Genomic DNA, 1,032,435 nt, shown 5'->3' with positions numbered 1-1,032,435 from the left:
AAGTCATTATGGACTGCCTGATGCATGTCATGGGAGCCGCTATCCTGCGGTAACTTGAATACCAATATATTCTGGCTGTAATCAATGGCTCCTTGTGTCGGAGGGAACAGTACACATGGCGGAGGAATAGTTTGCATGCTAATGCGCTGGATGTTTTGCAAATTGCAAAATTACTGAGATACTTGCTGCATAATTGACATCCAAGGTGCTATTACTAGATGAATGAAGAAGGTTGAACACATTCCCAATCATGGCTATGGGCGAAGGGGAGAATAGGGAGGATAATTTGTGTCAATAAAATTACTTTTAGGAAAGGGACAACTTTAGTTGGAAAAAGATGGTGTACTATAGTGTGACCTAGTAAGGGAGCTTCAGACTGGAGTTCTTTAGGCCCACTAGAGGAGAGGATTCCATTGAGGCCCCACCTTTCATCTGTACAGAATTAGTTTTAGCAGGATATACACGGACTGAAAGCTACACTCCATTGCTTCTGACTGGAATAGTGGTTGAGCATCACGGTATTTCCCCAAAGTACTTGTCATATATAGCTACTAGTTTTTGGAAAGCACATTTCTCATCCAGGGAAAGCCTAATGAGATATGGGAAATCCAGGGAAGTTAAAACCCCAAGCAAATCATTTCTGCTAAGAGACTTTTTGGTAAGTACTGTTTTCGGGCCTGAATTTTTAATGACAACATTGTCATTACCGTCCTAACCAGTTCAGGTTATCGGCATGACAAAATCAGCACAGGTGCTGAAGGAAGATTGTTACTGGACTTTACGAACAAGGAATAAGTAGCGCAGACTGAGGCTGTGAATAGCCTGTATCTCTGAGTTAGCATCCTGAGGTCAGCAGCTATAAAAAAGGAAGCATTTTGACTTGTAGCATGAGTAACACATTTGATGTTTATTTATTTGGGTGGCTGGTAGTAAGCCACCTGCATAGATAGCGAAGATTTTGTTAGTACTTGGAAAAGCAGGACTATTGTTTGTGCCTGTATGTAAAAAGATTTTTTTTTGTTATGAACAGAGATGAGCGAATATTAGTAAAATTTGATTTGGCCGATTCGCCGAAATTTCCAGAAAAGTTTCGGTCTGAATTTATGTGCAGTGAAACGCTTTTAAAAACGGCTATTTATGGCCTACAGAGAGCCTCAATAGGGGTGTAGAACACTTTGCCTTGCTGTAACACGTATAGGGTATGTGCTGGGTTAGTGAAATAATACTGTTATTCAGTTTGCTGATCAGAGGCGTCGCTATTAGAATCACTGTCGCAGAGCAGCACAATGACAGAGCCTGGAGGTGGCATCAGTATGAGGAAACCATATAGTGGCTGAATGACACAGCGTGGAGGTGGCGGCAGCATGAGGAGACCATATAGTGGGTTAATTACACAGCGTGGAGGTGGCGGCAGCATGAGGAGCCAATATAGTCGCTGAATGACACAGCATGGAGGTGGTGGCAGCATGAGGAGACCATATAGTGCCTGAATGACACAGTGTGGAGGTGGTGGCAGCATGAGGAGAACATATAGTGGCTGAATGACACAGCCTGGAGTTAGCGGCAGCATGAGGAGACCACATAGTGACTGAATGACGCAGCCTGGAGTTGGCGGCAGCATGAGGAGACCATATAGTGGCTGAATGACACAGCCTGGAGTTGGCAGCAGCATGAGGAGACCATATAGTGGGTTAATGACACAGCCAGGAGTTGGCGGCAACATGAGGAGATAATATAGTGGCTGAATGACCCAGTGTGGAGGTGGCGGCAGCATGAGGAGACCATAAAGTGCATGAATGACACAGCGTGGAGGTGGCGGCAGCATGAGGAGACCATATAGTGGCTGAATGACACAGCGTGGAGGTGGTGGCAGCATGAGGAGACCACATAATGCCTGAATAACACAGCGTGGAGGTGGCAGCATCATGAGGAGACCATATAGTGCCTGAATGACACAGTGTGGAGGTGGTGGCAGCATGAGAACATATAGTGGCTGAATGACACAGCCTGGAGTTGGCGGCAGCATGAGGAGACCACATAGTGACTGAATGACGCAGCCTGGAGTTGGCGGCAGCATGAGGAGAACATATAGTGGCTGAATGACACAGCCTGGAGTTGGCAGCAGCATGAGGAGACCATATAGTGGGTTAATGACACAGCCAGGAGTTGGCAGCAACATGAGGAGACCATATAGTGGCTTAATGACACAACCTGGAGTTGGCGGCAGCATGAGGAGAACATACAGTGGCTGAATGACACAGCCTGGATGTATGAGGAGACCATATAGTGGCTGAATGACACAGCCTGGAGGTGGTATCAGAACGAGGAGAACATATGGTGGCAGAATGAGACAGCCTGTAGGTGGCTGCAGCAGCATCAGGAGTCCTGAAAGTGACCCCGTGACAGAGTGGTGCGGGTTGTCAATACCAGTAACCGGTGACGAAGGTGTGTGAAAAAAGGAGAACTTGGCATCAGATGTGTGGCATCAGGCAGGTGACAGGATCAGAATAGTATCTGAGGCAGGTAGGCAGCAGAAAACGGTCTGTTTTGTAAAAGTGTTAGTGTGCACAAGTAAGTATTGAGGAAATGCATTACGTAAAACGTAACTTTTAATAATACGCTTAAGATAAAATATAGGGACACAAACATTTTTTCTTAATCAAACAAAAGGAAAGGGGTGCAAAAAACACCATGTGCCACCTACACCATCAAGTATTGATGTGATGCAAAGACCTCTAAAAGGTGAAAGGGAACAACATATGGTCCATTGTAACCGTTGGGGGTAAAAAAAATTCTCCTGTAAGGCCCTACTCTCGCATTATTAATTTCCCTTTTTGACAAGTATTACTCACCCTAAAAAGGGCGCCCCACACAGAAAACTCTCTATTTCCACCTAAAAACCCTGGGAAATGGCAGTGTTTGTAGGGGGGGAAATAGGCAGAGATTCCTGTGTGGGGCTGCCATTTTTAGGGCGAGTAACACTTGCAAAGGGAATTAATAATGCGAGAGTAAGGCCTTACAGGGAAAGTGTTTACCCCCACCAGGTACAATGGGCCATACTTTGTTCCCTTCCACCTTTTAGAGGTCTTTGCATCACATCAGTACTTGGTGGTTGTTACGCCGAGCGCTCCGGGTCCCCGCTCCTCCCCGGAGCGCTCGACACATCCTCGCTACTGCAGCGCCCCGGTCAGATCCACTGACCGGGTGCGCTGCGATACCGCCTCCAGCCGGGATGCGATTCGCGATGCGGGTGGCGCCCGCTCGCGATGCGCACCCCGGCTCCCGTACCTGACTCGCTCTCCGTCGGTCCTGTCCCGGCGCGCGCGGCCTCGCTCCCTAGGGCGCGCGCGCGCCGGGTCTCTGCGATTTAAAGGGCCACTGCGCCACTGATTGGCGCAGTTGTTCTAATTAGTGTGTTCACCTGTGCACTCCCTATGTATACCTCACTTCCCCTGCACTCCCTCGCCGGATCTTGTTGCCATTGTGCCAGTGAAAGCGTTTCCTAGTGTGTTCCTAGCCTGTGTTCCAGACCTCCTGCCGTTGCCCCTGACTACGATCCTTGCTGCCTGCCCCGACCTTCTGCTACGTCCGACCTTGCTCTTGTCTACTCCCTTGTACCGCGCCTATCTTCAGCAGTCAGAGAGGTTGAGCCGTTGCTAGTGGATACGACCTGGTTACTACCGCCGCTGCAAGACCATCCCGCTTTGCGGCGGGCTCTGGTGAATACCAGTAGTAACTTAGAACCGGTCCACTAGCACGGTCCACGCCAATCCCTCTCTGGCACAGAGGATCCACCTCCTGCCAGCCGAATTGTGACAGTAGATCCGGCCATGGATCCCGCTGAAGTTCCACTGCCAGTTGTCGCCGACCTCACCACGGTGGTCGCCCAGCAGTCGCAACAGATAGCGCAACAAGGCCATCAGCTGTCTCAACTGACCGTGATGCTACAGCAGCTACTACCACAGCTCCAGCAATCATCTCCTCCGCCAGCTCCTGCACCTCCTCCGCAGCGAGTGGCCGCTTCCGGCCTATGACTATCCTTGCCGGATAAATTTGATGGGGACTCTAAGTTTTGCCGTGGCTTTCTTTCGCAATGTTCCCTGCACTTGGAGATGATGTCGGACCAGTTTCCTACTGAAAGGTCTAAGGTGGCTTTCGTAGTCAGCCTTCTGTCTGGGAAAGCTCTGTCATGGGCCACACCGCTTTGGGACCGCAATGACCCCGTCACTGCCTCTGTACACTCCTTCTTCTCGGAAATTCGAAGTGTCTTTGAGGAACCTGCCCGAGCCTCTTCTGCTGAGACTGCCCTGCTGAACCTGGTCCAGGGTAATTCTTCCGTTGGCGAGTACGCCATCCAATTCCGTACTCTTGCTTCCGAATTATCCTGGAATAATGAGGCCCTCTGCGCGACCTTTAAAAAAGGCCTATCCAGCAACATTAAAGATGTTCTGGCCGCACGAGAAATTCCTGCTAACCTGCATGAACTCATTCATCTAGCCACTCGCATTGACATGCGTTTTTCCGAAAGGCGTCAGGAGCTCCGCCAGGATATGGACTTTGTTCGCACGAGGCATTTTTTCTCCCCGAATCCTCTCTCCTCTGGTCCTCTGCAATCCGTTCCTGTGCCTCCCGCCGTGGAGGCTATGCAAGTTGACCGGTCTCGCTTGACACATCAAGAGAGGACACGACGCCGCATGGAGAATCTTTGCCTGTACTGTGCCGGTACCGAACACTTCCTGAAGGATTGTCCTATCCGTCCTCCCCGCCTGGAAAGACGTACGCTGACTCCGCACAAAGGTGAGACAGTTCTTGATGTTAACTCTGCTTCTCCACGCCTTACTGTGCCTGTGCGGATATCTGCCTCTACCTTCTCCTTCTCCACTAAGGCCTTCTTGGATTCCGGATCTGCAGGAAATTTTATTTTGGCCTCTCTCATCAACAGGTTCAACATCCCAGTGACCAGTCTCGCCAGACCCCTCTACATCAATTGTGTTAACAATGAAAGATTGGACTGTGCCGTGCGTTACCGCACGGAACCCCTCCTAATGTGCATCGGACCTCATCACGAAAAAATTGAGTTTTTGGTCCTCTCCAATTGCACTTCCGAAATTCTCCTTGGACTACCGTGGCTTCAACGCCATTCCCCAACCCTTGATTGGTCCACAGGAGAGATCAAGAGCTGGGGTACTTCTTGTTTCAAGGACTGTCTTAAACCGGTTTCCAGAACTCCCTGCCGTGACCCTGTGGGTCCCCCTGTAACCGGTCTCCCTAAGGCTTATATGGACTATGCAGACATATTTTGCAAAAGACAAGCTGAGACTTTACCTCCTCACAGGCCTTATGACTGTCCTATTGACCTCCTCCCGGGCACTACTCCACCCCGGGGCAGAATTTATCCTCTGTCCGCCCCAGAGACTCTTACTATGTCTGAATACATCCAGGAAAATTTAAAAAAGGGGTTTATCCGCAAATCCTCCTCTCCTGCCGGAGCTGGATTTTTCTTTGTGTCCAAAAAAGATGGCTCCCTACGTCCTTGCATTGATTACCGCGGACTTAATAAAATCACGGTAAAGAACCGCTACCCCCTACCTCTTATCTCAGAACTCTTTGATCGTCTTCAAGGTGCCCACATCTTTACCAAACTGGACTTAAGAGGTGCTTATAATCTCATCCGCATCAGGGAGGGGGACGAATGGAAAACTGCATTTAACACCAGAGATGGACACTTTGAGTATCTAGTCATGCCCTTTGGCCTGTGCAACGCCCCTGCCGTCTTCCAAGACTTTGTTAATGAAATTTTTCGTGATCTCTTATATTCCTGTGTTGTTGTATATCTGGACGATATTCAGATTTTTTTCTGCCAACTTAGAAGAACATCGCCAGCATGTCCGCATGGTTCTTCAGAGACTTCGAGACAATCAACTTTATGCCAAAATGGAGAAATGTCTGTTTGAATGTCAATCTCTTCCTTTCCTAGGATACTTGGTCTCTGGCCAGGGACTACAAATGGACCCAGATAAACTCTCGGCCGTCTTAGATTGGCCACGCCCCTCCGGACTCCGTGCTATCCAACGTTTTTTGGGGTTCGCCAATTATTACAGACAATTTATTCCACATTTTTCCACTATTGTGGCTCCTATCGTGGCTTTAACCAAGAAGAATGCCAATCCTAAGTCCTGGTCTCCTCAAGCGGAAGACGCATTTAAACGGCTCAAGTCTGCCTTTTCTTCTGCTCCCGTGCTCTCCAGACCTGACCCATCTAAACCCTTCCTATTGGAGGTTGATGCCTCCTCTGTGGGAGCTGGACCAGTCCTTCTACAAAAAAATTCTTCCGGGCATGCTGTTACTTGTGGTTTTTTTTCTAGGACCTTCTCTCCGGCGGAGAGGAACTACTCCATCGGGGATCGAGAACTACTGGCCATTAAATTGGCACTTGAGGAATGGAGGCATCTGCTGGAGGGATCAAAATTTCCAGTTATCATTTACACCGACCACAAGAATCTATCCTATCTCCAGTCTGCCCAACGGCTGAATCCTCGCCAGGCCAGGTGGTCTTTGTTCTTTGCCCGATTTAACTTTGAAATTCATTTTCGCCCTGCCGACAAGAACATTAGGGCCGATGCTCTCTCTCGTTCCTCGGATGCTTCGGAAGTAGAGGTCTCTCCGCAACACATCATTCCTCCTGACTGTCTGATCTCCACTTCTCCAGCCTCCATCAGGCAAACTCCTCCAGGGAAGACCTTCGTTTCTCCACGCCAACGTCTCGGGATTCTCAAATGGGGTCACTCCTCCCACCTCGCTGGCCATGCGGGCATCAAAAAGTCTTTGCAACTCATCTCTCGCTTCTATTGGTGGCCGACTCTGGAGACGGATGTTGTTGATTTTGTGCGGGCCTGTACTGTCTGTGCCCGGGATAAGACTCCTCGCCAGAAGCCTGCTGGTCTCCTTCATCCTCTGCCTGTCCCCGAACAGCCTTGGTCTCTGATTGGTATGGACTTTATTACAGACTTACCCCCATCCCGTGGCAACACTGTTGTTTGGGTGGTCGTTGATCGATTTTCCAAGATGGCACATTTTATTCCTCTTCCTGGTCTTCCTTCAGCGCCTCAGTTGGCAAAACAATTTTTTGTACACATTTTTCGTCTTCACGGTTTGCCCACGCAGATCGTCTCGGATAGAGGCGTCCAATTCGTGTCAAAATTCTGGAGGGCCCTCTGTAAACAACTCAAGATTAAATTAAACTTCTCTTCTGCTTATCATCCTCAATCCAATGGGCAAGTAGAAAGAATTAACCAGGTCCTGGGTGACTATTTACGGCATTTTGTTTCCTCCCGCCAGGATGACTGGGCAGATCTTCTACCATGGGCCGAATTCTCGTACAACTTCAGAGTCTCTGAATCTTCTTCTAAATCCCCATTTTTCGTGGTGTACGGCCGTCACCCTCTTCCCCCCCTCCCTACTCCCTTGCCCTCTGGTCTGCCCGCTGTGGATGAAGTGACTCGTGATCTTTCCACCATATGGAAAGAGACCCAAAATTCTCTTTTACAGGCTTCATCTCGCATGAAAAAGTTTGCCGATAAGAAAAGAAGAGCTCCCCCCATTTTTTCTCCCGGAGACAAGGTATGGCTCTCCGCTAAATATGTCCGCTTCCGTGTCCCCAGCTACAAACTGGGACCACGCTATCTTGGTCCTTTCAAAATCTTGTGCCAAATTAATCCTGTCTCTTACAAACTTCTTCTTCCTCCTTCTCTTCGTATTCCTAATGCCTTTCATGTCTCTCTTCTTAAACCACTCATCATCAACCGTTTCTCTCCCAAACTTGTTTCTCCCACTCCTGTTTCCGGTACCTCTGACATTTTCTCCGTTAAGGAGATACTGGCCTCCAAGACGGTCAGAGGAAAAAAAAATTTCTTGGTCGATTGGGAGGGCTGTGGTCCTGAAGAGAGATCCTGGGAACCTGAGGACAACATCCTAGACAAAAGTCTGGTCCTCAGGTTCTCAGGCTCCAAGAAGAGGGGGAGACCCAAGGGGGGGGGTACTGTTACGCCGAGCGCTCCGGGTCCCCGCTCCTCCCCGGAGCACTCGCCACATCCTCGCTACTGCAGCGCCCCGGTCAGATCCACTGACCGGGTGCGCTGCGATACCGCCTCCAGCCGGGATGCGATTCGCGATGCGGGTGGCGCCCGCTCGCGATGCGCACCCCGGCTCCCGTACCTGACTCGCTCTCCGTCGGTCCTGTCCCGGCACGCGCGGCCTCGCTCCCTAGGGCGCGCGCCGGGTCTCTGCGATTTAAAGGGCCACTGCGCCACTGATTGGCGCAGTTGTTCTAATTAGTGTGTTCACCTGTGCACTCCCTATGTATACCTCACTTCCCCTGCACTCCCTCGCCGGATCTTGTTGCCATTGTGCCAGTGAAAGCGTTTCCTAGTGTGTTCCTAGCCTGTGTTCCAGACCTCCTGCCGTTGCCCCTGACTACGATCCTTGCTGCCTGCCCCGACCTTCTGCTACGTCCGACCTTGCTCTTGTCTACTCCCTTGTACCGCGCCTATCTTCAGCAGTCAGAGAGGTTGAGCCGTTGCTAGTGGATACGACCTGGTTACTACCGCCGCTGCAAGACCATCCCGCTTTGCGGCGGGCTCTGGTGAATACCAGTAGTAACTTAGAACCGGTCCACTAGCACGGTCCACGCCAATCCCTCTCTGGCACAGAGGATCCACCTCCTGCCAGCCGAATCGTGACAGTGGTGTAGGTGGCACAGGGTGTTGTTTGCACACCTTTCCCTTTGTTTGATTTCAAAAACAATTTGGGGTACATATATTTTATCCTAAGAATATTATTAAAAGTTAAGTTTTACATAATGTATATCCTCAATACTTGTGGTGTGATGCGGAGGAATGTCTGTAACTGGGAAGCAGCACCTTAAATATGTTTAGCACTATCCATATTTGTGAAGTGTTGGTGTGGCACCATGGTCAATCTACTCTGATGCATCAGGCATTGTTGGGTGGAAATCCTGGCTGATCCATGCCTGATTCATCTTCACAAAGGTCAGTCTCACATTTTTCATGGACAGACCCGGTAACTATGGCCCCCGTTGCACTAAACACCTGATCTGATGGCACACTACTGGCCGGGCAGGACAGCTTTTCCATAGAAAACTCTGCTAGTTGCGGCCACAAATCAAGTTTGGTTGCCCAGAGGTCCCACGGATCTTCAAGGTGTGTGGTATGGTCATATCAAGGTATGCCACCACCTGCTGCTGATGAGTTGCTTCGCTATGCGGGTGAAGAAAGCTACTCATCAGCGACTGTAGACTCAGGCTGCCGCTGATGGAGCTGGTACTGCTTCTGTCACCTCACCCCTCCCCAGCAGCCATGGCAGTGGAAGGTGAGCGCAGAGAGCTCCCCAAGTCAGACCTGCGAGAGGATGGACAATGGCGCTGATAGGAAACGTAGCAAATCAGACTATGTTGGGGGATGCCGTTCTGACGCTGCAGCTCAAGGAGGGTGTGCATTGCACTTCAGGAACCGCTTGACAACCAGATTGAACACGTGTGCCATGCAGGGCGCATGTCCCAGGCTTCCTTGTCGCAGCGCAGACAAGATGTTCTTCCAGTTGTCGGTCACCATGGCTCCCATTTCCAATTTTCGTGGTGTAAGCTATGATTCGATTTCTTTACGAATGACTTTTAGCAGTTCCTCCCTTGTGTGACTCCGTTTGCCAAGGCAAACCATGTGAAGAACAGGGTTACACCACCGTGCTCTGCACACATGGTATGCTGGAGGGGCAATGAGACTTGTCCGTGCAGTGGAGGCTGAGGACACGGTGGAGGATGAGTTGCACACTGTCACAGGACCATTGGCCTAAGAGCATGGAGGCGGAAGCGGCGGGACCTGTCCAAATTGCTGTTGTGGATGTGTAGGAACCACATTCACCCAGTGGGCTGTAAAGGACATGTCTTGTTCCTGACCATAGTTACAGCTCCATACGTCGGCGCTGCCATGCACTTTGGTACACACCAACAGGCTCAAGGACTGGCCCACCTTCTGTTCCACAAACTTGTGCAGGGCTGGTACTGCCTTCTTCGCAAAGAAATGACTGCTTGGGACTCTCCACCTCAACTCAGCACAAGCCATCAGTTCTCTGAAAGGGGCAGAGTCCACCACTTGAAAAGGGAGGGACTGCAGCACCAGCAACTTGGACACGAGCACATTCAGCTACTGCGCCGTAGGATGAGTGGGCGCATACTGTTTTCTCTTGGACACGGTTTCACCAATGGATTGCTGGTGGAATGACTGACTCGAAGTAGGAGGAGCAGGAGCATCTGGAGCGACAGAATATGGGTATGACACATGGCTCCCTTTGGCTGAGGTGGTGGAGCCTTGGCTGTCTGAAACAGGGAGCGGCGTGCCACTGGGTGATGCAGCAGACTGGACCACCACATGAGAGCCACGGTTCTCCCTGGCCACTTTATGGTGACACTGCATATGCTGACACAGGGCCATGGTGCCAAAATTGGGACCCTGGCCACGCTTCACCTTCTGCCGACACATCTTGCATGTGGCCAGATTAACATCCTCCGGATGCTTCATGAAAAACTGCCACACTGCTATGTAGATGCTTTTCCCACCAATAGTCTGCACTGATTGACTGCTACTGCCGCCGACTCCAGGAACCCCTGTTTCACTACCTCCCGAGAAGGTAGGCTGCGGCGAAGCAGGTGGTCTACCCCAGGCATGTTTGGCTCCAGACTTTGCACTTCTGCCACCATGCTGACTGCCAACCATGCTACCGCCTTGCTGGTTCAGCTGCTGCCTCACGGGCAACCTGCAACTCTCTTCTCCTGATGATGATGAAGCCCGGCTTCCCATGTGCGATCAGCTTCATTATCATCGAGTTGTGTCTGCACGTCACTGATGTCCTCCTCAGGTTCCTCAAAGTGTCTGCTTCAGGAGCCTAAACGATCGTAATACCACCTCCCACGCCACTCTCCGCATCATTACTTGCCCCCCTAGCAGAGGAAGCGGCGGATGTCTCCTCCCCTTCTTGGCTGGGCAGTAGCTGCTGACTGTCCTCTAGTAAATTGTCCTCACTAAATAGTGGAGATGAACCCACAGCATAAGATACTTTTGTGAGGGAGGGAACAGCATAGGACAGAGGCAAGGGGAGGACAGGGACTGCTTCCGGGCCATGACAGCTGAGGGTTGTGTCTGAAGAACCAACCGACTGTTGACTAGGGGTGTCAGATGTTGTGATGAAGTGGATGACCGTGTTAACCAATCGATGGCGGCACATGGGTTGCTGGTCAAGACACGGCCGCTAGCTGATATCAGGAGCTCAGGCCTCTCACTACGACTCCTGCTGCCACTCGCTCCTAGTCTGCTGTGACCTCTGCCTAATGAATTTAGGCCTCTGCCCCTCCTCTGTGCACGTCCTGGCACTTCTCTGCCTGACATAATTAGTGCGTATATGAGGGGAGTACAATACGCTCCACTACGCTTAAAACAGTATTTGTCTACAACACCAGCAGGTGTGTACTTTTGGCTGGCCTTTCACAGCATCTAGGCCCTTAAGACTTTAACAGGAACAAAATAGTACACCACTTAGATGTACGTATGGGGTATGCACTCATGAGGGGAGGACAATGCGCTCCAGCATGCTTAAAACAGTATTTGTGTTACGCCGAGCGCTCCGGGTCCCCGCTCCTCCCCGGAGCGCTCACAGCGTTCTCTTATTCACAGCGCCCCGGTCAGACCTGCTGACCGGGTGCGCTGCGATATTGCTCCCAGCCGGGATGTGATTCGCGATGCGGGACCCGCCCGCTCGCGATGCGCATCTCGGCTCCCGTACCTGACCCGTTCCCCGTCTGTGTTGTCCCGGTGCGCGCGGCCCCGCTCCTTAGGGCGCGCGCGCGCCGGGTCTCTGCGATTTAAAGGGCCACTGCGCCACTGATTGGCGCAGCAGGCCTAATCAGTATCTTCACCTATGCATTCCCTACTTATACCTCACTTCCCCTGCACTCCCTCGCCGGATCTTGTTGCCATTGTGCCAGTGAAAGCGTTTCCTTGTGTGTTCCTAGCCTGTGTTCCAGACCTCCTGCTGTTGCCCCTGACTACGATCCTTGCTGCCTGCCCTGACCTTCTGCTACGTCCAACCTTGCTCTTGTCTACTCCCTTGTACCGCGCTTATCTCAGCAGTCAGAGAGGTTGAGCCGTTGCCGGTGGATACGACCTGGTTGCTACCGCCGCTGCAAGACCATCCCGCTTTGTGGCGGGCTCTGGTGAATACCAGTAGCATCTTAGAACCGGTCCACCGACACGGTCCACGCCAATCCCTCTCTGGCACAGAGGATCCACCTCCAGCCAGCCGAATCGTGACAATTTGTCTGCAACACCAGCAGGTGTGTACTTTTGCCTGGCCTTTCACAGTATCTAGGCCCTTAAGACTTTAACAGGAACCAAATGGTACACCACTTAGGTGTACGTATGTGGTATGCACTTATGAAGGGAGGAAAATGTGCTCCAGTATGCTTAAAACAGTATTTGTCTACAACATCAGCAGGTGTGTACTTTTGCCTGGCCTTTCACAGTATCTAGGCCCTTAAGACTTCAACAGGAAAAAAAATGATACACCACTTAGATGCACATATGTGGTATGAACTTATGAGGGGAGGAAAATGTGCTCCAGTACGCTTAAAACAGTATTTGTCTACAAGACCAGCAGGTGTGTACTTTTGGCTGGCCTTTCACAGTATCTAGGCCCTTAGGACTTTAAAATGAACATAATAGTACACCACTTAGTTGTACATATGTGGTATGCACTTATAAGGGGAGGACAATGCGCTCCAGTATGCTTAACACAGTATTTGTCTACAACACCAGCAGGTGTGTACTTTTGGCTGGCCTTTCACAGTATCTAGGCCCTTAAGACTTTAACAGGAACAAATTAGTACACCACTTCGATGTACCTATGTGGTATGCACTTATGAGGGGCGGACAATGCGCTCCAGTATTCTTAAAACAGTGTTTGTCTACAACATCAGCAGGTGTGTACTTTTGCCTGGCCTTTCACAGTATCTAGGCCTTTAAGACTTTATCAGGAACAAAATAGTACACTACTTAGATGTACGTATGTGGTAGGAACTTATGAGGGGAGGAAAATGTGCCTAAAACAGTATTTGTCTACAACACCAGCAGGTGTGTACTTTTGGCTGGCCTTTCACTGCATCTAGGCCCTTAGGACTTTAAAAGGAACAAAATAGTACACCACTTAGTTGTACATATGTGGTATGCACTTATGAGGGGAGGACAATGCGCTCCAGTATGCTTAAAATAGTATTTGTCTACAACACCAGCAGGTGTGTACTTTTGGCAAGCCTTTCACAGATTCTAGGCCCTTAAGACTTTATCAGGAACAAAATAGTACACCACTTAGATGTATGTATGTGGTATGCACTTATTAAGGGAGGACAATGCGCTACGCTAAAAACAGTATTTGTCTACAACACCCCGGCAAGTGTGTACTTTTGGCTGGCCTTTCACAGTATCTGGGCCCTTAAGACTTTAACAGAAACAAAATAGTACACCACTTAGATGTACATATGTGGTATGCATTTATGAGGGGAGGACATTGCGCTCCAGTACTAAAAACAGTATTTGTCTACAACACCAGCAAGTGTGTACTTTTGGCTGGTCTTTCACAGTATCTAGGCCCTTAAGACTTTAACAGGAACAAACTTGTACACAACTTAGATGTACATATGTGGTATGCACTTATAAGGGGAGGACAATGCGCTCCAGTATGCTTAAAACAGTATTTGTCTAAAACACCAGCAGGTGTCTACTTTTGGCTGGCCTTTAACGGTATCTAGACCCTTAAGACTTTAACAGGAACAAAATAGTACACCACTTAGATGTACATATGTGTGCTCCAGTACACTTAAAACAGTATTTGTCTACAACACCAGCAGGTGTGTACTTTTAGCTGGCCTTTCACAGTATCTAGGCCATTAAGACTTTAACAGGAACAAAATGATACACCATTTATGCACAGGTTACACTTAATAGAGGACAATATGCTTTTAGTGCTCTGCTCACCCTAACTGGCTGGCTACTTATCAGTTGTTGTACACACCAATGCTGCAGCACACCGTACTACATCCAAAAGTGCACTCTCTCTCTCCATCTCACTCCCTTCCCTGTCAGTGCTTTTAGGCTGGATTTGGGCTTGAGGTGAATCGCTACTGTAAAAAAGCTTGTCTGTGCAACACACTGCTCTCTGTCCCTCTCTGCAGTAGAATGATTATGTGACTGGGAGGGGAATTGATGCTGTAAGAATACTTTTCTGTGCAACACACACTGCACTCTGTCCCTCTCTCTCTGCAACAGAACACTGATGAGACTGGGAGGTGAATCGCTGCTGTAAAAATGCTTTTCTGTGCAACACAAACTGCTGTCTGTCCTTCTATTTCTCTCTGCAATAAAAGGCTGAAGTGACTGGCCGCAAGATGGCTGCTAGAGATGAGTGAAGTTACAGTGATTTGATTAGTTGCCGGCGGTTGCTGACTTTAGCCTGCATAAATATGTTCAGCTTTCAGGTGCTCTGGTGGGCTGGAAAAGGTGGATACAGCCCTAGATGAGAATCTTCAGCCCACCGCAGCACATAAAAGCTGAACTAATTTATGCAGGCTAAAGTCAGCAACTGCCGAGCCGAGAAGTTCACAATGAATCGAATCACTGTAACTTCGCTCATCTCTAATAGCTGCAGATTATATAGGGCTGTGACATCACAGGGGTGACTGGCTGCTGATAGGCTGCATGCTGCATATGATTCAGGGTCATCCTGCCTACCCTTGTTCCCTCCTTCCCAGGATTCCTTGCCTCATGTCCTCACATGTGGATCCGCCATTTTAGATGCCCTGGAGCCTCAGGACTTTTACTGTGTCAGAGCCTACGCAAAACAATGGAACCCTCTTCTAGTCCATCTTGTATGTACACCTGAACCCAGAACACTACTATTTATTACTGAACCCTCTAAGAAATTCCAGGAAGCTACTTGAGACTGGATACCAAACTGTTAAATGCAGATGAGATGTGATGGAAACATAAAATACAATGACAATTCATGATATTAGGCATTTACTGTACTGTCATTGTATTTATCGAAAAGTTTTCCTTTCTAAAAATAAATGTTGTTCTTCATACCTGTGTCCCTGTGGTCCTTTGTTTTCAAAAATCTATATCCAACTACTTTAGCAACACTCCCTTGAGCCAAATACCTATGCTTGGAAGGCAAAACTGGTAAATATGCCTGCCCGGGGACCTATTGTACAGTCTACTGTTACTAAAGAATCCTATTCTAAAATGAGACCAATGAAACATAAACTTGTGTGATTCTTAAAATATTACTGTACGGATTCCACACACAAGAGAGAGAATTAGACCAACCGAACAGAAGTACAGAAAGGAGAGCACAGATGTTTCTTCACTATGAGAACATCTCCAGAGATCTCAAATCACAGAATTTCCAACCAGAGAGACAAAACAGAGAGACAGAACAGTTGTTTCCTTTCAGCTATTACAGAGAGAGCTCGGAGACAGGGCAATCCCCGGTGACTTCTGTTTTGGAATCATCTGAACTTACATGGGACACAGCTGAGGTATGTTCCTCAAACACTTGGCAGATGTATGTTTCAATTGGTGTAAGGGGAAGCAATCTACTAACTAGCCTAAATAATTCAGAACACTTCATAATTGTGTAGGCTGGGAAACAAGTTCAAATAGGAAAGCTCTCCTCTCCAATTACAGTAGTGTAATACTTTCTCTTCCAATGGCGACTGGAAAATGTTTGGTTCTCTGAGCATAGCACCATCTCAACAATCTCCTGAGAACCTGACACCTTCTCAACCACCTCCTAAAGACATAGCATCTTCTTAATATAATCCTGATAACTTAGCACCTTCACTACCATCGTTTGACCACCTAGCATCACGTCTACCATCTTTTGAGAATCTAGCTATAAAATCTAACCCAGTTTTGCCCGAAGGGTTAAACCTTTCTAGGCTCTGGCTAAGCTTGGGGTTGCTGTGGTGACGGATTAGCCAATCTGGAGTTGTGGACATCTGGCCAATGCTATATTCTCTCTGAGGTCCACACCCTGCAGTTTAGCTATTTCAGCTCTCAGGTGTCTCGTAGACTTTGCCTGTGAAAAAGGTTCTCTCTGAAACAAGCATTTACCTGTATCTGATTCTGTTTATCTGGTTTTGTGACTTTGGCTCTGTATTTGGTTCACCCTCTGATACTCGATTCTGTACATTTGCTGTCCTCTTGGCTTTCTGATTCGGCTCACCAACAAACCTTTCTGTTAGTTTGTCTCCCTGGTAGTATTGTATATTATGCATGTTTACCTATTGTGTTTTGACTGTTTTTCCTGACCTGCCTATGTTTCTGAAGTTTGTTATTTTGACCTGTGATGACCCTGCACTTATTCAGAGTAGGGTTTGTCTTCAAGCTGCGAAGTTGCCATTAAGGGTGATTACGCAATAGAGGTTCTGGGTAGAACTGGAGAGCACTGTAACCCTACCCATACATGACACTGGCAGCTTCTAAACCATGTCCAGAGAATAACCATCTATTAAATATAATCTCCTGACAACCTAGCATGTTATCAACCATCACCAAGAACCTAACATCTTCTCAACCATTTCCTGACAACATAGTGCCTTCTTAACTATCTCGTGACAATTTCAGGCCTTCTTAACCATCCCATCAAAACCTAGCACCTTCTCTACCACCTTAAGATAACCCTTAGAGCCATAATAAGCTACAAAACAGCTTACATTTTTGGGAGTAAAGTTCGACAACTTCTTGTCCAGCTGACCTGCCCATTACCCCCGTACCCATGATGGATGGCATGCATTCATGTGTCTGAATGGGCAGTGTGGAGGTAAGCCACTGTCAGACAGCTCTGGACATCTTTTTATTTCTTCCCAAGAACAAAAGGATTGGGCAGTTGAAATCCAATGTGACATCATCTGTTAGGGGAGAATTAGACAGCCTGCCAAGCCAGACAAAATTTGTCAGGTTCATCTGACTTTTCTCTAATATGTATGAGGGACTTAAAGCATTGGTGCCATTAAAAATAAATAAATAAATAAATAAAAGAAAGAAAGAAAGAGCGTAACGTGTCCAGGACTTATTGTAGGAGATAGGCTCCATTATAAGCTTATGGAGCCTATCTCCTACAATAAGACAGCTTGAGCGGCGATCTAGGGAAATAAGCGAACAGTCAATTGCTTCTCCCAGCTACAGTCATGTTGGCATCCCTGAAATTTTCCAATAAAATGAAGTATTTCTCACAAAAAAGGATTGCAGTAAGACATGTTTGGCTCTACACATGTTTATTCCCTTTGTGTGTATTGGAACTAAACCAAAAAAGGGAGGAAAAAAAGGTAATTGGACATAATGTCCCACAAACTCTAAAAACTGGCTGGCTGGGCAATATAAAAATCACACCTGAAAGTAGATAAAAAGGAGAGAAGTTCACTTAGTATTTGCATTTTGTGTCTTTGTGTGCCACACTAAGTATGGGCAACAGAAAAAGGAGAAGAGAACTGTCTAAGGACTTGAGGACCAAAATTGTGGAAAAATATCAACAATCTCAAGGTTACAAGTCCACTTACAGAGATCTAGATTTGCCTTTGTTCACAGTCCGCAACATTATCAAGAAGTTTGCAATCCATGGCACTGTAGCTAATCTCCCTGAGCGTGGGCAGAAGAGATAAATTGATGAAAGGTGTCAACGCAGGATAGTCTGAATGGTGGATAAGCAGCCCCAAACAAGTTCCAAAGATAATCAAGTTGTCCTGCAAGCTCAGGGAGCATCAGTGTCAGCGCGAACTATCCATCGACATTTAAATGAAATGAAACGCTATGGAGGAGACCCAGGAGGACCCCACTGCTGACACAGAGACATCAAAAAGCAAGACTACATTTTTCCAAAATGAACTTGAGTAAGCCAAAATCCTTCTGGGAAAACGTCTTGTGGACAGATGAGACCAAAATAGAGATTTTTGGTAAAGAACATCATTCTACTGTTTACCGAAAACGGAATGAGGCCTACAAAGAAAAGAACACAGTACCTACAGTGAAATATGGTGGAGGGTCAATGATGTTTTGGGCTTGTTTTGCTGCCTCTGGCACTGGGGGCCTTGAATGTGTGCAAGACATCATGAGATTTTGGGTCGCACTGTACAGCCCAGTGTCAGAAAGCTGGGTTTGGGTCCGAGATCTTGGGTCTTCCAGCAGGACAATGACCCCAAACATACGTCAAAAAGCCCCCAGAAATGGATGGCAACAGAGTGCTGTAGAGTTCTGAAGTGGCAGCAATGAGTCCAGATCTAAATCCCATTGAACACCTGTGGAGAGATCTTAAAATTGCTGTTGGGAAAAGGCGCCTTCCAATAAGAGAGACCTGGAGCAGTTTGAAAAGGAGGAGGGAAGGTGTAAGAAGTTTATTGATGGTTATAGGAAGCAACTGATTTCAGTTATTTTTTCCAAAGGGTGTGCAACCAAATATTAAGTGTGGTGCCAATAATTTTGTCCAGCCCATTTTTGGAGTTTGGTGACATTATGTCCAATTTGCTTTTTTCCCTCCCTTTAGTTCCAATACACACAAAGGGAATAAACATGTGTATAGCAAAACATGTGTTACTGCAATCCTTTTCTGTGAGAAATACTTCATTTTCTTAAAAAATATCAGGGGTGCCAACATTTACGGCCATGACTGCATCTCTAGTGATAAGTGAGGGTCTTAACTCTAAGAACCTGACCAATCAAAACTTTGACATGTCTATGTGACATAAATGTTTATACGAATTTTCTAAATGTTCTACTGATTATTGTATCTCTGTATACATGGTTAATAAGGATGTTACAATATGAGCTCATTCTGATTGGTAGATTGATTAGGATGTCATTAATTGGTCATTGGTGATTAGCCTGTTGTGATATAAATAGCTATCTATTATTGGTAATCATGAGAAAGACCCACTATTAAGGTGGAACATTGGTTTGTGTCATGGAGATCGAAAGTCATTTTTTTAATCTACATCCATGGACAAAGCCTGGTAACTCTTGTATCTTGAATCTAAGGGGTACTCCGCCCACGGATATCTTATCCCCTGTGCAAAGGGGACAGTATGTTTAGAACGCTGGGTTTCCACAGCCAGAGATGTGATGTCACACCATTCATGTGTATGGGAGCGGGCGTGACGGTCATGGCAACCCAGCTGTTTAGAATGCCGGGTGTAGCATGGGTGCTGCAAAAAGATTGGATAGGGGATACGATGTCTGTTGGCAGAGTACCCCTTTAAGGGGCATGCAAGCAAGGGATGGGTGGTGGATCCTTCAGATAATGTCTGTCTGAACGTGGTATTCCCAGATTTTTTCTTCTTCATCCTTTGAGCCCATGATGGCAAGTTATAATACTGTGTATTATGCTTCTATTACCCCCGTGCACTGCTTTGCCCCATTTTCACACATGGGACCCCCACCTCAAAGTCTTACCTATTTTACTGTTGTCTCTGACCTTTAACAGGATTCCATGGGACAATATGTCATAAGTCACATGGTCTCTAGGGGGTGTGGCAATGCTGCAGTGGGTGGGTGGATAGCAGGGTGGAAGTGATTAAGTGAAGTAATGCTATACCCCCACTATCTGCAGCATAGCCACGCCCCCTGGAGACCATGTGACTTATGACATATTGACTCTGACCGCATGGAATGCTGGGAAAGGTTTAGGGGTTGTTTCAGATTTGGCCTTATATATCTGCACTTCATTTTTAAAATATCCCTGCAATGTGATGCTACCCTCTCATTCTTCCCTGTTGGTATTAGGACTGGGTAGGGTTAGGTTGTCAAATTTGTACCAAAATTGGCACCATTTTTCCAGATTTAATATTTAGTACCTCTGTCTAAAAGATTTATGCTACTAGAAAGCCGCACCCAATGTTACATTTTTTGGAAAGCACAAGAAGGGAGATTTCTGCACAGTTTTGGCACACATTTACAAACATATTTTGGCACGGTTTACTAGAACAGCTGCCACAAATGCATTCCTACCACAAAGTCTAGAATTTTGCCAAAAAAGGTCCCTTTGTCACATGTGAGCACGAGACCTTTGCATTGCCAGGGGTCCGAGTGGCAGGCAACCCTATGATTAGCTTTTCGTTGGTAAGCCCTCCTAACAAAAAGGGAACATCAAAAAGGACAAACCCTTTAGAATATGTCTTGAATGGTCGGTGAATACATAAGTGATACAGAACATAAACATGATAAAGAATATACATAACATCTACATAACATAATAACTATTCAACATGCAAAACAAAATCGTTTCTTTACATGAAAGGAGCATTTAACTGCACAGAATAAACAGGGAATGTGGATAAAATGCTTTGGCATAACCTTTACAATTACGGGAGCCTTCATGCGATTTTGTAACAAAACAAGGTTTTGTAGACAAGAAATCCAGCTCACCGTGCAATAGTTATTTCTCCCGGACTGTGCTATTGCAGGCACCCAAAGCAGAGCATCAACAGGAGAAATGAGTCCAGCGAAAAGATGTATGGTGCCAAAACAAATTCTTCTTTATTATAATAAAAGCCAGCAAACAGGAACACACATGGATAATGTGACGCGTTTCAGGTGCTGTAGTGCACCCTTAGTCGTACATATATGTACGACTAAGGGTGCACTACAGCGCCTGAAACGCGTCACATTGTCCATGTGTGTTCCTGTTTGCTGGCTTTTATCATAATAATGAAGAATTCGTTTTGGCACCATACATCTTTTCGCTGGACTCATTTTTCCTGTTGCAAACCAAGGTTTTGTATGAAAAACAGACAAACTCCTATTTGGAATTAAATGACTACCCCAAGCAGAGCCTGAGATGAATATCACCTGCTGAAATAATTGTGTATGATGGGCATGCACATATTATAACTACATAGTCCACCAATCCAAAACTACGTTGAGTTTTAAGAACAGGATTGATGGGTCATCACATCACAAAATCCAAAGACTATTCTCATAATTGATTCAGCAAAAATTTTTATATTTTATACAGTGAAAAAATATATCACAGAAAGGTCATTTAACTGCAACATGGGAACCAAACCTGAAAAGCCCTGACAGGTGAAGAGAATAACATGGATTATCTGGTGTCAAGGACTAGGATATACAGTGACCCCCCTGACCTACGATGGCCCCCGCATGTTGAAGGCAGCATCAACATACGATGCTTTTGTATGTCGGGGCCATCGCATAAACGGCTATCCGGCAGCGCAGACTGCTTCAGCTGCCCCCGGATAGCCGTTTACGGTGCCCCGTGTGGTCCGGTGCTGATCACTTACCTGTCCTCGGGGCTCTGGCGCGTCCTCTTCGGGATCCCGTGCATCGTCGGCACTCTCCATCGTCGTCATCACGTCGCCGCGCACGTCGTCCCGTCATCCAATAGGAGCGGCGACGGAGAGCGAGGATGCCGGGAAAGCAGAGGCCTTACCGGAGCGTCGGGGACACCCCGGGGACACGGCGACAGCAATGGAGGGCGACATCCAGGGCAGCGGTGATGGTCCGGAGCGGCGGGGACAGGTGAGTACAACTTCCTATACCAGTGGTCTTCCACCTGCGGACCTCCAGATGTTGCAAAACTACAACTCCCAGCATACCCGGACAGCCGTTGGCTGTCCGGGCATGCTGGGTGTTGTAGTTTTGCAATATCTGGAGGTCCGCAGGTTGTAGACCACTGTCCTAAACTTTACATTGCACGGATCCCTCAACATACGATGGTTTCAACAAACGATGGTCCATTTGGAACGGATTACCATCGTATGTTGAGGGACCACTGTACTGTATCGAGCTGGGGACAGAGCACAGGGGTCCCGCACTGGAGGGGAAACGATGGAGCAAGGAACCAGTGGTTCTTTGTTCTGTTATCATTCACCTGCAAGTGCGTCCTAGGGACTCGCATGCAGATAGTAAAAGGCACTAGTCAGCAATTTTAACCCCCGACTTCTCTGGTTGGGTAGGAAGTAACCTCTCTGGATCGATCATAATGAAGAACTAATGTAGCACAGATTTCTAAAAAAGATAACAATGGTTATGATAGATAGTAGTCAGATCAAACAGGACATGGCAGCCTACTGTGTATGGGGATGCATAGTCACAGACTGGTCCATCCCTGGCTAAATTCCGTAGTGTGGACTGTGTGGCGGAATCCCATTGACAGCAATGGGAATCTCCTGTAACGGAATTTCTGAGCGGAATTTCAAAACAGAATTCTGCTCGGAAGTTTCGTAGTGTGAATCCGACCTTATAATTGCTGTTTGTAGACTCCTAGAGATACGAAAATACAAAGGAAAATGGAGAAACTACAAAGAGAGTATGCAGAATTTGACAAATTTTATTGAAACAAAATAATAAATAGTAAAAACATGTAAAAAAAGGAGGAATAGACAAAAGATGGACGGCATCAAAGAGATAAGTCCATAAGGTGCTAAATCAATCCATGAGCACCAACAAGGTAAACAAGTGGATGGTACAGAAGTAAAAATAGTGATTGCTAAAAGAAATTTATGGAAAAAATTGGCACTAAAACATGTCTCTAAGTAGTAAACACCAAAGAAAAGGAAACACTATCACTACCTATGAGTAGAAAAGAAAATTAAAGGGGTACTCAGGTGAAAACCTTTTTTCTTTTAAATCAACTGGTGGCAGAAAGTTAAACATATTTGTAAATTACTTCTATTAAAAAATCTTAATCCTTCCAGTACTTATTAGCTGCTGAATGCTACAGAGGAAATTCCTTTCTTTTTGGAACACTGATGACATCATGAACACAGTGCTCTCTGCTGACATCTCTGTCCATTTTAGCAACCATGCATAGCAGATGCATAGCAGATGTATACTAAGGGCAGCATGGTGGCTCAGTGGTTAGCACTGCTGCAGTGCTGGGGACTTGGGTTCAAATCCCACTAAGGACAACAATAAATAAAGCGTTATTATTATTATAATAAAGTCCGCAGAAAGAACTGTGGTCGTGATGTCATCAGAGAGCATTCCAAAAAGAAAAGAATTTCCTCTGTAGTATTCAGCAGCTAACCCCTGTAAAAGGGGTTCTCCACCATAAAGTGATTTTAGTATGTACCTGGCAGACAGTAATGGACATGCTTAGGAAGGATCTGCACTTGTCTTGGTGCTAAATGGCTATGCTGTGAGGTTACCATAACACTGTGGCTAGCTTTCTGTGAACTTGTATTTCCTGTTTTCAGTTTTCTTGTTTGCCTACAAATCCCATGATACCATTTTCCTCCCTTCCACACATCAGCCACCCCACCCATTGAAACATAAATGAGCTGCAGACCTGTGGTCTTCAATCAGGGTGCCTACAGCTGTTGCATTAGTTGCAGATTGATCCCTCCACCCGTTGAAGCAGACAGGCTGTCATAAGCTGACTAGTGAGTCAGGTCTCTACCGCATTGCAAGCTGGGAAAAATCCGAGACATCCGTCATTTTGTATGCTGTTAAAAATAAATATTGGGGTGAAAATCACATAAGAATTGTGAGAAAACCGTCACACACAGGTACAGACACTATATTATGAACTACACTAACTTTACAACCCCTGTAGCATAGTCAAATAAAAAAATTCCCAGAATAACCCTTTAATCTTTATTAGGAACAACAAGAAAATGGTATAAAAGATCATAAAAATAATGGCACAATCGAAAATCCCTGTAGTGGATACAAATTATGGAAGGTTAGTAATCATATAATATGCCTTATACCACAGAGTGTGCCAAACCCCTACATATGTTTCGCTCCATCAAGCTTCCTCAGGGGGCGTCACTAAGTAGGAAACAAGAAAAAGGGCAATGGGCAGCAACTAAAGAAAAAAGATCTGACCACATAAGGACATGAAAACTACAATTACAGTCAGTGTTACCAAGTGCATAGTTATAGCGTGTAGTGGCGGCATCCCGGGGGCCGGGACCCACTCTATTACTCTGCGCGGCAGAATTTTCCGATGCAGAACGTCTGCCTTGTGCATGGTGCAGCTGAATACCAGAGAAAACTATTTCCGAGCTGGTTTTATTTTACTGGATTCCGCTCAGAAATTCCGCCATGGGCTCTAAGTCTCTCTACAAGAGTTAAAGGGGTACTTTGTCCCTAGACGTCTTATCCCCTATCCAAAGGATAGGGCATAAGATGTTTGATTGCAGGAGTCCCGCCGCTGGGGATCTCAGCTGCGGCGCCCCAGATAACTTTGCTCCTTGCCGGATGATTAGCAATGCGGGGGGGGGGGAGGCTTGTGACATTACGGCCATGCCCCCTCAATGCAAGTCTATGGGAGGGGGCGTGACGGCCATCACGCCCCCTCCCATAGACTTGCATTGAGGGGACACGGCCGTGGCGTCACGAGCCTCTGGCGCTGCACCCGATGCTCTAAACGAACGCCGGGTGTAAGAGGAAGATCTCAAGGGTCCCCAGTGGTGGGAGCCCCGCGATCCTATACTTTGCATAGGGGATAAGATGTCTAGGGGCAGAGTACCCCTTTAAAAGTGGTAGGTGATATTTGTCAACAGGAGCTATAAAAATGCCAATATGAGTTGCCACGCAGCTTCAAATTGACGCTCAGAAACATATATAATCTTTTTTCTTCATCTGTTTGTGTGGGGTTTTCAGTCTCCACTGTAGTTCTGGCATTCTATTCCTGAATCCACACAGAGGTATGGTTATTTATAATGCATTACTTTTGATAATACTTTATTTTTTACGATGTCATTATCATCTATAAGCGGTGGTACATTTTCTTGTCCGCTATCCATAGGGGTCTTAGTGAAGAGCGCCATATCTCTGCGCACCATTTAACCCTTTTGAATTTTTTATTTCCGAAGAAAGCTTTAGACTTGGACGGCGCTTGCGAAGATCTGCGAATACACAGATGGAATCCTGGGACTTGGAGAATGAATGCAGTTAAACTATCATTAAAATGACAATTATTCTGCTCCAGCGCTACTTTGTTCCAGATTCCTGAGGACACTGTAGTATGTATTCTGCCGTCCAAGGGGAATATTGGTTCCATGTAAATATTTCAAGCGTGTGAGACAGCTGCTGCTCCAGTTATCAGAGATGGGGACCCTTTAACCGCTCGCCCCCAGCTCAACAGGGAATTCAATAGGACACTGAAGAACCGAGGACAATACACGTGTCAATCCAGGGATTGATCATTGTAAATCACTCATAAGTGGGTGTATGTAGCTTTAAAAAAAGACAAATGGTGGTTCTCTTTTATTTTTAGAAAGTCCTATCCAGTTTATTGGTAAAATCGAAAGCTGGAGCCGCCCTGTGCCAGTGTTATGACAAATTGCTTGTCTTACGTGGAAAACTCAAATATGGATTTTTTTTCACATTGAAAAGGTTTTCGTAACTTTGTAACTTCAGACTTACTTTTCACTGCTTTGCCATGGAAGCTATTGTAATCTTTGAAGACTATTGCTTAAAGGGGTACTCCGCCCCTAGGCATCTTATCCCCTATCCAAAGGATAGGGGATAAGATGTCTGATCGTGGGGGTCCTGCCGCTAGGGACCCCTGCCATCTCCCTGCTGCACCCGGCATTCGTTTAGAGCAGCGCCAGATGCTCGTGATGTCAAGGCCACACCCCCTCAATGCAAGTCTGTGGGAGGGGACGTCATGATCCTCCACCCCGCATTGAAAGTCATTCGGCACGGAGCAAAGTTCGCTCTGTGCACCGGAAGTCTGGGGTGCCGCAGCCGAGGTCGCGAGGGTCCCCAGTGGCGGGAACCCCACAATCAGACATCTTATCCCCTATCCTTTGGATAGGGGATAAAATGTCTAGTGGCAGAGTACCCCTTTAAAGAGCTTTGTAGCCAGGCTCTTCTATGATTGCATCTGGAATGTAGAGATGTTACGGTGCGACGGGCAGGAAACCATCAGATGCCCAGCGAATATCATGCACAGGTCCCATTAGTTAGTAAAGGTCTATGGCACAGCACTTATAGCTTATGGGCTCCAATATAAAATCTGTAAAAGGACCCCATGTCTACCATGTGCCATTTATAATACTGAAAGAAAGCAAAAGAAAATGTAAAAGTTTCTGACATTTTTTGCTTAAAAAAAATGCTAATCTTTTAAGCCGTAAAAGATAGCCCAAAAAATATAGGGGGAGATTTATCAAAACCTGTGCAAAGGAAAAGTTGCCCAGTTGCCCATAGCAACCAATCAGATCGCTTCTTTCATTTTTAACAAGGCCTCTGCAAAATTAAAGAAGCAATCTGATTGGCTGAAATGGGCAACTGGGCAACTTTTCATTTGCATAGGTTTTAATAAATCTCCCCAGTTGTGTCCACATAGCTTAGGAAAATATTAACAGGGTTTTCTATGCCAGAGAACTCCTTTACCTTGTGCTTGAATAGGTTTAACAACTTCATTCCTTTGCAGTTTCTTCAGGGAGGTAAGATAGGATCATCTTTCCTTTTCCTGAATATTAATATATGACCCTCATCGTGGAGTCTGTAATGAGTCTACCAGGTAGTGGTGGCCTCCAGTCCCATAACCGGTGAATCAATGCGAGTGATTGAAGGCTGCATCGCACCGGGTATAACATCTATTTATAGAGAAGCCATCAGTGAGGGATTGTGAAGACAGAATGTATTTACATTACTGAGTACCTGTCATGATGAAGGATGACTGTGCACTCCGAACAGCTCCATTACTCCACCCATCCTCCAAACCGCTGCAAAGTGCACACTCAGAGGATTACTGAGGGCATACCACTGCTGGTGCCATATGAGGTCACACGCCAGGAGATAGATACCGCGCTCCACTAATAACACCTATGTGCCTCGATGTCTTTATCGTCTATTTTCGAACTTTGTGACAAAGCCTTAAAGGGAAATTTACTATATCTTTTTTTTTTTAAAGTTATTAACCATTAAATGGGGAAGAAGAAAAAAAAACAGAGAAACATTGGTCTTTGATAGGGTTTCCCATCAAGAAAACCTTATTTATCGGGGGTCAGTGGCTCTTTGGGGGCAGGCTACAGCTAGTCATGCTGTTACCACTGCAGGGTAATTGTCGATTTGTATGCCAGTTATTGAAATGAATGTGTAACATATGGATGGCTGGGTGCACCAGAGAAAGAGATAGTCATTGTTAGAGTTGTCAATCGGCTATAGTATTAAAACCGGAATGTTTTCTAGGTCCCCTTTTTGCAACCAAAAATAGCAGTGTCCAATCGAGGCCTGGACTCCACAAGACCTATGAAGGTGTCCTGTGGTATTTTACACAAAGATGTTTGCAGTAGATCCTTTAAGTCCTGTAAGTTGTGAGTTTTGGCCTCCATGGATCAGACTTGTTTTTCCAGCACTTCCCACAGATTCTTGATTCGATTGAGATCTGGGAAATGTTGTGAGTCAACACCTTGAAGTCTCTTGTAAGGTTCCTTATTTCTGAATAATGTTAACAGTGTGGTCAAGGCATTATCCTGCAAAAAAGAGGTCACTGCCATTAGGGGATCTAGCTCCATGAAGAGTAGGGGGTGGTCTGTACAATATTTGGGAAGGTGATGTGTGTCACAGTTACATCCACATGATGCCAGGACATAAGGTTTTCAGCAGATCATTGTACTGAGCACCACACTGCCTCGACCGGAATGTGTTCTTCCCATTGTGCAAACTGGTGCAATCCCTTCTCCTAGTAATTGACACACTCATGCTCGTCCATGCACTTAATGCTAAAAGAAACATGATTCATCCGACCAGGCAACTTTTTCTATAGCTCCATGGTCCAGTTCTGATGCTGATACAATGTGCTCCTTGTATGAGCTTTCAGAGATGGACAGGGGTAAGAATGGGTACTCTTACCAGGCTTGTGCTGCACAGTACCATAAACAACTAGCTACAATATTGTCACGATGCCGGCTGGCAGGAGGTGGATCCTCTGTGCCAGAGAGGGATAGCGAGGACCGTGCTAGTGGACCGGTTCTAAGACACTACAGGTTTTCACCAGAGCCCGCCGCAAAGCGGGATGGTCTTGCTGCGGCGGTAGTGACCAGGTCGTATCCACTAGCAACGGCTCACCTCTCTGGCTGCTGAAGATACAGAAGATAGGCGAGGTACAAGGGAGTAGGCAGTAGCAAGGTCGGACGTAGCAGAAGGTCGGGGGCAGGCGGCAAGGTTCGTAGTCAAGGGAGATAGCAAAGGTACTGGTACACAGGGTATAAACACACAAAGAACGCTTTCACTGGCACTAAGGCAACAAGATCCGGCAAGGGAGTGCAAGGGAGGAGACTAGATATAGCCAGGGAACAGGTGGGAAGCAATTAAGCTAATTGGGCCAGGCACCAATCATTGGTGCACTGGCCCTTTAAGTCTCAGGGAGCTGGCGCGCGCGCGCCCTAGAGAGCGGAGCCGCGCGCGCCAGCACATGACCGCAGGAGACGGGAACGGGTAAGTGACCTGGGATGCGATTCGCGAGCGGGCGCGTCCCGCTGTGCGAATCGCATCCCCAACGGGCATGGCAGAGCAGCGCTCCCGGTCAGCGCTGACCGGGGAGCTGCAGGGAGAAAGACGCCGTGAGCGCTCCGGGGAGGAGCGGGGACCCGGAGCGCTAGGCGTAACAGTACCCCCCCCCTTAGGTCTCCCCTTCTCTTTATCGGGTAACTGCCTCCCCTGGGATGAGGACACCGGGAAAGGATGGAGGGATTCCTCAACGGCAGGCAGAACCGCAGGAGTAGGAATGGGGAGAGAGGGCAGAGGGCGGGACCTGGCACGGGGCAGTGTGACACCAGGACGAGGGCCATGAGGGGACACAGAAGCTTGCCTGATGGAACTGGGAGGGGGGGAGGGGTATTTCCTGTGGCAGGCAGAGTCCTTAATGACCTTAGGGGGACCAGATACAGGAGGAACCACAGAGTTACGGCAAGGGTTACTGGGAACCGGTTTTAGACAGTTCTTGGAACAAGAGGACCCCCAACTCTTGATCTCCCCAGTGGACCAATCCAGGGTTGGGGAATGAAGTTGAAGCCAGGGAAGTCCAAGGAGAATTTCCGAGGTGCAATTGGGGAGGACCAAAAGTTCAATCCTCTCGTGGTGAGATCCGATGCTCATAAGAAGGGGCTCCGTGCGGAAACGTATGGTACAGTCCAACCTGGCTCCGTTGACCGCGGAAATGTGGAGTGGCTTGACAAGACGGGTCACCGGAATACGGAATTTATTCACAAAGGAGTCCCGAATAAAATTCCCAGAAGCTCCAGAGTCCAGGCAGGCCACGGCTGAGAGGGGAGAGCTGGCTGAAGTGGAAATCCGAACAGGTACCGTGAGACGTGGAGAAGCCGACTTGGCATCAAGAGACGCCACACCCACGAGAGCTGAGTGCGAGCGTGCGTTTCCCAGACGTGGAGGACGGATTGGGCAATCCACCAGAAAATGTTCAGTACTGGCACAGTACAAACAAAGATTCTCTTCCTTACGGCGATTCCTCTCTTCCAGGGTCAGGCGAGACCGATCCACTTGCATGGCCTCCTCGGCGGGAGGCCTAGGCGCAGATTGCAGTGGAGACTGTGGGAGAGGTGGCCAGAGATCTAAGTCTTTTTCCTGGCGGAGCTCTTGATGCCTCTCAGAAAAACGCATGTCAATGCGAGTGGCTAGATGAATGAGTTCATGCAGGCTAGCAGGAGTCTCTCGTGCGGCCAGAACATCTTTAATGTTGCTGGATAGGCCTTTTTTAAAGGTCGCGCAGAGAGCCTCATTATTCCAGGAAAGTTCAGAAGCAAGAGTACGGAATTGTATGGCGTACTCGCCAACGGAGGAATTACCCTGGACCAGGTTCAGCAGGGCAGTCTCAGCAGAAGAGGCTCGGGCAGGTTCCTCAAAGACACTTCGAATTTCCGAGAAGAAGGAGTGTACAGAGGCAGTGACGGGGTCATTGCGGTCCCAGAGCGGTGTGGCCCATGACAGGGCTTTTCCAGACAGAAGGCTGACTACGAAAGCCACCTTAGACCTTTCAGTAGGAAACTGGTCCGACATCATCTCCAAGTGCAGGGAACATTGCGAAAGAAAGCCACGGCAAAACTTAGAGTCCCCATTAAATTTGTCCGGCAAGGACAGGCGGAGGCTAGGAGTGGCCACTCGCTGCGGAGGAGGTGCAGGAGCTGGCGGAGGAGATGATTGCTGATGAAGTTGCGACTGAAGTTGGTGCACAATGGTGGACATTTCCGACATCTGGTGGGTTAGATGGGCGATCTGTCGGGCTTGCTGGGCGACCACCGTGGTGATATCAGAGGCAACTGGCAGGGGAACCTCAGCGGGATCCATGGCCGGATCTACTGTCACGATGCCGGCTGGCAGGAGGTGGATCCTCTGTGCCAGAGAGGGATAGCGAGGACCGTGCTAGTGGACCGGTTCTAAGACACTACAGGTTTTCACCAGAGCCCGCCGCAAAGCGGGATGGTCTTGCTGCGGCGGTAGTGACCAGGTCGTATCCACTAGCAACGGCTCACCTCTCTGGCTGCTGAAGATACAGAAGATAGGCGAGGTACAAGGGAGTAGGCAGTAGCAAGGTCGGACGTAGCAGAAGGTCGGGGGCAGGCGGCAAGGTTCGTAGTCAAGGGAGATAGCAAAGGTACTGGTACACAGGGTATAAACACACAAAGAACGCTTTCACTGGCACTAAGGCAACAAGATCCGGCAAGGGAGTGCAAGGGAGGAGACTAGATATAGCCAGGGAACAGGTGGGAAGCAATTAAGCTAATTGGGCCAGGCACCAATCATTGGTGCACTGGCCCTTTAAGTCTCAGGGAGCTGGCGCGCGCGCGCCCTAGAGAGCGGAGCCGCGCGCGCCAGCACATGACCGCAGGAGACGGGAACGGGTAAGTGACCTGGGATGCGATTCGCGAGCGGGCGCGTCCCGCTGTGCGAATCGCATCCCCAACGGGCATGGCAGAGCAGCGCTCCCGGTCAGCGCTGACCGGGGAGCTGCAGGGAGAAAGACGCCGTGAGCGCTCCGGGGAGGAGCGGGGACCCGGAGCGCTAGGCGTAACAAATATACTTTGTGTTGTGTCTCCCTTCTATAAGAACCAGCAGGAACAACTTGTGGCACAGCAGGTTTTCTGTGGGTGCCCGTGGCAGTGTCACAAGTTGTCCTTCCTCGGACCATTTTGGTAGGTACTAACTACTATATACTGGGAACACTCCACAAAATCTGCTGTTTTGGAGAGAAGCTGACTCAGTGATCTAGCCATCACCATTTTGCCCTTGTAAAAGAAGTTCAGATCCTTATACTTCAACACCTAACTGCTTCCTAATATATTCCACACCTTCAGAGGTAAGTGTTGGCGGTGTGATAGTCTGGGGAGTATTTTCATGGCAAGCCCTAGGACCATTGGTTATCATCCCCTACTCCTTGAATGGTAACCACTATAAGGACCTATGAGCTGACCATCTGCACACATATCTTCAGGAAACTCTGTTTCATCGGGCTCAGATCACTAGGGTATGGTTGGAGGAGCACAACAATGAATTTACAAAACTTCTTTGGCCCCCAAACTGTAACCCCATTGCATATGTTTGGGATATAATGGAACGCACACCAACTTAAGGGGCTGCTGTAGCAAGCATGGGTCAAATTGTGGAATCTTATGCTCTCCCCCTTTAAGGTGGACCAAACCATTACTATAAGTGTTTCTAATGCAGTGGTTATTTAATTTACTGGTGAAATGTGAAAATGCCCCCTTGTCCTCTGTTTTAGACAGCTTGAAATCTTTTCTTTCTTTATCCTATGGGGAACCAGCTGAGACCACAAGCAGATAAGATGTATAAGAGGAAAACTGAACTTTACTGTAGTTTTCATATATCAAAAGAAAATAAGGGTAATAAGTCACTGACATCTTTACTCTCTGACTCTGGATGTATAAACACGGGTGAACTTAAGCCTCCATTAACTCTAGTTCACTCCATACCATGGACAGATGGTGGTGACAGGAAAACCTTAAATTCATATTAAAATACTTGGAGCTGAAGTACATGCCATTAACACTGGCGACTTCGGCCTTAAATTTTATTGAAATTAATTGTGTGTGTTTCAGATTGAAGCGAGTGCCGTTCTACAGGGAAAAAAGAAATTGAATTATTTGCAATTAATCTAGACATTTTCTTCCTAAATGGACGAGGGAATACAGCAAGGTTAACATCTGATATAGAGTTAATGATCATATATTTTGGCTATTACTGAATCACAATGTGGACGTTTTTTTCTCTCCCTTTGACATCATAAGCAATTTACATTTCTTGGAATTATGAGATTTGACTCTCTCGGGAGTTTTCTATAAGTGAATTCTGCCGCTTTTGCGTCATTCAACCATACAACTAAATTGTAAAAACAGGCTAGAGAAACAGGAATAAAAGGGCGTACTGATACTGTAGTGATTTGCAGTCATATAGTACAAAGATTTAAAGTGAAAGACCAAAGTCATGCTGGTTAATCTTATAATATGTCTTTAATTCCTTATTAACATTTGATGTATGTGTACTTGTACTTAGAACAAAATATAGTTTAGGCTCAGGAGCCAAGCCTGCTCCATACACCATAGGGGTCAGCTATGTACTACAGCTGACAATCACCGGCAGCAGCCATGGTCAGAGATAATTTCAGTCCCCCTTAGATGCTATAGTCAATTATTGCCACGGCATCTAGGCAGTTATACAGAAATCACAACACGGTGCCATCTAAGTCTATTGTACTAGTGATCACACCATCTACAGGTCAAGTACAATAGAGGACCTAAAAAGGGTACTCAACCAGGATGGAGATAAGATGTCTGGATAGAGGATAAGATATCTGATCGCGGGGGTCCCACCACTGAGACTTCCGTGATCTCTCCGCAGCACCCGGTGTTCTGAACGAACGATGGGTTCCGGCAGCATTGGTCGGGACATCACGTCCCCTCCCATAGACATGCATGGAGGAGGCAGGGTGTGACATCACGAAGGGGCGTGGCGTGACGTCACAACCACTGCCGCCGGAAACCAGCATTTGGTCATAACGCCAGGCACTGAGCGGAGATAGCGGGACCCCCTTGATCAGACATCTTACGCTTTATCCTTTGATTAAAAGATATCTGGAATCTGTCATCAGTGTCACCTGCACTAAAGTGTTGGTACAGAGAGGTAGTGCAGGTGACACTGATGACAACGATACTTACCTGGTCCTGTTCCGTGCTCCAGTTCTCGTGCTATCTTCTTCTGAATCTTCTGTTCTGGGGCTGACTCGGAGCATGGGCAGAGCTTCATGACGTAGCTGTCATGCCCCAAGTCAGCCCCAGAATGGAAGATACCGGACAGAAGATATGTGTATATTACCTGCATCATTCAAATTTCATTGTTGTTTCAGCTTATCTTGGTGATTGTTGCCAACTGGTACTTATGTGGCCCTGCCCAACTGGGGTGTTTCTGGGGAGGTGCCATGCCAGTATTTAGCAGCCATGCTTAGAACTGTAGTTAGAAACCCATCAGCATTTCTGTTGTGTTTTTATGGTATCTGTACAACTTAAAAAGAATGAAAAAATAAAGTTTAAGGTTTTTGGAGCTGGGGATCTCCCAAGGTTTTCATAAGCACAAGTCTAAAATGTAAAAAAAAATGAATAAAAAAATAAAATAAAAAATAAACATAATTAGTACTGCAGGATCTAAAAAATACAAAGCTGGTATTTTTGGTCATCTCAGCTCTAAAAAAAAGAAATTATAATTTAAATTGGAATAAAAAAGTGATCAAGAACTCACATGTACCTAAATATAGTACCAATAAAACCTACAGCTTACCCTGCTAAAACAGGCCCTCAATTCCAGGTTGGATAAAAAAGAAAAGTCATCACAGGTAAATTCCATTCTCCATATACCCCACTTATTTATTTATTTATTAAGATCCTCAATTTGCTAAATGGTAACATAAATGGTAATCATTATAAAAATGGTTAAGTAGAAGATATTTAGGACAATAGCAGTTCTAATGCACTATTAATGCATATGGGCTTCCAAAACGGAGTTTGGGTCCCAAATCTAGCCTAAAGGATAAAATGTAACCATGGAATAAATTGTCCCCTATTCCTTTAAATGGGTGTCTTGTAGTACTGTATTTCACCTATAGAGGCCACTGCAGGAAAAAGGGACAGCCGCTAATTTTTAAAGCGTACTCGCGGCGTTCCCCTCTCTGCAGCGCTCCGGTCAGACCCGCTAATTTGGAGCGCTGCACTGACACTGCCGGCGGGGATGCGATTCGCATAGCGGGACGCGCCCGCTCGCGAATCGCATCCCAAGTCACTCACCTGTACCGGTCCCCGGCTGTCTCGTCCTGGCACGCGCGGCTCCGCTCCTTAGGGCGCGTGCGCGCCAGCTCTCTAAGATTTAAAGGATCTAATTAGCCTCCACCTGCTCCCTGTCTATTTAATCTCACTTCCCCTTCACTTCCTTGCCAGATCTTGTTGCCTTTGTGCCAGAGAAAGCGTTTATAGTGTTTGCCTTACCAGTGTTCCTGACCTCTTGCTATTGCTATTGACTACGAACCTTGCCGCCTGCCCCGACCTTCTGTTACATCTGACCTTGCCTCTGCCTAGTCCTTCTGTCCCACGCCTTCTCAGCAGTCAGCGAGGTTGAGCCATTGCCGGTGGATACGACCTGGTTGCTACCGCCGCAGCAAGACCATCCCACTTTGCGGCGGGCTCTGGTGAATACCAGTAGCAACCTAGAACCGGTCCACGGACACGGTCCACGCCAATCCCTCTCTGACACAGAGGATCCACATCCAGCCTGCCGAATCCTAACACGTACCAGTCAGATCCAACTGAAAAACTTTTTTTAATATGTGTCTAGCACGTTTATTTATTTTTTTATTACACTTTTAATTTAGATCACTAGATCACTGAATTCCTCTCAAAGGGAGGGGGCGTGGCCTCACTATGCTGGTCTCCGCCCCCTCCCTCAGTATACTGTCTGCTCACATCTCCCCTAGCATTAGCAAAACTACAACTCCCAGCTTGTCCTCACTGACAGTAGCGGGACACAAGCTGACAGTGGGAGGATTGTTCCTCCAGCTCTAAGGCCTGCGCTCACAGCTGTCAATCAAGGAAGTGTGTCCATGACATAGGTGATGACGCATGGACACAGCAGGACTAGTATGAAATACTGAAAATTTTCTAATGAAAGCAATTGCAAATCCTATTGGTTATACATGCTTTACAACATATCAAAAGTTTTTGTATCTGACAGTGCCTATTTAAGTTGCCGCACCCGTGACATTTAGCAAATTAACAGTAAGTCGTAATTGAAATAAGGGGTAGTCATGATAAGCAACTTCTTACAGCAACTCATACAGTACGTATCATTGTGGTAACAAAGTTAATTGAGCAAATGTATTAACTGGAACCAAATTTCCAACTAAAGTAAAATAACATAAACCAGATGCTGAAGATCAAATTCCCCTAAATTCCTGGAAGGGGTAGGATTATAATGTTTACTATAAAATAACTATTATATATTTTCTAATTGTACAATTTATTTATTTATTGTAATTTTATAAATTGTTTATTTGATTGATTTAAAATATTTTAAGTTGTAGCATGAAGAGTGAATCATATATTTGCACTTTATTGGCCAAAGGGTAAAAAACAGAATAGTATTTCCAATTGGTCAGTCACAAATGCACTCACACCATGCCTTTAAAGGGGTACTCCTGTGGAAAACTTTTTTTTTTTTTTTTAAATCAACCGGTGCCAGAAAGTTAAACAGATTTGCAAATTACCTCTATTAAAAAATCTTAATCCTTCCAGTATTTTTAGGGGCTGTATACTACAGAGGAAATGCTTTACTTTTTAGATTTCTCTGATGTTCTGACCACAGTGCTCTCTGCTGACCTCTGCTGTCCATTTTAGGAACTGTCCTGAGCAGGATATGTTTGCTACCGGGATTTTCTCCTGTTCTGGACAGTTCCTAAAATGGACAGCAGAGGTCAGCAGAGAGCACTGTGGTCAAGACATCAGAGAAATCTAAAAAGTAAAGCATTTCCTCTGTAGTATATAGCTCCCTAAAAAGTACTGGAAGGATTAAGATTTTTTAATAGAAGTAATTTACAATTCTGTTTAACTTTCTGGCACCAGTTGATTGCTTATCCCCTCCTGGCAGCATGAGCAAGAAACTTTCCCCTACGATCCTTAAAAAGATGATTTTGGCGCCAAAGAGGGTCGCTAGGCTCCGCTCATAAGTGGGAGGAGCCAAGCTAGCATATCCCATCATCACACAAGGTCCGTGCGGGAATGGTAGAGCAACGGCGCATGCGCCCAGCGAGGATATGGCTCGCTAGCGGCGCATGCGCAAACCTGTATAGTGGTTCGGGACGCTGTGTGCCTAAATCTGGTACTCTGGTGGAAAACATTTTTTTTTCATATCAACTGGTTAAACAGATTTGTAAATTACTTCTATTAAAAAATGCACCAGAGGAAGTTGAGATGTTCTTTTCTGTCTGACCACAGTGCTCTCTGCTGACACCTCTGTCCATGTCAGGAACAAATCCCCATAGCAAACCTATCCTGTCCCGGTCAGTTCCTGACATGGACAGAGGTGTTAGCAGAGAGCACTATGGTCAGACTGGAAAGAACTACACAACTTCCTCTGGATCATATAGCAACTGATAAGTACTGGAAAGATTAAGATTTTTTTATTGAAGTCATTTACAAATCTGTTTAACTTTCTGGCACCAGTTGATTTGAGAAAAAAAAATAGTTTTCCACCAGAATACCCCTTTAAAGTTCCCTAGGGATACAGACAGACCATCTCCAGTGTAACCCCTCTTCTTACATCTGTGGTGACCCCAGCCTACCCAAAAGCCCACTGGATTCCAGACATCACATTGGTAACCTACAGACAGTAGAAAAGTGAGAGAGATGGAAGAAATACATGACTGTAAAATCAAACTACACAGTATTTGTTTATAGTCTAACCATGAAGACACGTGGGGTTACACAGGAGCTGTATACACAGAACAGTAAACAATTTTTAATTAAGATTTATTTATTTTTTTTCAAATCATGCCTAATTTTTTTTTATAGATGCATTGGAGCTCTTACAATACGGGCATACCCCTTAATAGATAATTCTGAGAACTTCAGCCTTTTGTACGTTTTTTAATGTAGCTTGATTGCTAATCTAAATTAATGTTAATATTACAAGTAAAGAGGGAAGAATCTTAACGGACTGGAGACGGCATATTTTCGAAGCCATTAAACAAATCTATAATTGCAGTGAAAGCCTTAAGAAAGAGCTGAGCGTCATACTACAATTTAGGATGTTCATTTTAGTGCAGCTTAATTGATGCCGCTAATTTAGATGAGATATTAACTGGTTCATACAAAGGAAGCGTGAGGCACAGCAATACCATTAGTACAGAGAATGCAACAAAATTACAACATAATACATGTAATAAAAAAAGGAAAGAATGGAGCAGGGGACTATGGGAAAAGTTCATTTTGACCATTGAACATTATCACTTAATGGAAGTTCCCAGCAGACCACAGGTTTAGGCCTCATGTTCAAGGCAGAGCCATGTGCATCGGGGTAAGATTAAGTGTACTATCTGTTCTGTTAGTTGGCGGTGCAGGAGACCACCAAGACAGAATGGAGGACAACATGGAGGTAAATGTTGCAGGTATGTAGGGGATGGCCCAAAGGCTACCCCAGGGTAACCTGGACCTGCGGATCTGTCCATAAGGACCGAGCCACAAAAGTGCCTTGGGAGTGGTGATCCCAGGGTGCCGAAATTCATTGTGTATAGGACCCCAGTTGAGTGGAAGCCCATGGCACAGCTGTCGATCACAGAGGAATTTTTATAGATCTGGCTAGCTGTCGACAGTATTTAATTTATCCACAATATTTAATAATTTTTTGTGTTTTAATTGTCACAAGGTCTTTTTTTAGGGTGCTGTGCCCTTCGGGGTGTTCCTCTTGGAAGTCTAGAGGAGGTGTGTGGCCATTAGATTTCACACCCCCATGCAACCCTGTTTCGGTAGGAATGCCACTTAGATGTTTTTTTGGGTGAAATTGGGAAAGATCCCAGATGGTAACCGAAAGCATTTGTGTTCCTTTCTGAGCCTCAACGAAAGGGGGATTTGATCCTGGACCTTTACAGGGGCTATCTTGCCCAGAGAAGAATGTAAGGTTTGTTCGGGTCCCTCTCCTTTTAGAGAAGGGCTTGCAAAAGACTATATCCTTGTGCACTTTTTGTGTGAACACGTTTGCACTTTCATTTGCACAGGGGTGATAGAGGCACGTACCTCAGCATCTTAGAAAAAAAACATTAGGTCACAGATGAATTAGGGGGATAAGATGTCTGATCGCCTGCGATCTTGGCTGCAGCACCCCAGACATTCAGTGCACGGAGCAAACTTCTCTCCGTGCCGGATGACTGGCGATGCGGAGCGGAGGCTCGTGGCGTCACAGCCATGCTCCCTCAATGCAAGTCCATGGGAGGGGGCGTGATGCCTGTCATGCCCCCTCCCATAGACTTGCATTGAGGGGGCAGGGCCATGACGTCACGAGCCTCCGGCACACCGTCGCTGCACCCGACGCACTAAACGAATGCCGGATGCAGCAGGGAGATCCTGCTGCTGGGGACCCCCTCGATCAGACATCTTATCCCCCATCCTTTGGCTAAGGGATAAGATGTCTAAGGGCGGAGTACCCCTTTAAGCATCCATATTACAGACCCGGTGATCTATTGTGGTGTCAGTTCAGATGATTAGATCCTCAGTCGGGCTGTGACTTGTGGTCATAATAGGGGCGAGAACCACTGGCGTGCACCAGACGTGAAATTTAGATGCGTATTCCGACACTTTCCTCTGATGTACAAGAGGATAAGTCTTGTTTTTATTGACGGCGAGGCATTGTATAAGCCACCACTGGAACACGAGTCATGAGTCACATAGTCTGTGAAGTTTGTTTATTGAGAGTGAACGAAATTCATCACCCAAAAAACTTTTATTTCTTAAATGTCAGGTTTCATTTGAAATCCATTTAAAGCAGTCGCCCGGCAATGAAAGGAATCAGTGATTCACTTTGGTGGCGTATGGATCTCTTATCCCATCTGTCGGGGCTGAATTCAGTTCTACTTATAATAAGTCAAGTGAAAAATAGAATAGCGAGCGTAATGTAAAAGGCGCCTGTGGTAGGCAAACGCTGGAAGACTCCGCATCTCTACATCTGGTTTGCAGATTCTTCGTTATTGTGTGATTGTCTTTTTAAAGTTTAATTTCCTTAGCCCTGACCAGAACCGTGACAGCCAAGCTATGTCCCCAGGGGCTACAATATTAATTCTATTTCACTTGGGCGCTGAGGAAGCAGGATGGAGGTGGGAAGAGCCAGAGGCAGGCAGAGCATGGAAACTCGGCTGCTTACTTAATCAAACATAGATACGCATTTAGAAAAGAAAATATGTTTTATTACGTTTCTTTTTCAAGTGATATTAGAGGAGAGATTGTTACTTGCAGCCCGTGTACGGCGTTCAGAACTTTCTTCTTCCAGGACTCAGTAGAGCGTCGACGGCTTTATGGCTTTACAGCAGATATAATGTGACAGGTGACATTGTACGACATGAGATTTCTGCTTTATGACTTGGGTAACTTTGATTCCCTGCAAACTATGAAAAGAACTGTGAGAACTTGTTGTGGTATTCTTCAATATGGATGTATAATAACAAGGGCGTATGACAGCAGCTGCCTTCTCTATGACATACACAGACTTCTAAGTAGAAGAAGATATTAAAGGGGTAGTCCAGATCGTAAGCATTTTTTTTATGTTGCTTGGTCCGCAATGGCAATTGAAGAAAAAAAAACACATACTTGCCTTGCTCCCTCGGGGATACCCCTTCTGTTAACCCTTTTGAACACTCTCTTTGCTACTTCCAAAACGTAGGTTACATGGAGTTATATTAGTTGCTGATACGTCACAAAAAGATATAGATGGACACCCAAAAGGACCAAAAGACATGATCAGGACAAACAGGGCCTAACCGGTGACAAATAACCAGAATATTTTACTCCTGGCCATCCCTTTTTTCCATGGAGCATAAGCGAGGATGGAACCCAAGAGAAGCCACCTGAAGATGGTATAGACTCCCAGAGGGAGGTGTGAACTCTCTTACATGGAATCCCCAGGTCGTCACTACCACCAAAGTAGAAAAGAGGTAGCTTCAGAGTGGACGCCGGCTCAACAAGGCGCTGGACACAGACCAGTAGGTAAAATCAAGGGTGTTTAATTTTCCCAGAATGCAATGCGTTTCACTGCATAAGCAGCTTCATCAGGCCAGATGAAGCTGCTTATGCAGTGAAACGCGTTGCATTCTGGGAAAATTAAACACCCTTGATTTTACCTACCGATTGCTGTCTGTGTCCAGCGCCTTATTGAGCCGGCGTCCTCTCTGAAGCTACCTCTTTTCTACTATCACTCAAAGCCGGAGGGCTGCGGACACTTTGATATTATATACTCACCATTGTTGTGTGTGTGGTTACACAACTACACCAGGTGAGCAGCTTTTATAGCGTTTATTATTCAAGTAATCCTCTTTAATCACACCAGTGCTGTTATTCCCTTTTTTCAGATACTACCATCAAAGTGGTCTCCATCAGCAATGGCTGATGAGTAGATGGACTAAAGATACCAACACTGGATACTCAAGTTCTTCAGACTTAACCCTTGCAAATTTGGACTTTCCAAAAAGAAATCCCCAGGTCACTTCCTCCAGAGTTGCAGCAGAATGGAACCATAGTTATATTGGCAAAGTTCAGGGCAGGAGGAGTTCTTGCACAATGGTTGACAGGAAGAAGGTCAGGGCAGACAGTACGATGTAATTAGATTACAAGGTCTATGCAAATATAAAGGGAACAATATACACCTTCACCAAGTACTGGAATCAGATGAACCTTATTGCTTAGGCTCAGGATAATAGGGAAAGGGAAAGAAGGATGCCTGCCCATTGAAAAACAATGGCAACACCAGAACTTAGGACCCCTGAGAAGTGTGGGGGAGAGTTCTCATTGGCCCAAACTATTAGAACAGGAGGGTTGTATACGATGTTGAACACAGAAGGACCCGATAAGAGAGAGCAGCAGGGACGAGCAGAACAGTGGCTTCTTTAGTATTCAGTAGAGCTATTACAAAATGTGGATGCTTTGTGTTCCTACAAAAATAATGATGTTGTTCCCTATTCCAAGCTAGAGAAATGTCTAAGTCAATGAGAGTAGATATACAGGATGGGCCATTTCTATGGATACACCTTAATGAAATGGGAATGGTTGATGATATTAACTTCCAGTTTGTGGCACATTAGTATATGTGAGGGGGGAAACTTTTCAAGATCGGTGGTGACCATGGCGGCCATTTTGAAGTCGGCCATTTTGAATCCAACTTTTGTTTTTTCAATAGGAAGAGGGTCATGTGACACATCAAACTTATTGGGAATTTCACAAGAAAAACAATGATGTGCTTGGTTTTAATGTAACTTTATTCTTTCATGAGTTATTTACAAGTTTCTGACCACTTATAAAATGTGTTCAATGTGCTGCCCATTGTGTTGGATTGTCAATGCAACCCTCTTCTCTATATACTGCTATATACTACTATATACACCGCAGGAGAAATGCTAACACAGGCTTCCAGTATCAGTATACACTGCTATATACTACTATATACACCGCAGGAGAAATGCTAGCACAGGCTTCCAGTATCCGTATACACTGCTATATACTACTATATACACCTTAGGAGAAATGCTAGCACAGGCTTCCAGTATCCGTATACACTGCTATATACTACTATATACACCGCAGGAGAAATGCTAGCACAGGCTTCCAGTATCCGTATACACTGCTAAATACTACTATATACACTGCAGGAGAAATGCTAGCACAGGCTTCCAGTATCCGTATACACTGCTATATACTACTATATACACCTTAGGAGAAATTCTAGCACAGGCTTCCAGTATCCGTAGTTTCAGGTGCTGCACATCTCGTATCTTCACAGCATAGACAATTGCCTTCAGATGACCCCAAAGACAAAAAAGTCTAAGGGGGTCAGATCGGGAGACCTTGGGGGCCATTCAACTGGCCCACGATGACCAATCCACTTTCCAGGAAACTGTTCATCTAGGAATGCTCGGACCTGACACCCATAATATCTTTGGGGTCATCTGAAGCCAATTGTCTATGCTGTGAAGATACGTGATGTACAGCACCTGAAACTACGGATACTGGAAGCCTGTGCTAGCATTTCTCCTGCGATGTATATAGTAGTATATAGCAATGTATACGGATACTGGAAGCCTGTGCTAGCATTTCTCCTGCGGTGTATATAGTAGTATATAGCAGTGTATACGGATACTGGAAGCCGGTGCTAGCATTTCTCCTGCGGTGTATATAGTAGTATATAGCAGTGTATACGGATACTGGAAGCCTGTGCTAGCATTTCTCCTGCGATGTATATAGTAGTATATAGCAGTGTATACGGATACTGGAAGCCTGTGCTAGCATTTCTCCTGCGGTGTATATAGTAGTATATAGCAGTATATACGGATACTGGAAGCCTGTGCTAGCATTTCTCCTGCGGTGTATATAGTAGTATATAGCAGTATATAGAGAAGAGGGTTGCATTGACAATCCAACACAATGGGCAGCACATTGAACACATTTTATAAGTGGTCAGAAACTTGTAAATAACTCATGAAATAATAAAGTTACGTTAAAACCAAGCACATCATTGTTTTTCTTGTGAAATTCTAAATAAGTTTGATGTGTCACATGACCCTCTTCCTATTGAAAAAACAAAAGTTGGATTCAAAATGGCCGACTTCAAAATGGCCGCCATGGTCACCACCCATCTTGAAAAGTTTCCCCCCTCACATATACTAATGTGTCACAAACAGGAAGTTAATATCACCAACCATTCCCATTTTATTAAGGTGTATCCATATAAATGGCCCACCCGGTAGATTACATATATATAGAAAATGTAGGAAAAAAAGACCCATCGGGACTGTGCTTCAAATCCAGAAATGTAAAGGGGTGATCCCCCATAAGGTAATTTTAGTACTTACCTGCCAGAACTGGGTATTTCCTGTTTGATTTTGTTCTCTAAACTACACATCCCACAGTTCCATGCTTGAATGTTAGAGATCACTTTCCTTCCTCCCACACATCAGACACCACACCCATTGAAACAGTGTTTTCTAATCAGGGGGCCTACATCTGTTGCTAAATTGAAGCAGGACAGGCTCCCTCTGATCACCTGACTAGTGATGTCAAATCTTGACGCACTGCAACCTGGGAAATCCCAAGACATGAGTAATTTTGTATGCTGTAAAAAATTAATATTGGGGCAGAATTGTGAGATCAGCGTCACGCACGGGTACAGACACTATATTATGAACTACACAGTTTCGATAACCTATGTGTAGCGCAGATGTTGGTGCTGGATCTCCATTCTAAATTATTGTAGCACAGCAGTGTAAATAAGCATTCATTTTAGTAATTCCCCCAGCAGACAATCAAAGGAGACCCCCGAAATCATCTTCTGACTGGGTGACCCACAAAATGATGTCAGATGAGCCTCTAAGATCTTTAAACTCTCCCTCCCGAAAGCCCTAAATGACCAATACCGTAAGGAATATATAATCAGTCACTTTACCAAGGAAGATTCGTGAAGATGTGTGGGCTCTGTAAGAGTTAAGTGACATAATATCTAAGATTCTTTCAACTCAGAATGTGTTTTTTACCATCTAATTCATAACACCTGCTAACACACAATATCGCAATTTCACAAAATGGATCATTTATCATCAAGCTCCATTCTATACCTCCGTTTCCTAGACAAAGAGCCAGATAGCCCATATGTTTTGTTGCCTGATGCTAGGGGAGAGCAATGGGAATCTTTCTACCAGGTACTAATCTGTATGTGGGAGTCAGAGGATCAGAATTTGTAAGACAGCTCTTAAAAAGTGTTCCTGTTATTTTCCAAAGGGAGCGTGAACAGATGACTGATGAAAAAATTAAAGTACAGCGATATGGAGAACTTTTATAGAACAACATCTGTGTTATGTCAACATTATTGTTAAGCATAATAATGTTTGAAATAACGAAGGAGTAAGTGAAATGTCTGGCGTCTATACAAAATTACTTAAAGGGGTACTCCGCTGCCCTAGCGTTCGGAACATTTTGTTCCCAATGCTTGGAGCAGGCGTGGGGGGGTCGTGATGTCACGGTCACGCCCCCCGCAATGTCACACCATGTCCCCTCCCATACACTTACATCGAGGGGGCATAGTGTGACGTCACAACCCCCGCCACCCACACCCAGCATTCTAAATGAATTCCGGGTGCTGCACAGAGCTCGCGGGGGTACCAGAGGCGGGATCCCTGCGATCAAACATCTTATGATGTCTAGGAGTGGAGTACCCCTTTAACCCCTTCAGGACGGAGCCCATTTTGGCCTTAAGGACCGGAGCGTTTTTTGCACATCTGACCACTGTCACTTTAAACATTAATAACTCTGGAATGCTTTTAGTTATCATTCTGATTCCGAGACTGTTTTTTCGTGACATATTCTACTTTAACATAGTGGTAAATTTTTGTCGATACTTGCATCCTTTCTTGGTGAAAAATCTGTAAATTTGATGAAAAATTTGAAAATTTTGCATTTTTCTAACTTTGAAGCTCTCTGCTTGTAAGGAAAATGGATATTACGAATACATTTTTTTTTGGTTCACATATACAATATGTCTACTTTATGTTTCCATCATAAAATTGACGTGTTTTTACTTTTGGAAGACACCAGAGGGCTTCAACGGTCAGCAGCAATTTTCCGATTTTTCACAAAATTTTCAAACTCAGTATTTTTCAGGGACCAGTTCAGGTTTGAAGTGGATTTGAAGGGTCTTCATATTAGAAATACCCCATAAATGACCCCATTATAAAAACTACACCCCCCAAAGTATTCAAAATGACATTCAGTCAGCGTTTTAACCCTTTAGGTGTTTCACACGAATAGCAGCAAAGTGAAGGAGAAAATTCACAATCTTCATTTTTTACACTTGCATGTTCTTGTAGACCCAATTTTTGAATTTTTACAAAGGGTAAAAGGACAAAATTTTTACTTGTATTTGTAGCCCAATTTCTCTCGAGTAAGCACATACCTCATATGTCTATGTAAAGTGTTCGGCGGGCGCAGTAGAGGGCTCAGAAGGGAAGGAGCGACAAGGGGATTTTGGAGAGTACGTTTTTCTGAAATGGTTTTTGGGGGGCATGTTACCTTTAGGAAGCCCTTATGGTGCCAGAACAGCAAAAAAAAAAAAAAACCACATGGCATACCATTTTGGAGACTAGACCCCTCGGGGAATGTAACATGGGATAAAGTGAACCTTAATACCCCACAGGTGTTTCACGACTTTTGCAAATGTAAAAAAAAAAAAAAAATTTTTACCTAAAATGCTTGTTTTCCCCAAAATTTTAAATTTTTAAAAAGGGTAATAGCAGAAAATACCCCTAAAAATTTGAAGCCCAATTTCTCCCAATTCAGAAAACACCCCATATGGGGGTGAAAAGTGCTCTGCTGAGAAGGAGAAGAGAAGGAGTCACATTTGGCTTTTTGAAAGCAAATTTTGCTCTGGGGGCATGCCGCATTTAGGAAGCCCCTATGGTGCCAGGACAGCAAAAAAAACCCCACATGGCATACCATTTTGGAAACTAGACCCCTCGGGGAACGTAACAAGGGGTTAAGTGAACCTTTATACCCCACAGGTGTTTCACGACTTTTGCATATGTAAAAAAAAAAATTTTTTTTTTACGTAAAATGCTTGTTTTCCCAAAAATTTTACATTTTTAAAAAGGGTAAAAGCAGAAAATACCCCCCAAAATTTGTAACACAATTTCTCCCGAGTACGGCAATACCCCATATGTGGCCCTGAACTGTTGCCTTGAAATACGACAGGGCTCCAAAGTGAGAGCACCATGCGCATTTGAGGCCTAAATTAGGGACTTGCATAGGGGTGGACATAGGGGTATTCTACGCCAGTGATTCCCAAACAGGGTGCCTCCAGCTGTTGAAAAACTCCCAGCATGCCTGGACAGTCAACGGCTGTCCGACAATACTGGGAGTTGTTTTGCAACAGCTGGAGGCTCCGTTCTGGAAACAGTGTCGTACCAGACGTTTTTCATTTTTATTGGGGAGGGGAGGGGGGCTGTATAGGGGTATATGTATATGTATTGTTTTTTTACTTTTTATTTTATTTTTTGTGTTAGTGTAGTGTAGTGTTTTTAGGGTACAGTCACACGGGCGGGGGATTACAGTAGTTTCTCGCTGGCAGTTTGAGCTGCAGCAGAAAGTTTGCGGCAGCTCAAACTTGCAGCCAGATACTTACTGTAATCCTCCGCCCATGTGAGTGTACCCTGTACGTTCACATTGGGGGGGACATCCAGCTGTTGCATAACTACAACTCCCAGCATGCCCGTTGGCTGTCGGTGACTGCTGAGAGTTGTAGTTTTGCAACAACTGTAGGCACACTGGTTGTGACCTAACTCAGTGTTTCACAACCAGTGTGCCTCCAGCTGTTGCAAAACTACAACTCCCAGCATGTACGTTGCATGGTGTACGGTGACTGCTGAGAGTTGTAGTTTGCAACAGCTGGAGGCACACCGGTCGTGAAACACTGAGTTAGGTAAAAAAAAAACTCTGAGTTTCACAACCAGTGTGCCTTCAGCTGTTGCAAAACTACAACTCTCAGCAGTCACCGACAGCCAACGGGCATGCTGGGAGTTGTAGTTATGCAACCAGCAGATGCACCACTACAACTCCCAGCATGCACTTTAGCTGTTTGTGCAAGCTGGGAGTTGTAGTTATACAACAGCTGAAGGTACACTTTTCCATAGAAAGAATGTGCCTCCAGCTGTTGCAAAACCATAAGTCCCAGCATGCCCATAAGGGAATGCTGGGAGTTGTGGTGGTCTGCCTCCTGCTGTTGCATAACTACAGCTCCCAGCATGCCCTTTTTGCATGCTGGGAGCTGTTGCTAAGCAACAGCAGGAGGCTGTAACTCACCTCCTGCTGCTTCATCACAGGACTGTCCCTCGCTGCCGCTGCTCCTGGGGCCCCGATCCCAACATTAACGCCGGGGATCGGGGTCCCCAGCACCCGGGGTGCACGTCCCGCTCACGTCCTCCGGAAGAGGGGCGGAGCGGGTGCGGGAGTGACACCCGCAGCAGACGCCCTGATTGGTCGGCCAGTAATCCGGCCGACGAATCAGGGCGATCGTGAGGTGGCACCAGTGCCACCTCACCCCTGCAGGTTCTGGCTGTTCGGGGCCGTCAGAGACGGCCCCGAACAGCCAGTAATTCCGGGTCATCGGGTCACTGGAGACCCGATTGACCCGGAATCGCCGCAGATCGCTGGACTGAATTGTCCAGCGATCTGCGGCGATCGCCGACATGGGGGGGGCATAATGACCCCCCTGGGCGATATGCCAGGATGCCTGCTGAACGATTTCAGCAGGCATCCGGCTCCGGTCCCCAACCGGCTAGCGGTGGGGGCCGGAATTCCCACGGGCGTATGGATACGCCCTCGGTCCTTAAGGACTCGGGATGCAGGGCATATCCATACGCCCTATGTCCTGAAGAGGTTAAGAGGGTTTCTGTACGACATCACTAAAAGTCTAACTACTTTGACACCTGAGTTCCTCAATGGAAAGGAGGTCACTTATACTTAGAAATTCTTGCCAACACCATGATGGCTTACCAGACAACCCATTGATTTCAACCATTAAAATGTAATGCTTTATTTCTCCTGTGGTGGCGCTGCAAGGGAACTGAACATTTGCTGCAGACAATTGCTGGAGATCTAAACAGTGGGAAAAACTGTGACCGACTTATCAATGCTCAAAACAGACAACCCCAATAGGCTGGAAATCCACTTGGTTTTTTTTTTGTGGGAAAAATTGCAAGAAAAACGTCAATTCTGCCACATGGCGTTTTTTCGGCCAAAAAATGCTGCTGCCAGATGTTAGCTGTAAATCAATGAAAAATACCAAAATTCTTTTTCCACTTAGCGTTTTTCAGTTTGGCATTTTTTTTTAATCCTTTTGGCGTTTTTTCACTCTTTTTTTGTCATTTTTGCGGTTTTGCAAAATCACTGCATGTTGAGCCTATGGTGTTTTTCTCCCATAGAAGTCTATGGGAGGGAAAAAATGCCAAGAAAAACGCCATATGGGTTTTAACTTTTGGTGTTTTTTCAAACGTTTTTTTATTCTCTTTTAGACTTTAGCGATCCAAAAAAGTGATGGAGATTTTTTTAATAAAATTTCGTCGGGTACCATGAAAATAAAAAAACTGATAAAAAAGATACAGTAGTGATGGAAATATTGTATTTAAGGAAATATATCTTTTTTATTACAAAGTTTTTATTAATTTTTAAACAGGGATCAATTTATGTGGGCAATAAAAATATAGCCAGCAATAATAAAAATGTAGTGTGTGTGTGTGTGTTTTCACTTTTTTTCTTATTTTTTACATTTTTTAGGTAGTACTACTCCCAGCGTGGAACACACTGTTCCATGATGGGAGTAGTAGTTCCTGTACTAATTGACAGATCGTCCCGGGGTCCGTTGCGATCCTTCTGTATAATGTATAGATGCGGCGGCCGCTCTTCTATGGTCCCCTGCACTGACATATATATACACCTATTCATATTTATCACAGAGAGCTGTGATTGGCCAGATGGTTCCAGCCAATCACAACTCTCTGTGGGAAATATGATTATGTGTATATATATACAGCAGTGCAGGGGACCATAGAAGAGCGGCCGGCCGCATCAATACATTATACAGGAGGATCACAGCGGGTGTCAGAAGTGACATCCGCTGTGATCTTTCCTTAACTGCAGGTACTACTACTCCCAACATGAAGCACACTCTGCTCAATGCTGGTAGCTGCAGTACCTGCATTAACCCCTTAACGACACAGGACGTATATTTACGTCCTGCGCCGGCTCCCGCGATATGAAGCGGGGTCGCACTGCGACCCCGCATCACATCGCGTCGGTCCCGGCGCTCATCAACGGCCGGGACCCGCGGTTAATACCACACATCGCCGATCGCGGCAATGTGCGGTTTTAACCCTTTAGAAGCTGCAGTCAAAGCTGACCGCGGCTTCTAAAGCAAAAGTGAAAGTATTCCGGCTAGTCAGTCGGGCTGTTCAGGACCGCCGCGGTGAACAGCTTACAGGACACCGGGAGGGCCCTTATCTGCCTCCTCGGTGTCCGATCGACGAATGACTGCTCTGTGCCTGAGATCCAGGCAGGAGCAGTCAAGCGCCGATAACACTGATCACAGGCGTGTTAATACACGCCAGTGTTCAGCATAGGAGATCAGTGTGTGCAGTGTTATAGGTTCCTATGGGACCTATAACGCTGCAAAAAAAAAGTTTAAAAAAAAGTGTTAATAAAGGTCATTTAACCCCTTCCCTAATAAAAGTTTGAATCACCCCCCTTTTCCCATAAAAAAAAAATAAAACAGTGTAAATAAAAAAAATAATAAACATATGTGGTATCGCCGCGTGCATAAATGTCCGAACTATAAAAATATATCATTAATTAAACCGCACGGTCAATGCTGTACGCGCAAAAAAATTCCAAAGTCCAAAAAAGCGTATTTTGGTCACTTTTTATACCATTAAAAAATGAATAAAAAGTGATCAAAAAGTCCGATCAAAACAAAAATTGTACCGCTAAAAACTTCAGATCACGGCGCAAAAAATTTGCCCTCATACCGCCCTTTACGTGGAAAAAAAAAAAGTTATTGGGTCAGAAGATGACATTTTTAAAAGTATACATTATCCTGCATGTAGTTATGATTTTATCCAGAAGTACGACAATATCCAACCTATATAAGTAGGGTATCATTTTAACCGTATGGACCTACAGAATAATGATAAGGTGTCATTTTTACCGAAATATGCACTGCGTAGAAACGGAAGCCCTCAAAAGTTACAAAATGGCGTTTTTTTTCGATTTTGTCGCACAATGATTTTTTTTTCCGTTTTGTCGTGAATTTTTGGGTAAAATGACTAATTTCACTGGAAAGAAGAATTGGTGACGCACAAAATAAGCCATAATATGGATTTTTAGGAGGAAAATTGAAAGGGTTATGATTTTTAAAAGGTAAGGAGGAAAAAAAACGAAAGTGCAAAAATGGAAAAACCCTGAGTCCTTAAGAGGTTAATAGACAGATCGCAACAGGTGTAAGAAGTTACACTCGCTGTGATCTGTCTTTTAATGCAGGTACTACAGCTCACAGCATGGAGCAGAGTGTGTTCCATGTTGGGAGTAGTAGTACCTGCAGTTAAGGACAGGTCACAGCGGGTATCACTGCTGACACCCGATGCGATCATCCTACCTATTGCAGAGATGCGGAGCGGCTTTCTCCTGCGCTCCCCATCTCTGCACTTTACTCTGGCCAGTGATGTGAATAGAACATCACTCATTGATATATCCCTCTGAGAGATGTGATTGGCTGCAACCATCCGGCCAATCCCCACTCTGGCAGGGAAATATGAATGAGTGATGTTCTATTCACATCACTGGCCGGAGTACAGAGCAGAGATACGAGCGCTGTATAGAGCCGCTCCGCATCTCTGCTATATTATGGACGATCGCATCAGGTGTCACGACTGACACCCGGGGCGATATGTCTATTAGTACAAGCACTACTACTCCCATCATTGAACAGTGTGTTCCATGCTGGGAGTAGTAGTACTACCTGAAACTGAGAAAAAAAATTAGAAAAATTGACACACTTTATTAAAAATGAATTAAAAGTTCATTATAAAAAATAAAAATTTCCATCCCTACTGCATTCTTTTTTTTTTGTACCCAACACATTTTGAAAATAACACCAAAGGGGCCAAAAATGCAATTTCAACTCAAATGCAAAAATGCCCCCAAAAAACGTCAGAGGCAGGAAATTGAAAAAAACACTGGAAAAAAAAACTGGAATTCCAGCCTTAAAGAGTGTAGGAGATACAGAACCGGCTAAGGAAGTATTCTCAGCTGTTTCAATATGTCTCCATAAAGGGGTACTCCCAAAAAAGTTGTTGTCAATCCCCAGGACATGGAATAAGAGACCTAACAGTGGGGGATGGAGTGCAGCGCACATGCATGGCCGTCTCTCTATTAATTCTCTATGGGGTTTCCAACATTGTGGAGCTCTGCATGGAGCACAGGCTGTACTTCATTTATTCGGGGTCATTTAATCCTATGATCCCTTGATCAGAAAGGGGCCCAACAGATATACCCCCACCATCATCTTGTTCAGTGGCGTTGCTAGGGTTGGTGTCACCCGGTGCGGTAGAAAATGGTGTCACCCCCATACCTCCCCCCCCTCAGTAAGTTTTTAGCCTGTTGTGACAGACACCACTGGTGTAGCGCATTGTGAGAAATTCCAGTATAATAATCAGATATACCAGTTGCCACAGAATGGCAAAGTGTTAAAGAAGTTTTCACCATTTAAATATACAGCTCCCAGAATTACTTAAAGGGGTACTCCACTGGAAAACATTTACTTTTATATCAACTGGTGCCAGAAAGTTAAACAGATTTTTAAATTACTTCTATTTAAAATCTTAATCCTTACAGTACTTATATAAGCTGTTGTATTCTCCACAGGAAGTTGTGTAGTTCTTTCCAGTCTGTCCACAGTGCTCTGTCTGTCCATGTTAGGAACTGTCCAGAGCAGGAGAGGTTTGCAATGGGGATTTGCTCCTACTATGGACAGTTCTTGACATGGACAGAGGTGTCAGCACAGAGCACTGTGGTCAGACAGAAAATAAATTAAAAAAGAAAAGAACTTCCTGTGAATCACTTATACAGCAGCTAATAAGTACTGGAAGGATTAAGATTTTTAAGTAGAAGTAATTTATAAATCTGTTTAACTTTGTAGCACCAGTTGATAAAAAAATGTTTTTTCCAGTAGAGTACCCCTTTATGCAGTGGTGAGGTTATGCTGGGAGTTGTAGTTTCACTCATCATAACTGTAGAACTGACACGTGACTACAGCTCTGATAGGACATAGAGAGGAGAATGTACAATGATATCAGTGACATCTTCTCTATAGTCTTCCCTTATCTAATTCAGATGGTACATACCGCCTGGTCCAGCTAAAACTTCTGTCTGTAGAATGTGACGCCCAGACGTCTCCTCACTATGTCAGTGCATTCTCATCCTCTATATGAAAACAATTATTATAAGAAACCTGCCAGACACTGTATCCTCTAAATATAATATTACTATACACTATACTCTTTGATTATAAACCTTCCATACACCATACCCACTGAATATAATACTACCACACACTGTACATTCTGAATACCAACACATACTGTACACTCTGAATATAAATCTGCCACATACGGTACCCTCTGAATATACCGCCACACACTGTACCCTCTGAATATACCGCCACACACTGTACCCTCTGAATATAAATCTGCCACATACTGTACCCTCTTAATATAAATCTGCCACATACTGTACCCTCTGAATATACCGCCACACACTGTGCCCTCTGAATATAAATCTGCCACATACTGTACCCTCTGAATATAAATCTGGTGGTGTTGCTAGTTGATGATGGGGGTGCTAGTACTGGGGAGGTGTTGCTGGAGGATGATGAGGGTGCACCTCCATCAGGATCTGCTGATGGAGGTGCTGCTGCTGGGGGGGGGGGGGGGGTTGCTGGTGGATGATGAGGGTGCTACTGCCAGGGGGGGGAGCATTAGGTAGGCAGCAGTTCCCCCACTTAAGGTAGGTAGCAGTTCCCCCACATTAGGTAGGTAGCAGTTCTCCACATTAGGTAGGTAGCAGTTCCCCACATTAGGTAGGTAGCAGTTTCCCCACATTAGGTAGCATAGATTCCCCACATTTGGTACCAGTTACCCCACATTAGGTAGTAATTTCCCCACATTAAGTAGCACAAATTCCACACATAAGGTAGCACAAATTCCACACATTAGGTAGCACAGATTCCACACATTAGGTAGAAGTTTCCCCACATTAGGTAGCACAGAATCCCCACATTAGGTAGCAGTTTTCCCACATTATGTAGCAGCCTTCACACATTAGGTAGCAATTTTACAACATTAGGTAGCAATTTCCCCACATTAGGTAGCATAGATTCCCCACATTTGGTAGTAGTTTCCCCCCCATTAGGCCGCAGGTTCCCTTGCATGTTCCCCACAATTGGTCAAAGTCTCCCCACATTAGATCGCTGGTTCCCCCCCCCCCCCCCACACAAAAAAAAAAACACACACACAACACAGAGACACACACACACACACACAGATAGATAGAGAGACACACACACAGTCAGAGAGACACACACTCACAGAGAGACACACACAGTCACACACACACAGTCACACAAAGACAGAAAGTCACATACAGACAGAGAGCCACACACAGAGATTGCGACAGACACACACAGTCACACACACAGAGAGACACACACTCACAGTCACACACAGACAGAGACACACAAACAGAGAGAGACAGACACTCACTCACCCATCCATCGCAGCGCTCCTTCTCTCCGGTCGCTCTGCGAGTGACGTCACGTCCTCCTGCGCCGGCCCTGCGGAGGGACGTCGGACCGGCGCAACAGAAGACGTGGGGGCGCAGGCCGGTTCACTGTGCAGGTGACGTGAGGGGGGGGGGTGTGCTAGTACGGAGACGCAACAAGTGAGGACCGGGGGGGGAGGGGGATGCTCTTACAGAGGCAGCGCAAGTGGGGGGCTGCTAGTATGGAGACAGGCAGCGCAACTGAGGACCGGCGGCGTACCTGGTGTCACCCCATCAGGATGGTGTCACCCAGTGCGGGCCGCACCCCCCGCACCCCGGTCGCAACGCCACTGATCTTGTTATCCCCAATTCAGGTTCGGAAAACCCATTTAAGTAATTTCTATAGATGCTATTAAAGATTATGGAGGAAACCCCTATTTAAGAGATATTTACCCACTAAAAGCAAAAAAAAAAAAAAATCCCCAGTAAAGTTAGGTTGAGAAATTCTGGCCTAGAATTTCTTACAATTTGAATATGGTTATTTTTTATTGTATAAGGAATAACAGATAATAAAGAATAATAAAATAATATGTTGTTTTCTTCTATTCATATTTCTACCCATCCCGATTCCCGATACCCCACATTGGCACTGGGTTCCCCACTTCTACCACCACTTGATGGGTTATTTCTCTGCAGTATGGCTGATAACATTATATTAGTTAGTAGGTTTGTTACTTTACATTTTCGCACCATAAACAGGTTGTTTCTTTCGTTGGACAAGCCCTTTAATGTTCACCAACAGGAGCTCCAACAATGTGCTCAGATAACAGAAAAAAGGAACCAAAAGTAGAGAGAATAATGATAAGTCTCCATGATGGTGTCATAAATAAAAATCAAACTGTATTTACAATCCTTAGATCTTCCAATGTGTTCAGAAACACTGTGAGGTTCACATATTTTCCATTTCTAATGTAGAACAAAGTAGATCCTGCAGTCTGATGTCAGCAGGGGACATTTATAAATATAATTTGAGAATAAAGGCATTTTTAAACTATGATGATCAAAATACAACTTTACTTTGAATTAGGATACACAGGAAATTTACATGTCCTGCACCACCTGTGGCTTGACACAGCAGCGCACATCGTTTCTATATACAGACATGGGTGACGCTATGATATAGCGGAGGGAAGCACTGAGCATGCTGTCGTGGCTGCTTCCAGTTACCATAGGTCAGTGGCCTCTAATCTCTGGATCTCCTGATATTGTAGTTTTGCAAAATCTGGAGGTCCACAGTTTGGAGATCACTGCTTTTCCTCCTTTAATAAAGGGGTACTCCACTTGAAATCTTTATTTATTTATTTATTTTAAATCAACTGGTGCCAGAAAGTTAAACAGATTTGAAAATTAAATGCAATCACAAAAGAACAAACAGATCCGGCACAGCCCCGTATACCTGTCAACTTAAATCCTCTTGATATAAAACTTGATGTAGCAGGTGTATTGTTCCCCTGTGGGTGGTGCTCTACGCCAATGATACAAGCAAAATCATTGACCACAATAGAAAAGATAGCGGAGCAACTCACCCGGTATTGGTGCAATCAATTCAGACGATCGGTGTTGCGATCAGCATCGCTATCAGGCGGAGGTGCAGCGGGAGGCGGAAGATGTTACGGGGTGGGAGATCAGGCATCAGGCCACAGCCGTATCGCACCGTAGGTACCTTACGTAGGTGCGATAAGGCTGTGGCCTGACGCCTGATCTCCCCCCGTCACCTCTTCCGCCTCCCGCTGCACCTCCGCCTGACAGCAATGCTGATCACAACATCGATAGTCTCAATTGATTGCACCAATACCGGGTGAGTTGCTCTGCTATCTTTTCTATTGTGGACATAGATTTGTAAATGACTTCTATTAAAAAAATCGTAATCCTTCCAGTACTTATCAGCTGCTGTATGCTCCACATGAAGTTCTTTTCTTTTTTAATTTCCTTTCTGTCTGACCACAGTGCTCTCTGCTGACACCTCTGTCCATTTTAGGAACTATCCAGAGCAGGATAGGTGTTCTATGGGGATTTGCTCCTTGTCTGGACAGTTCCTAAAATGGACAGAGGTGTCAGCAGAGAGCACTGTGGTCAAGCAGAAAGGAAATTCAAAAAGAAATGAACTGTGGATTATAACAGTAGCTGAGAAATACTGGAAGGATTAAGATTTTTTACAAATCTAAAATTTTTTTCTAATTTACAAATCTGTTTAACTTTCTGGCACCAGTTGATTTTAAAAAAATGTTTCCCAGTGGAGTACCACTTTAAAGACCCGGTGAATGTAATAAGGTGATACATACAGGACTTTATATGAGGACGCCCACATCACGTTTGCCTGACCGGATGTGAGAGCACACATCCTGATGAATGTAAGGTAAGCTGCGATGCACAGAGTACCGCATGCATCACCGCTTACCTCCCTCCCTCCTGGCATGGAGATGGCTGGAAAGGTCAGTATTGCACCCGGCCACACTCTGTTAGCAAGATGGAGCACAGCCGCAAACAAGTTGGTGGATGCAAAATATCAACTATGAGACATTCAAAATACTTGTGACTTGGCAAAGGGGCGGAGATGTGACCCCTTCCTCTGAACATTACAGCCCCACTGTAGTAATAAAAAATAAAAAAAAGGATCAGACTGGTGGGGTTCCGAAACACAATACAGTAACCCCCCCCCCCCCCCCGACCTACGATGGCCTCGACATACAATCATTTCAAGATATGATGGCCTCTCAGAGGCAGCATCAACATACGATGCTTTTCTATGTCGGGGCCATCGCACATACGGCTATCCGGCAGCGCAGACTGCTTCAGCTGCCGTTTACGGTGCCCCGTGTGGACGATCACTTACCTGTCCTTGGGGCTCCGGCGCGTCCTCTTCGGGATCCCCTGCATCGTCGGCGCTCTCCATCGTCGTCATCACGTCGCCGTGCACGCCTCTCCCGTCATCCAATAGGAGCGGCGTGCTTAGCGACGTGATGGCGGTGACGGAGAGCGAGGATGCCGGGGAAGCAGAGGCCATGCCGGAGCGTCGGGGACACCCCGGGGACGCGGCAACAGCGTTGGAAGGCGACATCAAGGGCAGCGGTGACTGTCCGGAGCGGCGGGGACAGGTGAGTACAACCTCCAATACCAGTGGTCTTCAACCTGCGGACCTCCAGATGTTGCAAAACTACAACTCCCAGCATGCCCGGACAGCCAACGGCTGTCCGGGCATGCTGGGTGTTGCAGTTTTGCAACATCTGGAGGTCCGCAGGTTGCAGACCACTGTCCTATACTTTACATTGAACGGATCCCTCAACATACGATGGTTTCAACAAACGATGGTCCATTTGGAATGGATTACCATCGTATGTTGAGGGACCACTGTACACACAAACAATCAGCATTTCAAACTCAAGTGAGTGGGCAGAAGCTGGTGGGTGACCACATTGGTCAGTGCCCACCTCTCCGTTCATATCCAGGCCTGTCTCCTAATATCAGGTCACATTTGGTGCCTATTGGGGAATCTAATTCCTTTTTACATATGACCAGCACGTTTTCGAAATGTCCTTCCAAATATGCGGAATCCAGTGATTTTTTTTGGGGGGGGAGATTTATTTTGAGATGTGACTCTGCGATCATTTTTGTAAAAAAAAAAATAAAAACCCTGATATGTCACGAGGCCCCGTAATGGATTACTGCAGAAAGAGCCGTTCATTGCGGGAGATTCTAACAGAAGGAGCTATGTAAATGCAATGCTGCATTAATTCAGTGTAATTCAATTAGATGGCCGGCTCAGCTCCCGGTATTTTTAGATGACCTGTGATGTAGTCGCCTATTTTTAGCTGTCAGGCTGAACTCTGTCTGAACGGAGTGGGGTGACTGCCAACTCTATGCAGATGCGGCCCCCCCTACTTCATACTATCTATAAATGTGTAATACCAGAAAACTTTAAGCAAAACCATATTGTTACAGTGACTTTTATTCATTATATTTGTACAGTGGTCCCTCAAGTTACAATATTCATTGGTTCCAGGACGACCATTGTATGTTGAGACCATGGGGGGGAGATTTATCAAAACCTTTGCAGAGGAAAACTTGCCCAGTTGCCCATAGCAACCAATCAGATCGCGTCTTTCATTTTTCACAGGCCTTCATAAAAAGGAAAGCAGCGAGCTGATTGGTTGCTATGGGCAACTGGGCAAGTTTTCCTCTGCATAGGTTTTGATAAATCTCCCCCCCCCCCCATAACTCTATGGAAACCTGGTAATTGGTTCTGAAGCCACCAAAATGTCATCCAAAAATAGGAAAAAGTGAGGAATAAAGAGAAATAAGTAGATAACTAATATAGATAAAGCAAATCCTTACATATAAAAGTAATAAAGATCTGCTGGGAGCTGTAATCACTGGCTATGTCAGTGTTTCCCAACCAGGGTGCCTCCAGCTATTGCAAAACTACAACTCCCAGCATGCCCGGACAGCCGTTGGCTGTCCGGGCATGCTGGGAGTTGTAGTTTTGCAACAGCTGGAGACCCCTTGGTTGGGAAATAATGGTTTATGTAGAGGACACGAGCTTCTTCAGGGTCCTATACAGTACACGCAGTGTCCCAAATGGAGCCGCCCTTACTTGGTGTCCAAAAGAGCAGCTAACCCTGGCACAGGTAAGGAGTAGTACAGAAAATGTAGTTCCTCCCTGTACTGGAGGGGGCGCTACCAGACACCAGTCAGTGCATGCACTTCAGTAATACAGGTGATTTACCAGTAAAATGCCCATTCTGATTGGTCAGATCCTCCAGTTGTGACAGGTATCACAGATCTGGACTGTCTGTACATTGTATGTTGAGTCTGGTTTCAAGTTACAATGGTCCAGAAAAGACCATTGTATGTTGAAACTATTGTATGTTGAGGCCATTGTAAGGGATCACTGTACCTTGTTTGGTGCACATTACCCTGTGGCCTGAGTGTATTCAGATATACAATAGACAAGACTGCGTAGAACACTGCATAGTCTATGAAATGTACATTCTTCTCCCAGATTGTAGGGATGGAAAAGGCAGAAGGCCAAAACACTTAAAGTCAACCACTAGATCGGTGTTTCCCAACCAGGGTGCCTCCAGCTGTTGCAGAACTGCAACTTCCAGCATGCCTGGACAGCCGAAGGCTGTCCAGGCATGTTCGGAGTTGTAGTTTTGCAACAGCTGGAGGCGCTCTGGTTGGGAAACACTGCACTAGATAGAAGTCTGATGATGGAGGCACGACAATATCGCAATCATTGCGGGTCAGAAATTTACATTAAAGGGGTACTCCACTGGAACACATTTTTTTTTTTAAATCAACTGGCGCCAGAAAGTTTTGTACAGATTTATAAATTACTTCTATTAAAAAATCTTAATCCTTCCAGTACTTATCAGCTGCTGTGTGCTCCACAGGAAGTTCTTTACTTTTTGAATTTCCTTTCTGTCAAACCACAAAGCTCTCTGCTGACACCTCTGTCCATTTTAAGAACTGTACTCTGGACAGTTCCTAAAATGGACAGAGGTGTCAGCAGAGAGCACTGTGGTCAGGCAGAAAAGAAATCCAAAAAATCAAAGAACTTCCTGTGGATCATAACAGCAACTGATAAGTACTGGAAGGATTATGATTTTTTAATAGGAGTAATTTACAAATATGTTTAACTTTCTGGCACCAGTTTATTTAAAAAAAAAAAGTTTTCCAGTGGCGTACCCCTTTAAGTCAGCATTCACGAGCAGGTAGACTTCCCACTTACAACTGATGCAATAAAATCGCAGACAGCAGCTCTAGAGGTTAATATAAGCCCTGAGGTGTTGGAAGGGGGTTAATGAAAATGTCCCTGGTTGTCTAGTGTAGTGGTTGGGTTGACTTCAACTTCCCTGATGGTCTAGTGTATTGGTGGGGTTAGTGCTAATTTCCCTGGTGGTCTAGTGTAGAGATAGAGTTAATGACAACTTCCCTGATGGTCTTGTGTATTGGTGGGGTTAGTGCTAATTTCCCTGGTGGTCTAGTGTAGAGATAGAGTTAATGACAACTTCCCTGATGGTCTAGTGTATTGGTGGGGTTAGTGCTAATTTCCCTGGTGGTCTAGTGTAGAGATAGAGTTAATGACAACTTCCCTGGTGGTCTAGTGTATTTGTGGGGTTATTGTCAATTTCCATGGTGAGCTAGTATACAGATGGAGTTGATGTCTACTTTCCTGGTGGCTTAATATAGTGGTGAAGCTATTGCAAACTTCTCTGGCGGTCTCGCTTAATGATAGGGTTAATGCCAACTTTTCTGGTGGTCTAGTGCAGTAGTCGAGTTAATGCTACCTTCTCTGGTGGTTGCCTGGTAGTTTAAAGGTCATAAAGGGATTATGTTAGCTCTTCAACCCTTCTGGAAGTTTTTAGTTAATTAAGTTATGTAAAATACCGAAATTAAACTTCCCTGGTGGTCTTGTGTAGTAATGGGGTCAGTTCCAACTGGTCTAGCATAGTGGTGGGGTTAATGTCAACTTTCCTGTTGAATGGGGGGGGGGGCTTCATGGTGGGCTAAATTTTCCTAATGGTCTGGTATGATCAGTTGCCTTGGTAATCTACATTTGTACAGCTATAATGTCAGCTTTTATGATTGTCTAAGGTAATTAATTTATGTAAACTTCCTGGTGGTCTAGTGAAGAGAGGGGGTGGTGCTTAGTAGAGATGAGCGAGCCAAATCCGGCAAAACCGGATCTGACCTGAACTTCAGGATTTTTCCACCTCAGCGAACACTCAAGCTTTTACACATTTGGCTCGCACGAGCCGGTAAGCAGCGTGAAAACCTGAAAGCATGTTTTTTTTGGCGGACGGAAGAAGCAGGGCAGCCAGGGGGCGGGGAGATGATATCTGGATTTGCTGCTTACTGTGTCAATCAGCACAAAGAAAGAGCTTTAGTCGTCATTCAGTCATCATTACACGTCGTACAATAAATTACAATCGCACACAGCATGACAGTACAATATACAGCACAGGTCCCCTAAGCTATACACCGTACCACATGCTACACTAACACTCCGCTCCATCACTCAATATCGAAGAAACAAATTAAAAAATCAATAACATATTACAGTCTGTGATCGGGGAGGGGTGTGGGGACAAATGGGAGTTGGGCAGATCACAACTACTGGGCAATCGTATGGGGAGGTAGAGGAAGTAGAGGGATGTTAATCCTCTTCTTCATCGACATCCGGACAGTCCAAGATGGAATAGTCTCTAAGCCGGCTGTGGACAGACATGTCCTCCCTGTTGTAGATGAGGCGATTCCTGGCCAGCCATATAGCATCCTTAAAACAGTTCATGAGGCACCAGGCCTCCCGGATGGTCTCCACGTTGTGAACCCCAGGAAAAAGTCCATAAAGCACCGAATTGTACGATAGGTTGTTCCTGGGCACCAAGTCTCTAAGTTCAGGTTCCAGGGCGTTCAATAGTCCCTGTGCAAAGGGGCACTGCCAAAAGACGTGCATAGATGTTTCCTCCACATAGGGGCACCTGGGGCAGTACCTGGTTTTGCAGAGGTCACATACATGCATGAATGACCTCAGAGATAGTCCCCCCTGAATTGCCATCCACGACAAGTCCTTGTGTCCATTGATTAGCCTTGCAGAGGCTACATTGTCCCAAACAATCTCTGTCGTGGCCTTAGGGAGCCCTGGAACTGGCTCCAGCAAGTCCTTAGCTCTGATGAGCTTATACATAGTCTTTGGCTTTCACAAGTCGGGCTTGAGTCCCTCCAGATGGTGTTCCCCTATGAACCGGACAACATCCCCTAGTACCAGGGAGTGTGCCAGTTGTAAGGGGTGGAGCTGTCCCACTTTGTCCCAGCCGATCCTCTTCCAGTGGGGCAGGAGAAACAGGCAGGACATGGACCTGCCCGCAGAGCCTTTCTTTTCAACCAAAGTCCTCTGCACGCTGACACATGCAAAAGAAGCCTGCAGCTGAGTGGGGATATCGGGGACTCCCTTCCCACCCTTTCTGGGCTCCTTGTACATAACAGTCCATTTAACTCTGTCCATTTTGCCCCAGATGAAGGGAAATGCACAAAGGCCAATAGGACACAGCAAGGGGGGAGGACATTTTTATGCAGATAAGAGGGCAGTGATGTCACCCACTATAACTTCTGGACAGAGAGAGACAGGGAGAGAGGGAGAAAGAGAGAAATAGGGAAAGTTAGTGAATAGAAAGATAGAGAGATACAGATTAGAAAGAGAGACCTTGTGTGTGTGAACAGGATTCAATCCCCATACAAGAAGAATCCTATAGGGGCTACTATACACCAACACAGCATATAAGGGGAAATCCTAATCACAGCCTCTAAAGGGCTCATCTGTTGCTACCACAAATCCACTATCTTTTTCAAGGGTCATACCTGCAAATACCCGAATTGAATAATGTTCCTGAACCAGCTCCAGTGAGGTGCAGTGATCTGTTACACCCACCCACAAAGCGTATTCAATTGGCACATATATATATATATATATATATATATATATATATACGGACGGTCAACGCAGTTGTGAATATAATAGATTTCCGCAAACACCTTCAGTACTCATTGTGCTGTCATCTCAGCCACGCAAAAAGTGTACAAAGCATTGAAACTTAGATTTGACAAGTAGGTTGGTGAAAATTCACCCAAAAAGGATAAAAGTAACCGCTGTTGGCTGTCCAAGCATGCTGGGAGTTGAAGGGCCACAGTTTGAGATCACTGACATAAATGGATCCCCCTGGAAGAGGTTTAAACCTTCCTTTATACTTCTCATTCCTTTTCATCCACTCTTGACTCTAGCTCAGTTGTCTCCAAACTGCGACCCTCCAGTCCAAAACCAAAACTACAACTTCCATTTTGCCCGGACAGTCAACGGTAAACTGCTGCCAGACACCTCTGCCGAAGGCTTCTCTCTTCAAGAACAGATAGATGTGGTACTGAAAATCCAAGATGCCCGTTGCTCATGCTAATCTGTTGTGGAAGAATCAGTCAATCCCATCGAATTTGACGGGTTAGGCCAACTTTTTCCTAATATTAAAGGAGTATTCCGGCCAAATACATCATATCCCCAAAGGATAGGGGATAAGATGTCTGATCGCGGGAGGCCCACCGCTGGGACCCCCCCATCCCCCCCCCCCCCGCGCCCCCTACGATCTCTGTGCTGCTTCTCCAGTCTCGGAAACTTCTTTGTTTCCAGGACTGGAGACGTGATGTCACGCTATGCCCCCTCGTGATGTCACTATGGGAGGGGGCATGATGTCACGTCTCCAGTCCCAGAAAAACACAGAAGTTTCTGAGACTGGAGAAGCAGCCCCGTGATCAGACATCTTATCCCCTAGCCATAGGATATTTGGCCAGAATACCCCTTTAATATTCTTCTTAGAGTATAATGCATAATGGAATTGGAATAACATGAAAAGCTATATTATAATATTTTCAATTCTTTTTGGTGTTTACACTCTAGAAAAGTATAATTATTAGTTTTGCCAACCTTTTAGCTATATGTAATCTAACAGATGCAGATTATTGAGGTTTTTACATATTTCTTTACATAATATAGATATAGGTTTCCATAGTTACTTAGCAACTTCCAGTCCCATCATCACGGTTGGAGAGACTTCTTTTCATCTCATTTGGGCGGTGTAATTTAATTTTGGGCTTGTGAGCCATATTCATGTTCAGCATACAGTAAACTTTTTATGACACATTTTTGTGTGGGCGGTGTAATAAACAAAATCAGGGGGAGATTTATCACGCTGCCTTATAGTAAGATTGTCTTTGTTGCCCAAAACAACCAATCACTGCACAGCTTTCATATCTTAACTAGTTCTGGTAAAATGAAAGCTAAGCTGTGGTTGGTTGTTATGGGCGCAGACTCCAAGTTTATGGGAAAACATTGACAGCAATGCAGTTCCAAGCTGAATTCTGGTAAAAGAATGAACATCTCACAGTGTGCACTGTGCAGCGCAATTCCATTTAAGGCAATGGGAGGTTGCTGCAACGGAATCTCCGCCCAGTCGAAAAATTCCATAGGGTGCATGGGCTCAATGAGGTTTTTTCTAGGCAAATATAACATTTTGTTCACTGCCTCTCCTTGCATTATGAAAATAAAAATGCACATACCTACCTCCCTCACTGTCACATCTTAAAGCCACAGCTGTGCTTCTACTCCTCCAACCAAAGATGGATTCCCGCTCCCAGCTTAGCCAATCACAGAGCTGAGCGGGGTAGCAGGACATCATCAGAAGCTGGCAAAACAGGAGCACTGCTGGTGATACGAAAAAAACTGTGCACCTGTAGCCGAATGTGACCAGGGAAATGATTGGCTGAGGCGCGCACATACTCCGCACACCCTCAGCTACAGAGGCACAGGTGGAGATTAGGCATTGCCTTCCTGACATTTTATTGGCTGAAATTTGTTGCAAAATTTTTGCACAGTTAGTTTTTGCCCCAAAATTTTGCACGATTTCAAAATAGACAACTTTGGCAAAAGTGATTGTGAAATGCAGTGCTTCATTCTTGATTATGCAGTGGATAAGATTTAATAACTGTGTCTTTTTGAAAAGGTGTAAAAATATGGCACAAATGTTCAAACAAAACTGCAAATTCATACCCCCTCTGCCTTGCCTTAGAAAAACGACATCCTACAGCAAGTTCTGAATTGATTGTTCATTTGTGCAAAATTTAATAAAGTTTTGCATTGTTTTGAAAATGAGGCGCACAGAAGCCAAAAATAAACTGGGAAACGTACGAAGAAACTGTGTACCCGTCCCTGTGAGAGAGGGTAGCAGGGTGGAGTGAGAGAGAGCGGGGATGCTGATCACTGTGTTCTGCTACAAGGAATGAGACTGTGTTCCTGTAACCAAGAGTGTGTAGAGGGTGTGTGCGCGCCTGGACCAATCACTGCCCAGGTCACATTCGGCTACAGGGAATTGTTTTCTTCATTACACTGGGATTGGAGCATGTGACAGTAGGAACATCAAGTGAGAAGTGGAGGTAAGTATGCTTTGTTTTACTATTTCAATGCACAGGGAGGCAGTAAACAAAGTTTTATATTTGAACGGTGAACTTCCTAAAAAATAAACATAAAAATAATCAATATCAATTCAGATTTTAATTCCCTTTACCAGATGACATCACAAGACAGTAAATTATTGGTGTAATGATAACAGCCCGTACTGTACAGTGAACACATTCTTTATGGTGTTCAGTAAATAAATATGTCAGAATTTTGTTTTCCTGAGTTTAGTCCAAAATAAATTAGCAATAAAAATTAAATGCTAACTGATGCGTAAGGCAAAACAGCACCAAATAAACTAAAAACTTATCATGCAAAAAAACATGAAAAACTAAAAGAAATGGTGATCTGAAGAAGTACAGTACTCCCAGATCCAACAATAAAAAGTTAAATAACAAACTTTACAGCCTATAGCTGCCCCTCTCCTTTCTAGAGTATGATCACACATGGTGTTTTTTTGTGTTCCATGGCAGAAATGAAGTAAATATATTTATTATTTTTATAGAGGAAAATGCAGCTGTGACAGCATCATTGGTGTCATCATTGAAATATAGTAAACTGGGTAAACATTTTTTTTTTAAAGGGGTACTCTATCCCTAGACACCTTATCCCCCATCCAAAGGATAGGGGATAAGATGTCTGATCGCAGGGGTCCAGCTGCTGCCCCCCCCCCCCCCCCCCCCGCTATCTCCCTGCAGCACCTGGCGGCACCGGAGGCTTGTGATGTCACTGTCACGCCTCCTCGTGATGTCATGGCCATGCCCCCTCAATGCAAGTCTATGGGAGGGGCATAGCGGCCATCACGCCCCCTCCCATAAACTTGCATTAAGAGGGAGGGCGTGGCATGGCCGTGATGTCAGCGCCGCATCGCTAGTCATCAGACAGGGAGAGAAGTTTGCTTCGTGCACCAGATGACTGCGGTACCGCACCAGAGATCGCGGGGGTTCCCCCTCCTTTGGATAGGGGATAAGATGTCTAGGGGTGGAGTACCCCTTTAATGCACATGGGAAACCTACTAGAATTCTGTGCCCCAAGAGCCCAAAAAAGACCCAGCACTGCCTACAAGGGTCAAAGTCATGCAGCCTCTACCTTGCTAAAGCTTAAATGGGCAATATCACTTTAAAAACCTTTTGATATTTTGTAAAGAAAAGTTAAAAGTTTTGATCAGTCAGGGTCTTAGTGCTGAGACCCCCACTGATCACCAATCTTTTAGCCAGGAGAAGTGTTCATAGAGCAAGGAGAAGCAGAAGCCTTCCACATGGCTTAACCCCTCATTCTAGTGATCAGTAGAGATCTGAACACCCAACGATCGCTAGATATAGCCAAAAAAAAAAATGTAAGCGCATTCTTTCCAGGCCCAAGGCGGGACATCGCTGCAGCTGAAGATTAAATGCAGGACATGTGGGGAGCGTACAGGGAGGCGAGACATCGCCCCAAAAGTGGAAATGTCCTGTCGGGTCTGGGACAGTTGGGAGGTATACATTGTTATAGTAAAGTATTAAATCTTTAGCCCCCATAGACCATAGTGATGAGAATAAACAGTGTTTTAAATGAACATTCCAAACATACTCCTCGTCTCCTTGAAAAGGTCATACTGTACAACGGCGGAGCATCTGCACACACATTGGTCTCGTGTTCGAGCTTCGCCATGGTGGTAACATCCTATAATTATATAAGAAGGTGATATTTTTAGTCCTAGGCCAACAATATGGAGTCTTAAAAATAGACTCCAGCTGTGACAGTCACTATAGAAGCTTGTGTTTGTGTGTATCCTTGGAAGTCCAAAGAGTAAAGTACCAAGGATATTCGCTGACTTTGCAGACATCAAGTGAATCAGAGCTTCTGAAGAGCAAATTGTGCATATCACCCATTAACTCATCATCAGCGGGAGATCTCTATGTATATGAGCTGTACAAATGGATGGTGCTGAAATAGTGTTATACTGTAACATGGACCACACAAATGGGTTGTCTCAACAAAACCAACCCTGAATAAAAGAAAGTGGCCCTGGAGATTACTGTGGTTCTGGCTTTTGCAAACCATGGTGATTATGGGCCAGCCACACATATCCTTCAGAAATTAAGTATCAGATGTATTTCTATTAATTTTAAAGAATGATAATGTAGTTGGGCCTACACGTAGATCATGTGGGCCCAGGAAGTTTTCACATTCATGAGCGAATAACAGCTGGAGGCACTTAAAGGGGTACTCCACCCCTAGACATCTTATTCCCTATCCAAAGGATAGAGGATTAGATGTCTGATCACGGGGGTCCCGCATCTGGGGCCCCCCTGCGATCTCCCTGCTGAACCCAGCATTCGTTTAGAACATTGGGTGCCGTGCCAGAGGCTCGTGACATCATGGCCGGGCCTCGCTTATAATGTCATGGCCACGCCTCCTCAATGCAAGTCTGTAGGAGGGGGCGTGACAACCATCACACCCACTTCCATAGACTTGTATTAAGGGGGCATGGCCATTGTGTTGTGAGCGGGGCATGGCCGTGATGTCACGAGCCTCTTCCCCGCATCGCCAGTCATCCAGCATGGAGCGGATGTCTGGGGTGCCACAGCCGATATCGCGGGAGTCCCCAGCAGCAGGACCCCTGCGATCAGACATCTTATCCCCTATCCTTTGGATAGGGGATAAGATGTCTACGGGTGGAGTACCCCTTTAAGCCCAGCTTGGGGAAGCCAAGGACTGGCCACAAGCTCATCCAAACAAAGTACTTATTAGAATCGTGCAACACAAAAAGAGAAAGACAGCCGCACCTCCACCATTTGCACTTTGATCTACTTGCTTCTCAGCATAATTTCAAAAATTAACAGGTTGTTAGTATACATTTTGATCAAAAAGTACAAGCCCACTCGCCACATTAAGGCCACCTCGTTAGAGTGGGTCCCTAACCTGACACTGGCGTAGCGCCCGGTGGCGACCACTGCCTCCGAGACCCCATGCCCAATGGGGGAAGCGACCCAGTGGCCAGGCAGCCCCACTTCTGCTCGACCAAGCACCTGGCTCTGGGCCACTCCACCCCACAGACAAAGCATCACAGAAACAATGGCCGCCACAGAGAACCACACCAGTATGAAACCCACCATGTGCTCACTGCCAGAGGGCTGGGAGAATGGTAGGAGGAAACCCTTATTCAGTTTCCTGCTAATTAAAGACAACTGGGCCAAATGGGTGGAGCGGAGTGCTGGCCATGGAAGAAGGGAGAGACTACAAATGTGCAACACAAAAAAAGAAAGACAGCCGCACATCCACCATTTGTAATTTGATCTACTTGCTTCTCAGCATAATTTCAAAAACTAACAGGTTGTTAGTATACATTTTGATCAAAAAGTACAAGCCCATTCGCCACGTGAAGGCCACCTCGTTAGAGTGGGTTCATAACCTGACACTGGTGTGGCGCCCGTCGGTGACCACTTCCTCTGAGACCCCATGCTCAATGGGGGGAGCGACCCAGTGGCCTGGTATACAGTTATTTCCAGGGCTGGTTTTTATCCCCAGTCCGGCCCTGCCATTATTACATCGGGTGACGTGTAACTGGGTCAAAAATAAATGACCAGCCAACAGACGGGCAATTGCTTGTTTGCCAGGCTGATTGTTGACCCTATTACACTGGGTGATAACGGCTGATAATCTCCCTTTTTATTAGGGCTCAGCCAACCAGTTGCATCTACAGTTGCATCTATGTATTTTAATTATCAACAGAGACTTTGATTTTAGTTATCAACTTATAATTATCTATAGGTGGCACTAGAGAGACCATTTACTTTAGGTTTAGTAGAAAAGAATTATCATAATAAAAGCAGCAGGGTTGTTTTCCTGTTTATTAGGTGAGGTTCATATAGGGTCAAATAAAAAGATAAATTCATTGAGAGTAGACTATATATATATGAAAAAATTAATCCAGTCTGTGTCCCGCACCAGCTGTAAGCTACGAGCCACTCACTATGCGCATTAAAATAATTATTCTCAGATATGTTTAAATATTCATTATCCATTAGTTAGAATGAAAATTCATAGCTTGGATCCCAACGTGGAGCTATAATGAAGATGAGATGATAGTAGACGCTAAAGGGTCCTTGGTGAGGCCTGAGAAATATTTTTGGATCACGATACTCGACAAATAATTTTGCATGCCTCAGTTTAAACAGTGAATTAAGCAGACCGGCGCGCGCTGCTGAGCCATCAAACGCTAAAGAGGTCAATATTAAATATGCTGACCATTCGCCTCCATGGGTCTTCATGGAGGTAATGAGATGCAAACAGAGACACTCTCGGGATGAGGCCACAAGTCCAGGTGTCACCTGAAGACAAAGAAACAGCACTTGCTGCAGCTGAATATCCTCACATGCAAGGCGGAGAACTCTATACATTATACAGCACTATGCCGTGCCGAGGCTGCCAGCCAGGAGGAGACAGCCGATTCCCCACTGTGAATCTTCACAACAATAAGCAGTAACCTGGGCCGCAGGCAATTGTGCAGAAACCTTTGCTTAAAGTGTTTTCACACTTAACCTGATCTTATGGTTTCAATAAAAAAAAATAAAAAATGAAAACCACATTTCTGGTAGTTATCCTTAGTTTCTACTAATCTTTTATTTAAAAATTACAGACCTGTCCAATATAACAGGGGCAGTTGTGCAGATCAATTTTAAAACAGCAATATCCCTACCCCCGCACTGATGACATCTCTTCCCACTGACTTTTCTGTCAGACCACAACAAATCTTCTTCCGTCCCCCGACTGCCCCATTGACTTAGAAGAAGCTTCATCAAACAGGTGACACTAGAGAGCAAGCGTTTGTTCACAAATAAAAATGAAATGGTGGCACGATGACCTCAAGGTGCGGGAGTGTTGTGTTGTCAAGTAGCAGTACAAAGTGACCTAATTTTATGTGGTATGAGGCCCTCCACTCTCCATACACTCCATTGTGTGGACAGATCTGTCTTGGTCTGTTGGTCAGATTGGGGTTGGGGTTGTAAGTGGTTACCAAGATAGTTTTTTCTCACTTTTTGTTGTCTTCACAAATAGAAGCTATGAGGTTTTTTATATGGTACAAAAATGGACTTCTCTTCCATTACTAGCCTGCATATCTTGCATCTCATCTAGCTTATATTTATGTTTATGGAAATTGGAGCGTATCTTATATATATTAAAACCTACCAAAACCTTGTGGGAGAGAAAAAGCAACAATGATGCTCTTGTCCTCATATCCTGACCTAATATCCTGTCGTTCTCATATCCTGTACTCAAATTCCATCCTCCTATCCTGACCTCGTATCCCGTCCTCATATCTCAACCTCATATTCCATCTTCCTATCCCAACTTTATATTCTCTCCTCATATTCTTTCCTCAGGTAACTCTGAGCTTTAACAAAGAGATTATAGCCCTAAAATAGAAGAGGGGTGGCTTTGTAGGAGGCAGGTGTGGCTTATGGGTGGGGCATGGTTCGCAAGCTTAGCTGTGATGAAGAGATTGTGGTTGAAGGACCTGCCATTTGGGTGTATGCGTCAAAAATTATGTTTTTGGCCTTAAGCCAAACCAAAAAAAGAGATGGAAATAGAAGGGTGTGGCTTGCAAGCTGGACATACACACTCATCAGGGGACGCAGAGCGGAGCTTGTGGCATAAGGTTCAGGAGGTCCCATATACTTGCATGGGACTTTAGACAAAAAAACAGACCATCACGTAAGAGTGTGGATTAGGTTGAATTAACTGTCCTATATTTTTAGTTGACATATATGCAGCATTAGAACCAAGTTTAATCAAAATAGCTCAAATTGATTAGAAGTGGTGCTGAACACATATCACACATACGTATAAACATACACACATCATACACACATATAAACATACACACATCATACATACGTATAAACATACACACATCATACAAACATATAAACATAGACACATCATCCATATGTATAAACATACACACATCATACATACGTATAAACATACACACATCATACATACATATAAACATACACATATCATACATACGTATAAACATACACACATCATCCATATGTATAAACATACACACATCATACATACGTATAAACATACACACATCATACATACGTATAAACATACACACATCATACATACGTATAAACATACACACATCATATATACATACATATAAACATACACACATCATACATACATATAAACATACACACATCATACATACGTATAAACATACACACATCATCCATATGTATAAACATACACACATCATACATACGTATAAACATACACACATCATACATACATATAAACATACACATATCATACATACGTATAAACATACACACATCATCCATATGTATAAACATACACACATCATACATACGTATAAACATACACACATCATCCATATGTATAAACATACACACATCATACATACGTATAAACATACACACATCATACATACATATAAACATACACACATCATATGTATAAACATACACACATCATATGTATAAACATACACACATCATATGTATAAACATACACACATCATATGTATAAACATACACACATCATATGTATAAACATACACACATCATACATACATATAAACACACACATCATACATACATATAAACACACACATCATACATACGTATAAACATACACACATCATACATACATATAAACATACACACATCATATATATAAACATACACACATCATACATACATATAAACATACACACATCATACATACATATAAACATACACATCATACATACATACATATAAACATACACACATTGGGGGACATGTATCAAAGATTTCATTTTTTTGCGTACATTCTGGTGGAGCATTTTCTCCAGATGTGTATGTTTCGGTGAACCTTGGAGTGACCTATTTAGTACACACAAATTTATTAACTGCGTGCATTTCATTTACCGGCAGAAATCTTGCACAATGACCATGTTTTCAACGCAAATGTAAGCCATCTTGGATTGCAGCAAGATGCTCTAAATCAATTTCATTTTTCAGAGTGGAGGTATGAGGAGATTACCGTATTTATCGGCGTATAACATGCACTTTTTAGGCTAAAATTTTTAGCCTAAAGTCTATGTGCGTGTTATACGCCGATACACCCCCAGGAAAGGCAGGGGGAGAGAGACCGTCGCTGCCCGCTTCTCTCCCCCTGCCTTTCCTGGGGTCTAGAGCCCTGCTGCCGGCCCTTTTCTCCCCCTGCCCGTTCTTTCCCCCTGACTATCGGTGCAGGCGCCCCATTGCCGGCGCTGATAGTGAGGGGGAGAGAAGCGGCGCCGACAGCCAGGGGGAGAGAAAGGGCAGCGGCACCCATTGCCGGCGCCGCTGCCCCGTTGCCTCCCCCCATCCCCGGTGGCATAATTACCTGGGTCGGGTCCGCGCTGCTCCAGGCCTCCGGCGTGCGTCCACGGCGTTGTTGCTATGCGCTGTACGGCGCGGCGCATGACGTCAGTGCGCCGCGCCGTGCATAGCAACGACGAAGGGGACGCGCGCCGGAGGCCTGGAGCATCGCGGACCCGACCCAGGTAATTATGCCACCGGGGATGGGGGGAGGCAACGGGGCAGCGGCGCCGGCAATGAGTGCCGCTGCCCCTTCTCTCCCCCTGGCTGTCGGCGCCGCTTCTCTCCCCCTGGCTATCGGCGCCGGCGCCGATAGTCAGGGGGACAGAACGGGCAGTGGCGCCGATAGCCAGGGGGAGAGAAGGGCCGGCAACAGGGCTCTAGACCCCAGGAAAGGCTGGGGGAGAGAAGCGGGCAGCGACGGCCTCTCTCCCCCTGCCTTTCCTGGGGGTATATCGGGGTATACACGCGCACGCAGCCTCATTTTACCATGGATATTTGGGTAAAAAACTTTTTTTACCCAAATATCCTTGGTAAAATGAGGGTGCGTGTTACAGGCCGGTGCGTGGTATACCCCAATAAATACGGTACTATATTTGGCCGCAATTTATGAAACTCATTGCGCTTTATTGATAAATTTAGCGCATCTGCGCATAATTTAGAATTTGGCAAAAGGGGTAAACTGCTTCTACCATACACAAATAATGTTACATTATTGTGTATGTTTATATATAATTTACATGAGATATATATATATATATATATATATATATATGTGTTACTTCAGCTTCTTCTTACATTCAATATATAAGATCCAGAGCCTTCATTCATTATTCCCCGTGTAACGTGCACAATTCCGATGTCTTCCCATAATTATTGTCCCGTGGCTAAATAAATCATTTTCTATGTCACATATGCCGGAGGGAAGCGAATGTTCTATTATGACATTTGGTGAATCGGGATTCCGTCAATGTTGACCAAGCCATGCTGACTGCAGATACAATCTAGATCGCCACGGGTCTTGTCTTTATAAATGGCCATTTTAGCCTTTCTGCTGTCTCCAGTGTCTTCGGCTGTCCAGACATGCTGGGAGTTGTAGTTTTGCAACAGTTGGAGGCACCCTGGTTGGGAAACACCGGTTTAAGACTTTGACATGAACAACCACAATTTTTCCTCTGAGAAAAACACCAGGATCAGGCAGGCTCTTGGATCTTGTTGGAGCAAACAGTTTATTTACCCCACAATGCAACGCGTTTCATGGTAAAACCGCTTCATCAGGCAAATGCAGAACATACATGCAGAATGCAGAAAAACACCAAATGCAAAACATACATGGCGTTTCTAATGGCGTTTTTTCACTCCCATAGACTTCTATGGGAGAAAAATGCCACGGTTTTGACAAAAAAAAAAAAAAGGCCAGTGGCTCAACATACTGCGACTTTGGAAAACCGCCAAGGAGCTGAAAAATGCCAAAAGGATAAATAAAAAAACAAAAAAAAGAACTCCAAAATGAAAAACGGCAAGTGAAAAATGAATTTTGAGATTTCTCATTGATTTACAGCTAACATGCGGCAGATTTGGCGTTTTTCTCTGCGTTTTTCTCCTAAAAAAAAAAAAAATAGAGTCTTAGCCTAAAAGTGTCTTATAATTACATAAGGAACAATATATGAAAAGTTTAAGTTGGTGACAGGTACTTTTTAAGAGTGGTTGTTTGGGGACACACCACCCTGCAACCTTAATTTACAGTTATGTAGTGGACATTGAGGGTGGAAGCCAAATGCAAGACAAATTTCCCTCCTTCAGCAAAGGTTGGATATTGATCCCTGACTCCTGAGCCTGTAATACTTGTACTTTTAAAGTAGTACTCAGAGATATAAAAACGTATCTCCTATACTAATGATAGGGGATAAGTGTCAGATCACAGGGGGTCCAACCGCTGGAACCCTTTGTGATCTCCTGTATGGGGCCCCAGCTCTACTTTTAGACCACCGCACAAAGTGGTGTCCAACACGACCCCTCCATGCAGCTCTATAGGAGGGCCGGAGATACCCGAGTGCAGTGCTCCGGCTCTCCCATAGAGATGCATTGAGGGGGCGTGTAGGCCGCAGCGGAGGTAGCAGCCCTGCTGCTGGGTTGTTGCCCTCCTACGACCTCCTCCACGGCTCCTGGTAGCGCCTCCATGCTCTGGACACTACGCTGACAGACACAGCAAACCTTCTTGCCACAGCTCGCATTGATGTGCCATCCTGGATGAGCTGCACTACCTGAACCACTTGTGTGGGTTGTAGACTCCGTCTCATGCTACCACTAGAGTGAAAGCACCGCCAGCATTCAAAAGTGACCAAAACATCAGCCAGGAAGCATAGGAACTGAGAAGTGGTCTGTGGTTACCACCTGCAGAACCACTCCTTTATTGGGGACCATGTGATTTCACAGAAGTGTCATTGACTTGGAGTTACATTGTGTTGTTTGAGTGTTCCCTTTATTTGTTTTTTAGCAGTGTAGTTGAGGCATAGTTTACTCCCATGCAATGATCCATCATTTTAGGTCATGATGCCATTTACACGTATTTAAAGCAAAGAGAACATAAAATAGTATGTGCCCCCCCAAAGCATATTGATTTAATTCACCTGCCTCTCGGCTGCGCATCTTCTCTCGTCTCTATTAAAATAGATGCACGTTATGAATATGTAAACACCTTTTTTTTGTTTGTGATTTGCGTGGCATTTGCGTTACCCTGATTATTCCCGCCTGTCACCAGCCCGTAGACCGGAGAGAATTTCCATTTTTAAGTTGCAAAAACAAGTCTGAAGGTAATTGCTGCAATTATAACGGGATCATAATGAGGAGACAAAAAGAGCCCCCCCCCAAGTGACGCCTGTCAGATCCAAATGATAGACAGAAGGAGAAGACAAGCGATGAGCGGCAGTGCAGGTGGCAAACCGCAGCCGGCTACTTCACTGCGCTAAAACAATACAATAGTATGGAGAAGGAGTCGCTGTTAATTAAATGTTATTAAATATTTTTCATTGATATAGTTTAGTGACTGGTGTCAGTGGGAACTAAAATGAAGCGATCTTCATTAACTTTAATAAATATGTAGATCTACCTGCCAGACAGTTTGTAGAGAAAAAGGAAAGACACGAGGTGCTGGCGGCAATTTACAGTATCTACGCTTTGACAAAAAATATTGCAGACAAAGGGCGGACACTATGGCAAACATGGTTCTCCCCCATCACAGTGTTGGGTCAGGGGTAGTTGGCTTGTTTGCCCTTTCTGTCCTCTCTCCATGAACCTTGTACTGATTCCCGCTCCCTATTATTGCTATGGAAAAGAGTCCTTCACAGTTTATACAGTGATCCCTCAACCTACAATGGTCTCAACATACAATAGTTTCAACGTACAATGGTCTTTTCTGGACCATTGTAAGTTGAAACCAGACTCAACAATGTACAGACAGTCCAGATCAGAGCAACGTGTCAAAGGCCGGAAGAACCGACCAATCAGAATGAGCAATTTACTGGTAAAACCCCTGTATTACTGAAGTGCATGCACTGACTGATGTCTGGTAGCGCCCCCTACAGTACAGAGAGGTATTACATGTTCTGTACACTTTACCTGTACCAGGGTTACCTGCTCCTTTGGACACCAGCTGAGGGCGACTCCATTTTACTATTTTAGGACATTGCATGTACGGTACAGGACCCTGAAGAAGCTCCTGTCCTCTACATAGACCAGTGTTTCCCAAGTAGGGTGCCCCCAGCTGTTGCAAAACTACAACTCCCAGCATGCCCGGACAGCCTTTGGCTGTCCGGGCATGCTGGGAGTTGTAGTTTTGACACAGCTGGAGGCTCCCTGCTTGGAAAACACTGACATTGATTTACAGCTCCCAGCAGATCTTATTACTTTTATATGTAAGGATTTGCTTTATGTGTATTAGTTATCTACTTATTTTTCTTTACTCCTCACTTTTTCCTATTTTTGGATGACATTTTGGGTCTTTAGAACCAATTACCAGGTTTCCATAGAGTTATGGTCCCAACATACATTGGTTTCAACATACAATGTTCGTCCTGGAACCAATTAATATTGCAACTTGAGGGACCACTGTTGTCCAAGGGGATGGGACCAACCTTGACTGAGGGTCCTGTGGCGGGCACATGGGTTACCTCTATTCTGCCGGGAGGCCAGGCTTTATTTACAGCTCCAGGATCCCTCACATGGGAGGTACGAGTGTTTGAAGGCTATACGGATTTCCAAAGGTTCTTCCGCAGCATCATCACCGTAACCTCTATCATATAAGCACTTGCATAGAAAGACAAAAATCGGACGCCTGCACTCACCGCTGGGTATGGGACCCGAAGCTCCTAACCGGAGTCACCGGAGGACCTGGCTCGAGTCCTTAGGCTTGCGTGGGGCGCTTAGAGGTGACTGCCGGTGGGGGTCTCTCATATATACTGTGTCCCAATAGAAAAGAAAGAGTTTGGACGAGTTTGATGGCGCCAGATCCCAGGAAACCAATGAGCAAAAAGTTTTGGTAAAAACAAATTGGCTTTATTGGTACAAAGTTTAGGGGTGCAACACATAGGTTTCGAACACGGACCGGGTTCGGAACCTATGTGTTGCACCCTTAAACTTTGTACCAATAAAGCCAATTTGTTTTTACCAAAACTTTTGGCTCATTGGTTTCCTGGGATCTGGCGCCATCAAACTCGTCCAAACTCTTTCTTTTCCACTATCACTTCACTGCCCCGTACCTGGAGGTCACGGTGAAGGACGTTGATCCTCCTGGATCACATACATCAGCGAATCTACAGGCGAACAGAGGTGTTGTGCCCTAAGCAACTGGTAGCGTACACCGTACCCCATCTAAATAATACTCCACTAGGCGCGCACCTCGTCTTTCTCATATTTTCCCTCCTTGGGCATGAGGCTGATATGAAACCTCAAGAAGCCTGTACTCTGCATTGGGCCTGTCAGCTAAAAAGCGAGATAGAATAATACAAACACTTAGGGTGACTTGGTCTCCCTACATGCCTGGACTGTGTATAGATAAGCGCATGTCAATAAGTGGCTTTTGTGTACAACGGGCGCCTACCAGTAAAAATGTCACCTCAGGAAAGAGAAACTATAACTATTGACATAAAGGGCCGGTGTCACCTATAGGCAAGATAGGCAGCCGCCTATGGTGCCCTCTCGATGGGGGCGCCGCTCCATCCGCTGCATAAAAGTTAACTGTCTCCCTGTAAGCGCATGCAAGAAACCCCCCAACCTCCCTTCCCGTCTGGGTTAGTAAAGGAGTACAGCGCTGGCAGCTGCCCTATCCAAAAAAAAACCTTCCCCTCCCCGGCCTCACTACTGTGTAACATTGTGCAGTGCTCCTGGTATACAGGAGCACCACAGCGCAGACAGCCGCCCCAGCCAACCTTGAGTTGTAATTGTTTTTCAACAGCTGTGGGCACCCTGGTTGGGAAACACACACACTTATATATACATATACACACACAACAGTGTTTCCCAGGGTGCCTCCAGTAGAGCACAATCGCGACCTGGCCTCAACTATGCTGGCTTGGGCCCTTTAAAAATCATGAGCGCAAGCACTTCTGCACGGAGCACTAAGACATTAGGCTCCCCCCACCCCTGGAGTGGAGGTCGCGTGTCACCCCAGTAGGAAGAAGCTTACATGAGGAGGAGGTTTGTTACAGCGTGTCACCCCAGTAGTAATGTGATTACATGAGGAGGAGGTTTGTTACAGTGTGTCACCCCAGTAGGAAGAAGCTTACATGAGGAGGAGGTTTGTTACAGTGTGTCACCCCAGTAGTAAGGAGATTACATGAGGAGGAGGTTTGTTACAGTGTGACACCCCAGTAGTAATGTGATTACATGAGGAGGAGGTTTGTTACAGTGTGTCACCCCAGTAGGAAGAAGCTTACATGAGGAGGAGGTTTGTTACAGTGTGTCACCCCAGTAGTAAGGAGATTACATGAGGAGGAGGTTTGTTACAGTGTGACACCCCAGTAGTAAGGAGATTACATGAGGAGGAGGTTTGTTACAGTGTGACACCCCAGTAGTAAGGAGATTACATGAGGAGGAGGTTTGTTACAGTGTGACACCCCAGTAGTAAGGAGATTACATGAGGAGGAGGTTTGTTACAGTGTGCCACCCCAGTGGGAAGAAGATTACATGAGGAGGAGGTTTGTTACAGTGTGTCACCCCAGTAGGAAGAAGATTACACGAGGAGGGGATTTGTTACAGTGTGTCACCCCAGTAAGAAGGAGATTACATGAGGAGGAGGTTTGTTACAGTGTGTCACCCCAGTAGTAAGGTGATTAGATGAGGAGGAGGTTTGTTACAGTGTGTCACCCCAGTAGTAAGTAGATTACATGAGGAGGGGTTTGTTACAGTGTGTCACCTCAGTAGTAAGGAGATTACATGAGGAGGAGGTTTGTTACAGTGTGTCACCCCAGTAATAAGGAGATTACATGAGGAGGGGGTTTTGTTACAGTGTGTCACCTCTGTAGTAAGATAATTACATGAGGAGGAGGTCTGTTACAGTGTGTCAACCCAGTAGTAAGGAGATTACATGAGGAGGGGGTTTGTTACAGTGTGTCACCCCAGTAGTAATGAGATTACATGCGGAGGAAGTTTGTTACAGTGTGTCACTCCAGTAGTAATGAGATTACATGAGGAGGAGGTTTGTTACAGTGTGTCACTCCAGTAGTAATGAGATTACATGAGGAGGAGGTTTGTTACAGTGTGTCACTCCAGTAGTAATGAGATTACATGCGGAGGAAGTTTGTTACAGTGTGTCACTCCAGTAGTAATGAGATTACATGCGGAGGAAGTTTGTTACAGTGTGTCACCCCAGTAGTAAGGTGATTACATGCGGAGGAGGTTTCTTACAGTGTGTCACCCCAGTAGGAAAGAGATTACATGAGGAAAAGGTTTTGTTACAGTGTGTCACCCCAGTATGAAGGAGATTACATGAGGAGGGGGTTTGTTACAGTGTGTCACCCCAGTAGTAAGGAAAGTACATGAGGAGGAGGTTTTGTTACAGTGTGTCACCCCAGTAGTAAGGAGATTACATGAGGAGGAGGTTTGTTACAGTGTGTCACCCCAGTAGTAAGGAAAGTACATGAGGAGGAGGTTTTGTTACAGTGTGTCACCCCAGTAGTAAGGAGATTACATAAGGAGGAGGTTTGTTACAGTTTGTCACCCCAGTAGTAAGGAGATTACATGAGGAGGGGGTTTGTTACAGTGTGTCACCCCAGTAGTAAGAAAATTACATGAGGAGGGGTTTGTTACAGTGTGTCACACCAGTAGTAAAGAGATTACATGAGGAGGGGGGTTTGTTACAGTGTGTCACCCCAGTAGTAAGGAGATTACATGAGGAGGAGGTTTTTTACAGTGTGTCACCCCAGTAGTAAGGAGATTACATGAGAAGGAGGTTTGTTACAGTGTGTCACCCCAGTAGTAAGGAGATTACATGAGGAGGAGGTTTGTTACAGTGTGTCACCCCAGTAGTGAGATTACATGAGAAGGAGGTTTGTTACAGTGTGTCACCCCTGTAGTAAGGTGATTACATGCGGAGGAGATTTGTTACAGTGTTTCACCCCAGTAGTAAGGTGAGCACCAACAGTGGAGCACCACCAGAACATGCTGGCGGTAGGATTGCGCTGAAATGCGCCGTCTCATAGATGGCAATGCATTTCCGTACGGACTCCGCAGAAAGAATAGACATGAATTTAAATTTCTGTGAACAGTGCAGAAGATAGAATTCCGCACAGAAATTTCATCATGAGAACATGAGACTTATACTGAAATAAAACTGGTGAATATAATCACCAAGGACCTAGGGCAGTGTTTCCTAACCAGGGTGCCTCCAGCTGTTGCAAAACTTCAACTCCCAGCACTAAGGCTTTCCGGGCATGCTGGGAGTTGTAGTTTTGCAACAGCTGGAGGCACCCAGGTTGGGAAACACTGACTTAAAGGGGTACTCCACCCCTAGACATCTTATCCCACCACTGTGCCTGATGATTGGTGATGCAGGGGACGGAGGATCGTGACCTCTTGGCCCCGCCTCCTCATGCCATCACGCCCCTCCCATAGATTTGCATTAAAGGGGGCCGGGCCGTGACGTCACGATCCTACTGCCCATTATGATCGCAGTTCTTATGATCCCTCTAACCAGCAGAGCTCACAATCTAATTCCCTATCTCCCAGCCCAGGATCAGATTTTCGTTAAAAAAAAACAATTAACCTAACGTTTTTTTTTTTTTTTGTATTTTTTATATTTTTTTTGTATTTGCTTTTGGGAATCACAACTTAGACTTCCAGATCTGTAGATGCCGTAAACTCTTCATATCATTTTAATTTCCCATCAGCCATAAGATTTTGTGATATTTATCCTGGTTAAAAAAAAAAACACGCCTTATGTGTTTACCTTAACAAATTAGCCGGAACCAGGGGCAGCTCAGAGCCTTTTCCCGAACAGCGCGAGAGGAAACCCACTGTGTTGGGAAATATCAGGCTTCTTCCTTTCCTAAAGCATAATTAAAAAAAACACAAACTCCTGTAATAAACTGTTAATTATGGTTTACGACGGCGGTAATCCCCCCCGATTCCCCCCCCCCCTCTGATCCGTCATTAGCTGCAATTTTGCGCATCAAATAGTTTAATGAGTCGGCGTAGTAATCCTCTCCGCATCACCTTACATCCGCTAACTAGCCAATGGCACATATAATTATCCGGTGATAAGCACGGCTGTGTTTACGGCAACACGATCGCGTAGAAAAACAACAACTAAAATACCGTAGGCCATGCATCCAAGTGTAAAGTGTGCACAGAGAGGCAGTGTGTCAGCGTTTAGACGGCAGACAGGCTCATGTTTATCAGCGTCAAGTTAAAACGCTTCTGACATTTAAATCGAGTCATTGTTATCGAAATGGGCCCCCCCAGACCCTTCCACACTGCCCCCCCCCTGCCCCCCATCCCATCCCTGGCCTTCCTCAAATTGTTTAATTTCCATTCATTTCGGCAGCACAAACGAAAGGGAATTTGACAAAAGTAGAACGGCAGGTTTTATTAAATCAACCCAGAAGAGAGATGTTATCTGGGGAACTTTTATCAGCCTTCCCAGATACGGCGTTTCCGTCAGCGGCTTTTCTTTTTAAAGTGAAGGGGAAGACGGTAGAAAAAACAAGAAAATGAGAGATTAAGTGAGTCTGGGTCTGTCGCTTCCCGGGGCTGCCAGTCAAAGACATCAGAGTTCTTGGCCTTATCAGACGGGGAGATCCTCAAAGACGAAGGCAGGGGAGGGAGGAAAGTTGTCTTTGCTTAACAGGTAAGAAGCAACTAGAAGACTCTAAAAAGTTTTCATGTTTTTTTTGGGGTGAGTTATTTTTGTCCACCTCCCAGAAAAGCATTGGAAATCTTGATGCACTGTGTAGAGTCTGTCATTGGGTTCTCCTTAAAGGGAATCTTTCATCATTGTCACTATCTTGGTTGGTACAGGTTTGTAGTGAGGGTGACACTGATGATAATGATACTTACCTAGCCCCCATCTGTCACTTCTGTGGTGTCGGACGGGGGTAATGTGTGTAACCTTATCGTGACACCAGGGCATGGTTGACCTATACACCACCCGAGGTAGATCAGCTTCACCTGTGCCTTACAAGGGGCAAATAATCACTTGCTTTACTGAGCTTGGAAAGATGGTACAATCCGTTACAGCTCAGATCAGCGTGAAGGACTTGCAGGGTGAACTTATCTGCTTGCTGGGACTTATAGTTGATAGTGCTGTACATGACTGACTTGACTTGTATGCAGCCTAAGCTATACTGGAGTTACTTGGACTTGACTAGCTTGCTGGACTTGACTTGTACAATATCCCCAAGACTGCAGGCTTACCGCAAGGCTTTGACTTTCACCTCAGTAGTGGGTTTCACTTGTAGTAGATGCTGGACTAGGCCTCAGGCCTCCTTTCAAATCCACCTCACAGACTTCACTCATCACCAAACTGTACCTCAGAACAATCTCGCAGAACTGAACTCTGACCTCTAGCTACAGAACTGTATATAAGGGGACAATTTAGAGCCTTCCCATTGGGCAGATAAGTCACATGTTCACCTCTGCATCCTCCCCTTAGCAACAAGGTCCGTGACAACAGGTTTTCTTAAGGTAACAAGTGCATAGAAAATACAATACATTAACCCTTATATGGCATTGCATAATATAGTGCATTGCAGAGGGTTCTAAGGAGAGTGGGTCCAAGACGGACATTGATGCAGCATCTGCCACACAGGATGGGCAGGAGTACAGAAGAGCATGTGATTCTGTACTGAGTCACCACACTCCTTTCGCATGTTATCCTCCTAATTCGAGCACAGCCAGGCTGAGCGAAGAAGCAGCAGCAGTGACTTCAGCATGCTCCTGGAGCGCCACCTATGCACCAAGCCTGCCCAAATAAGGAGGATACAGGGTGAACAGAATAACTGTGGCTAAGGAATTTTCTCTCCAATTGTCTAAACTTATCACAGTATTGGGAGTTATATATGTATAGGCTGCTATATTGTGTGTCACGTTCCAACCTCTGCTTACACTGGGGTATTATGGATGTGCAAGGATTAATAAATTGCTCTTTACTGTCACCACTGGTGAGCTATATTTGTAAGGATGTATGAGAAATTAAAGGGGTACTCCACTCCCCAGTGTTCGAAACATTTGGGTGCGGGATTTGGGGTTGCCGCGCCCCCTCGTGATGTCATACTTCTCTCCTCGTGACATTAGGCCCTGCCCCCTCAATGCAAGTCTATACGAGGGGGCGTGGTGACCCCCGAAGCCTGCACCAGTGGTTCAGAACTAAATGTTCCGAATGCTGGGGAGTGGAGTACCCCTTTAAACACGTGACTTCCCTAAGCTAGTTTTTATATAGAAACTACAAAAAAAAAGTCAAAGGTAGGAGTCTCCCTCTCTCCCCAGAGAGCCGAAATCAGTCCTGTCTAGTCCAGCCCTGACTCCTGTCAGTTTGTCAAGTCCAGTTTCAGTTGCTAAAGTCTAACATGAGTCAGATCTGGGTCAGTCACGGTGATCACGACAGCATGTGGCAATGTTACCCAAGACTGTCTCCAGTTCACTCTGGAGGGAATTCATCTCTAAAATCCTGTTCCTCCTCCAAAAGTGAGAATTGTCTAGTCAGAAGAGGGAATAACTGAGCAAGGACTCTTCTGCCAACACTTAACACTTTGTGGGCTTCCAGCCAGAGTTAGTGTTGTGTTGCTATCATGTCATGATCATCTTTAGCCCTGTGATAGGGCACCATACTGCACTTTACCGTAAGTAAAGTCTTCTCAGGAATCAGCACCCCAGTCAGCTGATCTGTGTAGGATTATCTACCTGGACTGTACATATATCTCCAATAGCAACACCTAGACGCACATGGCACATTTCAGAGACTTTCTGACAGTAGAACTGCTTATAAATCAACTCAAATGGAACTGTAACCAAGTATCTATCCTAAAAATTGGAACTTTGGAACCCTGTGCTGTAAAAATTGTCCTGATTTTGCACAGTGAAGCTTAGTTAGGGTAACCCCTGTTTTGAAGTTTCCACTGTGTGAACTGTCCCTATTACACGCACCACCCCACCAGATATTTCACTCAGGTGTATCCCAGGGTCAAGGAAAGCTTGTGCAGACCTCTATTTACATAGGTTGCATGGGCTAACAGGGGGCCTACAGGGTCAGCAAGCCTAAATGAATATTAGCCCTGGACTACTCCACCCATCCTTCTCGTAACACTACGCTTGCTGTATCGGGTAGAATTTACATAGGAAAAATATGGTTCCCTTGGGAGATGAAGCAATGACACAGGGTTCTCTCTTCTGTGATCTTTCAAAGTCTGTGTCATTTTCTGCCACTTCAGTATCTGCAATAGGCAAACGATAGTGTATCAGCTGTGTCTGGAGCGTTCCGTTATTGTAAATCCAGCATGACAGCAGGCATCACACATATATGTGTAGCTGTAATGGGTAATAATAATAATCTGTGTTAACCATATGTGTGTGCGTTAGAGTGTGAAATTCAATTATACTGTACCTAAAGGCAAAGAGTAACAGGTCAGAGGTCAGGAGGAGCCAAAGGTGATGGTCACAGGCACTGGACCATGACTGAGACAACCAAGGGTCAGCGCGTGAGGCGTAGCAGGGGCACCAAGTAAGAAAGAGCCCCCTCAGGGCTATGCCGGCCCTACCAAGGCTAACCAACATTGAAAAAATTAATTTAAAAAAAACATAAGGGGCCCACTGCTGCCACCACCTTCCTCCCACATATCATAGGTGCAGTACCATGGGCTCAGGGAGAAATCTGTCTGTCACCTCTATGTGTAGGGCAATCCTCCCTGCACCAAGTGTTTAAGGACCTTCTGGTCACATGACCCACAACTGTACAACAGGAAGAGGACTGGCAAGTAAGAGGTGTGGGTATGATGATGGCAATGGAGGCAGCTATGGCACATGGACAGTAGAGGCAGCTGGCAGGACAGGCACGGCACAGGAGGATAGCGGAGTTCCTAAGACGGGAAGTGCCTTAGCAACCAGAAAAGAAACATTGCTGGATGCGATGGCAGTCAGAGATATTTGTTGTTTTTTGTTTGTTTTTCTCCAAGTCGGCATTCCTCCTGACACTGCGGTGCATACTCCCCCAGAGACGTATTTCCCAGAGTTAAAAAGCACTGGTCTAGTCTAACCCTGGTCACATGGACATAACTAAATCAATATCAAGTTTAAAAAAAAAATGTTTTAATTGTAATTTCTTTTTGGGAATGGACAGTTTCTGGCTATTTTACCAGATACACATAGATTTTAAAATTCCCTCAACTGAAAAAAATATCATGAAATACAACGTATGGTTCCAAGCTAAAGAATAAAATGTACAGAGCAGAGGAGATGTAGTAGCGTGGACTGAGGAATAATCTTACCAAACCATATATTCTTGTGACAATTCGAATGGCTCTGAAGTCACCAATGACAATTTAGTGTATTTCTGCTCTGCGCTCCTGAAAACCGAAGGTAATGACCTTACTCAACTTTACCCAATGTCCTCTCTGCTGCACTGAGCTGCATAACAATCTTTAGAAGCCTAACAATTTAGGATTTCAATTCCCGTGGCTCAATGAAGCCGTGTCCTCATTTTCCACCATGTTGATAATGTTTTGTGTGCTGCGAATGCTGATACTCCTTCCCTCCGTACGCTGTCCTACCAAGCCAGAGGTCTGAAGAGGTTCAAAGTTACCTTGAAAAGGGCATAAGATAGAAGAAACCCACAGGGATGAGGGAAAAAAAACACATTTTTACTAGAACAGTCAGTATGGAGACAATGGAGCTAATACATTATACATCATAGATTAGAACATAGAACTGGTCAATGAGAACTATAAAGAAGATAGTCAGTCTCAAACTAGGTCCTTAACTAGATGTACATACTGTAGCAGAGATGTCTATGGAGGTAACTCTGAGAGCACAAAGTCAATAGGAAAAACTATATTGCAAAGCTGAGCTTATCATTAAAGGGCTATGGCAACTAATAATACTATGTGTATCCCCTATCCACAGGATACCTTGGGCCCCCTGTGATCTTGAGAAAGGGCACCCAATTCGCACCTTAAAATGAAGAGTGAGTCACATATATGGCCACCACTCCATTGGTTGTCTATAGCATTGCAAAGATATCCAAGCACAACACACAGCTATCCCAGCATCGCAATTAAAGGAGCAGAGGTGTGCATGATTTCTGCTCCATTCCAGGGTGCAACTCAGGTACCCTTTCTCAAGATCACAGGGGATCACAGCATTCGACCCTTTTCCTGTGGATGGGGGATAACTAATATTAGTTGGAATGCCTCTTTAAACTAAGATATTATGTAGGTCGGGGCAGGCACAAGACTCACTCACTCCTAGATAGACGGATCAGCCCAAGGCTCAGAACAGGATTCTAACCTCGGAGTTGCAGGATTAAACAAGGTCAAAACAGGACTGGAATACGCACAGTGTGAATTCAGACTAAGGCAACACAAAGCAAATGCAGAACGAACATACACTAATACCAAAACCCGACAAATTTACTAAAACAAAGCAGTCTAAAATCTATATATCATACAGGACAAATATGGTTAAAACTCAGGATATGTGTACTGACAGACATAGTGAACATCAAGCCAACATGGTCAGAATACAGGTCTAATCACCAGCCCAGAACAGCACCTGAAAAGGTCTTATATATCCTCCCAGTACTGAAGTCAAGAAGAGTTAACTATTTCCATCCCAGGTAGAATTAACACAGAAACTGTTCATGCATAAACAATGTCTGAAGAAAATAAGAAGAAAATACAAAATACAGACAAACAGACATTACCTAACTCGCATTACAGGGTTTGCAGATAAACTCCTCTCTGAAAGGAAGTAAACTGTCTCTATAGTTCTACCTACTGTAGAGAGTTGCTCTGTAAGTCGACTTTCAATCAAACAAAGAACTTCAAAGAGGTTCGGAAGTAAATGCTCCAAACGCTGTTTTCGCGCTGCGGAGTTGGCAATGCACCCTCAACCACTGCTGAGGTAGCCGGAGGGCTTAATCAATCGAGCGCAGAGCACGCAGACCACTGTGGTTCTATGGAATCTATCTACTGATTCCTCCTAAAAGTGTAAAAGAAAAAATGAGTAAAAAGTTTAAAAACACACACATTAACACACATTAAAGAGTTACCCCCAGAAAATCCAGATCGCCCTCTGTGTGGTCCTCCATTCTGGCTTGATGGTTTACCACACCACCAACTAACAAAACAGATACTACACTTGATACACAGCAAAAATGCCAAGAAGTCAATATCTCCACCAAGTTTTTTTTTTTTATTCAAAACACTAAACAAACATCATTACATATACATGCAATGTACTGCGATGCAAGCTAAGAAGAAGCACATGGTAAATGAATATAGTCACCATACATAGCGCAAGGGTACAACATACAGCATACCGCATGCTACACTAACATTCCTGCACACATTATAAAACAAAGTCCAACAATAGATCCTTACAGACAGTGATATGGGTTGGGAAAAGAGGGGAGCTGGGAGAGGAGGTCACAGGCCCAAAACTTTACTGAAGGACAAACAAAACAAGACTGCCAGCAGGCATTGGGAGCCTCTAGATAACAGAAAGCTGTTTCTGAAACGCCACTAGTTTCCAGTGTAGCACTGAAGAGAGCACACTGGGCAAAGCTGGCTCACCTTTAAAGGGGTACTCTGCTGTTGTTCCAAACGCTTGGAGCGGGCAGCAGGGGGTCGGGACGTCACGGCCACACCCCCTCAATGCAAGTCTATGGGACTTGCATTAACCCCTTTAGGACATAGCGTTTTTCCATTTTTGCACTTTCATTTTTTCCTCCTTATCTTTTAGAAATCATAACCCTTTCAATTTTGCACCTAAAAATCCATAAGGTGGCTTATTTTTTGCGCCACCAATTCTACTTTGTAATGACCTCAGTCATTGTGCCCAAAAATCCACGGCGAAACGCCATTTTGTAACTTTTGGGGGCTTTTGTTTCTACGCAGTACATTTTTCGGTAAAAGTGACACCTTATCTTTATTCTGTAGGTTCATATGATTAACATGATACCCTACTTATATAGGTTTGATTTTGTATTACTTCTAAAAAAAAAATCCTAACTACATGCAGGAAAATGTATACGTTTAAAATTGTCATCTTCTGACCCCTATAACTATTTTTCCATGTACGGGGCGGTATGGGACTCATTTTTTGCGCTGTGATTCCAAGTTTTTATCGGTACCATTTTTGTTTTTATCAGACTTCTTGATCGCTGTTTATTCATCTTTTTATGGTATAAAAAATTTTGGACTTTAGAATCTTTTTTGCGTGTATGCAATTGACCGTGCGATTTAATTAACAATATATTTTTTATAGTTCGGACATTTACGAACACGGTAATACCACATATGTTTATTTTTATTTACACAGTTTTTTTTATGGGAAAATGGGGGTGATTAAAACTTTTATTAGGGAATCATCTTTATTAACTTTTTTTTTTCACTTTTTTTTTTTTTTTTTGCAGTGTTATAGCTCCCCTAGGGGACTATAACATGCAGTACATTGATTCAATACACTGATCTATGCCATTGCATTCCAAAGCATTGATCAGTGTTATCGGTGGTTGATTGCTCAAGCCTGGATTTCAGGCTTGGAGCAATCGCCAATCGGACGCGCAGGAGGCAGGTAAGGCACCCTCTTCATGCGTCCTAGCTGATCGTGACATCGCGATTTTACCGCAATGGTCCCGATCAGCCCGACTGAGCTGCCGGGAAACTTTCACTTTAGATGCGGCGATCAACTTTGATCGCCACGTCTAAAGAGCTAATGCCAGACATCTGCCTGAACTGTCATGTCTGGCATTAGCCATGGGTCCTAGCTGATGACAGCAGCCAGGATTGTGCGGGTATGATGCTAGCTCAGCTCCTGAGCTCATAACCCTCCCGTGCCGCAGCGCCGTTTATAAACAGAGTTTTGCGGCAAGGGGTTAAAGGGGTGTGGTGTGACATCACAACCCCAGCCTTCTAAAAGAATACTAAATTCTAAACAGAGATTGCGGGGATCTCAGTGGCGGGAACCCCGTGGTCAGACATCTTATCCTCTATCCTTTAGTTGAGGATAAGATGTCTAGGGGAGGAGTACCCCTTTAATGGGTTGGACATTGACTTACAGGGAATCTCCATCCAAAAGTTGGCACTAGTATGACAGCTTTCTTATTTTCCAGTGAGCATTCCCTGACCTGTAAGACTCCCAACACCTGTTAGTGGTCTCCACATGGAGAATCAGTAATTCCTAAGAGTATTTGTAAGGTTGTCAGTTTCAGACAACCCTGTCCTCATGCATATAGAGCATATAGTCATCCTATGTGACGGAGGAATTATTGCTTAGGGCTGCCTTGAGTGTAAGTAGCTGCAAAGAGCACTGTAAGTCACCCACTAGAACATCAATGCAGTATCAGATGGGTTCATCTTCAAGAACCCATTTAGATCAAAGAGGCTCTGTGGAGTTCCATGATCCCTCTATTATCTTTATAGGCACAGTGACTTACCTGTATTGTAGTGCAGCCTGGATAATAGTAAAGTGGCTGTGGCACCATCTTTGATCTGATCATAGCAACTTCATGGAAAGCTCGGTCTGTAGGTCATCAGACTTTAATTCAGAGGATGCTTCACACATGTTCATGGGCAGGTGCTGCTGAGTTTTCGGATGGGGCAGTTAATCTGCTCTATGTTGACTTAATATACATTTCCATGTCCAGTGTGGTGTTGAGGACAAGCAGGGAGACTTACCTTACCTTTTTTAGTCCTCTCTGGGGTCAGACAAGGCTTATCTCTTTGCTCTCTATTTTTGTTTGTGTCATAGAGCTCCTCATAGAGTCTGTGAATTCAAATAGAGAAAAACACAGACATGGTCGCACATCCACAACATGCACAATAATCTAAGGCTTCTCAGAAACATTCATTAAACGAACAGGTCGTTAGTGTACTTTATGATCATGAAGTGCAAGCCCGTTAGCCACGTTACGGCCACCTGTAAGTAGCGGGTCCCTAACATCCCTAGCATAAAATGGTGCTGCGGCGACGACCACCGCCCCCAACACCAGTGCCCACAGGGGGAATGACCCACTGGAAAAGCAGCTCCGATGCCACCTGAATCAGTCCCTGGGCCTTGCCTCCCCACAGACACGGCGCTGCAGCAGCAATAGACGCCGCGCAACACAGCATTCTATTTGAATTCACATTGTGTTTTCTATCCCCCCCTCCTTTTGTTTTTATTTGGTCAGCACTCTGCCCCTCTCCCTCAGCCCAGGCCTATATACATTGGCAGGAAGCTGCATAGGGCCCTATTCTTTCTGTCGGTTTCCCGGGATTTGACTGGGAGCACATGGTAAGTGAGCTTTTACACCTGTTCACACTGGTGCGGTGCTGTGCGGCGTCCATTGCTGCCGCAGTGACGTGTCTGTGTAGAGGCGTGGCCCAGGGTCTGTTTTGGGCAGCATTGGGGTTCTGCCGGTGGGTCATTCCCCCTGTGGGCAATGGTGTAGGGGCGGTGGTTGCCGCTCGATGCAGCGCCATTTTATGCTAGGGATGTTAGGGACCCGCTACTTACAGGTGGCCATGAGGTGGCTAGTGGGCTTGCACTTCATGATCATAAAGTACACTAACGGCCTGTTAGTTTAATAAATATGTTGCTGAGAAGCATTAGATCAAGGTGCATGTTGAAGATGTGCCACGATGTCTGTATTTTTCTCTATTTGAATTCCTCATAGAGTCTGTCTGGGAAAATCCAGAAGTCAGAGGGATCACCGCACCTGGACCAGGCTGTGTTACGTGGCTTGGAGTTGGCTACACATAGACAACGTGACCATCTACTGTGCTGAATTCAATTCAATGACAACCTTCGTCCAGACCTGTGAGTATTTATCCAGACTTAAAGGGGCACTCAGCACTCGTTTGGAACAAACTGTTCCGAATGCTGGAGCCGGTGCCGGGAGCTTGTGACGTCATATCCCCGCCCCCTCATGACATTACACCCCGCCCCCTCAATGCAAGTCTATGGGAGGGGGCGTGACATCCGTACTTGACATAGACTTGCATTGAGGGGGAAGGGGTGTGATGTCATGAGGGGGCGAGGATATGACGTCACGAGCTCCCGGCGCTGGCTCCAGCATTCGGAACAGTTTGTTCCAAATGCTGAGCTGCGGAGTATCCCCTTTAAGGAGCAAAAGTCAACTGCAAGAAGTCGGTGCCCCAAAAGGTCTACAGTATGACAGTCTTACATACAATGTCAAACTCTTCGAAAAAAGTATCTGTATATTTTGCAGTCAATATTTCAAGTCATAGGGTTTCTCCAGATCTTTAACATTAATTTCCGATCTTTACTATAGTAAATAGGGGAGTTGGGGTACCAGGCACAACTGACCAAATGAACAAGATGTTGGGCCTGTGTATACAAAGAAGCAGATTGCAAGCCCTTTGGCACCTACATTGAGCTAAATGGTGACTGTCTCAGAGGTCGTCCCCCACCTTTTTGCCCCATTCTTGATATGTAAGATTTGCAACCTATCTTAGTCTCACCACCATCTTGTCATTGACAACCTCTATGTAATGGAAATAATGACGATGACTTGGAACGTAAAGAACATCATAGCTATTGCTCTAGTCACTTAAATGCTGGGACCTCACTTGACTTCTAGAACAGTGGACAGAGTCTTCGATAGGATTGTCATATGTTACCATAGCAACACTAAGAACAATTACTGGTGGGCCAGAAAAAGTGTTTGGCCCTGTCTCGTCACCTTGGTAACAAAATGCTAAAAATCCCAGCACCGTTCTTTAGTTCTGTATTATTTTACAACAAACTGAATTTATACCTAAAAAAGTCCTATATCTATGGCTCCTGATAAAAGTAGCAGTCAAAAGGGGTAAACAGAACGGTATACCTACAGTACGCCAAAAGCGTAGCACAATGTCACCCCAATACACAATAAAATACAAATCAATATGTAAAAATATATCATTTTATTTAGTAAAAGGACATGACTCTAAAAATTGTACATGAAAAATACATATTCAATATATATATAAAAAAAAGTTAATCTCAGAGTAAAACAAATAAATGATGTAGCAGGACATAGAGGGAAGCAAAAAGAGATCCCGGTATATAACAAGTGTACGACACAGTAAATACCTTTGAAGTAAGGGAATATATGTGACAAATCTATATATATATATATATATATATATATATAAAACTCAATGTATGTGTGTATGTATGTGTGTGTGTATGTATGTGTGTATGTATGTATATATGTATGTGTGTATGTATGTATATATGTATGTGTGTATGTATGTGTGTATGTATGTGTGTGTGTATGTATGTGTGTATGTGTATGTATGTGTGTATGTATGTGTGTATGTATGTATATATGTATGTGTGTATGTATGTATGCATGTGTGTATGTATGTGTGTATATGTGTGTATGTGTATGTATGTATGTGTGTATGTATGTGTGTATGTATGTGTGTATGTATGTATGTATGTGTGTGTGTATGTATGTGTGTGTGTATGTATGTATGTGTGTGTGTATGTATGTATGTGTGTATGTATGTGTGTATGTATGTGTGTATGTATGTATATATGTATGTGTGTATGTATGTATGCATGTGTGTATGTATGTGTGTATATGTGTGTGTATGTATGTATGTATGTATGTGTGTATGTATGTATGCATGTGTGTATGTATGTGTGTATATGTGTGTGTATGTATGTATGTATGTGTGTATGTTCCAGCATCACGTCCAAACGGCTATAGATATTAACATGAAACTTGGCCACGTGTTACTTATATGTCAACAACAAACATAGGATAGGTGATTTAACCCTTACTCCCCCCCATTTGCCAGGGGCGGGGTTTATGTTTAAAGTCCCATACAAGTCAATGGGAAATATATGTTACTGCATAACTTCCAAATGGCTGGAGATATTTCCATAATACTTGGTCACATGTTACTTATATGTCCACTTAAAATATAGGATAGTTAATTTAACCCTTAACTACCCCCATTTGTGTGGGTCAGGGTTTTTGTTTAAAGTCCCAAGCAAATCAATGGGAAATGTATGTTCCCACATAACTTCCGTACGGCAGGAGATATTTCAATAACTGGTCACATATTACGGGTCGGGATAGGAGGTCGACATAGGAGGTCGGGATAGAAGGACAGGATAGGAGGTCGGGATAGGAGGAAGGGATAGGAGGAAGGGATAGGAGGAAGGGATAGGAGGACGGGATTGGAGGACTCAATAGGAGGACCGGGATAGGAGGACCGGGATAGGAGGTTGGGATAGGAGGTCGGGATAGGAGGTCGAGATAGGAGGACGCGATAGGAGGACGGGATAGGAGGACGGGATAGAAGGACGGGATAGGAGGACGGGATAGGAGGACGGGATAGGAGGACGGGATAGGAGGACGGGATAGGAGGTCGGGATAGGAGGTCGTGATAGGAGGATGGGATAGATGGACTGGATAGGAGGACGGGATAGGAGGACGGGAGAGGAGAACGGGAAAGGAGAACGGGAAAGGAGGACGGGAAAGGAGGACGGGAAATGAGGACGGGATGGGAGGACGGGATAGGAGGACGGGATAGGAGGTCGGGACAGGAGGTCGTGATAGGAGGTCACGATAGGAGGACGGGATAGGTGGATGGGATAGGAGGTCGGGATAAGAGGTCGATATATGAGGTTGGGATAGATGGACTGGATAGGAGGACGGGATAGGAGATTGGGATAGGAGGTCAGGATAGGAGGTCGAGATAGGAGGTCGAGATAGGAGCAGGTGATATGAGGATGGGATAGGAGGTAAGGATAGGAGGTCGAGATAGGAGGTTGGGATAGATGGATTGGATAGGAGGACGGGATAGGAGGTAGGGATTGGAGGTCGGAATTGGAGGTCGGGAGAGGAGGTCGGGATAGGAGGTCGGGATAGCAGGTCGGGATAGCAGGTCTGGATAGGAGGACGGGATAGGAGGACGGGATAGGAGGTCGGGATAGGAGGAAGGAATAGGAGGAAGGAATAGGAGGACAGGATAGGAGGTCGGGATAGGAGGTCGAGATAGGAGGACGGGATAGGAGGACAGGATAGGAGGTCGGCATAGGAGGTCGGGATAGGAGGACGTGATAGGAGGTCGAGATAGGAGGTCGGGAAAGGAGGACGGGATAAGAGATCAGGATAGGAGGTCAAGATAGGAGGTCGGGATAGGAGGTCGAAATAGGAGGATGAGATAGGAGGACGGGATAGGAGGACGAGATAGAGGGACGAGATAGGAGGTCGAGATAGGAGGACGGGATAGGATGACGGGATAGGAGGATGGGATAGTTGGTTGGGATATGACAACAATATATGAGGACTGGATATGAAGTCAAAAGCTTCCTCCTCTGTTTATTTTCCTTCCCAACAAGGATTAGGAAGGAAAAACCGGGCAACGCCGGGTACTCAGCTAGTAGTATATATAGAAGGCCGCTAGTAGTCGCAAGTTGCAAGTGCTCCACAATAAATAAATCACTACAAAGCAAAAACTAGTGCGAGCTAAAAATATAGAAACGGCACTGGTGATCACACAAATGGACTTCACTGCGGCCGGTGATTGGCTGAGCGCACTATGACCACCGGCAACCAGTAAGAGGATCGTGGTGGAGACCGGAGCCGGTTACCGGAGGCCCTGGGGGAGCGGAGGAAGGTATGTACATCTTAATTTTTTTTTACTAGTATGGGGGACAATTTTTATATTCTGGAGTTCTCCTTTGACAGTAACTGGATGATTAAATACCATGAAAACAAGGATTCTATGAGCAAGACCATGAGATTGTTGTACGTGGAGGGGGAGAAGACCAACCTTGAGAGAGGAGACAATTAGTTTCTTTTGAATCTGGAACGGTCTCCAATGATTATGAGGGCTGGGGAATGTTTTCTTGTGATCGTGTGAGAATATGCTGTGTATGTATTTTACAATAATATAATCTATGACGTATATCTAGTGTATAAAAGGTGGGTAGCCATTTTCAATAAACAGATCAGCACACTGACTTCGTACCAGCTATTCTATGTATTCATTAAAGGGGTACTCCGCTGCTCAGCGTTTGGAACAATCTGTTCCGAACACTGGAGCCGGTGTCGGGAGTTTGTGACCTCATAGCATCGCATGTCGCCCCCTCAATGCAAGTCTATGGGAGGGGGCGTGCTTGCATTGAAGGGCGGGACGTGACGTCATGAGGGGGCGGGGCTATGTCACAAGCTCCTGGCTCCAGAAGCTCGTGACGTCATAGCCCCCGCCCCATCATAACGCCACGCCCCACCCCCTCAATGCAAGTCTATGGGAGGGGGCGTGACATGTGTCACGCCCCCTCCCATAGACTTGCATTGAGGGGGAGGGCGTGACGTCATGATGGGGCAGGGCTATGATGTCACGAGCTCCCAGCTCTATCGTTCAGTACAGTTTGTTCCAAACTTTGAGCAGCGGAGTATCCCTTTAATTTGGCTTTTCTCATTTGGCCAAATCATACCTGTCATCCTAATTCGAGTCCACACAGGTGAGCTGTAAGTGGATGTTTATTCTGATCAAAATGGTGCCGATTACTCGGGATTGGAGAAGTGCTGAGAGGGGCACAAAGGGTAGACCCTCAGACCACTGGCGGTGTGTCGAGAACGGCTGCCGATAACAAACTAGAGAAGACTGCAGCTGTTGACCATTGATCAACCCCTCTTTGTCGTCTGTGCAGCTTTTTTTCGTCACACCCAAGGACTGAGGTAAGCTCGCTGTTTATATTCCAATCCTATAATGTTTAGGAAGAACCAGGAGGTCACACTGTGTGGTTGTATTTCTTAACAAAAAAATAGAAAAAAGTAGTTGTTCATGGAAATTGTGGAATGTGTAAGGGTGCATGCACACCACGTTTTCACTGTACGGCTGCCGGATCTGGCTGGGGGAGGGGAAAATCGTGCGCTCCCGTACCCCAGTCGGACCGGCGCTGAAATCCATTGACTTTAATGAGCCGACCGGAGTTACCATTTTACTCCATTCGGCAAATTTTTGACTCGTATCCAGTTTTCTGACCGGACCTCAAATGTAGTAAACTGTGGATTTCAGCACCGGTCCGACTGGGGTACGGGAGCGCACGGTTTTCCCCTCCCCCAGCCGGATCCGGCACCCGTACAGTGAAAACGTGGTATGAATGCACCCTTACACATTCCACAATTTCCATGAACAACTACTTTTTTCAATTTTTTTGTTAAGAAATACAACCACACAGTGTGACCTCCTGGTTCTTCCTAAATATTATAGGATTGGAATATAAACAGCGAGCTTACCTCAGTCCTTGGGTGTGACGAGAAAAAGCTGCACAGACGACAAAGTGAGGTTGATCAATGGTAAACAGCTGCAGTCTTCTCCAGTTTGTTATCCGCAGCCGTTATTGACACGCCGCCAGTGGTCTGAGGGCCTACCCTTTGTGCCCCTCTCAGCATTTCTCCAATCCCGAGTTATCGGCACCGTTTTAAACTGGATAAACAACCAATTACACAATGGATTTGGATTTAAGCGCCGATCCAGCTGGGGTATGGTTGCGCACGGTTTTCCCCTCCCCCAGCCGGATCCGGCACCCTTATAGTGAAAACGTGGTGTGCATGCACCCATAGAATAGTTGGTGTCTTGGAAATAGTTATTGTGGTGTATACTCTGGTCTTAGTGGGAAGTGTAACTTGTTGTTGGTTGAAAACAGAGGGAGAGGCAATCCTGAGGAAGATGTTGCCTACCGGTGGAAACTAAAAAAATAATTCTGTACGTACAGTGGATGATGAGGAACCTGATCCATTCCTGAGAAAAATTGAGCAGATGGAGGTTCTGTTCTGAAAATTGAACAAGTGAGAATCTTGTTCTGGAAAATATTGAGTAAGTGGTAAAACTTGCTCTGGAAATCTGAGGTAGAATGGGGAATTTGTTCAGTAAAGGGGCCAAGGATGGGCTGCATTCTGCTTGTGATATAGTGAGTGTTGTAGAAGGTAAATATGCTGTGAAGTGACTGAAGAAAGTTTTTAAGAAAGCAGGTATGCCCTCTGTAGGAAGATTGAAGTGAGTGAAGCTGTAGCAGCATGGCAGAAGATATCGTAAGGCTAAGTTTCCACTTGTTTTTTTTTTCCCCTGCGTTCTTTGTGAGAAAAAAATGCCAGAAAAAAACTCCATTTCAATTCCCTGCGTCTGACATTTGGGTAAAAAAAAAAAGGATGCAGTAAGGATGGGAAAAAATGCATTTAACAAAATGTTTTTCCCCCTCTATTTTTTAAGGTAGTACTACTACTCCCAGTATGGAACACACTGTTCCATGATGGGAGTAGTAGTACCTGTACTAATAGACATATCGCCCCGGGTGTCACTCCTGACACCCAATGCGATCGTCCAAAATATAGCAGAGATGCGGAGCGGCTCTATACAGCGCTCCCATCTCTGCTCTGTACTCCGACCAGTGATGTGAATAGAACATCATTCATTCATATTTTCCCCCCAGAGTGGGGATTGGCCGGATGGTTGCAGCCAATCACAGCTCTGAGGGATTTATGAATGAGTGGCCGGCCAGAGTATAGTGCGGAGATCAGAGCGCAGGAGAAAGCCGCTCCATCTCTGCAATAAATAGGACGATCGCATTGGGTGTCAGGAGAGATACCCGCAGTGATCTGTCCTTAACTGCAGGTACTACTACTCCCAACATGGAGTACACTCTGCTCCATGCTGGGAGCTGTAGTACCTGCATTAATAGACAGATCGCAGCAAGTGTAACTTCTGACACCTGTTGCGATCTGTCTATTAATGCAGGTACTACAGCTCCCAGCATGGAGCAGAGTGTACTCCATGTTGGGAGTAGTAGTACCTGCAGTTAAGGAAAGATCACAGCGGATGTCACTCCTGACACCCGCTGTGATCCACCTGTATAATGTATAGATGCGGGTGACTGCTCTACTATGGTCCCCTGCACTGCCGTATATATACAGTTGGGATCAAAAGTTTGGGCACCCCAGGTAAAAATTTGTATTAATGTGAATAAAGAAGCCAAGGAAAGATAGAAAAATCTCCAAAAGGCATCAAATTACAGATTAGACATTCTTATAATATGTCAACAAAAGTTAGATTTTATTTCTATCATTTACACTTTCAAATAACAGAAAACAAAAAAATGGTGTCTGCAAAAGTTTGGGCACCCTGCAGAGTTAATATCCTGTACTGCCCCCTTTGGCAAGTATCACAGCTTGTAAATGCTTTTTGTAGCCAGCCAAGAGTCTTTCAATTCTTGTTTGAGGTATCTTTGCCCATTCTTCCTTACAAAAGTCTTCCGGTTCTTTGAGATTTCTGGGCTGTCTGTCACGCACTGCTCTTTTAGGGTCTATCCATAGATTTTCAATTATGTTGAGGTCAGGAGATTGTGACGGCCATGGCAAAACCTTCAGTTTACGCCTCTTGATGTAATCCCCGGAGGATTTTGAGGTGTGTTTAGGATCATTATCCATTTGTAGAAGCCATCCTCTCTTTAACTTCAGCTTTTTCACAGATGGTATCAAGTTAGCATCCAAAATTTGCTGAAATTTTATTGAATCCATTTTTCCTTCTACTCGTGAGATGTTCCCTGTGCCACTGGCTGCAATACAACCCCAAAGCATGATTGATCCACCCCCATGCTTAACAGTTGGACAGAGGTTCTTTTCACTAAATTCTGTTCAACTTCTTCTCCAAACGTACCTTTGCTCATTCCGGCCAAAAAGTTTGATTTTAACCTCATCGGTTCACAGAACTTGTTTCCAAAATGCATCAGGCTTGTCTATATGTTCATTTGCAAAGTTCAAACATTGATTTTTGTGGTGAGGACGTAGAAGAGGTTTTCTTCTGATGACTCTTCCATGAAGACCATATTTGTACAAGTATCTCTTTATAGTGGAATAGTGTACCACAACTCCAGTGTCTGCCAGATCTTGAATTGTTTTTCTCACAATCCTGCAAGCTGTTCTGTCTGATATTTTTCTTGGTCTTCCAGATCTTGCTTTAACTTCCACTGGTCCTGATGACTGCCATTTCTTAATTACATTCCAAACAGAGGATATTGACATCTGAAAACGTTTTGCAATCTTCTTATAGCCTTCTCCAGCTTTGTGAGAAGAACAACTGCTTAGAAGAACCCATGGTGCTGATTGTTGGGGCAAGGTCAGATGAGTCTGGGCATTTAAAACCTTTGAGATTGACATCACTTGGTCTTCCCAGATGATTATTGAGAACAATCCATGACACTGGCAGATCTCAGCTTTGAAAAGGAGGCAGTGCATGCTATAAATTCTGCAGGGAGCCCAAACTTTTGCAGACTCCATTTTTTTGTTTTCTGCTATTTTGAAAGTGTAAATGATGGAAATAAAATCTAACTTTTGTTGACATATTATAAGCATGTCTAATCTGTAATTTGATGCCTTTTGGAGATTTTTTCCATCTTTCCTTGGCTTCTTTATGCACATTAATACAATTTTTTACATGAGGTGCCCAAACTTTTGATCCCCCCTGTACATCTATGCATAGTTCCCACAACTATGGGAAACGTGGGAAAATATGAATAGGTGTATATATACGGCAGTTCAGGGGACCATAGAAGAGCGCCCGCCCGCCCCCATCTATACATTATACAGGAGGATCACAACGGACACAGGGCAATCTGTCAATTAGTACAGGTAACTACTACTCCCATCATGGAACAGTGTGTTCCATGCTGTGAGTGGTAGTACTACCTAAAAAAAAAGTGAGTGTGTATGTTCATGTACAGTAAGTGATACAATGGTACAAGGTTTAGGGGTAGCGAAGAAGAGACCAAAAAGTTTGTTGGAATAGTAGAACATTTTAATACCTTGCTCAAGAATGTACTGGAGGAGTCAAGGGAGGGGGCCACAGGCGTCCCCTGGAACCAATGAATAGAATAATAGCAGTGAATATTTTTCCTTTTAAAACTGTTAGTGTAAATTGTTATAATGAATAAGGATGTAATTAGATAATAAGAAAATCCATGTGGTATTAATTGAATTTTATGTGAACATATTTGCATCATTTTATCCTTTTATATTTTTGTGACTGTGTGAAGGGCCCTCTTGTGTGTCCTATATGTTATCTCTTGTATATCTCTGTTTGGCAGTCATGTGATTTTGCCAATTTTGTCTTATGATTGTTTGTGTTTGCAATCTTTGTATTATCGGTAGTTACGGGGGGGAAAAAAAAGAGAATGCTTGCAGATTGTGTTGTGTATAGTGTAATACAGCCCTCCTCATCTCCCCTCTGCCTGGAGTCTGTGTATATGTGTGATTGCATGGTGTTGTGAGATCTTTTAATGTTGTTTACTGTATGTACAGCACTTGCTATATCTAACATTTTTTAGGTGAGTATTGTATGTCTAACGTAATGGCAGACATAAAGACAAACTTCTTTTTTCCTATCCCTTATGTAAGATATGACACATGTATAAACTTTGTTGTATATAAAAAAAATAATAATAAAAAAAACATTTATTGTACTCCAAAGCATAGTGATATCTCTCGAAATGGCGTCCAGGGACTAGCCAACGCCCAAGCATTCCAAATGGAGGGGCTTGTATGTTATCTAGACAAAAGAACTGTGTAATTAACATAGCAGGAGAATTTGTGAATAGTTTAGTAAATAATGTAAATGATGTGCACGTTACCCCAATAGTGGTTTAATAAGTGCTTGAAAAAAAAAAAAAGGTATTCAATATTTGCAGTAAATACATAAAAAAATTTAAAATGTTAAAGTTGCCGGATTAGTGGAATTTCTGGAGTATGCAAACAAAGAGAACAGAGTGCATTCCTTAAGCTGCTTATCAAGAATTTTGGGACACGGGGGAAGAAAAGCGCCCACATAGAGAGGATACAAGATAGCAGCCCACACATAGCTGTAGCACTGAACTACTGTTTATACAGGAACAAAGATACATATAAACCAAGAACAAAGGATGTAAGATAATGAATAAAAACCTGCAGGTCACCTGACAACAAACCAGTCTTTCCCAAGTCCCTGTTCAATTATGCAGCAGTATTATGACATTTATCTACCATATATTTGTTTGTTGTTTTGTAGTGTTTCTTCTATGTATTTGGTCATGTCATGCCCATTCACAAGAAAGGTAGTAGGGAGGAATCAAGCAACTATAGACCAGTAAGTCTGACATCAATAGTGAGGAAATTAATGGAAACCCTACTAAAGGATAGGATTGTGGAACATTTAAAATCCCATGGATTGCAAGATGAAAAACAACATGGGTTTACTTCAGGGAGATCATGTCAAACAAATCTTATTCTTTTTTTTGACTGGGTGACTAAAATAATAGATGGCGGAGGGGCAGTAGACATCGCATATCTAGATTTTACTAAGGCTTTTGACACTGTCCCACATAGAAGACTTATCAATAAACTACAGTCATTGAGCTTGGACTCCCATATTGTTGAGTGGATTAGCCAGTGGCTGAGTGAGAGACAACAGAGGGTTGTAGTCAATGGAGAATATTCAGAGCAAGGTCTTGTCACCAGTGGGGAACCTCAGGGATCTGTACTGGGACCAATTTTGTTAAATATCTTCATTAGTGATATCGCAAAAGGTCTCGATGGTTCAGTATTGGTCTTTTTGCTAATGACAAAGATATGTAGCAGAGTTGATGTTCCTGATGGGATCCGCCAAATGGAAAAGGATTTAGGCAAACAAGAAGAATGGTCAGAACTCTGGCAACTGAAATTTTATGTGGACAAGTGCAAGATAATGCACCTGGGGCATAATAATACAAGGGCGGACTATAGAATATTTGACACAGTCCTGACCTCAGTATCTGAGGAGAGGGATTTAGGAGTATTTTTTTCAGAAGACTTAAAGGTAGGAAGACAATGAAATAGATCAGCAGGAAACTCTAGCAGAATGCTTGGATGTATAGGGAGAGGTATAAGCAGTAGAAAGAGAGAAGTGCTCATGCCGCTGTACAGAACACTGGTGAGGCCTCACTTGGAGTATTGTGCGCAGTACTGGAGGCCGTATGTCCAGAAGGATATAGATACTCTGGAGAGAGTTCAGAGAAGATACTAAACTAGTATAAAACTTACCAGGAAAGGTTAAAGGACCTTAACATGTATAGCTTGGAAGAAAGATGAGACAGAGGGGATATGATAGAGACTTTTAACCCCTTGGGGCACAGAGCCCCTATGACCTATTCTGAGCTCGGTCACTTTATGCATTAATAACTCTGGGATGCTTTAACTTATAAATTTGATTCAGAGATTGTTTTTTCGTGACATATTCTACTTTATGTTAGTGGTAAATTTTCGTTGATACTTGCATCATTAGAAATTTTGCATTTTTCTAACTTTGAAGCTCTCTGCTTGTAAGGAAAGGGGACATGTCAAATAAATTACATATTGATTCACATATACATGTCTACTTTATGTTGGCATTATAAAGTTAACATGTTTTTACTTTTTGAAGACATCAGATGGCTGCAAAGTATAGCAGCAATTTTCAAATTTTTCACAAAAATTTCAATATTAGAATTTTTCAGGGACCAATTACGTTTTGAAGTGAATTTGAGGGTCTTTATGTTGGAAATCCCTTATAATGTACCCCATTATGAAAACTGCACCCCTCAAAGTATTCAAAATAACATTCAAAAAGTGTGTTAACCCTTTAGGTGTTTCACAGGAATAGTAGTAAAATGGAATTGAAAAATCAAAATCTCCATTCTTTACACTAACAAGGTAATTTTTTTTTTCATTTTTACAAGGGGTAAAAGGTAAAAAGGCCCCCCAAAACTTGTAAATCATTTTCTCTCGAGTAAGGAAATACCTCATATGTGGATGTAAAGTGCTCTGTGGGTGCACCAGAGGGCTCAGAAGAGAAGGAGCGACAATGGCATTTTAGAGATCAAATTTTGCTGAAATGGTTTTTGGGGGGCATATCACATTTAGGAAGCCCCCATGATGCCAGAAAAGTTTTAAAAAAAACCAAAAAAAAACCAAGGCATACAATTTTGGAAACTACACCCCTCAAGGAACGTAACAAGGGGTCAATTGAGTCTTTATAACCCACAGGTGATTGATGAACTTTCACTAAAGTGGGACATGAAAATGAAAAATTAGATTTTTAACACTAAAATGCTGGTGTTACCACAAAATTTTCCTTTTAACAAGGGGTAAAAGAAGAAAATGCCCCCCAAAATTTGTAACCCCCTTTCTCTCAAGTAAGGAAATACCTCATATGTGTATATAAAGTGCTCTGTAGGTGCACTACAAGGCTCAGAAGGGAAGGAGCGACATTGGGCTTTTGGAGAGTGAATTTTGCTGAAATGGTTTTTGGGGGGGCATGTCGCATTTAGGAAGCCCCCATGATGCCAGAACAGTAGAAAAAAAAAAAAAAACATGGCACTCTATTTTGGAAACTACATCCCTCAAGGAAGTTAACAAGGGGTAAATGAGCCTTAACACCCCACAGGTGATTGACAAACTTTCGTTAAAGAGGGACTTAAAAATAAAAAAATCATTTTATTTTCAATAAAATGCTGGTGTTACCCCAAATTTTTCATTTTCACAAGGGATAATAGGAGAAAAAGCCCCCAAGAATTTGTAACCCCATTTCTTCTGAGTATGGAAATATCTCATATGTGGACATAAAGTGCTCTGCAAGCGAACCACAATGCTCAGAAGAGAAGGAGCACCATTTGGATTTTGGTAAGAGAATTTGGTTGGAATGGAAGTCGGGGGCCATGTGCGTTTACAAAGCCCCAGAAAGTGCCAGAATAGTGGACCCCCCCCCCCCACATGTGACCCCATTTTGGAAACTACACCCCTCACGGAATGTAATAAAGGGTGCAATGAGCATTTACACCCCTCTGGCATTTGACAGATCTTTGAAACAGTGGGCTGTGCAAATGAAAAATTACATTTTTCATTTTTTCGGACGACTATTCAAAAAAATCTGTCAGACACCTGTGGGGCATAAATGCTCACTGTACCCCTTGTTAAATTACGTGAGGGATGTAGTTTCCAAAATAGGGTCACATGTGGGGGGGGGTCCACTGTTCTGGCAGCATGGGGGCTTTGTAAACACACATGGCCTTCAATTCCAGCCTAATTCGATCTCTCAAAAAGCCCAATGGCGCTCCTTCTCTTCTGAGCATTGTAGTTCACCAGCAGAGCACTTTACATCCAGATATGGGGTATTTCCATACTCAGGAAAAATGCCCCACAACATTTGTAACCTTATTTCTTCTATTACCCTTTGTGAAAATGAAACATTTGGGGTAATACCAGCATTTCAGGGGAAATTTTTTTATTTTTTATTTTCATGTCCAACTTTAAAGAAAATTCGTCAAAGACCTGTGGGGTGTTAAGGCTCACTATACCCCTTGTTGCATTCCTTCAGGGGTGTAGTTTCCAAAATGGGGTCACATGTGGGTGTTTATTTTTTATTTTTTGCTATGTCAGAACTGCTGTAACGATCAGCCACCCATGTGCAAATCACCAATTTAGACCTCAAATGTACATAGTGCGCTCTCACTCCTGAGCCTTGTTGTGCGTCCACAGAGCATTTTACACCCACATATGGGGTATTTCTGTATTCGGAAGAAATTGCGTTACAAATTTTGGGGCTCTTTTTCTCCTTTTACCTCTAGTGAAAATGAAAAGTATGGGGCAACACCAGCATGTTAATGTAACATTTTTAATTTTTTTACACTAACATGTTGGTGTAGCCCTTAACTTTTCCATTTAATAAGGTAAAAGGAGAAAAAGCCCCCCAAAATTTGTACCGCAATTTCTCCTGAGTATGGAGATACCACATATGGGGCCCTAAACTGTTGCCTTGAAATACAACAGGGCTCCGAAGTAAGAGAGCACCATGCACATTTGAGGACTAAATTAGCAATTTGCAATAGGGGCGGACCCGTATTGGCGCTTGTCTCCACCAAAATCCTATTGCAGTGTTTCCCAAACAGGGTGCCTACAGCTGTTGCAAAACTCCCAGCCTGCAAGGACAGTCAGTGGCTGTCCGGTAATACTGAGAGTTGTTGTTTTGCAACAGCTGGAAGCTCCGTTTAGGAATCACTGCCACATGAGACTTTTTCATTTTTATTGGGGGGGATGGGGACGTGTAAGGGGGTGTATGTAGTGTTTTACTTTTTATCATGGAGTAGTGTAGTGTTTTTAGGGTACATTCGCACTGGCGGGTTCACTGGGAGTTTGCCGCTGGGAGTTTGAGCTGTGGCGGAAAATTTTCTGCAGCTCAAACTTGTAGGGGGAAACCCACTGTAAACCACCGCCCATGTGAATGTACCCTGTACATTGACATGGGGGGGCACCCAAAACCTTTAACTGTTGCAAAACTGCAACTCCCAGAATGCACTGACAGACCGTACATGCTGGGAGTTGTAGTTTTGCAACAGCTGTAGGCACACTGGTGGGGAACCACTGAGTTAGGAAAGAGACTCTAGCTCAGTGATTCCAACCCATGTGCCTCCAGCTGTTGCAAAACTACAAATCCCAGCATGTACGGTCTGTCAGTGCATTCTGGGAGTTGTAGTTTTGCAGCAGCTGGAGGCATACAGGTTAGAATCACTGAGTTAGGAAACAGACTCTAGCTCAATGTTTCCCAACCATGGTGCCTACAGCTGTTGCAAAACTACAACTCCCTGCATGCACTGACAGTCGAAAGGCATGCTAGGAGTTGTAGTTATGCAACAACTGGGGAAGAACAGTTTGGAGACCACTAAGTAGTGGTCTCAAAACTGTAGACGTCCAGATGTTGCAAAACTACAACTCCATGCATGCCCAGACTGTGCTGGCATGCTGGGAGTTGTAGTTCGGCAACATCTGAAGGGCCAGATGTTGCAGCACTACAACGCTCAGCATGCTTGACTGTCTGAGCGTGCTGAATATTGTAGTTTTGCATCATCTGGAGGTCTACAGTTTGGAAACCACTGTATAGTGGTCTACAATCTGTGGCCCTCCAGATGTTGCAAAACTACAACTCCCAGCATACCCAGACAGTCAAAGGCTGTCTGGGCATGCTGGGAGTTGTAGATTTGTAACTTCTAGCAGGCCACAGTGAAGATCAATAACCAAAGAGCATCCTCCCTGTCGCCCGCAGTGTCCTCCCCCCCTGCCGTAGCTCTTCATGTGCCTGCCATCGCTGCTCCTGACCTGCCTACCGCCGCTGCCCCTGCCAGGTAAGACCCCTGTGCCCTGTTCCAGTACCCCCCAGCTCTGCCCGGACTTCTATGGATGGGTAGAGCAGGGGATCTAAACTTTAACCCCCCCCCCCACCCCCCTCCTGCCATTGGTCAGTCAGTCCTGACTGACCAATGGCAGAGGATAGGAGGAGGTGGCATTCCTGTCACCTCGCTCCTATCCTTTAGGATGATCAGGGCCGTCTCTAACAGCTCCGATCATCCCTATTTTCCAGGCTATCGGGTCATCAGAGACCCGATCAGCCCGGAATCGCTGCAAATCGCCAATCTGAATTGACTGGCGATTTGCGGCGATCGCCGACATGGGGGGGGGGGGGGGGGTCTCAGGACCCACCTAGGCAATGTCACAGTATGCATGGATACGCCCTCTGTCCCCAACAGGTTAAATACATAAAGGGAATCAACACGGTAAAGGAGAGCATATTTAACCCCTTAAGGACTCAGGGTTTTTCAGTTTTTGCATTTTCGTTTTTTCCTCCTTACCTTTTAAAAATCATAACCCTTTCAACTTTCCACCTAAAAATCCATATTATGGCTTATTTTTTGTGACACCAATTCTACTTTGCAGTGACATCAGTCATTTTACCCAAAAATCTACGGCGAAACAGAAAAAAAAAATCATTGTGCGACAAAATCGAAGAAAAAAAGCCATTTTGTAACGTTTGGGGGCTTCCGTTTCTACACAGTGCACATTTTGGTAAAAATTACACCTTATCATTATTCTGTAGGTCCATTCGGTTAAAATGATACCCTACTTATATAGGATTAATGTTGTCGTATTTCTGGAAAAAATCATAACTACATGCAGGAAAATTTATACGTTTAAAAATGTCATCTTCTGACCCCTATAACTTTTTTATTTTTCCACGTACAGGGCGGTATGAGGGCTCATTTTTTGCGCCGTGATCTGAAGTTGTTATCGGTGCCATTGTTGTTTTGATCAGACTTTTTGATCACTTTTTATTAATTTGTTAATGGTATAATAAGTGACCCAAAATATGCTTTTTTAGACTTTGGAATTTTTTTGCGCGTACGCCATTGACAGTGCGGTTTAATTAATGATATATTTTTATAGTTTGGACATTTACGCACGCGGCAATACCATATGTTTATTTTTATTTACACTGTTTTATTTTTTTTTATGGGTAAAGGGGGGTGATTCAAACTTTTATTAGGGAAGGGGTTAAATGACCTTTATTAACACTTTTTTTCCTCATAACACTGCACACACTGATCTCCTATGCTGATCACTGGCGTGTATTAACACGCCTGTGATCAGTGTTATCGGCGCCTGACTGCTCCACCCTGGATCTCAGGCAAGGAGCAGTCATTCGCCGATCAGACACCGAGGAGGCAGGTAAGGTCCCTCCCGGTGTCCTGGAAGCTGTTTGGGACGCCGCGAGCAGCCAGGATACTTTCACTTTTGCTTCAGACGCGGCGGTCAGCTTTGATCACTGCATCTGAAGGGTTAATACAGGGCATCACCGCAATCGGTGATGTCCTGTATTAGCCGCGGGTCCCGGCCGTTGATGGCCGCCGGGACCGACCCGATATGATGCGTGACCCCGCGGCATATCGCGGGAGCCGGCGGAGTGCGTAAATATACGTCCTTCGTCGTTAAGGGGTTAAAAGAAGAAAAACTACCACAAGTGAAGGAGTTTAAACATGCAAGGGATAAGCATAAGGCTATCCTTCATATAAGATAGGGATAGGTATAAGGTTATCCTTCATATAAGATAGAGATAGGTATAAGGCTATCCTTCATATAAGATAGGGAAAGGTATAAGGCTATCCTTCATATAAGATAGAGATAGATATAAGGCTATCCTTCATATAAGATAGAGATAGGTATAAGGCTATCATTCATATAAGATAGAGATAGGCATAAGGCTATCCTTCATATAAGATAGAGATAGGTATAAGGCTATCATTCATATAAGATAGAGATAGGCATAAGGATATCCTTCATATAAGATAGAGATAGATATAAGGCTATCCTTCATATAAGATAGAGATAGACATAAGGCTATCCTTCATATAAGATAGAGATAGGTATAAGTCTATCCTTCATATAAGATAGAGATAGATATAAGGCTATCCTTCATATAAGATAGAGATAGGTATAAGGCTATCCTTCATATAAGATGGAGATAGGTATAAGGCTATCCTTCATATAAGATAGGGTCAGGGACTATTGATAGGATTCAGATTATTGCGCAGACTAGATGGGCCAAATGGTTCTTATCTGCTGACACATTCTATGTTTCTAATTCTGTTGGTTGTTTTTGCTTCTGCTTTGTTCCTAACATGTATTGTTGCATTTGTTTTGTTTCGTTTGATGCCTCTGTACTGTAGTTTAGGAATGGACTGGTGCCCAGTTGTCATTCACTGTGACAAGACGTCTTCTTCTTTGTACCACGCCCAAAAACCTTTCACCATGTACCGTACTGAGACACATGGGGATGGTACTGCTGTAGTTACACAACGCCATGGACAGAGATTAGTCGCCTATTGCCCTTGTGTACTGGACCCTGTGACTATGGGCCCCCGCCATGTGTAAGAGCAATGGAGGCTGTTACAGCTTTACTGGACAAAGAAATTGTCCTGACGTACACAATCACCATCCATACAACTCACGACATCAACACTATATTATCTCAAATATAATTTAAATTCATACTGCCAGACACCTTAGGATGCAATGTGCCCCCCGTCTGCCTAAAAATATGTCACATTACAACAATGTGATTCCAGCTACATTATTATAGGAGGGAGGGGGATGATTCTAGACAACCTCTTTTTGAAAAATACATGACTGACAATGAACTGGTTGACGCCCATCATCAACATGACTGTCTAGAACAGTGGTTCTTAACCTGGGTTCGATCGAACCCCAGGGGTTCGGTGAGTCAGTCCCGGGGGTTCGGTGGGGGAGGTCGCAACAGGACAGGCAAACCAAGCAATTGCTTGGGGCCCTGAGCTGAGCCGGTGTTTGTCTGTCCTGTAGCGACAGGGTAATTCCCCCCCCCATCACTATTAACTCCCTGCGGCCACGCGTTAAGTTTAAAAACGCAGGGCCGCCGGGACATAGCGCACGCTCGGACATCACTGACGTCCCGTGCGTGCACCCATGGAAACGAAGGCGGCAAGGATCGGAGGATAGAGAAGGAGGAAGAACCTGGTACCAAGTGCTGGCCAGCTTGGTAAGTGACCAGCGGCACGTCATCTTCGGTGCTCCGACCACTGGTCCTGAGACCTACTGCTATAGCCGGAGAAGTGGTCGGAGCACTGAAGTGGGCAGTACACAGGCATACAGCCTCCAGCCATACACTCATGCCTACATCAGTGGTCTTCAACCTGTGGACCTCCAGATGTTGCAAAACTACAACTTCCAGCATGCCGGTCCGCAGGTTGAAGACCACTGGCCTACATAATGTGGGGGAACACTGCCTGCCTGCCTAATGTGGGGGAACACTGCCTGCCTAATGTGGGGGAACACTGCCTGCCTAATGTGGGGGAACACTGCCTGCCTAATGTGGGGGGGGGGGGGGGGACACTGCCTGCCTAATGTGTGTGTGGGGGGGGGGAAACACTGCCATTGTTGTGAAAATGACATGAGAGTGGCACTTGCCAAGGTAAAGCTGCGCATTTCTGAACTGGTCTCTGAAAGACAACAGCAGAAGTCACACTGATTTGCAGTAAATATTCATTATGTTTTTGTGTGAAAATCCTGTTTTTATTGTTTTTGTTCTTTGTTCTTAATGGTTTTGTTCATTCTATGCACCTATGTATAAATATACACTTAAATATTTACCTCCTATGTTTTGAATTTGAAAAAAATCCTATTTTATTTTTCCACTTAAGAGGGGTTCGGTGAATGCGCATATGAAACTGGTGGGGTTCAGGACCTCCAACAAGGTTAAGGACCACTGGTCTAGAAATAATGTCACAAGAGACAGCAGGGTTCTCACATGTAAGAGACTCCATTACAAAACCCACACTTCATGTTCTTTGTAGATGGGAGCAGATGTGCGGAGGACGGTAGATTCTTCACGGGGTATACAGTAACCACATTACTCCAAGAAGTCGAAGCTGAACCGCTCCCACCTTATTGCCCAGGGCATAGAGTAGAGTTGGCTGCACTTCAGGCTGACCGGAGCCTACTCCGTGAGGAGGATGTACTACAGCAAGGAAACTGCTCTAGGAACTGGTCTGTAGATATGGCGTTCCAGAGGTAATTGAGAGGGATAGAGGAAGCCATTTTACAAGGGAGATCATGATACACATTTATTTTGGGGGCTTTAGGGATACAGCAGGCTTTCTCCATTCCGAGTGGGAAGGTGGAAACAGTAAAAACAGTAAAGAAAAAACAACAACAACATAGATAAGATCCAAAAGGCAATGGCAGAAACTGGGAAACCATGGGTAGAGTGCCTCTCCCTGGCCTTATTTTCTATAAGAACCACTCCTAGGGGGCTCACTAGGTTGTCACCTTATGAAATACTTTTTGGGATTCCTCCCAATACTGGATTATTCTTTCCTCTTTCCTGGGCAAGCTCTGCAAAACAGCATTCCTATACCTTGCTCCTTCTCTTTTGTACTCAGTATATACACTACAGTACATGAAAGATAAGCCAAAATCCCAAAAAGGGTGCAAATTTTCCACATGGCCCATACAATTAGGGAAGCATGAAAAAAATGGATGCGTCTATTGGAGAAAATTGTCAGAAAAATAATGTCCATCCACGATTTTTAGATAAAAGTTTTTGGGTATACTTACGAGGTAGGGGTCATTGCAGCACATCCTCAATGTGTCCCTCAAATTACTGAATCCTGTGTGACTACTAGAAGCTCAAATCTCCTAAAAATAGTAGCACAGTGGCTAGCAATGAAAGTTCCGGAGTCCCAGCAAACCTGTGAGGAACCTGTATCCCGGTTCATTCGTAAAAGACTGTTGTGGTACATGCCGTTGCATAAAATGTACAGTAATTTCTCCCTATCGCTTGTGGGACGGTTGGGGGTAGTACTATTACATTGAGGAAACCTCACCCTGGCGTCAGGACATCTAAGGGTTAATACCAATATACCCTACACTATCACCTGCACCACCCAGTCACCACAGAGGAAATACAAGTATTTTCATTCATAACTACTAAACCTCCTGGTGGGTAAATTCATTCTAATAAGAACAGAGATTCTCCGAATGGAATAATCCTATTTAACAAGCGCACAGGGATCACAGATCATTGCTGTTTGTGATTAGTCGATGCCTGGAGTGAATTTCTTACAGATCGCAAGAAAGAGAATTTCACACTGCAATGGGATTAGTCAATTTTTGCTAAATCCATCAGAAGAAAAAAAAAAAAAAAAAGTACCTTGGAAACCGGAAAGACGCTGCAGTTTCTAGCAGGTTTCCGTATAGCGGAATGGCTCCGGAGAATCAGATATGGCGATAATTAGATGATGATACAGAATATCTATCACACGTCTGATGTTGTCTTATCGGTTTCTGGATGGGAGGAATGATACAGAACTGAAGCTGCAATCCCTGAAGATACATTTTACCACCATTTTACACCAAGGCCCTTAACACATCCCCCACCATGGTTCTACCTTAGGGTTCTATGGCGACCCAAGCTCAGTTCAGAAGTCTGGGAGGTTGTGGACATAATATGGACCCTAAAATTCTGCAATTCTAGAATTCAACGTACAATATATAGGGGTTATTCAACTAGAAAAAAATCAATTAGAAAAAAATCAATACATAGGCTTCCGTTATCGTAAGAAACCAAAAGTATTATGGGCAATAAGGACTGTTTTTATTTTTTTCCTTAAGAAAATGTTGATGAATTAGGCTCTTGGTATTGTTTCTGGCACCAGAGAAATTATATATAGTAATTACAATATGGTCAGTTGGCACTTGGCAGCATATTGGCTTAATGGTTGGCATTGTTGCCCTGCAGCGCTAGGGTCCTGTGTGGTGATCACATGGCAGTATGGTGGCTCAGTGGATGGCATTGTTGACCTGCAGTGCTGGGGTCCTGTGTGGTGACTACATGGCAGCTCAGTGGTTAGAATTTGTACGGTACCTTGTGTGCTAAGTCCCCAAAGTCAGAGTTCCTATGTACTGGTAGGATCCTTCTGGTGGGATAACCCCTTCTCACTTCTTCCTTCTTAAATTTTATTATGTTTGATGTGTATAAATTGTATATATTTTATTATGTGTATAGTACTTCCAGGACCTTAGGTCCCATGACTACTAAGTCTAACGTTAAGTTAAGCTTAAGGACCTTCCAGGACATGTGATGTGGTCACATGATGTACCATAATGCTTTGTGAAAGGACTGACAGCTGGTGGGAACCAATAAGCTCTAAGCCTGCCCCTCTCCATATAGGGGGCTGTAACCAATCTTTTGCTCTCTTTCTCCCGGGATGTGACATAGAGCGGAGCTCAGCACAAATCTAAAGACAGAACTAGGCCTGAAGCCTATCACTGCTGCAACTTACTAAACCTGAGTCTACCAAATCTAAATCCCGTTAATCCTGCGTGACTGCTGGACCTAAACAATTCCCCTAAATCCAGTGGAACAGCGTAATTCCAGACTCAGAGATTACATACTACAAGGTCCCAACCAACTGTGAGGAACTTACAGACTGCTCTTCTGTATAGACTGTTTGCCGTTATCAACCTGCATAAAAGCTGCAGCAAAGTTATCTACAGTTTACCAAACCTCCGTTTGTGGATAATCCTTTATTCCTCCCTATCGTTCCTGGGACGGGTGGCGGTAGGATATATAGACTGAGGAAGAGCCGCACCCTGGCGTCACGACAGTTAAGGGTTAATCCAACACCCTTTCATCACTCCACAGCTACACCACCTACACCCCCAAGCTACCACATTACTTTATAGCTATGTGGTCCTGGGTTCTGACAATCTCTGTCATACACCGGATTCTATAGGGGGGGTTTCCATCAGGCTAATATGACGTCTGGTAAGTAGAGCGATGTTGGATAAACACATACAATTAACCCTGCATCTAGTAGTCCTTTAGGATTGCTCATCGGATCCTTGTTTCCTGCCAGTGACTGGTGGGCGATACATCAAACATTAAAGCTTTAGACTATAAAAATAAACCTCTCTCCTCTTACATGTATTTCTGTGGCATTCTACTTCCTAATCTTCTCATTCTCTCTCTAGAATCATGAAATTGCTATGCAGGATGTTTAAAGTTGGGTATAATTTAGGAAGGAGGGGATCTGATCAGAAGTGGATTAGCACAGTAAGGTATATTGTGACGCAGTTACAGGAACCAAGCTCAGGATCTCAAGATCTTTATTCGCATCCCACATTTCCTGTCTTGCAAACCGCGATTTATTTTAAATATTTTAAAGAGGTTATCCTGTGATAACCATGATCCGTGAAACTACCCAAATCTGATCTGTCCATCTCGGTATGTGGTACTCCCATAACTTCTGGACAGAAAGCTTGATGTCTTAGAGTTATGCTAGACTCTGATGTCTTTCACGCCATATATTCAATCTCTTTCTTGTCACTTCACAACAAAAACATCTCCAGAATCCACCACTAAAACTCTTTGATTCACTCCCGCCTTGACTATTATAGCTCTTAACTAATAGGCCTTCCCTTCCCTAAACTCTCCTCTCTCCAGTCTATCCTCAATGCCGCGGCCAGAATCATCTTCCTCTCCAGCCATTACACTGATGCCTCCTCCCCGTGTCAGTCACTTCAATGGTATCCTGTCCACTCAGCCACAAATCTCTCCACAATGCTGCACCTCCCTACATCTCCTCCCTCCTCCGTCTACCATCCTACACGTTCTCTCCGTTCTGCTAATAATCTAAAACTAACATCTTCTATAATCCAAACCTCTCACTTCCATCTCCAAGACTTTGCTTGTGTTGCACCAGTTCTCTGGAACGTGATCTCTCCATCCCTCAGACTTATACCCAACATATACCGGCTTAAACGTGGCCATAAGTCACTTGTCTTCAAACAGGCCTATAACATTCCCCAATCGTTCACCCCTACTATCACTTTGCCCTCCTTCCACTATCATTCTGCCGCGTCTTCCTACCCTCTGTGCACTTCAAACACTAGAGATTGGTTGGTGACTGGTTCACCAACCTTTTGTGATCTATCTGATTTATAAAACATGGCTGGACCATTGAATATATAAAGCATTTGTTTTTGCCTCAACCCCATCCCTCAGAGACTGTAATCTCTTGGGAGCTGGGCCCCCACTTCTCTTGAATATTTCATGTGTAATATTCTAATGTCTGATATTTGTCTTTATTTTTACCTTCAAATTGTAAAGTGCTGTGGAATTTGTTGGAATTTGTTAAAGCTACATAACTAGTATTATCTATATATATAAAACTCAACGTGTGAGTGTGTACGTGTGTGTGTGTACGTGTGTGTGTGTGCGTGTGTGCGTGTGTGTGTATGTGTGTATGTTCCACAAAAACTTTCAAACGGCTAAAGATATTAACATGAAACTTGGCACACATGTTACTTATATGTCAACAACAAACATAGGATAGGTGATTTAACCCTTACCCACCCCCATTTGCCAGGGGCGGGGTTTATGTTTAAAGTCCCATACATGTCAATGGGAAATATATGTTACTGCATAACTTCCAAACAGCTGGAGATATTTCCATAATACTTGGTCACATGTTACTTATATGTCCACTTAAAATATAGGATAGTTAATTTAACCCTTAACTACCCCCATTTGTGAGTGTCAGGGTTTTTGTTTAAAGTCCCATGTAAATCAATGGGAAATGTATGTTCCCACATGACTTCCGTACGGCTGGAGATATTTCAATACCTGGTACACATATTACGGGCCAGGATATGAGGACGAGATGGGAGGTCGGGATAGGAGGTCGAGATAGGAGGTTGGGATATGAGGACGGGATATGAGGATGGGATAGGAGGACGGGATAGGAGGTCGGGATAGGATGTCGAGATATGAGGACGGGATATGAGGACGGGATATGAGGACGGGATATGAGGACGAGATATGAGGACGAGATATGAGGACGAGATATGAGGACGAGATAGGCGGACGGGATAGCAGGTCGGGATAGGAGGTCGGGATAGGAGGTCGGGAAAGGAACACGGGATAGGAGGACGGGATAGGAGGTCGGGAAAGGAACACGGGATAGGAGGACAGGATGGGAGGTCGAGATAGGAGGTCGGGATAGGAGGACGGGATAGGAGGACTGGATAGGAGGTTGGGATTGGAGGACGGCATATGAGGACGAGATAGGAGGTCGGGATAGGAGGTCTGGATAGGATGTTGGGATAGGCGGTTGAGATAGGAGGTCGGGATAGGAGGATGGGTTAGGAGGTCGGGATAGGAGGTCAAGATAGGAGGACGGGAAAGGAGGTTGGGATAGGAGCTCGAGATTGGAGGACGGGATAGGAGCTCGAGATTGGAGTACGGGATAGGAGGTCGAGATAGGAGGACGGGATAGGAGGTCGAGATAGGAGGACTGGATAGGAGGATAGGATAGGAGGTCGAGATAGGAGGACGGGATAGGACGACAATATAGGAACACGGGATATGAAGTCCAAAGCTTCCTCCTTTTGTTTATTTTCCTCCCCAACAAGGATTAGGAAGGAAAAACCGGGCAACGCCGGGTACTCCACTAGTTATTATTAATAAAGGGAACCTGCCAACGGCTATTTATGTTGCCCAAACTGCAAGCAACACGAAACAGGTGCAAGGAGTGTACCGGGACCAAGGTAACTAGTCATTGGGGCGATTGCTGGTGACTGCTCCCTGCCCTGCCGGCCCTAAGTGTTCTGTCTCTCGCTATACACAGATAGGTCCCGGCCGCTCTATGAAGCTAAGTTTTCCCTGAAACGTCCAAGCTTAATTAATCATAGCGGGCTAGGATCACGCTCCCCGTTTCATATTGTCCGCAGTGTGAGCAGCATAAAACAGGTAACAGGTTCCCTTTAAAGAGGGAGAAATTAAGCAATATTCTCGTATTTAGCCCTTCATTATATCAGCATCTGCAGCCTGTCACAATACTATACGGGTCACCAATGTTTTATGCTGTTCCATTTACATCTGCTGCCTGAAGCTGTATTACACAACAAGGCCCCATGACCCTCAGGGCAGTGTCACAATTCATCAACCCTATTAACTGCTACAGGAAAATCCAGGTGTGACCGCAGTTCACTCAACTTTTATCCGTCTACCATGTTGACAAGGGCTGAGATATGGGTCAGTGCATGTACAAAAATACTAAAATATTATAAAGAAAACGCAGGAGACCACAATGACAGGTAGAAGGTGTGAGGATCCAGTCAAACGTTTCCCAAGCTCTCTCCTGGAATCCTTTAAGACTTACTCCTGTGGAAAACAAATGTTTGCAAAAAGCTAAAACAGATGTGTAAATTACTTCTATTTAAAAATCTTAATCCTTCCAATACTTATCCGATGCTGTATACAACAGAGGAAGTTGTGTAGTTCTTTCCAGTCTAACCACAGTGCTCTCTGCTGACACCTCTGTCCGTGTCAGGAACTGTCCAGAGTAGGAGCAAATCCCCATAGAAAACCTCTCCTGCTCTTGACAGTCCCTGATATGGACAGAAGTGTCAGCTGCACAGTCCTTTCTATCCCCTCCTTGCATTTATCTCTCGTCATAAAACTGTGTAAAGTACAGTTACAGCTGCACAGTGCTCTCTATCTCCCCCCTGCACTCCCTCATTGATCTGTGTGTGACATACAGTTACAGCTGCACAGTGCTCTCTATCTCCCCCCTGCACTCCCTCATTCATCTGTGTGTGACATATAGTGTTGCTCGCGAATATTCGCAATTCGAATATTATTCGCGAATATCGCATATTCGCGAATTCGCGAATTTCGCGAATATAGCGCTATATATTCGTAATTACGAATATTCGTTTTTTTTTTTTTTTTTTTTTTTTTCTTCACAGTACACATCACAGTGATCATCCCTCTCTGCTTCCAGCTTGTGTGGTGTAAAGAAGCCTGTAATACTACTGTGTGAGACTGACGTGCGAAAATTCGCATATACAAAAATGCGCATATACGAAAATTAGCATATGCTAATTTTCGCATACGCGAATTTACGCGCGTGTTAATTTTGTATATGCCAATATTCACATATGGTAATTTTCGCATGCGCGAAATATTCGCATACGCGAAAATGAACGAGAATATGACGAATATGCGAATATTCGCGAATATATGACGAATATTCGTCCATATATTTGCGAATATTCGCGAATTCGAATATGGCCTATGCCACTCAACACTGGTGACATACAGTTACAGCTGCACAGTGCTCTCTATCTCCCCCCTGCACTCCCTCATCTCTGTGTGACATACAGTTACAGCTGCACAGTGCTCTCTATCTCCCCCCTGCATTCATCTCTAGGGTCATAGAATTGTGTGACATACAGTTACAGCTGCACAGTGCTCTCTATCCCCCCCCCCTGCACTCCCTCATCTCTGTGTGACATACAGTTACAGCTACACTGTCCTCTCTACCCCCTCCCTGCACTCATCTCTGTAATCATTGCACACAACAGAGAACAGAAAGCTGAACCGTAAGTGTTAGAGCCAGGATAATGCGGGAGCCTGAAGAGGTGAGGGAACACTGTACAAGAAGTATGAATGATTAACCCCTAATGCTACTCTAGACCACCAGGGATTTGACATTATCCTTCCTTTATTCTAGACCACCAGGAAAAATGACATTCACCCCATCTTTGTTTTAGACAACCAAGAATTTTGATATCACTCCTTTCACTGCCCTAGGTCAGCAAGAATACTGATATTAACCCCTTCACTGGCCTAGGTAATGAGGGATGCTAATATTAATATCTTCACTACATAAGACAACCTGGGATGGTGTAAGTAACAGTTTCATCGCCCTACAAACCCTGTTATCTGTTTTGGACCACCAGGGATCCTCGCAGTGACCCCTTCTCTGCTAAAGACCACAAAAGATACTGTATAAACATTAACCCCCTTCTTTTCTATAGATTTCAAGGATGTTCCAAACCATTAAAGGAAATCTGTCATCAGTGTCACCTGCACTAACCTACCAGACATGTAGTGCAGATGACACTGATAATAATGGTACTTACCTTGTCCTGTTCTGTGCTGTGGTTCTCCAGCTATCCTTTTCAGTCTCTTCAGCTCCAGGTCAGACTTGGAACATGGGCGGAGCTTAGTGACATCACCGCTGCTGTTTGCTAGCAGCGGGACCCAGCAGGGGGGAGGTCACTAAGCTCCGCCCATGCTCTGATTCAGGCCCGGAGAGGTTAGTGCAGATGGCACTGATGACAGATTTCCTTTAAATATCCTATGGGATTATAGTTATTTTGTCGTGATATTTATTAGCTGCTGTTTTTCTAAAGGAGAAAGTACCCAGCTTCCTCACTGTGCCAAAGACTTAGAGGGCACATATCCAACTACTGGGAATGCAAGTACCATATTTTTCGCCGTATAAGACGCACTTTTTCTTCCCCAAAACTGGTGCATCTTATACGGCGAATACACCCCTATCGCGGCGGTCCCTGCGGCCATCAACGGCCGGGACCTGCGGCTAATACAGGACATCACCGATCGCGGTGATGCCCTGTATTAACCCTTCAGACGCGGCGATCAAAGCTGACCGCCGAGTCTGAAGGTAAAGTGACACTAACCCGGCTGTTCAGTCGGGCTGTTCGGGACCGCTGCGATTTCACCGTGACGGTCCCGAACAGCTCGACTGAATAGCCGGGTTAGTGCTTACAGGACACCGGGAGGGACCTTACCTGCCTCCTCGGTGTCTTCTCCGTGCCGGGATCCCCTGTATGGCCGGCGCTCTCCTTCCTCGTCATCACGTCGTCACGTACGTGCGTAACAACGTGATGACGGCGACGGAGGGCAAGGATACCTGGCCGGCAGCAGAGACGTTCCGGAGCGACGGGGACACGGCGACAGCGATGAAGGGCGACATCCAGGGCAGCGGTGACGGGTCCGGAGCGGCGGGGACACGTGAGTATTACCTCCTATGCAGTGGTCTTCAATCTGCGGACCTCCAGATGTTGCAAAACTACAACTCCCAGCATGCCCGGACAGCCAACGGCTGTCCGGGCAAGCTGGGAGTTGTAGTTTTGCAACATCTGGAGGTCTGCAGGTTGAAGACCACTATTGGGTTAAAAATCTTTAATTTTTTTGATTTTGCACCTAAAAATAGGGTGCGTCTTATACGCCGGTGCGTCCTATAGGGCTAAAAATACGGTACTTGGCTCTGTCACTGTCTTAGACTTTCCTCAGAGGGGCAGGACACATGCTTGACCACCGTTCCACTGAAATGCTAACTAGCTATGATCTGCTGTGATTTCGTGGCGAGGGGACCTGGGACCACTGCTGTAATGATCACCGGGGGCACCAGCGTTCCTACACCCATCACCTATGCAGTTCCTAGGTGATAAATGCTTTTTTTCTAGAATACACCTTTAAAAAAAATGAATAAGGACATCTTCATGATAGAAAATTTACTTTTATTTGGTAAAAAAAAAAGCCATAACTGCTCAATAATAGTCAGAAATGTTACAGTAAAAGGTCTGAATCGATGAATAGATAGTTAAATCATCATCATTATCAGCAGACACTGAAGAAAGGAGTCAGCAGGTCAATTTCTCGATGTGACACTGAAATACCATGATAAGAAGTCAAGCTGTTGTATACGTGCCTTCAGTAACATAAGATACAGCTCAAATGCCATAATGAATGGGTGCACGGTAACCTTTTCAATTATTGATGCCGTGAAAGGCTACATTCAAATCAAGTCTATTCCATACCCGAGGGACCGGCATTTGACTTGACCGAGTCCATGCCAGCCACTAAGAGAGTCTTCTATGTGCAAAGTCAATGCTCGTACTATACAATGTTATTTAGTATACCATATAATAATTCAATTACAGGCCACAGCCACCTTCAAGTCTACAGCCACCTTCAAGATGGGACTGATCTCTAAAAAACAGAGTTGGGACACATACAAAGGAAAAAGGTTCGATGGGAAACTCATTTTGACTAGACTCTTTCGCATTCCGCTTTGAGGTGAAGGCCCATACCATAGAAATAGATTCATGTCATGACCAAAGTTACTGTCTCTTTCAAACTAACTGGTTCATATAGTAGCCCACATTTATTTGTAGATGGTCCATTATGCATCCTCTTCTAAAAAAAAAATAACCACCCCCTGCAAAATATATTAAATACAAAGTATTGTATCACCCTGAAAAAGTAGATCAAATTATACAAAAATATAGCAGAACGCGGCTCCTGTTGACACTAGAGTTCATGGTATACAACCCAGTTAGCCTCCCCCCTCTCCCCCCAATTACTTCTGTAAGAAATATCAGTGTTGTATAGAAGTTGTGCGAAATCTGACGTGGCTTCTTATTGGGTAAGTTACAGGTTAGGGATAAGGGGTAAAGGGAAAGGGTCTCAACGTCTTCTAGGCAAAAGTTTGACGGCTGAAGAGGTCAAGCGTGACAGCGCTCAAGAAGGCTGGGATGCTGTTCTGGTGGTGTAGGTGAAGATCAATGAAGTCATTCAAGGTCCTGGAGAAGTTGGTTTCCAGTAGTTGCAACTTTCCACCAGATGGACTTGTTGACTGTAAAAATAAAAAAAAATTGAGAAAAGGTTAAATAGTTTTTTCTTAATTTTTGTATATCATATACACCCTGCTCATAGCACAGTTTTATTTGTCACACCCTAAAACCCAACTAGTCGCCCCCTTCCCACCAATTGTAGTGCACAGTCTACCTCTAGACAGGTAGTTATAGCCATGATTATAAAGATGTCTTCAAAGATCGGCTATGGTCCATCCGACAGAGCTTTTATACACTGTAGCCACACGACTTTGTAAGATCAAGGTGGTGCATTAGAGGAATTATACATTTTGGGATAAGTTACCTTTTTGAAGAGAACATCTAAGCTATGACTAGGAAGAATGATGGTAGAGTCAGGAGTGTGTGATATGGTCCAAATAGGGACCAAAAAGGGAAAGAGCATACAACAAAACCTCTTCGGGAAGACCACCCAAAACTGCATTGAAAATTGTCTTTTATCGGGGTATAATAATGAATAGAGGGCTGAAAATCCATTACACAAAATCTGTTATAAGAGGCGATCTTTTGGAGAAGTTTCACTGTATGACAACAGCTATTTTCCAGTCCCTAACAATGCCTTTAGGGGGTTAGTTAGTGCATTTGCACCCTATAGTTTGGCAGCATTATGACATCTTTACAAGAAGCCGATGATGACCCCAAAACCAACTTTCATTTAGTTCTTTTTTTTTATAGCAGAGAGAAAAGGAACGATGCAGCCACCGTTTTACAGCTCGCGTAGAAGTTTCAGGGACGCCATATGACTGCTGGAAACTTCCTAACCTTTCTACTATTAGATGTCACCCTGACGTATTACACTATTCAGGGAGAGGAAAGTCAATCGCAACCCTTTTTTGCGTGTTTTTTAAATTTTTTTTTGCAAGGTCAGAGATGAATACAACAAGACAATACAGAAAGATCTTACACAGGAGACAAAAGAAATGCTACTGTGCAACATACCCGCTTTGTGAGGGGAGATAATTAGCATAGAAATGGCATCTCATGAAGATCAGAGGAGACACAAAGCTCTAGGACTCTCAATACACCGGAAGATAAAGGAGCAGCCACACTGTGGAAATGTAACCTGCTACAGTAATGAGCTTAATACCTTAAGCAACATCCATCCACCGTAAAGTTACAAAGATCCTGAGTATAATAGTGCATAACAACAAAAATCTTACTCCTGACGAACAAAAAGCCACCACATGAAAATAGAGACTTATTGGAGAATTAAAGTTTTAAAAGTAACGAGGTAGGTTTCATCAAAGGCTTTCACTGGGACTTTGACCTATGAGACCCTTGGGGATCAGCACAATGAAGGGGCTTACATGAAAGAAGAGTCCACCTCATTGTCGTCAGTACAAGTGGCTGCTACCACAGTTTGGCCCGTTCATTGTACAGATTAGTTGGGGTCCCAAAGATTTTAGGCCCAGAGTCCAATCTTTACGATAGGATATCAATGTTATAGTCCCAGATAACCCTACTATGGCCACCTTAAAAAAAAGTTTTCGATAAGAAAAGCATTGTTGCCAATGCTTTCATCCAGAGTTGGCTACACGCTTGTCCACTGCAAAGTTAGAAGCTATACATGGCTGCTGGGCGTCCCCCAGAAAAGAAGGGGTTCAATATAAATGAGTTTCTTCCCTATTTTAGGTAGGAACAAGGGTCTCCACAAGTGCAAACTTAGCAAACACGTCAACCAACACCTAAAAAATAACCAATTTTTTTAACTATGCTATGGGCCCTTTGCCCTCTGTGCTGATGCTCCCAAACCTGTGGCTCTAGAGACTTCAGCCATCAGGCCATGATGGCATTGTAGTTTTGACATCATGACCACGCCCCCTCAATGCAAGTCTATTGACTTGCATTGAGGGGACGTGGCCGTGACGTCACGATCACTGCACCCAGCATTCGGAACAAAATGTTCTGAACGCTGGGGCAGTGTACCCCTTTAGGGAACACTGCTTTTTATTTACAAGTGGTCCATGGGCCAGACATATGTGTTTGGTATCGTAGCTTGACCTGTCAGGAGCAAACACAATCCATGGGCAAGAGTTGTGCTTCTAGAAAAAAAAAAGTTGCTCATAGAGCCTCCTTCTTGCCCCTTTAGTACAGTGAGCGAGTGTTATAAGGTACCTAACATAATGGAGAGCGACCTAATGACAAGTTAGCTTATATCTCTACAGTGGTGGCGCTGACACCATAACTACCGAGGTTCTCTTTAAAACTTCCATTAATAAAATACTTCACATAAATTTGTGCTTAGTGGAGAGGAATGGAAGAAGATGGCACAGTAGCAAAGATAAATCAGAAATTACAGCCTTAAGTAATTACACGGTGAAGAAAAGTAGATTAATTATAGCAGACTCCGGTGTTAAGCAGGTGGGCCCTGAAGTGACTCCGCTCTCGACACCGAGGACAAACTTCCTAAAAGATTTGGATGTGGTGAGAATTTGTATTCGGTGACTGCCACCTCTACCCCACATATGCTATTTTATTTTTCTACGTCAGCACTGCTCACTTTTTGCCTTCAGCGGTGACTGTGCTGTAAACCGATCTGCTATCATCAGCACGTAGCAGCTGCAGACAACTATAGGAACAATTATTGAATTATTTATGACGGGTTATTACTCCAGTCTCTTTCCAGAGCTTTAACATTTTTAATCACTACAGAAGCAGAAAAAAATAAGTGTTTAATCAACGGGAAGGATCAACCATAGAAGTAAAGACAACTACATGGTACAGCCTTAAAGGGGTATTCCATCTCTAGGTTATACCATCACTTCTGATCAGTGGGGGAAGGGGGGTGTCGATCCTACTGTATGATAAGGCCCTCGATCCTGAGAATGAAGAGGACTGCAGTACCGATTCCGTGCATTGGCCCCTTTCTGCCTAGCAGTGCCCGGACATCCTCTGTTCAGGGAAATGCATCAAAGCTCCATTATCTACAAAGCTTGGTGGCCAGGAGTGCTGCTGTGAAAGAAAAATGGTGAATGGCTGAATCAGCGCTGCGGCCCCTTCTTTCCCATGATCAGTGAGGGTCCAAAAAGACAGAATTCCATAATCATAAAGTGATGACGTATCCTAGTGATGAGCCATCATTTTATAAGATAGGGATACCCCCCTTCAGGATCATTTAGGGCCCATTTACACGGCAGAGTGGAATGCAGTTTAAAGGGTTACTCCACTGCCCCAGCAGTCAGAACATTTTGTTCCAAACGTTGGGTGTGGGCAGCAGGGGTTTGGGGGGCACACCCCTCATGACATCACATCATGTCACGCCCCCTCAATGCAAGTCTATGGGAGGGGGCATAGTGACCGTCCCCTCCCATAAACTTGCATTGAGGGGCGTGGCTGTGATGTCACGACCCCCACCGCCCGCACCCAGCATTCTAAACAAACACCGGGGGCTGCCCAGAGATCGGGAGGGTCCCAGCTGAGGGACCCCTGCGATCAGACATCTTATCCCGTATCGTTTGGATAGTGGATAAAATTCATATGCAGCAGCCTCTTATTGTTTTCAATGGGATTCGACTACACGTAAGAATTCCGGACTCCGCAGAAATAATAAACATGTTCATTCTTTCAGTGAAATCCTCCTAGCTCTGATTGATTTGTCAGTGCTTGCCGCACACAGAATGTCTGCCCCAAATTTAACCAAACAGATATTCTGTCATATGAATGGGCCCATAGGCTGGGTTTAGACTGAGGAATATCTGGCCAGTAATATTTGGAGGATGGCTGATTTAGTCAACACTTGGTCTACGCAGATGTAACCTCCTCCTCACTGTTTTCATTCTGCAGTATGATAGGACAGGAGTGAGCATAGAGTTGGACATAGATGATGCTGCAGCCTGACAGGATTATGTTCTGGTATGTAGGGGGACCCCTACTGGTCATTTTTATAAGCCATGGTTTATATACTAATGAAGTATATTAGAAAGGTGAATGTTTTGCCAAGATGTACAGTATATAAAAAGTTTTTCATTCTGACAGTGCCCATTTAAAGTTTTTTATTTTATTTGACCATATGCATTATATTAAATTATACTTCTTTTTTTAACATTTATTTCTAACTTATTATTTGATTCCTAAATGTCAGAATTCCATTTGTCAACCTGCCGAAGTGCAGAGACTACTGAGAACAAGTCACGGAGAGAGAGAGAAGTCGTGGAAGGAAATAATGAGGAGCGAGCAGGTGCATTTCCATAATGTAAAGTATGTGTTATGAAGACAGGTGAAATATAATGGCACCTTTCATCAAGGCAAGAAAGCCCAAGCGTCACAGTATAATCAAGCGCCAGCAACTTATGGGAAATGTGCACGACGGCGACTTAAGTGCATTTTACATAATAGCCCTAATTATGCGGACGCCACACGACAATTTCATATGTGAGAGAATCGGACCTCCACCTGCAGGATGTTTTGTTACGTTTTGCCATTAAAAAGACGGCGGATGTTAATGTCTGTACATAAGTGAAAAGACAATAACAAGAATGACTTTTCATGGTGATGATGATGATGATGGTGGTGGTGATGTTGATGATTGTGGTGGTGGTGATGATGAGGATGGTGGTGGTGATGATGGTCTTGATGATGATGATGAGGATGGTGGTGGTGAGGATGGTGGTGATGATGAGGAAGGTGGTGATGATGAGGATGGTGGTGATGACGGTGGTGGTGGTGGCAATGACGGTGGTAGTGATGGTGGTGAAGATGATGGTTGTGGTGATGATGGTGGTGGCGGGGATGATGGTGGTAGTGATGATGGTGGTGGTAGTGGTGATGATGATGGTGGTGGTGATGATGATGGTGGTGGTGGTGATGATGATGGTGGTGGTGATAATGATGATGATGATGGTGGTGATGATGATGATGATGGTGGTGATGATGGTAGTGATGATGGTGGTGGTGGTGATGATGATGATGATGGTGGTGGTAGTGATGATGGTGGTGGTGGTGATGGTGGTGGTGGTGGTGATGATGGTGGTGGTGGTGGTGGTGATGATGGCGGTGGTGGTGGTGATGATGGCGGTGGTGGTGATGATGGCGGTGGTGGTGATGATGATGGCGGTGGTGATGATGATGGTGGTGGTGATGATGATGGTGGTAGTGATGATGGTGATGGTAGTGATGATGATGGTGGTGATGATGATGGTGGTGGTGATGATGGTGGTGGTAGTGATGATGGTGGTGGTGGTAGTGATGATGGTGGTGGTGGCTGTGATGATGATGGTAGTGATGATGGAGGTGGTGATGATGGTGGTGGTGGTGGTGGTGGTGATGATGGAGGTGATGATGATGGTAGTGATGATGATGATGGTAGTGATGATGGTGATGGTAGTGATGATGGTAGTGATGATGGTGGTGGTGTTGATGATGGTGGGGGTGGTGATGATGATGATGGTGGTGATTATGGTGGTGGTGGTGGTGATGATGGTGGTGGTGGTGATGATGGTGGTGGTGGTGATGATGGTGGTGGTGATGATGGTGGTGGTGGTGATGATGGTGGTGGTGGTGATGATGGTGGTGGTGGTGATGATGGTGGTGGTGGTGGTGGTGATGATGGTGGTGGTGGTGGTGATGATGGAGGTGATGATGATGGTAGTGATGATGATGATGGTAGTGATGATGGTGATGGTAGTGATGGTGGTAATGATGGTGGTGGTGTTAATGATGGTGGTGGTGATGATGATGATGGTGGTGGTGATGATGATGGTGGTGGTGGTGGTGGTGATGATGATGATGGTGGTGATGGTGGTGATGATGGTGGTGGTGGTGATGATAGTTATGATGGTGGTGGTAGTGATGATGGTGGTGGTAGTGATGATGGTGGTGGTAGTGATGATGGTGGTGGTAGTGATGATGATGATGATGATGATGATGGTAGTTATGATGGTGGTGGTAGTGATGGTGGTGGTAGTGATGATGGTGGTGATGATGATGGTGGTGGTGATAAGGGGCCCCTTGTTTTTTGCTTGCATGGCTCAGCTCTCCTCGGGAAGTGTTTTGTGAGGGCTGTACAGATTTGTAACATGGCTATGAGACTTTCTATAAATCCACTCACATGCTTGGATTTCCGGGTACAGCGAAGTGGAAATGAATGTGCACAGCTCTCAGGGAATTTAACATTGATGGTATATATAAGCCATCAATGTTAGTGGGGGCCTCCCTCCAAAGTAGGGGTTCTCACACTTGGTGGACATGATACAATCCTAGGCACAGAAGCTCATACCGTTGAGCAGTAATGGAGTGAAGTGGAAAGAGTATTTGGATTTCCAGGTACCCAAATTAGTAAGCCAACTAATGAGCCACCATGTCGCTTCTATTGATAGTTATATGAACTTTAATGCAGGTGAAAACACACATTTATTGCTCACATTTCATTGTACCCTACCTTGACCCCGTCATCCACCGTTAAAGCTAGATTACACCTCCTGTTATCTTTATGTAGTTCCTACAGAGTGGTTCATCCGAAGGCTTCACTGTAGGCTACAATCTATATAATCAATAGAATAAACTAATCCACTAGCACCCAAGTGTGAAATAAAATCCCATCTCCGCACCAGACCCCAGGGAAGACTAAGAAGGGCAATTTATTATTAAGCAGTCATATCCAGAAAACCATTAACATTTTCAGAAACCTTAAGGCGAACATTACACCCAGAGGCGATAGCACTTGTGAATATTTATTTCCCTCTAGGTGTTAAAGAAACACGAATCGCATTTACCAGATTCGTATGTCTACATTTATACGAGTATCCAGAGGTAAACTATATGTATTAATTACTTATGTTATACAACTGGCATCATCTGAAAGACAGAGGTGGAAGGTCCAAAGACTTCAGGCATGTAAAAATGCTAAAACCCACATTGGGGTCGAGTCACTGGGGATCCATAGACTGACTTGGTGGCTTAGATGGAGTGTGGATGCTCCAACAACATTACCAACATGCATGGTGCATTGGAGAGATCTGAAACAAAAGGAAATCACCGCTCTCTCTCCTCCTGCACACCCGCGCTCAGGTTGCTGGGCTGCATCTGCACCAGATAGAAAGTCCATAGAAAAGGAAGGAAAACCCGGCATCCAAGGTTGCAGTGCAATCGGGAACTTTTTATTAGAACGTTGTGCAGACAGAACACATAACGCCAACGGCGTTATGTGTTCTGTCTGCACAACGTTCTAATAAAAAGTTCCCGATTGCACTGCAACCTTGGATGCCGGGTTTTCCTTCCTTTTCATTGGAGAGATATGAACCAGGTTCAACTCGCTCCAATGCATCGTACATGTTGTTAAATTGCATTCAGACCACCGAGTTGGTCTATGGATCCCCAGTGACTCGACGCATCCAACTGGCCACACTTCTACCTGCAACAGGTAAGTGCAACTTTATATCGGGCTCTGAATGCATTTTTCGGTCTCAGATTTGTCCTCGATTTCGCCCTAAGAGATGCATAGGGAAAACCCGAACCAAAATCGGGGAATGAGTATGAATGCCGCAATGGAAAACAAAAGTCTGAAGCATGTAGACTAGGCCTAAGGGTTTTCTGGCTGGTTCTAGGTCCCCGAGCTTGAAGAAGTTTGGATACCACTAATCTAACTCATGGATCAGTGGTACATGTCTGTTTATCTATCTACATCACATCAATCTACGCCACGTCTGTCAATCTATATTAGAACTGAGTGTACGGCAACACATTAGAATATCACAAAGTATTATCTGAAATGGTATCTAGATTGCAGATAACCGTATAGTTTTTTGCTCATCCTCAATCTTCGGGATACATCATCTAGTACGTACAGTATCTATGTCTTTAGTTTGGGAGCACATTATATGCTCACACCATAGAGGTGGGAGAATGTTATGTCAGTACATGAAGGCAAATTTATGATGCGTGACAGGGCTTCAGTGCATGTCTGGTATATGACTACACCCATGGATCGGACAGCAGGGCTGCAAGCAATTCGGTATTGGAAAAGCAGTTTTCAGCTGAGGCCCCTACTGAGTGATTTATATTGTTCTTTCTTCTTCTGACACCGCGATTCATTTGCTTTACTTTTAAGCTGTAATGGGAGAAGATCCCATAAAAAACAGCCCGTTTGTGAATTTATTATATGGCCAATATGTCAAGGCATTCATGGAGAGTGATTTGTCCCAAAGGATCCAGCATGCTCCGCATAACATACTAATCCAAATTTCCAGAAGACTTAGATCCAAAACGATATCTGTAATGGTTTATTAAGGAATGTATTATCTGTAATTGTTACCTTAAAGGGGTACTCCACCGGCCAGCGTTCGGAAGTGAATGTTCCAAATGCGTTTTTTGCGCTGCGGGGGTCGGCCACGCCCCTTGTGACATCATGGTCACGCCCCTCAATGCAAGTCTACTGGAGGGGGCGTGACTGCCGCCAGGCCCCCTCCCATAGACTTGCATTGAGGGGGTGTGAACATGATGTCACAAGGGGCGTGGCCAACCCCGCAGTGCAAAAACAGCATTTGGAACATTTACTTCCGAATGCTGGCCAGTGGAGTACCTTTTTAAATAATATGTTTCCACCTTGCCTTCAGTATAAATATTAAAGGGGTATTCCAACCTAAAAAGGGCACAGTCACTTTCAAACACTCTGAACATGTTGTAGAGACATGTCCAAAGTTTTGATCGGAACTATCTGGGAGAAGAGCACGCAAAGAGCACGAAACTTACAGCGTCAATCTATGGGATTCTCTCACTCTTCTCGCTCGTTCTAATAAATGATCGGGATCTGAACACTCAGTCCTTTAACTATAAAAAACATTTAACATGTCTGCAGTCCAATTTTTTTTTTTAAAGCAACAGGTAGAATTTAAAGATGCTCAAATGTTTCTATAACTCCCCTTCAATACTTTTCACCCCATATGCAGCCATGGCCCATGCCGAACATGAGTTAGAGGACACCACTTCTCCTCATAAGGGTTCATCAAGGTTACATCAATGTGGGTCCAACTCCAAGAACCACCAGCGATGAGAATTATCATTAAATACACTATAGTCTGTCCTTCTCAGTTATCTTAAAGTTCCTGTATAATTTAGTCAAAAGTCAGACAAATCCTGTTGACTTTGGAGGGTCTGGCTGACTGCCTTAAGTATAATGAGGCCCCCAATCTCTAACCTGATAGATTACGTCTGGGAAGGGTTGAGTAGTTGAAATGCAACGTGCCCTTTTGCACTTTATTTTTTCTTCGTTAGAGAGATAAACTGCTGCCAGAGTCTGGCAGTGGCTTACCCCTCCTTTCTTCATTGAAAACACATGGGGGGAGATTTATCAAAACCTGTGCAAAGGAAAAGTTGCCCAGTTGCCCATAGCAACCAATCAAATTGCTTCTTTTATTTTGCAGAGGCCTTGTTAAAAATGAAGGAAGCGATCTGATTGGTTGCTATGGGAAACTTTTCCTCTGGACAGGTTTTCATAAATCTTTCCCATGATGCTTGTCATCAGCCAAAGAAACATTCCGCTGAAAGCTATTAAAGATGTATGACCTCTTATAATCAGCTGCACATTCCAGATGCTTAGTGACCAGCCATCACAATAAACCTTGTATAATCCCTGTTAGGCCCGGTTCACCCCACGTTTTTGCAGTACAGTTCCTGTATCAGGTTTTTGATTAAAAAAAAACGGATTCCTCAAAACCTGACTAAACTGTATCAAAACATGTGTACAAATTTTTATCTGTATACGGTTTGAAAAATGATGTCCGGTTGCATCCGTTTTTTAAGAAAAAAAACGTATACGTTTTAAACTTTTCACTCCATTATGAATAAAGTTACACTTGTTTGATTGAAATTCCAAGAAAAAAAACTGTGCAAAGCCAAAAACCGTATGGTGAAAACCGGATGGAACCGTACGAACATATAGCTCTGTATGGTTCCCATTGACTTCCATGTTTAAAAAAAAACGCATACGGTTTAATACAGTTTTTCACCCGGACCAAAAACCGTGGTAGGCCACGGTTTTCTGTCCGTAAAAAAAAAAAAAAGTTAAAAACCGTATGGTTTGAAAAACGGAGACAACCGTATACATTATGGTGCATACGGTTTTGAATGGGAAGTCTATGGGCGCGGTTTTCTATAAGGCTGCAAAAGTTTTTTTTTTTAAATGAAACCGAACCGAGCCCACCCTTACATTGCGGTTCAGAGCCAAATACCCCCAGCTTGCTCTTGGACCACCTTACAGGCCTACAAACCTGCCAGATTAGAATGGAGAGTGCCACAGATCACTCCCACATATTGACAGAATGGTTCAGTAGAGAAGATGGGGAAACAAGCAACGCTGCCTCGGTATCTGCAATCAGTATAGGCCTCAATGTATATCTCCCTCTCACTGTCACTTGCTTCATTATGCAAATTATAGGGAGGGGACATATTTAACAAAATTATAGTCATAGGAAAGATGATTCGCCTCAGTTAGAGAGCGCTAAACTGGCAATCACAAAATTTATTGTCTATTTAATGCCTTTAATCCAATTTAATTGACTTTAAATAAAAGAATTAGATCATTAGGCTCTAGTCTGCTGTTCCATCACATTGAGATGCATCTCTATTTGATGATGAAAGGACAAAGATGCAGTTGAATGGAAATTATACCTGCGATTATATGTTGAGATTTCCTTTTAAAACTGTCTTTGTTTAATTTCTTGGGTGAATGCCAGTCTTTAGGAGCTTATTATGTGCCGAGAATACTTCTGTCATCATAAAAAAACCTCAAACAACCGAAAGGTGAAGTCGGGTTAATAAGGCCAATAAAGGAAACGGCAGGTCGCATAGGACTATATAATAACATATAAACAGTGGGGCTGCCCAGTCTGTCGTCGGGAAAACCTTTTGTTCTTCTCTGAAAACTCCATTCGGTCAACCAGTTGAACAGGTTTTACCGTCATACATGAATGTAAAGGGGTCTTTCACCTGTGGAAAACGTCTTGTCACACACCCTACTGGTTGGGATAAAGCACCAACAGTGAACCGTTCATATGCTTTCTTTTAAGTGTACCAGTCGTTACAAATTTTTTTTCTGTTTTTTTTTTTTTTACGACAGTACAAAAGTATGAAGGGCAGCTGTGATAGTATGGGCAAAAGAAAGACCTCTGTGATCCACCGAGTACAGAGCAACCATAAAGGCTATGGAGTCAGTAAGTCCCTACCAACTAAGACCCCTCTACTTTTTCTCATTACAGCTCTAGCTCAGACTTCCAATGCTTCAGCTCTATTTCCCTGTCTACATAGTCACCGGGACCCATGGAAAACAGCTAAACAGTGGGGGTGTGGGCACCTTTCTCTGGCCTCTTGAGAAAGAACCAGAGGTGCGGAGGGGTGCGGTGGCGCTATTGAAAATGGGTAAGAACTGTTTATGTAGCGATGTGGGATAACGGAGATGTTATTGGCATTCTATATACTAGTGCATGTCCAAACTGGGGAGTAGGGAATATGATGCCCCTGTAGAGCGTAGATACAGCCACAATTGGACAGTTCTAGTATAGTTTATCAACGATACACAAATAGAGAAAAACAGGTACCCGCACTCACCGCAAGGAAACAGCAGACCGGCAGTCGCCTCCACTCTGAGCGCCCTTGCTGCCAGCTTGTGCCGGGTATATCCTAAAGTCCAGGAGAGTTGGTCTGCTGTTTCCTTGTGGTGAGTGCGGGTACCTGTTTTCTCTATTTGTGTATTGTTGAGTGACTTTGGATTTCTTGGTCCCCAGCACCCCCGGACTCAGGGACACTAGGACTCCGCGTGGCTACAGTGACAGTTCGTAGGGCTCCATATTATATGCTTTTATACAGCTGGGATATAGGTGTCGGTCCCTCTTTACAGTAGTGCCCTCTGTTTTGTGTCTGTCAGTATAGCATAGTTTATTCCCACTAGCACAAAATAGCACCTTCCTCCTGTGTGCACTTTATCCAGTGTTGTGGATTCTCTCCCAAACAAAAGTTTTTATGATTTTTTGCTAAACATGCACATTATTTTAAATAATTTGTTTCTAAAATAAAGATTGTATTTTTATTTAAAATGGTAATTTTGCCTCTATAATTTCTTATGGTATATAAACCTTTCTCCACATGCCTGGTGACAACTCAATAGGTGTTTTGTTTAAAATTGACAAACCCCCAAAAACACAAAGATGGTCTGTAGGTCATTCGTGGACAGGACTACTCAACAAAAAGATCTTACAGAGGAAGACAGGAATAGAGATGAGCGATGATGTTTTCCCCAAATTTTGCCGATCTGTTGACAACTACAATGCAATGACAAAACTATTTACCAGATTTGAGATTGGTTTCGATGAATATAAGAATCATAGGTGTTGTGATACTCCAGTAATATTTCGTGGAACAGAAAATGAGCGAAATGGTGAATCATCTATGGTCATTAATAAATCGGTCACCTGCCAAAAATGAAGTCCCCTGGTGAGACGTTGCAGACTCCAGCAGAAGTAATAGTTATCTGTACAGAAGACCATGCAGATGACACGGCTCCATGAAAGTGCCAAGGATGTCATGATCAGACAAGAAGACTTCAATGCCATCATTTTAGGAACCCAAATATCCAAGATTTTAGGTTGAGAGTTGTCCCATGACATTGCTTAAAGGGGTACTCCACTGGCCAGCGTTCGGAAGTAAATGTTCCAAACGCTGTTTTCGCACTGCGGGGGTCGATTACGCCCCTCGTGATGTTGTGGCCACGCCCCCTCAATGCAAATCGATGATGTCATGAGGGGCCGACCCCACAGTGCGAAAACAGCGTTCTGAACATTTACTTCCGAATGCTGGCCAGTGGAGTACCCCTTTCCCACTTATATTTGCATACTATTTATAGATACCTAGTATTTATAGTAAGAACATTGGAAAGCATCCTCCATGAACATGAGCAGTTATCTAAGGGTTTCCGGGTCTCACTAGGACCTTGTGGAATTACCAGGGATTCTACAGTAAATGGTGCACACTTCTGACCACTGGTGCCGGTCCACACTTCCAAAACAAGAGTCTTCCTATGACATTGGTCCAATAATGTTTATGTGCCCGAGACATGAATTATGAACACCGACAGAACATTGAGTCTATGGAATAGGCCGGCAACATATAAAGGCTTGTTTTATCGTGTTACATTTTTGTATCTGAGAACAGTTTGCATTTTTTGTCCAATAAGGTGACCCAAGATCACTGTGTTCTTTATAACAGATAAAAACGGGGTGAGAGAGACAGACGACAGCCAAAGATGAAAGAAGATTAAACCTGGGAAACAAGACGGAGGTAAGAGAAAGGAAACAGCAGAATCGGTGGGAGTTCAGGAAAAATTAAAGAAAAAAAAGCTGAGTGTACAATCTAGAGGATGACGGTCTTAAAAGGGATGACTGGAGTGGACTGTCACTGCAGCCCAAAGAGACCACAAAAGGAAGAAACATTACTTTGTAGCGTGGCTTTCAGATGATTTTTTCTTCAATGCCAGTCGTGGCTGACACCAGAACAAGAGATTTCTAAGATCTGAGTAGAGAGCATTGAGCTACGACACCAACGTTCCTCTGCTCTAAGACTCCAGCATTACAATCTGCAAAGAACTTAATTGGTTCCTATTGTTACCCTTCATTATATAGTCTCTGCACAGCGCTGGAGCTCCGAGCTGAGCAGAGCCAGTGACACCCATAGTTCTGCAACCAACAGATGTGACATTAACAATAATACAGTAATCGCGGACATGCAAATGAGAACAAAAGCTTCGTACCTTCAAGAAGTCATTTCTGGAAATGGAAACTAAATCAAGGGTGAAGTTCTTATTGTATAACCCGTATTAAGGAGCACAGAAAATTTTAGTTTACTGCACGATTATTTGCTCATATCTATCTATATCATATCTAATATCTATCTATCTATATCATATCTAATATCTATCTATCTATATCATATCTATATATCTCATATCTATCTATATCATATCTAATATCTATCTATCTATCATATCTATCTCATATCTATCTCATATCTATCTATATCATATCTATCTATATCATAGCGAATATCTATCTATCTATATCATATCTATCCATCTCATATCTATCTATCATCTATCTATCTAATATCTATCTATCTATCTAATATCTATCTATCTCTCATGTCTATCTATCTCACATATCTATCTATCTCATATCTATCTATATCCCGTATTACAGAAAATTTAAGTTTACTGCACGATTATTTGCTCATATCTATCTATCTATCTATCTATATCATATCATCTATCTCATATCTATCTATCTCATATCTATCTATCTTTCTATCTCATATCTATCTATCTATCTATCTCATATTTATCTATCTCAAATCTATCTATCTATCTAATTTCTATCTATCTCATATCTATCTATCTATATCTATCTATCTATCTATCTCATATCTATCTATCTATCTATCTATCTATCTCATATCTATCTATCTATCTATCTATCTATCTATATCTCTCTGTCTATATCTATCTATCTATCTCTCCATCTATCTCTCTCTCTCTCCCTATCTCTCTCATATCTATCTATCTATATCTCTCCATCTATCTATCTTAAAACTATCTGCAAACTGATTTATCCTATCCTAACCTAATATCATGACGTGATACCTATGTTTTTAGATAGGACTGGGAAAATGAGTATTGAATCTTAAATCATAAGTTCACTCTTTGCTTAAATGGGCACTGCCAGATTAAAAACTTTTTATATGTTGTAAATCTTGGCAAAACATTATCCTTTCAAATATAAGAATTTTTTTTATTTCCCTTGAAAATAAATCTTTGCTTAAAAAAAACACTAGGGGCCCCATACCATCAAGAACATTATCCTGTTATGCACAGGAAGGGACAAAGTCCAGGAAGTGAGGGCAGGACTAGCATTCCTCTGTGCTCCTGTCCTATCAGACTTCAGCATGAAAACAGAGAGGAGGGGGTACAGAGCAGCCTACAGTGATTGCATGAGGAGACCCAGAACAACACAGCAGACTCAGGGAGGAAGATGAGTTGTGAGTGTGGCCACGCCCCCTCCATAGAACAGAATGACAAACCAAGTGAGTATATGGTATTTTTCAGCAGCTTCATCTCTAACTTGCAGTTCTCCCTCCTCCCCTCTCCATAGACTTGGTTTGTCTTGCAGACACAGTTGAGGTATGCGCGGCTGATTTTCATTATTATGAAAACATAATTACTGTCCGAGACAGGACATTGTGACCAGAGATGGGCTGAGCGGCAGTATGACACATTGGGTCCCGATGTCACTCTGAGCCCAAGCATCAAGCTTTCTCTCTGGAAGAGGATTGCACCCAAGAAACAGAGCAGGACACCAGAGGCACCGTGGGAGCACTAGAAATAAGCACAGGTTTATTTTTTCATTTACTGTAGAAAGGGCATTGTTCTACCCCATTCCTGCTGGATACCCCTCAATGGCATATATTGTTGTTGTATCCTCACACAACCCTACTAGGTGAGTGGCCACTAGGAGCCCCCTATCAGCTGGGAAATGGCTGAGCGGGCTGTTATTCCCACTAGTCTGGAGACCAGAGTGCAAGGCAAATAAAAAAGTTGGAATCAGGCTGAAAAATGTTATAACAAAATGATAACTAAAGGGATTGCATGACCACAGACAAGCCCTTTAATATGCTAATTTTGTCATGTTGCTCATTGCATTAATTGCCATAGGAGGCAATGCAGCTGTAGCCAAGGAAATGCTTGCCACACTAAAGTGGTACTCCACTGGACAGCGTTTGGAACATTTAGTTCCGAACGCTGTGTACGCACTGCAGGGGTCGGCCACGCCCCCTCGTGACATCAGGCCGTGCCCCTCAATGCAAGTCTATGGGAGGGGGTGAGGCATCCGCCGCGAGTACCCCTTTAATACATGCACAGTCCAGCTCTTCCATAGCAAAAACCCTATAGATAAAGTTCTAAGATGATGACCCTCTTTTTAACGGTCATAATGGGGCATTATCATGATGATACAAACTACATAACACCGGCTTTAGAGCTCGTCATACTGTGACCTCTGCTCATTTCTTGTTCAGTGTATCCCTGACTAGTGCACTGGTTTTCATGTTTTCTTTACTAAAATGAAGGAAGAAAAAAAAAAGAAATCAATTTTTTTGGGAGATGTAAAGCCCCTGGTAATCACAAGCATCTCCAGCCTTCTCCCAGAAACTGTCACAACATCTACTTCTGCCTAATTCTCCCAGCGCACACAAATAATCTCAAACAGGTTGATGTGCGGCGGCTTAGACGATTTACATAGTTTAAGAAAATCCTCATTTAACTCCATCTTTTCCTGTGCTGTGTAACAGATGCTCCCGCATCAGCATCGTACTGTTGGGATTGGAGTAGTATGATCGGAGCCAATGACTCTTAACTGTAACTGGAAAGAGCGCAGATAAGTAGATGAGTCTGTCTCGTCTTCATGGATGTTTCCATTACGTATGTTTTATTCCACAGCAGCTGTATGCGATAGGCTCCATTTTGGTTTCGTATGTGTTTAATTACTCTACTCGGTCATGAGATCACCGTTCTGACTCTCCAAATCCTGCTTAATGGTCCCAACAGGATGTCAGATTCTGACTTTCTGTGGACTACAGGATGACATCAGAACCTACCAAATCCATCCTAATAGTTCCTAGACCCCTCCCAGCTCCATCTGTTATCTCTAAGGGATCAGTATATACCGTATTTATCGGGTATACCACGCACCAGCCTATAACACACACTCTCATTTTTCGAAGGAAATTTGGGTAAAAAAGTTTTTTTTACCCAAATATCCTTGTTAAAATGAGCGTGCGTGTGTGTGCGGGTATACATCCATAAACTGTTTCTGGCCCCACAGAAGCTTCTGCAGTTCAATGATTTAAAGCGGTCGCTATAAACCATTGAACTGCAGCGGATTCTGCGGGACCTGAGTCCCACCGCCGCCACTGCCCGGTTCCCTCCCTGTCCCCGGTTTTATAGTTACATGTCCTGGGGGCCACACTCTTTCAGGCTCTGGCGTCGTTCTGAGCTGTCACTGTATGCCGCGCTCTGGTGAGTGATGTCGCGTTGAGGATGTCGATCGTCATTGCGCAGCGCACAGTGACAGCGCAGGAAGCCGCGGGAGCCTGAAGGAGGGCGGTCCCTAGGACATGTAACTATAAAACCAGGGATGGGGAGGGAAGCGCCCGCATTAAATCATTGAATTGCAGCAGCTTCTGCGGGGCCAGAAACAGTTTATCGGCATATAACACGTAGATATTTTAGGCAAAAAATTTTAGCCTAAAAAATGTGTGTTATACGCCGATAAATATGGTATAGTAGTTATACACCCCCTCTGAGGCTGTATTCACACATTGCATTTCTTGCTGCTTGTTTCTGCTGTGATTTTCCCCTAAACAATTGTAAGGTGCATATGGTAAAAAAATTTATTTTATGTTTACAAAAACAGCTAAAATGCAATAAAAACATCAGATATAGAAATTCAACGTGTGAACACAGCCTAAAGATATCAACTCTACAAGAAACTGTTAAAACATAAAAAGTTTTTTTGTATATCCTCTATCCTGATCAAGAATTGGTGCTTTTCTGTCACCTTGCCTTTTTAGAATATTTTGCCCCCTTGCTATGTTCCTCCTGTCCGGCGAAATGTCCCGGCTCGTGTTTTCTGTAAAATGTAAAAACCCAATAAATTGTATAAAATAAATAAAAATCTCCATAAAACACATCATCTGTGATTATAGGTCAAATCACTTTCTCAACAAGGCAATATTGAAAAAAATTAAATAAACACATTTTGAGTATGAAAATGCATGAAAATTGCACATTGTGAGTCTAATGGGTTCACCTAGGTGATCTCTACTACTCGCAGTCTGATGAAATGACCAAGTGCAGTGATCAAACACCCCAGCCAATGAGACAGGACATTTTGGGAAATGTAGGCTGCATTACAGAACCCACATAATTGTGCATTTGTAAACCAAAATGGAGCCTATCCCATGCCTGCCACATCAGGAAAAAGTGGTAAGAAAAAGGTATACAAAAAACCCCTCCACATACAGTCATGGCCGTAAATGTTGGCACCCTTGAAATCATTCTAGAAAATGAAGTATTTCTCACAGAAAAGGATTGCAGTAACACATGTTTTGCTATACACAAGTTTATTCCCTTTGTGTGTATTGGAACTGTCCAGCCCATTTTTGGAGTTTGGTGTGACATTATGTCCAATTGGCATTTTTTTGTTTTTGTTTTGCCTTTTTTGTTTTAGTTCCAATATACACAAAGGGAATAAACATGTGTATAGCAAAACATGTGTTACTGCAATCCTTTTCTGTGAGAAATACTTCATTTTCTAGGGGCTCCATTTCAGGGGTGCCAACATTTACGGCCATGACTGTGTAAGCAAAAAAAATAAAAAATCCGGGAATGCTTCTTTAATCTGTAGAGCTGTCCAAGGTACTGATATCCTCAATGGACAAATCCTTTAGGAGGTATTCAGGCTGAATATAGTACATTTATGACATATCTGTAAGAATGGGTATACATATCTGATAAATGAGGATCTATCTATGTTTAGTAATAACACAGGTGCCACTGTACTCGTCCATCAATGATGTATGAACCTCCCGGTACAACCTAGGTACAGTACTTCAGACACATGAGGTTCTAGATTGTAAATGCAGAAGAAAAAGCCAAAATTCAGGTAACAGTTTAAAGGGATTATCCAGGAAAAAACTTTTTTTATATATCAACTGGCTCCAGAAAGTTAAACAGATTTGTAAATTACTTCTATTAAAAAATCTTCATCCTTTCAGTACTTATGAGCTTCTGAAGTTGAGTTGTTCTTTTCTAAGTGCTCTCTGATGACACGTGTCTCGGGAACCGCCCAGTTTAGAAGCAAATCCCCATAGCAAACCTCTTCTACTCTGTGCAGTTCCCGAGACAAGCAGAGATGTCAGCAGAGAGCACTGTTGCCAGACAGAAAAGAACAACTCAACTTCAGCAGCTGATAATTATTGAAAGGATTAAGAATTTTTTAATAGAAGTAATTTACAAATCTGTTTAACTTTCTGGAGCCGGTTGATATGAAGAAAAAAAATAAGTTTTTTTTCCTGGAATACCCCTTTAACAAATGTTGTACAAGAGTCTATATATTGTGTCTTGTAAAAACAATAGGCTGCCGGAAGATAAAAATATGCTGCAGAATTTACACTGGGAATTATGATTTTCTGTTTATGTATTAGGTAACTGCATCCAACCACTACAAAAATGTATTTGACATTCTTACAAATAGAATTAATCATTCTCATAGTTTGTAGTGTTGAGCGGCATAGGCCATATTCGAATTCGCGAATATTCGCGAATATATGGACGAATATTCGTCATATATTCGCGAATATTCGCATATTCGTTATATTCTCGTTTTATTTCCGCATATGCGAATATTCGCGTATGCGAAAATTAACATATGTGAATATTAGCATAAAAATTTGCATATGCGAACATTCGCATATGCGAAAAGTAACATATGCTAATTTTCGCATATGCGAATTTTCGCACGCCAGTCTCACACAGTAGTATTACAGCCTTCTTTACACCACACAAGCTGGAAGCAGAGAGGGGTGATCACTGTGATGTGTACTGTGAAGAAAAAAAAATAGAAAAAAAAACGAATATTCGTAATTACGAATATATAGCGCTATATTCGCGAAATTCGCGAATTCGCGAATATGCTATATTCGCGAATAATATTCGAATTGCGAATATTCGCGAGCAACACTAATAGTTTGTTTGAAATCTTAAAATTTTGGGGCTTTAAACATCCCTGAAGTTTAAAGGGGTTGTGCTCTGCCCTGACTTTCGGAGCTCCGCTCACAGTGTCCGGAAGTTCATTACTCCGAACGCTGTGTGCGGGCTTCCGTGTTCGCAGCAGTCGGGCGTGACGTCACGCCCGCCCCCTTGTGACGTCTCGCCCGCCCCCTCAACGAAAGACTATGGGAAGGGGGCGCGACCGGTGTCACGCCCCCTTCCCATAGACTTTGGTAGAGGGGGCGGGCGTGACGTCACGAGGGGCGGGCGAGATGTCACAAGGGGGTGGGCGAGGGGCCGGGCGTGACGTCACGTCCGGCGGCCGTGAACACGGAAGCCCGCACACAGCGTTCGGAGTAATTAAGTTCCGGACGCTGTGAGCAGAGCTCCGAAAATTAGGGCAGCGCACAACCCCTTTAAAGCGTGGTGCGGATTATTGCTTATGCTCTGTGTGGTAAACCCAGTGTTTATAGTACTTATCTAGTTCCTTGGGGTCTAACCCAGCGTGGTTCCTTGTCACCCCATTTAGTTCTAGGTACATCGTTGCATAGCCATTGTTTGTGTATTTTTGTGTTTGTCTCTGGGTCCAAGCGTCCATCTGTTGTTTGCGTTAGGTATAGTTTTGTACATAAGATTTTCATTAGTGTTCAGGTATAGATTTAGGAAATGTTATTTAGGGTCAGTTTTACTAATTTGACCCTGTTCATCTTCCATCTGCTTCCATTCGTGACTGCCAATTTCATCATTTCTTCGTGCCATCATTCAGTTCCATCCTCATTTCTTTTCTGTCATCTACTACTTAGTTCCTAATTATGTTGTTTATGACCTGCCTGTGCTAATAAATGCTTTTATCTTGTGACTGCCTGGCTGTTAAACAATTCTAACCTTCTGTAAGTCCAAGGGGTATCCGAGTATGATCAAGCATTGTTAAAGGGGTACTCCGTCAAAAACATCTTATCCCTTATCCAAAGCATAGGGGATAAGATGTCGGATCACTGGGGTCCCCTGCGATTTCCAGTGTGGCACACCAGTCATCCTCTCCATGCCAGATAACTGGTGACTACAGCTGCCACGCCCCTCCATTCATGTCTATGGGAGAGGGCGTGACGGCGACTACGTCGCCGTCACGCCCCCTCCCATAGGCATGCATGGAGGGGGCATGGCGTGACATCACGAACGCGGAAGATCATAGCTTCCGTGTTCCGGACGCCGCCACTGCAGGCCCGGAGATTGCAGGGGTCCCCAATGGTGGGACTCCCGCAATAAGACATCTTATCTCCTATCCCTTTAAGACCAAAAAAAGGTGATTGCTTTGGTGATGCCCAGTTCTGTCTTGTGACCAGCCTGTAGTATTGCAGACATTTTCATTTCAAATTTTGGACCTATTTAGATAAAATGGTGCTGAAGAGTAGATTTTCCCTTCGATATTCTAGCCAAGATGAAAGTACACTGTAAATTCACACGTAAAAATAGCAACATTTTTATGTTCTCCTTTCACAACTCTAAATAATTTAGGATTTTGTGTGTAAATTTGCTTCCTGTTCTCAATGAATAAAGAATGTGGGTCAGACTAGGCAGCACACTGGTGTATCGCTCCCCAATGGATGTCACTGTTGTCTAGCTGCAGGCCACAGAAAATGGACGCATATGTTTTTATAATAAATGAGATTTCCCACTCTAATTTGGAGTCTTGTGTGTTGGATAACTAATGTTGAGAGGGAGAGATAGTAGATGTATATTGGAGCGTGGGAAGTGGGTGGGTGGACCACGAGCTTTGGGACTGGAGAAATAAATAAAAAAATGCCTGGGAGGCATATCTCGGCGAGAAAGATTGTTACTTTACAACTGTATAGACACCGGCCTGTGATTAATTATATCTTCCTATTTTATCCGTGCTAAAATGTGTTTCCGTGTACAGCGTGTTTACAATAAAATACGGATTTAATGAATTAAAATGTCATGAAAAGACATTCCAGGTCAAGACCAGCCTAAGTCAAATTATTCTGCCGCACACCCTTTCCACTAAGCCAGCAAATCTCATTCATCTCACTTAAAAAGTCTTCCTTCCTCAATTGCTTTACATTTCAAGAAGGTGAAGGATGTAAGGCAAGAGACTCCAAAAATCTCAAGGAAAATAAAAAAAAGAACAATTAAGGAGAATGTTTTTCTTCCTCAACTCCAGGGGAAATAGCTCAAGTTGCAAACACCGCAGTTAATTCTTCCAATTTTTCGAGTCTAAAAACCCAATGAAAAAGCCATAGCCATTATGTGTTTAAGAAAACAAACAATTGCAATTACACTTGCTGGGCTCATTAAAGATAGTAGGGATTAAGATTTGTCTTGGAGCTTCATTTTTCTATAAAATTCCGAGCGCTAATGGTTTTTATAATATTTGTGATGTAAAGGCCCCTGGCGACAGTACCAGGATTAATGTTATTTACTCGGAATGTTTATAAAACTCATAAAAGTTTTCTAAGTAAGAAAGTTTTATTCGGAAGTTCTATCATCTTTGATAAGAATCGCAAGCTTAAAGCCTTTTTTAGACTGTGGGAAATAAAAAAGTTCCCAACAATATCAGATAATCTTCTGGTTGGATTTAAGTCAAATTGGTGCAGGAGACACGAGTCCAAAACAGAGAATGAGTACAGCCAGAGTAGCATCAAGATATAATAATTTATATGCAATACTATGTTCAGGAGACGAAATCGGAATTGTCCAGCTCAGAATCGTTGCCGTTGGCTGTCCCAGCATGCAGGAGGGTTATAGTTTTGCAACATCTGGAGGCCCACAGTTTGGAAACCACTGGTCTAGAGCAATGTTCCTTGACTCGTAGCCCTTTAGCTGTTGCAGAAACACAACTCATCATGCTCTTCACATTTTGTGACTACTACTCTCTTAAGGTGAGGTTCAATACAAGGTTTGGATCCAACAATATAAAAGATGAATCTAAAATGAAAAGCTGTACGACTTGAAGGCAGTCATACTTCCGCATGGGTGACCTAGGATTAAAGGTGGAATTAAAGTTTTAGAAAACCATGACTGCTTCCTTCCTTAAACAGATATACCTGTCCACAAGTTGGGTGAGTTATGAAAGCTAAGCTCCATTAAAGCAATTGGGGCTGGGTTGTAATACAACATAGAACCTGTGAACTAAAGTGGTGCTGTTTATGGGAAGAAAAAGTACACATCTTACAATTTAGTACAAATCCTTCAATAAGGTAAATGAATACATATTGCAAATGTTTTGTTCATGTTTTCACATTCCCATTGCTCTCTTGAAAAGGGTACTCCGGTGGAAAACATATGTTTTCAAATCAACTGGGGCCAGAAAGTTAAACAGATTTGTAAATTACTTCGATTTAAAAATCTTACTCCTTCCAGTACTTATCAGCTGCTGTATACTACAGAGAAAATTGTGCATTTCTTTCCAGCCTGACAACAGTGCTCTCTGCTGACACCTCTGTCCATGTAAGGAACTGTCCAGAGTAGGAGCAAATCCCCATAGAATCCCCAAACCTCTCCTCTGGACAGTTCCTGACATGGACAGAGGTGTCAGCAGAGAGCACTGTGATCAGAGAGAAAGGAAATTCAAAAAGAAAAGAACTTCCTGTGGAGCATACAGCAGCTGATGTACTGGAAGGGTTGAGTTTTTTTTTAAATAGAAGTAATTTACTATCTGTTTAACTTTCTATATAAAAATGTGTGTGTATTCCTATTCCACGTATGTTATTATATTTATTTTAGAGATATACATTTATAAACAGACACACACAGATATATTAATAATCTCTTTTTCGGTAGGAAAATGAGCCACGCTTTATTTTTTACTTCCCCATTACGTTGACTACATGACAGGCTTTTGACAAGACTAGAAGAAACTAAGTCCTTTTGGAGCATGTTATTTTGACATCTTTTCTTCCTTCGTGTCGTGTCTCAAAGCGAAATGTCTGCCTTCTCGGTGCATGCAGCTCTTGCCTGAGGTACAGCAGGGTGATGATTTATGCAAACAGCATCTCCACAATTATCAAAACAGAGGAGGAAACACCCAGATATCAAACAAATTGATGCATTTTGCCGGTAGGCCCATGTGCACATTCGGGTAACAGCTGTCAGCCTCGCAAACAGACAACCCTGCTCCCAAGAATACATCACAATCCTCTTCCTTCCTGTCTTCATCTGTTGTTCTTCTTGTTTTTGTTTTTCAAAGCAATATCAAAAAGTTGGATCTCTTTCGCCTGGATTGTAATATAATTAGAATGTATATTTAGTATATTGTGTATTTATGACTTAGGGCAGTAGACAGCTAATGAGGAATGATTGACCTTGGATCAGCCCCACAGCTTAAATAGGTGTCCCCAGATAGATTATTAAAACATGCCCTCACTGACTACCAAGGCCTTTATAGAGATCTTTCCCACAGACCAAAAGGTCGCCTATTCGACTGGGAATGATTTGTAGAAGCTAGCCATATACTTCACTTTGTGACATTGAATCTCTTGTCTAAGTCAGTAAAAATGAAGGGTGACGGACAGGAATGTCAAGAGTTACACCAAAATTTGCAAAGTATTATGATATCTGGACATTCGGGACTGACAGGACATATTTTTTCTATTGTAATCAGCAGCTGCCGAAGCATTTTTATGGCTGGGTAACACACACAACAATGACAGATTAAAGGAGCGATGAAGACTTCCAAGTTTTTGTGAAAGATTCTAGACGGCTAAAATTAGCAGCTGAACATCAAGGCAAGTTGAGGGATATGACGTTCCGCTCATCTGTCAATGCTCAAGGAACCAGTCTATGTCTGAACACTCTCAAGACAATTTGGTCCCCAATCCAAGATTTAATTGGACACAATTCCAGCTAACATGTCTACTAACATGTCAGGAGATCTGAGTACTTGGACCTCACCGCGGGTCTCATGGTTCTTTATGTATTAGGTCAATTCTCTAATAAAGGAAAGAACATTTCAAAAATTCATTAAAAATTGCTTTGATGGTAAAATACACATTGGCCCTTAATTATTAAGAGTGTTGTGTAGGTTTCTTTGTTGGTTTTAATTCCCTACAATTTATTTTCCACGGTATTTACTAAGGTTTCCCTACATTTTCCACTTTCCCTACATTTTGCTTTTTTTTTACACATGTTCTGATCTGTAGGGTTTTCCTCAGCTGAAATCCAACACATTTTCTGTGGAAACCTTAGTAAATATGTTGTTTTTTTGTGAAAATGTCGGGAACATGCCCCTTTTTGGTGACCATGCCCCCTGTCACTGACAGCAACACCCCTTTTTCAGGTTTTCTTAGCAAAATGGAGAGTTCGTTGGGGTTTTTTCAATTCTGGCGCACATTCTGGAGCAGACAGAATTTCCGGCACACAACCCAACAAAACATGTCGGGTTTGCAATAGTAAATGAGGGCCATTATTAATTAGAATAATAATAAAAATAATAATAAACATGATCTGTAGAACACAGTCCCAGTGTTTTATTATAAATAGATCCACTTTTTTCTCCAAGGCAAGGGGCTACAACATTCTTCCTTCTACTCAGAACCCTACAGTACTGCTTGAAGAGTTAAATCAAAGAAAATTCAGACACAGTGTTGAATTAAGAATAAGTTCTTCTAATTTGCAGATTACAAGTTTTGGAAAAATACTGATGCTTCTTCACTACCCAAGTCCTCTCAAATCTTTAAGGACGACTTGTTTCATTAAAAGTACATAAAACTATGCGATATCACCTTATGGGGTTATCCTCTACTCACCTCCAGTGCTCCTGCAAAGCCTCTGGTGTCCTGCTCCAGTCCCTGTTGTGAACTTCTTCTTGCTGTTAGGGGTTGACACGTCACGCTGCAGCTCAGTGAATCTCTGTCTTGCCCCGGCTGATGATAGGATGAGCAGCAGTGCGACATATTGGGCCCGGGCCCCGGTCATATTCCTGGTTCACATTGTCGCTCAGCCAATCAATAGCGGGGATGGGACACCACTGTGGCAAGCAATTTGCAGAGCTGCATTGTAAAATGTTGAGCACTAGAAGCCAAAAGAACTATTGCACTGAAGAAGGACAATGAAGGAACAGTCAGAGGACTGAAGGCACAGTGGTAGCACCGGAGGTAAGTAGAGTTTTTTTTTTTTTTTTTTTATATATATAAATCACACAATGGCCATAGTTAAAGGGGTACTCCGGTGAAAACCTTTTTTCTTTTAAATCAACTGGTGGCAGAAAGTTAAACATATTTGTAAATTACTTCTATTAAAAAATCTTAATCCTTCCAGTACTTATTAGCTGCTGAATGCTACAGAGGAAATTCCTTTCTTTTTGGAACACTGATGACATCACGAGCACAGTGCTCTCTGCTGACATCTCTGTCCATTTTAGCAACCATACACAGCGAATGTATGCTAAGGGTGGCTCAGTGGTTAGCACTCCTGCCTTGCAGTGCTGGGGACTTGGGTTCAAATCTCACTAAGGACAACAATAAATAAAGTGTTATTATTATTATAATAATGTCAGCATAGAGAACTGTGCTCATGATGTCATCAGTCAGCATTCCAAAAAGAAAAGAATTTCCTCTGTAGTATTCAGCAGCTAATAAGTACAGGAAGGATTAAGATTTTTTAATAGAAGTAATTTACAAATATGTTTAACTTTCTGCCACCAGTTGATTTAAAAGAAAAAAAGGTTTTCACCGGAGTACCCCTTTAAACATGACTGTTTTCTTCTAAAAACAATTCCAGCCCACCCCACAAGTTATGTGTACTTTTGCCCCATTCATGTTAATGAAACTGCAATATTTGAAACAATTTGCAAACAATGTTTTTTTTATTTTATTTTATTTTTAGACCTGGACAATCTCTTCAATCTTTTACCTACATTGTTTTTTCCTAGTGCTTCCTAACACTTCCACCAGTGTACGCGGACAACAACAAGCACTGCCATGGTAAAATTGGACACGTTAGATGTGGGTCAATGGATCATGTCCTGTGGAAGGCAGAGGAAGAAGATGAAGCCCAGCTATTTATTTTCTTTCCCTTTTATTTCCATTCCAGAGACAGAATATTTATTTGCTTGTTTTGATCTTGCTGCCTGTTCGCTGTGCTGACATACTGCTGCCGATATTTTGTGCGCTAGACCTGGTGAGAATCAATATTTTTCTTGAGTCGATTATAATGATGGTTGTTTTCAAAGCTACACTGCTTGCAATTAAGCCCACTAAAAGCCAGTATCATGGAAATAGAGAAACCGTCAGAAAAATCTATTTTAGTGATGACCAAGTAGAGGGAAGATGTATAAATGAGAAAGGCTGGCAGTCGGAGAAATAGGACATAAATATATTTTACACTTAGTCTATAAAGTGCAAAGGTTTCAGAAAGATGTCTAATTAGTTCTTTGATTACAAACCAAGCTTCCACAGCGGGCGAGGGAACATACCAATATCCCAGCCTCATAAATAAGAAGACTTCCAGCAATGCCACTTGGGCTTTAGCATACTCAAAATATTAAGGCTATAACTTAAAGGGGTACTCCAGGAAACCCATAGCCAATCCTTTTCGTCTTACCAACCTATTAAGTTGTCTAAACATCATTCATTCGCTATATAGAGCAGTTTGCCCTTATTCAATTGTCATTTACATGCAGGGAGTGAGAAAAAACTCATCCAGCTATCCACCTCATTTCTGTCCAAGTCCCTTTCTGAAGGCAGCCCCATTCTCCTGAGACACACAGACCACATGGTTTCTGACCTGCACTGATGAGTCATGCTCCCTTCAGTGCAGCCTCAGCCAATCCCACACTGAATCTCTATGCTCACAAAGCAGGAGGTTGGGGGCTGCTCTCAGACGGAGCTGGCAGGCAGTGAGAGCAGAGATGCAGTGATTGCCAGGAAATGTAGTATTCATGCTGAAGGTGGGGAGAAGGATGGCAAAGAATATCAAACAGCCAGAGAAGACAACATGGGCCACAGGAGCCATGAATATCAGGAAGGATCATTTACAGGGAACATATCCAAGTGGTTTTGGAGGTTTACATGTACACTTCCCTGAGTACCTCTTTAACTAAAGGTCTACAGAAGGGTAACCCATCCTTTTGGAGAAGACTCTGATTAGACTACAATAATATATGGATTTTATGAAACACCTGGTCAGAAAGTACAACAACTAAACCAAATAAGTGATTACATAAATAGGAAATTGTGAGTGTTGGCAGATTTCTCTTCTATAACACTATAAATGAGAAAAGTTTCATTTTATAGCCTTAAACTATGGTTTAGGAGTTAACTATAGGAATGCCACTATACATTATTCAGCTCACTGAATCAAAATATTGCTGTTCCTTCCTAAAATTAACACTCGTAGGAGTTAAAATTCAGATATAAATTACTTGTATAACTTCAGTCTCTGCTCCTGGATATGACTTGGGTTGGAATTCAGTGTCTGCTGAAAGAAGGGCTAATATTTAGATGAGACATATAATAAAGATTCAGCTCACCCTAGTAAATTCATAGTGACAGGTCGGCTTTGATCAGCAGTTTGTACGTATGAATATTTTTCTGGCACTTTATGGTGGAATAGCATTAGCTGATTTCTTTTGAAGCCCAGCTGAGGAGGGTCATGGAACTTTTTGCTTTTTTTTTGTACGGCAACAACAGAAAACAGGAGAATATCAGGTGGTTAAGACTTACACAGACGGAGAGTGAATCTCATGTCGTCGTTCCACTTGAAAAGTACCAGTTGGCTGCCATTCTACATGCCAAGATAGTTGTGTAGCATATACGTTATGAACGGGGCCAAGTCAAAAACTTAACAGAGACCATGGGTGGTAACTATGTGGAGGAAGTTGTTGTCTTGGGTGCACCTTTTTAATAGTTTTGGGGGTAGACATACAGTGGGGCAAAAAAGTAGCCAGCCACCAATTGTGCAAGTTCTCCCACTTAACAAGATGAGAGGCCTGTAATTTTCATCATACCTCAACTATGAGAGACATAATGAGAAAAAAAAAATCCATAAAATCACATTGTCTGATTTTTCAAGACTTTAATTGAAAATTATGGTGGAAAATAAGTATTTAGTCACCTACAAACAAGAAAGATTTCTGGCTCTCACAGACCTGTAACTTCTTCTTTAAGAGTTCCCTCTGTCCTCCACTCGTTACCTGTATTTATGGCTCCTGTTTGAACTTGTTATCAGTATAAAAGACACCTGTCCACAACCTCTAACAGTCACACTCCAAACTCCACTAGGGCCCAGACAAAAGAGCTGTCAAAGGACACCAGAAACTAAATTTTAGACCTGCACCAGGCTGGGAAGACTGAATCTGCAATAGGCAAGCAGCTTGGTGTGAAGACATCAACTGTGGGAGCAATTATTAGAAAATGGAAGACATACAAGACCACTGATAATCTCCCTCGATCTGGGGCTCCATGCAAGATCTCACCCAGTGGTGTCAAAATGATCACAAGAACGGTGAGCAAAAGTCCCAGAACCACACGGGGGGACCTAGTGAATGACCTGCAGAGAGATGGGTCCACAGTAACAAAGGCTACCATCAGTAACACACTATACTGCCAGGGACTTAAATCATGCAGTGCCAGACGTGTCCCCCTGCTTAAGCCAGAACATGTCTGGGCTTGTCTGAAGTTTGCTTGAGAGCATTTGGATGATCCAGAAGAGGATTGGGAGAATGTCATATGGTCAGATGAAACCAAAGTAGAACTTTTTAGTAAAAACTCAACTCGTCGTGTTTGGAGGAGAAAGAATGCTGAGCTGTATCCAAAGAAAACCATACCTACTGTGAAGCATGGGGGTTGAAACAACATGTTTTGGTGCTGTTTTTCTGCTAAGGGACCAGGAGGACTGATCCGTGTAAAGGAAAGAATGAATGGGGCCATGTATCGTCCATCAGCAAGGGCATTGAAGATGAAACATGGCTGGGTCTTTCAGCATGACAATGATCCCAAACACACCGCCCAGGCAACAAAGGAGTGGCTTCGTAAGAAGCATTTCAAGGTCTTGAAGTGGCCTAGCCAGTCTCCAGATCTCAATCCCCATAGAAAACCTTTGGAGGGAGTTGAAAGACTGTGTTGCCCAGCGACAGCCCCAAAACATCACTGCTCTAGAGGAAATCTGCATGGAGAAATGGGTCAAAATACCAGCAACAATGTGTGAAAACCTCGTGAAGACTTACAGAAAACATTTGGCCTCTGTCATTGCCAACAAAGGGTATATAACAATGTATTGAGATGAACTTTTGTTATTGACCAAATACTTATTTTCCACCATCATTTGCAAATAAATTCTTTAAAAATCAGACAATGTGATTTTATGGATTTTTTTTTCTCATTATGTCTCTCATAGTTGAGGTATACCTATGATGAAAATTACAGGCCTCTCTCATCTTTTTAAGTGGGAGAACTTGCACAATTGGTGGCTGACTAAACACGTTTTTGTCCCACTTTACCAGCCATAGCAGGCTTGACTCTCTTCTAACTTTGGTTTGGTTTCTCCTGTGTGTTGACCACATTCCATAACTATTTCTTGATAACAAAAATATTCACGCTGCTGTCAACTAGCTGGTGTATGCCCATCGCTGAAATTGCTTCCCCATTGATTCCTCATTTGTTTAATGGGACAGACAAAATTTTTGGTGTTATTAGTTCTACTTCCTTAAAGGGGTACTCCGCCCCTAGACATCTTATCCCCTATCCAAAGGATAGGGGATAAGATGTCTGATCGCGGGGGTCCCGCCGCTGAGGACCCCCACAATCTTCATTCTGCACCTGGCATTCCTTTAGAACCTTGGGTGCAGGGCCGGAGGCTTGTGATGTCACGGCCACGCATCACATCACCAGCGGGGGCGTGACCGTGACGTCACGAGCCTCCGCCCCGCATCGCCAGTCATCCGGCACGGAGCAAAGTTGGCTCGGTGCACCAGATATCTGGGGGTGCCCCAGCAGCGGGACCCCCGCGATGAGACATCTTATCCCCTATCCTTAGGGGCCCCTTTAAATCCATGGTCGGCTTTCGAAGTTTAATCCTAACTAGCAATGGAGAAGGAAAGTCGAGTAAATTTTATCTTCTGTGATTCGACCTATGAAATTAAAGGTTCCCTTTCGCAAGTTTTGAGGAACTCATTTAGCCCCCAAATTGTTGAGAACAAATTCTACTGACAAATTTTGGGTAACTAACCTAAACCACCAATGGTCATTACAGCCTTTCAGTCCATTACTACTAAGAGAAGATTTATTGAAGAACACAGCAATACATTTCTTCTTAAAAGTCAATTTTAAGACCTCAAGATAAAAGAAAAGTATTAGCATCTTGGAGGCATCTCGTTGAGTTCATTTCGTGGCTGTCACGGAGATGCTACACGTTTGCTGGGTAGAATACAAGTATGTTTTCCTTTACTAGTATCTACCTGTGAAGTTGAGCAGCCCCTTTGCCCGGGGTTTATTTTGTTCTGTATAAATTAAACAATAAGAGACAGCTCTGAGATGGTGTTTTGTCAGCACGTGTCATCACTGCCTACTGCTGATGGGAAACAGGGAAGCAGCCACCTGAGGCTCCGCACATCAGCCTCTGGAGACCTTGTGCGCCCATGATAGCATCTGTCGCAAGGTGTGAGAATGCGAGGCGTAATCATGTGGTAGACTACCCTTCAGCTTCTGCTCAGTGTAGTTGTTCTACACGGCATTTGCATCTTAGATTACATAAAAGACTATGTCCTTTCCTTAAGCTCAAGGACATCAAGTCGAAACGTCCCAAAAAGAAGCAGAAACTACCAGGTGTTATTGGCTCGTTGCGCTTGTCGGTAACAGTCTATATGAAAAGATATGACCGCAGGAAGAAACCTACAGTCAACAAAAATAAATTAAAGAAGTTATAACCCCATACATAACAGGAAAATATAATGCCCAAGGCCAACCTGAGTCTGTAGGTCAGAGAAAAAAAACTTCATTTATTGAATTCTATTTTCTCAGTGGTTCTTAGTCTGCTGGTGTTTAAATAATGGACATGGGAGACATGAAGGGAATATTGACTGAATGAACACCCTTACACAATGCACTCGACTTGCTGCAGGGGATCTGCACCGCTTGGGGAGCTCCATTCACAGTTCACTTAAGTTCAGAGAGTAAATATCTTGGGTGCTCTTCACCCATCATTTCCTCGTAGGTTATAATAAAAAGCCTGAATTACAGTATGTGTGATGTAGTAGTTAAAGGCTAGATTCATTGTGACGAATTTCTAAGCAAAAATCTGATACAAAATTATGCTTGGAAATTCCTATTGCTATCTAGGGATTCTGCTGCACAGTCCACATTACGGAATGGGAGCTGAAATCTCAAACTGATCTCAGTCATTCTTTTGAAGGTATCCATACAGAATACATTGCCGTTCATGGGGATGGCAATTTTTGTGAGAACTGATACAGTCAGTGTCGGGTGCCCCCAGAGTCTCCATCCTTAATCTGAACCTTGCCAAAAAGTGACCAACATATCTGCTGCAAAACCATCCCCTGTAGGAAGATGCTGTTTTTGAAGAAAAGCAGCCATGTTTAAGAAATCCTGGACCCCTTTAGGATTAATCAAAATAAAAGCTTCATTATTGGGTCAGCAGAGAAATGTGAAGAGATCTCATCTCATTTCATAATAAGTAATTATGGGGAAGACAAACTATTTATGCAATTTTTGCATTTACACAGGGGCCCAGAAGACTAGCTAAAATGTATTAGTGTCCCCTACTGTCTATTTGATAGCATGTAAAAAAAATATATATATTCTTGTTGCCATTTATATCTCACACTAGGGATTTGGTATTTGGTCACTCTTCCTCCATGGTTGTTGGCCCCCTTGCAGGCCTAAGGAAGGTTCATGCTGTACAAACCGAAAGGCATTGCATTTTTTACATTTTACAAGCAACTGGTGGTATTTTCCTGCATATGGGACATTTATTAGAGTTTCTGGAATCCAAGAGCGCCCATTTGGTCCCAGATCCTTCTCAGCCTGGTCCTGGTTACTATTTGCTGTAGGGATTTGGCATAGCAGAGGAGGATATTCCAGAGAGTTGTGAATGAGATGCCCTATAGCTAGCACCCTGCTGTCATAAAAATTGTTGTAAAGCAAGGGACCCGTACAATGTTCCTGCAAAAGTGCTTACAGGCCCACCCATCAGTGTCCACCCCTGCACACATTGTCTAGAAAATGAATAAATTCTGAATTCTAGTTTGTTTGTGTACTATACACATATTGCTTAGTATTAGAGGTGCACCGAAATGGAAATTTCAGAACCGAAACAAAACCGAAATAAAAAAAAAATGTCCGGCCGAAACCGTTACCGAAAATGACTTCTTCCCGTCTTCTGGTAAAATGCAGCGCTCCGCTCATTAGATTAGATTCCCCCACATTAGATTGCCAGCTACCCCACATTAGGTCGGGAGTTCCCCCACATTAGTAGGCAGCTCCCCCACAATAGTAGGCAGCTCCCCCACAATAGTAGGCAGCTCCCCCACAATAGTAGGCAGCTCCCCCACAACAGTAGGCAGCTCCCCCACAACAGTAGGCAGCTCCCCCACAACAGTAGGCAGGTTCCCAAATTAGGTCAGCATTTCCCCCACAATAGTAGGCAGGTTCCCCACAATAGTAGGCAGCTCCCCCCAACAATAGTAGGCAGTTCCCACACAATATTAGGCAGCTCCCCCCAACAATATTAGGCAGCTCCCCCCACATTTTTAGGCAGCTCCCCCCCACATTAGGTCAGCAGTTCCCCCACAATAGTAGGCAGGTTCCTCACAATAGTAGGCAGCTCCCCCCCACATTAGGTCAGCATTTCCCCCACAATAGTAGGCAGCTCCCCCCAACAATAGTAGGCAGTTCCCACACAATATTAGGCAGCTCCCCCCAACAATATTAGGCAGCTCCCCCCACATTTGTAGGCAGCTCCCCCCCACATTAGGCCAGCAGTTCCCCACAATAGTAGGCAGGTTCCCCACAATAGTAGGCAGTTCCCCCACAATATTAGGCAGTTTCCCCACAATATTAGGCAGTTCCCCCCACATTTGTAGGCAGCTCCCCCCCACAATATCAGGCAGACCCCCCCCCCACAATATCAGGCAGCTTCCCCCAACAATATTAGGCAGCTCCCCCCCCCCCCACAATATTAGGCAGCTCCCCCCACATTTGTAGGCAGCTCCCCCCACAATATTAGGCAGCTCCCCCCAACAATATTAGGCAGCTCCCCCCAACAATATTAGGCAGCTCCCCCCCCCCCCCACAATATCAGGCAGCTCCCCCCAACAATATTAGGCAGCTCCCCCCCCAACAATATCAGGCAGCTCCCCCCAACAATATTAGGCAGCTCCCCCCAACAATATTAGGCAGCTTCCCCCCCCAAACAATATTAGGCAGCTCCCCCCCCACAATATTAGGCAGCTCCCCCCACATTTGTAGGCAGCTCCCCCCCACATTAGGTCAGCAGTCCCCCCACCCCACAGACATACAGCTTCCAGTCATATACAGTGTATGGCTGGAGGCTGGATGTCTGTACTGCTGCCCCCACAGTGTTCCGGTCACCGCTCCTCCGGCCCGGGGTCACATCTACTGCTATGGCCTATGGACCATAGCAGTAGGTGCCGGGACCGGAGGAGCGGTGACCGGAACACTGAAGAAGATGACGCGGTCACTTACCAGGCCCCGGCCGGTGTGCGTTCTCCCGCGACGATCCTGCGGTCCTCCTGCGTCTCTATGGTTGTACGCACGGGACGTCAGTGACGTCCCGTGCGTACGACCATAGAGGCGGAGAAGCGAAGGACCGAAGGAGGATCGCGGGAGGATCGCAGGAGGACGGCGGGGAATGGTGAGTGACCGCCGGACATCCTTATGTCCCGAAAAGATTTTTCGGGACACAGGGATGTCCGGGATAGAAATACTTATTTTTATGTGCCCGGGCCGGCTCCCGTGTGTGGCTGCTGGCGGGGGCCGGTCAGAGCATATAAAAACTAATACTGTATACTAAAAACCAGGGGGCCTCCAGCTGTTGTGAAACTACAACTCCCAGCATGCCCGGACAGACTTTGTCGGTCCGGGCATGCTGGGAGTTGTAGTTTCACAGCAGCTGGAGGCCCCCTGGTTTTTAGTACACAGTATTAGTTTTTATATGCTCTGGCCGGCCACCGCCTGCATCCACACACAGGAGCCGGCCCGGGCACATAAAAAGAAGTATTCCTAATCCTATCGCGGAGAGCGCAAATCCCCCCCCCCAGATGTTGCGGCCGGCCACCCCTGCACCCCCCACGAGTGCCTCTGCCACTGGCAATGTTTGTAACTTGTGCTGTGGGCGGGCAGGGGAGGTGGTCATTATCGGCACATTTTTTGTTGTTTCAGCATTTTGCCGAAATAGCTATTTTCGGCCGATATGTATCCGCCGCCGATATATCGGTGCATCCCTACTTAGTATAGTTACTTTTACAAATAGGTCACTTTAACGGCAGGTGGTGTGGATCCACTATAACTGCTGTGGACAATGGTGTGAGCCGCACCAGGGAGCGGAGTCTAAGGAGCTCCTGGTTTTCACCAGAGCCCGCTGCAAAGTGGGATGGACTTGTGGAAGGCGGCTCCCAGGTCGCTACCCCTGGCACGACTCGTCCACAAAGGCTGCTGAGGAGATGCGTGGCACAGAAGGAATGAGACAGAGTCGTAGTGAGGGACTGGCAGGAGGACAGGACTTGCGGCACTGTAACAAGGTCAGGTCACAAAGCAAGAGGTCAGGATACATAGCAATGGGGGCAGATACACGGCAAGGCAAGACACAAACAGTACGCTTTCTCTTAGGCTGTAATGCCACAAAGATCCGGCAGGGGTCAAGAGGAAGTGCGGTGTTTAATAAGGTCAGGACTAGACAAGCACCAATCAATGGTGCGCTGGCCCTTTAAATCACATTAAGCTGGCGCACGCGCCCTAGGAGGTGGGGATGCACGTACTGGTGACCAGGGACAGCGGAGGGGACAGAGATGCGGGGAGGTAAGTGACGGCCCGGCATTCACATGCGGGCGCGTCCCGCGATGCGAACTGCAACAGACCCAGCACGGGTGGACGGGGCAAAGGTGCACTCGTGGCCAGCGTGTATGGCCGCAACGCTACTCGTAACAGTCACCTTAAAATAAAAATTTGGTTTTGGGTGACAGTGCAAGAATTTAGATCTCTACAGAGAACGTTTTTCTTATCTGGCTAACCCCCTACATTTACAGTTCATCACATGGAATGGGGTTCTGACATGTAACCCCCTTCCAAGACTACATACAACCTGTTCTTTGTGACTTCTCATATGCACCACTTGTTGGACTTCCACAAGGTAAAGAAGATCCATGATGTCCGCATTGGATGACCACACATATGAGAAGTCTTTGAGGTTGGCTGGCATTTTTCCATTATTGGGTGAAGCTTTATTAAAGTGTAACCCTTACTACAAAAGGGGCCAACAATAGTTAATGTGCGGTTTTGAATTATGAGCCCTAGTGATGTAAATGATTATTTTGGGGCTTCAAAGTTCATTAATGTTGGTGGGCTAAGTCTCAAGTGTTCAAGTAGACATACATATCTAGACTGTATCTGTCTATAGCAGTGAGTTTACTACATTTATAGTCAAGGGTGCTGTGATTTCCAACAGAATTCTGCAAGACAACTTGAGTATTAAGAACCAAGCTTCTTTATATTCCTTACTCATTTTCCTTTCAAGGCACAAACTTTTATTTTCAGGCAAGTCAACTGGCCTTGAAATAAAAAGACAATAAATTCCAATGCACAGCGTCGATATACTTTCACTGGGTGCTACTTGTAAGTAAACTTCATTTTTATTATATTCAGTCTATGCCGGCTACAAAATGATTTGTTGTTAAAGCCTTGTCTTGCAGATCAAAATTCTGCATTTATGGCAAGCTTGTTTAAGCAAGTCGCTTACAACACCTTTATATTCCCTGGTGACTGTAAATCCCATCCGTATATCGGCATCTGGATTTGACAGCGTTATGCAAGGCAACTAAAGCCACACAATACTCAAAATCCCAATTTAGCCAAACCATACACCATGTAGGCTAGAGTCAATAGGGGACTGTTAAAGCACAAGGAAGTTAATTACTATCACTGTCACCTTGGCAGTAGTATAAATACAGAAAAAAAGGCTCTGTAGCAAAATACAACATGGGGCCATCTACTGGTGCAGTTTCACACCACAAATTCCAAAAGAAACTCCTACTCATAAACTGCACAAAAAGTGGACAGCATAATCTTTACTCTCCTATCTCCTCACTTGTTAAATAAAACCTGACATCACTTTTATGTTGCCCAAGTGGTATTGGGTGGTTCTCTCTGCCACATCAGCCTTGATTGATAGATCCTTACAGTTTAAATATAGGGAGATATCTATCAATTGAGGACAGCAGGGTCCACCATTACACCATTATAATCACGCTTGGCATTTAAACATTCTATAACAGTATAATCTATTGTGGTAAAGATCCGAACGGGTTCTTTATAGCTCTTGAGGACTGTTGCTCCTTTTTACAGGTGTTGGAATAACACACAAAAACTCACCTGTGACCATAAAACCCTACTACTGCTTGTCTTATGAAGAAAATCTGAGAGTCCTTTCTCTATGTGTGGGAGGAGTCGCAGGACTCACAGGCTTTCTCTATATGTGGGAGGAGTCGCAGGACTCACAGGCTTTCTCTATATGTGGGAGGAGTCGCAGGACTCACAGGCTTTCTCTATGTGTGAGAGGAGAAACAGGACTCACAGGCATTCTCTATGTGTGAGAGGAGAAACAGGACTCACAGGCTTTATCTATGTGTGGGAGGAGAAGCAGGACTCACAGGCTTTCTCTATGTGTGGGAGGAGAAGCAGGACTCACAGGCTTTCTCTATGTGTGGGAGGAGAAGCAGGACTCACAGGCTTTCTCTATGTGTGGGAGGAGAAGCAGGACTCACAGGCTTTCTCTATGTGTGGGAGGAGAAGCAGGACTCACAGGCTCTCTCTATGTGTGGGAGGAGAAGCAGGACTCACAGGCTTTCTCTATGTGTGGGAGGAGAAGCAGGACTCACAGGCTTTCTCTATGTGTGGGAGGAGAAGCAGGACTCACAGGCTTTCTCTATGTGTGGGAGGAGAAGCAGGACTCACAGGCTCTCTCTATGTGTGGGAGGAGAAGCAGGACTCACAGGCTTTCTCTGTGTGTAGTGGAGAAGAAGCAGGACTCACAGGCTTCTCTCTGTGTGTGGGAGAAGAAGCAGGACTCACAGGTTTTCTCTATGTGTGGAAGGAGAAGCAGGACCCAAAGGCTTTCTCTATGTGTGGGAGGAGAATCAGGACTCACAGGTTTTCTCTATATGTGGGAGGAGGAGCAGGACTCACCGGCTGTTTCTATGTGTTGGATGGAGAATCAGGACTCACAGGCTTTATCTATGTGTGGGAGGAGAAGCAGGACTCACAGGCTCGCTATGTGTGTGGGAGGAGATGCAGGACTCACAGGCTTTCTCTATGTGTGGGAGGAGAAGCAGGACTCACAGGCTTTATTTATGGGTGGGAGGAGAAGCAGGACTCACAGGCTTTATCTATGGGTGGGAGAAGAAGCCGGACTCACAGGCTTTCTCTATGTGTGGAAGGAGAAGCAAGACTCACAGGCTTTCTCTGTGTGTGGGAGGAGAAGCAGGACTCACAGGCTCTCTCTATGTGTGAGAAGAGAATCAGGACTCACAGGCTTTCTCTATGTGTGGAAGGAGAAGCAGGACTCACAGGCTTTCTCTATGTGTGGGAGGAGAAGCAGGACTCACAGGCTTTATCTATGGGTGGGAGAAGAAGCAGGACTCACAGGCTTTATCTATGGGTGGGAGAAGAAGCAAGACTCACAGGCTTTCTATGAGTGTCAGCAAAACTCTAAGGCTTTTTCGTGTAGCCGTGGAAGCGGTTGAACTACTTTTTACCTAAAAATACAGAATGACATAATACAAAACTATATATCCCTGACATCACCATTACTTCCTCTATCATTGTATGTAACCAAAAAGTAAACCTGACAATTACTCTCTACTTAATACTTTAGTGGTGACAACATAGTTATTGATCCAATACAATCTATTACATTCTTGCAAAATACAACTATTTGGTGCTTCTTACTTTGCATAATTCTCCCCCAAAAAAGAAAGAAAAAAGATAGAATCCCCCAAAAAAGAAAGAAAAATAAACACTAGAATAACCTCATGGCTACAAACCATATTACAAAGTGGCTGCAAGAATAAAGAAACGAGTCATTGAAGGAACCATTGTAGAAAGTTACTACTTTACTATACTGATGCAATAATCTGGGTTAATTTAGCTGTGTACAGGCTCTGCTGTGTTCGGAGATGCTTGCATTAATCCAGTATAGCCGTAGGTCATTTCTAATGTCTGACAACAATGCATAAAGATACAGTTTAGCAGATAGATGCTGCAGGCTGTTCCAGAACAGAATGTTCTTGACCCTACATTAATAAAAGGATTAAACATGCCTCTTCTAAACACATCACCACTTACGAACATCTTCATCCCCACTGGGATCCCGGTGCTCAGCAGAGGACGGACAAATGCAGACAATGCTTACAGCTGACTTCCAATAGTTAACTATATAGAAATAAATGTGGCTTAGCAATAAAATAGAGAGTGTCTTAAGGTCATTCCTTAAAAAACTGCTCACTCAGAGAACATGAAAACACAGGATAATAGTGGTTACCATACACTGCCAGACAAGCTTTACCCCGTCCACCCTTGCCCACATATGAAGTATCCACACACAAAAGGATGACCTAAAAGTGTTATCCAGGTTTATAAAATTGATGGCCATCAATATTAGATCAGTGGGGGTCACCTCTCGATTCCCCAAGCCCATCAGATTTTAAGAGAACAGGACAACCCTAAAACACCTTGAACTGACACTATTTAGAATGTGTCTGCAGATGAGAACCATTCCACCCACCTGGTCTGCCCAATATTCTATGAATAGTCCCTATCCCTTTCTTATATGAAGGATAGCCTTATGCGTAATTCTATCTTATATAAAGGATAGCCTTATGCCTAATTCTATTTTATATGAAGGATAGCCTTAGGCCTAATTCTATCTTATATAAAGGATAGCCTTAGGCCTAATTCTATCTTATATGAAGGGTAGCCTTATGCTTAATTCTACCTTATATGAAGGATAGCCTTATGCCTAACTATCTTATATGAAGGATAGCCTTATGCCTAATTCTATCTTATATAAAGGATAGCCTTATGCTTAATTCTATCTTATATAAAGGATAGCCTTAGGCCTAATACTATTTTATATGAAGGATAGCCTTATGCCTAACTCTATCTTATATGAAGGATAGTGTATGCCTAATTCTATCTTATATGAAGGATAGCCTTATGCTTAATGCTATCTTATATAAAGGATAGCCTTAGGCCTAATACTATCTTTTATGAAGGATAGCCTTATGCTTAATTCTACCTTATATAAAGGATAACCTTATGCTTAATTCTACCTTATATAAAGGATAGCCTTATGCATAATTCTATCTTATATGAAGGATAGTGTATTCCTAATTCTATCTTATATGAAGGATAGCCTTATGCCTAATTCTATCTTATATGAAGGATAGCCTTATGCCTAATTCTATCTTATATGAAGCATAGCCTTACGCCTAATTCTATCTTATATGAAGGATAGCCTTATGCCTAATTCTATCTTATATGAAGGATAACCTTATGCCTAATTACTGTATATCTTATATGAAGGATAGCCTTATACCTATCTCTATCTTATATGAAGGATAGCCTTATGCCTAATTCAATCTTATATGAATGATAGCCTTATGCCTAATTCTATCTTATATAAAGGAAAGCCTTATGCCTAATTCTATCTTATATGAAGGATAGCCTTATACCTATCTCTATCTTATATGAAGGATAGCCTTATGCCTAATTCAATCTTATATGAATGATAGCCTTATGCCTAATTCTATCTTATATAAAGGAAAGCCTTATGCCTAATTCTATCTTCTATGAAGGATAGCCTTATATCTATCTCTATCCTATATGAAGGCTTTATATGCTTTAATTCCATCACTACTAATAGTACAGTGATTGCAGGTACAAGCAAAGGTAAACAAAGGTTAATGAGTGCCCTGCCCCCTTAAATCAGCTGACCCCTGCCCATCTAACATTCATGACCTATCCTGAGGTTAGCTCATCCACTTTGTAAAGCTAGACAACCCCTTTAAAGCTTTTTTGCCCCAATGCTAAATCTGTAGCAGTCCCCCCCCCCTCACCTACCCTGTGCCATTTCTAATACCGATGTTCTCTAATGTTGAACACCTTCAGGCCTTATGGATGGACATGACTCTGGCCACTGCACTACGTATAGCTACACCCCTATCCACACACGCTACATAAATACTTATCTGTACTTTATTTTCCACACAAAATCTAAAAACACTATAATGAAAATGTTAGAACCTAGGACAGTTCATCAAAATATACAATAAAATGATCTTTAAAAAAAAAAAAAAAATTGTAGTATCTCCATGACAAATAACAATAGGCACAACATTGATATGAGCATATAGACACATGTCAGGTCTTAAAGGCTGCCAGTATAGAACTGTGTTTCACCCGTCTCTATACTGGAGAGACAATCAAATCCACAGGAGGGACAATCCAAAGGACCCAGTGTCCGTGCTGGTCAAGGATGGCAGAGTGCAGAACTCGGTCATCTTTAAAGGAACACTCCACCCCTAGACATGTTATCACCTATCCAAAGGATAGGGGATAACATGTCTGATCGCAATGGGTCCGGCTGCAGAGACCCCTGTAATCTCTGGGCCGCCAATGTGGTCACGAAAGCCTGGGCTTTTGTGATTGTGATGTCACGCCATGCCCCCTCCATTCATGTCTATGGGAGGGGACGTGACGGCTAGTACACAGCCATCATGCCTCCTTCCATAGACATGATGGAGGGGACGTGGCGGCTATGTTCGCCAGTCATGTGGCAGTGCGCTCTGTGCACCAGATGACTGGGGTGCTGCGGCAGAGATAGTGACCGGACCCCAGAGATCAGTCATGTTATCCCCTATTCTTTGGATAGGGGATAACATGTCTAGCAGCGGAGTACCCCATTAAGTGGCCTAATAAATTCTATCCCTACATAAGGTTGCTCATGTCGTAGTGACAAAGCCCGACAATGCCAACACATGTCTTCCTGCACATAACATGAATCTTCCTACAACTTTCCATTGCTGATAACAGTGCTGCTTACATTTCTTTTCTGAACCATTACCAGGGAGCTGATAAACAAGATCTCTTCATCTCTGTTAAACAATATGTAGAGCACCTTCACATTGCGTGTGACTGACATAGCCCATCGTAAAAAAACAACATGCAAATACCTGCTTAGTTATATAGAAGAAACTCCTGTAAGTGGGAGCTTTTATATAGCCTGTGATCCCATACTTGCGTGCACTGCCTTAGTATTTGTTCCCTATAGAGAATAACATCTCGGCAGGAGGAACACAAGTGCTTCAGCCTTCTAAAAGGTTAGTGTGCCATTCACATGCTATTTTTACAGTGCTACACAAGGTATTGTGCTACGCAGACCACAATGTAGATTGGAGCCTTTGTAGAAGTTAAAGGGGCCTGTTAACACTACCTGTTAGACTTTATCCTCGGAGGAGTAGAGAAAAACATTGATGGTCAGATGGGTTAAGATCTCTGTTGCACCATATTGATAGAGGGGTGAGAAGTTGGCACAAGCAGTAGGAGTCGATAAACCCTTCCTGTCAGGTGTGAACAGTTCAGGCTGGTGGAGCTGGCACAATGGTAGGGGACTGTTTTTATGGCTTATCTAATACTTGTGGAAGGATGGACGTTTGGACAGAAGGGCTTATCTAAGCATTGTGGTGGCAAAGTTCATCACTTCATAGCAGCTGTTTCCCTAATAGCAGAAATGTATAGATTAGTTAAATAAATTAGTTCCAGTTACATTGGTTCTAGTTTTTCTTGCTTCCCTGGTCGTCATAGTCCCCAGATCTTAAACCTATAGAATATTTCTAGGTAGAACGGACTATTCAGAGTATTTCAGTTCCTCCATCGATAGATGGGTGTCTCAAATAAGGTGGCCATTCATGATACAGCAGATAGATGCACAGATAAATTGTGATAAATTGTGGCTTTATTCAATCACAAGTGCAGCGACATTTTGGGCACCTCTCATGACCTTTGTCAAGCCGAAGGCTTGACAAACGTCATGAGAGGTGACCAAATCGTCCCTGCACTTTTGATTGAATAAAGCCACCATTAAATCAAGGATTGGAGTGCTTCTGTGCATCTATCTGCTGTATCTAGTAGGGACTTCTGGACCAGGGCCCGACCTCAGCTTGCACCCATTCAACAACTAATCGTGTGCTGCTCCACATCTTTACTGTAGATTATGATAGATTGATATATTTGTATATACTGTGGGGCAGTGACAAGAATGGTGGTCAGAGATCTCTATATTTCTCTATGGTACCTGTCATATGTAGACACTAGGAAGTGCATATACCATCCAGACAAGGATGGGCATGATATGGGAAATCCAGGAGAGTTAAAGGGGTACTCCGGTGGAAAACCTTTTTTATTATTATTTATTTTTTAAATCAACTGGTGCCAGAAAGTAAAACACATTTGTAAATTACTTCTATTAAAAAATCTTAATCTTTCCAGTACTTATTAGCTGCTGAATACTACAGAGGAAATTATTTCATTTTTGGAACACAGAGCTCTCTGCTGACATCATTACCATAGTGCTCTCTGCTGACATCTCTGTCCATTTTAGGAACTGTCCAGAGCAGCATATGTTTTCTATGGGGTTTTTCTCCTACTCTGGACAGTTCTTAAAATGGATAGAGGGGTCAGCAGAGAGCACTGTGGTCATGATGACAGCAGAGAGCTCTGTGTTCCAAAAAGAAAATAATTTCCTCTGTTGTATTCAGCAGCTAATAATTACTTGAAAGATTAAGATTTTTTTTAATAGAAGTCATTTACAAATCTGTTAAACTTTCTGGCACCAGTTGATAAAAATACAAACAAACAAAGTACCCCTTTAAAGCTCTGGCCAGATTTAGCTTGCTACTGCTAGGGAATTTTTCTTAGCCTTACTGAGGAGATATAGATTGTAAGCTTTCAAGACCTCTTAGGTCCCTTCATCAGGTATGTAACATGATGGGACCTAAGAGGTCTCAATAGCTTGCGATCTATACCTTTTCAGTTCAGTCAATAAAGGTATAATCCATGCCAACTCCACTTATCTGCTACAGGAACTTTTAATAAGTCTTATTTCTGGCTCTGGAATTTTCTGGAATGTAAGATGAACCCTAATCAGCCCAGGTGCTGAAGACAGCTTGCTACTAGCTGTTAAAACTAGCTAGTCTAATAGTGAGGCTGAAAGGAACCTGACCCTCTGATGGGAATTGTACTCCAGAAGGCTGCAGTCTCAAAAAAGGGGACTAAGCGACAAGCGCCAGTGGTGTGAAGTAATACCTTTAAAGTATTTTTTGTCGAGTGGCAAGTAGGAGACCAATTGTATAGTGAGGGTCACTTAAGGTGTTTAGTTGGGGCTGGAAGAGCTGCGCTATTTTCTTAGTTACTATAATTGCCTTTTTCATCATGGAGAAATTGGTCCTATTTGCATGAATACTCCAGACTCTTGGATTTGTTGGCGGTTTTCATTACACAATTATTATTTTTTTCCTGTTATGGCTGTATTTTGCTTTTGGACAAACAATGCAGGAGAAGCCCTTCATTTGAACCATGTCACTGCCTCACTATGTATCTATATTATGTAAAGATAATGTACTAAAAAACATTTATATTTTAACTGTTGCACCTTAACATAGGATGGAACAAACAGTTAACTATTTGACATTGGAGACAATTTCATATCAATTGCTGGGAACAATTTCTTTCGTAAGTTGATTGAACAGGAAAAAAAATTAATTGTGTAATGAAAATCGGCAACACCGGCCAACAAATCCAAGAGTCTGGAGTATTCATGCAAATAGGAGCAATTTCTCCATGATTAAAAAGGCAATTACAGTAACTAAGAAAATAGCGCAGCAATTTATTTCACACGCCCGGGTGTCATGGAGTCCGGCACGCAGCAACAAGTCGCGCTGATGGCCTGTCATTATGGCCCGGGATGCAGATGGTGTCCGGCACAGGCAATACAATAATATTATCCAATGATTATGTGTCACCTCCATTACTATGGACACAAATTTATGTCACAGTACAGAGGAATGCACAGTATATCATGGTGGCATGCCTACAATGGTTATATAAATCTGCTCTGCCCTTACAGATAGATTATGCAGATTAGACCATCAATAAGATAAATCCATACAATGACTTACACATAAAGAACTTTAAGGTGTATTTCAAGTGTTGCAATGAGGCCACATTGTCAGAATGTGCTGTCGCTCATGGGTTGTGGCAGTGCCTGGATGGTCATGGCTCAGTACAGGGAAAAATCTATCAGGTGCCCTCATGATCCACAAATCGGTGTGGTTCCTTGATGCTAGAAATTGGTAGGGGTTATATAATGGGATATCCCCATGACAATAATAATTTCTGAAAGCTATAATATCTTTTTCAATATTTTCTTGAACATTTTTTCCTCAAAGTGGGACAGGACTAGTAGTCCTGACTCATTGCCATAAACCATATCAAGAGGAGAAGCGAGAAGGAGGTGCCCATTATGGTTTTTCTGGGAGTAATGTCCTTTTTAGAAAATCTGCAGCATGCCCTTAATTCAGTGCAATAACTTTCCGATGTAAGAATGAAGTGATGGCTAAGAAGGTGCGCTTCGCTTTCTGGAGTCCTGTTCGCTTGGAAGACTTTTGAACTCTGTTTTCTTGATTGGTGGAGGTCCCAGCAGGAAGACCCTCACCACTCTGCCAGTTATCTCCCATTCTGTGGATAGTGGATAATGGCAAGTCTCACCAGATTTGACTCGGTGGCAGCACGTTATATAGGGTAAAATCATCCTGAGCATCCATGGTACTGAAGAAAATGGGTTTAAAAAAAACAATGTGTGCCCTATGTTAATGAGCTTCAAGTAGTTATCATGGAGGGTGCATCATGAAGTAGTCATGGCACCCCGGGCTGTAATCATGCCTATTCATGTGTGACTGACAGTCCAGATATGGCAGACATCACCGCCCTGCTCCTTGAAGTCTCCTACTAGCCCAGAAGCCTCTTCAGGCACAGGGATATCACTGCTTCTATGCTAGATTTCAGAGAAGAGCGGTGATGTTGGCCGTGTCCGCGCTGTTCGTCAAGCCAGAGTAGGAGCCATTACAAGCCCAGGACACCGTGACTAATTTGCGATGCCGCATGCCCCAATGACTACTTCAAGTTCATTAGCATACCGCGCTGAACACTTTTAAAACTTAGTTTTTTTTCACTACAGTGAACATGAAGAAGGACAACAGGATATGGTGGGAAATGTTATTTTACGCCATATAATGTGTTGCCACCAGTTATATATAGTGTAAAATCTGGTGACTGGTTTTCTTAAAAAGTGTTCCTGTCATTTTAAAAAAACAGAGACATTGCAAAAGTTTTGATTAGACAGTGTGTCAGTGCGGAAACTCCCACCAATCATTAGAACGAGCAGATGTGAACTTTACTCCCCAAATCGCAGTGCACTTCATCTAGATGCATAAGATGGGCTTCATTTTAAAGGGGTACTCTGCCCCTAGACATCTTATCCCCTATCCAAAAGATGTCCATAAGACGTCTGATCGCAGGGGTCCCGCCAATGGTGACCCACGTGATCTCCCTGCTACACCCGGCATTCATTTAGAGCGTCGGGTGCAGCGCTGGAGGGTCGTGATGTCACAGCAACGCCCTGCTCGTGATGTCAGGGCCATGCCCCCTCAATGAAAGTCAATGGGAGGGGGCGTGACGGAAGTTGACTTGCATTGAGGGGGCATGGTCGTGATGTCACGAGCTGGCATGAACGTGACGTCACGAGCCTCTGCCCCGCATCGCCAGTGATCCGGCACAAAGAGAAGTTCGCTCCGTGCACTGGATGTATGGGGTGCCGCAGCCAAGATCACGAGGGGCTCCGGCAATCAGACATCTTATCCCCTACTCCTTTAAGTCTATGGAGCCTGTCTAGTGCAACTTGATGGAGATTGCTGCAAGCCAGGAAGTGAAGTGCACACCTGTTTGTTTCTCCCTGCACGGTCTAATGATTAAGAGGCACTGAGACCCCAACCGATCAAAAATGTTGACATGCCAAAAGTTTATTCTATTTTTAATGACAGATCTAAGAGCCTAAAGGAAAAGACAGTACTGCACTACATATACATAAACATGCTTTATAAGTTACTAAACTAGAGAACCACATTGCACCCTTTATTGGTCTGGGCACGTCATGGCATTCATGTCCGGCCATAAAAAGGTTCATCTACAACATATAAAAGGCCCTTATGGATAGGGATCGACCGATGTCGATTTTTTAGAGCCGATACCGATAATCTGTGACCTTTCAGGCCGATAGCCGATAATTTATACTGATATTCCGGATATAAGTTATCGGATATAAATTATCGGCTATCCCCCCCGCAGAAGCCGCTGCAGATCAATGAATGAACTGCTTTTGCGGGGCCAGAGACCACCGCCGCCCGCTTCTCTCCCCCTGCCTGTCCTGAGGTCCTCCCTAGTCCAACCACCACCGCTGCCGCCCCATTGCCTCCCCCATCTCGGGTTTTATAATTACCTGTTCCCGGGTCCATGCTACTTCTGGCTCCGGCGGCGTCCTGAGCTGTCACTGTGCACACTGATGGTGACTTCGCGTTGTGGCCATCACTCGTATTTGCGCTGCGCAGCATGCTGCAGGAGCCAGAAGTAGCGCGGACCCCGGGAACAGGTAATTATAAAACCGGCGATGGGGGAGGCAATGGGGCAGTGGTGGCGGCGGCAGTCGTCTCTGGCCCGGGGAGGGGGGGCAAGGTAATTGCCGATACCAATAATGTCCAAAATCGTGAATATCGGCCAATAATATCGGCCAAACCAATAATAGGTCTATCCCTACTTATGGACATACAAAGCATCTATGAACGTTCCAGAGAAGATGTGATATATAAACAGGTCACCCTACAGCAGTGTTTCCCAACCAGGGTGCCTCCAGCTACTGCAAAACTATAACTCCCAGCATGCCTTTGCCTTTGGCATGTCGGAGTTATAGTTTTGCAACAGCTGGAGGCACCCTGGTTGGGAAACACTGCCCTACAGGCACAGAAAAAAGATGACTCTTAAGGATGTTAAAATGCAGAAATCGCTACCCTGAGCTACAGATGTACGTCTCAAGGTTATGAAAAGAGTAGTGGGGAATTTTAATGTAAAAATTATAAGCAGATGATCTAATTGTAGTCAATTAAACCCACCCTCCTGTCACCCCTGGGCACACACAAGCTCCGAGGGGGCACGGAACGCAGCGTAATTGTTGCGGGGTCAGGCTGCGCTCATCCTCTACCTATTGATTCACGCCACAGACCTGCGCAAAGTTCCAGCTGAAAGTTTCATGACAGACAACAGCAGCCACTCACAGCAAGGGCACGTCAGTGTCAATTCATCTGTGGTAAGGGGATTTAGCGCCTTGCGAATTATGCGCTGCAGTCAAGATCAGCGGAAACAGACAGATGTTCAACATTTCTTTAAAAGACGTCTATAGGTTCAGAGGAAATCAGATTAATCATCATGAATCTTCACATCTCCGACACTATAGAGCAGCAGGAAAAGGCGGCAAGGGAAGGAAGGCGCCATGTTATTAACTGTTAAAGAACGCGCATCTCTAGGCAACTCCATGGGGGAGATTTATCAAAATCTGGGCAAAGCAAAAGTTGCCCTGTTGCCAATAGCAACCAATCAGATTGCTACTTTCATTTTGCAGAGGCCTTGATAAAAATGAAAGAAGCGATCTGATTGGTTGCTATGGGCAACTCAGTAACTTTACCTCTGCACAGGTTTTGACAAATCTCCCCCATTATGTACACAATTTGCGTACTATGGGGGAGATTTATCAAAACCTGTCCAGAGGAAAAGTTGTCCAGTTGCCCATAGCAACCAATCAGATCGCTTCTTTCATTTCGCAGAAGCCTTGTTAAAAATGAAAGAAGCGATCTGATTGGTTGCTATGGGCAACTGGGAAACTTTTCCTCTGGACAGGTTTTGATAAATCTCCCTCACGTCATGACGAAAGATCCACAAACTATTAAAGAGGGAGAAAACTGGTGCAAACAATGTATTTTTTCTTTCAGGGCATTTGTAATAAGCAATGAAGAAACTTTGCACATGGACTTGATTATATATATATCTCCATAGTTACAGACGAACCCTGTTAAGACTGATGCTGAAGTCGCATGTCGCATAAACATCCAGTGGAAACATTTTTCAGGTCTTTTTGAATCAACTGGCTCCAGAAAGTTAAACAGATTTGTAAATTACTTCTATAAATTTGTTTTAATCCTTTCAGTACGTATTAGCAGCTGTACTATAGAGGAAATTCATTTTTTTTTGTCTGTCCACAGTGCTCTCTGCTGACACCTCTGTCCATGTCAGGAACTGTCCAAAGCAGGAGAAAATTCCCATAGCAAACCTCTCCTGCTCTGGACAGTTCCTGACACGGACATAGGTGTCAGCAGAGAGCAGTGTGGCCAGACAGAAAAAATTCAAAAAGAAAATAATTTTCTCTGTAATACTCTGTTGTATACAGCTGCTAATAAGTACTGGAAGGATTAAGATTTTTCTAACAGAAGTAATTTACAAATCTGTTTAACTTTCTAGCACCAGTTCATTTAAAAAAAAAAAATGTTAACCACCAGACTACCCCTTTAAAGACCTAAAAACACGGAAGCAGCAACCTTTGTCCTACTTATTACAGCATAGTCCTGAGACTGGGAATGGCGGCATCGCATTCTTTGTCAGAAGTTCCTGAACATTCCTGCAGAATTTTATTCAAATCCGTGGGAGGCTGCTGCAAGCAGATTCCATGTGGAATTTCTATAGTGTGAACAAAGCCTATTCCAGTCTTCTCAAACTGTGGTCCTCAAGATACCGTATATACTCGAGTATAAGCCGACCCAAATATAAGCAGAGGCCCCTAATTTCACCCCAAAAACCCAGGAAAAGTTATTGACTCGACTATAAGCCTAGGGTGTGAAATACATCACCCCCCCCTGTCATCATCCAGACCCCCGTCATTAACACCCTCATCATCATCACCGCCTGTCATCATCCCCCCCCTTCATCAATACCCTGTCATCATCCCCCCTTCATCATCACCACCTGTCATCATCCCACACACCCCCTGTCATCATCCCCCCCTTCCTTACTCTGTCATCATCCCCCCTTCATCATTACCCTGTCATCATCCCCCCTTCATCATCACCACCTGTCATCAGCCCATCCCCCCTTCATCATCACCACCTGTCATCATTACCCTGTCATCATCCCACACACTCCCCTTCATCATCACCACCTGTCATCATCCCACACCTTCCTTCATCATCACCACCTGTCATCATTACCCTGTCATCATCCCACCCCCCCTTCATCATCACCACCTGTCATCATCCCCTTGTCATCATCCCACACCCCCCCTTTCATCATCACCACCTGTCATCAGCCCCCCCCTTCATCATCACCGCTTGTCAATCTCTGATTTAACAGTGGTCTTCAACCTGCGGACCTCCAGATGTTCCAAAACTACAACTCCCAGCATGCTACCCCCCTCACCCCCTTTAGTTTTGTACTCACCTCTGCTCGGCGGGACGTTAGGGTGCGCTGGTCCGGGCCATCTGTGCTGCAGAGACCGTCCGGTGGGGAGGGATAGTCGTTCCGGGCTGTCCATCTTCTCCGGGGCCGGGCCCAAAGCGCAGAGAAGAGGGTCCCCCCGGAGAAGAAGGACAGCCCGGAATGAATATCCCTCCCCACCGGACGGTCTCTGCAGCACAGATGGCCCGGACCAGCGCACCCTAACGTCCCGCCGAGCGGAGGTGAGTGCAAAACTAAAGGGGGGGGGGGGGCTGGATGATGTCGAAGGCCGCAGTAGTCTTCAACCTAAGGAACAGATTTTTCAAAACTACAACTCCCAGCATGCCCAGACAGCCAAGGGAATTGCTGGGAGTTGTAGTTTTGAAACATCTGGAGGTCCGCAGGTTGAAGACCACTGAGGGCGGAGAGTTCACTCGAGTATAAGCCGAGGGGGGGAGTATATACTTTTTCTACTCCCAGCATGCCCGGACAGCCAACGGCTATCCGGGCATGCTGTGAGTTGAGGTTTTGCAATATCTTGAGGGCCATGGTTTGAGACTACTAGCCTGTTCTGTAGAGAAATCTGGCAGTTAGTGTTTAGTTTATCTGCAGCACCCCCGCAGGAGAAATTAAGCATTACACTCTGCTCATTCAAGTCAATGGTTCAGGATAGGACTGTTCTTCAATGTGTCAAATAAATAAGAATGCTGAACACTTAAATACCAACTACTCCTATATTAATCTCCCTAATGGGATGTATGTTTTTATTTAAAAAACATTTCAACTGGACAATCCATTTAGGTTTTTATATGTGAATAATGTAAAATATTATATAGAAAAATAAGCAAAAAGGGACAAACAAAATTAAACTGAGCTGTGTATGTTTCTGGGGTTATGGGGGTTCAGTTTTTAATTTTTTATTTTTTGGGGGGGGGGGGGCGTCTTTTTTTTCTCTTTTTCTAAAGCCAAAAGTACAATAACCAACACAATGCTGTAGGCACTCCAATTAATTCCAATGACGTCTACCAATATCCGGCTGCATATAAATAGAAAAAAAAATGCTAGAAATGAAAGAAAGTGAAGATAATTGCTGCCATTATAATTGAAATTAATCTGACATGTCAAAAATTGTGTCACGAGACGTGTGGTCCTCATCGAGGAGGCAGCCTCTTCGTCAGTCATCATAATAATGGCTATCCTCCCCACGTCAGGCTGCAATCAATGCTATAGAAACACTGTGTGCATCATAATAATCAGGTGACATGGAGCTTGGCAAAACTGCTGTAAAATGTAAGAACACCAAGAGTACGAATGTACCAAATACAAATAAACCCTATGTAAAGCCAATGGCCTACATACACGGTCACATTTAGGGTACGTTCACACATTCGCAGATTTTCTGCGCAGGATTTTCTGCTGCAGATTTCAAATCTGAGCAGGATCCTGTATGTGTGAACGTACCCTTACACATCAGAATTCTGTGGGCCCTTACATAAGACTTTATATTTAGGAACTTTGGGGTGCGCTCCTCACCCTATGCCTTTCCTGCACCCTATGCCTTTCCCTTTCCTCACACACAGCACCATATATAAAAACTTACATAGGACTATACAATGTTCACGGTATTCATATGTTAAAAGGGGTTATATATATATATATATATATATATATATATATATCTCAACTGGCTCCAGAAAGTTAAACAGATTTGCAAATTACTTCTATAAAAAAAATCTTAATCCTTGCAGTACTTATGAGCTGCTGAAGTGGAGTTGTTCTTTTCTGTCTAAGTGCTCTCTTATGACACCTGTCTCGGGAACTGTCCAGAGTAGAAGCAAATCCCCATAGCAAACCTCTTCTACTCTGTGCAGTTCCCGAGACAAGCAGATATGTCAGAAGAGAGCACTGTTGTCGGACAGAAAACAACAGCTCGACTTCAGCAGATGATAATTATTGGAAGGATTAAGATTTTTAAAGAAGTAATTTACAAATCTGTTTAACTTTCTGGAGCCAGTTAATAAAAAAAAAAGTTTTTCCTGGAATACCCCTTAAATTCCCTTCCAGAAGCTGTCCTCTTCCAGGGTCACCTATAGGCAAAGTAGGCATGGTAATTCCTGCCTTCCTGCTGCTCCAACCTTTTGGCTTTGGGTAACATTTCTCACATGTAGGGGTACCATTACAGTCCACATACATTGGTAAGCTTTGGACTGACGATATTTCAGCAACCAGAATGTGCAGCCACATTTTAAATCTGGCACCATGCCATGGGGTCCAATGTGTGTTTTATTTCACTATGGGACTGCAGCTATAACGACTGTTGTTCACATGGAGAAGAGATATATGTAGACTAGCTAAGTACCCGGTGTTGTCTGATCTTCCTACTACAACCTTGTGGGACAGGAAAAGCAACAATGATTGGAGCTCTTCCAAAGATTGGTAAAGCTGAGTAGTATGCATACTGCGTGCCACCCAGCTTTCCTAGACTCCAGAATGCCGATATTGATAGGGTGCTTAAAGGGGTACTCCGCCCCTAGACATCATTGGATAGGGGATAAGATGTCAGATCGCCGAGGTCCCGCCGCTGGGGACCCCCGCAATATAGCAAGCAGCACCAACCTGTAACTGCCTCCGGAAGTGCTGGAGGTTCTCTGGCTTATTCCTCCCGACCACGGGGACGGAAGATCGTGACGTCACGACTCCGCCCCGTGTGACATCATGCCCTGCCCCGCCCCCTCAATGCAAGTCTATGGGAGGGGGCGTGACATCACGCCCCCTCCCTTAGACTTGCATTGAGGGGGCAGGTGCTGCTTGCTATATTGCGGGGGTCCCCAGCGGCGGGACCCCGGCGATCTGACATCTTATCCTCTATCCTTTGGATAGGGGATAAGGTGTCTAGGAGCGGAGTACTCCTTTAACCTTCCTGCACACCTCAATGAAGCAATTCTGCCATGCCTTCTCTCTGTCCCCACAACATTTCTCTCATCCTACAATATATCTTCTCACCCTCCCCTTTCACTAACTATAAATGATATATACGGCCCGGACTCCACTGTTTTACACGGAGATAGTTGGTATCGCAATCTGAGTTTAGTTGGGATGTAAGAAAATACTGTATCATTTTACTTAGAGTGTAGTAGATGGAACAGACCTCTACAGATGATAAATCCACATCTGCTATGGGGTAATTTTGTGACTTTGCTGGAAAAAAATAACATTTTTATTTCTATATAATTATATATTTATTTCTGGTCTTGGAAAAGCTAAATCTTTAACCCCTTAAGGACCAGGCCATTTTACACCTGGATTTTTGAACATCTGACCACTGTCACTTTAAGCATTAATAACTCTGGAATACTTTTACCTATCATTCTGATTCCGAGATAGTTTTTTCGTGACATATTCTACTTTATGTTATTGGTAACATTTTGTCGATACTTGCATCGTTTCTTAGTGAAAAATTCCAAAATTTGATGAAAAAATGGAAAATTTTGCATTTTTCTAACTTTGAAGCTCTCTGCTTGTAAGGAAAATTGATATTTCAAATCATTTTTTTCTTTTTCACATATACAATATGTCTACTTTATGTTTGCATCATAAAATTGACGAGTTTTTACTTTTGGAAAACACCAGAGGGCTTCAAAGTTCAGCAGCAATTTTTCAATTTTTCACTAAATTTCCAAAATCACAATTTTTTAGGGACCAGTTCAGGTTTGAAGTGGATTTGAAGGGTCTTCATCTTAGAAATACCCCACAAATGACCCCATAATAAAAACTGCACCCCCAAAGTATTCAAAATGACATTCAGTCAGCATTTTAACCCTTTAGGTGTTTCACAGGAATAGCAGCAAAGTGAAGGAGAAAATTCACAATCTTTTTTACACTTGCATGTTCTTGTAGACCCAACTTTTGAATTTTTACAAGGGGTAAAAGGAGAAAATGTATACTTATATTTGTAGTCCAATTTCTCTCGAGTAAGCACATACCTCATATGTCTATGTAAAGTGTTCGGCGGGCGCAGTAGAGGGCTCAGAAGCGAAGGAGCGACAAGGGGATTTTGGAGAGTACGTTTTTCTGAAATGGTTATTGGGGGGCATGTTGCATTTAGGAAGCCCCTATGGTGCCAGAACAGGAAAAAAAACACATGGCATACCATTTTGGAAACTAGACCCCTTGAGGAACGTAACAAGGAATAAAGTGAGCCTTAATACCCCACAGGGGTTTCACGACTTTTGCATACGTAAAAAAATAAAATGTTCACAAAAATGTGTGTTTCCCCCCCAAATTTCACATTTTTGCAAGGGTTAATAGCAGGAAATACCCCCCAAAATTTGTAACCCCATCTCTTCTGAGTATGGAGGTACCCCATAAGTTGACCTGAAGCGCACTACGGGCGAACTACAATGCTCAGAAGAGAAGGAGTTATATTTGGCTTTTTGAGAGCAAATTTTGCTCGGGGGGCATGTCGCATTTAGGAAGCCCCTATGGTGCAAGGACAGCAAAATAACCCCCACATGACATACCATTTTGGAAACTAGACCCCTTGAGGAACGTAACAAGGGGTACAGTGAGCATTTACCCCCCACTGGTGTCTGTCCGATCTTTGGTACAGTGGGCTGTACAAAATTTTTAATTTGCACAGCCCACTGTTCCAAAGCTCTGTCAGACACCAGTGGGGTATAAATTCTCACTGCACCCCTCATTACATTCCGTGAGGGGTGTAGTTTCCGAAATGGGGTCACATGTGGTTTTTTTTTTTTTTTTTTGCGTTTGTCAAAACCGCTGTAACAATCAGCCCCCCCTGTGCAAATCACCTCAAATGTACATGGCGCACTCTCCCTTCTGGGCCTTGTTGTGCGTCCCCAGAGCACTCTGCGCCCACATATGGGGTATCTCCTTAGTCAGGAGAAATTGCATTACAAATTTTGGAGGGCTTTTTTCCCTTTTACCTCTTGGCTAAATGAAAAGTATAGGGCAACACCAGCATGTTAGTGTAAAAAATAATTTTTTTTACACTAACATGCTGGTGTAGACCCCAACTTCACCTTTTCATAAGGGGTTAAAGGAGAAAAAGACCCCCAAAATTTGTTAGGCAATTTCTCCCAAGTACGGCAATGCCCCATATGTGGCCCTAAACTGTTGCCTTGAAATACGACAGGGCTCCGAAGTGAGAGCGCCATGCGCATTTGAGGCCTGAATTAGGGATTTGCATAGGGGTGGACATGGGGGTATTCTATGCCAGTGATTCCCAAACAGGGTGCCTCCAGCTGTCAACGGCTGTCCGGCAATACTGGGAGTTGTTGTTTTGCAACAGCTGGAGGCTCCATTTTGAAAACTGTGGCGTACCAGACGTTTTACATTTTAGGGGAGGGGGGCTGTGTAGGGGTATGTGTATTTGTAGTGTTTTTTATTTTTATTTTATTTTGTGTTAGTGTAGTGTAGTGTTTTTAGGGTACAGTCGCACGGGCAGGGGATTACAGCGAGTTTCCCGCTGCGAGTTTGAGCTGCCGCGCAAAATTTGCTGCATCGCAAACTTGCAGCCTGATACTCACTGTAAGACCCTGCCCATGTGAATGTATCCTGTACATTCACAGGGGGGGAGGGGGAGGTTTCCAGCTGTTGCAAAACTACAACTCCCAGCATGCACAGTCTATCAGTGCATGCTGATAGTTATAGTTTTGCAACAGCTGGAGGCACACGGGTTGGGAAACACTGAGTTAGGAAACAGACAATGTTTCCCAACCAGTGTGCCTCCAGTTGTTGCAAAATCACAACTACCAAACATTCTCAGGCATGCTGGAAGTAGTAGTTCGGCGACATCTTTAGAGCCAGATGTTGCCGAACTACAACTCCCAGCATGCTTGGAGTTGTAGTTTTGCAATATCTGGAGGACTACAGTTTGCAGACCATTAATACAGTGGTTCCCAATCTGTGCCCTTCCAGATGTTGCAAAACTACAACCCCCAGTATGCCAAAACTGTCCAGGCATGCTGGGAGTTGTAGTTCTGCAACTTCTGAAGGGCCAGATGTTACAGAACTACAACTCCCAGCATGCCTTGACAGTAAGGGCATGCTGAGGATGTGTAATTTTGTAACATCTGGAAGGGCACAGTGGTCTCCAAACTGTGGACGCCAAGGGCTGTCTGGGCATGCTGGAAATTGTAGTATACAGGGTCCCATTACAGCAATGCATGTCGCCTTACGGCAACGTGCATTGCTGTAAAGGGCCCGACCGCGGCTGAAGATCCACTCACCTGTCGCCGCCGTCTCCGCCACCGGGATCCGGGCCTTCAGGGACGAGGTACGTATCGGGGTCGGGCCCCAGCACTCCCCAGTCGCGTCCTCCGGTCTTCCTCCCGTCCTCTCCGGACTTTCAGGGGCCGGGCAGGGCGGGAGGAAGTAACCCTCCCCCCCCCCTTGCAATTGGTCGGTTAGCTAACCGACGGATCGCAGGGGATCGGAGGAGGTGGCCGGCTTGCCACCTCGCTGCTAGCCTCCAGCATGGTCCTGGCTGTCTGTGACAACCGAGATCATGCTAAATTACCGGGCGATCGGGTCTCAGAGACCCGATCAGCCCAGTATCGCCGCAGATCGCTGTTGTGATTTCAGCAGCGATTTGCGGCGATCGCCGACATGGGGGGCCTACATGGCCCCCCTCGGCATTTGCCCTGGCTGCCTGCTGAACGATTTCAGCAGGCATCCGGTTCCGATCTCTGCCCGGCGCGTGGCGGAGACCGGAATGACTCAGGACGTATGCATACGTCCTGGGTCCTGAACAGGTTAAACTCCGGTTGTGGACAATACTTTATTCCTCCCTATCGTTCCTATCGGGTGGCGGTAGGATACATATACAGAGAGGAACCCGCACCCTGGCATCACGACAGTTAAGGGTTAATCCAACACCCTTTCATTACTGCACAGCTACACACTACCTAACCTATTCCCCTAAGCTACCACACTAGGTTCAGACTACGGAATCTGCGGGCTAGATAGTTTCCGCCCCAGAGATTCCGAGTGCGGCCAGCGCCGACTGAATCAGTCGGCGCTAGGACCCTGCGGACACTGCAGTCTCCAACAGACTGCAATGTGCTCCGTGAGTATTTCCACCTGAAGAATGAGCAACACCATTCTTCAGGTGGACATTTTAAAGCAGATTTTCCGTTCACAAATTCTGCTTCACGAATTCCGAAGTGCGAATTTGTCAACGGAATTGCAGGCAGAAATTTTGTAGTGTGAACCTAGCCTTAGTTGAACAAACTTTGCATAGATGAATAGTACAAGCTAAAATAAGAAACTATCAAGGGTGCAAAGGAATCAGATGGCACTGACCATACAGACCCGCAACTCGGGACCAAGCATCTCAGACTTCTGGACAAACTGCACACAGCCACAGGTGCTCCTCAGCAAACAAAAAAGCAGCATCCAATTCTAACAACTCACATAAGAAAGAACATTGCTGAGGCTATCCTTTGGTCTGTGGTCTTTAATATTGTAGGTAAAATTCACAGCTAACAATTGTTTTACTACTACGTAGCTTGTTTACAGGCTCCAAGACAAGCAATAAAAATCCAAGGAGGAGGAAGCTCCGCCCACTATGTCTGGGAGAACTGCAAATTAGAGACAAAACCTGCAGAGCAGAAAACTGCGAAAAATACCATATGCAAGTTGTATCATGTCCAGAAATAGTGCTGCTTCTCATGTACACAAGGCGGCTTATCCTGAAAAGTCATCTGATATGACAGGTATGCTTTAAAGGGGTACTCCGCTGCTCAGCGTTTGGAACTAACTGTTCCAAACGCTGGAGCCGGCAGCTCGGGACATCATAGCCCCGCCCTCTCATTACATTACACCCCGCCCCCTCAATGCAAGTCTATGGGAGGGGGCGTGACGGCCGTCCCATAGACTTGCATTGAGGGGGCAGGGCGTGATGTCATGATGGGGCTATGACATCACGAGCTCCCAGCGCCGGCTCCAGAGTTCGGAACAGTTTGTTCCAAACGCTTAGCAGCGGAGTACCTCTTTAAACAGAGCCTTGGCAAAACTATTTCACCAAACTTTCTATAGCTGTGGACAATTCCCCGGCCTTACGTACGAAGCACACAAGGGAGGTTTACGATTGATGCTTTCAACCTTATTTCTACAGAAACACGTTACTAATCAAGAGAGAGAAACAGATTGTCAAAACCTGAAAACAAGCCCCCATTGGTCACTGCACAAAAACCCGCTTTCTTCTTGTCGTCTCATCTTGTAGAACATGTGCAAATGTGCTGGCACGCCATTAAAAAACACAGGCCTGTTGTTATAACAGGAGCGACAATCCTGGGGAATATTAGGTACAGCTAAACATATGTATAATTCAAAAGATAAATGCTTGCCAGATCCCTGTTCAAAAGTACCGTATTCAATGCAAGAGGAAAAAAAAATAACGCAAACAGATGGGGCGACGAGCAAATTCGGCATTTACGAAGAACGATGGAATGGAGAAAACAGAGGGAGATAAGCTATTTCACTGTAAATGCAGACTAATTTCACAGATAACATAGGGAGTATCGTACGGCACCGCACATAATCTCCCAGCTCTTATGATGAATCATATTGCAGGAAGAGACTTCCAGTTAATCTACTGCCACTAGACCTCGAATGTAAACTCCATAGACACATGCAGCGATGCATAAGCCTTCACATCTCCTCAGGCATGTATCAGGCTATCAATGGGCAAACAAGTGTTCATCGTTCTAGAAGTGTGGTGGCTGACTTATTCTTTGCTGGTAACCACTCAGGAATCAATGGTGTCTGACCTATAGAAGAGCAATGCGATCACTTCCTCTCAGCTGACCAAGAGCAAGGCTGCCAAGTGTCTCCGATTTGTCCAGACAGTCTCAGCAGTGAGATGCTACATGCCCTCACGCAAGAACAAAAGCAAAGTCCAGTGTGGTAGTTCAAGCAATGCTCAACGGTTTATTCAGCAATTAACCAACATGGAAAACAGTTGACGAGTTTCTGCCACAGTGCGCAGCCTTAGTCGTACGACTAAGGCTGCGCACTGTGGCCGAAACGAGTCACCCATTTTCCATGTTGGCTAATTGCTGAATAAACCGTTGAGCATTGCTTGAACTACCACACTGGACTTTGCTTTTATTCTTGCCGTTATTCTGGACTGGGGTCCGGTCCTGTCCGTGCCATGGTGGGGGCGAAAGGGTGAGCTGTGTCTACCACTACTTGCATTCCCTCACGCAGTCACAGTATTGCAGTGGTCACCATATGGTAGTTTTACTAGGATGATCAGCATGATAGAAATCTCTGACCTAAATAGTCTGCAGTAGGCAAAGCTCAAGGTTTACCTAAAATGATCTACCTGGTCACGCATACCTGAGACCACCTGAACACCCTGATAGGAATATGGGATATCTTCTTAGTAACAGGACCCTACTACTAGTTCTCATTTAATGCAGTCAAAGGGGTCCTATTGCTACTGAAGAAATGCCTTACATGTTGGAAGAGTTCAACAATGAAAAACACACTTTGAATGGTCATTATTATTTCAAATAACTGCCCTTCACTGATAACCTATGTGCGATTTCTAATATATTTGTAAGACAATTTAAAAAACAGACTTCAAACTCCCCAATTCTACTTTGTAATGATGTCAGTCAGACGTCATTTTGTAACTTTTTGGGGCTTCCGTTTCTACGTAGTACATTTTTCGGTACAAATGACACCTTTTCTTTATTCTGTAGGTCCATATGATTAAAATGATACCCTACTTATATAGGTTTGATTTTGTCGTACTTCTGGAAAAAATCATAACTACATGCAGGAAAATGTATACGTTTAAAATCGTCATCTTCTGACCCCCTATAACTTTATATTTTTCCGCATATTGGGCAGTATGAGGGCTCATTTTTTGCGCCATGATCTGAAATTTTTAGTGGTACCATTTTTGCATTGATAGGACTTTTTGATCGCTTTTTATTAATTTTTTCAGGATATAAAAAGTGACCAAAAATGCACTATTTTGGACTTTGGAATTTTTTTGCGCATACGCCATTGACCGTGCGGTTTAATTAACAATATATTTTTATAGTTCGGATATTTACGCACGCGGCGATACCACATATGTTTATTTTTATTTACACAGGTTTTTTTTTTATCGGAAAAGGGGGGTGATTCAAACTTTTAATAGGGGAGGGGTTAAATGAGATTTATTCACTTTTTTTTTGCAGTGTTATAGCTCCCATAGGGACCTATAACACTGCACACACTGATCTATTACATTGATCAATGGTTTCTCATAAGAAACCAGTGATTGATGATTCTGCCGCTTGACTGCTCATGCCTGGATCTCAGGCACTGAGCAGTCATTAGGCGATCGGACAGCGAGGAGGCAGGTAGGGATCCTATAGTTGTCTTGTAAGCTGTTCGGGATGCCGCGATTTCACCGCGGCTATCCCGAACAGATCCCTGAGCTAACCGGCATGGTTTCACTTTCATGTTAGACGCGGCGTTCAACTTTGAATGCTGCGTCTAAAGGGTTAATAGATCGGGAACGGACTCAGGACGTACAGGTACGCCCTGGGTCCTTAACAGGTTAATAAAAAACAATGTTGAAGGGATTGTCCTGGTTAATTTGGGACTATTGACAAGAATATAGGAGATAAGGCAACAAGCTTCCCGAACTTTCACATAAATCACACTATAAACATGGTCACCTATCTATAAGAAATGCTCAGTTACCATCTGTTCCTGCCAGAGAACAAAAGATTCCTCACTCAGCAGGAGACTTGTCTTTTCTACTGGCAGTCCATGAGGACCTCTCTTACTTCTTGAGCTCCTTGACAAAGTAGGAATTAGGGATCGACTGATATTGATTTTTTTAGAGCCGACACGATAACCTGTGAACTTTCAGGCCGATAGCCGATGACTTATACTGATATTCCCCCTTGTAGACAGCAGGCCCCATCCCCATGTAGACAGCAGCACCCCCCTTATAGACAGCAGCCCCCCCCCTTATAGACAGCAGCCCCCCCTTATAGACAGCAGCCCCCCCCTTATAGACCGCAGCCCCCCCCTTATAGACAGCAGCCCCCCCCTTATAGACAGCAGCCCACCCCCCCTTATAGACAGCAGCCCCCCCTTATAGACAGTAGGCCCCTCCTCCTCCTCTTGTAGACAGCTCACCTGCGGCTGTCCTCGGGTGTTCTCCGCTGTCCCGTTCCTCCTGATGACATCATGGGGTCCTTTGGAGGAGCATGTGACGTACACGTCACTCTGCTTCCTCTGTAGCGTTAAGCTGGGCGCAGGGGAGGAGGAGTGACGTGTGTGTCACATGCTCCTCCATAGGACACCATGATGTGATCGGGAGTACGGGACAGCGGAGCAGGGTCACACAGCAGCAGGTATCGGGGGCGCTCGCGCTGGACACATTATCGGCAAGGTTAGATGCCGATACTGATAACTTAAAAAATCGTGAATATCAGCCAATAATATCGGCCAATACGATAATCGGTCGATCCCTAGTAGTTATGCATGATTAAGAATATATCTAAAGCAAAGGATGGTCTTTTTGTCTCTTATAAATCATAAACCAGGTTTTATTTTTCCTGAGCAAATATAAGATTTGTACAGATTCACAAAAACATGGCTAATTTGTTTTAAAAAAACAGCACAACACTTCAATGCACTCAAGTGTATGGGGTCGAGCTGCAGTACCACATACAACCTGTGAGCAAGTGAGAGCAGTCATGCTTTACTAATACTTTGCATCCTCGTTCATTAAAGTATTTTTTTCCCATCTAAAGGCATTGAATGCAATATCATTTATGACAGTGAAAGCCCCACATATTGGCAAATCAGGGGGTTCCATAACCTCCATTAGTTGATGCAAGGTAGCTACCAAATGGAAGCTTCCCAATGGACCCACTACTATGAAGAGTTGGACACCCTTTCAATGTTAAGTATTTTAAGCGTCAAAATTACTGCACAAAAAATAGCATTATTACTGCCGGGCCCTGCTGTATCCAAAACCCGACTCAATCAGAATGCTCAACATTTATGCCATTGCTATTGTCAGTGACAGGTTTCATAGCAATTTACACAGCCAAGGGGAACGACAGGGCCTCTCCCCAGAGAACAAGTATTAAAAAAAAAAATTCCCTCAAAATACCATTGACAACATGGGGGCCTGTGAGAGGGAATTGAAAGTGGCAAGCAAAACGCTCCTTATTATGAGTAAGACACTTGAGTTATGGGGATCTGGAGAACATTACATGATTTAATTGTTAATTAAATCAAATGGTATAAAGTCTATCAGCCCCAGGTGTTTATTACACAAGAGTATGCAGCGTACAGTGCTCGGCATAGAAAGACCAAGGATTCCAATGGTAAGAACAGAAATCCTTGTCAAGTGCTATATTACCAGTTAATCCTGCTGCTAAATCAGTTCAGTTCTGGCACCCACGTATGGTTAATCTCGCTAGGCTGACTAGAGCCGACTCATTTGCATCACAGTTTATCGAATTAGAAGTAACTAGATATTTTCTGCAAGAAGAAAAGGGAATTGCAAAGCTCTGGACCAGTGAATGTTGTACCCCATCCACCTGCAGTGACCATCACCTCGCGTCTGACTCTATTAGGGAAGCTGCAGCCTCCCAATCATTCTGCTTAAGAAATAAAGTATAACACAGCAGCCATTCAGATGAATAGTCATCCATCTCACAGAGAAGGTCGGCAGCCAGAAGAAGATGGAGCCCTTAATCTCTGTCCGACAGGAGGCCAATATAAAGATCCAGTAAAACTCAGCAAGGCTCTTGTTCGACTTATCCTCGATAAACCTCTTGGAAGAAAATGTAGACTATCCTTGCAGCAGGACTTGGGCTAGAATCAGGTAAAACTTTGTTGTAGACAGAACAGGTAGCTTGTATGTGGCCTATTCGTAGGGGGTATGCCTGCCATTAGCAATACCTAGGCTCGGTAAATTTTGGTCACCTCATGAAGTAAGAGAGGTGAGAAGCAAGACATGTACTCCTGGGTAGACCAGGGCTCTATCTAGGCTAGGTTAAGTCCACCCTTAACCTAGTAAAGAGGAGGACAGACATGAGTCATCGGACAGGTACATCTTAATCTAGTCTCCCAGTTTAGTGTGAGCAATTTTCAGTAATCTAACAAAGGGACTTTCTTTACAAGTAGATCACAAGTAAATCAGACTTTGTACTTATAGGGAACCAGCCTGGTGCCCAATGGACTGCCCAATAAGACACCCAAATCCACTTACTCTCTTTTAGTCCTAATGGATAAATGAACAGTACCACCCTTGTCCAATGGTTGTTCTTGACACTGCAGCTCAGTCTCATTCATGTAAATGGGAGACAGCTTTCCAGCCACTTTTTTTTTGTTCTTTCTCTTAATATCCCATGCAACCTTACAAAGCGATGTTCTATTCTTTACAGCACTCTGTGTTCTGATCACTTTTTTGGCCTAATTATAATTTATGTATGCTCCATTTTTAATTACTGCTCAATAAGCATGGCGGCTCTATGAAATCATAATGGAAAACAACTCTGCACCTGAAAATGGAGGAGGAAGCGACTGGTTTTAATATTCATTTGTTTAGAGTGACCCCGCACAACACGCTCATCCATTCCGTTTTTACAATGCAATCCATCATGCGCCCAGAATACCTGGCATTGTGCAGGAAAGCTCGTGAGTAATAAATTGAATGCAATTAGCATCTAAAATGAAGCTCCTTGAAGACAGAGAAGACAATTATACTATTTAACAGTCGGGAAGCATGAAAGATCTACGCAGCCAACTCATATTTTGCGCATTGGAGTGAAATCCGCAGGAAAATTACTGATAGGTACAGGGTGTGTGCGAGTTACTTGTCGGATTATTGTGAAATAAATCAGGGACTGCTTAAATGCCCGGAAAAACATTGTACTAAATTACCATGAAATCACAATTAATTTTAATGTGTTACATTACAACCTTTCATTCAGTGCGTTCTCTCGGTGCAATGTCATTGTAATTACTATAATCTGCACGCTCGTGTCATGAGCAGGAAAGTGATCTGCTACATATGTACGGCAACACGATATGCACAGTATACACCTGAGAGCTGAATATACCTTATATTAGGACTCTGTACACACTGGCAGCAGGATATGTCAGGTACATGACATCTATATAGGATAGATTGGTGGCTACAGATGCTGGAATGGAACTTATAGTTTTTAGAGGATCTATGACCCATGACGAATCAGTTTCAAAGCATTTGATAAAATCCACATGACCCATTTAACCCCTTAAAGGGGTACTCCTACCCTAGACATCTTATCCCCTATCCAAAGGATAGGGGATAAGATGTCTGATCGCAGAAGTCCCGCCGCTGGGGGCATTATTGCATGCGGCACCCACCTGTGTTCTCACCGGAACCGCTGGAGGGTCTGAGTCGCGACTCCGGGAACGGAAGTCCGTGACGTGAGGACTCTGCCCCAGTGTGACGTCACACCCGTCCCCTCAATGCAAGTCTATGGGAGGGGGTCGTGATGGCCGCCACGCCCCCTCCCATAGACTTGCATTGAGGGGGCGTGGCCCGACCCCCACAGTGCACACACAGCGTTCAGAACTAAATGTTCCTAACACTGGCCAGTGGAGTACTCCTTTAAGTAAAAGTATTAATTATGTAAGTAAAAGTATTATAAAGTGAAGAACTTCTCAATAATGAGTTTTCACAGTAAAAGTTACAGCAGTTTAATCAAGAGAACTAAACTGCAAATAGTATGTATATACTAATAATGGACTCTAATGATTTAATAATATTCTGCCAATTTTTTTTTGTATTTTATTGGCCAAAAAGTTGCGTGTTTGCATATTCTGTGGAGTTTATTGCCCTACACTGGAATTATGCCTGGTATGAATCCCCTTCTGGAGTCTGAACGGATTTACAACTATCCCAGAATCTTCACCAAAATAATTCTATATTCTATTCCATCTTTTTGGCATCCTATGTAACAAATGTTGTGTGGCAACCAATATTGGCAGCCATTATAGGACCCAAGGGGTTTGCCTTCACATTTGTAAAATTCTTCACTGTTGCTTTCATTATCCATATAAGCTAAAAAAGAAATAGTGCCATTGGCCTTAAGGGCTACCTGTCTTATCACAGAAAAAATAATACTTATATTCGTTACTCACTAAGTCATGCAGATTCCTTACATGTCTTTTTATGTGTCTAGCTTTTGTATATGGCTCACAAATCCCACTGTTCTGCTGCTCACTCATTCTGACAGCAACTGCTCAGGAAGGGGTGTGTCAGAGGCAAGCACTGAGCCCGCCCTCTTTCACCATGCATTTACTTTCTCCCTGAGTCTGCTGTGCTGTGTCTCTTCATCAAATCACTGCAGGCTGCTCTGTAACCTCCTCTTTGTTTTTATGCTGCAGTCTGATGGGACTGCAGGTCCTATCAGGCTAAGGACTGTACAGTTCTTTCCTTCCAGTGTGATCTATTGTCAGGGACTTTGTGCACCCATCCTTCAGCCTTGAATGAGTTAATCAAATGCCTCATGAAGACCTTCAAAAGTCAGGAGCTTCAGTTTTGTAGGGATGCCTCCCCTCACTATTAATAAGGCTCATTGTGAGAAGTAATTACAGTCTCTATCACGCGGTGTCAGGCACTTTTATCCACGCAGAACATTCGCTGACTTCAAACTATCTTTCAACATGCTGCAAACGTGTGGGTCACTCCAAAGTTTCCTCAAGTGAAGGATTAATAAACTATTAAGATTTTCCTGAAAAAATTAGGTCATCAATTGTGCTATTAATCCGAAGTACAAGACAATAATATACGGCGGCCCAAATCGTGACCTTCCTGGAATGAAAGCATTGTCTTATAGCCATGGTAATCTGCAAAATGTTAGAATCTTTCTCATGTTGGTTGATTTTTTTTATTTATTTTTTTCAATACTTTTCATTAAGGTTTTTTCCAAACTTGTACAAACAGGCCAGGCATACCCGGCAAAAGTGGTGTCACTAACAATAGTGAACAATCATAACACATTATCAACAATAGGTGTATGTCCATAGAGATTACATCAGTACTTATATAGATATAACATTGACTATATGAATGAATGAATGAAGGAAGCAGCAATATTTTGCATAGCTATGATGCATTTAGTAAGGCAGAACCTCTATATAAATGGCCTTTAAGGTATCAGTAATGCGTACACACTCGGAAGGAAAGAAAGTTAGGCTCTACCATCATGTGGAGAATGGAGCCAATAATGCCACTTGGACAGAAAGGCAGGGTTTGTGCCATTCCCAAATGAGACAATTCCCTCGTATGTGCATGTGGTATTAATCGCCGAATGCAATTCCTCAGGGTCTGGAAGTGCAGCTGATTTCCATTTACGGAGTAGGACTATTTTGGCTATAGCACACATTATGCATAATAGGGTCCCCTTTCTTTTGATGAAAAGTTGTTTATACCTATGAAGAGAAGTACTAATTGGGGTGACCAAGTAATAGGCCAGGGGAATACCTCTCTCAGCAGTGTTTTACAGTCTAACCAAAATTGTTGTATAAGAGGACACAACCAAAGTATATGTATCAAAGACCCCTTACATCCACAACCCTCCAACACTTATGGGACACTGATGGTTAGATGAGGGCAAGACAATCCGGAGTATAATACCACCGAAGCAACATTTTCTTAACAGATTCGGTGTGGGAAGAACATTTTAGGTATAAACAAGACATTTTAAAGGCACCCTGCCATTCCTCTGTTGTGAAGGTGGACTGCATGTCCCTTTCCCAGCTACGTATTTGGTGGGATTTCATCAAACAAGTGTTTTGGATCAGGGCGTTATAGAAACGTTTCAGCCCTCTGCATGCGGAGGATATGTGAAGGCAAGCTAGTTTATCTAATTTAATCTAATGGCATCTGCAATAAATCTCTCAGAGTATATGGAGAAGCTAACACTTGCTCCAGGTGCACCCATGGCATGTCCTGTGCGTCCTGAGTCCATCCACCCAGCACAGAGACCAAAGTAGCCAAGTAGTAGAGTTTTAGGTTGGGCAAGGCCAGTCAGCCTATGTCTCTGTGTTTAATCATAATGCATCTCGCTATACTAGGCTTTTTATTGCCCCACACAAATGCGGTCAATAGTGAGTGGGCTGTCTGTTGTGGGGTCATGTTAACCGGGAATGCCTGGGTCTTGGAAGAATTCTCATGTTGGTTTATAAAAAAAAAAAAAAAAAAAAAAAAAATGGAGTACCAAATATGAAGCATAGGGTACGTTAAAGAATTTAATCTTGGAAGATGAAGGAACATGATCACTAAAACTTTGGGCTGCTTGGGATGTACCTATGTTTTTGAATAAAAGGATATACAATATGGATATTTTTACAACGTAAAACTTTTATCTAACAAAAACCCATGTGATTCCCAATATTGACAATGGAATCCTAAGAGTCAAAGACCGGCTGCATATACAATAGAACATCCACCTATGAGTTCTAGTAGGTGGGCACTGCTTGGTCCAGCCCACACTGTATCCCGTCCAAAGAATGAACATTTGGCAGAAATCACAATTTTCTGAATCTGAAGAATCTGCTGCTAAGCAAACTCCACACAAAATTTCCAATCGAAAATTCTTGGCGTTCTCAGTGTAAACTGGCTACATAGGCATTGTTCACATTGCGGGTTCTCTGGCTTGAAAAATTCTGGATGGAGAATACGAAGGATTCCTGCGCTGAATGAATCAGTCAGCATTAGGTCCGCCCCGCCATTACCAGTCCCATAGACAGGAACGTATTCCACGGAAAGAATGAGCAAGATCATTCTTCAGCGGCATAAATCTAGCTGTGAAAGCTTGGCCGCTGAAATTCCAAAATGTGGACTGAGCAGCGGAATCCGATTGACAGCAATGGGATTCTGCTGTATCAGAATTTCCGAGCATTATTTCTAACAGAATTATGCTCAGAAATTCCATACTGTGAACCTAGCCTAAGTCAGATAAAGCATACAAACACCATGCAGATGTTCTCCTTGGTCAGATTCAAATTCAGGACCCCAGGACTGCAGGGCAACAGTGCTGACCCCTGAGCCACCGTGCTGCCATCATGGAGCGTAAGAGGGTGGTGTACTGTGTGGCAAACAAAAGGCCACTATGCAGCAGTAAATTATCATCCATGGTGACAATTTCCCACAGCCTGCATATATGAAAAACATAAAACAAGGTTGAGTCAGTGCTGAGAAGCAACAACGAAGCAATTAAATTATTGGGAGATTTGCATGCCTTTTTTTCTAATGTTTTCCAATGTTTCCTACTTTATAACCCTTTGTAATCTCTTCGCTCTCTACCAGTTGATTATTTGGCTTTCGGTAGAATGGAGAGAACACAGCATTGCGCTTTTATCTGCTGAACGGTTAAATGAATCCTTTCACTGTAGATACTGAATAATTACACACACTTTATCGCTGCATATTAGAGAGCGATATAAAACATGCAAATAGCATTCATCGCTCAAGTCCGGCTTTGCTAAGCATAGTAATATTGTAGAACCCCCAAGTGACTCATATCTCCTTCTGCCGTGCCATAGACAGAGCCCAATAACTCATAACTGTTTGCACTAAACCATCCAGCAGACAGCTCTGAAGTCTGACGACGTGCCCCGTGTTTCCACGGGACTTCCTGCGGGAATTGCAAAGCCATCAACAAAATGGGATATGATAGACGTTTTCTTCAAATATATAGAAATATTAGTTTTGGATCCATCTGTTGGGGCTAATTTGTTAATTATTAAGTAGATCATTTATCATCTCTGCCTGCGTGATCTGTTTTATTACTCTAATGTCTGCGGAAAATGGAGATGATTGGAGAACGAAGGCGGAATTCATCAAGAGAGGAGAGGCCAGAAAGGCAGAAACAGGGCTGTGCTGCGCAGATTAAGGAACACTCATCAGAGGAATGGGACTCGGACACCAGTTGGGGGCTGTTATCTATACAAATATTAGCGCAGAATGGTCTGTGAAGTCTTTGAGAGGACAATCGTTGGAGCGCAGATGATAAATTCGCTCATAAACGCGGACATCAAAGACGAATGAGCCATGCAGCTGAACTATTAAAGGGGCTTTCCCAGAAATTAGTTTTATGATGTGTCAATCACATGTTGTAAAAATGAATCTGTATAGGTACAAAAACACAGCAGAGCTTCTCATGGGATAGTATGTCTTTACTTGAATAAGGAAGATGTAAAAAAAAAATAATAATAATAATAATAAAAAATAAAAAGAGGGGGGCGGTTTTGCTCACCTTTCGTGGTTGTGTATCAGACACAACCACCTATTACAGCCTGGGATGACTGTGCAGCCGTGGAATTGTAATAATCTGTATCTTTATTGATTAGCCAGTAAATAGACGCATTTCGAGACTATAGCTGTCTCTTTCTCAAAGTTAAAAGGCTTAACATTGAGAAAGAGACGGCTATAGTCTCGAAACACGTCTGTGTACTGGCTAATCAATAAAGATACAGATTATTACAATTCCACGTATGAAGATTTCTTTCAAGACGGTTTGCGCTGATGAGGTCCGTACTTGCTTTTACTTGCTTCCAGTGCCATGTTTTAAAAGTGAAAATGGTGGTCTGGTTTAAGAAAAAAAAGCACCAGAAACAGCCCCCCCCTCTTGTCATTAGGTAGCGTTTGGTATTGCAGTATTCAGTTGTACTTATATTTAGTACCAACAACAACATATTAAAATGACCCTTTCTTTTTCTTAAACCACGTTTAAATTAGTGGTGGTCTAGCATCTGGGACACCCACTTTTATATTATGGGCCCCTTCCCCATTTTAACATGTTCTCATGTAGAGGAACATTCATGGATGGCTACCTCTAATCTTAAATGAGTATGTCCATGTAATATTATATCAGTTAAAGACTCCCTTCTGTGACCCACCTGAATGACACGAACAAAGGGAACACAGTCCCTCTGGATTATAAACTGCATGATGCTCCATTATTGCAAGGATGGATGGAGGACCAAGTGGTCAAGACCTCCTTATCAGTTAGTATTCGCAGATCCTAATCCTTATTAGGAGATGACAATGTTGCTGAAGAACCTATTAGTATAAGAGAAAAGAAAAGAAAAGAGAGAGACCAATGCACGGGCGCCTAGTGTATTATCTCTTGGGTTACTACATGTGAAAAAGCAGAGGGCATAACAAGCCCTTAGGTATTGGCCGCTCACCTTGGAGCAAGTAAACCCTTGCGTATGAACCCACTTATAAGGTTACAATATAAGCTGGAACAGATGCTGTGCCTGATGTCACACGAGAAGGAGAATCCGCCCTGAAAAGAGCAATGCAAGAGGCCGAAAATGATCACGGAGAGGCGCTGCTGTTACCAATTGGTGTAAGATAAGCCAAAGCCAGAGATGCAGGAGTACGAAACACTGGAGGTTTATTGTAGCAAGACAAATAACATGGATTAGGAATTTCGGGGGAGCCACACCATTCAGGTACAAAAATGATGCCCAAATTTAGGTAGGAGGGGCCCAACACAATCACAATACATAATGGATATTGCAGAAATTATTAAAACCATATTTTTGGACATGATACATACCAATAGAGTAAAAGCCAGACATATAACATAAACATGAAAGTAAAAAGCACAACCATTCTGATTTAAACAATGTTACATTAATATGTGAGCGTTGCTCATATCCGGTATCCAGATGTAAACATCCGGAAACCAGCTGTCAGGAAGGTAGCGTGGCATGTGCAGAGGTGCGCTGTGATCGCTGCGTAGCTGGATCACGAGCTGCAGCGCAGAGTTTTGGTGCCAGGGACACGTCGCTGTGGAGCGGATGCCGAGTGACCTGCAACAGCTGATTGAAATATGCACTGATTGAAATCTGTCTTTCTGTATTCCAAGAGCTAAGATTTGGTTTTAAGGCCTGGCTTGGCACTTCCAACCAACAGAAAGACAGTTTAATCTTATCCATTGATCATAAGGGTCCGGCCACTGGGACCCCCACAATCTCCATTCGGGCACCACAGCATTCTAAATATTATATTCATAACGCTGGGTTCAGGCGGCCGTGGTCCTGTCATAATGCCACACCCCTTCCGTTCATGTCAATGGGAGAGGGTGTGACGGCCGTCAAATACCCTCTCATAGACATGAATGAAGGGGATGTGGTATGAAATCACAACCATGGAAACCCGAATCCAGTGTTCTAAACACAATGCTCACAACACCGTGGTGCCGCACGGAGATCGCAGGGGGTCCCAGCGGCTGTACCCCCCGCGATAAGACATCTTATCCCCTTTTCTTATAGGGGATAACATGTCTAGATGGAGGGAAGGGGATGGAGTACCCCTTTAAGGCTGCGATCAGACACAGCAGTTTGTTTGCTGCTTTTTTGCTTGTTTTAACTGTCCCTGCAGTTTTCGAGACTACGAAAAGATTCAAAAGGAATGGGAAATACAAGTGAAAGATTTATACGTCTTCTTTCTGCTGGATCCACTTCTGGCTTTGGCTTGAAAACGGCCATGCGTCATGGTAGCCTTAAAAACACTTGGGAAAGTTGTAGGTATTTTGCATATACCTCATGTTTTGCAAAATAACCAGGTCATGACAGGTATTAAGAGGAGGAACAAGCATTCAAGTCGATACACTATTAATAGAAAAAGAGTGTGTATTCTGTGACAGATCCTTGTTAAATTAAACTAATTTACCACTATCCTATTCTTGTTTATAATTCATAATCCCCGAAAAGGGTTAATAAAGAAGGAATAAAAATTTTAAATTGTTAAAGGCCGCACATCCACATTAAGCCTTGGCACTTAGGAGGGAGGCGAAAAAAAAATCTGCAACCACCCTGCACAAACAAAAGTCTGCGCGCTGAATAAATTAATTATGACAAATTAAACAAAACCTTTTTAAAAATGCATGTTTCATTGTGATTGCTTTTTTAATGGGTTAGTTTAACATTTAAAATTTGACTCAATTTAAACTTGATTTTCTAACCACAGGGTCAGCCCGACAGCAGGTATATGATGAAGGAGAATCTCCAAGGACTTTTACCTCAAGAGATTTTCCAAATCAAGTTCTATTTTATATTGGTTACGCAAGGCTAGGAGCGATGCGGGCCATAAGAACAGGCATAAAATTCCTAAGAGCGCTGAAAGTATGGTGTCATGAAAGGGACGAACAAAGGCCTCCTTGTCAGTGCTACTCCACATCATCACAATCCATCATCCTACAGATTAATGGCCCAGAATTTATTTTTCCCTTTCTATGTTAACTGTCGGACAAAAGGGCAAAATAATCCCTTTTGAAGGGTTAACCCTTGTAAAGGTCTGTACTACGCATGGGAAACTGAGGTCCACGGTGAGCTGCAACCCCTTGTCTCCAGGACGCTGATATTTGATATAAGGCCAGAATGAATAGTACTCATAACACTGTGGTATTGTATTAGATAAGCATTTTATAAATACAAGGGTGGCCTCATGTTCTTTGGGGAATGGGGACAAGGGTATCTAAGTACCCGACCAATGTGATCACATATAAAACTAACGCAGCAAACTGAATCACTACAAAAGAGCCTAGCTATGATTTTGGCCATAGGCTAATATGTGTTATCTATAAGTTAAGGGGGTTATCCACCATAAGGTGACTTTAGTACGTACCTGGCAGACAGTAATGGACATGCTTAGGAAGGATCTGCACTTGTCTTGGGGCTAAATGGCTATGTTGTGAGATTACCATAATACTGTGGCTAGCTTTTTGTGAACTTATATTTCCTGTTTGACTGTTCTTTTTTTTACTGCAAATCCCACAATTCTATTTTCCTCCTTCCCACACATCAGCCACCCCACCAATTGAAACATAAATGAGCTGCAGACCTGTGGTTTTCAATCAGGGTGCCTCCAGCTGTTGCCTTAGTTGCAGATTGATCCCTCCCCCCATTGAAACATAAATGAGCTGCATCCATTCAAAAGATCTGTGGTTTTCAATCAGGGTGCCTACAGCTGATACATTAGTTGCAGATTGATCTCTCTCCCACCAACCGATCTCTCCACCCATTGAAGCAGACAGGCTCCCTGTCATCAGCTGACTAGTGAGTCAGGTCTCGACCGCATTGCAAGCTGGGAACAATCCAAGACAACAGTCGTTTTGTATTCTGGTAAAAATAAATATTGGGGTGAAAATCACATAAGAATTGTTAGAAAAGTCACACACAGGTACAGACACTATATTATGAACTACACTAACTTTACAGCCCCTGTAGAATAGTCAAATAAAAAAAATTCCCGGAATACCCCTTTAACTTCAGAGTGGATACAATGTGAACTTCGGGATTCCTGTTCTTGAGATCATAGGGAGTCCCAGCAGTTGAAACCCATGGAAGGATACAATTCCCCATTTTTCTGCAGATAGAGAATAAGGCTTCATGTTAGTATAACCCATTTAAGTAGTCCATGAAGCCTAGAAGAAGGTAGATAGTAGGATTTCTCTGTGTTGGTGATGGTCAGGCAATATATAAACACATTCCCCTCAAAGAGGGAGGTCACCAAGTCCCTCTGTGCAGGAGAGAATGTCGTTTTAGGGGCTCAAACGCACACCCAAAATGAAGTGGCGGAATAGTGATGGTTATGCATCCATACTTCTCATTGATTCTGGTATTTATAGTGTAAGGAATGTGCTAAAGAATAGGTCTTCTCATACTCACACATCAATTTACCCAGTGCTAGTACGTCAACCGGTTGACAAGGGTTCTTCCAGTGTCTAGTGATTAGACTTTTATTTGCAATTTATTTGAGGGGAATAACAATGTGACATTTAAGAGGGTATGCATTAATGTCAATAAGCAACAATGCAGTTTAAGGAGCTAAATCTTTTCGGACACCCAAAGAGCAATAGATTACATTGTGTTTGCCTTGCTTTAAAGGACAAAACTTGGGCAGTCCCACAGCACTCAGAGCCCACAAAGCCACAAGGCTTCCAACAGAAGTTAGAACAGGATCAATGTGATGTAAACGGGTAAAAGTTTTGGTTATGAGCTCCTGATGGTTGGAATGGAGGAAATATTTACAGATACACATTCCTCCACTCACAATGATACTTTTCCCCCCCTAAGTGGCCCACAGTAGTGATATCTTATGTAACTAACTACAAGATGTTGTTACGTTGCTCTTGTACCCATAAAACAGCTCTTAACACTTTCATATCCATGAATGTACCATACTGTAGGTTATAACCTGATTACCAAGGCTGCGTGTACTAGAAAGCCTCCTACCCCTTGTCTATCCTCAAGCTCATAACCCGAACAATCTGAGACAGAGTTCATGGCGACCCCATTGGTAGGCTATACATAAAGGGTGAAAACTGTTCTAAGCAGTTATTTCCTTTTTTAAACTCTGCATTATTAATCAGATTTTTCTAAAAAATAAAATAAAATAAAAAATACATCTAGTCAGAAAAACTTTTTAGGAACAAACTAAAAAAAAAACCTTGCTACATTTACAGAAATAAACCACTGCCTCCCAATGTTAATGACAGTATTACACACACAATGCTATCATATCACAATAACGTTCCAACTTAAAATCCAAAATACTCGAGTCCTGACAAGCCGTTGTCAGACTCCAATAACAGATAAAGGGGTGTGAACAATCCCGGAGATTTCTGAGAGGAGCTTTGGCAGGACAGCTATTATTTTCAACCTTGAACTGAAGGACTAACGTGCGGCTTTCATATATATATAAACAAGGTTTTTCATATTTTCCGGATTTTTCTCCCTCGGCTGCCTTAGAGGATATGTGCCCTGCCTACAGAAGCAGCCAGTTCCTCACTGTAGATTCATTTACCATTAATCATCTCTCTTCACTTCACGAACAGAGCGCAATTGCAGGCATATTTTGATTTGCTCTAAATTGACTAGTAATGGTGGGTCCAGACATCAAAAATGATTGTAATTACGTTTGTGTCATCTTGGTACACTTTTGTGACAGCACGGAGACAGCAAAAAAGAGTCCCGGGAAAGGCATTATTGGAAGAAGAGAAAAAAAAAGCCTTCGATATGAGAGAGATATGAGCTTATAAATTCATCTGGCTTCTTCAATTAGAATATCAAGTGACTGAAAGCCAGATTTATGGATGAGCAAGTGGGTGATCCACACAAAAGCAAAATACACAAGAAAAATCATAATGATTACTTGTAAAGAGGGGATGAAACGGCAGATGATTTGAGAACCTACAGAAAACCTCTCAATATACACGTGTATAAAGAAGGTGATCTCCTGAAATAGAGTTATGGAGCTTCTGACTATAACGACGATGTTGCTGCCTTGTTGGTCACAGGATCGAATGTTATGAAACTAGAATGTATAAAGCATAGCTATGAGTTTGAAGGGCAGACATCAAATAATTGTGGATAGACCTGTAACAGGTAATACTGTGTGTGGTACATTTGTTCTAATTCCTTTAACACTTTTTTTTATTTGGAACAAAACAGGTCTGGGGGTATCATCTGATTGTCCAGCTCCTGAAACCCCATTGACAAACTGTTAGGTCCAGGCAAGAGGAAATGTAGTACTACAGGGCAACCATGCAAATAATAGACCAATCATGCAATTTAAGGAATAACCAGATCCTCCAGAGTTAGGCTGGGTTCACATTACGTTTTGAGCTTATGGGAACTTAGTGACTCTGGTCGGCTCATTTTTGCCCCGTATTCGGTTTTGTGACCGGACCTAAAACCGTGGCATACCACGGTTTTAGGTCCTGTGAGAAAATCGGATATGGGGCCAAAATGAGCCGACCGGAGTCACTATGCGACTCCGGTCGGCTCATTGAAATGAATGAGATACGGGCCGGGTCCGGTTGGGATACGGGAGCGCCCGTTTTTCACTCCCCCCAGCAGGATCTGGTTCCCGTAAGCTCAAAACGTAATGCAAACCTAGCCTTAGGGTAAGAATAATATCCGCACAATGGCATAGCATAAAGAGGCACTACAAAAAAAACTAATTTAAGCTGTTATCTCTGCTTACGTCCTTGTAACAGCTAACTTTCTCCATTATACCATTCACAACCAAAGAACAAAAAGATTGCCCATCACCATAGCACCGCCTGTTGAGAGTAAAAATCGATGGCCCATCGCCAGCATCACATAAAATCACACAGATGAATTATACAAGAGCTGGGTTCTGCGAGCTGCAAAAAGCCCCGGGATCAAAGCTAGCATGAAAGGGTTACAGCACTCACCTAGAATGAGTGCTCACGCTTTGTACACTCAAGAAAGGAAGAAGAATGTCAAAATAAAGCAATGACCTTTTTAGCGACTCAGTGTGGGTTGTGTATTTTAGCCCAGAGAGTATACAATTTCCTAAATTATGCATAATTACCTGTCATTACTATTGAAGTTTTTTTTTTTTTTTTTTTACCACCTCATTATTTAATTACATCTTATTCACTCAAAGTTATTCCAGGACACGTTGTGATTAAATAGAGGAAGCAGACGGTGGATAGAGAAGACCGCCACAAAAAAATCACACAGATCGCTGCCTCATAGGAATAAAGCAAAATCATTTAATAAATGGGGTGACGGGGAGACTGGAGATGTAAGAAGTGAGTAGATAAGACCAGAGAAGACCCTCACAGAATTAGCCAGGGCTTCAGCATGTAAAGAGAAGGTAAACCACTAAACAAAATGTATTTCTGGTTGGTGGATGGATGGCACCAAGAACTATTGAAGGCCAACAATTCCTTTGGATGACGGCCTGCGATATATCATGTACTATGTTCTCCACAGAGTGACTCTATGATAGTCATGTATCAAGGGCTTAAAGAGAACCTGTCAGCTTGATTTTGCGCCCTTACCGATGTTCAGTAGCGTGTCACAATGATATTTATACAGTGACCCCCCCCCCCGACCTACGATGGCCCCGACATACGATCATTTCTACATACGATGGTCTCTCAGAGGCCATCGCATGTTGAAGGCAGCATCAACATACGATGCTTTTGTATGTCGGGGCCATCGCATAAACGGCTATCCGGCAGCGCTGACTGCTTCAGCTGCCACCGAATAGCCATTTACGGTGCCCCATGTGGTCCGGTGAGGATCACTCACCTGTGCTCGGGGCTCTGGAGCGTCCTCTTCAGGATCCCCTGCATCGTCGGCGCTCTCAATCATCGTCATCACGTCGCTGCACACGCCGTCCCATCATCCAATAGGAGCGGCGTGCGTAGCGATGTGATGGCGGCGACGGAGAGCGTGGATGCCGGGGAAGCAGAGGCCTTGCCGGAGCGTCGGGGACACCCCGGGGACACGGCGACAGCGATGACGGTCCGGAGCGGCGGGGACAGGCGAGTACAACTTCCTATACCAGTGGTCTTCAACCTGCGGCCCTCCAGATGTTGCAAAACTACAACACCCAGCATGCCCGGACAGCCAGCGGCTGTCCGGGCATGCTGGGTGTTGTAGTTTTGCAACATCTGGAGGGGCGCAGGTTGTAGACCACTGTCCTATACTTTACATTGCACGGATCCCTCAACATACGATGGTTTCAACAAATGATGGTCCATTTGGAACCCATTACCATCGTATATTGAGGGACCACTGTATATGCACAAATCAAAGCCCCAATTTTTATCAAAACTTCTGTACTTTTACAGGCACATGCGCCGTATGCTAGTTGGATATACGTATTCATGGAGAAGGAGACGTGGCCAATCAAGGTCAAGTCAAGCCTGGATGGAAAGGAGGAGGATGCAGCCATGATGACTAGAAGTGGGCAAGTGCCTTCTCTACGACAGGTTGCGTCTAATTAGCATATGGCACGGGCGAAAAATAAAGAACAATTTTAAGGAAATTTTGGGGCGTTGGTTTGTTCATACAATGATACCCAGACACACTTCTGAGCCTATATAAGGTACTGGAGGCACTCTGGGGGGCAGAGTAAGGACGGGAGGTTCCCTTTATGAGGTCTCTCAATCATACTGAACCCAGAAACAACTATAAAAAATGTTTTTTTAATACAGATTAAAGACTAGACCAAAAACGTTACCGTATATGCTCAAAATAAAAATACTTTGAATTCTAATGAAAACTATGTCAGGATATACAGCATGTGTGGGACTAATAGCTGAGCAACCTTAGTGTACCCCATCCATGAGTAACCTCCACCAATAGAACTCAATAGCGAATACTGAGGCAAAATTCACATGGAATTCTAATAGTTTATGACCTGCTGCAATGGTTAAAGGGGTACTCCGCCCCTAGACATCTTATCCCCTATCCAAAGGATAGGGCATAAGATGTCAGATCACCGGGGATCGCTGCTGCAGCACCCCGCTGTCATTACTGCGCAGAGCGAGATCGCTCTGCACGTAATGACGGGCGATACAGGGGCCGCAGCATCGTTACGTCACGGCTCGGCCCCTCGTGATGTCACGGCCCGCCCCCGTCAATACAAGTCTATGGGAGGGGGCGTGGCGGTCGTCACGCCCCCTGCCATAGACTTGCATTAAGGGGACGGGCCGTGATGTCACAAGGGGCGGAGCCGTGACGTAACGATGCTCCGGCCCCTGTATCGCCCGTCATTACGCACAGAGCGAACTCTCTCTGTGCAGTAATGATAGCGCAGTGCCGCAGCGGCGATCCCCGGGGTCCCCAGCAGCAGGACCGCGCCGATCTAACATCTTATCCCCTATCCTTTGGATAGGGGATAAGATGACAGGGGCGGAGTACCCCTTTAAAGGGGTACTCCGGTTTAAAACAATTTTTTTTTATTAACTGGTGCCAAAAAGTTAACCAGATTTGTAAATTACGCCTATTTAAAAATCTTAATCCTTCTAGTACCTAGCTGCTGTATGCTCCACAGGAAGTTGTATTTCTTTCTGGAGTTCTTTTCTGTCTGACCACAGTGCTCTCTGCTGACACCTCTGTCCATGTCAGGAACTGTCTAGAGTAGGAGCAAATCACCATAGAAAACCTCTCCTGTTCTGGACAGTTCCTGCCACGGACAAAGGTGTCAGCAGAGAGCAGTGTGGTAAGACAGAAAAGAACTCCTGAAAGAAATACAACTTCCTGTGGAGCATACAGCAGCTAAGTACTGGAAGGATTAAGATTTTTAAATAGAAGTAATTTACAAATCTGCTTAAGTTGATTTGAATTATTATTTTTTTTTTTACATTGGAGTACCCCTTTAAGTTCTTATATGTTAAAGGTAGATATGAGAAGGTCACACTGGTTATGTCTATAGCGTTGAAGCTCCACTGATTTTCTGAACAAATGGGCTCCATAGAGCAGTGGTCTCCAACCTGCGGACCTCCAGATGTTGCAAAACTACAACTCACAGCATGCCCGGACAGCCGTTGGCTGTCCGGGCATGTTGGGAGTTGTAGTTTTGCAACATCTGGAGGTCCGCAGGTTGAAGACCACTGCCATAGAGTGTTAAAACCATACCTCCCAGCACAAAAACAACCCATGATTTACTTACAACTCTTTGTAAAAAGGGTTCAGTAATAGAAGAGGTTACAAGAGATTTAAAGGACTCCCGTGGAAAACAGATGTAATGACCACAGTGCTCTCTGCTGACCTCTGCTGTCCATTTTAGGAACTGTCCAGAGCAGGAGAAAATCCCCATAGCAAACATATGCTGCTCTGGACAGTTCCTAAAATGGACAGCAGAGGTCAGCAGAGAGCACTGTGGTCATGACATCAGAGGAAATGCATTTCTTTTTTGGATGTCTCTTTAGTATATAGCCCCTAAAAAGTACTGGAAGGATTAAGATTTTTTAATAGAAGTGATTTACAAATCTGTTTAACTTTCTGGCACCAGTTGATAAAAAAAAAAAAAAAAAAAAGAAAAGTTTTCCACGGGAGTGCCCCTTTAAGCTCTAGAGAACCATTTGCCTCAATGTATTGATGACACGTCTGAGAATCATTTGGATTGGATCTTTTAGGGAGATGTTTAATATGCAATGCAAATGAATGTGAAGTCCAACACGAAATAGGTGACAACTAACGGTCTCGAGCCAGACAAGTTCAGCAGTGACATAGTTCCTCGGGCCCACATGAGAAAATGATCAGGGACCATCCACCCCTATACAGAACATGGGCACAACCCCTTTAAATTGCAGTGCCATCTATATTGTCATCATTGTACGCACAGGACGGATTATCAACAATGTCTAATAGGTTATTTGGAGAGGACTTCCGGAAGTAGTGGGTTTTCCAGCGGTGCTGACCAGGAGTAGACACGTCAGGTGAGTAGGAGAATGGTTTATTTAAAACAATGCAACGCGTTTCACCGCGCTTGCGCGGCTTCATCAGGCATGACAAACAGAGAAGAGGGTGGTCTTATATACAGGGAAGAATTAACTTCTTCCCTAAACCTCATTAAAGGGGTTATCCAGAATTTTTTTTTTTTTTATAAATCAACTGTCTCCAGAAAGTTAAACAGATTTGTAATTTACATCTATTAAAAAAAAAACGTAATCCTTTCAGTACTTATGAGCTGCTGAAGTTGAGTTGTTCTTTTCTGTCTAAGTGCTCTCTGATGACACCTGTCTCGGGAACTGCCCAGTTTAGAAGCAAATCCCCATAGCAAACCTCTTCTACTCTGTGCAGTTCCTGAGACAAGCAGAGATGTCAGCAGAGAGCACTGTTGCCAGACAGAAAAGAACAACTCAACTTCGAAAGCTGATAATTATTGAAAGGATTAAGATTTTTTTAATAGGAGTAATTTACAAATCTGTTTAACTTTCTGGAGCCAGTTGATGTAAAAAAAATAAATAAAATTAAAATAGTTTTTTCCTGGAATACCCCTTTAAACTTTTAACAATGGTTAAAATTGTTACAAGTTTAATGAGGTCTAGTTGAAACGCGTTGCATTGTTTTAAATAAACCCTTCTCCTACTCACCCGACGTGTCTATTCCTGGTCAGTGCCGCTGAAACCCACTACTTCTGGAAGTCCTCTCCTGGTACCATTCGCTTGGCTGGGAAGGCTGCAGGCCAGGCCTCTTACTCACTCACGCTGACCATTGTTCACACAACCGCCTTTGGTAAGGGTTAATGCAATATTCTGCTCTGGACCCTAAACCGGCGGTTTTACGCTATGGAGCGCTCTCTCTTTTTAATAGGTTATTTGTGACTCATCTGATAAGAAAAAGACCCTGGAGCACGTGACTAGCCCCAAGATCCGCTCCAGATGGGGTAGTCTTCTGCTGGATTTTGTGGCCCAATACCGTGTCAGCCCCTGGACCCTCCAGAGGATCCCAAAGTTGTTTTGTGGGCCCTGATGTATACGGCCATCTCCTGCACCTCTCCCCTGCACAGTACAGCTGTATTTCCGCGTCTATTAATCACTGTACACCGCTTAGATGTCCAACCTAAATAAAGTGACAACCAAAAGAAAATCTATTTTCCCTCCCGCTCCCCACCCATCATCACTGGGGAGATAACCACATTACTTCAACTATTTGCTAAGTTCTCCCTATGGAACATTTAACACTGAAGCCCAAACTAGACAGATACTCAAGAGCGCAGAACGTGGAGTCTGAGCAGCATGGCAGATGGGGTGTAACAAAGATGAAAGAAGGGATGGATCAGAGATGCCAGACACTTTCTACTTAAAGGGGTATTCTAGGCAAAAACTTTTTTTTAATATCCACTGGCTCCGGAAAGTTAAACAGATTTGTAAATTACTTCTATTAAAAAATCTTAATCCTTCCAATAGTTTTTAGCTTTTGAAGTTTTCTGTCTAACTGCTCAATGATGATGTCAAGTCCCAGGAGCTGTGCATGATGGGAAAATATCCCCATAGGAGCTGCACAGCTCCCGGGACGTGAGTCATCAGAGAGCAGTTAGACAGAAAACAACAACTCAACTTCAGAAGCTAATAACTATTGGAAGGATTAATATTTTTTAATCAAAGTAATTTACAAATCTGTTTCACTTTCCGGAGCCAGTTGATATATAAAAAAAAGTTTTGGCCTGGAATACCCCTTTAACCATGAGTTGTCATGTTTTCTTGTCTTTTTTTGCAGAAGTGATAAACACAGTATCACTGGGAGAGTTTATCTATACAGGATAATACTGCTATAAAGTGCATAGAAACATTACAAAATGAACTCAAGGTTATTATGGACCTGGGATTTTTTGTGTCGAGATATGTTTATTTCAGATTGCATTATCATTAAATATCTTCGATTGCCCTGATACGGCGGTTTACAATTTCTTGATACGTCCTCCCGTTCCTGTGATATGAGGAGGGTTTATAGTTTAACGTTCAGGGAATCAGTCAGATGGGCGTGAATTTAATTTTAATCATAGGAGTGACAGGTGATGGGCGGGGTATAATGTCAGGGGTGTGTAAGACATACACGCCCCTCATTGTATGACATTCACACCCCCTGACTGTATAATCCCGCCCATCAGCCATTTTTTTAATTACGTTTATATGACAATTCCCTGAAATGTCATACAAACTATAAACACAAATATCTCAGGAATAGGGGGATATATGAAGAAACTGTAAAGAGGTGTGTTTTCTATTTTCGGGGAGGGAGGGGATATCATATTTTCATCTGAGCGTCATTTTCACAGTCCAGCCCTGCCCCCAGGACACATGACATGTATGTTAGAGGGTCACACACGGTCCAGCCCTGCCCCCAGGACACATGACATGTATGTTAGAGGGTCACACACGGTCCAGCCCTGCCCCCAGGACACATGACATGTATGTTAGAGGGTCACACACGGTCCAGCCCTGCCCCCAGGTCACATGACATGTATGTTAGAGGGTCACACAGAGTCCAGCCCTGCCCCCAGGACACGTGACATGTATGTTAGAGGGTCACACACGGTCCAGCCCTCCCCCCAGCTCACAAGACATGTATGTTAGAGGGTCACACACGGTCCAGCCCTGCCCCCAGGACACATGACATGTATGTTAGAGGGTCACACACGGTCCAGCCCTGCCCCCAGGTCACATGACATGTATGTTAGAGGGTCACACGGTCCAGCCCTGCCCCCAGGACACATGACATGTATGTTAGAGGGTCACACACGGTCCAGCCCTGCCCCCAGGACACATGACATGTATGTTAGAGGGTCACACACGGTCCAGCCCTGCCCCCAGGTCACATGACATGTATGTTAGAGGGTCACACACGGTCCAGCCCTGCCCCCAGGTCACATGACATGTATGTTAGAGGGTCACACAGAGTCCAGCCCTGCCCCCAGGACACATGACATGTATGTTAGAGGGTCACACACAGCCCTGCCCCCAGGACACATGACATGTATGTTAGAGGGTCACACACAGCCCTGCCCCCAGGACACATGACATGTATGTTAGAGGGTCACACACAGTCCAGTCCTGCCCCCAGGACACATGACATGTATGTTAGAGGGTCACACATGGTCTAGTCCTGCCCCCAGGACACATGACATGTATGTTAGAGGGTCACACACAGCCCTGCCCCAGGACACATGACATGTATGTTAGAGGGTCACACATGGTCCAGCCCTGCCCCCAGGACACATGACATGTATGTTAGAGGGTCACACATGGTCCAGCCCTGCCCCCAGGGCACATGACATGTATGTTAGAGATCACACACTGCCCCCCCCCCCCCCCCCCCAATCTAATCACTACTGTAGGCATTGTTATATCCTGTGCCTTTAGGATAGAAATACCTCTAAACAGCATTTCCTGGGATTATAGAAAGTATCTCATCATAATAAAATGATTATATGTATGTGATATTTATATCATATTTTATTACACTATGACCCAGATTTATCAAACTTTGGGAGAGAAAAAAATGGAGCGATTTTCCTACAGCAGCCAATCACAGCTCAGCTTTCACTTTACCAGAGCTCGTTAGCTGCGCTGTGATTGGTCGTGTGGGAAAATCCCTCCATTTTTCTCTCACACTGAGTCCTTTGAGGGTTGTAGAAGAGGAGGAGAGATAATGGACTATTGTAGAGTTTGAGCTGTTTGGCTTATTGTTTCTGGGATGTTTGGGGAGTTACATCTGGTAAGTTATTGTCATCATTTATGTCTTCTAGTTGTCTTTTCTCTGTAATGTGAATCGGCCATTATGGACCCTGTGGTTCCTGTATAGTACAGAGTCTTCTTTATAACATCTTCTCCCTTTCTTTATAGGCACAAAATTATGGAATGGAGAAAGGAGAGAATGAAGAGGAGAGAGCCTGACCCTGGTGAGTCTTGGTCCATGACCTAACAAGTATATATATATATATATATATATATATATAAATATATATATATATATATATATAAATATATATATATCACCCGTATCATGTAGAATTATATTATTAAAACTATAGAATAATTTAATGGAAACATTTTCTTTTCTACAGAGAATCCAGCAGAAGATCCAGTGAAAAATTATTTCGAGGATCCATTTTACGAGATTAAGGAGGAAGAAATTATTGATTGGGTCTATTCAGTGGCGGAGTGAGGAAGAAACACCAGGAGAAGATTCCATCTATCTTACAGTATTATGCCACTTAAAACGATTACATAAAATCATAAAATAAAAATAAAATGAAAAAAATCTTTACCGTGAATAATTTTATCAGAAAAATTACCAAGAACATTATCAAAATCCTCATGAAGAGAATGGATAACATCATTATTAACCCTTAGAGGCAGGCCCGCCATCAGGAATTTTGGGGCCCCATGAAGTCTTAGCGTCTGGGTTCCCCCCCAAGAGATCTCATTGCAACATTGACGTAACCATCGCATCCTTCAATGTTACTACACATGATTGTGAATTGCAAAAATAAAAACAATCCTACAGAACTTTTAGTCAAAAGTTCCAAATTGCAACTTTTTGCGCTTAGAATTCAATGTACGTCATGTGCGACTGCCATCCACTTGTGACATGTCTCCGTTTAGTGTCAAAAAACCTGTTGCAAATGATAATCTACATGTGACTCACATCCAAAGCGCCCCCTAAAATAGTTATCTAGTTAGAGAGTAGAGTTATATGCATATTTAAACTTCCTGCCTTGTATGCAACTTATGGTCAGAATATGTTGTATGTAATTTAATAAGTGTATCCCTACCTAAAGGAAATCCTGAAAGAAATTTTTTTTTAAATTCAGCAAAATAAAAAAATAAGAAAAAATAAATCATAAATTTGGAAATAAAGTAAAATGATGCATATAATGCTTAAAAAAAACTATTCAGAAAAATTAATTTAGAAAGTCAAAAGGTGGAAAAATAATATACAAATACGTTGGCGTAATGATGAAAACAACTCTGTAATACGAAAGTCATGGTGAAATTGTAGACGGTACTCCAGCTGTGCGTACAGTGCGACAATATTCATATCACCCATACAAAACTAAATGGTAATCTCGAGATGGTTATATGAAAAAATTTATAAATAACAAATCATTTTCAGTGAGTTAATGGGATTTGACGTCCCCACCTGCCTTTCCCAATGCAGGACAGAAGGGAGAGAAAACTAAGCAGCGTATTTGTCTAATGAAAGGTCAATCCATTAGTTGCCACCTATTTGCAAACTGAAGAGACAATGTCTCTCGCTAGAAATTGCTGCTTTTGATTTTGGAATTACTATAATTAAAGGCACGTTGCGCTTGGATTGGTGCCAATCACTGTGAAGCCTTAGGCTCGACCCAACATGTTTGGCGACGGGCACAACCGCTCCATTAACTCCTGGGGAAATTAGCCGTCATTAACAAGAAGATGGCCGCTCCTTTGTGTTGTCAGACTGCAATCATCCCAGGTCAAAGGTGAAGAGTAAATACCTTCACTACAAGCCCAATTACACCATTTACATTTTATTACACAACCTGCCTCCTTTCATGGTGGGCCTGCGCCACTCTTGTTTGAAGATTTTTTTTTTTTTTTGCATAAATGAACAAGATTGGAATGAGTTAAAGTCTGAAAGATGCAAGATGAAAGGAAACATTTTTCTGCGGTTAAAATGGAAACCACCTACATATCAGCATGTACAAGTCTGCTGCTCACTGTATCTGACTAATGTAATTACACATTTCATTAGATTTCAGTTCATTTATAAAATATGGGAATATAAGACTTTTCTTTTTCTGAAATGCAGAGGAAAAAAAAAGAAAGGAAAATGCAGGGTCGATTTCCCGGATCTTTTTTCACACCTTTAGAAGGGCTCTTGATGCCGACTCTGCTGAGAACCAATCTGGGCACCATCCTGTATCACCAATGTCTGTTAGTTGGGAAGACTGGTAGAGGAGTGTGGCACACAACAGGACACACACAAAGCCCATTTTCTTTATCGGCAACTTTATAAAGCCTTCAGAGAAACAACTATATAACCTTACAAACCTTTCTCGTTGTCTAATGGTTGATGAATGTGGCACTTGTTTTAAGTCTTATTCTGAAGATCTACTTATCCCTCAAATATTACAAACCTGGACCAAAGCTGAAGCCAGATATGGCCTTGGTAATGTCATCATAAACCACTTGGGAGTCAACAGAGAAGACATTATGGTCAACTGTGTCACACAATGGCAATGTGATTATTGAAAAATGCTACATTAGGACACTCAGTATTTAGAACAGGAAGACATGCCAGGAATATAAAGATGCCAACATTTTCAAAGCCCAAATTGGGACAATAAATCCTTGCCTATAAGACCGGGCCCAAAATTCCTATGTTTGAGTTGCTCATTTTGAGCCTAGTTCATGGGATTGTCTAGCAAAATTAGGATTGTTGCCAAGTAGGCACTACCAGTGTTCACGGACAGTGTGCCTTTTAAATGTACACACAGTGTGGTCACTAATATACAAACTCATTATAGGGATTGTACATGGCTGCTTTTCTCCATAAACCATAAATCCATAGGTTGTGTCTGATACTAAAGCTCAGCTCCACGGGACTAAGCTGTAATATCAGACACAACACATGGACTGGTTTTATAATAAAGTTGAAATCACTTCAATTTGCCCATGAAACAGAGAAGATATCCCCATAGCAGCCTCTTATGAGCATTGCAAAGTACATATATGGCTCTGTAGGCTATTGGGTCTAAGTTAAAACAGTGGTGAGTAAAGCAAGACCTTGTATGCTTCCTCAGGCTATAACCTGTGCACCCCTATAGTCATGCCTTTGTTTCCAAGTGACATCCGATACATGATAATGTATACAACATATATGTGAACTAGTGAGCTCAATCAAGTCTACTTTTCTAACATACAAAAGAATATAACCAACCAAGGGGTATATAAATATGTATGGAGGCTAACTCATACTTAAACAACATGGCAACATATGGGACAAACACCATAGCGGTCCACAAAAGCCGTCTCCTGATTTAATATTCTTTTTGCATAAAATATTAATTTGCCATTTAACAGTGCAAAACAATAAAAATTCTCGCAGTATTGGTGACAAATACAAATCACCTCTCTTATTTCATAAAATCAGATAAAGAAAACAGTGTTCAGACCATTCGCGATAATATTGAAAACCTGAAATTTAAATCCTTACTGTGCGTTTGTTAGGTAGATAAAAAATCTAAAGTCACCGTAACAGTACGACAAATATGTAAGCTGCCAGCAATTGACAATACAAAGTGTAGAAGATGGCATTATATACAATTCCTCATACCATGTGATTCAAAATCAAGTGACCGCCATACTGTAAGATTAAAGGCTTGTCTTTGGAAACCTCTTTTTTAAGGGAGAGTGTACCATAACCGAGACCATATAGATGCTATAGGGTCTTTGGAGAGACCGGGTCCTTCCCTGGTGGTAGAACCTTTCAAGACTTCTCTCCCCAGAGGAGCTGCATTATGTGCAAACAAAGGGGCGGAACATTGGACCAAGGGTCATGGTGAAGAAAACACCAGGCCCGTCTGGAAAGTGTGGCAAACCCTAGTGATCTTTGCCAAAATAAAAACTTTTGGAATCCCTCGTTTTGTTTGCTGTAAATGGGTCCATATTTTTTTTTTAGATTGACGGTTTATCAAGGGTAGCCAAATAGAGACAGCACATGCGAGCGCCCTGGAGCTTTTAAGGAGATAGGGCCCAGTCTTTGTTGATGCCAGGAGTATATGAAATTATCAGGACTCCCCTTTCCCAGATGAACTGCATTGTTAGAAAACAAGGTATGGGGTGTAAATTGGATTCAAACAATGCTATGCATTTCCGGTCCGCAACGGATCATTCGTCAGGTAGGGGCTGCGGAACTGAAACTCATAGCACTGTTTTTAGTGCTGCACATAGGTTATTTGTTGTATTACTTTTGCTCAAATGAATTAACTTTTAGTTATACCCCTGCCGTTATGTCAATTGAGTGCAAATGGGTAACTAAATTGTCCATTAAAACTGGCATAACAGGACTTTTGCTGCAGGAAGATGCTGGCTATAAATATAAACCTATACACTATATATATATATATATATATATATATATATATATACACACACACATCAACAATAGGAACACTCTCTAGAAGCTGACTGATCGATTGCGTGTGACCAGGACGGACGTTGAGCCCTGGGCTTTGCTTCCCTGCTATGCTGTACCACAGAGACAGCACATGCTGGGCTCGTGCGTTTGGATCATATTTTTTGTGACAGCTGGCATTGGATACCTGAGCTTGAAATTTTCCATCTTGCTAACAAACAGTGAATGCTGGAATGCCACGTATCTTGCAGGTCCTCCGTTTAAATCATGCACACATTTAGCTAGGAGGCCTGATCACACATGACTTCTTCAGTACCAGACAATGAGTCTACCCTCTTTTTCCAGGAATGCCATGCAGTCACCTGCCAACAAGCATTTAGGCTGGGCTGCTTTATAACATTGTGCTTTACATTATCATAGATGATGTGCTTTGACCACGGAGATTAATATTTGTACAAGCTGCTCTTTACAGTCTTCGAATCTGCTGGCGATCACATGACCAACCATGGAGAACTATCTCCCGAAACTTTGGTGAAAGCTAATTAAGTGTGCATAGTTAATAAGATCCGTGTGTGTAATACAGCCTAAAGAAAAGTCAGGATGAAGGCGCACATAGATTTGAATTTAGGCTTCTACATCTGTTGCTTTTCCCTATTCGATTCCCATTACAAACATTCTGTCTTCTCCTCAATGGCCCCAACAGCACGGACCAGAAGTTCATTAATGAGAACGGTGAAAGCCATCGCCAAATGACTGACTATCGGCATGCTTCAAGGTCAAGAATCGTAAAAAGCAATGAAGACTTTAGTGTTAACTATTAAACGTAATGCTGGAATAAAACCTGCAGGATAAAATAAAAAAAAACGTAAAGGGGTTGTCAGGGAATATAAAAGAGGCAATGAAATAACTGATCCTGGCTGCTGAGATTCTGTATCCTGGAACAGGTTATTGGAGAGGTCACGAGAGGTACGATTTGTAAATTTCCTATATGAAAATTCTGAATTCTGAAGGGTTCTCATTCAGGAGTCTTATCTATTAGCCTGAACAACTACAATGAACATCCATCACTGTGGAGGACCAAGCATTTCTGTGTTGATTTTAACAAGGATGACCTAACATGTACCAGCCTTATGAATGATACCACTCATAATAATACCATTAAGTTTAATACAGACCAGTGACATCACAGGATCAGCTTAGATAATGACACCATTAGGTTCAATATAGACCAGTGACATCAGAGGGCCAGCCTTGAATATGATGTCACTCAGTTCACTATTGACCACTGATATCATACTGGTACCAATCAGTTCACTATGGAATAGTAACATCACAAGATCAGACTCGTCAATGTTACCAATCAGACCACTAAGGACCAGTGACATCACAAGACCAGACTTGTCAATGTTACCAATCAGACCACTAAAGACCAGTGACATCACAAGACCAGACTCGTCAATGTTACCAATCAGCCCACTAAAGACCAGTCTCGTCAATGTTACCAATCAGACCACTAAAGACCAGTCTCGTCAATGTTACCAATCAGACTACTAAAGACCAGTGACATCACAAGACCAGACTCGTCAATGTTACCAATCAGACCACTAAAGACCAGACTCGTCAATGTTACCAGACCACTAAAGACCAGTCTCGTCAATGTTACCAATCAGACCACTAAAGACCAGTGATATCACAAGACCAGACTCGTCAATGTTACCAATCAGACCACTAAAGACCAGTCTCGTCAATGTTACCAATCGGACCACTAAAGACCAGTCTCGTCAATGTTACCAATCAGACTACTAAAGACCAGTGACATCACAAGACCAGACTCGTCAATGTTACCAATCAGACCACTAAGGACCAGTGACATCACAAGACCATTCTCGTCAACGTTACCAATCAGACCACTAAAGACCAGTGACATCACAAGACCAGACTCGTCAATGTTACCAATCAGACCACTAAAGACCAGTGACATCACAGGACCAGACTCGTCAATGTTACCAATCAGATCACTAAAGACCAGTCTCGTCAATGTTACCAATCGGACCACTAAAGACCAGTCTCGTCAATGTTACCAATCAGACTACTAAAGACCAGTGACATCACAAGACCAGACTCGTCAATGTTACCAATCAGACCACTAAGGACCAGTGACATCACAAGACCATTCTCGTCAACGTTACCAATCAGACCACTAAAGACCAGTGACATCACAAGACCAGACTTGTCAATGTTACCAATCAGACCACTAAAGACCAGTGACATCACAAGACCAGACTCGTCAATGTTACCAATCAGACCACTAAAGACCAGTCTCGTCAATGTTACCAATCAGACCACTAAAGACCAGTCTCGTCAATGTTACCAATCAGACTACTAAAGACCAGTGACATCACAAGACCAGACTCGTCAATGTTACCAATCAGACCACTAAAGACCAGACTCGTCAATGTTACCAGACCACTAAAGACCAGTCTCGTCAATGTTACCAATCAGACCACTAAAGACCAGTGACATCACAAGACCAGACTCGTCAATGTTACCAATCAGACCACTAAAGACCAGTCTCGTCAATGTTACCAATCGGACCACTAAAGACCAGTCTCGTCAATGTTACCAATCAGACTACTAAAGACCAGTGACATCACAAGACCAGACTCGTCAATGTTACCAATCAGACCACTAAGGACCAGTGACATCACAAGACCATTCTCGTCAACGTTACCAATCAGACCACTAAAGACCAGTGACATCACAAGACCAGACTCGTCAATGTTACCAATCAGACCACTAAAGACCAGTGACATCACAGGACCAGACTTGGTGATCAGGTAACCAATTTATTCCCTTTTCAGACATTATAGGGCTAATCAATTAACTAAGGACGACTGACCTCACTGGATCAATGTTACAATAAACAATCAATGTAAATATCTATTTTATACAAAAACTGTTTAGTACTGTGTAGAAAATGGCCATATCCATTATGGATGAGAAGACAGTAGCCATATATCATAGTCACATATGGAGGGGACACAATGGAAAGTAATAAAATGGGCTACTTATTAGGATTTTCCCAAAAAGAACCAAAGCGTATTGTGTTTGTGATGGGCATCACTGACCTGACCAATGACAATTTGCTTTCTTTAACACATGTACCAAGTTGTTCCACAGCTCAACAGCTTATCTTGTGTAACTCATAATCCTTCTATACCCTTACTCTATGATGAACTATAACCCCCCACTGGACATGGTCCATCCATTTTGTCTTCAATCCTCCATTCTACCTCTAGAGAAGAAGACAATAAGGCTTAGCAGGGTTGCTGTTCCTTACCATATCTCGTTCCTGCACACGGATTCATTAGGCATTAAGTAATTCACACAACACTACAAGACGAGAGACAGGGAATAAGCCTTTCAGAGAAAAGATCCAACTATCTGTTATCTGGAACAACAGTCCATACAATTCCCTACTATCTTTACCTTCTGGGCTGACATATAGTCAAGTATGGGGTTTGTATTCACAGCCTCCTGGTTAATGCATTAAGCTTGAATAAAGGCCCATGATAATGTCCGCGCTGCAGGCCTCTTCACAGGTGAGATGTTCTGGCTCCGATAATACAAGCAAAGCGGAGCTGTTATTCCTTCTTATCATGGTAACTGCTGAGTAACCAATTCATATCACATCCACATAATATAGAACTGCTGAGCCAGCATTATCCAACTGAATAAACATACAACCTCGTATCAGGCTCTGTAGACAGCAACATATACTGCATAACATAATCAGGATCCGTATGTCCACGGCACCATATCTACTTACAACTGGGTTTATATTTACTGCTTGTTGTTCTATGTTATTGGAGTGGAAATAGCACCTGCCTGTATATTCAAGAACCGATTGTCCATAAGTAGAGATGAGCGAACTTACAGTAAATTCGATTCGTCACGAACTTCTCGGCTTGGCAGTTGATGACTTTTCCTGCATAAATTAGTTCAGCTTTCAGGTGCTCCCGTGGGCTGGAAAAGGTGGATACAGTCCTAGGAGACTCTTTCCTAGGACTGTATCCACCTTTTCCAGTCCACTGAACTAATTTATGCAGGATAAGTCATCAACTGCCGAGCCGAGAAGTTCGTGCCGAATCAAATTTACTGTGAGTTCGCTCACCTCTATCCATAAGGATATTGCATTTACTGTAAGTTCGCTCACCTCTATCCATAAGGATAATGCATTTAAGGAAAGGAGATCAATCCCCCCTAGAAAATAACATTAAAAAAATACTAAGAAAATGAAAAAGTTATCAGACTTTAAAGGAGTACTCCGGTGGAAAACTTTTTAATCAACTGGTGCCAGAAAGTTAAACAGATTTGTAAATTACTTCTTTTAAAAATTCTTAACCCTTTCAGCACTTTACTATAATTAGCTGCTGAATACTACAGAGGAAATTCTTTTCTTTTTGGAACACAGAGCTCTCTGCTGACATCATGAGCACAGTGCTCTCTGCTGACATCTCTGTCCATTTTAGGAACTGTCCAGGGTAGGAGAAAATCCCCATAGCAAACATATGCTGCTCTGGACAGTTCCTAAAACAGACAGAGATGTCAGCAGAGAGCACTGTGCTCGTGATGTCAGCAGAAAGCACTGTGTTCAAAAAGAAAATAATTTCCTCTGTAGTATTCAGCAGCTAATAAGTACTGGAAGGATTAAGATTTTTTAATAGACGTAATTTAACTTCCTGGCACCAGTTGATTAAAAAAAAAAAATTTCCACTGGAGTACCCCTTTAAACACAATCTCCAACTCTAATATTTTTGGATTTCTACCGGATTTAATAATAATTTAACAATAATAACAGGAAAATTGTGGTACCTCAATAAAAAGTTTTCAGCAATTAAGACACAGTTATATTTTACTGGAGCAGCCAAATTTGTTATGTTCATAAATGACAATTTATTAATGGTAATTTCTAGAGTTTTGTTTTGATGTCTTACCGCAGTGGTCTCCATTATAACTCCCAGCATGCCCTGTACATGACTAATAGCCAAATCATTATAGCTTGTGCTTTTACATTTCCAATTAACAGATTGCAATTAATATAAGCCAAATGTATGTAAGGCCTGGGGGTGCAGATTGTAGTAATATATTGGCTCACATAGGATTCCTATGGAATATTCAGTGTAATACCATGCAGGCAGGTTAACTACCTTCACTGGAGACTGACTGTAGACATGTGCACTGCTGGTACATTCATTATACATCATAACCTCTGCTAGAACAGGTGTCAATGCTATAGGAGAATATCAGCAATATTCTCGCTTGTCCAGCTCACACACACACGATGACTTCACTTGTTATCATATCTGTGCCTACAGTCATCAGCAGGGGAGGAGCAGGCTATGCCAGTACGGGAGCAGGAGGTGGTAAGTATTTCATGTTTCCTTTTTTTTTTTTTTTGTCTACAGAGGGGGGCACTTAGCTATCTAAAGGGGGCACAAGATATCTGCTTGGGGGCAACAACATATTTTAGGGCACCTGGTTACCTACAAGGGGGCAACTACCTACTGGGGGAAGAAACTATCTATCTGATGGGGCACCTTTCTATATTATTATCATTTAAGGCTCTTTGGGTGGGAAACCAGGCACTGCTCCTCAGTTGCCCCATTTCATCCCTACAGTGAAATATGGTGGGAGCAGCATCATGTAGGGGGTGTTTTTTAGTGGTTGGGACAGGTTAGAGTTGAGGGAAAACTGAATGGAGATATTGTTAAAGGGGTATTCCGGTGGAAATTATTATTTTTTTTAAATGAACTGGTGCCAGAAAGTTAAACAGATTTCTAAATTACTTCTATTAAAAAATATTAATCATTCCAGTACTTATTAGCTGCTCAATACTACAGATAAAGGGGTACTCTGGTGGAAAACTTTATTTTTTCAACTGGTGCCAGAAAGTTAAACAGATTTGTAAATTACTTATATTAAAAAATCTTAATTCTTCTAGTACTTATTAGCTGCTTAAAACTACAGTGGAATCTCTTTTCTTTTTGGAACACAGAGCTCTCTGCTGACATCACAAACACAGAGCTCTCTGCTGACATCTCTGTCCCTTTTAGGAACTGTCCAAAGAAGCATATGTTTGCTATGGGGATTGTCTCCTACTCTGGACAGTTCTAAAAATGGACAAAGATGTCAGCAGCGAGCACTGTGCTCGTGATGACAGCAGAGAGCTCTGTGTTCCAAAAAGAAAATAAATTTCACTGTAGTATTAAGCAGCTAATAAGTACTAGAAGAATTAAGATTTTTTTAATATAAGTAATTTACAAATCTGTTTAACTTTCTGGAACCAGTTGAAAAAAAAAAAAGTTTTCCACCAGAGTACCCCTTTATTAACCCCTTAAGGACCCGGGCTTTTTCCGTTTTTTTTTCATTTTCATATTTTCCTCCTTAACATTAAAAAATAATAACTCTTTAAAATTTTCATCTAAAATTCTATATGATGGCTTATTTTTTGGCGTCACTAATTCAACTTTGTAATGACATTAGTCATTTTACCCAAAAATCTACGGTGAAACGGGAAAAAAAATCAATGTGCGACAAAATTAATGAAAAAACACTATTTTGTAAGTTTTGGGGGCTTCCGTTTTTACGCAGTACATTTTTCGGCAAAAATGACACCATATCTTTATTCTGTAGGTCCGTACGGTTAAAATGAAACCCTATTTATATAGGTTTGATGGTCATCTTCTGACCCCTATAACTTTTTTTTTTTTCTGTGTTCAGGGCGCTATGAGGGCTAATTTTTTGCGCCGTGATCTGAAGTTTTTAGCGGTACCATTTTTGTTCTGATCAGACTTTTTGATAACTTTTTATTGGAATCAAAAGTGATCAAAAATGCGCTATTTTGGACTTTGGAATTTTTTACGCGTACGCCATTGAACGTGCGGTTTAAAAAGCAGTATATTTTTATAATTCGGACATTTCCGCAAGCGGCGATACCACATATGTTTATTTTTATTTACACTGTGTTTTTTTTATTCTTGGAAATCCTGGGTGATTCAAACTTTTATTAGGCGAAGGGATAATTGAAAGGGTTAATGATTTTTTTAATACTTTTCTTATGCAATATTATAGCTCCTATAGGGGGCTATAACATTGCTTTAACTGATCTTTTACACTGATTGATCCATCTCCATAGGAATGGATCAATCAGTGTTTTCAGGGATTGAATGCTCTGGATCTCAGGCTTGAAGCATTCAATTGGCGATCGGACTGCAGGAAGGAAGGTAAGAAGACCTCCTCCTGTGCTACAGCTGTTCGGGATGCCGCCATTATACCGCGGCGATCCCGAACAGCTCCCTCAGCTGGCCGGGCACTTTTACTTTCGTTTTTAGCCGCGCGGCTCAACTTTGAGTGCACGGCTAAAGGGTTAATAGCGCGCGGCACCGCAATCAGTGCCGCGCGCTATTAGCGGCAGGTCCCGGCTTCACTATGATGCCAGGCCCACCGCGATATGATGCGGGGTCACCGCGTGACCCCGCATTATATCGCAGGACCGGGACCCAGGACGTACCCATGCGTCCTGGGTCCTTAAGAGGTTAAAGTGTTACTCCGCCCCTAGACATCTTATCCCCTATCCTTTTTGGATTTTATATATTTTAATGTCTTTTGTTCTTACTAATGTGAACTGTGTCACAGGTCTCCAGAGAGAGGTGGGAATACGGGATTTTCCCCTCCCCTAATAAAAAGGTATTTAACCTCACCTGGATGTACCTGTGACATCACAGAGAAAGAGCGCATGCGCTCGAAACGCGTCTGAGTTTTGGCTGATTTTATCCGTGTGCTGTTTTCAATAAAGCTGCAAAGAAATAGTGCTGGATCTTCTGCTGTTCATTTTCATTGCTGGTGTTGGCTGGACACCGATCCGGGCACATTGCAGGGGATTGGATAGCTGGTGCTGGTACGTGGACTGTGCTATAGGGGATAAGATGTCTGGGAGTCTGGCTGCTTTGACCCACCACGATCTTAGGGCCGGCACCCCGGCATTCTAAACGCCAGCTTCGAGAGGCCGTGGTTGCGAGGTGACGCTACACCACCACCATTCATGTGTATGGGAGGGGGTGTGGTCAATCACTGAGTATCTCCTCCACCCACATGACTACTTAACCCAGAATGAGCAGAGATTTGAATGAATAAATGTCAAGTTATCCTGGAATTTTTTCCTACAGGGGTGGGTTAGGGTTGATTTAACTCTCCCATATTTTTAGTTGACACATAAGTAACGTGTACTAAGGCTTCTTTCACACTACAAAATTCTACGTTTTTAAACATCTGTATGAAGTTCCGTCTGAAAATCAGCTGAAAACGGCAGTAACAAAATCCTATACGTCCGTTAGAAAATCCCATTATAGTCTATGGGATTTTCTAATAGCAGTTTGAACCCGTTCTAGTCCGTTATTGATAACCGACGTTATTTTGTGTGACGGAAGATAGTTCATGAACGATTTCTCCTGTTACTATCTTCCGTCACACACGAACTTCATACGGATGTTTAAAAACGGAGAATTTTGTAGTGTGAAAGAAGCCTTAGTCTCATTGGAATATCTCCAGCCATTTGGAAGTGATGCTGGAACATACATACACACACACACACATATATATACAGTGATACCTCAACTTACAATGGCCTCAACATACAATAGTTTCAACATACAATTGTCTTTTCTGGACCATCGTAAGCTGAAACCAGACTCAACATACAATGTACGGACAGTCCAGATCTGTGAAAAATGTCAATGGCCGGAAGAACCGACCAATCAGAATGGGCATTCACTGGTAAAACCCCTCTATTACTGAAGTGTATGCATTGACTGGTGTCTGGTAGCGCCCCCTAAAGTACAGGGAGGTATTACATGTTCTGTACTCTTTACCTGTATTACTGAAGTGCATGCACTGACTGGTGTCTGGTAGCGCCCCCTACAGTACAGGGAGGTATTACATGTTTTGTACTCTTTACCTGTATTACTGAAGTGCATGCACTGACTGGTGTCTGGTAGCGCCCCCTACAGTACAGGGAGGTATTACATGTTCTGTACACTTTACCTGTACCAGGGTTAGCTGCTCCTTTGGACACCAGGTGAGGGCGACTCCATTACTCTTTTAGGAAATTGCGTGTTCTGTACAGGACCCCGAAGAAGCTCCTGTCCTCTACATAGACCAGTGTTTCCCAAGCAGGGTGGCTCCAGCTGTTGCAAAACTACAACTCCCAGCATGCCCGGACAGCATGCTGGGAGTTGTAGTTTTGCAACAGCTGGAGGCTCCCTGCTTGGGAAACACTGACATAGACAGTGATTACACCTCCCAGCAGATCTTTCTTACTTTTATATATAAGGATATGCTTTATCTATATTAGTTATCTACTTATTTTTCTTTAATTCTCACTTTTTCCTATTTTTTGGATGACATTTTGGTGCCTTTAGAACCAATTACCAGGTTTCCATAGAGTTCTGGTCTCAACATACAAAGGTTTCAACTTACAATGGTCGTTCTGGAACTGATTAATATTGTAACTTGAGGGACCACTGTATACAGATTGAGTTTTAAATGTTTATAGATGTACGGCCAAGTTTAATCCTCTATTTTCCATAGTATGTGAATGGAGAAGAGCGGGACCTCTGTATGCACTATGATTGCTCCTTGCAACTACTTGAAAGTCAATATTTCACTTCATACTTGGAGAAGACGATTGGACAGTACATGATGCAGACGGCGTGAGGGAGATTAGGTGGATGTGCTCAGGAGTGGCAGTAAATAGCCGTGCACGCATTATTATCTTGATTTAGCATTTTCTGCGACGCTGTTAATGTAGCAGAGATTTTTCCGCGACGAATGTGAAAAGCCTGAAAGAATGAGGCATCTGCTACAACACAGAGAGTACCACGCGCAGAATGTTAAATAACTTCAGGAACTGCAGATAATTCATCAACATGATGCAGAGCGTCTTCTGTACCTTCCCTTACATGAATAAATTGATATGTTAATCGCAAGACGAAACATAAAACCAACAGAGCTTATTATCGGAATAATAGAGTAAAAAAAAAAGCGAAGCTCCACCTCCATATGATGAGATGGTCATCATCGGAATGTATATTTATTTGTTTAATTGTGCTATTACCAAATCTCTATTTGTAATATAGAAACAGTCAACAAGTTGCTGTTGGTGGACTTGTTGCTCATGTGTCTTTTTTTAATCACGTGGGAATGGCTGTCAAGTTGCTGTTGATGGATCTCTTGTCCTAGGTACACATTTCTATTTATGTGGAAACAGACAACATGCCGCTGTTGATTAATGTTATTTTCATCATATCTTTTTTAGCAGTTTGAGAGTAGATGGGTGTCATAATGTGAATCTATACACTAACACATGGATTAATGGGGTACTCCGCCCCTAGCCCCAAAGGATAGGGAATAAGATGTCTAATCACTGGGGCTCTGGCTGCTGGGCCCCCTGCGATCTCCGGCGCGGCACCCCAGTCATTCGGTACACGGAGCCAACTCCACTCCGTGCCGGATGGCGGGCAGATGATGCCAGTGGTCCCTGCGGCCAGAGCCTCAGCGATCAGACATCTTATCTCCTATTCTCTGGATAGGGGATAAAATGTCTAGGGGCGGAGTACCCCTTTATATAGTCACGCAAATCAGTTATTTGTATCTTCATGTTATAAAAACAAAGCTGGACTTCTCCAAGAAAAAGTCAGAATAAAAAAAAAAAAAAAAAAAAAATTATTATATATATGTATATCTATCTATATATATATATATATATATATATATATATATATATATATATAGATATATAAAACTCAACGTGTGTGTGTGTGTATGTATGTATGTATGTATGTTCCACAAAAACTTCCAAACGGCTAAAGATATTAACATGAAACTTTGCACACGTTACTTATATGTCATGCCATTTGTGATGGTCGGGGTTTTTGTTTAAAGTCCCATGCAAATCAATGGGAAATGTATGTTCTCACATAACTTCTGTACGGCTGGAGATATTTCAATACCTGGTACACATATTACGGGTCAGGATAGGAGGTCGGCATAGGAGGTCGGGATAGGAGGTTGAGATAGGAGGACGGGATAGTAGGTTGAGATACGAGGACGGGATGGTCGGGATAGGAGGTCGGGTTAGGACGTCGGGATATGAGGACAGGATAGGTGGTGGAAATAGGAGGACGGGATAGGATGGGATAGGAGGTTGGGATAGGAGGCCGGGATGGGAGGTCGAGATAGGAGGACAGGAAAGGAGGTCGGGATAGGAGGCCGGGATAGGAGGTTGGGATAGGAGGTCGAGATAGGAGGTCGAGATAGGAGGTGGAGATAGGAGGTCGGGATACGAGGTCAGGATAGGAGGTGGAGATAGGAGGACGGGATAGGGGGTTGAGATAGGAGGACGGGATAGGAGGTCGGGATAGGAGGTCGGGATAGGAGGACGGGATAGGAGGACAGGATAGGAGGTCGGGATAGGAGGACGGGATAAGAGGACGGGATAAGAGGTTGGGGTATGAGGACGGGATATGGGGTTGGGATATGACAACAATATATGGGGATGGGATTTGAAGTCAAAAGCTTCCTTTTTTGTTGATTTTCCTCCCCAACAAGGATGTGGAAGTAAAAACCGGGCAGTGCCGGGTACTCAGCTAGTGTATACAATATATATATAGATATAGAGATATATATATAGAGCCATATTAATATCCAGCTGCAGACCTGCCTGTTAGTAGTTTCTATGTGACAGAAAAAGTTACATAAAGTCATTGATTGGGGTTGTAGGGTGTTAGATTATGGTTTATGTCTTATATTTTAGCTTAACATTCCTTAAAAAAAAAAAAAAAATGGCTGAGCTGCAATTTTAGACATAGTCACTGGACAAGAGTGGCATTGTTCTTTAGAGGGAAAATATAACTGTGATATTCTGTTAAAAAAAAAAAAAACTGTATTCATGCCTAAATTGCAGCCATGCTGTGATGGCCATGACTAAGACTTGTGAACAAGTCGAAAGCGTGGGTGTGTTTCGTTTTTGCTTTTATTTCTTCACTGTCTGTAACATTTGGATTTTAACATGATTTAATAAACCTTGGATTTTTTACCGAGCCTGTTGTTCCTTTCATCCCTTGCGGATTGCCTCACCAGCAGACACGTCTCCAGGGTAGATCCGTTTGCTTCTACGAAGAAGGTTGTGCTGGTATCCGCTAGAAGCTGCAAGATGGTCGAGCTGATCTTTTCCTTTGTCTTCGCTTGTAACATGCTGTGATGACGTCATATAGACAATCTCTGGCCCCAGTGGTCTCTTCCTGCACATGACCACCGAGACCAGTGATTGGCTGCATTAAATGTACGTGATGTCATCGCAGAAGTTGTGAAGGAATGAGAATAAAGTGGGCATGTGATGTATTTTGCTGAAGGGGAATTTTCCTACCCCTTGAAGTCAATGGGTGGCAAAATCAGCTGCAGAAAATATGTACCAAAATGGGGTACGTGTGACCCTTCCCTTACTCTGGTTTCAGCTTTTAGTAAAATTTTTTGAAGCTACTGGGGAAAAAAAAACTTGCAAATTTTGTATTAGCATAGCCTCCCAGCTATATATACCGTGTTTCTCCGAAAATAAGACCGGGTCTTATATTAATTTTAGTCACAAAAAACACACTAGGGCTTATTTTCAGGGTAGGGCTTATTTATTTACGGTATGTACCTTGAACAACATGGGGGGCTGTAGCAGTGTGGAGGATGGGGGGGATGTAGCAGTGTGGAGGATGCCGCAACCCCCCCATCTTCCACACTGCTACAGCCCCCCATCCTCCACACTCCTGCAGCCCCCCATCCTCCTCACTCCTACAGCCCTCCATCCTCCTACAGCCCCCAATCCTCCCCTTCCCCCATCGTCGTCCACACTCCTACAGTGCCCCCCACCCCTCTGCCATAATAAACTAGGGTACACATTTCATCCCCCCGGCTCAATTACGGTAACTTGCCGCGGGACCAGCCAAGGGGGGTGGATAGTGGTCTGCGGGCATTACTGGCAGCCGCGGTCCGGATCTGGACCGCGGTCTGCCAGTTGATTACCCCTGGCCTAGGTCTTATTTTCGGGGTAGGGCTTATATTGCAGCCCATCCTGATAATCCTGCTAGGGCTTACTTTCGGGGTAGGGTTTATTTTTGGGGAAACAGGGTACAATTATCCTCCTTTATGCTGACAGTCCATGTATTAGGAGTAGTAAATAAGTAGAGATGAACAAAGATTCCAAAATTTGAGTCAAAAGGTTTTGCTCAAACCAAAATTTTCGTATCGGACAGCCAATTCAGATTCACACAGGAGCAGGGACTCCTGTCGAGTTTTCCTAAATAAGTACGATTAAAAAAAATAAATAAATAAATAAACGTGCAACTAAAATTAGGCCTTGAAAAAGATGAAAAAGACTTCAATGATAAATCTTCCTCTAAGATCTTGGAAGACGCTAGGACCCGGCACCGTTCCCACCTGTAACGTGCGCTAGTTCATTCCTCTATCACTAAATAAAACCTCTTCATTACACCTAAGATTTCATTATGCCGTATTCATCAACGGAAAACCTCACCTCTCCCTTAACTTTACAACTACTTTGTTGGCGCAAAATTCTAATTGCTGCTATTAAATGAAAGTACTGTAAAGGTTGTCAGTGAGTCAGCAGACGGATTTCCATATCTGAGTAGAGTTGTGAGAGGACGGGAAAAAATGTAACGATGGGGAAAGCGAAGATCTTGTTATCCGAGGAGACGAAAGATCAGAGGACACTGCTGTAAGGAGGAGAGTATCAGGCGTAGCGCAGAGATAATCACCTACATCTAGCGTGTTCCCGTTCAGGTGTGTTAACCCCTTTAGGACCCTCCCCAGAGACTAGACAATGATGATTTTCAAAGGATGTGATCTAGAAAAAAATATGCAAAAGCACCTAATGAGTGGAGAACCACCCGGGACGTGACCCCCATCCACTTCTTCATTATTCTTGGCAGGCATGGAAGTCACAGGCTGCCGATATATGAAACATTCAGTGAATTGGAAGACTGCAGCCTAAGGGGAGCCATAATCCAGCCTCCTTGCATCATAACTAACAGCCATTAAACCTTGGAACAGTCACAAATCGATGGGCCGTAGAGTGATTTATTTATGGCTGCACCAAAGCAAAGGGTCAGTGCTAAGAATTAATGGCCACAGAACGGTTCGGTTGTATGGGGAGCGGACACCATTTCCTGTCCTCATGGGCCATCTTTTAGAAGAAAGAATAAGGATTTTGCTTTTGGGCAGACAATTTAGGGCCTATTCACACTGAAGAAATCTGACATGTAAGTCGATCTGTATTGACTGTATTGAAATTAAGATAATTTGTCAGCCCTTGTAGGGGCCCTGCAGGACATGGCTCAAAGAAGAAGCGAAGGGTAGAGAGAAATACGTGGCCCCCAATGTTACACTTACACAAGATCACACCATGAAAGCCAACAAATAGAAGTGAAAAAGCCTTAAAGGGGTACTCCACCGGCCAGCATTTGGAACATTTAGTTCTGAACACTGTGTGCGCGCAGCAGGGGTCAGCCACGCCCCCACGTGATGTCACGCCACGACCCCTCAATGCAAATCTATGGGAGGGGGTGTTCCAAACGCTGTGCGCACTGCATGGGTTGGCCACGCCCCCTGTGATGACTAATGTTTTATTGAGGGGTCGTGGTGTGACATCACGTGGGGGCATGGCCGACCCCAACAGTGCACACACAGCGTTCAGAACTAGATGTTCTGAACGCTGGCCAGTGGAGGGGTACTCCACTGGCCAGCGTTCAGAACATCTAGTTCAGAACGCAGTGTGTGCACTGTTGGGGTCGGCCACGCCCCCACGTGATGTCACACCACGACCCCTCAATGCAAGTCTATGGGAGGGGGACGTGACGGCCGTCACGCCCCCTCCCATAGACTTGCATTGAGGGGTCGTGTCGTGACATCACATGGGGGCGTGGCCGACCCCCGCAGTCTGCACGCAGCGTTCGGAACTAGATGTTCTGAACGCTGGCCAGTGGAGTACCCCTTTAAAACATTACGGTCATTGAAAACAACTTTTGACATGTCGATCAGACACACTGAGATTGTGCGCTATTAGTCGGGGAAGCAGGCGACAATGCGCTCTGCTCCCTGGCCAGCCGAGAGGTCAGTCCATTTCTCTGCATAGGTGCCATTGAGGGGAGCACAATGCCAACCCCTTCAAGACTAATAACTGACAATCGCAGCGGGTCGTAGCAGTGAGACCCTGTGTGATCAACAACTCCTGACATGTCTGTTCAACAAGTCAAAAGTGTTTTTTAATGGCAGTAACACTTAATGAGTCTATTGTTGTATTGATTCTGACATCTTTCTGTTGGAGGACAGGATGAGCCCAGGCCAATGAGATAAGCAATTTTACACTAGAATGCTTTAAAGCAGTGATTTCCAACCAGTGTGTAGCAAGGACCGGCCAGGTGTGGAGCGGCAAGCCCAGGGCTCGAGTCCTGCAGGAACAGCGTTCCTTTGCTTTTTCCAGAGGAGGAACGCTGTCCCTGTTACATTAGTCCTGCAGGACCGACCTCTGTTCTTACCCTCCCTCTGTCTCCTCCCCTGGCCCGGTCTGCTAGATGCTGGAGATGTAGGACCTGTGATGATGTCACCATCACATGTTGGGGGCGGAGCTTAGCTGTGGAGGAGAAGAGAGATCGTGGCTGAAGGACCTGTGTGATGCTGTGAAGGAGGCGGGGCTGAGCTGGAGGAGAGGTCACATGTCATTCCAGTAAGGTAATTACATGGAAGGAGATCTGTTACAGTGTGTCACACAGTAGTAGAGTAATTCCATGAGAAGGGGGTTTGTTACAGTGTGTCACCCCAGTAGTAATATAGGATATGGCTTCAAAGGATGCCGGCTCCACGGCGCTGAATGACCACAACAGATTAACGGTTAAAAGGAATTTATTGACCAGAAGGCATTCTGGTCAATAAACTCCTTTTAACCGTAGCCATAGCCTATACTGCCATAGATTTACCGGAGGGCAGTGGACGACCGTATACCACTGCTTACATCATTGTTGTGTATGAAGTTGCACAACTAACCAAGGTGAGCAATTAATTTACATATTTACCTCACCACGGGATTTGTGCTACTCTATGGAGCGCCTGTCTTTCTATTCCTAGAACCCCTGTAGTAAGGAGATTACATGAGGAGGGGGTTTGTTACAGTGTGTCACCCCAGTAGTAAGGAGATTACATGAGGAGGAGGTTTGTTACAGTGTGTCACCCCAGTAGTAAAGAGATTACATGAGGAGGAGGTTTGTTACAGTGTGTCACCCCAGTAGAAAGGAGATTACATGAGGAGGAGGTTTGTTACAGTGTCACCCAAGTAGTAAGGAGATTACATGAGGAGGAGGTTTGTTACAGTGTGTCACCCCAGTAGTGAGATTACATGAGGAGGAGGTTTGTTACAGTGTGTCACCCCATTAGTAAGGAGATTACATGAGGAGGAGGAGGTTTGTTACAGTGTGTCACCCCAGTAGTAAGGAGATTACATGAGGAAGAGGTTTGTTACAGTGTGTCACCCCAGTAGTATGGAGATTACATGTGGAGGAGGTTTGTTACAGTGTGTCACCCCAGTAGTAAGTAGATTACATGTGGAGGAGGCTTGTTACAGTGTGTCACCCCAGTAGTAAGGAGATAACATGAGGAGGAAGTTTGTTACAGTGTGTCACCCCAGTAGTAAGGAGATTACATGAGGAGGAGGTTTGTTACAGTGTCACCCCAGTAGTAAGGAGATTACATGATAAGGAGGTTTGTTACAGTGTGTCACCCCAGTAGTAAGGAGATTACAAAAGGAGGAGGTTTGTTACAGTGTGTCACCCCAGTAGTAAGGAGATAACATGAGGAGGAGGTTATGATGATAGGGACATAAGGAGGTTTTTGTTACAGTGTATTATCAGAATGATAACCCCTTAAGAACACTGGGGGAGATATATAAAGATCTGTGCAGAGGAACCAATCAGATTGCTTTTTTCATGTTTCAGAGACCTTTTTAAAAAATAAAGAAGCGATCAGATTGGTTGCTATGGGCAACTGGTCAACTTATCCTCAGCACAGGTTTTAATAAATCTCCCCCATTGGATGTAAATATAAGTCTTGGTGCACCATGAAGTACACTTACATCCTGAGCAGCATACGGACTATGGAGCGAGTGCAGGAGCAGTCAGCAGCCGTGCACTTACAGTAAATGAAAGAGAATGGTGCTCTTGCTGTTCTCCTTCATTAACCCCTTAAGTGCCGCAATCACTGTCCCCCTAAACTCATTGGCTATGCCGCAACATGTATACTGGGGTCCAATCAGCTTGCTCACCTGTTGGAGGTCCTCTCACCTGCTCCATGTGGGTCCCGGCTCCAATCTGCTGATAGAGTCTGCTGAGCCAGGCCCTACTAGCAGATCACCGATAACATTGAGTAATGCTATGCAACAGCGAAGCATTACTCAGTGTAAGCGCTCTCAAGATTGCATGTAAAAGTCACCCATGGGGAACCTAAAAAAATGAAAGTAAACTAAAAAAATGTTGTATTTTTTTTTCTTTTTTATTGAAACACACATAAGCCCCTCCCCTAATAAAGATTTAAATAATTCCCTTTTTTCTATTTTTTAAATAAAAAGAAAAAAAAAAAACCTGCAAATTTGGTATTACTGCATGTGAAAATATCCGAACTATTAAAATATAATGTTTATGATCCATAATGGTGAACGACGTAAATGTAAAATAATGCCAATGTCCACATCACAACCCAGAAAAAATTCATAATAAATAAAAAAAAGATGCACAAAAGTGGTTCTGATGAACACTACAGATCATGGCACAACAAATGAGCCCTCATACAGCCCCGGATCGGGAAAATTAGAATACAATAAAAAAAATAAAAAAAATGCTTGACTTTTTTTTTTTTTTAAAGCAGTACAATAATACAAAAGCATGTAGGCATGGGTATCATTTTAATCAAATTGACCCACAGAATAAAGATGGTATATCATTTTTACCATAAAGTGCACTCCAAATAAAAGAAACCCTCCCAAATGTTGCAAAATTGCATTTTTCTTTTCAATTTCCCTCACAAATGATATATATATATATATATATATATTTTATTTTTTTTTTTAAAGTTACACCATACAATTAATCGTCATGACATTCTGGGTGAAGAAAAAGGAAACTAACTGACTGATCAGAGAAGACGTCACGTGCGAACCACCTGATGTAACTGTATGTAATCGCTTATATGGTCTGCAGAGCCTGTGTGCAGCTGATATCTACCATTATATGGTCACCATATGTGGGAATATTTGTAGAAGTGGGGGTAGGGGACAGTAGTTACCTCTGTTCTCTCCTTCTCGGGCTACTGTATATGGTCCTATATATTCACATCATGATTTAACCTTACACGTAGGGTATATATTCTGTCAACATATACTGCGGTGTAGTGGCAATGCCCCCATTTACTTTAGTGTGGTATCACAACTTGGCTCCATTCCCTTCAATGCAAACAAGCTGCAATATCACACACAACCTGAGGACAGGTCCCTGCGACAAGAACCAGAATCTCAGGAATCTAGGACAAAAACACAATGGATGAATGTTTAAAAGAGCATTCTGGGAACTTCTTTTTGCTAATAAAGTGCAGCACAAGCTATTATTAAAACATAGTGTAGAGGTTCTTGTGTATGCCTTTGATTACCTTTTTTTTGCTAATGCAGCATGCATGGGATAGGCTTCATTCTGGTTTACAAATGCGCAATAAAGGATTGTGTAATGCAGCCTACATTTTCCCTTATTTTTTGGGGATCAGGTGTTTGATCACTGTAGCTGGGAATCTAATTTGGCTGCTGGTGCTGGGAATCACTCAGGTGAACTCAGAACCATAAGTGGGTGAGTTCACATTAAGTGCAGTGTGTTTTCTTATTCAAAGTGTTTTTATGAGAATATTTAGAGAAATATTGCTATGGTGAGAAAGTAATTTGAATTATAATCACAGTTGAGGTGCATTACAAATATTCTAAGTCTTTAGTCTGTGTTCACACATTGAATGCATATTGACTTATGCTATGATTTCAACAATTATGGTAAAATAGCAAACAAGCGGGGGCCTCCAGCTGCTCCACAAATGTAGATGAAAAAACACAAAGGAAAGGCAACCGACACGTTTCGAGCCGATCCTGGCTCTTAGTTGTGGCACGACTAAGAGCCAGAATCGGCTCGAAACGCGTCAGTTGCCTTTCCTTTGTGTTTTATGGTTATGGATATCCTTTGTTTTTAATTTGATGGAATAAAAGTCTAGTTTTAGCCACTTTTTCATCTACAATTGTGGAGCTGCTGGAGGCTCCTGCTTGTTTGCTCTTTTTCTTCATTGGATTCTGGGACCCGGCCCGCTGTTTGCCTACCCTGCTCTCCACACCTTATGAAGCTTCTGCCTGTCCAGTACCGTATAGTGGTGAACTGAAAAAGTTATTTTTATTTTTTTTCCCTTTGTTTTTTTTTTTCTTCCTAAGGTAAAATAGCACCTTCTTGCCACCATTTGGGGCAAATTTATGGCATAAACATAAAAAAATCCACCAGAAAAATGCAATTCATGAACACAGCCTCAGGCGAGGTGTATGATTACTATATATCCTGATCCCATAGAGATAGCAGCAGTATACAGATAGAGCTGGAGATGTATAACTACTATATATCCTGATCCCATAGAGATAGCAGCAGTATACAGATAGAGCTGGAGGTGTATAACTACTATATATCCTGATCCCATAGAGATAGCAGCAGTATACAGATAGAGCTGGAGGTGTATAACTACTATATATCCTGATCCCATAGAGATAGCAGCAGTATACAGATAGAGCTGGAGGTGTATAACTACTATATATCCTGATCCCATAGAGATAGCAGCAGTATACAGATAGAGCTAGAGGGGAGGGGTATAACTACTAAATATCCTAGAAGAGAGCAGATGGAGCAGAGTGGAAGGAATCTGTAAGCTTCTAGGAGGAATCTGGTAGGTAATGATTTCATTCTGTAGTTTACAGGAAGTCAGACCCAGAAGTGACATCCTGTTGTGACCATTAGAAGGTTTGGAGAGTCAGACTGGTGATCACATGACCAAGTTAGAGTGCTGAAACACATAGATGCAGCTGTGATGGAACAAGACAAATGATGCCGTAGGAATAGTGATGAGGAGTGTGTATGGGAAAAAAAAAAAAAGAACACAAATTGGAGCGCCTTTTAACAAATTGACGGAGTGGCTCAAAGACAAAGCTGACTTTAGACACTGGCTCAGGGACAATATTTGGGTTTATAACATTTTTGTTAACCTTTATATCTTTTACACATCTATACAGGAGGTTACTGGTAAAGCAGATTGGCGCGTAAAGCGACCATTGATCTCCATAATCCATATAAATTGCTTGACAAATACCTTCAGTGATTGCATCTCCTTATGAATGGTACACGGCAGATCACAGCGGGGCTGCAGTCATGCTTTAATGTTATGTAACTGTTCGTATCAGGCCACAATGAGAACACACTAAGCATCTTAACACGGATATTAATTCCTCGGATTTCATTGGAATTCACTAGTCTTGGGCTGAGTATCCTCACCGGCCGGACAGTGGCGTTTCTCATGTTAATCATAATCACGGAGGCCCCATGTATTGTCCATACAAGACAAGATTCATTATTATTAGCGTGTGCCCTCTGGATCTGACATAGTATATTAATGAACATTCATCTGCCCGGGCAGCGCACCTCTCAATATTTATTATACAGGACGATCATTAGAAATATCTGTCTGACAAACTAAAAGGGCTACCGATCAAGCTGAATGTAGATACACCGCCATGGCTGAGACTGTAGAACCTCACCGGCACATGGAGAGTTCACATCTTATTCCTTTGACAACAAGATCTTGTCAAAATTATTCTGCCATAAAATCAGTGCTGTGGAGTCGGAGTCTAGGAGTCGGACGAAATTTTGGGTACCTGGAGTCGGCAAACAATGCACCGACTCCGACTAAATTTAGATTGGAATAAAAAATTTAAAAAAAGCAAGTTTAAATGTCCCAATTCACAAAAAGTTATAATTAATGACTTCTCTACTGTAAGAATCAAGACCAATGCATGCAGTGCCTCACATAACCGCAAAACAAACACGTTAAATGACCATGAAGAAGCATGCTTTTCATGTACTTCACTACGCACAACGCACAATTAGGAGCGGCAATACTTTTACTTTCCATAGTGTTGTGTTCTGCTGTTACAGGGAACCCAATGGGTAACCTAGTCTCTCACTCATAAGGGATTAAGGAAATATGTTTTTTTGCAGGACTAGAGACACTTGTATAAGTGAAGGGAATGGAGGGTCAATAGTTCAAGACTGAAGCTGTAAACCATTGGAAAAACTGCTGCCATTCAGCTAAGGCTATAAAAACTTGTAAACCCGATTGTTAGCTTAAAGGGATACTCTGCCCCTAGACATCTTATCCCCTATCCAAAGGATAGGGGATAAGATGTCAGATCGCTGGGGTCCCGCAGCTGGGAACCCCGGGATCGCCACTGTGGCACCGCCCCCTCAATTCAAGTCTATGGGAGGGGGCGTGGTGGTCGTCATGCCCCCTGCCATATACTTGCATTAAGGGGGCGGGTTGTGATGTCACAAGGGGCGGAGCCATGACATAACGATGTTCCGGCCCCTGTATCGCCCGTCATTACACACAGAACGAACTCGCTCTGTGTAGTAACGAAAGCGCGGTGCCGCAGCGGCGATCCCAGGGGTACCCAGCAGCGGGACCCTGGCGATCTGACATCTTATCCCCTATCCTTTGGATAGGGGATAAAATGTCTAGGGGCGGAGAACCCCTTTAAACATGACTATGGGATTCTACTAGGGAAATCATGTTTTATAATAAATGCCCCTTCCTGGATCCTCCCACTGCCCTATCTTCAGCAGCAGATCAGCACACAAACTGTTCAATACAGTAGACTGTTGGCTTCCCAGCCAGTAGTCCTGTGGTAATGACATGTATGTCGCCTTCCTTTCCTTCAAGGAATGTATAAAATACATTCACATATTAAAACAGAGGAGTCGGAGTCGGGGAGTCAGAGTTGGAAGTACAAAAAACTCAGGAGTCGGAGTCGGAAGTACAAAAACATTTATCTACCGACTCCACAGCCCTGCATAAAATAATCCTGAAATTCTGATAATCTGAAATTCTGATAAACCGTTTCCAGCCCAAAACAAAAAAATATTAAATCTCACAAGACCAGAAGGTGGCAAAGCAGAGAGAACAATTTAAGAGGCATGCAGGGGCATAGCTATAGGGGGCACAGTGGCTGTCCAGGCATGCTGGGAGTAGTAGTTGTGCAACAGCTGGAGGCACCCTGATTGGGAAACACTGGCATAGCTCCTCAAGCTGTTCAGTAATAATGTGCATATGTATTCTGTATTTGCCGTACCAAAGTCACATGACTTTACTTTAGCAGGGACTGAGAGTTGACAATTTAGGTCTACGTTCTACCCACACATTGCTCCCCCCCGTCCTCCTCTACACTTGAAGACCGTAATATTGCTCATTATAAACCCCGGGTGACATGGAGAGCCACTGAATTCAATTAGACGCTTGCTTTGCTTTCCTGTATCAACTCTGCTGCCCCCCACTGCTAACAAACTATCAGGCTGACCCCTCGTAACAAGACCCTGCCATCAGTGGCTATCACATCTGCTATAATGCTCCGTTCTACCAAGTGGCTTAATGGAGTTTAAGGGAATTTTTTTTATTTGACTATGCTACAGGGGCTAAAAAGTTAGTGTAGTCCCTAATATGATGTCTGTACCTGTGTGTGATGGTGGTCTCACAATTCTTCTGTGGTTTCCGCCCCACTATTTATTTTTAACAGCATACAAAATTACTCAGGTTTTCCCAAGTTGCAGTGTGGCCCAAGACATTACATCACTAGTCAGGTGTTCAGAGGGAGACTGTCCTGCTTCAATGGGTGGAGCAACCAATGGGTAGGAAGGAGATCATTCTGCAACTAATTGTATTTCTTGCAACAAAGGGTGGGGTGGCTGATGTGTGGGAGGGAGGAAAGTGACCTCCCACTCACAAACAAAGAACTATGGGATTTGTAGTTTGAGAGAACGAACTCCAACAGGAAATACCTAGTTCACAAAAAGATAGCCCCAGCGTTATGGTAATCTTACAACATATTTAGCATTTAGCCCCAAGAGAAGCGCAGATCCTTTCTAAGCCTGTCCATTACTGTCTAGCAGGTATGTACTGATATCACCTTATGGCAGATAACCACTTTAACCCCTTAAGGACCCTTGACGTACGCGTACGTCATGGAGAATTCCGGCCCCCGCGCGCACCGGGCGGGGATCGGACCGGGATGCCTGCTGAAATCATTCAGCAGGCATCCCGTGCAAACGCCCAGGGGGGGGGTCATCAGACCCCCCCCATGTTGGCGATCGAGGCAAACCGCAAGTGAATTCACACTTGCGATTTGCGCGATTCCTGGTCATTACGGGTCTATAGTGACCCGGAATATAAGGGGGATCACGATTGTCTAAGACATCCACGATCCCCCTGAAGGCATAGGAGTGAGGTGGCAGAGGTGCCACCCCTCCTATCTCTGCTATTGGTGGTCTAGACGCAACCACCAATAGCAGATCGGGGGCGGGGGGGTTAACTTTCATTTTCCCCGTCCGGCCCACCGACAATAGGCGGGGCAGGACGGGGAAACGACGGGCACCGGCGCCGAAGATCCATTTACCGATCCGGGCGGGCGACGGAGGCTGCGGGCGACGGAGATCGGCGGGTGGCGATGACGTGCGGCTGGATCCGACGGAAGTCGGTGAGTTGCCTAGCAACATCTGGAGGGTACAGTTTCAGACCATTATATAGTGGTCCTAAACTGTAGCCCTCCAGATCTTGCAAAACTACAACTCCTAGCATGCCCAAACAACTGTTTGCTGTCAGGGCATGCTGGAATTTATAGTTTTTGCAACAGCTGGAGGACCACAGTTTGGAGATCACCTTGCAGTGTTCTCTAAAACTGCAGCCCTCCAGATGTTGCAAAACTGTAAATCACAGCATGTCCAAACAGCTGTCTCGGCATGCAGGGAGTTGTAGTTGCGTACCTCCAGCTATTGCATAACTACATCTCCCAGCATGCCCTTCGGCGATCAGTACATACTGGGAGTTGTAGTTTTGCAACAGCTGGAGGCACACTGGTTGGAAAATACTGAGTTAGGTAACAGAACCTAACTGAAGATTTTCCAACCAGTGTGTCTCCAGCTGTTGCAAAAGTACAACTCCCAGCATGCACGGTCTGTCAGTACATGCTGGGAGTTGTAGTTTTGAAACAGCTGGAAGTTTGCCCCCCCCCCATGTGAATGTACAGGGTACATTCACACGGGCAGGTTTACAGTAAGTTTCCTGCTTCAAGTTTGGGCTGCGGCAAATTTTTCACCGCAGCGCAAACTCCTAGCGGGAAACTCACCGTAACACGCCAGTGTGAATGTACCCTAAAAACACTACACTACACTAACACATAATAAAAGGTAAAACACTACATATACACCCCCTTACACTGTCCCCCCCCCCCCAATAAAAATTAAAAACGTATTGTACGGTAGTGTTTCAAAACGGAGCCTCCAGCTGTTGCAAAACAACAACTCCCAGCATTTCCGGACAGCCACTGACTGTCCAGGCATGCTGGGAATTTAGCAACAGCTGGAGGCCCCCTGTTTGGGAATCACTGGCGTAGAATATCCCTATGTCCACCCCTATGCAATCCCTAATTTAGTCCTCAAATGCGCATGGAGCTTTCTCACTTCGGAGCCCTGTCGTATTTCAAGGAAACAGTTTAGGGCCACATATGGGGTATCTCCGTACTCGGGAGAAATTGCACTACAAATTTTGGGGGCTTTTTCTCCTTTTACCCCTTATGAAAAGGAAAAGTTGGGGTCTACACCAGCTTGTTAGTGTAAAAAAATAAAAAAAATTACACTAACATGCTGGTGTTGCCCCATACTTTTTATTTTCACAAGCGTTAAAAGGAAAAAAAGACCCCCAAAATTTGTAACGCAATTTCTCCTGAGTACAGAAATACCCCATATGTAGGCGTAAAATGCTCTGCGGGCGCACAACATGACTCAGGAGTGAGAGCCCACAATGTACATTTGAGGCCTAAATTGGTGATTTGCACAGGAGTGGCCGATTTTACAGCGGTTCTGACATAAACGCAAAAAAAATTAATACCCACATGTGATCCCATTTTGGAAACTACACCCCTCACGTCATGTAATAAGGGGTACACTGAGCATTTACAGGGGTCTGGCAGATTTTTGGAACAGTAGTCCGTGAAAATGAAAAATGTAATTTTTCATTTGCACAGCCCACTGTTCCAAAGATCTGTCAAACGCCAGTGGGGTGTAAATACTCACTGCACCCCTTATTAAATTCTGTGAGGGGTGTAGTTTCCAAAATAGGGTCACATGTGGGGGGTCTACTGTTCTGGCACCACAGGGGGCTTTGTAAACGCACATGGTCCCTGACTTCCATTGCAAACAATTTTTTCCCCAAAAGCTCAATGGAGCTCCTTCTCTTCTGAGCATTGTAGTGCGCCAGCAGAGCACTTGATGTCCACACATGGGGTATTTCCATACTCAGAAGAGATGGGGTTTCAAATTTTGGAGGGAATTTTGTCCTATTACCCCTTGTAAAAATTTAAAATTTGAGGGAAAACCAGCATTAGAGTGAAAATATATATATATATTTTCACATCCAACTTCAACTAAACGTCGTCAAACACCTGTGGGGTGTTAAGGCTCACTGGACCCCTTGTTACGTGCCTTTAGGGGTGTAGTTTCCAAAATGGTATGCCATGTGTTTTTTTTTTTTGCTGTTCTGGCACCATAGGGGCTTCTGAAATGTGACATGCCCCCCAAAAACCATTTCAGAAAAACTCACTCTCCAAAATCCCATTGTCGCTCCTTCCCTTTTGAGCCCTCTACTGCACCCGCCGAACACTTGACATACACATATGAGGTATTTCCTTACTCGAGAGAAATTGGGTTACACATTTTAGGAAGATTTCTCTCCTTTTATCCCTTGTAAAAAATTTAATAACTGGGTCTACAAGAACATGCGAGTGTAAAAAATGAAGATTTTGAATTTTCTCCTTCAATTTGCTGCTATTCCTGTGAAACACCTAAAGGGTTAACAAACCTTTTGAATGTCATTTTGAATACTTTGAGGGGTGCAGTTTTTATCATGGGGTCATTTGTGGGGTATTTCTAATAAGAAGGCCCTTCAAATCCACTTCAAAACAAAACTGGTCCCTGAAAAAATTTGATTTTGAAAATGTTGTGAAAATTTCTGCTGAACTTTGAAGCCCTCTGATGTCTTCCAAAAGTAAAAACATGTCAACGTTATGATGGAAACATAACGTAGACATATTGTATATGTGAATCAATATATAATTTATTTGGAATATCCATTTTCCTTATAAGCAGAGAGCTTCAAAGTAAAAAAAAAATGCTACATTTTCAATTTCATCAAATTTTGGAATTTTACACCAAGAAATGATGCTAGTATCGACAAAATTTTACCACTAACATAAAGTAGAATATGTCACGAAAAAACAATCTCGGAATCAGAATGAAAGGTAAAAGCATGCCAGAGTTATTAATGCTTAAAGTGACAGTGGTCAGATGTGCAAAAAATGGCTGGGTCCTACAGTGAAAATTGGCTGGGTCCTTAAGGGATTAAATGGGAGCAGACATAAATGCAGCAGGGCCCCCCTTTATACAGGGCATCAAACCTGAAGAACCCCTTCAGATGCGTGAAGTTGGAGGACAACTTTAAACCCAGCAACGTCAGCCTATGCACTCAAAAGACACGGAATCTGAATATAAAATCACGCAGCATAACAGTATAAACACACAACTGAGAAAAACACCAGCTGCGAAAGATGAGGGGGGGAGAAACCCGTAGAAATTGACTGTGTTGTCAGTGCAGAAGAGGACTGCGGTACAATTATCACACCTGGCTGGATGTATGCGCTATTTGTCACATCACAATTATAGATTTGGAAGCCATAGAAAGCAGAGGAGATGCGGGCTGGATTTCATCCCTGACTTGGATGATTGGCTGAAACCACCCAGACTACCCTTGCAGATGATGAATACGTGGTAATTATTACCACCTATGGTTTAAAGGGGAAGTTCACTTTGCAATGGACTCTGGGAAATTGGTCACCACTTGGCAATTGACCATTGTTTTAGCTTCTTAAAGGGGTAGTCTAAATCTAAAAACGTATCACCGATCCAAAATATGCCGACTCATCACTTCATGAGAGTAAAGGCCGTGTCCTGGAGATTGCAGGGGGTCCCCAGGGTTTGGAATAGGAGATATTCATACAGTGCCACCACAGAGAAAGCAAAGCACTGCAGGGCAATGTTGATGGAGGCAGGTGGTTCCATAGTGTGAGTCTCCATATGATCCAGGAACCAGCAGCTATGATAGACCATTTAGGCAATTTTTCAAACACTTCCAGCATGCCAGGACAGCCTTTAGTAATTACAGGGAGGTCTAACTGATGGGTCAGCCATGAATCCTCTATCCTGTGGATAGAAGAGAAGATATTTTGGGCTGGATAACCCTTTTAAGTGGAGAAATCTAAAACCAGTTTTTGGCATAGAAATTGCCCACCACTGACATACAATGAAGGACCCCCCACTACCAGTTCCATTGTGGTTTAGGTAGCATGTCCAGGTTCCTGCCCCATGAATAGAGGGAAGACCTGATGTGTTAGCGTATACGCATCTCATGCAAAATGAGGACTGTAACACCGGTCGCAAACCACCGAAGGAAACACAAGCAGGTTCTTAGCTTTGATTCTAAAATGGATAACTCCAGGCAATGGAAATCCCTCAGGACAAAGTAAAGCAGAGATATCTGTGATTTTCACAATGGGATCTCAGGTGCACGGCAAATGTTAAACAGTAAATCAATATCCATTGTACAATAGAAAAGCAGTGAGAGCGGCTCATGGGGGAAACCCAAACCGTCTACGATTGTGAGAGCCATAAACTGAACACATCTGGAATCCTTCAGGTAAAAAAACAGACGATGTTTGGTCACCATATCCAGCTGTCAGACTCCCTGCCATCTCCAGTACGTGGGCCTCACTTACTCCGCTGTACGAATATGTGTACCGCTCCATGCATGGGAGCGCCAAAGATACCAGAGTACAGTATTGGGGTATCACCAGCACCCCCATAGACAATGCATGGGGTGGCAGATGGCATGTGCATTCTACCACTTCATACAGCTTAGAGAGCCGGGCTCCTGTTCTGGAGATCACATGGAGGGCCAACCTTTGTGTCAGCCCCTCTATAACCCCTCTAAGTGTAAAGATCTAAAATCTGTTTACATTTTTTAATAGAATTGGGAGAAAGTATGCAGATAGTTTGGATTAAAAATATCCTCCAGTGGTGCAACTTTTATGCAGACCTATAAGTCTCCATGGTTACAGACTACAAACAGTCCATGCGTAGTCAGATCCCTGTTGATGTTGCTCATCTCCTCCTGCCTCCTCTTTCATATCTACCGTCTAAGTAGAGGATGTGGATGGACGGAAGTAGCACGTCTACGAGATTAAACTACACATAGGGTTTGTACAAGACGTATCTGAAATATAAGTACGAGTGAGAGAAGCATAAATATCATTGACTTAAAGTGATTATCCAGAGCTAATTTCTTCCCCAAAAAAAAAAAAGCACCATCTCTGGAACTGGGCTTCAATATCACACTCAACCTGAGGACAGAGGTGGCGCTGTTTTGATGGAAATTGCCTCTGTTTTCATCCCTGGATAACCCTTTTAAGTTTCCGCTCATAAGTTTCAGACAGTTGATGGTGGAATGCTTGTGCACACTCTGTATGGGGAGAAGGAGAGAAAGCCGCTGCCAGACTCTTCCGGTGATTGATATCCTAAGCATTAAAGGATAAGCCACACTGAAGTCCAACCATGTAATGTGTATAGCTAGCTTTAGTGTTAAAGGGGTACTCTGGTGGGAAAACTTTTTTTTTTTTATATCAACTGGCGCCAGAAAGTTAAACAGATTTGTAATTTACGGGGGAGATTTATCAAAACCTGGGCAGAGGAAAAGTTGCTGAGTTGCCGATAGCAACCAATCAGATCGCTTCTTTCATTTTTCAGAGGCCTTTTCAAAAATGAAAGAAGCAATCTGATTGGTTGCTATCGGCAACTCAGCAACTTTTCCTCTAAACAGGTTTTGATAAATCTCCCCCTACTTCTATTAAAAAATCTTAATCCTTCCAGTAACTATTAGCTGCTGAATACTACAGAGGAAGTTATTTTCTTTTTGGAACACAGAGCTCTCTGCTGACATCATGACCACAGTGCTCTCTGCTGACATATCTGTCCACTTTAAGAACTGTCCAGAGTAGGAGAAAATCCCCATAGCAAACCTATAATGTTCTGGACAGTTCCTAAAATGGACAGAGATGTCAGCAGAGAGCACGGTGGTCATGATGTCAGCAGAGAGCTCTGTGTTCCAAAAAGAAAATAATGTCCTCTGTAGTATTCAGCAGCTAATAAGTCCTGGAAGGATTAAGATTGTTTTAATGGAAGTAATTTACTAATCTCTTTAACTTTCTGGTTTAAAAAAAAAAAAAAAGTTTTCTACCGGAGTACCCCTTTAAGAAGGTCTTGCCTACTGGGACACCCAGGGATCGTGAGAATGGGGGTTCTGGGTGTCCCTTTAAAATGAAGCATTGGACTAGACTTATCTGCCAACACATTCTATGTATCAATGAGTAGCAGTTGGGCCTAAGCTCTCCAGCTCCATTCAGCTCTATGGACCGGACAATAATAGATGAACCGTACAACCAGTCATCATGACTGAACCTGATTCTCTAGTCAAGGTCCCAGCTGTCGGATGACGGTATTTCATAGGTAAAGTCCTTTAAAGGAGATGTCTCATACTTAAAATTACAGAAAAAATTATCCAACATCTGTAGGATAGGGGATACGTTTTAAATCCCAGGGAGTCTGACCGCTGACCCACCCTATATCTCTATGGGAAAGTCCGAAAATAGCTGAACGGCTCTTCCATAGAGATATATGGAGGGGGCGGGGGTCGTGACTAGAGATGAGCGAATTTACAGTAAATTCGATTCGTCACAAACTTCTCGGCTCGGCAGTTGATGGCTTATCCTGCGTAAATTAGTTCAGCTTTCAGGTGCTCCGGTGGCCGGAGACTCTTTCCTAGGACTGTATCCACCTTTTCCAGCCCACCGGATCACCTGAAAGCTGAACTAATTTACGCAGGATAAGTCATCAACTGCCGAGCCGAGAAGTTCGTGACGAATCGAATTTACTGTAAAATCGCTCATCTCTAGTCGTGACGCATCGCTACCGGGGCTCCATACAGGAGATCTCGTGGGGTCCCACCGGTCAGCACCCCCGTGATCTAAAATAACAGAAAAACGTGTCCCCTATCCTGCGGATAGGGGACACGTTTTTCTGTCATTTTAAGTATGACACATCTCCTTAATCCTGATGCAGTAGGACGACCTGCAGTCCCATAGAAATGCAATGTAGTATCAAGATTTGGCAAGACACATATTCAGCTCTGCTACATGAATTAACTAATGTATGGAAAATAAGAGCGTTACTTCTTGGGAGTTGAGAACACAACGGGTTGTGGTCAGTTCTTAGTAACGCACTGATAAAACAGATTATTGGGCTTAATCCTCGGAAGGGTCCGCACAGGAGGAGGCCTCAGAAAAACAGTATCCGTGGAAATTTCTCTTCAGGGTGTCAAGGACAAGTGAGTTACGAGTTAATCTGGAGCCCAGGGTGGCCCGGGAGACCTATAAAGCAGCAGGACAGTGTGGATGGGAGGAGAGGAGAGACGGCACAAGGGCACCGCCGCCAAATTAATACGGTTTTAATTCCATACATCCCAGCAGCCATTCCTAACAGGTCGCTCTCCCTCGCATACTATCAATTCCCTGCCTCCGACACCTGTGTGTCAAAACTGCAGATGAAGAGAGGATTTGTGGATTAAAAGCAACATCAAGAATGTTTCACATACTCAGGCCTGGAATATCCTTGTGTTGTACTGAAAAGGACAATGATGCTATAGATTAAAAAAAATATATATAAGGCAATGATGCTATAGATTAAAAATATATATATAAGACAATAATGCTATAGATAAAAAAAACACATCCCGAAAATAGAAGATTAGGGCTGGCGGATCCGGGCACGGTAAGCATCAAACTGATCAGAGTCCCCCCGTCCACCAGCCAGTACCACTGGTCAGTGCGGGGGGAGAAAGCTGACAGTTTTCCTATAAACTTGAGGTCTCATAATCCTGGGTCCATCTAATGATACTATGAAGCTGGATGATGGCTCCTTATCTTGGAGATCTTTGCCTTGAGAGAGTGTTCAAGTCAATCGAAGAATTGAGAAGTTAAAATAATTTTAATAAGCCAAAATTATAACTACCTTAGAATTCTTCAATGTCCCTGTCCTGATGGACATGCCACGTGACCAGCCAAAATGGAGAACGGAATTGCATGAGACAAGGATCTGATCTCATGGCTCATATTGAAGGGCATGATTAATAGATCTATGAAATTATTCATTTCCATAGGACTGCAGGTAAACCTACTAAATTAGTCTTAGGGTACACGTTCACAGGAGCGCATCTCCAGCGTATTTTACCATGTGGATCCGATGCTGAAGGAACGCTGTATGCTGCCTTTACATGCAGACACACTGAAGAGATGTGTGGGTCACTGTGCATGCGCGGTGGACTCGCACACATCGCGGCCGCTCCCCCTGCTCTATGAGCTGGGCCGAGAGTTGCCGGGATATGCGAGTATACTGCGAATGCGTGCGGCGAATCGCACATCGCAGTGTGTCTGCTCGTAGCGGGGTATTGCAGACACACTGAAGCGACGTGCGAGACGCTGCGCATGCGCGGTAGACTCGCAAACATCAAAGCCGCTCCCCCTGCACTATGAGCTGGGCCGAGAGTTTCCGTGATATGGGAGTATACTGAGCATGCCCGCGGCGAATCGCACATCGCAGTGTGTCTGCTCGTAGCAGCGTATTGCAGACACACTGAAGCAACGTGTGAGTCGCTGCGCATGCGCGGTGGACTCGCACACATCGCGGCCACTCCCCCTGCACTATGAGCTAGGCCGAGAGTTGCCGTGATATGTGAGTATACTGCACATGAACGCGGCGAATCGCACATCGCAGTGTGTCTGCTCGTAGCGGCATATTGCAGACACACTGAAGCGACGTGCAAGTCGCTGCACATGAGCGGTGGACTCGCACACATCACGGCCGCTCCCCCTGCACTATGAGCTAGGCCGAGAGTTGCCGTGATATGCGAGTATACTGCGCATGCGCGTGAGGAATCGCACATCGCAGTGTGTCTGCTCGTAGCGGCGTATTGCAGACACACTGAAGCGAAGTGTGAGTCGCTGCACATGCGCGGTGGACTCGCACACATCGCGGCCGCTCCCCCTGCACTATGAGCTAGGCCGAGAGTTGCCGTGATATGTGAGTATACTGCGCATACGCACGGCGAATCGCACATCGTAGTGTGTCTGCTCGTAGCCGTGTATTGCCGCTCCGAGCAAGCACATGTAAAGGCAGCATACAGTGATACGCAGTGTAATACGTGCTGTAAATCCGCTTGTCTGAACGTACCCTTAGACTGTGTCAGACAACCAAGGTACTATACACCCAACGGACCCTACGTCAACAGCCTAGATTGGTTGGAGATGGTCATGATTTTACTGGTTCTATGTTGGATCTCCGTTTTGTTCAGTCATGTGGTTGGCTATGCCACTTTATGGTCATCTGGAGACCCAATATGGTAACACACCTAGCTCTGCTACATCGGCGCATACATATACAGATTGCAGCATAGGGGGAGCTTCTCATTTGACCTCTTTTCGCTCAGTTAAAGGAGAATAACGATCGCCTGTATCCCTGTTGCGGGGTGAGCTCAGGTGACAAGAAGTTCTCGGCCGCCCCCGGGCAGTTCTGAGGTTGTCTTGCTCATTATTTGTCATTTGCTTACTGGCTCGGGGGGTAATGGAGAAGTGGTGAAGTAAACTGCGGCTGCGATGAAGGTTGTGACCCCCCCGATTTGCTCCCCTGTGATCGCCTCTGCTATAAGTCAGGAAGGTGTCTGGATGCAATGATCGTTGACCTCAATACTTAGCACTATGGAAATCTCTCTGGGTTTAGCTATTGTTTTCATCTTTGCAGACAACAGTGTCTGTATAAACCGTATTTTACATTTTCCGGTAATCCGGAATGAATGGGACCACGGTCATTAAAAAACTCAATGCATATGCCAGTGTTTCTCAACCAGGGTGCCTCCAGCTGTTGCAAAACAACCACTCCCAACAATATAACCATACAACAGTATAGGACAGAGGTCTTCAACCTGCGGACCTCCAGATGTTGCAAAACTACAACTCCCAGCATGCCCGGACAGCCAACGGCTGTCCGGGCATGCTGGGAGTTGTAGTTTTGCAACATCTGGAGGTCCGCAGGTTGAAGACCCCTGGTATAGGAGGTAGGCTATGTGCTTGATGTTTTATGTAACATTCTATTACAAGCAGGACACAGGGTAAAGATGCCACTTTGGCAGTGTGTACCCCCTCGCTCTACCACAATCCCCCAAAATGGGTGCACCGATACTGCTCCCAGGAATTCTTGGTTGCTCTACAAACAGGCAACATATTAGGTGTTTATGGGTTACTTTTGCTTACATAGTGCAGCGTAGGCTATTATAAGAGAATAATGTAGATGTTCTTGTGTACACCTTCTCCTTATCTGAGTTATCTTTTAGAGAAATATTGCCATAGGGCAAAAGTGATTTGTCCCATAATCCTGATTGAGGGGTTTTAGAACTTTGCCTTTAGGCTGTGCTTAAACATTTGAATTTTTATCTAAAATATTCAAACATTTATACTGCATTTTAGCAGTTTTTGCAGTGATTTTCCAAGCAGAAGTATACAGAAAGAGCTGGAGGGAAGGTGTATAACTATTATATATCCTGATCCCATAGAGATAGCAGCAGCAGTATACAGATAGAGCTGGAGGAAGGTGTATAACTATTATATATCCTGATCCCATAGAGATAGCAGCAGCAGTATACAGAAAGAGCTGGAGGGAAGGTGTATAACTATTATATATCCTGATCCCATAGAGATAGCAGCAGCAGTATACAGATAGAGCTGGAGGGAAGGTGTATAACTATTATATATCCTGATCCCATAGAGATAGCAGCAGCAGTATACAGAAAGAGCTGGAGGGAAGGTGTATAACTATTATATATCCTGATCCCATAGAGATAGCAGCAGCAGTATACAGATAGAGCTGGAGGGAAGGTGTATAACTATTATATATCCTGATCCCATAGAGATAGCAGCAGCAGTATACAGATCGAGCTGGAGGGAAGGTGTATAACTATTATATATCCTGATCCCATAGAGATAGCAGCAGCAGTATACAGATAGAGGTGGAGGGAAGGTGTATATCTATTATATATCCTGATCCCATAGAGATAGCAGCAGCAGTATACAGATAGAGGTGGAGGGAAGGTGTATAACTATTATATATCCTGATCCCATAGAGATAGCAGCAGCAGTATACAGATAGAGCTGGAGGGAAGGTGTATAACTATTATATATCCTGATCCCATAGAGATAGCAGCAGCAGTATACAGATAGAGCTGGAGGGAAAGTGTGTAACTACAAGATATATATGCTGATCCTATAAAGATAGTAGCAGTATACAGATAGAGAGCAGGAGTGAAGGAGTATTACTACTATATATCCTGATTCCATAGAGATGGAAGCAGAAGTATACAGATAGAGCTGGGGGAGGTGTATAACTAATCTATATCCTGATCCCATAGAGATAGCAGCAACAGTATACAGATAGAGCAGAAGGGGAGGTGTATAACTATTATATATATTGATCCCATAGAGATACCAGCAGCAGTATACAGATAGAGCAGAAGGGGAGGTGTATAACTATTATATATCCTGATCCCATAGAGATACCAGCAGCAGTATACAGATAGAGCTGGAGGGAAGGTGTATAACTACTATATATCCTGATCCCATAGAGATAGCACCAGCAGTATACAGATAGAGCTGAAGGGTAGGTATACATGACATGGTCAAAAAAACTAAAACCTGGAGTGTTCCTTTAAGTAATTCCGGCTGTTTCAGCACACCCATACATTGTAGTTTGGATGTATTTTCCAGTTCCTGGTATACACTGGATCTCATATAGAATCACAAACGTTTACAAAAGTTCATGACCCGGTGTGATTTGTGAATGGCAGCAGCACAAACTGGAAAGTTGCAGATAGAGCCAGAATTTACAGAAAAGCGATAGTAACAAGAGCGTTTCCGGTGGACGCCTTTCAGCTGCAGACCACAAAATCATTAAGATCCTGTCAGAGTCCTTAGAGGAGATTGATTTCAGCTGCTATTGACTTCCGGAGCTGGAGAAGTCACCTGTGCTAGAGGGGAAGAAGCCATTCCAGTGCTCGTGGGGCTGTCATCCAGCTTTTTATGGCCCCTGAACAAAATAGAATCTGCACTATTAAGCGCTATAATCAATCTGCTTTTCAGGGGCCCTTGACGGTCTTCCCTGAAGTTCTGCAAAGAAGATGCAAGGAGGAACCCAAGGTATAAAGAGAGGGCGCTTCTCAAAATCACTGATCTAATAACAGGACAGGACGTCATACAACGTGTTTCAAGGGTTAAACTACCCCCTCTGTCCGGTCTGGGACCAAGGATGTAGTCTGACTCGCACCGCCCCCAGTAAATATAACTTATAATAGACCTTATTATGTCACTATACTTGTCAGCGGTTTTGGGATAACACGTGGAAGCGTCCTCTCTTGTCTATACCCTGGAATTCTCCTAGGATCTTCTTAGCAGTATTGTGGACTGTCCCATGTATTGGGAACTTGTTGGATGCAGGGAGCCCCGAGCCACCTCTATTTATGACGCTTTTTGATGTTATGCCCAAAGCGCAACATCCCAAGAAAAAAAAAAAAACTACTCACCATACTAGTTTTTCAAAATAGTTTTTCCTCCCATAGACTTTTCTGCCATAGGCTTCACACAACTTGCAATGAGAAAAAATGGAGGTGATAAAGCACCTGAACTAATACACATTATTTATAAAACAAAAAACAAAAACACAACTCTAAAGAAGAGTTCATAGCCTAAATCTAGTACAAGACTAACAAGCGGTGGATAATAACCGAAGTCCCTGAGGACTAGTCCGTTGCTTTGAGCTATCGATGTCCCCTACATTAGCAACAAATGGTGGTTGATGGTGACTGATAACAGTACCTAGAGGCTACCTGTCTGCTTTCTACAGTCCCAGAATAAAAACAAAACAAAAATCTGCTCTATTAAAACTCTTGCGTTGTTTAAGCACTTGCATCAGTCTTTACTACTGTTTTGGCATTTTATTCACAATACATGTTTAGAATAGAAAGAAGTATAGGTTTTGCCATAAAAATTGATACAAAAGCGTATTCTTATTTCAATATTATTCTTAATTAATATTAAACATGTCCTCCATAGGTCTTTATTAAAGTTTTGTTAGGCTTCCACAGCCTCTACAATTTGCAGTATGAGCGCTGCTTTCTCTCTACACTTGTACATAGCCCATATGATTCTTCCTTGCAAACCCCCTTGTATCTTCTCTTATCCCTAAATCCAACCTTTGTGAGCTGCCCTCCAAATGTTATCTCCCCTCTGTCTACAATCTGAGCTAGTGTGACCCCCTCCATGCTGCTCTAACACTGAGGAAGCACAAAGGTCTGTCTGACAGATTTATCTTGTGTTTCTCTGAGCAGTAGCCAAATGGAAGAAAATATTTAATATAAACAATTTAGAAAGTAGTTTTATTTTGCATTTAGGAAAATAAAAATCAACAATAAAAAATAAATCAATCAGTGTCCACTGCCTTGAAGAATCTGGTCTGCATTTGCACTTCTGGTCTGGCATTTGATTTAGATTTGTTTGGGGGGGGGGGGGGGGGAGACTAGTCTGTGTCTGTATTTGTTAAAGGGTTATGTGGTAGTCTGGGGGTGCAGGGTATATGGGGTGCAGCTGTGCGATTACTAAAGGGTGCTTGCTTAACCCTTTCTATTCGTGATGCCAGGGTGAGGGCTATTCTCTGTATGCTTATCCTACCGCCACCCTACCCAAGAGCGAGGAGGAGGTATGAAATAATTGAATGTCCACAACCGGAGAGCTTGCTGAAAACAATCGGAAATTTTACTGAAGATTTTATGCAAGCTTTATAACAGGAACAGTCTCTTTACAAGCAAAGTCTATTAGATGTTGACAGTTGTTGGGACCTTAAGCGTTTTAGAGTCCGTAGACTGATATGCGCTGTTCCGCTGGATTTAGGGGATTTAGTTGAGGCCCAGCAGTTATGCTAGCTTTAGCGGGGATTTAGTTTAGGACTCACGTTTGGAGTTAACGCTGAGGCCGGCATGTTTCTGGCCTAGCTTGTCTTTGTAAGTTGCGCAGATCCGTCGTGATAGTCTGGCATCCACGAGAGCAGCAACTCAAGATAGCGATCATTGGCGGCAGCTCCCTTATATGGGCAGGGGTTGGCCTTAAGCTGATTGGTCTAATACTTCTTGTCAATTATCTGTACAAAGAGTTATGGGTAATCATATGACCCAAGGACCTCCAAAGGTCCTCCAACATACCATGGAGGAATTAACATAGTCACATGACCGAAGGCCCTGCGATGCTGCTAAGGTAAGCACACTAATATACATTATATCAAATATATACATTTAAACATTACAAAACTAAAAAAGAAGGAGGCAACTATGGGCTGTCCAACCTGGGGGACCCTACCTGAATGTAGTAACTCTGACTTTGGGGAGCACCATACAAGGTACGGTATGCAATACGGTATCGGGACACCACAGGTACTCCACCCACAGACATCTTTTCCCATATCCAAAGGATAGGGGATAAGATGTCTAAACGCGGGGGTCCCCCCCACTGGGACCCCCCAACAATCTCCCTGCAGCACCTGGCATTCTAAATAGTATGTTTAGAATGCTGGGTTTCCGCAGTCAGAGACATGTCGTCACACGTCCGGATCTGAAAACCAAGCTTTCTAAACATACTGTTTATGCCGGTGCTGCACGGAGTTCGCAGGGGTCCCAGCGGCAGGACCCCCGCGATCAGACATCTTATCCCCTATCCAATAAGATGTCTGTGCGTGGAGTACCCTTTTAAGAGGTTTTTATTAATTCTGAGGGCTTACGTTTAAAAAAAGAGCCAGGACACCGATCGGCTGAGTGCGCTGCCCACCATTGTGGGAGTGCATCTGGGGATACCGCCACTGCGGTAACCGTGAGTAGCCATCTGCTGGCATTCTCTGCCAGTAGACAACAGACACTATTAGCACCAGTACTGCCTGAACTGGATAGGTGCTTAACTGTAGGTATACTCATGGTATTGCTAAAACTGTAAATACTTTTGTAATTTCTATTTGGTGATAGCCCTTACTTTGATAATTTTTGATATTATTGCAACTGCATATTGGGAATACTGATCCCATTTCTTTGTAAGTTGCCTGGTTAACCCCTGAGGAACCCACCAATGTGGTAGAAACGCGTCGGGTATACCAGAGCAAGGGCATGTGCTATATTGCCAGGGATTTATAGGGCTTAGTCAAAGGGATATTCCGGGGCAGGGGTCGCTCTTTTTAGGGCGATTGCCCTGACAGTCCCTGTGGGAGCAGGGGTAGTCTACACTACATCTCCCCGATAGGTAATTCTAGGGTGATTTATGCACCATTGTGGGACCCTGCACTCCTCATTATCCCCCATACAGACATACTTCCATCCATTGTGGTCTGTTCTATATAGTTTAGATCTGGTGTCAACTCCAATTACTGGCTTTTGTTGTGGGGCCTGTGCTAATGATTGGTTTTAGACGTGTCCGATTAAAAGTTATATTTTAAAGTGTGTACCCCTCTGTGAATTATTGTACTCTCTGGTACTCAAAGTATTCCCCTAAGTGGACATAACTGTGAATTATTAAAAAAAAAGATACATTTTTCCCCAATCTCCACTGATGTAATAATTTCTGTCTTTTCTGTAGAGCTTTCTGGGGTTAACCAGGGTGGAAAGCCTCACAATGGAAGAAGCCGCTAATCTTTGATACTAGGCTGCAATTTTTTTCCCTTTTTATGTTGCTGTGATCTAGAAAACAAGTTCTTCCAAGTAGCAATTAAGGAGGGGAGGGCGGCCTCTCAGCGGAGCATGGCGTTTGTGCAGGGTGAATGGCTTAGACACATGGCAGACTTTTGCGCGGAGCCCTCTGTGAGGGGCTGTGTTTACCAACAGGATAAATGCGGACAAGTCGAGGCTTATTCCGGCTTACAGTAGCGCTTTCTATTAAGGGGTTTGTAGTAACCTCAGGTCTTCAATTTTATTAGTCTTATCTGTATGGTACATTCCTCCGGCAATCAAACTGTAGTAATGCGCAGCGCGAGACATTCCCGCTATTCAACACCGGCACATACAGTATTAACCAGGGATGGGGGGGGGGGGAGGGGGTGGTTAAGATGTGAGCAAACGTGGGTGAAAAACAGCTTGTGGATAGAAGCGGGGAACACATGGAAATTAAATTGACCTAGAATAACACACCAACGTAAGGATGGAATTGCATGAAATTACATTACAGCGCAGTCTTAAAAGAATCAGTAGTTTTTAGGCAGATGTAATGAAAAAGTTGACTGCAAGCACTTATAATATCTATAGATGTAACAGACATGATCTAGTCCACTGTTTCCCAACCAGGGTGCCTCCAGCTGTTTCAAAACTACAACGATATAAATGCTGTCCCTGCAGCTATTGTCTGTGTGTCTCTATGATGAGTCCAAATACAGGAAGTGAGGTCATGACAAGCAGGGATCTATGCAGACTCCTGGGTTGTCAATCATCCTGATGTATGAGCCAGGAGCATGTTATAGAACCTCAGTGCACACTGTCCTGCATTTTCTTACTACACAGAGCCCTGCTGGTCACCCCTCACTTCCTGTATTTGGAATCATCATAGAGACACACAGACAATAGCTATAGTGACAAAAATATACACATTGTTAACCAATGTATATTACATATATAAATATAATAGTATTATCTACATTATATAAAAAGTTTTTGTTGACGACAGGTACACTTTAAAAAAAAAAAAAAAAAAAAGTTTTCCACCGGAGTACCCCTTTAACAATTTTTAATAATGCATTAGCTGTGGTTTTACATAGGACTGCAGATAAACCAGCTGAGCACAAGTAATACAAGGATTCCAATGACTAGATCACTGCCGAAGGCTGTCCAGGCATACTGGGAGTTGTAGTTTTGCAACAGCTGGAGGCACCCTGCTTGGGAAACACTGTACCAGAGGCTCCCTTCCGTCTATGAACTTTGAATTCCCTGATAGTATTTGGGTTTTCTAAGACTACTCCTTTCCGACTGGCACATTTACCCCATCCCCACTCTGAGACGGTCTGAACACTTACACATTTTTCAAATGTTGAAATATTTAAGTTTATTTAATGTAAGAACTCCCCTTCCCCAGTTTTCATGTTCATCTTTGTACCAGGTAAATTATTTATCGGGTACATCCGCCTAAACTGTAACGCCATTTCTATAAAACGCGAAATATTTAATTTTACCCGAAGTGACAACATTTCTCAATCTTTCTAAAAGTGTGTCCAAAAAAACATTTGCTAACCTTCCTCCTCTTCCTGTGATGTTATTATTCACGGCATCCATTATTAATGCCAGCTGGCAGGAAAAAATTCTACTCTGGTTCCTGTAAAATTAATTCAATGATTAAAATTTAAGTCCCTTGGAGACAGAGGGAGCTCCAGCAATCTGTGGACGTCCGTATGGTTTGGGGGACTTTGGCGCACTGTCAAGTTCCTCCCTGTTAGGTAGGTACTGTTTAGGAACTATCGGAAGTCGCTCCAACAGTGGTGTGATGGTTGTGTGGTGGTGCCGAGAGGGGATCGAAGAGTGGACGGCTGAACCTGTCAATGATGACCATGGAAGAGCAGAAAGGAAGGACCATCTGTAGTCCTAGGGACCACCTTACACAATTGTGACATCACTGTGTGTATTATCCCTGTACTGTGACATCACTGTGTGTATTATCCCTGTACTGTGACATCACTGTGTGTATTATCCCTGTACTGTGACATCACTGTGTATATTATCCCTGTACTGTGACATCACTGTGTATATTATCCCTGTACTGTGACATCACTGTGTATATTATCCTGTACTGTGACATCACTATGTGTATTATCTCTGTACTGTGACATCACTGTGTGTATTATGCTGTACTGTGACATCACTGTGTGTATTATCCCTGTACTGTGACATCACTGTGTGTATTATCCCTGTACTGTGACATCACTGTGTATTATCCCTGTACTGTGACATCACTGTGTATTATCCCTGTACTGTGACATCACTGTGTATATTATCTCTGTACTGTGAAATTACTGTGTATATTATCCCTGTACTGTGACATCACTGTGTGTATTATTCCTGTACTATGACATTGCTGTGTATATTATCCCTGTACTGTGACATCACTGTGTATTATCCCTGTACTGTGACATTACTGTGTATTATCCCTGTACTGTGACATCACTGTGTATTATCCCTGTACTGTGACATCACTGTGTATTATCCCTGTACTGTGACATCACTGTGTATTATCCCTGTACTGTGACATCACTGTGTGTATTATCCCTGTACTGTGACATAATTGTGTATTTTATCCCTGTACTGTGACATCACTGTCTTTAAAACCCTTGTACTGTGACAGAGTTAAGTCTCTCTGTACTGAAATATCAAGTACTGTGACATCATTGTGTTTATAATCTTGGTACAGTGACATCAATGGTTCTAATTCCTGTAAGGTGATACCAATTTTCTATCCATGTCCTGTGACATCACTGTGTTAAAGGGAACCTGTCACTTTAAGAATGCAGTACAATTTGGAGACACGATGTTTTAAAGCAGCTGAGCAGGAGGAGCTGAGCAGATGATAAATACAATACAGTACAATCTGCAGGTATCATGTTATAGAGCAGGAGGAGCTGAGCAGATTATATATATACAATACAGTACAATCTGCAGGTGTCATGTTATAGAGCAGGAGGAGCTGAGCAGATGATATATACAATACAGTACAATCTGCAGGTATCATGTTATAGATCAGGAGGAGCTGAGCAGATAATATATACAATACAGTACAATCTACAGGTATCATGTTATCGAGCAGGAGGAGCTGAGCAGATGATATATACAATACAGTACAATCTGCAAGTATCATGTTATAGTGCAGGAAGAGCTGAGCAGATGATATATACAATACAGTGCAATCTACAGGTATCATGTTATAGAGCAGGAGGAGCTGAGCAGATGATATATACAATACAGTACAATCTGTAGGTATCATGTTATAGAGCAGGAGGAGCTGAGCAAGGCTCATCTATACAGTATTGCATATAATCAGGCAGGTCTTAACACTACAAGAATGCTGAAAATGTGAAACCTTCATTAAGTCCATTTGGACATTGTGCTTTTAATTCCCAGATCCATCTTGCCTCTTAACAAAGTAAAATCTGGTTCAGATTGCCACGTCTCGGTCCCAATTTGCATTGGGCTATTCCTCAAAATTGTAATTTAAAAGGGTCATCCATATGTACTTCCCTCATATGTTGTGCAACTGGAGTGTCTTGTCCAGTATTGATTGCACTAATATGCTTTGAAATATGTCTGTGCGGTTGTTGAATTGTCTTGCCCACATACATTTTCGGGCATGGGCATGAGGCTATATAAATAACTCACATAGTCTGACAAGTAATAAAATCTTTGATTATGTAATTTTGGTTGTCTACTGCGTTCCGAAATTCTTTCACTCGAGGCATAAATCTACAAAAGGTACAGTGGCCACATGGGTGTGAACCACGTATTGGTAACTTCAGCCATGTGGTCGGGATGTTCTCTTCAAAGAAACTTTTGACAATTTTATCCTGTATATTACGACCACGTCGGTATGTCACTGAGGGATGAGTTGAGATCACTTCTCTCAAGTCACTATCCATTTGCAAGAGGGGCCAGTGTTTACGGAGAATATCCATAATTTTCTGATTGTTTAGATTTAACGTACCAATGCATTTGATGATTTTGGTGTTTACAGCTGTAGGAGTTTTGTCACGGAGAAGTTCTGATCGTGGAGTTGCCCTACCCTGGAACAGGCCATATGCAATACGTTTTTTATGGTACCCACGAGCTGTGAAGCGTCTGAATAGGAGATCACATTCCTTTTGAAATTTCACCGAGTCCGAGCAATTCCTTTTTGCTTTCAAATATTGACCTATAGGAATGCCTCTCTTAAGCGGTTTAGGATGGAAACTATTCCAATTCCAAAAACTATTAGTAGTAGGTTTGCTAAAAATTGAAGTTTGTACATGACCAGTTTCATCAAGTGTAAATTCAATCCAAAAAGTGTAGGGATGTGTCGTGAATTTCAGATGTGAAGTGCATATTTATATGATTTGTGTTTAGTGAACGGACAAATGACTAAAATTATTGAATAGTGCCATCTCAAAAAATCTAAACATTGTCAATAAATCTACCTCATAATAAAATGTGTGGTATAAAATCATGATGCGCATCAGAAAAAACAATAGTGTCTTCCCACCACCCTAAAAAGAGATTTGCGTAATTTGGTGCATGGTGCACAGTAAGTGCCCATAGCGGTGCCTTTTAACTGAAAGTAATACCAAATCAAATAAAAAGAAATTTTGAGTGAGCAAGAAACGTAAGAGAGTGATAATCAAGTGATTGTGTGGATTAACTGTGTACCTTTCGTTCTTAAAAGATTTTGTACTGCAATTAACCCATGTACATGTTGAATATTCGTATAAAACGATTCGACATCCAAACTAGCTATATAGGTACCTGTGGGGAATGTGATCTCCTGAAGCTTCTTCACAGCATCCTCAGTACCCTTAATGAAGGATGGAAGCGTGGATACAAATGGTGCCAGAAACTGATCTACATACTGACTAATGTTTTGTGTTAGGTTGTCACACCCTGAAAGAATGGGTCTGCCATTGGTGCTGGATCGTATAAATATTTGTATTCTTCCTCCGTTATTAAATCGTTATAACCGTTATAAAATCATGGTTGGTGCCTTGATGAATTGAATATACTTACCTTTTAGGATTGGCTATATAACAAAAGTGAGCACAAATAACCTCAAGTAGAATGTGATATCTTAAGTGTTGGCGCAGGTTTCTCTGTGCAGCGTCCTCCTAGCCTACTCAGAGACTATTACTTTGTGCAGGTACTCTGCACAGGGTTTTCCTAGTACAACCAGTGACTATCACTTCGCGCAGATGTGCTGCGCATATAGATTCATTGAAATCGGCTATTACTTTGCCCAGAGCGGACGGCGCAGGTATTACTGAGCATGCACCTTAATTCAATGTCCTGCAAACTATCAGCTAGCGCAGGATAGTTTGCACAGCTACGTGGAAGCAGTCGGGACAAATCAAAACTATACAAGGAGAAAGGGATTGTTAAGATTGGTTTAATAAGGTGCCAATCAATGTTGTAACAGTGCAATGCATTATGGTACAAAACAATTGGATAGAGATAATACTGTGATAGGATGGGACTTCTGCCTGTCAATTTATGGACCAATCTCGACTCTAATTATAAAAGGAAGTGACATGGATGGATGACATCATGGATACTTTATATAAACCCCAGTGCTGCTTGTTTGCACACCAGTTGCCTCTTAGCCCCTGAGAAAGCCACAGCTGGTGGCGAAACATCGGGCGGGCTATGTGTAACTGATTTTAATTCCAACTTACTCCTGAGTGTTGTGGCATGCAGCCACAACATCTCCACAATAGAAATGCATTAGCATGCCGTAGCATGCAAACACATATAGGTTCTTCAATAGTGAGTTAAGTTTAAATCAATGCTCAGTAAAAGATATGTTTTAACATTTGATGGGAAATATGGTGTTCTAGTGATTGCTTAGCGATCAATTGTAAATAATAATGTATATCTGGTGACAAGACTGTATCACCCCTATAGGGACAACATGGTCAGGTGACTGAATGACAAGGAAAGCATGGACCGTGGCAAAGCAAGTACCAACAAGCATGTTCAACAAACATTTTAATGAATTCTGCCTGGTTTACATCCCACCCATACATGGCCAAACAATTTCAGGGGACTCCTTGTTCCAAACTTTTGTTTTGGAGACAGGGTCTTGCCAGAAGGCTTCATAGTAAGTTGAACAACCCCCCCCCCCCGCCCTTAACAAAAATATGTACAAAGTTCATGTATCCAGCTAATGGCAATCTACAGTGAACACTTTAATTATTGCTAAATGAGCAATTATGTAACCACTAACAATGTCCACCGAGTATTGTACTATATAAAGCCCCAACTGGGAATCTCTGCAATCTGTTCTAGTAAAGGAGCTATAAACCGAGGCGAGGAACGTCTCCACACATCACCGTGCGTCTAACTATGCCAAGTGCAGCCATGTATGTGACTGGCAATGGATGAGACACCACAGTGACTTTCTACCCGCTGGAGTTGTACAAAGGAGCAGAGTCATCTCATATTGTCTTTGTGGACATTTGAACTTGAAATAATACAAATAAAAGACCCCCCCACCACCCTCCATGGGCCTGCACCAATCAGTACTTGATAAAGTCCCCGGTCCTCTTTATTGACAATGCTGTGTCGGGTACCTCAGTAAAGTCCTACTCAATCAGTAAAATTCAGCGCAGATTTGGACAAGGAATCCGCTCGTCTTTTCTGACTGCAAATCACCTTCCACTGACGTCAATGAGAAATGTACACAATCCTGACTTTCTGCACATTGGTTAGAAAACTACAATGCTGCAAAACTGACCAAAATTAACACTTTTAGGAGCTGTTTCCGCATTGCTTTTTTAACCATTGAAATCTTGCGTCTTATTATTCAGCCTTTTAAACATGCCCTTATAGTCAACAGGGCTGAGTGTGGTTGAACTGCAGTGCCAGTCACAGCCACATGGGTATTGACAATGCAGTGTCAGGAAGAACAATCAACAAGTCTACTGATCATGGGAGGAGCCCCCTGTGGCCGGGCTCGTGCTATACATACCCTACTGTCCCATTTTAAAAGAGGTTATCCAGAAATAGAAGAACGGAGCAATGTTTTCCCTGTTCTCAGGTTCTGTGTGGTATTATAAATCATCTTAATGCATTTCAATGCATTTCATTTCCACACAAAACCTGAGAACAGCGGTGGCGCTGCTTTTGGAAGAAATCAGCTTTGTTTTTCTAATTCTGAATAACCACATTAAAGGGAATCTGTCATTAGCATTGTCTGCACTAACCTATTGGTATAGGCTTGTGGGGTGGGGGTGACACTGATGATAATGGTATTTACAGTTTTTGGACAAGTGCCTCCTTTCCGCCAATATTTCTATGTTCTTCTTATGCAAATGAAGTAGCTTGGTGCACTTGGCGCGTTCCAAGGGCTTTACTCTGAAGATACTTGACGTTACAATGTACTCGGGGCTTGGGAAATGTGGACGCTGCTGTGCATGAGCGATATGGCAGATGATATGAAGTGAAATATCTCTGCTCACGAGAAAGATTTCTCAGGGGAAAAGGATCAGTACAGGGGAGGAGGATCACTACAGGGGAGGAGCATCAGCACAGGGGAGGAGCATCATCACAGGGGAGGAGCATCAGCACAGGGGAGGAGGATGAGCACAGGGGAGGAGGATGAGCACAGGGGAGGAGGATGAGCACAGGGGAGGAGGATGAGCACAGGGGAGGAGGATGAGCACAGGGGAGGAGGATGAGCACAGGGGAGGAGGATGAGCACAGGGGAGGAGGATCAGCACAGGGGAGGAGGATCAGCACAGGGGAGGAGGATCAGCACAGGGGAGGAGGATCAGCACAGGGGAGGAGGATCAGCACAGGGGAGGAGCATCAGCACAGGGGAGGAGCATCAGCACAGGGGAGGAGCATCAGCACAGGGGAGGAGCATCAGCACAGGGGAGGAGGATCAGCACAGGGGAGGAGGATCAACATGCATAAAGAGGGCATCTACTCTGGAGATCCAGGCCGGACGTCATGGGGCACTTGAGGCTTTATTGATCACTTCCAGAAGCTTCCTTTAGAGTGGGCTGTTCACCCACTTCAAATTCAGCCAACCAGACATAAATGGCAGCCATTAAGCTTGCCCCTCCAATCTGGCCATTGTTATGGGTCACGAGTGGCAGAGACCCTACCATTCCATGTTCTTCTATGGAACATGCCATAATTATTATTTTTTTGTTTCCAGAGGCAACTTGATGAGCAATAAGGGACCACAGTATTCTATGTGACTATGGCAGGTGGCACACCATTCATTAACATAAACACTATGCAAGCCAGTCTGCAGACTATAAATGTCTATTTGAATCTAAATCCGAAAAGATTCTTAGGCAGAGTTACAGTATATATATTTGTCTCGTGGCTACGGAGCCCTTTATTTAACCCTTCAGTAGGGTATTGGAACATCCTCCCAGCAGCTCTTCCCCAAAAACAGGTCAGTGGTGTTCTACATTCAACAGATTAAATGTCTTCCAGAAATATATCACATTTTTTCCCTGAGAGAGTAAACTTTCCGCCCCCACGTTGTGAGCAGACTTTACTATTCAGCTGTCATCGTCGGTGGGAAAAACAAAGATGTTCCATGTGGATGTGGCATACTAGATTCACTATGACAGCTGTTTACATGTGCTGTACCTTACACAGCTTACAGCACTCCCCATAATTTGCCTCTCGTCTTTTCACATCACTGCGCAGCAGCACACTGCTGACTTTTAACATTTAAAAAAGCAAGGTTTAATAATAAAAAGAAAAAACTCACTGGTATTTAGGATACGGGTCACATAGAAAGCCCTTCAACTATGTCAGGGCTGCTCAGATTCCACCTGGGGAAACTGCAGTCAGGGATGTCCTACACAAACAACAACCTTCCCAACACTACAACACCATCTCTAATGTAAAAAAGACCTGCAAGGAACAATTCCAATGTTACATAACTCCATTAGGCCACATGTGGTTCTGACAAATGACTAACTAACTGATTCATAGGCATCTAGAACGTTGCAGATGATTTCCTTAAAGCAACCTTAAAGGGGTATTCCGTCCCTAAACATCTTATCCCCTATCCAAAGGATAGGGGATAAGATGTCTGATTGCGGGGGCTCCCGCAGGTGGGACCCCCGCAATCTCTGTGCAGCACCTGGCATTCGTTTAGAACGCTGTGTGCGGGCGGTGGGAGTTGTGACATCATGCCACATCCCCTCAAAGCAAGTCTATGGAGGGGGCGTGATGGCCACCACGCCCCCTCCCATAGACTTGCATTGAGGGGGCATGGCATAACATCACAAAGGGTGTGGTCATGATGTCACAATCCCCGCTGCCCGCTCCAAGCGTTCAGAACATAATGTTACGAACGCTGGGGCAGCAGAGTACCCCTTTAACTAAGAGACCTGTCCATAGTCTAGTATCTATTATTGCGCTGAACCCAAATCTTTGACTCCCAAGGTGTAGCAAAACTCCCTGCATAAACCTTTCCTGCTGTTGTTGGATTAATAGGATTAATAGGGGATGGGGTTGTCAGAAATAATGGAATTAGAACATTCGGCTATTTCTGATACCTCCCATTCAAGTCGAGGTAAAGGTCATGCTCTTCTTACTTTCTGGCCATTAAGGGACCATTAATCTTGGCAACAGTGAGGGTCTGAAAGGTCCGATCCCCAATCTAATTAACTGTTACAACCAAACCAGTAATCGGGTTGACATGTTACATAAGCAGAAAAGGGGTCAATCATGAAAACACATGAGGTGGTTACCTCTTCAGGACTACTAGACATCATGTTTTCAGGCTACACTGACAGTATACCAGCAACAGGGTATTGTTGGAAACAGATCTAATATAGTCACAAGTAGACTATGTTTGGTGTACAGGAACACCAATGTATATGTTGGAATACACTTTTACTGATCTTCTGACGTGATGTCAATGGAGCCTCAGTCAGGTCAGGAAATGTCTCTCGCTCTGGGGGACACAACATCTCCATGCATTACACGGAAAGCATGTTCATTTTAACAGGAACTGTGTGATGCTTTATTTCACCTGTGGTGGCGCTGTGGGGAAATTGAACACTTGCTACCAGATTTCCCTACGGATAACAGTTGAGTGCTGCATGCCTAAACAATGGGACATCCTATGACCTTATTTCATATCTTTCTACATTTAAAAACTAAAAAGGATTGCCAAGACAGACAACCTTCCTAAAGTACAATACTCCTACTTTTTATCTACTTCAAAAAGAAATACACATGCTATAGGTATTAGGAAATAACTAGTATTCCCAGCCAGCTAAAGAAGGTTGTTAAGAAGCAGAGGTCACAATACTACTAAAGGGCTGAAGAGCCAGGTAACACAACACAACAAAGCCAATGGTGGTCATGATGCTCATTACTTTAAGTGCATCCAGTGGCGTACAAAGAAGAAAGGGGACCTCCTATTTTGGAACCTGATTTTGCCCCATGACAGAAGGGATTGGTGTCCATTTCCCCTTGCTTTTCATGACCAGATGGTCAATAGCCCCTTCATTAATTTGCTGGCAATGCAGTTTACTGAAGAGAGGAGTTATCAAGTTTCTAACCAATAGAAAAAGGAATTTAACCAACCAAGTCAGAACCCCCACTCTCCAAGGGCCCCATAACAGGTGTATGGTCTGAAACTACACTACAGACTCCCGTGAGTGAATCAGCACTGGGTGTTTGTATGAGAAATCAGAAAAATAAATGTTCATTGTACAGAGATCTTCCAACACCAAACATCTTAAAACCATCACGATCTACTCCTTACACTGTATGCATTAGATCAGGGTTGGCATAGACTGTAGATTGAACAGTAGACAGGGTTTCTGTCTCTTATAATAGAGTGAGTTCCTAGAATGCTACAATAAGCATATATATAATGCATCACTCGAGGAGAGTTAAAGGATGAGGATGGGATGTGAAGTGGAACATTATATGGAATAGGAATAAAGGTTTATACACGTTCACAGAAAACACCACGCTTCCTTGGAATAAAGGGGAACTAACCTTCACAAAACATTTTTCAATTTTACCACTTAGGATGTGTCAGTCATAACTCTCGTAAACAGCCAATAAAGTCTGGGGATGTGACATGCTAGTATTTCACAGCACATGTAAGGGGCCGATGCCATCCTGAGGAATGTTATATATCATGCAGACTCCATTTCTTTGGATTAAGAGAATGTAAACCTCGTCTGTAGGGTTACAGACCCCTATTTCATACATCATTAAAGTGATCTGATGGGCTACAAAGTAAAATAAAAAGACAGCTCGAAAAGCCAGTAAATAATACTAAAAGATAGGAAATATATCAGGTAAGCTAGGACTTGGCAATATCCATACAATGTAACAAGATTTTTGCCTTAAGGAAACTTCCCTTGGGCATTGTTTTTATAGCAGATGTCCAGTTAATTTAAGACGATGTGTAGGTCAAGACCTGGGTCATGCTCGCACGTACCTAATTTTTCCTAACTCTATTGTAGCATAGGCCTACAAGGAGTCTATGGTAGTTATAAAACAAATCCCCTCCTGTCTCACATTTTTGGTTCAGGCTGTAAATCTCTTCTTTACTGAAGCTCTGCCTTTTCAGATAGGCTGCTGAGTATGAACACAAGCTCATGGCATGCTCACCAGTTAGAGCACACAGATGTGATTTCCATTACAGTAAGGAGTGAATGGTTATAAACTAGAAGTAACAAATCTCTTAAAGGACTCATAAAGGACTCCTTGTACTCAACGCTGTTGGGCATGAGCAACTGACGGTATTGACATGTCAAGGCACAGACTCTACAAGTGTTCTGAAGCTGTCCTCTGCATCTATAACACCAATACCATTCAGCAGATCATTTAAGTCCATTGAGTTGTAAGGTGGAAGCTCCATGAGTCACAGTCGTTTAGACCTGAGAAATCTAGAGGCCAAGTCTGCGACAACGCTTAAACAGGTGGTATGAGTTAAAGTAATATGTTGATGAATGGAAGGGCTCAATGGTTCCCAGCAATGCATTGATCAAAGCATCACACTTTATCTACCAGCTGCTCTTCTTCCAATCCTGGTGCCATTTCTTCCCCAGGTAAATGTCACACACGCACATGCGCACAATGCTTCAGACAATCAGACCAGGCCATCATTTCATAATACTTCATGGTGCAATTCTGAGGTTTACTTTCGGCAGTGAACAGAGAGGAGCAAGTGCGTAGACCCATATACAGCAATGTACACTGACCTGTGTGATCTGATACCTTTCTATCAAAGCCAATGGTAACTCTTTTAGCACATTTGTGCTAGAGTAGCTTTTCTGTGGGATTGGACCAGACCAGCTAGGCTTTATACCCTATATGTATCAGTGAGTTTTGGTCAGCCATGAACCCTGGTTTTCTGGTTGTCCTGTTATGGTAGCATTTTTTAGGTACTATACACTGCACATCAGGAACACCTCAAAAGACCTAAAATTTTGGAGACACACTCATCTAACCATCACAATTTGGCCCTTCGTTAGAGTGGCTCAGATCCATGTTTCCTGTACCAACTTCAAGAACTGCAATGTTCACTCTTAATATTTTGCAGGTTACTAAAGAGTACCTATCATGAACTAAACTGTCCCTAATTCTCCCCCCCCCCCCCCAATCTGTCCCTGAGTCTAACTGACACTATCCCTGCATTCATTGTCCTTAAAGCCCCCTCTTTGTACCTGATTTCTTTTCTTCTTTACTACTCCTTCTGCTGGCCGAGTGTGAGGGAGGAAGGGGAAGTGGCCTAGCAGGCACAACATCATGTAAAGCTGCCTGGGCTCACTTCCGCCCTTCTTTCTGTGCAGCAATTATAACAGTTTTTATCTGTAATAATGCATAGGAAGACCTCGATCAGCGCAGGGAAGGGAAGGCAGACCCGATGCTTGTGGAGCGCTGGAGCTTGTGTAGCGCTACGAGCACAGCGCTCGCTCCCACCTGTCTGACTGACAGGGTCCGAAATCTATAGGCGGGACAGCTAGGGAGACCCCTAGTGGTCACTTTTTGAGCGTAAAAATAAAACTAGAAACTAATATAATTTTTAAACACATTCATTTGACAAGTTTTTTAGAATACATCAATCTATAAAATATAAAAAGTTATTTTGGTGAGAGGTACTCTTTATCTTTCCTCCTTGGAATAGATAGCAGAGATACCTTGCTTCCTTGCTCCTGTCTATTCTCTCTAAAACTATAGTATTTGATGATTTCCTGTATGAATGTGGGTAGAAAGGGATTGGCTGATTGTCTCCTATGAGCTGCTTTAATGGGGGCAGAAAATGGATTTAAACAAGATGTTAAGAATAAATATGAGCGCGGCGGCGGTGGGATAGACTTGTATCATTGCACATGATTGCACCGACAGTCGAGGAGAGGCGTTTATGTGACCCTTGGAGATTACAGCTGCAATTTCAGTCATTTATGCTTAGATATCTATTGATCTTCTACTAAGCTGGGCATAGGGAGAAGGGGCGAAAAACTGATAATGTTAAGAGGGTAAAGAACACCTGACGCATGCAAAAAAGCACATCAAGCTATGTTACTCTTGTCACAAAAACAACAGATCCCCAAGGGAATCGGGAAATTACTAGTGTGATAAAAGCCTTGTAAGAATTCTTCAGTCCTTAAGAAACTGCCTTTAAAAAAGCTCTGTTAGCAATCTTAAAGCATCAATTGAATAATCTTTTGACCAGTTACAAACGCAGTCAGCAACTTTAATATCATTTAACCCCTTTACCATGTTAGAATAGTCACTGAGTTAAGGTGGAACATCAATAAGACCAGACTGAAAACTATTTCAGCCTTCTTGGTTATTGGCGAAAGATCTGGTGGCTCCATAAACATTAACCAAAAATAACAAAAGTTTGTGGGTAGCTTTGCTGCTTGAGTTCCAGTTTAATTTGACTTTCCTATAATATAGGTGGTCTAGCAGAATCTTTACTGAACTTTTTAAGAACCCAACCTTCAACCACAATATTACTTTATCTCTCCTTAAAGCAAATCTGTCATCAGTATCACCCGCACTAACCTGTCATACAGGCTTGTAGTGCGGGTGATACTTACAATGTCCTGAATGGCCCAACCGTTGAGCCGTTATCGCTGTTTTTCTTTTCATGTAAAAGAGGTCCTTGGGGAATGGGCAGAGCTAGGACCAGAGCTCCGGCCACCCTCCCTGCTCTCGTGGCACGGCCCATGCTTCGAAACCAGAGTACACCCGGTAGCGGCGTCAGTTTCAGCCTCATTGAGACACTGATGCCACTTCCGGATGTACTTTTGGAGCGGTGCATGCGCTGTGGCGAAAACCTGCTGCGAGAGCAGGGAGGGAGGGAGGTCGTGCATATTGATGAGCCGGGCTGAGTGCCCGCTAGGCAGAAGATCACGTGGGGTGCCCGGAGCTCCGGTCCTAGCTCCGCCCATGCCCCAAGGACCTAATTTACATAAAGAGAAGACAGCAATAACGGCGCAACGACTGGGCCATTCAGGACATTGTAAATATCATTTTGATCAATTTCACCCTAACTACAAGCCTGTATGACAGGTTAGTGCGGGTGATACTGATGACAGATTTCCTTTAATAGGAAGAACATATTAGTTATGCAAAGACATGCACCTCGAAATAGAAGTGGATAACTCCTAATGAAGATACAGGCAGCGGCAGAGTTAAATCTTGTTTTCATTCTTTACGTCTCATGCAGTGAGGAGAGCAAGGCTGATGAGAACTAAAACAAGCAGGAACGACACGTGTGAATGTGTTTTAGCAATAGGCAGCTCTCTTTATACATCTAAGGGACATAATTGGTTCTGTCAACATGTGAAGCAAAATCAAATACATCTGTACCTGTCTGAGAGCCAGCGCCTCACATCAGCTCTCACATCTGCTAAGCCGGAATTACAGACAAGTCTTGTCTTACAATTACGCAGAAGAGGCAAACAATGGTGGTCAGCTGGTTTTTTTCTTGCATGAGACACCAATTACCGCCTTAAAAGCGCCAGTCTCGTCACAAAGGATCACAGAAGCCACGGGCACTCTACAGAAGAAAGAGCTTTCTGTTTTATCCCTCTTCTCCGAGATGTGAGCCGAGCAATTAGCAGGAGGATTTCCAGGTGAGATCAAGAGCCATGTGCCCTGAAGTGCTCGACAGCCCGAAGACTGATGCAAATGTTCTGTACGTATCTCCAGCCAGGAAAGAGTGATACAAAAACAAAAAAATCCTCATAACTGATGACACAAACACCCATAAATTAACTACAAAATTATATAATGGAAAGGACTCTACATATACATTTACACAAGATGGTGTTGTGGTGCCAAGAAAGTCCTACGTGATAAGGATCTATATAGTGGTAATGTGGCGGTTATGTGTCCCTGGATATATGTACAGTGGTCTTTTTATATGCACTCTGTGTGCCACCACGAAACAAAGATGAAAAACCATGCCATGCTCCTTCAGATGCCATATGGCGGCATTAATAGAAAAAAATGATATCCCTGTAATACAGGGCTGAGTAAAAACACTCAATATGGTTATGATGTTCTTTGCTAAATTGCTGGCAAAGTTGACTAGTTTTGACGCCAAAGATACATCAAAACCCTTATGGTACCTGTAAATAACACCATATGAACTCATAGAGAAGGATACCGAACCAGCACAGTCCCTCATATGGGAACATAAGATCAAAAATGAGGCACCATATGGGTGGTTTCCACTTCCAAACAGAGAGCTGTATAGTACAGATGTTTAGTATAGAATGAAGGTGGCCTAAGACTAAGCTTTGAAAACCATCTACATTGATGGACAATAACAACAAAAAACACAAGCAAATTGGTCACTTTTTCAGTAGCTTCAAGGCAACTAAGGACAAATGGCCACTTCGTTATGAAAGTTTATTACCATTTTTATCATTTTCACCCATTATACGTTTCCCATTATTTGTAAAAAAGCTAATTTGACAAACATTATAAGGTCAGATCCTGTTAGCCGCTTTGCACTAATATCCAATGCAATACAATACAATAGACAAAAGCCAATAATAAACACTTTGTTAATGTAACTTCCGCATAATTGTTTCTAAATACACACTGGTTAAGAAAATGTTTTTTTGTCTAGACGCAAGTACTTTTATTTGAGCTCATACACAATGTAGTATCAACATTTTATCATATATCTCTCTCCACATTTGCCATTGGTGGAAAGCTAGGGGTCCTCCATACATATTAGATGGTGGCTTTGGCCAACATTTATCTAATGTGTATGACCATACACTTTTATAGCAGTCTATAGAACTCTCATTATACTACTCTTAGTGCCTCTTAACCCAAAGCAACAATTGGGATTTTTTGCCCCGTCACTCCATAAATTTCTTTAATAATATCCAATATTTTTCCTCATCCTCGCATTTGGTGGATTAAATCTCCTTTGTTTACTTTACATTTTTCCAAGATCCTATATCTTTTATTCTAGAGGGAGTGTGGAGCTCTATGGACTATATATAATTGAAACACGTGAGTTAAATAATGAAACCATGGGTATATTTTCAAAGCATTATTTCCCCGTCTCCTCCGGTTTCTCCACCACCTCTTCCTCCCACTCCATTCTGTTATGATCAGTAGAGTCAAGGCTCATATGGCTTCTCACTAATAAATACAACTGAGCGGTTCTTAATGGTACACATCTATTTATTAAGATACAGTCTAATTAACTAAACTCATCAATGTCCAGCCCAGATGTTATTCCAATCTCTGCAACTCCACATTTCATTTGGAGATATTAAACAGACCAGATTCGGCTTAAAGGTGTACTCCACCCATAGACATGTTATCACCTATCCAAAGAATAGGGGATAACATGTCTGATAAAAGGGGGTCCAGCCATTGGGACCCTCCACAATCTCCAGGCCGACACTGCAGCGTTACATTCACGAAAGCCGGATTTTATCTTCCCGGGGCCTGCTGTAATACTTAAAGGGGTACTCCGGTGAAATTTTTTATTTTTTTTTTATCAACTGGTGCCCGAAAGTTAAACAGATTTGTAAATGACTTCTATTAAAAAATCTTAATCCTTCCAGTACTTATTAGCTGAATGTTACAGAGGAAATTATTTTCTTTTTGGAGCACAGTGCTCTCTGCTGACATCTCTGTCCATTTTAGGAACTGTCCAGAACAGGATATGTTTTCTATGGGGATTTTCTCCTAAGGACAATTCTTAAAATGGACAGAGATATCAACAAAGAAGACTGTGGTTATGATGTCAGCAGAGAGCACTGTGTTCCGAAAAGAAAAGAATTTCCTCTGTAGTATTCAGCAGCTAATAAGTACTGGAAGGATTAAGATTTTTTAATAGAAGTAATTTACAAATCTGTTTAACTTTCTGGCACCAGTTGATTAAAAAAAAAAAAAAAAAAAGGTTTTCCACCGGAGTACCCCTTTAATTAAAAGGCTCTTAAAAAGCATTTGACCTAGCTAGCAAAAAAGAAGATATTAGGATATGGAATAGCAAGACATCCCTGATGTTATTTGAAGTGGATATACGAATGAAGAAATCACAAAGCGTTTTTTGCAGTATAAAATAGCTTTTTCCTTTAGTAGCTGCCTTCAAGCAATAGGCATAGACAAATTACAAAAAAATAGTCACCACAAGTGCTGACTGATATCCGCGATAGTCCATGTGAACTCTGACCAATCTTCACCCTTCCTCGGGCATGAAGAGTTCAGAGGACTGACGCCTTCCTCTCATGAAGCGAAAAATTTCTTTTTAATCTCTATTTCTGTAGTACCCTCTATTTCCTCTATTACCATCCATCTTAGTTCACATGGTTGACGTCCCTGTTCACCAAAATGTTTCGCCACTCCTGTCTCCCCATATTTATTTTTCTCCACTTCTTTTTCATTTACTAGTGTACAGTTTGTCATTTTACGGATCAGCGCCCGATGTTCGCTAATCCGCCATTTGATATTTCGCATTGTTTGGCCGACATATACACGTCCACACGGGCATTTCAACAGGTATATAACCAGTTTGGAATTACTATTAAAGTATCCTTTAACGGGATATTTATTCCCTTGTAATGGATGACTGATGAAATCACATGTAATTATGCTGTTACAATTCTGACAATTCAAACATGGAAAGGTTCCCTTCTTTTTGGTTTGTAGGAAAGTTTGTTTCGCTACCTTCTTTTTCTTTATGTCAGCTCTTACTATATAATTTGCCAACGCTTTTCCCTTTCTATAAATAAATCTTGGGGGTCTCCCGAATAGCCTTCCATACTTCGGATCAGCACGGAGTATCCCCCAGTACTTATTTATAGTTTTCTTAATTAATTGGGCATGACTGTCAAACGTAGATATAAATGTCACGTTGTCATCTTTTTTCTTTATCTTTGTTTTTTTAATTCTCATTTTCTCTCTTGGAATCTCCTGCACCTCGTCAGCAATTTTTCCCACCCATTCTTCTTCATAACCCCGATCTGTAAACTTTTTAATCAGTATTTCCTTATTCTTGACATATTCATCAAGACTACTGCAAATGCGTCTAGTCCTCATGAATTGTCCACGGGGAATCCCTTTCAAGAACACCAGTCTTGTACCTCCTCCCCAAGGTGCACAAGGATATGAGAAAACCCCTGGGATGTCCCATAGTCTCGGGGGTTGATTCTATCCTGTGCCCCTTGGCTATCTATGTAGATAGCTATCTTCAGAGAATAGTAAAAAAAAAAAAAAAAAACTAGAGAACTGTTTGAGTGACACAAATGCATTCTTAGACTGTATTGAGGATCTTAAGGTTACTGATGATATGTGGTTATGCACCCTGGACATTAAAAGCTTATACACGAATATTCCCACCGATGAAGCAATGTGTATTATCAGAGAAAAATTGTCCAAAAATTCCACACTGGACAATTCTAAGATTAAGTTTTTAATGGATCTGCTGGAGATGATATTGACTAGGAACTATTTTCAATTTGGTGATGAATTCTTTTTGCAGATACAGGGGACCTTGATGGGGTCCCCGGTCGCACCTAGTGTAGCTAATATTTTTATGGCTAAATTTGAAGAACGCTTCGTCTCGTCACTGCCCACAAGCTCCTACGTAGAGAAGTGGGTACGTTACGTGGACGACGTGTTCCTAGCATGGTCAGGCTCATATGAGCAGCTAATGGAATTTGTTTTACAACTTAATGAATGCCATCCCTTGATTGAGTTCACAGTCGATGCCCATCTCCAGCGAATCCATTATTTAGATGTGGAAGTGTATAAAGAAGGCCCACATTTAAGTACCACATTGTTTAAGAAAGAAGCAGACAGGAATTATTTGCTACTAAAACAAAGTCAACATGCACCCCAAACATTTAAAGGGATTCCCCGTGGACAATTCATGAGGACTTGACGCATATGCAGTAGTCTTGATGAATATGTCAAAAATAAGGAAATACTGATTAAAAAGTTTACAGATCGGGGTTATGAAGAAGAATGGGTGAGAAAAATTGCTGACGAGGTGCAGGAGATTCTAAGAGAGAAACTGAGAATTAAAAAAAACAAAGATAAAGAAAAAAGAAAAAAGATGACAACGTGACATTTATATCTACGTTTGACAGTCATGCCCAATTAATTAAGAAAACTATAAATAAGTACTGGGGGATACTCCGTGCTGATCTGAAGTATGGAAGGCTATTCGGGAGACCCCCAAGATTTATTTATAGAAAGGGAAAAGCGTTGGCAAATTATATAGTAAGAGCTGACATAAAGAAAAAGAAGGTAGCGAAACAAACTTTCCTACTAACCAAAAAGAAGGGAACCTTTCCCTGTTTGAATCGTCAGAATTGTAACAGCATAATTACATGTGATTTCATCAGTCATCCATTACAAGGGAATGAATATCCCGTTAAAGGATACTTTAATTGCAATTCCAAACAGGTTATATACCTGTTGAAATGCCCGTGTGGACGTGTATATGTCGGCCAAACAATGCGAAATATCAAATGGCGGATTAGCGAACATCGGGCGCTGATCCGTAAAATGACAAACTGTACACTAGTAAGTGGAAAAAAAGAAATATGGGGAGACAGGAGTGGCGAAACATTTTGGTGAACAGGGACATCAACCATGTGAACTAAGATGGATGGTAATAGAGGAAATAGAGGGTACTACAGAAATAGAGATTAAAAAGAAATTTTTTGCTTCATGAGAGGAAGGCGTCAGTCCTCTGAACTCTGCATGCCCGAGGAAGGGTGAAGATTGGTCGGAGTTCACATGGACTATCGCGGATATCAGTCAGCACTTGTGGTGACTATTTTTTTGTAATTTGTCTATGCCTATTGCCTGAAGGCAGCTACTAAAGGAAAAAGCTATTTTATACTGCAAAAAACGCTTTGTGATTTCTTCATTCGTATATGCATCTGAACATGGACTTAGCCGCCATTGCCTAATCACATTCACCCATGTGCGTTTTCAAGGTACCACCTTTTTTGTATATATGGTTATTTGAAGTGGACCTGTCAGCAGGTGTTTAGGGTATAATGAAGGGACATGACTGTATATGGATTTTGACCCTGAATCCTTAGATACCTCTCATTACCTAATTGACTACTCCAGTGCTGAGATATCAGAGTTTAGAAAGATATGCAATTTAGGCTTTGGTGCCCAATGGGCATTCCCTCAGCAGCTAAATTACAGGGGAGAGGCAGAGATCACAGTATAGTCTAAGAGCTGTCAACTGGGGGGCAGAAAGTGACAAGCGCACAAAGAGTTGTGACTGACTGGTAAAGGGACAAGAGTGTGCTGGGCTCTAAAGGCTAAGGGGAACACCCAGTTGGCTCCAAAGCCAGCATTCGTGAATTCGCTCCTGTGTCTATGCAGGGGACATGGACCTCTGTATCAGAATAATGAAAGTATAAAAGATTGGACAGCACCAGCAGGCTTAAATGGGCACTGGAAAAATCAAAAACTTTTTATATGGTGTACAGTACTTCTTGGCAAAACAGGAACCTTTCTTATATACTTCTCAAACAAATCATCTCCTTTTTATATAAATCATGTCTAGGAGTCCCCATACCATCCAGAAGATAATCATGTATGGCTACAGCATGGAAACAGTGCTTGCCTGGGACAAGCCCCTTCCTGAGCAGTGATGTCAGAATATCAGAGAGTGGGCAGCAGAACAAAGGCTTTGTGCGCCAAATACACATAATAATACATATAAAGCATCTGCATGACCGAGTGAGTAACATATATGAGCATTATGTTTTTTCTGTGATACAGGTACGCTTTATAAGTCATCTGACCTCAACCTTGTGCCTGATAAAACCTCCCAGGTATCTCAGCCCAAACATGGTAATGTGATACATACAGTCATGGCCGTAAATGTTGGCAAACCTGAAATTTTCAAAGAAAATTAAGTATTTCTCACAGAAAAGGATTGCAGTAACACATGTTTTGCTATACACATGTTTATTCCCTTTGTGTGTATTGGAACTAAACCAAAAAAGGGAGCGAAAAAAGCAAATTGGACATAATGTAACACCAAACTACAAAATTGGGCGGGATAAAATTATTGGCACCCTTCAAAAATTGTGGAAAAATAAGAGTGTTTCAAGCATGTGATGCTCCTTTCAACTCACCTGTGACAAGTAACAGGTGGGGGCAATATAAAAATCAAACCCGAAAGCAGTTAAAAAGGAGAGAAGTTCACTTCTAAGCATGGACAACAGAAAAAGGAGAAGAGAACTGTCTAATGACTTGAGAACCAAAATTGTGGAAAAATATCAACAATATCAAGATTACAAGTCCATCTCCAGAGATCTAGATTTGCCTTTGTCCACAGTGCGCAACATTATCAAGAAGTTTGCAACCAATGGCACTGTAGCTAATCTCCCTGGGCATGGACGGAGGATAAAAATTGATGAAATGTATCAACGCAGGATAGTCTGAATGGTGGATAAGCAGCCCCAAACAAGTTCCAAAGATATTCAAGTTGTTCTGCAAGCTCAGGGAGCATCAGTGTCAGCGCGAACTATCTGTCGACATTTAAATGAAATGAAACACTATGGCAGGAGACCCAGGAAGGATAGGGGATAAGTTTCAGATTGCGGGGGGTCCGACCGCGATCTCCTGTACGGGGCCCCGGCTCGCTGGCCAGATAGGGCGTGTTGACCACCGCACGAAGCGGTGGCCGACACGCCCCCTCAATACAACTCTATGGCAGCGCTCTGGCTCTGCCATAGAGTTGTATTGAGGGGGCGTGTCAGCCGCCGCTTCGTGCGGTGGTCAACACGCCCCCTTTCATCAGGCAGTCGGGTACCCGTACAGGAGATCGCGGGGGGGGGCCAGCGGTCAGACCCCCCGCGATCTGAAACTTATCCCCTATCCTTAAAATAGGGGATACGTTTTTCACCACTGGATATCTCCTTTAAAATTGCTGTTGGGAAAAGGCACCTTCCAATAAGAGAGACCTGGAGCAGTTTGCAAAGGAAGAGTGGTCCAACATTCCGGCTGAGAGGTGTAAGAAGCTTATTGATGGTTATAGGAAGCCACTGATTTCAGTTATTTTTTTCAAAGGGTGTGCAACCAAATATTAAGTTATGGGTGCCAATAATTTTGTCCAGCCCATTTTTGGAGTTTGGTGTGACATTATGTCCAATTTGCTTTTTTCCCTCCCTTTTTTTGGTTTAGTTCCAATACACACAAAGGGAATAAACATGTGTATAGCAAAACATGTGTTACTGCAAGGCTTTTCTGTAATTTTCTTGAAAAATTTCAGGGGTGCCAACATTTACAGCCATGACTGTATAGAGCAGTGGCTGTTGGCTGTCTGGGCATGCTGGGAGTTGTAGTTTTGCAGAAGCTGGAGGCACAGTGGTTGGTAAACACTGATATAGAGATAAATTATGGTTTTAATCAGCACAGAATCTTGGATCTAAAAAGGACAGTATAAAAACTAAAGCCCAGATGATCATGTGCACTAGACATACATCTACTACTACAGCATACTCAATATAATCTTATGTTAACAACATGTGATTATGTATCCGCTTGAGAACAGTCAAAATACATATAAGATATTCAGAGTTTATTTTGTGCTGCAGTTCTGGGGGCACCAGGGCACATAAATTAGTTTAACAAACCAGACAGAAAAAAAATATTATCCTGGCTCTCCTTACTCTGCAACGTGTTGGCTGGCTGGACACCGGGATGGTTTGATTATTGTTAAGAGGCGGACTGCCAAAACGCCGCCGATGGATCGTCTGATGATGGATGCGTTGCTGCTTCATCTTTTTTATTTTCTGGCCAAATTCCTGGGAAGGCGGATCAAAGCAACACACTGCAGTATTTACAGAGGGGGAACGAATAGGTAGAAAAACTAACATATTTTGTTTTCTCAATTACCCAAAACAACAATAAATAAGGAGGCTGTGAGAGTATAGGCCAATAATGTTTTAGCAGAATTTATAGTCACATTGGTAAAACTACAAGTTTTAGGGGATGGCTGAAACAATGCTTTCATGCAGGGACATAAAAAGTTACCTGGGGCACGTAGCAAAAGTTTATTTATTTGTTTATTTATTTGTGTATTCATTTATTCATGTATTCATTTATTTGAAGGAGTTGTCTGGCAATTTTATTTTAAATAATGGTCAGACTGGGCTAATTTTTTTTAAATAAACACAGTACTGACCATGCTGCCATTCCAACGGTGTCTGTTCCCCAATGTTCACCAGTACCTGGTGAATGAAGAATTGCCTATTCAGCCAATCAATGGCAGCAACAGTGACCAGCTTCAGGCATCAAGTGTCTAAGGGTGCACTTAGTCGTGTAGAGAGAAGAACAGGTGGTGGTGAGCTGTAGGGAATGGGCACGAGGGGTGAGTCGAAAGTCAAGACTCAGCACGTTGTGTGTGATTTGCCTAAGTGGTCTCATAATTTCCAATACACTCTAGAGGTAAGACTGTATGTATTCTTTAAAGGGGTCACTTGGATTTGCCATGACTTTTAGATCAGTGGGGGTCTACGCTCCAGGACCCCCACTGTTAAAATAAATGGGCCATGGCATTGGAGTAACCTTTTGAGTTTTTATTGCCATAGTGGTGCTCCTAGTCACCTGGCTGTGCAGGAAACTGCAGCTGAATTGCATTGACTGGAATGGGGTAGGGTCATTCACTGGAAGGGGAAATATAGTAATGGGGACAGAGCACTACATCAGCACTGTGTGCCCCTTACTGATGTCCGATAGGTTGAGGACCCAGAAGATAGACCCACCATTGACCTTCTCACCTAATGTAGCCTCTTACACTCTTTTCAGTTTTCCTTCTAGCCACCTGGCAAAAACTGCATCTGGTCCCATTCATTTGCATGTGGCCATGCCTCCGTTCCTTGCACAGTGGGGTGGTTGGGGAAAAACTGTGAAAGGGATGGAGGACTAAAGCGGTGATGCCTCCCCTTCAGTCTCCCGGCATCCAAGAGGTTGGACCCCCATATGATCATGATGTAACCGCATATAATAGAGTAACATTAAATGGGTTTATTGTCTAAAATGAAAGAAAGCTCTCATTCAAAGATCCCAAATCTGAATAAGAAGATCTTCTTTGTATTAAGACCAAGAGGGCGAAGAACTTCTATTATGCACTCCCTGGTAAACAAGTCTTCTTGCATAGGTCCTCTGGGCTTTGCAGAAAGAAGGGATGATTTAAGTACTAATTGAACCAGCCTTACCGAGGAGCTGAACTGCTCCCACAAGTGCAGTTAATGTCAGGTTCTTTTCTTGCAGCTAGAGTCTGGGGCGTTATTGCTCAGCAATTCCAGCAGCATCTGGGACATTAGCCACGGCCTGCATTAATCCATACATTTTTAATGAAATAATTTTCTACCATGGAGCAGAGCCGGAATGCAGGTAATGTTAGGGCCCGCCAAGCTTTAATGCTGAGAGTAGGGACATGGATGGCCTATATGTCATTTGGGAACATGAGGCCCCTGGGACCAGCAGCTACCACGAGCAAACAAAGAGCAAAAAAAAAAAACACTTAGTACCATAGAACAGCATTTTAAGTAGCCCTTCATAACAGAAAGGAGTATTTCATGAGTGGCCATTTCACACCACCCACACCAGTCTTTTCTATTCAGCCACATTCATTAGAACCACAGGACTAGGCCATTAAAATGGTGGAGAACATATACAGGGAAGACTTATGAGTTTATTAAAATGTTCGTGTTCCTGTAAAAATAAAATTAAAGAAAAATCCCATAATATTATATAATATAAGGAATAAGCAATGTATGCAGCTCCCAAAGTCCCACTCTCAAACATACTGTTATAAGCATCTTGGAGATCTTACGTATGGAGATATGCCGGTACAGTGACACCAAAGATGCTCCCATGAAGACGACCCTACATTAGAACATGCAATAGACATAAATTGCAACAAGCAGATGAAAGCTATTATGTCTGATTCTTCTCTCCCCTTACACCTGAAGAGACGGGAGGACGCCATACACATTGGATTGTTCTGTTGGCCCTGGTCACCGAAATTGGCGGGTTATAGTCCCTGTCATTTGAGGATTAGTATTTAAAATGTAATATCATATATTATTTTGCCACTTGATTAGATGGCTATACAAGTTAGTGCTGGGCGATATGACCAAAAAGGAGTATCACGGTATTTTTCTAAAGTATCACAGTATTTTTTTTTTTTTTTACATTGAGACTTGCATTGACGTGGCGTAGCGGAACTAAATGGGCTTTTGGAACTAAATGATCTGAACACTGGGGCAGTGAAGTACCCTTTTAAATAGATGTAACCAACAACCCTACAGCCTCCAGCTGTTGCAAAACTACAACTCCCAGCATGTTGGACAATATAGTAGTGTATAGTATAGGTCAGTGTTTCCCCACTAGGGGTGCCTCCAGCTGTTGCAAAACTACTACTCTCAGCATGACCGGACAGCCGTTGGCTGTCCGGGCATGCTGGGAGTTGTAGTTTTGCAACAGCTGGAGGGCCTCAACAGCTGGAGGGCCTACTGTAGGTATAGTATATTATACAGACCCCTGTCCATCCCAGACCCCTGACTCACCTTCCCAGTTGCTGCAGGGACCGTCCGGGGAGGGTGGTCCGGGCCATCCATCCTTCCTGTAGTGTCCGGCGGCATCCCGGGTGGAGGGTGAACCGGTCCGGGCTGTCCTCCTTCTCCGGGGGTCCTCTTCTCCACTCCGGGCAGGCTCCGACCTAGTAACGCTGCATAGACGCCGCTGCGCAGTGACATCCGTGCGCAGCGACGCACATGACGTAGACGGCGTCTATGCAGCTTACTAGGCCGGAGCCTGCCCGGAGTGGAGAAGAGGACCCCCGGAGAAGAAGGACAGCCTGGACCGGTTCACCCTCCACCCGGAATGCCACCGGACACTACAGGAAGGATGGATGGCCCGGACCACCCCCATTACGGGTAAGTTTAATTTTTTTTTTATTGACTCCAGAGAGAAAGAGGCTCTTTGTAATGGCTTTCTACTCTGACATAGAAAAAAGTAACCTGAAATAATATAAGGAAAGGCTAGATGGACCTAGCAGTTTTCCAATCAATAATATTTCTAGTAAATCTGAACAGTTTATGGAATTTCATGTTGCTCTTTAAGAACACTAAGGCAGGAGAATTCAGTAGAAGGTCGGGTAGATGCTTTGCATATGTTTTGGTATAGGCCCTAGTGAATATTGAGAAAGGCATAAAATCCAAAGAAAAGAATATAAGTCTAAACTCCTTCTTGAATCATAAATGACCAGATTGATGCCCTCTTATAACAGACATAAACTATTTAAAAGATAACCTTATTTCCATGACAATGAAAAAAGTCAAGGAGCATGAAGACCAATACCAACCGCTGAGATACTTAACAATTACCAAAATGGGGGATCCTGCCCCAGCCATGGCTAGAAGTTATATGGATGGAGTGGTGCTTGAGTATGTGCCCTGCAGATCCATTCAAAGTTTAGGATACTAATGGAATCAGCAGAGCGGTTTGCTCTGATGGTCAATGAGGGACCGATTACTGGGATCTACCCAGCCTACAGGTGAAAAACTATTGGTTGTCGAGAGACCTAAATGGTTGGATCCCAACATATTGCCAGAAAATTGGACTCCAATTGCTTATTTCTGCTGGGAGGTGTATGAGTGGTGCTGGAGGATGAGCCATGCTGCTCCATTCAAAGTTTACAGTACTGATGGGAAAGAGCATAGCACGGTGCTCTGATGAGGAATCAGTGTCCGGACTGCACTCATCAAGGAGATAGGGGATACATGCTTCTGACTAGAACATTCCTCTTAAACAGATATGTAGACTGTCCAGATATATAATTTGTTAAACCATATTTCCATTCCTGTTGTATTCCACATTCCGCCTCTCTACAGGATGATGTCGTCACTGGGAGTAAGGTCCCACTTACAAGCGGCTCTCCATGTTCTAATGCATTATCCAGCTTCTCCTCCAGATCTCCACAGTAAGTCTACTATGATACCTTTCATGCATAATACAGGCTTCTATCCGGATAACATCAGAGATGAATGCTGCAGTTTTCTATATCAAGTAATTTAAGCTACATAAGCAATGTAGGAAAGCAGCGGGACCGGTCAGCAGGAGACATGGTGGAAAAGGAAGAGATTATGGAACCAGTTTAGGAGGTATTATTACCACTTTGCAGATCATGGCGGCAAGAACTTTACGTCAATTTCTAATGTTCACATGTCCCGAATGACAAAATTAAATTGACAGAATAAAAGGGATGGGGAATTTAACTTTGCTATATGTGACCCCAAACCAGAGTCTTGTATCTGCAGCTCCCTCTAATGCAGCCCTATCTTCTCTGTGTGTAGTGTGTCTGCAGTAGTTATCAGGCACATTTTATTAAACATGGTCTTCATTTAACAAGTTTTCCAAATTTTTTCTTTCTTTTTTTTTTTTTTTTTTTTTAAACCTACTGAAAACTATTCAGGTAGATGTTCACACCTGCACGGCCATGTTTTCAGGTGATTTTATTGCATTGCAGTAATTCTGACAGAACAACTGCTTAAGCCAACCCTACGTATGAGAAATGGAGAGTTAAAATGAATTCCATACATCTCACATCTAAAATGGGCACTGTCATTTTAAAAACATTGAATACAACTCCAAACTCCAGACAAAGAGGATCCAATGTGTGCCGCCTCACCACAAAAGGAGGATACAGTACTAAATATGTAGGTTTATTCGCATAAAAAATTGGAACATGTACGACGCGTTTCAAAGCCGGACCGCCTTCTTTTTCAAGTACAATAAAACAAATGCGGGGAAAGGGCAGGTTTAAATAAAAACATTGGAACGAGATAAACAGCCCAATGGTTGTTTTAATATAGGATCTGAAAATGTGTCGCTTCTCCCCTTTAAGTCTAAGGTTGTTGAATAATAATACAATTTATCGTAATAAGCAGATATGACACATTTCTAGTCTGCACCGTACTCTCTTCTTCAGAGCTAAGAAAGAATAGGATTTGGACTAGAAATGCAGCATTATGTGCTTCTTACAATAAATGATATTATTTCGCAACCTCAGAGACTTGAATGGGCGAAGCGCTGCATCTTCAGATCCTGTTGGAAAATGCCTTAATCATAATACACTAAGAGGTGCACATATATCTTCTTTTGTCTTTGTTATTACTTTAAAATTATATACAGCTTTGATCGGTTGGGGTCTGAATGTCACGACTCCGACCAATCTCCAAAACAAGCCAGGAGTAGACCAATCAAACTTTTGATATGTCTCTAGGACATGTCATATGTTTTTTAAAGCCACAGGTGCACTAAAAGTGTACTTTTACATATAGCACCCCTTTATACCCCTTTAATGTCCATTACTTCTGTATGTGTAATAGACAATGTGTTATCTTCCCTGTATGGATCCGTACGATTACAGTAAAAAAGTGTTTTACTGCTTTATCACAATAATAGCACATGAGTTTTTAGGTCACATCATATCAAGAGCCATTCCTTTTTATTTTCTCATCGATGTAGCCATAGGATGACTTGTTTACTACACTGTTCAAAAAAATAAAGGGAACACTAAGAGAACACATCCTAGATCTCAATGAATGAACTAATCGTATGAAATCTTTTCGTCTTTACATAGTTTATGTCAGAACCGCTGTAAAATCAGCCACCCCTGTGCAAATCACCAATTTAAGCCTCAAATGAACATAGTGCGCTCTCACTCCTGAGTCTTGTTGTGCGCCCGCAGAGCATTTTACGCCCACATATGGGGTATTTCCGTACTTGGGGGAAAGTGTGCTACAAATTTTGGGGGTCTTTTTTTCCTTTTACCCCTTGTGAAAATAAAAAGTAAAGGGCAACACCAGCATGTTAGTGTAAAATGTTTTATTTTTTTAAACTAACAGGCTGGTGTAGCCCCCAACTTTTCCTTTTCATAAGGGATAAAAAGAGAAAAAGACCCCCAAAATTTGTAACACAATTTCTCCCGAGTACGGAAATACCACTTATGTGGCCCTAAACTGTTCCTTGAAATACAACAGGGCTCCGAAGTGAGAGAGAGTCATGCGCATTTGAGGACTAAATTAGGGATTGCATAGGGGTTGACATAGGAGTATTCTACGCCAGTGATTCCCAAACAGGGTGCCTCCAGCTGTTGCAAAACTCCCAGCATGCCTGGACAGTTTTTGTTTTACAACAGCTGGAGGTTCCGTTTTGGAAACACTGCCGTACAATAGGCCATTCATTTTTATTGGGGGGACAGTCTAAGGGGTGTACATGTAGTGCTTTACCCTTTATTTTGTGTAGGTGTAGTGTAGTGTAGTGTCTTTAGGGTACATTCACACAGGCGGGGGTTTACGGTGAGTTTCCCGCTAGGAGTTTGCGCTGTGGCGGAAAATTAGCCGCAGCTCAAACTTGAAGCAGGAAAATCACTGTAAACAGGCCCCTGTGAATGTACTCTGTACATTCACATAAGGGGGGGGGGGGGGGGGGTGTCGAACCTCCAGCTGTTTCAAAACTACAACTCCCAGCATGTACTGACAGACCGTGCATGCTGGGAGTTTTACTTTTGCAACAGCTGGAGGCACATCGGTCGGAAAACCTTCAGTTAAGTTCTGTTATCTAACTCAGTATTTTCCAACCAGTGTGTCTCCAGCTGTTGCAAAACTACAACTCTCAGCATGTACTGATCGCCGAAGGGCATGCTGGGAGATGTAGTTATACAACAGCTGGAGGTACGCAACTACAACTCTCAGCATGGCGAGACAGACCTTTGCTGTTTGTGCATGCTGGGAGTTGTAGTTTTGCAAGATTTAGAGGGCCACGGTTTAGAAACCACTGCATAGTGATCTCCAAACTGTAGCCCTCCAGCTGTTGCAAAACTACAAATCCCAGCATGCCCAAACAGCAAACAGCTGTCTGGGCATGCAGAGAGTTGTAGTTTTGCAACATCTGGATGGCTACAGTTTATAGACACCTTTATAGTGGTCTCCAAACTGTAGCCCTCCAGATGTTGCTAGGCAACTCACCCACTTCCGTAGTCTTCACCAGGGAGCCAGCCGCACGTCATCGCCGCCCGCTGCCACCGCCGATCGTCACCGCCGCCGATGGTAAGTGTCCTCCGGCAACAGGACAGTTCCCCCGTTCTGCCCGGACTACTCTGGGTGGGCAGAACGTTAACCCCCCCGCCCCCCTGATCTGCTATTGGCCGGTCGCTTCTGACAGACCAATAGCAGGGATAGAAGGGGTGGCACCCCTGTTACCTCACTCCTATCCCTTCAGGGGGTTCGTGGGTGTCTTGGACACTCCTGATCACCCTTATTTTCCGGGTCACCGGAGACCCATATGACCCGGAAGCATGATGGATCGCAGATTTGTGGCGTATGCTGACATGGAGGAGGGGGGGGGCATTTGCACGGGATGCTTGCTGATACATACAGGTACGCCCTGGGTCCTTAAGGGGTTAAAGCTGCCTTTTGTACCTCCCTGTGGACGCCACCGACACTGGTGGTAGAAACGCTTGGTGGTTCTTTTATTATACTTGCAACGCTTTTATTATTATCTGATTTGCATGGCTAGGGTGGCTGGGCCCTGCCAAGCCTGGTCGGTGCTTAAACGGTTCTTTGTTCTATATAGCCTCTATTTAGCGATACAATCACTTTATCACAAGTGTTACTTATAGATTTTAATTTATACCCAGTAAAGGTTATGTTTTAAGGCACATCCGGAGCACTAATCTCCCTTCTTGTATAGGATTTATGCTGGATGACAATATTGCTATCTGGTGGCTTATGTAGGACCCCTGCTCCCTACTACGTTTCAGTTATTATTATTATTTTTTTTGGCAACACAAAACTACCTTTTATAAAACTGAACTAGGTGCCTTTGTTAAGTCTCAACTGCCACCTGACATGGACAGAGGTGCAGCAGAGAGCACTGTGGTCAGAATGGAAAGAACTACATAACTTTTTTCACGTTCTACAAGTGTTGCTAGGCTCACAAGGGACCCTTACTGTCACATGACAACATCATCTATGTCCCTTAAGGACTACTACTCCCAGCTAGCCTTTAGTACAGCACCCAACATGCCCTTGAGTACCATACACTCTTCAGGGAAGTATTTGAAATAAAATGGCACCACTCAGTGGCTATGTCTGGTAAGGCAGCTCAGCACAATTCATTTGAATAGCAATATGCTGCAATGCTAAACACAATCCACAGACAAGAGAGGCGCTGTTGAATCAAAATGGCTGAACAGAATAATGAGCGCAACTACAACATTTACAGCTATAAACAATGTCTATATCTCTTATAGGATTTTGAAAAGAACACTGAAATCACTTGCCCGGCTGCCTGTAAACAGAGTTATCTCCTTTGCAAAGGGAAAGAGATTCATTCTTCAAAGTCTCTCCATTTCCATTGTAAACGTAGTGTTATTGAGGGCACATGAAGTAGTAACAGTAAGGAGTCTGTGTAGGTTTATTAGTCAAATTCTGTCTGCGCCTGTAAAGGGCATACATTCCGCCGCTTTTTACGACTCTTATTCATTCGTTCCCCACTGTGTAAGGTTCAAAAGAAATCTCATAAAAGCAGGACTCTGAATTTTGACAACATTCCCGGTGAATCAAACTTCACTTCTTTAGATGGAAAGTTATTTGGAAGAAGCACGGAGCACAATCACAAATAACGGCACACAATGAACTGTAGAGCAATGGCCGACGTTACCGCTGTCAGTATAATGGAAAGAATGGCTCGGTAGACATAGATTCAACATAGCAGCAAACAACACAATAGCATGGATTTAATACAATATTTCCTTATACCCGATTCTCTTTGAACCTTTACTAAAAGAAAATTCAAGTTCTGCAAAGCATGCCGAGCTGTGGTTGTGGGATATATTGTGGAGCGACATTGGTCAGACTTAGAATCAGCTTCCACCACTGGAGAGAAAACAATGCACAGTGTTCCCATATTTAAATAATAACCAGCAGGGGTTAAGGAAAAGTCTTCTAGCTTTAAAGGTTGTCTGGTTTGAAATACCCATTTTCAAACACCATACTAGGGATTTTGGAGTTAAAAGATGTGGAATTCAGAGTGTATTTTAGGTTTTGAGGACCTGGTCCATTCCTCCATGACCTGGCCCATCCATAGATGAACATAAGAGCAATTCCAATGGGAACAGTGCAGTGCTCCATTCCTCCTGTGGTGGCACGGTGGAGAAAATTAACACTCAATCATGGTGATTGTTAGGACCCCCAGCAGTGTTCAACTTATTGTCAGGGAATTACATAAAACAAAAGAAATTACAAGTTAAGTAGAAACGTTACTTAAGAGATGGCCATGCAAATAGCAGATATAAATTCCTGCTTGAAGGAGAAGTATCAGGTTGAAAAATGTATCTCCTATCCAAAGGATAGGGGATAAGTTTTAAATTGCGGGGTCACTGGGATCACTCTCGCGATCGCCTGTACGGGGCCATGGGTCTCTCCTGGAACTGGAGAGTTACGAACCCTGTATGAAGCAGTGGCCGAAAATATCCAAACGGCTCTCCCATAGAGCAGTGGTTCTCAACCTGAGGTACAAGTATCCCCAGGGGTACTTAGCAGTTCTACAGGGGGTACTTGATTAAAAAAAAATCAGTAATGGCAACCACAGCCACTGGTTACTGGTCTGGATCACTTTGAAAGAAATGGTAGGCTGACGTCGCTGCACCGAGGAGCAGAGCAGGAGGACAGCAAAGGGGAAGCGCGGGCACTGGGCTGCTGTGGGCAGTAACTATCATCAGCTTTGGTGCTCCACTGCCCCTGAAGACCGGGGATCTACTGCTATGAGCCATAACAATAGGTCCCAAGACCAGAGGAGCACCAAAGCGGGACAGTATGGTGGCCTACAACTATATATGGGGGCCGTTCCGGGGCCTACAGCTATATTTAAGGGCACAGAGGGGGCCTAACAACTTTATGGGGACGTAATGCAGGTACTATTACTTTGTGTGACAAAAAACATGGGGAGTTTGTAAATAGGGGGTATTGTAGTGCAGAAAGGAGCCTAAAATGTTTGATAGGGTGGTTCTGTGGAGAAGTCTTATATGGGAGAAATCTTAATGGCGGTCTAGGCCAGATAGTGAAGAAAAGAAAACAACTCTGGTTAGAGAAGACGTCACCTGTAAATCGGGGAACTGGGGAGATTGGGAGAGGAACAGGGGGCCTGTTATAGAGGAAAGTAAAGCATATGAATTATACTATAATAATTACAAAAATGTCTCTAATATGGGGTACAATTTTTTGGGGAATGGTCTGTCAAGGGGTACTCAGGCAAAAAAGGTTGAGAACCACTGCCATAGAGATATATGGAGGGGGCATGTCGGCCACCGCTTCATGCAGTTGACCAAACAGGCCAACATCGCCCTGTGTATTTGCTCCAGCACTGCGGCGGGAATAACAGAACTCTGGTTCCCGGTGTCTGGCGGGTCAGAGTTTGGTGATGTGACATCACATGGTCATTCATCCAATCAGTGACTGCAGCAATATTTTTCCTCAGCAGCTGATTATAAAAGCGTCCATGTGACATCAAGTCAACAAACCAGGAAGCGCCAGACAAATAGAACGGAAATATTTTGCTGGGGAGAGAAAGGTAAGAGAGGTTTCCTTTTCTTTTTTGCACTTACGCCGTCTATGATCGTGTTTTAAATAGAAGACGAGCACCGGAGCACCCCATTAAATTTTCAGCATGTCCAAACAATAAGAAAATAACCAGTTTACCCATTGGAGAGGTGCTGCTGGACTTCAGGATTGGACTTCCATTTCCTGGGACCCTGGGCAAGCAGCTGATCTCTACACATCTAAGTAACCCACATCTGGGATGATACGCAAGTTTTAAACCTGTGTCAGGTGAGCGGCCATTAACTACTGTTTTTTTTTTTCCCCTTTTGTTCCCTAGGCATCCCAAGTCTCCTGGGTATTACACAAGTCTCCTTTTTTCTCTTACAGCAGTTTACCCATCAGTCTCTGAACAGATATCTTGTAGAGACACTGGTGAGAACGGGCAGCGTCAGCATTAAAACCACCACACAGAGGGTGTATTGGAGTATAGACTTGTAAATCATCGGCTTCACTCAGATTACAGAGCCCTGTGGAGAGGAACGCTTTACAGTAGTATGTTTTTAAGAATTCATAGACTTAAGGTGCGAGGAACATTACACATCTCCAGCATTACACACCAGTAGGTCAATGAACACTCTGTGCCGAAAGTGCATGTCTGTGGTTAAGTCCGATTTCCCATTTGCTCTGGCCGACCTGCTGGGTCCTACGCCAGGCTGAACCATATGTAACCAATGTGAATAAAACACATGTCTTCTCAAACTCAGCTTGGGTTAAACACTGCGTTTCCTTTTGGGCACTTATTTATTTATTTATTGTTTTCTTCCATTAAGATCTTTCAATCATTGACAAAAGCTTCTGATTCTAAAGCCGGGGTTGCAATTTGTTGAGGAGTAAGTGGCAGTGTGTCGAAAAAATACATGTTGTGTGTTTGCCTGAGCGTGTTGGATGGAAATTCTTGGAAATCAAGCCAAGCAATGCCGCAGTCTTCTCGGGCTCTGACCCCGCCACGCATTGCTTGGGACTGAAATTATAACGCTGACTAGATTACAAATGAGTGACCTGCGCTTGACATTGTTTTCTCTCCTCTTCCCTCAACTACATTAGCTATTTCCTTCCATTTCACATGTCTTTAGTCTTGAATAAAAAATAAAATAAAAAATAAATTATATATATATATATATATATATATATATATATATACATACACACACACACACAGAGTGGGCCATTTATATGCATACACCTTAATAAAATGGGAATAGTTGGTGATATTAACTTCCTGTTTCTCAAGATGGGTGGTGATTTTGAATCCAACTTTTGTTTTTTCAATAGGAAGAGGGTCATGTGACACATCAAACTTATTGGGAATTTCACAAGAAAAACAATGATGTGATTGGTTTTAATGTAACTTTATTCTTTTATGAGTTATTTACAAGTTTCTGACCACTTACAAAATGTGTTCAATGTGCTGCCCATTGTGTTGGATTGTCAATGCAACCCTCTTCTCTATATACTGCTATATACTAATATATACACCGCAGGAGAAATGCTAGCACAGGCTTCCAGTATCCGTATACACTGCTATATACTACTATATGCACCGCAGGAGAAATGCTATCACAGGCTTCCAGTATCCGTATACACTGCTATATACTACTATATACACCGCAGGAGAAATGCTAGCACAGGCTTCCAGTATCCGTATACACTGCTATACACTACTATATACATCGCAGGAGAAATGCTAGCACAGGCTTCCAGTATCCGTATACACTGCTATACACTACTATATACATCGCAGGAGAAATGCTAGCACAGGCTTCCAGTATCCGTATACACTGCTATATACTACTATATACACCGCAGGAGAAATGCTAGCACAGGCTTCCAGTATCCGTATACACTGCTATACACTACTATATACATCGCAGGAGAAATGCTAGCACAGGCTTCCAGTATCCGTATACACTGCTATATACTACTATATACACCGCAGGAGAAATGCTAGCACAGGCTTCCAGTATCCGTATACACTGCTATATACTACTATATACACCGCAGGAGAAATGCTAGCACAGGCTTCCAGTATCCATATACACTGCTATATACTACTATATACATCGCAGGAGAAATGCTAGCACAGGCTTCCAGTATCTGTATACACTGCTATATACTACTATATACATCGCAGGAGAAATGCTAGCACAGGCTTCCAGTATCCGTATACACTGCTATATACTACTATATACACCGCAGGAGAAATGCTAGCACAGGCTTCCAGTATCCGTATACACTGCTATATACTACTATATACACCGCAGGAGAAATGCTAGCACAGGCTTCCAGTATCAGTATACACTGCTATATACTACTATATACACCGCAGGAGAAATGCTAGCACAGGCTTCCAGTATCCATAGTTTCTGGGGCTGCACATCTCGTATCTTCACAGCATAGACAATTGCCTTCAGATGACCCCAAAGATAAAAGTCTAAGGGGGTCAGATCAGGAGACCGTGGGGGCCATTCAACTGGCCCACGACGACCAATCCACTTTCCAGGAAACTGTTCATCTAGGAATGCTCGGACCTGACACCCATAATGTGGTGGTCACCATCTTGCTGGAAAAACTCAGGGAAGGTGCCAGCTTCAGTGCATAAAGAGGGAAATACATCATCATGTAGCAATTTCACATATCCAGTGGCCTTGAGGTTTCCATTGATGAAGAATGGCCCCACTATCTTTGTACCCCATATACCACACCATACCATCAATTTTTGTGTTCCAACAATCTTGGAGGGATCTATCCAATGTGGGTTAGTGTCAGACCAATAGTGGTGGTTTTGTTTGTTAACTTCACCATTCACATAAAAGTTTCCTCATCACTGAACAAAATCTTCTGCGTAAACTGAGGGTCCTGCTCCAAATTTTGTTTTGCCCATTCTGCAGCACCTGAAACTACAGATACTGGAAGCCTGTGCTAGCATTTCTCCTGCGGTGTATATAGTAGTATATAGCAGTGTATATGGATACTGGAAGCCTGGGCTAGCATTTCTCCTGCGGTGTATATAGTAGTATATAGCAGTGTATACAGATACTGGAAGCCTGTGCTAGCATTTCTCCTGCAGTGTATATAGTAGTATATAGCAGTGTATACGGATACTGGAAGCCTGTGCTAGCATTTATCCTGGGGTGTATATAGTAGTATATAGCAGTGTATACGGATACTGGAAGCCTGTGCTAGCATTTCTCCTGCGGTGTATATAGTAGTATATAGCAGTGTATACGGATACTGGAAGCCTGTGCTAGCATTTCTCCTGTGGTGTATATAGTAGTATATAGTAGTATATAGAGAAGAGGGTTGCATTGACAATCCAACACAATGGGCAGCACATTGAACACATTCTATAAGTGGTCAGAAACTTGTAAATAACTCATGAAAGAACAAAGTTACATTAAAACCAAGCACATCGTTGTTTTTCTTGTGAAATTCCCAATAAGTTTGATGTGTCACATGACCCTCTTCCTATTGAAAAAACAAAAGTTGCATTCAAAATGGCCGCCATGGTCACCACCCATCTTGAAAAGTTTCCCCCCTCACATATTCTAATGTGCCACAAACATGAAGTTAATATCACCAACCATTCCCATTTTATTAAGGAGTATCCATATAAATGGCCCACCCTGTATATAAAATTGAAGCCGCACACTCAGAGCAGACGGTGAGTATGTGGGTGTAAGCGGTCTAAGGGACCCCGATCCTGGGTCCAAAAATTTGCAGAGGGAGGAAGCGACTGCAGCACACCGAAGTATCAGACAGGTATAGTGGTTTATTCCAGCGAAAAAGAGGACAACGTTTCTGTGGTCTCACACCACCTTGTGACTTGAGAAAGGTGGTGCGAGACCACAGAAACGCTGTCCTCTTTTTTCGCTGGAATAAACCACTATACCTGTCCGATACTTCGGTGTGCTGCAGTCAACTTCCTTCCTCTGCAAATTTTTGGGGTACTCTGGTCGAAAACTAATTTTTTTTTTAATTAACTGGTGCCAGAAAGTTAAACAGAATTGTAAATGAATTCAATATAAAAACCTTAATCCTTCCAGTACTTATTAGCTGCTGTATACTACAGAGGAAGTTCTTTTCTTTTCAAATTTCTTTCCAGTCTGACCACAGTGCTCTCTGCTGACACCTCTGTCCATGTCAGGAACTGTCCAGAGCAGGAGCAAATCCCCATAGCAAACCTCTCCTGCTCTGGACAGTTCCTGACATGGACAGAGGTGTCAGCAGAGAGAGCACTGTGGTCAGGCAGAAAAGAAATTCAAAAAGAAAAGAACTTCCTGTCTAGTATACAGCAGCTAAGTACTGGAAGAATTAAGATTTTTAAATAGAGGTCATTTACAAATCTGTCTAACTTGCTGGCACCAGTTGGATTTAAAAAAAAAATGTTTTCCACCAGAGTACCCCTTTAAAGTGGTTTTGCCACTTATGACCTTCTGTGGACAGGGGATAAGTGTCCAAAGTATTCGATTACAGGTAGGTGAGGGATGACCATTAGGACCACCGCAAGTTCGAAAACTGGACTCTCAAATAAGACTCTGAATAGAGCAGCACTGCGCAGACTCATCTGTCTCTCTATTCATTATCTCAGTCATTCTCAACCAGGGTGCCTCCAGCTGTTGCCAAACTACAACTCCCAGCATTCCCGGACAGCCATAGGCTGTCCGGGCATGCTGGGAGTTGTAGTTTGGCAACAGCTGGAGCCCTGCTGATTGGGAAATATTGATCTATCGGAATGCTATGATAGCCAAGCCTTGTACTCTTTGGTGCCCCCATAGACAACAAATGGAGCCGTTTCATTCAAATGGGAGCTTTAGGAGTCCCATTCTTTAGGTGGTCCCAGCAGTTGTACCACCCCTGCCATCAGACACTTCTCACCTTTCAAGCGGATAGGGGATAAGTGTCCATGATGGCAAAACCTCTTAAGAATATGTCCCAGTGGTTGTAAAAGATCACTCAAAATGGCAAAGGGCACTTGGGCGGTTGCAACAAGATAACTTGTTCTGGCGAACCACGGCCCATGAATTGCATTGTCAGCCATTCATGTCAGTGGCCACAGCAATATCCTGCCCTCAGCCGTTGATTGGATTGGCGGCCATGTGACATCACATCATCATGTATACAAATAGAAGGCAGCAGGACTCTTGGTCAAAAAATGTAGGTTCTTAGCCCACTTTTTTTGATCGATCCGTGACCTTTTTCCGTGTGTTTCTTGAAAATCCCGTCCTCTGGAAAACGGGAGTCCTGTGCTGGAGTGAGGAGGGTAAGAGGGGTTTCTTTTTTTTAATCCCGTCCATGAGCATATATTAAATGGAAGACGATCACCAGAGAACCGCTTTAAATAGTAAGCATGTTTAGCAAATAAAGTGGTCCCTCAACTTACAATGGCCTCAGGTTAAGGTTACAATATTTTCGGTCTCTTCTGGATCATTGTAACTTAAAACCAGACTCAACATACAATGCTACAGACAGTCTAGATCTGTGAAACATGTCAATGGCTGGAAGAACCGACCACTCAGAATGGACTGAACTGACCAATCAAAATATTACTGAAGTGTATGCACTGACTGGTGTCTGGTAGCGCCCCCTACAGTACAGGGAGGTACTACATGCTCTGTACTACTCTTTACCTGTGCCACGGTTAGCTGCTCTTTTGGACACCAGTTAAGGGAGGTTCCACATAGACAGCAGCATGTCCTGGCAAACCATGGCCCTTGTATTACATGGTCAGCCATTCATGTCAATAGCCAACTTGCAATCCTACATGTCTCCAGTAGTGGTCACTGCCCATGATATCAGCTGATCGACAATCAAATGTGGTGGCCCAGTACAGGAGTTGCACCCCTGTACCCTTGCTGTCCTTTCTGGCGGACTCAATTGCAGTGTCCCCTGATTCCCCCCCCCCCCCCCCTTAAGCTGTGTATTATAAATGGTTAATTATACCCTATGTTATCTATTGCATACTTGTCTGTATAATGTTATGTGCCTTTAAATGTTGTTGTCAAGTCTTGTAACCAGGGAAGGTGTCAGTGACCACATGACTTGTGGGTGACCTATAGGACCCCTCCTAAGTCTCCCCATATAAACCCTGGGAGGAGCTAGCTAGTTTCAGTTTAGAGCATGCTGAGGAACAGTCAAGACCTGAGAGAGTGTCTGGTGTCCTGAGGAGACCCAAGACCGACCACGCAGCCACGCTTCTACCAATCCAGTGCCCCACAGGTGAAAGTCAACACCTGGTAAGCTACATACGGGGTGAAGTCTGTCTAGTCAGTCCTAGTCAAGTCAGTCAAGATCAGTCTGTCTAAATTCAGCGTGGGTCTGCAGCAATTAATCCAAGTCCACTACAAGTCCCAGCGAGCCACAAGTCTCTAAAGTCACTGGTCACCTCCTTGGGCCTAACTGAGCTGTAAAGACTATTCCATCTGTCTGCCTCAGTAAAGCTGCAGCTGTTCCGTAACTTGGCGTCGTAGTCATTATTTGCCCCGTGCCTGACCCAGGATACAGCGGCCATACCTTCGGGTGGTGTCACCATGCCCTGGTGTCACGAACACAAGGGGTTAATGCCATCTGCCCCTAGGGTAATAACATCTGCCCTCATCACACCCTCACCACACAAGCTTTATACCCCTCCACATATGGCTCATATCATGCTTATACACCAAACTAAGCCATCCTGAGTTATCTTTAGCGCCTTTAGGAATGGCGCAATGTTTATACCAATCAGGTTCAGTCAAGTAGTTGCATTTGGCCAAATGCCTGATAAACGATGTTTGTTTGTTTTGTGAACTCTTCACCCACATAACAGACAGTAATATCAGGTCCCTCTTCCTGGAATCCGGGATTTCAGCTGGACAAATGTATCTATTATTTTGCCTTTGAGGAAACCAAACCATTTATAGAACACCCACTTGATGCCACCTTCAGCTTGGGTGAATGGTGCAATGGCTCCCAGTTGGAGGACCACTCTACTACCTTTAAGTAATTGAGAAGAAAAGGATGTCCAGCGATCTTACATTGTAGATAAAACTTGTACTTTTACGGAGTCCATTAAAAACGGTACAGTGTAGGTGATAAACATGAACCATGGTCAGCTTTACAGGTTTTGCGGTTGCTCACTTAGTCAACCACAAAGCTGACCATGGTCCATGTTTATTGCCTACAATGTACCTTTTTTTAATGGACTCAATAAAAACCCAAGTTTTATATACACTACGGCTGGACTTCTTTCTCTTCTCATGTTTATGCCACAGCACCGCTGGAGGTCAGTGTGCTCTCAGAGCATCCATTTAGGAGTGGAGCTGAATATTATCTACATGTGATTGGACCTTTTAAGTAGTTGGTAAAATCGGACCCGTACCACACGCATATATGTAACTGAGAATCAAATGTAAAGTAACACATCCAGGAAGTCTATCTATATGGCCCAGATGTATCAAACTGTGTGAGAGAAAAATGGAGGGATTTTCCCACAGCAACCAATCACAGCTCAGCTTTCACTTTACCAAAGCTCGTTATCTGAACTGTGATTGGTCGCTGTGAGAAAATCCCTCCATTTTTCTCTCACATGGGGGGAGATTTATCAAAACCTGTGCAGAGGAAGAGTGGTGCAGTTGCCTATAGCAACCAATCAGATTGCTTCTTTCATTTTCCACAGGCCTCTTTAGAGGCCTGTGGAAAATGAAAGAAGCGATCTGATTGGTTGCTATGGGCAACTGCACCACTCTTCCTCTGCACAGGTTTTGATAAATCTCCCCCATGGTTTGATAAATCTGGGCTCTTATCTTTTAAATAGTACTTTTTAGAAATACTTATAATACATTTGAAATATATTTCACATAATACATCAATTTAGCCCAATTTAGCAATGGCACAATGTTTATAACGGAGTTCAGTCTAGAAGTTCCATTTGGCCAAATGCCTGAAAATAGAGGTACGTTTGCTTTTGAACTGTGTAGGTGGTATTCCAAAAAGTGTAAATGTACTCTCTTCATTATGTTAATACCGCATAAGAAATGTATAATGTAATATGCTACCCATATCGTGCAGGCGTGGAGTCTAATACACTAATAATTCCAAAAAAATCAATAGACTGTGGGCTGGTATTAAAAGGACTTTCCTTCTTGTAGGGAACTGAGCACGGTATAAGATGATGAGACGTACCTTAAAAAGCAAATTATCGTCCTTATGCTCTGCGTACATGGAGGTGAGTCTGTACTGGTTCTCCGTAGTGATGTCAATCCGGTATCCGGTCAGCATGTAGCATACAGTGCGGAATTCATGGATTTTGGTTTGAAACACTTCCCGGAGACGCTGGTTCTTCAGTTCTGCACTCTCCACTTGTTTCTTTAGCTCTGTGACAAAAAAGAGGTCCGATTGAGGCATTTAAAAACACGTAATACATCAAATAAGATAATTATATATATATATATATATATATATATATATATATGCATTTATTCATTTATTTTTACATGACAAAAAGAGTATATATATATATATCTATATCAACAGGAGAATACAGCAGCACACTGCTAGCACAAAGATATAGATGAATCATGAGTATATAGATAAAACAGGAGTATATAGATAGAACATGAAAAGCTATACAGCTGTAATGCAATAAATGAAGATATGAAACTATGAAATTATGAGGTACTTAGCTTGCAAATTTGACGCCAAAATGTATTCTTTGGTTATATATATATGGTGGAGCTTCACACACACACCTTGTTGTGGAGGAAAATCAACAGAGGAAGCTTTTGACTTCATACACCGTCCTCCTATCCCGACCTCCTACACCGTCCTCCTATACCAACCTCCTATCCCATCCTCCTATACCGACCTCCTATCCCATCCTCCTATCCCGTCCTCCTATACCGACCTCCTATCCCGTCCTCCTATACCAACCTCCTATCCCGTCCTCCTATCCCGTCCTCCTATCCCGTCCTCCTATCTCGTCCTCCTATCCCGTCCTCCTATCCCGACCTCCTATCCCGACCTCCTATCCCGTCCTCCTATACCGACCTCCTACACCGTCCTCCTATACCAACCTCCTATCCCATCCTCCTATCCCGACCTCCTATGCCATCCTCCTATCCCGTCCTCCTATACCGACCTCCTATCCCATCCTCCTATCCCGTCCTCCTATACCAACCTCCTATCCCGTCCTCCTATCCCGTCCTCCTATCCCGTCCTCCTATCCCGTCCTCCTATCCCGTCCTCCTATCCCGTCCTCCTATCCCGTCCTCCTATCCCGTCCTCCTATCCCGACCTCCTATCCCGACCTCCTATCCCGTCCTCCTATACCGACCTCCTATCCCATCCTCCTATCCCGTCCTCCTATACCGACCTCCTATCCCATCCTCCTATCCCATCCTTCTATACCGACCTCCTATCCCATCCTCCTATCCCGTCCTCCAATACCGACCTCCTATCCCATCCTCCTATCCCGTCCTCCTATCCCGTCCTCCTATCCCGTCCTCCTATACCGACCTCCTATCCCGTCCTCCTATCCCGACCTCCTATCCCGACCTCCTATCCCGACCTCCTATCCCGACCTCCTATCCCGACCTCCCATCCCGTCCTCATATCCCGACCTGTAATATGTGTACCAGGTATTGAAATATCTCCAGCCGTTTGGAAGTTATGCAGTAACATATATTTCCCATTGACTTGTATGGGACTTTAAACAAAAACCCCGACCCTGGCAAATGGGGGTGAGTAAGGGTTAAATCACCTATCCTATGTTTGTTGTTGACATATAAGTAACATGTGACCATGTTTCATGTTAAAAATCTTTAGCCGTTTGGATGTGATGCTGGAACATACATACACACACACACATTGAGTTATATATATATACACACACACATATATATATATATATATGTGTGTGTTTGTGTGTGTGTATGTGTATGTCTCCACCATAGATTACCAATGAGTATTTAGACCATTAAAAAACCATCACAATCAGCTAACAAATATATATAATTTTTTTATTTATTATGTTTTCTGTCCATCAGCCCATTTTGTGCCCTGTAAAGAAAACAATCCCTGTTGCTATCCTAAAAATGTACCCAAGCAGGTTATGTACCATGGATGAATCTTATAGCCGATTTTGACCTTTTGCAGACTGCAATTGTGATCTTTTTTTTCTTCCTTGCAATAACTAATAAATAATTCTTGACAATAAACAAACTGATCATCCGAGCCTTAAAATAAACTGGTTCCTTCTATTATCATTGAAGATAATGATAATACAGATAACAGTAATACAGTAGTAATAAAGGATATATTATAGGGACGCTGGAGCATTTACTACACGCAGGACGATACGACATGCTATGAGCCTGTGCTAATGACATTAGGGGAAAAAATCTAGATTCCATTATTAGGTGATAGAATTGTCACCATGTTTAAAATAAAATAAGGAAAACCTGTCAAATTCTAAATCTGACAATCTGCAAATCACTTTCCTGGCAGTAGTCTTTCCTGCAGAGCAGCAGCGTCAGATAATATGTGAGGGCTCTTATACTGTAAGGCAGTGTTTCCCAACCAGCGTGCCTCCAGCTGTTGCAAAACTACAACTCCCAGCATGCCCGGACAGCCTTCGGCTGTCCGGGCATGCTGGGAGTTGTAGTTTTGCAACAGCTGGAGGGGCCATTGTTGGGAAACACTGCAGAAAGGTTACAAGGCAGAAAGCCTACAAGTTCCTTCTAATCGCAGTTATTCTTGTCCAGTGCCGAAGGCTGTCTGGGCATGCTGGGAGTTGTAGTTTTGCAACAGCTGGAGGCGCCATTGTTGGGAAACACTGCAGAAAGGTTACAAGGCAGAAAGTCTACAAGTTCCTTCTAATTGCGGCTATTCTTGTCCAGTGCCGAAGGCTGTCTGGGCATGCTGGGAGTTGTAGTTTTGCAACAGCTGGAGGCGCCATTGTTGGGAAACACTGCTGTGAGGTTACAAGGCAGAAAGCCTACAAGTTCCTTCTAATCGTGGCTATTCTTGTCCAGTGCCGAAGGCTGTCCGGGCATGCTGGGAGTTGTAGTTTTGCAACAGCTGGAGGCACTCTGGTTGGGAAACACTGCTGTGAGGTTACAAGGCAGAAAGTCTACAAGTTCCTTCTAATCGTGGCTATTCTTGTCCAGTGCCGAAGGCTGTTCGGGCATGCTGGGAGTTGTAGTTTTGCAACAGCTGGAGGCGCCATTGTTGGGAAACACTGCGGAAAGGTTACAAGGCAGAGGGGATGCAAGATACCAGCAAGGGCAAGCACAAAAGCCCAGTGGGCTACATACAGGGACCCCATTCATTTTAATAATCTGACCGGCTAATTTTTAGACAGTATCCAGTTTATGAATTGGGCTGAAAGCCGTGGTCTGCTGCATTTTCTGGTTCAAAATACATGTATGGTTGAAAAATTACCAGACTAAAATCACTAGCTGACTTCGTTTGGCACATTAAAGGGGTATTCCAGAAAAAATAAAAATTAATTATATATCAACTGGCTCCAGAAAGTTAAACAGATTTGTAAATTACTTCTATTAAAAAAATCTTAACCCTTCCAATAATTATCAGCTGCTGAAGTTGAGTTGTTCTTTTCTGTCTGACAACAGTGCTCTCTGCTGACATATCTGTCTGTCTCGGGAACTGCACAGAGTAGGAGGTTTGTTATGTGGATTTGCTTCTACTCTGGACAGTTCCCGAGACACGTGTCATCAGAGAGCACTTAGACAGAAAAGAACAACTCAACTTCAGCAGCTCATTAGTACTGAAAGGATTAAGATGTTTTAATAGAAGTAATTTACAAATCTGTTTAACTTTCTGGAGCGAGTAGTTTTTTCCTGGATAACCTCTTTAAGTCAATCATTCTCATGCCAGGGGGAATCAGGAGGGATAGCTGTTCGGCAATACATTTGGGAAGGAATTTTTATTTGGTTATTTACACACAAGAATTGGGAAGCTAACTTACACATCTGGGGGGGGGGGGGGGGGGGAGATTTATCAAAACCTGTCCAGAGGGAACGTTGCTGAGTTGCCCATAGCAACCAATCAGATCGCTTCTTTCATATTTTTCAGGCCTTTTAAAAAAATGAAAGAAGCGATCTGATTGGTTGCTATGGGCAACTCAACAACTCTTCCTCTGGACTACATAAATCTCCCCTGGGGTTTCTGATCTGAAAGGAATGGTATTCCAGGACATGACGCTTCTCTCCCAGTAGAGGTGTTCTATCACAGACCACTTCAATTAGGAGGTGGCAGGCAAAAAGGGCTGTTGTAACTGGGGCCCAGTGGTTGATACTTCTTGGAGGCAATGGGGTTTATTTACTAACGTGATCCCAACTCTTTTTTTTCGGGTGTTGCGCCAAATTGTGTCGCACGTTCCATGCTACAACAATTTGCGACAAAAAAACAAAACCCTCCATAAAAAAAAAAAAAAAAAAAACACCCCGAAAAGTGGATGTGACCATGGGGAAAGTGGGCGTGGTCCCGACAAAAGAGGCGTGTCCATGACAGTTTTGAAAAAAATCCCAACATATTTACTAAGGTTTCCACAAAAAATGTGTTGGATTTGAGCTGAGGAAAACCCTACAGATCAGAAGAGTTGTAAAAAAAAAAAAAAAAAAAAAAAAAAAAAATGCAAAACATAGGGAAAAGTGCAAAATGAAGGGAAGCCTTAGTAAATACCTTGGGAAAATACCTGTCGGAAATCAAAACTCACAAAGAAAACACTCCACTCTTAGTGAATAAACCCCATTGTGTTTACTTTTTTGCAGACTGTTAATGAGAGAACTGTAGCTAGTCTCCAGATAGAAAAAAAACATTAATGTGGCACTCACCAGTAATGGGAAAAGCTTCTTTATTCAACAATAGATGCTTGACACAACATGCAGCGGGGAGACAGACAGCAGTGCACTCCACAGAGTGTCCCTGCTGTCTTTGTCTCTCCCCGTTGCATGTTGTGTCAAGCATGTACTGCTGAATAAAGAAGCTTTTCCTGTTACTGGTGAGTGCCACATTAATGTTTTTCTATCTGAAGACTTAATGTGCTAACTGCCTGTACCGAGCACCATCATAGTAACTGAAAACATGCATGGACTGGCAGTATTGGCAGACTTCCACTGAACCACAGCCCCTGGTGTTTGTAGTGCCAGATTGTATACTTTCTTTACTTGGTTGGTGCTATAGGATTAAAAGAATTTGTCAACCAGTGACACTTACATGCCCCTCTTTTGGCTCAGATGTCAATAGTTGGAGAGGCCCAGGCACCAACATGGAACGACTGGTGACGCTCTGTTCTAGAGGTTCTGAGTATAAAGCTTTGAGCAGGCGTGCTCTACTGCTGGTAAGCAATACAATTTTATTTCTTCCTACTTGCTAACCAACTCAATTAAGAATCTTTAACAGAGACGGAAATTAATAGTTAATTAGACAGATGGATGTGTCGCTTACTCTCCAGCAGGAAACCTGGAAATCAATCTCGCCGTACAAAGGGCAGAAAGTCATCAACAATTTAGGGATATTTATTAGCTTTAGTATAACTGAAAATGGTCTCCATCAGTATCCGTAAATGGGTTATCTTCGGAATCATTTTCTTACCAAAAGTCATGAAAGGCTGCTATTAGCTGATATAAAAGAACTTGGAATGTTTTTTGCTTCCATGTATGCCGCCTCCCCATGGTTCTTCTGCTAACTCCTGCTGCTGTTGGTTCTGGGTAGAACCTGTATCCTCCCCCCCTCTGGGATTAGACAATTGTGGTGTCCCGGCACCGTATTTCATACTGTGCCTTGGATATTAGTCCCCAAAGTTAGAGTCCCTAGGACTGTCGGGGTTCGCTTTCCTCATTTGACCCCTAGTCACCCCTTAGTCACTTAATATTTGTAAATATTATCTATCTAAATAAATGTATATGGTAATACTCACTGTTTTAGCGTCGCAGAACCTGCGGGTCATGTGACCGGGTTGCAGAACTCTATGTTTTTTGTTAAAGGACCTTTGGTGGTTTTGAACATGTGATCAGGTGAGTGACAGCTGATTGGACCAATCCAAAACGGCTCAGCCCCTGCCCATATAAGGGAGCTGCAGCCATTAATCGCTCTCTTGTTCCTGTGCTGCCAAGCAAGCAGCATCATTGCTCTTGGGTTGCTGACTCTGGACGAGGTAGGACCTCCGCAGATTACAAGACAAATTACTAGGCCCAAAGCCATGCGGCTTAGGCCTGAGCTCGAGACGGATAGTTCTTACAATTCCCCGCTATCTCCGCAAGACCTCAGTACCTAATCTAACCCCTAAATTCAGCAGATCTATGCAAATACGATCCTCCTAATCAAAAGGGAACTTTCCGGTCCTTAGCATCTGTCAATCACTGCTGTGCTGTTTGTAAAGACTCTTATCTGGACTGTTAGCGTTACTGCATATACAGAAAATCTTCAGTAAAGATTCCTGCAAGTTTTAAGTTCAGCACTGCTGTGGACAATCTATTTATTCTACACTCACCTATAGCTCTTGGGAAGGGTGGTGATAGGCCCAGCATCACTACAGAGTTTTAACCCCTCACCCTGGCGTCACGAGTGACAAGTATTAACAGCGCCCTTTATTATACAGAACCGCAACACCCCAATTACCCTACATCACCCCACAAGGCTTTCCCCATAGTGCTTCACCACACAATATTGTCCAGTGTTTCCCAGTGTGCCTCTGAACGTGTGTGTCCACCAGCACTCAGCTCTGTAGGTGGACATGCACACCGCTCTATGCAGTGAACACCAGGTGGCGTCATACTATCTATGTAAGTGTCAGAAGTCTTCATTGCATCTTGGAAGGCAAGCCTTCTTCTATTTTAGAATTTAAACAATATATATATTAAATAACACAGGTTAGCGAACATGTGATGTCATCTTCACGCTAGGAACCAGAAGGCAGTGGTGCGGCACAAGATACTGACGATTACCCAGACAATGGGCACCTGATTGCAAAAGAGGAAAATTGACCATTACGCACTTCAGTCACAATAGCAGATGAGCTCCGCAAATGGCAATAATTGTATGGAAGATGTAGATTTAGTCATCCTTTCATTGCCGTACTTAAAAGGAACTAGATGAATCAAATGGTAATAATATAAACCCTACGCAACATTTACCATTATTAAGAGACGCGTTCGCAATTCATCAAACGAGCCACATGTTTCTGTTGTAAACAAACCAATGTCACTCACACAGTTAAATCTAAAAACTAAGCATTTAGTTCATATGTAGATTCAAGTCATACATTAAAATACAGTGATCCCTCAAGTTACAATATTAATCGGTTCCAGGACGACCATTGTATGTTGAGACCATTATATGTTGAGACCTTAACTCTATGGAAACCTGGTAATTGGTTCTGAAGCCACCAAAATGTCATCCAAAAAATAGGAAAAAGTGAGGAATAAAGAAAAATAAGTAGATAACTAATACAGATAAAGCAAATCCTTATATATAAAAGTAATAAAGATCTGCTGGGAGCTGTAATCACTGTCTATGTCAGTGTTTTCCAAGCAGGGAGCCTCCAGCTGTTGCAAAACTACAACTCCCAGCATGCTGGGAGTTGTAGTTTTGAAACAGCTGGGGGCACCCTGCTTGGGAAACACTGGTCTATGTAGAGGACAGGAGCTTCTTCTTGGGTCCTGTACAGTACACAAAGTCCTAAAAAAGTAATGGAGCCTCCCTCACCTGGTGTCCAAAGGAGCAGATAACCCTGGTACAGGTAAGGAGTACAGAACATGTAATACCTCCCTGTACTGGCGCTACCAGACACCAGTCAGTGCATGCACTTCAGTAATACAGATGTTTTACCAGTAAAATGCCCATTCTGATTGGTCGGTTCTTCCGGCCAGTGACACGCTTCACAGATCCGGACTGTCTGTACATTGTATGTTGAGTCTGGTTTCAACTTACGATGGTCCAGAAAAGACCATTGTATGTTGAAACTATTGTATGTTGAGGCCATTGTAAGTTGAGGGATCACTGTATACTAAAAAGTATTTCCTCTCTTTCTAGGTTTAACAGGGATCGTTGCATCGCACTATAGGGCGCTCATGGTTTTGCTCCCTAAAAATAGAACCTCCAAAGATGTTACCTCCTGATGGCTTCTAATGACATCTCAGAAGAAGTGGACTTTACCTTTAACTGCTGGTGAAATCTTTCCTAAGAAGAATCTGTTCTTCACTATACATTATCTATTCTGTACAAGGTTCTAAGCTTCTACAGATGGAACCAAGCCTCCCATAAATATCTCCTTTCTTTCATGATTTCCAATATAACTGAGTAAATTCCTATTTCTGTACAAACTCCAAGCTAATCAATACATTTATACGCTTTACTAACTTCCCAGGGACTTTCTACTGACCACGCTAAAGCTGCGTAATCTTAAAACAAAAGAAGGGAATTAAAAGCAAAGGAGTGCCGTAAAACACAGTGGCCACATTGGTAGGGTAAGTAATATTTCACAGCTGTCATCGGATGGACTGGATTTAATAGATCTCAAAAAGCTGATGGTATAAAATTACATTTTTTAAGGCAATGAAACTGGGTAGGAGTCAATAGTTTCTCTAAGGAAACAGGAAGACCTGAGCTATCCTTGACCTAAGCGAAGGATAGGCCAACAACATATTTCCAGAAGACCCCCATTAAGACAACTCTGGGAGCCATTGCTGACACAACGATATTTACGAAAACCCTTATAATTTACCAAAATAATACTTCTCTCTTACTATGCTGTGTTACTAGAGTCCTCAGACATGAAGAGATGGTTTTATTTCTCCTACCACATAGGACCACTCTCAATGGTCAGAAAGCGGATGCAAAGAAAGTTGTGCATCTAGGAGGGCTCAATATGATCACTCATTACTTATTATTAGATTCTGTGTGCAAAGAATGGCTGCATAGAACTTTTCTGGGACTAGAGAATCTAGACCCAATGGTATTATCAGAAAGGAAGGGTGGACTTGTCCGCTGTGCAGGCGACCATCCAAAGAGCCCCGCCAAAAATTCACTATGTAAACAATTCCAAAAAAATAGGAGACTACGGATCAATTCAAAGGTGTTATTTTATTGGTTTCCCAACATGCAACGTTTCGGCTTCATTAGCCTTGGTCAAGCAATGCTTTACAAAGGCTAATGTAGGCGAAACTTTGCATGTTGGGGAACCAATAAAACATCAGCTTTGAATTAATACAGAGTCTCCGTTTTCGGTGCTGTGACCGTGGAATTGTTTACTTCATTGTATTATCAATTTCAGGTTCAGAACAACTATTGTCTAGAAAGATCTAACACAAATGATCATACTATGAAAGAGTATTCTGTTGTTTATTGGTTGCTTTTGTGAAAGAAAGGGTCAATAGTGTAGAAAAACAGTAGACGTTAGAACGGCTGGTTCACTGGGCAGTTTTCTAGGAAAATCCCCCTAAAGACAGATAATAGAACCGTCAGCTATGCGAGTAACTAGATGGAGCTGAATTGAGGAATATCAGACACATCAATGTTCACAGGAACCCCATTGTTTATTAGGACAATTCTGCTCCTGCTTAATCCGTTGTGAGAGTCTTCAGAAATTAAGAGATTGTTTTATTTCTTCCACTTGAAAACATGTCAAGTGTAAGGAGGGCTCATTATCCTTTCATTTGTATGTTACCTCGCCAGTAACGGAATTGATCGCTACCAGATATCAATGTATTGACTGTTTTCTATGACTGCTCGGAGAATAGAGTCGTCCTCATTACACCGCTTCCTTAATTTCAAGCTATTGACATTATTAACTACATGAATGTGTGTCTAATCTTGCGTGGTGCTCCATCAGTCAAATGAATATGAGGTATACAAAGCGTGAAAACTGAACGTCTGAAAACCTGACACAATAGAGTCAAACATTGGGATGAATATTTACTGCCGGTTCTTGGATTGGCCAATTGGTAAGATGGTTTTTCAATGGCATATGTATAAGGTTCTGTCTGGGATGCTTCACTGGGCTTTGAAGGTAGACAACCAATAAGCTACCAATATTTGCCACCCATATGAAATTGGTGGATTTGAGCCACCCATGAATGCTAGTAGTAAACATCAATGCTCAGTAAAATCAGCTAATCCTGCACACTTGTAGGTTGCCAAAGATGGCTCGCCATAAATTCTCAATTGACGATAAATTTGGCAGGCCAAGGAACTATTGCAATCTTGTGGAGACATTCCTGGGAAACACTTGGAGGGAGATTTATAAAGGGATTTAAGCAGCTTTTTTTGCTTACAAATGTTGCTCAAAAAGTCGCACGTGCGCCTAAGCAATTTTTTGTGCAACTTTTGTGGGTAAGCAAAAAATTCCAATCTGCCCTACCTAAGCTAATTTTCAGTCTTTACTTTGCAGTGGTTCAGGATTTATCATTGCGAAAGTCGCACGTAAGCAAATTAAAGTCGCAAACCCCCTTCAAAGATTCACAAGTGTAAGCAGGGTCAGACCTGGCTTACAAACTTGCCTATGACAGCATTTTCAAAAAGTCGCACAAGAAGTCTCAGGTGAGACTTTTTTGTGTGACTTTTTTTAACTTTCATTTTCACAGGCACGGTGGGACGAGCGGGTAGGAGATGTACAGGAGGATGACATGCTTGTCACCCACCCGTACATCTCCCGCTAACACTACTACAACTCCCAGCATGTCCTTACTGTATGGACATGCTGGGAATTTTAGTTGGGCAGAACGGGGGGAGTGTGTTAGATGGGCGGGCGGATGACAAACTTGTAGTCATGCAGTGGGGGCAGGTCACAAGCTTGTCACATCTCCACCCAGCCCTGCTGCATGACTAGAACTCCCATTATGTCCTTACTGTAAGGGCATGCTGGTAGTTGTAGTCATGTGGTGCAATGAAATGGTTAACGAGGGCTTGTAAGGGAGTGTTTTTTTTTGGAATAACATTTTTTTAAAGATTTTTATTTATTCATTTTTATTTACTTTACAGGCTTAGTAGTGGAAGCTGCCTTACAGACAGAATCATTACTAAGCCGGGCTTAGCGTTAGCACCACAAACAGCTAGCGCTAACCCCCAATTATTACCCCAGTACCGCCTAGGCCTAGGAATATGGCATTCCTAGGCTGTAATAGGCTGGCATTATTTAGGCTGGGGAGGGCCAGTAACAATGGTCCTTGCCCACCCTGGTAACATCAGGCTTGGTTGGTATTTGGCTGAGAATGAAAATATAGGCAACCCTATGGTTATTTTTCCCCATAAATAATTAAATTATAAAAAAAAAATGCATAGGGTTCCCTGTATTTTTATTCTCATCCAGATACCAACCAAACAGCAACAGCCTAACATTACCAGGGTGGGCGAGGACCATTGTTACTGGCCCTAATCAGCCTAAATAACGCCAGCCAGTTATCGCCTAGGCCCAGGAGCGCCATTTTTGATGCTCTGGGCCTGTTGGTACCGGCTCTTCCCGGCACCCCTGTGGCGGTGAGTACCGGGGTAATAATCGGGGGGTTAGCGCTGACTGTTTTTGGGGCTAACGCTAAGCCTGGCTTAGTAATGGATTCTGTCTAAGTCCCTACTAAGCCTGTAAAGTAAATAAAAAAATAGCCCTTGTTACAAAATGTTGTTAATATTAAACAAAAAAATGCTGGTCATTGTAGTCCACCAAATCTGAAGTAGCCCACAGAATACACGGATTTGAAATGAAAAGAAAAAAAAAAAAAAAAAGAAAAAAATGGGTTAGCACATTTAGGGGGGGAAAAGTGGTAAAAAAAAGTCATAAACACAATTTCTTTTGCTTATGTGTGCTAAGAAAATCGTATTCCAAAGTTATTTTTTTTGTTTTTTGCTCATATGAGCCAAATGTATCAACCCCCTGTGATAGTATAAGAACTTTGTCACACATAAGCAAAACTAAAGCAAAAAAAAAATAAATAAATGCCTACAGAACTCGCTTACCAAAGCAAACAATGATACATGTCCCCCCATGGTGCGTGTGGGTGAGCATTTTTAAGATGAAAAATGGCAGGTAAGCCATGAAAGGCAACACGTGTGGCTGCTGGATGCCCTGCACATATCGTTGAGTGTCCCTTGTATAACGACTAGGGGAGAAAGGGCCACCTGTGTCTGGACAGTGGACAAAGAAACTGTGGGAGCTTTCTGTGCTTGTCAGTAGATCAAATGATCCTCTCTATTGTTGGTCTGTCTAGGCCATCCACAGCCTGTTTAATCCGTGCATGCTGTCACGTAACCACTATTTCCAACACCTCCTAACAGCTTGGTTAGAATGGTGTAGATTGCTGCAATTTGTCAAAACAAGCATTCTGTTTTTCTCAGTCCAATAATGTGACCTATTCCAAAGTCTTAGAGGCCAGTCAACGATCTCTCACCAAGAGGAACACTACCCAAAAGTAGCCACTGAGAGCCTTTTTTTTTTATAGAGCAGGAGGGGAAGCACATTTACGACGTCTTGTGGCAAGACTTATGTCTTACTTTTTTTTTTCAATAAAATTTTCTCTATTTTCAGAGAGTACAATAAAAAGGTTGCTAAGAATTAGAAAAAACATGGTTGCTTCATTCCAAAAACGTGAAGCGTCACACATGTCCAGTGGCTATGTTTGGTATTGTGGCTCAACCCCATTTGCTTCCATGGAGGTGAGCGGCAATAGCAGACACAAACCAGCTGTAACGAAAGTGAAGTTCATCTAGAATGGACTACTGTTCACAAAACCTTGAGGGTTGCAATGTGACCCTATGCACACAGACATGACATTTGTGGCCTCTTGTCCCTTGCCGTAGTGAAAAAACCTTAGACCACCCTACTGTTGGAATGCTAGGGGCAAGCCCATCTGCCAAGTTATCTTACTAGATGGACATATTCTTACTCTTAGTCTTTCTATAGTCTTTTCCATTGCAAAGAATGGAATATTTTGAAGAAAATGTTACAGAAATACTAGCATGGTAACGTCCTGACTCCCAAGAACTGCCTGACCTCCTCCGCAGGACACTTTCACCTTTTTCCGGCCCAAATACAATTCTGCCTTAAACAATTTACAATTTCTGAACATTATTTTTTCTCCTGTGGATGAAATGCTGAACTTGACAGTAATATTTGGTATCGACCGCAACAACTAAACAAGAGGCAAAAATATAAAGTCATTGACAGGGAGAAGATGAACATTGTGTCCCAGCACCAGTGCGGATATAAGCGGGCTAATCCAGACACATAATTGGTGGCCTCTCGCAGACAATGCTGCCCATACATGGTGTTTCGCAGCTGTTGTTCTGTCACTGTGTCTGGGTCATTCAGCCCTCACCCTAGCCCACCAATCCTTCTTCTATGAGTAATCTCACAGCAAACAGTTTGGTCTGAGGCGCCGGCTTTTTGGATACAACACAGAAACTGAATGCTTCCATTTTTTTCTTTTATCTGCTTTAACACGGGCTCCTCTGATCTGGTGCCTAGTATATATATATCTCAATGAAAAAAAGAAAACTGGCGGCTTGCAAGTAATGGCAACATGTGCCCAGAAAACATGACGAACAGACGAGATTTGACATTTTAGGTTTATTGCTTTTTTTAAAAATATTAAACAATAATTAAAAAAAACATCAAAATCAACATGCTGTTCATAGGTTTATATACTGATGTAGCAGGGCTGAGTTTGTTATTTAAAGGGATTTTCCACTTAGGAATTGACATGATCATTGTATCATTAAAATGTTTTATCATTCTAATAAACATTGAGGGGATTATTCAAAACTTACCGTATATACTCGAGTATAAGCCGACCCGAATATAAGCCGAGGCCCCTAATTTCCCCCCAAAAACCCAGGAAAAGTTATTGACTCGACTATAAGCCTAGGGTGGGAAATACATCATCCCCCCCATGTCATCATCCTCCCCTGCCTTCATCCAGACCCCCGTCATTAACAACCCCGTCGTCATCATCCCCCGCCCCCTTCATCATCACCGCCAGTCAATCCCTTCATTAGTGGTCTTCAACCTGCGGACCTCCAGATGTTGCAAAACTACATCTCCCAGCATGCCCGGACAGCCGATGGCTGTCCGGGCATGCTGGGAGTTGTAGTTTTGAAACATCTGGAGGTCCGCAGGTTGAAGACCACTGCAGCCTTCGTCATCATCCAGACCCCCTTTAGTTTTCTACTCACCTCCCCTCGGTGGGAAGGAAGGGCGAGCTGGTCCAGGCCATCTATGCTGCAGGGACCATCTGGTGGGGAGGGTTAGTCGTTCCGGGCTGTCCATCTTCACCAGGATGCCCTCTTCTCGGCTTCGGGGCTGGCCCCGGACTAGTGACGTTACCTTGACGACGACACACGGACATCTGCTGCGCACGGACGTCCCTGTGCGTCGTCGTTAAGGCAACGTCACTAGTCCGGGACGGGCCCGGAGTAGAGAAGAGGGCATCCTGGTGAAGATGGACAGCCCAGAACGACTAACCCTCCCCACCGGACTGTCTCTGCAGCATAGATGGCCTGGACCAGCTCACCCTTCCTTCTCACGGAGGGGAGGTGAGTAGAAAACTAAAAGGGGGGGGGGGGTCTGGATGATGACGAAGGCCTTGTGGCCTTCAACCTGCGGACCTCCAGATGTTTCAAAACTACAACTCCCATAATGCCCGGACAGCCGATGGCTGTCCGGGCATGCTGGGAGTTTTAGTTTTGCAACATCTGGAGGTCCGCAGGTTGAAGACCAATGAGAAGGGATTGACAGGCAGAGAGTTCACTCGAGTATAAGCCGAGGGGGGTGTTTACAGCACAAAAAATTGTGCTGAAAAACTCGGCTTATACTCGAGTATATACGGTAATTGTAATCTTTGTGGCAATTTTTACCGAGCTTGGCGTGAACCACACACAAAAAGTAGCACAAAAATCACACTACATTTTTGTAGGAGTTTACCAGATGCACTCCAGTTTTGCAAAAGTAGACAAGGTGTGGAACTGCAACATTACCACATTAACTGGAGAAATATTTCACCTACCTCAAGACGCATTTCTCTTTCAGCATGTTAAAAATCTTTAAACATGTCCCAGTTTCCTCACATTTCCAATAAGAGCAACACAGCCACATGGGCAAAATACCCCGTTGTGCATGCTCAGAGAGATACTTCCCCTAAGTTTCATGAAATCATAAGGGTCTCATCGCCCAGACTCCATCTAGGAAAAAGTTCTACTAGGTTACAATGAAAGGTCAAAAGATTTCTGAAACCACAGGTACACTTTATGAATTCTAGGAGGGTGTATAACTATGTCATAAAAGTGGCTCCAAAAAAGATGGTTTCATTAAGAAGCCAAAGATTGGAGAGGACTGCTTTAGAGGATAGCATCCACTTTGCACCAATAAATAACCAGTCAGTATCTCCTGTGAAACAGTGACAGGAATGGTGATCGGGGATGGCTATAGTCCCCCAATATACATGTGCTATGTGAACACCAGGTTTCAGGAAGCACATATCCTAACCCGGAAAAGCTGGGTAACAAATGGGGAACATAGGAGATAGTTAAAATCCTTGGTGAGACTTAGCTTGCTAGGGAGTTTGGTGATTCCTGTTATTGGGCCTATATTTTTATGGGTTGAAAGGCAGGTTTGGTAGTGGGGCCTTTCATCCCCTTTCAAGTCAGCACAGGTGCTGAAGCCGACTAATACTGGGCTTACAATGGTGTAACCAAGTCTGCACTGGGAGGCTATGGATTTAAATTGGAGTCCTGAGGTTTACAGCCTAAACAAGGGACATTTACCTTAAGTGAGTAATACATTTCTGGTGACTGTTGAAAGGTAGTAAGCCACCTGCATAAAGAGGGAAGATTTTGTGTAGTTAACGCTAAAAAAGCAAGATTGATTTTGTGGTTTTTTTTCGGTGCCTGAAGTTAAAGTCTGTATTTGATTTGTCACTGAAAAATAAAAACAGAAGAAGCTCTGTTTAAACGTTACTTATCTCTGACTGCTATTTTGCCCCTTTTTGACTGGTTCTATGGAGCAAATCTCCTTATAGATGTTTGGTATAAACATTCACAAAGGTATTATACTCCCCTCATACTAAAATTTAAAGAAGATCAAAGCCAACAGAGAGGCAGCCCCAGAGAGAACAGGGCCCAGGACTATTGACAGCTGGTTCTGTATTATGCATGTCTAACGTATTATTCTTTTATTTGACTCTTCACCAAACTATATAATTCAATACTCATGTTTGGCGTTGCGTTTCATGCCTCATTGAATATTCTAGAACACTATCCACATTTCTGTGCAACCTTGGGTTATATTCTGTGCTGCCAGATGTTTAATTATATGTTGGAACCTAGTGTTTTGGAAACAGAGCGTCTTGCATTATAAAAGCCACATTACAGAAACATACTAATAACAAACTATGGATCCACAAGGGTAAATGGACCAGATTAGAAAAAAATAAATAAAAAAGGCACAAAAATATCTGGAAATTTCTTTGACAAAAACTAAGTTTGTTATGGAATGGCTAAAGGCTTAAAAAAAACAAAAAAAATAAAAATAAAATTTGTTATATCAAAAACAATTGAGAAAGATTTTGGAAATCTCATCCACTTTTCTGTTCTGTAAATGTTGCCTATTCTGTGTATTAAAAGCGGTAAAATAGTAAAATCTGGCATATTTGGCTGTACCCATCACATACTTAACAGATATGGTTCCCGGGCTGCCTCTGGTTACCGTTGAGCAGCTTAGTCCGTTATCCGGATGATGGCCCTTAATTTCTCTTCACTAGTGTTCCTTGCCTGTGCTTTGTGACTTGACCTGACCCCTGTCTGTGACCTGGTCTTGCCTTTTGCCTTCTGATGTTGTAACATGCTACTCTTTAGATTAAATACAAAGAAGAGGGAAGGCACACCTATAATGCAATGTCCAAATGTGGGCAGGACCTGCGGGATGCACGTACGTAGGTGACGTATCATATATATAGCAAATGAAATGAGGTATAGTGCACTCAACGCTCAGTCCGTAGTCAGCCGCTATCAAAGCCGGTCCAGGGTAGCGGGATCACGCTGTGTGGTGCGGAGCGCTCAGAGGCGATGCCGACATTTCGCGCATACAGACGCGCTTCGTCTGGCCTCTGAGACAGAGGCCGGACGAAGCGCGTCTGTATGCGCGAAATGTCGGCATCGCCTCCGAGCGCTCCGCACCACACGGCGTGATCCCGCTACCCTAGACCGGCTTTGATAGCGGCTGACTACGGACTGAGCAGTGAGTGCACTATACCTCATTTCATTTGTGCTACTCTTTAGGTTTGCTCCGGACTCAGCCTCTGATTCTGTTGTGCACTGCCCTCTTGGTTTCTAAATAGTCCCTGGGTAAACCCTTGTATACTGCTTCTGTACTTTTAAACAGATATTAGATCTGGCTCACTCCAAATATATAGCACCTACTCCTAGCTTACCATCAACCCTCCAACACCCAAAGGAGGAAAAAATGTCAAGTAAGTGAACACCCAGCAACAAATGACTCCCCCCACCCAGGGCTGCCATTAGCCGAACCGTCCTCACAGTGTGCCCAACAATAAAACAGGACATACATGATCCCAGCTGGCCCTCATGGCTGGTCTGCGGCTTCAATTGTCAGCGGCTGCTCATCCAGGGCTGGAACTCGGACCGGGTTAATTCATGAGTGAGACGCTGGAGGGGTGAGCAGCACTATGTGCCAATGGATATATGTTCCGATTTCAGAACTTATAGAGACTATCTGGATATATGACCTATTGCATAGTGTATATATATATATATATATATATATATATATATATATATGGAAGGGAGCACATACGAAAGACTGTGCATGGTTATGCACTTTACTGCAGTGGTTATATAGTACATGTGAACACAGTTTTAGCAAACTGCACTATGGGCATATTTAAGGTCCTTAATTTGACACAGTACATTAGTTTTACTATCATTAGGCTCACTGACAATGTATTTTTGTATGTATACTGTCAGAGTTCTAGGTGTCGTTTAAGTACTTATAAGGCAGCATTCACATTATACATTTTTTTAGCTATTATGATATGTACCTAGTTGTATGGGGCTACACCCACAATTGCAGATATTTGTTTAGGCTCATAAGGGGTGACTCCCTATTCTGTCTTATAGATAGAGAGGACCTGATTGGTGAACCCCGGTCCCCTAAGATGTTAACTGAACAGACATTTTCTTCATGAGGCAACCCCATTAATGGTTTAGCGCTTACACTTATTACTGAGTAAATGGAGAGCTGTACAAATCCATGCTCCTCCTAGTTGAGCAATATGAAATCAGTATTTTGACTGTCACGAATTTGTACCCCCATAAACTAATAGTAGGGTAACAAAGTTCTTTAGAATTACTCTCCAGGTATATCTTTTAATGCTTTCTAGCAGCTTTTATCAGGCTAAAAAATGCTTTATAAGACAGCCAGCAACAGTCGGATAGGCGTGGTTGTGATCAGCGTCCGCCACACCTATCTCCTGTATGTCATCGCTAGGACCGCTGTGTGATTGGTCCCAGCACATAGGCCCCTGTATTATCCTTATCTGTGGCAGCAAACATACAAATGTATAAGTAAAACAAGTGCCCGTTCAATTTACAATGCCCATTCTCATATTAGGTTACAGTGCCGTTACAGCAGGTTAGTTTGCATAGCAAGCGGTAGAGCATTACGCTGCGCACTGGGGACGGGAGCGAGCACTTGCTATGAAAACTAGCAACCCACAGCAAACTAACCCCCTGTGATGGCACTGTAACCTAATAGGAGAATAGGAGAACGGGCACTTGTTTTACTTATATATTTGTATGTTTGCCGCCACAGATAAGGAAAATAAAGGGGCCTATCACACAGCGGTTCTAGTGATGACATACAGGAGATAGGCGTGGCGGGCGCGGGCCATAGCCACACCTATCCGACTGTTGCTGGCTGTCTTATAAAGCATTTTTTTAGCCTGATAAAAGCTGCTAGAAAGCAGTAAAAGGTATACCTGGAGAGTAATTCTAAAGAACTTTGTTACCCTACTATTAGTTTATAGGGGTACAGATTTGTGACAGTTGCGCTTTAAAAAAAGAAAACAAAATTATACAGTTTTCAAAAGTGGACTAAAGGCAAATTGGTTCTCCAATTATTATGGGCCAAAAAATCAGACAAAGAAAACTCTAGTTATCATCCACCTATAGTAGACATAATAGCTAAATCTACCTAGCCATACAGCAAAACCTTCTGCTACTGTCGTATTTCTCGGCTGAAGACAGTGAAAGCTGAAGGGGTTGGGAGGCTGTAATAGTGTCCATAATGGCTAACAGCCACTTCGGCCAGAAACCAATAAAGTGTGTAGAATTTCTAACAACTTGTCAGCAGAGAACACTTCAATGACCTGAGTTACTGGTGATTTTATAGATTTTAGGTGAAAATGCTCTTTAAAGTATAAACACTTCTGAATAAGGCAAGGTGATGACATGAAACTATATGTTTGTCTATCCTAGGTTAACTAAAAAGCACTTACGGAAGGTGTAGCATTGAGGCCTAAGGAATACTTACTGTCCATCACTAGTTACTGCTCACGGTTGACCTGAAGAAATCCCTCTATGAAACCAGTTATTTTGTTTTTAAAGGAGCCATAAAGGGATAAACTACTACTTCACACTGACAGATTACAAGAGATAGCTGTCGATTAGACAGCTCTTGGCCTGTTCCTATTAACAGGAGGGGAAATATTTTAGAAGACAAAACACTAGGCTAAAGACGGTGCAGTCCTGCCCAAGATTACAGGTCTGTACTAGCTAATTCCCTATATTCAGAGGTTAGCTACCCCAACGTAATCAAAGCAGGATGATACACATAATCTATGGCACGGACAGGATTGTGTCTTATCTGTAGAACCATACGAGTAACTATCCACAGATAAAAGTCAACTAGGCATGACCATACCATTTGTCGTATAAATTTTATCCACTTTCAGGGTATGTTCACAAGAGGCAGATTTGTTGCAGAAATTTCAGCTCATGTCCATTTATCTGAATTGGGCTTTCCAAAATACTGCCAAATACCCATGTAGTTTAAAAAAAAAAAAAAAACGGCAAAGATACCTATGTCTGCAAAATTTAAAGCTCAGTTCAAAGCTATATCTTTACCCATGTAAGCTCAAAGCTGACTACAGAAACGATATACAGCACCAACTCTACTACAGAAACAATGCAATCCAATCCACACCTATAGAGAGGCCAACAATTTTGCAGTCCAGAAGAATGCTTCTAAGACAGTACGTAATGTAGCTATCCTAAGCCCTTCTGCACATGGCTGTATTATACAGTAGCTCCAAAAAAAAAAAAAAAAAGCCCCAGGTGAGCACAATGGCCCATTTCATCCCCGGGATGGCAGGGATTTTAATAGCCAAACCCTATTCTAAGATTAGTATATCAATTTTGCAGTCCTGAAGTAGCACTTTAGTTCTCTGTATTTACAAACGGTGGAGATCACGAACCTCAGTACCTCTCTTTTTGTTGGGGTTGTACGATAGCTCCATGCAAACCCTTAAATTGTGCAGTGCTGTAATATGGTACCTACTGTATAGGTTTCTACTGTATGGCTTCCTAGAAACTCGCTTCTAATAAAGAATAACCTACAATATGGTGCACTATACCATGGTACATGTAATAATTATGGTTCTCTAGTACAAAGCCACTGTGTATCTCCTTACAGCCTCGAACATATGGCTTTGTCATGTACTGGAGTCCTAAGATTAGCTTCAAGCGTTGTTGGGAAAAGATAGTTACCGAGTCTACTCTTCGGACCCTTCCAAGCTGATGTTCTTTACCAATAATACTCTATATACCTGTATCTAAACTGTGCCCTCCCTCCGTATAAAACAAGGTCCAAACCATGCCCACAAACAAGTCATATCTCAAGCAACGGAGCTTTAAGACAAATAAAAAGAAATAGACAAGAACCTTACAAAAAAAAAAAAATAGGATCTTAAAAAAAGAAAACCGCTTGCAGGAAGGAAGTGATGAGGGTGATACATTTTCTATTTTTGGAGCATATCTGAAGGGAAGTAAATGCATTTCTGTTCCATTTTATTTAGTGCTAAGCACTTTCCATAAAATAGACAATAATAGGAAAATGATAAATACTTTAATAAACTCTTACTTTAGGAACAAATATGGAAAACAAACAGAAATCTAAAAAGCTGAAAGGGGAAGAAAAAGAAAAAAAAACATGAAAAATAATCTTCAAGTATAGCTTCAGAGCATCAAAAGGATAAATGATATGCTCAAAATTCAGCTTCCAGGAACAAAGTTTCAGCTGGAACATGGGCTGAAAAACGACTGTGTCAAAAATCAATATCTCTGCAATATGGAGGTTCTAAAAGGAAAATCCAGGCGCTTCTCCCCACCAGTTTGTAATTTGAAACACTTACTGTACATTAACGTCAATGAATAATTCACACAATTTTATATAAATAAAATATACAACAAGCTCCGTTTCCTGGTGAATAATTTCCCAGTGTTTTCTCCTGCTGTGTTTCAGCTTCTTCTGTTTATAGTGTGGAGAAGAGAGATTTATCTTGACTGTCCATGTCGCCTCAGCTTATTCCACGAAGCTACGGATCTCAATCATGTCAACATACAGAAGGTGGTTTTCAGCTATTAAGGGATATTGATTGCTTGTGATATGGGGGAGAAAGAGTGCAGGGTTTGTGGCCATCTGGTTAACAGCCAGTATATCGGTCACGTCCTGTGTTGGGTTACTGAGTGGGTAGGAATGTATACTAGGGTGTGCCTTGGTCATGTCTGCATATGAAAAATAGGAAGGGACATCCTTAAACATGGCTAAGAGGATGGCCACCAGAATCAGGGCCCTGGGTTGGAATCTGACCATGAACAATATAGACATTTGCTTGTTTGTTCTCCGTGGATTTGTGTGGGTTTAATTTAAGTGATCGTTTTCTTTCAACACATTAAAATTATACTGGTGGGTCGAATGGTAGGATACAACACCAATGTCTCAGAATCCTGACCCCCATCGACTGGGGAAAGCACCTTGTATACTGACAGCCCATTATAGTAAATGGGAAAACCAAGTGGTTTTGGATGATTGGCTTCAAGGAGACCCGGCTCACGGCGCTGATCGACCAAACAGGTATGTTGACTTAAAAGAGGATTTATTGACCAGAATGCAACGCGTTTCGCTGCGCATGCACAGCGAAACGCGTTGCATTCTGGTCAATGAATCCTCTTTTAAGTCAACATACCTGTTTGGTCGATCAGCGCCGTGAGCCGGGTCTCCTCGAAGCCAATCATCCATTACCGTACTTACTCCGGAGGGCAGCAGACGACCTACTTTATATACCTATTCCATTGTTGTGTATGTGTTTACACAACCACCCAGGGTGAGCAGTTCATTTATATACTAATCTCACTATCTGGGCCAAAACAATATTATTCTATGGAGCGCTTACTTCCCTACAACGAAGTGGTTTATCTGGGAAAACTATACGGAGTCCACAAGTGGCACAGTGCAAACTTTGTTTTACTGGCAGGACACAACTAACAATATGCCAACAATGTTGATCAGTAGATCACTCCTTGTGTTCTATTAGAAATATGGATGAAATAAGTGAATACATTCTATGTAGTCCTGTTGTGTAGAGCCTATCAAATCTCCCTGCTATTCATATTTTGGACTCTCTAAAGTATGGATTCTCCAGAAGTCCCAGATTGCCAGTAAATGTGCTGCTAGGGATGTCTAGAGCAGAAGCAAAATCAGAAACTAAACAAAGGCTCATCCCTTTGAGGGGAGACAGTATGAGGCAAAAAATAAGCAAGAGTTAAAACTAGAAGGTCAGATGACAAATACAAGGTAATGAACCTGAAGGAGCACCACAAAGGTTGAATCCAGGAGCAAGACAAAGCTAAAAGTAAAAACACAAGAAGTAGCCCAAAATAACGTACCTAAATCTATAGTTAAGGGTGTTAGGCCTTGTTCTTCCTAAGAATGCTTACAAAATCCAATTAAGCAGGCTGCTGTGCCAACTTGATGCGGTAGCTGGTCAAAAGCAGAAAGGCTAATGATCAGGGTTTAATAACATTTTTATAAAGATTTGAAGATTTTATTCACTATTTTGGGGCTGGGTGACAACCCTATAGGCAATGGAATAAGTCTAATAAGTGGTTCTTACTAATAATAAGTATGTATTAAAACAAGACAGAAAATAAAGCTGAATACAATATTAACAGACCAAAGAAAAAGGTAACAATTGGATGTTATGAGAGCAAAATATTTGCAAGATTTCGTCTTCTCTTTTACCAGGAATGAAGCACAGATTTGGAAGCCCACAGTTTAACTCATCAAGGATAAACAGGAAACAGGAGGTGACCTGTAAAATAGAAAGGCCTTCACTGCTGCGGATCATAGGGAAACAGAGCTGTCAAGCACAGTTCTGCCTCATAACCTCCTGCTCTCTGGTCTGGAACAATGATGGACAGCTCTTCCCTAGGTGTTTCGGTGGCAGCTGTGCTGCTGGTCTCTCTGGTGGTCCAGTGGCTGGTAATGGTGGCTCGAGTCATTCAGATCACCTCCACCCTGGCACTGACTGCGGTGAATTCACGAAAGCAACATACAAGGGATTAAAAATTCACCTCTATATCATCAGTGGCCCATGAATCAGTTGCAAATTACGACATCCTTGATTGAACAGGCATCAAACGTAGAAGACGTGTCCTAATACACGTTATTTGCATAATGCAAAAAGGCTTCTCCTTCAGAGAATAGTTAATGCTGTTATGGAAATGTCCTGGCTTCATAAACAGATGCTTCCTGACTGCTTCCAAAAATAATGATTACATGTCTGCATCCTAAAGAGCTCATATATAAAAATAGCCAAATGTTCAATTAAAGGTTTACACTGAAATACAATATATATTATATACACTCACGCAAACCATTCAGCCATATATTACTACTCAGAGGTCAAGTGAATAACATTTATTATCTTGTAGCTATGGTACCTGTCAAGAGGGGGGAAATATGAGGCGCCAAGTGAACCGTCAGTTCTTGAAGTTGATGAGTTGGAAGATAAAATGGGGAAGCGGAAGGTTCTGAAGACTTTGACAAGAGCCTTAGTGTGATGTGCACATGACTGGGCCAGACCATCAAAATGACAGGTCTTGTTGGATGTTCCCAGTATACAGTGGTTAGTACTTGCCAAAAGTGCTCCAAAAAACCTGTGAAATGGTAACAGGCTTATGGGTGACCAAGGGTCACTGATGCATGTGGTGAGTAAAGGCTAGCACATGTCATCCAATATCACAGAAGAGCTGCTGTAGAGCAAACTGCTGAAAAAAAGTTACTGCTGACTATAAAAGAAAAAAGTTAGGTTCGACAAGCCATTACAGCTTGCTGTACATAGGGATGCATAGCCACTAATTGATCTGAGTGTCCATGCTGACCCCTGTCCACCTCTTAAAGCAACTACCTTATGCATGATAGCACCAGAACTGGACCATGGGGCAATGGAAGAAGGAGCCTGGTTTAAGTAATCACATCATACGGATGACTGGGTGTATGTGTCACTTACTTGTGGAAGAAATGGTAACTGGATTGAGATGACACGCCAATAAAGGCTATTGGATAACTCAGGGTAATGTTCTCTTGGGAGACATTGGGATCTTGGCATCATGAGGGCACTATGTTGACATATACCACCTATCGAAACATTGTACAGACCAAGTCCCCCCCCCCCCCCCCCCCCCATAATAGGGTGGTGTTCCTAAGGTCAATGGCCTATTTCAGCAGGATAATGCCCGGCCACAATGCAAAACATTTTCAACAATGGTTTGAGGAACATGACAAGAACATGACATAGCATACAGAGGAAGTTGAGTTCTTTGTTGTAGCCATTTTCTGTCTGACCACAGTGCTCCCTGCGGATACCGCTGTCAATGTCAGGAACAGTCCAGAGCAGGAGAGGTTTGCTATGGAGATTTGCTCCTGCTCTGGAAAGTTCCTGACATGTAGAGAGGTGGCAGCAAAAAGAGTTGAAGGTGTTGGCTTGGTCTCAGAATCCCTGGATCTCAGTCTGATTAAGAAACTGTGGCTGTAAAAACAAGCCCAATCCATGGAGGCCCCATCTCACAACTTACAGGATCTCCTGCTAACATCTTGGTGACAGATACCACAGGACACAGATTGGTCAGAACTGTTATGGTGGCAGGGTCAATGTCTCTATGGATTGGTGTCTCGACACAAAGACATTTTTCTATACTGGACACAACTGGCTTTACTATCTTCACACGCAGAAAAACAGTGTATTTCTAACTAACTGCATACAGTAATAGAAAGAAGGGAGGGGGAGACAGACAGGAGGCGCAACCTGTTCCGTTATTCTAATGGGAGTCAATGCCGTAGTGCAAGTGAAACAGTGCTCACCTGATGATGTTGTACACAGAGTACAACACCTTGTAGCGTGTCACCCAATTGCAGGGTAAGATGCCGGGAGCTGCCAGAGGTGATCCCGTGTCAGAGGTAGTCTTTGACCAGTGCTGGATGAGTAGAGTTTTCCCATGGAAGCAGGAGAGAAGATCCCCGTAGCGGCGCTCGCTCGGTGGTAGCTGGCAGTAGCCAGGAGAGGTATGTATAGCCTCAATCGGCAAGAAGCGGAGCGGACAATTAGAAAAATAATAAACCAAGGATTTTATTAGAGGGACTATGCGTTACGAGGGCCAAGACCTCCCTCTTCATCAGGTCCAAACTGCATACAGTGTCACTTTCCTCAGCAAATGAATGGACTGGACGGAGTGGTAACCTGCCTTATTCTTGCCCAGGCTCGATTCTGGGATATAAAGTGCCTCTTTCTCTGCTGCATACACTCTAGTTTGTTACATTATAACATAAATGGCACTTAAATACCATCTCACAGCTGCCCTTCCTGTATACATTCTATATATAATACTCACTCACTTGCACAAGCCCTAGGAAACATTGAGTAAAAACAAGGCCAAGACAATAAATGTCATCATATTAAAGATACCCACTAAGTATGTTATTGGTGCCCTGCAGATTCCCATCCCACTGCTACCATTGTGGGGGAATGTGAATACTCTTTATGTGCCATGGCATTATATTATCACCTCTATAACAACACAATAGAACTTTACAAACGGGCCTATAATGGAGGTTACAGATGAAGAGGAAGAATAAGAGGCTCTATTGATTTTCTGGAGCCCGAATACTTTTGATAAGTAGCCCAGTATAGTAGTATTTACACTATACACCAGAATAACCTAGAATGACCCGAAGCATAATGGTAAAACTATATAAAACAACTATAACTGGATAATGTGTCCTGCAGGTATACTGGAGCTCATGACATTGAACATTAGAGGAAACATGATGGCTATCTGGGAGAAAGCTGCACCTTTAATTGAGTAAAGATCTATCCCAAGAACTCAAGGCTGTGGCAACGTAGTTGACATTTGCTTTGCACTCAGTACTAGGACTAATGGCGTCACCCCCACCGAGAGCACCGAGAGGCTGTGAAATGAAAGGACAAGCGTTCCTGCCTGTGTGTGCAAACAGCGACATCACAGTGGGGACCTGCTTTTCTTTCCCGACTTCTGACGCTTACATGTCTCATCAATAGCTGCTGCAGCTCGTAGAGAGGAGGCCTGCTGCTGGAGCCGTACTGAAGTGTGAACGGAAAGCACAAGATTATTTAGAGTCTGTGTTCCTCTGAACCTTTCCTTGGCGGACCCGCTCTTTTGCTCCCATTAGGTAGTCGCGCATTACTATACAAAGAGCTTCGCACAGTTTGCTCCTGTGTCACGGTATCAAACTTCCTGACTGCTTCTGGGAGCTTTATCCCTATTGTTAGTCGCCGCTTTGCATGGTGCATGTAACTTTGTCGGGGAAAGAAGCCAATACGGCTCACATAAGCATGCAGCTACAATCTACAACATAAAAAGTGAGCAGCATCAATTGTACAGCAGGTAGCAAGGGTTCACCTCTACTTCTATACAGTTAAGAAGCTTTAGTTTAATGGTAAATAATAACATTTGATAAAATCACCCTTGTAATTGCCAACCTAACACATCCTTGTATATATGTATCTGATAAAAACTAGATTTCATGTGATTAATTTTTATTCCACCATAGCTTAAGCTCTAAGGCCATGTTCTTTGAGAATCCCATCTCCCTAGAAGACCACTTTTTTAATGCAATTTTTGTTGTTGTTTTCCAAGAGGTTTTTAAAATTAGAATACGCCTCAATCATTTTCTTTATATTCTACTACACAGGGCGAGGGCTATACGGACATGTTCGCTACGGCACAGGTCACGCAGCCATATTTAACAGTATCATGCAGTCTTTGGCAAAGCTAATGACATTGATCATGGTCGCTTTGTGCCTGGATCTGGATATAATTCCAGGACACATTTGTGGTTGGGTTTCGGCAAATAATAAACAGCCACGTTCACTTTCATTAGTTGTTATGCAGCACAATGTGGGCAGCGCCACACATTGGTCTTTGGATTAATGACACAGTATATGTGAATATTAAAACATTTTTTGCCCGTAATGTTCAATCTAGACACTCTTAAATAAATATTTCAGATTTACATGAACAGATCCTAATCATTTAGTAATATAAATATATGGAGTTATAAATGCTGGCCCTTCTGTAGCTATTTTTTGCCTTTAACGTTCAATCCAAACAAAACATTGGCACAGGGTTAGCACCCACTTGGGGGCGTCAAAGTTACCAGATAGAGCACTTGTGTATCTCTGATGCTCCCATAGAGAATAAATGGAGCCCGTGCCATCTCTGCAGCAGGGAGATTCTGGACCCCGTCCCGCAGATTGCAACAGGTCCCAGAGTTTGGGCTCTTCATCATCAGACACTTGTCTCCTACTCTGTAGATAGGGGGGGGGGGGGGGGGGGTACGTTTTTAAATATTAGAATACCCCTTTTAAGTTGGCTATACACATGGCAGAAGAATCCAAAGAGAAGCAGTGCATCCAGCTCACCCTGTACGAGACGACAAGAGCACAGATCCCAGTGCAGGACAACACTAGCATATTATAGTGAAAAGGAAGAAGCGGATCCAGCTTGTCAGATGCTAAAATGGTAGGATTTATTCCAATATATCAACACACCTAGGAACAGGTGGACAGAAGAGATGTGTTTCAAGTGCAGGTGCTCTTAGTCATACAACAATGAGAAGGAAACACAGGTATTTATAGGTGGAGCAATCCCTCTGGGTCACGTGGCACATAACCAGGAGGGATTGTTCCACCTATAGATGTCAGAAGGCTAGTGAAGCCAACATCTACCTCTAGCCATAACCAAAATAAATATCAACACATAATTTGCTCGAGCATGAATTTGTTTCATATGGAAAGAGGGAGGAAAAGCTTTTGACCGATTCCTCCAGCAGTGACTTGTGTCCCCAAAAATTAAAAGAAGCAAGTAGAAAAACTTCAACATCATTTTATGGAGGAGATTCAAGAGGCCACCATGCACATTAGACAGTGTTTCCCTACTAAGCCTCTAGCTAGGGCTGGGCGGTATGACCATATGAGTGTATAACGGTATTTTTTTTTTTACTTTTGGCGGTTCCACGGTATATAAAAGTATTTCCTGCCCCCCCCCACCATATTAATTATCAGCCCACATCCCCATCGGGGTAAATACTCACATATGTCACCTGCAAGCGCTGTCCTACTCTATACTGTGCGGTATCCCTATGCCCGGGCTGCAAAAGGTAAGCAAAATAAACTTTAACGCACCTACATTGGCCTTACGCTGGGGACGGGAATGTCGGACAGCCGTCAGCCTATCACCGGCCGCAGCGATATTCCGCCTCGGCCAGTGATAGGCTGAGCGCACTGTCATGTAAGAAGCCGGCTTCTTACATGACAGTGGGCTAAGCCTATCACCGGCCGAGGCGGAACATCGCTGCGGCCGGTGATAGGCTGATGGCTGTCCGACGTTCCCGTCCCCAGGAAACAAGTGAGGCCAGTATCGGACCAACGGGAGGCGAGTTAAAGTTTATTTAGTTTATTTTTTGCAGCCCGGGCATAGGGATACCGCACAGTATAGTGCAGTGGTCTCCAACCTGCGGACCTCCAGATGTTGCAACATCTGGAGGTCCGCAGGTTGGAGACCACTGGTATAGAGTGTCAGCGACGGCGGCCGCAACAAACAGGACGAGGAGGGCAGCGCATGCGGGTGACATGTGAGCAGTACCCTGATGGGGACAGCGCTAGGCTGATAATTAATTGGGGGGGGGGGGGCAGAACAGCACTCGCAGGTCACTTAGGATTAGTTCCCCCGATGTGGGGACAGCGTAGCGCTGGGCTGATTCATTAATTCCCGAGGGGGAGGGGCCAAACCGGTATTGTGGTATGGGTTAAAATTAATATCATGTAGCACAAAAATGTTGGTATTCGGTATTAACCGGTATACTGCCAAGCCCTACCTCTAGCTGTTGGTAAACTACTACTCCCAGCATGCTCAGACCGCCTTTAGTTGCCAAAATAGGTGAGTTTGGCTAACTGTTCTCCAATGTCAATCTGGGCCTTTACACCATGTGAACATGATGGCAATTCTACTGTGAACTTACAACATGTATGCTCTCAGATTTGGCCATGGTTTTGGCAATGTAGACCCATTCAGATTCTACATTAAAAAAAAGCGTCACTATGATTTTGTATCAGAAAATAAGCTGCGTCATGTGAACTATAGCATAAATTCCCATTGAATACAACAAGACACTGACATGCTCTTTCTCACATGGAATCGCCATAAAATAAAATAAAAATCAGAGAGAACAATAAAAAATAAAGCAAAGGATGATGAAAACCAAAGCTGTATCTGATGAACCAGTGGTACACTGCCAAACATCCATGGCATAGAGGGCAACCAGCGTTTGTAGAAAAACGAAATTTAATCCAAAATGCTAAATTATTCATACCTTACTAATTACCAAACTATTTCAGTTTTGTAAGAATAAATTATTAATATTTTCCATTAAATATGAATGCCATTTTATTAGAAAGTTTGGAAGCTGGGCAGGGTGGTTTAATTGTTAAGGTTTATCATGGGATACTAATTAAGATTTAAGCATTGATCCCGGCTCATTTTCCTAGAAAGCCAAACCATAACATCTGACAGGAGACCACTAAATGTTAGACTGTAGACCACCGATAGAGAAATTAAAATGTGCACCTGCAATCAAAGCAATATGATATCCAAGAAAAGCCATCTGAGATACAATGACCATCATGCCAACTTGATATATGCCAAGCATCTAGTGTGTGAATCCCGGACCCCCTGTATGGACCCACTTTTCTGCGAAAGTCATACTAACTAGCAATACAACGAAAGCTTTTCTGGCCAACACCTTTCTTAAACTGTTATAGGAATTTTATGGGGGAAAAATACATTTATGCTATATGCCTCCCTGCATACTGACCTCTCCCCCACTGCTGTCATCGTCTAGTCTTCTGGTCCCCGTTGTGGTCCTCTTCTTTCTCTTTCTAATGACCTTTCACGTTGGTAGGAACTGCCCAGTAAAGCCAGTGATTAGCTGTTTGGGCACGATACCTTATCAAAAGGGGGAATAAGAGAACCACAGAGGGATTGATAGCAGTGGGGTGAGGTGAGTATGCATCATATCAACAATTTATCCCCGAAGGGGTTAACCAAACCTCTATAATCTGATGTGTCTAAACTAAAACGTAACTTTTATTAGTTTGCACTAAATAATAAAGTTTTTGGTGAGGATCACACTATTTAAAAAAAACACAACCCCCATTTGTGTCTCTAAAGATTCAAGGTTGAAGAAAAACCACTGGCAATCTCAATATAGTATGAGAGCGTTCATAGGTGTTTATATATACACCATAAAATACACTGTACGTCAAGTATAGGAGACACCTGATGTCTTCCAGGTATAGTCTGCTCTCATATATGCTATAGAGATATTAAATGGCCTGCTGGGTACCGCAGGTCACAGGGCCAGTGTTTTAATGACCTCTTATTTGTTACATATTAGAGAGAACACTTGGGGGTTGCTAATTAAAATATAAGTAGTAGATAGCTACACAAGGGCCATTTCCTTCCTAGCAGCCTCCCAGTCTGACTGGGAGAGCAAGGTAAGTGAGCTATTACACCTTGTTCACACTGGTGTGGTGCTGGGCGGCGTCCGTTGCTGCTGTGGCGCCGTGTCTGCGGGGAGGTGCGACCCATGGACTGGTTTGAGTGGAATTGGGGCCGCTCTGCCAGTGGGTCGTTTCCCCCCCATGGGCACTGGTGTCGCGGCGGTGGTGGTCGCCGCCCAGCACTGCGCCATTTTATGCTAGGGACGTTAGGGACCCACTAAATAGGTGGCCTTGACGTGGCGAGTGGGCTTGTACATTTTGATCAAAAATGTATACTAACAACCTGTTAGTTTTTGATATTATGCTGAGAAGCAATCAGATCATTATACAAGATTCTTGATGTGCACCATGTCTGTTTTCTACCCGAATTCACAATTAAAATATAATACTCTCACATACCCAACATGTTTCGCCACCAAGTGGCTTTATCAAGGAGGACAACAGACAGCATTGATGTCAGTTGTCCTCCTTGATAAAGCCACTTGGTGGCGAAACATGTCGGGGTGTGACAGTATTATATTTTAATTAGCAACCCCCAAGTGTCCTCTCTAATATGTAACAAATAAGAGGTCATTAAAACACTGGCCCTGTGACCTGCGGTACCCAGCAGGCCATTTAATATCTCTATAGCATATATGAGAGCAGACTATACCTGGAAGACATCAGGTGTCTCCTATACTTGACGTACAGTGTATTTTACGGTGTATATATAAACACCTATGAACGCTCTCATACTATATTGAGATTGCCAGTGGTTTTTCTTCAACCTTGAATCTTTAGAGACACATATGTTTTTTTTTTTTTTTTGAATCGTGTGATCCTCGCCAATTACTTTATTATTTAGTGCAAACTAATAAAAGTTACGTTTTAGTTTAGACACATTATAGAGGTTTGGTTAACCCCTTCGGAGTAAAATTGTTGATATGGTTTAATACCTCTTGATGTGTTGTCAGGCCATTTTATAGTGGTAGTTGTTTCTTAGGTGAGTATGCAGGCTTTTTTTTTACCCCCAGAAATATTCTTTAAATCAGGTTTGACTACACGTTCCAAAAAAAAAAGAGATAATGATGAAACCATTTTTCAACTTGTGTCTATAAACAGTGAAAACTCTCTAACATAATTACTTTTTGAGAAGACCACCCATAATCTAGCGGGTATTAAAACACTTTTACAGTGCCCCCCCCCCCTCAAAGGGGGGGGGGAGGCACTGTAAAAGTGTTTTAATATTTGTGTTGAGCGGCATAGGTCATATTCGAATTTGCGAATATTCGCAAACATATGGACGAATATTCGTCATATATTCGTGAATATTTGCATATTCTCGTTTTATGTTCGCGTATGCGAAAATTAACATATGCGAAAATTAGCATATGCAAAAAGTAGCATATACAAAAATTTGCAAATGCGAAGATTCGCACGCCAGTCTCACACAGTAGTATTAGAGCCTTCTTTACACCACACAAGCTGGAAGCAGAAAGGGGTGATCACTGTGATGTGTACTGTGAAAAAAAAAAAACGAATATTCGTAATTACGAATATATAGTGCTATATTTGCGAATTCGCGAATATGCGATATTCGCGAATAAAATTCGCATTGCGAATATTCACGAGCAACACTATTTAATATCAGCACTAACACCTTACAATGGCATACACTGCAGGTACGCCAGGAGAAAGGGATTACTAAAGTACGCTTGTCAAGCGACTGACACTACTGATAGTTTGGTGTTGGATGTAGAGATGGGCGAACTTACAGTAAATTCGATTCGTCACGAACTTCTCGGCTCGGCAGTTGATGACTTTTCCTGCATAAATTATTTCAGCTTTCAGGTGCTCCGGTGGGCTGGAAAAGGTGGCTACAGTCCTAGGTGACTCTTTCCTAGGACTGTATCCACCTTTTCCAGCCCACCGGAGCACCTGAAGGCTGAACTAATTTACGCAGGATAAGTCATCAACTGCCGAGCCGAGAAGTTCGTGACGAATCGAATTTACTGTAAGTTCGCTCATCTCTAGATGGATGTGCTGGGTTTTTAATTCCCCAAATATACTCACCATTTAAACCAATACATGGTGACATTCCCCATGTAATGACAAGAGATTAGTTTACATGCACACTCTATGGCTTCTATCCTGCTCAGTGAGCAGTGGAAACACCCGAGCCTTCTGCTTCTGTTGTCACGTCAAGGTGACCTTTTCCAGAAATGCCAATCATCTGGTGCTAAACCAACATTTCATTCTGATTCATGCTATGTGAACTGAGATATTACTTTTATATTTGTGTAAAGGGCAACATCTGACAATCACTCATTAGGCTGTAATTGCTAGTCTTGTGCTTATCAAAACAGAATTTTCACGAAAAACAAAAAACAAACAAAAAGTACTTCATTTAAAAAAAAATAATAGCTTATTTGCTGTATTTGGGGTCCTGGATATCGTTTACATTCTGCATCATCTATCGTATTAAACCTATGTTCCTTTGAACATAGTGTATTGTTACCGATCAAATACACGATTATTGTTAGAATAGTCCCCGAAAAAAAAGTTGGTCACAGGGTGTCTCATTGCTGTAAACCCCAGTCATTTACTATTTACTGGAGGATTAAAAAGTTAAAGGAGTAGTCCAGTGGTGAACCCAGTGGTGAACAACTTATCCCCTATCCTAAGGATAGGGGATAAGTATGAGATCACGGGGGGTCCGACCGCTGGGGTCCCCTGCGATCTCCTGTACGGGACCCCGACAGCCCGCGGGAAGGGGGCGTGTCGACCTCCGCACAGAGCGGCGGCCGATACGCCCCCTCAATACAATTCTATGGCAGAGCCGAAGCGCTGCCTTCGGCAATCTACGGCTCTGCCATAGCGCTGTATTGAGGGGGCGTGTCGGCCGCTGCTTCGTGCGGGGGTCGACACCCGCTATCTGGCTGGAGAGCCTAGCCCCCATACAGAGAGATCGCAGGGGGCCCCAGCGGTCGGACCCCTGCGATCTCAAACTTATCGCCTATCCTTAGGATAGGGGATAAGTGTTTCACCACTGGACTACCCCTTTAAACTGTACCAGTCCTATCACTGAAAAAAAACAATATTCATATATGTCACTAAGTCCTGCAGATGCTTTCCATGTCTTTTTAATGTGTCTAGCTTCTGTATTTGGATCACAAATCCCTCTGTTCTGCTGCTCACTCATTCTGAAATCCACTGCTCAGGAAGGAGTGTGTCCGAGGCAAGTACTGAGCCCGCCCTCACTCACAATGCAATTACTTCCTCCCTGAGTCTGCTGTGCCTCCTCATCCAATCTCTGCAGGCTGCTCTGTAGCCCCGTCCTCTCAGCAGTCTGATCTACAGGACAGGAGTGAGGTGAACACAGAGGAGTGCTAGTCCTGCCCTCACTGACTGGACTTTGTCCAAGCTTCTGCTTCAGCTGGGATAAAGATGATGATGCAGCCGGACAGTATTATGTTCTGGATGGTATGGGATGGGGACCTTTAGTGGTCTTTTTTTTATAAGCCATGATTTCTATAAAAAGGAATTTTTTTTTTTTTTTTTTTATAAAGTATATTACAAAGGTTAATGTTTTGCCAAGATGTACAACACCAAAAAGTTTTTGATTCATGCCCCACGTCCCTTGGTGCAGATGTGTTGCTAGGAGATAAAGAGTTAACGTTTTGCTAAGATGTACAACATATAAAAATTATTTTGATTCTGACAGTGCCCATTTAATGTTTTATTTTTGCTGCAGTGCCACCCTAACCCAGGATTGGAATTTTTCTCTGTTAAGTTCCAATGAAGTATCTGGATCACTGTACTAAAGAAGTGCTTGGTTCTCATTGATGTCAACTGAATATCCATGTAACCCATGGGAATTCTAGGTCAGAGATGCTCTTCACTCCAGGTAACGATATCTGATGAATGGGGGAACCAAAGTCTAATATACAGTGGTCCCTCAAGTTACAATATTAATTGGTTCCAGGATGACCATTGTAAGTTGAAACCATTGTATGTTGAGACCATAACTCTATGGAAACCTGGTAATTGGTTCTGAAGCCACCAAAATGTCATCCAAAAAATAGGAAAAAGTGAGGATGAAACAATAATAAGTAGATAACTAATATAGATAAAGCAAATCCTTATATATAAAAGTAATAAAGATCTGCTGGAGCTGTAAATCACTGTCTATGTAGAGGACAGGAGCTTCTACAGGGTCCTGTACAGTACACAATGTCCTAAAAAAGTAACATGGAGCCGCCCTCACCTGGTGTCCAAAGGAGCAGCTAACCCTGGTACAGGTAAAGAAAGAGTAGAACATGTAATACCTCCATGTACTGTAGGAGGCGCTACCAGACAGGAATTCAGTGCATACGCTTCAGTAATACAGGTGTTTTACCAGTAAAATGTCCATTCTGATTGGTCGGTTCTTCCAGCCATTGACATGTTTCACAGATCTGGACTGTCTGTAGCATTGTTTGTTGAGTCTAGTTTCAAGTTACAATGGTCCAGAAAAGACTGAAACTATTGTATGTTGAGGCCATTGTAAGTTGAGGGACCACTGTACTATGTTCTACTAAAGTGTAACTCACTGAATGGTGGCAGTCAGGTATTCCCCATCAAAAATCTTACACTTAACCGGACTGATCCTTCAGAGAAGTAAGGCTACCGATGCAGTGCAGAGGGCAAACTCTATGACTTCCAGCATCATCTTTGTCTGTCTTATTTGAGCTGTATCCCATACTGTTCGGAAAATTGCAGGGTTTAGTCAAAAGATGACAACACAGCCCTAGAATTACATGGAAATTAGCAGATTCCTCCCTCCTCACATCTCACTATTAGAAAACAGACTTCTCAATAAGTCAAGTGGGAAGCTTCCATAGCATCGTTCAAACAGGAGGCGTCACCGGATAATTATTGCTTCATTCTGACAAACAGGTTGGCATTTTTTACAAAAATGATATTAAAAGACACCAGCAATTATGCCCCGGCAGATTATTAGTTAGAATCATTGCTGGCATGAATGCTAAGAGCTCGAGTGACATCCAAGGAGCTCCGATTCTGGGTCTAATAGTATATATAAAAAAAATAATACAATACACAATGACAAAATTAGGGGAGTTTTGTGTTATTTTTTTTGTTGGATGCTGGAAGTCAAGAAAATAATTAAAACATTGATTATTACGGGATTACAGCAAAGCAAACAGATTGACAAAACTGTGGAACAGAGTTCCCTTCTTGGTGTACACTGGTGCAGATTTAAAACTGAAAAACTGAATAGAACTAAAAAGAAACCAACAAAATGGCCGATTGTTTCCCAATAAGGGTGCCTCAAGCTGTCATAAAACTCCCAGAATGCCCAGATGGCCAAAGGCTGTGATTTCTGTCCAGTTGCACTAGATGTGCGCTATAGACTTCTAATGGATCATGTCTTGTGTATTTATACAGAGATCACAGCTAGCTGGGTAGTGCAGCGCACAGCTATGCTGTTCTCCCCACTTATTCAACTGATTAGTGGGGGTCCCAACAACGAGACCCTGACCGATTAAAACTTTTGACAAGTCTTTGTGACCTGTTTGAAGTTTTTCCATTTGAAAGGGTCACTATAAATCATTTTGGTGAACATTTCATAGTGACAAATTTTGATCAGGTGGGGTATCTGGGTGTTAACTAAAATGAAGTGGATCAGCTAAGCAATTCTGCTCCTTTATTATAGCAATCAGTGAGGGTCTCAGCACCCAGACCCCCATCAATCACAACATCTGACAAGTCAAAATGATAGGTAAATGATAGAATATTTGGCAAACGCTGGAAAACTTTTTTCTTTTTTTTAAAAGCTCAGCCATTCCAAAAAGCTACAATTTCGGGGTGTAAAAGATGCATTTGCACCAATAGAAATAAAAAATTTGTCTCTAAAAATAAAGGAGCTCACTTGGGTTTCTGCTCATAAAATCCATCAGTAACCAGTAGGGATATCTAGCAGTGTTTAATTTTCATGCAGCGCCACCACAGGGAGGATAAGAGTATCACACTTATTCCAATGGGCCCTTGATGTAATGTACGGACAGGCTGATTCCAGTGTCATAGACACCTTTGTGTGCATGGGAGACCGTGGCCTAACAGGGAACCACCTTCTATAAATGGGTTTTTAAAGCCCTTTGACCAAAGACAACCTCCCCAGTTCTATGACTTGCCTTTATTTAAAAAGGGTATTCCAGGATTTATTCCAGTAAAATTTATTGAAGGTTTTTGAAAACATAATCTGACATAACGTCAAAAAGCAATGCGGTACACAGTCGTCGTATGCACGATCATCAAATAAAACATGTACAAGCAGAAGACAGTTATGATAGAACGATGCTACATCCAGGTTTAAAGATAGCTAGATAACACCTTTATAGTAATCATCGGTGTTGTCATACATCAAATAATCAAAGAGTGTAATCAAGTAGGCAAGGTGAGTGTGAAAAAATGAAGTATGTTAGAGAGCACGGGTTGGAGCTATGGATGGTACTGGATGAGTCCTGCAGATGGATACATGGTTTGAGTCGACTGTAGGATAGCAACTCAACAGGAGCAGTAGTAGGGGGGGAAGGAGAGGAAGAGGTCAGGAAAGAAAGGAAGGAAGAAAGAAAATGAGAGAGGGAAAGAACAGAGAGCAGGGAAGGAATGGTGGAGTGTGAACACCTACCTCTCAAAGCCGGCACAGCGGGAGATCTCCTAGACACCAGGTGTAAGTTCTGGCAGTGGTCTAGGGGAAATAAGTGCGGTGGCGATCCTCAAGTGGGTAGATGCTGTGTCTCAAATTCCCTGGAGGACATAAATTCTGACGTATTCCAGGATTTTTTTTTAAATTTGACTGTGCTACAGGGGCTGTAAAGTTAGTGTAGTTCATAATATAGTGTCTGTACCTGTGTGTGACGGCTTTCTAAAATTTCTTCTGTGATTTTCACTCCAATATTAAATTTTTACCAGCAAACAAAATTACTGTTGTCTCAGATTTTTCCCAGGATGCAATGGGGCCGAGTTAGCTGATGACAGGGATCCTGTCTGCTTCAATGGGTGGAGCGATCACTTGGTGGAAGAGAGATCATTCTGCAACTAATGCAACAGCTGTAGGCACCCTGCTTGAAAACCACAGGTCTTTTGAATGGATGCAGCTCATTTACGTTTCAATGGTTGGGGTGGCTGATGTGTGGGATTTGTAGTAAAAAAAAAAAAAAAAAAAGTCAAGCAGGAAATACCAGTTCACAAAAAGCTAGCCACAGTGTTATGGTAATCTCACAACATAGCCATTTAGCCCCAAGACAAGTGCAGATCCTTCCTAAGCATGTCCATTACTGTCTGCCAGGTACCTACTAAAATCACCTTATGGTGGAGAACCCCTTTAACTTGTTTTATTATACTAATGGCTGATAATGTAACTATATGTACAGAAATGTTTTAACTTAAGAGATTCAAACTACATGAGATGCTCCACAATTGTTATGTTATGTGTAAGGAGGCCTCTGCTCCACTATGGCACTATTGATCTCAGATAAATTCTGTTCTATTCGTCATCTTCAGTTTCTAAGGACATAAAAAACTGTCTCAAGGAGTCTGAATCACGTTCCTTTTATAAGCCCTACAATGAAATGATTAGCCCCAGGCATACCGAATGGACTGGCAAAGATAAAGAGAAGAGCTTGATAAACTTTTGGCCTCCGGCAAAGCGCAACCACGAAGGACCTCAATAGAAGAGCCATAGATATGGTACATGTTTAGAGGGGGGGAAAAGTTATTTTTTTTTTAACATGTATTCTGTGTCCAACTAACGTAACACACTCAAGAAGAAATTAATGTAGATGGTTTTCGGTCCCCCGGGAAGGGTCACATGCTTCTGTTCTGCAGTGGAGAAGCCTCCAGGAGATTTATCACAAAACTCTATCTCATACTTGATTCTTTATCTAATGTGTCTTTATCACAGATTGAAACTGCTTAAGAAAGACAATTGCTTTTCTTCTCAAGTGCATTGGCCCTTATAGAGGTTGTCCATGCCGGTAACTGGTAACATCTGCCCCGGGCTTTTATTTTTATCTAAAGCCAATATGGCTTGATAGGCTTCTTTCGGAGATAGACTGTAGCATGAGCCCAATCGCTGAAAACTTAAGGATGAAGAGGCATATGATTTTATGGTACATATATTTGGGTAGAAATAAAATTCTAAATGATATAGGAAATAGTTCCATGATCCCATATTTACAATGAAGGACAGTAACCCATGGGTGAAGACTACAAATGAGTTCACCCATGGGCAAAACAAAAAAAAAAGGGTGTGTTAACAGTGATTGGACTGTTACTCAATGTTTTTCTATATCTAAGTCAGTGTTTCCTAAACAGTGTTCCTCCAACTGATGCAAAGCTACAACTTCCAGCATGCCAGGGTTTTGCACCTGCTGAAAGCACACAGGTTGGGAAACACTGATCACTGAAGTCATGGACAACTTATAATGATCTCAAAACATCGAGATTCAAAGCCAACAGTCATGATCTTGCAACTTTTTATAATCTTAATCATTTGAGATAAGTGGCCAACAATCATTGATCACATGATCTAGCAAAAATTTTTTCTCAAAACATTGAGATTGGTGGCCAATAGCCATTGGTTGTATGATCTTGCAACTGTCCGACAGTCATTGGCCACATAATCTTGGAACTTTTTTTTACTCAAGACATTAGGATCCGTGACCAACAGTCATTGATCACATGATCTTGCACCTTTTTTTCTCAAAACATTGAGATCCGAGGCTAACAGTCATTGGTCACATGATCTTGTAACTTTTTCTCAAAACATTGAGAACCAAGGCTAACAGTCTTGGGCTACATGATCTTGCAACTCTTTTTTTCTTAAATCATGGAGCTCTGTGACCAACAGTCATTGGTTGCATGTGCTTGTAACTCCATTGGACACACAGAAATGTGGGGTCATGGTCCGTAAACCCTGTATCCTCTCCCAGGCAGCTGATCTACTTGATATAAACTCTGAAGCAAACAGCCTGAAAGTTGAGCCACATTCTAAAAAAGTTAAACTCACGTTTGTGTAAGGTTATGGAGAGACGAATCAATTTTACATGTTGTCTGAATTATTAATGCCTGACAGTGGTAGCACAGAAACCCTATTCCCAGGACGCGAGATTGGCTTGAAAGTAGGGGAACCTTTCCTACACTCATGCTTTATTGACTCAGTCAATTTCTGTTGCTTCCAAGACAAATCTCTCCGCCGCTTCCACAGCCGTCATTTTATTTTGGAGTGGTGGCAGCCTATTAAAAGCAGCTAATCTATGCAGCAAGCATGTCCGCTCCAGCCATAATGAATTCTTCTAATGGAAGCACATTAGCCGAGAGGAGAGAAATGTAAGTTTTAGAAGATGTGATAATCGAAAGAAACTTTTTTTTCTCTCTTTCTTCCTCACAGAACTGCAGCTCTTTAACTTAAGAGATATGTTAAGGGAATACTGTACTTACTGAGAAATTGTTATTATAATTTCCTGATTCAGCAGTTGACAAGATAAAAGCTGTTTTGATGTTCTAAGACTAAACATATCCGTCTGTGGGTTGTATAAAGCTATGAGGTAGGCTACTCTTCTCCTTGACCTTAACAGAGACTGTTTATCCTTAGAAAGTCAACAAATGGGGTTTATATGGTAATAGATGAAAAAAAAAGATTGAAGAGTGGAATATGAGATAAAAGAAACAGAATTAAATGAGCATGCCCAGATTCAAAATGTTTTTATATGTAGTACATCTTGGAAAACATTAACCTTTTGAATATACTTCATAAAAAATGTATCTTTTTATACCCTGCTCAAAAAAATAAAGGGAACACTAAGATAACACATCCTAGTTCTGAATGAATGAACTAATCGTATGAAATACTTCCATCTTTACATAGTTGAATGTGCTGACAACAAAATCACACAAAAATTATCAATGGAAATCAAATTTATCAACCCATGGAGGTCTGGATATGGAGTCACCCTCAAAATCCAAGGGGAAACCAACTACAGGCTGATCCAACTTTATGTAATGTCCTTAAAACAAGTCACAATGAGGCTCAGTAGTGTTTGTGGCCTCCACGTGCCTGTATGACCTCCCTACAATGCCTGGGCATGCTCCTGATGAGGTGGGGAATGGTCTCCTGAGGGATGTCCTCCAAGACCTGGACTAAAGCATCCGCTAACTCCTGGACAGTCTGTAGTACAACGTGGCGTTGGTGGATGGAGCGAGACATGATGTCCCAGATGTGCTCAATCGGATTCACGTCTGGGGAACGGGCGGGCCAGTCTATAGCACCAATGCCTTCCTCTTGCAGGAACTGCTGACACACTCCAGCCACATGAGGTCTAGCATTGTCTTGCATTAGGAGGAATCCAGGGCCAACCGCACCAGCATATGGTCTCAAAAGGGGTCTGATGATCTCATCCCGATACCTAATGGCAGTCAGGCTACCTCTGGAAAGCACATGGAGGGTTGCGTGGCCCCCCCCAAAGAAATGCCACCCCACACCATTACTGATCCATCGCCAAACCGGTCATGCTGGAGGATGTTGCAGGCAGCAGAACGTTCTCTAAGTGTGATTGGCTTAAAGTTACATTGTGTTGTTTAAGTGTTCCCTTTATTTTATTGAGCAGTGTAGAATCATGGCTTTAACCCCCCCCCCCCCCCCCCCCCCCCCCAAAAAAAAAAAAAAAAAAAAAAAAAAAAAAACTACAGCAGAAAATGTTTGTTATGGGGATTTTCTCCTACTCTGGACAGTTCTTAAAATGGACAGAGATGTCAGCAGAGAGCACTGTGCTCGTGAAAAGAAATTCCTCTGTAGTATTCAGCAGCTGTACTGGAAGAAGTACTGGAAGGATTAAGATTTTTTAATAGAAGTAATTTACAAATCTACTAAATGAAAAAGATAATTGAGGCTCAAGGTCCATAAAAGTACACACTTGTTTATTGATCATAAAATATTAATTATTAAATACCAAACTGGCAATCCGGGATCACAGGGCCCTTGTGTATCCACAGAGTCAGAGAGATTTCAGATTAATAAAGTATATATCATATACAATTATATTGTTTATTATCAATTATATATCATTTATTATATTTAGAGTGGTCTTATATATTTTATATTATATTATATATAGCAGCTTCTTCAGACTACAAATGTCAATTTATGTGCCATAGAGCTGTTAATCAATGTCCATTAAAGTGCAGTTGCAGTCATAGAAAAATCACAGTTCCTCACACTTATTGTGTGTCCTTTGCACTGTAACAATTATGTAACAGTTATGTGTCAATCAGGTTTCCCCACATCAAAGATCACCAGTGCAACAATGTTCCTCAATGTAGCAATCTGGAAACAATATCAGGATACTGTGTTTGCTCAGTCAAATAGCGCTGGTTAAAATAGTAAATGCCGGCAATTGATTTAAACTATGCGCATAGAAAATATTGGAATTCTCTCACCAATCTGGATGTGGGATGAAGATGTTGTAGTAACCACTCAGTGCTTGCTGGAGGCGATGTGTAGCAGCCGTCTGTACCCGCTCTCTGGCCGGAGAGCGCACCGCTGGAGTCTCGGCCAACTCCCAATTCTGCGGAGCTATCGGATGGTGGGCAATGTTCTCAGGGGCTGCAGCGCTTCCACAAGCAGATGCTCCTGAGTGGCGTCCTCGTGGAGGCAAGTCTCTGTATGTGATTTCTATAGACTGCAGATAGTAATAGGCATATAGGTGAGACTTAAGCTGCTGAAGAAAGCACCAAGTGGGTGCTGAAACGCATCCAGCAACCCCCTTAGAGACTTAAGACCACCTATATGCCTAGACTTGCCTCCTGAACGCGCCGTCCGAGACTAGGAACGCGCGCTATCTCCACGAGGACGCCACTCAGGAGCATCTGCTTGTGGAAGCGCTGCAGCCCCTGAGAACATTGCCCACCATCCGATAGCTCCGCAGAATTAGGAGTTGGCCGAGACTCCAGCGGTGCGCTCTCCGGCCAGAGAGCGGGTACAGACGGCTGCTACACATCGCCTCCAGCAAGCACTGAGCGGTTACTACAACATCTTCATCCCACATCCAGATTGGTGAGAGAATTCCAATATTTTTCTATGCGCATAGTTTAAATCAATTGTCGGCATTTACTATTTTAACCAGCGCTATTTGACTGAGCAAACACAGTATCCTGATATTGTTTCCAGATTGCTACATTGAGGAACATTGTTGCTCTGGCGATCTTTGATGTGGGGAAACCTGATTGACACATAACTGTTACATAATTGTTACAGTGCAAAGGACACACAATAAGTGTGAGGAACTGTGATTTTTCTATGACTGCAACTGCACTTTAATGGACATTGATTAACAGCTCTATGGCACATAAATTGACATTTGGAGTGCCAATCTGAAGAAGCTGCTATATATAATATAATATATTGTTTATTATCAATTATATATTTATTATATTTAGAGTGGTCTTATATATTTTATAATTGTATATGATATATACTTTATTAATCTGAAATATCTCTGACTCTGTGGATACACAAGGGCCCTGTGATCCCGGATTGCCAGTTTCATATTTAATAATAATTAATATTTTATGATCAATAAACAAGTGTGTACTTTATCTATAGACCTTGAGCCTCAATTATCTTTTTCATTTAGTAGCCTTTTGAAGACACCTTAGGTACAGGTGCCAGTTTGAGCTGCCCAGGTCATTTGTGAAACTTTCCACAAGAGCCTCTCCACCTTTTGTATAATTTACAAATCTGTTTAACTTTCTGTGATCAGTTAATTTAAAAAAATAAATAAATAAAAGGTTTCCACCGGAGTACCCCTTTAAATTTAAATTGTGTAAGTGGAATTTGCCTTTAAATGTAACATTTCAAAGACCAAGGTAAGCCACAGCAAACTTTATCTCAAATAAATAAGATGACATGGATTAAAAGATTCTGTAGAAATGATGTCAAAGGGTATTAAGCAGTCCCGTGCTCTGATCATTAAATTAATTAACGGAAAGGAACTGAGTCTCTAATCATCTTCACTTAAGATTTGTGTCAGATGGTGCTTAAGCCATTTCGTCACACTATTGAAATATGATTAGTTTTGATTAACATTTTCGTCCTAAGATTTTGCCCTCATTTGCGATTGTTCTTTTGGAACAAGAGTGTCATGCGGATTCTCGTAACCTCTCTAATTTCTCTGGAGCGTGGAGGTGAAATTAATACCTTTAGACGTTATGGTCCCGTACAGACGAGTGCTCTACTCAGCTTCATTACATACCCTACAACCATATCAGAATACAGGATCGATGCTCTGACATGTGATAAAATGCTTCACTTAATCACAGACTACACAGATACTGTTTACCCACCAGGTATTAATCAGTCCAATGAATAAATAAACGAGATCACTTCAAACCTCCGCACATAACAAAGAAGAAATAAAACAAGAAAAGGAAGGTTTTGTGGCATTACAATTGTTATAGATGCCTATAGTACCTACAGAGGTGGCTGTTACAAATACACACACATTTAAAATAAGGAACAAAATGATTTGCATGTGCAAATTCTGAATGGACCCAGGTTAAAGCAGTTTTTCAGGCACATCCAACAGTTAGGTATATTTTTCCCCATGCAGTATAATAATACAAGCCAGCATGCTTAGTGTAGCCTCTTCCTTGCTGTGTTGCTGCGGTTTCTTTTATGTCTGCTCACATAGCACTTTGCTAAACCAGTGGAACAATAACCAATGTCACCCCTTTCCACATGCCATCTATTGTAGTGAACATCAAAGTGTGAGCCTGTTCGCTTCAGAGCATTTTCATCAGCACCATGGAATAGCAGAGAGAAGGAAGTGTACTGTGATTGTCCAGACAACTAATGAAGGAAGTAACTGTATGTGCGCCACCTATCCCCCCTAGCTTCCACTGTCTAATCTTCTGGTCAACACTTCTCTGATGTTCTTTCTCCAATAATGTCCCACTCATCAGATTGAGAATGAACAGCACAGAAGTGGGGGCCAGAAGATCTGACAGCGGAAGCAGTGATGGAGTGATGGAGGTAAATACGCCATATTTATTATTTCACTGTACTGAGATGAATAAATCTAACTTAAAATTTTTTTTATTTCTTATTTTTTCATGTTCATTACACCAAAACTTTAAACTGAGCTATGGCATTCGGAAGGTATATGGGAGGTGGGCTTTCCTAGCTTTGTTAATAAGGACATGCATTTGCTTGGTGCAGCAAATCATCATTTCAGAGTAAAACTTAGTTGTTCATGATAAAGTAGCCTGTCAGGATTTGTTGCTGTCCATAGCTCGGGCAGAATTAATCTACTAACAGACTCAAATTAAGTGTTGTGAATGCTGGACCATCAAATGGTAGGAGCCTACAGAAGGATACATATTTTCAGTGTGGAGATCAAGCAGGTATAGGAAAACTCCCTTCTAGATGGAGAAAACAGTCTTGTGACACCTAAGGCTGCACCACTTACTCCAGTGGGGATGCAAAGAGGCAAATAAGAGGGGATTGCAACCTCTTTAATGGTCATATAAACAAAGGCTGCAACATGCAGCATTCAAAACCAATTGGCGCCTAGACAAAGTCCATGTCTGGCCATTCAAAGAGCATTGAAAACATGACTTGGGTTAAATCGGTCACCCATCTGTATCACATATTTATAGATTTGTTGATCTTTGTCATTATTCAGTAGAATTCTGATTGGCTGAGTCATAGACACCTATAGGTAAAACTAGAAAGATAGTTAGGACCTTTGATAGACATTAGAGAAGTAACCAGGAATGTATTGTGTGATAAGTATCAGGACTGGAGGGTGGGATGGTAAGTCAGCATAAATGTGGCCAAAGACAAATGGACACATAATAATTTAGGGGCCTTGTTACAAACTTTGATTGGGGACCATATGTTTCAAATTCCTCCTCTTCATATAAGCAGGCATTTGTTAATTCAATAGTCTCTTAGGGGGGTTCTGTTCCTTAATCGGCATGTCTTCCCTTGACCTAACAAATACTACACTTTATAAGGACTCTTCAATAATGCATTAAAAAGTATAATCAATGGGAAAAAAAAATGCCAAACTAATTTTAGAGCTTTTGTGAGACGTCTTGAATTCCATAAACTAAAACATAAACTCTGCTTTGCCCCATTACTAGATGTTTTTGTTTCTGGAAAACAAGCAAGGTCAAAGAAACAACTGATCTGGTTGATATTCAAAATGCATAGAGACGTCCACACTACACGGCAGACACAACACTCAGAAACAGGTGACAATTTTAGCAATCAATACCCGTAAAAGCTAATGATGCGTCAAACAAACACTGCAACATCAAGCCGAGGACATCCTTATTTCCCAGACTTCTATTCCTAAAGCTACAGTAACGGCAGCAAAAGACATTATCACAAATGCATCACTCTGATGAATTCCAATCCTTACCGCCAGCATTTATTTATATAGACGCGGCAGTCGGACCGGTGATGGTAAACATGTTCACTGTGATTGAAAAAGAGAAAAACACTGATGCAGACAGACGGGAATACTCTATGGAAAAAGTCAGGCTTATTTCTACGAGCAGTGATCTACCTCCGAGTGGCCCCCACTCTCAGCCATGGGTCAGAGGTTGAATTTGTTAAAAAAAAAAATTTTGTTAAAGTTTTTTTTTTCTTCTAGATTTTCAATAACGTCCATTCAGCTGAGCACAATCATTGGTCTCTTATCGTATATGAGAAAGGTATAGAACAACTAACTCTTTAAAAATTTTATTTGACAGTAGGTGAACACCAAATTCAACTATTATGTGTAGTAGAATGTAGTCATTCACAGGACTCAAGGCACTATAGATAGCCAGCAAAAGGGAACAAGGATTTGGAGCCCCTTTTTTTGGTAATTGTTGGGGTCCTATATTTCAGAGTTCATGGATTTTGCTGTACATTTCAGACTATAGCCATATGCATTTTAACAAAATGTTACACTTTGTTAAAAAGTTGCGTGAGGGCACCCATTTTTACAAGGTGCCATGTTAGATGGCCAATGTCATTTAAAACAACTTCCCTCCATATGATGTGTGACCTTCCTGACCATAGTGCTCTCTGCCGACACCTCTGGCCATGTCAGGAACTGTCCAGAGCAGGAGAGGTTTGCTATGGGGATTTGCTTCTACTCTGGACAGTTCCCGACACGGACAGAGGTGTCAGCAGAGAGCACTGTGGTCACACTGGAAAGACTGGGGATTTGGTATATGATGTTATTGTTGGTGAAAGCTTGGGATCTAGTGATCACCAATCAGTGTGGTTTAAAATAAGAACAGTGAAGGAGTCACACCACACAAAAACAAAAAAGTTTTAGATTTTAGAAAAACAGACTTTTCAAATATGAGATTAGTCATAAATGAGTCCCTATCAGACTGGAACAAATTACATGGAGTTCAGGAGAAATGTGACTTTAAAAGACGCATTATTGAAGGCAACAGAAAATTGCACTAGACTTGTCAGTAAAAGCAGAAAAAGGAAGAGACCACTGTGGTACTCAGCAGAAGTGGCCAAAATCATAAAATACAAAAAAATAGCATTTAGTAATTATAAAACAACCCAGAGCAAGGAAGATAGGGAAATCTACAAGACTAGGCAGAAAGAGGCCAAGCAAGTTATAAGAACTTCTAAAGCGCAGGCAGAAGAAAAACTAGCTCAGTCTGTAAAAAAAAGGGGATAAGACATTCTTCAGATATATAAATGAAAAAAAGGAAATTAAAACAAGGAATGCCTAAATTAAAAACAAAGGAAGGAAGGTATGTAGAAGAGAATAAGGGGCTAGCCGACTGCCTTATGAATACTTCTGTTCAGTTTTTACAGAAGAAAAAGAAGGAAAAGGACCTCAATTAGGTAGGAAGCCTAATGAATCGTTTGATGCATGTGTCTTTATAGAGGAAGAGGTTCTACGTTTGCTTTCTAAAGTGAAGACAAATAAATCACAGGGGCCTGATGGGATACACCCAAAATTAGTAAAAGAGCTTAGTGGTGAGCTCGCAAAACAGTTAATAGATTTATTTAACCAATCAATGGTAACAGGAGTCCCGGAAGATTGGAAATTAGCAAATGTTGTGCCCATTCACAAGAAAGGTAGTAGGGAGGAATCAAGCAACTATAGGCCAGTAAGTCTGACATCAATAGTGGGGAAATTGATGGAAACGGATTGTGGAACATCTAAAATCCCATGGATTGCAAGATGAAAAACAACATGGGTTTACTTCAGGGAGATCATGTCAAAAAAATCTTATTGATTTTTTTGACTGGGTGACTAAAATAATAGATGTCGGAGGGGCAGTAGACATCACATATCTAGATTTTAGTAAGGCTTTTGACACTGTCCCACATAGAAGACTTATCAATAAACTACAGTCATTGAGCTTGGACTCCCATATTGTTCAGTGGATTAGGCAGTGGCTGAGTGAGAGACAACAGAGGGTTGTAGGCAATGTAGTGTATTCAGAGCAAGGTCTTGTCACCAGTGGGGACCTCAGGGATCTGTACTGGAATATTGTTTAATATCTTCATTAGTGATATTACAGAAGGTCTCGATGGTAAGGTGTGTCTTTTTGCTGATGACACAAAGATGTAACAGGGTTGATGTTCCTGGAGGGATCCGCCAAATGGAAAAGGATTTAGGCAAACTAGAAGAATGGTCAGAACTCTGGCAACTGAAATTTAATGTTGATAAGTGCAAGATAATGCACCTGGGGCGTAAAAACCCTCGGGCAGAATATAGACTATTTGACACAGCCCTGACCTCAGTATCTGAGGAGAGGGATTTAGGAGTAATTATTTCAGACTTAAAGGTAGGAAGACAATGTAATAAGAGCAGCAGGAAACGCTAGCAGAATGCTTGGATGTATAGGGAGAGGTATAAGCAGTAGAAAGAGAGAAGTGCTCCTGCCGCTGTACAGAACACTGGTGAGACCTCACTTGGAGTATTGTGCGCAGTACTGGAGGCCGTATCTCCAGAAGGATATAGATACTCTAGAGAGAGTTCAGAGAAGATACTAAACTAGTACATGGATTGCAGGATAAAACTTACCAGGAAAGGTTAAAGGACCTTAACATGTATAGAAGAAAGAAGAGACAGAGGGGATATGATAGAGACTTTTAAATACATAAAAGGAATCAACACGGTAAAGGAGGAGAGCATATTTAGAAGAAGAAAAACTACCACAAGAGGACATAGTTTTAAATTAGAAGGGCAAAGGTTAAAAAGTAATATCAGGAAGTATTACTTTACTGAAAGAGTAGTGGATGCATGTAATAGCCTTCCTGCAGAAGTGGATGCTGCAAATACAGTGAACGAGTTCAAACATGCATGGGATAAGCATAAGGCTATCCTTCATATAAGATAGGGCCAGGAACTATTCATAGTATTCAGATTATCGGGCAGACTAGATGGACCAAATGGTTCTTATCTGCCGACACATTCTATGTTTCTATAAAAGGTTTAATAACCAGTCTAATTAATAGTTGACACATTGAACTAAGGTTCATACCAACAAGTTAGGGCATCTTTTTGCACATAAGGTTCACGCTACTGGTGCTTGTCCATGCTGAATACATACAAATGCCGACAGGTGCGAAAAAGCTAAATGGAATTAGTATCAATGTACAATTAAGTGTACAGAAAAAAGTTTATATAAAAAATGATGAAAAGGAGGATTAGTATAAAGTTACAATCACGATCTCCAAAGGTATAGGTAGAAGCTCCAAGGCCCTAGTGCAAAGTCTAAACAGGGCTCTACCTTCAATATGCTATTTATAACCCAAGTGTCTCTAAGGAATATCTGGTATCTCCTGATCTGTTCCATTTCTGGTTGGGAACAACTAGCAGGGGTATAAGGTAGAGCCCTGCATCGGGATTGGGATCCTGCAGGATCCAATAAAAAACTTGCGGGCATGGGTGGTAATGAGATTGTTGCGGGCAGAAGTGGGTGGTCACAGAACATTAAGCGGGTCCTGCAAAATCCTGTGCAGTTCCGCAAACCGTTACAATGCCACAGGGAGCTGATGAAATAGCACAAGGGGGTTATAAAATGGCACAAGGGGAGTCCTATCTCTAAAAGCAGTGACAAAATGTTTGTGGTAGCGGGTGGGATTGGACGCACATATTGCGGTAGCAGGCAGAAGTGGAAAACATACCTTGTGGGAGCGGGTAGTAATGGTAAGAAATCCAACAGGAGCGGGATTAGGAAAACAGTGGGGCGCAGGGCTCTGGTATAAGGATTCTACTGCGGGCAAGGCCGAGGGAAGAGGCTCCTGTAAGTTGTCCTACAGCCAATCACAGAACAGACAGGGAGGAGAAGTAGATATGGCTGATCACATAGAGAAGATGAGGGAGATTTATCAAAACCAGCCCAGAGGAAGAGTTGACCAACAGATTATTTAATTTTTCAGAGGCCCTTTTAAAAATGAAAGAAGCGATCTGATTGGTTGCTATGGGCAACTGGTCAACTTTGCCTCTAGACCGGTTTTGATGAATCTCCCCCGATATCTTTGTACATTTCTCAGTTTTATTTGTACAAGGCAAAATTGCTTTAAAGAGGAATAGGCATTTATCAGAAATGGTTTTAATTTTCCTTTTTGATATCTAGTGTTCCTTTAAATGCTGACTGATGTGCCTTAGTGGATCTTTCCTAGCTACTTGTCACGACTCCCATTTCATAATGTAAATAGATACTTAGAATCGTACCTTTTTGTTTTCTAGTTACACCATAATCGAACAAAATATTAGTTTTGCAACAGGTCAGTGGGCTCCAAAAAGATTCAGAGTGGAAGAAAGATTTTATTCAATCGAGAGCACACAGTTTCTGTCCTATAAAGGCCTGTTTTATGAGCTGGGAAAATAGATTGAATGTTCCTGGTAGGAGAGTTAGTGAGTTATTTGCACAGCCAAACCAAAAAGAAAGATTGAGAACCTTGTGCAGTGCTGAGACTGTAGACTGGAAATGACTGATCCGGCCTGTTCCCTATTACGAGTCAGGTTATAAAAGCTATGGAGTAGATATTAAATTCTGCTTTACGAAACCCAGGTCTCTACTTCTGCTGCTTTATAAATCAGATATTTTCTGGGGATAGATTTAGCTGGAGAACCTAGTTATGACTGCACTATAGGCCCAGTGACCCCAAGATAATACTGAGCAGCAAGAACACAAGGAAGACAGTGTTGTCATAGGGACATTGTAGCTTGTTAATAAAATATTTTTCCACTGAAATAAGATATTAAAGGGATATTCCATTCATAAACATGTATGGCATATCGATAGGACAAAAAATAAATAAAAAAAAAAGATAACACTCTTGGCTAGAAATGTCAGATTGTTGCAAAACTCAGCAAGAAGTTAGTGTATTTCTCAGGCAGATACGCAAGTAATTACATGGGTGGTCTAATTAAACACTGAGCGTTGCAACAAGAGGGCGTAAAAATGCTTCCCCCACTGCCATATAAAAAGGCTCTCAGGGGCTTCTTTTGGGTAGTGTGCCACTTGGTGAGAGATCTAGACATGCCTCTACATGCACTTAGACATTTTCCAGCTCTCAGAATTTGGAAGAGGGTGTATCATTGGACTGAAAGAAGCGGGATGGTCATTTTGATAACTTGACAGCCATCTAGACAGTTCTAACAAAACTTTTAATTTTTTTAGAGGTAGTTACATGACGGCATACACAAACTACGAACAGGCTCCAGCTGGTCCACACAAACCATCAGAAAAGAAGATTGCATAATCCACCAACAAGCACGAGCAGCTCCCGCGGTTTCATTGGCCACCATCTAGACACAGGTGGTCCCTTCATTCTACATCCCAGTCTCTTCCCAGACCATTTCCAAACAGTAAGGAGAAGGAAATTTACATTACATGTCCTATCACTGACAGGCAGCCACTGTCACCTTCATTTGCATTGGTGTCATAAATGAGATACACTGGACATGCAGTTTCGGGTGATGGGCTTGTGAATTGTTCAGCCATTTAGTCCTGCTTTGGACAGGCAGAGCCATGGTGCCGCTCAGGGATCCAAGACTGTTAAGGGTGTATAGTGTGGGATCCTGACTCGAGCTCACGGCATACAGAGCGGCCCTCAGCTGACTTCAGTAGCTGGGGGTTGTTGCTAATAGCCAGCCTTTATCAACCCTTTATATCACCGCTGTTTAACCCACATTCATTAAAGGGGCACACCGGTGGAAATTATTTTATTTTTTTTAACCCCTTAAGGACCCGGGCTTTTTCCGTTTTTTCATTTTCAATTTTTCCTCCTTAACTTTAAAAAATCATAACTCTTAAAAATTTTCACCTAAAATTATATATAATGGCTTAATTTTTGCGTCACTAATTCTAATTTGTAATGACATTAGTCATTTTACCCAAAAATCTACGGTGAAACGGGAAAAAAAATCAATGTGCGACAAAATTGATGAAAAAACACTATTTTTTAAGTTTTGGGGGCTTCTATTTTTACGCAGTACATTTTTTGTCAAAAATGATACCTTATCTTTATTCTGTAGGTCCATACGGTTAAAATGATACCCTACTTGTATAGGTTTGAATTTGTATCACTTCCGAAAAAAATCATGAATACATGCAGGAAAATGTATACGTTTAAAATGGTCATCTTTTGACCCCTATAACTTTTTTATTTTTCTGTGTTCAGGGCGCTTTGAGGACTCATTTTTTGCGTCGTCATCTGAAGTTTTGTTCTGATCAGACTTTTTGATCACTTTTTATTCACTTTTTTGTGGTATAAAAAGTGATCAAAAATGCGCTATTTTGGACTTTGGAATTTTTTTGCTTGTACGCCATTGAACGAGCGGTTTAAAAAGCGGTATATTTTTATAAATCGGACATTTTCGCACGCGGGGATACCACATATGTTTATTTTTATTATTATTTACATAATGTTTTTTTTATTTTTGGAAATGCCGGGTGATTTAAACTTTTATTAGGGGAAGGGATAATTGAAAGGGTTAATGATTTTTTTACACTTTTCTTATGCAACATTATAGCTCCCATAAGGGGCTATAACATTGCATTTACTGATCTTTTACACTGATTGATCCATCTCCATAGGAATGGATCAATCAGTGTTTTCGGCGATTGAATGCTCAAGCCTGGATCTCAGGCTTGAAGCATTCATTCGGCGATCGGACAGCGCAGGAGAAGGTAAGAGACCTTCCTCCTGTGCTACAGCTGTTCGGGATGCCGCGATTATACCGCGGCGATCCCGAACAGCTCCCTGAGCTAGCCGGGCACTTTTACTTTCGTTTTTAGCCGATCAGTGCCGCGCGCTATTAGAGGCGGGTCCCGGCTTCACTATGACGCCGGGCCCGCCGCGATATGATGCAGGGTCACCGTGTGACCCCGCGTTATATCGCAGGACCGGGACCCATGACGTATGCATACGTCATGGGTCCTTAAGAGGTTAAATCAACTGGTGCCAGAATGTTTAACAGATTTGTAAATTACTTCTATTAAAAATCTTAATCCTTCCAGTACTTATTAGCATCTCTACACTACAGAGGAAATTCTTTTGTTTTTGAATTTTTCTGTCTGACCACAGTGCTCTCTGCTAACACCTCTGTCCATTTTAGGAACTGTCCAGAGCAGCATATGTTTGCTAAGGGGATTTTCTCCTCCTCTGGATAGTTTCTAAAATGGACAGAAGTGTCATCAGAGAGCACTGTGTTCGTGACAGAAAAAAAATCCAAAAAGAAAAGAATTTCCTCTGTAGAATACAGCCACTAATAAGTACTGGAAGGATTAATATATTTTAATAGAAGTCATTTACAAATCTGTTTCACTTTCTGGCACCAGTTGATTTAAAAAAGAAAGTTTTACACTGGAGTACCCCTTTAACCCCTTCGATATCAAAAGTTTACATGCCCAACCCTTTTCCCATTTTCCACGTACAAAAAATATGTAAAAATGAAAATAAACATATCTGTTATCACCATGTGCATAATTGAAAGAACTATAAAATATTACATTATTTATCCTGTACAGAAAAAATATCAAACCCCAAATTAGCGTTTTTTTTTATATCATAATCCCCAAAATAATGAGGCAAAAAGTGATCAAAAAGGCTGATCAATACCACAATGGTACCGATAAAAACTACATATCACAGCGCAAAAAATTAGCCCTCATATATCACTGTATACAAAAAATAAAGTTATAGGGATCAGAAAAGAAAAGTATTAAGCTTGCTTTTTTCGTATAAAACGTAATATATAGTAGTAAAATAAAGCCTATATACAAAATGGGGTATTGTTGTAATAAGTATGTAATAAAGACCTTATTTACATACTATTTTGGTTGAAATCATTTTTTGTACAGGTGAAACTGGAAAAATTTGAATATCGTGCAAAGTTCATTTCTTTCAGTAATGCAACTTAAAAGGTGAAACTAATATATAAGAGAGACTCATTACATGCAAAGCAAGATAGTCCAAGCCGTGATTTGTCATAATTGTGATGATTATGTCTTACAGCTCATGAAAACCCCAAATCCCCAATATATGATATGATTTGGGAGCCATGTCACCTGCTGGTGTTGGTCCACTTCGCTTCATTAAGTCCAGGGACAACGCATCCGTCTACCAGGAGATTTTGGAGCACTTCATGCTTCCTTCTACAGACGTGTTGCATTTATGAAACAATATTCTAATTTTTAGAGTCTCACCTGTAGATTTTGCTCCCGTTTTCGTTCCTTGCAAAGTATTTTTTTTTCTAATTTCCACACCCCTGGCATATGACAGTCAGTAAGCCCTAGGAGTGATATGAGGGACACTGACAGCTCAGTAATATGTTCAAAACATCCTGCAGTCACATGCATTGTATCTTTTGGGACTTCTTGGTGCAATGTTTATAAATATATATATATACACTGCTCAAAAAAATTAAGGGAACACTAAGATAACACATCCTAGATCTGAATGAATGAACTAATAATAGTAAACACTTCGTCTTTACATAGTTGAATGTGATGACAACCAAATCACACAAAAATTATCAATGGAAATAAAATTTATCAACCCATGGAGGTCTGGATATGGAGTCACACTCAAAATCAAAGTGGAAAACCTACTACAGGCTGATTCAACTTTATGTAATGTCCTTAAAACAAGTCAAAGCTCAGTAGTGTGTGTGGCCTCCACGTGCCGTATGATCTCCCTACAATGCCTGGGCATGATCCCGATGAGGTGGCGGATGTCTCCTGAGGGATGTCCTCCCAGACCTGGACTAAAGCATCAGCCAACTCCTGGACAGTCTGAGGTGCAACGTGGTGTGGGTGGATGGAGCGAGACATGATGTACCAGATGTGCTCAATCAGATTCAGGTCTGGGGAACGGGCGGGCCAGTCAATAGCATCAATGTCTTCCTCTTGCAGGAACTGCTGAGACACTCCAGCCACATGAGGTCTAGCATTGTCTTGCATTAGGAGGAACCCAGGGCCAACCGCACCAGCATATGGTCTCACAAGGGGTCTGATGATCTCATCTTGGTACCTAATGGCAGTCAGGCTACCTCTGGCAAGCACATGGAGGGCTGTGCGGCCCCCCCAAAGAAATGCCACCCCACACCATTACTGATCCACCACCAAACCAGTCATGCTGGAGGATGTTGCAGGCAGCAGAACGTTCTCCACGGCGTCTCCAGACTTTGTTACCTTTGTCACATGTGCTCAGTGTGAACCTGCTTTCATATGTGAAGAGCACAGGGCACCAATGGCGAATTTGCAAATATTGGTGTTCTCAGGAAAATGCCAAACATCCAGCACAGTGTTGGGCTGTAAAGCACAACCCCCACCCTGTGGCCGTTGGGCCCTCATAACACCCTCATGGAGTCTGTTTCTGACCCTTTGAGTGGACACATGCACATTTGTGGCCTGCTGGAGGTCATTTTGCAGGACTCTGGCAGTGCTCCTCCTACTCCTCCTTGCACAAAGGCGGAGGTAACGGTCCTGCTGCTGGGTTGTTGCCCTCCTACGGCCTCCTCCACATCTCCTGATGAACTGGCCTGTCTCCTGGTAGTGCCTCCATGCCCTGGATACTACGCTGACAGACACAGCAAACCTTCTTGCCACAGCTTGCATTGATGTACCATCCTGGAAGAGCTGAACTACCTGCGCCACTTGTGTGGGTTGTAGACTCCGTCTCATGCTACCACTAAAGTGAAAGCACCGCCAGCATTCAAAAGTGACCAAAACATCAGCCAGGAAGCATAGGAACTGAGAAGTGGTCTGTGGTCACCACCTGCAGAACCACTCCTTTATTGGGGGTGTCTTGCTAATTGCCTATAATTTCCACCTGTTGGTCTGTTCCATTTGCACAGCAGCATGTGAAATTGATTGTCAATCAGTGTTCTTCCTGAGTGGACAGTGTGATTTCACAGAAGTGTGATTGACTTGGAGTTACACTGTGTTGATTAAAGGGGTATTCCGGGCAATAACATTTTATCCCCTATCCAAAGGATAGGGGATATGATGTCTGATCGCGGGGGGCCCGCTTCTGAAATCTCCCGCGATCTCCCTGCAGCACCCATATTCTATGCGGGTGCTAAATACCCAGTTTCGGAAACCTCTGGGTCATGACATGAATGGAGGGGGCGTAACGTCACGTCCCCAGTCCCAGAAACCCAGAGGTTTCTGAAACTGGAGATTCAGCACCCGCATAGAATGCGGGTGCTGCGTGAAAGATCACGGGGGTCCCCAGCAGCAGCCCCCCCCGTGATCAGACATCTTATCCCCTATCCTTTGGATATAGGATAAAATGTTTTTGCCCGGAATACCCATTTATTTTATTTGAGCAGCATATATATATATATATATATATATATATATATATATATATATATATATATATGTATATGTGTGTGTGTATTTTGAAAATGTAAACAATTTAAGGTTGTGTACATTTTTGCAACCAGTTTAACTAGTCAAATAAAAAAATGAGGCAACATTGCAAAAAGTCGCCATCAAAGTTATTTTGCCTTTAGGTATGTTCACACTACGTAATTCTCGTGGAACGGAATTACGTGCTGTGAACATAAACATCAGTGTGAATGGGTTTCCACGAGACCCGTTCACAATGCGGAATTTAAGCGGCGGACAGTTCCACCGCTGAAATAGTTCTGCGCAGAGAAAGAACATGTTCATTCTTTGTGCGGAAGTCCGCGAACACTGCATAGCGGTCAATGGTGATGGCGCAGTGCCACGCTGTCCTACCACCAAAGTATTGCGGCGGCGGCCAACAGAATGGGATCCATACCATTCATAATCCGTAGTGTGAACATACTCTTTGAGTATACCGGTGTTATCCAAGTGTATGTGTTTCCATGGTTACAGACTACAAGTTCTGTGTAGTCTGATCCTTCAGCCATGTGACCACTCTCTCTGCCCCTTCTTGCTAACCTCCAGGCAGTAGAAGGAACAGCAAAAGAAAGAGCAACACATGATGCATTAGTGGACTACACAGGATTTGTATTCAAGATGTTACCGTGGAAATGAGAAAGTCTGCATGGGAGCTGTATACAGAAAACCGGATAAAACCTTTTATTTGTGCTAACTTGCTAAATAATGTATTTTGGTACCAATTCATACACATCCTCTGTACCTTCCATTAAGAGAACTATCTACTCCTCACAGAGGAACATAATACAATCTATAATGACAGGCCTATGGATTTGGGGGGAGATATATCAAAACTTGTCTAGAGGAAAAGTTGCCCAGTTGCCCATAGCAACCAATCAGATCGCTTCTTTCATCTTTAACAAGGCCTCTGCAAAATGAAAGAAGCGATCTGATTGGTTGCTATGGGCAACTGGACAACTTTTCCTCTGCACAGGTTCTGATGAATCTCCCCCTTGGTCTCTTGGAAATAGTGTTGCCCCCTTTCTTGCAAAAAATTAAATAAAATACCGGACATGATACTTTGCATAATTAATTATATATAACATTGCAGGATACACATATTAAGAGGAAATTTTGTCCTATTCTGACCCCTATAACTTTTTTAGTTCTCCTTATACGGCCTGTATGACGGCTCATTTTTTGCGCCCCAATCTGTAGTTTTTAACAGGACCATTTTTGTTTTGATGGTATCTTTTTTTTTTTTTTATTAAATTAGGGAGTTACAGTTAGTTACTAACTACAACTCCCAGCATGCCCTGATACAGCCTGCGGCTCAGCAGCTGCCCCAAACAAAAACTACAACTCCCAGCATGTTGGACTATATAGTAGAATATAGTAAAGGTCAGTGTTTCCCAACCAGGGGTGCCTCCAGCTGTTGCAAAACTACAACTCCCGGCATGTTGGACTATATAGTAGTATATAGTATAGGTCAGTGTTTCCCAACCAGGGGGGCCTCCAGCTGTTGCAAAACTACAACTCCTGGCATGTTGGACTATATAGTAGTTTATAGTATAGGTCAGTGTTTCCCAACCAGGGGTGCCTCCAGCTGTTGCAAAACTACAACTCCCGGCATTTTGGACTATATAGTAGTTTATAGTATAGGTCAGTGTTTCCCAACCAGGGGTGCCTCCAGCTGTTGCAAAACTACAACTCCCAGCATGTTGGACTATATAGTAGTATATAGTATATATGCCAATATTTCCCAACCAGGGGTACCTCCAGCTGTTGCAAAACTACAACTCACAGCATGCCCGGACAGCCGTTGGCTGTCCGGGCATGCTGAGAGTTGTAGTTTTGCAACAGCTGGAGGCTCTCTGGTTGGGAAACACTGCTATAGGTTATGGTTTAACATTCTGGGAGTTGGCGGATTGGTTGGATATATACCAGCCATTGCATTGCCGGTATTTTTAATATAAAAATACCGGCAGGGTGGCCAAAATACTGGACGTGCCGGTAGTTGGAAACCATTTGTTGATGTCCAAGATAAGGTAATCTTGAGCATGTGATCACCATCTAATCTCCGGCATGCTACATTATATTATTATGAATTCAGATAGTGGGATCTGTCATTCTGTCTTAATGCCAAATCTCCCTGTCTGTAAATCACCTCGTCCTTTTCTGGTATTTAGCCAAAGGTTTTTTTTGCATTATGTCTTGACTGGATGTTGAAATGCTATTAAAACACGGAATGAAGTCGCCTTTTAACAGGACTTGTGCCGGGGCGAATAACCTTGTGTTCAGATAAGCAGCGGCATGCCACCCCCCTCCATACCTGTCTTTGTTGTCACTTGATTTGCACGTATTGCATTAGAATTTGCAGCGACAGGGGTTTTATTGTGACGTCCGGGAGGCTGATAGATGAAGAAGAGAAGGGGCTGATGATTCATTCAGTGTACCGCTGAGCTGCGGCTCCACCATCGCCGATATGTAAATACAATACTGGAAAACGCTTTATTATCACCGTCTGTGTTGTCTACTTTGTGATGATTTAAGGGCCACAAGATAACTCACTTCAGTAGCCAGCGCTGGAATTTACGGAAAATTATTGCCCACGCCGCCACTAGCTATGGATTGGTATTGTAAAGTCGAAATGACATTTAGCGCACAAATAGTTCTGGAAGCACTCAGCATGTATGTATGTATGTAGGTAGGTATACAACATTAGGGACGAGAACATACATGTTGTACAATTAAAGGGGTACTCCAGTGGAAAACCTTTTTTTTTTTTTTAATCAACTGGTGCCAGAAAGTTAAACAGATTTGTAAATTATCTTCAGGTAAGTAGATGAAGATATAATCGGCAGACTTACCAATCTTCATTCTAGAGTTCTTCTTTAATGCAAAATACTCACAATACAAACATCACAGTAAGGGGGAGACGGATCGGTGCAGGGGGGGGGTATCATTGCTTGGCGACAGAACTGTTTCACACGATATACGTGCTTCTTCTGGGCCAGAAGATTGTATATTGTAGCCCCCCTGTGGGGGCCAAAAAAAAGTTAATAAAAGTGAATTACCCCTTCCCTGATAAAAGTTAAAATCCCCTCCCTTTTCCCATTTTAAAAATAAAATAATATAATAAAAAATGCGTATAAGTGCGTAAATGTCCGAACTTTTAATATATAACGTTAGCTAAACCGCACGGTCGATGGCGTACTCGTAAACAAATACTTAAGTCCAAAATTGTGCATTTTTGGTCACTTCATACACCATAAAAATATTAATAAAAAGTCATCAAAAATTCCCATCAAAACAAAAAATTGGTGGTGCATAAAACAAGCCATTATATGAGTCTGTAGGTGCAATATTTAAAGTGTTACGATTTTTAGAAGGTGAGGTGGAAAAAAATGAAATTGCATAAACTAAAAATGGGTTTAGTCCTTAAGGTGTTCAAGGGGTACTCTGGTGGAAAACATTTTTTTTAAATCAACTGGTGCCAGAAAGTTAATTACTTCTATTTATAAATTTTAATCCTTCCATTACTTATTAGCTGCTTTATGTTCCACAGGATGTTCTTTTCTTTTGGAATTTTCTTTCTGTCAGACCACATTGCTCTCTGCTGACACCTCTGTCCATATCAGGAACTGTCCAGAGCAGGAGAGATTTTCTGTGGGGATTTTCTCCCAATCTGGACAGTTCCTGACATGGACGGAGGTATCAGCAGCACTGTGGTCAGACTGAAAAGAAATTCAAAATGAAAATTATTTCCTCTGTAGTGTACAGCAGCTGATAAGTACTGGAAGGATTAATATGTTTAAACAGAAGAAATTTACAAATCTGTTTAACTTTGTGGCACCAATTGATAAGAAAAAAAAAATGGTTTGCACCGGAGTACCCCTTGAAGTCAAACCATTGTGCGGGTACAAAATATGTATTTATATTTGGGGGGGGGGGGGGGGAACTGAAGAGGTCAGTTACAGCTACCCAAATTTGCAATGAATAATGCACTTGGAATCTTAAAGGGGGCTCTCTCACAAGTTAATAAAATCAAGCCAGTGCAGTGATCAGCTGATCATGTGTCCGGCTCATTAAGTAATGTAGCATTAAAAAGTGGTCGGCGTGTCATACAGAGAGTTCAGGTCTACAATGGTGAGAGCCACAGATTAGTTGATTTATACTCCGTTTCATAAAGGGGAGTCCTAAGTGGGGGAATCCCCTTAAAATGTATCCAATAAACACAAAAAAATAGCCACATAAATCACAAAGAAAAACATGGCAATTCTAAAATAAAGAAATAAAAATGAAATCATGATTGTGAAATTCACCAGCCCTCATATAAGTAAACACCGGCTCCTGTTATAGCTGTAACCATACAACCTGTTCCTTTTAGGCACCTGAAGATTTTCAATGACAGAAAAACAGCACATTCATTGCCTGGCTACGTCGTCACATACACACTCCACTTTATGTGCGGCATAAATCCCCATTTGTTGCTGTGGAATAATGATTTCTCCTCATTTTCCTCAGTGGTGATGGAAAGCTGTTGAGAAGTTCATCTTCGGCGGAGTGAACATGTACATAAAGTTTACGAGTTTACTTAGCTGTACATTAAAAAACTATTTAAACAGCAGCTCATTAAGTCGCAATTAAATGAGAAACTGGTAAAGGCAAAAAAGACGACAGAAGTGCAAAAACGGGTCGGTATTAAAGCGGATATTTTTATTTATAGATAATTATACCAGACATGGAGATTCAGGATACAGAATTTACGAACCAGCAATAACTGTGCTCTATATTCAGCTCGGGGTCAAGGACACTGAGCTTTGGCAAGTGGAACATGGCCGACGTCCAGAAGTCAATCACTGAGCGATGGCGGCCATGTATTATTCATTTAAGGACACTGCCCATGGGCTATCATACTATAATCAGCATGTACAGCCAAAGCGGAGAGTGTGGATTAGCAGTGATACAAGCTTCTGTTTCCCAGGGTAAATAAAATAAATAAATAAAAAGAACATCGTTAGGATCATAAGCCGAGAGGTACTGGAGGGCATAAAAGAGCTCAATACAGGCAAAAACATCATGGGAAGGGATAACTCACAAACAAGTAGCATAAGCCTGTGGAGCCAGGTAAAACACAACATAAACAGCCACTGAGGTGTTACAATTACAACACAATCGCATGTCAATAAAAGGCTTTCATCTAAATCAATAGCATCTGAGAATGAAGGCGGAAAAGATGGTTTGACTTCAGTCAAAAGGAAAAAAAAAAAAATCAATTAAAAAAATTGTTCACTTAACTCCTGTATTTATAGGAAAGGAGGGTATAAAGGGCTGGAAACAAAAAAGAAATAAAAGAAAAACAACATAATATGGTTATTGTCTTCCAAAAAAGAGCGCCAATCTAGTTCATGGGCTGTGTGTGGTATTGCAGTTTAACCCCAGTCAGGTAAATGGCGCTATGCCAATCCATGGGAAGAGTGGTGGTGTTTTTGGAACAACATAGCAGTATTTTTCTAATGTCACACATGGTGAGAACAAAGGATGTATGGTTCACTAAGCTTTCCTTAAAATTCCTTCCAGTCCAGGTGAATGTGATCACAGGGTTAGTGTTCTCTTAGTTTTCATTGTAGTTCACTTGTATGTCTGAGAGTTGCTCTTATTATTAAATGATCATGGTCATTTCAAACAACTTTCCTCCATGTGATAGCCTGTGTAAGTCATAGATGTATTGTAAATCACTTTATTTATCGAAAAATGTCTCCTTACCCCAGATAAACAGCTCTAAAGTCTTGGCCACTAGGGGTTTCCCTTCTCTGCAATCTACTGATCACTGCTTATTGTTAGGGGAAATCTGTCTTTAGTAAGATATGGGGACAGAGTGAGCCTCCAGAGGATTTGCACTGTCCATACAAGGCTTCCCCACTCTGCAGTGCTTAGTGAAACCCTTTCCTTCCTGTACTGCTGCTGCATATATCTTTTCAGTTCACAATGTCTTGCAAAACCAGTGCATCAGTAACCCCTTCTTCCTCCATAAGCCATTTATAGTAGTGTACTGTGTAAACCATCAGCCCAGCAAAATGGCAGCCTGCTCAAAGCAATTTCACTAACAGTATGTCAGTGCATAGCAGAGGCAAATGTAATGACTATTTGTGCTGTAATTGGCTGGAAAAGTAAGGGAGGAAGTAACTATGCTTGTGCTATTGGCAAACAACTCAAGTTCTGGTCCTGCCCCGTTAAATGGACTGAATGAGAAAGAGCTGTGCACCATAAAGGATGCTCTTAGGGGCTCAATAACAGGTAAAACACCAAGATCTTTAAAACATACCCAATCCACATAAGTAGAGGTCAGACCCCCTTGATCTTGAGACCTGACTCTCCCCACAGGATGGAGCGATGGGTCAGCACTTGCTACATTCATTCTCTATGGGAGCAAAGGAGATACTGCAGTACAGTTTTTGTGTATCTTTGGCACTCCCATAGACAATGGAGAGAATGCATGCCGACCCACCTCTCCATTCAGCAGGGAAAGTCAAGTACTTGTTCAGAGGATTGCAGGGGTCCCAACAGGGCCGGCACCATCTATAGGCAGACGCCTAGAGCGCCCTCTTGATGGGGGCGCTGCTCTAAGCTGCAAGGAAGTTAGTGTACCTCCCGCTATTGTGTTAACGGGACACCGGCCCGCCGCCTCCCCCCTACTGTGCGCAAGCCGCAAGATCCAACCTCCAACTAACGCAAACCCCCCCAGCGCTCGTGGACGTCACGCAACACACACTACTGTGTCGACACACACCGAACACCTGCCCGCTGCCTCCCTTCCCGTTACTGCGCACAAGACCCGAACATTGTTCTGTCCTGGTATGTTGGTGTTATTCAATCACTATATAGCGGTATGGTTCTGTTCTGGTATGTTGGTGTTATTCAGTCACTATATAGTGGTATTGTTCTGGCATGGTGGTGTTATTCAGTCACGGTATAGTGGTATTGTTCTGTTCTGGTATGGTGGTGTTATTCAGTCACTATATAGTGGTATTGTTCTGTTCTGGTATGGCAGTGTTATTTAGTCACTATATAGTGGTATTGTTCTGTTCTGGTATGGCAGTGTTATTTAGTCACAGTATGGGGGTATTGTTCTGTTCTGGTATGTTGGTGTTATTCAATCACTATATAGTGGTATTGTTCTGTTCTGGTATGATGGTGTTATTCAGTCACGGTATGGCGGTCTTGTTCTGTTCTGGTAGGTTGGTGTTATTCAGTCACTATATAGCGGTATTGTTCTATTCTGTTATGTTGGTGTTTTTCAGTCACGGTATGGCGGTATTGTTCTGTTCTGGTATGATCGTGTTATTCAGTCACTGTATTGCGGTATTGTTCTGTCCTGGTAGGTTGGTGTTATTCAGTCACTATATAGCTGTATTGTTCTGTCCTGGTATGGTGGTGTTATTCAGTCACGGTATAGTGGTATTGTTCTGTTATGGTATGGAGGTGTTATACAGCCACTGTATGACGGTATTGTTCTGTTCTGGTATGGTGGTGTTAATCAGTCACGGTATAGTGGTATTGTTCTGTTCTGGTATGGTGGTGTTATTCAGTCACTATATAGTGGTATTGTTCTGTTATGGTATGGAGGTGTTATACAGCCACTGTATGACGGTATTGTTCTGTTCTGGTATGTTGGTGTTGTTCAATCACGGTATAGTGGTATTGTTCTGTTATGGTATGGTGGTGTAATTCAGCCACTGTATGGCGGTATTGTTCTGTTCTGGTATGGTGGTGTTACTCAGTCACTGTATGGGGGTATTGTTCTGTTCTGGTATGGTGGTGTTACTCAGTCACTGTATGGGGGTATTGTTCTGGTATGGTGGTGTTATTCAGTCACTACATAGTGGTATTGTTCTGTCCTGGTATGTTGGTGTTGTTCAGTCACGGTATGGCGATATTGTTCTGCTCTGGTACGGCAGAGTTATTCAGTCATTGTATGGTGGTATTGTTCACAAATGGGGGAACACATGTTTACAGATCGGACAAAAAAAATGAGGTTTTGCCTAGGGTGGCAAAAATCCTTGAATCAGCCCTGGGTCCCAATGGTGGAATCCACCCCTCTGCAAACAGACATGGAGTTTTTTTGAAACAATAGATAACAGGAAGTAGCAACCTCAGGCAACCATTCTGGTGTCTATAGAGAGAGGAGGTAGTCACCTGCTCACTGAAGTATACACAAATACTCGCTGTCCTCTCCAAACTCCATGTCTATCAGTCTGGTTAATACCAGAGTCACAGACCTGTGGGTACTTAGATTAGAAGAATCCATATGACAAGCCACATGTATGAACGCTAGAAATGCTAATTCCTCCCCTAAAGGGCTTTATTCATTTACATTAAGTGGTGGAAATTCATGTCAATTTATTTCACTCCACTTTGAACCATCATTTATCAATTCATGTCTATTTAGAAAACCTCCCTAGGTTAGGCTGAGACGAGTGGATGACATTACAAGCAGCGGCCTTGGTTTGGTCAAACAAAACGGCACCAGCATTGAGTTTTACCACAAATCAATGCGTTGTTATTTATTTATTTTGCAGATAGAACAGCAAATTATTGTTAAATGTAAAGGATAAAAACCTAAACTACTTAAAGCTATATTCATATGCACTCCGCAACACTGAAATTCCAGAAAGAAAAGTCGTGGAATTATGGAAATCACAGGATTGATAGACATGGTAATGATATGCAAATTATGGAAAAAGAGAAATAAAATATTCAAATATTCATCAAGATTTACTTAGTATTGAATTTAAAGGGGTATTCCAGGCAAAAAAAATTTTTTATATATCAACTGGCTCCGGAAAGTTAAACAGATTTGTAAATTACTTCTATTAAAAAATCTTAATCCTTCCAATAGTTATTAGCTTCTGAAGTTGAGTTGTTATTTTCTGTCTAACTGCTCAATGATGACTCACGTCTCGGGAACTGTGCAGTTCCTATGGGGATATTCTCCCATCATGCACAGCTCCCGGGACGTGACATCATCATAGAGCAGTTAGACAGAAAACTTCAGAAGCTAATAACTATTGGAAGGATTAATATTTTTTAATAGAAGTAATTTACAAATCTGTTTAACTTTCTGGAGCCAATTGATATATATAAAAAAGTTTTTGCCTGGAATACCCCTTTAAGCACCAGTTGCAGAAATTAACGCACTTACACACATTGGCATGCTATCAATCCCGGTCCTAATCCTGGGATTATAGTGTGGGGTAGCATAATGCACAGTATCCAGACCCCTCTAGTCTCCATTCCAGGTACGTACCACAACAGCTTTGCATTGATATATATATATATTTTTATTTATTTATTTTTTTATCCCTAAGAGCCGAGGAACTTGCTCTAGAATCACCCAAAGTGCAAGAAAAAGTGCAAATGTGTTACACTCAAAAGTGCACAAAGGATGCGGTCTATCGCAAGTCCTTCTCCGACAGGAGAGAGGCCCCCAACAAACCTTACCCTTCGCCTCCGGACCAAAAGGTACCTGCTAGGTTCCAGGTTCGATGTCCCTTTTCGCCAAAGCTACTAAGGGACCAAAAATGCTCCCGGGATCCCCCTTGGCGTTAGCCAAGGTATCTACCTGCAGAGCCAATAACAGTCAATACCCTGCCCATGCAGGAGTACCCAAGGTTTTTGCAGGGAAGTGCGGAACCTGATGGCCACACACACCTCCCCTAGACCGCTAGGAGGGACACCCAGAACACCTACCGCATCCCAACAATCCTGTACGCAGGTATACTGCTCAGACATCCGGCCGGACCTATAAAAATGTCTCTGATCCTAGCCAGAAGGCCGGGAATCAAGAAGTTAGTGCTAAGGTGAAGAGATCATGGTGCCAGTGCTTCCACTCCGTGAGGCAGTACTCCCAGTGAGTTTGGGCACCTCGAGGTCACCCCTCCCCGAGGCACTAAAGTACCTCGGCTCTAGACCCTCCCAGCCTCATAGCGAGACCCGAAGGAAACAGGTCACATCAGGGCAGCCGTAGAGCTGGTTTTGTGCCTCCAGCCCCAGAAACGCCCGGTACACCTGCTCCTCCATGTAGCCATCCATTCTACCAGTGGACTGCCTGATAAAAACAGATACTACACTTGATCTTATCCAAAAGGCGGAGAAGCTTTGCATTGATATGGTCAGGGAACCAGTGCAGCAACCATTTCTCAGTAGTTTCCCAGGAGCCATTTTTCAACAAGGCAACACCAGGCCACATGTTGCTCGTGTTACTGTGAGCAGCCTGCATGGCCTAAATGTGATACCATGGCCTGCAGTGCCTCTGGACTTGTCTGCCACCGAGCACATCTGGGACATCATTGGTCAGAAATTGAAAAGGTAGCTGCCAGCAGCGGATCTCGATGGTGTGTGTGCCCAAGTGCATTTAGCGTGGCAGAAGATTCCTCAGACCAGTGTTTCCCAACCAGGGTGCCTCCAGCTGCAGAACTACCGTAGTTGTTTTTCATACAATAATAAGCAATATATCAAAAAAATATTTGATGACAGGTACAGGATCAGTGATAATCCTCTGATCAGTGGGGGTTCAATGAATGGCATTTTTTGTTTGTTTTGAGTTAGACCAGACAGCACTGATCAGTGGAGATCGGGCACAATCAGGACAGCAGCAGCTGGGGATTGCACAAGTATTTCTGATTTTCTATACTACTTATCTAGTCACAGGATAGGTGATGGTTGGCTGCTGAACCCCCAATTAAATGAAGATGCTTTTAAGTAGGTACTATGCCACCCCACTTAAAAGTCTTGTCTAGCAATAGAAACATGTTTTTAAAGCATTGAGGCTTAAAAAAAAGTGGGTTCTGTCTCATTCTCTTCAGCTGCTGTCCTAACGTTGCCAGGTCCCTGCTGATCCCCACAACCTGGTCATGTTTGGAAAAGCAATCATCGCTGATAGCAGTGACCTGCGCCAACCACCGACTGGCTGAGGTGCATTTTCTCATGTCGAGACAAAACCACCATGAGCACCATTGGGACAGTAGCGGCAGGGAATCAGGCAGGTGAGAACCCCTATTTTTAATTTAAGCCAACCTAACCCTGTTTAAAACCTCTTTGTATTGCCAGACACCCCCTTTAATGTCTATGGTACTGATGGAGATAGCTGAAAGCCGATAACACTCTGGACAGGATAACCAGAAATCCTCTAAATGTACAGGATCATTTATCAGACCTCCCATCCCCTTATAGCTGCTGGCAGGTAATCATCTCAATGTCTGACCAATTGCGCCAAAGGTTGGTAACTTCTAATGGACGACATCTCCTTCTAATGGCACACTGGAGGGCATATAAATCTTGCTTTACACAAGCCTCGTGGCATTGTTTCCATAACAGGCAGACGCTACCCTACAGCTAAAAGACGCCATAAATATTGCCTGCAGTGTAACCTCAGTATTCACCATGTATCGCACAGACCCCAGGGGCTTGTTACACCGCTCCTGATTACACAAGACGTCTCCTGTAGTCGCTTAATTTGAATCTTTTGGAGATCTTTTCCATTCATGATCCATATGCCTCCAATTTTGCTTCTCCCCCTTCAGCCTATGCATTGAGTCTCTCCTAATAAGACGTCTCACTATTCTGCAGGAAGAAAGAGACACGCAGATCACAGTGCATTTTGCTATGTGGATTAATCCTCTCGGTTTTAAAGTTCAGCTGAAAGGCCTCTCATCGTTCCTCCGCGATGCACAAGCGCCTGATTAGAACGGTGAACTATGCAATAAAAGGCAGATTTTATATTGATGGCAGCGGATGTGGCGGCCTCTGAGGCTCCTTTTGGCTCCAAGGCACAGCTGTCCTCAAAGTCTACTTTTCTTTGCTTTATTTTCTCACCAAGTACTAAGCGCTGCTTTTTTTTTTATTATCATAATCATACAGAAGGTATCATATGATTAACCCCTTAAACTCTGCATTGTTACACTGCGCCGTTCTGCTATTATTCCTCCTCAAAATGCTCGATAATAAACTGCCTAATGGATGTTACCATTCAACTTGGCAATAAATCTGTAAATCACTGTCTATGTAGAGGACAGGAGCTTCTTCAGGGTCCCGTACAGTACACACAGTGTCCCAAAAAAGTAACATGGAGCCGCCCTCACCTGGTGTCCAAAGGAGCAGCTAACCCTGGGGCAGATAAATAATACAGAACATGTAATACCTCCCTGTACTGTAGGGGGTGCTACCAGACACCAGTCAGTGCATACACTTCAGTAACACAGGGGTTTTACCAAAGAAATGTCCATTCTGATTGGTCAGTTCTTCTTGCCATTGACACATTTCGCAGATCTGGACTTTATAAAACATTGTACGTGGATTATGATTTCACGTCACGAAGGTCCAGAAAAGACTGATAATATTGTAACCTGAGGCCATTTCAAGAAATATAGTAACTAGAGATGAGCGAACTCACAGTAAATTCGATTCGTCACGAACTTCTCGGCTCGGCAGTTGATGCCTTTTCCTGCATAAATGAGTTCAGCTTTCAGGTGCTCCCGTGGGCTGGAAAAGGTGGATACAGTCCTAGGAGACTCTTTCCTAGGACTGTATCCACCTTTTCCAGTCCACCAGCCTGAAGGCTGAACTAATTTATGCAGGATAAGTCATCAACTGCCGAGCCGAGAAGTTCGTGACAAATCGAATTTACTGTAAGTTCGCTCATCTCTAATAGTAACAAAGAACCATAAAGATATCCGCACTCACCACCAGGTTAACGACTCGATGCTCCAACTTAGAGACGCTGGTGGACCATGGTTGCAGAGATGTGGGCGCTCAGAGCGTCTCTAAGTTGGAGCATTGAGTCGTTAACCTGGCGGTGAGTGTGGATATCTTTATGGTTCTTTCTTAGTATATATCTGACATACCTGTCCTTTGGTTTATATCCTAGCACCATCGCAGACTCAGCACTTAAAGGTCTGCATTGCTGCACTGCAATCCTGCTCCAGTATTAACCCCCGATTTGCCTGTGACTAGTGGTGCCGTCCTATACTTCTGTTCACACACGTACGTATATGAGGCCATTGTAAGTTGAGGGATCACTGTTCACTGGAGCTATGTTCTTTTATGGACCATGTCACTTGTGGAAGAGACAGGTTGATCAGAGCTGCCATCAGCACTGGGCTCTGGCCCATCGAGAGGGATCCTAAGCCTAAAGATATAGGATACAGGTTAGCAACACTATAGGCCAGTGTTTCCCAACCGGGGTGTCTCTGGATGTTGCAAAACTACAACTCCAAGCAGGATGGTAGTTGTAGTTTTGCCACAGCTGAAGCGACTTTGGTTGGGAAACACTACTATAGGCTAATTGACATGAAATTGCATGGATGCACGCACCTGCGGATGCAAGAAATCTGAATGTGTTTTAAATGTTAACCATAGGTTAGAAAACTTTTTTATAGGGTGGATGAATTTCTTGATTCAACAGTGTCTGTACATGTAGCAGTTGTGAGGAGCGCAAGCAATACCTGCGCAGCATTGTCAAGAATTGCTGCAATTTTGCAATATATAGTGGTCCCTCAAAATACGACAGTAATCCTTTCCAAATGGACCATTGTTTGTTGAAACCATCGTATGCAATGTAAAGTATAGGACAGTGGTCTACAACCTGCGGACCCCCAGATGTTGCAAAACTACAACACCCAGCATGCCTGGACAGCCAACGGCTGTCCGGGCATGCTGGGAATTGTAGTTTTGCAACATCTGGAGGTCCGTAGGTTGAAGACCACTGGTATTGGAGGTTATACTCACCGCCGCTGCTCCGGACCCTCACCACTGCCCTGGATGTCGCCTTCCATCGCTGTCACCGCTGCCCTGGATGTCCCCGACGCTCCGGCAAGGCCTCTGCTTCCCCGGCATCCTCGCTCTCCGTCGCCGCTATCACATTGTTACGCACGCCGCTCCTATTGGATGGCGGGACGGCGTGCGCAGCGACGTGATGATGACAATGGAGAGCGCCGACGATGCAGGGGATCCCAAAGAGGACGCTCCGGAGCCCCGAGAACAGGTAAGTTATCGTCAGCGGACCACACGGGGCACCGTAAACGGCTATCCGGTGGCAGCTGAAGAAGTCTGCGCTGCCGGATAGCCGTTTATGCGATGGCCCGGGCATACAAAAGCATTGTAAGTTGATGCTGCCTTCAACATGCGATGGCCTCTGAGAGACCATTGTATGTTGAAATTATCGTATGTCGGGGCCATCGTAGGTCGGGGGGGTCACTGTATGTACAGGTGAAGATCATAAAAACTAGGGGGGGCGAGCCAGGGATCATCTAATGTATAACGTCCATATGCCAGAATGGGTTGTTTATTATAGAAGGGATGTTAAGATGTGACGACCTGATTTATGGATAAAGTTGAAGCAATTTAAAAAGACACATACTTCTTCAAGACAAATGATGTGAGGTTCGCTTTTCTTCCGAACACCTTCGTGGGAGTGAAGTTATTTTAGAACATTCTCTGGACATGGAAGAAAACAGTAATTTATGCTTCAGAGCCGCACGCAAGGATGATTGACATGTCCGCTGATTATTATACAGCATGAAATATCACAAGCCCCATGTGGCTCCTAGATGCCTTATCGCCTGAATGTGTAGGACACAGCAATACTTTGAATTATACCAAAAGGAAGAAAAAAAAAAAAAGGCTGGAAAACTGAGCAGGAAAGACGGAGAGCAGCTTGAGAGGAGTCACGAACGCAGTCAATAGTATGTGTTTCTTCAGATTCCTGCTGCTGCTCTGTGATCTATACAGAGAAACCATCCCTGGGCCATGTTACGTGTGGCAGACAGTGCGCGTCCATTCCCATCAAGCCCCAGCCAGATATGAAATGTGAACATACATGTTAGTGGAGGCTGCTTAATTGTTGGCTGGATGAAAGGGTTAAGTATAAAACACCTAACATAAGGCTTACGGATCCTGATGTTATACATGTTAGAATACACAATACAGTCAGTGGACTGGATCCTCCTCGGTAATAAGAACAGCTGGATTATAGGTAGGGCAAAATGAGCCAGGGCCCTGCAGTTTCCACAATTCCATCTGCATTAGGATAAAGAGGTATTCTGGGATTTTTAATTTTTTTTTTTTATTCAACTGCACTACAAGGCCTGTAAAGTAAGTGTAGTTCATAACATAGGCCACATTTATCAGTGTAGGTGACCTTTTTTTGTGTGCTGGTAATGTATAGGAGCACCACATTTATTGAATGGTCACAGAGCATTTGATACATTTTGTGCAGGTCACATTTTCAGAAAATTCTCTCTTCACATACACCAAAAAGCTAAGCTAAGTCTGGGCTGGTGTAGTTTTAGAGACTTTTCAGTGGCTTTGCGCCTTTTTTGGACCTTTTCAAAAAAAGGCGCAGTTAATAAATCCCTTCCATATCATGTGTATTGCCAAAATCAGATGATTGCAACTCAAAATCAGCAGAAATATGTAAACCAAAAGGTGCAAAAAAGGCGCAAATAAACCCTACCTGCGCCTTTTCAAGACACAAAAAAACTGTCTAAAGAAAATGATAAAAGTCGGCCATAGTGTCTGTACCTGTTTCATGCCGGTCTCACAATTCTTAAGTGATCTTTGCCCAGAGGTTCATTTTTAGCAGTACAAAAAATAAGTGTTGTCTCAGCTTTTCTCAGGTTGCAGTGCGGCTCAAGATATTAAATTACTAAACAGGTGTTGAAAGGGAGCCTGACTGTGCTTCAATGGGTGAAGCAACTGCTGGTTGGGAGGGAGATCATTCTCCACAGGGCTGCAGGGAAATGTAGTTTCAAGCACAAAACAGCATGAAGAGAGCTCAGCTGTGCTGTAATGGGTGGGCTGGCTGATGTGTGGGAGAAAGTGTGACCTCACACTTACAAACAAGGGATCCTGGGACTTGTAGCTGGAGGAAGGGAATTCCAACAGGAAATAGCCATTTCACAAAAAGAAAGCAGCAGAGTTAATGGTGAACTCTCAACCATTTAGCACCAAAACAAGCTCAGATCCTTCCTAAGCATGTAGGCTACTGTCTGGCAGGTAAGTTGGCACAGGTTAATAACTCAGCCATTCTGTCTCCCTCCTGTTGCAACACAAATATGCCTGTTGTTATTTATGCTTTGTGCTCTTAGTTTGTGGGTACTGTTACCCGCCTTCACCTTATTCCATTTCTGTCTTTGCAGAACAGTTATGACTGCTCTTCCTTCTTTTTAAAATTTGTAACAGAGTAAAAAAAAAAATCACATTATGTTTTGCTTCCAGCTGTTTCAAAACTACAACTCCCAGCATTCCTGGACAGCATTCGGCTGTCCGGGCATGCTGGGAGTTGTAGTTTTGTAGCAGCTTGAGCCACACTGTTTGGGCAACACTCGGTTAAAGGCACATGGGACGAGAAAAATGCCTTAAACCCATAAATTTTACTAAAATGCTGTATCACAGTAATCGTACCGACCCACATAGTTAACATGTCACCTAAAATAAATGTTGAATTCTGTATAAGCAATGCCTAAAACAACAAACCATCACAGAACTGTTTTTCATTAAAACCAATGCCCCCCCCATCCCTAAAAAAAAAAATGTTAGTTATGCAATATAAAAAAAAATTTGTAATGCAATATAGAAAAAAATATTTTAATGCAATATATCTATATATATATTCTAAAATGGTGAGAATAAAAACTACAATTCATCCAGCAAAAAACAAGCCGACATATGGCTATAGCTCCATGGACACTTAGTCTCTATCCACAGGAATTGGGATAAATATCTGATCGGAGAGAAGATAGGAGGCTCCAGGAATCCCCTACTTAGGATTGTGGGGAGTCCCAGTGGTCGGACCCCATGATCAGACACTTTCAGTATTACCTATTTTTTGGGTAGGAGTGAATGCCCAAATTGTCAAAACCTTTTTAGAGAGAGAATATCTTCTAACACAATAGGATAACTCTTTATAGAGGGTCTTCTGTTACCCTTAAGTAATGTGTATTATCATATAATAAATGTGGTCTAATAGAGAAAGCAGCAGCAGCTGTCACACCCGATCCAAAAACCTATAAATGATTCTTTGCCTCTGTTAACATTATAAGGCTATTACACTCACCTCTACAGTGACCATGAACAGTCCGGTCTGCCGGGCTCAATTCTTACACGTTTTAATAGGTTATTATTAAACAAATGAGACCACAGAAACTAGTGGCAGGAAGCCAAGATGTTACCATGCCTCCTGTGGTTATGCTCAAATAGATTTAAAGCCCGGCGTAACCTTGATGATTTTTTTCCTTTTTTTTATGGAGACGCACTTAACAATCTTTAGCGCGAAGAGTAATAATTCCATTATTATTGTATCTAACAAGATATTCGAAGAGAAACAGCATTTTGTGTCGACAAGATGAACGGCCCTGGAGCATTATATATTAATAGCAGAGTTTTAATACAAAATCCATCTAAATCAAACCCTTTAATGTCATTTTGAGCTATTTGAACTCGGTGGATTATGAAAGGTGTTATGGCTTTCATATCGGAGGTGCCAGCTGTTCACCACAAAGCTGAATTATCATCTCTTATGCCTCACCCGCTGCTTCTCTAATGTAAAGCATGGTGTCCATTAAATGTGCGTGTCGGGAGAGCGAGAGGGCAGACACAACACAGACGCAGCTCTAAACGGGCTGGATTAAACCCTGGCAATGATAGGCGCAGGCTGTACAAGTGAACTGACTCCCGGTTACATGGATATTCTCATCATTTACCATATCCACTAATCCCACAACATTTACATATTGGGAAGAGCATAATGACGTTGCTGCAAATTGACATTATTTCAAGTTGGCCCGATGTATATGGCTTTCACTATAGGGTTCTATCAACTTTGGCTGCTTGTGATATGTAAAACATAAGCCACATGTCACGTCTGGGCAGATAAAGAGTGCAGCCCTAAACTCACCCGCACAGCCTCTATCCCTGCCTACTTGCGTAGGTAGTGGGTCCACAATCACAGTGCAAGTTCCCTCCTATATAAGTGATGGCTGTCAGTTATCAAAACAAAAAACTACAATGCCAAGCCAACAGGGAACAAAGTACAATAACAGAGTTACAAAGAGAAGTCAAAAAGCCGTGACAAGAGTCACAGAAAACCAGAATAAACAGAAAAAGTAAGAGATTGCTAGGTCAGTTACTAGAACTATCACAAGCAGGGAATGACTGAAAAAGTTGACCGAGACTACAGCGATCAGATTTGAGAACTTTACCCAAGAGAAGAATATTGGTAGTGAAAGCAAAACAAACTAAGGATTCTTAGACCCACCATAAATTATTCTGTAGGTGCCACCATAAACCTAGACAAAACATCTAGTTTTAACCCCAGAAGTAATGAGACAGAGGTGAGATTGAGCATGTTCTCACCAGTTTCAGCAATCCAGGGAGAGTGTATTGATAATCTTTTATTCACTTGTTTTTTTGGGGGGGGGAATGGAAAAATAAATTGAGATTTTATTTGATATGGCATTGGTATACATGACATTAACTTTATTCTGTGGTTCGGTATGATTAAATAGATTATCATATTTGTATGGTTATACATGTGGAAATATCAACTACATGTATATTGTTTGACATATTAAATCATCAAAGTCATTCAAAAGCTTCTCATTTGGATTTCACTGAGCAGGAAGGCTTGTCTCAAGGTCTTAACCGCAAAGGGTCTGGTGGTGAATACAGTATGCACAATGGGATTGGTGCCATTGAAGGATACAGGGCTAAGGCAGGAAATGTTTTCCCCCCAGTATATTAAAGTCTAGCCATGATTCTTCCTTTCACTAATATTTTATTTTAATTGATGGGATGACCATTTCAACAAAATTACATGCTACAGTGCAAACTAAGACATATCTGTAAAGCCAACTAACAATTACAATGTAAGCAAACGGGAGTCAATATGTCATATACTGATAGAAATTGTATTGTTTTAAAGTAATTCTCTAATATTATACATATTTCTAAGGTGGTGCACAGTAGTTGCCCCAGGATCCTGGTACCCGAGGGGGCCCTGATGGCTCTTATGCCACATGAAGACAAAGGTATACTAAACAGTGCATGGTAGGGCAGGCATTGCAAAGTATTTTTTTATCTGGGTCCACAAGCTTTATATAATGCCTCTTAAAGTACCTCACAGTTAATCCTGTGTTTTTGGGAAGTTAAGTGATTAGAAAGTGACGTAAACTTGAAAAATTGAAAGACAATATAATGTGTTAAGAAAATATCTCTAACTCCAGGCGCTGCACAAGAGGGGAGATGAAGTTCTGCACAAAGTACTGAAGATGTAACAGACTATTAAATATTATGCCTGGAGCAGAACAATCCCTACACAAGTCCATTAGAGAAGAACTTCAGACACGTTCCCCAAGTAAACGCTCAGAACAACAGTGACTCTGCTAAATTTAGAGAACAGACAATCGTCGGAGACAAGAAGCTGCATCTCTCGCTCTACAAAAACACAGACCTTTATGTCCTCATAGAGATTTTACAATAGACTTACCAGGACTTTATTATGCAAATGAACAATTCTATTCAAAATCCAAAAATAAATGAATAAATATAAGTCCCTCATTTTCCATTTCGTATAAGGACGGCACATATTTTGTTCAGCTGTTTATCATTACTCGTAAAGGTAAGCCATCAAAGTCAACATCGCTTTCCAAAACAGGTTTGACGCCCATATTTCCAGATGGTTATATATTGAAATATTTCAGCTCTAGTACTGCAAAATGTGGGATTTAAGGAACACAAAGTGATAACCGTATCACAGACCAGCTTCACATTCTGCTCATTCATAATGAAGTGTGACTACAAAAGCCTACAGAATGTACAGTGTTTGTCCCACAATGGCAACTTCTTCAGAGGGTCCCTAAATAGGATCATTACCATGAGTCATACTGCAGGTACCCTCACCTTAGTAGCTAAACCCCTTCATACACAAAGCCAAAAAGTTGTCAAAAACCACATATTTTGGCAGGAATGGCTCACAGTCCAATATGAACGTGGGCACCCCAGCTGACATGATTGTTCATATGTTTGGAGGGATTGGTAGAGATTCAGCTGACAGCTATTGCATGTGTATGACCAGCTTTAGCCATAGAGGGGTCTGGTGGGCCATGTATACCATGTGCTTCGTGTAAAGGGGCATCAATAACCTAAAAAGTCATTTAGAACCTGTAAAGATCAAGATATTTCTAATAAGTGTAAAGTTAGTTTATATATATACTTTTGAATTGATAAAAGGAGGAATTCCGAAAGCTTGTCTCTACAAAATTCTGTTAGTCCAGTAAAAAAGGTATTACAAGATACTGCAACATTTTTTTATTTATTTTGCATCTGCATCACTGGACTAATATGGCTAATCAAATTTACTATAAGATATATATATATATATATATATATATATATATATATATACATACATACATATACACACACACATATACAGTGGGGCAAAAAAAGTATTTAGTCAGCCACCAATTGTGCAAGTTCTTCCACTTAAAAAGATGAGAGAGGCCTGTTATTTTCATCATAGGTATACCTCAACTATGAGAGACATAATGGCCCTCATTTACTAAGAAAATCGGGTTGTAAGTCTATCTTGCTTTCTTACCCGACTGCTTTTTTCCCCTGGTATTTATTATTATGTCGCATCCTGTTTGTCACACGTGGGTTTTGTTGGTTTTGGTTTCCAACTCCTCTGAGCTGTCGGGAAAAAATCCACAACAATACAACAAATTCGGGTTGGAAACCTTAATAAATACGTGGGAAAGCTCAGAAATGTCGGGTAACGCCCCTTTTTCGGGTTTGGGAGAATCCACATCGGGTCCGTCGGGAAAAAATGTTGCATCGTGTCGCAGACTGGCGCACGATGTCTGCGACATGGCTCAGGCAAAGATGCGACAAAAAAACCCGACAAAAGAGGTCAGGTTTAGAATAGTAAATGAGGGCCAATGAGAAGAAAAATCCATAAAATCACATTGTCTGATTTTTAAAGAATTTATTTGCAAATTATGGTAATAATTAAGTATTTGGTCAATAACAAAAGTTCATCTCAATACTTTGTTATATACCCTTTGTTGGCAATGACAGAGGTCAAATATTTTCTGTAAGTCTTCACAAGGTTTTCACACACTGTTGCTGGTATTTTGGTCCATTCCTCCATGCAGATCTCCTGTAGAGCAGTGTATGTTTTGGGGCTGTCGTTAGGCAACACAGACTTTTAACTCCCTTCAAAGGTTTTCTATGTGGGTTAAGATCTAGGCCACTCCAGGACCTTGAAATGCTTCTTACAAAGCCACTCCTTCATTGCCCGGGCAGTATGTTTGGGATCATTGTCATGCTGAAAGACCCAGTCACATTTCATCTTCAATGCCCTTGCTGATGGAAGGAGGTTTTCAGTCAAAATCTCACCATAAATGGCCCCATTCATTCTTTCCTTTACACGGATGAGTGGTCCTGGTCCCTTTCCTGAAAAAAAGCCCCATGCTTCACAGTAGGTAGGTATGGTGTTATTTGGATGCAACTCAGCATTCTTTCTCCTCCAAACATGACAAGTTGAGTTTTCACCAAAAAGTTCTACTTTGGTTTCATCTGACATAGGATATTCTCCCAATCCTCTTCTGGATCATCCAAATGTTCTCTAGCAAACTTCAGACGGGCTTGGACATGTACTGGCTTAAGCAGGGGGAGACATCTGGCACTGCATGATCAGAGTCCCTGGTGGTATAGTGTGTTACTGACGGTAGCCTTTGCTATTTTGGTCCCAACTCTCTGCAGGTCCTTCACTAGGTCCCCCTGTGTGGTTCTGGGATTTTTGCTCACTGTTCTTGTGATGATTTGGACACCACGGGGTGAGATCTTGTGTGGAGCCCCAGATTGAGAGAGATTATCAGTGGTCTTGTATGTCTTCCATTTTCTAATAGTTGCTCCCACAATTGATTTCTTCAAACAGAGCTGCTTGCCTAATGCAGATTCAGTCTTTCCAGCCTGGTGCAGTTCTACAATTTTGTTTCTGGTGTCCTTCGACAGCTTTATGGTCTTGGCCATAGTGGAGTTTGGATTGTGACTGTTTGAACTTATCAGTATAAAAGACACCTGTCCACAACCTCAAACAGGTTCCATTAATACAGGTAATGAGTGGAGGACAGAGGGGACTCTTAAAGAAGAAGTTACAGGTCTGTAAGAGCCAGAAATCTTGCTTGTTTGTAGGTGACCAAATACTTATTTTCCACCATAATTTAAATAAATTCTTTAAAAATCAGACAATGTGATTTTATGGATTTTTCTCATTATGTCTCTCATAGTTGAGGTATACCTATGATGAAAATTACAGGCCTCTCTCATCTTTTTAAGTGGGAGAACTTGCACAATTTGTGGCTGACTAAATACTTTTTTGCCCACTATATATATATATATATATATATATATATATATATATCTCCTTAAGGACACAGGGCGTACCTGTATGTTCTGTGCTTGCTCCCTTTCTATAATGCAGGGTCACGACGGGACCCATGGCTAAAAGCGAGTGTCACTGATCTTAACGCACGCTATTAACCCTTTAGAGGTTGCCGCGTCTAAAAGTTACAATAATGCACTCCCGGCAGCTAAGTTGGGTTGATCGGGACCACAGCGGTGAAACCCAGATGTCCCGATCAGCTAGGACACACGAGGAGGGTCCCTTACATGCCTCCTCAGTGTCCGATCGCTGAATGACTGCTCCGTGCCCGAGATTCAGGCAGGAGCAGTCAAGTGGCGATAACACTCATCAATGCTATGCTATGGCATAGAATTGATCAGTGTGAGAGATCAGTGTATTGCATGTTATAGCCCCCTGTGGGGGCAATAACATTGCAAATAACATTGCATTAAAAAAAAAGTGAAAAAAAGTTAATAAATATGATGTAACCCCTCCCCTAGTAAAAGTTTGAATCACCCCCCTCTTCCCACTTAAAAAAAGAAAACTGTAAATAAAGTAAATAAACAAACATATGTGGTATCGCCGCGTGCATAAATATCTGAACTATCATATATCGTTAATTAAACCGCACGGTTTAACTGCAAAAAAATTTCAAAGCCCATAATAGCGTATTTTGGTCACTTTTTATACCATACAAAATGAATAAAAAGTGATCAAAAAGTCAGATCAAAACAAAAATGGTACCGCTAAAAACTTCAGCCCCGTACATAGAAAAATAAAGTCAGAAGAGGACAATTTTAAACGTATAAATTTTTGTGCATGTAGTTATGATTTTTTCCAGAAGTAAAACAAAATCAAACCTTTATAAGTAGGGTATCATTTTAATGCTATGGACCTACAGAATGGTGCCTTTTTTACTGAAAAGTGCACTGTGTAGAATCTGAAGCTCCCAAAAGTGGCAAAATTGTGGTTTTTTTTTTGTTTTTTTTTTCAATTTTGCCCCACAAATGTCTTTTTTTCTGGGTTTGCAGTAACTTTTGTGGTGAACTGATTGATGTAATTACAAAGTACAAATGGTGGCGCAAAAAATAAGCCCTCATATGGGTCTGTAGGTGCAAAATTGAAAGTGTTATGATTTTTAAAAGGTGATTAGGAAAAAAACTAAAGTGCAAAAACAGAAAAACCCGATATATATATATGGATCTAAGAAAAAAAATGTGATTAAAATCTTAATGGAGCAGTAGTTTTTATTATTGTATCATATTGGTGCAATTCCGGCACCAATGATTTTTAAAGGGGTACTCGGGTGGAAAAATTTTTTCTTTAAATCAACTGGTGCCAGAAAGTTAAACACATTTGTAAATTATGAATTCGGGTAGAAAACAGACATGGTGCACATCTACAATCTTGTATAATGATCTGATTGCTTCTCAGTATAATATCAAAAACTAACAGGTTGTTAGTATACATTTTTGATCAAAAAGTACAAGCCCACTCGCCACATCAAGGCCATCTATTTAGAGTGGGTCCCTAACGTCCCTAGCATAAAATGGCGCAGCACCGGGCGGCGACCACCACCTCCGCGACACCAGTGCCCACAGGGGGAACGACCCACTGGCAGAGCGGCCCCAATGCCACTCAAACCAGTCTGTGGGCCGCACCCCCCCCCCCCCCCCCCCGCAGACACGGCGCCACGGCAGCAACATTTGTAAATTTCTTCTATTAAAAAATCTTAATCCTTCCAGTACTTATTAGCTGCTGAATACTACAGAGGAAATTATTTTCTTTTTGGAACACAATACTCTCTGCTGACATCACGAGCACAGTGCTCTCTGCTGACATCTCTCTCCATTTTAAGAACTGTCCAGAGTAGGAGAAAATCCCCATAGCAAACATTATGCTGCTCTGGACAGTTCCTAAAATGGACAGAGATGTCAGCAGAGAGCACTGTGGTCATGATGTCAGCAGAGAGCTCTGTGTTCCAAAAAGAAAACCATTTCCTCTGTAGTATCCAGCAGCTAATAAGTACTGGAAGGATTAAGATTTTTTAATAGAAGTAATTTACAAATCTGTTTAACTTTCTGGCACCAGTTGATTTAAAAAAAAAGTATTCCACGGGAGTACCCCTTTAAGAATGTTGGTATCTGAATTTCAAAATTTTTTTTTTACTTCTCGCTCACTGATATTAAAAGAATGAAATTGGTGCACCCAAATCAATGTCCTCCTACATGTTTTAATGTAGATAAGGCTGCTGAATTCAGCTTTTAACCCTGTTTCTACCTTTCTAGAGTTGAGGCCTTGCGCTATAATTAAACAAAATCAAGCCCACCCCCAGCACTCTACACTCAGCATCCATAACACCAGAGTGAAATCAAAAGGTTAGAAATATTTGCCAATTTATTAGAAAACTATAATCTTGCAGTGACATAAGTATTCAGACCCTGTACTCAGGACTTAGTTAAAGCCCCTTTGGCAGTGATTCCAGCTTCCAGTCTTCTTGGGGATGAGGCCACAAGGTTTACACACCTGAATTTGGGAATTTTCGGCCATTTATCTCTGTAGATCCTCTCAAGCTCTTTCAGGTTGAATGAGGACTATCAGTGGAAGCCATTTTTAGGTCTCCCCAGAGATGTTCCATTGGGTTCAGGTGAGGGCTCTGACTGGGCCACTCAAAGACATTCACAGAGTTGCCCCTAAGCCACTCTTGTGCTTTTTTTTTCTGGGCAGACGTGGAATAAAAAGTTGAATCGTGGAGTACTCCCTTAAGTAAGCATTATATGGCAGTACATCCATACCCATAAAAAAATGCTACAAAAAACATGTCTCACTCAAGTTTGCTCAAGGGCCGCCACCGACATTGACCAAGCCCTAAGTACACATGGCAGGATTTCTGCACGGAATTCTGCATGAAAATTCTGCAGAAATTGTCCATTTGCTTCAATGGAATTCCTGCAGCTGAAATTCTGCTGTGTGAATGGGACAGTGGAATCTCATTATAGTGTATTGGCCATACATTCATGCAGAATTCCATGTAGAAACTCTAGCGTGTGAACAGAGCCTTACGGTCACCCAACTACCCTATAAAGAATAATTTATGGCAATGTGGGTTTTTGGTAACCAATACAATGAATACATTGGTATAAGAAGAACACTTTCATCTGATCATAGTGCATTAGTCAGGAGCCAAAGAGGTTTTCTGCTACGAAATAACCTTTCCTTGTGTGCGGCTGTAGACTTCATGTGACTATGATGAATGGAGGTGTGCTGACAGCACATAAGCTCACAGGGTATGACGAAAATACTGTCTCCTTTTTTCCATCCTTTGTTGCACACGCAGCAAGTCTGAGCTCTAATCCCCGCCTGACGTCACCCAGGCCAGGATAGACGGGGAGTTTTCAGATACCATAGAAATAAGTTCTGGCTCATTAAATATATACATACACATACATGGCCAGGTCTGCATTTATTATAAAGGCAAATGAGGAACGTGTCTAGCACAGCAATGGAGTGATAGCAATTTCATTCCTTTTCATCATTTTAATACTCTCTTTTATCTTAAAGGGAATTTGTCAGCTGTATATGTTTCTTAGAGCTGTGGATACCATTGAATAGCTGTCCGGGTATAGGAGCAAACTGTACCCTTCCTGGGACTGACGATAGATGCCAAACTTATAAAGTCGTCGTTTTATTTCTCTTCCAAGAGTCAAAGAAGTGGAGCTGAGCTGCTTAAGTGCCGCAGTCTGGCCCGGCTTCTCACTTTCCCGCCCCTACTTGACTCATATAAAGGACACTTTACGTTATTTAGGAAGGGAATAGGGGGTAAGTGTGAGCGAGGAGGCATGCCAGGCTGTGGCACTTAAGCTGACTGGCCCTCCTCCTTGACACTTGATTGAGAAATAAGACGATTTAATTAGTTAGGCAACCACCATCAGCTCCAGAAGAGGTACAATTTGCTTTTATACTCTAACATCTGTCAAACAAACAGCTCTTAGCAGCAAATAAAGCTGATCTATTCCCTTTAAAGGGGTACTTCACCCCTAGACATCTTATTTCCTATCCAAAGGATAGGGGATAAGATGTCTGATCGCGGGGGTCCGGCCGCTGGGGACCCCCACAATATAGCATGCGGCACCCACCTGTTTCTTGTCCGGAAGCGCTGGAGGATCTGGGTCTTGACCACGGGAACGGAAGTTTGTGACATCACGACTCCGCCCCCATGTGACGTCACGCCCCATCCCCTCAATGCAAGTCTATGTGAGGGGGCGTGACGGCCGTCACGCCCCCTTCCATAGACTTGCATTGAGGGGACAGGGCGTCACACAGGGGCAGAGTCATGACGTCACTTCCGTTCCCGTGGTCAGGACCCAGATCCTCCAGTGCTTCCGGACAAGAAACAGGTGGGTGCCGCATGCTATATTGCGGGGGTCCCCAGCGGAGGGACCCCCGCGATCAGACATCTTATCCCCTATCCTTTGGATAGGCGATAAGATGTCTAGGGGTGGAGTACCCCTTTAAAGGGGTACTCTGCTGCTTAGTGTTCAAAACAAAATGTTCCAAACGCTTAGAGCTGGCACCTCATGATGTCAAGGCTGCGCCCCCTCATGATATCATGCCCCACCTCCTTAATGCAAGTCTATAAGAGGGGGCATGGCATAGATGTGTATTTAGAGGGCGGAGAATGACATCATGATGGACCGTGGCCCGGCGTGTTCTCTTAGCGTTCATAACATTTGCTTCCGAATGCTAAGCAGCGGAGTACTAACAATCTAGACAGCAGGGATATAACTACCGGGGATGCAGAAGTAGCAAGTACACCCGGCCCCTGGTGCCTGAGGGGTCTTAAAACCATTAAAAAGACCCCAGTATATCTGCCATATAAAAAGCCCCCAGTATATTTGCCATGTAAAAAGACAACAGCATATTTGCCATGTAAAATGGCACCAATATAAATGGCACATGGTAGACAGCAGCCCTTATACACATTTTGCATTGTGGCCCAGAAGCTACAGGTTTTATAAAACAGTGAATATTGGGTACATACAGTACATAATGCTTGGACAGCCCCATCTGTGAACTCAGCTCAGCGTCAGATGACCAATTGCAAAACTAAAACTCCCAACATGCCTATACAGCCAAAGACTGGGAGCTGTAGTTTCTCAAAAGCTGGGGGCACTCTGGTTGGAAAACACTGTCCTAAGCCTTAGACAACAGTGGCACTGTTTTCTAATATATATAAAGAAAGGAAATTGTAGACGAGTCCTGGACCGATACATGGTGACTGCACTTTACAATGTGTATTGTGTTGTAAAACAATTATTTGCTGAGTAAATGTTTAGCGGCCTTTTGGCTAAGATCAAGTGTAGTACCTTCCTAGTTGGCGGTGTGGAAGACCATCAAGGCAGGAAACGGGAACCACACAGAATGGTGCAGTGTACCAGGGCCGGCTGTATGGCCAGGTGGTGGGCCCTGAAGTGACCTGTCTCTTCTGGATCTCGCCCTAAGGTTCAAGTAGAGTGAAGGCTGAGGTGCAGGAGTGCCCTGGGAGTGGTGACCCAAGGGTGCCGGAACTCACTTGTGAGTAGCGACCCAACTTCACTGATGGCACGCACTTTTTCTCTCACTGTTCTGAGCACTCACCTCTAGCGTTCCGGCCTTCTGGCTGTTGATCTGCAGAGGAATTTTTATAGATCTGTCCGGATGTCTGGGCAGTATCACACTGTGCACTTCCACTTATTTATTTTATATGTTTTGTCACTGTGCTCACGTTTGTGTTCTTTTTTATGTACACTAGAATCTGGTCAGGGTGAGGTAGCCCTTGCGGGTTTCCCTCCTGCCAGTCTAGGGGAGGTGTGTGTGGCCATTAGGTTCCTCACCTCCCTGCCATGCCATGCCCCGTGGTATTCCTGCTTCGGCAGGAATGCTGAACCGGTTTTAATGGTTCCTCAGTGGCAACTTAGTTAACACCTAGTTGTTCACCAGGAACGCTTTTATCGGTCCATGAGTAGCTTCAGGGAAAGGGGACATCAAACCTGGAACCTTGCAGGTGCTTTTTGGCCCGGAGGCGAAGGGTTTGTTTTGTTGGGGGGGCCTATCTCCTGTTAGAGAAGGGCTTGCGATAGACCGCATCCTCGTGCACGGTTTTTTGTATTAACACTTGCACTTGGGTGATGTGAGAGCGCGGACCTCGGCTTTCAAAAAAATTAAATATTAAAAATGTTTAGCGATTACATTTGTGATGCTTTTACATCGCTAATACAGATGCTGCCGCAGATGATGCCAGTGACATGATGGATTGTTCTCCGGTAAATATAGCAGCCAGAACAATAAGCATCAATAATGAATTTGTTTATTTGTTCGGTGAAATATTTGATCTGTGCAGAACATATATCTGCGCTGTGTAAAGATATTTAACTTCTATAAACAATCAGGATAAAATTACTGCATTCCTAGGTGTGCGATAAAGCTTCTATGTTTGTTCACACAAAAATGCTTCTTCCTCTACATTAATGTTTTCCAAACTGTGTGTCTCCAGCTGTTGCCAAACTACAACTTCCTCTACATTTATGTTTTTCAAACTGTGTCTCCAGCTGTTGCCAAACTACAACTTCCTCTACATTTATGTTTTTCAAACTGTGTCTCCAGCTGTTGCCAAACTACAACTTCCTCTACATTTATGTTTTTCAAACTGTGTCTCCAGCTGTTGCCAAACTACAACTTCCAGCATGCCCGGACAGCCGAATGCCCGAAGCTGGAGACACAGTTTGAAAAACATAAATGTAGAGGAAGAAGCTGTATTCATTACCAGTGGGGGTGCTGGGAGTAATGACGTTTCTAAACCAGACAACCCCTTAAAATAGGCGCTGTCTGCATCAAAAACTTTTTATGTTAATCTTGACAAAACATTCACCTTTTTTAAGCACAGGCTGGGACAAAGTTCAGTAAATAAGGATGGGATGAGCACTCCTCTGTGTTCACTCCTGTCCTATCAGACGGCAGCTTGAAAACAGAGAGGAGGGGGTTACAGAGCAGCCTGCAGTGATTGGATTAAGAGACCCAGCACAGCACAGCAGACTCAGGGAACAAGTGAATGCATGGTTAAGGAGGGTGGGCTCAGTGATTGTCTTGGACACGACCTTTCCTGCGCAGTGGATGTCAGAATGAGTGAGCAGCAGAACAGAGGGATTTGTTAGCCAAATACAGAAGCTAGACACATAAAAAAAGCCTTTAAGCATTGGCACGACCTAGTGAGTAACATATAGTAGCATAATTTTTTTTCTGTGATGTGACAGGAACACTTTAACCCCTTGCCGCAAAACGCCATTTCTAAACGGCGCTGCGGCACGGGAGGGTTATGAAGCGAGCTCAGGAGCTGAGCTCGCATTATACCCGTCACGGTCCCGGCTTCTATCAGCAGCCAGGACCCGTGGCTAATGCCGGAAATCTTAGTTAAGGCAGATGTCCGGCATTAACTCTTTAGATGCGGCCATCAAACTTTGATCGCCGCGTCTAAAGTGAAATTGAAAGCTTCCGGGCAGCTCAGTCGGGCTGATCGGGACACCTGCGCGTCCGATTGGTGATTGATTGCCCCAAGCCTGGAATCCAGGCTTGAGCAATCAACCGCCGATAACACTGATCAGTGCATTGCAATGCAATGGCATTGATCAGTGTATTGAATCAATGTACTGCGTGTTATAGTCCCCTATTGAAGCTATAACATTGCAAAAAAAAAAAAAACTTCTTCCCTAATAAAAGTTTTAATCACCCCCCTTTTCCCATATAAAAACTGTGTAAATAAAAATAAACATACGTGGTATCGCCGCGTGCGTAAATGTCCAAACTATAAAAATATATCATTAATTAAACTGCACGGTCAATGGCGTACGCGTCAAAAAAAATTCCAAAGTCCAAAATAGCGTATTTTTTGTCACTTTTAATACCATAAAAAAATGAATATAAGGCGATCAAAAATGGAAAAATAAAAAAAGTTATAGGGGTCAGAAGATGACAATTTTAAACGTATACATTTTCCTGCATGTAGTTATGATTTTTTTCAGAAGTACGACAAAATCAAACCTATATAAGTAGGGGATCATTTTAACCATATGGACCTACACAATAAAGAGAAGGTGTCATTTTTACCGAATAATGTACTGCGTAGAAACGGAAGCCGCCAAAACTTACAAAATGGCTTTTTTCTTCCATCTTGTCGCACAATGATTTCTTTTTTTCCATTTTGCCGTAGATTTTGGTGTAAAATGACTGATGTCATTACAAAGTACAAATGGTAGCGCAAAAAATAAGCCATAATATGGATTTTTAGGTGCAAAATTGTAAGGGTTATGATTTTTAAAAGGTAAGGAGGAAAAAACGAAAGTGCAAAATCGGAAAAACGCTATGTCCTTAAGGGGTTAAGCTATATGCGCAGACGTAAAGATATTGCATGTATCAAGCAGTATGGTTCATCAATGTAAGTTGCTTAGCCACATGGCCTAAAATCCACAAAAGGAGAACGCAAACAAACACTATTCCCCCGCTGACCCCGTCCTAGAATTACTGACATTATTCTCTTCTGCTGAACTAACAGTCGTGACCTGAAATGTAGCAGTGTGGAAATTAGCAAATGCCTGCGATCCATGCCAAGTCTCCGCAAGTTCATTTAACACTTGCATTACTTGGGGGTTCTCAGCAGAGATTACTTTTCCAGTGCAAACACAAACATTTACTCCTTTCCTTATGGATAATGGGGGAGATTTATAAAATCCTGTGCAGAGGAAGAGTGGAGCAGTTGCCCATAGCAACCAATCAGATTGCTTCTTTCATTTTCCACAGGCCTCTTTAGAGGCCTGTGGAAAATGAAAGAAGCAATCTGATTGGTTGCTATGGGCAACTGCACCACTCTTCCTCTGCACAGGGTTCGATAAATCTCCCCCAATATGTCCTCACCTTGTGGCACTCACCTCTTGATTCCCGGCCTTCTGGTTAGGATCAGAGACATTTTTATAGATCCGGCTGGATGTCCGTCAGTATATCTGTGCACATTCACTTATTTATTTATTTTTTGTCACTTTTTGCGTGTTGCGTGTTCACAGGATTTGTCAGGATGCGGTAGCCCTTCTGGGTGTTCCTCCTGGTGGTCTAGGGGAGGTGTGTGTGGCCATTAGCTTCCGCACCTCCCTACAAAAACCCTGAATACTCCTGCATGGGCAGGGTACCGACCGCTACCGGCTCTGTGGGCAGATACCATGGCTAACGTCAAGGGGGATGCCGGGAGCATTTGTGGTCCCTTAGTAGCTTCGGCAAAAAGTGACATCGAACCTGGAACATCGCAGGTACCTTTTGGTCCAGAGGTGAAGGGTAAGGTTTGTTGTGGGGCCTCTCTCCTGTCAGAGAAGGGCTTGTGATAGACCGCATCCTTTGTGCACTCTTTTTAGTTTAACACGTTTGCACTTTTTCTTGCTCTTTGGGTGATTTGAGAGCACGTTCCTCAGCTCTTAAAGGGGTACTCCGCCCCTAGACATCTTATCCCCTATCCAAAGGATAGGGGATAAGATGTCAGATTGTCGCGGTGCCACTGCTGGGGACCCTGGGGATCGCCGCTGCGGCACCCTGCTATCATTACAGCACAGAGCGAGTTCGCTCTGTGCGTAATGACAGGCGATACAGGGGACGGATCAGCGTGACTTCATGGCTCCGCCCCTCATGACATCCGCCCCTTAATGCAAGTCTATGGCAGGGGGCGTGACGACCGCCGCGCCCCCTCCCATAGACTTGTATTGAAAGGGGCGGGTCATGACATAATGAGGGGCGGAGCCGTGACTTAACGATGCTCTGGCCCCTGTATTGCGAGTCATTACGTGCAGAGCGAACTCGCTCTGTGCTGTAATGATAGCGCAGTGCCGCAGCAGCGATCCCCGGGGTCCCCAGCAGCGGCACCACGGCGATCTGACATCTTATCCCCTATCCTTTGGATAGGGGATAAGATGTCTAGGGGCGGAGTACCCCTTTAAATAAAAAAATATGTCCTTACTGGGGTTGTATGCAACTCAGTAGGGCCTGAGCTGCAGTCAATCTTCTTAAAATGTACCTGTCACTATAAAAAAAAATTAAAAATTTGCTTTGTCATAGAGACATGTAAAAAAATGTTTATGTTCAGACACCGATCAGTAGAATGAGGATGCAAACTTCTCACGTTCACTCCCGCCTCTGAGTCAGGTGACCAGGACAGACTCATAATGTAAGTCTAGGAAACAACCCCGCTTACAGAGACTTACAGAATGGCTGCGCAGTTCTCAACCCGCTCGTTCTACTGAGAAGTACAAAAACTTTTTATATGACCTTAAGACATAGTAGATAAGAGAACATGTCAACATTTTTAATAATGACAGGGACACTTCATCTTTTGGACCTTTAGCACAAAGAGAAAGAAGACGAATTGAGTTTTTCACAAATTCTGTTCAGAAATCCTCTTTCTGCTCCATGTTAAAATGAAGCAGAATTGGTGTTTCAAGGGGTACTCTGCCCCTAAACATCATAAGATGATCAATAAGATGTATGTTTGCAGGTGTCTGGCCGCTGGGATACCCCCACAATCTCCGGCGCGGAACCCTAGTTATCCGGTGCACGGAGCGGACGCCAAGCCGGTGACAGATTACGGACAACCACAGCCATTACGTCCCCATCCATTCATGTCTATGGGAGGAGGCATAACGGCTATGTACTGTAAGCGTGTGTACTGCTGCAAGCTTCTGTGTATAGAATGTCACGGTGCCGGCCCAAAGATTCCCCGCGATCAGTCATCTTTAGGTGTCTAGGGGCAGAGTACCCCTTTAAGGCTGGGTTCACATATGTCCGTTTTAGTGATCTCAGCTTAAACTCTCTGCAACTAATGACAAAGGTGCATCAGTAGATTAGGATCTGGTGTTCATTATTGTGCATGTCAGGCAGGGAATCACAGCAAGATGCCTTCCTCTCTCCGGCGCCCATGCTGCGTGTTCCACCGGCCAACTTGAGATGCAGGATAAATGTGAACGGTTCTACAATTATTTTCCCACAGCACCAGATGACGGACATAAGTGAAGGGGGTCTAACTTGCACGGAATTTGGAGCATAAATACAAAGTAACAATGGCATCATTGTAATGTTTCCAAGCTTATTATGAGAACTTACACTGGATTCCCCAGCTGAAATTATCAAGTGTGAACACGACCATAATGGATATCAATGGAAGTCTACTACCAAGCAGAATCCATGTTGGAATCTGCCTGGAATTTTTCAGTCTGCACATGCCCTTAAAGGGGTACTCCGCCCCTAGACATCTTATCCCCTATCCAAAAGATAGGGGATAACATGAATGATCACGGGGTTCCCGCAACTGGGATTCCCGCGATCTCTGTGCAGTCATTGGCGTCGGTTTAGGCTTCGGGGTCGTGACATCATGGCCACGCCCCTTGTGATGTCACACCACGCCCCCTCAATGCAAGCCTATGGGAGGGGGCGTGGCTCCCGCCACGCCCCCTCCCATAGACTTGCATCGAGGGGGTGGGATGTGACATCACGAGGGGGTGTGGCCGCGACGTCACGACCCCCGCCACCTGCTGCAAGCTTTCGGAAAAAAATGTTCTGAACACTGGGGAAACGGAGTACCCCTTTAAGTAGCTAACAATGTCCTTTACAGATTCTCCAATCTGAAATTTGGGAAGAATGGGCTATGCACTGGAGTAGTGTCACAGGGCCCCCTCCCATATTTTCAAAGAGTTTTTCTATTATAGATACTGACCTGTCATGAGCTGCAGATATATCTATATCTATATATATATATATATATATATATATATATATATATATATATATATACACACACATATATTTAGCCACCATCATTTATTCCGTCCCAACATAAAAACGTATTCAGCATTTAAAATAACCAGTTCCATACCTTCCTCCTTTTAAATCTAATGCAGAATTCTCAGGTTTATGTGATAACCACTTACCTGTGACTTCCTGAATAGGTGTCTGAATACTCCCAGCAACTTCAAGTTTGTCAGTAACTGCGGCGCCTCCCTCCAAAATACGGACGAGTTCCCTGAGTTTATTGCACTCCTCCTGGAGGTTCTGGACTTCATCCTTGCGCTGCTGTTTGGCCTTACTTGCAGGATTCATACTAAAATGAATCACTTTTACTTTGCTTGGATCATAGCAACCCTGAAAATAAAATAATTACGTATTATTACGGCCTCCAGATCATCAGAGTAAGAAAATAAACTTGGCTTCTGTCTCACTGGATAACATTAAAAGTTTAGCCTGCTGCATTTTCCTTTACAATTATTTTTAGTGCAGCTCGGCTTGTTGAGATTGGCTTCTGTATATCAGCATAAGCCCACCATCAGCTCACTGTGAACAGACCTGTGATTTCCATTACAGAAGGGCAAAATGCATACATATACATATATATGTATATACACACACATACATACAGTCATGGCCGTGAATGTTGGTGCCCCTGAAATTTTTCTAGAAAATGAAGTATTTCTCACAGAAAAGGATTGCAGTAACACATGTTTTGCTATACACATGTTTATTCCCTTTGTGTGTATTGGAAATAAACCAAAAAAGGGAGGAAAAAAAAGCAAATTGGACATAATGTCACCAAACTCCAAAAATGGCCTGGACAAAATTATTGGCACCCTTAACTTAATATTTGGTTGCACACCGTTTGGAAAAAATAACTGAAATCAGTCACTTCCTATAACCATCAATAAGCTTCTTACACCTCTCAGCCGGAATGTTGGACCACTCTTCCTTTGTAAACTGCTCCAGGTCTCTTATTGGAAGGCGCCTTTTCCCAACAGCAATTTTAAGATCTCTCCACAGGTGTTCAATGGGATTTAGATCTGGACTCATTGCTGCCACTTCAGAACTCTCCAGCGCTTTGTTTCCATCCATTTCTGGGGCTTTTTGACATATGTTTGGGGGTCATTGTCCTGCTGGAAGACCCAAGATCTCGGACGCAAACCCAGCTTTCTGACACTGGGCTGTACAATGCGACCCAAAATCCGTTGGTAATCCTCAGATTTCATGATGCCTTGTACACATTCAAGACCCCCAGTGCCAGAGGCAGCAAAACCACCCCAAAACATAATTGACCTCCACATATTTCACTGTAGGTACTGTGTTCTTTTCTTTGTAGGCCTCATTCCGTTTTCGTTAAACTGTAGAATGATGTGCTTTACCAAAAAGCTTTATCTTGGTCTCATCTGTCCACAAGATGTTTTCCCAGAAGAATTTTGGTTACTCAAGTTCATTTTGGCAAAATGTAGTCTTGCTTTTTTATGTCTCTCTGTCAGCAGTGGGGTCCTCCTGGGTCTCCTGCCATAGTGTTTCATTTAAATGTCGACAGTTCACGCTGACACTGATGCTCCCTGAGCCTGCAGGACAGCTTGAATATCTTTGGAACTTGTTTGGGGCTGCTTATCCACCATCTGGACTATCCTGCGTTGACACCTTTCATCAATTTTTCTCTTCCATCCACGCCCAGGTAGATTAGCTACAGTGCCATGGGTTGCAAACTTCTTGATAATGTTGCGCACTGTGAACAAAGGCAAATCTAGATCTCTGGAGATGGACTTGTAACCTTGAGATTGTTGATATTTTTCCACAATTTTGGTTCTCAAGTCCTCAGACAGTTATCTTCTCCTCTTTCGGTTGTCCATGTTTAGTGTGGCACACACAGACACACAATGCAAAGACAAAGTGAACTTCTCTCCTTTTTATCTGCTTTCAGGTGTGATTTTTATATTGCCCACACCTATTACTTGCCCCAGGTGAGTTTAAAGGAGCATCACATGCTTGAAACAATCTTATTTTTCCACAATTTTGAAAGGGTGCGAATAATTATGTCCAGCCCATTTTTGGAGTTTGGTGACATTATGTCCAATTTGTTTTTCTTCCTCCCTTTTTTGGTTTAGTTCCAATACACACAAAGGGAATAAACATGTGTATAGCAAAACATGTGTTACTGCAATCCTTTTCTGTGAGAAATACTTCATTTTCTAGAAAAATTTCAGGGGCGCCAACATTCACGGCCATGACCGTATGTATGTGAATATATATATACATTTTGCCCTTCTGTAATGGAAATCACAGGTCTGTTTACAGTGAGCTGATGGTGGGCTTATGCTGATATACAGAAGCCAATCTCAACAAGCCGAGCTGCACTAAAAATAATTGTAAAGGAAAAGGCAGTCAATACCACACACAACCAGATAGCAGGTGTGACGCTGTTTGGAAGGAAGTAGGCATGCTTTTTCCAATTCAGGACAGTTACTTTAAACCACCAATAAAAAACAATCAAACATAAAAAAAATAAATCTGTCTGGAGGAAAGGAACTCATACACATGCCATAGCTGTCGGCTGTCTCTCCCATTCACATCTTGGTCAACTGTTTATGTATTCTGAATGGCAAAATGAGAGGTGAGCTGCTGCCAGAGGTCTCCAATGGTGGCTTAAAGGGGTACTCAGGAGGAAAAAAAATGTTTGCAAATCAACTGGTAACAGAAAGGTAAACAGGTTTGTAAATTACTTCTACTTAACATACTTAATCCTTCCAGTACTTATTAGCTGCTGCATACTACTACAGAGGAATTTGTGCAGTTCTTTTCAATCTGGCCACAGTGCTCTCTGCTGACACTTCTGTCCATGTCAGTAACTGTCCAGAGAAGGATAGGTCTGCTATGGGGATTTGGTTTTACTCTGGACAGTTCCTGACAAGGACAGGGGTGTCAGCAGAGAGCACTGGGGTCAGACTGGAAAGAACTAGGGATCGACCGATATCGATTTTTTAGGGCCAATACCGATTATCTGCGACCTTTCAGGCCGATAGCTGATAACGATATTCCGGTATACGTTATCGGCTATTCCCCCCCCCCCACCACCATCCCCGGCACCGCAGATCAATGATTTAAAGCGGGCGCTTTAAATCAATGAACTGCAGCGGCTTTTGCGGGGCCAGAGACTGCCGCCCGCTTCTCTCCCCCTGCCTGTCCTGGGGTCCTCCCTAGTCAAACCACCACCACCGCTGCCCCATTGCCTCCCCCATCCCCGGTTTTATAATTACTGCGCTACTTCTGGCTCCGGCGGCGGCGTGAGCTGTCACTGTGCGCTCTGACAGTGACGTTGCGCTGAGGACGTCACACATCATTGTGCTGCGCAGGACGTCGCAGGAGCCAGAAGTAGCGCCGACCCCGGGAACAGGTAATTATAAAACCGGGGAAGGGGGAGGCAATGGGGCAGCTGCGGCGGTCTCTGGCCAGGGCGGGGCATTATCGGCAAGGTAATTGCCGATACCGATAATGTCCAAAATCGTGAATATCGGCCAAACCGATAATCGGTCGATCCCTAGAAAGAACTAGACAACTTCCTGTGGAGGATACAGCAGCTGATAAGTGCTGGAAGGATTAAGATTTTTCAATAGAAGTAATTTACAAATCTGTAAATGATTCTGGCACCAGTTGATCGGAATTTTTTTTTTCCCCTTCTGGAGTACCCCTTTAACTTTGAGAACAAATGGGTTAGGCAGTTGAAATCCAACAAAACCGATCCTCGGGAAGACTCTATACACATCAGACAGTTGCCGGGCCGACTATAGTTGGTGGGTACTTTTAACTAATGTGCATGGAGTGTTTCCCAACCGGTGCACCTTGAGCTGTTGCAAAACTACAACTCCCAGCATGCCCAGACAGCCAAAGGCTGTCCGGGCATGCTGGGAGTTGTAGTTTTGCAACAGCTGAAGGCACATCGGTTGGGAAACACTGGTCTAGATTAATGAACTGTGACATGCAATAGATGATTACACCATGAAAGATTGGTGGATAATGCCGGTAAAACAACAGGTTGGCAATACAGCTCAATGTTTCATCCGGATCATATCTAGGTGTGAGCTGTAGCGCTGTACGGAGGTGAACCCGCACTTTAAATCGTGCGCCTCATTGAAATGCAGCTCGCTCGGCCTTCCAAGGAACGTTAGCATAATTTAGATCAAGCCAGGTCATCCTGACGGAAGTGCTGAGCCGAAAGGTCTCTTAAATTCGTAGAAACCCAGATCCTCTCTTAAATCCTACAGTAAATGAAATACGGCCTCACATGGTCGGGCATGTAGGGTCTCCTCATTATCCAGCTTTCCGGCGTCTGTAAAGACATCTTCCCTGGCACAAAAACGGCAAATTAACATTTTACATTAACTTTCTATTGTCCCGAAAAGTTCTTGTATGACGGTCGTTACTAAATTGCCTATTAATGTGCATGGTCCTGGATAAGAGGCAAAAGCTTAGAAAAATACAATTTAACTCGGAAAGAGTGCCACAAGGGTTCAATGCCACCCAAAGCCCATAGATCAGACTGGCACTGTGTCTGCCTTAACCCCTTCATGACCCAGCCCATTTTCACCTTCATGACCTGGGCATTTTTTGAAAATCTGACCACTGTCACTTTAAACATTAATAACTCTGGAATGCTTTTACTTATCATTCTGATTCCGAGATTGTTTTTTCGTGACATATTCTACTTTATGTTATTTGTAAAATTTCACTGATATTTGTATCCTTTCTTGGTAAAAAATCTAAAAATGTCATGAAAATTTTGAAAATTTAGCATTTTTCTAACTTTGAAAGTCTCTGCTTGAAAGGAAAATGGATATTCCAAATAAATTACATATTGATTCACATATACAATATGTCTACTTTGTGTTTGCATAAAAAAATTGACAAGTTTTTACTTTTGGAAGACACCAGAGGGCTTCAAAGTTCCGCAGCAATTTTCCACTTTTTCTCAAGATTTTCAAAATCGTAATTTTTCAGGGCCCAGTTCAGGTTGGAAGTGGATTTTAAGGGTCTTCATATTAGAAATACCCCATAAATGACCCCATTATAAAAACTGCACCCCCCAAAGTATTCAAAATGACATTCAGTAAGTGTTTTAACCCTTTAGGTGTTTCACAGGAATAGAAGCAAAGTGAAGGAGAAAATTCTAAATCTTCATTTTTTACACTCGCATTTTCTTGTAGACCCAATTTTTGAATTTTTACAAGGGGTAAAAGGAGAGAAATCACCCTAAAATTGGTAACCCAATTTCTCTTGAGTAAGGAAATACCTCATATGCGTATGTAAATTGTTCGGCGGGCGCAGTAGAGGGCTCAGAAGGGAAGGAGCGACAATGGGATTTTGGAGAGTGAGTTTTTCTGAAAGGGTTTTTGGGGGGCATGTCCCATTTAGGAAGCCCCTATGGTGCCAGAAGTGTAGACCCCCCACACATGTGACCCCATTTTGGAAACTATACCCCTCATGGAATTTAATAAGGGGTGCAGTGAGCATTTACACCCCACTGGCGTTTGACAGATATTTGAAACATTGGACTGTGCAAATCAAAAATTTTATTTTTCATTTTCACAGACCACTGTTCCAAAAATATGTCATACACCAGTGGGGTGTAAATGCTCACTGCACCCCTTATTACCTTCCGTGAGGGGTGTAGTTTCCAAAATGGGGTCATATGTGGATATTTATTGTTTTGCGTTTGTCAGAACTGCTGTAACAATCAGCCACCCCTGTGCAAATCGCCTCAAATGTACATGGTGCACTCTCCCTTCTGGGCCTTGTTGTGCGCCCCCAGAGCACTTTGCGCCCACATATGGGGTATCTCCGTACTCGGGAGAAATTGCATTAAAAATTTAGAGGGTCTTTTTTCCATTTTACCTCTTGTGAAAATGAAAAGTATAGGGCAACACCAGCATGTCAGTGTAAAAAATTTATTTTTTTACACTAACATGCTGGTGTAGACCCCAACTTCACCTTTTCATAAGGGGTTAAAGAAGAAAAAGCCCCCCAAAATTTGTAAGGCAATTTCTCCCGAGTACGGCGATACCCCATATGTGTCCCAAAACTGTTGCCCTGAAATACGACAGGGCTCCAAAGTGAGAGAGCGTCATGCGCATTTGAGGCCTGAATTAGGGATTTGCATAGGGGTATTCTACGCCAGTGATTCCCAAACAGGGTGCCTCCAGCTGTTGCAAAACTCCCAGCATGCCTGGACAGTCAATGGCTGTCCGGCAATACTGGGAGTTATTATTTTGCAACAGCTGGAGGCTCCGTTTTGGAAACAGTAGCGTACCAGACGTTTTTCATTTTTTGGGGGGAGGGGGGCTGTGTAGGGGTATGTGTATATGTAGTGTTTTTTACTTTTTATTTTAGGTTAGTGTCAGTGTAGTGTAGTGTTTTTAGGGTACAGTCACATGGGCAGAGGTTCACAGCAAGTTTGCCGCTGGAAGTTTGAGCTGCAGCGCAAAATTTGCGCCATCTCAAACTTGCAGCACTCACTGTAAACCTCCGCCCATGTGAGTGTACCCTGTACATTCACATTGGGGGGAGGGGGCAAACATCCAGCTGTTGCAAACTCCGAGCATGCCCTTTGGCTGTCCGTGCATGCTGGGAGTTGTAGTTTTGCAACAGCTGGAGGAACACTGGTTTGGAAACACTAAGTTAAGTAATAAACTTTCAAGTGTTTTGCAACCAAACTTAGTGTTTCCAAACCAGTGTGCCTCCAGCTGTTGCAAAACTACAACTCCCAGCATGCATGGTCTGTCAGTGCATGCTGGGAGATATAGTTTTGCAACAATTGCAACAGCTGGAGGCACTGAGGTAGGAAACGGACAATGTTTCCCAACTAGTGTGCCTCCAGTTGTTGCAAAACTACAACTCCCAGCATGCCCAGACTGCCAAGGCATGCTGGAAGTTGTAGTTCGGCAATATCTGAAGGATCAGATGTTGCCGAACTACAACTTCCAGCATGCTTGGGCAGTCTGGGCATGCTGGGAGTTGTAGTTTTGCAACATCTGGAGGTCCACAGTTTGGAGACCACTGTATAATGGTCTCCAATCTGTGCTCTTCCAGATGTTAGAGAACTACAACTCCCAGCATGCCTGGACAGACTGAGCATGCTGAGATTTGTAGTTTTGCAACATCTGGAAGAGCACAGATTGGAGACCATTATACAGTGGTCTCCAAACTGTGGACCTCCAGATGTTGCAAAACTACAACTCCCAGCATGCCCAGAAAGCCAAAGGCTGTCTGGGCATGCTGGGAGTTGCAGTTTTGAAACTCTCAGAGGCAGCAGTGAGATCGCTTTACGGCGATCTCACTGCTGCCAATGAAGATGCCGCACTGCTGCCGGAAACTCACCTCCGGGACGCAGCGCAGCCGGGACCGCACGGAGGACGCCGGGACCGCTCGGGACATCGCATGGCCGGGTAAGTGATGCCGGGGGACGGGTCAGGGACACTTAGCAGAGCGGATTTGACCAGCTGATAGCAGCGATCGCTGGGGGTGGGGGGGGTGGGTGGGGGACGAAACCCCCCGTGGTCGCACGGTAAGATGGCTGGCTATCAGTGATAGCCACCATCTTTCCGGGCGCTGTGGGATGCCGCGAGTAGCGGCAGTAATGTCCATGACGTACCTGTATGTCATGGGTCGGGAACACCTTGCCACCCATGACGTACAGGTATGTCATAGGTCGGGAAGGGGTTAAAGGGGTACTCCGCTGGAAAAAAAATTTTATTTTATTTTTTTTAAATCAACTGGTGCCAGAAAGTTTAAAATATTTGTAAATTACTTATTTTTAAAATTATTAACCCTTCCAGTACTTATCAGCTGCTGTATGCTCCAGGGGAAGTTCTTTTCTTTTTGAATGTCCTTCTGTCTGACCACAGTGCTCTCTGCTGACACATCTGTCCATGTCAGGAACTGTCCAGAGCAGGAAAGGTTTGCTGTGGGCATTTGCTCCTACTCTGGACAGTTCCTGACATGGACAGAGGTGTCAGCAGAGAGCACTGTGGTCAGACAGAAAAGAAATTCAAAAAGAAAATAAATTCATGTGAAGCATACAGCAGCTGATAAGTACTGGAAGGATTAAGATTTTTAAATAGAAGTAATTTACACATCTGTTTAACTTTCTGGCACCAGTTGATTAAAAAAATATATATATATTCCCAGCGGAGTACCCCTTTATAGAAGCACTCCAAGTCATTGTTGTCTATATCGTGCACACTCGCCGTCACTAGTCCTACAGCGCCATTTGTTTTATTCCAGTGTTGCTGCATCTATATGCTTCATTACTGTAACTCGGTGTGATCACCAGTCTGACACTCTAAATCTTCCAGTGTTTAATGGTAATAACAGGAGGTCAGATTTGGTTCGGTCTTCCTGTGATCAACAGGATTGCATCATCACCTACCAGATCCTTCCTCTCCCAGTTCCATATGTTATCTCTATGGCAGTATCTCCCAACCATGACTCCTCCTCCTGTTGCAAAACTTCAACTCCCAGCATACCCGGACTGCCAAAGGATGTCCGAGCATGCTGGGAGTTGGAGTTGTGCAACAGCTGGAGACACATTGTTTGGGAAACACTGCTCTATGGGATCAGGATATACAGTGGATATACAAATTTTCTCCAGCTCTATCTTTATACTGCTGCTGCTATCCCTATAGGATCAGGATATTTAGTTGTTATACAGGTAGAGCTGGAAGGGAGGTGTATAACAACTAAATATCCTGATCCCATAGAGATAGCAGCAGCAGTATACAGATAGAGCTGGAGGGAAGATGTATAACTGCTATACATCATGATCCCATAGAGATATCAACAGAAATATACAGGTAGAGCTGGAAGGGAGGTGTATATTTCTGTTGATATCTCTATGGGATCATGATGTATAGCAGTTATACATCTTCCCTCCAGCTCTATCTGTATACTGCTGCTGCTATCTCTATGGGATCAGGATATATAGTTGTTATACACCTGCCCTCCAGCTCTATCTGTATACTGCTGCTGCTATCTCTATGGGATCAGGATATATAGTTATACACATCCCCTCCAGCTCTATCTCTATGGGATCAGGATATATATCAGTTATACACCTCCCCTCCAGCTCTATCTATATACTGCTGCTGCTATATCTATGTGATCAGGCTATATAGTAGTTATACACCTCCTTTCCAGCTCTACCTGTATACTTCTGCTGATATCTCTATGGGATCAGGATATATAGCAGTTATACACCTCCCCTCCAGCTCTATCTATATACTGCTGCTGCTATCTGTATGGGATCAGGTTACACACCTTCCCTGAGGCTGTGTTCACACATTGCAATTTTGCAGCATTTTTCATGTTTTTGCCATGATTTCCCTGGAATTGTGGCAAAAAAGGTGCTATTTTACAGTGACCACAAGTATTCTAATTACCTGACCAGCTGAAGTGATCAACCACATGACCCTCAGCCAGAAGATTCATGGAAAATGTAGGCTGCATTCTGCAATGCAACCTATATTTCCCATGAATCCTCTAGCTGAGGGTCAGGTGGTTGATCACTCAATCTGGTCTTCTAATTAGGATACTGGAGGTAACACATAGTGGGTTCTGAAATGGAGCCTACATTGCCAATGAATCCTATGGGTACAAATGCAGCATTGTGTATTTGTAAAGCAAAACAGAGCCTGTCCCATGCTTGCCACGTCAGCAAAAAGAGGTAAGCATATATATATATATATATATATATATATATATATATATAAATATATATATATATATATATATATATATATATAAAGTTTTAGGTGCTTCTGTCAGGCCCAAGGCCTGATTATTAAAATCCTATATGTGTATTATAATTATAACTGTGTGATGTATCATCCGAGCCATGGGTGAGAGGTCATTCAGACTGTGTTTTTGTGTATTGCATTTTATTGGGGGGTCTGGCTGTTTGTTTACATCTCCTATGAAGTCAAAGGCTTTTTTGAAGTCATGTACTCTGGTCCCATCATATTATCAAACAGATAAGGGTCCAGGAAGAGAGAAGACCCCCCTGGTGGGATCAGAGGGGAGGGAGTCTCCCTTCCAAAAATGCAGATATATAATATTTAACAATGCTAGACTGAGGGTGTTCAAGGCTGTGCCCCAAGCTGACAAGACCATCCTAAGAACAGCACTCTCACTGAAGGACTGCTATACCATCATGCTGTAAGAATTTCATCTTTTGTTTTCTGAACTTGTCTTGCTAATCTCTTTTATATATTTTTATACCTGTATGTCATTTGTTTCTGTATCTATCTATGTGTATATATATATATATATATATATATATATATAGCACTGTGATACCTTTTATCAGATTAAATGTTTAATTAATCAGCTCTGGTCTTTGATCTCTAAATATATGAGCTCACCTTTCTGAAGGAGGCTCTGGTAAAACACGTTTATCTAAGGGTTAATTTGGTGACTTGCTGGGACTAGTAGTGGATACCCAGAGGTCTGGCAGCTTTAACCCTTGCACCATCACACTCTCTCTAGCGTCTTGGCTGGACCGATAGGGTGTGATCGTAACAGCTTCACTAAAGTGGTCTCGGGCAATAAAATTAGTTGCTTTCTTCATAATGACAGTGCCACCCCTGGCCACTGTGCGTGTGTGGTATTGCAGCTCATCCCTCTCATCTTCAATAGAATAGAGCTGCATAGTCAGAATTTGTAAAAGCAGCCATGATGTTTTATAATTCTGCACAATTCTTTTAAATATCAAGTACTAAAACTGCGACTTCTAATGCACTGGGCCTTAAGTAATGCTTCTTTGGTGGAAAATCTTTAATGCAGAATCTGTGTGTTACCGAAGTCTTTCTGTAAGTATCGCCAAAGATACAGGAGCTGCTGGAGCTACATTGTACGCTCTAGAATCATATATAATGCCTGAAGATGTACTTTATAGTCACGTTTAATGTAATATTGACAGGTACTATCAGGAAGAAATAACTGTGGCCAAGAGGAGCTTCCTGGTGCTGACCCAGGGTATGGAAGTAAAATCCACAGCAAGAGCTCAGACGAAATATATGACATGGTATAAATGATGAGACACTATCTTAAAAGTGAATCATCCTACACCCAGAGAGCAGTAAATGTTCAAAGGCATTAATAAAAGAATAATCATCCTGCAATGCATAGTGCGGGATATAAAACCAGATCCTGCTCCAATCGTCAAGCACAACATCGCAGGAACACACAACACATCAATCTTCAAGGCTCAACAAACACGAAAGACAACAAAATCTCGGATAAGGTTTTGTAACTGCAAAATTTAATGATTTCAGGTAATGAATCAGACATAACTGCAGGTGAATGACAACTACCCCCATCATTGTAAAAGGAGGAATCAGGGAAGATTAACACTATGAATGGCAGTGTGAGGATAGTCACCGCATAGAGCAATATAAATATAGGGAGAAATAGGGACTGTAAAGATTGTAGAAAGGGAGGAAAGAAGAAAGGAAGGAGGCAAAAGGAAGGAAAGAGGAAGGAAGAAAGAAAGGAAGGAGGGAGTAGGAAGGAAAAAGGAAAGGAGGAAGAAAGGAAGGAAGGCCGGAGAGAGGCAGGCAGGAGAAAGAAAGGAGGGAGGGAGGAAGAAAGGAGGGAAGGACGGAGGATGAAGAAAGAATGAAAGAGAAAGAAAAAAGGAGGAGAGAAGGAGGGAGGGGAGAAGGGGAGGGAGGGGAGAGGGGGAGGGAGGGGAGAGGGGGAGGGAGGGAGGGGAGAAGGGGAGGGAGGGGAGAAGGGGAGGGAGGGAGGGAGGGGAGAAGGGGAGGGAGGGAGGGAGGGGAGAAGGAGAGGGAAGGAGGGGAGAGGGGGGAGGGAGGGAGGGAGGGGGAGAAGGAGAGGGAAGGAGGGGAGAGGGGGAGGGAAGGAGGGGAGAAGGAGAGGGAGGGAGGGGAGAAGGGGAGGGGAGAAGGGGAGGGAGGGGAGAAGGAGATGCATACGCCCTGCATCCTGAGTCCTTAAGGACGTAGGGCGTATGCATACATCCGTGGGAACTCCGGTCCCCGCCGCTAGTCGGTTGGAGACCGGACCGGGATGCCTGCTAGAATCATTCAGCAGGCACCCCGGCACATAGAGGCGATCGCAGAAAATCGCATGTCAATTCAGACATGCAATTTTCTGCTATTCCGGGCTGATCGGGTCTCTGGTGACCCGATCAATCGGAAAATAGGGATGATCGGAGCTGTCAGTGACAGCTCCGATCATCCTGAGGGATAGGAGCGAGGGTCGCAGTGCTGCGTTTTCCTATCCCCTGCCATTGGACAGAACTGATTCTGACCAATGGCAGTGCAGGACAGTGTGTTGCCATGGCAACCCCCATTCTGCCCACCCCTGGATGTCGGGCAGAACGAGGGGAGAAGATGGAGGCCGGTACCTACAAATTAGATGCGTGGGGACCGCCGATCGTCGCTGGAGACCGCGGAGATCACAGCGCAGGTAGGGAAACGACGTGGGGGGGGGGGGGGAAGGAAGGGGGCAGTAAGCGATATTTACTGCTGCCCTTCCTAGTGGGTGCCAAACTACAACTCCCAGCATGCCCAGACAGCCAAAGTTTGTCTGGGCATGCTGGGAGATGTAGTTTTGCAACATCTGGAGGGTCACAGTTTGGAGACCACTGTTACAGTGGTTCCCAAACGGTAGCCCTCCAGATGTTGCCAAACTACAACTCTCAGCATGCCTAGACTGCCCAGGCATGCTGGGAGTTGTAGTTCTGTAACATCTGTCCCTTCAGATTTTTCAATTTTCATTAAATTTTTGAAAATTGCTGCTCTACTTTGAAGCCCTAACATTTTTTCAAAAAGTTTAAATATGTCCATTTTATGATGCCAACATAAAGTAGACATATTGTATTTGTGAATAAAAATAAAATTTATTTGGAATATCCATTTTCCTTGCAAGCAGAGAGCTTCAAAGTTAGAAAAATGCAAAATTTTCTAAATTTTCATGACATTTGGGGATTTTTCACCAAGAAAGGATGCAAGTAACGACGAAAATTTACCACCAAAATAAAGTAGAATATGTCACGAAAAAACTATCTCAGAATCAGAATATTCAGTAAAAGCGTTTTAGAGTTATTAATGCGTAAAATGACGGTGGTAAGAATTACGAAAAAGGGCTCAGTCGTTAAGGTGAAAAAGGGCTGCGTCCTTAAGGGGTTAACTACAGATTCTCATGAGCTGTTCCTGTTTCTATTATCCTGAAAGTGTGAAAATTTGGCAAAATGCAAAAACTAATTAAAAAAACAAAACAAAAAAAAAAAACCCTGAACATGCATTTTGAGACAGTTTTGTTAGCCCTGTCCTACAACTTTTTGTAGTGCTATTAAAAGGGGTACTTCGGTGGAAAACAATTTATTTTAGGTCTTTATAAGTCCACTGGTGCCAGAAAGTTAAACAGATTTGTAAATTACTTCTATAAAAAAAAAATCTTTACCCTTCCAGTACTTATTAGCAGCTGTATGCTACCGAGGAAATTCTGTTCTTTTTGGATTTCTTTCTGTCTTGTCCACAGTGCTCTTTGCTGACTCTTTGCTGATGCCCGTATCAGGAACTGTCCAGAGCAGCATAGGTTTGCTATGGGGATTTTCTCCGGCACTGGACAGTTCCCGATACAGGCATCAGGTGTCAGCAAAGAGCACTGTGGACAAGACAAAAAAAAGAAATTTAAAAAAGAACAGAATTTCCTCTGTAGCACACAGCTGCTAAAAAGTACTGGAAGGGTAAATATTTTTTTTTATAGAAGTAATTTACAAATCTGTTTATCTTTCTGGCACCAGATCATTAAAAAAAAAAAGTTTTCCACCGGAGTACCCCTTTAATTGAATTTTACTATATGACGACAACAGTCCCCAAGATTACATACAATTCAGTGTATCACAGCTGTAGCTCGGTAGTTAAAATCAATGAACGTTGCTACAAAAAGTCTCCGCGCAGCCCCGGCCCAACAACATTAACCGCATAAAATGTTATTACTTTGGTCCCTCGCTTTCCTCGGTACATTGCCTGGTAAGGTTTATCATTTTTACTACTGCGCAGCAACCAAATACACAGTTGACACGGAGCGTTTACACCTTCCACTTGTTGGGAGCGGACATTAAGATTTATGGGGAACAACTTACCAGGAGACTGGACTTCAGGCCTCCAAATTGGACTGTAAACAGCTGTAACAAGCTGAGCTCGGCTGGATACTTCAGCAATGACAGGACCTCAGCTCCCACTTCTAATTCAAGCTGAATGGCGCTCGATGTAATGTGGAGCAGGTGATTACAGGCCGGGGAGATTTATATGATCCGTCACAAAGCAAAACAGCTACCACTAATAATACAGAAGGTAAAGGTCGTCCTCTAGGACTATCACACGCCGTGTAGAGCACAAACACAAAAACATTGCTTCCTACTGTCCCCAAACTACGAAAGTAACAACAACACAATAAGAAGTCGTCTTTCCATATACTGAGGATAATTGGCTTCCTGTGTCGCGGCTCCGAGAGTGTGTCCATCCACCATACAGAAGCACAAATGACTGAATGTACAGCAGTGTTCTTGAAACTATGGCCCTTCGGAGGTTGCAAAACTTCGACTCCCAGCATGCCCGGACAGCCAACGGCTGTCCGGGCATGCTGGGAGTTGAAGTTTTGCAACCTCCAGAGGGCCTCAGTTTGAGACTACCGGTACAGTAAAATCTCCCTTAGCAGACACCTCCCAATAGCAGACAGTTTTTTATTCCCCGGCAGAGTCCCATAAGACTTAAAGGGGTACTCCGCCCCTAGACATCTTATCCCCTATCCTAAGGATAGGGGATAAGATGTCAGATTGCCGGGGTCCCGCTGCTGGATCTCTGCTGCGTCACCCCGCTATCATTACTGCAGAGAGCAGACTCGCTCTGTGCGTAATGACGGGCAATACAGGGGCCGGAACATCGTGACGTCACAGCCCGCCCCCTTAATGCAAGTCTATGGGAGGGGGCATAATGGCCGCAACGCCCCCTCCCATAGACTTATATTGAGGGGCGGGCCGTTATGTCACGAGGGGGCGGAGCGTGACGTAAAGATGCTCTGGCCCCTGGGGGTCCCCAGCAGCGGGACCCCGGTGATCTGAAATCTTATCCCCTATCCTTTGGATGGGGGATAAGATGTCTAGGGGCAGAGTACCCCTTTAATGTATTTGCACCTTCTGTATATGTGACATTCTCAATGGCAGACACACCCATTCGGGAACAAAAACGCTCCCAATAGGGGACAACCAGGCCTATGTTCGGCCCTACCTTGTACACAGGGCTGCTGACAGGGGGTACAACCAATACCCCAGTAAGGGCCCTAGCCTCTCGCTGTGCCCCCCTGCAGCAGCCCCAGAACAGAAGCAGATGGCTGCTGTTTAAACAGTGGACTCCTGCTTCTGTACATCTGCTGGCCACATTCCCCCCCCCCCCCCCCCCCCCCCCCCATGATCCATCCATGATGTCCCCCTTGCCAAATCATCCCCCCTTTAAAACGCATTGTGCCACATCATTTCCCCTTAATCCATTGAGAAAGATTTTTGAGCCCTTTTTCCCAATAGTGCACATCTCTCAATAGCGGACAAATTTTTTTATCCCTGTGATTGTCCACTATTGGGAGATACAGGGTCAAAAAAATTAAGGAATAGGAAAAAGAAATAGTGCCCATATGTTAAATGTATCCAACTAAAGTCCCCATAAATGACTCATATGAATACATGAACCTATGGGTTTCAGCAGTATCGGTCAACCATCAATGTGTATGGTGACCTCCCAATTTCCCTCACAGATTATTCTTGGAGAAAAAGATTTGGACATATCGTTGGACATGGACTATCAAATGCCCATGCCTTTGGTTCTCTAGAAGATAAGCCACCAGAATTGTCATACAGCAGCTTACTCTGCTCTCCATTTAGAACACATAAATGTAAGCGTTCACGTGTATAGGAAAATCTGGAGGGATACATTTAGGTATGGTAGGTGTATGGCTTGTGGGAGAGTAGTGTCCCATGGCGGTACCTGGTCACCCTCAGGTTGTAGTAAAATCAATGCACGGTTGCAATCTCTGTCGCAGACCTTTGGGTGACTGAATGTAAGTCCAATACAACTCAGTGGGCTTCTTCATGCAGCATGGGTAAGGATTGGTCTAAGTGCCATTGAGATGAAGGGGAGAGTCACAGACACACTGCAAGTGAATTTACCCAAGGCTACACTGTGAATATGGCACAACAGGGGCCGCATGACCAAAGACTGCCATGTCACTCATCATTGATTGTGTTAAGTCGGCCCTAAGGTAAGTAAATGAAGTCATGTTGCAACCCACAAGTGGTCACAACAGAGATGTATTTCTTTTGACTGTAGGGTTGTGGCCATTTGTGAGTTGCAACACTATGCCGTTCAGTTAAAGCAAACTGGCTACACCACAGGAAAAAAAAATGTTACTCAGTAGGTCATGCAGATGTTTCAGATGCCATTTTATGTCTCTAGCTTCTGTGTGTGGCTCACAAATCGCTCTGTTATTCTACTCACTCATTCTGACATGCACTTATCAGGAAGGAGCGTGTCTGAGACAAGCACTAAACCCATCCTCACTCACTATGCATTCACTCCCTCCCTGAGTCTGCTGTGCTGTGCTGGGTCTCTTCATCCAATCATTGCAGTCTTCTCTGTAACCCCCTCATCCCGCCCTCATTTCCTGGACTTTCTCCCTTCCTGCGCTTCAGCTGGGCCAAAGATGATGCTTCAGCCGAACAGGATTATGTTCTGGATGGTTTAGAGTCCCCTAGTGGTCTTTTTTCTTAGAAGCCATGATTTCTATTAAAAGGACAACAAAATTACATTTTCTTATGACTTCTATAAGAAAGGTTAAAGGGGTACTCCAGTGGAAAACTTTTTTTTTTATTTTTTTTATTAACTGGTGCCAGAAAGTTAAACAGATTTGTAAATTACTTCTATTAAAAAAAATCTTAATCCTTCCAATACATTTTAGGGGCTGTATACTACAGAGGAAATGCTTTTCTTTTTGGATTTCTCTGATGTCACGACCACAGTGCTCTCTGCTGACACCTCTGTCCCTTTTAGGAACTGTCCAGAGCAGCATATGTTTGCTATGGAGATTTTCTCCTGTTCTGGACAGTTCCGAAAATGGACAGTTGAGGTCAGCAGAGAGCACTGTGGTCGTGACAAAAGAGAAATCCAAAAAGAAATGCATTTCCTCTGTAGTATACAGCCCCTAAAAAGTACTGGAAGGATTAAGATTTTTTTAATAGAAGTTATTTACAAATCTGTTTAACTTTCTGGCACCAGTAGATTTAAAAAAAAAAAATATATATATATATTTTTTTTTTTCCACGGGAGTACCCCTTTAATGTTTTGCCAAAATGTACAAAATATTTTTTTTTTAAACCTGACATTGCCCATTGAAATTTGCCAGGACGCAACATGATCCATGCAGAGTGACACGGCGACATTTGGCCTCATGACATGCGTCGCAGGTCACAGTCGTTATGTAACCTTAACCTAACGGGGGGGGGAGGGGGGGGGCATTGTCATACAACTTTTATTTCCCATATCAGAGAAAAGATGACGCAAGTCGCCGCTAGCCCATCTGCAGCTCCGAGCGATCGTATATTACGGTTTTCCTAAGTTATGTCTGCCAATAAATAACATTATATAGATGTACCGCCTTGTGTTTACAGTGCTGCAGAACGCACGGCGCTAAATAGATAATGCACCAAAGACAAATAAAGACTAAGAGCAAACTAAACAGAGCGATAAAGCAATGAATGCTGCTTACAGCACTGCTCGGATGCCTATGAAATACGGTGTGGGTCTTAATTTATACATACTTCTAATTTGGAAGCTATACTGGGAAAATATGCTGCACATTCAGAATCTATAACGTTACATTATGTTGTCTTGTATTCTAAGAACAGTGGATAAAGGATAATAAGTCACCGTCCATATAAGAGAGAATAGAAACAGGCAGGTCCCTTGTTATATTTCTTATTCACAACAGCTGCAACGCAATAAAAAGGGGTAATCCGGTTAGGGAAAATGTAAAGATTTATTCCCCTCTTGGCTTGTTTAGTATGAATGTAATATGTATTTATTTAACGTTATGGGCTGTTTGCCTCCTTTTAGTTGACTTTTACAGAAAGTAGTGAAAAACTGGCAGTATTATGTCTCTTCTGTCTCCAACTTGGTCGTCTATCCTCCTGAGACAGAGACCCTGTGACTTTAGTACTGACTAGGGCAGTGTTTCCCAACCAGGGGGCCTCCAGCTGTTGCAAAACTACAACTCCCAGCATGCCCGGACAGCCTTTGGCTGTCCGGGCATGCTGGGAGTTGTAGTTTTGCAACAGCTGAAGGCACCCTGGTTGGGAAACACTGGACTAGAGGCTTGCTGCAGCGTCTCTTGATGAGCTATGCCTAATAGCCATGTCATTGCAGCATCCCGTTCCAGGTAAAGCCTCTAGGGGAATTTATCATTGCTGGTGTAGATAAGCGTTTTTTGCCCGGCTTTATTTTGTGTGGTGGTAATGTGTAGATGCATAAAAGGGGTACTCCCGTGGAAAACTTTTTATTTTATTTATTTATTTTTTTATGAACTGGTGCCAAAAAGTTAAACAGATTAGTAAATCATTTCTATTAAATTTTTTTAATCCTTCCAGTACTTTTTAGGGGCTGTATACTAAAGAGAAATCCAAAAAAGAAATGCATTTCCTGTGATGCCCTGACCACAGTGCTCTCTGCTGACCTCTGCTGTCCATTTTTGGAACTGTCCAGAGCAGCATATATTTGCTATGGGGAAATTGTCTCCTGCTCTGGACAGTTCCTAAAATGGACAGCAGAGGTCAGCAGAGAGCACTGTGGTCATGACATCAGAGGAAATGCATTTCTTCTTTGGATTTCTCTTTAGTATACAGCCCCTAAAAAGTACTGGAAGGATTAAGATTTTTTTTTTTTTAAATAGAAGTGATTTACAAATCCACGGGAGTACCCCTTTAAATGTATTAACTGGTCGCAGGGCAATTCTACACACACCAAAGGGCTAAGGCCCATATGTATGGAGATCAGTCAGTATTTCCCTCTGGTGCTGTAGAAAAGTGCAGTGGGTAAACTGATGGCAGAACTGATCCAATTCATTTAAATGGGACATTTCACGTTAAATTTGGATGCGGGATCGCCGGATACACTGCATGGCCCCATATGGAGGACTGTTCTAGCGTTCCCCCATTCGGCATGCAGAAATAATGGGTACCGGATCCTTCACAACTGATGCCCTTTACCATCAGTGGCGGACAGTTTTAGGCTGGGTTCACTAAGCCGGATCGCTGGATATATTGTGAACCCAGTCTAGGACATGTCTGGGCTGGTGTACATCTGCAACTTTTTGAAGGCATTTGCACAAAAAATATTTTTTTAAGTGTCAGTTAAAAAATCCCTGACTACTGAAATTTTTTTTTTATAAATAAAAAAATAAAAATAAATAACTATGTCACACTACACTCATGTTGTTGCTTTCTTAAAGGGGTACTCCAGTGGAATATTTTTTATTTTTTAAATCAAATGATTCCAGAAAGTTAGACAGATTTGTAAATTACTTCAAAATCTTAATCCTTCCAGTACTTATTAGCGGCTGTATAATACAGAGGAAATTCTTTTCTTTTGGGATTTCTTTTCTGTCACGACCACAGTGCTCTCTGCTGACACCTCTGTCCATTTCAGGAACTGTCCAGAGCAGGAGAAAATCCCCATAGCAAACATCTCCTGCTCTGGACAGTTCCTAAAATGGACAGAGGTGTCAGCAGAGAGCACTGTGGTCGTTACGGAAAATAAATCACAAAAGAAAATAATTTCCTCTGTAGTATACAGCTGCTAACTACTACTGGAAGGATTAAGAATTTTTTTTTTATAGAAGTAATTTACAAATCGGTTTAACTTTCTGGTACCAGTTGTTTAAAAAAAAAAAAGTTTTCCACCAAAGTACCCCTTTAAATGAGTCTACATGCATTGTGCAAAAATGTGCAACTATAAACCACAAAAAAAAAGTGTAAAACTAATTATAAATTCTATTCTCTCTGTTCATAAAAACACAGAGGCATAGGCACGTATGTTGGGGTGGTGATTCTGTGGCCAGCTGCAACTAGATGGCAGTCAAAAAGGGGGCCCAATTAACATCAGGAATTGTAGTCTCCGGGTGGCATGCAGAAGGAAGAAGTGCACACGAAATGATACAGGCAAATTTGGGGCACTGGACATCGGAATATGAGCCAAGATAGATGTGAAGGTAATATGAAGGCTGGAGGAGGTTTGTTTTTTGTCTTTTTTCACTTAGAGGTGTTCCAATGGCCAGCGTTCGGAACATTTTGTTTCAAAAGCTGTGTGTGCGCTGCAGGGGTCAGCCATGCCCTTTCGTGACGTCATGTCATGCCCCCTCACATAGACTTGCATTGAGGGGGTGTTTCATGACGTCACGAGGGGGCCAGTGGAGTACCCCCTTACCCCATATAACCCCTTTAAAAATGTATACCTAATTGATCCTTTATAAGTCAATAATTTTGGGGGCAGGGGGGGGGGGGCACAACAAACCCACCATATATCTCATACTTCCTCAGGGTATAAGCCGTGACCAGGGTCAGCAACATTTCTTGGAACAAAATAACATTAAATCTTATTTTAAAGTAAAAAATTCACATTCTGAATGATAATCTAGGTTGACTGCCTCTCGGGATTTGAACCTCTCTCTAGATCAGCATACCCCAACCAGGGTGCCTCCAGCTGTTGTAAAACTACCACTTCCAGTATGCACGGACAGCCGAAGGCTGTCCGGGCATGCTGGGAATTGTAGTTTTGCTACAGCCGGAGGCACCCTGTTTGGGAAACACTGGTCTAGATCATTAAGGGGCAACAAAGTTTTATTGTTACCCATACCACTCAACTTCATCCAAATCTTCTTCCCATCCTTGGTTGAATTTATTAATGATTTACCGTAATGCAGATGTAAGCCGCGGCTGAATGCTAACTTGTAAATATTCCACCCTGCGCTGAAATCCCCCCCCACCAAAAAAAATCCTCTCAACATTAATGTGACTTCAACCTTAACTTTAGGTTTATGTTTCAGCACATTTAGGATTAATAGAAGGAAAAAGTCCCAGCCAGCAGGAACGAACTGCCCTGCATATCAAATTCATTTCCCAGATGAATTTGCACTGTAGGAAGGAGGGGAAAAAAAGGGAAAAAAAGCACAGATAAGACTAAATCCTTATGCATATTTATAAACTAAACAGCATACAAAAATAAATCAATATTCTCTCACTAAATGTATACGGCTTGAATAACTATGAGTTTGCAACTTACAATTGGTTCACCTACGTCTTGGCAGATCCCTGAAAGCCGCTCCGCGCATACTAACAACTCTAATTAGTTATGTGCTCGACGAGCGGAAGTCTGGAGTGTTCCCGTCTACAGCTTAGAGGCTTCAAAGCTTCACGCATCAAATCGGAACACTTCTGGATACAAAGTACATTTGCTCCTAACATAGGATATAGGGCATCGGCAGCACATGCATGTCTAGTAAAGGGGTTGGACTTGATAATCCAAGAAAGCACTGACGGAGAAGAAACTATGTTACTCTACAGAGAGGGATAAGAGGAATTGTCTTTTCATTATTGCTCCGTATAGTTGGGTTTAACCAATATGACATGGACAGATCCCATTTTGGAGAGCACTGCACATACATTTGCCTGGTATCTGTTTAGGCATGTGTACAATTTGAGATCCCTAGTATATTTTTGTCTAATAATGAGTACACTAAATACGGTGCCAGTGCCTGGCATCACTTCTCCAGTTCTTCCAGTTCTTGAAAAACTTCTTCTCCTATTCCATAAAGAGGACCCGAGGCCAACCCCAAAAAATGAAACTATGAAATTATGATTAATCATCTTAGGTTGCCCACATCACAAACTTTTTTTTTTCCAGATTTTTGATACACCCTTCCGTTCCTGAGATATGAGAGTTTATAGTTTGTCTGATAAATCAGGGAATAGTCTGATGGGCGTGAACTTAGTTTTAATAAAAGGAGTGACTATAAGGTTATGGGTGGGGTTATACAGTCAGGGGGGGTGTGTTAGGCAGACACATCCCTCAATGTACAACACACACCATCTGACTGTATAATCCTGCCCATCACCTGACTAATTCCCTCAATTGTCAGGTAAACTATAAACCCTTATATCTCAGAAAAGAAAAATTATAATAAGATACATTTTTGGGGGGTTGTATCTTATTTAAGTTTAATTCATTGTTAATCTGCATTAGTCTTTCCAATACAATGGCACCTTCAATAAGAATGCTATAAAAAAAAAAAAAAAAAAATTAAAGAAATGTTTAAATGGGGACTGTCATTAAAATTATGTTTTGGCATATGACACAATAGGTAAAATTGATAAGATTTGTAATTTACTCCCTGTAAAAAATATATATTTTTATGTCACTTTTATGGCCTTATAAATCTGCCCACTAGGAGTCTGCCTTTTGGTCCAGACTGAATTCCGTCTGCTCAACAGCACAGACTTTGTTCTCCTGTTGGACTGGCAGGAGACCAAACTCAGGAAGTGCTGTCTGACCATAGGCAGTGAATAGCAATCACTTATTGCATGTGTATGAAACAGCGAGAGCGAGTGCTATTCACTGCCTATGGTCAGACAGCACTTCCTGAGTTTGGTCTCCTGCCAGTCCAACAGGAGAACAAAGTCTGTGCTTTTGAGCAGACAGAATGCATTCTGGACCAGAAGGAAGAACCCTAGTGGCCAGATTTATAAGGCCATGAAAGTGACATTAAAATACATTATTTTTTATAGGGAGTAAATTACAGATCTTATTTATTTTATCTGCTGTATCATATGCCAAATTTTTTTTTAATTATAGTGCCGATTTTAATAAAAATTTTGAGCAACTATTCCATAGCTGTCATGTTTATTATTATTAATTATTATTATTTTAAAGGCTTTATTTAAGTTTTAATATAAAGCTATTCATTTGCTTCAGGTGGAGTACTGCAATGAGAGTGTAAAGATCTTATTGTAAAACAAGTAAAACAGCAAAACAATTGTACACATTAGTCTACAGGAAAAAAAAATATACAGTATATATACACACACACACACAGTAAAATATATATACATACATACATTTTTATAATGCCTCAAACCACCCCTCACCCCCTGTAGAAAGAAACATTTTCTTATGTTTACCAGTTATTATTAATCACTTGATAACACATGTGTTCTGGGTCTTAAATCCATCCTGAGAGATAAGAGTGACTGGGGGATCAAGTTACATGTTGCCTATAGAAGTCTTTGAAGAGGGGAGTGGAGAAGAGGGAGAGGAGGGGAACTGGATATAGAGAAACAGAGAGTTTATAGTAAGTATCAGATCTCATCCAAGTTTTTGACTCTCAGCTTAGACATACTTTTTAGTATTGCTTTATACTTCTCCAGATTCTAATTGTGAGCTATAAACATAAGGGAGCAGGATCTTCTCCCCGATGTGTATGAGTGTAGTGTATGGGAGATGTCACGGCAGATAGTCTCCACCTACTAGTTCAGGGACATCTGAAAATCAGAGATGTAGCCTGCAAAGGGTAAAACTGGGGATAATGCCTTATGCAAGTTATATAATGGCCAGAAATAGTGTTACTCTATTTATACACTCAACAGCATATCCTGAAAAGTAACAGATAAACTTTATGTTCACACGAGAGCGAATCCTCAGCGTATTTGATGCTGCGGATGCGCTGCCAGCACATACAGAGTTAAGGCAGAGCTAACTGCTGCTGCCATGGCTCCATGTCTCGGCTCGTGACTGGTGTCGGGAAATCCCCTTCCCCAAATCACTGCCAGTGCCCATTATTACTCACACTTTATGTACCACTTTACATATAAAGTAGTTTTTTTTCATTGTTGCATTCCTTAAGCCATAACAATTATTTTTTCATTGGTGTAAATGTGGAAGGGCTTGTTTTTTCGTCTTGTACTTTTTAAAGCCACCATCTTAGGGTTCGTATCATTTATAGACTAGCTTTTATTTTTGTGTGTGTGTCTATATCTGTTTACAGTCTAACAAAAATAATCAATTAACTAACAATACAGATCAGACAGTACAGATAGAAGGTACTCGGTACCGCAAGTCTCTTCTTAAAGTGCACCTGTCACCAAACTAAACTTTTAATATATTGTTCCTTATATTATTATAATACACTTTGCTATTTACTTTCTGTTAAAATTCCCAACCTTTATGTTTTTAATGTGATTGAAATAAATGGCCACTAGGTGGCTCTGTTCTGTTCCTAAACAGTTCATTTGGTTTCCCCCCGGACTTGCAGAAGTCCAAGTGTGTGCAGGGAATGGCAGGGAACAGCTTTCGCAGGCTTCAGTGATGTCACGCCTGCTGGGGAACACCCACTTTCTCCTGTCGGGAGCTCACACACTGTGAGCAAGGGGAAAGGCATGATAAAATGCTTTTTGAAGCTCAGAATTTTTTTTAGGGCAGGAGGGGTGTTAGGAGTAGTTAAAGAATATAATCTGAGTTAGTTTAGAAAATATGGTTTGATGACAGGTACTCTTTAAACACCGCTTGACTAACATAACTGTCATGAACAAAACTATCTTTCCCATTCAAACTGGTGCAAATTGTTACATAATAGCGACAAAGACAAAGGAAAATGAAAGCATTCTGTTGAGCGATCCATTTTTACTATTTCTTTAACTTATTAACTTTACCTTATTGGTCAGTACATAAACAGCAATAACAAATGTGTTCTTCGCGTTTTAGAAATTTTAAATAATAAAAAGTACTTTTACCGGAAAAAATAAAATTGTCAAAGCATTTCAAGACCATCCAAGAAACTTATTGACTCATTTTTATAAACTTTTTCTGACTTAAAGGGGTTATTCAGGAAAAAAAACTTTTTATACATAAACTGGCTACAGAAAGTTTTGTAAATGACTTCTATAAAAAAAATCTTAATCCTGTCAGTCTTAACCTTATGAGCTGCTGAAGTTGAGTTGTTCTTTTTTTGTCTAAGTGCTCTCTGATGACACCTGTCTCAGGAACTGTCGAGAGTAGAAGCAAATCCCCATAGCAAACCTCTTCTACTATGTGCAGTTCCCGAGACAAGCAGAGATGTCAGCAGAGAGCATTGTTGTCAGACAGAAAAGAACAACTCAACTTCAGCAGCTGATAATTATTGGAAGGATTAAGATTTTTTAATAGAATTAATTTACAAATCTGTTTAACTTTCTGGAGTCAGTTGAAATACATTATTTTTTTACCTGGATAACCCCTTTAAATTTTGTACCATGCAAGCAGCAATAAAAACTGCTAACATTATTCAATGCATTGTTACAACTGTGGTGGTATACTAGTGCCTGTCAGTGTTCATCGTAAGATAACATGGTCAGAGACCAACTTGATTGCTCCCCGACCAGTGCCTTGACTCCCGAAGCTGTTCTCATCAGAATGGAAATTAGAACTGACAGTATATAGCGCTGCAATCCTCTCATGCACCACAACAACAACAAAACACCACATTTAAGATCAATAGGATATTGGTTACATTATATATATATATATATATATATATATATATATATATATATATACACACACACACACCTTGGTCAACACTGCATGTCCCTCAATGTAAGATCGAACAATACAGAAAAACACTAATATATAGTGTTGCGAAGGATAGTGTGCAAATAAAAACCATAACTCCATGTCTGAGCACTGCATGTCACTAATCCCTCGTAGGCAGAGATTTCATATGTTTCTGTGACAGATCAAGCTTACAAACCTTACTATATATATCAGATCTCTATGCAAGTCAAAAAAAATCCATCATCTAAAGAAAGATTACCTCCCCCTACATTTACAGCCTCCCGATGACCATCTCTCCGACTCCTACTTATAGCTCGTGAGATGACAGATTTCATATCTTAAGTCCTCAGGTGTCGCAATGAAAAGAAAAACCCTTACTCTGAGGAATGGTGAAATATACCATATGTGTAGCAAAGGGATAACCACATTCTGCTGAGTCCATTAAGGAACCTTAAATCCTTTGTGTCTCAGGAGTCTGCCAGTCATCGTTGACATAAATCTGGCTTTTGGACAAACTGAAATCTATGCAAACATTCACAGTCATAGTGCTATGTAATCCTCCGAATTGTAGGGGCATGTTCAGCTCTAGAAGTGGCAATGTGAGCAGCACATGAAACCCCCCTGAGGACCGGCACAGACCTACCTGGGAGCAATTAAAGATGACACTAAGCTAAGCTAGATAATGCAAACCATCATCAGACAGGGAACGGATACCAAACCACCTCGCGATCTCATTCAAGATATTTTGGGTACTGCTAGGCTTATCATATAGATTCACATTTGGGAATAGCTGAAGTGATACAGCCTTTGTGTTGGTTAATGATGAAGTGCCTTCTTCTAATGAGAAGTAGTTAATTAAAATGTGCCGACACAAAGCAAAGCCGAAGTGGTGATGCAGAACCAATGCTGAAGAGCTGCTTGGCTGGGTCAAGAATTTTTTTTTTTTTTTTTTTAAAGCCCTGACTGATAATTAGAATAATTTACTTATTCTGGTGAATTGTGTGGATTTTTTTTTTCCACAAAAACAGACAATAAAACAAATTTAAAAAAAACATCAAATTTGGCCTGAATATTCAGCAGTAAGCTGGAAACTATATTCTCGGCCTACGTACGATCAAGATGAGGCTTGTATTGGTGCACCTTTAAAGGGAACCGTTCATGATTTTTTTATGCTGCATGAACCAGGAGTCTTTGAGGCTTTCCATAGGGAGAAATCTATCAATTAAAGCGGGTGGGGAGAAGGCACCAATAACTCGTTGTTCAGGTAGTATGAAATAATTAATAGGTTACCTTTTCTTAGTTATCGCCAGTTACATGATTTAAAGGGAAACTAACAGCAGGGTCACCCGCACTAACGCTCCTTTCTTACTGGGTAAAAATGGGTGCAGCCGTTCAGGAGCTCTTTTTGTTAATATGGGACATTTTCCTTACTGTACTGGAGGCAGTCATGCCCCCCTCCTATTGCCTAGTGATGTCAAAAGGGGGCGGAGTCGTGACATCAAGATATTCCGGCCCCGTGGACGTGAGGCTTCAGACACAGAGTGGTCATCACTTCATAAAGCTGAGACAGATGGGTGCTGCATGAGAGATTGCGGGGGTCCTTTGGATAGAGGATAAGATGTCTTAGGGCCGGCGAACCCCTTTAAATAGACTTTTACCAATACAGTGGGGTCTTTTGGGGTATGTCTCTACCAGCTTTGCACATCCAGAGATGGAAATAATTATCCAATATTCTTGGAAAAACATTGAAGCTCAGTTAGATTGAACAACAATTTTCAAGTCTTGCCATAGATTCTCAATTGGACTAAGGTTTGGGCTTTGACTGGGCAATTTAACATTCTTTGACCTAAATCACTGCTTTGTAGCTCAGGCTGTAAGTTTAGAGTCAGTTTTCTGCTAAAAGATGAACCTCAAAGTGTCAAGTCTTTTGCAGACTGCATCAGATTTTCAGCAGTGGGGTCCTCCTGGATCTCCTACCATAGCATTTCATTTCATTTAAATGTTGACGGATATTTGGCACTGACACTGATGCTTCCTGAGCCTGCAGGACACTTGAATATCTTTGGAACTTGTTTGGGGCTGCTTATCCAACCGTCCGAACTATCCTGCATTGACATCTTTCATAAATTTTTCTCTTCCATCCATGCCCAGGGTGATTAGCTACAGTGCCATGGGTTGCAAACTTCTTGATAATGTTGCGCACTGTGGACAAAGGCAAATCTAGATCTCTGGATATGGACTTGTAACCTTGAGATTGTTGATATTTTTCAACAATTTTGGTTCTCAAGTCCTCAGACAGTTCTCGTCTCCTCTTTCTATTGTCCATGCTTAGTGTGGCACACATAGAAACACAATGCAAAGACTAAGTGAACTTCTCTCCTTTTTATCTGCTTTCAGGTGTGATTTTTATATTGCCCACACCTGTTACTTGCCCCAGGTGAGTTTAAAGGAGCATCACATGCTTGAAACAATCTTATTTTTCCACAATTTTGAAAGGGTGCCAATAATATTGTCCAGGCAATTTTTGGAGTTTGGTGTGACATTATGTCCAATTAGCATTTTTTCCTCTTTTTTTTTTGTTTTATTCCAATACACACAAAGAGAATAAACTTGTGTATAGCAAAACATGTGTTACTGCAATCCTTTTCTGTGAGAAATACTTCTTTTTCTAGAAAAATGCCAACATTTACGGCCATGACTGTATGTGACTAATAGTTGTCCTGTGGACAGATTCTCCCAACTAAGCTGTTGATCTTTGCAGCTCCTCCAGAGTTACCATGGACATCTTGGTTGCGTATTATCAGTTTGGGTGGACAGCCTTGTCATGGTAGATTTGCGGTTTGGTCATATTCTTTCCAATTTTTTTATGAATTTTATGGTGCTCTATGAGATGCTCAAATACTGGGATATATATATATTTTATTTTTTATTTATTTTTTATTTTATATAACCTAACCCTGCCTCCCGCTTCTCCATGACTTTATTCCTGACCCGTTTGTTCAGTAATGCTCTCTAACAAACTCTGAAACTGCTTTTTTTAAATTGTTACAATAGAAGTACTTCATAAAAATACAATAATCCGGCAAGTGAATACGGCAAGTTTTCTAGCTTTCTTTTTTTAACACATTTATCATTGTTGAAAAAAGATTACTTTGCAGAAAGCCTTTGTAAGAACATTACATTCCACATTATGACTCAAACACATTGGGGGGACATTTATCATTTTTGGTTATGTGTTACATATTTATCATACTATCACAGGGGGTTGATACCTTTGAAGCACATAAGCAAAACAAAAAAGTCGTAGCTGAGACTTTTGTAAGACTTTTTTGTGACTTTTTAAATTTGCTCACGTACAGGAGTTTGTACTCCAGTTCAGACCTGGAGTAGACTTGTGACTTTTTGTAAGGGGTTTGCGACTTTTTTTTTTTTGTGCCTACGTGCGACTTTCCCACATCATAAATACCTGACCACTGCAAAGTGAAAACTGAAATTTGCTTAGGTAAGGCTGCTTGTAACTTTTTGCTTACAAAAGTCGCACAAAAATAGCTTATGTGCACGTGCAACTTTTGTACGAAAAAAAAGCTCTAAATACCTTGATAAATGTCCCCCATTATGATTACAAAAAGAATTGTATGCAGCCATAATATACAGCACCTACAGTAGTCTAAGGGTCTTCCCCATATTCTATTTATCAACTTACTGCCTATACCCATCATAATTCTCCTAACATAGCGATACATCCACTTTATCTGCAGCTCTCGGGTCATACAGAACCTGGCAAGTCCTAATCTTTTTTTATTAACTGTTCATCGCTATATCAATATCCATCCCGCTCTAGTTCTGCCCTTCAGCATTGAGCTCTGTGCCCTCTTTTAGAGAACACATTCCTCATTTGGCACACAGTAAAAAAAACAATACCTGTGTGGCGCAAAGACGGGGAAGAGCTCGTCTTTCTAACTTTGAATACATACAAGTAGCTTAATTACTTTGACTATCGCTCCTAAGCATCTGTTAGATGTTTGAAGCCACAGAGGTATTGAAATATTTGAGTTTGCAATGTACTTTGAGAACTTTATAAAAAGACTAAAATCTAAAATGATGTATATAGTATTTTTCACATACCTTTAGCTCCCCACTTTCAATGTGCTCATAAATTCAATTACCTGGCAGCAGCCACTGAAAACCATTAATGATAATTTTATTCTGCGTTTGCTGTGAAACTCCAAGGCAGATTCTTATCTGATGTTGTATTTTGGAATTCTGATGCTTTGTGCTTAGGCTGAATGGCGCAGGCCTGGCAGCAAGAGGGAGAGTTCAGAAAGGAGGGGGGGGGGAAGGCTTTTCTTAAATAGAAAATGTCCTATCTTCATTTACAGTTCAAAGACAGAAGGAAAAAAGGAGATTTTGTAGATAAAGGGAAATTATACAGGGTTTTCTCTGGAGTGAAAGGATGTTTAAAGCAAAGTTTCACAATCGCCTGATCCTCCGCACAGCCATATCCATCCATGTTACAGACAATAAGCAAAGGGAGATCGAGCTGGTTCCAAATAAATGACACGGGCTATTAGAATAAACTTTTATTCTTTTTAAATGAGCTTTTATAGAAAACATACTTGTTTAAAAGAAAAAATATTGTTAAAAAGCACAAAGCTTTCATTTTCAAAAAGGGCTGCAAAAATGCAACTGAGCAACAGAGTCTACATATTTACATATAGAGAGTGTTGTGAATTTGGAGGTCACAATTGCCTATGACCAGGAAGCCATCTCCCAGTTGACAGATCCCTTTAAGCTTTTACAATCTAATCCTTCACTTCTCTATTCTATTGCAAACTGGTGGAACTTCAGACATGGCTTCTAACCTGTTGCAAAACAGCAACTCCTGGAATGTTTGGAGGCAACCAATCTACGTGTTCTCAAGATTTTCAAGCATTTATAAAAATAAGAGATGAGGCCCTCTCCATCTAAGTCTATGGGGATTATCGAAAAGTGCATGCCCACCTCTCTATTGAAATGCAATGGGCAAGGAAATATCAGAGAATGTCTGTTAAAAGTGGGTCCAGAAGTGGTTGCCACACCCTTAAAGAGCACTTGCGGGCAACAAGAAAATTTTAGATTTTTCCATCTGACCGACTGCCTGAATAATCAGGCAAACGATAAACCCTCAGGAACAGAAAGGCATATAAAGAAGCTGTATTTAACCCCTTGGGGCCCAAGCCCATTTTGACCCTAAGGGCCAGAGCATTTTTTGCACATCTGACCACTGTCACTTTAAGCATTAATAACTCTGAGATGCTTGTACTTATGAATTTGATTCTGAGACAGTTTTTTTCGTGACATATTCTACTTTATGTTAGTGGTAAATTTCCTTCGATACTTGCATCATTTCTTGGTGAAAAATTTGAAAATTTCATGAAAAATTTGAAAATTTTGCATTTTTATAACTTTAAAGCTCTCTGCTTGTAAGGAAAATAGACATTCCAAATAAATTATATATTGATTCACATATACAATATGTCTACTTTATGTTGGCATCATAAAGTTGACATGGTTTTACTTTTTGAAGACATCAGAGGGCTTCAAAGTTCAGCAGTAATTTTCCAATTTTTAAAGTACATTTCAAAATCTGAATCTTTTAGGGGCCAGTTAAGTTTTGAAGTGAATTTGAGGGTCTTTATGTTAGAAATACCCCATAATGGACCACATTATGAAAACTGCACCCCTCACTGTATTCAAAATGACATTCAGAAGGTTTGTTAACCCTTTAGATGGTTCACATGAATAGCAGCAAAGTGGAGGTGAAAATTCAAAATCTTCATTTTTTACACTAGCATGTTCTTGTAGACCCATATTTTTTATTTTTTTACAAGGGGTAAAAGCCCCCCAAAATTTGTAACCCAATTTCTCTCAAGTAAGGAAATACCTCATATGTGGATGTAAAGTACTTTGTGGGCGCACTAGAGGGCTCAGAAGAGAAGGAGCGACAATGGGATTTTGGAGAGCGAATTTTGCTTAAATGGTTTTTGAAGAGCATATCACATTTAGGTAGCCCCTATGGTGCCAGAACAGAGAAAAACACCCCACATGGTATACTATTTGGGAAACTAAACCCCTCAAGGAACATAACAAGGGGTACAGTGAGCATTTACACCCCACTGTCGTTTGACAGAGCTTTGTAACAGTGGGCTGTGCAAATGAAAAATTACATTTTTTCATGGACCACTGTTCCAAAAATCTGTCAGTCTCCTGTGGGGTGTTAAGGCTCACTATACCCCTTATTACGTACCGTGAGGGGTGTAGTTTCCAAAATGGGGTCACATGTCAGAACCGCTTTAACCAGCAGCCACCCCTGGGCAAATCAGCAGTTTAGGCCTCACAAAGTATATAGTGCACTCTCACTCCTGAGCCTTGTTCTGCATCCGCAGAGCATTTTACACCCACATATGGGGTATTTCCCTACTTGGGAGAAATTGTGTTACAAATTTTGGGGGTCTTTTTCCTTTTACCTCTTATGAAATGAAAAGTATGGGGCAACACCAGCATGTTACTGTAAAAAAAAAAAAAAAATTACACTTACAGGCTGGTGTAGACCCAAACTTTACCTTTTCATAAGGGGTAGAAGGAGAAAACGCCACCAAAAATTTGAAGCGTAATTTCTCCCGAGTACGTAAATACCCCATATGTTACCCTAAACTGTTGCCTTGAAATACGACAGGGCTCTGAAGTGAGAGAGCGCCATGCGCATTTGAGGACTAAATTAGGGATTTTCATAGGGGTGGACCCGGATGCAAGTTTTACACTTGCCTCCTCCACCAAAAATACTGGACGTCAGTTTTCCCCAAACAGTGTGCCTCCAGCTTTTGCAAAACTCCCAACATGCCTGGACAGTCAATGGCTGTCCGGCCATACTGGGAGTTGTTATTTTGCAACAGCTGAAGGCTCCGTTTTGGAAAAACTGACGTACAAGACGTTTTTCACTCCCAGCCTGCCTTTGGCTGTCTGGGCATGCTGGGAGTTGTAGTTTTGAAACTCCTAGATACAGCTGTGAAGATCACTTTACGGCGATCTTCACAGCTGCATCTCACACCACCGCCACTTGCCTGCCGCCTGCCTCTTGTCAGCCGCCGGTCCTGGTTCCTGGTCCCCGCGCCGGAGGTAACTGCTGCCGGTCCCTGCCGCCATCTTTCCCCCACTCTGCCCCGACATCCAGGGGCGGGCAGAGCGTGGGAAATTAACTTTCACCCCCGCCCCTGCCCTGCGATTCGCCGGTCAGCCCTGACCGGCCAATCGCAGGGGATAGGAGGAGGTGGCACCTCTGTCACCTTGCTCCTATCCTTTAGGATGATCGGGGCTGTCTCTGACAGCTCCGATCATCCCTATTTTCCGGGCTATCGGGTCATCAGAGACCCGATAACCCGAAATCGCCACAAATCGCCAATCTGAACTAATCAACGATTTGCAGCTCAGGACTCCCCCCCAGGCATTTGCACGGGATGCCTGCTGAATGATTTCAGCAGGCATCCTGGTCAGATCCCAGTCCGGAGAGCGGCGGGGATCGAAATTCCCATGGGCGTACAGGTACGCCGTTGGTCCTTAAGAAGCAGGGCACAAGGGCGTACCCATACGCTCGTGATACCCAACAGGTTAAATGGTATGCCAGAAAGAGGACACTTATGGGGACTTAACTAGACTCAATAATCCTTCTATCATTGAAATGAAGCTAAAAACATAGACAACCCAATCTACTAGCACCAATCAGCTTTCATCTGCTAGTTTCTATTTTAAGATTCATAGAAAAGAAGAAAAAAGACAAGCTGTCATTTTTAATTTATACCCAAGTGATTTCATCATATAGCTACCAACAAGATGGTAGACATGTTGTGCTCTAAGGCCATATTTGCAGAATATACATGTTATGTGCCAAAAACAGGATTGAATCCTATCAGGACAAAGCAGAGAAACCTTTCCCAAGAAATAATTTTGCTTTTCACAATCTGTTCGGTCTCCTATGCATAGGGTAGAGGAAAAGCTGCTGCGCTGTAGGGTATATCATTTTATTTATAATTTTCTATAAAAATCTGTTCACTTCAAGGACTGATAGAATGCCTAAAAGCCTATACCTCTCCTCCTTCTACCACCCACTTTCTAAATGATTGACAGGTCTTCCTGTATGAGGATGATTGCTGGAAAAGCTGTCAATCACTGTGTGGGGGTGGGAAAAGCGGAACTAAGTCTTTACGTGTAGGAGGGGAAGAAGGACTCACAGGCTTTATGTGTAGGCTGAGAAGGACTCACAGGCTATGTGTAGGTGAAAAAGGACTCTCAGCCTCTATGTGTAGGCGGAGAAGTACTCACAGCCTCTCTCTATGTGTAGGTGGAGAAGTACTCACAGCCTCTCTCTATGTATAGGCGGAGAAGTACTCACAGCCTCTCTCTGTGTGTAGGTGGAGAAGTACTCACAGCCTCTCTCTATGTGTAGGCGGAGAAGTACTCACAGCCTCTCTCTATGTATAGGCGGAGAAGTACTCACAGCCTCTCTCTATGTGTAGGCGGAGAAGGACTTGCAGCCTCTCTCTATGTGTAGACGGGGAAGGACTCACAGGACCTCTATGAGTACTGACAGCAGTTACACAGAATAGTACATATACATTCTGAATCAAGTCAAATAAAACTGCCTCAGCATCTTACTTATCCTATAGTGCCCTCATAGATTTTGGCACAGGAGATCTATGGTTTTTCAGTCCGATATACTTTGCACTATACTCTTCCAGATAACTGGCTAGAGATGAATAATAGCCAGACACAGGAAACTCATGTACTCTTACAATTTAACCAGCCTCACTCACATCTCATATACAATCCATTGCTTATTACAAACCTATAATTTTGTTGTACCTACACAGCAGCAGGACAATTTAAAAGAAATCTGTGAGATCTAGATTATTCTCAAAGTTCCAATGTCAAGGGGGGCTGTGTGTACTGCAGGATGCATGCCTCTTCCCTTTCCCCACCCCTCATCATCCAGTATTGAGCCATGCATGTCAATCAGTCAACACAGGGATGGAAAGATGAGGCATGCATCCTGCAGCTCACACAGCCTCCTTGACACTTAAGCTGGAAGCATGATCTAGACAGCTGCCCTTTAAAGTACATCTGCTGTGCAGTAATACTTAATAAGTTTTAGTGTGAAGTACTCCTGTAAGGTGAGCAGACACTGATGCTTTTTACCCCTATTTACATACTTGTACCCTATGAAGCGCTATGGTTTTTTTGTGTGTGTCCCTGTCATAAAAAAACAAAGCAAGAAATAAAAACACTGACATCTTTAAAAAGGAGCGCTTAGAAGTGTGCGGCTAAGTGCTTCACTCCCTGGTTCTCTGCACAAGACAAGCTCCATTTTAAGTCCCTGGAGTTTGTCTCTGACAGTGAGAAAGAACACACTGTAAGCTGTAAAGTAAAGCACTTTGCTGCATGCTTCTCCTGACTTCCGATCCCAACCGATCAAAACTATTGACATGTTTCTGCAATATTACTGAAATATTTTCTAATGACAGGGACACTACGTTTTTCAATAACTCCTGTGGAAACAAAGGTTGTAGGAACGGTCTGCTCGGTTTTATCTTGATGGTCTACATTTGTTACTTAATGTGTCACTTGTTGTTATGTGGCATTTGGGGGCAGTGCTAGATGATCTGCTACAATGAAGAAAAAATTATAACGGAGATGTATGAGATTAGAAATCTGATTTTTAATTTCCCAGGAATAGCTCAACCCTTGACTATAAATTGTGACTTGTATTGTATTTCATCTTAGTCATTTATCTGAACTGAATTTAAGAAACTTTAACATTTCTCCACCTAAAGTGGAATTTTTAGCTTTTACCTGGAACTCTCATCGAATGAAGATACGGGTATATTATGGATATTGGCTGCTCCGGCATATAAATTCTGGACAGTTCAATTTATTGTCATGTTCATAATTTAACACATCACCAAATGACAGTCCAATGAATAAGTACAAACAGACTGTAAAAGATTAAAAGGTATTACACATTCTAATCTACACGACTAATGTCCTCATCTCCATTTTATTCATTACTGTATTGATTGACTAATGGCTTTTCAAGATCCAGCTTATTACAATAGAATTTCATTCTTTCATTTGGAGATTCATCTGTGTTTTCAATTGTGCACCAGGTCACTAGGGTAAGCACATTAGGAAGGCGAGGAGATGACAATCTTCAGGGTTTCACTACTCACATAGGAACAGACCTTTGCTTTTGTACATATAAACAAATCTATATTCAGATGTTATAATAGGTCTTAATAAAGCCCTAAAACAGTTCAAAAGGCAATCCCCTCCTAAAAGAAACCAGTAACTTAAGTGTATAAGATTGCCCTATTATTAATCTGGAGACTGATATGAAAACTTAATTTGAAAGTATAAAAATTCCAACAGAAAATGAATGCATATTTTCTTTTTATTAGCGATCAGGCAATTTTGAAATATTTTGTTACATCATTTCCATAAGGTTTTGTCCACAAGAAGTTATTTTCATGCAAATTCAGAGTCTAATTGAGTTCAATGGGAGTTTGAGTCAGTTTGTGCAACACAGATGATTCTAATAACAATTCTTGATGTAGAAACCACATTAGAAGGTCAAAGGGAGAATCGGCCCACAATCTCTTTCCCAGTCTATGGCATTATATGCAAATCCACAGAGAATAGATAAAAGGAGAAAGCAGAAGAGGGAAAGTTAAAAGGAAATAAAGAAAGAGAGAGAGAGAAAAAGAAAAAAAACAGAAAAAAGTTAAAGAGAGGAAGTGAAAAAAGAAGAAGGAAAGGGCAAAAGAAAAAGAGTGCAAAAAAGGAAGAAAAAAAAGAAAAGAAACAAAGAAAAAGACAAAGAAGAGAGAGGATGGGGGGGAGAATAAAAAAAAAGAGGATATATGAGACAGGGGAAAAGAAGAAGGGAAAGTAAGCAATAAAGGGATATATATAAGAGGAGAGAGAAAAAAAAGAAAATAAAGAAAAAAGGGAAGAAAAGAAAGAAAGAAGGAAGAGAGGATAGAGAGGGGAGCATAGAATAGAAAGAAGAGGACATAGGTAAAAAGAAGAGGGCAAAGTAAACAGAGGGATATATAAGAGGAGAAAGACAATAAAAACAAAAAAAACAAAAAAGGTAGAGAGAAAAAAGAAAGCAAAAGAAAAATGAAGAGAGAGTGTATGAGAGAGAGAGAGATAGAGAGAGAGAGCAAGAGGATAAATCTGAAAGAGCAGCCAAAGAAGGAAGATAAAAGAGGAGGGAGATGACTTAGATAAAGACAAGAGGGAAGTGAAAAGAGAATGAAAATAAGGAGAGAGAACACTTGAGGAAGAAAAGAGAAGCAAAACAGAGAGAGAGAGGACATAGGGAAGATAAGATAGAGAGAATGAAAAGAATGGGGAAAAGGAGAGAAAACGAGGAATGAAAAGGGATAGGACATAAGAAAAGTGAGAGAACAAGACAGAAAGAAAGAGGAAGAGATAGAAAAACCAAAACAGGAAGATATTGCACTGAATATTTGATTAAAATGCACTGAAACTACAATGCGATAAGTGTATTATACCCTTCATGTAGATTTCATACATCTCTATAAATAAGCCACACACAAGGTGCACGTTCCAATAAGATTCTGAGTAGAGGGAGTTGTAATGATCAACTAGGAAAGCTAACAAATACAGTTCACTTCCCCAGTGTCACGTAAACCAATTCTTCTCTGGATCTATAAAGCCACTCTATGGAAATCTAACCAATTACTCTATGATACGTGATATGTCTTTGGCTGGAATGAGGTAGGGGGCTAGTGTTTTATTAAATGCAGCTATTTATAGAGTTTGCTATTGTATGTACACATTGGCCCTTATTTACTAAGAGTGTTGTGTAGGTTTCTTTGTGGGTTTTAATTCCCTACAATTTATTTTCTACAGTATTTACCAAGGTTTCTCTACATTTTGCTTTTTTTTTTTTTTTTTTACGCATGTTCTGATCTGTCGGGTTTTCCTCAGCTGAAATCCACCACATTTTTTGTGGAAACCTTAGTAAATATGTTGTGATTTTGTGAAAATGTTGATGACCATGCTCCCTTTTCCCGACAGCCATGCCCCTTTTTTCGGGTTTTCTTAACAAAATTGAGAGTTAGTCGGGGTTTTTTCAATTCTGGCGCACAACCCGACAAAACATGTCAGGTTTGCAATAGTAAATGAGGGCCAATGTCATATTACCTTGCTTTGTATTTTATACTTGTACAGAATGACATTGAATTACAACAGAGATTTTTGTTTTTTTTAACCCCTTAACGACCACAGACGTAAATGTACGTCCTGGTTTGGCGGGACTTCCCACACAAGGATGTACATTTACTTCCTGTGTATGACCGCGAGCATCGGAACAATCCTCGCGTCATACTCCGGCCGTCTCCCGGGGTCTTCTGCTCTGGTCTGCGATCGAGCAGACCAGTGCAGAAGATCACCGATAATACTGAGCAGTGCTGTGTCCTATACATAGCGCTGCACAGTATTATCAATCAAAGGATTGCTATAGATAGTCCCCTATGGGGACATAAAAAGTGCAACAAAAAAAAGTTGAAAAATGTAAAAATAAAAAGTAAAAAAAAAGTGAAAAATTGTCAGTTTTTCCCATTTTACCCCCAAAAAGCGTAATATTTTTTTTAATAAAAATATTTGGTATCGCCGCGTGCGTAAATGTCCGAACTATTAAAATATAATGTTAATGATCCCGTACGGTGAATGGCATAAACGTAAAAAATAAAAAAAAGTCCAAAAATGATGCTTTTTTGGTCACATTTTATTTTAAAAAAATTATAAAAAATTATCTAAAAGTTTTATATAAGCAAATGTGGTATCTTACAAAAAGTACAGATGACGGCGCAAAAAATGAGCCCTCATACTGCCCTATACACGGAAAAATGAAAAAGTTATAGGTGGTCAAAAAAGGACGATTTTAGATTACTGATTTTGTACAAAAAGTTTAAGATTATTTTTTTAAGCAGTGCAAAAATATAAAAGTATCTAGCCATGGGTATCATTTTAATTGTATTGACCCACAGAATAAAGAACACATTTTTACCGTAAATTGCGCAGTGTGAAAATGAACCCCTCCAAAATGTGCAAAATTTGGGTTTTCATTGAAATTTCCTCCCTAAAAATTTTTTTGGGGGGGTTCGCCGTACATTTTATGGTAAAATGAGAGGTTTCATTACAAAGTACAATTGGTCACGCAAAAAACAAGCCCTTATATGGGTCTGTAGATGGAAATATAAGAGAGTTATGGATTTTAGAAGGCGAGGAGGAAAAAACGAAAACTCAAAAATAAAATTGGCCTGGTCCTTAAGGTGAAAATGGGCTTGGTCCTTAAGGGGTTAAAGCTTTAAAGGGGTACTCCGCCCCTAGACATCTTATCCCCTATCCAAGTCTATCCTATCCGTCAGGCCCCTTCCCATAGACTTGCATTGAGGGGATGGGGCGTGACGTCACACGGCGGCGGAGTCGTGATGTCACGATCTTCCGTCCCCCTGGTCGGGAGGAATTAGCCTGAGAGCCTCCAGTGCTTCCGGAAGCAGTTACAGGTGTGTGCTGCTTGCTATATTGCGGGGGTCCCCAGTGGCGGGCCCCCGGCGATCTGACATTTTATCCCCTATCCTTTGGATAGGAGATAAGATGTCTAGGGGCGGAGTACACCTTTAAGTTTTGCTGATTTGCTGTCATACAGTGGAAGCTCACGTGACTGCTCCTCTGCTGGTTCAGTGTCTGCACATCACATACCCAGCTATACAGCACTGTAGGGTCTCAGAGATCATACTGATATGCCAACACTTTCCTTCAGACTGCTGGACAAATGCTGATATAGTTTAATTTGTTAGGATGTGTGGATGTTGACCTCTTATAAGTAAACTGTAAAATTGTGAATGTGGTCTTGGATGTGAATATAGAACAGGCCAAAGGTACACTGTGCCCACATTATTTAATGTTGAAAGATTGATTTTTTATTCAATTCCATTTTCAGCTTGTGTTTTTAAGGAAGCTTTTTATAGGCAGCAGTGACCACTGGACAGGGCTGTGTCTTGAAGTACAAACTGGAGCCAATAAATGTTTTGGCCCTGTGGACAAAGACAATACATTTTTTGTGTTTCTTTTTTTTTTTACTCGTCCCCTTTTAAGAGCCAAAACCCTTATTTTTCCATCAAAAACTCATATAGGGCTTGTTTTTGCACATTTAACTGTATTCTGTAATGACACCTTTCATTTTACCATAAAATGTATGGGATTGAAAAAAAAAAAATAAGCCAATTTAGTTTTCATTTTACGGTTAAACTGACATGTCTATTCTGTTGGTAAATATAATAAAAATGATACCAATGGTTATGTGCTTTTGTATTATTGAACAGCTTTAACAAAAAAAAAAGTCTAAGTTTTTTTTAACAAAATAAGTATGTTTAAAATGGCCCTAAGCTGGGGGGGACACACGACGTGGCGAGGCGCGCAAACAGAATGGCCGCTTAGACTGAGCTCCCGCTCCCTGAGGCCTGCAATTAGCTATATTCGGCAGATACCGACACCTACCTGATGGGGAGAGCCTCCCGCCGTCGGCCAGCACCGTCACCTGCTACCTGAGGCCCTCCAGCAATTCAGCAGGCCACACGTCCGCCATTACAGGGCCTGCTTCTGGTCTCAAGTCCCGCTCTGTGGGCGCTACTCCGCTCCGGACTCCCTCTTGTCCTGCTGTGCGGTCATACTCATCTGCACACTGCTGATCTGCCGCACGATTCCTCCTCCGCTGCTGCTGAGACTCTGCTGCCACGGAGGATGCCTCCTCTGCTGCCACCATCCTTGCAGTCCCTGGCCTCCTCCGCGGACTCTGCTGCCTTTGAACAGGATTGAGACTCACAGTGTGGTCCGCTGCCTACGGTGCCTCTGAGCCTGCTATTAGTGAGGTGAGCCTGGTGCCTGGTTACTGCTCTGCCCCTCCCCCCTCCTCCATCCCCACTACCCTGGTCGTAGTGGTCCCCCATCCTAGGGCCCTGCAGCCGCCATCTTGGGCCTCCCTAGTGGTGGGTACTCCTCTCACCTCCTCCGATGCTGGGTCTCCTCTGCCTGCCTTCATTGAAGATACTGCTGTGGCTGCACCCCCTGTATTGATGGATAAGTCTGCGGGTGGACCCTCTTCACCTGGTCCCTCCCTGGGGGTCTCTTCTACATCCCTGCCTCATAAATCCTGTCCTCCAACCCCTGGAGTTTCCTGCCATTTGCCTGCACCCTTGAAGATGCACCCTTCTAGTAAGCTTAATGCTGGGCCCCCTGCTTCACCTCCCAGCGGAACCCCTCCCCTGGGGTACCTGCTGCTCTGCTGCCCGAGGCAGCTGGGGTTACCTGGGACACTGTCTTATGCTGATTTGGACTGTTCTGCCCCTTCTGCATAGAGGCAACTGCTCTCTCAGATCCCAACTAAGGATGACTTACAATCCCTGATTTCTGAGGTTAAGGACACATGTCAGGCCAAGATTTCTGCCCTATGGCATGATTTGCAACATGTCTCTGCTAGGGTGGAGGATCTGGAGGAAGCCCATGATTCTACCAGAACATATATTGCCCACTTACAGTCCACTATTGCTACCCAGTCCACGTGTAGGATCTTGATAACCGAGGCCACCACAACAACATCCGGGTCAGGGGCCTGCCTGAGGCTACTCGTGAGGAGGACTTGCATGTCACGTTGGAGGCCATCTTCAATCTAATTTTGGGCGAACCTTCCTCCCATAAGATCAAATTGGACAGAGCTCACCGTGCCCTCCGGCCTAAGTCTACCTCGAGTTACCACAGGGATGTAATCTGCTGTGTCAATGACTTTCAACTTAAAGAGGCTATTATGGCTAAAGCACACACCCTTCGGAACTTTGATTTTGATGGGGCTCCTGTCCAGCTGTGACTTATCTTGGATCAACCTCTCCTGGCTATCCTGAGGAGCCATCAGGTGCCTTACAGATGGGGCTTTCCATTTGCCCTGCATGCTCGTCGGGACACTCTGTTGTTCTCTGGTCCTTCACTGACCTCACTGCTTTCTGCACCACTCTGGATGTCCCTGTCCCCTCAATGATGGACTTGGGTCTGAATACCCTCCCCCCCACCCACCCCCTCTATCTCCAGTGTGGCAGCACGTTCGCAGTCGGTCGGTCCGGCTGTGGTCGGAAGGCTGCTTCTCCTGCTCAGCAGAATTTATCGGCGGATCCCACTTGAAGATGTTCTGATCGGTGGGTTTCGCTGAGTTCTACTGCCGATCCTCTTCCTGTGTTGCTGGACTCGGTGGTGTTTGGATCTCCCCTGTATTGCATCGTTATTGATTTTTAATTGCCATGTCTTTACTAATGTTTAAGTTTTCTTGCTTATAGACATGCTATTTTCTACAACGGTTACTTTTTTGCCCTTTGGTACTCTGCTTGACATGGCCTTAGGGGGTAGAGGCGCTTACTTCTCGGACTCCTTTTGGTAGTGTTTCTCTCACTTCCCCTCTGAGGCGGTGTCAATCGGACTGACAATTTGTTAGTGTTGATTCTGTTTTGCCTCATCTCTGACCTTAAGGTCATTGGTCTAATTTTTCTTGGATGTGTTTTCTGTTTCGTCTTTCTTGTTTTCTGTGGCTTATGTTGTTTTGTCCTGGTCCCCCCCCCCCCCCTTCCATTTCATTTTCTAGGCTCCTGGGGTTCGGCCTCTACACTACGGAAGGCTGCTATGGGTTCTCTGGCTTCCCAGACGTTTTCGTTTGCTTTTTGGACGTTGGTGAGTGCTCTTATCTCCTACTGTTCCTCCCTCCTTGGTATCAGTCATGGCTAAGTATTTCTCTTTGAATGTCAAGGATATTAACTCCCCCACTAAGTGACGCCTACTGCAGAGGGAGTTATTGATGCTGAAGGCGGATATTGCATTCCTTCAGGAGACACACTTTGATCATACTGGCTCCTTTCGGTTTTTGCACCATCTTTATCCCCAAGCCTTCTCTACTACCTCTGGTAGGACGGATGCGGGGGTAGCTATTTTAATTTCTAGGTCCTGTCCTGTTCATGTGACCTCCTCTACTGTGGATCCTGGGGGGCATTATGTTATTGTTGAGGGTACTCTGGATGGTCAGCCTTTACTGCTTTGCAACATTTATGTCCCTAACTCTTCCCAGATCCCTTTCCTACGCAGGGTCCTCACCAGGCTTCACAAATACCCTCCATCTGCATGGTTGTTAGGCGGTGATTTTAATCTGATTTTTCCTCCTTCTATGGACCGACATTCCATGACTGGTTTCCCTCCCGCCCCTACTCAATTGCGTTTAGCGTCAGTTTTTCGTCGGGTTATCCACTCCTCCTCTTTGTACGATCTCTGACATATAAATCCCATGACAGACTGTTCCTTTTCCTTTTATTCTCACCCTCATCGGTTACATATCCGTATTGATTATTTTTCCGGTAATCTCCCCATGTTGTGCATGCTTACCAATGCACCCCTGGAGCCGATTTCTTGGTCGGACAATAGTCCGATCCTGCTTTCTTTCTCTCCTCAGTCTACCCCTCCCTGTCTGTGTCACTGACACCTTATGCTTACTTCTCCACCCTCCTGGGACTCTATCCAGGCTTGCATTTCCGATTACTTCATTACCAATGATGGCTCGGTCTCCTCGCAGGCTATTTTGTGGGAAGCGCACAAGTCTGTAGTCAGGGAGCATTGTATAGCCCTGGGAACTCGATTGAAGAAGGATGCTCTGACTCGTTCCCAGGAGCTTCGGGCTGAAATTTTTAGGCTGGAGACTTCTTTTTTACTTTCCTTGTCCCTCTCGGTGCTGAGTCGCTTGGTTGCTGCTTGTGCTTGTCTGGGTCATTTGGCCTTACATAGGGTTGAACGCCTCCTTTTGTTTGCTAAGCAGCATTTTTACCAAAATGTACTCTTCACTACCACCCTGAAGCTATTTCTCGCCTCTCCCTGGACTATTACTCTAGCCTCTACTCCATTCCTACCCAGCTTCCGTCTGACCCGGGGGAGCGTGATGCTGCTTTGAACTCCTTTTTATCACGATGCCATTTACCGTCTCTCTCGGCCTCTGATCGAGCGGTTCTTAACACTCCGATCACTCCCGAGTAATTATTGGAGATCCTTAAGTCTCTCTCTGCGGGGCGCTCCCCTGGTCCAGATGGCTTTACTTATCTAAATTATAAAACTTTTCTATCTTGCTACCTAGACTTGCTATCTGTTCAATTCTTATTTAGGGGGGGGGGGGGGGGGTAGGGGATCCCACAGTCTTTCCTTCACTCTCTAGTGATTCTTATTCTTAAGCCAGGTAAAGATCCCCATGATTGTGCTAGTTACAGGCCCATTATATCTAGTTTTTGGGCACATAGCTGCTGTTAAGATGACAATCCTTCCTAAATTGTTGTACTTTTTTGAGACGCTTCCGGTACGGGTCCCCCTTGCTGCTCTTCGCTCCTTTCAGACTGCTATCTTTGATTTTATCCGGGACGTTAAAAGACATCCCTTCCCTATGTCTGTAATGATGGCTAGTTGCTCCCTTGGAGGTCTAGCTGTTCTGGATGTGACCAAGTATTATTGGAGTGCCCATTTGCGCCACCTGGTGGCGTGGTCCTACTATCACGCCTACAGCAGATGGATGGAGTTAGAGAAGCTTTGGTTGGCACCCTTTCATCCGAACTCTCTTCTTTGGACTCTCGCTCTTTCCCTCCTTGGGCCCTCTTTTAGGTCCGATAGCCTTCTCTCGGTCTGTTTGGAATTATTGTTCTGTTAAGTTTAAATTGCCCTCTTTAGCTTCTCCTATGAGGTAGTTTCTTTACCATCCCAGGATCCCGATGGGCTTAACCTCTGCCATGGTGAGGGAATGGGGTCCTAGAGGGCATTTTTGCTGGGCTGATGCCGTGCACTTCCGTTCACGCACCCTTTTACCCTTTGATCAGCTGATGTCCCGATATGGTCTTCCCTCCGCTGAACGGTTTCATCTCCAACTTAGTCACTATATGTCCTCTTCCTTGAGCTCCCTGGTGGTCTCTTTGCCCATGAGTTTTAAACTGTTATGCTGTTGGGGACTGCAAGTGAAAGGCCTTCTCTCAGCCATCTACTCTATTCTTAACTCCCCCTTGGGAGGAACTGCACCTAATCATCGCAAAATGAGTTGTTGGGAGGAGGATTTGAATACCTGTATTACTGTTCCTCAATGGAGGGTGATTTGGGAACTGGCCTCTAAGGCCTCGATTTGCAGGGCCTACAAAGAAACCCAGTTCAAGATGCTTATGGGTTTGTACCACACTCCTTAACTCCTCAACAGACTGAATCCATCCATTCCTCCACAGTGCTGGCGTTGTGGAGTGGGAATTGGGTCCACATTTCATCTCTCTTGTTCCTGTCTGCTCATAGGGGGTTTTTGGAGGGTGGTGGCCCGTTTAGTCAGCTCAGTTCTGGAGGTCAATGTCCTCCTTGATCCTCGTGTGTATCTCTTGCACTTGTCTTATAATGCTTTATCCAAGAAGCAGTTTAAGTTGTTTCTGCATATTGCTTTGGCTGCCAAAATGTTGATTGTCAAATTTTGGAAGCGAACGCTTCCCCCTTCGCAGAGTGATTTATTGGCCGGTGTTCAGGAGTTCCGCTCCATGGAGTCTTTGACTGCCTCTCTTAATAATACTGTACCGTTGTTACTGTCCGTTTGGGATCCCTGGGATCGCTTTACTGACGCTCAACCTCCATGAGTACCTTCCCTTGTTTTTGTACTGTTCTTCCCTCTTTATTGTCCTTTTGTTGTCGCGTGTGGGTTTGTTTTATGTTGTGTTGTTCTCTTTTATGTCTCGTGTTATTTGTACATGTTTATATATGCTTTTTTAGTGATTGTGACGCCTTAATTTTCTTTATTGCTCTTATTGGATACTGTATCTGTGAGCACTTACTGATCTGCAATTTTGGACTTTTGTTACTATTACACCGTTCACTATATGGGATCATTAACATTATACTTTAATAGCTCGGACATTTAGTTTTTTTCTGTCTGTTTCACTCATGCTCCTTCCGTCATGGTCCTCACCATTTTCTTTTGGAACATGATTGAATATTTCACTCTCCACTAAAACTATATATTGCTGAAATTACACATCAACACATTTATTGGTTAAAAGAAAAGAAAAAAATAAAGATGTAAAAGGATAAAAATGTACATTTGACTTAATGTGAATTTTAAGCAATTTTTTTCTTATCCTTTTTTATTTTTAGAAGTAGTACAGTAGTCATGTTTTGCTAAACACCTTTAGGGCTGGGTTCACACAAGCAGATTTACTTTAAAAAACTTGTGTTTCTTGCTGCGAGTTTGAAAGGGGGCGGGCCCTTAGCAGGCTGTTCGCAGGAGATGTTCAATCTCGAAAACCAGTCACAGACCCTATTGACTTCAATGTGGTCTGCGGCAGATTTTTAACAAACGAGATTTCGCTGCCAAAAATTTGCCACGGACAGCTCGCCGGTTTTAGACTTGCATCGGGAAATACGCTGTGAGTTTGAAAGTAAATCTGCTCATGTGAACGAGCCCTTAAGGTATTCCAGCTTGTAATGCTGTAATATAAATTAAGCAGATGCACACATATAGGTGAAACATGGTGGATAAATATGGCCCAGAATATGGCCTATATCTAATTGAAAATATTCCACCATTTTGCATGTAAACCAACGTGTCTTCAAAGATGGACTACACACAAACCCCATTTTCAGTAGGGGACACATAAAAAAAGAGTAAGACTACAGGATACCACAGGGTTTGTATGTTGTGTCTAACTATAGATATATAGGTCAGCATAACAGCTAAATTCATATTTTTAAAATTGTTTTATATTTTATTGTTGACACACAGACGCTGTAAAGGGGCATTTACACTTTAAGCATGATGGCCTCACCATGCACCCATGGTAAATAAAGCCCTCTGGTGATACTTAAGTCTGCAAACTGTAAACTATGTTTGTAAATTATCAGAGAAAAAGGCCCTTCTCTATTTTCCTTCCACATGAGTGATTCCATCTTTACTGTCCAATTAAGATAAACATTACTTATAAATTATGTATTTTTTCCACTTAAAAGCATAAGTCTCGGTGACCTGGGTTCTAAGGTTAAGAGTCGTTACATTAGGAAATGTAATATAGAAATGCACTGCTCCTTATTAAGGACTAAAAGCACTAGGCATAGCTTGGTTTTCTATTTTCCATGTGCTTCTGGTTTCGGGATCGTGTGTGCATGATATACAGTAGATGATACATTGACAGTGGTGCAGAGGAAGCTTTCAGAAAGGTCATGCAGAGTTCCCAGAAGGTAGTAAGAAAATCCCCTGCAGAGTCTGCAAAAAGTCAAGTTCTGCTCCTGGTGTTTAGGAGAACAGTCCATGCTGGAGGGTGCTAGGGTAGTTGAGTCTAGAAAGTAAGGACAGAGAGAGAACTTTTATATATGTTGTGTCAACAGAAGAGAAGTAGAGGTCACAAGACCATGACACAAAGCAAGTTCTACATCACAAAGAGTACCTGTCCTTTCAATATACTCTTCAAGGTAAGCTGTTAAGTGTGTATCATATAACTTGTATAAGGCATATTTTTCCAGTTTTCCCCTTTGCAGGCTTTAATCTTTAATTTTAACTTTTTCTTAAGACTAGCTGCTATGATGTCTTCCATACATTACATGTACAAAAGGATATATTTCTCCCTGTATCTCTATAGCACACCATCAGAAGCAGCATTAGCAGCATGACGGACATTATAGAGCAGTATTGAGCAGTGTAAGCTGTGAATCAAGCACTGGGTAACAATTTAATAAAAGCTGTAGCTATGTTTCTGGCTCTGTATAGCTTCACCCACCCATTCTCATTCCCCCCAGCCCCCCCCCCCCCCCCGTCCTTTCCACAGATGTCTATGGGCATGTAATGTAATATTTTAGTGAGCTGACCTGTCTTGAGATTGCTTCGAGCATTGTTTCAGAGTTTATCTGTTGATGTAGCCATAGATTATCAATATCATTTGCATTATTTCTATTTTATTTATTACAGAACAAGTATGGAATCCAGCATCCCAGCAACCAGGTGATTTTGCAGGGCAAGGGATAGCCAGAAATACATTTCCCCAAATGCAGTATTACAAACAGCCAGGGTGGGATAAGTTCCCATTATAGTTCCTAGTGGAGGTTCCATGAAAAGGGGAGCAACTCCTCTAAGATGTCCACATGCCTCATAGGACATATAGACATGGGTTATCTCATCTAGACAACCCCTTCAGGAATAAAATGATCATTTAAATTCCAAGTACAGTCAGGTCCATAAATATTGGGACATCAACACAATTCTAACATTTTTGGCTCTAGACACCACCACAATGGATTTGAAAGGAAACTAATAAGATGTGCTTTAAATCCAGACGGTCAGCTTTAATTTGAGGATATTTACATCCAAATCAGGTGAACGGTGTAGGAATTACAACAGTTTGCATATGTGCCTCCCACTTGTTAAGGGACCAAAAGTAATGGGACAGAATAATAATCATAAATCAACTATTACTTTTTAATACTTGGTTGCAAATCCTTTGCCATCAATTACAGCCTGAAGTCTGGAACGCATAGACATCAGAAGACATTGCTGGGTTTCATCCCTGGTGATGCACTGCCAGTTCTCTACTGCAACTGTCTTCAGTTCCTGCTTCTTCTTGGGGAATTTTCCTTCAGTTTTGGCTTCAGAAAGTGATATGCATGCTCAATCGGATTCAGGTCAGGTGATTGACTTGGCCATTGCATAACATACCACTTATTTCACTTAAAAAACTCTCTGGTTGCTTTTGCAGTATGCTTTGGGTCATTGTCTATCTGCACTGTGAAGCACCGTCCAACCAGTTCTGAAGCATTTTGCTGAATATGAGCAGATACACTTCAGAATTCATCCTGCTGCTTTTGTCAGCAGTCAAATCATCAATGAATACAAGAGAAGCAGTTCCATTGGCACCATACATGCCCACACCATGCCACTACCACCACCATGCTTCACTGATGAGGTGTATGCTTAGGTTAACGAGCAGTTCCTTTCCTTCTCCATACTCTTCTCTTCCCATCACTCTGGTACAAGTTGATCTTTATCTCATCTGTCCATAGGATGTTGTTCCAGAACTGTGAAAGCTTTTTTAGATGTCGTTTGGCAAACTCTAATCTGGCCTTCCTGTTTTTGAGGTTCACCAATGGTTTCCATTGTGTGGTGAACCCTCTGTATTCACTCTGGTGAAGTCTTCCCTTGATTGTTCACTTTGACACACATACACCTACCTCCTGGAGGGTGTTCTTCATCTAGCCAACTGTTGTGAAGGGGTTTTCTTCACCAGGAAAATAATTATTCGGTCATCCTCCACAATTGTTTTCCCTGGTCTTCCGGGTCTTTTGGTGTTGCTGAGCTCACCGGTGCTTTCCTTCTTTTTAAGAATGCTCCACACAGTTGTTTTGGCCACACCTAATGTTTTGTCTCTCTCTCTGATGGGTTTGTTTTGTTTTTTCAGCCTAATGATGGCTTGTTTCACTGATAGTGACAGCTCTTTGGATCTCATCTTGAGAGTTGACAGCAACATATTCCAAATGCAAATAGCACACTTGAAATGAACTCTGGACCTTTTATCTGCCCATTGTAATTGGGATAATGATGGAATAACACACATCTGGCCATGGAACAGAGGAGAAGCCAATTGTCCCATTTCTTTGGTCCCTTAGCAAGTGGGTGGCAGATTTGCAAACTGTTGTAATTCCTACATCATTCACCTGATTTGGATGTAAATACCCTCAAATTAAAGGAAACAGTCTGGAGTTAAAGCACATCTTGTTCGTTTAATTTCAAATCAATTGTGGTGGTGTATAGAGCCAAACATGTTAGAATTGTGTAGATGTCCCAATATTTATGGACCTGACTGTATTTTTGGCTAGGTTCACAGCACTGTTTTTTATGTTATTCTGCTTAACCAGGACAATTAAAAAAAAAAATTAAAATGTTGAATACTCTGCACGCTAGACACAGACAACTCCTGACAAATCAGAGCTGCGGAAACCATTGCACCATTGCACAATTGTTCCATTGTAGTGGACGCTGCCTTAATCAGTTGGCACCAGGACTACTTGGACATGCCTCGTCTCGATAGATGGCAATGCATTTCCCAACAGATTTCGTCAAAAGAATAGACATGTTCATCCACAGCAGAAAGTCCTCCGCTGAAATTCGGTAGTGTGAATGGTGCAATAGAATGCCACTAAAAACAATGGTAGGGCTTGTGTACCAGATTTTCCAAGTGGAATTCTGCTTGTAAAATAAATAGTATAAATGTTCCCTTAGGGTATAAGAAGTAAACTGTACCTTTCCTAGAGCTGATAGTGGCTACCAAACTTATAAATCACCTTTACATTTCTCAGCTAAGTGTCAAGGAGATGGGGGCAGAGTTGCTGAAGTGCCACATCCTAGCACACCTCCTCACCACCTGCCCTTACGTTCCAGATTCTCCTTGCCTGACCTACAGTGCTCTCCAGGTAAAACTTAGTGGCATTGCAAGTAAAAAATGTAGCGGTACTCAGTCTGTACGCTGCATAGTCAGTCGTGTTCTCTTATGTCAATACGTGATGCTGTCACACATAGCGGCAATATCACAGTTTTTTGCAATGACAATTGTAGCAAATTAGAGAAATGCTGGGGGCGGGGGGGGGGGGGGCTGCAGTGATGTAGGTGCAGGAGGTGGGTCCATATACCTAATTTACAGGTCTAATGCAGTGTTCCCAAAACTGCGGCTCTCCTTGGGTAGCAAAAATATGACTCCCATCATGTTCATCAGGTTTTGCAATCCCCGTTGGGGGATCACTGATTTAATGCATCTTTTAACCATGTAGATACTTTATAACATATCCTTTCTGTGTAAGACAAAACCTTCGTGCAGAGTTCCATCAATCATTTTAATTGGTAAATAAGAGTTGCAATGGCGGTGATACTACTATGCTCCTAAAAATCAGCCCGGCACATTGTCTTTAAAGATCCCCTTGTCTGAACAGTAAATGCAGTTCTGCGCCTCTCACCAACCAGCTGTGAACTAATTACGAGAACTCCTAACTAGTCAAGCTTCCTCTCCAAGCATATGGATCCAATTAACTCAAACTGTTGCCGACTTTAATCAATCTTTCTTCAAGCACTAAACTTGGGAGATGCTTCGGCTAATGCAGCGACTGGAGCATGGACAGAAGCAAATACACTACTGGCCAGTAAATCTAAAAGAGAAACGTCGGCTCGGTGGAGAAGTGCAAATATGTCACCAGTGCACACTGTGGAACGTCACTGCAGAGGTTTCTAATTCAACTTTTGTTAAAACCAAGAGAGAGAATGTGACAGGTAATCTGCAAGCCAATGATTTACAAATATAAGGCACAAGATACACTGGTGAGTTAGTTGTGGGATCACTGGCTTTACCAGGTAGCAAAAGTGTGCAATGGAAAGTGTATATATATATTATATATATATATATATATATATATATATATATATATATGTGTGTAAAAAAAAAAAAAAAAAAGCTCCAAAGCCACCACACTTCTTGGATATGTTACCTGTAAACCATTCTGCCTGATATGCATGACTCCTGTGGCCCCTGTTGTCTTCTTTGGCTGCTTGATATTCTTTGCCATCCTTCCCCCCTCCTGCAGCAGGATACTGCAAGTCTCGGCAGCCATTACAGCTCTGCTTTCACTGCAGGCCAGCTCACTATCTGAGAGCAGCACCCACCTTCCTGCTTTATGAGCAAAGATATGCAGTGTGGGATTGGTGGAGGCTGCACACACAACCCAGCACTCAGCAAAGAAGGGAGCACAAATCATCAGTGCAGGGCAGAAACCATGTGGTCGGTGTCTTTCAGGAGGGTGGGAGCTGCTTTAAAAGAGGGACTTGGACAGAAACATGGTTGACGGCTAAATTACATCTTTTCCTCACTCTCTGAATATAAATGACTAGAGATGAGCGAAGTTACTGTGATTCGATTCGTCAAAAACTTTTCGGCTCGGCCGTTGATGACTTTAGCCTGCATAAATTAGTTCAGCTGTCAGGTGCTCCGGTGGGCTGGAGACTCTCTCCTAGGACTGTGTCCACCTTTTCCAGACCACCGGAGCCCCTGAAAACTGAGCTAATTTATGCAGGCTAAAGTCAGCAACCGCCGAGCCGAGAAGTTTGTGACAAATCGAATCAATGTAAGTTCGCTCATCTCTATAAATGACTACTGAAAGACGGGAAACTGCTCTATATAGCTAATGAATGATATTTAGAAAATAAATAGGTTGGTGAAAGGGTGGGCTATGGGTTTAGCAGTATTTTTCATACAGTGTGTCTCCAGCAGTTTCAAAAACTTCAAATCCCAGCATGCCTGGACAGCCAAATGAGGCACACTGTTTGGAAAAAAACTGGCTTATAGCAAATGCATTGTAAAAAAGTATCATTGCAAAGTACAATTGGTCCCCCAAAAATAAGCCTTCATTTGGGACTTGTAGAATGGAAAACAAAAAAGTTATGTCCCTTAAAAGGCGAGTAGGAAAGATGAAAACCCAAAAATTAAAATAGGCCGAAACTAGCTATGCAATATGAGGAATTGAAAAAAAAAAGTGCTACAAACATAGTAAAAATCATGTGTAAACTATCTGAAAATGTGGCACTAATAATATACCCCACAGTTCAGCCAAATACAGAGCAGAATAAAGTGTTTTTTTTTTTTTTGTAAATGTTTGGATATCTATTGGACTTTGTGGCGCTGTTGGTACCTTTTTAAGATAGAAATAGCTGTCACTGACTGATTAGGACCGTCCACTGGACTCCTAATCCCTAAGTAAAGGCTTAAATCAATAAATCACAATATATACTGGAATGTATCCCACAAAATTATATATCAATATGATCAGCTGATTTTGCTGAAAAACATGTTGCCTGCAGTCTGGACTGCATTTTCAATGTAACAGTGTCGCTTTAAGCACATAACCAGGGCCCTGTGCATGGAGTATGAATGTCTGAAACTATCCTCCCCTAGAAGCATGACTTTTATGAAATATAAATTCCTATATATAAGAGGTCCAATGGAACCTGTCACAGTTTTCTTATTAAGGATTCTATATGAAGAGGAGTCTGTATGATGCCATGTAAAATATGTGGCATGAAGTGAGTACATTAGAAGCCCCATGCACTTTTATGGTAGCTCTAATATGCCTGTGTACATAAGCCCCTATTGTGACTAGAGAGTTGTGCATTTCTACTGTCGCCAACAGCACGACCAGGATCATATACATACACAGAAAAAGTGGTACTTCATTTTAATGAGTCAAGTCCCATCGCATGATGAAATACACAGTTATTCTTCCATTCCTCAAAGGGAGAATATGGTGCTCCAAGAAACAACCATATGGCATGCTCACTAGAGTCATGTGATTTTTTTTTTTAACGAATATCTCATACTTTTATTTGAGAGAAAAATCTTAATAGTTTTGTTGGGGATGATATGCATATGTCTGCATTTACAGGTCAGTGTTGTACAGATTATTAATACAGTGCCTATTTTGTAAAAAAAATTGCCAAAAAATTGCGGCATTACATGTTGTATCACAAATCTACTCAAATCTACTCTACTCTTCCCACAAATGCTGGGTGGAAGGGAGATAGTTCTCTACAGGGCGGCAGGGAATGGTAGATTCAAGCACAGGACACATGGAAGGGAACCTAGCTGTGCTGCAATTGGTGGGGTGGCTGATGTGTAGGAGGGAGAAAAGTTAACCCATACTTACAAACAAGGGATCCCGACTGTTGTAGTTGAAGGGAAAGAACTCCAACAGGAAATAGTAATTTCACAAAAAGAAAACAGCAGCGTTATTGTGGACTCACAACACAGTTATTTAGTTTCAAAACAAGCACAGATCCTTCCTAAGCATGTCCATTACAGGTTGGCAGGTAAGCACTTCAGTAACCTTATAGTGGATAACCCTTTAAAGTCAGTGGGGTAGCAACAAAAACACCAAACCCATGGCCTAAGGGTCTTGAAAACAACAAATAACCAAAGGCTCATTTACATGTAAACATTCTCAATCCCAAAGGTTTCTTACTAATAGCAACAATGGTGATCCAGAAGAAATTTTTAAATTCATTACTATAAAGAGTCTGCGTTCTAAATGCGAAGAAAAAAACGAGCAGGTTTGAGTTAAATCTGAAAATACATAAGTCAAGCAACAAAAGGATAGATTATGTTGCCCATTGAATGACTGTTCATTTGTTGTAAATCAAATTTTCTGCCCATTGCTAAAGACCCCCACAGAGCCACTCATTCAAGCCTCTCCACATGGTGCTTGGTAAGGTCTGCAGACTTTTTATTACATAAATAAAACTGTATTTAAATCAGATGAGGCATAAATATAGACATACAAACAGCAATTCCTGACACCGGGGAAGGTTCAGCCAAAAACTGATGAAGATGGAGCTGTGCTATTATATATAAATTACATTATGGAGAGTGTACATAGTAAGAAGTGCATGCTGGGCGGATGGATTTCAAGGGCTTTTTCAGGAAGCTATAAATAAGAGCACTCTAATCCTCCATACTCTGATTATCTAATATACAAGCAGGAGTGAGTGTGGTACACAACAACACTTTACAGAGGGAATCCCACCCTAAGTTTACCTGTTCTGTCTACTGTACATACTAAATGTACATGGGAATTTCCATCCACAATGCAGAGAACTCTGGCTTTTCCCTTTTAGAATCTGTTTGAATTGCATCTTATGCACTCTCTACATTACTCTTTGCAGATGATACTAAACTCTGTAAAGCGGTAAACACTAGAGGACAGGGCACTGTTATAAATGGATCTGGATAGGTTGGTGGTTTGGGCTCGGAAGTGGCAGATGAGGTTCAACACCTATAAATGTAAGGTAATGCACATGGGGAAGAATAATCTGGGCTGGGATTATGTATTAAATGGGAGAACACTTGGGACGACTGACGTGGAAAAGGACTTAGGAGTCTTAGTTAATAATAAATTTAGCTGTAGTGACCAGTGTTGGGCATCTACTGCCAAGGCAAATAAAATCATGGGGGGCATAGATGCCCACGACAAGGAAATAATTCTACCACTGTACAAATCACTAGTCAGACCACACATGTAATACTGTGTACAGTACTGGGCACCAGTGTACAAGAAAGATATAGTGGAGCTGGAGAGGGTTCAAAGACGGGCAACCAGGATAATACGGGGAATGGGAGGACTACAGTACCCAGAAAGATCATCAGAATTGGGATTATTTAGTTTAGAAAAAAAGAAGGCTTAGGGGAGACCTAATAACTATGTATAAATATGTCAGGGGACCGTACAGAGATCTCTCCATGATCTATTTATACCCAGGACTGTATCTATAACAAGGGGGCATCCTCTACGTCTAGAGGAAAGGTTTCTATACCAGCACAGACGGGGGTTCTTTACTGTAAGAGCAGTGAGACTGTGGAATACTCTCCCTGAGGAGGTGGTCATGGTGAACTCTGTAAATGAGTTCAAAAAGGGTCTGGGCAAATTTTTGGAGAATAATAACATTGCTGTTATGTATATTAGATTTATAGGGACAGAACGTTGATCCAGGGATTTATTCTGATGCCATATTTGGAGTCAGGAAGGAATTTCGATCCCTAGTATGAGAGTTTTTTGCCTTCCTCTGGATCAACTCAGTAGGGACTCATTAGGGTTATAGGTTAAACTTGATGGACTCTGGTCTTTTTTCAACCTTATGAACTATGTTACTATGTTACTCTTAATGTGTCTGCCAAGTTTTCTTACATTTATGTTTACAAGAATGTTGTCTGTTGGTATCAGAAAGCATATTTATTATGGTGGTCATGGCTTCATCAGAGACATGAGCTAAGGGAATAGGAGAGTAGTTTGTCTCCATGGGAAGAATGCTAAAGTGGCGCATGACATCTTACAAGCTGTACAATGCTCCATGGGGAAAAATATGCAAAGTAGCTCATTTTCAGAAGGAACATATTTGCTCTAGAGTGCCACCTACTGGAGAATAAACCATGTCAGAATATATATGGGGAGTAACCTATCTGTAGACAGTTCTTTTGAGGTTCTCGCTCCCTATTAATCCAGAGCAGGTTCCTGGTTGGCTAGTAAGAGGCTTTCCACGTGGGACAAGGGGAGTAGTGTGTCTTACAGAAACAGCTGTGTAGACATGAGTTACTCACCATTTTCGAGATGATTCTGGTTTGGCATATCATCTCCAGTCATGTTTTAGGGCATTTTAAGGGACAAACATGGATAACAAGGAAAGCTACCTCCAGTAGGTAGCACTGCAGAGGATGTTCGTTAGGAAATAAGGTATTTTGCATCAACATAATCTATGAAATTGATGGATATTGTCATCAGCTACATCTACAGAACGGTAATGGAGATGGAATATTTTCTAGCAGTCCTAGCGCTGACTTGTTATGCCAGCACCTGTAGAATGTCCATCCAAATTTTCTGAGCAGATATTCTGCTGTGTGAATGGGGGCTGAAAACTATGGGCAAATCAGAAGCATACAAACTGGAAATAAGCAGCAAAAATCTGCCACAACAGAGTCTTCCCAAAGAAAAAACTAAGGAAAAACCTGAAAGTGCCTTTACCCTCCCAACGACTTAGGGTCTTTTTAAACGGGTAGACCCAAGCCAAAATTAATCACCAATATAGCAGATATGTACTTGTGAAGCCTTAACATGCATCACTGTGGGTAACACATCACTGGACCACATTTATCATTCAGTAATGGTCATTGCCTTTCAACAATCAAAAGTACAAGTGATTATAAGAAACTCCGTATTATACATATTATAAAATGGTTTCTAAACATAAAAAAGCTCCTTTCTTCTTCTCCCCTCCTGAAATCATAATTTATTCTAAAATAAAACCTGCTAAAAGTTGTTTTGTAGACAGATCAGTTCACGGAGGGATCAGGTTACATGTTGGAGACAGGAGGAGGAAGAGAGAACTGCAGATTAATGTTTCATTAAAGTGGTATTCCAGGCCAAAACTTTTTTTTATATATCAACTGGCTCCGGAACGTTAAACAGATTTGTAAATTACTTCTATTAAAAAATCTTAATCCTTCCAATAGTTATTAGCTTCTGAAGTTTTCTGTCTAACTGCTCAATGATGATGTCATGTCCCGGGAGCTGTGCATGATGGGAGAATATCCCTTGCATGATGGGAAAATATCCCCATAGGAGCTGGACAGCTACCGGGACGTGAGTCATCAGAAAGAAGTTAGACAGAAAACAGCAACTCAACTTCAGAAGCTAATAACTATTGGATGGATTAAGATATTTTAATAGAAGTAATATACAAATCTGTTTAACTTTCCGGAGCCAGTTGATATATAAAAAAAAAAAGTTTTTGCCTGGAATACCCCTTTAAGTGTTATAGCTAATGCCAGTGCAGGATCCCCTCTTCTATTTGTGTGCAGTGTATGGGAGACATCATAGCAAATAGTTTCCACCCACTAGATCAGGGGCAATTGGAAATAAGAGATGGAGCCTGTAGAGAGGAAACAGTTGCTATATAATGGTTATATAATGGCGCTACTCCTCAATAACATGCACATGACAGCTTATCATAAAATGTGTTAGTGACCATTTAACAACAATTTTGGAAAAATTTTTACAGGTACAAAAGTTGAGTTCAAACTTTGTTTTTAGAAGTGGAAATGATCACACTGTAAGTGTAGCTTTAGCCTTATTTCTAAGGCCAATGTTAAAAATGTACAAACAGGTATTACAAAGAGGCATGCACCTTTTAATAAAATATATGACATTCTCTCCAATAACACCTAACATGTCACTAATAATACATGTGGGCCACTCAAATGTGAGCTGGTAAAATAGATTTTTTCCCTTGCTTTTCTACCATTTCTTGAAAGTCTAATTCGAAAACTGCATGTAAAAAAATTAGAAAAACAAGAAAAAAATTCAATTTTACCAGAGTTTACATCTGTGAAACTCTCCTGGGGCTATATACATGTGCAGTCTGGAATCAATGCTATGCTTTATAATGCAATTAGAAACCCAGCAGCACCATACAGAAACATACAGCGCCATAGTAAATATATGATCACAACTTACAATTGTTATTTCACACCCAGCTTCTGAAGGAGAGTATGCATTGTATCATTCACCACAGTGTGTCTACTACAGGCCACAGAGACCAAGATTTCTCTCTAACTAGGCTTTTCCGCTCTGCGATTATTCTTACCCATTCCGGCTATATCTGAGTCCCCTGTGGGGACCAACAACGGGAGGCCTTTGAAAAAGTCAGCAGGGTGGTGTTCTGCAGAGCACAGTCAGGAATACACAGAAATCAGCAGATTGAAGAAGAATTAAATTCACTTATGTCAAGATACAAGAACAAAAAATAAAAACCTTCCATACGCTTTATATTTGTGACATGTATCTCAGAGCAGTCACACTATAAATATGGCCACTAATTCAACATGTTCTCTTAAAAATGTGTTGGCTCTTTTGATCTCTTAAGAACAAGCTTCTTTTCTTATGACAGGGGTACTCAACTACTTTTAGTAAGGGTGCTATTATCCAGGTCTCCCATCAAGTGAAGGTCCGAGCTGAACGCTAGGACCTGGTTCACACCTAGTGACCGCGCTGCCATGCAAGAAATAGGCACGGTCTGTTGCAGAACATTTTTACCATAATAATAAGTCACAGGGGAAAACATACTACTAAAGTGGGGAACATAATACTGAAGTGTGTAGGATGTAAATGTACAGTTCCCTGAATGACCTGAATAATGCCATACATTATTGTTCCCCTGAATATAATACGGCCACACACTGTGCCCCAGTAAATAATACTGCCAGACTCTGTACCCCTGAATTAAATACTGCCTTATACTGTGAACCTTAGTATAATACTGCCAGACACTGTGCCCCTGAATTAAATACTGTCTTATACTGTGAACCTTAGTATAATACTGCCAGACACTGTGCCCCTGAATCAAATACTGTCTTATACTGTGAACCTTAGTATAATACTGCCAGACACTGTGCCCCTGAATTAAATACTGCCTTATACTGTGAACCTTAGTATAATACTGCCAGACACTGTGCCCCTGAATTAAATACTGTCTTAAACTGTGAACCTTAGTATAATACTGCCAGACACTGTGCCCCTGAATTAAATACTGCCTTATACTGTGAACCTTAGTATAATACTGCCAGACACTGTGCCCCTGAATTAAATACTGCCTTATACTGTGAACCTCAGTATAATACTGCCAGACACTGTACCCCTGAATTAAATACTGCCTTATACTGTGAACCTTAGTATAATACTGCCAGAAACTGTGCACCTGACTACTGTACTGCCATTCACTGTGTTGCTAACTATAATATTACCACATACTTTGCCCCTGAATATAACACTGCCAGATGCTATCCCCGCAAAAATTATACTGCCACACACTGTGTCCCTCAGTATTATACTGCGACACACCGTGCCCTTAAGTATACTACTACCACAAACTGCATCCCTAAGTAAAATACTGCCACACAATGTGCCCGTGTATAATACTACCACACACTGAATATTACACTGCCACACACTGTGCCTCTAATATAATACTGCCACATATAGTGTCCCTCATTATAATATTGCCACTAGAGATGAGCGAACTTCCAGTAATTTGATTTGTCACCAACTTCTCAGCTCGGCAGTTGATGACTTTTCCTGCATAAATTAGTTCAGCTTTCAGGTGCTCCCGTGGGCTGGGAAAGGTGGATACAGTCCTAGGAGAGAGTCTCCAGCCCACCGGAGCACCTGAAAGCTGAACTAATTTATGCAGGATAAAGTCATCAACCGCCGAGCGAGAAGTTTGTGACAAATCGAATTACTGGAAGTTCGCTCATCTTTAATTGCCACACACTGTACCCCTGTATATTACACTGCCACACACTGTGCACCTGTATATTACACTGCCACACACTGTGCCCTGTATATTACACTGCCACACACTGTGCCCCTGTATATTACACTGCCACACACTGTGCCCCTGTATATTGCACTGCCACACACTGTGCCCCTGTATATTACACTGCCACACACTGTGCCCCTGTATATTGCACTGCCACACACTGTGCCCCTGTATATTGCACTGCCACACACTGTGCCCCTGTATATTACACTGCCACACACTGTGCCCCTGTATATTACACTGCCACACACTGTGCCCCTAATACTGCCACATATAGTGTCTCTCATTATAATACTGCCACAAACTGTGCCTCAGAGTATAATACGGTCACACACTGTGCACCAAATATAATACTGCCACATATTGTGCCCCTAAATATAAGATTGCCATACACTGTACCCCTAAAACATAATACTGCTATAAACTGTGCCCCCTGAATATAGTACAGCTACTTTGTGTCTCTGTCTATACCCCTGCCATACACACCACCCCTTAATACAATACTGTCACATGTTGTGCCCTCTAAAATAATCTATCCCTAAACCAAATAATTATGCCACCTCAAACAATGAATATTGTCTCTGCCCCTAATAACTATACTCTGTGCACCTAATGAACTATGGCACTTACCTCTTAAGAACTGTGCCACTGCCCTCTAATGAACTGAGCCCCATTAAAGAACTGAGCGCTAAAACTAATAATAGTAATGTGATTTTCCTACATACAGTAAACTGTATAAAATTGGTGGATGGTAGCTCTCCTTCTAGATATAAAACAGGGCAGATAGGGGGAAAAAGAAGAGATGAATAAAAGACAACCCATAAATAATAATAAGAAAAAACTAAACCAACAACAAGAATTCCATTTCCTCTGATTAGAGATGAGCGAACTTACAGTAAATTCGATTCGTCACGAACTTCTCAGCTCGGCAGTTGATGACTTTTCCTGCATAAATTAGTTCAGCTTTCAGGTGCTCCCGTGGGCTGGAAAAGGTGGATACAGTCCTAGGAGACTCTTTCCTAGGACTGTATCCACCTTTTCCAGCCCACCAGAGCACCGGAAAGCTGAACCAATTTATGCAGGAAAAGTCATCAACTGCCGAGCCGAGAAGTTCGTGACGAATCAAATTTACTCTAAGTTCGCTCATCTCTACCTCTGATTATTAAAATCCACATAGGTAGTGAACTTTTTTTTTTAATAGTTGGCAGGCAAATAAAATAGAAAAGAACAAAACATTTCAAGGGGTTCAGTGTAATGTAAAAATCCCTTATTAAAAGGGTCCGGCAGTATGATGGGCTAAATGAAAAGTCTCTCAAGCCTCCTCCGAATGTGTCATTTCCCTATATTCTCTGCCAGCATGAACAGTAAATGAAACAAATGTATAATTACCCGTTGTGGGCAGCATTATTACCTTATCCATAATTGAAAAATAAGTGGTTGGTTTCATTGTTTCCTCGAGCTGAATTCAGGATCTGTGCTGCAGAGTGGAAACTATAACTATCAGCTTCAAGATGTTCTCATTCTGCTGCTCTGTCTAAATGGCAAATTGTGCCGTGATTTATTGTGTTCTGTGCCTGGGGAAAGCAAGGCCCGGTGTTACCAATATAGGGGGAAATGAGGGTGAAGGCAGCCAGATTTTATGTTGGAAATGAAGCTCATCTATCCCTATTCACTGCAATAGCCTAGTGACGACTAATGGAAAAGTTGTCTGTCTTAAAGGGCCTTTCCACAAAAAAAAAAAAAAATCCTTTATTACCGACAGCCATTACAAAACCCTTTGATATTGTTTCTCTCATCAACCTCACAGATTTTTAGTGGCATATACACAGTTACCTGCATTATTATGTACAGCTGCACTTCTTCACTGCCAGAGGGCAGTATTACTGTGATTAGCACCGCAAGATTAAATGGTCTCCACCATAAACTGCATTAATCAATAGTGCAAGCAAGGGTAAGAAACTTTCATTGAAGAAAAATGCTTCTTTCCTCTCATACTAGGCCCCTTTACCCAAACCCATCATTCACTATGAAAACCAGCTCAAATCCCTCATGAAAGATAAGATGGACTATCCGCTCACTGAGGGATCGGATTCCTTGCTGCTAGAGAAGCTACCAGAGGAGACTGCAGGAGTTAAAAGTGAGCATTGGATCTCATATAAGGACTTAACTTACAGTTTAAGCTGCTCAATACTACTTTATAATGTCATCCATGCTGCTGCTGCTGCTGCTCCTTAGTATGTACAAAAGAGATACAGGGAAGAGGGAATCTCCTCTTCACTGTGTGTGCACAATGTTTCTCAACCAGGGTGCCTCCAGCTGTTGCAAAACCACAACACCCAGCATGCTGCAATTGGAGTTCCAGAGATCTGCTTTGAAGCAGGATGTAAGACAATAGAGAGAACTATGGGCATGCTCTCTGACTTGTGCAGGGAGGAGGAGCTCAGTTGTAGGGCTGGGCGGTATACCGGTTCATACCGAATACCAACATTTTTGTGCTGCACGATATTAATTTTAACCCATACCGCAATACCGGTTGGGCCCCTCCCCCTCGGGAATGAATGAATTATCAGCCCAGCGCTACGCTGTCAGGGAACTAATCATATGTGACCCGCGAGCGCTGTTCTGCCCCCCCCCAAATTAATTATCAGCCCAGCACTACTACTCACATGTCACCCGCAAGCGCTGCCCTCCTCGTCCTCATGTTTGTTGCGGCCGCCGGCGCTGACACTCTATATCAGTAGTCTTCAACCTCCTGATGTTGCACAACTACAACTCCCAGCCGTTGGCTGTCCGGGCATGCTGGGAGTTGTAGTTTTGCAACATCTGGAGGTCCGCAGATTGCAAACCACTGCTCTATACTGTATCCCTAGGCCCGGGCTGCAAAAGGTAAACAAAATAAACTTTAACTCACCTTTCCCGTCGGTCCGGACTTGCTTCCCAGGGAAGGGAACGTCAGAGAGCCGTCAGCCTATCACTGGCAGAAGCGATGTTCTGTCTAGGCCGGTGATAGGTTGAGCGCACTGTCATGTAAGTAGCTGGCTTCTTACATGACAGTGGGCTCAACCTATCACGGGCCGAGGCAGAACATCGCTACGGCCGGTGATAGGCTGACGGCTGTCCGACGTTCCCGTCCCCAGCGTAAGGCCAACGTCAGAACATGAATTTGTTTATTTTGTTTACCTTTTGCAGCCCGGGAATAGGGATACAGCTATAGAGTGTCAGCGCCGGCGGCCTGCAACAAACAGGAGGCAGCGCTTGCGGGTGACGTGAGTAGTACCCTGGTGGGGACAGCACAGCGCTGGGCTAATAATTTTTTTTTTTGGGGTGGGATTCCGTTATATACCGTGGAACAGCCTTAAGTTACAAAAATACTGCGATACACATATTTGGCCATACCGCCCAGCCCTACTCAGTTGTGCCCATCTATTGTTAATGATGCATCCAGTGTTATCTGCCTATAGCTTTATTGTAAAATGTTACCTATTAGTGTAAGGACGGGTTCCCACTTGTATAGCTCCAGATAGAAAACTTCCATCCAAGGACAGCCAGACTGTGCAGACATTGCTCTCCCCCATAGAGTGCAATATCTGCAGAGCGGATTCTGCCAGAACCTTGAGCAGGTTCAATGTTCTGGCGCAATTATTTGATCTGAATTTTCTGTCGAAAATTCTGTCAAGAAGATTCTGCAGTTTGAATGGGTTCACGGAAAACCCATTCACCTGCATGTTAAGCTTCATGCAGCAGAATTTCTAACCACATATCCTGAGTGGAATTGCGGTCCGAAATTCTGTAGTGTGAATGCGATGATAAAAAAGATGACTGCTGTGCAGAAAAGTGGAAGGAACTGTAAGCCTACGGTAAGGGCTCATTGGCCAATGTGAAAACGGCAATATTTTAGAATCCTTCTTGCTTTTTGTTCTCATTGAAGAGCTCATATATGGAGCTTAACTGGCAATGCTCCATGGGAAAAGGTATGCAAATGAGCTTTCCTCTAGAATGAAAAAAACTGTCTCTCTAGTGCCACCTATAGGTAGCTGCCCCAAAACAGCTATCTAGAATGAATGTCTGTTTCGGCAAATATCCTAGTCATGTTTAAAGGGGTATTCCAGGAAAATATATTATGTACTGGCTCCAGAAAGTTAAACATATTTGTAAACTACTTCTATTAAAAAATCTTATTCCTTCCAATAATTATCAGCTGCTGAAGTTGAGTCGTTCTTTTCTGTCTGACAACAATGCTCTCTGCTGACATCTCTGCTTGTCTCGGGAACTGCACGGAGTAGAAGAGGTTTGCTATGGGGATTTGCTTCTACTCTGGACAGTTCCTGAGACAGGTGTCATGAGAGAGCAAACACAGAAAACAACAACTCAACTTCAGTAGCTCATAAGTACTGAAAGGATTAAGATTTTTTTTATGGAAGTAATTTATAAATCTGTTTAACGTTCTGGAGCCAGTTTATATATAAATAAAAGTTTTTTCCTGGATAACCCCTTTAAAGACCATTTCATAGGATGTTATTTATTGTACCTTGAGATTTTTTTTCTTTCTATAGATAGACGAAAATTTTAAACTACATTTTTTTGAAACAGCGTTTATAAAAATCTCCTTTAAACAACAGATTGTTTTCTGAAGATAGATTCAGCTGACACATTCCCATTATCTGACCTCCAGTCTCTGGAAGGATTATTACCCTCTATCAAGCAAGGAACACACAAGTGACTCCACAATCTATAGATCTATGCCAACAGTCCTTCAGATGCTTATCCACATACACTAGCCTTCCTTTATATGAGCTTTTCCAACAACATGTCTCTGCAGGCAAGCGCTGCGTAGTAGACGGCTGCAATGAAATTAGATATAAAGGCCAATATTAAGTTTAACAATGCCACCATGTTTACCTGACAATACCAAAGAGGAAAAAATGATTCCTTTCACAAAAATGTTGCATTTCACATTCATGGCATAAATCTAAGTTATTTCAAACATGTGTTTTCCCTGGCATGAAGCTATTTACACGGAGGAAGAGAAAAGGCTTCTGCAGGTGGTAGATGATAAAGAATGGCAGTATACCAGACAAGGCGCTGTATTATCTGATACATAAAGCACAGAGCTGTGACAAGCCAGAAAGGCTCAAAAAAAGTATATATGTTATCAAGGACAGCTTTCTGATTAGGTTCCAGAGGTTATATCCCACTGCTCGTATGCATGTGCTCCACTGAATGTGGCTTATAGGGAAAGTAACCCCATCCCATCTACAAGGGTAATGGTTAAAAAAGTCATCTAAGATAGAAACAAAGAGGTCTTTGGGACAGATTTATCATTGTTTGTGTTGGTACACAAGCTTTAAAGTCTATATTGAGGCTACATTTATTTACTGGCATGATGTCCCGGCAGTACACAACCCGTTGCAAAACGACGGGAGTATAGCGATAGAAAAATGAGTGCATGCAACGTCTTTTTCTCCAGCTATACTCCTCTTAAACTACGGATCTGGCTGTGACCGTTGTGAACCATCTCGATAACAGCCAATAAAGGCAAAAAAAAGAGCCTAACGGACCTGTTACGGGCGGGTCACAACGGCAGTGTGAAAGTAGCCTTACAATGCTGAAGTTACGTGTAACGAAGGCCAAATGGATAAAATTGTAGCATGGATGATTATAAATCTGGTGCATGTGCACATTTTTGCTTCTGTAATGTTGTTGTATGTAAGTTTTTAAGTGAAAAAATCGTTGGTATTTGTTTCTGACATTTGGAGCCCTCTACGACAAAATTTGCAACATTTGGAGAAAAGTCCCTAACAACGGCAAAGTCAAATGGCAATCTAGATCAAGAAAGATTGGTAAAAAAAAAAGTTTGGGTCAAAAAGTTGCAAAACCATCAATGCACCAAAAGACTTATACATGTATAATGCCTGATCCCCCATCACCACCTTTGGGTTTAATTTTAGACAAATATTTTAACCTATTTGCGCTCCGTGACAAATACATTTGTCATGAGCAAGGGATTTCTTAAGCTCGTATCCCACAAGGTATTGCCATTGTACCCACAAGATCAGCAGCAGGAGCACGGCAGATATACTGTATACAGCCAAAGGTAGGTTCTAACAATACACAGTAATTAAAACTTCCAACAATATGAGCAATTGAGTGATCGCATGTTTTAAAGTTGCTGATAAAAAAGTTGTTGAACTAAATAAATGTAATAAAAAAAAACTGTCCCTTTTCCCCTTACTTTATTTTAAAAAAATCGACAAAATGTTTGTATTAAAGTGTCCATAATGACCGGAACTATAGTCTATAAAACTATAAATTACATTTAACCCAAAGAGTCAAAGTATATTTATTGTTAATTTCATTTGCCCCCTCCCCCCAATTTTTTTAAATTTTTTTTTAAAGGGAACAAAAAAAAGTATTAATGAAAACATCAACCCGTCTTGCAAAAATCTCTCACAAAGCTAAAATTAAAATGTTCTAGACAAATGATTTCTTTAAAAAAAATCTAAATTTGATAATTTACTTAACATGTCACTTATATTGCATGATGCACTTTAAAAACTAAAGCAAAAAAAAATACATTAAAACCATTATATGTATCAAAAAATAAAAACATTAAAGATATAACTGATCCTGCAATAAGCAAGGCCTCCTGAGAATACAACCAAGAAAAAAAATGAAAAGCCATGGCCCTCAAAACCAGATAATGAAAAAACAAAACAAAAAAAATAGCTGTGTCCTCAAGGCCCAAAATAGCTTCTTCCTGAAGTGGTTAATAACTGCAGAGAATAGCAAATTCAGATTCTATTTAGAAGATTTAGGTCTATGTTACAGAGGCTGCATATACCCATGGGAATATTTACTGCCGGTGGTTGAACGAACCTCAAGTCATTGCATGCAGTTGTATTTTTGACAAATAACTGGCTATTATATAAGACTAGGTCACTACTTTGTAAACAGGAGACATATTCTAAACTTTATTTCTGGGAGGCCATAAAAAACTGTGAGGGACTTACATATGCAAGTCCAAACACAGGCCCTAATTCAGGACACTCATTTATATGGCTAGGGCTACACTATGACAAGGGTCCTGCAGCAGAAAATCACATCTAAGCAGCACAATAAAAATATCTGCACAATTTGTCTTCGACTTGCTGTTGAAGTAACACATGTTTTGCTATACACATGTTTATTCCCTTTGTGTGTTATGGAACTAAATCAAAAAAGGGAGGAAAAAAGAAAATTAGGCATAATGTCACACCAAACTCCAAAAATGGGGCATCGCGTACCTCGCGCCACGCCTATCCGACCGTCAGTGGCTTAGAATTAAAGCACTTTTTGGCGTCATGAAAGCCTGCAAATTTCAGGTAAAAATGTTGCTATACACACCACCTGCACACAGTACAAAGGCTGTGTGCAGGTTATTGCACCAAGATTTCATGACAGTTGCGCTTTAACTTAATATTTGGTTGCACACCGTTTGGAAAAAATAACTGAAATCAGTCGCTTCCTATAACCATCAATAAGCTTCTTACACCTCTCAGCCGGAATGTTGGACCACTCTTCCTTTGCAAATTGCTCCAGGTCTCTCTTATTGGAAGGGTGCCTTTTCCCAACAGCAATTTTAAGATCTCTCCACAGGTGTTCAATGGGATTTTATGATGCCTTGGACACATTCAAGGCACCCAGTGCCAGATTCAGCAAAACAACCCGAAAACATCATTGAACCTCCACCATATTTCACTCTAGGTACTGTGTTCTTTTCTTTGTAGGCCTCATTCCATTTTCGGTAAACAGTACAAGGATGTGCTTTACCAAAAAGCTCCATCTTGGTCTCATCTGTCCACAAGAAGTTTTCCCAGAAGGATTTTGGTTACTCAAGTCCATTTTGGCAAAATGTAGTCTTGCTTTTTTATGTCTCTGTGTCAGCAGTGGGGTCCTCCTGGGTCTCCTGCCATAGCGTTTCATTTCATTTAAATGTCGACGGATAGTTTGTGCTAACACTGATGCTCCCTGAGCCTGCAGGACAGCTTCAATATTTTTGGAACTTGTTTGGGGCTGCTTATCCACCGTCCGGACTATCCTGCATTGACCACTTTCATCAATTTTTCTCTTCCGTCCACGCCCAGGGAGACTAGCTACAGTACCATGGGTTGCAAACTTCTTGATAATGTTGCACACTGTGGACAAAGGCAAATCTAGATCTCTAGAGATGGACTTGTAACCTTGAGATTGTTGATTTTTTTCCACCATTTTGGTTCTCAAATCCTCAGACAGTTCTCTTCTCCTCTTTCTGTTGTCCATGCTTAGTGTGGCACACACAGACACACAATGCAAAGACTGCGTGAACTTCTCTCCTTATCTACTTTCAGGTGTGATTTTTATATTGCCCACACCTATTACTTGCCCCAGGTGAGTTTAAAGGAGCATCACATGCTTGAAACAATCTTATTTTTCCACAATTTTGAAAGGGTGCCAATAATTTTGTCCAGTCCGTTTTTGGAGTTTGGTGTGACATTATGTCCAATTAGCTTTTTTCCCTCCCTTTTTTGGTTTAGTTCCAATACACACAAAGGGAATAAACATGTGTATAGCAAAACATGTGTTACTGCAATTCTTTTCTGTGAGAAATACTTCATTTTCTTGATTAATTTCAGGGGTGCCAACATTTATGGCCAGGACTATATCTCCAAATCACAGATAAGTCACTTGCTGGTCACAGTCAAATGTGAGGTAGGAACAGTACAATTAGATAATACTTTAATGCAGAGGGCCTATAGATTAATGTGGTGTAGTGTAGATACTTGAACAAACGTTACTTACAGCTGTGCAGCACAATTTCCTACTGCATGGCCTACCCTCAGGTTGTTTGTGATGTGATAGCCACACAGTAAAAACTCTTGATGGAAGTTCCCAAAGAGTTAGGTTTTTTTTTTAGAAGGGTCCTTGCTCAGCTATTTTTCTCTTCTGACTAGACAATGCTTTTATGTGGAGGAGGAAACAGGAATTTGGAGATGATTGCCTTTTCATTGTGAACTGGAGACAGTCTTAGGTAAAACCTCCTGAATGCCACACTGTGCCATGATTACTATGATTTGACCCAGATCTGACTAACAAATGGAACTGCGGCTTCTGTTATAAACCAAGGACTTCTAGCAGGCTTTAATTGAAACAGGCTTCTGATTAGACCTAAACTTGTGATATAGTAGAGAACAGACAGTGATATCTGCTCACTAGCCTAGGCTAGCTTTGTCTGAACTGATTCCAGCCATCTGGGGAAAGATAGAGTTGAACTTCAGAGACTCCTCCCTTAGCCTTTTAGTAATTTTTCAATATAAGCTAGCTGATGAGAGTCAAGTGACCAAAGTTCAACTCATTCTTACACATGTATAGCTCTACAGTGGTAGCAGCAGAGAGCAACATTAATCAGTGCACATCCATAATACCTCAGTGTATGTCGAAATGGTAGTATAACAGACACAAAAATGTATAACCGAATCAATGTACACAAATTACACTCATGATACCCAAACACAGATTTAGATTTTCAAGAGATATTCATGGGCCACACAAAAACTTGATACAATGCATCTGTGACTTGACTATGACTTTTACAGCCAAATCGTAATTGTAATTACAATTTGCTGTTGTACAAACCTTTTTGTCAAGTAGCCTTAGCCTAAACTGGACAGCTACTACAAAGAGTATTTTTGCTTGCTCAGGAGGACTTGACAGGTCAATTCATAATACGCACAGCTCACTGATTTAAATAGGAATTGTGCAATGCTTTATTTTTCCCTGTGGTGGTGCTGCAGGGAATATTAACACTTGTTGTTGGGTTTGACTAAAGATTACATCGGATTGCTCATGGTCCCAGCTACATTACCCCTAGTAAGAAGCTTATTTTTTAGAAATCCTCATAAGAAAAAGGGGTTGTCACAAAAAGATAAAAACAACTGCTTGATATATCAATAAGAGGTACATCCTGATATAAAAAAATACCCCAAAATACTATGACAGGTGGTGTCTATGGTTAAAAAGCCTGCTACAATACAGAGCCTACACTAGGTCTTTCAGCAGACAATTACTATATGGCAAGTGCTGTCAACAAGAACCCAATGAACTTCCCAGTGCTGATTATTACAATATCATTCCAGAAGAGGAGCACAGATTAATGAGAGAGGCCACAAAAGTAAAAGATCATCTCTCCTGAATAAATTAAGTCGTATGACCTCTCATCCCCAAAGCTTAAATGAGCAATTAAAGGCAATCTATCATCACTAGAGTCCTATGGTATCTTTAATGTATGGCAAAGGTTGGCGGCATAATGGTACCCATTTATAAAATTGCTAAGGTAACATTGTAAGTTTAGCTATCTGAAATAGATTTTTGTCTACATGAATCCTTTGTGTATCCCTTTCACTTCACGGCTTGAGATACTAATGACTTAAGACTGAAGCTAGCAATGTAGAAATATTTTCAACGCCATCACGTGTTCTGTATTGTTCCCTTTCACACTACCATTATGCCCCGTCAATAACATCTGTCCAACTTTTTTTTTTTGGAGTTTGATGGCCGCCATTTTGACGGGTCATAATGGGTCCCGATGGATCCAATTATAGTAAATGGGGTCTGTCGGGCACTACTATTATCAGAGAGAATAACAGGAGAAAAAGACGGTGCAGGCACTATTTTTTCTCCCGCTATTCGCAATCCTAAAATAACGGGCTTCACACTGCCAGAAACAAATGCTGCACGGACCATCCTGTCATCACGGGGAGTGGTTGCGTTGCGCTTTGTGGACCGTCCTGTCATCGGAGGTGGGGGGGGGGTGTCGATAGATGCGAGCTGACTTGTCTTTACCGGCAGGTGTTTTCCAAAGAAGGAGAAATTATACTGCAAGCCCAGTCAATGCATATGATGATACAGAAGTAGTACATAGTTCCATAATGTATAAGGTTGAATCAAGACAAGAATCAATACATTCCAAGTTCAACATAAAATCCTACTGTGTTGATCCAGAGGAAGGCAAAAACCCACCATGAGGCTGATGCCAATTGCCCCATGACAGAGAAAAAGTTTCTTCCCAACCCCAATATGGCATCATAATATAGTCTCACTGCTCTTATAGTAAAGAATCTCTGTATGTGATGATGGTGAAACCTTTCCTTTAGATGTAGAGGATGCCCCTTTGTCATGGTTATCGGCCTAGAGATAAAAAGATCACTAGAAAGATCTCTGTACTGTCCATTCATATATTTGTACATTGTGATCAGATCGTCCCTAAGACGTCTTTTCTCCAAAGCAAATAACCTCAAGCTTGATAACCTATCTTGGTCCTGTAATCCACCCCATGAATACCTCCATAGCAGGAGGCTGAAGTCAATGTATGAGAGCATTACTAGCCATCTCAAATTTATAAAAGTGGGAAATTTCCCTAAAAATGAACGTTTCTATTCAGCCATTGGCTGCAAAGTTTACTACTGGTTCTTTAACTATTGCCACAAGACAGGAAACATGGTGTAAGTCTAGAGGCATTGCAGTCATTTTTGTATCATGTTGGTGACAGAAGGAACCATTGTAAATTGCTGTAAGCAGACTCGGGAGAGCGTGAACATTATAACATTATTTGTGTATGACCTCCTTCTCCAGCTGCCAGTCAGCATTACTTCATATTTGAGAGTAATGACAGAGTTTGATGGCCAAAGACCTTCGTGTCAAGAGGATCTGATTACAAAGGCACAAAGCCTCTGCTGTACTTACCTGAAGACTCAGTCTCTCCAGCCTCATCTCCAGGTTTCTATTCTCCTCCTCTAACCGGCCACGTTCGGCTTCAAGCTCCTCAATTTTCAACCTGCATGACAAGCAGAGCATAGAGAATACAATATGAAGTGACATGCTTGGAATAATAATACACTACAGGGCATTTCCATTTCTGCTATTCTCTCCCTGAAGACCGTTTGTCTCCTTGCATCCTCCAATACTACAAATAAAAGTGCTCCCTTTTATACCAGGTTTTTGTCAGATCAACCTGCTCTGATCACCGCAGCTAATAAAGAATTGGTGTAAATGTTGTGTTAATGCATAAAATAGTAATGATATTGAGGGAAAATCATACAATTAAAACAAAAATTCATTTTATGCACAATGAAACACAATTTGGTGTCACCTATTAAAAAAAAAAAAAATTTGGAACGTCTGGTTGTACTATATTCTGTTCATTGAGGGGTAACAGGAATTTGGTTGAACTATTTAAAATGGCAGATTATAGTTTTTGGTGTAAACATCACTAAGGTACACCAATTATTCAATGAAGAGAAGTTGTTGGATTTTCCCACTATACAGCACTAATAACAAAAATCTTATTTATTGGTAGATTACTTATAATAAGGAATTGGATTAAGCACAAACCCCCTACATTGGTTTTATGGGAAACAGAGGTTGCGCGAATTAGAAATTTTAAGAAAGTAAGGTGTAAAACACGAAAATCAGTGGAAAAGTGGTCCAGTATTTGGAAGGTCCGGTAAACAGAAGTCGAAGAAAAAGAAATGGGCTCAGCTGTAATCATTTGAATCTGGTGCCACCAAGTGTGTTAATTGTATACCAGATAAAAAATAAAAAATAAAACGAGAGAGAGTAGATACACAAAAAAAAACGGTGCACACCAAAAAGTACCAAAAGTAGATATTATAAAAAAAACCTTTATCAGAAATACATAGGCTAGACACACATTTAAAAACACTTCTAATGGTTCAACATGAACCTGAACCACAGACAGGGGGTAGGCCACACAATATATATATTATATATACATACACACACAGAATTAATACATTTGCATATGGACAAGAGAGTGCATCATTTCAGATGAACCAGTTTGATATTGCAATATCCCATATATGATGTAACTTAATAAACCTAGTCCATAGCAAAAAAAAACAGTATATACAAACCCCCACTATAATGGAAGGAGAACCAGATCAGAAGACATAGATTGTATACAAATACCGAGCAGTTGCCCCCCTAAGCACCACACGTCTCGTTGCCTGTGCACATCTTCCTCAGGGGCCCTGACATGGCCTTTATGACACTTGAGCTTCAAAGGAAAATTTTATTTGTGCAAACAGCAATTAGATAAGAGACATATCAAGTATCATATGTTTTATCTGCTTATGTCTACACTTTTGAGCATGATATACAGCTGACAGATTCACCTTGACCACCGTCAAACTAAAATCTTGGATTTAGTTTTAAATTAGAAATGTTGGATTTGTAAATGTCTCTGGTGATCAGATTAATGAAGTGTCCTCAATAGAAGCAGAAATATAGATTTTGTAGTTGTAAGATTGGGAAACACTTTTCCTGTTTGTCATCGTTAATGTGGATAAAACTGTCATTAATACAGTTATTAATATAGTATTCTAACGTAAATGGGGGGGAAGAGCATAGTATTAACAAATAACAGATGGGCTCTATTTTAGTGTGCCAAATGCCATCTGCAGCAACAAATATTTCTTTCCAATGTATGTATTTAAGCTGTGCTCAGTTCTAAAGCATATGTCAGCAATCTGATCCCCTTTATTTATGTGATGTCCCAGTATGGGATGATGTGGCCCCGTACTGTCCTCCTGCCCTGTCAGGCATACCCCATTAAGTATATAGGTTTACCTCATTTTATGTACTGTTGCTTTAATGTTTGTACCACATGATTGTTACCCAGAGGGCTCCAGTGACCAGGTGACCCCCCAAGTGACCTATAGGCTCCTTGCACAGCCCCCCTATATAACCAGGGGAGGGTCTGCAATCCCTCTCTTAGCTCATCGCTCTTAGCACATTGCTACTTCTGCTGAGGTCAAGTCCAGTCAAGTTGTCCCAGTGTCTGTGTCCAGAGCATTGGAGGCCTCAAGCTTAAAGTCCTGCAGCCATAAGTCGGTCATCAGTAAATCAAGTTATCTTATTGTCAGTCACCATCTCTGTCAAGTCAAGTCCATCTGTAGTCACCTTGGCCTGCACTTAAGTCAGTCTAACTACTGCAAGTCCCAGCAAGCCTGCGAGGTCCCCCTGTGTCACTGGTCACCTCCCTGGGATATTTGGCTGTACTGGAAAGACTATATCACCTGTAAAAAACAAAGAGAAAAAGAAACACAGCCATACATCCACAATAAGTATTTTGATCTACTTGCTTCTCAGCATAAATTCCAACTCCAACAGGTTGTTAATATACATTTTGATCAAAAATGTATTAGCAGGAGACTGCATAGGGGTTTCCTCCTTCCATTCTCTCAGCCCTCTGGTAGGGAGCACATGGTAAGTGTTCACACATTGGTGTGATTCTCTGTGGCGGCCATTGTTTCTGTGATGGTTTGTCTGTGGGGTGGTGCTGCCCAAAGCCAGGGGCTTGGTCGGGCAGTAGTGGGGCTGCCAGGCCACCGAGTCATTCCCCCTGTGGGCATGGTGTATTGGAGGCAGTGGTCGCCACCCAGCGTTATGCCAGTGTTAGGTTAGGGACCCACTCTGACAAGGTGGCTTTGACGTGGGCTTGTACTTTTTGATCAAAATGTATACTAACAACCTGTTGGTTTTTTCAATTATGCTGAGAAGCAAGTAGATCAAAATACAAATGGTGGATGTACGGCTGTGTTTCTCTATTTGTGTTGTACTATATCACATGTCTTGCCTCAGTAAAGCTGCCGTTATCCTTAACCCCTTAAGGACCGAGCCCTTTTTCACCTTAAGGACCGGAGCGTTTTTTGCAATTCTGACCACTGTCACTTTAAACATTAATAACTCTGGAATGCTTTTAGTTATCATTCTGATTCCGAGATAGTTTTTTCGTGACATATTCTACTTTAACTTAGTGGTAAAATTTTATGGTAACTTGCATCCTTTCTTGGTGAAAAATCCCAAAATTTGATGAAAAAAATGAAAATTTTGCATTTTTCTAACTTTGAAGCTCTCTGCTTGTAAGGAAAATGGATATTCAAAATAATTTTTTTTTGGGTTCACATATACAATACGTCTACTTTATGTTTGCATCATAAAATTTATGAGTTTTTACTTTTGGAAGACACCAGAGGGCTTCAAAGTTCAGCAGCAATTTTGAAATTTTTCACAAAATTTTCAAACTCGCTATTTTTCATGGACCAGTTCAGGTTTGAAGTGTCTTCATATTAGAAATACCCCATAAAAGACCCCATTATAAAAACTACACCCCCCAAAGTATTCAAAATGACATTCAGTAAGTGTATTAACCCTTTAGGTGTTTCACAGGAATAGCAGCAAAGTGAAGGAGAAAATTCAAAATCTTCATTTTTTACACTCGCATGTTCTTGTAGACCCAATTTTTGAATTTTTGCAAGGGGTAAAAAGGAGAAAATTTTTACTTGTATTTGAAACCCAATTTCTTTCGAGTAAGGACATACCTCATATGTCTATGTTAATTGTTCGGCGGGCGCAGTAGAGGGCTCAGAAGGGAAGGAGCGACAAATGGTTTTTGGGGGGCATGTCACCTTTAGGAAGCCCCTATGGTGCCAGGACAGCAAAAAAACACACATGGCATACCATTTTGGAAACTAGACCCCTCAGGGAACGTAACAAGGGGTAAAGTGAACCTTAATACCCCACAGGTGTTTCACGACTTTTGCATATGTAAAAAAAAATATTATTTTTTTTACCTAAAATGCTTGATTTCCCAAAAATTTTACATTTTTAAAAAGTGTAATAGCAGAAAATACCCCCCAAAATTTGAAGCCCAATTTCTCCCGATTCAGAAAACACCCCATATGGGGGTGAAAATTGCTCTGCTGGCGCACTACAGGTCTCATAAGAGAAGGAGTCACATTTGGCTTTTTGAAAGCAAATTTTGCTCTGGGGGCATGCCACATTTAGGAAGCCCCTATGGTGCCAGGACAGCAAAAATACACACATGGCATACCATTTTGGAAACTAGACCCCTCAGGGAACGTAACAAGGGGTAAAGTGAACCTTAATACCCCACAGGTGTTTCACGACTTTTGCATATGTAAAAAAAAATATATATTTTTTTTACCTAAAATGCTTGGTTTCTCAAAAATTTTACATTTTTAAAAAGGGTAATAGCAGAAAATACCCCCCAAAATTTGAAGACCAATTTCTCCCGATTCAGAAAACACCCCATATGGGGGTGAAAAGTGCTCTGCTGGCGCACTACAGGTCTCAGAAGAGAAGGAGTCACATTTGGCTTTTTGAAAGCAAATTTTGCTATGGGGGCATGCCGCATTTAGGAAGCCCCTATGGTGCCAGGACAGCAAAAAAAAAAACACATGGCATACCATTTTGGAAACTAGACCCCTCGGGGAACGTAACAAGGGGTTAAGTGAACCTTTATACCCCACAGGTGTTTCATGACTTTTGTATATGTAAAAAAAAAAATTTTTTTTACCTAAAATGCCTGTTTTCCCAAAAATTTGACATTTTTAAAAAGGGTAATAGCAGAAAATATCCGCCAAAATTTGAAGCCCAATTTCTCCCGAGTACGGCGATACCCCATATGTGACCCTAAACTGTTGCCTTGAAATACGACAGGGCTCCAAAGTGAGAGCGCCATGCGCATTTGAGGCCTAAATTAGGGACTTGCATAGGGGTGGACATAGGGGTATTCTACGCCAGTGATTCCCAAACAGGGTGCCTCCAGCTGTTGTAAAACTCCCAGCATGCCTGGACAGTCAGTGGCTATCTGGAAATACTGGGAGTAGTTGTTTTACAACAGCTGGAGGCTCCGTTCTGGAAACAGTGGCGTACCAGACGTTTTTCATTTTTATTGGGGAGGGGAGGGGGGTTGTATAGGGGTATGTGTATATGTAGTGTTTTTTACTTTTTATTTTATTGTGTGTTAGTGTAGTGTAGTGTTTTTAGGGTACAGTCGCACGGGCGGGGGTTCACAGTAGTTTCTCGCTGGCAATTTGAGCTGCAGCAGAAAGTTTGCGGCAGCTCAAATTTGCAGCCAGATACTTACTGTAATCCTCCGCCCATGTGAGTGTACCCTGTACATTCACATGGGGGGGGGGGGGGGACATCCAGCTGTTGCAAAACTACAACTCCCAGCATGGACGGTCTATCAGTGCATGCTGGGAGTTGTAGTTTTGCAACAGCTGGAGACACACAGGTTGTGAAACACCGAGTTTGGTAACAAACTCAGTGTTTTGCAACCAGTGTGCCTTCAGCTGTTGCAAAAGCTACAACCCCCAGCATGTACAGACAGCGGAAGGGCATGCTGGGTCTTGTAGTTATGCAACAGCCGGAGGCATACTACATTGGCTGGGGATGCTGGGGATTGTAGTTATGCAACAGCTGGAGACACACTGGTTTACTACTTAACTCAGTGTGCCTTCAGCTGTTGCAAAACTACAACTCTCAGCAGTCACCGACAGCCAACGGGCATGCTGGGAGTTGTAGTTATGCAACCACCAGATGCACCACTACAACTCCCAGCATGCACTTGAGCTGTTTGTGCAAGCTGGGAGTTGTAGTTACACAACAGCTGAAGGTACACTTTTCCATAGAAAGAATGTGCCTCCAGCTGTTGCAAAACTACAAGTCCCAGCATGCCCATAAGGGCATGCTGGGAGTTGTGGTGGTCTGCCTCCTGCTGTTGCATAACTACAGCTCCCAGCATGCCCTTGTTGCATGCTGGGAGCTGTTGCTAAGCAACAGCAGGAGGCTGTCACTCACCTCCAACGATCCACACAGGACTGTCCCTCGCCGCCGCCGCCGTCGCTCCTGGGGCCCCGATCCCAACATGGACGCCGGGGATGGGGGTCCCCAGCACCCGGGGTCGTCTTCCCGCACCCGCCCTCCGGAAGAGGGGCGGAGCGGGTTGCGGGAGTGACACCCGCAGCAGGCGCCCTGATTGGTCGGCCGGTAATCCGGCCGACGAATCAGGGCGATCGTGAGGTGGCACCAGTGCCACCTCACTCCTGCAGGCTCTGGCTGTTCGGGGCCATCTCTGACGGCCCCGATCAGCCAGTAATTCCGAGTCACCGGGTCACTGGAGACCCGATTGACCCGGAATCCGCCGCAGATCGCTGGACTGAATTGTCCAGCGATCTGCGGCAATCGCCGACATGGGGGGACATAATTACCCCCCTGGGCGATATGCCGGGATGCCTGCTGAACGATTTCAGCAGGCATCCGGCTCTGGCTCCCCTCCGGCTAGCGGTGGGGGCCGGAAATGCTCAGGGCGTATCCATACGCCCTCGGTCCTTAAGGACTTGGAAACGGGGGCGTATGGATACACCCTATGTCCTTAAGGGGTTAATCTGGTGTTGGTGTCTTCATTGCCCCTGCCTAACCCAGGATCAGCAGTATTACCTTTGGGTGGTTAAGGCTAAACCACGCCCAGGCGATAAGAAGGCGTTAATACCATCTGCCCCTAGGGCCATAACATCTGCCCTGCATTGCACCCCACTCCACATTTACTACACCCTGCGCATTTCGCATTGAGGTTTATCCCTCAGACATCTTCCATGCCAAATCTTTTTGTGGACTGCGCCAGAGTTTTGTTATTTAGGTGATTGCTGAATAGATGTTGACAGTGGTTTCACGTGCAAGCAATACACTGTATAACAGGAGCTTCAGTTAAACTAAAAGCATGAGGAATATCAGATGCAATGGTGAATTCGTTTAGATGCCAGCTAAACATGACTCAAGTTCTTGGTGGCATAGTGGCACAACTCACCTCTGAATGAAAATCTACCAACTAAGTCAATGTCTGACACATTAAGGAGAACTAAAAAATGACTAAAGGATATCAGTTGAACCAAAGACACCCATTTGTAGACAGCATGACAGTACTTGTCAAATCCACGACATAGGCATCTCATCTATCCAACCTGCCCTGTACTGATTAGAGGTGTAAACCCTGAAACAGATGCCTACAGATGGGGGGGGGGGGGGGGGGGATCAGCTTGGCTTATGTTTCTGGTCATGTTTCATGGCTCTTATGGGTTGAACATTGGCTTTCAGGGTAACTACCTATAGGTGGCATTAGAGATAAGTTGAATCTCCTATTACATAAAATGTTAGGCAGGTGATTATTAGAAACAAACTACAAAAACTGACCCTAACAAGCTTTCCATAAATCCTTCCCTCGATAAATCCCTAAATGATGGCTCTAACACCAGACACCACTGATCCTTACTGTCTCCGAAAATTTTCCTATAAAAACTCTAAACTAAGTAATACATCAGTAATATGGAGTAATTGCCCCAAACACATAGGGGAAGACAAAACTGCAGCATGAACCCTGCTATTTGTAACATCCTTCAGCTATATCAATGTTTGTGAAAAATTGCCTTTACAACTTATATTAAAACTTAATGGGATGATGTGACTTCTGCTGAGCGTTTTTTGTTCCATTCTTGTGCTAATCCATTTTAAGCAGAGCTATTTGGCCCTATAAATGAGTTTACATGGCACTGTAGGCATCTTGGGTCTCCAGCTGAAGGCCAAACAGTCATTGAGATGAAAGTGCTAAAAAATACAATATTAATCAAATTTTGTCATGAAAATAGGGGGAACAAAAAACAAGATATTTTTTAAATATTTGTTTGCTTTCCACAGATTTTACTTCATGTGACATTGTAAAAAGCATCTGCTTTGCTGAAGAACAGACACTTGCACGTCTTTTATCCATACTTTCCCATTTGGGAGAACTAGAGGGAAATCTGAGTACCCCCAGAACATCGAAGATAACAGTTCAAAGGACCCACAGACACCATAGTTGTAAGGAAAGATACGGTAATCCTCTCCTACAAAGCAATACCTTATAAACAGCCTTGGTACTGTGGGTATTAAGCCCCTCTGGAAAACATCGAAATAAGGCTCAATTGGCAGAAAAATAGTAAATTTCTGCTCTACATGGTGTATTTACTTTCACCTTTATGTTGCTGTTTAATTGAACGGAATGGGAAGTTCTGGTTTCTCAAAGCCTTTGATAATGTTGCTGGTGCGCAGGTATAAATCTTAGTGCCCACCTGTGGTCATCAGGGCGACGCAGCTTTCTGCTATCGTTAATCACAATTAGAGGAAATCAAGCTTTGGCTCCGATGTTTTCTGGACTCTTACCCCTGCGGTAACAAAGTAAGTTGTCTCTCTGCACTTTCCATTACACAGGCTACAGAATGAAGGAAATCCAATTTGTGCATGTAGGGAGGTAGTGTGACAGATGTGCAGAACGACACGATAATATCAAGTTCCATCACCTTCCTGGAAGTGGCCATCAAAGAAAGGCAGATTTAGAGAATTACTAAGAAAAATCGGTGTGAATAGAACAGAAAGTTTATAAAAAAAAACACTCTAGAGGCCAAGACTGCATGGGGCATGGATCAAATCCTGAGTAATGAAAAATAATGAAAATAGCGGGCAATGTATAGTGTAGAGATATAAGGAATCTCTGCCGCATAGCAAATAACAGAACAATATAACCCTCACTGGCTCTCAGTTCTGCCTCAATAAAGGGAATCCATGCAGCTTGTACTCCAGGCCTCACCTACAGTGTGTTTCTGAAACAGAAAGTAAAGTGAAGGAAAAATGGATTTCATGCAAATTTTGTACATTTGCCTACAGACCAAGAAATCAGTCTATAATTTTAAAGAGGTTATCCATGAATAGAAAAACAGAGCTAATTTCTTTCAAACACAGCTCCACCTCTGTCTCCAGGTTGGGTGTGGCATTACAACTTGGCTCCATTCCCTTCAATGGAACTGAGCTGCAGAACCACACCCGACCCGGAGACAGACTGGGAGCGGTTTTTGAAAGTCTTTTTTTCTACTCTTGATTTTCTATTCCGGGAGTACCCCTTTAAGGACCAGGCCAATTTTGTTTTTTTCACTTTCGTTTTTTCCTCCTGCCCTTTTAAAAATCCTAATACTTTCAATTTTGCATCTACAGACACATATGAGGGCTTTTTTTTTGCGTCACCAATTGTACTTTGTAATGACATCACTTATTTTATAACAAAATCTATGGTTTCAAAAATAATACTTATTTGTGGGGTGAAATTTTAAAAGAAAACACCATTTTGTAACTTATCGGGGCTTTTGTTTCTACGCAGTGCACTTTTCGGTAAAAATGACACCTTATCTTTATTCTGTAGGTCCATATGGTTACAAAAATATCCAAGTTATGTAGGTTTTATTTTATTTTTACTATTTAAAAAACTTAGTATGTTTAAAACTCATCTTCTGACTACTACAACCTTTTAATTTTTCTGCATACGGGGCTATATGAGGGCTCATATTTTGCATCGTGGTCTGTAGTTTTTGTTCTGTTTTGATGGGACTTTTTGATGGCTTTTTATTAATTTTTTTAATGGTATATGAAGTGACCAAAAATGCTATTTTTTTTTACATGTACGCTGTCGACCATGCAGTTTAACTACCCTTATATGTTAATAGTTCGGACATTTATGCACATGGCGGTACCACATATGATTATTTTTATTAGAGATGAGCGAACTTACAGTAAATTCGATTCGTCACGAACTTCTCGGCTCGGCAGTTGATGACTTATCCTGCATAAATGTGTTCAGCTTTCAGGTGCTCCCGTGGGCTGGAAAAGGTGGATACAGTCCTAGGAGACTCTTTCCTAGGACTGTATCCACCTTTTCCAGCCCACCGTAGCACCTGAAAGCTGAACACATTTATGCAGGATAAGTCATCAACTGCCGAGCCGAGAAGTTTGTGATGAATCAAATTTACTGTAAGTTCGCTCATCTCTAATTTTTATATTATTATTTTATTTTTTTTCAATGGGAAAAGGGGGGATTCAAACTTTTCTTAGGAAGGCGTTAATTCACTTTTAGTAACTTTTTTTAACAAATTTTTTTTATAAAATTTCTTGCCCCCATAGGTGGCTATGCCATGCAATCTATTGATTGCATACACTGATCAATGCTATGCCATATCTATGCACGCTTGGAGCAGCAGATCACCGATCAGATGGCGAGGAGGCAGGTGAGCACCCTCCCGCCATCCTCCACTGAGCTGCCGGGACACTTTTACTTTAGGATTAGACCTTTAATAGAGGCGTCTAAAGGGGTAATGCCGGGCATCAGCCCGATTTGTGGTGCCAGGGGTTAACCCTGGGTCCTGGCTGCTGATAGCAGTAGGGTCCCCCGGTGGGTGTGGAGCATGCTCCGCTCGTGAGCGCACTACAAACCCTGGTATGGGGACCAGGGCCTACATGTATGCCCTTGGTCCTTAAAGGGGTACTCAGCCACAAACCTCTTATCCCCTATCTAAAGGATAGGGAAAACTATGTTAGATCACAGGGCTCTCGCCGCTGGTGACCCGCGATCTCTGTGCCTTGTAGCTTCCGCATTTGTGACGTCATGCCACGCGGCCTCCATTCATGTCAATAGGAGGAGGCATGACGACTATGACATAGCCATCACGCCTCCTCCCACAGAAAATAAAGGAGGGGGCGAGGCTGACGCATCACGAATCATCGGGAACGGAGTGGAGTCCGCACCATACGCCGAATGACGGGGTGCCGCAATCTAACATCTTATTCCCTATCCTTTAGATAGGGGATAAGATGTTTGCGGCAGAGTACCCATTTAAGTACAGGGACGCAAGGGCGTATCTGTACTACTTTGGTCCCCAACAAGTTAAGAAAGCACCAGTACAGGCCCTTCTGAAGTTTGCCAATGAACATCTGAATGATGCAGAGGAGAACTGGGTGAAAGTGTTGTCCATAAATGAGACCAAAATGGAACTCTTTGGCATTAGCTCAGCTCGTCGTGTTTGGAGTAGAAGAAATTAAATGCTGCCTATGACTTCATGAACACCATCCCCTCTGTCAAACATGGAGGTAGAAACATTATGCATTGGGGGTGTTTTTCTGCTTAGGAGACACGACAACTTCACTTCATCAATGGCAGATAGGGCTATGTACCGTAATGTTGGGTTCAAATCACTTTCCCTTAGCCAGGGCATTGAAAATGGGTCGTGCATGGGTATTCTAGAATGACTATGACCCAAAACACAGGGACAAGGCAACAAACAAGTGGCTCAAGAAGAAGCATGTTAAGACCCTGAAGTGGTATTGCCAGTCTCCAGACCTTAATCCTATAGAAAATATGTGAAGGGAGCTGTTGGTCGAGTAGCCAAACACGATTCTTGAAACCTCAATGACTTGCAGACAATCTGCAAAGAGGAGTGGAATAAAATAACCCGAGATGTGTGCAAGCATGGTGGTCAACTGCAAGAAACGTCTGACCTCTGTAATCATCAACAAGGGTCATACCTTTGCTAAGGTATTGCATGCATATTTCAAATCAATGCAAATTAATTTATAAAATTAAAACACATTTTTCAACATTTTTGTTGTTGTTAATCTGTTCCTCAGTGTTCAAATAAACCGACCATTAAAGGGGTTATCCAGGAATAGACAAATAGAGTTAACGTCTTTCAAAAACCGCTCCCCGTCTGTCTCCAGGTTGGGTGTGGTTCTGCAGCTCAGTTCCATTGAAGTGAATGGAGCCAAGTTGGGACAGAGGTAGAGCTGGGACAGAGGTGGAGCTGTTTTTGAAAGAAATTAGCTCTGTTTTCATATTTTATTCCTTGATAACCCCTTTAAGGTCAAAATGGGCTTGGTCCCCAAGGGGTTAAACATAGGTAACTTGCAGGTGCTGCACAGTGTAGTGTGTTATCAATTGTTTTCTTGGTGACTATGATCCTAGCTGCTCTGAGATCATTAAAAAGATCCCCCTGTGTGGCTCTGGTCTGATTCCTACTAGTTCCCATGATTACAAACTTCACAAGCTGAGATCCTGCATGGAGCTCATGACCGAGGGAGATTCACAGTTATTTAGTGTTTCTTTCATTTGCCAATAATCGCACCAACTAGTCTAAAGTTCTCACCGAGCTGCTTGGTGGTGGTTGGGCAGGGAACCATGGCAAAAAATACACTTAGGTGAAATGGGGTCACCCGTAATTCCCTGGTCCAGTCCGGTCTCTGGGGGCACGGTTGTGCAGGAAACAGACAGGGATGGAGAAGTCAGAATGCCCATCCCCAAGATGGCAAAATGTCATCACTTTAGACAAGAAACTCTGTTTAATTTTAAGATTGGCTTTGCCTATTTTATTAAGATAAAAAAAAAAAAATGATGAATTTTGTTAAATAAAGAATACAAGATAAAACAAACTAACAGGGTATGAGGTGTATATCTACTTTATAGCTCTGTATATGGCTTAAGGCTGTATGTCTGAAGGCTGTATGTCTGTGGGGGAACTATACTGCACCTAATGTGGGGGAACTATGCTGCACCTAATGCGGGAGAACTATACTGCCAGCCTAATGTGGTGAACTATACGGCCAGCCAAATGTGGTGAACTATACGGCCAGCCAAATGTGGTGAACTATACGGCCAGCCAAATGTGGAGAACTATACTGCACCTAATGTGGAAAACTATACTGCACCTAATGTGGAAAACTATACTGCACCTAATGTGGAGGAACTATGCTGCCAACCTAATGTGGGGGAACTATACTGCCAGCCTAATGTCGGGGAACTACAACCTAATGCGGGGGAACTATACTGCCAACCTAGTGCGGGGGAACTATACTGCCAACCTAATGTGGGGGAACTATACTGCCAACCTAATGTGGGGGAACTGTACTGCCAACCTAATGTGGGGGAACTGCACTGCCAACCTAATGTGGGGGAATGTCTTAGGGTGCACTGATCACACACCTTTTAAAGTTTCTTGATACACCCTCCCATTCCTGATGTATGGGAATCAATCAGATGGGCGTGAACCTAATTTTAATATTGGAGTGACTATCATGTAATTGAGGGTTATACAGTCAGGGGGTGTGTATTAGGGAGGCATGCCCCCGAATAACAAACATTCATACCCCTGACTTCTTCCCATTACCTGATGGGTCACTCCCATTATTAAAATTAAGTTCACGCCCATCTGACTGATTTCATAAATTGCCAGACAAACCATAAACCCTCATATTTAACAAACAGAAGGGCGTATAAAAATCCTGTAAAAACTCAAACTGCTTTGGGGGTCATCACAATCCCCTTTAAAGGTACATTCAGATGTATGGGGTTTGCTAATGATCTGATGCTGTTTTCAATGATTTAGTGACACTGATTTACACAGCATCAAATCTGCAGAAAACACAGTATGTGTGAAAGAACCCTTACTAGCTTATTCGAGTGTTCCTTAACCTGTGGCTCCCAAGTTGTCAGAGCACTATGGAAATTGTAGTTTTGGAGTAACAGGTTGGGAAACACTGACTTAATCCACACCTTAAGATCAATGGACAAAAAATGGTATAAGCACCATAAAAATTTATATAAGTTTTTATTTTAGATAAGAACACACTTTCTCAGACAGGATTGTGTAGATGGAGCAGACATGGCAGGGTTAATGGTTTACCAATTCAAAGAAACCCCCCTCTCTTTCTCCACAGTGAGGGCTGGTCTCGCTACAGGCGCTGGCACAATCACTCTGTCAGGGGACAAGTTGTGGTGACTTAAATTAGATCTAATAGGGCAGGGATTATGGCGTCTTCATGGCCTTCATAATGATGAGCGCACCCACTAGATGGAATATGTACAGAATCCAGGGAAGAACCTAATGTAACAGGCTTAGGAGAACGTGTAAGAAAGAAATACTGTCATTGTCGCCCTTAGCGACCTATCAAAAGTGCTACTATTTATAGTTAAAGGACTCACTAAGAGAAGAAAGATGAGCTGTGATTGGCTGCTATGGGCAACAATGACACCTTCTCTTCTGGACAGTTTCGATAAATTACAAGATTATCGATTCAAGGTAACAGTTCAGCTGCCGTTCACACCGCTGACCTTATACTTTTATTGTTCCTAAAAGAACAGACAGGGAAAAAGCAATCACCTATTGTATTAAGTAGTTCAGTGCCAAAGGGGGCAGTGTATGATTAAAGGGGCTATCCCAAGATTGGTGGGGGTCGAACCACTAAGACTCCCACTGATCATGATATCAGGGGTCCCATGCCATCCCATGTGAACATAAAAGAACAATAAAATGATATATCTTTCAATCTCTGCACTAGGTGCTACAGTACATTCTTTAAACTTAAAGGGGTTGTACAGGTACATCAAAAGTTATCTGTTTGTTGCCCAAATGCAAATGAAAGGGGTATTCCAAAAATAAAAACATACCCCTTATCTCAAGCGATAATACACCTATCTACATGAAAAGTGAGGAGTGTCTGATTGCAGTAGGTATGAACACTGGCTGGGACCTCCCCATTGGTCATGAGAGCCAAGGCCTGGTGAATAAATGAGCGTGCATGCTCAACCGCCACTGCATTCTCTCTCTATTGGGCATTCAAATGTAGAAGAGCGCTGTACTCGGTGTTCGGAAGCCCCATGGAAAGAGAATGGAGCAGAACACTGCCGCCTTATTCCTTTAAGGGACAAGAGGTTTCTATTCTCGAGTTTGTTTGGATCTCATAGGTCAGACCTCCTTCAATTAACCAGTTAGCCTAAGTCCTTAACCCCTTAAGGACCAGGCCCATTTTCACCTTAAAGGAGTATTCCAGGCAAAAACTTTTTTTTATATATAAACTGGCTCCGGAAAGTTAAACAGATTTGTAAATTACTTCTATTAAAAAATCTTAATCCTTCCAATAGTTATTAGCTTCTGAAGTTTTCTGTCTAACTGCTCAATGATGATGTCACGGGAGCTGTGCATGATGGGAGAAAATCCCTTGCATGATGGGAGAATATCCCCATAGGAGCTGGACAGCTCCCGGGACGTGAGTCATCAGAAAGCCGTTAGACAGAAAACAGCAACTCAACTTCAGAAGCTAATAACTATTGGAAGGATTAAGATTTTTTAATAGAAGTAATTTACAAATATATTTAACTTTCCGGAGCCAGTTGATATATAAAAAAAAGTTTTTTGCCTGGAATACCCCTTTAAGGACCGGAGCGTTTTTTTGCACATCTGACCACTGTCACTTTAAGCATTAATAATTCTGAATGCATTTACTTTTTATTCTGATTCCGACATATTCTACTTTATGTTAGTGGTAAATTTTTGTCGATACTTGCATAATTTATTGGTGAAAACTGCAAAATTGAAAATGTTGCATTTTTCTAACTTTGAAGCGCTCTACTTGTAAGGAAAATAGATATTCCAAATAAATGATATATTGATTCACATAAACAATATGTCTACTTTATGTTTGCATCATAAAGTTGACATGTTTTTACTTTTGGAAGTTCAGCAGCAATTTTCCACAAAATTTTCAAAATCGGAATTTTTCAGGGACCAGTTCAGTTTTAGGGTACGTTCCCACACGACATATTTGCTGCATATTTGCTGCTGCATATTTTATTTTCCCTGTTGAAGTCAATGGGTAGGAAAATATGCAGCACCAAATACGCAGCAAATACGCAGCAAAATATGCCATGTGGGAATGCACCCTTAAAGTGGTTTTGAAGGGCCTTCATATTAGAAATCAGGGATGTGGAAATCCTATCGCCCGACGCCCGGTACATGCAGTTCCGGGTGCCGGGCAGGTAAATTTTTCATAGCTTTAGCCCTGTATCAGGCTAGCAGGGCTGGACCGACTCCCCCCCCCCCCCCCTTTTTATTTTATTTATTTATTTTTTTAAATACTGGTGTGAGGTGCGGGAGCAGATGCAGACTTGCATAGGACGTAAGTCTGCACCTCACACCAGCACTCACGATGTACAAAGCGGGCTCCTGAATCCTGCCCGCTCCATACTCGGCGGCCCCCGGCTGATTTCAGTAGCCGGGGGCCGCCACTAATAGCCTGGCATGCGGCCGCGGCAATTAACCCTTTAGATCACCGCTGTCAAAGTTGACAGTGGTGTCTAAAGGGATCTTTCAACCATCACTGGTGGTCTATTGGGGTGGATCGCCCCACGCAGCGCGATCGTGGGGGGGCAATCCCCTGTGGAGGTAGCCGGAGGGCTTACCTCTGCATCCTTGGTTGCCCCTGTAGATCTGCATTTGATTGAGCCTGCCTTGAGCAGGTTCAATCAAATGAACACAGATCAAATGGAGTTCCATAGAACTGCATTGATGTATGAGGAATCTAAATGATTCCTTCTAAAAAAAAAAAAAAAGTGTCAAAAAAAAATAAATAAATAAAAATGTAATAAAAGTTTAAATTAACCCTTTCCATATTAGAGGTACGTTCACACGGGCGGATTTATTTGCAGGTTTCCCGCTGCGTATTTGAAAGGGGGCGGTCTCTTCTCTGCTGCCCACAGCAGATTTTCTGCGTCGGAATTTCCGCAGCGCAAAATCCGACGCAGACCCTTCTGACTTCAATGGGGCTTGCGGCGGATTTTCCACAGCGTAAATTCCGCCTCGGAAAATCTGCTGTGGACAGCAGAGAAGAGACCGCCCCCTTTCAAATATGCAGCAGGAAACCCGCAAATAAATCCATCCGTGTGAACGTACCCTAAAAGTTCATAACACCCCCCTTTTCCATATAAAAATATGTAAACTTAATTAAAATAAACATATTTGGTATTGGCGCGTGCATAATTGACTGAACTATAAAAAAATAACATTTTATATCCCGTACGGTAAATGGCGTTAATGTAAAAAAAAAAAATAAATCACAGAATTGCTTTTTAATATTTATTAACATCATATCCCAGAAAAATGAAGTAAAAAAGGGTTCAAAAAGTCTGATCAATGCCAAAATGGTACTGATACAAAGCGCAGATTACAGCCCAAAAAATTAGCCCTCATACAGCCCAGTATACGGAAAAATAAAAATATTATAGGGGTCAGGGATTTTCTTTTTTAAATAAAAAAAAAAATTATTATTAAAATGTGACGGAAACTAAAATTTGGTATTGGTGTAATCAGGCCGACGTAAAGTATCAAAATAATATGTAAGTATGACCACAAGGTGAATGGCGAAAAAAAGAAAACCCCAAAATTTGCATTTTTTTTCAATTTCACCTCACAAATATTTTTTTTGTTTCAGAGCATAAGTTATGGAAAAATGAAAGGTGTCATTACAAAGTATATTTCCCCGCAAAAAACAAGCCTCATATGGGTCTGTAGATGGAAAAATAAGTGCTATGGCTATTCTAGTGCGAGGAGGAAAAAACTAAATTGCGGTAACTAATAAAGACACTATTTTCGTATTAATTTGGTTGAAATTATTTTACCTACCAGGACAAGTGGATTTTCTTGAGGGACAAGTAGATTGTGTTCCACTTTAGTCCCTCGGACAAGTTTTTTTTTTTTTTCCACACCCCTAGAAATACCCCAAAAATGACCCCATTATAAAAACTGCACCTCTCAAAGTATTCAAAATGACATTCATTAGGTGTGTTTACCCTTTAGGTGTTTCACAGGAATAGCAGCAAAGTGAAGGAGACAATACAAAATCTTCATTTTTTTACACTCGCATGTTCTTGTAGACCCCAGTTCAAGGGTAATAGGAGAAAAAGTCCCCAACATTTGTAACCCAATTTCTCTTGAGTAAGGAAATACGTCATATGTGTATGTCAAGTGTTCGTCGAGCACAGTAGAGGGCTCAGAAGTGAAGGAGCAACAATGGGATTTTGGAGAGTGAATTTTGCTGAAATGGTTTTGGGGTGCCAGAACAGCAAAAAAAAAAAAAAACACACATGGTATATTATTTTGGAAACTACACCCCTCAAGGAACGTAACAAGGGGGACAGTGAGCCTTAACACCTCATAGGTGTTTGACGACTTTTTGTTAAAGTTGGATGTGTAAATGAAAAAAATAAATTTCACTAAAATGCTGTTTTTTTCACAAATGTAAAATTTTTAAAAGGGGTAATAGAAGAAATGAGGTTACAAATTTTGGGGGTAATTTTTTCCTGACTATGGAAATACCCCATGTGTGGACGTCAAGTGCTCTACTGGCGCTCTACAATGCTCAGAAGAGGAGGAGCGCCATTCAGCTTTTGTAGAAAGAATTTGTTTGGAATGGAAGTCAATGGCCATGTGCGTTTACAAAGCCCCCCGTGGTGCCAGAACAGTGGACCCCCCCCCCCCCCTGTGACCCCATTTTGGAAACTACACCCCTTACATAATTTAATAAGGGGTGTAGTGAGTATTTAACCCCACTGGTGTTTGACAGTTCTTTGTAACAGTGGGCTGTTCAAATGAAAAATTGCATTCTTCATTTTCACAGACCACTGTTCCAAAAATCTGTCAGACACCTGTGGGGCGTAAATGCTCACTGCACCCCAAATTACATTCCGTGAGGGGTGTAGTTTCCAAAATGGGGTCATGTGGGGGGGGGGGTTCATTGTTCTGGCACTGTGGGGGCTTTGTAAACACACATGGCCTTCAATTCCGGACAAATATTTTTTTCAAAAGCCCAATGGCGCTCCTTCTCTTCTGAGCATTGTAGTTCGCCAGTAGAGAACTTTACATCCACATATGGGGTAGGTTACTCAGAAGAAATGGGGTTAAAAATTTGGGAGGGTATTTTTTTTCCTATTTTCCCTTGTGAAAATGAAAAAGTTAGGGTAACACCAGCATTTTAGTGAATTTTATTTTATTTTTCATTTTCCCATCCAAATTTAATGAAAATTCTTCAAACACCTGTGGGGTGTTAAGGCTCAATATACCCCATGTCACGTTCCGTGAGGGGTGTAGTTTCCAAAATGGGGTCACATGTGGCTATTTATTTTTTGCGCTTATGTCAGAACCGCTGTAAAATCAGCCATCCCTGTGCAAATCACCAATTTAGGCCTCATTTTTTTTACAGGCTGGAGTAGCCCCAACTTTACCTTTTCATAAGGGGTAAAAGGAGAAAAAGACCCCCAAAATTTGTAGTGCAATTTCTCCCGAGTACGTAAATACCCCATATGTGGCCCTAAACTGTTTCCTTGACATATGACAGGGCTCCAAAATGAGAGAGCGCCATGCGCATTTTAGGACTAAATTAAGGATTGCATAGGGGTGGACATCAGGGTAGTCTACGCCAGTGATTCCCAAACAGGGTGCCTCCAGCTGTTGCTGAACTCCCAGCATGCCTGGACAGTCAGTGGCTGTCCGGAAATGCTGGGAGTTGTTGTTTTGCAACAGCTGGAGGCTCCGTTTTGGAAACACTGCCGTAAGATAAGTTTTTCATTTTTAATTTTAAACTTGAAGCAGGAAACTCGCTGTAAACCTGCCCATGTGAATGTACCCTGTATATTCACATGGGGGGGGGGGGTTAAACCTCCAGCTGTTTCAAAACTACAACTCCCAGCATGTGCTGACAGACCTTGCATGCTGGGAGTTGTATATTTAGCAACAGCTGGAGGCACACTGGTCGTAAAACACCTAACTCAGTATTTTCCAACCAGTGTGCCTCCAGCTGTTGCAAAACTACAACTCCCAGAATGTACTGATCGCCGTAGGGCATGCTGGGAGATGTAGTTATGGAGGTACGCAACTACAACTCTCAGCATGCCGAGACAGCTGTTTGGGCATGCTGGGATTTGCAGTTTTGCAACATCTGGAGGGCTACAGTTTAGAGACCACTGTATAGTGGTCTCCAAACTGTAGCCCTCCAGATGTTGCTAGGCAACTCACCGGCATCGGTAGGATCCAGGGAGCCGCATCGCCGTCCTCTGCCGCCGCCGATGGTAAGTGGACCCCGTCGGTTCCCCCGCTCTGTCCGGACTTCAGTGAGTGGGCAGAACCAGGGAACCGAACTTTAACTGCCCCCCCCCCCCCCCCGGATCTGCTACTGGTCGACGCTTCTGAACTAGCAATAGCAGGGATAGGAGGGGTGGCACCCCTGCCACCTCACTCCTATCCCATCAGGGGGATAGTGGGTGTCTTGGACAACCCCGACCCCCTTATTTTCCAGGTCACGGGAGACCCGTATGACCCGGAATTGCCGGTGTGAATTCACACCTGCGATTAGCAGCGATCGCCTCTGGGCATTTGCACAGGGTGCCTGCTGATAGATATCAGCAGTCACCCCGGTCCGGTCCCCGCCCGGAATGCGGCGGGGACCGAAATTCACACGGGCGTACAGGTACACCCTTGGTCCTTAAGTACCAGTGTGTCAGGGCGTACCTGTACGCCCATGGTCCCTAAGTGGTTAAAGAGTACCTCTCATTATCTTGTAAAATTTTCAGTTCACTGCCCCCATCAAGATAAACCACGCCCTGCCTTTATTTTTATTATTTGTTAGTTTTCTACCTTGATATTGCTCTGTATTTTCTGCTCAGTCAGATTCACAGACTGGGAAGGGGCGTTCCCCAGCAGGCGTGACATCATCTGAAGCCATACAGGGGAGAACTTCCTCCCTCACTCTGCTACACACAGCTCAGAGCAGTTCAGTGTGTGAGATGAGCTATGATTGGATAAGGCTGTACCCCCCCCCCCCCACAGTAGGACAAGTAGGGAGACACCAAGTGGCAGCTTTTTTAAACACAAGTAAAACAGAAAACTTAATTTTTTAAAAGAAAGTACATTATTAAGATTTTTTATTTACCACAAGGAGTGCAATAGCAAAATTTGGTTTTAGTGAGGGTGCCCATTTAAATAAAATCCAAAAAGAGACATTCAGAAAAACATTCAGATATTGAATTGCAGTGTTTTGGGGTTCTGGAATCATGCAATAAGCAGTGACAAAAAATGCTCACCTCCCAGTGTCCCTGTGTGTGGATCTACACTCGGGCCGATGCAACTTGAACAGCAAAATAAAAGATGAGCGATCCAGCAAGGGCAATTTGTGCAGCTTTATATAAAACAACTAGCTGAGTACCCGGCGTTGCCCGGTTTTTCCTTCCTAATCCTTGTTGGGGAGGAAAATCAACAAAGGAGGAAGCTTTTGACTTCAAATCCCATCCATATATTGTCATATCCCAACCCCATATCCCGTCCTCCTATCCCGTTCTCATACCCAGTCCTCATACCCAGTCCTCATACCCCGACCTCCTATGCAGACCTCCTATCCCGTCCTCCTATCTCGACCTCCTATCCCGTCCTCCTATCTCGACCTCCTATCCCGTCCTCCTATCTCGACCTCCTATCCCATCCTCCTATCCCGTCCTCCCATCTCGAAATCATATCCCGTCCTCCTATCTCAACCCCCTGTCCCGTCCTCCTATCTCCACCTCCTGTCCCGACCTCCTATCTCCACCTCCTCTCCCGTCCTCCTATCTCAACCTCCTATCCTGGCCTCCTATCCCGTCCTCCTATAGCGACCATCCTGTCCTCCTATCTTGACCTCCTATCTTGACCTCCTATCTCGACCTCCCATCCCGTCCTCATATCCCGACCCGTAATATGTGTACCAGGTATTGAAATATCTCAAGCCGTACAGAAGTTATGTGAGAACATACATTTCCCAATGATTTGCAAGGGACTTTAAACAGGTTAAATTAACTATCCTATATTTTAAGTGGACATATAAGTAACATGTGACCAAGTATTTTCGAAATATCTCCAGCCGTTTGGAAGTTATGTGGGACTTTAAACATAAACCCTGCCCTTGGAAAATGGGGGTGAGTGAGGGTTAAATCACTGATACTATGTTTGTTGTTGACATATAAGTAACATGTGTGCCAAGTTTCATGTTAATATCTTTACCCGTCCTCCAATCCAGTCCTCCTATCTCGACCTCCTATCCTGTCCTCCTATCCCGACCTCCTATCCCGACCTCCTATCCCGACCTCCTATCCCGACCTCCTATCCCGACCTCCTATCCCGACCTCCTATCCCGACCTCCTATCCCGACCTCCTATCCCGACCTCCTATCCCGACCTCCTATCCCGACCTCCTATCCCGACCTCCTATCCCGACCTCCTATCCCGACCTCCTATCTCGACCTCCTCTCGAGTCATCCTATCCCGTCCTCCTAACCCGTCCTCCTATCCCGACCTCCTATTCCATCCTCCTATCCCGTCCTCCTATTTAGACCTCATATTTCGAACTCCTATCTTGACCTCCTATCCCATCCTCCTATCTCGACCTCCTATCCCATCCTCCTATCTCGACCTCCTATCCCGATCTCCTATCCTGACCTCCTATCCCGACCTCCTATCCCGACCTCCTATCCCGACCTCCTATCCCGACCTCCTATCCCGACCTCCCATCCCGTCCTCATATCCCGACTCTTAATATGTGTACCAGGTATTGAAATAGCTCCAGCCGTACGGAAATGATATGGGAACATACATTTCCCATTGACTTGCATGGGACTTTAAACATAAGCCCCGCCCCTGGCAAATGGGGGTGAGTAAGGGTTAAATTACCTATCCTATGTTTGTTGTTGACATATAAGTAACATGTGTGCCAAATTTCATGTTAACATCTTTAGCCGTTTGGACGTCTTTGTGGAACATACATACATACATATACACACACACACACACACACACACACGTTGAGTTTTATATATATAGATGAAGACACAACATGTCTTTCCTCAGATTACATTTCAAATCTTGACATGTTTCGAGCGCATGCGCTCGAAACATGTCAAGATTTGAAATGTAATCTGAAGAAAAACATGCTGGATTAATTATCTTTTATTTCGCTCTGGAATCATGCACTTGTGGACAGCCAAGTAACAAGAAATATACAAGACCTGAATAATGTACCAACCAAAGATGGAAGATAAATAGGGAGAACATAAAACAAACCTGGAACTTTTGTCACTGACCTGAGAGAATTGACGGCCTCGCTCGTGATGGAGGCGCTCTGGTCCGTCGTGCTCATCTGTGACTTCAGAAGACTAAGTTCTGCAGTTAGCTAAAGGGACACAAATAAGAATACATTAACATGACTGCATAAACTCAGCACCAGTATATAAGAAAGGACAACAACATCACAGCACTTCCGATTCAAGGTAATCATCATAGAATAATTTATTCAAGGTGACTGCACGTCTTATAGGGATGCGGGTATTTATAGGTTCAACAATTAAAAGTGACAAAGTATTGATTGAAGGAGGCCGAGAAGATGGAGATGACGGATGGTTGCAGGTAGGTGGATGGATGGGTACACAACATGGTGCCAGGAAAGGGATTTTTACTTAATTCATTTTATTCACATGTTATTACAGTCACATTGTGCTCTTTGGTTAAAGCTATATAGTGACTTTGGCCATGACAGGGGTCTGGCAGCCAAAGATCACCATGTGCCCTACTGCATTGCAGATAGTGTAAGTTAATTTGACTCCATTGAAACCCACAAGGGGCTGTGATTAGAAGTCCCTCTTGGATGGATTTCTGGCTACTGTCGAGTTGTAGCATCTACATGTCCCTTTCACTTTCAGTGCGCTTTAGGCAGTGGCACACCAAAGTTGCAGTGCAGCTCTAGCCAAATGTACTGGCTAAGAAGAATCCAATCAAGCAATTCTCTCAAGACAACATCTGTCCATATGCCCTACAAACATACGAATGTCAAAGAGGGTCCATGACCATAAAACTGTCGACATGTAATACTAACCACCTTGAAATGCCAGATAGATGCTGGGGAGAAGGTGGTAATGGGTTAGGAGTTGGACCTGTCGTCACCAGGACAGTTGTTTTTAGAAAAAGGGTCATAGTCCCTTGTGGTTATACAAAAATATTTGGAACAGCTTAGCAAAAATATTGCAAAAGAAGATAAAACACCACCAACAGAGGGGGATAAGGAGCTTGCCGCGAACAATTCATGAGGTGAGGACAAACCGTGATCCCAGCTCCCATAAAACTTGTATTCTTTAATCAATCCATTAAAAATATCCAAAGAAAAAGTGCAGGATAAAAACCAAACGAAACACCAACGCGTTTTGGTTCATCAATAAACCTTAGTCTTAGTGGTAACAATTCATACATGTATCTCAGAAACAAGGGACACTCTCAAGCTCCCCCTGGTGGCAGCAGCTGGCAGACTTCATTTAATTTTTGTAACTTTATGGTTATACTTGTTTTTTATATATTAAAAAATGAATATAGATACAATATTGGACCTTAACACATCACAGCGGGAAGTCAAACAAAGTCAAAGACTATACTATGTAGAAGAAAAAAGAGAGACTTAGCACTCACTCTTTCCATGAAGGAAATAACAGGTACAAGAAAGGACGGAGAGAAGAAAACAACACGTGATTTCTCCGTCCTGGCTTGTACCTGTTATGATGCCTAGCTAAATAAAGGATCTTCGTTTTTGCACCGTGGAAAGGGTGAGTGCTACGTCTCTCTTTTTCTTCTACATAGTGTTTCTGTACTGTACTTTAGGACGATGCTGCACCACCCTTCGTGCACCTGGTACGGACCCTTCTAAAGACACAGTGCCTTTATAGTACCTTCTGTCACCGATCTACTTACGGGAACCCTGGTGCCGAGCAGCTTGTATTCTCTGCTGCCAAAGTCAAAGATTTGACACTGAAGAATCTTCATGTTTGAATCTGCCTCTAAGACATGGAAATCACTGTATTCACCAGTTATCCGACGGGAACAGTCCAGGCCTCAGCTTTCATCTCTTAACAAAATGATATAAGAAACAAGCTGGCCTGTCAATTCACACCAAGCTAAGAGACGCCTGTCTCCATCATTGCTCAGGGGCTCTGACTAACCCTGGAAAACACAGCCAATTTGAATTCATAAGATTTCCCGTCTGAGTCTTCAGAGACCAAGAAACTCATCACAATGTAGAAGGGTTTGACAACACCTGTTTAGAGGCCGAATCCTTTGGTCCTGTGAACAAAGGCAGAGAGGATTGTGGGAGCGGCAGTGCCAGGTGAGAGCACCCGTGGGGTCGTGGTGGGCAGCAATGTATGTTCCTATAGGGATTGCCAACACTTATCTAACATCCCAGCTGCAGTTCCGTAGCTTCGAAGCAGCTTTAATTAAACGTCAGAGCTTGATCGTAATGACACATTAAGTGTTTTATCAACCTGATATTGTTACATGGTAAATGGAGAAAATTGCTTTATTTGCACTTGGGGTCAATTTCTCCACTGCAGTTTGACAAATAAGCTCCACATTATAATGAAATGCATGTTAAGGGAAATTCTATTAATATTGTCATAAGCACTTAATTTATACAATGATACATCCATCTGCTGATGCAAAGGAGAAGAAGAAAACAGGCTATGGCAGACCTGGCACCAAGGGGAAAGAAGTGCAAGAAAGGTTCTTATGTCTTCCAGCAATTACCAGAAGTGTCCGTGGGGTTAAACTACAGCGATACTATAGCCTAATTACCTATTTACCGCTATGGCATCCTTAAAGAAGCACTTTATTTTTTTTATTTATATCATGCCTACCCTCTATCACTAGTCCTAGAGCACCATTTGTTTTATTCCAGCACAGCTGCAGCTTCCAGCACTGATCACCAATCTAACTCTTCAAATCCTCTTATGGTAACAATGTCAGCACTGTGAACTGAAATCTGACATTATCACCTACCAAATCCCCTACTACTAGCTCCCAGATCCCTCCCAGATCTAAATTATTCTGCTATTTTGATGGGATCAGGATATACAGTAGTTATAAACCTCCCCTCCAGCTCTATCCATATACTGCTACTACCTCTATGGGATGAGGAAATATAGTAGTTATACACTCCCCCTCCAGCTCTTTATGTATACTGCTGCTATGAACTGACAAACTCAGTTGTGACTCTAATAAATTCACCTAGGTGATCTTAAGCACTAGCAGCTTGAAGAAATGATCTACTGGAGTGATCAACCACCTGATCCTCAGCCAGAGGATTCATGGGAAATGTAAGCTGCATTACAGAACCAGCATCATTGTGCATTTGTAAACCAAAATGGAGCCTAAGGGTACGTTCTCATGGTGGAATTTTCATTTGGAATTCTGCAGAAATTTAGATGGAATGCAGGAAGCTGAATTTCTGTGGCAGAATGCCCACCACAGAAATTCTGCTGTCTGAAGAGGACTGCAGAATCCCATTCAAATCAATATGAAGAAAATTACGGTGGAATTTCCCTGAAAATTCTTCTGCGGAATTCCGCATGGATATTCCACCGTGTGAACCCTAACTCATGCATGTCACACCAGCAAAAAGAGGTAAGCAAAGAATATACACAAGAATTTGTACATTATACTCTAATAATTGCTCATGCTGCACTATATAAGCCAGTAGTTTTTATAGATATAATTTAGGGGTAAATCTATGTTCGCATTTCATTTTAGTAAAATTTTTGGGGACGGAAGAAAAACACCTTTTTTTTTCTTTTTTAAATACATTGTTAATTACTGATCTACAGTGCCATATATTAGTGAAAACCTTACATATTAAAATAACACATTAGGAAAAATGTATATTATGTTGTAGGGTCAGAGTGGTGGAGCATGACACTGGTATTATTACTGGGAGTTTCTTGCACTCCCATCCAAGGTCCTGCATTAGGCATTACAAAGTTTAGACATTTCTCTTCCAGCGATCTTGGTTGGTTTTCCGAACATTTGTTGCATATCGACAAGGTTAATGTCTTTTCGGTGGGGGTTCCACCACTGGAATTGGGGAAATTTAGTCTCACATTTGAAAGGAATTCATCACCAAGACATCTTATCCCCGGAGGGTCCATCCACTGGGACCCCCCGCGATTTCTGGTGCCGGTGTTGTGGCGTTCTGGACTTTAAAGCTTGGAGCTTCTGTGATCATGAAGTCAAACCACGCCCCCCTTAATTCATGTCTATGGGATGGGGTAAACCGGCAAGTACGTAGCCGTCACACCTCCTCCCATGGACATGAATGTAGGGGGCGTGACGGCTGTGGTCGCCCGTCATCCTACACGGAGCAGAGTTCGCTCCGTACATGGGATGACTGGGGTGCCGTGCCAGAGTTCAGACATCTTATCCCCTATCCTTTGGATAGGGGATACAATGTCTAGGGGCAGAGTACCTCCTTTAAATTCATAGGAAAGCTGAAAACACATTTACTGGAGACAGTGGAGTGCACACCGGATTCAAGATTAAGAATAATTCTAACCAAAACGATTGGACTTGACCATTCTAAAATTATTGGACCTTTAATTCTCCTCCTACCAAGTTTAAAATACCTCATCTATTGCAATATCCTAATTTCTGCAACAACAAAAAAACGTAACCCAATGTCCATGAAATTTGTGGACTGCGTCACATAATATCTTAACAATATATAAATCATTTTAAACAATAATTTTAAACCCAATAACAGTTTTAGGTAAAAAGAAAATAAATAAATAAAATAATAAAGAACTAACATTCCATACGGGTGAAATGAACAAACATTTATAAAATCACAGACAATCCAAAAGGGAAAATTGTGCTTTCTAATCCATATTTCATAAATAATTTATCTGATGCAAAAACAAATATTCTAAGCAAAACTTTGACAAATATAAATATGAAAGTAAATAAATATGGGGCCAAATGTTTTCAAAAATTCCTTCAGATCAATCCCATCACATAACCCCAGCCCAGCAGAGAGGAGCCAAGGTGCACGCCAATATTGCGGTGCTTTTCAACACCAGTGTTTATTCCGAAACTGATAAGATTATCATAGCAAAAAATGTTTCCCTCAATTTTCTGATTAGTCCTCTTATCGGAAGCTCGGCTGAGTCTATCAAAGTCAGCTGGGAAGGAGAGGAGAGCCATTCAAACAAGTACAGAGCTGCAAATGGAAGGTATACTGTCTGCGGCTCGCTTCTACAAACAGATTCATTATTCTTCTTCTTCCTGCTGTCTTCAGATCTACAGAGACACCGTCTCAGGAGAGAAGGATGGGAGGAAATGGTACTTTACAAGAGAAATGCCGTCACAAACTCACACTTACTGAACACCACATTATAATTTCGATCAGATGTTATTACAACAAATGTAGCTATGCTCCTCGATGTATTTTCTATTACATTTAGGAATGGCAGCAGTACTGGATACAGTGGCTACAGATCTAACTAAAGGGCTGTGCCTACAGTCCAAAAGGTGCCTGGGCAAGACAGAAAAACCGCAATGGTAAATGGTTGGTATCACACACGCTAATGGCATGATAATATAATCATGGTTGATGTGGCTGCTTCTCTAAAGCTACCCAACCCTTTGTATCTCGTCAGCCACTTTCAACTTTGAATGATGGTCAGGAGCCACAATAAACTCAAAAACATAGGGCATTCGTTGATCAAAATTTGATTCTAGTAGAATATCATCCAAAATGGCGTTGGAAGGTAGAATATGTCTGTAACTATGTCAATTATCGTAGCAAACACAGAATCCCAGCTCTCACCACCAAGCCCGAAGCGGCCGGGCTGGCATGGGCAACGCCTGAAATGGATAGCAAGAAAAAGTGGTATGTCCAGCGCAAATAGATCCAACGGAGCAGTTTATTGTACAATAATTCCTCAGTACGCAGACATCGTGGCCACAAATGACACGTTTCGGCCCGCCAAGTGGGCCTTACGGCCCACTTGGCGGGCCAAACATGTCACTTGTGCCCGCGATGTCTGTGTACTGAGGTTTTTTTTCTACAATAAACTGCTCCGTTGGATCTATTTGCGCTGGACATTCCACTTTTTCTTGTTTTTGTCAATTATCAGCGCACTTGGTCATAACTCAGGACTGCAATGGCAAATCACACAGCATGGGGATGTGACTGGGGACTACTGCTCTAGAAAAATAATTCATCGTTTTACAGTATATATAGCTCTTACATAGCTCGATGTCGGGATCTCTGGCAGCAAGTGACTTCTTTTGTAGTGTAACTTTGGTGACAGGGCTTATGGGTTTTAATCTGGTCATTTGTTCTTATGACAGTCAACACATCAAAGGGAATCTGTCACCTGCAATTCACACTTTTATCTGGCTCTACGGGCAAGTAGACACAAAGTACCTTTTATATACCTGTCTGTCCTGAGCCACTGAAGAGCTGAGGACTAGAACACATTCTTAATCCCCCTCCCATCCCTGCTCGATTGACAGTACTGAGCTTTGTTTCCAAATTTTGTTCCTGCACTGTGCATATAAAATGTGAGCAGATGCAAAACTTGGAAACAGGGCTCGGCTTACATCTGTCTGTCAATCAAGCATGGATGGGGATGGGAGGCGGAGGGAGGAGATGTTTCAGCACTCAACACTTCAGGCCAGAAGTGTAGGAATGCCTCTTTGACAACTACGACCGGGGAATACAAGCATTTTTCTATAAAATACAGAACCACAAAATGATATATAATATTTTCTATGTATGTATATATATATATATATATATATATATATATATATATATATGTATATAATAAATCATTTAGAGATGGTTCTTCCTATATGGCTTCTGCAAAATTCTCTGTGCCGTCAGCAGGTCTAGTAAGCTCGGCACAGATGATTGCATTATAGTAAACCACATTGGGAAGTGCATACAACTAAACGCACCAGTATCATTTTCACTCGTATAGTTCTTCTTTGATGCCAAAGAGTCATTAGCAAAAAATTAGCTGAAGAGTTCTTGGTTCTTTCTATTTGCCCAGAGCCCAGTCTGTGCCAGTAATTCCAATCGCTGAGGTACGGTTTCCTGCTTTGTTCCTTGGATTAAAGAATGTTTGCCACCTACCGGATAATATTTTTTTCTAATGCTACAACATAATGAGTTTGAGTACAACATGATTAATACATGAGAGATACCATCAGGAGTCCTTATTAAATTCAGCAAAGCCCCACTGGAAGTCAATGAAATTTCCAGAGTTTATGGGGAGTGTAAAGTTAGTGTGTCACGCTCGCTTTATGTAATCATTTATCAAACGCTTAAAAATGAATACGCAGTGCTGCAAAATAAACAGTCCTGGTAATAAAAGCTTATTTAAGAGAACTGGATTAATCTTTTATGCCATGTGGCACATTGATGGCCGCTGAGGGCAGGGGTTTTGAAAACTACTGGATAAAGCAGGAGCTTTAACGCGCCAATTTGGAGTTGAACAGTAGAATTTATTGGCGTAGAAAATATTACCTACTACAGGAAGATATTCTATCTAGGGGAGCTCTTTTGGTCTTAGTATGTAGAGCATGAAGAATGGAAAATAGGTAAGGATTAAAGGGATACTCCGCTGCTCAGCATTTGGAACAAAATGTTCCGAATGCTTAAAGGGGTATTCAAGGCCAAAACTTTTTTTTTTACATATCAACTGGCTCCGGAAAGTTAAACAGATTTGTAAATTACTTCTATTAAAAAATCTTAATCCTTCCAATAGTTATTAGCTTCTGAAGTTGAGTTGTTGTTTTCTGTCTAACTGCTCTCTGATGACTCACGTCCCGGGAGCTGTGCAGTTTCTATGGGGATATTCTCCCATCATGCACAGCTCCCGGGACATGACATCATCATTGAGCAGTTAGACAGAAAACTTCAGAAGCTAATAACTATTGGAAGGATTAAGATTTTTTAATAGAAGTAATTTACAAATCTGTTTAACTTTCCGGAGGCAGTTGATATATATAAAAAAAAAAAAGGTTTTGCCTGGAATACCCCTTTAAAGCTGACACTGGGAGCTCGTGACGTCATAGTCCTGCCCCGCCCCGCCCCCTCAATGCTAGTCTATGTGAGGGGCTGTGACAGCCGTTAGGCCCCCTCCCATAGACTTGCATTAAGGGGGCGGGGCTATGACGTCACGAGCTACCGGCGCCGGCTCTGAACATTCAGAACATTTTGTTACAAAGGCTGAGCAGCGGAGTACAGATCTGGGCTGTTCTCTTTGATTCTCCTAAACAAGTTGTTAAAGAATAGCTAGTTTAGGGAGCCAAGGAGAAGAGTGAGTCCTGCTCACATACCCTGAAATAAATCTGCATTGTATCTGCATCCTTAGGAAATAACTGAACGACTATATGGGGCATTGACCAGGGTAAGAGAGTCCTCCGCTTCCTGTCTTGCTATAATGCCATCATGATGTCTGCATCATTTACCAGGAGCCAGGCCAGAAAATTAATCTCTAGATGACAGCAGGGGAACAGGGACAGGTGAGTAGGCATTACAAAGGCTGGGAGCATTCATTTACACAGTGTATTATATAATTCATTTCAGAGGGCAATGTGTAAGGCAAAATGCATTTCAGTGGCATAGTGTGGATGAGAATTAATTTCAGGGGTCATAGTGTAGTTAATTTTAGAAGCGGCTTAAAGCATTATTATAATTATGGGGCTAGTGTGTGGAGCTATTGCTTTGCAAGGGGTGTATTGTGTATTACAATAATATTCAGGGGCCCAGCTTGTTTGCAAGATATGTGTTAAAGGAGTACTCCGCTGTTCAGTGTCTGTAACAAACTGTTCCGAACGCTGGAGCCAGTGCCAGGAGCTCGTGATGTCATAGCCCCGCCCCCTCAATACTTCACACCCCACCCCCTCAATGCAAGTCTATGGGAGGGGGCATGACTGAGGGCTATGGGAGGGGGAGGGCTATGACGTCACAAGCTGCCAACGCCGGCTCCAGCGTTCGGAACGGTTTCGTTCCAAACGCTGAGCATTGGAGTACCCCTTTGAAGAGGTATTCCAGGAATTTTTTTTATTTGACTATGCTACAGGGTCTGTAAAGTTAGTATAGTTCATAATATAGTGTCTGTATCTGTGTGTGTCGGTTTTCTCACAATTCTAATGTGATTTTCCCCCCAATATTTACTGTTAACAGCATACAAAATGACTGTTGTCTCAGATTTTTCCCAGGTTGCAATGCGGCCGAGACCTGACATCACTAGTCAGCTGATGACAGGGAGCCTGTCTGCTTCAATGGGGGGGAGGGATCGCTTGGTGGGAGAGAGATCAATCTGCAACTGATGCATCAGCTGTAGGCACCCTGATTGAAAACCACAGGTCTTCTGAATGGATGCAGCTCATTTATGTTTCAATGGGTGGCTGATGTGTGGGAGGGAGGAAATAGAATTATGGGATTTGTAGTCAAAAAAAGAGAACAAACAGGAAATACCAGTTCACAAAAAGCTAGCCACAGTGTTATGGTACTCTCACAACATAGCCATTTAGCCCCAAGACAAGCGCAGATCCTTCCTAAGCATGTCCATTACTGTCTGCCAGGTATGTACTAAAATCACGTATGGTAGAAAATCCCTTTAAATTTCACAAGTGCACTAAATAAGAAGTGTAAGAAGTTATGAGTAAGGCCTCTATGTAGGCTGAAACGCGTCACTTTGCTTGTCCCCACCTGTATCTGCACGTCATTATGGAAAAAACTTTACGTTTTATTGCATTAGTTCTCCTGCTGGACATCTACTTCTTTTGACTAAATAAGAAGCTCTTTCTAACGCTCCCTCTGCGGTGGTGTAGATTTGTAAATATTTTTGTGCTTTGCATTGCGTATTTTACCGGAAATCAGAATTTCCTATCACTGCATGCACAACCACTGAAAAACATCTATCAAGTCTGTTTTGCAAAAATCACTTGGGATATAGGGATGTTAAAAATTAGCAAAATGTTTGTGCAAGATGGCACGTTGGAAAAACATGCACCAAAATGATGACAAAAACAGTAACTATTCCCCAATTACACAGACAACACAATGACGCCCTCTCCGCTATTTTGCTTCTGACACTGCACAGTCTTATCATGTGACTTATGCACCCTCCAGAGATAGGAATGGGAATAAGGTCCTTCACTACAGAAAGGGGTTCAGGGGAGACAACCACGTGGTCACCGCACAAGATGTCACAAAGAGAGGACATAAGACCAGGAGTTATATGAACCTGCCCAATATCTTTCTGCATCTATCCAGATGGTGTCTAAGTACAGATGAGCAGCACCTCCTGCTTTCAATTTATTTCTTATTTCTTTCATTTTAACACCCAGGTAGCCCTCACCAACCAATGTCTGAGGTGGGTCACTTGACAGCACCTTTAAAAGGGGTACTCCGGTGATAAACATTTTTTTTTTTTTAAATCAACTGGTGCCAGAAAGTTATACAGATTTGTAAATTACTTCTATTTAAAAATCTTAATCCTTCCAGTACTTATCAGCTGCGGTATGCTCCAGAGGAAATTATTTTCTTTTTACATTTATTTTCTGTCTAACCACAGTGCTCTCTGCTGACACCTCTGTCTGTCTCAGGAACTGTCAAGAGTAGAATAGGTTTACTATGGGGAATTGTTCCTGCTCTGGACAGTTCCTGAGACAGACAGAGGTGTCAGCAGAGAGCACTGTGGTCAGACAGAAAATAAATGTAAAAAGAAAATAATTTCTTCTGGAGCATACCGCAGTTGAAAAGTACTGGAAGGATTAAGATTTTTAAATAGAAGTAATTTACAAATCTGTATAACTTTCTGGCACCAGTTGATTTAAAAAAACAAAAAACAAAAAAAAAAACCTTGTTTTTCACTGGAGTACCCCTTTAATCCTACTTGCAGATGATTTGGAGCACTGTAAGGGGAAAACTGGGGCTCTGACCATTGTAACCATCATAAATCATATCCGTTACAGAGACCAAATGTAACAATACTAATAGTGCACAGCAGGTATTACACCCAGAGTGAAAGTATTTCTTACTTTTTCTTGTTTTTGCAGCCATTGCACTGATATATTCCTGCTGACATTGAACACAGATCTTGCTTAGGCTGTGCTATATTTATACTTTAAATATACTGGGACATTTCAGCAAAAATGTAAGTCCCACCTGCTCTGGTGTTATTCCTGTATTAGCTAATGTTTGCTTTGCTGGATGCCCCCTGCCTGTGTGACAGGTATATAGCACACCATACTGTTCGGAAAATCACAGCACACCTTAAGGCAGTGTTTCCCAACCAGGGTGCCTACAGCTGTTGCAAAACTACAACTCCCAGGACTCACAGACAGCCGGAGGCTGTTCAGGCATGCTGGGAGTTGTAGTTTTGCAACAGCTGTAGGCACCCTGGTTGGGAAACACTGCCTTAAGATGTAAAAGAAGTGGTTTTGAATATGATTCATACATCTAGCCAACAAGAAATGTGAGATCCATGTATAGACTGAACATAAAGAATCCTTCCTGCAGTTATGAGTAGAATGTTTAATAATATTTACCATATTTATGCTGTAATATTTCTTCAATGTTAGAACAACATTACAATGTCTTCAAATTGTGATATAATATATATATATATATATATATATATATATATATATATATATATATACATACATACACACATTGCAGTATCCCTGACAGAGAATACATGAAGAATCGAAACTATGGTCACATGGTTAAAGTCTGCCTGGAAAAACTGCCTTAAAGGGGTACTCCGCTGGAAAACATTTTTCTTTAAATCAACTGGTGCCAGAAAGTTAACCAGATTTGTAAATTACTTCTATTTAAAAATCTTCATCCTTCCAGTACTTATCAGCTGCTGTACAAAGGAAGTTCTTTTCTTTTTAAATTTCCTTTCTGTCTGACCATAAGTGCTCTCTGCTGACACCTCTGTCCATGTCAAGAACAGTCCAGAGAAGGATAGATTTGCTATGGAGATTTGCTTGTACTTTGGACAGTTCCTAAAATAGACAGAGGTGTCAGCAGAGAGCACTGTTGTCAGACAGAAAGGAAATTCAAAAAGAAAATAACTTTGTCTGTAGTATACAGCAGCTGGTAAGTATTGGAAGGATTACGATTTTTAAACAGAAGTAATTGACAAATCTTTCTGACACCTGTTGATTTAGAAAAAAAAAATGTTTTCCAGCGGAGTACCCCTTTAACCTCTGACAGTGCTTCGCTTGACATGGTTTTTCATGTGGTTTTCAGCCATTGATTTAGATGTGTCACGTCACATTTTTTCATTACTGACATTCCATTTTTTTCTCTTTAAAACACACTTTTTTTTTTAGCATTCTACTTTAAAGTTAATGGGAGATGAAAACTGCACATTTTTTGGAAGGTTTTTGCCTGTGTAGACATACAGTTCCCACAAACAAAGCAAACTTTGCTTAGTTGGCACTAGACACATTTGGTGACAGACTGGAGCTGATAATACCATGCATCCAAATACTGTGAAAGTTATCCACATGGAAATGGAGCAGCGCACTGTATGGATACATCTGAGGCATGACGATTTCTGAGGGGAATCCTAAAGTAAATATCAATGAAATGTATTATTGTGGATTTTCCTGTGAACCTCCAGTGGATCTGTTACAAAATCTGAAACTGTGAACTTTACAACCGCTGCCTTTTCTTTAGTTCTTTTTTGCAAAATCTGCACCAAAGCCACATACTTTGGTGTGGATTTTGTCTAGTGGATTCCCTTTCTGGTTTATTTGTGGATTTCCTGTAGAGATTCTGTGCATCAAATCTGTGTGTGTCAGAGGGAGAAAGAAGAGGAAGAAGAGGAGAGTGTGAAAAAAAAAGAGAGAGAGAGACATAGATAGAGAGAGAGAAAGAGAGGGAGAGAGACGGAAGAGGGAGAGAGAAGGGAGAGAGGAGAGAGGAGAGAGAGAGAGAGAGAAAGGGAGAGAGTAGGGAGAGAGAGAGGAAGAAGAGGAGAGTGTGAAAAAGAGAGAGGAGAGTGAGAGAGACATAGAGAGAGAGAGAGAGAGAGAGAGAGAGAGTAGGGAGAGAGAGAGGAAGAAGAGGAGAGTGTGAAAAAGAGAGAGGAGAGTGAGAGAGACATAGAGAGAGAGAGAGAGAGAGAGAGAGAGAGAGAGAGAGAGAGAGAGAGAGAGAGAGAAGAGAGAAGGGAGAGGGAGAGAGAAGGGGGAGAGGAGAGAGAGAGAAAGAGAGAGGGAGAGAGAAGGGAGAGAGAGAGAGGAAGAAGAGGAGAGTGTGAAAAAGAGAGAGGAGAGAGAGAGACATAGAGAGAGAGAGAGAGAGAGAGAGGGAGAGAGAGAGAAGGGAGAGAGAGAGAGAAGGGGGAGAAAGGAGAGAGAAGAGAAAGAGGGAGGGAGAGAGAAATAAGAGAGAAAGAGAGAGAGAAATAAGAGAGAAAGAGAGAGAGAAAGAGAGGGAGGGAGAGAGGGAGGGAGAGAGGGAGGGAGAGAGGGAGGGAGAGAGGGAGGGAGAGAGGGGGAGAGAGAGAGGGAGAGAGAGGGAGAGAGAGAGGGAGAGAGAGGGAGAGAGAGAGGGAGAGGGGAGGAGAGATGGAGAGTTTGGGCAACGGAGAGTAGGTTGGAGAGAGAGAGACCCTGATTTACTATTATCTTTCTGCCAAAATTGTGTCTGTGGAAGGAAGGAATAAAGGCGGGAAAGAAAAAAAAAAGAAAGAAGGATAAGGCAGGAAGAAAGGAAGTAATAAATGAAATGAATAAAGCAAGGACGGAAAGGAAAAGAAAATAAGATAGATTAATAGATATGTGAGAAAACAATATGTATGTCTATAACAGGGAAACTATAAAATGTTAAAATGAGTAGAAGGACTGATGCGAGAGGATCCAATCTGAGTACTGAGAGGAGGAAATATTCATATCTGGATATAAAATATTTACTAGAAAACATCTCTCCAAAACATTAGTGATCACATCGGCACATCCTAACACTTCATGGCAAAGCACAATGGAAAATAAGGACCCTTCAACCAAGTATCAGGGGGGTTGTCCTTAATCGTTGATGTGTGAAAACTACAGTATATCAAAGCTCAGGTCCCCAAAGCATGACAACAAATATCCCAAGAAAAGCACAAAATGACAGGAATGACAGCGCTTAGAATGACGACTACCTGGAGAGGGGATCTGAAGACAGTTGTAGAAGCTTCGCATGTGTATGACTGGTGACCTGTCAATATCCAACGCCACAGCTCAGCTCTAATAACTGTATCTTGGAGGTGGATTACTTTACAATGACCCTCCATGTGAGAGAAGTCTCAGTACAAGCTATTATGGAGGATGGTTAGGGACAGAGAGGGATCATCTATTATTGTGCTCTGTACATGAGAGAAACCAGATGTTGCCCAGGGGTAACTCATTCATCACTGACATGGCTACACCATCTCAGCCGGTCAGGATAATAATAGTCTGGGTGGGGGCAATGGTGACCAGAGGCTAGGCAGAATAAAAGACCCTTTTATAAGATATCTTTGGGGTCAACCACACCTTGGGTACAGTACCTGATTTAGAAGGTTTTCCACAATTTCCCACGTTATCTCTGTAATGTTTATTAGTATTTTATAGTCTATTTATGATAATTTGGGATTTAGGGAAACTACTGGCTTGATCCCATCACATGTGTGCCCTCTGTGTCATGGATATGTCAGAAAATATCAAAATGAGATATAAAAGTATTCTTGCATGGGCCCCATAGACTAGTCACCTAGGTGTCTACATTTGGATAAGTTCCTTAACATATACATATTTTACACAGGCTCAAATGCACGGTTTGCTGTGGAAAAGAACCTGAATGGAGTCAATATCTGACAGCTTTTGGGCCAATAAAGTCTATGGGGCCAGAGCACGAATACATCGGCATCTCATTTTGACATTTTCCCAACATATTCCTGCCACCAAGGGTGCAAATGTGATGTGAACACTGCCTAAGATGAATTGTTTTTAGTATTTATAATATTCTTTGGTGATGGCCATAATAAATGCCTTTAGGTGTCCCAGAACCACACAGGAGGTCATGGCAAATGTCAACTTCCTTGTTGCAGGGAAATCCCAACCCTATAATCCAACCTGGCTTTGAAAAACTTAAAGGGGTACTCCGCCCCTAGACATCTTGTCCCCTATCCAAAGGATAGAGGATAATATGTCTGATCGTGGGGTTCCTGGTGGCGGGGACCCCCATGATTTCCTTGCTGCACCCTGCGTTTGTTTAGAGCATCGGATGCAGCGCTGGAGGCTTGTGACATCACGGCCCCACCCCCTTTATGGAAGGCTTTGGGAGGGGGCGTGACAGACATCATGCCCCCTCCCATAGACTTGCATTGAAGGTGTGGGGCCGTGACGTCACAAGCCTCCGCCCCACATTGCCAGTCATCCGGTATGGAGCGAAGTTCACTCTGTGCACCGGATGTCTGGGGTGTCGCAGCCGAGATCACAGGATCCCCATTGTCGGACCCCCCGTGACCCCCTTTGGGTAGGGGATAGGATGTCTAGGGGCGGAGTACCCCTTTAAGAACCAAGGTAACGGGCCTGTCTTAACCTATTCAGCAAGGGCCTTCATGTCATACTACTTTATAAGACACCAATGCATTGACAGATGAATTGGCACTATCTTTTCAATGCTAAGGGTACCAAAGAACACACTGGCAAAGCTCACTGACTTGTAAAAAGTTTCTTTTTAGTGCTCCCTTCCATATCATGACAGACATAAAAGGCTAAGATAAATACAATGTGAAATGTAAGTAGAAAGAATATAAAAAAGTTGAGACAAAATCTCAAGGCAATAGAATAAAGTAATTTTAATACATGAATATGTAAAAGGAGAAAAAAAGCTACAGAGGAGGGAGCAAGCGGCATTGAAGGCAAGGACAGGACTCTATACCACTACTACGTATAAGATTTATAGTAGAATAAGATTTATAGTAGAATATAGCAGTTAAAGAAAAAAGTGGAAAAATTATGCAAAAAGCAACAAAGTCAAGGAATTTCTTCAGGAGCACTAAATCACAATGGCAGATGTACCCCATAGAAGGCCACTACAACTACTAAAGAATCCATAGAGAGCTCTAATAACCCATGACAAGCAGGTGGTTTTTGCTGCTCATTTCAAACATGGACAGATCTAGTCCTAGAGATCCCCTGGTTTTTGGGAGCTCTCCACTGTGGTTCATATATGGTAGTGCCCTAGTGGAACATATGGAAAGGAGATGTCAAGATGAGACAATACTTTTAACTACCACCGTCACAAAGTAAAAGTGGTCATACATTTGAAAGGGTTGTCTGGCAATTTATTTAATTGTTTTTAATTTGTGGCCGAGCTAGGCTCCAAAAGTGAAAAAGCAGTACTTCCCTGCCACCATCGTTCCAAAAGTGCCTGGCCACCACTTCCTTACGTCAGTACGTCTTAAAGAGGTACTCCACTGGCCAGCCTTCCGGCTGCATTTGGAACTGATGTTCCAAACGCTGTGCGTGCGCTGTGGGGGGTCAGCCACGCCCCCTTGTGGCATCAGGCCATGCCCCCTCAATGCAAGTCTATGTAAGGGGGTGTGGTGGTCGTTATGCTCCCTACCATAGACTTGTATTAAGGGTGTGGCCCAACGACATGAAGGGGCAGGGCCGACCCCCGCAGGGCGCACAGCATTCGGAACTAAATGTTCCAAACTTAGCTGGAAGGCTGGCCAGTGGAGTACCCCTTTAAAGTTAGGAGGGGGAGGGGAGGTGTAGCTGTACAGCCAGAGCTCTAGACCAGACAGAAATCATCATGTGGTGTTTTCTTTAAGGGTGGGGGCTAGTCACACTGAGGGGTTTAAACCAAGACAAGGTGGATTTGAGAATGAAGTTTTTCTCTCACTCCCTGCATGTAAGTGACAGCTGAAATAGGAAAACTGTGCTATATAGCTAATGAATGATATTTAGACAAATACATACTGTAAGTTGGTGAGAGGGAAAGGATGGGCTATGGGTTGAGTATCCTGGAGTACCCCTTTAACACAAGGAGGTACCCATAAAACCAACCACTGTCCTCCGCAGCAGTGACTCGATTCAAGCAGGGACTGGCTGAGTGGACCCTTTCTTGTGTTAAGAGTAGACCAGGAACTGGTGAGCAGTGGGGCCTGGTGGGGGATCACAGCAGGTAAGTATTTTTTATTTTTTTTTCCCCTCAGCTTGGCCACTATTAAAAACTCAAAAAAACTGCCAGAGAATCCCTTTAAAGCTATTGGCTAACTCTTCCATACTAGACTGTACGTGCATGCTTTTAAACAAGGAGAGGGAGACAAGCCGCTGCCAGGGACAAAAGGATTAAGCATGCTAAAAACCAACGTGCCCAATCCTTCTTTGTCTTGACATCTGCTGCGGGGAAGAGCCGAGGGACTGCCAAACACATTAGATAGACGGCAGGTTTGGTTGACACTCATCTAATGTGTATGGCCACCTTTAGAGTTTGATAATGAAAATACTTATATAACAAAATTAATTCCTAGTCATGGATACTGAATAATAGGAAAGTGTAAAGGTCTCAAAAAAAATAAAAAGAAGGGGCCCATAAATGCCATATTAAAATCCAACCGTGTACAAAATACTGTCCACAACAAAACACGAAATGAGCTCTGAGAGTGGGATTTAGAGAAACAAGGAATTCTTGCTGTTCTGTTGCAATTATTCTGTGCATGAGGCTTACAGTGTAAAATTATAATGAATCAAAGAGGATATTAAAGAAGTGTCACAGTGGGAGATCCGAATAGAAACATATGAAGAAAGGGTGATCGCATAGCTTCAACATGACCAAAGGGCAAGACAATTTTAATTTGCTATTTAATAGAAAAAAAAGACCATGAGCAGCAATAATTTTATGACTAACAATTCTTTAAACTCTCACTGATAAGCCAAGAGACTGAAGCCAATTGGAGGGCATTTAAGGTCCTGTTCACATCAAGGTAATTGCTTTCCACTTGGGATATACTTTAAAATACCATGAAAAAGGTACAGATGTAGCGCCACCATCATGAGCATAGCGGCACTACATCTACACAGTATACTTGTGACTACATTTGCTCTGCTTAAAGTGCAAAGGTCATGCGTGCTCTCTGCCTCTAGCACTGCGCAGACGCACTGAGGAGGCAGGCGGCGGGAGCGAGCGCTTGCCAGGATAACATGTTGCGGCATGCATGGGGGATAAGCTAAGATGTGCATGCGCTGGGACCTGTGTGTCAATCACACAGCGGTCCCAGCGCTGATGTAAAGGGGATAGGCATGTCGGTGGCAGCGGCGGGGCATAGCGAACCTTGCGCCACGCCTATGCGACTGTGTGGGGCTGCTATCAAAAACGTTTTTTTGGTGATAAAAGCAGAGAGAACCAAGGTAAAAACACTACTGTAGACACAATCTGCACACAGTACAAAGGTTGTGTGTAGGTTATATAGACCCAAGTTCATGAAAGTTGCGCTTTAATGCTGGTATATGTTTTATTCATGGGTCAGAAAGGTTTAGGCTACTACTTGACAAAAAGCTGACCACTAAGTGTAGCAGACGTGTTCAATTTGACTGAAGCGCCAGAGGGGAAATATAGTATTACACTGTTCCTATTCAAAGCAATGAGATATCTGTGTAATACAGGACAAGTCAAGTCCTCCAGACTGAGAGACGGTCATTAGAATGGAGGTTCCTTGTCCCCCAGGTAAATGAAGACTCAGAGTGTACGCTTGGCCTCTGCTCCACTCACTCTATAGACAACTTCTGACGACAACTGAGCACTGTATTTAGCATTTGTCCAAAGTCCCTGTGAGAGTGAATAGACATTGGTTATTTTCATTAGTAGGAGTCCCAGTGGTCAGACCCCTACTGATCAGCTTGTTAACTCCTATCATGTACATAGAAGTTGGGGATATCCCTTTAAGGCCCCAACTAACTTTACAAGGCATATCTGAGCATGTCTTCTATTTACAACTCTAACATCTCCAACCAGACCTTAAAAACCTCCGAAGTTTAAATTGGTCACTGCAAGCATCAGCATGTGAAGTGATTCAGGCTGAATACACCATCTGTTCTTTTATTAGCTTTAAAATAAAGGTACGGTCATAACAGGCTTCAGCAATACAGCGACCTGCAGGAAATTGGGAAGGGACATCAACGGTCCAAATGTGTTTTGCAACTTAATATTAAATGCAATATAAAAATGGAGAACAGCATTTAAACTGAACACATAAAAAAGTATATGGAGAGCCGCGTAAGGGGAAAAAATTGTCCTATTAAAGCGGACAAATGACATCCCTGGGCCCATTACAGCATATTGATACAGTGTGATAGATTAAATGTGGCTGGCAAATAATAAGGAAATCTTTTGGATACAGGAACGCATTTATACGTTGAGACAGGGGCAGGATATTGTATGAGGCAGAGCAGATTAATGGCAATTGGCTAGAAAGCAGAGCAAAAATGATATATTAGGCACGGCTCCTAAGCAGAAGAATTGTCTGGCTATATCTTTAGGTGTAATTGGAAAATTCAAGAGGTAAATACACAAACCTCAGTATAGAGATGGAAATTCACCATGGCATATTAATAAGGATAGGACAAGCAAGGAAAGAGTGACACAAAATTGTCATAACTTGATGTACCTTTTCATGGTGTTCAGAAAAACACAGATCATATCCAAAATCACGTACCATTGTGTTTACATACAGTGATATCCTAGGGTCCGCAGTGATAATTTAGTGATGCAGCCACTTCACCTTTTCTGCAGAAAGACAGTCAATGGGGTTTCAAAGACAGTCAATGGTTTGGCACTGTGGTCCCTATTTTTCACCGGATTGGTGGAGGTCCTAAAGGTCAGGCTTCCACCAATGATGAAGGGATGGCATATCCTAGCACTGAAAGAGATCCTATTTACCAAAGGAGGAAACCAGCACTGCAGTCCGTACGTTAGTACGGACTGCAGTGCTGGTTTCCTCCTTTGGTATAAAGGATCTCTTTCAATCACATAATCGTACTTCTGGCAGCTACGCCCTTGCACATGGCCGACTTGAACATTGGACCTACAACGTGGAGGGGTGAGTGAAATCTTTTTTCTTTTTGATTCATATCCTAGCACTATTCCATCACTTTATGGGATCAGATTATTCTATTACATAATACTCCCATAAAAATGTCCACATCACAGTGCAAGCTAATTATGTAAATCAATTAACCTACAAAAACTGAACCCATTAAAAAGGAAACATATTGCCTGTTATTTGTACTCATGAAGTTTGAAGGGGCCCTACACTTAGTGGTCAAGAGAGATGAAACCCAGGGCTCAAGTCCTCTTTTTCCACAGCAGGAACACCGTTCCCATTAACAGTAACAGCCCCTGAGTGGAAATCTTGGGTGAGTTCCCACACTTTTTCCCCCATGACTTGACCCCTGATGAAACCTATAATATGTACCATGTCAAGGTCTTACCTCTCCTTATGAGGGTGAGCTGTATAAGAGGACACACTTCATCAAGGTAGTGTTGACCTATGGGAAGAACCTCCTATTCTACAACAATTGCAAAAGTGTATTAAAGAGCACTATCGGTTAGAGATGGTTAAAGATGGGACGATTTGTGCGATGAGACAGACTGAGGTTTTTTTTTTTACCCTTTATGCAGGACATTTAGAAAAGCTAGCATCTCTCATATTACCATATATTCTCATGGGAAGAATCTATAAGGCTGCTTACTATATTCTGGATTAACTGTTTTTCAAGAACTTTTTACTTGGGAGTAAAAGGGTTTTTTGTGTCTCTAAAGACTTATGTGACGCTGTTAACCAATCAAATTCATTGTTGTAAAGTCATAAATAAATAGAACAAAAACATTTTATCAAAATGTTTTATCAAAAATCAAAAAAGGTGTAACCTCAAGATCACAACTTATTACCTATACAAAGGATACATGATATGTTTCTAATTGGTGGAGAACCAACTGCTAGGGCCCCTATGACCAAAAGAAAAGGGGTCATGTGTGACCCTACATGAACGGTGCTGCAGTCAGGCATGCATGCCCCATTCACTTTCTATAGGAGCACCAAAAAATCGTCAAGCGTAGTCTGTGATCTCTGTATAAAGTGTCAGAACAAATGTTTGTCTGCCGCTGAATTAACGCAAGGGCACATAGGACCTTTTTATGACCAGTGGGATAACTTATTAAAGATACATAAAGGAAATTGAGGTGGCTCAAAGGGTGAATTATATTAAGGCAATAACCTTTTTTATATTACCAAATAAATGTATTATATCATTCTAATGTGATTTGCGCATAAACAGAGAATAAGAGTGTATTGGCGGCTGTTACTCTCTACAGGGGTATCCCAGTTGCTTAAGGGTTTGTACAGAATTTATATCAACATAGTTACATCGTTAAAAAGGTTGAAAACAGAGGTCCATCAAGCCCAAGCTATAAACTACTGTATTTATTTAGAGGAAGGCAAAAACACTTATGAAGCAGATGTCTATTTTCTTATACTGAATAAGATTCCTTCATCATTAGAATAAATCCTTGGATCGCCCTTCCACCACTAGAGTCTACTACGGACTTTAGAGATGGCCCCTCTTGAACAGGTTAAATGAATCAAAAATAGGAATATCTTGTAGCAGAGAGTTCCATAGTCAAACTGGTTTTACAATATACAATCCCAGTCCTTGCTGGAATAAAAATCTTCTTTCCTCTAGCCTCAGAGGATACCCCCTAGTCACTGTTACAGGCCTAGGTGCAAAAAGATTTCTGAAAGATCTCAGAATTGTCCATTTATTATTTTTTTTTAACATTGTAGTCAAATCGCCATATCGGCTTTCTTCCAAAAACAGAGCCACGATTGTCCACTGGCTGTATATAGTATTACAGCTCAGCTTCATGGTCGGTGGTACCTTAACCTCTTCAGAACGCCGGGCGTATGCATTCGCCCTGCATCCCGAGTCCTTAAGGACGTGGGGCGTATTCATATGCCCGTGGGAATTCCGGTCCCCACCGCTAGTCGGTTGGGGATTGGGACGCCTGCTGAAATCATTCAGCAGGCATCCCCCCCCATGTCGGCGATCGCAGAAAATCGCATTTCAATTCAGACATGCAATTTTCTGCTATTCCGGCCTGATCGGGTCTCTGGTGACCCGATCACCCAGAAAATAGGGATGATCTGAGCTGTCAGTGACAGCCCCGATCATCCTGAGGGCTAGGAGTGAGGTCACAGTGCTGCAATCTCCTCCTATCCCCTGCCATTGGTCAGAACTGATTCTGACCAATGGCAGAGCAGGACAGTGGGTTGGCAGCCCCCCGTTCTGCCCACCCCTGGATGTCGAGGGGAACATGGGGATAAGATGGAGGCCGGTACCTGCAGGAGAAGATGCCTGGGAACCGCTGATCTTTGCTGGAGACTGCAAAGATCCTGGCTCAGGTAGGGAAACGACGGTGGGTGAGGAGGGGGGGAATGAAAGTGAAAGTAAAGTGATCTTTACAGTGGCAGCCACTAGGAAGGCCAAACTGCAACTCCCAGCATGCCCAGACAGCCAAAGGCTGTCTGGGCATGCAGGGAGTTGTAGTTTTGCAACATCTGGAGGGTCACAGTTTGGAGACACTGTTACAGTGGTGCCCAAACGGAAGCCCTCCAGATGTTGCCAAACTACAACTCTCAGCATGCCTAGACTGCCCAGGCATGCTGGGAGTTGTAGTTCTGTAACATCTGTCCCTTCAGATTTAGCAATCTTCATGACATTTTTGAAAATTGCTGCTCTACTTTGAAGTCCTCTAATTTTTTCAAAAATATGTCCATTTTATGATGCCAACATAAAGTGGACATATTGTATTTGTGATTAAATATAAAATGTATTGTGAATATCCATTTTCCTTACAAGTAAAGAGCTTCAAAGTCAGAAAAATGCTAAATTTTCAAAATTTTCATGAAATTTGGTGATTTTTCACCAAAAAAGGATGCAAGTAACGCCAAAAATTTACCACCGAAATAAAGTAGAATATGTCACGAAAAAAAACAATCTCAGAATCAGAATATTCGGTAAAAGGGTTTTCGAGTTATCAATTCGTAAAGCGACGGTGGTCAGAATTGCGAAAAAGGGCTCAGTCCTTAAGGTGAAAAAGGGCTGCGTCCTTAAGGGGTTAAGAAAGCAGCCATGTGGTGGGGCTCCGACCACTCGGATGTTAGAAATCTGTCTGAGAAAACAATGAAAAATGTGAGAGCTAATTGGGTCAAATCTTCAGAGAAAACATTCTTTAACCTCGGCTAATTGGTTTGCAGAACCATAAGCATTATTATTTTTACCCGTCTAAAAAAAGAAAAAAATGGTTTATTTTAGGCTAAACAAACAAAACAAACTTGACATTCAAGGTCAAGCAAATAAAAGATGAAACATTTCGGTTTCCTCCCGTCTTTCCCAGACCGGACCAGTTTTCCATTTTTCGTTAAAGAGAGCAATTTTTCAGGTTTATGTGGAATGTCACTATTTCATTCTAAAATATCATCTCCAAGAGGAGAAGGTTCACTGTCCCCATTTTCAATCTCTAAAGCTAATACAGAGATTTATATTCCTCACTCCTACCATGCTCTCTTAAATTAAGAGGCGTAATTACCAGCAGCGCTTGCTGCAAACGAATAAAACACCAAGGGAGAGGAGACTGCCAGGCGCAGGCACACCAATCCGCCCCCTCCTCCCCGAAATCCCTCTCTCGCTGGAGGTGTCTGTGTATACAGGCAGCTGCTATCTTCCTTTCCATTAGCAACAATTGTTTGCAAGTAAAATCTCTAGCCAGACGCCTGCGTGGAGCGACACATATACCCACACACACACAAATACTTTCTTGCCAACGTTTTGCTCCGTTTGAGGCCTTTGAAAATATCATCGGTTTAATTCATCTTTAACAAGCAAAAACTGCCAACTTCTGGTACAAATGTAACAATGGGGATTGTGTGGATCTACAGACCATGGAGAAGAACTGAGGACACCACAATATAACAAAAGAGCATATGCTATGGAGAGAACAGGCTACAGGCTCTGCCATGTTGACCATGCTAAACCAGCTTTGAATTGGGGGGGGGCAATAAAACTTTACAATGATAGATTTTACAGCACAAAATGAAACATTTCAAACTAATCTCCAGGTAAAGCAACTTTGCACTGGTGCATGAAAATACTTGAAAAAAACATAATTTTCTCTTAACAACATAATAAAAAATTCAAGGGCTGTCTTTTTGAACAACCCGTTTTTTGTTACAGGGTTCCCTGATAGGAAGATTATAGTGATCATCTGCAAGGGAACCAGACAACAAGCGTTCACTCACTTCCCTTGCAAAATAAATCAACAAGATGTCCGTGTCAAAGATAGACCTATTGGCTTCTCCCAAAAATTATTTATTGCCCAATAAACAAAGGACGCAGGATTTTAAAGTGGTAAAGAGTCAACAATCTTTACCTGAGGAACTTCCTGAGAATGCATACAGAGTACCTGTCACAAGGATCTGGCAGAAGGATACGTTCAAGAAGAAACTGTTCAAGTATTCTAGTACCTGAGACTTGGCCCAACATGACACAGTCAGGAGTCAAAATGCTGGAAGTCTCATAGACTTTGCATGGGACTTTCAGCTTTTTGACTCCTGATCACGCCATGTCAGGCCAAGTTTTGGTCTACTAGAATGTTTGGACAGTCAAAATATGAGTTAAAGGGAATCAATCATCAGATTTTACCCAATATAAAGCTTGGTAAAGAGTTATATAGGGAAAAATCTTTATTTTCACCATTCCCGGGGGACGCTCCTGCCCCCAGGATGGTGAAGATATGAAGTTATAAACTAGTCACCTGGGCGGGGAGCTCTTCTCACCTACTCCCGTTCTTTGGCAGGGAGTGACGCCCCCTCCGCTTGATTGATGGGTCGCGTCATTGTTCCGCTCCGTCTATTTAGTGAGCGGAACAATGACGCGGCCTATCAATGCGGGACTAGATGAGAAGAGCTCCCCGCCCAGGTGACTACTTACGGCGACGGCGGGGACTAGTTTATAACTTCATATCTTCACCATCCCTGGGGGTAGGAGCGTCCCCCGGGAATGGTGAAAATAAAGAGTTTACCCTATATAACACTTTGCCAAGCGTTATATAGGGTAAAATCTGATGATTGGTTCCCTTTAAAGGAGTACTACGGTGGAAAACTTTTTTTAAATCAACTTGTTCCAGAAAGTTAAACAGATCTGTATATAAATTCTATTTGAAAACCTTAAACCTTCCAGTACTTATCAGCTGATGTATAATACAGAGGAAGTTGAGTTCTTTGTTGTTGTTTTTTTCTGTCTGACCACACTGCTCTCTGCTGACACCTCTGTCCATCTCAGGAACTGGCCAGAGCAGGAGAGGTTTCTATGGGGTTTTGCTCCTACTCTGGATAGTTCCTGACATGGACAGAGGTGTCAGCACTGTGGTCAGACAAAAAAGAACAACAAAGAACTCAACTTCCTCTGGAATATACAGCAGCTGATAAGTACTGGAAGTATTAAGATTTTTTAATAGAAGTAATTTACAAATCTGTTTAACTTTCTAGCACCAGTTCATTTTGAAAAAAATAGTTTTCCACTGGAGTACCCCTTTAACATTGAAACATGCTTCTATAAGGCCATTATCTACCACAGCTCAAAATGAAAGTTTCATCAGTATTTTGTACACCACTTCATGGAGAGAAATAACATTTTTCATAAGCTTATAATGCAGTTTCTAATCAAACAAACAAAAAAAAAAAGTGCTTGGAGATTGCACAAGTTGCGGAGCACACTGTGATGAAGTAGGTGGCACTTCCTACATGATCCTGCTGTTACCAGGATGCTTTCGATACCTTGGAGATGTTTAATTATCAGATTAACTTAAAGGTCACACCTGCCCGTTATCAAAGCTGCTCCAAAGGAAGGATGACAGGGAGAAAATGACACCACAAGTGTTATCCACAACTCCTAACACACCACGGGAGGGGGCATTTCTTACATAGGAAACTGAACTATAGATGAGGAAACATGGTGACCAATCTCGAATCCCTGTGATTGGGTTGGCTGTGCACTCTAGAGGTTCAATCTCTACACATAGCACTTTTTACAAAGAAGTATGTGTAGTGAAAGGGTTAAGCATGCTATTTTATACTGGGAGAAGTTCTTAAAGCGTACCTGTCAGATCCAACAAAAAAAAACTTTTTTTTTATATATCACTCAGTACCTGATCCTGACCATGTACATCTAATTTTCAAGTGTTTATCACCTTTATTTTTTTATTACACTTTTAATTTAGCTCACTAGTCTGAATTCCTCTCAAATGGAGGGGGTGTGGCCTCCCTGTGCAGGTCTCCGCCCCCTCCCTCAGTATGCTGTCTGCTCACACCTCCCCTAACATTAGCAAAACTACAACTCCCAGCTTGTCCTCACTGACAGTAGCGGGACACAATGGGAGGATTTTGTGCAAAAGACATTTGCAAAAATAATAAAAAAATACACCACTAGCCATAAGCATATGAAAAAGATTGAATCTGTATTTTACCTGGGTCTGTGACTAAGGGTGGTATTAAATTGGCAGACGTGTGCTGTAGACTGATGCTTGTGTAACGAGCCTATTACACGGCTTGTTTACCGCGTGGAATTGTACGTGTGGCTGTTTGGTTTCATCATTATCATCCACATAATCCCTATTACAAGGAGAGACGTGTGGCTAACAAATAAGGATTATTTAACCTGCTCAATAGATGCAATAAGTTGACAAACAAATGTTTCTATTGGGCCAATAATCGTGTAACAGGGTCCTTAACGGTGACAGCACAATCATAAAGGACTCATTTAGCAGTGGAAAAACAAGGTTGTCTTCTTCTACAAACTGCACCATCCTTGTCTGCACGCTGTATCTGGTATAGCAGCATTTATTGGAATGGGTCTGATACCAGTCACAGCAATGGCAAAAAGTGGTGTTGTTGATGTAAGAAAGCAGCCATGTTTTTCTAATCTCATATATAATTCCAGCTGATTAATTTTATGCTAAAAGGACTAGTTTAAATCTGGAAAACTCCCCTAATGCTGGTGACCATCCCTAGATCAAAGCCATGTGCAACTGATGTAAAAATATGTTTTACCCACCACCTTTATTGTGTGTGTTTGAAGGCACTGGAGCCGCAGGTGGATTGTTAAATCAGAGAAAGCAAATGAACATAAAGCAAGAAAGACGACAATCCGTGAAACAGAAGCTTGATATGCCTGGGAGTAAGTGACAGATTGCCATCCTATGTACCCCAAAACTGGCTGTGACCACAGATCTGCCTCCTGCTACATGAAAGGACCTTCTCCTTTATTACATTGGAAAACAAAAATGTATCACATTTCTAAAGTTGTGAAAGAAAACTCTGCGAAAACAAAAAGGACTGTCGGGATGTCTGTACGTATCCTCTAATGAAGCCAACAGAGTAGCAGACACATTCAGCAATATCATTTCATACCGTATCTGCCAATCTAGAATAGCAGCGCGCGCTGACAGCTGGGACCTACCCCTGGATAGAACAGGGCCCGTATTATTAATAGTCTGTGTTATTCCTAGGTTTGACATCTTTGGAAACATACGTTTTTTGCAATCATTAATTTTAATTAGTTATTTTGTCAGTAAGCATGAGACTTACAATCTGTAGTTGTCCAGTCCGGGAAAAACCCCAAATGTAGTGAAGTGAAGTGGAGATTTGTCATTTACAAGCAGATAAATGGTATCTGTCATTTTACACTGCCGCTCTATGTGACGTGGACTACATTAAGCATACAATATTCATTTAAAGTATTATAAGTGGCTGCCTGGCTTAGGCTGGATTCACTTTGCGCTTGTGTTATACATTTAGCATGTACTTCGAGAAAGCTTCTACTGTACACACTAAACGTTTCCACAGGCTTACACTGCCATACATAGGCCAATAGTAGTCATGTAGATTATGCTACACTGTCCTCAGTGTACCTGCACCAACCTGTCGTACAGACTGGTAGTGCAGGTGACACTGATGACAATGATACTTACCTTGTCCTGTTCCGTGATGTGGTTCTCCGGCTATCCTCTTCTGTATCTTCAGCTCCGATCTGGACTTGGAGCATGGGCGGAGCTTAGCGACGTTCCGGCGGCTGTTTGCTAGCAGCGGGACACAGCAGCGATGAAGTCACTAAGCTCTGCCCATGCCCCAAGTCGGGATCGGAGCTGAAGACACAGAAGAGGATAGCCGGAGAACCACAGCACGGAACAGGACAAGGTAGGTATCATTATCATCAGTGTCACCTGAACTACCTATCTGTACCGACAGGTTAGTGCAGGTACTCGGAGGACAGATTTCCTTTAAAACACTAACCTGTTAAACAGATGCCATATTATGCTATGGGTGACAGGAGCAAAGAGAGAGACTGACAACGTTCGACCACTTTTGTGCTTCCCCGCCTCTTCCTGCCATACATTGCAATACACTGTCAGCTGTCAAAAGGAAGCCCTAGGGAAGCCTTGATGATGGTACTTTCCATTTATGATAAGACTCTTCATACGTGGACATTTACACCACTCGAGCTACCCTGTGAAGCTCAGCCCTGTAGTAAGTCTTCCTGAGTAGTGCAATGTCTCGAGGCAGGGACTTTTCATCCTGAGAGGCTCTCTTCCTTCTGAGCCCCCTAAATAGGGGTGGTACTGCTGACAGCTATTTATCACAAATGTGGCACAGAAAGGGTTACTGCAGTCTATTCATATACAGACAATTACATCATCAGAGCTTCCCTAGGCCTTCCTTATGAAAGCTGACAACTAGTGTTGAGCGTGAATATTCAAAATGCCAATTTTTACCGTGAATATCGGCACTTCGGAATTTCGCCAATATTTGGAATATAGCGCTATATATTTGCAATGACAAATAATATAATTTTTTTTCTTCACAGTATACATCACAACAATGATATGTACTGTGTAAAAAAAAAAAAAAAAAAGTGATCATCCCTCCCTGCTTCCAGGCCCCAATATTATTTACTGTGTGTGGAGCACGGATATTTCGAATATGCAAATATTGGCACTTCCAGAAGACACTGATCCCTCCCTTCTTTTAGCTTGTGGGCAGGGTCAACTTTAACGCAGGACAAAAGGGGCAGCTGCCCTGGGCCCTGTCATTCCTGGCGACCCAAAGCAGCTAGCCCTTTAGCCTGCACAGGCGGCAGCTACATTTGCAGAAAAAGAGGACCGGTCCTGCAATGTCCCAGGCCGGCCCTGTTTCCTTACGTAGGCCCTGGGTGATGACGTGGGCTGCGTAACCTCCTGACCTGCGTGCATATGTCCCTGCTGCGGGCCACACGTGACGTCAGGGTAGTAACGGAGGCTCCTCCCCCTAGTGGCTGCTGCCTGCCTGAGGTCCCGTCGGCAGTCTCTGTAGTCTCCCCAAAGGTACCACCAGTCCACCAGGCATTGAACTGATTTGCCATTCAGTTACAAAGGAAAGCTAGGTGACAATTTCTTCCCTAGCTTTTCCATGCTTCTGAATGGCATGTCTGCTTATAATAGCTGAGCTATGATAAGCAGATATGCCATTCGGTAGCATGAAAACGCTTGGTGAGAAATCATCACCTAGCTTTTCTGGGCTCCTGAATGGCACATCTGCTTACCTTAGCTCATCTATTAGAGATAGATATACCTATAACTTTTATGGCAGATAAGCCATTCAGAAGCGCAGAAAAGTTAGGTGAAAATTTCTCACCTTGTGTCATATCTGCTTATCATAGCTCAGCTATTATAGAAAGATTTGACTAAAAGTTATAAGTAACTCTATCCCTAATAAAAGTTTGAATCATCCCCCTTCTCATGTTTTAAATAAAAAATGTAAACAAAAAAAAAGTGGTATCGCCGTGTGCGTAAATGTTAAAAATATTAAAATATAATGTTGAGTAATCCACATGGTCAATGGCCCAATTTGGGTATTGTTGTAATTGTATGGAGATACAGAATAAAGCTTATGGGAGAAATGTATCAAAATCTGTGTGGAGGAAGAAAGGTGCAGTTGCCCATAGCAGCCAATCAGATCGCTTCTGTATTTTTTTAAAAAGGCCTCTGAAAAATGAAAGAAGCGATCTGATTGGTTGCTATGGGCAACTGCACCTCTCTTCTTCGACACAGGTTTTGATAAATCTCTCCCATTGTGTCACTGATTGCAAAAAGAGCACTGTGTAGAAAGCCCCCCAAAATTGCATTTTTTTTTTCAATTTTGTCCCACTAATATTTTTTGTGTGTTTCACTGTAGATTTCTTGGTAAAAGAAGTGATGTCATTATAAAGTACAATTGGTGATGCAACAAACAAGCCCTTGTATGAGTCTGTAGGTGGGAAAATAGCAGCTATGTCTATTAGAAGGCAAAGAGGAAGAAATGAAACCCCAAAAATTTAAGGGTTAAGGCTATAAGCAGCAATGGCATTTAGGAGCATGAAAAAGCTTGGTGCCAATTGTTCACTTGGCATTTCCATGCTCCTGAATGGCATATCTGCTCATAATAGATCTGCTATAAGACAGATGTGCCTATAAGCATATATGCAGGAACACAGAAAAGCTTGGTGACAATTTCTCACAATTTCTAGCTTTTTCATGCTACTCAATGGCATATCTGCTTATATCAACTCAGCTATTATAAACAGATATGCCATTCAGGAGCATGGAAAAGCTAGGTGTGAAGAGCTTTTCTTTGTTTCTGAATGACATATCTTCTTATAGCTGAACTACTTTATGTGGTGCTGGGTAATTGATGCGCCTAAAATGTTTCCCTACTAATTCTGCAAAAATGATATATGTCTGGAAGGAATCGTCACAGCAGTCCGAGCTAGACGGAAAATTAAAAGAGGATGACGCTGATGAGAGAAGATATTGCCTGTGAGTCCCACAAAAAAATGGCATTACCATTTGGGCACTATAGATAGACGGGGTTCACACTTGCAAAAAATTAAAAGTTGTTTAAAGTGCCTCTGTCGAACGTTAGTTTCACACTGCTGTTGTGCCCCACCCTTAATTGACCATTAGGCTCTTTTTTTTCAGCCTTTAAAGGCCATTTTTGGGACGGGGCACAATGGGCAATAATGGGTCCCGATGGATCCCAATGTAATGTAGAAAAAAAGGCAATCCTGCAATCACCGCTTAGGTACACACAGTCCGGCTCTTCTCAAGAGAGTTCCATCCGACTTGCAGACATACTTGCCTGGGGCGCTCAGAGGCGACCGATGGATCCCATTTACTATTATGGGGTCCTTCGGGCGCCGTTATTTTGTAACGGGATTAGCAGGAGAAAATGGCGGCACAAGCAGTAATTTTTCTCCCGCTATTCCCCAAGGCTCCCCTGACAGCAGTCACACTACCGTGTCCTAACAGTGTTCAAGAAGCCTTATGCATATGAAATTGCTAGGATAGCCAAAAACGATGTTGATGTAGTAATACTTTGCATATCTTCATAGATGCTGTCTGTTCCTTTATTTCGCTAAACAAAAAGAAAAATTTTTAGGGGTGCATTGAGTGTCAAAGAGGTGTCTAAGGTGCGTTGTGTTACAGGGCCCAAAAAAATTGCATGCCCAGAGTCCAATCAAAATTAAAGACAGCCCTGCTTGTGGGCCTATGATAGTTAGTGTTAGATAGGGTAGGTTGGTGTATCAGATAGGTTCTAGTGTAGAGTATAGTGTTTGTTAGTTAAAATATATAATCGTGCATGCACACTATACAAATTTCATTACGATTTTCTCATGGAAAACAAAAGTGAATGAACATAGCAAATATGTGAATTTTGCGAACATAGTACGAATATTCGTCCATATATTCGCAAAATATTGCAAATTCGAATATGGCCCATGTATGCTTATAGAGTATAATACATTTATGCCTTCTATCAGAGGTTACGTCGGGAGTCTTCCTGACATGTACCTCTGACAGAAAGTCATGATGCAAGATAAAACCAGCCTTAGAAAACTAATTTGCCATTACCCGCTAAAAATTTTAAGTGAGGAGCAGTAACATCTCTCATTCTGGAAGATCCAGCACCTTCATGCATTACTGGACATCATGCAGGGAAACTTTAAACTTGCTGCCACATTCCCCTACCAGCTACAGCTAATCGCTGAGGGTCCCAAGAGTGGAACATCCAATCATATGCATATTTTCTGGTGGGCCTTTATAAAGGGGTTCTCCGGTGCTTACACATCTTATCCCCTATCCAAAGGATAGGGGATAAGATGCCTGATCGCGGGAGTCCCGCAGCTAGGTCATGCACGCGGCACCCCGTTAGTAATCAGTCCCCGAAACGTGTTCGCTCCGGGTCTGATTACGGTCGACCGCAGGACCGGCGACGTGTGACGTAACGCCTCCGCCCCCGTGTGATGTCACGCTCCGCCCCTAAGTGCAAGCCTACGGGAGGGGGCGTGATAGCTATCACACCCCCTCCCGTAGGCTTGCATTGAGGGGCGGATATATAATATAATGAGAGGGGGCAGCTACCACATATATCTTAACCCTCACACCTACCACTGGTTTTCATGAAAAGTAAAAATAGATAACGGGTCCAACATGCATCTATTCAGCAGTTCTGCTCATAGTAAACTGTCTCAAAACCGTATCAGTATTGCTGCTAGAAATAAAAGCGCTCATATTTAAGGTAATACATACTGAACTTGCTTTGGATTAAAAATATGCATTTAATAAAGATGGATGGGTCACTTAAGCTAATGCGTGTAGCTAGTAATGACCGCCCCTATCATTTTTATACCCAACACCTCTGAATTGTACCGGAGCACAAGATTTATAACAAAGACTCGTGGTAATAAAATGGCCATTTTTCTAAGTGTTTACACTAATTTGTACTGATGTAAGCAAAGCAAATGAAACATGAGAAGGCCAAGGAAGAGAGAGCTGTATTTTTAAGGTCACGTTCAGAGGGTGGAATTGTTGCAGATTTTCTATGCAGATTCGGCACCGAAAAGTATCATGGTATTACAATATAATACATGTGAATATGGTTTGAAAATGCAATTGAGACCTGGTGAAAATAATTCATGCAGGTCACATATAACATTCCTCCTATTTCCAATGTCCCCTCTCTCTGGAGGAGTGTGCTTCTCATACTGTAGACAGGGTCCAGTGATTAGGGGAACAGCAGAGCAATGTGTTAGCACCCAATGTACTGTTTGTGAAGACAGGGAGTGTAAACAGCTCTTGTAGAAAAAAGGAATCTTGGTCCAGCAAGATACAGCTTTATTTGTGAAGCAGTATTAAAACAAAACAACACTCAGTAGTGCAAAGCAATCTACATAGGCTCTTGACGCGTTTTGGGTTCAAACCAGAAACGCATCCAGAGCTGGTTTGGATTGCTTTGCACTAGGGAGTGTTTTTATATGTCTTCTCCAATAAAACTGTATCTTCTTATAAAGTGCTGGACCAGCTTCCCTTTTTACCTACAAGACATCCAACGCAGGTACATGCACAAAGGAAAGGAGAGATAAGCTGAATACCTGTATGTGTACACTGAATACAACTCTACCTTATACCTTGTAATACAGATGCATTCCGGCATCTGTTAACAAAAGCGAAGTCTGTGAGGGTGAGAGGAATCATGGGAACTGTAGCTCTTTAAACCAGTTCCATCCACAGCTATCCCTCGCATCATTAAAACAAAGGTACGACACAGAGATCATCAGGACTAACGAAATAAATAAGTTATATTTCTTAACAATAATAGAGGCATCTGGTAAGTATTTAGACAGATGATTTAGGTACTTTTCTATATTTTTTAAGCTTTTTTTCCTTTTACATTCCTACACACTGTTAGAGACTACTCTAAAGGAATAAATTAACTTCATTTTTTTTCTCTGATAATCTGTGTGAGGTTCTGTTCACACTACTACCATGGCTATAGGGTTAAATGATTTGCAACCAATCCCAAGTACTTATAATAAGGTCTTGTTCATGGGGACACATGAAATGTAAAGATTTAGCATAAGAACATTTCTGCTATCTTTGAACGCAGCCTGGGGCCCTATTTTATCAACTGTATTATAACCTCAATGCCCAAACTAAGTTCAGTTCTACTGACCTAGACTTGGGATCCTATGGTGATCTAAGTTCAGCTCAGAAGAACGTAACGGTATTTCAGCCATAACACAGATATTAAAATGTAGTAGTGTTTTGGCGGTCTGGAAAAAAATGAAATATGCCACCAGCTGAAAGAAATGGAATGAGTTTAGAATTCACTGTATTACCACAAAACCCAGAAATGTAAATGGATTATAATTAGATTGCTAAAATGTTTTGTTGACTGTAGATGGTAAATATAACTCCCAAGGCTTTAAAAATGAATGCACCATATGCTCTTGATCAAACTGAAGGATGAAGACCTGTCAGTATTCAGATACGTCAGATGCCATAGTTAATTGACAAATAATCTGCATTGCAAATGAAGGGAGTGGAAGCGATGGCTGTCAGTCATTGAGAGTGATTAGTTATGCTAATAAAGTAACGGAAGGAGGAAACGGCTATTTATGTGGTCCTGGTAAATCACCAAGTTCTGTGACCAGACTGGACAAGTCTCAGGAGAACTCTAATGTGGACCTTTTATGGCCAAAGGACCCAGACTGTGATAAAACTCGAGAAGCCTAATCTGCATGAAATTAACATTTGTTGCGTGTCAAAAGCCTTCTACTTCGTGTGCTGTTTGCCAGATTGCCCGTTCCATTATCATGACGTTGATTTATTTGTGTATGTTTTTTGTTATAAGTAAAATTCAAATTCCATTATTGCGAAGCAGCTGGCGTTTTAACCAACAATGTAGCGTGATAATGACTGGGATATAGTAAACTATGTAGTATTTAAAAAAAAGGAGGCAAAAGTAGGCCACAATACTGAAGAGTCGGAATCCAAAATAAAATGTCTTCTGGTTTAAAGATATTTCCAAAACAGCCGTGAGCATTCTACTTCATTAAAAAGTACTATCCTACCCTCACAGCAAAATGAAAACCCAGTGAAGAAGAGAATATATATGTTATTATTATTTATTTTTAACTAGGAAAAAAATAAACCTTGATCAAATGTCATGTCTGGTACTACAGTACCGATGTACACACTTATAAGTGATTTCCAAGAAAGACACTTCTCTCCAATCTGCAGAACGCTTGACCAGTATTTTATTGGTGGAGGTACGAACAAAGGGACCTGCAACAATCACAATAACACAGGGAAGAAGGGCCTTGGTAAAGAGAGGTGACCAAAAACCTAAAAGTTGCACTGGCCCCCAAAGATCCTGTGTGTATATAGGAGAAACTTCCTGAAGGTCATTCATCACTGCAGCACTCCACCAATTTACGGCAAAGTGACCAGAAAAAAGGCTTTCCTCAGTAAAAATATATAGAAAAGAAAAAGAGGGACAAGCCAGCACACCCTGTGCAAAGTTACCCGGTGGTATAAGAAAAGTACAGTATACTGAAACTTGCTCACCTTCAGGTGTCACGCTTCGAGCACAATACCGACGCTCATATACGGGCGCACTATGGATTCCAGCTGCAGCCCATGTCGATCCGTCCCCAGGGGCCTGGGGTGGTGTGATACAATGCTGGTTCTCATGTGGTCCATATGAGAAAGAAAAAGAAGACACTCCTATGGCACTTACTGGAGAATATTTGTAGGAAGTAACGATTAACCGACAGACAGACAGTAAAATAATAATGAAAATTGGCTTTCTTAACCAAATAAAGGACAACGCGTTTTGAGGGGACCTGCTCCCTTCTTCCTCAGGTCCGGAAATGTGTTGACCTTTATTTGGTTAATAAAGCCAAATTTCTTTATTATTTTACTGTCCGTTTGTCGGTTAATCATTACTTCCTACGAATATTCTCCAGTAAGCGCCAGCGGAGTGTCGTCTTTATCTTTTTCACACGGACCACGTGAGAACCAGCATTATTTCATCAGTAAAAGACACATGAAAGCCAACCAGTCATTTTTGGAGGAAATCAGGTACTGCTTATCAACTTTCCAAAGCAGGGCTTCACTACAGCGAAGCATGGTAGTGGCAGCATCAGGCTGTGGGGGAGTTTTTCAGTGTCTGGGGTATGGAGACAGGAGCAGCATATGGGCATTCTGTGAATATGGCCCAGACAAAGCACTGACTCAAATATCTCTGGAGAGACCTGAAAATTGCTTCTACCGACTGTCCCCATTCCAACCTGCCAGAGATTGAGAGGATCTGCAGAGTAGAATGGCAGAAAATCCCAAAATCCAGGGGTGTAAACCTTCTGGCCTCATCCCCAAGATGACTGGAAGCTGTAATCGCATCAACTAAGAACTGAGTAAAGGGTCTAAATACTTATGGCACTGCAAGATTTTAGTTTTTCTTTTTCAATTAATAAGCAAATATTTCTAATATTCTGTTTTCACTTTATCATTACAGAGTAATGAGTGCAGAAAGATGGGGGATCATTGATTTTTTTATTTTATTTTATTTTAGCACAAGGCCGCAACATAACAAAACTTTCCAACTGCATTGTTGCTAGGTATAGCCCACAGAGATAAATATAGAGGCACTGTGAATGTATGATGTCCCTGACATTCAAATGGATTTGGCATGGGACCAAAAGAAAAAAAACTTTAAAAAAAAATAGATTTTTTTAATAATAGAAAATAACCTAATTAATATTACATAGTTACATAGTTAGTACGGTTGAAAATAGACATATGTTCATCAAGTTCAAGCCTATCTACATGTTATACATGTAGACAGGCCTGATCGGCAGAACCAGATATAGCTTTTGAATTATAGTCGTATAGTTCTAATGGGGGGAGAAGATATTGTTGGCTAATCTTAGATGTTCCTTTGAGGGGTTATTCGACCAAAGAGCAGTACCCCATATTCTATGCGGGGCTGCATCTTCAGTTTCGGAAAGCTCTTTGTTTAAGGGACTGGAGACGTGCTGTAATGCCACGCTCCTCATGACGTCATATCACGCCCCCTCCATTCAAGTCTATGGGAGAGGGTGTGACGGCCACCAAACCCCCTCCAATAGACATGGATAAAGGGGGTGTGGCCTTTCGTCATGTACCCAGTCCCAGAAACAATGAGCTTTCTGAGACTGGAGACGCAGCCCTGCATAGATAAATCATCCTTTGGATAGGAGATGAGATGTCTTTGCCCTTTAAAGCTTAAGCTATAAGCATACAAAAGTGTTTGAGCCAAATCTATGTCTCTAGGCTCATATCTCAAACTCATTAAAATAGGTGAAGATACTTGTTCCTGAGTGGATCAGCAAACAATGAGAAGGGAGAACTGCTGATTTTACCTTTACACTGCATCCGCCTTGTAAACAAGGCTTTGGTTGATGGAGGCAAGGAGATTGGAGATTGACCCTCATCAACAATTTAGGGCACCTTAATAGGCACTTGTCAGGCATGAAATGCAGTAAAGATTTCTACTGTTGTCAAATATGAAGATCTGTACTCTCAAGATGTTGCAGTAGAATGCTAGTCTTTTTGTCTCAGGTTATAGGTTTATTATTGTGTAGAGGGTAGCATTTTCAGGCTCTTATAGAAAAGAGGCCATTAATGAAAAGTGGTTTGTATCATTAAGAAACTGAATGATTGTTGGAACATCATCAAAACTAGGACTAGATTATTCAGATGATGTCAAGAGGAAATGTTACCCAAATCGACACTGCAGGAAAGCACACTCTAGAAATGAAGAGAAGAAAAAGTAACACAATTTTTTTTTTTAGAAAAGCTCTTAAACATTATCAAGGGGCAATGTACTTCCAACAACAGCGAGCTGAGGAGGCTGACAACCACACTTAAATAGATTGTTCTTCTTTTCACTAAGCCCTGCTTTGGAAAACTGAACATTGTTTGGAGAGTTTGCATTGCGTCTTGTATAAAAGCAAATTTTAAACTGTACCTGACGTTTACAAAAACTTTTTATATAATTTAGATACCATTATTCATATATTTGTACTATACATTGGTTTAAAAATGTGTATATTATTTTCCCTGCAGCTACTGTCTACGTGTCTCTGTGAGGAGCCCAAATATATTAAGTGTGGGTGGACAAGCGGGGCTCTGTACACTGAGGACAAGCGGGGCTCTGTACACTGAGGACAAGCGGGGCTCTGTACACTGAGGACAAGCGGGGCTCTGTACACTGAGGACAAGCGGGGCTCTGTACACTGAGGACAAGCGGGGCTCTGTACACTGAGGACAAGCGGGGCTCTGTACACTGAGGACAAGCGGGGCTCTGTACACTGAGGACAAGCAGGGTTCTGTACACTGAGGACAAGCAGGGCTCTGTACACTAAAAACAAGCAGGGCTCTGTACACTGAGGACAAGCAGGGCTCTGTACACTGACATTTGTCCCTCCCAAGACACACAGGCAATAGCTGTAGGGACAAGACAGCATTTTTTTCACCCAAAAATATACATATTATTTAAAGGAGAACTGTAGTGAACATTATTCCTTTTCCTCTGTGCCCGGGCTGTAAAAACTTAAAAAACAAACATTAACTCACCTTCCGACGTTCCCCTGTTGTGACAATATTGGTGTCCTAGTCCTTTGGTGCCTGTCTTCTTCTGCTTCCTGAGAGACGGTGAGTCATATTGCGCTCAGCACATCGCCGGCCGCAGCAATGGTTCGACCCATGGTTCGACCCATTCTGCTGATCAAGGTTTGGCGTCCGTGTCCGGCCGCACTTGATGTTCACGTGTTCTGCAAATTACCTCACAGCTGTGTAGTCTAGTCTTTCCTGGGGCTCGGTGCCGACCATTGTGCCTTCCCTGCTACTATAAAGCTAATAATGCCTAATCCTTCTTGAGACCTATTTCCTCTAAACTATCACCAGACTAACTCTCACTGTCCCTAAAACATCCTTATGGAAACCATAAACTAACTCCACCTAGCAGAGACAACAAGCAGCTCTGGAATAGAGCATACACCCTGAATATACCAGGGATTTTAAAAGAAAGGATAACAAACAATCCAGAGCTGGAACTCACAGTTTAGGGAATGGAACAATAACTCTACTTTTACGCTGATATAAAACATGGCATGGAACATCCCTGTCAGATTCTGTAATACACTTCAATAGGTGCGGTATCACACTGTGTGATAATGTGTGCATGATGCCTACTACAGTATAAAAGAAATTACAGGCTGTGTTTGGTAACTTTTTTTCTCTCAAAAATACGGCGTCTGCATATAAATGTGTATGAAGTGATGTTCTGTAAGCAAGAAAAAATGTGTGTACGTTACATTAAGATATATTTCGGAAAAAAAAATAAACATAAAATAAACACTAAAGAGCTAAACATTCACTTAGATGTTAAGTTAATTCCTGCAGAGCAAATTTAGGCCATAAATCCCAGAACCGTTGCATGCATAATAAATCAGTGTATTTCCTCAATATAATCATAAACACAAACAAAAGAACGGCCCGTGGATTTTTTTGTAGACATCGGTGTTTACATTAACCACCAGAGGTAACATTGGTGTAATGAAGTAATGTGTGGGACCCCAGGGACTTGCTAACCAAACAGAACATAAACAATACAAAAGCCGACAATCCACAGGAAAAAAAAAAAGGGAAACATGGGTTTCGGCTAATTTAATAATTCTCTCAGTAGGATACAAAGTTTATAAAATCATATTTGTCCAGCTAAAGCATTAATATTTAGAATGCAACAAGATTTACTAATGTGCCCCTCAGAACTATTCACACATAGACAGGGGGTATGGGTAACATAAGGCAGCGACGCAGGCTGGCCGCATATGACCTATAACATGGCAAAGTGCTGTGGGCATAAAGGGAACCTTGTGCATTTCTAAACTAGTCCTAACAACAGAAACAAAAATGACACTGCTCACAGAGTCTGGTCCATAAATAATGGGACATCGACACAATTCTAACATTTTTGGCACTATACACCAACACAATGAATTTGAAATGAAAGAAACAATATTTGCTTTAACTGCAGACTGTCAGCTTTAATTTGAGGGTATTTACATCCAAATCAGGTGAGCGGTGTAGGAATTACAGTTTGCATATGTGCCTCCCACTTGTTAAGGGACCAAAAGTAATGGGACAATTGGATTATCAGCTGTTACATGGCCAGGTGTGTGTTATTCCCTCATTATCCCAATTTCAATGAGCAGATAAAAGGTCCAGAGTTAATTTCAAGTGTCCTATCTGCATTCGGAATCTGTTGCTGTCAACTCTCAAGATGAGATCCAAAGAGCTCTCACTATCAGTGAAGCAAGAAATCATTAAAACAAAACAAACCCATCAGAGAAATAGCCAAAACCCATCAGTGAGCTCAGGAACACCAAAAGACCCGGAAGACCAAGGAAAACTACTGTGGTGGATGAACAAAGAATTATTTCCCTGGTGAAGAAAATCCCCTTCACAACAGTTGGCCAGATCAAGAACACTCTCCAGGAGGTAGGTGTATGTGTGTCAAAGTCATCAAGAGAAGACTTCACCAGGGTGAATACAGAGGGTTCACCACAAGATGGAAACCATTGGGGAGGCGCAAAAACACCAAGGGCAGATTAGAGTTTCCCAAATGACATATACAAAAGCCTTCACAGTCCTATGGACAGATGAGACCAAGATCAACTTGTACCAGAGTGATGGGAAGCGAAGAGTATGGAGAAGGAAAGGAACTGCTCATGATCCTAAGCATACACCTCATCAGTGAAGTATGATGGTGGTAGTGTCAGGGCATAGTGGGCATGTATGGCTGCCATTGGAACTGATTCTCTTGTATTTATTGATGATGTGACTGCTGACAAAAGCAGCAGGATGAATTCTGAAGTGTTTCGGGCAATATTATCTGCTCACATTCAGCAAAATGCTTCAGAACTCATTGGACGTCGCTTCACAGTGCAGATGGACAATGACCCAAAGCATACAGCAAAAGCAACCAAAGAGTTTTTTTTTTAAGGGAAATAAGTGGATTGTTATGCAATGGCCAAGTCAATCACCTGACCTGAATCTGATTGAGCATGCATTTCACTAGCTGAAGACAAAACTGAAGAGAAAATGCCCCAAGAACAAGCAGGCACTGAAGACAGTTGCAGTAGAAACCTGGCAGAGTATCACCAGGGATGAAACCCAGCAATGTCTGCTCTAGGCTTGAGAAAGGGAGTGATCCTGAAACGTCGCCAAACAAGCTCACCGGCTGGAGTGCCTCTTACGCTTAGTCTCAGAAGAAAGCAAGGTTCACAGCGCTAATGGACATGTTCACATGGAGCTCCGGCTGGAGCCGAAAAGGTCTGTTGTAATGCTGTGACTGTGTATCGGCGAGTATGCACTGGGTGATTTTGCATTGTGTTCAAGTACACTATTCCTGTATGAAAATAATCTTTGTAACAAGAAGTATTGGAAGTTAAAGTGTTAAAGTCTTGGAACACATCTGTTGTACAAGTGCCATTTACACTGGACTGTATGCGATTCAGACTTCAGGCTGTAATTGACTGCAAAGGATTTGCAACCAAGTATTAAAAAGTAACAGTTTGATTTATAAATATTATTCTGTCGCATTACTTTTGGTCCCCTAACAAGTGGGAGGCACATATGCAAACTGTTGTAATTCCTACACAGTTCACCTGATTTGGATGTAAATACCCTCAAATTAAAACTGGCAATCTGCAGTTTAAAGTGCATCTTGTTCGTTTCATTTGAAATCCATTGTGGTGGTGTATAGAGACAAAATTGTTAGAATTGTGTTGATGTCCCAATATTTATTGAACTGACTGTATGTAACGAGAGATTACTGTGCATGTTTCATCATACTGGCATACAGGTATTTGTCATATGGACAACCTAAATATGCTCACAATTGTGTTGGTGGTGAAGTTTACTAGACAACTGATGTTCTATAAAAAAAAAAAAAAAAAAAAAAAAAAAGGAAGTAGATATGGTAAGTGAATAAAGAGAGAAAGGAGATAAAGGAAGTGGAGTGAGAAAGTTAAGCAAGTGGAAAAGACTGAAGTATGGAGAAAGAGACAGAAAAAGAGTAGGAGAATTAGATAGAGGAAACGAGATGAAGCTTGAAGTCTAGAGAGAGTTTTGAGAGAAGTATGGAAAAGTGATGGAGGAAGTCAGGGGGATAGAGAGGAAGCCGGAGAAGTGAAGAACAAGATATGGAGACTGAGATAGAAAGTTTAAGACAGATAACAGAAGGTTGTAAAAAAATCTGAAAGGAAGGTGAAGAAATCAAGAAATCAAGGATTTGACTAGAGAAGGCTAGGTATGGGGAAGAAAACAGAACGTAGAGTTAGAGAGTATTTAGCACTCCAAATAACTTTTCTGCCATTTCCACAGGTCGTTCAAGTCTCAAAAATTTTTATACCCAGGAAGAAGCTTATAAACTCAAAGAAATTGCTAACATGATGTTTTACAGTCTATGATCTTCAGAATGCATGTGTGTCCTATCAGATAGAAGTTGTTTTCTTTTTGAATTTCCTTTATGTCTGACCACAGTGCTCTCTACTGACACCTCTGTCCATGCCAGGAACTGCCCAGAGCATAGGTTTGCTATGAGGAATTTCTCCTACTCTGGACAGTTCCTAAAATTGAGAGGTGTCAGCAGAGAGCACTGTGGTCAGACAAAAAGGAAATTCAAAAAGAAAAGAACTTCCTGTGAATCATACAGCAGCTGATAAGTACTGGAAGATTTAAGATTTTTAAATAGGAGTAATTTACAAATCTGTTTAACATTCTGGCACCAGTTGATTTAATTTTTTTTTTTTTCCAGTGGAGTACCCCTTTGGGTGATATAACCTATCAAGCCTGAAAAGCTCAAGGTAAGGTTTAATGATGCCTTCCTTTATATGGTAGACAAGATAGAGAAAGATTACTGGCACTACAAAGGTTATAACATATAGATGTTTTCCTATAGCCTAAACAAAAATCACAGGAACATGTTACAGTGAAACCTCTTCATAAGACCACCCTCTAAAGCCTGGGCTACACGGCAACTTTTTGTAGACTACCTACTTCTCCAGACCAGAATTTGGGTGACATATTTTTAGCCTAACATACATTATTGTCAAGTGGCCAGGTTCTGTGAAATTTCCCTCACCCAGAAGAGCACTGTGGACTTTCACTCTAGGGTATAGAGGGTTTTCAACTTCTGGAGAACTTGAGTACATATTTGTTACCTAGAAAAGTTTCACAAAGATTCAAGTATTCACTTTGTGGAGTTATATCGGGAAAGAAAAAACAGAAGAACATCTCGCACACTGAAAAGCATGGAGGCAAAAATAAACTGATCTTAAAGATGGTTGGGAGAAAATTAGAGGAGGTCTTATTTCATGTGTCATTCTTTAGCAGGCATAGGCAATCTGAGTGACTCTCCGTCCCCTCTCTAGCCATGTTGAGGAAGGCAATGAAAGGGGGACTAGAAATGGAATACACCTCTGTGTGCAGTCCCTAGGATTCCTGAATGGTCGTAGATCATTTTGCCCCTAGCGTCTACAAATGGCAGTAACCTTCAGCTTATTATTACAGAGTTACATAAGACTCTGGAGACCATAAAGGAAGTCTCTTTCTATCTAGGTTTTAACTTCATTGAACCGCAAATGAAAAGAAAGTTCTCTCTAAAAAGAGAGCCTTAAGGAAGAGATTTTATGACAAAGGAAAGGATGTAGTATAGATATCTGGCATGTAGATCATCAATCTTTAAAGCACAATAAAGCACCAAAGTACATGGACAAGAATAAAAACTGATCTCGGAGGAGGATAGAGGCAAAGCTGAGCAATTCCTGCTTTTTCCTTTAATATTATTCTTCATAAGTTCCTAATGCCTCTCTGCTCAATTATGATCAGTTGTCTCTAAAACATGGTTTCTTCATCCCCTTACCATCTAACAGCAAAGAGTCAACCCAATTTCCATTCATGGCAAGAAATGTTGACAAAAGCCCCTTCAGTGGAGTGTTCCAGCGATGGAGAACAATTCTGGTCCCTATAAGACTACCATCCCTGGGTAAAGTTATGGGATCCTCCCATTTAGAGGATGGTCACTCTGGTCAATGGTTTATAGCTAAACATTCTGGCTTCATGAAACATTCCTCACACACGAAAGGAAATTATTTTAAGTAATAGATGATTTTCCATTATGAAATCACTCAATCTTGAGGAAACATTCAGCAATCAAATTGTAAATTACATTTTTAAAACAAACCCCAACACAAGTTAATAAATGTAAATTATTTGGCAGGTCAATAGGAATTATACCAAACTATAGACTTGGATGATTGGAACAAAACATTGCCCCAATAAGAGACCCTTTAACTAAAACAATAGAAAAGATTATAAAAAGGCCTGAAAAATGAAAATTTAACACAAAATGTGTCAAAAGAGATTTGTTGTTTCCAGTAAAATCTGGTACAAATAAAGACAACATTGAAAGGTTGAAAAAAAAAAAAAAAAAAGAGTTAAAGGAGGCCTCTTGTGATCAACATGGTGCACATATCTGCAGGAGGAGGAGCTAAGCAACCACACAGCTGAATTTCCGCCGGCAAAATTCTAACACAAAAATGGATTCTGCTGCAATGGTCATACTGCAGAAACTTCTGCAGCGGAAAGTCAAGAGTCAAGACCTGTTATAAGAATAAACGTTCATTCTTTTGGTGGAATTAGTTGTGGTCCTACCGCCAATGATTTCCGCAGCGCCTGCTGCCGACCGAACCTCTGTCTGGAGATTCAGAAGTGTGAAAAACATCTTTTGGGAGAAGATTTACTATCAGGGGTTAAGATAGTAGTATGGCTCTGACAACCTTTAAAGGGGTATTCCAGGAAAAAACTTTTTTTTTTATATATATATCAACTGGCTTCAGAAAGTTAAACAGATTTGGAAATAACCTTAATCCTTTAAGGTTAAATAATAATCCTTAAATAATCTTAATCATTTCAATAATTATCAGCTGCTGAAGTTGAGTTGTTGTTTTCTGTCTGGCAACAGTGCTCTCTGCTGACATATCTGCTTGTCTCGGGAACTGCACAGAGTAGAAGAGGTTTGCTATGGGGATTTGCTTCTAAACTGGGCGGTTCCCGAGACAGGTGTCATCAGAGAGCACTTCGACAGAAAACAACAATTTAACTTCAGCAGCTCATAAGTACTGAAAGGATTAAGATTTTTTAATAGAACTAATTTGCAAATCTGTTTAACTTTCTGGAGCCAGTTGAGATATATATATATATATATATATATATATATATATATATATATATATATATGTTTTTCCTGGCATACCCCTTTAAGTAATATGGATCCATAATAGACACCCATAGACTAACACAGTGCCCACTGTACATCTTTATGCTTTCAATTGCATAAGGGGGTTTATTCTGTAGGATTCTATATAATCTAGACCGATTTTATGATGGTATTTAAGACTAGAAGAATTGCTTCTATGGTACAATATAGTGAAGGTCGGATCAACATATGGGGGGAGATTTATCCAAACCTTTGTAGAGGAGTGGTGCAGTTACCCAAAGCAACCAGATTGATTCATTCAAGAAAAAAAATAAGCAATCTGATTGGTTGCTATGGGCAACTGCACCACTCTACCTCTACACCCTCATGGAATACCTGCACTGTATTACAAATAATTTTTACTGTATACATTTTAGTTCCTGGTTATTGCGGAATTAGGAGGCCTGTGGGCAGAGTGGGTAGGACAGTGTTTCCCAATTAGTGTGCCTTCAGCTGTTGTATACTACAACTCCCAGCATGCATAGACAGCCAAAGACTGTCCAGGAATGCTCTTAGTTTTAGTTTTGCAACAGCTGGAGACACACTGGTTGGGAAAAAGAGTAGGTTCACCCACTTTCTGGGCATGCTGGAAGTTGTAGTTTTGCAACAGCTGAAGGGCAAACTGGTTGGGAAACAGTGGAGTAAAACCACACACTGTCCAGGCCTGCTGGGAGATGTAGTTTTGCAACAGCTGAAGGTACACTGGTTGGGAAACACTGGAGTAGAATATAAAGATATAAATGGATAAAGTATGACAGATCGCCTGCAAAAAGAGTGACATTTCCATTGTGACAGGATCCCTTTAAAGTCTCAATGTTAAAAGCCCCAAGAACATCACGGAAGCGCGATTGTTAGTACAAATATTATTACAGGAAATTCAACATTCCGGAACGGATTATCCCTTTTAATAATGAAAAGATAAGTGCTGCGGCCTCAACTAACTAGACAATAATTTAAAGGACATTTTTTTTTCCCCACCAAAGTACCATATTGACCATTTCAATCTAACAAGCAAAATGTTCAGAGATGGGAGATTCGGCAATAAATTGAGTTATTTTAATAGACAGGTTTTTTTATTTATTTGTTTAAGGGATTGCAGGTTTTTTTTTTTTTTCCCACAAATTCCACTGAATCCATCAAAGGCCGTAGAAGAATGAGGAAATTGTAATGCATTATCAGCCTCGTGCAGCAGTCCAGAAACGGTAAAATTGACATTTTGGAGGATTATTGTCTGTCGTGTTGATGAAGTTACTCGCCCGCCTTTATATGCTGGGAATAATGATCATTTCAGGACTTGCAAAAAACAATTAGTAAGAGTACAAATCATTGACACGAGCAGATCCGGGCTGGGGGAGGCGTCCGAAGACAAAATAAAGAAGCTGCCGGGAGAACTGAAGACGGACTATGCTCTCCGTGACTGTGGTATCATCATCAGCCAGACTTTACAGTGTCTTCTGGCCATCTAGGACATTGTATAATACAGTGATTTCCAACAAGAGTGTCTCCAGCTGTTGCAAAACTACAACTCCCAGCATGCCCGGACAGCCTTTGGCTGTCCGGGCATGCTGAGAGTTGTAGTTTTGCAACAGCTGGAGGCACCCCAGTTGGGAAACTCTGGTATAACATCACCTTAGCGATACTTTTTGAGTCATCAAAAAAAAAAAAAAAAGTATCAATAAGTCGATCATTATGGGGGAGATTTATCAATACCTGTGTAGAGGAAAAGTTGCCCAGTTGCCCATAGCAACCAATCAGATTGCTTCTTTAATTTTGTAAAGGCCTTGTTAAAAATAAAAGAAGAAATCTTATTGGTTGCTATGGGCAACTGGGCAACTTTTCCTCTGGACAGGATTTTGATAAATCTCCCCCTATGTGTTGGCCCATTTGAGCCGGCTCCCCACCTCCATTGCGCAGAGCTGTGCAATGTGCAATACAGCTAGATGTATGAAGGCATATAATTCCTGCATTACTTAAAGGGGTTTTCCAGGAATTTTTTTTGACTATGCTAGAGGGGCTGTAAAGTCAGTGTAGTTCATAATATAGTATCTGTACCTGTGTGCGATGTTTTCTCACAATTCTTCTGTGATTTTCACCCCAAGATTTATTTTTACCAGCATAAAAAATGACTGTTGTCTCAAATTTTTCCCAGGTTGCAATGCGGCCGAGACCTGACTCACTAGTCAGCTGATGACAGGGAGCCTATCTGCTTCAATGGGTGGAGGGATTGCTTGGTGGGAGAGAGATCAATCTGCAACTAATGCAACAGCTGGAGGCACCCTGATTGAAAACCACAGGTCTTTTGAATGGATGAAGCTCATTAATGTTTCAATGGGTGAGGTGGCTGATGTGTGGGAGGGAGGAAATTGGAATTGTGGGATTTGTAGTCAAAAAAAGAAAAGTCAAACAGGAAATACCAGTTCACAAAAAGCTAGCCACAGTGTTATGGTAATCTCACAACATAGCCATTTACCCCAAGACAAGTGCAGATCCTTCCTAAGCATGTCCATTACTGTCTGCCAGTATTAAAATCACCTTATGGTGGAGAACCCCTTTAATTCCCATCATTGTTCTGCTGTTCACCCACAGTATAACCCAGTATTGGGTTTAGTGCGGGTGAACAGTCTGTCAGTTTTCCTTTAAATATAATGTAATAACATATTATTTCAAGTTTCCATTGCATCTAGCAGACCTATAAAAACAAAAAAATAAGAGACAAAATAACTTTTTTGTAGATGATTTGTATGCCATACTATTGGAAGCGACTGTCTACCTTTACCTGCTAGCTATAATAAAATAATGCAGAAAATAATAATGCTGATCTAACATTGCAAAAGGTCTTTCAATTCTTCTATAGAAAGGGGAACCTAGCAACAGATTTTCTCCGTAATCCACAATTCCTTCCCAATCAAGGCAATATAGTCACATGCCGACACCAGCCTATTCCCAGAATGCGGTCAGAGAGCCCGGCTGACAAATTAAGGGTTATCGGTCATGTACTATCACTATCATTCAATTATACAGCCTGACAGAACCTGATTCATCAAACTGATTAACTGCCCACAGACCCCCAAGGGTTCAGTAACAATCTAGAGGAAATAGAAGAAAATAATAATAAAATAACTCACAAAAATAGCCCCAGCCTACGCCGGTGTGCTTCAGTTCTTAAAGGCCCGTGAATGCAGAGCCCGCTGTGCGCAGACGACATATTAGCTGGTTTATTTGAGCAGTAAAACCCGAGAACACAAAAGGACACAGTGTTTTCCTTCTTGGTGGAATTGTTCCAGCTCCAGGTATTTTGCAGAAAAGTACATTATCAGACCGGGAAATAGGAAAATGTGTGTTATGGTATAGGATGGACGCAGCACGGGCCTATATAAATATCCACACCACCGTGTCACTCCCCGCTCATTGAGAAGGCAATTTTGTAGGTTAATGTCCTTGAGCACTTACGCGAGGCAATTTAATTTAACACTGGGCACTAGGCAGTGCTATGCATTGAGCTGGCCTTAAAGGGACCCTGCTGCCGAGATCATGTTGGTGGCAGACATTTCTTGGATTTAACCAATAATTTTTTCATCCAAAATTTTCACAATACGTAAAACTGAAATTCTAACTTCGCTCTATGGGTCAGTTTGATTCCAATGATATTTCATGTTTCATTTTACAGTAAAAAATTTATAAATAAATTAAAAAAAGAAAAAATTAACAATCTTTTCATTGTTGACTTCTGTCCCTAAATACTTATTTATCACCTTACAGAGCAGTATTTTATTTTTTTGTGCCATGATCTGTAGTTTTTAAAGCTACCTAGGGCTGGGCAGTATGACCAAATGTGTTTATTACAGATTTTTTTTTTTTACTTTCGGGGGTTCCACGGTATATAATAGTATTTCCTCACGCCCCTTCCCCCCCTCCCTCAATTAATTATCAGCCCAGCGCTGCCTCCATCGGGGTAAATACTCACATATCACCCGCATGCGCTGCCCTCCTCGTCCTGATTGTTGCGGGCGCCGGCGCTGACACTCTATACTGTGCGTTATCCCTATGCCCGGGCTGCAAAAGGTAAACAAAAGGTTAACGCACCTACGTCGGCCTTATGCTGGGGACGTCAACGTCGGAGAGCCATCAGCCAATCACCGGCCACAGTGATGTTCTGCCTCGGCCGGTAATAGGCTTAGCCCACTGTCATGTAAGAAGCCGGCTTCTTACATGACAGTGGGTACAGCCTATCACCGGCCGAGGAGGAACATCGCTGCGGCCAGTGATAGGCTGACGGCTGTCTGAAGGCTCCCGTCCCCAGGAAGCAAGTGAGGCCGGTACCGGACCAACGGGAGGCGAGTTAAAGTTTATTTTTTGCAGCCCGGGCATAGGGATACCGCACAGTATAGAGCAGTGGTCTTCAACCTGCGGGCCTCCAGATGTTTCAAAACTACAACTCCCAAAATGCCCGGACAGCTGATGGCTGTCCGGGCATGCAGGGAGTTGTAGTATTGCAACATCTGGAGGTCCGCAGGTTGAAGACCACTGGTATAGAGTGTCAGCGCCTGGCGGCCGCAATAAACAGGACGAGGAGGGCAGCGCATGCGGGTGATGTGTGAGTAGTACCCTGATGGGGACCGCACTGGGTTGATAATTAATTGGGGGGGGGGGGGGGCAGAACAGCGCTCGCGGGTCACATATGATTAGTTCCCCGATGTGGGGACAGCGCAGCGCTGGGCTGATAATTCATTCATTCCCGAGGGGGAGGGGCCAAACCGGTATTGCAGTATAGGTTAAAACTCATATTGTGCAGCACAAAAATTTCGGTATTCGGTATGAACCGGTATACCGCCCAGCCCTAATGCTACCACTTTTGAATAGTTCTGGCTTTTTGATTACTTTTATTAGATTTGTCCTGGGATGTGTATCATTTGTTTTGTGATCAGAAATCTGCAAATTTGGCATCTGGAATTACACCGGTGATCGTGCAGGATCTGGAATGTAATAATTTAATAGTTCAGACAGTTCTTGTGTTGATATCAAATAATTAATATTTTTATAATATATATTTCAGAATTTATTTATTTTTTAAAGTGTTTTAGTTTTAAAAATTGGAAAATGGGGCTGATAAAATTTTTTAATAGGGGGGATTTTTATTTTTTTTTACATTTAAATTATTATTATTTTTTTTTTTACATTTCTAATCCTATTAGTTTATTATAAGCTATCAGTAGATGGCTTACATAGATCATTGTAATGCAAATACCATCACTTTCTTGAGATTTGATGATAACCCCTTAATGTTAGTCTGGAACAAAGAGTTTCTGATTATTGTTAACAGAAAAGATCAATGTTGCTTGGTGGTTTTGTCCTTGAATGTATCATAGAAGTCATTACTTCAAAATGAAAGTAAGCCATGGCGCTCGTGTGAAAAGTGGTCCAGACAACCTAATCTAGGATCCCTAGTGACTAGCTCTGCAAAAGTGGATTACTAGATGCTTAAAAAGACCATACACCTAACATGTCGGCCAAATGCTTGTTCAGCCAACAAAGAAAGTGTCTTCTAGGCATCCTTGGCTCAGCTTAAAAGGTTATTCAGGATTAGAAAAACAGAGCTGATTTCTTTAATAAACAGCACCACACCTGTCCTCAGATTGTATGTGCAAATGCAGCTCTATCCCATTTAAGTATATGGAGCCAAGATGTAATACCACACAACCTGAGGAAAAGTTTGGTGCTGTTTCGGGAAAAATAGATTTGTTTGTCTATTCCTGAACAACCCCCTTAAATTCCATTGAAGAATATGACAGAGCAGATGAAATCCAACATGAATGATCCTTCTGTACCCCAAAATATGCTATGGGGGGTCCAGGAGGCTGCCATACACATCAGAAAAATGTCCGTTTCTGCTGAAATCAGTGGGTACAGTATAGCAAAGTTTTAGACCTACAACACTTGGCAAATTTACAAAGAGATGTAGTTAATTCTGCTCTATGGGCAAAGGGCCCACCAATGATGGAATGGAGAATAATATGGCATGCTCAATAGTGTGGTTGTTTCCATGCTTTGATCTGTATCTCAAACCTTTAACAGCAACGCTAACACCTAAGGGGTGCATTCCCACCTGGCGTATATGCAGCGTATCTCACGCTGCACAAAATATGCAGCAGCAGCGGGAAATACGCTGCGTATTCCTTGCTCACTATACACACAGGGCTTTCTGGCGGCAGCCCTATATGTGCAGTGAGTTTTGGAGGCGGAGCTGCGCATCACAGTCACGCCGGCACACAGCCCTGCCTCCAAAACTCACTACACGCAGAGGGCTGCCGCCGGAAAGTCCTGTGTGTATAGTCAGCGAAGAATACGCAGCGTATTTCCCGCTGGTGCCGCAAATTTTGCACAGCATGAAATATTTCACGCGAAAATTCCGTAGTGTGAACGTACCCTAAAGCAATGGTCTGCAATGTATTAAGACAGAATGTATCCACTCAATGTTATTGATGAATAGATCAGGGTGACTGGAAGTAGGTACGTGGAAAAAAAAAAAAAAAAAAAAAAAAAAAACAATGGTCGTGGATAGAGATGAATGACGTTACAGTGATTCAATTCGTCAAGAACTTCCTAAGACTCTCTCCTAGGACTGTATCCACCTTTTCCAGCCCACCGGAGCACCTGAAAGCTGAACTAATTCATGCAGGCTAAAGTCATCAAGTGCCGAGCTGAGAAGTTCTTGACGAATCAAATCACTGTAACTTCATTCATCTCTAGTCCTGGAGTAAAAAATAGCCAGAGTTGAATGAAACTTTAATGAGAATGGCTCCAGTAGCAGCTCATCTCTGTAATTGAACTTTTAAGCAGACATTTTATTTCTTTTTAATTTAAGGAGAATGTAGTGGCTGTTCTCACAAGTCCAACTAGCATTATAAAATAGCTGCAACGGTTATGTTTCCCGTGTACTGCCTTCCACTCCATACTTAATTGAAGTCATGCTTCGCCACTTGCGTTCCAACCTTACCAACAAAGTTACACTTTTACAGTCAAAATCGCCTTAAGGTTCAGGATTCTCACGTTGCCCCGCAAAAACCTGAGCAGATGTTTGTAATGCTATCTGTTTTCAATGCTTTTATGTCATACAAAAACTGCAGGTGGTATTTCCCCACCAAGGACAACGCAGGTGGGTGTGAGGATTATATAAAATTCTCCTCAAATGGCAGCAGTTGAAAAAGCTGCAATGTAAATTTACAATAAATGATACACATCCTACCCACTGGAGGACATAAAAACTGTTGCACAAAATATTCTTTATATTTCATTATAATTATTTTCTTATAATCCATAACTCAGCAGGCAGCAGAAGCTCTTGGGAGGGAGTAAAGAGGAGCTATTGGTTCACAAGTTACTATAGAGTTAGGTTCTGCATTTACAATCTATAAAGAAATTAAAGCACAAGTCTCATGCCCAACAGTACAGAAGAATGTATCCCCTATCCCCAGTTTTAAACCACGGGGGGGGGTGGTTGACTGAGCGCTGTGGCCCCCAGCAATCCCACAGAGTGGCGCGTCACAACCACATCGCTTGGACCTCGCCGATCTAAAATTTATCCCCTATAACTTTTTCTGTACTTTCAGGCATGAGACTTCATTAAGTATCTAAAAAAGGAAATAATAACATAAATAAATAAAAACACTCCCCCCAAACCCTCTCACTCTTCTTTCATCTCCGAAATAGGCACTGTAATTTGAACAAACTTTGTATAGATTATAGTACAGGTGAATATAAGAAACTATCTTCTCTCCTGAAAATCAGCTCAGCTTTGTCCTGTGTCTGCAAAACAAGCAATAAAAGAATATGGAGGAAAGGGTTCCACCCACTAGCTCTGGGAGAACTGTAAATTAGAGATGAAGCATGCAGAGTTTTCTTTTAAAGGCCAATAAAAGACAGAACTTTCATCATAGTATACTACAATACCGGATCCCAGGGGCACAAATAAAACAAAAAGAGCAGAGGTACAAGCAGGGTGTACCTAGACATAAAATGTTGCAGGAGAGGGGAAGAAAAGCAGAGATGGCGGAATATAGTGCAATTAATCCTAATTGTAATAGGCTGGACAGTTGACCAAAATAAGAATATTGCTCACCTATGGGTGTTGTGCAGGCAGGCACAACACTGACGATCGCATGTAACTGGTAGCAGTGTCGGGAGGAAGCCGGCCGTTGGTCCCGCTGTGCCAGCGGTGTAGATACAGGAGTAAACAGCTGGTTCTGGGAAAACCTGGTAAGGCTGATGCAGAACTCCGGCAGAAAAATCTGATTTCGGCTATAAGGCACACACCCGAGAGTTGTGAACAAAAGCAGGCTTTATTAATTCATAAAACATGCAGGATAAATGGAACAACACATTTCAAAGTTTCATCCTTCTTCAGATCCTTTACATAACATGTTGTATGTTATGTAAAGGACCTGAAGAAGGATGAACCTTTGCAATGTGTTGTCCCCTTTATCCTTCATGTTTTATGAAATAATAAAGCCTGCTTTTGTTCACAACTCTCGGGTGTGCACCTTATAGCCGAAAACTGATTTTTCTGCCGGAGTTCTGCGGTAGCCTCGCCAGGTTTTCCCAGAACCAGCTGTTTCCTCCTAGACATAAAATGTAATATAGTGTACATAAGAAAAAAAGCCTGCCATATACATAAAATTAGGAATGACCAAAAAACAATTGTAATTCTATATCTATTGTAATTCTAATGACAACCAAAATAAAGCTAACAAGTCAGTTTAACCAAAAACTAAACGTTGCAGAATTGCTTTTCTTTTTTGCTTTGTATAATTTTTTTTGCTTTCGTGTTTTTGTTTAGCATCACATATTGACCTAAAATGAAGGAAATCATTAAAAAGTGCACCTGGTCTTGCGAAAAACAAGAACTATTTTTTTAGGATCATTACATATCGATCAATCACTGGTCAGAATAGAAGCAGAAGCTTCCTGCTAAAGGGATCTGTGAAACTAATGCAGACAGCGGTAACTTGTGTATGTAACGTCAATCATCAGGGTCTGACATAATGTGATGTTTATACATATGTTATTTACACATGTGCATTGGTGGGTAAAAATATATGCCTACATAATGCTTTGTGTATATAAGCATATAAACATTCTTGTGTTATGTCAAGTGGATTGATACAAACCATAATGTGTAATATATGTGCACAGCCTGCAGCTCTTATAAGCAGGGGCAACATTCATCATTTTAATGTGTTAACACATATGTTAAAGATGACACACACATGTGATACATATATTACAGGAAATGTCATTAGTAAAAACCCTTCTGTAGTTAAATAGCAGGAAAGCAGTTTTTCTTATACATATTTCCTAACAATTAGATTTAATAAACACAGACATGGCAAAAAGTTTTGAGGAGAATGAGACAAAGTTTGATTTTCACAAAGTTTGCTACTTTAAGGAGAACTATGGTAAAAATTAATTTATCCCCTATCCACAGGATAGTAGATTAGTAGCGGTTGGATCCCCCGCGATCTTTAGGGCGGGATCCGGTGCTCAGTGAGCAGCACGCGCTCCATTCATTTCTATAATAGCGCTAAAAATTCCCAAGTACAGCACTCGTGTATCATTGGCGCTTCCACAGAAATGAATGGTGCGCATACCCTCTACAGGTAGACGACGCGTGCTCCTCAGTGAGAGCGCTGGTGTCCCGTACTGGAGATAGGATAGGGGATAAGTTAACATTTGCTAGAGTGCTAAAGGTTTTTAAATCTTTTACTAACAAATTGTGTAAAAAAACAAAAAAAAAGTTAATAAATATGAGTTAACCCCTTCCATAAAAGTTTGAATCAAGTTTGAAAAATACATAAGTAAACAAAAATAAACATAAACACATGTGGTATCGTCGCGTGCGTAAATGTCCGAACTATAAAAATATAATGTTAAATGTTTATACATTAAAAAAAATACCAGAGTCCAAAATTACTTATTTTTTATACCCTAAACAAAGGAATAAATGCGATCAAAAAGTCCCATCAAATCAAAAATGGTACCGATAAAAAGTACAGACCATGGCGCAAAAAATGAGCCCTCATATAGCCCCATATGCGGAAAAAGTTGGTGCAGGAAGTTATAAGTAGTAAAATAAAATAAAACTTAAATAAATTAGGGATCCTTGTAACCATATGGACCTACAGAGTAAAATTAACATGGCCTTTTACCGAATAGTGCACTGTGTAGAAACAGAATCCGCTAAAACTTACAATTTTTTTTTTTTGTGTGCCATATATTTTGGGGTGAAATGACTGATTGAATTGTTAGTGCAAAAAGCAAGCCCTCATTTAGGTCTGTAGGTGGGAAGCTGAAAGCGTTATGATTTTTAGAAGGTGAGGAGGAAAAAAGTAAATTGCAAATAAGGAAAAACCCTGAGTCCTTAAAGGGTTATAATATAACATTATATATCCCACACGGTCAATGGCGTTAACGTAAAAAAAAAAAAAAAGTCTTTTTTTTTTTTTTACAAAATCACATCCCAGAAGAAATGAAATAAAAAGAGCTCAAAAAGTCTGATCAATACCAAATTGGTACCAATACAAACAGCAGATTATGTCACAAAAAAATTAACCCTTATACAACCTAGTATATGTAAAAATAAAAATTATATAGGGGCATGAAAATCTTTAAAAATAAAAAAAAATAACTAAACATAGAAGCCATTTCTCTCCAAGAAAAAACATCAAGGGCAGACTGACATTTAGGGAAGTACAGGGATCAGGCTGCAGAGGACCAGGGTCTAAAATAAAGTTACTTTCTGTTACTTCAGACTGTTTGGGACATCTGGAAGAATGATTGTCGGGAGAAGAAAAGTGCTACCATAACTCCTATGTCATGCCAACAGAAAAGCATCCTGAGAAAAGATAGTGTACAAACAAAAACAGAAATTGTGATAAACTCCAAGTACTGATTAGGTAAGAATGAGTTATCAGTCAGGATTTGGACCAGATGCCCAGCATGCCAGAAGGAATTGCAGAAAACTTAACCCATTCAGACAAAAATATTTTGTTAATTTCGGGGGATTCTACATAGTGCACTTTTTGGTAAATATGACACCTTATCTTTATTCTGAAGGTCCATACTTTTACAAGGATGCCTAATTTATGTAGGTTTTATTTATACTTTAAAAAAAATGTAACTACATGCACCAAAATGTATGTTTAAAATTATCATTTTCTGACCCCTATAACTTTTTTTATTTTTCCACATACGGGGATGTATGAGGACTCATTTTATGCACCACCATGATCTGAAGTTTGAATTGGTACCATTTTTGTTTTGATGGGACTTTTTGATCGCTGTTCGTAATTTTTTTTAGGGTATACAAAGTGACCAACAATATGTAATTTTTGGAATTCTTTGGAATTTTTTTTACGTGTACGCCATTGACGCCATGTGGTTTAATTAACGTTATATTTTTATAGTTCGGACATTTACACACATGGCTGTACCACATATGTTCATGTTTATTTTTGTTTACATATTTATTTTTTAAACTCTAAAAGGAGGGTGATTTATTAGGGAAGGGGTTAATTCACATTTATTAACTTTTTTTTTTTTTTTACACGATTTCATAGTCCCCATAGGGGACTACTACATGCAATCTTCTGATTGCATACACTGTACAATGCTATGCCATAGCATAGCATTGGTAAGTTTAATTGCGGTGGTTCCTATGAGCTACGCTGAGCTGCCTGGTTATTTTTTTTTTTTATATTTTAGATGCCGCAATCAACTTTGATTGCGGCATCTAAGGGGTTAATGACTGATATCCCCGCATTCGGCGATGTACGGTATTAGCCACGGATTCTGGCTGCTGATAGCCGTTGTGACCACCCCGTTATGACGCGGGGTCAGCCTGTGACCCAGCATCATAGAAGGGGAGCGGGACAAGGACGTACAGGTATGGCCTTAGTCCTAGAGGGGTTAAAAACGAAGGGTCAACAATGTTAATATTGAGCCTTTGCATAACCTCAATGGGGGGGGGGGGGGGAGATTTATCACTGGGTTTACCCTGTTTTTGTGTTATTTATTTGTCACACAATTTGTCTCAATTACAGTGGTCAAGAATTTATCATGTGTAATTTGTCGCAGGGGGTCTGACCATTGGGACCTCCCACAATCTCCTGCCTGATGCCACAGCTCTCACAGCTTCGCACAGAGCGGTTGTGGCTCTGTGATTGAGAACAGCCGGATTTCCATGCAGGAGTTCAAACCAGCCAGTGGCTTGACCCCCTGCAATCAGACACTTAAAGGGAACCAATCATCAGATTTTACCCTATATAACGCTTGGCAAAGCGTTATATAGGGTAGAATCTTTATTTACACCATTCCCAGGGGATGCTCCTGCCCCCGGGGATGGTGAAGATATGAAGTTATAAACTAGTCACCGCCGCCGCCGTAAGTAGTACCCTGGGCGGAGAGCTCTTCTCACCAACTCCCGTTCTTCGGCCGGCAGCGATGCCCCCTCCGCTTGATTGATGGGCAGCGTCATCGCTCTGCTTTGTCTGTTCAGTGAGCGGAACAATGACGCGGACCATCAATCAGGGGCATTGCTGCCTGCAGAAGAACGGGAGTAGGTGAGAAGAGCTCCCCACCCAGGGGACTACTTACGGCCGTGGCGGTGACTAGTTTATAACTTCATATCTTCACCATCCCTGGAGGCAGGAGCGTCCCCTGGGAATGGTGAGGACAACAATTTTACCCTATATAACGCTTTACCAAGCATTATATAGGGTAAAAACTGATAATTGGTTCCCTATAAAGGGGTATTTCAGGAAAAAAACTTTTGTATATATATCAACTGGCTCCAGAAAGTTAAACAGATTTGTAAATTACTTCTATTAAAAAAATCTTAATCCTTTCAGTACTTATGAGCTTCTGAAGTTAAGGATGTTCTTTTCTGTCTAAATCCTCTCTGATGACACCTGTCTTGGAAAACGCCCAGTTTAGAAGAGGTTTGCTATGGGGATTTGCTTCTAAACTGGGCGTTTCCTGAAACAGCTGTCACCAGAGAGGATTTAGACAGAAAAGAACAACCTCAACTTCAGAAGCTCATAAGTACTGAAAGGATTAAGATTTTTTAATAGAAGTAATTTACAAATCTGTTTAACTTTCTGGAGCCAGTTGATATATAAAAAAAAGTTTTTTTTCCTGGAATACCCCTTTAATCTCTATCCTGTGGATAGGGTATAAGATGTTAAATACTGGGGTTCCCCTTTAAGGCTACCTTAGTCAATCCATTCTGGGTCTTGTTTTTCGAAATATTTTTAAATTACAGATTTATTTCAATTAGAACCACATTAATAAAGAAGATGACCTCAGGCTCTAGAGGATTTCTTTTAGAAACTGATCATGTTAAAGAATGTTGGCTGTAAAACCTAGCAAATTGGAGACAAGCATGTTTTTCATCCCTCTTACTAAGTGAATCCTTGGGGGTGACTCTCAGACACTAACACCACAGGAATACGAATTTTAGAACAAATTCGTTTAAACTAAATAAGCAAAAGGTCACCTAGCCAAATAAAAAAGAATGTTATAATTACAACTCCAGCCTAATTGCTGCTGTCATTTCACAGTGATCAGAATATGTATCCCTTTTCTCCCTTTATGCCTCTGAGGACTCAAACATTGGAAGAGTTTTTGTTCATGCTATCACAAGCTCATTTCTCCATCCACTCCTGGCCATGTCTAATTAGGGTGAAGTATGTTAATGAAAGAGCGGCGCGGCCTATAGATGCTTACAGTTGCCATATTAATTGTGTTTGGAGGAAGAAGTATGAGTTGTGCTTATCCAAGGTAATTAGTGATGGATTTGTTAATTAATACCGGAAAGTCAGCCTGCCTTTGTCTTGTCGAGTGGAATTAACTAAAGTAGTAAAAACTTATTTCTTTTTCCTATCTAACAGTAAACGGACTAAGTAGACTCTCCCAGACAAGATGTAAAATATGACAAAATGCTCTTTACTGGAGACCCTCCCCCCAAAAATTTGAGAGGTGTCCCTGAAATTAGCAGTCAAACTTGTTTTGGATTTGGCAGGTAATTTGTATTCGGCCCCACACTCACTGGGTGAGGAGCAGAGAGCCTGGCCTAGAAAGTGTATGGAGTTAAAGGGAACCTGTCAAAGATTTACCTTGTATAACTACCAGCAGCACATTCTACATCTTACATTAATGTTTTCTACCATGTCTGTATATCTTCATGCCTGTCCTCCATAGTGAAAAATAAAAAAAAAAATTGGACGGCATGCCTGTTTTGTATTGTATGCCTGGGTTGCATCCCAGATATAGCTTTTTTCATTGCTTTTCATTTTTGCAATCCGCAATAAATTTGTTTGGTTTGCTACTAAAAATAAAAAAAATTAAACTTTCCATATGCTAATTATAAAACATTATTGTAAATTTTAGAACATACTGCTATAGTAGTTATATAGGGCAAAACCCTATATCTGTAAAGCATCACCGGGATGTATAGCATCACCACTTACCTGCTCGGGGCAGACAGTAAGCAGCAATGCATTGAGCCACATGAAAACTATGTACTGAACAGCAAATCATACATAGTATACTGCTGACTGAACACTCACTGAGCAAGCAAAGGTTAATAAACAGTGATTCTTAAAGTTGTTATCTGGAATTAATTTTTTAAGCAATGTGTAATAAAAAAAAGCCTCTACTTACCACCCTTTATCCACAGGTAGTGGCACAAAGTCTCCACCGCACTTCATAGAGCTGCAGAAGGCATATTTTGTTACCAATTACTGCGGCCAAACTGAGGGGAAACATGATGCGTCATCTGCAGCTTTGTAAAGTCAAGTGCAGCGGAGATCGTGTGCCGATACTTTTTTTTTGGGGGGGGGGGGGGGGGGAGTTTGGAATGGAGATAGAGCAGGAACTACACAGCTCAAAAAAATTAAGGGGACACTAAGATAACACATTCTAGATCTGAATAAATGAACTAATCATATGAAATACTTTCGTCTTTACATAGTTGAATGTGCTGACAACAAAATCACACTAAAATGATATATGGAAATCCAATTCATCAACCCATGGAGGTCTGGATATGGAGTCACACTCAAAATCAAAGTGAAAAACCCCACTACAGGCTGATCCAACTTTATGTAATGTCCTTAAAACAAGTCACAATGAGGCTCAGTAGTGTGTGTGGCCTCCACGTGCCCGTATGACCTCCCTATAATGCCTGGGCATGCTCCTTTTGAGACCTGGACTAAAGGATCCGCCAACTCCTGGACAGTCTGTGGTGTAATGCGGCGTTGGTGAATGGAGCGAGACATGATGTCCCAGATGTGCTCAATCGGATTCAGGTCTGGGGACCGGGCGGGCCAGTCCATAGCATCAATGCCTTCCTCTTGCAGGAACTGCTGACACACTCCAGCCACATAAGGTCTAGCACTGTCTTGGATTATGAGGAACCCTGGCCCAACCGCACCAATATATGGTCTCACAAGGGGTCTGAGGATCTCATCTCAGTACTTAATAGCAGTCAGGCTACCTCTGGCAAGCACATGAAGGGCTGTGCGGCTCCCCAAAGAAATGCTACCCCAGACAAATGTTTGACCGACCGCCAAACAGGTCATGCTGGAGGATGTTTCAGGGAGCAGAACATTCTGCACGGTGTCTCCAGACTCAGTGTGAACCTGCTTTCATCAATGAAGAGCACAGGGCGCCAGTGGTGAATTTGCCAATCTTGGTGTTCTCTGGAAAACGCCAAACGCTCTGCACGGTGTTGGGCTGTAAGCACAACCCCCACCTGTGGACATTGGGCCCTCATACCCTCATGGAGTCTGTTTCTGACCGTTTGAGTGGACACATGCACATTTGTGGCCTGCTGGAGGTTATTTTGCAGGGCACTGGCAGTGCTCCTCCTGCTCCTCCTTGCACAAAGGCGGAGGTAGCGGTCCTGCTGCTGGGTTGTTGCCCTCCTACGGCCTCCTCCACGTCTCCTGGTAGCCCCTCCATGCTCTGGACACTACGCTGACAGACACAGCAAACCTTCTTGCCACAGCTCGCATTGTTGTGCCATCCTGGATGAGCTGCACTACTTGAGCCACTTGTGTGGGTTGTAGACTCTGTCTCATGCTACCACTAGAGTAAAATGGTGATGATTAAGTCAACTTTAAAGGGGTACTCCGGTGAAAACCTTTTTTCTTTTAAATCAACTGGTGGCAGAAAGTTAAACATATTTGTAAATTACTTGTATTAAAAAATCTTAATCCTTCCAGTACTTATTAGCTGCTGAATGCTACAGAGCAAATTCCTTTCTTTTTGGAACACTGATGACATCACAAGCACAGTGCTCTCTGCTGACATATCTGTCCATTTTAGCAACCATGCATAGCAGATGTATGCTAAGGGCAGCATGGTGGATCAGTGGTTAGCACTGCTGCCTTGCAGTGCTGGGGACTTGGGTTCAAATCCCACTAAGGACAACAATAAATAAAGAGTTATTATTATAATGTCAGCAGAGAGAACTGTGCTCGTGATGTCATCAAAGAGCATTCCAAAAAGACAAGAATTTCCTCTGTAGTATTCAGCAGCAAATAAGTACAGGAAGGATTAAGATTTTTTAATAGAAGTAATTTACAAATATGTTTAACTTTCTGCCACCAGTTGATTTAAAAGAAAAAAGGTTTTCACTGGAGTACCCCTTAAGATGAAAAGGTACCTTGCCACAGAGCAAAGAATGTCAAACTTTTCTTTCAGAAAAAGTCACTTTAACTAAACCCTGGCAGTAGACCGTTTAGATCTATATGTAAATGAAAACATATGGTATATATTACTGATCTTTATCAAAAATGTATTCTATAAAGCTGATCTGTTATCGGTTCACATGAACATTGGAATCAGCTTGATATTGTCTATTAATAGTGAAGTCTAAGCCTAACATTCATGGGTCATGAAAGCTGGGGAGAAGAAACAAAGGACTAACGTAGATTTGTGATCCCATCATGTTTCATCTACCTATTCAGGTAAAACAACAATAGTCAGATTGTCTATGCTGACCTATGTCTACCAACAAAAGCTCAGATTATGGACATGTTAGCATTAGAATTAGACCAAGGGGAAATTAAAGAAGGTGACCAGGTCTGATGAATCAATCATCATCTGGACATCATGTGGACAGCTGTGTGCAAAAAATCCATCCCCTCAAGTAGCATCAGGATGCATTACAGGAAGACGACAAGTTGGGAACCCTTCGGTCTTGAAATTTATGTAAATTTACTGACACATAAAACCTTCCTTAGCATAGTACAGACCAAAGCCACCCCTTCATGGCAATTATATTTTCTAATAGCAGAGACTTCTTTCAGCAGAATGTTCTTGGATACACTGAAAAAAATGTTCATGAATGGTTTGAGGAACATGACAAAAAGTTCAAGGTGTTGACAAGGCTTCCAGATTCTCCAGATGTGAACCCACCCAAGCCTCTGTGGGAGGTGGTAGAAAACTAGTTCAATCTGAGAAGTCATTACTACACAAGTTAGGCTGGGTTCACATATATGTGGCGTTCTGCACAGTTACCTTCCGGCGTGCACCCGAGGGAAACTGATGCTAGGACTGATCCCATTCATTTGAATGGGACAGTTCACAATCATCCATCGTCTCAATTTTGACGCTGGAAGGTTGGACACGCTGGAGGGCACCAGACAGGGGAACGCAGATTGTCATCAGTTGTGGCATCAGTTGTGTCGAGATTTAGGCTGAATTCACCTATGCCGGACATATGTCATCCCAGCCTTACAGAACTAAAAGAGTATATCCAGGTTTTATAAAACAATGGCCTATTCTTAGAGTCTGCCAACACGATTACCTGATTGAAAAGGAAATGCCCATGTGAATGCTGCAGCCTCCACAATGTTTTCCTCTGCTCTTATTGGCTACTAGTAGTGGCAGTGAAAGGTACTGTAGATTTATTCACTTCATATTAACGGGAAAACACTGCATGTCTCGTAAAAATGTAGATGACCCCCCTTTAAAAGATGAGCTACCTCAGAGGTCTTGTAAAGTTCATGCCCCAAAGAGTCAGAAGTGTTTTAGCAACAATTAGACCTCCACAATATTCGACGGGTGGTTTTAATCTCATGGCAGACTGGTGTATGTAGCCATTGTGAAGCCTACAAAACAATAAAGGAGCTTTGCCATGGATCAGATTCCTAATTTTCCCCACCTCTGACCACCTACAAGTATATGTGGAAGGCTTATCCGCCTCCTCACCCCCTAGCAGCTCATTCAAGGCTGTTATGATTGCTAAAGCAAATATCTCTTTGTACAAAAGCAAAAAGATATTCTTTCAGCTTTAGGTGCAATTTAACACACAAAAACGTTAAGTTGAGTTCCATGACACATATTTTCCAACAAACTTGGTGAAATTACAGGAAAACATTGTTTGTGAAAAGGTACAAATGTCTGCATGATGCCCAAGGAGGTGGGAGAGAACAGAAATTGTAAAACGGGTCTAAATTAGATATTTTCTGCCAATTTAGCCAGTGAGAGCACTTCATTTGTTTGATGGCTGTGTGTATATGAAGTGCGAGCCTGAATATTAAGCGGTACAGGCCTACTATGAGCATGATATAAGAGCGTACAATTTGTTTCCTGCACAATGTAAATAGCACCATTTGCCAGCACTTATATAGAACAAAAATAGACAATACACAAGTAACACCCCATATTGTCAAATTCTACAGTGTTTTTTTTGTTTTGCGGGCAGCAGGCTGAAACATTCTGATGGATTTTTCTCTTTAAGCCCATGATACAATAATTTGTATGCTTGTATAACAATACAAGAAATACAACACTTAAAAAAAGGCGGGAGATGTCTACAAAAATAAGTACACACCGACCAAACTCCATCAGAAGCGTGAACTGAAGCTGTCCTTGTGACTGTTTTTGGGTGATACCAGCTTTTATTTTAAATTGGTTTTCATTTGACTGGTGACCTATACTGAGTACATGGCATTAACATCTTATCGTTGAGCAGGGCAACCTTGCCAATCAGTTACTTGCCTGAACTGCAGCAACCTGATATACAGGGAACAGAGCTGGAAGCAGGCGGTCCTGTACATTGTACAGTGGCTATCCTGGGTTACTGAAACTCAATAACCATTAACTTCAGCCCAGCATGGAGCTCTCTGCTTACACTTCTAACTACATTGTGAGTTCTGCAGCTTTCAAAGGGGTGGCTGGGTGATGGAACCCCATGATCAGATGATACTAGAGGACCAGTGACCAGTGAACATGTTCATTCTGTTGGAGGAATTCCGCCCGAAAAAGCCCAATCCCAATGGGATTTAAAAATGGAGGGTTTAATATTGGCAGTAATACCCTGATTCCAGGAGGCAGTGCGGATCCACTGATATATTCAGAAAGGAAATTTCAAGGTGAGCATGGGCCCTAATAATCTGACAGCATATCTGACCCACTGTAAATAACTCAAAGTAAAGCACCAAAAGTGCAATTAAGTGTAAATACGGCTCTCACAACACATCATTGTCAGAGGTCAGGTTTATAGAGCATGGAAGAGGACCAGACAAGCATATTCTTCATGATAATTGATTTTTTTAATTTTTTTTTTTACTTTGAGAAATGTATTTTTGGTTTTCTGCAAAAAGAATAGGGAAATGCATAACAAAAGGTTATCCAGAATTGGAGAAGCAGAACTGATTTGTTCCAAAGTCAACACCACACCTGTTCTAAGGTTGTGTGTGGTATTGCAGTTTAGTTCCATTGAAGTTGTTATACTACATTCCAGGTAGGACAGGTGTGGTTCTGTTTTGGAAAGAAATTAATTTCTAATCCTGAACCATCCCTTTAAAAGGCTCATTCAATTACGTTTTGGCGATTGTATCTGGATTTGTTGCCAGACTGAAAATCGTCGTCTGCCGTGGTTTCGGTCCGGAAATAAAACTGGATATGGTCCAAAAATGAGCCAATAGCTAGCTGATTCTGTCCAGCTTATTCAAATGACTGGTGTGCGGCACGGGTCTTGAGGGGATATGGCAGTGGCCTGTTTTCAAATTCTCCCTGTATCCCAGCTGCTGTATCCCAAAAACGTGATGTGAATGCACCCTTACTGAGTATTCCCATTTTGATGTTTATGCCATATATATGTCTGATAGATGTCTGTTGCAGAACCCACTCTTCCCTGTGTCTGGGAAACTGAAAGCAACCAAAAGAACTGTTTCGCTCACTTGAGTTAAATGGGCACTGTCATTCTAATTATATACAGCAGGTAAAATAAATAAGATTTGTAATTTACTCCCTGTATAAAAAGAAAAATATTTTAATGTCACTTTCATAGCCTTATAAATCTGGCCACTAGGGGTCTCCCTTCTGGTCCAGACTGCATTCTGTCTGCTGAAGAGCACAGACTTTGGTCTCCTGCTGGACTGGCAGGAGACCAAACTCAGGAAGTGCGGTCTAGCCATAGGCAGTGAATAGCACTTGCTCTCCCTGTTTCATACACAGGCAGAGAGAAAATGCTATTCACTGCCTATGGCCAGACCACACTTCCTGAGTTTGGTCTCCAGCCAGGAGACCAAAGTCTCTGCTTTTGAGCAGACAGAATGTGGTCTGGACCAGAAGGGAGACCACCAGTGGCCAGACTTAAAAGGCCAGGAAAGTGACATAAAAATAATGTTTTTTTTTTACAGGGAGTAAATTACAAATCTTATTTATTTTACCTGCTCTATCATGTGCAAAAAAAAGTTAAAATTTTTATGACAGTGCCTATTTAACTTTATGTAGGTAAGTGGGCGTAAACAATGTAGCACTGTGAGCTACAGTATTTTTGTAACTCCACAGCTATAGACACGGTGAAGCTTGTGGTACCCTATTAAAGTCCAAAGCTATATTCACAGCTCTAGTCATTGCCATGGGAAACTGTGAACAAGTTTATCTACAGGCACAACAGCTTCGCTGTGCTCCTACGCTGCAATGAGACATTTTGTTTTCCCTATATCAGATTACATTACAATGCCGGATGTAAAGACTAAACTTCCAGAATGCAAATCCCTGGAGCGAGCTCTGTGCAGACAGTGACAATGAATGCAGAACCGTTCTGACTGCAGAATTGTGAATACAACTTTGAACTATAATATTGGCGTTGTGTCTAAAACTGCAGCTCAGCCTCGATCACATAAATGGGGGCCGCGCTCCAATCCAGACACAGCCGACTGACAAGAGCAACAATCAGTCTGGTAAAACTATGAAGGGACATTTGTTACTGCTATTGATGTGGATACGAATTCAACGTTAAAACTTGTAAACCCCTTTAAAAAAAAAAAAAAGACATAAGAATAATATTTTTTAGAGTAACAGGAGTGTTATCGAATATCAAGCCTTTTAGGTTCAGTACATCAAACAAGGTTGCAGAGAATTACAATTTTCTTGCCCGAGCTCTCATTATCATCAATAGTATTTTATGGAGAGCAAGCCCTTATTACTAATGATCAGTAGGGTCCCAAATATGTCTACATGATACTTTCTCTCGCTAATATATATATGTTCATACTACCGTATTTTTCGCCGTATAAGACGCACTTTTTCTTCCCCAAAACTGGGGGGAAAAAGTCGGTGCGTCTTATACGGCGAATACACCCCTATCGCGGCGGTCCCTGCGGCCATCAACGGCCAGGACCCGCGGCTAATACAGGACATCACCCATCGCGGTGATGCCCTGTATTAACCCTTCAGACGCGGCGATCAAAGCTGACCGCCGCATCTGAAGGGAAAGTGACACTAACCCGGCTGTTCAGTCGGGCTGTTCTGACTGACGCGATTTCACTGCGGCGGTCCCTAACAGCCCGACTGAATAGCCGGGTTAGTGCTTACAGGACACCGGGAGGGACCTTACCTGCCTCCTCGGTGTCTTCTCCGTTCAGGGATCCCCTGTATGGTCGGCGCTCTCCTTCCTCATCATCACGTTGTTGCGTACGTGCGTCGGCGTGCGTAAAGACGTGATGGCGGTGACGGAGAGCAAGGATACCCGGCCGGCAGCAGAGATGTTCCGGAGCGATGGGGACACGGCGACAGCGATGGAGCGACATCCAGGGCAGCGGTGACTGGTCCGAAGCGGCGGGGACACGTGAGTATTACCTCCTATGCAGTGGTCTTCAATCTGCGGATCTCCAGATGTTGCAAAACTACAACTCCCAGCATGCCCGGACAGCCAACGGCTGTCCGGGCATGCTGGGAGTTGTAGTTTTGCAACATCTGGAGGTCCGCAGGTTGAAGACCACTATTGGGTTCAAAAATCTTAATTTTTTTAGATTTTGCACCTATAAATTGGGTGCGTCTTATACGCCGGTGCGTTCTATAGGACGAAAAATACAGTAAATATTGAAAAAAAGGACATCAAATACATCAAATTATAAATAAGCCTGTAAAAATTTCAACAAGTCACTAAAGAGGTAGGACATGAAATTTTTGTCTCATGGTTGGACAAAAGACGGTGACCCTGCTTTTCTAAGAGTGGAGTTTTGTTTTCTTAAACTGCTCTGAGCTATTGGGTATTTTAGAGCTCAAATCCAACACATTCGTAAACTTGTTGGGATTTTCCCGGCGGCTGCGCTCCTTTTTTTCTGAGCTTTCAGAGTAAAAAGGGAGAGTTAGTCAGATTTTTGGTCGCAAAATCTGGTGCATGAAGCGTGCAACAAAATTTGGGCGCTAAACCAGATAAAAAAATTATAAAATAAAAAAAGAGTCTGGATCACATTAGCTAATGGCCCCCCGAGTTTTTAAACAGAGGTTTATTTCAAGAAACAGTCTTCCCATAAAGATCTAAATGTCTATGTGGCTCCCAATGATACGGTGACCTGTAGGTAGACAGTGGAGACCCTAGTGGGTCTAGAGTGAGTATCACCATATAGCGAGTTGGTATATAGGTCAAGAAGAAGGTTCGAACGTGCGTCCGCCCTTTTTAGGGCGGGGTCTCACCTAGTAATAGGGCCGACCAGATACCATAGGGTGAGAACAGGTACCCTAGGCCCCCTACCACTTCCTTCACCCAATAACTAGATACCCCAGGGAGTCACTAGATAACTCATATGTTAACTCCACCTCTATCTACTGGACACTCCTCTTTCCTCTCATTCAGAAATATTATCATCTTTATTGCTTCTCCAGAACAAAGATTATAACCTTGGTCGGCTTGTTAATGGGGTCCAATTATCAACATGGTATCTTGGTGGTAGTGGATCTCCTCCCCCTAACTGGCAGTACCCTATATCCCTCTGAGTATATGAGATACCTAGAGGTGTTCTGCTACTTACCAATATATCATGGACCCACTTTAATGGTATATATTTATATACCAATGCCCGTCTCTATGGGTCTTTTCCATTATAACTGAATATGTATGGATCAGACTAATGGATCTTGACCAACATCCCTTAAAGAGTCTCCTCTGAGTAGGAGAAGCTGAATTTACATTCCTATCACGGTATAATCAATCAAAATAGACAGTGGCGTACACTCTGCTTAAGTTTTATTAATTATGAGTCCCTTGAAGCTTATTTATCAGCATATAACTGGCTTTATAGTCCTACAATCTATATTACCATAGTAACAACCACAATATACATTGGGAACGAGATGCAGAATAGTTTATCAATAGCCTTAAAGGGGTTATCCAGGGGAAAAAAATGTTTTTTTTTATTATATATATATATATATATATATATATATATATCAACTGGCTCCAGAAAGTGAAACAGATTTGTAAATTACTTCTATTAAAAAATCTTAATCCTTTCAGTACTTATGAGCAGCAGAAGTTGAGTTGTTTTTTTCTCTCTAAGAGCTCTCTGATGACACCTGTCTCAGGAACTGTCCAGAGTAGAAGCAAATCCCCATAACAAACCTCTTCTACTCTGTGCAGTTCCCGAGACATGCAGAGATGTCAGCAGAGAGCACTGTTGACAGACATATAAGAAAAACTCAACTTCAGCAGCTGATGAATATTGGAAGGATTAAGATTTTTTAATAGAAGTAATTTACAAATCTGTTTAACTTTATTGAGCCAGTTGATCCAAAAAAAAAAAAGTTTTTTTCCTGGAATACCCCTTTAATCACTAATTAGGCTCTTCAATCCGGCCAGCACTTCAGCATCACGATCAGCTACTCACTCCCGCCCCACTGCGGCATCACAGCGGGGCGCGGCCATCTGACGTAGTGCCCCAGCGACGAGATATGATGTCAGACGTCGGCACCACGAGTCAGAGCGCTGTGCGGCTGTCCTAACTACACAGCTCCCTGCCACTGTGGGTAAGCGCTCAGGCTGTGGATTTCCATAGACCACACAGAAAAACTATGAGTAGCTAGCCGCCTGGCGGCATAGCATGCAGTACTTTTCCTTATAGGTACCCCAGAGCACCTTGAGTGATAGGGACATTGTTTTTCCTCCTCAGGTACTATTTGGAATCTTCTAAGCCGAGAGTTTTGAACTTACATTCCAACTACCGTAGCATTCTAATGGCTACAGACGGTATCTAGCTCTGGTCTCCATCTTTTTTTACAGGTCATTTGGACTACGGCTGCAGTCTCTATTTGAATGCACATATGAAATGACCATACCCTATTGGGATATTATATGTTGGGCTAATAAGTGATATGAATAAGATAGAAGTCTATCACTGATGATCTTGCATAATCGTGTTTTATAATAAAGTTTCCCCTGAAGATGCCAGCCAATATTGGCAGAAACACGTAGGGAATGATGTTATAACATGTGATGTGTTGCTAATACAGCCCAATCATTATTTAGCATCTCTGGATGGAACATGATACAGGCTATATTCATTTTGATTTTGAAATTTGGGTCATTAAAGCACTAGAATTTATTTTGGTGATATTTTTATCTAGTGATTGACATAAAAAGTAAAGTCTTAGGCACCTCCCCTTTAATATCATTTAAAAAAAATATTTTATGTACGGTATGTTTCTATAAAGATCCCATAGAATATTTTTAAGAAGATTGTTTGCTCTTTGCCTAGTGTCACTGGTCACGTATTGGCCAGTCTGAACAGGCGACCCAGTCCATGGGGAATAAAATGTATATGGCTGATGATCATTCACCAGGCAATTGTTTAAAGCATACCTGTCAGATCAAACAATACTGTTATATGTTACTCAGTGCCTCATCCTGATCATTTACATGTAATTTTAATGTCTCTATAACCGATATTTCATTGAAAAAAATAACATGTTACAGCTGCTCAATGTCTTTTAAATTGTCTTAAAGGGAGGGGCGTGTGATTCTGTTGCCTGCACTGTGATGACTCCTCCCCCTCCCTCACTCTGACTCACTGCCCTTAGAGGAGCCAGGCAGCCCTGCTCTGTAACCCTTTCCTCTCTGGTTTTATGCTGTGTATACATACACACATACTATTGGAGATTGCCTGTTCTCTACCACCAAAGACAATATAGTGAGTGTATAACTTACATCTTCCTGTGTCATTCATGTGTGTCATCCATAGGCAGTCAACACATTTTAGTCCACATTTATACTGGCCACACACCATTAAAGACTCTGGACAAAGGATATTTCAAGGTAAATTCATGTTCTTAAAAAGTTCTGAGAATATTTTTTCCCAAAAGTTTGTGAAGAAAAGATCTTTACTGAAAAAACAATCTCCTGTTCAACTACAATTTCAAACATGGCCGACTACACAATAGTATCATGTCATCAGCCAGCTAAAACTATTGTTTGTTGTTAAAGTTTACCCAACAAATAACCATTTTGGTTAAACTAGATAACTTTCATCAGTTTTAATCTAAGGTGTATGGGCACCTTAATTGTTGTTTAACCATCAACTAAATTTCATCTGTGTGTACAGCCACCTTTACACCTGGAATAGGCAAGTTTTATATATTTTTTTTATTTTCGTGTAGTTTGTGCTCAGTAATTGTGTAAAGGGCAACAATAGTTATATCTACAGATGAGTGAAGTATTTGAGAATCAATTTGATTTAATCCGAATTTCACAAAAAATAAAATAAATTAATATATATATGTACATACCTACTGTATGTGTGTGTGTGTATATATATATATATATATATATATATATATATATATATACAAAAAAAGAGGATTGCAGCAGCACACATTGGTCAAAAAAATTGAGACTCTTAGCGCACTTTTTGATCAAAACGTGTCCCCCATCCACCACGGGGAGGTGGCCTCATTTAGGATGGGAACCTAGCACAAATTCTGAGCCTAACACTCAACTATCCACTCACCTCTGCTGGGCATATAGCCTCTGACTGGGTGACATGCTGGATCCATTTAAAACTCCACCTGTGAGATATATATATATATATATATATATATATATATATATATATGTATGTATATCAGTGTTTTCCAACCAGAGTGCCTCCAGGTGTTGCAAAACTACAACTCCATGCATGCCTAGACAGCCAAAGGCTACCAAAGGCTGTCAAGGCATGCTGGGAGTTGTAGTTTTGCAACATCTGAAGGCACCCTGGTTGGGAAACACTGATGTATATATTAGCTTACTTTAAGTCCAATTTTTTTGTAATTAATTTTAAATTTCTTCCCTGTAAACTGAGTGACCTGTCGGTAAGTGCCAATCCTGTAGGCATCACAGTTTTTATTCTATACATATGCTGGGAGCTTGCACCCAGTCCAGCCACTTTGTATACTGTACATAGGCAGGGACTCCTGTCTTTGACAAGCGCCCCTACTTTTTTTTACATACTTTGCATGGGCAATTGGAGACTTCCGAATTGTAATCAAAATCTGAAAATAATCTGACCCCAAAATTGAGAGATTCACATCTCTATAGTTATATATATATATATTTTTTATGCATATGTCACCAATTCCACAGAAAAATCTGCATGTTTTTATATATTGATTTAATGTGATTTGCAGCAAAAAAAAATATAACTTGCATCTATCTTAAAGGGGAAATAGATATGAGAAAAACATGGCAATAATAACTCTCCAACTATTATAATATTGCTAGTACTACTATGTATTATAGAATTAATCATTGTGCATACATTTTTTCAGTTGTAAGGTGGAGAACCACTATCAAGTCTCCACATATAGGTGGGTGGATTAAAGACGTGTTGCACAAGTTATAGAATATTGGCCATTTCCTCATCTGAAAGGCTAATGGGATAACTCAATTTCTATGCTATTTAGATTAGGTTAGACGGCAGATATTTTTTTCTTCCTAACAAATTAAAGTTATATTTCAGGAAAATGAATCCCTGCTTCTGCCCCTGGGGCATGTGGGCCATTAGCAAAGACGCATATCCCAGAGGGGGCCTACGAACCTTAAGCTAAATGAGAGACAACGAAAACATGACAGGCTGTACAATCTATATGGTTCTGCATCTCAATCTCTTCCCCCACATAGCTAAAAAGCCCCCAGGGCAGCCCTTGATCATGCCTTGGTGAATTACACTAGACTAACAGGGCCCCGTTCTTTCACAAGATTAGGAGAAATAGGAGATAGATTGGGATGGTTATATTTGGAACTGTGAGATTTTGCATGTCAGTAATTTGTTCTACAATCACTGGGTCTCACTGCTTGGAACTAAATGGTAAAAACACAAGTTATAGAAAGTGGATAGAAAAATCTCATTAATGCTTACAGGTTCTGAAATATAGTTAGATCCCAGGAGCTATAGGATTTTTGAGGGTAGAATTTACATCATTTTTAGTGCTTTGTCAGGTTAAAGACAGAAGAAAGATGAAGAATAACTCAACCTAAAATTTGTTTTAAAAAAAATTAAATACCATACAATTTATGATGATAATTAAAATCTTTAACCCCTTGGGGATGGAGCCCATTATGACCCTAAGGACGGGAGCATTTTTATTTTATTTTTTCAAATCTGACCTCTATCACTTTATGCATTAATAACTCTGAGATGCTTTTAATTATAAATTTGATTCCGAGATTGTTTTTCGTGACATATTCTATTTATATTAGTGGTACATTTTCATTGATTCTTGCATCATTTCTTCGTGAAAAACTCCAAAATTTCAGGAAAAATTTGAAAATTTTACATTTTTCTAACTTAGAAGCTCTCTGCTTCTAAGGAATTTTTTTTATTTTCAAGGACGCCTGTTCCAAAAATCTGTTAGACACCTGTGGGGTGTAAATGCTCACTGCACCACTTGTTATAATCCGTGAGGGGTGTAGTTTCCAAAATGGAGTAACATGTGGGGGTGTGTGTATTGTTCTGACACTATGGGGGCTTTGTAAATGCACATGGTCTTCAATTCCAGCCTAATTCTCTTTCTTCTGCATTCTAGTCAGAACTGCTGTAACTATCAGCCACCCCTGTGCAAATGCAATTTAGGCCTCAAATGTACATGGCGCTCTCACTCCTGAGCCCTATTGTGCGCCTGCAGAGCACTTTGCGTCCACATATGGGGTATTTCCGTACTGGAAATGTTGGGGGTCTTTTTTCTCCTTTTACCTCTTGTGAAAATGAAAAGTATGGGGCAACACCAGCATGTTCGTGTAAACATTTTTATTTTTTACACTAACATGCTGGTGTAGCCCATAACTTTTCCTTTTCATAAGGGCTAAAAGGAGAAAAATCCCGCAAAATTTGTAGCGCAATTTCTCCTGAGTACGGAAATACCCCATATGTTGCACTAAACTGTTGCCTTGAAATACAACAGGGCTCCGAAGTGAGAGAGTGCCATGCGCATTTGAGGCCTAAATTAGGACTTTGCAATAGGGGCGGACCTGGATACAAGGATGGGGCTTATCTCCACCAAAATCCTACAGCAGTGTCTCCCAAATAGGGTGCCTCCAGCTGTTGATAAACTCCCAGCCTATCAGGACAGTCAATGGCTGTCCGGCAATACTGGGAGAAGTTGTTTTGCAACAGCTGGAGGCTCCGTTTTAGAAACACTGCCGTATGATGGGATGTTTTTTATTTTTATTGGGGGGGGGGTAACTGTGTAGGGGTATATGTAGTGTTTTACTTTTTATTTTGTGTTAGGGTAGTGTAGTATTTTTAGGGTACATTCACACAGGTGGGGGTTCACAGTGAGTTTTTCACTGGGAGTTTGAGCTGCGGCGGAAAATTTGCCGCAGCTCAAACTGGTAGAAGGAAACCCACTGTAAACCCGCCTGTGTGAATGTACCCTGTAGCCCAAAACCCCAAACCTTCAGCTGTTGCAAAACTACAACTCCCAGAATGCACTGACAGACCGTACATGCTGGGAGTTGTAGTTTTGCAACAGCTGTAGGCACACTGGTGGGGAACCACTGAGTTAGGAAACAGACTCTAGCTCAGTGTTTTCCAACCAGTGTGCCTACAGCTGTTGCAAAACTACAATTCCCAGCATGCCCAGACAGTCAGGGATGCTGGGTGGTGTAGTTCTGCAATATCTGGCCCTTCAGATGTTGCAGAACTACAACTCCCAGCATGCCAGGACAGTCTAGGTATGCTAGGAGTTGTAGTTATGCTACAACTGGGGAAGAACAGTTTGGAGACCGCTAAGTAGTGGCTGCCCGGGCTTGCTGGGAGTGGTAGTTTGGAAACATCTGGATGTCCGCAGGTTGAAGACCACTGTATCAGACATTGACAAGCGGTGATGATGAAGGGGGTGGGGTGAGGCGGGGGTTTGATGACATGTGGTGATGATGAAGGGGGGGTGTGATGATGACAAGGGGATGATGAAAGGGGGGTGTGGGATGATGACAAGGGGATGATGAAGGGGGGGTGTGGGATGATGACAAGGGGATTAGGAAGGGGGGGGCGGGATAATGACAAGGGGATTAGGAAGGGGGTGTGTGGGATGATAAGGGGATGATGACAGGCGGTGAAGATGAAGGGGGGGTGGGATGATGACAGGCAGTGATGATGACGGGGGTCTGGATGATGACAGGGGTGATGATGTATTTCCCACCCTAGGCTTATAGTCGAGTCAATAACTTTTCCTGGGTTTTTGGGGTGAAATTAGGGGCCTCTGCTTATATTCGGGTCGGCTTATACTCGAGTATATATAGTATATTATGTAACAAAAAAACAGCAATTTTTACTTTTTTTTTTACGTTTGTGCCATTCACCTTATGGCATCAATAACATTAGATTTTGATAGCTCGGACATTTACGTAGGGGGCGATACCAAATATGTTTATTAATTTATATTTTTTTACCCATTCTGGGGGTAAAATGGGGAAAAGGGAATGATTAAAAAAATTTATTAGGGAGGGGAATTTTCATTTTTTTAATTTTTTTTTTACATTTTTACCTTTACCATTCGGAAATGTTTACATCATGCTGATAATGCGGCATGTCCTCCCCAAATTTTGGAAGGCCTGCGTCCCTGGGTGGGAGGTCACTATTGAGGAGTCTCTCATCAGCTTTAAAGGAGTAGTCCAGTGGTGACTCAGTGGTTTACAACTTATCCCCTATCTTAAGGATAGGGGATAAGTTGCAGATCGCGGGGGGTCCGACCCCTGGGGGAAGGGGGCGTGTCGACCTCCGCACGAAGCGGCGGCCGACACGCCCCCTCAATACAACTCTATGGCAGAGCCGAAGCGGTGCCTTCGGCAATCTCCGGCTCTGCCATTGAGATGTATTGAGGGGGCGTGTCGGCCGCCGCCTCGTGCGGGGGTCGACACCCACTATCTCGGCCAAGAGCCGGGGCCCCGTACAGAGGGATCACGGGGGGCCCCAGCGGTCGGACCCCCCGCGATCTCAAACTTATCCCCTATCCTTAGGATAGGGGATAAGTTTTTCACCACTGGACTACCCCATTAAGATTAAACTCAGCTTCCGGCAATACATCCCAACCAAACGATCGCGGTATAGCGTGAAGATGTATAAACTTTGCGAGAGTACCTCAGGGTACACTTGCAAGTTTGAGGATGAGATTCCCGCACTGGACCCCCAGAACTACACCCCCACCCCCCGCCCCCACTCTGGGTGTTAGCGGGAAAATCGTTTGGGGCCTTTTTCACCTATTGCTAGATAAAGGTTACCACCTTTACGTGGATAGCTTTTATAATCCTCTCTTCACATCCCTCGCCGCCAGATCTACGGTTGCTTTGCTGTGACAGTCCGGAAGAATCAAAGAGGCCTTCTGCCCCATCCCGTACATGCTCCTATCCCCGGGGTGAGTCCCGTGCCTTTTCCCATGAAAGCCTGTTGCTGGTCAGGTATAAGGACAAGAGGGATATCCTTATGCACACCACAATTCATGGAAACGGCAGCACCCCTGTCCCTGTACAAGGTACCGCGGGACCAGTCCTCAAGCCCCATTGTATTCTGGACTACAATCGGAATATGGGGGGGAGTTGATCTTTCTGATCAAGTCCTCAAGCCATATGATGGCATGCGGAAAACATGGACATGGTACAAAAAAAAGTTACGGTCTACATGGTACAGGTTGCCATGTATAACTCTTTTGTACTGTTCCAGCATGCTGGCAACAAAGGGACTTTGCTGCATTTTCAACCATCTTTGGTGGCTAAGCACCTCTGGAGCTATGGCCCTCCAGGTCGTCCCGGCCAATACTTTCCAGGTGAGGTCCCTCACACTGCAAAGACGGGACAATCCCATAAAAAATACAGAGTGTGTCACAGGAGGGGGATTCGGAAGGACACTTGCCCCGATCAATCGAGCCTCTGCATTAAAAACTGCTTCAGAGAGTATCACACTTCCATGGAGCACTACATTTTTAATCGTTTTCCCTAATTTTAATTCCCCAGAATTATACTCCAATGTTCCAGTCCAGAGTACATTGTCTTCCAAATTTTAAAACCAACTCTCCCCCCCCACCCCACCCCCAAAAAAAAATTATTAAATAAAAAACCTCTTTCCCAATACCCCTATCTTTTTTTTTCTCCCCTAAAAGTGTCGTCAACAGCAAAGGGTCGTCAACAGCACAGAAGGTGGGCATCATTTTTACTTTCGACCATACTTTGAGTCATCATTCTGGGAATTGGTATATCAGTACAGTATTAAAATTACCCCCCCAAGTACACTTCATCCATTCCTGGAAAAAAAAATTTAGGGAACACCTGTCTGTTCCAAATCTCCACTTCACCCTATACACCTTCCCTAGGGGGTGTACTGTTTATAATATTCTCACATGTGGGTGTTCCTTTCTTGTATTTTCCTCTGAATGTATGTGACTATTAGGTAAGTAAGAAACATCGGCCTCAAATGCGAAGAGTTCTCGCTGAGCTCTGTCGTATTTCCAGGCGACAATTCGGAGTCACATGTTAGTTGTTCCCAGAAAGATGATGCAGAGCATAGGTTGAAAATTGCAATTTTCAAACAATACCCTTCATCCATTCCTGGAAAATAAAATTTAGGAAACACCCATGCGTTCAAAATGTCCTATTTACCCCTATACCCATTCCTCAGGGTGGGTACTTTCTGTAATGGGGTCACATGTGGGTGTTTCATTTTTGTACTTTCCTCTGAATGTATGTAACCGTCAGCTACTGATATGCCTTAGGCCTTAAATGCAAACAGACCTCTATGATTACTGAGCCTTGTTGTGCGACCACCCAGCACGTTACCCCATATGTGGATGTTTTTCCATAGTCAGGAGAAAAAGCCCTCCAAAATTTGTAACCCAATTTCTCCAATTACACCTTGTGAAAATGTTAAAAATTGGGTAACCCCAGCATTTTAGTGTAAAAAAAAAATATAGAATTTTTCAATTTACAGCCCACTGTTTGTAAAAAAAAAAACTGTGAGGTATAAGTACTCACTGTACCCCTTGTTACCTTCCTTGAGGGGTGCAGTTTCAAAATTGTGGTCACTTGCTGTTTTTTTTTTGTATTTTTTGTTACGTTTCTGGAAGGTCTAGTTTGCAAAATAGTGTCACATGTGGGGGGTTTCTGCTGTTCTGACATCATGAGAGGTTTGAAAATGCACATGGCCGCCGACTTCAATTTCAGTAAAATTATCTCTCCAAAAGTCCAATGGTGCTCCTTCTGTTCTGAGACCTGTAGCATTTAACGTCCACATTTGGGGCGTTTTCTTAATGGAGAGAAATTGGGCTTCAAATTTTGGGGTCCATTTTCTCCTATTACCCCTTGTGAAAAAGAAACATTTGGGGTAACACCATCATTTTAGTGTTAAAAATAAAATTTACCATTTTCAGACTCGAAGCTTCTCTCCAAAATTATGGCCGACAGATTAACCCTCATTTTACCCTCATTGATATCTCCAATTCAAACTGGCTTTATTAAAGGCAGGGCAGCAGTTACAAACTTGCGCACAGCCCTCACTGTATTGGACTCAGTCCAGCACCGTCGTAATCACACAACTATCCATCTTTACTCTCGGTAGGCGCCGAAAAGGCATTCGATAATGTCAGTTGGCCGTGGTTGGGGGCGGTGCTGGATGCCATGGGTTTGCAGGGTGCTTTTAGACAACTCTTATCAGCCATTTACACATCACCATTGGCCAGGATATATATACCTGGCTTTCTTTCCCCTGTTTTCCCTCTGACTAAGGGTACCAGGCAGGGATGTCCGCTCTCTCCCCTACATTTTGACATTGCTATTGAGCCCTTGGCAAGGTACCTCTTGATCACACCTACCTTTTCAGGTATTACGGTAGGAGAGGGAGAGATGCGGGCATCTCTGTTTGCTGACGACCTTATCTTATACTTAGATGATCCATTAAAAGCTATACCCCGTGTTGGAGATTCTGACTTCATTCAGATCTTATTCTGGCTATAAAATCAACACACATAAATCTGAATTGCTTCTCCTTAAAAGACCTGCTACAAGCTCTCTCTCTCACAATTACGGTTGCTAAATATTCTGCTAGCGTCTACTTCTATTACCTATTTAGGCATTTGCATAGGGAAATCACCCCAATCATTATATACTCTGAATTACCCCCCACTAATTGATAAAATCCAGTCAGAACTCCACAAATGGCATTGCCTACCCTTGTCTCTACTAGGGCGTTGCCACTTAAGATGTCTAGTTTTTCCAAGCTCCTTTACCCCTTCAAACAATTCCCCTATTATTGCGGCACACTGACATCATGACATTACATTCCACTTTTACCCATTTCATCTTGGCGGGAAAGAAACCCAGAATAGCATTAAAAATTTTGATGTTACCAACCTGGAGTGGAGGTGTCAACTTCCCAAACATCTGTGGCTACAACCTGGCATGTCTCTTTCGCCATATAATGGATTGGCATCTTGGCACATCCTTTTACTCCAATACCAATTTGAAACAAAGGTACGCTGCTGCCTGGCACACAATGGCTCTGTTACATTGTGCCTTGCAGTCGCTACCGCCGATCATCAAACACTCTCTTTTATTTAAGGACACTATAGCAGCGTGGAAGGCAATTAGGCGCCTCGCAGGCCTGTCTCACACTTGCTCTAAACATGCCCCACTGTGGACTTCTTTTTTCCCAGAGGGTTTCGCTAATGCACTCTTTCAGTTGTGCAGACAGAAAGGTATCAATACCCTTGGGGATTTAATGCACACCGACCATAAAAGAAGGTATACAATGTTGGAGCTGGGAGCTAAATATGATATACCTTCCTCCCACTTCCTGCAGTTTAATCAAATAAAGTCATACACTACAAATAAATTGAAAGACTTGTCGGGCGAACTTGGCTCGAACGGCTTTGATGCGATCCTGTCATCCCCAACTGACAGATCGATATCTGATCTCTACGATAAGCTAAGGAAATGGGTCATCCCCCAACCCCCTAAAAGAGTGGGATCTCAATGGGCTAAATTTCTAGGTGACCCGGATGCCCCCTCTCACATTCTTGAGGGGCATGCCGCACTTCGTAAATATGTTCATAATGAAAAATGGAGGGAAATGCAATTGAAGCTGATACATTCAGCGATATATGCTTTCACTCTTCCCCCTACGCCTCGTTGCCCTGATGGGAAAGACTGCAGTCCTAAATGCCAGTTACCTAAAGCTGACCTATTACACTGTATGTGGAGCTGCCCAGCTATATCCCATTACTGGCAACAAGTGATATCTGTGATTAGAGCTGCTAGTTCATATAGAGGTACTGTGGGTCATTATGAGGCACTCTTTCATATTTCAGTGATGGGCACTCCAACGAGCTATTCCTATTCTCATCTCCCCCCGATCGTACATTCTATCCTCACGTTGGCGAAGGCCACCTTATTGAAAAAATGGTTATCTCAGAAATCACCTACTGAAACCCATTTGATAGCAGCATTGAAACTGCTATTTAACTTGGACAAAATAGAAGTTGTTAAAGCCAAAGACTGTATGGCAAAAAAGTTCTTTATGAAGTGGAAATTTTTTATAACTAACTACTACACCCCAACCGAAATATTAACCATTATGCGGCCCTTTACCTCTACTCAGTGGTACATCAATGAGTTGCTGGCTTGTTCCTTGGGAGCGCTGAAAGTCCCTTGATTATGTACCATTTCTCCTTACTTCAAATATGACCCGCTTCATATTTGGTTATGTCCTTAATTTCAATATCTTGGTTGATATCCTTTCGCTCTACCGGGGGTCTGTGTGGAGGCTGCCTATATGTTTGTATGTCCTTACATGTTGTGTCATGCGTCATTATTTGGATATTATTTTGGTGTTGACTAGGGATTGGTGGGTTTATATTAGTACTTCTGCTCCCACTTTATATGATAGGATGGATTTTACTAAATGCATAGGAATAAATTTCTCCCATAACTGTGCGGACGTATGGTTCATACTAAAGGAGAAGTCACTTAGTCTTCTAACTGTCAAATGGTTATTTGTTCATGCGATATTGCTAGCATTACTCCTTACGTCTACTAGTACTTTATTTTTCTTTCCAGCACGGTTATTATTCCTAAACCTCGATCATTTATCTATGCATTCCACCTTGATGTATTATTATTATTATTACTACTTTGATAATTCTATCTTGCAATCCAACCCTTGTTGATTCATTCTTTTCGCATTGATGTATTGTATATTGTATACTTTGTTTGGAAAAGCAATAAAATTGTTAAAAAAAAAAAAAATTCAATTTTCAGGTCCAACTTCAACACAAAGTCGTCAAACACCTGTGAAGTGTTAAGGCTCACTATACCACTTTTTACGTTCCTTGAGGGGTGTAGTTTCCAAAATAGTATACCATGTGGTGGTTATTTTTTGCTGTTCTGGCACCATGGGGGCTTCCTAAATGCAACATGGCTCCCAAAAACCACGACAGCAAAATTTGTTTTAAAAAATTGCACAGTTGCTCTTTCCCTCTTGAGCCCTGTTGTGAGCCCACAGAGCACTTTATATCAACATATGAGGTATTTCCATACTCAATAGAAATTGGGATACAAATTTTGGGGGGCTTTTTCTCCTTATACCACTTTTAAAAAGGAAAAAAAATGGGGCTACAAGAACATGTTAGTGTAAAAAATGTAGATTTAGATTTTTCTCCTCCACTTTGCTGCTATTCTTGTGAAACACTTAAAGAGTTAACAAACTTTCTGAATGTCATTTTGTATACTTTGAGGGGTGTAATTTGTATAATGGGGGTCATTTATGGGATATTTCTCGCAGAAAGGCCCCTCAAATCCACTTCAAACTTAACTGGTCCCTGAAAAATTCAGATTTTGAAATTTTCGTTAAGATTTTTAAAATTGCTGCTATACTTTAAAGCTTTCTATTGTCTTCAAAAAGTAAAACCATGTCAACTTTCTGATTCCAACATAATGTAGACATATTGTATTTGGGAATCAATATAACATTTACTTGGAATATCCATTTTCCTTACAAGCAGAGTTTTAAAGTTAGAAAACTGCAACATTTTTAAGAAATTTGGGGATTTTTCACCAAGAAAGGATGCAAGTAACGACGAAAAATTACCACTATGTTAAAGTAGAATATGTCACGAAAAAACAACCTCAGAATCAGAATAAACGGTAAAATCATCCCAGAGTTATTAATGCATAAAGTGACAGTAATCAGAATTGCAAAAAAGGGCTCAGTCTTTAAGGAGAAAAAGGGCTCAGTCCTTAAGGGGTTAAGCCAATGATTCCCATGATGATGCTCACTGTGAGAACCCTACCAACTTGAAATGTCCATTACACCACAATTTTGTTTTCTTGCAACTATTGGAATACATAAATGTTAGATCTTCCACTAATGATTCAGGAGACTTCTTCAGACCAATGGACAAGGAAGGAAACTCTACGGCTTTAAGTCAACACTTACCAGTTCAGCCCTTTGTTTTTGCAAACCAGTTTCTTCCAAAGCCTGAGACAACTGAACCTGGAATATTAACAAAAAAAGGATATGAGAGGAGCATTACTTTACATGTGTTTCAAAGACCTCAACATTTAGTGTGGGAAACTATTTCTAGCAAAGAAATGATTATCTTATCAAAAGGATGTCTTTCTATAGTTTTTCTATAGTTCCTACTAAAGCATATGGTAATACAGATGATGATCTCTGCTCAGAATTTTGTTCTATGAATTAGAGCAGACAGCCTCTCACTCAGCAAACCTAACCTGTATTTGTGTTAGTTACATGGCTGCCGATTTGGATAAATGGTAGACGGCTGCATAGATAAACATTTGTTGTCCTAAAAAAGGGGTTATACCAAGATTAAAAATGATCACCTATCCACAGGATAAGTTATATGTATCTAATCAGTCAGGGTCCAACATGACCACAATATCATGATCAGAGAGAGAGGTGGTCGAGCATGCACCATCACTGCTAATCTGTTTACTTTCAATTGGGCTGATCGTGTTCAACTAACTTTGACACTTCCATAGTGAGTAATCTTGGCATAACCCATGTAAGGAACATGAGATTTGGGTGAAAAGACCCTTTACATATCAAGCAGATCAGCTTAAAGAGGTACTCAGCTGCTCAGTGTTTGGAACAAACTGTTCCGAAAGCTGGCGCCAGGGCCGGGAGTTCCTGACAGTCTATGACGTCATGAGCTCCCAGTGCTGGCTCCAGCATTCGGAACAGTTTGTTCCAAATGCTGAGCAGCGGAGTACCCCTTTAAGAATATAGTTTCAGGGAGACAGAAAGAGTCCAAAATAGTGTCAGGTGCTTGACATTTTGTCTTATCACTAAGTCGACAGGATTCTTTCTGAAAGTGTAATAAAAGTCAAAATTATTGATTTATACAGTATTTTTTTTTTTTAATGGACACATTGAATATCTGGTTCTTCTATATACAGTCACATATTACATGACAGTACATAGGATACAAAAAAGTAGTAACTTGAATTCATTGTGCAAACTTGAGAAGACAAAACAGCTGATATCAGAAAAATCATCCTGCAGTCGACTTTAGGTATTTCCACTTTTATTTTTAGCCTAATTGAGGCTTAATTTTAAAGATTGTAAGCCTTGCATATAAATAAGAGCCTTTGCAAATGATTATTCATTATCGTGCATTTAAACAGTCAATTAATCTTTTAAGAAAGATTGCTAATGCAGGAAGATTCCAGTATAGTGAGGATTTTGAACTACACATAAAAGAAGAGGCTTCTATCGATACAGAAAGAAACAAAACAGTTTTGGGACAATTACCAACTCTCTGAAATAGTCACAAATACTCTTTGAGTTTGCTTCATTTGAACGTTAATTTCTGGCAGCAGACAATAGATGTTAATAAAGCGTTATCATCATTTTCAGATGAGGATATTTCGATTCTGCATTCCCAGTTTATTAAAACCTCCCGTACAGCAAACTCAAGAGAACAGAAGAGCAGAGAAGACTGGCAGCCATGTAATAATACACAGAATAATTAGTAAGTGCAATGGCAGCCATAGTCACCAAATTATAAAGCAATGAGTTGACTTTAAAAAGTTAGATTAATATACAGAATATACCTACTATGACACGACCCACTAGAATCAAGGATGGGAGGAGGGGGGTGGGGAGTCATAAAACAAGATCTTGGTTTTACATCAGTGTCAGTTCTCCATTGGCCCAAAAAAAGAAGCCTGGCAACATCTATAGCTTTGCAGGCAAATTGGTACTACCATAAGATAACAACCATGCTGAACTTTAGGGATGCACAATTGATCAAGCCATGTGATGGCTAAATTCATTTTCAGGATGCCGTAAGCCTGCACATAAGGGCCTTAAGACAAAAGGTGGCTATACACTATGGGGGAGATTTATCAAAACCTGTGTAGAGGAAAAGTTTACCAGTTGCCCAGAGCAACCAATCAGTTTCCTTCTTTCATTTTTTAGAGGCCCTTTTCAAAATAAAATAAGCAATCTGATTGGTCACTATGGATAACTGGTCAACTTTTTTTTCTACACAGGTTTTGATAAATCTCCCCCATCATAATTAGGTTAACTGAATGAACTTATATTGGCAGGATCTATCAAGAATCTAATGAGTATGTGGGTGTCCCAACCGACTAATGATGGCAGATATCCAGAAAAAGATGGATCAAGCTGTTGAATTTTAACAACTAGGGTTGTCTGGTAGCAGTTTAGCTGCACTGTCTACTTTTAGAACATTGTATGCCCAGCCAAACCAAACGTGTGCATATATGGAACACGGTGAATGGGAGAAATACAGTAGCTATTGACCAAACAAGTGTCCTCTAATGCATATTATCAACTAATTGTTAAAGACAGGTACATATAGCTCAGATTTTTATTGTGCTCAACATTCCTGAGAGCTCTAGATAAGACCACGAGCCTTCAGAATACAGATTTAATACAAGCATAAGCAGATTCATAAACCACACAGACATATAGCATAAAGACAGAGAACACACTATAATAAAACTAAAGCACTGAGGTGTTAAAATTCACAGTTCCTACCGGTCTGAGATGTTAAGAACTCATACCAATATTCAATAGCTTTTAATGGACCGGTGAAACAAAGCAGCACAGAAGCCATCATAAAGCATTTAGCACACTGTAAATCTGAAGCACTGGTCCGATTTGTGATTGGGATTAATAATGAGATATCACTGTTCTGTCCGTGTCTTTTCCAGACACGTACCTACAGGATTGTCTAGAAGCCAGCCATATTAAAGCAGATGCAAATTTGCAATTAGAAAGCAATTAAAGCCCAGCAAGCTCTGTTCTACAGGACTATTGATGAACACCGAGGACAAGGCTTCCAGGACACAATCTGCCTTGTCAAATTAGATCATCAATGTTCAACAACATTAACATGCCAATCGACCTGGCCGAATATAGATAATCAATTGTGATTGGCCTGGAAAGGTAAACAAGAAATGTAACCTTCCCAGGAAAAAAGACCCTTCGCCTTTATTAAATGCTCAATGATGAATAAGGAAAAAATATTTCTCTTTGTATAGTGTCTTAGTAAAGAATATAGGTTCTTGTTTTGGAAATTAGGTAACTGTTTCTATTACACAGTTTTACCTTAAGTAATTATTTTGCGATAATATTGGAATCTCCCGCATCTACTCTTATTCAACTAAAAACTGGCCCCATGAGATGATTTTGACGTAAACTAAATTAGGTTCCCCTACTTACCAACATTTGAATCTCAAAACTCTCAAAACCACCGACTTTGTGAAAACCACACCCCCTAAGTAGAATTCTCCAGCCAAAACTCTCCTTCATGGCTGGGGATGTTTTTGGCCTTCGTGACCAAAGCAACATTTCTCCTTAAGGAATGCTGCATTCTAAAATTGTTTTGTTTTTGTTTGCTTACGCCAATCATTTTTCATAGGACACATTGGAATTTCTAATTATTTTAAATCGGAACATGTATCAATTCAATTTGAAGGTAGTGTTAGTCAAAGATGGGAATATTCTTCTGGGATCGCCTTCAGAAAAAGTGGGGCGAGGTTTGGAATCTGGGCTTTCATCATCCTTCATGGGCCACTCCATTTTTTCACACTAGCCCACATTAACACAGGTACTGAAGACAGCTTGTTCCAAGGCTTTAAAAACATTGAAGAGTCAGAATGCAAGCGAGGTTGTAAGTAAGGTATACCACTGATGTGACTTTGCTTTTTGAAACTGCAAAGTTCTAGGTTCAGACTTTGTGACCTGTGTATCAAAGGTATTATCTACTTTGTAGGGTGGCTGGTAGTAAGCCATCTGTATAGACAAAGAAGAGATATATATAATGATGTCAGGAGGAGCAGTGTTTAAATATTAATCCCATGTCACTGTCTCTGACTGCTACAAGTTGACTGGTCCTAAGATGCCAGTCTCCCATAGTGGATTTAAAAAAATGTCTAAATTTGAAAAGAATAAAAACATTTTCTAGAAGTGTTCATATTATGTTTTAATGCTATTTATTAAATATTAACCCCAAAATTCAACCCTCCAATTTTTCCATGCACAGCAATGCCAAATGTGTACATTGTGAGATGTTTCGCATTGCTATAGCACTAATTACAAAGGCCCTACTTTAGCCTTTAATGTATCACCCTCTGTTAACAGAGAGAGCCAAGATAGAACAAACTAACATTGGTAGAATGGGGGGCTAATTTTATTTTTGGCACAATGTACATTCTGCATGACAGGAATGTGTTAATGTCTAAGCAACTTGCGCCATATAAAATGCAATTGTGTCATTCAGGGTGTCTGAAATTCGTATTTTTTTTTTCTTTTGCTTATCCACAGTGCGCTTAAGCCTCAATTCCCCCCAAGATCACATATGCAGACTATGTTGAGATAAGTCCTGTGAAATCAATATTAATGTTACAGGCTTCCCCATCAACTTCATAAAAGCAAAAAAAAAAAAAAAAAGAGGTCTCATATTCAGGCATATAGTGTTCAAAAAGTGCACTGCGCTGTGGGGTTTTAGTGACAGTAAACAGATTATTTTAGTTCCCTGTCATAGTACAGGATCGTGCTGTTACACTGACAGCCCAATCCTAAAATAATGACTACACTGTTACTAAAACCCTTACTCTTCCAGCAGTTCCCATTAAAAACATACGCACTTTTGGTTAAGTGTGCATGCACAGTATATGGAAAACAGGTGGAGTAGCTGATGTCTAGAAATGTCTTCAGCCCACATTGACAGTTTTATGAGCACAATAAGACTCTGTATCTATCTCTATGGCCTGCTTTCATTAATATATAACCTAATATATAACCAGACCCAGAACAGAAATCGGGTGCAGTTCACACAGATTGGCATTCATTTACTAAGCCTTTACATTGGCTGACTGCGGGCGGGGAGGGCCACATGAACCATCCCTAGATTTGCGTTAGCCTTTGTCACAATCAGCTAGGCATCCCCTAAAACACGGAAAGATGTAAGCCCGATGATGTTTTGAATGCTTGTTCAGCCAATAATCTCCAAATGTAATAGGGCTCTTAGGCTGTAGTGTAATAGTCCATTATTTTGTCAGTTGACTCACATTCATTTCTGCTGCTATAAAGCATTTGCAACTCGTCTGACTATACAGGTAATACAGAAAAGGAGTAAAAGTTTTAGAAATAAAATATACACATTATTAAACAAAGAAAAAGACATAACAGATTCAATAAAACTCATGACATATTCCCTAACAAACTAGGTTCCTATAAATCTGGACACTTCTTGTTTTACACATCCTCATTCTTTTACCATCTCGAACATTACATTTAGTGCCTTGAACACTGATCAATTGATCAATAACTCATCAATATCCCCCCTCCCCCAGACTGACAATGAATTATCAGTTCGGACAGTGTGAAACCTGCTCGTCTGAGCCAGAAACGGGAGAGGCTGCTTGACAGCCCCTCTCCTACAGTACCCTGACGGGCATGTTCATCTGAAGATCTATATGAAAAACTACAGATCTTCAATAGGGTTACAGCAAAAAGCCTCAACTATCCACATGTTGATCATGTATCGCTTTACTTTTTTCAAAGCCAGTATTTAAAATAGTACATGTAGTCATCAAAAATTCAATAAAAAAAATTTCAAATTTTAACCTTAATTGAAATAGGTTTTCATCTGATGACAAAAATGTTGATAGAATTAAGTGCAATACAAAATACATGAATGTGATAATATTAAGGAAAATATCTGCCAAGTAGACGGAAACCAACTTCTATATTAACCAATGACTATAAGTATGTGCCGTCCAGCATGGACTTATCATTTTAAAGATTTATCTTCAACTCTTACTTTTAAAACAAAAAAAAAACTATGGACTTTAAACAGAATATCTAATTGAAATTGGGGATTAAAGAACGTATTTTCATGTATTATAAATGATTCTGTCATTACGCGCAGGGACACATCTTAAATTCAGATCTGGCAAAGATGGAGCTGTCAACATCAGACTGAATTGGCAATTAGTGATGATAATTATGGGCTCGAAATGCGCAAACCTCGGTGACCCCCGACTTTACAAACTGATCGTAATTAGCGTCTAACCTGGAGGCAGCGAGGAAACTTTGTTTGGCTAGGTAGTAGACTTAAGTGCAGAGTGAGGAGGCCACAAGTGAGACACACTGTAAACATTTGTCCTCTTACTGCGGGCGCTGTCAATGCTTTTCACATAAAGAGCGGGGTAGAATAGAAGAAATTAATGTTTGCAGCCCAGACTCCATTAGAAACAAATCTCACTGTTCCAGAAGCTCATAGAGATGCAATGCCAACATTAATCACAACAGGCTTAAAGTTTTCCTATTTCCTCTTTGTCTCTACATAAGGGTTATAAGAACTAATTGGCATGATCAAATAGAAAAGTATACTGCAGGTGGCAACACACATTAGATCATAGTGTGTCCAATCCACTTCATAAGACTATATGGGAGCAGCCTAACAAGTCTCATGATGGCAACTGTCACAGGATGGGATAAAGAGATTTACCAGAAACATTTCTAACCTGGGTGCTACAAAAATAAAATATAACATATACTTACCTGACCTTAACCCTCTTCAGTACCCCAATGCTCATTGGTTACTATTAGGGATGTCTCGATACCGATACTAGTATCGGGACCGATACCAGGTATCTGCATGGTATCGGGGATTTGTTTAATGTCCCTGATACCAAATCAGATACCTGGTGTATTGCTTTGTTGCCCCGTCCTCCGGTCCGCATCACTGCCGCAGCCCCATTCTCATCACTGCCGCTGCTAAGTGGGGTCAAAGGGGGGCTTCTGTCTGCAGGTGGGAGTCCTGCTGGCTACAAGGGGGGTCCTGTTGGCTTCAAGGGGGGGGGCTGCTGTCTACAAGGGGGGTCCTTCTGTCTAATGTCTGCAGCTATCTATACTAGCTACTATTAAAGGCAATCTTACAGCAGAGTCACCTGCACTAACTTGAGCTTTGTCCATGCCTGTGCTGCAGCTTGGACAAAGTCATGATTTTATAAGCCATGATTTCTATAAAAAAGGAGATAACATTTCCTTATGAAGTATATTAGAAAGGTTAATGTTTTGCTAAGATGTGCAACATATAAAAAGTTTTTGTATCTGACAGTGCCCACTTAAAGATAGCCTGTCACCATAACAATTATGTCCAATCAACAAGCATCATGTTATACAGCAGAAGCAGAGCAGCCAATCACAGATACATAGTTTTGTGTAAAAAAAAAAAATTGTGTAAGAATGCATTCACATCACGATTTTACTATATGTGTTCTCCTTTATTGTTTTGTATTAAACATATACAACCGTACAACAAAACGTATACACTGACCTCCCATGCAAAAACGTACACAACCAGATGTATCTGGTTGTGTAAGTTTTTTTACTTGTATAGTTTTGTACTTTTTTGCCATGCAAAAACCGTAGTCAACCACGGTTTTGTGTCCAGTTGTGTCCTGTTTTTCTGGTTAATAAGGGTTTTGTGTCCTTTATAAAAAACCATATACAGTTTTCAATGGAAACTGTATTGAAGATACGATTGCATATAGTTTTATCAGTTTTTGAGGGACAAGTTTTCCACAACAAAAATGATTCAAAATACTATGGTAGTATTGTGATGTGATTGTAGTCTAATTTATTGACTGAAATTTTGGGCTCAAAAGTCCAGTGGGCTGTCCCTAACTGTAACTGGCATAAGCATGAATACTGGAGGGGCAAGATGTGCATAACTAGCTTGCCCCCTGACTGGTGAGCAGTTAAGGGGTTAAGAAATATACAGGCAAGGTTTTTAGCCCGCTCCCCCACCTGTAAAACTTGGCAGTGGCTATAGTGTTATGTCCCATGGGTGGGGGGAGGGAGTGCACCAATCAGGGGTTTAATAGTTCCCCGGGCTTTCAGGGGCCCTCCCCTGGGTATTTATAGCTGTGGTGCCTCCCTTCCCCCCCTCAATCTGCCCAGGGCCCGGAGTTTTTGCTGCCGGTTGGTAAGTGTCACTCACCTGCCTCCTGTGCGTCCGCTCGTTGATTGATTGCCCCAAGCCTGAAATTCAGGCTTGAGCAATCGATCGTTGATAGCACTGATCGTTGCCATGTTAATACATGGCAAGTGATCAGTGTCAGGATCAGTGAGTGCAGTGTCATAGCCCCCTGTGGGAGCTATGACAGTGCAAAAAAAAAAAAAAAAGTATATTATATATATACACAAATTAAATACTGTATATTAAAACAAACACATATGTGGTATCACCATGTGCGTACATGTCCGAAGTATAAAAATATATCATCAAATGAAGCGCTCCGTCTATGGCATATGAGCAAATAAATTAATTTAAAAAAATAAAAATAAAAATAACTAAATGAATAAAAAATAAATAAATACAATACATAAATAGATAAAAATAATAATTTAATAAATACATTTTGTTGCATATTTTTGATCGCTTTTTATACCGTAAATATGTATAAACAGTGATCTCAACATCTGATCAAAATGACACTGGTACCACGGACAACTTCAGATCACGGCGCAAACTGTATGAGCCCTCATACCGTCCCCACTCATTTACCCAGCTCCTCACCCCCACCACACTAGCACCCCCCCCCCCTTATCTCTCCCTGCTGCCGTGGCTGCTGTTGCCCCCCTTTTTCCTCATGCTTTTCCAGTGCTGCCCATGTTCTTGCAGCCACTGCGCCCCCCATCACCTCTGCCCCAAGTTCCCAACCCCCCCCCCCCCTGCTGCCGCTGCTGTCCTTCCTCCTGCCTCTCCAGTGCCCCCAGTGGAGGGGTAGGGAGTGCTCCCCTGATTTCATGTTGCTTTTCCCCCTCTGGGGCCGGATGGGAGCATAGACTTATTCGTCGCCGCTCCCGCTCTGGCCCTGGGAGGTGGTACAGGCGGTGTTTTTTGGACCTTCTGCTTACCTGCAGGAAGTAGGTGTTTCAGTTCTTCCCGCAGGGGTTCTCCCTCCTCCTCCTCCTCTGCCTCATAAAGTGCCTCGGAGTCCTCTACTGCTGGTTTCCCGGCGTGGTTTCCAGCACCATCCCGGGCAGCGGCCGAGTGCCTGCGATCTGGCGGTCTCCAGCGTGCCTTGTCCCTTCTTGACAGGGTGCTTTGGTAGGGTTTCATCTTGCGCGGTGCGCGCTTGGGTGAGTGGTCTTTTGGCCTTAAACTCTGGGTGGCCGGGGTTTGGCGGACTTAGCTCCCGAGGCTTGTTCCTTATCCTGTATGGGTGGCTGCCACCCAGTTATGGTTTTTGTTTGTTTTGGTTTTCTCCCCCTTTGTTTGGTTTTTCTCCCTCATCTTAGTTGTAGTCTCTCTCCACTACAGTATCCGTTAGTCTTGCCTTGTGAGTTCTTCTGTTCGTGGTGGTATTCCTGAGGGTGATTCTCCTGTGCTCTACGCTTGTTGGGGTGTGGTTTGTTGCTGCAAGGCTGACATGCAACTTTGTGAAGCGTTCCATATTTTGTGCTCGCTTCGGCAGCACGTTAAAAATTGAACGATACAGTAAAGATTAGCATGGCTTCCGCATGCTGCGTTGGCGTTGGCCGGGTGCTTTCCTGTGGTCAGGGAGCGATTGCGTTTTCTCGGTTTAGGTTTCCTCGGGGCTCGCTAGGTGCCCTGGTTCCGGTCCTTGCTAGTTTACTGCATGTTCCACGGGGAATATGGTTCTGGGCGGAGCTTTTTCCTGCAGGTTGTCTCTAGCTGCCGAGGGTGTGTGGTATCTGTGCCCCAGGTGCGCTAAGGGCTGACGTTTCGGTTGGTTGGGGTTTTTCATGAGTCGTGCAGTGGACAGGCCTGCTTTCAGTCCCCCGTTACGACTCACGGGGAGCTCTATCTGTTCTCAGATGTGGCTGGTTTGGTTGGTTGTTGGTGTGGTGTTTGGTTTTCCAGTGATGCTGCGGGGTGGTTTACCCCTGGGTCTTGGTAGTCGGTGGGTTTCTGCCATGCTTGGGTTTTGTTTGCGCTTTTCCCTTGGTGTTGGTTGTGGGACTTTGGGTGCTTGCTTCGGCAGCTCATGTTCTAGAATTGTAACGATACTGTGTGGGTTGGCGTAGCCCCTGCGCTTGGTTGCGCTCTAATTTGGTGATACTTTTCTTCTTTTCTAGGGTGTGATTTGAGTGATCATGGCGTGTTATCGGTCTGACATTCGGGACATTGTCACTGCTATTATCTCTTTCGGCTTTCTTCCTGTGCTCGGCTTGTTGCACCTAGTTCTTGGCTGTTTGGAGTTACGATTTATTTCGGGGCTATGCTCCCTGGGGACGGTATTGGGTGTTGACGCTTTGACCCGTTTTTCTCTGGCAGTGGTTCCGGAGGTTCCTCCCTCGGGTGGAGTCGGAAGGTTTGCTCGTGTGGCTGGCCCGTGGGTCATCGTGTAGAGTGGTGTATTTCTTGGTCTGCTTTGGTGGCTCCTGCGACTTGGTTGCACTCACGGTAAGGCGCTTGCGATTGGTTGGTGTTGGTGTGGAGGCTGGGATGTTTACAGTCGAGTAGGGGCCTGGAGTCTTCCAAATGTGTCTGTGGATAGGGGATTTGCTTTTCATATCTGGAATGCCCTTTTAGTAACCTTACGAGGCTCTGATGTTTGATTTCCTATTTCGTTTTAATAGGATGTGATAACGGAAGTTAACTGCTGTGTCACCTATCCAAGGAGGTTCGAGATTTGGGCTGTGTTCTCCATGCATCCAAATAACATTCTTAGTATGTGACGCTGGGTACTCTCCACCTGTTCATGTGAATCACCTACTATTCAAAAAAAAAAAAAAATAATAATAATAATAAAAAAGATTGGCGGCTTTCCCGCTGCGATGCGATCCAGTGGGGTGCGGTTGCCGCACGGAGAATGGCGGGGGGTGATTTTTCTTTTCTGCTCTGCGCTTGGTGGGATGTTGGTGTATACCTAGGGGCTGGGCAAGTGAGTGGGTGGCCTTGTGGTCGGATTTTTGATTGTCGCTTTTGCGTCGTTTTTCTGATCCGAGGTTTTGCGCTGGCTTTTTTCTGGGCTATGAGGATGGGGCACTTCCTTTCTCCTCGTCTCCTTCTATGGGACTTTGCTGTCTGGTGTCTTTTTGGGTGCCTATTTCGTGCGTTTGCAGGCCGTCGGTCCGAGACTGGTTAGGCAATCCGGGACACGCAGCATGTGCTGCATGAAGGTCTGCGAATTACTGTTTTTCCGGTTGTCGTCCTATTGATGACTGGGCGGCGGTAGGGCACCCCCCCCCTTTTTTAATTTTTGCTCCCAGCCCCCGATTATTCAATTTCAGTTTTTTTGTCTGTTTTGCGTTTTTTGCTTTTCTTTGATAGGATGGGGTGTTGTGAGTTCGGGATTTGCTCTCTTTTTGTGTCGGGGCCGGCGGAGGTGGCTGGGTTTCCGTAGAGGGTAGTGCAGCGCGTGGAGCGCTGGCGATCTGATTGTTGTGTTGTTATTTTCGCCCAGTTTGTGTTTCCCATATGTGTTTTGTTTTGCGAGCGGCTTTCCGCAAGGTGGTGTGAGTGCTGCGGCACTCTTCGGTGTATGGGCGAGTCTGAGAGAGGATCCTGGCGGCAGGTACCTCAGATGGAAATGTGTTGGGCGGATTTCCTGGAGAGGAAATGTGTTGGGCGGATTTCCTGGAGAGGAAATGTGTTAGGTGTGTCCGGGGGGGCTGAGGTTGCCACAGGTGTTGGCTATCCAGTATCTCTTGGGTGGGGATCGGAGCACAGTGTAGGGCGATCTGGTCTCCTCCATGGAGGTAAGAAGACTGTGAAAGCGGGGTCAACCCGGGGTAGACCTCCACACAGGACAGTGTGGCAGCAACTCTCGGGTTGGTAAGAAGCCAATCAGTGTCTTTTTTACAGTTAAATTGTTATTTATATAAGTAATTTTATAAATAAAGCTGTGTCCGATTCCCACCCACAGAAAAGTTTAATTGTTGTTGTGTCAGTTATTATTTAATTATTTATTGTAGTAAGAGGGAGGGGTAGTTATAGCCTGCTAGGAGGTAATTGGGTCTCAACAGTCAGGGTAAGCTGTCCACCTCTAAGCAGACCAACCCAATTAGGTTTCTTGGCTTGTCCATAGAAGTCTTTGGAGAGGATAAGGGGAAAGGAGAGTTAGCTACAGATGTAGAGAGACATACAGAGAAACGTCTGAAAGCTCCTTTAAGTATTATATCACACCCCAGTGCTAAATGCACAGCTAAGTACTGCTCTACATTGTCTTCCATTCTGCTACTGTTGCTTCTGGGTATGTAGCAATATATGAAAAGAAAAAACAGAAAAGAACCGTACAAAATTATCCTTTTTCGCAGATATATAGCATGTCTTGTGTAAATAGGTTTGCTCACCTGGTGGTGTTGTACTTTGAGCACAACACCATAGTAGACTTTATACCACTTGCTGTGGTGCAGTATGGAGTGCAGCCGGCACCGATCCCGTTCTCAGCTGGCAGAGGACGGTCTTGAGAATGCACAAAGAGGGGAGGAAAAAAACTCCCAATAAAGCGGTGGCTGGAATGGCGCTCTCCTCCAGAGGATCGGTGTCTCAATTGGGGCAATTAACCGACCAAAACGGACTTAAAAAATAACAAATTTATTGGTTAAGAGCATGCAAAAGTGGCGACGCGTTTCGAAGGGCGGGACCCCTCTTCGTCAGGCTTTCTGATTGGAAGTTCAAAATGACATGCCTTATATATCCGGCAAGCCCGCAAAACATAAGCATGTTATATTTTTACATAGTACAGAGCATAAAATCAATTGGATACAAAGACATAAAAGAAATCGTAAAAAATTTGAATAATAGTGTTCTATATGAATGTGATTTAAACTCTCTCTTGTAATATTCAATGAGGAGTCAAGTATGTTATTGAGTTTTCAGTGTTAGCCGCAGTGATTTGTTCTTTAGTTCAGAACAGCACGCCCTGTTGAGGGCATCTAGTTACTATATATATAGCGCTCCATTGCTATACAAAAGAAAGTCCGGTCCCAAGAGCAATGGGAGACTGCTCTGACCAGAAACAGGGGGCTGGGAATAACCATAAAAACCGGAATATTCTTAAACTATTTTTCTTAATGTGTATTAAACATAGATCATTTGGAAAAATATATACATAACTGGAAAAATGTAAAAATAATAAAAATAAAATGGGTAATTTTGACTCAATATTTCAATGGTTTATTGTACTCCTCATGTACAACTTAGAGGTTTTTTCCTTTAATTTCTTTTTCTTTTCTTTCAATAGAACAGGTTCAGATTGTTTATTCAGCTAATGTTTGCCTAGACATTTATAGGAGATAACTCGGGAGTTTGGATGGTGGGCAAGTCTGCTGTACCTGCAGCGCTTCAAACACATTGAAGCTGATGTTTGCCTAGACATTTATAGGAGAAGGCTCAGAAGTTTGTATAATGGGCACATCTGCTGTACCTGCAGCGCTTCAAAAACATAAACCCACAGGAGGGGTGATTCTGGCGTTTTAGGGACATAGCTGCAAAGAATAACCGGCATAATGCATCAGATCTTCGGTGCATGATATACATAGTGCACCAGAACATATAGTCCATGATACACATAATTAGGGAGAAAAATAAAATAAACAGCAGAAGGAGCGCCACAAACAGAAAAATGGCAGGATAGATGACATAACTGAAGGAGCAAAAGTGAGAATAAATGGATGTTAAATGTTCCTGCAGCTCCTCAGAAAATTATTCTTCAGGTGAGATAGAGGTGATATTATAATTTTGATTTTGGTTTTAGTTGATTAACCACAATTTTAATTGAGTCAACGAAAACAGGATAATTATATAGTGCATGTATATAGATAATACCTATAAAAGGTCAAAAATGAATAGATATTAAATGATCATAGATGTAACGGACCATTGTGATACTTAAAGAAAAGAGTATGAATTAGCAAGGATGCCAAAAACTTATCAGGAGATAATTAGAAGGGAAAACCCATGGTGATAGTAACTAGTATGGAATTTTTAACATATAAGTTCCACGGCTTCATTTAACCCAAAAGGCTGTAAAGTCTGGAGACTATAGATCCAGAACATTTCTTTACAGGACAGAGTTTGGAATCTATTTTTTTTTTCCAACGGAATGTACTCCAAGGGTGTGATGGAAAACACTCCAGCTTCTCCATCATGTACCACTGTAAAATGTCTGGACAATCCATGTTTCATGAATTTCCTTTTTATATTGGACCGGTGTTGATTCATTCTAAGATGTAGGGGTTGAGTCGTCTGTCCAACATATTGTTTTTTGCAGTGGCATTCTATAAGGTAGATTACATAATCAGTAGAGCAAGTGAGATGTTGTTTGATGGGAAATGATTCCCCTGAATGTGTGCTGGAAAAGGATTTGCTTCCATGATTTATTGTTTTGCAGCATAGACACCTTGGTTTGTTACATCTGAAGACTCCAGTTTTCTCTTTCCCTGAAGTATCCTTTGGGAGTGAATTATGTTGTTTTAGATTGCTTGGGGCAACCATTCCTTTAATGGTGGGGGCCCGTCTGAAGGTAAGGCCAGGGTTCTTCGGTAGAATTTTAGCCAAATGTGTGTCCGATAGCAATATCTGCAAGTGTTTTTTTTATGAGTTTTCTGATGTTCTGTTGCCCTGCTGAATAGGTGGTAATGAATTGCATTTATATTTATCTTCTTTTACCATTTTCCTTTTTTTTCTCCAGAGTTGTAGATTCCGAATTGAGACTATCCAAACAATCATCCTGGGTAAGTATGTTTTTTCATAAGCATTATTTATTAGATCTTTAGGGTATCCTTTCGCCTTAAATCAGGATTTTAAAGTATTTGATTGTTGAATAAAAGTGGACTCTTTTGTGCCATTCTTTCTGACTCTCTTAAATTGCCCAAAGGGAAAATTCTGTTTCCACTTTTTGTAGTGTCCACTGGCAAAAGAGATATAGCTGTTAGAGTCATCCTTCTTAAAGAAGGTTGACGTAATAAATGTGTTATCTTGATGGGTGATTTTTAAATCAAGGAATTCTATTGATTCCGAGGAAAATGAGGGGGTGAAAAATAGACCCCAGTTGTTTTCATTTATTGTGGTGACTAATGCAGAGATTTTGTCAGGGTGACCACGCCACAAGAGGAACAGGTCATCGATGTACCTTTTATATACCACTACATGTTCTTGAAATAGAGGATTGGACTCGATGACCTGTTCCTCAAAACACCCCATGAAGAGGTTGGCGTAGGATGGTGCCATACGTGTCCCCATGGCCGTCCCCTTTATTTGATGGAACAGTGTTCCGTTGTAAGAAAAAAAGTTGTTTTTCAAAGTAATTTCTAAACATTTTGTTAAGAAGATCACATGTTCTTTAGGAATGCCAGAATCCTTTTCCAGAAATGAAATAGCATATCTAATACCTAGGTCATGCTGGATATTACTATATAAGGACATGACGTCCATAGTGATGAGAATCATATCCTTATCCCACGAAATGTCTTTCAGAAGGGTAATTAGTTTATCCGAATTTTTCAGATAACTTGGCAAGTTTCCTATGTATTCCTGAAACATGATATCGAGGTATTGTGAGATTTTACATGTGGGACTACTGATCCCTGAAATTATTGGCCTACCTGGGGGGCCACTTGGATCCTTGTGCACCTTCGGAAGATGGTAATAATAGGGTACTCCTGGGTTAGTCATGAAAAGGAATCTTTTTTCTTCTTTTGATATAATTCTGTCCTCTAGTGCTCTATTTAGTAGGTCAAGGATCTCCCGTTGTAATTGTGGAAAGGGGTCAGTAGCAATGACTTGATAGTATTCACTATCCATTAAAATATGACATGCTTCGTTGTTATAATCCTCATAATTTTGTAGGACTATCCCCCCCCCCTTGTCCGCTGAACGAATGACAATATCTTTGTTGTTCTGTAGATTTTTAAGTGCGTATTGTTCGCCCTTAGTTAGTCTCCCTTCACTTTGTTTCCCTGGGAAGGAATCCGGTAGATTCTTAAATTCTTCTGCCACAATTTCATGGAATGACTTTATAAAATTCCCTTCACCCCTCCTGTGGGTTTATCTTTTTGAAGCGCTGCAGGTACAGCAGACCTGCATTATACAAACTTCTGAGCTGTCTCCTATAAATGTCTAGGCAAACATCAGCTTCAATGTGTTTGAAGTGCTGCAGGTACAGCAGACTTGCCCACCATCCAAACTCCCGAGTTATCTCCTATAAATGTCTAGGCAAACATTAGCTGAATAAAAAACCTGAACCTGTTCTATTAAAAGAAAAGAAAAATAAATTAAAGGAAAAAAACTCTAAGTTGTACATGAGGAGTGCAATAGACCATTAAAATATTGAGTCAAAATTATCCATTTTATTTTTATTAAATTTTTCCAGTTATGTATATATTTTTCCAAATGATCTATGTTTAATATACATTAAGTAAAATAGTTTAGGAATATTCCAGTTTTTATGGTTATTCCGAGCCCCCTGTTTCTCGTCAGAGCAGACTCCCATTGCTCTCGGGACCGGACTTTCTTTTGTATAGCAATGGAGCGCTATATATGTAGTAACTAGATGCCCTCAACAGGGCATGCGGTTCTGAACTAAAGAACAAATCACTGCGGCTAACACTGAAAACTCAATAACATCCTTGACTCCTCATTGAATATTACAAGATATAGTTTGAATCACATTTATCTAGAACAATAGTATTCCCATTTTTTACGATCTCTTTTATGTCTTTGTATCCAATTGATTTTATGCTCTGTACTATGTAAAAATATAACATGCTTATGTTTCGCGGGCTTGCCGGATATATAAGGCATGTCATTTTGATATTTAATTGCCCCAATCGAGACACCGATCTTCTGGAGGAGAGCGCCATTCCAGCCACCGCTTTATTGGGAGTTTTTTCCTCCCCTCTTTGTGCATTCTGGGTATGTAGAGATATATGGAACTAGGATCCCCTCTTATGTGTGTGTGGTGTATGGGAGACATAATAGCAGTTAGTCTCCACCCACTAGCTAAAGGAGAACTGAAAATAAAAGATTTCCCCCTGCAGAGGGGAAATCTGGTGCTATAAACAAATTATGTAATGGCTAGAAACAGCATATACACATGACAAGTGATCCAGAAAAGGTTGATGGAAGGTTAAACTGTTTTATTCACGTACAAGTAGATAACTTTAAAAGATTATGGAATGCAGAATGTGTCACACACTGATTAAACCTATAACTGGAACACTCCTTTAACATTGTGAGCCCTGCCTCACACACATGGAAACTATATAAGAACGACAATGAAGCAATGCACTAAAGAAGATCTGCAATACAACAATCTGTAAAAATTATCCAAGCATGGCAAGGAATTGCACCAGAGTGATTTCTTGACGGTAATAAATTCCACATTACACCACATTAGTTGCTTTGGTAATTAAATACATATTAATTTTGTGGAGGTTGAAAGTGAACCATTTAATTGATTTCATAGAGGGTATTGTAGTCATTAGGTAAAGTTTCATTTGTTGTGTGAAGTCACGAATCACTCGGAGAGCCTGAACAAATACTGCTACCCTCAGCACCGGGCTAAGTGCGGCGATTTAACTGAGCGTTCAGGATATGACATCAGCACTAAATGAAACTGATTACCGTCATGCTGGAGATGTAATTACTGCTCAATTACTAAGTTAATTATTCTATTTGCTAATTGACTGCCACAATAAAAATAATACTTGGTCAATTAATCCAGGCATATGACAACTTTGCAATCTCTGTTCTGTTTATCTAGAGCTGCTATAAAAAAATAAAAAGTAAAGAACCACTGACAAATTGTTTTGTTACGGTACTGAGCTGTATACACACAAATATATTACTGGCCATACAATTCAGATCAATGTCAACCAAGCACACAGATGAGTCTGGCAGCGGCTTTCTACCCAATCCCCATTCAGAATACAAGTGTATGGTCATTGTTGAGCTTCAAATGGACCCATGGTCAGTAAAAAAGGTTTTATACTATTTTGTAGCCTTGAATGCCCTGAGTCAACTGCTGTTTTTATTTTGCTGCTGTGTTCCTGAGAAATCAGTGCTTTACTATTTTGTTGACTAATTGTACTTTTCCCTAAACAGTCAGATAGATGTAAACTTAAAAGGGAAACTAACAGGCTATTTGTCTGCACTAAATCCAATACACTGGGTTATAGTGCGGGTAAACAGGAGTAAAATGATTTATTACTTACTTAAATTGGTCCCAGGATGTGAGAATGAAGAACTATAAATATTCAGAAGATGGGTGGGCATAGAACAGCATTGAGAATGGAGGCAGGGAAGCTTGGCAAGCTGGCTCCTTGCCTCCATAACGCATTGAACATTATTACCACTATAGCAACAGGGGCCACATCTAAAAAACTGTGGGGCAAATATAAGCTAGTGATTTTTACTCCTGTTAACCCAAACTATAACCTAGTGCTTTCTCTCATGGGCCTTAAAAGGGCTGCACAGGAATTAAAACATGTTAGGATCCGTTTCTCCCTGGGATCAGTCAACTCCAGCCGTGTTGATAGCAGACATATTTAATGCACATGTATACAGGTGGATGTTCTCTTGCAGAGAAACATCTCCGCAGAGGATAATCATATCCCAAAATAGATTACAGCCCTTTTATATGGCAACAATCTAAGTGTGAGCTGATTGGCTAAGGAACCCCGGTGGCTCATGGTTTATAACTTTATTACCAATCACAGGGTACCTTTTACAGAGAGAGAGAGAGAAAGAGAGGGAGAGAGAGAGAGAGAGAGAGAGAGAGAGAGAGAGAGAGAGAGAGAGAGAGAGAGAGAGAGAGAGAGAGAGAGAGAGAGAGAGAGAGAGAGAGAGAGAGAGAGAGAGAGAGAGAGAGAGAGAGAGACACACACACACACATGTATGAACTGGCACAACTCATGGATAGGTGTGGCAATATTTCTGAAAGAAGCCATGTTTTTCTAATCATGTACCCCATTAAATCTCCATCTGAACCTTCTAAACCTCCTGATGACAGTTTGCAATGATGTGTAGAACTATATATTCTGCCAGATGTGATCTGGGCAGATTTCCCCATGTAATACCTAATTACTGAAGTTGAGATGTTCTTTTCTGTCTCACATCTCTGTCTGTCTCAGGAACTGCACAGAGTAGAAGAGGTTTGCTATGGGGATTTGCTTCTACTTTAGACAGTTCTCGAGACACATCATCAGAAAGCACTTAGAAAATAACAACTCAACTTCAGCAGCTCATAAGTACTGAAAGGATTAAGATTTTTTTTATAGAAGTAATTTATAAATCTGTTTAACTTTCTGGAGCAAGTATATATATAGATAGATAGACAGACAGACAGACAGATAGATAGATACATACACGTTTTTACCTGGATAACCCCTTTAAACCATCAAACGTTAACACCACAGAATTATAGCACATGTATAACAGTAATATACAAGGGAGCTCTCTCTACAGGGTAAAAACTGTCTGCTTTTTACTGATCATAAGGTACTTCCATTCCTCCCAGTCAGGAAAAAAAAACAATGTTAAATTTCACTCGAGGTCCAGAGACCAGTAAACCAACCACAAGGGTACTCTCATGCATTTCTGGTTTGCTGCTGAACATTTTTGCAGCAAATTTTAATCTGAAATGTGTGGCTTGTGGTGTGATATTCCATTTGAAAAGAGATTATATGGTTTAAAATAGTTGCTTTGCTACTGTCTCATAGCTGATCCATTGCTCTGTATCAGCTATCTGGACTGTAAGCACTGGACTGAATTGCAGTGTGATTAGTAAGCCGGTCTTTTATGTATTTATTTTGTTCTTCTGTCTCTTCTGTCTGTTCCTAGGTATTTCTTTTGTGTAGTCTGAGTGTTTGCATTGGAAAAATGCAGCAACTTTGCTCAGTTTGTCTTGTTGAAAGTTATGCGTTTAATGCTTTGCTCAGCTATTTTCCCTGGGTCCCAGAGCTTTCTTGTTTTTACTAGGGATTGTTAGCTCAGGGTTTCCATAGGGACAGAGGGGAACATTTATCATAGTTGTCTTAGATAAATGAGTTCTGAAGTAAGCCTGGTCTAACCTCAAGGTTCAAGTGTGAAATTGGAAAGGTGTTTGCGTCTTTTTTTCCCTATGTGCGACATTTGCACATCATAAATTTACGACAACTGCAAAATGAAAACTTAAATTTTACTTAGGTAAGCCTGTTTGTGACCTCATGCGTACCCACAAAAGTTGCAAAAAAAAAGGGGGGGGGCCCTTAGGCGCACATGCAACTTTTAGTGTGCACGGAGTAAGCAAAAAAAAAAAAAATCACAATAAATGTCTCCCAGAGAGGGTAAATTTCTCTGGTGATAGGGAATAGGATTAGGGAATAGGATTAGGGACAGCTTGTGCTCATTCCTGTTCTGTATTTTTTGTTTTATTCCTTAGTGCCATCATTATCATTCATTTTTGCCATCTGTAGTTTTTGTCATCTATCAGAGTTGCTATTCTTGTCATCGTTGATAGGTGCTTTGTATGTGTTTCTTATCATCTACAGTAAATCCTGGAATTATTTGAGTACTTGAAGTGATAGAGCCATAAAAAGTTTAAAAAATCTGTCATTATTATACTTTATTATAATATTACATCCAGTACAGTAGGGGGGAGGGTTTCCAAATTAAACACATTTAATGAAAATCTGATTTTAAACCGAATTTAGCAATGTAGCAGACCAACCTGAATCTGAAGAAAGTGTTTTACTATATGGTAGTTTATGTGTTTAATCCATCACACACAAACCGTATGGAGGGAGCAAACTATCCCATCTCTAGGCACTTCTATAAATGTTGCAGATCATTAAAGTAAGTGTTCGAAAACCAACTAAATTGTAGTCTTGGGTCTTAGCATAAAGTGTTCTGTCCCAATTCCCCAGTAAACATAGCAATTATAGGATGGCTGGCTGAGTCCAAATCAGCTTAAGCTGAGAGCGAAGGGCCCGGGCTACAAGTCATAACTGCTGTAATGATGCTGTTATTAACCCATCGCTTCTGACGGTCAAACTTTTTTCTCTTTTTTTTTTTTTATAAATGGAAACATGGGGCACTGTTATGTTGAGAGGAAAGAGGAACTTGAAAGTTCATTATTGAAGTACTGGATCGATGAGCAGGATGGATGCAGAGCCGAGATGATAGTGACTAGAACAATGAACAGGCTTAACTTCTGGATGTCACAGTCTTTAACTTTTAATTCTTCTGTATGGATATGATAGCAATTGGAAAAGAAGAGTAATGTCAGCAAAACAATTGCGGCTAATACATAAAAGGAAAGACACGAAGTTATATCCTGTATGTATTAAAACCTAGATCCAAGTGGCACATAATGCAGGAACCACACAGGATTAACTCCTAAGGATACAGCCAATTTTCATATCTACCCTCACTTTCCAGATTCGATTTTGTTCGATAGGGGCTTTTTGGACAAAATATTTTTCAATGGTTACACTATGTTTTACCATGTATTTTAAGAAATAAGAATAACTTTTACTTTTTTGGTATTTGATTTTTACACTGCTTACAATAGAAAGACAATATTATTATTTTGCAGGTCAGTTTGATCACAGTGATACCCAATTTATATAGTTTTTTGCCAGTTACTATGTTTAAAACTAAACTTACTTAAAAATATTGCTTAGCACCATCATATTCCGGTGCCCATAAATTATTTATTTTTCTATCTACAGAGCTACCTGGGTGTTCATTTTATGCAGGATGAGCTGCAGGTTATTCCAAAGGACAACCAACTTTTTATCACTTTTTAATATTTTTTTTTTTTTTAAAGCAGGTAGATAGCAATTTGGGTATTTTAGAATTTTACACAGTTACAGGCAATCACTTGATACAGGAGCAAGCATGGTGAATAATTTAACAATGCAAAGTCAATAATGATGTGATCTACAGCTATTAAACTATGTTAGAGAATGACATAGCTCTTTATGCTGATGTGGAAGGCATGGGATAGGCTCCATTTTTCTTACATTTTGACATTATTTTGACAGCTTCTGCATTTTCAAAAAATCATTAAAAAAATGAACTTTTACAGTAATGTATACAATCACCGAAAAATAGCACCTTTTTTGCCACAATTTAGCAAAGCTAATGTCAAAAAAAGCAATGTGTGAATACAGTCTCTGGAGAGGTGTATAACTACTATATATCCTGATCCCATAGAGATACCAGCAGCAGTATACAGATAGAGCTGGAGGGGAGGTGTATAACTACTATATATACTGATACCCTAGATACAACAGATAATAACTGGAAAGGAAGGGTCTATGGGGAGATTTATCAAAACCTGTCCAGAGGAAAAGTTGTTGAGGTCTTTTTCAGATTCCTTTCCAAAAATTAAAGCAGTGATCTGATTGGTTGTTATGGGCAACTCAGCAACTTTTCCTCTGGACAGGTTTTTATAAATCTCCCCCTATAAGGTGCTAGGAGAGATCTGCTACGTGATTATTTCATCTCGCATTTTACAGGAAGTCCGACCCAGAACTGACATTCTGTTGTGCCCTTAAACACTGGACAATATGAAGAGTCAGACGGACGATCACATGACCAAGTTAGAGTAATGAAACACAGGATTAAGCTGTGCTGGAATAAACCAAATGGTGTGTATGACTAGTGATGGTGAGTGTGCATGATACAGGCAAAAAAAAGGCAGGCAGGTCTATGAAGTTAGCTCAGAAGCTTAGCTCGCTTCATATCCTTGAGCCGAGATCTGCGGTAATGCCAGACAACAGTGATTGGGCCAATGCATTAACAAAGTTGATTGCGGCATTTAAAATGCAATGCCGGCAGCTCAGTGGAGCTGATCAGGATTATCGCGGGGAAATCGCAATGTCCCGATCAGCTGAGAGGATATCCGATCGGTGGTCTGATGCTTTAGAAAGCTTCAGCAGGCTGGAGCAGCAGAGCATGGATAAAACTGATCAATGCTCTGCTATGGCATAGTATTGAACAGTGTATGCAATCTAATGATTGCATGTAATTGTCTCCATGGAGACAAAAAACATTGTGTAAAAAAAGTTTTAAAAAAAATTATAATTGTTAATAATTGTGATTTAACCCCTTCCCTAATAAAAGCTTTAATCACCCCCATTTTCCCAGAATGTCCGAACTATAAAAATATAACATTAATGAAACAACAAGGTCAATGGCATGTGGATAAAAAAAAAATAAAAATACAAAACTCCAGCATTGCATATTTTTGGGTAACTTTGTCAACCCTATAAAAATGGTACCGATGAAAATAAAAAAAGGTTTTGGGGTCAGAAGAGGACATTTTTAAAAGTGATAATTTTTGTACAAAAAGTTATAATTTTTTAAAAAGAAAAACAAAATAAAACCTATATAAGTTTGGTATAATTTTAATCATATGGACATACAGAATAAAGATAATATGTCATTTTTACCAAAAAGTGCACTGCGTAGAATTTGTAATCCCCCATAATTTATAAAATGGTGTTTTGATTTCCACTTTGCTCCCACAAATATATATATATATATATATATATATATTTTGCTTTCAACCATAGATTTTGTGGTGAAATGATTGATGTCATCACAAAGTACAATTGGTGGCGCAAAAAAACAAGCCCTCATATGTGTCTGCAGGTGGAAAATTTTAAGCGTTATAGTTTTAAGACGGTGAGGTGGAAAAATGAAAAAAAGCATTTGTCCTTAAGGGGTTAAGACACTAATTTAATGATTAATTACACTGTTCTACAGGGTAAAAAGTTGCGAGCATGAAATGACGGACGGACTGAAAACCGTGGTATGCTGCGGTTTTCAGTCTGGTACGAAAACTGGATATGGGGCAAAAATGTCACTCCGAAGGGCTCATTCAAATGAATGAGAAGGGGTCCGGATGGGATACGGGAGCGCTCAATTTTCCCTTCTCCTTAGCCGGATTCGGTTCCCATAGTTAGTAAACAGAGTGTGAAGCCACCCTAAACTCGCCAAGCAACAGATACTGTGACTTTTATAGAATTTGGTGACGTAATATTAGCTAATATTGCATCACCTTGGTATGCTTGGAGGTTTTCTATTGGTCACCAATACTGACTATGTAATCTATGGTGTAAGTTGCATCATGCATTTTCTAAACCTTACTTCATTAGTTGGTTGCGTATATCATGAAAACTAAAGCCGATATATATTTATGTAAGATCAGCTGTTTTCATGCTCGCAACTTTTTACCTTGAAAAATGTAAAAAGTCTGTTGCATGAAAGCTAGAGCCAACTAACAAATGTAATTCAGCATGTGAAATTCATTCAGAAATGGCACATTTCATTTCTGAAACATAAATTTTTTTAATTTGTAGAACAATTTGCAATAGCAGACAATTTGCAATAGCAGAAAAGTCACTAGGGGCACCATACTACTGAAATCTACACCACTCTACTTTATCCAGTCCTGTACACATTAAGCATTTTGTACACTCTGCGCAGTAAAGATTTATGCCCCTCTGTCTGCTTATCCATTAATAAAAAGTTGCAAAATGTCTATCAATGTAAATTAAGACGCCTTTCAGTTTTAAAGAAGAGATACTCAATGGAACTCAGAGGGCACATACCGGCATGCTGTGTATGTACCGACTGCGGTCGCTTTCATTTGCATCTTATTAATCAGCTGTACAGTGATACAGTGAATGGTTCTGATATGATTAGCGGGAGACAATGTCCTAATCATTATACATTACTAACAACCATCAAGCCAACAGATCAAACAAGACCTCAAAAGTATCACTTATGAGTTTTGTGCACAAGTCATGCAATGTTCAGAGGAGACATGACAGCAGACCGAAGTATAGAGCCCTATGATCAGAGAGACAGGGGCCTGCACATCTCCGCTTCTATCACCATATTATAGCTGGGAGAAAGATTACTAGTAACATGCCTGCTTTCTATATTTAGACCTGAATATTCTCCATTGCAGGACTTTAATCCAATCATAAATAGTTGATCCCCATATAGGTTGCTTGTAGGGGAAGGGAGGGGTGAGCAGTTTTTGCTTTAAAGTCAGAGGAAAGTGTTAGGCTATTTTCACAAGACGGAATGTGTGCCTGGAAAATTTGTGGCCAGACATTCTATAGACAGCGGGTGGCGGAAGAACATGCAGGCACTAGCACCGCTTGGAAATGCGCTGCGACAGTAGCAGGCAACGCAATTCCAAACTGCGGAAGCTGCTAGGAGCTGCAAGGTAGCATCTGATTTCATCCTGTAGTTCACAGGAACTGGCCACTTCTTCTAACACTCTAAAAGGGTACTCATTCAATAGACATCTTCTCCCCATATATAGAAAGGAACCGTTGGGACCCCCCCCCCCCCCCCCGTGTTTTGTTTTGGGTGGCCATGGTCGTGATGTCACGTTCCCTCCATTCATGTCTATGGGAGGGGGCATGACGGCTGTGACCACGCAACTACAGCAGCCACCTCCCCTGACATATACATAAATGGAGGGGGCATGATGTCCCAACCACGACTGCACCAAAAATAGCATTCTTAACATAAATGTTCACAATACTGGGAAGCTGGGCCGGAGATGGCGGGGGCTCCCAGCAGATGGACTCCCCACGATCAGACATCTTATCCCCTATCCTTTGAATAGAGCATAAGATGTCTACGGTTGGAGAACCACTTTAAGCACTGTAGTTCTCTGATGGTTAGAGAGCTAATCACATGACCCACTTCCAGAAAGGAAACATATAGCTGTGCTGGAATGAAACAGATGATGCTGTAGGACTAGTGATGTGAGTGTGCATGATATAGACAACCTGGAATGTTTGTTTACAAAGAAAAAATAAAGTGACAGACTAATGTGTCTGTGAAAAGGCTCCTGTAGACAGAAAAGGATCCAAATTTTGTATTGTACTCCTTTTAGAATGTTAAAGTAATAGTGCCACCTAGTGTGAATATATTCACTTGGCTTTTGTGGTACAATTGAGAACTGTAAACATTCAAGACAGCTAAAAACATTCAAAATAGCTATTGCTATTGCTGACCAATAAGATTCCAGATCGGCATGATGGAAGAAATGTCTGAAGAGGCTGCAGGCCATGGTAGCATATTTAAGCATCGCAGGCTGCTCATAGATGCACAAGCAACATGTGGCCTGGCATTGCCATTGAAATATGGCTCCATGTCCAAATCAATGTACAGTCATGGCCATAAATGTTGGCACCCCTGAGATTTGTCAAGAAAATGAAGTTTTTCTCACAGAAAAGGATTGCAGTAACACACGTTTATTCCCGTTGTGTGTATTGGAACTAAACCAAAAAAAAAGGGAAGAAAAAAAGCAAATTGGACATAATGTCACAACAAACTCCAAAAATTGGCTGGACAAAATTAGTGGCACCCTTAACTTAATATTTGGTTGCATACCCTTTGGAAAAAATTACTGAAATCAGTTGCTTCCTATAACCATCATTAATCTTCTTACACCTCTCAGCCGGAATGTTGGACCACTCTTAATTTGAAACTGCTCCAGGTCTCGCTTATTGGAAGGTGCCTTTTCCCAACAGCAATTTTAAGATCTCTCCACAGGTGTTCAACGTGATTTAGATCTGGACTCATTGCTGCCACTTCAGAACTCTCCAGCGCTTTGTTGCCATCCATTTCTATGTGCTTTTTGATGTATCTTTTGGGTCATTGTCTTGCTGGAAGACCCAAGATCTCGGACGCAAACCCAGCTTTCTGACACTGGGCTGTACAGTGCGACCCAAAATCTGTTGGTAATTCTCAGATTTTATGATGTCTTGTACACATTCAAGGCACCCAGTGACAGAGGCAGCAAAACAACCCATAAACATCATTGACCCTCCACCATATTTCACTGTAAGTACTGTGTTCTTTTCTTTGTAGGTCTCATTCCGTTTTCGATAAACAGTAGAATGATGTGCTTTACCAAAAAGCTCTATTTTGGTGTCATCTGTCCACAAGACGTTTTCCCAGAAGGATTTTGGCTTACTCAAGTTCATTTTGGCAAAATGTAGTCTTGCTTTTTTTATATCTGTGTCAGCAGTGGGGTCCTCCTGGGTCTCCTGCCATAGCATTTCATTTCATTTAAATGTCGATGGATAGTTTGCACTGACACTGATGCTCCCTAAGCCTGCAGGACAGCTTGAATATCTTTGGAACTTGTTTGGGGCTGCTTATCCACCATCCGGACTATCCTGCATTGACCCCTTTCATCAATTTTTCTCTTCCGTCCATGCCCAGGAAGATTAGCTACAGTGCCATGGGTTGCAAACTTCTTGATAATGTTGCACACTGTGGACAAAGGCAAATCTAGATCTCTGGAGATGGACTTGTAACCTTGAGATTGTTGATATGCTTCCACAATTTTGGTTCTCAAGTACTCAGACAGTTCTCTTCTCCTCTTTCTGTCGTCCATGCTTAGTGTAGCACACACAGACACACAATGCAAAAACTAAGTGAACTTCTCACCTTTTTATTTGCTTTCATATGTGATTTTTATATTACCCACACCAATTGTGAGTTTAAAGGAGCATCACATGCTTGAAACAATCTAATTTTTCTACAATTGTGAAAGGGTGCCAATAATTTTGTCCAGCCCATTTTTGGAGTTTGGTGTGACATTATGTCCAATTTGCTTTTTTCTTCCCTTTTTTTGTTTAGTTCCAAAACACACAAAGGGAATAAACACGTGTATAGCAAAACATGTGTTACTGCAATCCTTTTCTGTCAGAAACTTACTTTTCTTGAAAAATTTCAGGGGTGCCAACATTTACGCCCATGACTGTAATTTATGGCTGTCAGTGTACCTGAAGTGAAGACTAGAAGGGTACAGCTTGCATTCATAATGCCATCCCACAAAACCCTAGGAGTAAGATAGGGTCTCTAGATTAATCTACAATACGAACAAAGGCAGCAGCACCCCCAGGCAGTATTTCTGTGAAATTCTTAGAGCTTTATAAGCCCATGGTCAGTGCAACGTTTCAACGGTATCACACCGTCTTTATCAAGCACGGTGTGATACCGTTGAAACGTTGCACTGAACATGGGCTAATAAAGCTCTAAGAATTTCACAGGAATACTGCCTGGGTGTGCTGCTGCCTTTGTTCGTATTGTATGTATGGACGTGGTCTGCGACTGGGACCCTGCTCTCTTTGCCTGCACCCCTAAACCTTGAAGTATTGATTGGAGGTTGTGCTGCCTGCCCTTGGTTTTAGATTAATCTACCACTATCATTGCATCCGAGACAAAAGTTAGAGTCATCACTAAAGAGGATAATTTTCCATTGAATTTGATAGAATGTAAAGGTGTGTAAGTGTGAATATGTCTGCACGTGGGGTCCATAACCAATGCTTAATAAATCAAGATCTTTCCGATATTTATTTTCAACATTTGAAAATCATTAACATATCTACTGATCCTGTCATTTCAATATCTCCACAACCTTTTCTTCTTGGTGCTACATTTCAGCAGTGTAGATACATGGGAAGAGGAGAATTTAGGTGACAGATACAATACATATAAATAAGTAAAATAAATAGCTATGGGAGAGATAAGATGATATACAAACAAATAGAAAGACGGCAAAAAAAAAAAAAAAATTAAAACCTAGAAAGATTGAAAGATATAAGATGGATAGATTCATCCTTATCCTTCAAAAACTTAAGCTTGGATAAAACCTGACCACACACATTTACTAGGTTAGATGGACTATGAATAGAATGAAGCGCTCTCCATCTCTAGACAATTATATCGTTGAAAAGATGAGATGATCATTTAGAAGCCTTATCAATTTCCAACTTGGAAAGAAAGAAAAAAAAACACAACAAAACATCAGCGCTGAAGGTTATCTCAAGGGAAATTCGGCTCACTGTGCGACTTGTTTTATGACATTTCAGCAGTTTGACTCCTCAAAGCAGAGACATCCGAGTAACAGAAAAGCTAACGTCTTCAGAAGGATCCTTGTCTAATTAGGAAGGATCCTCAATCATTTCGGCACCTTGGTGCACCTGCAGATAAAATAAAATTTGGCAGCCGGAGGGGGGAAAACCTAAATAAAACTAGAAAAAGCTATAAAAAAAAAGCTGTAAAGTTTAAGTAACTGTAAAGCAGCATATATTTACAGCACAGTGGTTTATGACATGTTAGTCATTGATTTTAGAGTCTGTGAGGTGCGCCCCACTGCCTGTTGAAGGCACAGGTGACTATCTGCGTTGGGCAGCTGTACAGACAGGGGGGGGGGGGGGGGGTGGAGGTATTTTATTCTACACTAAGCTTTTTATTCAGCATTGCCAGGAAAATATTTAGTGCTACTCTGTGGTATATGTTTGACATCACTTGGAAGGTGCTCCGTAGTTATACTAGTCTGCCGGTAAGGACCTATCATGGCTTTTGAGGCACGAGAATAGAAAGTTTGAGAAGCCATAACATTTTTTTAAAAAACACCAAATTTATCTGAGGGTGGGAAAATAGGGTCTCCCAGTAATCTGTAGTTCACGTGCATGCACATAAAATATTCAGAGTTCTTCTCAGTTTCTAAAACATCAATTCACTATAACAGTAAATAATAAGACCTGAATGAGGGGGGAGGAGGGAGATGCAGCTGCAGTTTCTCTTTGTCTATGAGACTGCATGCAATGAAGCCTCAGACCTAGAATCACACTAGAAAAATCATGTCATATCTGCACACAGGGAGAGGGAAAACAAGTACTGGCCGGAATTTATCAATAAGTTTACCCTTTTTTTTCCGTCTATATTTGACGCAAGTTTCTTTTTTGCGCCTTTTGCTTTACACATTTCTGCTGATTTTAAGTTGCAATCCACTGATTTTGGCAATACGCATGATATGGATGGGTTTTATGAACTGCGCTATTTTGTGAAAAGGTGCAACAAAAGTGCAAAGCCACTGAAAAGTCTCTAAACTACATCGGTCCAGACTTAGCTTTTTGGTTTATGTGAAGAGTGAAATTTCAGAAAATGTGACCTGCACAAAATTTATCAAATGCTCTGTGACCATTTTATAAATGTGGTGCTCCTACATATTACCAGCACACACACACAAAAAAAAAAATGTGTAGAAAAATACTTCACTTACATCTACAATGACGAATGCCCCAACCGTATTTTAAAAAAAAAAGTGTAAAGATGGATTAAAGAAAAAAAAAAGTTACAGACAATCTTTGACTATGAAAAGGAGTAAGTAAATATTCCTACGACGTCATTATTTAATCTGTTGGTTTTTTTTCCACTACCAAAATGTCTGCAAGTTCTTCCATATTTAGTGTTAGACAATTTAAGGGGTGTGTCTGACAACCATCTTGTTGACTGTTTCTAGAGTACAATTACAGGCTGTAATATTTATAAAAAGAAGGGATAGTCTGACTATTTTATCTTCTTCTTCTTCTGTTTACATGTTTGGGGTAGTTACTCTGCAGCTGTCTCACAGGTAATAAGTTGCATTGATAACAATAATCTTTTGGGACTGGTTTAGCATAGAAGTCCCTAATTGGTTAGCCTCTCTTAAAATACCCCTGACTTCTGCAGTACGATGTGGAAAACATCATTTGCTTTCAAATACAGGATTCCTTTTATTTATCTATTTTTTTTATAGTCTAGTTTTGTTCCTAGTCCCTCCAGTTATTTTTTGGTTCATTCTTGTTCATTCTAGTCCATGTATTTGTATCTTGATGTTGCGGTTTTTTCTCAGTTCCTTCACTGTTCTGTACTGTTCAGGCTTGGTTCTTGTATAGGGTGAAAGAGAACACTTGTTTTTGTTAGGAACAGTTTTGCAGAATAGGGTTTTGAATGGACAGCGAGGGGCAGTGCTGTATGATCTAGGGAACAATTAAGGGACATTTAGATAGTATCAGTTTTTGTAGTTTTATTTTTCTTTCCTTCGTCCGTCTCCTTCAATTCCTGACTTCCATCTTCGTTCTTTTGCGCCATCATTCAACCCTGTGATTTCTGTCATTTATTGGTAAGTTCCTATGATGTTATTTGTTATCTGGTTGTACTACTTATTTCTTTTAGCTATATGGTTGTGATACAATGTAGCCCCAGTGCACGTCTTGGAGGCATATGAAAAATAGGAGCCACTTCTAAAGACCCAGGAAAGGAGACTGCTATAGACTGTTCTCCTGTCTTCTACAGTAACTCAGAATCCCCCCCCCCCCCAAAAAAAAGCAATCTGTTTGCATAAGTATTTATTTATGTAGAACATACAAAAACTGTACAGTGATGTTAAAAATAATAGCTACACAAGGGTTAAATTGCTACGCAAGGGTTAAATTGCAAGGGCATCCTATCGCTTTGTTTCTTCGTTCATTGAGGGGTAACAATGTTCACTAAAGAGTTAATATACATTATCTAGGAGAATTACACAACTGTCGGCAGCTACACTTGTAGGCAGGATAAGGAGTTTTCGTCCAAACCTTCCTAGACTAAAATTTCATTTTTCTTCTACATTTCCTCCAACAACCAGACCAATTTTATAAAGCCGAATAGAACAAACAAGTAAAGTCTGATTGGGTGTGGGAGGAAATAAATAAAAAATAAAAACTCAAAAAACATCCTCAAAAACGGCTGGCGTGTAAAGCGAGACATTTCCTAAGGAGCTATTATTCTCTTCAACAGCCGCACAAATCTGAAACTAATATTTGCACATGAAAATGTTATTATTGTGGAGCATCTGCAGCTTAAAGGTAAAATAAGTCGCTGCTGAATAAACTTTCAGGTATTTCGCGGCATAGAAAGTAATCAGATAGTCTTAAAGAAAGTTTAGTTAAAGGGATACTCTGGTGGAAAACTTTTTTCTTTTAAACCAACTGGTGCCAGAAAGTTAAACAGATTTGTAAATTACTTCTATTAAAAAATCTTAATCCTTCCAGTACTTATTAGTGGCTGTATAATACAGAGGAAATTCTTTTCTTTTTGCATTTCTTTTCTGTCACGATCACAGTGCTCTCTGCTGACACCTCTGTCCATGTCAGGAACTGTCCAGAGCAGGAGAAAATCCCCATATGCTGCTCTGGACATTTCCTAAAATGGACAGAGGTGTCAGCAGAGAGCACTGTGGTCAGACAGAAAAGAAATCCAAAAAAGAAAAGGATTTCCTCTGCAGTATACAGCCGCTAGTAAGTACTGGAAGGATTAAGAATTCTGTTTAACTTTCTGGCACCAGTTGATTTAAAGAAAAAAAAAGTTTTCCACTGGAGTACCCCTTTAAGAAACTACAAAATCTGGAAACGCTTTTTATTTTTTAGTGCAACCAACTTTAACCAGCAGAGTGAGGGCGGGTAGATCAAGATGGGACATGAAGGAGATGAGATATTCTAAGGGGTGGCACAGATGCACACAGTCTTACTGTTCATTTTACTTTAGAGCATGAATGTAGTACAGTGGTCCCTCAAATTACAATATTAATTGGTTCCAGGATGACCATTGTATGTTGAGACTAGAGATGAGCGAATTTACAGTAAATTCGATTCGTCACGAACTTCTCGGCTCGGCAGTTGATGACTTATCCTGCATAAATTAGTTCAGTTTTCAGGTGCTCCGGTGGGCTGGAAAAGGTGGATACAGTCCTAGGAAAGAGTCTCCTAGGACTGTATCCACCTTTTCCAGCCCACCGGAGCACCTGAAAGCTGAACTCATTTATGCAGGATAAGTCATCAACTGTTGAGCCGAGAAGTTCGTGACAAATCGAATTTACTGTAAGTTCGCTCATCTCTAGTTGAGACCAGAACTCTATGGAAACCTGCTAATTGGTTCTGAAGCCCCCAAAATGTCATCTAAAAATAGGAAAAAGTGAGGATTAAAGAAAACTAAGTAGATAACTAATATAGATAAAGCAAATCCTTACATATAAAAGTAAGAAAGATCTGCTGGGAGCTGTAAATCACTGTCTATGTCATTTTTTCCCAATGAGGGTGCCTCCAGCTGTTGCAAAACTACAACTCCCAGCATGCCCGGACAGCCTTTGGCTGTCCGGGCATGCTGGGAGTTGTAGTTTTGCAACAGCTGGAGGCACCCTCATTGGGAAACACTGGTCTATGTAGAGGACAGAAGCTTCTTCAGGGTCCTGTACAGATCACGCAGTGTCCTAAAAAAGGGAAAATGGAGCCGCTTTCACCTGGTGTCCAAAGGAGCAGCTAACCCTGGCACAGGTAAAGTGTACAGAACATGTAATACCTCCCTGTACTGTAGGGGGCGCTACCAGACACCAGTCAGTGCATGCACTTCAGTAATACAGGTAAAGAGTACAGAACATGTAATACCTCCCTGTACTGTAGGGGGCGCTACCAGACACCAGTCAGTGCATGCACTTCAGTAATACAGGTAAAGAGTACAGAACATGTAATACCTCCCTGTACTGTAGGGGGCGCTACCAGACACCAGTCAGTGCATGCACTTTAGGAATACACCGGTTTTACCAGTGAAGTATCCATTCTGATTGGTCGGTTCTTCCAGTCTTCGACACGTTTCGCAGATTCCATAGCATTGTATGTTGAGTCTGGTTTCAAGTTACAATGGTCCAGAAAAGACCATTGTATGTTGAAACTATTGTATGTTGAGGCCATTGTAAGTTGAGGGATCACTGTACTGAATGTTCTCCTACAATATTTCACACAGAACAGAATGTAAGGATTGACACAGAGGCAGAGAACGGAGGAGTGCTGGCATGTAACAATACCAATTACCATGACATTTAGGCTTATTGAAAAGTGGGCTAACCCCCTAGTAGTTACAAAAAACAGTACTAAGCTGTAAACTTTAAGAGATTTTATTAAAGTGAACCTGTCATATCACAGAAAAAAATAATACTGCAGTACTATTCTCTCTTCCTCTCCAGCGCCTACCAGGCTTTAGCTTGGATTCGGTTAGATACTAGAAATGTCACATTAGACAGTTTAATTTATGCCTAGGTTACTGAATATGCCTCTGCTGACAGACGTTCCAGCTATTGGATATATCGGCAGTAATATGTTGGAATTCTTGTTGTCCAATGTGTATACAACCTTGTGGAATTTCACTCCCTCATGTTCTTTTATGATGAGTATATGTTATACTTTCTTGTATTTGACTTCTTATACATTTAAGATTAAACCTTAAATAAAACTTTACTTAAGAAAAAAAAAAATACTGCTTCTATATGTTACTAACTGGGTCAGGCTTTACATGTGTTTTTATATGCCTAGCATTTGTATTTAGCTCACAAATCCCTCTGTTCTGCTGCTCACTCATTCTAACATTCACTGCTCAGGAAGGGGCGTGTCCGAGACAAGCACTGAGCCTGCCCTCACACACCATGTATTCACTTCCCCCTCACTTTCTGGACATTGTCCCAGCCCATGCAAAAGATGATGCTGCAGCTGGAAAGGATTTAGTTCTTGATGGTACCCTACCCCTAGTGTTTTTTTTTTTTTTTTTTTTATCAGCCATGGTTTGCATAAAAAAGGAAATAACATTTGTATTATGAAGTATATTAGAAAGGTTAATGTTATGTGACAGTGCCCATTTAATTTGGCTTACAATCTAATAACAGTGAGTAGGAGACTAATGAGGATCATGCCACTCCACAACACTGCAAAAATACAAATGGAGCAGACTGACGCTATACACTGACCCAATGGTGGTGATCTGTTATGTAGGGATAGAAGCAGCAAGTAGAAAAACAGATATGAGACTAAAGCGGACCATACAAATAAGAGTTGGCTGACACCATACTCTTCTGACTATCCCATGCACACTCGGCCTGTTTTTCAAATACTGCAGGCTATTATCTCCACTATGCAGTATGGTAGGTAGGTATTTCAGTGGTCCACTACTTTGTAGCAATGCTGCAATTACTCCCCTCCTTTCCCTCTTCTTACCCAACAAATGTGGTATAATGTATATAGTGTTGGGACAATTGTGCAAAAACAGCTATTACTGCTTGACACCTCTACTTTATGATAATAGTGCTTATGATGACCACACACTAGATTTTGGTGGGATCAGTAGACCATATTATGTATGTGGGACTCCCGACTCTTCGCCAGCAGCAGATGTCATGTAAAAGAAGAGTCAGACATGTTGGATTTTGTTATTTTGTCCTAATGGATATAGGCTGCTGCCAAAAGGTGTCTGGTAGCAGTTTTTTTTTACATTCTTTCCATTCACAATAGATGTGGCTATCCAAAATGTCAGGTTTAGGGTAGGTTTACAAGGCGGAATTTCTGTGCAATGTCTGATCAGATAAGTTCTGGATGGGCATTCCATAAGCAGCAGGCGCCGACTCATAAGGACCTAGGACCGCTCAGGAATGAACTCCATAGATGGCAATGTATTTCCAAGCGAATCACGCAGAAAGAATCAACATTTACAGTCTTTCTGCGGCAGTCCGAATTTGAATTTCCTCGGCAGAAATGTTGTCATGTGCATAGTGCAACACAATCCTATTGAAAACAATGGGAGTCTGCTGTCAAAATATTTTCAAGCCAAAATTCCGCCATGTGAATGGGGCCTTACAGTTGACCAGAACTAGAAGATCAGAAATTTCACAAACTGACAAACTAAAAATGTGGCTTTCTATAACAATGTCCCTGCACTCTTCAATACAACCAATGCTAATACAAGAATGATGCACACTACACACGGTTGTGTTCTTGAATCTAGGCAACAGTTCACAAAGGTTTTGGCTGAAAGATCTGCAATTAATTAAAAGAATGGGGAAGACCCACATAATTTTGGCCATATGTTGTAACCAGCCTGGTCATTGCCAGCAAAGTTCTGCTTAGTTTATATGGAATTGAGAACTTTAATAATAAAACCTAGAAGTTCACACAGTCATCCTGACTCACAAGACAGACTGTGAGCGCACAACGCCCAAATTAGCCATTTGTTAAATTACCGGAAGGACGTTGGCATCGGCTTCTGTTAAAAATGTGGATTAAAATGTCAGTTGGATTACAAAATAAAACTGTAAGACCGGTACATCAGGGTTTCATTTAACATTTCGTTTTGGAGTGCTTTTTAATATGCTTTAAAATGGTCGTGTCTACCTTAGGTGATATTACAGCACCGGATTTTAATAACGCAGCATTTGTAAGCTGGCCGTGCAATTGGTAACTGCCTACATAATTCGCTTATAAATCACGCTCAGTAATTTAACAGATATGATGGGAGAAATTTTGCCGGAGCTTTAGTGTAAATGAGGCGACTGGAGGAAGGAAGGGAGGAAAGGAAGAATGGTGAGAAATAACGACTGCTATAGCCTCTGTGCCTTGAAACAGCAACGGAGAAAACCTTTTACAGCATTTTACTGGCATGAGAAATATCAGTGTATTCACTATAGGTGGGGGTCACAAGCTTGGATCTGAGGGGCTATATTAAGACAATACACGTGACATTGTGTATTATTCAACTGGCCCATGGGGACCATCTCACTGGCATAGTCACTGCTCTTAAAAAAAAAGTTTAGTGCTAATAAATTTATAAATGTCTGATCGCTGGGACCACCCGCAATCTCCCGTACAGGGCCACAACTCAGGGCTGTTAGAGCACGTTTCGTTCAAAGAAGGTCACCTGGTACAAACATGCCCCCTCCAATCATCTCTATGGGAAAGGCAGAGAAACAGCGTTATTTAGAGACGAATGGAGGGGGGGGGTGTTTGTATCAGCTGACCTACTGTGTGCAAAACGTTACACACAGCAGCTCGGCCAGGGCAGAGTCAGGGCTAGGTAGGAAGATAGCGGGGGTCCCAGCGGTCGGACCCATGTGATCAAACGTCTATTCTCTATTCTGTGAATAGGGGAAAAAAATTCATATTACTAGACCTTAAAGGGGTACTCCGGTGAAAACCTTTTTCCTTTTAAATCAACTGGCTCCGGAAAGTTAAAAACATTTTTACATTACTTCTATTAAAAAATCTTAATCCTTCCTGTACTTATTAGCTACTGAATACTACAGAGGAAATTATTTTCTTTTTGGAATGCAGAGAGATGACATCACGAGCACAGTGCTCTCTGCTGACATTATTATAATAATGAGTCTTTATTTATTGTTGTCCTTAGTGGGATTTGAACCCAAGGCCCCAGCACTGCAAGGCAGCAGTGCTAACCACTAAGCCACCATGCTGCCCTTAGCATACATCTGCTATTCAACGTTGCTAAAATGGACAGAGATGTCAGCAGGTAGCACTGTGTTCGTGATGTCATCAGTGTTCCAAAAAGAAAGGAATTTCCTCTGTAGCATTCAGCAGCTAATAAGTACTGGAAGGACTAAGATTTTTCAATAGAAGTCATTTACAAATATGTTTAACTTTCTGGCACCAGTTAATTTAAAAGAAAGGTGAAGATACTTTAGGTCAAATAATAATGATCTGCAATGCCAGCTAAGTCCCTAGCACAAACTTATGTGATGGTTCAACACAGTCATATATATATATATATATATATATATATATATATATATATATATATATATATATATATATATATATATAGAGTCAAAGTTCCAAAATCACAGCACCAGCCAGGTCATGGATCTTGAAAAACTGTATTTTATTTTCCCCACAGCAAATGCAAAGTTTCGGCAATAGTAGTTGATAAAGGCTACTATTGCCATAACGTTGCATTTGCTGTGGGGAAAATAAAATAATCCAGTTTTTCAAGATCCATGACCTGGCTGATGCTGTGATTTCGGAACTTTGACTACATTGATTCTGGGCTGGCTAACTGGATAGTCATGGGTACAGAGGTTGATGTCAGTGCCAGTGATTAGCATCAATGTCGACATTAGGACTGGATCCTTATCTCTCCACCAATGTCTTAGATCAGGTAAGAGATGTAATGGCGAGAAATAACAGTTACGGTTGACTTTTACCTAAAACAAATGAACACTTTTATTCTTGCGGATATAAGGACACAGAAGTATCTGACAGAGGCTTGAGATGAAGAAATGCTGACATAGTTATATATGTGAGAGATTATGCTGTATCATCTCTGTTTGTCAGAGAAAACCAATATTGAGAATGCTAAATATAAGGAGACAGTCTGCATGCCAAAGACGAGATCACACTCCCTAATGTTTGTAGGGCTCACCAACTTTCCTGAGAAAACGCTTATCAGGGGAGAGACAAATCGGGTGAATTCTAACATGCACAATTTTTTACTTCTTAGCGGAGATAAGATGCTGCCAGAGTTGACAGGCAGCGGCTTACACCTCTCTATCTATTCAAGTTGGCTGAACATACAGGTGTACAATGAGGTCAGGAGTGAAATCTGTTGGCTGATGGTGTGATCAGCCAACAGATTGCTTAAAGAGTACCTGTCATGATCTTGTTAAATGTTATAATCCTCCCAGTTCACTGCCCCCATCATGATATACCACCCCTGCCTTTATTTTTATTATTTTTTAGTTTTCTACCTTGATATTGCTCTGTATTTTCTGCTCAGTCTCAGTCAGATTCACAGACAGGGAAGGGGCGTTCAGTGGGGCTGATCGGGACCATCGCGGTGAAATTGCTATGTCCCGATCAGCTAGAGCGCAAGCGGAGGTCCCCTTACCTGCCTCCGTCGTGTACGATCGGCGATTGATTGCTCCAAGCCTGAGAACCAGGCTTGAGCAATCGACCGCCTATAACACTGATCAATGCAAAGCTATGGCTTTGCAGGGATTAGTGTCCAAGATCAGTGTGTGTAGTGTTATAGCCCCCTATGGGAGCTTAACACCGAAAAAAAATGAAGTGTAAAAAAAAGTTAATGAAGGCCATTAACCACTACCCTAATAAAAGTTTGAATCACCCCCGTTTTCCCATAAAAAAAGTGTACATAAAAATAAACATGTGGTAACGTCGCGTGCGGAAATGTCTGAATTATAAAAATTGGCTTATGCGCAAAAAATTTCCAAAGTCCAAAATAGCGTATTTTCGGTCACTTTTTATATAATGAAAGAATGAATAAAAAGCGATAAAAAAAGTCCAATTAATACAAAAATGGTACCAATAAAAACTTCAGATCACGGCGCAAAAAATGAGCCCTCATACCGGCCCATACGTGAAAAAATAAAAAACTTATAGGGATCAGGAGATGACAATTTTTAACGTATACATTTTCCTGCATGTAGTTATGATTTTTTTCAGAAGTACGACAATATCCAACCTATATAAGTAGGGGATCATTTTAATTGTATGGACCTACAGAATAAAGATAAGGTGTCATTTTTACCGAAAAATGCACTGCGTGGAAACGGAACCCCCCAAAAGTTACAAAATGGCATTTTTTCTTCAATTTTGTCGCACAGTGAATTTTTTTTCCGCAAAAAATAAGCCATCATATGGAATTTTAGGTGCAAATTTTGACTTTTAGAAGGTGATGAGGGAAAAATGAAAATGCAAAAACGGAAAAACCCTGCGCCCTTAAGAGGTTAACAAAGTACATTAGTATTTTTTTTATTAGCTTAACCCCTTAAGGACAAAGCCCATTTTGGCCTTAAGGACCAGACCAACTCTTTTATATTTCCATCCACAGACCCATATAAGGGCTTGTTTTTTGCGTTACCAATTGTACTATATTTACATCACTTATTTTACCATAAAATGTACGGCACAACCACACAAATATTATTTATAAGGAATAATTCAAAAGAAAACAACAATTTAGCAAATCTTGGAATGTTTTGTTTTCACACTGTACACTTTACGGTAAAAATTACATGTTTTCTTTATTCTGTGGGTCAATACGATTAAAATGATACCCATGTTATATGCTTTTCTTTCATTGTACTGCTTAAAAGAAATCTTGTAATATCTAAATCTTGTAAAAAAAAAAAAAAAAAAGTTTGAAATTGCCCTATTTTGACCAACTATAACTTTCAAATTTTTCCGTATATGGGGCGGTATGAAGGCTCATTTTTTGTGCCCTGATACTTAGTTTTTATCAGTACCACATTTGCCTATGTTTTACTTTTTATAAATTTTTTATAAAAAGTAAAAAATTTTGGAATTTTTTTTACGTTTACGTAGTTCGCCGTACGGGATAATTAACAATATATTTTAATAGTTCAGACTTTTACGCATGTGGCGATACCAAATATGTGTATAAATTTTTTTTATGGGGAAAAACGGATGTTTTACCTTTTTATTGGGGAAGGGGTTTTTCACATTTACATTTTTTACTTTTTTTTTTTTTAACACTTTAATAGTCCCCATAGGGGACTATTTATAGCAATCATTTGATTGCTAATACTGTTCAGTGCTATGTATAGGACATAGCACTAATCAATATTATCGGTCATCTTCTGCTCTGGTCTGCTCGATCTCAGACCAGAGCAGAAGACCCCGGGAGATGGCCGGAGCCAGGTGAGGGGACCTCCTGCTGCCATGCTGGATGATTGGATCCCCGCGGCAGCGCTGTGGGCGATCCGATCATCCATTTAAAGTACTACACAGCCGCAGATGCCGTGATCTGTATTGATCATGGCATCTGAGGGGTTAATGACGGACATCCGTGCGATCGCAGCTGTCTGCCATAGCAGTCTGATAGCAGTCATGGCGGAGAGTAAATGTACGTCATGGTGCGTTAAGTACCACGGCACCACGGTACATTTACATCCATTGTCGTTAAGGGGTTATCCATCATAAGGTGATTTTAGTACGTACCTGGCAGACAGTAATGGACATGCTTAGGAAGGATCTGCGCTTGCCTTGGGGCTAAATGGCTATGTTGTGAGATTACATAACACTGTGGCTAGCTTTTTGTGAACTGGTATTTCCTTTTTGAGTTTTCTTCTTTGCCTACAAATCCCATAATTCCATTTTACCCACACATTAGCCACCCCACCCATTGAAACATAAATGAGCTGCATCCATTCAAAAGACCTGTGGTTTTAAATCAGGGTGCCTACAGTTGTTGCATTAGTTGCAGATTTAGCTCTCTCACACCAAGCGATTGCTCCACCCATTGAAGCAGACAGGCTCCCTGTCATCATCTGACCAGTGAGGTCAGGTCTCGGCTGCATTGAAACCTGGGAAAAATCTGACAACAGTCATTTTGTATGCTGTTAAAAATAAATTTTGGGGTGAAAAATCACAGAAGAATTGTGAGAAAACCATCACACACGGGTATAGACACTGTATTATGAACTAAACTAACTTTACAGTCCCTGTAGCATAGTCAAATGAAAAAAAAATCCTGGAATACCCCTTTAAAGGAAAAGTATCATGGAAAAAAAATGTATCCCCTATCCAAAGATTAAGGGATACGTTTTAGATCCTGGGAGTCCGAGCACTAGGGCCCCCCGCGATCTCCTGTTGAGAGCACCGGCTCTCCATCACAGGGGCGTGTCACACCCCCGCCCCCTCCATATAGCTCTATGGGAGAGCCAAAGATTGCCAAACAGCTCTCCAATAGATCTATATGTTAGGGACGCGACGGCCCCTTTGGGCAGTGGTCGTGACACGCCCGTGATTGAGAGTTGGGGCTCAAAAGGAGAACGCGGGGGGCCCAGGGCTCAGACACCCTGGGATCTAAAATTTACCCCCTATCCTTCAGAGAGGGGTTCAGTTTTATTTTCATGATACTTAACCTTTAAAGGGAATTGGTCATCAGAAAATGACCAATTGTTTAAATCAGGTTTTTATGTTAAAGTGTACCTCATAAACAAGAAAACAAACAAAAAAAAAAAGAAAACAGAAAAGGCTCCAGGCTTACTCTAAAACTGGTGCTGAACCTGTCCGTGTGCTTAAAGGGGTTATCCAGGAAAAAACTTTTTTTTATATATCAACTGGCTCCAGAAAGTTAAACAGATTTGTAAATTATTTCTATTAAAAAATCCTATCCCAACCCCATATCCTGACCTCCTATGCCGTCCTCCTATGCCGTCCTCCTATGCCGTCCTCCTATGCCGTCCTCCTATGCACCATCCTCCTATCCTGTCCTTAGGTGAGGCTGATTTGTGATGAAAATACTCTAAGCTGAAAATAGAAGGGGATGTGGCTTTGTGGGAGTGGGGGTGATATGCAAGCCAGACCGATGCACAAAGAGGGTAGATAAAAAGGGGTGGGGCTTAAACAGTGGGCGTGTCTTTGTGAAATGAGGTGTCCTTGCAAGCCGGACTGACACATTCACCAGGAGATGCAGAGCGGAGCTTGTGGAATAAAGTACTGGAAGTCCCATATACTTGCATGGGATTGAAACAAAAACCCATCTTTTATATAAGGGTGTAGGTAAGGGTTAATTTAACTATCATATATTTTTATTTGACATATAAGTAATATGTATACCAGGTATATTTGAAATATCTCCAGCCGTATGGAAATTATGTGGGAACATACATTTCCCATAGATTTGCATAGGACTTTAAACAAAAACCCCGACCCTCACAAATGGGGGTAGTTAAGAGTTAAATTAACTATCCTATATTTTAAGTGGACATATAAGTAACATGTGACCAAGTATTATCAAAATATCTCCAGCCGTTTGGTTATGCAGTAAAATATTTCCCTTAGACTTGTATGGGACTTTAAACAAAAATCCAGACCCTGGCAAATGGGGGTGAGAAAGGGTTAAATCACCTATCCTATGTTTGTTGTTGACATTTAAGTAACATGTGTGCCAAGTTTCATGTTAATATCTTCAGGCGTTTGGACGTGATGCTGGAACACACACACATATTGAGTTTTATACATAGATATACACACACACACAATACATTCCTACATTACCCTTAAAGGACAACTGTAGTGGTTCGCTTTTATATATGCTCGGGCCTCAAAAACAAACAAAATAAACTCATACATACCTTCCTACGAGCCCCCGTTGGTCCGGCACAGGCCTCACGGTCCGGCAGTGCTGACGTCATTCCACTTAGTGGGGACGCCGCAGAGCCGTCGGCGTATAACCGGCCGTAGCGAGGTCCTGCCCTGGCCTGTGATAGGCTGAGCCCACTGTCATGTAAGAAGCCGGCCAGAGCTCCTTACAGGACAGTGGGCTCAGCCTATCACCGACCGGGGCGGGACATCGCTATGGCCGGTGATACGCCGATGGCTCTGCGGCGTCCCCCTCCCCAGAAAGTGGAATTACGCCACACTGCCGGACCGTGAGGCCTGTGCCGGACTAACGGGGGCTCGTAGGAAGGTATGTATGAGTTTATTTTTGAGGCCCGGGCACAGGCATATATAGAAGTGTACCACTACAGATGTCGTTTAAGGTAGATGAAGGGAAATGGCGAAACACTAGGTGGTGCTATATTAGTTTAAAAATTATATAGTATAAAAAAAATTACTTTGGGTGTGTAAAAAAATTTAATCCTATTTAGAATTGAAAAATAAAGAATCTAATAAAAAAAAAATATATATATTATATATAAATATATAAATAAAGAAAAAATATGTTTCGCTGTAAAAACAGCGCTATCAAGAGGCTATGTGGCTACATTGTAGCCACGTAGCCTCTTGATAATGCTGTTTTTACAGCGAAACATGTCGGGGGTGGCTATGCCTATATTTTAAGTTGCACGTCATTGTGTTGCCATTGCGGCTTGCTGCAGCGCCGCTAATACATTGCTCATCAGATAGGGGTTTCCCTACTGGTCATTTTGGATTGTTCATAGCAACACTCTGACACTTATTTTTAACAAATTTTGTGGGATTATTTTATAAGATACTAATAAAAGTTACATTGTAGGGGATTATAAAAAGAGGGGAGTTAGTGACTCTTGGGCTTCGGCCCCGGGGTTTGTAGTTATTGTGTCTTAGGACCCCTCATTCCCCATTTGGGGAGTTTTTGAGTTTGTGCATTGACAATCCAACACAATGGGAAGCACATTGAAACATTTTATAAGTGATCAGAAACTTGTAAATAACTCATGAAAGAATAAAGTTACGTTAAAACCAAGAACATCATTGTTTTTCTTGTGAAATTACCAATAAGTTTGATGTGTCACATGACCCACTTCCTATTGAAAAAACAAAAGTTGGATTCAAAATGGTCAACTTCAAAATGGCCGCCATGGTCACCACCCATCTTGAAAAGTTTCCCCCCTCACATATACTAATGTGCCACAAACAGGAAGTTAATATCACCAACCATTCCCATTTTATTAAGGTGTATCCATATAAATGGCCCACCCTGTGTGTGTGTGTGTGTGTGTGTGTGTATATGGATATATTGATATATTTGTGGGTTGATTCGTTTTAGGTTCTGAAGTATGATATTCATGCCTATGAAAAACAACTTCAAATTTAAATAGTTTTATTACAGAATCTGCACAGGAGCTGCGTGACATGGGCAGGTCTCATTACCTGAGCAACTAACGATGTGTTCTTGCCCATTTAAGCAGATGTTCAAACAACAATTAGAGGAAAGTCACCGACCGCAGATGCCTTTGCTTACTTATTTGCAGAACCAATCTATTTTTCTTAATCTCATTAGTAACAAGTATATAGTGACATTAGGCATCAGCTACCTGGCAAACGAGGAAACAGATAAGTGATTCTAGAAATGCAGGTTAAATACAGGAGACTGCGGCACGTTCAATGGCGGCAATTAAAAACAGCTTCAATGGACAGAATCTCTGAAGGAGAAATGACAGGCATTTGATTAAAGTGACTGTACTTTTGTCAGACGTGGATGCGTCATTAGACAGGTCCTGGGTGATCTCCTCTAGGACATCTACCTCTCTTTATCTATGCCCCTGTGGTAATCTGCTGCTAAGTTCTCATAATTACCGGATCAGCCATGTAAGGGTGAACTGCTTACTAAGTTTGGCAGATGTTAAGGGTCATCATTAAACACTCAGGCCTTAAGACCCATCGCCACAGCAGGGGAATAAAGGATAAGCTGCTGCCCCGGTGTATCTACACCATAAGGAATCCATAATCATAGGCACACACTTGGCTAAGCTCAGTGGGGTTTAGGAGAGGTCAGAAAGTTCAGCAGGTATTCTAATCTCTAACAAACTTCTTATACTCTGTAGCTTGAAAATTTTTACAAATACATATTGCTCAAAGGATGATTTTCCTTTAATTGGTGACTGTTTAAAGAAGATCATTTCATTTACTAAAAATGAATCCTAAACACAGAAAAAGCTTCACACTACGTGTCTCATTTTCCTGCAATATGCTGACAACTGCCTGCTGTTAGGGGAATTCTATCTTTAGCAGTAAAGACACCATTACAGAATACAGGATGTGGGTTGGGTTTAGCTAGTGCTATCTGCAGGAGAAAGCCTGGACTATGTGAGCATGTCTACCCGATCCTGAAAGGTAAATCAAGACTCTCCACTTATCTCTGTCCCTTGTGTTGCGTATAATAATAATTATCAGCAGCAGTTTACTGCTTAGACCAGGGCTGCTTCTGTGGTCTGTTTCCTTGGTGTGATGCTGTTGCAGTTTTTTATTCTGTTCATGTAGCACCTTTCAAAGTGCATTAATAACAGCTTCCCTTCCATTCCATCTATAAGTAATGTACTGTAAATCATTCATCAGCACAGCACCAATCTGTTCAGTTAAGTGCACTCTCTTTAGTGCTATGCCATGGTAAAGCATAGAGTAGGTGTGACTGTCCAGACAAGTGAGGGAAAGGAAACCCAGGTTAAAGTGCTGTTGACAAATAACCCAGCTCTGCTCCTGCCCCCTAAAATGAAGAGAATGAGAAACAGCTGTGGACCATGCAGATAATTCTTAGTTTAATAGAGAGGTACGCTTTAAGGTGCTTATACACCAGCACTAGCCAGTGGTTTTATACTTGAACAACCAACAGCAATCTCTCTTCACCTTTCATACACCTGAACGTTCTCAATGCGGACAGGAATGTAAACTACTGCCAGACACATCTGGCGTTGACTCCTATCCTTTTGAGAAGAAAACCCTTGACAGTTGGCGAATGACAGATTCAGACTGATATAAAGAATTTAAAGGGAATCTGTCTGATCAATATTATGCTCAGAGCTGCAGACATGGGCTGATAACAATGGAGATGAAACAAATGACACCTGTTCTCTAAGCTGGTGGCTGTTTGCATGCCTCCTCCCTCTACCACCCTTTCCTGCTAGGCCTCCAGCACTGTGCCCTGTACTTAATTAGCCAAGAGAGGGACCTAAGCTCTGAGCATGATATAGAACTGACATCTTCTCTTTAACAATTCCAGAAGGTGGCAACCAGCAAATCCTTTAGTTTAAATTATTTGAAAGGCAAATCTCCACCTCCGGACTGCCGGGGGTTCAAAAGTGTCAGATCGCTGGGGTTCTGACCGTTGGGACCCCCCGCAATCTGACATTTATCCTCTATCCTTAGAATAGGGGATACATTTTTAGATACTACAATTCTCCCTTAACAATATGTAATTTTCAGATCCAACATTCAAGCTCATCAAATGGTTTTTTGATGGAGGGATTTATTTTATGTATATTTTATATTTTTTATGGTCAGGGAGCCTTAAAAATAAAAAAAACTAATAAATAATCATCTGCTGATTTAATAGAACCTGCAGGAGAGGTAGCCTATAAAATATCCAATGCAGTTGTCAACCCAGCCTTAGGCCTCGTTCAGATTGCCGTCGGACTCCGCTATTCAGAGCTCCATCGGCAATCCGGCCAGAAGCACCACGGAAGCACTATTTTTTTCTCAGCTAAATTCCTGTAAAATTACCGGATCACCAACGGACCCCATGCAAGTGAATGGGGTTCATCGGGACCCGATAGTAGCCATTTGCATCAGACCCATTTTCGGGTCCATTCGGCTTTAAAAAAAAAAAAAAATAAATAAATAAAAACATCTGACCCTTGATGGGTCGGATGCGAAAGGCAATGTGAACGAGGCCTTAGATAACTGCTGGAAAAATGATTTTTTAGTATCCAACAGATATCTTTCCTGCATGTTTGTTCTGAACAGGTAGAGGGGAGACTGCTGCTACCAGACACCTCTCATGGTGGCTCATCTGCCCTAAAGCAAAAGGGTTAGGCACATGAAATCCAACATGCCTGTCCCTTCTCCCCCTATTAGCCAGTGTACACATCAGATGGATGGCCAACGCAGCTGGGTGGTTTTGGCCAACACAAATTTCATGTGTACGGCCAACTTTAGTTGCTGGATGCTGTTTTTGATAAATGTGGGCCATAGAGATCAATTTTATATTTCTGGCAGCCTAGATCCACAAGGGAGGCTTACTGAATTCTATTTTATTGTTGAGTTTATTATAACAGCTCCTATTAAAGGAGTACTCCGGCGCGCACTTTTTTCCTTTTATCCCGTCCGGGCTGCAAAATAAAAGAAAACACACTTTCTCTTACCTGCCAACGAGCCCCCGGAGCTCCGGTATACTCCGGTACAGGTGTTCGGTCCCCGGGCTGTATTCTTCTTACTTCCTGTTAGCCCGGCACGTCACACGGAGCTTCAGCCTATCACCGGCCGAGGCGGGACATCGCTGCGGCCGGTGATAGGCTGAAGCTCCGTGTGACGTGCCGGGCTAACAGGAAGTAAGAAGAATACAGCCCGGGGACCGAACACCTGTACCGGAGTGTACCGGAGCTCCGGGGGCTCGTTGGCAGGTAAGAGAAAGTGTGTTTTCTTTTATTTTGCAGCCCGGACGGGATAAAAGGAAAAAAGTGCGCGCCGGAGTACTCCTTTAAGTTAGTAATGTTATTGTCTATGCAGGGAATAGGAAGCACTGGAATAGAAAACCTGGGCTCTGGCCACTATAAAGAAATATTAAGAAATGGTGAGCAAAGAATTTCGAGTTTCTTTTGAGCAGAAAAAAAGATGAAATGGTATTCAGTGATAGACATTTATTTCAAGCATTCCACTTCAGACGTCTCCATTGCCGATCAGCGTCCTGCGCCCTCCATAAATCAAACACACGTGTCAAAAGGCATTACTGCATTAGCACAGGGCACGATGAAAAGTAAAACTGCAATCTCTTCCATAGCAGCCACATGGTAACAGAATCACACAACTACTGATCTATACGAGTGCAAAATCTATTCTGTTTTGTGCCAATCAGCTGCTTTGCAGGAAACAAACCAAACACAACACAAACAAGGTCCACTGCAGAAGACAAATCCAGGTTAAATATATCCTGTGTCTACAATCCTGGACACCCAACGACTTGTAGATAAAAAGAGACTGGTCCAGAAGGAGCAATGTAACAAAATCTTAATTTATAGTGTCCATACATTATAGAAAAAATTGCTTAGCAGCCAGAAAATTGACGCGTTTCTGGTGCCTAGGCATTCTTAACCATGCCCATGATTAATGGTGTCTAGGTGCCAGAAACGCGTCTGTATTCTGGCTAAACACATTTTTGTAATGCATGGATACGATAAAGTAAGAAGTCTTTTTCTTGTCTACAGGTCGTTTCTACTAACCCTTGAACAGCCACAGTATTTGGCTTCACTACCAATAATGCTTTGCAGCTGGCATAGCCACCAAGTGGCACAAATGCAAAGCTGCAAATGTGAAGATCCAGCAGCTGCAGTTTAAAGACGTCTTACTTTATTGTGTCCAAGCATTACAAAAAAATTACTTAGCAGACAGGAGACCGACGCATTTCTGGTGCCTAGGCACCCTTAAGCATGCCCATGATTAAGGGTGTCTAGGTGCCAGAAACGCGTCCGTAGTCCGGCTAAGTGTTTTGCTGTAATGCAGAGACACAATAAATGAAGTAAAAAGTATTTTAACTGCACCTGCTGTATCCATCTGTTTGTCTACATATATTAACCCCTGAGCAGCCATAAACCTGGGCCTCGTTACCAATAACGTTTTGGCAGCTGGCATAACTGCCAAGTAGCACAACTGCAAAACTGCAATCCATCACTGCTTGCTACAATTAAACTGTGAATACAAAAGGGGAATAATAAAGTTCCCGCCGGTCCGGAGCAGTCAGAGGGCGAGAACGTTTTATCTGCCATAAGTACAGGACGTGCACAACACTATGCATGACTAAAGACCTCAACAAATAAATGGCCGGGGTACGTTAAATCTTTCAATATAAGTGTAGAAAAGGCTGCGGAATCTCAGCAAACAGGATGTTCTTGTAGAAAATGAACAGAGAAAAATAAACAGGAGGGAAAATGTATCGGCTTATCCTACAGGCACGCTCAAAAAGGGCACAAAAAGTGGCCCCTGCTTCTCAAAAAACTGAACGCATATTATACACAATACAACAAAACCTCAGATTCAGCAACATTATTATGCTGATGTCAACTCTCCACGTCTCCTCTTCTCTGCCGGGCAGAGAGGAACCTGTATAGTGTGGAATTACAAAAGACAACAAGGGGAAGGAAAAAGGAGTGGGCAAAGTGTTGACATCAGCAGATCTCACGCTGAAAGCTTCTGATTTTATTTAAAAAACAAAAGGGGGGCTAGACGACAGCGTTATGAGAGATTCATCATGGCGAGATGCTCACTGCAATATGGCAGCATGTAACAGGAAGCCAGACACCTATATGATTTTGTCGCAGCAACAGGGTGGGCCTCTGATGAATGAAATATGGGTAAGACCAAAGGACTTCAGCTGTTGCGAGTGTCCCTGTTTTGCAAAAGCTGTAGAGCAACAGGTTGGAAATTACTGTACTAGACCAGTGGTCTCCAAAATGCAGCCCTCCAACTGTTGCAAAACTACAACTCCCAGCATGCCCGGACAGCCGTTGGCTGTCCGGGCATGCTGGGAGTTGGAGTTTTGCAACAGCTGCAGGCTCACAGTTTGGAGACCACTGCAGTCGACAAATCACAATGATGGTGGTATTCACCGTCACAGCCAGGTACTGGACATTGATGGTTCAGGTTCTACGGAACAGTCAATCCGGACTCATAGCAAATATGGCACTATCTGACACCATCTAAAGGAGTCTACATAGTGCCGGCACTTGAGCGGCTGCAGAGATTTACGTCCGCCCATTACACAAAATCAGTTAAGAGCTTGGTTGTAATTAGAATAGTAGAGAGTGATCTGTAAATACCCCATAAAAGCCGAGAGAGGAACAGATATTTGCTAAAGAGTCCCTCTGGAATTTCTCTTTATCCTATTGCTTTTATAGCACTAACATTTTCAGCAGCGCTGCACGGCCATAGTTATCGGTCAAAGTGCAATTTTCTGATGTGAAGCGCATATAGATATTTTTGCATCTCAGCTTGTTATCCCGTATCCATAAGATAAGGGATAACAAGCTTATCAGTGGGGGGTCAGGCCGCTGAAACATTTAGCGGCCCCCACAGAGAAAGAATGAAGCGGTGGTTGCGTAGGTGCGGTGCGTGCCGTTCATTCTAAGGACAAGTATTTTGCCTTTCTTTAATAGCGGTCAGACCCCTACCAATCAGCTTGTTATCCTCCTATAGTATGGATAGTAGGGATCGACCGATATAGTTTTTTTAGGGCTGATACCGATAAACAGTGGAGGTTAGGGCCGATAGCCGATAACTTATACCGATATTCCGGTATAAGTTATCGGCTATTTATCCCCCCGCGACACTGCTGCAGATCATTGATTTAAAGTGGGCGCTTTAAATGAATGCACTGCAGTGGCTTTTGCTGTGCCATTGGCCGCCGCCGCCGCCACCACCCGCTTCTCTCCCCCTACCTGTCAGGGTGGTCCGGGCCATCCATCCTTCCTGTAGTGTCCGGTGGCATACCGGGTGGAGGGTGAACCAGTCCGGGCTGTCCTTCTTCTCCGGGGGTCATCTTCTCCACTCCGGGCAGGCTCCGACCTAGTAACGCCGCTGCGCAGTGACGCCCGGGCGCAGCGTTGCACCTGATGTCACGGCGTAGCGGCGTCTATGCAGCGTACTAGGCCGGAGCCTGCCCGGAGTGGAGTAGAGCACCCCCGGAGAAGAAGGACAGCCCGGACCGGTTCACCTTCCACCCGGAATGCCGCCGGACACTACAGGAAGGTTGGATGGCCCGGACCACCCCCATTACGGGTAAGTTTAATTTTTTTTTATTGACTCGGAGGGTGGGGGAGGGGCCGACCGGTATAGCGGTATGGGCAAAAATCCATACCGTGGGAGAAAAAAAATGGTATCCGGTTCATACCAGTATACCGCCCAGCACTACGGTGGGGGGTGCGACACGGTGGGTCGGGGGGGGGGGGGGGGGGTTGGTGGGGGCGGTGCGGGGGGGCGGGCATTATCGGCTTATCGGCAAGGTAATTGCCGATACTGATAATGCCCAAAATCGTGATTATTGGCCGATAATATCGGCCATACCGATAATCGGTCGATCCCTAATGGATAGGGGCTAAAAGTATGTATTCCCATCTCAGCATGTTATCCCAGATCCTGATTCGCGCCCTCCCTGTCACCGGACTGGAACACACTGTAGGGTTGCCGTATCATCCTGTAATCATAGTCTCTATTATCATCCCCCAATTGTAACACACTGCATAGGACTGTTACTATATACCGGACATATTTAAGCTATATCAGCCTAGCAGTGATTACCTTGGGGATGTATGTGAACAACCATAGTAGTGCGCCTGATCTATCTGCACCAGCTTATTGGCTGACTGCACTGGTGTCAGCATCTTCACTCTGATGATTTACGGAGTTTTGTTTTGTAAGTGTGTTGTACTTTTGCTGTGCATACCTTATATCGCCCAACACTTATGTGATGCTTGTCCCCTGATGAAGTGCGGGCGACTGATGTTATTAGGTCTCTTGAATGGAAACGCGTTGGGACAGGGATGATTCTTTTGTATTATGATATTTAAGAAGAGCATGTAAAGATCAGCTGCACAACTGCAGTGCCTTACCATACTTGGCAGACATTTGTATTTATTGTAGATAAATTGTCTAGTTTTCTTACATGGGAATTGTCACTTTATTTAATTTTGGTATATTATTATTATTATTTTTTATATCTTAATATTAAAAGTTACGTTTTAACGGAACCTCTGTCTATAGGACATTATATATTGTTTGAGTTGATGCCGAGAGGTATTCTATTGGGTTTATGTGTGGCCTCATCCATATAAATACATAAGCAGTTTTTATCTTGGAACGATAAGGCATAATAGGCAGATTGGTGGGTGTCCAACCGCTGAAACATTCAGCAGTCCACATAGAGAATTAATGTAATGGTGGCTGCGCAGGGACAATTATGTTGCCTTTCTTGGGAACAACAGGGGTTTCAGCGGTCAGACCCCAAACAATCAATCAATCAGCTTGTTACCCCCTTTCCTATGGATAGTGGATAACAAGCTTAGATAGTATAAAGGGCTAAAAGTATGTATTCCTGTCTTATACTGTATGCATAAGAAAAGGAATAACGGTATTTCAAAAACGTAAAGGGGTATTCCCATCTCAGCTTGTTATCCTGTATCTAAATGATAAGGGATAACAATCTGATTGGTGGGGGTCCAGGCGCAAAAACATTCAGAAGCCCCCATAAAGAATGAATGGAGCGGTGGCTGCGCATTCTGGGGGTGGCTTGGTTCATTCTGGGGACAATTATATAGCCGTTTACGGGATCAGCGGGGGTATAGCAGTGAGAGCCCAACTATGGATTAGGGGCTAACAAGCTTAGATAGTATAGGGGGTTAAAAGTATGTTTAAAAAAAGTTTAAAAAAAACTAAAAATATAAAAATTCAGCGCACAACTTTTCCCATTAATCAAATACATTTTTTAAATTAAATTAAAATATAAACATAACTGGTATTGCTGCATTAGAAACTGTCCTAACTATTAAAGGGAAAGCGCCATCAGGTTGGTAGAATTTAACTTGCTGACATGGGACAATAGGGCAGGAAACACTGATTATCAATGTATCTCCATTATGCCTCTACAGTGCACCATTTTTAAGTAGCATTTATTTATATTATTATACTAATGAGGGTGTCTGGTGCACGGGGGGTCTACTTTACCCCTAGAGGCCCAGATGTGCTCATCTGCTGCTGCAAAAGTGACTCCTCATGATCAAAAAGTCACAACTACCCAGGTGGTGTGATGGTACAAAAAAAAAAAAAAAAAAACTACCGCACACTACCTGCAAAAAAAAAAAAAAAAAAAAAAAAAAACCTTATTCAAAACGGCTCTGTTGAGATTTAAAAAAAAAAATTATTACAAAATGAGATAGAAAAAAATAAAAATGAATGAATGAATATATAAATGAATGAAACGCTGGTGAGAAAAACTGCTATGGCAAGAAGGGGTTAATAGTGTTGAAATACCAATATTGGCAAGACAGTCACTGCAGCAAGTCAATGCAAATGAGTTGGGACTCTACGGTAGTGGTCTCAAGACTGTGGCTTTCCAGCTCTAACAAAACTACAACTCCCAGCATGCACTGACAACCAGAGGCCGAATGTATAATGTACACTTTGAAGAAATACCCATAAACCGTAAGATCCCCCTTATTTATGGACTTTAATTTAGATACGGCACTTGCGGCTATCACAGTTAAACTATGGTACCACATGTTGCTGAAACACAAGATTTGCTGACACCTTGTGTACAGTCCAGGTACAGCAGACAGAAAAGAATTATATTAACTGTATGAGTATGTTTACACATATATAAGAATATATGCAGTGAAACCTCCTTGAGAAGACCTTGTCCTTATAGAGACCAGATTTTAGGTATAATGTGCGTTATTATGTATAAGACCATCCTCCCAGACGACCACTTTTCAATACAATTTTGGGTGATCAGAGAATTTCCTATACTGTACTTGGTTCATATTCAGGATTTTGTTTATTTAAGCCTATTTACTATAACCTCAAGAGTTTTCCAATTTTATTGGAGGTTCTCCAAACCGGATAAATGAGACAAAATAGTTATGGCGGTATACATCTTTTCTGGATGCTACTGAAGAGAAAGACAGCCCTCCTTCTTAGAGACGGCTGATAATAGGAAACAATAGATGTTATTTATAAATTTAGCAAACATGTAAGCGTTTGATTAATAGGAGCAGTTCATGTCCTCTCCCTCTGCTGGGCAAACAGACCTGGGTGCAATGAATCACCAGGGTCGCAGCGCCTTCACTTTGCATCCAGCTGATGTGACTGGTATTGACAATATAAAGTGTCTTCTTTTTATGCTACTCTCTGTACTCGCCCACAGGGGAGCCGGGGTCAAGCGTTCTATCTTCCCTCTCTGCCAGACTCATTGACATGGGTGACAGTACAATGAAACCAAGACTGCAGACTGGCAGCTATCTGGCATAGAAGGGATAGGACTTGAGTCCCATAGAGGCAGTGGCGATAGACAAGACCATATGCTGGGAAAAACCAAGTCAAAAACAAGAGCCGGAACAAAACGGAGAGAGACACAGCACAGGGAAATCAAGACAAAAAAGCATTCCTAAAAGAGGTGTCCAGGCCGTCACACGGCTTCCCTCACAAGTTTTCTGTTTCTCCGTTTCGCCTCGGCTGCTAAATAACAACCACAGAGGTGTGAAACCAAAATACACAAACACAGCAAAGAGGGGAACCCACAGGAATAAAGAGGGGAACCCACAGCCCCCAATATAAAGGACGTTGTTAGATCACCATACTCACTTCTCAATGCTGAGAAAGAAGAGCCTGCTGATCAGCTAAACCGAATCCAAAGGATCAGCCATGGATCAGTTTAGTATGGTCAAATTGGTTCCATTTTCAAAGCGCTCCAGTTGTCTGGAAAAGATGGGTTCATCCTAAAAGACCTCAGACTGTTATCCTGGACTTAATTTGGTCAGACCAAAGAAATAAATGGCCAATCCATGACATTTGGTTTTGGCAGAGGTTTCTGTAGTTTTTATCACCCCTGCTTTCGGTTAACCCTTCCCTATTCATGCACCCTTAAAGGGGTACTCCGCCGCTAGACATATCCCTTTTCCAAAGGAAAGAGGATAAGATGTCTGATCGTGGGGTTCCCATCGCTGGGGACACCCTAGATCTCTCTGCTGCAAATATTGTAACACATTATATTTTGACAAAAATGCCACTTATCAGGCTCATTTCCAGCTCTCCCTTTCTTCTAAAGTCACTCACAGTGAAAAACGGTTAAATCCCTTTTCAGACAGATCAGCCTACTAAGAAATCAGGTTACATGTTACCTATAGAGGTTTAAGGAGAGAAGACAAGGAGGAGGAGTTCGTTAGTTACAGAGTGAACAAAGCCACACAGAGATCCACGAAGGCTACAGTATCTTGTAGTAAGCGTTATATATTAACCCAATGTTGGCTTTATAATTTACACTGCTCAGTACCGCTCTATATTGTGCCTTATACAGCTGCTTCTGACGGTGTTCTAGAGATTTAAGAGAACAGGGATCTCCTCTTGTGTGTGTGTAGTGTAAGGGAGGCATAATAGAGGCTAGTCTTCACCTATCAGAAATAAAGCAAGCAGTATAGAAAACTAGTAAAAACTCTAGGTACAAGTTATATAATAAGACAGAATTGGGGTTATTTAGTTTAGAAAAAAAGAAGGCTTAGGGGCGACCTAATAACTATATATAAATATATCAGGGGGCCGTACAGAGATCTCTCCGATGATCAGTTTATACCCAGGACTGTATCTATAACAAGGGGGCATCCTCTTGGAGAATAATAACATCGCTGGTTGTGTATACTAGATTTATATGGACAGAACGTTGATCCAGGGATTTATTCTGATGCCATATTTGGAGTCAGGAAGGAATTTTTATCTCTAGTATGAGGGTTTTTTGCCTTCCTCTGGATCGACTCAGTAGGGACTCATTAGGGTTATAGGTTGAACTTGATGGACTCTGGTCTTTTTTCAACCTTATGAACTATGTTACAGAAATAGTGCTGTTTCTCATGAACACTTGACAACTTATGCTAAGAAGCTAAAAGGATAGTGATCATTTAAGGAAAGCTTTGCTACGACTCTGGGTGACAATAACACGGGCTGATTCTTGTTTGATACCATGACACTGCTAGCAAAGTAACACGTATACTACAGATGGCGATAACCTGAACGAATGCCCCTATTCTCCAGAAGGCTACTAGAAGCTGCACATATGGCATCCATGGCACGTATGCCCTAGTCCAAGTAGTATTCAGTAGGTTGTTGCATCTCAACAATTATCTGTACAAATAAGAATAATATGTCTGCAAGGCCAAATGATACAGTGATAATTATTGGTCAAAGAGTTAATAGGTTTCCATTTTAGCCTTTGGTCTAACTGGCAAACAATGCGTGAACATATGGGCAATGATGTGCCAAAATTGTCAGCCTCATAATGAACTGATTAGAATACATATGGTGATCTCTGTTACACTAAATCACCAATAAATGTTGGAATCTATGGAATGTGTCAGCGTGTCTTCCTGGAGTCTCTCCTTTCATTAATGCTTCATATAAAGCCAAATGTGTTGTAATAAAATGGCTGTTAATGTTGTTGTATTTATGGAGATCTTCTCGCCTGTGCAGATGAGGCTAAGCTAAATATAAGCGTTCTGCCGGTGCACAGTGGGTACTCTGCATTGGAGCAGCAGTGAGAGAGTCAGGCGAGGGCTGAAGATCAAGGGATGAGGACCAGAGACTCCGACATGGAAAGGAAGCTGAAGATTTATCTGAGCAAACAAAAAGTTATCGCTGAAGATCACAAGAAAACCAAAAGGAGACGTGTTCACACACAGACAGACACTTGACCTTTTTAAGACTTAAAGTTCTTGAAGTTTATGTGGTGGAAAGAGGAAAAATGGACAAGTGTAAGGATCTTAGCAACTTTGATATGGGATAAATTGTGATGGCTAGACGACTGGGTCAAGGCATCACTAAAAAAGTAGGTCTTGTGTGGTGTTCAAGTTATCCGACAGGAGTTAATACGTACAAAAAATTCTCCAAGATAGGATGACTGGTGAAATCACAACAGGGTCATAGGCACCTTAGGCTCACTGATGTGTGTGAGGAATGAAGGCTAGCCCGTCGGGTCTGGTCCCACAGAAGATCCATAGAAGCACAAAATGCTGAAAAAGCTACTGCTGGTGATGTCAGAAAGGTGTCGGAACACACAGGGTATTGCAGTTTGCTGTTTATGTGGTTGAAGGCCCCTGGTCTACTGTCACAAGCATCTACTAAGGGCACAAGATCATCAAAAATGGACTATGGAGCAATGGAAGAAGGTGGCCCGGTCTGATGAATCCTATTCTCTTTTACATTATGTGGACAGCCGAAAGGATGTGTGTCATTTACCTGGAGAAGAGATGGCCACTGGACGCACTATGGAAGAAAGAACACAAGCCAGTGGAGACAGTGGGTTTTGCAATATTTGAAAAGACTTGGGTCGTGACATCAAGTGCATACTGTGACATATACCCCCATATCAAAGTATTGTTTAAACAAAATGAAAAAAAACCTTCATGACACTGTGATCCCCTATTCGCAGTGGACTCTTTCAGCAGGATAATTGGGGGGGGGCTTTATCAATGGTTTTACCCTGGTTTTTTGGTGTACATTGGTCGCACAGATGGTCTCAGATGCTGTCTAAAGACTTTTCATTGCGACATTTGCTTTCGAAGATTTTTCAAAAAGAATGATGATTCATGATTCCAGTTGATTTCATGCAGTCGTCAGGAATTTATGATGTATGGCTGTTCAGTCTGTTGAATCTTTTGTCCCAACTGAGCTAACTTAAGTGCAAATGTACATCAGCCTTGACTTGGATTACAAAACTGACTGCAAACAGCAGTTTTAAAAAGTTGCATATTGTGTTGCACGGGATAAAAAGCTGCACAAAAAGTTGCAGAGAGGCACTGCACAAAGGGGTGTACTGAAGAAAGAAATATGATCAGCACCAGATTTATCACATGCCCCATATCATGTAATAACTCTGGTGCAGGGACACAGTTTCCAGCAGATGAATTAATGGGGGTAAAAAAACAGGACTTCAAAAATCTGCTGGTAGTATAATGGTGCCAAATACAAGAGGACACCTTTAGATGTCTTGAGATTCTTAGGCCTTGGTGGGTCAGAGCTGTTTTGAATGGGACTTTTAGGCAGACAATTTTAGGCAAGTGGTTTTAATGTTATGGCTGCTCGCTGTAAATATAACTCACTTGTTAAACTCATTACCTGATAACAAAACTGACCAATTTCCCTTTTTTTCCCTAGTGTTTTGTTAGTGAGCCCTATTAAAATAAAAGCAGGAGAAAAATGCAATATGAGATATTTAGAGCCTCCTTGGCTCAAAGCCATGAGCGTAAGAAAAATATGACCACTGGTTGACACCCTCGCTTGTATTTAACACCTTTATCTGAGTTAGTGTATGTCTCTGTAGAAACCAGTCTGTCTCAAATTAATCAGATGTTTGTTTCAAAGCTGGACTTAGCACTGTGCAGTCAACAATTGTGATGACCACCAGAAGCCTCTAGTAAGCTCCCACTGAGATCAACTACCAGTATAAAGCCATATGCAGTTAGCTCCCTCTAGAGGTGGCTGCACACAATCAAAATTATTAAATTTTCAAGACCGAAAGAGAAATAAATGGAGTCCAAAAACATTACACATGGTGGAATACAAAGTGGGGACAATTTATAGTTTTGCTAGGATTACCTATGATTTCTGTCATACCCCTATAGTATAGACTCATGGGCCATCAGGGATAAGATGATTTATTACTGGATATTTTTGATGGCCTAACCACAGTATAGGCATTCAATCACTGATCAGCAGGATGTCAACAACCTGCACCTATGCTGATTAGCTGTTCTATGTCCTGCACTATACTGTAAGCAAAGCCAGTAGCCATGGTCTGATCATTGTATAGTATAGGTGTCAAGTAACTGTATAGTGTGAGAGGCTGAACAGCTGATTGGTGTGGGTGCCAGGTGTCAACACCATGACAATATGCAATTGATGACCTAATGATAGGCCATCAATTAAAGAGACCTGAAAAACCTCATTAATGGTATCAAAAGACTGATTTATCATGTGCTGGAAACCTACACATTTTAATTTACTACAGTTTCTCTGCTTGAGAATTGCAGACATGCATTCCTGCAGCACACAGTGACTTACCTCCATTTCAGCATTGTGTGCATGGACTTTCTGCAGATTCTCTTCAGCCTCACGGAGACGGCGACTGAGCTGTGGATTGTGCTCCGATGGAGTCAGCTCACTATCGTATGAATCCAGGATAGCCCTCATTCCATCTCTCTCCTGCATAGAACACAGCAAAAGAAAAAAGAAAAAAAAAGACATTGTCAGCAACTTTTTATGGAATATGTATAACGTATAAGTAATTTAGCTTTAGCAACTTCAACGGCCTAGCAGTGGTGGGGTGGAGGCAGGCACAACCCCTTAGTGTCACATATCATTGGTGTCACTTACATACCTTACATACTTAACATTTAAAACATTTAAATAGTATCTGTTGTTTCAAAAGATTTTTATTTTTTTCTAAAACCTGCATGGTTTTGTTTGCCAGTAGTACTCACACAGGCACTTCCTTTCTCTTGGTTGTCTGCTTGATAACAGCATAGAACCAATTCCTTTCTTACTGGTATGCCATTATATAGCAGTAGTTAAAGTGCTTTGGAATGAACAGGCTGGAACTGTGCTTTTTTTTTTTTTTTTTACGCAGTACAATACTATAAATGGCAGGTGGAGAGGGTTACTAATGAACTGGATTTACAAGATGCTTTGTGTGAAGAAAATAAACTGCTGCAGAACAGCAAAGAAAAAATTACACTTAGCATCAGACTACTACTAACAAGCTAAAGGGAGGGGTAAGAGGGGATTACAATCAAAAGGTAGAGGTGTGTGTATAAAGAAGTATGAACACAGGGCACAGCTGCCCTGAGTTTTATGGGTGGTGAAAGACTAGACAGAAGCTCTGATGTACCTAATTTACAGGCACAGTGTGGATCTTCTGGAGGGGGCAGTCTGACTTAGCTTGCATTCACACAGCCCAATGTCTCTCACTAACTCCCCTACACAAAGCACAAGCTAGGTCTGTCCTCCACTTCCTGAATACACTCTTGGTCCCTGTGACTAGAGATGGACTGAGCCTAACAAGAGGCGTTTGGATGGCAGATCACAGGAAAGGAAACATCTAGTGGCAAAAGAGTTGAGATTTTTTTAAGTAACAGCCCCACTCCAGAAAATGAACAGGAACACCCTCAAAAATTCCTACTTTTGGGTGGGATTTATAAAAATAATTTCCTTTTTAATACTTCATAATGTGGGACTGTCCAGTCAAAATCAGGATTCCTGGCAAGTATGATCTTAGGCTGGGCTACAACACCCCATAGGCTGCAATGCAATTTAGTCACTTCCGTCAGGGGTTTTGTAACGGCTGGGTTTCACCAATATAGTGACGGAACTTCTGAAGGAAGTTCCTAAACGGAGATATTTCATAGTGTGAAAGAGGCCGGACACAAGGCATGGACAAAGAACCAAATCTTTCAACCAGGAAAAAGGAAGCCAAGCATTGAATTGGATGGACATTTGCAGGGCCATGTCCAACAATGTCACCAGTTATCTCTCATTTCAGTTACTCAACTATCACTTTACCAGTCAGTATGGAACAGTTTCAGAACTGTTTAAATCTGCATTGTCAGATATTATACATTGATCTTGCCAAGTGCCGCTCAGACTGTCACTTCAATTTAGCATAGACACAATGTGCTGAATGAGTATCATTGCTGTTTGGACTGAGCCCGGAGAACGTAGGCGCAGGAGCTATTATTCCTGCAGCCCTTGTCCTACATTATGAAATACATTCTGGCCTCTCTCCAGACAACAGACTGTTTTACAGCTCCCGAATCTCATGCTGGCAATAGATTAGCTCTAGATTGGGCCTATTTAACAAATGAGCCCTACTAACATTTTAACGTTACTTAGCTTTACAATCTGTCATTCGCTAAAGCTGCGGATTTGGAATTCCACCAAACGTCTCCTGCATTCCTTTAATCTGCACTGCATCATGGTCGCTGCCAAATGAGATTTCCGCAACGTAATCTTTGAAAAACGGGCACCTGCGCAGCTACTTAGAGTCACAGTGACATCAAGACCCTATCAACAATCTTAGCAGAACACTAGACGGAAGGAGCCTACAGCTGTATACCAAATAAGTTATCATGATGATAAATGGGACACTTATGTTTTCTACTACAAAGAGAAGAAAAAAAAAACATTGCACAGGTTTTGCTGCATCAACAAGGTTGAAGGAATTTTCCATGTGCTGCCAAGTAGGAGAAGCTGCCAAAAAAATTGCTACGGCCTGTCTGCGGTTAGCGATGACTTGGATGATCTAAGCTCGGAGAAAGCTGTCAGATAAGTGACATTATCAAACTTGTTTACACTTTGGAGGCATTGTGTTACATTCCCGCTATGTCTTCGGGTCCCTGGTGGATTTCACTCTATCATTTATCTGTGTTTTTTCACAGCCAAAGGGGATCATGAAGCAGATGTAATCTGCAAGAAAAAGGCTATTTTCCTAGTTAATAATAAAAGATATACTGTCATCTCTTGGACTGGCAGAAAAAAAAGAGAACAAGTCTTGCTGCTTCTAAAAGCAAATTATGAGCACTTACAAAGTAACTTCTTATGGAGCTAAAACAACAGGCAAAGACAGTAAAAAAGAATCCAAGCATCCCAGAGATCGATAAGATAGAAGGACGAGATTAGCCTGCCAGACACTTCAAGTCCTAAAAGACCTTTCTGCTAACCACCAAGTCACCGTTGAGTTCTAAATCCTGTGCTGATTCATTTTATAGCATACATTAAAGAGGTTATCCAGGATTACCCCTTTAACCACCAATTTTCATTTTTGAGTTTTTGTTTTTCCTTCTCATCTTTTAAGCCATGACTCTTTGTAATGACACCATTATTTTGACCATAAAATGTATTAGGCAGTGCACTTTACTGTAAAACACAATGCTCGGCATTTATTGTTGTCGGTGTAAGTGAAGCATTTTTCTACACCTTTTTTTGTGTGCTGGTAATGTCTAGGAGCATCAAATGTATTAAATGGTCACAGAGCAATTGATAAATTTTGTGCAGGTCACATTTTGTGAAATTTCTCTCTTCACATACACCAAAAAGCTAAGCTAAGTCTCCCCCTTTTCACAAAAAGGTGCACTTCATAAAACCCTTCCATATCATGTGTATTGCCAAAATCAGTGGTTTGCAACCAGGGCTGTGGAGTCTGAGTCGAGGAGTCGGAAAAAATTTTGGGTACCTGGAGTCGGAGTCGGCAAACAATGCACCGACTCCGACTCCTACTAGATTTAGATTGGAATTTTTAAAAAAGCAAGTTTAAATGTCCCAATTCACAAAAATGTATAATTAATGACTTCTCTACTGTAAGAATCAAGACCAATGCATGCAGTGCCTCACGTAACCGCAAAACGAACATGTTAAGTGACCGTGAACAATTAGGAGCGGCAATACTTATACTTTCCATAGTGTTGCGTTCTGCTGTTACAGGGAACCCATGGGTAACCTAGCCTCTCACTGATAAGGGGTTAAGGAAATATGTTTTTTGCAGGACTAGAGACACTTGTATAAGTGAAGGGAATGGAGGGTCAATAGTTCAAGACTGAAGCTGTAAAACATTGGAAAAACTGCTGCCATTCAGCTAAGGCTATAAAAACTTGTAAACTCGATTGTTAGCTTAAAGGGGTACTCCGCCCCTAGACATCTTATTCCCTATCCAAAGGATAGGGGATAAGATGTCAGATTGCCAGGGTCCGGCTGCTGGGGACCCCCGGGATTGCCGCTGCGGCACCGCGCTATCATTACTGCACAGAGCGAGTTCGCTCTGTGCGTGATGACGGGCGATACAGGGGCCGGAGCATCGTTATGTCACGGTCAGCCCCCTTAATACAAGTCTATGGGAGGGGGCGTGGCAGTCGTCACGCCCCCTGCTATAGACTTGCATTAAGGGGGCGGGCCGTAATGTCACGAGGGGCGGAGCCATGATGTCACGTTGCTCCGTCCCCTGTATCGCCCGTCATTACGCACAGAGCGAACTCGCTCTGTGTAGTAATGAAAGCGCGGTGCCGCAGCGGCGATCCCAGGGGTCCCTAGCAGCGGGACCCCGGTGATGTCTAGGGGCGGAGTACCCCTTTAAACATGACTATGGGATTCTACTAGGGAAATCATGTTTTATAATGCCCATTCCTGGATTCTCCCACTGTCCTATCTTCAGCAGCAGATCAGCACACAAACTGTTCAATATAGTAAACTGTTGGCTTCCCAGCCAGTAGTCCTGTGGTAATGACATGCATGTTGCCTTTCTTTCCTTCAAGGAATGTATAAAATACATTCGCATATTAATACAGAGGAGTTGGAAGTACAGAACACTCCAAAGTCTGAGTCGGAACATTTATCTACCGATTCCACAGCCCTGATAGCAACTCAAAATCAGCAGAAATATGTAAACCAAAAGGTGCAAAAAAGGCGCAAATAAACCAAGCTTGCGCCTTTTTTGCACCCTTTCTAGACACAAAAAAAACAGTCTAAAGATAATGATAAATGTTGGCCCGTATCTTTATTCTGTGGGTCAATACAATTAAAATAATACCCATGTTTACAATTTTCTACTATAAAACTGCTTTAAAAAAAAGAAAACTTATTAAAGCAACTCTCCAACTCTTCAATAGAGATACATGGAGTGGGCGTGTTGGCTGGGGCCCCCTGCAGGAGATCGCAGCTCCCACACCCAATCTAAAATGTATCCCCTATAACACTTTTATTCTTCCGTATACAGGCTATGTATGAGGGCTCATTTGTTGCGCAATCATCTGCAATTTTTATTGGCACCATTTTGTGTGACTTTTTGATCAAAAAATCTGCAATTTTGGACTTTTTTCTTTTAACTCTTTTTTCCATGTGGTAAACATTACATTTTAAACCCTTAAAGACTCAGCCCATTTTAACCTTAAGGGCTCAAAACAATCTTCGTTTTTGCACTTTCGTTTTTATCTCCTCATCTTCTAAAAATCATAAAATGTTTTGCACCTACAGACTCATATAAGGGCTTTGCGTCACCAATTGTACTTTGTAATGACTTTACTTATTTTATAACAATCTGCATCAAAACAAAACAACATTTTTAGGGCTTCCGTTTCAATGCAGTGCACTTTTCGGTAAAAATGACACATTATCTTTATTCTGTAGGTCCATAAGGTTACAAGGATACCCAATTTATGTAGGTTTTATTTATTTTACAACTTTAAAAAAATTATAACTACATGCACCAAAATTAGAATGTTTAAAATTGTCATCTCCTGACCCCTATAACTTTTTTTGCATATGGGGCTATATGAGGGCTTATTTTTTGCACCGTGGTCTGTAGTTTTTATCAGTACCATTTTTGTTTTGATGGGAAAAAAATCACAATTTTGGACTTTGGTATTTATTTTTTTACGTGTACGCCATCGTAAGCAAACCTTATATTTTAATATAAAAAAACGGTTGTGGGTGTGCTCAATCTGTCCGGTCGTCCACAAATCCAGTACAGTGTAGACCCCTAATGGCTACACCAGGGTTTGAAAAACACATTTTATCAATGCATTTCAAAGAAGCACACAATTGTGATCCATCCAGTATAACTTTTTCAGCTCTAAAAACGATTTAAAAAAGACTGGAGAGGGGGAGACCACATCCCAAAAATGTCAAGGGAGGAAAGCAAAATGATCTACGAATTCAATACCTTGGCCCCTTTTGGACTTAATGCGGACCTAGAATTATTCGGCTTTTTAACATAACATACATATAGACACGTCTCCTTCCTGCATAGCCACCTTTACAGTTGTACACTAAAATATTTTTTTTTATATTTTTAAACATCTATTTTAAATGTCCATTCATTCAAATTGAAAGATTTTTTGTTCTCCCTAATTTCATCAATTTTTTATTTTATTTTATTTTTTATGCATTTTTATATTCCACATTATTTTAACATCCTTTTCCACCACATTATACATGTGACTATTTATACCCTTTTCATTTATATCATGATCACTTTTTCATCCTGTTTGGGTTTTACCTATCAGCCACCAAAAGTATGTGGAGTTAGTGATCCACTGCGGGTTTTGTATAGCACCTATCAAGAGACCTATAAATAGAATGAAGGAGTGGGCACAATTTCACGGTGCTCCAGCGCTCCTCTGACACGTTAAAAACTGACACCTTCCTATATTATCAGGACAAATCCCGTGGATTCCAACTCTTGCAAGTATTGGGACAGCAATTTGGAAGTGTTTGGCTGTCAGTTTTGTGAACTTTTAACCTTAATAACTGTCTATAACTCTCTTAAATTGATTTTACCATACCCAGATTGTTATATACCAGAGTGGATTGCCGGAATCCACTCTGGTTAGATTTTACCACTATTGTACTATTATTCTTTTCAAATTGCTAATAAATATTGTTTTAAAACCCACAGTCACTACCATTTTTATACTTTTGGGCGTTTTAGGCTTCACTTCCATACATTTATATTTATTTATATATATATTTATCCACATATCAATGTTAGATACACATTTTCAATACATTATTTTTAATACATCATTATTTTACATTCCAAGCTACGCTTGCACATTTTATCATGTCCTTGAGAACCAGTACACACACACTGCTTATATTTTAAAGCTAGGTTCACACTACGGAATTTCCGCCTGCAATTCCGCTTTGAAATTGCAGGAAGAAATTCCGCTTACTAAACTGTATAGTGTAGTGAATGGTTTTACCTTCACAAATTCACACTTCGGAATTTGTGAATGGAAAATCCGCTTGGAAATTTCTGCCTGAAGAATGGTGTTGCTCAGATACAGGCGGCGCTGGCCGCACTCGGAATCTCCAGGCGGAAATTTTCTACCCAGAGATTCCACAGTGTGAACCTAGCCTAATAGTTCAGACATTTACAGACGTGGGGGTACCACATATGATTTTATTTTTTTTAAACTACATTATTTTATTTTTAAAATAGGAAAAGGGGGTGATTAAAATTTTTATTGGGGGGGGGCTTATTCACATTTATCCTCTTATTTTTTTACCACTTTTTTTTTCCAGCCCCCGTAGGGGGCTATACCATGCAATGTTTTGATTGCATACACTCTTCAATACTATGCCATAGCATAGCATTGATCAGTGTTACCGGCGCTCTGCTACAGGCATGGAGCAGTAGTACACCAATAGGATAAGGAGGAGGCAGGTGAGGACCCTACCGTCGTTCATTAAGCTGATCGGGACATCGCGATTATGTTGCAATAGTCACAATCAGCTCCGCTTAGCTGCCGGGATAGTTTTACTTTCAGTTTAGAAGCCGTGATCAACTAAAGGGTTAATGCCGGGCATAAGCCGTGGTTTCTGGCTTCCCGTTGCAACCAGGACCCACGGGGTTTAACCCGTTGTCTGCTCATGAGAACGGTTTAAACCCTGTTAATGGGATCAGGGTGTACAGGTTAGTCCTTAAGGACTCGGGAAAAGGGGCATACCCTTACGCCCTGCGTCCTTGAGAAATTTCTACATTTGTTTGTTTACTTTTTTTTTTAACATTATTTTTATTTATTTTTTGTAAAATGGGAAAAGGAGATGATTTTTTTTATTGGAGAGGTGCTTATTCCCATTTTTAAAAAACTTTTAATTTTTAATTTGCATTTACATCCTGAGACGTTTAGGACTTACTACTGGTCGGAGGTAAGTTTTTTGATACACAGCTCCAAACCAAATTTCTGGTTACCTAATGCCATCATTAGAGGAAGCTTACAGCAAACTGTTATTGTACTGAGTTTATTGAATAAAACATATTCAGTAAGCTTCCTACAGTGGCAGCTCTAGGTAGCTAAAATATAATTTGGCTCTCACTTCAATGTGCAACTCAAAAATCAGCTACCATTTCAATTGAGTTTTTATATTAAACATTTGTTAAGAATTTTTGGTGATATTTTTTCAAATTTTCCATCTTACTATCTATATTAGATTTTAAAAAAATCCTGAAATCTTGCAGTTTTCAAACTAGGCCTAAAACTAAGCTGAGAGCACATGTTCTCTTTATGGTGATAAGAACAGGATAGTGATCTGTACAGTATTACAGTAAAGGTGACACCAGTACATAGATAAGACAATAGGAGCTCAACCTCTTTGGCACAGGTTTGCCTTCAACCTGTCCCATACAAAGAATAGGGTCTAGAGATGTTTCTGTGTCTATATCCATGGGGCCTGAAGTACATAACTAAAAAAGAAAAAAAAAAGTCTAAAAAGCAAGGGCGGAACTAATGCTCATCTGTGCTCACTCCTGTCCTATCAGACTGCAGCATGAAAACAGAGAGGAGGGGGTTACAGAGCAGCCTGCAGTGATTGGATAAAGAGACCCAACATAGCACAGCAGACTCAGGGAGGAAGTTAATATACAAAGTAATAAAGGCTTGCCTCAGACACAAGTACTCTTAGTGGGTTACGATAAGGGCGCCCAGAAGAACCTCAATTTGATAAAGTGGTCCCTAGGTGAAAAACAATAATACTATAACTCTTAGACCAATTATTCACCAATTAGGCGCAAGATACAATAAAATCATAAATTTATTTGACTATTTCATAGAACACAAAAACACAAAGTATATGCTGGGATGGGGAAAAGGATACAGGTGATATACTACACTAGGAGCCCTACCTATCTAGGAGGGAACCCCTAATAATAAGTGTGGATAGCGTATGGGAAATAAATAACAAGTAGTAAAAGGCCTCTCTTGGCTAGAGAGGCCTTTTACTACTTGTTATGTATTTCCCATACGCTATCCACACTTATTATTAGGGGTTCCCTCCTAGATAGGTAGGGCTCCTAGTGTAGTATATCACCTGTATCCTTTTCCCCATCCCAGCATATACTTTGTAGTTTTGTGTTCTATGAAATAGTCGAATAAATGTATGATTTTATTGTATCTTGCGCCTAATTGGTGAATATTTGGTCTAAGAGTTATTGCCTCAGACAGACCCTTTCTGAGCAGTGGATGTCAGAATAAGTGAGCAGAAGAACAGAGTGATTTGTGAGCCAAATACAGAAGCTAGACACATAAAAAAGACATGTAAAGCATCTGCACAATCTAGTGAGTAACAAATAGAAGCATTATATTTTTCTGTGATATAATAGGTATGCTTTAAGGTTAATTTACAAACAAGTGCAGTACAAATGCATTTTTGTCTCCGTACTATGGCCACAAGTCCAAGGTCAATGATGAGTCTACCCTAAGAGTTATAGAGATATAAAGTATGATATAAAAAATAAACTTGAATTATGCTAAATTCACCAGTAATATACATCGGACCCCGGTTCCATCGGTCACCAACATCTCCTACATACTATACAGGCAATAATGGCCTAATAATTTATAACAAGGGGAAGGAATAGAGACACTTTGTAGAATGGAGTAGAAGTTAACAAGCCGTGCACAGAACATGGCCTGTAGTAAAAAGTCAATGGCCTGCAATGCTCGTAACCACCAGCCACATTGTGCATATTGTTCCCACTGTTCTACAGGGGTCAAGCGGTCACATTAATATAAGACTTGACCCAAAATAAGGAGTCCTGTCTCCAGGATCCTGAGGCTCTCGGCTACCCAGAGTTTCATGCTCAGTTATTGCAGGCCTAGCTCTCTATAAAAGAAAATAGTTATTGTTTATTGTGTGGTTAAATGCCCCTTCAAGGCAGAGAGAATGGCGAGAAAGAAGATTTATCATAGGAATAAACTGCATATACAAAATGGATGGCCATCATTCAAAGACTGGATGGAGCAATAAGAAAAAAATGTTCATGGGAGGCAATGATTTAACATTTAAAATATACAGCCATAGGGCAAAGGGCAAGAATTCTGCTGCAATAATCATTTCTGGTTTAAATACTTTTTTAATAAATTAAATAAATATATATATATATATATATATATATATATATATATATACATACACATACACACACATACAAATTCTCTCTCTCTCTCTATATATATATATATATATATATATATATATATATATATATATATATATATATATAACATAAAATAGCATAAAAAAAGAAATAACACATACAACATGCTCTGTAAATTATTACTAAACCAAGAAGTTACACAAACAAGAGCCACATTTCTATATTGGCATGGGACCTATGAGAGAAAAATTGGCATTATGGCCAGAACGTGCCACTAGTTAAAGGGGTACTCAACTGGTGGACTGCGGTCCAGATCCAGACCGCGGCCGCAAGTCATCCTGACCGCCCGCCGGATCTCCCTTCTTTTATTTGTATAGCTGTCTCTAAGACACCAATACAAATAAATAGCCACGGCCCGGAGCAAGGGAACACTGTGCACCCTGCCCAGCCGCCCGGCGCTTCTCCTGTGATGCAGGCGGCACAATTAGCCTACTCTAGCCAGGCCTGATTAGAAGAGGCAAGAGCAGCGGAGCAGTGCGGGATCTCGGACAGGAGCCAGTGAGTAATTGTATTCCTCCACCTGTAACTCTCCAGTTATTGTATTACTACAACCCCCATCATGACCTTCTGTTTGTGCATGAGGGGAGTTGTAGTTTGCAACAGCTGGAGTCACAGTGGTAAAGTTCATGTGGGGGCACAGTGACATCATTAATTATGGGGGCACAGTGGCATCATTAATACTGGGGGCACAGTGGCATAGTTAACCCCTTAAGAACGCAGGACGTAAATGTACGTCCTGGTGAGGTGGTACTTAACGCACCAGGACGTACATTTACGTCCTAAGCATAACCGCGGGCATCGGAGCGATGCCCGTGTCATGCGCGGCTGATCCCGGCTGCTGATCGCAGCCAGGGACCCGCCGGCAATGGCCGACGCCCGCGATCTCGCGGGCGTCCGCCATTAACCCCTCAGGTGCCGGGATCAATACAGATACCGGCATCTGCGGCAGTTCGCGATTTAAATGAACGATCGGATCGCCCGCAGCGCTGCTGCGGGGATCCGATCATTCATAACGCCGCACGGAGGTCCCCTCTCCTTCCTCCGTGCGACTCCCGGCGTCTCCTGCTCTGGTCTGTGATCGAGCAGACCAGAGCAGAAGATGACCGATAATACTGATCTGTTCTATGTCCTATACATAGAACAGATCAGTATTAGCAATCATGGTATTGCTATGAATAGTCCCCTATGGGGACTATTCAAGTGTAAAAAAAATGTAAAAAAATGTAAAAGTAAAAGAAAAAAAAAGTGAAAAATCCCCTCCCCCAATAAAAAAGTAAAACGTCCGTTTTTTCCTATTTTACCCTCAAAAAGCATAAAAAACATTTTTTTATAGACATATTTGGTATCGCCGCGTGCGTAAATGTCCGAACTATTAAAATAAAATGTTAATGATCCCGTACGGTGAACGGAGTGAACGAAAAAAAAAAAAAGTCAAAAATTCCTACTTTTTTAATACATTTTATTTTAAAAAAAATTATAAAAAATGTATTAAAAGTTTTTTATATGCAAATGTGGTATCAAAAAAAAGTACAGATCATGGCGCAAAAAATGATCCCCCATACCGCCACTTATACGGAAAAATAAAAAAGTTAGAGGTCATCAAAATAAAGGGATTATAAACGTATTAATTTGGTTAAAAAGTTTGTGATTTTTTTTTAAGCGCAACAATAATATAAAAATATATAATAATGGGTATCATTTTAATCGTATTGACCCTCAGAATAAAGAACACATGTCATTTTTACCATAAATTGTACGGCGTGAAAACAAAACCTTCCAAAATTAGCAAAATTGCGTTTTTCGTTTAAATTTCCCCACAAAAATAGTGTTTTTTGGTTGCGCCATACATTTTATGATATAATGAGTGATGTCATTACAAAGGACAACTGGTCGCGCAAAAAACAAGCCCTCATACTAGTCTGTGGATGAAAATATAAAAGAGTTATGATTTTTAGAAGGCGAGGAGGAAAAAATGAAAACGTAAAAATTAAATTGTCTGAGTCCTTAAGGCCAAAATGGGCTGAGTCCTTAAGGGGTTAATTCTGGGGGCACCTCTGCATCATTAATTGTAGGGGCACAGTGGCATCATTAATTCTGGGGGCACAGTGGCATCATTAATTCTGGGGGCACAGCAGCATCATTCATTCTGGGGGGCACAGCGGCATCATTCATTCTTGGGGCACAGTGCCATCATTAATTCTGGGGGAACAGCTGCATCATTAATTCTGGGAGCATAGTGTTAATTCTCGGGGAACAGCTGCATCATTAATTCTGGGGGGGGAACAGCAGCATCATTAGCTCTAGGGGCACAACGGCATCATTAATTCTTTAGGGCACAGAGGTACAATTAGTCGGTACAGGGCACAGTGTTTGTCGAAAATGTATTTAGGGGCATAGCGTGTGGCAGTAATATTGCTGGGGAATAGCATGTGGCAGTAATAAACCAGAGGCCCAGTGAGTGACATTATTATATTCAGGGAGTACAGTGTGTTGCAGAATTATTTTGAGGGGCACAGTGGGTGGCAGTAATATACCAGGGGTGCCGTGTGGGGCAGTTTTATATTCAGGGGCACAGTGTGTGGTAGCATTATATTCAGGGGCACAGTGTGTAGCAGTATTATATTTAGGGGTACTGTGTGTGGCAGTATTATATTTAGGGTGTGCAGTGTGTGGCAGAATTATATTCAATGGGTACAGTGTGTGGCAGCATTATATTCAGATGGTACAGTGTGTGGCAGTATTATATTCAGCGGCACAGTGTGTGGCAGAATTATATTCAGGGTGTACAGTGCATGGCAGAATATTTAGGGGGAACAGTGTGTGGCAGAATTATATTCAAAGGGTACAGTGTGTGGCAGTATTAGATTCAGATGGTACAGTGTGTGGCAGCATTATATTCAGGGGTACAGTGTGGGGCAGTTTTATATTCAGGGGCACAGTGTGTGGTAGCATTATATTCAGGGGCACAGTGTGTAGCAGTATTATATTTAGTGTGTGCAGTGTGTGGCAGAATTATATTCAAGGGGAACAGTGTGTGGCAGTATTATATTCAGATGGTACAGTGTGTGGCAGTATTATATTCAGATGGTACAGTGGATGGCAGTATTATATTCAGGGGCACAGTGTGTTGCATTATTATATTCAGATGGTACAGTGTGTGGCAGTATTCAGGTCATACATCCACCACATTTAAGTTGTTAATTTGCTATTTCCTTCATGGCACTGAGGCCGCTAGGTGTGAACCAGGCTCGGACCATAACTGGATGGCGGACCTGGATAAGCGGACCCTCACTAAAAATGAGTTGAGTACCCCTGCTCTAGCTGTTGCAAAACTACAACTCCCAGCATGCCTGGACAGCCTTCGGCCAGGACAGCCTTTCATTTTGGCCACCAGGCCTAAAACTAAGCTGACACTTCCTGATCTGTCTGATGATAGGGAGGAGGCTGCAGGAAAGTGATCTGTAAAGCATTACAGCGAAAGGTGACACCAGTAGATAGATAAGACAGAATGTTTACAATAGCTGAAGCTCAGAGCTCAGCCTCCCTCTCCCTGTGGGCTGACCTCTGTAAAAGACCACAGAGACAGCCTTCTCATTCACGTGAATGGGTCTGGTTTTGTCTACTTTTGTCTATGTCATGGGGCTTGCTGTAATGCAATTCTCTAAATGCTGATAAAAACAGCTCAGGCAAGATGGCTGCCCTATAATAATGTACAGAGAATAAAATTAATAGAAATTACATTCATATGATAGAAACCAATTCTAAAATTTAAAAAATTCAGTATTTAGCTCTAATCAGTATTTTATTTTTTTGTTTAAAACTAGGCAATAAATTACCTCGAAAGGGGTAGTGAAAAACACATCCCCTATACATAGATAAGTGGGGGGTCTGACCGCTGCCTTAGTATGAAACTGGCCATACATCCGTTTAACACTAGCATGAAACTGGCCTAAACAGGCTTTAGAGGGGGTACTCCTGATTTTAAAAACATCCCCTATGCTGTGGGGGTTCCAACCTTTGTGACACCCCTGTCCCCCATTCACCCCAGTTTTCCTCGTGCACAGAGGAAGGATCAACACACCCCAATCATGCATTCTATGGGTGAGCCGGATCTCCGATTCTCGCATAGAGATACATGGAAGGGGTGGATCGCCCCCGGTGCCATGCACAAGGAGAGCCGGGAAGCCATGCAGGAGATCTCAAAGGGGTCCTAGCAGTCAGACCATCCGCAATCAAACACTTATCTCCTAACCTGCAGATAGGGGATATGTTTTTCAAAACTAGAGTCCCCCTTTAAAATCTATTTAGGGCACTGCTGCCTGTGATTATGATGACGTGACCAGACTGTTTTCAATGCAGGTTCTCGAACCTGTAGTGAGGCCGTAGGGATGCTAGTGTGAATGTGGGGAAAATTATATTTTAAGTGTGATATCTATGTTTTACTATGTTTCCTTATATGCTCCCACGACACTCCCATAACACCCTTATTTTTTACTTTTATAAAATAGAAGGAATCAAAACCAAATAGTTTGGCACTCTTATCAGAAGTAGATTGTCACATCATGAGCCTCCAGTGAACCTGAGCCAACCCAATAATGTCTTTGTATGTGTGTAAAATACAGTGCCAGCCTACAATAGGTGTGACTCTTTGGCTGAATTTTCAGGCTGTAAGATTTTAACCCATTTGTATCAATACATCTGTAATAAACCTGTCTTCCAATCATCACTGACTGACCAGTCTGACTGACCACAGGGTGAAGATATTACAACCGTGAAACTGGCCCTACCAACTTTATTGTTATTCATTCCTAACAGAAACATTTGAGAGGAGTGAGGGAGTAAGCAACCCCCTTGACGTCTCCCTACTAGGTAGAGTCCGGAGATCACCATACACAGTAGAAGGTTCTACGAATAAAGCCCATTTACCGTATATACTCGAGTATAAGCCGAATTTGTCAGCATGATTTTTCGTGCTGAAAACGCCCCCCTCGTCTAATACTCGAGTGAACTCTCCGCCTGTCAATCCCTTCTCAGTGGTCTTCAACCTGCGGACCTCCAGATGTTGAAAAACTACAACTCCCAGCATGCTGGGAGTTGTAGTTTTCAAACATCTGGAGGTCCGCAGGTCGAAGACCACTGCGGCCTTCGTAATCATCCAGACCCCGCTTTAGTTTTCTACTCACCTCCCCTCGGTGGGAAGGAAGGGTGCGCTGGTCTGGGAAATCTATGCTGCAGGGACCGTCCGGTGGGGAGGGTTAGTCGTTCCGGGCTGTCCATTTTCACCGGGAGGCCCTCTTCTCCGCTCGGGGCCAGCCCCAGACTTGTGACGTTGCCTTGACGACGACGCACAGGGATGTCCGTGCTCAGCAGAAGAGGGCCTCCCGGTGAAGATGGACAGCCCGGAACGACTAGCCCTCCCCACCGGATGGTCACTGCATGCTGGGAGTTGTAGTTTTGCAACATCTGGAGGTCCGAAGGTTGAAGACCACTGATGAAGGGATTGACAGGCGGTGATGACGAAGAGGGGGGGAATGATGACGGGGGTCTGGATGATGACAGGGTGATGATGACTGGGGGTGAAAATGACAGGGTGATAATGACGGGGGTCTGGATGATGACGGGGGTCTGGATGATGACGGGGGGGGGGGGGGATGATGTATTTTCCACCCTAGGCTTATAGTCGAGTCACTAACTTTTCCTGGGTTTTTGAGGGTGTAATTAGGGGGCCTCGGCTTATATTCGGGTCAGCTTATACTTGAGTATATCCGGCAGCTTACAATCTCAAGTGTATGGCCACCTTAACTATATAAGTATCATTTAGAGGCCAAAAGGGATACCAAACAAAATTCATGTAATAAATAAAATAAAATGGTAATGGGATTAAGGCTTCAAATAAGGAAAACTGCATAAAAAAAACATCAAAATAAATATATATAGTTTTATTAAATCTATTGTAAGATATGGGAAAAGAATGTTAACAGAAAGGAGTAAAGGGTCTTAAGGGCTATTATGTTTTAGTAGAATCTGCAATTGTTTTCCGATTGGTGAGGGGAGGGTCTACACAGCGGGTAGAACTGGTTAAGCTTGCACCCCCTACACTGTTTCTTACTGCATAGTGGTGCTCAGGTCACTTTCTGTGCAGATAGCTCATTCCAATGAATGTGAGATACAACACTGTCTGTGAAACAATTGTGAAAAACAACTATAGAAAAATATCCAAACAAATCAAATTCTTAAGTAAATAACTAAAATGAATAGAATGCAGTATTATTATGCGTACACAAAATTCTCCCTTGGTGGCTATTTTCTTTTTCAGGCAGTGCGGTTAATCTGCATATCGACTGCTGTAGACTCCGGGCTCTGGAATAAGACATTGTTTTACTGTAATGAGGTCATTGTGTCACCTAATAATCACTAGTGACACTTAAGGCTTGGCGTGAGGGACAATGCATAGCAAGTACAGCATTAAAAGTCAAAAAATGAGCATTCACGAACAAGAGCAAAGGGGCAGAACGTAATGAGAGAGCGAGCGGAAATCAGAGATGTGTTTTAATTCAAGTGGCTATAGAGTAGGCCTGGGGGGGGGGGGGAGAGAAGGTGCTTGGCCTATAGAGAATATAGAGCAGAGTGATGTAATGTGATTGAGAGACACTAACTGCAACCGGTTCACAGAATGATAAGCCTGGAATCCATACGTTATGTGATAAGACACAGGTAGAGGACATGGCATATAAACAATATACGCTCAAGTTCGAAAAAGAAAAGGTCTTATAAATAGTGAATATATGGATAAGTGACTTAAATGGCATTGCACTGCAGCCAAAACATGTTTTTTCTTAGGGATCAATTGATCCCTAAATCCCCACTTAGGGATCAATCACTTATGCCCTGCTACTTATAGACCAAGGGCGCGCGGCGGGGACTGGACCAGAATGCCTGCTGAAATCATTCAGCAGGCATCCCGTGACAATGCCTGGGGGGGTTCGTGAGGGGGTCCTGAATTTACAACAGCATCCCTCTGTTCACATCCATCCCTTGCCACCAGATCCACGTCCGCTTGTGGTATCGTGCGGAAGAACCAGAGAGGCCTCCCTCTAAATTTACTCCAGATACCTATGCCCAAAGGTGAGTCCCGTGCCCTTACCCATGAAAACCTGTTGCTGGTCAGGTATAAGGATAAGAGGGATGTCCTTATGCTCACCACAATTCATGGTAATGGCAGCTCACTTGTCCCTGTGCGAGGTACCACAACAATGGTCCTTAAGCCCGATTGCATTCTGGACTACAATCAGTATATGGGGGGAGTTGATCTCTCTGATAAAGTCCTCAAGCCATACATGGCCATGCGGAAAACACGGGTATGGTACAAAAAAGTTGCGGTCTACTTTGTACAGGTTGCCATTCACAACTCTTTTGTTCTGTCCCAGTACGCTGTCAACACAGGGACATACCTCCAGTTCCAAGAAGAAGTCCTAAGGGCCCTGATCTTTGGTGACCAGGAAAGAGCAGGCCAGAGTTCCCAAAGAATTGGAGTTATAGGTGCCAGGATCGTCCCAGGCCAGCACTTTCCAGGTGAGGTCCCTAACGCTGGAAAGAAGGGACGGCCACAGAAAAATGCAGTGTGTGTCACAAGAGGGGGATACGGAAGGACACCACCACCAGTGTGACACTTGCCCTGATCATCCGGGCCTCTGCATTAAAAACTGTTTCAGGGAGTATCACACTTCCATGCAGTACTAAATTTTCCTTTTTCATTTTAATTTCCCATAATTTGACCCCAATGTAAATTCCAATTTTTTTACCCCATAGACCACTAAATTGCCCAAAAAAAATCTTATTAAAAAAAAAAAAAAAAAATGGGGGTATTTTTTTTTCTCCAAAAATGGGTCATGGGTTACTGAGATACTATCATCGGGGACTTTTTTACACTGCCTCAAATGCGCAGCGCTCTCTCTCCACCTGAGACAGCAGGTTAGGGACGGCCACACACACATCACATTCCCAGAATGATGATTCAGAGCATAAGGTTTGGGGTGGGCATCATTTTTTGTTTTGGCTATGCTCTGGATCATCAATCTGGGACCATAACCTGTTTAATCATTTTACATCCCACTGTACCCCACTTTAGTAACTTTGTGTACTCCATGTAACATTCCTTGAAGGGGTCCCGCTGTTCTGGCTCCATAGGTAGCTCTGTAAATGCTCAAGGCACCTGACTGTGCTCCTGCTCTTCCGAGACCCGGTGTGTACCCGTAGAGCTGTTTACATCCAGATATGAGTTATGTCCTTACTCCAAAGAAATGTATTTACAAATTTATGATGACATTTTCTCCTATTACCTCTTGAGAAAATTAAAAATGTGTGGTAGCCCCAGCATTTAGTGTAAAAAATCTAATTTTTCCTTTTCACATCCCACTTTAACCCCTTAAGGACGCAGGGTTTTTCAGTTTTTGCACTTAAGTTTTTTCCTCCTTAATTTTAAAAATCATAACCCTTTCAATTCTGCACCTAAAAATCCATATGATGGGTTATTTTTTGCGCCACCAATTCTACTTTGTAATGACATCAGTCATTTTACCCATAAATCTACGACGAATCGGAATAAAATCATTGTGCGACAAAATTAAAGAAAAACACCATTTTGTAAGTTTGGGGGGCTTCCGTTTCTACGCAGTACATTTTTCTGTAAAAATTACACCTAATCTTTATTCTGTAGGTCCATACAATTAAAAAGATACCCTACTTATACAGGTTTGACTTAGTCTTACTTCTAGAAAAAATCATAACTACATGCAAGAAAATGTATACGTTTAAAATGGTCATCTTCTGATCCCTAACACTTTTTTATTTTTACGTGTACGGGGTGGCTAATTTTTTGTGCCATGATGTTAAGTATTTAGCGGTACCATTTTAGTATAGATCGGACTTTTTGATCGCTTTTTATTTTTTTCATGATCTAAAAAGTGACCAAAATCATGCTATTTTGGACTTTGGAATTTTTTTGTGGGTGCGCCATTGACCATGCAGTTTAATTAATAACATAATTTTATAGTTCGGACATTTACACACGCGGTGATACCACATATGTTTATTTTTATTATGGTTACATATTTTTTATATGGAATTTGGGAAAAGGGGGGTGATTGAAACTTTTTATAAGGAAAGGGTTAATGTGTGTGTTTTTAAACTTTTTTTTACTTTTTATTTTTACACTTTTAGTCCCCTTATGGGACTTTTAGGAGGAATCATTAGATTCCTCAAACAGTTCAATGTGGTTTCATAAAACCACACTGATCTGTGTGCTCTGCGCTCGGACTGATAAAGCCTGGCCCTGCCAGGCTTTATCATTCAGAGCGCAGGAGCCACCACAGCAGGAGAGGTAAGCCCTCCGGCTACCTCAGCAGTGGATCTTCCCTGCGGGAGGGGGGCGATCCAACCCACTGGACCACCAGGGAGTATTCAAATGTCCCTTTAGATGCCGCTGTCAACTTTGACAGCGGCGATCTAAAGGGTAAATAGCCGGCCGCGGCAATCTCCGCATGTTGACTATTAACGCCGGCCCTCAGCTATAGGAATCAGCTGGGGGCGGTGCGGTATGATGCGGGCTCGAGTCGGGAGCCCGCGTCATACACCGCTTGCAGTTTAAGGATGAGCCGGCTCGTCCTTCTTCAGCAACCGGTTAATGAACGTTTATCAAACACCTGTGGGGTGTTAAGGCTCACTGTACTGATTGTTACGTTCCATGAGGGGTGTTGTTTCCAAATTAGTATGCCATGTGTTTTGTTTTTTGCTGTTCAAGCACCATAGGGGCTTCCCAAATGTGACATGCCCCCCAAAAACCATATCAGCAAAATTTGTTTACCAAAAGCCAAATGTGGCTCCTCCTCTTCTGAGCATTGTAGTGCGCCCGCGGTGCATTTGATGTCCACACTATTTCCATTCAGAAGAGATGGGGTTACACAATTTGGGGGGCATTCAAACACCTGTGGGGTGTTAAGGCTCACTGTAGCCCTTGTTACGTTCCTTGAGGGGTGTAGTTTCCAAAATAGTATGCCATGTGTATTTTTTTTTTTTTTTGCTGTTCTGGCAACATAGGGGCTTCCTAAATGTGACATGCCCCCCCCCCCCAAAAAAAAAAACCATTTCAGAAAAACTCAGCTCTCCAAAATCCCATTGTCGCTCCTTCCCTTCTTAGCCCTCTACTGTGCCCACAAAATACTTTATATACACATATGAGGTAGTTTCTTACTCGAAAGAAATTGGGTTACACATTTTGGGGGGGATTACTTCTCCTTTCATCCCTTGTAAAAATTCAAAAACTGGGTCTACAAGAACATGCAAGTGTAAAAAATGAAGATTTAGAATTTTCTCCTTCACTTTGCTGCTATTCCTGTGAAACACCTAAAGGGTTAACACACTTACTGAATGTCATTTTAAATACTTTGAGGGGTGCAGTTTTATTATGGGGTCATTTATGGGGTATTTCTAATATGAAGGCCCTTCAAATCCACTTCAAATCTAAACTGGTCCCTGAAAAATTCAGATTTTGAAAATGTGGTGAAAAATTGGAAAATTGCTGCTGAACTTTAAAGCCCTCTGATGTCTTGCAAAAGTAAAAACATGTCAACTTTTATGTTTATTTTCCTTACAAGCAGAGAGCTTCAAAGTTAGAAAAATGAAAAATTTTTCATGAAATTTTGGAATTTTTCTCCAAGAAATGATGCAAGTATCGGCAAAAATTTAAAGTAGAATATGTCACAAAAAAACTAGCTCGGAATCAAATTCATAAGTAAAAGCATCCCAGAGTTATTAATGCATAAGTGACAGTGGTCAGATGTACAAAAAAAAATGCTCTGGTCCTTAAGGTGAAAATGGACTTGGTCCTTAAGGGGTTAAACCAACACGGTACCGAATTAGAAGAATATCTAGATAACTAGATATTTTCTCCATCCAGTTAAACTGCCAAACCTGTCTTTTTAAAATTTGCATTTGAACCTTTTAAGCAAGTGTTTCTCAAGCGCGGTCCTTAAGGACCCCCTACAGGTCATGTTTTCAGGATTTCCTTTGTCTTTCACAGGTGATATAACTGGTGAGGCTGGGTTCACACTACGTTTTCTCCCATACGGGAGCACATACGGCAGGGGGGAGCTAAAATCTCGCGCTCCCGTATGTCACCGTATGCGCTCCCGTATGTCATTCATTTCAATGAGCCGGCCGGAGTGAAACGTTCGGTCCGGTCGGCTCATTTTTGCGCCGTATGCGCTTTTACAACCGGACCTAAAACTGTGGTCAACCACGGTTTTAGGTCCGGTTGTAAAAGCGCATACGGCGCAAAAATGAGCCGACCGGACCGAACGTTTCACTCCGGCCGGCTCATTGAAATGAATGACATACGGGAGCGCATACGGTGACATACGGGAGCGCGAGATTTTAGCTCCCCCCTGCCGTATGCGCTCCCGTATGGGAGAAAACGTAGTGTGAACCCAGCCTGATGCCGGATTCACTGTCCATAATTATATCAACTGTGAAAGACTAAGGAAATCCAGAAAACATGACCTGTTGGGGGAACTTGAGGCCCGCGCTTGAGAAACACTGTTTTAAGCAGACCTGTCAGCCTGAAAAACAGGGAAGTACATAAGCACATGGCTAGATAGGGCGGCTGGTCACCAGGATACCAGGAATACCTTTTATCACGATAGTCATGCAAATGAAGATATGTGCCCAGTGGGTGTTTCCCAGCATGGCAAGTGCCCACAGTTAGCCAGCCACGCTCTTTTTTTCTTATTCCCCCAGTCCGCTTGCATCTACCTACTCTAATTTACAGCCACTAGATAAAGAGAACATGGGCTGGACTTACGCGGGTATGTGCCATGCTGAGAAATGGTCCCTGAGCACTTGCGCCTAATTTGCATACCAATAAAAACAAAAGGCTCAAACGATAAGAAATTGTAAACCTTTGTGTCTTCTATGTGTAATGTACATTTTCCCTTTTTTGTTATTGCATTTCCCCTGTCCCTTATTTTGTGTTTGTATCCCCTATCCTATTCCCTTGTTGTTATAATAATAATAAACATTATGAATGAGAAAAATAAAAAGGCTCACATCTCACTGACAGAGATCTAATGAGATAAAAAAAATATGCCCAGAATCAAGAGGATTCTATCTAACAATAAGCTGATTTATATCTCTGCTTTTCTGCTGCCAGGTCGGCTTCAACTACTTAGTCACTCATGCTATACATGTACGGCATGTGCACGCTCAGAAACAAGCAGTGACTGACATTCACCACTAGTGACTGACATCACACTGATGCTGGTTATTTATCCCCTTTAAATGCTATGATCAACAGCTATTATGGCATTGATATGGCCAAATGTTTTGCAGCATGGGTTTAGGGAGTCTGATTGACCTCTGCAATGCAATCGCAGGAGGAAGATCAGTTAAAATTGCAGGTGGAGGCCTTAAAGGGGTTCTCTGGTGATACATTATTTTAAATCAACTGGTGCCAGAAAGTTAGAGAGATTTGTAAATTACTTCTATTTAAAAATTGTAATCCTTCCAGTACTTATCAGCTGCTGTATGATCCACAAGAAGTTGTATTTCTTTCTGGAGTTCTTTCCAGTCTGACCACAGTGCTCTCTGCTGACACCTCTGTCCGTATCAGGAACTATCCAGAGCAGGAGAGGTTTGCTATGGGAAGTTGTTTGTACTCTGGACAGTTCATGACATGGACAGAGGTGTCAGCAGAGAGCACTGTGGTCAGACAGAAAAGAACAACTCAACTTCCTCTGGAGCATACTGCAGCTGATAAGTACTGGAAGGATTAGGATTTTTTTATAGAAATAATTTACAAATCTGTATAACCTTCTGGAACCAGTTAATTTGAAAAAATAAAAAAAAAATGTTTTCCACCTTTAAGTGCTTGGCCATATTGGCTCTGCTTGTACAGCCTGTATCAGTGTCAATATAATTGATCAATGCAATAGCATAGCATTGATTAGTATTTAGCACAATCATTCCTTTCCAAGTCCCCTATGAGGACAAAAAATAAAATAAAAAAAATGCTACTATAACTCGCCCCCTTTTCACATGTTTAAAATAAAAAAATTGTAAAAAGAAATAAAATAAACACACACATATCTGGTACAGCTGAAGTATTAAAAAATAATGTTCATGATCCCGCACAGTAAACAGCGTAATAAGGGGGAAAAAACAACTCACAAAAAAACTCTCAAACACCAGAATTTCCTACACTACTTCTAATTCTACAGAGAATCCTGAAAAGTTACCAGAAAGTTTAGGCAAACTTTAACATCTTTGTTTTCTATTACAGTGGCCTGCTGTCTAAAAAGTGCAGTAACGCAATATTATATATATAACACTTAGTTGTGATAGCGTTCAATTATCCAGCTTATAGAATATAAAGGAAAAATAGCCTATTCTCTCTTCTAAGGGGTGCCCAGGGATTATGCGAGGGCCAGCACTGTATTAAAGTTACACACAACCCAATCTAAATAATAGGAACGCTCGAAATCGTGCCTGAAAAGCAATTACAATGGGAAATCTTTGCTCCTATTCTCCAGGCCAGAAATACAGCTGCTGGAATGGGCTTCAATGGGGTATTTAATTGTTGCCTAAGTGTCTTTCGGAGACACACGACTCCCTTTCCTTTGCTTAAAGAATCCGACTAATTAGCAGCAAAGCGGAGAAAAGCGTGCAAAATCAATACAGGAAAAATTAAAGTTACAAATCTAAGTGAAGCTTGCCGTGATCCCTGGTGAGAATCTGTTCCTGAGGTAAAGTTTATCTAGTGTCATAATTTTATTGAAATCCTATATCTTGCTATTGACTTTTATGGTTTGAAGCGAGATATGAGGGTTATCATTATTGGAAGCTCAATGCTGCTCTGAGGGACAAGAAGAGGGCCGCTCTCTACCCGGTCCTCTAAACAAGCTGTAATTGCCTGCTTTATTGATCAATAAATCTCCAAAGTGACTCCATTCACAGGCATTGTGCTTCATTCAGCCCACTGCTCCGTATTCAAGGGAGGTGGTAGAGGTGGGGGCTTTAAAGGGGTACTCCGGCCCTAATACATCTTATCCCCTATCCAAAGTATAGGGGATAAGATGTCTGATCGCTGGGGGCCCACCACTGGGGACCCCGCAATCTGTCACTCAGCACCCACCTTTACGAGCTCTCCGCAGCGCTGGAGGTTTCGGGTGTGCAGCGTGGCGACTACAGGGCCGGATTATAGTGATGTCACGCCCCGCCCCCTCAATGCAAGTCTATGGGAGGGGGTGTGACGTCCGACGGAGGTTGCAAAGTGCTGAATGACAGATTGTAGGGGTCCCCAGGCGATCAGACATCTTATCCCCTAAGATAAGTCTGTATGGCAGCAAGACCGTGCAATCTGCTTCTTGTAATGGATTTTTGGTTTATTTCAAATGGGAGGAAAAACATATTTTATGTAAATGCAGAGAAAAGTTGCCGTTCTGATTCATATGCACCTAAACACATAGCAGACAGTTCTCAGGTATTGCCTCTAAAGTCATATTCACACGTCTGGATGTTGGTCAATATTTTGCGTCCGCATCTGTAAACCGAAACCAGGTGTGGATTACATGTTACATATATAGTTCATAGGGTAAAAAAAAAAAGACAAGAGTCCATCGAGTTCAACCTATAACCCTACTTTATTAATCCCATAGAAGGCAAACATCCTCTATGAGGCTGATGGCAATTGTCCCATAACAGGTAAAAAAAAGTCCTTCCCATCTCCAGAAAAAATCCCTTGATCAGAGCCCTGTCTCCAGAAAACTAGTATCCATAACATCTAATACTGTATTTTCACAGAAAAACTTCCCGCCCCTTATTGAGATCACCATGATCACTTCCATGTCATAGAGTTCTATAGTCTCACTGCTCTTACAGTAAAGAATCCCTGTCTGAAATAATAGAAAAAAGAAAAAAAAAAGAATAATGGAGAAATTCATACATTCTCCTAGTTTCAGAGCCACTCCTCACAATCCTTACAATACTGATCAAAATGTGGTAGTATGAACTAGGCCTAAAGCTTGGCCAAAGATACGGAATGGATATCTGCTGCTTTGTGTGATGTCTTTACATGTACGCCGCTACCAGCAAACACACTGCCATGTGCGAGTTGCAGTATATTCGCACATCGTGGGAGCTCTCTGCCTAGCTCAGAGCAGGGAGAGCGGCCGCTATGTGCGAGTACGCCGCGCAGATTGCTGCAGTGTGTCTGCTCGTAGTGGTGTATTGAAGCTACCAGCAGGCACATGTAAAGCCAGCATAGAGCGGGGCCTTCACCAGCGGATATGCAGCTAAATACGCTGCGAAAATCCGCGCGTGTGAACGTACCCTTAAAGTGAATGGAGCCAAGTTGGAACAATACAAACAACTTGAGGACTGAGGTGGTGCCATTTTTGGAAGACATTATCTCTGTTTTCCTATCCCTGGATTACCTTTTCAAACTACTACCTAATGTTTACCTCCTTAGCTGCATTGCCCTTTGGAAATCTAAGGTAGTCTTAAATCAATGTCATGTCTTAAAATGTGTTCAGAAAGTTGCAGTTCTGTCCTCTATGCTTTACACTGCAGCTTAGGTGTGTACAGAAGTGCACCAATCTAAACCAAGCAATTAACACCAGGGGCGAAAAGTCTGGCTGCCCATATACAGATCAAAATGAAACCTAATAAGGGAACAGACTAGCAATCCACTGTAAAACGCCTACAGATGAACATAAGTGGCTGTCAGATAATATTGCTGCCACTTATCTCAGTGATAAAAAGGATAGACTAAGTATTTAACCTAATCATAGTAACTTTTACCCAAAGATATTGAGTGGGGGGGGGGGGTCTAGAGGGTGTTCCTTCACTTTAGGTGACCATAAACTTTCAATATCTATCGTTTGACACCTATTCTGCTGAGCTGAGCATGTATGTGTTTTTATAACGGGAAGGGTGTAAGCAGCTGCCAGAAATCTCTAGTGGCTGCTTATCACCAGGGAAAAGAAATTTAACAACCCCAATCCTTCTTTTCCAATATCTGCCATCAGAGAAGAATTAGATATAACTTAGTTCAACCAAAATCGGCAGGTTTAAGTAATTTTTCCAATGTGTATTTGGTGGGGGGGGGGGGGGGGGGAATACACATTAGAAAAGTAGCTTGAACCTGCCCATTTTGGTTGGACTACGTTATATATATGGGTGTGCCCAAATTCTTCTCTGATGGCAGATATTGGAAAAGAAGGATTGGGACCAACAACAAAAAAAATGTGTTTTTTTTATTAAAATTATTTTTTAACCTCCCAACCCTACAGAGATATTTTATAATAAGGAAAATCACTTATGACCAGATGGGCCCCATCAAACAGCTTCTCTTATCGCAGATTCCTGGACACTTGGATCAGTACTCAACTCATTTTTTGGGAGGACTGCCTGAAGCCCCCTGTTCTAGACATCTCCCCTCCCAGTCCTCAGCATTGACAAGCAGAAGAAATGACTAATCAATGCCGGCAGTCAGTTTTAATGAATTCTCCGCAGTGCTTGAAATATCAACTTTTTCTCTCAGACTGGGAAAGCTCTGATAATTAATAAAAGGGAAAAATAGACGTATAAGACAGTATGGGGGGAATGCGGAGAGTGTTTGCAACCAGATGTGACTTTTATATCAATCAACCATTATTCTCTATTCTGTGGTTTCTCCACTCAAAGTTACTTCAAAAAAAGCACAATAAAAAGACCCAAAATTAAAATATAAAAATGAAAAGGATCGCTTCTGTGTGCACAACATAATCTACACTTCTGAACACAATACGCTTCTGAGGAAATGCTTTTCTTTTATTGAAACCTATTGATCTAATCTCAGAGAGAGACGTGATAAATGGTGGGAAGGATGTAGAACAATTAGACTATGAGTACTCAAATCTAAGAACATTTAGATAGCTATACATAGACCATACAGAGGGTCAAACATCTACTTCCCTTACATGTATGCACATAAGGTGTCCTCCAAAAGAAGAAAATGGAAGCCAAGTCAACAACTAGCCCTTTTATTAATATTCCTCAGACCATTCTTGAGCAATGTTTGCAGTGTGGTCATGACATTATCCTACTGGAAGAGGACACTGCCGATGCTGCAGATGTCCTTTAACAATGTGCTCTACAGTAGCTCTTCTGGACAGACACCTAGTCCCTGCATCGAGCCTGTACAATAGCAAGAGGTTTGCCAATGAATCATTCAGATGTTCATTGGCAAACTTTGGATGGGCCTGTACATGTGCTTTCTGAAGGATTTCAGTCCTTCACAGCGTTGTGTGTTGCAAATTGTTTTCTTGGTGACAATGGTCCCAGCTGCCTTGAGATCATTGACAATATCCTCACGTGTAGTTCTGGGCTGATTTCTTAAGAACATTAAAACTCTATGAGGTGAGATCTTACATGAAGGGACCAAGGGATATTGACTGTTATTTTTTTTTTCCTTCCATTTGTGTAAACTTCTCCCCAAGCTACTTGGCGATGACTTTGTAGCCCTTTCCAGCCTTGTGTAGATCTACAATCTTGTCCCTGATATCCTTGCACAGCTCTTTGGACTTGGCCATGTCGGAGAGTTTGGAATCTGATTGATTTCTTCAGTGGACAGGAGTCTTTTATGCAGGTAACAAGCTGAAATTAGGAGTATTTTTCCTTTTAAGAGTGCTCTTAATCTCTGCTTATTACCTGAATAAAAGAACATAGGAGCCAGAAATAGTACAGATTCATAGGGGATCAAATTATTTAAATGCAAATCAATTCATAATTTATTTGAAATGTGTTTTCTAGATTTTGTTGTAATTCTTTCTTTCACTGTTCAAATAAGCCAACCATTAAACTTATAGACTAATCATTTTTTTTTGTCGGTGGGCAAACAAACTAAATCAGTACTTTTTTCAAATAAGTAAAAAAAAAAAAAAATGTTCAAATACCTTTTTTCTTCACTGTATAGCGAAGAAAATACCAACGTATATAGCCCATATAAGACTACAATGCCAATCCCATATAATTTCCAGCTTCCCACTACTACTCCCACAACATCCTCAGAAATAAGTAAACATTACAGGGTGGTTTTAGTTTACACCAAGCATATAATTCTTAGAAAACAGGGGCTCTGAGCAATTGTCTGGATTGACAACCTCTAAATCCAGCCTTGAAGTCTGCAGATAAATTTTTCGTATTTTTTAGCACTAACATTCAGCAAACAATCTCCACATTAACATGGACTCTTCCGTCTTGATATAATAGTATATCCAGCCCGTCAACCATCCTCCATACAGCTGTCCAGAGCATGCCACTAACTTTATAGTCTCTCCAAGAAGAAAAGCTTTCTCCATTCAATCATGCTGCTTGGTTAACTCTGCTAAAACAAGCACCCTCGCATATAATACATATTTATTAGTATTTATCGAAGCGTTCTGCTCCAATAATAATTGCTTCATTATGGACAGCGGCAGAAATCTTTCTGATGAAGAGCCGTCTGCTCTGGAATGCACAAGCAGCCCACTATCCCATCTCTAATCTATGGAAGCTCAAGGCTGGATGATTCTAGCCTTTCAAGCCGCCCAGAAAGACTCCCCTTGAAATTAAATATCATATTAAGAAACATATATAATTATTTAAAATAAATTACATCTTCTATAGACAAAAGAACACATTGGGATGCATCTGAGAGGCAGCAATACACCAACTGAATTGAAGAGAGTTTATTACTATCATGGACCACTACAGTCAATTAAAACAAATCTCAAGGGTTTATACCAAGGGAGGGATATACTGAAAGTAATTCTCAATCCACAGGATAACTAATCAGTAAGGACCCCAACTAATCACAAGAACTGGGGTCTTGACCTCAACTGAATGGAGAGCAGTACAAATATTCAGCCACTACTCTATCCACTGTCTATGAGACTGTTGCGCATAGCCAAGGTCAGCACTTGGCAATGTGCAGAAGTCCCATAAAAAAATTGTGGCCATGCATGAGTGCTGCCCCTTTTTTGTGGGGACAATTGACATCAATTCTTTAATCACTGGGTGTCTCAGTGGGACCTCCAACAACCAGCTGTTTTTCTTATTCCATATACAGATGATAACCCCTGGAAATGTGTGTTATATGTAGTAGAGCTAGTGATGTTGTCTGTTGAGCGGTTGTACTCTCCCCATTAGATCTATGCTGTGTCCTTTGGGCCAAACAGATGTCTCCTTCGTTTTACACTAAATGGATTTGTTGGTGACAGAGGCTTTTTTAAAAATTGAAAGGTGAGAAAGATGCCAAAGTTACTAAGTTTTATATATTCACATGTACTACTGATTTGTGAAAATAATGGCCCTGATTTACTATTGTAAACCCGACATGTTTTGTCGGGTTGGGCGACAGATTCTGTCTCATGGCACCAGAAATTAAAAAAAAACTCAGACCAACTCTCCATTTACTGAAAAAAAAAAGGGGGCCTGTTCCCCACATTTTCACCAAAAGCCAACTTATTTACTAAGGTTTCCACAGAAAATGTGGTGGATTTGAAATGAGGAAAACCAGACAGATCAGAGCAGGTGTAAAAAAAAGCAAAATGTAGGGAAAAGTGCAAAATGTAGGGAAACCTTAGTAAATACCGTTGAAAAGAATTGTAGGGAATTAAAACCCCACAAACTACACAAAACTCTTAGTAAATCAGGGCCAATATGTCTGCTTTTGTGTGTCATAGTTTTTGTACACTATTAAAACAAGGAAATAATTATGTTCATATTGATGATTTGTCATCATAAGTGCCAACATTGATAAGAGCCAAAAGTGGTGAAAACAATATTTGAATGTGTGGGATCTATTTTGTAAATTTGCATCCAACAAAGTCAACTTCTTCCTACACATGCATATGATATGAGACATTGGCAACATTTCCTCCAGCTGCAGATAATTTCCAGTATCTGAAATGCTGAATAAAAAAATAAAAACTTCTAAATAAATGTAATAACCTTCCACAAAATATCTCTTCTCAGTAACAAGGCTCCCTCTAATAACCCACTCAAATCCTCTATAAAAGTCAAGCACAAATTAGTCTGTTAGGTCAACAAGACATAAAACACACGTCCTCTGCTTATCTGCCCTTTGTTTTTCCTTCAACTGTAAAACATTTTAAGGAATAACGCTATAGAATGTTTATACAAAGTATTTAGTAATAAACAGTTACAGAATAAGAAAAAAATTTTTTTAAAAAAAGTCTTAATTTTAAGTTTTCCAGAGCTGCAGATATTCTCCAGTTATTTTATAGGTGCAAGACATGCAAAAAAGGGAAGAAAGGGAAAGAAATGTAGAGAAAGGGAAGAAAAAAATAAAAAGGAGCACGGAAAGACAGGGAGAAGGATGGGGGAAGGGGAGAAGAAAGGGGAGTGGGAATGGGGGAGGAGGAAAGGGAGGGAGAAGGGGAGGAGGAATGGGAGGGGGAAGGGGGAGGAGGAATGGGAGGGGGAAGGGGGAGGAGGAATGGGAGGGGGAAGGGGAGGAGGAATGGGAGAAGGAAGGGGGAGAAGGAAGGGGGAGAAGGAAGGGGGAGAAGGAAGGGGGAGGAGGAATAGGAGAAGGAAGGGGGAGGAGGAGGAATGGGAGGGGGGAAGAGGGAGGAGGAATGGGAAGAGGAAGAAGGAATGGGAGGGGGGGTTAGGGACAAGGAGAGTTACTGGGAAGGGAAGAGAAAAGTGCAAGGGAAGAGGGATGGGGAAGGGGAGATGAAGGGGAAGGGGAGATGAAGGGGAAGCGGAGATGAAGGGGAAGCGGAGATGAAGGGGAAGCGGAGATGAAGGGGAAGCGGAGATGAAGGGGAAGCGGAGATGAAGGGGAAGCGGAGATGAAGGGGAAGCGGAGATGAAGGGGAAGCGGAGATGAAGGGGAAGCGGAGATGAAGGGGAAGCGGAGATGAAGGGGAAGCAGAGATGAAGGGGAAGCAGAGATGAAGGGGAAGCAGAGATGAAGGGGAAGCAGAGATGAAGGGGAAGCAGAGATGAAGGGGAAGCAGAGATGAAGGGGAAGCAGAGATGAAGGGGAAGCAGAGATGAAGGGGAAGCAGAGATGAAGGGGAAGCAGAGATGAAGGGGAGATGAAGGGGAAGGGGAGATGAAAGGAGAAAGGAAAGGTAGAGAATCGAAGAAAGGGAGAGAATAAAGGAAATTGAATGGAATGAAATTAGGGAGAGGGACAATAAGGAGGAGTAGGAAAAGGAACAGTGTAAAAATTAACCGAAAAATTGGAACAAAAAGGGAAGGGAGAAAAGGAAAGGGAAGAATAGGAATGGGAAGGAACAGACAATCACCATTTGGGGACAGTCAGGGTGTCACATTCGACTGTTCACATTAGAATCAGAATTCTGATCATGTTATTAAGATTTAGTGGCCTATTTCTTAAACCTCTGTTAGGAAAAGGTTTTTAAACATGTCCATTCTGCTCTCACTTGCTGCTGCTTCATGTCTATGAAGGCTTTTTTCCTCTTGGTTTTTAATACTACCGTCTGCTTTAGTATCTATACACTTTTGTATTTAGTTAAGAATGCAGGTCTACACAAATCTTTAAAGGGGTATTCCAGGCCAAAACTTTTTTTTTTATATATCAACTGGCTCCGGAAAGTTAAAGACATTTGTAAATTACTTCTATTAAAAAACTTAATCCTTGCAATAGTTATTAGCTTCTGAAGTTGAGTTGTTTTTTTCTGTCTAACTGCTTTCTGATGACTCACGTCCCGGGAGCTGTGCAGCTCCTATGGGGATATTCTCCCATCATGCACAGCTCCCGGGACATGACATCATCATTGAGCAGTTAGACAGAAAACTTCAGAAGCTAATAACTATTGGAAGGATTAAGATTTTTTAATAGAAGTAATTTACAAATCTGTTTAACTTTCCGGAGCCAGTTTATATTAAATATATATATATATATATATATATATATATATATATATATATATTAAAAAAAGGTTTTGCCTGGATAACCCCTTTAAGAAGTTTTTGCTGTTCTTCATATATATATATATATATATATATATATATATATATATATATATATATAACAAAAATGAATAAATATCACTCCAATTTTTACCCCCTCAACAGAGAACAAGAAGCCAATTTTAGATAGAAAATCCACAATCCTCCCCATTTATCCACGCTTAGTGTCCTTGAAAAACTAAACTGATGCTTTGTATCAGCTTTTCCAGAAAAAGAAACCCATAACTGCCAAGTTTTTACCTGTATTAAGAAAAGTTATCAGCTGTATGATTTGTTTTTGGAAGTGTTCCTGGACTGGTTTTGAACTCAGTAATAGTACAGAGCCAATACGGTCTATAACTCTATACAGTGCACAGCAGAATAAACACTGGTAACTTGGCTTGAATAAGACAATCACATATGAGAAAACCAATTTAAAAAGGACAGGCACTAAAATATTAGTGGAATCAATAGATCGCAGCAGAGACCCCACAAGAGAATAAAGCAAACTATGTGCATAATCTCCAGAGCTGAGAATTATCAGACAATTATATTCACATCCACTCTTAAAAGACAAGTTTTTCATGCAAATAATTAACTTTTAAAGAAAAGTAGAAAGTGCTCGGAAAGCTAAAAGGCAAAAAAATTGGTAAAAGTACATCTTAAAGTGGATGTCCAAGATAATAAATACATTAATGAATACAAATATAAATGTTGCATTGTCTTTTTTCTGAAACAGCACCATTTTTGCCCATAGGCTCTGTCTGGTATCTTAGTTTACCTCCACTCATTTTAATGGGAAAGAGCTGTAATACCAGACACAACTCGGACAGTAGAGGTGCGGTTTCTGGAGGAAAATAAGCATAAACAATCCTCTTAAGATAACAACTAGTAATATCATTTATGAAGCACACTGTTTTTTTGTTGTTTTTTTTTGGCACACATGCTGCACACTCCCCATCCCTATTCACACAGCATTTATTCCAGCTACAGCTACATACCATGCAATATATTACTGTAACTTGGTCATGTGAACACTAGCCTGATTCACATAAAGTTACTTGGTCAGCTGTCTGTGAACTACAGGGTGACATAATCACTTACCAGATCCTCTCCTAGCAGTTTATAGACATTCCCTCCCAGATTTGTTAACTATTTCTATGAGATCAGGATCGGTCAAATTACTTTTGCCTCATAGGAATATTTCTCTATAAACCAAATTGGAATAAGAAAATATATCAAAACTGTGAATAATGTGAACTGACCTCAACCCACTTCCAAGTCTAATGAGTTCACCTGGGTGATCTCCAGCATCAGCAGCCTGATTAAATGAAAAGGAGCAGTGATCAAATGCCACACCCTCAGCCAGAAGATTCATTAGCAATGTAGGCAGCTTTACAGAATCACTTCAGTGTAGAATTGCAAACCAACAAGGAGCCAATCTCATGCCTGTTACATGAGCTGCAACAGATAAGCATAAGAAATACCCAAAAAACCTGTTCTCCAATAATAGCCAATGCTGCCCTATAAAAGCAAATAAAAAATAAAAAAAAAAATTGAACAGCTTCCTCAATGTTTCTGGGGACCATCAGAACTGGTAAGAGTTGAGAAGTAGAAATCAAGGGAATAGTGAGATTTCTGAACATCCTCCAGTAAAGGAAGCTACATTCAGCCTCAGATAGCCTAAAATGGCTGATAATAGAGAACAGGTGCAAGTAATAAGCAAAGCAAGATGAAGAAGACCAGAAAGGCACTGGGTTGGACCAGTAGTCTAAGGCTATGTTCACACAATGGAATTTCACACAATGTGGAATTCAGCACAAAGAGTCTGCAGCAGCAGAGTCCCAATGATTTCAATGGGATTCTGCTGCACTGTTCACACGGCAGAATTTCTGTGCCAGATGTTTCTGGTTCTGGTTAGGTAGCTACTCAAGCATATCACCGGCCGTAGTGCTGCTCATACGAGACCGGGCTTCATCAGGACAGATTCTGAGCCCAGGAACACATTTTTCTATCTGCTTAGACAATGGGGGAGATTTATCAAAACCTGTCTAGAGTAAAATTTGCTGAGTTGCCCATAGCAACCAATCAGATCGCTTCTTTCATTTGTCATAGGCCTTGTTAAAAATGAAAAGTGATTTGATTGGTTGCTATGGGCAACTTAGCAACTTTTCCTATGGACAGGTTTTGATAAATCTTCCCCAATGCCTTTAAAGGAAATCTGTCATCAGAATCACCCGCACTAAACCTGTTACACGGGCTTGTAGTGCAGGTGATCCTGGTTAAAACGCTTCTTACCTGGTTAAAAATGGTTCAGCGGTTCTTCAGATATCTATATTTTTAGTTTTCTGTTATTCCCTGGCTTGGGACTCAGTGGGAGGTGTTATCTGGGACTCGGCCACACGTCATTCTAGATGGGCGGAGCGGCCGCCCGGCTCATGAATATTCATGAACTTATCCTCGTAATCTAACTCCTTTTTCTAGGTCTGGTAGGGAGGGCAGCGCATGCACTGCGTTCCGTACACCCGGAAGTGGCGTTTTCTCCCCGGCTTTTCACTCTTGCAGCCCGTCTTCTTACTTGTATTGGGCCGCAGCTCGAGTGAAGCCGGGGGGAGAACGCCGCTTCCGGGTGTACGGAACGCGGCGCATGTGCGGCCCTCCATAAAAGACCTAGAAAAAGGAGTTAGACTCTGATGACAGATTTCCTTTAAATATTACATTGCATTATATATATATTTGTCATCTATTCTCTCCTGCACTGGACAGCGACAGTTATTTTCCCTTAGGGTGCATTCACATCATGTTTTGGCTATACGGTAGCAAAATGAGGCTAGAGTAGAGCCAAAATGTTGTGTGAATGCCCCCTTACAGCAGCTTTGTCAGCTGAATATCTTGTCGTATGCAGTATACACACAGCAGCCACTCCATAACTGTGGAGAAGATGGAGGAGCAATCCCCTCATGTGGTCTCAATTGCTCTGGTCAGTCACTCTCAAGATGGGTTCAAACCATTTGACAAACACTACTTTGACAGAATCTGTAATAGATGTGATCAAGATCTATATCTGTGATATGCCACCCTTATTACAGCATATCCAGCTAATAGGTCTACTTTAAAGAAGGCACAAGGTGGAATTTCTGGAAAGTAATCAATAAAATACCATGAGAAGTTCTGCAGAATGCCAGATATGGGCACAAGCCTTTGGTGCACAAAAAACTGCTAACATATAGGAAAGCATAGGGGCTTATAGGGGTATTCGGGTGGGAGAAGAAGGTTTTCAAATCAACTGGTGCCAGGAAGTTATACAGATTTTTAAATTACTTCTATTTAACAATCTTAATGGATACTCCACTACCCCAGCGTTTGGAACATTTTGTTCTGAATGCTTGGAGTGGGCGACGGGGGTCGTGATGTCACGACCACGCCCCCTCAATGCAAGTCTATGGGAGGGGGCGTGGCAACGCCACGCCCCCTCCCATAGACTTGCATTGAGGGGCGTGATGTGACGTCACGATGGGCGTGGTCGTCATGTCACAGAGATGGCGGGGATCACACATCTTATCCCCTATGCTTTAGATAGGGGATAAGATGTCTAGGGGCGGAGTACCCCTTTAAGCCTTCCAGTACTTTTCAGCTGCTGTATACTACAAAGGAAGTTCTTTTATGTTTGAATTTCTTTTCTGTCTGACCACAGTGCTCTCTGCTGCCACCTATGTCCATGACAGGAACTGTCCAGAGCAGGAAAGGCTTGTTATGGAGAATTGCTTCTACTCTGTCCATGTCAGGAACTGTCTAGAGGTGTCAGCAGAGAGCACTGTGGTCAGAAAGAAAAGAACTACACAACATCCACTGGAGCATACAGCAGCTAAGTACTGGAAGGACTGGCACCAGTTGATTAGAAAACATCTGTTTTCTACCGGAGTATCCCTTTTACTAAAGGGATATTGGATTTGTTAAATTTACAAATAAGTAGAAAGACCAAAAAATGACTAGGGCTATTCTTCGCATTCTCCACAGTCTCACTGTTAGCGGAGATCACTGTTAGAAGAGATCAGTAGTTGGAAGAAGAGCATGAAGTTGAAGACAGATGGCTTGCTCCAATTAAAGTAGGTAACAACATGATTAAAGACTAAACTTCTATAGAGCTAAAGTGCAATGCTAATGATGAGCACATGATTCCACTCATGATACGACTCCCCTCATTCGGAGACTACCCCGTGCATCATCTTCTGTTCTGTGATCATACATAGTGGAGCAGGTGCACCGTAACGTGTTCTTTGTATTGATCTGCTATAGAAACAGACCTGGAAAAACTTCCTGTTGAATGATTTGTTGGAGCATAAATTATACAAAGAGAAGACACAGCTGCCTATACTTCTGTATACAGTAGTATATACAAAAGTATATACTTATGCGTCCATGTTTCATTATAGATATGGCAGGAAATGACATAAGGTCACACCGAGGTGTAAATGTAAAGCGGAGTAAAGGTAGCATCTAGGACATGGTGTCCAAAAGCATGTATGCCATATAAGAACACACCAATATTTTAAATGGTAGATAGGGGCCATAGTACAAGTTTGGCACTGTAGGCCAGGAAAACCAACGCTTAAATTAATTTGGTGCCAAAAACTTCAATTAGTGGAGTGTCTGGAACCTATGCATGTCCGCTTCTTGGTAACCAACAGGGTCAAAATGTTTAAAGGGGTACTCCCGTGGAAAACTTTTTTTTTTTTTTTTTTATCCACTGGTGCCAGAAAGTTAAACAGATTTGTAAATTACTTCTATTAAAAAAAATCTTAACCCTTCCAAAACATTTTATGGGCTGTATACTACAGAGGAAATGCTTTTCTTCTTGGATTTCTCTGATGTCATCACCAAAGTGCTCTCTGCTGACCTCTGCTCTCCATTTTAGGAACTGTCCAGAGCAGTATATGTTTGCTATGGGGATTTTCTCCTGCTCTGGAAAGTTCCTAAAATGGACAGCAGAGGTCAGCAGAGAGCACTGTGGTTATGACACCAGAGAAATCCAAAAAGAAAATCATTTATTTTGTAGTATATAGCCCCTAAAAAGTACTGGATGAATTAAGATTTTTTAATAGAACTAATTTACAAATCTGTTTAACTTTCTGGCACCAGTTGATTTTAAAAATGTATTTTTTTCCACGGGAGTGCCCCTTTAAAGTGGTCATCCAGTTTAAAAAAACTGAGGGCCTATTGTGATGAAAGGCTATGAATTTTAGAATGTAGGGTGTCCAACTTCCAATGGCATATTGAGTCAGCTGTTTGATGAAGGCATGGCCCTCAGCCGAGCACCATAGACTCTTCAGTGCCCATTCAAGTGAACAGTGCTGAACAATACTGATAGGAAAAGTTACCACGTTACCACTGCTGCCCCTACAACAGTCTTTACCAACCAGGGTGCATCCAGATGTTGCAAAACTACAACTCCCAGCATGCCTGGACAGCCTTTGGCCATCCAGGCATTCTGGGAGTAGTAGTTTTGCAACACCTGGAGGCAACCTGGTTGGGAAACACTGCCCTACAAACACACAGAGTCTATCCTGAGTACAGTCCCTCAATTTTATAAGGCATATTTAAGAGATGTCCCTTAAAAAACAAAGGCCGACATTTATAATTGTATTTAGACTTTTTTTTGTGTCTAGTAAAGGCACAAAAAAGGTTCAAGCAGGGTTTATTTGCGCCTTTAGGTTTACACATTTCTGCTGATTTTGAGTTGTAATCCACTGATTTTGGCAATACACTGGATATGGAAGGGTTTTATGAACTGCGCCTTTTTGTGATAAGGTGCAAAAAAAAAAAAAAAAAAGGCGCAAAGCCACTAAAAAGACTCTAAACTACACCATAGCTTTTTGGTGTATGTGAAGAGTAAAATTTCAGAAAATGTGACCTGTACAAAATGTATGAAATGCTCTGTGACCATTTAATAAATATGGCGCTCCTACACATTACCAGCACACAAAAAAAGGAGTAGAAAAATGCTTCACTTACACCTACAATGATAAATGCCCCCCAACTAGTGTATCACCAGGACAGACCCCTTTTATCAGTGGAATTATTTAAAGTAAAAGTGGTTACAACGAAGTGGGCCAGCCAGTCCGTGCTCTCTGCTGACTCCTCTGTCCATGTCAGGAACATGAGCAAATCCCCATAGCAAACCTCTCCTGCTCTGGACAATTCCTGACACAGACCGGAAAAAACTACACAACTTCCTCTGGAGCATACAGCATCTGATTAGTATGAAATGGATTAAGATTTTAAAACTAAAGAAATTTACAATATTGTAAAATTTTCTGGCACCAGTTGATTTGAAAACAATTTTCCCCCGGAGTAAAAAGTTAACTTGCCACCTGTCTTGTCCCATACATGGCAAATCACTGCATCTGAATTAGGCACTTAACAGTTGCTAAATGTTATACACTGCTCAAAAAAAATAAAGGGAACACTAAGATAACACATCCTAGAACTTATATAGTTGAATGTGCTGACAACAAAATCACACAAAAATTATCAATGGAAATAAAATGTATCAACCCATGGAGATCTGGATATGGAGTCACACTCAAAATCAAAGTGGAAAATCGCACTACAGGCTGATCCAACTTTATGTAATGTCCTTAAAACAAGTCACAATGAGGCTCAGTAGTGTGTGTGGCCTCCACGTGCCCGTATGACCTCCCTACAATGCCTGGACATGCTCCTGATGAGGTGGTGGATGGTCTCCTGAGGGATGTCCCCCCAGACCAGGACTAAAGCATCCACCAACTCCTGGACAGTCTGTGGTGCAACGTGGCGTTGGTGCATGGAGCGAGATATGATCTTCCAGATGTGCTCAATCGGATTCAGGTCTAGGGAATGGGCGGGCCAGTCCATAGCAGGAACTGCTCACACACTCTAGCCACATGAGGTCTAGCATTGTCTTGCATTAGGAGGAACATAGAGCCAACCGCACCAGCATAAAGTCTCACAAGGGGTCTGAGGATCTCATCTCGGTACCTAATGGCAGTCAGGCTACCTCTGTGCTGCCCCCCAAAGAAATGCCACCCCACACCATAACTGTCCCACCGCCAAACCTCTTATGCTGGAGGATGTTGCAGGCAGCAGAACATTCTCCACAGCGTCTCCAGACGCCGTGAAGCATAGGAACTGAGAAGTGGTCTGTGGTCATCACATGCAGAACCACTCCTTTATTGGGGGTGTCTTGCTAATTGCCTATAATTTCCACCTGTTGTCTGTTCCATTTGCACAACAGGATGTGAAATTGATTGTCTATCAGTGTTGCTTCCTGAGTGGACAGTGTGATTTCACAGAAGTGTCATTGACTTGGAGTTACATTGTGTTGTTTGAGTGTTCCCTATATTTTTTTTGAGAAGTGTACTTTATGATGGATGTTGGTGGGTCTTATAGTCAGCTGGAACTGTTGACAATACTATAAGGCCTACCAGACCTCCAGAGGGGTGGACTGACCACGTATAATTTTGTTTTTGATCTTATTTTTTTGCTGATATTCTTGGATGCTGACATCAGCATTACCTGAGGTGCACAGTATCTCTTCTCCTACCAATTCTAATAGTCAAACACATAGTTTGAGTAAAGCTGCGATTCCTGACGTCCCCCAAAAACTTTTAGCCGGCAGACATCTTAAGTGTATGACTGGTTTAATTTGCAAGTCATGCAGGAAAGTAGGTTCAGATAGCTGACTTCCGCACACAATTTTTAGGCATGTGAACCCTTGTAGGCAGCTTTCCAAATACAAATTGAGACAGGCAGGAGGTATGACTATAAAACACGCAAATTGTGACTAAATAGCCAGAGCAGAAATTACCTGAATATCAAACTGTGAGTAAGTGAAGTAACCCTGACGGAATAAATGTTCTTCCTCACACTTCCTTTCCAAGAACTAAATAGATCTCACGCACAGTAAATTACAGACAAGTAGGCAGAGGCTTTACTTACAGAGCAATACATTTTGGCACATACAACTAGAGAACGGCAACAATTAAAATATATGATTCATTTTTAGGACAACGCATTTTATCACTCCAGTGTGTGATATTTTCTGCGACCTCTGAAACTTACGTGTCCCTGGGGAAGGGACAGCATGAATACTGATGGCCTCCTTGGTGCTCCAAGTCGGAAAATATATTTACATTAAACATATTTTACTACAGATACCAGGAGATAATACTGATGAAGCAGAACCCAGAAAAAAAGCATGTACTTGTATAGAGTTATAGAGGGGCAAAAGAAAGAAGAATGAGCCGGAGAGAAAAGTAAATTAAGAAAAGAGAACTAAGAGGGAGAGTAAGTGAAAGGCTGCATTCACATTACATTTGGTTGTTACGGCTGCCGGGTCCGGCTGGAAAATTTCAAAACCGTGCACTGCCATATCCCAGCTGGACCTGCGTAGCTCTTCATTCACTTTAATGAGCTGAGTCAGATAGTGACTCCGGTTGGCCCATTTTTACCCCATATCTGGTTTTGTGACTAGATATAAAACTTAAAAATACTACGGTTTTAGGTCCGGTCACAAAACCAGATACGGGGCAGAAATGAGCCGACTGGAGTCACTATCTGACTCAGCTCATTAAAGTGAATGGCTTTTGGCGCAGGTCCTGAGATACGGGAGCGCCCGATATTTTAATTTCCCAGCCGGACACGACAGTCGAAGCAACCAAACATAATGTGAATGCAGCCAAACAGAGGGGTAGGTAGAAAGTGTGAAAGAATTAAAGGAATTGAAGGGAGGAAATAAGTAAAGGGAAAGGGAAGGAAGAGGAAGAGAAAGGAAGGAAAGAAATATCTGGCTAGTTTGTACCTATGCTTTGTCTACTGGAGTTTGGTGCCATTGGGGGAGATTTATCAGAACCTGTACAGATGAAAAGTTAATCAGGGCCTCTGAGAAATGAAGAAGTAATATAGTTGTTTGCTATTGGCAAATGGGTAAATCCCCCCCAATTGTTTTTTTCAAATGTACAATAAGACATGTTCTTAATAACAAAATGTTGATTTAAAAAAATAAATAAATAAATAGGTTTTGGCGCAGGCCTAAGTCAGCATATGTTGGTATACTTTTCTACTACTTTGGTGGCATATACACAAATCATACTAAGGTACAAGGGGAGGTGTCATATACATAACTTAAAGATATGTAAAAGTTCACAAGAAATAATAAAAAAATGTGAACTCATAACCAATAAAATACATATGCCATACCTTTGACAGTTGGCATCACTGGACGATAGACAACTCATAAGTCAATGGTTCAGGTCAATGTAGTGTCAACATGGACTAGCAATAAATGACCCTATGTGCTAATTGATCAATAGACTCCCAACGTGTTTCTACCACAATTTGTGACGTCATCAGGGGAGGATATGGTTTGTCACATACTCATAGCACACATACAAACTTTTAAGGACCAGTAAAATAAATTAAAAACATTTTAAAATAAAATATCTATAAAAGATCCCTATGGGTCTATTCACACGTACAGTTTCCTGTGCATACTTGATGGATAGATATTGAAGCTGTGTTCAGTAAATTAGTTTACACTGAAATCTGCAGCTACAAATCCTGTGCATCAAATATGTGAAGGATACTGTAGGTGTGAATACACCCTAACTTAGACTAGAGAGGACTTTTCAGGGTGAAGCCCTCTCATCGCCTTCGATCATCATTGATAATATGGAAGCTCTGGATGCATTTCATATTTCTATGAGAGGGAGATACATGAAGCTTTGTCTGGTCGAGGAGCAGAGTTTTAGAAAACAAATTGAATTTGTAAGAAGGGTGATAAAGAACCTTGTGTCTGCTCAGGATAACAGGCTGGTGTATCCTCAGAAGATGGCAATGGGAGGAAAATTATATGACTCCATCTCCTGCGAAAACCTGACATACAAGGAAGACTCTGTAGTTATTACATTCTAGTGATAGGAAGGGAGCGAGTCTTCTTTTACATGTCCCTTACATAGTTAATAAACACAAATCACTATGACAATGACGGAGTTATCAATAATTAGCGTTAATTACCTCCTAATGACTTCCAGTACCAGAACTGATTAGTCATCTCGTAAGTTGACATTTTGTCGCTTCTGACATTTACTTGAGGATTTTTTATAATTTTTTTCAGCAAATGCCTGACAAAAATGTCCTATTTACCCATGTAACAATATTGGTGAAAACTTGATTTACTAAAGGAACTACAAGTCTGAAAGAGTAATAAGTCTCCATGGGAAGTCCGTCAAGCTGGCATGGGGGGTCTTTTAGGACAGGCAATGTTTTCTGGCAAAAAAATATGCAAAGTAGCTCTCCTCCAGAATGAAAAATGCTGGCTCTCTAGTGCCACCTATTGGAGGTAGCTTACCTGTATGTCAAAATGTGCCCCCTAACAATCAACACAAATTAATGGGTCAATCAGAACTGCCCCTGTAATATGCGGTCTCATAAAAGGAGAGTATATTCAGGTAACAGATCAACTATTAATAAAGCTTTCAAAACATAAAATTCTTTTAAACTTTTTTCTGATTTTCCACCTCATATAAACAGGCATGTGCAGGGTGGGCAATGAATATTTGTCACAAACAAAATACATTTATTTTCCCTAATATTTAGAATTATAGTTAGATTGCAGCTTTGCATGTACATCCACCACAACTAAGCGGTACCACTGTAAAAATGAATAATTGGCTCCTCATGTTGCTGCGGTCATGCCCCTTCCACATCTCACCATATCACATTCTGGGACAAATCCACATAGCAAATAGACAATTCCCGACATGGATAGAGGTAGCAGCAAAGAGCACTGTGGTCAGACTGGAAAGAGCTACGCAACTTCCTGATAAGTACTGGAAGGATTAAGATTTTTTAATAGAAGCAATTTACAAATCTGCATAATTTTCTGGCACAAGTTGTTTAAAAAAATGTTTTTTCCTCCAAAGTACCCCTTTAAATTATGTGTGTCATTTAAACACTGGTCCTGGGTGAAGAGTGTGTGTGTGTGTTTTGTTTGTTATCTGTAAGTTAAAGGAAAACTGTCAGATATTTTCTCCTGCACTATCCACAGTACTGGTGGATAGTGCGGGAGACGCTGAGTAAAACGAGCCCTACCTTGTACAGATCCGCCCGGCCATTCGCCCGCAATTGTAGTTTTAATCTATGTGTATATCTTGCTGTAACTGGCACGGGCGGGGCTTCTGCAGGTTAACTGGCACTGACGTCAGCGCCGCTTATGAATATTCATCACCCCTCCCTCCAGCTCTCCCTTTCTTCGCCGCTCCTAACTGGAGGGAGGGGGATAAATATTCATAAGCGGCGCTGAAATCAGTGCCAGTTATTCTGTATGTAAGAAAGGTTGTTGGAGAGGCTCTTGTTAAATTAGCAACCTAAAGACCCGAGCTACGCAAATGACATCTATACCCACAGTTTTGGACAAAAAGCTAAAATAAAAGAAGATATTAGGGCTCAGGGTCGTGAATATTGAATCAAATGTAATTTATTAATATTAAAGTAATAATATGTGTTGTGTCCTGTGACTCACAGGGCCCTTTTGGGTCAGCAGGGACTAAAGATTACATGAAATATTTAGTAAAATGCGGTGGCAAAAATTTAAAATAATCAAAAAATAAAAATTTATAAAATATGACCACACACTTATAAGTCCGACCTGGATATGATACTGTACAGTATATTGTGTTGTGCTTTCAGTGATCACTCTTTAAATACAGCTCAGTTCCATATGATGATATTATCCAGGTGTACAAAATACCGTATTTATCAACGTATAACACGCACTTTTTAGGCAAAAATTTTTAGCCTAAAGTCTATGTGCGTGTTATACGCTGATACACCCCCAGGAAAGGCAGGGGGAGAGAGGCCGTCGCTGCCGGCTTCTCTCCCCCTGCCTTTCCTGGGGTCTAGAGCCCTGCTGCCGGCCCTTCTCTCCCCCTGGCTATCGGCGCCGCTGCCCGTTCTGTCCCCCTGACTATCGGTGCCGGCGCCCCATTGCCGCCGCCGATAGCCAGGGGGAGAGAAGGGGCAGCGGCCCCGTTGCCTCCCCCCATCCCCGGTGGCATAATTACCTGTTGCCGGGGTCGGGTCCGCGCTGCTTCAGGCCTCCGGCGTGTGTCGACTGCGTCGTTGCTATGCACTGCACGCCGCATGACGTCAGTGCGCCGCGCCGTGCATAGCAACGACGCAGGGGACACACGCCGGAGGCCTGAAGCAGCGCGGACCCGACCCCGGCAACAGGTAATTATGCCACCGGGGATGGGGGGAGGCAACGGGGCAGCGGCGCCGGCAATGGGTGCCGCTGCCCCTTCTCTCCCCCTGGCTGATGGCGCCGCTTCTCTCCCCCTGGCTATCGGCGCCGGCAATGGGGCGATGGCACCAATAGTCAGGGGGACAGAACGGGCAGCGGCGCCGATAGCCAGGGGGAGAGAAGGGCCGGCAGCAGGGCTCTAGACCCCAGGAAAGGCAGGGGGAGAGAAGCCGGCAGCGACGGCCTCTCTCCCCTGCCTTTCCCGGGGGTGTATCGGGGTATACACGCGCACACACGCACCCTCATTTTACCATGGATATTTGGGTAAAAAACTTTTTTTACCCAAATATCCTTGGTAAAATGAGGGTGCGTGTTATAGGCCAGTGCGTGGTATACCCCGATAAATATGGTAAGTCTGGGGCTCCGCGATCTGGGGGTGTGAGATACAGCAGAGTCTCTGTTAAGTTTTGTTTTGTATCTGCACTGCGATAATACACATCAGTTGTACAAGTAGGTAAATGGTACCTTAAGATGTGCGTCTTAAAGTACCATTTACCTAGCTGTACAACTGATGTGTATAATCGCACCGAGAATCAACTGAGAATAATTTTTTTAGAGGGGACCACTCCATGGAGACCCCTACCACATACACACCACTCAACCCAACCTTTATTGTACAGTCCACAATATTCCAAACGAACCCACAGCCCATACTATCCCAACAGAACCCATTATCCACACCCCAGATACAACCTTGGGCCTTATCACCACAGTCCCCTTCCCCCGTCCACGAATTGGGGAAATCCCAGACATTACACATCACACAAACCCTATTTGAACCAATACTATCAGACACACAACCACCAGACTTCCTACAACTCAAACAACCACAATCACCCCAATTCAACAAACATACCCATCAAACAAGTAATGGCACCACAGAAAACTATCCAGACAGTAGAAACAATAGCTCAGATACATTTAACACCCCCGATCACCCCCACCACACAGAACACCCAAAAAAAAAAAGAGAATTCGTAGAGGACGCAATCAAGGTAATCGAACAACCCAAGACAAAAGTAATCAGGACATAAATTCAGATGTAGCCGAAAGCTCAATTTTTAATCTTAGTTCTTAGTCCAATTCAATTGCTCAATAATGGCCTCAAGTTTGCACCCAGCCAACCGTTGGACAAATTTGGAGTCTTTATTGGGATAGAATATATTCGCAAACTCAGCCTTAAAAAATATTTTGTAAAAAATCCATATTGAAACTCAAGCTACCACCACATCTACCTATGAACATTTAACATTAAAAAATAAATCCCACTTATTCCCGGATAAGTTCTGATATGACAGCCTTTAAAAAGGCTGTGGAATATGATTTAAGGAGAATAAAGGGACCTAAACAAACACAGGGCAACACCAGGGGAAATAACCGCTATTAAACAACTACAACGGGACCTGTCCATCTCCATTAATTTGAAGTAAGTAGTGTTGTCCCAACTGAATACAGGGATGTGGAAATCCTATCGCCCGATGCCCGAGACAAGTAGTTTTGGGCGCCGGGCAGGTGAATTGTTCATAGATTTAGCCCTGTATCGGGCTAGCAGGGACAGACCGACTTCCCCCTTATTTTTCTTTAATGCCGGTGTGAGGCGCAGGAGCCGATGCAAGTCTACACCTCACACCGGCGGTCAGGGTGTATGGAGGGGGCGGCGGCCCCCAGCTGATTTCAGTAGCCAGGGGCCATTGCTCAGAGAACCCCAATCCGCCCGTGCAGTGCAGTCTGTCCTTCACACACAGAAATCCTCCCCAGCCCCGTGCAGTGCAGTCTATCCTCCTCACACACAGAAATCCTCCCCGTGCAGTGCAGTCTGTCCTCCTCACACACAGAAATCCTCCCCGTGCAGTGCAGTCTGTCCTCCTCACACACAGAAATCCTCCCCGTGCAGTGCAGTCTGTCCTCCTCACACACAGAAATCCTCCCCGTGCAGTGCAGTCTGTCCTCCTCACACACAGAAATCCTCCCCGTGCAGTGCAGTCTGTCCTCCTCACACACAGAAATCCTCCCCAGCCCCGTGCAGTGCAGTCTGTCCTCCTCACACACAGAAATCCTCAGCCCCGTGCAGTGCAGTCTGTCCTCCTCACACACAGAAATCCTCCCCAGCCCCGTGCAGTGCAGTCTGTCCTCCTCACACACAGAAATCCTCCCCAGCCCCATGCAGTGCAGTCTATCCTCCTCACACACAGAAATCCTCCCCAGCCCCGTGCAGTGCAGTCTATCCTCCTCACACAAAGAAATCCGCCCCGTGCAGTGCAGTCTATCCTCCTCACACTCAGAAATCCTCCCCGTGCAGTGCAGTCTATCCTCCTCACACACAGAAATCCTCTCCGTGCAGTGCAGTCTATCCTCCTCACACACAGAAATCCTCCCCAGCCCCGTGCAGTGCAGTCTATCCTCCTCACACACAGAAATTCTCCCCGTGCAGTGCAGTCTGTCCTCCTCACACACAGAAATCCTCCCCGTGCAGTGCAGTCTGTCCTCCTCACACACAGAAATCCTCAGCCCCGTGCAGTGCAGTCTGTCCTCATCACACACAGAAATCCTCCCCGTGCAGTGCAGTCTGTCCTCCTCACACACAGAAATCCTCTCCGTGCAGTGCAGTCTGTCCTCCTCACACACAGAAATCCTCTCTGTGCAGTCTATCCTCCTCACACACAGAAATCCTCCCCAGCCCCATGCAGTGTAATCTATCCTCCTCACACACAGAAATTCTCCCCGTGCAGTGCAGTCTGTCCTCCTCACACACAGAAATCCTCCCCGTGCAGTGCAGTCTGTCCTCCTCACACACAGAAATCCTCAGCCCCGTGCAGTGCAGTCTGTCCTCCTCACACACAGAAATCCTCCCCGTGCAGTGCAGTCTGTCCTACTCACACACATAAATCCTCCCCGTGCATTGCAGTCTGTCCTCCTCACACACAGAAATCCTCCCCGTGCAGTGCAGTCTGTCCTCCTCACACACAGAAATCCTCCCCGTGCAGTGCAGTCTGTCCTCCTCACACACAGAAATCCTCTCCGTGCAGTGCAGTCTGTCCTCCTCACACACAGAAATCCTCCCCGTGCAGTGCAGTCTGTCCTCCTCACACACAGAAATCCTCTCTGTGCAGTCTATCCTCCTCACACACAGAAATCCTCCCCAGCCCCATGCAGTGTAATCTATCCTCCTCACACACAGAAATCCTCCCCGTGCAGTGCAGTCTATCCTCCTCACACACAGAAATCCTCCCCGTGCAGTGCAGTCTGTCCTCCTCACACACAGAAATCCTCTCCGTGCAGTGCAGTCTGTCTTCCTCACACACAGAAATCCTCCCCAGCCCCATGCAGTGCAGTCTGTCCTCCTCACACAGAAATCCTCAGCCACGTGCAGTGCAGTCTATCCTCCTCACACACAGAAATCCTCAGCCCCGTGCAGTGCAGTCTATCCTCCTCACACACAGAAATCCTCAGCCCCGTGCAGTGCAGTCTGTCCTCCTCACACACAGAAATCCTCTCCGTGCAGTGCAGTCTGTCCTCCTCACACACAGAAATCCTCCCCGTGCAGTGCAGTCTGTCCTCCTCACACACAGAAATCCTCCCCGTGCAGTGCAGTCTGTCCTCCTCACACACAGAAATCCTCCCCAGCCCCATTCAGTGCGTCCTCTCTCCCCGTGCAAACTTGCAGCCTCTCCATGGTAGATGAGGTCCTGTGGAGACAGAGCAGGGGAGGGGGATGGAGCTGTGTGTGGGGGAGGAGCTTTGTACGGAGCTGTGTTCGTCCTCGCTCTCTCCCTGCTTCTTGTGTAATGTAGAACGGGGGTGTGATGCTCAGGTGAGGAGGCCGAGGGTGGTTGTATGTGTATTTAATGTATAATTAGGGGGGGGTGTATCAGCGGCGGGTGTATGTATGATGTGTGCATATGTGTGATGTGTGTATGATGTCTGTGTATATATGATGTGTGTATGAGGTCTGTGTATATATGATGTGTGTATGATGTCTGTGTATGTATGTAATGTATGATGGGGGGCAGCGGCTGGTGTATATATGATGTGTGTATGATGTCTGTGTATGTATGTAATGTATGATGGGGCAGCGGCAGGTGTATGTATGATGTGTGCATATGTATGGTGTATATGTGTATGTGTGATGTGTGTATGCCATCTGTGTGTGATGTGTGCATGTATGTAATGTATGATGGGGGGCAGCGGCGGGTGTATGTATGATGTGTCTATGTATGATGTATGTATGTAATGTATAATATAGGGGGCAGTGGCCGGTGTATGGATATGTGTATGTATGATACGTGTATGCATGTATGTTTTGTACAGGGGCGGCCTGACAAGTGCTGCTGCCAGTTGTGCTAATTTTTTTTCTTTATTTTTAGTGGTTTCTGGCCACCCGCACTAAATTGCACCCCCAGAATCCCGCCCTTCATACTCACCCGCCGACCAAGAGCCCCACAGATGCACGCAAACCGGCTCAAACCAAAACTACAACTCCCAGCATGTTGCACCATAACCTAAACTGTAGAACTATAAAGTGCAACATGCTGGGAGTTGTAGTTTTGGTTCGGGTCATCTGCAGAGCCATAGGCTGCATCAGGGCATGCTGGGTGTTGTAGTTACTAACTGCAATTCCCAGTATTCCGTGACACAGCCTATGGCTCTGCAGCTGACACAAACCAAAACTACAACTCCCAGCATGTTACACAATAACCTTAACTGTACTACTATACAGTGCAACATGCTGCAACACCCACACAACCATAGGCTGCATCAGGGCATGCTGGGTGTTGTAGTTATCTAGTAACTAAATGCAACTTCCAGCATTTTCTGACACATAAAGTAAATAAAATGCACCACATTAACTGGAGAAGCAGAACCCCCCCCCCCCCCAGTAACACAGCGTTGTTCAGTGGTTTCCAATCAAAAAACTCCATATATAAGTCCCTATGAAGACTGAAAAATTAGTGATTAAAATATTTAAAAACGTGCGTATATATGTGAATAAGCCCCTTTCCTAATAAAAGTTCTGAGAATAAATGGTTCCCATAAAAACTACAGATCACGGCACATAAGATTACCCTCATACATCCCTGTATATAGAAAAATTGGAGTTATAGGGGTCAGATGGGGGGGGGGGCTTGCCTCGGGTGGAAAAGGAGCTAGCTACAGCCCTGCTGCCGCTAATAGCCTGACATACTGCGATCACCATGGCCGCTATTAGACCATTAGATCATCGCTGTCTAAGTTGACAGCAGTTGACAACACTACTTACATCAAATTGAAAGTTGATCCCACTACACAATATTCAGAAGAATTGATGACGCTATGTAGGAGTTCTAGAGATAAAGCTATTCTATCCAAACATGAATTTGAATACATCACAGGTACCCACAAACGTATACCAGCATTCTACACAATACCAAAAATTCACAAGGACCCAAAACTACCTCCTTATAGTGTTGGGTATTGGCTCTATAATGGCCAATCTTTCCCAATACATTGACCAACTATTGCAACCTTATGTAAAGTAACTGAATCCTATCTACGGGACACCACACAGATCATCCAAATTGTTGAATCAATCAAAAAGGGACCCATCTTGATTTTTGGGGACACTTGACGTGAGTTACACAATTATCAACCACCAACAAGGTTTAACTGCCATTCGAAAGACACTAGAGAGTCATGCAGATCTGCCATTGGAACACATTTTTTACTTGACCGCATTAATTTTATATTAACACACAATTATTTTAAGTTTGAACTAGATTATTACCTGAAAATTAACGGGACTGCCATGGGCATCAGATTTGCCCCCAGCTATGCCAATTTGTTTATGGCTAATCGGAAAAGTACCACCATCAATCCCCAGCTGGGTGGCGATCTGGTGTCATGGCACTGCTATATAGATGAGATTTTTCTGTTTTTATAGGGACTTATATATGGAGTCTTTTGATTGGAAACCACTGAACAATGCTGTGTTACTGGGGGGGTTCTGCTTCTCCAGTTTGTGTGGTGCATTTTATTTACTCTAATTTATGTGTCAGAAAATGCTGGACGTTAAGGTTATTGTGTAACATGCTGGGAGTTGTAGTTTTGGTTTGTGTCAGCTGCAGAGTCATAGACTGTGTCAAGTAATACAGGAAATTGCAGTTAGTAACTACAACACCCAGCATGCCCTGATGCAGCCTATGGCTCTGCAGCTGACCCGAACCAAAACTACAACTCCCAGCATGTTGCACTTTATAGTTCTACAGTTTAGGCTATGGTGCAACATGCTGGGAGTTGTAGTTTTGGTTCGGGCGGGTTTGCGTGCATCCGTGGGGCTCTTGGTCGTCGGGCAAGTATTAAGGGCGGGATTCTGAGGGTGCAATTTAGTGCGGGTGGCCAGAAACCACTAAAAATAAGTAAAAAAAATTAGATAGCACAACTGAAAGCAGCACTAGTCAGGCCGCCCCTGTACAAAACATACATGCATACACATATACATACATACACATATCATACATACACCGGCCACTGCCCCCTATATTATACATTACATAGATCATACATAGACACATCATACATACACCCGCCGCTGCCCCCCATCATACATTACATACATACACACAGAGACAGCATACACCCGCGCTGCCCCCCCATCATACACACATCATATATACACAGACATCATACACACATCATATATACACAGACATCATACACACATCATACATACACAGACATCATACACACATCATACATACACAGACATCATACACACATCATATATACACAGACATCATACACACATCATATATACACAGACATCATACACAGACATCATACACACATCATATATATACACACACATCATATATACACAGACATCATACACACATCATATATACACAGACATCATACACACATCACACATATGCACACATCATACATACACCCGCCGCTGATACACCCCCCCTAATTATACATTAAATACACATACAACCACCATCGGCCTCCTCACCTGAGCTTCACACCCCCGTTCTACATTACACAAGAAGCAGGGAGAGAGCGAGGACGAACACAGCTCCGTACAAAGCTCCTCCCCTCCCCCACACACAGCTCCATCCCCCTCCCCTGCTCTGTCTCCACAGGACCTCATCTACCACGGAGAGGCTGCAAGTTTGCACGGGGAAAACACAGAGCGGGGGGGGGGGGGGGGAGAGAGGACGCACTGAATGGGGCTGGGGAGGATTTCTGTGTGAGGAGGACAGACTGCACTGCACGGGGAGGATTTCTGTGTGTGAGGAGGACAGACTGCACTGCACGGGGAGGATTTCTGTGTGTGAGGAGGACAGACTGCACTGCACGGGGAGGATTTCTGTGTGTGAGGAGGATAGACTGCACTGCACGGGGAGGATTTCTGTGTGTGAGGAGGACAGACTGCACTGCACGGGGAGGATTTCTGTGTGTGAGGAGGACAGACTGCACTGCACGGGGAGGATTTCTGTGTGTGAGGAGGACAGACTGCACTGCACGGGGAGGATTTCTGTGTGTGAGGAGGACAGACTGCACTGCACGGGGAGAATTTCTGTGTGTGAGGAGGACAGACTGCACTGCACGGGGAGGATTTCTGTGTGTGAGGAGGACAGACTGCACTGCACGGGGAGGATTTCTGTGTGTGAGGAGGACAGACTGCACTGCACGGGGAGGATTTCTGTGTGTGAAGGACAGACTGCACTGCACGGGGAGAATTTCTGTGTGTGAGGAGGACAGACTGCACTGCACGGGGAGGATTTCTGTGTGTGAGGAGGACAGACTGCACTGCACGGGGAGGATTTCTGTGTGTGAGGAGGACAGACTGCACTGCACGGGGAGGATTTCTGTGTGTGAAGGACAGACTGCACTGCACGGGCGGATTGGGGTTCTCTGAGCAGCGGCCCCCGGCTATCGAAATCAGCTGGAGGCCGCCGCCCCCTCCATACACCCTGAGCGCCGGTGTGAGGTGTAGACTTCCATCGGCTCCTGCGCCTCACACCGGCATTAAAGAAAAATAAGGGGGAAGTCGGTCTGTCCCTGCTAGCCCGATACAGGGCTAAATCTATGAACAATTCACCTGCCCGGCGCCCAAAACTACTTGTCTAGGGCATCGGGCGATAGGATTTCCACATCCCTGATACATATATATATATATATAGATATAGATATATATATATATATATATGTGTGTGTCTGTGTGTGAGAGATTTATATACACTTTTTATAGACATATCCTTATAAATATTTCCCATATATGTTTTATTCGCAGTTATCAATTGCATCTATTATTGTAATTATTCTTAGTTCATATTTACTCCCATTCATATAACCATATGATATTATTACAGATTTTTTCAAACTGGATGTGACGTTTTCCACAAAAAGGAGTGGTTTAAGATATATACTACAGTGAATGACCCCTAAAAACATGTATATCAAGCTGCTGAGGAAAGAACCTACGGGACCCTTAAACGCATCCAGCCGAACAGTACAATTGCAACCACCACTAACCTTACTATTGAGATACAGCATAAGTTTGGACCATATCTGCCTAACATATCAGCATTACCCGATCTATCAACCTATGACCGCACGCTCTATCCCAACACAAGGACGCCGCCGGAATCTGCAAGTGCCGAACACAGAAGAAGCGCTGCAGTCAACCTAACCGGAGACCACCATCATCTCCACTGTGAATCTGAGAGACGGCCGAGTCTCCAGCAGCGCTCTCTCTGCCTAGAGAGCCTGGACGTGGATTAAGACCAACACACATCTTTAAGTAAGATTTACCTACCTGCACAACTGATGTGTATTATTGCAGTGCAGATACAAAACAAAACTTAACAGAGACTCTGCTGTATCTCACACCCCCAGATCAGGAAGCCCCAGACTTGTTATTTTATACACCTGGATAATATCATCATATGGAACGGAGCTGTAATTAAAGAGCGATCGCTGAAACAGAGCAAAAGCCCAATGCCATATACTGTACAGTATCATATCCAGGTAGGACTTATCATATGTGTGTGGGCACATTTTATACATTTTTTATAATACTATTATTTTACATTTTTGCCACCGCATTTTACTAAATATTTCATGTCATCTTGTGTCCCTGCTGACCCTGCTGAGTCACAGGACACAACGCATATTATTTTTATATTAATAAATTACATTTGATTCAATATTCACGACCCCGAGCCCCAAAATCTTTTTATTTTATTCTGTATGTAAATAAAAAAGTTTAATAAAAATAGTGATTTAAAAAAAAAAAAAAAAACTCCTAAGTCATGACTTTGGCTTGTCATGTAATGTTATAATTCCGTTATGCTTACGGTCCGTTGTGCTAAGGTCTAGAGTGTATCTCCAATAACATATTTCAGTTGTTCTGCTCTGTGATAGGTGCAGCATACATGGTACACTGGTGTCAGATTCCTCAGATTCCTTGCATGCCGATAGCAGTCAGTGCCCAATGGTCCCCGTTCATTATAATGTAGTCTGCCATGTTGGAATCTGACGTAACCTGCTCGTCCCTTCTTCCTGCCCCTAGCAGCCTATTCCTTTTTGACTCTTCTCTTCAGTCACCTCCTGCTGAGCTCTGGCAAATTACCATCTTTTCACCTTTGTTTGTACATATCTATAAGAATGTCAGCCTAGAAATCTACTCGGCTGAAGATGCAGGTATAAAGATTCTGGAGGAGGTTTATCACAGGTATGCACTCTAGCAAATTTATAAATATTAAGAGAGTATTTCCATCTCACTAGAGATGAGCGAACTTACAGTAAATTCAATTTGTCACGAACTTCTCGGCTCGGCAGTTGATGACTTTTCCTGCATAAATTAGTTCAGCTTTCAGGTGCTCCGGTGGGCTAGGAAAGAGTCTCCAAGGACTGTATCCACCTTTTCCAGCCCACCGGAGCACCTGAAAGCTGAACTCATCTATGCAGGAAAAGTCATCAACTGCCGAGCCGAGAAGTTCGTGAAGAATCGAATTTACTGTAAGTCCGCTCATCTCTACATCTCACTAATCCAATTTACAGTCATAGTGCAGGTAAAAATTTTGCAAAAATATATAATTGTTCAAGTGGTATCCTTACACATATTTTCAATTGCCTTTGATGTCAGCTCATTGTCTAGGTTACTGGCCTCCACTCTATAAATGGTGGTCAGGCTGCTGATATCACCCCCTCTCTGCACATAGCAGGAGGGGACCAGGTGATGGGATCCTGGGTGCATGATTGCCTTGCCTAGTCACTTTATCTGTGTATAGTATACATTGATAGTGACGGCTTCAGGGGTAATGTGAAGTTGTCACTAACCATGGATAGCGAGTCCTAATATGTACACATAGCTTTGTACAACAGATGCTGAACCGGGAAAATGGCTCCCACATAGCACCCAGTCAGTCACACTGCTATATTTGTATGTAAATACAAAGATATGTATTGTGTTTTAGCCTTCCACTGTCCAAGCATGCTGGGAGTTGCAGTTTTGCAACAGCTGGAGGCACCCAGGTTGGGAAACACATCTTTAAAGGGATGTGACAATACCACAAAATTATACCCAGAGAATGTATATTACAAAGCAGTAGACTTTACAGTATGAAATATAATTCTGAGTAAAACTGCTCTTAAAAAAAAAAAAGTACAATTTGCCAATTATCACAGAAAAAAAAAAGATATAAAAGACATTATTTATAGTCGTTTGTAGACATATTCACATCAGTGCTAAATTATATAGGCCTATTCAAGGAGAATTTACTAGTCTGTGGAAAATCTACAAAAGTATGTTAATCATGTCCAATTCACAAAGAAGAAGAAAAGTGAAGAAGAGAAAAGATTATATTGGATTTGATGAATTATTGTTAATAGCTCAGACAAAAAGAAAAGTCTGATATATCCTCCGTGAAAACTTCTTTTAAGTTCAAGAAGGAAAAAAAGTGAAACTTCAAGAAAATCGGTCATGGTTGGTATACAGATTTATGGCAAAATGTTCAGTTTAAGGGGCTGTTCACACTACGGAAATTCCACACAGAATTCTGCATGCAGCAGCCTTCCATTGATTTACATCTGTTCACTGAAACTTACACAGTGTGAACGAGCCCCAATTTGTAACTTATTGATTTAAAATGCTTTGGGGCTATTGAGCGGTGTCACTCAGCAATTGACAGCCTTCCCTGTATAAGCAGGTTTACAGTGAACGCCCTCACTGAAAAATTAAATGTTATACTGAATGTTTTTGTTTTGTTTTTGTTTTTTTAAATTTAAGCGTACCTGTCATGGAAAAAAAATACTGATGTATGTGACTCACTAGATCATGTAGATGCTTTACACGTCTTACACTGCTAAAAAAAAATAAAGGGAACACTTACACACCACAATGTAACTCCAAGTCACTGACACTTCTGTGAAATCACACTGTCCACTCAGGAAGCAACAATTGACAATCAATTTCACATGCTGTTGTGCAAATGGAACAGACAACCGGTGGAAATTATAGGCAATTAGCAAGACACCCCCAATAAAGGAGTGGTTCTGCAGGTGGTGACCACAGACCACTTCTCAGTTCCTATTCTTCCTGGCTGATGTTTTGGTCACTTTTGAATGCTGGCAGTGTTTTCACTCTAGTGGTAGCATGAGACAGAGTCTACAACCCACACAAGTAGCTCAGGTAGTGCACCTCATCCAAGATGAAACATCAATGCAAGCTGTGGCAAGAAGGTTTGCTGTGTCCGTCAGCGTAGTGTCCAGAGCATGGAGGCGCTACCAGGAGACAGGCCAGTACATCAGGAGACGTGGAGGAGGCCGTAGGAGGTCAACAACCCAGCAGCAGGACCGCTACCTCCACCTTTGTGCAAGGAGCAGGAGGAGCACTGCCACAGCCCTGCAAAATGACCTCCAGCAGGTCACAAATGTGCATGTGTCCACTCAAACGGTCAGAAACAGACTCCATGAGGGTGGTATGAGGGCCGGACGTCCACAGGTGGGGGTTGTGCTTACAGCCCTACACCGTGCAGGATGTTTGGCATTTGCCAGAGAACACCAAGATTGGCAAATTTGCCACTGGTGCCCTGTGCTCTTTACAGATGAAAGCAGGTTCACACTGAGCACATGTGAGAAGTGACAGAGTCTGGAGACGCTGTGGAGAACATTCTGCTGCCTGTAATATCCTCCAGCATGGACGATTTGGTGGTGGGTCAGTAATGGTGTGGGATGGCATTTCTTTGGGGGGCCGCATAGCCTTCCATGTGCTTGCCAGAGGTAGCCTGACTGCCATTAGGTACCGAGATGAGATCCTCAGACCCCTTGTGAGACAATATGCTGGTGTGGTTGGCCCTGGGTTCCTCCTAATGCAAGACAATGCTAGACCTCATGTGGCTGGAGTGTGTCAGCAGTTCCTGCAGGAGGAAGGCATTGATGCTATGGACTGGCCAACCCGTTCCCCAGACCTGAATCCGATTGAGCACATCTGGGACATCATGTCTCGCTCCATCCACCAATGCCACGTTGCACCACAGACTGTCCAGGAGTTGGCGGATGCTTTAGTCCAGGTCTGGGAGGACATCCCTCAGGAGACCATCATCAGGAGCATGCCCAGGCATTGTAGGGAGGTCATACAGGCACGAGGAGGCCACACACACTACTAAGCCTCATTGCAACTTGTTTTAAGGACATTGCATCAAAGTTGGATCAGCCTGTAATGTAATACTCCACTGTGATTTTGAGTGTGACTCCGTATCCAGACCCCCATGGGTTGATAAATTTGTTTCCATTGATAATTTTTGTGTGATTTTGTTGTCAGCACATTCAACTATGTAAAGACGAAAGTATTTCCTACGATTAGTTCATTCATTCAGATCTAGGATGTGTTATCTTAGTGTTCCCTTTATTTTTTTGAGCAGTATATTTTGTGTGTCTAGCTTCTGTATTTGGCCCACAAATCCCTCTGTTCTGCTGCTCACTCATTCTCACATCCACTGCTCAGGAAGGGGCATGTCCGAGGCAAGCACTGATTTCTATAAAAAGAAAGTATATTAGATATTTGTATATATTATGAAGTATATAAAAAATTTACAACACAACAAGTTTTTGTTTCTAACAATGGCAATTTAATCAGTTCTTTGTGCTCTAAAACATGATGTTTGCAGTTCAGATTAGGGGGTTGATTAGGATTTGAAAACACAGCTACTTTTTTTTTTCTTTTCAGAAACCGCACCATGCATGGGTGAACAAATGGCAGCTGGACAGGAAGGCAGAAGGGGAAAACTGACCTAGTAATGCAGAAAACACAACCATACATCAGGTGGAGCAGGTGTAAATAGGGGTGCCATTTGGAGATTGTAAGAGGATCTATTAAGGAGTGCACGCAAATGCAGGTTTAAATAGGGAGTGCCATGCAGACTGTCTCTAAGATTCAGCCAGTGCTTGTGCGCAGATTCTAGAGGACAGAGTAGGAACTGCAGCAGGAGACACTCCATACCCAGAAGACAAGGACGCAAAGCAGAAACATGGCACATAGGATGTTGCCTGATGCTGGTATGAACAAGGACACATAACCAGCAGCCAACCAGCAGCGTTCCAGTCAAAATGCATCCTATAAATGGTTATAGGCCCAGGACTCTTCTGCATGCTTTACAATGCATCTTGGCTTGTTCAGAATTATTATATAAAAAACATAGCAAAAAAAAAAAAAAAAGCTATAACATGGTGAGCTTTAAGGTCGAGACTTTATTTGGAGGGCCACAGTTTGAAGACCACTGCTCTAAAAGGTCATATGAAAATGGGATGTCCTCATATAATAATCAGGCGGTCATCGAGGTAACAATCCCTTGACCTGAACTACAAAAGATGACCAGAAAACTTCATTAACTGTCAGATAAAACTTTCCCAAACAATCGTTAAAGTTTCTTTAAATTTTTTACTCTAAATACAAAGTCTGCCATCCTGCTCTCTCCCCCCAAAAAGAGACGACAGCCCTTTCTGGCAAGTCCACAAAGGAGATGAGAAAATGCAAGAGCTAATTCTATTCTCGAATAACCACTGTTATGATGACAAGTTTTCCAGACTCTGCAGCAAGTCAAGCAGAAATATCCCATTTCCAACAGGACATTCTAGCATTCTTCTAAATCAGTTCACCATGGCGCCGCTTGAAATCTGTCCTGCGAGATAAGGCTTAAATCCGGCATGGTGCAAAGTTTATTAAAAATTAAAATTTTATTATGGGTGAAAATGCCTTCATTACTTAAAACTGAGAAAATATTAAAAAAAATAAAGGGAAAATGTAATATTTAAGAAGTCGAGGCTGTTTTAGACCAGTCCGGCGACAGATTACAATTATCGATGGCTGTATAGAGCCCCGATCTACATACAGATAATGGGACGCTGATTCACATGGTCAGAAATGTTGTGCTATGTTCTCAGAAACCGTATGCATACCACTGGTCCTTAAAGGGGTACTCCGGTGGAAAACTTTTTTAAAATCAACTGGTGCCAGAAAGTTAAACATATTTGTAAATTACTTCTATTAAAAAATCTTAATCCTTCCAGTACTAATTAGCTGCTGAATAATACAGAGGAAATTCTCTTCTTTTTGGAACACAGAGCTCTCAGCTGACATCATGACCACAGAGCTCTCTGCTGACATCAAGAGCACAGTGCTCTCTGCTGATATATCTGTCCATTTTAAGAACTGTCCAGAGTAGGAGAAAATCCCCATAGCAAACATATGCTGCTTTGGACAGTTCCTAAAATGGACAAAGATGTCAGCAAAGAGCACTGTGCTCGTGATGTTAGCAGAAAGCATTGTGTTCCAAAAAGAAAAGAATTTCCTCTGTAGTATTCAGCAGCTAATAACTACTGGAAGGATTAAGATTTTAACTTTCTGGCACCAGTTGATTTAGAAAAAAGTTTTCCACCGGAGTACCCCTTTAATGGGGTTGTTTCATTACAAACAAACCTTTTAAAGAAGCATTCTGGAAATAGTTTTTGCTTAGATTATCAAAGAATAATGTAGAGGTTCATGTGTATGCTGTGTTTACCACTTTGTGTCTTCCACTTTTTGTTGGTGTGGTAGGCATAAGATTGGATCCATTTTGATTTAAATATGCACAATGAAGTGGGTTCTGTAATGAAGCCTACATTTCCCATGAATCCTCTGGTATCGGATGGGGTGTTTGGTCACTGCACCTGGTCATCTTCATGCTAGTGTTGGAGATCACCCAGATGAACTCAAACCTACAAGAGGGTTGGAGTCAGTTCAAACTGTGCAGTTTTTATATATTTTTCTTAAAAAGCATTTTTTTTTTTTTTTTTTTTAGAGAAATAGTGCCATGAGGAGAAAGTGAATTGACTTATAATAGCAATTGAAGTGTTTTATAAAGATCTGATGTCTTAAAGGGAACTAATATGATTTTACTGTAAATAACACGTGGCAACACGTTATATGTAGTAACATTTTCATCCTCACCATCCCTGACGAAGAGACTGTGACGATTAAGATTTTAATATATATATATATATATATATATATATATATATATATATATATATATATATAACACGAGTTGCCACGTGTTATATATAGTAATATCACATGATTGGTTCCCTTTAAGGCTGTGTTAACACATTAATTTTGACTGCAGTTTTCACAAATTTTTACAGCATTTTAGCATTTTGCTGCCTTTTTCCAAAACTGTCATACAATTACATGTTTTTAACATAGTTTTCCCAACAGTGATAAAATCTTCATTTTTTCCATTATTTTGGGAAAATCACAGCAAAAGAAAAATAAAAAAGCAGAAAGAAAAGCAATGTGTTAACACAGCCCCAGAAGAGGTGTATAAATACTTTACAGTGGTCCCTTAAGTTACAATATTAATTAGTTCCCCGGACTCCTGTTGAAGTCCTGGGGGGAAAAAGTGTGGGAACTCACCCAAGATCTCCACTCAAAAGCTGGTCCTGCAGGATTCCTGCTAATGGGAATGGTATTCCTGCAGTGGAAAAAGTGCAGGAACTCCGTTCCCATGCGTTCCTGCAGGACTTGAGCCCTGGTTGTAACCATTTGGCCCTGGAAGATTTCTAGAGTCAAACTTGCGATCAAATGACCAAATCAGAGTAATAAAACACAGACAGATCTGTGCAAATGGTGCTGTGTATGACTAGTGATGGCTAGTGTCCATGACATCTGCAAAAAGGACAAAAATCCAGAGTGTTTCTTTAATTTATGATGGTCTGGCTCCCAAAAACCTTAGCAGGCAATTGACTTTCATGTGACGTATGCCCCCAGCTGCTCAGTTCCTCTACAAAGTAGATGCAATATTGCATGTGGCCATTCATATAAATGGCTATCCATTATGTGACAGGACCAACTATGCCATGGCAGAAGCTGCTGCTTGTTAGTTGTTCTACTTTCTGGCTGCTAGAGGAGATCTGAGAGGAGACCGACGTCTTTGCTAACCTTAGCTTAGCTCTGGGCGTCGAGCCAAGTGCAAGAACCTAGTGTTCTGCCCCATACACATGACTGCAGTGAAGAGGCACTTGTATAGGGCAGCACAAAATGTCACTCTTTACAAACTCAATGGTAGAAGCATAAAGTAAGAACCACCACTCCACACAAGGTGGAGGTGGGATAGGTGAGACACAACACCATTTACCACCGATCAATTGAGTAGGTGATAAATGCTCTCCACTGGAATACTCCTGTAGGCCTTACCTTAAAGGGATTTCCAGTACCCCACCAAAATTTGAGTGGGCATGAAAAAAAAATTATACTTACCTAACTCAGTCCCCTGTGGCTCCTGTTTCAGCACCTTCCAGTACCTAGCTCATTACAGTCAGTATATTCCAGTATATATTTATACTGGAATAATCCTTTAATTTTGTGCTTTAACATAGCAGGTGCTGCAAACAGAAAAAGTCAAACCCAAATGCATGCAGCAGCCAATGGCTTCACAATTTTTCCTGTTCCAATAAAACTGTGGGATTACGGGCAACACTGGATGGCCATTGGCCACTGATTGTGTGATTCCTCCACAAGTAAAAGCTGTAATATGGGAAACCACCCTTAAGGGGCAGTAGACCAAAAAGTCAATCTTTCTGCAACCTGAAATGGCTGATAACAGAGAAAAAAAGACTCATTTTAATGCATACAAATTGGTAATAAACCTTATATTGTTCCTTTATGTAAAAGTAAAAAGGTCTTGAAATTCAATATTGGGAAACCTAGACTATAAGCTCCAAGGATCAGGACAGACCCTTACACAGCTTTGTACCTGAGAGCAGAAAGGAATGACAGGAACTTTAGTTCTTCCCGTTAGTAATCTAACCCACAGCTCTGCAGAATGTCTCAGAGCAGTATAAAGTGCCCCCCAGGCAACAGCGATCATTGCAGTCACTTGCACAGCTGGTTACAGACACTTAAGGTGATGGGGGTGTCGCAGAGGATCTCTAGTAAACAAACAGCAACAAGATGAACAAGAAAACGTAAATCTGCTTTGATAGTTTTGTCACAGATGAAAACGTCCAATTTAAAGTGACTGGCGTACAGTAGATTCACTTAATTCCATTAATTTAAAAATCACAATTTGAGCAGACAATTTACTACACAGGCAGGCACAGCAATTCTTAACATCTCATTAAAACACCATTAGGCGGAAGCGTAGACAAAACCAGTGCCACGACTAATCCTCCACGATAGCATCATCCCAGTGCTCGGCGGGGCATCTGATATGGAGACAGACCATAAGAAGCACTTTCTTTTCTGGAAGTTAGACTGTTTAGCGCACAACACATTGGTCCAGATTTACTTAAAGGGGCACTTCGGTACCACAGTTTTATGGTTATCTAAAGTGTTTGTAGTGAGTTTAGCACTTTTGTAATTCACATGTTATACATGTGTCCGCAGCATATATGTTTTTTACTGACCTCTTTTCTGTCAAGGAAGTTCAGTAGTTTTTCGGGTTGCTTGTGACTGTTGTCCACACCTGCGGCCATGTTTGGTCACTGGTGTGGACAAGACGTCAGAGCTGCAGGTGTTGCTGTTTTTTTTCCTCCTGCAATGGTTTCACCCCTTTTCCACACCCCTGTAATGAATATTCATTGAATTGTTGAGGGAGGATGCATGTCTCCTCCCGCTGTCAGCCTACCCTGTGCCCGGCTTGAATACCCTGTGTCAGCTCTGATGCTGACATGTAACCCCTTCCCCGCCATGGGGACCGTGCGCCAGCGGGGGTAAACAGCTATCATGATTGCCCCCCGCGGGCGCACGATCCCTATGGCGGGGGAATTAGTAACATGTCAGCCGCAGCACTATCATGATTCCCCGGCCGGCTCCTTATATGACAGTGTGCTCAGCCCACAAACAGGGCTGGGCGGCAATGCAAAACAAGTTGGGCAGGGGACTGAAAGAGGAGACAGGCTACAAGGCATGCTGGGAGCTGTAGTTTCTGAAGCAAAGGCAAAACAGAAATAGATGCTACACTACACGGACACACTTGTGCAAAGAAAGGAAAAGAAAGACAAACAAAGAGCAAGCACGAGACCAGAGATAACAAGAAAACTCACCTGCAAGGGTAAGTAGAAACTGAAAAAACATTGGCCACCGGAGTACCACTTTTGTGACAAGACTTTTGCTCATGTATGCAGGAAAAAAAAAAGAAAAAAACCTTCCTTTTGGAATCCGCTTCTTCAGAAGGAGGTGTGACAGCATTTTTTCATAAGAAAACCAACAGTTTTATCTTTTATCGCTATACTACAGTGTTGGTTTTAGTGTTTTGCTGGGAAATAAGTTTTTCCCAGAATTAGGAATGTATGGACTTTTTTTGTTGCAGTTGTTGTATTGTGGGTATTTTCTTTTTAACTATTGTAGATTTATCTGTTTTCTCTTGATTTTACTATGTTTTATATTGTGTTTATTTTATTTTGGTGGTAATGTGTATATGTTTTACTTTGAAAAAAAATAATTTTACATTATTTTCTAGGTGTGAAGATGCTGACCTTTTTCTTGGTGTGAAGATGCTGACATGTTACAGAGACATGTGAAAAGTTTTTTTTATTGTCAGGGTGTCAGTGTCAAGACCCTGACTGATTAAGAGAACAAGTGGGGATAAGTGATCTTTGTATCGCTGCCCCACTTAAGTCTATAGGGAAAGGAGACAAAGATCCCGGAGAGTTGGGGAGTAAAGCACACTACCGTGTGCTTATTCATGCTTGATCTTCAGATCGGTGGAGTCGTGGCAGGTAGAATTCTTCAAGATGCCTCAGGCAGTATGGAGAAGAAAAGATCAGTATCAGATACTGATCTGAAGAGGAGGTTGCCTCCCCTGAAATGCATTATCCTTGTTTTACTTTGTGTTATATCAGCTAAATAAACCTAATTGGTTTTGCTACACCCATCTTTGTTGGATGGTTTTGAATTGCACCTTTGCAAGACAGCAGCGCCTCACCACTGGGTCATTTTTCTTTGCTTCCACATTTGCACACCTCACATCAGAATTAGACTTCCATTTCCCAGGACCCTGGGCAAACAGCTGATCTCTGCACATCTAAGTAGCCCACAAAAGGATTGAAAGGAAAGTTTTAAACCTGCTTCAGGTGGGCGGCCATTACCTCAGTTTTTTTTTTTCCTTTTGGCCCCTGCATAGGGATCCCAAGTCTCCAGGGGATTACATGAGGCACCCTTGTTGGTCTCCTTTTTTCTCTTGCAACATGTCCCCCCGTTTTAAGGCAGCAGCAGACCTTTGAAACCATATATGAAATACTTAGTATTAAATCTCACTTTCCTATGTAAATATGTCATACCAATGGTAAAGTTTCATAGTAATTTGAGCCAGATGATAAAATCAACTGCACATCTGTATTAGGGTGAACACATGACTGCAGCAAAACAATAAGAAAAACTTGCATAGGAGGCAGAAGAGGATATTTAGCATTAAGCGAATTGGAATAAAAATTAATTCTAGCTACACCCTGTTATTTGCATTACAAAATACTTGAAGTTTTCCAATTAACTGTGAAAGGGGAAAAAAAAAAGAGACAAAAGACGCCCATGGCTGGCTATGAGCTGGAGCCTCGCAGATCAACAGAGATTCTAATAGAGAACATGATGAATTACTACTGATGGGTTTCTATATGCAAAAGACAAGATAAAAAAACTCTGGAAAGGTATGATTAGTTACTGAACGCTGGGAGAGAACTTAACAGGTGTCACAGCGAGTCTGTCAATGATAGAAACTCACAAGGTTTCCGCAGAACAGACACGCTGCACTTGTTGGAAGTCTTAAGGCTCCATTTTCAGCTCCTATGAGCTATTGAAAAAGGTGATGGAATTCAATCAGACAGCACTCATCTCACATCGTCGGCACAAAACACATTGTCATATGCAGGTGATGGATGGAAACGTCTGACAGACTGTCCGGTAACCTACTATTATAGCTATAGTCCTGATAAGTATCGACAGAACAAAATTGGATCCAACGTGGGTACAAGTAAGGTCTGACAAGGCAACGGGTCCATCTCCCCTCTCCATAGACAATCGGAAGGCCAGAGTCGCCCAACAAGTGCTGAGGTTTGTGGATAAAGAGGTTTTTTTTTGTTTTTTTCTGAGTAGTATGAACACTCGAGGTCAACATATAGTTAGGTGAGTAAATTATTTGTGAAGAGTAAAAGACAGATTGAGGTATAAAAGAAAAGAGCGTTAACATGTATTCCTTACACACAGCACTGCTGGAAATAACGTCAGGAAGACAGAATTTTAAAATGTAAGGAATTGTAGAGTGCTATGAAAAAGAATGTAACCCAATTTCTTCTATTCTGGCATATGACTCACACTGTACACACTGTTTGGACATCCCTGCTTTACTAAGAAACAAAATGTGTTGGCAGACGGGAACCATTTGGTCAATCCAGTTTGCCCAATATTCTGAATAGTCCCTGGCCCTTTCTTATATGAATGATAGCCTTATGCCTATCCCAATCTTATATGAAGGATAGCCTTATGCCTATCTCTATCTTATATGAAGTATAGCCTTATGCCTATCTCTATCTTATATGAAGTATAGCCTTATGCCTATCTCTATCTTATATGAAGTATAGCCTTATGCCTATCTCTATCTTATATGAAGTATAGCCTTATGTCTACTCCATGCATGCATATCCCATGCATGCTAGCATCTACAACAAGGTAGATGCCAGCAAGCACTCACCATTCCTCTGCTACTCATTTTACACTCACCTCCGGACTCAGCGGGAACATCTACTGCCAAATACATTGAGGTCTGCACACAGAGACGGCTTGCGGCAATCCTGCTGGTGGCCTCTCACAGTGCAAGAACCAGGAAAGACTAGTTACACGAGAAGGGTGAGCATTGTACCATCCAATCTTTATATACAGGACTATATTGTTGTTATTTAGTAAAGAAGCAGGACACGTCGGAGCCAGGAGCCGTACTATCTTTATTACAGGAACCAGAAATCCACTATTTTTATTACAGTAACGAGTTATCCACTCGTCATCGGCTATGCTTACTAGATGTACGGTATTTAGTTACTTTCAAGAAATGGACATAACATCTGGATGAGATATATTCTTTTTTCAGGAACTAAAAACGTTTAAGCGCAATACAATTATGAACTATATATACATTTTTAGGTTATTGATTAATTCTGTATTATATGGTAGTGATTTAATTCTAAAAGTACACTTATTTTTAATTGTACACTCACAGGGGCACTGTGGGTGTTAAGTTAGAGTATTTTTAAGTTTATAAAATTATTTTATAAGCTACCTATCTTAAACTAATGTAAAAAGAAATCATATTAATTATATTACTATTAGTATACATACCATATATTCGCAAGACTGAGTGCCAGTATTCAATTTTTTTCCAGTTTTTCTTTTAATGCACCTATACAGGTATACAACTTGGCTATCCCAGTCGTATTAATTGGACTACTCACAGTGAGCCATCCCTATTCTTTTATCTATTGTATATCCTAAAAAGTTATACAGTGAGAATGATCGTGTGAGGAGCAGTGGCCCTCTATTGGTATTACAGGGCTACAAAGCGCGGGATGCTGTTCGGTGGATTAGTTTTATCTTCCAGATCTGCCTGTCCACTTCCCAGAGGCACTCCTGGTGTTCCAATGGAGAAGCAGCAACAGTCGGTCCATCTACCAGGCCTGGGCAAAACTCATATGGCAGCTCTGGCAGCTGGATAGCGCTTTCATCCTCAGTGATTTTGTCGGAGGCACTGCCGTGGTCGGATCCTGTTTACAGGCAGAAGTGCCAGACAGTGCAGTACTAAAACGATCTGTCTGCACTGACATATATATATATATATATATATATATATATATATATATATATATATCTCACACACTGTACCAGAAGGGATCTTGGAATGCACCATCATTGAATCCTACATGCAAACCTGCAAATGGCTTACTTGTGCTTCAGGAGAGGCATTTTCATGTATGCATAATAGCTGTGTATGATGTGCCATGAATGGGAGCAGATGCAAGTAGTGTAATACTTGTAGACTCTTTACACTCCTCTACCTGCCCAGTATTATTGGTTGCTATATCTATGTCATATTTTGCAATTGAACATTCTGTATACATCTTTATCTCTTATTTTGTCCCTGTTATGCTAGTGTCCTTAAAGTCTACCTGTCGTTAACAAAAACTCTTCATATAATAAACATAATACCATTATATGTACATTTGTAATATACATTGGTTAAAAAATGTGTATATTTTTGGGTGAAAAAATGCTCTCTCTGCCTTTGTTTATCTGTAAGGGGTCCAAATACAGGGCAGGCAGGAGTGAGGGCAGGACAAGCATGGCTCATGTGTGAGCCCGTAGCATGTCACAGAGCCCCGCATGTCCTCGGTGGACAGAGCCCCGCATGTCCTCGGTGGACAGAGCCCCGCATGTCCTCGGTGGACAGAGCCCCGCATGTCCTCGGTGGACAGAGCCCCGCATGTCCTCGGTGCACAGAGCCCCGCTTGTCCTCGGTGCACAGAGCCCCGCTTGTCCTCGGTGCACAGAGCCCCGCTTGTCCTCGGTGCACAGAGCCCCGCTTGTCCTCGGTGCACAGAGCCCCGCTTGTCCTCGGTGCACAGAGCCCCGCTTGCCCTCTGTGCACAGAGCCCCGCTTGCCCTCTGTGCACAGAGCCCCGCTTGCCCTCTGTGCACAGAGCCCCGCTTGTCCTCGGTGCACAGAGCCCCGCTTGTCCTCGGTGCACAGAGCCCCGCTTGTCCTCGGTGCACAGAGCCCCGCTTGTCCTCGGTGCACAGAGCCCCGCTTGTCCTCTGTGCACAGAGCCCCGCTTGTCCTCTGTGCACAGAGCCCCGCTTGTCCTCTGTGCACAGAGCCCCGCTTGTCCTCTGTGCACAGAGCCCCGCTTGTCCTCTGTGCACAGAGCCCCGCTTGTCCTCTGTGCACAGAGCCCCGCTTGTCCTCTGTGCACAGAGCCCCGCTTGTCCTCTGTGCACAGAGCCCCGCTTGTCCTCTGTGCACAGAGCCCCGCTTGTCCTCTGTGCACAGAGCCCCGCTTGTCCTCTGTGCACAGAGCCCCGCTTGTCCTCTGTGCACAGAGCCCCGCTTGTCCTCTGTGCACAGAGCCCTGCTTATCCACCCTCACTTCCTGTATTTCGACTCCTCATAGAGACACACAGGAAATAGCTGAAGGAATAAAAATGTACTTATTTTTTAACCAATGAATATAACAAATACAGTATACATATAATGGTATTATCTACATCATATAAAAAGTTTTGTTGACAGGTACACTTTAAGGACGTCTTCTCTGCTATGTACCTGTATAATGTATATGAAATGGTTTGCATGTTGGGTATGTTTACCCTAAGGAAATTCAGCGCAAAATATCCTCAGTGAATTCCAAAGTGGATCTGTGTTGCTTAAAATGATCCAGAATCAGCGATTATATGCGTTGTTGGAAACACTAGCACTGTTCCATTGACAAAAGCCTCTCTGGTGAATTCCTAAGGCATTTGGAGATGGGGTTAAAGGGGTACTCCGCCCCTAGACATCTTATCCCCAATCCAAAGGATAGGGGATAAGATGTCAGATCGCCAGGGTCCCGCTGCTGGGGACCCCCTGGATCGCCGCTGCGGTACCCCACTATCATTACTGCACAGGGCGAGTTCGCTCTGTGTGTAATGACGGGCGATACAGGGGACGGAGCAGCGTGACGTAATGGCTCCGCCCCTCGTGACATCACGGCCCGCCCTCTTAATGCAAGTCTATGGCGGGGGACGTGACGTGACCTAACGATGCTCCGGCCCCTGTATTGCCCGTCATTATGCGCAGAGCGAACTCGCTCTGTGCAGTAATGATAGCAGGGTGCCGCAGCGGCGATCCTGAGGGTCCCCAGCAGGGGAACCCCGGGGATCTGACATCTTATGCCCTATCCTTTTGATAGGGGATAAGATGTCTAGGGGCTGAGTACCCATTTAATAAGATATCCAGACCCACCCAGAAGACCATGACCCTAGAATCCGATCTGACCATGAATATACATTTTGTTCTACTGCATGAAATAGCGCAATCTGCAAATGCAATGCGAAAGTTCCCTTATATGTCACACAACTCTTTATAGGCCCAGGTAAAAAACAAACAAAAAAAAAAAAAAACACAGGTAGCCTGTCCTCCCCTCAATTACTATAATTTAACATCACATTTCACAGTCAGAAAATACCTCTAGGGTTCTCTTGGCGCCATGCTGCAGTGCAAAAACCTACTACAACACTATTCAATAAGAGGAAATTAAGTGACAACAGAACAAGAGAAAATGACAAACTTCTACGTCTTGTGTTCATCAACTTTTAGCTCCTAGCTACCAAACCTTTCTTTTTGTCTCTCAGCCTTTCACGCTCTACACAAAAAGCATTAGGTTTTATAATTTATACATTCCTGGATAGAGCAGCCATTACGGGTAGAGGTTCGCTTTGACAGGAACATGGAAAATTAATTACATTTGTGTTACTGACACAAAACTGCTCTCATTTTATAGCTGTTTGACAAGCTGCCTGGCTCTGCGTGTTTGAGCCGTCCTATGTTCAGCTTCAACACATGATCTGATTCCGTTGCAGGCAACGAGGCTCCTCATGTATATTTCTAAGAACGTAAGTAAAAAAAATAAAAAAAAACACAAAAATAAATGTTAACATAAAAGAGCTACACAAAACAAAGATAGACACAGGACAGCTTATGCACTTATTTTGCGTGTCTAGACCAATGTTGATGTAGCTATACTTGGATCCTTGGTTGACTGGGAGTTGTGTGTATTATGCTATAAAATAAAAAATTAAAGGGTAAGAATAACATTGCAATCATTTTTAATTACTTCAACATGTCTAAAATTAAAACTGAAGCAGTAAGAGAGGGAATCTATCATTAGAAAATCATATAAACATTACAAAATGAATAAGTAAATTATATATATCTACAGAAAATACAGTGACATTTCATTTTCCCTGCAGATCACTTGTCAGCTTTGCTGTGTAGACTGGAACAGAGTCTGTACATTCACCTCATTATCATAAGAGGGCAAGGTCAGTTTTCTTTTATTTCAGAGCCAAGGAATGCACTCTCGAATCACCCTCAGTGCAAAAAAAAAAAAGTGCAAACGTGTTACACTAAAAGAATGTGCACAAAGGATTTGGTCTATCGCAAGCCCTTCTCCGATAGACCAAAAGGTACCTGCAAGGTTCCAGGTTCGATGTCCGTTTTCATCGAAGGGACCACAAATGCTGCCGGCATCCCCCTTGGCGTTAGCCACACACACCTCCCCTAGACCGCTAAAAGGGACACCCAGAAGGGATACCGCTTCCTAACAATCCTGTGAACACGCAACACGTAAAAAGTGACGCAGTGACAAAAAAAAGTAAAAAATAAGTGAATGCGTGAAGGTATACTGCCCGGACATGAAGCCGGATCTATAAAGAATTTTCTCTGATGCAAGCCAGAAGGCCGGGAATCAAGAAGTGAGTGCCACAAGGTAAAGAGTTCATGGTGGCCGTGCTTACATTTTTTTTTTATCTAATAGCCGAGGAACGTGCTCTCGAATCACCCAAAGTGCAAGAAAGAGTGCAAACGTGTTACACAAAAAAAAAACGTGCACAAAGGATGTGGTCTATCGCAAGCCCTTCTTCGACAGGAGAGAGGCCCCCCAACAAACCTTACCCTTTGCCACCGGACCAAAAGGTACCTGCAAGGTTCCAGGTTCGATGTCCCTTTTTCGCCGAAGCTACTAAGAGACCACAAATGCTCCCGGCATCCCCCTTGGCGTTAGCCAAGGCATCTGCCTGCAGAGCCATAAACCGTCGGTACCATGCCCATGCAGGAGTACCCAGGGTTTTTGCAGGGGGGTGAGGAACCTGACGGCTACACACACCTCCCCTAGACCACTAGGAGGGACACCCAGAAGGGCTACCGCATCCTAACAATCCTGTGAACACACAACACGCAAAAAGTGACACAGTGACAAAAAGAAAGAAATAAGTGAATGTGTGCAGGTATACTGCCAGGACATCCGGCCGGATCTATAAAAATTTCTCTGATCCTAGCCAGAAGGCCGGGAATCAAGAGGTGAGTGCCACAAGGTGAAGAGATCATGGTGCCCGTGCTTCCACTCAGTGAGCATATACTCCCAGTGAGTTTCGGCACCTCCGGGTCACCACTCCCCGAGGCACTAAAGCACCTCGGCTCTAGACCCTCTCAGCAAGACCCGGAGGAAACAGGTCACATCAGGGCAGCTGTCAAGCTGATTCCTCAGACCCATCCCCACCAGCTCCACACCAACTTAAAACTGATAAGAACAGATACTGCACTTGATCTTAGCCAAAAGTCCGAGAAGCGATGGTCCGTAGAATAATTGTATTATCGTTAAAAGGGAGGGATCAGAAATCATTTGTCATTATATGGTGGGGTCAGCATTCATCTCATTATCATTAGAGGGAGCCGTCAGCAGTCATTTCATTATAATTAGAGCGAGGGGCCAGCAGTCGTATCATCATTAGAGGGAGGGGTCAGCAGTCATAACATTAGAGTGAGTGTCAGTAATCATCTCATTATGATCAGAGGGAGCGGTCTGCAATCATTTTATCATCATTAGAGGGAGGGGTCAGTCATATCATCTTTAGAGGGAGGAGTCAGCAGATATTTCATCATCATTAGGGAGAAGGGCCAGTAGTAATCTCATCATTAGAGGGAGTGGTCAGCAGTCATCTCCTTTTCATTAGAGGGAGGGGTCAGTAGTCATCTTATTAGAGGGTCGGGTGAGCAGTCATCTTATGATTAGAGAGAGGGGTCAGCAGTCATCTCATCATATTAGTAGGAGGAATTTAATACGAGCCCTATTGTACTGCTGGAGGCCTAGATAAAGCAGATGATTAACACTATAAAAACAGATAAGGGTCTTTAACCCTTTTCCATTCCCTGGATACCAGGGGAGAGGTTGTAGTCGAATGCTGTCAGAGCATGCTGGGAGTTGTCGTTTTGCAAACACTGGAGGCACCCTGGTTGGGAAATACTGCCAATTAAGCATCCACACCCTGCTGCACTGTGCACGATATACAAACCAACAATACAATGAACATGTGCGCCTCCAATAGGGCCACATCCAAGGACATTTTTCAAATGTACATCTCTTTTCCATACTGATATTTAATTGACTGTACTAACGTGAATATAAGATATGTCACCTTTACTGACTACGATATGAAATTTCCATCCAGGTTACAGGTCTCTTCATCTCACTGCACCATTAGATTGTAAGCTCTGTGTGACTAAGATTTTTTGCCGGTTCACTGCACCGGATCAGTAATGTCTAATGCATATATAAATAAGAGACGATACTTTATTTACAGCCGTATTACAATCAGGAGCCGCTCATCCATCTCTTGTACATTATTTTTTCATAAACTTTCCATATAAAGCATGACTATGCTCTGTTGCGATTTGTCCGTGTATAATCTATTATGCTGCAAAGTTTATTATTCAGCCTTAATGGAGTGAATTATTTTCACTTGGATCACACACAACAAAAACACACAAACTACTGAGCAACAGACTTTCAATTGAGTTTTTTTTTATGATTCTTTCCCCTGAAATAAATTGCTCATCTCATTATTTTCCGCTGTCTCCTGGTATGATAATATGCCCATTGCTGACACCTCTCCTATTCTCCATGGCAGGCCGAACATTAGCATGTAAATAGCTGACAGATAGTGGCAAACGAAAGAAAAGAACAGTTCTTTAATTAACTTTAATCCGTTGCAAATCCATGCAGCAATCTGCTAGGACGGTGCGCTGCACAGGATCTTCTTAGGAGGTCCCTAAATGCTGCCTCCGGATGCCCACCAGACCAGAACGGTGAATGGGAGAGATACACCGCCATACGGAAAGGGTAATAGAAAAATTGGGAGCTTATGTTGTAACAAGACCGGATAATTTATGCCCGACAATACAAAACATGTTAAAAGGAAATTTGTCAGCTGCAGACACTATTGGATAGATGTTAGGGTATAAAAGGAAACTGTTCTTTTCTTGGAGCTGATGGTGGTTGTCAAATTTATAAAATCTCCTCCTTTATTTCTCAGCCAAGTGTCAAAGAGGCAGGACCGAGCTGCTTACTCACCCTTATCTCCCAGCACCTCCTGGCCTCATGTACAGAACCCTGTACGCAAGTGAGGGAAGTGAGGGTGAGTGAGCAGGCGTGCCAGGCTGTGCTAACTGAGCAGCTTGGTCCCACCTCTTTGACACTTGCCTAAGAAATAAAAAGGTCCTTTCATAAGTTTAACAACCACCATTCGCTCCAGGAAAGTTACAGAGTGCTTTAATACACTACTACAGTTGTCTCCAAATGGCTGACCGCCAGATGTTGCTAAATAATTGCCAATCTGATAAAGGGTTATAACCGAAACACATTACTGGTTGATAAATAAAACTATATTGAACGCAAAGATCTCCATCACGTATATGCATGTAAAGTGCAGTGCCTGCAGAGAGATTTTCTTTATCTCTAAATTTCCACTACCCTATGAGCAGAAGCACCCAAGTGAATGGAACATTTATACCCTTAAAGGGGTTATCCAGCATAAGTTGATTTTAGTACCTACCTGGCAGACAGTAATGGACATGCTTAGGAAGGATCTGCGCTTGTCTTAGGCTAATTGCTATGCTGTGAGATTACCAGAACACTGTGGCTAGCTTTCTGTGAACTTGAATTTCCTGTTTTCAGTTTTCTTGCTTGCCTACAAATCCCATGATTCCATTTTCCTCCTTCCACACATCAGCCACCCCACCCATTGAAACATAAATGAGCTGCAGACCTGTGGTCTTCAATCAGGATGCCTACAGTTGTTGCATTAGTTGCAGATTGCTCTCTCCACCCATTGAAGCAGACAGGCTCCCTTTCATCAGCTGACTAGTGAGGTCAGGTCTCAGCCGCATTGCAAGCTGGGAAAAATCCAAGACAGCAGTCATTTTGTATGCTGATAAAAATAAATATTGGGGTGAAAATCACAGAAGAATTGTGAGAAAACCGTCACACACAGGTACAGACACTATATTATGAACTACACTAACTTTACAGCCCCTGTAGCATAGTCAAATAAAAAAAATTCCCCGAATACCCCTTTAATACAAGGGTGATATGCATATTACCTATATGCTCCAGGTGAGCAGTGTACAGTACCATTGGTACCTCCATTTTATGACTCGTTTAATGTGCTAGGGGCCAGTGTGGTCTCCATTTTCTACTATCCTGCTACATAGGCCCAGGCAGCAGTCTCCTCTGGTTTGGTCCTAGCACACCTCTAACCCAGATTTACTTTCTTTAGCACAAAACCCCTTTAAACCCAGCAGACTTCCAGGACTGAGAAGGCTTACAGAAAACTCAGCCAATACCTTCCTTAGCAGTAGAATGCACAAAGCTCTGTAGGATGTCCTCTTATAGGGCTAAGACTATGCAGAGTCTTCAATCACAGCTGATTGCTTCCACTCAACATATACCTCTGAGATGTCCTATGGGCTTTGCTAGACAACCTTTAGGGTACATCTAAAATCATTAAGTCCATCATATCAACACAAATTGCCAGCACTGCCGCTTCTCAATATGCTTCACATTACTTTCACCACCAACTCTATATGGACGGAAACTCCAGGATTTTGTCACCTCAGTACTGGTCAGCTACTCCAGGTGTCAATCATTGGAATTGAACAGGCTCAGGCCTACTTTCTCCACAAAGGCCTTTTGACAATACATGTGGGCTAACCACACACTACCAGTGGTACCAAACCACATTTTCTTCCTGTTCCGCCCACTAAAGATGTGACACATTGTCTCACCATTGCAATGCATACCTCTCTCCACCAGCATCCATTTCTTCCTGACCAAACCTTCACATATCATAAGCCTCGAACCCCAACAACCCAGGGCAGAAGAGGGACATCAAAATGGATAAACCACACACTGACACACAACATATACACCTGCAACATACATATTGAAAGTAGTTATCTCTATCCCCATCATAGGGGTAAGAAGGTGGTCAGTGGGGGTCTGATCTTGGGAGTCCCAGTGGTCAGACACCCCTAATCAGCTTGTCATGCCTTATTCTGTATATAGGGGATACATTATTGAGATTCTAGAAATAACCCCTTAATGGCTGAGTAGTCTCACATTTACTAAACAAGGGAGAAGCATTATATGCACCCTCCCAGCTTTACAAATGGGTCCGACGTATAGTGAAAGTCAACGGGTGACATATGCCTTAACCCAACCTTATGCTAAAAGAAATGATCAACAAGAATTTAATTGAACTTGAGGGCAGAGAATGGTTATAAAATATTAATAATTTAAGTAAAAATAATGGGTGAAAATGCTGATAAAGCAAAAAAATTCCAGATAAAGTTATTGGCCCAGATTTATCCAACTGTGTGAGAGACAAAATAGAGTGATTTTCCCACAGCAACCAATCACAGCTTAGGTTTCACTTTACCAGAGCTTGTTAGCTGAGCTGTGATTGGTTGCTGTGGGAAAATAACTACACTTTTTATATATCTGGGCCATTACGTCTAAATTAATCATTACTCCTTGTTGAATTCCGTATTGGTTTTTCATGACATACAAATCCTATCATCTCATCTAGAATGTCTGGCACTGCGAGGGTTACGCAGCCTGTATAAGTAGTTCAAATACATTATTTCTCCACCAACACACTTATATAAAGCCTATCTTAATAAACATCTTCCCATCAGAAAAAAGGCATTTTTTTGTTTTGATTTCATTACATTTTCTGAAATTGCTTTTCTAGATGTTGCTGCTCATACATGCAATGCGCTCGCTGCCAAGACTCCCGTTAATGTACTGATATCTCTGACAAGGTCAGCGCGCTAATAATTTCACAAAAGGTCATTTCTCCGCCCTGTATATGGAAACCTGAGTTGGGAAACATGACACAAAATAATGTCAGCTCACGAAAGGTAAGAGGCAAAGGCCAAAGTGCCACTCCACACTATCATTTAACTCCCTCCAGCAGGGACATTTGCCACACAAATCATTTACAGGTTGCGTGGGTTAACCCCTTTTGTCATTGGGGGGGGGGGGGGGGGGTAAAAGGAGTAAGTCACACCAAATTCCAGGGTGAAAAATATCCATTTCATTGGAGGACATGAGATGTATTTTTTAAAGTATTTTCACTGGTGGCCAAGAAAATGGATGAAGGGTCAAAATCACTAAAAAGTAGTCACAGATATTGCATATAGAAGCCACAAATAGTAATATGTAGAGAAAGGGAGGTCAGATATAGTGGATGGAGAGAGCATTTAAAGGGGTTTTGCGAGCAAAAACATTTTATCCCCTGTCCTAAGGATAGGGGATAAGATGTCTGATCGCAGGGGGCCCGCTGCTGAGACTCCCCCCCCCCCCCCCCCCCCCCCACGATCTCTTTGCAGCACCCGCATTCTATGCGGGTGCTGAATCTCCAGTTTCGGAAACCTCCGGGTTTCCGGGACTGGGGACGTGACGTCACGCCACGCCCCCTCCATTCATGTATATAGGGGATAAAATGTTTTTGCCCGGAATACACCTTTAAAGAGTATGCCACTTTGGCAACCAATTCTTGCTCCAATGCAACCATTCTCTCAAAACTAACCTTTGAGACTACAGTGAAACCTCTCCAAAAGACAACCATATTGAAAAAACCCCACCTTACACAAACTGCATTTTCTGTGACAATTTTCCAATTCCTCTTTTATTATGCAAATACTTTTTTGTGCAATTTTGGGTGGTCATTTATAAACAGGTATAAGTTATTATACATATGTGCCTCCACGGTTACAGACTACATCCACACTTTTGTAGTCAGACCTCACAGTTATGTGTTAGGTAGCTACAATAGTGGACAACAGGTGAATAGGCTGATATCGCCTTGTGTAGTATGGAAAAAAATAAAATAAAATAGCTGATGAACAAGCAAGTGCTCATTCATGGGCTGATCAGGTTGTTTTGACACTCTCAAAAATCAATGCCTACTGGCTGCACATGGTCGCAAAGACGCTTGAGGTACTTTGCAGATCCCCATCCAAAGCTCAAGCTGTCTGATAGGTTCTATAAACGAGTGCCGATCTAACACTGTAGGTTACAAAGAAGACAGGGCAGAGGGTGCAGAGAAACACGACTGCAAAGCTGAATTATGATTGCCTGGAGTGTTCCTTTAAGTATGCTACCTAAGTAGATTTTTACAGATTGGTTAGTCTCTCTTTCTGCTGCCTCAAAGGAAGAGACCGAAAATGAAACTAATGTAGCATGCAGGTGAATAATCAAAGTCACAATAGAAGTGGTGCGGCACTGCTGGTGGTGTCCTGGGGTGTAAGACGGCAGATGGATGCTAGTGTAGCTGTGTTGCTGGAGGTGGTGCTCAGATAAGGCAAGCAATGTACAGATCAGTCCATAAGAAACAGAAAATATCAGCACTCACCAATTCAGCTTGCAAGTCTTCTTAATTGAAGCATACTTACAAAAAGGGTACAGAAGAGAAGGGTAGTGGGGGGATAGTGAATGGCGACCGAGCTCCTGTTTCGCACGCTTGGCGTGCTTCGTCCGCCCATTATGGCCGGACGAAGCAAGCCAAGCGTGCGAAACAGGAGCTCGGTCGCCATTCACTATCCCCCCACTACCCTTCTCTTCAGTACCCTTTTTGTAAGTATGCTTCAATTAAGAAGACTTGCAAGCTGAATTGGTGAGTGCCGATATTTTCTGTTTCTTATGGACTGAATAATCAAAGTCAATGAAGTGACACCCCGAGAAGACAATCAAATATTATCTTTTAATCCAAATCATATTACCATTTGGTAATGCTAAAATGGTAGAGGTAGCTAATGGTACCTGGAAAAAATAAATCAGCAATCCGCAGTTGGTGGATCTATCTTTTTCTTTTATTTATTTGTAGTATTTGAATCAAGATCAGAGAACCCCCTTTAATTTTATTTTTTTATTTTATTACCTACACTATTGTGACTATGACATCCCAACTTATCATGATCATTGCTGCTGCTGCACTTCCCATCTCTTTTTTTTGCAGCCGCAAGACAGCTATCTCCTTCTCTGTCCTGAGTGATAACTTGGCTGTAAAAATAATAATAATCAGTTGAGCATTTCCATTGTGTTATAATAAATTTACACAAGAAAAAAAAATCTGGAAATATCTTGTTTATTTTACAGAGCCTGAGGATATGTATGTAATCACTGCTTGTGCCCAACTCAGTGAAACGAAATCAATGCATCTCAACAAAAACAATTCAAGTGGAGATCCCATCCACTTTGATTGTAAAGCGTGCTATCATTTTCTTTCCAATGTTTGCATTTCAGACACTTCAAAAACTAGAAAATCTACTTGGAATTTGTATTGGAGGATGATAGCAGGAGAACCGTTGCAGAGAGCAATTTCCATTTGCTTAATATAGCTGCGATATTTTAATTATCCTCTTTGAGAGCCTAAGAGACAATGCAAGTGAATGCACATTTAAGGTTGTGCATCGCAGACTGTAAAGAGCTCTTAAACAACTAGATAATTAAGCAAATATTACACTCATTGAATTTACGGATCAAAGACAGCAGAGGACTTTTCTATATGACAAAGGGAAATTCCGTCTATAATTTAAAGGTAATGTATCATCAGAAAATTACACTATTTCAATCATGTATTTAATATAAACATTATCCATACAAAAAGAAGAATCTGAAATTTTCCAGTTTACACTGGAAGAACACATAACATCTATTTTTCTCCTATTTTTTGTCAGCTTTAGTGTGTAGACTAGGGCAGAGCCATCTCATTATCACTAGAAAGCAGAGAAAAAGAATGAATGGTGACAGATTTATAGTTCTGATGGGAGAAAAGATAAGGTACAGCACAGGAACAACTAGCTCTCCAGTCAGTCAAGGATGGTACTTTCCTAGAGATTGCATTAAAGGAGATATTTAGTGCTGAGAAACTTATAGATAAGTTTCAGATAGCGGGGAGGTGTCCAACCGCTGGGGCCCCCGCGATCTCATGTACAGGGCCCAGGCAGCCTGCGGGAAGGGGGCGTGTTGACACCGCACGAAGCGGCGGCTGACACGCCCCCTCAATACAACTCTATGGCAGAGCCGAAGCGCTGCCTTCGGCAATCTCCGGCTCTGCCATAGCGCAGTAGTGAGGGGGCGTGGCCGCCGCCGCTTCGTGCGGTGGTCAACACCCACTATCTGGCTAGCGACCGGGGGCCCCGTATAGGAGATCACGGGGGGGCAGTGGTCGGACCCCACCCGCAATCTGAAACGTGTCCCCTATCCTTAGGATAGGGGATAAGTTTTTCAGCACTGGACTACCCCTTTAAGTTCTCTAGGATTGTCAAGGAGCAGATGAAAGTGACCACTATTATTCTGTGGTAAGGGGGTATGGAGGAGGGGGCGCTTACAATGTTCTATGCCGGCCATCACTGTTCCAGTATAGGCTGAATGTACCATCGGCCTTGGACTATTTACATGAGGAAGTCTGCTGAAGCTGTAAAGCAAACTAAAGGCTGGCATAGGGAACCTGTAGGAGGGAGAGAAGTGAGGTGCTCAACCCCAGGGGAAACTGTAGTGGATTCTGTTTAGGGGCTGAGGACGATAACTTTCCAAGTGGACCAATAGATAGCTGCAGGGGTGTGGAAATTAAAAAAAAAAAAAAAAACTACTTGTCCAAGGGACTAAAGCGGAACACAATCTACTTGCCCCTCAAGAAAATCCACTTGTCCTGGAAGATAAAATAATTTCCACCAAAATAGTACGATTCACCCCAGTAGACCACCAGGGATGGATATAAGATCCCTTTAGACACTGCTGACAACTTTGACAGCGGTGATCTAATGGTTTAATAGCGGCCACAGCGATCGCAGCATGCCAGGCTATTAGCGGCGGGAGAGCTGTAGATCCTTTTACGCCCGAGGTAAGCCCAGAAAAGTCTAGATGTAACTTTTTGATCACCTCTTAAAAAAATTCTCATATGAATTGACCAAAAATGAGCAATTCTGGACAATTTTTTACATTTACACTGTTCACCGTACGGTTTAATTAACATTATATTTTAATAGTCTGGACATTTCCACATGCAGCGATACCACTTATGTTTATTTTTGTACATTATTTTTATTTAAAGAAAATTGGAAACTTTTATTAGGAAAGGGCCTTATTCACATATATACGCACTTTTTAAAATATTTTAATCACAATTTTTCAGTCTCAATAGGGACTTATGTGTTACTGGGGGGTGTTCTGCTTCTCCAGTTTATGTGGTGCATTTTGTTTCAGAAAATGCTGGAAGTTGCATTTAGTTACTAGATAACTACAACACCCAGCATGCCCTGATACAGACTATGGTTCTGTGGGTGTTGCAGCATGTTGCACTGTATAGTAGTACAGTTAAGGTTATTGTGTAACATGCTGGGAGTTGTAGTTTTGGTTTGTGTCAGCTGTAGAGCCAGAGGATGTGTCAAGGAATACAGGGAATTACAGTTAGTAACTACAACAACCAGCATGCCCTGATGCAGCCAATGGCTCTGCAGCTGACCCAAACCAAAACTACAACTCCCAGCATATTGCACTTTATAGTTCTACAGTTTAGGTTATGGTGCTACATGCTGGGAGTTGAAGTTTTGGTTCGGGCGTGTTTGCGTGCATCCGTGGGGATCTTGGTCGGCTGGAGAGTATGAAGGGGGCGGGATTCTGGGGGTGCAATTTAGTGCGGGTGGCCAGAAACCACTTAAAATAAATAAAATTAGATGGCACAACTGGCGGCAGCGACCCCCCCCCCCCCCCCCCCCGAGACACGGGCCCTTGGAAATTGCCCTAATGCCCGACGTGACAGTCCGCCCCTATACACAACATACATACATACACGTATCATACATGCACCAGCCACTGTCCCCATATCCTACATCCCCCCCGCCACTGCCCCCCCACATCATACATTACATATACACATCACAGATACATCATACACACACTCACACCATACATATACACACATCATACAAACACCCACCGCTGCCCCATCATACATTACATACACATCACACACAGATATCATACACACATCACACATACACTTAAACCATACATATACACACATCATACATACACCCGCCACTGCCCCCCCAATCATACATTACATACACATCACACACAGACAGACATCATACATTACATACACATCACACAAAGACATCATACACACATCATACATTACATACACATCACACACAGAGACATCATACATTACATACACATCACACATAGACATCATACACACATTATACATTACATACACATCGCACAGACAGACATCATACACACATTATACATTACATACACATCACACATAGACAGACATCATACACACATTATACATTACATACACATCACACAGACAGACATCATACATTACATACACATCCACTCACACCATACACACATCGTACATTACATACACATCACACATTCACTCACACCATACATATACAACCACCCTTCCTGCCGCCGCCGCCGCCCGTATTCTCGGTCTCCTCACCTGAGCTGGCCATGAGTGGACATCAGAGCTGTAGTCACACTGGCCGGTGTGAGGTGAGATTTCCGTCCTCCCCCTCACCCCCCCCCACCAATCTGTGTTTTCCCCGTGAAAACTAGCAACCTCCCCGTGGTGGATTAGGTCCTGTGGAGACAGAGCAGGGGGAGGGGGAGGGATAGAGCTGTGTGCGGGGGATGGAGCTGTGTACCGAGCTGATTACGTCCTTCCTCTCCCCCTGCTGTGTCTTCTGAGCTGCGTCCTCCATCCTCCGGGAGGGGAGATAAGGGGGCGTGGCACCGGTGTGAGGTGCAGACTTGCATCCGCTCCTGCGCCTCACACCGGCATTACAGAAAAATAAGGGGGACGTCGGTCTGTCCCTGCTTGCCCGATACAGGGCTAAATCTATGACAAATTCACCTGCCCAGCGCCCAAAACTACTTGTCCCAGGCGTCGGGCAATAGGATTTCCACATCCCTTGCTACAGTGTGACTTGGTTGTCCTGTACAGTGGACTAAATAGTTAGGCCAGATGTTTACCATCAACAGCGAGGCATGAATTAATTGGGAGTAATTAAGCCTAAGGTGCGGCCTAGACAGTAAGGTCTGGGGTGTCTCAATTGATACAATCCCGAAGAATAGGGTTTGGAGAATTTAAATATGAGCGTGGGCTTGGCTTAGTTTCTGAAAGCAGTCAGTGAAGCCCCCTGAGCGACATCAGCAGTGTGTCAGTGCCTTTTGTTGGAGAGTGGTGCCTTTTGTTGGAGGCTGGGCGGAAAACATTGCCGAATGCTGCATGCAGGAAGAGATGAAGTTTATAGGTGGCGTGCACCACTAACATTGCAGAAGTGAGTTTTAGAGAGACCATGTCTTAGGGCTGAAAATTGTTTGTTCACATAGGTAAGTATGCCTGCTAGGAAGACTACTAGGATTTTCTTTTCGGACAAAATCTTTAGGACTACCATCATGGCAATGATAAAAGGAGATTTTGAGGCAGGCATTAGAGAGGCCCAGTAAAGCAGAATTATTGTCAAATGTCTGATAAGGACCTGTGCAAAGTTACACAGGCCTGGAGGGTCTCCTGTGATGAGAACAGGGACCCAGATCTATACTGCTGAATATTGCCATACTTCTCTTATATATGTATTCTGAAAATGCTTGAGCAGAAGCACAAGAGACAGATAAAGAGAGGTATGAGATAGATAGGAGTTATTTACAGAAATTAAAAAGCAACCAAACTTTAAAAACAAAAATGCCTTCTATCCCTAACGTATAACAAAAAAGTTTTATAATATATTTTCACAACTTACAGTAAAATGATGGTAGCAGAAGGCTAAGGGTTACCAACGGGATGTTTCAACATTTCCTTTACAATTTTCTCACCCAAAGGAAAAAAAAAGTCTTAAATTAAGATATGACAAGAAGGTATTCTAATTTCAAACTTGTTGAAAGTTGACACAGACTATTAACTCTGGGGTCAGCCGTGATGTATAATGATTCAAGTTTCTTATTACTGTAAAAATTGCTTTCCTAAACCTACGGTTTTATCTGTCACGAGAAGAAAACCAATATTAGAAGTGTGAGGAGAGGCGCAGCGGCTCCATTCTGAACACAAACGAAAGAAGAAAAGCGACAGATTTTGGTATTAATCTTTTGTTCTATACCCTGGTATTCACATTCAAGAACAATAAATCCGCTCGGGAAGTCTTGCTTAAGTGCATGGTGAAACTGTTTCCATTCTTTAAAGAAAAAGAGTGTTTGATTCCTACTTCTATTCTCTCTTCTTGATATGATTATGATAAATTCTAAGATTTGTACGCGGTAATGTCTAAACAATAGATAAAAGAAAAGTTAAAACAGTCATAGGTAAAGCAAAAAAAAAAAAAGAGAATCTAAAGGCTGTGTGTCCATCTAACGGCTATAGAAAGTTAAGCGTAGTCAACAAGAAAGCGGCACAGTGATTTCTTTTTAGAAGTCGGTTATTTGGATCCGGTATCCACTGACTGATTTCACCCCAATGGCTAGCCTAAAAAAAAACCTTGAAAACTACTCCAGACACACATAGATTCACATGACGTATGAATGGACATGGGTGTCAGAGGGGTTACCTAATCTCAACACAGCCAATGGGATCAGTTGATAGAATGAATATTGCAATATTACTAAGCAATCATATATATATATATATATATATATATATATATATATATATATATATATATATATATACATACTAGCTGAGTACCCGGTATTGCCCAGTTTTTCCTTCCTAATCCTTGTTGGGGAGGAAAATCAACAAAGGAGGAAGCTTTTGACTTCATATCCAGTTCTCATATATTGTTGTCATATCCCAGCCCCATATCCCGTAACCATATCCCGTCCTCATAGCCCATCCTTATAGCTCGACCCCATAGCCCCACCCCATAGCCCGATCACATAGACCGTCCTCCTATCCCATCCTCATATCCCGTCTTCATATGCTGTCCTCATATCCTGTCCTTATGTCCCATCCTCATATCCTGTCCTCAGGTGGGACTGATTTGTGATGAAGATATTGTAAGCTGAAAATAGAAGGGGACGTGGCTTTATGGGACTGGGCGTGATTTGCAAACCAGACCAATGCACAAAAAGGGTAGAGAATAAAAGGGTGGTGTCTTTGTGAGATGAGGTGTGGCTTACAAGCCAGACTGACACATTCACCAGGAGATGCAGAGCGGAGCTTGTGGAGTAAGGTACCGGAAGTCCCATATACTTGCATGAAACTTGAAACAAAAACCCATCTTTTATATAAGGGTGTAGGTAGGGGTTAATTTAACTATCATATCTTTTTATTTGGCATATAAGTAATATGTGTACCAGGTATTATTAAAATATCTCCAGCCCTATGGAAGCTATATGGGAACATACATTTCCCATAGATTTGCATGGGACTTCAAACATAAGGGTTATATTACCTATCCTGTGTTTGTTGTTGACATATAAGTAACATGTGTTCCAAGTTTCATGTTAATATCTTTAGCCGTTTGGACGTGAAGCTAGAATATACACATTAGCCCTCATTTACTAATGTCAACCCGACTTTTTTTGTCGGGTTGTGCGACCAAATTTGTGTCACATAGCCCATGCGACACAAATTTGGTCACACAACCCGACAAAATATATCATCACTCCAAAAACACAACCCGTCAAAATGGGCGTGGTTATCACAAAAAGGGGCGTGTTCCTGACAAAAAACACTTGGAGTATGATGAAAAACTCACAGGAAAACCTGTGAATTTTTCTTCACCAAAACCTGACAGCTCTGAGCTGTAGGGAAATTACTGAAAACCGGGTGAATCCTACAGGGTTCCATGTTGGGGGTAGTAGTATAGGGGCTAAGGGGTTGATCGCATCGGGTCTCACTTCTGAGACCCGATCCGATCAAAAGTTATTAAGCAGGGGATCGGGCGGCATGGTCCGCTCCCCAGCGATATACAATGTATTTTTCTTTAGTTTTCAAATTCCCTGCCAGGATCACTGAATGTCAGGAACTGAAGAGCCATTCAGGGATCCCGGCAGGGTTCTAAAATAGAAGAGCTGCGGTGGGGAAAGATAAATAGAATCGCTGGGGGGAATGTCTATGTCCCCACAGCTTCTATATATCTTGCCCTACACTTCGCTATATGGCTTGTCCCCCACCGAGCTATCATATGCCCCCCGCAGCGCATGTATATATATCTATATATCCCCGCACAGCGCTATCATATACACACCGCAGCACATGTACATAAATATTATATATGCCCCCCACACAGCACTATCATATACACACCGCAGCACATGTACATAAATATTATATATGCCCCCCCGCACAGCGCATCTATACACATATGCCTCTGAAGCGCTATCAATGACTAATGCTTGCCATTGATAGCGCTTCAGAGGCATATGTGTATAGAAGCGAAGTGGGGACCAGACATATAGCGTTATCTGGTCCCCACTTCGCTTCTATACACAATCCTCCTGAGTACAAACACCACAGCTGCCCCATCCCTGGTGTTATAATTACCTGTTCCCGGCGTCCACGATCCTTCTGGCTCCGGCGCTGTCACTGTGCGCACTGACGGTGACGTCGCGTTGGGGACGTCACTCGTCATTGCAGAGTGCACAGCAACAGCGACGGAGCCAGAAGGATCGCGGACCCCGGGCCCAGGTAATTATGACACCGGGGATGAGGGAGGCAATGGGGCAGCTGTGGTGTTTGTACTCAGGAGGATTGTGTATAACGCTATATGTCTGGTCCCCATTTTGCTTCTATACACATATGCCTCTGAAGCGGTATCAATGACAAGCATTAGTCATTGATAGTGCTTCAGAGGCATATGTATATAGATACGCTGTGCGGGGTGGCATATATAATAAATATCTACATGCGCTGTAGTGTGTATATGATAGCACTGTGCGGGGGGCATATATATATATATATATATATATATATATATATATATACACACACACACATGTCGCTGCGGTGTGTATACGATAGCGCTGTGTGGGGGGGTATATATATATACATACACATGCGCTGCAGTGGATATATGATAACGCTGTGTGGGAGGCATATATATATATATATATACACACATGCGCTGCTGGGGGCATATGATTGCGCTGCGCGGGGGGCATATATACAATTTACCGTGCGACACAATTTCCAACCCGTGCGACAATTTATTTTCCCGTGCGAGACATTAGTAAATCAGGGAGAAAAATACACAGAGTAAATCAAGAAACACTCAGAGAGGGCCATTGAGTTATATATATATATATATATATATATATATATATATATATTTATTCACACTAGTCTCCATCAATAACAGAGCCTTCATTGCAAACAAAACAGTGATAAACTCCATTGAGTTTTATGTGGTCCTGGTATTTTTGATGGTAAGATCCTTGCTGTCTAAAATTTTAGCATGCAATTATGGGTGGTCTTCTCAAAGAGGTTTCACTGTATACTGCAGCTTTTTTTCTGGAGTATCAGAGCCCGAATTACTAAAAATTCACAGAGTTCACATGTTAAACAGTATTCCGGCCAAGGACATCTTATCCCCTATCCAAAATATATGGAATAAGATGTCTGATCGTGGGGGGCCCACCGCTGGGGACCCCGCAATCTAGCATAAGCATATAGCACCCACCTGTGAGCACTGCAGGAAGCGCTGGAGGCTCCAAGTCTTATGCCTTCCGACCACGGGGACAGAGTATTGTGATGTCACGCCCCGTCCCTCCCCCTCAATGCAAGTCTATGGGAGGGGGTGTGACGATACTCCATCCCCGTGGTCGGAAGGCATAAGACATGGAGCCTCCAGCGCTTCCTGCAGTGCTCACAGGTGGGTATCTGCATGAGATATTGCGGGGGTCGCCAGCGGCAGGACCCCCACGATCAGACTTCTTATCCCCTATCCTTTGGATAGGGGATAAGATGTCTAAGGGACGGAGTACCCCTTTAACTGGATGAGATATGCACTTTCTGAAACCTGGTAGCTACATATAACAGCTACCATAGGGAAATATAGTGATCCCTGATCACCATTTCTATCACTGGCTCACACTGCTCATAGGGAAAGACTATAAAACACAGATGAGACTGTCCACTGGACACAAACAGGAAGAATAGATATTTAAATGAATAAATGTCTAGTTCAACTAAATATTTTCAAAAAATAGATAAAACACCAATAAGCAGTTGTTGGGATGGAATGAAACTTTGTGAATGTAATGATGTGGAGGCTCTAGTACCCTGTTGGGGTAACCTGTATACAAGATGAGATACTAACATCCTGCTTCTCTCCGTCCAATCATGTGACCTCTTTCACAGTCTATAAATTGAGCAAAATGCTCTAAACTGTATAATAAATGCATGTCTAAGAGTCAACAATCTCTTACCAAGAGGTACACTACCCAAAAGTAGCCTCTGAGTGCATGTTTTATAGGTCAGAAGGAGAAGAAATTTAACGTCATCTTGTGACAAGACCCAGTGTCTAATAATAGGGAGACATAACTTCATGCAGAGTTTTGCAGCAATGTGCGGTTCTAGATGAGTGCATTATTTATTTATTTATTTATTTATTTTTTTGGGGGGGGGGGGGGAAGGAGTGTATATCAATTTGCTCATCTCATTCTAAATCATAACACCTGCAGACTGGATTGCATTTTGAACATGACAGGTTCATTTCAACTCAATACTTTAGTTTTAAAGAGCTTCTCTCGCTAAAATGCACATCTCTAGGACTGGTTGGGGTCTGAGTGCTGTGCGCCCCCCCCCCCCCCCCCCCCCCAAACGATCTCCAGAATGAAGTGGCATTTTGGAAAAAGTTAAGCTTTTGTAAAGTTTCCAACATCATGGAGAAAATCTATACAGTGGTTATATGAGATATTATAGAAACAACAGAGAATTGCATCAATAGAATAAATGGATATTTATGGCTTCCATAATTTACAAAGATAGTCACTATTTCACGGAGACCTAGAGAACAGCATCATATATTGATTAGATGCTGAATGAGGAAACGGGAAGATGTCACCTTATTAGAAGACCGAAGGGCTGCGGACGGGGAAGAGACGCCATGAGATGTGTCTGACATTCACAAAACAGTTTAATCACGGAGAGGTTCCTTGCAGGGAGCTCAGCTGTTATGGGCCACAGCAAGTCACTTATATGATTAGTATTGATTGTCTCAGAGACACCTTAGAAACACAATCGTTTCAACCAATCAGTCTACTTTAATCAATGTTCACCTTATACGCTACTTCGAGACCCCACTGAACGAATCAGTGAAGACTTAAAGGAGACAGCGCAACCTGTGATACTTTTAGTAAATGCAGTTCTGTGAACTAAGTATATCAGTAACACCAACCTCGCCTGTCAATTGTCCAAAACCCTCGGCAACGAGAAGTAGAAACTTTCTGAAAATGTATGGAAGGCACTGCATGTGGCCTTGTCATGTTACTAAATACACCAATAGAGCTGTAAGGTGGCCCAACAGCACTAGATCTGTTACAGTATCTATTACGGGGTTACATGGCCACTGTACAAAAGGCTTTCTATAGGCTCTTTTGTACATATGTGGTAGAATGGTATGAACTGGATGATCCATTGGGTTATGAAAATGTGGCTGCTTTTGTCCACAAACCGCACCTGTCAACAGGTTGTGTGTGGCACTTCAGGAGAACTGTGAAGCTATGTCATACACAACCCATAAATAGGGAGAGGTAGTGTTTCTGGAAGAAACAGACATGTTTTTCTAATACTGCACTTTAAAAAAATATTTAAGAGGATTTCAGGTTTAGAAAAACGTATCCTCTATCCTCAGGGTAGAGGATAAGTGTCTGATCGCGAGGTGTCTGACCGCTGGCATCCACACGATCAAACGCACTTGTCTATAACAGGAGTGGCGGCCTGCTTAGTCGGTGATTGGCTGAGCAGGACGGCACCCAAGTTCCCCATGAGCGAGTCTCTGAAGGTGGGTGCCGGAGCGCTCAGGGAAGAAGATCTGACTGGTAAGTTGTTTGCTGCGGACATCACCAGGGGTCCCAGCAGTCAAACCATTCCGTGTCCGGCAGATCTGCTGTCATTTAAAAAAAATAAGCTTAATAAAAAATGATTGAAACAGAGAATGGTAATTATCTTGTTCCTATAAGTGTCAAAAGTTTTGATCTCAAGGACTTTCTATAAATCCATACAATGCTCTACGCGGAGAACCCATGTCAAAAGCTTATAAAAGTGAAAGTTATTCTTTAAAGTCGTTACATAAATTTTTGACCACACACATAAACAATTGTTTAGTGCAGGCTAGATTTAAGTGTTCTCAACAAGGAAATAAGCTGCTGCCAGACATCTCTGACATTGGTGGGCTAGGTCAATGTTCATTTAATATACAGTGGTCCCTCAACATACGATGGTAATCCGTTCCAAATGGACCATCGTTTGTTGAAACCATCGTATGTTGAGGGATCCGTGCAATGTAAAGTATAGGACAGTGGTCTACAACCTGCGAACCTCCAGATGTTGCAAAACTACAACACCCAGCATGCCCGGACAGCCGTTGGCTGTCCGGGCATGCCAGGAGATGTAGTTTTGCAACATCTGGAGGTCCACAGGTTGAAGACCACTGGTATAGGAAGTTTTACTCACCTGTCCCAGCCGCTCCGGACCGTCACCGCTCGTCACCACTGCCCTGGATGTCGCCGTCGCCGCGTCCCCGAGGTGTCCCCGATGCTCCGGCAAGGCCTCTGCTTCCCCGGCATCCACGCTCTCCGTCGCCGCCATCACATCGCTACGCACGCCGCCCCTATTGGATGACAGGATGGCGTGTGCAGCGACGTGATGACGTTGATGGAGAGCGCCGACGATGCAGAGGATCCCGAAGAGGACACGCCGGAGCCCCGAGGACAGTTAAGTGATCATCACCGGAGCTCACGGAGCTGAAGCAGTCTGCGCTGCCGGATAGCCGTTTATGTGATGGCCCCGACATACAAAAGCATTGTATGTTGATGCTGCCTTCAACATGCGATGGCCTCTGAGAGGCCATTGCATGTTGAAATTATCTTATGTCGGGGCCATCGTAGGTCGAGGGGTCACTGTATATGGCCACAGGCCTATGGACTTCCATGTTGTGAAACGACATCTTTAAGCGGAGTAGATTAAAGGCCAGCTCTTCAGGCTATGTCAAGCTATAAGGGGTGGGGGTGGGGGGGGGGGGGGGAAATATCATTGTTTGTGTAAAGCAAGTTCTTTTAAACACCCTTTTGTCTGGGCATGCGTTGTGTACTTTGCTCACAAGGGTGCATGCTCTTCGTAAATATTTAAATAGTGTGCATATAAGCAATTTTTAAAGAGTGGTCTGAGCTGACTTAAGTTGCACAAAAATATTAGCAACTTTTTTTTTTTTTTAATTCACAAAATTGATAACAATTGATAATAATAAGTTAATAAATCACCAACCACTGCAAAAAGCTAACCATGCCACAATACATTTAATTTCTTTTTTTTCTTTTTATTTATTTTTTTAAGTATAAATGAAAAGTCGCAAAATTTTTGTGTGAAATCCCCATCTGGGCAAAAATTGTGGACTTTTTTTTACACCAATAAAATAAGGTAAATTGGATAAATTCCCCCCAGTGAGTAGCGTTAGTCCATACACTGATATACATTCACGTTCTCCCCATAAAGTTACTATTGCAGCAGAATGAAACTGCGACAGTAAAACATACACGAAGAGGAGAAGCCGCCCCGGTGATGTGTGTCTTGTATAACTGCCCGCGGCTGTCGCTGCCCTCCTCCTCATATTCACAGGGGGTGCGTTATCCCATATATCTCTGATAACTAGTGACACGCCACAATATCTCAGCAGTGACAATTTTAGAACAAGCCTCATCCAAGAAAGAGAATGACAAATGTTATACACTTCACACTACATAATTTGTGATCTATCATTCGCGGGCTGTCTGCCTTAGTGGAAATGTTTGGCTCATAATGCGTGCTTCCCTAAAATCCATGAGGTCATGCATATTGTTAAGTATCACTGGGATGAGGATCCTAGAACTGGTTTATTCCTCCTGCCGCTTAAAGAAGACAGCAGAACAACATCTGATAATCTAGAATAAGTCTAGAATTCAGCTCAGAACTCCAGTTCAATACACTGGATCAGAAAATTCTCTGTTAGAGTCACACATAGCGCACCAGCAGCATATTTGCTCATAAAAGATCTGAAACGTGAAACCCGCTGCTACCAGCAGACACACAGGGCTACTCGGTCGCAGAAGGGAGCTCGCTCTAGAGACTGACATTGGCGCATCAGCAGCATGAAATACGCTGCACATGCGCATCTTGTGACCCTACCCTTAAAGGAAGAAGAGACAGAGACAAAGGGAATTGATCTATTCTTACACCAGAATACTGGTTTAAAAATGGGGCTTGTGCACAAATTTGTGACTTTATTTAGACTATTTATTTTCACTTTATTTTACACCAGAAAACTGGCACGCTAATTGATAAATAAGGAAAAAAACTAAGATAGACAGAGAAAGAGACATAGGTACTGTAGACACAAAGAGAGACAGAGACACAGCCAACAAGGCATGAAAGAGACAAGAGAGACAAAGAGACCGACAGACAAGAGACCGACAGACAAGAGACCGACAGACAAGAGACCGACAGACAAGAGACCGACAGACAAGAGACCGACAGACAAGAGACCGACAGACAAGAGACCGACAGACAAGAGACCGACAGACAAGAGACCGACAGACAAGAGACCGACAGACAAGAGACCGACAGACAAGAGACCGACAGACAAGAGACCGACAGACAAGAGACCGACAGACAAGAGACCAACAGACAAGAGACCAACAGACAAGAGACCAACAGACAAGAGACCAACAGACAAGAGACCAACAGACAAGAGACCAACAGACAAGAGACCAACAGACAGACATGTGAGACAACAAAAGAGAAACAAAAATAGAGAACAACAACAAGAGGAACAGACAAGAGACAGAGGCAACAAAAGAGAGAGGGACAGAAACAAGAGAGAATGACAGATACAATAAAAGAGAGACAGTCAATGAAAGAGACAGAGAGAGAGAGAAAGGAATGCAGAGCAAAAAAAAAAAGAGAGAGATAAAGTGAGAACAAGGACAGAAATAAAGTGAGAATAAGATAAATGGACTGCCATGGAATGCCTGTCTAGCCTCACCAGATTTTGAGAATTTACATCTCACGAACTGAGATCTTGCTCTACTAGTACCTCCCCCTCCGTATCCTAGAGTGTCAACTTTTCACATATATAAGAATCCTCTACCTTCTATTCCTGCAGCTGATCAAAACTACCTGGGTGTTGCGGAGGTCCGGAATTAGTCTACTCCACATACACCTTTTCTAATGAGATCCTCTGTCTTTACTTTCTACTGCTTCTCTTTCCTCTACTTTCCATCTTCCTTACTCCATTTCTCCCCTCTTTATCCTGTCTTTGAGTTTCCCTTGATGTCTTCGCTATCTTGTCACACCAATTGTTTGGCACATCCCTGCTATGCTTTGATGCATTTCCAGCCTCTTCTTAGCCCTCTCCGAGTTGCTCATGTGTGTAGTGATATGTAGTACTTGACGTTTCTTCCTCATATTATACTGATGATGCTCCCTCCTACGAGAGGCATTCCCAATGTGACAACTTTATTTGAAAAAAAGATAAATGGACTGAGACAAAGAGACAGAGACAACGAAAGAGAACCACCACACACAAGAGACCGAGAACCACCACAAGAGACCGAGAACCACCACAAGAGACCGAGAACCACCACAAGAGACCGAGAACCACCACAAGAGACAGAGAACCACCACAAGAGACAGAGAACCACCACAAGAGACAGAGAACCACCACAAGAGACAGAAAACCACCACAAGAGACAGAAAACCACCACAAGAGACAGAACAACAAGATACAAAGTATGAGACAAAGATAAAAATGAGACAACAAGAGAGAGGAACTGTGACAATGAGAGAGAGAGAGAGCGAGACAAGAGACAGACATAACATGATAGAGACAAGAGAGACACAACAACATTAGATAAGAGTTGAGAATAAACGTCCACAATCTGCCGTCTACTACTCCCTCTGTAGATGAGAGACGCCTCAGACGGTACAATTAATCTTCACTCTCTGCTGCACAGATCTCCATGATATATTACTATTATTACTATTATCATTATTATTATTGTGTGAGGTTCTCTTATTGTGACTGAACAGTCCACATGCGGCTATGTAAATCTTCTGTATCTCAATTATTCTTGCCTCAGCTTCTTCCCGGGCAATGAAATGACACTGAGCAGCACTTTAACAAGCAATTTTACTATTCATTCCCATAGCTGGCCTGCCCGTATATATCCATTTACCTAAACTACTGTGATACATGTGTCCAGAAATTAGGAGAAAGCTTACTGTTCTGCATCCCCGCAATTCTTCCACAAGCTTGGAAAATGAATTTACAGGAACTTACAGCTCACAAAGTCACTAGAAATCCATTGCAACGCCAAAGATCTATATCCCAAGAAACCTTCACAGACCACTGCCTTTGCTGTGCAGAAAATCTGACGCATTACCAATTGCATTAAAACGGACTTCAAAAATGTCATATGCTTGATGCATTAATGTTAAAGAGGTACTCCTGTGGAAAACTTTTTTTTTTTTTAAATCAACTGGTGCCAGAAAGTTACATAGATTTGTAAATTACTTCTATTAAAAAATCTTAATCCTTCCAGTACTTATTAGCTGCTGAATTTTACAGAGGAAATTCTTTTCTTTTTGGAACACAGTGCTCTCTGCCAACATCATGACCACAGTGCTCTCTGCTGACATATCTGTCCATTTTAGGAACTGTCCAGAACAGCATATGTTTGCTATGGGGATTTTCTCCTACTCTAGACAGTTCCTACAATGGACAGAGATGTCAGTAGAGAGCACTGTGGTCGTGATTTCAGCAGAGAGCTCTGTGTTCCAAAAAGAAAAGAATTTCCTCTGTAGTATTCAGCAGCTAATAAGTACTGGAAGGATTAAGATTTTTTTAATAGAAGTAATTTACAAATCTGTTTAACTTTCTGGAACCAGTTGATTAGAGAAAAAATAAAAGTTTTCCACCAGAGTACCCCTTTAAAGTTTAAATTCCGTTGCAGATATACTGCGGATTCTTTGCAGATTATCCCCATTGATGTCAAAATGGAAGTAAAAAATCCACAATAAATCGACAGAAGATGCATATTGTTAAAGGGTAGCTCCCACCATCATGTTTTTTTTTTTTCTGTCCCTGCCTTTATTTTATTTTTATTTTTACTATTTTAAAAATGGCATTTAGTCTGCCTGGTAGTGTGCTCACTACCAGGCATACTTTCCCACGTCACTGATGCCTGCTGGGGGCCAACTTCTGCCCTTAGTTCTCCTAAAAGGGTGCCTCCAGCTGTTTCACCACTACAACTCCCAGCATGCCCTGACATCTACTGGCTGTCAGGGCATGCTGGGAGTTGTAGTGGGGAAACAACTGGAGGCACACCGTGATGGCCGCACATCCCGCTCCCCGCCACGCAGCCCGCAACCTCCCCCCCCCGACCCGGCCCCGTCGCACCGCTCAACTCCCTCCCCACCCCCCCTTAGTTCACATATTCAGCGTCCCTCCAGCTGTTTCCCCACCACAATTCCCAGCTTGCCCTGACATCTATTGGCTGTCAGGGCATGCTGGGAGTTGTAGTGGGGAAATAACTGGAGGCATACAGTGATGGCCCATCCCGATCCCGCCGCGCAGCCCGCAACCCCCCTGGGCTGCACAACCCACTACCCCACCCCCCCCCCCCCCGCCCCCACTTCAGTGAAGACTGACACATTTACATGCAGTGCACCAGTAGAGCAGAGGAAGACAGGGAAACAATCTCTCGTCGTATAGTAGGAATATAGTAATCTATGGTGGAAAAATATATAAAGCTGTGGTATGCAGGATGGTCATGGTGGTATGGATACATAACTGGCAAACGTCAAGTTTGTGATGCCAGAAGTAGAGTTGTGCGTGTAGTGAATGTTGGATGATCAGGGTTGTATTGTCATGTGGCATGAGTGGTGCAACCCTATGTTGAGATATATGGTCCAACAAACCACTACTTTAATAAAACTGAAATCAGTGTCAAGGCCCTGGGAAATTAAGACCTCTAAAGCCAGGGTTTAATGTGAGGCTTACAGGGTTTCTGTGTGGATTGAGTGATGTGGGATTTGATGGAAATGCCCGCAAGCAAAGGCCCTCTGCCTTTGATCGTATAAATGTATACCTGGAAGTTAATGTAATTATGGTCATTTTGGGTAATTTACAAGGAATAGAAGCCTCAAAATGCAAATTGGTGACTAAACTTATCTTTATAGGAGTGTTATTAATAGCTAGGAATTGGTTTGCTAGGAAGATTCCCCCTATTCAGGCATGGGAATGATTGCTAGAAAGAATTAGGTGGAGGAGTTAACATAATAAGAGCTATATGATGGGAAATATATGGAGAATTAATCAAGTGATGTATTTTTTATTTATTTTTTGCCTGTCCTGTGGATTAAAAAAAAAAAAGCATCTGGTAACTTGTCACAGTCTTGGTATAATTAGTCTCAATAGACTTGAGATTTGGTAGTTTGTTCTCCACTGCACTCTAACATGAGACCTAACTTGAAAGAATGTACTAGACCTTTTATTATGTCACTGCTGAGATAGCACTATCTTTGAGGGCATCCAGAAGGAGATCCCCAGACATAAGTCCATCACTCGATCAGGCCGGCGCAGAGGATACCTAGTACTTACTTTGCAAAAGAGCCTCTCCTTTCTGCATTTGTCTTTTTTGCTACCATTTGCTTGCAATGTTTTATACCTGTGGCAGGAAACACTGGGCAAGCTTTGTTGCCTTGTGCTGAAATGTTGAAAGTTTGGGCAAACTACCCCTGAAGGTGTGAGAGCTGCAGGATGTGATGTTACTGCTTCTCTGACCATGGCCACAATAAACATGTGCTTTAGGATCCTCTCCTGTCTCTGGGGACTGGGGTGGAGACAGGATAGTAATTAGCCCATAATTGGCTCAATAGTGGATACATTACCAGTCCTTGTTAAAGGGGTAGTCCAGTGGTGAAAAACTTATCCCCTATCCTAAGGATAGGGGATAAGTTTGAGATCGCGGGGGGGTCCGACCGCTGGGGCCCCCTGCGATCTCTCTGTACGGGGCCCCGGCTCTACGCCGAGATAGCGGGTGTTGACCTCCGCACGAGGCGGCGGCTGACACGCCCCCTCAATACATCTCAATGGCAGAGCCGGAGATTGCCGAAGGCAGCGCTTCGGCTCTGCCATAGAGTGGTATTGAGGGGGCGTGTCGGCCGCCGCCTCGTGCGGAGGTCGACACGCCCCCTTCCTGCGGGCTGTCGGGGCTCCGTACAGGAGATCGCAGGGGGCCCCAGCGGTCGTACCCCCCGCGATCTGCAAAATATCCCCTATCCTTAGGATAGGGGATAAGTTGCTCACCGCTGAGTCACCACTGGACTACTCCTTTAAGAAAGAATTGACTTTTAGGTAAAGACAGTTATACACTTGTATAGGCTCAGGGCATGCAGAACATATATCAAACCGAAAAGAAAATTTCAATGCAATACACCTAAAGAGATAGACCTGATACAGAGCTAGAGACATTTAAGGCTACAGCCACCCGTACAGTGTTCAGAATAGCAAAAGGTGACCCCGCTGTGGGACACCACCAAGCGCCCATGGAAGGACAGAGTTTTCAGGACGAGTGCCAAAAATTGTTATTTGGGTGTAAATGTAATTTCTAATTTGTTAGGTTATTGTCGCCACTCAGGGAAAAGGGATGTCAGTACATAATAGGAAACACCTCCATATTTTTTGGATCAATATGGTGCAACCAATACATTTTGTCCCCTTTACAAACTGATGCCTACCATTCAGTATTCTAGACACTATGGGGTCATTTATTAACATGTGCAACTTACAAATTCCTCCCATTGGGTTAAAAGTGCAGCGGCTAATTTTTATGTATTGCTAATTTAATAGATATCCCGTTTACATTATGAAAATAAATACATGAAGTAACATTGTACAAATGGAGTCACTTTAGTGCAGAATGAGTGATGCAGAGTCATGTGACCTTAATCTGTGCTAAAATTTGTATTCTTTATGTTATCTCAAGACTTGACAACTCAGCTGATGGAACTGAAAAGTCAGTGTGTGTATCTTATTATATTAGTGACATATTCTACTACAGCGAATCAAGTAGAAAATCTTTCTGCAATTGTAACGTCCTGCCGAAACGTCGCACCACATTTGTGTGAATAAAAGATCACAATTTTTTCACCACATTGGGAGTGCCGCTGTCTTTCAATAACCTATCTATCTCATATCTATCTATCTATCTCATATCTATCTATCTATCCTTTCTCTCTCGCTATGTATCTTTCTCTCTCGCTATTTGGCTGCCAAATTCGCAAGCTAAGTACCTCATAATTTCATAGTTTCATATTTTCATTTATTGCACTACAGCTGTATAGCTTTTCATGTTCTATCTATATACTTATGTTTTATCTATATACTCATGTTTTATCTATATCTTTGTGCTAGCAGTGTGCTGCTGTATTCTCCTGTTGCTGTATCTTTCTCTCTCATATATTTCTATCTATCCTCTGGATCAACTCAGTAGGGACTCATAAGGGTTATAGGTTGAACTTGATGGACTCTGATCTTTTTTCAACCTTATGACTCTCTCATGTCTATCCCATAGCTATCTCTCTCTCTATCTCTTGCTTATCTTTCAATCATCTATGTATCTGTAGTCTATGTCTATCTAATCTACCTATTTTGACTATTAATCTCTTCTGTCTCGGTCCTTACATCCTCCTGGAGCACAGCTCTTTACCTTGCTGAGCAGCAGCACCCTCTTCTGCAGACGTCTCACCAGCGCTTCGTGCTGTTCTCTTTTCTTCTTCTCCTCGAGGTAGTTGCCTTGAGTCTTCAGCTGCTCTTCCTGCAGCTTCTTCCTGGCACTTTCGAACATCCGGGCACTAAAAGAAAGAAAAGTGGAAACAAGAAAAAAGTTTATTACCTTAGCAAAAACTACATACAAAAAATCTTTCAGTTTAATTTGCAAACAAAACTACTATACAGGTGTCTGAAGGCTCTTAGTGCCGTATAACAACCTTAGCGGCCTGTATGACACAAAAACACATCAATTTACAGAATAAAAAGTTTTTACAACCCCTTAAGATTTCAATACCTCAATTAAGTGATTGCCCCCCGAAATATTTTAAGGGGTTGTAGTCAGATTTAACAGGAACAGCACTTCTATACAGTACTGTAAGTCCATGGGGTCCAAAGGCTCTGTAATAAGAACAGAGGCCAGGTTAAAGAGGTTATCCAGCTTTCTAAAATTGATGGCCTACCTTCCAGACAGACCATTAGAGAGCCAGGAGTCTATTTCCCATGACCCACACTTTTCAGATATTTTAAGAGAAGTGCAGGGAGCGATAATTACTTCCGCCCCTCGCACAAATACAGCCCTGCGGGCTTTATACATATACACACACACACACATCTACATATACATTTTTTTGTTTAACTTTATTAAACTTGGTTTATAAAACCATATAGTAAGAAGGTGGTATGTACCACAATGCCTTGGAAAAAAATGCACCTTGGCATCAACTGTAATTATCAACGTGTCTGTCTATTAGTATATTTAGGTGACATTACTGCCCGATGTGACTCTTCCCCTGGTGTCGGTGATTAAAAAGTACAAAGCAAAACTAACAATGTGTTACTGTTGATAAACTGAAAAGCAATTCAAGTTACAGTTTAATTTAACAGAAGAGCAAAGCAAGATACAGTTTAATTCCAACTCTTTATAGTTCAATGTTATAATCAGCAGCTGTGAAATCGAGTCTTTTCAGTGGCATATTCAGGTGGGGAGGTTCACTGTGCAGACTCTCAATCTTGACATGAAAACAGATCATCTAATTGTATCAGCTCCATCACCGCTTTTCTTAACCGCTGTTTTAATTAGTTTAAAAAATAAAAATAAATAAAATAAAATCCCCTCTAGAGTGATCACATAAAAGGCACAGGAATCTGAGCTCCATCATTCCTTCATAAATTGAACACATAAGATGTGAGAGGAGCATTCATTTAGATGTATTTCTTATGAAGGGATCAGAAACTATAAAGATCTCTTCATCAACCAGAAAAATGAAGGGGGTGAGAGAAAGAATGATGGAGGGAGGAAAGCAATAAAGTAAGAAAAAAGCAAGGAGAGAAGAAAGGAGGAAAGAGGGGAGGGAGGGAAGGAATATAGGAAGGGAGAGAGGAAGTAAAGAAAGAACGAAAGGAATAAATGAAGGAAGGAATGAGGGAGGGACAAAATGTAGGACTGAAGAAGTGAGGGAAGAAAGGAGGGAGAAAGAGGAGGAAGGGAAGGAAGGAGGAACGGAAGGAAGGAGGGAGGGACAAAATGAAGGACTGAAGAAGTGAGGGAAGAAAGAGGAGGAAGGGAAGGAAGGAGGTAGGGAGGAATGGAAGATTGAAGTGAACAATGGAGGGATGAAAGGAGAAAGGAAAGAATGGAGGGACAGACGGAGGGAGGGAGGGAGGGAGGGAAGGAAGGAAGAGAAGAGGGGAGGGAAGGAAGGAAGAGAAGAGGGGAGGGAAGGAAGGAAGGGAAGAGGGGAGGGAGCAGGGAAGGAGCAAAGAAGGAAGAAAGAATTAAGCGAGTGAAGAGGGTTGGATAAAAAGGGACAGTATAAGAAATAAAAGACTGAGAAAGCGGTAAAAGGTCCAAGAGAGAGAAAAAAGGATATGAGAAAAATAAAGAATGAAAGAACAGAGATTAGAGAGAGAAAAAAAACTTAGCTAAGAGATAAAGAGCAAAAAGACAATTAAAGAAAATTATTGAGAGGGTCTGATAGGGGGGGAGGGGGAGGGGGAGAGGGGGAGAGAGAGAGAGAGAGAGAGAGAGAGAGAGAGAGAGAGAGAGAGAGAGAGAGAGAGAGAGAGAGAGAGAGAGAGAGAGAGAGAGAGATGATAAAGAGCGAGAAAGAATTAGAAAAAGTGAGAAAAAGGAAGAAAGGAAGCAAGAAAGAAGAGAAGGAAGGAGTTTAGGGGAAAGACAGAGAGAACTACTACTATCTATTTAGTACCTGCACCTGTATACTTATAGTGGGTATTAGGTGAGCAGCATAATTCTTTCTTTTATGACTATACTCCAGGTCTGTATAAATGGCTGGAAGAAATAAAGAGGGCAGAGCACATAAATAGCAGCAGGATGCTGTAGCTGGGGCCAGCTTTCTCCTCGAGCACTGTGGCATTTTCAAAGCTCTTAAGTTTCAAAACAAATCATCCTCAGAAGTAAATGTTCCATTCCGTTCCCCACACCATCCTGCTGATCCCTCCTCAAACTGACTGGACGCCATGTTCATTTTTTATTTACATGGCAATGCGAGTATCAAAATAGGGAAACTCAACCCCCGCTGATAGACATGAAAAAGAATGTAAAGCCAAGGGGGAAAGACTGAACATTAGAAGAAAGATGTTTATGTTACGTTTCGCTACAGAACAAATATTCAGTTTCTGCCATAATTAGCATTTTATTGCAACCCCTTAAAACGCTTCTTGTCATATTCCTTCAAGTATGCAGGCTGATCGCAAATAATCCAAGATAATTCCATCTCCTTATACCAGAGCACCACATAGACAAATGCCTCCGATAATGATTTAGTCCTATGCAGACATTCCAAGTTGTTATATTTCTCATGTAGATTCTGATCCAACGCATTTCGAGGCATTCTCCGAAGAGACAGGGAAGGAAAAAAAAAAAAAAAAATATATATATATATATATATATATATATATATATATATATATAAAAAGTTCTATCAGAGATTGGAATCTCAAACATTAAACAATTTCCACTGCTGCTTAGGGCCTTAATCTCTGTGATAGCTGTCATTTATCAGGCTCAAATGAAGACTATTTTCCAGCAAGCATCACTGGGAACAGCCAGAGGCAAAATAATAGGGCTACGCCATTGATTAGATATTGTGCGAACAAAGAGGCTTGCCGTGCATAATCCGTCATTTTGCTACTTTTTTTTTTTTTCTTACAAGCCTCGAGGGTGGGGGACGCATATCCATTCCAGTAAAAACATTTCAGTTATGATTAACTATGACATTACATTTACAATTCTGGGTAAAGAAGGACGAGGTGGAAATAGATAGAGACGTTTCAGGTCCTATTGATTACTTGTGACCTACCGGCAATAGAGGTTGCCGCATTTCGCAGCCCTACAGAAACTTTTTGGCGGATGAAAGCCAAGTGTATCAATAGCTAGCAAACACTCAATTACCGTGGCTAAATCACCCTCAGATTGCTTATTTACCTGCCAGATAGCGGATGTAATAAGACCGCTTATATAAGAGCAGCTGCCTTGTCACCAGGCTGAAATGGCTGATAACAGTGAACAATAGATTACAATCAATTATGATGAAATTATTGGAACAACTATGTTCCCTTGCACTGCGGCACTGTTTCAGACAACTCCATACAGTTCTGTTCACCCTCAGCTATGTGACTAATGGATAAAATGATAGAACTAGAAGTAAAAACTGACACATGGGCCCTCATTTACTATTGCAAACCCGACATGTTTTGTTGGGTTGTGCACCAGATTCTGTCGCATTGTGCCAGAAGTTCTTTCTGCGCCAGATTTTGCGCCCGAATTTGCGTCAGAATTGAAAAAACCCTGACTAACTCTCCATTTTGCTAAGAAAACACGAAAAAGGGGTGTGGTCAAGACGAAAGGGGGCTTGGTCTCGGAAAAGGGGCGTGTTCCCGACATTTTCACAAAACCCCAACATATTTACTAAGGTTTTCACGGAAAATGTGGTGGATTCAGCTGAGGAAAACCAGACAGATCAGAGCATGTGTAAAAAAAAAGCAAAATGTAGGGAAAGTGGAAAATGTAGGGTAACCTTAGTAAATACCATGGAAAAAAATTGTAGGGAATTAAAACCCACAAAGAAACCTACACAGGACTCTTAGTAAATAAGGGCCAATATGTTAGGAATCCATAGAGAAGATTGAGTTGCGGATGTAACTCTCCTTATAACACGGCTCTGGAATTTAGATGACTGTGTGTTACTCACCTCATATGGTAGAGTTGCATACTGGTAGCCAGTCAATGCTCCTTCTGATGGTCACACCTGGTGGTCTGGCAATGCTCCTCCTGATGGTCACATGTAGTGGCAAGGCAAAGGAGGCTACCGCTTAAGTTTTCTCTATGGCTATGGTTGTTCAGACCGTAGCACTTTTGATCACTTTACACATTGGTGAATATTTGCCAAGGCAACTAGTATCAAAAGGTACCACAACTGGATCTAAAATTCTGGCGCAACAGCCATAATAGATCTGGACCAAAATATAAGTTTTGTTTGGAGTGTTCCTTTAATTCTTTCTGCAATAACAAAGCCCCTACGGCAATATCAATGACACAAAAAAACTAAAAAGTCTAAAAATCAGGTGTCGCGGAAGAAATCCATCTTACACGGTCTAATTGCTCGCTTATAGCTCAGTGTTCATCAAAACAAATAATATTGATTTTAAAGCTGCAAATGAGAAAAACAATAGACATAAATAATTAGTAATCACAGGAGAAGGCTGGCACGGGCAGCTGAAGCGCTGCATCCATGCAGAGCCAGCCATCTCTCTACACGTCGGCTTTGATGAGTTTTATATTTCCAGCCTTTCCTTCAATTTGAATCACCAAATTCAATTTGCATTCTCAAATAAACAGAAAGCAAACAGTAAAACACTTCATTGTGACCTTGAAGAAAATTACTCAAGTTTAATTCAATCTGAGTAGTAATGAAGAGTCACATTTGTCCTCCCGGTTACCGGCTTGTCACCAGAACTCAGCTCGAAAAACACCAGCACCTTCAGCTCCAGGGAGGGGAAGACAACGACAAGACAGGGGAGGGAGGGGGAGCACAAGCTGAAGATTATCTGTCAGTATACACAGGTATTCACACGGCTGCAAATACCTTTCTCCTCTGCGGCTCCTCTACATCTGTTAGGTGATGCACCAGGATATTTCGACTTACATAATGTTATGGATTCATACAGTGAATGATATTTTGTTGACTGGCCATGAATAAAGTTAACTTACTGGAGTGTTGGTCCTCATACTCATGTCCCTAACAAGACATAAAATCTATTACAAATAAAGTTCCCCAAGTTGTATGTTCTTACATATCTGTGGGTCCATTAAAGGGGTTGTGCGCTGCCATGCAGTTCGGAGCTCCGCTCACAGCGTCCGGAAGTTCATTACTCCGAACGCTGTGTGCGGGCTTCCGTGTTCGCAGCCGCCGGGCGTGACGTCACTCCCGGCCCCTTCGTGACATCTCGCCCGCCCCCTCTACCAAAGTCTATGGGAAGGGGGTGTGACAGCGGTCGTGCCCTCTTCCCATAGACTTTCGTAGAGGGGGTGGGCGAGACGTCGCGAGTGGGCGGGCGAGACGTCACGAAGGGGCCGAACACGGAAGCCCGCACACAGCGTTCGGAGTAATGAAATTCCGGACGCTGTGAGCGGAGCTCCGAACTGCAGGGCAGCACACAACCCCTTTAAGGTGAGCCAAATTTACAAAAAAAATTTAACTGTAATACAGAGCCTAAAAAGAGATGCGGATCCATAATAGTAAACATACTGGGGGAGATGTATCAAAACCTGTGTAGAGGATGAGTGGTGCAGTTGTCCATAGCAACCAATCAGATTGCTTCTTTCATTTTTAAATAGGCCTATGAAAAATGAAAAAAGTGATCTGATTGGTTGCTATGGCTCACTGCACCACTCTTCCTCTACACAGGTTTTGATAAATCTTCACCATTGTTGATATTAAGTTTCATGGTATCCAGTGTATATAGAGAAGAAGGTGTCAATCCGGTTGAGGCTCAGCTTTCCAACATTTGAAAACTATTCCAGAATCAGGGTGCATGATCACTGCAGATGCCTTATTCCTTAAATCAGTAAGTGGCCCAGAGGTCAGATCCCAACTGAAGATTAAGTAATGACATATCCTAGCAACATGCAATCAGCCTTTAAGATGGGAATATCACCATATACACGGCAAAGAAAACAGGGTTAAAAAAAAAAAAAACACATGTACCACACATACTTCATTATACATTCCCCTGTTAACCTTAATAAAAAATATGTCTGGAACAGGCCTAAAAAAATCTGATGACACTTGTCTCGGGAACCGCCCAGTTTAGAAGCAAATGCCCATAGCAAACCTCTTCTAAACTGGGCGGTTCCCGAAACACGTGTCATCAGAGATTACTTAGACAGAAAAGAACAACCTTAACATCAGAAGCTCATAAGTACTGTAAGGATTAAAATTTTTCAATAGAAGTTAAACAAATATGTTTAACTTTCTGGAGCCAGTTGATATATATAAAAAAAAGTTTTTTCCTGGATAACCCCTTTAAGGCTTTACAATGAAAATGAAATAAAACTTTATTTTTCCGTGTTGTAAGGTTGTCGTAATCCTACTAACTGAAACAGGACACAGACAGCGATCCGTGGTGTGATAACGTTATAACAAGAACAGGTGTAAAGTAAAGGTGGCGCTTACCACATAAAGTTACACTCCCCCAAGTGTAACCCTGGAACAGAGATTATAATGTAAATGCCTGCAGCCGCTCCACGTCAAATCTTGACCACAATGTAAAACTTCCTCCAACTTAACGACGGGATTCAGATGCGCTGGACACAAAGAACTGAAAGGGATCTGAAGTTTAATCACCCATGATGCATCATGGATGTTTAAACTTGAGATCCCTTGCAGTTCTTTGTGTCCAGCGCCTCTGAATCCCGTTGTTAAGTTGGAGGAAGTTTTACATTGTAATCCAACTAAGGGGGTAACAGCATCCTAAATTAATGAATTAAAAATATTTCACTGATTCTAAGGTTTAATGCCGCTTTGCGACAACCAGCATTGCTTCAAATTGACCTTTCACAAACAGACGTCATTTCCAAAAGCTGCATTACTGTTCCCGGCATGAAATGAACATTTTATGGTGGTGCACGCTTCCTATTCTTTGAGCAGAATGCATTTTCCCCTGCCAGCGAAATATATTTTTACACAGGGTAATGCTGCTGTTCCTCTGTGAAATATTGCTGATAAGAAGCATTGGAATAAAAGGTTCTACCGAAGAAGCTGGAGGTGGTTTGCCTGACAATGTGAAGGAGTGGGGAGGAATTGACGGAAAATAGAAGTGCAAAAGTATGATTGAAAGAAACATGCAAAGTGAGCTACAGTAAAACGGAAACCATTGGGGGACCTAGAAGGGATGTCTTTGTCCGTAATATTCCAACATTATTGAGTTAACTACTATGAGAACAATTAGATGTCAAGAAGTGGTCACCACAAAAAAGGGTGCAGATAGTGCTGAAATGTTAGTGTATCTCCATGACGTACTTACTGATACAAGGGTAGGGTTAACAAAGCAGTTCTCTACAGGATGCAGACAACCCACTGTGTTACATGAGGAAGATTCAGAGGTAGAACTCTTTAAAGGGGTACTCCGCCCCTAGACATCTTATCCCCTATCCAAAGGATAGGGGATAAGATGTCTGATCGTGGGGGTCCCGCCGCTGGGGACCCCCGTGATCTCCCCACAGCATCCCCGATTCTCAGCTGCACAGAGCAAGGATCGCTCTGTGGGTGATGACGGGTGATGCAGGGGGCAGAGTATCGTGATGTCATGGCTTTGCCCCCTAGATAAGATGTCTAGGCGCAGAGTACCCCTTTGAAAGATACCTCTAATTATGCTCTCAGCAGCAGGATATGGGCAAAAACATCGGGGGCTTCCAGCAACTCGCTCTCTAGATCACGATAGTCTGCAGGCAAGTCACAGGATCAGAAGTGGCCCTGATATTTTTGCCCATTTTCTGACTCTTAAGGATTCTTAATAGTTGATGTTTGGCAAAAATATACATGCTGTGGGGTGCACTTAGAAGGTGTGTGTGATGACCAATATACTTAAAGGAGTTTTTTTGGGCAAAGTTGATTGGTGGCCTATCCACAGGATAAACCTTCAATCATTTATCAGCAAAACACTCAGCACCCCCACTGCTCAGCTGGCTCAAACTACTCACAGCTAATGCTTACCCATTGTACAGGTTGTCTCTAAGGTCTGGACATATAGGAAATATCACTAACTATAACTTCATTTCACCAAAGACTGTGTGTTGTTCAGACTGTGTGTGACAAAACTTTGTTTTACGTGCATGGTGAGATTAACATATAATCTTCAATGCGGGTTACCAAATAATGCCCAACGGATGGACTATTCCAAACATGCCACATGGTGTGGTGTGGCTTGTGGGAAGCTCATGTGTTGGGACCGTTTTCCTTTGATGATCATGTAATTGGTGAGACATACCTCACCATATTGAGAACTAATGCCCTAAATTGAAATGCTTGGTGAAGGACTCCTTGAGTGGTTCCAACAGTATGGAGCCGCTGCCCATTATGCCAAGGTGATCAGAGATTTGATTAATGACAACTTCTCTAACTGGAATGGAAAACATGGTCATGTGGAATGGTCTCCTTGCTCACCAGACCTTCATCTCCTTGACTTTGTTTTTCTGGGCTGTGCTAAAGAAGAAGGAGCACTCAACAAAAACCACAGATATAAATCACCTGAAAGAACGCATGATGAATAAATGTGCTCAAACTGATGGAAATGTGGAGTTACTGCAACGGGTCCATGTGGTTCTTGCAAGCACATTGAACTATATATAATTCAAGGAGCAGCATTAAGGAGCTGCTTAAATTAATATTACATAATACCTATAGAGTATTATTAGTTATCTATATTGCAGTATTATTAAGGCCTCCTATGAAAAACAGAAGAATGTCCTCAGTGTTTTACAGGAAATTGTTTTTTTTTCCAGGGCAGAATGCCAAGCGGCTAATAAAGATTTTTGTCCAAAGTTACAAGTTAGCAACAAAAATACTAATAACATTACTAATAGTAACTTTATGTGAACTACCAAAAAAGGTTTTGACATGTCTGCATTGTGCAGATGCTCTGCTATTCATTCAGGAAATAATCTATATTGGACTTCTGTAACTTTTACCATCACGACTCAACCGGAGACAACTTCTATAGGCCCAATCACATACGATTTGTAAGTGGATAATTGTAAAGTTGAAATAAAAAGTGCACTCTGCTCTTTGGACAAAATAGTTTCGAGTAAGATGTTATTAGAGGAAACAAAAGAACAAAACGCAACCTTAAAAACAGAACCTGCATCCAATTTTATCGCTCTAGTTGCCCAAGGTTTTTCTATGAGTTGACATAACTTGAGAAATGTCACTCGGGGAGTAGTTTATGTGTAGCTGAACTTTAAAAAAACTAGCTGCAACACGACTGACCTTTAAAAAGGCAGGGGTTATGGACGGGCCGGCGGAAAGAGGCAATTTGTGCTTATTCAGCTCCTTTCATGTTACACGCAAAAGAGAGAATGTTAGGGAATCATTTAATTTATGAACAAAACTGATCCCTCATTTTTTTTAAATTTAATTCTAATATTTGTTTATTTGACTAAAAAAAATTAAAATAGAGATCGGTCTAGAAAAAAATGGTGATATAAACCGCAGTGACATTAACTGGAAAGGTGGAGCTTATTACATACATGCCAATAGACCAAGTATTTAGTGTCAAAATGAGAAATTTATTGGTAGCAATGAATAAAAAGACAGTACAATATCAACAATCGTATAAAGGGCTATGATTGCCAACAACAATAACACATCATGTAATACAATGTAGTCAATGCGATCTTTCCTCAATCCAGCAGTATGAATGGAAGAGAGAAGACCGACATTCGCTAACATGAAAATGTACAAGGGGAACAGGGTAGGATAGGGGTGGGAATACAGAGACGTCAAGGGGTATCCAGGTAAGCCAGTCAGGGTTCACACTTCACGAGTCAAACAATATGGACAGTAGAACAGCAGGTAAGCATCTGACTATTATATCGTTAAATAATAAGAAATGTCAGGAGCGTGAGAAGAGGAGATCCAAGGGTCCCAGACCTTTAGGAAGCTATCCATAGTATCAGCTCTGATAGCGTTCAATTTTTCCGAGAGGAGTATGTTATTGATTCTGGTGATAATCATATTAAGAGATAGGGTCGTAGAGCGCCACTGTGCTGCAATATGGATTCGCGCTGCAAGAAGTATAAGTTGTGCCAAGCGAAAGGTGGGATTATTAAAGCCCGCCGGTTTTGAACCTAAAAGGCATATCTTGGGACATAGGGGGCATTCCCTATCCGTGATTGTTGAAATAAGATCAACCACCTGTTGCCACATGAGGGCGACGTGTGGGCAAGACCACCATATATGGTACATGGATCCCCTCTCTCCACATCCCCTGAAACACAATGGGGAGACTTCCGGGTAGATGGCATTCAGTCTAGTGGGAACGTAGTAAGTTCTATGCAATAGTTTGAGTGAGGTTTCCACCAGAGAGACTTGCCAACCCCCCCTACTGAGAGTCTCACAGCAGGAGTGCCACTCTTGAGTAGTGAGTGATTCCCCAATGTCCTCCTCCCACTGTGTCATGAAAGGCAGTTTACCGTCAGGTGGTGGTCGGTTTAAGGAAGAGTAGATCAGGGAGAGTGAGCCTGTTCTCATAGACCAAGTATTTAACCTCTCGAATTATCTATCATTTAATGTCTCTACACCTCAATTTCTTTTTGGTTGATACCCCTTTATATCTTTGTTAAATCTCTTGTTTGGTCATCATAGGAGCCTATACAACTGTGTTGATGCCATTTGTCTTGATGTAAGTGTCATCACTATAATTAAGAATGTTTAGCCATCTTATCAGTACAAGAACTCTAAAGCTAGACAAAAAAAAACTTCAAACCAAAAGAACCCAAATGTATGTCACAGTAGCAAATTTAAGGGGCCAATGTCTACCTGGCTGTTCAGATCTGTCCGGCTCTGACAATAAATTTAACTTATGGGTTTGTTCCCAAATACAGTAGTGGGCAAGAAGATGAGGTTTACAAATGTAATTCACACGCCGTATAAGTTTTCTGCATAGAAATGTAACGGTGGGGAGAATTTTTAACTATTAACTTTAGTTGCATATTTTTACAGCAGGTTTCTCCCCTTCCGATGTAGCAGCAGTGAAATCTGCAGTTAGTCTGCAACAAAATTCACATTTTAAACATGAATGAGAATTGAGAATGGATTTGCAAGTTACGATACAATTCATAGTGGGTTTCCTTCAGCGGGAAACCGGCTGCGAGTTACCAGCGTGTGAAAGCACCCATAAAGAGGTTAAACAGGATAACACAAAAATGGATGCTTGTAGATCTTCCACAAACAGTGCCACACTTGTCTTCAGGTGATATGTGGTATTGTAATTCAGCCAAATTCATTTCAATGCAACTTTACAGCCTTACCAGACATGGTGAGGAGTGGAATGTAGTAGAAAGCAGTAATGCTTTTCTATACCTGTAAAATCTTAAATAAATTGAATGAATCTTTAGACTAAATCTGCCCAAAGATTTTTAAGTATCACCACATTGCTTATTCACAAGGACGCTCATTGTTAAAAATGTGCCAATGCCATATGGGCTGCGAAACCTGCATGCTAAGAAGCCTTTTCCCTTTAATACATAACTTAAATAAAAGTAAAGACATCATTCCAATAACCTAGTTTAAACTCCAGATAAATCCTTCGTCAGATAAACTACAGAAAATAAGGAGGGAGAGAGACAGCCTAATCCACTGAACCTTCTGCCCAAACTTCAATTCCTTTCATGAGCCTCCCAGGTGGATCTTTCATGCGAGATCAATCTCTCATTCTTAATTGTAGCTGTTCTCACCAGAAGAAGCATGTGATGAGAAAACTGAAGGACACAAAGAAAACCGAGGAGCAAAACTATTCTGCATCTGAACTGAAATTCACCTCTTAGCTTCCATTTACCTCTTCATGTCCAAATTGTTATGGGTTTTAAGGACTTAAACATTGATTGCAGGGTCCGACCCTTAAGATGGCCACGATCTGGCTAATAAGTGGCCCCTTTAGTGTTTACACAGACATAGCAACTGTGCCTGGTACAAGTGCAGTTCAGTCTAAAACAATTAAATTAGCCAAAAATGCTATACCAGGCAGAGGCTCCATTCACAAATCCAAGAAACTAAATCAAGTATTTATGCTCATTTACATTGTGATTGTCACACATAGGGTGCGTTGCTGGGACTTAGGTCCATTTGGAGTTTGGGGTGACGTTACAGACCTCCTTGACAATATAAGGTTATCTAAATAGTAAAGCACTGGGTAAAACTGCTACTGAAAAACACTAGACAAATTGGTGGACGATAAAACTCAACTTTGGTGACCTGTGCCAGAGAGCTGCTGCCAAGGAAAATAAATTAAAGGGATGCATAGAGGCAAGAACATTGAGTTTGTATCAATCATTAGTCAGACCACATATGGAATATGGTGTACAGTTTGGGGCTCCTCTTTATCAGAATAACCTAGCTGAACTGGAGAACGAGAGTGGTTAATGGAAATGGGTGGACTGCAGGGCCAAGACAGGTTATCAAGCTTGGGATTATTTACTTTGGAGAAAATATGTCTTTGGGGCAATTTGATCACAGTGTACACATATATGAATGGACAGTACAGAGATCTTTTTGCACCTAGGGCAGCAGCCATGACAAGGTGGCATCTGGTACGTCTAGAGGAAAGAAGGTTTCACCATCATCACAGAGATTCTTCACTGTAAGAGCAGTAAAACTATGGAACTCTGTCACCTGATGTCATGATGGCCGATTCAATGAACAAGTTCAATAAGGCCCTGGATGACTTTCTGATAAAATGTAATGCGACAAATATAGGTACTAGATTTCTTTAGATGGGACTTTGATCTGATGGATTTATTCTGAATTTTACCTCTGGTCTGGGTAAATTGTAGTCTGCATCATAGGATGTTTTTTTTCCCCTTGCTTTGGATCAGACGGTAGGTTTAAAAGTTGGACTTGATGGATTTGTCTTTTTTCAACCTTATCGACTATGTAGTTATGTAGATCCACATGTTGCGATGCCACAGCCACAATCCACATGTGTAACACTTATGCTACATCAAAGAGGCGAAATCTACTTTCAAAATTCATAACAGGAAATAATAGGATGTAGAGTTTAAAATCTTCTCCGTAGGTCAATTTTGGAGTCAAAAAAAGTGTGCAACATGTGGATGGCCAGTAAAATTTCGTCCACTTGCTGTAAATTTAACACATTCAGGTTAAATCCACCACGTGTGACTTTTCCCTTATAGTTCATTTTCAAAAGGAAAATGAACAAAAAGGCCCAGGGATAACTGCAGATTTCTTGACTCCATAAGCATTATGGTGACTGTTATAGACAAATTAATCGGTAATATTCAGAACTCTGTTTACACAGAATGATTGATGCAGATTTTCTAATCTTCCATCCAGATAAAGTGTCCCAACATTGGGTTGGCCACTATTCACAGAGCATAAGGCTGGGACAGGTGTTCAGTGTTTGCAGCAGCTGTCAAGTGTTTTTGTTAGCCTCACCCTTAATGTAGGAAATTCACAAATAAACAAAAAAGCGCATAGACTACGGTGCTTGTTTGATCAAATGATCCAAATCTTGTTTTAATGAATATGTGGGGTATAAACATCCCTCAGAAGCATTTACAGCAACAAGGCTGTCCCAGAAGAGCCACATGGACTGTTCCCAACTAAACATAAATCTGGAGATTCATCTGACATGGAAGACAGACGAAAAAAAAAAAGACAAACACAACCAATGTGCCATTTATGCTCTGGTGCACCATGTGGATACAGAACAGCAGATAGTCTGAGTCAGTCCATATTCTATTACCTACTGTGATTCGTACGATCTGTGATCCCATGCAGAACATGTACTGGAGTTAAAGGGCTGACTCAACACAGACAACACGCTTCATATGGGGGGGAAAAAACAGAACATTTAGAACTCCTAATTTTTGTTAGTTGAAGTTAGCACAGAATGAATTTAAAAGCAAATCATGGCGTTTGACATGTGGATTTGTCACTGCGCATTTTCCTGTAGATTATGTAAAAAAATAAAGAAAATCGTTTTGCAATTGTAGATTCAGAGGTAATCTGTGGCATAATTTGCTAAATATATATTTATTGCAAATTTTATTATTTTTAGCTTTTTTTTTTTTATTATTATGTTTTATCATTGAACTCTATGAAGAAAATCCATCCAAACTTTCATGTTTCCTCTATGGGAGGGGGGTTGGAAAGAGGAGGGGTAAGCTGCAGATGGCTATGGCATTGACAAATACCTTCATAAACAGAGTAAGGTAGTAGAAAACCAACACACCTGACCCTTCCATCGACATCTGTCAGTAGAGAGTTAGGCTATGTTCACACTGAGGAGTGTCCGTACAGAGAATCTCCCTGCAAACATTCCGCAAACTGCAGGTGCCAGCTCTAGGACCGCACAGGAATTCACCTGTGCATTCTGTGTGGAGTCCGCAGTAAGAATGAACAAGTTCATTCTTTCTGCGGACACGGAAAACTGAATTTCCGTGCCGACCATACCTGGCACTGAAATTCCACCGTGTGCACAGCATAACAGAATCATGTTGAATTAAACAGGAATCTGCTACAGCAGAATCTCCATGCCGATTTTGAATGTGGAATCCGGCACAGAAATTCCAACGTGCGAACATGGCCTAAGGAGACCATCAAACACTTTGAACAATCAGGCAAAACTGCCAAAAAAGGTGGGTTTGGACGACTTTACCCTTATCAAGCGTAAAATTCCCGGCATGTTTTTGTACAACCATATGAATTATAATAAAATCCCATTTGATTGTCTGTACAGTCACTGGTTGGGGGTCATGTGGAAAACTTTTTTTCTCTTTTTAAATGAACTGGTGCCAAAAAAGTTAAACATATTTGTAAATTACTTCTATTCAAAAATCTTAATCCTTCCACTACTTATCAGCTGCTGTATACTACAGAGGAAGTTCTTTTCCTTTTAAATTTCTTTTCTATCTGACCACAATGCTCTCTGCTGACACCTCTGTCCGTATCAGGAACTTTCCTGAGCAGGATAGATTTTGCGATGGGGATTTGTTCCTGCTCTGGACAGTTCCCGACATGGACAGAGGTGTCGGTGAGAGCACTGTGGTCAGACAGAAAAGATATGTTGAACGTAGGATGTTCCAGTAATGAAACTACAAAGTCTGGGAAGTAGGTCCATAAGAATTAGCTAATGAATCTGTTATGTATTCATTTGCCCTTGAATAAAGTACAGAACTGGTTCTTGGATCCATGCAAAGCTAAGCACAGGCTGCTTAAAGGGGTACTACGGTGGAATTTTTTTTTTTTTTTTTAAATCAACTGGTGCCAGAAAGTTAAACCGATTTGTAAATGACTTCCATTTAAAAATCTTAATCCTTCCAGTACTTTTTAGGGGCTATATACTACAGAGGAAATGCTTATCTTTTTAGATTTTTCTGATGTCATGACCAAAGTGCTCTCTGCTGACCTCCGCTGTCTATTTTAGGTACTGTCCGGAGCAGCATATGTTTGCTATGAGGATTTTCTCCTGTTCTTAAAATTGACAGCAGAGGTCAGTAGAGAGCACTGTGGTCATGACATCAGAGAAATCTAAAATGATAAGTATTTCCTCTGTAGTATACAGCCCCGAAAAAGTACTGGAAGGATTACGATTTTTAAATAGAAGTCATTTACAAATCTGTTTAACTTTCTGCCACCAGTTGATTTAAAAAAAAAAATTCCACAGGAGTGCCCCTTTAACAACGTGAATAAAAAGTTTTATTTCTATGGTTTTCTATAATTTTTAGCTATGTAAAAAAGTTGCAGGACAACATTCAGAAGCCTGACAGTCCAGTAAAATAAGCAGTCTCCTCTGTCTTCCACCTCGCTTTGAATAAAGTAGACAATTTACAATAGACTAAAACGCTGGTTTCCCTTATCCTGCAATTCTTAAATAGCAGCTAACACCTGTCTCAACAGGAGAAGCAGGGGAGATAATGTGCTGTAATTATGATTTATGGAATAGGAGGTTAAAAGAGAGGCAAAGGGCGAAGAAAAAGAAAACCACATGTCAGCTGCTGGACAGAGAGGCTTCTTCTACCTCTATAAGTCTCTGACTGTCCTTTCAGTGCCAGGCACAGCTTGGCAGAGGGTATATTAACCCTAGAGCAGGCATACATGTTCCTGCACTTTGAGAATTTTTTTATTTTTTATTTTTTTGGGTCAAGGACGTAAAATTTCTTCTTTAAGTCTTGAGGAACCTTGTGGAAGAGGATGACCAGACATCAGCAGTTAAGAAGGTTAAAAGGGAACCATGCTGCCAAGACAGCCAGATGGAGAAAGAACGGAGGTCAGCATGAAAGCTTCCGCTTCTTAGAGATAGGCAAACAGAGGGAAGCTTTTATAAGACTGTAGAAAGAAAGCTATGGGCCACTTATATCATTCTTTTTTAGAAGGACACAAAGTTCCACAAGGTTTAGTCATGTGTTTTAACTCCTAGTGTGGTCATAGCCATCACTAACCTAGAGGAAATGCAAAGCTGCAACCTTCATTTTAGATTTTATTTTCCTCTATAGCAGTGGTCTTCAACCTGCGGACCTCCAGATGTTGCAAAACTACAACTCCCAGCATGTCCGGACAGCCGTTGGCTGTCCGGGCATGCTGGGAGTTGTAGTTTTGCAACATCTGGAGGTCCGCAGGTTGAAGACCACTGCTCTATAGTCTTCTGCACATGGCTACATTGTAGTATCACATCTGCAACTGTAATAAAATTCTTACAGATTGCTGTGGGTCTATGAATTTATATAAAGATGTGCATAGTTATTCTCCATTGAATAGAGATGAGGGAATTTACAGTAAATTCGATTCGTCACGAACTTCTCGGCTCGGCAGTTGATGACTTATCCTGCATTAATTAGTTCAGCTTTCAGGTGCTCCGGTGGGCTGGAAAAGGTGGATACAGTCCTAGGAAAGAGTCTCCTAGGACTGCATCCACCTTTTCCAGCCCACGGGAGCACCTGAAAGCTGAACTAATTTATGCAGGATAAGTCATCAACTGCCGAGTCGAGAAGTTCGTGACGAATCGAATTTACTGTAAATTCGCTCATCTCTACCATTGAACCATGCATTACAGAGGTTCTCTTCCACATTAGAATTATTTTATGGCATACAATTGTACTGCATGGCACCGCACTGCAGCGCACATAGACGTCTGTGTAAGAAAAAAAGAAGGGGGAAAACAAATTCAGCTCACCACTGTGCAGTACCGAATGAACAGAAGTCCCATATGGTGCGGAGAGCAGGGCAGGCAAACAGCGGGCCGGGTCCCGGAATCCAGTAGACAAAAGGGTGGGCAAAAAAGCACAGGCCTCAAGCTGCTTCACATACGTGAAAGGAAAAATGTATAAAACTTGACTTTTATTCCATTAGATATCCATGGTCATAAAACACAAAAAGGCAACCGACGCGTTTCGAGCCTAATCTGGCTCTTAGTCGCGCCACGTATGTGGAGCAGCTGGAGGCCTGTGCTTTTTTTGCCCACCCTTGTGACTAGGGATAACCCATATTTCCGGTCTGACCACAGTTCTCTCTGATGCCACCTCTGTCTGTGCAAGGAACTGTCCAAAGCAGGAGAGGCTTGCTATGGGGATTTACTCCTGCTGTGGACAGTTTCTGACGCTGACAAAGGTGGCAGCAGAGAGCACTGTGGTCAGACTGTAAAGCACTATACAACTTTCTCTTTAGCATACAGCAGCAAAGTCCTAGAATTAAGAATTAAGATTTTTTTAATCGGAATAATTTACAAATCTGTATAACTTTTCAGCACCAGTTGATTTGAAACCTTATTTGCGCCCTACTCCTCCTGGCAGCCCCCCACAGTCTCATACTGGGAGCACATGGTGAGTGAGCTTTTTACATCCGTTCCCCCTGGTGCGGTGCTGATTGGCGTCCATTGCTGCCCCGTGCGGTGCTGATTGGCGTCCATTGCAGCCTGTGTATGTGGGGTGGTGCGGCACAGGGAAAGGTTTGAGTGGCATTGGGGCTGCTCTGCCATTTGGGTCGTTCCCCCTGTGGGCACTGGTGTTGGGGCAGTGGTTGTTGCCACTCAGTGCTGTGCCATTTTATGCTAAGGATGCTAGGGACCCACTACAGGTGGCCATTACCTGGTTTGTGGTCTTGCACTTCATGATCATAAAGTACACTAACGACCAGTTTGTTTAATAAATATTGCTGAGAAGCATTAGATCAAGGTGCATGTTGTGGATGTGCGACCAAGTCCGTTTTTTCTCAAGTTAAATTGCGATTTGAAACTTTATTTGTTTCCTCTAAAGGGAAAGAGATGGGCTATTACACCCTGAGTTCCTAAAAGTTGATAATATAGCTTTAGAGAGGTGGGAGCTGTATTTTTTACTCGCAGTGTTCCAAATCGCCTGCTTCCCTTTCACATGGTCATAAAGGAAGATATAGCACATACAAATGATAGCCCTCTTAATTTAATTTTATATATTAAGAAAAAAAAAAAAAAGGAGAAGAACAGAAAATTTGGTGGCACTCCCAGCAGGAGGGAGTCTATGTTTTGCAATGGGGCTTTATGATTTCTTAGTTTCTAGTATATATAGATATAATGTACGTATAGATATGAAGATTAATAATCTGGCCAAAAGCCGTTAACCCTCCCCCCCCAGCAAAAAAATGTAAAAGCTAATCATTTTCAATGCATGAACATTATATAAGAAAATATGCAGACAGAACATCAAAAATTGATGCCATTTACCTTCAAGTGGTAAACACAGAGACATTTCATATTGGTATTTAGTCGGTGAGTAAACCATAATAGAGACCCAGAGGTAGAACACATTAAAACAGTGTGAAATTTCATAGCGTATTTAAAAGTCCCCCTTCGCCCTCCAGGGAGTTTTATGTAGATAAACATTTCTTTTATTTTAATTTTTTTTGCCTTTGCATATAAACAGACTGAGCGAGGAAAGGTTTTCGTTTTAATTGAAGAGGTGCCGTGAAAATTTAAGACACATCAGGCGGAAAACATTGAGGATCTTGGGTGAAGTGAGAACAGATGGTTGACACAGACTGTTAGACACTTAAAACGAGAACCACAAAAGGTGGCGCGGTGGTTATTATGCAGCAAATTACGAAGTCACAAAGCATTTGACGGTGCTCAGGTCCGCTTGTCTTTCTCTGTACCTTACAAATAAGAGCTCAGAATATGCCACCTTGCACTAAGCTATTTAATTCAGGCTCCAAGGTGGGTGGGTGGGGGGTGTTGGTGAATGAAGGTTTAACACTCTCAGCACCAGGTACTGGTCGCCGCACATCATTTCGGCATTGGCAATTATAATAAGTGGACATAGAATTTTTTTTCATCTGTTATAATAATAGAGCCAGCCATAGACAGCATGAAGAGCCTGTTCTCGTGTTAATGCAGGATGCCCACTGGGTTGATGTAAGATATAATAGAGCGGGCTTGGCTGCTGACTCGGGCCGACTACTTAACACCACAAATGGCCTCTGTCATTAAACCTTCTGTAGCAGTTTCCAGAGGACACAAATCACTCGCTAGCGAGGCTGCTGATGTGGGCCACCACTGCGTCGCACAATAGCAGGCTGGATATGCCAGCGTACAGCAGGGCATGCTTTTCAATAAGCTGTGCCAATCAAATTAACCCAGTCGATACGGGGCAAGACAGTGCAAATTTCCAGCGAAGGCTTGAAAGTTAGCATTGGCTTTTCCTTACATTAAGTATTGCATACAACAGTGTTTCATAACCAGGGTGCCTCCAGCTGTTGCAATACTACAACTCCCAGCCTTCGAATGTCCGGGAATGCTGGGAATTGTAGTTTTTCGCCAGATGATGGCACCCTGGTTGGGAAACATTGGCATACAACATACGACAAAAGAAAACCTGGACCCCCACATGTAATCCCTATTAGAGGACATTATATACACAGTGAAACCTCTTTTAGGGTGCATTCACACGCTAGTAACTAGCAGCAGGTTTCCAGCTGTGGAAAACCAGCTGCGAGTTACGCTACCATTCATTTGAATGGGTCCGTGAACAGTTCGCAAATCTGACACTATTGCGGACTATCTGTGGACCCAAATCAAATCAATGGTTGCTTAACTCGCAACAGGATTCCCACAGCGTGAAACTCGCTGCTAGTAATAGCATGTGAAAGCACCTTTAGAAGTCCACCTAAAAATGCATAGAAAAGTGGTCTTCTAGAAAAGGTCTTTTCTTCTCAAAGAAAATGGTCACTATGCACAAAGTATGGTAGACTGGAAATTTATCGTGTAAAATCTGTTCTGCATAAGGGGGTAGACTTCTTAAATGGTAGTCTTTTGGAGAGGTTTCACTATTGTTATAAATGTTGCCATCTTTACAAGGGATTTTCAAGCGCTGCGGAGTCTGCAGGCGCTATATAAATAAATAAAAAATAAAATTAATTTTCACCGTGATGTTAAAAACAAGCTCTCAAATACAAAAATCTGTCTACTTGGCATCAATAATGGATGAGATGATTTATTTATCTGTGCTCCTGGAATCCCCTGTGGCGTTAGCCAAGGTATCTGCCTGCAGAGCCGTAAACGGTTGGAACCCTGCCCATGCTGGAGTACCCGGGGTTTGTGCAGGGAGGTGTGGAACCTGATGGTCACACACACACCTCCCCTAGACCGCCAGGAGGGACACCCAGAAGGGCTACCACATCCTAACAATCCTGTGAACACACAACACGCAAAAAGTGACACAATGACAAAAGATAAATAAATGAATGTGTACAGGTATACTGCCCGGACATCCAGCTGGATCTATAAAAATGTCTCTGATCCTAACCAGAAGGCCGGGAATCAAGAGGTAAGTGCCACAAGGTGAAGAGTTCATGGTTCCAGTGCTTCCACTCAGTGAGCCAGTACACCCAGTGTGTTTCATCACCTCGGGGCAGCCATCGAGCTGATTCCTCAGAATCAGTCCCAGAAAGCCCTGGTACACCTGTCACCTCCATGTAGCACCCATCCCCACCAGCCCAATACCAGCATTTCAGGCCACCAGCATGAACTGATAAGAACAGATACTAAAGTTGATCTTAGCCAAAAGGCCGAGAAGCGAGGGATGAGATGAACTGCTGCATAATTGAAAGGTTTTTAAGAAATTTCTATAAGGTTTTATAAGTTTACTTAACTATCTATACCTAGCTCTTAGGGATATTACTTTTACCTGGGGAGGTCACAAAGTGGGCATTGGAAGACCTATAGAACAGGCAATGCTCCATGAGAAAAAGGTATTCTCCAGAAGGAAAAAACTACCTTTCTAGTGCCACCTATATGTAGCTAATAGGTCAATGTCTGACCTAATAAAAAGCCTTGAAACATGAGTAGGGATTTTAGACAAACCAGAATCTTCTTGGAAAGAAAGAAACATGGTTCACGCACCTGGCTACTTAAGGTGTAAACCCCTTAATGTAGCACTCAGATAATACCATGTTCCCTATAAAGGTAGCATAATAAAGAATGTTTTCTTCCTTCTGGAGAAGAGACAATATGCTTGCCTAAACCATGCATATCTAGGACCTTTAGCCAATCCCATACATCTAGAGAACTCAGATTCTGGCTGTTACCATGTTCTGGGCTGATCTAAAAATCCAGGGGCACTTTACTGGGTACAATTGATACATTCCATTTATGAAGACATTAGTAATAATTAGAGATGGGCGAATCAAATCTGAAAAATCCGAATTCATTACGAATTTCAGAAAAAAATCAATTTGCAATGAATGCGAATATCGCCGAGATTCGATTGCGCGAATCACTTCATTAAATTCCATTTAGTATAGTCCAGGCTCCAGGGCATCTAAAATGGCAGATAAACATGTGAGGACATGGGGCAAGGAATCCTGGGAAGGTGGGAACAAGGGCAGGTGGGATCACCCTGAATCACATGCAGCCTATCAGCAGCCAGTCACCCCTGTGATGTCACAGCCCTATATAATCGGCAGCCATATTGCGGCCAGTCACTTCAGCCTTTCATTGCAGAGTGTTAGATAGGGACAGACAGTGCTGTGTGTTGGCCAGAAAAGCCCTTTTCCAGTAGTGATTCACCTCCTAGTCACATCAGCGTTCTGTTACAGAGAGGGACAGAGCAGCGTGTTGCACAGAAAAGCAGCAATTCAGCTCAAGCACAAATCCTGCCTAAAGCACTGATAGGGAAGGGAGTGATATAGAGAGAGTAAGTGCAATTTTGGGTGTAGTACACAGCAACTGTGTTCTGCAGCACTGGAGTGTACTGCTAGTGTTGTACACAAATACTTTTTTAAGCGTACTGGAGCGCATTGTCCTCCCATCATAAGTGCTAGGGATCGACCGATATCGTTTTTTTAGGGCCGATAGTCGATAACTTACACCGATATTCTGGTATAAGTTAACGGCTATTTATCCCTAACACCCTGGGAGCTTTAAATCAATTAACTGCAGCAGCTTTTGCGGTGCCAGAGACCGCTGCTGCCACCCGCTTTTCTCCCCCTGTCTGTCCTGGGGTCCTGAGTCCTATCACCACCGCCCACCGCACCGCCCCGGCCAGAGACCGCCGCCGCTGCCCCATTGCCTCCCTCATCCCCGGTTTTATAATTACCTGTTCCCGGGGCCCGGGCTTCTTCTGGCTCCTGCGGTGTCCTCCTGAGCTGTCATTGTGCACACTGACTGTGACAGCGTAACACAGGACGCAAAGGATCCAGAAATAGCGCAGACCCCGGGCCTCGGGGACAGGTAATTATAAAACCGGGAATGGGGGAGGCAAAGGGGCAGCGGCGGAGGCGGTCTCTGGCCGGGGCGGTGCGGTGGGGGGTGAGGCACGGTGCGGAGGTGGGGGGTGAGGCGGGGCATAATCGGATTATCGGCAAGGTAATTGCCGATACCGATAACGTCCAAAATCGTGAATACCAGCCGATAATATTGGCCAAAGTGATAATCGGTCGATCCCTAATAAGTGCATACCACATATGTACATCTAAGGCTGCATTCACACTATAAAATGAATCCATTTATAAACGTCCATTATAAAAAACCCTGAAAATTGGAATGCACTATTTCTTCTGTTACTATCTTCCATCACAAAATAACGGGCTATAACGGGTTAAAACGGATAATGTAAAAATCCCATAGACTATAATGGGATTTTCGAACAGCCGTTTAACAGCCAATTTTCAGGGTTTTATTTATGGACATTTATAAACGGATTAATTTTATAGTGTGAAAGCAGCCTAAGTTGTGTACTATGTTGTTCCTGTTAAAGCCTCAAAGGCCTAGATACTGTGAAAGGCCAGGCAAAAGTACACACCTTCTGGTGTTGTAGACAAATACTGTTTTAAGCATAGTGGTGCCAGGATGCGCACAGAGGAGTGGCAGAGGCCTGAATTCATCAGGCAGATGTTGCAGCAGATTAGGGGTGAGTGGCAGCAGACGTCGCAGTGAGAGGCCGGAGCTCCCAGTATCAGCTAGCGGTCGTGTCTCAATCGGCAACCCATCTGCCATCATTAATTGGTTAACTTATTTATCCACTTCATCCCAAGTGACACCTGACACACCCAGTCAACAGTCAGTAGGTTGTATAGCAATTGTTTAAATTATATTTAATATTATATAAAAAATTTAGGTGTCATGCAGATTACAGGCATCACTATTAGAGGTCTGATGAGGTAGTCTTGCACTACGAAACAGCTGTCCCACCGGTTCTAAGGAACTTCCTGGCGCTGCCGCCCGCAGCCTGTCCTGCTACACTGTGCACTTTACTATGTGAATATCACCTGAATAAAGAGCAAAAGAAAGATAAGATAACTAAGAGTGGTGAGTGCATTTTTTCTCAATATACCGTTGTTTAGAAGCGCTAACGGAGTGGGCACCACCTGTGCATTAACGGAGTGGGCACCACCTGTCTCTTAAACGAACTTCCATTCTATTCATGTTTGCAGTTTGCTGTTATATAATGCCAAACCAGGCTTAACATATGCAGTGCCAGATGAACTGTTTCTTATACATGCAAGTCACTATTAGAATCACTGCCGCAGGGTGTCTGGATGTCGCAGCAGGGTCGGGAGGCCATATGGCATCACAATTGAAGAGATTAAAGAGATTTTTTAATAAAATTTTTATTTAATTACATTTTTATTGATAAAAAAATTTTTTTATCCTTTTTTGAGGACCCGTTGGAGGGCAAGTCTGGTGCCAGCAGCCACGGTTATTCCAGCTCTAAGTAGTGGAAGTGTTAAGATTTTTAAGAAGAAGAAAATTACAAATCTAGATAAAAAAATGTTGAAACCAACTGGTGGCAAAACATTAATCTCAGAGTTCCCCTCACTCAGGTTTATGGAACGGACTGCAGATATTTCTACAATTAAAACTGCCCCCCTTTTAAATTCACCCTTGATGACATTTTCACATATAATACTACCTCTTTTATCACAGATTTTAGTGTTTTTTTTTTAAGTTTGTGTTTTTTGCACTTGCATGTTCTTTAACTCCTTAAGGATGCAGCCCTTTTTACCTTAAGGACTGAGCCCTTTTTCGCAATTCTGACCACCGTCGCTTTGTGAATGAATAACTCGAAAACGCTTTTACCGAATATTCTGATTTTGAGATTGTAACTTGCATCCTTTTTTGGTGAAAAATCCCCAAATTTCATGAAAATTTAGAAAATTTTGCATTTTTCTAACTTTGAAGCTCTCTACTTGTAAGGAAAATGGATATTCCCAATACATTTTATTTTAATTCACAAATACAATATGTCCACTTTATGTTGGCATCATAAAATGGACATATTTTTGCTTTTTGATAAAATTAGAGGGCTTCAAAGTAGAGCAGCAATTTTCAAAAATCTCATGAAAATTGCTAAATCTGAAGTGACAGATGTTACAGAACTTCAACTCCCAGCATGCCTAGGCAGTCTAGGCATGCTGAGAGTTGCAGTTTGGAAACATCTGGATGGCTACCGTTTGGGCACCACTGTAACAGTGGTCTCCAAACTGTGAGCCTCCAGATGTTGCAAAACTACAACTCCCAGCAGTTTGGCCTTCCTAGGGGTTGCCACAGTAAAGATCACTTTACTCTCACTTTCATCCCCCCCCCCCTCCCCACACCGTCGTTTCCCTACCTGAGCCAGGATCTTTGCAGTCTCCAGCGACGATCAGCAGTTCCCAGACATCTTCTCCTCCAGGTACTGGCCTCCATCTTCTCCCCACATTCCCTTCGACATCCAGGGGTTTGGCAGAACGGGGGCTTGCCATGGCAACCCACTGTCCTTCTCTGCCATTGGTCAGAATCCGTTCTGACCAATGGCAGGGGATAGGAGGAGATCGCAGCACTGCGACCTCACTCCTAGCCCTCAGGATGATCGGGGCTGTCACTGACAGCTCCGATCATCCCTATTTTCCGGGTGATCGGGTCACCAGAGACCCGATCAGCCCGGAATAGCAGAAAATCGGATGTCTGAATTGACATGCGATTTTCTGCGATCGCTGACATGGGGGGGTCTCAGGACCCCCCTGGGCGATGTGCCGGGATGCCTGCTGCATGATTTCAGCAGGCATCCCGGTCCGGTCCCCAACCAGCTAGCGGCGTGGACCGGAATTCCCATGGGCGTAAGCATACGCCCCGCGTCCTTAAGGACTCGGGATGCAGGGCGTATGCATACGCCCGGCATCCTGAAGAGGTTAATTAGGGCCGTAGCTCTCATGAGGCGAGTGACGCAACCGCCTCAGGTGCGCTGTTGCAAGGGGGCACAATGGGGCTCCAGCACCCATTACACTGTTAGGCATTGATTCCCAACCAGGGTGCCAGGACACTCAGGTGGGAAATATGGCACTAACATTTTTTGATTTATCTGTCCAGGCCTGCAGGCCATGCGGGAGGGAAGTCTGTGTGCAGTGCCGGGATGGGCGATGCTGCAGCTCCAATACTCGTGTATCCTCCTACTCCTGTGGAGCAGCTCTGGACTCTGGATTCTCCCTGGTCCCTCAGCAGAATGATGTGGATGGAGGGAAGGAGCAAGGGCAGTGATGACAGAGGCCTACTCAGCTTCAGGTAGTGAACCCCCACCCTTCTTTCACTCCTCTGCACCTCTCTGTCACCCCTCATAACCTTTCTGTAACCCCTGGACACCCCTCTGTTATCCCGTACACCCTTCTGTTACCCCTCTAAACCCCTTTCACCCCTGTACACCCCCACGCTTACCCCATACACCACTGTCACCCGTGTATGCCCCTCTGTCACCCATGTACACCCCTGTCTCCCATACACATCCCTCTGTCACTGTGTGGTGGTAAGGTTGGTTATAAGAGCTTTGCAGTTTGCAGACTTTATTTAAAGAGGTTTCATAATTTATAAAAAGTGACTTGTAAATGTAATCAATAATCATAATTTATTTTGCATTGTGGGAAGGCTGGTGGCATTGTGTTTGGAGGAGGCTGGTGGCATTTGTAGGGAAAAGGGGAGGATAATGCTGGAATAGTGCAGAGCCTAATACTAATATGTTTGTTTTGCTGGTTCTGCCAAAGAGTTTTGGTTGGAACAGATTACCATAATGTCCTGTGCCAGATGGGGAAGAAAAAAAGAATGACTGACAGTGAATATGTCATTTGTGAGTCGATGCATAAAACCGTACTGTAATCTCCATAAGAAGCATTTTAAAAATTATTCGGTAAGGGTGTCCCGCTAATTAAATTTTTTCCCCAAGCCAAAATGGGGGGGGGGGGGGGGCACAATTTTCTGTTCTCGCCTCAGGTGCAAAAAGAGGTAGCTACAGCTCTGTCTGTAATGCACATCATGTAACTATGTTTAGCACTTATCTGATCGCCTTTTAGTTTACAGACTTTGATTAAAAACTTTTCATAATTTATGAAAAGTGACATACATTTTGAAATAAAATTTTATAGAATTTAAATAAATAATTTTGATCCATAAAAGCCAGGAAAGAAGTCCAGAATGGAAGTAAACACTTGCCCCTACTTTCTCATGGCATTTTTCCATCTCCAGGGGTGCCATTTCCCTTTGAGCAAGAACACTTTGTGCAAGAACACTTTGTGCAAGAACACAAATGTATATAGGCTACCTTATACAGGGGCTATATTACAACGTGCCATGCCTCTGGAAACCATTTCATGGTACGTTTTTTGGTGGTGTAACATTTTCAAATCCAAGACCAAGCTATTGGAATGTGTCCTAGAAGAGCCAGCCGACCCAGCATAACAGCTTAGTTTTGACTGTGAAAATGTAATCCAAGTTTCCATCTTCAGCATTGTAATCCAGTTTACTTCAGCATTGTCTGGTTAAAACTTTGGAATTAACAGAGGAAGAAATAAAAATCTGTAGGAAAGTATTATAGAATTTACAAAGTTAAAATTGGTTAAAGGTTATTACAACTTCTATAGAGCAATTTAGGTAAATTTCTACAATCCCTTTCCCCCACATTCTTCACTGCTCTACAAGCGTCACCAAAAACGGCATCTTCTGTCCTATGGGAAAAAAATTGCCATAACAATACCAGATTTGTTTTTATTAGAGAGTGTGCATAGAGGCAAACTGCATACAGATATAAAGACGGACAACTGATCCACAATATCCGGCAGCTGAATATCCCTCCCACTCCATAAATCTCAGTTTTATAACAAAGCTCCTGGTTCCTTCCAACACAAGGATACAAACACAACAAAGACATCAATTATTTATATGACATCCAGGCTGGATAACACACAGTTAGCCTTGTCCATCAGCAAAACAAAGACATCCCAAATAACTATCATTCTACTGTATATAAAAAGGGAAGGACACAAATTTCTATGACGAAAAGTTTTTATACAGTGCGCTGTGGTAAATTGCTTGTGACATTTTGACAGTATAATTATATTCTACAAAGTAGCGCAGGAGCTTTCGGCATGCTCTTTAAGGAAAAAAGTTAGGGTTCTTTTCATAAATCTCTATTTCTGTTATGCAAGAAATGTTGTTGTGTGGCAGGAACTTACAGACCAATGTGTAGGTATAACTAAGAACAAATTCTAGTCCTGCGGGACATTATATAGACCTTTGAAACCATTGTTTTTCTATTTTTTCAATGAAATCTAGCTGACAATAGTATAAAAGGTACCTTAGCAATCTCCAGCTAGGTCATGATTAGGGAAAAGGCGAGGGAGAAGAAAGTATACTTCACAGAGAACGCCCACTAAGCTCAGAACTTACAGCTCTACAAGCAGCGCCATCAGCCAAGTTAAAGGGGTTATCCAGGAAAAAACTTTTTTTTATATATCAACTGGCTCCAGAAAGTTAAACAGATTTGTAAATTACTTCTATTAAAAAATATTAATCCTTTCAGTACTCATGAGCTTCTGAAGTTTAGGTTGTTCTTTTCAGTCTAAGTAATCTCTGATGACACGTGTCTCGGGAACCGGCCAGTTTAGAAGAGGTTTGCTATGGGGATTTGCTTCTAAACTGGGCATTTCCCGAGACACGTGTCATCAGAGATTACTTAGACAGAAAAGAACAACCTTAACTTCAGAAGCTCATAAGTACTGAAAGGATTAAGGATTTTTTTATTTACAAATCTGTTTAACTTTCTGGAACCAGTTGATATATAAAAAAAAGTTTTTTCCTGTAATACCCCTTTAAGTCTTGGAATTGACAGATGTAATGCAGAATTCTGCCAGCAACCTAGTACAACCTGAACCTCTAAATGTACACAGGTACACATCTAAAGATAGAATTCTGATAAACTTCTATTGATACCTTTTTATGCAAAATGTCAACATTAATATGTACCATATATATATATATATATATATATATATATATATATATATATATATATATATATATATATATACACACACACACACACACATGGAATTCTGCTAATAGAACTACACTTACGGTACCTTCAAAATGCATTAAAATAACAGTATATCAGTGATCAAATACTGATGAGCTATTCTAAGGAAAAGCAATCAGTTTTTAACTCCTGGATACCTCAAAAGTTACTAAAACAGTTTTTTTAAAACAGGTACTGATACATAATGATTCTGTCATTAAGTTAAGCAAGGCCAGAGCAAAGAAAGGAAGTGTTATCAGGCCTCTAGCTATTAAAGAGGTACTCCGACATCAGTTAAAGAAATAATAAACATTCTACAGTAGCATATAACCTTGCTTACCTGTCTGCTCCAGTTTTGAAATCACCAAAAATGTATTTGTTTTGGGGTCTTAGTGGTTGGGCAGTTTCCCAGCATTGCATATCCAGAATGCATTGCTTTCCTTTAGCTCATCATCATAATCCTTCTACCTTGCCTACTCCCTTCCCACAGCCCTCCTGCCTTTTCCTCACTCACAGCTGTTGCAGGTCATCTAATTTCACAGCGAACTATTGCACCAGTAACGTTGTAGCACCTGCTGCACCCACTCCCTGTCTGCTCCTCTCCCTGTGGCACTGATCAGTACAAGGCAGCATTTTGTAAATACACCTCACTCTCCCCAAATGTCTCAATAATTAAAGATATATATATATATATATATATATATATATATATATATATATATATCACAGGGAGGTTGTGATGTAAGCTGTAGAGGCTGGTCAAAGTTGGGGACACCACTCACTGGGTGGGCCCTTTAACATAGGGGCAAGATCAAGCCACATCTCCTAAAATAGCAAATATGCGTTGTCCTAGGAGAGAGGGATGAGCCAGGGAGCTGGAGACAACACAACTTCCTGTTGGGGTAAATTATGCAAAAGCCAGTATAATTTGTGAGAACACTACAGTATTAGGTTATTTATCAATTTTTTTTTAGTTGTCAACAATGAGGAGGGGCTTCATCTTTTGTCCTACTGCAGGCAGGCCAGAGGGGGAGAGAGAGACTCCTGCAGCAGCCATTTACCTTAGAGCAAGATACAGGACAGTGAGGGGGGGCCATGTATGTGTTCCTGGAAAATTGAGCCATTTCTTTACATATTTCTCAGTTTTGTCACTCAAATTTTTACACATCTAGTTATAGTACCATGTTATATGTTTTTGTGCATATAAAGACGATAAAATTAGTATAAAGTACAGAAAACTTGCATAATATAGCACTTAATGTTTTTGTCGTTCCATTAAAATACATTTACTGCAGACGGGGTTAGTACAGATCCTCCCAAAAACTGTCTGGGAGACACTCCTCTAAGAAAGAATTACAGAGGAGCGCATATACAGTCAGCATCTTGAAAGCACAAGATAAAGATGGGAATTTATCTTGCCGGCCGCCTCCAGCTATACGCTTCCTGCTAGATAAGTAATGATCATAGCACCAAAGCACAAATGCACTGCTCAGCAGGCAATATCTGTTATTAAAGTCCCCGATGTTTGGTAACCACAGTCCTGCTCTGAAACAAATAAGCACCATTATGCAATTGAAACCACTTTGTGGCTGGGGAGGGGGGCACATACAATTTTAAAGATGTGCCGGGGTTTAGCAATGATCAGGAGCTAAAACGGCAAGACTGCTTTAAAAGGACAAAAAGCAAGCTGTGCAGTATTGTGGAGAAAATATGGAAAAATGTAACTCCAACTCAGTTTTAATTTTTGACAACATAGAAGAATTCTCAAACAGAGTGGTTATCTCATGTAAACATATACAGACATAAAAGACATTTCACCACTCAGGCCAAAGTGCAGAGTGACTGATGAACAGTGTCTCTTAAAGGGGTACTCCGCCCCTAGACATCTTATCCCCTATCCAAAGGATAGGGGATAAGATGTCAGATAGCCGCGGTGCCGCTGCTGGGGATCCCCGCTGCGGCACTGCGCTATCATTACAGCACAGAGCGAGTTCGCTCTGTGCGTAATGACGGGCGATACAGGGGACGGAGCCGCATGACGTCATGGCTCCGCCCCTCGTGATATCACGGCCCGTCCCCTTAATGCAAGTCTATGGCAGGGGGCGTGACGACCGGCGCGCCCCCTCCCATTGACTTATATTGAAAGGGGCGGGCCGTGAAGTCACGAGGGGCGGAGCTGTGACGTAACGATGCTCCGGACCCTGTATTGCGCATCATTACGCACAGAGCGAACTCGCTCTGTGCTCTAATGATAGCGCAGTGCTGCAGCGGGGATCCCGGGAATCCCCAGCAGCGGCACCGCGGCGATCTGACATCTTATCCCCTATACTTTGGATAGGATGTCTAGGGGCGGAGTACCCCTTTAAAGGGGAACTCCTTTGGAAAAAAAAAACTGGTGCAAGAAAGTTAAACAGATTTGTAAATTACTTCTATTTAAAAATATTAATCCTTCCAGTATGTATCAGCTGCTGTATACTACAGAGGAAGTTAAGTTTTTCTTTTCAGACTGACCACAGTGCTCTCTGCAGACACCACTGTCCAGAGCAGAAGAAGTTTTCTATGGAGATTTGCTTGTACCCTGGACAGCTCCTGACATGGACAGAGGTGTCAGCATAGAGCACTGTGATCAGACTGGAGAGAACTTCAGAAAGAAATACAACTTCCTCTGTAGTATGCAGCAGCTGATAAGTACTGGAAAGATTAAGATTTTTTAATAAAAATAATTTACAAATCTGCTTAACATTCGGGCACCAGTTACCGTATTTATCGGCGTATAACACGCACTTTTTAGGCTAAAATTTTTAGCCTAAAGTCTATGTGCGTGTTATACGCCGATACACCCCCAGGAAAGGCAGGGGGAGAGAGGCCGTCGCTGCCCGCTTCTCTCCCCCTGTCTTTCCTGGGGTCTAGAGCCCTGCTGCCGGCCCTTCTCTCCCCCTGGCTATCTGCGCCGCTGCCCGTTCTGTCCCCCTGACTATCGGTGCCGGCGCCCCATTGCCGGCACCGATAGCCAGGGAGAGAGAAGCGGCGCAGACAGCCAGGGGGAGAGAAGGGGCAGCGGCACCCATTGCCGGCGCCGCTGCCCCATTGCCTCCCCCCATCCCCGGTGGCATAATTACCTGTTCCCGGGGTCGGGTCTGCGCTGCTGCAGGCCTCCGGCGTGCGTCCCCTGCGTCGTTGCTATGCGCTGCACGGCGCATGACGTCAGTGCTCCGCGCCGTGCATATCAACGACGCAGGGGACGCACGCCGGAGGCCTGCAGCAGCGCGGACCCGACCCCGGCAACAGGTAATTATGCCACCGGGGATGGGGGGAGGCAACGGGGCAGCGGCGCCGGCAATGGGTGCCGCTGCCCCTTCTCTCCCCCTGGCTGTCAGCGCCGCTTCTCTCCCCCTGGCTATCGGCGCCGGCAATGGGGCGCCGGCACCAATAGTCAGGGGGACAGAACGGGCAGCGGTGCCGATAGCCAGGGGGAGAGAAGGGCCGGCAGCAGGGCTCTAGACCCCAGGAAAGGCAGGGGGAGAGAAGCGGACAGAGACGGCCTCTCTCCCCCTGCCTTTCCTGCGGGTGTATCGGGGTATACACGCGCACACACGCACCCTCATTTTACCATGGATATTTGGGTAAAAGACTTTTTTTACCCAAATATCCTTGGTAAAATGAGGGTGCGTGTTATAGGCCGGTGCGTGGTATACCCCGATAAATACGGTAATTTGAAAAAAAATAAAAATTAAATGTTTTCTCACCGGAATACCCCTTTAAGTTGGCCATGTTATTAAGATACCTCTTAGCCAAGTAATCTTCCTAATCCTCCATACACATGCATCGGTTTAGCCAAGTGTGCATATATTCTGAATAGGAAGAGCTGAGAAAACCACTGCAAGGCATCTGCTGTGGCAAGAAAATCAGTAGGCCTCCATACACATTAGATTGTCAGAAGACTTGTGTATGACAAGCACAGCTGCCCATTTGACATAAGATTGCAGTCAAGACAATGACAAACATTTTTTTACATTGTTTCCTGCTTCAATTGCATCTACACAGTTATACATAGCATATATTCACAACTGCTAATTTTTGGATAAGAAAAAGGGGAATTCAAATCAGATGGAGGCAGATGCATCCATGCCCTTTTTTTGACCTGCTTTCTGTGCATATTCAAGTCTTGGAAATGGAGAGAGGAAACGAACACAAACTGCAATGGAGGATCTCAAATCTGTTACATTCATGTGCATTCTGAATGAAGGACTTAAAGGGGTACTCCACCCCTAGACATCTTATCTATCCTTCCCTTCCTATAGACTTGCATTGAGGGGGCAGGCCGTGACATCACGAGGGGGAGGGTCATGATGTAACGAGGGGGCGGGTCATGACATCACGATACTTCGGCCCCTGTATCGTGAGTCATCAGCACGGAGCGATCTTTGGTCTGTACAGCTGATGACAAGCGGGTGCTGCAGGAGAGATTGCGGGGATCCCCATCGGTGGGACCCCCATGACCAGACATCTTATCCCCTATTCTTTGGATAGGGGATAAGATGTCTAGGGACGGAGTACCCCTTTAACTTAGACTTCCCTAAGGGTATGTTCACAATACGGAAAGCCAGGCGGATTCTGCATGCAGCATCCCCCATCAGAACCTAATGTCCACGCAGGAATAGCCATCCCATTGATTGTAGTGCAGTTCCAGGCGGATTTTGACAAAAAAAAATAAATGAACGAACCTATGGAAATGAAACTACGGAAATTACGATGTCTGAGCTGTGCAGTGAATTCCCATTGACAGCAATGAGGATTCCACTTAGAATTTCTTTGTGGAAATTTCATAGTGTGAGTATATGAGAATAGGTTTTATAAACCATACATTACTGATATCAAAGTTCAACAACTTAGTGAATCCACACTTTACTGATAGCATTGCTGTTATTGTACTTACAGCACATTGACAGATCCTCCATAAACATGGCCTCTGAATAAGGGCCACTTACGGAACCAGGCTAATCCCATGAAGCATCAAGTTACAAGATATCTAAAAGCCTGATATAAAGTAATGCCTGAGAGGATTAGGCACAGAAGTACAGCAATTCGGCACTGCCTATCCAAATATCAAGTTTCCCTCAATGGTCTTGGACAAGGAACACTTGAAGAAAACTCATTCTACAGGATCCGACAACGATATTAAATCAGATGAGACACCGGAGATGTCTTGAGCTTCTGATATTCAGAGGTAGCTGGAAGATTTATTGACAGCAGAAATTAAAGAAGCAGAGAGTGGCATAAAAAGATGAGAAAAAATCAGAGTGAGTTAAGATGTAACAATCTAATCAAGTCATCTCCGAGAGGGATCTCTTACAGGCAACGTCTACACTGCTTAACACAAGTTCCCGAAGGCTGGAGTAAAATCTTTGTGGTGACAAGAGCACAAGGTAGAGAGGACACCATAGCACTTAGGAAGGGAGAAAATTACCCCAACCTCTGATCTGGGACGAGCAGAGCTCTGTCACAATAAAAGACACAATCATTCCTCTCTTCAGAACCCATTACTCTGAAATGCCAGACAATGACCGGATGATTCCGAATTGTCCCAGTGTCTCTGCTTTCTGTTCACTTACATTTAAGAAAAGTTTTTTCATAATCTAAAAAGTGAACAGCTGTCATGTAAAAGTTGAAACTTTCCTGAGAAGACATTTAAAAGAAAGCACTGTGTCCCTGCAGACCTATTCTGCGCAATGACATCTCCCTTACCACATTAAAGCATTACTGTCAGTAACTTCAGACATGTGGAGGTCTTCATGCTGAAACCCCTTCCGATTAGGGCTGGGCGGTATACCGTTTCATACCGAATACCGACATTTTTGTGCTGCACGATATGAATTTTAACCCATACCGCAATACCGTTTGGGGACCTCCCCCTCGGGAATGAATTAAAGAGCCCAGCGCTGCGTTGTCCTCACATCGGGGAACTAATCACAAGTCACCCGGGAGCGCTGTTCTGCCCCCCCAATTAATTATCAGCCCAGTGCTGTCCCCATCGGGGTAAATACTGATATGCCACCCGCATGCGCTGCCCTTCTCATCCTCATGTTTGTTGCGGCCGTCGGCGAGGACACTCTAGTTTTGCAACATCTGGAGGTCGGCAGGTTGAAGACCACTGCTCTATATTGTGTGGTATCCCTATGCCCGGGCTGCAAAAAATAAACAAAATAAACTTTAACTCACCTCCCGTTGGTCCGGTATCGGCCTCATCTGCTTCCTAGTGAATGGAACGTCTGAAAGCCATCAGCCTATCACCGGCCGCAGCGAGGTTCCGCCTCGGCCGCTGATAGGCTGAGCCCACTGTCATGTAGGAAGCCGCCCAGAGCTTCTTATATGACAGTTGGCTCAGCCTATAAGCGGCCGAGGCGGAACATCGCTGCGGCCGGTGATAGGCTGACGGCTGTCTGAAGCTCCCGTCCCTAGCATAAGGCCGACGTCGGAACATGCATGAGTTTATTTTGTTTACCTTGTGTCTGCGCCGGCAACCAACAGCACGAGGAGGGCAGCGGGTGACATGTGAGTATTTACCCCGATGGGGGCAGCGCTGGGCTGATAATTTTTGTAGGGGGTGGGATGCAGAACAGCGCAGCGCTGGGCTGATAAATTTTGTTGGGGGGGCAGAATAGCGCAGCGCTGGGCTCAGAATTAAATTGGGGGGAAAGAAATACCGTTATATACCGTGGAACCGCTGAAAGTTACAAAAATACCGTGATACGCAGATTTTGTCATACCGCCCAGCCCTACTTCCAATCATATCATTAGTTATAGCTGGGTGAAACGCTTCACTTCCTGGCTGGTACCTGTTCCAACTCATGCACTTCATAGACTATAATGGAGCACGAGTCTAATCGGGTGGGCAGCCAGGAAGTGAAGCACACTGCCGAGCGCTTCTCCCAGCTATAACTAATGTTCGAAAGTGGTCTCATCACTGAGACTGACCGATCTTTACTTTTGTTATGTGTGTGCAATATGTCAAAATGTAATATTTTTGACAGTAACACTTTTTTTTTATCCTGTCAACAAAACTAAAAACCTATCCCCAGGATAGTAAATCAATATTAGTAAAGCAACACAGTTCCTGTATCAGGTTTTTGATGAAAAACAGATTCCTCAAAACCTGACTAAACTGTATCAAAACGTGTGTACAAATTTCAATCCGTATACGGTTAAAAACCATATACGGTTTGAAAAATGATGTCCGGTAGCATCCGTTTAAGAAAAAAACGTATACGTTTTTAACTGTGCACTCACTTTTGAATCAAGTTTCACTTGTTTGATTGAAATTCCAAGAAAAATAACTGTGCAAAATCAAAAACCGGATGGTGAAAACCGGATGGAACCGTACGCACATATGGTTCTGTACGATTCCCATTGACTCCCATGTTTTCAAAAAACGTATACGTTTAATACAGTTTTTCACCCCGACAAAAAAACGTGGTAGACTACGGTTTTGGGTACGGGTAAAGAAAAACTGACAAAACCGTATAAGACATACGGTTTACAATGTTAAGTCAATGCATACGGTTTTCTATACGGTTTTTAACTTGAAACCGTATACAGGAACTGTAAGCAAAAACGTGGTGTGCATGCACCCTTAAACTGGTATGGGGTCAGATTTCAAGAACCGCCACCAATGCGCAGTTTAAAGGTGCCACAGCCTTTTTAATGCTTACGTCTGCTCTCATTTGCAATCACTGTAAATGTACAGTAGCAGAAATAAGTAGCGACACTCACCTCTTGTCCCTAAGGAAAGGACTAGAGAAAGCGCAGGGAGCCATATTAAAATGGCTGTCGTCTTGTGTGTTGTAACTTGGCCATGTGAACACAAAGTTTGATTTATCCGATCGTGAGTGCCACTACTTATTCCTGCTTCTGGATATTTGCTATGGACTGCGCCTGCCACTTCTATAGTAGTTGAGCACCAGTATAAGGTGAGGAGTCCCGTATTTGCGACTGTGAATATACAGAGCCTGAATTGGCAGATAGTGGTGGTCCACTATCTTATAGAGACATTACTATAAGTGACAATGGTGAAAGGTACTGCAGCCTAGCCCCATTCACTTCAACTGATAGCACAGCTTTTACAAGGATGAGCACATAAAAATACATAATAAAAAGGCATCCACACACAATCGCTGCACCCCCTCCCACAGCTCATCAGCAGGGGTGGTGGGAATCAAAACCCTAACTATTGATAGACAATCCTGAGCTTAGGTCACGAGTTCTTTTAAGGCTGCGTAACGCTGTAAGGTGCATGACAATTTCACTTTTAGGATAACAGGAAATTTTTTAAGAATGGAGAGGGTCTCTGTTAGGTTTACAAAATCCCAGGGCTGTGGAGTCTGTAGATAAATGTTCCTACTCCGCAGTTTATTGTACTTCCGACTCCCGAACTCAGACTCCTCTGCATTAACATGCAAATGTATTCATAAACACTTACAGTTGAATCCAAGAAGCTGTCCCACCAAGTTCTTCTAAGCTCTTCTAGCAGAGAGAGGTAGTAGGGCAGAAGCTGCTGCCTTCTCCTTTTTGTGTGCTGATCTGCTGCTGAAGATAGGGCAGTGGAAAGATCCAGGAAGGGGCATTTATTTGAAAACATGATTTCCCTAGTAGAATCCCATAGTCATGTTTAAAGTTTAAGCTAACAATCGGAGTTTACAAGTTTTTATAGCCTTAGCTAAATGGCAGCAGTTTTCCAGTGGTTTACAGCTTCAGTCTTGAACTATTGACCCTCCATTCCCTTCACTTATACAAGCGTCTCTAGTCCTGCAAAAAACATATTTCCTTAATCCCTTATCAGTGAGAGGCTAGGTTACCCATGGGTTCCCTGTAACAGCAGAACACAACACTATGGAAAGTATTGCTGCTCCTAATTGTGTATTGTGTGCCATATAGTGATGCACATGAAAAGCATGCTTCATGGTCATTTAACGTGTTCGTATTGGGGCTACGTGAGGCACTGCATACATTGGTCTTTATTCTTACAGTAAGTCATTAATTATAACTTTTTGTGAATTGGGACATTTAAACTTGCTTTTTTTTAAATTCCAATCTAAATTTAGTAGGAGTCGGTGCATTGTTTGCTGACTCCGACTCCAGGTACCCAAAATTTTGTCCGACTCCTCGACTCCGACTCCACAGCACTGCAAAATCATCAGATTATCATTTTAACCCTTAAAGGGGTACTCCGGTGAAAAACTTTTTTTTTATTTTTTTATTTTTGTTTTAATCAACTGGTGCCAGAAAGTTAAACAGATTTGTAAATCACTTCTATTAAAAAATCTTAATCCTTCCAGTACTTATTAGCTGCTGAATACTACAGAGGAAATTATTTTCTTTTTGGAACACTGAGGAGGAATATCCGGGTTAAGCCTATTCAATAATTCGGGAGTATACCAGCCCATAATCAATTTATACTGAGTTTCTTTGTAGGCCGTGCAATTCGAGGCCTTAGAGGCCCTCTCCCAGATAGCCTGCCACTGAAGAAGGGCAATAGTGGTGTTGAGAGCCTCCTCCCAGCGACCCATATACCGATGCATCTGCGGGGCTTCCCCAGGAGGCTGGAGAAGCAAGGAATAGATGTCAGAGAGAAGACCCCTCGTCTGAGGCCCACCACGGCATAATCTTTCAAATCCAGTAGGCAAGGAAACCACTGTAGAGCCATGCATAGTTGTCATATAATGTCACAACTGCAGGTAGTGAAAGCGCTCAGACGAGGGGAGGTTTCAACTATTTATCAGATGTTCAAAAGGCAGAACGAGAAAGGGTCAACTACATCAGCCCAGCAGAAAAGGCCCCTAGAACCCCACTCCCGCACCATAGCAGAAGACATACCGGGGGGAAAGGCAGGGTGATAAAGGAAGGAACGCAGAGTGCAAATGGGCAGCCCAATTATATTTGACCACATCCAGGACCGCTAGACTCCCCCCCCAGGCCCTACTAGCCATCATAACGGACATAAGGAGTCGATGCCTCTTCCCGTCCCAAATAAAACGAAAGATGGCCAACTGAAAAGAACGGAGGGCAGACAGAGGCACACGAGTAGGCAATGTTTAGAAAAAATAGAGGAGTTTTGGGAGGATTGTCATCTTTACCGCTGCAATACGCCAAAAAAGGAGATGTACTGTGAGCGCCACTTCTCCAGGAAGGCACGAAGTTCCCGAAAAAGCGGAAGATAGTTGGTAGAGTAGAGAGAAGAGTAGTGGGAAGTAATGTGTACCCCAAAGTATTTAAGATATAGGAAGGGATATAGGAAGATTGGGAGGAAGTGCCGATTTAGAGAGATTCACCTTATAACCCGAAACCACCCCGTAGTCATGAAGAGCCTTGTACAGATTAGGAAGAGAAAATAAAGGACGGGAGAGTGTGGGAAGAACATCATGGGCAAACAGGCAAATCTTGAACTCCCTGTCATGCAAGGGAATGCCAGTGATGTCTGGGTCACTCCTAATCATGGCGGCTAAATGCAGAGGACAAAGACCAAGGGGCACAGCGGACACCCCTGACAAGTACCATTCAGCAGAGGGAAGGTTGGGGAGGGAGCATGGGGAAGTTTAAGAGAGGCAGTAGGGGAGGAGTAAAGACCCTGCACTGCAGTTAAGAAATTGCCTTTGATACCAAATTTCTGAAGAGTGGCAAAGAGAAATGGCCACGCCCGTCTGTCAAATTCCTTTTCAGCATCCAAGCTAAGGAATAGCGCCTACTCGGACCTTCGATAGACCAAGTCAATGAGAGCTATTACTCTCCTGGTGTTGTCACCGCCTTGACAGAAAGGAATAAACCCAACTTGATCCTTATGGATAAGAGATGGGAGAAATGCACAGAGTGTAACTGCCAACAACTTTAGAAAATAACTTCAGATCTGAATTAAGAAGGGCAATAGATCAATAACTGGAGCAATCATGCGGATCCTTACTGGGCTTAGGTATCAAGGTAATTAGGGAGTGCAAAAAGGACTGCGGGATCAACTTCCCCCCCCCCAACTCCTCCCCCCCCCCCCCAATGAAAGAATTGAGAAGAGGGACAAGCTTAGGTACAAGAATAGAGGTGAAAGCCTTATAGTATAAGTACGTAAAGCTGTCAGGGCCCAGGGAGCGACCAGCAGGCAGGGATTTGAGAATCTCTAAGAGTTCCTCCCCAGTGATAGGTGCATTAAGAGATTCACAATTGGCACACGACAAGGCAGGCAGGCCACAACTGGAGAGATAAGAGTCGAGGACTGCTGCTCGCTCCACTGGGTCAGACGGAAGCTGAGAAGGAAGGGAGTAAAGATTCTTGTAGTAATTAACAAAGAGGTGGGAAATATTAGCAGGATGATAATGGAGAACACCAAAAGAGTCTTTAAAAGCAGAGGGGGATTGAGCCACCGCTCGGTCACATAGGCGCCTGGCCAACATAGTGTGTGCTTTATTACCTTTTTCGTAAAAACTTTGCTTGGCAAACAACATTTGCCGCTCAACCCTACGAAGAGCCAGGTCACCCAACTGCGCCCGAGCAGCCACCAAGCACCACAGAGTCGGTAAAGAAGGAACAGATAGCAAGAGAGCTTCCAGACAAGCAATCTCTGTGCGGAGTTCCCGGGAGGGAGTCATGGCATCACGCTTGAGCCTCAAACCCAAAGCAATACAGTGTCCCCGCACCACAGACTTAGGAGCTTCCCAGGGGACAGCCTGAGAAGAGACCGTACCCTCGTTAGTGGTAAAATATGCAGTAAGACAACGCTGAATTGACTCCCGGTAAATCAACGATTTAAGAAGGGAATCATTCAGCCGCTAGTGGCAGGAGCGAAGAGAGGAAGGGGAAGAAGAGAGGAAAATAGGGCAGTGGTCAGACCAAGAGATAGGTTCAAGAGAAGAGGCAGAAGGTATGCGTACCATAGGGAGGTTGCCGCAAAAAATTTCTATGAGCGTATGTAGTTTGTGGGGTGGGAATATAAGCTAAACGAACGGACCGTCAGGTGGTTTATCCGCTACAAATCATACAAGGAGGAGGCCCGTATAACCCGTCGAAAAATAGAAGCCAAGCGCAAATGGGCGGGGGTAGGAGGAGCGACAGAGAGGGAATGGCGATCGAAGGGAGGAGAAAATTTAAGATTAAAGTCGCCCCCCCAACAACCAGGCAGAGGAGTGGTATTTGTGGAGCCTAGCCAGGACCCTGCGTGAAAATGGGATTTAAGAGGTGTTAGGGGCATAAATATTACAAAGTAAGAGCGGGACCCCACCCAAGACCCCCTCCACCACCACACAACGCCCTTGGGGATCCAGAAAGGAAGAAGAGACTTGTAACGGGCAGGACCTAGACACCAAGATAGCAACCTCAGCCGTTTTCCTATCAGAGACAGCAGAATAGGTTTGAGGAAAGAGATGCTGGAGAAATTGAAAGGATCCAGAATGGTCAAAGTGCATCTCCTGTAGAAAAACGATGTCAGCACGTAAAGCAACCAGCTCCCTCTGAAGCAAACACCTCTTAGAAGGGGAGTTCAGCCCCTTAACATTCAAGGAGACACACTTGCCAATGGGGGATAGTAAATGAAAGGTAAGTGCCTATGAAAAAAATATACTCACAGAGAGGTCCAGAAGAATCCCCATAAGGCGGAGAGCAGCCCCAGAGCTCGAATTCCAGGGGAGAGAATCCAGGAGAAGCAACCTAAAGGGAAACAAGGAAAAGAAAGAAAAGGGAAACACAAGGGGACACAGACAAACACCAAACCGATAGGATGACAAGAAACAGGAGACAACACAGTACAAATGAGAGAACCATTGACCAAAAAGCCAATGCCGAAGACCAGGGTGGAACAAGTACCAAGGTATGGGTGGACCATTTCTACGAACGAAGGGACATGGAAGTTCACCACCAGAGAACAACCGCCAAAAAGGGGTAGGCATAAGCGGAAAACTGAACCATTGGTGACCAAAGAAAGCAACATCACATTAACAATAAGAATGTGCAAAAGCAAAAAACATACTGGAGATCCTGGCGCATGGACGCAATTTCTGCCCAGCAGGTATCCTTGACTTCGGCAATGGGTGACCGGAAGTCCTCCTTGGTTGGGATTTGGGAGAGCAGTTGACTCAGGTCTGGCTGAGCTGAATAGGGCATGGAGAAGCTCGAGCAAGGAATTTCAGAGTCAGAGAGGGCATCCCAGGATGCAAGGGCAGCACCGGGTTGAGCAGGTATCCCGGGCCCAGGATGGAGGTGGGGTAGTCCCTGGGGGGACAAGTGAGGGGTACCGGAGGACCTCATGGAGCCCTGTCTGAGCCTTTGCGGCTTGGGTGAGCAAGAGGCAGAAGGACAAGCAGCCAGAGGGAGCAGCGGGGTGGAGAGTGGGGGCTGATGGGGGAGACGTATGCCCGTTCTGAGTGAGAGTCCCGGAGGAACGCAGCCTAGCTTCCAAGGCAGGGGAACTCTGTGAGTGGGAGGCTGAACAGCGGGGAGTAGCTGCAGGAGACAGGGGACTGGGGTGTGGAGCTTGCCGGCCCCTCACTAGCAATGCCCAGGATGGAGTTTTCGGACCCCTAGGAGGAGAGGGGGGAGAGGAGGCCACTTGTGGGGAGCAACAGAGGAGGCAGACAAATCCCAGCTGCAACAAGCCAGAGAAGCGGAGGGCTCAGAGAGCCCACTCACCGGCAGGTCCCGAAGCTGGAGAGCAGCACGGCCAAAGTGTCAGTCTGCATCACAGCACAGACACTGAATAAATACCGGCTCTTACTTCACCCAGGCCAGGAGCCCATCAACCACCATGCCCCTCAACTTATCAAAAAATATATATATATATATATATATATATATATATATATATATAGATAGATAGATAGATAGATAGATAGATAGATATAGAGAGAGAGAGAGAGAGAGAGAGCGCGAGAGAGCGCGAGAGAGCGCGAGAGAGCGCGAGAGAGCGCGAGAGAGCGCGAGAGAGCGCGCGAGAGCGCGAGAGCGCGAGAGAGCGAGAGAGCGAGAGAGCGAGAGAGCGAGAGCGCGAGAGCGCGAGAGCGCGAGAGCGCGAGAGAGCGAGAGAGCGAGAGAGCGAGAGAGCGAGAGAGCGAGAGAGCGAGAGAGCGAGAAAGCGAAAGAGCGAGAGAGCGAGAGAGCGAGAGAGCGAGAGAACATCCTGGTGGGGTGGGAAGCATGGGTATGTTTTATTGGGGTTAAATATATTTCTTTATACAGGTATATATGAGTCTTCTTAATATATCATTTAATAGTTAAACCATACCTAAGGTATGAGACCAAAATCAGATAGATCTAGAGCTCTCTTTTAGGCCCCAGGCTTACCGTTGCATTGCCAGGGCTGACAGTAGTAGGACAGAGAGGGGCCTCCTGTGTCAGTACTGTGATCTGCATTGATCTTGGTAAAGACTTGAGTTTTCATTGCTACCAGCCGTTAAAACCAAGTGGCACAGGTTCTATGCTCAGTATGCACATTTGTGCTGGGATGAGCGAAAAGAAGCCTGCCTGCGATGTACATGTGGACAATAAAGTGGGCAGGGGGTTAATAAACATGGTTTTAGAGATCAATGAATTTAAAGAGACTGACACAATAAGAAATGTAAGCTTTTCACAAACCCTGTTTCCTGGAAGAGTTCTAAATAAATAGGCTGTTCATAAGCCATAAACACTGCTTTTATAAAGGATAATTTATACAGCTCATGCTGCCCTAGACATTGAATACGAGTGAATACGCCCCATGTTGTGACCCATGACAATTCATCCAAAGGGGGAAATTCATCTTTTTCTCTCCAAGCCAGTATGGCGGCGGTAGTTATATCAACACTGCCCTAGACACAGCCCCAAGGTCGCCTTATGGCAAATACAGCTCTGCTTGAACCCACAGCAATCAGCGCTGTTACAATTCTCTATAGCAGGCCTGCACAATATATGGCAAGTAGTCCACCAGAAGACTTCTTTCTGCCTGCAATTGTGGGCCGCAATCATAGTGCTGTGACGCTAAAGAAGGTCCTAGCCTCATGACTTGACTAGGACCCTTCTTGATCATGTCAGATCCTGTCGCTGCAGTCGGTCCCACAGTGGCTCTCGCAGCTTGACTTAGCAGTCCCCTGAGCTAAGCAGGATTGAGGGCTCGCTCTGTCAGTCACCGGATAAGACAGATTTCCCCCCCCCCCCAGATAACCTCTTTAACAATATGTTGATCACAAAATGCCCGCTAACAGAGACCCCTCCCCCAGTGATCAATCTGTAATCCGTGGGGGAAATCTGGCAGTAAGTGTTTAAAGGGGTTATCCACTTTATAAAACTGTATCCCCTATTCAAAGCCTTGTGGATAGGTGTCTGCACTTACAGGTCCGCTGCTTCTCCCTAGCATGCTCCGGACATTTGGTCTGTAATTGGATGAGCTGGTCGTCACTTCTGTTCAGCACCAGTAAGTCTTCGAAGGTGAGGGCCAGAGCACCCTGAGGAGAAGCATGCATGCAGGGTTGAGAGACTGGCCTCGTTCAGGAGATTTATGAGGGAGGGTCCCAAAGGACAAACCCTCAGTGATCATGCACTTATCCACTCATAGTTGTGCCTGATCAGTGAGTGTCTAACCCCTTTAAGTTCCCTGCAAAGCCACTACAGGGGAAACAAGGCAATACACAGTGCCAATTCAAATCAATGGGGTATTTGAGTAATGCAGAATCGGATAGGTCCTCAACATCTAGGGATGCTCTTACGCCTCCCCAAGAGATGATGGTCCTGGACTATCTATTACAATTAATTCACTAATAGGGTATATGAAAATAGATTTCATAAACCCCAAAAAAACTTTAAATATTTATGGTCTATTTACCATCTGACAAAAAAGAAGCCACGGCCTGAATCATTATTTTCACTTTAGCAGTGGTTTTAAAACTGTGGCCCTCCAGATGTTGCCATTAGCTGTCCGAGCATGCTGGGAGTTGTAGTTTTGCAACATCTGGAGGGCCACAGTTTGGAAACCATTGAAGTAGAGCATCATGACATGAACTAAAACCAATGAAGCAAATTAAGCCTTATAGTGGACACATCAATTGCTGTACAATTGGGAGGCATTTTCTGTAATCTAGCAACTAAAAATATATGTTTTTGTATGCTGAAAAATGATGTGTAAGATTGAAGGACTGTGCTCAGAGATAGTGATATTATTGTGATTGCCCTTGCTGCCCTGTCAGGCAGCCTCCCTTCAGTGTCCCCTGGCTCCCCCTCTCATCTGTCCCCCATGTAAACATGTTTGTGTAAAGTGTTGTCACTTAAAAAAAATGCTTAAGGACCAGGGGTTTTTTGGTTTTTGGACTTTCATTTTTTCCTCTTTACCTTGAAAAAATCATAACTCTTTCAATTGTGCATCTAGAAATCCATATGATGGCTTATTTTTTGTGCCACCAATTCTACTTTGTAATGACATCAGTCATTTTACCCAAAAAATCTATGACAAAATGGGAAAAAAAATATTGTGTGACAAAATTGAAGAAAAAAACGGCATTTTGTAAATTTTGGGGGCTTCCGTTTCTACGCAGTACATTTTTCGTAAAAAATGACCTTATCTTTATTCTGTAGGTCCATACGATTAAAATGATCTAATTATATAGGTTTGATTTTGTCGCACTTCTGGAAAAAATCATAACTACATGCAGGAAAATGTATACGTTAAAAAAGTTATAGGGGTCAGAAGATGACAATTTAAATTTTTCCGCGTACAGGGTGGTATGACAGGTTATTTTTGTGCCGTGATCTGAAGTTTTTAGCGGTACCCTTTTTGTATTGATCAGACTTTTTGATCGCTTTTTAATCAGTTCTTCAGGATTTAAAAAGTGACCAAAAATACGCTATTTTGGACTTTGGAATTTTTTTGCTCGTACGCCATTGACCATGCGGTTTAATTAATGATATATTTTTATAAATCGTACATTTCCGCACGCGGCGATACCACATATGTACATTTTTATTTACACTTTCTTTTTAAATGGGAACTTTTATTGGGGAAGGGGTTAAATGATCTTTATTAACTTTTTTTTCCAATATTTTTTTTTGCAATGTTATAGCTCCCATAGGCGGCTATAACGCTGCACACACTGATCTTTTACATTGACCAATGGTTTCTCATAGGAAACCATTGATCGCTGATTATGATTCATTCCTGAATCTCAGGCACTGAGCAGTCACTCGGCGAACGGACACCAAGAGGCAGCTAGGGGGACCCTCCTCATGTCCTACAGCTGTTCGGGGTGCTGCAATTTCCCCGCGGCGGTCCCAAACAGCCCACTGAGCTAGCTGGGGGTAGTTTAGTTTCACTTTAAACGCGGCAATCAACTTTGAACACCGCATCTAAAGGGTTAATAACGCACGGCACCGCGATCAGTGCCATGGGTCCCAACCACGCATTATGGAAAGGGAGCTGACTCAGGGCGTACAGGTACGCCCTTGGTCCTTAACAGGTTTAAGTATTTATTTGGTTTTGCATTTTAATTAACAAACATCACCAACAAGGTGAAACATAAGACAATTGCCTCCGTGGGTCCACAGACCGACTCCATCACAATAACAAAGATGTAAGGTCGAGTAAAACCAAGGCGGTCCACACCTAGTAAAATTTCTTAGGGCACTTACAACTCACATAAATGCCTGGTACAACAGGACATATTTGTAAACCATATTTAGCCATCAAGACAGAGGGGGAAGGGAGGTACTCTTCCAGGTCATTACTACCACTTTACAGGCACAGAACCGCAGCAAGTGGATCAGTAGGAGTCTATGCGAACCAGAGACCACCTCATTAATAACTCCCAGCAGGCATACCACAGGGGTAAGTAGGAAAGGGAAGTCCAAATTAGCTGCCAAAAACATCATCACCTCCCTCCAGAAGGATGCTATGAGAGGGCACTACAACACGGCATGCAAAAAAGTACTGACTTCTGAAGAGCAACAAAAACATAGGTCAGACGGGGAAACACTGATACGCTTAGCAGGGGTATAATACAATCTCAAGACATACCTAGACTGGATCAACATATCTCTCTACTAACTACTGTGGAATAGTACGAGCCTTCAACCTCTTTCCACCTGGCACAAATCTGGGATATCAGCCACCCATTTATGAAAGGCTTCTGAGAAAGAGCTTGGTCCCAGTGACTGGAGGAGAGCATAGGACTGAGTAAGGGGTTTAGAAGATCCGTGGTGCCCAGGAGAAGCGCCACATCAGAAAACACAGGAGTAAACATCAGGGAGCATAATTGCACCTTAACCGCATGCCTCAGCTGAAGACACCTATAAAAAGGCATTTCCAGGGATGCCATAACATTCCTTTATGTCCGAAAAGGATAAGAAAACCTGATCTTGCCCGCAATACTGGATCATGAACCTGACTCCCTGAGAACCCCAGAATCTGTCCTATTGTAACCCATACAGGTGAGGTAAATGTACATTCCCCCACAAGGGTGCTCTAGGAGATACCCGAGGCTGTGGAAATTTACTCAACACCATGGACCACACTTTAGCTATAGTTTGTAGGAGAATAGGGAAGGCGGAGTGAGAGTGATACCTGTAGAGCGAGTTAGTGAGAGCTTCATAGGAACCCATAAACACTCCAGCCCAGACAGTTGCAGAGTCTGACAGATCCAGGTCGATCCACCACGCTGCATAGACCAGTTGAGAGGCAAGAAAGTAGATGTATACATCAGGGGCGGCTAGGCCGCCATGCCGACCAAGTCTGAGAGGCTTTCATTGGGAGTAGAAGGATCCTAGAGCACCACACAGTTTACTAAAATATTTCCTTGGGGGGGGATCATGGCAGCCAAATGAAAAAGGTAAAAGGAATTTAGGGAGGTAAATCATTTAAAAAATATTGATCCTTCCGGCTAGAGAGAGAGGGAGTGAGAACCAGACAGTCAGCACAGTATAGCACAAGAGCAGCTCCATATTCAGGGACAGATATTCCACCAGGGATGAAGTAACCTCCACCCCCTAGGTATCTAAAACGGGGAACCACTTGCACCCCTGCCAGAAGAGATGACGGGAGGGGGACTCCAGGCGAGAGCGCCATTATAGAGGACTTGGCCCAGTTGACCCGAAAGCCTGAAATCTAACTAAATCGGTCAAGTAGGTCGATAAGAGACACTAGAGAACTCCCTGCATCCGCTAAGTATACCAGTGTGTCATCCGCATAAAGGGAAACCTTCTCTACAATAGACCCCCTGGGGATATCACAAATAGTGGTATCTTTACGGATAGCCGCCACAAAAGGCTCAACTGCTAGTGCAAAAAGGAAGGGAGATAGCAAGCACCCCTGCCTAGTCCCACGATTTAGGAGGAAGGGAGCAGAAACATCCAAGTTAGTGCGAATACGAGCCCTGAGGCTATAGTATAACAAGCTAACCCAAGCACAGAAATCGGGAACCAAACGCACCCAGGACCTCCCAAAGATAGGGCCTCTAGTGAAACATTTTAAGGAGTATAGGGGCCAGTCGCTCCCGATTCATCCTATACCAATCGCCAATCATCCCATCTAAACCCGGGGTCTTCCCATGAGGAAGATCTTGAATAGCCTGCTCCACCTTCTCAACCATAAAATGAGCATCCAATGCCTCTGCCTTAGCCCGACTAAGCATGGGAAGGGATAGCTCTTTCTATATTCTGCTCCTTTCCCCTGACAAGGCCCAGAAGGAGCAGAATACAGAAAAGAGTAAAAATCCCTGAAGGCAGAGGGGGTCAGACACCTCAGAACCATCCCTGCCCCTAATACAAGGGAGAGAGGCAGCAGGACGATTAGCATTTGCCAAATAGGCCAACAAATTCCCATTCTTATCCCCAAAGGCAAAAAGGGCAGCTTCCCTATCCACCCACCGCAATTGAACCCTATCCTTCTGGACAACCAAAAGAGACCTCTAAGCCTTGAACCACGCCCTCTCATGATCAGGATCCCTAATATACGCCGCCTCTAAAGCACTCACTTCCTGCAATAACCTGTTCTCCATGGCAGACCTAATTTTCCTCTGCCCTGCTACACCCGCTATAAAAGCACCCCTGATCGTGGACTTGTATGCATCCCATTGCAACGGGTCAGGATAAGTGGTATTATGTTACCAGTACTCAGTATGGGCAACCCCTAATGCCTCCACTACCACCTCAGCCTGCAGCCAGCCAGGGTGCATGCGCCAAATACAGGAAGGTAGACTAGGGCCTAGATTGAAAACTATCAGTATAGCAGAGTGGTCTGAGATCCCCCTAACGGTGTAAGAAACTTCTCTTACCGCCTGGAGGAGATCTTCGGACGCCAGAGCAAAATCAATACTAGAGAAGCACCTATGGGCAGCAGAGTAGAAGGAAAAGGCTGATTCAGTCGGGTACTTCCATCAGCGTTGTCATTTTAAGACTGTTTACCATGTGAGTTGTCATGCGATTGTTACCCAGGAGGTATCAGTGACCAGGTGACTTAAGGGTGACCAATGGGAATCCCCCCCCCCCCCCACAAAGCCTCCCCCATAAAAGCCTCTGGAGCCTCTGCTCGTTCTCTTTGAGCTTTGCTCTTCTGCTATGCTGAGGTTCAGTGCAGTTGTGCCTAGTGTGTGTGTCCAGAGTGTTGGAGACCTTAAAGTCAAGTCCTGCAGCCACCATCAATTCAAGTAAGCTAAAGTCACAGCTTTCTGAGTCAAGTCAAGTCAGTTCCTTATCATCGGTCAAATCAGCGTAGTCTGCATTCAATTGTCCAGTCCTACTACAAGTCCCAGCAAGACCTTAAGGTCTCTGCATCACTGGTCATCTCCTTGGGCCCTGGCTGAACTGTATAGACTTTACCAACTGTCTCCCCTCAGTAAAGCTACCATTGTCTGTAACTTGGAATCGGAGTCTTTATTGCCCCCGTGCCTAGTGCAGGATCTAACGGTATACCTTCAGTTGGTTTTAGGCTAAACCACGCCCCGGCATCATGAATACAAGGGGTTAATGCCATCTGCCCCTAGGGTAACAACATCTACCCTCATCACACCCCGCTGCCACATTACTAAAGTTCATCATGACAACTATTTGTCTGATTTCCCACTAGCTACACAGAAGTGGGGTATTCACTGTCTCACTTGCAGCTTTTTCCTCAATGGAATAACTGCTTCCCTATTCAGTATAAGTCGCTCCGTTTTAATTCACAAAAAGTGACTTGAATTTACGTTCTCCCCCTAACAAGAGAGTAAACAGTGTTCAGCGGGATAAATGAACGCTCTTTGATCACAGAGATTCAGGTTTACTTCATTATGTTTCTGCATTTCTCGGCAATATAAATAGGAAAAATTTAGACCCCGATGCCCCCTACATTTCTCGCTTTCAGACACGCCATCATTTTCTTAGTAATCAAGTGTTTACAGAGTGCCGCTTTGTTCAATCCCCTTCCGGGCCCTGTATGCTTAAACAAAGAAGGTTGGCTTCAACACAGCTGTTCATTTGAAAGGGAAAATATAGTGAAGGTGGGGGGGATCAAAATGAGCCATTCCGGCTTTGAGATCTGAAATATTTGTCATCACATGAAAACAAAGCAAAAAAGGGAGAGAAAAAAAACCCACAATCCTCTGTACTGTAAAAGTGAAATAAAATATACTGTCTGTTCCCCTTGGATGTTTGTTCGGGATGGGGTGAGCGATAAATGTAAAGTGGAGCCGGTGTGTTCAAGGCGCAGAGGAACATCTGCGCCTATTTTGGTGGATAGTGAATTAGACCGATTGAGAAGGGGGGGGAGAGAAAAAAGAAAAAAAAAATTCTCTTTTACATAATTATACCTTGTTAGTTCCAGAGATACAATGCCGGGATGAAACGCCAATTAAGAGGAATATGTTAATGAACTCGTCTTTGAAAGTTGGGATTAAAGTGGTCCGAAATCCTCACGGGAACAGACGTGATTTAATCCCCAAAGTTTGTTTGCATTTTTTACAGAAATGTTACTATGGATGTTTACTTCATGTTGTTTTTAAAGTAGAATGTAAGGATCTTCACTAGGTTATCTTTAGGGAAACAAAACATAGCATAAACAACCTGTTCCAAATTATTATGCAAATTATATTTAAGTGTCACAAAGATTAAATATTTTGTTTTTCAGTTTAACTCATGGATGGCCTTGTGTCTCAAGGCTCGTTGATCAGTGAAAACAATCTCGGACACCTGTGATAATTGGATTGCCAGGTAAGCCCAATTTAAAGGGGTACTCCGGCCCTAATACATCTTATCCCCTATCCAATGGGGACCACCGCAATCTGTCATTCCACACCCACCTTTATGAGCTCTCCGCAGCGCTAGAGGCTCAGAGTGTGAAGCGTAACAACCACAGGGCAGGAGTATCGTGACGTTACGACTCTGCCCCCGAGTGACATAACGCCCCACCCCCTAAATGCAAGTCTTTGGGAGGGGGTGTCATGGCGCTACGGAAAGCTCACCAAGGTGGGTGCAGAATGACAGATTTCGGGGACCCCCGCGATCAGACATCTTATCCTCTATCCTTTGGATAGGGGATAAGATGTATTAAGGCCGGAGTACCCCTTTAAGGAAAAACTACTAAAGGTGGGGTGTTCCACATTATTAAGCAGACACAGTTTTTAAGCAATATGGGGAAGAAAAAAGGATCTCTCTGCTAACGATAAGAGTGAAATAGTTCAATGCCTTGGACGAGGTATGAAAACATTAGATATTTCACAAAAACTTAAGCGTGATCATCGCACTATTAGGAGATTTGTGGCTGAATCAGAGCACAGACGGGTTTGTGCAGATAAAGGCACATTGAGGTAGATTTCTGCTAGATCCATGCATCGGATCAAGAAAGCAGTTGCTAAAATACCATTACATTGCAGCAAACAGATATTTCAAGCTGTTGGTGCCTCTGGAGTCCCACGGACATCAAGGTGTAGAGTCCTTAAAACTGTGCATAAGCCTTCTATTTGGCCACCACTAACCAATGCTCACAAGAAGAAATGACTGCATTGGGCAGAAAAATCCATGGAAGACTAATTTTCAAACAGTCCTGTTCACTGATGAGTGCCGTGCAACCCTGGATGGTCCAGATGGATGGAGTAATGGATTGTTGTTGGACGGCCACCCTGTTCTAACAAGTCTACGACTTCAGCAAGGCGGTGGTGGAGCCATGTTTTGGGCAGGAAATATGGGAAAAGAGCTGGTCGGACCCTTTAGGGTCCCCGAAGGTGTAAAGATGACCTCTGCAAAGTATGTGGAGCTTCTGACTGACCACTTTCTTCCCTGGTACAGAAGGAAGAACTATGCTTTCCATAATAAAATCATCTTCATGCATGACAATGCACCATCTCATGCTGCAAAGAATACCTCTGCATCAATGGCTGCTATGGGGATAAAAGGAGAGAAAGTCATAGTGTGGCCTCCATCCATCCCTTACCTCAATCCTATTCAGAACCTTTGAAGCATCCTCAAACAAAAGATCTATGTGGGTGGGTGGGAGGCAATTTACATCCAAACAGCAGCTCTGGGAGGCTATTCTGACATCTCGCAAACAAATTCAAGCAGAAACTGTCCAAAAACTCACAAGTTCAATGGATAGAAGACTCGTGAAGTTGCTATCAAATAAGGGGTCCTATGTTAAAATGTAACATGACCTGTTAAAATGTTTAAAAAATGAAAATGCTGTTAAAAATTTGAATGAGATAGCTTTTGATTTCGGTAAATATGCTGCAAAAACAACAGATGAAAATTTTCAGTTCTTTACAACCTATGAAGTCTTTTGAAACTTACTGTGCGTAATCATTTGGAACAGTGCATTGTAAGTTTTTTATGTTTAAAAAAAATACTGTTATCATTAAGAGGTTTGTTGAATACAATATGAATGGTACTCTTGATAGTTGATAACATGAGAATTATTCTGACTGTTATCTACATCAATTATTTAGGTAAATGAGAAAAATATAATTTGCATAATATTTTGGGAAAGGGTGTACATAGATGTCCCTAACTTTTTTTTTTTTTACTTGAGAGTTTACACTGACATGTCTGATAACATGATCATTGGGTGCCTTGCTGATCCCATGCGACCACCTGCAATCTGCAACAAAAGTCTGTAAGAAATGGTTAATTCTGTTGCAGCACCACTGCAGGAAAAATTAGGTATTACATGGCTCCCACCCAAATAAAGAGGCTGCTCGTATAATGTTTTACCATGCTGGGTCCTCTAGAACATGGAGATACTTTGTGTACCTTAGGCAGGAGAATAAGTTGACTAGCATTTTTTTTTTTTTACTAACTAAACCAGACTTGCCCTTTAAAGGAAAAAAGATTATTATAAACATGTGACGAGTATTAATATTGATAATTTATAAAAAGTTTTTAAAAGGGGCAAAAGAAGTTACAGTATATATTTGCCATTGTCAAATGTGTTGGTTCAATATAAAAATGCAGAGGCCAAGTGCCAATGCTAAAGTTCTTAGGTGGGCATAAAGTTATACTAGCGTATCGTCCCTTTTACGGATGGACACTGGCATTTTTTTGTTTTTATAAGAGACCAGGAGTGCAGTAATATAATAGGTGAGGGCATACAATAATTAGCTGCAGAGTTGTAAAACTCCCTTAACTCACACAGTTTGTCTCCTCTGTGTGTAGATTCTCTAGTGTAACCCATGTGATGCACAGCCACACTGCTCTAAGAACTGATGTGGAGTAGCCCACCAAAAGAATACTAACTGGCTGAAGCTGCATCTCACTAATGTTTATCCAAAAAGATTTCTAAACAGGAAATGTAATTTGACCTTTTAAAGTGTCAGGATCCGGGTACTGTGAGGATACTGGTGGTGGATCCTCTGTGTCAGTGGCGTGATGACGTGGGCCGTACCAGGGGAACGGAGTCTAAGGGGTTACTGGTTTTCCCCAGAGCCCGCCGCAAAGCGGGATGGACTTGCAGCGGCAGGTAACCCCCAGGTCGTTCCACCCGATAGCGCCTCAACCCCAACTGCCAGCTGAGATAGGCGCGGTACAAGGGATTAGGCAAGAGCAAGGTCGGACATGGCAGAAGGTCAGGGCAGGCAGCAAGGATCGTAGTCAGGGGCAACGGCAGAGGGTCTGGAACACTGGCTTGGGACATACAAGGAACGCTTTCACTGGCACAAGGGCAACAAGATCCGGCGATGCTGGGAAGGGGAAGTGAGGTAATATAGCCATGGACACAGGTGAATTCACTAATTGGGCCAGGCACCAATCATAGGCACACTGGCCCTTTAAATCGCAGAGAGCCGGCGCGCGCGCCGGGACTGAACCGACGCAGGACAGGACGGGTAAGGAGACTGGGATGCGAAACGCGAGCGGGCGCGTCCCGCTTCGCGGGTCGCATCCCCGCTGGTGACATAAATGCAGCTCTCCCGGTCAGCGGGTCTGACCGGGGCGTTGTGACAAGGGGACCCGGAGCGCTCGGCGTAACAGTATATGGGAAAGGAACAGAAGTTCTGTGTCCCTAATATTTTACTTGCTGCACTTATAGGACTCAGAGCAAATGCAGTGATGAGACTCTTCCCCTTCTGTCTCTGAAGCGCCAGAGGCATCCTGGAAAATGTTGGCTGCATGAAAAGTCATATCAGAAGCAAAAATGAATGTAGATTACAGACAACCCATAATTAGAACATAACAAGCAGGTACACACAAGAGCCTCCATATTATTGTTTAACAATGCCCTATGTTGCTTCTTTAAATCATCTACTATTTTCTACATTTCAGTGGTGAGCATTCTTGTTTATACCTGAAGGTGTGAAATTTTTATTATTTTTGAGTCAGGTACTGGGTTGACAGCCAATAATGGCAACCATGAAAAAGTAAAAAGGGATTGTCATTTGGTTTTCCATAAACCCTGACTGCATAAAGAGAGAAAGTAAGTTACGCTTCCTTTCTTCTACTGCTATTGACTATTCACACAATTCTGCTACAGCAATTCAGACATAATGAGAAACACTAAAAAGCACAACTACTCCACAAAAACAAGTCATTGAGCCATCTTCTCTCAAGTTGATACCGATTTCATTCAAAGAAAATGGGGGGGGGGGGGGGGGGGAGCAGCACTCGTACTTAAAAAGGAGCTACCAAAAGCTTTATACAGTAAACAGTAATGTCTCTGGAAAATCTGGGTAACATATGGTCATATATCACTTTACAGCAAGGCAGATTTTCCACTCAGGACTAAGGCAAAAAGTTGAATGAGAACTGCTGTAGTAGCTGTAATAGTGGACATATCAGTTGTAATTAAAGAGGTACTTCTGTGGAAAACGTTTTTATTTATTTAAATCAACTGGTTTGTAAGTTTTGTAAGTTACTTCTATTAAAAAATCTTAATCCTTCCAGTACTTAGTTGCTGTATACTACAGAGGAAATGCTTTTCTTTTTGGATTTCTTTTCTGTCACAACCACAGTGCTCTCTGCTGAAACCTCTGTCCATTTTAGGAACTGTCCAGAGCAGAATATGTTTGCTATGGGAATTTGCTCTTGCTCTGGGCAGTTCCTGACATGGGCAGAGGTGTCAGCAGAGAGCACTGTAGTCGTGATAGAAAACAAATCCAAAAAGAAAAGAATTTCCTTTGTAGTATATAGCTGCTAATAAGTACTTGAAGGATTCAGAATTTTTAATATAAGTAATTTACAAATCTGTTTAACTTTCTTGCACAAGTTGACTTAAAAAGTTTTCCACTGAAATACCCCTTTAAGGGGTTAAAAGGGGTTATAGAGGGTTTGCTAAGAAAAAAAAAAAAAAAAAAAAAGGAAATGAATAAAAATAAATAAAAAAAAAAACAATATGGTGCTAGGATTGTGGGGAAATAGGGAAAAAAAATAATACTTCCCTAGCTCTGGTGCCCGCAGGTACTGTTTAGGGATCGACTGATTATCGGTATGGCCGATATTATCGGCCGATAATCACGATTTTGGGCATTATCGGTATCGGCAATTACCTTGCCGATAAGCCGATAATGCCCCGCCCCCCGCACCGCGACCGCGGTCAGGAGACCCAATACGTTCTGGCTTCAGCTCCCAGAAAAAATTCAAGGGTTAAACATCCATTTGCAAAATCAACAAATGCAATAAAATATATATCTGAAAAAAACACGAAAGCAAGCGCCTGGGTAATATATTCTATCTTAAGAAACCTCTTCAGGGCTTCTCACAATATCTGACAATATATAGAGATGTTGTGCATGACATTTTATACATGGGAAGCTAATAGGATGCCAGAACTCAATCCAAAGCGACCTTTAATGGTCCAAAACTCAAAGATATTTCCAATTAAGTTTACTGGCTACAGGTCAAATGACTGTTTAACCCTCTTCTCTCAGGGGAACATGTGCGTACCCCTTAAGCGCAGTAATAAAACAGTGATAGAAGAGGGAAAAACACAGAGAAATGTCAATAGCATTACACATGAGTGAATACAGTTTTTCTCATTCAATACATAGCCTACACTACAGAGATTTCAAGAGCTTGACATATCTGTAACCATTGTCAATACTGCAATAGTAGGCAGCAAGAGCAAGCAAAAAAACAAGCTAAGAGCTCAATAGAGTTGCAACAGAGACATTCATATATCCAGGATAAATGGCAACTTTCACGATTAATCTGGCACATTAATGGTAGCAGGTTATCTGGGTAACCCTGGTAGTGGTACCTATCGGAGCTCTAATGCATGGATGCTGAAATAACAAATAGAGAAAAGTGTACACTATGATCAGCGCCATAGCTTTTGGAACCTTTAGGTACTTTGGAGATGTTAAAAACCATCTTAATTGTGTCCTCCAGCAAAAACAAATGTTTTCTGATCAACTGGTGCCAGAAAGTTAAACAGATTTGTAAATTAAACGTGCAGGAGAGCATTAGATAATAAGCGGCACTCACCACGACCAAGCTAGCGACAACTTCTTTATTTCTTAAACGTGCAGTAAAAAATACAGGTGCAGGGAGACCGGAACGCCGGGGAATCCGGCAGACAGGTCACAGCCGTATCGTGCTTCCGCACTTCGTCAGACCATCTCGTCCACTGAGAGCTTACCAGGTATATACCTGTTAGGCTCCACCCGTGGGCGGTCATTTCTGTGTTACATGAAAGTGCAAGTGCAAAAATACAAAAACGTATAAAAACATTTAAAACATAAACTAGCCAGGATTCATTATACTGTGGCAAAAACAGGGTTAAAGAAATATACTTAAATCAAGTTTATCGTTCAAGCCGAGGTCCCCTTGTGCGTATTATCCACCGGGCCTCGGCTTGAACCAGCAACTTGCGTCTGTCAGAATTGTCTATGCTGTCAATTCTCTCAATCCCAAAGAATTTTTGTGATTTTGGGTCCCCTGCATGCATATTAATTACATGATCGATCACTCTTGGTGATCCCTTTCTTGACTTGATGGAATATAAATGTTCCCGAAATCTGTGGTGCAACGGCCTGGTAGTGCTACAGACGTAAAATCGGCCACAATCGCACACCAGGCCATACACCACAAACTTCGTCTTGCAGCAGAACAGATGCTGGGTGGGGTCCATTACCGAGCCCTTATCGAAATACGTAGATTATCTGTTAAGACCTCTTCTTGAGGACGTTCCTGCTTTAGTTAAAGATACCAACGAGTTTCTTTCTGTCCTTAATAACATGAGTTGGCAAAGAGGATCCATTCTAGCCTCCATCGACATTGAATCCCTATACACAAATATCACCCAGAATTTGAGTGTACAGTGGAACAGGAAATTACTGACTAAATCAAGTAAAAGCAGTCAGTGTATTGATTTTATTTGTGATGCTTTACTTTTGGTTTTGGAGAATAACACTTTTTTGTTTGATGATGCATGGTACAGACAGATTGGCGGAGTGGCTATGGGCACTCCGGTAGCCTGCACTCTCACCAATCTGTTTGTAGCATGTTTTGAGAAGACATTCGTCTTCTCAGAAATAAATCCTTTTCTATGCCACATAAAAGGATACGTCCGCTTCGTGGACGATATCTTCGTTATGTGGTCTAGTACCACAGACGATTTTGAAAACTTTGTGCAGTTCCTTAACATTGTCAATGACATGAATCTCAGTTTTACGTTCAAAACTAGTCCTACCCAACTTGAATTCTTAGATGTGTTGGTTACCCTAAATGATGAGGGTTTATCCACATCTGGATTCAGAAAAATAACAGCAGGAAATGCATTATTACACTTCTCTAGTTACCATCCAGATCACACAATATCAGCTATTCCTTATGGGCAGCTACTTAGACTAAAAAGGATTAACAGTTCTGAAGAAAGTTTAAAAATTCAAGCTCAAGAATTACTCGCTAGGTTGGAGGACAGGGGGTACCCGAAACCGGTTTTGGATAAGGCTTTAAAAAGGACATCGAGCCAAAACAGGAATACGCTGCTACATGGATCTGGATCGAGAAGAGAGGCCGAACCGCTTCTCCTTCTCTTTCAAATTCAGCCCAATGAGTGCAACAATAGGAAAGGCCATATCCAAACATTGGTATTTGATTCAAAGGGACTCTGTCCTTTCCAACTTTAGTGAGGAAATGCCCCTAGTCACATTTAAACGGGCAAAAAATTTAGGAGACGTCCTTACTAAAAGTAAATTCTCCTCTAGCAAAAATAACCCCAATTGGTTAAAATCTAGCAGCCCGAAGGGTAATTACACATGTGGAGTGTGCAAATGGTGTCCCTTTTTGATTTGTAATAAAGTTATAACAATTGGAGGTGTGGAGATTAAATGCAAGGATCTGTTCTGTTGCAAGACAAAGTTTGTGGTGTATGGCCTGGTGTGCGATTGTGGCCGATTGTACGTCGGTAGCACTACCAGGCCGATGCACCACAGATTTCGGGAACATTTGTATTCCATCAAGTAAAGAAAGGGATCACCAAGAGGGATTGATCATGTAATTAATATGCATGCAGGGGACCCAAAATCACAAAAATTCTTTGGAATTGAGAGAATTGACAGCATAGACGGTTCTGACAGACGCAAGTTGCTGGTTCAAGCCGAGGCCCGGTGGATAATGCGCACGAACGCACAAGGGGACCTCGGCTTGAACGATAAACTTGATTTAAGTATATTTCTTTAATCCTGTTTTTGCCACAATATAGTGAATCCTGGCTAGTTTCTGTTTTTAAATGATTTTATACGTTTTTGTATTTTTGCACTTGCACTTTCATGTAACACAGAAATGACTGCCCACGGGTGGAGCCTAACAGGTATTTACCTGGTAAGCTCTCAGTGGATGAGATGGTCTGACGAAGTGCGGAAGCACGATACGGCTGTGACCTGTCTGCCGGATTCTCCGGCGTTCCTGTCTCCCTGCACCTGTATGTTTCACTGTACGTTTAAGAAATAAAGAAGATGTCGCTAGCTTGGACGTGGTGAGTGCCGCTTATTTTCTAATGCTCTCCTGCACGTTTGATGTTTGACTCTGTCCTGGCTCAGCACCCCACCGGCAGCGACATATACACACACCTGTTTCGTCAAGAGCGATTCACAGGCTATACGGCTGGCTGTGCTGAAAGCTGTTTCTCATTACAAGCAAAGATTTGTAAATTACTTCTATATAAAAATCTTAATCCTTCCAGTACTTATCAGCGGCTGTATGCTCCACAGGAAGTTGTGTACTTCTTTCCAGTCTGACCACAGTGCTCCCTGCTGCCAGCTCTGTCCATGTCAGGAACTGTCCAGAGCAAGAGAGGTTTGCTATGGGGATTTGCTCCTGCTCTGGACAGTCCCTGACATGGACAGAGGTGGCAGCAGAGATCACGGTGATCAGACTGGGAAGAACTACACAACTTTCTCCATAGTAAACAGCAGCTGACAGTTGGACAGTTCTATATAAAGAGCCTAAAAGGATTCCACAATCAACAGAAGGTAACATGGGAAAATATCCCCACTAAAGTAATAAATAATAATAACCTTAAATAATTTATGAATATGCACTGTTTTAACACATCCAAAAAGCAGCCCATCTAAAGCCAGAATTTTTTACATGCATAAATATGCTTAGGCTTTAGCGACAGAAACAGGACCTCATAGTAGAGGCAAATATTAAAATGTCCGCTTCTACAGAAAGTAAATGTCTGCCACAATTTAACACTACCCCACAGTTAGGAAGCAATATATAAAGTTGGAAAAGACATTTACAAGTTTTAATTATGATCCTGGGCTCTTGATTTTCTATGGATCGTAAGAGTAAAAATGGTAACATTAACAATGACTTCAATAGAAGATAAATTGGTTGAGGAGGAAGGCTGTGAAGTTAGTAACGCTCAGTCGTTCAGTAAATGATTCAATATCATCTGCTAAAAGGCAATTAAGAATATTAGGAACGGGGAACTAGTAGATCCAGGGATCAATTGGAAAATCCCTGGTTCTATATCCCTGCACGTTACCGATCAATCAGCCAATTTACTTGCTCTAAGCGAAAGCACTTACAATTTGCGAGAAATAAAAAATGAAGTCTGATTCTTGAGAGCTCTTTCATTTGTGACAGGCAGTTAAAGATCAGGAATTAAAAGCTTGCTTGTACATGAACCTGATCAATATGTTTAATAAAGAGTAAACACCTTAGACAAAAGCACCTATAACACTTCTACATGCACAACCCCTGCCCCGAGTGAAGGGAATGCAACATATGTTAGTAGGTGCTCATGAATGAACATCGCATCTGTTTGGTGGGATAGTTTGAGCTGGTAGACAAGGTGTACGCTACATCTTGGAGACCTAGGGGACTGCAAGCAAACATACTCTCTGATGGCTGTTCGGGGATTAAAGGGGTACTCCAGTGGAAAACTTTTCCACCAGAGTACCCCTTTAATCCAGTATGATGTGCAGAGGTGAGCATGCATGTGCCTCTCCCTCCTTTAAAGTACAGAAAGAGAATAATCAATCAGAACCAATATTGGTTTATAGTTTCTTGGCAGAGGTTTTAGGATGCATTTTAGCATACTAGCAGTCCCAGAACTGGCCACCATAAATATCCAACAGAATAAAGCTTCCCATCCTATTTAGCATCCCAATACAGAGCATGTACAACGATTCAACTGCAGTGGGTCTTTGTCAAGCCTGAATTAACAGAGGCATCTGTTGTTTGGTGGGACAGATTTGGCAGGTATATAGGATCAGCACATGAGTATGCTTAATTTTGGGGACTCAATCTTGTAGCATCTGGTCCCCTATGCAAAATCTGCAACAGGGCCCTATGTGCCAAATATAATACTGGTCTTTTATGGGGCAAGAAGTGCTGTGGGGCCCCCTTAGGCACCAGGGACCCATTGTGACAGCTACCTGTGCACCTCTTATAGCTACGTTCCTGATACTCTCTGATGGATGTCCAGTGATCAAGCCAGTATGACTTGCAGAGGTGAGCATGCATGTTTCTGCATGCAGCAGATTTCTATCATTGTTTATTTTACAGAAAATCTGCCATGGATCCTCATGAAGATCCACTACTATCACATATCCCAAAATAGACAAGGTCAGAAAGTGTCTATCGACCAGGAAAAAGGATTCTTCAAGCAATAAATATAGTATTTATACCCCCAGGAAGTATTTTAAAATGTAACTTATTAAGTCAAGTCTAAAATTCACCTTAAGACAAAAGTGCATAAACTGTTTATGTATGGACTTAGGGGGAGATTTATCAAAACCTGTGCAGAAGAAAAGTTGCCCAGTTGCCCATAGCAACCAATCAGATTTCTCCATTTATTTTGCACAGGCCCTTTTAAAAATGAAAGAAACCATCTGATTGGTTGCTATGGGCAACTTTTCCTCTGGACAGGTTTTGCTAAATTTCCTCCTTAGTCCTGGTGTCAACTCAACTAACATCCAGGGGAAATGAATATGCACCTTCGCCACAGTCTAAAATCAGTAAAGGGCACTATGCAAACTTGTCTCAGATTCCAGAGTAAACATATATTTAGCAACAGCCCACACCACTGTCCCTACATGTTTCAGTCCTATAAATCAGATGGACCTCATCAGGGGGAAATATCACAGGAGTGTAGATACAATATATGAGCAAGCTAATAAAGTACAGAGAATAAAAACCAAATTATCCGATTCGACGCACATGGGTTTGATATATGGTGAGACCAATAATTAATCCATTGCAGACCCCAACACCAGGGTTCCAGACCATCAGTGGGTCAATATGGCGCTGCTGGGTATGAACTCCTGCGCAACCCCAGTGGCCTTAAAGTCATGACTGCATGGTCCCCTGCCACTGCGGTTGCACAGGAGTTGATACTGAGCAGCGCCATATTGACCCATTAGTGCTGATGGGTATCAACTCCTGTGCTACAGCAGATAACCGAATGATAAAAACATTAATATGGCTGACCATAATAATGGCCAGTTGGCTACTTCCTTTTTCAGAAACTAAAAATAGAAGAGATGTGTAGTACACACAGCTGTTTCTTAGTTGGAATTATAAAATGGTTTTACACTAGTATAATACAGGCACATGTTTGCATTCCGATCATAGTCTCAAATTCTGGCCCATTCAAATTTCTGATGTTGCAAAGTGACGAAGGTCTGTGTTCTCTATTATCCCACAAAAATCCCACAAAAGAGGACATACTTACTGGTAACGGATACAAGAGCAGGTTAGACATCTATTCCCACCATGATGTAGACATGCCACATAGGGAAGGTTGCACAGCTGCTAAATACTGATGTACCTGTTCGACCTCCCCTTATATAGCATTGTGGCTGGTCTACATCATGGTGGAATTAAGTGTCTAACCTGCCCTTATACCAGTAATCAGTATGTGTGGCCTCTTTTCTACGATTTTTGATTAATTTGCATCCCATTTTCTTTTTTTTTCTTCTTTAATTTAAAGTGTTGGGTCGCAAGAGACTGAGGACCCTTGACATGGATTGTGAGATTGCTTTTGGTCAAAATATCAAGTAATACCTCATGTTAATCAAGTTTAGTATATATATATTTTTTTTATGATAAGGTCTGGCCTTGTGATGCTGGGGGAGCCCGGGGTGCCAGTGCTTTGTGGAGTGCACAGATGCTGGGCAGCCTGTCCGATCAAATAGTATGGGCGCAACCAATAGGTTGTTAGCCAGGATGATGCACTACACGCTATCATGTAACTGGCACCCTTTGTATTATATGCAGCCACTGAAATGACTGGTCATCAACACATGGACAGTCCTAGTCTGAAAGAGAAAAGGCTTCAGCTTCTTGGTAAGCCATCTTAGCCCAATGATCCCAAAGAGGCATATGTAAAAGGAGTTGTCAAGATGAGACAACCCCTTAATGTTATTCTCCAGGCTGTATCAGAGACACGATCCCTTTAAGGCATGCTTTTACAGCTACAAAAGCATAACTCTGAATGTAGAAAACTACTACTTCCAGAATGTCCTTCAAATACCCAGAAGTTCTAAAGTAAGAAGAAAGCATCAAGTGATCAAGGAGGACAAGAAATTCAGGAAAGATTGCAAGGACCCGTAAAACCTTTACTTGACATGAAAGTTAGGGCACCTTATCCAAATTACAGGGCTCAAAAGAGAATTCAGATCACAATGTTGGGGGGGGGGGGAATACCATTTGTACGCTGCAAAGGTTTAAGAAGGAGCTTATATTTATGAAGCATTTTTTCATGTGGTAAAGCAATTACAGTGAAAAATGAGCGAGGTTATCCAGGCTCCGCTTACCTTGGTATCACACCTTGATTCATTAGACCGGCCATAATCAGGCACAAGCTGCCTCTTACTTAGCAAATTCATTCACATTCAAAAAGCAGTTCTCTTATTTTTATTGGGTTTTAGCCAAAGCAATGTATAACAGCATCTTTACAGATACAATAGGTAGCAGGAACATCTCTTAATTTGTTGCTACAAAGCCTATGGCCAGATTTTGCTTAAGTCATAAACAGCACCACTTCTGCATACAGTAACAAGGCAAATGTAGAGGTTTAGATGGGGGTTTTATTTTTTTTTGTTTTTTTTCTGAAGGGAAAATATTGGCATTTTCCAGAAAAAAAAAGCTGTGAAATATAGCACTGAATCCTCCAAAAACATTGAACCCAGTGGAGAAACCAAGCTCTTCACAGTAGAAATTCCATAATAAGCCATACAAATGAGAGAAAACAATGCTAAATTACAGCATCTCATAAGTGAGTCCACCCCTCACATTATATATACAGTATATCCCATAAGTGAGTCCACCCCTCACATGATATATACAGTATCTCCCATAAGTGAGTCCACCCCTCACATTATATATACAGTATATCCCATAAGTGAGTCCACCCCTTACATTATATATACAGTATCTCCCATAAGTGAGTCCACCCCTCACATTATATACAGCATCTCCCATAAGTGACTCCACCCCTCACATTATATATACAGCATCTCCCATAAGTGAGTCCACCCCTCACATTATATATACAGTATATCCCATAAGTGAGTCCACCCCTCACATTATATATACAGTATATCCCATAAGTGACTCCACCCCTCACATTATATACAGTATCACCCATAAGTGAGTCCACCCCTCACATTATATACAGTATCTCCCATAAGTGAGTCCACCCCTCACATTATATACAGTATCTCCCATAAGTGAGTCCACCCCTCACATTATATACAGTATCTCCCATAAGTGAGTCCACCCCTCACATTATATACAGTATCTCCCATAAGTGAGTCCACCCCTCACATTATATATACAGTATATCCCATAAATGAGTCCACCCCTCACATTATATATACAGTATATCCCATAAGTGACTCCACCCCTCACATTATATATACAGTATATCCCATAAATGAGTCCACCCCTCACATTATATATACAGTATCTCCCATAAGTGAGTCCACCCCTCACATTATATATACAGTATCTCCCATAAGTGAGTCCACCCCTCTCATTATATATACAGTATATCCCATAAGTAAGTCCACCCCTCACATTATATATACAGTATCTCCCATAAGTGACTCCACCCCTCACATTATATATACAGTATCTCCCATAAGTGAGTCCACCCCTCACATTATATATACAGTATATCCCATAAGTGACTCCACCCCTCACATTATATATAGTATCACCCATAAGTGAGTCCACCCCTCACATTATATATACAGTATATCCCATAAGTGAGTCCACCCCTCACATTATATATACAGTATATCCCATAAGTGAGTCCACCCCTCACATTATATATACAGTATCTCCCATAAGTGACTCCACCCCTCACATTACATATACAGTATCTCCCATAAGTGAGTCCACCCCTCACATTATATACAGTATATCCCATAAGTGATTCCACCCCTCACATTATATACAGTATATCCCATAAATGAGTCCACCCCTCACATTATATATACAGTATATCCCATAAGTGACTCCACCCCTCACATTATATATACAGTATATCCCATAAATGAGTCCACCCCTCACATTATATATACAGTATCTCCCATAAGTGAATCCACCCCTCACATTATATATACAGTATCTCCCATAAGTGAGTCCACCCCTCACATTATATATACAGTATCTCTCATAAGTGAGTCCACTCCTCACATTATATACAGTATATCCCATAAGTGAGTCCACCCCTCACATTATATACAGTATCTCCCATAAGCGAGTCCACCCCTCACATTATATATACAGTATATCCCATAAGTCCACCCCTCACATTATATATACAGTATCTCCCATAAGTGAGTCCACCCCTCATATTATATACACAGTATATCCCATAAGTGAGTCCACCCCTCACATTATATGTACAGTATCTCCCATAAGTGACTCCACCCCTCACATTATATATACAGTATCTCCCATAAGTGAGTCCACCCCTCGCATTATATATACAGTATATCCCATAAGTGACTCCACCCCTCACATTATATATACAGTATCTCCCATAAGTGAGTCCACCCCTCACATTATATACAGTATCTCCCATAAGTGAGTCCACCCCTCACATTATATATACAGTATATCCCATAAGTGACTCCACCCCTCACATTATATATACAGTATCTCCCATAAGTGACTCCACCCCTCACATTATATATACAGTATCTCCCATAAGTGACTCCACCCCTCACATTATATATACAGTATATCCCATAAGCGAGTCCACCCCTCACATTATATATACAGTATCTCCCATAAGTGAGTCCACCCCTCACATTATATATACAGTATCTCCCATAAGTGAGTCCACCCCTCACATTATATATACAGTATCTCCCATAAGTGACTCCACCCCTCACATTATATATACAGTATATCCCATAAGTGACTCCACCCCTCACATTATATATACAGTATCTCCCATAAGTGACTCCACCCCTCACATTATATATACAGTATCTCCCATAAGTGACTCCACCCCTCACATTATATATACAGTATCTCCCATAAGTGAGTCCACCCCTCACATTATATATACAGTATCTCCCATAAGTGAGTCCACCCCTCACATTATATATACAGTATCTCCCATAAGTGAGTCCACCCCTCACATTATATATACAGTATCTCCCATAAGTGACTCCACCCCTCACATTATATATACAGTATATCCCATAAGTGACTCCACCCCTCACATTATATATACAGTATATCCCATAAGTGACTCCACCCCTCACATTATATATACAGTATCTCCCATAAGTGACTCCACCCCTCACATTATATATACAGTATCTCCCATAAGTGAGTCCACCCCTCACATTATATATACAGTATCTCCCATAAGTGAGTCCACCCCTCACATTATATATACAGTATCTCCCATAAGTGACTCCACCCCTCACATTATATATACAGTATCTCCCATAAGTGACTCCACCCCTCACATTATATATACAGTATATCCCAAAAGTGATTCCACCCCTCACATTATATATACAGTTTCTCCCATAAGTGAGTCCACCCCTCACATTATATACAGTATCTCCCATAAGTGATTCCACCCCTCACATTATATATACAGTATCTCCCATAAGTGATTCCACCCCTCACATTATATATACAGTATCTCCCATAAGTGAGTCCACCCCTCACATTATATATACAATATCTCCCATAAGTGAGTCCACCCCTCATATTATATACACAGTATATCCCATAAGTGAGTCCACCCCTCACATTATATACAGTATATCCCATAAATGAGTCCACCACTCACATTATATACAGTATATCCCATAAATGAGTCCACCCCTCACATTATATATACAGTATCTCCCATAAGTGAGTCCACCCCTCGCATTATATTTACAGTATCTCCCATAAGTGATTCCACCCCTCACATTATATATACAGTATCTCCCATAAGTGATTCCACCCCTCACATTATATATACAGTATCTCCCATAAGTGAGTCCACCCCTCACATTATATATACAGTATCTCCCATAAGTGACTCCACCCCTCACATTATATATACAGTATCTCCCATAAGTGAGTCCACCCCTCACATTATATATACAGTATCTCCCATAAGTGAGTGCACCCCTCACATTATATACACAGTATCTCCCATAAGTCCACTATATACACAGTATCTCCCATAAATGAGTGCACCCCTCACATTACATACACAGTATCTCTCCTAAATGAGTGCACCCCACACATTTTTGTAAATATTTTATTGTATCTTTTCATGTAACAACACTAAAGAAATTAAACTCTGCTACAATGTAAAGTAGTGATTGCACGGTCTGTATAACAGTGTTTAATGTTGTGTCCCCTTAAAATAACTCCCCACACAGCATTCATTTGTATATCTTGGCAACAATAGTGTGTACACCCCTAAGTAGAAATGTCCAAATTGGGCACAAAGTGTTGATAGTTTGCGTGGCCCCCATTTTTTCCAGCATAAGCCTCTTCGTCATGGAGTTTAGCAGAGCTTTACAGGTTGGCACTGTAGTCTTCGACACCTCCATAAAGACATCACAGAGCTGGTGGATTTTAGAGACCTTGCGCTCCCCCACCTTTTGTTTGAGGCGGCTCCCCAGATGGCCAATATGGTTCACGTCTGGAGACATGCTTGGCCAGTCCATCATCTTTACCCTTAGCTTCTTAAAGGGGTACTCTGGTGGAAAACTTTTTTTTTTTTAAATCAACTGGTGCCAGAAAGTTAAAAAGATTTGTAAATTACTTCTATTAAAAAATCTTAATCCTTCCAGCACTTATTAGCTTCTGAATACTACAGAGGAGATTCTTTTCTATTTGGAACACAGAGCTCTCTGCTGACATCACGAGGACAATGTTGTCTGCTGACATCTCTGTCCATTTTAGGAACTGCCCAGAGCAGCATATGTTTGCTATGGGGATTTTCTCCTGCTCTGGATAGTGCTCGGCATCCCGGTGCGGCGTGGAGCCGCTTTGCCTGCATGTCCCAGCAATAAACACAGAGTGAAAATCTACTAAGTGGTGAGTTGCCTGTACTTCTTTCTGTACTACTGGATTCACTATGCCAGATATATTAGGGTGTATAAACAAGTAATGAAGTGTAAATACTCAATATATGTATCACCCAATATATAAAAAGCTATATGAACTCCCAAATAGCATATGCATGCACAAAAAATGGAGTCATTTACAAAGAAGATATTTTTCATATATATATAAATCTTTATTAAACACGGTAAAAAGTAGGGAGGAATCCACCCAGAGGGGGAAAGAACATTGGGTGTCGCTCAGATTGCCATAAAAATGTCTATACAGAAATTCATACTGACATCATAAATCACTGAAAGTACTATGGAGCTAAGTCCCAAGATAATAATAGCATATAGCTTATACAGTAAATAGTACACAGCATGAAACATAATACATAGGCAATGGAGCGACACCACCCCAACGCTGGCGTTTCGGCAAATGCCGCTCCCATTAGTCGCAGGGGCAGGAGTGATTACAGCAAGCGCACCGACATGGCTGTGCTCTCAGGTGAGGGGCGTTTTAATCATGGATTCTTTAAGTTCATTGGATGACCATTATATAAATACTGTACCTTGCTGGATGGACACCACCCCTCGACAAAGGCATTTGCCGAAACGCCAGCATTAGGGTGGTGTCGCTCCGGTGCCTGACGTGTTATTTTTTTGGTAATGTATTATGTTTCATTCTGTGTACTATTTACTGTATAAGCTATATGCTATTCTTATCTTGGGACTTAGCTCCATAGTACTTTCAGTGATTTATGATGTCAGTATGAATTTCTGTATAGACATTTTTATGGCAATCTGAGCGACACCCAATGTTCTTTCCCCCTCTGGGTGGATTCCTCCCTACTTTTTACTGTGTTTAATAAAGATTTATATATATGAAAAATATCTTCTTTGTAAATGACTCAATTTTCTGTAGTATTCAGCAGCTAATAAGAACTGGAAGGATTAAGATTGTTTAATAGAAGTCATTTACAAATCTGTTGAACTTTCTGGCACCAGTTGATTTAAAAAAAAGTTTTCCACCGGAGTACCCCTTTAAGCAAAGCAGTGGTGGTCTTGGAGGTGTTTTGGGTCCTTATGTTGGAATACTGCCCTGTGGCCCGGTTACTGAAGGGAGAGAATCACTTTCTGCTACAGTAAGTCATAGAACATGTTGTCTTTTACAGTTCCCTGTAACTCCCCAGTATCAATAGCCCTCATATAGGCCCAGACCATGACACTCCCACCACCATGCTTGACTGTAGGCAAAACACAATTGTCTTTGTACCCCCCTCCCCTGGCTGCCCACATGCTTGACACCATCTGAACCAAATAAGTTTAATTTGGCCTCAGTGGACTACAGGGCAGGGTTCAAGTAATCCATGTCCTTAGTCTGCTTGTCTTTAGCTAACTGTTTGTTGGCTTTCTTTTGGATCATCTCTATGTACATCTTGCTGTCATTCTAGTTTGCCTTTGGTCTTCCAACAATTGGAATACACAACATTGAACAGTAGTGACATTTTGGCTTACACACAGCAAGCTGCCTAAGCAGTGCTTGAAGATCATAACGACACCTGCTACTTTATCAATTTGCATAACCTTACGGCTTGTCCTTCCTGGTGTTGCAATTTTTTAGGTTGAAGAATTTATGTTTCTAACACCAGGTTTCAGTTGGTTGAGGGCGACTCCCTACTTGGTTGCTATGGGCACCATCTACATTATTCAGGATCTACACTAGTCATGTCTGGTAAGCATCCCAAATACTGTGTATATGTATTTATGTATGTTTATATATCTAGAAGGCCCATACAATAGTGTTTTAGGAGAGTGCATAAAAAAATGGCAGAATCCTCCACTGGATGGCATCAACTGGAAAACAAAAGGACTTTTAGGCGGGGGACAATATGGTTGTGAATCAAAAAACATGCTACATGTATATGTTTGCAAAATATGATGTATGGATAGGATATGCATGCCCTTACTATAGACTCCAGCAATAACTGGCATGTGATGTCTGGATTTCTGCTTTCTCTCCTCCCGTCAGCTATTAGATTGAGTTGTTGCAGTCCTTGTTACAAGTCATCTGTACTAATATAAGCAGAACATCCAAGCCTGGCTTCCTCTAGTCCAGCGGGTCCATGGTGCCAACAAATACCGCACTGCCACTGTGCAGACAACAAGCCCCTAATAAAGACTGCCCAGAGGCTTCCTCTTTACAGATGTCTGGTCTTGCACACTGTAGCTGGAGGCATATCCTGCTACCACAGATCTCATACAGATTTGAATAATTGCTCCTGATGCAGTTAAGTCCCTGTTTTGCCTAATTTTCTTCCTGTCAGTCTCCTCTTTTTAATCAGACTTTTTTTTCTTTGTTTTCAGATTAATGTACTGCAGACACTGCACTGCTGCGTCAATGAGATGTAAATGGCGGCTACGTGAACTCGCTACACGAGGGCATCGTAATAGGATATTGTTAAGTTTTATAAATAAAAAGCCATTTACATTGGTTGCCTTTTTATACATGTTTCTTGAAGACCGTACATACAGACCACATACTGTACATCTGTAATTCAGCACTACAACCCCCTTTACCTGCGCCTCTTCTCTTACCATTCTCACTATGCATGTGTTTGTAAGGTATGTATTGTATTCATTAACCAGGAATTTAAGGATGAATAGTGTTATATATTCTACTTACACAGACTAGAGTTGGAAATCTACTGCAGATTACATAAGAATGTACAGTTTTAATAGTTATAAAAAGAAAACACTCTTATGAATAATATTGGCTCCGGTTTAACAAATACAATTAACACAGTCATGATAGAAGAAATTAACAGAGGCCTGAATATAGTCAATCACTGTCCATGTGATGGTTCAACGAATCCCAGTTGGTCTGTGCGGTCTCTCCTTTCAGTCACAACTACTATATCTTCAGTTATAGCAGTCGCTGATAACACAAGACCACATTCTAGCGTATAATCAAAAACCTCTGAAACCCACCATAAGGAAAATGTGACCAACCATTAATATTTTTACAACAGGCATGTGTGCAACAATCACATCATTGACCCTATCTTGCCCTAATAATTAGATTTTTTAATAATTATTTTTCTACAGCGCAAGCCAGGGGACAGTGGAGCAACAATCACATCATGACATCATGAATGTCATCCTTGATATTAGGCTATGTTTACACTGGGGGGGTTTACAGCAAGTTTCCCGCTGTGAGTTTGAGCAGGTGAGCAGAAAATCTGTAGCAGACCCCATTGAAGACAATGTAATCTGAAGTGGATTTTCCACTACAGAAAATCCACTGTGGCTCCAACTTGCAGTGGGAAACTTTCTGTAAACCCACTCCTATGAACATACCCTAAAGGTAGGGTGACACATATGTATACGCAGCATATTTCATGCTGTGCTAAATCCACTGCCCAGCGGGAAATATGCTGTGTACAGTGACGATAATTTCAACATGCTATGGCCTCTCGGAGGCCATCGCATGTTGAAGGCAGCATCAACATACTATGCTTTTTTATGTCGGGGCCATCGCATAAACGGCTATCCGGCAGCGCTGACTGCTTCAGCTGCCGTCGGATAGCCGTTTACGGTGCCCCGTGAGCTCCGGTGATGGTCACTCACCTGTCCTCGGGGCTCCGGCGCATCCTCTTCGGGATCCTCTGCATTGTTAGCGCTCTCCATCGACGTTATCACGTCGCTGCGCACGCCGTCCCGTCATCCAATAGGAGCAGCGTGCGTAGCGACGTGATGGCGGTGACGGAGAGTGCGGTTGCCGGGGAAGCAGAGGCCTTGCCGGAGCGTCGGGGACGCGGCGACAGCGATGGACGGCGACATCCCGGGCAGTGGTGACGGTCCGGAGCGGCGGGGACAGGTGAGTACAACTTTCTCTAACAGTGGTCTACAACCTGCGAACCTCCAGATGTTGCAAAACTACAACACCCAGCATGTTGGCCGTTGGCTGTCCGGGCATGCTGGGTGTTGTAGTTGTGCAACATCTGGAGGTCTGCAGGTTGTAGACCACTGGCCTATATTTTACACTGTACGGATCCCTCAACATACGATGGTTTCAACAAATGATGGTCTGTTTGGAACGGATTACAATCATATGTTGAGGGACCACTGTATTCTCCTATGAGCAGACAAAAAGGGCTATCAGGCGGCAGCCCCACGCAGCAGTGAGGTTTAGAGTTAAGCCTACGCATCCCACATGGGCGTACTCGGCCGCATCCAAACCTCACTGCATACACAGGGCTGCCGCCGGGTAGCACTGTGTTTCTGCTCCTGGGAGAATAAGCATCATAATTCCTGCTGTGCAGTGGATTTTGCGCAATGTGAAATACACTGTGTATACACTAAGTGGGACTGTACCCTTAATTAGAATTATTCAATACTAAAGTACAAATTAGGCAAAGAGGCAGGGTCAGTACAGTGGAGCATAACATCATGATATCACCAACCTCATACTGAACTATTCATCAGACTTTTTCTAACCTAAAATACAAGCTATAGAAAATAAGAAAAGCACCTCTGAGCAGCAATCCCCAACCTCTTCCCGCACTACTAATCAGATTTCTAAACTAAAATACAAGCAACTTCCAAGATTTTGTAAAACTAATGTGACCTTCAGGAGAATCTGGGCAAGTACAATTCCTGTACTCTGCGCAAAAGATTGTCGTTACGGTGGCTTTAAACAAAATTACAGAAATTTGCTGCGTTTTGTAGTAATGGAAAAAACTGAGAAGTTATTTCTCTACGCAGAATGATTGGGGTGTTTTAACAAGACAAGAACATCTCTAGAACAACACATTATGCTTCACAGGATTCACCGTGCAGTTCTTGATGAGTGAGGTCAAGGTTACACAGAGAATATTACCATAATGTAAACAGTAATCACTTATCAACGAGATTATGCCGTTGTCATTGACCATTCAGACAACATGACACAGTCAGAGCTAATGAAGACGTCGCTCACGCGGATAGACATTCTTTCTGGTTTTCAGAACGTTAAAGCCAGCAGGACAACTGATGTGCATAGTAGAAGTGGGAAGGAAATGATATGACCAACCTTGTAATAACTGTTCCATACTTCAATGATGACACAAACCTCTAATGGTTGGTAAAAACTAAGTCCTATACAGACAGGTGGTCTTACAATGTCCAGACCCTATGGCCAACCATACAAGAACTTGGACTCTTTAGGGTATTATAACGAAAACTTCTGTATGCTGGGAGAACAGGTTAGATAATCTCTATACTGTAACATTGATCTTCAGCTTCTTTCACACTACAAATTTCTCCGTTTTCAAACATCCGTATGAAGTTCTGTCTGAAAATCAGCTGAAAATGGCAGTAACAAAATCCTATACGTCCGTTAGAAAATCCCATTATAGTCTATGGGATTTTCTAATAACCGTTTGAACCCGTTATCGTCAGTTATTGATAACGGACGTTATTTTGTGACGGAAGAGAGTAACGGGAAAAATAGTGTTTTTTTAGTTGCTCCATTGGAAAAGAATAGGGATAGTTGCTCCATTGGAATAGAATAGGAATACATTCTAATCCTGGAATGTTGGTGGGCCTTGAGGTCTGGGTTGGTAATTTATGAACTAAATGGCAATGCAGATTCCAATTCAAAATAATAGGACACAGTTTGGGGGCAATTTTGACAAAAATATTTGCTTTAGTTCACATGAAAATCTAGCAAGCAGACAGGACCTAAAGAGACAAAAATAGAGTAAACAGAAGACAGATGGGTTGCCATCAATATGATACATGCCTTTTAATAGAACAAAATGCAGGCACAACTAAAACTTACATGCAACCCACATGAATGTCATTAAAATGAACTCCTGGCATTAAAGCTTCAATTAAAGCTGCCTGCACCTACTGGATGACTGTGTTATCCATGGTTGCACCAAGCCCACCAATACATAGCTCCGCCAATTTACAGCAGTTCTCCAATTTGACTAGTAATATTTATATAATAGAACCTATATGGATAGATATTAGCTTCATATGACAACCCATTCAAGCCTTAAGTCATTGGAGGGATATATTCTAATTTAGTTGAAGGAAAACTGTCCGCCTGTTCACCCACACTAAACCCAATACAGTGTATTGGGTTTAGTGTCAGTGAACAGGCTGACAGTTTTGCTTTAACCTTAAACTTGTGTGGGTGAACAGGAGCCCATCGAGGGGTCCCTTACTAAAATACGCCGAGAAGGTCCCAAGATATGTCCCCCTGAATATCCTCTTCTAAGTACAGTGAATTGGGAGCTGCCTGCTCAATTTACATATTCATTGTCTGTGACCCCATGTTCTGATGACGTTGCGTCGTTGGTCATGTGAACGCTGGGGGACATATCTCAGGACTTACTTGATGTATTTTAGTAAGTGACCCCTCGGACTCCTGTCCACCCACATTAAAGCTCAGTGTATTGGGTTTAGAGTGGGTGAACAGGCTGACAGTTTTGCTTTAACCTTAAACTCGTGATAACATATGTTTAAAGGTCCATGCATTATGCTAAGGATCCATACACACATTAAAAAAAAGTTGTCCAACCCCACCAATTTAGGCTGGACTGAGGTCAACTAATATGTACGGAGGCCTCCCAACAGATTACGTCAGGGGAAAAAAGGATCAGGCATGTTGGATCTCATCTGCCCAATCTTTTGGTTGCCTGAGAGATAAGGCCCCAGCAGAAGAGTCTGCAGTCTTCTTTAAGATCACATGAACATTAGATGGAGAAGCCAGGAGAGATAGTCATATGCAAAGAACTTTTCATCCTAACAACTTCATAGCTACACCCCTAGAAATATTTTTCTTTTTTTCTTTGACTTTTTAGACTAGAGGAGTAAACTTTATATTTAATAGATAACAACAAAAAAGAGAAAATCACAAGACTCAGAGAAAAGCTTTCTGCATACAGTGAAGTCAGCGAATATAGTGTTCCTGTATGAAAAGTCATTAACCAAAAGAGACTTGGTTGACTGCAGTCGAATACATTTAGAAGTGAGTACAAATAAACAGAATAATGGAACATAGATCATCTGGTGTTATAAAACCTTACAAACTACTTGTGTGTACTGGAGTTAAGACAGCAATACTTATGGGAGGTAGTCCGGCTTGATGATCTTGTTTTTTTGTCAGTAAAGGAGCTCAAAAACTATTTATACAATGTCTAAAACACAAGACAAACCGAACTATCTAGAGATGGACAGACTAACAGAACAGAAGAGGTACAATCAGGGACATCTGCAATATGTGTGCAGCTGTTAAGGGGCCCAGGAGGTATGGGGGCTCATTGTCATCTTAAAGGGGTACTCCAGTGGAAAACTTATATATTTTTTTTTAACCAACTGGTACTAGAATGTTATACAGCTTTGTAAATGACTTCTATTTAAAAATCTTAATTAAGGCTCGTTCACACTGCTGTAGCACTCCTCCAGTAGCGAATCTACTCGTAAAATTGAAGAGAGAGAAGAGCAGAAGTATCGCACTCACCCAAGGTTTGCCAGCTGAAAAACTTTTATTCCTTAGTGGACATCAGGAACAGAGGGTCGGGTAGGGAAGAAAAGACAGGAGCTCCGCTGAGACAATCCAGTTTTGCAGGTTACCCGCTTGGTCACACCCCAGGGGCGTGACCAAGTGGGTAACCCGCGAAACAAGACTGTCGCACCATGAGCTCAGCGGAGCTCCTGTCTTTTCTTCCCTACCCGACCCTCTGTTCCTGATGTCCACTAAGGAATAAAAGTTTTTTAGCTGGCAAACCTTGGGTGACTGAGATACTTCTGCTCTCTCCTTCCATGTATTGCATTTTTTGTTCCATGTAAGCGCACCCCGACATTGCCGCACCACTCGTCTATTTTGCCACACAGCAATTTGTGCTATCTAGTAGACGACCTACATACGAAACAGTGCCGGCGCTCTGCCTCTCGCTACCCATAAAATTAAACAGATATAATCTGCCATTCTTACAAATAGTCGCTTTTCACTTTCATGAAGAATTGAGTGATCTGGAATGTGGTCAATGTCAAGTGTCACTATTAGGATTATAATAATACTAATAAACGTTTCTAAGTTGGCTACTTGGACCATGGGTATAAATGCAATTTCAAAAAAACTTTGAACAGCTGAGCAAACTGGTAGGAAATGCTAATTATTCTCTATCAATAGGCATCAGTGTATCGGGAACATTTCTTAGTTTTTTGATCCCTACTTCTTTTTGCCATGTTAAAAAACCATTGTTGGTACCAGCACGTCAGAATTGTGCAGCTGACGAATGATGGAAGCAAAGGGCCAACGATTGTGCATTCAGCCCTGCCCGCACGATGGTATAGCCTAGGAAAGGGCACTGATCTAAGAGTTTGGAGGTCATTTTCAGCATGTATTGGGTTATGATTTTGCTAAACTTATCTCTTCAATATACTCTATGCAGAACTTTGTGTCCAAACAAAACCAAAGCACCAATATCCAAGGTCTTATTGAGGTATAAGAAGCTGGTTAAGAATGTTAAAGAGCTGAACGCCATCAGGTAAATGCACTAGAACTAAAGCTTATGTGCCATGACAGACTCATTAGTTCCTGACAACCTAGATTACAGAGGAACGCTGATGATACAAATCACAATAACCACTGAAACCACAAAGGTGGGCACCTCAAGGGGGTCAAATTATCCCCAAGACAGCTAAAAAACCAAAAGGTAGTAACGCCTGAATACATACTTTCCAGACAGGCAGTTAATGTCAAAACAACTAATGTGTATGCGGGGCTCCGAATTTTCCCTGATGTCAGGGGAGAAAAGGATCAGGCATGTTGTACCTGACCATTTTATTTTTAGCAAGGTAACCCGCCATCAGAAGTGTCTGGCAGCAACAGAGCTTTCTGGCAGCTCTCTACTCTCTTTCCATTATAGAGGTTATTTAGGATTAGATATAAAAGTAGCTTTCTTCCAAAAAAAAAAAAAACAGCACTACACCTGTTTCCCAGGGTCATGTGTGGTATTGCAGCTTGGCTCGCTTCAATGGAACTAACCTGCAATGCAACACACAACCTGAGGACAAGATTGATGCTGTTTTTGAAAGAAAGTAACTATGTTTTACTATTTCTGAGTAACCGCCCCCCTTAAGAATATATAAACGTTTAGTTAAGAGTAAATATTCACGTGCAGATGTCACCCGAACTTATGTGTATGCGCAAATTGCATAAAGATTAGTGCCTACAAAAATGATCAAATCCCTATGGTACTGCACATATTTCGGATACTGTAAATCTTATTGCGTCGTCTTATTGCATGTTGTAACTTAAAGGATTACTCTGGTGGAAAACAATAATTTTTTTCAAATAAACTGGTTCCAGAAAGTAAAACAGATTTGTATTCTATAAAAAAAAAAAAATCTTTCTCCTTCCAGTACTTATCAGATGCTGTATGCACCAGAGGAAGTTGAGTAGTTATTTTCTGTCTTACCACAGCGCTCTCTGCTGACATCTCTGTCTGTGTCAGGAACTGTCCAGAGTAGGAGCCAATCCCCATAGCAAACCTCTCCTGCGCTGGACAGTTCCGGACATGGACGGAGGTGTCAGCAGAGAGCACTGTGATCAGACAGAAAAGAACAACTCAACTTCCTGTGGAGCATATAACAGCTGATAAGTACTGGAAGGATTAAGATTGTTTTAATAGAAGAAATGTACAAATCTGTTTAACTTTCTGGAACCAGTAAATTTGCAAAAAAAATTGTTTTCCGCCGGAGTACCCCTATAGGTGTTTCGATATGGACATGCTAGAGATGTTTCCCAAACCGCATGCCGCCAGCTGTTGCAAAACTACAAAACTACTACTTCCATATATAAATATATATATATATATATATATATATATATATACACAGATAGACACACACACACTGTATATAATTATTATATATATATATATATATATATATATATATATATATATATACACCGTATATACTCGAGTATAAGCCGACCCGAGTATAAGCCGAGACCCCTAATTTCAACCCAAAATCCCAGGAAAAGTTATTGACTCGAGTATAAGCCTAGGGTGGGAAATACCTCATCCCCCCCTGTCATCATCCAGACCCGTCATTAACATCCTCATCATCCCCTTGTCATCATCCCACACATCCCCCCTTCATCATCCCCTTGTCATCATCCCACACATCCCCTTATCATCCCACACATCCCCCCTTCATCATCCCCTTGTCATCATCCCACACATCCCCTTATCATCCCACACATCCCCCCCTTCATCATCCCCTTGTCATCATCCCACACATCCCCTTATCCCACACATCCCCCCTTCATCATCCCCTTGTCATCATCCCACACATCCCCTTATCCCACACATCCCCCCTTCATCATCCCCTTGTCATCATCCCACACATCCCCCCTTCATCATCCCCTTGTCATCATCCCACACATCCCCTTATCATCCCACACATCCCCCCTTCATCATCCCCTTGTCATCATCCCACACATCCCCTTATCATCCCACACATCCCCCCTTCATCATCCCCTTGTAATCATCCCACACCCCCCCCCCCTTCATCATCCCCACACCCCCCCCTTCATCATCCTCTTCTCATCATTCGCCCTCAGTGGTCTTCAACCTGCGGACCTCCAGAGGTTTCAAAACTACAACTCCCAGCAAGCCCGGGCAGCCATCGGCTGTCCGGGCTTGCTGGGAGTTGTAGTTTTGAAACCTCCGGAGGTCCGCAGGTTGAAGACCACTGCGGCCTTCAACATGCGGACCTCCAGAGGTTTCAAAACTACAACTCCCAGCAAGCCCGGGCAGCCATCGGCTGTCCGGGCTTGCTGGGAGTTGTAGTTTTGAAACCTCCGGAGGTCCGCAGGTTGAAGACCACTGCGGCCTTCAACATCATCCAGCCCCCTCTCACCCCCTTTAGTTCTGAGTACTCACCTCCGCTCGGCGCTGGTCCGGTCCTGCAGGGCTGTCCGGTAAGGAGGTGGTCCGGTGAGGAGGTGGTCCGGGCTGCTATCTTCACTGGGGGCGCCTCTTCTCCGCGCTTCCGGCCCGGAATAGAGCCGTTGCCTAGACAACGACGCATCTGCGTCGTTGTCAAGGCAACGTGACTATTCTGAGGCCGGGCCCGAAGCGCTTAGAAGAGGCCTCCCCGGTGAAGATAGCAGCCCGGACCACCTCCTCACCGGACCACCTCCTTACCGGACAGCCCTGCAGGACCGGACCAGCGCCGAGCGGAGGTGAGTACTCAGAACTAAAGGGGGTGAGAGGGGGCTGGATGATGTTAAAGGCCGCAGTGGTCTTCAACCTGCGGACCTCCGGAGGTTGCAAAACTACAACTCCCAGCAAGCCCGGACAGCCGATGGCTGCCCGGGCTTGCTGGGAGTTGTAGTTTTGAAACCTCTGGAGGTCCGCATGTTGAAGGCTGCAGTGGTCTTCAACCTGCGGACCTCCGGAGGTTTCAAAACTACAACTCCCAGCAAGCCCGGACAGCCGATGGCTGCCCTGGCTTGCTGGGAGTTGTAGTTTTGAAACCTCTGGAAGTCCGCAGGTTGAAGACCACTGCGGGTGGGGGAGTTCACTCGAGTATAAGCCGAGGGGGGTGTTTTCAGCACGAAAAATCGTGCTGAAAAACTCGGCTTATACTCGAGTATATACATATATATATATATATATATATATATATATATATATATATATATATATATATATATGAAGCCTTTAAGGCTGAATTTGTGCGAAGGAGCGTGAATTCCCATAAAACGCCCCTCCACCATGCAGGCGGGGCGTACGAGTCATTTTTCGGAAGGAGTGTGTGTGCAGGGGGCGGAGTGGTTCCAGTACGGTAAGCCCGGGTTATCCCGGTTTCATAGCAGTCACCCACCTTCTAATGTTCCCCTCACCCGTGTGCCGCCACGCTCCCGGTGTCCGCCGGGGAACCTCGCCCCGTCAATCACTCCCTCACGCAGCTTCCACTCCCTGGCAGCAGCGGCGTTCACAGCCGCCCCGTATTCTGCCTTGTGCCTCCCGGTAGGCGTCCGCAGTGGTGCCGCAGCCTAATCGGCTTTCCAAGGCCAGTGCAGCGCGGCGGTGTCACGTGGGAGGCCACCCACGTGCCTGCGACACTGCTCTGGCCTCCGCCGGCGTCCCATTCCCTCCCGCGGCGTGTTTCGGCGTCTTGTTGCCGGGGAGACATGGCGGGGTCACGTGGTGCGTGCGGGGTGGTTCAGAGCAGCGCAGCATGCTGGTGAGGTTCGGAACTAGCCAGGCGGGCTGTCGCTTGTCAACGTGCAGGATACGGACAGTGTCTTCGCTAGCGTGGGGCCTGTCTGTGCCCTGCTTGGGTGTGCTTTGGGGGATGGGCTGCTCATTGGCATGCTGAGGTGCCCCCCCCCCCAGAGGATACCCTCCCATATTTCTGATGTAGACCACCAAGTGAAGCCCACACTGGTTGTCCTGTGGCACCTTGAATTCACTGCAGAATATTCTTCACATGTGTATGCGTGAATTACAGAGTCCGTGCCTCAGCATTTGTCCCATAGCTCTCACAGCATGCATACCGTTGCAGTCATTTATAACATTCATACCGTGCTGTCATTTATAGCATTCATACAGTGCAGTCATTTATAGCATTCATACCGTGCAGTCATTTATAACATTCATACCGTGCAGTCATTTATAGCTGTCATACCGTGCAGTCATTTGTAGCATTCATACCGTGCAGTCGCTAATAGCATTCATACTGTGCAGTCACTTATAGCATTCATACCGTGCAGTCGCTCATAGCGTTCATACCGTGCAGTCACTCATAGCGTTCATACCGTGCAGTCACTCATAGCGTTCATACCGTGCAGTCACTCATAGCATCCATAACCGTGCAGTTACTCATAGCGTTCATACCGTGCAGTCACTCTTAGCGTCCATACCGTGCAGTCACTCATAGCCTCCATTCCGTGCAGTTACTCATAGCGGTCATACTGTGCAGTTACTAGTAGCAGCCATACCGTGCAGTCACTCATAGCGTCCATACCGTGCAGTCACTCATAGCGTTCATACTGTGAAGTTACTAATAGCATTCATACTGTGCAGTTACTAATAGCATTCATACCGTGCAGTCATTCGTAGCTTTCATAACGTACAATCACCTATAGCCGTGGTTCCGTGCAGTCACCCATAGCTGTCATATCGGGCAGTCGTAGCACCCATACCGTCCAGTCTCTTAGCATTCGTGCTGCATACTGCTTATACGCTTCCTACGCTCACATCGGTAACATGAGTACGGTATTCACACCCATAGCATCACTGCTCTTACGACATAGCAGTTCTACACCGCACGTAGGTTACAACGCATACACGATCACGGCGTCTCACGCTGCGTGGGGGCGTTCGCGGGATATGCTCTGCATGCACGAGCTACATGCGCCCTTAGCTAGATATGCGGAGCGTGCGGTCAGTGTTTGGCGCGGGGTGTGCACCCATGGTGTCATATACTGTGAGTACAGTCAGGGTTGTGTACAGCACATATGCCCGTGTTATGCTTTGGGTAACAGTGAGTTGTACACAGTGTATACATTCGCACTGTCATGCAGTGGGTACAATTTACAGTGTTGTGTAGTTGGTTGTTGTTACTGACACATCTTCAGAGCAACGACAGAGTCATATTTAGGGGTTCCACATCGTCGTCTCCTGCCACACCTGCAGGGGATTTACAGCATAGTCAATTTTTCCCTTACACAAGTCATAAAGTTTATAAATTTCACGACGCACAAGTGGTCAATGTCTCGAACCAACCGGTCTCGTCCACGCTTGTCAGCGTCACGCAAACATCCGTCACGTCCACAGACACTAGGGATACTCAAGACCTGTCACACCTACAGGTACGAGGTTCGAATCAGGTTTGTCTCGTCAGGCAAAACGTCTACGCAAAGACCTGTCACATCTACAGGCAGCAGGGCGCTTAAATGCCTGGCAAAATCTACCGAGGGTCTACCGAGGGTCTGTCACATAGTCAGGTTGTGCGTCACCAACTAACAGTGAATTTTTGCCACTTATTTAGCAGGGAGTGGAGGACAAGTCATGCCTGACAAACTTTATTGGTTCCCCTTTCTGCAATGGCACAGTAGGTATGTCGACATGCACGAATCAGCTAGTACTTAGTCAGGTCCCGTTTCCAGTGTCGGGCCGCTCGTAGTAGGCATGAATACCATGGCTTCGCTACATCAAGCACTGCCTCTTGTGTTTGCTAGCCAGCAGGCATAACTCTTGTTTCTCTAGTTCAGTTAGGGGAGATAGATATGACTAGTGTGTGGCCTTGGTCATCATGGTGAGTAACAATGTTATATTATATTAATTCTACTTCTTGATTTTTTGCCCTCTATAGGCGTGCCCTCATATGCGGTTTTGGGCACAACTCAACCGCTTCATTAGTCTTTCTCTTTATTATAAGTGTACAGGGTTGCATGTAAAGTACAGTCTCAAGTATGAAAGAACGTCAACCACCTGGTAAGTCAATGTATGGCCGTGTATAATCTGTATTCAAATGTTGCAACCACGAGCACAAATGTAAGCCCTGTGGACAAGTGGGAAGCCTTTAAGGCTGAATTTGTGCGAAGGGGCATGAATTCCCACGCCCCCCGCACCTCTAGGCGGAGCCATGACGGGGGCACGACTAGAAAACGCCCCTCCACCATGCAGGCGGGGTGTACGAGTCATTTTTCGGAACCCTCCCAACCCGCCCTTTATTTTCATCATTTCACCATAGGGCATGCCCTCTATAGGCGTGCCCTCATATGCGGTTTTGGGCACAACTGAACCGCTTTGTTAGTCTCTCTCTTTATTATAGGTGTACAGGGTTGCATGTAAAGTACAGTCTCAAGTATGAAAGAACTTCAACCACCTGGTAAGTCAATGTATGGCCGTGTATAATCTTTATTCAAATGTTGCAACCACGAGCACGAATGTAAGCCCGGTGCACAAAAAAAAAAAAAAAATATATATATATATATATATATATATATATATATATATATATATATATATATACACACACACACAACACACACACACTATAAAAAAAAAAAAAATATATATATATATATATATATATATATATGTATGTATATATATACTACAAATTACGTATGGTGCATACAAAACCAGCAGGAAAACGCAGACAGGAGGTGAACCTGTACTTTTAGTGATCATTGGGGGCCACCACACTGGTAACCACCGCCTTTAAAAACTTCAGACACAAATATATGATTTTTATTTTCAAACCTTATTAAGTCAACCTTTGATTTACAAATTCAGCTCTGCTACATCTGCAATTAAATAAATAAAGCCTTTTTTTTTTTGGGGGGGGGGGGGGGGGAGACATTATAACTAATTTCCATTGCATAACAGTACAAAGAGCAGCAAAGTAAAAGAAAATGGAAAGCATTGTATTCAGTTCAAAACAAGACAAAAATAAAGATGAATGAGTGCAGGGTTGAAGTATTGCATCAAATGGGATGGAAATAAATTCTAATGGAAGATTAGAAGATTAATATATACTGTTTTTAAGAAATGCAGATATCGAAGCACATATGAATGGAGTAAAAAAAAAAAGAACAGGCGACTAAAAAAAAAAAAAATATATAAAGTGTTGCGCAGTTTACTAATGCACAAAGCAATAAGAAAAAGCTCAACACTGCCCGTAGCCATGCTGCAGGTGCCATCTTCTGTCATAAAAGTGGTACTACACAAAAGACAAGATGTTAATGAAAAATAGGTCCAAAAAGTTTTGGAATAGATAACAGGTGAGGTTTCATTATTATTTGACATAGAAATACTTTGTCAAGGCAGGAGATGGTGGCCCTATCTGAATACAGAGACACCAGGGTCACCACAGGGTCATATTACCCAAGAGACAGAGTGAAAACTGGAAGTTACGCTGGGAAGAAAAATACAAGGACCAATAAATATAAAAGCACAATAGGTGTCTAATCATTTATAAATACCCTAAGTACTCATTTAACATAGTAAAGTGCCATACAATGCAAATGTCCTATTGATAAGTCAACAATGGCTGCCGTTTCACTGGAGTCCAGACTAAAGACTGCTGTGATGTTTACTGGAAAAATGATGCCAGCAAGGTCACTGTTCATATTATAATAAGGAAGTGCTTTTCAATACATCCCAACGCGCTAATCCGTTTTCCAACCGATATGCCTCCAGTCCGTGCAGAATCCACTAGGCCACTTTATCAGGGGCGGGCAGACTGTTTCTGCCAGCCGTCAGTTCCTTCTAGGGCCACCTTTACCTCTTAGAGATCAGGGGCGCCTCTGCCACTTTAAGACCAATGTCTGCTGGCAGTGGTAGAGAGTAGGAGATGTGCATCCATCAGGCACGTCGGCTCAAAGATGCCCCAAACATCAGGTAAGCTGACATGTGTCGCCCCGGCTGCCCAACGAAGATAAATGGAGCAGCTAAAGTGGAGGAAAACATGCTACAGATTTATTGCTGATGATTTTTCTTCCCTTTGAAGTCAATGTGTAGAAAAATTTGCAGCACAAAATCTGCAGCAGGACACACACGTGTGAATGTTTCCTAACTATGTTTTTGACCACACATCACCTTGGGTAAACAGGGAATGTGGAGCTGAAAAAGATCATTACTTTTTTGGCTGCACAAAGGATGTGATCAACTGTATGTGCATTTTCAAGTATCGTTAAACTTTGTTTAGTGTACCAGCTGCCACCATGGCGCGTGGCCAAGAGGTGAGTTCTTAGGTGCCCTAAACTCTCTGCATTGAGAGCTTCTCTGGGCCTCTCTCTCAGCTATGCCAAAAAACTTATTGGTCTTCAAAATGGGTGCTAAAGTCATCAATCTATCAAGGGCCTGGGGACACTCAATTCAGGGAGCTCTATGCACCTAACAGTACAGTGGTCCCTCAAGATACAATATTAATTGGTTCCAGGATGACCATTTTATGTTGAAACCATTGTATGTTGAGACCAGAACTCTAAGGAAACCTGGTAATTGGTTCTGAAGCCCCAAAATGTCATTCGAAAAAAAAGAAAAAGTGAGGATTAACGGGGTATTCCAGGCAAAAACTTTTTTTATATATATCAACTGGCTCCGGAAAGTTAAACAGATTTGTAAATTACTTCTATTAAAAAATCTTAATCCTTCCAATAGTTATTAGCTTCAGAAGTTTTCTGTCTAACTGCTCAATGACGATGTCACGTCCCGGGAGCTGTAAATGATGGGAGAATATCCCCATAGGAACTGCACAGCTCCCGGGACGTGACATCATCATTGAGCAATTAGAGAGGAAACTACAACTCAACTTCAGAAGCTAATAACTATTGGAAGGATTAAGATTTTTTTAATAGAATTTACAAATCTGTTTAACTTTCCGGAGCCAGTTGATATATAAAAAAAAGTTTTGGCCTGGAATACCCCTTTAAAGAAAAATAAGTTGATAACTAATAGAGATAATGCAATTCCATACATATAAAAGTAAGAAAGATCTGCTGGGAGCTGTAAATCACTGTCTATGTCAGCGTTTCCAAACCAGGGTACCTCCGGCTATTGCAAAACCACAACTCCCAGCATGCCCGGACAGCCGTTGGCTGTCCGGGCATGCTGGGAGTTGTAGTTTTGCAACAGATGGAGACACCCTGGTTGGGAAACAATGGTTTATGTAGGGGACAGGAGCTTCTTCAGGGTCCTATACAGTACATACAGTGTCCCAAATGGAGCCACCCTTACTTGGTGTCCAAAGGAGCAGCTAACCCTGGCACAGGTAAGGAGTAGTACAGAACTTGTTGTTCCTCCCTGTACTGTAGGAGGCACTACCAGACAGCCAGTCAGTGCATGCACTTCAGTAATACAGGTGATTTACCAGTAAAATGCCCATTCTGATTGGTCAGTTCTTCCAGTTGTGACAGGTATCACAGATCTGGACTGTCCGTAGCATTGTATGTTGAGTCTGGTTTCAAGTTACAATGGTCCAGAAAATACTATTGTATGTTGAGGCCATTGTAAGTTGAGGAATCACTGTAGAGCCCAACATCTGGACACATCCCCAGTTTTTCTCTCAGTCATGCACAGCAGGTTTAATTTCACTCCATAGTTTTAATGGCTCACAAGTGCCGACTCCCTTTACAGGGAACAAGTCATCACAAAATTACTTTTTGTTTTACAACGTTTCAGTTTTAAACTTAATTCTGAATCATTTTTTGTGATTACATTTTTTACATTTTACTATCTAAATTTTAAAATAATCCTAGAATCTTGCAGTTTCCATTCCTACTTTTAAGTGGAGCCTTCCTGCTCTGTGCACAGTGTGTCTAGCAGTGCTTTCCTTATCAAACACAGACAGGAGTACAGTAAATTGTGACACCTATTTACATTTTGAAAAATTACAATCAGGAAATATAAATTGATGAAAAAATAACATGTTTCAGCATCTACTCTGGTCAGAAAGAAAAAATATTTAAGTGACATTCCGTCTGTGACTGAACAATCTAGGTGCAGTCGGTGACTAAACACTTGTAAAAAATTACACAAATATAAAATGTTCTCTAATTAAAAAAGCAAAAAAATTAAAAATGTAATTAAAAAAACAGCATCGCTCCCGAGAAGCCCCACCATTCCTCAACTGCTGTGAAACCAGCAAGTCGTATAAATATGTGCATCTACGTGTAAAACAAAAGCTTAAAAAGCAATTAAAAGCCTCTTCCGCTAGAAATAAAGTACGTCATTGGGTAGAAAAAAAATATATTCCCCCCCTATATAGGCAATTAGAGTCAAGAGCATTTGTTGCAGTGTTGCTGTCTGGAGCAAATCGGAATTCCCATTATTAGCTGGCTAGATGAGGGCTGCAAATCACGAGTGCGGCAAGAAAATGAACATTGGCCATAGTCTGGTTAGCTTAACACCAGCAGAATTATGTAGATCACACACTCGCTCCCAAGAGTTCATTTCATGGCTTGGCATTAGATTAATACTTGGAAAGGACTGGCTTGGGTACACAGGACGTTACATTCTGGCAGCCTCGTCTGTGATTATTGAGACATGGCAGGAGCGAGGGAAGACGTTCTATTAATAAAAGTTACCAAAACACGTGTTTAGGGATGAAATCCCAGTAAATCTGGGCCCCTACAGTGAACGACTTCACTTCAATAGATGCATCAACAGCGGGATTCAATTTTCTCCTAATTAATGGATTTAATATGCATTAAGTAGATGAATCACTGATGGCAATCTGAGATCAGCGGCTACAGTCAAAAGCAGACATGAATTAAAACTTCTTCCATCAGCTAACTCTTAAAGGACACAATTCATTATGCGCTTATAATGGCGGCCATATGCTGCACTTGTTGGGGGCGAAAACGCAACAAACTGCTCTACGGTGCTGCGCTGTAAGTAAACATCTAGATCAGGGAATGGGATGTCAGTGTTTCCCAACTAGCGTGCCTATGGCTGTTGCAAAACTACAACTATTATAGTTTTGAAACAGCCAGAGGCACAAATACTGCTCTAAGGGATCTTGTCCATCCCTACATTACATGGGCTGCTAGTACATACAATGCTGCATTTGCCCTGTAGTGGCCACTAGAGACGATACGGGAAGCAAACTGCAACTTCCCCAGCAGATTTTGGGGGAAGAAGGATTGGGTACAGTCTATTTCAACATGCCTAAAACTTTATTTGAAGCAGAGGTGTCTGGCAGCATTTGGTTTACAGACAGTTTGTTTTTTATTTATTACATTTTATTTATTTATTTCAACTTACATACAGGTAGCAGTATAGGTCCTTTCTTAATATTTCTCATAGAAATCAACTGCTGACTTTAGCTCCAAAAAATAAATAAATAAATAAATAAAAATGCGCCAAAATATGCAATAATAATTGCCAAAAAAAGAGGCTAACTACTCTAACCCCAACTCAGGAAGATGAGGTTGAGCTGCAGTACCAGATCCAGCCACATGACTGTGCTGTATTGTGTATTCCAGTGAACGCTATGGCCCTCTGTCACGATCACACCCTATCGGTCCAGCCAAGACATTAGAGTGTGTGTGATGGTGCAAGGGTTAAAGCCGCCAGACCTCTGGGTACCCACTACTGGTCCCAGCAAGTCACCAAATTAACCCTTAGATAAATGTGTTTCCACCAGAGCTGCCTTCAGAAAGGTGAGCTCATATATTTAGAGATCAAAGACCAGAGCTGATTAATTAAACATTTAAGCTAAGGTATCACAGTGCTATATATAAAAATACAGAAACAAATGACATACAGTTACAAAAATATGAAAGAGTTTAGCAAGGCAAGTTCAGAAAACAAAAGATGAAGTTCTTACAGCATGATGGTATAGCCCTCCTTGGGAGTGAGAGTCCAGCTCTTGTCAGCTTTTTACACAGCCTCGAACACCCAACTTTTAGTCTAGCATTGTTTAAATATCATATCTATCTGCTTTCTTGGGAGGGAGACTCCATTTCCCCCTCCCCTCTGATCCCACCTGACCCCTTCTCTCTACCTGACCCCTTATCTGTTTGATTATATGATGGGACCAGAGTGCAGACTTCAAAGTTGATACCAAACAGCCAGAACCCCCAATAAAATGCAATACACAAACCCACAGTTTGAATGACCTCTCACCCCCAGGTCTTAGTTTATATACAGATACAATAAAAACACATGTATGTTTCCATAATCAGGCCTTGGACCTGACACTCTCTATATGTCAAAACCGGAAAAGACTGTTAAGGGCAAGGTCACACATGCCGTATTTTGCTCCTCCATATTTTGCTACCCATTGAAGTGAATGGGTAGCAAACTATGCAGCTTATTTTGCTTCCTATTTACTTTAATGGGTAGCAAAATAGGCAGCAGCAAAAACTTAGCAAAATACCACAATTGTGATCCTACCCCTAGGGTCTATTCACACGTACAGTATCCTGTACAAATTTTTATGTGCAGATATGATGCTGTGTTTATTTAGTTAACATTTAACTATGCAGCATAAAATCTGCAGCTTCAAATACTGCACATCAATTATGTGCAGGACATTGTACATGTGAATAGACCCTTATCAGACACAATGTGGTCAATAAAAATCAGAAGCTAAAAATCAAGAATGACCACAGATGCCTGATGTAGAGCTCCTCTTTCGTTTCATTTTGTATGACTATGTTAAATCCAACAGTGAAAGAATAGAAGTTTTTTATGTTAAAAGGGACAGGTATTGGGCTCAGCAGAAGCAGCAGTAGGTCTACACGCCAGGCTCTACTGATGGAATGAAAACCCAGGAACACAAAATAGATTTAGAGAAAATTAATTCTGCATTTAGAAGGAAGATTAGACTAAGACTGGGACTAATAGCAGCGGTTAAATAGGACTAGTCATTAAGCTTATTCTTTCATTACCTACATGCAGCTTTCGAGTGTGGCCAATTTCCGGAGCACTGCAGTGCAGGTAGGTCCCTGCCCATAAAAAGCCATCACGAAGCCACATCCATTATACAGTCAATCCTATAAAAACGTCACAATCATTATCTCTGTATCTCGCCTGTATCGATGTTCTTAAAGCAGAATTTCTATTATGTTTCACTTGTAAGAATAACCTGCAAGCGGTAAGGAAAATTCCAACCACCTCTCCATAAAGATATCACTTTCTATCATATTACCTAAAGACGACTTGTGGCCAATGCCCAAAAAATAAGATTGAATAATCATTAAATACTTTTGTGCATCTTTTTGCGCAGCTCCACTCCCCGGCCACCTGTCTGCATCTACTAGCTAGTGCAACTACAACTCCCAGCATGTCCTCAATGTAAAGGCATGCTGGGAGTTGTAATCCTCCAACAACTAACAGGAAGGCGGTGGATGCGGGTAGGCGGGCGCCCAGGGAGCAGATTACAGTATGAAAGTACGGCAATGTAACTTCATATTTCCTGCCTGGGCTCCGGTGGGAAATGTGAAATGAAATTGCCGTACTTCCATATTTCTGTGAGCTCCGCTCCCCGCCGTCCGCCCACATCTGCCACCAGCCTGCTAGCTTTTGCAACTACAGCTAGAGGGCAGTAGATGCGGACGGCGGGGAGTGGAACCAGCCAATTGGAAGTATGAAAGTACGGCAATGTAGTTTAATATTTCCAGCCGGAGTACTAATCAGGGTTCCGGGAGGGAAATATTAAATTACAGTCGTACTTTCATATATCTGCGAGTCTGTGAGCATCTGCCACTAGTTGGTTCGACTACAACTCCAAGCATGTCCTCACTGTAAGGACATGCTGGAAGTTGTAGTCTTGCAACAGCTAGCTGGGGCTACCCACTAGCTGTTGTCAAGACTACAACTCCCAGCACACGCTTACAGTAAAGACATAATGGGAATTGAAGTCCTGCGATGGGGGCGGGTGACATACTTGTCAATTGCCCCTGTGCGCAACCAACTCCTATCATGCCCTTGCAGTAAGGACATGCTGGGAGTTGTAGTCCTGCGGCAGGGGCAGGTAACAAGCACATCTCCTGTCTGCCTGTGTCACAAGACTTCAACTCCCAGCATGTCCTTACTGTATGGGCATGCTGGTAGTTGTAGTAGTGCGGCTGGGGAAGGTGACAAGCTTGTCACTCGACTGCACATCTCCCGCCGCATGACTACAACTCCCAGCATGTCCTTAATGTAAAGGCATGGTGGGAGTTGTAGTCATGCGGCGCAGGTAGCAGGAGATGTGTGAGCAGGTGACAAGATTCTGTGGCTTGCTTGTCACCCGCCTGCAGCCCGCCATTGTATGACTTCAACTCCCAGCATGCCCTTATAGTGAGGACATGCTGGGAGTTATAGTCGTGTGGCACGGGCGGGAGATATGTGAGCAGGTGACAATAAATGTACTAACCTATTTCCCGTGTTTTTATCTTTTCATTTCAGATCCGTATATCCTGTGGACTACAGTGATCCCTCAACATACGATGGTAATTCGTTCCAAATGAACCATTGTTTGTTGAAACCATCGTATGTTGAGGGATCCGTGCAATGTAAAGTATAGGAAGTTAAACTCACCTGTCCCCGCCGCTCCAGACCATCACCGTTGCCCTGGATGTCGCCACCCATCGTTGTCGCCGCGTCCCGTGGTATCCCCGCCGCTCCAGATAGTCTCCCCTGACCGGGATCGTCGTTCCTTATCGCCGTCATCACGTTGCTACGCACGCCGCTCCTATTGGGGGGGGGGGATGGCGTGCGCGGCGACGTAATGACAACGATGGAGAGCGACGGCGATGCAGGGGATCCCGAAGAGGACTGTCCGGAACGCCGGGGACATGTAAGTGATCAGCACCGGACCACACGGGGCACCTTAAACGGCTATCTGGCGGCAGCTGAAGCAGTCTGCGCTGCCGGATAGCTGTTTATGCCCCGACATACAAAAGCATCATGTGTTGATGCTGCCTTCAACATGCGATGGAATCTGAGAGGCCATCGTATGTTGAAATTAGCGTATGTCGGTGCCATTATACTTCGGGGGGGGGGGGGGGGGTCACTGTACTTCGGATTTGGTGTTTTTTTATATATTAATTAAATGGTTAACAAGAGCTTGTGGGGGAGTGTTTTTTGGAATAAAAGTTTTATAAAATGTGTGTTTTTTTTTTTTTATTACTTTACAGGCTTTACCCCCTATTTTCATTCTCAGCTAGATAGCAACCAAGCAGTAACAGCCTGACGTTACCAGGGTGGGTGAGGATCATTGTTACTGGCCCTCCTCAGCCTAAATTACACCAGCCTGTTACCGTCTAGCATTTTTGATGCTCCGGGCCTGTTGGTACCGGCTCTTACCAGCACCCCTGTGGCGGTGGGTACCAGAGTAATAATTGGGGGTTAGCACTAGCTGTTTTTGGGGCTAACCCTAAGCCCCCGCTTAGTAATGTATTCTGTCTATAAAACTGTCTATAAGGGCTGTGGGGTATGGTCGATGATGCACATAGGAGCAATCTCCGATGCCCATCATTACAGGAAGATGTCAGCTGCTGATAGCAGCAGGCATCTCCCGTGTATGACGGGGACCCGACTCGCAAGTACGCGCCATGTCCTCACCCGACCCATGACGTTCATGAAGGTCATGGATCAGGAAGCCCACACCCCCGAAATTTTTTGCAGAAGATTCAATCAGTTGAAAATGCATAAAGGGGAATTTTCGGCAGCCCAAATTTGCGTGCATCCCAAAAAAAAAAATAGGTTAGTACTTTTAGGGGGGAAAAAGTGGTTAAAAAAATATGTAACAAACACACACACACACATTATATAATATATACACATATATATATATATATATATATATATATATATAAATATACACACACATATATATATATATATATATATATATATATATATATATATATATATATATATACACACACACACTGCTCAAAAAAATAAAGGGAACACTAAGATAACACATCCTAGATCTGAATGAATGAACTAATCATATGAAATACTTTCATCTTTATATAGTTGAATGTGACGACAACAAAATCACACAAAAATTATCAATGGAAATAAAATGTATCTACCCATGGAGGTCTGGATATGGAGTCACACTCAAAATCAAAGTGGGAAACCACACTACAGGCTGATCCAACTTTATGCAATGTCCTTAAAACAAGTCAAAATGAGGTTCAGCAGTGTATGTGGCCTCCACGTGCCCGTATGACCTCCCTACAACGCCTGGGCATGCTCCTGATGAGGTGGAGGATGGGTCTCCTGAGGGATGCCCTCCCAGACCTGGACTAAAGCATCTGCCAACTCCTGGACAGTCTGTGGTGCAAAGTGGCATTGGTGGATAGAGCGAGACATGATGTCCCAGATGTGCTCAATCGGATTCAGGTCTGGGGAACGAGCAGGCTAGTCCATAGCATCAATGCCTTCCTCTTGCAGGAACTGCTGAAACACTCCAGCCACATGAGGTTTAGCATTGTCTTGCATTGGGAGGAACCCAGGGCCAACCGCACCAGCATACGGTCCTACAAGTGGTCTGAAGATTTCATCTCGGTACCTATTGGCAGTCAGGCTACCTCTGGCAAGCACATGGAGGGCTGTGCGGCCCCCAAAGAAATGCCACCTCACACCATTACTGACCCACCGCCAAACCTGTCATGCTGGAGTAAGTTGCAGGCAGCAGAACGTTCTCCACGGCGTCTCCAGACTGTCACATCTGTCACATGTGCTCAGTGTGAACCTGCTTTCATCTGTGAAGTGCACAGGGCGCCAGTGGCGAATTTGCCAATCTTGGTGTTCTCTGGAAAATGCCAAATGTCCTTCACAGTGTTTGGCTGTAAGCCCCACCTGTGGATGTTGGGCCCTCATACCACCCTCATGGAGTCTGTTTTTGACTGTTTCAGTGGACACATGCACATTTGTGGATACTGGAGTTCATTTTGCATGACTCAAAGGCAGAGGTAGCGGTCCTGCTGCTGGGTTGTTGCCCTCCTACGGCCTCCTCCACATCTCTTGATGTACTGGCATGTCTCTTGGTAGTGCCTCCATGCTCTGGACACTATGCTAACAGACACAGCAAACCTTCGTGCCATCCTGGATGAGCTGCACTACCTGAGCCACTTGTGTAGGTTGTAGACTCTGTCTCATGCTACCACTAGAGTGATAGCACCGCCAGCATTCAAAAGTGACCAAAACATCAGCGAGGAAGCATAGTAACTGAGAAGTGGTCTGTGGTCACCAACTGCAGAACCACTCCTTTATTGGGGGTGTCTTGCTAATTGCCTATAATTTCCACCTGCTGTCTGTTCCATTTGCACAACAGCATGTGAAATTGATTGTCAATCAGTGTTGCTTCCTGAGTGGACAGTGTGATTTTTCACAGAAGTGTCATTTATTATTATTATTATTATTTTTTTTTTTACACAGCTGTGACTTGAGGTGGTGTTACAAATTGGTGTTCTGAAGTCATTTACTGTTTTTTGCTTATGTGTGCTTAAAAAAAAAAAAATGGTATTTAAAAGTGATTTATTGGTTTTTGCTTATGTGAGTCAAATTTATCAACCCCCTATGATAGTATAATAAATATGTCAAACATAAGCAAAAAAGAAAAAATGCCTACAGAACTTGCTTACCAAAGCAACAATGATATATGTCCCCCATAGTTCCTCAGTGTTTATTAGAGGAACGGTTGTACTTATTTGCCTGACAGTCTAAAGCCCATTTCCCTCGGTTGTTACTTCATGTAAGATACAGCACTTATAACACCATCTAACATGTATGGAGCTGTCTCAACTCTGCCCTGATTGCAAATTGTGGTGGGTAGAAAGATTGGATTACAACATGTTTGATTTATTTTTCTCAAAGGAAATACGTCGGCACTAGAGATGCAGGGTAGCGGTTTATTTCCCTCAGCCTACTGAAAATCCACTGTCATGAGTAAGAGTGCACAAAAGGAGCATGAAACCTGTAGACAACTATATTAGTCTGCTCCAGAGACTGTTGTTTTTTTTTTTTTTTAACACTGATGGAATAATAAAGGATTGCTTTTTAACCTTTTTCAACCTGTGTGGATAGGACCGTCCTTGTCTATTGAAAACCCATCCATACTTAGCATAGTCCAGTGTGCAAGCGTATGGAGGGTTTGGAAAGAATAGCTGTATGAAGAATGAGAATTGGGCCGACAGCTATCTATGGGCGTACGGCCACCTTACTGCTTAATTCATAATGTACAACTTCTTAAAAGTAAACATTTAAGAGCCGTACATTTTAGTACGCTTTTCTAAAGACTTTTCCTTCCACCGTACGCCATGGCACAAAGTCTTACCAAGTAAAGATAAATATGAGGTGAACACAACAAGAACTGCCAGCGCAGCAGAGATTAAAGGGAAAATTAAATCATATTTCAACGTTTCAAAGGCTGCTTATGTGTAAACAGCCTTTGAATCTTACAATCTTGGCAGCGTAATTACGGCAAGTCCTCGCTATTTAGTGGAAGAATTATTTTGTTTTTTGTTTTTCTTTTATATTTTTTGCACAAAAAAATATAAATCCCAGCTTCTTTAATTTAAGATGTAAACACTTTGTTGGCTCTTGAGACTGCATTTATATGGCGGTATATCACACAGATATTATTCCCCTGTTGAATGTTTAGATCAGATTGAAATAGGACATTTCCAAAATTAAAACAGATATCAAAGTAATACAATTTATATAGCCAGGAGGTCCCAATCACTTCAAGGAAAACAATACTTTGCATCTTATCAGCAGGGAGTATGGTTAGAAACTTTATATCTTGGAGTGATTATAGGTATCATGCATGGATCATACCTAAGTAATATTCTATACTACCCAAAAGAGTCTTGGGGTAGGGTCATTCCGCTGGGGAAATTCACAAGCAGAACCCATTGAGTTCAATTGGTAGTAACATCATTTTTATAGGTTTTCCCATTACAGTGACCCCTCGACTTATGATGGCCCTGACATATGATAATTTCAACATATGATGGCCTCTCAGAGCCCATCGTATGTTGAAGGCAGCCTCGACATATGATGCTGCTGTGTGTCGGGGCCATCGTACAAACAGCTATCTGACAGCGCTGACAACTTCAGCAACTGACAGATAGTTGTTTAATGTGCCCCGTTCTGCCTCCTGTTCCTCACATGCTGTCCTGCTAACTCATACAGGCTTCCACTGTGAGCTCCGTGTAAGCCCCCCCCCCCCCAGTGCAGCCATAGCCAATAGCCTGCAGCATCTTGCTGCAGGCATCCAATGAGCTGCTGGCTGCCCTCCCCTTCCTTTCCTATAGAGCTGTAGTCGGCAGGATTGTAATGGAGGACATTCTGTCCCCCCCCTGAAGGTATTTAAAGAACTGTACAGTACTGTATGCGATGTCACACATCACATACAATACATATACACACACTATACACCCCATACATCAATGTTTCCCTATCAGTGTGCCTCCAGCTGTTGCAAAACTATAACTCCCAGCATGCCCAGACAGTCAATGCTGGGAGTTGTAGTTGTGCAACAGCTGGAGGCACCCTGGTTTGTTAAACACTCCCCATACACTCCACATACAATGGTCATCCCAGAACCAATTAGCAGTTTCCCATAGAGATATGTATTCAACATACAATGGTTCCGAGGCCCCAGAACCAATTACCATTTTTACATAGACATATGTACTCGACATATGATGGTTTCAACATATGATGGTTCTCCTGGAACCAATTAATATCATATGTTGAGGGACCACTGTACAGAGAATACGCAAGCACAATTTCATCTGCGGGAAACCTGCGGCGGATGTGCTGCATGTGATCCTACCCTTGAAGGAAGTCACCAGTTTTGAAGCCTTACAAATGCTGATAGTTCCATATAGAGGAAGGGGAGACGGGTTATAGTAAACCTGTCTTCACTTTTATGCTGCCTTAATCATTGAAGTAGTCCCCGGGTTTCTCCCTGCTCCACCGGCCTTGACTGATAGATCTCTCTTTCGGTTTGGGTAAAGAAAGTGATCTAAAAAGGTACAGCTGGGGGGGGGGGGAGATGCCATTGGGTATGTCAAAATGACTCGTCTTTGACGCAGGATAAAAGTGATAACTGGGACCTTTTAAAACATAGACCACTAGGTGACCAGGGAACATATCAGGAAGGATCCACCTACAGGGCACGTACTTGAGATTTTTCTTTGCTCATGATGCAACCGGTATGACATGAATTCTCCCCCTTGCCCTCTATATGGAACGGTTTTAAGTCTTCAAAACTGTTTACAAATTCCCTTTGACCTGATAAGGAACAAATTTTATCTCCCCTCAGTGCTAGATTTACGTACACACAGCTTACTTCTGCTCTTTTATGTACTCCACACTGCTACAGAGGGTTGGCTATAGAGATACAGGGGAGCAGGATCCTTCATACTCTGAGTGTGCTGTGTTTGGGAGCCATCATAAAGATTAGATATCACTCACTAGTCACTAGCTCAGACAACTGAAAATTAGAGATGGAGCCTGCAGAAAAGAAAACTGGTGAAAATTGCTATAAACATGTATTATAATGTCCATAAATAGTGCTAGTTTTCATGTACACACATGGCAGATGCTGTAAAGTTACCCCAAAACAAACTCTTTAACAATAGCCTAAAAAAGCCTTAAAGATTATTCATTTGCTTGTGTGTTCTGCAGCAAAGACTTGGCAAAATGTCATTTTGCATTTCATAGAAATAAATCTGAGATCAAATTCATGAAGGGTTCCTCTACGCTGTGAGAAGTAGGGGAATTCATATTAATGAAGCCTGATGGCGTCTAAGCCAGAAACGCTGGTTACGGAGAGTGTAGCACATCGAAGCGGCATGCAAAACAAATTGACTGGGGCCCATTCCAATTCTGTCTGTTATAGCGATGTAATTAATTCTTCTATCTCCAGCCATCAGGCGCTTATCTGCTAATTCAGACAACTTTACTAAAGTAAAACTACAGAGAAAGTCATATTTTGTTACTATCAATGTTAAATCTATTACAGGGGTTGTCTGGTCTTCTGTAAATAAAGCCTAATCATTATCATGGAAAGGCATTCAAGTGTATCAAATCTTACCATATCTGCTAACTGTAAATGAATGGAAGATGGTATTGTTTACATACAGAAGTTAAAAAACATCCTGAATTTGATAAAGGGTTAAAGGTTTGTCAAAGTAAACAGGATGAGAAACTTTATGGGGCATCAAAAATCTATCTCCTGCCATGACTCCAGCTGTTGTGAAAAATAGATCCATCAGGTTTATACAGTATCTCTCTTCTGGATAGAATAGCACAGCATGTTAACATACTGTATTACAGTAATGGACTCCTAATGGATTAGTACTAATGGAAGTGTGAACACAGCCCAGCCATGAATTTATTTTCTGTTTAAATAAAAGGATCTTCAAATTTTATAAAGTGATAGGCAATTATTTTTTTTTATTGATAGGCAGGTTGGTGGAAGGGGGGGGGGGGGGGGAAGACTGTAACCTCAGGGAACCCAACACAACCTTCATAAAGGGGCTACTGCCAGCCCTATTTACTAGTATGGGGCTAAACTGCAGTCCTCTACATGGCAAGTGTTAAAAAAATTAATAAAAAATAAATAAATTTAAAAAAGGGGGGGGGGAAGGGGGGGGGGGGAACAGTTAAAGCAATGCTGGGCCTCCTTTATTCCTAGAATTGCCAGAAATCTCAGAGGTTAAACCCCCTCCAATCACAAAGTGATGGCATATCATAGGGATATGCTATTATGTGATGAGGTGTGAATATCTCTATAAAAGGAGACATCTTAAAAAAGACAACCTCTGACCATATTTTCTATTCGTGACCAAACATTTTATTACAATGGATGAGTTCTCTGCTCAAGAGCCCCTCTATAAGCTAAAGAGGAGAGCCAGTGATAACCAGTCCGCACCCTGTTGGTCCAAGAACAGCATGAACAACATGGATAAATAATTTATAAGAAATTAAAGATAAATATTCTGGGCTGCCGGTGGTCATCCAAGGGGAGCAGATGGCTGCCAGTACCCTCTCGTCCCTCAGAACAGTGTGTGGATAAGTCCCACTCAAAGTATCTGTTTTTCCTTTGGGCGGATTCCAGGCCAAAAAAACTGTATTCTTCCTTCGCTATACTGTATATTGGTGTTGTCATGTAGTGCTAGTGATTAGTTACCACTAAGGTCAATATATGCATTTGAACTTTATGCTTGAACCGACCTAGACTTTCTTAGTGCTGGTATACAAACTGACCTTGTAATCCGGGTACTACTGTTTGTTTCCTTTGTATGCTGGGATTTCCACCCTTTTCAGTTGGTTGCCCTTTTTCATGCATTTTCATGCATTTTTAAATGTATGCACAGTAGGAAATTAATAAAAATAAAGGTTTCAAATTCCTAATTTTAGTGACCTCATTTACCATCCAGACTTAAAAGAGTACTGCAGCCTTAGACAACTTATCCCCCATCTGCAGAATATGGGGATGAGTGTCTAATCGCGGGGTGTCTGACAACTGGGACCCCCGCGATCTTCTGTATGGGGACTGAAACTGCCGAAACTCTGTGCGGCTAATGGTTGTGTCGTCGACCGCACTAAGAAGTCAACAGACCCGAACTCTATGGAGGGGCCCGGATGCACGAACGCTGCATCTCCGCCTCTCCCATAGAGATACATGGAGGAGGTGTGTCAGCCGTAGCGCCATGCTGCGGCCGACACGCCTCTTGCACAGGGAGAGCCAGGGCAAAGGCGGTACCCCGTACTGGAGATCAGACATCCTGTTGATAGGGAATAGGTTGCCTTAAGTTGCCGTACTCCTTTAAGAGCAGCTTTAAGAAAAATCTCTCTTCTTCAGGAGGACCTGAAACGTGTATTAAAATTTCAGGGAAATAGTGTTATTCTGCATTTGCCCTGTAGTGGCACTGCAGAGAGATATAATGCTTGTTGGTAGGATTCCCAATAGATAATACTAGAAACAAGACACTGTGTGATCAACTCACTGCCACGGGAACCCTTCTAATAAACATTCACTGTCTAAAGTGAATAACTCCTTTAAAATGTACCAGTCATGTAACAGAAAAAAATGCTTATATAGGTTACTCACTAAGTCAAGCAGATGCTTTTTTTTTATGTGTTGGACATATTGGGCTCACAAATCCCACTGTTCTGCTTCTCACTTATTCTGACATCCACTTCTCAGGAAGGGGCATGTCAGAGGCAAGCACTGAGCCCGCCCTAACTCCCCATGCATTCACTTGCTTCCTGAGTCTGCTGTGCAATGGTGGGTCTCTTCTTCCAATCACTGTAACCCCCTCCTCACTGCTTTCATGCTGCAGTCTGATAGGACAGGAGTGAGCACAGAGGAGTGCTAGTCCTGCCCTCTCTTCCTGGACTTTGTCCCTGCCTGTGCTTAAGAGATATTTTTTTTGAAGTACATTAAGGTTTGTCAAGATGTACAATATTAAAAGTTTTAGATTCCAACAGTGCCTATTTTAAAGGTCAAAAATGAATTTGCTGCAAAATTTGCTGAAATGTATTCTTCGCTACAAAGAGACATACTAACCCAACCTATAGTTTTCTCAGCACCACCCTAAATGACCTAAAGGAACGGCTTCGGTGAGGACATATATTAACATGGGAAGGCTTCACTTGACATTTAAAAATCAAGCACATGCTCATCAGACAGATTTTTCCCCTCATTCTTAAGCACTGAAGATGACTCAAGTATGTAAAATATCAGTCATTTTAGCACTAAAGTGCACTTTACTGTAGCTACTGGCAATGCCAAAAACTATTTTTGCAATTCTCAGGGGCTCTGAAGATGTTAAAATGTCAAGAGAAGCAGCAAGTGTTTAACCAACTGTGCCACTCAGCCCCGAGGCATCAGACGCAAGTCATCGCACACTGGGAATGGAGGACATCAGGCTCTACATGATCTTAAAGTACTACTGTATATCAAAGTAAAGTATATAAATGTTCAGTCAAGGGACATGAGTGGTAAACATGGTGGGGGTGCGATCACAGTTAGAAATCAATGGGAGTTCCATGACAGGGTCCTGTCGTGCTGTCCTTGACTTGGAGAAAGCCATAGTTCAGTGAAACACGTTTTGCATTATGAATTTATGCATGCATCACATGCTGAAATACATAAGGCACGCATGCAATCAGTGTGCCATTGTTTTAAAGTGGAATACACTCCGCAGGTGATGCTACCAACTGAGGGGCCTTTTTCTGGGGGGGGGGGGCAAACATGCCACTTATTTTAAAGTATTGCAGAAAGTACATCTGTAATTAAATATGCCAATTTCAGACATTAAAGGGGTTTCAGGTAAATATTTTTTTTCTCCTAAAGTCCCCAGCCTGCCTAACTAAATAAATGCTCTAACTCACCTTCCTCTGCTTCCTTGTAGGTCCAGTATCGGGGCGCTCTGTCTGCAGCCGGTGGCTATGCTTCCCCCCTACCTGCAGAGCATAACATCTACAGCCGTGGGAACTGACAGTGCCACTTGCCAATCACTGGACACAGCAGTATCCCACCTAAGACACCAATGGCTGAGGGTACTGTGGCGTAATTTCTACAGCTACAGCTTCGGGAAGCAAAGAGTGGCCAGAGACCAGGCGCTCCGATACCCAAGCTACAAGGAAATGGACAAAGGTAAGATAAAATGTTAGTTATTTTATGAGGCAGGCTGGGGACATCATCTTTACTGCAGTGCACATGGCTGAGGTATGGAGCTTATCTGATACCACTGGTGATGGACACATAAGCACATTCCACTATCTTTCCACTAGTGTTTCAGTTAGGATTTTCTTTTGATACTGCATATTTGTCATTGAGGATGGTTCTTCTGAACTTTATTGTTTGAGGATTTTCAGCCCTTTGTAACAGGAGGCATCAGGACTTATCTGAACTATTAAGGACTCTGTCTTATCCTCACATGGATTACTGTATATTATGGGCTAAGCTTATCAATGTGGCACCCCAACATGGAAAAAAAATTTTGGGTCGTTCACTATTGTGTTGTATACTCTGTAGGTTATACTCAATTTTTGCATTGTGGTGTACCCCCCCCCCCCTCCTATCCCTGATGAACCCACTCTAATTTTGTAGAAAAACATGCTGGTTAAGGGAGTAAGTGAGTATAGATAAGGGAGACCTTTCACAATTTATGCATCGTTATTTGTTATTATTGCAGTGAATTACAGCAAAGTATTACTGAAATGTGTTACAACAACTATTTAGCCCTAGTGTTTAAGCACATATTGATCTATTTCTTCCTATCCTCCTACCTCCACATTTTAGATTAGAGAATCATAGTTAGGTAGGGACGGAAGGATGGTCATTTGGGTAGGGACTGAGTACCTGTTCCTCTACCCCCTTTCTTCCCCTTCCCCATTGACGCATATATTTGTTAAAATTGTTGTACCATGACGTTGGACGAACATCAACTGTAACTTTGATGTTATTGCACCTTGACATTGAATTAACATTGTTAACTTTAACAATTCCTGGTTGTCTATTTTTGTATTTGGTATATTAGTATTCTCAATTTACATTATTTATCATCTAACTCTGTAATTTGGCAAGAGAGTGCACATAAAAAAAAAAGTGGATTTTTATACCATGTCACATACATTTATTTTTTTATTTGATGCATAACACTGTCAAATCCTCCCCAGATCTGCTTTAAAGATTCTGCAAGAAGATATTTTTAGATAGGGAGTCTGTTTTTTTTTTTTTTTTTTTATATAGGAAGCATCTATTTTTGAATTTCAAAACCAGAATCCTGCATTCGTTGCCATTTTTACCTTTTTATTTCAGCTTGTTGTCACATTAGCAGAATTAAGTTGTCATAATGACAGCTCAGTCCAGGAAATTGTAGTGTTCTATTAAAAGTGATCATCTGTCGAACAGACATCCTGAACAGATTGTAGTCTCAAAGGGTTGAAGCCTGTGAGAGAATCTGCGTGAAATTCAAGCAAGAATCCAAAAGTGATTATTTTTATTATAATGAATTTTTTATTTTTATTTTTTATAATCATTAAAAGGGAAACTGTTTTATTAAAAATACAGTCGGATCTGGGTGCAGCAGGATATAGAGCAGTAAAAGCAGCTTAATGTATAATTGTGGAAAAAGATTAAGTATAATTTATAAATTAAACTGCTTCATTCTAGGCTTAGGAGTACTAATCAGTGACTGACCACTATCTCTGTATGCACAAATATGCCTGGAAGGCTGGACTCCTGCACTGACCACTCATATCTAAAACCGGGCCAGGTAAGGAGTATCCAGAGAATGACACCACCCCCTTGAAACCTTCTCAAATTTCCCTGAGCATCCTCTATTTTTAAAGACAAGTTGCTCAAAATGGAATGTTCACCAAACTTTTCCATCTAGACTATGTTGATGGACACAGATCCCTCCAACATAAAGCCACAATTTTTCTTGCTTGAAACAAAGCCTCCCTGAAAAAGATCCTAGTATGGTGTCGCCATGTCTCCTACGACAAAATCACGAAAACACAAGGCAACAGCTCCCATGGCACAGGTATAGGCCACACAGAGGATAGCAAAGCAACCACTTCCAGCCAAAAATGAAAAGACATTAAAGCCACTCCATTGTTGATGTCAGGTAATAATTGGCTCCGCAACTTTTAAGATTTTTTCACCTAATTAACAGAAAACCCCCCTTTTTTTCATTCCTTACAGACAATACAGTTTTCAATTTACTTAATGTGTATGCAAGTAAGCGTTAGTTTGAAATCAGAGTAGATGGGTGACACAATTTACTCAAAATGTGCACTACACACCTCAGTTTTACTTATATAGTATATATAGCAGTATATATTTTAGAATGTTCCACCAACACAACATTTGCAGAGTGTTGCTGAAGTATTTGTGTGTTTGCATGAGATCAAAGTAAAGAAGAGACCAACCACAGAGTGGCATTTGGGACTGTCTTAGGGGTAAGGTTTAAATAGTTTGGAATTATGATTGCAACTATGGAAGAAACTGTAAATTATTAAGAAATATTACACTGATGTGATACTAATAAAAGACACAGATGACATAAATAGGGTAATATTTACTCCCGGTTACAGTGAAGCCTCCTTGTATTGCCTGTTAAAGGTTGGCAGTTTTAGAAGTGCACCCATGAATCAGACGCACCCATGAAGGGGGTTTTAAATTATTATCCTTGTGGAATGGAGAAATTTTACAATAAATTACATTCTGCCAGTTATAATATGAAATTGAATTAATCAGCATCCTACCTGTTAGTAATGCTGAGGTTTTCTTCTTTCAGCTTAATCTCCCGCTGCTGAATGGCAAGTATCTGTCTGGAGATATCGTCTGGAGTCCTGAAAAAGAAGGGGAAAAAAGGATTAATGAAAATTCTAAAATAGCAATTTCCAACTGGTAAAGTATACGGATGTACTAAATTAAAAGTTGCCAGTAACACAAAAGCATTTGCTCTGCTACATGAATGAGCCAGGCTCTTGGAAATGTATTAAGACTAATGACAGATTGTTAACAATTAGACGACATCTGTGTGCGGTGACACTTCATATCAATTCAAACACGTTCAATGTACAGTCACCAAAAAGTTACTTAGATTTGCTCTTCATAGTCATTGATCGGAAAAAATGATGTTCGGTCATATTCAAATGAGCCTAATTAAGATAGAAAGATCTTGGTGACACTTTGCATCACTTGGATTATGTCACCAATTAACAATGGCTATAACAAACTGGTAACGGATGAGGAACGACCATACAATTTCATCTCCAGTTAGATTCCCTTTTAATAGGGAGTCACATGAACAGCCATTGACTTACACAGCCCAACCACAGACTCTAAAGAAAGCTGAAATGGTACTGCGCCTTACTGGCACTGCTGTCAGTTCCTTATAATCATCAGCTAGGATCTCAACGGTAGGGCTGCCACCAATCGGACAATGATGGCATATTTTAGCAATATGCCAACAAATGCTTATTCAAGGCAAACAGGTAGAGGGTAATAAAAGGCAAACAGGTAGAGGTTAAAGGGGTATTCCAGGCAAAAACTTTTTTTATATATATCAACTGTCTCCGGAAAGTTAAACAGATTTGTAAATTACTTCTATTAAATAATCTTAATCCTTCCAATAGTTATAAGCTTCTGAAGTTGAGTTGCTGTTTTCGGTCTAACTGCTTTCTGATGACTCACGTCCCGGGAGCTGTCCAGCTTCTATGGGGATATTCTCCCATCATGCACAGCTCCCGTGACGTGACAATCATTGAGCAGTTAGACAGAAAACTTCAGAAGCTAAAAACTATTGGAAGGATTAAGCGTTTTTAATAGAAGTAATTAACAAATCTGTTTAACTTTCCGGAGCCAGTTGATATATAAAAAAAAAAAGTTTTGGCCTGGAATACCCCTTTAAGCAGAGTAGGAGGTCGCTTGGGCAACAATGGAGAGGATGTTTAAAATAAGGTACTGCTTTTAAATTCTTTACCAAATCAGTGTTTCCTTGTAGCAATCATTTATCCAACATTCATCCATGAACTATAATGAATGGGGTTTGTTTATTTTTTTACTTACCATGTGTTCATGTCCATGAACTATAATGAATGGGGTTTGTTTATTTTTTTACTTACCATGTGCCATTTCAAATACTCTTGTCTTCTTACGGCCAGATGGGCTTTTAGGCTTCTCACCATTCGCACCATGGTTGGTGTGCTACCTCTCTTCCTATAGCTAAGCCTCTGTATTAAATCACTATTCCCCTTAACATCAAAGCTTGTAATGAATACAAAAGACATGGAAACTATCTGGTCCACGGTCATCTGATTCCTCTGTACTTTCAGTGACCGAAAAGTTTATCCAACGTCCCCACTTATATACAGCATCAGATATGTTGAGATATGTTTTACAAAAAAAAAACTACAACAAAATCACTAAAGAAAAAACAAGGGCAGCAATTCTGAGTCCCTTTACTCACATACGGAAAAGAAGTAATGAGAGACACTTCTAAGGGACTTCTGTGCAGACAAAATAAAGAGGACGCTCCATCTGTGCACAAACAGAAGACGTCCTTAAAAATGTCTTAGGAAATTGTTCCGATCAGGAAAAAAACAAAACTGGATTCACCTACTTCTGTTGATTTTGTACAATGTTGTTTTGACCAACTGAGATCTAATTATTGTAGATAAAGGGAGACGATAAAACCAGAATCTATTCACCCATCTCCCTTATCTGTCAAAACCAAAAACTTTTTTTTGCAGAACTTTACAGTGAGTGTATTGTACAGAGCGTGTCAGAAATCCATTAGTTGCGGACACCTTTGCTAGTTCAATAGGTTCCCCTTAAAACACCATGGCAAACCGATTCAACTGGGACCATGGCGAGCAGAAATCTTAGCACAGTGGACAACATTTTTTTTATTAATAAAGCTGACATAAAATGACAGAGATTTTGGCACAACTTATGGCTGTTCACAACAGCCTAGATTGTATGTTCTTACTTTTTCACACAGTTCCAAATGAGCAAATCACTCTTTTTCACACAGTTCCAAATGAGCAAATCACTCCAACTACCCCTTTTATAACATTGGGGTAAAAAAATATCAGTCTTTATAAATGGGGAGCAGAAAGATCGACAGCAAGGGGCAAAGGACCTCACAATGGCTTTATCCTGTAGACAACACCATTCAGATGGCAATACGCCTCTCGCTTGATTAACTATGAGCTCTTCCTTTTAGTTCCCCCATATAATGTAGATCAGTGGTTTCCAACCTGCGGACCTCCAGATGTTGCAAAACTACAACTCCCAGCATGCCCGGACAGCCGTTGGCTGTCCGGGCATGCTGGGAGTTGTAGTTTTGCAACATCTGTAGGTCCGCAGGTTGGAGACCACTAATGTAGATGGAAGCTCAGCTCGGGAAAAACATTTTGTGCACTGTTTCTAAAAGAAAGGATCAGACATGCTGAACACAATCTGACCAATCATTCTTTTCTCAGGAGATATCCTGTCAAGGGAAAAAGAAAAATGGAGGAGCACGCACACCTTCCCAGCTGAATAATCACTTCTAACGGTAAGTAAATACACTTCACCAAGGGGAGCAGGTGTTAATAACGCTCCCCTCGTGACGGCACTTTTGATCCTCCAGCTGTTTTCTTGGCGTTATACCTTTCTCTTCTTATTTCTCTGGTCTTGCTTTGTGTTTTTGTGAAGAAAGATCCCATGAAGGCTTCACTTGTTGAATACAAGTCAAATTTATTGCACAGAACATAAAAACTACATATAAAACATTCCGACGCATCGGGGAGTCGCCACCTTCCTCAAGGAATGACATACACCAAATAATGATTTGAACTCTAGTTCACCTCTATTACCGGAAATGGCATATGAATGGAAAAGACACACCTCTAAAATACCATAAAAATTATAAGTAACTCATACTCATTCTAACATTTCATTAAAACCTTTTGGAGATAAAGTCTCCAGTTTAAATACAAGTGGTCCCTCAACATACGATGGTTATTCGTTCCAAACGAGCCATCGTTTGTCGAATCCATCGTATGTTGAGGGATTCGTGCAATGTTAAGTATAGGAAGCTGTACTCATCTGTCCCCGCCGCTCGCGATGGTGTCCCCGGGCCTCCGCTGGGCCCTCCTGGTCTTCTCCGGTCCTCTGCTGTCTTCCGCAAGGCCTTACTGGGCCTGCGTAGCGACGTCATTACGCCGCTGCGTACGCAATTCCTATTGGATGACGTGCACAGCAGCGTATTGACGTCATCGGAGAGGGCCGAGAAGACACCGGAAGACCAGCCCTGGACCCGGAGGGCACCCCGGAGCATCATGGAGGGGTAAGTAATACTTACCGCACCACACGGGGAACATTAAGCTGCTATCCGGCAGCAGCTTAAGCATTTGGCGCTGCCGGATAGCACTTAATGCGATGGCCCCGACATAAAAAAGCATCATATGTTGATGCTCACATCGACATGCGATGGCCTCTGAGAGGCCATCGTATGTCGATTTCATCATATGTCGGGGCCATCGTAGGTCGGGGGGGGTCACTGTATATAAAAGCTCTCTCTTTTTCACAATGTGGCAAACCTCCTCAGACTTTTTTCGATTTGTTCTCGGAGTCATTGTTAGTAGCTCAGGGTCCGTATTATGGGCTACGGCAAAATGCCCGGACACGCTTTATTTAGGGTAACGATGACCAATATTAAATCTGTGGGATGTGATTCTTTTTCTCATGGTCTGTTATGTTCTCCCCACATACTGAAATCCACAGGGACATTCTTAAACATAGATAACATTCAGAACTACAATCTAAATTCGATTTTATCTCTATAACTTTACCTGTGGATTTACTAGTCAACGATTTTACACCATGCTTAATATTTTTACACATCCCACATTTTTTATTACCACATTTAGGAACTCCCCTCTCTTGTTTTTTACTATTGTTCTTCACAATTTTATACAATTTATTGATACATGCATAAGAAGAAGCAATCTGTTGGGCAATAGATACAGCTCTTCTGTAAATAAATCTTGGTATATTGCTATTATCTCCTAATGCATCTTTCAAAAAGGGATCATTTTCTAAAATATTCCAATGTTTATGAAAAATCTTGAATTTGTTTAGCATTTTGAGAAAAACGTGAAATAAAAGCTGTCCCATAATTTTTACCTTTTTGCGTTTTCTTCTTCTTTCCTAATTTTTTATTTTCTATTTGTTCATTTCTCTTGATATTATCCGCTTTTCATCTTGCTTCTTTAATTACTTCCACTGGATATTTATTTTCTTAAAATTTTTCTTCTATTATTTTTGCTTGTGTTTCATAGTTCTTTTGTTCCTAACACTTTCTCCTTATTCTTGCTAGCTGTCCCAAGGGGATATTTCCTTTCCAATTCTTCAAGTGATCGCTGGAATAATGCAGATACTCATTTGCATCCACTGATTTAAAATGGTTTTTTTTGTGGAATTTATTATTCTTTACATAAATTTCAAAATCTAAGAAGATAATTTTTTTTTTATAGTTCCAGTAAATTGCATACCCCAATCATTGACATTTAACACCTTAAAGGGGTTATCCACCATAAGGTGATTTTAGTACGTACCTGGCAGACAGTAATGGACATGCTTAGGAAGGATCTGCGCTTGTCCTGGGGCTAAATGGCTATGTTGTGAGATGACCATAACAATGTGGCTAGCTTTTTGTGAACTTATATTTCCTAATTGACTTTTCTTTCTTTGACTACAAATCCCACAATTCCATTTTCCTCCCTCCCACACATCAGCCACCTCACCCATTGAAACATAAATGAGCTGCATCCACTCAAAAAGACCTGTGGTTTTCAATCAGGGTGCCTACAGCTGTTGCATTAGTTGCAGATTGATCTCTCTCCCACCAAGCGATCGTTCCACCCATTGAAGCAGACAGGCTCCCTGTCATCAGCTGACTAGTGAGTCAGGTCTCGGCCTCATTGTAACCTGGGAAAATTCTGAGAAAACAGATATTTTGTATGCTGATAAAAATAAATATTGGGGTGAAAATCACATAAGAATAATGAGAAAACTGTCACACACAGGTACAGACACTGTATTATGAACTACACTAACTTTACAGCCCCTGTAGCATAGTCAAATAAAAAAATAAATTCCTGGAATACTCCTTTAAAAAAACTCATAAAAACATTCTTTACTCCCCTGCCAAATAATTATAAGATCATCTATGTACATTTAAAAAAAAAAAAACTTTGTACATGATAGAAAAAAAGTACTATCTTCAATAAAAAGTTTTTCAAAGGTCCCCATGAAAAAATTTGCGAAAACTGGTATACATTTCTCGCCCATCGTCATTCTTTTATATTGAATAAGAAATTCTTCATTAAAAGTAAAAAAGATTTTCGTTAATATAAATTCTAAACTTTCTATTAAAAAAACACTTTTACTTGTACATTAGGCATTAATAAATCTTCCTTTAAAATATCCGTTACAACTCTCACACCTTTATTTTGTGGTATATTCGAATATAATGAAACAACATCTAAGGTTACTAACCACATATCTTCATTCCATTTTAAATCCTCAATTTCAGCTAGAATCTGTCCTGAGTCTCGTTAATAGGAGGGAAATGAAGATACATAAGGTTGGAGTATGAGATCTATACATTCTCCTAGGTGACTTGTAAACGAATCTACCCCTGAAATAATCGGCCTTCCCAGTGGTTGTAGTGGATTTTTTTTGTATTTTCATCAGGATATAAAATATGAAGTTGCTTGCTGAGAACTTCATTAAAACCCCTTTGAATTAAAACTTCCAGTTTTTTAAAAATTTCTGTAGGATCTTCCTTTATTCTTCTGTAATAACTTACATAATTAAGAATCTTATGACTCTATTGTACGTAGTATTCAATTATGAAGAATATTACTAAGGAAGTGAAAAATTCTAGCGTAAATCCCATTATAGTAAATCAAGTTGAAGCAAATAAAATAGTGATTATCATAGAAGAAGAAATATGCTGTGTTTCACCACCCCAAAACTCCATCAATACAGTCCCCTGTTTTTTTTTTTAGGTCTGCCTCAGGCTCTATCAGAGCCTCACCTTAAGAAATATGTAGAACTGGATTTTCCATGGAAAGAAGAATGGGAGAATACCATACGGGATGTCAGTCCATCACTGGCAATAAAGCAGAAAACAGAAAAAACATGCATAATCCTGACCAGTCCGAAAAAAGTCAGATTTTTTTTTTCCCAACAGTAGGCAGAATAAAAACAAGGAAGAGACTGTTATTGGGGGAGGAATAAGAAGGAGATGAAGAGGAGGAGGGAAGTGAATGCAAAAGAAAAAAGAAATATAATTAATCAAATAGGCATTCCAAATGATGAAATTCTAAGAGGTGGTGGTGTTTTTAATTTATCCTCATCTGCTTTATCTTGGGAAGAATTCAAAGTGCTTAAAAAGGGTTTATCATATTGCCCGATCATGGATATGGATTTGTTTGAGATGTACATAGATCTAAATGAATATATTAGAAAATCGAAGTTGAAGTGTTTTTTTTTTTTCCAAAATAAAGGAGAAAAAAAAATCCTGTTTTCTAATTGGAAGAAAGAGAAAATTCCAAATGTTAATTTTAAGGAATCAGAAGATCTAGTAGAGGCTCTTTTGAATAGCCCCATTTCACCGGTTTTAAAAAATCTGTCAAAGTTTCAGAGCCGTGGAAATTTTATGCAGGCATTCTATATGAACTAGTATTAAAAGGGTTTAAGAGAAATGGATAAGATGAATAAAAGAAAAGACAAAACAAATCAGCAAGAAACTTAACCCTAAAAGAAAAAAATGCTCTAAAAAAAGCTAAAAGAAAATAAAGAAGTTGTTTTTAAAAAAGCAGATAATGAGGAGGGGGGGGTCGTTCTTTTAAATAAGGAATATTACGTACAAAAGAGTTATAAGATTCTTAATGATGTAAGTTATTACAGAAGATTAAAGGAAGATACTACAGATATTTTTTTAAAAAACTGGCAGTTTCAATTCAAAGAGGTTTCAATGAAGGAGTTCTCAGTAAGATGGAGAAAGAGTATCTATTCATGAATAATCCAGCAAATCCATATTTTTATATCCTGCCGAAAATACAAAAAAATCCACTACAACCACAGGAAGACCGATTATTGCAGGGGTAGATTCATTGACCAGTCACCTAGGAGAATATATAGATCGTATACTCCAACCTTATGTAACTTCGCTTCCCTCCTATTTATGAGACTCGGGCCAGATTCTAGCTGAAATTAGGATTTAAAATGGAAAGATGATGTCTGGTTAGTAACATTAGATGTTGTTTCATTATATTCAAATCTACCACAAGATAAAGGTGAGAGTGTTGTAGCGGATATTTTAAAGGAAGATGTATTAATGCCCAATGTACAAAAAGCATTTTTAATAGTAAGTTTAGAATTTATATTCACAAAAATAATTTTTTACTTTTAATGAGGAATTTTTTATTCAACGTAAAGGAACGGCAATGGGTGCGAAATGCGCACCAGTTTTCGCAAATTTGTACATGGAGGCCTTTGAAAAAGTTTTTATTTTAGATAGTACTTTATATCATGTATAAAGTTTTTTTTAAAGATACATAGATGATCTTATAAAGATTTGGCAGTTTTTATGAGTTTTTCAAGGTGTTAAATGTCAACGATTGGGGTATGCAATTTACTGAAACAACAAAAAAAAAGAAAAATTTCTAAATCTATTATGTAAAGAATAGTCAATTCCACACAAAAACCCATTTTAAATCAGTGGATGCAAATGGCTATTTGCATTATTTGAGCGATCTCCTGAAAAATTGGAAAGTGACTATCCCCTTCAGACAGCTAGCAATAAGAAGAAGAAACTGCCCAGAACAAAAGAACTACGAAACCTAAGCAAAATTAATAGAAGATTTAAAGAATCTATTAAAGAAAATAAATAACCAGTGGAAGTAATTAAAGGAGCAAGATGAAAAGTGGATAATATCAAGAGAAATGAACAAATAGAAAATCAAAAATTAGGAAAGAAGAAAACGCAAAAGAGTGAAAATTATTTCACGTTTTTCTTGAAATGCTAAACAAATTGAAAAGATTTTTTATTAACATTAGAATATTTTAGAAAATTATCCCTTTTTGAAAGATGCATTAGGAGATAATAGCAATAAACCAAGATTTATTTACAGAAGAGCTAGAACCATTGCCCAACAGATTGCTTCTTCTTATGCATGTATAAATAAATCAAAAATAGTGAAGAACAATAGAAAAAAACAAGAAAGGGGAGTTCATAAATGTGGTAATAAAAATGTGGGTTGTGTAAAAATATTAAGAATTGTGTAAAATCAGTGACTAGTAAATCCCCAGGTGAAGTTATAGAGAGAAAATCGCATTTAGATTGTAGTTCTGAATGTTATCTATGTTTTAGAATGTTCCCGTGGAAGTCAATACGTGGGGAGAACATAACAGTCCCTGAGAATAAGAATCACATCCCACAGATTTAATATTAGGCATCGTTACCCTAAACATAGCGTCTCGACATTTTGCCGTAGCCCATAATGCGGACCCTGAGCTACTAACAGTGTCTCTGAGAACAAATAGAGGTTTGCCACATTATGCAAAAGAGAGAGCTTTTATATATTTATACCGGATACTTTATCTCCAAAAGGTTTTAATGAAATGTTAGAATGAGTATGAGTTATTTATAGTTTTTATGGTATTTTAGAGGTGTGTCTTTTCCTTTCATATGTCATTTCCAGTAATAGAGGTGAACTAGAGTTCAAATAGGAGCATTATTTGGTGTATGTCATTCCCTGAGGAAGGAGGTGACTCTGCAACATCGGAATGTTTTATATGTAGTTTTTATTTTATGTACAATAAATGTGACTTATTTTCAAAAAGTGAAGCCTTCAAGAAAACGTTCAAGCAATGTTCTATTTCGGGTGAGAAAGATTCACCAGGGGAGAGCTCAGTGGATACAGAAATTCCTCATTAAAAGATACGTCTCATGCATTCCGTTAAAGGTCGGTGCATGGCCACTCACAAAGTTTAAGTTCCTGGATTTAGTTTTTCCTTATACATTTTTTCATACAGAAGTGATTTGTCAGCCGTCCCTTAAGTCACTTTAATTTGTCAGGGGAAAGTTGGAACACAAGTTAAAAATTCTGTGACAGATATGTGTGAAAAAAATTCATACATCAAGGGGTCCATAGCAGGTCCACACCTTTTTTTTAATCCTAGGTTGCTAAGGCCAGGTAAAAAGAGAAAGAAAACCTATACTTACCTAGCCCTGGTCCCCTGCAGCTTTTATTTTGCTCTTCTCAATTCTTCAGTTTTTTTTCCCTGTTTCCGAGACAAGTACTTGGTGCAGGACGTACCTACTTGACAGGACACCGCCGCGTACAGTGAATGGCTTAATTGGCAGGTCTTCATCAAGCCTTTGTATCAGAGACAGAAGCATCAGGGGACGAGACAAAGCTGAATAGGAGCTACAGGGGACCAGCGCTAGGTAACAGTGAGTTTTTTACTCTTGTTTGTTTGGCCACTTCATCCAAAAGGAAATATAATTTTTGATCAACATATATACAGTATCAAAACAACAGAACTCCCCCTCCAGTGATGATAGTCATTTACAGGGTTTTTTTCTGGCAGCTTGGTAGCTTATGGTGTTGGGCCCACCAAAGTACTTACTGTTAAAGTAATTATGTTCCCTTTATAATGACAGATAATATATTTTTCTAAATTAATTCTACTATTGTTATATGTACATATGTTTTTCCATGTTACTGTACCTTTAATTAAGAGCAGTGAAGCCCATGTGACCCTGCCTGCCAATAGGAACCCCTAAAGTCTCCCCTGTATAGTGTAGTTGGGGAAGGAGTTTTTCAGTTCACCCTAGTGTGTCTCTTGAGCAACAGCTTAGCTAAGGTGTATTGTGTGTCGAGTGCTCTGAGGAGAGGCCTAGATCAGATCTAATCTCTCAACTGGTCATCCTGCAAGGATTACTCACAAGGAGGAAGTTTGTGCCCCTGCAGAGAATTTGTCAGTACCTTGACAGGACCCTACCTATCAGGATTCAATCTTCTGTCTCACAAGTCAGTATAAATCTATTTAGTGTAAGAACCACAAGTCCCAGCAAGGCAAAATGGCTCCCAAGGGGTTATTATGCACTCTCTCACCTAAAGCCAGCTGTACATGTATTACCATCTGCACCCAGCTCAGTAAAGACAGTTATCCGTAACCTGACGTCTGTGTGCTCATTAACCACCACCCCCCTCTTGGTCTGGCCCAGGAAAAGCTGTCCCCAACCTCGGACCGTGTATAGGATAACGTTGCCCTAGTGTCACAAAGCTATCAGGTATTTCCACTAACACTACCCTGTGTAACCACAATGACTGTGAGCGTTCAGGTGTGTTTGAAGGGATTTTTGCGCTCCTCATTCTAGGTAACGCTGATGTTCCCACCTATTACAACTTTATGATCTGTGTAATTGACAGATCAAATAAATTTATCCAGCATGCAAAACATAATGTTGTGGCGCACTGAAGCAGAAACACTGAGCAGAGATGGCCAATCCTCTGATGGAAGTAGTAGAATATTTTTCATAAGCATTTCATTTCTGGCCATTTTCCTGCGCCCTTGGAGATAAACTCGATAAACTAATCTATGGCAATTTGATAATCCAGAATAGTTGATAATCCAACAGCAGCAAGCTCCATTAATGCCAGATGAAAGTGATTTTACTGTACATACATATATGCATAGTGATATACATGTGCGCTTTTTCACTGCCTCGAAACATTATACATTATAAATGACATCAAAGAAATCTTATCTCCAATTAGAAAAATGTGACAACCCAAGGGAACCACGTTTGTGCTCTTTGAAATCTCGCACTTCATAAATCTGCAGTAGACACATGAAAACTGTCTTCCTACAATCAGGCAAAATTTTTTCTTTTTTTTTTTTCTTTCTATTTTCTTATTTTTGCTTGTTTACATTTCATTTGAATAATCTCCTTGTATTGGAGTCTTGTCCGGCACCAACATAGCTGCGGCTTTACATAATACTCTGCACATACAGCAGCAGAAAACAAGACCAACACATTGCTTACTGTATGCTCAATCTCAATATAACGGCTATGTTCACACAGTCCTTTTCACACTGATTTCAAGGCATATTCCATGCCAAACTGTGTCAAATTCAGCTCCTGTCTATTTCAATTGAATGATGTGTTGTAGTTCATATGAAAAAGAATTTTCCGTCATGGACTGATACCCACATCACAGTAGGGGGGAAAAAAAAAGTTGTGACATGGGGCTAATCTGTGGCATTTTAAACTGGATCAGCCATGGATTTCTGCCACGGATTCTCTAATAAAGCTATCCACATAAAAAATCAGCCATGTGAACATATCCTAAGCTCCTTGGAGGATTGAGGGAAATTGTGTTGTACCACAAGGTGCAATCATTTAATATATCATTTCTATGTAGAGGAGCTTTGTAGCAAAACATATTAAGCTCCAAACACTATAAAGATATATTAAAGAGAAACCGACAGCTGTTTCACCCGCACTAAACCCAATATACTTGGTTATAGTGCAGGTGAAGAGTTTTAAAATGCAGGGTCACTTACTTCTATTTGGCTCCTGTGCAGAGTTGTGCTGTTTTTTTCTTTTATTTATATTGCTCTCCAGCGCGCAATGAAGGCGGGGAACCAGCTTGCTGAGCTCCCCTGCCTAATGAATATTTATTCCTAGTGCCACCCCTGTCTTGAACATTCAAGGTCTTCACTAACATGAAGACAGTGGTGCCAGAGAGCTAGCCTAGGGATGGCATAGTGAAGACTTTGAATATTCCAGGCAGGGGCGGCGCGAGGAGAATCCAGACCTGCTAATTTATGATCACTTTATATTTATAAAAAGCAATCAAAAAGTCACATCCAAATAAAAATAGTACTGATTAAAAACTACAGATTACAGCACAAAAAATGAGCCCTCATAGTCACATATACAGAAAAATCAGTGGTCAGAAGAGGCATACTCATTTTCTTACAAAAAGTTATAATTTAAATGTAAGAAAATAAAACCTATATTAATTGTGAAACATTGTAATTGTATGGAACCAAAATCGCATAGATTTTATGAAAAAATTACTGATTTCATTACAAAGTACAAGTGGTCCTGCATAAATGACCCTGTAGGTGCAAATATAAGTTATGGCTCTTAGAAGGCAGGTAGCAAAAATAAAAAAGCAAAAATGGGCAACATGACAGATCCCCTACAACTTCACTTCTTCCAAATGAGAAGTGTGCAAGTCCAACACAGAGGGCGAGTGGGTGCCTAATAAAAGAAACTGTGCCCATTTGGACACTTGTACTGCATTAATAGCCTAGTAGAAAAAAGATCAGCTGCCCTCATGCAATGTCAGTTCAAAATACAAGATTGATGTTTCATTTATATCTTATATGTTTAAGGAAAGAGCAAGATGAAAGCAATATATGTGATGCTGTTAGTCTACAAAATGTCTCCTTGGCTGACTAATGTCTCCCTTCTGATACAAGACAATCATTTTTGTTGCTTTACTTTCTGAAAACATACCAACCATACCAGATGGTTTAGTGAGCATGTCCCCCGTGTGTGTTTTCCGTGCAGCATTTTTGGATGTAGCGTGCTTTTACCTCTAACTTCAATACCCAGCACAGCCATTTATTTAATGGTACATGTAATGCCTCTAAAAAATTGGACTCCGATCCCTTGTCAGGAGACGTCCAAGCTACAGCGCTCAAACCATTATTAGACCACGAGGAAATTTTTAAAAGATTAAAAACAGAACTTTGCTCTGACAAGTTGGCTTATGGGTGGTGTATAGGAATATATAAGTAAAATGAGCACAGGTGCCTATGTCTGCTAATATTAATGTGAGTAATTAAAGGGGTTATCCAGGGAAAAACTTTTTTTTATATATCAACTGGCTCCAGAAAGTTAAACAGATTTGTAAATTACTTCTATTAAAAAATCTTAATCCTTTCAGTACTTATGAGCTTCTGAAGTTTAGGCTGTTCTTTTTTGTTCAAGTAATCTCTGATGACACGTGTCTCGGGAACCGCCCAGTTTAGAAGAGGTTTGCTATGGGAATTTGCTTCTAAACTGGGCGTTTCCCGAGACACGTGTCATCAGAGATTAGACAGAAAATAACAACCTTAACTTCAGAAGCTCATAAGTACTGAAAGGATTAAGATTTTTTAATAGAAGTAATTTACAAATCTGTTTAACTTTCTGAAACCAGTTGATATATATAAAAAAGCTTTTTCCTGGAATACCCCTTTAAAGCTGCTGTATAAAACAACATTAAAGGGGTACTCCGTCCGTAAGACATTTTATCCTCTAGCCAAAGGATAGTGGATAAGATGTCTAATCGAGGGGGTCCCGCCGCTGGGGACCCCCCACAATCTCTCATGAAGTACCCCCTATCATCAGCCTCACAGAGCTAAGAACGCTCCATGTCTGCTGATTCACTATCACCTGGCCGGAGCTTTGTGATGTCACGGCTCTGCCCCCTTGTGACGTCATGCCCCATCCCTCAATGAAAGCCTATGGGAGGGGCATGATGACCACCATGCCCCCTTCCATAGACTTGCATTGAGGGGGGGGGGTTGTGATGTCACGATGCTCCGGCCCCATGATCGTGAATCAGACACTGAGCAATCTTCGCTCCATGATGCTGATGATAGGGGATGCTGCATGAGAGATTGTGGGAGTCCCCAGCGGCGGGACCTCCACGATCAGATATCTTATTCCCTATCCTTTTGATAGGGGATAAGAGGTCTTAGGGCTGGAGTAACCATTTAACATGGCAGTGTTCTAAGAGGAAGAGTGCGTAGATCATGTGTAGTATTGCAGGTAAGCCCCTTTAAACTGAAGAGCATTCCTCTGTGAAAGTGTAAATCCTAGAATGCTGGGAATTATGATGCTGCAATAGAGGGAAAGCCACAGGTTACAGACCACTGTTCTACATTATATGTATCCTATGACTGAGAGGACTTCTAAAGCCGCCACTTAAGACAAAAGGAAAGGGTTTAGTGGAAAGAAGTAAGGACACTTTCCTGACAAGGCAACGGCCAGTGGGCACTTACAAGCTTGGCGCAAAACAGAATTAAAGGGTTTTCAGCAGTTTGCAAGGCTAAAAAAATTCAGACATGGGGGAGATTTATCAAAACCTGTCCAGTTCAAGTCTTTCATTTTTCAGAGGCCTTATTAAAAATTAAAGAAGCGATCTGATTGGTTGCTATGGGCAACTCAGCAGCTTTTCCTCTGGACATTGACTTAAAAAAATCTTATTATAACCAAGACACTCTATTCAATACCTTTTTATTTTCATTACCAAATAACACAATATTAAAGCGGGGAGATGCCTTTATAGGCATAAAAAAATAATCTGACAAAGTTGTTTTTTGAATCTCCAAAACTTAGAATGTAATTTCCTCAGTATTTAGTGAACCTGAAGTTAACGGCAATAAAAAAATGAGCTGCGAGATGATATGGAGAAGAAGATATAAAAGGCATTGCACATTAGATCTGTACATTAAACAAATCTGCCTGAAAATTTACAATTTTGGACAACATGCTGTTTAAGGACCCATCCCGATGCTGAAGCGGTTCAGTCAGCTGTGAAGGAAGGATGTTTTTCCTTGAGATGGCACATTTGATCAGGGAAGATGCATTGTCTGGATGGTTTGATAAATTTACACAGGAGGATGAGAGCCCGAGGAATGGCGTCGGATGTAATCTCCAGAGTTTGGACAATTTTGCTGCTCAATAACATGTACGCCCAGAAGGCAGCACTGACAGCACTTGTCCAGCTATCAAGATACTGAGTGAAACATCTTGGGGTTTTACTATACTTTATAGTATCTGAAGAACAAGATAACACACTTTTACACTTATTAGATCACAAAGTGTTGACATTCAATTTGCTTCAGACACAGAAATACTGCAAAGAGCAATACCAAATCTCTTTACCAGAAACTAGTAACATTAAAAGCCTCAGTATTAAAGAAACACTAAACCTAAAAATAAATTACAGAAATATTGTAAAGAGGTGTTTGACATCCACCCTGTCTCTAGGCAAAATATTCTGCATGATCCTGAAAATATCCTGCAGAAGGATTCTTTTTCTGATCTGTTCCTTTTTTAAGTTGGTAAAATGCTGAAAGGTGGAGATTGTGAAATTGTGGGGTGACATGTCAAAATACTGCAGAAAAAGCTGAGGGGGGGGAGGCTCCTGCTGCATCAAGAAATCATTCAATCACACAAAACACTGAAGAGGAGAAGTTACACATGGTTGGATACATGAAGGTTTCTTTATATAAGTAAGTTTTAATAAAAATATGACAAGATAGGTACAAAAAAAGGGAAGGGATTATGGTAGGGGTGTTGGGTTTTAAAACAAAATATAAATGCATTTTCCAAATTTTGTGTAATTTTAAAGAAACACTCCGGGCATGAGATAGGAAGGGGAAAAAATTATTGGGGGGGGGGGGATGAGATTATCCAGTATTATCTGTCACTAATCTCATTAAGGTCAGCTTCTCATAGCTTTATATGTCTGATATGAGGCATAAATAAATAACATTTACATATGGCATGTACAGAAAACAGTGATCGTCTAGTGTCCCTTTAAAAGGAATGTTTAAAGTGTACCTATGGTTAACAAAAAACTTTTTAGATAATGTAGATAATACCATTATACATATATTTGTAATGAACATTAATTAAAAAATGTGTATACTTTTGGGTGAAAAAAGGCTGTCCCAGCAGCTATTGCCTGTGTGTCTCTATGAGGAGGCCAAATACATGAAGTGAGGGCAGGACAAGCAGGGATCTTTGCAGGATTCCGAATGGTCAAATATCCTGCTGTGTGAGTCAGGGGCATGTCACAGAGCAAAAAAAGAAAAAGAAAAACGCAGATCAGCTCACCGCACCACTTCAGACTTCAGTAAGAATGCATATCAAGTAAGTGGCACACATTGGAGATGGAAGCACGGAAACCAATGGAGACATGAACCATGGAGAAAAAAAGGTGCAGGTCCATCTCCCAAAAAGGGGGGAGGGGTAAAACTTTAATGAATGTCCATATTAAAAACAGAAAGGCAGCAACATGTCACTATAAAAAGGTTAAAAAACGCTGATGCGTTTCGGGCCATGATTAAGGGCTAATATTCCAGCCTGAAACACGCCATAGTTTTTTCACTTTTTACGGTGACATGTTGCTGCCTGTTTTTAATATGGACATTCATTAAAGTTTAAAGTTTTAACCCACTTTTCTTTTTAGGAGCTGGACCTGCATGTTTTTTCTCCATAGTGCATGTAACAGCACCTCAGTGAACAGAGCCCTGCTTGTCCATTCACACTTCTTGTATTTGGTCTCGTCCAAGGGACAAAAATTTTCATTTTTTTTTAACCAATGTATATTACAAATATACATATACAGTGATCCCTCAACATACGATATTAATTGGTTCCAGGAGGACCACTGTATGTTGAAACCATCATATGTATAGTACATATCTCTATGGAAACCTGGTAATTAGTTCTGGAGCCCCGCAACCATTGTATTTTGAGTACATATCTCTATGGAAAACTGGCAATTGGTTCCTGGATGACAATTTTAAGTGTGTGTAGGTCCATACAATTAAAATGATACCTAACTTATATAGGTTTGATTTTATTTTACTTCTGTTAAGAAATTATAATTGTTTGCATGAATATTAGTATGTTTAACCCCTCAAGGACTGAGCGTTTTTCCACTTTAGTTTTTTCCTCCTTACCTTTAAAAAAGTTTAACCCTTTCAATTTTGCACCAAAAAATCCATATGATGGCTTATTTTTGCGCCACCAATTCTACTTTGCAATGACATCAGTCATTTTACCCAAAAATCGGCGGCGAAACGGAAATATAATTGTGTGACAAAATTGTAGAAAAAAACTTAAATTTTGTAACTTTTGAGGGATTCCGTTTCCATGCAGTACATTTTTCAGTAAAAATGACACCTCATCTTTATTCTGTAGGTCCATACGATTAAAATGATACACTACTTATATAGGTTTGATTTTGTCGTACTTTTGGAAAAAATCATATCTACATGCAGGAAAATTTATATGCTTAAAATTGTCATTTTCTGACCCCTATAACTTTTCTATTTTTCTGCATACGGGGAGGTATGAGGGCTCATTTTTTTGCGCCGTGATCTGAAGTTTTTAGTGGTACCATTTTGTATTGATCTGACTTTTTGATCGCTTTTTATTCATTTTTTCATGATATAAAAAGTGACCAACATTTTTTTTTTAACCAGTTAAGGAACCAGGACATACATGTACGCCATGATGCCCTGGTACTTAAAGGGGTACTCCCATGGAATTTTTTTTTTTTTTTAAATCAACTGGTGCCAGAAAGTTAAACAGATTTGTAAATTACTTCTATTAAAAAATCTTCCAGTACTTTTTAGGGCTGTATACTACAGAGGAAATGTTTAATCTTTTTGGATTTCTCTGGTGTCACAACCACAGGGCTCTCTGCTGACCTCTGCTGTCCATTTTTGGAATGGCCCAGAGCAGGAGAAAATTCCTATAGCAAACATATGCTGCTCTGGACAACAGAGGTGAGCAGAGAGCACTGTGGTCGTGAAATCAGAGAAATCCAAAAAGAAAAGCATTTCCTCTGTAGTATACAGCCCATAAAATGTATTGGAAGGATTTAATTTTTTAATAGAATTAACTTACAAATCTGTTTAACTTTCTGGCACCAGTTGATTTAAAACCAGACCAGACCGGGGTGACTGCTGACATCGATCATCAACTCATCTTCCGCCAGTATATTCCCTCAAAGCGGGCGCGGTATGGCATGAAGCTCTGCAAACTTTATGAGAGTACCTCCGGGTACACTTACAAGTTTAGAGTATATGAGGGACAAAATTCCCATATTGAACCCCCAGAATGTTCCCCCACTCTAGGTGTTAACGGGAAAATCGTTTGGGACCTTGTGCACCCATTGCTGGATAAGGGTTACCACCTTTACATGGACAACTTTTATATCAGCATCCCTCTGTTGACATCCCTTGACGCCAGATCCACGTCCGTTTGTGGGACCGTGCGGAAGAACCAGAGAGCCCTCCCTCTAAATTTTGTTCAGACACCTATGCCCAAGGGTGAGTTCTGTGCCCTTACCCATGAAAACCTGTTGCTGGTCAGGTATAAGGATAACAGGGATGTTCTTATGATGACCACAATTCATGGTAACGGCAGTTCACGTGTCCCTGTGCGAGGTACCACAACAACGGCCCTGAAGCCTGATTGTATTCTGGACTACAATCAGTATATGAGGGTAGTTGATCTTTCTGATCAAATCCTCAAGCCATATATGGCCATGCGGAAAACACGGATATGGTACAAAAAAGTTGCGGTCTACATGGAACAGGTTGCCATTCACAACTCTTTTGTACTGTCCTAGCACGCTGGCAACACAGTGACATACCTACAGTTCCAAGAAGAAGTCCTAAAGGTCCTGATCTTTGGCTACCAGGAAATAGCAGGCCAGAGTTCCCAGGGAACTAAAGTTATAGGTGCCAGGATCGTCCCAGGCCAACCCTTTCCAGGTGAAGTCCCCCACACTGGAAAGAAGGGACCATCCCAGAAAAGATGCATAGTGTGTCACAGGAGGGGGGATATGGAAGGACACCACCACTCAAAGACACTTGCCCCGATAATCCGGACCCCTTCATTAAAAACTGCTTCAGGGAGTATCACACTTCCATGCAGTACAAATTGTTCCCTTTTCATTTTAATTTCCCATAATTTGACCCCAATGTATGAAGTCCAGAGTACATTCCAAATTTTAACCCCATAAAACCACTAAATTGCCCAAAAAACTATTTTATTATAAAAGAAAAACCTGATAAGACCCCTGAGGATATTTTTTCCAAAAATGGGTCATGGGTCACTGAGTCACTATCATGGGGGACTTTTTATGTTGCCTCAAATGCGCAGCGCTCTCTCTCCACCTGAGCGGGGTGCGCATTTGAGGCAACAGTTAGGGACGGCCACACACATCACATTCCCAAAATGATGATTCAGAGCATAGGGTTTGAGGTGGGCATATTTTTTAGTTTTGGCTATGCTCTGGGTCATCATTCTGGGAACATAACCTTTTTTATGATTTTATATCCCACTGTACCCCACTTTAGTAACTTAGTGTACCCTATGTAACGCTCCTTGAGGGGGGTACCACTGTTCTGGCTACATAGGCAGCTATGTAGAAGCCCAAGGCCCCTGACTGCGCTCCTGCTCTTACGTGACCAGTGTGCACCCGCAGAGCTGTTTATGCCCAGATATGAGGTATGTCCATACTCCAAAGAAATGTACTTACAAATTTATGGTGACATTTTCTTCTAATACCACTTGTGAAAATGAAACATTTGGGGTAACCCCAGAATTTTAGTGTAAAAAAAAAAAAAAAAAAAAAACATTTTCTTTTCACATCCCACTTAATGAACATTTATCAAACACCTGTGGGGTGTTAAGGCTCACTGTACCCCTTGTTACGTTCCTTGAGGGTGTAGTTTCAAAAATAGTATTCCATGCGTTTTTTTTTTTTTTCTTTTCTTTTGCTGTTTTGGCACCATAGGGGCTTCCTAAATGCGATATTGCCCCCCCCCCCCCCCCCATTTCAGCAAAATGTGCAAATGTGACTCCTCCTCTTCTGAGCATTGTAGTGCGCCCGCAGTGCACATGGGGTATTTCCATACTCAGAAGAGATGGGGGTTACACATATTGGGGGGCATTTTCTCCTATTACCCCTTGTAAAAATGCTAAATTTTAGTGAGAAAAAATAAATAAATCATTTACACATCCAACTTTAATGAAAAGTCGTCAAACACCTGTGGGGCGTTAAGGCTCACTTTACCCCTTGTTACCTTCCTTGAGGGGTTTAGTTTCCAAAATAGTATGCCGTGTGTTTTTTCTTTTTTGCTCTTCTGGCACCATAGGGGCTTCTTAAAGGAGAACTTCAGACCATAAAAATTGTCCCCCATAGTGCCGGCAGTAAAAAAATAAAGATGTACATACCTTTCTCCGCTCCCCCGGGGCCTCCGGTAACCTGCTTTGGTCTCCGCCGCAATCCACTTCCTGGTTGCCAGTGGTCGGATGAATCAGCCAATCACCAGCCGCAGCGCAGTCCGACTCGGCCGGCGATAGGCTGAGTGGCAGTGTGAAAATGCTTCAGGACACAAAATTCTTCACTACACCGGCACCTGCGGCCGGGGCCGAAAACGTCACACTGCCGCCCAGCCTATCGCCGGCCGAGTCAGACTGTGCTGCGGCTGGTGATTGGCTGATTCATCCGACCACCGGTAACCAGGAAGTGGATTGCGACGGAGACCGGAGACGGTTACCGGAAGCCCCGGGGGAGTGGAGGAAGGTATGCACATCTTTATATTTTTACTGCCGGCACTATGGGAGACAATTTTTATGGTCTGGAGTTCTCCTTGAAATGTGACATGCGCCCCCCCCCCCCCCCCCAAAAAAAAAACTTCAGAAAAACTCACTCTCCAAAATCCCACTGTGGCTCCTTCCCTTCTGAGCCCTCTAGTGCACCCACAGAGCACTTGCCATACACATATGAGGTATTTCCTTACTCGAGAGAAATTGGGTTACACATTTTAGGAAGATTTCTCTTCTTTTACCCCTTGTAAAAATTCAAAAATTAGGTCTACAAGAACATGCCAGTGTAAAAAATGAAGATTTTGAATTTTCTCCTTCACTTTGCTGCTATTCCTGTGAAACCTCTAAAGGGTTAACACACTTACTGAATGTCATTTTGAATACTTTGAGGGGTGCAGTTTTCATAATGTGGTCATTTATGGGGTATTTATAATAAGAAGGCCCTTCAAATCCACTTCAAAACTGAACTGGTCCCTGAAAAAAATGCTAAATTTTAAATTTTTTCATCAAATTTTGGAATTTTTCACCAAGAAATGATGCAAGTATCGATGAAATTTTACCCCTAACATAAAGTAGAATATGTCACGTGAAAACAATCTCGGAATCAGAATGAAAGGTAAAGGCATCCCAGAGTTATTAATGCTTAAAGTGACAGTGGTCAGATGTGCAAAAAATGGCTGGGTCCTTAGGGTGAAAATGGGCTGGGTCCTTAAGGGGTTAAATAGGAAAAGGGGGGGGGGGGGGTTCAAACTTTTATTAGTGAAGGGGTTAAATGATCTTTATTCACTTTTTTTTGCAATGCTATAGCTCCCATAAGGGGCTATAACACTGCACACACTGATCTTTTACAATGATCAATGGTTTCTCATAGGAAACCATTGATCAAAGATTCTGCCGCTTGACTGCTCATGCCTGGATCTCAGGCACTGAGCAGTCATTCGGCGATCGGTCAGCGAGGAGGAAGGTAGGGGACCCTCCTGCTGTCCTACAGCTGTTGGGGATGCCACGATTTCGCCGCGGCGATACTTAACAGCCCCCTGAGCTAACCGGCAATGTTTTAGTTTCACTTTAGACGCGGTGATCAACTTTGAACGCCGCGTCTAAAGGGTTAATAGCGCGCGGTACCAGGATCAGTGCCGTTCGCTATTAGCCACGGGTCCCGGCCATTGTCAGAGGCCGAGCCCGGCCCGCTGCGGCCCCGTGTTATAGAACAGGAGCAGAATCAGGGCATACAGGTATGCCGTAAGTCCTTAAGGAGTTAAAAATGTCCTCTTCTGACCCCTATAACTTAATTTTTCTGCATATGGGGATGTGTGAGGGCTCACTTTTTGTGCCATGGTCTGTAGATTTTATCGCCACCATTTTTGTTTTGGTGGGATTTTTTGATCGCTTTTTATAAATTTTTGGGGGGTATACAAAGTGACCAAAAATACGCAATTGTGGACTTTGGTATTTTTTTATGTATACGCTATTGACCGTGCGGTTTGATTAACTTTTTTTTTCCATTTTCACACGTGGCGATACCACATATGTTTATTTTTATTATCTGTATTATATGTACATATTTTTTATGTGGAATTTGGGAAAAGGGGGTGATTAAAACTTTTAATAAGGAAGGGATTAATGTGCGTTTCTTTAAACTTTTATCAAACTTTCTTTTTTTACACTTTATTAGTCCCCTGAGGGGACTTTTAGGAGGAATCAGTAGATTCCTCATAAAACCCAATGGAGTTCCGTAGAACTCCATTGATCTGTGTGCTCTGTGCTCATTTGGCTGAGCCTAGTCCAGCCAGGCTCAATCAAATGAAGGCCAAAGACTTTGAAGGAAGCAAAGGTAAGCCCTCCGGCTACATCCATAGTGGATCGCCCCGCTGCAATCGAGCTACATTGTATAAAAAGTTTTTGTTAATGACAGGTACACTTCAATCAGAAAATTACTTACTGTTTAAATCAAGTTTTAATGTAGGTTTAGGAATTTTAGGAATTTGGTGTTTGTTTTTATTTTAATTTTCCATGTCACATACTTAAAAAAAAAAAAAAGAAAATCTTGAAATGATGCAGTTTTTAGTCTGGCCACTATGTCTATTGATAACCTAACACTTTCTGTTCTGTAGAGATAATTTCTCTGCAGTAATCTTATTGGGGTAGATTTATCAAAACCTGTGCAGAGGAAAAGTTGCCCAGTTGCCCATAGCAACCAATCAGCTCACTGCTTTCATTATTAACAAGGCCTCTGCAAAATGAAAGAAGCGATATGATTGGTTGCTAAGGGCAACTGGGCAACTTTTCCTCTGCACAGGTTTTGATAAATCTCCCCCATTATGATTAAAGGTAGAATTACAATGAAAGATGACACCAACATTATAGGTAGCCCAGGATCCACCACCAGTCCCAATAGATCATGAACACCACTCTCTTTACTCTCCAATGCACTTTCCTAAAAAAAAGTCAATAAGTTAGCTCCAGACTGTAGGTTTACATGGCCTATGTATATGTGGCTACTGCAAACCTTATAAGAAAATAAACTAATAAGAATAAAACAATGTGTTTCAGTAACTGGTTAGTTAGAAAAAATAGATGAAACTTGCCCTTTAATAAATTGCATAATGGACAAAATGGTATTTTTGAAATATTAACACTGCACTAGGGCCACATTGACATGTGGCTTCTCCTACTTTATTTCAGTACAGAATAAATACAGAACAGACAAAAGTACAAAGCATGTTGCCTGTCTTTAGTGTTAAAAATTATATAAAAATATGAGTGCTTTGGTAAATTGCTAACGTCCCCAATATTGCCTGAACCCCCAATGCCTTTAAGAGCATTTCTTCCACTTTTAATATAACCTAGAAGAAAACAGGAGTTAATCGCAGCAGGTTTAGCTGGGTCTTGGGAAAAGAGAAGACGAAGAACAGCAATCTGAACAATCGTAAACTTTTTCCCTGTTCCAATTGGCAAAATAGCCATTAATTCCCACAGCCTCCTGGAGGAATACAGATATATACGTGTGAAAACTATGAATATCCGAGGAAGCGCTCTGCTGTATACCACGAGCATATGAAAAGACATCAATTATCCAAATTGATTCAGCCTCGGAGTAAGGGGGTAGAGGAGATGTAGAGATAATTTAGAGCTTAATTCTTGAATGAATAAGAAGAATTGAGGAATGTGAAGGGGGGATAAAGGTGTGTGATGGAACAAGTGTGGAATACACGGCATAATGGTGTCTCATTTCTCACCGGCGAAGGCTGTGTAGGAAGATTTCATTAATAAAAAATGTATTTTAACTTTGTCAATGGAAAAAAAATTATGCAAATCTTCCACTAATTAGGTTTAAAAATTCCATTTCATGGGATAATCAGACTTCAAAAAACTCAATTTTACTTCTAATCAGATTTTAACAAGGATATTAAGTCCACTTCGTACAGGAGAAGGGGGAAAAAACGGTGAATTGAACACAAAATGTATTCAAGCTTAGCCCTGGGAGATAATTAAATAAAATTAATTTGGCAAAGGGTTTGCCGGCGAATGGAGGCGCTCCAGTCGGAGAATTGCCGAGGCTGAAAGAAACAAAAGTGTGTTCATTATTTTATAAACAGATACAAGGCTTATTGTTAGGAGGGCAGGGAATTAAAGCTATTCAGCTCCAGCCAGGCTCCAGTCTGCGGTCATAAAGGAGAAGGCAAACACCCTGTTTAGTATGCAGGAATGGATTTCATGCCAACAGAGGATGAAAGTAAAGACCCCAATAATATCACTGCAAAATATAGGCTGGGCCAGATTAATTAAAGCCAATGACATTTACATAAAGATGACATCTGTTCACTTCTGCATTCACATATCTGATATTATTTCCCTTAGCTGATTGCTTTTGCAAAGTTGTAAAATTAAGTTCTACTTTTAAGCTCAGGTGTCAGGTGAGCTGGAGCATGCATGGATCCTGACTGATGTACAGGTTCAGCTTCCAGCACTGAGCTCTGTACATCAAACATGCAAGGCAGGGAGGGGGAGGGAGGAAGAGTGCATGTTGCAGCTTAGAATGGTTTCTACAACTCAGACTTAAAAGTAAAACATCACTGGACTGCTGAGGCCTACGACTGGCTACAATGTATGCACTCAGTACGCGGGGACATTATCACAGCACTTCTATTAGGAACTTTGGAGAATTGGCAGCAGTGAGCAAGAGACAAGCCTAAGGGTTGTTTTATTTATTTATTTTTTGTTTTTTGTTTTTTTTCCACATCCATTTTCCTCTTTATTTTTCAAAAGCTTAAGATATTAATTCTAGTCCTAATGAGAGGTGGATCTAATCTTATCCAACCTAGACAGCACTCTGAGCCAAACATTCTTGTCCAAGGGTTGTGTCAGGTTTTGCATCTCACTTCATGCACTTGCACACTTCAGCTGCAATGCCAAAAACATTACAGAAGGGTCAATTATTCAAAGCAACAGAAAAGGCTTTGCAGCACGCTTTCATTAGTGCCAGCACCAGGTAGTCAGCAAGTTTCAAGAACGACACCACAGCTCTGCTCTATCTATACAGGATTTTAAGGGTCTTTAATTATACAGTATAACAAGTAACAGTGCTGAGGGATATTTTTTTTCGAGTACTTTGTACTATACTATTCTGTCATTCCAGAAAGAGAAAGCGGCATTATAGCTCCATACTGGAAATCTGATGGCCATCTAGTGTAAGCACTATTTAGAGCCCCAGACAATGCCTTTTGTTCGAGCATCCATCAGCTTTTCAGAAACAGTCCACCAGAATTCAACTAAGTGTACAACAGAGTTACACACATAGGAAGAGATAATCCATCCCAAGATTACTTACTAAATTGGTATTGACTAGGTAAAACTAACAAAGAAAAGGAATTGTAAGATAATAAACAGTCAGGCAACTGCTGCCAAGGCAAATAAGGTATTGGGGAGTATCATAAAGGGCATATAAACACATGACAGAAACACATTTCTGTCACACACAAATCACTAGGTCACACATGTAATATTGGGGAGATTAAACTGCAAGCAAAAAAAACTCACTTACAAGACTTGCAACACATTTTCAATGTACTTTAGATAACTTAGGCACTTGTTCAACATGGAGGGTGGCCTTCCAAAAAAGTGCACTAAAATTATGCCTAATTTTGACACTTTTTTTTGCATAAAAGTAAACTAAAACATGCTGTAACTATAGACTAGACAGTCTAAAGAACAAACAGATTTTTAAACAGCCTTAGCCACTGTTAGACAATGTAAACTTGGACTTGAAAGTCTAAGAATGCTCCAGATTTATAAGAATTAAGACAGGTTTCATTTAATTCGTCTCCCCCATTGTGTTCAGTTTTGGGCACCAATGTACAAGAAGAACGTTCAAATGCAGAGCAATCAAGAGAAATTAATGAATTGGGTGGACTACTACCGTAGCCAAAAACATTTAAAAAAGGAGCTCTTTGCTAGAGGGATTCATCATGGTAAAATTATAATTTTTCAAAAGGGTCTAGATAAATTTCTAAAGTATAAATCTATAACAGTTCATAGTTACTAGATTCTGGAAGAGGGTCGTTGATTCAGAGATTTTTTTCTGATTCCCAGATTTGAAGTATAGAAGGAATATTACTCCCTAAAATTGGCTTCTATCTCATGGGGATTTTTGCCTTCCACTGTGGATCCGTGATCTGTTCATACTGAATAAATAATAAGGAAAATGATGTGGAAAAGCTGAAATCCTCTACTTCTCCAGGGATGCCAGTGGAAAGTCACCAGCCGCAGCAATGTCCTGCCTTGGCCAGTTAAAGGCTGAGCAGCAGTGTGATGTAACGGGCCTGGCTGTCACCCTGGTGGCCGGGCCCAGGGCTATTACAACACACTGCTGCACAGCCTAAAACCAGCCAAGGTGGGACAACACTGCAGCTGGCGATTAGCTGAGCCACAGTATGACGTGTCGGGCACCAAAATCCAGAAGAAGACAGGGGCCAGAGAACAGGAGGTTGATGCCAGCGACACCAGGGAAGTGTATTATTTTTATTTACGGCAGCCTGGGCATATAGGAGAAAGCAACATTTTTTTTGAGTTGTTCTTTAGTGTTTTGGCTGTTTCTGAAATTGTACAGCACTATCAGTACGGCTCCAATGTTCTCTCTCAGTCTGAAAGAAAGCAGTCATGTTTTTCTTGCAGTCATACAACCCCCCCCCCCCCCCCCCCCTTATGAGCCATTATCATGTCATGGAACTTTAAATAAGAATATTTATAAGATCCAAAGAGGGTTAAATCCCAATAATGGGAACAAACAAAATCAGTCCCTTGTTCGGCAATGAACTCAATCTAAAAGGATCTGGCCCATAACTGCACTGGAAAATCAATGCTAAAAGATAGTCGGGTAATTAGAAAGTAGAGCCTTCAGGTGCAATGACTTTGGCTATAACCTTGTTGCTATCTACCTCTCAGCAAGCTATTTAAAGTTGTAAATGGCTCCCTGCGGCGTCCCTCAGCAGAGTCTTGCCTATGAGTGAACATTTTAGATTTAGAGTGTGTTTAGTGGACATATTTTTGCATGTAATTACGCTGTTTATTTTCATATAAACACACAGGTTATTAACTTCAATGAGCAGCCAAGTTAAGATAAAAACAGTAATCCTGTTTGTCTAGTCATTCGATGCAAAGAACAGATTTGTTGAGAGAAAAAAAACACCACTTACTGCATGAGCAAAAATTGACAGAATTAGTGTAAACTACTATTTTTTATTGCTACTACTGTTTCTTGTATACAGCTATTATGCAAACCTACGCATCTCAACAGTTACAGTCTACAAACAAACCCTGAATGAAATCGAATTAAAAATGGGTTGTCTAGTAGCACAATATTTTTTTTTTCAAGGTTCAGACTGGATTAAAATAAACAAAAATATAAATAAAATAAATAACTGATACTCGCCTACCTGATAAACTCCCCAAAATTTTGGTGCATTATTTTTGCCTAAAATAATTCAACATATAGTTGGTCTAAACTATTAGGTTGATGGTTAAACAACTGCTCGGGTCATAGTTACATAGTTAGTACGGTCGAAAAAAGACATATGTCCATCAAGTTCAACCAGGGAATTAAGGGGTAGGGGTGTGGCACGATATTGGGGAAGGGATGAGATTTTATATTTCTTTATAAGCATTAATCTTATTTTGTTCCAGGAATGTATCTTATCCTGTTTTAAAGCTGTTAATTGTTCCTGCTGTGACCAGTTCCTGAGGTAGACCGTTCCATAAATTCACAGTCCTCACGGTAAAGAAGGCGACACTAGCCCCTTGAGACTAAACTTTTTCTTCTCCAGACGGAGGGAGTGCCCCCTCGTCCTTTGGGGGGGTTTAACCTGGAACAGTTTTTCTCCATATTTTTTGTATGGGCCATTAATATACTTATATACGTTTATCATATCCCCCCTTAAACGTCTCTTCTCAAGACTAAACAATTGTAACTCCTTTAATCGCTCCTCATAGCTAAGATGTTCCATGCCCCATATTAGTTTAGTCGCGAGTCTCTGCACCCTTTCCAACTCCGCAGTGTCCCTTTTATGGACAGGTGCCCAAAACTCATGAACGATCACAAACGAAAAATCTTTCAGGAAAGAATATTCTCAGAACCTTTCCATAAAGACTGTTCGTTCCACGCCTGGTGTCATTCATGATGTATATATGTATGGCCAAGTTGAACTACATTAGAAAGGTTACACTGGAAAAGAAAAACAGTGCTAATCTAAAAACAGCACCACCCTTGTCCTCAGGTTGTGTGTGGTATTACAACTTGGCACCTTTCATTTCAATGGAACTGAGCTGCAATACCACACACAACCTGAGGAAACAAATCATGTTTATTCTAATCCTGGATTTAACAACCAATATGAACTAAAGTGTATATGGCAGGATCAGTGAAACGATTGGTCATCAGTCATAATTTTTTAACCATCAACTTTACTTTATCTAAACTGTGTGGCCACCTTAAAGGGGTACTCTGGCCCTAAGATATCTTATCCCCTATCCAAAGTATAGGGGATAAGATGTCTGATTGCGGGGGTCCCGCCACTGGGGACCCCCACAATCTCTCAGGCAGACACCGACCTGTGGCAGCTGCACAGAGTGATGTTCGCTCCGTGTCTGAATGGTCACGAATACGGGGCCGGAGTTTTGTGACGTTACAACCCCGTCCCCTCAATGCAAGTCTATGGGAGAGGGTGTGACGGCCGTCGTGACATCACAAAACTCTGGCCCCAAAGTCGTGACCCTTCAGACACAGAGCGAACATCACTCTGTGCAGCTGCCACAGCTGGGTGTCTGCATGAGAGATTGCGGGGGTCCCCAGCCGGCGGATTCTTTGGATAGGGGATAAGATGTCTTAGGGCCAGAGTAACCCTTTTAAGAATTAGACAGTATTAGTAAATTCCCCCACTGTATACAGCTTATTGGACCTGAAGGGATGTAGCATTACCTTCAAAGAACACCCATGACAGAAGACATGCTCCCGGCATCTTTTTGATCCACAGCAGAAAAGTTCAGCATCTTTAGCAAAACCCTGATCCAAAGAGGCATTATCGTTGTGAGACAACATTAGCTGTGAGTAAACATGTATATAATTATAATAAAAATGAAAAATTATACTTTAGTCTTCTCCCTGTGGAAATACAACCTCCATACAAAACAAGAATTAAAAAACTCTGAAGGGAATAAATGAAAACCCAAACATGTAGTGAATCTAAGGACATTGAGTTCCCAAAATTCAATATATAGACTTAAAAATCCCTGAGGAATACTGGCAAATGTTGATTTACGGAGCTCAAAAATACCTAGACCAATTCTTCCATATTTCTCACTAATGAAGAGCAGAAATAAAGCTGCACAAATTGAAAAGGGGGGGGGGGGGGGGATGTGCATTATTAATCAACAGGTCTCTTCATGCTTCGCTGCTCGGGATATTTTCACAATTTTGTTTTCAATACCTAATTGTCAAGTAGGAAAAAATCTAATAAATGACAGCAAATTAAAAAAAAAAAAAATGTTGAACCCTCCAGATTATCACACTGGTACTTGTGGGATTTATTAAGAGTTTGCAAAGAACGTTTAATAAGTCCTTGAAACTTTAGAAAAAACAAAATGAGGAATTTCAATAAGCGTTGTGTTTTTTTTTTTCATGAATTTGTCTTTTTATTCATGTTTATTCATGTTTGAAAAGGTTGCTTAGTCTGCTGTCAAAAGGGGATGGTCATATATTAAAATGTTTCTATACCACAACAAGAATGAAAATAGATGTTTGTGGCGACTGTCTGCAGAAAAAGTATCATATACACTCAATTGCCACTTTATTAGGTACACCTTTCTAGTACCGGATTGGGCTCCCTTTTGCTTTTATTCTTGGTGGCATACTTTCTACAAGATGTTGTGATATTCCTCAAAGATTTCCCTCCATATGGACATGATGACATCACACAGTTCCTCCATACGGTCATGATGACATCACACAGTTCCTCCGTATGGTCATGATGACATCACACAGTTCCTCCGTATGGACATGATGACATCACACAGTTCCTCCGTGGGGACAAGATGACATCACACAGTTCCTCCGTATGGACATGATGACATCACACAGTTCCTCCGTATGGACATGATGACATCACACAGTTCCTCCGTGGGGACAAGATGACATCACACAGTTCTTCCGTATGGACATGATGACATCACATAGTTCCTCCATACGGACATGATGACATCACACAGTTCCACCATACGGACATGATGACATCACACAGTTCCTCCGTATGGACATGATGACATCACACAGTTCCTCCGTATGGACATGATGACATCACACAGTTCCTCCGTATGGACATGATGACACCACATCGTTTTTTTTTGCAGATTTGCCATCCATGATGAGAATCTCTTGTTCCACCACATCACAGCGGTGATCTATTGGATCAAGATTCGTTTACTGTGGAGGCCATTGTTATCTATACACTCTGGTATTATTATATCTTCTGTGTATTATTTTTTTTTAAGATACCTGTTGACCATCGTGGACTTTTGTTACATGATAATTCTTTTCACTACTAATGTTGTGAATAATATGACCTTCTAATGTAGGGTTGTCTGGCTTAGCTTCCATTCCCAATCATGTCCCAAAGCTTCTTATCAGAGTCACTGACATGAAGGGAAAGCTACCTCCGGAAGGTGGCAACAAAGAGCTGCTTTGCCTACCCTTTCTTTCCAGAGTTCCTAGTGGAGCATTAACTGGCTATAGATCCCCACTTGACTTTGTGACACTCTGATCACAGCCGTTACGCCCCATCTCATAGACATCAATGGAAGGGGCTGGGTGTGATGTCGTGACCACTGCCGCCTTAGGCCAGCGTTCTCAACATAAATGTTTAGAACGCCGGGGATCACAGGGAATCCCAGTGGCCGGACCCCCTGCTATCAAAAAAAAAATCTTATTCCCTATTTTTTGGATAGGGGTTTAAGATGTCTAGGGGCAGAGCACCCTTTTAACCAGTTAAGGACCACTAGCTCCCTGGTACTTAAGGATGTACGCGTACGTCAGTGGGAATTTCAGACACCGCAGCATGCTGAGCGGGGACCAGACCGGGGTGACTGCTGATATCAATCAGACCCCCATGTTGGCGATCACCGCAAATTTGCCGCAATTCCGGGTCATACGGGTTTCCGGTGACCCGGAAAATAAGGGGGGATCGGGGTTGTCCAAGACACCCACAATTCCCCTGAAGGGATAGGAGTGAGGTGGCAGGGGTGCCACCGCTCCTATTCCTGCTATTGGTCGTCCAGAAGTGACAACCAATAGCAGATCGGGGGGTGTTAACTTTCGGTTTCCCCGTTCTGCCCACCCACTGTAGGCCGGGCAGAACGGGAAAACTGAGGAGGACTGGCACCGAAGTCCACTTACCCATCAGCGGCGGCAACAGAGGACGGCGATGCGGCTCCCTGGATCCTATGGAAGCCGGTGAGTTGCCTAGCAACATCTGGAGGGCTACAGTTTGAGACCAATAAACAATGGTCTCTAAACTGTAGCCCTCCAGATGTTGCAAAACTACAACTCCCAGCATGCCCAGACAGCAGTTTGCTGCCTGGGCATGCAGGGATTTGTAGTTTTGCAACATCTGGAGGGCCACAGTTTGGAGATCACTGTGGGTGGTCTCTAAATTGTGGCCCTCCAGATGTTGCAAAACTACAAATCCCAGCATGCCCAGACAGCAAACAGCTGTCTCGGCATGCTGGGAGTTGTAGTTGTGTACCTCCAGCTGTTGCATAACTACATCTCCCAGCATGCCCTTCGGCGATAAGTACATGCTGGGAGCTGTAGTTTTGCAACAGCTGGGGGCACACCGGTTGGAAAATACTGAGTTAAGTAACAGAACCTATATGAAGGTTTTCCAACCAGTATTCCTCCAGATTTTTCTTCTGCACAGCCCACTGTTCCAACAACTCACAGCATTTCTGGACCACCACTGACTGTCCAGGCATGCTGGTAGTTTAGCAACAGCTAAACTCTGTCCACCCCTATGCAATCCCTAAATCAGTCCTCAAATGCGCTTGGCGCTCTCTCACTTCGGAGCCCTGTCGTATTTCAAGGAAACCGTTTAGGGCCACATATGGGGTATTTCCATACTTGGGAGAAATTGCATTACAAATTTTGGGGGGATTTTTCTCCTTTTACCCCTTATGAAAATAAAAATTTGGGGGCTACAACAGCCTGTTAGTGTAAAAAAATTAAAAAAAGTTACACTAACATGCTGGTGTTTAACATGCAGTGAGTATGTGGTGGGGGGCACCACATGCGACCCCATTTTGGAAACTACACCCTCACGTAATGTAATAAGGGCTACAGTGAGCATTTACTTCCCACAGGTGTCTGACAGATCTTTGGAGCAGTGGTCCGTGAAAATGAAAAATGTAATTTTTCATTTGCACAGCCCACTGTTCCAAAGATCTGTCAAACGCCAGTGGGGTGTAAATACTCACTGCACCCCTTATTAAATTCTGTGAGGGGTGTAGTTTCCAAAACGGGGTCACATGTGGTGCCCCCCACCACATACTCACTGCACCCCTTATTAAATTCTGTGAGGGAAACTACACCCCTCACAGAATTTAATAAGGGGTGCAGTGAGTATTTACACCCCACTGGCATTTGACAGATCTTTGGAACAGTGGGGGGATCCACTGTTCTAGCACCCCCTGCCAGAACAAGGGGTCCACTGTTCTGACACCACGGAGGGGCTTTGTAAACGCACATGGCCTCTGACTTCCATTCCAAACAAATTCTCTTTCCAAAAGCTCAATGGCGCTCCTCCTCTTCTGAGCATTGCAGTGCGCCAGCAGAGCACTATACATCCACATATGGTTTTTTTTTCCTGCTGTTCTGGCACCATAGGGGACATGCTCACTAAAACCATTTCAGAAAAATTTGCTTTCCAAAAGCCAAATGTGACTCCTCTTCTGAGCATTGTAGTGTGCCCGCAGAGCACTTGACGTCCACACATGAGGTATTTCCATACTCAGAAGAGATGGGGGTTACAAGTTTTGGGGGGCCTTTTCTCTTATTACCCCTTGTAAAAATGTAAAATTCTGGGTAAAACCAGCATTTTAGTGAAAAAAAATTTTAAATTAATTTACACATCCAACTTTAACGATAAGTCGTCAAACACCTGTGGGGTTTTAAGGCTCACTGTACCCCTTGTTACGTTCCTCGAGGGGTGTAGTTTCCAAAATAGTATGCTATGTGTTTGTTTATTTTTTTTTTGCTGTTCTGGTACTATAGTGGCTTCCTAAATGCGACATGTCCCTCCAAAATCCCATTGTCGCTCCTTCCCTTCTGAACCCTCTATTGCACCTGCCGAACATATTACATACACGAGGTATTTCCTTACTTGAGAGAAATTGGGTATCAAATTTTAGGAAGATTTCTCTCCTTTTACCCATTGTAAAAATTCAAGAACTGGGTCGACAAGAACATGCGAGAGGAAAAAAATGAAGATTTTGAATTTTCTCCTTCACTTTGCGCTGCTATTCCTATGAAACACCTAAAGGGTTAACACACTTCCTGAATGTCATTTTGAATACTTTGAGGGGTGCATTTTTCATAATGGGGTCATTTGTGGGGTATTTCTAATATGAAGGCCCTTCAAATCCACTTCAAAACTGAACTGGTCCCTGAGAAATTCTGATTTAGAAAATTTTGTGAAAATTGGAAAATTGCTGCTGAACTTTGAAGCCCTCTGATGTCTTCCAAAAGTATAAACCTGTCAAATGTATGATGCAAACAAAGTAGACATATTGTATATGTGAATCAATATATATATAATTTATTTGGAATGTCCATTTTTCTTATAAGCAGAGAGCTTCAAAGTAAAAGCAAAATTTTCATTTTTTCATCAAATTTTGGAATTTTTCACCAAGAAGTATTGATGAAATTTTACCATTAACATAAAGTAGACTATGTCACGAAAAAACAATCTCGGAATCCGAATGAAAGGTAAAAGAGTTATTAATGCTTAAAGTGACAGTGGTCAGATGTGCAAAAAACGCTCTGGTCCTTAAGGCAAAAATGGGCCTGGTCCTTAAGGGGTTAAAGGAAAAAACATTTAGAAATCTTTCTATTTCTCCCTTCTATTCAAAAACATGCTAAAAACTATACAAAGTAAATCCGTTCCTGTTGTACGGGATGTGTCTTACCTGAAAACGTTGCCATGTGTATACCATTTTTTTTATTTCTCCATTAATGTTTATGAAAGTTCTCATTGTTGCCTACCAATAAAATAAGTTATTTTTCAGTAACTAAATCTTCAAGTATATTGCTGAACCCTGGCCTAAGGAATTTTACCCAGAGAAGATTTGACTAATCTCTTTACCAATGAGCAAAGGAAGTTATTAATATGAGTAATATGATGACAATATAAAAAAAAATAAAAAAAAAAATTAAAAAAAATTTATAAAACAGCACCAGGCCCTAAATCACAAAATCTTTGCGCCCCGGAGGAAAAGCGGCAGCCATAATATTTCATAATGAGTAGATTAGAGAAGAGACATTAATGAGCGCAATTAGCTTTACGTTACCCAGATGCAGCTCTGATTTAAGAACACATATACAATATTTATGAGAGCTAAACTCTGAATTGTCCCAGTGCATGAAGGAATAAATAATGCTTTAAGATCAAGCCCGGCAACTGCAATCCCTGGGAATGTAACGGAACGGCAGTACAAGGTTGTAGCCGAACTGCTTACAACTTCAAACAAATTAGGAAATGCAGATAAACAAGAAGGAAAACTTCATATCAAAAAATTCTGTTCTAACCTGTGTTTATTATGTTTGCATTACAGAATATTCTGGGTCTCCATACAAAATCTGCAAAGGCCCCCAAACATCATGAGCCATTTAGAATACTAATATCTTCTTTGTAACTAAGGGGCATCTGGTCTCTATAAGGTACCAGTTCATGAAAATGAAACTCCTATCTCTGCACCACCTACCGTACAGTGGTGTTCCCCAGTCTTTGGCTCTCCAGCTACTGCAAAACCTCAGGCCCTCTGTGACAGCGGCGCTGCCCTACACCTACACCCAAATGTTATCTCCATCACACATATATTCCCATATATTCCGAAAGTGTCAGTCTGTAATATGGCTCTCATCCCAGCTCCTAGGAGTTTGGATATTCCTATCAATGGAACGAAAATAGAGAAGAGCGCAGTAGAGTGCTTCACTTCCTGACATGCCGCAATATTCTTCCTGTGGTCCAACAGGCTTGGGTCGCAGGACATAGTTAGCTGCGAGTCGGGAGCGAGCTGCACTACTGTGATATGTCAAACGTTTTTCCGAAATGACAGGGAAACTATAACATGTTTTCTTATAAGCTTTCAAAAGGTTTTTATTAAAAGGATGTGTTACGATATAGTACAATAAATGTATAAAACTTTTTCAAAGCTAAAACATTCAGTAAAGTTACTTAAGTTGCCATAATAGCCATTAAAACTGAATTATTTCCTCTTCATTACTTCTTTTTTGTAATAAACATATTAATCATGCGGACTGTCAACCAGACAGATAAAAACCAATAGGGGTACCTCAAGAAAAAAAAACTTATCAGAAAGAAATCCTCAACTCATACATATGTATGTAGCAGCATAACTTCAAATGGCTTTCGATATCTCAATGAAACTTGGTATACATGTTACCGATATGTCAACTGAAAACTAGTAACTCATCCCCTTATGTGAGAGTGGGGGTGTTTCTCTAAAGTTCCATGCAAGTCTATGGAACTTTCAGTATACCTCATAATTGTGTCATCTTTGGGCTACAGAGAATGCTCCTGTTGCCACTAGACCAACTTGATGGTAAAATACAGTATGATTTTACAATTTGGCAGGAAGGTGCAGAGAATAAGATATGAGGATGGAGGAGTCACTGTTGCTTTTGTTTTCCCAAAAAGTTTAAGTAGGAAGATCAGGCAATGCTGGTTACTCTGCTTACTCAAATCCATGAAAAGACAAAATTATGCCTAGGTACTAGTAAAACGTCCATGATCCCATAAAGCCTACAGTAACCACTATGTGATATATCGGTATACACACAGGAGTATGGAAAATGAGGAAGAGATACTCAAGGAGCAAAAAATAGCTCTCCCAACATCCCCCCTAGGATGCACCATGGACAATTTACTAACATCTAGGAATAATTTGCTTTTCAAAGTCATGAAACTTTCTAAAAAAAGGGATGGTTCACAGTGGAGAATGCCTTTTAGACAAGAAATGCCATTGTAAATTTAAATAAAGCTGCCACAAAATACCTGTCAACCTAAACAATCACAGTTACAGCTCCTATAGATGGTCACACAACCTTCTATAACCGCAAAACAGGAACTTGTAGTTATGCATCCCCATATCTGTACCAATTTGCTATGCAGAGCAACAGGAATGTGGGGAGAAAATGCACCAGTAGAGATGTTTGCTGTCGTCCCATTAACACTTAGGGAGAGATTTATCAAAACCTGTTCAGAGGAAAAGTTGCTGAGTTGCCCATAGCAACCAATCAGATCGCTTCTTTCATTTTTGAAAAGGCTTCTGGAAAATTAAAGAAGCAATCTGAATGGTTGCTATGGGCAACTACGCAGCTTTTCCTTTCCTCTGGACAGGGTTTGATAAATTTCCCCTTTAAAGCGTACCTGTCATTCCAGGTGACTTTTTAGGATAAGCTGCCGTGTTTAGTAGCACTATTTCTGGCCATTATATCACATATACAAGTGTATGACCTCCATATCACTTGTATATGGTGTTTTTCAGCAGATTTCTGCAGGCTTTATCTATAATTTGCAGTTCTCCTAGAGCTGGTGGGAAGGGAAGGGCAGGGATCCCCCACCCCCCCACTTGTATTGCAGACACAGGACAAAGTTGAGATTAATTTTTGAAATTATTTCAACAGCTGGAGGTGAAGGGGGGAGCTTGATAACAGAACATATTACAGAGTTTCTTATATTTGCTTGTAGTATTAATCTATGCAACTTTTATTCAAATGAGTGTGTCTAAGAAATAGATGATTAGGGTTTTTAGGAACTAAAAAGGACAGGTGTTAAGTGGTAATATTTAACTCTTGTAGTAGCACCCTTTATATTATGCTTTAGCTTTGAAAAGTGGACTTTTTGTGTTTTATCCTTTATCTACGAGACCAGTAATATTTTAAAATTTCATTTATAAAACGTTAACAAAAACGAATTTTGAATAAACCTCTAGCGGACTTTTATTTGAAAGAGTAATAATAAATAAGGGGAGAAACCCAGAGTAGAAACTTGTCTGAGCTGATAAGCTGTCTAGAAATTCCACGTACTCCTCCCTTATTTTCTCCTAGGATTATTTAAAAGAGCAGGAGATGAAGGAGAAGGAAACGTTGCCTGGGGTAACCGGCTCAAATTAACGTAGACAGAATTGGGCCATTCTGGGGAATTGAGCCTTAGATATTGAGCTACAGATTTCTTTCTGAAAAGAAAGAAAGGCTACTGATGAGGCTCTGGTGACTTAACACATGTAGAGGCAAACGCCCGATGACAATGAGTCCCAGCACAGAAAGTGCTGACCTGTACTCTGTAAACGCAATCTAGTGATGTCTGAAAATTATGTTATTGCTCAGAGGATTCCATGATTACATTTTACCTTACACCTGTCATATCCATATATTTCTTATCCCCAAAACAGAAAGAAAATAGTAGGCAAATTAAAAAGTAAGACCAAACAGCACTTTAATTTATTTGAGTTTTAGTTGTGTTTTCAAAAATCCCTGTTTGGTATCAATTTAAGGCTGCTCTGCCTAGTCACCTGGATCTAAGCAATAACTGTGGTCTTGCCATAGAGAAGGTGTATGTGCCTGTTCTACTATCCTGTATTTGACCTGTGGCTGTTTACCTGATGTTAGCTCTACCTGTTCATGCACCTCGGAATCTCCAGTACATGACCCTAATTGTCAAGACTAAACCTGTGCCTGTATTCCGACAGCTTATTATCCTGCTGCTGCCAGAAAATCTTCAGCTCTGCTACATCTCCACCTTCAAGCTGCTTAATTCTCACTGGGTTGATTCTCCTGCACCATCTACTGGAGCTTCTGCTACTGACTGTTTAACCCATTCTGGACTGTGCTGTATCTTATTCTATTACCATCTGGCTACAGACCTGTTGCACCAGCCTCACCTCTGCCTGGGTCCCCAGTGTCCTGTGAACTGGAATATAACGTAGCGGGTCCTGTCCCATTGGGGTGCTACACAAGTAATACCTCATTTCCACTTTCGTGGCGCTGCAGGAGAATTACACACTTGCTATCAGTTTGCTCCAAAGCTAATCACTGCTAGTCACAGAAGTCGGGGACAACGTGATCAGCTGATTCGCAATGACTCAGATCTTCACGTGGACACCTACAATTATTTTTAAAAGGGATGCACCGAAAAGGAAATTTTGGGCTGTGCTTGGCCGAAAACGAAAATACATTGCCCCGCCCCCTTTAAAAAAAAATATATATATATATATAGTTTTTGTTACATTTTATAACTTTTTTGGGGGATGTGATGTGACCAAAATCAGCAATTCTTGTGTATGGGATTTTTTTTGCGTTTACGCCGTTCACAGTGCAGGATCAGAAACATACACTGCTCAAAAAAATAAAAGGAACACAAACAACACAGTGTAAATCCAAGTCAATGACACTTCTGTGAAATCACACTGTCCACTCAGGAAGCAACACTGATTGACAATCAATTGTACATGATGTTGTGCAGATGTGCAAATGGAACAGACAATAGGTGGAAATTATAGGCAATTAGCAAGACACCCTCAATAAAGGAGTGGTTCTGAAGATGACCACAGACCACTTCTCAGTTCCTATGCTTACTGGCTGATGTTTTGGTCACTATGCTGGCGGTACTTTCCCTCTAGTGATAGCATGAGACAGAATCTACAACCCACACAAGTGGCTCAGGTAGTGCAGCTCATCCAGGATAGGACACCAATGCGAACTGTGGTAAGAAGGTTTGCTGTGTTTGTCAGCGTAGTGTGCAGAGCATGGAGGCGCTACCAGGAGACAGGCCAGAACATCAGGAGATGTGGAGGTGGCCGTAGGAGGGCAACAACCCAGAAGCAGGACCACTACCTGCGCCTTTGTGCAAGGATGAGCAGGAGGAGCACTGCCAGAGCCCTGAAAATGACCTCCAGCAGGCCACAATTGTGCATGTGTCCACTCAAGCGGTCAGAAACAGACTCCATGAGGGTGGTATAAGGGCCCGACATCCATAGATGGGGGTTGTGCTTACAGCCCAACACCGTGCAGGACGTTTGGCATTTGCCAGAGAACACCAAGATTGGCAAATTCGCAACTGTCACCCTATGCTCTACACAGATGAAAGCAGGTTCACACTGAGCACATGTGACAGACTTGACAGAGCCTGGAGACGCCGTGGAGAACGTTCTACTGCCTGCAACATCCTCCAGCATGACCGGTGTGGGGTGGCATTTCTTTAGGGGGCCGCACAGCCCTCCATGTGCTTGCCAGAGGTAGCTTGACAGCCATTAGGTACCGAGATGAGATACTCAGACCCCTTATGAGACCATATGCTGGTGTGGTTGGCCCTGGGTTCCTCCTGATGCAAGACAATGCTAGACCTCATGTGGCTGGAGTGTGTCAGCAGTTCCTGCAGGAGGAAGGCATTGATGCTATGGACTGGCCCGCCCGTTCACCAGACCTAAATCCGATTGAGCACATCTGGGACATCATGTCTCGCTCCATCCACCAACACCACCACGTTGCACCACAGACTGTCCAGGAGTAGGCGGATGCTTTAGTCAAGGTCTGGGAGGACATCCCTCAGGAGACCATCCCCCACCTCATCAGGAGCATGCCCAGGCGTTGTAGGGAGGTCATACGGGAACGTGGAGGCCACACACACTAATTAGCCTCATTTTGACTTGTTTTAAGGGCATTACATCAAAGTTGGATCAGCCTGTAGTGTGGTTATCAATTTTGATTTTGAGTGTGACTCCATATCCAGACCTCCATGGGTTCATAAATTTGATTTCCATAGATAATTTTTTTGCGCTTTTGTTTTCAGCACATTCAACTATGTAAAGACGAAAGTATTTCCTACGATTAGTTCATTCATTCAAATCTAGGATGTGTCATCTTAGTGTACCCTTTATTTTTTTTGAGCAGTGTAATTTAATAGTTGGAACGATTATACCCATGGCCATACCAAATATGTTTATTTTTATTATTTTTTCATATATTTTTATAGATAACTTTTGATATAGAAGGGTTTAATGGGTGTTTTTTAAACTTCCATTTCACTTTTTTATTTTTTTATTTTTTAACACTTTATTAGTTATTAGGGGACTTTTAGGAGGACTCAGAATCCTCATACAGATCAATTGAGTTCCATATCTGTGCTCATTTGGTTGAGCCTTAGCCAGTCTCAATCAAATGAAGAGCCACGGACACCAATGATGCAAAAAAAAAGTCCTCCGGCTACCTTCACAGTGGATCGCCCCCCTGCAATCGTGCTGCATGGGGGGGGGGGGGGCAATCCTTCCCACTGGACCACCAGGGAGAGTGTCCCTTTAGACGCTGCTGTCAACTTTGACAGCAGCGATCTAAAGGGTTAGTAGCCAGCAATGGCAATCGCTGCATGTCGGCTATTAGCATCAGCCCCCCGTTGCAAGAATTTGCAGGGGGCTGCGGGGTATGGTTGATGATGGACATCGGAGCAATCTACGATGTCCGACATTACAGGCAGATGTCAGCTGCTTATAGCAGCAGGCTTCTCTCGTGTATGATGGGGACCTGACCCGCAGATCCACATCATGTCCTCACCTGACCCATGACGTTCATGAATGTCATGGATCGGGATTGGGTTAAGCCACGCCCCCAAAAATTTTGGCAGGAAATTCAATCATATTGAATCATATTCGATTTTGGTGCATCACTAATTTTCATTAAAGGGGTACACCGGCCCTGAAACATCTTATCCCCTATCCAAAAGATAGGGGATAAGAAGTCTCCCCGCGGGGGTCCCGCCGCTGGGGACCCCCGCAATCTTGTGTTCGCCACCCACCTGTTAGAGCTGCATGCCGCGGTGCCAGCTCACAAACAGCCGGGTGGCGACCACGGGGACGGAGTATGGTGACGTCACGACTCCGCCCCCGTGTGACATCGCCCCCGGCCCCTGCTATGCAAGTCTATGGGAGGGGGCGTGACGGCAGCGAGACATCTTATCCTCTATCCTTTGGATAGGGGATAAGATGTTTCAGGGCCGAAGTACGCCTTTAAGGTACCAGTATGAAAAAAGGGAACTGAACTGTGATATAACACTGGATGTTTATTACACACTTTAGCATATGTAAATTTGAATTCCGATGTACTCTATCAATTGGAAACATTATGTTCTCTTCATTTTTCAATTCAGACACCATTTTGAGATGCTAATTCTGCTCTCTATTAATCCCTTAAGGACCAGGCCAATTTTCACTGTAGGACGAGAGCGTTTTTTGCACATCTGACCACTTTCACGTTAAGCATTAATAACTCTGGGATGCTTTTAACTTTCATTCTGATTCCGAGAATGTTTTTTCGTGACATATTCTACTTTATGTGAGTGGTAAATTTTTCTTGGGGAAAAATTCCAAAATTTTATGAAAAAATTTAAAATTTAGCATTTTTGTAACTTTGAGGCTCTCTGTTGTAAGGAAAATAGACATACCAGATAAATAATTTATTGATTCATATATACAATGGCCCTCATTTAATAAGAGTGGAGTGTAGGTTTCTTTGTGGCTTTTAATTCCCTACAATTTTATTCCCACAGAATTTACTAAGGTTTCCCTACATTTTCCACTTTCCCTACACTTTGCTTTTTTTTTTTTACACATGCTCTGATGTGTCTGGTTTTCCTCAGCTCAAATCCACCACATTTAATGTGGAAACCTTAGTAAATATGTTGGGTTTTTGTAAAAATGTCGGAAACACGCTCCTTTTCGGACACCACGCCCACTTTCCCAAGTGACCACCCCCCTTTTTCAGGTTCTTTTAGCAAAATGGAGAGTTAGTCTGGGTTTTTTCAATTCTGGCACAAATCTGGCGCAAAATCTGGCACAGACAGAATTTCTGGCGCAATGTGTCTACTTTGTGTTTGCATCATAAAGTTGACATGTTTTCACTTTTGGAAGACATCAGAGGGCTTCAAAGTATAGCAATTTTTCACAAAATTTTCAAAAGCGGAATTTTTCAGGGACCAGTGCAGTTTTGAAGTGGATTTGAAGGGCCTTCATATTAGAAATACCCCACAAACTACCCCATTTTAAAAACTGCACCCCCCCCCCCCCCCAAAGGATTCAAAATTACATTCAGTAAGTGTGTTAATCCTTTAGGTGTTTCACAGGAATAGCAGCAAAGTGAAGGAGAAAATTCTAAATCTTAATTTTTTACATTTGTTTAAATTTTTTTTCTTGTAGACCCAGTTTTTCAATTTTTACAAGGGGTAAAAGGAGAGAAATCTTCCTAAAATTTGCAACCCAATTTCTCTCAAGTAAGGAAATACCTCATATGTGTATGTTAAGTGTTCGGCGGGCGCAGTAGAGGGCTAAGAAGGGAAGGAGCGACAATGGGATTTTGGAGAGTGAGTTTTTCTGAAATGGTTTTTGGGGGGCATGTCCCATTTAGGAAGCCCTAAAGGACAGCAAAAAAGGATAGCAAAAAAATAAAAATAAAAAAAAACACATGGCATACTATTTTGGAAACTACACCCCTCAAGGAATGTAACCAGGGGTACAGTGAGCCTTAACACCCCACAGGTGTTTGATGACTTTTCGTTAAAGTTGGATGTGTAAATGATTTTATTTTTCTTTCCACTAAAATGCTGGTTTCCCCCAAATTTTACTTTTTTACAAGGGGTAATAGGAGAAAATGCCCCACAAAATTTGTAACCCCCTCTATTCTGAGTATGGAAATACCCCATGTGTGGACGTCAAGTGCACTGCGGGCGCACTACAATGCTCAGAAGAGAAGGAGTCACATTTGGCTTTTGGAAAGCAAATTTTGCTGAAATGGTTTTTGGGGGGCATGTCCCATTTAGGAAGCCCCTATGGTGCCAGGACAGCAAAAAAACAAAACAAAACAAAAAAAAACAGATGGCATACTATTTTGGAAACTACACCCCTCAAGGCAAGTAACAAGGTGTACAGTGAGCCTTAACACTAGGGATCGACCGATATCGTTTTTTAGGCCCGATACCGATAATCGGTGGAGGTTACGGCCGATAGCCGATATTCCGGTATAAGTTATCGGCTAGTTATCCCCCCGCGACACCGCTGCAGATCATTGATTTAAAACGGGCGCTTTAAATAAATGCACTGCAGTGGCTTTTGCAGTGCCATAGGCCGCCGCCGCCACCACCCGCTTCTCTCCTCCTACCCGTCAGGGTGGTCCGGGCCATCCATCCTTCCTGTAGTGTCCGGCGGCATTCCGGGTGGAGGGTGAACCGGTCCGGGCTGTCCTTCTCCGGGGGTGCTCTTCTCCACTCCGGGCAGGCTCCGGCCTATTAACGCAGCATAGACGCCGCTGCGCAGTGACGCCCGTGCGCATCGACGCACCTAGCGTAGCGCCGTCTATGCAGCGTACTAGGCCAGAGCCTGCCCGGAGTGGAGAAGAGCACCCCCGGAGAAGAAGGACAGCCCGGACAGGTTCACCCTCCCCCGGAATGCTGCCGGACACAACAGGAAGGATGGATGGCCCGGACCACCCCCATTACGAGTAAGTTAAAAAAAAAATTATTGACTCGGAAGGTGGGGGAGGGGCCCGACCGGTATAGCGGTATGGGCAAAAATCCATACCGTGGAAGAAAAAAAAACGGTCTCCAGTTCATACCGGTATACCGCCCAGCACTACGGTAGGGGGTGCAACGCGGTGCGGTGGGTCGGGGGGGGGGGGGAGCGGTCGCGGTGCGGCGGGTCAGGGGGCGGTCGCGGTGCGGGCGGTGCGGCATTATCGGCAAGGTAATTGCCGATACCGATAATGCCCAAAATCGTGATTATCGGCCGATAATATCGGCCATACCAATAATCGGTCGATCCCTACTTAAAGGGTACCTCTCATCAAAAAAACTTTTGATATATTATAGATTAATGTATGCAGAATAACTTCACAATTGCATGTTATTAAAAAATATGCTTCTTTCTATTTAATTTTCCACTTTGAAGAAATGACCACTAGGGGTCTCCCTACCAGTCCTGGCAGCAAGCATTTCAGACTCATGCTGGAGTCCTAAACACTACGAGCTGCCAGTCTGCTTTGTTCACAAAGGATAACACTCAGAGCTGCCAGCCTGCTTTGTTCACAGCCTGTTTGGCTGTGAACAAAGCAGGCTGGCAGCTCTGAGTGTTTAGGACTCCAGCATGAGTCAGAAATGCTTGCTGACAGGACTGATCGGGAAAAATACAATAGAAAGAAGCATATTTTTCATTAACATGCTATTGGAAAGTTATTCAACATTCATTAATCTAAAATATATCAAAAGTTTATTTGATGAGAGGTACCCTTTAACACCACACAGGTGTTTGATAAATGTTCATGAAGTGGGATGTGAAAATGAAAAATTAGATTTTTTTAAACTGAAATGCTGGGGTTACCCCAAATTTTCATTTTCACAAGTGAGAAAATGTCCTTGTAAATTTGTAAATACATTTATTTGGAGTAAGGACATACTTCATATCTGGGCTCAAGCAGCGTGCACACCGGTCTCAGAGGAGCAGGAGCACATTCAGGGGCCTTGAGCTTCTGCATTGCTGCCAATGGAACCAGAACAGTGGGACCCCTGCTCAAAAGGCATTACATGGGATAAATAACTGTGGTACACTAAAAAACTAAAATGGGGTACAGTGGGACATAAAATTATAAAACAGGTTATGTTCCCAGAATGATGACCCAGAGCATAGCCAAAACTAAAGAATATGCCCACCCCAAACCCTATGCTCTGAATCATCATTCTGGGAATGTGATGTGTGTGTCCATCCCTAACCTGTTGCCTCAAATGCACACCCTGCTCAGGTGGAGAGAGCGCGCTGCGCAACATAAAAAGTCCCCGATGATAGTGACTCAGTGACCCATGACCCAGAGAAAAAAAAATAATAAATCGCCACCTCCCAATAGATACAGGAGGTGATTGGGGGTGTATCACCTGCATGACCCCCCTGGGCATTTGCGCGGGGTGCCTGCTAAGTACCAGGGAGCAAAGGCGTACCTGTAAGCCCTTGGTCCTTAAGTGGTTAAAGGGGTTCTCCACCATAAGGTGATTTTAATACGTACCTGGCAGACAGTAATGGACATGCTTAGGAAGGATCTGCGCTTGTCTTGGGGCTAAATGGCTATGTTGTGAGATTACGATAACATTGTGGCTAGCTTTTTGTGAACTTGTATTTCCTGTTTGACTTTTCTTTTTTTGACTACAAATCCCACAATTCCATTTTCCTCCCTCCCACACATCAGCCACCCCATCCATTGAAACATAAATGCTACTTCAATCAAAAGACCTGTGGTTTTCAATCAGGGTGCCTACAGCTGTTGCATTACTTGCAGATTGATCTCTCTCCCACCAAGCGATCGCTCCACCCATTGAAGCAAACAGGCTCCCTGTCATCAGCTGACTAGTGATGTCAGGTCTCGGGCCACATTGCAAGCTGGGAAAAATACGAGAAAACTGTCATTTTGTATGCTGTTAAAAATAAATATTGGGGGTTAAAATCACCGGAGAATTGTAAGAAAACCATCACACAGGTACAGACACTATATTATGAACTACACTAACTTTACAGCCAATGTAGCATAGTCAAAAAAAATCCTGGAATACCCCTTTAACATCTAAAACTTGTAATGCAAGCTCATGAGGCAACATTGGTAAAGTAGAGAAATTCTGAAACAAAGAAGTGATGTGTATAATGTGCCCCATAGTGTGCAGCTGTTCCTTCAACCTGCTTAAGATTATTTAGAGGATAATAAATGTTCCACTGAAATATTGAATTGACACGCATAGAACATTTTGAACCCTGTTTGTTTCTTTGCTTCTGTAAGAAGGAAAGGAAGATAAGGAATTTTACTATGCAGAATAACTTCAATCTAAGGTTGATCCACTGGTGTGAAGCAGCTGATCTCCAGGCTGAGCAAATGACTGGGCTTGTTGTAGACCAGCATTAATTCTCATTATATCTAAACTCGAGAGACAGTTGTGAGGGTGAGAATGAGTATGAGCAGCTTAAAGGTGACAATAGAAGGGAAGACATCTTAGATTCAATGAGGAATCATCCTCATCCTTAGAAAATATACTGATGCCAATAGAGGATAAACATTTTATATCGGCCTCTACTTCTCCCGTGCAACCAGGATTCATTTAATCATTAAAGAACGGCCCACAACTATGTATCTTGAGCGATAACTAATCTAACTAAAATAACTAATAACTAAACGCTGCATCAATAACAGTATCATATGACATATTAAAAGCAAGATTACAGGAAAGCTACAGCCATAAGTGCACTCAGACTTTTAAGTATTAAAGGGGAACTCCGGTGGGGGAAAAAAATGAATAACATTTTTTTAAATCAACTGGTGCAATAAAGTTAAACAGTTTTGTAAATCACTTCTATTTAAAAATCTTAACCCTTCTAGTACTTATCAGCTGTGGTATACTACAGAGAAATTTGTGACGTTCTTTCCAGCCTGACAACGGTGCTCTCTGCTCACACCTCTATCCGTGTCAGGAACTGTCCAGATTAGAAGAGGTTTTCTATGGGGATAGGATTCTAATCTGGACAGTTCCGGCACGGACAGAGGTGTCACCAGAGAGCACTGTGGTCAGACAGAAAAGAAATTCACAAATTTCTCTGTTTTATACTGCAGCTGATAAGTACTGGAAGGATTAAGATTCTTTAATAGAAGTAATTTACAAATCTGTTTAACATTCGGGCACCAGTTGATTTGAAAACATTTGTTTTCTATTTGTTTCCACCAGAGTTCCCCTTTAAAGCTGCAGAAACATATCAAAATGTAAGCATTCCCGGGACTTAAACTGAACGCCATTGTTGGAAAGAACCATACTCAGAAGACAGATATTTGGCGCAATGCCCCTGCCCCCCAATACACATACATACTTGGCACAGGCAAGTAGGCATGGTATTTTAATAGGAATAGGAGAAAAAGCCGCTGTCAAAAAACTTAGTGATGAAATGCAACAACATACCCTATCTGTCTCTTCCCCAACATCATCTGCCGAAGGAGAGTCAGAAAGTGCTCATACGCATTAGACAGGCAGGGAGTTCAACCAACATTACTGTAATCAGTACCGGGGCCTGTAAGATGACAATACAATTTAAAACACTTATTTGGCTGCCAGTTATACCTTCCAAACCCACCATACATATGCCTGTTTAGCTCAGCCAACCATGCCCATGTTCTGCATGGGGAGAAGGAAGAATGCTGCTGCCAGACCCTTGAGAAGAAATGGAAGAAGAAAAATTCTGATCCTTCCATCTGTTGTTTCAGGAAAGTAAGAACAACTTCAAACAGATAAGAGAGCTGGCCGGTCCTCCCGAAATTATCTGGTTCAACTATGGTTCCTCTACATAGAAAGTGAGAATATCTATCAGAATATTATTATGATCCAATTCATCTCTTGGAAGAGAAGAATGAGTACCAGCAGACCTAACCCTCCATGTAATCTCATCCCAGAACACTCTATAATGTTCTACATAATGGAGAATGATAAAATTATTCTACAATTTTCGAAAATAACAGGTTAAAGAGCTTCATAACAACTAACTTCTATTTAATAAAGCCGCTGTTAAACATTGTATAATTATTTTGGATGCCATTGTTTCCGCTAAGGGAACCAGATGTGGAAAGAAAATATTAATAGAGTTATTTTTTATATTAACAACATATATCTTCCTCATCACCTGACACTTCTGGCCTTAAATAAACTTCTTATCCGTCTACTGTCCACAGCGATAGCCTCGCGCATCCACCGCCAGCATTATTCTCTTAACCTTTTATATAGTAAACTCCCTTTTCCTAACAGATTAATCAAAGCTAGACAGAGGCGGCAAATTGCTGTGATACCATCTACTGAGATAATGTTAGCAGAGCACAATGCTGAAGGCATACGAGTCTGCCATACCTGCTGAAGACCGTCAAATTCCAGGTTCTTTTCTGCATGCTTACCACGTTTGGTTTAACTTTATATTTCCTTCTTTACCTCTAAGAAAAGTGGTAAAAGTGATGAGTCACGTGACGATCCTACAGTTCCCAATATGGCTCAGTCTAAATCACTAAGTAAGATATCAAGAATATTAGCGCTAGAGTACAGGGGATAGCATTTCCAGCAGCTCTATGACATTGTCAGCCTATCATTAAGTCTTCTAAAATAATGCCCCCTAAATCCCTCTCCTCAGAGGTTAGGGCTGTAACAAATATTCTATATTCCGCCCTTGTATTATTATGCCTCAGGTGCATTATCTTGCACTTATCCACATTAAACTTTAGTTGCCAGAGTTCTGAATAAATCCTTTCCCATTCGGCATATCCCTCCAGGAACACTGTGGGAGATTTAGCAAAACTTGTGCAGAGGAAAAATGTAGCAACCAATCAGATCCCTTCTAATATTTTTGACAAGGCCTCTGCAAAATGTAAGAAGCGATCTGATTGGTTGCTATGGGCAACTTTTCCTCTGGACAGGTTTTGATAAATCTCCCCAATTAACCCGGTTACATATCTTTGTGTCATCAGCAAAAAGACCAATACCTTACCATCGATACCTTCTGCAATATCACTGATAAAGATATTAAACAAAATTGGTCCCAGTACAGATACCTGAGGTCCCCACTGGTGACAAGACCTTGCTCTGAATATTCTCCATTGACTACAACCCTCTGTTGTCTCTCACTCAGCCACTGCCTAATCCACTCAACAATATGGGAGTCCAAGCTCAATGACTGCAGTTTATTGATGTGGGACAGTGTCAAAAGACTTACTAAAATCTAGATATACGATGTCTACTGCCCCTCCGCCATCTATTATTTTAGCGCTGAAAACATCTCCCTTGCATCATCATCCCTGTATGTGAAGGGGGGGTGGGTGTAGAGTGTAACAGCTGGAGGCACCCATATTGATATATCAGTGTTTCCCTGGGTGCCTCCAGGCACAGGGAGATGTGTTCAGCGCTAGTGCCTCCATTCCTCCCACGACCTCACTGGAGAGTTCAGCAAAACTGCAATTGGGCATGCTGGGAGTTGTAGTTTTGCAACAGCTGAAGGCACCCCGGTTGGTAAAAACTGATATATTATTTATATAATTATATATCAATAATATATCACTGTTTCCCAACCATACCATTGTTATTCTGTCACAGTATGGGGGTATTGTTCTTTCTGGTAGGGTGTTGTTATTCAATCACGGTATGGCAGCATTGTTGTGTTCTGGTATGGCATTGTTATTCAGTGACGGTATGGGGGTATTGTTCTGTTCTGGCATTGTTATTCAGTGACTGTATGGCAGTATTGTCCTGTTCTGGTATGGCATTGTTATTCATTGACGGTATGGGGGTATTGTTCTGTTCTGGTATGGCGCTTTTACTCAGTCACGGCATGGCGGTATTGTTCTGTTCTGGTATGACAGTGTTATTCAGTCACGGTATAACATTATTATTCTGTTATGGTGTTGTTATTCAGTCGGGATATAGTGGTATTGTTCTGTTCTGGTATGGCAAATTTATTCAGTCAAGGTGTCAGGCCCAAGGCCTGATTATGGAAACATACATGTGTTTTATAATTGCATCTATGTATAAACTAAGACCTGGGGGGTGAGGGGTCATTCAGATGGTGTATCCTTTGTTTTAGTGTATTGCAGTCAATTGGGGCCTGTCTGCTGTTTTCCTCTTTTGAAGTCAAAGGCCCTTTGAAGTAGCAGGATGTAAGGGGACTCTGGTCCCATATACGAGATAAGAGATGCCCCCACCTGGTGGGATCAGAGGGGAGGGGGGAATGGAGTCCCTCCAAAAAGGAGATCGATCTATTTAAAACAATGCTAGACTCAGGTTGTTCAATGCTGGGCACAAGCTGACAAGACCATCCTAAGAACAGTACTCTCTCTCATGGACTGATACCATCATGCTGTAAGAACTTCATTTTTGCTTTCTGAACTTGTCTTGCTTAACTCTTTTATACATTTTTGTAACTGTATGTTTATTTTTATGCATAGCACGGTGATACCTTTTATCAGATTAAATGTTTAATCAGCTCTGGTCTTTGATCTCTAAATATATGAGCTCACCTTTCTGAAGGTAGCTCGGGTGAAACACGTTTATCTAAGGGTTAATTTGGTGACTTACTGGGACTAGTAGTGGATACCCAGAGGTCTGGCGGCTTTAACCCTTGCACCATCACACTCTCTCTAGCGTCTTGGCTGGACCGATAGGGTGTGATCGTGACACAAGGTATTGTGGTTCTGTTCAAAAAAATGGGGAAACACAGCTTAAGCCTGAGGTTTTGCCTAGGTTGGTAAAAAATCCTTGCACCAGCCCTGAGTAGGTCGCCCACCAAACTTAATGTTATGGCAGACTTTTGTGAAACACTTTAATATGGGAAAGCCCCTTTAAGAACACAGCTAAAATGCAGATGATGAAATTTATGTGGTCACAAAATTACATGACCTCAAAGGGCTATACACAAACACACACAGCTAATAATAGTATATTCTAAAGTGATACCGTTTACTCTGTCCATAATTCAGTAAGATCCCAATAACTAATAGAGGTTCCCTATAGAAATTTATTTTCAGGCTACTTTATAACAGATCACAAACCCCCGATGCCTGTTCTGCTAATATTCTCAGCCCAGGGAATGCAAGGAAAAGTTCAGAATACACCACATGTAATAGTAATTTACCCTCTAAAGTGATGTTCTGAAATTAAGTGCACAACCTCTTGTAATATTCTATTAGTACTGATGGAGCATCAGCACGGCAAGGCCACACGACACATTTTGTTGGCTGTATTTTCTTCCCAATGAGGCACTGCAGTTTATGCATGTGTCAAAAAATTAATCGGAAGAGTGGCCTCTTCATCTTCCAATCACAAGTAAGTGACCTTTTCCTGCCTATACACTGTCTATTTAAAGGGGTACTCCGGTGAAAACCTTTTTTCTTTTAAATCAACTGGTGGCAGAAAGTTAAACATATTTGTAAATTACTTCTATTAAAAAAATCTTAATCCTTCCAGTACTTATTAGCTGCTGAATGCTACAGAGGAAATTCCTTTCTTTTTGGAACACTGATGACATCACGAGCACAGTGCTCTCTGCTGATATCTCTGTCCATTTTAGCAAACATGCATAGCAGATGCATAGTAGATGTATGCTTTGGGCAGCATGGTGGCTCAGTGGTTAGAACTGCTGCCTTGCAGTGCTGGGGCCTTAGGTTCAAATCCCACTAAGGAAAACAATAAATTAAGCGTTATTTTTATTATAATAACGTCAGCAGAGAGAACTGTGCTCGTGATGTCATCAGAGAGCATTCCAAAAAGACAAGAATTTCCTCTGTAGTATTCAGCAGCTAATAAGTACAGGAAGGATTAAGATTTTTTAATAGAAGTAATTTACAAATATGTTTAACTTTCTGCCACCAGTTGATTTAAAAGTAAAAAGGTTTTCACCGGAGTACCCCTTTAATAACCTTTCCAGCCATTGAAGAAAATCTCACTGGTCTGACATAATACAGTGAAATGTAGATATGGAAGAGGGGGATGCAGCTGAACACTCCACGAGACTGCATGTGGTAAGGAAAGATGGAGATATAAGTAAGAAGGCATCTGATCGGTTCAGAGTATTAGACGGTACTGTAGGGTGCAAGCACTGACAGCACAATGGAGAGCACAAAGAGTTAAAGGGAACCACATGCCCAACAAGGTGGTTCCTGATGGCTTCTGCCTGCCCCACTGGCCTTGATTGATAGATCTCTACTATACCCAAACAGGGCAGGAACAATCAATCAAGGTAAGTGGGGTAGTGAGAAGTTACCAGACAACACCCAATGACTTATGGTTCAGGCAGCATGAAAGTGATGACCCTTTTAACATGGAAGTCTAAGTAAATTAGCTCTTCAGTAGGAAAAAAGCTGGCTCTTTTTTTGCCGCCTATTCGAGATACCTATTCTGTATATCAATAGCTAACTACAGGGTGGGCCATTTATATTTTTATTTATGTTTGTGGCATATTAGTATATGTGAGGGGGGAAACTTTTCAAGATGGGTGGTAACCATGGCGGCCATTTTGAAGTCGGCCATTTTAAATTCAACTTTTGTTATTTCAATAGGAAGAGGGTCATGTGACACATCAAACTTATTGGGAATTTCAAATTACATGTTCTAAAAAAACTCTCTACACCAGCTTGGCGATCTGCCCAAGAAGTGGAGTTACCCCTCTTCAGAATTAGGAAGCGAAATACACTTACAGAAGTCAGGCAGAGGGTTGCAAAAGAGACTAATATGTAAATTAGGCAAAAAGTCTATTTCTTATCATTGGGATTCTACACTTGGGATCGCCACAAAAATACCATACTTATAAATCAATGCTTCAATATTTTTCTTTTCTTTTTATATATTCAGACTTTCCCATTTAATGAAAGTACAAACAAAATCATACCAACATCTTAAGGAAAAAAATTGTAAAAAGTGATAACGTGTAACAGAGCTTCATCGAGAAAACTGCCATGAAATCGAACTTTGGCCTGTAATCGTCAGGTCATATAGGTCATCCGAAAGTCACAAGGAGGCATAAAAAAAGTTAAGAGAGGATTCTAATAATAGACCAGACTTGTCCCCATTTTGCCTTCCCTGTGCCGAGTAAAATCAGCAGACTCAAGCTTGATCTGTGTAGCCCCAGGCAGTAGGTCAGTCGCATAGTGTCATCTGGCTTCAGCAAGCAAGGATCAGAGATGCGAGAAGAGAATCAATCCTACAGAGAAGTGTCTGTGCACTTCTTAATTCAATGCCAAAAACTGAGAACCCCAGCGGACAATGCAAACAGAGACACAAACGGCAAGAAGAATGATAATGTATGATAAAAATATATATTGACAATGTGCATAAACCATTTAATGGGGTTCTCCATTAAGAAATTATTATAGTCAAATCAACTGGTGCCAGAAAGATTTACAGATTTGTAAATTACTTCTATATAAAAATCTTAATCCTTCATCAGCTGCTGTATGCTCCAGAGGAAGTTGTGTAGTTCTTTCCAGTATAACCACAGTGCTCTCTGCTGACACTAGAGGTATTGGAAGGGTCAGCACTCGAGCTCGTTGTGGTGCACACGGAAAGCTGCAGACTTGGTAGAGAAAGAAATCCCGGCACTCACAGTTATCTTCTGCCAAACGTCAATCTTCTGCCTTAAGGCTTTGGCCGAAACGCGTCCTTTTGTATATTGCACTGTGTAAATAAACACACTTCGTTTGGCAGAAGATAACTGTGAGTGCCGGGATTTCTTCCTCTCAGCTGATACCTCTGTCTGCATCAGGGGAGTTGGGAATTGTAGCAACAACTGGAGATTCACAGTCTGAAGACCACTGCTATAGATCATCTCGAAGGCAAAGAAGAAAGGGCTGTTCAGAATAGACGAGGACCTCCATCTAATAATCTGCAACTCTGAGAAGCAATCCTGTCCATATGGGCCAATATTCCTGCAGAACACATCTATGTGGTTCAGAACACCAAGGGAGTTATCGAACAAGCAGACGCGGGCAACCAACTAGATGGGGCATACATTAAACACTAGCAGAGTAGTCGGCGTTCCCCTCTGTTCCTACCAAAACCTTGTGGGAGAGGAAAACCATCAGTGACACTCTAGTCTTCATATCTCGTCGTCATATCCTGTCCCCTGAACTAACTATTCTCTACACTTGCTTTTTGGACAGTCGGCAGGATGTTTAAGGGTATGGTTCCACGTAGCGCATACGCAGCACATTTCACGCTATGCAGCGGGAAATACTCTGCATATTCTCTGATGAGCATCCCTGCCGCAGCCCTAAGGTTTGGAGGCAGATTTGCATGCCAGCACGACTGTGGCGTGCGGACTCGCCAGCAAACCTCACTGCACACAGGGCTGCGGCAGGGAAGCCTCGTGTGTCTGCTTATTGGCGAATACGCAGCGTATATCCTGCTGGACAGATTATTCAAAGCGTAAAATAAATAGTTTATGTGCCACGCAGGACTATACCCTAAAAGTCTCTGCAGCCCAAGAGTAACACAATCAGGATATTTACCAGAAGTCCCATAGACTTGCATGGGACTTCATAGAAATAAAAAGTAAATAAAAAAAGTACTCCAGAATAGGAAAATTGTACTCCATACTGCCAGCAGTCAAAAAATTAAGAGGTACATCCCCCCGTGCCTCCGGTAACCTGATCCGGTCTCCGCCGCGATCCTCTTCCTAGTTGCCGGTGGTCGGCGAGTCATACTGCGCTCAGCCAATCACCGGCCGCAGCGAAGTCCTGACTCGGCCGGCGATAGGCTGAGCGGCAGTGTGATGTTTTCGGCCCCAGCAGTAGGTGCGGCAACCAGGAAGAGGATCGCAGCGGAGACCGGAGCGGGTTACCGGTCACACCGGGGGAGCGAAGGAAGGTATGTACATCTTTATTTTTTTTTACTGCTGGCAGTATGGAGGACAATTTTCCTATTCTAGAGAACTCCTTTAATTGAAACATAAGTAACAGGTCTAACATAAGTATGTTGAGTTTATATATATATATATATATATATATATATATATATGTGTGTGTGTGTATGTGTGTGTGTGTGTGTGTGTGTGTGTGTGTGTGTGTGTGTGTGTGTGTGTGTGTAAAAGGGGTAGTACGGAGACAGCATTTCTGGTGTGAGGAGATTCAAAGGAGATTAGCACTCCACTGGGCATACACAGATAGATAGATCGATCGATAATATGGTATTACTATATAAACTACATTTATAACAACTTGTAGGTTTATTATTTTAGGAGTTAATGCTTTTATTGCTCTTATTTACATGTTTTATATGGAGGGCATTTTGGTAAGTGGGTTCATTTTGTTTTTTACAGGCTCCAGTAATTCAGGCACACAACAGCATTGGTTGGTCAGACAATGTCTCTTTAACCAGCAATCATTGTAATGCAGTTCCTTAGAACTGGCACCCATCCTGGGACCGGGCACTTATTACAATGGCATGGCATGTGTTACCCATTAAGAAAGCAAGAAAAAAAAAATTACAACAAAAAAAAAAAAAAGAAAATATTCTTTTGAGGAGAACAATTTAATTCAGCTAAGGCTTGTAATGAGCTGCAGTGCAATTATTAGTGAAAGCCCCATCACTGGAAAGTTGGCAGGAAACAAGTGTTAGTCCGTGTTAGACATTTGGATATAATCCACAAATCTCTTCTGAGAAGCCAGACGCCTCTATGAATGGCAACGGTCCACGCATGCAGCAATAGAAGACATTAGTGCACGTACAGTCAGGTGGGAAACAGACTGAGAGCCTGTATTCTGTCACTGCACAGGAGACCATTGGTGGATGTATCAAGTCTGTCGCCTCTCATTTATAGAATCAATCAATCAAATGCATTGAATGTGGCCGTGCCAGCAGTGTCATGGTTAATAAGAAAGAGGATCGACTGTCACAGCGCAACTTAAGTATAACAAAACATTTGTCATCTTTCTAACATACATATATGTATACATTTTCAAGATCTGTGCTTGCTGTCAGTGAATGAAAACAGTTTTACACTTTATGCAAAAGTCTTCTGCACCTGCTGACTTAATTTGGCTTGGAAAACTCACTAAAATGTATAAGCACCCTCCTCACAGATTGTGCCAGGGGAAAGAAAGGTGGGGCATGTTAAATTTCAATTCCTCCACTACTTTGTTCTCTGGGAGATAAGCTAACGCCAGAGCTGTCTTTTGGCTTCTTGATATAGGCAACACATGACCGCTATTAAAGGTGTATAGGCACCTTTAGGATACATTCTCACATTATAAATATATATATATGATACAGCAGCGATGAAAACACGGCAGCAGTCCAGAAGTATGGTGAATAGTGGCTTTATTATCACCAAGAAATGTACAGCGACGTTTCAGCCACCTCAAGTGGCCATCATCAAGCCTGGCTTGATGATGTCACATGGCTTGATGGTCACGTGGCTTGACGGTGGTCATGTGAGGTGGCCAAAACATCGTTGTACATTTGTTTGTGATAATAAAGCCACTATTCATCATACTTCTGGAGTGCTGGCGTGTTTTCATCGCTGCTGTATCTAGAGGGACCTAGGACCAGGGTCCAACCACAGCCTGCACCCACCTACTCGAGTTTGAGTGCTGCTCCACCTGCTAGCTATAGATAGATATACAGCAACAGGAGAATACAGCAGCACACTGCTAGCACAAAGATATAGATAAAACATGAGTATATAGATAGAACATGAAAATCTATACAGCTGTAATGCAATAAATGAAGATATGAAACTATGAAAATATGAGGTACTTAGCTTGCAAATTTGGCGCCAAATAGCGTGGACCGTCCCACCACGGTAAGGTGACCTCATTCTGGGACGGACCCTACACTGTGTATATGCCTCTGTGTGAACTGTATTCTCCTGTTGCTGTATATTTAGCCCAGCAGCTTGCACCTGCAGGCCAGGTTTTTACAATAGTTTGGATCAATAGTGCTGGCCAATTTATCCTTTGGTTGTATTACACATACGGGGGAGTGGCTACCTCCATGTTGGCTCCTGCACCCCACCCACCTCCATTAGGTGTATATAAGGTGCCTTGGATGTTTCACACCTTGCAATGCCTGTTATATTGTTCACAAAGAGGCATATACACAGTGTAGGGTCCGTCCCAGAATGAGGTCACTTTACCGTGGTGGGCCGGTCCACGCTATTTGGCACCAAATTTGCAAGCTAAGTACCTCATATTTTCATAGTTTCATATCTTCATTTATTGCATTACAGCTGTATAGCTTTTCATGTTCTATCTATATACTCATGTTTCATCTATATCTTTGTGCTAGCAGTGTGCTGCTGTATTCTCCTGTTGCTGTATATTTAGCCCAGCAGCTTGCACCTGCAGGCCAGGTTTTTACAATAGTTTGGATCAATAGTGCTGGCCAATTTATCCTTTGGTTATAGATAGATATAGATATATGCTGCAGATTTACTGCTTAGGAAAATTCACTGCTGCAGATTTTTTATCATTTAGGGTCCATGCCTATTATGAAATTTCCAACTGGGTGGAGATTCAGTGTAATAGAGACAGGTATCGGCACAACCTAATTAGTGCTTGCCCCTCTCGTAAATACAGCAGTTTCACTCCACCATGGAGCTTAATCAGGTTAAATGACGAAGCTCCATGGCAGAGTGAAACAGCTGTAGTTACGAGAGGTGCAAGCCATGGCGTACTCTTCCTGCAAAGCTGCTTTTTAATGCACAAGAAATAAAGAATCGCCATTTCACCTGACTGGTGAGTGCCTCCCGAACATCTTTTTATCATACTTTTTAAAATGGAAACACCACCTTCAACCGGCAGTGTATATGACCTCTATATCTCTGTTGTTTCAGCTCAATGATGTAAACAATAATGTTGTCATTCACTGATAGCAAGCCAATATATTTGTGAGAAACTGAAGTACAAAATATATTAGAAATTTTATAATCAACAAGCATCATGGGATCTGTTTCTTAAACACACGTCGTTCACGCCTAGATTTTGCTCCGGACTTAATCCCTGTTATACCGTCAGTGGTAAAATTTGCAGTGACAGTATGCAACAGAATAAAAGTGTTGCAAAATTGGATATTTTCAGCATGCTCATAGTTCTGTGCAGAAAATATCTGCAATATGTGGTTCTCATTCTGCTCATGTTCCTGTAAATGTTGCAGAAACATACTGACAAAATATGCAACATTCACTCCCTGTAGCCTTTATAGAGTTTATCATAGAAATGTTTATGTCAAGGAGAATGCTATAGACTCCTGTCGGAAATAATGGAGAAGTGAACAGAGCCCTAATCTTTGGATGCCTTTTTTGACATAAGTGATGCAGGGCAACTGAACAAAGTGTCAGAGTCATTTGAAACTACTAAGGCTTGGTTTACACTGCAACATATCAGTCAGCAGTCCATCAAAAATGGGTGCCAACGTAAACTGTAACAAAGGCCAACGGATGCTACTTATTTCAATGGCCTGTTCAAACTCCACTGAAAATAGCGCATAAGGCCTGAACACTGACTCCGATCAGGCAATTGATATGAATGGCATCAGTTGCCCTCTGTTACAGAATACGTCAGCATCCCGTTTCCGGCGAGACGCCGATGTTTACATCTGATGGAGTCACTAACGCAGTGTGAACCTAGTCTTTGAAAGATGCTGGCAAGTGCTGTCTGCTTAGGTAGCCCCCCGGCTCTGCATTGCTAAAGCACGTTTCTTACCAAGCATGTCAACAGGTCGAAACATTCCCTCTCCATCCATCTCTATGGGAAAGGCGGAGAAAAAGGAATGCTGTGTCTCCGCCTCTCCCATAGAGATGAATGGAGGGGACATGTTTCTACCAGATGACTTGCTGTGTGTGTGAAACGTCACACACAGCAGCTCAGCCAGGGCCGAGTCTGACCTCCCACGATCAGAAATTTCGTACCACTGGACATATTCTTTAATGCCTATGGGTTTAGAATGGCATGCCCTAAAGCAGGGGTCTCGAAACTGTGATCTGCTGTATAGGTATGCTGGGAGTTTTAATTTTGCAGACTCTGGAGGTCCACAGTTTGAAGACCACTGTCCTAAAGTTTCTTATTGGTGTAACATCTAGGTGTCGATATAATTACCCCTATGACTACAGGGGTCCCTCAAGTTACAATATTAATCGGTTCCAGGACGACCATTGTATGCTGATACCATTGTATTTTGAGACCATAACTCTATGCAAATCTGGTAATTGATTCTGAAGCCACCAAAATGTCATCCAAAAATAGGAAAAAAGTGAGGAATAAAGAAAAATAAGTTGATAACTAATACTGTACAGATAAAGCAAATCCTTAAATATAAAAGTAAGAAAGATCTGCTGGGAGCTGTAAATCACTGTCTATGTACAGGACAGGAGCTTCTTCAGGGTCCTGTACAGTACACACAGTGTCCTAAAAAAGTTACATGGAGCCGCCCTCACCTGGTGTCCAAAGGAGCAGCTAACCCTGGGGCAGATAAAGAGTAGTACAGAACATGTAATACCTCTCTGTACTGGAGGGGGCGCTACCAGACAGGAATTCACTTTAGTAATACAAGGGTTTTACCAGTGAATGCCCATTCTGATTGGTGAGATCTTTCAACCATTGACACGTCTCACAGATCTGGACTGTCTGTAGTATTGTATGTTGAGTCTGGTTTCAAATTACAATGGTCCAGAAAAGACCATTGTATGTTGAGGGATCACTGTACTTGCATCTCCATTATGTCATTACATCCTTCACATCCTCCATAGCTCTCCCTGGTGCCCCTGGACCCCAATCTTCCATTAGCATTTTACAGGGAATTTTCTTCTTTTTTTTTTAATTGGAATCAGCATGAAATCTGCCCGAGGCCAATTATTAAATCGTGGCCATCAATTATTTCCTTGGGGCGCAATTAAATGCCACCCACCCCCACTTCCTACCATGCTTTAATAAATACATATTCTCTCTCTGAATAAGTTACTCCATATTATGTGGCTTAATCAACATTTCACTGCTTCCCCCGAATAATTCTACATGAAGATGTTATTAGACTGGAGAAGAAAAAAAACACAAAAGTAAGAAAAAAAACTTGTCACTCATTTTCATTTGTCTCCTGCTGCTAAATGACTTCATTAAACAGGAACAGCTTGAGGTAAGTAAAAGCTATTTTTTTCCCCCACCAACCACAAAGTTACTTAGGTGAAATACTGAGGGAAGGACTGTGGCGAGGCGAGGAGGGACGGCGTACCAGCGTCCGACCAAATGCTACAAGAACTAGCGCCTTGCATCATGCGGGAAGGGAGGGGGCGGGGTGGAGTGACAGATGCTGGTGATTACGATGGAGATCAGAAACACATATGGAACCATTATAATTGGATTTCATTATGAGCGGAATACGGGTAAAAGTAATTTACTGGTAAATCACCAGCTCTTCATATTCCCATTCAGGAACAAATAAGTATTCTAGGAAATATGTTATTTTCAGTCTTTATTATTTCCTTAAAAATAAAAAGCGTCCCATTTTCTTCATAGATGAGGCTGTAAAATCACTGAATGAGCAGCAGTCAGGTGTTCCTGCTTGTTTTCTAGGTTTATTATTATTGTTACCTTAATAAAATAGATATTTTCTCCATAAAATGCTGTGAAATCACTGTGAATCAGTGGCAGTCAGGTATACCAGCGCTGAAGATTATATCTTGTCTCAATAGACGTAATTTGTGGCAACAGGACCCAATGCAAATTATGCACCAGCCCTTACCCACCACTCATTTGCAAGGCTGAGGTCTGCAAATGTGGGTTTCATTATGCGCCTGGGCCCGAGTGTAGCTGCTACCACAGCAACCCCTAAGGGCCCATTTACACTCCATATTTTCAGAATGGAATTCCCTTTGGAAAATACGGTGCAGCAACCTCTCATTGCTCTCAATCTGCTGTGGAAATTCTAGACACAAGATTCTGCAGAAAGAATGAACGTGTTCATTCTTTCCGCAGAATTCACTTTCAAATGAACTGCTGTATATAGAGATGGCGCATTCCTGAGTAGTCTTAGTGCCGACGTGTTTTGCCAGCCCCTGTTCAAGAAGGAATCTTCACCTAAATATCTCCAACCAGAGATTTGGTAGTGTGACTAAGCCATAAAAGTCTGACTACTGCCACCCCCAATGATCACAAGATGTTCCAAAGTGTGAATAGAGCGATGGCTTATCATGCCTGCTACCACTCCATTCACTCACTATGGGACCACCACAGATAGCCAAGCACTGTATTAGTCTATCCCTGTCAATCCTTGGTTATCTATATCAATCCCATAGGGAGAAAATAGAGTGGCAACATGCATGCTTCACTCTAATTACAATGGGGAACAAGAAACCCCCATTCTCGTGATTATTGGGTGCCCCAATGGTCAGACACCAAACGATCAGGTACTTATCACATATCTTATGGATGGGTGATAAAGCTTTAATATTAAATAAACCCTTTTAAGTGTACCCGACATATCAAAAGATGTTTAAAAATATGCAAGGTTTTGGTAGATTGACCCCTTGAAGTGGTGACAATGAGATTTTAGTGCACTCACTGCTGTTATTGAACTCAGAAAGCCTCCTCCATGGTGCACAGTTGTTTCCCATTCGTCCCTTATTTCAGGAGGTGAGACCAGATCTGGGCTGCCAGTAGAACTTAAACCTGGTCTTTCTTTCCCTTAGCTGCCTGGCCAATCACAGCATAGCACAACACTTACTCCTCTTCTCCTATGCCATGACGTTGTGCAGGTTAAAGTGCACTTGACAGAACGGTTTGGCTCTGTGCTGGCAGATGATTTACAGTACAATACTATAAATGGTTTGTGAAGGGGTTACTGATTACTAGGTGAACAGAAAGGAAGAAAGCAGCACAGCAAGGAAAAGGTTACACTAAGCACTAAACTGTAGCTGAGATAAAAGAAAAGCCTTGATTTCCTTTTTTGGGACAGTGTGGATCCCAAGGCTCACAAATTGCAGATAGAGCACCGAAGCTCCCTTGTCCTTTCCTGTAAATAGCAGCAGTTCAGCAGCTTCCCTTTTTCCTGTGTTCTATATTTCTGTCTCTAGTGCTAGAGACAATATTCCCCTAACAACGGGCAGTGGAAAGCAAAGTGAAGAGAATGGAGACACCTAGTAGTCAAAACTCTCGAGTTGTTTTCTGGGGTAAGGAGTCATTTTGTAGTTTAGAAATTTACAAATATGTTACAGATGACATGCTATTAAACAGAGAAATGTTAGGTGAAATGACCATTTAAGGACAGCCAGCTGCCCGCTATATATATGTATGGCAGGCACTCTAGGTGCTAAAAATTTTGCAGTAAATGATTTTGCAGTAAATGAAGAGCGAATGATCAGTGCAGGACAAAGGAGAGAAGAATAGTCAAAAAAGTGAAAAAAGGGGATTTTTTTTTCTTTTAAGATTTCTTACAAAGTTTTACATATGCTCTTATGCTCTTTCACATTTGTTGAAAGGGCAGTGTGTATTTAATCTGGCTAAAAATACCCCTGACCTAACTAAGTTAAAATGGACCTGTCAGCAGGCAAACAGTGGGGTTATTAAGCACATGGCTAGATAAAGCTGGTCATCATGATTCAGAGCATACCTTTTTTTTATCTCCATAGTACTTTCCAGCCCCGAGATATAAGCCTATTTGTTAACAGGTAAATGAAGCTCAAAAGCCCACGGGGTGTTCCCCAGAATGACAAGAGCCCAGTTAAGTCCAGCCCATGTCCTCTTCATCTAGTGGCTGTCAGTCAAATGGTGTAGGTGCATAAATAAGAGTACATTGGACTTACTGGGGAATGCCCCCTGGGATTTTGAGCTTTATTTACAGAGAAGCCCTATCTAGCCATTAGCTTATGCAAAAGATGAGAGATGCACAGTGTTCAAACCCCTACAAGGGTAGGTGGGTGCCAGACCTCAAGCTTGACCAAGGCAAAAACGTTCCAAAAATAGTAAAAAATGGAAGACGGCACTCCAGTATTGGTGTCCAAATTCAAGAAAGGTGGTTTATTGATCCCAATACATACAAAATGATGCAACATTTCGACCTTACAATAAGGTGCTTGATAAAGATAAGGTCGAAACGTTGCATCATTTTGTATGTATTGGGATCAATAAACCACCTTTCTTGAATTTAGCCATTAGCTTATTTACCCTGCTTTCCTGCTGACATATCTGCTCTGTAAATGTAAAACCGTATGGGCTGTTTATTTTGTAAAAATCTCATCTCAGTATTTATAGTACTGTGTTATGTTTGATAAAGAACAACCTAACAAGTCAAGTGAAAAGTTAGTACTGATACCATAATAAACTCTAGAGCTGCATTCACAATACTGCTTGTGCCTCAAGAAATACAGTCAACAGTTTATGTACATATATACCCATAACAGCTTAGCAAACCTACTATAAAGCAGCCAGACAATTTTGCATCTCCAACATAAGATTCAGGACTTTCTTCTTAAAGAGGTATTCCAGGAAAAAACTTTTTATTATTTATCAACTGGCTCAAAAAAGTTAAACAGATTTGTAAATTACTTCTATAAAAAAATCTTTATCCTTCCAGTACTTATCAGCCGCTGAGTTTTTCTTTTCTGTCTAACTGCTCTCTGATGACACCTGTCTCAAGAACTGTCCAGAGTAGGAGCAAATCCCCATAGCAAACCTCTTATGCTGTGGACAGTTCCTGAGACAGACAGAGGTGTCAGCAGAGAGCACTGTCGTCAGGCAGTAAAGAACAACTCAACTTCAGCAGCTAATAACTATTGGAAGGATTACTATTTATTTAATAGAAGTAATTTACATATCTGTTTAACTTTCTGGAGCCAGTTGATCTAAAAAAAAAAAAAAAAAAGTTTTTTTTCCTGGAATAGACAAGTAATATAGACCAGCCTGACACAGGTCTGATGACCTGAACTGAAAACATAATTGGGATATACAATGCTTTTAGTTCAGGTCATTACATCCACAAGCAAACCAGGCCTTGTGTTCATAAAACAGATGCAAATATGCATCCATATTACACTTGCTTAAAACTGGCCAAAGAAAAGAGAAACAGCGTCCAACAGTAATGCAAATTACTATTTTACTTGAGTACCAGATGTTTTACATAAAAATAAAAATAAAAAAAATTAAGTATACTAGACTGTTTACCACATATTTACACATTAGGCACCTACTTAATGCTGAGGCCAGTAGTTTGCTCCATGTTCTCCCAGCTCTTCAATTTCTTAAGAATTTTCTACATTGCAAAGAAGAAGAAAAATCACATTCAGAAAAAAATTGTCAACAGACAACTTACATTAACATTTAAAGTGGTACTACAGCATTTAAAAACTTCGTAGTTATGGAGCACAGTGCTCGTATATCTCTGGCTCTTCTATAGAGTATGCATGAAGTGTGTGCCCATCCCATTGCCTTATACATTTGTGAGATTTAGGGTCCCCATTCTGGAGATCGTGATGGGGATTCAGAGGTTGCTCCCCTTCCAATCAGACATTAAGTTTTTAAAATGCTGGAGTACCCCTTTAAGGAACCTCACGCAGGAAACTGCCAGAAGAGCTTTCAGCATCTCATTTCACTTGCAGCAGCTACTACAAGGAAAATGCAGTATAGCATGTGGCCATTTAAAGGAACGGATGTCCATTTTTATTAGCGGATCTATATTATGGTTTATAGTGGGAGGGATGACCTCCACATGGAAATTACTTGTCTATATTATGATGTAATCATGTGTCACATACTTCCTTATCTAGCTCTAAAGCAACCAGTTCTTCCTTCATTCGGTCATAGCGTTCAGCAGCTCTGCGCAGTGATTCCACCTCTTCCTTCAGCAGCGCATTATTTTCTCTCATTTCCCTGAATAATGCAGAATAAAATAAGACATAAAATCATGCTAAACAATAATCCTTAGTGATTTAGTGCTTTTAAGTTCAGTTCACTCAAAGGAAATTCTGTACAAATTCCGATTGCAGCGGCCTCCTATCCACTTTAATGAGAATCTGCTGCTCTGCTTACACTTCGGAAGTTCCGCTACAGAACTTCTGATAAGAAACTGGATTACAGGGAAAGACTGAACCTGTTCAATCTTTTGGCGGAATTTGTCAGAAAAGTCCTGTCTGTTAAAGATACAGCGATTTGTCCACAGAAATCTGGATCATTTCTACTTCAGGAAGAAGGCAGAAATGCAGGAAGATCAAGATCTTAATGAATTTCTGTAGCATGACCATACCCTTAGAAGTCTCCAATGCACTTTAAGAAGCTTTAATAACATGCACTTACAAGAACAACTACTGTAGGACAACTGTGTGCATAAAATTGGGAATTATTTTATGACAAAAACATTTAAAGGGGTACTCCTGTGGAAAACTTTTTTTTTTTTTAATCAACTGGTGCTAGAAAGTTAAACGGATTTGTAAATTAATTCTATTAAAAAATCTTTACCCTTCCAGAACTTTTTAACATCTGTATGCTACAGAGGAAATTTTCTTTTTGAATTTCTTTTTTGTCTTGTTCACAGTGCTCTCTGCTGATACCGCTGTCCGTGTCAGGAACTGTCCAGAGCAGCATAGGTTTGCAAAAAGGAGATTTTTGTTTACTTACCGTAAAATCTCTCTCTCGGAGGATCCATTGGGGACACAGACCGTGGGTGTATGCTGCCGTCTCTAGGAGGTGTGACACTATGGTAATAAAAAAAAGTCGGCTCCTCCCAGCAGGATATACCCGCCTTCAGGCCCTGAGCTAATCAGTTTAAGTTCCAGAGCAATAGAAGGAGACCAACAGGTCAAAGAAAAACCCAAAACTGTCCGAGAACCAGAAGAAAAAAACATAACTGAACACACCATCGGACAGAGAACCAAAGGAAACCCCAAAAAGGGCGGAAGCTGTGTCCCCCAATGGATCCTCCGAGAAAGAGATTTTACGGTAAGTAAACAAAAAACTCCTTTTCTCTATCGGCTCCATTGGGAGACACAGACCGTGGGACGTACCAAAGCCATCCCTTGGGCGGGCAGATAAGCAGTCAGGCAGACGGCCGATCCACTGCCGCCTGCAACACCTTATGCCCCAGGTTAGCATCAGCCGATGCGAAGGTATGAACTTTGTAGAACCTAGAGAGAGAAAGTGTGCAAAGACGACCAGGTAGCCGCCTTGCAAATCTGCAAGGCCGAGGCTCTATTCTGGAGAGCCCAGGATGCCCCAACAGAACGGGTAGAGTGAGCCACAACCCTGAAAGGAGGAATCTTCCCCTTACAGCGATAGGCTTCCGAAATGGTGGACCGAATCCACCGAGAAAGTTGCCTTGGAAGCAGGTTGTCCCTTACGACGACCTTCTGTAAGGACGAAAAAGGAATCACACTGGCGAAACGAAGAAGTGATGGAGAGATAAGACCAAACAGCCCGAACTACATCCAGCTTGTGTAGTAAGCGCTCCTTAGGATGAGAAGGAGCAGGACAAAAAGACGGAAGTACAATGTCCTCATTGAGATGAAAGGCCGAAACCACCTTAGGCAAAAAGGAAGGATCTGGCTGGAAAACAATCTTGTCCTGGTGGATCACCAGAAACGGAGAACGGCAGGAGAGAGCTGCCAACTCAGACACCCTCCGGATGGAGGTGATAGCAACAAGAAACGCCACTTTCCATGAAAGGAGGCGGAGAGACACCTCTCTAAAAGGCTCAAAGGGTTCACCCTGGAGGGCACTCAGAACCAAATTCAAGTCCCAAGGGGGAGAGGGTGACCAATAAGGAGGAACAGAATGCGCCACTCCTTGGATGAAGGTCCGGACATGAGAATTAGAAGCCAGGGGCCGCTGGAAAAGAATAGCAAGGGCAGAAACCTGACCTTTAAGGGAACTGAGAGACAACCCCAGTTCCAAACCCGACTGCAAAAAAGGAGAGAAGACGGGGAACCAACAAGGTTACCGGGGAGAAGTCCTGAGCTTCACACCAATGAAAATAAGACCGCCAAGTACGGTGGTAAACTCTTGCGGAGGCGGGCTTACGAGCCCTGAGCATGGTGTGAATGACTTGGGAAGAGAACCCACGGGCCCTCAAAACCGCGGTCTCAACCGCCACGCCGTCAAATGCAGCGACTGTAAATTGGGGTGGGAAAGAGGACCCTGAGAGAGCAGGTCCGGACAGAGCGGAAGGCGCAGTGGAGCGTCGTCCAGGAGCCTGACTATGTCAGCGTACCACAACCTTCGAGGCCAATCTGGAGCTACCAGAATGGCGGGGACATCCTCTGTTTTGAGCTTTCTCAGAACCCTGGGAAGGAGCAGAAGGGGAGGGAACAGATAGAGTAGGGCAAACCCCGCCCAAGGAATCACTAGGGCGTCCACGGCCAGAGCCTGAGGGTCCCAGGACTTGGACACAAAAGGAAGGATCTTACGATTGTGCCGGGACGCGAAGAGGTCCACGTCCGGAATGCCCCAGAGGTCGCAGAGTTGCGCGAAGACCTCTGGATGTAGAGACCACTCGCCGGGGTCGGGTGAGGACCGACTGAGGAAGTCCGCTTCCCAGTTGAGCACTCCCGGAATGTGAATCGCCGAAATAGCCGGAACCTTGCTTTCCGCCGAGATGAGAATCTTGGTCACCTCGGCCATGGCTGCCGAGCTGCGAGTGCCGCCTTGTCTATTTATGTACGCCACGGCCGTAGCGTTGTCCGACTGGACGCGGACAGGATGGGACTGAAGACAGGACTCCCAATGAAGAAGACAAAGAAGAATCGCCCGTAATTCCAATATATTTATCGGAAGAAGCGTCCAATTCCTGAACACGCCATCCCAGCCCGACAGGCTGGCATCCGTTGTAACTACCTGCCAGTGAAGGGGAACAAATGACCGCCCTTGGAGAAGACGGGGGGAGCGGAGCCACCAAAGCAGAGACTGAAGAACTTACCTAATGGAGTCTTCAGTGAAGTCTTCAGTCAGCTTTAGTTACCTGCATCACGCCTGGCTGCTATGCGCGAGCGAGGCAAGCAGGGAAATAAGGGGACCCGGACCCATGAGGCACCAACCCAGATGCTGACCGTTGGCAAGGGGGGGGTTGAACAGCGCATATACGCAATGTCTGTGCCCGCTTACTCGCAATGGGGAAACAGGGAACCGGAGTCTGTGAGTCCCCACCTGAAAACAGGAAAGAAAAAGGAATAAAAAACTAACACGTCCCTTTACTAGGAAAACAAAAAATCAGAAGACCTGGTCTGGAGAATCCAGACCATGTCCACCTCCTTCTGACACTAAGCTTAAAACTGATTAGCTCAGGGCATGAAGGCGGGTATATCCTGCTGGGAGGAGCCAACTTTTTTTTTTATTACCATAGTGTCACACCTCCTAGAGACAGCAGCATACACCCACGGTCTGTGTCCCCCAATGGAGCCGATAGAGAAAGGGGGGTTTCTCCTGCTACGGACAGTTCCTGACAAGGGCATCAGGTGTCAGCAGAGAGCACTGTGAAAAAATTCAAAAAGAAAAAACCTCCTCTGTAGCATACAGCTGCTAAAAAGTACTGGAAGGGTAAAGATTTTTTTTAATAGAAGTAATTTACATATCTGTTTAACTTTCTGGCACCAGTAGATTGGCTGTCCAAGCATGCTGGGAGTTGTAGTTTTGCAACATCAGGAGGTCCGCAGGTTGGAGACCACTGCAGTATACCCTGTGTTATTCTCATTATATGCTACGAACATTGACTTGCAAATGGCTAAAACCCAGACATCATCTGTAAATATTTGTCAGGATCAAACCAATATATGCTGATCACTTTGCATTTGTCACTCTAGAGCGTCTCCAGAATTAAAACTGTCTGCAATGAATTCAGGCAATTTTTCACAATAGCCACAATATGTAAGGTTTCCAATGACTGTATCCTATGTGGGCAGGGCAGTACCTGCACAGGGAATAGCGGTATTTACACATTATTCCCCCTGCAGTCTGTATACACATTCTTTACACATTCTTGTCATTGTCTCACACCCTGTAAACATAACCTTATAGGACTACCCCCCCCCCCTGCTTTACCTGTGGTAAGAATTCTCCTCCCTTAGCTGCTGTAGTTCCCTCTCAATCTTTGGTAGTTTTTCCAGATCAGACTTCATGTTCTTCACAATGGCAGCATCCTGCTCCTGAGATGACAGTTTCTGTTCCAAGGTCTGTGAAATGTAAAATAAACGGGTTATTGGTAACAACGTTCAACACTAAACATACAGACCAACCAACCGACCCCCGGACGAAGGTCAATGGACCGAAACATGTGTAGGGGTGGCGGCATCCTGGGACTTCTAGTACTATTCGTGACTATCTCTGGTATGTATACACTGTGGTTGTTGCTTTAAGTTTTTACTGATACTTATATGTGGCGTTAGTGTAGTCTGCACTTGCACTTTAAGGCTTTTTAGCCCAAGCTGTTTGCCGCCTTGATATTGATTATATAAAGCTGTTATTTCACCCTGTGTCTACAGTACAATTTTAATACAATGGTATTAAATTATTGTATGTCCCAGGTATTGCCGCCTTTTGCTGCCGATTTCTCCTTTTTAACTTTTTTTATGTATTTGAACAATGTATTTCAATAAAGATTAATTATTTAATTACCTATGTTAAATAGCTCCTGTGTTCTTTGTGTTATTTGTATATTTGGAGTCTATATAGATTATTATGGTAGTCAGTGCCACATTTATCTGAGGGATTTTCTCTGCTGTAAATTAATACTACTATTCCCACTTTAGGGGTTATTATAATAATTGCAGGGCTAGCCCCTTATAGTATATAGGTAGAAATATCATACTCTTGTGCATGTTTTTGCGTTTATACAGACCAACCAAGTACATACAGGTGGCGAATATGCATTTTCCTTAGTACTTTATCTTATGACTTATCAGAGGGTTAGGGTGGTTTCATACAGTTTTCTGTGATTCTTTGCTAAACAATATTGCATCCAGATGTTACATGAAAATCTAAAGTGAAATATAAAATGCACTACAAACAATGAGGTGGATTTATTATCAGATTTGCACCACTTCTATGGCACATGCAATATTAGCCTTATAGTTAGCAACATTTCTTGCCCCTGCCACTTTCCCAAACTGAGGATAAAAAGTTGGTAGGGTTTTTTTTTTTTTTGGGGGGGGGGGGGGGGGAGGTGATCAATAACTAACATTTATTACGTTTTAAACCAGAAAAGATGAAAACACAACTCAAATCTATGCCAACTCATAGAAGATTTAGATTTCATTATCTGTCAAGAGGTGCCTCTTAACATATTTTACTTCACTTGTATGAAATACTAGTCTTAAAGGGGTACTCCGCTGCTCAGCGTTTGGCACAAACTGTTCCGAAAGCTGGAGCCGGCAGCTTGTGATGTCATAGCCCCACCCCCTCATGACATCACGCCCCACCTCCTCAATGCAAGTCTATGGGAGGGGGCGTGACGGCTGTCACGCCCCCTCCCATAGACTTGCATTGAGGGTGTGGGGAGTGACGGAATGAGGGGGGCTGGGTTATGATGTCACAAGCTGCCGGCGCCGGCTCCAGAGTTCGGAACGGTTTGTTCCAAACGCTGAGCAGCGGAGTACCCCTTTAATAAACCTGCCTCAATGTGTTTTCCTTGGTGCTGTTTCTCAATCACAGAGACATGCCAGAAGCTTTGATCCATCGGGGTCAGGGAATTGAGACACCCCCTCACCACCACCACTGATTGCTAAAATAAACTGGTATAAGGGCTCAGCTAAACACTTCTCTCTCCTGGCTTCAGAAAACTAATTCTACATAAAGTCTATGGAGTCAATCTTTTGCAGTGATGAGGACATGAGGAAAGAAGCATTCATCTGTGCCCTTCTCCTCATATGTTCTAGCCATCATTGGGGTCTCAGCACCCAAGCCTCACCCAATCAATTTTTTGACATATATCTAGGACATTTTTTTTTTTATTTAGCATCTGAACCTGGTTTTTATTTTTGCATGTACGTTTGATATGATTTACAAGGATATACAGTAAGGTTGTTGTTAAGATGCCATTTGCCACAGTAATATACATCAGTAGTTTACCAACCTTTATCTTTAATTCATAGTCTGTAGTTAACACCTGAAGTTCCTGTAAAGCCTGTGTTGTGTGAGTGCTATCCTGCATCTTCCTGAAAAACACGCAGCAATATACATTACATAAATATACGACCAAGAACAAAGCCATGTCATCTATGTCCAAAGAGTTTCCTCGAATTTACTCTATGAATCAGTGTTTCCCAACTACTGTGCCTCCAGCTATTGCAAAAAGCACAAAACAACTGGAGAAACCCATTGGTTGGGAAACCCACGTAAGGTTTAGGCATTTGTGGTAGCCTGGGGGATGTGGGGTATGGGGAGTGTAGCTTTGCGGGTATTAAAGGGTGCTTGTTAAGCCTTGCTATTCGAGACACCAGGGTGAGGGCTCCTCAATCAAGCTTTTCCTACCGCCGCCCTTCCCAGGAACGATAGGGAGGTAGACGATAATAGGTTTGAGGTAATGAATAATAATGGATTGTCCACAACCGGAGAACCGGAGAGCTTCTGTAAACAGCGTTAACTTTACTGAAGATTTTCTGTACACTTCATTAACATAACAGTCTCTCATCAATACAGCTTCCTTTTGGAGATTGACAATGGTTGGGACTTTAGCTTTAAAAGTCTTTAGTCTATTGCGCTGCTCCACTGGATTTAGGGGAATTAGTTGCGGTCCAGCAGTCAGGCTAGCATTAGCAGGAATTAAGAGTAAAACTCATGATTTTTGGTCCTGCTGAGGCCGTAGGTTTTGAGGCCTAGCGCGTCTTTGAAAGTTGCGTAGCACACCGTCCTGTTAGTCCGGCATCCACAAGACCAGCAACCCTTATATGGGCAGGGACTGGACTAACGCCAATTGGTCCATACGGATGTCAATCACCATTGCAGAGATTTGTGGGTAACACGTGACCCAAGGACCTCATAAGGTCCTGCAACATACCATAGAGGTTACCAGCATGGTCACATGACCGAAGGTCCTGCAACGCTGAACAAGGTAAGTACTACACATTTCTAAACAATATAGATATAAATATTAATATATACACTTATTAATACTAAAGTTAAACTTAAGGAGAGGCGACTAGGGTTGCCCCACCTGAGGAACCCTACCTGAACGTAGTTACTCTGACTTTGGGGACCGCTACACTAGGTACTGGATGCAATACGGTACCGGGACACCACACATTGATTGTAAAAGGGGACTTTTACTATAAAATAAAAACAATTAAGATGCAAGTAATATTTTTCTCCAGGTCCTGCAAAGTTTGTTTACCATAGTTTTGTGATTTTCTTCATTGTAAAATTTTCAAAACATATATCCACTGCCAAAATGAGGTTTGCTGTGTATTATACCTTTCCCCTTGCTCACATTGTGTGAGCTCCCGGTAGGAGAAAGTGGGCGTTCCCCAGCAAGTACGACAGCAATGAAGTCTGCGAGAGCTGTGCCTTGCCATGCCCTGCACGCACTTACTGAGTTTGGTCTCCTGTCAGGCCGGGAGTAGACCAAACTGTTTGACTTGGGCAGGGAACCTGACAGAGCCACCTAGTGGCCAGTTTTTCAATCACATTAAAAACATATAAAGGTTGAGAATTTTTAAAGCAATATGCATACATCCAAGTTGCCAGCTTGTTAGCACAACTGGACGTATGCATATGTACTAGCGAACAGGCTGTCATTCGCAGTCGGGGTCGTGCCGGTCCCGGCAGCATTAACCCCCATAGATGCCGTCATCAATCCTGATCACGGTATCTATGGTGTTGACAGGGGGAGGGTGCTCCCCCTGTTCACTAACGTCGGCGCTGCGATACAATCGCAGGTCGCCGCTGGTTGCTATGCCAGCAGGAGGTCAGATGATGACCTCCTGTATGCCTGCTACAGAAGCCTGTGAGATCCAGCCAGAGGCTGGAATGCACAGGCTATAGTGTGTAGCTCATCAGGTCATACTGTGCTGCAGTACAGTAGAACCGGTAAAAAGTAAAAAAAAAAAAAATTTAAAAGGTTCTTCAATTAAAGGATAAAGTATAAAAACATTTTTTATAAATGGCCCTTTCCCAGCAAAAGCCCTGTATTATCATAAAAAAAATAAAAAATAAATACACAAATCATATCCATACTAGGTATTGCCATTCCCATAATGACATGTACTATAAAGTTATAATGTATATTATCCCGCACGGTGAATACCGTAAAAAAACAACAACAAAAAAAAGTGCAAAATTCGCCAATTTTGGTACAAATCGCAGGATTAAAAAAAGATCAAAAAGGTAGCAGGTATCGCAAAAATTATGATAATAAAAAGTACAGCTTGTTCCGCAAAAAATAAGCCCTCCCTCTATGGCGTCGTACAAAAAATAAAGTTCCGGCTTTCAGAAAATAATAACACAAAAAAGGGAAATAAAAGAATCTTGCTCAGAAAAGGAAAAAGAACATAAAAAAATATATAAAATGGGTATAATCGTATCGACCCACAGAATAAATATAACATCACTTTTACCGCACAGTGACCACCATAAAAATATTAAAAAAAAATTTTAAAGCCAGAAATTTTCCAAAATTCACCACAATATGTCACGAAAAAACTATTTCAGAATCACTCCATTTAAAGAGACACATGTCAAATAAAAAAATTAAATCAAAAAGAGAGCATGGTCATTAGGGTAGAAAATTAGTCCTTAACCCCTTAAGGACAATGGACGTACTCCTACGCTCCCATTTCCGAGTCCTTAAGGACCGAGGACGTAGGAGTACGTCCTGTCCTTTCCCGGCCCCCCGCCGCTAGCCGGAGGGGAGCCAGTGCCCGATGCCTGCTGAAATCGTTCAGCAGGCATCGTGGCATATCGCCCAGGGGGGTCATTATGCCCCCCCATGTCGGCGATGGCCGCAGATCGCTGGACAATTCAGTCCAGCGATCTGCGGCGATTCCGGGTCAATCGGGTCTCCAGTGACCCGGTGACCCGGAATTACTGGCTGATCGGGGCTGTCAGAGACGGCCCCGAACAGCCAGAGCCAGCAGGAGTGAGGTGGCACTGGTGCCACCTCACGATCGCCCTGATTCGTCGGCCGGATTACCGGCCGACGAATCAGGGCGCCTGCTGCGGGTGTCACTCCCGCACCCGCTCCGCCCCTCTTCCGGAGGACGTGAGCGGGTGCGGGAAGACGACCCCCGGTGCTGGGGACCCCGATCCCCGGCGTTAATGTTGGGATCGGGACCCCAGGAGCGACGACGGCGGCGGCGGCGGGACTGACCTGCGCGACAATCAAGCAGCAGCAGGAGGTGAGTGACAGCCTCCTGCTGTTGCTTAGCAACAGCTCCCAGCATGCAAAAAGGGCATGCTGGGAGCTGTAGTTATGCAACAGGAGGAGGCAGACCACCACAACTCCCAGCATGCACTTATGGGCATGCTGGGACTTATGGTTTTGCAACAGCTGGAGGCACATTCTTTCTATGGAAAAGTGTACCTTCAGCTGTTGTGTAACTACAACTCCCAGCTTGCACAAACAGCTTAAGGGCATGCTGGGAGTTGTAGTGGTGCATCTGCTGGTTGCATAACTACAACTCCCAGCATGCCCGTTGGCTGTCGGTGACTGCTGAGAGTTGTAGTTTTGCAACAGCTGAAGGCACACTGAGTTAAGTAGCAAACCAGTGGGTCTCCAGCTGTTGCATAACTACAATCCCCAGCATCCCCAGCCAAAGTAGTATGCCTCCGGCTGTTGCATAACTACAACACCCAGCATGCCCTTTCGCTGTCCGTACATGCTGGGGGTTGTAGCTTTTGCAACAGCTGAAGGCACACTGGTTGCAAAACACTGAGTTTGTTGTCAAACTCGGTGTTTCACAACCTGTGTGTCTCCAGCTGTTGCAAAACTACAACTCCCAGCATGCACTGATAGACCGTACATGCTGGGAGTTGTAGTTTTGCAACAGCTGGATGTCCCCCCCCCCCACCAATGTGAATGTACAGGGTACACTCACATGGGCGGAGGATTACAGTAAGTATCCGGCTGCAAGTTTGAGCTGCAGCAAATTTTCTGCTGCAGCTCAAGCTGCCAGCGAGAAACTACTGTGAACCCCCCGCCCGTGCGACTGTACCCTAAAAACACTACACTAACACACAATAAAATAAAAAGTAAAAAAACACTACATCTACACATACCCCTACAATAAAAATGAAAAACGTCTGGTACGCCAGTTTCCAAAACGGAGCCTCCAGCTGTTGCAAAACTACAACTCCCAGCATGCACTGATAGACCGTACATGCTGGGAGTTGTAGTTTTGCAACAGCTGGATGTCCCCCCCCCCCAATGTGAATGTACAGGGTACACTCACATGGGCGGAGGATTACAGTAAGTATCCGGCTGCAAGTTTGAGCTGAGGCAAATTTTCTGCCGCTGCTCAAACTGCCAGCGAGAAACTACTGTGAACCCCCGCCCGTGTGACTGTACCCTAAAAACACTACACTACACTACCACAAAATAAAATAAAAAGTAAAAAACACTACATATACACATACCCCTACACAGCCCCCCTCCCCTCCCCAATAAAAATGAAAAACGTCTGGTACGCCACTGTTTCCAAAACGGAGCCTCCAGCTGTTGCAAAACAACTACTCCCAGTATTACCAGATAGCCACTGACTGTCCAGGCATGCTGGGACTTTTACAACAGCTGGAGGCACCCTATTTGGGAATCACTGGCGTAGAATACCCCTATGTCCACCCCTATGCAATCCCTAATTTAGGCCTCAAATGCGCATGGCGCTCTCACTTTGGAGCCCTGTCGTATTTCAAGGCAACAGTTTAGGGTCACATATGGGGTATCGCCGTACTCGGGAGAAATTGTGTAACAAATTATGGGGGGTATTTTCTGCTATTACCCTTTTTAAAAATCAAAAATTTTTGGGAAACCAACATTTTAGGTAAAAAAATATTTTATTTTTTTTACATATGCAAAAGTTGTGAATCACCTGTGGGGTATTAAGGTTCACATTACCCCTTGTTACGTTCCCCGAGGGGTCTAGTTTCCAAAATGGTATGCCATGTGTGTTTTTTTTGCTGTCCTGGCACCATAGGGGCTTCCTAAATGCGGCATGCCCCCAGAGCAAAATTTGCTTTCAAAAAGCCAAATGTGACTCCTTCTCTTCTGAGACCTGTAGTGCGCCAGCAGAGCACTTCTCACCCCCATATGGGGTGTTTTCTGAATCGGGAGAAATTGGGCTTCAAATTTTGGGGGGTATTTTCTGCTATTACCCTTTTTAAAAATGTAAAAATTTTGGGAAACCAAGCATTTTAGGTAAAAAATTTTTTTTTTTTTAACATATGCAAAAGTCGTGAAACACCTGTAGGGTATTAAGGTTCACTTTACCCCTTTTTACGTTCCCCGAGGGGTCTGGTTTCCAAAATGGTATGTCATGTGGTTTTTTTTTGTGGTTCTGGCACCATAAAGGCTTCCTAAATGCGGCATGCCCCCAGAGCAAAATTTGCTTTCAAAAAGCCAAATGTGACTCCTTCTCTTCTGAGACCTGTAGTGCGCCAGCAGAGCACTTCTCACCCCCATATGGGGTGTTTTCTGAATCGGGAGAATTTGGGCTTCAAATTTTGGGGGGTATTTTCTGCTATTACCCTTTTTAAAAATGTAAAAATTTTGGGAAACCAAGCATTTTAGGTAAAACTTTTTTTTTTTTTTTTTTTAACATATGCAGAAGTCGTGAAACACCTGTAGGGTATTAAGGTTCACTTTACCCCTTTTTATGTTCCCCGAAGGGTCTGGTTTCCAAAATGGTATGCCATGTGTTTTTTTTTTGCGGTTCTGGCACCATAGGGGCTTCCTAAATGCGGCATGCCCCCAGAGCAAAATTTGCTTTCAAAAAGCCAAATGTGACTCCTTCTCTTCTGAGACCCGTAGTGCGCCAGCAGAGCACTTTTCACCCCCATATGGGGTGTTTTCTGAATCGGGAGAAATTGGGCTTAAAATTTTGGGGGGTATTTTCTGCTATTATCCTTTTTAAAAATGTAACATTTTTGGGAAACCAAGCATTTTAGGTAAAACATTTTTATTTATTTTTTTACATATGCAAAAGTCGTGAATCACCTGTGGGGTATTAAGGTTCACTTTACCCCTTGTTACGTTCCCTGAGGGGTCTAGTTTCCAAAATGGTATGCTATGTGTGTTTTTTTGCTGTCCTGGCACCATAGGGGCTTCCTAAATGCGGCATGCCGCCCAAAAACCATTTGACGCTCCTTCCCTTCTGAGCCCTCTACTGCGCCCGCCGAACAATTAACATAGACATATGAGGTATGTGCTTACTCGAGAGAAATTGGGTTTCAAATACAAGTAAAAATTTTCTCCTTTTTACCCCTTGCAAAAATTCAAAAATTGGGTCTACAAGAACATGAGAGTGTAAAAAATTAAGATTGTGAATTTTCTCCTTCACTTTTCTGCTATTCCTGTGAAACACCTAAAGGGTTAATACACTTATTGAATGTCATTTTGAATACTTTGGGGGGTGTAGTTTTTATAATGGGGTCATTTATGGGGTATTTCTAATATGAAGACCCTTCAAATCCACTTCAAACCTGAACTGGTCCATGAAAAATAGCGAGTTTGAAAATTTTGTGAAAAATTTCCAAATTGCTGCTGAACTTTGAAGCCCTCTGGTGTCTTCCAAAAGTAAAAACTCATAAATTTTATGATGCAAACATAAAGTAGACATATTGTATATGTGAACCTAAAAATGTTTTATTTTGAATATCCATTTTCCTTACAAGCAGAGAGCTTCAAAGTTAGAAAAATTCAAAATTTTCAATTTTTTCATCAAATTTTGGGATTTTTCACCAAGAAAGGATGCAAGTTACCATAAAATTTTACCACTAAGTTAAAGTAGAATATGTCACGAAAAAACAATCTCGGAATCAGAATGATAACTAAAAGCATCCCAGAGTTATTAATGTTTAAAGTGACAGTGGTCAGAATTGCAAAAAACGCTCCGGTCCTTAAGGTATAAAATGGCCTGGTCCTTAAGGGGTTAAAGGGATACTCTGGTGGAAAACTTTTTTTTTTTATCAACTGGTGCCAGAAAGTTAAACAAATTGGTAAATTACTTCTATTAAAAGATCTTAATCCTTCAAGTACTTCATAGCTGCTGAATACTACAGAGGAAATTTTCTTTTTGGAACATTCTTTTTTCTCTGCTGACATCACAAGCACAGTGCTCTCTGCTGACATCTCTGTCCATTTTAGGAACTGTCCAGAGCAGCGTATGCTTGCTAATGGGATTTTCTCCTACTCCTGCAGAGAGCACTGTGATAAGTATTCCAAAAAGAAAAGAATTCCCTCTGTAGTATTCAGCAGCTAATAAGTACTGGAAGGATTAAGATTTTTTAATAGAAGTAATTTACAAATATGTTTTACTTTCTGGCACCAGTTGATTTAAAAAAATATAAAAAGATTTCCACCGGAGTACCCCTTTAAGGGGTTAATGTTTCCATCCTATATTATTGACATAGTTTTTGAGTTGTCAATAATGAAGAACTTCAGTTTTTTTCACATATCTATGATTGCAGGTACAACTGAAGACCCCCACTTGCTACGATATCGCATGAAGATTGTATGTGGCATTACAGCTCAATCACTTCAAGCTGCAACACTAGACACAATCACGGGAAGCTGAGACATTGTTTAAATTAATAGTTTGGTGGTAGTCCAACTCCCAGCATACCCACCAAACAGCTGACTGAAGAGGCTGTGGCACTCGTGTGAGCACTGCAGCCTTTTCAATGGCTGCTATTTCTTATTCTAGCTATCACCATATTATCCAAGGTAAACTGAAATAAACAGAATAAAGTTGCAGTAACTTGCACAATGGCAATTGCAGGTCCAATCTGAGGTTAACACTAAAGAGGTTGCGGTGCTCGCACAAGTGTCATGGCCGCGTCATTCAGCTGACGGCTCTAGGATCCCCTGATCTGATATTGATGTCCTATCATTAGTCTAGGCAATGACATATTTTTACACTGTTTAACCCTTTAGGAAAGGCAGCTGCCATGCTTTTCTAATCCTAGACAATCCTTTTAATTTTCCATGGAAACACCATTCTTTCTATGGAATTTAAATTTTTGCTGTCATTTATCACAAATTAAGGGGCACAAAATTATAAAGCTTGTGGATACAACACTTACTTGCGCAGAATTTCCAGCTGTTCGTTCAGCTCCTGCTTCTCGGTTTCCTGAGTTTTTATTTGCATTTCTTGATTCATGACCTTCAACTGGAGTTCAGATACTTTCCCCTTTAACACACTGATAGCCTAAATAAATCAGAAAAGAATTGGGGTAACATGGCAGGTGCTAGAGAGCAGACCATAGCAGACAGGATTCAAGCCTGACTATTTTCTTCAAATTCATTTTATGTATGGAGACACTCAGGTTATTGATGCTATAAATAGATATATAGGTTTATAATAAGGAATTTATTATTTAATTACCTTGGCCATACATAAGTATCAAAACCTGTCCAGAGGAAAAGTTGCCCAGTTGCCCATAGGAACCAATCAGATCGCTTCTTTCATTTTTAACAAGGCCTCTTCAAAATGAAAGAAGCGATCTGATTGGTTGCTATGGGCAACTGGGCAACTTTTCCTCTGGACAGGTTTTGATAAATCTCCCCCAATGTGTATAGATATATGTATATGTATTTGGTCCAAATACTGACCAAAATACTAAATGTAAAAGAGGCTTACTACGAAAGGGAGAAGGGGATGGACAATTAGTAGACACTTCTGGCAATGCCTATAACCTGGGACAGTGTTTCCCAACCAGGGTGCTGGCAAAACTACAACTCCCAGCATGTCTTGATAGCATGTAGGTTTGCAACAGCTAAAAAGCCTCAGGTTGGCAAACAACTGAGCAGACACACTGTCAGATCCCTGTTTTCCTAGGTGACAGGTAGCCTTCTCCCATACAGATCAGACTGACAGCAGATCTAGCAACATCTGCCTAATATACATGGCCAGCTTTATTCTGATTATACTACACGTGTTAAAGGGGGTGCTCAGCTGTTTCTATCTCTACCATAGACAGTGGCCACCTCTTCTTTGCCAACACATGATAAGGCAGTGTTTCCTAACCAGGGTGCCTCCAGATGTTGCAAAACTACAACTCCCAGCATGTCTGGACAGCCTTTTGCTGTCCAGGCATGCTGGGAGTTGTAGCTTTGCAACATCTGGAGGCACCCTGGTTGGGAAACACTGTGATAAGGACTTCCATGTGTTCCAAGGTATTTGTACCTCATTGGCCTCAGCGAGTTTGTTCTCTTTTTCAATGAGTTTCTTGCTCTGCAATTCTATTGTCTTCTTAGAGGACTTATACATTTCAGTCTGCTCCTGGAGTTTACTTTGAAATTCCATTTCCTTCTCCTCTAGAGCTTTGATGCGCGTAAGCAGATCTTGGTTTCTGTCCGCTTCCCGCTGGAAAAAAAATTATAACTTTTCAGAATGCTAATATCTCATGAGTTGTTATGGTAATATTATAACATTTCAGTATGCATTCATTCTGCCATTCAGGGCTGTGCAAATAGGAAGAGGAGAGTAATTACTGCAGATGATGATGTGCTCACAGCCTCAAGACATCCGTGGATTACCTTATTGTATTATCTATTTAAGTGGTGCATTTATTTAAAAAAATAATTTACATATAACACAAAAAATGGTGATTCGTGTGTGAAATGGTGAAAAAGTAATGCAATTTCTTACAGGTTTTCTCCGGGCTGGCAAGTTTTGGAAGGGGGCGTCTTTAACATTTTGTACATTGAAAGCTGCCAGATAACATCAGGTCAGTACTTTTGCTAAAGTCTTTTTTCTCTTTTTGCAAATATGCCACATAGAAACCTGCACAACTTCTGTAGACATAAATTAAGCCCAAATGACACTAAATGGATGCCCATATCAGGAACTGTCCAGAGCAGGAGAATATCCCCATAGCAAACCTATGCTACTCTGGACAGTTCCTTACATGGACACAGGTGTCAGCAGAGAGCACTGTGGAAAACTTTCCTCTGTAGCATGCAGCTGCTAAAAAGTACTAAAAGGATTAAGATTTTTTAATCAAAGTAATTTACAAATCTGTTTAACTTTCTGGCACCAGTTCATTTAAAAAAAATTTTCCACCTGAGTACCCCTTTAACCTCTGCAACATACATTGATTCCATGATTTTATAATAAATATTATTACAACAATGAGGCTGAGTTCACATATTGTACTTTGATCAGTATTGTTAGCCAAAACCAGTGGGTTCAAAACAAAGAAAAAGGTGCAAATCTGCCCCACTCATGGTTTTGGCTACAAATACTGACCCAAAAAAAAAAAAGATTTGTGTATTGCTACGTATTCTATTGAACTATAGTCAACTTTGATATGCACTGCCTTTACTTGTTTATACCAATGTGTATCTTAATATCAACCTATACCATTTGCACTTTTTTGCTAAAATCCTGATACCAGTCCACTGCCCCCCCCTAAAGAGACCGATATAAAAAAAAGGCTGAAACATGTATGGGGGTCAGGGAAATCTAGAGCTTAGCAGGATAAGATTTTTGTTTGGTGTCTCTCTTTAGGGCGATCTTCCACTTGCCCAGAAAGGGATAAACAGGGTGCAAGTGTGGTAAAAGTTAGTTCACATTTTCTTCTTTTTTTGTCTCCTATGTATTTGGATTGTTTGTAGCACTGGTTGTAGAGTGGTAAAGGTAACTGCATGGAGTACGAGTCACATTAGACCACAGTTTTAGTTTGTCAGCAATCACATACTGGGTGAACGCTACTGTTTATTATTAAAAGTTCGTTTTTCATTTGGTTCAACTGATTCTAAATAAAAGTACTAGAGATGAGCGAACTTACAGTAAATTCGATTCGTCACAAACTTCTCGGCTCGGCAGTTGATGCCTTTTCCTGCATAAATTAGTTCAGCCTTCAGGTGCTCCGGTGGGCTGGAAAAGGTGGATACATTCCTAGGAAAGAGTCTCCAGCCCACCGGAGCACCTGAAGGCTGAACTAATTTATGCAGGAAAAGGCATCAACTGCCGAGCCGAGAAGTTTGTGACGAATCGAATTTACTGTAAGTTCGCTCATCTCTAAAAAGCACACCATAGCTTTTCAGCCTCTGACTTTGGACATGATCTACCATGTTTTTCAGTCCAAGTCCAAAGATAGAGGTGCCCGGAAAATGACCAGAATTTAGTCACTAGCTGACTACGATCAGGTCCTTTCTGGCCATAGGAGCGAATGCTTCTGTGCTTGTCCCATGCACAGATACGATTGAAGCCGATTTGGGCTTCAGAAATTGTACCTGTGCCACAGAGGAACTAACCGTGATGTGAACACAGTCTTGAAGGGGTACTCCGCTGCTCAGCCTTTGGAACAAACTGTTTCGAACACTGGAGCTGGGAGCTTGTGGTGTCATAGCTCCGCCCCCTCATGACGTCACACCCCGTGCCCTCAATGCAAGTCTATGGGAGGGGGAGTGACGGCTGTCACGCCCCCTCCCATAGACTTGCATTGAGGGGGCGGGTGTGACATCATGAGGGGGCGGGGCTATGACGCCACAAGCTCCCTGGGTCTGCTCCATTGTTCGAAACAGTTTGTTCCAAAAGGCTGAGCAAAGGAGTACCCCTTTAAGTGATATAAGTGACAGGAGATCCAGTTTCACAGACAACACAAATCAGACCTCATAGTTCATGGCATTAGTACTGGCTTCCTTTTCCAGTTCAATACGGGCCCGCTTATGGCTCAGCTCCATCTGAATCTTCTCTCTTTCCACCTGAATAAATTGTGACTTTGAGCGAATCTGTGCAGCCTGGTCCTCCAGCTGTAAAAAGGAAGCAAACAATAGACATTTTTTTATTTTTATTTTAAACAAGACATATACACACCAAAGTTGTGAAATTCGTTTACACAACTACATGCCCTATTAGGACCCCTAAAAGAGCAGTGACCTATCTCCTCCACGTATTATAATAATATGTCCTTCATTTCAAAGTCCGACATGTAATACTACACAGCCCTGTAGTAGTTGCTTTAGATAAAATGTATAGCAGCCCGTAGCTACCCTTGGCAACAATTCTTGGGAGATTTCTACACACAACCAGCTAGACTGACCTCAATATAAAAGGCGTTCAAAATATGAGATATTCCCTTAAAAGTTGTAGTAAATTGTAAATACATAGCATTAACTTGTACTAACCCTAAATTACAGTCTGTATTATAGACAAGAGCTAAATCTGCAGTGTGCAGGCTGTTACTGTTACTTGTCAACAAATATAGAGAGGAGAAAAAAGCAACAAGGGGTGAGTGAGGACCGCTTGGCGGATGTATCCGAAAAGAGACAAAGACGGGTTCTTACCCTTGGGTGTTGCGCCCAGGGCCCAACACCTACAGTAGTGTCTGGAGAGAGAAACAGCCGGACCGCTGCCACGAGGAACTTCCCCGGGTGATGTCAGTCTATCCAGTGGAAGTGCAATATGGACATTTTTGGAAATAAGTTCCTATAAATGAAGGCGCTGGTCCCCAAGTATTTTAATAGGGTTTTATTTGCAACGCGTTTCGATCCCGGACAGGGATCATCAGGCATCTTGCATCTCTCCGGGATCGAAACGCATTGCAAATAAAACCTTATTAAAATACTTGGGGACCATCGCCTTCATTTAGAGGAACTTATTTCCAAAAATTTCCATATTGTTACTTGTCAACAGGCACAGCCTAAAAGCTGAGCACTAATGGCGTATTCACATGTAGCTGATTTAGGGTGTAGTCACACATACAGTATCATGCGCAGTATTTGAAGCTGTAGATGTGAATGTGTGTTTAGTCAATTGAAACCTAAGCATAAAATCTGCAGCTTCAAATCCTGTGCAATAAATATGCACAGGATACTGTAAGTGTAAATACACCCATAATAAGGAATACAATCTGCAGTGGACTATTACACTACTACTATTCATGTGGATAGGATTTTACAAATTTTATCCACGTCCTGCAGAGTTTTTCTTCATGGAAAAACACAGATATTAAATTCTGCAACAAACTGGTATGTGATGTATGTGAATTTGCAGTGAAAAGAATCTGCTGTTTGTTGGTGTACCCAAGTGGGACAGATGACACGTCCCAGAATGCAAGTAACCAGAGAAAATTTGATACAACTATACGAATCAGCTAGAAATGCCGACTATGGTATCAGCTATGAAGTCTGCAAAAATGTCTGCAAAAATTTAGCGGTTTATATAGATTAAACCTAGATACAAAATTGCATCCTACGGGAACCCTGCATTGTTTTTCATGTTCACGCAGCAAACATGAAGCAGTCCCACTGCTTCCAATGGGATTCTACTGCACCATTCACATGGCAGAATTTCCTCGAACAGATGTTTCCACGGTAGAAATTATGATTCTGGTCTCAAATGAAAAAATTTATAAGTCAATTCTTCTGGCGGAATCTGCATGGAAATGCATTGCTGTTTATGGAGCGGTCCTAGCTCGGGCATAACAAACCCGCATTTTCCGGGCATTCTGCGAAATTTTCACCGTGTCAACATAGCCTTTCCATAGAAATCATAGTTCCAGCAAGGTAGAAAGCAACTGCAAAGATTTGCCTCCTGGACAGTACACACAGTTCCCAGCTTATCTTCAGAACTATGATTTTTCTGAAACATGGCAGTTTATTATAATTTTTTTTTTTTTTTTTTTTTTAGAGTAAACCATTGTAGTGAGGGTGCCAGTTTTATGCTACCTGTAGTTCAGGCAGCATGAAACAGCTGTCAATTTCCCTTTAAAGGATAACACTTTCTGAATAACACATTTAAATAGGCACCGTCACTGTAGTATAGACATGTCAAAAGTTTTGTTCAGTCGGGGTCTAGCTGGGAGAAGAGTGCAAAAGGCACGAAAAACTCGCAATTTAAGTCTATGGGATTGCCGCGGTCAACTGCAGTTTTCTACCTGCTCGTCCTAACAATTGTTCGGGGTCTTAACACTCAGACCCTGACCAACCAACACTTTTGAGATGCCCTTAGGACATGTCAAAGGTATTTTTTTTTTTTAAAGAGACAGGTACACTAGCAATCAGTGATCCCAGCATTAGGGTACTTTCACACGGGCGGGTTACCTGCAGAATTTCCGCAGCCAATTTGCTGCAGAAATTCTGCAATGGATTTTGCTACCATTGATTTCAATGGGTCGGCAGAAAATTCGCAGTAGAGGAAGATTTGCAGATTTTCCTTCAGACCCAGTGAAGTCAATGGTAGCAAAATCCCTGTGGAAAAAAAACAATGTAATCCGTCCACCCCTTATATAAGTAATTACCAGGAATCTTTGTTGAAACTGCATCTGTAAAGAAGCTCCGCTTGTGTTGGAGGTATTGGCGCTGGGGGGAGTACCCTCAAACGGCTGGGAGAGGAATTTATTAAAAGACCGGAGCGTAGACAGGACGGTGGTGTTGTCTTCCATTTCATCCATCTTGACTGTTTTTTCAAAAAGGCCTGAAATTTAGGAAAGGAGCTAAAAATTACTATAAATTATTTACACAAGGATTATATTGGTTTGATAGAGGAACATAACAGATTCTCAGTGGTGTAGTATATGTAGCCGCTAAGTGCTTTAGAGCAGGGTGATAAATATTTATTAAGGAGATGTTGTTTAAAGGGGTTATCCAGGAAAAAACTTTTTTTATATATATCAACTGGCTCCAGAAAGTTAAACAGATTTTTAAATTACTTCTATAAAATCTTAATCTTTTCAGTACTGCTGCTGCTGAAGTTGAGTTGTTCTTTCTGTCTAAGTGCTCTCTGATGACACCTGTCTCGGGAACCGCCCAGTTTAGAAGCAAATCCCCATAGCAAACCTCTTCTACTCTGTGCAGTTCCAGAGACAAGCAGAGATGTCAGCAGAGAGCACTGTTGCCAGACAGAAAATAACAACTCAACTGCAGCAGCTGATAATTATTGAAAAAATTAAGATTTTGTAAAAGAAGAAATTTACAAATCTGTTTTTACTTTCTGGAGCCAGTTTGAAAAAAAAAAAAAAAAAAAAGCTTTTTCCTGGAATACCCCTTTAAGGGATACAGTGGGCGAAGTGCACCAAAGAAACTCATTTACATATTATGTTTTTTAGGCATAGCTTAGGAACGGGACCACATAGGGAAAAAAAAAAAAAAAAGCATCACATGCACTATTAGATTGTACCACAGTGTTTCCCAAGCAGTGTGCCTCCAGCTGTTGCAAAACTACAACACCCAGCATGCCGGGACAGCCGTTGGCTGTCCGGGCATGCTGGGAGTTGTAGTTTTGCAGCAGCTGGAGGCACACTGCTTGGGAAACACCAATGTACCAGCATGTAAGTGCAGGTGAAGCTGCTGTTAATTTCCCTTTAAAGGACATCTGTAGTGCAATATAACTTATCCCCTATATGCGGCAGTATGCTTGAAAGGGGGCGTTCCGTCCCTGCATGACGCAGCAGCCGACACGCCCCCTCCATGTACCCCATAGAGATACATGGAGGGGGCATGTCTGCCACATCATTCTGCGGCCCAAGCGTTCGGACCCCCCCCCCCCCCCCCACACACACACACACACACACACACACGATCTATAACTTATCCCCTATCCTTCAGATAGGGGATAAGTTATATTGCACTGCAGATGTCCTTTAACATCTATGTTTTGATTGTTATACGTTTTTGTTTCTTGATGTCAACAATGCACGTATTTAGCCTCCCATATGACCTTACAAATAACTTTGGCCACTTTGCCCTCTGTCACTGTAATCCTACTTACTGTACAATGAAACAAATACATATTGGCTGGATTTGTATTCTAATTTTGAAACTTTTATTTTTAAAAAAAAGCAAGTAAAGACCGACTGCAGTACGGTTTATAACAAATTATATATATATATATATATATATATATATATATATATATATATATACAAGTAGTGTTAGGTCTTTGCAGATCTTCTCATTCACTGATTCAAAAACTAAATAAGATTAACATAATTTTGAAACTGATTATTTAGAGAAATATATATATATATATATATGCAAATTTATCCCATGCAGAAGAAAGGTGATACAACGTTTCACCTGTCTCACACCGGCTTTTTCAATCATGATGCTTGAAAAAGCCGGTGTGAGACCGGTGAAACGTTGTATCACCTTTTTTTCTGCATGGGATAAATAAATCACTTATTTGAATTAACTTGGAGTGCTGCGGAACCTCTTTGCATATATATATATATATATATATATATATATATATATATATATATATTTCTCTAAATAATCACTTTCAAAATTATTTTAATCTTATCTATTTTTGAATCAGTGAATGAGAAGATCTGCAAAGACCTAACACTTCTAAACACAGCTTGCTACACTTGTATCCAGTTCTCAGTGAAGTGGTCATGTGCTACATTGTATCAGTCTTTGAGTTCACACAACATTGGCTTTCCAGCTATTACAAAACTATGACCGCCATCATGCCCTGAAATGAAAAAAATGCCAGGTCACAACGGGAGTAGTAGTTGTGCAACAGCAGCTTAGGGAATACTCAGTGCCCAGACTGGAAACAGTGTTGCTGTTGCCAAACTACAACTCCCATCATGTCCTGACAGCAAACAGAATAGTAGTTTTGCAACAAATGGAAAAACACAGGTGGGGGAGGCAATGGTCTATAATGGCATAGGCTGTCAGGTAATGCTGGGAGTTGTAGTTTTGCATCAGCTGGGGAGCCACAGATTGGGGGATGCTGGTCTTTAATGGCAAAGGCTGCCAAAAGCATGCTGGGGTTGTAGTGTCCCAACAGGTTGGGGGGACACTGGTTGCCTAGATTGAAAATAGTGTTGCTGGTGTAAAACTAAAACTCTTATTATGCCCTGACAGCCTTCAGGAGTTGTAGTCTCTAAACAGCTGAAGAGCCACAGCTTGGGGCACACTGGACTATCATGGTTAAAGCTATCAGGGTATGCTGGGGGTTGTAGTTTCCCAATAGCTGAAGAGCCGCAGCTAGGGGGAGACTAGTCTATAATGGCAGGGGCTATCAGGGCATACTGGGAGTTGTAGTTTCCCAACAGCTGCTGAACAGCCACAGCTTGGGGGACACTGGTCTATATCAGCAACTGTCAGGGCATGTGGGAGTTGTGATGTCCCAACATACTGGGGTGCACTGGTTGCCTAAATTAGAAATAGTGCTGCTGCAATGACATCATGCCCTGACAGCCTTCACCATTACAGACCAGTGCCCAGCCCTGCAGTGGCTCTTTAGCTGTTGGGAAACCACAAGTCCCAAAGGCTGTCAAGGCATGATGGGAGTTGTAGTTTCCCAACCGCTGAAGAGCTACATATTTGGGGGGGGGGGGGGGGGGTATACTGGTCTATAATGGTAAAAGCTGTCAGGGCATGCTGTGAGTTGTAGTTTCCCCAACAGCTGAAGAGCCACAGCTTGGGGGGGGGGGGGGGTATGCTGGTCTATAATGGTGAAGGCTGTGGCGTGTATTATAAAGTTGCAGACTATTGCCTTAGAACCTTTATTGACATAAACAGAACACATTATATTGGCTACTAGAGTCCCAATGAAGCGCATCAGTAATTCCACCATAAAACACGTAGAACACGGCGGCGGTGGCGGATTTACCGGTACGATTCACCGTTCTCACATCACAATGCTCCACCGCCCATTCGGGGTCACTCAGCCCTCAACCTGACCCCAAAAGCATACAATTTAGTCCAGTGTTTCCCAACCAGGGTGCCTCCAGCTGTTGCAAAACTACAACTCCCAGCATGCCGACAGGCATGCTGGGAGTTGTAGTTTTGCAGCAGCTGGAGGCACCCAGGTTGGGAAACACTGATCTAGTCTATAATAAAATGGAGGGAAGTCAAGACAGTGTATGGGGCACAAAGCTCAGCACTGCAGACCAGTAAAACAGTACACGTGACCAAGCTGTGAGACTACAAGTCGAAGCATTCCTTCAGTTGAACTGCTGGGACTTGTAGTTGCACACCTGTTCACTACGACATTATGGAAATGGCACACACTACTGAAGGGGAAACAACTACTCCCATCGTGACGCTATGAGGCAGACATGACACCGGCCACTCACCGCCTCCCGTACACACTGCCCGGCTACAGGGGGAACTGAAGAGTCCCGCTCAGAGCTGCTGCGACTGCTAACCAACTCTCGCGAGAGGATACCGCACCGTATGTCTCGTTGTGAAGGAGTATTACCGTAGTTACTGGACGAGCGGGGCTCACCTCACTCCATACAGCGGTGGTCTTTGATCTGGAGACCTCCTCCAGCTGTTACAAAACTTCCAATCCCACTATTGCAGGTTCTGAAACAGCTGGAGGAGGTCCACAGTTTGGAGTCCACTGCCTTAATGCAAAAAACTAGTCCTTATTTATACAGTTTCTTATGTTTTTGTTGGTTTGGTTTGTTTTCCTCAGTATAATAAGTTAAGTTTAATAAGGTCACTGAATAGGAATATTAAAAAAAAAATAGGAATGACTAAAAATATGTATCATATATCAATGTTTATTCAATATTTGTTCTTCAGTGGTTGCAAAACTCATTGCTGGTAGCTTACTAGTGGGGTGACACACTGTAACAACCCTCCTCCTATGCTGCTGGCAGTGGTTTGGATGCTGGTTGTATTACTTTCTTGTGGCAGGCAGAGCGGTGCCCCCCATCAGGCCCTGGCAAAACTACAACTCCCATCAATGTCCCTGGTCCTGTGGCTCTCCACTACAACTTCCATCAATGTCCCTGATCCTGTGGCTCTCCACTATAACTCCCATCATTGTCCCTGGTCCTGTGGCTCTACACTATACCTCCCATCAATATCCGTGGTCCTGTGGCTCTCCACTACAACTCCCATCAATGTCCCTGGTCCTGTGGCTCTCCACTACAACTCCCATCAATGTCCCTGGTCCTGTGGCACTCCACTACAACTCCCATCAATATCCCTGGTCCTGTGGCTCTCCACTACAACTCCCATCAATTTCCCTGGTCCTGTAGCTCTCCACTACAACTCCCATCAATGTCCCTGGTCCTGTGGCTCTCCACTACAACTCCCATCAATGTCCTTGGTCCTGTGGCTCTCCACTACAACTCCCATCAATGTCCCTGGTCCTGTGGCTCTCCACTACAACTCCCATCAATGTCCCTGGTCCTGTGGCTCTCCACTACAACTCCCATCAATGTCCCTGGTCCTGTGGCTCTCCACTACAACGTCCATCAATGTCCCTGGTCCTGTGGCTCTCCACTACAACTCCCATCAATGTCCCTGGTCCTGTGGCTCTCCACTAAAACTCCCATCAATGTCCTTGGTCCTGTGGCTCTCCACTACAACTCCCATCAATGTCCCTGGTCCTGTGGCTCTCCACTACAACTCCCATCAATGTCCCTGGTCCTGTGGCTCTCCACTACAACTCCCATCAATGTCCCTGGTCCTGTGGCTCTCCACTACAACGTCCATCAATGTCCCTGGTCCTGTGGCTCTCCACTACAACTCCCATCAATGTCCCTGGTCCTGTGGCTCTCCACTAAAACTCCCATCAATGTCCCTGTTCCTGTGGCTCTCCACTACAACTCACATCAAGGTCCCTGGTCATGTGGCTCTCCACTACAACTCACATCAAGGTCCCTGGTCATGTGGCTCTCCACTACAACTCACATCAAGGTCCCTGGTCCTGTGGCTCTCCACTACAACTCCCATCAATGTCCCTGGTCCTGTGGCTCTCCACTACAACTCACATCAATGTCCTTGGTCCTGTGGCTCTCCACTATAACTCCCATCAATGTCCCTGGTCCTGTGGCTCTCCACTACAACTCACATCATGGTCCCTGGTCCTGTGGCTCTCCACTATAACTCCCATCAATGTCCCTGGTCCTGTGGCTCTCCACTACAACTTCCATCAATGTCCCTGGTCCTGTGGCTCTCCACTATAACTCCCATCATTGTCCCTGATCCTGTGGCTCTCCACTACAACTCCAATCAATGTCCCTGGTCTTGTGGCTCTCCACTATAACTTCCATCAATGTCCCTGGTCCTGTGGCTCTCCACTATAACTCCCATCATTGTCCCTGGTCCTGTGGCTCTCCACTACAACTCCCATCAATGTCCCTAGTCTTGTGGCTCTCCACTATAACTCACATCAAGGTCCCTGGTCCTGTGGCTCTCCACTACAACTCACATAAAGGTCCCTGGTCCTGTGGCTCTCCACTATAACTCCCATCAATGTCCCTGGTCCTGTGGCTCTCCACTACAACTCCCATCAATGTCCCTGGTTCTGTGGCTCTCCACTACAACTCCCATCAATGTCTCTGGTCCTGTGGCTCTCCACTACAACTCCCATCAATGTCCCTGGTCCTGTGGCTCTCCACTACAACTCCCATCAATGTCCCTGGTCCTGTGGCTCTCCACTACAACTCCCATCAATGTCCCTGGTCCTGTGGCTCTCCACTATAACTCCCATCATTGTCCCTGGTCCTGTGGCTCTCTACTACAACTCACATCAATGTCCTTGGTCCTGTGGCTCTCCACTACAACGTCCATCAATGTCCCTGGTCCTGTGGCTCTCCACTATAACTCCCATCATTGTCCCTGGTCCTGTGGCTCTCCACTATAACTCTCATCAATATCCCTGGTCCTGTGGCTCTCCACTACAACTCCCATCAATGTCCCTGGTCCTGTGGCTCTCCACAACAACTCCCATCAATGTCCCTGGTCCTGTGGCTCTCCACTACAACTCCCATCAATGTCCCTGGTCCTGTGGATCTCCACTACAACTCCCATCAATGTCCCTGGTCCTGTGGCTCTCCACTACAACTTCCATCAATGTCCCTAAGGAAATAGTCTGCAACTACAACTTCCATCAATGTCCCTGGTCCTGTGGCTCTCCACTATAACTCCCATCATTGTCCCTGGTCCTGTGGCTCTCCACTACAACGTCCATCAATGTGCCTGGTCCTGTGGCTCTCCACTACAACTCCCATCAATGTCCCTGGTCCTGTGGCTCTCCACTAAAACTCCCATCAATGTCCCTGGTCCTGTGGCTCTCCACTACAACTCATATCAAGGTCCCTGGTCATGTGGCTCTCCACTACAACTCACATCAAGGTCCCTGGTCCTGTGGCTCTCCACTAGAACTCCCATCAATTTCCCTGGTCCTGTGGCTCTCCACTACAACTCCCATCAATGTCCCTGGTCCTGTGGCTCTCCACTACAACTCACATCAAGGTCCCTGGTCCTGTGGCTCTCCACTACAACTCACATCAATGTCCCTGGTCCTGTGGCTCTCCACTACAACTCCAATCAATGTCCCTGGTCCTGTGGCTCTCCACCACATCTCCCATCAATGGCCCTGGTCCTGTGGCTCTCCACTACAACTCACATCAATGTCCTTTGTCCTGTGGCTCTCCACTATAACTCCCATCATTGTCCCTGGTCCTGTGGCTCTCCACTACAACTCACATCAAGGTCCCTGGTCCTGTGGCTCTCCACTATAACACCCATCAATGTCCCTGGTCCTGTGGCTCTCCACTACAACTTCCATCAATGTCCCTGGTCCTGTGGCTCTCCACTATAACTCCCATCATTGTCCCTGGTCCTGTGGCTCTCCACTAAAACTCCCATCAATGTCCCTGGTCCTGTGGCTCTCCACTATAACTCCCATCAATGTCCCTGGTCCTGTGGCTCTCCACTACAACTCACCTCAAGGTCCCTGGTCCTGTGGCTCTCCACTATAACTCCCATCAATGTCCCTGGTCCTGTGGCTCTCCACTACAACTTCCATCAATGTCCCTGGTTCTGTGGCTCTCCACTACAACTTCCATCAATGTCCCTGGTCCTGTGGCTCTCCACTATAACTCCCCTCATTGTCCCTGGTCCTGTGGCTCTCCACTACAACTCCCATCAATGTCCCTGGTCTTGTGGCTCTCCACTATAACTCACATCAAGGTCCCTGGTCCTGTGGCTCTCCACTACAACTCACATAAAGGTCCCTGTTCCTGTGGCTCTCCACTATAACTCCCATCAATGTCCCTGCTCCTGTGGCTCTCCACTACAACTCCCATCAATGTCCCTGGTCCTGTGGCTCTCCACTACAACTCACATCAATGTTCCTTGAACTATAGCTCTTCAACTGTTGACAAACTACAACTCACATCAATGCTCCACAACCTATGGCTCTCCAGCTGTTGCAAAACTATAACTCCCATCAATGTTCCCCAACATATGGCTGTACAGCTGTTGCAAAACTACAACTCCTGTCAATGTTCCAAGACCTGCACCTCTCCAGCTGTTGCAAAACTACAGCTCCAATCTCCAACCTTATGGTTGTCAAAGCATCATATGAGTTTTGCAAGAGCTGTAGAGCTTCAAGTTCGAGAAACACTGAGAAACATCAAGATAAGAAACAATAAAAAAAGATCAATAGTTATAGTGCGGTGTCCTGGTACCGTATTGCATACCGTACCTTGTATGGTGGTCCCCAAAGTCAGAGTTACTACATTCAGGTAGGGTTCCCAGGTGGGACAGCCCCTAGTCGCTTCTCTACTGCTCAAATTCTATAATGTTTCTATGTACATATTTAATAATGTATATTTAATATAATGTATAGTATGCTTACCTTATTAGCGTCGCAGGACCTTTGGTCATGTGACTATGTTAATTCCTCTATGTATGTTGGAGGACCTTTGGAGGTCCTTGGGTCACATGTTTACCCATAACTCTATGTAAAGGTGATTGACAGAAGTATTGGACCAATTAGCTCTAGCCCAGCCCCTGCCCATATAAGGGAGCTGTAGCCAATTATCTCTCTCTTGGGTTGCTGCTCTCGTGGATGTCGTACTAGCAGGACGGATCTGCGCAACTTTCAAAGACACGCTAGGCCAGAAAACCTACCGGCCTCAGCCAAAACTAAACCATGATTTCTAAACTAATCCCCGCTAAGGCTAGCGTGACTACTGTACCGAAACTAAATCCCCTATACCAGTGGAACTTACCTTATTAGCTTACCTTATTAGCGTCGCAGGACCTTTGGTCATGTGACTATGTTAATTCCTCTATGTATGTTGGAGGACCGTTGGAGGTCCTTGGGTCACATGTTTACCCATAACTAAATCCCCTATACCAGTGGAACAGCGCATATCAGTCTACGGACTCTAAAACGCTTAAGGTCCCAACCACTGCCAATCTCTAAGAGACTGTTCCAGTTATGAAGCTTGCATAAAATCTTCAGTAAAGTTCCGACTGTTTTCAGCAAACTCTCCGGTTGTGGAAATTCAATTATTCTATACCTCCCTCTCGCTTTTGGGAAGGGTGGCGGTAGGACAAGTATTACGGAGGAGCCCTCACCCTGGCGTCACGAATAGAAAGGGTTAACCAGACACCCTTTGGTCACCACACAGCTACACCATATATACCCTACTCCCCCAGGCTATCACAATAGTATCTTAGATCAACTCATAACAACTAATTCTAATAACAATGAGGACAACAAGTGTTACACATTTGATTCCCAAAAGAAGAAAGAGACTACAGTAAAACACAATTCCAGTTTATTCAGCAAGGGAGAAAATCTTTGCAAGGGGCCACAAATATTCATCTGTTACTTATTCTATGCATAAAACACATCAGAAATTTAGGACATATATTAACCCTATTAAATGAGGTTAAAACACTTCCAGAATCAGATCAAACATGAGGTGAAAATACACATCAGAAATCCCAGGCTGCCCTTGGAATTTTTGTCGCATTTTCAGGGCATGTTTTACTATGGGGCACATACATATTTTTAGTCTTTTCACCGCATATTTTGTTGCAGTTTTGGAAGCAGATTATCTCTATTCAATAGGGCTTATCATCATCCTGGATTTCTTGTATGTTTGCTGCAAAGAAATATGTCCCAAATATATGGCATAGACACATAAATAATCCACATCAGATTATGTACGTGTGAACATACACCTAAAGAAGAAAACTTCTTCAGTACAGTGTCGAATAGAATGGGGCATTTTTTTTAAAGAAAAAAAAACACCATATATCAGATATTGTAGGGTTTATGGCTTAGTGGTTAGCACTGTTGTATTGCACAACAGGGCTCCTGGCTGTGAATCTGTTTGGCAACATCTGTATGGAATTTATATGTTTTCCTCTCCTCCTGGTTCCTTCCATAGTCCAAAAATGTTCTGGGAGGTTAAGTAGCTTTTTAGGTAATTTACTCAAATTTTGTGTAATAGATAGGGACATCAGATCGAGCCACATTGGAGGAAAGAACTAATATGAATCCCAATCCATGTGGAATACATCCATGCTTTATAAACAATGAGAAATGAAAACGTATATGCACAGTATGGCCCTTGCAGTAGGTTCAAACAAATAAAACCTGCATCCATTGGAAAGTGCTTTCTCTGGGTCATGATCAGCACACAAGAAGCCAACATTGAGGCTCCCATTGAAATCCATGGTGGCTTCACAGCATAACTGCAGAAACGAAATTACATTTAACCTTAAGGACCAGGCCATTTTACACCTTAGGACCAGAGCGTTTTTTGCACATCTGACCACTGTCACTTTAAACATTAGTAACTCTGGAATGCTTTTAGTTATCATTCTGATTCTGAGATTGTTTTTTCGTGACATATTCTACTTTAACATGGTGGAAAATGTTTGTTGTAACTTGCATCCTTTCTTGGTGAAAAATCCCAAAATTTTATGAAAAAATTGAAAATGTTACATTTTTCTAACTTTGAAGCTCTCTGCTTGTAAGGTAAATGGATATTCCAAATAATTTTTTTTTATTCACAAATACAATATGTCTACTTTATGTTTGCATCATAAAATTGATATGTTTTTACTTTTGGAAGACACCAGAGGGCTTCAAAGTTCAGCAGCAATTTTCCAATTTTTCACAACATTTTCAAACTCACAATTTTTCAGGGACCAGTTCAGGTTTGAAGTGGATTTGAAGGGTCTTCATATTATAAATACCCCATAAAAGACCCCATTATAAAAACTGCACCCCCCCCCCCCAAAGTATTCAAAATGACATTCAGTCAGCGTTTTAACCCTTTAGGTGTTTCACAGGAATAGTAGCAAAGTGAAGGAGAAAATTCACAATCTTCATTTTTTACACTTGCATGTTCTTGTAGACCCAATTTTTGAATTTTTACAAGGGGTTAAAGGAGAAAATTTATACTTGTTTTTGTAGCCCAATTTCTCTCGAGTAAGCACATACCTCATATGTCTACGTAAAGTCTTCGGCGGGCGCAGTAGAGGGCTCAGAAGCGAAGGAGCGACAAGGTGATTTTGGAGAGTACGTTTTTCTGAAATGGTTTTTGGGGGGCATGTTGCATTTAGGAAGCCCCTATGCTGCCAGAACAGCAAAAAAAAAAAAAAAAAACACATGGCATACCATTTTGGAAACTGGACCCCTTGAGGAACGTAACAAGGAATTAAGTGAGCCTTAATACCCCACAGGTGTTTCACGACTTTTGCAAATGTAAAAAAAATAAAATGTATTCACTAAAATGTGTGTTTCCCCCCAAATTTCACATTTTTGCAAGGGTTAATAGCAGAAAATACCCCCCAAAATTTGTAACCCCATCTCTTCTGAGTATGGAGGTACCCCATAAGTTGACCTGAAGTGCACTACGGGTGAACTACAATGCTCAGAAGAGAAGGAGTCATATTTGGCTTTTTGAGAGCAAATTTTGGTCAGGTGTCATGTTGCATTTAGGAAGCCCCTATGGTGCCAGAACAGCAAAAAACAACAACATGGCATACCATTTTGGAAACTAGAACCCTTGAGGAATGTAACAAAGAATAAAGTGAGTCTCAATACCCCACAGGGGTTTCACAACTTTTGCATATGTAAAAAAAAAAAAAAAAATTCACAAAAATGTGTGTTTCCCCCCAAATTTCAATTTTTTGCAAGGGTTAATAGCAGAAAATACTCCCAAAAATTTGTAACCCCATTTCTTCTAAATATGTAAATACCCCATGTGTGGACGTCAAGTGCCCTGCGGTCGAACTACAATGCTCAGAAGAGGAGGAGTGCCATTGAGCTTTTGAAGAGTGAATTTGTTTGGAATGGTAGTCAGGGCCATGTGCGTTTACAAAGCCCCCCGTGGTGCCAGAACAGTGGACCCCCCCACATGTGACCCCATTTTGGAAACTACACCCCTCACAGAATTTAATAAGGGGTGCAGTGAGTATTTACACCCCACTGGCATTTGACAGATCTTTGGAACAGTGGGCTGAGCAAATGAAAAATAACATTTTTCATTTTCACGGACCACTGTTCCAAAAATCTGTCAGACACCTGTGGGGCGTAAATGCTCACTGCACCCCTTATTACATTACGTGAGGGGTGTAGTTTCCAAAATGGGGTCACATGTTGGGGGGTCCATTGTTCTGGCACTATGGGGGCTTTGTAAACACACGTGGCCTTCAATTCCTGGCACATTTTCTCTTCAAAATCCCAATGGCGCTCCTTCTGTTCTGAGCATTGTAGTTCGCCCGCCGAGCACTTCACATCCACACTGGGGAATTTTCTTACTCAGAAGAAATGGGGTTACAAATTTTGGGGGGCTTTTTTCCTATTTTCCCTTGTGAAAATGAAAAATTTAGGGTAACACCAGCATTTTAGTGAAAAATTTTTTTTTTCATTTTCCCATCCAACTTTAGCGAAAATGTTTCATACACCTGTGGGGTGTTAATGCTCACTATACCCCTTGTTACATTCCGTGAGGGGTGTAGTTTCCAAAATGGGGTCACATGTCGGTATTTATTTTTTTGCGTTTATGTCAGAACCGCTGTAAAATTAGCCACCCCTATGCAAATCACCAATTTAGGCTTCAAATGTACATAGTGCGCTCTCACTCCTGAGTCCTGTTGTGCACCCGCAGATAATTTTACGCCCACATCTGGAGTATTTCCGTACTCAGGAGAAATTGTGTTACAAATTTTGGGGTCTTTTTTTCCTTTTACCTCTTGTGAAAATAAAAAGTAAAGGGCAACACCAGCATGTTAGTGTAAAAAATGTTTTTCTGGTGTAGACCCCAACTTTTCCTTTTCATAAGGGGTAAAAGGAAAAAAATCCCCCCAAAATTTGTAGTGTAATTTCTCCCGAGTACGGAGATACCCCATATGTGGCCCTAAACTGTTTCCTTGAAATACGACAGGGCTCCGAAGTGAGAGAGCGCCATGCGCATTTGAGGACTAAATTAGGGATTGCATAGGGGTGGACATAGGGGTATTCTACGCCAGTGATTCCCAAACAGGGTGCCTCCAGCTGTTGCTAAACTCCCAGCATGCCAGCATGCCTGGAGGCTCTGTTTTGGAAACACTGCTGTAAAATACGTTTAAAATTTTTATTGGAGGGGGGGGGGGGGACAGTGTAAGGGGTTGTATATGTAGTGTTTTACCCTTTATTATGAGTTAGTGTAGTGTTTTTAGGGTACATTCACACTGGCGGAGGTTTACAGTGAGTTCCCTGCTAGGAGTTTGCGCTGCGGCGAAAAATTTGCCGCAGCTCATACTTGAAGCAGAAAACTTACTGTAATCCTGCCCGTGTGAATGTACCCTGTACATTTACATGGGGGGGGGGGGGGGCAAACCTCCAGCTGTTTCAAAACTACAACTCCCAGCATGTACTGACAGACCGTGTATGCTGGGAGTTGTACTTTTGCAACAGCTGGAGGCACACTGATTGGAAAACCTTCACTTAGGTTCTGTTATCTAACTCAATATTTTCCAACCAGTGTGCCTCCAGCTGCTGCAAAACTACAACTCCCAGCATGTACTGATCACCAAAGAGCATGCTGGGATTTGCAGTTTTGCAACATCTGGAGAGCTACAGTATAGAGACCACTGCAAACTGTGGCCCTCCAGATGCTGCAAAACTACAAATCTCAGCATGCCCAGACAGCAAACAGTTGTGTGGGCATACTAGGAGTTGTAGTTTTGCAAGATCTGGAGGGCTATAGTTCAGAGACTACCATATAGTGGTCTCAAACTGTAGCCCTCCAGCTGTTGCAAAACTATAACTCCCAGCATGCCCAAACAGCTGTCTGGGCATGCTGGGAGTTGTAGTTTTGCAACATCTGGAGTGCTACAGTATAAAGACCACTATATAGTGGTCTCGGACTGCAGCCCTCCAGATGTTGCTAGGCAACTTACCGGCTTCCGTCGGATCCAGGGAGCTTGCTGCAAGACATCACCGGCCGCCGATCTCCGACGCTGATCGTCACCCGCAGCATCCGCAGATGGGTAAGTGGGCTCCGGCGTCGGTCCTCTGTCGTGTGAATTCACTTGCGATTTGCGCCGATCGCCGACATGGGGGGGTCTGATGACCCCCCTGGGCATTTGCGCGGGGTGCCTGCTGATAGATATCAGCAGTCACCCCGGTCCGGTCTCCGCCCGGCGCGCGGCGGGACCGAAATTCCCACGGGCATACAGGTACGCCCTTGGTCCTTAAGTACCAGGGAGCAAAGGCGTACCTGTATGCCCTTGGTCCTTAAGGGGTTAAGGGGGTACTCCTGTGGAAAACAATTATTTTTTTAAATCAACTGGAGCCAGAAAGTTAAACAGGTTTGTAAATTACTTCTGTTTAAAAATCTTAATTCTTCCAGTACTTATCAGCTGCTGTTTGCTCCAAAGGAAGTTCTTTTCTTTTTTAATTGATTTTCTGTCGGACCACAGTGCTCTCTGCTGACACCTCTGTCCATGTCAGGAACTGTCCAGAGCAGGAGCAAATCCCCATAGTAAACCAATCCTGCTCTGGACAGTTCCTGAGACAGGCAGAGAGTACTGGGGTCAGACAGAAACGAAATTCAAAAAGAAAAGAGCTTCCTCTTTTGTACACAGCAGCTAATAAGTACTAAAAGGAGTAAGATTTTTAAATATAAATTTTTCAAATCTGTTTAACTTTCCAGCACCAGTTGATTTAAAAAAAATAATTATTTTCCACCAGAGTACCCCTTTAACTTCTTTTTTTGTACAGTTTCCAGCATCCTATTGACCCCTGAAAGGAGTAGTCCAGTGGTGAACAACTTATCCCCTATCCTAAGGATAGGAGATAAGTTGCAGATCGGGGGGGTTCCGACCGCTGGGGCCCATCGAGATCTCCTGTACGGAACCCCGACAGCCCACGGGAAGGGGGCGTGTTGACCTCCGTACGAAGCGGCGGCCGACATGCCCCCTCAATACAACTCTATGGCAGAGCCGGAGCCCTGCCTTCGGCAATCTCCCGCTCTGCCATAGCGATGTATTGAGGGGGCGTGTCGGCCACCGCTTTGTGCGGTGGTCGACACCCGCTATCAGGCCAGAGAGCCTGGCCCCCGTACAGAGGGATCACAGGGGCCCCAGCGGTCGGACTCCCCGCAATCTCAAACTTATCCCCTATCCTTAGGATAGGGGATACCTTTTTCACCATCCGTTTTTGCATTTAAATTTTTTCCCAATCACCTTCTAAAAATTATAATGCTTTAAATTTTGCACCTAAAATTCCATATTATGGCTTATTTTTTGCGCCACCAATTCTACTTTGCAGTGACATTAGTCATTTTACCAAAATATCCACGGCAAAGCGGAAAAAAAATTAACTGTGCGACAATATTGAAGAAAAAATGCCATACGGTTAAAATGATCCCCTACTTATATAGGTTTAATTTTCTATGACTTCTAAAAAAAATCATAACTACATGCAGGAAAATTTATACGTTTAAAATTGTCATCTTCTGGCCCCTATAACTTTTCATTTTTCTGCATAAGGGTCGGTATAAGGGCTCATTGTTTGCACCGTGATCTGAAGTTTTTATGGGTACCATTTTTACATTGATTGGACTTTTTGATCGCTCTTTATTCATTTTTTTGTGGTATAAAAAGTGACCAAAAATACGCTATTTCGGACTTTGTATTTTTTTTTACGCGTACGCCATTGACCGTGCGGTTTAATTAACGATACTTTTTTTATAGTTCAGACATTTCCGAACGCAGCGATACCACATATGTTTATTTTTATTATTTTTTTTTTTTTTAATGGGAAAAGTGGGGTAATTCTTACTTTTATTAGGGAAGGTGTTAAATGATCTTTATTAACTTTTTTTTTTTTTACCCTTTTACCCCCTGGTGGCTATTTCACTGCACATACTGATCTCATACACAGATCATTGCTTAAGCCTGGATTTCAGGCTTGGAGCAATCAATTGCCGATCGGACACGACAGAGGCAGGTGAGGGGACCTCCACTCGCGTTCTAGCTGATCGTGACATTGCGATTTCACCGCGATGGTCCCTATCATCCCGACTTAGCTGCCAGGAAGCTTTTACTTTCATTTTAGATGCGGCAATCAACTTTGAACGCTGCATCTAAAGGGTTAATAGCGATTGGTGCTGCAGGCTATTAGCCCAGGGTCCCGGCTGTCATTAGCCGCTGGGACCGACCCGGTATGACCCAGCGCGACCCTGCGTTTTATACCAGGCGCGGGCAGAGGGCGTACAGGTACGCCCTGCATCCTTAAGAGGGGAAAGAAGTACTCCATTTTTTGTTGCATGTATCATGCAGATTCACCATCACAGGTCGTACAGTGCTATTTGTTTTATTCCACCACAGCTGAATCCACATGTTAAATTACTCAAACTTACCATGTGATCTCCAGTCTGACTCTTCAAAATCTTCCAATGCTTAATGGTCAGAGCAGGATGTCAGTTCTGGATCTGATTTCCTGTGATTAACAGGATGACATCACCTATCAGATCTTTCCCAGCAGCCCATGGATTCCTCCCCTCCAGCTCTATCTGTATACTGCTGCCGCTATCTCTATGGGATCAGCATATAGTAGTTATACACCTTCCCTGAGGCTGTGTTCACACATTTTTTATACATTTTTAATGTTTTTGCTGTGATTTTCCCAAAATTGTGTTAAAAAATGTAGCTTTTTTACCCTTATTGTGCAAAATGCAGTTAAATGGGTAATTTTTTTACCACAATTTTTGCAAATTGCAACAGAAACTGTATGTAATGTGAATTGACCCCCAATTCACTTATAAGTGTTATAAGTTCACCAGGGTAACCTTCAGTACCAGCAGCCTGATTTGATGCCCAGCTGGAGTGATTAAACACCTGGCCTGAGAAATGTAGGCTGCATTCTAAAACCTGCATCATTGTACTTTGTAAACCAAAATGGAGTTCAAGCCTGCCACATTATCAAAAAAGGATAAGCAAAAGGCATACACTAGAACCTCAACGTTATTATCTAATAGCCAATGCTGCACTATGTAAGAAAAAAAATTGCAGAATGCTTCATTAAAGGGGTACTTTGGTGGAAAACTTTTTTTTTTTTAAATCAACTAGTGCCAGAAAGTTAAACAGATTTGTTAATTACTTCTATTAAAAATCCTTCCCATACTTATTAGCTGCTGAATACTACAGAGGAAATTATTTTCTTTTTGGAACATAGAGCTCTCTGCTGACATCAAGAGTACAGTGCTCTCTGCTGACATCTCTGTCCATTTTAGGAACTGTCCAGAGTAGGAGAAAATCCCCATAGATAACCTATCCTGCTCTGGACAGTTCCTAAAATGGACAGAGATGTCAGCAGAGAGCACTGTGCTCGTGATGTCAGCAGAGAGCTCTGTGTTGCAAAAAGAAAAGAATTTCCTCTGTAGTATTCAGCAGCTAATAAGTACTGGAAGGATTAAGATTTTTTAATAGAAGTCATTTACAAATCTGTTTAACTTTCTGGTACCAGTTGATTAAAAAAAAATAAAAAAATAAAAAAAAAAGTTTTCCACCGGAGTACCCCTTTAACGTCAATGGGAACAAGTTGTTTTTTTCAGTTATTTTGACCAAGCAATTTTTGCAATTTACATGTAAAACAAATCTACTGTATAAGAGCCGCATTGAATAACTCTTACAGAGCTGTAATATGGCCATTTGCCTAATATCTTATATAGAAAACAATTCAGAATAACTGAAAACTCTCCTCCTGCCGTTCACCAGATTTATGTATTTTACTAATATTGCACTGGAAGAAAAGAGGACAATAAAATTCTACAAAGAAATCCCTATAAATTCTATTGTTTATAGAGCTAAGGACAGTCCTCGGTGTCCACATTACTTCCGCTGCCTTGTTATTTAGAAAGATAAAACTGCAATAAGATGAGCCCAGTGTTCCCGAACTGTAAAATGCCATAAAGTAGGGCAAGAAAACAAGCAGATTATGTCCAATATTTGTTCCCTAACCTTTCCCCATGACCATATACAGTACAATGATCGGCCATAACATTACAACCACCTACCTGGAAATGTGTAGCTCATGAAAAAAGACCATTGATCCCTCACTGTAAAGTTGATGTTGCTTTATTTCATAAAATCGTAAGGGAACAGGCCACTTGGTACAGTCATAGTTCAAATCTTGACGTGTTTTGAGCACATGTGCTCGAAACGCAGAAAGATTTGAACTATGACTGTACCAAGTGTGCTGTTCACTTACGATGCCACCAAAATCCATGGAGTCCTACACTACTACAAAATGTGTGCTGTTCCTCTGTTATTCCTCCTGCAAATGTATGACTAAATTGACAACTGAATGTTAACATTATTGTGGTGTTCCGGTACAGGACATGTCCTGTCCCTTTTGTCTGGAGTCCTCTCCGCCAGATTCCCTCCATGATAATGGGCTCTCCTGAAGGGCTAGCCCTTAGTCGCCTCTTAATATGTAATATTTAACCCCTTAAGGACTCAGGGTTTTTCAGTTTTTGCACTTTCGTTTTTCCCTCCTTACCTTTTAAAAATCATAACCCTTTAAATTTTCCACCTAAAAATCCATATTATGGCTTATTTTTTGCGTCGCCAATTCTACTTTGCAGTGAAATTAGTCATTTTACCCAAAAATGCACGGCGAAACGGAAAAAAAAATCATTGTGCGACAAAATCGAAGAAAAAACGCCATTTTGTAATTTTGGGGGCTTCCGTTTCTACGCAGTGCATATTTCGGTAACAATTACACCTTATCATTATTCTGTAGGTCCATACGGTTAAAATGATACCCTCCTTATATAGGTTTGATTTTGTCGCACTTCTGGAAAAAATAATAACTATATGTAGGAAAATGTATATGTTTAAAAATGTCATCTTCTGACCCCTATAACTTTTTTATTTTTCCACGTACAGGGCGGTATGAGGACTCATTTTTTGCGCCGTGATCTGAAGTTTTTATCGGTATGATTTCTGTTTTGATCAGACTTTTTGATCACTTTTTATTCATTTTTTAACCCCTTGGGGACGGAGCCCATTATGACCCTAAGGACTGGAGCATTTTTTGCAAATCTGACCACTGTCACTTTAAGCATTAATAACTCTGGGATGCTTTTACTTATAAATTTGATTCCGATACTTGCATCCTTTCCCTTTCTTGGTGAAAAATTCAAAAATTTCATGAAAAATTTGAAAATTTTGCATTTTTCTAACTTTGAAGCTCTCTGCTTATAAGGAATATGGATATTCCAAATAAATTATATATAGATTCACATAAACAATATGTCTACTTTATCTTTCCATCATAATATTGATGAGTTTTTACTTTTGGAAGACACCAGAGGGCTTCAAAGTTCAGCAACAATTTTCCAATTTTTCGCAAAATTTTCAAAATCGGAATTTTTCAGGGACCAGTTCAGGTTTGAAGTGGATTTGAAGGGTCTTCTGGTTAGAAATACCCCATAAATGACCCCATTATAAAAACTGCACCCCTCAAAGTATTCAAAATGATATTCAGTCAGTGTGTTAACCCTTTAGGTGTTTCACAGGAATAGCTGCAAAGTGAAGGAGAAATTTCAAAATCTTCATTTTTTTACACTCGCATGTTCTTGTAGACCCAGTTTTTGAATTTTTACAAGGGGTAAAAGGAAAAAATCCTCTCAAAATTTGTAACCCAATTTCTCTCGAGTAAGAAAATACCTCATATGTGTATGTCAAGTGTTCGGCGGGTGCACTAGAGGGCTCAGAAGCGAAGGAGCAACAATGGGATTTAGGAGAGTGAGTTTTTCTGAAATGGTTTTTGGGGGGCATGTCCCATTTAGGAAGCCCCTATGGTGCCAGGACAGCAAAAAACCCCACATCGCACACTATTATGGAAACGACACCCCTCAAGGAACGTAACAAGGGGTACAGTGAGCCTTAACACCCCACAGGTGTTTGACAACTTTTTGTTAAAGTCGGATGTGTAAATGACAAAAAAATATTTTTCCACTAAAATGCTGCTTTTTCCCCAAATTTTACTTTTTTACAAAGGGTAATAGAAGAAAATGTCCCCCAAAATTTGTAACCCCATTTCTTCTGAGTATGGATATACCCCATGTTTGGACGTCAAGTGCACTGCGAGCGAACTACAATGCTCAGAAGAGAAGGAGCGCCATTGAGCTTTTAGAGAGATAATTTGTTTGGAATGGAAGTCGGGGGGCCATGTGCATTTACAAAGCCCCCCGTGGTGCCAGAACAGTGGACGGGGGGTCCACTGTTCTGGGACATGCCCCCCCAGTAGGGTGTAAATGCTCACTGTACCCCATATTACATTCCGTGAGGGGTGTAGTTTCCAAAATGGGGTCACATGTGGGGGGGCCACATGTGACCCCATTTTGGAAACTACACCCCTCACGGAATGTAATATGGGGTACAGTGAGCATTTACACCCTACTGGCGTTTGACAGATCTTTGGAACAGTGGGCTGTGCAAACAAAAAAATAGCATTTTTAATTTTCACTGACCACTGTTCCAAAAATCTGTCAGACACTTGTGGGGCGTAAATGCTCACTGTACCCCTTATTACATTACATGAGGGGTGTAGTTTCCAAAATGGGGTCACATGTGGGTATTTATTTTTTGGGGTTTATGTTAGAACCGCTGTAAAATCAGCCACCCCTGTGCAAATCACCAATTTCGGCCTCAAATGTACATAGTGCGCTCTCACTCCTGAGCCTTGTTACGCCCACATATGGGGTATTTCCGTACTCAGGAGAAATTGCGTTACAAATTTTGGGGGTCTTTTTTTCCTTTTACCTCTTGTGAAAATAAAAAGTAAAGGGCAACACCAGCATGTTAGTGTAAACATTTTTTTTTTACACTAACAGGCTGGTGTAGACTCCAACTTTTCCTTTTCATAAGGGGTAAAAGGAGAACAAGCCCCCCAAAATTTGTAGTGCAATTTCTCCCGAGTACGGAAATACCCTATATGTGGCCCTAAACTGTTTCCTTGAAATACGACAGGGCTCCAAAGTAAGAGCACCATGCGCATTTGAGGACTAAATTAGGGCTTTGCATAGGGGTGGACATAGGGGTATTCTACGCCAGTGATTCCCAAACAGGGTGCCTCCAGCTGTTGCTAAACTCCTAGCATGCCTGGACAGTCAGTGGCTTTCCAGAAATGCTGTGTGTTGTTGTTTTGCAACAGCTGGAGGCTCCGTTTTGGAAACACTGCCGTACAATACGTTTTTCATTTTTATTGGGGGGGGGGGGGGACGACAGTGTAAGGGGGTGTTTATGTAGTGTTTTACTCTTTATTAGGTGTTAGTGTACATTCGCACTGGCGGGTTACGGTGAGGGTCCCGCTAGGAGTTTGAGCTGCGGCGAAAATTTGACGCAGCTCATACTTGAAGCAGGAAACTTGCTGTAAACCCGCCCGTGTGAATGTACCCTGTACGTTCTCATGGGGGGGGGGGGGAACCTCCAGCTGTTTCAAAACTACAACTCCCAGCATGCACGGTCTGTCAGTACATGCTGGGAGTTGTAGTTTTGCAACAGCTGGAGGCACACTGGTTGGAAAACCTTCAGTTAGGTTCTGTTACCTAACTCAGTATTTTCCAACCAGTGAGCCCCCAGCTGCTGCAAAACTACAACTCCCAGCATGCACGGTCTGTCAGTACATGCTGGGAGTTGTAGTTTTGAAACAGCTGGAGGCACACTGGTTGGAAAACCTTCAGTTAGGTTCTGTTACCTAACTCAGTATTTTCCAACCAGTGAGCCTCCAGCTGTTGCAAAACTACAACTCCCAGCATGCACGGTCTGTCAGTACATGCTGAGAGTTGTAGTTTTGAAATAGCTGGAGGCACACTGGTTGGAAAATACTGAGTTAGGTTCTGTTACCTAACTCAGTATTTTCCAACCAGTGTGCCTCCAGCTGTTGCAAAACTACAATTCCCAGCATGACTGATCACAGAAGGGCATGCTGGGAGATGTAGTTATGCAACAGCTAGAGGTACGCAACTACAACTCCCAGCATGCCGAGACAGCTGTTTTCTGTGTGGGCATGCTGGAATTTGTAGCTTTGCAACATCTGGAGTGCTACAATTTAGAGACCACTGAACAGTGATCTCTAAACTGTGGACCTCCAGATGTTGCAAAACTACAACTCCCAGCATGCCCAGACAGCAAACAGCTGTGTGGGCATTCTAGGAGTTGTAGTTTTGCAAGATCTAGAGGGCAGTATAGAGATCGCTGTGCAGTGGTCTCTAAACTGCAGACCTCCAGCTGTTGCAAAACTACAAATTCCAGCATGCCCACACAGCAAACAGCTGTCTGGGCATGCTGGGAGTTGTAGTTTTGCAACATCTGGAGGGCTACAGTCTAGAGACCACTATAGTGGTCTCAGACTGTAGCCCTCTAGATGTTGCTATGCAACTACTCACCGGCTTCTGTCGCATCCGGGAGCCGTCCTCTTCTGCCGCACGCCGCCGCAGATCTCCGTCGCCGCCCGCCGATCCCCGTTGCTCCGCTGCCTCCGGAGGGGTAAGTGGACGTCGGCGCCCGGTCCTCTTCGTTTTCCCCGTTCTGCCCCGCCTATTGTGGGAGGGCAGGACGGGGAAAACGAAAGTAAACCCCTCCGCCCCTGATCTGCTATTGGTGGTCGCGTCTAGACCACCAATAGCAGAGATAGGAGGGGTGGCAACCCTGCCACCTCACTCCTATCGCTTTAGGGGGATCGTGGGTGTCTTAGACAACTGCGATCCCCCTTCTATTCCGGGTCACCGGGTCACCATAGACCCGTAATGACCCGGAATTGGCGCAAATCACAAGTGTGAATTCATTTGCGATTTGCGCCGATCGCCGACATGGGGGGGGGGTGTCTAATGATCCCCCTTGGCATTTGCACGGGGTGCCTGCTGATAGATTTCAGCAGTCACCCCGGCCCGGTCCCCGCCCGGCGCGCGGCGGGGACCGAAATTCCCACGGGCGTATGGATACGCCCTTCATCCTTAAGTACCAGGACGCAAGGGCGTATGCATACGCCCTTCGTCCCCAACAGGTTAATGGTATAAAAAGTGACCAAAAATGCGCTTTTTTTGACTTTGGAATTTTTTTGCGCGTACGCCATTGACCGTGCGGTTTAATTAATGATATATTTTTATAGTTCGGACATTTACGCACGCGGCGATACCACATATGTTTATTTATTTATTTTTTTTACACAGTTTTTTTTTATGGGAAAAGGGGGGTGATTCAAACTTTTATTAGGGAAGGGGTTAAATGACCTTTATTAACACTTTTTTTTTTGCAGTGTTATAGGTCCCATAGGTCCTAAAACGCATATGGAGTGTGCTGGGGGAGTGAAATAATACTGTTATTCAGAATAGCATGCAGATTACTGGCATCGCTCTTAGAATCACTGCACAATGACAGAGCCTGGTGGTGGCATCAGTGTCAGGAGACCATATAGTGACTGAATGACATAGCATGGACATTTTTATCACAGCAAGAGGAGACCATTTAGTGGCTGAATGGCACAGCGTGGAGTTGGCTGATGCACTAGTACACTACAGACCGGGGCTTCACAATCCCCCCCAAAAAATTAACACAATATATGAAATTTTTGACAAAGATTTCTCATAGGTAGCACCCGCTATCCAAAAATTAGAGATTTCCAGACCCAGGCCCCTCCTCTGCGGCATCAGGAACCCATAGTTTGCCTGAAAGACACAGCCTGGAGTTGGCTGATGCACGAGTACCCGGGCTTCACAATCCACCCCAAAAAACCACAAAATTTTATTGAAATTGTCTGACAAAATACCTGTTTTTTTTAAAAACAAGCGCATATACAGAATAATGCAGGATGGTGGACCACCAAAAGACATTCTTCTAAAAAATAATAAGCCACACAATGTTTGAAATTTGGTTAAAAAAATTATTACATGTGTGTAAGTGCATCTGTCTCCAAAAGATCAGATGGCCAAAAATGATTAAACAGAGTTAATCCCTCTCCATATATATATATATTTTTTTTCATTAAAAAATCACACGCAACAAGCTGTTACGCCGAGCGCTCCGGGTCCCCGCTCCTCCCCGGAGCGCTCGCAACATCCTCGCTACGGCAGCGCCCCGGTCAGATCCACTGACCGGGTGCGCTGCGATACCGCCTCCAGCCGGGATGCGATTCGCGATGCGGGTGGCGCCCGCTCGCGATGCGCACCCCGGCTTCCGTACCTGACTCGCTCTCCCTCGGTCCTGTCCCGGCGCGCGCGGCCCCGCTCCCTAGGGCGCGCGCGCGCCGGGTCTCTGCGATTTAAAGGGCCACTGCGCCACTGATTGGCGCAGTGGTTCCAATTAGTGTCTTCACCTGTGCACTCCCTATGTATACCTCACTTCCCCTGCACTCCCTCGCCGGATCTTGTTGCCCTTGTGCCTAGTGAAAGCGTTCCCTTGTGTGTTCCTAGCCTGTGTTCCAGACCTCCTGCCGTTGCCCCTGACTACGATCCTTGCTGCCTGCCCCGACCTTCTGCTACGTCCGACCTTGCTTTTGTCTACTCCCTTGTACCGCGCCTATCTTCAGCAGTCAGAGAGGTTGAGCCGTTGCTAGTGGATACGACCTGGTTACTACCGCCGCAGCAAGACCATCCCGCTTTGCGGCGGGCTCTGGTGAACACCAGTAGTAACTTAGAACCGGTCCACTAGCACGGTCCACGCCAATCCCTCTCTGGCACAGAGGATCCACCTCCTGCCAGTCGGCATCGTGACAGTAGATCCGGCCATGGATCCCGCTGAAGTACCTCTGCCAGTTGTCGCCGACCTCACCACGGTGGTCGCCCAGCAGTCACAACAGATAGCGCAACAAGGCCACCAGCTGTCTCAACTGACCGTGATGCTACAGCAGCTACTACCACAGCTTCAGCAATCATCTCCTCCGCCAGCTCCTGTACCTCCTCCGCAGCGAGTGGCCGCTTCAGGCCTACGACTATCCTTGCCGGATAAATTTGATGGGGACTCTAAGTTTTGTCGTGGCTTTCTTTCACAATGTTCCCTGCACTTGGAGATGATGTCGGACCAGTTTCCTACTGAAAGGTCTAAGGTGGCTTTCGTAGTCAGCCTTCTGTCTGGAAAAGCTCTGTCATGGGTCACACCGCTCTGGGACCGCAATGACCCTGTCACTGCCTCTGTACACTCTTTCTTCTCGGAAATTCGTAGTGTCTTTGAGGAACCTGCCCGAGCCTCTTCTGCTGAGACTGCCCTGCTGAACCTGGTCCAGGGTAATTCTTCCGTTGGCGAGTACGCCATACAATTCCGTACTCTTGCTTCTGAACTATCCTGGAATAATGAGGCCCTCTGCGCGACCTTTAAAAAAGGCCTATCCAGCAACATTAAAGATGTTCTGGCCGCACGAGAAATTCCTGCTAATCTACATGAACTCATTCATCTTGCCACTCGCATTGATATGCGTTTTTCCGAAAGGCGTCAGGAGCTCCGCCAGGATATGGACTTTGTTCGCACGAGGCGTTTTTTCTCCCCGGCTCCTCTCTCCTCTGGTCCTCTGCAATCCGTTCCTGTGCCTCCCGCCGTGGAGGCTATGCAAGTTGACCGGTCTCGCCTGACACCTCAAGAGAGGACACGACGCCGCATGGAGAATCTCTGCCTGTACTGTGCCGGTACCGAACACTTCCTGAAGGATTGTCCTATCCGTCCTCCCCGCCTGGAAAGACGCACGCTGACTCCGCACAAAGGTGAGACAGTCCTTGATGTCAACTCTGCTTCTCCACGTCTTACTGTGCCTGTGCGGATATCTGCATCTACCTTCTCCTTCTCTACTATGGCCTTCTTGGATTCCGGATCTGCAGGAAACTTTATTTTGGCCTCTCTCATCAACAGGTTCAACATCCCGGTAACCAGTCTCGCCAGACCCCTCTACATCAATTGTGTTAATAATGAAAGATTGGACTGTACCATACGTTACCGCACGGAGCCCCTCCTAATGTGCATCGGACCTCATCATGAAAAAATTGAGTTTTTGGTCCTCCCCAATTGCACTTCCGAAATTCTCCTTGGACTACCGTGGCTTCAACGCCATTCCCCAACCCTGGATTGGTCCACAGGGGAGATCAAGAGCTGGGGTACCTCTTGTTTCAAGGACTGCCTTAAACCGGTTCCCAGTACTCCCTGCCGTGACCCTGTGGTTCCCCCTGTAACCGGTCTCCCTAAGGCCTATATGGACTATGCTGACGTATTTTGCAAGAAACAAGCTGAGACTCTACCTCCTCACAGGCCTTATGACTGTCCTATTGACCTCCTCCCGGGCACTACTCCACCCCGGGGCAGAATTTATCCTCTGTCCGCCCCAGAGACTCTTGCTATGTCTGAGTACATCCAGGAAAATTTAAAAAAGGGGTTTATCCGCAAATCCTCCTCTCCTGCCGGAGCTGGATTTTTCTTTGTGTCCAAAAAAGATGGCTCCCTACGTCCTTGCATTGACTACCGCGGACTTAATAAAATCACGGTAAAGAACCGCTACCCTCTACCTCTTATCTCTGAACTCTTTGATCGCCTCCAAGGTGCCCACATCTTTACCAAACTGGACTTAAGAGGTGCTTATAATCTCATCCGCTTCAGGGAGGGGGACGAATGGAAAACGGCATTTAACACTAGAGATGGACACTTTGAGTATCTGGTCATGCCCTTTGGCCTGTGCAACGCCCCTGCCGTCTTCCAAGACTTTGTTAATGAAATTTTTCGTGATCTCTTATATTCCTGTGTTGTTGTGTATCTGGACGATATTCTGATTTTTTCTGCCAACCTAGAAGAACACCGCCAGCATGTCCGCATGGTTCTTCAGAGACTTCGAGACAATCAACTTTATGCCAAAATGGAGAAATGTCTGTTTGAATGTCAATCTCTTCCTTTCCTAGGATACTTGGTCTCTGGCCAGGGACTACAAATGGACCCAGACAAACTCTCTGCCGTCTTAGATTGGCCACGCCCCTCCGGACTCCGTGCTATCCAACGTTTTTTGGGGTTCGCCAATTATTACAGACAATTTATTCCACATTTTTCCACCATTGTGGCTCCTATCGTGGCTTTAACCAAGAAGAATGCCAATCCTAAGTCATGGCCTCCTCAAGCGGAAGACGCCTTTAAACGGCTCAAGTCTGCCTTTTCTTCTGCTCCCGTCCTCTCCAGACCTGACCCATCTAAACCCTTCCTATTGGAGGTGGATGCCTCCTCAGTAGGAGCTGGAGCGGTTCTTCTACAAAAAAATTCTTCTGGGCATGCTGTTACTTGTGGTTTTTTTTCTAGGACCTTCTCTCCGGCGGAGAGGAACTACTCCATCGGGGATCGAGAGCTACTGGCCATTAAATTAGCACTTGAGGAATGGAGGCATCTGCTGGAGGGATCAAAATTTCCAGTTATTATTTACACCAATCACAAGAATCTCTCCTATCTCCAGTCTGCCCAACGGCTGAACCCTCGCCAGGCCAGGTGGTCTCTGTTCTTTGCCCGGTTTAATTTTGAAATTCACTTTCGCCCTGCCGATAAGAACATTAGGGCCGATGCTCTCTCTCGTTCCTCGGATGCCTCGGAAGTAGAGCTCTCTCCGCAACACATCATTCCTCCTGACTGCCTGATCTCCACTTCTCCAGCCTCCATCAGGCAAACTCCTCCAGGGAAGACCTTCGTCTCGCCACGCCAACGCCTCGGAATCCTCAAATGGGGTCACTCCTCCCATCTGGCAGGCCATGCGGGCATCAAGAAATCCTTGCAACTCATCTCTCGTTTCTATTGGTGGCCGACTCTGGAAACGGATGTTGTTGATTTTGTGCGGGCCTGCACTGTCTGTGCCCGGGATAAGACTCCTCGCCAGAAGCCTGCTGGTCTTCTTCATCCTCTGCCTGTCCCCGAACAGCCTTGGTCTCTGATTGGTATGGACTTTATTACAGACTTACCCCCATCCCGTGGCAACACTGTTGTTTGGGTGGTCGTTGATCGATTTTCCAAGATGGCACATTTTATTCCTCTTCCTGGTCTTCCTTCAGCGCCTCAGTTGGCAAAACAATTTTTTGTACACATTTTTCGTCTTCACGGGTTGCCCACGCAGATCGTCTCGGATAGAGGCGTCCAATTCGTGTCTAAATTCTGGAGGGCTCTCTGTAAACAACTCAAGATTAAATTAAACTTTTCTTCTGCTTATCATCCTCAATCCAATGGGCAAGTAGAAAGAATTAACCAGGTCCTGGGTGATTATTTACGGCATTTTGTTTCCTCCCGCCAGGATGACTGGGCAGATCTTCTTCCATGGGCCGAATTCTCGTACAACTTCAGAGTCTCTGAATCTTCTTCCAAATCCCCATTTTTCGTGGTGTACGGCCGTCACCCTCTTCCCCCCCTCCCTACTCCCTTGCCCTCTGGTTTGCCCGCTGTGGATGAAATAACTCGTGATCTTTCCACCATATGGAAAGAGACCCAAAATTCTCTCTTACAGGCTTCATCACGCATGAAGAAGTTTGCTGATAAGAAAAGAAGAGCTCCCCCCATTTTTTCTCCCGGAGACAAGGTATGGCTCTCCGCTAAATATGTCCGCTTCCGTGTTCCCAGCTACAAATTGGGACCACGCTATCTTGGTCCTTTCAAAATCTTGTGCCAAATTAATCCTGTCTCTTACAAACTTCTTCTTCCTCCTTCTCTTCGTATTCCTAATGCCTTTCATGTCTCTCTTCTTAAACCACTCATCATCAACCGTTTCTCTCCCAAACTTATTTCTCCTACTCCTGTCTCCGGTTCTTCAGACATCTTCTCCGTAAAGGAGATACTGGCCTCCAAAAAGGTCAGAGGAAAAACTTTTTTTTTAGTGGACTGGGAGGGCTGTGGTCCTGAAGAGAGATCCTGGGAACCTGAGGACAATATCCTAGATAAAAGTCTGGTCCTCAGGTTCTCAGGCTCTAAGAAGAGGGGGAGACCCAAGGGGGGGGGGGGGTACTGTTACGCCGAGCGCTCCGGGTCCCCGCTCCTCCCCGGAGCGCTCGCAACATCCTCGCTACGGCAGCGCCCCGGTCAGATCCACTGACCGGGTGCGCTGCGATACCGCCTCCAGCCGGGATGCGATTCGCGATGCGGGTGGCGCCCGCTCGCGATGCGCACCCCGGCTTCCGTACCTGACTCGCTCTCCCTCGGTCCTGTCCCGGCGCGCGCGGCCCCGCTCCCTAGGGCGCGCGCGCGCCGGGTCTCTGCGATTTAAAGGGCCACTGCGCCACTGATTGGCGCAGTGGTTCCAATTAGTGTCTTCACCTGTGCACTCCCTATGTATACCTCACTTCCCCTGCACTCCCTCGCCGGATCTTGTTGCCCTTGTGCCTAGTGAAAGCGTTCCCTTGTGTGTTCCTAGCCTGTGTTCCAGACCTCCTGCCGTTGCCCCTGACTACGATCCTTGCTGCCTGCCCCGACCTTCTGCTACGTCCGACCTTGCTTTTGTCTACTCCCTTGTACCGCGCCTATCTTCAGCAGTCAGAGAGGTTGAGCCGTTGCTAGTGGATACGACCTGGTTACTACCGCCGCAGCAAGACCATCCCGCTTTGCGGCGGGCTCTGGTGAACACCAGTAGTAACTTAGAACCGGTCCACTAGCACGGTCCACGCCAATCCCTCTCTGGCACAGAGGATCCACCTCCTGCCAGTCGGCATCGTGACACAAGCGTTCCGATGTGTAACGGTTAGCATTCTGCAAAATTCAATTTTATTACTGATAAAATTATCAGTAAATTTAACAATAACACTACCCAAGAGTGTTTAATTACCCCATACATTGCACTAGGAGCAGTCAGGAGTAGGTCTCAGCAGTACCCAAGAGGTTTTAATAACCCCTTACCTTGCCCGATCAATTGTGAGATCGAGCAATAACAGTGTTATGGCCTCAGATGTCCTGGGCCGCACTAGCGCTCCACTGAACGGATTAGCGTCTCTCTATCTTTCAAGAACAGGTGCGTGTTGCACGCTGAAACCAGTTCATGATAGGGATCTGTGATTGCAATTATTTAATCTTAAAACGAGGACTTACCAGTAAGTGAGGGTCATAAGCTGGCATTGATTAAGTCCCTGCCCTTTGTACACACCGCCCGTCGCTATAAGTGATTGGATTAGTTAGTGAGTTGGTTAGTGAGGTCCTCGGATCGGCCCAGGCGGGGTAGGAGAAGGCCCTGGCAGAGCGCAGAGAATTTAACGATCATTGTTGAAATTTGCATTAAGCATGTATTTAGCTACTGCTAAACATCCAAAAATGTAAGGCCCAAGGCCAGAGGAACCAGGGAGGCAAGTAGTTCCTGAAAGACACAGAATGAGTCTGGAGCATGCATTTGCAGTACCCAAGAGGTTTTCATAATCCCTTACATTTAACCCCTTCACGACGAGCAACGTACATGTACGGCGCCGCGGGTTCCGGGAGCGCCGCATCACCGGTAGCGGTGATCGGACCGGGATGACTGCTGTTATCTAACAGCAGGCATCCCGGCACATCGCCTAGGGGGGTCCTGAGACCCCCCCATGACCGCGATGCGCGCAAATCGCAGGTCAATTCAGACCTGCGATCTGCGCGATTCCGGGTCATACGGGTCACTGGTGACCCGGTGACCCGGAAAATAAGAGGGATCGGGGGTGTCCGATAGGAGTTTGTTGGCAGGGGTGCCACCCCTCCTATCCCTGCTATTGGTCGGCCGAGCGACCGACCCATAGCAGACCGGGGGAGGGGGGGGTTAAAGTTCGGTTCCCCCGCTTTGCCCACCTGTCGGTGTCCGGGCAAAACGGGGGAACCGTCCAGGGAAGGTCGGTGCCGAAGGTCCCTACCTGGATCCCGGATCCCCGTTCGCGATCCTCCCCCACGTGTGGCGGCGGCAGCAATACTTCCGGGTCCTGCTAGGTGAGTTGTTGCCTAGCAACATCCGGAGGGCCACAGTTTACAGTGGTCTCTAAACCGTGGCCCTCCAGATTTTGCAAAACTACAACTCCCAGCATGCCCAGACAGCTATTTGCTGTGTGGGCATGCTGGGACTTGTAGTTTTGCAATATTTAGAGGGGTTCAGGTTGCAGATCACTAAGTGGTCTCAAACTGTAGCCCTCCAGATGTTGCAAAACTACAACTCTCAGCATGCCCAGACAGCAGTTTGCTGTCTGGGCATGCTGCGAGTTGTAGTTTTGCAACATCTGGAGGGCCACAGTTTTGAGACCACTGGACAGTGATTTACAACTTGAACCCCTCTAAATCTTGCAAAACTACAACTCCCAGCATTCAGGAACAGCATAAGGCTGTCTTGGCATGCTGGGAGTTGTACTTGCGTGCCTCCAGCCATTGCATAACTACATCTCCCAGCATGCCCTTCCGCAATCAGTACATGCTGGGAGTTGTAGTTTTGCAACAGCTGGTGGCACACTGGTTGGAAAATACTGAGTTAGGTCATAGAACCTAACTCCCAGCATGCATGGTCTGTCAGTGCATGCTGGGAGTTGTAGTTTTGACCCCCCTCCCGTGTGAATGTACAGGCTACATTCACACTGGCGGCAGATTACAGTGAGTTCCCTGCTACAAATTTGAGCTGCGGGAAATTTTTCGCCGCAGCTCAAACTCCTAGCGGGAGACTCAGTGTAATCCGCCGCCAGTGTGAATGTAACCTAAAAACACTACACTACACTAACATAAAATAAAGAGTAAAACACTACATATACACACGTATATAGCATAGATGTCCCCCAGATTAGGAGCATACTTGTCCCCCAGAGTAGGCAGCATAGATGTCCCCCGGATTAGGAGCATACTTGTCCCCCAAATTAGGCAGCATAGATGTCCCCCAGATTAGGCAGCATAGATGTCACCTAGATCAGGCAGCATAGATGTCCCCCAGATTAGGAGCATAGTTGTCCCCCAGATTAGGCAGCATAGATGTCACCCAGATTAGGCAGCATAGATGTCCCCCAGATTAGGAGCATACTTGTCCCCCAGAGTAGGCAGCATAGATGTCCCCCGGATTAGGAGCATACTTGTCCCCCAGATTAGGCAGCATAGATGTCCCCCAGATTAGGCAGCATAGATGTCACCCAGATTAGGCAGCATAGATGTCCCCCAGATTAGGCAGCATAGATGTCCCCCAGATTAGGAGCATAGTTGTCCACCAGATTAGGTAGCATAGATGTCACCCAGATTAGGCAGCATAGATGTCCCCCAGATATGGAGCATACTTGTCCCCCAGAGTAGGCAGCATAGATGTCCCCCAGATTAGGAGCATACTTGTCCCCCAGATTAGGCAGCATAGATGTCCCCCAGATTAGGCAGCATAGATGTCCCCCAGATTAGGCAGCATAGATGTCCCCCAGATTAGGCAGCATAGATGTCCCCCAGATTAGGAGCATAGTTGTCCCCCAGATTAGGCAGCATAGATGTCACCCAGATTAGGCAGCATAGATGTCCCCCAGATATGGAGCATACTTGTCCCCCAGAGTAGGCAGCATAGATGTCCCCCAGATTAGGAGCATACTTGTCCCCCAGATTAGGCAGCATAGATGCCCCCAGATTAGGCAGCATAGATGTCACACAGAGTAGGCAGCATAGATGTCCCCCAGATTAGGCAGCATAGATGTCCCCCAGATTAGGAGCATAGTTGTCCCCCAGATTAGGCAGCATAGATGTCACCCAGATTAGGCAGCATAGATGTCCCCCAGATTAGGAGCATACTTGTCCCCCAGAGTAGGCAGCATAGATGTCCCCCATATTAGGAGCATACTTGTCCCCCAGATTAGGCAGCATAGATGTCCACCAGATTAGGAGTTTAGTTGTCCCCCAGATTAGGAGCATAGTTGTCCCCCAGATAAGGAGCATAGTTGTCCCCCAGATTAGGCAGCATAGATGTCCCCCAGATTAGGCAGCATAGATGTCCCCCAGATTAGGAGCATAGTTGTCCACCAGATTAGGTAGCATAGATGTAACCCAGATTAGGCAGCATAGATGTCCCCCAGATATGGAGCATACTTGTCCCCCAGAGTAGGCAGCATAGATGTCCCCCGGATTAGGAGCATACTTGTCCCCCAGATTAGGCAGCATAGATGTCCCCCAGATTAGGCAGCATAGATGTCCCCCAGATTAGGCAGCATAGATGTCCCCCAGATTAGGCAGCATAGATGTCCCCCAGATTAGGAGCATAGTTGTCCCCCAGATTAGGCAGCATAGATGTCACCCAGATTAGGCAGCATAGATGTCCCCCAGATATGGAGCATACTTGTCCCCCAGAGTAGGCAGCATAGATGTCCCCCAGATTAGGAGCATACTTGTCCCCCAGATTAGGCAGCATAGATGTCCCCCAGATTAGGCAGCATAGATGTCACACAGAGTAGGCAGCATAGATGTCCCCCAGATTAGGCAGCATAGATGTCCCCCAGATTAGGAGCATAGTTGTCCCCCAGATTAGGCAGCATAGATGTCACCCAGATTAGGCAGCATAGATGTCCCCCAGATTAGGAGCATACTTGTCCCCCAGAGTAGGCAGCATAGATGTCCCCCAGATTAGGAGCATACTTGTCCCCCAGATTAGGCAGCATAGATGTCCACCAGATTAGGAGCTTAGTTGTCCCCCAGATTAGGAGCATAGTTGTCCCCCAGATAAGGAGCATAGTTGTCCCCCAGATTAGGCAGCATAGATGTCCACCAGATTAGGATCTTAGTTGTCCCCCAGATAAGGAGCATAGTTGTCCCCCAGATTAGGCAGCATAGATGTCACCCAGATTAGGCAGCATAGATGTCCCCCAGATTAGGCAGCATAGATGTCCCCCAGATTAGGAGCATAGTTGTCCCCCAGATTAGGCAGCATAGATGTCATCCAGTTTAGGCAGCATAGATGTTCCCCAGATTAGGAGCATACTTGTCCCCCAGAGTAGGCAGCATAGATGTCCCCCAGATTAGGAGCATACTTGACCACCAGATTAGGCAGCATAGATGTCCACCAGATTAGGAGTTTAGTTGTCCCCCAGATTAGGAACATAGTTGTCCCCCAGATAAGGAGCATAGTTGTCCCCCAGATTAGGCAGCATAGATGTCCCCCAGATTAGGCAGCATAGATGTCCCCCAGATTAGGAGCATAGTTGTCCCCCAGATTAGGCGGCATAGTTGTCCCCCAATCAGCGCTGGCCGGTCAGAGCCAATCAAAGGGCCGTATGTGGCAAGCAGGCTGTACAATGCCCAGGTCTGCCCCAGAGGGTTTCATACCCAACCACAATAGAGAAAATTTTGTTGTAGGAGCATGGTCAATCTACTCAGACCCATCTGTCATTGCTGGCTGGAAATCCTGGCTGATCCATCCCTGATTCATCTTGACAAACGTCAGTCTCTCCACATTTTTAGTGGACAGACGAGTTCGCCTTGGGGTGACTATGGCCCCGGTCGCACTAAACACTCGCTCTGATGGCACACTACTGGCCGGGCAGGACAGCTTTTCCAGGGCAAACTCCGCTAGTTGCGGCCATAAATCGAGTTTGGCTGCCCAGAAATCTTCAACGGTTGTTGGCAGGATCATGTCGAGGTAAGCCACCACCTGCTGGTTCAGGTCCTGCTCCATGTCCACCTGCTGCTGATGAGTAGCTTCACTATGCGGCTGAAGGAAGCTACTCATCAGCGACTGTAGACTCAGGCTGCTGCTGATTGAGCCGGTACTGCTCCTGCCACCCCTCCCCTCCCCAGCAGCCGTGGCAGTGGAAGGTGAGCGCAGAGGGCCCCCCGAGTCAGACCTGCGAGTGGATGGACCATGTGGCCGATAGGCATCGGCCAACCGACTACGTAGAAGCTCCCTGAAGTAGGTCAGTTTGTTCTCCCTCTCAGTGGGTGTAAAAAAGGCCCCCATTCTGGGCCGGTAGCGAGGGTCTTATAAGGTGGAGATCCAGAAGTCATCGCGCTGACGAATTTTGACAATTCGGGGGTCACTACGCAAGCAACTCAGCATGCATCGTGCCATTTGTAACAGTGACTCGCTGGGACTACCTGCCTCCATCTCCACTGCATACTGCCACGGTGTGTCTGGGTCCTCTGTCTCGCCTCCCTCGTAATAACCCTCCAGCTCCTCTGGCTGCTCCTGCTCCTCCTCTCCTGTCCAATGACTGGAAACACCGGCCATCTCATCCACCGTAAACTGTGCTCCGCTCTGCCCCTCATCATCCTCCTCCAGTTCATCCCCCACAGGACTCATGTAGGCTTCTGATGTAGGCGCAACGTCTCCATTGCCGTGACCAGCCATGTTTTCAATCATTTTTTGGAGTAAATGTAGGAGTGGAATTACGTCGTTCATGGCGTAATTCGAGCGACTAACAAAAAATGTGGCTTCCTCAAAGGGCCTCAACAAACGGAAGGTGACACGTATGAGCTGCCACTCATTCACATTGAAGTTACACAGGGGAGTACTCCTATCTGCTTGTATCATCAAAAAATCCGTGATGGCTTTTCTTTGTTCGGATAGTCTGTCCAACATATGGAGGGTGGAATTCCAATGTGTGGCAACGTCACAAATGAGACTATGTTGTGGGATACCGTTCTGACGCTGCAGCTCAAGCAAAGTGTGCTTGGCGGTGTACGAGTGGCTGAAGTGCATGCAGTTTCCTTGCCATTGTCAGGACGTCTTGCAAATGAGGTGAAGACTTGATGAACTTCTTGACAACCAGATTCAACACGTGTGCCATGCAGGGCGAATGGTTCACACTTCCTTGTCGCAGCACGGCCACAATGTTCTTCCTATTGTCGGTCACCATGGTTCACATTTCCAGATTTCGTGGATTAAGCCATACTCGGATTTCTTACCTAATGAACTTTAGCAGTTCCTCCCGTGTGACTTCGTTCGCCAAGGCAAACCATGTGAAGGACGGCTTGACACCGCTGTGCCCTACACACGTGGTACGATGAAGGGCAGTGGACGTGCAGTGGAGGCCGAGGACACGGGGGAGGAGGAGGCGCACACTGTAAAAGGACCAACTGCCTGGGAGTGAGAGCGTGGAGGACGAAGCGGTGTGACCTGTCCAAGTTGCTGCTGTGGCTGTGCAGGAACAACATTTACCCAGTGGGCCGTAAAAGACATGTATTGCCCCTGCCCGTAGTTACAGCTCCACACATCGGCGCTGCCGTGCACTTTTGAACACACCGACAGGCTCAAGGACTGGCCCACCTTCTCTTGTACAAACCTATGCAGGGCTGGTACTGCCTTCTTCGCAAAGAAATGACGGCTTGGGACTCTCCACCTCGGCTCGGCACAAGCCATCAATTCCCTGAAAGCTGCAGAGTCCACCAGTTGGAAAGGGAGGGACTGCAACACCAGCAACTTGGACAGGAGCACATTCAACTTCTGCGCCGTTGGATGAGTGGGCGCATACTGTTGTCTCTTGGACCTGGCTTCTCCGATCGATTGTTGGCGGAATGGCTGACTACGAGAGGAAGAAGCAGGAGCGCAAGAAGGAGGGTTTGACACAATGCTCCCTTCGGCTGAGGTGGTGGAGCCTTGGCTGGATGACGGAGGGAGCGGATGGCCACTGGGTGATGCGGCAGGCTGGACCACTACATCGGAGCCACGGTTATCCCAGGCCGCTTTATGGTGGCGAATCATGTGTTGACGCAGGGCCGTGGTGCCGAGATTGGGACCCCCACCACGCTTCACTTTCTGCCAACAGATTTTGCATGTGACTACGCTAAGGTCCTCCGGATTCTTTATGAAGAACAACCACACCGCAGAGTAGCTGATTTTCCCACCCGCAGTCCACACTATTTCACTGCTATTGGCGCCGTCTCCAGGAACCCCTGTTCCACTACCTCCCTGAATGGTAGCTTGCCGCGAAGCAGGTGGTCTCCCCCTGGCACGTTTGGCTCCTGAATTTCCACTACTGCCACCACCACACTGATTGCCAACCGTGCTACTGCCCTGCTGCCTCATAGACAAAGAGCAATTCTCTTCTCCTGATGATGATGAAGCCCCGGCTTCTGCACCCGGCTCCCAATTGCGATCGGCTTCATCATCATCAAAAGAGGTGTGCACATCACTGATGTCCTCCTCGTGTTCCCCAACAGTGTCTGCCTCAGGACCCTGAACAATTGAAACACCGCCTCCCACGTCACTCTCCGCATCACTACTTGGCCGCCTTGCGCAGCAAGCGACGCATGTCTCCTCACATTCTTGGCTGCCCATTAGCTGCTGACTGTCCTCTATTACATCGTCCTCACTAAATAGTGGAGCTGAACCCAAAGCATGAGATACTTCTTTGGGAGAGGGAACAGCATAGGACAAAGGCAATGGGATTACGGGGACTGCTCCCGGGCCATGCCAACTGAGGGTTGTGTCTGAGGAGCCCACCGACTCTTGACTGGGCTTGTCAGATGTCGCTTGTGATGATGGAGATGAGTGTACAAACCAAATGACGAGGAGAGATTGGTCGACGACACGACCGCTGGGTGTTAACGGGAGCTCAGGCCTATTGCTGCGACTCCTGCTGCCACTCGCCCCAAGTCTGCTGCCAACTCTGCCTGAGGTATGTAGGCCTCTGCCCCTTCTCTGTGCACGTCCTGGCACTTCCCTGCCTGGCATACTTAGTGCTTTTATGAGGGTATAGAACAGCAGCAGGCGATTGCTTATGGCTGTCCTTTCAAAGTATATAGGCCCTAGACAGAATTACTAAATAGTACACTCCTTTGTTGTATGTATGCCCTTTGCAATGATGAGCGCACTGGTATGCGTATTTCTGCGCAGAAAAAACACTTTTTTTTTTTAAATACACCAGCAGGTGTATACTAATGTGTGGAATAGGACTGAATTTAGCACAGAGACAGAATAACAGGTAGTAAATAGTACACTACTTGGTTCTATGTATGCCCTTTGCAATGATGAGCGCACTGTTAAGCGTATTTATACGCAGAAAAAAACTTTTTTTTTTGTTGTATACACCAGCCGGTGTATACTAATGTGTGTAATAGCATAGAATTTAGCACAGAGACAGAAATACAGGTACTAAATAGTACACTACTTGGTTGTATGTATGCCCTTTGCAATGATAAGGCCACTGTTAAGCATATTTGTACGCAGGAAAAACCGTTTTTTTTCTTTAATACACCGGCAGGTGTATAACGTGTGGTATAGCACGTTAATTTAGCACAGACACAGAAAAAAAGGTGGTATATGGTACGCTATTTGCTTGTATGTAGGCCCTTTGCAATGATAAGGCCATTGAAAAAGCGTATTTGTACTCTAGAAAAACTTTTTTTCTTCTTTAACCCCTTAAGGACCAGGTCATTTTACACCTTAAGGACCAGAGCGTTTTTTGCAATTCTGACCACTGTCACTTTAAACATTAATAACTCTGGAATGCTTTTAGTTATCATTCTGATTCTGAGATAGTTTTTTCGTGACATATTCTACTTTAACTTAGTGGTAAAATGGTAACTTGCATCCTTTCTTGGTGAAAAATCCCAAAATTTGATGAAAAAAATGAAAATTTAGCATTTTTCTAACTTTGAAGCTCTCTGCTTGTAAGGAAAATGGATATTCAAAATAAAACATTTTTGGGTTCACATATACAATATGTCTACTTTATGTTTGCATGATAACATTTATGAGTTTTTACTTTTGGAAGACACCAGAGGGCTTCAAAGTTCAGCAGCAATTTGGAAATTTTTCACAAAATTTTCAAACTCGCTATTTTTCATGGACCAGTTCAGGTTTGAAGTGGATTTGAAGGGTCTTCATATTAGAAATACCCCATAAATGACCCCATTATAAAAACTACACCCCCCAAAGTATTCAAAATGACATTCAATAAGTGTATTAACCCTTTAGGTGTTTCACAGGAATAGCAGAAAAGTGAAGGAGAAAATTCACAATCTTCATTTTTTACACTCTCATGTTCTTGTAGACCCAATTTTTGAATTTTTGCAATTGGTAGAAAGGAGAAAATTTTTGCTTGTATTTGAAACCCAATTTCTCTCGAGTAAGCACATACCTCATATGTCTATGTTAATTGTTCGGCGGGCGCAGTAGAGGGCTCAGAAGGGAAGGAGCGACAAATGGTTTTTGGGGGGCATGTCACCTTTAGGAAGCCCCTATGGTGCCGGGACAGCAAAAAAAAACCACATGGCACACCATTTTGGAAACTAGACCCCTCGGGGAACTTAAAAAGGGGTAAATTGATCCTTAATACCCTACAGGTGTTTCACGACTTTTGCATATGTAAAAAAAAAAAAAAATTTACCTAAAATGCTTGGTTTCCCAAAATTTTTACATTTTTAAAAAGGGTAATAGCAGAAAATACCCCCCAAAATTTGAAGCCCAATTTCTCCCGATTCAGAAAACACCCCATATGGGGGTGAAAAGTGCTCTGCTGGCGCACTACAGGTCTCAGAAGAGAAAGAGTCACATTTGGCTTTTTGCTCTGGGGGCATGCCGCATTTAGGAAGCCCCTATGGTGCCAGAACAGCAAAAAAAAAAAAAACACATGGCATACCATTTTGGAAACTAGACCCCTCAGGGAACGTAACAAGGGGTAATGTGAACCTTAATACCCTACAGGTGTTTCACGACTTTTGCATATGTAAAAAAAAACATTTTTTTTTTTACCTAAAATGCTTGGTTTCCCAACATTTTTACATTTTTAAAAGGGTAATAGCAGAAAATACCCCCCAAAATTTGAAGCTCAATTTCTCCCGATTCAGAAAACACCCCATATGGGGGTGAGAAGTGCTCTGCTGGCGCACTACAGGTCTCAGAAGAGGAGGAGTCACATTTGGCTTTTTGAAAGCAAATTTTGCTCTGGGGGCATGCCGCATTTAGGAAGCCCCTGGCATACTATTTTGGAAACTAGACCCCTCGGGGAACGTAACAAGGGGTAATGTGAACCTTAATACCCCACAGGTGATTCACAACTTTTGCATATGTAAAAAAATAAAAAAGATTTTACCTAAAATGTTTGGTTTCCCAAAAATTTTACATTTTTAAAAAGGGTAATAGCAGAAAATACCCCCCATAATTTGTAACACAATTTCTCCCGAGTACGGCGATACCCCATATGTGACCCTAAACTGTTGCCTTGAAATACGACAGGGCTCCAAAGTGAGAGCGCCATGCGCATTTGAGGCCTAAATTAGGGACTTGCATAGGGGTGGACATAGGGGTATTCTACGCCAGTGATTCCCAAACAGGGTGCCTCCAGCTGTTGTAAAAGTCCCAGCATGCCTGGACAGTCAGTGGCTGTCTGGTAATACTGGGAGTAGTTGTTTTGCAACAGCTGGAGGCTACGTTTTGGAAACAGTGGCGTACCAGACGTTTTTCATTTTTATTGGGGAGGGGGGCTGTGTAGGGGAATGTGTATATGTAGTGTTTTTTACTTTTTTTTTAATTTTGTGGTAGTGTAGTGTTTTTAGGGTACAGTCGCACGGGCGGGGGGTTCACAGTAGTTTCTCGCTGGCAGTTTGAGCAGCGGCAGAAAATTTGCCGCAGCTCAAACTTGCAGCCGGATACTTACTGTAATCCTCCGCCCATGTGAGTGTACCCTGTACATTCACATTGGGGGGGGGGGGGGACCTGGAGACCCGATTGACCCGGAATCGCCGCAGATCGCTGGACTGAATTGTCCAGCGATCTGCGGCATTCGCCAATATGGGGGGGCATAATGACCCCCCTGGGCGATATGCCGCGATGCCTGCTGAACGATTTCAGCAGGCATCGGGCACTGGCTCCCCTCCGGCTAGCGGCGGGGGGCCGGGAATGGACAGGACGTACTCCTACGTCCTCGGTCCTTAAGGACTCGGAAACGGGGGCGTAGGAGTATGTCCATTGTCCTTAAGGGGTTAATACACCGGCAGGTGTATAACTAGTTGTATAACACTGAATTTAGCCCAGAGGCAGAAAAAAAGGTAGTATATGGTATGCTACTTGCTTGTATTTAGGCCCTTTGCAATGATAAGGCCACTGTTAAGCGTATTTGTATGCAGGAAAAACTTTTTTTTTTCTTTAATACACTGGCAGGTGTATAACGTGTGGTATAACACTTAATTTAGCACAGAGACAGAAAAAAAAGGTAGTATATGGTACGCTATTTGCTTGTATGTAGGCCCTTTGCAATGATAAGGCCACTGTTAAGCGTATTTGTACGCAGGAAAAACTTTTTTTTTCTTTCATACATCGGCAGGTATATAACGTGTGGTATAACACTTAATTTAGCACAGAGACAGAAAACAAGGTGGTATATGGTACGCTATTTGCTTGTATGTAGGCCCTTTGCAATGATAAGGCAATTGAAAAAGCGTATTTGTATGCAGGATAAACTTTTTTTCCTTTCATACACCGGCAGGTGTATAACGTGTGGTATAACACTGAATTTAGCACAGAGACAGAAAAAAAGGTAGTATATGGTACGCTACTTGCTTGTATGTAGGCCCTTTGCAATGATAAGGCCACTGTTAAGCGTATTTGTACGCAGGAAAAACTTTTTTTTTCTTTCATACATCGGCAGGTATATAACGTGTGGTATAACACTTAATTTAGCACAGAGACAGAAAACAAGGTGGTATATGGTACGCTATTTGCTTGTATGTAGGCCCTTTGCAATGATAAGGCAATTGAAAAAGCGTATTTGTATGCAGGAAAAACTTTTTTTTTCTTTCATACACCGGCAGGTGTATAACGTGTGGTATAACACTGAATTTAGCACAGAGACAGAAAAAAAGGTGGTATATGGTACGCTACTTGCTTGTATTTAGGCCCTTTGCAATGATAAGGCCACTGAAAAAGCGTATTTGTACGCAGGAAAAACTTTTTTTTTTCTTTCATACACCGGCAGGTGTATAACGTGTGGTATAACACTGAATTTAGCACAGAGACAGAAAAAAAGGTGGTATATTGTACGCTACTTGCTTGTATGTATGCCCTTTGCAATGATAAGGACACTGTTAAGCGTATTTGTACGCAGGAAAAACTTTTTTTTTCTTTCATACACCGGCAGGTGTATAACGTGTGGTAGAACACTGAATTTAGCACAGAGACAGAGTAACAGGTGAAAAATGGTAAAAAGGCGCTAAACTCCACACTAATATGACTTATTTCTGAACAGCAGCAGGACCCAACTGGGCAGCACCACAGAATTTTTTTTTTTACAGGGATTAAACCCTAAATTGCACTCTGTCACACAATTGTGAGAATCAGATTTATGGAGTAACAGAAAAAACTCATTTGGGCTGAAAAAAGAGGAGATTAGATGCTCCATACAGGTAAAACAGCTGTGAGATCTATGACGCAGGTGACTGCTATGCAGCACCTTTATGCCTGCTATATGGAGTAAGGAGAATACAAGGTTTTGCTAGAATCGTTCTCGGACAGAACTGCAGCAACACTGTGCCCTGTATCTTTCCCTAATGCTAATGTCACCACTAATCGTAGCGGTCGGATGCTGTATAACGCCGTTGTATGCGATCAGCACACAGACGTGCAGTCATTCCTTTCCCTATCTCGTGTGGAGAAGATATGACCAGAGGGAAGATGACCGCCGATTATATAGGGCTGTGACATCACAGGGGTCAGTGAACACTGATAGGCTGCATCTGACATGTGATTCAGGGTCAGCCCGACCTACCTTGATTCCCGCGCTAGCTTCCTGCCCTCCCATGGTGCTTTGCCCCATGTACTGACATGTGGAGCCACCATCTTAGGTCTAAAACAGCATAGAACGCAGGAAAATGGAGTTTAATAAAGCGATTCGCGACAAAGTTCATATTCGATCAGAATCAAATTTTTCCTGAAATTCGTAATGAATTCGGGTTCGTCAGATTCGATTCGCTCATCTCTAGTATTCACAAATGGGGATTTGGTATATGATGTTAGTATAGGCGAAAGCTTGGGATCTAGTGATCACCAATCAGCAGGCTCGTCACTACAGGACAGGCAAACCAAGCAATTGCTTGGGGCCCCGAGCTGGCTGGGGGCCCCTGAGCAAAGCCAGTGCTTGCCCGTCCTGTAGCGATTAACAATTCTGCTCTTGAAGTTTGTGCTCCGGGCCCCAGGCACCCAGTCAAACAAGAAGGCCCCCGAATGTCTGACATTTTTTTAAAAATAAACTAATTTGCAGCTTTGGAGTTCTTCTCACCTCACCACAATCACGCACCCCCATTCCCGCTGCACTTGGTATCTTCCCTCAGCCCCAGACTCTTCTCTCAGCCTTCAGCCGTCTGAGCAGGAGGAGGAGGGGGCAGGGGGAGGAGAGAGCTGTGAGGAAAGGAGGCCGCAGAGGCTGTACAACATGGAGCCTGACTACAGAAGGTGTCCCTGCATATTTATGTATAAGCATGTGTGTGTGGATATATATATATATATATATATATATATGTGTGTGTGTGTACATATGTGTATGTCTATGTACTGTGCCTGTGTGTGTGTTACTACTGTGGATGATTATATGTAAAGTGCATGTGTGTATCTATACCAGTGTTTCCCAACCAGGGTGCCTCCAGTTGTTGCAAAACTACAACTCCCAGCATGCCCGGACATCCAAATGCTGTCTGGGCATGCTGGGAGTTGTAGTTTTGCAACCTCTGTAGGCATCCTGGTTGAGATACACTGATCTATTCTATCTGTGTGTGTATGAAGCATGTATAGTATGTAATGTGTACAGTATGTGTGTATGATGCATGTACAGTATGTAATGTGTACTGTGTGTGTGTATGAAGCATGTACAGTATGTAATGTGTACAGTATGTGTGTGTATGATGCATGTACAGTATGTAATGTGTACAGTGTGTGTGTGTATGATGCATGTACAGTATGTAATGTATACAGTGTGTGTATGATGCATGTACAGTATGTAATGTGTACAGTATGTGTGTGTATGATGCATGTACAGTATGTAATGTATACAGTGTGTGTATGATGCATGTACAGTATGTAATGTGTACAGTATGTGTGTGTGTGTATGATGCATGTACAGTATGTAATGCATATAGTGTGTGTGTGTGCGTATGATGCATGTACAGTATGTAATGTGTACAGTGTGTGTGTGTGTATATGATGCATGTACGGTATGTAATGTATACAGTGTGTGTATGATGCATGTACAGTATGTAATGGGTACAGTATGTGTGTGTGTATGATGCATGTACAGTATGTAATGCATACAGTGTGTGTGTGTGCGTATGATGCATGTACAGTATGTAATGTATACAGTGTGTGTGTATGATGCATGTACAGTATGTAATGTGTACAGTGTGTGTGTGTGTATGATGCATGTACAGTATGTAATGTGTACAGTGTGTGTATGATGCATGTACAGTATGTAATGTGTACAGTATGTGTGTGTATGATGCATGTACAGTATGTAATGTGTACAGTGTGTTGTGTGTGTGCATGAAGCATGCATGTACAGTATGTAATGTGTACAGTGTGTGTGTGTGTGTGTGTATGATGCACGTACAGTGTGTAATGTGTACAGTATGTGAGTGTGTATGATGCATGTACAGTATGTAATGTGTACAGTGTGTTGTGTGTGTGTGTGAAGCATGCATGTACAGGATGTAATGTGTACAGTGTGTTGTTTGTGTATGAAGCATGCATGTACAGTATGTAATGTGTACAGTATCTGTGTGTATGAAGCATGCATGTACAATATGTAATGTGTACAGTATCTGTGTGTGTATGAAGCATGCATGTACAGTATGTAATGTATACAGTATGGTGTGTGTGTATGAAGCATGCATGTACAGTATGTAATGTGTACAGTGTGTTGTGTGTGTATATAATGCATGCAGTGGCAGATCCAGGGGGGGGGGGAACGGGGCAATACAGGACATCATCGATCGCAGTGATGCCCTGTATTAACCCTTCAGACACGGCGATCAAAGCTTACAGCCGCGTCTGAAGCGAAAGTAACACTAACCCGGCTGCTCAGTCGGGCTGTTCGGGACCGCTGCGGTGAAATCGCAGCGTCCCGAACAGCTTAAAGGACACCGGGAGGGTCCTTACCTGCCTCCTCGGTGTCTGCTCCGTGCCGGCATCCCCTGCATGGCCGATGCTCTCCATTGACGTCATCACGTCATCGCGCACGCCGTCCCGTCATCCAATAGGAGCGGCGTGCGTAGCGACGTGATGACGGCAACGGAGAGTGTGGATCCCGGGGAAGAAGACGTCCGGAGTGTCGGGGACACCACGGGGACGTGGCGACAGCAATGGAGCGACATCCAAGGCAGCGGTGATGAGTGGTGACGGGTCCGGAGCGGCGGGGACATGTGAGTATTACCTCCTATACCAGTGGTCTTCAACCTGCGGACCTCCAGATGTTGCAAAACTACAACTCCCAGCATGCCCGGACAGCCAACGGCTGTCCGGGTATGCTGGGAGTTGTAGTTTTGTAACATCTGGAGGTCCGCAGGTTGAAGATCACTGTTGGGTTCAGAATCTTTTTTTCCTAGATTTTGCACCTTTAAAATTGGGTGCGTCTTATATGCCGGTCCCTATCAGACTGGAACGGATTATCGTATATGTCGGCGTATAAGACGACTTGGTGTATAAGATGACTTTTACAGTTAAAATATAGAGTTTGGGATATACTCGCCATATAAGACTACCCCTCCTACCGCGATGAACGGTACCTTGTAGTTCCCCAACATTAGGTAGGCATCATGTTCCCCCACATTAGGTAGGCAGTATAGTTCCCCCCACAGTAGGTAGGCATTATAGTTCCCCCCACATTAGGTTGCCAGTTCCCCCACATTAGATTGCCAGCTCCTCCACATTAGGTCGGCAGTTCCCCCACATTAGGTCGGCAGCTCCCCCACAATAGGTCAGGAGTTACCCCACATTAGGTCAGCAGTTACCCCACATTAGTAGCAGTTCCCCCACATTAGTAGCAGTTCCCCCATAATAGTAGGCAGCTCCCCCACATTTGTAGGCAGCTCCCCCACATTTGTAGGCAGCTCCCCCCACATTAGGTCAGCAGTTCCCCCACAATAGTAGGCAGCTCCCCCCACATTTGTAGGCAATTCCCCCACATTAGTCAGCATTTCCCCCACAATAGTAGGTAGTTCCCCCACAATAGTAGGCAGCTCCCCCCACATTTGTAGGCAGATCCCCCCACATTAGGTCAGCAGTTCCCCCACAATAGTAGGCAGCTCCCCCCACATTAGATTGGCAGCTCCCCCCAACAGACATACAGCTTCCAGCCATATACAGTGTATGGCTGTATGTCTGTACTGGTCTGCCCCCACAGTGTTCCGATCACCGCTCCTCCAGCTCGGGTCACCATCTACTGCTATGGCCTATGGACCATAGCAGTAGGTGCCGGGACCGGGGAGCGGTGACCGGATCACTTAAGATAGCACGGCCGGTCACTCACCAGGCCCCGGTCCGCGCGTCCTCCTGCGGTCCTCCTGGTCCTGCGCTCCTCTGCCTCTATGGTTGTAGGCACGTGACGTCACTGACGTCCCGTGCGTACAACCATAGAGACGGAGGACCAAACCGCAGGAGGACCGAAGGAGGATCGCAGGAGGACACGCACCGCCGGGGAATGGTAAGTGACCGGCGGACATCCTTATGTCCCGAACAGATTTTTCGGGACACAGGGATGTCCGGCATAGGAATACCTATGATTATCTGCCCGGGCCGGCTCCCGTGTGTGGCTGCAGGTGGGGACAGGCCAGAGCAAGTAAAAACAAATACTGTATACTAAAAACCAGGGGGCCTCCAGCTGTTGTAAAACTACAACTCCCAGCATGCCCGGACAGCCTTTGTCGTGCTGGGAGTTGTAGTTTCACAACAGCTGGAGGCACCCTGGTTTTTAGAATACAGTATTAGTTTTTACTTGCTCTGGCCGTCCCCCGCCTGTAGCCACACACGGGAGCCGGCCCGGGCAGATAATCAGAAGTTTTCCTATCCGGGACCTCAATACCCGGCGTATAAGACGACCCCAGACTTTTCAGAAGAAAATTCGGGGTTAAAAAGTCGTCTTATACGCCGGGATATACGGTACATGGAGTCCAGGAGAAATGGGACTACTTAAAAAACGCATTATTGAAGGAAACAAAACTGCATTAGACTTGTCAGTAAAAGCAGAAAAAGGAAGAGACCACTGTGGTACTCAGCAGAAGTGCCCAAAATCATAAAAAAAACTAAAAGTTAGCATTTAGTAATTATAAAACAACCCAGAGCAATGAAGATAGGGAAATCTACAAGACTAGACAGAAAGAGGCCAAGCAAGTTATAAGAACTTCTAAAGCGCAGGCAGAAGAAAAACTAGCTCAGTCTGTTAAAAAAGGGGATAAGACATTCTTCAGATATAGAAATGAAAAAAGGAAATAAAAAAAAGGAATACCTAAATTAAAAAGAAAGGAAGGAAGGTATGTAGAAGAGAATAAAGGGCTAGCCGACTGCCTTAATGAATACTTCTGTTCAGTTTTTACAGAAGAAAAAGAAGGAAAAGGACCTCAATTAGGGAGGAAGACTAATGAATCGTTTGATGCATGTGTCTTTACAGAGGAAGAGGTTCTACGTTTGCTATCTAAAGTGAAGACAAATATGTCACAGGGGCCTGATGGGATACACCCAAAATTATTAAAAGAACTTAGTGGTGAGCTAGCAAAACCGTTAACAGATTTATTTAACCAATCACTGGTAACAGGAGTCGTCCCGGAAGATTGGGAATTAGCAAATGTCGTGCCCATTCACAAGAAAGGTAGTAGGGAGGAATCAAGCAACTATAGGCCAGTAAGTCTGACATCAATAGTGGGGAAATTAATGGAAACCCTACTAAATGATAGGATTGTGGAACATCTAAAATACCATGGATTGCAAGATGAAAAAGAACATGAGTTTACTTTAGGGAGATCATGTCAAACAAATCTTATTGATTTTTTTTGACTGGGTGACTAAAATGATAGATTGCGGAGGGGCAGTAGAGATCGCATATCTAGATTTTAGTAAGGCTTTTGACACTGTCCCACACAGAAGACTTATCAATAAACTGCAGTCATTGAGCTTGGACTCCCATATTGTTGAGTGCATTAGGCAGTGGCTGAGTGAGAGACAACAGAGGGTTGTAGTCAATGGAGTATATTCAGAGCTACCAGTGTTACCAGTGGGGACCTGTTTAATATCTTCATTAGTGATTTCGCAAAAGGTCTCGATGGTAAGGTGTGTCTTTTTGCTGATGACTAGAATCTATATAAAAAAAAGGCCATTTCTAGCCTACATACAGCCTCCATAGGGGTATAGAACACTTTGCTGTGTTCTAAAACGCATATGGAGTGTGCTGGGGTAGTGAAATAATACTGTTATTCAGAATAACATGCAGATTACAAGAATTGCTTTTAGAATCACTGCCGCACAGCAGCACAATGACAGAGCCTGGTGGTGGCATCAGTGTCAGGAGACCATATAGTGACTGAATGACACAGCATGGAGGTGTTGGTAGCATGAGGAGACCATATAGTGGCTGAATGGCACAGTGTGGAGGTGTTGGCAGCATGAGGAGACCATATAGTAGCTGAATGACACAGCATGGAGGTGTTGGTAGCATGAGGAGACCATATAGTGGCTGAATGGCACAGTGTGGAGGTGTTGGCAGCATGAGGACACCATATAGTGGCTGAATGACACAGCTTGGATGAGGCTGAAGCATGAGGACACCATATAGTGGCTGAATGACACAGCGTGGAGGTGTTGGCAGCATGAGGAGACCATATAGTGGATGAATGGCACAGCCCGGAGTTGCCAGCAGCATGAGTAGGCACTAGGTCTTCACAATCCCTAAGATTAAAAGATGAATTAAGAAATTTAAACCGAAGATTTTGGATAGCGGGTGCTACCTATGATAAAATTTGAATTTCCCAGACCCACGCCCAGCAGCGGCATCATTAAACCAGATATTACCTGAATGACACAGGCTCGAGTTGGCTGATGCATGAGTACATACCAGGGCTTCACAATCCCTAAGAAAAAACACAACAATTTTTTAAGAAGATTTTGGATAGCGGGTGCTACCTATGAGAAAATTTGAAATTCCCAGGCCCCACAGCAGCATCAGTAAACCATATATTGCCTGAATGACACAGCCTGGAGTTGGCTGATGCATGAGTACACACCAGGGCTACACAATCCCCCCAAAAAACACAACAATTTTAGAAATTTATGAAGAAGATTTTGGATAGCAGTTGCTATCTAAGAGAAAATTTTAAATTCCTAGACCCAGGCCCAGCAGCGGCATCAGTAAACCATATATTGCCTGAATGACACAGCCTGTAGTTGGCTGATGCACCAGTACACAGCAGGGCTTCACAATCCCCCCCCAAAAAACAGCACAATTTTAGAAATTTTTGAAAAAGATTTTGGATAGCGGGTGCTACCTATGAGAAAATGTGAAATTCCCAGACCCAGGCCCCACAGCGGCATCAGTAAACCATATATTGCCTGAATAACACAGCCTGGAGTTGGCTGATGCACGAGTACACAGCAGGGCTTCCCAATCCCCCCCAAAAAACACCACAATTTTAGAAATTTTTTAAAAAGATTTTGGATAGTGGGTGCTACCTATGAGAAAATATGAAATTCCCAGAACCAGGCCCCACAGCGGCATCAGTAAACCATATATTGCCTGAATGACACAGCCTGGAGTTGGCTGATGCACGAATACACAGCAGGGCTTCCCAATCCCCCCCCAAAAACACCACAATTTTAGAAATTTTTGAGTAAGATTTTGGATAGCGGGTGCTACCTATGAGAAAATGTGAAATTCCCAGACCCAGGCCCCACAGCGGCAGCCTGGAGTTGGCTGATGCATGAGGAGACCATTCAAATGTCAGATTTTTTAATTAACCTCTTAAGGACCCATGATGTATGCATACGTCATCACACCCTGGGTCTTAAGGACCCATGACGTATGCATACGTCATGGTCTTTTCCTGGTCTCCGCCGCTCACCCGGCGGAGATCGGAAGCGGATCCCTGCTGAAATCCTTCAGTAGGGATCCAGGGCAAACGCCGAGGGGGGCCATGTAGGCCCCCCATGTTGGCGATCGCCGCAAATTGCAAGGGAAATCGCCCTTGCGATCTGCGGCGATACCGGGCTGATCGGGTCTCTGGGACCCGACCACCCGGTAATTTTGCATGATCGTGGCTGTCACAGACAGCCAGGACCATGCTAAAGTATAGGAGCGAGGTGGCAAGCCGGCCACCTCCTCCTATACCCTGCGATCTGTCAGTTAGTTAACCGACCAATCGCAGGGGGGGGGTTACTTCCTCCCGTCCTGCCTGGCCCCTGGAAGTCCGGAGAGGACGGGAGGAAGACCGGAGGACGCGGCGGGGGACGGGGGAGTGCTGGGGACCGGCCCCGGTACTTACCTCGTCCCTGAAGACCCGGATCCCGGCGAGGAAGATGGCGGCTGCGGCGACAGGTGAGTAGATCTTCAGCCGCGGTCGGGCCCTTTACAGCAATGCACGTCACCGTAAAGCGACATGCATTGCTGTATTGAGACCCTGTATACAACAACTCCCAGCATGCCCAGATATCCCTTGGCATCTGGGCATGCTGGGAGTTGCAGTTTTGCAACATCTGGAGGTCCGCAGTTTTGGGACCACTGTGCCCTTCCAGATGTTGCAAAACTACACATCCGCAGCATGCCCTTACTGTCCAGGCATGCTGGGAGTTGTAGTTCTGCAACATCTGGAAGGGCGCAGATTGGGAACCACTGTATTAGTGGTCTGCAAACTATAGTCCTCCAGATGTTGCAAACTACAACTCCAAGCATGCTGGGAGTTGTAGTTCGGCAACATTTGGCTCTAAAGATGTTGCCGAACTACTACTTCCAGCATGCCTGAGAATGTTTGGGAGTTGCGGTTTTGCAACAACAGGAGGCACACTGGTTGGGAAACATTGTCTGTTTCCTAACTCAGTGTTTCCCAACCCGTGTGCCTCCAGCTGTTGCAAAACTATAACTACCAGCATGCACTGATAGACTGTGCATGCTGGGAGTTGTAGTTTTGCAACAGCTGGAGCCCCCCCCCCTGTCACATGGGCAGGGGCTTACAGTGAGTATCAGGCTGCAAGTTTGAGATGCAGCAAATTTTGCGCGGCAGCTCAAACTCGCAGCGGGAAAATCGCTGTAACCCCCCCTGCCCATGTGACTGTACCCTAAAAACACTACACTACACTAACACAAAATAAAATAAAAAGTAAAAAACACTACATAGACACATACCCCTACACAGCCCCCCTCCCCAATAAAAATGAAAAACGTCTGGTACGCCACTGTTTTCAAAATGGAGCCTCCAGCTGTTGCAAAACAACAACTCCCAGTATTGCCGGACAGCCGTCGACTGTCCAAGCATGCTGGGAGTTTTGCAACAGCTGGAGGCACCCTGTTTGGGAATCACTGGCGTAGAATACCCCTATGTCCACCCCTATGCAAATCCCTAATTCAGGCCTCAAATGCGCATGGCGCTCTCACTTTGGAGCCCTGTCATATTTCAAGGCAACAGTTTAGGGCCACATATGGGGTATCGCCGTACTCGGGAGAAATTGCCTTACAAATTTTGGGGGGCTTTTTCTCCTTTCACCCCTTATGAAAAGATGAAGTTGGGGTCTACACCAGCATGTTAGTGTAAAAAAAAAATTTTTTTACACTAACATGCTGGTGTTGCCCTATACTTTTCATTTTGACAAGAGGTAAAAGGGAAAAAAGCCCCCCAAAATTTGTAATGCAATTTCTCCCGACTACGGAGATACCCCATATGTGGGCGCAAAGTGCTCTGGTGGCGCACAACAAGGCTCAGAAGGGAGAGTGCACCATGTACATTTGAGGTGATTTGCACAGGGGTGGCTGATTGTTACAGCGGTTTTGACAAACGCAAAAAAACAAAAACCCCACATGTGACCCCATTTCGGAAACTACACCCCTCACGGAATGTAATGAGGGGTGCAGTGAGAATTTACACCCCACTGGTGTCTGACAGATCTTTGGAACAGTGGGCTGTGCAAACTAAAAATTTTGTACAGCCCACTGTTCCAAAGATCTGACAGACACCAGTGGGGGGGGGGGTAAATGCTCACTTTACGCCTTGTTACACTCCTCAAGGGGTCTAGTTTCCAAAATTGTATGCCATGTGGGGGTTATTTTGCTGTTCTGGTACCATAGGGGCTTTCTAAATGCAACATGCCCCCCGAGCAAAATTTGCTCTCAAAAAGCCAAATAGGACTCCTTCTCTTCTGAGCATTGTAGTTTGCCCGTAGTGCGCTTCAGGTCAACTTATGGGGTACCTCCATACTCAGAAGAGATGGGCTTACAAATTTTGGGGGGTATTTTCTGCTATTAACCCATGCAAAAATGTGAAATTGGGGGGGAAACACACATTTTATTGAAATTTTTTAAAAATGTTTTTACATATGCAAATGTTGTGAAACCCCTGTGGGGTATTAAGGCTCACTTTATTTCTTGTTACGTTCCTCAAGGGGTCTAGTTTCCAAAATGGTATGGCATGTGGGGGTTATTTTGCTGTTCTGGTACCATAGGGGCTTTCTAAATGCAACATGCCCCCCGAGCAAAATTTGCTCTCAAAAAGCCAAATAGGACTCCTTCTCTTCTGAGCATTGTAGTTTGCCCGTAGTGCGCTTCAGGTCAACTTATGGGGTACCTCCATACTCAGAAGAGATGGGCTTACAAATTTTGGGGGGTATTTTCTGCTATTAACCCTTGCAAAAATGTGAAATTGGGGGGGAAACACACATTTTATTGAAATTTTTTAAAAATGTTTTTACATATGCAAATGTTGTGAAACCCCTGTGGGGTATTAAGGCTCACTTTATTTCTTGTTACGTTCCTCAAGGGGTCTAGTTTCCAAAATGGTATGGCATGTGGGTATTTTTTGCTGTCCTGGCACCATAGGGGCTTCCTAAATGCGACATGCCCCCGAGCAAAATTTGCTCTCAAAAAGCCAAATATGACTCCTTCTCTTCTGAGCATTGTAGTTCGCCCGTAGTGCACTTCAGGTCAACTTATGGGGTACCTCCATGCTCAGAAGAGATGGGGTTACAAATTTTGGGGGGTATTTTCTGCTATTAACCCTTGCAAAAATGTGAAATTTGGGGGGAAACGCACATTTTATTGAAATTTTTTTAAATTTTTTTTACATATGCAAAAGTCGTGAAACATCTGTGGGGTATTAAGGCTCACTTTATTCCTTGTTACGTTCCTCAAGAAGTATAGTTTCCAAAATGGTATGCCATGTGTTTTTTTTTCCTGTTCTGGCACCATAGGGGCTTCCTAAATGCAACATGCCCCCCAAAAACCATTTCAGAAAAACGTACTCTCCAAAATCCCCTTGTTGCTCCTTCCCTTCTGAGCCCTCTACTGCGCCCGCCGAACACTTTACATAGACATATGAGGTATGTGCTTACTCAAGAGCAATTGGGCTACAAATATAAGTATACATTTTCTCCTTTTACCCCTTTTAAAATTCAAAAATTAGGTCTACAAGAACATGCAAGTGTAAAAATGAAGATTGTGAATTTTCTCCTTCACTTTGCTGCTATTCCTGTGAAACACCTAAAGGGTTAAAATGCTGACTGAATGTCATTTTGAATACTTTGGATGGTGCAGTTTTTATAATGGGGTCATTTGTGGGGTATTTCTAAGATGAAGACCCTTCAAATCCACTTCAAACCTGAACTGGTCCCTGAAAAATTGTGATTTTCGAAATTTTATGAAAAATTGGAAAATTGCTGCTGAACTTTGAAGCCCTCTGGTGTCTTCCAAAAGTAAAAACTCGTCAATTTTATGATGCAAATATAAAGTAGACATATTGTATATGTGAATAAAAAAAATAATATTTGGAATATCCATTTTCATTACAAGCAGAGAGCTTCAAAGTTAGAAAAATGCTAAATTTTCTAATTTTTCATCAAATTTTGGGATTTTTCACCAAGAAAGGATGCAAGTTACCAAAAAATGTTACCACTAAGTTAAAGTAGAATATGTCACGAAAAAACAATCTCAGAATCAGAATGATAACTAAAAGCATTCCAGAGTTATTAATGTTTAAAGTGACAGTGGTCAGATGTGCAAAAAATGGCCGGGTCCTAAGGTGTAAAATGGCTGGGTCCTTAAGGGGTTAAAGAATTAAATCAAACTTTGAGGGTCCCGGACCCCAGCGTGTGGGTACGAAGGACCAAATCCAATAAGCCTCCACAGGGCTCATGTGGCCATGAAATGTAGGCGCAACGTCTCCATTGCCCTGACCGGCCCATTTATTTATTTTTTTAACCCTTGTTTAAGAAGAAGCGCATATCCAAGAGTCCAGAAGACTCTATAATGCAGGACGGTGGACCACAAAAAGACATTCTTCTCTAAAGTAATGTTTTCTGAAATAAAGAAGCAGAGTTCATACATCTCCGTATTATTTTTGACAATTTTAATTAAAGAATCACACACAAGTGTTCAATGGTGTAATGGTTATTATTCTTGAAAATTCAAGTTTATTACAGAGAAAATTATGATAAAATTTGAAAAAAAATTCACCCAAGAGGGTTTAATAACCCCATACATTGCACCAAAAATGTTGAAATTTTAATTAAGCATGTATGTATCTATTTCACCGATCGTAAAATTAAAGGCCCAAGCCCAGAAGCATCATGAAGGCAAGTAGTTCCTGAAAGACACAGGAGCAGTCAGGAGTAGGCATCAGCAGTACCCAAGAGGCTTTCATAACCCCTTACATTGCACAATCAATCGCGAGATCAAGCAATAACAGGTGTGTGACGCCCTCAGATGTCCGGAGCTGCACGCGCGCTACACTGAACGGACCAGCGTGTGTCTATCCTTCACCAACAACTGCGGGTAACGTTCGTGATAGGGATCGGGGATTGCAATTATTTACAATGAAAGAAGAATTTCAACTAAGTGCGGGTCATAAGCTCGGGTTCATTAAGTTCCTGGCCTTTGTACACACTGCCTGTCTCTACTACCGATTGGATGGTTTAGTCAGGTGTTCGGATCGGCCCCGGCGACGGCCCTGGCAGAGCGCCGAGAATTTAAAGATCATTGTTGAAATTAATATTAAGCATGCATTAGCTACTGCTAAACTTCCAAAAATTAAAGGCCCAAGGCCAGAAGCATTAGTGAGGCAAGTAGTTCCTGAAAGACACAGGATGAGCCAGGAGCAGGCATTCGCAGTACCCAAGAGGGTTTCATAAACCCTTACATTTAAAGATCAATGTTGAAATTTGCATTAAGCATGTATTTAGCTACTGCTAAACATACAAAAATTAAAGGGCCAAGGCCCGAAGCATCTGTGAGGCAAGTAGTTCCTGAAAGACACAGGATGAGCCAGGAGCAGGCATTCGCAGTACCCAAGAGGGTTTCATAACCCCTTATATTTAAAGATCAATGTTGAAATTTTCTTTAAGCATGTATTTAGCTACTGCTAAACTTCCGAAAATTAAAGGCCCAAGGCCAGAAGCATCAGTGAGGCAAGTAGTTCCTGAAAGACACAGCATGAGCCAGGAGCAGGCAATCGCAGTACCAAAGAGGCTTTCATAACCCTAATTGAAAACCCAAGAGGGTTTCATAACCATAATTGGAAAGTGTTGGTGTAGCAGCATGGTCAATCTACTCTGAGGCATCTGGCATTGGTGGCTGGAAATCCTGGCTGATCCATCCCTGATTCATCTGCTAGTTGCGGCCATAAATCAAGTTTGGCTGCCCAGAAGTCCAGCGGCTCTTCAATGGTTGTTGGCATGATCATGTCAAGGTATGCCACCACCTGCTGGTTCAGGTCCTGCTCCATGTCTACCTGCTGCTGATAAGTTGCTTCACTATGCGGGTGAAGAAAGCTACTCATCAGTGACTGTAGACTCAGGCTGCTACTGATTGAGCTGGTACTGCTCCTGCCACCCCTCCCCAGCAGCCATGGCAGTGGAAGGTGAGCGCAGAGGGCTCCCCTAGTCAGACCTGCGAGTGGATGGACCATGTGGCCGATAGGCATCGGCCAACTGACTACGTAGAATCTCTCTGTAATAGGTCAGTTTGTCCTCCCTCTCAGTGGGTGTAAAAAAGGCCCCCATTCTGGGACGGTAGCGAGGGTCTAATAAGGTGGAGAACCAGAAGTCATCCCGCTGACGAATTTTGACAATTTGGGGGTCACTACGCAAGCAACTGAGCATGCATCGTGCCATTTGTGCCAGTGACTCAGAGGGACTACCTGCCTCCATCTCCACTGCATACTGCCACGGTGTGTCTGGGTCCTCTGTCTTGCCTTCCTCATAACCCTCCATCTCCTCTGGCTGCTCCTGCTCCTCCTCTCCTGTCCGATTAGTGTTGAGCGGCATAGGCCATATTCGAATTCGCGAATATTCGCGAATATATGGACGAATATTCGTCATATATTCGCGTATATTCGCAGTTTCGTAATATTCTCGTTTTATTTTCGCATATGCGAAAATACACATATGCGAATATTTTCATATACGAAACAACATGAACGGAAATTCGCATATGCGAAATTAGCATATGCAAATTTTCGCATATGCGAAAATACGCACACCAGTCTCATACAGTAGTATTAGAGCCTTCTTTACACCACACAAGCTGGAAGCAGAGAGGGATGATCACTGTGATGTGTACTGTGAAAAAAAATAAAAAAAACGAATATTCGTAATTACGAATATATAGCGCTATATTCGCGAATATTCGCGAATATGCGATATTCGCGAATAAAATTCGTATTGCGAATATTCGCGAGCAGCACTATTCCTGACATGGAGAGAGGTGTCAGCAGAGAGCACTGTGGTCAGACAGATAAGAACTACACAACTTCCTGTGGAGCATACAGCAGCTGATAAGTACTGGAAGGATTAAGATTTTTTAATAGAAACGATTTACTAAAAAATCGGTTTAACTTTCTGGCCCCAGTTGATTTGAAAAAAATAGTTCACCGCTGGAGTACCCCTTTAAACTATATAATTGCCACATAGGCCCTTAGCGCATGCGCCATCCATCTCTTATACACTGGGCGAGAGATGTCTCAGCGAGCACTCGCTCCCTCTGGCTCTATATAACCGCGCATGCGCTCTGAGCCGGGAGCCATCGGAAGCAAGCATTTTTTGGCGCTCCGTATTAGAGATGGACTGCGCATGCGCTTAGGGCCTGTGTGTCAATGACACTGCGGACCCAGCGCTCACGTACAGGGAAGAGGCATAACAGCCCCAGGGGCATTGCAGACCCTCTCACTTATTTTACAGACAACGCCTGCAGTTTTGTCATACAAGCAGACGACGTAATACGGTAGGTTGACTGTAAACCGCAATAACAATATAAAACAATATAAATTGTAAATGACACCTCTCTGGCCCGGGTCTTATTACTCCCTGTATAATCACAGACTAAGAGAATACCACACTGTTAGGTAGTATTATGCTACATAAGTGTCGAGCCGGGCACCCAGACCCGGGAATGGTAGTAGTGTATAAATAGTAGGAGATGTAAACTACAAGTCTACGTTCTGGTACAGCAGTTTTTCTTCTTTGGCGGGTCACCTAGACGGACGGTTTTCTCCCTCTCTTTATCTTCTTGTTCTTTTAGGATTCTGGAGAAACAAGAATTAATCATAAATGAATACATACATTGGGGTATTATGGCGGTGTAAGGGTTACATTGAGTTCTTTGGTGCCAAGAACGATGAGCTATGGCAATGCAAGAATGTTAGAAAAACTCGGCGATGCTGCTCGAACGAAGTTGGCTTTATTCCAATGCTTGCTTCATGACACACATGGTGGCAGGGGAGGGGAAGGGTAGAAGCCCCCTTTAAAACATGAAGTTGAAGATCTACCAGCATGACAGATAGAAACTCCACAACAGTGGAAGTCCCTCTAGATGGCTCTGGAGAGGCATTTTTCATCTCCCTAGAGCAGTGTTTCCCAACCAGGGAAACTACAACTTCCAGCATGCCCGGACAGCCTTCGGCTGTCCGGGCATGCTGGGAGTTGTAGTTTTGCAAGTGCTGGAGCGCACCCTGGTTGGGAAACACTGGCCTAGAAGAAAGTTGTCAATTATATTGCACACTATCCCCAGTCATGTGACCAATGTTCCATGCATCCTTTCACATACATAACTCATCAGTTCATAGAGAAGTATACAGACTGGCACTACTGAACCTGTACGTGGCGTCTAGATCGTGGACGCGTGCAATCCGGACCCTGTACCCAGAGCACAGAGAGTCCATACAAAGGCAATGCAAGAATGTAAGAAAAACTCGGCGACTCACCAATGCTGCTCAAACGAAGTTGGCTTTATTCCATGACACATGGTGGCAGGGGAGGGGAAGGGTAGAGGCAGGGGGTACCTGGGGAACGGCGCAGTTTCGTGCCTTTCTGGCTCTTCTTCAAGCCACACAGACGCTTGATACACCAGGTACACCTATTAATGAGGTGAGCGGGGATACCGGGGCGCGGAGTGGGAGGGGGCGGGGCCACATACCGGTATACAACAACTTCAATAGCAAAAAGACGAATGTATACAAAACATACTAAAAGTTCATAAAAAAAACACTTGTCTGTCGTTGAGACCAGCCGGTCCCAAGGCATTCAGCTTAATAATCCATCTAGATTCCTTTTGCAGCAGCATGTGATGTGTATCTCCTCCCCGTCTCGGTATTTTAACTGTTTCGAGCCTGGCAAATTTGATACGTCGCCCAACACGTTATGGACTTCTTGCATATGGGATATGAACATAGGAGCGCCATGCCCCGTGACCCCCCGACCTACGATGGCCACGACATACGATCATTTCCCCATACGATGACTAGTGTTGAGCGGCATAGGCCATATTCGAATTCGCGAATATATGGACGAATATTCGACATATATTCGCGAATATTCGCATATTCGTTATATGCTCGTTTTATTTCTACAAAATTCGCATATGCGAAAATTAGCATATGCAAATCTTCGCATATGCGAATTTTCGCATGCCAGTCTCACACAGTAGTATTACAGCCTTCTTTACACCACACAAGCTGGAAGCAGAGAGGGGTGATCACTGTGATGTGTACTGTGAAGAAAAAAAAAAAAAATTGAATATTCGTAATTACGAATGTATAGCGCAATATTCGCGGAATTCGCGAATTCGCGAATATGCGATATTCGCGAATAATATTCGAATTGCGAATATTCGCGAGCAACACTATGTCCGATGACTAGAAAACACCGGCCATCTCATCCAACCTAAACTGTGCTCCGCTCTGCCCCTCATCCTCCTCCTCAAGTTCAGCCCCCACAGGGCTCATGTATTCTTGAGATGTAGGCGCAACGTCTCCATTGCCGTGACCAGCCATCGTTTCAATCATTTGTTGTAGGAAATGTAGGAGTGGAATTACGTTGTTCATGGCGTAATCCAGGCGACTTACAAATATTGTGGCTTCCTCAAAGGGCATCAGCAAACGGCAGGTGTCACGTATGAGCTGCCACTGGTTCACATTGAAGTTACACAGGGGAGTAGTCCTAAGTGCTTGGATCATCAAGAAATCGGTGATGGCTTTTCTTTGTTCGTATAGTGTGTCCAACATATGGAGGGTGGAATTCCAACGTGTGGCAATGTCACAAGTAAGACTATGTTGTGGGATACTGTTCTGACGCTGCAGCTCAAGGAAGGTGTGCTTGGCGGTGTACGAGTGGCTGAAGTGCATGCACAGTTTCCTTGCCATTTTCAGGATGTTTTGCAAATGGGGTGAAGACTTGAGGAAGTGATTGGCAACCAGATTCAACACGTGTGCCATGCAGGGAGCATGTTTCACACTTCCTTGTCACAGTGCAGACACGATGTTCTTCCCTTTGTCGGTCACCATGGTTCCCATTTCCAGATTTCGTGGAGTAAGCCATACTCGGATTTCTTTACGAATGAATTTTAACAGTTCCTCCCCTGTGTGACTCTGTTCGCCAAGGCAAACCATGTGAAGAACAGCTTGACACCGCCGTGCCCTACACACATGGTACGAGGAAGGGCTACTGAGATTTGGACGTGCAGTGGAGGCCGAGGACACGGTGGAGGATGAGGAGGTGTCGTCGCACACTGTAACAGGACCAACTGCCTGAGAGCGAGAGCGTGGAGGAGGAAGCGGTGTGACCTGTCCAAGTTGCTGTTGTGGCTGTGCAGGAACCACATTTACCCAGTGGGCCGTAAAAGACAAGTATTGTCCCTGCCCGTAGTTACAGCTCCACACGTCAGCGCTGCCATGCACTTTTGAACACACCGACAGGCTCAAGGACTGGCCCACCTTCTCTTGTACAAACTTATGCAAGGCTGCTACTGCCTTCTTCGCAAAGAAATGACGACTTGGGACTCTCCACCTCGGCTCGGCACAAGCTATCAATTCTCTGAAAAGTGCAGAGTCCACCACTTGAAAAGGGAGGGACTGCAGCACCAACAACTTGGACAGGAGCACATTCAACTTCTGCGCCGTTGGATGAGTGGGCGCATCCTGTTGTCTCTTGGACATGGCTTCGCCGATGGATTGTTGGCGGAATGGCTGACTAAAAGCGGGAGAAGCAGGAGAATTTGGAGCGACAGAAGGAGGGTTTGACACACAGCTCCCTTCGGCTGAGGTGGTGGAGCCTTGGCTGGATGAAGGAGGGAGTGGATGGCCACTGGGTGATGCAGCAGGCTGTACCACTACATCGGAGCCACGGTTCTCCCAGGCCGCTTTACGGTGGCGAAGCATGTGTTGACGCAGGGCCCTTGGTGCCGACATTGGGACCCTGGCCACGCTTCACCTTCTGCCGACAGATCTTGCATCTCGCTATGTGAACCTCCTCCGGATGCCTGATGAAAAACTTCCACACCGCAGAGTAGCTGATTTTCCACCTACAATACGCACTAATTGACTGCTACTGGCGCCGTCTCCAGGAACCCCTGTTCCACTACCTCCCGGAAAGGTAGGCTGCCACAAAGCAGGTGGTCTCCTCCGGGCACGTTTGGCTCCTGAATTTCCACTCCTGCCACCACACTGACTGCCAACCGTGCTACCGCCTTGTTGCCTCAAGGGCAACCTGCAACTCTCTTCTCCTAATGATGATGAAGCTCCTTCTGCACCCGGCTCCCAATTGCGATCGGTTTCATCATCATCAACAGTTGTGTGCACGTCACTGATGTCCTCCTCAGGTTCCCCAACAGTGTCTGCTTTAGGACCCTGAACCCTTGCAACACCGCCTCCCACGTCACTCTCCTCTTCACTACTTGGCCGCCTAGCAGAGCAAGCGGCGCAAGTCTCCTTCCCTTCTTGGCTGGGCAGTAGCTGCTGACTGTCTTCTATTAGATCGTCCTCAGTAAATAGTGGAGCTGAACCCACAGCATAAGATACTTCTCTAGGAGAGGGTACAGCATAGGACAAAGGCAATGGGACGACAGAGACTGCTCCCCGGCTATGCCAACTGATGGTTGTGTCTGAGGAACCCACCGACTGTTGACTGGGGGTGTCAGATGTCACTTGTGATGATGTGGATGAGCGTGTTAACCAATCGACGACGGCAGATGGGTTGCTGGTCGAGACACCACCGCTGGCTGATAACGGGGGCTCAGGACTCTCGCTGCGACTTCTGCTGCCACTTGCCCCTAGTCTGCTGCCAACTCTGCCTGAAGTATTTAGGCCTCTGCCACTCCTCTGTGCACATCCTGGCACTTCTCTGCCTGACATACTTAGTGCGTATATGAGGGTATTACAATACGCTACACTACTCTTTAAACAGTATTTCTCTAGAACAGCAGCAGGTGATTACTTATGGCTGTCCTTTCACAGTATGTAGGACCTTGACAGATTAACAGGTTCAAAATGGTACAATACTTGGATGTACCTATGCGGTATGCACTGATGAGGGCAGTAATATGCGCAACTATACGCAAGAAAAAACTCTGTATTTTTGTAAAACACCAGCCGGTGAATACTATTGTTTGGACTTTGACAGTATGTAGACCCTTGACAGATTAACAGGTACAAAATGGTACAATACTTGGATGTACCTAAGCGGTATGCACTGATGAGGGCAATAATATGAGCAACTATACGCAGAAAAAAGAAGTATTTTTTAAAAATACTAGCAGGTGATTACTTTTGCCAGGAATCAGGACTTTCCCTGTATCTAGACTTGTTACAGATACAGAATAGTGGAACGTAAACTTCCACAAATGTTCGCGAACCGGCGAACCAGGTGATCCGCCATTGACTTCAATGGGCAGGCAAATTTTAAAACCCACAGGGACTCTTTCTGGCCACAATAGTGATTTAAAAGTTGTTTCAAGGGGACTAATACCTGGACTGTGGCGTGCTGGAAGGGGATCCATGGCAAAACTCCCATGGAAAATTACATAGTTGATGCAGAGTCTGGTTTTAATCCATAAAGGGCATAAATCACCTATTATTCCTAAATTCTTTGGAATAACGTGCTTTAGCCCCCTGTAGGCAGCACATAGAGCCCCCCTTAGGCATCACATAGTTAGATCCCCCCTTTAGGCAGCACATAGATTCCCCCATATTAGGCAGCACATAGTTAGAGCCCCCCTTTAGGCAGCACATAGGTAGAGCCTCCCAACCAGGGTGCCTCCAGCTGTTGCAAGACACGGACTGAACTTATAGCCCTTTTAATAGTGTAGTTAGTTGCTTGAAGGAACTTAAGTTTTACACTGGATTACCCCTTTTAACCAGCGGTCCCCTCCCAACCAGGGGGCCTCTAGCTGTTGCAAGACACATGGACACTGAACTTATAGCCCTTTTAATAGTGTAGTTAGTTGCTTGAAGGAACTTAAGTTTTACACTGGATTACCCCTTTTAACCAGCGTTCCCCTCCCAACCAGGGTGCCTCCAGCTGTTGCAAGACACACGGACTCAACTTATAGCCCTTTTAATAGTGTAGTTAGTTGCTTGAAGGAACTTAAGTTTTACACTGGAGTACCCCTTTTAACCAGCGGTTCCCTCCCAACCAGGGTGCCTCCAGCTGTTGCAAAACACACAGACTGATATTTGAGCCCTAAAAACGGCATTTTTGGGTGCTGTCCTTAAAGCAGATGTTAGACTAGTGCTTTAGGAGTAAAGTGGCCCCTGAATACACCACCTAGCAGCAACCTAGCTATCGCTTTCCCTATTACAGCAGGAGCAGCTTCTCTGTCCCTCCACTTTCTAAGCCTGCAGCATGCCGAATGAAGGTAAAATGGCGTCCGTGCAGGAGGTAGGAGGGTCTGGAAGGGAGGGACTGCTGCTGATTGGCTGTAATTTGTGTCTGTTGACTCTGACTCACAGGGTCAAAGTTTACCGCAATGTTAAAGTATAAGGGGCGAATCGAACTTCACATATGTTCGCCCGACGATGCGAACGCGAACATGCTAAGTTCGCCGGGAACTGTTCGCCGGCGAACAATTTGCGACATCTCTATTGATCTGTATGAGGCAGCTAACAACTATCTGCCCCTCTCTGCTGCAATGCTCAATAATGTGAATAGGAGGTTTAGCTATCAATGATCCTTCTCAGTGTGAACAGCAAAGCACTCTACACTCCTGTCTTTCCCCAATGCTGATGTTACTAGTAGTTGCAGTGTAACGCTGTGGTATAAGCTAGTCACACACACGCAGTCCCGCTCTCTCTATCTCTGAGTGCATAGACGAAATGAAGAGAGGCAAGATGGCTGCCGATTATATAGGGCTGTGACATCACAGGGGTCAGTGAACACTGATAGGCTGCATCTCACATGTGATTCAGGGTCATCCCGCCTACCTTCATTCCTGCCCTCCCATAATCCCCTGCACCATGTACTCACACGTGGATCCGCCATTTTAGGTCTCCAATAGCCTGGAAAGCTGTAAAATGAAGTTTAATGAAGCGATTCGCGTGATCAAATCGCGGCGATATTCGCATTCGTTGCAAATCGAATATTTCATGAAATTCGTAACGAATTCAGGTTCGTCAGCTTCGATTCGTTCATCTCTACTGATGACACAAAGATATGTAACAGGGTTGATGTTCCTGGAGGAATACGCCAAATGGAAATGGATTTAGGAAAATGAATGGTCAGAACTCTAGCAAGTGAAATTTTATATGGATAAGTGCAAGATAATGCACCTGGGGCTTAAAAACCCTCGGGCAGAATATAGAATATTTGACACAGTCCTGACCTCAGTATCTGAGGAAAGGGATTAAGGAGTAATTATTTCAGTAAATTTAAAGGTAGGAAGACAACGTAATAGAGCAGCAGGAAACGCTAGCAGAATGCTTGGATGTATAGGGAGAGGTATAAGCAGTAGAAAGAGAGAAGTGCTCATGCCGCTGTACAGAACACTGGTGAGACCTCACTTGGAGTATTGTGCGCAGTACTGGAGGCCGTATCTCCAAAAGGATATAGATACTCTGGAGAGAGTTCAGAGAAGAGCTACTAAAATAGTACACGGATTGCAGGATAAAACTTACCAGGAAAGGTTAACCCCTTGGGAACGGAGCCCATTATGACCCTAAGGACGGGAGCATTTTTTGCAAATCTGACCATTGTCACTTTAAGCATTAATAACTCTGGGATGCTTTTACTTATAAATTTGATTCCGAGAATGTTTTTTTTCGTGACATATTCTACTTTATGTTAGTGGTAAATTTTCATCAATACTTGCATCATTTCTTGGTGAAAAATTCAAAAATTTGATGAAAAATTTTAAAATATTGCATTTTTTTTTACTTTGAAGCTCTATGCTTGTAAGGAAAATAGACATACCAAATACATTATATATTGATTCACATATACAATATGTCTACCTTATATTTGCATCATAAAGTTAACATGTTTTTACTTTTGGAAGACATCAGAGGGCTTCAAAGTTCAGCAGCAATTTTCCAATTTTTCGCAAAATTTTCCAAATCCGAATTTTTCAGGGACCAGTTCAGCTTTGAAGTGGATTTGAAGGGTCTTCATATTAGAAATACCCCATAAATGACCCCATTATAAAAACCGCACCCCTCAAAGTATTCAAAATGACATTCAGTAAGTGTGTTAACCCTTTAGGTGTTTCACAGGAATAGCAGCAATGTGAAGGAGAAAATTCAAAATCTTCATTTTTTACACTCGCATGTTCTTGTAGACCCAGTTTTTGAATTTTTACAAGGGGTAAAAGGAGAAAAATCCTCTCAAAATTCGTAACCCAATTTCTCTCGAGTAAGAAAATACCTCATATGTGTATGTAAAGTGTTTGGCGGGCGCAGTAGAGGGTTCAGAAGAGAAGGAGCGACAATGGGATTTTGGAGAGTGAGTTTTCCTGATATTACTTTTAAAACTTTGCCCCTCTAATTTAAAACTATGTCCTCTTGTGGTAGTTTTTCTTCTTTTAAATATGCTCTCATCCTTTACAGTGTTGATTCCCTTTTATGTATTTAAAAGTCTCTATCATATCACCTCTGTCTGTTATTTCTTCCAAGATATACATGTTAAGGTCCTTTAACCTTCGATTTGCACCGATTCCGGGTCATACGGGTCTATGGCGACTCGGTGACCCGTAATATAAGGGGGATCGCGGTTGTCTAAGACACCCACAATCCCCCTGAAGCGATAGGAGTGAGGTGGCAGGGGTGCCACCCCTCCTATCCCTGCTATTGGTGGTCTAGACGCAACCACCAATAGCAGATCGGGGGCGGGGGGCTTTACTTTAGTTTTCCCCATCCTGCCCACCCACAATAGGCGGGCCAGAACGGGGAAAGCAAAGAGGACCGGGCGCCGACGTCCACTTACCTGTCCGGAGGCAGCGGAGCGACGGTAATCGGCGGGCAGCGATGGAGATCTGCGGGCGGCATGCGGCAGAAGAGGATGGCTCCCTGGATGCAACGGAGGCCGGTAAGTTGCCTAGCAACATCTAGAGGGCTACAGTCTGAGACCACTATAGTGATCTCTAGACTGTAGCCCTCCAGATGTTGCAAAACTACAACTCCCAGCATGCCCAGACAGCTGTTTGCTGTGTGGGCATGCTGGGATTTGTAGTTTTGCAACAGCTGGAGGTCTACAGTTTAGAGAGCACTACACAGTGATCTCTATACTGCCCTCTATATCTTGCAAAACAACAACTCCTAGCATGCCCACACAGATGTTTGCTGTCTGGGCATGCTGGGATTTATAGTTTTGCAACATATGGAGGTCCACAGTTTGGAGATCACTGTTCAGTGGTCTCTAAATTGTAGCACTCCAGATGTTGCAAAACTACAAATTCCAGCATGCCCACACAAAAAATAACTGTCTCGGCATGCTGGGAGTTGTAGTTGCATACCTCCAGTTGTTGCATAACTACATCTCCCAGCATGCCCTTCTGTGATCAGTACATGCTAGGAATTGTAGTTTTGCAACAGCTGGAGGCACACTGGTTGGAAAATACTGAGTTAGGTAACAGAACCTAACTGAAGGTTTTCCAACCAGTGTGTCTCCAGCTGTTTCAAAACTACAACTCACAGCATGCACGGTCTTTCAGTACATGCTGGGAGTTGTAGTTTTGAAACAGCTGGAGGTTTGCCCCCCATGTGAAAGTAAAGGGTACATTCACACAGGCAGGTTTACAGTAAGTTTCCTGCTTCAAGTATGAGCTGCGGCAAATTTTTCACCGCAGCGCAAATTCCTAGCGGGAAACTCACCGTAACACGCCAGTGTGAATGTGCCCTAAAAACACTACACTACACTAACACATAATAAAGGGTAAAACACTACATATACACCCCTTACACTGTCCCCCCAATAAAAATGAAAAACGTATTGTACGGCAGTGTTTCCAAAACGGAGCCTCCAGCTGTTGCAAAACAACAACTCCCATCATTTCTGGACAGCCATTGACTGTCCAGGCATGCTGGGATTTTAGCTTCGGAGCCCTGTCGTATTTCAAGGAAACAGTTTAGGGCCACATATGGGGTATCTCCGTACTACAATTGCACTACAAATTATGGGGGGCTTTTTCTCCTTTTACCCCTTATGAAAAGGAAAAGTTGGGGTCTAAACCAGCTCGTTAGTGTAAAAAAAATAGTTTTTTACACTAACAAGCTGGTGTTGCCCTTTACTTTTTGTTTTCACAAGAGGTAAAAGGAAAAAAAGACCCCCAAAATTTGTAAAAAATTACTCGTGAGTATGGAAATACCACATATGTGGGCGTAAAATGCTCTGTGGGTGCACAACAAGGCTCAGGAGTGATAGCACACCATGTACATTTGAGGCCTAAATTGGTGATTTGCACAGGGGTGGCTGATTTTACAGCGGTTCTGACATAAACACAAAAAATAAATACCCACATGTGACCCAATTTTGGAAACTACACCCCTCACGGAATGTAATAAGGGGTACAGTGAGCATTTATGCCCCACAGGTGTCTGACAGATTTTTGGAACAGTGGTCAGTAAAAATGAAAAATTCAATCTTTTTGTTTGCACAGCCCACTGAGAAAATACAAAATCTTCATTTTTTACACTCGCATGTTCTTGTAGACCCAATTTTTGAATTTTTGCAAGGGGTAAAAAGGAGAAAATTTTTACTTGTATTTGAAACCCAATTTTTCTCGAGTAAGCACATACCTCATATGTCTATGTTAATTGTTCGGCGGGCTCAGTAGAGGGCTCAGAAGGGAAGGAGCGACAAATGGTTTTTGGGGGGCATGTCAACTTTAGGAAGCCCCTATGGTGCCAGAACAGCAAAAAAAAAAAAACTCTCATGGCATACCATTTTGAAAACTAGACCCCTTGGGGAACATAACAAGGGGTAAAGTAAACCTTAATACCCCACAGGTGATTCACAACTTTTGCATATGTAAAAAAAAAAAATAAAAAAAAATTCCCTAAAATGCTTGGTTTCCCAAAAGTTTTACATTTTTAAAAAGGGTAATAGCAGAAAATACCCCCCAAAATTTAAAGCCCAATTTCTCCCGATTCAGAAAACACCCCATATGGGGGTGAAAAGTGCTCTGCTGGCGCACTACAGGTCTCAGAAGAGACGGAGTCACATTTGGCTTTTTTGAAGGAAATTTTGCTCTGCGGGCATGCCGCATTTAGGAAGTCATTATGGTGCCAGGACAGCAAAAAAAAAAAAAAAAACCACATGGCATACCATTTTGGAAACTAGACCCCTTGGGGAATGTAACAAGGGGTAAAGTGAACCTTAATACCCCACAGGGGTTTCACAACTTTTGCATATGTAAAAATAAAAAAAAAGAATTTTACCTAAAATGCTTGGTTTCCCAAAAAATGTACATTTTTACAAAGGGTTAAAGCAGAAAATACCCCCCAAAATTTGAAGCCCAATTTCTCCCAATTCAGAAAACACCCCATATGGGGGTGAAAAGTGCTCTGCTGGTGCACTACAGGTCTCAGAAGAGAAGGAGTCACATTTGGCTTTTTGAAAGCAAATTTTGCTCTGGGGGCATGCCGCATTTAGGAAGCCCCTATGGTGCCAGAACAGCAAAAAAAATAAAAATAAAAATAAAAAAACACATGGCATACTATTTTGGAAACTAGACCCCTCGGGGAACGTAACAAGGGGTCAAGTGAACCTTAATACCCCACAGGTGTTTCAGGACTTTTGCATATGTAAAAAAAAATTAAAATTTTACCTAAAATGCTTCTTTTCCCAAAAATTTTACATTTTTAAAAAGGGTAAAAGCAGAAAATACCCCCGAAAATTTGTAACACAATTTCTCCTGAGTACGGCGATACCCCATATGTGACCCTAAACTGTTGCCTTGAAATACGACAGGGCTCCAAAGTGAGAGCGCCATGCGCATTTGAGGCCTAAATTTGGGATAGGGGTGGACATAGGGGTATTCTACGCCAGTGATTCCCAAAAAGGGTACCTCCAGCTGTTGTAAAACTCCCAGCATGCCTGGACAGTCAATGGCTGTCTGGTAATACTGGGAGTAGTTGTTTTGCAACAGCTGGAGGCTTCGTTTTGGAAACCGTGGCGTACCAGATGTTTTTCATTTTTATTGGGGAGGGGAGGGGGCTGTGTAGGGGTATGTGTATATGTAGTGTTTTTTACTTCTTATTTTATTAGTGTAGTGTAGTGTTTTTAGGGTACAGTTGCACGGACGGGGGTTCACAGTAGTTTTTCGCTGGCAGTTTGAGCTGCGGCAGAAAATTTGCCGCAGCTCAAACTTGCAGCCGGATACTTACTGTAAACCTCCGCCCATGTGAGTGTACCCTGTACGTTCACATTGGGGGGGAGGAACATCCAGCTGTTGCAAAACTACAACTCCCAGCATATACGGTCTATCAGTGCATGCTGGGAGTTGTAATTTTGCAACAGCTGGAGGCACACTGGTTGTGAAACACCGAGTTTGGTAACAAACTCAGTGTTTTGCAACCAGTGTGCCTTCAGCTGTTGCAAAAGCTACAACCCCCAGCATGTACGGACAGCAGAAGGGCATGCTGGGTCTTGTAGTTATGCAACAGCTGGAGGCATACTACTTTGGCTGGGGATGCTGGGGATTGTAGTTATGCAACAGCTGGAGACACACTGGTTTGCTACTTAACTCAGTGTGCCTTCAGCTGTTGCAAAACTACAACTCTCAGCAGTCACCGACAGCCAACGGGCATGCTGGGAGTTGTAGTTATGCAACCAGCAGATGCACCACTACAACTCCCAGCATGCACTTTAGCTGTTTGTGCAAGCTGGGAGTTGTAGTTACACAACAGTTGAAGGTACACTTTTCCATAGAAAAAATGTGCCTCCAGCTGTTGCAAAACTATAAGTCCCAGCATGCCCATAAGGGCATGCTGGGAGTTGTGGTGGTCTGCCTCCTGCTGTTGCATAACTACAGCTCCCAGCATGCCCTTTTTGCATGCTGGGAGCTGTTGCTAAGCAAAAGCAGGAGGCTGTCACTCACCTCCAACGATCCACGCCGCATCAGGTCAGTCCCTCGCTGCCGCCGCTGCTCCTGGGGCCCCGATCCCAACATTAACGCCGGGGATCGGGGTCCCAAGCTCCCGGGGTCTTCTTCCCGTACCCGCTCACGTCCTCCGGAAGAAGGGCGGAGCGGGTTGCGGGAGTGACACCCGCAGCAGGCTCCCTGATTGGTCGGCCGGGAAACCGGCCGACGAATCAGGGCGATCGTGAGGTGGCACCAGTGCCACCTCACCCCTGCTGGCTATGGCTGTTTGGGGCCGTCAGAGACGGCCCCGAACAGCCTGTAATTCCTGGTCACCGGGTCACTGGAGACCCGATTGACCTGGAATCTGCCGCATATCGCTGGACTGAATAAGATAGGGCCAGGGACTATTGATAGGATTCAGATTATTGGGCAGACAAGATGGGCCAAATGATTGTTATCTGCCGACATATTCTATGTTTCTAGTGTCTGTACTTGTCTTTTTTTTGTCCCAATGTTTATTTTTAACAGCATACAAAATGACTGTCGTCTCAGGTTTTCCCATGTTGCAGTGCGGCCCGAGATATTACATCACTAGGTGATGAAAGGGAGCCTTTCTGTGCTTCAATGGGTGGAGTGACTGCTTGGTGAGAGGGAGATCATTCTGCAAGGAATTGTAGTTTTGCAACAGCTGGAGGCACCCTGGTTAGAAAATACTGGTCCATTGCATGGAATGGACCTCAGGTGTGTTTCAATGGGTGGGCTGGCTACAAGCAAGAAATCATGAGACAGCATCATGGTAATCTCACAACATAGCCATTTAGTCCCAAGACAAGCGCGGATCCTTCCTAAGCATGTCCATTACTGTCAGGCAGATACGTAATAAAATCCCCTTATGGTTGATAACCCCTTTAATATAGCCTGTAGCTGTTTTCTGCTAAATTGTGTCATCCAGTGAAATAAATCAAAACACTAAACGTGGCCATACAGTCTAGATCAATGTTACCCTATCTGTGCGTTCCAGCTGTAACAAAGCTACAACTACCAGCATGCCCTGACAGCTTCAGGCAAGCTGGTAGTTTTTGAAACAGGTAGAGTGCCACAGGTTGGGGAACATTGCATTAGATAAACCTGGTCCAAATTCGCCAGTGTCTGAAAATGGGAAGACTATCTGTAAAGTACTTACCTTTCTATGCTCCCACGGGGAGCCTGAGCTCTCTATGGCGGTGCAGTCAGCATTTCTCCATTGTTGTAGCAATGTGTGGGTGGAGATTAGGGCTGTGTATGATGGATTAGGGTGCATTCACATCACGTCTTTGCAATACAGTTCCTGTATACGTTTTCAATGTGAAAACCGTATGGAACTGTAGTGAAAACCGTATGCATTGACTCTCCATTAAAAAACGTATGCCAAAAGGTGCATCCGTTTTGCATCCTGTATGGTTTTGTCCGTTATTTCCCCCCGTACCCAAAACTGTAGCCTACCATGGTTTTTGGTCCGGGTGAAAAACTGTATTAAAACGTATACGTGTTTTTTTAACATGGGAGTCAATGGGCACCGTATGTGCGTATGGTTCCATCCGGTTTTCACCATCCGGTTTTTGACTTTGCACAGTTTTTTTCTTGGAATTTCAATCAAACAAGAGAAACTTTATTCATAATGGAGTGTAAGGAAACTCTTGGTAAACAACCAAAGAAGTGTGGAGTGACTATATTAAAACATAACTTTTACTAAATCACATAAAATAATATCAGTGCTGCATCCAGTGTGGATGACTAAGTGCAATTACTGGACGAACATAAAGACAACCATCTCAGCACTCCAATGGATTCATGGATCGGATATGCCCATTAAGAGTCTGAAAATATTTAAAATCGTATTAAATAATGTCACTGTTACGCCTAGCGCTCCGGGTCCCCGCTCCTCCCCGGAGCGCTCACGGCGTCTCTCTCCCTGCAGCGCCCCGGTCAGTCCCGCTGACCGGGAGCGCTGCACTGTCATGGCCGTCGGGGATGCGATTCGCACAGCGGGACGCGCCCGCTCGCGAATCGCATCCCAGGTCACTTACCCGTCCCGGTCCCCTGCTGTCTTGTGCTGGCGCACGCGGCTCCGCTCTCTAGGGCGCGCGCGCGCCAGCTCTCTGAGACTTAAAGGGCCAGTGCACCAATGATTGGTGCCTGGCCCAATTAGCTTATTTGGCTTCCATCTGCTCCCTGGCTATATCTGATCTCCTCCCTTGCACTCCCTTGCCGGATCTTGTTGCCTTGTGCTAGTGAAAGCGTTTAGTGTGTCCAAAGCCTGTGTACCTGAACTTCTGCTATCCATCCTGACTACGAACCTTGCCGCCTGCCCCCGACCTTCTGCTACGTCTGACCTTGCCTCTGCCTAGTCCTTCTGTCCCACGCCTTCTCAGCAGTCAGCGAGGTTGAGCCGTTGCTAGTGGATACGACCTGGTTGCTACTGCCGCAGCAAGACCATCCCGCTTTGCGGCGGGCTCTGGTGAAAACCAGTAGCCTCTTAGAACCGGTCCACTAGCACGGTCCACGCCAATCCCTCGCTAACACAGCGGATCCACAACCCGTAGCCGAATCGTGACAGTAGATCCGGCCATGGATCCCGCTGAGGTGCCGCTGCCAAGTCTCGCTGATCTTCCCACGGTGGTCGCTCAGCAATCGCAGCAGATTGCCCAACAAGGACAGCAGCTGTCGCAGTTGACCGCCATGTTACAGCAACTTCTGCCTCTGCTACAGCAGCAACCATCTCCTCCGCCAGCTCCTGCACCTCCTCCGCAGCGAGTGGCCGCTCCTAGCCTCCGCTTGTCCCTGCCGGACAAATTTGATGGGGACTCTAAACTCTGCCGTGGATTTTTGTCTCAGTGTTCCCTGCATATTGTCACGATGCCGGCTGGCAGGTAGTGGATCCTCTGTGCCAGAGAGGGATTGGCGTGGACCGTGCTAGTGGATCGGTTCTAAGTCACTACTGGTTTTCACCAGAGCCCGCCGCAAAGCGGGATGGTCTTGCTGCGGCGGTAGTGACCAGGTCGTATCCACTAGCAACGGCTCAACCTCTCTGGCTGCTGAAGATAGGCGCGGTACAAGGGAGTAGACAGAAGCAAGGTCGGACGTAGCAGAAGGTCGGGGCAGGCAGCAAGGATCGTAGTCAGGGGCAACGGCAGGAGGTCTGGAACACAGGCTAGGAACACACAAGGAAACGCTTTCACTGGCACGATGGCAACAAGATCCGGCGAGGGAGTGAAGGGGAAGTGAGGTGATATAGGGAAGTGCACAGGTGTTAACACTAATTGGAACCACTGCGCCAATCAGCGGCGCAGTGGCCCTTTAAATCGCAAAGACCCGGCGCGCGCGCGCCCTAGGGAGCGGGGCCGCGCGCGCCGGGACAGGACTGACGGAGAGCGAGTCAGGTACGGGAGCCGGGGTGCGCATCGCGAGCGGGCGCTACCCGCATCGCGAATCGCATCCCGGCTGGAGGCGGTATCGCAGCGCCCCGGGTCAGTGGAACTGACCGGAGCGCTGCAGTGAGGAGAGTGTAGCGAGCGCTCCGGGGAGGAGCGGGGACCCGGAGCGCTCGGCGTAACAGTACCCCCCCCCTTGGGTCTCCCCCTCTTCTTGGAGCCTGAGAACCTGAGGACCAGACTTTTGTCCAGGATATTGTCCTCAGGTTCCCAGGACCTCTCTTCTGGACCACAACCCTCCCAATCCACTAAAAAGAAGGTTTTCCCTCTGACCTTTTTTGATGCTAAAATCTCTTTGACGGAGAAGATGTCCGAGGAGCCGGAGACAGGAGTGGGAGGAACAGATTTGGGAGAGAAACGGTTAATGATAAGTGGTTTAAGAAGAGAAACGTGAAAGGCATTAGGAATACGAAGAGAAGGAGGAAGAAGAAGTTTGTAAGAGACAGGATTAATCTGGCGCAAAATTTTGAAAGGACCAAGATAGCGTGGTCCCAACTTATAGCTAGGGACACGGAAGCGGACATATTTAGCGGAGAGCCATACCTTGTCTCCAGGGGAAAAAATGGGAGGAGCTCTTCTTTTCTTATCCGCGAATTTCTTCATGCGTGAAGAAGCCTGTAAGAGAGAATTTTGGGTCTCTCTCCATATGATGGAAAGATCACGAGAAATTTCATCCACAGCGGGCAGACCAGAGGGCAAGGGGGTAGGGAGGGGAGGAAGAGGGTGACGGCCGTACACCACGAAAAATGGGGATTTGGAGGAAGATTCAGAGACTCTGAAATTATACGAGAATTCGGCCCAAGGTAGAAGATCTGCCCAGTCATCCTGGCGGGAGGAAACAAAATGTCGTAAATAATCACCCAAGACCTGGTTAATTCTTTCTACTTGTCCATTGGATTGAGGATGGTATGCAGAAGAAAAATTTAATTTAATCTTGAGTTGTTTACAGAGAGCCCTCCAGAATTTAGACACGAATTGGACGCCTCTATCCGAGACGATCTGCGTAGGCAACCCGTGAAGACGAAAAATGTGTACAAAAAATTGTTTAGCCAACTGAGGCGCTGAAGGAAGACCAGGAAGAGGGATGAAATGTGCCATTTTGGAGAATCGATCAACGACCACCCAAATAACAGTGTTGCCATGGGATGGGGGTAAGTCAGTAATAAAATCCATACCAATCAGAGACCAAGGCTGTTCGGGGACAGGCAGAGGATGAAGAAAACCAGCGGGCTTCTGGCGAGGAGTCTTATCCCGGGCACAGATAGTGCAGGCTCGCACAAAGTCCACCACATCAGTCTCTAGAGTCGGCCACCAATAGAAGCGAGAGATGAGTTGCACAGATTTCTTGATGCCCGCATGACCTGCGAGATGGGAGGAGTGACCCCATTTGAGGATTCCGAGGCGTTGGCGTGGAGAAACAAAGGTCTTTCCTGGAGGAGTTTGCCTGATGGAGGCTGGAGAAGTGGAAATCAGGCAGTCAGGAGGAATGATGTGTTGAGGAGAGAGTTCAACTTCAGAAGCATCTGAGGAACGAGAGAGAGCATCGGCCCTAATGTTCTTATCGGCAGGCCGAAAGTGAATTTCAAAATTAAATCGGGCAAAGAACAGAGACCACCTGGCCTGCCGAGGATTCAGCCGTTGGGCAGACTGGAGGTAGGAGAGGTTCTTGTGATCGGTGTAAATAATAACTGGAAATCTTGATCCCTCCAGCAGATGCCTCCATTCCTCAAGTGCTAATTTAATGGCTAGAAGCTCTCGATCCCCGATGGAGTAGTTCCTCTCCGCCGGAGAGAAGGTCCTAGAAAAAAAACCACAAGTAACAGCATGCCCGGAAGAGTTTTTTTGTAGAAGGACAGCTCCAGCTCCCACTGAGGAGGCATCAACCTCCAATAGGAAGGGTTTAGATGGGTCAGGTCTGGAGAGCACGGGAGCCGAAGAAAAGGCAGACTTGAGCCGTTTAAAGGCGTCTTCCGCTTGAGGAGGCCAAGACTTGGGATCGGCATTTTTTTTGGTTAAAGCCACAATAGGAGCCACAACGGTAGAAAAATGTGGAATAAATTGCCTGTAATAATTGGCGAACCCCAAAAAACGTTGGATGGCACGGAGTCCGGAGGGGCGTGGCCAATCTAAGACGGCAGAGAGTTTGTCTGGATCCATTTGTAGTCCCTGGCCAGAGACCAAGTATCCTAGGAAAGGAAGAGATTGGCATTCAAACAGACATTTCTCTATTTTGGCATAGAGTTGATTGTCACGAAGTCTCTGAAGAACCATACGGACATGCTGGCGGTGTTCTTCTAGATTGGCAGAAAAAATCAGGATATCGTCCAGATATACAACAACACAGGAGTATAGGAGATCACGAAAAATTTCATTAACAAAGTCTTGGAAGACGGCAGGGGCGTTGCACAGGCCAAAGGGCATGACCAGATACTCAAAGTGTCCATCTCTGGTGTTAAATGCCGTTTTCCATTCATCCCCCTCTCTGATGCGGATGAGATTATAAGCACCTCTTAAGTCCAGTTTGGTAAAAATGTGTGCACCTTGGAGGCGATCAAAGAGTTCAGAGATGAGGGGTAGGGGGTAGCGGTTCTTAACCGTGATTTTATTAAGACCGCGGTAGTCAATGCAAGGACGTAGAGAGCCATCTTTTTTGGACACAAAGAAAAATCCGGCTCCGGCAGGAGAGGAGGATTTACGGATAAAGCCCTTTTTTAAATTTTCCTGGACGTATTCAGACATGGCAAGAGTCTCTGGGACGGACAGAGGATAGATTCTGCCCCGGGGTGGAGTAGTGCCCGGGAGGAGGTCAATAGGACAATCATAAGGCCTGTGAGGAGGTAGAGTCTCAGCTTGTTTTTTGCAAAAAACGTCCGCAAAGTCCATATAGGCCTTAGGGAGACCGGTTACAGGAGGAACCACAGAGTCACGGCAAGGGTTACTGGGAACCGGTTTTAGGCAGTCCTTGGAACAAGAGGGCCCCCAACTCCTGATCTCCCCAGTGGACCAATCCAGGGTTGGGGAATGGAGTTGAAGCCAGGGAAGTCCAAGGAGAATTTCAGAAGTGCAATTGGGGAGGACCAAAAGTTCAATCCTCTCGTGATGAGATCCGATGCACATTAGAAGGGGCTCCGTGCGGAAACGTATGGTACAGTCCAATCTTTCATTGTTTACACAATTGATGTAGAGGGGTCTGGCGAGACTGGTCACCGGGATGTTGAACCTGTTGACGAGAGAGGCCAAAATAAAATTTCCTGCAGATCCGGAGTCCAAGAAGGCCACAGCAGAGAAGGAGAAGGCAGAGGCAGACATCCGCACAGGCACAGTAAGACGTGGAGAAGCAGAGTAGACATCAAGGACTGTCTCACCTTTGTGCGGAGTCAGCGTACGTCTTTCCAGGCGGGGAGGACGGATAGGACAATCCTTCAGGAAGTGTTCGGTACTAGCACAGTACAGGCAGAGATTCTCCATGCGGCGTCGTGTCCTCTCTTGAGGTGTCAGGCGAGACCGGTCGACCTGCATAGCCTCCACGGCGGGAGGCACAGGAACAGATTGCAGGGGACCAGAGGAGAGAGGAGCCGGGGAGAAGAAACGCCTCGTGCGAACAGAGTCCATATCCTGGCGGAGCTCCTGACGCCTTTCGGAAAAACGCATGTCAATGCGAGTGGCTAGGTGAATGAGTTCATGTAGATTAGCAGGGATTTCTCGTGCGGCCAGAACATCTTTAATGTTGCTGGATAGGCCTTTTTTAAAGGTCGCGCAGAGTGCCTCATTATTCCAGGATAATTCTGAAGCAAGAGTACGGAATTGTACGGCATACTCGCCAACGGAAGAATTACCCTGGACCAGGTTCAACAGGGCAGTCTCAGCAGAAGAGGCTCGGGCAGGTTCCTCAAAGACACTTCGAATTTCCGAGAAGAAGGAGTGTACAGAGGCAGTGACGGGGTCATTGCGGTCCCAGAGCGGTGTGGCCCAAGACAGGGCTTTTCCAGACAGAAGGCTGACTACGAAAGCCACCTTAGACCTTTCAGTGGGGAACTGGTCCGACATCATCTCCAAGTGCAATGAACATTGGGAAAGAAAGCCACGGCAAAACTTAGAGTCCCCATCAAATTTATCCGGCAAGGATAGTCGTAGTCCAGAAGCGGCCACTCGCTGCGGAGGAGGTGCAGGAGCTGGCGGAGGAGATGATTGCTGGAGCTGTGGTAGTAACTGTTGTAGCATAACAGTCAGTTGAGACAGCTGTTGGCCTTGTTGCGCTATCTGTTGTGACTGCTGGGCGACCACCGTGGTGAGGTCAGCGACAACTGGCAGAGGAACTTCAGCGGGATCCATGGCCGGATCTACTGTCACGATGCCGGCTGGCAGGTAGTGGATCCTCTGTGCCAGAGAGGGATTGGCGTGGACCGTGCTAGTGGATCGGTTCTAAGTCACTACTGGTTTTCACCAGAGCCCGCCGCAAAGCGGGATGGTCTTGCTGCGGCGGTAGTGACCAGGTCGTATCCACTAGCAACGGCTCAACCTCTCTGGCTGCTGAAGATAGGCGCGGTACAAGGGAGTAGACAGAAGCAAGGTCGGACGTAGCAGAAGGTCGGGGCAGGCAGCAAGGATCGTAGTCAGGGGCAACGGCAGGAGGTCTGGAACACAGGCTAGGAACACACAAGGAAACGCTTTCACTGGCACGATGGCAACAAGATCCGGCGAGGGAGTGAAGGGGAAGTGAGGTGATATAGGGAAGTGCACAGGTGTTAACACTAATTGGAACCACTGCGCCAATCAGCGGCGCAGTGGCCCTTTAAATCGCAAAGACCCGGCGCGCGCGCGCCCTAGGGAGCGGGGCCGCGCGCGCCGGGACAGGACTGACGGAGAGCGAGTCAGGTACGGGAGCCGGGGTGCGCATCGCGAGCGGGCGCTACCCGCATCGCGAATCGCATCCCGGCTGGAGGCGGTATCGCAGCGCCCCGGGTCAGTGGAACTGACCGGAGCGCTGCAGTGAGGAGAGTGTAGCGAGCGCTCCGGGGAGGAGCGGGGACCCGAAGCGCTCGGCGTAACACATATGGAGATGTTGTCGGACTTGTTTCCTACAGAACGGTCTAAGGTGGCGTTTGTAGTAAGCCTTCTTTCAGGAAAGGCCTTGTCTTGGGCCACACCGCTCTGGGACCGCAATGATCCTGCCACAGCCTCAGTCCAGGCCTTCTTCGCTGAAGTCCGGAGTGTCTTCGAGGAGCCAGCCCGAGCTTCTTCTGCCGAGACTGCCCTGTTGAACCTGGTCCAGGGTAATTCTTCAGTGGGCGAGTACACCATCCAATTTCGTACTCTTGCTTCCGAGTTATCATGGAATAACGAGGCTCTCTGCGCGACCTTTAAAAAAGGCCTATCCAGTCGCATCAAGGATGTGCTGGCCGCACGAGAGATTCCTGCCAACCTCCAAGAACTCATCCATTTGGCTACCCGCATTGACATGCGTTTTTCTGAGCGACACCAAGAGCTCCGCCAGGAAAAAGACTTAGATCTCTGGGCACCTCTCCCACAGCATCCTTTGCAGTCTACGCCTGGGCCTCCCGCCGAGGAGGCCATGCATGTGGATCGGTCTCGCCTGACCCAGGAAGAGAGGAATCGCCGTAGGGAAGAAAATCTCTGTCTTTACTGTGCCAGTACCGAGCATTTCTTGGTGGATTGCCCTATCCGTCCTCCACGTCTGGGAAACGCACGCACGCACCCAGCTCACGTGGGTGTGGCGTCTCTTGGTTCCAAGTCTGCTTCTCCACGTCTCACGGTGCCCGTGCGGATTTCTCCTTCAGCCAACTCCTCCCTCTCAGCCGTGGCCTGCTTGGACTCTGGTGCCTCCGGAAATTTTATTTTGGAGTCGTTTGTTAATAAATTCCGCATCCCGGTGACCCGTCTCGTCAAGCCGCTCTACATTTCCGCGGTCAATGGAGTCAGACTGGATTGCACCGTGCGTTACCGCACAGAACCCCTCCTGATGTGTATTGGACCCCACCACGAAAGGATTGAGCTCTTCGTTCTCCCCAACTGTACCTCTGAGGTCCTCCTCGGTCTGCCGTGGCTCCGGCTTCATTCTCCCACCCTTGATTGGACCACCGGGGAGATCAAGAACTGGGACTCTGCCTGCCTTAGGAAGTGCCTCTCCCCCCCTCCCAGTCCCGTCAGGCAAGCCTCTGTGCCTCCGCATGGCTCCCGTCCTTGTGTCACCCTGCCCCGTGCCTATCTTCACCCTCTGCCCTCCCTCCCCATCCCAACTCCTGCTGTACGGCCTGCCGTTGAGGAAACCCTCCATTCTTTCCCGGTGTCCTCATCCCAGGGGAGGCAGTTTCCGGACAAAAAAAAGGGGAGACCTAAGGGGGGGGGGGTACTGTTACGCCTAGCGCTCCGGGTCCCCGCTCCTCCCCGGAGCGCTCACGGCGTCTCTCTCCCTGCAGCGCCCCAGTCAGTCCCGCTGACCGGGAGCGCTGCACTGTCATGGCCGTCGGGGATGCGATTCGCACAGCGGGACGCGCCCGCTCGCGAATCGCATCCCAGGTCACTTACCCGTCCCGGTCCCCTGCTGTCTTGTGCTGGCGCGCGCGGCTCCGCTCTCTAGGGCGCGCGCGCGCCAGCTCTCTGAGACTTAAAGGGCCAGTGCACCAATGATTGGTGTCTGGCCCAATTAGCTTAATTGGCTTCCATCTGCTCCCTGGCTATATCTGATCTCCTCCCTTGCACTCCCTTGCCGGATCTTGTTGCCTTGTGCCAGTGAAAGCGTTTAGTGTGTCCAAAGCCTGTGTACCTGAACTTCTGCTATCCATCCTGACTACGAACCTTGCCGCCTGCCCCCGACCTTCTGCTACGTCTGACCTTGCCTCTGCCTAGTCCTTCTGTCCCACGCCTTCTCAGCAGTCAGCGAGGTTGAGCCGTTGCTAGTGGATACGACCTGGTTGCTACTGCCGCAGCAAGACCATCCCGCTTTGCGGCGGGCTCTGGTGAAAACCAGTAGCCTCTTAGAACCGGTCCACTAGCACGGTCCACGCCAATCCCTCGCTGACACAGCGGATCCACAACCCGTAGCCGAATCGTGACAGTCACACTAAATGTGACCTTGCTCATAAGATTTCTCTAGAAAAAAGGTTTCTCAACATGTTTCTGCCGAAGTGCCTCGGTGTCCTCAGGGGAAACCCTCATAGAGTATTTGTATAGGATATATTGCCTAGATCATCACATAAATAATATAAATTGCCACACAAATCCCCTTCAGCCAAATATGGATCCAATGCTCATAATGTCAAGCATACTAGTATTTTGGACCAGATTGCTGTGGGGGTAGCCGCAGGACATCAGGTACCTAGAAAAAAGGAAAAAGGCACAATATAGTATAGAGTGGGGAACATCCATATTCGTTTTTCAACATGTCCCCCACAGCCTCTACTCACATACAGACAGTGCTGCCTAGGTATACCAGAAAAAAAGCACAAGAGGAAAAAACCTATTCACTCTGTGTCCTGTAAAGAAAACCAAGGAGACAATGTCTGCTCCATATAATGGTTACTCACGGTTATGATCGCTTCCCCATCCATAAACGAGTTGAAAAGAGGGACCAGTACAGGAACCAGAAGAGAAGAAAAGGTCTTATAATACAAGTAAGTAAAGCCGTCTGGGCCAGGGGAGAAATTTAAGGACCTCCAAGAGCTCCTCACCAGTAATAGGGGCATTTAGAACTTCCCGGTCTACTCCAGACAGGGATGGTAAACCACAACGGGAAAGATAGGTGTTACGCCGAGCGCTCCGGGTCCCTGCTCCTCCCCGGAGCGTTCACGGTGTTCTCCTCTCTCCGCTGACCGGGAGCGCTACACTGACATTCACGATGGGGATGCGATTCGCATAGCGGGAAGCGCCCGCTGGCAAATCGCATCCCAAGCCACTTACCCGTCCCGGTCCCCGGCTTTCATGTTCTGGCGCGCGCAGCTCCGCTCTCTAGGGTGCGCGCGCGCCAGCTCTCTAAGATTTAAAGGGCCAGTGCACCAGTGATTGGTGCCTGGCCCAATCAGTCTAATTAGCTTCCACCTGCTCCCTGTCTCCCTTAACCTCACTTCCCCTGCACTTCCTTGCTGGATTTTGTTGCCTTGTGCCAGAGAAAGCGTTTAGTGTTGTCCAAAGCCTGTGTTCCAGACCTTCTGCTATTGCTATTGACTACGACCCTTGCCGCCTGCCCCGACCTTATGCTACGTCTGACCTTGCCTCTGCCTAGTCCTTCTGTCCCACGCCTTCTCAGCAGTCAGCGAGGTTGAGCCGTTGCCGGTGGATACGACCTGGTTGCTACCGCCGCAGCAAGACCATCCCGCTTTGCGGCGGGCTCTGGTGAAAACTAGTGTTGCTCGCGAATATTCGCAATTCGAATATTATTCGCGAATATCGCATATTCGCGAATTCGCGAATTTCGCGAATATAGCGCTATATATTCGTAATTACGAATATTCGTTTTTTTTTGTTTTTTTTTTTTCACAGTACACATCACAGTGATCATCCCTCTCCGCTTCCAGCTTGTGTGGTGTAAAGAAAGCTCTAATACTACTGTGTGAGACTGGCGTGCGAAAATTCGCATATGCGAAAATTAGCATATGCTAATTTTCGTATATGCGAATTTCCACATATGCTAATTTTCGCATGCGCGTATTTTCGCATACGCGAAAATAAAACGAGAATATAACGAATATGCGAATATTCGCGAATATATGACGAATATTCGTCCAGATATTCGCGAATATTCGCGAATTCGAATATGGCCTATGCCGCTCAACACTAGTGAAAACCAGTAGCAACCTAGAACCGGTCCACCGACACGGTCCACGCCAATCCCTCGCTGACACAGAGGATCCACATCCAGCTAGCCGAATCATAACAATAGGCATCTAGGGCCGCCGCTCGCTCCCCCGGGTCATACGGCAACTGGGAGGGGAGTGAATAAAGTTTAGTGTAGTAGTCAACAAAAAGGCGAGAAATATCAACGGGATGGTAGTGGAGAACCCCAGAGGAGTCCTTCAGAGCAGAGGGAGATTGAGCAACAACTCGGTCCCGCAGGCGCCTAGCCAACATCACATGGGCCTTATTACCTTTCTCATAGAAGCGTTGCTTGGCATAGAGCAATTGGCGCTCCACCTTGTGTAGAGCCAAGTTGCTCAGTTGGGCCCGAGCCGTCACCAAGCTCTTCAATGTTGAAACAGAAGGAGAGGACAACAAGAGAGTCTCCAAACGAGTTCCTGGGAGCGAGTCAGAGTATCTCGCTTGAGTCTAGCACATAGGTGAGTCCACTCAGTTGTAAAGGCAAATAGTAAAAGCCAGAGGAGTCCAGCCAGGGCCGCAAGGAGAGATCTGGAGGCACAATCAATGCCTCAAGGGGGGACCCATCGGGGAACCCCTGCGGCCGGAGGAGGAGACTTACGAAGACCGCCAGACCGACGGGCATGGACCGGCTGCCAGACTGGGGGCAAAGGAGGAGGGGGAGACATGAGGTCCAAGTCCGCCATCTTGGGAGTAGGCAAGTCCAGGGTGGTGCAAAATGTCGGGAGGTCAGAAAAAGAGCGGAGAACAGCAGAGCGTCCCTCTTTACATGCTTGCAATCCAAACGGGAAGGTCCATCTGTACGGCACTTGGTGCGATCTATGGACTTCCAAGAGAGGCTGCAGTAGGCGCCACTTTCTGAGAGTAAGCCGGGACAGGTCCTGATAAAGCTCGATCGGGGCCCCATCAAAGTCAAACTTATGCAAGGATCTAACCTCAGCCATAATGGCTTCCTTGTCTTGGAAATCGTGGACACAGCATATGACATCACGAGAGTTCCCTGTGGCAGACTTAGTGAGCAAGGCTCTGTGCCCTGTCTAGCTTGATCTTGTGGAACGATGGCTCACCGAGAATAAGGTTAAAGATGGCTTCCGGCAACCCCCTCACACTAATGTTATTGCGTCTCCCTCGGTTGTCCAGATCCTCTACATGTGCATGGAGATCACCAAGAAATTCCTTCTGGGAAGCAATGGTGGAATGAAGGTGTGCAATATATTCCCGTGTGTGATCATGAGCATCCTCTAGGTCCAAGACATGCTGGAGGTCTCGTCGCATATCAGCAATCTCCGCTCGGCAGGCCTCTTTAACCTCTGCAATAAGAGAGCGAAAGTCCTCCTTTGATGGAATTTGGGAGAGTAGCTGGCTTAATTCGGGTATAGCGGAAGATAGCAAGGGCACTCCAGAGCAGGGAATGCCAGATCCAGCCAGAGCGTCCCATGAGGGTGAGGGTGAGGCCGCCCCTGCGACCAGAGGAGGCTGAGACAGGGGGCAAGATGTCCCAGGAGGGGACTGGTGTGGGGTTCCATTAAACATCACAGTGGAACTGCGAAGCCTCTGCGGCTAGGGAGAGTAGGCAGGAGTGTAGCAGGCAGCCAATGGGTCCAGAGGAGCAGAGGAGGTAGTCTCCTGAAGTGCAGCGGGACCGAAGAACAGCATCCCCCTCTAAGAACTCTGAGGAGGGGAAGGCTGAGCTGGGGGAAGCAGCTGATGAGGTTGCTGGCTGCAGTATATCTCCGTGGGGAGGATCGCAGGTCCCCACCATTGCAGCCCAGGAGGCAGAGGCAGCGGGGCCTTGGAAGGATGAGGGGACAGCCAAGAGGGACAGGGGAGCAGTGCTGTTCGGGGTGGCAGGCTGGAAGGGAGATCCCCCTGGCAGAGTCACTGGTGCACGCTGCAGCTCCCCGGCCAGGGGAGCGCCGGCGGCACTGAGAGCTGTTACTGGGGTCGCAATCTGGAGATCTGGAGGGCTGCGCACACACTGAGGCGAGGAGACTGTTGTCAGCAGAGGCGAGCCCGGAGCCTCCCGTTGTAGTGGCCCGCCGTCCAGGTGGCGATCCCCCAGTGGAGCAGGGCAGCAGCCAGAGCAGGAACGCAGGCCTTGGACAGGGCCTTCAATGGTGGATCTGGGGCCCGAGTCAGAGGCAGGAGGGAGATGTCACAAGCGATGCAGGGGTCTGGAGGTCTGGGAAGCAAGTCTGGCGGGTGCAGAAGGGGTCCTGGCATGTTTGGAGTTTTTCCCCATGAGAGTGCAGAGTCACCAAAACAGAAGTGCGGCTGTTAGATGGCCGGAGGAGCAGGAGCCTCTTCAATGTGCAGCCGTCTCGGTTGACGCCAAGCCATGCCCCCCCCGAATTTAAGGTTTTTATAGTTCCCTGTGTGCATAGTGTTTATATGTCTCGCTAAGGGGGTATCACGACTGTGTTTGATATCCCCCAAATGTTCCAACACGCGCTTCTTAAACTCCGTTGTTGTCTTGCCAACGTATCTGAGGCCGCATTCACATGTGGCCATATAAACTAAATAACGGGACTTACAGTTAATAAACTGTCTAATGTTAATGCTAAGTGTTCCCTAGTCCAAGAAAATGACTCGTCTTAGAAATATGAGGACATGCCTTGCAACGTCCGCAAGAGAAGGTTCCTAGGGGTCTAGAGGCCCTGTCTAGCCATCTTAAATCGGGGGCTAGATGGCTATGTGTTAAGATATCACCTAGATTACGCCCTCTCCTGTAGGTGATCTGTGGTGTATCCGATATTTCCCCCGAGAGATCATTATCCATCTTGGGGATACTCCAATATTTGTTTAAGATTTCTCTGATTTGAGGTGCACATTCATCAAATGTAGCCATGATCTTTCTGTTATGCTGACCTTCATCATGTTGTTTCGGAAGTAGTAATGTCTCTCTCGGGGTCTCGGATGCTTTTGGACTTCCCTCACAAAATTTTCATGCTTGGAGCAATTCCTCCTGAAGTGGAGATACTGCCCCCTCAGAATCCCCCTTTTCAGGGGGCCAGGGTGGCAGCTCTCCCACCTCAGGAGACTATTGGTGGCAGTAGGTTTTCTGTGAATGTTGGTACTAATGCTCCCATCTGATTCTTTTTGTATGAGAATGTCCAGAAATGCGAGTTGTGTCATACCTATAAGTAAAATAAAGTCCAATAGTGTTTCTATTCAGAGAATCCACAAATGCAACAAATTGTTCTCTTGAGCCATACCAGAGAATCAGTATATCATCAATGAATCTGGCCCAAAAAAGGGCCAGTTCATTGAAATGTTCCCTCTTGTCATTTAAAACCTCCCACCAGCCCAGGAGCAAGTTGGCATATGTGGGGGCACATGGGCTCCCCATAGCAGTGCCCCTGAACTGGTGGAAGAGCTTGCCATCAAATAAAAAATTGTTCCATGTAAGTATATATTCCAGTAGTTGTAAAATCAATCTATTGTGTAATTCTAGATGTACACCTCTGAATGACAAATAATATGCTATTGCTCTGAGTCCAGCTTCATGGGGGTAGAGGAATAAAGTGCCTCAACGTCAATACTAGTTAGAAGTGTGTTGTCCTCAGTTTCTGTAGAAGGTCCATACACCACTGAGGAAAGGGTTCAGACCTAATCATTCATACCTCGAAACGCGTTTGCTGGACGACTGCTGCTGCTACGGCGGTGTGAACCGAATTCACACAGTGCGCTAATGCACCGGATTTTTGCATTTGCAAGAAGGACAACAAAGGGTTAATCCCCCTCAACCACTTGTACCACCAGTGTCACCTGGGTCAACACAAGCACTCCCCGCAACCAAACTACATCAGACAACTACTGCCATCCACGAACGTGACCATCCGCTGAAACGGCAAGTCCCCGTCAGCTGACCTGCAATCAGCTGACCGCCGAGACCGGAAGCTCGCTAGCGTGCCGCCACGAGCAACAACACAGATGCCGGCTGCTCGTGATCACCATCTGCCGCTAGCTAGAGCTCCGGAGGAGGACCGCAGCCCCGGCGTGGAGCGGTGAGTGGCACCTAGTGCCGGTTAGTTCCTTTTCAGCCTTATTACGTCAACCACTGGCAAGTGAAATTGCAGACATTGCAGCATATAACAGCTACTGTGGAGACTGCTTGTTTGTTGGCATTGCATCTTGTGATACATACAGGATTGTTCACTTTATTATCTATTCAGGTGGAATCCACATAGGTGGACATTCTCATCTTATACCACTAGGTGGACATTTCTATTTTTTGTTACAGGTAGACATCATCTTTTTCCCATTTTTCCTAATTCATGCAATATTACTGATGTTTACTGGGATTTCCTTTTTATTATCCTATTTTTAGATTGGCCATTTTATATCACCGCAAGGGCCCTGCGGACCGTTTTTTACGTGCAATTTTTATGTGTTATTATTTTTGTGTAGAATAGGTGATTAATAAATACAACTTTTCGAACTTTTCGTAGTCGACCACGATTTTATGTGCGGTGGGAAAACTGCATACGGGGCAAAAATGAGCCAACCGGAGTCAGCGTTTCACTCCGGTCGGCTCATTGAAATGAATTACATACGGGAGCGCAAGTTTTCAGCTGCCCCTGCCGTATGCGGTCCCGTATGGGACAAAACGTGATGTGAACCCAGCCTTATCTTGTAGCGGTTTAAGTGCTAGCCTTTCAGACCCAGATAGATTTTCTCTAAGTGGCGACAAGGGGGAGGAAGATAGACTCGTAATGTCGTGGAGAACCAGCTTAAAAAAAAAACATCCAAACAGGAAATTTCAGAGACCGGTGGAAATGTTTTGGATATTGGTTTTAGAGAGGTAAAAAGGACCCTCTCCTCTAGATAGTTCATTATCAACCAATAGAGATCTTAAATCTCTAATGGCAGGCAGTTCATTAATACCTATACCCAGCTCCATGCATTACTTTCTATCTTTTTTCTTCCACTTTAGTTTCCTAATAAACAAATGGAGGTCTTTTGTCCAATTGAATGCATCGAACTGGGTAATTGGAACAAAGGACAGACCTCGGCTCAGAATCTGTATGTCTGATATTGGAAACTGGGACAAATTCACAATCCTCAGTGAGTTTTCATTGTCACAAGTTACCAGTGACGCACTTCCCGTGTTCGGGTAGGATATGGGTCCCTGTTCTCTAAAAAAGGAGAGGAAGAGGGAGGTTGTGAGGAGGCTGTACCACTCCATTCCTGGTTATTGAAGTGATTTCTATTTGGGTCACCCCTATTGCGTGTTCCGCCTGTTTCTACTATTCAGATAACTACCCCTCCCTCGACCCCCCCCCCCCCCCTCCCGGCAGTCCTATCGCTATCACCTGCATCAGTATCAGATGAAGATATTTCTGTGACTGTCTCACGTATTGTCAGTGCTTTATCAAATACACTATAAGCTCTATTTTCTCTGAACTCCTGTAGGTCTCTGATGAAGTGAAAATGCTTCCTTTCTTTCAATTGGTATTCAAACCTCTCAATTATACCTTGGGTCTGAGTTTCCCTAGTAAGAAAATCTGGATCGTCCTTAAATTTAAGAACTATTTCTTTTTGTTTTAGTTTGACTTCTGCCACTGCCAGATTTGTTCTTTCTTCTTCTAGGAGAATGTGCAAGAATTTGAGAGCGGTATCAGTAACCTCCTGCTCCCACTTTTTAAGTACCGTCGGGGTATGCAGCCTAGCTGCTGGGAGTATGGGAATCCTCAGCCCTCTTGGGACGATATTATGTTTTATATAATTCTTAAATCCTTGCACTTCTCAAAAAGAAATAGCATATTGTTTACAGCAAATGACTAAATCTTTTAATGCAACCTTTAATGAGGGAGTGAATTTGGGCTGAAAGAAAGCCCTCTCAGAGAACACTTCTTTAGCCTCAGTCAACCATTCCGCATGATTTGGATTGCCTGTGACAAGACTGGCCATCACTTAGAAATACACAATTCGTAGAAATAATAACTGCTCAAGGTATAAGTGTCTAGCAGATGACCCATGCTCCCAGTCAAAATTACAAAGAATAAGGAAACTCCTTGTAAACAACCAGAGAAGTGGGGAGTGACTATTAAAACATAACTTTTACTAAATCACATAAAATAATAGTACTGCATCCAGTGTGGATGACTAAGTGCAATTACTGGACAAACATAAAGACTATCATCTCAGTACTCCAATGGGTTCATGGATCGGATATGCCCATTAAGAGTCTGAAAATATTTAAAATATTAGTATTAAATAATGTCACGCTAAATGTGACCTTGCTCATAAGGTTTCTCTAGATAAAAGGTTTCTCGACGCATTTCTGCCAAAGTGCCTCGGCGTCCTCAAGGGAAACCCTTATAGAGTATTTGTATATGATATATTGCATAGATTATCACATAAATATAAATTGCCACACAAATCCACTTCAGCCAAATATGGATCCGATGCTCATAATGTCAAGCATACTAGTATATAGGTTATATATTTGGTTGTTTACCAAGAGTTTCCTTATCCTTTGCAATTTTGACTGGGAGCGCGAGTCACCTGCTAGACCCTTATACGTTGAGCAGTTATTTCACAATGGAGTGAAAAGTTAAAAACGTACACTTTTTTCCTTAAAAAACTGATGCAACCAGTCATCATTTTTCAAACCGTATACGGTTAACTGTATATGGGTTAAAATTTTTACACATGTTTTGATACAGTTTAGTCAGGTTGTGAAGAATCCGTTTTTCATCCAAAACCTGATCCAGGAACTATATTGCAAAAACGTGGTGTGAATGCACCCTTACTGACACTCCTCCAATGGAAGATGTCAGGAGAAAGAAGATTGGGCAAAACTTTTAGGGTATGTTTACACGGGCAGATTACCTGTGGAATTTCCACATCGTATTTTCTGCGGAAAAGCTGAAGCAAATTTTGCTACCATTGACTTCAATGGGTCACCAGAAAATCCACAGTAGAGGCAGATATGCAGATTTTCCTTCGGATCCATTAAAGTCAATAGTAGCAAAATCCGCAGGAGATTTCACGCAAAAATTACAGTGCAGAAACTCCGCAGGTTATCTGCCAGGTTGAACGGCCGTAACAAGACAATCTATTTTTCTTCTCAAAGGCGTTGCCTGACTTTCAAAAAGTATGTACTGATAGCACATACTGAGTGTGCGTGTGCATATGGGGAGGGGGATTAGTGGTAAGCTGAATGATTAACATGGAGTAAAATGTGCGGAATGTCCGCCTGGAAAACAAAAGCAGACATTCTGCACATTTGCATGTTCCGGCGGCACAAGGACTGCTCGGAAATGGGCCGTCTCCGTCGCCACAGGTTCATTGTTTCTGTGAACGCTGAAATCGGGATTTTCACAGCATAAACATCTGCCCAGGAATTCTGCCGTGTGCACAGTGCAGCAGAATCCTATTAAAATCAATGGGACCCTGTTTAGAAATTCTGCTGTGTGAACAAAGCCTTAGCCTAACATCTATATAAGGTGTACGGTCAACATAGGCTCTCTAAGAGAAGTTTGTATTGCAAATGCCCATGGTATATCCTGGTGACTAGAGATGAGCGAACTTACAGTAAATTCGATTCGTCACGAACTTCTCGGCTCAGCAGTTGATGACTTTTCCTGCGTAAATTAGTTCAGCCTTCAGGTGCTCCGGTGGGCTGGAAAAGGTGGATACAGTCCTAGGAAAGAGTCTCCTAGGACTGTATCCACCTTTTCCAGCCCACCAGAAAGCTGAACTAATTTATGCAGGAAAAGTCATCAACTGCCGAGCGGAGAAGTTCGTGACAAATTGAATTTACTGTAAGTTCGCTCATCTCTACTGGTGACCCTACATTAGTAACGGAAGAAAAAAAATTTTTTTTGAATCAACTGGTGCCAAAAAGTTGAACAGATTTGTAAATAACTTCTATTTAAAAATCTTAATCCTCTCAGTACTTACTGTATCAGCTGCCATATGCTACAGAGTTGTTCTTTTCTGTCTAACCACAGTGCTCTCTGCTGACACCTCTGTCCTTGTCCGGAACTGTCCAGAATAAGAGGTTTGCTGTGGTGATTTGCTCCTGCTCTGGGCAGATCCGGACATAGACAGAGATGGCAGCAGAGAGCACTGTGGTCAGACTGGAAAAAACTACACAACTTCTCCTCTGGAGAATACAGCAGCTGATAAGTACTGGAAGGATTAAAATATTTAAATAGAAGTAATTTACAGATCTGTATAACTTTCTGGCAAAAGTTAATTTACATTTTTTTTTTTTTTACCTCTGGAGTACCCCTTTAACTGTAAAAGTACAATCACAAGGGCATTATAGTGTGGTTTTTGAAGTAGAAAGTAGACTTCAACATCAAAAACTATGTAGTTACACGACAGTGCTTAAAGATAGCCTTTTTAAATTAGAATAATGTATTTAAATTCGAAATATAATAAAATGGAGAAACACAATTCTACACAATACTTAAGTCACATAAAAGTGTTTCCCAACAAAGGTGCCTTCAGCTGTTGCAAAACTATAACTGTTGTAGTTGTAGTTTTGCAGCAGCTAGAGGCACCTTGAATGGGAAACACTGGCATAGAAAGTCCAGACTTCTAATACATAGCAGCAAAGCAGTACATAGACAGTGTCTATTTCAAGCTATTTTTAGGTTTGTGTGATTTTGCCAGTAAATATATCTCAGCAGACTCTGTCCGGCTGGCTTTAGCCTTCACGGTCTTCACATGCTGAAATCTCTGCCATAGCTTGTCTTTTATAAGATGGCTTTCTCCTCCGTCCCACATCTTACACAAGAAGCTCCCCCCAGGCCTCAGAACTGTGTCAGATAAGTCCAGGAGAGACAGACACATGTTGACAAGTCTCTGGTGATCCAGTTCTTTTATCCCGCTGGCATTGGGAGCCATGTCACTCAAGATGACATCTGCCTGGCCGGAAGGGAGGAGGTCAATAATTTTCTTATGGGTGGCAGGGTCTGTAAGGTCACATTTAGAAAGAAAAACTGCTCCTTCCAGCGGAGTAATGTGAAGAAGATCGACTCCCAGGACGAATCCGACACTCGCTGTGGCATCTAGAGCAAAACAGAATGGAGTGAATGGCAGCAGGATAGCGTATGTGAGGGTGATGTTCTGTGCTTAATACATATCCATGGACATCAGCCGCATACCTTATGTAAATCATTAAAATATATATATATAACAAAAACAATATACAACCGTACATTCAGTGCCTATTCTGACATATGGATGTATTTACATGTATAAAAATAGGCCCTGGTCCTTTGAGAAGCTTTGCCTTACACCCCCTTTACCTCCCCATACTATCGGCTTTCTCTATAAACTGCTATTGTCCCAATACATCTCTTCCCTACCTTCGTTTTGTGCCTTGTGGGTAACCGAGCTCGGCAAACAGTTCACTCCAGCCCAGTGGCTGAAAAGTTTAAATTTTTCCAATAAATCTGTAATAGCCAATAGAGCACAGGAAACCAACTATGGGGGAGATTAATTAAAACCCGTGAAAAAGGAGCTCATAGCAACCAATCAGATCGCTTCTTTCATTTTGCAGAGTCCTTGTTAAAAATGAAAGAAGCGATCTGATATTGATATGGGCAACTTTTCCTTTGCACAGGTTTTGATAAATTCCCGCCCATAAGATTTTATCCCGCTGGTATCACACCCTGGTGCAACTACATCGTTGGTATCCTTCGGTCCCAGACTTCTGCTGGCGTTACAGACTCCATTGGCACTATGACTCATATCTGGTGGGAGTGCACAGCCTTGCGCTCATTCTGTTCTACAGTCTTGCACACCGGCCGGGATCTCTGTTCCTAACTCTCCAGAGGCAACCCTCCTGTTTATGTTTCCTGTGTCATCCACTTCTTACTGGAAGTCTCTGCTGCGTTATGTTCTCCAGGCGGCCAAGGCGGTCATTCCCCGCAGATGGAGATCAACTAAACCTCCTACTATAGAAGAGTGGCTAGCTGAAATTGCAGATTTTCAGTTTATGTAGGAGCTGATAGTTCATTCTCCGCAGGGGGTTAAGGCTAAGATGTGGTTCGACTGGATGGCTTTCCAGTCCTCCCTGGGGTATTGTATTCTTCTGGACTCTGGAACCCCCGCAGCCCCCTGATTCCCTGCTTTTCCCCTTATCTTCATCTTCCTCTGTCCCCTTGTTTCCTGTGTATCCATTTGTCTTCCTTTGTTTTTGGTTGTGTCAGTTTGTCTCATGTCCTTCTTGAAGCACTACTCAGATATGATGTCTAAACCTCTTTTGTGTTGCTCTAAGTCTGGCTTGCTAACTCTTTTCTCCCCCATCACTCCTGGGGCTCCTTTAGGATATTATATGATTTTCTGCAGCAAGTTTACATTGTGTGCTGAGCTTGTTTTCTAGTTGGAGCCTAAGTTTGCATTGTATTTTTCAGTTATTTTTGTACTGATTCTGTCTAATTTCTGTGACATCTGCCACGGTGTGTTCCTTATTTCTCTCCGATTGCCTTTTTATATATGGTCTTTTGTTTCATGTTACTCCATTAAAAACCATTTAAAGGGGTACTCCGCCAAAAAACATTTTATCCCCTATCCAAAGGATTACCCCATGACCTCCGTGATCTCTGGGCTGGCAGTGGCAGCGTCCAGAACATGAAGGCTTGGCGCTTCCGCGTTTGTAATGTCACGCCATGCCCCCTCATATCGTAGCCACGATGCCTCCTCCCATAGACACGAATGGCGGATTTTCCTCCGTGCACTGATGACTGGGGTGCCAACATGAGTCCCCAGTGGTGGGATCCCCACAGACATCTTATCCCCTATCCTTTGGATAACCCTTTAACCCCTTAAGGACCAAGCCCATTTTCACCTAAAAGGAAATCTCATCAGAATCACCCGCACTAAACCTGTTACACAGGCTTGTAGTGCGGGTGATCCTGATTAAAACGCTTCTTACCTCATTAAAAACTGTGCAGCGGTTCGCCAGATATCTTCATTTTTAGTTATATGGTATTCCCAGGCTTGGGACTCAGTGGGAGATCCGCAGCATCAGCACGGACTCACTTACGTCATTTTCGCCGGGCGGAGCGGCCGCCCGGCTCATGAATATTCATGGTGGCCTCATTGCAGTCTTCCTCCTGGTGTAGGTCACGTGGGTAGCACCGCGCGCCGTACACACGGAAGCGGCATTCTCCTGCATATCTATCTATGCAGGAGAACGCCGCTTCCGGGTGTACGGCGTGTGGCGCATGCGTGCCGCTACCCACCTGACCTACACCAGGAGGAAGACTGCGATGAGGCAGCCATGAATATTCATGAGCTGGGCAGCCGCTCCGCCCGGCTAAAATGATGTAAGCGAGTCCGTGCTGATGCTGCGGACCTCCCACTGAGTCCCAAGCCTGGGAATACCATATAACTAAAAATGAAGATATCTGGCGAATCGCTGCACAGTTTTTAATGGGGTAAGAAGCGTTTTAATCAGGATCACCCGCACTACAAGCCTGTGTAACAGGTTAAGTGCGGGTGATTCTAATGACAGATTTCCTTTAAGGACCAGAGCATTTTTTGCACATCTGACCACTGTCACTAAGCATTAATAACTCTGAAATGCTACTACTTATGAATTTGATTCAGAGATATTTTTTTCGTGACATATTCTACTTTAACTTAATGGTAAATTTTCATGGATACTTGAATCATTTCTTGGTGAAAAATTTTTACATTTTGCTTTTTTTTTTACATTGAAGATCTCTGCTTGTAAGGCAAATAGACATACAAAATTAATTATATATTGATTCGCATATACAATATGTCTACTTTATGTTTGAATCATACATTTGACATGTTTTTACTTTTGGAAGACATCAGAGGGCTTCAAAGTTCAGCAGCAATTTTCCACAAAATATTCAAAATCAGAATTTTTCAGGGACCAGTTCAGTTTTGAAGTGTATTTGAAGGGCCTTCATATTAGAAATACCCCATAAATGACCCCATTATAAAAAATGCACCCCTCAAAGAATTCAAAATGATATTCAGAAAGCTTGTTAACCCTTTAGGTGTTTCACAGGATAGCAGCAAAGTGAAGGAGAAAATAAAAAATCTAAATTTTTTCTACTATCATGTTCTTGTAGACCCAGTTTTTGAATTTTTACAAGGGGTAAAAGGAGAAAATTCCCCCCAAAATGTGTAACCTAATTTCTCTCGAGTAAGGAAATACCTCATATATGTATGGATGTAAAAGGGCTCTGTGGGTGCACTAGAGGGCTCAGAAGAGAAGGAGCAACAATGGGATTTTGGAAAGTGAATTTTGCTGAAAGGGTTTTTGGGGGGCATGTCACATTTAGGAAGCCCCTATGGTGCCATAACAGCAAAAAAAAAAAAAAAAAAAAAAAAAAACACCACATGGCATACTATTTTGGGAACTACACCTCTCAAGGCACGTAACAAGGGGTCCAGTGAGCCTTAACACCCCACAGTTGTTAGATGACTTTTCGTTAAAATCGGATGTGTAAATGACATTTTTTTTTCACTAAAATGCTGGTGTTACCCCAAATACCCCATGTGTGGACGTCAAGTGCGCTGCGGGCGCACTACAATACTCAGAAGAGAAGGAGCCACATTTGGCTTTCGGAAAGAAAGTTTTTGGGGGGCATGACGCATTTAGGAAGCCCCTATGGTGCCAGAACAGCAAAAAAAAAGACCCATATGGCACACTATTTGGGAAACAACACCCGGGAAGAACGTAACAAGGGGTACAGTGAGCCTTAACACCCCACAGGTGTTAGACAAATTTCCGCTAAAGTTGGATGTGAAAATGAAAAATATGATTTTTTTCACTAAAATGTTGGTGTTACCCCCAATTTTTTTTTCACAAGGGGTATTAGAAGAAAAAGCCTCCCAAAATTTTAACCCCGTTTCTTATGAGTATGGAAATACCTGATATATGGATGTAAAGTGGTCTGCGGGCAAACTACAATGCTCAGAATAGAAGGAGCGCCATTGGGCTTTTGGAGAGAAATTTTGTTTGAAATAGAAGTTGGGGGCCATGTGCGTTTACAAAGGCCCCATAGTGTCAGACCAGTGGACCCCCCCCACCATGTGACCCCATTTTGGAAACTACACCCCTCACGGAATGTAATAAGGGGTGCAGTGAGCATTTACACCCCACTGGCTTTTGACAGATCTTTGAAACAGTGGGCTGTGCAAATGAGAATTTTTTTTTTCATTTTTACAGACAACTGTTCAAATAATCTGTCAAACACCTGTGGGGTGTAAATGCTCACTGCAAACGTTGTTACATTCAGTGAGGGCTCAGGACCCCCCATGGGGTTTGCACGGGATGGCTGCTGAAAGATTTACAGCCCTTGGTCCTTAAGTACCAGGGAGAAAGGGCGTACCTGTACGCCCTTAGTCCCCAACAGGTTAATAAGAAGTAAAAAAAAAAAAAAAAAGGCCCATGTCTCATTTTCAGGAACAGAACCATTTTTGTCTAGTGGCTGTGTATGACATTGCACCACAGACCCATTTAAGTTAAAGAAGGTTTTCCAATCAACTAGTCACCCATGTGGCAGTTTGACTGCTGGGAACCCTTACTGATCATAAAAATTTGGGTCTTGAGAGTGTGCCTTTTTAAAATGGAGCTGTGGTCACACATGCTCCATTCAAACTCTTTGGAGTTTGATGACCGTCAAATACAGAGCTTGCCTATCTCTGACAGTACCAAAGCATCTGAATAGAGCAGTAATGCCCCTTCTAAACCAACTGTTCAAACTGGGGCACTTGATATTTTTCCTATGTAAGTCAATACAGAAATTTAGGTGCACTACTGTGGTAGATGTATACAGTGACATTGGCTAATCCCTCAACACTGATGTTAAAATTGAGACATTCGCCAGTGTATCCTTATATAAAGGACACACCAGAGCCCGCACACCTATGAGCATGTGTGAAACAGCTAGTCACCAGACAGTACCCCATGATCGGAGTAAGATAAATAGAGAAATGGAGCAGCGCGGTGAGAAGGGGAGCAGGGCAGTTGTTTTGCCTCACCCTGATAGAATAATATTTTGAACCAGAGTTTCACTTTAAGCCTTGTGATAAACCCTTTAATACGTAAGGCAGTGTTTCCCAAACAGTGTGCCTCCAGCTGCTGCGAAACTACAACTCTAAGCATGCCCAGACAGCCAAAGGCTGTCTGGGCATGCTGGGGGTTGTAGTTTTGCAGGACCTGGAGGCATCCTGTTTGGGAAACATTAACGTAAAGCAATAAATACAGTTCTTACTCACCTAGTCCCAAAGAATTTACTTTGTCAACCAGCACCTGACTCCAGGCCCCAGGGGCCGCACCGCAATCTACAACACTATTTCCAGGCTGCAGGATTTTCTGCTCCTTGTCGATCTCCAGCAGCTTGAAGGCACTGCGGCAGCGGTAATTCTGAGCATGCGCTGCCTTTACATAGGGATCCCTCAGCTGCCTGGTAAGCCATATCTGCTCTGCCCCAGTCTTGGCCTTCTGTCCCACTTGAGTGAGGTGCAGGCTGCGGCCCTGTGCTATGGAAAATGGTGTCCGCCAAAGGCTGCAAATACAGGACATTCTTTATTAATATCACATAATACCTGTGCAAATATAACGTTACAGAGCACCCCCTTAAAAGTTGACAGCCCTAACTTAAGTTTTCCCAAAACAATCACAGCTCCAATTCTTCATGACAGAGTAAGCCACCAATCGATATATAAATATAAAACTCAATGGGGGACATGTATAATTATTTGTGTATGGTAGAAGCAGCTTACCCCTTTTGCCTAATTCTAAATTATGTGCAGATGCGCTACATTTATCAATCAAGCGCTATGAGTTTCATAAATTGCGGACAAATATAGTAATCTCCTCATACCTCCACTTTTTGAAAAATGAAATCGATGATTTAGAGCATTTTGCTATGGGCAATCCAAGATGGCTTATATGTGCATAAAAAATATGGTCATTGCGCAAGATTTCTGCGGGTAAATTAAATGCACGCAGTTAATAAGTTTGTGCGTCCTAAATAGGTCACTCCAAAGTACACCGAAACATACACATCTGGAGGAAATGCTCCACCAGAATGCACGCAAAAAAAAAGACGCAAAAAAACAGCTTGCGCAAAGTTTTGTGCAAATATGTAAACACAAAACAGGGGTAAAATCTTTAATACATGTCCCCCAATGTGTGGATGTGATGCTGGAACATATATACACACATACAAACGGCTAAAGATATTAACATGAAACTTAGTCACATTTTACTTATATGTCAACAACAAACATAGGATAGGCGATTTAACCCACGGGACGTGAGGAGGGCACGGGACGTGAGGAGGGGACGGGACATGAAGTCAAAAGCTTCCTTTGTTGATTTTCCTCCCCAACAAGGATTAGGAAGGAAAAATCGGGCACTCAGTGTAGTGATAAAAGGGGGAAGATTCATCAAGACCTGTACTGAGGAAAAGTAAAGCAGTTGCCCATAGCAACCAATCAGATCGCTTCTTTTATCCTTCAGTGGACTTTTCAAAAATGAAAGAAGTGATATGATTGGTTGCTATGGGCCACTGGTCAACTTTTTCTCTGCACAGGTTTTGATGAATCTCTCCCAAAGTCCTTATCCCAATAAGGAAGAGCTTGTGTAAGCTTCAAGTCTGCATTATAAATACTGTTTCACATTTCCATTAGGTCAGGGCTTGACAAGTTAGGAGCCAGGATGCCGCATGTCATGCAACAGGACATCATATGATCAGTCATATATGTCCCCTCATCACCCCCCTTAGTGTCAAAGTTATTACTGTCCCCTCATCTCCCTTTGTGTCACAGTCATAACTGTCCCCTCTCCTATCCCCTGTGTGTCAAAGTCATTACTGCCACCTTATCTACCCTCATGTGTCAGTTATTACTGTCCCCTCATTTTCCTTAATGTGTCACAGCCATTACTGTCTTATCTCCGTGTGTCACAGTTATTGCTGACTCTTTATCTCCCCCATGTTTCAGTTATTACAGTCCCCTAATCTCTTCCTGTGTTTCTATCTTCTCATCTTAAAAAAACAAACTGTTGGCTGTGGAAGTCGCATTATGTCGGCTGCTCAGGTGACACAAAAGTGCCGGCCGAAGACATCCTCTGCTGAATACTGGAGGCAGAACAGTGGATCAGTGTGGGAACAGAGGCAGGAGGTAAGTAAAACCATGTATGTATGTATATATATATATATATATATATATATATATATATATATATATATATATTTTTTTTTTTTTTTTTTTTATTTATATATATATTTTTTTTTTTTTTTTAAAGACAACAGCCCTTATTATAACTGGGGCTGACAAAAACCTAGGTGCATACGCAAAATTGTTAGTTGCAAAGGTGAACTGGGATTTGTCAAGTATCATGTATTAGTCTTCTACATAACCCTTTTGGTTGCTCTCCTTTAAGAAGATCTTGCCCTGATCTTTGCATCAAAGGATAAGTTATCGATACCAGAGTACGGATCTCAGAGACTCTGTACTGTGGCTGCAGTGAAAAACATCACAGTAATGATAAGACAAGGACTTTCAGAAGCTGAATATATAGAATTATTCTTCTCCCCATTGGGGCATTTTCTCATAAAAACATTATTGCACATTTACAGCGGCTCTAAATTGGAGGGAACATGGACTCTAGCAATCCTTTACATGGTAATGAATGGCCTCCGAGGCCCCATTCCTCCATTACAGCTGACAGATCAGTCTATACGCTTATAAATGTTTCATTTTATGCAATGAATATTCTCCAATATTTGTCAGAGATTTACAAATACAATTATTACTGAGTTTTTCTTGTGTAATTTCTGAAACAAATGATCTTTCAGCAATTGGCTTTATATTAGCAGGCACAGCTGTACGGCAGAAGGGGGGGAGTGGGCAGTTTTAGACCGTTGTCCTGAATTGTTCACACTTCACTGGCATAAACCATATTCCTCAGCAAGTGACTATGGAAATATGGCAGACATGCAGCCTACCTGAAGGTTCACAGACCTCTCTACTGTCCCACACCTAACACACCATTACCCCACCAGCCTGAACCAGTGATACCAGGAAGATGGATCCATGCTTTCATATTGTTTACACCAGGTTCTCATATCGGAATGTCAAAATTGGAATCCAGACTCATCAGACCAGACAATATTCTTCCAGTCTTCTAATGTCTAATGTTGGTGCCTGTGTGAATTGTATCTTCAGTTTTCCCTGATGTGGTCTTCTGCTGCTGTAGACTATCTGCTTCACGGTTGGGTGTGTTGCGTCTGCATAGCTTGGTTGTAACAAGTGTTTTCTTTGGTTACTGTTTCCTGTCATCTCAAACCAGTCGACCCATTGTCCTATGACATCAACAAGGCATTGTCAGCCACACAAATGACACTCGCTGGATATTTTCTTTCTTCAGTCCTACTCTGTAAACCCTAGAGATGGTTGTGTGTGAAAATCCCAGAAGATAAGCAGTTTGTGAAATACATAGACCAGCCCCCGTCTGACAACCATGCTACGTTCAGAGTCACTTATAGTGGTACTGCAGCCAAAATTAAGTTATCCCCTATCCACAGGGCTGGTCTGACCACTGGGACCCCCCCTCGATCTCTGTAATGGGACCCCCAGCGCTCCTCACTCAGACCCAGGTCTTGTTACAGAGATTGAGGGGGGTCCCAGTGGTCTGATTTCCCGCCCCGCGATCAGCTACTTATCCCCTATCCTGTAGTGGATAGGGGATAATTTAATTTTGGCTGCAGTACAACTTTAAATCTAATTTCTGCACCATTCTGATGCTTCAATGGTGTCATGACTGTGTCTACATGCCTAAATGCAATGAGTTGCTGCCATGTGATTGCCTGTTTAACTAGCAATTGAACAGGTGTAACTAGTATAGATTTACATAACTGTGTGCATTGTATGCTGTATGGCAGTGGTCTTTAAACTGTAGACCTCCATCTGTTGCAAAACTACTACACCTAGAAAGACTGGCCAGCCAATGGCAAAGCCTACTGCCATGTACAGCACTGTGTGTACCTATACAGTATATACCAATGGTGTCCAATCTTTGGCCCTCCAGATATTGTAAAAATACTAATCCCAGAATGCCCAGCCAATGGCTGTAAGGGCAACTGGGAGTTATAGTTTTGCAACATCTGGAGGTCCACAATTTGAGCACTACTGCTGTATGGCAGATTATGGGCGCTGTATGACACTATGCTAACAGACTCCTGGCAACTCTAGGACAGTGCCCTTAAATATAGTTGTATTTCAATGGCAGCCATAGAGCGAAGAAGCCCCACAGATGGCCCCTCTTACCCATAGCTCTCTATAAACCTACCCCCAATACTACCAATACCCCCCCATTACTAACACCATTCCTACCAATGACCCCCATTACTACCAATACCCCCCCATTACTACCAATACCCCCCATTACTAACACCATTCCTACCAATACCCCCCATTCCTACCAATACCCCCCCATTACTACCAATACCCCCCCATTTACTACCACCATTACTACCAATACCCCCCCCCATTACTACCAATACCCCCCCATTACTACCAATACCCCCCCATTACTACCAATACCCCCCCATTACTACCAATATCCCCCCCATTACTACCAATACCCCCCCCATTACTACCAATACCCCCCCCCCCATTACTAACACCATTCCTACCAATACACCCCCCCATTACTACCAATACACCCCCCATTACTACCAATACACCCCCCATTACTACCAATACACCCCCCCATTACTACCAATATACCCCCCCATTACTAACACCATTACTAGCAATATCCCCCCATTACTACCAATACCCCCCCATTACTACCAATACCCCCCCATTACTAACACCATTACCCCCCCATTACTAACACCATTACTACCAATACCCCCCATTTCTACCAATACCCCCCATTACTAACACCATTACTACCAATACCCCCCCATTACTACCAATACCCCCCCATTACTAACACCATTACTACCAATACCCCCCCCATTACTAACACCATTACTACCAATACCCCCCCATTATTACCAATACCCCCCCCCATTACTACCAATACCCCCCCATTACTAACACCATTACTACCAATACCCCCCTTTACTACCAATACCCCCCCCATTACTACCAATACCCCCCCCATTACTAACACCATTACTACCAATACCCCCCCATTACTACCAATACCCCCCCATTACTACCAATACCCCCCCATTACTAACACCATTACTACCAATACCCCCCCATTACTACCAATAATCCCCCATTACTACCAATACCCCCCATTACTAACTCCATTACTACCAATACCCCCCATTACTACCAATACCCCCCCATTACTAACACCATTACTTCCAATACCCCCCATTACTACCAATACCCCCCCATTACTAACACCATTACTACCAATACCCCCCATTACTACCAATACCCCCCCATTACTAACACCATTACTACCAATACCCCCCATTACTACCAATACCCCCCATTACTAACACCATTACTACCAATACCCCCCCATTACTACCAATACCCCCCCATTACTACCAATACCCCCCCCCCATTACTACCAATACCCCCCCCATTACTACCAATACCCCCCCCATATACTACCAATACACCCCCCATATACTACCAATACCCCCCCATATACTACCAATACCCCCCCATATACTACCAATACCCCCCCATATACTACCAATACCCCCCATTACTAACACCATTACTACCAATACCCCCCTTTACTACCAATACTCCCCCCCCATTACTACCAATACTCCCCCCCCCATTACTACCAATACTCCCCCCCATTACTACCAATACCCCCCTATTACTAACACCATTACTACCAATACCCCCCATTACTACCAATACCCCCCCAATACTACCAATACCCCCCCATTACTACCAATACCCCCCCATTACTACCAATACCCCCCCATTACTACCAATACCCCCCCATTACTACCAATACCCCCCCATTACTACCAATACCCCCCCATTACTACCAATACCCCCCCATTACTACCAATACCCCCCCATTACTACCAATACCCCCCCCATTACTACCAATACCCCCCCATTACTACCAATACCCCCCCATTACTACCAATACCCCCCCATTACTACCAATACCCCCCCATTACTACCAATACCCCCCCATTACTAACACCATTACTACCAATACCCCCCATTACTACCAATACCCCCCCATTACTACCAATACCCCCCCATTACTAACACCATTACTACCAATACCCCCCATTACTACCAATACCCCCCCCCATTACTACCAAAAAAAAAACATTACTACCAATACCCCCATTACTACCAATACCCCCCATTACTAACACCATTACTACCAATACCCCCCCCCCATTACTACCAATACCCCCCCCCCATTACTACCAATACCCCCCCCCCATTACTACCAATACCCCCCCATTACTACCACCGTTACTAGCAATACCCCCCATTACAAGCAAAAAAAACACATTACTAGCAATACCCCTCATTACTACCACTACCCCCCCCCCGTTACTACCACTACCCCCCCCCCCGTTACTACCACTACCCCCCCCCCGTTACTACCACTACCCCCCCCGTTACTACCACTACCCCCCCCCGTTACTACCACTACCCCACCCCCCCCGTTACTACCACTACCCCACCCCCCCCGTTACTACCACTACCCCACCCCCCCGTTACTACCACTACCCCCCCCCGTTACTACCACTACCCCCCCCCCCGTTACTACCACTACCCCCCCCCCCCCGTTACTACCACTACCCCCCCCCCCGTTACTACCACTACCCCCCCCCCCCGTTACTACCACTACCCCCCCCCCCCGTTACTACCACTACCCCCCCCCCCCCGTTACTACCACTACCCCCCCCCCCCCGTTACTACCACTACCCCCCCCCCGTTACTACCACTACCCCCCCCCCCGTTACTACCACTACCCCCCCCCCCCGTTACTACCACTACCCCCCCCCCGTTACTACCACTACCCCCCCCCCGTTACTACCACTACCCCCCCCCCGTTACTACCACTACCCCCCCCCCCCCGTTACTACCACTACCCCCCCCCCCCCCGTTACTACCACTACCCCCCCCCCCCCGTTACTACCACTACCCCCCCCCCCCCGTTACTACCACTACCCCCCCCCCCCCCGTTACTACCACTACCCCCCCCCCCCCCGTTACTACCACTACCCCCCCCCCCCCCGTTACTACCACTACCCCCCCCCCCCGTTACTACCACTACCCCCCCCCCCGTTACTACCACTACCCCCCCCCCGTTACTACCACTACCCCCCCCCCCGTTACTACCACTACCCCCCCCGTTACTACCACTACCCCCCCCGTTACTACCACTACCCCCCCCGTTACTACCACTACCCCCCCCGTTACTACCACTACCCCCCCCCGTTACTACCACTAACCCCCCCCGTTACTACCACTAACCCCCCCCCCCGTTACTACCACTAACCCCCCCCCGTTACTACCACTAACCCCCCCCCGTTACTACCACTAACCCCCCCCCGTTACTACCACTAACCCCCCCCCGTTACTACCACTAACCCCCCCCGTTACTACCACTAACCCCCCCCCGTTACTACCACTAACCCCCCCCCCATTACTACCCTTACCCCCCCCCGTTACTACCACTACCCCCCCCATTAAAACCACTACCCCCCCATTACTAGCAAAAAAAACTATTACTAGCAATAACCCCCATTACTAACACCATTACTACCAATACCCCCCATTACTACCAATACCCCTCCATTGCTACCAATACCCCCCCATTGCTACCAATACCCCCCATTGCTACCAATACCCCCCCATTACTAACACCGTTACTAGCAATACCCCCCCATTACTAGCAATACCCCCCATTACTAACACCATTACTACCAATACCCCCCATTACTACCAATACCCCCCCATTACTACCAATACCCCCCATTACTACCAATACCCCCCCATTACTACCAATACCCCCCCATTACTAACACCATTACTAGCAATACCCCCAATTACTAGCAAAAAACCCATTACTAGCAATACCCCCCCATTACTAACACCATTACTAGCAATTCCCCCCATTACTACCAATACCCCCCCCATTACTAACACCGTTACTAGCAATACCCCCATTACTAGGAAAAAATACCATTACTAGCAATACCCCCATTACTAACACCATTACTAGCAATGCCCCCCATTACTACCAATACCACCATTACTACCAATCCCCCCCCATTACTACCAATACCCCCCCCATTACTAACACCGTTACTAGCAATACCCCCCATTACTAGCAATAAAAACCATTACTAGCAATACCCCCATTACTAACACCATTACTAGCAATGCCCCCCATTACTACCAATACCCCCCCCCCATTACTACCAATACCCCCCCATTACTAACACCGTTACTGGCAATACCCCCCATTACTAGCAAAAAAAACCATTACTAGCAATACCCCCCATTACTACCAATCCCACCAATACCCCCCCCCCCCATTACTACCAATACCCCCCCCCCCCCATTACTACCAATACCCCCCCCCCCATTACTACCAATACCCCCCCCCCATTACTACCAATACCCCCCCCCCCCATTACTACCAATACCCCCCCCCCCATTACTACCAATACCCCCCCCCATTACTACCAATACCCCCCCCCCATTACTACCAATACCCCCCCCCCATTACTACCAATACCCCCCCCCCTATTACTACCAATACCCCCCCCCCCAATTACTACCAATACCCCCCCCCCCAATTACTACCAATACCCCCCCCCCCCCATTACTACCAATACCCCCCCCCCCCATTACTACCAATACCCCCCCCCCCCATTACTACCAATACCCCCCCCCCCCATTACTACCAATACCCCCCCCCCCATTACTACCAATACCCCCCCCCCCCCATTACTACCAATACCCCCCCCCCCCCATTACTACCAATACCCCCCCCCCCATTACTACCAATACCCCCCCCCCCCCCATTACTACCAATACCCCCCCCCCCCATTACTACCAATACCCCCCCCCCATTACTACCAATACCCCCCCCCCCATTACTACCAATACCCCCCCCCCATTACTACCAATACCCCCCCCCCCATTACTACCAATACCCCCCCCCCCCATTACTACCAATACCCCCCCCCCCATTACTACCAATACCCCCCCCCCCATTACTACCAATACCCCCCCCCCCCATTACTACCAATACCCCCCCCCCCCATTACTACCAATACCCCCCCCCCCCATTACTACCAATACCCCCCCCCCCATTACTACCAATACCCCCCCCATTACTACCAATACCCCCCCCCCATTACTACCAATACCCCCCCCCCCCATTACTACCAATACCCCCCCCCCCATTACTACCAATACCCCCCCCCATTACTACCAATACCCCCCCCCCCATTACTACCAATACCCCCCCCCCATTACTACCAATACCCCCCCCCCATTACTACCAATACCCCCCCCATTACTACTACCCTTATTACCAATACCCCCCCCCCCCCCCCACATTACTAACACCATTACTAGTAGAGATGAGCGAACTTACAGTAAATTCGATTCGTCACGAACTTTTCGGGCTCGGCAGTTAATTACTTTTCCTGCATAAGTTCGTTCAGCTTTCCGGTGCTCCGGTGGGCTGGAAAGGTGGGTACAATCCTAGGAGACTCTTTCCTAGGAATGTATCCACCTTTTCCAGCCCACCGGAGCACCTGAAGGCTGAACTAATTTACGCAGGAAAAGCCATCAACTGCCGAGCCGAGAAGTTTTTGACGAATCAAATTTACTGTAAGTTTGCTCATCTCTAATTACTAGCAATACCCCCCCCATTACTAACACCATTACTAGCAATACACCCCATTACTAACACCATTACAACCAATGCCCCCCCAATACTACCAATACCCCCCCCCATTACTACCAATACCCCCCCCATTACTACCAATACCCCCCCCATTACTACCAATACCCCCCCCATTACTACCAATACCCCCCATTACTACCAATACCCCCCCAATTACTACCAATACCCTCCCATTACTACCAACATTACTAGCAATACCCCCTCCCCATTACTACCAATACCCCCCATTACTACCAATACCCCCCCCATTACTACCAATACCCTCCCATTACTACCACCATTACTAGCAATACCCCCCCCACTACTACCAATACCCCCCTCATTACTAGCAATACCCCCCCTCATTACTAGCAATACCCCCCCCCATTACTAGCAATACCCCCCCCATTACTAACACCATTACTACCAATACCCCCCCCATTACTACCAATACCCCCCATTACTAACACCATTACTACCAATACCCCCCATTACTAACACCATTACTACCAATACCCCCCCATTACTAACAATACCCCCCCATTACTAACAACATTACCCCCCATTACTACAAAACCCCCCATTACTAACAATACCCCCCCCCCCCATTACTAACACAATTACTAGCAATACCCCCTCATTACTAACAATCCCCCACATTACTAACGATACCACCCCATTACTTACACCTCCCATTACTAACACATACACATTATATATAACCAATTCTACACCAAGCAGAACCTGTTTCTCCTTGCACCACACTCACCGGGAGACGGAGGCCGCCATTTTTAGTTTCCCAGGGTAACGCCAGCCAGGAAACACAATGCACAGTCCGCCATATTAGTTAGGGGAAAGCCGCGAGAAAAACGAACAGAAATAAGAAAGATGAGGCACCAGATAGCACCTAATTGTGCTGCATACTAAATTTTATCGCAACATTTAGTAGAGTAAAAGATCAGCTGAGTTAGCGGCCTCCATATTTGAAAGGGGCAAACAAAACCCGTGACTACTGTGACATGTAGACAGAATTATATCTCAGTCACAGCTCGTGATATCATATACAGTATATTATGGCGTATGAGTAGGAAAATGTTAAGTATTTTCGTATAGAGCAAACAGGAACAGTGTATAGTATAGGCAGTTGCCCATAACTAGTATGGCGGTCTTGGGGAAGGGCGACGCGTCTTTCAGGTCACGTGATCGGCTTTCTGAGTTAGCGCGGGTGAATTGCACGTGTGAGTGGCTGGAGACTTCCTGCAAAGGTAAAAACGCGCCCTGCATATCATTGGGGTTGGTCATATACAGACAGATGTCACCAGTACATAGACGCTGGCCCTTAGGGCATGCTGGGAGTTGTAGTTTTGTAACTGTTTGGAGAACACCGGAAGAGCCTATCACCATGTACACCACCATGTGCATCCATAGGGGGAGATTAAAAGTTGCTAAATTGTCCATAGCAACCAATCAAATCGCTTATTTCATTTTTCAGAGGTTTTTTCAAAATGGAAAAAGTGATCTGATTGGTTGCTATGGGCAACGCAATAACTTTTTATCTGGACATGTTTGGTTGCCCTATAGCCCCCTTATTTGTATGGCATAGATGCATTATGTGGTTGTACGCACAAGGCCTTACCTGATACACTACTAGGCGTTAAATTGTGTTGTTACATTCATAAAATCTCTTTATTTTTACTCAGCATTCCAGGAAAAGCCATGTTCACATCAAAGCTGCTCACCCTGGTCTTGGTGGTCCAGCCACAGAGAATTTTACTGGGCATGAAGAAACGGGGCTTCGGTGCCGGCCGGTGGAATGGGTTTGGTGGTAAAGTGCAGGAAGGAGAAACTATTGAGGAAGCTGCAAAACGGTAAGAAAATGGTCTGGATAAAGATTTGATACTGACCTACAATATCCATGGAAATTAATAGGCATTCGGGTAATGCAGCGGTCCCAACCAAGGTGCAACCAGCTGTTGCAAAACTACAACTCACAGCATGCCCGGACAGCCAAAGGCTGTCCGGGCAAGCTGGGTGTTGTAGTTTTGCAACAGCTGGAGGCACCTTGGTTGGAAAATACTGCATTATGCGATAGAATGGGGCAACCCAGAGGAAACAGCCCTTCTGGCTACCATAGGGACATCTCAACCGTCATCTATGATGTCTGTGTGGCCTAATAATTCTGATGAAAAGTGTTATCCTGATGGGCCAACCTTTTGCTAGAAAGACACCGGTAGCCAGAGGAAAGAGGTCCAGGGACCGGCTGATTTGTCAATGAAAGTTGAGTGTTGCCATTACCATAATTTTTAAATTCCAGAAGGAATAACTGAGGAACAGGACAAAATTGTTATTCTATGGGGAAATATGTCCGTGTCCCTTTCAATCCACTCGAAAAGTGCGTTCACATGCGCATATTTTCTGCTGCAGATCTGCTTCAACATAATTTTTTGCTCATTGAAGTCAATGGGCAGCAAAATCTGCTGCAGATCTGCAGAAAAAATATGCATATGTGAACGCACCCTTAGGGTGCATTCACACGGGTGTATTTGTCAGCGGATCCGCTGACAAAGGCCCCTAAAGTGCTGCCCTCTTTGTGCCTGCTAATAGCGGCAATCCGCCGCTATCAGCAGACACACTGTGAAGTGCGAGTCGCAGTGTATCCGCACATCACGGCCACTCCCCCGGCTCCCTGAGCTACACAGAGAGCGGCTGCGATGTGTGCAATTACACTGCAGGGTAACTCTGACATCGCAGTGTGTCTGCTGGTTGCGGCGGATTGCCGTTATTAGCAGTCACAAAGAGGGCAGCATTTTAGGGGCCTTTGTCAACGGATCCGCTGACAAATACACCCGTGTGATTGCACCCTTAGGGTAGGTTCACAAGGGTGGATTTTTTTGCGGGTTTTCCGTTGCGTATTTGAAAGTGGGCGGGCTCTTCTCGGCTGTCTGCAGCAGATTTTCCGCGGTGGAATTTACGCTGCGGAAAATCCGCTGCAAGTCCCATGGAAGTCAGTAGGGACTAGGGGTGTGAATCGCCAAGAATTTGGCGATTCGATTCGAATCGCGATACCAGTGTGGCGATTCGATATATCGCGATATATCGCGATACCGTCTAGGTGACGATACATCGCGATATATCGCCCACCTGGGAGCATTCATAGATCCCAATAGACGCCGCTGTCAGCTTTGACAGCGGCGATCTAGTACTCCGGTGCTGCAAAATAAAATAAAACACACTTTATCTTACCTGCCAACGAGCCCCCGGAGCTCCGGTACAGGTGTTCGGTCCCCGGGCTGTATTCTTCTTACTTCCTGTTAGTCCGGCACGTCACATGGAGCTTCAGCCTATCACCAGCGGAGGCGGGACATCGCTGCGGCTGGTGATAGGCTGAAGCTCCATGTGACGTGCCGGACTAACAGGAAGTAAGAAGAATACAGCCCGGGGACCCAACACCTGTACCGGAGCTCCGCGGGCTCGTTGGCAGGTAAGAAAAGTGCGTTTTATTAAAAATTCCACATCCCTAAAAGAATCGATTCAAAAATATTTTGAATCGATTCTGTATCGGCAAATGAAAAATCGCGATTATCGCGAGAATCGATTTTTTCTTACATCCCTAGTAGGGACTGCGGTGGGTTTTCCGCAGTGTAAATTCTGCTGCAGAAGATCTTCTGTGGACATCCGGGAAGAGCCCGCCCACTTTAAAATATGCAGCGGAAAACCCGCAAAAAAAATCCGCCCGTGTGAACCTACCCTTGGGGTACATACCGTAAGTGGATTTGCTGCCGACCTATAACATTTATGGGTAGCAACATAATCTGCTTGAGGAATTCTGCCATGAATTATTTGTGTGAAAATATCCTAAGGGCTCCTTTTACAGTTTTTTATTTTTTTTTTATTTTTTTTTAATTTTTTTTTTTTGTTAGAGCTTTTTATTTTTTTGCTAATAAAACTGCAATATTTTATTTTGTGCTTCCTGCATTGCTTTTATTACTTTTTTTTCCTGATCAATTAGAAAATTCAATGTGATTTCAGTGGTACAATTCCACATGAATAAACATACAGGGGGTGATTTATCAGACCTGGTGCAGAGGAAAAGTGGCGCGGTTTGGGATCGCATTGAACAGCGTTTGCAGTCGGAAATGTACCTGTAATAGTTCCCTATAAGGGATAATGATTAGTGGGGGGGGGGAAGCGTTGGATGGTATCGCCATGTGTGGAAACGTCTAAACTATTAGGCCCCATTCACACTATAAAAATGAATCCGTTATTAACATCCGTCATAAAAATATTGAAAATCGTCCATTAGAAAATCCCGTTAGTCTGTTTTTTTTTTGTAATAGCCGTTTTAACCCGTTATTGCCTGTTATTAATAACTGCTATTATTTTGTGACTGGCAAATGAACGGAAGAAATAGTGCATGCACTATTTTTCCCATTACTATCGTCCGTCACAAAATAATGGCCGTTATTAACCCCTTAAGGACTCAGCCCATTTTGGCCTTAAGGACTCAGACAATTAAATTTTTACGTTTTCATTTTTTCCTCCTCGCCTTCTAAAAATCATAACTCTTTTTTATATTTTCATCCACAGACTAGTATGAGGGCTTGTTTTTTGCGTGACCAGTTGTCCTTTGTAATGACATCACTCATTATATCATAAAATGTATGGCACAACCAAAAAACACTATTTTTGTGGGGAAATTAAAAGAAAAACGCAATTTTGCTAATTTTGGAAGGTTTTGTTTTCACGCCGTACAATTTATGGTATAAATGACGTGTGTTCTTTATTCTGAGGGTCAATATGATTAAAATGATACCCATTATTACGTACTTTTATATTATTGTTGCTCTTAAAAAAAATCACAAACTTTTTAACCAAATTAGTACGTTTATAATCCCTTTATTTTGATGACCTATAACTTTTTTATTTTTCCGTATAAGCGGCGGTATGGGGGCTCATTTTTTGCGCCATGATCTGTACTTTATTTTTTTATACCACATTTGCATATAAAAAAACTTTTAATACATTTTTTATAATTTTTTTTTAATAAAATGTATTAAAAAAGTAGGAATTTTGGACTTTTTTTTTTTTCGTTCACGCCGTTAACCGTACGGGATCATTAACATTTTATTTTAATAGTTCGGACATTTACGCACGCGGCGATACCAAATATGTCTATAAAAAATTTTTTACGCATTTTGGGGGTAAAATAGGAAAAAACGGACGTTTTACTTTTTTATTGGGGGAGGGGATTTTTCACTTTTTTTTTACTTATACTTTTACATTTTTTTTTACACTTGAATAGTCCCCATAGGGGACTATTCATAGCAATACCATGATTGCTAATACTGATCTGTTCTATATATAGGACATAGAACAGATCAGTGTTTTCGGTTATCTTCTGCTCGATCACAGACCAGAGCAGGAGACGCCGGGAGCCGCACGGAGGAAGGAGAGGGGACCTCCGTGCGGCGTTATGAATGATCGGATCCCCGCAGCAGCGCTGCAGGGGATCCGATCATTCATTCAAATCGCGCACTGCCACAGATGCCGGGATCTGTATTGATCCCGGCACCTGAGGGGTTAATGGCGGACGCCAGGACGTACATTTACGTCCTGAGTCCTTAAGGGGTTAAAGGGTTACTCCGGTGAAAAACTTTTTTTTTTTTTTTTTAAATCAACTTGTGCCAGAAAGTTAAACAGATATGTAAATTGCTTGTATTAAAAAATCTTAATCCTTCCTGTACTTATTAGCTGCTGAATACTACAGAGGAAATTCTTTTCTTTTTGAACCACAGAGCTCTCTGCTGACATCTCTGTCCATTTTAGGAACTGTCCAGAACAGCATATGCTTGCTATGGGGATTTCCTTTTACTCTGGACAGTTCCTAAAATGGACTGGAGTACCCCTTAATATCGGGCGATAGATTAGAAAAATCCCATAGACAATAATGGGTTTTTCTAACGGCTGTTTAAACGCCGATTTTCAAAATTTTTATGACGGGCGTTCTTTACGGATGAATTTTTATAGTGTGAAAGGGGCCTTAAAGGGGAACTCTGGTGGAAATTATATATATATATATATATATAATATATATAATAAACTTCCTCTGTAGTATACAGCAGCTGGTAAGTACTGGAATGATTTTTTAAATAGAAGTAATTTACAAATCTGTTTAACTTTCTGGCACCAGTTGATAAAATAAATTATATAATCAACTGGTGCCAGAAAGTTAAACAGATTTGTAAATTACTTCTATTTAAAAAATCATTCCAGTACTTACCAGCTGCTGTATACTACAGAGGAAGTTTTTTTTTTCTTTTTAAAATTAGTTCCTGCTCTGGACAGTTCCTGACATGACATGACATTATGATTAAAATGGTACCCTATTTATATAGGTTTGATTTTCTTCTGGAAAAAAATCATAACTACATGCATGAAAATTAATACGTTTAAAATTGTCATCTTCTGACCCCTATAACTTTATCTTTCCGTGTACAGGGCAGTATGAGGGGTTATTTATTGCGCCGTGATCTGAAGGTTTTTATCGGTCCCATATTTTTTGTTTATGGTATACAAAGTGAACAAAAATACGCTATTTTGGACTTTGGATTTTTTTGCGTGTACGCCATTGACCCTGCCGTTTAAATAACAATATATTTTTATAGTTCAGACTTTTATGCACGCGGCAATACCACATATGTTTATTTTTATTTACACTGTGTTTTTTTTTTTGTTTTTTTTTTTTAAATGGGAAAAGGGGGGGTGATTCAAATCTTTATTAGGGGAGGGGTTAAATGATCTTTATTAACTTTTTTTATTTGTATTTTTTTGCAATGTTAAAGCCCCCATAGGGGACTATAACATGTAGTACACTGATCTCCCTCACTGATCAATGCTATGCTATCACTGCTTGATTGCTCCTGCCTGGATCTCTGGCACGGAGAAGTCATTCGGCGATCGAACAAGGAGGAGGCAGGTAAGGGACCCGCCTCGTGCATCCTAGCTGATCGGGACACCACGGTGGTCCCGATCAGTCCGACTGAGCTGCCGGGAAATTTTCACTTTAGACGTGGCAATCAACTTTGATTGCTGCGTCTAAAGGGTTAATAGCGTGCGCCCGCATTATAGAGGGTGAGCGGGGGGGGGGGGGGGGCGCGTACAGGTACGCACTTTGTCCCCAAGAGATTAAGCGATCAGTGGTAGATAATAGTTGCCTCCTGTCCCTATGACCCCATTTCCTGCTTCAGCGACTCAAGTGTTTTGGTCCTGTAGAAGCTGCTTGGTTTTCGTGACTTTGTTTACCTTAACTCAATGCTGGCGAAGTCGCATGCAAAAAGAAACCACTAGGGATGTCCAGAAGACAATCCGGGACATTTGCATGAGTACTTTGTCCCGTTATTCAAAGTTGTGCAGGACCTGCCGCGAAATGACATAATTTTGTGTTGCGGCAGTTCGTTTATCACTTTGGATAAAGGAGCAATGGAGAAGGTCCTGCCACATAACAGAGCAGAGGTGCAGAGGCCTCAGCACAGGCGCAGGTGGAAGGTGAGAGGGATTTTCATAATTTTATTTTGGGGGAAACTACTTAACGGGGGCATCTACCTAATGAAAGGTTCCCTACCTATTTTACTACTGGAAGCTTCTACCTAAAAATGGGAGTATTTACTACCTACTGGGTGCACTTACCTAATAGGGGGATTCCTTACATAACTACTTCTACCCAGTAGAGGAATTCCCTACATACTGGGGGCTTCTACCAAATGGAGAGATTCTCTAACAAACTACTGGGGGCAGTGTTCATGTCCTGCAGGAATGCGTGGGAACTGAGTTCCTGCACTTTTTCCACAGCAGGAACACTTCTCATTAGCAGGAGTACTGCAGGACCTACCCTTATCTGGAAGAGTTCCCACACTAATTTTTTTTTTTCCAGGACTTGACCCCTGACTGGGGGCATATGTTCATTATGGGCCTCATGTTCAACTTTCACCTAAGGCTTCACGAAGTTTAGAGCCACCTCTGCTGTCACATGACAAAAAAAAAAAAAAGTATCGGTACTTATACTATGTCATAGTATTGGGACATCCCTAATTTCTATGGATAATTTTTCTCTTAAGCCTTCAGTGGTAGATAATAGGGACGTTCTGGGGCTAGAAAGGATACAGAGACACGCAACTAAAATGGGGCATGGAACATCTTTGCTATGAGGAAGGATTAGAAGACTTACAATCCATGCAATGGCAAATGGGAATATACAAAGTTGCACTCACCCGATTCATAGTGGATACAAGTAAAAGGCATTTATTTCGAAGTGCAGCAGACAAGGAATCCCAGGTTCCACAAGCGGGGAGTGAGAGCAGCCGCTCTCCAGATGCGGGGGCACACCAATGAATTGCGGCTGCTCACTCCCTGCTTGTGGAACCTGTGATTCCTTGTCTGCTGCACTTCGAAATAAAGGCTTTTACTTGTATCCACTACGAATCGGGTAAGTGCAACTTTGTATTTTCTCGTTTGCCCCTGCATAAATTTTCATTCACTTACGTATTCAAGTTAGCACCCCCAATGGGATACTAAGCAGTATTCCTTAATAGCAGGATAAACCAACGGGCGCATACTACTCAAAGCACAGCAGCACCTGATTGACTGGTTTAAGTCTTACTATACTCCATTAGTAGAATTGCATTTGTTTAGTCTTGAGAAGAAGTTTTTGGGGGGGGGGGGGGGGGGGTAGGATCAACGTATGTAAGAAATAAATGGCCCATAATGGAGACAAAAAAATGGGCAAAAAACTGTTCCAGGTTAAATCCCCAGGTTATACAAGGGGGCCCTCCCTCCATCTGGAGAAAAAAATCTTTAATCTCCAGGGGCGACATGTCTTCTTTACCTTAAGAACTGTGAATTTATGGAACAGTCTACCTCAGGAACTGGTCACAGCAAGAACAATTGAGAGTTTCAAAACTGTTAGATACATTCCTAGAACTTAATAACATTACTGCTTATGCAGAAATATAAAATCACATCCATTCCCCTTTATCCAACCATACCCCTTCCCTTCCCTTCAATTCCTTGGTTGAATTTGATTGACATGTCTTTTTTTTTTCCAACCGTACTCACTATATCTGCTGTCCCTATGACAACACTTCCTGCTTTTGCAGCTCAGTGTTTTGGTCTGGTAGCAGCCACTTGGTTTTCTTAGATTTTGGGCGAGAGCTGCCAATACACAGGGTCAGGAAATGTTGTCCTGGGCACCTTACTTAGGAAAGGGCAACACTATATTGGGACTGTGACTTGTGGTCACATGACTATGCTGGAATTATGCAGAGAGGTTGCAAGTGGGATTCGGTCACATGACCTAACTCAGTGCTGGCAAAATCACATGTAACCAAAAACACACTAGGTTTTTTTTTTATTTTATTTTTTTGGGGCATTTGTGATGTGGGTCTCAACTAGAGATGAGCGAATGTACAGTAAATTCGATTCGTCACGAACTTCTCAGCTCGGCAGTTGATGACTTTTCCTGCATAAATTATTTCAGCTTTCAGGTGCTCCGGTGGGCTGGAAAAGGTGGATACAGTCCTAGGAGACTTTCCTAGGAATGTATCCACCTTTTCCAGCCCACCGGAGCACCTGAAGGCTGAACTAATTTACGCAGGATAAGTTATCAACTGCCGAGCCGAGAAGTTCGTGACGAATCGAATTTACTGTAAGTTCGCTCGTCTCAACGCAACCAGATTGTAATCTTCACGTTGCGCAAAGTCCATGTGATGGAGAAAATATAATACCCTAGAAGACTGATACCATACACAATAACTGGAAATGCTGCCATTAAATATTTTTTCATTCTGTTTTTCGTTTAAGGGAACTCTGGGAAGAAAGTGGTCTGACTGTCGACATTCTCCACAAAATTGGAAACATAAAGTTTGAATTTGTCGGTAGCACTGAGTTGTTGGATGTCCATATCTTCCGAGCTGATGAGTTTAAAGGAGAACCAACAGAAAGTGATGGTACAAGTTTATTAGAAATACATGTGCTCCTTACAGCATTTCTATGGGTTTGTTAAAGGGGTATTCCAGGGTTGTTGTTTTTATTTATTTTTATTTTACTATGCTACAGGGCCTGTTAAGTTAGTGTAGTTCCTAATATAGTGTCTGTACTTGTGTGTGATGGTGGTCATGCAATCTTGTTCATTTTTAGATGCATACAAAATGAGTGTTGTCTCAGGTTGCAGTGTGACCTGAAACATTACATCACTAGTCAGGTGTTGAAAGGGAGCGTGCCTGTGCTTCAGTGGGTGGAGTTACCGCTGGGTGAGAGGGAGATGATTCTCCACAGCGCTGTAGCTGTACTGCAATGAGTGGGGTGATTGATGTGTGGAAGGGAGAAAAATGACCTCACAATTACAAACATGGGATCCTGGGACTTGTAGTTGGAGGAAAGGAAAGCAGTGTTATGGCTGACTCGCAACATAACCATTTAGCCCCAAAACTAGCACGGATCTTTCCTAAGCATTTCCATTACTGTCTGGCAAGTAAGTACTAAAATCACCTTATGTTGGATTACCTCCTTTAAACAGGGCTCAGCTGCAATACCAGACACAGCCTGTGGGCAAGAATGGTGCTATTTCTGACAGAAAGCAGCTATGTTTCTCTATCCTTATCCTACCCTTATTTTGTTTTTCTTTTATTTTCAGAAATGCGTCCTGAGTGGTTCTCCCTAGACAAGATCCCTTATGAGGGTATGTGGCCAGATGACTACATTTGGCTGCCCCTGTTGCTACAGAAGAAGAAATTCCTGGCCTATTTCACGTTTGAGGGACATGATAAAATTCTGGACTATAAATTGGAAGAAGTAGATGATATATGAGAAGTGATGCACCAAAAGTATTTGGATTGGTTCTTGTAGACTTCTTTTACTGCACTTTTCAGCCAATAATAGAGTGCAATATTGGCCTGCGTGTGGATCTAAGGGCTGAAACTAAGAGCAGCATAGGGATCGGTGATGCATATAGTTCAGGCTCTCTTTCCATGTTATGTTTTGGTGAAACCAGCCTTAGACTAATGCAGTGGTCTCCAATATGTGAACCTCCAGATGTTGCAAAACTACAACTCCCAGCATGCCTGGATAGTCTATGGCTGTCCAGGCATGCTGGGAGTTGTAGTTTAGCAACATGTGGAGGACCATGGTTTGGAGACTGGTCTAAAAGGATCCAATAGTTTTATTTAGTAGACTTTTAAAGGGGTACTGCGGTGTGTAGATTTAATTTTTTTTTTCCAAGTGAACTGATGCCAGAAAGTTAAACAGATTTGTGAATTACTTCTATTAAAAAATATTTACCCTTCCAGTACTTTTTAGCAGCTGTATCCTACAGAGGAAATTCAATTCTTTAAAAAAAGTGTCCACAGTGCTCTCTGCTGACAACTCGGTCCATGTCCGGAACTGTCCAGAGCAGCATAGGTTTGCTATGGGGATTTTCTCCTGCTCCTTTCTCCTGGACAGTTCCTGATATGGGCATCAGGTGTCAGCAGAGAGCACTGTGGACAAGACAAAAAAGAATTTCCTCTGTAGCATACAGCTACTTAAAAGTACTGAATGGGTAAAGATTTTTTAATAGAAGTAATTTACAAATCTGTTTAACTTTCTGGCACCAGTTGATTTAAAAAAAAAAAAGTTTCCACCGGAGTACCCCTTTAACTTTAGCTTAGGTAGAACTTTACCAGAAAATTTTGGATGTGAAGGTATGATGCCGTATTTGACAAAAGCAAGCAACATGTTTACATCTTCCATTATTAGGCAGTGTTTACCATTTTATGCTGGGACCCTCTTCCATGCCTCATCCAGAGTTGTGGTATTGCCACCAGACACACTTTGCATTAAGATGTGCACTGGGTGGCAGTCAGTAGTACCAATCTTCAGCAGGCGAAAAGGAAGACTGATTTGGCTTTCTGGTGAAGCTTAATTGATGTTACTCACATCTATATGTAAAATCAGCAGTAACCATAGATTGTCTAATTATAGATTGTTCCATTATTGAATCTTCTCAGAGACTACATATCCAACTGTATGCCTTTACACTCGATCCTCCGGATAAATTCCTCCTATGGAAGGCCAAAATGTAATGTCAGCAGAGTCTTTAAAGGAGTACGGGATTGAAAATTGTTTTCCCTATCCTAAGGATAGGGGATAAGTTTAAGATTGGGGGGGTCCGACCGTTGGGGCCCCCCACAATCTCCCGTACGGGGCCGCGGCTCTCTGCATAGAGAGCGCGTGTCGACCACCGCAAGAGGCGGTGGCTGACACGCGCCCTCCATTTACTGCTATGGGAGAGCCGAAGCGCTGCCTTCGGCAATTTCCAGCTCTCCCGTAGCAGTGTATGGAGGGGGTGGGCTGCTTCGTGCGGTGGTTAACACGCCCTCTCTAACCAGAGAGCAGGGGCCCCGTACGGGAGATCGTGGGGGGCACCAGAGGTCGGATCCCCGTAATCTGAAACTTATCACCTATCCTTTAGGATAGGGGATACATTTTTCAATTCCGTAGTTCTCCTTTAAGTGTACCTGTCCTTTCAAAACACTTTTCACATGTGAAAAGTTTTGCTCAGTCAGGGTCTTAGTGCTGAGACCTAGACTTATCAGGAGAATGAGCAAGGAGAAACATGCGCTTTAGCCGGCTGTCAGTGGCGTCATCATAAGTCTATGGCAAGTTGGGAGTGAAGTGTTGCTATGACACATTTCTCCCAGCTTGTTCTCCTGATAAGTCAGGGTCTCGGCACTGAGACCCTGACTGATCAAAACTTTTCATATGTGAAGTGTTTTGAAAGGAGAGGTACACTTTAAGACCCTCTTGACATAACATTTTGGCCATGTATTCCTCTGATGGCAGGCCAAAATGTTTTCATAAGTCAGCATCTTAACACTGAGACCCTGACTAATCAGAACAAGTGGGGAGAAGCGCATCATAGGAACACTTCCCTCCCTGCCTCACAGCAATCTAGCCTATAGACTTATGATGGAGCTGCTGAGTGCTGGCTAACGCTGCTCACTGCTTGTTCTCCTGTTAAGATGGGTCGCAGCCCTGCGACCCTGACTGATTAAAACTTTTTCACATGACACGTAAAGTTTTTTTTTTTTTTTTTAAAGGACAGGTACATTTTAAAATGTTTCTTTGAAACTGAGAACTGGAATCAGATTGGCTGCTATAGATTTTAAATATTTTTCCTTTGCACCAGTTTTACTATATCTTCCTACTTGCATCATTGTATATGGTTTCTGGGCACTGTTTTAGTTTTAATAGGTCTTTATTGTTGATTCGTACTCTGATGTTTAGTGTTAAAGATAACTACAATAAACTGTTGATGGGATTCTTCTGTTTTACAGTTCTTTGAGGTCTTTAGTGAAGATGGAAAGCTAGGAATTGTCTGGGCATACTGGGAGTTGTAGTTTTGAAACAGCTGGAGACAACCTGGTTGGGTAAAAGTGATCCATAGGATTCCCTTATGGGCTCCATCCAAATCTGGACAAGAAATATATCAAGTTGGAGCATGCACCATTAGACTTCGTATATACCAATGTATTGCCATAGAGCATCCATATTAAATTGGGGCCACATGAAGATACAACATACATTGCTCCTAGGTCAGCCAGACAAGTGCAGTTTACAAGCAACACTATCATTCCTGCATTAAAGTTGCATGATGGATCCTGCACTCAGAAGCCAGTGGGTCCATATTACTGTGTGGTATCTCTAGGATTTACATTACTATGGTACATACAATGACTCAACAAATATAAAAAGAGATAACTGAAATACATTGAGGTGGATGGATGCCATACTAAGGTTACACAAACGCAAAGAAAACTGGCTCTCGCTCTTTCTTGGGTATTTTTCAGCACAGATGACAAGTATTAGTGAGTGGCCTTCAATACTCCGAGCAGAACAATCCCCTAAAACTTTACTGAAAAATGTTTAAAATCGTATCTACATGGCATGTACAAACAAGCATCAGGCCTGACATGTTTCGGTAATGACCTTAATCATAGATGAAAACAATCAATCAAGAAAATATAGATCAGCTCACCAAAGTCCATATGTGTCAAGCATCTGACAATGATTCGGGAGCACGGATGCATGGAGCCACCACTCCCCGTAACACGTAAATGGAAGCAAGGTTCTGGCTCCTGGGTGTGCATATACAATAACTTAACCTTTAATAACATGGAGGTTTCCCTCCTTTTTTAAGTGACATGTCACTTGCCACCTAGTGGCGAACCTCCATGTTTTTAAAATGCGTTATTAAAGGCTAAGTTTTATTGGATATGCACACCCAGGAGCCGGACCCTTGCTTCTATTTTTCTTCCCTTAATCATAGATGGTTTAAGATTAAGGTTATTGCCAAAACTTGTGAGGCCTGATGCATGTCCATGCCATGTGGATATATTTTTAAACCTTTTTCCTATTTTGCTGCTAATAGATCTATAATGTGTGGAAAACATCTCCTCATAAGACCCTTAGCCATTTCACCGAATGATCTGGAATGAATGACTGGTCATATACAGTAGAGAAATATCCAGGATATTTAATGTATCACTTTGAGGAAACTTATTGCATCTGGCACATTTTACCTTCATAAGAGACAGAAACAACCCAGAAAAGCTGTCAGAGTTTTCATATTTTATTAAATATACTTTATGTATAGGCATTTCTTACAAATATTTTATATACATGAATATTTCATCAGCTTATATATGCCTGGCAGTTTCATATTTTTCCCCTCTCTCTTTGTTGGAATGTAACAACTGAACAGAATCCATTAGTAAAATATTGCAGCAGTCAGCAGATCATCCGCCGCCTCTCAGAAGACTAATACTTATCTGAAATAGAACATCCTGGACTGTAATATAACTCCAGAGTCCTATGATAACACTGCAAAATAAGGCACATATCTGCTACATAAATTCTCTTTAAATATGGAAATACTGTATAAAATAGAATATGCATCTTTTATATAAAATTTATAGTCCCTGATTATACTATATATTGTTCATTACTTTTTGTACTTCAAATTACAAAATTTGACATATCAACATCTAGAAAAAATTTGTTGGTTCAGAACCATAAATGAGCATCTACTTTTCGTTCTTCAGAAACAGCGCCAGTTATCCAATGTGCTTCTGGTATTGCAGCTTTTACTTAAATCGGGATTCTTGCAATACCTGGAACATCCTATAGAAGAGAGAGGCGCAATTTATAGGGACGACAAGCAGACTCTGGCTTCTGATCCTAGACAGTGTAACTCAAGCCTTTAGGTTTATAAGAAGCAGATTTTACAAGTCTGAAATTATGTTGTGGATTTTGCACATTTGACAACTTCAGGAAGTTGTGCTGATTTTTTTTTTCTTCAGATTTTCTGTGACAAATGTGTGCGACAAATCAGTTAAGTGTGCATGTACCCTGAGGATATGCTGCGTGCAGTCGCAGATCGAACCCTGAGGATATGCTGCTGTGTAACTCTGGCCGCTCGTGGCTCTGGATTTCCCACACTCAAGAGCGGACACAGAGCTACGGCAGAAGCAGGGAGTTTGCTCTGCCCTTGTTCTGTGACTGCTGACAGCACATCCTCTGCGGATCTGCTCCCGTGTGACCCTACGCTATGGTGGACATGCAGCAGATCTGTTGCAGAAACTTCTTTTACAAATTAGGCTGGGTTCACACCAAATTAGGCTGGGTTCACACCAAATTAGGCTGGGTTTTTGCAATACAGTTCCCGTATATGTTTTCAATTTGAAAACTGGACAGAACCGTACTGAAAACCGTATGCATTTACTCTCCATTGAAAACCGTATGCCAAAACATACATCCAGTTGTGTCAGTTTTTTTTCCCCGTACCAAGAACTATAGCCTACCACGGTTTTTGGTCCTGGTGAAAAAAATGTATTGAAACTTATTTTTTTCTAACATGGGAGTCAATGGGAACCGTACAGAACCGTATGTGCGTACAGTTCCATCCGTTTTCTCTTTGCACAGTTTTTTTATTTTTTATTTCAAACAAGTGAAACTTTATTCATAATGGAGTGAAGAGTTAAAAACTTATACTTTTTTTTCTTCACTTAAATGGATGCAACCGGACATCATTTTTCAAACCGTATAGGGATTTAAATCTGTACACACGTTTTGATACAGTTTTGCCAGGTTTTCAGGAATCAGACGGGAACTGTATTGCAAAAACGTGGTGTTAATCCAACCTTATCTGCATCAGGATTGCAAAAATTCATGCACTGCTGTAACAAACTAAAGTGTAGAGAGGAGGCTCTCTAGAATTCACCCATTAGTGTAATAAATAGCTATGTTACAATTTCATGGTGAGATCGAAACATAGCTATTTTCTACACTAATGGGTGAAAAAATACAGTTAATTTCTGGAGCTCCACCTGTTTTTGGATTATTTAATGGTTTGGAGCCACAACTTGCCACTGTACTGGGACTTTTAGCCACCTAGGCCTGCCTCTCCCATTTCTATTTCCCTAAGGCTACATGCACACCACGTTTTCCCTACATTTTGAACCGTATACGGCTGGGGAGAGGAGGCGGAGAGTCGGGGGCGGGGCAACCGCATTCTGCCGTATGCGGTCCCCTATCTAATGTATTTCAATGAGAGACCGGAGTGAAACGCTGCCTCCGGTCGGCTCTGTTTTGCCCCGTATACGGTCTCCCGACCAGACCTACAAACATAGTCGACAGCGTTTGTAGGTCCAGTCGGGGAACCGTATACGGGGCAAAACTGAGCCGACCGGAGGCAGCGTTTCACTCCGGTAGCTCATTGAAATACATTAGATAGGGGACCGCATACGGCAGAATGCAGTTGCCCCGCCCACGACTCTCCACCCCCTCTCCCCAGCCGTATACGGTTCAAAACGTAGGGAAAACGTGGTGTACATGTAGCCTTACTGCCATAATGTAATGTTTGCAAGTTTCAGTTGCAGAAATTTTAGCAACAAATCTGCGGCACAGCTACGTCCTATCAAGGGGAAAAAAACATTGACAGAAACAAAGCTTCTCCTATAGTCAGACAGTAATGGTAGAGGGTTATAAAAATGTAATATTTACCCAAAAGTTGAATTTCAGGTCTTATTGTACTCAGGTAAGTGGCAGTAAATACAAAAGGCACACACAAGTTGTTATATCAAGACATTCACACACAGTCATAGAACACTTTTCCCCAATTGCACTTAAAGGGGTACTCCACTGGAAAACATTTTCTTTTAAATCAACTGTTGCCAGAAAGTTAAAACAGCTTTGTAAATTGCTTCTATTGAAAACTCCCAATCCTTCCAGTATTTATCAGCTGCTGTATAATACACAAAGTTCTTTTCTCTTTGAATTTCTTTTCTGTCTGACCACAGTGCTCTCTGTTGACACCTCTGTCCATATCAGGAACTGTCCAGAGCAGGAGCAAATCCCCATAGCAAACCTCTTTTGCTCTAGACAGTTACTGACGTGAACAGAGGTGTCAGCAGAGAGCACTGTGGTCAGGCAGAAAGGAAATTCAAAGAGAAAATAACTTCCAGTGTATTATACAGCATCTGATAAGTACTGGAAGGATTGGGATTTTTTAATAGAAGTAATTTCCTAATCTGTTTAACTTTTTGGCACCAGTTGATTTAAAAGAAAATATTTCCCAGTGGAGTACCCCTTTAACATATGTTTGAGCCAACGCAAAAAGTTGTAGATGGCAGCTGGGAAAAACAGCGCACATCTATCCTATCAAGGTAAAGAAGTCGGAATACGATATTATATATGCTACAGTCTCTTGCAGAGAACCTAACACTGAATTATTCAACACTTATCGTCATTCATGCTTCTTCTCTCATGTCAGTTATATAAAAGGCACAAATAATGTGTATTTTGGCTATATCATGTGAAGATCAAGTTCTAGTCCTGTGTTTCCCAACCAAGGTGCCTCCAGCCATTGCAAAACTACAACTCCCAGCATGCCCGGACAGCCAAAGGCTGTCCGGGCATGCTGGGATTTGTAATTTTGCAACAGCTGGAGGCACCCTGGTTGGAAAACATTGGCTTAAGTGATCGCAGGGGTCCCAGCGGTCAGACCCCCTCCATCAGCTACTTATACCCTATCCTGTGAATAGGAGATAAGTTAGTTTTCACTGGACAAACCGTTTGAAGGGGTACTCTACTGGAAAACTACTGTTGTCAGAAAGTTAAATTTTTAAATTGCTTCTATTTAAAAATCTTAACCCTTCCAGTACTTATCAGCTGCTGTACGCTCCAGAGGAAGTTGTATTCTTCTTTCCTGTCTGACCACAGTGCTCTCTGCTCTCCATTGTAGGAACTGTCCAGAATAGGAGCAAATCCCCATGCAAACCTCTCCTGCTCTGGACAGTTCCTGACATGGACAGAGGTGTCAGCAGAGAGCACTGTGTTCAGACTGAAATTCAAAAAGAAAACTTCCTGTGGAGCATTCAGCAGCTGAAAAGTACTGGAAGGATTAAGATTTTTAAATAGAAGTAATTTACAAGCCTGTTTAACTTTCTGGCACCAATTGATTTAAAAAAAATGAGACAGCAGCATACACCCACGGTCTGTGTCCCCCAATGGAGCCTATAGAGAAAAATGTTTTCCAGGCGAGTACCCCTTTTAAGGGTGTATTCACATATACAGGTTCTGCTGCAGATTTAAATGTTAACCAAATGATTGAACACAGCATTAAATCTTCAGCAGATCCTGTACGTTTAAGGACAGCCCACAAGGGATGTACACAGGAAAGCAGTTCTACTGAATTGAATAGGGAGAAGTTGTAATGCCACACTCAACCTGTAGATAGGTGTGGCAGTTTTGCAGGGGGGGGGGGGGGGAAGCCATGCTTTTCTATGTACAACTCTGTTAACAAATGCATAGATTCATGAAAATAAAGCGCATCGGTTGCGGGTAATACTTTGGGCATAAGTTTTTTTTTTTTTTAACAGCTTGAGGTTGTGCGTGTTAGGCTGGGTCCACACTACGTTTTGTCCCATACGGGAGCGCATACGGCAGGAGGGAGCTAAAACCTCGCGCTCCCGTATGTGACCGTATGCGCTCCCGTATGCCATTACTTCAATGTGCCGACCGGAGTGAAACGTTCGGTCCGGTCGGCTCATTTTTGCGCCGTATGCGCTTTTACAACCGGACCTAAAACCGTGGTCAACCACGGTTTTAGGTCCGGTTGTAAAAGCGCATACGGCGCAAAAATGAGCCGACCGGACCGAACGTTTCACTCCGGCCGGCTCATTGAAGTGAATGGCATACGGGAGCGCATACGGTCACATACGGGAGCGCGAGCTTTTAGCTCCCTCCTGCCATATGCGCTCCCGTATGGGACAAAACGTAGTGTGGACCCAGCCTTAGACTTGTTTTCTATGGTGCATTAGGCTAGGTTTCCACACACGTTTTTCCTCATCTTTTTTTGATATCTGCTACTGCAGTTTTTGATCCAAAATCAGAAGTGGATCCAGTAGAAGTATAAGTCCTTCCTTTATACTTCCCATTCCTTTGAATACACTTCCGGCTTTGGCTCAAAAACTGCAGGGCTGTCTTAAAAAAAAAAGAAAAAAAAAAAACAGTTTGGAAACTTGGGCTAAAGGGGTTCTCCAGAAATTGAAGAACATAGCAAATTTCATTCAAAAACAGCACCACCCCTGTCTGCAGCTTGTGTGTGATATTTCAACTCTGATGCATTCACTTCGATGGAACTTAACTGCAATACCATACATAACCTGAGGACAAAGGTTGGTGCCTTCTTCTAAATAAATCCGCTGTTTCCTAATCCTAGAAAACCCCTGTAAAGGAAATCTGTCACCTGCACTAACCTGCCGGTACCTTCAGTTAGTTAGTGCAGGTGACACTGATGACAACGGTACTTGCCTTGTCCCGTTCCGGCCAGGGGATCTCCGGTAATCTTCTCCATTAAGCTTCAGCTCCGAGCCTGGCTTGGGGCACGGGGCAGAGCCAAGTGACGTCATTGCTGCTGTTCTGTAGCATCGGAACCCAGCTGGGAGCAGCAGCGGTGACGACACTAAGCTCCGCCCATGCCCCTGCTGCTCTCTGCAGGGTCTGGCAGTAGCTGTGACATCACTAAGCTCTTCCCGTGCTCCAATCCAGACCCGGAGG

At 42.9% G+C, this 1,032,435-nt stretch overlaps 3 protein-coding genes, 1 long non-coding RNA gene, 1 other non-coding gene and 1 pseudogene across 12 annotated transcripts; 2 read left to right on the top strand and 4 right to left on the bottom strand.

The window, feature by feature from the left end:
• Window positions 1-119,590: 119,590 nt before the first annotated feature.
• On the bottom strand, window positions 119,591-910,191 carry MAD1L1 (mitotic arrest deficient 1 like 1). 4 transcript variants are annotated; one of them, XM_056535643.1, is made up of 18 exons: window positions 910,087-910,191; window positions 906,295-906,470; window positions 903,665-903,805; window positions 901,233-901,412; window positions 900,130-900,254; window positions 891,971-892,052; window positions 889,942-890,072; window positions 885,672-885,786; window positions 885,108-885,169; window positions 820,831-820,917; window positions 716,532-716,676; window positions 618,661-618,801; window positions 559,675-559,731; window positions 477,347-477,435; window positions 454,424-454,514; window positions 383,011-383,221; window positions 291,650-291,840; window positions 119,591-120,715 (listed from the first exon to the last, which is right to left on the bottom strand). In XM_056535643.1, the coding sequence occupies exons 2-18, from the start codon at window positions 906,445-906,447 to the stop codon at window positions 120,557-120,559; spliced, it is 2,160 nt and encodes a 719-aa protein (XP_056391618.1). In that variant the 5' UTR covers window positions 906,448-906,470; window positions 910,087-910,191; the 3' UTR covers window positions 119,591-120,556. The 4 variants fall into 4 exon arrangements, with proteins under 4 accessions (XP_056391618.1, XP_056391619.1, XP_056391617.1 ...); XM_056535644.1 differs by lacking the exon at window positions 119,591-120,715 and adding an exon at window positions 147,646-147,666; XM_056535642.1 differs by lacking the exon at window positions 119,591-120,715 and adding an exon at window positions 272,420-272,626.
• Window positions 205,367-205,990, top strand: LOC130284824 (uncharacterized). The gene is made up of 3 exons (XR_008847150.1): window positions 205,367-205,442; window positions 205,571-205,626; window positions 205,792-205,990. It is a non-coding gene; the product is annotated as an uncharacterized LOC130284824 (long non-coding RNA).
• On the bottom strand, window positions 689,685-689,835 carry LOC130290087 (U2 spliceosomal RNA; annotated as a pseudogene).
• On the bottom strand, window positions 737,709-737,898 carry LOC130290088 (U2 spliceosomal RNA). Its single transcript, XR_008847505.1, has one exon. It is a non-coding gene; the product is annotated as a U2 spliceosomal RNA (small nuclear RNA).
• An 86,007-nt stretch (window positions 910,192-996,198) lies between the features above and the next one.
• Window positions 996,199-1,013,193, bottom strand: MRM2 (mitochondrial rRNA methyltransferase 2). Of its 2 annotated transcripts, XM_056535602.1 has the most exons (4): window positions 1,013,054-1,013,189; window positions 1,005,435-1,005,718; window positions 1,002,624-1,002,913; window positions 996,199-997,423 (listed from the first exon to the last, which is right to left on the bottom strand). In XM_056535602.1, exons 2-4 carry the CDS (start codon window positions 1,005,479-1,005,481, stop codon window positions 996,987-996,989), a joined length of 774 nt encoding a protein of 257 aa, XP_056391577.1. In that variant the 5' UTR covers window positions 1,005,482-1,005,718; window positions 1,013,054-1,013,189; the 3' UTR covers window positions 996,199-996,986. The 2 variants fall into 2 exon arrangements, with proteins under 2 accessions (XP_056391577.1, XP_056391578.1); XM_056535603.1 differs by lacking the exon at window positions 1,005,435-1,005,718 and having other exon boundaries at window positions 996,201-997,423; window positions 1,013,054-1,013,193.
• A 224-nt stretch (window positions 1,013,194-1,013,417) lies between these two features.
• NUDT1 (nudix hydrolase 1) lies at window positions 1,013,418-1,023,585 on the top strand. 4 transcript variants are annotated; one of them, XM_056535607.1, is made up of 4 exons: window positions 1,013,418-1,013,549; window positions 1,013,985-1,014,152; window positions 1,022,140-1,022,285; window positions 1,022,972-1,023,585. In XM_056535607.1, the coding sequence occupies exons 2-4, from the start codon at window positions 1,014,001-1,014,003 to the stop codon at window positions 1,023,142-1,023,144; spliced, it is 471 nt and encodes a 156-aa protein (XP_056391582.1). In that variant the 5' UTR covers window positions 1,013,418-1,013,549; window positions 1,013,985-1,014,000; the 3' UTR covers window positions 1,023,145-1,023,585. The 4 variants fall into 4 exon arrangements, with proteins under 4 accessions (XP_056391582.1, XP_056391583.1, XP_056391579.1 ...); XM_056535608.1 differs by lacking the exon at window positions 1,013,418-1,013,549 and adding an exon at window positions 1,013,558-1,013,577; XM_056535604.1 differs by lacking the exon at window positions 1,013,418-1,013,549 and adding an exon at window positions 1,013,666-1,013,688.
• Window positions 1,023,586-1,032,435: the final 8,850 nt, after the last annotated feature.

This window comes from Hyla sarda, chromosome 8 (genome assembly GCF_029499605.1).
Source record: "Hyla sarda isolate aHylSar1 chromosome 8, aHylSar1.hap1, whole genome shotgun sequence".
In the NCBI taxonomy this organism is placed as follows: Eukaryota; Metazoa; Chordata; class Amphibia; order Anura; family Hylidae; genus Hyla; species Hyla sarda.
Note: the sequence above shows the minus strand (reverse complement) of the source record. Positions and strands in the feature narration are given on the sequence as shown.

Bases quoted from the DNA above. Each gene is read 5' to 3' on its own strand.
- NUDT1 (XM_056535606.1), top strand. The intron at 1,014,153-1,022,139 runs GTAAGAAAATGG...TTTTCGTTTAAG, and splicing joins ATTGAGGAAGCTGCAAAACG to GGAACTCTGGGAAGAAAGTG. The intron at 1,022,286-1,022,971 runs GTACAAGTTTAT...TTTTATTTTCAG, and splicing joins AGAACCAACAGAAAGTGATG to AAATGCGTCCTGAGTGGTTC.
- MRM2 (XM_056535602.1), bottom strand. From the start codon at position 1,005,481: ATGAGAACCTGGTGTAAACAATATGAAAGCATGGATCCATCTTCCTG. The intron at 1,002,914-1,005,434 runs GTATCACTGGTT...CTGTATTTGCAG, and splicing joins AGCATGGATCCATCTTCCTG to CCTTTGGCGGACACCATTTT. The intron at 997,424-1,002,623 runs GTGAGTAAGAAC...GTTTTGCTCTAG, and splicing joins AGTAAATTCTTTGGGACTAG to ATGCCACAGCGAGTGTCGGA.
- MAD1L1 (XM_056535642.1), bottom strand. From the start codon at position 906,447: ATGGATGAAATGGAAGACAACACCACCGTCCTGTCTACGCTCCGGTCT. The intron at 890,073-891,970 runs GTTGGTAAACTA...TACATTTCACAG, and splicing joins ACTATGAATTAAAGATAAAG to ACCTTGGAACAGAAACTGTC. The intron at 559,732-618,660 runs GTAAGTCACTGT...TTAATATTCCAG, and splicing joins CACACAATGCTGAAATGGAG to GTTCAGTTGTCTCAGGCTTT.